The 1065119-nt window shown below is 39.5% G+C and overlaps 16 protein-coding genes and 6 pseudogenes across 55 annotated transcripts; 12 read left to right on the forward strand and 10 right to left on the reverse strand.

Moving 5' to 3' along the window:
* The first annotated feature begins 8232 nt into the window (after positions 1-8232).
* On the forward strand, positions 8233-18534 carry SMARCD2 (SWI/SNF related BAF chromatin remodeling complex subunit D2). 2 transcript variants are annotated; one of them, XM_079133746.1, is made up of 13 exons: positions 8233-8768; positions 13048-13232; positions 13432-13474; positions 13615-13737; positions 15183-15338; positions 15810-15905; positions 16036-16137; positions 16271-16432; positions 16595-16692; positions 16858-16993; positions 17146-17268; positions 17404-17505; positions 17579-18534. In XM_079133746.1, the coding sequence occupies exons 1-13, from the start codon at positions 8553-8555 to the stop codon at positions 17630-17632; spliced, it is 1596 nt and encodes a 531-aa protein (XP_078989872.1). In that variant the 5' UTR covers positions 8233-8552; the 3' UTR covers positions 17633-18534. The 2 variants fall into 2 exon arrangements, with proteins under 2 accessions (XP_078989872.1, XP_078989871.1); XM_079133745.1 differs by lacking the exon at positions 8233-8768 and having other exon boundaries at positions 11136-13232.
* Positions 18535-18595: 61 nt separating this feature from the next.
* Positions 18596-23370, reverse strand: PSMC5 (proteasome 26S subunit, ATPase 5). 2 transcript variants are annotated; one of them, XM_079133749.1, is made up of 12 exons: positions 23262-23370; positions 22601-22672; positions 20939-21008; positions 20550-20647; positions 20337-20393; positions 20031-20261; positions 19679-19805; positions 19399-19589; positions 19207-19305; positions 19015-19125; positions 18819-18905; positions 18596-18697 (listed from the first exon to the last, which is right to left on the reverse strand). In XM_079133749.1, exons 1-12 carry the CDS (start codon positions 23283-23285, stop codon positions 18644-18646), a joined length of 1221 nt encoding a protein of 406 aa, XP_078989875.1. In that variant the 5' UTR covers positions 23286-23370; the 3' UTR covers positions 18596-18643. The 2 variants fall into 2 exon arrangements, with proteins under 2 accessions (XP_078989875.1, XP_078989876.1); XM_079133750.1 differs by lacking the exon at positions 23262-23370 and adding an exon at positions 21104-21228 and having other exon boundaries at positions 22601-22678.
* Positions 23371-23461: 91 nt separating this feature from the next.
* Positions 23462-31667, forward strand: FTSJ3 (FtsJ RNA 2'-O-methyltransferase 3). Of its 2 annotated transcripts, XM_079133743.1 has the most exons (21): positions 23462-23909; positions 24070-24175; positions 24514-24560; positions 24668-24747; positions 25182-25281; positions 25375-25569; positions 25651-25766; positions 25871-25975; positions 26060-26160; positions 26395-26475; positions 26565-26714; positions 26826-26961; positions 28419-28600; positions 28755-28878; positions 28962-29251; positions 29486-29571; positions 29652-29751; positions 29852-30035; positions 30118-30212; positions 30305-30585; positions 30626-31667. In XM_079133743.1, exons 1-20 carry the CDS (start codon positions 23843-23845, stop codon positions 30495-30497), a joined length of 2538 nt encoding a protein of 845 aa, XP_078989869.1. In that variant the 5' UTR covers positions 23462-23842; the 3' UTR covers positions 30498-30585; positions 30626-31667. The 2 variants fall into 2 exon arrangements, with proteins under 2 accessions (XP_078989869.1, XP_078989870.1); XM_079133744.1 differs by lacking the exons at positions 23462-23909; positions 24070-24175; positions 24514-24560; positions 24668-24747 and having other exon boundaries at positions 25182-25288.
* Positions 30939-69413, reverse strand: DDX42 (DEAD-box helicase 42). Of its 2 annotated transcripts, XM_079133741.1 has the most exons (18): positions 69250-69413; positions 59660-59892; positions 56847-56997; positions 52183-52244; positions 50636-50672; positions 49660-49809; positions 46202-46306; positions 44783-44902; positions 43522-43698; positions 42890-43018; positions 42182-42281; positions 41576-41623; positions 40725-40822; positions 39029-39305; positions 37423-37649; positions 35630-35740; positions 34004-34105; positions 30939-32567 (listed from the first exon to the last, which is right to left on the reverse strand). In XM_079133741.1, exons 2-18 carry the CDS (start codon positions 59878-59880, stop codon positions 31872-31874), a joined length of 2811 nt encoding a protein of 936 aa, XP_078989867.1. In that variant the 5' UTR covers positions 59881-59892; positions 69250-69413; the 3' UTR covers positions 30939-31871. The 2 variants fall into 2 exon arrangements, with proteins under 2 accessions (XP_078989867.1, XP_078989868.1); XM_079133742.1 differs by lacking the exons at positions 50636-50672; positions 59660-59892; positions 69250-69413 and having other exon boundaries at positions 56847-56891.
* A 346-nt stretch (positions 69414-69759) lies between these two features.
* CCDC47 (coiled-coil domain containing 47) lies at positions 69760-91967 on the forward strand. Of its 2 annotated transcripts, none has more exons than XM_079133748.1 (13): positions 69760-70198; positions 74818-75086; positions 75841-75948; positions 76974-77148; positions 79676-79797; positions 80026-80091; positions 83322-83423; positions 83628-83738; positions 84893-84978; positions 87822-87880; positions 88180-88289; positions 88630-88797; positions 91418-91967. In XM_079133748.1, the coding sequence occupies exons 2-13, from the start codon at positions 74823-74825 to the stop codon at positions 91496-91498; spliced, it is 1452 nt and encodes a 483-aa protein (XP_078989874.1). In that variant the 5' UTR covers positions 69760-70198; positions 74818-74822; the 3' UTR covers positions 91499-91967. The 2 variants fall into 2 exon arrangements, with proteins under 2 accessions (XP_078989874.1, XP_078989873.1); XM_079133747.1 differs by having other exon boundaries at positions 69764-70198; positions 74806-75086.
* A 5807-nt stretch (positions 91968-97774) lies between these two features.
* STRADA (STE20 related adaptor alpha) lies at positions 97775-128389 on the forward strand. 9 transcript variants are annotated; one of them, XM_079132359.1, is made up of 15 exons: positions 97776-97924; positions 98206-98391; positions 105421-105500; positions 107479-107536; positions 110029-110057; positions 117559-117660; positions 118790-118892; positions 119283-119404; positions 120737-120845; positions 120963-121086; positions 123390-123561; positions 124110-124214; positions 126563-126804; positions 127212-127254; positions 127508-128389. In XM_079132359.1, the coding sequence occupies exons 3-15, from the start codon at positions 105465-105467 to the stop codon at positions 127658-127660; spliced, it is 1398 nt and encodes a 465-aa protein (XP_078988485.1). In that variant the 5' UTR covers positions 97776-97924; positions 98206-98391; positions 105421-105464; the 3' UTR covers positions 127661-128389. The 9 variants fall into 9 exon arrangements, with proteins under 9 accessions (XP_078988484.1, XP_078988485.1, XP_078988490.1 ...); XM_079132360.1 differs by having other exon boundaries at positions 97786-97924; positions 98256-98391; XM_079132358.1 differs by lacking the exon at positions 98206-98391 and having other exon boundaries at positions 97775-97924.
* Positions 128390-131306: 2917 nt separating this feature from the next.
* Positions 131307-134081, forward strand: LIMD2 (LIM domain containing 2). 4 transcript variants are annotated; one of them, XM_079132369.1, is made up of 5 exons: positions 131307-131442; positions 132654-132748; positions 132884-132928; positions 133018-133157; positions 133232-134081. In XM_079132369.1, the coding sequence occupies exons 2-5, from the start codon at positions 132707-132709 to the stop codon at positions 133389-133391; spliced, it is 387 nt and encodes a 128-aa protein (XP_078988495.1). In that variant the 5' UTR covers positions 131307-131442; positions 132654-132706; the 3' UTR covers positions 133392-134081. The 4 variants fall into 4 exon arrangements, with proteins under 4 accessions (XP_078988495.1, XP_078988496.1, XP_078988493.1 ...); XM_079132370.1 differs by lacking the exon at positions 131307-131442 and adding an exon at positions 131619-131636; XM_079132367.1 differs by lacking the exon at positions 131307-131442 and adding an exon at positions 131762-131921.
* Positions 134082-135994: 1913 nt separating this feature from the next.
* MAP3K3 (mitogen-activated protein kinase kinase kinase 3) lies at positions 135995-199012 on the reverse strand. Of its 3 annotated transcripts, XM_079132354.1 has the most exons (17): positions 198589-199004; positions 190602-190723; positions 188680-188772; positions 177651-177691; positions 172596-172695; positions 168100-168213; positions 162515-162635; positions 148598-148731; positions 145269-145342; positions 142809-142876; positions 142527-142619; positions 141726-141917; positions 141055-141203; positions 140336-140467; positions 139717-139846; positions 139162-139339; positions 135995-137520 (listed from the first exon to the last, which is right to left on the reverse strand). In XM_079132354.1, exons 1-17 carry the CDS (start codon positions 198590-198592, stop codon positions 137292-137294), a joined length of 1974 nt encoding a protein of 657 aa, XP_078988480.1. In that variant the 5' UTR covers positions 198593-199004; the 3' UTR covers positions 135995-137291. The 3 variants fall into 3 exon arrangements, with proteins under 3 accessions (XP_078988480.1, XP_078988481.1, XP_078988482.1); XM_079132355.1 differs by lacking the exon at positions 188680-188772 and having other exon boundaries at positions 198589-199012; XM_079132356.1 differs by lacking the exons at positions 177651-177691; positions 188680-188772; positions 190602-190723; positions 198589-199004 and adding an exon at positions 176653-177622.
* A 7559-nt stretch (positions 199013-206571) lies between these two features.
* TACO1 (translational activator of cytochrome c oxidase I) lies at positions 206572-211972 on the reverse strand. The gene is made up of 5 exons (XM_079131998.1): positions 211521-211972; positions 209752-209858; positions 208336-208463; positions 207622-207799; positions 206572-207300 (listed from the first exon to the last, which is right to left on the reverse strand). Exons 1-5 carry the CDS (start codon positions 211789-211791, stop codon positions 207100-207102), a joined length of 885 nt encoding a protein of 294 aa, XP_078988124.1. The 5' UTR covers positions 211792-211972; the 3' UTR covers positions 206572-207099.
* A 7623-nt stretch (positions 211973-219595) lies between these two features.
* DCAF7 (DDB1 and CUL4 associated factor 7) lies at positions 219596-246192 on the reverse strand. Of its 2 annotated transcripts, XR_013762652.1 has the most exons (8): positions 245833-246192; positions 233291-233449; positions 232453-232564; positions 231888-232006; positions 227870-228079; positions 226756-226873; positions 224322-224557; positions 219596-219668 (listed from the first exon to the last, which is right to left on the reverse strand). XR_013762652.1 is itself a non-coding variant. In XM_079132366.1 (7 exons), exons 1-7 carry the CDS (start codon positions 245968-245970, stop codon positions 224385-224387), a joined length of 1029 nt encoding a protein of 342 aa, XP_078988492.1. In that variant the 5' UTR covers positions 245971-246192; the 3' UTR covers positions 219596-224384. The 2 variants fall into 2 exon arrangements, 1 of the variants encoding a protein (XP_078988492.1); XM_079132366.1 differs by having other exon boundaries at positions 219596-224557.
* Positions 246193-248843: 2651 nt separating this feature from the next.
* Positions 248844-270589, reverse strand: KCNH6 (potassium voltage-gated channel subfamily H member 6). 2 transcript variants are annotated; one of them, XM_079132352.1, is made up of 14 exons: positions 270456-270589; positions 269486-269716; positions 263781-263942; positions 263492-263697; positions 259735-260160; positions 258112-258511; positions 256925-257124; positions 256510-256762; positions 253322-253515; positions 251826-251930; positions 251474-251561; positions 251185-251347; positions 250335-250521; positions 248844-249920 (listed from the first exon to the last, which is right to left on the reverse strand). In XM_079132352.1, the coding sequence occupies exons 1-14, from the start codon at positions 270529-270531 to the stop codon at positions 249639-249641; spliced, it is 2973 nt and encodes a 990-aa protein (XP_078988478.1). In that variant the 5' UTR covers positions 270532-270589; the 3' UTR covers positions 248844-249638. The 2 variants fall into 2 exon arrangements, with proteins under 2 accessions (XP_078988478.1, XP_078988477.1); XM_079132351.1 differs by lacking the exon at positions 251474-251561 and having other exon boundaries at positions 251846-251930.
* An 802-nt stretch (positions 270590-271391) lies between these two features.
* On the reverse strand, positions 271392-285718 carry LOC306657241 (angiotensin-converting enzyme-like protein Ace3). The gene is made up of 15 exons (XM_079133050.1): positions 283981-285718; positions 283749-283885; positions 283202-283360; positions 282879-282966; positions 282600-282743; positions 281684-281875; positions 281498-281595; positions 281241-281413; positions 280678-280901; positions 280418-280562; positions 279207-279305; positions 278653-278775; positions 274438-274622; positions 273569-273945; positions 271392-271963 (listed from the first exon to the last, which is right to left on the reverse strand). The coding sequence occupies exons 1-14, from the start codon at positions 284135-284137 to the stop codon at positions 273584-273586; spliced, it is 2286 nt and encodes a 761-aa protein (XP_078989176.1). The 5' UTR covers positions 284138-285718; the 3' UTR covers positions 271392-271963; positions 273569-273583.
* A 4588-nt stretch (positions 285719-290306) lies between these two features.
* LOC306657239 (angiotensin-converting enzyme) lies at positions 290307-309766 on the reverse strand. 2 transcript variants are annotated; one of them, XM_079133045.1, is made up of 25 exons: positions 309458-309766; positions 308641-308808; positions 307803-307896; positions 307048-307191; positions 306459-306650; positions 305752-305849; positions 305278-305450; positions 304708-304931; positions 304276-304420; positions 303895-303993; positions 303492-303614; positions 302960-303171; positions 302136-302272; positions 301214-301372; positions 300888-300975; positions 298892-299035; positions 298562-298753; positions 296738-296835; positions 296376-296548; positions 294187-294410; positions 293808-293952; positions 293445-293543; positions 291444-291566; positions 290941-291128; positions 290307-290772 (listed from the first exon to the last, which is right to left on the reverse strand). In XM_079133045.1, exons 1-25 carry the CDS (start codon positions 309719-309721, stop codon positions 290543-290545), a joined length of 3936 nt encoding a protein of 1311 aa, XP_078989171.1. In that variant the 5' UTR covers positions 309722-309766; the 3' UTR covers positions 290307-290542. The 2 variants fall into 2 exon arrangements, with proteins under 2 accessions (XP_078989171.1, XP_078989172.1); XM_079133046.1 differs by lacking the exons at positions 302960-303171; positions 303492-303614; positions 303895-303993; ... (7 more) ...; positions 308641-308808; positions 309458-309766 and adding an exon at positions 302406-302950.
* Positions 309767-333910: 24144 nt separating this feature from the next.
* On the forward strand, positions 333911-345492 carry CYB561 (cytochrome b561). Of its 2 annotated transcripts, none has more exons than XM_079130266.1 (6): positions 333911-334046; positions 340814-341031; positions 342024-342122; positions 342377-342480; positions 342792-342949; positions 343173-345492. In XM_079130266.1, exons 2-6 carry the CDS (start codon positions 340827-340829, stop codon positions 343363-343365), a joined length of 759 nt encoding a protein of 252 aa, XP_078986392.1. In that variant the 5' UTR covers positions 333911-334046; positions 340814-340826; the 3' UTR covers positions 343366-345492. The 2 variants fall into 2 exon arrangements, with proteins under 2 accessions (XP_078986392.1, XP_078986393.1); XM_079130267.1 differs by lacking the exon at positions 333911-334046 and adding an exon at positions 337925-338202.
* A 5792-nt stretch (positions 345493-351284) lies between these two features.
* TANC2 (tetratricopeptide repeat, ankyrin repeat and coiled-coil containing 2) lies at positions 351285-905610 on the reverse strand. 12 transcript variants are annotated; one of them, XM_079134935.1, is made up of 29 exons: positions 905108-905610; positions 855009-855119; positions 816847-816936; positions 749817-749888; positions 719666-719848; positions 663374-663484; positions 635370-635518; positions 606270-606456; positions 565128-565391; positions 543480-543605; positions 467680-467961; positions 463152-463285; positions 443724-443955; positions 429619-429785; positions 425063-425670; positions 405221-405329; positions 395268-395390; positions 394467-394703; positions 388619-388804; positions 377168-377261; positions 370415-370548; positions 369343-369466; positions 364589-364764; positions 364155-364287; positions 363569-363598; positions 362649-362740; positions 360674-360820; positions 358154-358254; positions 351285-356221 (listed from the first exon to the last, which is right to left on the reverse strand). In XM_079134935.1, the coding sequence occupies exons 3-29, from the start codon at positions 816911-816913 to the stop codon at positions 354259-354261; spliced, it is 6231 nt and encodes a 2076-aa protein (XP_078991061.1). In that variant the 5' UTR covers positions 816914-816936; positions 855009-855119; positions 905108-905610; the 3' UTR covers positions 351285-354258. The 12 variants fall into 12 exon arrangements, with proteins under 12 accessions (XP_078991061.1, XP_078991068.1, XP_078991057.1 ...); XM_079134942.1 differs by lacking the exon at positions 855009-855119 and having other exon boundaries at positions 719777-719848; XM_079134931.1 differs by lacking the exon at positions 855009-855119.
* On the reverse strand, positions 645907-653123 carry LOC306658202 (E3 SUMO-protein ligase ZBED1-like; annotated as a pseudogene). The gene has a single exon. The product of its transcript is annotated as an E3 SUMO-protein ligase ZBED1-like (transcript).
* On the forward strand, positions 666481-670535 carry LOC306657417 (small nuclear ribonucleoprotein Sm D1-like; annotated as a pseudogene). Its single transcript has 2 exons — positions 666481-666498; positions 669263-670535. The product of its transcript is annotated as a small nuclear ribonucleoprotein Sm D1-like (transcript).
* LOC306658216 (zinc finger protein ZPR1-like) lies at positions 838483-840412 on the forward strand (annotated as a pseudogene). Its single transcript has one exon. The product of its transcript is annotated as a zinc finger protein ZPR1-like (transcript).
* Positions 841915-843943, forward strand: LOC306657418 (protein preY, mitochondrial-like; annotated as a pseudogene). Its single transcript has 2 exons — positions 841915-841923; positions 843508-843943. The product of its transcript is annotated as a protein preY, mitochondrial-like (transcript).
* On the forward strand, positions 844033-845148 carry LOC306658509 (phosphatidylinositol N-acetylglucosaminyltransferase subunit Y-like; the record flags this gene model as incomplete). The annotated part of the gene is made up of 1 exon (XM_079135564.1): positions 844033-845148. One exon carries the CDS (start codon positions 844033-844035, stop codon positions 844246-844248), a length of 216 nt encoding a protein of 71 aa, XP_078991690.1. The 3' UTR covers positions 844249-845148.
* A 42731-nt stretch (positions 905611-948341) lies between the features above and the next one.
* On the forward strand, positions 948342-949055 carry LOC306657373 (ferritin light chain-like; annotated as a pseudogene). Its single transcript has one exon. The product of its transcript is annotated as a ferritin light chain-like (transcript).
* A 27778-nt stretch (positions 949056-976833) lies between these two features.
* LOC306658510 (ferritin light chain-like) lies at positions 976834-977707 on the forward strand (annotated as a pseudogene). Its single transcript has one exon. The product of its transcript is annotated as a ferritin light chain-like (transcript).
* The last annotated feature ends 87412 nt before the right edge of the window (positions 977708-1065119 follow it).

Below are 1065119 nucleotides of genomic sequence, written 5' to 3' on the forward strand. Positions count from 1 at the left end.
CCTCTGTGTGTTACATAGTTCTGTGGATTTTTCCCCCAAGAACCTAGGGCCTAGTACATGCCAGGCAAACACTTTACCACTAAGTTGCATCCCCAGCCTTCCTCCCTCCGCCCCTGCCTTTTTTTAAATTTTATTTTGAGACAGGGTCTTGCTAAGTTGCTGAGACTGGCCTCACACTTTTGGTCCTCTTGCCTAAGCCTGCCAAGTAGCAGGGATTAAAGGCACACACCATGGTCCTGTCAGTTCTTTGGAGTTCTACAAATTCATATTATGTGATCACCATTACTGTGTCACACAGAATAGTTTACTACCCTAAAAGTGTCCTCAACTTCACCTTTCATTTCCTTTCTTCTACTCAGTAATTACTGATCTTACCACATCTATAGTTTTCCTTTTAATAACACCTTTTCCATAATTCTTTTTGTGGTACTGGGGATCAAAACCAGGTCCTCACACATGCAGGTGCTCCACCACAGAGCTATACCCCCAGCCCTTTTTTTTAAACGTTTGAGATAGGGTCTCATGAAATTGCTGAGGTTGGCCTAAAACTTGCAATCCTCCTGCCTCAGCCTCCCAAGCAACTGGGATCACTGACACAGCACCACCATGCCCAGCTTGTAACACCCTTTTTAATGGTTGTGTAACATTGTCTCATGTGGATTATCTAGTCCTCTTTTGTCAGACACTGATGCTGTTACATGACTTTAAAAAAAAATTTAAAAACAATTAGAATAATAACACCAAATCTTGGCTTTACACAGCAGCAAGTCAGACTTTGCTGAGCCAGCATGGGATTCACTACCCGTGTGCTCACTCTTACCTGTGTATACCCACATATCATTACCTTTGGGCAAAAGAGCCTTTTGGATGTGACACACTAGCTTAGAAACCAGAAGAAAACATCTGGCATTCAACTCTGATGGAAGAACCAAAGCAAAGCTGTAAACACCATCTGTCAATTTTTCCTTCCAAAGGAGCCTTTCCAAATTTCCTAGGTTCTCTTTGCCAACTCCTTATCACAGCAACATCAGAAGAACATAAAACCACTGAGGCTTCTCATGGTTAAGAGGTTAAGAGACTGGCTCCCAGGCCAAAGCCCCGCCCCCCCCCCCCCCCGAGGGTTTTGCTGTTTTGTTGTTCTTTTCTTTTGAACCACTGATCTGCATCCCGAGCCCTTTTTAGTTTTTATTTTAAGACAGGATCTCACTAAGTTGCCAAGATTAGCCTTGAACTTGTCATCCTCCTGCCTCAGCCTCCCAAGTACCTGGGATCGTAGGCATGCATTATTGTACCTGGCTGATGCCCACTGCTTGTATACCTCTCTCTGTTCCCAACATCAGAAGTCTCTACACTTTTGATGTTTTACCTGCTAGACTGTGCTGACTGTGAAAATAGTGTGTTGAGAACTATGACCACAACGTGCACACAGAAGATGATCCAGCAACACAGATTCTGATTCATTCTGATTCACCTAGTACTGCTTCATTCCTTTAAGTCATACTCTGTCTTCTTTGCCTAACTCATACATAACCTCCTTCAAGAAGTCTTCATTGATCATTTTCCCCCATTAACAGGGTACCTTGTCATCAGTATAACAAAATACCTGAGACAATCAACTTATAAAGAGAAAAGGTTTATTTTGGCTCACAGTTTTACAGGTTCTAGTCTATGATTGACTGGTCATGTTGCTTTGGGACTGTGCCAAGGCAACATATCATGGCATGAGCATGTAGTGGGAAATAAATGCCTATACCAGGTTACAAAGAGGAATCCCCTATCAAGGGCATGCCTCCAGTGACCTAAGGACCTCCCACTAAGCCTCACCTTTCAAAGACTTTACTGCCTCACAATAGTACCAAGCTGTGGGACCAAGACCTTCACACACAGTGCTTTGGGGGACACTCAAGATCAAAACTATAGTACATGGGGAAGTGATCTGTTGTGCATGTATCTTCTTTGTTAACATATATCAGAGATTAACACATAGAAGGTGCTCAATAAATGCCATTTCTTTTTGTATTCTCTTTCATGTGCTTTCAGTTACTCTTTGCTTACTCTGTATGAAATCTTCCTTTATCCCTACCATGTGTTAGATGTCTCTATTTTCTCCCTAACATTTTTAGGATATTTTATCATAGCAGTTAACTCAATGTTAACATTATTTATTTATTATTCTCTCCTACCACACTCATAGATCATTTGTTTGTTCATGTACATTATAATAATGATCAAGACACAGTATATAACCAAATAATTAAAAACAACTACTCAAAAAAAAATATAAGCACATGCATGTTCATAGATGCACACTAATCACAATAGCCAAGAAGCAGAAACAGCTCTAATGTCCATCAACAAATAAAGAAACAAACTGTGGTATACACATGCAATGGAGATCCAAGATGGCGGACTAGAGGGAGGCTGCGTTCCTTGTCGCTCCATAACTCCGGTTTCAAGCAGAGGATATCTGTTTCTCGGTGAGGCAGTTTTTGCTGCTTATCGATCCCCTGGTGTTTACCCCATTTGTCTGCTGTGATGACCTACAGTCTGCCAGCATATTGACGCCTTTTTTGAGTGCAGATTGCTCACTGTCAGGCGCCTATCATCCGCCATTTCCTGCCTCTCACCGGTCCATCACCTGCCTTACACCTATCCATCACCCAACGCATGAGGTTCACCTCCTGATGGTCTGACAACAGTCAGCAAACTGATCGCCAACCGTCAGGGGAGCACCAGCTGCCTGCTGTTGCCTGGAAGTTCACTGTTGCAGTACCTGCAGGTTTGATTACACGTGGCTGCCACCATTTTGAGACAACAGCCAGGCCCTGGAGAACCCCTGACCAGGCTGACTGAGCCCCGTCTCCAGGATACCTCAGCCCGACTGATCACTCCCTGCCTCTGGGACCCTCACATCGACTGACTGCTCCCTGCCGCCAGGACCCCCAGACCAACTGACTGTGCCCTATCACCGGGACCCCAGACCAACTGATTGCACCCAGCATCCAGGATCCCACAACCACACCAAACACACCGGACCTCCAGGATCCCTGATGGACCAACCGCATCCCGTCTCCAGGACCTCCAGCTGACCACGTCCACCCCTGAACTTCCACGTCCACCCGTGAGCTCCCCATTTGCCAACACATTTCGAATCCAGAGCAGCCATCTTGGATAATCCTGGAAGCCATAGTTCCGATCTTCGGGTGGGGCAAATCCCATCCTGAGACGCCTGCTGGAGGCTTGAAGCTCATTGTCAGGTACCTCTCATGCATCAGGCTACTGAACACTGGGAGGTTTCATTAGTGTATGACTGTTGTACTGTAGATTTTTTTTCTCCTTTTTAAAAATTTAAGTATTTCTTTACTTTTCTTGCTTTCTTTTCCTTTTGTTTACCTGTTCCCTCAGAGTCTCTTTCTCCCTTTTTTGCATGCTAATATCCAATTACTTTTGATTACACTCTCACCCTTTCTATTTTCTAGAACTTCTGTATATTCTTTTCTTATCCCATTAACAGCCACATTCTGCATCCCACTGCATCCTCTTTGTCCTCCATTAGAAACTGCAGACCTTATTGCAAACCTGTTTGTTTTACTGAAGATAATATTTGAACTCATTCTGTTTACTATGACAATTTTGTTATTGTCCCCATAGGGGCTATTTGGTCTAGGATTGCATAGTGTCTGATTTGGGCACTGCTAATATTGATCTCCCCTTAAAGAAAGGGTTTTGGAAACCTATAGGGCCACTATAAGCCTATATGGGGAAATGTGCAATACCCCAGATCTGCACTGCTAGAGGGGAAGATACATGAACAACAAGAAAAAACAAGGGAAGAAAATGATCCAAACAAATCTAGATTCTATATTAATAGAATCCAATGACAGTATGTTAGAAGAAGATTATACATGATTAAGATGATTTGTGAAGCAAAGGATGAGATAAGAGAGCAAATGCAGGCAATGAATGATAATACCAATAAGCTGAAAGAGCACCTGCAGGAAGCAAAAGATCATTTCAACAAAGAGATAAAGATTCTAAAACAAAACAAAACAAAACAAAAAAAAACCGAATGGAAATCCTTGAAATGAAGGAAACAATAAACCAAATAAAAAACTCAATGGAAAGCATCACCAAAAGACTAGACCACTTGGAAGACAGAACCTCAGACAATGAAGACAAAATATTTAATCTTGAAAATAAAGTTGCCCAAACAGAGAAGATGGTAAGAAATCATGAACAGAATCTCCAAGAACTATGGAACATCATGAAAAGACCAAATTTAAGAATTATTGGGATTGAGGAAGGCACAGAGATACAAACCAAAGGAATGAATAACCTATTCAATGAAATAATATCAGAAAATTTCCCAAACCTGAAGAAAGAAATGGAAAGTCAAATACAAGAGGCTTACAGAACACCAAATGCACAAAATCACAACAGATCCACACCAAGGCACATTATAATGAAAATGCCTAACATTCAAAATAAAGATAGGATTTTGAAGGCCACGAGAGAAAAGCATCAGATTACATATAGGGGGAGACCAATACGGATAGCAGCCGACTTCTCAACCCAGACTCTAAAAGCTAGAAGGGCCTGGAACATATTTCAAGCTCTGAAAGAACATGGTTGCCAACCAAGAATCCTATACCCAGCAAAACTAACCTTCAGATTTGAAGATGAAATAAAATCCTTCCATGATAAACAAAAGTTAAAAGAATTTACAAATAGAAAGCTTGCACTACAGAATGTTCTCAACAAAATAGTCCACGAGGAGGAAATGAAAAACAACAATGTAGGTCAGCAAAGGGAGGAACTACCTTAGAGAAAAACCACTCAAAGGAGAAACCAAGCCAACCTAAAAACCAAAAATAAGCCAAGTGACTGGGAATACAAATCATATCTCAATAATAATCCTGAATGTTAATGGCCTAAACTCATCAATCAAAAGGCATAGACTGGCAGAATGGATTAAAAAGAAAGATCCAACAATATGCTGCCTGCAAAAGACTCATCTCATAGAAAAGGACATCCACAGACTAAAGGTGAAAGGATGGGAAAAAACCTACCACGCACATGGACTCAGTAAAAAAGCGGGGGTTTCCATCCTTATATCAGATAAAGTGGACTTCAAGCCAAAGTTAGTCAGAAGGGATAAAGAAGGACATTTCATACTGCTTAAGGGAACCATAAATCAGGAAGACATAATGATAGTAAGTATTATTTATGCCCCAAACAATGGTGCATCCCTGTACATCAAACAAATCCTTCTCAATTTAAGGAATCACATAGACTACAACACAATAATTCTGGGTGACTTTAACGCACCACTGTCACCACTAGATAGATCTTCCAAACAAAAACCAACCAAAGAAACGATAGAACTCAATAACACAATCAATAACCTAGACTTAATAGACATATATAGAATATCCCATCCATCAACGAGCGGATTCACTTTCTTCTCAGCAGCACATGGAACCTTCTCGAAAATAGACCATGTTATGCTACAAAACAACCCTTAGGAAATGCAAAAAAAATAGAGATACTGCCTTGTGTTCTATCAGATCATAATGGACTGAGAGTAGAAATCAATGACAAAATAAAAAAAAGAGAAATTACTCCACATGCAATGGAGTTTATTCAGCCATAAAAAGAAAGTACTGATCCATGCCACAACATACATGAACCTCAAAAACGTGTTTAGCTGGGCATGATGGTGCACACCTGTGATTCCAGCAACTTGGGAGGCTGAGGCAGGAGGATTGCAAGTTCAAGGCCAGCCTCAGCAACTTAACAAGATCCTGTTTCAAAATAAAAAATAAAGAACTGTGGGAGTAACTCAGTATAGAGCACCCCTAAGTTCAGTCCCCAGTACTAACAAAAACAAAATCGCCTTATGCTTAGTGAAGAAAGACAGACACAAAAGTCACACAAAATATCCAGTTACATGAAATATCCAGAACTTCAGAACAGGTAATTCATAGAGATCGAATGCAGATTGGTGGGTGCCAGGGATTGGGAAGAAGGGAGGAATGGATAATGCTTAATGCTTAATTTTATTTTGGGGTGATAACAACTGTTTCAGAACTAAATAGAGGTGATGATGGCAGAATAGTGTGAATGTAATGTCACTGAATTGTTTACTTTAAAATTTTTTCCATATTTTTATTGCACCGTAATTATGCATAATGGAATTTACATATTCATACATGCACAATTAAGTGTTTGCTGATATAGTTAATGTTATGTGAATACCAGAGAGAAAGAATCCTGCCTTCATAGAGTTTTCTATTTTAGTGAAGGAGCCAGATCAGATGGTAAGCCAGTATACACATATTTAATTACATACTATGATAATCATTTGGTGGGAACTAGAGAAAGACAGCAGAGAAGTTAAGAAAGAATAGGGTCTGGTGGTTTGAGAATTTGTCAAGAGACAAAGGCAGAGATTTAAAATGAGACTACAGAGGTAAGCAGGAGTCAGGGTCTGCAGAGTCTTATATATCATGGGAGAGAGTGTGATATTCAATTTAAGAGCAATAGGGAGCTGGGAGGGTTTAAGCAAACAATTTACAGGGCCTAGATTATATTTAGCTGTTTTATCTATTTTTAAATGCATGTATTAGCTTGCCTGTTTTCCAGAGTGGTGGTTCTCTACAAAGGGGACTGTATCAGAATTAATGGGAAGGCTTATTTTTATAATACCACACTGGGAGCCATTGGTTTGCAGGGAAGGCTGGCAGGGATCATTTGGAATAGGTCCCCAGAGGATTCTGATTCACTACTGCCCCTAGCACTTTCTCCAGAACTACTATTGTTCTAGAAGTTTCAAAGGGTGGAAATAGACATTAATTATCCATCATACAGAGTTGGGAAAGGGCCATAGTTCAATGACTGAAACAAGGAATTTCAGTAGCCTGCTCCCATAGTGACAGGTAACCAACTCAGGGGAAAACAGGAGAGGGATCTCTGAGAAGACCAAGAGGCAGGAAAACAGTCACAGCAGGATTTATCACAAACAAAGATACAAAGAGGTGCAGGTGAGAAATAATTTCTAAAAAGGGATGGAAGACTGTTTTATAAACAGTATCCGGGGTGCAAGGAAGGAATCAATCACTTGGCTGGGGATGAAAACATAAAGCAGAGGATATTTTTGTAGGGAAAAATATATCTGTGGTGGCTTCCCAAAAGAGTGATTTACTCAGCGCACACCCTGGGAGGTTGTTAGAAATGCAGAATCTTGGGTCCTGCCCCGACCTACTGAATCATAAACTTCATTTTTAACAAGAGCCTCAGGTATCTGTATTTTATGTTCATTAAAGTTTACGAAGCACTGATCTGTATTGGGGAGGGAGACTCCACACCACAAGGTTGGTCCCTAGCACAGCTGAAGCACTTTTATGTTGAACACCTTCTGAGAACAGGACAGTGGTATCTGAAAAAGTACTGAATTTTTGAAAATGTAGTGCTATAAACACTGGAGAACTTATTTAACTACAGGGAGGTATCTTGTTATGCAAATTTCCTTCGACTAGAAACATGTCCTGTGGAATAAAGCATCAGGCTTCCTTGAAGACAGGCAGACCCATCTTAAATATGTGTGATAAGACCTAGGCGTCCGGCCAAGTCAACCGTTCACACAGCTGGATTAAGTCTGGAGCCGCCCATGTTCCCTGGCAGCTCGGAGCAACCAGGATGAGCTTTTTAAAAACAAACCCAGTCGATGGCTCTTCTGCCCCAGATAACAGTTCTGAAGGTTCTTTAACGCTGAAAATGAAGAACGACTGACATCAAGAGCAGCCTAAGCGAGGCCCTGTCTTAAAAAATAAAAAGGGCTGGGGCTGCAGCTGAGTGGCAGAGAACCCCTGGGTTCAAGCTCTAGCACCAAAAATAAAAGAAAGAAAGAAGAAGGACTTAACGAAACTATTTTGACGGAGTACAGTCTGGTATCTTGATGAGGTAGCTACAACCCGCAGAAAGCTGTAGCTGTGGAGGCCCCGACTGACCTTCGACCTCTGACCCCGCCCCTGGCTTGGCGCTTCCATGCGCAACTTCCGCTCCCGCCCCTCCGGTGAAGGGCCAGCCCAAGGGGTGTGGGCGGGGCTCTGAGGCCGGCGGTTAGGCGCGGTGTCTCTGTTAGGGGCGTGTCTCTCGAGGGGCGAGACTTGAAGAGTCGTTCTCCATTGGACTGCTAGGTAGAGGCGGGGCATAGCGCTGGCCCGAGTTGGGCGGGGCTTGGAGTGAGTGGCCGCCTCTGGTAACTGGACTCCGGCGATCAAAACTCCGGAGGCCGGAGGCGGCGAGCGGGCCCGCAGCAGATCCCGGATCCGGATCTCCTATGTAGGAGCGGAATCACGGTCGTCCCTGACCCAAAGCGCGTCTGTGAGGAACTCGCGAACTTGGATTAGGAAATCCCGGAACCCGGATTGATAAACCTCGGAACCCGGAATTAAGATCGGAAAGTCCCGGATTGCGGAGAACAGCGCGCGGAGCGGACTCGACGCGGAACCCGGAGGCCGGATCCGAGAACCGCAGGACGGGACGGAGCTATGTCGGGCCGTGGCGCGGGCGGGTTCCCGCTGCCCCCGCTGAGTCCCGGCGGCGGCGCCGTGGCTGCGGCCCTGGGAGCGCCGCCTCCCCCAGCCGGACCCGGAATGCTGCCCGGCCCGGCGCTCAGGGGCCCGGGGCCCGCTGGAGGCGTGGGGGGACCCGGGACTGCCGCCTTCCGCCCCATGGGCCCCGCGGGCCCCGCTGCTCAGTACCAGGTAAGGCGGGCCGACCGGCGGTCGGCGCCGCGAGGGCGCCAGGTTATATTGCCCGGGGGCCTTGAGTGAGGGCTCTGGAGGAGCACCGGGAAGAAGGCGCAGGGGCCTTGCAAGAGGAATTCTCAGGAGCCAGTGAAGGGCCAAGCTGAGGACCCTCGGATTGCGGCTAGGGAATGGTGGCAGAGTTAGAGAAAAGGGTGGAAGGTTTGAAGCAGTTGGAAGAGTCTCTTGTCTTCTTGGCACAGGGATTCTGCGTGAGAGATGGAGGCGTTGTGGGCGCGCTTGGGTTGGGAAGCCTAGTGCAGTTTCTGGGTTGAGGAGCCCTGAGAGTTGATGAAGTTTTGGAAAAGGGTCCTTACTGAGAATCCAGGGTTACCCAGCATTGGCCTCGGTCCCACTCTAGGTCTGCTCTCCTTTTTAATAGTTGGGAACTGGCAGAGCCCTAGCCTGTCTGAGATGGCTCCCAGCTGCTAACTAGTGAGGAGGAAGGAGGCCTCGCTTCCCACAGCGTGGGAGGCAGAGGAGAGGGCTCAGGAACTCCAGCCTGTGCAGGAGCAGACTAGACTCCCTGGTCAGTCCCAGGCCTTTGCCAGGATTACTCTGGGTTAGACCAGAGACAGTGGTGGCCAGGCCTGAGGAAGACCCAGCCCAGTAACAGACCATTTTGGGCAAACTGTCTTCTGGGCTTCCTGCCTAGTGTCATTGTCCAGGAGTTGATGAGTCTTGAGGATCTGAATGGTTTGTTTCAGCGAGTCTTACTGGTCTGGGTCTAGAGGAGCTTGCAGCTGCAGGAGTTGCTTCAAAGGGTACTGTCCTGATCTCTGGAAGACAGCATCTCAGGTTGCAGCTTCAAAGGTCATTGAGAGGCAGAGAGTTGATCCTGTGGTCAGCCTGACTCTGTTATGGGGCTGGTCAGTTCCCCAGTGCATTGTTTCAGGTTGCCCTAAAATGCTTGGGATTTGTGTCCATCCTTTTTTCCACCCCTCTCTGCTTTTATTTAGTTTCCAGGTTCCGACAGCGCCATATCCTAACCCATGTTGTGCTAATGTCTTAAGGTGTGCACAATGGCTTCCTGTGTTATATCTTGGTGTCCTTAGGTAGAGGTCTCACAAGTGGATTCTCCTATACCTAATCTGCCAAGACCCCCGAGCCCTCACTTTCAAAGGAGATGCTTATTTAATTGGGGATAGTGATTTTTTCCCCCCTTACTCTTTATTCCCCTTTCTTCTTCAAAAGAAAACAACGGGTTTGAGTATGAACAGAGACAAAACTGGTTCCAAGAACTCTAAATGTTGTCCATCTTTCCCATCTTGTTCTCCCCCTTGGGGATGCATGGGTCCAGGGTGTTACTGAGGGACCCTGCATCAGTCATTCTCGCCCCTGGGCCTGCTAGCTGAGACCTGGCCTGAGAGCTTCTTGGGAGCTTTTGGCCTTGGTGGACCTGGAACAGACTAAATCCTCTTCAGTTTCCTTGGCATGCAACCCATAGGAAATGTGCCCTTGGGAAAGCCCCTGTGAGGATGGATTCCATAGTGTTTCTGGGGAATGGCCTTGGGTCTTGTGGCAATCCCAGGCTGGCTGGCTGGCTAGCCCTGGGCTGTTAGGTATAGCGTAGGAGATAGCTGGACTTCCCACCCCACCAGTTTCCCATCATCATCATCTCCCCATCCTCCTCCTCCTCTGAGGGACAAAAGAGATAGATGGGAAGAAGCCAGCTAACTTCGGTTGAGTTTAAGGGGGATCTTGTTGCTTTCTAAGTTCAGTTGTATGACTTCCAAGGCTTGAGGTCTGGGGAACAAAGGAGTTCCTGTCTGATAAGGCTCCGTGGAGTAAATGGAAGAACAAGGATTTGGGGGCCTAACTGGGCAAACAGGTGAACCTGTTGAAAGAAGGGATATGATAGCCCACCTCCCTCCAGAGGGTGGTTCTAGCTTTGGATCACAGTCAACTGAAAAGCTTAAAATAAACAAACAACAAACAAACAAAATCCAACTATGTATCATTGGGTTTACTCCAGAGTTCCAAATACTTTCTATTCATGGGATGTGTGTTGGGGGCCCATCCACCAGAAGCATCAGGGCCAAAGGCTTTGGATGAAGCAGAGCATGTCTCACCTGAGCCCTAGATTGCTCCCTTGGAGGCTGCAGCATCAGGCCCAACCTCCTGCCCTGTTCTCCTGGGTGATTGTTAAGCTTGGAATATGGGTGGGTGCTGGGCCAAAGGAAAGGAAATCGCTGCACCTTCTGGGGTTCAGAGGACCGAACCAGGCCTGCCTAGCCCTGCTGCAGGAGGGGAGGCTGGGAGACTGAGTTGTTAAAAAAAAAAAAAACCCTTGAGTTGTTGTTCTGAAGGGGGAGGAATTACTGGTGCTTCAAAGCCCAGGTGTGGAGCTTGGCCAGGCTGAGCCAGGACTTGAACTGTAAGCAGCCTTCTGCTGGGGGCTCAGAGCCCAGGAAGTCTGGAGCAGATGTCTCCAGACTTTATAGGGTGAGGCCTATTCCAGGCCCTCCTGTGCTGCCTGGTTTTGGAATTTCCTGTTACCTGAGCACCTGCCCAGGAGGATTGTGTGGTGCTGCAGGTTTTGTGAACCCTAGTGAGTAGTTTCTTGGGACCACATCTCACTAGCTCACTCTTTGCAGTTGTTCCTTCCCTTTGTCCTAAACTTTGGGAAAAACTCAAACCTGAGATTTCTGGGCTGGGCTTAAACAGCTGTGCCCCCCCCCCCCCCCCCCCACCCCCCGGCCTCTTTCTGTAATCTCTGGCCATGGCTCATTAAGGCAGAAAAACAGGCTGTCTTTTGCCTTTCAGCAGCTCTGATGAATTTCTTCCTGATGGGGGAGAGACTTGTGGCAGGACTTCTGAGGTCCCAGGGCCCCTACTTTTAACTCCTCATTCTACAAACTCTCCCACCCTACTTCCCTTGTTCCCTTCCAAACATCTCTGGGTCAGGTTTTCTCCATTTCTGCGTCTGGTCACAAATCTGACTCTAGTGGGACAATCTTTTGGGTGCCCCATTAAGAAGCGGAGGAGACATCTCCAGGATGCTGGGATGGGGGAGGGTCCTTTGATTTGGTGCGAGTTTCCACTCAGCCTGGTTTGGTTGGCTGGTTGTGCTGGTTGCATAATCTGGGCCCTGGGGCCAGCCCCGGGAAGCTGCCAGGGACAGTGTGTGCGAAGCAGAGCTGCCAAACAGGCCTTGCAGGCAGCAGCCATGGGAAGGGGGTTGAGGGGTGGAGGGACTCCCAGATGGGCTCTACAGAAATGCTGGGGAGCTGAGCCTGGGTCGAGCGATGTTTCTGCAGGCTTTAAAAGAAGCTATTTCTGTCATCCAGATTGTGGCTGCTTACCCTGTGACTCTGCTTCTTGCATCCCAGGATAATCTGATCCCCACTCTCTAATTTGGGATTGCTAGGGTTAAGTTGAGCCAGCACCAGCCAGGCTGCCAGGTGGTGCCTGGATCAAGGGCAGAGTCCAGGTGTCAGCTGCTCTCACTCTCACAGTGACCCTGGGGCCATAGCTTCTCTTTTGGGGTCTTCTGGCTTAGGGGCAGGAGGGGTTAACAGTAAGGAGTTGAGAGAAGGATTAAGTTCTGGTTGTGGATAGGGGCCATATGGTGACCAAATGGTCTCTGTTCTGTGCCTGAGGTCATCTCCACCTATTGGGGACACATCCATGGCATCCTCTTGCAGTTGCTCACCTGGGGTACCTCTGCCTAATAGTTTTGCCAGCATACTGACAGCCTTTTTCACTCACCATAAGGCTGGTGACAGGAATGGACTCTGGGACTCTGCCCCTTAGCTTGCTTATATCCTCCTACACCCCTCTGCCTGATTGTGACACTGCCTCCCGCCCTCCCTCCTTGCTTCTTTCTCAAGATCTGGGGGGAGAAGGAGTGGAATGCTTAGTGGGACCATCTAAGAGTGCCTCAAAGCCCGCCGGTCTCAGGGAGCAGGGTCACAGCATGCTGGGGCTGGAAGGCAGCACAGTCCCTGAGAAGCTCCCCAGGCCCTTCCCTCTGCAGGCAGCACTCTCCTCCCACCCCTGGGCTCTGGCAGCCTCATTTGCTGGCACGGCTGCAAGGGCGGTTGCAGGGCAGGGCAGGTGTGGTTTACACCCTGTGCTCAGGCGGCAGCTCCCCTTTGTTTCCAGCCTCCAGTGGGGCTCCCCATGTGCTGCTCAGGGCCAGACCTGGCTAAAGAGAGGGATGGAGGGCATAGGCTACCTGCCTTGTAGGGCCTTGCCACTGACCTATGCACCCTCACTGGCTTACTTCCCCCAGCGGCCTGGCATGTCCCCAGGGAGCCGGATGCCCATGGCTGGCTTGCAGGTGGGACCCCCTACTGGCTCCCCATTTGGCACTGCTGCTCCACTTCGACCTGGCATGCCACCCACCATGATGGATCCATTCCGAAAACGCCTGCTTGTGCCCCAGGCCCAGCCCCCGATTCCTGCCCAGCGCCGGGGGTAAGACCATTAATTTCTCCCACACTGCCTAGTCTAGCTCTGGTGGTAGCAGAAGATTTCCTTCTATCCCAAGAGCTTTGATGACTGAGGGAGATCCCTGGCTCCCTGGGGAGGGTCGCTGGAGACTGGAGGGGTGGGTCAGGGGCGAGAGTCCTTTGGACTGTTAACCCTCTTAAATGATTGTTTCTGTCCTCCCCAGGTTAAAGAGGAGGAAGATGGCAGATAAGGTTCTACCTCAGCGAGTGAGTGTGTTGGGAGAAAGCTCTCCCCAGTGTCTGACTGACTGGGTGGGAGGCCATCTCCCCCAATCCTTGGATGGGGAAGGAAGGGAAGAAAGAGCCAGTGCTGCTGGAAGCAAGCTGTTGAATTTCTTTACCCTCAGATTCGGGAGCTTGTCCCAGAGTCTCAGGCATACATGGATCTCTTAGCTTTTGAGCGGAAGCTGGACCAGACCATTGCTCGCAAGCGGATGGAGATCCAGGAGGCCATCAAAAAGCCTCTGACAGTATGTGCAACCCTGATTACTGGGGTCTTTCCCAAAATGTTTGTCCTCCCTTTCCTACGTCCACCTTGTTTCCAGGGCCAAGCGAGGGTCTTCATTGAACTAGAGCAGTGTTTTTCACATGCAAGATGCAGCCCATTAGTAGGACGTGAACTCAATTTAATATGTTGTGGTCAGCATATTTTAAATGAATATAACATAAAAATATGTCAGTAGTGAAGTACTTTCTTTTTTCTTTTAGCAGACTGAAATGGGAATTGAACCCATGGCCTCCCACATGCTAGGCAAATGCTTTACCATTGAATCACATTCCCAGCCCCTGGATGATTATTTAAAATGTAAATGTGTGCCTCAGGAGACTGAGGCAGAGTATTGTAAGTCTGAGGCCAGCCTCAATAACTTGGTAAGACCCTGTCTCAAAAAATAAAAAGGACTGAGGATGTAGCTCAGTGGTAAGTACCCCTGGGTTCATTCCTCAGTTACAAAAAAAAAAAAAAAAGTTATGGATCATGTGGTCAAAAGTCTGAAAGGTGCCAAAGGGTAGATAAGATAGTAGGGTAGTTCCTTTTTTTTTTTTGTAACCTAGGGACACTTTACCACTAAGCTATGTCCCCAAGCTTTGCTATTTTTATTTTAGGACTGGGTCTTGCTAAGTTGCTGAGGTCTTCCGTAGTTGCCCACGCTGGCCTCAAATTTGTGATCCTCCTGCCTCAGCCTCCCAAGTTGCTGGGATCACAGGTGCACCATCATACCTGCCTGGATAGTTCCTTTCTCTTACCATCTCTAGAGAGGCTTTCATTTCTTTCACACTCTGTACTCCTAAAAATAATCTAGAATAGTCTCCTGTGGTGAAGGCTTTCCAGGAGCCTAGGATATTTGGGGGGGCAATGGTGCTTATTTAGGTTTCATGTAAAATATAACCTGGAGGCTTCATTTCTTTGTTGTTTTTGTGGTCCTATGGATGAAACCAGGGCCTCACACATGCTAGGTAAGCACTCTACCACTAAGCCACACTCCCAGACCCAGGGACTTCTGACTTTTTAAAAAAAAATATTTTGTTTTAGTTGTAGGTGGACACAATACCTTTATTTTATTTTTATGTGGTGCTGAGGATCAAACCCAGGGTCTCACACGTGCTAGGCGGGCACTCTACCACTGAGCCCCAGCCCCAGCTCGCTTCTGACTTTCTTGACAGCACCCTATGTGTACCCGTCACACTGCCAGTCTCTCTGTGTTGGCATTAGTGGTGATATATCTGTTTTCCTCATATTATTGTGAATTCCTTGAAGGCCAGGGCTAGGATTACTGCCTCCATTTCCCACTGCCTAGCACAGTCCCTGGTCTATAGCACTCAGTATGGATTGCTGAATGAGCTCATCTGGGAGGTGATTGGGTAGTGATTTCTAACTGTTGGTCCACCTCTAGTTGTTTGTTTTTCCCCTCTTTAGCAAAAGCGGAAGCTTCGGATCTACATTTCCAATACATTCAGTCCCAGCAAGGCAGAAGGTGATAGTGCGGGAACTGCAGGGACCCCTGGGGGAACTCCAGCAGGGGACAAGGTGGCTTCCTGGGAACTCCGAGTGGAGGGAAAACTGCTGGATGATGTGAGTTGGGGAAAGGGGTGTACGAAGGGGAGGAGGCCTGTATGGGTTTAAGACTGGGACCAGAAATGGGCATTACCAGAGAAGTCCTGCCACAGGGAGAGGACACAGCCCTAGCCAACTAGAGGCTGGTTTTTGTTTTGTTGGTGCTGGGAATAGAAAGGGCATCACACATGCACTCTACCATTGAGCCACATCCCCAGTCCCAGGTTGAAGATGTGTAGTTGTAAATTTCCTGCAGATGGCAGCCAAGTGTCTTAAAGTGGCTGGCAGTGAGGCTGCATTAAGCCTTTCCCCTGTGGCTGGTCAATTTACCCAATCTGACAGCTCCTTCAGGGACCTAAATTCATCAGTGTCCTGAATTCCAGGGCTGAAACAATATTCCTTTTGGGGGATTAGTACAGAGCTTTTGGTACAAGAACTCCGCAGCACCACCACCTCCCCCCCAATCTCATAATCCTTTTCCATTCCCAGCCTAGCAAACAGAAGAGGAAGTTTTCTTCATTCTTTAAGAGTCTTGTCATTGAGTTGGACAAGGAACTATATGGACCCGACAACCATCTGGTGGAGGTAAGAATGGCCTTGGGCCTGGGGAGAGCTTATCAGTCACAGGCTAATGGGTCATTTGGGGAATGGCCAAGGACTCTTGGAGCCTTCCCGTTGGTGAAAAGTACTGTTCCCCTCCCCTCCTACCTGTTAGTGGCACCGGATGCCCACCACCCAGGAAACAGATGGCTTCCAGGTGAAACGGCCAGGGGACCTAAATGTCAAGTGCACCCTTCTGCTCATGCTGGACCATCAGGTGTCAGAGGCCCTTAGGATCACAGGGACTTGTGGGGGAGGGCAGATTTCTATAAACCCTTCCTGTCCCTGCTGTGTTCTGCTTGGTTTTCCTACAAAAACCCCTCCTATGACTCCCCTCTGTCCATCCCCAGCCTCCCCAGTATAAACTGGACCCTCGGCTGGCAAGGCTGCTGGGAGTACACACACAGACGAGGGCTGCCATCATGCAGGCCCTGTGGCTTTATATCAAGCACAATCAGCTGCAAGATGGGCACGAGCGCGAGTACATCAATTGCAACCGTTACTTCCGCCAGGTTAGTTGGGCGCCATCCTTTGCCTTCCCAGCCCGCCTCATCTGCCTTAGAGCCCCAATAGGCTAGTTCTTGGCCAGTCTTTTTGACTGCTGCCCTTGCTGGCCCTTAATGGTCCACACCTCCTGTGCTCTCAGGCATCACCATCTTTGGTGCTCTTTCCAGATCTTCAGCTGTGGCCGACTCCGGTTCTCTGAGATTCCCATGAAGTTGGCTGGATTGCTACAGCATCCAGACCCCATTGTCATCAACCATGTCATTAGGTAAGTGAAGGAGACACGGAAACTCTGAAGAGCAGGTTCACCCATGGCTTGATCTAAAGCCAAAGAGAGGCACGGTGGCTTGGTTTATTGCACAGAATGAGCCCCAGGTGGGCATGATGGACATGGCTACACACTTCCCCTTGTTTTCCTGTGCACTGCCTGCAGTGTGGACCCAAATGACCAGAAAAAGACAGCATGTTATGACATTGATGTGGAGGTGGATGACCCACTGAAAGCCCAGATGAGCAATTTTCTGGCCTCTACCACCAACCAGCAGGAGATTGCCTCTCTAGATGTCAAGGTGGGCCCTCCACTCCTACCACCTCCTCTGGGACCCAGGATGAGGGCGGGCCTGTTATTTTCATACTTACAGCATGTTGGGGATAGAATCTCTGGCTTAGTGAGAATAGATCCCATCGGGGAGCACATCTGACACATGCACCCCTTCCCCAGATCCATGAGACCATTGAGTCCATCAACCAGTTAAAGACTCAGAGGGATTTCATGCTCAGCTTTAGCACTGACCCCCAGGACTTCATCCAGGAATGGCTCCGTTCTCAACGCCGAGACCTCAAGGTATGGTCTTCTGTCCTTTTCACCCATGGGAAGCTCTGTGTGATTTTTATCCCCAAGTACTATTCTTCCAGTTCAAAGGGCAGACTGGCTCAGGGGTAAGAATTATTTCATGGCTTTCCTCTGGGCTGTCTGCAGATCATCACTGATGTGATCGGAAATCCTGAGGAGGAGAGACGGGCTGCTTTCTACCACCAGCCCTGGGCCCAAGAAGCAGTGGGGAGGCACATCTTTGCCAAGGTGAGGCTCTGCCCAGTCTGTCTTTCTTTGGTTTTGAATAGCAGAGGCCTGAGCCATGTTTTTCCTCCTCCAGGTGCAGCAGCGAAGGCAGGAACTGGAACAGGTGCTGGGAATTCGCCTGACCTAACTGCTCAGGGATGTCTTCCTTCCTTCCCAGCCCTAGAGCCTGGCAGGGGACCATCTTCTGGGACCTGGCTGGGGCTGAAGACACGTAGGATGGGATGAGGGGTGACAGTGTCTCCTGTTAACCTCTATTCCCCAGCTTTAGTTTCTTAAATGTAGAGATAGGATTCTTGTTGCTTGGTCCCCAAAGCCTTATTACTTACTTTTTGCGTTGGCTTTAATTGGGTTCTCAAGATGCCTGCTCTGCTCCCTGCAGGCAGGCCCAAGTAGGACTGCTGGAGGCTGTGCTTTGTTGTCATAACAGACATTCTGGAACCAAAGGCTGCTGGGTTTGCTTGTTTACAGGCTCCCCTCTTGGGCAGAGCTGGCTCTAAGGAGCTGGGTGAGGAAGAGGAGGCCCAGCCCAGACTCTTCCTAGCCTTTCTAAACCAAAGTTCTTTGCCATTCCTATAACCCAGCCTTGTTGCTGGTATTTTCCTTTCTTTTGGGTATTTGCACTATTTGGGGAGCAGGATTTTCTATGTGGGAGCCACTTTTTTGTACAGGGGTAAGTTGGGGTTTTTCAAGGAGCCCTATTTGGTGCCTCCTTCCTTATTTTCTTTACTCAAATCTATGCAAGCGGCTATAGCCGCCATCATCTCCTGGGATGCCAGGGGGCTGCCCCTCTACCCAGGTGTTGGGCTGAGGGAGCTGGAGCCTCCGAGAGAGAGGAGGGGATGCACCACATCTCTAGCCCAGCCAGAGGTAGGGGTGTGTGTGCGTGGTGGAGGGCATCATAAGGTGAGGGGAGGCTGGGAGGATTGTTTTTGTCTTTTGGAGCTTCGTCAGGAGGGTGGGCCTAGGGCTTGGCAAATGCCACTTCTGGCAGGTTTGGAAATTTCCAAATAAATTCCTTTGTTTACTGGTGGTGTCCAGACCTGGTCATTGAATTGTGTGACCACTCATTAACATATTCGAGTTCTAGAGGGCTTGTCCCACAGACCTTTATTTAAGGGATATACACAAAAGACATCCCTCACTTCCAAAGTTTCTTGATGGACATGTTTTTCTCACTATCTTTCTGCATGACCTGGGGAAAGAGAGCAAGCACGTATGAGCATTAAGCTATGAACTGAATGAACACAAGCTAAGCCCCTGTTCCACCGCCACCATCAGCCCATCAGCAAAGACAGAAAGGTGGAGGAATGTACCTTGGCGACAGCCATCTCAAAGTCCTCCTGGGTGACATGGACTCGCCGTTCCCGTAGTGCATACATGCCAGCCTCTGTGCATACACCCTGAGCAAGAGAAGGAAGCTGAGACCCTGTTGCTATGGCCCTTCAACACCTAGTTGGTCCCTGAACCCAGACATTCCTGCTATTGCCCCCTTTCTGAGACTTTAATTACCTTCACTTCAGCCCCTGATGCTCCTGGCATCAGCTCAGCGATTTTTCTCAGGTTGATCCCCCGGGTCAGATTCATTTTCCGAGAGTGAATCTTCAAAATGTCCAGTCGGGCCTAGAGATGGGAGAAAAGAGCCCTGAGCCCCACTCCCCACCCCCACAGCCACGGCCACTCCAGGTACCACCCATCACAGACCTCCTCATTGGGGGGTGGGAATTCAATTTTTCTGTCAATGCGCCCAGGGCGAAGCAGTGCAGAATCCAGGATATCAATCCTATTAGTAGCCATGATAACCTAAGCACAGAAAAGGAGGAGATTCAGCTAAGCTTTTTGGCTTGCTTGTCACCCCAGGCCTTCTCTTGGCTTGTCCTGAGGCCACCACCTCACCTTAATATTCTTGGTGGCCTCAAAGCCATCCAGCTGGTTGAGCAGCTCCAGCATTGTGCGCTGCACTTCACTGTCCCCTCCAGAGCCCCCTTCCAGCCGTGAAGAGCCAATGGAGTCAATTTCATCCATGAAGATAATAGATGGAGCATGTTCTCGTGCCATGACAAACAGTTCCCTCACCATTCTTGCCCCTGTGCAGAGGCCAGCCTGGCATTAGGAGCTAGTAGGCTTTGTACCCTCCACCCTTCCACTTGGCTTGCTCATTCCTAGCCACTGTTACCTTCTCCGATGAATTTCTGCACTAATTCTGAGCCAGAGACACGTATAAAGGTACAGTCTGTATGATGAGCCACAGCCCGGGCCAAAAGTGTCTTCCCTGTGCCTGGGGGTCCATATAGCAGCACTCCCTGGGGGAAACAGCAAGACTCAGGGCAGAAAACCAGCCTCATTCACTCAGTGAACATCTCGTGAGTGTTGGTTTGTGTCTGCTCACTTGCTGGAGGTTAGGGACACAAATTCATTGATCCCTCCAGAGCATACATCCAAGCATACGGTTTAGTGACCTAGAAACCTCTCCCCCAGCCAGAAGAGGAGGGAGGACAGCCTATCTCCAGGAGAAGCCTGTTCCTTACCTTGGGCTGTGCAATGCCCAATGCTTCAAAGAGCTCAGGGTGCTTCACTGGCAGCTCAATCACTTCTTTGATCTCTTTGATCTGTTTGTCCAGTCCACCAATCATTTCATAAGTTGAATCTGGCACCTTCTCCACCATCATCAGTGACACCAGAGGGTCCACCTTGTTGGGGAGGATCTTGTGCAGAGTGTAGCTGTCATTTCTTAGAGCCACCCGGCAATTGGGTGTCACCTGGATGGAGGGATCAAGTTTCAGGAAGTAATGCCCTAAGAGCTGACCACCCCTACCCTCATAAGTTTCACTCACATCATTGATGTCGATGTTCTTGTCCACATCTACGACAAACTTGCCCTCGGGATGTACCTGAAGAAACAGGGGCTCATGACCTTCTCTGACTGCCACCAAATCACTAACCTCACGCAGGAAGACCCACGGGTATCCTAAAACACAGTCTTCCCAAGGTTACGTACAAAGGGCGGGAGTGCCATGGACAACAGCTTGGGCCCATTCTGCTTTTACCTTGACCAACACTTTCTTCTTATCCATGGCCCGGACTACTTCTCCCACATAGGAGCCTTGTTCCTGTAGCAGCTGTAGCTCCTCCCGCAGTAGACGAACTAGATGGCAAAAGACACAGTGGTGACCTCCCTTCCCGTCCCCTGAATTCAACATGTAAGAATCAAGTAATACTTTAAGGTTTTGAAGGGAAGGTCACACAAAGACAAGTCACATCTTGAAGGGGTTTACACAAAGATGTACACAGGAAAAAACATAATAATGTCTGTGTGAAGCATCTCTGTAGATAGGAAGGAAATAGCACTGCTGTGAGGCTGCAGGTCAGGGAGATTAGGAACGGCCACATCTCAAATTGCCCATGTACGGCTTTCCATATTCTCTGCCCCCCTCACCTTTTGCATTTAGTTCATTCCTCTGTGCCTGTAGCCGCCGAAGGTTCTGGCTCTTATCATTCACAATCAGCTGTGGAGGGCAAGAGACAAATTCCACTATTCAAGAGCAACAGCAGGATCTTGGCCAAGACCCTCACAGGCAGATGTGAACCATGGGAAAGTCACCTGCATGTTATTTCAGATTCTCCAGTAGGATCCTAATGACCCTTGTTCAGTCCTCCAAGAATCCCTGAGGAGTCTAGGACAGCCACCACAAAAGGAGGTGCAATACTGGTCCAGGAAAAAAGAATCTAATGGAGAAAAGTTTACAGCTGGCTTGTGTAGTGACTTTCTTTTGAAGAGGCAATGGAGAGAGCTTTGTTATTTATTTATTTATTGGTACGAAGGATTGAATCCAGGGGTGCTTAACCACTGAGCCAGATCCCTAGCCCTTTTTATTTTGAGATAGGTTCTAAGTTGCTTAGGGCCTCACTAAGTTGTTGAGGTTGGTTTTGAACTTGCGATCCTTCTGCCTCAGCCACCCAAGTTGCTGGGATTATTGTGTGCCACTGTGCCTGGCCTAGTCCTTTTTAAATTTTTAGTTTGAGACAGGATCTTGCTAGGTTGCCAAGGGCTTCACTAAATTGCTGAGGTTGGTTTTGAACTTTCAATCCTCCTGTCTCAGTCTCCTGCTGCTGGGATTACAGGCATACCTCACCCAGCAAGAGATAGCTTTAGGTGAGAGGCCTTAATTCTAGCCGAGCTGCTGTCAATTAAAAGGCAAGGCAAAAGCAAGGCACTTAAAAAACCTGTCACCAAACTGCACATGGGCATAGCATCAACAAACCAGCTTCATTTCAAGAGTACTTAGATGAACAAAGGAAACCACATGTAGAAGCATTAAAAAATGGTAAACCAAATACAATATCTGCAAGTGTACAGAGAGTTTGGAAATTGTCCTTGTGCCTCCCCCACCCCAATCTCACCTATTTTTCTTGCTTAGCTCTTTTTTTTCTGGTGTGTGGGGAGGTACTATTGATTAAATCCAGCAGCACTTTACCACTGAGCCATACCCCAGTTCTTTTCATTTTTTATTTTGAGAAGGGTCTTGCTAAACTGCTGAGGCTGGGCTCGAACTTGCAATCCTCCTATCTCAGCCTCCTGAGTTGCTAGGATTACAGCTGTGCACCACCATGCTGGCTCTGGTTTAACTCTTTAAAATAGAGGACTGGGTTGCCCTGTTCCTTTAACTCAGTCCCCATGACATCAGAATTGTCCAGACTCCTCAATACTGTCCTTCTCAAGTTCCTGAAGTTTCACCCAGCCGCCAACCCTTCCTGATATTCTGGGTCTAGGCCTTAACTTTTATAAGAAATCCTTGCATTCACACTTCTTCCAAAAAATTATGGCCTTGGTCTAGCGGTACGTTTTCTATTAAAATTTCACACCTGAAGAAAAGTAACAAACTGTGAATACTACTGCTCTGAAAGAGGTGGGGATTAAAGGGAACAAGAGACTGCTTACTTAATGTACTTGTTACTTCTTGTATTTTTCAAAAAACTTCAAAGAAACTAGGAAAATAGTTTCTTCCACTGCATTCCCAATGGAATTATATGAAAATCTGCTTCCCTCAATTTTCATCCCTTCCAACTCCCCTTGTCCTCCCAACCAGTCTGTTCTCACCTGGAGTTCTTCAATCTTGGACAGATAATACTGACGGAGTCCGCTGCCTGCTTTTCCTTCTTCAAGTTCCATCTGAAGACAGACACAGTGTAATTACTAAACGTGAGGATAAACGTCCAAGGGGTAGTCACTTCCACGGCACTTCACCATAAGGCTTGTTACCAGGAAGCTCTGGATGGCAAAAAGAGCTTTAGAGGCTTAACATCTAGGTTCTAATTCCTCCCTCCCTTTTAACTCTCTATTTCCCGTGACTAAAATATAAAGATGCAAATATCAACTACCTTCTAAGGCTTTTAGGAGAATTAAGAAACCATATACACTGGAGTACTCTGCATTGTGGCAAGCGCCATATAGATTCGAGGTGTTATTACTGGTGTTACAGCCAGCATTAAGGACCGGCCCCGGCCTACTGTGACTTGCGCATCGGCGTGTTCCCTAACCCACCGCTCCATACTCCACTTCTACCCAGCCCTGCCAGACTCGCTGGTGGCGGCGCTGACACAGCAGATCCGGTCTCAGGCAAGGCCCACTCTGGATCGGTCCACCTAACTCCGACTCACTTGACCCTCTTGTCCCGGCCCGTTTCCCACCTAGAATCATGCCGGTTCCACACCCAGCCACGGTTTCCGCCCAACTGCGACCGCCGCCGAAGCCACCATACCTGCTCCGGTCCGTCAAGCGCCATCTTCTCTCTTCAACGGAGACCGCCGGCATCCGCGCCGCCTTAGAGCGCAGGCGCGGAAGCGAGGGCTTGCGGCCTAAAAACCCGGCAGAGAAGAGTTCCGGGTCAGTGGGCGGGATGTGAGGCGACGTGCGAACCGGAACCCTGATGAGAAGGGCGGTTTCTCGAAGTCAGGAAATTTGTTAGGGAATGTAGACGAAAGAGAACTCCTGATGGTTGCTTCCTAGAAACTATGTATTTATTTCTTTTAATATGCCTTTCTGGTCCTGACTTGCAACTCGAAATATCTAGGGGCAAAACTTGAAGATTAATGGCCACACTCAAGATGGCGAAAGAGTTGACGCCACAAACGCAGAGGGCGCAAGCGGAAGCGGAAGTATAAGTACACTTGCTGTCTACATGTGCTGCTGCTGGTGTGAACGGTGTTCGGTTGAGATTTGGGAAACTAGGCGAGGATTGTGGTTGCTACGGGAAGTGGGAAATGGAAGGGGAATTTGTTTAAAAGCTACATTCCCAACTCTGCTTTCTTCCCAGACTGAGTAACATTCTACTTTTTCATCATGGGCAAGAAAGGCAAAGTTGGAAAGAGTCGGCGGGACAAGTTTTATCACCTGGCAAAGGAGACTGGTGAGTCAGGGTTTTCCCTGTGAGAGAATGATCCGGATTCTTTTCGTTTTGCCTTTCCGAATATTGGATTCTTTTTCTGCAGAAGTGGTGGTGGGTTGTGTAAGTGGGGAAGTCCTGGAAAAGTGCTAAGTGAACCTTATTGTTTTGCCACCAACCCCAGGTTACCGTTCCCGCTCTGCTTTCAAGTTGATCCAACTCAATCGCCGCTTTCAGTTCCTGCAGAAAGCCCGAGCCTTGCTGGATCTGTGTGCTGCGCCAGGAGGATGGTGGGTACCACATCCTCTGAAGGCAACCTCCTGGCCCTCGCTGGCTTAGAGTTGTGTTGGTTGAGATCGGGATACGGACCTTTCCGGACCCGCAGTGCAATAATTCCAGCCTAAGATTTCTGTGCACTCCAGAGCATAGGTCTCTTTTAACCTAGGGGGAAAAGTCCGCGAGAGGCCGAGGGTCATTTCTTGATTGTGTAGAAAAGACTTGTAACGTGTACATGACATGTTGGCCACTCCAGGGGAGGTGCTGCCTCTAACAGTGAGGGTGAGAAATCACGTAGACAAGAGAGGGAAAGGGATAGTCCTAGGTATTTTAATCTCTGTTCCTTTCATAGGCTCCAGGTGGCTGCTAAGTTTATGCCTGTATCCAGTCTTATTGTGGGTGAGTAACAGGTGACTCTCCTAGGTATTTTAGGGAGTGTGTATGAGGTACCCCTCCTCCTTTCAACGAGGCAGCCCTCTAGAATATTCTGATCTGATTTCTCCCAGGAGTGGACTTGGTTCCAATCAAGCCTCTCCCCAATGTGGTGACTCTCCAGGAGGACATCACTACAGAACGATGTAGGCAGGTAATAGGAATCTCTCTCTCTCTCCCTCTCCCTTTATATGCAAACATCCACATCCTTCAACTCCCTCTAAAGTCTCTTTTTTTTTTTTTTTTTTTTCCTGTTTATTATGCTTTGAGCAAGTACCCACATGACATCTCTGACAGGCCCATGACAATCCCAGTGTCTACTCCTGTCTTAAGAGTTGGGGATGAAGATGATTGGAATTGGGGGAAGGGCAGACTTTAGTGAAGTGCTTTCAAGTGAACTGTTATACCTAGCTTTCAAAAAGATGGAGATGTGTTAGTTTGTTTCCTGTTGTATCCCCCAGTGTCTGGCACAGGATCTGGGCCATGGAGGACACTTAGTAAATAATTGGATGATAGGTGGTAAGCTGGGAACTGTATTCTAAGCCTCTTCTTTGTTTCTGTTGCCACAATCCCTTTGCTTCTGCATAGTCCCTGAGGAAGGAGCTGAAGACCTGGAAGGTTGATGTTGTACTCAATGACGGGGCCCCCAATGTTGGGGCCAGCTGGGTCCATGATGCTTACTCACAAGGTGCAGGGTGTGTGGGCTTGGAGATGAGGGTGGGGGTGGAGGTGGTATACTTGCAGGCCACACAGGTCCTCACTGACTGTCTCTGTCCCATAGCCCACTTGACACTAATGGCTCTGCGTCTGGCTTGTGATTTTTTGGCCCGTGGTGGCTGCTTCATCACAAAGGTTTTCCGTTCTCGTGACTATCAGCCCTTGCTATGGATATTCCAGCAGCTATTCCGTCGGGTCCAAGCCACCAAGCCCCAAGCCTCTCGTCATGAATCTGCAGAAATCTTTGTAGTCTGCCAGGGTAAGCATTATTTCCTTCTTAATCTCGATCCAGTCGTCTAACTACTAAACCACATTTTGAAACATGTCATAATCGTTTTAGGATTTCTGGCTCCTGACAAGGTTGATAGTAAATTCTTTGATCCCAAGTTTGCCTTCAAGGAGGTTGAAGTTCAGGCTAAGACTGTTACTGAGTTGGTGTCCAAGAAGAAGCCAAAGGTATGTTTGGGGAAGGGGGCCACAGGTCCTAGAACTCTGGGGAGGCTCTGCCCTATGGGTCATTCAGATACCTCAGAAACAACCACCCACCCATTTTTCTTAAGGCTGAAGGCTATGCTGAGGGTGACCTTACTCTTTATCACCGTACTTCAGTCGCTGACTTCCTGCGAGCTGCCAACCCTGTTGACTTCCTCTCCAAGGCCAGCGAAGTGAGTTTTCAAACTCAAGAAACGTAAAGGAACTCTAGTCACAAGACCTGAGAATCTCCCCTGACTCCTTTTTCTCCCAAATAGATTTCAATAGATGATGAAGAATTGGCACAACATCCAGCCACCACTGAGGACATACAGGCATGCTGTCAGGACATCAGAGTACTGGGGCGCAAGGAACTCAGGTATACAGTGTGGTGGGTATTGGGACCAGAAGCCCTGAGGACTGGAAAGGGTCTTTCTCTGAAGGCCATGACATTGGATCTCTGGGAAAAGTGTTTTCTTGTGCTGGGGTTTGTGGCTGAGACATGAGCCTTAGCATTTATGTGGCTGAAGTCTAAAAATTAAATAGTGGGTTGAAAATAGAAGAGGGGACAAGAACAAAGGAAGAGATGATAATATGAGTATTTCTGGGACAGGTCACTACTGAACTGGAGAACAAAACTTCGTCGATATGTGGCCAAGAAACTGAAAGAGCAAGCAAAGGCACTAGACATCAGGTGAGGTGGGAACTAAATCAAGATAGCTGTTCTAGGTGTTGGAGGAATTGTCTGGGAAAATAGCCAAACTCCTTGGACTGTTTTATCAGCCTCAGCTCAGGAGAGGAAGAAGAAGGTGAGGAAGAGGAGGAGTTAATAGGTGGAACCACAAGGCAGCCCTCTAAGGAGGAGGAAGAGGAGGAGCAACTAAACCAGACCCTGGCAGAGATGAAAGCCCAGGAGGTAGCAGAATTAAAGAGGTGAGGGGAATTCTAATACACAGTCCCTCAGTGCCTGAAGGTGGAAGTGGAAGGCATAGATAAGAAATCTTCAGAGCCCAACGGGTTTAATGTCTCAACCCACCCCTTCAGGAAGAAAAAGAAGTTGCTACGTGAGCAGAGAAAACAGCGGGAACGAGTAGAGCTGAAGATGGATCTGCCTGGAGTTTCCATTGCAGATGAGGGAGAGACAGGCATGTTTTCCCTGCGCACCATTCGGGGTCACCAGGTGAGGTGGGGTTGAGTGTAGAGATTGAGGAAACAACGGTCAGTTTGTGTATCTGGAGGTGGGAGGCATTGGATAAGTGTGTTGAATGATTACAGGCTTTGGTTCTGACTGCACCTGTAAAAAGACTTGGTGGGCAGGGGGAGATGGGATAAAATTAGAGCCATATGAACACAAAGGATGGGAAGAAGCTTACAGTGATGAAATGAAGATTTGTTTCTTATAGATGTATGGTTCTGAATGAGATTATTAGGACCAAGAGTTCAGGTTATATTAGATGCAGCCCCAGGGCATTTGGGTGACCAGCACAGATGAAGACAGGGTGTCCCTCAACAGAAAACAACATTCTTCTTTGTTACCAAGTTAGCACCTCATGTTAGACTGCTGGGTGGTGTTATGTCATGTACTGAAGCACAAGCTTTTTCTGATTAAAAACTGTCACAGCAAAACAAGTTTTTGTGACTTTTTTGTGGACATGTCACAATCCAGGTCAGCTTTGTTGCACAGGAAAGGCAGTAGAGCCTGCCCTAGAGCAGACTTAACTTAGCTCAGGCTTAACTTAGACTCAGTTCCAGATCCACCAGTTGAACTATGTGACTCTGAGCTCACTCCCATCTTCCTTCTTTTTGCATCAGTTTCCTCATCTGTACATAATAGAAGAATATGTTAGTGTTTTAGTGAGGAAGTTTTGTTTTTTTTTAAAACATGGTTAGGTACAATCCCTGTTGTGGTAAACACTGAAGAAATAATAGCTGTTTGCCATGATTAAAATAGATTTTGGCGTGGTGATACATATCTGTACCCTAGCTACTTAGGAGGCTGAGGAAGGAGGATTGGCAAGTTCCAGGCTAGTCTGGGCAACTTAGCAAAACCCTGTCTCAAAAATAAAAAGGACTGGGGACATAGGTCAGTGATAGAGTGCCCCAGGTCCAATCCCCAGTACCACACACACAAAAAATTTTGAGGTTCTGATGTTCGAAGTGAAACAGTTCTTTTGACATGTTGTCTGGGCTGCTTTTCTCAGTGGAATCAAAGTATAGATGCATTCTCAGGTAATTCAGGTACCTTCTGAGAAGGTTTTTGTTTTTTGATTTGCAATGCTGGGAATTGAACTTCGAGGTGCCCTACCACTGAGCTTCATCCCCTGCCCTTTTGAGGCAGGGTCTTGCTAAGTTGATAGACTGACCTGGAACTTGTGAGCCTCCTCCTTCCGCCTCCCAAGTTGCTAGATATACAGGGCGCATCGCTGCACTCAGGAAGAAAGTGATTTTTAAACCAATGACTGGGACTGGACCTGAGTGGGATTTAGACAGGCCACTAACATCCCAGGGCCATAGCTACCCTATTTGTGAAAGCAGATAGCGTAATTGCATTCCTTGTGTTGCTGAGGATGAACCAAGATATTGGAAGTGATAAAAAGCACTATATTTCCTCTGAGCATTTGATTTGTTTCTCTTCAGTTGTTAGAGAAAGTAACACAAGGTGACATGAGTGCTGCAGACACATTTCTGTCTGACTTGCCAAGGGATGACATCTATGTGTCAGATGCTGAGGAGGAGGAGGATGCATCTCTGGACAGTGACCTGGATTCAGAGGAGTTGGCAGGAATCAGGAGACATCAGGGTCTAAAGGACCCAAAGAGGTAAGGGGTGTGTGTACCCAAAGGGAGTGTCACCACCCTCAGCTCAATTTCTGAGGCAGAGTCCCTGTGGGAATTGCCAGAGACAAGAGGAGCAAGGCTTCTAGGAATTTGCGGGGCTGCTAGGCCTCCCCCAACTTTCTTTTTGGGTCTGCAGTGTGCAGTTTACTCAAGTAGAAGAAGATAAAGAGGAGGAGGTGGAGGAAGATAATCCACTGTTGGTACCACTGGAGGAAAAGACAGTGCTGCAGGAAGAACAAGCCAACTTGTGGTTCTCAAAGGTAAGAGGAAGCTGGGAGCAAGAAGGCTGATGCAATACTGGAATTCCCAGGGATAAAGATAGCTGAAAATCCCTCTACCACAGGATGGCTTCAGTGGGCTGGAGGATGATGCTGATGAGGCCCTGGAAATCAGTCAGGCCCAACTGTTATATGAGAGCCGCCGGAAGGGGCAGCAGCAAAAATACCAGCAGCAGCAGCCACAGCTGCAGCCACCACCTTCCAGTTTGAAGACCCCAAGGAAGTCTCCCCAGTACCAGGATGAGATCCCTAAAGGGACAAAGGCTCCCTCAGGAACAGAAAGTGCCACTCATCCTGGAGGGGAAGAAAATGGCAGCTCAGAGAGTGATAGCAGTAGCAGTGAGGATGAAGAGTGGTGAGTGGGTACAGCTGATGGGAAACTGAAGTAGAGGCAGTGGTGTGAATCATTTCTCTAGTTTGGGCATTCCCTATAACCTTGGCTATTCTGACTTAACTGGCGAGGACACAATCTGAATGGCAGAATTTCTGCAAGTTCTTTAAGTGGTTTTAGGTAGTAAGCAGAGATGAGGTGCAGTGTGGTCTGCATGGCACAAGAGAGGGTAGAATATAGTCCTTCCATCTTCCACAGTTGTGAATCTTCACGTGGTAAGAAGCGAAGCCGTGGACCTAAGTCAGATGACAGCGGGTTTGAGATAGTGCCTATCGAGGACCCAGGTGAGAGCTCTGTACGCAGTGGAATGAGACCAGTGGGAACCTGTTGGGAATCGGGGTTTGACTTTTATCCTTCCCTCTAGTGAAACATCGGATTCTAGATCCTGAAGGCCTTGCTTTAGGTGCTGTTATTGCCTCTTCCAAAAAGGCCAAGAGAGACCTTATAGACAACTCCTTCAACCGGTAAGGAGGGACAGAAAATAATCAGGTATAGTGGGTTATGTGGATGATTTCTTCCTAAAGCCTGAAGTGGTTGGTTAATGGACTGATGTACTTTGCTCAGGTATGCATTTAATGAAGATGAGGGGGAGCTTCCAGAGTGGTTTGTGCAGGAAGAGAAGCAGCACCGGATAAGACAATTGCCTGTTGATAAGAAGGAGGTGGAGTATTACCGAAAACGCTGGCGGGAAATCAATGCACGTCCCATCAAGAAAGTGGCTGAGGCCAAGGCCAGAAAGAAACGGAGGGTAAGTGGTGGGGGGCTGCCTGAGGTTAGGTGTGGGTGGAGCATGGGGGGTGAAAGGTCACCTGACAGAGGTTCCATCCCAGATGCTGAAGAAGTTGGAGCAGACCAAGAAGAAGGCAGAAGCTGTGGTGAACACAGTGGACATCTCAGAACGAGAAAAGGTGGCACAGCTAAGAAGGTAACTGGGGGAATACATGCACAGAGGCATAATAGGGCAAAAAAAAGCAGCAAAAAAGCAGACCTCTAACCCATTTGCTTTCCCCTTTGTAGTCTCTACAAGAAGGCTGGGCTTGGCAAGGAGAGACGCCAAGTCACCTATGTTGTAGCTAAAAAAGGTGTGGGCCGCAAGGTGAGGCGGCCGGCTGGAGTTAGAGGTCATTTCAAGGTGGTGGACTCCAGGATGAAGAAAGATCAGCGAGCACAACAACGTAAAGAGCAGAAGAAAAAACAGAAGCGGAAATGAGTAGAGCTACCTGTCTTCTGGGAAGATTATAAAACTGAGGGAAGAGAAGGGGTAGCTCACTCTGGCCTTGATATCAGCCCTGCTGTTTGTTGTTCATGATATCTGACCGAGGAGACAGGGAGGTGTAGTACCTACAGCTCCACAGTGGCCTCTAGTGGCTAAAGGATGGTCTCATGAAAGCAGTAACTTTTCTGTTGCTCTGACACACTCCACATTTCCATGGTGGAGTTCAGCATTGGTCATGTTTGTCATAGCCTATTCTTGGGCATGTGGCCATCTTGAGTTTTCTGAATAAAAACTGAAATGATAAAAGAGATAACTTTTCTGACAGTTTAATAAATTCCCATATCTGAGTGTTCCCACCATCCCCACTGCACTGTGCCAAGTCATAATTTAATATGCACCACTACTGTAAGGTAGAAATGACAAACAATCCGCAGATCCCAGTAGTAAAACATTTACTAGAGAGCAAGCAGAGAGGAATGCACATCTTAAAGAAACCTTCACAAAGTCACAAAATTCAAAGTTTGTATATTTCTTTTCCTTTTATAAACAAGATAGAACAAAAATCATCAAAATCATTTCAGCAAAAGACATTTCTACCACTGGGGCAAGTTTAAAAAAAAAATACAATGAAATAGGAGAAGACATTTTAAAAGCTGTTGAGTTTGTTTTTTTAATTTTAAATTTAGCAACACCTCAGACCTGGAGCAATCGTGGAACCCTTTCCAGGAGCAATCACTTCCCTTCAATCATAGTGGCTCTGGAAATCTCAAAGCCTAGGTCTGGAAGGCTGCCTCTTCCTACATGTCTCAGGGCTGGATACAAACCTGGCTATAGGGGACCTGAGTGTCAACTCTGGTTTGGAATTGGGCATCTCCCTCTCGCGAATGTCTGGAAGCACCAAATTGCTTCCCAAACATCCCTAACAAAATGGACTGAGTTTGCAGACACAAACTCCTAAAAAAGGGGACTGCCTGGCCACATAGCTAAGAAAAAGAAATTCAATTTATAGATGTTTATAAGGTGACATTTTAGTAAAAAATAGAAGCTACTTATATAAACCTAGAGTGAGTTTTGTGCCCTACAAGGCCCTTTTCTCTGAAAGTACCTTCCACTTACCCTCAAGAAACTCACCCAGAGCCAAAAGAAGCTACCCAGTTCTCACTGCTTGCTGGGACCAAAACAGCTTCCCAAGAAAACATCTGAACGATTGTTCAGATAAAGGTGTAATGTCTCTGCACTCCAGCTCTCCACTAAGGGCAGGGGGTCCTTACACCTTGGGCCCTAACACAGCCCTGAGACACCTAGTTACCAAAATCTCTCTAAAAATAAAATTAAAGACAACTGATTTCACGCTATAGCACATACATTCTAACTGTCCCATCTACTTTTCTTGCGCTTGGGTGGCTCAGGGACAGCAAAACCATCTGCTGTCTTATCTGTCTTGCTGTCCACCTTGTCCACCTTGCTGCTGTCCACCTTGGGGTCCACCTTGCTTTCACGATTACAACCTTCTTTCCTGCTTTCTCCATTCCGACCATCATTTGCACTCCGGCTCTCCCCATGCCGGCCTGTACTTCCTCCATGCCTGTTCTCTCCGTGCCGATGGCCATCAGTATGGCGGCTGCTGCTGCTTTCTGGGTAGCGGTATCCATCTCCATGGCGACCACCATCTCCGTGACGTGGACTATCACCATGCCGATTGCTACTCTCTCCGTGACTATGACGGCCACCACCCCGGTTTTCAGTATATCTCTCTCTTTTCCCATTGCCACTCCCAATTCCTTCTCGGCTGATGTTTCCTGAAGCTGTGTTGTTGACTCCCTGGGCTCCGACAGAAGGGTAGGTCACTGGAGCACTGCTGATGTTCCCTGTATTGCCAAAACCTGGGATGCTCTTGGCAGCACTGGTGATGGGGTTGTCAGGACTGTTATGGCCCTGCTGTGCTGAATTAGTTGGAACAGAATTCAAGCTCCCTGCACTAGTCCATCCACTTGCCCCAGCAGCAGAGCTTCCAGCCTTCTGATTACTTAAACTGGCTGCAACAAAGTGACTCTTGTACTGTGACTGAAAGAAAGACATCAGTAGTAATTATGTTAACAAATTCAAGAAACAAGTATACATATAAATTTGACAATGATTACACAGAAATTAGCTATCCAGGCACTGTGACTTTTATATCCTGATAGCCCCCATAGCACAGGTCCTTTTGATCTTGTGCTGTAAAGGAAAAGAGAGTTTTCTGGAGAGATGAACCTAAATGTATCAACATATATTGCCTGACAGGCTAGAATAAAGCCTTTTGTGTTTATAGCAATTCAACATATTTATGGTCTGCAATCTGCTATTTACAATTCAAAAACACCAAAAAGTTCTAAAAACAAAAAACACTTTTTAAAAAGTTTCACAGCAATGGGCTGGGAATGCAGATTAGATATAGATCTAAAATGTGCAATGCCATGAGTTTAATCCCCAGCCACCAGACTCAATCCCAATTAACTCCGGAGGCTCGCAAGTTTAAGGCCAGTTTTAGCAACTTAAGGAGACCCTATCTTAAAAGGACTAGGGATGTACTTCAGTGGTAAAGCAACAAAGGGTTAAATCCCCAATTACCCGCCCCCCGCAAAAAAAAAAAAAAAAAGTTGACAGCAAAACCTAACTTGAACTGACCGAAGGCTATTATTTAGTTTCTATTTATTTAGCTTAGTATGACTATTTTGCTTCAGAAATGAGACTGATTATAGAAGATGTGGCTATAGACCCTGTTGGTGTGACAATATGTGTACTATGTATCACATTGTTTCTCAAATCTGAAAAATAAATCCTAGATTCCTAAACAAGGGTTTCTGAATTCCTCTATTAATGAAAAACAGAAGAAAAAAAAAATCATGAGACCAAACTGGAACCATCTGTCTGAAGACAGATTAAATATGTAAATTTAAGCCCAGTCAATCAGATGCCAGCTTGATAAGTGGAAGGGCAAGTATGGAAGAGGTAAGTTCACAAGAAAGTTGAGCACGGTGACACATGCCTGTGATCCCAGCTACTAGGGAGGCTAAGGTGAGTGGATCATTTGAAACCAGTATGGGCAACACAGTGAGACACTATTTAAAAAAAGAAAAGAAGGTGTAGAGTTCATAAAAGATGAATAGCATCAAACTGGTTGTAGCCAAAAACATTGCAATTACTCAACCAGTCTGCAAAAGTCTTAGAGGTTGGTAACACCACAGGCTGTAGAGAAAAGGACAAACCCTGTTGCAGTAGTACAGCAGTCCCAGACTCCAGCTAGGACAGATTCAGATGACTAGCACAAGGGGTTTGGCTCTACACTTAGATCTCCAGGTAAGGTACTGTTAAGTTTAATGTGCAATCCAAGCAATGAGAAGGCCTTAATTCCATATGAAGCCTACAAGCTCAGCTATCACCTCAGAAAAAGTAGGCCCCTTCATCACTGCTTAGGAGTTACTACTGAAAGCTCTTTTAACAAAATGTTTATTTCAGACCTGGAAAGCTGCTTTCATTGCTGTCAGTCGATCTCCCATGGCTCCTGTGGAGGGCTTATAGGCCTCATAATTGCTCATTACATTGTTGTTATTTCCTCGGTCCTAAGAAAATAAACATATCCATGAGAATGGAAAAACAGATGGAAAAGCCGACTGCCACAGAGTGGGCCTCATTATACCGAAAACTCTAAAAAGAGGGCTGCAATGGGAACTGGATATTTTTAAAATTACTTAACACTTTGTGAGAAAAGGTGCAGTAACAAAAAGTCATTTAAAAATGTTTGTACCCTTCAACCCAGTAATTCTATTTCTACAAATTAACCCTAATAGTCAGAAATGTCCATCAGATCATGTCAACTAATCAAAGTTGATTAGTTGTTTACACATTCAATTCAATAAAAATTATGTAAAAGATGAAAAGCCACCAGTATAGCATATTTTACAATGTTTAGGCTCTAAATCAAGGCCATTAAGAGTCTGAATTTCTATTTCAATACTTACCCAGTGTGTAACTTTGGGCACCTCAGTTTTATTATCTGAGTGTTTAGGTTGGGTTGAAGATTAATACTTAGAATGGCCCTGGCACAGATAAAGTGCTCAATAACTATTAGCTATCACTATTATTTACATTATCATCATTACTGTGGGAAAAAAAAAAAGAGTATTTATATATCAAAGATGCCAGGTTAACTATAATGTTCCAGAAAAGTATACTGGCAGCTTTCTTCCATAGCTTAGGGATCAACAAGACATAAATTGGGCTGGGGATACAGCTTAGTTGGCAGAGTGCTTGCCTGGCATGCACAAGGCTCTGGGTTCAATTCTCAGCACCACCAATAAGGGGGGAAAAAAAAAAAAAAAAAGACATGAATCAGGCAGATGCCAGGTCTACTGGTGCATATCTAGAGTCCTGGCCAATCAGGAGAGGAGGTCAGGAGGCTGGGGTGGGAGGACTGCTTGAGCCTGCCAGCTCAAAATGAGTCAGGTACAGATGGCACGTGCCTGTAGTCCCAGCTACTTGGGAGGTTAAGGTAGTATGAATGGGCAACATTGCAAGACCCCCATCTCCAGGGGGTGGGGGAGGGCTGGGGAAAAAACAAAAACCACCAGGCATAAGCCAGTAAGGGGGTGTTATGGCTAACTGGTTTGGGAGAAAAGCTAACCCCTACCCCTCTAATGCAATTTCCCAGAGCGCAGGGTCATTTCTGACAAGATATAGCTAGAGATTATACACTGACCCTCTAGCAATGTTTTCCTAACAGCAGACTGTAAGCCATTGTTGGAGGTATTGTAAAAACAGACCCCATCTCCAGAATTTGAGTCACCAAGTCTGTGGTGGAAGATGAGTCTATGTTCTACTGGTCCAGGGACTACAATTTGAGAACCACTGCAAATCTAGACTAATTTCCTGAGCAAAGCTGATCAGCCAAGTACGCATAGATGATTCTTCAATAGTAAATTTTGTTATGAGCCAGCACCGCATTGACTTCAACCAACAGATTAAATAGATGCTACTTGCCAGGCAAGATTCTGAACTCTGGGGCTTTTTAAGGTAAATCAGAATAGTCCTACCATCATTTAAGACATGGAACTGATTCTAAGAGCACTACTGCAATCTGAACTCACCGTGTTCTCAGAGCCTAGGCCAGGTCGCTCCCTATAGCCTAGGCCTCCTCCACCAATGTTCAGCTTTTTGCCTTTCCCTCCTTTGAAGCGGGATTTCCGAAACCACGCATTCTGCATTGAACACAATTCAAGGTTAAGCCAGTGGAGGGAGAGAAGCCCAGAGGAAGAGGACAAGGTCAAAGAGGAAATTAAGGGGAGGGAAGAAGTCTTTGTCAATTCGTTTATGGCAAGGAAGACATTGTTCACAGGACCCACAGCCTGGCTGTTTTTAGTAGTTTAATCTACCAAATTTGTTAGGAGGTTTAGATTTACATTTATGTTCTAAGGCTTCCTTTACTGTTTCTTCCATCAAGGCCTCCTGGAAGGGAAGTGATTAAGTAAGCTTTAAAAGCAGAGTAGTCACTTTGGCCACTTCTAACCTCCTAAAGGATACTGAATTATTATTTGTTTGTTTTGTTTCTTAAACAACCTATACGTTCTATTGACATAAACATTTGGAACTTAATTTTATAGAACTGGTTCGTTGAGCAGTGAAGGAAAAAAAAACAGTAGGTTCATCTGGCTTATTCAACTCTAGGAACAGACTCCCAGGAAGGACTAGTAACCACACAACTGAAAATTTTATTTACCCTCTGTCTTAAAGTTTTCACTGAACTTGACCACGGCCAGAAAACCGTTCACTACACTCATTCACAATTACTTAAGAATACAAACATCTATGGGAGGTTAAAGCTTTATGTGACATTCATACATTACTAAAAAAATAGAGTACTTGAGAGGTAGGCAGGACTGAGAAAAATGCTGAGCAAAGAAAGCATGAAATGCAAAAGGAAATGTTAAGAAAAAGTCAAAGACAAAATGTATCCAGTTCAAATTTTTAGTTTAGCACTGGCTCTCTCCCCCAAGGAAATGGGAAAAGTACTATTTGCCTCCTCTCTCCTGCACTCTCCTTTACTCTAGGATCAGAAATGTAGGTAGTGCCAAACTAAAAGTGCACTACTCAGACTAACACAGCTGTGGGCTGGCCCACAAATCTAACAAAGACTTAAAACAGTTCCCAATATCAGAACTTGTTCTAAGCCCATCTGTAACTTGGGAGCTATATGTATTAAGATGACTCAAAGTTTTGATTTGGTATAATGCCTCACTGGATTTTGGACAGGGACATCTATGAAAGAGGGCAATCAGCATGTGGTCAAAGGTCTCAGATCACATCCTGTAAGAAGTACCACACAATTGTTTTCTTAAAGACACCATCCAGGGCTGGGGTTATAGCTCAGTGGTAGAGCACCTGCCTTGCACATGTGAGGCGCTGGGCTCAATCCTCAGCACCACATAAAAATAAATAAAATAAAGGCACCGAGTCCATCTACAAGAAATCAAAACACAAAACAAAAAAAAAAACCCACATTAAAAAAAAAAAAAAAAAAAAAAAAGACACCAACCATTTAGCCCTCCAAAAGAGAAGCCATATTGGGTTTTCTTTTTTTGCAGGGGCAGGGAGGGGGTAGCATCAAGAGAGCAGATATCACTCATAAGTGTGCCATGGGCTAAGTAGGTAGAAATTACAAGGACAGATTTTAGCACAAAGCAAGGAGCAGCTTTTCAACACAGATGTTGTCAAAAGGACAGGATGAGCCAATAGACCAGATGAACTTTAATATTCCACAATTCCAATCTGTACCTTGTAACCCATTTTCTTCCCAACTGTCTATATTACCTTCCTTGCCTGCTGGAATTCAACTTAGCTGTTGAACAATCTGAGGCAACGTGACGTGTGCCCAGTCCCTCACCTGCATTGCCAGATCTAGAAGTTCCTTCGAAACATGTTGATTGGCTCCTTCCAAGTTCCGGACAAGGTCACCAGCAAAATTGCTGTCCTTAGGGGTCAATAGGGTATAGGCTACACCTTTCTCGCCCGCTCTTCCTGTGCGGCCAATCCTATGAGTATGGGTATCAATGTCTCGTGCCACATCATAGTTGATGACAGTCTTAATTGAAGGAATGTCCAGACCACGGGCTGAAAAAAAAAGCAACCAAATTCTTACATTCTTCCCCTGGAGTCAAAAGACCAAAGTAACTAAAAATGCTTGAGCTCTAAGAAATTAATTTCCCTTATTTAGGCAGAGTGAATGGGTTTGGTGAGCTGTAGTACAGGCACATAAGTTATCCTCTAGAACAAATGTGACCCCCACAGATTCAATGATGCTAGGCCATCTAGTGTAACGGTTTATCTTTTGTCATCAATAACCTGCCAAACACTCTTTTTTTTTTGGTGATGCTACAGATTGAACTCAGGGATTCACACATGCTAGGCAAGCACTTTGCCATTGAGCCACATCCCTGCCAACGCTCTCTATTTTCACCAGATTCTGTAAAAAAAATTAAAACTGGAATCGAATGTGTTTTTTGGAGATAGGGTTTTACTATTTTGCATAGGCTGGCCTCAAACAATCCTCCTTCCTCAGCCTCCAGAGTAGCCGAGGCTGCAGGAATACGCAGGATCAAATGTATCTTAAAGCTGAGCATTTTCTCTCCTGAGAGAAAAAGATCAGTTTTTAGGGTAGCTAATAAAACAGCAGAAAAAAGTGAAAGATTATATACTCCAGCTGGGTGTGGGGGTGTATGACTGTAATCCTAGTGGCTTGGGAGGCTGAGGTAGAGGATTGCAAGTTTGAGACCAGACTCAGCAATTTAGCGAGTCTCTAAGAAGTGAGACTCTCTTTCAAAACAAAAATTTTAAAAAGTGCTGGAGATGTCGCTGTTGAATGGCTAAGTGCCCTTGGGTTCAATCCCTGGTACCCACCACCTCACCGCTGGCACCCCCACCCCCCCGCCCCAAATAACACTCCAAAAACTTTTCTGATTTTGTTTTTTTGGACTAGGAATCAAAGTATTGACCTCAGGAACAATTTACCACTGAACCACATCTCTACTATGTTTTGTCTTCTATTTAGAGACAGTGTCTCGCTGAGTTGCTTTGGCCTAGATAAGCTGCTGAGGATGGATTTGAACTTGAGATCCTCTTGTTACACCCTCCCAAGCTGGGATTACAGGTGTGTACCCCTGCTACTTTTCTGATCTTGACTGAAGTATGCCCAACTAATAACGATCAATGTAAGATACCTACTATATTCAGACACAGAAAAAGGGAACAACCTTTTTTTTCCCCAAGTGTCTTCTAGCTGTAGGGCCACTGTGTTCAGAGAGAGATGCTAAGTGAAAAGTGGTATCCAGAACTCCAGGTTGTGATCACCGTGCTGAAATGCTGCTCTGCAGGGTGAAGCCGGCCAGGCTAGTTGAGTTTTTCAGCCTGGTCAGATGATACAGGTCTCAAAACAAAGTAAGACAGCACCCTCAGAGCAACTGGTTACAGTTACTGTGAAATTTATACTCTACCTGCAACATCTGTGGCCACCAGGACTGGGATGTCCTTTTTCTTGAAGTCTGAAATGACCTTGTTTCTTTCACTCTGATCCATGTCCCCATGGAGCAACCCAAGATTATGACCCTCCTGCTTAAGGTTATTGGCTAGCTCTTCAGCATTGGCTTTTTTAGTAACAAACAGGAGGACACTCCCTGAAGAAGTAAATTCCACCAGACGCCGGGTAAGCCAGTTCCATTTACTAGGCCCAGAATGGAGAATCTCTACAATCTGTGTCACATCTTCATTTGCCTGGGAAGGAAGAAACAAAACAGGTGATTGTGACATTGCTGTCTGTATCTGAGGAGTCTTGAATGATCCCTGTTCTCTCTGGGTCTTCCTTAAGCATATCAAGTACAGTTCAAAAGTTAACTTCTCTTTACAAATCATCTTACTTCCTCCCCCTGTATGTACACATACTTTTTAGTTTGTGCATCCCAATTCTTTGCAATACTTTTTTTCATATACCTATTCAGATTATTCCTTATAAAGAAATCTCTTCTGGATCCTTCCCACTCACTGTTCCTAGCACAATTCATACATACACATAGAAGGCACTCAAAAATTAAAACTGGAAAATGTCAAGATGACAACTACACAAAAAATTTCTTGAATAATAAACACAGCAAGAAATAACTATGGTTGGCAACAACTAATGATGTATTTCCAAAAAAAAAAAAAAAAAAAAAGAACTGGTAGAGAAGATTTTAATGTTCCCAAAGTAAAAGAAATGGTAAAATGTTTGAGGAGATGGAAATACCAATTACCCTGATCTGGATTCAGTACACTGTATACACACACACACACACACACACACACACACACACACACACTAAAATATGCAATACCCTATAAATATGAACAATTATTGTGTGGTATTATACAAAATATATTTTAAACTGCTGGGCACAGTGGTGCACATATGTAATCCCAGCAATTTAAGATGCTGACACAGGAGGATTGCAAGTTCAAAGCCAGCCTCAGCAACTTAGCAAGGCCCTCAGCAACTCAGTCAGATCCTGTCTCAAAATAAAAAATAAAAAGGATAAAGCATCCCTGGGTTAAATCTCCAGTACCAAAAAAAAAAAAAACAAAAAAACAAAAACCCTTATTACATATACATACCACACACCCACAGATTTTTAATAGAAAAAAAAAAAAAAAAAACACATAACAAGCAACTTAAGGAATTCTCTGAGCAGCTTAACTGAATTCTGAATTGCAATTCAGAGAAATTTTTTCACATAGGTCATTTGTATAGGTAGGAAATCAAACATTAACTTTTTTCACCAGGTCCATAAGAGACATCCCACTCTATCCTATGCAGACTTCAAATAATCATTTAAAATGATAGTCTTTCAGGTAGACCTTTTTGTTTCTTTAAACCTTTTTAAAAAGAGGTTTATTATGAATTTTTTAAACATCACAAAACAAGCAAAATGAACAAAATCAAATTCCATGTACCTGTCACTGAGCTTCAACAATTATAACATTTTGCCAATCTTGTTTCATCTAACGAACCCATGTACTTCAAAGTAAATGTGAAACATCCTGCCTCATTTATAAACATGGCATTTTAATTTTTTTAATCTCCAGTGAGGAATCAATTTTACGTCTCTATAATATGAGAAATAACCCAGTAGAGTCCCTTCCAGCTCTGCTTAAGGTTACCTCTCCAATATCTCCTTGCACCACTCGAATAGGGTCAATCAGGATATCTCTGGCCAGTTTTTCAATCTTCTTCCGAAAAGTTGCACTGAATAAGAGAGCTAAAAAGTAAAGTAAATTCTGTTAAAGAAGCAGTACGACTTTACTGAATACCCACTAAGCTTCCTTGACATTCAGAATTTTTCAGCTCTGCCAGCTGGAGCAGTACATGTCTGTAATCTCAGTGGCTCAGGAGGCTAAGGCAGGAGGATTGTGAGTTCAAAGCCAGCCTCAGCAATTTATCGAGGCCCTAAGCAACTCAGCAAGACCCTGTCTCTAAATAAAATAAAAAAAAGGGCTGGGAGGTGGTTCAGTGGTTAAGTTGCCCCTGGACTCAATTAAAAAAAAAAACAAAACCCAGAATCACTCAGTTGTTTTGTTTTTTAAAAAACAAAAATCTATCTGAACTTTTTAAGTTTAGTTAGAAATTGATTCTATAAAGAAAAAAGATTTTCCTTTGTTATATTTTTATTACATTTTTAGTCAAATAAATGAGCTGTCAGCATGGTTGAGGAAAAAGGCTTTTGATTTCAAATCAGATCTATATTGTGCAATTTCTACTCACTGATAATACTGTACAAACTAGGGCAAGTCATTCAATTTCTGAGTCTTGGTTTTATCATCTATAAAAATAGGTAGTTATATCCTACAACCTCTTAGGTTTTGTTAGCCCAGATAAATGATCATTGCTGCTCCATGTATGGTTCTAACCAGTATATAAATACTTGGTTTTGCTTCCATAACTGTCCATAAAATAGGCAGGTGTTCATTCTAAGTACAAATGAGGTTTTATAATAAAGCTACTTCATACATACTCTGTCTGTCAGGACGGACATGACTTGCTATGGATCGAACCTGGTACTCTGGAAGAACAACAGTAAAATTAATATTATAACCCTGTAATACATTTCAAGAGGCCTGGAAAAAGTCATTTTAGTAAAATTCTCATGAGAAGTTGTAGGAATTAAGGAAGCTTTGAAACTCTTAGCCATATCATTCGATAAGAAACTCCAAAAAACTTGCCCTCCATGAAGCTGAGTTGGGTGGTATCACAATTAGCAAAGATGGTTATTTAGAATTTACAGAGTCTGGAAAAATCAAGGACTTTGGATGATTTGATATTCACCTACCCAAGAATACTGATCTTGACTTTCACATCAACATCATATGAATAAAAATAACAGAAAATATTCCCCCTCTACATAAGGCAACTTTCAAATTTCCTTGACTCAATCAAGAATAATATACTTCTGAGAAAACTCCAAAAAGTAGTTAATGTCTCAGTTATCCTCTATAATCTAAACCAATCCAGGAGTATTTTTAGCTTCTCTTATACTTAAAATAACTGGTTAAATCTAGAAAAACATGGAAAAAAACTAGTATGAGGATAGAGACAGAAGAGACTGGTTTTCAAGGCATACCAAATCCCATATCAAACATTCGATCTGCTTCATCAAACACAAGGTAAGAGACTCTTTGAAGATTAGTTGCTTTCTTCTTCACATGATCAATCAGTCGACCCTGTGAAACGCACAAAGTGAATAATAAGTATAATTAAAAACATTTACAAGAACTCTCCAAAACTGCATCCCTGGCAAAAGTGCTAATTCTTCAGTCTTAGATAATAATAGATAACAGTCTGACAGCCTGGAACTTTATGTACTATATAGCTCGAGAGAACAGAATTTTGAAAACGCAATTAGATTCTTCCTTTACTTAACCATGGTTTATATTTTGTGGCCAGAACAATCTTTGTAAGGTATTTTGAAATGATATGATTTAAAACCTTATTAATGGGTTCTAATGTTTAGATCACAATCCTCTGGGCAGTTCTAACCAAACTGAGTATCTTTCTAACTCTTGAAGATCTAGTAACCATGATCCATTTCCAAAGAGAGCACAAGAAAAACTATTTGAAATAGAGGGGAACTTGCAGCTGCTAATGTGTATGTTACAGATACTGGATTGCTGTTTAAGTCAACCAATCAAAATCATACTGAAACCAGAGGCTGTCATTCATCAGGATAGTTTTAACCCTGCTCTACCACAATTTGGGGGGAATTCCCTTCAAAACTAACCATGTTTTCCACACGAGAGGCTGAGAAGTCATTTAGACAAGATATACTTACTGGGGTACACACAACAATCTCTGCCCCTTCCTGAAGGGCCTTGGCTTGCTCCCACATGCTCCCGCCTCCATACACAGCCACTGATCGAAGATTATATGCTTTCCCAAACCGCTTACATTCTGCATGGATCTACAAAGTTGTTAATAACATATTAACAAACTGGGACACTAACAAATACCTCTATCACAACCCAAGAGGGAGTTCTGAAAAACACTGAATGGGATAAAGAAAATGAAAACTTAGAACATGGTTTAGAATTTTATTCATAAACTCAAGCTGTCTAAAATCTTGCCTTGATTATTCTACCAAGAAAAATGAATTAACCCTAGAGAAAAACATTGTGAGCTTTTAATACAAACAATTCCCATATTGTAATACCTTTTTTCCCTCGAAAAACAGTAGAAAAGTGTATTTACTTTTAAAGAAAATATGTAACACAGAATTCCTGGTAGCACAGTAGTGTGAATATGCTTTATGCCATCAAACTGTACACTTAAAAAGAATGGTCAATTTTGTATGTACTTATCACAATTGAGGAAAAAAAAAAAGTTTTCTGGTTATTCTATCCACTTGACTGGGTAGTCTTTTGCTAATCCACTTTTGGAAGAAGACAACCTATACAAAGCACATACCTGCTGACAAAGCTCCCTAGTGGGACACACAATCACTGCAATTGGTCCATCACCTGGTTCCAATTCCTTCTGGTCCATTATATGAATCAACATGGGCCAGATAAAGGCTGCAGTTTTTCCACTGCCTGTTTTGGCAATACCAATCATGTCTCTACCACTTAATGCCACAGGCACACCCTGGAGAAAAAGTAAAGTATATACACTCTAAAATTTCAATTTTAAAGATGAACTGAAGGAAATCCTGAGGAAGGATAAATTATTATTAGTAACATTTATATCCAAAGGAACAAAAATATCCTGGGCTATGGATACTGACCACCAAATAGTGAAAAAGGCCTGACATTCCCATAAGCATCTTGATTTATAGGAAAAATCATCATTTTCTTCATGTGGCTCAATCACCATTTACAGAATATGACCGATTACATTTTGTTTGATATGTAGAAATGCAAAATAGCAATTTATAATGGAAGTAACTGCTAAAATTTAAAAAAATGTTCTCCCCTTGAGAAGGTACAGACAATTGTTGAGGAATAAGTGACTCACACCTATGAATGGGAAAGAGAAGATATTAACTTTTAGTAATAAATGAAAGTTTTCAGTTCATGGACAAAGCAATTTCAGTCATTGCTAGTGCTAAATTTGTCTATGCACAAATTTTTTTTTTTTGTAGGACTGTTTCTTCATATCATGCTTTCAAGGTATTTATCAGGCACAAAAGGACATTTCCTGGCCACTTACAATTTCCTAGAGGGGTGAATAATTCACATTTGCTCTCTAATTTTTAAAAGTTTTAAAAATCCTCTTGGGTTTCATTTATGTCACTGATCACCTTTTTTTAAAATTTATTTTTATTGTAAACAAATGGGATACATATTGTTTCTGTTTGTACATGGAGTAACAGCATACCATTTGCATATTCATAAATTTACAGAGTAATGATGTTTGATTCATTCCATTATTTTTTTCCTTCCCCCCCACCCCTCCCACCTCTCTTTTCCCTCTATACAGTCCCTCCTTCCTCCATTCTTGTCCCACTCCCACCCCCCATTAAGTGTCATCATCCGCTTATCAGTGAGAACTGATCACCTTTTAATTAGAGGAAAAGTTAAAGACAAAGCCATAGGAAGTATTTGTACCTTTCATCCATGTCAATATAATTCTGCCTTAAACATTATTTTAATGTCTTAACTTTTTTGTCAACTAAATATTGTTATGAAATATCATTCTTCTTCATTTGTCTTTCATTATGTTTACTTACTTGGCATTGTATTGGAGTGGGTTGTGTGTATTCAGATTTCCGAATCTGATGCATAAGTTGTTCATCAAATCCAAAATGAGCAAAACTACTTCCTGGTCTAGGAGGTGCAGCACCAGAAACCTAGAGATAGAGACAACTCCCAGGAATGACTTGTACTACAATATAAATAGCATTTGAAGTTCAACAACACTTACCTGGATCTAACATTTAGCTTTAGTATGAAAAAGTAAAAACAAATCTGTAGCCAAAAGTATACACTAAAAAGGCAAAACCTCAAACAGAATGAGGACCTCATATAAACAACTCCTGAGATAACTGTCACTTGGTTTTAAATGACTAAATACCTAAAAAATCTTTAAAATAAAAATTATCTCAAACAAAAAGAAAACCCATTCAAGGAATTGTTAAAAAAAAATGTTCTTTTTTCCTAGTTTTGCATAAATATTAACCAGGTGGGAGAAAAAAAAAAAAAAAACAAAATTTACTCAAAACAAAACAAAAATTGCATACAAGCTCAAATTAAGACAAGTATATACCCACTGGATACAAAAATATAATTTATCACAGCCAAAAGAGTTACTGTATCCCCTAGTGATGTTTCAGTCACTGCCAAGCACTGTTATGACTATGCCCAGGTCAAGAACAGTTTATAATCTCTATTGTGTTTCCAACAGTGCTAACCTTTCAATGATTCCCCAGTGATGCTGACATTTCCAAATAGGATTTCATTAAAGGTTTTATGGGAGGATTGGTAACCTCTGGGAAAACAAACACAAACAAATGAATGTGCGTGCGCGTGCACACACACACACAACCCCTCTTGAAAAACAAGTTTTCACATAGGAATCAATAAGGCAAAGGAACCAGAAAGTTATCCACATCAAAGTAGATCAGCGTATTATCTGTTTCATTAATTAACATAAGAAGGACCCTAAACAATATAGCCAATGAACAACCCAAAACATTTTGGTGAGCAATTAAAACCATCTCATTCTGAAAGTAGTGGGTATATGTCTTTACAAGGTCTTCATTTCTTCTTTTTTAAAAAAGTGCACTGTATGTAACTTAAGAAGTGTATCATAATTTCAAAATATGCTAAGACTTCATGTGTTATTCACAATCCTGTTTCCTCTCCCTGAAGAGGGGTTTTATAACCCTTCTTTGCTAGATCACACAGCACAGTACATATAAAGTTGACTGAATACATAAAAGAAAAAATGTCCTATCCTAAAATATCATCTGGAGGACTAAAACAATCAAATAAAGACAAGTAAGCCTAGACGATATAATTATTATTCCAGCAAAGGCAGTTGAGGGACCATTAGAAAAGATATCCAAGGTTATTAATTTGAAAAAGCAGGACTACAAACCTAGACAACTACCATTAACATAAAAATGCTTGCTAAATGAGTGTCTTACCCGGAGATTGAGCTTATGCCGGAGATCTATTAACTGCTGTGGGGTGAGGTTGGTTATCTCCTCATGCTCATTGTAAAAATTTTTTTCAAATGGTGGGTAGTCAATCTGCAGGTCCAATTATTCAAAGTTAGTCTAGAATTCAAGAGTCAATCCTGTAAGTTTGATTTTAGTGCAAAATAGCCTTTTACAAATATTACACAAATAATCCCCTTCTTGCTAGAAAGACCAAAGGAATTCATTTTTTCTTGACACGCATTTCCAGTAAATAAAGCTTCTACCTTTTCTTATAAATATCAATCTACTTCCCAAAGAGACCAACCTTTAACAACACCTCAAAAAAAAATTTTTTTTTTTTTTGTACTAGGGATTGAACCCAAGGGCGCTTTACCCCAGTCCTTTTTATTTTGAGACAGGGTCTCACTAAAGTTGTAGGAGCTGACCTTGAACTTGTGATCCTCCTGCCTCAGCACCCCTCCCTCACTCACTAGGATTTTGGGTGTGTACTAACATTCCCAGTGATGACACCTCAGAGTTGAACAACCTAGAAGCAGAACAAGGACTTTCTTTCTTTTTTTTTCTTTTTTTTTTTTTTTTAGAACAAGGACTTTCTACAATGCCAAAGTCCTAAGAGGACAAGAATTTTAAGGAAGACACTTTATCCTATAACATTTAAATATGTTTTGGATAAAATTGTTCACCCAGTTCTAGGCATTTAAACACATTGCTAATATTTCTTAAAAAAAGAGAAAAAGCTTTCCCCTGAGAGGGAGCTCTATCCTGTTTAAAAACAAGAAACCGCTTGCATAATTTTAAAAATGTATGGCTGGCCTGGCATAATGGTGCATGCCTGTAATCCCACTGACTTGGAGGTGGAGGCAAGAGGATCACAAGTTCAAAGCCAGACTCAGCAACTTAGCGAGATCCTGTCTCAAAATAAAAAATAAAAAGGGCTTGGGATGTGGCTCAATGGTTAAGTGCCCCTGGGTTCAATCCCCAGCAAGATTTAAAAAAAAAAAAAGGCTATGCATTTTTAATTCCAAGAGAGAAGCAGTCATTTCTGCTGCTCGTTCCATTGGTCACTTTTAGAATACAAAACATCAGCATACCACCACATAAGAATTTGGCTAACTGGGAATGGCGGTGCATACCTGTAATCCCAGCAACTTGGAAACCAGCCTGGGCAACTAAGTGAGACCCTGTCTCAAAATTTTAAAAAGGGCTGGGATGTAGCTCAGTAATAAAGCATCTCTTTGTTCAACTGAATTTGCCTAAATGATTCTCTAACATCAAATTATTTATAATACATTTATTTTTCAAAACTTTTTTCGTTGTAGATAGACACAATACCTTTATTTTTATGGTGCTGAGGATTGAATCCAGTGCCTCACATGTGCTAGGCAAGTGCTCTACCACTGAGTTATCCCCCTGCCCTATTTATTTTTTTTAACAAAAAAAAAAATTTTTTTTTTTTTTTTTTTTGTACCAGGGATGGAACCAAAAAAATATACCCTGCAAAGTTGCTGAGGCTGGCTTTGAACTCAATCCTCCTGCCTCAGCCTTGGAGCTGCTGGGATTACAAGTTATATGCCACTTCACTCAGCTTCTATTCTTTTTTGATATCACACTAAAACTTGATTAGTGGCCACTTCCTATTTAAAGGTTATTTTCATTGTGTAATCTGATACCAAATCACTGAACTTTTTATACCAATTACATTAAGAGTCACTGGTCTAGTCAGAATGGTGGTGCACACTTGTGGCCCAATTCAGTGAGGCTGAGGCAAGAAGATCACAAGTTCAAGGCCAGCCTCAACAATTCAGGGAGACCTTGTCTTAAAAAAAAAAGCTGCTGAGGGTGTAGCTTAGAGGTAAAGCAACCCGTTTTTAAAAAAAAAAAAAAATTAAAAAATAAAAATTTTAAAAGAGCCATTGATCATGATTATATTTTGATGAACCTTTATTCAAACATGATTTTGTAATGTCATGTAGTGATCATATAGAAAATATTGGTTCACTAAGATAGTATGCAGATTATCTAAATGCTGACACAGCTCAATATGAATTTTAAAACTCATTTAAATTAAAATTCATTTAATTTAAATTAAAATTCATTTAATTTCATCAATTTTATCACCATAGTCTTAAAGTACTAAAAAACTGGCAAGCTCAGTATGGTAAATATAAGTTTTCCAAATTCTAATTTTTGTTTGAAAGTTTTAATTTCTAGCACTGACAACAAACACAATTGTTTTCCTTGAAGTATCATTTATTTTCTCGGGTGAATGATATTCCATGAAAATAAAACAGCTAGTTCAGCCTACAACTTGAACACTTAAGTGCTTTTCCTTGAGTCAACTATCATTTTGATATGCAACAGAAATGTTTTATGTGTACTTCCCATTTGGGCACACAGAATAAAAAGACATTTAACTCATGGGTATGGTGGTATACACCTGTAATCCCAGTGACTTGGGAGGCTGAGGCAGGAGGATTCCAAAGTTCAAAGCTAGCCCAGTAACTCTGTGAGGCCCTAAGCAACTTGGTGAAACCCTGTCTCAAAAAATAAAAAGGCTGGAGATGTGGCTCAATGGTTAAGCGCTCCTTGGTTCAATCCCCAGTTCCAAAAAACAAAAAGACATGTAACTCAAGGATCAGATGTAATAAATGATAGTTTTTACTGTTCCATAAAGGTATTCTTAAATGAACTCCCCACTTTTGTTTTTAAGTTGCAATGGTCTTGCAAGGAATAATACAATAACTACTAGAACAGCTTGGTGCCACTGCTTTAATTCATACTAAGGTGGCAATAATTTTACCAATACTGCTTTTATACTAGCAGTACAAATGCTGATGCAATGAAAAAGGCAAATTCTTAGTATCATAAAAATTCTTTTGACTTTTATGGACTCTGAAAGGGTTCCTTCAGGGGTCCACATTTTGAGAACCACTGCTTTAGATCTAGTCACTAGGGTAGGCAAGTTCTAGTCTGATATTTAACTTGGAGGAAGCACTGATATTTTTTCAAGTGTGTATATATATTGACAGTCTCATTTCCTTTTCCTGATTACGGAACTCATAATTCTTGGCTTTACTTTGAAGAAAAAGGCTCTGATCTGCCTATGTGAGGGTAATAATATTTATAGCAACTAAAAAACAACTAAAGTCTTAAGGCTCATTTGAAAGGAAGATAGTATTGGTTCAGGAAGACAAGTACAGCTGCTTGTAAAAAAAAAAAACAAAACAAAACTCTTAAAAATTCTAAAATTAAATGAGAACAAGTGATTCAGCTCTATCTTTCAGTAACACCGTAGGCTGTGAAAGCCTCAACAGGGATGATAAGATCCCAAAGTACAAATATTCTCATGGCATGAGAGTATTCAGATATTGGGAAACCCTAAATATTAAAGCTAAAGAAAACTGAATCCATTTGAAATAATAATGCAACAAGAAACACCGTACCTCTGAATGATCAATGGGAGGAAGAGGATCAATTATTTTTTTGGAAGGCGCAATTGGATTTCCATCACTATCATATTCCAGATTGTCTTCCTCCTCCTCCTGAACCACACCGGCAGTTGGGTTTTCTGCCATGTATCGAAAATAAGCTTCCTGCAGGAAAGCACAAAGACATAATCACACCCAAGTACAGTTGGAAATGTTTCTGTTCTAATAATTAAAGCACACTGTACCAGAAGACTGAACAGTTTAAATACCTACCAAATAAGGTAAGACTTTTACTAGTAATAATCCTTTTACAATAGCAGTATTCAGGAGAACAATCACAAGAAATGAACAAGGCAATTAGTACTACAAAATAATTTAACTTGTCTAACAGAAGATTTATAAATCTGTTTATTCCACAGCCTTCCTGGGGTGGGGTGTCTATCTAACCTGCCCAGAGCTATAGAACACACACTGGGACTTTACCAATCCAAGTTTGGAAGCAGACACTGATCAAAAAGGCCACAAACCTGGAAAGGGCCATTGCTTACTCTGGTTCTCACCATCTTAAAACTCAACAATGGAGAAAAGAAATACTAATGGACAGTCATTAATGTTCCATTTTCAAATACAAGAATGAAACAGAACCCTTAGAGATAAAGGTTAGATGCTCTAAGGCCATCAATAGATCCTATACTATTACTGATTTGTCAGAATAAACATTAATTTTGAATTTAAAGAAAGCAAGCTGAATAAAGCTCATGTTTGTTTTTGATGTCAGCTGATCAAAAGTTCCATCTTTGAAATTGGGGAAAGCCAGGTGAATCTTTATGGAATATTTCCAATTGGTCACACAGGTAGAAAAGAAGCAAGTCAAATGACATTCCCTGCTAAATGTCAGGAATGGCCATTTCAGTAAAGGCAAGTTCTAGCTTGTTCCCAGTACAGACTTTGTGGGGTAAAAATAAAAGAGAAATACTGCATAGGAACTCACTTGGTCATCTTCCTCTTCAATGTCATCTCGAATACCCCTGGAAAAACAAGCGGAGAAACAAACTTCCCTGCAAATGTTCCACATACCCAGCTCCATACTTACAGTAAATTAGTGTTGGATTCCATGCAGAACAGGAACACTCAACACTAACAATAACAAAGCAGCAATGAGCACACTGTAAATCAAATATGTGTGGTTTTGCTCTATTGGGCTACACTTGGCATTTCTTTTGAATGGGATGATATGGTATCCTTAAAAATATCAATTACTAATATGAGTAGAAGTAAAAACTTTCTGTAGATACCAAAGGATCCTAGCCTTGTCAACCTATGAAACCACAATGCAGTTGTGAAAATTACTTCATATTATAAAAACATCCTGCATTTGGTATACACTAGAAAGTAAGTCCCAACTTTCTTAATGTCCCTTAGTTTCTAGCTTTAGAATAACTTTGAGCCAAAATCATTTGCCTTGTGGATGGGGGAGAGATTGAAAAACTACAGTAACTCCTTCATGAGCTTGGAACTAAAACTCCTAAGCAATTCATATGGAGACGGGAACTACTGCCAGTTGCTGGATCTCTTGCAGTTATGCAAAATATGGTTTAGTTCCCATACATATCCAAACTATTTTCCTCAAAGAACTGCATATGGGAGATGGGGCATGGTACTGGGAATCAAACTGGGGACCTTGTGCATGCTAGGTAAATGCTCTACCAAAGAGTTATACGCCAAGTCCATCCACAGCCATCGCTTTCTAATCAGACTTTCTACCTAACCTAAAGCACTTAGTATTCCTAAGGCAATCAGCAAGCAACACCACTAGGCTAAGGCAGCTGGAAGAGGATGCAATACACTGTAAGCAACAAAGGAGGGTTGAATCTCCACATGGTACAGGAACCCTGGGAAGGGCTTGAAGCACTGACTTGCATACAAAGGGAGAGAAAAATCCAACCATGCCTGGTAGAAAAAGCCTTAGGAATATTCAGCAAGAGACTTCTCTTTCCCAGGAAATAAAATATTGAAGTTTTGACTGTGGTTACTAACGCATGATGTCACTTTTTATTATTTTTTTAGTAGTAGATGGACAAAATGCCTTTATGTATTTTTTTAACGTGGTGCTAAGGATTGAACCCAATACCTCATACATGCTAGGCAAGCCCTCTACCACTAAGCTACAACTGCAGATTCCATGATGTCACTCTTTATAACCTATTTTATACTAATTATGGGACAAAACTAAGAACAATGAACCCAAACTTTAGTAACAGTGTTCTCCTAACCCCCACCGTAATTTATGTTTACCACAACTATTTATAGTTGAAGACCAAATGCTACTCTTTTAAACAGAATACGTTTTAATTATTGCAAATGCGAAGATTTTTTGGCCATCTCTATACCTATAAAAATATTCAAAATACAGGAATATGTTCAAGAAAAGATATTTATGTACCTTAAATTTTTCCTCTATAAACTTTGGGAGAGTAGACCTGGCAGTATTTTAGTAATTTTCAAGTAACCAAGGTAAGGGAGAAGAAAACAACTTACTTTACATTTTTTCTTTCCTTGTCCTTTTCTTCAAGCCTCTTCATGTCTCTAGCTGCCTGATCCTAATGAAACAAAAGGTTATATGCAAGCAACTAAAAACACTGAAAGGAAAAATTTTTAATAAAGAATTTTCAGATTAGAACTACTGTCATAGCTTTAGTTATTTTTTTTTTAGTCGAAGATGGAACATGATACCTTATTTTATTTATTTATTTATTTTTATGTTGTGCTGAGGATCAAACCCAGTGCCTCACACGTGCTAGGCAAGGGCTCTACTGCTGAGTCACAACCCCAGCCCTAGTTGTTTTGACAATTGCATTTTGATGTAACCAAAGTCCACTTCTGACAATTATTTTTAAAGGAGAAATATCCAAATATTCTAAAACCGGCTATACATGGATTGTGTGATTTTTATTTTATTGTATTATTATTTTGGCAGTACTAGGGATTAAACACAGGGCCTTGCACATGCTAGACAAGCACTCTACCACCAAGTTATATATCCAGCCCTTTTCACTTTTTTTGAGACAGGGTCTTGTTAAGTTCTGTAGGCTAGCCTCAAACTTGTGATCCTTCTGACTCAGTCTCCCAAGTAGCCACCATATCCAGCTGGACTGCAAAATTTTTTATCTGTAACACACATACTTATATCATGGACAGAAAAATTAACAAATTCATAACCACGGATCACTTCTTGGGGATTGAGGGAGATTGGTGTCACAGGTTGGCAAAGGTCAGCAATGCTGCTGAATGTTCTCCAATATATAAAATAGCCCTCATGAGAAAAGAAATTACTCAACCCTAAATACTAATAATTATGGAGTTGAAAACTCTGTTCTAGACCTACTACATAAGAATTCTTGGGGATGGAGTTCAATGTGTAGAGTTTTCTTCATTTTCCTAAGGCAATTCTTATGCACAGGAAACCAACAATCACAAATCTAAATAGTTCCTTTGTTTTATAAATTTGAAATTAATATCAAAAGAATATAAATGGTTTTTCTAAGGTTATACATGTTCTGCACAATTTTTTATCATTATAAAGCATTTCAGATTATCCTTGATTTTTTAAAATGCCACTATGTAGATCATGTCATGGTTAGATGTTCTATTAAATCAAGTGTTCCAATCAAATGTTCCCAAGAGAGGAATTAATTTTTTAAAAAGTATTACACAGGAACAACCTACTTTTGGAGGGATTGAGAGCTGCCAGATACAAGATATACATGTTATTATAAATTAAACATGATACAATGTAACACATTAAACGGGTCACAACACTTGCAGGATATTTTCTTTTAGTCTAAATCTTTAGAACACTACCTAAAAATAAATCATCTAGTTCACATATTAGAAAGCTTTATACTTTTTAGGAAAACTGACATGTAAGATCAAGATTTAACGCAAACAGGACTGGGGTTGTAGCTCAGTGTCAGAGTGCTTGCCTAGCCTGTGTGACACACTGGGTTCAATCCTTAGCACCACATAAAAATAAATAAAACAAAAGGCATCCTACCCATCTACAACTACCAAAAAAAGAATTAATGCAAACAACCAGGCGAGGTGGTACACACCTATAATCAATTCAGGAGGCAATTCAGGAGGCTGAGGCAAGACAACAGAAAGTCTGAGGCCAGTTGGGGCAAGTCAAAGAGACTGTCTCAGAATAAAAACTAAAAGACTGGAGATATGGCTCAGTGGTAAAGCATCTCTGGGTTTAATTCCCAGTATCAAAACAAAAACAAAACAAAACAAAACAAAACAAAAACCACTTAGGCATCAACATGTTCTTCTAGATCAGACAATATTTAATCTCTCTAAAATAAACAAAACCCTTCGATACACACTGAAAAGATACCCAGGAGAAATGATACTACACCAAATGATACTGTACCAAAAAAGATTAAACCTTCAAACAACTTCTATTTAAATGCCAAGCAAGAGAATTTGGGATGTTCTTGTTTACTCTCATTCAAAAAGGAGTATGTCAGCTGCCACTACTATAATTCAAATCTAAATTAAACCTAGAAAAATCAAGAATGGATGTTTCTTTTAATCTATCATAAGGAATTTCAAGAAATGATGACAAAAGGTTCTCTGTGAAACACAACCTTTAGGAAACGTACGAATCTCAAGAGGAGGAAGAAAACAATGGGCACAAGACATTTCAAACACAGCAAATCATTTATTATCTTTACTTTCAGAGCAAATCATTTACTAAATACATCGTAAGTTTCATGTATGTCTTGAATAATTTTGGGAAGCATATGATAAATGTCCTGAATAGTTTAAGTGGCAGAAATACACAGTGCAAGAACTCAGATACAGAACAAAACAGCATGAAGAATTTGGGGGCTAGAGGTGAATTCTGGCCATGTCACCTTTTAGGTACATACTCTTTCAACAAGTATCTTGAACTGGACTAAATCAAAGGTGAGAAACTCAAATATCTAATGGGTGCCAAGCTGGTAGCAAATGAATAAAGCCAGGATAAGAAAAGTTGTATTTTTTTTTTTTTTTTTGCCATATAGACATACTTTTGTTTGCATTTCTATAAATAGGGATAATCTTCTAAAGAAGTGTGCTAATTTTTCTTGGATTGCCCTCCATCTTTTCTTTTCTGATTAGGTAACAGAACTGAGTTTGGAAAAATATTCCTCTACCAAAAGTAAAATTACAAAGCAAGTGCAATGATAAATAATTGTAGGCAGTGGTCTCAACGTCAAGAAAACAGAAACTGATCTGATCAAGGAAAACGCATGCCCTATCTAAAGCAGACAGCCACTTACTCAGCAATAGCCTGTTTTTGCCACACAAGAATGCTGGCTTAGTATTGCCAGGTATTTCACTTTATGGAGCTTGAAAATTAAGACAAAATTCTCTGATTTTAAAAATAGTGGCCATTTTTAAAAACAACATCTAGGTCAAACTAAAACAGATCCATATTGTAGCCTTTCCCCCTTTTCTTAGAGTAGAGATTAATTCTGACTAAAGATAACTAAGGAATCTGGGAGAATGTTATTTCATTAGCAATGAAGAAGAGGTTTTAAGCAAAGGGATTAACATAATAAGAAATGTGATTTGGTCTCATCGACCTGTAGCTATAGACTACATAAACAGGAGAGGAGAGAGCCTGAAGGAGGGAAAAAATTTAAATCATGCAAGAGTTAAGAGGGTATCAAGTAGAATAAATAATAGTGGGAACAGAAAGGAATGAAAAGATGCAAGGGAAATTGTGAAGATCAACAGACTTAGTAAGTGAAGAAGGGCAGTGTTATATACTGGAAAAAGTTAGGCTCTTGGGACTACTAAAGCAAGAAAAATTAGGTCTGAATTCCAGCTATGCCACATATTGTCAATATGATGAAGGGCAGATGATTCAAATTATCTTAGGGCTCAGCCTAGCATGCATGAGGTCCTGGGCTGAATCCCCAGCATCATACACATACACAAAGGAGTGAATTATCTTAGGGCTCAGTTTTCTGATGTTAAAAATTACATATACTTTTTTTCTATGTCCTATGTTTGAAGCTGGGCTCACTGACATACACCTATAATCCCAGCAACTTGGAAGGTTGAGGCAGGAAGATATCAAGTGCAAGGTTAGCCTCAGTAACCTGGCAAGGCCCTAACCTACTCAAGTTGTTGGTTTTTTTTTTTTTTTTTTTGTAGTGCTGGGGACTGAACCCTGGGCCTTGTGTATTTGAGGCAAGCACTCTACCAACTGAATTATAAGTAGTGTGCGGGCAAGTGAAAGAAAGATGCTAAAACAAGGTTTTACATAAAGGTGATTGCATGAATACTGGTGCTAGTAATAGGAATAAAACAAGACAGTGAATGGTTAAGGAGGAAATGATGATGAATTTGATTTAAGATGGCAGTGGGACATGCCCATGTAAAAATGGTCACTATGCTTCTAGAAAAGCAGTGTTAAAACCAAAGAGAACAAAGCATGGGACTAAAGATGTGAATTATGCACACAGAAGTTAAGTTTTATAAGTGGATGAGGTAAATAAGAAATTATAAAGAGTAAAGGTAGTGCAGTAGAGTGCCTAGCTAACATACACAAGGCCATGAGTTGAATCCCCAGTAATGTAAGTAAAAAAATAAAAAAAAAGAAGAAGAAGAAAGTGAGTCAGAGAGAGAAAGAGAGAGAGAGAGAAAATAAATATAGAAAACAATAAAGGGGCATCTATATTTGAGGAACTGAAAGAGGATTGTAAGAATAAAAGATCAGGGACTGGGGATAGAGCTTAGTTGGTAGAGTGCTTGCTTTGCAAGCAAGATCATGGTAAGATGTTACTATGATATAGTAGTTATGTTTAAAAGTTATCTTACACATACAGAAATACTCATGGATGAAATTGTGTGTCTGGCATTTACCTTAAAACAACCTAAAACAGACTTTGAGGAGGGAGGGCTTTTGTTTTGGTACTGGAGATTGAACCCATGGGCATGTAACCACTGAGCCACATCCCCAGTCTTTTTTTAAATTTTGAGACAGGTTCTCATTAAATTGCTTAGGGCCTTGCTAAGTTGCTGAGGTTTGCCTTAAACTTGCAATCCTCCTGCCTCAGCCTCCTGAATACCTGGGATTACAGGTAGGTATCACCATGCCTGGCTAATTGTCACATATTTTAATGAAGCAATGAACTGATACTTGCCTCTACTTCAGCCATAAATGCTTCCAAGGGATCATCATCACTGTCAGAATCTGCTGGCTTGGAATGAAACTGCTGGCGGGTAGGTGAGTTTTCAGCAGGAATGTAAGGTAAATCAACATTGCTGGAGTCTTCTTCTTCATCTTCAAAATAGCTGAAAATTAAAATATAGATTAGTAAACTGACTAGTTTGGGATTAGTGAATCAGATATTTAACAGAAATTTTTACTATGGTATATCTTTTGCTACAACCATTTTTTATTTTTTTTTTTGGCATTGGGATATTATGGTCTATCTTACTACTAAAAAGATTTTTCCTAGCTAGGCATGGTATGGCATGCATGTCTGTAATTCCAGCAACCCAGGAGGCTGAGACAAGAGGATTCCAAGTTTGAAGCCAACCTTAACAACTCAGCAAAACTAACAATTTATCAAGACCCTACCACCCCCACACCCCAAAAGGAAAGAAAGAAAAAAAAAAAGAAAGAAAGAAAAGGGACCAGGGGTGTAACTCAGTGCTAATGCTCCTCAGGATTCAATACCAATACCAAAAAAAAAAAAAAAATTTTTTTTCCTTTTCAGGTCAAATTGAGACCCCCATGAGTTTGGACTAAGGACTTAATTACTAAGTATTAATAAGTATGTACAAAAATTCTAATATTACAAGAAAGTGGTCACAGCAGATAATCCATTTCAATAGTGTCTGTTCAAATCACATCCCCAGTTCTGTTAAAACGAATAAATTTTCAGTATAAATTAAGTATTTCATTATTGGAATAAGAATAGCAAATATTAAAAAGTATGTGCTAAAAAGGAAAAAATCTTTTGAATGAAATATTAAAAACGACATTCTTTATAATCCTTAAAAAATTAAAGATATTTTCAAAGGGCTAAGGACTTTCTTAAAAAGTTCTGGACTATTTTCTGAGAACTAACAAAACTTTTAGAGTTAAAAATAATTGCTCAGTCCACAATCATTCACCCACACTACTTAAAAGTGTTCAGAAAGGACATCTTCAAAGCCTGAGAAACCATCACTCTTTCTACAACAAACATTCTAGAAAAGGTATCAATACAGATCTTGATAAACTAAAATAACACAAGACACTGTTTAAACCTTACCTCAAAATTAGTTAAAAAAAAAAAAAATATATATATATATATAAAAGCAAATATTACTTTAAATATCTGCAACTTAGGGCTGGGGAGATAACTCAGTTGGTAGAGTGCTTGCCTTGCAAGCACAAGGCCCTGGGTTCGATCCCCAGCACCGCAAAAAAAAAACAAAAAAAAAATCTGCAACTTAAAAATTTAAAACTTTTCAAGTTTTCATAGAAATTATTTGAAAAGCACCAACAATTTACACTATACAGACATATATACAAATTAATGTAGTAATTATATATGCTATATAGTCATATATTTCACAAGAACATTTGGGTCAACAACAGATCACATATATAGTGGTGGTCCCATAAAATTATGAAGGAATTGAAAATTTCCTAAAGTCTACTGACAATGTAAACACATTACTCACATGTCTGTGGAGATGTGCTAATGCTAATATAAACAAACCTAGTGTGCTACCAGCAATATAAGAGTATTGTGCATGCAATTATGTAGAGCAAGTAAAACTTGATGATAAAATATTATTGGTTTATGCATTTACTCAACTGTTTATCATTATTTTAATAACCCTACTTATTTAAAAAAAAATTATGGCTGGGAACAGTGAGGTATGCCAGTAATCCCAGTTATATGGGAGGCTGAGGCAGGTGGATCCTAAGTATGAGGTCAGCATGGTAAACTTGGAGACCCAATCTCTGAGTAAAACAAAATGGCTGAAAATGTAGCTCGCACTTGCCTCGCACATGTGCAAGGCCCTGGGTTTAATCCCTAGTACAGCAAGTCAAAACAAATTCAGTGTCAGAACCAGGATGCCAAATAATAACAGTAAGAAATTTCTTTAAATTCAGCAAAGAGAGATATTATCCTTAGGAATTAGGGCTCAAACACTTAAATCCCAGTTTTTTACAACACCTTATTAGAGAAGCAAGGTAAAAATTATAATCGATAAATATGTTTCTTAAGAACTGTGGGGAAGCTGGGTGCAGCGGCGTACTACTGTAATCCCAGCAGGTGGGGAGGCTGAGGTGAGAGGATCACAAGTTCAAAGCCAGCCTGAGTAACAGCAAGGCCCTAAGCAACTCAGTGAGAAACTATCTCTAAATAAATACAAAATAGGGCTGGGGATGTGGCTAAGTGCTTGAGTTCAATCCCAAGAATCACACCCCCTCCCAAAAAAAAACAAAAACAAAAACAACATTGTAGGGAAAATCTGAGTAGATTTTTCTATCACTGTAAGATGCTACAATACAATGATTTTGAGAACTTAGACATTATGGTAACATGTGCTTCTACCAGTTCTGACAACTGTTTTTACAAAACAATTTATATGGTGTCAATAAAAGGTTGCGGCACAGACCATCAAAACTCACATAAACTATATAAAATTCTTCAACCATACTGTTTCAATGGCCTCACACCATGAAACCATGCATTTATTGCATAACTTCCCACTAAAATGTTAGTCCAGGAGAAATCATGATTCATGGAAGAAATAAAGGTATAAATATTATATTCCTTACAAAAAAGTAAATTTAACAATTTTACATACTAGAAAAATGCAATACAGTGAGATAATCAACTTAGGAAGTCATTATTTGGGAAACAAAGTTTCTTTGCCTTAATTTCTACTAATAAAATGAGCAACTTAAAGACCAAACTTTGCTAAAGCATGAAAAATTACCACTTACGCATTTTCTTCATCAAAGTTGGCTCGCTTAGATCCAATTTTGTAGAAGGAAGGAAGCTGTGGTGGAGCTGACTTTCCGAATCCAGAAGACGAGCTAGTTGCCCCAAAGGCACTGTGGGACTGTTGTGGGAGTTTAGGTTCCTCCTTCTTCCCAGCACTGATGGCAAAACCTCCAAAACCAAATCCCCGCTTAGTGCCTGGGCCACCTTTATTCCAGTTCATGGTGCCAATGATCTGTTAGGAATAAGATGCACAAATATAAAATAAACTTTATAAATAGCCACCCACAATTTTGTTTTAAACTTTTGTCTCTCAAAACTGTTAACACTGGCCTGAGGTTATGGCTCAGTGGTAGAGGGTTCCTAGCAAGTGTGAGGCACTGGGTTCGATTCTCAGCACCGCACATAAATAAAATAGAAAACAAAACAAAACTGTAACACTGCACTTCAGATAGATATAATAACCTCAACCAAATGATTAGTTCCTAAAATATTGAAGAATTATCCACTTCATTGGGATTTCAAATAGGAATGCAGTACCACCTCGTCAAAAGGATTTCATTGCTAATCAACATTTAAGTTGCCAAAAGTACTCATAAGACAAATATTTTTGGGAATCTAATAGGGGTAGGTATTAGATTAGGTAATTAAAGATATTAAGATAAAAAACAATCTCTTAATCTTTATCCTTACAGAAGTTAGTCACCAGGAGAAAAAAAAACACCTCAAAAACCAAAAACAAACTGGGCACGGTGGCACACGCCTGTAATCTCCGCGTCTTGGGAAGCTGACACAATAGGATTCTGAATTCAAAGCCAGCCTCAACAAAAGCAACATGCTAAGCAACTCAGTGAGGCCCTGTCTCTAAAAAAATAGAAAATAGGGCTGGGGATGTGGCTCAGTGGTTTGAGAGCCCGAGTTCAATCCCCGGTACCTTAAAAAAAAGAAAAAAGAAAAGAAAAAACCGCCCCATTATAATATAATGCTTACTACATCAAAGGGTGAGATGCTATCAGCAACACTGTCCCAAAACCAAAATTATCCCCTGGTAAGAACATCTGGAAGAAACAAAGATTTGAAACTTAAAAGGTAAGATCAGAGCCAGGAATGGCAATGGGCATTGATAGTCTCAGCTACTTAGAAGGCTAAGGTGGGAGCCTCACTAGGGCTCAGGAGTCAGAGATCAGTCTGGGCAACAGTGAGACTGTTAAAAAAAAAAAAAAAAAAAAAAAAAGACATAATAAAAGTATTTAGAGTTAATACCTACGTATGTCTCTCTGAAGGGTACTTATTAACCAGGAATTTATTGAACAACTTCCTACTAGAAAGAAAACTATCTGGGAAGAAACCATAATTCACTGACAAGTTCCCTAAAGTATTCAGTTAGCCTATGGTTAAGGATTACAAAGAAATTTCCTGAGTATTGACAAAATCGTTTTACAAATTTATTAGTCAATTTTGTTAGTTTTGGCTCCAAAAAGCCTTTCCCCCCCTTAATCCAAAAAGCTTTCTCAATGACATAATTTATTTAAATTTCACAGGAAAGCAGAAAATTCAGAAAGCTGGAGCTCGGTATGGTGACACACACCTGAAATCCCAGCTACTCAAGAGGCTAAGGTAAGAGGATCACAAGTTTAAGGATGGCCTGGGCACCTTACTGCAACTCTGTTTCAAAATAAAAACATTTTTTAAGGAGTTGGGGTGTAGCTTAATGGTTGAATGCTTGCCCAGGGAAAATTCAACACCCAGTACTGGGGGAGGAAAAAAAAAATTTTTTTTAAATTGCCTGAAATTTCCTCGCCTAGATAAGTAGTTCTGTCATATCTTTTGTTATTTTTTCTATGCATACACATATACAAAATTTAAAAACAAAACTGAAACAATACTGTGTATTTTATTGATTTCTTCACCTATTGATATACTGTAATATCTTGCAATGTCAATAAATATATTCCTTCGCTACTATTTTATGTTGTCAACAAGATAGCTATATCTTTGGGTATATCCTTAATTATTTTCTTAGTATCAATTTTTAAAACATAATTGCCAGGGCTGGGGATATAGCTCAGTTGGTAGAGTGCTTGCCTCGCAAGCTCAAGTCCCTGAGTTCAATCCCCAGCACCGCAAAAAACAAACGAAAAAAAACAACAACAAAAAAAACCAAAAACATAATTGCCTAGTAAAAGGAATATGTGTTCTAACTCTTACAAATTCTAATTACTACTTATATTTATGGAAGTGTCCATTACACACTGAATAAAACAAGGTGGGCGGTATGATTCAATTTATGTAAAAACGTTACAAACAGATTTGGAAGTCTATGTCAAAATGTTAATACCAGTTATTTGATTTTCACTTTTTTCTTTTTGGTATTTACCATTAGTAAGAAAGACTAAGATGGCTTTGAAGTTGAGATGGAAAAAGTTCCCAAAACCACATTTTATAGTAATATTGTTGAAGGGACCTGGAATAAATTGCTCTGCACCTTTCTGGTTTATGCCCCTCACATGGATCTATCTTACAGGTTTTATTTGAATGATACAGCATTTAGTTTAGTCAGCTTGGAATAAAATTTAAGTTAAAGTATGTCAATTTCTAGTCTTAGACCACAACTAAGCTCCAGACAGGGACTGTCTTTCCTCATTTCAGACCTATCACGGGTAAACACAGCTAAGGTAGGTACTTAGTTTACTTGAACTTAATGAGGACTCTCATAAGGGGTTACCTCAATGTAATTTTAGAGATGTAAAATCAATGTAATTTTAAGGAGATGAAATTTATTAAGAATATTTACAAGCAAGAAAATCTTAGTATTTAATGTTTTTAAACTAATCTGTATAACTATGTTTACAAGTATTTTCCAAATACACAAAAATGAACTCTAAATTTTAATCTCATTTTGCCTAGCGTATATAATGTACATATAATGAATAAGCTGAAGAAATCAGAAAATAGGCAAAGGAAGAATGGTAAGGCATCATTTAGATTCAGGTGGATTTTAAGTATCACACAGCTCATGTCTATAATCTCAGTAGCTATGGAGACTGAGGCTGGAGGATCAAAAATTCAAGGCCAGCTTCAGTTAAGTGAGCAAGAATCCTGGACTTGTCTCAATAAAAAGGACTGGGGATGTGGCTCAGTGGTAAAGCATCCCTGGGTTCAATTCCTAGAACTCCCCATCTCCCCCCTTAAATCAATCAATCAATCAATCAATCAATCAATCAATTACATGAATGATCTCCTAAGCAGGAAAAGTTTCAACAGTTTACTGCAAGTTTGCTAAGAAAGTAAGCAGTTAGGTGCTGGACATTTACATACTAAAGATACAGTCCCTACTCTCTAGGAGTTGCCACTGTAGGTTTCAGGTAGCTGAAAACCAACATTGTGGTCAGGGGATGTTGCTCAGTGGTACAGCATTTCCCTAGCATGTGCGAGGCCCTGAGTTTAATCCCTAGCACCACAAAAGACAAAAGATGAAAACATCAAAAACATCATTATAGGCTTGGTATATAGATCAGTGGTAGAGCATATGCTTAGCACACACTGAGGTGTTGGGTTTGATTCCCAGCACCATCAAAAACTACAACAAAGAAACCCCACATATACAACATGATGCTTTATACAAAATTCACTCATTAATTGGTGGTCTAGGAAAGGGTTCTTTGAACTAGGATGAGTCAAAAGAAGTCACAGAAGTTTTCCTGGGGAAAAATAATTGTTTCCGGAGATGACACTGGTATTAAGTTTCAAAGCATAAAGAGGCATTAGAGCAAAGGGCAGCAGAGGCATTTTAGATTGAAGTTACTGCAAGTAGTATGGCGAACAGAAAAATAGTTCACTGCAGCTACAGTTAGTTTAGTAGGACATCTGGGAAAGTTACAGGATACATGTTCAGAAAAACAGGTAGAGCACGTATGTATCAGTATGTATCATGTATCCTAATAGCATACCATACAAAAATACCTTATCAACTATAAAGAATCATCAATTAAAAAAAATTTAAAAAAAAATTTTTTTTTGTTGTAGATGGATACAGTACCTTTATTTATTTATTTTTATGTGGTGCTTAGAATTGAATCCAGTGCCTCACACATGCTAGGCAAGCACTCTACCACTGCGCTACAACTCCAGTCCAAGAATCATTAACTTTAAGTAAAAAGGGAATGCATTTTAAAAGAATGGATGAGTAGAAAAAGTTGGCAAATAAATTGCTGAGGAGGTTGTTATGGAGATACAAATACAACTGTGAGTCAAGAGGAAAGAAAGCCTAACCAAGCAGATGCTGCTGAAGGTGCTGAGGGATTAAAGCCAAATTGAGAGTGGTTTCCCAAGCTGAAAAGGCAGAGAATAAGGACAGAACAGTCATGTCAGTTATAGATGGAAATAAATTTTTAAATTTACATGTTGGAATTTTTTTTGGGGGGGTACAGGGAGTTGAACCCCAGCCTTTTTTTGTATTTTTATTTAGAGACAGGGTCTCACTGAGTTGCTTAGGGCCTTGCTAATTGCTGCAAATGGCTTTGAACCCTTGATTCTCCTGTCTCAGCCTCCTGAGCTGCCGGGATCAAAGGCGTACGCCACCAGGTTCACTTTGTGGGTTTTTGAAATGATTATGGGCAGTATGGCTGTCCTTAAGCTAACAGGTGAGTGGATCAAGGTTAAAACTTCCTTTGTTTCTATGGAAACAAACTGATACATCTCATCCCAGTTAAAGCCAGAGGAGGATCTTTCTCATAAATGAAGGAAAGCTTTGAGAAGTTAGTTTCTGGAAATATAAATGGATTATGTTCTTATTATATAGTTGGGGTACAAATGTGTCTATTTTCACTGCAATAAGGGTTCTATGTCACCGTCTTCTCTTTCCCAGGTCATATTCCTCCTCGTTTTTTTTCCTGTATTCTAACATTAAGTGTAAAATCGTTAGAATACAAGTTTATGCGTTCTAACACAAGTTATAAAATTGAGTATTTAGGAAACAAAACCCTGCATGAAGAAAAGTATACTGTTATTGTGTAAATTTTGGCTCTGGTTTTTAGCTTGAACGACATTCTTGTCTATCCCAATAGTCACAGGTGCCATCATGCAACAGAAAGAGTGGAGTGGTGGTGGCAAAATTTCCTGAATGTTTAAAAGAAACAAAACAAAACAAAAAAAAAACCAACTACATCCATGTGCCTTTTCAAAACCAACTAAACTTTTCTATAAAGCATCTCTGGGTCTTTCAAAGTTTGTGTAGTAAGAAGCAAAGTAGATAGTGCTATAGTACTTCGTATTTTTGCTTATGATAACCACCGCCAATTCTTTTCATTTAAGTGAGGCTGAGAAATGTAATGGCAGCAAAAGGGCAATTTTCCACTGGGAAAGTTCATTTACAACTGTGGTAAACGTCATTTTGATGAGAAGCAGCACTGGTATTTTACCACAAGATGGGGAAAAAAAAAAAAAGATGAGCATCATTTAAATAAAGTACAGACTGGGCACCATGGTGCACACTTGTAATCCCAGTGACTTCAGAGGGAGAGGCAGGAGACTCAAGAATTTGAGGACAGCCTCAGAAACTCAGTGAGGTTTTAAGCAATTTAGTGAGACTCTGTCTCAAAATAAAAAATACAAAGGGCTGGGGATGCAGCTCAGTGGTAGAGTGTTCCTGGGTTCAATTCCTAGTACTGCAAAATAAATAAATGAATGAATGATACGTATCCAGGCTCTCCAAAATTCATCCTAGAATTTGTGAAAACCAATGTCTTCCATTATTTCAAACCTTGTTCTCCAGTTGTCTGTCCTTTCTGATTAATCTTAACCAGATCATCCTAAATGCATCATTAATTACTTGCTCTCTTAATTTTTTTCCTATTATAAAGCACTGCATATAGCTACCAGACACAAAGCTTTGTGGGATTATAGCTAAGAGAAGAAGATAACCATCCAATTTCTCTTTTTGGTGGGGGAGTGGTGTGGGGGTATGGGAATTAAACCCAGGGTTACTTTACCACTGAGTACATCTCCACCCCTACCCCCTTATTCAGTCTCATTAGGCTGCTTAAGTCCTAACTTGTGGAGGCTGGCCTTGAATTTGTGATCCTCCTGCCTCAGCCCCCCAGTCACTGGGATTACAAGCATACATCATGGTAACATGTTACCACTCTAAGTGGTTATACGAAGTTATAAAAAAAGAGAAATAAAGAAAAAAGATGGACACTCCTCTTATTAAAATTAATTTGAATATTAAAAGAGACCTCTACTAAATCATTAAGTCAAAATATAATAAGGATTATTAAAACGTTAACTATAGTCTTACTAAATGTGGGTCTGTTCAAAGCTCCCTTTTTGGTACACACATACAAAGATGTACACACAGCTTTCTCTCAGGTCAAGAATATGCCTGGTATATATCATCCTTCCCACCAGGCTGGACAGCTAGCTTATCAAACAGTTCTAAAATCTCACCTCTACCTCCAAAAACACTTCTCAGATTGATGACAGAGATGGTGAAAATGGAATTATTCAGTAGCTTCCAGGTAAATATTCAACATTCAGCTTCCTACACCAAGTAAACTTCATGGGTTTTCATTAAAAACAATAAATTCAACAAAAACAAACCAAATTTAAAAGCAATAAAGGACCTGAATAGACATTTCTCCCAAGAAGATACAAAAATAGCCAATAATCACAGGAAGAAATGCTTCGACTCAGTAATAGGGAAATGCAAATCAAAATCACAATGACATAGTACCCCACACCCGTTTGAATGGTTACTCTCAAAAGAGAAAATACATGGGGCATGGTGGCACCTGCCTGTAATCTCAGCTACTTGGGAGGAAGGAGGATAACAAGTTAGATGCTACCTTTGGTAACTGCGACTCTATCTCAAAAAAACCAAAAACGGGTGGGGATGTAGTTCAAGGGTAGAGGCACTCCTGGGTTTAATCCCTAACGCCAGGGGTGGGGGGAACAAAATGGCTTTTCATCAAAATAGCTCTGAAGGGAAAGAAGGAAGCTCCTGCTTCCAAAGCCAAAACTAGAGCCAAAGATTTGAAGGCCAAGAAACAGTGCTAAAAGGCATCTACAGCCATAAATAAAAAAGATGTACACTTTACCCTACCTTCTGGCCACCCAAGATATTGCAGTTCTGGAGGCATCACAAATATCTACTTCCTTTGGCAGAATAGCATTCTGTGGGTAATACTGTGGCACTAGTCATATCAGAGAGGTAAGCACTGATATGCTCAGTGAAAACCCTATTTCTCCAGGTTCTTTAGATCCTGGTCTCATGTTTTGTGAACACACAATTCTGATTCTGTTACTTCCTACAATTCAGTACCTCTCCATAGTTACTCAATCAAGCTGGAATGAGATAGCAAAACTACTTTACCATTCATATTAACCAGATTTCCCCACGTGCATTCAGTTTCTCAAGAACACCAGGAACTCTGATGAATGCTCTTCCTGCTATTTAGATCCTCTCTCTCTTCTAAATCTCACGATATCTACCTACCCTTGTATCCTTCACTGACCATCTGAAATATCAACTCCTAGAACAATGACACAAATATGATTTCCTCAGAGAAGTGGCATCTCCTTCACCAAATTCCCCATCTGGTTTTATCTGACATTTTCCAGGCACAGTGGCACACTCCTGTAATCTCAGCAACTTGAGAGTTGCTGGTGGACCACAAGTTTGAGGTCGGCCTCAGCAACTTAGAGACCCTGTCTCAAAATAGAGAGGCTGGGGGTACAGCTCAATGGTAGAGCACCCCTGGGGGTTCCATTCCTCATACAATAAATCAATAAAGTAGTAGACTTAAAAAAAAAATCAACTGATTATAGAAACTGTTACTTTATTACTAGAGTTTTTGGAGGAAACTTTGGGGAGAAGTACAGTGGCAACTGATGAGCATCTACCCTACCTAATAATCTGCTTCGAGAAACCTCACACTATATACTGATCAGTTCTTTAATGAAAATCTGTATAAAAAACAAGAATTTCATCACATTCTTTTAAAACCGAATGTAAGTAATTGCTGTGTTAACAATTTTAAAAGCATCCCTTTCTTTGTTAGTTTAATGATACTAAGGACTATGACTATCCTTATGACAGAACACAAATCTGAAGAACTGCCCTACCCCATGAATGATGTTACATTATTACAATGTTTTTAAGTCAAATCTTATGCCCTCTGCTGGGAGATGGTTCCCATCTTATGCAGGATAAAGGTGAAATCTTCATAATAGCCTAAAATGTCTTGGTCCTCTCCCACCTGCCTTTCTTGACCTTATCTCCTACTACTCCCTCCTTGCTTAGTACTTCAAGCACATCAGTCTTCTCTCTGTTCCTCTAACAGGCCAGCTTTATCCTCTTCAAGGTCTTCTTTCTTGCAGTTCCCTCCACTGGAAAGTTCCTTTCCCCCAAATATTTCTACAGCTCACTCCCTCACCTCCTTCTAGTTTGTTTAAATATCAATTTGTCTGAAAGGACTTCCCTCACCACCCTACTACAAATTGAAACCACCTTCCCATTCTGCTTTTCAGCTTTCTTTTTCTCCTTAAATACTGATTAACTTCTAATATACAGCCGGATATATATTCAGCTCTCTCCCCATAAGAAAGTTTCATGAGGACAGGGGTCAAAGACTTCCCTAACATTTAAAACAATGCCAGGGAACAGGCACACAGTAGGCATCAATAAAAATATTTCTTGAATGAATGAATTACACATTATGCTACATAACCTTCCTTCTAGGTACAGAAAAATACTTTTTCACAAGTCTAAAAACAAGTATCTGATCTAAACACCGTTCACTTTCTACCTGCCAGAACTGGGTGGGGCTCTAAAAAGTTTAAATGAATTAAAAGTCCCTTGCCCGGTAGGAACTCGTGCGTATGTATGTGGCAGGTGCAGATATGCAAAAATCATCTACAAAACATAATATACAGGAAAGTAACAGAAAATTAAAAGGCAAACAAAGACTGAGGGCCAAAGGGGAAAATGCTCACTAGGACAAGGAATTTGTAATGCACCCCAAACTCACGAGTACAAGTTTTTCCTTATATTTTTGGCGCGTGTGCTTGCAATCCACATAAATTATTTACTCATATAAGATTTCAAGCAGGCCGCAAAAAGTTTGTGACAATGGTGATGCCAACCCTTGATCTACCCAAGGTTTCACAAAGATCACTGTCTTTACAACCTTATCTGTCAACTTTTGCTACCGGGAACACCTACCCGGGGACTTGTATCTCCCTGCCTACTTGAGTCAGAATCCTCCCGGTGACTCTCGGCCTCTGAGCCCGGCACCCTGCAAATCCCGTCCCTAACCTGGCAGGCACCGCCTCCGGAAAGCCGCCAACTGGGCCTCGGCATGAGTTGCTAGCAGCAGGAGCCGTGGGAGGGCGACGCGGCTCCGAAGGCTCCCTCGAGGCCTTAGACCGCACTCCCATCCCTCCCCGGTCCCTGGGCGGCCGGGGCCCAGAAGCTCCACCGACTCTTTGTTAAGCGAGGCCGGGGTTCCTCAGCCCTCGCTAGGCCCCACAGTTACCTCTAGTGCTTCCAAGGGCTAGCGACCCCGCGTCCTGCCCCCTCCCCCACACAAACCTGCTGCTATGGCTGCAGCGGAAGCTGCTACTACCGCCGGCGTGGAGAGAATCCCACGACCCAAAGTACGCGCGGTCCGGGGCCTGTCCCGCCGCGCTCCTCCCCTCCGCCCCCTTCGCCGCCGCCGCCGCCGCCTCTCGGCCCGTTGCTGGCGGGGGGGCGGGCCAAGGAGGGAGGGGAACGCACACCTGACATGCGCAGTAAGGAGAGCGCGGGCCAAGGGCGGGGCCTGGGGGGGCTATGGCTGCCGGAAGGCACCGATACTTCCCGCCCTTGAAGTTCCAGAATCCCTCACAGGCTCCTTCGGCACTCTGACGGGAAACTGCTGCTGGGTAAAGTGTTAATGGCCCGACTAGAAAGGGGGTCTGGGAATGCAGGAAGAGTGGCAGTGGCAGGGAGTCGCCCAAGGATCCCAAGAGAAAGGCGCCTGGCCGAAAACAACATGTACATAAAAAAGTCGATCCCCTGAAGTCAGCTCCTTTGCAAATACGACTTGGACAACATTTCTTCGCATGCCTCTGACCACATGGTCCCATGGAGCATGGCCACCTTTAGCTTCCGGAGCACCAGTTCAGAGTGACGTCAACTCGAATGGACCCTAATGGAAAGTGCTGGCTTCGGCGAGAGCACTTATGGCCCAGGGGCGGGGATTATGTAATCTTCCCAGCAGCCCCACCTCGCTTCAACTGGGCCGGGGAGGGAGAGGTCTGGCGCTGTAACCGAGTTCGCGTTACGCCCCCCAGGCCGCGCGCAGGCGCGGATGAGCCGCACGCATTCTACGTAACGGACGGCAGAGGTTACGTGAAGAGAGGCGCGGCGTGACTGAGCTACCTGCTTCTGCGATGTCCTACTGCCATAGCGGCCAGTAAAACCTCGGCGACGGTAAAGGTGGCAGCCAGGCTGAGAAGCAGGCCACAGAAGCGCCGGGCCGGATTTCAGCCTCGGGAAGGTAGGTAGCGGGCCAGTCGGTGGGGCTGGGCCTGGCCGAGCGGTGACTGAGTTGCGTGGCCTATAATCTGGTCCTGTTTTTCACTTAACCAGCCCTTATGTCCGGCCAGTGGTGACATGCATCAATCTCTGCGACTTTTCTTATCACTGACTTTCTTTTAAAAAATCATATATAGAATAAAACAACATTGCCCTATGTAAATTTATGATTTTTAATTAAAATTTAAAAAAAAGAAAAAAATCATATATAAAAAGTCTGTGTATATATATATGCACATACACATACATATATATGTTATGTTACACCTCTGTCCACACTTTTCTGGCCCATTTTCTACTGTTTTTTGGGGGGCTGGGGTAATTTCAGTGATTTTTGAAATCTTCTCAGGTCTCTGAGCAAATGCCAGCCAAAAGGACAAAGTTAGAGAGAATTTACAATGTGAGGCAAGAAGAATGGCGCATAGACACTGGGATGAACGGATTCTCCGTGGTGGAGAGAGACTGAAAGAAGGGTGGTTTGACAGAAGCAACTACTTTCTGTAGTCAACCTTCTCTGAAGATTGCTAATATAAACGGTTTTTTAACCAAATACTTTTAAGGAGACAGGAATGACTACATGTCTAGAGATCTTACATTTTGGCTAATATCATAGAGGCCTCTTCTAAAATAACAACCAAAAATGCTTACTTTAGTTACTCTTTCGTTTTTAAGTCCAGAGTTAGTCACTGAGAGACTGCCTAGTGAGCTTACAAAAGATAATCAAACCAGACTTTTTGGTGCTTGTGCCCTGCCTTGGTTCAGTGTTCCCTAGCTTCAGAAGCCCCAGAGCTTGGGTGGCCTGGCACCGAGTTGTGCATTTGAGAAATGGGTTAACAGGTGCACCAGAGACTTATGAAAGGAAAAGCCAATACACAAATGGCTTGTATCATTTTAACCTAAATAACCTTGAAGGAGCCCTGTCACATGCTAAGTTACCTTAAAAATGCTTCTATGGTATGAACATTCCATGTTGAAATTCAGTCTAAAATGACCATTCTATTTTGGCAGTCTAATCAAGTTGACAGCACCAGGATTAACCTTTAATTGCTTCTATTTGAAAAGATTTAAGCCTAGGATCTGAAAAGGGATGCACTAAAACACTTTTTAACACTTAAAAGTGTGTTTATAATGAGGGAAACAGATACTTAAAGAGTGCCTTTTATGTGGTAGATATTACAAGAGATATGTGCCCACCTCTTGGCTGTTATGACTTGTTTCCAGATTTTCGTTGGGTGTTTTCTCCCCCCACCTCTCACCCACTCAGCTCAATACTTTCTGGGTGATCTGTCTGTTCTCATAGTATCTTTTCCTAGCTCATGTCTATGTCCTGAACTCTTATAGTTCAGGCAAGCACTCTGCCAACTGAGCTATATCCCCAGCCAATCCATTTACTTTCTTTTTAAATAAGTACTAAATTGAATTTATTACCTTTTTCCTCTTCATTTTTCTCCTTTGTTGTTCTTTCTCTCAATTAAGGATGGCTTTGTCAAACTATTCATTTTCAATAAACAAAACTTGAAATCACTGCTGTCCTTTTCAGCCTCATTTCCTCAAGTTGGGTTATTTCAGGCCTTTGTTTCATAGCTGTTCCTCAGTCTTCTTTCTCCAGTGCAGAAAAGTACTTTTATTTACAAAGAATTATTTCTTTTAATTACAAGCATATATAATAGGAAAGTTAGAGAAATAAAAAGAAAAAAAAAAAGACAAAATACCAATAAACATACCATACACGCTAACTACTATTCATATGTAGGTATATGTACCTCTGAACCTTTTTCTTTATGTCTATTTGTTTCTAAAACAACACTACATTTGTAACAAATTTTGGTGAACAAAAGTAAGATTGTTTGGATACATCCATAGTTTAACCAAATAGTTTCAAAATTTGTTCTGTCATAAATAATACTGTAATACATAGCCTTTAAGCTAAATCCCTGAGCAAATTTTTGTCAGGAATCATGTTTCACTTATCTTGGCATGACCATATGCTTAGTGGCATGGTAATATACCTAATGAAGGTATAGTTGATATAGTAGCATCATTTTATGGCAAACTGTGAAAGCCAGAAAACTTTTTATATTGTTTTGCAGGAATTGGTTAGCCTTTGATGATTAATGAATCCTTATGTAACAAAAGTTGTTTTAGAACTATGACTGTGGTTTTGAAGGAAGAATAGTAGGAACTAGGGAAAGAATTCAGTTTAGGATAATACTGTGGTTCCTCAGCAGGTGATGATAACTTGAATTACAGTGGCTTTGGAAATCAAAGAATACATGAGAGTGTGATGGCTGATTAAATTTCAAATGTAGAAGAAATGCGAAATTAGATATTTCATTTTATTAAAGAAGACTGGAAAAAATGAGATTAATATAAAAATAGGGGAATTCAGATAACCTACTGAGTTTAAGATGACTATAGAGCAGGAGTCAACAAACAAAAGCCCTAGAGGTGGCCCTTTTTTGTTTGTTTGTTTATAAACATTTGGAATTTTATTAAAAAAAAAATCACAACCATGAACATTTTTACAGTTAGAGGCCCTCTTGGTTCTCCAAATTGATACTGAGCATGCTCACAGGGCTTCCCATTGTTAAATCTTAGTTAACAACCATTTTTAAAAGAAGGAAAAAAAACTCAGCACACTACCATTTAATTTGTTTTAATGTTTCTTCACAAATGGTGAAAAATACTAAAGTACAGACAAGACTAATCATAATGTTGTGGCCAACATTATAAATATGGAATTATAAATTTAAAACATTTTCTGTTTTAAAAAATAAATCTGGTAGTCAATGCAGCTCTGCGGAGTCTGTGTGTCCAGTAGGGCTGATCTTTGCCCTCCTGATGGTGCTCGCCTTTATCCATTTTTCCAGATCTTCCACGTCCACCTCTTCTTTCTCCCCTAAAGGTGACCTTTGAACTAAGAATGTCTTACATTTTTAAAGGATTATTTTTCAGAAGTACCCAACACACCAGTGTCTACTCCACAAAACCTAAAATATTTACCAAGTATAGTATTTGAGAAGCAGGGATTGTAGGACATGAAAATAGGCATGCCTTTTTGATAATGGATGATATAGGTCTGGTGTTTAGATAAGAGGGCAGGACTGAAAAACAAACAAAACAAAAAAAACCCCTAAATGGTTTGGGTTTTTGTGGAGTTTTCTGGTTTGTTTGTTTTGTACTACAGATCAAACCCGGGGGCTTGATCAACCACTGAGTTACATTTCCAGCTCTATTTATTTTTTATTTTGAGACAGGGTCTTGCTTAGTTGCTTAGGGCTTCACTTAGTTGCTAAGGTTGGCCTTGAAGTTGTGATCCTTCTGCCTTAACCTCCTGAGCCACCACTGGCTCCTAAATGGTTTTTTGATCCTTCAAAATATCTTAACTATTTGTCAACCCTGGGCCTTACACATGCTAGGCAAACACTCTACAACTAAGCTACATCCCAAACCCCCTTAGCTACTTTCTATTGCAGCACAAATACTTTGCCTGTTAGATAAAATGATTGCATTGTCTTTTATATTTTCATATAATTTTTTGTCATGTTTTTTGTTAGTTCACAAACTTGTTCAAATGTTGAATACTTACTTTTCCTTTCTGAAAGCCATAAATGATAGTATATTGAATTCCACCATACATACTAGAAACAGTTTGTTAGTAAATTACTACTCTAAGTAATATAAAGCCACAGCCACCAGCTTATATTTGAGAAGCAACCTGAGAAATGGCTCATACAAAGATTCTGAAGACAGAACTCTGGGATCAAATCACAGATAGTTGTGTTACTTAACATCTCTGTACCTCATTTTCCTTATCTGTGAAATGGGGATATTGGTGATTCTGCTTTCCTGAGAGGGTTGTTATGAGGATTAAAACATTTGCTTTTTGTGTATTAAATCAGTTCCTTTTCATAAAGCCTTTAGGACAGTACCTAGCACTTAGTGTCTTAAGTGTATACTCTTATAACGTGCAGGCACACAAACAAAATTGATCTAAGGGCAAATGGCCTTTGTGTGTGTGTGCGTGTGTGCGCGCGGGCGTGCGCGCGCTATGCTAGGGATCAAGCCCAACTTGCATATGCACTGAGCAACATCCCCAGCCCTGCATGGCTTTTTTTGGTTATCACTAACAGGTAAATAGTTGCATCTTATTCCTTCATGATTTGTCCTTTTCATTTTCTTTAGAAAATGAAAGCTTGATATAGGCTGTCAATGTGTATATTGAAAAAAGAAGAAAAAAATGTTTATGGAATACCCAGTTTAAATGGAAAAAAAAATTTAGAGCCCCAGCCTAAAGAAATTAAATGATTTATCCAAGATCTTATAGATAACTAGTGATGAGGTCTAAACTAGACACCAAGCCTCTTGACCTAAGTTCATTTTTTTGGGGTATGTGTGTGTGTGTGTGTGTATGTGTGTTTTGTATACTGTTTTTGGAATCCGAGAGTACTGAGTAAGAGAAAAGCAGGAGAGGTTTGTAAATTTTTATTTTAACTTTTACAAATTTTCATGTATGTAGAATAGTAGTTCATTTTAAGACTCTTTTTTTGTTTGTTTTGTTTTTTTAAGCTTATTTTTAAGGTGCGATGAAAGCTTTCCACGCGTTCTTTGTTGTCCTTTTGGTATTCGGGAGTGTCTCTGAAGCCAAGTTTGATGATTTTGAGGATGAGGAGGACATAGTAGAGTATGATGATAATGACTTTGCTGAATTTGAGGATGTCCTGGAAGATTCTGTCACTGAATCTCCTCAACGGGTGATAACTACTGAAGATGATGAAGATGAGACCACTGTGGAATTGGAAGGGCAAGATGAAAACCAAGAAGGAGATTTTGAAGATGCAGATACCCAGGTGGGGGTTCTCTTTCATTGATTTTGTTTTTGAAATTTGGAGGATGGAAAGTTTTATAATTAGCACTTCTCTCAAATATTAGAAATAAGACACAGATCTAGGGAGACCTTTACTCTCTGGAATCTCATTTTTCTTCAATAAGTAGAGTTCTACCTACTAAAGTTTCCACCTTTTACATTAATATGGTAAATTGTATTTTCCTCCTCTATGGAAATTCTGACTAGGGAAGGGGCTGGAGAATAGATATTGTATATGGGTGAGTATTGTCATCATTTAGAATTTTGGGTACTCCCCATACTTCTTCATTTTTGTGTTTTTGGATTTTTATCTCAGTTTTATTGAAGTTTAGTGACAAATGAAGATTATATATATTTAAGTTGTACAATGTGCTGTTTTGATATGTGTGTATATTGTGAAGTGATTACGACAATCAAGCTAGTTAACATATTGTCACCTCATAATTTCCTTTATTTGTATGTGTAATGAAGATACTTAAGATCTATTGTCATAGCAAATTTTAAGTGTACAATATATTACTAATTTTTACCATGCTGTATTGTACATTAGGTCTCCAGAACTTATTTATCTTAAAACTGAAAGTTTGAACCCTTTGATATTTTGCTGAAAACATGTACTATCTTTGTTTTGTGCTTTTTGTTAATAAGTCTCTTTTCTTTTACAAATGTTGCCCACAACATCAGACACATGCTGGTGACATTTGTAGAGAAAAACAAATTATGTCTCATTTTTATAGGAGGGAGATACTGAGAGTGAGCCTTATGATGATGAAGAATTTGAAGGTTATGAAGACAAACCAGATACATCTTCCAGCAAAAACAAAGACCCAATAACAATTGTTGATGTAGGTATACAGGATTCTGAATTCCAAACTAACCAACAAAATATCTTCATGTCATTAAATCCCAGAAATATAATTAGTGACATATGGCTAATGTTGATGTAATAGTAGGCATTGAGAAAGAATTTGACATCAGTTATTCTGATAAACATCTATTCCTAGAAATGGGGTGTACCTCAGTGGTGGTGCCCTTGTTAAGCACGCACAAGGCCCTGGGCACCACCAGCACCACAGAAATAAAGATCCACACCTAGAAAAGGAATGCCTGTGTTTTATTCTAGCTCTCCTAGTTAGTTTAATTATCAAGAAATAAATAATGGGGCTGGGGGTGTGGCTCAGCGGTAAAGCACTTGCCTCAAATGTGTGAGGCACTGGGTTAGATTCTCAGCACCACATAATAAATAAATAAATAAATAAATAAATAAATAAATAAAGGTCCATCAACAACTAAAATATATTTTTTAAAAGAAATAATGTGTAACTAATTAAATAAAAATAAATAAATATATAGCTAGGCATGATGGTGCAGGCCTGTAATCCCAGCGGCTCAGGAAGATGAGGCAGGAGGATCGTGAATTCAAAGCCAGCTTCAGCAACTTAGTGAGGCCCTAAGCAATTCAGTGAGACCCTGTCTCTAAATAAAATATTAGAAGGACTGGGGATGTGGCTTAGTGGTTAAGCACTCCTGCTTTCAAACCCAACACACACACACACACACACACACAAATAGAAATAAATGAACAGAATGTTCACTGGATATATTTTGGGGTGGAACTCAGAACCAAGTTAATATAAAGGGCTTGCCAGCTTTTCATCTCATCTGATTGTCCTTACATTTCCTTAAAGAATCTTTTACAAAACTGACCTAGAAAACCAAAATAGGCTTAGTTTTCAACGTACAATCATATTCAGTGACAGTTATGTAAAAGATTTACTTCTGTCTATGGGTCTTCTCATTTTTCATACCATTATTAGACTCTATCATTCAGCCTTATTGAACATTAATAGGAATAATTTTGATTCTTTAGGTACCTGCACACCTCCAGAACAGTTGGGAGAGTTATTATCTAGAAATTTTGATGGTGACTGGTCTCCTCGCCTATATTATGAACTACATCATTGGAAAGAATAAAAACAGTCGCCTTGCTCAGGCCTGGTTTAACACTCATAGAGAACTTTTGGAGAGCAACTTTACCTTAGTGGGTAAGTTAGGCCAATATATGTCCTGCTGCCTGCTTGAAAATAGTCTAGTAAGAACAGTTTATTCCCTTTGGCATAAGCTTCTAACTGCTTTCATTAAGTGCTGAAGAAGAAGCATTTTCTTCTCACATTCTTTTTTTTTTAATTGGTGCATTATAAATATATGTAATTGTGGGATTTGTTGTTACATAATATTTGTACGTGTACACAATAAAGCAATATAATTTGTTCAGTTTTGTTCCCTAGTACCTTAGCTTTGTGCGTTTTTTCCTAAGCATAAGCATCTAATTGCTTTCATGTACTGCTTGAAGAGGGTACACTTTTTTTAGGTTTAATATACTGAGTATATTGCATTTATGTAGTAATTTTCTTATCTTTTATCAGTCAACTGTATAACTGCACCAGGCATGGTGGCATACCCCTGTCATCCCAGTGGCTCAGGAGGCTGAGGCAGGAGGATTGCAAGTCAAAACCAGTCCTAGCAGATTAACGAGGCATTTAGCAACTCAGTGAGACCCCGTCTCTAAATAAAAAAAGGGACTGGGGATGTGGCTCAGTGGTTAAGCACTCCTGGATTCAAACCCTGATACAAAAAAAAAATTAGTAATAGCGCGGGATTGTAGCTTGGTGGTGGAACACTTGCCTAGCATGTGTGAGGCATGGGGTTCAATCCTCAGCACCATATAAAAGTAAATAAATAAAATAAATGTATGTGTCCATCTACAACTAAAAATATATTTTAAAAATAGTAAATAGGGATTCATCAACTCTACTCTTTAGCAGACTTTATATATTGTGCTTGGTACTTTGCATACATTGTTTTTTATTTACTTTTTTGTAACAATACTTGTCAGTTTGGTATAATTTCTATTTTCCTAAGGAAGGAACTGAAAAGCAGAAATATTTAAACTTGGCTGAACTGTTAAACTGCCAAAGTCCAGGGCTGGACATGTAGCTCAGTTGGTAGAGTGCTTGCCTCATAAGCACAAGGCCCTGGGTTCAATCCCCAGCACTGGAAAAAAAAAAAAAAAAAATGCCAAAGTCCATGCTGTCCTATGCTCTCACTGCTATGCAGTGGTTTGTCAGAGTGCTTTTTGACCAGAAAATTAAAAAACATAAGCAGCTTTTGGGCCCTCTCTCTTGCTTCATTTTCATGTGGTGCTAGAGTCCGTTATTTTTTATGGAGACAAAGAGTTTTAAAAGTAAAAAGGAGCCTCTGTTTCCACCAATCTAGATGGCCACCCAGCATACAAGTCCCAGTGAATGATGAGGAGCTGCCCACAGCTTTAGTGCCTACCACATGCTGGTATCTGAGGGCAAGTGCCATCTGCTCCGTTCTCCATGCATAAATTCACAGAGAAACATGAAAGGATGACAACAGAAAATAGTACTGGAACTGGGGATAGGAATCAATTTTGTGCAGGCAACTCTGGGAGTTGTTTTTTTTTTGTTGTTGTTGTTGTTTTTGTGTTTAATATATAGCTTTATAGTTATACATAGTAGTTGGGCTCATCCTGACAAACTCATACATGCTTGGAATTTGATTTTAGTTCATGATCCCACTTTTTTCCTCCCCTCCCCCCGTTCTCTTTCCTCTACTCTAGTAGACTTCCTTTTGCTCCTCTATTTATTTGTATTTGATTGGTTCTTTTTACTCATGCATAAAGGTAAAATTCCCTGTGGTATGTTTATATATGCACAGATAACATTTTTTAAGAATTCATTCTACATTGCTTCCCCTTACCCATCCCTCTGCTCTGCCTCTCAATGGGAGATGTTTACTATAGTCTGTCTGAAGTTGGTACAAAACAAGAAAAATTTGGTGCATTGGAAAGTGCAAAAGCTAGTGAATTCTTTTTTCCTCTATCAGAAGAGATAATTGAGGTCAATGGAGCTTTTGCAGAAAATCTAGGACTTGTCAACAATTTTTTTTATAAAGATGGTTGGTTCATCAATATGACACTATGAGGGCCTGGGGTTGTGGCTCAGTGGTGGGGCACTTGCCTGGCACATGTGAGGCACTGGGTTCGATCCTCAGTACCACATTAAAAAAAAAAAAAAAGGCATTATGTCCACCTACAACTAAAAAAATATATTAAAAAAAAAAAAGACACTATGACACTGAGTAATCCTTAAAAATTAGATGATAATGAGTAAAGAAGTACAAGAAATACATCAAATCTATTGAAGAATGAAAATGGAACCCCTAAACTAGAAAAAAAAAAAAGTAGTAGTTAAAGGAACAGTGCCAGTCCATATACTCTTTGTCCAAAAGAGATTCTATAAGATAACAAATTATTGCTACCCTAAAGCTATGATCATGTTCGAGTCAGGATAGAGGAAGGGTATAATGATTAGGCCCCAAAATAATCAGTGAATCCAAACAACATTACCATATGTAAATTTATGATTATACAAATGGTATGTCTTTAACCCATGTACAAATAGAGAAAAAACATGTATCCCATTTGTTTACAATAAAAAAAAATAATAATAATCAGTGAATCACATGAAGTGGTTTTACCCTTAGGGGATGATGGAACTAACAAAGAAGCTACAAGCACTGGAAAGTTGAACCAGGAGAATGAGCACATCTATAACTTGTGGTGTTCTGGTCGAGTGTGCTGTGAGGGAATGCTTATCCAGCTGAGGGTAAGTAGGGAACTTCTGGTCCAATGTATATTTTCCCTTTCCAGATGTGGTTCCTAATGCTCTAAATTCAATGTCTTATCTCTTCACGTTTGATTTAAAATGAGGTCTAACTATTCTACTAACTGGCAAATGTGTTATAGAGGATATTTGATAAAGCAAGTGATTCTCTCTCAAAGTCCCTTTCTTTATAGGAAGTAGAAGTTAAAACTATATTAACTCTTTATTTAGTTCCTGAAGAGACAAGACTTACTGAATGTCCTGGCACGGATGATGAGGCCAATGAGTGATCAAGTGGTATGTATTATTTCTGCTGGTTTTCTATAACAGATTGAATTTGTAACTTCTTAGACCTTATTCCATTTATACCTGATTGTTATTTGGAATTTCTGGCAACTTGTATCCCTTGCCAAAAAGTTGATCCTTTTCTATTTAAATAGATCTTCCTCCATTCAGTGTGCAACTATCAGGAGGCCTTAGTGTGCTTTTTGGAAGGAAGGAAATAATACTCTACCACCATAGAGATCAGCTGAATTAGCCTTGATAGAGGGAAGTGCAGTTGTCACAAATAGTTTGCCATCATATCTAACTCTGTTTCTTGTGTATGCCTTTATTTTTGGCAACGAGCTGGGTTTCTTCTCAGATTTCTTTGCTTCAGATAATTTTGGTTGAAAGAACTCAAATCATGATTTAGGAGTCTTACTGTTAGGCATACCTTTTTTCCTTCATTAAATTAACTTGCTAAACTGCAAATGTATCCTTTATTAGAAATACCACATTCCTCCTTCCTTAATTCTTTCAGTAAATATTTTGTGTTGGTTCCCACTGGTACAAGAAACAAAAATATACAGAATAGCTGGGTATCTTGGCACAAACTGTAATCCTAGCATTTCTAGAGGCTGAGACAGGAGGATTGTAAGTTCAAAGCCAACCTAGGCAAGTATCTCAAAATAAAAAAATAAAAAGGACTAGGGATGTAGCTCCATGATAGAACACTGTGGGTTCATTACCCAGTACTGCTCGGTGGGAGGATCACGAGTACAAAGCCAGCTTCGGCAAAAGTGAGCTGCTAAGCAACTCAGTGAGACCCTGTCTCTAAATAAAATACAAAATAGGGCTGGAGATGTGGCTTAGTGGTTGAGTGCCCCTGAGTTCAATCTGCAGTATCAAAAAAAAATAAATAAATAAACAAAAAAAGGGACAATTTCTTCTTTTATGTGAATTAGTAAAATAAGACATATATATGCATATGTTGAAATACAACGCACTGTTTTTAAATAAGTGCTGTATTGTATAAATTTAGTACTTTGAAATGTTATTGGATTGAAACTCATTAAAGGTTTCAGTTTTAATTGTAAACCTACATCTTTTAATTTTTTTTTTTAATGGACCATTGATGACTTAATCCACTAAATTTTAGAGCCCCATCATTTAGTATTCCGGTCATCTTTTTTTCCCCACCAAACATTAGTTAAAAATGAGGAAAGTTTGCTGTGACTACAGCCATCTTTGAGTGTTTGTGCGTGTGCGTGTGTTGCTGGGGATTGAACCTAGGGCTTTGTGTATGTGAGGCAAACACTCTACCAACTGAGCTATATCCCCAGCCCTCAGCCATCTTTTTATAGAAATTATTCTTTGGTGTTTGAATCATTTTCATTTCTTTCCTAGAGTAGACTTAATCTCTTTTCCTCTGGGCCAGCCATACTTTTATCTTTTTCTCCTTCTCTTCCTCCTTTGTCCCTAACTCCCAAAGAGAAATTGCTTTAATAAACCCATGATTTTTTATATTTAGTTACTTTTTTTTCTTGCAGGATTCTGTTTAAGATATTGACTTTATGTAATTTTCTGACAATGTTGAAAGAGCAGAAACATTTTCTTTTATGGCTGCCATTTTGCCACGTCTTACCCAATATTAACATTTATTTTTTCCATATACTGATAATTGTTTGGCCCAAACACTTAAAAATATAAATAAGATGATAAGTAGGGCCATGTTTTATCATATCAGACTCTTTAGGCTTTTAATTTTGGCCAAATGCAGAGTATTAATAATTGTACTTGCCTGGACACCAATTGAATGTTCAATTCTGATATAGTCTGCCTGGAGTTAGCTTAGATCCCATAGGTTGAAGGGTCCAGTTCCCTATTTCAGAGGCAATTGCAAATCCCAGGCCAGCCATATTGCCATGTACAGTTCTGACTGATCAGATATAAATTGGACATTTCTACAACCTCTGACCAGGTTCGTTAATTTGTTAGGTTGTCTCACAGAACTCAGAAAAACACTTTACTGCCATTTACTGATTTCTTTTTAATGATATAACTCAGGAATGGCCAATAAAAAAGACACATAAGGATACAACTCAGGAATAGCCAAATAAAGGGAGGCATAGGGTTGGATATAGGAGAGGGGTATGCATTGAGCATGACCTCTCAGCATTTTACTCTTCCAGCAAATTGATGAGTTCACCAAATTGGAAGCCCTCTGAGTCTTATTCAGGAGTTTTTTTGTTCTACTGGAGATGAACCCAGGACCTTAAACTTGTTAGGCAGGTACTATTCTCTGAGCTAAATCCCCATCTTTGTTTTAGAGTCTTTGTAGAGCTCAATCTCCATTCTTCCTCTCTTCCCCAGATGTCCTGAATAGGGCTGAAAGATCACACCCTGTAAGCCCTTGATTTTTCTGGTGATCAGCCCCATTCCTGAGGCCATCTAGGGGCCAACCAAAGTCACTGCATTAGCATAAACTTGTGGGATCCTAAAGGGTTCTTTTCTCAACAACAAAAGACACTCCAATCATTCAGGCAATTCTAAGGGTTTTAGGAGCTTGGTACCTGAGACAAAAAACAAATGTATTTCTTATTATACCACATTTCCAGGTAGGATCTTGTTAACGCCGATTTCTGGACTTGAGTACTCCTTTATGAATCTGTTGGTGTTCTATTGCTGCAGAACAAATTAACACAAATTTAGCAGCTTCAAACAATACCCATTTGTTATCTCACAGTTTGTAAAAATAAGTAGTCCAAGCATGGGTTCACTGGGTTCTCTGCTCTGGTCTTAACAGGCTGAAATTGAAGTGTTGGCTACAGTAGAGTTTTCTTCTTGGTGACCTCTTCTCAAGGTCATTCAGGTTGTTGGCATAATTCAGTTTCTTGTAGTTGTAGGTCTCCCTTTTCTTTCTACTTGTCAAGTGGGAACGACTTTTCAGCTCCTGGAGGCCACCCTCAGTTCTCTATCATTCATTCTTCTCATAAGCCCTTTCATTCTTTGATTCTTTTCTTCAAATAGGGCCCAGTCCTTTTTAAGGATTTGCTCACTTAGTGGGTATACCCAAGATAATATTCCTTTTAGTTCATTCACAATCAACCAATGGAGAACCTTCTGCCTTATAACAACATGATTATGGGAGTGATCACATCATATTTGTAAATCCCACTCAAGGGAGTTCTTAGGGGCCATTTAGAAATCTACCTATCATAGAACCCAATAGGTAAGCTTTGTTTTGTTTTGTTTTGTTTTAAAAGCAAATAAAAGTAACCATGAATGATGAAGACATGGATACCTATGTGTTTGCTGTTGGCACACGGAAAGCCTTGGTGCGACTACAAAAAGAGATGCAGGATCTGGTATGTCAAGTTTTTCTGATGCAAATATGTGTAGAAAATGTGCCTCTTTATTGAATAGATGTTCATTGCACAGGACAATTAATTACCTCACTCAAATATTGTTAAACTCTGCCTTGAAATATGTCAATACATACACTTTTTGTGGGGGAAATCTTTGTGCATAGTCAAATATCCTGTCTTAGTTTCAATTTTTTCTTCCTCCAGAGTGAGTTTTGTAGTGATAAACCTAAGTCTGGAGCAAAGTATGGACTGCCAGACTCTTTGGCCATTCTATCAGAGATGGGAGAAGTCACAGAGGGAATGATGGATACAAAGGTAAATGCAAAAAAGACATCCGCCAGACCTGGCATTAAGAAGACGCTCTGCCTAAAAGTCACCCTGTATGAATTCTTCCCTTTATGTCAATGCATTAGTTACATATTCCTTTTTCACACAAATCCTGAAAGCAATAGTTTTACTTTAAGCAGTACTTTAAGTAATAGTTGTCAAAAGGACAATTTGATTAGTCAAAAAATTCTCTGAATGAATAGCAAATTATTCCTAGCATAACTAATGACGCAGATTTTTTGAAGAAGGAACACAACTTTAATTCTTTTCACCATGTCATATGGTCTATAATATTGACTTTCAGTTAGCATGGGAAAAGAGGGTGTACAGAGAATCATTTCTTTCTTTTGTTTGTGTTATAACAATAGATCTTAGTTACATTAAATTATATAATAACTCAGGGATAGTTTCAAATGTAAATTCAAGGCGACATGTTTATAAAGAATCTCTTGAGCCAGGCATGGTGGCACACACTTGTAATCCCAGCTGCTCCAGAGGCCTCGCGAGGCAGGAGGCAAGAGGATTGAGAGTTCAAAGCCAGCCTCAGGAATTTAGTGAGGCCAGAAGCAACTCAGTGGGACCCTCTCTCTAAATAAAATATTTTAAAAGGGCTGGAGATGTGGCTCAGTGGTCAAGTGCTCCTGGGTTCAATCCCTGGTACCAAAAAAAAAATACTTGAAACTGGGCATGATGGCACACGCCGATAATCCCAGCACCTACGGAGGCTGAGGCAGGAGGATCACAAGTTCAAGGCCAGCCTCAGCAATTTAGGGAGGACCCAAGCAACTTAGTGAAACCCTATCTCAAAATAAAAAGGGCTGAGGATGAAGCTTAGTGGTTAAGTGATCTAGACTCAATCTCTAGTACCAATAAAAAGAAGAATCCCCTGAATTATTTTAGATTTTGTTTTCATGCTTTCATTCTTATTTACAGAATTGCTTTGAGACATATTGTCAGCTGCTCTATGAGAATGATATTAATTTCACTTTAGAGAGGTTCCTTATTTAAATTAAATTTTTAAAACATTTTGGTCTGAGTAACATTTTTTAAAATAAGGGGGATTGAAGGGTGAATCTTTATGAAAAAAGAGAAATGCATCAAAATCAACTTTTAAAAAAATAATTTTATTTTCTGTTTTTCAGATGGTTCACTTTCTTACACACTATGCTGACAAGATTGAATCCATTCATTTTTCAGACCAGTTCTCTGGTCCAAAAATTATGCAAGAGTACGTATGAGATAAAACATTGAAATTAGTATTTCTTGCTATTTCTGTGTTGAAACACCACATGGTGCTTCTTTGAGTTTTCTTACCAAATGAGTGAGGGAAGTTGGTGATGGCATCCAAGTTTTCCTTTGCTTTGACTGTATGCATCATGAGAGGTCATTGAAAAGCCAGGTGAGATAGTGCACGCCTTTATCCCAACAACTGGGCTGAGGCAGGAGGATCGAAAGTTTGAGGCCAGCCTTGGCAATTTACAATTTAGCTAGACCCTGTCTCATATAAAATAAAAATAATGAGCTGAGGCTATAGCTCAGTGGTAGAGCACTTAACTAGCATGTGTGAGGCCCTGAGTTCAGTCCCCAGTACTACAAAAACAATACCATTTTAAAGGGTATTGGGGATGTAGCTCAGTGGAAAGCACCTCTAGATTCAATCCCTGGAACAAAAAGAGAGAGAGAGAGAGAGAGATGTCATTGAGGGGGATGTAACACAGGTGGCACAGTACTTGCTTAACATATGCAAGGCCTTGGTTTCAATCCTCAGCAGGACCAAAAACATAAAGAAAGAAAATATATGAGAGACATACAAATGAGTCTAGCCTAGCCTATTTTGCCTGTGTCTCTGCCTATTTGCATCACCCACTCATGATTCATGAGAATCTTACAGAATGATTGATATTAAGAAGATGGAACATCTTGGTTTTTGTTTTTGTTTTTGTTTTTGGTGCTAGGGATTGAATTCGGGTCCTCGCACACAAATGGTAACACCGAGCTGCGTCCCCATCCTTTTAATTTTATTCATTCATTCATTTGTTGGTACTGGGGGTTGAACTCAGGGGCACTTTACCACTGAGCTATAGCCCCAGTCCTTTTTTTATTTTCTACTTATGGGGTAGTATCTCGCTAAGTTGCTGAGGTTGGCTATAAACTTAGGAACCCCTCAGCCTACCCAGTCACTGGGATTATGGGCATGCACCACTATGCCTGGTTTTTAATTTTTGAAACAGGGTCTTGCTAAACTGCCCAGGCTGTCCTCAAACTTGCCATCTTCTTTCTTCATCTTCCCAAGTAGCACCACCACACCCAGCACTTTTTTTTCCCCAAATTTTATAATATTAATTTGTCTGTGAGGTTTGACTTTTGATTATAAATCTATGTATTTTGTCATGATTTTTTCTGGCTTTTCCCTTTAAACAATTAGGTGATTATATCATTTGCTAGCATATTATCAGTTATCCCCAAGTAAGTTTTTAGCTTTAAAGTAATATTGTCCAGGTGTACATATTTAGGGCTAGGATTCATTCTTTAAATTCACAGCCTGTCTCAGGAGGGCATCATTGTCATGTAGACATGTCTACATTGTCATGTAGAACTGGTTACAATCTAAATTTTTAGTTGCACACTACTCTCATGGGTAGTGGAGTTGAGTACAATTAAAAGCCTGTCATCCCAGTGACTGGTGAGGCTGAGGGAGGAGGATCACAAGTTTGAGGCCAACCTCAGCAACTTAGGAAGACTCTCTCAAAAAATAAAAAGGACTGAGGCTATAGCTCAGTGGTAAAATGGCAGTAGGTTCAATTATCAGTACCAAGTAAATAAATAAAGCTGTCTATCTAGGGGCCCTGGGTTGACTCTCCAGCATCAAAACAATAACAACAAGAAGAAACTCTTTCTGGATTTTAGTTGTGTGTGAGAATTATTCAGATTATACTCTCTAGATGGTGTTGTATCATCCTTGCAACACCAGGGACAAAATATCACATTGGAATATTTATCAAGCGGGAGGATTACTGACAAAGATTATAAAGGAATCTTCAAGGACAGAACTAAATTATATAGTCTTCCCTTCAAATCCACAGGGAATTGGTTTCAGGACTTCCCTCAGATACCAAAAATGAAGGGTGCTCAAGTTTCTTACATAAAAATGTCTTATTTGCATATAACCTATGCATATCCTTCCATATATTTAAAACTATAGATTGATTAATAATACCTAGTACAATGTAAATGCTATGTAACCAGCTGTCATACTGCATTGCTTAGGGAATAGTGGCAGGAAAAAAAGTCTGTACAGTACATGTTCATTACAGTTGCCATTCTTTTACCAGACATTTCCTATCTGCAGGTGGTTAACTCAGCAGGTATGGAACCCATGGATATGGAGGGTCAACCGTATGCTATAGTAGATTATCCCTAAATTTCTTCAGAGGCTAACTCAAGTAAGATGCTTTATTGTGGGAAGGTAGCATAGAAGTTGGAAATAAAATATAATTCATCAAAATAAGCAAATAGGCCAGGCAGGGTGGCACAAGCCAGTAATACCAGCTACTTGGGAGGCTGAGGCAAGAGGATCACAAATTCAAGGCCAACTTAGGCAACTTAGGAAGACCCTGTCTCAAAATTATTTAAAAAAAACTTTTTTTTTTTTTTTTTAAAGATAGGATTTAGCAGAGTGGTAGAGTGCTCCTGGGTTCTATCCCCAGTACTGCAAACAAACAAACAAAAAAAGCACAAGTGCCATATAAAATGTGAACCTCATACTTAAATGTATACTCATTTCTGGCTCCCCAGTTGAGATGGAATATATCCTACCTGCAGGGGACATCACTGGAGGTGTTCAAATGTAGGGTGAAGGTCACTTGGAATGCATTCGTCACATAGCCAAGTAGACCAGATGACCTTAAATCTCCTTTAGGCCCAGAGATTATATTTGACTTGGGGATGCCAGGGCATATACTGTGCTGATTATTTGCAGGTATCTGCCCATCTAAATGAATCAGAATGACTTGTGTGCATGGAAAATGTCTGTCTTATGTACTGTCTTAAAAGACTTTTCTTTTATGACAGGGAAGGTCAGCCTTTAAAGCTGCCTGACACTAAGAGGACACTATTGTTTACATTTAATGGTAAGTGTTCTGGGTCCTCTCTGAGTTCTTGGTTTTCTATGAGATGATCTTAAGGAGAGTATTTTTCCTTTGCTATTGATATATGTAACTCTACATTAAAACTAATAAACTCATGCCTGTGTATTGATTTTTGGGTTTCTTCAAGAAGATCACATTTTATATATTTTAATTTCTATTTTCTGCTAGGAAACTTGGAGAGAGGAGTCTATTAACATTAAAAAAAAAAAAAAAAAAAAAGTTTGGTGACTCAAGTACTAATGCTGCCATTAACTCAATAAGAAAATGACTTTGTTTTCCAGTGCCTGGCTCAGGTAACACTTACCCAAAGGATATGGAGGCTTTGCTACCCTTGATGAACATGGTGATTTATTCTATTGATAAAGCCAAAAAGTTTCGACTCAACAGAGAAGTAAGACCCAAAGCCTTTATTACAAACTGGTACCTTTTATTAGTGTTTTTTTCTAGGTAGGGGTGTAAAGGGAGCATCTGTCAATGATTTCAGTGATTGAATTTTTGCTAGTTGAAAAGTGCCAGATGGGGGCTGGGGAGATAGCTCAGTCGGTAGAGTGCTTGCCTTGCAAGCACAAGGCCCTGGGTTCGATCCCCAGCACCCAAAAAAAAAAAAAAAAAAAAAAAAAAAAAAGAAAAGTGCCAGATGAAAGTAGTTTAATGCAAGAATGCTGAGTGAAATTTTACTTTTGTGGCATAGAAATGCATTTCTTATGAAAGACTTTGTCTCTTGGGGAAAGGGCAAACAAAAAGCAGATAAGAACCGTGCACGAGTAGAAGAGAACTTCTTGAAACTGACACACGTGCAGAGACAGGAAGCTGCACAGTCGAGGCGTGAAGAGAAGAAAAGAGCAGAGAAAGAGCGCATCATGAACGAAGAAGATCCTGAGAAACAACGCAGACTGGAGGTAAGACACGCTTACCTTACCATTGAGGCAATACAGATTTTTATATCAGGATACCTATTTGGCTATTCAGGTAGTTCTATATAGGAATGTATGCAGGCTTAAAGTTTAGTATTTTCTCAACATTTGGGACATTTTGTGAATTTAAATGAGAATAATCTTGAAGATTGAAGAAAATTCTTCAGAGCAAAGGGGACATGTTGCCAAAAAAATGTGAACTTCTGTGTGCACTACAGTTGCCAGAAGAGGCATTAAGACTATAATCGAAGTGTCCAGGATATCACAGCTCTTCCTGCATCTCTCTCATGTTTCTTTTCTTTTCTTTCCTTTTTTTGTTGGTATTAGGGATTGGATCTAGGAGCACTTAACACTGAGCCACATCCTCGGCCTTTTTAAAAATTTTTTTTTTTTTTTTTTTAATTTTGAGGCAAGTTCCCTCTAAATTGCTTAGGTCTTTGCTAAGTTGCTGAGGCTGGCTTTGAACTTGCAGTCCTCCTGCCTCAGACTCCCAAACCACTTACAGACATGAGGCACTGTGCCTGGATCTCATCATGCTTCATTTGATTTGGTTTGGATTAGTTGATGGGCTTTTTCCCCTAAAAATTTAGCTGTTTATGGAGTCTTCTTTACAAATGAAAATGACTTTTTAATATATACACATAAAAAAATCTATACAGGAATCATTAATATCTTTCATTTTTATATAAAAAAGGAAGTTCTGTTTTTTCTAGGATTTGAATCTAGAGTGGGTTAAAGGAAAAAGGTGACCCAGAACTTGAGTTAGACTGAAAGCTTCTTGTGGATGTAAACCATTTTTTTTTTTTTAAAGAACCATTGTTTTGTAATGTCTAGTGTGGGAACCTTATGAGAAGATCTAGTGAATTAACTGGAAAAGAAGTCAAGAAAAAAGAAAGCTATAATCAATTTCTGACTGACATTTATTTATTTATTTAGCAGTACTGGGGATTTAACCCAGGGGTGCTTTTCCACTAAGTTGTAATGCCCTTTTTATATATATATATATATATATATTTTTTTTTTTTTTTTTTTTTTTTGAGATAGGGTCGGGCTGGTGATATAGCTCAGTTGGTAGAGTGTTTACCTCGGAAGCACAAGGCCCTGGGTTCAATCCCCAGTACCGCAAAAAAAAAAAGAGAGAGAGAGACAGGGTCTCATCAAGTTGTTGAGGCTAGTCTTGAACTTGACAAGGATAACCTTGAACATGCTATTCTGCTTCAGCCTCCCAAGTAGCTGGGATTAAAAAGCATGTGCCACTGCATCTGGCCAATTTCCAACTTGAATGGCTCATTCATACAAGTGAGCTGGACCTCTCTGCCACTGCTAATATAGCTTTTTGTTTGTTTTGTTTTCTTATTTAGTTTGAAAAGCATAGTGAAAAATATACACGGAAGTTAAAATTAATCATAATTACCATGTAAAAACAATATAACAGTCCTTCAAACACCCCTATCCCTAAAGGTAATTACTGTTAATACTGTTAAAGGAAACACTGTTTATATAGTTTTCCATCTGTTTATATATCCATTCATATGCTAAGTGTGTATATATCTTTTCTTAATGTAAATCAGCTTATAAATACAAGAAATTAATATCTTCCCACATATGTGCTTTTTTATTAAGGAAAACAGTTGTACATACATGTGAATATATATTTCTTCTAGGATTGTTTTCAAGAAAATATTAAGTATGTAGGTATGCATGTATACATATATTTATGAAAAATATTTTAATAGATATTGCCAATAAGAAGTTGTACCTGTTTACACTTTTAACACTGTATGAAAGCTCCCCTTTACTCATATCTTTATGAAAACACATTATCAGTTGCTTGAAGTTATAAATCTGATAGTGAGGAATGGTGTCTTGTTTTGCATTTTTTGAATTATTGAAAGTGAACATTTTTCACATATATTGGCCTTGGCATAAAGTATCACTTAAATATATTAACATAAATATGTTTTTTAACCATACTATATTCTAGTATCTTGAGTTTTATACATGAGTATAATAAGTAATATGGGAATAGGGATGGATAGTGCTGGGGAAAGATTGACTATGGTGGAGATAGAGGCTGAGAAAGAGGGAAGAGGATGTTGGGAGAATATCTTTGACTACTTCATGTAACTGTCCCAGAATAATATAGCTTTTGACATATATGCTGTAGCTGCCTGCTACTAGGCCGTCACAGTAGGCAGAGCATTGCCAAAGGGGGTGGGTTCTTTCCTCCTTTGTGAATCCAGACTCAGAATGTGTTTGCATTAAAGTAGCATTAATATTGATATTTCAGTTCTTCAAACTGCTTACATGAAAGGACACCTATGGATTAATAAGCATTTTTACTTACACTGCAGTATTGATGGGAAGTTCTTTATTATTTGTGTGGGAACCTAGAATAGTCAGTAGTTCCCAGATCAGGAATTTACAGATTACCCTTTGAAACATAATTTGTTATGCTATCAAAAGTTAACTCTGTTCTAGAATGTTATTTGTGTTACAAGCCTAAGTTTTTGAATAATATAGGCAATATTCTGCTTTTGATTTTTTTCAAATGTGCTTACAACTAAGTTTGGGTTCTTTCTTTCTCTCCCTTCCTATCCTCCAGGAAGCCGCATTGAGGCGTGAACAGAAGAAGTTAGAGAAGAAGCAAATGAAAATGAAACAAATCAAAGTGAAAGCCATGTAAAATCATCCCAGAGATCTGAGTCCTAAGGCCACCTATAAGCTCTGAGTTCATAGGAAACATAAAAAAACACAATTCCTTTTCTCACCTTACAGTTCAGATACTCTCTGTTCTGAGAAATCCTCATTTCATCATCTATTCTGCTTTTGGTTTGGAGTTTTACAGAGGTTGTGGATACATTGAAAGGGCTCTATTTCAGTAATTTTCTTCCAGATAATCAAATTATTTTGATTATTTTATAAAAGAAATTATATATAAAATATGTGTAGTTTTAAAGTATTTTTTAAATTATAACATGAATCATCAATGTTTTTAGTGTTTTAATGTTTGAAGAACTATCATGAAATTTACAGAGGATAATTAGGTTGTTGCTTTTTGTTTAAGCAGATGGAGTAGCTATGGAACCTGACTCTAAACCAAGATTCCAAAATTAACTACTGGAATTGCACAATAAACATTGCTTGGTGTTTTCTTCTGTGTCTACATTGAACTTGTGAAAAAGTTAAATTTAGAACACTGTGGTGACGAAATTTCAGGAAACTCAGAACCTAATGCAGTATGTTTTGTAGGTGGGAGGTGCTGATGACAGTATTGTAGGAAATCTGTAGGTGTTAGGGTATTGATGTGTACCTGGAAAATTCTAGAGGTAGGTCGTACAGGAGCATGATTTTCTCCTTACTTCATACTATGAGCTAATGACAATGTGAATGCTGTATTTTAAATGGCTTTATGTTTATTTTTCTGGAGTATCAAATGCATGAAAAATTAATTGCTTCACCTAGATCAGATCTGCAGTCAGATCATTGATCTGTGTGAAGTCACAAATATTTTTCTTCTTGATTAATGCAATCTATTGGATGTTCATGGAGAAGCTTTACTCTGTCATGGCTGTATACCTTAGCTTCTCCCTCTGCTTTCTCTCTTCCATAGTTGACACTGAGTATGTCCTTTCAAAGAAATAGCCACAAAGAGCATAAATAATACTTCAAAAACTGAGCTTTCCTAAACTATTGAGAGTTCTGCCTCTTGAGGAAGAAACTTGGGGGAGAGGCCCATCTGTCTGTACAAGCATTTGGCTTGTTCAGATCTCTGCATTTTATAAATGCTTCTACTAAGAAAGCATTTTTTAAGTCACTGCTGGCACCAGGTAATTTTTGCTGGGGATGGGAAAGGGTTGGGTGTTTTGGTGGGTATGGGAAGAGGGATTTTTGTTGATGCTTTATGTGCAGATCTGTTGTCCTGAGGCAATAACAATGAGTTGCTGTGAAAACAGCATGTACCGCTGCCTTTGTAACTGCATGGGAACTTTTCACATGGGTTTTCTCTAGGTTAATACAGAAATGTGTAAACTGGGAGATGCAGATGTAATATTTTTTAACAGTTTGTGAATTTAAGTTATTAAAATGACAAAAATAACATTTAATTTAGTGCTATATAGTTCTAGAATTAGCATTGTATTACAAGCCTTTAAAATACATTTTAGAAATCAAAGTTGATATGCTTAGCTATCTTTTAAGTAATATAAGCTTTCTTAAAGTCCCACATATTTGGACCATGGCAGCTAATTTTGTAATTTAAGTCTTCATAATGAACTACCTATGGACATATATTAAACTGATTGACAATAATCTCAAGAGTGCCGCCTTGACTTTTCTGGAGTTGTCTTACAAGAGTGTACACCCATAGGAAAGTTCTTTCTGATCAGTAAAAGTCAGCCCTGAAGTGCTTTTCCTTCAAAAGAATTGATCTTGAAGGCTGGGGATATAGCTCAGTTGGTAGAGTGCTTGCCTTGCAGCCAGTCCCCAGCACCACCAAAAAAAAAAAAAAAAGAATTGATCTCTTGGTTGTTCACTTACCACTTTTTGAAGTGTTTTATATTCTTAGAGCCCCCTCTTTTTTTTGTTTGTTTGTTTTGTTGTTGGGAGGTACTAGGGATTGAACCCAGGAATATTCTACCACTGAGCTACATCCCCAACCCTTTTTAATTATTAAATTTTTTTTTTTTTTTTTTTTTTTTTTTTGAGACAGTCACCAAGACTGGCCTCAAACTTGCAATCCTCCTGCCACAGCTTCCCAAGTCACTGGTTTTATAGGCCTGTCACTGTGCCCAGCCCATATATTACTGGTGGGTTCCTTCCTGCAGTTTGTGTTAGCATTCTGTTACTATGACAGACCCAGCTTAAAGGAGGAAAGATTTATTTTGGTTCATGGTTTGAGAGGTTTCAGTCCATGCTTGCTTGTCCTTGGTCACTTGGGCCTATGGTGAGGCAGAACATCATGGTAGGGCATGCACAGTGGAGTAAAGCTGCTCACTTCATAGTGACCAGGAAGCAGAGAAATTGAGAGAAGGGACTGGAGTCCCAATATCCGGTTCAAGGACACTCCCCCAATGGCGCAGCTTTACTTCCACTAGGCCCCAACTCCTGATAGCTCTGACACCTCCCAACAGAGCACCACAAGTCTTCAATACATGGTCTTTGGGGGACATTAAGATCCACAAACCATGATAAGTCCTTCTCTTGGGTAAAGACACCATTATCTCTCCTATGAATGACAAGACCAAGGGAGGAGAATGTTTTTCACTGTCGCTCACTAGAAAGTTAAGTCCTCCAATCTCCATTGCCTGGATACTAAGCAATGCCAAAATAAGCAGTGGTCTGCAAAACAAAAGCAAGGGCTAGCAAACTAACCCTTTGACTTTTAGGAAAGTCTTCGACCTCTTTGAGCCTGTTCTCATAGAAAGTGAGGATACTAATTATTTTACTATCTACCTACCTATAGGTAGTTCAGAACCAAGAGATAACAATGTAAAACTGTAAACTCTCAAGTACTTTACAAAGGTATGGTATTCTGTAGGACTTTTCTCCAAATGGTACAGTTTTGCTTTGTTTTTCTCTCCCTGTAGAAACCAAGGAGATCCTTTCCAAGTTCTCTGACTTTATCTGCCAAAATTGATAAGGTATTTTGGGGGGAAGAGAGAAATTATTTGTGATTCTGTTCCTCTGTAATAGGAAACTTCTCACTGTCAAACACCAGGTGTGGAACTCTTATTCTTCATTTCTTTTTTCTTTTTCTTTTTTTTTTTTTTTTTTTTGGCTGTGCTGGAGACTGAACCCAGGGCCTTCTTGCATGCTAGGCATGCACTCAACCAACTAATCAACTGAACTATGCCCTCAGTCCCATGTAGAACTCTTTAGATGGAACCTAGCTGGAACCTAGACCAAAGAAAAACTGATACTCTCATTCTACCCATCTAACACAAATTAGCAATGTGAAGATTATTATTGTATAAGGATCTGTTGGATTTGGTGGAGAGGAGTGAAATACTCTACTTAGCTCCCAAGTTCTCTTTTTGTTACTGTTCTGCCTCCACTCTTTTTTTTTTTTTTTTTTTTTGGTACTGAGAATTGTACTCAGGGCTTCATGTTTTCAGCCACTCTGCCACTGACCTATATCCCAGTCCTTTCCACTCATTTTGAATGATATGAAAGGATATAAAAGGGAGAAGAGCTGAAACCTCAGGAGTGGATTCTATTATAAACTGCTAAAACAGAATAGCAAAAAGTATTTTCTCAGTTTCTGGTGTTTGGTGGTCAGCAACAGATTTCATTACAGTAGCTAAATGGGGTGGCACATGCCTGTGATTCAGTAATTTGATGAGGCTGAGGTAGGAGGATCAAAAGTTGGAGGTGTTGGGGCTGGGGCGATAGCTCAGTCAGTCGAGTGCTTGCTTTGTAAGCACAAGGCCCTGGGTTCGATCCCCAGCACCCCAAAAAAAAAAAGTTGGAGGTGGGCTGGGGATATAGCTCGTGTGGTAAAGTGCTTTCCTTGCATGCACAAGGCCCTGGGTTCAACCCCCAGCATCACACACACACAAATTTAAGATCAGCCTTAGAAAGGCCCTGACTGGAAAAAATTTTTTCCTTATATAAGGAAGAGAGTGTGGTATTATCTTTTGTGTGTATGCATGTGTGTGTTACCAAGGATTGAATTCAGGAGCTTCTACCATTGAACCACTGAGCTACATCCTCAGTTCTTATTTATTTATTTATTTATGTAGGTAGGTAGGTAGGTAGGTACCAGGAAATGAACTCGGGGACACTTAACCGCTGAGCCACATCCCCAGACCTCTTTTGAATTTTATTTAAAGACACCATCTTAGGGCCTCCCTAAGTTGCTGAGGCTGACTTTGAACTCATGATCCTCCTGCCCCAGCTTCTTAAGCTGCTGAGATCATACAAGGCATGCACCACCACATGGGTTTTAATTTTTATTTTGAGACAGGGTCTCACTAATTTGCCAAGGCTGGCTTCAAACTTGCAGTCTTCTGCCTCAGGCTCCCAAGTCACTGTGTGTGGTGTGTTGCTGTCTTTGTACACCAAGTTGAACGCCATCTTCTCAACTACATGAATTGAGAAGTAATAATTTCAGAAGAAAGTTAAACTCTGTGCCTGTGCTACAATAACACTTTATTTTTCCGACAGGATTACTCAGGCTCAAACCATCCTCCCAACTTTATATTAGTCTTCCAGTAGCTGGGATTACAGGCAGGCACCATCACACCTGGTTACTACCAGGCAGTTTTTAAATGGGTATTGATTATCTTTATTGTATACTTTTTTAAAAGTATTTTTTAGTTGTCAATAGACAGTGTGCAGTGCTGAGAATCAAACCTAGGGCCTCACACATGCCAGGCAAGTGCTGTACCACTAAGCCACAACCCCAGCCTCTATTGTATACTTTTTAACTACCTTCATCTTTTAAAAATAACTGTCCTCAGTCAAGCGTGATGATACAGGCCTGTAATCTCAGTGATTCTGGAGGCTGAGGTAGGAGGATTGAGAACTCAAAGCCAGCCTCACCAATTTAATGAGGCCCTATGCAACTCCGGTGAGACCCTGTTTCTAAATTTAAAAGGGGGTGGGGGAGCTGGGGATGTGGCTCAAGTAGGCCCCTGGGTTCAATCCCTGGGACCAAAAACAAAACAAAAACTGCCCTATTTAAATTCACCTAATGGGTTTAATCAAATAAAATTTTAAATTTATTTAAAAGTCACCCCTCAGTTAACTAAGTCACTAAAAAATCTAGCCTCAAAAATTTTGCTCCATCACATGATTGTTTCATTTCTAGCATTTCTGTACACCTTGATTTGGGGTAGCTTCTCCATCATGGCAAATGTTATAGGGTTTTTGTTCGTGGTACTGAGGATTGAAAAGCCAGGGCGCCCGCCCTACCACTGAGCTCGGTTCTCCAGCCCTTTCAATGAATTTTAGGACAGGTTCTTGCCAAGTTGCCCAGGTTGGCCTCAAAGTTTTTTGGTTTTTTGTTGTTGTTGTTACTGGGGATTGATTTCAGGGGCCCCAACCACTGAGCCACATCCCCAACTCTTTATTGTATTTTACTTAGAGACGGGCGGGGTCTCACTGAGTTGCTTAGCGCCTCGCTAAGTTGCTGAGGCTGGCTTTGAACTCTCAAACCTGTCTTAGCCTCCGGAGCCGCTGGGATCACCGGCATATGCCACTGTGCCCGGCAGCCTTCAACTTTTGATCCTCCTGCCTCAGGCATGCACCACCAGGCATGGTTCTTATCATAGCTTTCCACAAACCGGATATATCCCAGTTGTGGTTTGAGGAAGGGTTCGGGAACAAAGATTCAAGAATCGGGTGGGAGGTAGTTATTAGTTGAGCTTTTTTCCTCTAGAGCACAAAGAATGAGTTTCCTCTTCAGTTTGTTCCTCAAGTTCCTCTGGAGACCAAAGTGAAGCAACTGAGATGTCTCTGAAGGAAAATGTTGGATGTGTCTTTCCATTTAAGTTCTAACACAAGGAATAATTTCGGGGTGGGGGTGGAGGGGATCCTCAAAGTAGCCAAGTCAGCAGGCGGAGTTGGTTTGCCTTTCTCTAGTCCCCTGGACCCTTCATTATTGAAACCACCCTACTTCCCTTCCTGCTGGAGCAAAGCCTGGGGACAGACCCTGTAGGCTGCACAAATAACCAGGTAGGTCTTTGGTTTCACACTTGGAGAAACGAACTCCCCTCCTAAGCGGAATACCCTCAGGCACTGCGCGGAAAGGGACAACAAAAGACCTGTGAACCGACTTCCGGGCTGCAGCTCCGAGGAGATCGCGGCACCTGCGGAAACTGCGGCAAGTAGGCAGAAGTTCCGACCGACGCCGGCCGGGGCAGTGCGCTACTTCCGGACCGGGGCGGAGCGTCCTCGCCCACTCAAGCCAGGGCCCGGCTAGGCCGGGGCGGAGCTTCCCCACCCACCGGGGGTGGGGCGGAGCTCGACCGGCCTCCCCGGGTCCCTCGACTGCGCATGGCACGTTGCGTATCTCCCTCCCAGCAACCGGCCTGGCGGCGGCGCGGCCACAAAACTGAGGAGGCGGAGCCGAGACCGAGTCGGGACTGCGCTCTAACTCCAGGACCAGGTAGTGGGTGGCGGGGCCGCCTGGTGCGCTTCCCGGACCAGTCCTTCTCGCCCAGACGCCGATTCCATCTCCTGCGGCGCGGGGCCTTCGTCAGAGTGGCCATCCCGGCTCTCCCTTGCCTTTCGCCGGCCCCCGTTAAACCGCGTCCTGGGTTCCTGCAATGAGGGACGGCTGCCCGAGAGCAGAATAGGCTTGGGCCTGGCCGGGAGACGCCGGAGCGGAGTTGCCGGTTGGGAGAGGCGAACTCCGGCCTTCCCTTGCCGTTTACCCCTCCACCGCAGGGTTCCAGGTGGGGAACCTGAGGCCAGGTGTCATTTTCGTCCTGCTCCAGTAACGTAGCAGCAGATCCTGGTGCTCCGTCCAACACCAGCATCTCATCCGAGGCTGGACAGGCATCGGGTCAAGCCCCCATTAAGGGCACAAGATCCGGGCCAAAACGAAGAGGAGATTCTCATTGTCTTTTTAGGGTTGGTTTTTTTGTTTTTTGGGTTTTTTTTTTTTTTTTTTTTTTTTTTTTTTTGGTACCGGGGATTGAACCCAGGCGCACTTGACCTCTGATCCACAACTCCAGCCCGTTTTTGTATTTTATTTAGAGACAGGGTCTCCCCGAGTTGCTTAGGGCCTCGCTAAATTGCTGAGGCTGGATCTGAACTCTTATTCTTCTTGTCAGCCTCCCAAGCCACTGGATTACAGGCTTGCGCCACCTTAAAGTATATTTAGTTAAAGTATATTTTAAATGTCCACAGATTTGAGGCCGGAGGTGGGGATGGGGAGGGGGGGGAGAGGAATTGAGCAGAAGGGAAGGGGAGTGGTTAAATAAAGTTGTTCACGGTTTTCAGGAAATAGAGAACTAATCTCTCTGCCCAACCTTTGCTAAGATCCTAGCATATTTTAATTTGACACCCCCCCCACACACACACACACAGGAAAAGCCGTTGGAATTGGTCCTCTTAATTCAATATCTGTTGAAGTAGAACCGTGTTCCAATATGTAGACATTTCTCTTTTCTTTTTTGGTACTGGGGATTTGGTACCCAGGGCACTCTGCCATTGACCTGCATCCCAGGTGTTTTTATTTATTTTTTATTTTGAGACAGGGTCTTGCTAAATTGCTGAGAAGGCTGGCCTCAGGTTTCAGAGTAGCTGGGATTGCAGGTATGTGCTACCACACCTGGGTCAGACATTTCTCTTCAAGAATTGATTCACACTTTCTAGACATACCAGAGATTTTTTCCAGAAAGTTGATGGAGAAATCAAATTTGATATCTGCCTTAGGCCAGGAGTCTATTAATTCACATAGTAGGTACTCTGCTGAATTGGTCCGATCTCTTGCCCACCCTTTAACCCAGTTTCCTAGAGGTATTCTAGCTCAAATTCAGTGTTTATATTTGTGATCCCAGATATGAAAGAAGTTTAGAGAACCAATGACAAAAGTAGAGAATAGGAGAAAAATGATCAGTAAATACGTTCTTTCTGTACCATTTGGCAACCGGTCAGCCTCTTTTGCTAATTAGTTGATGTCATTTTATCTTTGCATACCCACCCAGTCTTGAATGTCTCCCTAGGTTTCACTCTCACTGTGGTTTTTAAGATCACAAACTTTGGAACAGATTTCATCAGTCCTTTACCACTTGCCTACGTGACTTTGGACTAAGGTTTTCCTGAACCTTAATTTCCCAAACTATAAAAGGGGGCATGGTAAACTTACTGTGAGCTGATGTCTGCAAAACATTTAGTGCCTGGCATATAGTAAGTTTGCTATAAATGTTTGCTACTTCCCATAGCATAGGACACCTGAAGTGAGTACAGAGGGGATAGGACAAAGTTAGCCAGATTGGAGACAGGAGGTGGTCCCAGAGAAGAAGTAGGATCCATCAAGCATTTCCTTTGGGCTTCATTTCTTACTTTTCAAGGGCCTTACCCAAAAAGTGGTCCTTCCCAATTCTTGTTTCTCATCCTTCTGCTTTTCTCTTCTTATTTTCTCCTTTGGTGAATCTTAGTCACTCTCACAACTTGAACTGCTGATCCCCCAGGTCCCAGGTCCACATAGTCACCTCTAACCTTTCAGTCATCAGTCCTATTTTTCTAAGTGAATACTGCTACCTATTTCTTCCTGGAATGTACAACTATCTATTTAACCTCAGTACGATTTAAGAACTTGAATTCATCTTTATACCCAAACCACTTCTACTCTGAACTTTTCTATTTCTGTCATTGACACACTTTTCCTTTCCCAGTCACTTGGGCAAACACTCAAAAAAAAAAAAAAAAAAATCATTACTTGTCCATGGGTAGAATGGGCTCCCGGATAAAAGGTACTAAGTCTCTGACATGGGAAGTTTTCACATAGAAATTAAATAACCATATATCCAGGAATTTGTAAAACATATTAACCAAAGGGTAGAGAATGGGCTAAAGGGCTCCTGGTGTCCTTTCTAATTACTTTATAATTTATTTTTTCGGAGTGCAGGAGTACTGGGAATTGAACTCAGGGGCACTCAACCATTGAGCATATCCCCAGCCCTATTTTGTATTTTATTTAGAGACAGGGTCTCACTGAGTTGCTTAGAGCTTTGCCATTGCTGAGGCTGGCTTTGAACTCATGTTGTGTCTCTGAGCTGCACCTCAGCCCTTCTGTTTATTTTTTGAGACAAAATCTTGCTAAATTGTCTAGGCTGTCTTCAATCTTGTGATCCTCTTTGTCTCAGCCTGCTGAGTAGCTAGGGTTACTGGCATGTCCTTGCACTTGGCTCATCTCTCTCTCTCTCTCTCTCTCTCTCTCTCTCTCTCTCTCTCTCTCTCTCTCTCTCTCTCTTTCTGTCTCTCTCTCTCTCTCTCTCTGGTACTGGGGATTAAACCCAGGGGCACTTAACCACTGAGCTATATCCCAACTCTTTATTTATTTATTTATTTATTTATTTTTTATTTTTAGACACGGTCTTGCTAAGTTGCTAGGGACTTGCTAAGCTGCTGAGGTTGGCCTTGAATTTGTGATCTTTCTACCTCAGTCTCCCAAATCCCTGGGATTACAGGTGTGTACCACTATGTCCCATCTATTTCTTAATGTTCTGGATGCCACATGCTCTTAACACCACAAATGTGGTCCACTATAATTATTTTCTAACTGGCATTCCTTTCTGTGGGTTATTTTATTCTATACTATTTGTACTGCAAGTTGAACCTAGGCATCCTTTACCACTTAGCTACATTCCCAGCCCCCCGCCTCTTTTTTTGAGACAGGGTCTTGCCAAGTTGCTTAGGGCTTTGCTGAGTTGCCCAGACTGGCTTTGAATTTGCAGTCTTCCTGCCTCGCCCTGAAGAGTCACTGGGTGCTGTACCCCCACATCAACTTCTGTGGGTTATTTTTACCTCTCCCCTTCCCCATTCCTTTGCAGACCAACATTCCTTAGAATGTTCTTTGAAACAAGACTTCTCAAATGTTAATATGATGACCCACATATCAGTCCCATTACTACCACCTGGGAGCAGGTTAGAACTGGCAGGCCTCATTCTGAATCAAAATCTGCATTTTAATAAAACCCTCAACTGATTTGCATACACAATAAAGTTTGAGAGACACTGTTTTATACCACTGTTGTTTGTCATCTTTCTATTCAAAACCTACAGTAGCTTCCTACTGCCTGCTGAATAAAATCCGTACTCTAGCTTGCATTGAAGGACTGTTGATTATCCTCATATATGTGGTGGTTCTGTCACTGCCCTCACAATTGGAGAGTACATGCAAAGTGCTAACACTTCTCCACATGTAGGTCAGTCACAGTATTATTAAGTGTCTGTGGTATAGCAGGCACTCTAAAAACTGGAAGACACCCTGTGGACAGGACAAAATAAGCATTAAATAAATCAGGAGCTTATACTAGTTCTGACTTGGAATTTGCATGTTCATTTATTTACTTATTTTGAATTTTTTTTTTGTTATCGATGGACCTTTATTTTATTTATATGTGGTGCTGAGAATCAAACCCAGTGCCAGTGCCTCACACATGCTAGTCAAGCGCTTGAGCTACAACCCCTTTTAATTTTATTTTTGAGACGGTTTCACTAAGTTTCCCAGGTTGTCCCTGCATTTGGGGTCCTCTTGTCTCAGCCTCCTAGTAGATGGAGTGACAGGAATGTGTAGCGGAATTCCTACTTGAAGTCTGACATTCTAAGTCCACTACAGCTCATAGTATTCTTTATCTTTGCTGAACTCTGTAAGAAGTTACCCATTGCTAATTTCTACTTAGACATTTCCCTGTCCTGCTATTTGTGTCCTGTTACCACCACTAATTTATAAGCTCCTTATTTTCCAGGAATGTGCCCTGTCATATCTTTTTGTGTTGCTAAGGCACAGAGCCCTGTCAGAGGAAGTACACATTTAAGGATGATGAAAGCTGTGTGGTTATCCTTTGAGTCCTGTCCTCAGTGCACACTCTGTGTTTTTAAGATTAGCTATAGGTGCCGCACCCAGTCTAAGTGTACAAACCTCTCTATAATAGTTCTTCTATCAGTGGTCTTAATGTAAATATCACATTATTCTAGTGCTGATACTTAGAGACAGTTTGTGGTAAGTGTATAAGATTTAGTAGTGCTAGTCAAGACAGGCCTCATTTTCACTTTTCTTTAATATATTATTCATAGCCTCAAATACCAATAGAATCTTTTAAATATCATTTAAATCTGCTTTTAAGTAATAAAGTTATTTCTGGAATAGGGGTGTAACTTAGTAGTAGAATGCTTGCCTCGCATGTGTGAGGCCTGTATTCAAACTCCAGCACTGCAAAACAAGCAAACAGAACTGTTTCTGCATCTGTCCTCTACTAATATTGCTAAACAAAGGAAACTATTTCTGTATCTATCCACTAGGAATATTGCTTTGCTCATGTTTTCTGGTGTTAAATATTATTGTGTGTGTGCGTGTGCTTGTGTTTGTGTTTGTACTAGAGATTGAACCCAGGAGTGCTCTTCCACTGTGCTATATTCCCAGCCCTTAATTTTTTATCTTGAGACAGGGTCTCACTAAATTGCTGAGTCTGACCTTGAACTTGCAGTTCTCCTGCTTCAGCCTCCTAAATCACTGGGATTATAGGCATGGCTGGCTGTACCCTGGCTATGGTGTTAATTTTTTTTTTTTTTTTTTTTTTGGTGGTAGCAGTTACTGGAGATTGAACCTAGGGTTGCTCTACCACTGAGTTACATCCCCAGCCTTTTTTAAAATATTGAGATAGCAACTCACTAAATTGCTCAGGCTGGCCTTGAATCTTATGCTAGGATTTTAGGTATGCACATCATGCCTGGCTTAGCATAATGATTTTAATGTTATACAAAGTTGATTTGAACTAGGAATGTCCTTCAACATTTATGTAACGTGTACTCTTAGTCATTATGTAGAGCTACTCTCAACCATCTCAGTTGAATATATATGGTTTTTTTATTAACAAAATTGTAGCAAAGAAAATACCTGCATGCAGTTTCAAAGATAAAGGTACAATGTGCTAATAAAAGCAGCGATCTCCTTGGAAAGATAGGAATGTTAGCTTCCCTCATCGTTCCTCTCACTCTTCCCCTTTCAATTCAAATCTCTGTCAGCAAAACCTTTCCTTTCATATTATCAAATTCAAAGACATTCCTATTCTGTTTTGTAACTATAATTAAGTTTATCATGCTTTGTGGTTCCATTCTAAAACTCATAATGAATTATTATAATTTTTTAGCATTGTTCACTAAAGAACCAAGTAGTATTCTTCACTATAGTTTCATTGTGTTACCCTCCTTACCATTCAAGGTCAAGTGGATTTATCCTTTATATTTATTTATTTATTACAGTATTGGTGCTTGAACCTGAGCCTCCCACATGCTAGGCAAGTGTTTTACCACTGAGCTGCATCCCCAGCCCTTTCTTTATTTTATTTTGAGACACAGTCTCTTGATAAGCTGCCAAGGCTGTCTTTGAACTTGTGATCTTTCTGCTTTAGCTTCCCGAGTAGCCGGAAGGAGAGGTATGCACCATGATGCCAGGCCTGAAAATGTTTCTTTTTTTTAAATCATGAATTGTTGAATTTTATCAGTTGCTTTTTCTCCATCTGTTGAGATGATTGGGGTTTTTTTCCACTCATATACTTAGTTAATAAGGTGAAATTAAATTATTATTTTATTTATTTATTTTTGGGAGCACTGGGGCTTGAACTCAGGGCACTTTACTACTGAACTACATCCCCATCCCCCGCTTTTAAAGTTTAATTTAATTAAAGTATTTTGAAATAGGGGCTCACTAAATTGCCCAGGCTGAGTGGTCTTGAACTTGCAATCCTCCTGCCTCAGTCTTGCAGGAATTACAGGTGTGTGCTTCTGCACTGGCTAATTATTTTTTGATTCCTTAAAATTGTTCTTTATCAACAACTTCTAACAGAAACACTTTTTTATATATATTGATTCTTGGGATTTGTTTGTTTGTTGTTGTAGGGATCAAATCCAGGGGTGTTCTACCACTGAGCTACATCTCCAGCCATTTTTATTTTTTTATGTTGAGACAGGTTCTCACTGTTACTGAGACCTCAAACTTGCAATCCTGCCTCAGCCTCCTGAGCTGCTGGAAATTACAGGCATAGCCAGTGTGCCTGGCTCATTTACTCATTTTGAATGTTAATTTAGTCTTTCTTTAGTCATGATATGTTATGCTTTTAGCCATTCTGGATATAAATTTTTTAACTATGACTAACTGATCAAATAAGATGGGGTGGTGAGGAGGAGACACATTAAAGAAAGAGTGAAAGCTCTTGGAAACATTTGACTATGAATTATTGGTTTATTATTGAATTATTGATTATTATAAGCAAAAATTATATCAGAACAATGTTGGAAGAATGAGGGCAGTAAATAGGGGGGAGGAAGGTGATTAGAACTTAGTCGTCATCTACCATGGCATGAAATTAGTAGGTTAATGTCTAAGATTGATAAGTCATAGCCATATAGACATTGTTTAAGGTGGTGATCAAAAGAAAATAAATAGCCAAAGGAATTGAAGGTAATTGCTTCTGGAAACAGGTCAGTGGGAGATTGGGTCACGAGAAATTTAAAAATTAGAGAAAACCAAATAATAACTGGCTTCTCTTGTAGAAATTGCAGAGTTGCAGCTAGGTATGATGGTGTAGGCCTGTAATCCCAGTGATTTGGGAGTCTGAGGGGAGGATTGCAAGTTTAAGTCAGACTCAGCAATTTAGCAAGACCCTGTCTCAAAATAAAAAATGAAAAGGACTGGGATGTAGCTCACTGGTAAAGCACCCCTATGAATAAGGAAAGAAAAAAAAGAAAAAGAAATTTTAGGGTTTTACAATGTACTTGACCAAAGTATATCCATGTTTTATTGTCACTTGAAGTTTCCCTAAACATATACTTAGAAGCTAGCAATTTATAGGTCTATGTAAGTTTTTATTAATCAAAAGATATTTCTGTAAAAGAATATTTGACTAACTCAACCTATTTCTGTTTTCCTTTTAGGTTTAAGTTTTTGAAATTGAAGTAGATCTACATATTAAAAACTCATGTCTTTTCTTGTAAGTAAACCAGAGCGAATTAGGGTGAGTGTTTCCATTTTTCTGACTTTATTATTTTTCTTATTTAAAAAGTAAAGTGTTTTGGCAGATATTGTAGGTGGGTTTTTTTTGTGTGTGTGATACTCAGAATTATGCAGAAATAAGGGATGTAGGAAGTAAGGCAGACATTGCAACTTCTAACTCCTGAGAGAAGAGCTTGCAGGCAGAGACTACCCAGAAACACAGGATGTATTGCCAGCCTGTCTGATGGGAAAGAAACAAAGTGTCATATTTTATGAATAAATATCACTTACATGCTAAAGGACTTAATGTAAATACTACTTTTCAATGTAGATCCTATTAATGATCTACCATTTTCTTTTTTTTAATGTGTTTTTATACCTAGTATCAAATTATAACCAGGTGTGGTGATTCATGCCTGTAATCCTAGCTACTTGGGAGGCTGAGGCAGGAGGATTCTTTGAACTCATGATTTCAACCTGGGCAATGTAGCACATAGTGAGACTCCATCTCAGAAAAATAAATAAATAAAATAAGTATCAAATTTCAATTACTAGGACACTTTTTTCTATGTATAATCATTATTATTAACTGAAGACTTTAAAATTGAACATGAGAAAGTTATTATACCTTAAAACTTTCTCAGCCAAAGTAGGCTCAAGAACAAATATTGAATTTAACTTCTTTCTAAGTTCTCATAATTCCTCAGAGTGTCCTCTTTTGTTAATTATCAAGTACTTAATGTCTGAATACAGAAGTAATTATCTAAAAAATTTAATAGTGTATAAATGGTACGAGACATGATTTTACTTTTTATTATTAAAACAAATTATATTTCGAGGTATAGTGCATATAATTCTTAAAATTATTTAGGGTATTATTGTTTAAATTGGAAAAAATTATAGAGGACAGAATAATTTTATAGTTTCACAATCCATGTTATGTAACTTATTTGAGAATGTTACTTAATCTTTTATTTCAGTACTGGGAATTGAACCCAGGGGTACTCTACCACTGAGCTACATTCCCCAAACCCTTTTTATTTTTTACTTTGAGACAGCGTCTCACTAGGTTACTGAGGCTGGCCTCAAACTTGTGATCCTCTTTCCTCAGCCTCCAGAGGGTGCACCACCAACTCTGGTATTTTTTTCTTTTATGTTTATGTATATCAGAATAATTTATTTTTGTAAAGAGTAAACATCAGTGTTAATTGAGAGGAAGAAGTATATCTTTCCTTAGCCTAAACTCTTCTCAGCAGAAAGAATGCTTTGAGGCCAAACTTTAACCCTAGTCCTTAAGTGAAATACAATCTTAATTCCATTGCTTTTAAATATGAAGTACTTCTCTGTTTTAACCTAACCTCATTCAAGTGAAACCAGACCACTCATCAGTATAATGGAAATCTAATACTCATTTGAAGTAGGCTAGTAAAAGCAAACCATAGCATGATCCTGCTAGTTTGGTCCTTGTAAAAATGGTAGACAATGTAAACTTGGATGTCTTTAGAAACTCCAGTGGATAAAAGAATAGGCAGCTTGCTGTGTTTCCCTTGACAAACTAATGGAGGCTTGCGAAGAGCTTGTTTCATTTTTGTTTCCTATGTTTTGAATTCTAATAATACTTTTCAGATTGGCGTTAATGATTCAAGGCATCTGTAATAGATAGCTATGGAATGAATAAGAAGGAATAAAATGTAGTTTTTACATATAGGAAAGACAAACATGTTTCTCACAAGTAGGACCAATAGTATATATTTCGCATTTATCAGATATTAGGATTGGGATTAGTTATCCTTTTACCTAAGATTAGGTAAAGAGGAATTGAGAAGGAATTAGTCTTGTTTTTAGCTGATTTCAAGATTCTTTTCTATAGAAATGTATCCTAACTGTACTGCATGATTCTGTTTTTGTAGTTGTGGTTTTGTTTGTCTTTCTAAAGGCTGATGGCTAATTCGTTCTGGCTTGGAAGAAATACTAATTCTCTTTGGGGTTTTCCTCTTTAGCGGTGGGTCTCGGAAAAGTTCATTGTTGAGGGCTTAAGAGATTTGGAACTATTTGGAGGTAAGTACAGTATGACACTTAGCAATCACTTCAGGATAAATATCACTCTTCTTTCATTGATTAGATCAATGTTTATAAATTAGTGATTCTCAGTGCAAGTGTGCACTATAGTTGTTAGATTTATTTGGCTCCTTTTTTAATGCATTGCTTCCCAAAGATTTGAGGACTAATCTGGCAGTTGTCCTTGACCTGTCTTAATTGTTAGAAAGTCAGTGCAGTATTTACTTAAAGGCAGATATGTTTTTTTCTAAGTATTTGACCTGTTGAAGTACATAATTTTTAAAGGAAAAAGGTGTTTAAAAGTCTCTAGCCTTGAAGATTCTAAAAATAAAAGGAAATAACATGAAAGTTCTGGTTTTACTGACCCATCTAGTCAAGTCATTTTTTCATTGTAGGAATTATGAGACTTAAGAGTATTGAGGAAAATCTATCAGGGCAAAATATCAACTTTCTAAATATAAATTTCAGACGTAAAGTACATTTGCAACTTTGAGGTTTAATAGGCTAAGGCATTCTTCTTTGGCCATTTTGAGCAAAGTGAGCCTTTTGGGCAACAGTGATTTTAATTCAGTGCAAAGAAAATTGCTTTCTATAAAAATAATAGTAGTACAGCCCCATTCTTTGTATGCGAATATCAAGATAGTCTCTTAGGTTCTAATAGCCAAAGAAACCGGTTATCAGATTGAGTGCATTGGTTGGCTTACTCACAGTGCCTCCAAATAGGTTAAGTAATTGAAAATTCAAACTTGTTACTTACTAGGTGGTACCTATTAATTTTCCCTAATGCATCTCAAAGAAGTTCTAAAATAGAATTATTTGTGAATTTTGTCCAAGTATTGTCTCAGACAAATGAGAGTTTAGAAAATGATGAGTTCTTTTTTGTGTTAGTTATAAAGAGTAGAAACTGGGTACACAGAAAAGGAAAGACTAATGGAAAAACATTACATTCTGTTCCAATTTTCATTTTCTTCCCATGATTAATGTTAATAAAATTGTTTAAAAGTAAACATTTGGCTGTATATTGTGGTGCTCACTTACAATCCCAGTGACTTCGGAGGCTGAGGCAAGAGGATCCCAAGTTCAAGGCCAAACTCAGCAATGTAGCAAGACTCTGTCTCAGAAGTAAAAAATAAAAAGGGACTGGGAATGTAGCTCAGTAGAGCACTCCTGGGTTCAATCCCCAGAACATCTCAAAAAATAAAAATAAATAAAAGTTAAAATTGACATTAATGAAAATCAATTTGCAAGTGTAGTTTATAATGAATTAGGTATAAATAGTCTAGTGATTTGAATGAGTAGGTTTTGTATTTAGTGTCTTGAGTGTTGGAGCACTTGCTATCTTTTTTTTTTTAGTGTTGGGGGGGTACCAGGGATTGAACTCAGGGCTACTCAGCCACTGAGCCACATCCCCAGTCCTCCTAAGCTGCTGGGATTACAGGCATGTGCCACCACACCTGGCTCTATGTCTTATGAGAAGTATTTTTCTTGGTGACTAGACTTTTTCCTCTGATTTTGTTTAGTTTAAGATATTTAAAACTATATAATTTAAGATAGTGACACTAAATAATTACCCAAGTACTTTATATTTCAAAATCTTTAATGATAATTTTTCCCAATACTGATGATCGAACCCAGGACCTCATGCATGCTAGACAAACACTCTACCACTGAGCTGTGCTCCTAGTCCCCACTTTAATGATTTTTTTTTCACTTGTATGAAATGGGAAAAATAAAAAGCACATACAGAATTTGTCTAATTGAAGAGCAGAAAATTATTTCAATTGTCCTATAATTTGTTCATTTTCACTGAATAACAGTGATAAAAAGCCCTTGCTTAATTTGCATTGAGAAGAGAATATATCTGACTTTGTAAAATCACGATGGGGAATTACCCCTCATACATAACTGTATTAAAGGGCTTTTTGCCCTGAAAACAAACACTGTTTTCTAGTCCCTCTACTTCCTAGGAAATAGCCAACCATCACTGATTTTAAAATTAATTTTTGGAATGCAGATATAGTAGTAGAGCATTTGCCTAAGATGTGCTGGACCCTGGGTTTGATTCTTAATACCATGAAAAGGAAAAAGAAAGAAAGAAGAAAAGAAAAAAACCAAAAGAAAATAACTTTTTAGTTCATAAAGTATGAGACTGAAACCAGCCTATTCAAAGAGATGTGTGTGCTGATAACAAGTAAATGTATGACAGAACCGTAACAATTGAGTCCTACCCAGTAAAGAGTTCCCTTAGAGTAGTGCCTTGCCAAGTTTTGAAGAGTGGAAGATTCATGTTTAAAACCCTGTCTAGCTGTAGCATTTTCACTGTGTGTGTGTGTGTGTGTATGTGTGTGTTACGCTGCAGGCACTTTTTGCTATAATGACTCTTAAGTGGATTCTATTAATAAATGTAGTCCTAAGTGCAGTAATGCTGTTCTGAATGTGGGTGTGTCTTTTGCTAAACAACAAAATGCCAACAATCAATTTCTCTACTCCAGAGCAGCCTCCGGGTGACACTCGGAGAAAAGTAAGTGATTTTCTAGTCTCTAGCACGGTGGCTGTTGCATGAAGATGACTTATTGTGAAAATTTGTATGTTTCATTGGCTTATTATGTTATGTTTCTGCTTCTCTGTCATTGAGCTTTATTTGTAGAGTAAGTCTTCTACTTGTGGGGAATTCAGGTTTCACCCTGGATATACAGTTTGTAGAGTGAAAATGTCTCACTTTTTTTCTCTTCTGGGGATTAAGTTCTCTTCCCAACCAACCTCCTTATTGCACACCTCCTAGTCCCCAAAATGTTTCACCAGTCGGAATTCTGGCTGGTGACTTTAAATTCTCCCACCTTAGTCTGTTAATGGTAGATGCCAGTCCTTGAAGATAATATAGATCTCTGTCTAGATTTTAAGTCAAACCTTCAGATCTCCTACTGTAAAAAATAAAACCAAAATTAAAAATTTCAAAACTAAAAATTAACTTTTTCCATTAGCAAAAACTGCAGGACTTGCTCTGCTTCCTCCTCTTCTAGTTTATTTTACCTAAGTAAATAGTACTAGATGTACGCAATGCTTCATGCTGTTTTGGGAAACGTGAGCCAGTGTCTTTAAGAGACAGGATAATAATGCTTTTTTAAGTAGACTTCTGACTCAGTAAGGATTACAGACTCTTCTACCTTTTGCAGGTAGCCCCAAGGTTGAATGAAGAATGATGAGGTGACTGGGAATTTCTCAGTGATTACAGCTTTTTGACTGTGCTCATGTAGGCTGTCAGGAGCACTTCTCTACCAGATCCAAATACTTTCCATTCAGGAGACCCAAAAAGTTCCCTGGTAGGATGATTTTTTTTTCCCCCCAGAATACAATGCCAATTATATATAATTTTTATATATTCAGAGCTGTCAGTGTTATACCAAAAGCTATCCTGAGTGAAACCTGTGGAGAGTTGAAAGTGTTCATTTGGAATCATTTCATGAGTATTGTCTTTGTATGCTTTATTGTATTTTGTTTTAAGCTGCTTAAACAAAGTTATCATTTTATGGTCATTTGTAGATGTCAATAGCTTATGTACTTTCCTTTTTTACAGTACTGGGGATTGAACCTGGGGCATTTCATAACTGAGCTACATCTCCAACCTCTTTTATTTTGAGTTAGGGTCTGTTAAGTTGCTGAGACTAGTCTCTAACTTGTGATGGTTCTTCCTCAGCCTCCAGAGTAGCTAGGATTATAGGTGTGTTCCACCACACCTGACTTTATATGTTTTTCAAATACTTGGAAATGAATAAAATGTTTTTCATGGATAGGAACCTAAGAAAGATCTTAATTGTATTGGTTTCTTTCCCTGAACAATTTGAGATTATACATTATACTAATAAAGCTGTGCATGCTGCATTTAAAGATAATGAGCTAAATATTTAATTCCTTTTTTTGAATTTAGATCTTTTCTAAGTCTCATTGTAATGAACTAACTTCCCTTTCTTGTGTTAATATGAGACCAGACCTCTTCCTTTCACAGTACTGCTTTTGAGCTGGGTGCAGTGGCACTATGATCGTAGTAACTCAAGGGGCTGAGAAAGGAGGATCACAAATTCGAGGCCAGTCTCAGCAACTTAGCAAGACCCTGTTTCAAAATAAAAAGTAAAAAGAACTATGGATATAGTTTAGTGGTTAAGCACTCCTGGGTTCAATCCCTGGTACCAAAAAACAAACAAACCAACAAACCAAAACTGCTTTTTTTGGGGGCGGTTAGGGGGTAACTGGGATTGAACCCAAGGGTACTTTGTCACTTAGCTATATCCCCAGGCCTTTTTATTTTTTATTTTGAGCACAAAATTGCTGAGGTTGGCCTTGGACTCAATCCTCCTGTCTCAGCCTCCTAAGTTGCTAGGATTATAGGTGTGTGCCATCTCACCAGCTTGCCTTTGTTTCTTGGTTGGTTGATTTGCTTTCATAAGTGAAAGTTGGTCTCTCTGACTTCAGACCTATAGAATAGCCACAAAGTAGAAAACCTCCATTTTAGGATTGTTTCCAGTGAGTTGGGGACAGTGAGGCAGAGGAGCCACAGCAATCACTAGACTAGATAATGTCATGCAATTCCCAGTTGCCCATGAACTCACATTCCCAATTACCTAAAGAATTTTCCCATCTTCCTCCCTGTTTCCCTCCCTCCCATTTTTGTGTTGCTGTGGATTACATTTGGGGCCTCATACATGCCTGGCAGGTACTCCCCGGCCCAAGAATTTTATTTTCTAAAACTAACACTTTTGAATAGTTTTCTGTACTCCTGGATAGTAGAAATATTTGTCAAGTTGCTAACTAAGCACATCAATAGTTTAATGAATGTGTTTAAACTAGGTAGCCCCAAGATTGAATGAAGAATGATGACGGTGACTGGGGATTTCTCTTTGATTAAAGCTTTAACTTGCTTTTGTTTCTTGGTTTGTTTGTTTGCTCAACAAGGGCACATCTTAATGTGAAGCCTGGTGAGACAGTATACGTGTCCCTGACATGGAGGACATAGGTGGTAAAGTGAATCTATTTGTAGTTTTTCCAAAGGCAGTTATTTATTTTTTGGCACTAGGGATCGAACCCAGGGGTGCTTTACCACTGAGCTACATCTCTAACTCTTTTTATTTTTTTATTTTGAGACCAGGTCTCACTGAGTTGCCACATTGACCTCACATTTTGATCCTTCTGCCTCAGCCTCCTGAGTTGCTGGGATTACAGACCGACTCACATAGTTATTTAAAGTGTATATAATGAATATTTAATCTCAGGACTCAGTTTTCCTACATAGTTTCTCTTTCAGATTAGACAAAGTTTAAGGAGTTTGGAGCTTAGAGGAGAGAAAACCTTTAAATACAAAGTAGTTATTTTTCTTTCTTTTTTTTTTTTTTATATTGGAAAATACTTGTTTAATTCAAGACAATAACAATTCTGACTTATCTACTAAAATCTCTTATTGGGAAAATTAAAGAGAATATCTGCATATAATAAAGTAATGAAGGAGATTAGTCTCTGCAGCAACAAGTGAGGATCTAAGGAATAATTAAAGTATAAAATGATCATTTTTTGTGTCATAGAGTAAACAGATTAGCTAATTCTTGCACTGAATAAGTTGAGAGTCATTAAAAGCTTACTCAAAAAGAAAAGGAAAAAAAAGTGAGAGAAAAATGATGAGGACATGTGCATAAGAACCAAAGAAATATTGGGTAAAAAAAAAAAAATACAAACAGCTATGAATGGGTCAAAAATATTCTTCAAAAATTCAGCTAAATTGAAGAGTGAAAAATTGTAAAATAAATATATATCTTTAGTGAATTGAAAAATATAATGGAAATATTTCAAAGTAGTTATTTTTCATTGGGGGCCATAATGTTACCTGCCCAAAACTGCAGTACTTTCTCATGTGCAGGTGTCAGATTCTGGTCTGTAGAGTGCCCCTGGTGACAGGGGGGTCCAGTGAATGTGTTGTGTAAGTGCTGGCATTTCTAATATAGGCCATTTTGTTGAGCCCTGTCTCCAAAGGAACTGGCATTCGTCCTGCCCTCCTTTTTAGCCCATGGAAATGACAGATCATGGGCAGAAAACCTCATTTCAATCTTTGCTTTAATGATTTTTATTTTTTAAATATGTGTCAAGACAGCTTTTTGTTAGCGCATCTCGGGTTGCCGTGGTACCCGGGCTAGCTCTGCAGGTGGAGTGATGACCCGCCGTGGTGGTGGGAGCCGTGGGGAGACCCGGACACCGGGGAGCTGGAGACAATAACAGGTTGTTTGCTGAAGAATGTAACATATCCTGTTGACCTATGCCAGGCAGGGCTGCAGAGAATCATCCCAGGTTCATCTCCTTTGGAAAACTATTACGTGGCTTTTTCACAGTGCCAAGGTCACCTCCTCCCTCCTCTTCAACCTTCTGGTGAAGCTTCTCATTGAAATTTTCACACTGAAATGAATGATATTTGGTTGTGTAGCTTTCCCACTTACAGTTGAAAAAATGGAATTTGAAATTATAATGGATACCTATAAAATCTTGATTTTGGCCCTTAAAATGGTTTCAACTTATATTTACTATTTTAATGCTTAATAAAAACAACTGGGAAACACTAAAAAATAAAAAATATGTGTCAAGACAGACAAGGTTCCTTTCTCAGGAAGCTTGGCATTCTAGTGGGGAAGACAGGAAATAGTTAAACAAACTTCAGTGATGATTACTATGAAGAAAATAAAGCAAGGAGATCTAATAAAGTAACTAGGAGCCTACTTTGCTTTATAGTCTTCTCTGAAGAGACGACTTTTTTTTTTTTTTTTTTTTTTTTGGTACCAGGTATTAAACCCAGGGGCACTTAAACACTGAGCCGCATCTCTAGCCTCTTTTTAAAAATATATATATATTTGTAGACAGGGTCTCAGTTGCTTAGTGTCTCACTTGCTAAGTTGCTGAGGCTGGGTTTGAACTAGCGATCTGTTGCCTCAGCCTTAGTCCCTAACTGCTGGGATTACAGGCATGTGCCACCGGCATCCAGCTTGATGAGATGACAGTTAAGGTACACCTCTGTGATGAATTGAGGCAGCAGTGAGAAAATGTCAGAGGAGAGTGGTAAGGGAAGAGATCAAAGAGGTGGGCAGGGGTCAGATCTTGTGGATAGTCATAGGCCAGAACAGAAAGTTTGGGTCTGAAAGCAACCCACTGAGCTTTCTGTTAACAGGTGGGACATTGATTTTATTGAGTTTAGACTTCTTGCTCAAATTGCTGCTCCGATTTTCTCTTGTATCTTTCTCACCTGTGTGAGGTACATGGCATGTAGTAACCAGTATTTTAAGATTGTTCTAAAGACAAGATCATTTTTCAGAGAGCTACAGTGACAATTAAATGATCATAGAATTGGTTTTCATAGATAGCAAAAGCGAGGTGCTAAGCAACTTAGTGAGACCCTGCTCTAAACAAACAAAACAGGGCTGGGGATGTGGCTCAGTGGTGGAGTGCTCCTGAGTTCAGTTCCCAGTACACCACCAAAAAAAAAAGTAGACAGCAGTGGAGGGAGAAGAATGGAATAACACATATTGAATACCTGTTGTGTAGCAGGCAGCTATACTCTTTATATATTTTATATCATGTTATAGTTACAACAAACCTGCAAGATGGGAATTATACTGCTGCTGAGAAAGCAGAGACCCCAAGAGATAAGAATGACTCATTCAGGTTCACAGGGCAAGTGATAGACCTGAGTTCAAATTCTGCCTCTGGCTCCTAAGGCTATGATCTTTGTATTATACCATATGTTTCACTTAAAATAGCATTTTCTTTCTCAAAATTTAACAGATGTTAAGCAACAAAAATTTCCTAGACAGTTCTCGTTGGGAAATGGTAGGTTAAAAAATGTTGAATAAGTAGTATAATACTTCCCCATGCTTTTGGTATGGGACTATACCTTGTGCTTCTCCATGACAGAGATTTAATTGGTTGTGGAAACTTTTTCATGCATTAGCTGCTAGGACCAGTGTTCCATGGTTCCTATTTTGGGTAAGTACCACACTGAAAACAACTCAGTAGACAAATAGACTGAAAAGCCAGGCATGGTGGCACACACCTGTAATCCCAGCAATTTGGGATGCTGAGGCAGCAGGATCACAAGTTTGAGGCCAATCTCAACAACTTAGTAAGGATCTCAGCCAGAGAGACCTTATCTCAAAATTTAAAAAAAAAAAAAAAAAAAAAAAGACAGAAATAAAAAATGTCTGGGGATATGGTTCAGTGGTAAAGCACCCTGAATTAAATCTCTAGTACCCCACCCCAAAAAAAAACCAGCCATGGTGGCATATACCTATAATTCCAGCAATTTAGGAGGCTGAGGCAGGAGGATCTTGAGTTCAAATCCAGCCTCAGCAACTTAGTGAGGTCCTAGGTAATTTAGCAAAACCCTGTCTCAAAAATAAAAAATGAAAAGGGCTGGGGATGTGGCTCAATGATTAAACACCCCTGGGTTCAATCCCCAGTACCAAAAAAATAAAATAAACAAATAGACCAAGGACAGAAAAAAGCATTTCCACCTTGGAGAAAACTGACATGACCAGTAAATATATGAAGAGATGTTCACCTTAATTAGTAATCAGGGAAATGTAAATCAAGCCCACAATGAGATTGGTAAAAATTAAGAAATCTTGTCAATGTGTGGTGGTGCATGCCTCTAATACCTCTGACTCCAGAGGCCGAGGCAGGAGGATTACAAGTTTGAGGCCAGCCATAGCAGCTTAGCAAGACCTAAGCAACTTAGTGAGACCTTGTCTCAAAATAAAAGGGGTTGGAGATGTGGTTCAGTGGTTAAGCATCCCTGAGTTCAATCCCTGGTTAAAAAAAAAAAAAAAGGCGGGAACTCTGAATATACCAAGTGTTGGGAAAAGATGGATCAGCCAAGTGTAAATTGGTATAACCATTTTGGAAAACAATGTGGCATTATCTCATAAAGTTGATTGTTTATATACTCTGGGACCTAGCAATTCTGTCCACTCCTAGGTTTAAGCTTTAGTCAGGAAACACATCCAGATATGTTTAAAGTAGCACACTTCATCCTAGCAGAATTGGAATACAACCCAAAATGCCCATCAGTATTGGAATGGATAAATTGAGGCTTGTATTTTTTATTTCAAGACAGGATCTTGCTAAGTTACCTAGGGCCTCACTAATTAGAGGAACATCATAGAACAGTAAAAGTGGGTAAACAGCTAAAAACAGCAGTATTGCTGGGTCTTAGAAATAGAAAAAATGGACCACATTAGAAATGGAGTTTGTTAAGAGTGCTTAATTTTGCTTGACTAACTTCCTCTTAGTGTCAGCATAAGTGGTAAGGGAGGCAGAACCCCACTTGGCTTCTTTCCCCATAGGTGTTGTCAACTGTTTTGAAACCAGATGTGCTATAAACATCAGCCATTCAAAGGATACATTAATTTCCCTGCCTGGCCCCAGATCTTGTCTGTGCTGTGTACTCACATTTTGAAGTTTGCCAAGTCATTTTATCTCCTTGGCCCTTATTTTCGTTATTGAAAAATAGAGTTATCTACTTCACTGAGCTATAGGGAAGATCAAATGCAATGTGAAAATGCTCGAAAAGTATATTATATTCAAATAACAAGTTTGAACATGACTGTTTTCATGGGCTTCTGTGCAGAGCCACTTCCCTGGTGATCATTCAAATACCATGTTGTCAGAACATTCCCTACTTGAGTCCTTCTAGCTAGTGCTGAGCCAACAACACTTCATGTGTTCATAAAGATTTTTTTTTTTCTGACTAGGGAGCAGGTTTTTGGTTTTGTTTTGGCACCAGGGATTTTACCACTGGGTCACATCCACAACCTTTTTCATTTTTTATTTTGAGACAGGGTCTCACTAAGTTGCTGAAGCTGGCCTCAAACTTGATCCTGCTGCCTCAGTGTCCCGAGCTGCTGGGATTACAGTCATACACCACCACACCTAGCTAGGGACCAGATTTCTGAATGTAGCATATGACATATGAGCTGGCTTGGGTCTCTCCATTTCAGTTGAATACACATCTGAAGAAAGAGGGTCTAACCCAGGCATGGTGGTGCATGCCTGTAATCCAGCAACTCAGGAGGCTGAGGCAGAAGGGTCACAAGTTTGAGGTCAGCCTGGGCAATTCAGCATGACTCTATCTCAAAATAAAAAAATAAAAAGGGTAAAAGTGTAAAGCACCCCTGGGTTCAATCCCTTGTTACCCACCTCCCTCCACAAGAGAAAAGAGTATCAGAAAGAAAGAGAAATATGGGCCCTAAACCATACAAATATATGTAAGTCTAGAAGAAAATCAAGCCCATTTAGCTGAAAGAAGAGCTGTTGGTCTGCTGTGTGTTTTGCTTTCAACCCTCAGACATTGCTGAACACTTTCCTTTAGGACCTCAAAGTCCAGAGGCACAACTCTACATGGCATCTGCGTGACAGGGCAGGGCAGGGCTCTGGCTTCATTTGCAGCATGAGAGCACAGAAGGAGGGAGCAGGTTGCTTCTGCTGCTGGGGAGACAGCTGAGAACTGGCAGCTGTGTTCCTGGCCTACAGTTCAGTGCCTGCATTGTCACCTTGCTTTACTTGGAAGTATCAGGGGATGACTAGCCTGGGCTCTTGGTTTGTTTAAGAGAGGGCTGCTTCTGCCCACATTTTCTCTACAGCAAGATTTAGCATTTGACTTTTTGAGAACTTGCAGTTCAGGACCTTAAAAGCAAGACCCTAATAGAGCAGGAAATTCAAGAGAACCCTCCATCTTTCTATCTCCCTCCTCTTTTCTAAATATACCTTTCTCCAGACATCTCTTTCCCCAAGTAAGAATTTAAAATTTTTTTTTTTTTTTTTTTTTTTTTTGCGGTACTGGGGATTGAACTCAGGGCCTTGTGCTTGAGAGGCAAGCACTCTACCAGCTGAGCTATCTCCCCAGCCTCGATTTCATAGATTTTTAACAAATGAATCAGCTGTAGGAACAAGCAGATTGACAGTGACTAGAACAGCCCCTTGTGGTCCCCCCACATTTGTAGACATTGTAGCACTTACTCAGATGTCTGAAATATCAGTCATCAGCGTTGATTCCTACGCTGTACATCTTATGTTTTCTCTCCAAATAGTGTTAGTACTGTTTCTTTGCCTCCAAGTCAGGATTTGTGTGTTTGTTTAGACACCAGTTTCCTCATGGGTTTAAATTACCACCTTCACCCAACTCCTATCCCACCCCATTTTCTCTGTTAACCTATTTTTGTTTTTCTTTAGACCAATGAAGCAAGCTCAGAGTCGATAGCATCCTTTTCTAAACAAGAGATCATGAGTAGCTTCCTGCCAGAGGGAGGATGCTATGAGCTGCTTACCACTATAGGTAATGTCCAGAGACTATCATTACTTTTCTGTTCCAGGGGACTGCTGTAGCTTTTTCAGTGGTTAGTAGGATTTACAGTGACAAAACTGGCTTCTGTGGGTCATCTTTGTGTTTTGTTTTGTTTTTTTCTGCCAAGAAGTTTCCAGGAGAGAAACTCTTTTGTGCCATTTTTTTCTTCATGGTTGTACACTTCTGATGTCTTGGGTTATAGTAGAATAGTTGACTGAGGAAGGAACTGAGTAGAAAAACCAAGAAATATCAGTCATGAAAATAATAGTAGGGAAATTTTTAAATTGAATTTTCTGTTGAAATCAAGTTTCTTTTCCTTTAAAGAGAATAGAAACTGTTGTGGCTATTGTCCTTGCTTATGGCATTCCTCTTTTCTTTTAGGCAAAGGATTTGAGGACCTGATGATAGTGAATCTAGCAAGATACAAACCAACAGGAGAATATGTGACTGTACGAAGGATTAACCTAGAAGCTTGTTCCAATGAGATGGTGACGTTTTTGCAGGTAATAAAAAATGAATGCAACACTTAAAAGTTCCATAGTAACTACAAGACATCTCTCACCTTAGCATTCAGAAGTCCAGAAGCTTTCAGTGGAAAATCTTAGGCATTTGACACTAAGAATTGAGCCATCATATATATTTTATGCTCCCTTCTTCAAATATTCCTTTCTCACTCATTTATTATTTAAAGAGGCTAAGTAAGTAGCCCACAGTAATACACAGTAAGTAAGTGACAGAGGCAGCATTCAGACCCAGGCCATCTTGTTCTTGCCCTGCCACCAGTGGCTATCTTCTGGCTCTTAGCATCCTGCTTGCTTTAGGTCCCTTCCTATTTAGGAAGCAAATAGTTGCCTTCTTGTTTATTTGAGAGAGACCACAGGTCTGGGAACTGACTGGGGCCTTGAGTCTCCTTTGCTGACGTGGCTTGGATTTAGGAGCCTGCTCTGTGTATGTTCAGCGTACTTGCTTGCAGCCCTGCCTCTTCTGTGTTTGCAGTGTTTTCCCGAATTGAAGCTTACCTGATGGTGCTCTACTCTCACTTCATCTATTCAGAGTAGCTTGCTGGGGCTGAGGATGGAGCACAGCTAGTAAAGCAGCTTTGTTATTTGAGAAAAAAAAAAAAAAATCTGAGTTTGTTCTAGTGCATGTTAGACTTGTGTGATTCTTTTGGCTTTCATTCTGTGAAGCACAGGATAGGCAGAAGGTACATACTGCTTGGCTTTAGCTCTTGTCCCAAAGAACCAAAGACCAGGACCCTGGAATTTCTGTAGATCTTATGTCTGATTTTTTTTTTTTTTACACTCCTATAGCTGCTTCTGAGGAAGAGATCACTTGGTCTGACGTTGTTGGAAAATGTGTTTCATAGTTGTCATTTGTTCATTTGTTCTTTATACTTTGTTTCTATCAACTATTAGATTTTCATTTATAATAGAAAATTGGTATTTGTTTTCTTCAAGAGGAGTTCTGTACCTTGGCCTTTGAAGTTGAGCTAAGCTTTTAACTTCCTAAATCTTTAATCAGAAGTTTATTTTCATCATCTCCGAGATGGCTAACTGGAACCCTCCAGTGTGTTGACAGCAATTTTCCTGTCTGGTCGGGGATTGTTTCTTGAGGCTCAGTATGAGGCCACCCTGAAACCTAAGCAGGTAAAACAGACTGCAGGAACAGCAGGGCTCAGTTTCTCCTATATTGGAAGCACTTGGGCTGATCCTAGGATTCTGAGAAGAACATCCAAAAAGAACTAGTTTCCCATGTTATTCATGCTCCCACCTTCACACTGGGTATCATTCTTCAGGGCTCCTTGATTCTGACTTCATCTTTCCCATTCCTTTCAGGGGGAACTTCATGTCTCTAAGCTCTTCAACCATCCCAATATCGTGCCATATCGAGCCACCTTTATTGCAGACAATGAGCTGTGGGTTGTCACAGCATTCATGGCATATGGTGAGTGGGAAAGGGTTCCTGGTACAGAGGGTTCTAAGAACTCTTTCGGCAGAATGCTTACGTGCCATCGCCTTCCTCTGTTACCTTTTGCTTCCTCCCCACAATTCTTTTCTTCAGGTTCTGCAAAGGATCTTATTGGCACACACTTCATGGATGGCATGAATGAACTGGCGATTGCTTATATCCTGCAGGGGGTGCTAAAGGCCCTGGACTACATCCACCATATGGGCTATGTGCACAGGTACACTTTTTTTTTCTTTGTATTTTTGTAGATGGACACAACACCTTTATTTTATTTATTTATTTTTAATGTGGTGCTGAGGATTGAGCCTAGTGCCTCACACATACTAAGCAGGGGCTCTACACTGAGCTACAACCTCAGCCCCCACAGGTACACTCTTCAGCAACTTCACCTTCTATTAATAAGAGCGAATGCTGTGGTGCATGCTTCTAATTCCAGCAACTCAGGAGGCCGAGGCAGGAGGTTCACCAGTTGGAGGCCTACCTCAGCAACACAGTGAGACCCTGTCTCAAAATAAAAATAAAAAAGGGCTGAGGATATAGCTTATCCTAGTAGAGTAGCCCTGTGTTCAGCCCCACTACCACAAAACAAGCAAAAGGAACTTGTGGCCATGAACCCTCAGGGAAACAGTTGAAAGTTGACTGGAATTAATGAAGCCAGAGTTTAAATCAAGGATCTAGGTTTTGACCTTGCCACTGATGGTAGTGATCGTAGTCTGTCAGTGTTGAAGCTGCTGTTTTGTGTTTACTGGACAGCCTGGTCCTGAGTATTATGTGAGAGGAACAAACGAACATCTGACATGGACCACTCCCCTGCCTCCTTCCTTGTATGCTCCTGAGTGGGTCCTAAGATGAGTGCCTGGAGCAAAGAGATTTCTTAGTAGGTGGTGTCAGGAAAACTGGCTCATAGTAGGAAAGATGATAAAACTGGAACTCCCTCTATATTCATATACGGAGAGAACTCCCGATGGATTAAAGGCCTAAGTGTAAGATATAAAACTCAGACTTAAACAGAAGAAAATGTGAAGAAATGGTTTTGTGATCTGAGACATAAAACAACTTTTAAACATTTTAGAAACATAAAACATAAGGCAAAAAAATGATGAATTTGATTATATGAAGATTCAGTTCCCTATTCAATGAAGAATTCCATGAACAAAGTGAAGAAATGGGCAAGAGTGGAAGATGATGTTAACTTTGTCTAAAATACACAAGAGATTAATAAGAAAATTTTGCAAAGCAACGAGAAAAGGACAACAAAGAGTAGGAAAATGGGCAAAGGATATGAAGTTTATAAAAGAGAAAACCTAAAAGCTAACAGTCATAAGAACCAACCCCGAAACCTAGCAATCAGAGAAAAGTAAATGAAACCAAGATGTCACTTTATACTCTTGAAACCAATGGTGGCTGGGTGAAGCCCAGTGCAGTGGGAACTTGAAGCTCCTTCCTTTTCAGATAGTGGAAGATGCCTGATGCAGCCAGTCAGATACACAGACAGTTAATACTGCCTCTGGGGTGTACACCCAAAGAAACCTTCGTACAGCCCCATGAGGGAACATATGCATGAATGTCATTGGTCATATTTGTACTGAGTAGAGGCAGTATGAGTGTCCTTCCCTGGAGAATGGGAGAATGAGACTGAAAGTGGTAGATCCCACCCTGGGCTCTACATGGCAAGCAAAAGCAAAGATCAGACATGTAAGATATATAAAGACAACTATCAGGTGGGTCTTGAAAATATAGTACTGAGAAAGGAAGAATGAGTTGCATAACAGAACCATTAGGTAAATTTAAAATGTATGTACAAAAGAATGACATACTTTACAAGAATGCCTACAAATGGAAAGTATAGATTAAAAGCATTTGTAGATGTAGTGGTATATGCCTGTAATCCCAGCAGCTCAGGAGACTGAGGTAGGAGAATCATGAGTTCAAAGCCAGCACCAGCAATTTAGTGAGGCACTAAGCAACTCAGTGAGACCCTGTCTTTAAAAAATATATATGGGGATGTGGCTCAGTGGTCAAGTGCCCCTGAGTTTAATCCTTGTCATGCCCACCCCACAACACACACACACACACACACACAAATGCAGAATAGGACATAGTAAGTTTTAAGATCTGATTGCCGGGTGTGGTGACATGCCTGTAATCCCAGTGGCTTAGGAGACTGAGGCAGGAGGATCACAGGTTTGAAATCAGCCTCAGCAACTTAGCAAGGCTGTAAGCAACCTAGTAAGACCCTGTCTCAAAATAAAAAATAAAAAGGGCTGGGGATGTGGCTCAATGGTTAAGCACCCTTAGGTTTAATCCTTGGTGCCAGAAAAAAAAATCTGATGATATATACATGGGTTCATGCTATCTTCTCTTTTTTTGTATGTTTGAAGTTTTCATAAAAACATGTTTATGTATAAAATGTATAACATGCACCTGGGTGTGAGTTGACCTGATCTAGTCTGTAAATGCTGAAGGCTTTTAGTGTGAGGGGCTCCTATTGCTCATTACACCCCTCTGCTTCCCTACCAGGAGTGTTAAAGCTAGCCACATTCTGATCTCTGTGGACGGGAAAGTCTACCTTTCTGGTTTACGCAGCAACCTCAGCATGATCAGCCATGGGCAGCGGCAACGTGTGGTCCATGATTTTCCTAAGTACAGTATCAAGGTCCTCCCTTGGCTCAGCCCTGAAGTCCTTCAGCAGGTCTGTGCACAGGGTCCCAAGGAGTTCCTACCTCCCAACAACTCATGATTTTCCAGGAAAGCCCACAGGAATTTCCTGGGATGGGGTGGGATGGCTTCCTACTTCTGAGTGGAGTAAAGCGATCCTGGAGGGAGGGGTCCCTGTTGGCCAGGTATGCCTAGGTATCCAACTTAACATGGATATTATCTACCCATTGCAGGTAGATGTGGTTCCCTCTTGCTGGAGTCCTCTTTCAACTCCCCTTGGGGTCTTTCCCACCCTATGGAAGAGTGTGCATTTTGGAAATGCTTGATACTCTTGAGATCCCTATGCTTTGCAGGAGCAGGACCCCAGTGTTCTTCCAGCATATTACATAGCAGCACCAAACATTTTTTCCTTGTAAAATAGCAGTTAATCTTCAGCAGTACAGGCAAGGAGAGTCATTAGCAGCTGGTTCTGATTGTGGAACAGGCATTCTTTCCTCCTCAGTTTTCGTTGAAACATTCTTTTTCTAAACAAAGACTGGGACTACAAATGAAGTCATCTGTGGCTTTTTTCTTCTGATTTAGAATCTTCAGGGTTATGATGCCAAGTCTGACATATACAGCGTGGGAATCACCGCCTGTGAACTAGCCAATGGCCATGTCCCCTTTAAGGATATGCCTGCCACTCAGGTGAGCCTGTAGCCCAGTGGTTCCCTTCTTACCCACCTGCCTGCCTTCCATAAAAGTTTCCTGAGTATCTGCTACGTAAGGGACATAGACAAAGGGTTAGCTCAGATGAAAAGACAGTCCTTTTCTTCAAGAAGTCAGGGATGATTATGTACTTCTTTGTTTCCTTCTCTATGTGATAATAATGTTGTCATGGAGCCCAGCCCAGTGAAGGGAGGAGCCTGGGAGTAGCAGTGCAAATGGAGACCCACCTACATATGTCTATTTAAAATGTATAAATCAAGCTAAGCAATTTTTATAAATTTATAAAATATCTTCTACCTATCTTCTGTCTCCTACCATAAGAGGTCAGTTTCTAGTTTGGAATTCTTAGACATCTCAGTGTTTCGTTTTGTTTTGCAGTACTGGGGATTTTACCCAGGGACAATTTACCACAGAGCTTCATTCCCAGTCCATTTTATTTTTTATTTTGAGACAGGGTCTCACTAAATTGCTGAGTCTTGCTAAGTTGCTGAGGCTGGCTTCAAACTTGTGATCCTCCTGCCTCAGCCTCCGAGTTGCTGGGATTACAGTTGTGTGCCACCATGCCTGGCTGACATTTGAGAGTTCTGTACCATCTTTCTGGCCCACACCTTTGGAATCTCCATTTTGCAAGTTTACCTTCTATTCATTCCCTTATACATGGCTACCCTTTGGCCCACCCTCTGGCCTCAGGATACACAGCCTGTACTACAGTCTGGTTAGATAGGCCCAGGGAAGAGGCTGATCCAGGCCCCATCAGATCCTGGAAAGTGGACTTAGAGTCATCTGGGCAAGGGTTACCTGGGTTTCGAGTTTCTGGAGGAAGGGGCCTAGAATGAGGAAGGGGCAGTCATGAACTCTCAGCAAACCTCTCTTTCTCCCAGCTGCAAACTGTTCACCCTGTGGGGAGAGGGAAACTTAGGAATGGCCAGATCAAGGGCTGAGATGTAGCTCAGTGGTAGAGCCCTTGCCTAGCTTGCATGAGGCCCTGAGTTTAATCGCTCATACACACATACACACAAAATAATATATATGTTATATAAAATAATACATATACATACATATATATACATACACACATATATGTACATATTTGTTTTCAAGCAATTGATAAATATTAAATTATGGTTGTATCTTTAAAAATTCACCATAGTAGTACACACCTGTAATCCCAGCAGCTCAAGAGGCTAAGGCAGGAGGATTGCAAGTTCAAAGCCAGCCTGAGAAACTTAGCAAGACCCTTTCTCAAAATAAAAAATAAAACATGGGCTAGGGATGTGGCTCAGTGGTTTGTTCAAAACCCAGTACACCCACCCCCCCAAAAAAATTGACCTGCACAACTTACTAAGATAATATGGTTGAATATTATTAGGGCTGGGGGTGTAACTCAGTGGTAGAGCATGGGGTGATCGCATCAGATACATATATTTTAGAAAGGTCATTCTAGCAGTTGTATTAGATGTGATAGATGAGTTAGGAGGGTGTAGAAATGTAGGTAAAGTATCAGGAAATCCAAGAAAAACAATTTAGTAACAGAAGAATGCTCAGGTTCAGATTTAGAAGCAGCACTTGTGCAGGTAGAACTTTCTGCAGTACCTGTGCTATCCAGTATGGCAGCCACTTGTAGCTATTAGCATTGAAAATGTGACTAGAATGAGGGACTGAATTCTAAACCTAATTTAATTTATTTTAATATTAATAGATACCTGTGGCTAGTGACTCTGACATTAGTGCAGCCCTAGAGAGATTTCTAGGTTTCTGGCTTGGGCAGCACATGAAGTTCATGAGGACAGCTATATTCAAGGTGGGCTGGTTTTACATGTGCTAGTTGAAGACTTAGGAACAGTCACCCAAGTTTGTCCAGCCTCAGGCACACTGCTCCTGTGCAGCCTGCCACTGCAAAAACCCAGGATCCAATACTGTAGGTTCTATATTGTGGACTCAATTGGACCCACCTGGGCATGGCAAATGGGCTGGGCTTCAAAGAAGGTGACCTGGCTGCTGCCTCTACCCTAGGGTGAGGGCTCTACTGTTAATGAAATTTGATGTCTTATAAAAAGAGAGAGGCAGTGGTGGCCCTTCCAGCCATGGTGAAGGGCCACTTCTTGCAACCCCTCCTCCTCCTCCTGTCAGCCTAGGTAGCGGGAGCTGCTTAGTCAGTGGCCAGCATTCCTTTGGAAAAGGAATCCATGTTTTCTCTTCGATCTTTTCTTCCATCTTTTCTCTGTTCCCAAAAGATCATTTGCTTATGGGGAGGAGTTTATTTGTGAAGAGACTCCCAGGTCTTCCAGGGCCCCCTCCAGTCCAGGTACTGGCTCTGTCCTCCCCAGATGCTGCTGGAGAAGCTGAATGGCACAGTACCCTGCCTGTTGGACACCAGCACCATCCCTGCTGAGGAACTGAACATGAGCCCTTCACGCTCTTTGGCCAACCCTGGCCTGAGTGAGAGTCTGACCACCAGCAACCCCCGGCCTTCCAACGGTGACTCACCTTCCCATCCCTACCATCGAACCTTCTCCCCCCACTTTCACCATTTTGTGGAGCAGTGCCTTCAGCGCAACCCAGATGAAAGGTATCTCTCTGACCTGGAGCCAGGCTTTGGGGAAGCAGAGGGAGCTCCAGAGTTGGGACCAGGGTTTTAAAAGATGCACCTCTAGGGCTGTGGATATAGCTCAGTTGGTAGAGTGCTTGCCTTGCAAGCACAAGGCCCTGGGTTCAATCCCCAGCACTGCAAAAAACAAACAAACAAACAAACAAACAAATAAAAGCTGCACCCACCTCTCAAAGTAGGGTTTTGGCTCCCAGGAAGAATGAGGGGCCCAACAGCATGAGGGATCAGCTCATGAATTTGCTAAGAAACCAGCCTGGGTAGTTCTTGGCGAGCTGAGGGAAGAAGTAGAGGTACCTGAGGATAAGCTGTAAGCTGCAGGATGTGGAGCTGGGCATGGGTGATGTGGATCTCTTCACCTTCTTCTCCAGGCCAAGTGCCAGTGCCCTCCTGAGCCACTCCTTCTTCAAGCAGGTACAGTAGCATTCTGCCTCAGCTCCTGTTTTTTCTGGCCTATTCTACTGACCCTGATTCCCTTAGCTGGGGGATGTTTAGGCATTCTCTACTCCTCCTTTTGAACTACAGAAATGACCATGTTTCTGAAGCCACTGAAAGGCACCGCTCCTTTTTGGCTCTGACAGGTCATCTGTCACTAGGCCATTGTTCCTGCTCTGTGTTATCCGGGGCCTGAGCAGCAGGATCAATCACCCAACTCTCTTCTTCCCAGATCAAGCGACGTGCTTCAGAGGCTTTGCCTGAGTTACTTCGTCCTGTCACCCCCATCACCAATTTTGAGGGCAGCCAGTCTCAAGATCACAGTGGAATCTTTGGCCTGGTGACAAACCTGGAAGAGCTGGAGGTGGACGACTGGGAATTCTGAGCCTCTGCAGACTATGCGTGTTCTCCAGCCTAGGGCATGAAAGACCCAGGGGCCCTTTTTGAGGGCTGGCACATTCTCACTCTCCTGGGTGCAGACTGGGTAGAAAGGACCTTCTGTTAGCAGAGCAGGCTGTGATTGGAAGAACATCCAGGAGAGATTTCTGCACTGCGTTTGAAACAAGGGAATCCCAGGCACCAGAGGTTGGGAAGGGTCAGAAGGCTGACATGTCCTGTCCTGCGAACTCAGGCAACCTTCTCAAAAGGAAGAGATGCTGCCCTGGCCTTGAGGCTGAAGTCGAAGCCCAGGATTTGACTCCTCAACCCAGGGAACTGTCACCTCCTTTTCCCATCACTTGCTCTTTTGCCAGCCTGATTGTATTCTTTTCCTCTGCTTGCATATCCTATTGGTCCATGAAAGGCAAGTCATTAGCAGTTTGCTTCCCTTGCTCTGAAGCCTCTCCCTAATAACCAAAGGGAAGGGTCTGTCTTTTTAAGCACCAGGTTAATAAAGCTGGGGCAGTCCATCCTTATCCCCCTTATCTCGTGGACCTTGACACCTAAACCTTCCCATAATTTATCTGTGCAGCTCTTTCCTTTCCCAAGAATTTGCCAGCTGCCTTGGTGCTTCTTCCAAGGGCCATAATGTCTTGCCTCACCTGAAGGCTTAAATCCTTATGCTGTGTTAGTTTCATTGTCAGAACATATTAAAATTTTCAGAGAACCTGTTAAATGGCTTAGTGTTTGCAAGCACACAGAGACTGTAAGCTTGCTTCCTGGTGTTTGTGCTTCCAAGGATGGCCAGACAGGCTCAGACTCGTCATTCTGCCTTGGTCCTTTCCACCCAAGAATGGGCCCACAAGTTATTGTGGGAGCATAGAAGGGACTTCTTTCACTAGGTAGGTAGACCAGTTTCTTTAAAAACCCATAATAGATGGCCTCTTAACTACCTAAAATTTTAAGACTATTAATTTTTGCATGTTGCCATCAAACCACGTGGAGCTGGGAAGGTCTGTGTGATGAAGACTAATCCTCTGCAGGACCTCTTCTCGGCCACTAAGGGTCTGGACAGAAGATGCTCACCTTTGGCAGGAAGGAGTGGAGGGTTTTGTCTTGTGACCTGACACAAGACTTATGGAGTCTCCTTACCATTGGCACTAATACACAAAAAGCAAGAAAACTCAGAGCAAGACCTGCCCATTCCTGTCATCCTTTTTCTTTTTTTGGTATTGGGGATTAAACCCAGGGGTGTTTTACCACTGAGCTACATTCCCAGCCCTTTTTATTTTGAGACAGGTTCTCGTTAAATTTCCCAGACTGGACTCAAGTGTGATCCTCCTGCCTCAGCCTTCCATGTTGCTGGAGTTACAGGCATTTGCCACTGCTCCCAGCCCCGTTGGTCTTGTCAGCTAGTGAGTGGTAGCAAAAGGACGATTCCAACCTTTGTCTCCTCTGTGGTGCTTCACAGGCATGAGCACGTTCATTTACATGTGTTTGTGCATGCACAGTGCTTTCCACCTTGCTAGTCTATTTGGGTGAAGACTGTGGCCCAGGCACTTAAATGTCAGATTAAGGAAGTGCCCCTCCCTTTTCCCTGAAGTCTGCTCTGAACTATCAAACACCCTTACTTTCCTCTTCCTGAGCAATTTTAAACAACAATTTAAAGAAAAATTTTAAATTTCTTCCTTTGAGCATCTACAGGGGCAGAGGTGAAGTGAATAACACCTGCCATGAGTTAGGGGTGGAGGACCTGAAATGCGAGAAGGTTCCATTGCATCTGTTTCCAGCCCTTCTCCTAATCCCTGCCCAGTTCATTTTTTCTTGGAGCCTTAAGTTCCCTTTTTTGGTTTTTGGTACTAGGGATTGAACCCAGCGGCATTCTACTATCACTGGGCTGCATTCCCAGCCCTTTTAAAGAATTTTTAGACAGGGTCTTGGTAAGTTGGTGAGGCTGGCCTCAACCTTCCTGAGTCCCTGAGATTACAAGCATATGCCGTTGTGACCAGCCTTAAATTTCCTTAACAACTTATCACCATATTAGTTTTCTTTCCTTCCAGATTGCCTTCTCCATGCAGTCAGCTCATCCTCAACACTTAAACTACTGTTATAGTTTCCTGCAGCTCAGCCCATTCATTGTCCTGGGCAGGATACAGTCCTCAGGGATGGCTGCTTGATAGTGCCCCATAGCCAAGGAGCCTCCTCCTAGTGTCTGGGAGGGCTTCACCTTTCTTGTATCAAACAGCTCCCTTGGAGAATCGGATTACAGATATGGACACTTTCCCCAAAGACACATGCAGTTGTGGAGGGTTCCCCCATCTAGCAGGGAGTCCTCAGGCCCACAGTGTGGGTGCAGCCAGCCAGCCAGGGAAATGTTTGGGGGCTGGGCAGTTCCTTGCTTCCCTGCCAGGTGGCAGGCAGGGAGCTGTTCTGTTCCCTGACAAGTGTGTGGGCCCAATCTGGAGCCACCAGTTCTATTCCTGCCACAGTATGTGGGAACATACTGTTTAGGGCTGTGCATTGTGAAACAGCCTCCAGCCTGGTTTCAAGCAAAGCCAAATGAGTCACTGGGTCCCAGGAAGCCCCAGCCTCCTTGCAGAGGTACACAAGGGACCACAGGCACAGCTGAGGCTCTACTCCCCATAGTGGCTGTCACTTTAGACCTGCCATGCAGTGCACTGAGGCAGAAAACAATGCTGCTGCACTAGCCTTTGTTCCCTTGAATGTCACTTCAAACTTCTAGACCTTGGTTCTCTTCTGCAGAATGAGGCTTGGGTGCCCAGAGGTTTGCTTGCTGGTAGGATGGAAATTCTTTCCCTGAGGACCTGCCCTTGGTGTCCTTAGAGGGCCAGAGGTTAGTGAAACAGACCGAACTGGGGGCCCTCCTCTGAATTAGGAGCAACTTCCTTAAGCAGAGAATGGAAGGGGAAGTCTGCAATCCTCACCCTAACAGGTGCCAAAGAGGCTGAGAGGGAGACTCCTGCTCAGCCTATCTAGCACAGGGTCACTAAATATATGTTTATTTCTTGCCTTTTGTCCCATTTTGATCCCTCTTCGGGCCAACTAAATCTACATATGCATATCACTTGGTTTTTACTTCTGTAAATTGTAACCGCTTCAGTGCCACTTACTGGAGAAGCAATCTAGCTGCTTCTCTCCAGTTTGTCAAACTGCATAAAAAAAGTTCACTTTTCCCATCTTTTGCCTGTTTCTTATGGGGGCGAGAGCTGAATCCAACCAGCTGGGAAACCGGCAGGGGGCCGGGGCTGAGCTGCCACTAACATTAATAATTCCATAAAGTCGGACCACAGAAAGGTTTCAAGACGCCGGACCTGGGAGAGTGGGTGCTCTGGGAACCTGCGGGCAGCAGCCTCGTCTGCCCCTGTCTACCGGCAGCAGAAGGCGCACTGGGGTAGCAATCCCGCCCGACCCCTCGTACAGGCCAGCTCCATGGCAAGCGGCCAGCCCGAGGCCTCCCAAAGCGATTGTCCAGAGCCCTCCCTGCAGCCGGAAGACGGGCCTCGCAGCCTCGCGGCGGAGCTTGGTGGGACCGCGTGCCGCTGCCATCTTCCTCCGCGGGCTGTGCGGGCGCGGGGGCGGCCCCTGGCGGCGGGAGGACTCCGCGGCCCGAGGGGGCGCGGGAGTCGAATCTGGGGTTCCTGCCCTGCCTCCGGGGTCGCCCAGCGGGGTCTCTCAGGCTACGGGACCACTGCGCCGGGCGGGAACAAGAGCCGCTGGGACCTGCGACCACGAGGGCCAACGGGCAAACTGGGGCAGTGAAAGGCTCAGGCAAGCTCCACGGGGCTGTGCCAGGAGCGTCGTGTCCTGAGACCACAGCCTGAATTTGGTCCCCGCAGGAGGGGGCGGTGCGCAACCTCGGGTTCCTGTCCCCACGCGCGTCCGCTCACAGCCCGGCGTCGTCGAGAACCGGCAGACGGGGCGGCCGGTCCCTGGAGGCCCGCAAGCCCAAGAGGCTGTGAGGGGTCGGCGCGGGGGGCAGACAAAGGCGGGGGGACGGCGAGTGGGGAAGACAAAGCACAGAGGGGGGTCGGCGGCGGCGCCCGGGCCCCGGAGGCGGCTCCGGGCGCGGCGGAGCCAATGGGCGGGCGCGGGGCGGGGGCCGGCGGGGGAGGCGCGGCGATAAGGCGGCGGCAGCGGTGGCCGCTCGGGGACCACTGGCAGCGGCGGCAGCTCGCGCCCTCGCCTTCCTCCCACCCGAGGCGGCCCCCGGAGACCGACCCCCGCCCCGCGGCCCAGGCCGGGGCCCGGTGAGACGCGCGGGCGGCCGGGGGGAGGGCCCGCATCCGCTCACGAGCCCGGGCGCCGAGGTGGGGGACGAGGGCCACCTCTGCCTCGGTCCGCGGCGTCCCGACGCCCGGCGGCTCTGCGCGTAGCTCTCGCTCTCGCCCCGAGGCTGGCGTCTGCCTTGAGGGCCGGTCCCGGGCGGGGGCGGGACCTGCGGGAGTCCCGGGTGTGGGGGCCGGTCCCCGCGGGTCGGCAGGCGCGGGAGCCGACTTGGGGCTGCCCGGCGGGGCGGGGCCGGGCGGGCGGCGGGCCGGAGCGCTGTCCAGGAGCTGGGCGCCTGGGCACGGCGCCGGGCAGCGTGCGGCTTGAGTCAGACTGGGGCAGCGGGTTTTCGCCCGGCCGCGCCCGCCCCTCCTTCCCCTGATCTCCCCTGACCTCCCCTGACCCCAGGCGGGGTCCTAGCCCGCGGGGCGCACAAGGAGGCTGTGCGGGACCCTTTGTACCCGGCTGCTCCCCTGTAACTTTGTTCTTTGCCCACACATGTTCCACGCAGGGACCCCTGCCCCTTGGGGAGCAGCGTGGGGGACGAGCAGGCAAGGGGGTGGGTGAGGGGCGGAAGTGGCAAGACCGAGAGCAACAGGAAATGACTTAGGGAAAGTCCCAACCACAGCCCCCCAGCCCCCTGCCTGTAAACACCCCCACCCTGCAGCCTGGAGAAGGCTCGTGGGGCCCCATCGACTGACTTCCCCTTGCAGAACCCAGCGGGTGCCGAGTCTCCGCCCCGGGCTTCCATCACCTCTGACAAGCCATGTTCCAGGCTGCAGGAGCCGCCCAGACCACCCCCTCTCATGTAGGTGACCAGCCAGGTGGGAGGGATGAGGGGAGAGGAGCCGTGTGTTTGCCGGGCACCCTTTGCCCCCTCTTGACTGCCCCTAGGATCTGGGCCGAGCCGCCCCCATGCCTGCCCTGACTGTCTGTCTCTCAGGAAGCCAAAAGCAGCGGTGGCAGCAGCACTGTGCAGCGCTCCAAGGTAGGGCCCTGAGGGTGGGTGAGGGTGGGTGAGGGTGGAGGAAGGGGCGGGCGCTGGCCAGGCTCCTGGCTGAGCGTCCCTCGCAACAGTCCTTCAGCCTGCGGGCCCAGGTGAAGGAGACTTGTGCCGCCTGCCAGAAGACTGTGTACCCCATGGAGCGGCTGGTGGCAGACAAGCTCATTTTCCACAACTCTTGCTTCTGCTGCAAGCACTGCCACACCAAGCTCAGGTGCGGCCCTGCCCTGCCTGCCCTTGCCCTGCCTCAGCCCTGACCTGGCCTGACCTGTTGCTCTGCTTCCGCAGCCTGGGCAGCTATGCGGCGCTGCATGGTGAGTTTTACTGCAAACCCCACTTTCAGCAGCTGTTTAAGAGCAAAGGCAACTACGATGAGGGATTCGGCCGCAAACAGCACAAGGAGCTCTGGGCCCACAAAGAAGTGGACCCCGGCACCAAGACAGCCTGAGGCCCCTCTGGCCATCCTCTCCCTCCGCAGAGGGCCTGGAACTGGGCATTGGAAAGGGTGGGAAAAAGGTTGCTCTGGGTTTGAGTAGTGGGGCAGGGTGGGAAGGGGGAGGCTTGCTCAGGCAGAAGGTTCCAGGGGCAGGGCTCTGCTCCAGGATTCCTTCCTTCTCCAGTGGGAGTCAGAGGGTGGGAACCAGGATTGGGGTCTGCTCACCACCCTGCTTCCTTCTGCCCACCCCACCTCACCACATGGCCCCCTGGGAGGCCCCCTAGCCCAGCTTCCCTATTTAGGTGCCTTTTCTCCAGCAAGGAGTCAGTATGCCCCCCTCAGGGTCCCAAGCTCCCTCACTGCCACCTGGGCCATGTCAGCCCCCATGTCTCCCCATCTACCTCTGCCCTTTGCCTGGTCCTGAGCCACAGACTGGGAGGAAGGAGAGTGAGAGTGTCACCTGCTGGACCTCAAGGATGCCACAGCAGCTGACGGGGGAGGGAATGGGGAAGTAGAAGGCAAGGCAGGGCCCATGGCCTTGGGGCTGGGACCCCCTTGCACCATGAAGCTAAAGTCCCTGCAAGGCTGAGCACTTCAGAGACCTGTGGGGCCAGCAGCAGCCGTTCTCCCTCTCCTCTCCCTTGTTTCTGCCTTCTGACTGTTGTGATAACCCTGTTTTAAACATGTTTAAACAGATCCTGACTCTTATGTGGCCTGTTGTGGGGGGGCTTTGTGATAAGATGCCCATTCACCACAGGGAGGGGAAGGGGTTTAGGGTCAGTCCAGAGCACTCCTGTCCTTGATGAAGGGGCAACAATGAAATACATGCTGCTTGAGAAAAGGGGTGTTCCTCTGCCCAGCCAGGGAGCCTCGTGGCCAGACGCAGTGTGGTTCTGTAACTGAAACTCCTCTCCCCTCAGCTTTGGGTTGGTTGACACCCCAAGCCCACAGACTCACATCCACACCCCTGTTCTGAAGAGGGGAGCCAGAAGCCTCTGATGGGGACAAGGATGGTCCCTGTTCAGAGTTCAACAACAGCAGCTGAGCCAGGGAGAGATGCTTGAGATGGTTTCTGATCAACGCCCTATAGGATGGGCAAAGGAACCTCACAGGAAGACCCTACTAGATGCCATTAAAGTCCCAGGAACCAAGCCACTGGTGATGTTCAGGTTAGAAGGGCCAACAGTGCCTCAGTGAATTGGCCCTCGTTTACCACTTTCAGTAGAGATCTTAGAGGGGGAGGGGAGGGGGAGGGGGAGGGCCCCTCTGAGCTAACAGTGGTACCTAACCAAGTCATGACGAGGCCCCTCTTCTTGGCATCAAGTTCTCTTCTTCGGGTACCCAAGCTTGTTACTAGGTGCCATACCTGGCCCTCCCAGGCAAACACTTATCTCCTCTACCACTCCCAACCCAAAGCACCACACAGGACCCCTCTGGTATAAATGATCCCTTTTATTGTAAGTAATGCGTGACACTGGCCTGGCTTTGCACTGCAAGCCCTCGGTCAAGATATAATCAAATAACTATGGCTGCAGGTTCTTCTGCACTATCCACAATTCAGACACAGACACAGAGCTGGGAGGGCAAGAGGGGCAGAAGGGCGGCAGCACGAGCACTGACCCAGCCCTGGCCCTGATGTGTGGGGCTGGCCGAGGCAGACACACCCCGTGGAATGGTGAGAAAATGGCAGCATGGCCCCTTTCCACAGCAAGCCTGGGGCTGCAAGGAAACTGCCCTTCAGGACTTTTGGCCCAGGCCATCCTGGAATCCCACAACTTTTAATCTGGATTAGTTAATAATAAAAAATAATAATAAATTAAAATTAAGCAACAGCTTGGTCCTGAGGATGCTAAACCAGCATGTCCACAGTTTTTGGCACAAAAGTCGGTCTTTTTTGATATTTTGGAGTGCAGGGTTTGTTGGCTTGTTTTAAATTTTTATTTTAAAAATAATCCCTGTGAGGTAAGACCCCAGGGGTGGGGCTCTGTGAGCCTGAACCTGGGACACGCAGAGTCGTCTCAGTCTCATCAGCGGCACCATGCTCTTTTCCTCTTGGGGACTGGGGACAGGGTGTGGGCCAAGGAGTGCTACAGCCATCAGGATGGGGTCCTGGAGAGGCCGAGCTGCCTCTTGGCAGCTTTGGTCAAGATGAGGGGCCGGTCCCCACCCTGGGCAAGGGCCGAGGTAGAGGCAGGAGCATGTGCTCACTGGCCTCAGGGCAGTGGTGGGTGGAAGATGGCCTGACAGAGGCCCCCCAGGAAAAGGGATGGAAGAGGGGCCCAGTTGGCACCGTGCAACACACATTTCTGCAAAACCAGCTGCTTTCATTTTCTCTTCTCTCTCTTGAGGCGTCCATCACCTGTAACAGTCTAGAATTGATATATAAAAACCATCAAATATGATCTGAGATATAAATTAACAAGTACAAGGCCTCACATTACATGATGTGAAAAGGCTAAAAACAGCGATAGAAACTACATTCATAAAAGTGCATCGTCAACATACAACGAAGGCTTTGGCTTGTTCTGTGCCCGTGGGGTAGTGGGCATGGCTGGCAGTGAGCTGCCTGGCGCTAATCCCCAGCTCCCTGGAGATGCCCGTCCATGGGCACTAGCTTTTTTTTTTTTTTTTTTCCTTTCTTTAATGATAACTCCCAAGGAAACTGGGTGTTGGGAGGGAGGAGCTCTAGCAATAGGCACATTTTGGAGGGGAGGGGCCGGAAGAAAGGACCAGCGCCCAGGCTGAGGTAAATATGGCCAACTCTAAGCTGCTTGGAGATACTGGTTCCCCATTGCCATTCCTCCCCCAGAGGAGAAGCAAGAAGGGAAAGAGGCTGAGACCTCACAGGGATGGGCAAGGCTAAGGAAGAACAGAGCTGGTGGTTTTGGACACTGCTGGTGGCAGCACATGGGCTTTCCCTTCTACCAAAAGGAGTGGGCTTAGCCTGGCAGGGTCATGACTGACAGGCAGAGTCAACCCCTGGGCTCTCCTGGACAGCCCTGATGGGCCCACTGAGTTGTTCATCTTCCTTTCTGCTCCAGTGGGAAACATGCCAGGCCAGAAGCACAAAGGTCATCCCATCAACTCTAGAATCTAGCCTAAAGCCCAAGCTCACACAGGGGTATCCAGAACCCATAGGGCACAAAGTCTCCAGTTTAGAAACTGAGTACAGCATAAGAGTGACTCCAACTTGTAAAACAGAGACAATTACATTGACAAAACTGGGTCTCCCCCCTCAATGGGGGTAGCCATATTTCAGGCCCCCACTTGGGGGTGCAGAGTCATGGGGGCAGGCAGACATGTTCCTCCTTCCCTGAATAAGGCAGCATAACATTTGCTTCATTCATCTTTGGCAAAGGACAAGGACTGGCAAAGCTGACTTGGGTGCTCTGAGGGAGAGGTCAGCTGGGCCTCTGTCTTCCCTTGTTTGAGGGCTGTTGGGCTTTACCTCAGGCTTGAGTGGGCTCATCCAGCCCGGAGACACCCTGGTAGTCTCCAGACATTGGGAGGAGAAACAAAATAACACTCTGAATGAAAATAACACTATTCATACCCTTGAGTCAGTCCTGTCCCCCAGGCCCTCTGGCTTCCCAGTCAACTGCAGTGTCAGGACACACCCCACGAGCAATGCCTGCAGCTGCCTCACACATTTTCCCAGCCCCTTCCTTCCACACTGAGCTTAAGACACTGGAGCTCTTGGGTCTAGCAGGCTGGGGGCTCCCAGTCCTTGAGGCTACAGCCATCCCATCCTAGCTGAGCCCCACTGGCAGAAGGGGCAAAGACAAACGCTGGCTGGATTGCAGCTCCAAGGTCCACAGCCTTGTCTGGGAGAAGCAGCAACTTCACTGAGCCCCACAGCAGCCCCTTGCCTGTGCAACAGGGGACAGCTGGCAGCAGCGTGGCCTTAAGAGCTCAGTATACGAGCTGTGCAAAGTGGTGTGTGAGCAGCTCCTCAGCTGAAGGTCTCTGATGAGCCTCCACAAAAATGCGCCTCAGGAAGTCCCGGCCATGTTCAGAGATGTGGGAGGGCAGCTGAGGGTTGGTGGGCTGGGTGGCAATCTTGAAAATAGCGGCCATAGCTTCATACTCTGCCCAGGGTGGTTTCTCTGTCAGCATCTCCACCACTGTGCAGCCCAGGCTCCTGGAGAGAGAACCTCATGTCACTCCTCAGCCAGTTCTGAATTCCCAGCTGCCTCACCCACCTTTGTGAAAGGAGGTGCTTTCCTCAGATCACACTGGGATACAGGATGAGACAAGCTGAGGGATGACACTCCTTGAATCCCCAAGACCAGAAAAGACTTTAAAGGACTCCTGGCCCTTATCCACATAGGCCTCATCAACCTACACAAATCACTCACCTGGGTACTTCTTCAGATGGGAAAGAGGAACCACTGGGCACTGACAGAGCTCCAAGAGGGCTGAGAGTGTGGTTCACAGCTAGAATGCACGCCTTGCATGTGGGAGACTGGGTTCCATCCCCAGCACCACACATACACACACACAAACACAAAACCCTCCTAGATAGTTATATTAATTTCCTACTGCTGCTGTAACAAATTACTACAAACTTAGTGGCATAACTACAATACAAATTTATTATCATATGGTTCTGGAGATTACCAATCTAAAATTAGTCTCCCCAGACTAGAGTTAAAGCATTAATTAGCAGGGCTCATTCCTTCTGGAGGCTTGAGGCGAGAATTTATTTCCTCACCTTTCCAGCTTCTACAGGCCACCTGCACTTCTCTTTTTCTTTTGTGTGCATGTGTGTGTGTGTGTGTGCACTCACACACGTGTGCAATGGAGACCAACCTGAGCCTTGTGCACTCGAGCATGTGCTGTACCAGGGAGCCACGCCCCTGTCCCTGTCTCGTGGCTCATGTGCTTCCACTATCACACTTCCCACTTCCCACTCAAACCTACCTCCCTTTTTATTTTCACTTTTTACAAAGCTGGGGATCAAACCCAGGATCTTGCACATGCTGAGCAAGTGCTCTACCACTAAGCTACATCCCCAGCCCTTTATTTTTTGAGACAGGGTTTCACTAAGCAACCCAGGCTTTCCTGGCCTTTTAAAAAAATTTTTATTTTGGGACAGGATCTTGCGAAATTGCCCAGACTGAACTTGAATTTTCCATCCTCCTGCCTTATCCTCCCAAATAGCTGGGGTTACAGGAGTGTGCCACTGCTAACTCTCTTTTCTGAGAACTCTTGTGATTTGTGCCAGGCCCACCTGGACAATCTGAGCTAACACTAAACCCTTAACAGCTGCAAAGACCTGCTACTATGTAAAGCAACATTTACTGATTCCAGGGATTAGGACATTGGGGAGCCATTGTTAAGCCCACCTTACAATAACTATTCAAGGAAAGAAGTTCTCATGACTTCTGGGTCCTTTCTGAAAATAGAAATAAAGTCAGGCAGAGCAAATGCAAGCCCACCTGAGCCCTAGGAGAAGGGGCAGAAGTCTGCTCTTGTTTAGAGACAGATCAGGACTTCAGAGTGGATACTGCTTCTCAAGGGGTTCAGCAAACCCAAGGATACTTCTTCCATGGCTTAAATTCCTAACACTAACAAGATTTGCTATTTGGGATGAAAACATACCCATCTGTGTACTGCAAACACTACCAGCGCTGCACACACGGAGCCTGGCTGCACCAGTCAGCAAAAGGCAGGCCCTCAGTTCCCTCCTGTCATATGCAAGGTTCTCAAAACCATTTCCAATTCAGAGCCACTACAGCCCAGGCAGGGATATGGAGTCCCGGCATGTCCTAGCACTCACCACACATCTGCTTTCCTTCCATAGCCCTCGCCACTGATGACCTCAGGGCTCATCCAGTAGGGAGTGCCGGTGACAGAACGCATGCCTGTCCCTGACATGCAAATGGTCTGCAGGCGTTTGCTGGCCCCGAAGTCCCCAAGCTTCACATTCCCAGCAGAGTCTCGGAGGATGTTGGCTCCTAAAGCACGGAAGGGAGAAGCTACCACCTTGGCCCCTCTTGCATTTTCTACCATCCATCCTCCCTCCCAAGTCACAGAGAACTACTGAGAGGGTGGAAGCTACCACTGAATTAGACATGAGCTGCACAGGGCACACAGGGAAGGGAAGCCTCAGACCTACAGTGTGAAGTCACGGGTCTTCATGGTCAATATTCACACTGAACTATGGTATTTTCCCAAATTGTTCAATCTTCATATCAATCCCCAGCTGGGGAAGCAACGGAGGATCCCACTTCACAGAAAGTTCAAAATGGTTCAGTGATTGGCCCACCCAGTCACTAAGTGGTGGACATGAACCCAGGTCTTGAGGACTCCATACAGCCTAAGCCCTGCTCACCCTTGATGTCCCGGTGAACAATCATGTTGCTGTGCAGGTAGGACATGCCCTCCAGGATCTGCCGGGTATACTTGCGGGTCACACTCTCCGTCAGAGCTCCATAGGCCTTCAACTGGTCCTTTACCGAGCCCTAGCAGTCACAAGGAGGCAGAGGGAGTCCCCTCAGGGGATGGCTGTGGGAGGGAGCAAGACTATTTCCGGGCCCCAGGCACTGCAGCAAAGCAGTGATTCATCCAAATTCCATTTGTGATGTGTTGGGCACTTTGCCAGGAGCTGCCAGGCAGCTTGGAGAAAAACATAAACAACAGTCCTTCCTTCAAGCAATGGATAACCCACATCCAGGAGAAGGGGCCTCTGCTGCAGGTGAAGGCTATGCTCGCTGGACAGACCAGATCTTAGTGCAAACCTCAGGTTAGTCTGGGCTAGGACATTCCTCACCTCACACCCACACTGCAGCCACAGGTAGGGCCCTCCTGACGCCAGGTCCTGCCACAACCTCACCTAGTTCTCCCAAACCTGAAGCCTCAGGAGGTCAGACCCAGGCCAAGGGTCACCCCAAGGCCCTGCCCTAGATCAGGCTTCCTCTTGTGTGAGACTCATATGTCCGAGGGGCACATACCCCGGGCATGTACTCCATGAAGATGGTCAGTGTCTTCTCGGCGCGGTCCCGCAGGCAGCCGTAGTACTGCACTATGCGCTCATGCTGCAAGTTCTTCAGCAACTGGATCTCACACTCCAGGGCACTCACCTCCTAGGGAGAAGCCAGTGGTTACCCAGGCACCTGAGCCCCGGGCCGGCCTGCCTGAGATCCACTCAGCTTGCCTTACACTGTGCTTCACAGGGGTCTGCCTTGGGAACTTCATCTGGAGAAAAGGCGGCCTGTTAGCTGTCTGACCCTTAGCCACTCGAAGGTGGAGGAAGGCAGACAGGGAGAAAGGAGGAGGGTTGTGGGGGCTTAGTTAAGGCCCCTACTACATTTGCCTATTCAAATTGAGGTGTCAGTCACATGATTCTCCTTGAGAGCTGGCCCAAGTAAGCAGGGGAAAGGTGCCTGGGGAGTGGGGCGGGGAGTGCCCTCTGTGGCAGTGATCGTCACCTCTCAGCTTGGGTTGCATGGGACTGTGAGATGGTCTTAGATCCTCCCTGAGGTGCGTGCTGCTCCTTGGACCATCAACCCTTCACCCCATAGCCAGGACCAGGTGGATAGCAAGGGAGCTTGGGAGGACAAGTGATGGGGTGACAACCTGTAGCACCAGGAGCAATTCATCTGTGTGGTACAAGACAGGCACTTTTGATGGAAGGGGAGAACTGGAGTTCAGAGAATGGAGAAGGCCATACCTTGCTTGTCTCAGGACTGTCCGGGTCAAACTGGACCTGCTTGGAAGCAAGTTCACGTCCTGTGTCCACATCATAGCACAAATAGACCCTGCCAAAGGCACCCTGGCCCAGGAGCTTCCCTCGACGCCAATTGATGGGGGCACTAGGAGCTGCAGGAGAACAGCAGGGAAGAGTGTCAAAGCATGTGTGTTCTTCATGGAGACCCTCCTTGTTCTCCAGCTACTTGATCACGAGAGCTCTGGCTTAGGCTCCCCCATGCCCAGTACCCCACCTGAAGCAGACCCAGAGCCCTGGTTAATGGGAGCTTAAGATCAGAGTCCTGAGAAACAAAGGACTTGCTAAAGTCATGGTGAAATGCTCTTCTGCATTGATCAAAGGTCTTTACTTCCAAAGCTCCTAAATATCTTAATATGTCAGGGATTAAGAGTGTGCTTTTCAGTTTAAATATGAAAAAACTAAAGACCAGAGAGAAATGGCTTGTCCCATAGCAGTGGAGTCAGGCCTAAGACCCAGGGTGTGCTGCCCTCTCTGGGGAGCTCCCTGAGTGGGGAGGATGGGTCAGAGCAGCAGAACGCTGAGCCCAAGCACCCTCGCAGCCAGGCTGTCCTCCCACCCCTGCAGCTCGTCTGAACATCCTTGGCAGTCTTCTCCTAGCCAGGGACACTCCTCACACTTAGTTGGCACATTCCTCTCCTGAACAGAGAGGGCATTCTCGCTGTCTGCACTCCGTAGACGTCCACGGGGGTCCAGGTATTGCACAGCCAGACCCATGTTCTCGCCATTCGTGCTTAGGGAGCGGCTGGAGGGGACCAAGGTGAACAGGTTGCCCTGATGACGCCGTATTCGGGGAAATGTTCTTCTGCCTAAAAAGATAAGGGGTCAGAGTAGGGCAAGTCAGGCCCTTGGCCACAAGATTGAATGTGCAAACCAGCTAGAAGTGACAAACAACACTGACTTGGTCCATCCTGTCTGCCCTTACAAATGACTCATGCCAGAAAGGCTGCTGTCCCAAGCACCTTAAGCATCAAGACAAAAGCAGAAATTAAGAAATAGCCAGGTTCAGGGAGTCCTGGCCACCTGGAAGGCTCCGGGGACCAGTAAGGCCAATCCCCAACACAAGTCTCCTTTTCCTTGGCATCCTACTCCTACCCCCTCTGCCACAGCTCCAGTGTGTCTGCTGCTGCTACAGAAAAGAACGCTTGAGAGGTGGCACTCCAGAGCACAGCATGGACACAAAGGAAGGCCAAAGTTCCCAGCAGCAGCAACTTAGTTTATAAATATCACTCTCCCCATTTGGTTAATTTTCTGTCTCTCTTCACTCAAGATTGAGGCACGATTCCCCAGGAACAGAGGAGAACACAGATCCTAGAGTACCCAGGTGCCACCCACTAGTGGTGGCTTTTCCAAAGCAGAGCATTAAGCATGGTCTTTCTGAAGGCAGCCAGCAGAGGGCAGCGTGGAGGCACACTCACCATCACTGTAGTCCTTGTGGTGCACAGACACATGGTAGCGCCGGGGGTAAGTTCCACCTTTGACCCCTTTGTCATAGAGCTGGGTCTCCCGATCTAAGTAAGACAGGGGAGTCACTGGCTTTTGGGTAGGTCAGTCTGAGTGAGCCACTTAAGCTCCTAGGTCATTTGAGACCCTAGAGGAGTAAGTCCAGGAGAATTTCTACACCCTGGCTTCCCAACTCAGAACTCTCTGGCCCCACCCAGACTCCCCTGCTTTGCCAACCCAGGCTCTGTAGAACTTACCTGAGTACTCCTGTCTGTTGTCTGGGAAGCTCTGGGCTCGGGACATTCGTGATTTCCGGAAGGATGGGCTAGAGAGAGCAAAAAAGAATTACAAAATAGACCTCAGTGTATTTCCAGTGCAGCCCAGAAGGCAGAAGAGAAATCAAGAGCATCTAATTGTTTCCCCTTCAAATGTCTCCCATATGCACAGGTGGTGGCAAAGGGAGCTGGAGGGAAGTGGCCCTTTCCTGAGTCTAATCTCCTGCTTTTTCCACCCTTCACTTGTCAGAGGCCCAAATCTGACACGACCCAGGGTGGCAAATGGCAGCCCTACTGAGTGCCACCTTGGCTGCACACCCCTTTGCCTTCCCTTCTTGGCCTTTCGTCCCACCTATGTAACAAGTGAAGAGCTGCAAGAGAATCCCTGGCCCCGGCAGTAACAAAGATAACAACAGCACAGTTTATTTAACCCTTATAACTCTGCAAGGTAGGAAATAAAATAATATAATAGCAGGTACCAATTACTGAACAGCTGCTGTGCTATATTACTAGTCTTCGTGGACACCCTACTGGTTTAGATATGAACATTCCTATTTACTTCCCCAAGGGTACAGCTAGGAAGCAAGAGAGTTAGACTTCAAATCCAGGCCTATGACTCCAAAGTCTGTGTTTCTGCAGTTATACCAGGCATCTTCAATTTTTCAATTAGTCATCACCATCCTATTTTAGAGGTAGGGACACTGAGGTCAAGGGGCTTATTTGAAGTTACCAAAATATTTGCTGGAGCTGGAATTGGATACAGGTCTATCTGGCTCCAAATCTGCCCTTTCCTAAATCCCAGGAAGGGAAGACAAGAGCCCTGAACTCAGGTCAGGCCAGACCTCAGGGAAGTCAGTTCTGATCACTGGGTTTTATTCACCAGGAGAAAACAAAGCACTACAGAAAGATGGAAGAAATGCCCAAGACCAGGGAAGTGGCTAAATTCAGCTATCTTTCCCAGCATCCACCTGAATGGCCCTTCCCCTAACACACAAGTACCTTTTGAGAGGTCACATGTCAGACTTTCAAGGCAGTGACTTGGGGGCTGCCCTCTTCTTCCCACCTTCCCTATACCTTCTGTCCTCTCTTCCTAACTCAAAGCTCAGGGGATAGTCCAAAGTCAGAGTCCGTCCCTGTCCTGGAAGAGCCCTTGTTCAGTGACAACAATGAGCACTTCCACTTCTGCCTTCTTACTACCCTGATTGGAAAGCAAGACCCAATCAAGGCTGCATATTGGAACCAAAAGCATCTATGACTACATTCTATTACACCTAGAGGAAGACCACACGTATCAGTGCTCAGAACAAATTTGGCTGCAGTCAGATCAGTACTCTCATGAACAATAAATCAGATACACAAATTGAAAAAACGAAAAACCCAAACCTGCCCCCTAGCTTCTGACCATAACCCTACACCTGGTCAGAGGTGATCAGAACAAGGCTGGGATGGGAGCAGTGGGATTAGTGCTGGGGCCAGCGCCAGAGCCATGTTCTATCTAAAGGAGAGCATATTTCCTCCCAGAATGTAAGAACAAGCCTCCATACACGGAAGGAGGCCTGCATATTGTTTTCTGATCTTCATATCCCAGTTTCTTATTCCACCAGAAACACTTGGAGAAAAAAAAAAAAGTGAAAGTAAACCCATGGATGAGAATTTTGTTTTTCTGCAAACTTCAACAGTCCATTGTTTCTCAGTCTAGATCACAATAAAGGCCCAAAATGCACAAGAGTGGTAAGTATTATAAATAGAATCAAAACATGTAAAGCACTTAGAACAACACAACAAGCACTTAATAAATGAACTGCTATTTTATAAGCTATTATATTCATTTTATTATGCAAGCAAAACATTTTCATGGTGTTTGGGAAACTAAGGACAGGCCATGCTGCTTTAACCCTGGGCCTTTGACCCGTGGCTGGATCAGAGACACACACTAGTGAACATTGTTTCCTCAACCCATCAGTTAAAAAAATGCCTATGTATTGGTCAAGTGTGGTGGTGCATGTCTATAATCCCAGTGTCTTTGGAGGTGGAGACAGATTGCAAATTTGAGGCCAGTCTCAGCAATTTAGTGAGGCCCTAAGAAACTCAGTGATACCCTGTCTCAAAATATAAATACATAAATAAATAAATAAATAAAAGGGCTGGGTAGGGCTGGGGCTGTACCTCAGTGGCAGAGAGCTTACGTAGCATTTATGAGGCACTGGGTTCGAGCCTTAGCACCGCACAAAATAAACAAATAAAATAAAGGCATTCTGTCCATTTACAACTACCAAAAAAAAAAGGGGGGGGGGGGAGGCCTGGGGATATGTGGCTCAGTGATTTAAGTGGCCCTGGGTTCAATCATCCCAGGACAAAAAAAAAAAAAAAAAAACAGAGAGAGAAAAGGAAAAAGAAAAGCCTATCTATTATTAACACTCAAGTCACCCAATAGCCCCATACCTGTCTGCCGACCTGTCCAAGGACTGGCAGCTTCCTGATAAGGAATTTTCAGCACTGCTCAGGGGATCCAGCATCTGTAAGGCAAGCATACAATAGACCACAGTCCCAACCCTAATCCCAGCCAGGCAGGTGACCAGGCTTTATGACCCAGCTGAGGCCAGCACATGGTCTTTTTTGTCTAAATATGAAAGTGCCCTTTGTTTCCTCATATAGTGGGAAGAACGGTTAGTAAGGTACCATTCTCCCCTGTAGTTTGAGTGGCAAGTTTCCAGGAGGGAGAAAAATGCCTGGCTGGCATCCCAAGGAGTTTTGCCAGGAGGGCAAAGCAGAGACGCAGCTTTTCTTGTTGGCATTTTCTTGGCTCATCAACACTGGCGCCTGGCGCTGGAGATGGTACTACCCTGCAGAGGCTTCCAGTGAGTTTGGGTGGGACCCTGATGCTTCTGTTTACACTCCATAATTCATAATTTACAAAAACAAGCACTGCCTCATTTCATAGATGAGCCCTGTAGGCTAAGAAAGGTTAGGAGACTTGTCTAAAGTCATAAAACTAGTCAGTGCATAGCTGGTATTAGAATAAAATTTCCCAGAAGTTCCAATACAGAGGTATAGATGTCTACGTAGATTGAAGTATTTCTCTGGCCCCTGGTCTAATGCAATTACAAAAAGCCTTCAGAATAGTTCGCCCCCACCAACCAATCTCTTGAAGGTCCTTCCCTTTGCTTTCTCTTTACAGAGAGGGGGTGGCTCTAGGGTCTTCAATTTCAAAGTACAGTCATTCCTTGCTATCCACTGGGTATTGGTTCCAGGTTCCCTTTTAAATCTGAGGATCCTCAAGTCCATTTACATAAGATGGCACAGTATTAGCATATTGTCCACACATATACTCCTGTGTACTTTAAATCATGTCTAAGATAAGTATGATTATACTGAATTATTTAAGGAATGACAAGAAAAAAAAAAAAAAGTCCATGCTGAGTCCAGTGGTGCAAGCCTGTAATCCCAGTGACTTGGGAAGCTGAGGTAGGAGGATTGCAATTTTGAGGGCAGCCTTAGCATCACAGTGAGACCCTGTCTCAAAATAAAAAGAAAGAGCTAGGGTTGTAGCTTAATGGTAAAGCATCCTTGGGTTCAGTCCACGGTGCCAAAAAAAAAAAAAAAAAAAAAAAAAAAAAAATCCATATATGATAAGTACAGACAAAATACGCTCATTGTGCATTTGGTTAAATCCATAGACATGGAACCCATGGACACACAGAACTGACTATATGCATTACCTTAGCTCCAAAGTTAAACTTCACACAGGAAAGAAAATATTGGAATTATGAAAAATCGATAGATAACATTTTACATAATTTGTTTCCATCTAAAATCTCTTTTTCCATACTAGTGTCCATCCCCACCCATAATTTCAAATGTTTTAGGTCATATTATATATGTGATTTTTAAAAATCTGTCCATCAATGCAAATAAACTGCAAAGTAAAATTTCAAATCTTGGTAAGGATACAAAATTCTCCAAGTAGACAAAACCAACATGGGAAAGAACTGCTCCAAATCCAGCAAGTGCATATTTGGCAAAGTTAGATCAGTGAACAGAAAAGAGAAAATGGATGAGTACAACAACACAGAAGGTATGATGGAGAAAAAATACCAAAGGTTCAAGAGGCCTTGAGAAAAACTGCTGAGTTCCAGAATGCTTTTGCAACAATGACCCTCATTTTGATAGTGCTGCAGAGTCAAAGGGGAAGTGAAGGAAGTTACATTGTGCTAGCTAGCTTCTGTCAGTAATTTTTCTAAGCCAAAAAATTAACATGAATCATGCTTTGTCCATTCTAAAAATCAGCAAATAGATGCAACTGTTACCTAAATCTGATTAAAGAAAAAACAAAATAAACTTATCTTGGTTTCACTTTTTAGTGAATATTCTTTCACTATATACTATGCTGTTTTGGTCCCTGTGAAGTGGATTTATCTTGAATGGCCTGTTACTAGGAACAATTTGCTTCAGTTGAAGGGGTGGGGACTAGGGGAGGACCTTGACAGTCCCCAGCTGCCTCTTTCTAAAAGTCTGTACTCACTAAGAGTCAAATTCTCCTATGTTTTCCAGGCAGGGAAAGGGGAGGAAAAAAAAAAAAAAAAATGTGAAGGGGCCAGGGTATAAGACCACAGGGAACAACAGAAACCAAAGGCAACGGAACTTGTTGGCAATGTCTGGGATTTCACACCCAGTCACCTCTAGAAAGCAGGTATGCAGAAGTGAAATAGTTAGATAAATAGGACAGTCAGTAAAATGCCCAGGAAAAGAATATGCAGCTGAAGGCGTTCTGAGTCACTGTTCCTGACATGGATTCATCTAGCAGGCAGGAGTACAGAGAGAAGTATAAAGGACTTCCCACAGACTATACAGTTTATTTTCTTAAAAAAAGAAACATTACAGGAATTGTTGTTTTTTTTTTGTTTTTTTTGTTTTTTTTTGTAAGATTCTATGTGACGGTACTGGCCCTTCTGTTGGGCATTTTACCCTTAAGAAATTTCCCCTTCTCAAACCAAATTCCAGAAACATAAAAAGAGCAGATCTTGCTCTTTATAACTAAAGAAAGCTCACTGAAAAGACCAGAATAAAGCCTGAGATCTCACCCTTGCTGGGTTCGCTAGGCCACATTGCTATTTTCAGCAAGTAAGCCCCTAGATAAAAAGTCAATCATCAAAATGGATGAACCATCATAGTGGATACACCCCAAGGTGACCAGTGAGTCACAACTGATCCAGGGAAACTAAAGCAATAAGTCATTTAAAGATTTTAAGTTTGTTCTAATTTGTTATGTTGCAACAGGTAACTAATACAGCTGTCTATCATCACAGAAGGTCACTCTTAACCAATCCTAAAAGGTGATTTGGATATGGTTTACTTTCTACCTTTCATCAAGAAACAGCAGAGCTAAAACATAGCCAATGAAAAACACAATCTGTCAGTTTAGGATTGGTTAAATGTTAAAACTCACTGTGCTGAAATGAAGACAGGCATTTGCCAGAATCATCATAAATAGCGGAATGGTGTTCTGCAAGGGGACCATTGAGGGGACCTCAGAAGAGGAAAACTGTCGAGTGCTCACCCAAGACCACGGCTAGGTAGTTTAAACTTCAACTTTGGTAAGAATTAATATTTGGTTCCTAGAAATGAATGACTAATATTTGGGCAGACCTGGCTTATAAAAGAGCTATTGGATGGTTAAAGTCCCTCAGGTCTACACTGTGCCCACTGAGAACCCCTGGTCATAACTCTGGTCTGACACAGTCCGTGGGTACACCCTTGACCCCCATACTCACGCACTGCTCGCTGGTCTCTGGGATGAATTCCCCCTCACTGTTGATGCTGGTGTAGGATCCCTGTCGGGCAATGTGCTGCTGCCGCTCAGGCACATAGCCAGGGGGAGGTGAGCTTCGGCCAGGGTTCTGGGAGCCTAGAGCACAGAAACAAAGTTTTTAACAATAGAGCCTAGGACACAAGGCTCAAGAGGAGCACGTATGGGGCCAGTTTGAGACATTGAGGCCTAGAAGTCAGGGCTGTGACGGGTTATGTCACCCAAGTCCAGCATTCTCCAGCTCCCTGAGGCAAAGTCCCTTCCTAATAGGAAGCAAGCAGGGTGTGGTGGTGCATGTCTATCATCTCACCTACGTGGGAGGCTGAGGCAGGAGGATGGCAAGACCCAGGCTAGCCTCAGCAACCTAACAAGACCCTGGCTCAAAATAAAAAATAAAAAGGGCTGGAGACATAGCTCAGTGGTAGAGTGCTCCTGGGTTTAATCTCCAGTACAAAAAAAAAAAAAAAAAAAAAAAAAGCAGCAGCAGCAAACTCCAAAGGTGGAGCATGCGCCAGAGCACATGTAACTAAGAAGCGGGAACAAAACATGAACCAGAATCAGCGCTATGAAATCAATTTGAGTTGGCAATCGGATCAGCTTTGTATTTGCTCTTATTCATGTATATAATTATTCCTTCATAATGCCACACCTTTCTCTCTCTCCCTATAGAGCATCAAAATTATTTCCTCCCAATCTGCAGAGAACCTAGGAAAAGGTTCAATACAGTAGTTCCCCATATGCTTGGGCATACCCCCAGCAGATACCTGAAGCCTCGGAAGACTGATATATACTGTGTTTTTTCCTATATATACATATGCATGATGAAGTTTAACTTATAATTAGTCATGGTAAGACTACTACTACTAATCATAATAATCATAATAATCATAATAGAACAATTACAACAATACTCTAACAAAATTGCCAGCATCATTACTCTAGTACTTTAGAACCATTACTAAATATAATAAGGGTTACCTAGAACATAAGCACTGTTAAAATGTGATGGTTAATCTGATAACTGAGGTGGTTACTAAGTAACTAGCAGGTAGCAAATGGACAAAGAGATGATTCACACCCCAGGCAGAAAAGCACAAGATTTCATCACATTACTCAGAATGGTGTGTAAATTAAAGCTTATGAATTGTGTATTTCTTGAATTTTCCATTTAATATTTTTTGACTGCAGCTGACTGGTGGTAAATGAAACTGTGGAAAGCAAAACTATGGATTTAAGCAAAAAAGCTTAATCCTCTTGAGCTTTAGGTCCCAGCAGCACTTTTAATCTGGGATCCAGAGAAAGGTAACTGGATATGCCCGGGCATCTCCCTCTGCTGCCCTGTCCCCCCAGTCAGTGTCTCCCCCTACTTGTTCTAAATCTGAATCAGGTAAGAAAGCCCCCTGACATTCCGGCCAGCAGCAAGGGGCTGCCTGTTTCATAGCTACACATTTCTATCCTTCCTAACTACTACAAATAATCATATTATTTTGCATTTAAGTACTCCTTTACTTTTTATTGAACATTCAGTAATTACTTCATTTGATTTTCAACATCCCTGTAACAGAGGTTTGGGTAGCATTTTCTGGGTCAGGTACTCTATATAGTACTTTTACATTTGTTACTTAATTCTTTCTATAATCCTGAGACATAAGCATTTGCTTTATTTAACAGAGGAAGCAATTGAATTCAGAGAGCTTTACATTTCTCAAGAAAATATACCAACAATTTTAGGAAGGAGAAATCATACCTATTTTACAGGTGATGGAATACTAAGCCAATGTGTGTGGACTTACATTATATCAGTTTGTAAGATGGAATGGTTTATCATTCTAATATCATGGAATGACACATGTGTACAGAGAGGCTTTAGAAATCATTAATCAGTACTTTTCTAGCATAAGGGATTTTGAGTCTGGGAAATCAGATTTCTCTCCCCCTAGCCCAGAGCCCTTTGTGATTGACTCTCTGCTTTCCATAATGAGAGGAGACAAAAGCAAGGCCAACATTTTCCTTTTCTAAGCTCACCAGGCAGGTAACAGATTTATCCAGTCATATAGAAAACCTGAAACAAAACAGCCCTCCCCTAAGTACCCTTATCTTACACTCTTCACCTCTCCCCGGTGACTTGGCAATTCTTAAGACTTTGGGAATAGCAGAAGTACCATTCCTCAACAAAGCAGCCTGCCACTAATGGTTGGTTTCTCTGGTCTAGTTCAGGGCCACAGCGCACTACGTTTTCTGAAATGCAGCTGCAGACAAAATATGGGTAAGAATCTAACTCATTCTCCTCTGAAAGGTGGGAACAGCCAATGCCAACTCCCTCCTTTCCTTTTTTTTTCTTCCGGAGCTGGGGATTGAACCCAGGGCCTTATACTTGCAAGGCAAGCACTCTAACAACTGAGCTATATCCCCAGCATCTTTGTTTGTTTGTTAAATGTTTATTTATTGATTTATTTATGTGGTGTTGGGGATTGAACCCAGGGCTTTGTGCATGTGAGGCAAGCACTCTACCAACTGAGCTCCCCATCCCTCCCTCCTTTCTTAATAGAAACCAGTTTCAGAAGGAAAATTTGGGATATATGGAGCACAGCCTGGAAGGAGAGGTGGCACTTCTACTGCAGAGGATGCTAACAAGTCCAGCTATGTTCTTCGAACACCCTGGAGGAGAGGGCGGGTCTGACAAATTGCTGGGGTTCAACAAAACTCCCTGATTTAGGGATGCTCCTCCTACTATCCCAAGGGCACTTATAAGGAGAAAAAGAATGGTGCTCTGCTCCTCGAGATAGCATCTAAAGAGCTTAAGCTGTCCTTCAAGAGACCAACTCCTTCATTCTTCTCCATGATGTCAAATGATCAGAACCTATGGCTCATTCAGTTATGTAGATGACACCTGATAAATCTGCCATCAAAAATACTTACAAGTGAGCCAGGCATGGTGGTGCACACCTGTAATCCCAACAACTCAGAAGGCTAAGACAGGAGGGTCACGGTTCAAGGCCTGCCTCAGCAACTTAGTGAGACCTTGTCTCAAAATAAAAGATAAAAAGAGCTGAGGATGTGGCTCAGTGATTAAGGACCCCTGGGTTCAATCCCCTGTACCGAACAAACAAACAAAAACTTCCAATTGTTTCTTGGAGGCATCAATCCAAGGATGTGTCTGGGGCAAGAAGGGTAACGTGGGGCCCTCATTAATCTGGCTTCCTCACCTGACTCCACAGCAGCTGCCAGAAACATTTCTCCGAAAACAGGCACTCAACACGTCCTCACAGGTTAGAGGCTACCAGTCCTGAGGTAAAGCAGTACCTGAACCATTCCTTTCAAAAGATCGCAAACAGCCCATTGAAGTGTCTGTTCATGAGTTCTTAAGCCCAGGCAGAAACTGAAGCAGCTCTGAGTATAAATTTAGGGATGTTCAGGTGTGAAGTAACAGAGCAATGAAATCAAGCAAGGCAATTCTCTCTCAACACTGTTATCTTTCACTTAACTCTCACAACACCCCTGCAGTGGAGGTACATGATTATTACTTATACTGTACAGAAGGGGGAACTGAGGCTCAAAGTCGTGAAGTGACTTAATGGTGGGACTGTAGCTAGAAAACAGGCTTTTGACTCCCAGTGCAGTTCAGCCAAGGTAATTTTGAGACATTCGTTTCCAAAAAGGGCAGGCATGCTGCTCAATATAGGAGCAAAAGGCAAAACTTTTCCTCCAACTGCCCCCCATGAGAGATTGACAAGAGAGGATGGAGATCCCTTCCATGGAGAAATGTGATAGTCTTTCTGGAAGGAATAGAAAAGAGACTTGTGTGGGGATTTCTTTTCTTTTTTCATAGTACTGGGGATGGAACCCAGGAACACTTTACCACTAAGATACATGCTCAGTTCTTTATTTTTTATTTTGAGACAGGCTGGCCTTGAACTTGCAATCTTCCTGCCTCAGCCTCCTGAGTCACTGGGATTATAGGTGTGAGCCACTGTGTATGGCTTCCTTTTTATTTTTAAATTTTTTTGGTACCAGGGATTGAACCCAGGGGCCCTTAGCCACTGGCCACATCCCCAGCCCTTTATGAGACAGGGTCTCACTAAGTTGCTTAGGGGCTTGCTAAATTGTGGAGGCTAGTCTCGAACTTGTGATCCTCCTGCTCAGCCCCCTCAGTCACTGGGACCACAGGATGTGCCACAAAACTCAACAAGTGTGGGAATTTCTTGACAGTACAGGAGAGAAAGAGTGCTATGTTTTACACAGCTCAAATTCAAACTTGTTTTGTCCATGATTATTCATGAGGAGGGGGCCAGGGATACAAAATGCCATTTTGAGAGCCCAGAGGCAAAGACTTGATGGGGGGTGGGGGCAGAGAATCTGGACCAAGTATAAGAAAATGACTCCACTTTCCAAGTGGCCCAGATATCAAAGACCAAAGTACTTGGCCACATCCCTTGCACTGTAACACAAAATTCCAGTATAACCATGATAACAGGAAGGTTTTCTTAAGCTATGTTTGCCATGACTTGAAACACAGAACAATATTTAATCTTGCTAATATTTGCAACATTAGTCCAGTGCCTGATTCCTGCTTTTGGCTGTAGATAACACTCTGGTAGTCCCCAGGTTCTGTGGAAATTAGGTCCACGCAGTAGAGGCAACCCTAAGAAGGTAAGCAAGGTGTATCAAAGAAAGCCTAAGCTTTGGGATTAAGTGAACTTGGCTTTGCCAATCCATTAGCTGAATGATTTAAATTCTCATCTTAATTTCCTCATCTGCAAAAATTGGAAAGAACTATATATCCCAGAACAATTTGGGGGAAGTTATAAATGTGGTGGCATGTGTAACCTATGATACAACCTCATAGTAGGAACTCAGCAGAATCTCATTTATTTCCTTCAACTTATATGGCAGGTACGAGTTACACTCAAGATCCATTCTGTCTGATATCTCTTCCTGTTCTTCAGAAGCTAATTAGCTAAAAGTTACATTTCTAAGACTCCTTTAGGTTTACCCAATCAAATATACCTGTGTGAGATTTAGAGGCTTCCTGCCATTCCTACTGTTTCTGGGCAAAGTCACAGAAGTGCAGGGATCGCTATGTATATGATATGGACCAGAACCAAGAGGCATAGGGCTTCTGGATTGGTGGCTTCCCAACTATAGAAGACAAAGAAAATCTGTGGTGTGTCTGAACCTAGAGCTCGCTTTTCTCACTCTCCCAATGGTTCATTCCATGAGCAGATTGTGCACTAAATCTCTTCTTCCTAAAATGGATTCTTTTCTGTGAAACTGAACCCTGATCAATATGCTTAAGCGAAAAGGTATTATACATTTTACCTAGAAGAAATAAAAAACATCTCTTGAAAGGAATTAACTAAAGAGAAAGAAAAATTCTTCCTTATTGATGAAATATCAGACATTGGTCCAAACTATCCCTAAACAGAATGAATTTCCCACCTGTTACAGAGTGTCTGGGGTGAGATCTCCCTGGGGTCAAACTTTCAGGGCCCTCACGACACCCATCCCCACCTTCACTGAACTATCTCCTGGTTTTGCAGGTTGGATGGGACTAGCCCATGCAAGGCCAAGAGAGAAACAGGAGAGGGAAAATAGCAAAGGTTTTCTAAGCTTTTATTTCCAGCCAGAGACTTTCACTTTTTCCAATCCACACTACGGCCTGCAGAGAGCCAGCCTTGTTATCTGATGGGCAACATGCCAGGGGCTATTGTGCTTAGGCCCACGGCCTGGAGCAGGAAAGGGAAGTCTCCCCAAACCAATGGCTATCAGAGGAAGCGAATGGAAAAACCAGGAGTTGGCAGAACTGCTCCAGGGTATTTTCAGTTTTGTTTTTATCTTCATTCCAGAAATTGGGAGCCAACGAGATGCACAACAAGCAGTCAAGAACAAGTGGGACAGGAGGTAAACAAGGCCAAGATATTGGGCTATATGATGCTGATGGTCATGTATTTACAAGCAATGACAGTGAGCTGGATGGCAGAAGGCTCTACTGTGCAAGGCACACCTCATTCGGCAGCCCCCAGGAGGCGAGCACAGGCAGGGGGAGGGGAACAGGTTCTCTGGCCATGCTTTCCTGGTATTCTACCCTGATCCTGCTGCTCTAGTTTCATCAGGCCATTGGTGCTAAGGGGCCCATCTTTGCACCAGCTGAAGCAGAAGGGCACAGGAGCAGTCTTTAGTTCAGAGTGTCTCACAGCTTCCCCTGAAAGCATTCTGTACATAAGGAGAAGGGATGGGGGTTAGGCTGCCAGCTGTCTGAATTCCTCCTGGGGTATACCACTCTCTGCTAGCCACCTGAATTCGATAAGCAGAGTCAGATAAACTCTCACCCTAGGATATGGCCGATTCTTTCGATGGGGCTTTAAGCTGAAAGCTTGGATTCTGTCCCTTCTCAAAGGAGAACCCTCACCAGGAAGCTGATGCAGTCAGGAAGTTGCCTCCACAGGGAGTTCTAGGGCTCTAGGTCAGTGTTAATGTGCATGTCAGGTCATTTCAAGTACAAAGAGATATTTCTAAATCTTTTTTTTTCTCTTGGGGCATAGAAAATTGTAACTAAGCCAGGCATGGTAACCTCAGTGACTTGAAAGGCCAAAGCAGGAGAATTACAAGTTCAAGACCAGTCTCAGCAAAGTAGCAAGGCCTTAAGCAACTTAGTGAGACCCTGTTTCAAAATTTTTTAAAAATGGGACTGGGGGGCTGGGGAGAGAGCTCAGTCGGTAGAGTGCTTGCCTTGTAAGCACAAGGCCGTGGGTTCAATCCCCAGCACCAAAAAAAAAAAAAAAAAAAAAAAAAAAGGGACTGGGATGTGGTTCATTGTTTGGGGTGTGGCTCAGTGGTTAAGTGCTCCTGGGTTCAAGTTCCAATACCAAAAAAAAAAAGGAATGAAAGTTGTAACCAGCCAGGTGTGGTAGAGCATGTCTATAATCCTAGTGGTGTCAGAAGCTGAGGCAGGAGGATCACAAGTTCAAAGCCAGACTCAGCAACTTAGTGAGGCTCTAAGCAACTTAGGGAGACCCTGTCTCAAAATATAAAATAAAAAAGGGCTGGGGGTGTGGCTCAGTGGTTAAGTGCTCCTGGGTTCAATCCCCAGTAACCCCCCGCCAAAAAAAAAAAAAAAAAAAAGAAAGAAAGAAAAAACTTGTAACCAATATTTCCCAAAACACTCATCCTGGACCACGTTGAGCAGAACAGTGCTTCTAAACATTTTCCTCTCACAAGACCCTAAGAACATCTTATGTGTTTCAACTTTCAAAATTCCCATTATATTCTGAAGTTACTACCACCACTAACCAGTTTCTGGCCTCATCTAGTATGGCAGCAGAATTTATAGCAAGAAGGAGAAAAAACCATTTGGCAGTGAAGGAAGCTGATGGTTTTCTTTTCCTATGTATAAACTGCCACCTCTGCAGTCCGGCTTTGACCCTCTCAAACCTGTCCCAGGACTGGAAGTTCGTACTACACGCAGCGCTCTAGCTCTCCACTGAACCATCACTATCACAAGTCACCCCACACTGTCAGCATTCCTTTCTTCCCTTCGCTTGATTATTTCCTCTTCCTCCCTCTGAGGCAGAGGTTTCTCTTCTGGCCAAGGCACTACTGCCCTCCTACTGGACTCTGCAATCCTCCCTGCAGGGTCCAGCTTCCCCCTAGTCTTTTCACCTTGGCTTTCTTCTTTTCAGCCATCTTTACTTACCTTTACAAACTGCTTACATCTCTAGCCTGATAATATCCTGACCTCATTCCAGCAGCTCCCTAAGCTATTAGCCTACCTCTCTTTTACTACCCAACTCCTTGAAAGGACTGATTAACTCCACTCCAAACAGCTTGCCTCAATTTGGGATAAAGTGGTAAGAAAAAGAGAAAGATGTTGTATGAACAAGCAAAGGCACTTCATGAGATACACTAGGAAAAACAGGAGTCAGAGTACACAGGGACAAGTCCTATAGTTGAGGCCTGGCTACATGGATGGTTTAAGGGCATCACCCAACTTTATGGAAGAATGGTGCTTCAGCTTGGCCTCAACTAAAGGACTTGTCCCTTGGTAGAATTTCCATATGCAAAGACAGGAGGAAGGACATCTTCACACAGGGAAATTCCATCCATGTGGCAATCTCTCCACAGTGAGATTTAACCCTTTTGGGTTAATTCATTTTCTAGAAGGTATGTATGTATTGTTGTATGTATTTATTTATACTGGGGATTGAATCCAGTGCTTTACCGCTGAATTATATCCCCAGCACTTTTTATTTTGAGACAGGGTTTCACTAAGCTGCTGAGGCTGGCTTTGAACTTGTAATTATCCTGCCTCATCCTCCGGAGTTGCTGGGATTACAGGCATGCACCAACAACCTGGCCTGTTTTTTGTATGTTTAGTTTTTTTTGTTTTTAGCATGAACTAGTTTAACAGACTGACTTTAAAAAGTGGAACTCAAGGTATGTATATTATGATAGAAAAAATAAAGGATGAAAAAAATAGCTTGTTTCAAATATTTGAAAAACTGTCATTGAAAGATGTTATCTATGTTATCTGAGTTGCTCAAGAGCAGAGAATCCATTTTTCAATTCAATATAAGGAAGAATTTCAAATAGAGATATCTAAAATTGGGTTACCTAGTGCTTCTCTACCTTGGAACCCTTGCAGTGGGAGCTGCATGGCCTGTACACTGCCCTCACAGAACAATTAGGTGTGTTACTGTTGAAGGAGAAGGAGGGTGAAGGGAGAAGAGCTGGTGGGAGGCTGAATTGCTAAGGCTCACTTACCAGTGGCTTCTTGGACCCCATTTCTACTGCAAGCACTTTGCCGAGCAGTCCTTCATGTATAACCTTGACTCCTCTTTTTTCCTGCTTCCCTTTACTTCTAGAAAGCCTTATACTATACCAGCTCATAACAAGTACTCAGCAAGTTTATGTTTCTTACCCTTCTGTCCTGTCCAACTCGGCTGGTTCCATGTCAGGCCAACTCCTCACACTTCTAATTTCCTCCCCACCTCTCTAGTCGCTCCTTTCCTCCGTCCCTTGCAGATTCATCCTCTCTTCCTTCCAAGTGTATCCTAAATGTTGGATTCCCAAGGCTCAGTCCTAGGCCCTTTTCTCTTCTCATTCTATGGTCTCTGTTCAGTCACTCTGGGTCCATGGTTTCAAACTGACAATTTCTTTTCTTTTTTCCCTTCTCAGCTCTGATGTTCTCCCCTCTGAGTTAGAGACTTATGTATCTAATTGCTCATTTGACATCTCCTCTTGGCTGTCTTAAAGGTACTTTAATATCAAGAGGCCTAAATCATGAGTTCTGCCTCTTCCTAGCAATTGAAATCAGGCTCTCTTCTAGTATGCCTGCCTTAAAGGCAGTGCCATTTAGTCAGCACCATAAGCCAGAACTTACTTTTCTCTCAACACCTGAAAATTCAATCCAAAACCATAGTATTATTTAAGTCTTTTGGTCTTAGAACCCTTTTAACACTTTAAAACCGAGGATATACATGTCTACAACAAGACAGGTTAACAAGAGAAAAGCACAGCAATTTTATTTAATCAAAGTTTCATATAACACAAGAGTCTTCAGAATGAAGATCCAAAGACCCAGGGCACACTGTCTATTTTTACGCTGAGGAATCAATGAAGAGTGAACCACAATGTAGAAATATGAGTAGACAAAATGGGTATACCTAATGGTAACAGACTGAGGAGGGAAACCCAGCAAAGCCAGGCCTGTTCCGATGCTTCTTAACCTCTCTTTGTGGTACAGGGCATCACCCCTTCTGGAATTTCTTCACGATCAGCTCTTACACAGAAACACTACAGAAGGAATCCTTTTAGGTTTTATGGCTGGTTGTAAGAGAGAGGGGTTAATTTCCATAATGTGCTTTGGGGAAAAGAGAATTCCAATTTCTGTCGTCTGCTGTAGAGGAGAATGGGAAGCAGGATACAAGAGGAGCAGACAAAAGTCAGGAAGACACTGCTTCTGAGGCCCTTCCAGTGTCCTTCAGTTCAAAGTGCTCAGCATGCCATAGCACCACACTTCAGGTACCATTTTCAGAGCCCCAACAAGGTCAACTGACATTTATCATTTTAGATATTAAAGCTCAGAATTTTCTTCTTTCTTTCTTTTTCCCCCTTTTGGTGTGTGTGGTTCTAGGGCTGGAACCCAGAGCCATACCCATGCTAGGCAAATGCTCTACCACTGAGCACACCTCTGGCCCTTTTTATTTGTTTTTTATTTTAGAGACAAATTCTCACTGATTTGTCCAGGCTGGACTTGAACTTGTGATCCAGCCGGGATTACAGGCTGCACCACCACACCCTGCAAACTCAGAAATTTAAAAAACACAATACTTAAGCACACATTCCATTAGTCATCAGAAGGATGACATCACCTTAAGCACATAACCTCTGGAAAACTCCACTACTCATTTGTGAGAGAATGGGCATCAGGTCTTAGTACGGTTCTGAAAGTAATTCTGACCTCATAGATCTCCTGAGAGGGTTAAGAGCTCCCCAGGGTTCCTATTCCACATTTTGAGAATCCCTGACATGCCATGTTCTATCAGTTTTACAAGTCTCAGATCCTCCTGTTCCTCCTCTCCACTACTGTTACCAGTCTAATGCAAGCTTCTTTTTTCTTTTACCTGGACTACTGCATTATCCTTGGGTCCATTCTTGACCCAATCTGTTCTCCACACTATAGCCAGAGCAATCTTACCAAAATACAAATCTGAATACATAACACCACCCATTTAAGACTCTGAAGTGGCTTTTCACTGCTTTAGACAGAAGAATTAACATTTTTACCATGGTCCACATGATTCTGCCTCTCTTCAGTCTAATTCTGTTCTTAGCTCTCCAGCTATCAGGACTTCTTTCCTTTCTCAAATAGTTGTCTAAACACCCTCCAGTCATCAGGCTTCTACATGTGTGTACCTCCTGCCTGGAACCCTCTGTTTGTGCTTTAGGTAGTAGTATAAGGCTTTCACGGCCCTCTGGTCAGGTTCTATCTCTCATCTATACACACAGTACTATGCATCTTTTGGTCACATATTGGACTTATATATTGGACTTTCTGTTTGTGACAAACAGAAAATGTCTGTTTTCAGGGATAGAGCCCATGCCTTTTTTATTTCTCATGTTTTTGACACAGCAGAGATTTTGGTAATGAATGAATAAAAATGTAGTTTAATGGGACAGAAATTAGATAACAAAATAATGTGGTAAGCATTATAATGGAGAAGGGTACAAGGAATGAAGATTTTCGGCAGCCTACCAAAAAAACCTAAGTGCATGCCAGGCATGGTTGTGCATGCATGTAACACAGCTATTCAGGAAGACCGTAGGTTTTTAGCCAGTCTGGGCAACTTAGTAAGACTCTGTTTCAAAATTAAAAGGGCTCAGGGTGTAGCTCAGTGGTACAGCACTTGTCTAGTATGTCTAAGACCCTGGGTTCAAACCCCAACATTTCATACCCACACAAAACAAAAACAATAAAAAGTACAACTAAGCCAAGTCAGGGCTTCTCAGAAAGCAACCTAGGTATCCTTTGTCCAAATGCATGAGCCCATCTGGACGTGAAGGACAATGAGCTCTGCAGAGGTACAGTTTAAAAGCCCTCTCAGCTCATCCTTGCCTATGGAAATCCTCCATTATCTCTCAAGTCTAGCTGAAAAGCTCCTCCCCAAAAAGTATTTCTCAGGTCACCCCAGTTAGAAATCCTCTCTCTCTGTTTCCTGGCTCTGCCCCCTTTTCTTGCTGCATCCACACCACCCCACATGCTCCAAAGTGCCTGGGGTTCTTGAAGCCCACCACACTCTTATGATCATGCCTGGTAGGGCCCTTTTCTGTGTCTGGGAAGTCTGCCTCTATATACAGCGTGCGGGCTCAGATGTTCCCTTTGCTGTGAAAGTCCTCCTCTCCTGAACAGAATCAGTGATCCCTCCTCTGTGCTCCCACTACCCTTGCCCTTGTACATGCTCCACTGTCACATTTACCCTGCCCACCAAATGGTACATTATGCTTGCTGAATGAAGGAAGTCAGAATCTAGGTGGGGTGAGGCTGTGTTGTCCATTTTCGAGATAAACAGGATAGCTATAGAAATCTTATTACCCAGGATTCTTAGCCAGGAAAATAATTTCCATACATGTCTCCCTACAACATGGAGAAAAGATCCAAAAGGCTCAGCATTTAGCCCCTGCCTCCACACATTAATCACAGGCTAATGCTTGGGAAAAGACTGAATTACTACTCATTGTCAATCTTTACTGTTCTACAAAGAACAATGCTGCTGCTCTCCATTCCTTTAATCTCTACAAAGTCTCTGGAAAAGAAGACAAGATGGCAGAATTTTTCAGACTCCAGGGCACTCAGATTCCAGGGACACTCCTTGGACAGGGTCTCCTTGGTGGGGTGCTGGCTCTCCTCAACCAGTATACTGAAAACATATCCACCAATTATCTGTCATTATCCACAGAAATCTGAAATTCACTTATAGACATTTAGCTTGGAAACACTATTAATGTTTGCTTGAGTTCCAGAAATTATTCAGTGAGTCAAAGTCAGTGCCACAGCAACAGTTTTTCCTGCCATTTCCTCAGGAGACATATTACCACTCACAGGTTTAGTAGGAGGACTAATGCTTAGACCTTCCCAAGCTCAGCTCTGAGCCTTCACAGTAGCTCAGTTTAATACAATTCTGCTTGTATGGAAAAGGGAAAATCTGGCTCCTTAGTAGCAGCAGGTCTCAACATTAGGGTAATAGATACAACACAAATGTTTGATAAGACCAGATTTCCCTCTTTTTTTTTTTTTTTTTTTTGATGGAACCAGGGATTGAACCCAGGGACGCTCTGCCGCTGAGCTACATCCCCAGTACTTTTTGTTTTTTATTTTGAGATGGAGTCTTGCTAAATTGCCCAGACTGACATTGAACTTGCCATCTTTCTGCTCAACCTCCAGATTTGCTGAGATTATAGGTGTGAGCCACCATGTTCAGTAAGATTTTCCTCCTTCTTGATACAGACTCCACAATTCAAGAAATGAACTCTCCAATCAGACTCTGGGAAAGGGGATCCAGAGGAATACTATGTTACCTGGTATAATGCACAGACCTGATTTAGGCTTCTCTTCTTTTTTTTTTTTAGGCTTCTCTTCTAGGGAAATCTGGCACCAGCTTCAAATAGATTTCCAAGTAGATAGCTAATTGTATATGCTAATACTCTGTCCTTCCCAGAATACTTAGTTTGATTCTTCATGAGTCTCACTAGCCAGCATCTTCCTTAAAGTATAAGGACTTCTCAGGAATTATAAGCAAGAAGTTGAAACTCAAACTTAGACCTGACTACTAACTTTACAAGTCTCTGGATCTTTAGGAGAAAGAACTGTCAAAAATGAGTATAGACTCCACTGGAGTCTCCAAAGAGATATCTGAGGAGATCACTTTCTCAGAGGTATTGAAATGAAATTTAAACAGAACATTATATCATTTTATTTCTTAGATCCTTAAGGGTCAGGACACCATTCTAGTCACTTCCCCATCCCTCCTTCCCAAATAAAAACATAGAGGATTATTTGGCACAGAGTAGTAATCTATACATATTTGGTGACTATTTAATAAATATTTGTTGAATTTTTATTTTTTTTATTTTTTTTTTTTTGGGTGCTGGGGATCGAACCCAGGGCCTTGTGCTTGCAAGGCAAGCACTCTACCGACTGAGCTATCTCCCCAGCCCTGAATTTTTATTTTTTGAGTGTAAAAGAGTAGGATTATTGAAGTGAGAAGAGACAGCTCCCACAGGGTGAGAGAGACCCGACAGGGGTTGTCCAAATATTTGTTGAATTTTTAAAGTGTGAGCCAATAAAATAGATGGGAGGAGGGGGATAAAGAGGTGAAATACTCACTGACAGAGAGGTGCCTGCTTCTAGGCTCAGGGGGCTGGTAGACGGTATTTATATCCCCTGCGGACTGGGAAGCCTTGATCCGCACCTGCCTGGATACCCCAGAGTGGGGAGAGGAACTGGTCTGTAAGAGAAGAGGAAAAATGCTGAACTAAGTCTTTCAGCAGGCAGGCCTATAAGGCTCCCTGGCTTTTCTTTAGGACTCCCTGCTCGCTTAGCCACCTTCATACTTTTTTATTGGTGATCCTGGGGATTGAACCCAAGGGTACTCTTTTTGAGACAGGGTCTCGCTAAATTGCTTAGGCTGGCTTCGAACTAGTGATCCTCCTGCCTCAGCTTCCTGAGTTGCTGGAATTACAGGTTGTGTGCTGCTGCACCTAGCCACCTTCATACTTTTAAACTCATGAGCTACCTGTTTTCCCCTAAAATCCCATGCCTCAATCTGTTTTGACAAATCACCATTTGCTCAATGTAGTTTTACAGCTTCAGTGATTTATGAGCACTGAGATCTGATGCCCATTTTAATGGATGATGACCCAGACATGGAGGAATAACAGGCATTCCTGTAAAAATCTGCCAAACAGAAGAGAGAACTGTAAATACCCTCTCATAAAATTCTCCAGAGAGCTTTGGAAGAATAGTAGGAAATTATTTCAGCAGCCAAATCACCTGCTGTGAGGGGGTCAGAAAAAAGAATGATGGTAACTTCCCTGACCAACAAAATTTTATCATTGCTAAATATGTAACAACGATACTTTAAAAAGTAGCTCGATATGTTCCTTCTTCTCCAACCATAATCACTCCCTGAAAGTTAAGGTATAAATATCTTGGTTACTTCAAAGAACCAGGGTTTACACGTAAATCATCTTAGGATCATGTTCAACCAGAAAAAAATATGGGAGGCACCATTGTGCTGGAGGTCAAGCACCTCAGAAGAGAGTCGGCAGGCTTCCTGCACCTACCCCCATGATGTGCCAACCCAGTCAAGTTAGCAGGGGAGCCCTAGAGAGAAATCAAAGCCAACAGTGGGGGCTTTTCACTGAGAAAGCTTAAAACTGAACACTAGAAGTAAGTAAATGATGTCAGGGTATAATTACAAATATAAGCAAACCACTACTGAGAGTAGGAATGGGAGCTCAGGATTTATCAACAACTTAGGTCAAAGTTTCTACTTGCTTCTCTATCTCCTCTACCCCTAGGAGAAGGTGGGGGGGAAAGAGTTTAATCTAAATAATCTCTATATTCTGTCCTCCAGAAAAATAGGTTTCCCATTCTCAGGGGCATGTCTAGCTGCCAAACAGCCTTGCTTGTCTCCCCATACCAGACTTAATCACATATAGGGCTGTCTAAGGGGAAGTCTAAACTAAAGGGAAGTGAATATTCTTGCTGAAACCTCTGATGTGCAATAGCTCTGCCCAGAGAAAGGAAAAAACAGTCAAATCTACACACTGAGGAAAGCAGGTTTGTGAAGGGCAAGGGAGGGCCACAGCCCTGCAGCCAGAAAGAAGAGCTGCATGGTGAGCACCCCAAGGCACCTGCTTGGATGCAGGGCTTTCCACACTGTGAGACTTCACTGAATCTTCGTAGCATAAATTTGAAAAGTTCCAAAGAACATCCACACTAAACCCTTTGTTTTAAAATCTAAAGGCTGAGATAGGAAAGTAGGTTCATCAACCAGTCCAAGCTTAGATATGTAAAAGGAAAGGCTGAAATTTGGCAATAGTCTGGAAAGCAGGTGAAAGGAATGAGTGAAGATTTCATAGTCACATTCTAATACACATATGCACAAATCCCCAGAACCTTATTAAAGTTCAGATTCTGATTTGGGTAGGTCTGCAGTGTGGTTCAGACTCTACATTTCTAAGGACCTCCCAGGTGATGCTAATGCTGCTGTCCACAGACCACATTATGAGTAGTGAGGTCTCAGGAGCTGGGGCATGCTTCAATATCAGGTAATGCTTCTCAGCCCCAGCTGCCCATTAGGATTGTCTTTGGTCTGATGTCTCAGACCAACTACAATAGAATCTCTGGATATGGAGGTCAAGCACTGATAATTTTTAAATCTCCCAAAGTGATTATAATATCTACTCAAGTTTTGAGAAAACCTTGATTTAAAAGGACAAGGAAGAATCACATAGAAAACAAAAATGAAGTTGTTGCAAGGAGTTGTAGAAATCTGAACAAGATTCAGAAATAGGAAAGAGAAAGGAGGAAGGTGGGACTATACTAAAAAATAATGGGACTGTCATAGAGTGATAGGAACCACAGTTGTGATGTGTGTAACTAGCAAAACAGTCTAAGCACAGCAGCTAGAAGGTGGCATTTGATCATTCCATGAAAATCTCACTGAAGGACTATGTGGGTAGTAGTATGTTGTGGTTGACACGAACAATATGAAAAGTTACCAAGAAACTGGTTACATCAAGATGAACAGTGAATGGAGGAGATCAGCTGAAAAGTAAGTTAAAAAGTCAACCCATGAATGATCTCAATAAAAGATATGGTGATAAGAAACAAAAGAACAAGTAGATTCAACTAAACAGAGGGAAAACAGGAAGGAGAGAAGTTGCTTTAATTTGGTGCATGAAAATATAAGGTAAGGAATGGCACATGGGCTCTTATCCATAGCATCCTGATTAATGGTAGGACTAAGAGACATTTACACAGAAGACTGATGGTTAAGATAGTTGTGGAAGCATCTGGGGTTACTTAATTAAATTTGCAGCTTTACTATCCATGAACTCATTAATTTTTTTTTAATCCATTTTGAGCTGGGAGCAGTGGTGTACACCTGTAATCTCTGATTCATGAGGCTGAGGCAGGGGAATCACAAGTTTGAGGTGCGCCTCAGCAACTTAGCAAGGCTCTAAGCAACTTAGTGAGACACTGTCTCAAAAGAAAAAAATCAATCCAGTTTGAAATTACACAATTTTAGACTAACAAAGCCAAGTTTACCACCTGTTATACAAATTCTGCCAGTATTCCAGGTGTTCAATCATACTGAGTAGGTGAATAAATCTGTGTGCTCATTATCTATACTCTTAAATGCTTTGATGACTTAGATTGTATACAAGATTAGACTGTCTTTCCAACTAAAGAGTTTCAAGCTTTTTAACTTTTCACATGTAAAACTGATTCCAATCCCTTGAAAATTTTGTCTTCTCTAGGATTTTTCCTAGTCAGTTATCTTCTCAGTGGTGGGGAATAAAATGATACAATACCCTACAAGTTCTCCTCATGGGAAACACTGTACTTTCTGACTATTAATGATATCCAACTATAGAGGGGTACAGGCAAGATTTTCCAAGGACTACAGTAATTTTAAGATCTCAAACTAAAAAAAATAAAAAGGACCAAAAAAAAAAAAAAAAAAAAAAAAAGAAAAGAAAGAAAAAAAGAAGAGGGCGGGAATGTAGCCCCAGTGGTAAAGTACCCCTGGGTGCAATCCCCAGAACAAAGAAAAAAAAAGGCAAATGCCACATCAATGCCTCTTTTTCTAAGGATCTGTTTTCAGAAATCATAATCAATTAAATATGTTTTATAAAATTTAAAATCATCATAACACATTTATTGATTTTTACGTATGTCTCTTCAGTTTGGGGCCATATGTACACACAATTTATATTAATGTTTTCATGATAGTCGCTCAGTTTTCTAACTTATTTTTTCACTTAAATCACAAACATTTTTCTATGCTAATACATAATCTTCATAATTCTAAGTTTAAAAGTATATAGAATTGTCTTGAATGGATATGCCATAATTTAACTAACCAATTTTTGTGGTTGTTATTGTCATTTTATCCCTACTGGGGACTGAACCCAGGGCACTCTACTACTAGACTACATTTCTGGTCCTTTTAATCTTAAGACAGGGTCTCGCTAAGTTGCCCAAGCTGTCCTCAAACTTGCAATCTTCCTGCTTCAGTATCCAAGTCACTGAGGTTAAATCTTTCAAACAGCTCTGAGAGTTGTGGCAACATCTGAAATCATGTCACCCCATAAGTGATAGGAATGCTGATATAAAGGACCAGTTTTTTATGCCTTCTCATCAGGGGATCAGAGGAGTATAGGGATCACAACCACAGGCAGCAATCATTCAGCAACATTTCAATTCCAGCTTCTTTTGTAAGGAAGGGTTTTGCTAAAAATGGTCTCTGCTTGACTCTTGCTAACAATTCAAGAAGCACTAACATTTTATTTAGTGAATAGGTGGCAAAGGGCTCCAAAAAAATGACATAGCTCCTGTACTTGGGGAGCTTATAATCTTTTGGGGCAAAACTTAGAACTGTGCAACAACTAGATGGCAACAACTGAACAACAACAGACTAGTGTACAAAACATATCAATGACCAAAGGAATTAGGAATAATCAAAATGGCTTCAGTCAGAAATGCTGACTAAATTATAGCAGGTAAATCAAAATGGATCCCCAAATAAAAGATGATAGCAATGAACTGGCAAAGAGGAAAAAAGAACAGTGGTCTCTGTAGTAGAGGAGCATATGATGAAGAATATGGGAAGATGAGATTAGGGAGATAAAAGCAGAGACATTCAGTTTGAAATCTGGATGGGAGGCTAAATTCAGATTTTACTAGATAGGCAATAAGGAAGGATTATATGGAGGAGACAGCTTGAACAGAGAAATGAAATATAATGACATGATACTTTCCCAAAACATATCCAGAAAAAAAGATACACTGGGGATCAAAAAGACCTCTCCTTATGCACAGGGACATATGCATTCTCTGTGCTTCTTCCTAATCAATAAGACACTCCAGCACATAAGTCTCTTCAGAAAATAGATAACCATGAGTACCATTCCACCTAAACTCTATCCTGCCATGGCACACTCACAGTTCTCATGCAGTCATGTCAGCTGTCCACAGTTGCCTATGTTCAAGTGTAAGGAAAGGAAAAAGTGTCAAGAAACCTTTAGGAACATGCATCTAAAGAAATCTGGCAGATTCTGACTGCAAGTGTTCTCATGAAATGTAGGCTCTCAGGGACAATTTGGCAGAAGAAGGTGCACAGGGGTAATTCCCCATTTCTGATGGCCCCTATAGATTGCCTGCCACTTGTAGGACAGCCGTTGGTAAGTTACAAGAAGCCCTCCAACCCATGGCCTTTTCTCTATTGAACAGAAGGAAAATGTGTTTCCTACATGTGTCTCAAGGGAGAGGCAAAACTGCTGAGCTGTAGGAGTTCACAAGCATGATCATTTCAAGTTCTTGACAGCCTTTACTAAACCTCACGCTTACACTAATCAACTCTCTCATGGTGGGGGCAAAATCTAATTGAAAACATAAATACAGAGAAAAGAATTTTCTACTTTATCATAAAGCGTTTTCTTTCCTACCACACTATTAGCTAAATAACCATTAGTTGTAAATTTGAAACTGACAATCTGGGTCTCAATGAAATCAAACACAGAAGGTTTGCTGGCCACCAACAACAGTGGGCTGGCCTGTGCTTATGCCCACACTTTGGCAGAGGCCATGGCATATAAAATTCTGCCAAGGAAGCAAGGTAAGCCTGAAGGAACGCAAGTTTTGTCTTCAACTGCTGGGTCATGACAGGGGATACTTACATGGTTTCTGTCCTGGGACAGCAGCAATATCCTAAGGCTTTTCATACTTGAGCTTCTATCCAAAATGTCAATTGCTTTATCAAGATCATCTTGGTTTTTCAGCAGGATGGAGAGCTGTGACATGGTATACAGAAAAATTAAATCATAAAATATGAATCTATTTCAATGCTTTAATTTTCAAACAGAAAAAAATTAAAAATAAGCAGAGCGCAGCGCGGTGCATGCTTGTAATCCTAGCAGCTTGGGAGGCTGAGACAGGAGGATTGCGAGTTCAAAGCCAGTCTCAGCAATAGTAAGGTGCTAAGCAACTCAGAAAGATCCTGTCTCTAAATAAAATATAAAATAGGGCTGGGGATGTGGCTCAGTGGTCGAGTGCCTCTGAGTTCAATCTCTGAAAAAAAATTTAAAATAAGTCTGGAGAAAAAAATTCTCATTGGATACTATGGGGTCTTAAAAGAGCTACATGAACTCAGACTTTTTTTCCCTCCAAGTGGACAATTCAATATTTTTTAGTAACTTTTCAGAGCTGTGGAACCATCATCATAATTATTATTGAAGTGCCCAGAGGCACTTTACCACTGAGAGATACATCCCCAGGCCTTTTTATTTTTTATTTTGAGACAAGGTGAAAGTTGCTAAGGCTGGCCTTAAACTCCCAATTCTCCTGCCTCAGTCTCCCTAGTTGCTGGGATTACAGGTGTGCACCACTGCAACTGGTACCCCAATTAAATTTTAAAAGATTGCCATCATTCCAAAAAGATTTCTTATACCTATTTACAGTCACTCCCCCTTCCCACCTCCAGCCCCAGGTAGCCACTAATCTACTTTCTGTCTCTATAGATTTGCCTTTTCTGGACATTTTATATAAATGGAATCAAACAATTTATACATATTCAATTCAACTCAAAGATTCCCAATCATCTGCATCTAGCTTCTTTCACTTAGCTTAATGTTTCTGAGTTCATCCATGCTGCAGCACATCTCAGCAACTTAGCAAGGCTCTCAGCAACTCAGTAAGACCCGTCTCTAAATAAAATTTTAAAAGGGCAGGGGATGTGGCTCAGTGGTTAAATGCTCCTGGGTTCAATCCCAGTACAAAAAAAAAAAAAAGAGAGATCATTGGAATAGGTGTTAACATTCAAATCAGCTATAATTTAAAAAATGCATAAGAATCTGGTACACTGAATACATAGAGAACTCTTAAAATTCAACAATAAGGGCTGGGGTCATAGCTCAGTGGTAGAGTGCTTGCCTGGCACTCGTGAGGCACTGGGTTTGATTCTCAGCACCACATAAAAAATAACATAAAGGTATTGTGTCCATCTACAACTAAAAATATATTTTTTAAAAAATTCTCCAATAAAACAACAAATAATCAAATTTTTTCAATGGGCAAAGAATTTGAATAGACATATGTCCCAAGATAAACAAATGGTCCAAAGCACATGAAAAGATGCTCAAAATCAGCAGTCATTAGTGAAAAGCAAATTAAAACCACGATGACACACTACTTAACATCTACTAAGACGGCTATTAAAAAGAAAAAACATGGGCTGGGGTGGCTCAGTGGAAGAGTGCTTGCCTAGCACATGTGAGGCACAGGGTTTGATTCTCAACACCACATAAAGAATAAATAAATAAAATAAAGGTAGTGGACCATCTACAACTAAAAAAAAAATTTAAGAAGAAAAAAGAAAAAACGGGCTGAGTGGTAGGGTGCTTGGCTAGACAGCATGAGGCCCTGAGTTCAATTCCCTGCACTGAAAATAATTTTTGAAAAGATAGAAAGAAAAAGAAAATAACAACTAGGGATTATAGTTCAGTACAGTTTAGTGGTGTGGTGCCTGCCTAGCCCTGGGTTCTATCCCTGGGGGGAGGGGGAGAGGAAAGAGAACAAGCGTTTACTAGGACAGTGGAGAACTTATAAACTGCTGGAAGGAATGTACAATGGTGCAGCTATTTTTTTTTTAATGCAGTCTTTCACTTCCTGTATTTGCTATCTTTTTTAAATACCTTTATTTTATTTATTTATTTCTATATGGTGCTGAGGGTCCAACCAGTGCCTCACACATGCTAGGCAAGCACCCTGCCACTGAGCTACAACCCCAACCCCTGATGCAACTATTATAGAAAAGTCAGGCAGTTAAACAAAAGTTAGAGAGTTGATGTATAACCTAGCAAATCCACTTGTAAGTATATTTAAGAAGTGAAAAGAGGTAGAATGCTTGCCTTGCAAGCATAAGGCTCTGGGTTCAATCCCTAGCACCGAAAAAAAAAAAAAAAAGAAGTAAGAACATATATTCACATAAAAACATACACAGAGGCTGGGGTGCAGTTGAGTGGTAGAGTACTTGCCTAGAATGTGCAAGGTCCTGGGGTTCAATCCCTAGTACCGGGAGAGGGAAAAAAATCTTATACATGGAGTTGTGGCTGGAGTTGTGACTCAGTGGTAGAGCACATTTGCCTGGCACATGTGAGGCCTTGGGTTTGGTCCTCAGCACCACATATAAATAAATAAAATAAAAGATCCGTTGACAACAAAAAATTTTAAAAAAACCTTGTACAATAAATGTACACATAGCAGCATTATTTATCATCACCAAAAACTGGAAATAAATGTCTATCTACAGATGAATGGTTACAGAAAAAATGATATATCCACATAATGGAATATTCATGATTCAGTCACAAAGAGAGGTGAAGTATTAACACATGCTACGAAATGGATGAAATTTGAAAACACAGGCTTAGTGTCACAAAAGATCACATATTATATGATTTCACTTATATGAAATATTCAGAATATATAAATCCAAAGAGAGAGAGACTAGGTTAAGACGTTGCTTAGAGCTGGGCGAAAAAGAGAATGGGGAATTACTGCTAATGGGTACAGGATTTTTTGAGGTGATAAAAATGTTTTTTAATTAGTTGGTGTTACTGGTTGCACAACTCTACTAAGAACCACTGAATTGTATACTTTAATGAGATGAATTTTATGGTAGGTGAATTGTATCTCAATAATACCATTGTTACAAAAATATAAACAGTCAGGAGCTATGGTATATGCCTATAATTCCAGCCACTCAGGAGGCTGAGGCAGGAGAATCCCAAGTTCAAGGCCTGCTTGGGCAACTTCATAAAGGCTGAGGGTGTAGCTCAGTGGTAAAGTATACCTGGGTTCAAGCACTAGTACTGGGGGGGAGGGGCAAGAAGAAGAAAAGAAAAAAATATATAAAATAAAACCTCAATGGATTTTTCATTTCGGAGTCTCAAATCCTGACAGGGCAGAATTTAGGAGCAACCAAAAGAACGAAAAGGAGGAATTTTATTTATTTATTTTGAAGAACAAAAAAGATTTCTTTATTGCCTTATATAATGTATACCACACTGCTGGTGGTCCTTAGATTACCAGAGAAAATTCCCACTTGCTTGTAATAAATCTCAACTCTGGTAACTCATGTTTCCACCTTGAATGCAGCATTAAAGCTGTTGAAATGGAACAAGCACAGGCTTAGAGCCAGATGGACCCATTTTCTAACCCCCATCTCTTCCACATAGGGGCTTGCCAAAGCAGGCCAATAGTACAACTAAAATGAGGAATTTTAAATTAACAAAATGTAAACTGGTCAACTCCTGATCATTGACATTAACAAAGTATGGACAGCAAAAATAGTTAAGATGCATGATCTAAAATAATTAAAAACAGTATCTAAATTTGGCTTTAAATTAATATCTATACGAACATTTAAAATAAGGGAATGCTCAATATTCTAAGCAGTTGTTGACTAGCAAAAGAGTATGAAAATATTTAGGAACATTTAGGGACAGGTGGCTTTTTTTTCCCCCCAGTACAAGGGATTGAATTCAGCACCTTGTACATGCTACACAAGTATTCTTCCACTATGCTACATCCCCAACCCTACATTTACAATTCTTTTGTTTTGGATACTGGCAATTGAACCCAAGGATACTTAACTCCTAAGCTACATCCCCAGCTCTTTTATTTTGAGACAAGGTCTAAGTTGCTGAGGCTCATTTTGAACTTGCAATCCTCCTGTCTCAGCTTCCAGAGTCACTGGGACTACAGGCATGTGTCACCAAGTCCAGTTAATTATCTATTTTTTGATAAGTCTATGCTGAAAAGAACCCCGCACCTACAAAGTGCAAAGGAGACAAAATAAGTTCTGGCCCTGGTACCATACCTGATTCTACCATGGAATATTAGATCTACCTGCAACCAATGAGTGGGAGGAATGGAAATAACTGTGCTATTTCTCATATAGTAAAAAAACAGAAATTTCAGAGTTGTTAGAATTAAGAAAAGGGGCTCCAGAAAATGAAAATCTGCAGATGATAATAGAGGAAAAGACTAAAAAACATAAAAAATGCTCAGTTAAAACAGGAAGAAATAAAAGTAGGCATCTATTCCTCTTTTTTTTTTTTAAATTTCTTGAAGCAGTTATTTCTCCTGTCCCTGCACTGTTCATCTCTCTCACCTCATTGTTCATGTAATGTAGATCAAGAGGTTGCCCAAATACTGTTGTCACCTTGTGCTCCACATCTTCATATCTCACAGGTCGGCTGAATGCTATAATTCTGAAAAGAAACAGAAAGGTTGGTTAACTGTATATTTACAATGTAGGATTGAGAATGACCTGCATATATTTTCCCTTTCTTCTCAACATAGGATTCTCTTTATTCTTTCACTCAGTTTGCTTCTTCTTTATTGTTTTCTTTTATTTTCTTATCTATCTTTCCCTTTTCACCCTTCACCTAAAGCACCTCTCAGATCTGACAATTGCTCTCGGAACCATACTGCAATCTCACTTTTCCTTCTACTACTTTAGCTTGCATCTTTCTTCCAATGACAGCATCACAGAAGGCCACTGGGCTTAAAAATTATGTTCTAAATACTCTTGTTAGGAAATAAGCTAGAAAAATCAGAGATCAAAACACCAGGTCTGGAAACATGATGTCAATTCCTAAGTGACTCACTCAGCTCTAAGATCTTTTCCACTGTTCCTTTTTGAGATGGCACAGAAATCTCAATATGATTACCCTCAGAATTAAGATTTTCTAGCATGGAGTTATAGGAATTCCCTTGAGTGCCTCAGACATGGTAGTCAAGTGCTCTACCACTGAGCTACAACACCAGCCTTCCCTTGAGTTTTTGATATGCTTGATCGATTTTCTTAACCAGTATTCCATCTGGGCATGAAAGTAGTGTTGATATTGAAGTTTTTCTAGGGAAATTCATTAGGCCAGTTCAAACAACAAGTTCTATAAACATAAGGTAGAGTAAAAACTTCAGTAAAGAGGTATTAAAATATAGTTTGTTATTAAATCCTCCAGCAAAATTTAAAAAGTAGGGATAGATGAAACAAGATTGGCAAAATATTGGTAATGCTGAAGCTGAATGACAGGTCCATGGGGGTTCAGTATAGTATTTTATCAACTTTTGTGTGTGTTTGATATTTTCATAGTAAACTGTTTTAATGCATGTATTAGGTTGAATTACATAGGGCTGCTAATAGTCAACCATTTTTGATATAAAAAAGTAGCAAAAAAAGTAGCAATTTCCAATAGGTCCAACCCAATTCTAGAACCTAATTCAATAAAAATAGGCAAAGAGAAAAATGAAACGGAAGAGAACATCAGAAACATACACTCTCTCTTTCTCTCTCTCTCTCACACACACACACACACACACACACACACACACACACACACACACACACACCGGATTAAAAAAATAAAATCTTGGCCAGGTGCAGCAGCACACATCTGTAGTTCCAGCTATTCAGGAAGCTGAGGCAGGAGGATCACAGATCACTTAGGTCTAAGAGTTCAAGACCAGCCTAAGCAATACGGTGAGACTCCATCTCAAAAAAAACTCTCAAAGGGCTGAGGCTGTGGCTTAGTGGTAGAGCACTTGCCTCACATGTGTGAGGCACTGGGTTCGACTGTGAGCACAACATATAAATAAACGAATAAAAAATAAAGCCCATCAACAACTAAAAAAATTTTTTTAATTTTAAAAAAATCTTTAAAAAAATTCTTAGAGTTAGGAAGGTCTTCCTAAGTATAACATGAAATATAGAAGACAAGGGAGAAGACAGACTTGAGGATAAAAATTGAAACTTTCAATCACAAAATAAATAAAAAACAACATTGTTAAAAGAACAAATATTGAATTTAGAGAAAATACTTAACAAAAAATCAACAAGACAAAAAAAATAGAGATAATTTACAGGAGACTTATGAATTGATAATTCACACATGAAAAGATATCCCATGAAATTGGGAAAACACATACTTTAAAAACCTTCATATCTTAGTATACCTAGGCAAGACAAAAATCACACTACTGGTACAGCTGCAGAACTCAGTTATAGGCTCTGCATTTCTTGCCATCCCCCATGCTGACAGGAGGAAGTGTGTGGCTCTTTCATATCTTTCCTGTCCCCTAGAGTGGGAAATGGTATAACCACTGAGTTTTAATAAAATATGACCAGATAAAATTTCTTTAATGTTCTTCTGTACTAGATTGGCTCCAATCAATGAGCCAAGGTTTTTATAAAAACCTTCATCATCTAGAATTGTTATTCAATATATCAGTCACTAGCCACATGTGGCTATTTAAATTAATTAATTAATTAGTTTGGGGGAGGGTACCAGGGATTGAATCCAGAAGTGCTTAACTTCTGAGCCACATTGCCAGCCCATTTTATATTTTATTTTGAGACACAGTCTCACTAAGTTGCTGAGGCTAGCTTTGAACTTGCAATCCTCTTGCGTAAGCTTCCTGAGCTGCTGGGATTATAGGAATGGCCAACACACCCAGCTTTAAATTTAAAGCATTTGAATTAAAATTAAATTGGTTCCTCAGTCTCACCAGCCACATGTGTCTACTGGCCAGTGTATTGGACAGCACAGATACAGAACATTTCCATTACAGCAAAAAGTTCTACTAGACAACTCTGATAGAAACCATAATCTATACTTCAGGAAGGTAATTTCCCCATAATTTTCCTTTTGGAAGTTATATTGCCAACTATATTCATTTGTCTCCACTGAAAAAATCCATTCATACCTCCCCTGACCCTACTCCATCAACTGTCCCAAGCAGTGTCAGGTACTATCTAGATGTTAGCTAGATGGGTTACCTTAGATAGAGGGGCTTTATGTAGCCTTTGGAAAGAATGGTTTTCCATTAATTCCTAATACCAAATCATATTCATCTCATCGGGGCCTCAGCAGTAGTTCAAAAGGGGCCAGCCTTTCTGGATAAAAACGCCAGAAGCCCACTCAGATGTCCCTCCCTAGCACAGTACTAGAAAATGATCAAGTTCAGAGATTAAATTTTCCCGAACTTCGTCTGGAAATGAGCAACTCAAAACCCCTAAAAGCTGCCCAAAGTCTGGTCAAAATCAGAAACCAGAACTTTTAAGATTTGGTAGGGCTCAAGCTGTTGCCATCATAGGTACTACTTAGGCAATTTTAGGCCTATGCTTCAAAGAGGGATCTACATCCCAGACAACAACCTCCATGTTATCTGCCACTAAGGTTTTCAAAGGGAAAGAGTCCTTCTTTTCTGCCCCAGCGACTAAGAGGAAGGAGGGTCAGGAGTCTGGTCCCCACCCTTCTAAAACAAAGGGAAAGTCCACTGCCGGAGCATGGACACCTGACATGAATGAATGGGAAAAGTCACTATTTCTTTGCTTTTTTCTGTAAATTCTAATTCTATAAGGGCCTACATTTAGAAAAATCCTACCATATTCCCTATAGTTTAAAGAAATCCACAACAACTTTCTCTACAAAATCTTGACATGAAATACATGTAACTAGAGCTGTCTGGCAAAGAGCAGCATGAACTTGGCTTCCCTGTGCTCTTTCTAAAGTCTCCAATTCCACATATAGTACACAAACAGGGAAATGTCAGCTCCATAAAAAGAGAATACAGTTTTCAAAACCTTGATACCAACATTCTGCCACTCAGGGCTTCAGAAGGCCATTCCTGCCTGACCACCTTAAATATTTGTGGTTTCAATTTGGCAGTTTCTTTGAAGCCAAACACACACAGTTTCTCAGTATAAGTCTGTTCACTGTAACTGCACACCACTTTGGGAACAGGGAATTCAGAAGAGCATAACTGCATAATTAGGCTCCAACACAATTGAGCTTTTGATTTCATATCTACTTCTGAAAATTCTTTGCTGCTCCAAGTTTGGCTGTCCTTCCAAAACTCAGTCAGGTCAGAAAGTGTGAAAAGCAGCAACTATGAAGTGGCAATTTAACTTCCTTGCTTCCGAGGAAACAGAATGAACAGCTGGGGACAGATCTCAGAAAACCTCCTTCCTTCAGGCCTGAAACTCACGTGGGTGAGCAGGACCTTGGTTCCATAGACCACACTTTCCACAAGGTTTCTATCAGGCAGTCTCTGACAAACTTGCAGGTTGTGAATGGATCTTATTAGGGGAGAACAGTAATCATCAGTCTCCCCTGGACCTAGCTTCAAATTGGGTTGAGAAGTACCAGCTACAGACAACTCACAGCATGAAGAATGTGTAGAGGTACTAAGGTCCTGTGGTGGGACTCTTTAAAGTAGAAAGATCTTCTCATTGGCATGCTCTTCACCTCTTCAAATGCTCAAACAAGAGAAAAAAGGGGAATAGCAATGGGAAAGAGAGGCAAAGTGTGGGAAACAAATACTGAAAGGTACACTTAGATACACATGGACCATATGCATACACATAACAGGGTCCCAAATATTGCTCAAACAGAGTTCTGTATGCTTTTAAAATGTTTTTCCTTAACTAACCTGAGAAAGAAGTGGAGTCACATTTTTTTCTCATCTGAGAACTTCTACCTTGGCTTCTCACAAAATAATAACAATAATAAAAATAACAATGACAGATACTAAAATATCCACAATGGAGGAGACAGAAGAGTTTAGTAACATTACTTTCACTAATGAGGTTAAGATTCAGAATAGACTTTAAAAAAACAAAAAAAACAAACAAACAAAAAAAAATGTCCCTCTTTCTATGCCCTTAAAGGTTCTGAAATCTTTTAAAACTGATAGACTTGGTACAGCTTCCCGTGTCCTAAAGACATCATGAAGAAACTTTCAATTCACCCAACTTTCAATGGCCCCAATGTAGACAAAGCCAGGGCAATTCTACAGAAAACAGGGATGGCACCATGTCACAGGACCATCCTGACCTCCCTTTAATGTTCAGAGGTGGCACGGTTCCAGTTGTCTGGAAGCCATGACTTGGAGTAGAAACAGAGCTCTCATTTCCTCCTCTAGTAAAATAACAATAACAGAACAGAGCAGAATAGAACATCAGCAACTGAAATGGATTCCAATTCTAAGAGCAGAAACAGGGTTCGACTGGTAGGTGAAACTTTCCCCTTTATGCCCATTCATGCCCGTGCCCCAGCCAGTGTTCCCACGGGGAACGTGACAGGGTCTGGCTTCCCAAAGTCAATGCTTTCTGATAGCTGAAGCACACATGAACACAAGCACCGATTAGAAGGCAACTTACCGTCTCTCCCCGTTGTGCTCAAACTTGATTCTGACATCACTCTGCCAAAAGGAATGATTGATAGGTTAGAGCATTCTCTGACATGTGTTCCTCTAGCCATTTCAATGTAAGCCGTGAGCAGTCCTTTGGCAACATTAAGCAAATATTAGCATTAAGCAAACACCTGATGGCTCCTGGTCCAATTTCCCTACCCAGAAAGGCATTCCTTTCCAGTGAGTTACAACTTCCAGTTCTAACCTCAGGGGCAACAAAGCTCTTGAGATAATATCCCTAGGTAGCTGCCCTAGCTCAACTGCCACGCTCTGAAACAGCAATTTTCTGCTTCATACACTATTTCTACAAGTGACTCTGGAATTTCTCCTACCAAATCTTTACTTCCTGACCAAGATACCTTTACTTCTTGGCTGATGCAACTATATACAAAAAGAAATCTTGATGCTGATCTTTCTAGGTATAGACCATAGGTAAGTTACTTATCCTCTGTGAGTTTTTCTTATCTGTAGGTAGGGCTAAACACATCTTGCAGAGCTGCTATGAGAATTAAATGAGATAATGTTAGTAAAACAGCTGACAAATAACAGACATGCGATAAATGATTTTTGTATCTACTGCTGCTATTATTACATAGTACTATCATGGATTTCCCATGATTCTCCCAAGGTAAAGTAAGACCCTGGACAAATTACCTAAGAAAGTGTCCCCAGTTTCATCTGAAGTAACCATCCTGTATAGCATGTAAACTCTCAGAGGGCAAGAATCACATTTATCTTGCTTCTGAATCCCCAGTGCCCAGCAAAAGGAGTGGTATATATTTGTGCTTAATAATATTTAATAAATAGACGAGTGGACTGAAGAACAGACCTGAGTGTAAGTGTCAGAAATAGGAAGAAGTATAAGTGTTAAAATGTGAAAGAACTACTTGAGAAAGAGATATTGCACAAGGAGTTTTAAAAATGACAGAAAAGGGAATAAGATATGAAAGAAGAAAAAAACAGAAAGAAGGAAAGTATGATCATCAGGAAGCCATCAAATAACAGATGAAAGTGAGAAAGAGCTCAAAGTCAATGAACAAAAATTATACAGACAAAGACAAATTAAGAGACTGTGGTTTGGGAGGGAAAAAGAGAACTTCAGAATATCTAAACAAGAAAAACATTATGTGCATGTATGAACACGCAACAATGAATCCCACTATTATGTATAATTATAATGCACCAATAAAAATAAATTTTAAAAGATGAAGAATACTTAGTAATCAAAGATGCAGAAAAGGGAGAGAGCTTGAAGGGTAGGAGAGTGCACAAAGAACTCCTTTCTCCCATTAGGGACTAGAATTCTTTTAGTCCACTGAAACAGTGTTTCTAATTTACACCACAAAAAGACCCCAAAGCACTTTAGTTTCTGTGTATTATATCCATTGATATTCACCATATTAGAAACTAAAGCTCAGAAAATTTACATTTGTTTTATTCATTTAAAAATCGCAATTAAGGCTGGGGGTGTAGCCCAGTGGTAAAGTGCTTGCCTAGCATACGTGAAGCCCTGGGTTCAAGTCCCAGTACCCCCACCACACACACAAAGCAATTAAAATAATACAGATATTTCATTAAATATAATATTTATATTAAATATAGTATTTAATACAGATTTTTATTTAAAAAACAGTATTTTCCAAAAAAATATAGTGAGAAAATGCAATTCTCTTTAATGCCTGGCCTAAGACAGCAGGATTCTCATGTTTGTTTCTGCTTTCAATCTGTTGCAATAACACATCTATCCTCTGGAAAACTCCACTGTTCGTTCTTAAGAGAATGAGGGTGAAAAGGGCAAATACCATCTAGTATTACTATAAAAAGTTTTGACCCTGAAATGGTCTTAGGAACCTCCTACAGGGTACCCAAACTGTATCTTGAGAATCACTGAGTTAGAATATAAGAATACCATCCTCTAGTCCGTTATCTTAAAAACAAGGAAAGTGAGGCTCAAAGAGTTCAGTATCCCTGGAAAGTACATACACTAAAAAGCAGACAACAAGCTGGGTACAGTGGTGCACGCCTGTAATCCCAGCAGCTCCAGAGGCTAAGGCAAGAGGATTGCAAGTTCAAAGCCAGTCTCAGCAAAAGCAAGGCGCAAAGCAACTCTGTGAGACCCTGTCTCTAAATAAAATACAAAACTAGGCTGGGAATGTGGCTCAGTGGTTGAGCCCCTGAGTTCAATCCCCAGTACCTACACATGAACACACAACACAAAGTAGACAGCAAGGCTCCCTTGAGGGACAAGGCCTGTAATGTGCTAACTCTTCAAATACAGCCCTGAGTAGGGCTCAGTGGCACATGTTCACAATCTGAGCAATTTGGAAGGCTAAGGCAAAAGGATTGCAAATTTTTTTTTTTTTTTTTTTGGTACTTGGCAATTGAACCCACAAGTACTTTACTACTTAGTTATAACCCTAGCTTTTTTTATTTTTTATTTGAGACAGGTTTCACTAAATTACTGAGGCTGGTCTCAATCTTGCAATTCTCTTGTCTTGGCCTCCCAAATTGCTGGGATTATAAATTGTATGCCACTGTGCCTGGCTTGAGCTTTTTGTAACAAGACTGTCCTAAGCATGTTATATGTTTATTAAACTAATCTGCACAACAGGTATTATTACTGTCCCTATTTTACAGAAGAAACTGAGTTACAATGAGGTTAAGGAAGTTTCCCAAAGGTCAAGTTATCACTGCTTAAAAAGCTGTGGAAGACCAGCTCTTAACTACCATGCTATGCTACGACTTAAGTGTCACACAGGTAAATGTTTATTTCACTCACACATGCAGGGCTTTAATGGAAGTGCTAAAAGAAGCAAACTACCACTGGGTTGGTGGCACATGCCTGTAATCCCAGCAACTCAAGAGGCTGAGACAGAAGGATCACAATTTAGCAAGGCCCTAAGCAACTTGGTGAAACCCTGTCTCAAAAATAAAAAATAAAAAGGGCTGGGATGTGGCTCAGTGGTAAAGCGCCCCTGAGTTAAATCCCTGGTACTCCCCCAAAAAATTAAAAAATAAAAAAAAATAAATAAGAAAGTACCAAAGGATGTCATGTGATTTACTTTTTGGAACTTATGAAGAAAGAGCTAGAAATCTCTCTATATCTGGAATAATAGTGGAGTCAGAACCAGGGGACTGGAGTATCAATCATGCAATAAGCTGGGAAACCAGTAGGGGAGCCTTTGGCTGACATTATGGGTGGATGGAGATAGAGGAGGTTGAACAGGAAGAAGGTAGGCTGCCCCATCTGATCTGCATTTTAGGTAAACACACCCACACAGACACATGTGCATGCACATGTGTATATATGTGTATATGTATATATGTGTGTGTGTGTATAGAAGGGCTGGGTTTGTGGCTCAGTGGCAGAGCGCTTGCCTAGCATGTGCGAGGCACTGGGTTTGATTCTCAGTACAGCATATAAATAAAATAAAGGTCCACTGTCAAGTAAAAAAAACTATATATATATATAAAATTTTTTAAAAAAGCAGGAAGATGGAGCAGTGCTGTGGAGAAGTTATCATATGGATTCAAGGTTTATATTAACAACAGCAGTTTTTTCATGGTCTTCTTTTTCTTCTTACCCAAAAAGCTAAGCAGTTACCATAACACATTACCTCCAAACCATGGTCCACACTGACATGCTTCACTTCCCACTCTATTCCCACAATAGCTTCTGAAGTATCCCCAGTGCTCACCTGTCTACCCCTGCAGGTGGGTTACCACAGCCTTTCAGCACTCCTGCCTACAGCTCAGCACACCTTGATGTAGCTCTCATTTTTTTTTTAATGAATGGATTTTTAAAAGTTTTAGATCTACAGAAAAACTGGACAGATAGAGCAGACTTCCCATATATTCCTCTCCCCACCACACCAAGCTCTCCCTATTATTAACATCTTATGCTAGTATGGCACATTTCCTTTTGTTACCATTAATCAACCAATATTGATACATTAACTAAAGTCCATAGTTCACTGAGATTTCCTCACTTTTTAAAAAAATTTTTATCTACTTTTTTTTCATTTTACAAAATGATAGTTTAAAAACACAATAATAGCTCTCTCATTGTTAACCTGGAACATTATATTTTGATATACCTATGAAGGAACCTCTTCAGATCCTTTATGAGACTGAAGGAACTAAATTTATTTCATTATGGGTCATAACCTGGGTACTTCTCTACATGAGGTTAGTCACAAAGGGAATTAAGCCGGGCATAGTGGTATATGTCTGTAATCCCCTCAGCTCAGGAGGCTGAGGCAGGAGAATCACAAGTTCAAAGTCAGCCTCAGCAACTTAGTGAAGCCCTGTTTCTAAATAAAATACAAAAAAGGGCTGGAATGTGGCTCAGTGGTTAAGTGTCCCTGGGTTCAAATCCTGGTACCAAAATTAAAGAGAGAGAGGAGAGAGAGAGAGAATGAATTAACTTTGCTCGAAACCACAAATCACTCCTACTCAAGTCTAACCAAACCTGTGAAAACAAGAAGTGACAAAGATGCCTTGTCTAATGTCATCACAGCCATCCCAACACAAGATGCAGGCTTCCATGTATGACATGGCATGCCCAAATCTGCTGAGTTTCTAAATCTGTTTCTCCTGTCAGGCTGACGATATGGATATAAGATAACTTAATTCAATTCCTTCCTGGCAACCATTCTCCTTGGCCTCTCTGGGGCATTGGTAGCCACGACTCGGCACTGGTAGCCGAGACTTCCTCTGGGAACCTGCTACCACTTTAACTCCTAACACTCTAACTACTTCTGCTTCTTTGCTGATTCCTCTTCTTCATGCCCTTTCCCACCCCTCCCACCATGTGACCACGAACCTTCAACTTCTGGCTTTCTTCCTCTTTACTTACACCTTCTCAGTAAGGATAAACTTCACCAAGTCAACGTCTAATTAGAATATTCTCAAATTTCTATGTCCAATCTCAATCTATGAAGCAAAACTTCATCTGCTTGCCATGTATTTGAGGCAGATATGTAGTTAAGAATGTAACAGTAGAGTCAAACCACCTGCTTTAAATGCTGGCTCTATAATTGCCGAGTTCTTATGAGCCTGAACTTATTACTTCTGTGATTCATTTTCCTCATCTGTAAAGAAAGAATCATGATAGCATTTATCTGGCAGATTCACCAAAAGAATTATATAATTACATAAAAAAATTAGAATAGTTCCTGATACTTAAGTGTTGAAAAAGGTCTACTATCCTTTAGCCAAAATCCTTGCAGCCAAAAGTGTTTCAGAATGCACATTAGTACTTAGAGAGCTAACATGGTGTGTACTCTGTATATCACATGATCCTCCCCCAACCCTGGGGAAGTGACTAGGGCAGCACTCCCGCCCGAGAGGCAGAATGCTCACAAGTATTTCCTGCATCCTCGTGCATTTCCTAAAGTTAGTATAGGACATTGTGCCTATTTCTGACCAAAAGCTAGAAACAGAATTGAGTTCTATACTCTTTCCTGGCAAGTCTCATATCCCAAGATAGCAGAGAACCCCTCAACCCAAGTTGCTAAGTGACTGGGGAACACTTTCCTCTCCCTCCTCATACTGGCCACTGAGATTCAAAGTTCATTTGTTACACAGTACAAACTAGCTATCTAAGCTCTTCTAATTTTTGCAGTGAAAAGAATATTCACAATAAGTAGAACAGAGGAAGATTATAAATAGCCCTGTATCCACTCAGACAAGTTTTACTGCCAAATGAGTTAATATTGTGGACCTGCAAAAACCAGTGTGCGAGTGCACACACATATACACGCACACACCCCTCACACACTCTCAAGTTTTTCTCCCCACTATAATCTGAAACTTAACCTAGCCACGTGTGTCTACATCAACTACCCTCTGAAATGAATCTTGCTTCTCAGAATCACTGTTTCTAAGTTGGTACTACTGTTCTCAGCTACACAGCCTTAAACCTGGGTTCTACTTGATCTTTTCCTCCCTTTACCCACCTCACAGATACCAAGTTCCAATTTCTCCCTTCAGAAGCCCTTGAAATAAGATTCTGCTTCCCATTCTTCCTGACATCACCCTTGCTGGGACCCTTTCCCCTTGATTCTGGATTCCAAAGGCTACCTCTGTACTTCTCAGTTCCCCACTTCCTACCCACTCTATATTTCCTCTACAGTTCTAAGTATCTTGTCTTTTGTTTGTTTATTCCAGCAATTGAACCCAGAGGTGCTTAACCACTAAGCCACATCCCCAGCCCTTTTTATTTTTTGACAGAGGGCCTTACTAAGTTGCTGAGACTGGTCTCAAACTTGTGATCCTCCTTTTTCAGCCTCCGGAGTCACTGGGATTACATGTGTGTACCACCATGCCCAGTTCCAGTCCCAACTACCTTTTCTTTTACTTCTTTTTTGTTTTTTTGGACCAGGGATTGAACCCAGAGGGTTTAACCTCTGAGCTACATCCACAGTCCTTTTTATATTTTATTTAGAGACAGGGTTTCTCTAAGTTGCTTAGGGCCTCGTTAAGTTTCTGAGGCTGGCTTTGAACTCATGATCCTCCTGCCTCAGCCTCCCAAACTGCTGGGATTACAGTCTTGTGCCCTTGTGCCTGGCCCCAACTATCTTAATCATCTCTTTCACCGTATTCCTTTCTTGTTCAAAAAATAATCAGTGATACCAGGGTGCAGTGGCATACACCTATAATCCCAGCAGCTCAGGAGGCTGAGGCAGGAGGATCACGAGTTCAAAGCAAGGTGCTAAGCAACTCAGTGAGACCGCGTTTCTACATAAAATATAAAATAGGGCTGCAGATGTAGCTCAGTGGTAGAGTGTCCCTGGGTTCAATCCCCCAGTACCAAACAAACAAACAAACAACAACAACAAAAAAAAATCAGGGACACTCCTAACTATGCCATAAAGTCCAAATTCTCCACCACCATTTGAAATCCTTTGGGACTTACGCTCATTCCATTCACCTAACCATCACATATTATTTGTTCCCCAAGGACTCTCCTTTCCAGTCAGACCAATGCTCACTCTATTTTCTGAAATATGCCAAATCTATTCCTTCCTCTAGCCTTTAACAATGTTTCTTGACTTAGAGTGTCACTCTTCCTCCTTTCCACCTAACTGAACTTTTACACAACCTTCGCAGACTGGATTCAAGGGCCACCTCCACAAGAAATGACCCCATAACTCCTCTGGCTCAAGCTCACACCTTTCACTTTCCTGATTTCTCACAGCACTCACTCTTTGGACCATACAATCGATTAGGCACAGTCGCATACTACAGTAGTTTTCTTTCTTTTTTTCATGTATTTCTCATTTCCCAGTAATCCTAGGGTACAGGGAATACAACTAACATTTCTTTTATGCTTCTAAGAAGCCTGACTATACTCACTGGTTGAATTGAACAGAGGTGGACATAGCTGCTGAAAAAAAACTGTGGAGCTAATCCCAGGAACTGAGAGGCAGAGGCAAGAGGATGGCAACTTTGAGGGCAGCCTCAGCCACTCAGTGAAACCCTCTGCAACTTAGTGAGATTCTGTCTCAAAATAAAGAATAAAAAGAACTGAAGAGGTAGCTCAGTGGTAAATCAACCCTAGATTAAATCCCCAGGAAAAAAAAAAAAGAGGAAGGAAAGGAGGAAGGAAAGGAGGAAGGAAGGGAAGGAAGGAAGGAAGGAAAGAAAGAAAATTAGTTCTGGTATAAAAATTCAGGTTTAGGTAAGTTCAAGTGCCCAGTAAGCGTAATAGTAAGAGCCACACTCTGAAATGGGTCTGGGCAGGCCTCAAGGTTGAGCTAGATTTGGGAATCAGCAGAAACAATGGAAGACACCAGTAACACCAAATTTAAGAAGAAGTGACTTTCTCCAAGTCTGGGCTAATACGAAAACACGTAATCCAAAAGAACTCTTGAGAATCCAGAAAAAAATCACTGTTTATTAAACAAAGGTTTGTGAACTAGTTTGTTCTGGCAGAGGACTCAATTAGTCATTACCTGTCTTACCCTCTCTCTGATTCTGTATTGCTCCCTCTTCCTGCATTTGATGAATACCTTTGATGGCTTCCCACATCTTTGGAACTGGAGTCCTTATTTTGTCAGAGATTGTAAATAAATGAAAGAAAAAGAAAAGGGCAACAGGGCTGGGGATATAGCTCAGTACATAGAGTGCTTGCCTCATAGGCTCAAGGCCCTGGGTTTATCCCCAGCACAGAAAAAAAAAAAAAAAAAGGCAATGAAAATAAAAATTTTATTTGCATGTTTACATGTGTAACTCAGGAAAGTCAAAAGAGATCAGAAGAGTTCAGCAGAAGAGATGATTATAAACCAACCTTCTTAGAAAAAAAAATACCAGGCTTGTGTGTTGCTGTATATCTTATTTTCAAACTGGCTGACCCTCTTTTCAACAACCCTTGAAAGAGAAGGGAAGTCCTTAAGAGTCAGGTCTGTCATAGTAAAAGCAAAAAGCAGTCTGCTCAAAATCATCCACTCTGCTAGGAGAACAGCTCCTGTGATACTCTTCCTCTAGAACAGAAAGCCAAGGGCCTGCCCTGCTGATGTCTGCCACAAGGAAAGCAGTTTTTCCATTCAGAAGGACCCACTAGTGGACTGTCTGGAGAGTCAGATACAGACTGTGGGCTCTGATCAAGCATTTACTACCATCTTGATAAGATTCAAGGGAAATCAGAATAGTGGAAATAAAGATTCTATTTCTTCCTTTACTGGAGTTTTCTAAAATTAGACTAGATCCAGAAGTTTGCAGAAGATCATCAATCAGATAGTTGGAAATGACAGTTCCATAAAGGTGGAAAAACTTAGGCCTTTCAACTCCAAAACAGTACGTATAGTTGTGGTTAGAAATTGTTTGTTTCCCCAAATTCACACCTACAAAGCTAGAAGAGAAGTGATATAATCACTACAACTTCACATTTATACTTTTGTTTTACAATGTACAAAATATATTCTGTTCATGATCTTACCTACAACCTTATGAGGTAAACAAATATGATATTATGTCTACATTTCAGAAGGAAAAACTGAGATTCAGAAAGACTATATGACTTACATTTGGTAAAATTAATGTAACTAAGAGTCAGAAGATCTGGGTTTGCTACCTGATTCTACTCAATTACCTTTGTGTAAAAGCTCTATAAATCTTAAAATATTACACACATGTAAAATCTTAAAATATTACATACATTAACTATCATTGTGGAAAATACTCGGTAAATTATAAAATCGCTTGTTAACAGATGATTAACAAACAATTCTATGACTTCTAGGCCAGTGCTCTCTTTACTACAGGGCGCTGTCAGCCTTACAGAAAGCTAGTACCCACTGATAAACACTGTGAGTGAATGACAGCTAAGGGAATTTTGTACATCATGGCCTGCAAAACCATCCACAGGCCCCAGTCACACCTCTGATGTGCCTTACACCTAAAATATTCAGTCAGCTCTAACCATGCTGTAGGTTTCCAGAGACCAAACGTACAGAGAATACACAGAACACAGATCCAGTCTCCTAGTTCATGGCTGAGCATCTCGTTGCCCATAATACTTTCATAGCTGCTCAGAATGTTTACTTGTTCCCAGATGCGTTCTCCCTTTCAATTAATTATCAACCCTGTTTACTTAAAAGAAGAGGATGTCTTAATTCCTGCCAATCAGACATGTTGAGTTAGGTTTCCCAGTTCATCCAGCCTCAGCCACCAAACAATTCTATCAATGAACCCACCTCCTCTGGTTTTCTTGGCTATGCGGAGCTTGAGCCCCCTGAGGCTGTGCCCGTCTCAACTTGGCCTTGTAGCCAGCACTGCCACTCGCACACTGAAGAGCTTTTTGCTTCTGCCAACACCATTCCACCCATGAATAAAAACCAACTAGCTAAAACACTTGGTTACCTTCAACTGCAACTCCGTAATTTGAATCTTTAGCCCAATTTGACATTTCTTAGCTCAGTTTGGTATCTCTTAGCCATTTAAATTAGGTTCCGATCTTTCATTCCTCTTTCTTCCTAAGCATGGACCTTCTGGTGAAAAATTTGTAATGAAAGAAGTTATTTCATCCTATCCTAGGCCTAAGCTAACAACAACAACAACAAACATTAATTTACTCTATAAATTGTAAAGTCCCATGTCAACTTTCCAGGTGCTTTTATTACGCTAAATTATAAACTGTAAACACTTCTCCCCTATGTGTTCCCCATACTCTCATCTCACCTTCTCCCTTCTATAACTGCATTCTCTTTCTGCTTTCAAGATTTTTGCTGAAGAATACCTCTCCTGGTGAAAGCTGCTAGGCTTCCCAGAAGAAATCATTCTATAACCTTGACTTAAGGGGAAAAGCCATCTTGACACTTTCATTGCCTTTTTACCCAATATTGCCTAAAACCTTGAGCTTCACATTCCCCCAACAACAGAATCTTAGATAGGATTCCCATTGAAGAGCTTATAATAATTTGTAGAAACTCATGATCTGTGTAGAAGTATGGAGGCACCAATGAATCTCTACGTATCTCTAAGCATAGACTTAATTTCTTTTTGAATAACAATACTTTATACGGTATATAAGGCTGTACTCTCCGATAGTCACCAGTCACATGTATTTAACTTAATTAAAGGTAAATAAAATTTAGAGGGCTGGAGATATAGCTCAGTTGGTAGAGTGCTTGCCTCGCAAGCACAAGGCCCTGGGTTCAATCCCCAGCACACCACACACACACAAAAAAAAGTAAATAAAATTTAAAATCTGGTTCCTCAGTTGCTCAACAGACACATGTGGCTATTGGCTACCATATTAGACAGCACAAATATGGAGCATTCCTGTCATCACAGGAAGTTTATCAGACAGCACTGAGAGGCTGTTTACGAGTATTGTGAGGAATGATTAGAGGTACAGAACACGGATCATGAGTAAATGGTGGTCCCTTCAAATTCAATGAAACAACTTGTCTGGGAAATGAATTCCACTCTTCTAGAATGAATAGCAAAATTAAAAGCACATTTCATCTTTAACAGTTAACATAGGTCCTTACCAAAAATGTCTTTTTCTCACTGGCCCCTGCACACGAGCTTGTTGTTACTGTGGGGCTGTTCAGAAGAGCTGAGCTGCTGCTGTTGTGTTTTTTCTTTAAAAACAAAAAAACTGAGGTTAATGATTTGTATCCTCCATGTAACAGATAAAATTGTGACATTATTCAAGTAAATTGTGACATTATTCAAGTAACTTGTAGGTTCAAAGAGCCAGTACCCCGTGAGGATTAATTTTTAAAAAAAGTCAGTTCTTTATACAACCTTCACAACCACTGATTTGACTCCAATAACATAACAGCAGGCACAGGAAAAAATCAGGACTTCTTTCATAATAGCTTTTAGGCTCTAAGCAGGATTCCTAAAACGTAATTCCTGTTAAGGAACTATAGGGGACTAATCCACTACTGTTTTTCTCAGACAGTCCCGTTGTGTCTTCCAACTCAAAACAGCTTCCCCTTTTCACCCACTAAGTGATATCCATGCTAACAGTCCAGTTTGGAGAAAGATCAGCTAACTGGAGCAGTGTTCGCAGGCATACTCCACATAGGAAGACAGGAAGGAAACTGAGGTCATTAGGCTCAAGCCTGGGGGAGGGAACTCAATTCTGGTAAAATGCTCCTTGCAAAAGTGGCTTTGAATGTAAATAAGTTACAACAAGGGAGAACACATACAATTAGACAGACTAATGTATGAAAATATTAGAAGAATGAATCCTAATCTGTTCCTAGCCCAGTTGTACAAGATAATTACAATAAAAGCAGCTTTCTAAACTACATCTTTCCATTATAACATGGAACAAAAAGAATCCTCTCCATCCCAAGGGCCCCTTAGAATTCCTAAAGGCAGGAAATACTTACTCTAGGAGGCTCTATCTCAAAGACCACAGACAGAAAAAATTCTAGAGCCTTATGCTTTCTCTAGGAACCAAGGATACTTCGGAAGAACTGGTAGATAAGATGCAAATGTGAGAAGAGGTTAGCTCATGAGAGAAAGGATCTCATGGACAAATTTTCATCAAATGTGCAAAACCATCGGATACAGCACTGGTGATACCTACTAGGGAGGGAAGCTCCCCAGCCAATCACTCTTCTCTGCAAGCCAAAGTACCCAGGAAACAGAGCAATAAATGACACTAGAGGTGAGAAGATTCCCAAGAGCACACAGGTTTAAACGTTAATAAAAATAGGAGATGTTTTAGTAAAGAAGCACATGTTTCTCAATCAAACAGATACTTTCAACTATATATTATGAGTCAATAATGGGAAATAACTATAAACAATAACAACAAAATCATTCATTGTTGCCTTTAGAATATATTATGTGGCATTTTTAAATTTAAAAAAAATTTATTTCTGTGGTACTGAGGATTGAACCCAGGGGTGCTCTACCACCGTGCTAAATCCTTAGTCCTTTTTATTTTGAAACACAGTCTTGCTAAGTTGCAGAGGCTAGCCTTGAACTTGTCATCTTCCTGCCTCAGCCTCCCAAGTACATATGTAGCATTTTAATGAAAAAATTTCCTTTCCTAGTTATATTTTACCCAAGCTAATGCCAAAATTAATTAATTTTTGCTGAGTACATACTTGAAAGTATACTTTTAAATCCTTCTGAATTAGGAAGCATAAATCTGAATAATTGCCAAATAATCAGTAAAGGAAAAAAAATGTATGAATACTCTTCCTATAACAAGTGAAGGAATTATTTTCATTCTTTGTAAATGAAATGCTATGCACAAGGCTTTGGGTCTCCAAGTCATGGACTCATACCTGGTTGATATACATCATTTACCATTCAACAGACTGTGAAAGGAAAGAACCAACAGAATTCAAGCCTGTTAGTAGAGTAGCCTTAACTTATCATATATTTCCAATTGGAAAATCCGTCCCTAACAAATCTAGTTAAACTCTATTAGGGCCACACATACCTGCCTATTTGGATGACCCATGTCCTTGTTCTTCATGGTCTCATATCCAGACACGCGGGGACGTCGGCTCATCTGGAGGGCCACCAGATCCTTCATGATTGAATCCAATGCCTCCTGTTCATCTGCAATGAAAAAGAACACACAGGCTAAGGGACTTAAACAGAGACCAGCAAAGCAGTTCCACAAATTATACAACTAATACTTAGGGGGTTCTGCCCAGTTAAAATGACAGACCCAGTAACAACAATCACTGCAGTGGATGCCTTCCTAAAGTAGATAACTAAGGTCAGATTATGACAATTTGAATTTTAATGAATTTTTAAAAGCACTTCAGTCAGATGTCTGACAATATTTACCAACTGATTGCAACTAAAGGATGTACTGAAAAAGAGTAATTTGTCCAGTATTAGAAAAACTCAACATGAAAAACAGATGAAAAGTTGTAACCAAGGCATGATGGTACATACCTGTAACCCCAGCAACTCAGAAGGCTGACACAGGAGGATAGTAAGCTCAATGCCAGCCTGGGCTAATGAGATCCTGACTCAAAATAAAAAATAAAAAGGGCAGGGGATCTATCTCAGTGGTAGAGTGCCCCTGAGTTCAATCCTCAGTATCGCAAAAAAAGAAAAAAAAAGAGGAAAAAAAGTTGCAGTGCAGAACAACACAGTACAGTGTAATAGGATATTAATGATAATGAAAAGATAAATTCAGAGAGAGAGCAGATTATGGGACATGGTCAGTCCCAGACCTATTCTTAAAGCGTTACATGTAGGACAGCAAATCTTAAAAGGTACGAAACAAGGACCTCAGATACTTGGAACAGAGTTGTTTTACAAGCCTTGCCTTTGAATGCCCCTCCACCCCCAGCTCTACAAAGTTTACAGCCCTTCTGCTTCCTATAGGAAAGTCAAAGGGCAGTTCTATTGTTTTTCTTACCCGACCAAGCAATGCATTGTCTCTACCTTACTGGCATTACTTTCAATCTCCTTTCCTTGAAATAGCATAAAGTACTAGAGTTCTCATATACTGGAAACTGAGCAAACGCAGGACCCAAATCAGCCCAATTCCAAGTTTTGCTAAATTCTCCCAGGTTCTTCAAGAGGTCTCTGTTCATTCAAATAACATTTAGAGGTTGAAAATAAATAAATCTGTTGATCTGGAAGGAAATATGAGGGATGAGTTGTTACATACACTCACAAGCTTTGGTGACAAGTGAGTCACTCGGGGACTTGGGATACACCTTTTAAAGAAGCAAGTACAAAAGACTCCTCCCAAAGAGAGTGCCTATCTTCTGCCCTTTATCTTTGTCCCTTGGAAATATTCTAATACCCCAATGGAAAGGAAAGAACAGCATGATTCCAGTTTCTTCTCCCATACTAGTTGCCTCTCCCTTCTTCCTAGACTACTCTGCTCAGATGCCCGCCACACCTCAAAGGAGGTAAAGGAAAGGAAGGACAAAAGTGCCTATAAAGGGGTTTTTGTCTGTCCAGAAAAGTAAAATTAGACTTAAAACTTGCAAGAAAAACACCAGAAAAGTAGCTTCCCTATGATTCTACTTCAAAACATACACAAAAGTTTGTACAGGGCAACAAAGTTATAGTAGGGAAAGCATTCAGAGGAGACAACAAATGGGAAGTAGTTATCTCCAAAAAGACATTAGTCAAAATTAAAGCACATTAAGTCCCATCACTATGTTATATTTTCTAGCAACTTCCTTATATACTCCTTAGAGAAAGAGAACTTGGGGTTGAGGATATAGCTCAGAGGTAGGGGTAGTGGGGGGACTATCTTGTTTTTTTGTTTTGTTTTTTAGCCTTACAACCAAGATTTTAAAACTAGAAAATAGGGCTGAGGGTGTACCTCAGTGGTAAAATGCTTACCCAGCACACATAAGGCCCAGGCTTTGATCTCTGGCACACACACAAAAAAGAGGAGGTGGGGGAGAATTTCAGTTGTCTAAACTCTGATATTGAATAAACAGGAATGTGAATAAAGCACACACACTTTTTTGAGTCAAATCCACAAGTATGACTGGCAGAATTATTTCTAATTCTGTATCAGATGATGCTATTATAAGAGTTGGTTTATCAGATTAACAAATTCTGTCTCCAGGAAGTTAAGCTAACCAATTCCCAATAATGCTTAATAGATAAACTTGTTTGGTAGTTTTAAGCACTGAGAACACACTAAGGAATGATCTGACACTATCATTTGAATGATACAAGAGAACAAGCTTACAGAATCTGATTTTGTGTCAAAGTTACTAGAAGCAAACAAGTTCTTCAACTGATACTTCAAACTGAGGACATGGATAGAGACAGGGAAGCAAATCAAGTGGCTTTTTTAGGCATTTCTTCCTTGATTGCAATTTTAACTGAATTATTTGCACCTCTTCAGTGTGGTATTCCTAAGCAAACAAAACTTACTCTCCCTAAACCTCAATTTCCCCATCTGCAAAATGGGAATAATAAAAGCTTTATTTCACAGATTTGTTGTGAAAATTAAAAAGAAAGGATGGAAGAAAGAACAAATTAACTTACAAATTACTTCTCATGGTACCTAACATTTAGTAATGCTAAAAAAATGCTGGCTATTATTATCATCAATAGGAAAAGGTCAGTGGAAAAAGACTGGAGGCCACTTAATCTACCTTAGCACTTAAATTTAATCCTGAAAATTTCTTAATCATTAACAATAACCATTTACTAAACACTTATCATGTTTTATACATTAGAAAGTTTTATTCTTTTGTTTGTTTTTAGGACACTGGGGATTGAACCCAGGGCTTCATGAAACAGGGCAAGTGCTTTACTGTTGAGCTACGACCCAGCCCCATTACAAAGCTTTAAAAGTTTCTTCAAGGCATTTCAATTCAAGGGGTAAAAGAATAAACACCATACAAAAATATGAGTTTATAGAAAACATGGACCAAGGCTGGGGATACAGCTCAGTAGAGCGTTTTTTTCCACTCTCTTTTTTTCCATATATACTGTGCCCAGCACAGTTTAAAACACACACACACACACACACACAAATGTTAAACGCAAGACACCGTCAACCACATGCCTATAACCCCAGCAACTCAGGAGGCTGAGGCAGGAAGATCACAGACTTGAGACTAGCTTGGGCAGCTCAGCAAGACCCTTGTCTCAATGTAAAATAAAAAAAGGGTGGGGGGTGCAGAGCAGTGGTAGAGCACTTGCTAGCAAGTGTGAGGCCCCAAATTAAATCCCCAGTATCCAACCTCCAAAAAAATGGAGGAGGGCTGGGGAAATAGCCCACTAGCCCTGGGTTCAATCCCCAGTTCCGCAAAAAAAAAAAAAAAAAAAAAAAAAAATTGGAAGAGAGGGCGGGGAGGAGGAAGAGGAAGGTGGAACATAGGAAGGGAAAGGGAAGAGTGTTCACAGAAAATATAAAAGAAGGCATCTATAAAACAAGAATCAGAGTTCAGGCTTAAAAAGTGGAAACTCTTAGTTTTAAGCAGATAGGTATCCATAATTCCCCAGTGGCATGTACTTTTTTGTTTCCAAAACCCAGACCTAGGGCATGGGAGCTGCCAAACAACATACTCTTCTCTCTTTAGCTCCAGCAGGAAGTCATCCTTCCAGATTGAGATATTACTTCTATCTAAAAGAAGGGTCTTAAGACATTTCCCATATAAGAGTTTCTCTGGCTAAAAACCCAGAAAAGTGGCCAGAAGCAGTGTCCTCCAATAAACATTGTCATCTGGCAAGATGTCTGATTACTATGCCACACACTCTATTTTTTTCCATATATACGAATCCCCAAAGTAATATTTTTATCTTTGTTTTCACTTAACTAATGATGTTATTTCTTCATCTTGCCAAGGCTCTACCCAGCTCTGCCAGATTGTCTGATCACACTGCTCACCCAGGAGAGCCTATGCTTCAGAATGTCCCTGAGTCAGATTTTACTTTCTCTTCATGACATTTCACATACTTCCAATGCCTCCACCCTGTCCATACCCAAGCAAACATCATTTTATAACAAGTATGTGCAAAAAGTTCGCATCCTCAGTTCACAAATTTTTCTCCTTCAATAACATGGTTGAACCTTTGCTAGATCTCAAAGTCAAATTCTGGTGTTTATTTTTCTGTTTCTAGGATATAACAGGCATCTGACATTAATTTACAGTTCAAAAATTTTAAATACATATTACAAAGAAAACCACTGCTTCCTCATAAGAAGTAATACCTTTATGTTTTAATATCTGAAAAAACTATAGGCTATAGGATTATGTGCATTAACCCCTAAGTTACAGAATTGAGCTCTCTTTCTTATAAATCTTTACATACTTTGACAAAGTACCTATACTTTTCTTGTTGCACTTACTGATTAACCATCCCTAATCCAAAATTTGAAATGAGTTATGAATGCCATGCAAATATTCCCAAATCCAAAACCTCCGAAATTTCAAACACTTCTGAGCCCAAGTATTTTAGAGTTTTAAAAAAAACTAACATTCAACCTGTATTTGTTTATGCTTCTGGTTCACATAATCTAACTAACTTCTTGAGCAGGATAATGCAGATACAGGGCTTAATACTACACCTGGAACATAGGAAATACTTGACAAATGGGCAAAAAAAATAAATGGATAGCTTACAATGAATCAGAATTGATTCTTATCATCTGTGTGTTCACCAAAGTAGTACTTAATGGATTTACAAATGCTTAAAATTCAGTTTTAAAATCCAACTGTCATTTTTTAAAAAATATCAGAAATCAAGTTATAACTTAATTATGTGAAACCGCAAATTGAGGTTTTCTTTCTTTCTTTCTGGTACTGTGGATTGAACCCAGGGGCACTTCATCATTGAGCCACATGCCCAGCTTTTTTTTTTTTTTTTTTTTTCTTTTTATAAATATTGAGATAGCCTTTTGCTAAATTGCCTCAGACTCCCAAGTCACCGGGATTACAGGCACACATCACTAAACCTGGCTGTAATTCAAGTTTCAATCAAAAGTTACTAACTGGGCTGGGGCTGTGGTTCAGTGGTAGAGTACCTGTCCAGCATGTGTGAGGCACTGGGTTCAATCCTCAGCACCACATATAAAATAAAGGTCCATTGACAACTAATAAATATATTTTTAAAAAAAAAAGTTACTAACCATTCTGAGTCTACACAGGTGATCAGATTCTAGCCAAACTGAACTGAATTTGGTCTTTCCAAAGAGCTCCCAGCAGCCTTAGAACCCTAGAGATACAGACCTCTCTCTGTAAATCACAATGATTCTGACATCAAATCAAGTTGTCAACCAGAACCAGACCATCTTTAATCCTGTACTTAGTTCACTATAGTTTCCTTAACATTTCCAAGTAGTTACATGTTTTTCAGTGATATATCCCACTAAGTTTCAGATTACATTTATAAAAACATCAAATAAGCACTAGTGAATTAGTCTCAGGTATTATAAACAGCATTTGCCACTACAATTACTAAAAGTGGGAGGGAATTCTACAGTTACCAAGAAAAAACCAACCGGTCAATCCCACTTTTTTCTTAATAGTTATAAAGTGTGGTATCAAAGTCACAAGAATATTTCCTATTGTTTACAAAGTATAGTTTCCACTAGAAATTTACTGGAACTAATAACCAATATTAAATCTGACCTGTTTTTATTAACAATCCAAGTTGTCAAACAGGCTTGAGTCTGGGGCATAGAACAACTCAGGAAAATATGACTATTAACAAAAGAACCTGCAGGGCAGGGTATTCAAATTCATTTTAGTCCTTTCTTCACTGGGATGGAGTTTAACCCATTTAACTAAAATATTAAGGGATGTATGTTTCTTTTTCATCAAATTATTTCAGTTATTTGGTGCTGGGGATTGAACCCAGGGCCTTTTGCTTGCTGGTTAAGTTTATTTAGAACTACGGCAACCAAAGCAAACTAAACTGGGGAGGAGTTTTCATTGTTTACATCACCAAAATAAAACTAGTATTTCAGAGAGACTGTGTCTATGTGTTCATATAACCTTGCTGAGCTCTACACAAAGCAAATGAAAGAACCCTGTGTCTGGAGAACTCAATACTACTTCTAAAAGTGTGTTAAGATCATCTACAGAAAAGAAAGAAGTAGGGAATGGCAAGTGGAGAAAGAGCCACGGCAGACCTTTTTAAATTGCTTGTCTAACATATTGCTGCCACCAGGCAAGTTAATTCCCCTCTTCACTGTCTCAGTTTTTAAATGTAACTGATAAGGGGACAACTTAAAAGTTCCTGGTCCTTTATCTTTGGGACTCTGAACCTACCTATATAGTTCCTTTGCTCCCCATCACTTTCTCCATACTCACAGACTTAAAACTTTTTGAAAAAGTCTTGAAATGTGAAAACAGGTTCATATATCTATTTTAGATAATGAGTAGTAGCCCTCATATCTGGACAGTCTTAACTGGTTTTGCAAAGTGTGGACACCCTCAAGTTTTTCACAATCGCTTTTGGACTTTATGCTGCCCCATAAGACAAGAGCAAAGACTTAATAGAAGACTATTACAATACAGGTTCATAATTCTATTCAAAGATTAGTTCAAATTCTATAAATGTTAAAAGGCTTGAGAGGACAAAAAGAATTCTGTGCCTCATTTACAGTAAGTATTCAAAAAAATGTTTGTGGGATTATATATTTGAACACCAGGCTTTATTGGGTTCCTTAAGTCTCATGGGAAACCTTTCCTAGGAGAAAGAACTTCTGAAGAACAGAATGAGAAGGAAACAAGAAGTCCAGCAAATGAATAAACCCTTCCTCTACTGTATGAGGGACAGCATGAAACAGAACAAGGCAATTCATTCAAAGACAGTGTGGAGATGGGTCACAAATGAATATCTAACCAATGTGACACAGCACACATGTAACCTCCTACAAAAATGACTTGACCTTATTATTAGGGCAAAGCAAACATTAACATTCCTTCTTCACATGGGGCACTGCGGAGAAGCAATAAATGGTTTTGCAAAGGATCCTTTTTTGCACCAAGTTCACCCTTTTAATAATTCTTGTGAATGGGGACAACAGTATCACACTGCCTGTTCCGCCTGTTCCTTAATCTAGTCCAATGGTCATTTGTAAAGTACCAAAAAGGATATGAAATCTAATTTAGTTCAAGTGCTGAGTGTGGAAGACATTATCAGCTTTTCTTAGATTACACATTCACAGCTGAAACTGCAAATATTGACAAAAAGGAAATGATTTCCTAGAATTTTTTCTGTAGCAAATGTTTCTTTCAAAAGTTACATAATTTCAGGGATACCACAAGATAAAAATAATAGATGTAAAATACCACAACTGAATTTTTCAAAACGCAGCGGATGGACTATAACCTGCAGCACCCTACCATTCCTAAGTGTCTGCAATCTGCGTGAGCACGCATTTCTCAACCACGCTGTTGATAACAGAGATTCGAGTTTAATCACTTCGCAGCCGATCCTCGCACGCCCTTCCCCCTGCGCTGGGGCGCGCACCAGGACTCGAGAGCAAGCCCCGGGAACTCACAGACTGGCCTATGTGAGCAAAGGGAAGGAAATGACACAGGCAGGAAAAAAAAGCAAATCAAGGAAAAGACACAACAGCAGCTGGGCCTGCACCAGCCTCCAGCCCGGGCCTCACACTGCGCTCTCGCTCCCCCGCCCTCGGGCTCGCGAGCCGGCTCGCTGGGGCTGGAGCCCGCAGCCCAGCTGAGCACTGGCCCTGGGTCCCGCCGCCGCCGCCGCCTCCTGGGGATGCGCCCTCCGCGTCGCCAGGAAAGAGGGCTGCCTAGTAGGCTCGGTCGGCGGGGCAGCCCCGGAGCCATAAACCCGGCCCCGAGCCGCAAGCGGGTGGGCGGGGGGCCGACGGTCCACAGCCCGGGGCCGGGCGGGCTGTCCATGCCTGTCAGGCGGCGGCCCAGGGTTCTCCTCCCCTCCAACCGGGGCGGGGCGTCGCGAGCAGCGCGGGCACAGGCCGGGGCGGTGGCGACACTCACCCATGGTGGCGATGGCGGCGGCGGCTCGAGCCCAGGAGTGTCACCTCCGCAGCAGAGGCTGCATGCCGGGGGCCCGGGCGGCGGGGACGGCAGCGGGCCTGGCTCCGCACGGGGGCCGCGGGCTGCGCTCGGGGCCCCCGCCGCCTCCCCAGGCTCCGGCTCCGGCTCCGCCCGCAGCCGGGCACTGTGGCATGGGCAGGGTGGCCCGCTACATCCCGGGCGCTCCCGGGCTCGGCCCAGCCCGGCCTCGGCGGCGCCGCTCGGCCCGCCCGCCCACCAGTCCCTCCGTCCGGCAGTCGTTCGGTCCGGCCACTGTTCTCCACCTCAGGAACGCTCCGAAAAACAAACCGCTGGTCGCGCAGCTCGCCCCCCTGTCTGTCACTCACGCCAGCACCCTCCAATCCCAGGCAGCTGCTGGACCTTCGCACCACCTCTACTCACTTCACCAGCCAATAACGAGGAGGAAGTCAGCTGCCCCCGCTGCCCCCGCCCCGGCTCTCTCCCAACACCCTAAACTCTCTCAGCCGCCAGCTAATCAACAGCACCACACGAATAACTAATCCCGCCTCCTCCCTCAGGATGCCAATAGCAAAGCGAAGTCGGTTTCCAAGGGATGGCTGGCGCCTGCCAATCATGGAAACATAGCCGGTTTCCCGTGCTGCTAGCCAATACGGAGAAGGCTGAGAGCCCCAGTCGCTGCGCATCTCTAGCTGGCGCTCTCTCCATCTCTTCCCGGGAGGTGTGGGCTGCTCCAATCACAGCTCGGGTGTGAGGCCCCGCCCATATTCCCACCTCCCATCAGTCATCGAAGGCTTTGCGGACGCGCGGGCTGGCGCGGTTCCCAGCGGGCTACTCTGGGGCTGGGGTTAGGAGGCGGTCGCCAGGGCCCTTGGGCCTTCCGCCCTCCAGTTCAAGGAGGCCCCGCTGTGTGGACCACTCCGGAGGCCAGCGCCTTGCTCCTCCCGGTGTTAGCCCCCGGCGCGTAAAGAATGGGGAGGGTCTGGCTCTGAGCTTCGCGTCGGATCCCTGGTTCGCCCTCCGGTGTGGAGGCCGGGCTTGCCCAGAGGAGGGAGGTCTCGCCACTGCCCCCTTTTCCCTGGGTCTCAGACCTCCGGAGCCACATCCTTGGGTCTCCGTTCCTCAGGGCCCAGAGGTTGGGGTAGTGCTAGGATGTGGGTCACCACATTCTGTGAATTCGCCAAAGGTTCTTTTCGGAAAATAGCTTTTTTCTAGTTATTAAAAATAACACAAGCATTTTGTATTAAAAAAAAAAAATTTGAAAAGCGCAGAAAACTACAAAGAAGAAAATTGGAACTCGCCCAGAGATAATTTTATCTATTTCCTACCTAGATATAAGTTTGACAAAATATGGCTTCATATTGTTTTGTAATGTGCTCACATTGTCTTATAAGCGTTTTCCCGAGCAACTAAATATTGTTCTGAAACAATTGTACCGGCTGCATGATATTTCAAAACAGTGACTATAATTCATTTTCCCAACCCCTCATTGTTCAACATCTTATATACCCAGATCTTCAGATTCCAAGTCCACCACAATTAATGTGGCTCTCTTCCTCTGATCACTTTTTCAGTAAAATATGCCGGTGACTGCAGAGTAAGCCTTCTCAGGTATCATTTTCAACTGACACCTAACAACCTTTAATGGGGGCTTGCCTTGAGTGTCAAATTCCTTAAGAATTACTTCAGTGCCTCCATTTTTCTTACACCCACTTCCTAATATTTAATTAGCCCTCATCTCCTATTTTTCTTCAATAAGTTTTTAAAGCTCATATTCCCACCAGATTAGGTCGCCACTCAATTTATTGGAGTTCTTTAACAATAATAATCTCTTTTCTGGGATGGGGAAATAAAAGGGAAGGAAACATTTATCAGCCATTTGCTATAGACCAGACATGTCATTTTATTTAAGTTCCATGTCCAAGTGATGGAACCAGGAGTCATACCAGGTCTGTCTGACTCCATGCACAAGTCTAGTGTTTCTCAACCTATTTTTTTTTCCCATTATCCATCCCTGCCAGGAGAAATTTTTAATAAATTAACTAATTTTTATGTATTTGTGTGTGTGTGTGTGTGACCTAGGACTGAATCCAGGACCTTGCACATGCTAGGCAAAAAAGCTCTACCAATGAGCTACATCCCAGTTGTTCTTAGTGGTACTGGGGACTGAACTCCGGGGTGCTCTACCACAGAGATATATCCCCAGCCCTTTTTCTTTCTCTCTCTCTCTCTCTCTCTCTCTCTCTCTCTCTCTCCTTTTTTATTATTTTTTTATTTTTAAATTTTGAGACAGGGTCTCACTAAGTTACCTAACCAGGCTGAGAATTTGGGATTATAGGATTGCACTATCATGCCCAGTCCCTCGTCTGAAAATTTTAATTAATTAAATTTAAGCTCTTCCTAACAAAAGATATTAAACACTAAGGAATAAGAGTTTGTCAGATGGAGTTGAACTCTGAAGGTCACATATCATTGTAAAGTCTAAAGGTTTTTTTTTTTTTCCATCTCTGATAATTTTTGTCCCACTGGGGACAATATCACCCCATTAAGAAAATATATAATAGGCCAATGCTAGAAGTCACTACCTACCAACCTGAGGCCCAGATTTGACTCTTAATTTTATTGACCTTGAGGTCAATATAAAAAATGATATGTATGCCAGCAGAATTCTAGTACCCACTCCAAGACCTATATCTGAAGCCTGAGCAGTAGCTTCTCTTGGAATGTCTAATATACATAATCCACAAGAACTCTGGATTCTTTTCCCCTTCACCCAAGATTCTGCTCCCATTTTCCAATTGTTAAAGTACAAACCTAAGAGGAGGATTCCTTGATTCTTTGTTTTCCCTAACAAACATATATCTGAACACGTAGCATATCTTTTCAGCTCTCATTTTAAAATGTATCCGAATCCATTCACTTCACACTACCACCATTCCCGACTAAGCCATACCCTCTCTCTCCTGGATAATTGTCCTAACCTCCTATCTGATCTGTTTCCTCTGGGTTGCCCCCCAAATGATTCTCCAACAGTAACCAGAGTGATCCTTGTTAAACATAATTCAAATCAAGCCACTCCTTGCTGTCAACCATCTAATGTCTTCCCATCACACCCAGAACAAAACCCCAATTTTTTGTCACCAGGCCCAACAGGCGCTGATCCCAACCATCCTTTCCAAACCCTTCTACCACTGCTGGCCTCCTTCCAGGCTGGCCTCCTTAACATTCTTTGAATCTACCAACTTTTTTACCTCAGGACCTTTGCACTTGCCATTCGTTCTGCTGGAGTGCTCTTCCCCAAGATATTCCCATTTCTGTACTTCAGGTCTGCTCAAATGTCAATTCTTAAGAGTAATCATTCCTAGACACACTATCAAAAATAGCCCTGGGCTGAGGTCGTAGCTCAGTGTTAGAGCACTTGCCTAGCATGTGTGAGGCACCAGGTTCAAGTCTCAGCACCACATATGAATAAATAAAGGTCCATTGACAACTTAAAAAAAATTTTAAAAATAGCTTTTTCTTGGCACTGGGGCTGTAGCTCAGTGGTAGAGTGCTTGCCTCGCACAGGCAAGGTACTGGGTTCGATCCTCAGCCCCACATAAAAATAAATAAATACAGATATATTAAAAAATAGCCTTTCTTCCTTCCATCATTCCGTATTTTCATATTTTGCCTTGTTTTTTTTCATAGTGCCTGAAATTGTTTTCTCCAAATACAACAAATATAACCTGTGTAAAAGCTTACTGCTTTATCATCAGCACTTGGAATAGTGCCTGGTATGTAGTGAACTGCAAAACAACTGAGTCTTGAGCTGAATAAAGCCTTCTGATTTCCCTCCTACCTTTCTTTCAGCTGCCTCTTGGTAGGCTTCATTTCCACTGTTGGTCCCAACAGTTGGTCCCAACTTAGTAAGACAGTGTCTTACTAAGTTGCTGAGGCTGACCTCCAACTTGTGAGCCTCCTGCCTCAGCCTCCCAAGTTGCTGGGATTACAGGTGTGCACCATCAAGCCCAGCATCTATCATCTAATTTGATAAACATTCAATTTGAAGATAAAGTAGAATATATTTGAATTACCATTTTAACCAGTTTATCTGTGTCATCAAGAAATACCATGATTCATAAGATTTTTACAACCATTGGCATTTACTTCTAAATAAAAATTGCTTTTCAATTTTGAAATTCCACTTCTATAAGCTCATCACAAAACATATTTTACAAGTGAGCAAAGGTAAAGAAAACTCATTGTAGCATCTTTTGCAAGTAGACAATCCAAATGACCATTAATAAGAGGCTGGTTCAATAAATTATGGCACATAAACACCATAAAGTATGAGGTAGCTACTAACAAGAATGAAGAGACTTTTTCATATTAATACCAAAAGTTACCCAGAATATCTTGTGATGTAGAAAACAAACAGGTTATAAAGTGTACAAGGTGATATTTCAGTTTTAGAAAATGTTCATTCACACTTAGTGGGGAAAAGGCCAACTTTTATCAAAAACTTATCTATTGCCAGGCACCATTTTAAGTGCTTGACACATATTAAACAGTAGTACCTATGAAACAGGTACTGTTATTATTCCCATTTTATACATGAATAATCAGATGCAAAGAAGCTACATTCTTGTCCAAGAACACTAGTAACTGGCAGAGCTAGCTTCCTGGAAGACTTGCTCCAAAGAATAGAATAACACAGATTGCTAATGCTGGTTGTATCTTAGCAGGTAGGTTTAGATGGGACTTCTATTTTTTTTGTTGTTGTTATTATTGTATATTTCTGTAAAGCTTAACTTTTAAAAAACAATAAATGTCAGCTAGGCGCAGTGGTGCACTCCTATAATCCCAGTGGCTGGGGAGGCTGAGACAGGAGAATCTCAACTTCAAAGCCAGCTCAGCAACTTAGTGAGACCTGTCTCAAAGAAAAAAAAAAGTGGGGGTGGGGGGGCGGCTGGGGATGTGGCTCAATGGCTAAGCACTCCTGGGTTCAATCTCTGGTACCGAAAAAACGAAAACAAAACAATAATAAATATTACCTTTTTGGTATAGACAACAGATAAAAAGAGGAAAAAAGTAAAAAATGCTTTCCTGTTCACTGGCTAGGCATGGTAGGAGAAAGTGGTTTTAGTCAAGACTAGTGTGTATTCTATTGTAGCACTTGCAGCTGCTAGACCTACTGACATTTTTATTTTGTCTCCTTAATATCTCCAGATGAGTCTGCAGGAATTCAGTTTAAAGTCTGGGAGTCAGGGGTTCCTAGATTTTGAAGATTCATTGACTGCTTTGCTCTAAGTATCAGAGGAAAAAAAGTAATTCAACCACCGGGTTGAAATCCCACAGTTGGTTAGAGGCAGAGTCTTCTTTGATTCAGTCAGGGCCTCTGGCAGAGGGGGATGCAGCTTCATACAACGGCACTTCTTAAAACGATCAAGGCAGTGGATACAGCCTGTCACAAATACTTCCATTCCACCAAAAGGACACTTGGATGTAAGCCTAAGCTGGTTTCAAGTCCTTGAATGATTTTGTGTTGCTAAGAAAATGACCAATGATAAGGTAAAGGAAGCCCGTTCCAGACCCCATTCCTCTGATTTTACAGTGTACCTGGCTCCTGGACACCCAGATGCTATCTCCCTGGTTAGAAAATAATTTGTGTAGGTTTTATTTTTTAAGTATTTCCCCTGATTAAAAAATAATAAAAAACAGTAATAACTGATTATAAAAAATAAATAATAATAATATCACCACTTTGAGATATCTAGTTTTGACATTTTGGAACACTTTCTTCTAACATTCTTACAGATGTATGTTATATAAATACATATTTTCAAAATCGGAACCACACTATAGTATTCTATAATTCTGTATCTTTTTTCCACTTAATATATAAACATTTTCTGACAAAAATGTCCTTTAAAAATAATTTTTAACGGCAGCATAACTCATCATATAGATATGACAATCTTTGTTTAACTAGCTCAGGATATCTTTACCAGATCTAGAAACATCAAAACAGGTTCAAGAAAGGGTTCATTCACTTCCTCCTGTTCCTTAACTGCAAGAGAGACTGCAGGACACCGCCAGGGGTCAGTGCAGAGCCATCTTCAACAGGAGCTATTACTGTGCAGTACTGCAAGTATGCCTTGCTGTCAGAAAACTGGTTATGCAACAACACACATTGATAAGCTCTATCAATTAGGCTAGAGGCCTATTCACATTCTTTAAAAGTAGGCTTCCTTAGTACATATTTCTCACATTAAAAATGATCAGTCTTGGGGCCGGGGTAGTGGCTCAGTGGTAAAGTGCTCGCCTACAATGTGTAAGGCACTGTTTGATCCTCAGCACCACATAAAAATAAAATAAATGTATTGTGTCCACCTACAACTAAAAAATACATATTAAAAAAAATCAGTCTTCCAAATTAATTTATATTTAACATTCCCCAAAACAGAGGTATTTTATAAACAATGTCTGTTAATAGAAGATGTGATGTTAGAACCTTGTTCTTACCTGCTCTGTATGAGATCAATATACTTGACCTGATTATTTGATTTTGTTGGTTATGAAGCAGCATATAAATTTAGAATTGCACTACATTTTAATTATGTGTTAATCAGCTATTTGGATGAGTTATCCCCCACAAAAATAAAGGATTCTGGGTAGTAGTTTGATTATGAATTATGAGGTGTGAGGGCATATACTTTGACATCATCTTGGATTATTCTATCAGTTTTCTTCTCCACAACCACTGCTCTCCAGTTGTCAAGGTCATTATAAAATGACCTGTTGTTCCTAAAAGCTAAGATTATCATTTATAGTCAATTTGGTTTTGGTTATTTTCCATCCTTATTTACCTGAGGCTCCTTCAGGAAAATTTCTGTGAGCTCAGAAATAGCTTAGACAACTTACAGGTAGGTGGATAACAGGGATCCAAAAGGCACTCCAGGCCCGACATGCTTGACAGGCACATATGGTTTGCCCTCCTGGCCTCTCTAAACCCAGAAGTGACTACTAGGAGTAAAAGGTACCCAGGCTTCTGATTCAGTCTTTCATTCTTCCTTCTGTCTCTGTTACCTCTTCAGTTCTTAGGGCCCCATCGTTTCACAGCAGGGATGGAAAGGAGCTGGGGCTGGGTGTTCTGGGTACCTGCAGCACTCAAACCCAGCTTGGTGAGTGCTTTCTGGAGAGCAGCCCAATTTTCTGACAGGCCTACTCAGACCAATCTCAGGACATACAACAGTGAGAAAAATAGAGGTCCTAGGGAGTCCCTTATCACTGGTACCTAATTTTCTACTGGGCTAGAACCTTAAGTTCTCTGGTGGAAGAAGGGCACAGAGGCCACACAGAGAAAATGAAGATATATGTACAGCAGACCACAATGCACTGGGCAGCCCCTGTAGAGAGCAGTCTCATTTTCTCTGAGGTGCTACATCTTAGAGCAGGATCTAACACAGGATGCCAGTTGAACAGTCTGTGCTCTAGATAAGAAGAGTTCTTGGTACATAGTAGATGTTCGAGAAATAGTAGTTACATGAATAAATGACAGCATTAAGCTATAAGAACGGTATTAGACCACAGAGTGCCTGGATACAACCATATTTCTATGGCCAGTCAAAAAATATAAGCAATAAGCTGGGTGTGGTGGTGTTCATCTGTAATCCCAGAGACCCATGAGGCTGAGGCAGAAGAATCACAAGTTCAAGACCAGGCTGGGCAACTTAGTGAGACCCTATCTCAAAAAGTAAAAGGGTTTGGGGATGTACCTTAGTGGTATAGAGTACTGGGTTCAATCCCTAGTCCAAAAGAAAAAAATGTCTGGGATTGAAGGAAAGAACTAAGCATGGGGTACTGAAATAGTCTAGAGGTCCAATACCCAGATGCAAATGCAGAAAAACTCAAGAGACATACAACAGCAATGCAGGAATCAAGATCAACCACTGATTATTGATTTAAGAATCTTGATCATTATTTAAGAATAGGTTCCAGCTGGGCATGGTGGCACACACCTGTAATCCCAGTGATTCAGGAGGCTGAGGCAAGAGGATCCCAAGTTTAAGGCCAGCCTGGGCAGCAAGACCCTGACTCAAAATATAAAAAGGGCTAGGGACATAGCTTAGTGGTACAGCACCCTTGGTTCAATCCCCAATACCACAAACACTCATACACGTACCCACACACAGAGAAGTTTTCAGTACACTGGGCTGTGAGGAATTTATAATTTCTACAAGGGACCACTACCTGAGATCAGAGTCAGAACGGCTGGCTGGTGCCACCCTGCATCCAGGAGGGTTCCGAAACACTAGCAGTGCCAACAGAGTGCCCCAGGAAAGTGTGTGATTCCCTTGGCCTCAAGGCCACAAGTCCTGGCCTTAGACCTCCTAACTGACTAGGTTTCCCACCTGCTTCAGTCTCAGAGTTTGCTACACACATCTGTACTACAGTATAGGATGAGCTGTCCCTTGCCCAAGCAGGAGCCCACAGGCACATATGTCCTGGTCATTCAATGTTGTCATAGACATGAATCACATCCTCATGGTTGCCAAGAGCCCGGATGAGATGGGCAGCCTGCTCCAGGTCAGGGTCAGCCAGTCGCACTGTTGAGGTGGGGATGAACTCCAGTGTACAGGACACAGAACACAAACCCAGAGAGTCCAGCTTGTTCCTCACTTGATGCAGTGAAGAGGCATCACAAATAAACTAGGGATAAAAGAAAGTCAGGAGGTAAAGGAGCTAGAAGGCATTAAAACAAAGCAGATAGAACTTTGCAAAGTCCCAAATGGAACAATGTATCATTGGGTTTAAGTTCACAGTTTTCAATATTCTGAATCCTTCTCATCAACCCCAGTAGAGTAGGCCCCTTATCCAGTATTCATTTTAATTAATGTTTGTACAATATGTGAACTCTCATCCTCACCTGTACCCTGGGGCACAGGAAGGAAGAAATCAAGAGAAGCATGCTTAAGGCAACCATTAGGGCTCCTCTTGGAAGTCCACTAAACACAGAGGCTTCAAACTCACTTTAAAAAGGTTCTTTTCTTCTTCATCTTCAGTTTCCTTGACATCTTCAGCTCCTGCTTCAATTGCCAGCTCCAGGGCACGCTCTAGGTCCACAGCTTTCTTCTCTCTGTCTTCCACTCCAACCATGACCACCCCCTTTTTGTCAAAAGAATGACGAGCTCCTTCTGTCATCATTCCCCTGAGAGGAGAGGAAGTGGGCCAGAGTGCATGAATGCCTTTAGACATTCGGGCTGCCCAAAGCACAGCATTCCAACACCACCTCTTTCTCACTCAGTCTATGGAAAAAACATGGACATGGGGCAGCTCTCTACCTGAAGAAGATGTAGCTGCTGCTGCAAAAGGAACAGTCCAAGAACACCCCCACCCTCTATTTTCTGCCCTGGTTGGAGCCTGGAGGATACAAGGCTTTGCTGATCATTTCCTGGAGTCCTAAGGACTTCAGTCCTGGTAGAACATTTTAAGACCTGAGCATTATATGACTACATATGGGATAAGGGACAAAGATCCTGTCTACAGCTGATGCACATGTCTTTTGGATCCTTCCTAGAACAGAATACATTAAGGGAAAATCAATTATGCCTTTGGATTCTAATAAGGAGGAAGTATGATTATAATTTGAAACACCACAAGACATCAACAGTACTTACCTTGCATAGACTGGAACCAAAAGGCTCTGTTCCCTCCCACTCACCTCTCCCCTAGACACACACCTACCCATTCTTGTTCAGGATATGTCGAATGTCCGAATGGCACTTGGAGCCACTGTTGGATAATGCCTCAATGAGCAGAGAAGAGCCACCAGGGCCTCGACCCTCATACAGCAAATAAATGCCCTTAGTTTTCTGCAATAAATAACATGAACACATTTTCCGGTTTCCCAATTTCCTCCCACAGGCCAGGTCCAAACCACAGGCACCACAAAGTTGGTTTCATAAGATGGGCCTCTAGGCTGGAGCCTGGACTCTCAAGTCTTTATTTCTGTCCCCACCTTCTCAAAGGAGGCTCTAGGGATCAACTTTTGAAAGTTGATGAAACGTACTACCCCTTCTTGGAAGGGAGTCTGTTTTGTTTCCCTGGTCCCTTGAATAATCAGCCATCTCTGAATTCTGCTTCCTCCCCTTCCCAGACAAATCCCACATATATCCTCCCAAGTCGCCCCCACCAGGATTCATCCTTCTATTTCCTATTTCCCATGAAACCCACCTGCAAAGTCTCAATGCTCCTACCCCTGGGCTGCTGAATACTGCTGTAAAAAAAATCACACAACAGGGCCTTGTCCTAAGAGCTGGTGAAAACAGCAGGGACTCAAAATTCAAACACTCCAGAACCCCAATGACCAATTTCATCTGGACTCCCCACGCCTTTACTTATCACTTGTCGATGTATCCAATCTCTACTACTCCTTTCAAGCACCCCGCCCTGCACCTTTCTAGGAGCTTTCAATTAATTACTTTTCTTACTCTTTCACAAAGGAAATTCAGGGCCCCTGGTCGGAGAAACTCTATCTGCCACTGCTTACATGAAGGCAATATGCATAATGGTTAGAGCACAGGTTCTGGAGTCTGTTTCAAATCTGTCATTTTCTGTTTGACTGAATCTAGTCACCTAAACTTTCTGTGCCTCAGTTTCTACTGAAGATCATTTTGAGGATTCACTGAGATAATACACATTGAGTTTTTATCAAAGTACTTGGCCTGGCATAAGCATCCAATAAGTACTAGCCATTAAGATGACTAAACTTCCTCAGATTCTTCTTACTTGTCCCAGAGGAAAAGGAATTCCCACAGGAGTTCAGCGTCCCTGCCCCTCCCACCCTTTCCCTGTCTACTGGCTTTTCTTCTTTAGAGCACAGACATCTGAAAAACAAAAATAACGCTTCTTCAAGCTAACATCAGGGCTTTCCCCACACTGTGCCCATTCTTTCTATCCCATCCCCTCACAGCTTGGTTGGGTAATTCTGGGCTGTGTGGTTCTGTATACTACCTACTCATCCTGTTCCTGACTGTTCTCCCCAACCCCAGAGGCATTTGTGTTGAGGGTGTCTGATAATTTAAGGATTGTTTGGTAGCCTTCTAAACAGACCCTGTGGGGGCTGTGTTCAATAACAAGAACATCAAACTGAAGACACACCTCCATTTTTAGCGCTGCCTCAATTGTTGACTTGGGCATATGCTTGTTGCGACACACCTCTAAGATGCTGGCTAGGTGGCTGTTTAGCTCAGGGTCAGGGCCTCCCTCTGAAATAAAGAGAAAAAAATGAGCAAAAACATTTCATTATAGCATGGGTGGAAAAAGGGTTGTACAGCCCCTTCTTCCAGCCAAAACAGTGGCATTACCATTTCGCTCATTAAAATGATGCATCCAGTAATTGCATGGGCCACGGATAGTATTTTGGAAAAGAAATTTCTAATGTTCTCTGCCTTGGGGAGTAGTTATCATTCTGCTAGGTTTCAGCAAACTCTGTACTTTTCATTAAAGAGGTGAAAAACACTGATGGTAACAATATCTCCTAGACTTATTGATACTACTTGCTCTTACTCTATTACTTTGTGTACAATTACTGAAATGCTCACATGACATTGTGAGCATGCTGTCTCTGAGGATAGGGGATGTATCTCATAATCTTTGTAAGATCAGTGTGTGGAAGGAAATAAACACTCCTTAGTGTTCGCTGAACTTAAAATAAAAAATTCTTAGTTGGATGTGTTCATTCACGCCTGTAATTCCTGTTTCTCAGGAGACTGAGGCAGGAGGATTTCAAGTTCAAGGCAAATTGGAGCACTTTAGTCAGACCCTGTCTCAAAGTAAAAATTTTAAAAGGGCTGGGGATGTAGCTTAGTGGTAGAGTTCTTGCCTAACATATGCAAGACAGTGGGTTTGATCCTTTTTTGCAAAAAATAAAAAAATCCAAGAATGTGAATGGCTGTTGGTGTTGACCCCTCAGTAAAATATACAGAGAGAGAGAGAGAGAGAGAGAGAGAGGGAGAGAGAGAGGGAGAGAGAGAATTCAGAACAAAAAGGAACCAAAGAAAAACACCAGGCAGGAGATGTAGGGACAAATCAACATTAACTGAATGCTTATTATGCTCAGTAAACTACCTCAAAGTCGGTATTATCTGTCTTACAGAAAAGGAAACTGAAACCCAGCAAAGTTAAGCCACTAGTTCAAGATCATGGATTAGTCGGTGACAGAATCCAAGTCTTCCTGACTTCAAAGTTCATGCTTTCTACAGAATTTTTTTAAAATATTTTTTTAGTTGTCAATGGATCTTTTATTTTATTTATTTATATGTGGTGCTCGGTATCAAATCCAGGGCCTCACACATGCTCCACCACTAAGCCACAACTCCAGCCCCTTTTTACAGGATTTTTTTTTCTCTACTCCTATGGGTGCCTGACACCAAAAAGAAAACAGGCTTTTTAGGGTGACTAGAAAACTGGGAAAAGATATGGTTGCAAGTCTACCTTCTAAGACAATATGTCTCAAGAAACCCTAACCCTGGGGCTTAGGCAAGCAATAGCCTCTGCAACAACCTACATGCTACTAGAAGCAACTGCAGAGGGCTCGGTTTGAGACTTATGTCTGACCTGACAGAGGATCTGTTTCTATGAAGCACCTAGTTATAGACATGGATTAAGTCACTTTTACCTGTTATCTTTCTAGGGCAGCTCCCTTTTTAACAAGAAAAGATGTTTGGAAAGGTTGAATGGGGACATCCAATCTAGGTAAATGTACTGAAGGTTTATGAAGAGGGCAACAGTGGTAACTGGGGAATGAAAAGAAAATGAAAATCCTGGGATCCAGGTGGACCCTAGCCCAATCCCAGGAGGCAAGCGAAACGCGAGACCTTAGGGTCAGAGAGGGCATCTGCAGACAGTAGGAGCTGTCAGGTTCTCACCTTTAACCGCCAGGCGGATGCTCAGACAGAGTTTGGAGAAAATGCGACTCCTTTCGGTATCCTTGGGACCCTTAATGTGCCGGACTTTGGACCATTTGTTGTGCCCAGCAAGGGCCGCCACAGTAAGGTGCAGTTTCTTGCCCGCAGCAGGACCGCAGCCTGGGGGATCTGGGTGAGGGGCGCACCGAGAAGCCGCAGGAATCCCGGGGCCTCGCGCCCGCAAGCATCGGGCAGCTGTTTTGCTCAGGCTGGCTGCAGCCCAAGACGCCATCGGCTCCCACTCTCGGCTGCAACTTCCAACAGCAGCGGCTAAGATCAGCCTGTCCAGTCTGCTGCCGGAACTAGTAGGTTCAGACGCTGAGGTTGCTTCTGCCTGTCACGCCTGCCTGCAGCAGTCCAACCCGGAATGACCCCCGCACCGTCCTCCCGGCAGCCGGACGCGGGAACCCTTAATGGAGTAGCGCACTTCCTTTCACAGGTCCGTTTCAAAAACAGGTCCCCATCGCTCGCAAAGTCCGTTCCGCGGCTCTACTTGCTCAAGTTTTGCGGTTTCAAAGAGTGCGTCTGAGGCGGGACCTAGTGTTCAATCCCTGCTGGTGGTTTGGGGGTGCACCGAATTTTGTTTCCCACAGTGATCTAATAGGGATACATCTGATTTATGAGACTGACTTGTCTTCCAAATTCCTTCGCAACACTGAGCCAGTCCAGAATAATAGATGTCCTGCTGTTATTGCAAAGAAATAGGTCGTTTAACCGCCTCGTTTTAAGGTAAGAAAGCCGCCGTCAGAGAAGTGAGTTCCCCAGACACTGAGTCTCTGACCCAGTCTTTTCTGGCTATAAACAAGGATACCAACGTAGGAGAGTTGAAAATACAACACAAGCCCTTGAGCTTTTAAAGTAATAAACTCTAATATAAATGGCAGCAGTGATCATAGTGATTAAACTCCTAAACACAAGAGATCCATTAGGTCAGATTCAGATGACTCACAGGCTTTTTGAAAGAGGAACGATGATCAGACGAGCCTTTTGCAGTCCCTGCTTCATTTCCCGTCTGCTCTCCCCAAAAGACAAAACCAAAGCCATTAAAAGGTGGAGAGGGGCTGGGGACATAGCTCAGTTGTATTGTGCTTACTTCGCATGCACGTGGCCTTGGGTTCAATCCCAGCATCATTAAAAAAAAAAAAAAAAAGGATGGAGAAGAAACAGAGTGACAGCTTTTGAAAAACTTTGTAGTGGCTCCCAATGGTGAAATTAAGTCCAGAGAATTTTGTGTGAGGTAGACAAGCAAGGCAATGTGAATAAAGCTTTAATTTCTGCCCTTGGGGTTAGACAGGCTACGTTCAAACCCTGGTTGTTTCATTTACTAGTGTAACCTGGGGCAGATTCCTTTACTTTTCACTTCCTTAGATATAAGACCTCAGATTGAGGTAGGATAGAAGAAATTTTAGTAGTAGAAAGGAGACAAAGGTAAAAGAAATTCTGCATAATGTTCCAGGGCAGTCACTTCCTAAGCCAGTGTCTCCCAGGCCAGTCACCCACAGATTCCTGTGAAATCTATAATTCTACCTTGCACTGTTATTCAACCCCCCGATAAATATGTTATATAAAGAGAGATGTGATAGTTTGAGAAACCTATAATTTAAGGAACTTTCCAGTGCTATTGATCAAACAATGAAGAACACATCAGCCTAAGGATCCTGAGATTGACCAGACCACCATAAACTGTCTTGAGAGTACCAGAGTATGTAGATATCATTCCTACATACTTCTCATGCCTACCCCTCAGCAAGTTTCTTTTAAAAGAAGAGCTGGAGCCTGGCACAGCGGCACGTACTCCCAGTGATTTGGGAGGCTGAGGCAGAAGGTTTACAAGTCTGAGTCCAGCCTCAGTACCATAGTGAGGCCCTAAGCAACTTCGTGAAACAATGACTGAAATACAAAATATATAGGGCTGAAGATGTAGCTCAGTGGTAAAGCACCCCTAGATTCAGTCCCCAATACTGAAATAAAAAGCCGGAATCCCCAAACCATATCTCTCATTCTCTAGAGTGCCTGTATTCTCACTTGAATGTATATTCCTTGCTTTACCCCAAGAGGCATCTATCTTGAGATTTCCAGCATTCTCCCTTGAACATGTATCTACTTTCCTAAATAAACCTTTGTCTATGCCTCTGACTGACACATACTAGTAATTCTTTTCCATCATTTAAGCAAAAGATCTCGCTGGTCCTGAGTTGGATCTCCCCTTCCCTCTGCAATCTCCTAGGATATTTCTCCAGAGACACCTATTCTCCGGTGTCAGGACAATGGGATAATGGGTGTAGATTTTATGTTGTTACATAAGGACCTCCCTAATCCAGCTACTCATTTTGCAGTCTCATGTCCTAATGCTGCATTACTGAGGGAAGGAAGTGTTCACTGTATCCTTCCTCAGCTCCCACAGCCTGACCTCTTGCTGGAATTACAGTGGTGCACCACCATGCCCAGCTCTGACTACAAAGTCTTTATCACCTCTTTGCTTCTCTGTTTAAAGTGCCATTCGTTGTCTCATTATTGAAATATTTATCATCTCTAAGTCCCAATTCAGCCATCACCTTCTCAGTGAAGGCTTCTTACAGTCCTTCTTCAAAGTTTTAGCTGAATCTTTTTTTCTTGTGGTGCTGGAGATGGAATGTAGGGCCTGATAGCATGCAGGCAAGTGCTTTGCCTTGGAGCCACATCCTCAGACTTTTAACTGTAATTAATAGTTCACTTATGAATGTGTGTCTAGGCGAGCACTCTACCATTGAGCTATATCCCCAGACTTTTTAAAATATTGAGGCAGGGTCTTGCTAAGTTGCCTAGGCTGGCCTGATACTTGTGATCCTTCTGTCACAGCCTCCTGAGTAGTTTCAATTACAAGTGTGCACCAATGTGCTCAGCAAATTTAATTTTTTAAAAATAGCTGGGCTACTTAGTGATGGAGGAAGGCAGGCAGGCAGGCACCCTTTTACTTGCAGATTAACAACACCATATTGCTCTTAATACTTCTCTCAATTCCTTTTAAGCACAGACCTATGTCTTTGCTGGGCTGTGTTACACCTCACTTCACCTGGTTAGTTTTCACTCTTCCTTCAAGATGCAGCGCAGATTGTCAAACATGATGGTGACTCAGGAGGCTGAGGCAGGAGGCTCACATGTTCTAGGCCAGCCTCAGCAACATAACAAGGCCCTAAGCAATTCAGGGAGATCCCCTTTCAAAAATTTTTAAAAAGTAAGGGCTGGGGATATGGCTCAGTGGTAAAGCATCCCTGGTTCTGTCCCCAGTATAAAAAAAAAAGATTCAGCTCAGGAATTATTTCCTATCTTAAGATCAACATCTATAAACTCTCCAGTTGGGCTGAGGTGCCCTACTCTACACTGACATAACCCTTCATGCATGCCTGTATCTCAGTACTTCCAATTTTTATATAGAAATGTTTATGTGTCTCCATCACAATACTATTCCTGTGCCCAATAGTTGGTTTTGTAAAACAACAACAACAACAACAAAAACCTTTATTGGTATAGTCCACATATAATACAGGTCATCAACTTAAGTGAACAATGATTTCTGGTACATTCACAGAGTTGTGTAGCCATCACCATGATCAGTTTTACATTTTCATCATTCTGAAAAGAAACCCTATATCCATTAGCAGTTGCTCCCATTTTTCCCACTTGTCGCTGCCTGAGGCAATAGCTTCTGTCTCTGTAGGTTTGCCTCCATTGAACATTTCATACAAATGGAATCATACACTATGTGATCCTTTGTAATTCACTACTTCTTGCTTAGCATGTTTCCAGGGTTCAATTATGTTAGAGCATGTCAGTATTTCATTCCTTCTTATTGTCAAATGTTCCATTATATGAACATACCACATTTTACTTATCTCCGTTTCCACATTCTATTATGAATAATGATGCTATGAATGTGTGAACATGTTTTCACTTCTCTAGGAGTGGAATTTCTGGGTCAAGTCACAACTCTATGTTTAACCTTTTGAGGGACAGCCAGACTGCTTTGCAGGGTGGTTGCATCATTTTACATCCCCACCAGCAAGGTATGAGGGTTGTTTCTCTGCATCCTCACTACTTTATTGTTTTGTCTATAATTGTAGCCATCCTAGCAATGTGAAATGTTATTGCTTTGATTATACTTCCTTTTTTTGGGGTGGGGAGTATTGCGGATTGAACTCAGGGGCATTCGACCACTGAGGCACATCCCCAGCCCTGTTTTGTATTTTATTTAGAGACAGGGTCTCACTGAGTTGCTTAGTGCCTTGCATTTGCTGAGGCTGGCTTTGAACTCGAGATCCTCCTGCCTCAGCCTCCTGAGCCACTGGGATTACAGGCATGCACCACTGAGCCCAGCTTATACTTCCCTTTTGAGTAATGATGTTGAACATCTTTTCATGTGCTTACTAGTTATTCATGTTACTTTAGTAGTAAAATGCAAATTAATGGAATTTACATTCACAAATAAGTGTAGAGACCAAAACAAGATTTGTGATTGCCCTTGTACCATCAGTCAGCCCTCCAGAGGCAAACCTGTCTTCCAACAAAGTCAGGCTGGTGCTCACTGCAATAGGGGAGAGTACACACCAGAGGAATGGGGTAAGGAGGCTGTCTTGTCAAATAAAGGATTACTGTAGGATTATGGGGAAGGTGGAGGTTTAACAAAACTTAAAACAGTTTGGTAAACTCAAAAAGAGGTTGACATCTGCTCTGGACTGCAGAGAACCCAGGGGATAGTTTCCTCAGCAAGTATAATGTTAAGATATTAATAGTGATGTTGTGTTTATCATCCTCTGCCTGGAAGCCCTCTACCTGGGTTAGAAATCAAGGCTGCTTCTTTCTGTCAAAGGGACAACTTCTTGAATAGAAGTGGTGAAAGAGGGCATCCCTGCCTTGTTCCAGTTTTTAGGGGGAATGCTTTCAGTTTTTCACCATTTAGAATGATATTAGCCATGGGCTTAGCATAAATGGCCTTTACAATGTTAAGGAATGTTCCCACTATCCCTATTTTTTCTAGTGTTTTGAGCATGAAGGGGTGCTGTATTTTATCAAATGCTTTTTCTGCATCTATTGAAATAATCATGTGATTCTTGACTTTAAGTCTATTAATATGGTGAATTACGTTTATTGATTTCCTGATGTTGAACCAACCTTGCATCCCTGGGATGAAACCCACTTGATCATGGTGCACTATCTTTTTAATATGTTTTTGTATGTGATTTGCTAAAATTTTGTTGAGAATTTTTGCGTCGATGTTCATTAAGGATATTGGTCTGAAATTTTCTTTCCTTGATGAGTCTCTGTCTGGTTTAGGTATCAGTGTGATATTGGCTTCATAGAATGAGTTTGGGAGGGTTCCCTCCTCTTCTATTTCATGGAATACTTTGAGAAGTATTGGAATGAGCTCTTCTTTAAAGGTTTTGTAGAACTCGGCTGAGAACCCATCTGGTCCCGGACTTTTCTTTGTTGGTAGGCTTTTGATGACTTCTTCTATTTCAGTACTTGAAATTGGTCTATTTAAATTGTTTATGTCCTCCTCGTTCAGTTTAGGCAATTCATATGTCTCTAGAAACCTGTTGATGTCTTTGAAATTTTCTATTTTGTTGGAGTATAGATTTTCAAAATAGCTTCTAATTATGTTTTGTATTTCAATCCTGTCAGGCAAATGGATGAAATTGGAGAATATCATGCTAAGTGAGATAGGCCGATCTCAAAAAGCCAAAGGACAAATGATATCGCTGATAAGTGGAGGATGACACATAATGGGGGGGGAGGGAAGGGTTAGTGTTAGGGTTAGAGTTAGGGTTAGGGAGGGGGGCAAGTATGAAGGAAGGAACTACTGTATAGAGGGTAAAGAGGGGTGGGAGGGGTGGGGGAAGGGAAAAAATAACAATGAATCAAACAACATTGCTCTATGTAAATTTATGATTACACAAATGGTATGCCTTTACGCCATGTACAAACAGAGAAACAACATGTATCCCATTTGTTTACAATAAAAAAAAAAAAAAAAAAAAAAAAGGGACAACTTCTCCAAGCAACACAGTCTGCTGTGAGGATTCATCCTCAGTGATAGAATTTCAAATATAAAATTCTATGATTTTAGAGAAGTTTCTTGGTGAATCTTTTTAGAGTAGTCACTCAAAGGAAGGAGTTGTTATGATACTTTAAGCTTCAGTGCGTGATTCAGAGAGAAATATAATTTCCTGTTAACTTTGTAGCTGTTTTCATTTTTATTTTTGGAGGAAGGGGCAGGGCTTGGGATTACACCCAAGGCCTAGGCACACACGAGTTCTACCACTGAGTTACAGCCCCAACCCCATATCTGTGTTTATCTGTGATGAAAAGCTGGACATATTTTTTTGTTTTCTCTGAGTTTTTACTTCACCAAGATAAATTCACAAATGACTGAACTATCTCCAGAGGCTTGATTGTCAGGTCACTGAGATCACTTAAAAATGAACCTTGGTGGTCAAAGACTGGCCGAAGGTATCATTCTATTAGGTTCAATCACGTATTGTCCAGTTCAAACAGCTCTCAACAAATGAAATGATACTGGCTGTTATTCCAGATAGTTCGCCCATTTGATGTATTGTAGCGACATTACTATTTACCCATTATTTTATTTCCTCTTCCAGCTCCACAGAAGACTTTATTTCTTGACTTTCCTTATGTTGGAACCATGTGAATTTGGCAGACATGGGCAGGAATAAGCCGCTTCCAGGCCTACCTAAAAAACATACCTCCCCTCTCCAAAGTGACTGGGAGCCACATGTTCTAGATGAAGGTGGAGGAAGGCTGATCTATTGCCAAAGGACTTTGTGTAAGCAAAAAATAAACTTTTGTTGTGCTCAGCCCCTGAGTTATCATCTGTTTCTCAAAGTCAATAGATAACTGAATCCTGACTATTCCATCTCTTGATTCCTTCACTTTTGCCTTGTTCTTCCCATCTCTGCTGCTCCTGCCTTAGTTCAGGCTTCTATTTTCTCTCACCTTGACTAATACAGTATGACATGGCTCCCCGTCACACCACCCTTTCAGAGGCTCTTTGTTCATTGCCTATCCTTCTAAAATGCAATCCTCCTCCTCCTCCTCCTCCCCCCACTCCTCCTCTTTTCCTCCTCCTCGTACCAGGAATTGAACCCAGGGGTGTTCAACCACTGAGTCACATCCCCAGCCCTTTATATGTTTTCTTTTAAGACAAGGTCTCACTAAGATGCTTAGGGCCTTGCTAGGTTGCTGAAGCTGGCTTTGAACTTGTGATTCTCCTTCCTCAGCCTCCCAAGCTGCTGAGATTATAGACATGTAACAACACAACCAGCCTAAGATGCAATTCTGATCATGACTTCCTTCTATATAAATTTTCCAAAGTCTCATATATGCGTATGAGGTATAAGGTCTAACACTTCTGCAAAGCACAAAACTCCCTGATTTGACTCCTGCTTACCTCTCTAGCCACATTTCCCACCATTTCACATACATAATCCAATGTGTAGTTCTTTCTTGCCTCTACATATGCCTCTGCATATGGGTGTTCTCACTGCCTTAAGTGACATTCCCTATTTCCAGAGAATTCCTTCAAAATCCCAGTCAGGACTATGGCTTGCTGGCAGAGTGCTTGCCTAGCATGCACAAGGCCCTGATTCAATCCCCAGTGCTGAAAACTAAACAATACAAAACCCAAGTCAGGCGTCCCTCATCTTGCAACCTTCTCTGGCTCCCACCCAGGTACAGGTAATCATCACTTCCTCAGGGCTACTAGTGTGCCTGAACACAGCCCTGTTATTGTAGAACACCACAAACTGTGTGGCTGTCTCCCTTCATAGATTGCAAGCAGTCTGAGGGACACAATGCTTGGCATACAGTAGGTGTTCTATGTTTTGTTAAGAACAAGCAAGTGGCCAAAACGGGATAAAAGGTGATGACCTAGGCTGTCAGATAAGTGTGATAGGCTGGGGTGGAATCCAATCCCCCAACCAGTGTCTCTGAAACGACCAAAAGGGCAAACTGGGAAGAACTGAATTCATCACAAGAAGAAATTCAATCTATACATGTTCAAGTTTTATTACAAAGTATGATGGGCAGAAAATACGGTACTTCTTATACAGGAGGCTGAAACAGAATGAAAGGGTGAAAATTAGGTTTAATGTACTTAGGAAACAAGAACTAAAGTCATAGAAACACTCCACTTTCAAGTGCCATTGAAGTGGCCTTCAGTGGAGACCCTCAGTGTGGTTTCACAGCACAGTGTTAAAATTTTATTACAAGCCCTGTGTACAATCAGTCCTGCGAAAATAATATTTATAAAATAAAAACAGTTACAGTACAGTTCTGTAAGGGGGCAGCTTCCTCTCCATCTGACAAAGGGATGCCACAAAACCTACAGGATAGAGGGAAATTTTAGATATATAACAAGAAAGTAAGTTCAGACATACTAGGCTAATGGGCACAGAAAGACTGGTTAGATAACATTTCAGGGAACAAGAAATCTTCATTTTCTACATAGAGGCTTATACAATCATGCTACAAATTCACACTCAGGTGGGGAGCGAGGCAAAATCACTGACAGAGGGGTCATAAAGTACACAGGAACCAAAGCAAATGATTCATACTGGACTAAAGCAATTCGAAGCTTCAGCTCAACAATTTTCATAACACACCCTATACCACAATCAACCCAAGGTGAGAACTTTTCTTTTAAATAGTAGATGTGATCACAAGTTCGTCTTCACTGGGTTGTCCCAAACGTGGGTGCTTGTTATGTTTTCCAGATGTCACACAAACTGTCACCATCTTCCTTCTGGAGTTCAAACTTTCTTTAGCTTATTTGTTTCTGGTTTCACATACCAGTCCAAGCCTCTTTCAGAAGGCACCTGCATGTTTCCGTATTTAAAAACTGACATCCAGCTAAAGCAGTCCAAAAGGACCTGGCCATCTCATGCAGCCCATATTTGACTTTGACCATTAGCAGCAATGACAACGGTGGGAGGAGAGGGTGAGGTGGGTGAGGTGGGCAAGGCTCTGCAACATAAGACACTCTCAGCAGTGGCGCAGCCAGCACAGAGAAGACAACTCTCAGAAAGCCTGGCCCAGGTTCCCTGTGCTTTGCTCGGCTTAGCTCTCTTCCCAGAAAACTCAACCTAAGCACAATCATGACCCTCCTTCCTCATCCTGGAGTGCAGACAGTAAAGGGAAAAGATTCTACTTCAATCCCCTACTCCAAGGCAGGCAGACCAAAGAGATGTCACATTCTTAAAGCGGGGAAGTAAAGGGCAATCTGGGAAGCCCTCTCATGTTTGGTAAACCCTGCAGTTCCTATATGTCCTTACAGCCTAGGAATCCAGAGTCCAGGCTTTAGCAGGGAGAAAGATCTACAGTGGAAAGGTAAGGGGTAGAAGAAAAAAGAAAAGAAAAAGGAAGGTGGGAAAACGACTGTTTACCACCTCTGTGCAAACCTACAATCAAGAAGAACCGTGGTCTGGAATGGTCACAGGACATCCAATGCTTGTGGATTCTTATAATCCACCAAACATCAGATATGGCTGCCTGCCACAGGGAGGGGCTCCCTCTGACCTGAGCTATCATCCTGTCTCATAGCTACTCATCCTGTCTCACAGCTACCCAGCACCACTGACTGATCCAGGAAGGCAGACTTCAAGTTCAATACTGCTCAGAACCTAAACTGGGTCAGGGGGAAGTTTAACAAGTGTGGGTAGAGCTCTTAGCTGGTCCAGGCTGAGAACAGTCTCATTCCACGGTCACACAACAATCTGAATGCTTCCCTGCTTCAGATCTGAAATGCCCTCTAACATTTCCTCACTTTATCCACAGAAACACCACTTTTTCCCACAACCTAAATTTCCTCCTAAAATTTCAACTACCATAAACACATTGTAAGAGTCTGAATTTTTTTTTGTTCTTCCTGAATCTTAGCCAATTTTCTGAAAGCTGAACCTGATTTTATATGGAATTCTCACCATTATCAAATATCATTCCTCTTTAAGTCCTAACACCTTAGGGCTCGTTCCTCCCTGGAAGGAGAGGGCGCCAACCTCCTGAGTGTAATGCTCAAGGCCTTGAATGCCTTGGAGTCACTGCGTTGAGCAGACCTGGGAAGCAGAGGTACCTGTGGCTCAGCCTGCCAAAAACAAGTCAAAGGGCCATTATCGCAGGTACCCAGAGTCCTCTGTGGCCTCCTAGTAAAGTCCGAGCAACATCTCAAGAAGATCAGGTTAGGAGGCCCTCATTGGCTGTCAGTTTGAGAATCAAAACAAATTAAAGAGATCTACTTTACAAACTAAAACTACAAGACTTTCCACATCCTTAGACTACAGAAATCCCCACCTCAGCCACAAGGCCACATGCCTCATAGGAGGGCAAGAGACAAAATACCAGTAACCTGACAACTGTGTGTGTATGTGTTTGCTAAGGGAAGCAAGAGAGGAGTCTCACTTTTGTCCCAAGTGGGGCACAGAGGAGTAGGGACTGCACTGCAGAGTCTAGGGCTCTGGAAGTCCATAGGGCAACAGGGAAAAAACATCAGAAGTGGGTGGTTTCCTGGGTAACCTCAAAATCTATTTTAACAATTACTGCTAATTAAATTCTTTGAATTACTATTTTTGAGTTCCAGTTAATAAATCTCCTTGCAACTCAGACTTAGAACTCAGTGGAAGATGGGCATGGTGGCATGTGCTTGTAGTCCTCGCCACTTAGAAGGCTGAGTTGGAAATCAGCTTGGACAACATAGCAAGACTCTGTCTTGCAGAGGGAGGGAGGAACTCAGAGGAGAGGCCCCAGCAGGACTAGTCCCTGCTACCACTATGACTTCCTTTGCAGATTCTTTCCACAGAAAGGAACTGGGGGCCTCCTAGGGCAACAGTCTTCAGCTGGACTTGCTACCTTTAGAGGAAGACCCCACAATCACTAGCAAACACAATTAAAAGCAGAGAAGAGGGTCAGCCAAGAACTGCTCACTGTACATATTCAAACTCAGTGCATATCTGGTGGTAAATGCAGGAGAATCAACCTCAAGCAGATGGCCACACAGATCCCCAAATCAGAATGACAAAGTAAGAAAGTCAGAGCAGAAATACCCTGACTAGAAAAGCCTCTCCTGTGGCAAGCCCCTGTATGGTAAAGCTAGCCATGACTTTTAGCATACGACTCTATCAGCTGTGGAAAACAAAGACAACCATGAGTTTAAGGGCCCAGAAGAATCAAGTTGACTTTTATTTTTTGAGCAGGTGAGAGCCTAAGAGGACAAAACCACTGGCCTTTAGGCCTGCTACTCCCCAAATCTCAGACAAGCAACTCAGAAGGTCTAAAAAACCTTCAGGCACTTGATAGAGCCTGATGAGCTAGGTGAACTCTCCCCAGAGCACGTTTCAAACTGTGCCCGCCCTAAGGCTCATCCATAGTTGGAATTACACGACAGCCCCCTCTGTGGAACGCATTCAAGTAACGGAAACAGACATTTGTGGCCTGTAAGTCAACACAGAACTTCAGACTACAAGTCCAATACTGCTAGAAGTTAAACTGGGTGAAGGTGAGTTTGACAGATAAAGGTAGAGCTCTTAGCTGGCTGACCCTGGAGCCTGTGATTCTTTTGTAGCTATTTACTTGATGGCCTGGGATCATCACAGCAGATTAGTCCATCCCTTATGAGCCGCCTGTATTCCCCACTCTAATGATCTTGTTCAAGGTCAGACGCACAGACTGTACTTCTCAGGAAGGTGCTCGTTCAGAGCACTCAATCCAGAGGGGCCAATAACCAATATCCCATCAGGCTCAGGAAGCTCAACAAACCAATACCCAAGTTCAGCTTAGAGATCACACCTGCCTATCACTCAGTTCTGAAATGAAGCAGCCCAGGGCTTATGTTTGGAGGGAAAAACAGACACTGGAACTAGGTACTAGGAACATAATCTCAATTTAGTTTTCCTGAAACAATTCCCCTTTAGCCTGGTCCTCCCAGGTACCTGCCTATCTCAGTTCTAACAAGTGCCCAACAGGTACCAGTGGGGCTGGACACAGGAACTTCAGAGTGTAACAGAGGCCTCCTACATCTGTCCTAGAGTCCAGAAAGCCCTTGAGAAGGGCCAGGCTGAGAAAAGGTTGAGAAGCCAGTGGACTTCAGAGCACCAGGGCAGTGTGAGATTCCTGGTCAGATGTGTGCCACTCAGGCAGTGACTTGGGAAGGTAAACTGCTCATGGGATCAAGGACTCAGTACCTGCTCCAGGCACTGAGGGAAGAGAGAAAGGTACAAAAACAGAGGACTAAGAAACAAAGGAAGAAACCAGGAAGAATGGAATTCTTTTCATAAAAAAATTAGCCTGATAGATAAAAAATATACAAAGTAGAGATTTCTTGAAGACACTGATATCAGGAGAAAAGACAACTTCAAACTGGTATTTGTTCCCACTTAAGTGCTAACATGGATATGGATGGGGAAGACATGAACTACTGCCTTAGGCAGCAAACAGACAAAGACAGCTAGGGCAGATGGATACAAACAGAGCCAGTGCTCATTAACACAACAGCTGACAAACAAATACACAGAAATGTTTAATTAAAGAAGCAAAGGAGAAGAGGAAAGGAGAGAAAATAGTAAAACTCAGCCCTGGGCTGAGGAGGAGCCACATAGCACTGAGTCCGGCACAGAGAGTGACGGGTGACTGGCCGGGAACTCCTAGAGCAGCTTCTGGAAACAGTGGGTGCAAAGCAACAATAGACATACTGGCCACTGGAAACATGTTTCTTCTTACTTGGGGTGGGGCAGAGACAGGAAACACAGAGGCCCCTGCCTCGTGGGTGAGGTGCCACCAACACTACACTCGGAGTATCTCCAGGCAGTTGTTGTAGCAGATGGCAATCCAGTCAGGCTGAGTGGACGCCCACTGCACGTTGTTGATCTCTCCTTCGGCTGTGTAGGCCAGGATAGGATCCTCGATGGCCCGGGGCATTTGCTGGATGTCCCAGATGAGAGCCTGATGGTCATCCGCTAGGGACAAAGAAAGTGAGCAAGCAATGTCACAACTCTGGCAATGGGAAATGAATCACAGTTGACAAAGCAATACCTGTGAGGACAGTTTTAAGACCCCTTTTCATAGATGAGGAAACAGATTCAGAAATGTTAAGGCACTTTCCCAAAGTCAGACAGCTATGCAGTCACTGAGTGACAGAGCGCACATCTAGCCTTTATTCCAGGTCACATACGTCCTCAGGCCCCATGCATACTGCACCAGAGTTAGGACCTTAGATCAGGACTAGATGAGCACCTCTCATTAGGCTCAAGCCTCAGGATAAAAATGATCCCAAAAGATAAAGTCATTTTCAGTCACAACAACATTAGAAAGACCATGTTATCTTTATTTTTCTCCATTTCCTAAGTGATCTGTATTGTGGTTACATTACTTTTTATTTGGTCCTGGGGGCTGAACCCAGGGTGCTTTACCCCTGGAGCTACATCCCCAGTCCTTTTTTTATTTTGAGACCGGGTCTTGCTAAGTTACCAACACTGGTCTCAAATTTGCAATCCTCCTGTCTCAGCCTCCCAAGTTGTGAGATTACAGGCTCATACCTGGCGGTCAAATGAGTTTTATAACGTAAGTAATAAACTCTTAAGCTAAGAGGGGAAAAAAAAGTAATGACTTTCAAAGTCAGCATTCCCTGACTCCATCACCCATCCTGATATGAAAGCCAGTCTTGATATATACAGAATCTGAATAAACTGGACCCTAATAAGATTAGGCCAGCCATGGGCAATACTGGTCTCTTATCAAGTCCATGTAACATGGAAAGAATGTAAAATCCCCTTTCTAGGAGTAGTCCATGTCAAGAGATCTGAGGCACTGCTTTAAACTCTCAATGCATCCAAAGCCCTGAGCTCCTGATCCTTAATGCTCAACAAAGCACTCTTAAGCAACAGCTCTTTCAATGAAAGGGACTCAAAACAAGTGCAGCACACACAATAGCAGGGAGCCAGGCAGAGGCAGCCTGCTGGAGCAGAAGATGGGGCATCTGCCCAAGCCAGTACTACTCTCTATGAATGATGAGTGACACTTTTTTCTTCCTTTTCCCTCCTTATTCACACTACTGGACAAAAAGAGGGCAGTAATGAAGAAGGCAGACCACAATACAGGGCTCAGAAGGTGGCAGCAGGCCCCCAAGTGTTCCTCAAAGAGACTTGAAGGCATAAGCACAGGACCATAATTGAAAAATGCTTCCTACTAGTCAAATTAATACTATGATGGCAGAAAACCACCAATTCACATTGTTTCTTTGGCTACATAGTGAATAAGGTTCATCACAGGGCTAGTAATTAGTAAGGAGAGGAAAAAATATGTTGGAAGGAAGCCTGATGGGCTGGGTGTGGTGGTGCATGCATGAAATCCCAGTGGCTCAGGAGGCTAAGGTAGGAGGATCACAAGTTCAAAGCAACTCAGTGCGTTCCTGTCTCAAAATAAAAAATAAAAAGGGTTGGGGATGTGGCTCAGTGGTTAAGTGCCCGTGGGTTCAATCACACACACACACGCACACACAGAGCCTGATGCATTGGGGAAAAAGAAGACACGCAAACTGTTGTTAAAGGTCACCTATGAAGAGTGGTTCAGAGGTGGAAATGACACAGCAAAGAGAAAAGATGACTTTTACCTTCCTATTATACCTCTGCATTATTTTCATTTTTAATAACAGACTTGCATTATTTCTAGAATTAAAGTTACATTTACAACCAGTGTATTTTTAAGGGGTACTCTTTTTGGTCTGGAAAAATGGTGAAATGGCAACTGTGTAAATCACACAATACTGATCAGGTAAGGTTATGTCCTCTTTAATACATTCAGAGCTCCTGTAGATTTGTTATTGTGAAGTCAGAAAGTCTTGGCCCTCCCCAAGATTCTGTTACATCTAAGAGGGATGCCTCTTCTTGAATCTGAGTTTTCTGTGTGAGCCTAGTTTCCCAGGGGACAGTTTGAGGCACAGGCCCATTTCTAATACACAAGGTCATTAATGTATGGATGATGCTCAGACCTCCACCAAGGGTACAAGATGATCTGGAAGTATGGGAAGGCTCCAGAGTGAGTTACTTTGTATACATCTCTTGAAACTATCCCTGGGAAACAATAATTACATTCCTAAGGACTCAGGAGTGGCAGGTTTCCTCACTAACCCTTGTTAATTTCTTCCCATCAGGATTACCTGCAGTGCAGATGTGGCAGGATGAATGTGGGGCCCAAGCAATGCCATTGACACATGCTCGGTGGTTGTTTAACCTGGCAACAGGTGTGCAGGGAACTCGGACATCCAGAATCACCACCTGTAGAAATACAAGTAAAATGCCCAGAAACTGCAGGGTGTGAAAGAAAACAAGCAAAACACATTACACATACAATTTCTTTTTTTTTTTTAAACATAACCTGTTCATTTGTGGATTTAAAGAATATTAAATGCAGAATTTCCTGAGGGTTGATGAATAAGAAAATAAAGAACATGAGTTGTTTATAGTCCCTATCTTGAACAACAGGCCTTTAGACTGACAGGGAAGGGGAAAAGGAGGAGTAGACAACATAACTTTGGATGACCAAGGGCCAGTACGTGCTTAATTTTTTTTTTTTTTTTTTTTTTCTCTTTGCAATACTGGGGATTGTACCCCGGGTTATGTGCATCCTAGGCAAGAGCTCTACTACTAAGCTATACTGTGGCCCCTGGTAGGTGCCTGCAGTAAGAATTCTGTGCATCTCAACTGGGCAAAATGAGAGCCTCACCAAATCCGGACCTGAAATGTAAGAACTCTGAGGCATTCGCTTCACAAAACCAAGGTTAACTACTGCATCATCTCCACCCACAATTCACTCCTTTATCAAGTCACTGTCATTTCTACATCTGCTTGCTGAGGTGGATGGGGAAAAGTGCCTGTTTTTCACTCAGCCCAATAAACACAAATGATTTGGTTTGCTCTTTAGATACTGCTTGTTTTGGCTCCAACCCCAATTCTTCAAGTTTGCAGAAAATCTTAACATAAAGTCCTTGTTCTTGATCTTGGCATTATTAACATTTTGTGTAGGATGATACTTTGTTGGGAACTGTCCTGTGCATTATATGGTGTTTAGGAGTATCCCTGGTTTCTACCCACTAAATGCCAGAAGCACTAACTGCCTCCCACTGTGTGTGACAAGCAAAACGTTCTCCAAATATTTCCAAAGATCACCTGGGTGCAAAATTACCACCAGCTGAGAACCAGTCTTCTAAAATTATGCTAAGAAGTGATGGAGTTAGGTGACAGCGCCTACATAAGCCTGCATGTTATGCTCACCTCCATTCCGTCCATGGCCATGGTGGCCAGATAGTTAGGGTCCTGCTTGTTCCAGCAGAGGCGAAGCAGTGGGTGATGCTGTGGATCTTCATAAATGATGGTGCTGTGTTCCAGATGGCGCAGGTCAAACATACGCACTGAGCCATCGGCACCCACAGAGGCAAACATATCCCTGCCACCCCCAGCTCGGCTAAACGCAATATCATACACCTGTTGGTGAGTACAAAACTTCAGTCAGATTCAGATCTGTCACTTCCTTTTCCTATATCAGGGAAATGTGTCAGTTCATGTGAACCCCACCTCAAAACACAAAAGCAGATAAATGAACCCATATCATGTCTGTGAGTACTGGAACCCCAGAGCTCTGGCACCAATGGCTCTCCTTTCCAAGTCCTGACTTCTAAGTCTTCTTTCTCCAACACTTGTGATGAAACAAAAGGCATATCCCTGGTAATCACCACGGTACAAATAACTCTGAGCAAGCATTCTATATACATAGGCTCAGTGGAAATCAGAGCCAGTGGTTGTTTTCCATCACACTCCAAGACTGAGACACTTATTTCCTGAGTTCTGGTGGCTTTCACTTGTATGAAATGACAGAAAGGTCCATGACCACATTATGGTTAAGATCATGAATGTGAGAAGTGGAAGCCAGCCCTCCCGTGGCCACTTAACAGCCGAAAAGCTGGTTCTGCTATGAAACCTGGACTTGAGATTTGCAGAAAGAGGTAACAGCAATTTTGAATCATGGGAGGCTCAAGTGTTCCTATATTCACAAGGGTTTAGGATCACTCTCTTGCCCTAGGACATGTTGTTTCTTCTCTTAGAGGGCTTATATTCATAAATGAATGAATATAGGTTTTCAAACATTGTTTTTTCTGCATTTATAATATGCTACAAACATTGTATATCACTAATATCTCTGAGGAAACAGAGAACTTTGGAGCAATGGAGAACTTTGAAGAAAGAGAGGGACTAAGGGAGACAGACAAAGCCAGTGCCAGACGAATGGACAGACAGAAAACCAAATGCCAAATGAAACCAACCTTCCACAGTCAAGGATAACAATGACAGCTGACTTCTGGGGGGACATGGGTGGAATTTCTCACTAGACACTGCAGCTCCTGCCCTCCTAAGGTTCTGCCTACTGAGAGACATTGCCAAATGAGTATCTATTTCTATCCAGCCTCCAGCCTCCTAAGTTCCTTTTTTCCTGGCTGACTGTGAAGAAATTATGCTTTTCCTTCTATGGCAGGGAGTAAGTGGTTCAAAAGGTACCTGGATCAGTCATCAATAGGAGGTACTCAGGCCTGACACACCTGACACATCAAGGTTTTGTCAAGTGCTGTTCAGCTACTTTAGGGCAGCCTCATTTAGCAGTATGTGTGTGCTATGGTGTCAGCTCGGGTGCCAACAAAGTGTCATCTTTGGGACAGAGACACAGGTGCCCAGGAACAGTAAGGCTCAGTGCACAAAACTCTCTCAGTTTTAAGTGATTGTTTCTTCATCCATTCTCCCCCTGAATGGTTCATCAGAAACAAAGGAACAAAAAACTTCCCAATATACCAAACCTTCCTCTACTATGATTCACCAGGCAGCCACAAAGCCTCCCAAACAAAATTTTTTTTTTACACAGACTGCATTTTGATTCATTGTACACAAGTGGGGAACAATTTTTTGTTTCTATGGTTGTACATGATGTAGATTCACACCATTTGTGTAATCATACATGTACATAGGGTAACAATGTCTGTCTCATTCCACCATCTCCCCCTCTCCTCCCCTAGCAAACAAGTCTTTATTTAGAGAGAGAGGTGGACTGAGAGAAAGCAAAGGTTCTAAAAGGTATTCCTGTTTCTTTCACAGCCACATCTTTGGGTTCCATCCATCAAGGCCAGGGCAGTGGGCCAGGGCCTGTTTGCTAAGATCCATTCCTGGTTCTACCCAGCTGCTCCTCTCTGTACCATAGGGATCTGATTCCTACAGGTTGAGTTTGGCAGTCCCCAGTCTGTGGGCTGTTTCTAACTGGTTCAACCATGGGAAGCCCTATGGGAAATGGATGGTGGAAAGTAGAGAAGCTGAGTACTTTTTCCTCCTCTCCCTGGTCTCAGAAACATTTCTGCCTGGTAAACCCAGTAACCCTGCCTCCTTCTTTGGCACCTTTGATATACAGGCAATGTCAGCTTCCTACTACTCTTAGCTTCTCAGTTATTCACTTCTGCCTATGTAGGTTCTCAGCTCCAACAGTATCTATGTAAGCAACCTCCTGGCTTAAGTCCTTCCAATTCAACTATCAGAGTAATTCCCATCTCTGGGTTGGATCTAACAGAGAACAGTGGGTGAGGCTGTCACATAACTAAAATGCAGCACTGTTCCACATGATGGCCAAGAGGGTTTCCAGAAGTTCTTCACTGGTCCTTTCTGCAGGACAAACTCTTCAAGTAGTCTTTGTAACAAATCTTATACTTAGGAGTACAGAAGCCTGAAGAACAATCCCTTACTAAAAATGATAACCTGATTGCCACCTTCCTAGTCTCTTGACAACCTCAAGTTTCTGGCATACTGTTAAGGCATATTTTTTTCCCCTTTTGGCCAGACTGGGGACTGATTGCAGGGCCTCACCTGACATTCTTTTTTTCCTGTACAAATATTAATACCCCTAGCTATGTAGGTAAGGGAGAAAAGGAAACATGACCTCCAGGAAATGAGATAGGAGCATGGAATGGCTCTGGAAAGAAAACTTTATGACCATTTCCTCAAATCATCAAAGGAATGCTTTGACTAAAACACAATCACCAATAGCTTTTCTGACAGATTAAAAGTACAAAAATTAATAAAACCTTTTTAGACAAAAAATTGAAAATGAGGTTGGTCTATCAAGCCTGCCTCTCTTCCCTCCAAAAAAAAAAAAAAAAAAGCTATCATGTTTTGAGGCAAGTATTACTCTAAGATTATTTTTAATCATATCAGTTTCCAGTGTGTCTATAAGGGACTTCGTTGTTAAAAAAGAAAAAAAGAAAAGAAAAAAGAAAAAAAACTTTTTGGGAGGCTGAGGCTGGAGGATCCAAAGTTTGAGGCCACCCTGGGAAACATAGTTGGCACCCTGTTTCAAACAAAAAGGGCTGGATATAGCATAGTGTTGGAGCACTTGCCTGGCATATATAGGGTCCTAGATTCAATCCCTAGTACCAAGGTAAGGGGGAACCCCCAAAACCCCAGCAACCTCTGGCATGAAAAGAAAAATGATGAAACTATCCTAAGTCATTCATATCAGTCAAAAAACGCATTAGTTGTTGGGCATGGTGGTGCATGCCTGTAATTCCAGCAGCTTGGGAGGCTGAAGCAAGAGGATCCACAAGTTTGAGGCCAGCCTCAACAATTTAGCAAGGCCCTAAGCAACTTACAGAGGCCTTGACTCAAAATAAAAAATAAATAAATAAAAAGGGCTGGGAGCCAGGTGCAGTGCTGCATACCTGTAATCCCAGCAGCTCAGGAGGCTGAGGCAGGAGGATCCAGAGTTCAAAGCCAACCATGGCAAAAGCGAGGTGCTAAGCAACTCAGTGAGACCCTGTCTCCAAATAAATACAATAGGGCTAAGGATGTGGCTCAATGGTGGAGTGTCCCTGAGTTCAATCCCCGGGACTAACTCCCTCAAAAAAAAGTAGTGGGGATGTGACTCTGTGGTTAAGCATCTCTTGGTTCAATCTCTAATACCAAAAGAAAAAAAACAAAAGCATTAGTTCACAACACAGCTGCTGTTTTGAGACATTACTGTTTTTTGTTTTTTTTTTTTTTTGCGGTACTGGGGATCGAACTCAGGGCCTTGTGCTTGTGAGGCAAGCACTCTACCAGCTGAGCTATCTCCCCAACCCGACATTACTGTTTTTAATTTGGACAAGAAGTATGTTGGCATCATGATTTTTTATGTCACAAGTACAACAGTGAGAGAACAGCCTGACATCTCACATACAGGCAGAGAACACAACTGAGGAAAGAAGAAAAGGAAAAGTGTCATTACCTCTTTGTCATGGGCGATCAGTTGGGTCTTCACATGGCCAGACACAAGATTCACTCGCCCCAGCACCTGCCCTGTCTCCAGTCCCCAGATGGTGCAAGTCGTATCAATGCTTGAGGTACCTACGAACACCATTTCAAGTTAGAGGCTGCCAGGAGTGAGGTTCCACAGCACAGTTCCCTCCTGTTCATCTGCTTGGCCCAGGGACAACATGCCACAAACACTTTCTTAGCACAGGGAGGGTCAAGTACAAAATTATTACTTCGGGACCTTAGATTTTAATGAGAGACAAGATATACACACACGGAAAGCTCAACCCCACATGAGGAATTAATAACTACATTCTATATTTAGCCTACTTCTTGGCCTGTTTTAGGATAATGTACTTAAAAATTGGCCTGGTAAGGGTATAACTCAGTGTTACATCATTTGCCTACAGTGCACAAGGCCCTGGGTTCTATCCCCAGCACTGAAAAAATGAAGCAAAAAACTGGCACAGTGTTATACATGAGAATACGTAGTATCTTTGCTTTTTCAAACTGGACTATCTGCTCCCTAATTCCTTTACCTAAAAGATAAGGATCCACCTCATTCCAGTCAAAGGAGGTCAGGGGGGCACAGAAATCTGAGTTCTTATTATTGTTTAGCAAACATTCCAGTCTGGTCTCTGTTTCTCCAACCTAAAGGGGGCAGAAAAAAAAAAAAAAAAAATCAACCAGTCTTATCTTCACCAAAAAAAAAAAAAAAAAAAAAACATGTTTAGATAGTATTTTAGTATATCTAAGACATGAGGGAAAACATTTTCATCATAAAGAGTAAAAAAACCCAGAGAAACTCCCTGAACGTCACATTGTTTCAAACTTTCTCCTCTGTCCAGCTTTGCTTTCTAAATTTTTCTTCCCTGAATCTTTCCAGAGGGGTCTTCTTACCTTGCTCTACCCAGAATCTTGGCACCTTACCTGCTGGATACAATGCCCAAGGTTACTGAGGATGCTGCTGATGGTGAGCTCAGCAAAGGGGCAGGAGCGTTCCAAGATCCACTCACATCATTTATTAGACTCAATGGCCTGGTACTTGGTTTAGTTCACTCAAAACTATCTTAATTGTCAATAGAATAAGAAGTCCCAAGAGCGCCAACACCCACTGAAGGCTTTCCAAGTCACATCAGGTTAATTAACTAAGCCTCAGGTTTCCAGGGCTGACTACAGCCAGCAGCAAGACTCACGAAATCTTGGCTGGATTTTTTAGAAAATGTGCTGAGCCAAACAATGTCAGGCCAGATAAGCTGCACTTTCTTTTCCCTTACTGCAATGACATTCGCCTCTAACCCATTCTCTGTGATTCCACACAAATAGCTGACAGTGAGAAACCCCATTTGTCTGGCTGCTAATCAAGCATCTGCTTACCCTCCACACTCGGAGATAGTCACCACTTGTCGCCAGTAGGTCTGGATAGACTCCCTTTGTGTCGGGGATCCACATGAGTTTTGTGGTGGGGTACGGATGGTCAAAGGTGTTTCGGCAAATGAACTCCGAACTTTCCTCATCTAAACCAACAAGCTGAACCTGCAACACAACAAAGTGGAGCCATATGAGCTTTTTTTTTTTTTTTTTTTTTTCCTTTCTTCTCTTTCGTTTTTTGGTACTGAAGATTGATCTGAGTGACATTCTACCACTGAATTATATCCCTAGAACTTTTTATTTTGAGACAGGGTCTCACTAAATTGCCCAGGGTGGCCTCAAATTTGTGATTCTTTGGTCTCAGGCTTCCCAGTCTTTGGGATTACCCGTGTGAGCCACCATACCCCAGCCAGCATAAGAATTTGTTTTTTTGGAGCAGTATAAAAAAAATCAGATCCCTGGTCAGCGACAGACGTCTTGATCCTGACTTGACTTAACTCAGAGTCAGAAGTTATTACTGTGAGAGGGCACCTAGACCAGCCTGCGACTAACCCAGAAGTTTCCATTACATTCGACACTGCAAAGCCAGTATTAGAGACAAAGACAAGTTCTCAATACAGGTTCTCTGACTCCAACTCCTACACTCTCTACCCCAAATCACAAAACTACATTATCTGCTCAGCTGGGTGTACATCTTTCCCCAATGTGAAGAAGTGCTTTTGGTTTCCATAATAACTGGAAGTGCTGTGGGCATCTGGTGCTTGGGATCCAGATATCAAACACCTGTGCAGTCTCTTACAGCAAACTGATGTCCCACTAAAAAGTCGACAATGCACAATCATCATCCTTACCCCCCAACTTCAACAATGGTTAGTTACAGGTTAACACATAAGGGTGTGTGAATAAATATTCAGAGTCCAAACCACTGTGACAGGCAAAAAAGTGGGCATCACTGATGAGAAGTCCCACCTGGGTTTTGTTTTTTTTTTTTTTAATCACAGACTTGGTATGTAAAATTTATTCTACAACTTGCTTTTAACAATTTGTCTTAGAATATCTTCCCATGTCTGTACAGATAGTTCCACCTCACTCCTCAAAGCAGATTATGATAAACATGCCATAAATTAACTTTTATTTTGGTTGTATCCCATTGTTTTGTTACTATAAACAGTTTTACAATGAATAAATATCCTTATTCACTTATTTTTGTACATATGTACCAATGTTTTTATTGGATAGCCCTAGAAGTGGTTGTTATATCACATTTTCAATTCTACCAGTCTTCAAAAAGGTTGCTTTCATTTATACTATTAACAGTACATGAGAAATGAGAGTGCTAATTTCCCTGTACCTTTGAAAACACTGAAAATAATCAATTTTTTACAATTGCTAATCTGATGAATGAAAAATGGCCCTTTAACAACATTGTACTATTGCCTACTTTTGAGAAATAATAATTACTATCTGAGAGCATATGAAGGTCATCTCTCTAAGCACTGTGAATGCTTTATGTGAGATACCTCATTTAATCCTCTCAACTATGAAGGAGATACACTTCTAGAAGAGCATGCAGGGTTTAAGTACTTGCCTAAGATTCAGAACATCTATCCAGTTTCCTACAGGATTGTGTACTTTTTTCTTACTGATTTGTAGGAACTCTTATAGATGGTTATTGTGCCTTTATCTCTTAAATGTTTTCTTGGGTAAATTAGCCTGTAAAATTCCAGGGGTTAGTGCCTATTTGGAAGCCTTTGCCTATATTTTCCATTTTTTCCATCATTTCAAAAATTATTGGCAGTACTTGCTTTTCTTTAACACTGTGTGTTTCATCTAGATTTTCAACTGTGCTATGACAAACTGTTCATAGCAATCTTATTCTTTAAACTTCTCTCTCCCTACTCCATATTTCCACTGATGCTCAAAGGAAGGATGTGTTTCTGTCCCTCTTCCCCTTGGAAAGAATATAGGGTGAGGGTCCTATCTTCCATCTCAACCAGTAACTGGCTCCATCCAAGGAGGAAGAAATTGTGAAGTGAAAGAAAAATCCGAGCTGGGCCAGTGCGTGTGTCACCCTGCTAAGCCTGACCACTCTCCCTTAGGTATGCCTCATAGTTCTCTGGCTCACTCTGCTCCTAAGCAAATCAGTCTTCCCAGAATGACTGTGTCCACCCTCTACGCCAGCTTCTCAGAACCTACAACTTCTGAGGGAGATCAAGTTGGATCTGTCCTTGAACTAGAAGTAAAAATGTAGAAAAGTCTCACTTCAACTTCAAGGCCAAAGTGCATTTTTCCACCTTGGTTTATCAGGGAGCAATACCACATTAGAAACAGTTCATCAGTTATTAATAGTAGCTAGGTTTCCCTTTTGACTATTATGATTTGTATATAATTTCTCTGATAAGAAGTTCCCAACCAAAAAGGGGGTGACGGTCAAATTTTAGATACGAATTCTATTCTGAACCCCTTAGCATTATTTTCTCTCTTTCTTGCTCTTTGTGTGTGTGCAGGGCAGGGGGATGCAGTTTACTGGGGACTGAACCAGAGGTCCCTTACCACTGAGCACATCTCCAGTCCTTTTTATTTTGAGATTGGATCATGCTAGTTGTTGAGAGCCTCACTAAATTACTGGGATGGCTTTTGAACTTGTGATACTCCTGACTCAGGTCTTTCCAAGTCACTGGAAATAGAGGCGTGAGCCATCATGCCAGTTGCTTTTACCCTTTATGTGACTTGGGTAAGTGATTTTACCATATCTGATAAATCTCATTTTCCCATGAATTTTGATATGTAGCTTTTTTCCCAGTTAGCAGATTTGTCCTAATTAAAAAAAAATTAAGACATGATCAATAATTTTTATAATTGGGTTATCTTTTATTTTTTATTTTGGGTTATTTATTTATTTATTTTATACTGGGAATTGAACCCAAGAGTGCTTAACTACTGAGCCACATCCCCAGCCCTTTTTATATCTTTATTTGGAGACAGGGTCTTGCTCAAATGCTTAGGGCTTGCTAAGTTGCTAAGGCTGGCCTGGAACTTGTCATCCTCCTGCCTCAGCCTACCAAGTGCTGGGATTACAGGCAAGAGCCACCACGCCTAGCTGGGTTACCTTCTTCTTATTTATTTACAGATGGACACATCTTCTTTATTTTAATTATTTTTATGCAGTACTGAGGATCGAAACCCAGTGCCTCACACACGCTAGGTAAGCGCTCTACCACTAAGCTACAACCCAGTCCTGTGTACCTTTTAAAAACTGCATTTTCTGTTAGATCCAAGTTCCATATACTTATCAAAACAAACTTTTATTTTCTAATCCTCTGGATCCTAAATTTGTTTACTTCATCTAACAATTTAAAAACTGATACAACCTTTAATAATTTATCAAATTCCCCTTACATTTTAAAAGTTTTTGCTTTCAAACAGCAACTCCTGTTAATTCCAGCAACTGGGAGACTGAGGCAGGAGAATCACAAGTTCAAGGCCAGCCCCAGCAACTTAGGAAGGCCCTAAGTAATTTAGGTAGACCTTGTCTCAAATTAAAAAATAAAAAAGGGCTGAGAATGTAGCTCAGTGATAGAGTGCCCTTGGGTTTAATCCCCAGTACCAAAAAGAAAAAAAAAAAAAAAAAAAAAAAAGTTTTGCTTCTTTTAAATGCTATATTTTAGGTAAAGACTTAGAACATTTTATTTATTCTCAGTGGGTTATGTGTGCATGTGTATGTACATGCATGTGCATGCACACTGGTGAGTAAACCCAGAGTTTCAATACTAAGCATGCATTCTAACACTGAGCTACACTTCCAGTCCCTTGTTGGTTGTGATTTTGTGTGTGTGTGTGTGTGGCGCTGCGGATTGAACCCAGGGTCTTATGTATGTGAGGCATGCACTTTCCCAACTGAGCTACATCCCCAGCCCTTGGTTGTGATTTTAACACTGTAAAATATTTCCTTTTGTTCCTTTTTTTTTTTTTTTTGCTTTGAATGTAATTCTTTCTGATGTTAATATTATCAGGTCTAATTCTTACTTATAAAGAGACCTTGCTTTTTGTTGTTACTGTATCGTTCATTCCTTTATTACTCTTTTTAAAAATTTTTTTTGTCAATAGACCTTTTACTTTATTTATTATAATGTGGTGCGAGGATCAAACCCAGGGCCTTCACACATGCCAGGCAAGCACTCCACCACTGAGCCACAGCTCCAGTCCTCTTTATTACTTTTAAATTGTACTATGATTTAATTTTTATTACTGTTAACTTTTTTACTAGTTATATTTACAAAAGCTACAATATTGGAAAGGCACAAAAGCAACAACAGTAAAATTAAGGTCCTACACCCTAGCTTCCCTTCCTGGGAAATCAATATTCCCCATTTCTTGTGTACCCCTTCCATGTATGAGCATATTGGGTGTGCACGTGGAAGTATGCATTTTTTTTTTACATGAATAGTTTGTAAAATGCTATTCTGCACATTGTTTTCTTCACTCAAAAGTTTTTTAAAAGGGGTTGGGGGAAGGGGAAAAAATAACAGAATGAATCAAACAACATTGCCCTATGTAAATTTATGATTTTAATTAAAAAAAAAGCTTTTAAAAGTTCCATATTAGTACATGTAAAGCTAATCTATTCTTTTACTAGCTGCATGAATGTACCTTAATTTATTCAACTATTTCTTTTAATATTGTCTTATTTTGACTACAAATACGCTAATATGAAAATCCTTGCACATAAGTCGTTTGAACTATGAGAGCATAACTGCAGGATGAATTTCCACAAAATGAAACTACAGGATTGAAGGTAAGTCCATTTTAAATTTTGATATCAACTGCTGAGAAACTACATATACACTCAATGTGTGTTACTATAAAGTTTTTGATTTTCCTTTATCTAGCTGAAACTATTCTTATGAGGTTCAGCTCTACATATATTTAAGAATCATTTATATATCCTTTTCTGAGAACTATTGATATTTGTTTCCCTTTTCTATTGGGTCACTGGGTCATGACTTGTTGATCTTTTAAGAGATGTGTGTGTGTACAATGTTACATGTAGTTTTTCAATGTATCACTTATTTTTTGACTTTGTGGAGTTAGTTGGTTTGCCAAAATATTTTATTTTCCATACAGTATCATTCATTCCTACTTTTTACTTTCCCAAACCAACATTACAAAATATTCCATGTTTTATAGTTGTATATTCACATTTTTTTATTCATCTGGAATTCTGGTACAAGGTTTACATCTGGTGTTTTTTCCCCCAGTCTCAATGCCACTGATTAAAAAACCTTTTTCATCACCCATATTGCACCATCTTTTGCACAAACCAAATTTCTTTATGAATTCTGAGTTCATTTCTGGACTCTCTTCTGTTCATTCGTTAGTCCTTATAGTAGTACCAAACTATCTTAATTACTACAGCTTTATAGATTATTTTAACATCTTGGTGGTTAATGCCCTGCTCCTTCATTGTTCTTCCTTTTCTGAAGTTTTCTGACAATGTGTGCATGCTTATAAAATACATGTGTAAAATAATCAGTTTACCCTGGTTCTAAAAAAATTGTGGTATTTTTAACATATTAAGTTTATGGACATGGATATTGATGCTAAGCTTTCCTATCCAAAACAGAATATACCTTTTCATTTTTCAAGACTTGCTTCATGTTCATCAGCATTATTTTTTCCATATAACCTTACAGATGCTCAAGTATACTCCCAGGTACTTACAGTACAACACAATCTACAATATTTATAGATCTGTACATTACATTACTTCATTGCCTTCTGTCATCAAATGTGGTTAGCCTAACATCTCCCCCCCCCTTTTTTTTTTTAAGTAGTTGTAGATGAACACGTCTTTGTTTTATTTATTTATCTTTTTATGTGGTGCTGAAGAGCAAACCCAGGGCCTCACACATGCCAGGCAAGTGCTCTACCACTGAGCCACAATCCCAGCCCCTCTTCCCCTCCTAAAGAGGACTTGATCATTTGGCCTAGATGTCCAAAGAATTCTTTCTTCATTCTTACAGTGCAGAAATTTTCCTAGGAAATGTTTCAGTGCCAACTGTTTTGTGAGAATTTTTTCTTGAGACACAGTATGAACTCATCACTTCAAATCTCTCTCTAAATTCTTTAACTATGTATTTGAGCTTTTGGTTTTATTTCTTCAGGGACATCACATCTAAGCTAGATCTTTCTTTTCCACACTTATTACATTCTAATGGCTAACTTCTCTCATTTAAAAAAAATTGTCTTCCTTATTCTTTTCTATTTTTGACAGCTTATACTTAAATATTGTTTCAATGTTGCTTTGAATCCTGTGATAATTTTAGCTTTCTCTTCTACTACTTTCTGTGCTCTGCCAGTTCCATTTTCTCCTGTCACTGTGCCTTATTTTACTTAATCTATTGTATCTCTGCTCAGTTTTGTACTTTTTAAGTGCTCTGAATTCAGTGGTAAGACTGGCCATTATTTTTCAGCTGAAGTGAAACACCTGACCAGGTGTTTCCACTTGTCCCTCCTTTCTTACAGTATCTTTCTATAGCTTTCATACTGGTTCCTTTTCAATGAGACAGGTTCTTCCCAGATGATTTGAAGGAGGCTCCGGGGGAGGAAGGCCAGGGCCATGGTCCAAGTTAGCAAAACACGAGAAGCCTTTTCAACTGCTCGGCCAACAGACAAGTGAGGCGTCGCCACGTTGTTCACAGTTCTGCCCCTTCCATCTGCCTCACAGAAGAGGTAGCACACCAATATGTCTCTTTGTACAGCTTAGCTCCCTTCTCATCCAAGGTGTCAATAACAGTCTGGTGAAGTTCCTGCTGTCAGCCTATGCACCCTCTTTTCACTGTCCCAAAAGATTGATTCTGTCCATCAAAACCTATTTTGGAGAACTGTAGCTGTTCTGAGTTTGGAATCTGCAATCACAGATTTCTGCAGCCACTGCACTCCTTTCTCAGTATCTTCCTATAGCCGTTAACCTTCCTTACATACTGTAGAAGCATAAGGAAATCTAAACCTGACTTTCATCATCTTATGGTTGACACTTAAGTCTTTTTCTCTGACTTCTCCACACTCTTCCCTGTCCTCCTGCTAAGCTTCTTCTGTCACTTATCTCCAATGCCCTTCTGCAACCATGTTCTATAACACTACCCAACATGGGAAATGAAAGGAATGTCCCTAAAGAGAAAAGGCTGTGAAGCAGGATCATTTTACTCAGGTTTTTGGGTAGTTTTTTTTGTTGTTGTTGCTGGTTTTTTTGTTTTTCTGTTTTTTTAAGCACTGGAGATTGAACCCAGGACCCTGAGCATGCTAGGCAAGCATTCAACCCCTGGACTACCTCGCCAGCCCCAACTCTTTTTGAAAAATATTTTTAGTTGTAGATGAACACAATACCTTTATTTATTTTTACGTGGTGCTGAGGTTTAAACCCAGTGCCTCATACATACAAGGCAAATGTTCCACCACTGAGCTACAATCCCAGCCTCCCAGCCTTCCCCAACTCTTTTTTTTTTGGTGTGTGTGTGTGATGCTGGGATTGAACCCAGGGCCAGTGCATGCAGGGCAAACACTCTACCAACTGAGCTATATCCCCATCCACTCCCCAAACTCATTTTTAAACTAAATACTACTGTCTGACTGGGTACAATAGCACCTACCTATAATCCCAGTTACTCAGGAGACTGAGGCAGGATGATTGACAAGTTGGAGATCAGCTTCTGCAATTTAGCAAGACCCTGGCTCAAAATAAAAAAGGGCTGGGGATATAGCTCAGGGGTAAAGTTTTTCTGGGTTCAATCCACAGTACTGCAAAGTAAATAAATAATTACTGTCTGATGTCTTCTACAGAGCAAATAGGGAATATAAAATACCCTTGAAAGCATGATCACATCTTCACTTTCACAAATAACATAAATTATACATTATTCATACCTGTTTTCTTTTTTTAAGTATCATGTCCACTACCTTGTTTGTTATTATAAGCTCTTGGAGGAAAATGGATGTAATACTTTAATACACGCACAGCACAAAACACAAAGGAATGTATGTGTGTAAAGTCTGAAACAAGATTCCAAGTTATCCAGTTCAACACAACTCCAGTCACTGCACCATTTCCCCAAAATTGCTAACATAACCAAAATGAGCTACAGCAACAGTCTGAGGGTATAAACCAGCTTTTCCTGGTCTTCACCATTTGTCCTCCCTTCAAACCCATTCCTGATACTTACTCTGGGGCAGTGCCCACAGATGCCTATGACCTGCCCTATCAAACTTTAAGATGCATTCTGGTACCGCAGCCCTTTGGTTCCTGGCTCAGAGACTGACCCATCAGTCCCAGCAGCAAGGTCTCAGGCAGGCCAGACTACCTCCAGGAGAAATTCAGCTTTGCTCAATCACTGCATCTCCAGTAAGTCTGGTGAAAAAGGTTAGAGCAAAATGCAATATATTCAGTAGTCTCATGGGAATTAGTTCTTTCACTGACTAGAAAAATAAAGGAGGAAGTTAAAACCAGAAGAGTTTTACATTTTAAATTCCCTTGCTGACGGCAGACCAGGGCCTGGCAGAACAGGGTAAATTTCTAAATATCTGTCAAAATTACTAAAACACATTCTTTTCATTGCTGCCAATCTCTCATCTGCCAATAAAGGCAACAGAAGTTTTCTTCTGTGCCTAAAACACATGTGAACACGTACACACTTGTTCAATTAATGAGTAAATGAACAAGACTGCTGATGGGCTGCCGCAAATACTGAGAGAGGAAATATCATATACCAGAGTCAAGTGTACCAAATATATAAAGTAACTTTGTATTTAAAATCTCAGGGGAAGCAACACAGATTAAATTTTAAGAGCACACATGGTAAGTTAATTAAATATTAGGGCAAAATAAGTCCCAACCACTCTTCCAACTTTATTCAAAACCAATTCTGAAACATGTACCTAAGAGAACACAACCCCAAGAACTGCCACCCTTTTTTTCCCTATAAAATAAGGAAAAAACCACCTGCCTATACCAGATACTGTAAAAACTCCAGGAGAAACGCCAACTTCTTATATCAGAGTTACTGTGGGCAAGCCAGGTAGAACAAGAGAACATGGGCTTAAATAGCACACTATGCTACCAGGAGTCTGCTACACAAAGTTGGAAGACCAAAAAATGGGCAGAGATCAGGAACCTTTCTCCTAGGTCTTTAAAAAGCAGGGAATGAACATAATGATGCTTTGTAGTACCTTTCTGATATAATAGTTCAAATTATCCAACATCCATATAATTCTCCTTGAACATATTTCAATTATAGATACTGTAATGATGATGATTAAAAAATAGCTAACATCCAGAACTAAAAAAAAAAAAAAAAAAAAAAAAAATAGCTAACATTTCCATATGGCTTACTCCATGCCAGGCAGAGTTCCTAAATCCACTACACACATTAACTCACTTAATCTTCCAAATTTATAAGGTAATAAAATGAACTTACTACCCTCCTTTTGCAGATAGGAAAATGAGGCTTTTGCCCAAAGGCCACAAAAAACTGGGAAGCAGTGGGATTAAGATCTCAACTTATGGGGCCAGGGGTATAGCTCTGTGATAAAGCACTTGCTAGAAGCTCAAGGCCTTGGTTTTGATCCCTGGTGCACAAAAAAAAAAAAAAAAAAAAGGAAAGAAAAAAAATACAAAATTCTTAAAAACAAAAACAAACAAACAAAAAAACTCAACCCAAACTATCTCAAAAAAGGCTTTTTGGCAGTAGAGTCTTTTCCATGGATGAACTTGGATGGAAGGGCAGAATCAATGTTGAGGAACATGCAGATGCAAAGATTAGATTCCTGCCTCTATTTAGCAAATGCCAAAGTAACTCTTTGGCCCACTGTGTCCGTTAACTTCTGGGATGGAGCCCAAGAATGTACAAATCCCTCAGTGGATTCTCATATACCATAATTTAGAGAACCACTGCTCCAACACCAAAAAAGATTATAAAACACAACAACCACCCCTGTGACAAGGTTTCTTTAACACTTAGTCCAAGAACCAGTGCTTTAAGATGGAATTTACTGCCTACCAGCCCCCAGACACAGATCTTTATTGCAGGGTTTCTTAACTTCGGGTTCATGAACTTGTACTGGAAATTACATCCTTATGTTCACTAACTTCTAGGTGACATTTAGTATTTTAGTTACAAACGAAGGCAGCTACACCTAGCAGTATGAGTAGCTATGACTTTGTTGTCAACAGAATCACTGTGTTTTTTTCCTATCATATTACAGGTGTTAAACATCTTGAAATGCTGTTTATCCTCAACACTACTTCAAAATTATGGTAATTAAACTGAATGGTATAATTTAAGAGTTGATTTCAAGGTACATACTGCTATATCACCAGTTTTAAAAATGTTTTTGATATTTGGTAGTTTGATTTAATTGGTTTCTTTTTGGACTCCTATGTGTTTATGCATTTGAAAACAATTATAAGAAGTGTTCTGTTGGCATCAGCTTTCAAGTGTGCTCTTCACAGTATGCATGCATGTGCACACATGCACACAGAAGGAAAGAACCCTAATAGGTAGAAGCACAAAAATATTTTAAAGACTCTGCATCATGTGAGTGAATTAAGGTATAGTTAACTAAGTTGAGCATGGTGATATACACCTTATCTCAAAATAAAACAAAAAGGGCTCGGGGTGTGGCTCAGTGGTAGAGGGCTTCTATGTTCAATCTCCAGTACCAAAAAAAAAAAAAAGATCTTTTTCATGGCTTATTCTGTTAATGTTGGGATTGTTGGTCTGCATGCTGCCCATGTGCCTGGCATAAAGAAGGAACTCCATGCTGTTGCTAAACCAAAGAACAAACTTTGGGACAGAGTTCCTGCAACTGAAGTTTGACATCAGTTACTCCACTGACTTCATCAGTAGCCTAGGTGTGACTTAGTTTCTCCTCTCAGAAATGGACTACGGCTGACCCAATGACTCTGAAAGAACTTAAAAGAAAAACACATTGATTTGTGTGAAAAGATCCCAGCCTCTTGAAAGACACATTATAATGTATTTTTTATACCTTTATTTTTATTTACTTATTTCTATGTGGTGCTGAGGATAAAACCCATGCTAGGCAAGCACTCTACCACTGAGCTACAACCCCAGTATCCTTAGGCAACAGTTCTAGTGGTCTTAATGTTATTAATGCAGTGTCCACATCAGGACCTTGAATTCCATTCCAGTCCTGCTGTGTGAGAAAGAGACATCAGAGAAAAGAAAACAAACTGTCTTGCTTGGACAAGGGTAGATCCATGGATACTCCCTGGGATTTGTTAACTTTTTGAGTATGTGTACTGTCTAGGCACTGAGAGTCCATCCCTTTTATCCTTTTCTCAGAGATTCCAAAGAAGTTAGGACCTACTCCAGAGAAACAGATGTGTTCCTGACAAAATAAACAAACTTAAAATATTCAAATGTATTTTACAGGAATTTCATGTGTAAAACGGAACCCACAGCAAATTATGGATCACACATAATAATACGGGTCTGTGCAACAGCTTAGAGCTAATCAGGACAAAACCCTAGATTACTGGCTTTTTTCGCTGTACCCAACATATTACTGTCTACAGTTTGACTCTTAAATCTGATGTTCACAGAAGTAAGCAGGAATACAGGCTTTCAACACAACTAGCCAAAGCTTCCAGTTGTTCTGACCACTATCAATAACAACTTTTACTCTAATACAATAAAAGGAAGATTATTAAGAGGTAAAGAAAACTCTTCCCAACAACTTTCAAAAAATACATTTACCCTGAACTGTCAGTTAGCTTAAAAGCTTCCCCCTTCTACCAGTGCTTCATGAAGGAGTCGCAAATCCACGGATGTCCAGCAACACTTACTTCTAAAGGTTGCAAACGAGCACAAAAGGGGCTAAGATTAGGTCAAATGTCATCTTTCTCTATTCAGAAACAATGGCAGGATCATGATACATGCCAAGATTTCCAAAAGAGATCGCTGTGATGACGTCGGACATCAGAAAGCAACAGGCAATAAAAGGCAGACCTGGCAAAAGGGACCGGAATCCAGGAGTGGTATTTGGGAGGAGGGGGAGTACGGGGCGGGGAAACCCGTTTAATAAACAGTCTTAACAGAAATCTAGTGTAGCCAGCAGAGCACGACCACTATTGGAAACGCCTGCGTTTTCCTTCACAGCCATCACTACTTCTGCCCTCCCCCACCCCGAACTGAAGCAATGCGGCAGGAGTGGGGGGAAATGAGAGGAATAAATGGGGTAGCTTTGGGGTAAAAACTAGGGTTTGAGACCTGTTACCTACACGCAATACCAATCTGCCTCGGACAAGTTACAGCACGGTGCCTCAGTTTCCCCACTACACGTTCTGAAATGTTGCCAGAATCAAAGGTGACCAGTTCGAAAGCCCAAGCACAGGGGCAGACACTGAGGAACCGCTCCATGACGCTAAAGCATGTCCGCAGGAGGGTTCTAGGGTCGAGGCTCCAGCCCGGAAAGAGCGCTCCCGGGGCCCGCTTCCCGTCAGCTGGGTTCCGAGCCCCGGCCCGGCCCACCTTGTTGTTGTATTCCTCCACGAAGCTGCCCAGCGCCAGGCGAAAGCGCTTGTCTGGCCGCACGCTCCAGTTCATTGCGTAGACGGTCCAGGGCGCTTCATACTTGTAGATCTCCTTCCGTTTGCCGTGAAGGGACATCGTGGCCGCCGGGCCGCAGACCGGGCTGCGGCTGGTGGGGTACAAGTCGGGCGGGGAGCCGGGCCTGGGACGCAGGGGTCCGAAGGGAGGCGGGGCGGGCAGGAACGGCCTAGCCCGGAAGAGGGGCAGCGGCTACAAACAACGACGGCCGGGCCCGATCCCCAGTTTCAAACCTGCTTCGGCACCGACAACAACCACCTTCCGTTTGAGATGCCGCCCCGCCCTCCCGGAACGGAAGCCACGCGACCCCCGCAGCAACGCTGGCCGTTGGCTGCCTGACACGTCCTTTCGAAGCTATTCCTTCTTCTCATTGGTTATTGCGGCCGTAGTGTTCGAAATCTCCTCACTATTGGCGCAAATGTTTGTCATTCTGGCTACTCGATAGGCCCAATTCCTGGAGGCAGATGCTTTCGCTGCCGCAAAAGTCATTGGCTGACCAAGACATCAGTCAAACAGAAACAGGCGCAGTGCGGGCGCAAGGGGGCGTGTGTGGCCTGTGGGCGAGCCTGCCGAGCAGGGGGCCTTCAAGTTCTAGGCCAAGTCTCTGAGAATGAGCCCTCTTGTGTGACCTGCCCTGTCTTCCCCCCCTGCTGATGTTATTCTGAGCGACCTCTTCAGGCTGTCGAGTAAAATAAAAATTCTGCCTTAATGGAGGACCTACTGCTTGTCGTCGCACTGAGTTCGGAGGCCCGGCAGCCTGGCGTGCGCCAAACCGAAACCACCTTCGCTCCCCACTGGTCCCAAGGACATTTAACACGGAAACTATTATCCTGGGACCCCAAGAACAGGCCGCAGACAAGCAGATGTGATAGTGCTAGGTCAGTTTGAAAGGGGCCTTCTCTCGCTGTCCTGCAGAATCCAGAAATGCTCCCTAATTCTAAGGTTGGTTTTCCGGGTGCAATGACCCAACCAGCTTGGCTCAAAATTTTTGTCAGTTCCTGGTCCTGTTTCTTCCCCTCCGTGGGTCCCAAGGCAAATGCTAATCCAGCTCTAAATGTCTCCGTGCCATGATTTTAAAATGGAGAAGCCTGAAGCTAGGTAATGTTGTTATAAATTTAAAGGGTTTCCAATTCTTTGCTTTCAGCAAAATCGAAGGTTTGTACTGAATTGTTAGATGATATCATTAGGTATACCTTTAAATGATAAATGTTATTTTGAGGGACCATACAGAAAGAATTAAAAGAAGAGGGACAATCCTATATATAACAATCCTCTTTAAGTCTTCTCTTTTTAAAAAAGAATGGGCGCAGTGGCACTCTCCTGTAATCAGCGATTGGGGAGGCCGAGGCAGGAGAACCTCAAGTTCAAGGCCAGCCTCAGCAGTTCAGGGAGACACTCAGCAACTTAGACCTTGTCTCCAAATAAATGAATAAAATATTTAAAAAGCACAACTCGTTGAGACCCTGTCTCAAAAATAACAAGATCTCCTGATGTAATTCAGTGGCAGAGTGCTTGCCTGCCATGTGTGAGGCCCTGGGTTCAATTACTGGTACTGCAAAGGAAGGAAAAATAGGTTCTGAACTGCTGCTGGACCTCGTCTTATCATAATGAAAAATAATACTATTCATCCACAGACACAGGAGTCTTTTTCCTTTTTTTGGTACTGGAGATTGATCCCAGGGGCACACAATACCTTTATTTATTAATTTATTCATTTATTTTTATGTGATGCTGGGGCTTGAACTCGGTGCCTCACACATGCTAGGGAAGTGCTCTACCACTGAGCCACAACCTCAGCATTCCCAGTCCTTTTTATTGTTTATTTTGGGACAGGGTCTCACTAAGTTGCTTAGACTGGCTTCAAACTTGCAATCCTCCTGCCTCAGCCTCTGGAGTTGCTGGGATTACAGGCGTGTGCCACCACACCCAACCATAGGAGTCAATTTGGGGTAAAAATTCCCTCTTTTAAGAGATGTATGCCCAATAAAATTTCAGTTCTTATAAAAATTTGAATATATATTTATGTCATTTTGAACTGTACCAATAAGTGTAATTCTTAAAGCCTTATTAAGGTTATAAAAATTAATTTTAAAATTTCAGTTTATATGCATATCTTGCAAACATGATAGGGTAATCAATAATAGACTTTGAAGAATAAAAAGAAATTACTTGTAGGAATAAAACTGGGGGGATAGGATTATGAGAAAGAAAAAAAGTAATGATGTTAAAAAATTTTTAAGTTTATTCTTGTGCTTGTGTTTGTGGTGTTGGTGATTGAACCTAGGGCCTCAAGCATACCAGGCAAGCACTCTACCACTGAGCTATATTACCAGCCCCGCTTGTCTTTTTAAAATGGATGATGGGGTGGTTCTAAAATCACTATGCTATTTGGGTGGAAATGGATTAATAAAAATGAAGGGTTAAAATTTTGTCAGTATTTCTAACACACTGGATGTTACATCCTTTGTAGTTATTTGAATTTATCAATGCCTTATTTCAGGTATCAACAATGTGGGAAGGGGGATATACATTTTCAAAACTTTTAGGTAGTACTGGAGCAAAAAGGACTGAGGGCCAGTGTACTGAATGACCAGGTAATTTGGGGGACAATAGCCCTTTTCAGGTGACTAACCAGGTGCAAATGCTCTCAATTTAGACCAACTGGGTTGAAATTATATTCTTTTCCTATTGTGTTGGGCATGATTCTTCTTTTTTTAATTGAGCATAATTTACACAAAGAAGTGTACTTGTTTTCACAACCTGAACACACTCATATTTTTGGTGCCAGGTCAGAATAATTCCAGAATCCCAGAAGATCCCCTCATGCTAAGTTTCTTAGTCTTTCTGCTATTTATCCTATATCTCTAACATGGTGATAATAATCCTCTGACTCCTTGAGGTCGTTTGGAGGATACCTGAACTAATATTGCACTGCAGTCAGGGTGGTACCTGGCACAGGATGAGTGCTATGCAGTTGTTAATTTGTCACAATTCCTTGTGGTCACCAGGCCAGTACCTATTTCCTTTCACCTTAGTCTGGGCCCAGCAAAGCCACCTTCAATTCTGCAACATGCTGAATGCAGTGGAGGGTGAGCCCCTACCCAGCTCTTTGTGAGAAGGACTTGGAAAAGGCCACAGCACAGTCAAGGACATAATGACCCTTAGATAAGTTACACACAAGGCCCAACATGAAATGCGCAGACTTTATTAGCTGTGTGACACTCAGCTGACTTCAAGGAACTCACATGGAACCATCAGGGGCGGAGGGGCAGAGGACTGGAGCTCTGCCCTGCCATGTCCACACAGAGGGCACCTCTACCTCCAGTCCAGTTAGAGGCCCTCAGGAGGAGGTCTGATCAACCCCAGGCCTTACTGCTGAGCCTTGGAGTGGTGAATGGCTCTGAGCTGGGAGGTGATCACCTAGCCCAGAGCAAAACTTTCAAGGAGGATCAGAAACTTCGTTCTTCACTGATCCTTCAGTCCCATAAGTTACATCCACACCTAAGTCCCCCCACCTTCCACCAGGGGAACTTATCTGCACAGTGTCCCAGAGGAGGCCTGGGCAAAGCCTCTGGGTCACCTAGGCTCATTTGGGTCAGTAGTTCAAAATTAAGAGAATGGTTTTCAGAGGCCCATCTTGGGATCTGTCTGCCTCTCTCGAGGTCCTTAATTCTCACCTCACCTATCTTTCATCCCCATGTGGTTTCTTATCTTGGGGTTCAGTGGCCCTAACTTCTTGTGAATCCAGGATCTGAGCCATATCTCTGAAACTCCAGCTGCTTGGGGGTGGAGCCAAGGTGTTCAGGAAGGGAGGGGAAACGAGAACTACAGATGAGTCCCTGTACCTCCAGAGGACACAGAGAGGCCAGGGGTGACAGGAGCCCCTCAGGCTGCTCCTGCCCTGAGGTTGGCATCAGAGTTTTGTCCATTTCCATGGCCAGGTGAGGCATCCTGGAGGAGGAATTCCTGTGCTCCTGTGTACATTTGTCTAAGTCACCATAGCCTAGCATCTGGGAGGGGCAAGAAAGAGGGAGGCACTCCAGAAGCCCCTAGACCAAGCTGGAAGTTAATCCACCCAGGGATAGGAACTGGCAAGAGCTCTACCTACTCCTCCCACACCTCAGGGTTCTTTTGTCCTTGCCCCAGCTGTAGGGTCTGTGGTCACAATTGAGGCTCTGCCACCACCCTATTCAGGCTGTCCTGTCATCATGACTCAAAATTGTAAAGTAAGACAGGTCTTTGGTCATTACCCACCCCTGGAAGAACATTCAGCAAACAGAGAGCCCTTGGTCTCTGGCTTTCAAGCCACAGCTGTGGTTGAGCCATGGAGATACTGGCCGGTTGCCACCTTGAGACCAAGGTGGGGGTAGGAATGGCATGCATCTGCCCCCAAGGGAGCCCCTGGGGATGACCCCACCTCTCACCTGTGCAGGGGGCAGATGGCACTGGGGCAGCCCAGGACCTGGGCTCTGAGTCACTGAGGCTGCAGGAAACAAGGCCAGGTCATTGGAGGCAGGGGCTTCCAGGATGTAGCTGCTGTGGCTCTGGGGCATGGACTGCTGAAGCAGCTGAAGGATGTGGTTGAGGTCTGAGGACAAGCGGGATTCCAGCCTGCCAGACAGAGCCCCGAAGTCAAAATAAGGGTTTTGAGAGCAGTTCAGGTCCTGAGGGCAGCTCTGGATTTTGTAGCCTATGTACTTTTCCTCCTGAGTGAAAAGGCAACCTGGGTCCTACCTGCAGCTACTTCCCCACTTGGATCCACAGACTCTGCCCAAGTTCCCTTAGTTTATCCCTAATGACCAGGCACAGAGCACAAAACATGCAGTCCTCCTAATGATGCTTTGACATGGGAATTCCAATTATGGCAGTTGCATGGAAGGGTGAACTGGGACTCAGAGCTGTTTAGTAACTTGCCCACACTCTTGCTCATGAATTACGAAGTCAAAATTTGAACCCAGGACTATCTTGCCATTATAGCCTTGCCATCCAAGGCCACATCCCCTTTCCAAGGCCCCATGGAATTTGTTTCTGTACATGGTGTGTCCCTTCCTTAAGAAGCTTCCTTAGCACATTTCCAGGTTTTGTTGAAGGAAGCCATCCAAGGAATTGTGCTTAGTGACAGGGATGGGGAAACCTGTCTCCAAATGAGACCAACATTCTAAAACCTGCCCAGCACACAGTGATACCCCAGAGCCACCAGGAGGGGGCACCCTCACCTACTCCACTGCTGGGTGGATTCTTTGCAGCTGCCCCAGCCTTGCCAAGGGCACTCACCTGTTCATCTGAGCCTGCAGCTGCTCTAACCTAGAGCCTAGCTCCTGAGGCCAGCAGTCTGGTCTCCGCTGCAGACTTGGAGGACTCTTCCTTGGGGGAATCTGCTGCAGCAACTCAGGCCAGAGGCCAGGTGCATCTGAAATGCTCAGGGCAGGGGCTGCATCTGCAGGAGGGAAAGGGACACATCTGCTGTATGTAACTGGTTCCACAGGCCTGTCCCTTCTTGGCAGACCCCATGCTCTTCCCATACCTGCCATGGGAACACAGGGTGGGAGGTGGCTGTCCTTACCTGGGTGCCCTGGGGCATGAGGTCCTGCCCCTGTAGAGGTCTGGTTTCCAGGACTCAGGGGACTGTAGCCCTGGGAAGGAATCTGGGGCTGCCAAGGTGGGAATTTCTAGACTTGGTCTCATTGCCCATGGAGTTACAGCCAAGGGGGTCCTTCGGCACCTTGGTGTGGAACCTGAGGGTCCTTGATCATTACCCACCCCTGGAAGAGCACCCAGCAACCAGAGAGACCTTTCTCCTTGGCTGAGGATGTAAATCATCAGGGTTGGGAGACTAGGGAAGAATGGGGACAAAGGCCACTAGCCCTGATCCTACAGAGGAAAGGCCATGAGAATGAAAAGGATACTAGGTGGGGCTCCAGCTGGCTGTGCTCACCTGGCTGCTTGTCATCGAGGAAAAAGCCTTGGTGGTCTTGTCTGCCTGGGGCCTGTTGGGGTGATGACTGGAAACCTCCATCTGCCTTGTAGGGAACAAGAGCATCAAGTAACAGGGACCAAAGATGGGATGGGCCTCTTTGTTTCTCCCTGTCCCTGCTCCTCCTCTGTAGCCCTTGTCACAACCAGGTGAGAAAGTGGTGGTGTCAGGTGGCTGGGCACACCAGTGAAGCTCTGGGCAGCTTCCTGCAGGCTTTCCTGTGTGTGTGTGCACGCATGCATGCACGCACATGCCCGCATACATGCACACACATACAGGCAGAGGGGCGGTCTTGGGATTTAGGAGAGAAAAGTAAGAGAGCTGCTCCTCCAGCCCGGCTTTCCCACATGCCCTGATGCTCCCCCCTCAGCATGAACCAGGGGAGAATATTCTCTAGGAGACCAGGCTGGAACCCCCGATCCACTCCAGATCAGCGTCTTTGGCTGCTCACCTCCTGGCACTGTGAGACTTGGGGGCACCTTGGGGTTACAGATGACTCAGGCCACAGAGACTTCATCTCTCCATCAACAGCAAGAAAACCCACCTTAGTGCCACCCTCCAGAACCTAGGTAAAGGGCCTGGGCCACCAGAGCCTCCTCCTGAGGCCGAGGGGTTAGGGGATGACAGGGAAAGGAAGTGCCGAGGCTCAGTGCCTAGCCTCAGCCACCGTGCCCCTGCCAGCCTCGCCATCCCTCTCCTCCCTGCTAGCTGATTCCAAACTTCCCCCCCCCAGGAAACCTCTCTGGGCACTTCCAGAGACTGCAGTGCCCACACCACTCCTTGGCAAGCTGGAGCTCCAGAGAAATTTGATCTCTCACGTACATCCTCTGGCCTCTTTAGTTATTTGTCTGTGTGGCTCTTTATTTTTCCTGAGTTGCTATAACCTCCTCCACTGAGTGATAAACTTCAGAGAAGGGACACTTCACCAATTCTTTACACCCCCACGCCTGGCACCATGAGCCCTCTGGATGGCAGACCCCCTCCTTTTCAGCCTGGTGCCATGTGGTAGGAAAGCCTAGGCTTTGGTGTCAGACAAACTTGAATTCACATTTTGGTTCTGCCATTTACTTGCTTGTATGTCTTTGGCCAATTTATTTATGTTCTCTAACCCTCAGGTTCCTCATCTGAAAATGGGGATAAAAATAACATCGCATGCAAGAGAGAACTAAGTAAGATAATGTAAAAGAAGCCCAGCATTTCCCAGCATTTCCAGTCGCTGCTCAATAAATGGTAGCTACACTGGACTCAGCAGTGTACTGGTCATGGTAGGCACAAAAGAGATTCTGGTAACAGATGCAGGATAGGACTGGAAGGAAGGGCAGTAAGTAGTCAGATGGGTCCCTAAAGGCAGGCAGGCCATGCCTTCAGGCATGGATATTACCCATTATCAGCTGGCCAAGAGCCACCACCCACCCTGGCCCACTGGCCCAGACTCACGTCCCGCAGGTTGAAGGTGACCTCCAGCTTACTCCAGAAGCTGTCCGCAAAGGTAGGGTACATGTCGAGCACCTCCAGCAGGTCTGCCCGCTGGATCTTATGTAAGTCGCAGTAGGTCAGGGCCCGCACATCGGCACTGGACTTGCCCGGTCGGGCGTGGAGGCTAACAGGCTCCCCAAAGATGTCATTCTTCCCTGCCAGCCAGAAGGGTGGTGGTCCCTCCAGGGTCTGGTTCCCCCTTGACCTGGACCCTCCCCACCACCTCATGGATCCTGGCCAGTGCCTGGGGCTTAGGATCAAGGTCTGGGGAGAGGAGGATGGACAGAAATAGGGTATCCCCTGCGCCTGTCCTCTGAACCCCACGAAGATTCCCTCAGAGCTGCTCTTGCCCTAGGCACATGGGTACATTGTTGTCTCTGGTACCCTCAGAACAACCCTCCCTCCATCAGAATCCCCCCTTTTGTTCATGCTCTTGACACTACCCTGACCTCTGGTCAGGGGACAGTGGGCAGTGAGGGACACTAAAGAGCCACCCTGCCCAACCTTGTCCTGCTCCCTGCAATCTGCCAGTACTGTGGAACAAGGTACAGGGGACTCAGGGCCAGGAGCTTCCTGCTCCCCCAAGGCTCCCTGAGGCTTCTGTCTTCTCACTCCCCACTCTGAGGCCAGGGAATCAGCATGGTCCTGGTAGGGGGAGCCTGGACTCTAGTAGTGTCTTCATCTCTAAAACAGACACCACCATCTCTGCATTGCCTACTTCACTGGGCTGTTCGGAGAAGCAGATGCTTGAGAAAGTTCCCCAAAAGGCAAGTACCAGACTAGGAAAATACAAGGTGTTGGAGTTGGAGGTCACAGAGTGAACATTTGGTGGCCAGGGTATTAGACCCATTTGGTGCCACACGCTTTGAGGGCCATGGGATATAAACATGAATAAGAAGCTCTCTCCCTTCCACGGGGAAGTCCCCAAATTCCCACACAACAGGCACATAAGCAGTCAATGAGTTTACAGAATGATTTGTGGAGCCTTCTTCAGGGGAGAATCAAGAGCTGCGGGGTCATGGAGGAGTTGGGGGTTCTTTCCACCAAGGGTGGTTGGGGCAGTGGGGGCTTATAGAGGATGTGAAATTCCAAGAGAATCAAGGACTGAGCAGCCAGGAGAAGGCAATCTGGATAGAAGAAACAGCATGTAGTCACACCACACAGAAAGGCCAGGGCCCCAAGTGCCATGGACTATGATTGCTTTCTCTCCAAACTCCCCAGAAAGTCCAGCCCCCTGAGCCTAGTGACCCAGGCACAAAGGGTGCTAATGGTTTAGCACAGGCAGAGGGATGGAGGGAGGCTGGGCACATCCCTCAAAGAAAACAGGATCAAAGGTCAGTCACAGAGGAGGGAACTGAGGCTTAGAGAGAAATCGGGCTCACCAAGGATCACACATGAAACCCTGAGGCTTGAAATCTGGGCAGTGTGATAACAAGCTGGTTTTCTAGTACAGGAAGGATTATGATCTAATGTCTATTTCTACTCAGGATAAAATGAGAGAATTTTATGTCTCTGACTGAAACTTAAATTGGACTAGCTTCTTAATCACTAATAATAATTATCCCTCCCACATGGGTGGCACTTGTTGGGTAGGCTGGGAGTGAGGGAAAGTTTCATAGAGGAGCTCACGACTGAGCCCATCCTTGAGGGATGACTGACTGGGGTCTGCCAGACAGGCACAGGGTGGGCACTGCAAGCAGGGAGGCAGCATGTACAGACACAGAGGTGTGACAGAGATGACAGATTAGAGAATGGGAAGTCATTTGTAAGACTAGGGCATGAAATACCAGGGGAAGGGTGGCAGGACTCAGCGTGACCAGATTGGGTAGAACTGTGCATGTCATGCACAGGGGTTTACATTTATCCCATGAGCCATGGGGAACCACTGAAGGACTTTAAGCAGAAAAGGAGTATTCACAGATGTGTCCTTGGAGGAGGATGGAGCATGGGAGTAGGCCAGACACAAGGCCACAGGAAAGGAACTCCTGACACCTGCCCAGGAATGACACGATAAGGGCCAGACTCAGGCAAGGGACAAGGAGACAGGTATGGGAGAGGTCCCAACAGCAGAACAGAGAAGGTTCTGTGACTAACTGGAAGGTGGGCGGGGGAATGGAAGGAAGGCAGGACGCTTGTCTGCTTGACCGTAGCCTGGGCAGTGGGGGAGGACTCGTAATGGGGGGATGCCACGTTGAAGGAGCTGTTCTTGAGGGAACGTGATGGTTTCAGGTTGGGATATGTTGAGTCTGGTCTGCTTATCTGAATATCATGGTGGTCATGCCCAGGAAGGAATGGAATATTCCAGGGCAAGGAGAGATTGGGACTGGGATAAAGCTGAGGGTCCTCCTGGCACAGGTCTAGGCTGTGGCTTATCAAGCAAGGAGCTGGCCCAGGTGAGGGTGTGGGTTGAGGAGAAGAAAACAGAGCATTAGTGCTTGCTGACAACCAACTGAGAGAGGGCTTGGGGAGAGGAGTAGGCAGAGGAGCCCTGGGGGGAGGCTGGTCCAAAGAGGTTGGAAGAAACTCAGGCCATAGAAACAAAAGAGGACCAGACTGAAGTTGGAGTTGGAGACTTAGAGTGAAGTCCACAGGGAAGGCAAGGAAAGTGGGCATCAAGTAGAGGACTCTGTGATGACCGGAGAGGTGAAATGATTTACCCCAGATCCCACAGCAGGTAAGTGACAGCGGTTACTTGAAACCTCTATCTGTCCCCCTTCCCAGTGATCATATGGTTCCTCCAAAGTGTCCAATTATCTCTGCAGCTGCACTGAATGAGACTGGGGTACCCGTCCAGCCACCTCCCTCCAAACAAGACTGACCCTTGGCTTGTTATCCTGAACTCGAGGGTGTAAGGTAGGATGGAACCTGCCTGGGTTTCTGAGTCAGACACGAAGTCCTGGAATCCCTGCATGATCAATGACTAGCATGAGCTCTCTGAGCTTCAACTTCTCTATCAGGAAAATGGGGCCTCTGGCAGAGGGATTGCGTTAAGGGTTCTAGGTCTGGGTATAAAGCTCTCCAGAAGCATGCTGGGCGCAAGACTGGTCAGTTAAAGGTGCCACGTTCCTCAATAGGAAGATGGTGGCCCAGATAGGCTATCTCCGGCTTCCATCCTCCAACACAGGCCTAGTCCACTCTGCCTGACCCACCTAGAATGGCCACCACCACGTCGTCACGCAGGATCTCTATGGAGCCGCGGGAGATGAAGTAGAGCGTAGAAAGCACGTCGCCGAGGTGCACCAGAGTGTCCCCGGGAGGCGCATGCGTGGTCTTGAACTTGACAGCGAGGGCGCGCAGGCAGCCTTTGCTGGCGCCGCGGAAGGCGGGGCAGTGCTGCAATAGCGCGCGGTGCAGGTGCAGGCAGATGTCCGCCTGCAGGCACTCGGGGAAGCCTTTCAGTACCTGCGGGGCGGGCGGGCGAGTCCAGTGGGGCGCGGCTCGGGTGGGGCTGGGGGACGGGAGGGCAGAACTCCAGGAGCACCCTGAGCCAGAGGGACCTGGACCTGCCCGGGGCAATAGCCAGAAGTGGTCGCCCGCCCACCCCGCCAGGGAAGCGGGGCTCACCGCGTTCATGTCGATGCCGTTGGTGTAGGACCAGGCGTGCTGGAAGTACTCTTCCAGGCGCTGCCGCAGAGGGTTAGGGATCTGGTGGAAGCGGATGAATTCCTTGACGCGCAACATCTGCGTGTGGTAGCGCGCGGTGCCCGAGTACAGGCGCTGGATGATGGCCGACACGTTGCCAAAGATGCTGGCATACATGAGAGCTGAGGGCAGGGGCCGGGGCCAGGTACGGAGTGAGCGTGGTCACTAGGCCACGCCACTCCAGGCCTCCCTCTCCCTGGCAGCCTTCTGGTGAGGGACCCCTCTATCCAGGGCTGAACAGAGCAAAGTAAGAAAAGCCTAAGACAACGCCAGAGCACATAGGGGACAAAGACTTTGGTGCTTCCTGTCCTCTTCCCTCTGCTCTTCCCAGGCCCAGAGGCCAAACTCCTTTGAAGAAAGAACTAGGGCAATGATTTTTTTTTTTTTTTTTTTTTTTTTTTTTTAAGTTCGGATTTGTTTTCTCTTTCAAGTTGTAAACATAATGAAGGGAAAACTCTTGGTCTCTTGTTTTCACCCATTTCTTTTTCTTGTTTTTGTTTTTCTGGGCTTTCACATCTCTAAATACTGTGAACATGACAACTTCATCTATGTGTAAAATTCCACAGTGCATCTCAAGTTCCTAAAGCAGGTGTCTTGGGGGGCAGGCAACTGGGTTCAGGAACAGAGAGCAACACAGCCTTGGAGCCCACCACCTGGGCTACACTGGGGCTCTGAGACTTCCTGGCTGTATGCCTCCTGGCAAGTTAAGACCTTTGGTTCCTGCTCTGTAAAGTGGGCTCATAAGAAATGAACTGTGGGCTTTTGTAAAGGGCTTAAAGTAGAGACTGGCAGGGCTTGCTTCATGAGCATGCAGCCTCTGCAGTCCCACAGGGCCCTAGATGGGTTTACTGCTATGCTGACATGATCTCAAAATTCTTAACTTTTTAACTTAGAAGTTTTCATTTTGCATTGAGGCCTGCAGATGATAATCCTGGTGCCTGGCCTATGGCAATGGCTGTACAGGTGTATAATTGGTGGATACATATGCAAAAGTTCATGTTCTGCACACTCAGTGTACAGACTGCATCATTACTATGTTGTGTTGTGTCTATTTCAAAACTAAGAACAGAATTTCACGGGAAAGACCCACAGCACAAGTTCGCACTCACAGCCGATGAGCATGACGCAGATGGAGAAGACCTTCTCAGAGTTGGTGTTGGGTGAGACGTTGCCGAAGCCCACACTGGTGAGGCTGCTGAAGGTGAAGTAGAGGGCCGTGACATACTTGTCCTGCACTGAGGGGCCCGAGGCCGGGTCGCTGCCATTATAATGCTTGCCAAGCTGAGCACCCAGGCTGTCCAGCCAGCCGATCTTGGGCTCCAGGTAGGGTCGCTCCACGTTGCCGATGGCGTACCAGATACAGGCCAGCCAGTGCGCGATGAGCGCAAAGGTGCACATGAGCAGGAAGAGCACTGCCGCCCCGTACTCAGAGTAGCGATCCAGCTTCCGGGCCACTCGAACCAGCCGCAGCAGCCGCGCTGTCTTCAGTAGCCCAATCAGGGTCGTGGTCTGGAGGGCAGGGAAAGGTCCCCAGGGCTCCGAGGTTAGCACTTGAAAGGACACACTCAGGCTGCATTTTGTTCATTTGCACATCAATCACATAGTCATTCAAAATCCGCTAAGGGAAAGCCTGCTCTGGATCAGGCACTTGGCCGTGAGCCTAGTGTGGGACCTTAAGGAGCTCTCAGCCTGACGCACAAGACAGTGTCCTGGATGCTAGGAGAGAAATCAGATGGGGACAAGGAGGAAGGGGAGGTCGAGTCTGCAGATCAGGCTTCACAGAAGAGGTAACACCCGAGGAAGTCTTGAGAGACAGGCTGGGTGTTCAGGGAGACGGGCAGGAGAGGGAAAGGGCACTCCTGGCACTGGGGGCAACACAGGCAGAGGCATGGAGGTGCCAAGTGGCACAGCCCACATGGGAAACCAAGTATGGTGTGACAGCCTGGAGTGTAGAGCGAGAGATGGCAGAACAGTGAGAAAGGAGCCTGGGAAGGTGAGCCGGGCTGTTCCTGTGGACCTCAGGGTCCACAGAGAGTTTGGCTTTTATTCTGTAGGATTTGGGAGCCACTAAAGGTTTGAGGGGGAGTGACAGGTCAGGTTAGCAATCTGAACCTTAGCTGTGGTGCGGAGGGGAGTGAGGTTGGGGCAGAGGTGGGGAAGAAGGCACTTGGTGTAGGCAGGGGCAGTGGGGTGGAGAGGAGGGGAGCGGACTTGGGGATGATTTGCTGGGGGTAGGGTGGGACACTGCTGCGGTGGTTGCCGGGGAGGAATGGGGGGTGACTGGAACCCAGAAGACAGAGTGGATTTGAGTGGAAAGTTGATCCTGAGAAGATGGGGCAGGAGGACAAAGTGGGGCTTGATGCATTTTTATGCTCTCATGTCACCCATGGGAAGCACAGTAGGCATAGATGAGGGGCTGGGCACCAGAAGAGGGAAGGCTGCATGGGGGTGTGGCCTATAGCTTCTTTCTAACTAGGCTGGGTGTGGTTTAGAAGGCAGTGTGAGAGGCTGGGACGACAGGAGAGTCCATGCCTGGTTCCAGAGGGGGCAGAATGAGGGAGCAGAGAAGGACCTGGTGGCAGATGTCCAAAGCCTTCTTTCTATTGCCACTTGTTTTGGTAAAGATGCCTAGTGCCAGGAGCTCTCTGCACCCAGGGCTGTGAGCCAGGGAGGCTTTGGGGCTGGGGTGCAGGGAACAGCCATGGCTGCTGGCCTGGATGGGGTTTGCTCACCTCCTCAGAGCCCGTGCGGAAAATGAGCAGGTCAAACGGGATGGCAGCCACCATGTCAATGAGGAACCAGCCCTTGAAGTAGTGGACGGCGATGCGTCGGGGGTGGCTGACCACCTCGTCATTGGTGTTGACATAGGTGGTGCGGAAGTTGATGACAATGTCCACGACGAACATGATGTCCACAATGAGGTCCACCATGGTGAGTGGACTGCAGGTGTAGCCGCAGGCCCCCCGCTGTGACTCATCTTGGTCGCTGAGCAGGAAGGCGGCTGAGTAGGGTGTGAAGACAGCGGTGTAGATGACCAGCAGCAGGATGAGCCAGTCCCACACGGCCTTGAAGGGGCTGTAGTGCAGGATGGTCCCGCGGTGGACGCGTGGCGCCTGCAGCTTGTACTCCGGCAGCACGTCTGCACCCAGAGACAGGACCTGGGAGTGGGGATCATGGTGGTGAGTGAGACACTGCTGGTGAGACAGATCTTGTTGAGGAGGACGAGGAAGGGAGGCATGAGAGAGGAATGGGTAGCAAAGGCTGTGAAGGACAAGCATATGAGGAGGCAAGTTCCTTAAGGAGACCGATGTGTCGGGAACAGTGCAGACAGAAGAAGTGGGCCACAGGAGGCAGGGACAGCTCTGTCTCATGGTGACCCAGGTATGAAGCTCACAATTACCCTCAGAAACAGGCCATCCTGGAGTAGGTGTGGCCAGGACCGGGATCTTCTGGGCATATTCCAGAAAAGAGTCTAGACTGAGTGATAGTATGGTGGGCCACTACTCTCAGGTAGGTTTGGGAGGATTCTAAGTTTGGGGTTTCTGGTGGGAGCAGGTCACCCCCAGAATAGACTTTTCAGTCTTAAGGGTCCCGGACCAATAAGATCCTACCTGGGACCAATTCTCAGAGCCTCCCACAGGAAAAAAAAAAAAAAAATTGGGTTAGGGTAGCCAATCTGGAATCCTGGGTCCCAGGGATCCCCAGCTGCTTCACACAGCAGGATGTTCACTACACTCAGCGGAAGTGCATTCCCTTTTGTCTATCCCATCCCTGCGTCCAACACTGTGAGCAACAGAGTCACTTAGGATCGGGCCCAAGATGCCCAGCTGCCCCAAATGACGTAGCTGGGGCATTAGGAAGGGCATGGGTTTTAACGTCAGATCTTCAAGGTTGAATTCCAGGTATGACATTTTTTTTTTTTTTTTTTTTTAAATTTGATTGGAGGTACCAGGGATTGAACTCAGGGGCACTCCACCACTGAGCCACATCCACAACCCCATTTCATATTTTTATTTAGAGACAGGGTTTCACTGAGTTCCTTAGGGCCTTGCTATTGCTGAGGCTGGCTTTGAACTCGCAATCCTGTCTCAGCCTCCCAGGCCACTGGGATTACAGGCATGTGCCATGGTGCTCAACTCTGACATTTTCTATATCTGTTCCATGAGGCAAGTTTTCTAACTTCTGGTGCCTCAGTATCCCCATCTGCAAAGTGGGATAACCACAACTGCAAGGGATGATTAAATAAGATGTATCTATTTGCATGCACATGGTATACTCCACTTAGCAGTCATTCCCCCTCCACCCTCCTGCTCCCTCATCCTGCCTCAGACACTTCTCCAACAGGGATGGAACCTGAGGGGTGTCCCCTTGATCCCCTCCCTCACCAGATGGGTTTCTGGTGAATGGTTCTGGTTTAAGAAAATCTGCAATGTAAGATTTTAACCTTACAGATCAGATCAGTTAGCAGATGGGATCACAAGAAAGAAGATCCAGCAAAGGGTTAGTTTCCACCAGAGGGTTCCTGATGTAACATACAAACCCCACAGTGGGGGCCACAGCATCCCTGTTCTGTAGTGGCCTCTTGTCTAACTCTCAGACCTCACTCATGCTTCACTTCCCCAGGAAGCCCCCTCTGACCCCAAATAGACTTGGACCCTTTTTTAAAAATTTCCTGCCCCTGTAGGCCGCCTTGACCATGTGATCGCTTTCCACTGGAGTATAAGCTTGGCCAGCCTGCTTTCCCTCACCCCGCCTGCTCATCCCTGGATTCTAGCATGGGATCCACGTGAGATCTCAACTATGAATGAGCACTGGCAGCCTGACTGGGAGCTGCAGGCTGCAGGGCAGCGAAGCTGCTTCCCTCCCCAGCCCCGCCTCAGTGGGGAACGAGAGGAAGGCACCAGAACCAAGAGTGGGATCCAAGTCAGCTGAGAAGAGACTGACTAGCCCCTCAGCTCTCAGGGTTGCAGACATGGGGGCCACTGACCCCTCTAGTCTCCCACTGACTCTGAAGCCAGCGTGAGGACCCTTCAAAGGCAAAGCCTGCCCAGCCCAGGACCATCTGGAGCTGCATGCCCTCAGGATATAAGGACACAGGAGTGAGATCAAGACCCTGTAGGCCCTTTAAGTTCTGGATGAGGTTCATGGGACTTCCCTGTTCTGGACTATGTCAGTCCCCTCCTCTGAGCTCTTTCAGGCACCTCTCATGGCCTTAAAGTACACAGGGGGTTGGGGGATTGTGAAGCCAAGAGGGACAGGGGCAGGAAGTAAGAAAGGAGCAGATGCCATGGGCCTCAGCTAGGTTTGTCCATCTTCACAGATGACTTTCGTATAGCAGTCCCCATCATGACAGACACCACCAGCAGCGTCAACCTAAGAAGCCCTGGTATGGGCAGCTAGGGGGCCTCCCAGGGTCAGGTCACAGGGCCCAGTCCACCAGTCTGGACTCCTTCCTTCCTCAGAGTCCTTGGACTCAGGGAGGGGCTGTGTGGCTTCCTTCATACTTGATTCCAGTACTGCCTGCACTTCAAATAAAAAGGGGGCATCTTCCCCTTCACGGAGATATGAAGCTCTGCACCCTGCTGCTCAGCCTTGACCTAGGCCCCTCCCTTTGGCTGAGAGCTTTGTCTGCTTCCTGGACTGCCACTAGTTATGCCAAATGAATCCCCAGGGACCATTTAGTCTAACTCTTTCCTGCAGATGAGAACCCCAAGGCCCAGAAGGCAGGTGTATTCCATGCCCAAGGTCACACAGTGAGTCAGTGCCAGGACCCTGGTCACCGAAGCGTCAAGCAGAATTCTTTGCATTTCCCTCCAGAATGGTCAGGTCATCAAGCATATGAGAAAGGACAGTGGGTCCAGCTGAAACAGAGGACCAGGAACATTTATCTTGGGTGGACAAGAAGTGAATCCAAGAGAAAGGGGACATTCAGTAATGGGCCCCTGGGAGTCTGTTCAAAGTTAGCTGAAGGTGTGAATCCCACCCCACCTCTGTTGGTCATGTAGGAGGATCCTGTGTCCATGTTGAGGGGCGAGGTGGCTCTCATCTCAAAGGCAAGGGATAGGAACAAGACTGCGGGCCTCCTGCCATCTCTCCTTCCTCTTCTCTTTATTTCCCTGATAACAGCCACTTTCCACCTCACCTTTCCTGTGATTGACAGAGCCTTGGACAGGCCTATCAGAAGCCTGTGTCTCCCCAATCTCTAGCTCCTCCAGACGTTGAGGGTGGCACTCTCATAGGTCCTGCTGACCCCAACTTGCCCTAGCTCCAGGAGCTGGGTCCCTGGGCTGTGGCCTTAGGGTAGGCCTTCAGGTCTAAAGAATCAGCCTCCCATAGGACAGGAGGCCTGGGGCTTAGACCAGACACAAGGGAGCAGGATGAGCCATTGTCTTTCTGGTAGCCAAGGACCCATAAGAGCAGGCCCAGGACCTGGGAGAGGACCCTGGAGGCCTGGCACAGTTCTGCCCTCCCTACCCAGCAGGCTCGCACCTGAGTGACCTTCTCAGTGACATTCTGCGTCCGCTCTACCACCTTATGGGGCGCGATGATCTCAATCTCCGTGGTGGAGCCGGAGCGATGCTTCTCCAGGTTGAACTCCACAAAGTTGAGAGTGAACTGTGGGATCTGGCTGACGGTCCTGTACTTGCCCCTGCTGGAGCCAGGCCCTTGTCCGCCCGTCCTGCCATGGGATCCCTCTGAAACCAGGGCCAGGATCAGAGCAGCCAGGGCCAGGGTACCCGACTCTCTTTTACTGCCACCTGCAGCCTGGCTCACTCACCAGAGCCCAGGAAGCTGTGGGACAGCAGGCGCTGGGTCAGGCTGCGGCTGCTGTTTTTCGCCAGGAGCTGGGCCAGGTCCTCAAAGTTGAGGATGAACATGATGACAGCTCCCTCCTCATTCTTCACTGGCACCACATCCACCAGGCAGCGGAAGCTGGAGGCTGCAAACACCATTAGTAGGGACAGGAGGTGATCACCACAGGGGTTCCCTCCTGTAGTGACCCAGCTAGGGAGGCAGCAGAGTGAAGGTCAAGTTAAGGGCATCCACTGGAGAGAAAAGGCCTGGACAGTGATCAGAACTATTGGGCAGAAGGTGAGTTAGGCTGCTCAGCAGGTGCCCCACCCACAGGGCAGAGGTGGGGAGAGCAGCTAAGCTGCTCATTAGGAGATAATGTAGCATCAGGTCCAAGTCCACACTCAGCCCTCAGCTCAGGGCTTAACCTCGAGGTTTGCTTCTGCTGTAATTAAAGCAGAGCAGATGGGGGTGGATTAAGTGGGGAGGTGAGGTGGGAGTGTTCCACCCCCATGTAGCTCTGGCTGGCCCTGGGCTCAGTTCATATCACCATCCCACAAAGATGCCCGCTTCCCTGATGCTGGAAGGAACGCATTGCTGGGAACGTGCTAAGTGCTGGGCATGAAGCCAGTTGGCACATTAGGCCTCAGGAAGTCCTCAGGGGGCAGGTATAGACCCCTGTTCTGCAGATGAGAGCCTGAGGTTCTGAGAAACTGATTTATTGGGGCTGGGAGGGGACTTGGAGCTGGGACTCCTGGGCCATCAGCACACAACAGCTTAGGAAAGGGAAGGGCTTTATCTGATAGAAGGGTTGCTGGGGTAGGGTCTCAAGGCAGAGGCTGGGACTGGGGAGCAGAAAGGGCAGTGGCTTAGGAGTCAGGGAGCAAGAAGGCCCCCTAGTGCCACTCTCTCCACCTTCTTGGCAGCTCAGACCCCTGTTGCTCCCCTCCCTCCCCCTGAGTGCCTCTGTCCCAAGCCTCTGTCCCCTCTCTTTGCTCCAGGGTCTCACCACTGCCCCACTGGTGGGTGAAACAATACCAGCCTGTGGGGAGGTACACCATGGGGGATCTTTTGTCCCTAAATTCAAACTATTGGCAGGTGCCAGATCCAAAGGGCAGGATCCTCAGGGACAAGGGCCACAGGTGACCGTGCAAATCAGAAATCAGAACTGCACTCCTGGAAGGCAGTCCTGGGTCTGTCTCAGCCATCCTGGGAGTTGCTTGTTGCTTGCAGGATGAATGATGTACTCGTCTACGTGGGGGACTGAGGCCAGCTGGCACGAGTGCTGCTACTTCGGGAAACACAGGAATTGCCCTTCCCCAGACTCCCTGCTTGGAGCTTACTCCCCCAGCCCTCCTCACAGCCATCAGAACTGGGGTGTAGCTGAGCCTCCCCCATCCTCCTGTCCACTTTCCTCTGGGGAGCAGGAATCTCCCAGATCAGATTCCTGGGCTCCCAGGCACCAGGCAGCCATCTGCCAGCTGCTGCCTGGACCCAGGGGAGACATCCACACCAAGAAGAGGTCACCTTTCTGGCTTGACCCGCTCCTGGGCTCACAGAGCTATAGACACTCTTGTCAGCCTGGGGCGTAGTGAACCTCCAACCCACTAAGTCTAGACTGTGTCCTCAGTTCCTTAGGCACTGGGGAGATCTGGACTGGTTGGGGGAAGGACAGGGGCCTTGTTGGGCAGAGGGGTGGGACCTCCAGGCTTTCTATGTGGCTGGGAGCTGCCAAGGCCAGTCTTCAAGTGACTGTACCCACCCATCTGGGCTATCATTGGAAGTCCCATACTAGGAATGGACCAAGGGCCACCCACCACAGCAGCATGGGCTGAGGAGTGGTGAGGGTTGGTGTGCCTTGCCCGTCCCCATGCTGACTACCTTTGGAGTAGGCAGACAGGAGACTACGAGAATGAGGAAGAGTGCAGAGGATTCTCTCCCTGTTTCCCAGACTGGCTGTCCTTGCTTATTTGTGGCTCAGAGCCCACGAGTAACCATCTGGGTGAGCAGAGGTGAGTGCCCTAGGTTGTGCCCAGGAGTGGCACTGTTCTGGTGTCCTTGCCTGGGGCTTTTTGGGGTTCCTTCCAGCACCCACCCCTCGGCCCCCAGGACACTCCGCTTCTCTTTGTTCTTCTCTCCTTCCAGAACTGTTTCTTCCCTAGTTTCTCATCGCTCAAACCCCCTCCCCGTTCTGACACTCACCCTCTCCTTTTCACAGCCTCCTTGTTATCTTTCACTTGTCCCTCCCCTTCTTTCTCACGCAGGGATGGAACCTAGGGTCTCGCATGTGCTAGGCAAGGTCTCTACCACTGAGCAGCACTCCCTGCCCTGCCCACTCTCTTTACAACACTCCACCCAGCATTGTGGTGACCCCTCAGGGACCAGTGGTGCTACAAGAAGCTGCCACTACCCCAGTGCAGTGATGCACACCTGTAATCCCAGTGACTCAGGAGGCTGAGGCAGCAGGACCACAGATTTGAGGTCAGCCTCAGCAATTTATAGAGGCCCTAAGCAACTTAGCAAGACCTTGTCTCAAAATAAAGAACTGGGAGTATAGCTCAGTGGTAAAATGTCGGCTCAATCCCCAGTACAGAAACAGAAACAGAAACAGAAACAGAAACAGAAACAGAAACAGAAGAAGAGGAGGAGAGGAGGAGGAGGAAGGGGAGGAGGAGGAGGAAGAAAGAAGAGGAGGAGGAGGAGGAGGAAGAAGAAGAAGAAGAAGGGGAGGAGGAGGAGGAGGAAGAGGAAGAAGAAGAAGAGGAGGAGGAGGAGGAGGAGCTGCCACCACCAGGAGGCTGCTGCTCCATGTCACCCCAGCTTGGCCCCTCCTGTTATTACAAGTGAGCATGCAGAAAACACGGGGAGGGTGGAGGCAGGTAGTAGCCCCTGACCTCACCTTGTCCTGTCCTCCTTATCTGGAGCTGCAGATGGAAAAGTCACCGGACTCCTCTAGTTTGGCTTGGGGATTAGGGGACTCTGGTTTGGGCTCCAAAGAGTAGAGGACCTGGCAAAGGCAGGTGGGGCTGGGCCCTGGGGCGGTGCCCAGAGGTGGGGGATCTGAGTGCTCCCCATGCCTCACTCCAGACGCTCCTCAGTTCTAGTCCCACAACAGTCTCTCCTCTTTGTCTATTAGGTTCTTACTTCCCTAGCAAAGGCAGGGAAAGGAAGAGCCTCTGTCTCTCAGGAGTCTCTCGCTTTGATCTCTTTGAGTGATTTTTACCAAGTGCCCTGGCTTCTGAACTGACTTTAGGCAGCTGTACCATGTGGAGATATATGAACACAGACCCTCCATTTTGACTTGGACAATTTTAAGTGGATTACCCTTTTAGAGGAAAAGAGGATTATAAATAAACCAGCTAGAGATCTATTCAGGACCCCTTCCCACCTCCCTGGAGTCAGGGGGTGGGGTAGAGAGGAAGTATTGACCTGAGAAGGGGAAAAAAAAAAAAAAAAAAAAAACATTATTAGGATGCTCCTCAGCAGGAATGTAAGATGTATATAAGTACAATTTTTAAAAATGATAATATGATAGCCAGGCACGGTGGCACATGCCTATAATCCTAGCTACACAGGAGGCTGAGGCAGGAGGATTGATTGTTCAAGGTCAGTCTCAGCAACTTACTGACACCCTGCTTCAAAATTAAAAAAATGTCGCTCAGTGGTAGAGCACCCCTGGGTTCAAGCTCCAGTACTGCCCAAAACAAGACAACAACAACAAAATGACCATGTGGTCAGAGTGAACCAAAGGTAAACACACCTAACCTGAGTACCATATCCTTTCCTGAGGATAGTGCAGGCCAATTTCAAGAAGATCTAGGTGATGAAAGTCTTGGGCAACAGAATAAGGAAGAACTGAGGGAGGGGGAGAGATACATTGGAACCTATGGGGCATCAGATATATGGGTGATTGCTCATTTTTACCCAGGGCCAGCCTCCAAGACTAAATTTCCAGGATCTCTTCTTATAGCTGGAAGGCTCGGCTGGGTTCTGAAGACCCAAGTCCGGATATCAGGGGGCCATGCATGGCCTTGACCTCTGCCCCCTGCCCAGGTACCTGCAGGGTGCTGAAGGGGAATCTAAGAACCCTGTTCTTACATCCCCATAAGTCTGGGATCGGACCTCATGCCCTTGAGTACAGGTAGACAGGTAAATCTCTCAGGTCAAGGAGAGGAAGAGAAAGAAACTGCTACCTCTCACCCCCATTTCCTTCTGTCCCTGTCCTGTTCCTCTGGGACCCTTCTCACTCCCCTGTCTGTCACCTCCTCCCTAAATTGATGTGAAGAGGTGAGGTTACAGCTTTTAAAAATATTCTGACTTCATTAACCCTGTGAATACTATCAGACTAAGCCAGATTCTTCCTGGTCTCTTAATTGGTGCCCCTAGCTACAGCACTTCCCACCTGATGCTCATTTGGGTGGCAGCTGCAAGAGACAACCAGGACCTACCCAAGACACTCCCCAGAACCCATAAACACACACACACACACTCAGTCACATTCACATTCCACACACACACCAGGCAACTGGAACCTGGACTCTAAGCACCTCTCAGTTCCAGTCCAAAGGCATTTATTTGCCCTTTTTCTGCACTCAAGTGACCTTCATCCTATTTAATGTGGGGGCTTCCTTCCCCCAAAAATCCTGTCTCCAAGCAAAGAGGGAATTGAGGCCCTTTCTCTCTTTATTGTGATTCCTCAGAACAAACATTTCAGAGGGAGGAATCCAGAGTTTTGGGGTTCAACCAGAGGTGGGATCTTGGGAAAGTTCCTTGCACATCTTTAAAATGAAATAACTTCTCTAAATCAGTGGATCCTAAATGTGTCAGAATAGCAGAACCACCAGGGAGATTTTTCCAAATACACCCGCCTGGACTCATCTCATAACTTCTGAGTCAGCTTCTCTAGGGAAGGTGTGTTTTGGAAAACATGTTCCAGGTAATCCCGATGCTGAACCAGATTGAGGGTCATTGATCTTGGTGGTTTCCAAGGGACTTTCTACTCTGATCCTAGTTCCTACCCACTCCCTGCCCCCGTGTCCATTGGGGAATCTGTGGTCTTGGGAGGAGGACTTCAAAGACTGCTGAGCTTTTGACCTTTTGAGCTATGCCTCAGCCCTGTCTTATGCTTCTGATTTGTTTGCAATAAGTTTGGGTGACAGTAACAACCCAAACTCCATCTGGATGAGTCATCTGGCTGGGGCAAGCTCCAGACCCTACCTTCCCAAAGAGCTGGGACTGGATAAGCCAGGCCCACCCCTCTTTCCTAGCCAGTAGCCCCCATGCCTTGCCTGGTCATAGAAGCCTTGAGGGGGTGACTCGTTCTTTAATCCTCAGAGCAGATGGAGATGAGGGAGGGTTAATTTCCATCCCAGCTTCCTGACAGCTGGGGCTGACTGTGACAGAGTGGATAGCCAGGAGACCAGGAACAGGGGGAGGGGTGGTGGAGCAGGGATGGGCTCTGCCCCAGGCCAGGTCTAGTTCTTGGCTTAGCCTGTGAAAAGGACCTCAGAAGATATAGCATTCAATGCCCATTGCTTCTCCCTACCAATGAAGAAATGGAGACCAGGAGAGGAAACAGAATTCATCCAGGCCCTTTGGTCCCTGGGTCAGTGCCCTCCCAGAGGCCACCCTGTATGGACAAGAGAGGAGCCAAACTTGCCCTTCAGAGCCCCTGGCCCGACTGCACCTCACCATCCTTGCGGTAGTAGAGGATGTCCACCTTGCACTCCTCAGCCCCCAGCAGGGCTTGAGCTAGGCGGGACACGGCACTGCTTGGGGTGTTGGGGCCTGTGAGGAAATCGCAGGTGCATGGTCTCTGCATCACCTCCACTCGGGAGTAGCCGAAGAGTTCACAGAAGCCGTCGTTGCAGTAAATGATGGCGCAGTTCTCCATCTGAGCATTGGCGATCAGGAACTTACGACCTGGGTTAGAAGGTGAAAGGTAGGGAGACCTAGGCAGCCAGGATTGGACAGGATTGGGAAAAGATCATAGGGACTGATGGCAGCAGGGAGGGGCATTTAGGTGCCAGAGTAGGACAGGAATCAGAATGAGAGATGGGGAGGAGGTCAGGCTGGGGAATAATGGGAGGAAAGTCAGGGGGGAAGGTCATTTCTTCTGGAAATAATGAGGGGGATGAAGGAAGGGTGAGCAAAGAGGTGACCATGGGGTCAGGCTTGGGGATTGTGGGAAGCCCAGGGCAGCAGAGGTCAGTGAGGTTGAAGGGAGGTCCAAGGCCTTCTGGAAACAATAAAGAGGAGTCAGGACCAGGGAACAGTAATGTGATCGGTTGGGGGTCAGAGCTGGAAAAAGCAGAATAGCCAGGTCTACTGGGGAAAAGAAGGAAGTCAAGGAAACCGCGGAAATCAGGGGCGGTGATCACCAGGGGGAAGCCAGTCAGTGACTGGAAGAGAAGCCAGGGCTTGGGGCACCAAGAAAAATGCCCTGTGGGGAGGGATAGAGCTGCATCCAGCCCCTCGTTTTCCAGAAGAGAGGACGGCATGGAGAAGGTGTTGAGGACCTCAAAGCGAAGGTTTTTGTATACAGAATCGCCCCCCATAACCTCCTCCTGCCCCATCAAAAGTTAATAAAGGGGTCTGGCCCCTCCTGCCACCGAACCGTGACTCCAGATCGTCCTCCCCCCACCCAAACACACACACTCACTCTGTCCCTCGAACTTGCGGATGATGGTGTCCAGGTAAGTGTTTTGGGGCGCTACGTGGCCCCTGCGGACCGGCATCTTTCAGCAGTGGACCCTGCTGGGAACCACCTGCGCACCCGGCTTTCTGCGTCTCCGCCGGTCCTGGGGCTCAGAGTCGGACTCCGGGTGGGCGCCGCCCCGGGGGAGGGCCTGCAGGCTCGGTGCCCCGCCCGCCCGCAGCGTCTGCCCTCCCCGGCCCGCCGCTCGCCGCGCCTCCTCCCCTCAGCGCCCGCCCGGGAGCTGTCCGCGCATCGGTGCTGAAAGAGGCTAAGGCCCGCGGTCTGGCTGGGTCTGCGGGGCAGGGGGCGCGGGGCGGGGGCAACTCCCCCGGGACTCACAGGGCAAGAACCGTCCCTGAATCCTAGGGAGCAGGGCGGGGATCCAGGGCCTGGAATGGGGCAGGGCTTCTCTGAGGAGCTTCTGTTCATGTCCCAATGGCCAATGGCCTGAGCATCTCTCGACCCTCCTCCTAGGACTGAAGAGGAGTTCCCCTCCCAGAACAGGAGAGTCTCCCAGACAGGCGAGGTGGGCAGACCGAAGGAGCCTCGAATGGTCTTTTGCTGAAGGCTCTCTCCAGGGACTGGCCACTCACTAAGCCTGACCCAAATAATGGTACCATTAGGCCTCTAGACCTCACTTGACACATGCCCAGCCTCTGTGCCCATGCAGTGTCAAGCCCAGTCAGTGCCTGACCCTGGGAGGGTGGGGAAGGATACATATGAAGGTTGCACAAGAAATATGCAATAAAACGCCTCCATCGAAGTCCTAAGAACTCTTAGCACATAGGCACAGCCTGAAAGAAAAAAACTTAAAACCACCTATTAGTGAGTGACCGCTGATAGAAGTGTTTGAGTACTGAGAGCAAATGAACACACTGGAAGAGGCAGATGGAGGTGGGGTACAGTTTATTGAGGGTTCTTGGAGAGGAGAAGGGGACCCTTGTTCACTGAGCATCTTCGTGGGCTTGGAGGTTTGTAGTGGGTCCAGTGACAAATTTTGAGCCAGGCCTTGAGGAACAAGCATTCAAAATGGAGCGTGAACTTTAGGCAAAGCCTGAGGGTGATGTCAGTGCAGAGGGACTGAGCTGGGGAGTGGGAGAAGTGAGGATGCAGAAAAAGGGTAATTTATAAAGACCCTCTGATGCCATTTTGAACATCTAGGTTTAATTGATGGACAATCAAGTTCTTCGGCAGTTAGACATTTGGAAGGAAATTTGAAGGAAATATTCTGGCAAAATAAACTTTACAATGGTTGGTGGGGGAGGGAGAATGGCCAAGGAGGCTCAGTGAAGCTTTTTCTGGTGTCCAGGTGAAGGACTTGGAGTCCTCGGTTGAGTGTGACTTTTCCATGCAGAGCCACAGTGTCTGGTGGGGACCTCATTGGTCACTGTGGCTGGGGATGAGAGGGCTGCAAATGTGGCCTCCTGGGGGTCAGAGGTGTCCTGGTTGCCCCTGGTGTGGGGGCAGGCTGGCTGTGAAGGAAAGTGGAACTGTTTCTCACGGTTCAGTGAGTGGGGTGCTCTGAGAAGGGACTTAGGCAGTGGGACACTCACTCGTTCACTTATTCAAACATTTTTCAAGTCCCCATTATGTGTCAAGGCTGGTGCCTAGAGATGTTACCCAGAGGCAAACTCCTGATGTGTGACCAGCCCTTACAGAGCTAACAGCTAATATTTGGGGGTGAATAAGGACAGTACAGCACAAAAAAATAAAAGCAGTGACAGGGACATCAAACGAGGGTGCTGTAGAGTCTGGGGTGGAGTAGGAAGTACTCAGCCTCAGCTAGTACCCAAGAAGACATCTGGAAATCTGGGCAGATATAGGAACCATGGAGATCTCCACCTGGTACCTCTGTCCCCTAAACCATTAGCCTCTGGGCTCAGATCCTTTATCTGGACAGAGCTGACCTCATTTTTTGGCCATTCTCCTACAAACTTTACTGCAGTTCTAGTACCTCTTCTCTGTGGCTCTGGCTTTAATGCTCCTTCCTCTCAAGTCTCTTCTATTCTCTGACAGGCCCTGACTTTCAGGTTCCCCAGGAGGCCCTAGCCTCAGCCTTGTGAGTCTGACAATATTAGGTGCGGCACCCCCAGGGTCAGCAGACTGGAGGGAAAGCACTGGAAGAGGTAGGGGCAAAGTTCTTCCCCCCCTTTCCCCATGCTTGTCCCTTCACCACTAATATTGCAAATATCCTCCTACAGCTTTCTCCTCATCCCCCCTCCCTCTCCCTTCCCCCATTGAGCCTGGAAGGGCGCTGTTTGCCCTGTGCTTGCTCCCCGGGGCAACAGGCTGGGCAGCAGGTGTGTGTGTTGAATAAGGCCATCTCTGGAGCAGAGTGGCTGGAGATGAGCTTTGTTTAAATATTAAAGAAGTCAATCATTAATCACGCCTGGCTTGGTGCCCAGCTACCCACTGTCTCCATTTCGGAGGACCTGGGCTGGGGTAGGGAGAACTACGGGGAAGTTGGTGAAGCTACTTGCATCTTAAGTGGCCAACAAAGAGCTTTTTGGGATGGGATTATGCAGCCTGACACAGGGTGGGCCAGAGGATCAGTGGAGAGATGTGCCGACCCACATACGAAACACAATGATCATAACCTGAGCACCACCAATTCATAAAGGAAAGTCCAGTTATACCTGAGGGCATTTTATAAGGGTACTGAAGCAGAGTCCTTTTTCTAACCAGAGTAGAGATTCCTTGGGTCCTGCAGCTCCAGCCAAGCCCCGTAACTGGGCTCCTGAACTAAACAAGGCTATGTGAAGAATCACTTCTGGGTATGACTTGTGATGGGGGCGATTTGGAGGGAGACGGCCACTGGGTCACTAAAACCATGGTTCCTGAGCCCCTTGGAGAAAGGGGATTGGCCTGGAACCCAAAGCACACATGGAATCACAGTTGGTCACCTGTGCACATGGCTCCATGCACCAGTTTGCAAACACACAATCAGAATGCCACACGTACTCAGATCTGCCACAGCTGCATCCAATCACAATTGGGCACTGTGCCTGCAAACTCTCCCCTCCCTACCACCTCACTCTTTCTGGCTTGACTGCCCTCCTCCTGCCCCACAACTTTACCAGTCTCATTGGTGGCTAGTCCGAGCCCCATTTTTCATTTTTCATCCATGGAGGCTTCTGGTTCTGCCATGTGAAGATCCGAATGGTCAAAATAATTGAGCACAGCATCAGGATGAGACAGAGGCCCAGCAACATCCACTGTCCTCGGGCAGCCTGGTGGGGCTCCATGGCTATGCCTAGGAAGTGGGTGCCACCAGGCTCGGTGTTGCCTGAGTCCTTGTTCAGTGACTGTCTTTCCAGGATGAATAGCCTGGAGGCCAGCCCCAGAACCATCACGAACATGATCAAGCTCAGGACCAACAGCACCCACTGCCCAGACTTGGCCGCTTTAGACTCCAACTCCATACCCAGGAATGCTGCTTTAGGTTTTTTTCTTTCTGTGGAAGAAAAGAGGGTCTCACAGAGCAGATGGGTCTGTGAAGAAGTCCCTGGGGTCCCCTGTGGCTGTCAGGAAGGATCTGACTGCCACTGACCTTCTATTTTCTTCTCAGGTCACAAGTAAGGGCATTGCCCTAGAAGGAGGGTGAGAGAGTAGAAGGAAGAGAAGAAGATGGTTGTGGGTAGGGTGACATACCCCATGGAGCCCAGTCAGGAGGCAGGGTGTCAACCCTTTGCTTAGATGCCAGCCTCACAGTCTAGCTGGCTTGTGCACCAGGAAGTGACTGAGTTGGGGCTGGGCATGGGCTGTGGTCATGGCTGAGGCTGCACCAGGTCTGGTACAAAAAGGGTTACCCAGCAGCTGTGCTGTGCCAGCTCAAGCCAGGCTGTAGGTGGTATTAGGGCTTGGTCAAAGTAGGGGCTGTCCCAGGGCAGGGCAGTGTGGGGCCTAGGGCTGCACCAGAGTTGGGAGAAGGGTCAGATCATCCGACCTGGGAAGGAACAGCCGAAGTCTGGCCAGCCCAGGATTTCCCCCTGCTGCACATTCTCAGTCACCAGCCAGTTCAGCAGTGGCTTGAAGTAGCTCAGGAGGGCCTCCGTAGACACCTTGGACTGCCCCGTCAGCTCCTTTAGGACCTCTGGCCAGGGCTTGCTTGAGCCCAGCTTCAGGACATCCCTGGGGGTGTGGGGACAGCTGTGAGGCCATGTGAGAGTGTCAGCAGGTGCTGCTGGGACTCTTCAGTAAACCTTACCCTGGCCCCAGGACTTTGCCAGCCAGTGTCTTCCCACAGAGTTCAGCATGGTGAATATGAGCACTAGCTTTGAAATAAAACTCACATGAGTTTGAATCTCAGTTCTGTCACTAATTAACTGTGGGTTCTTGGGTAGGTAATCTGAGTCTCAGTTTCTACACCCATAGAAAATGTAGATAATAACAGTATCTACCTCATTGTGTTGCTTCAATGCTTAGAGGCAATAAATGCTAATTGCTGCTGCTGTTTGTTAGCACTAATGTGATCATTATTATTCTCCTGAACTCAAACAGGCACAAAGTCTGTTTTCTGTGAGGTACCCAGGGAAAGGCAGCTTTTCAGATTTCTGGTGTCCATAGGTAGGACTTGAGAAAATGCAAGAGATCATGAGCATGAAAGGTGCTCTGCGTGTCACCTGCAGGGCTGCACAAATGTCAGCTCTGTCTTTAGGCACACCCAGTACACGGTGGCAGATGGTAGAGCCTTCAACTCGGCACACTGCACTCATGGTGGGGGTACAGGGTGTGCCGAAGCCAGGTTTCCAGACTCCTCACCCCAGGCCCCCTGCAGAGCAGTAGTGGGTAGATGTTGGTCCTTTTCAACCTGTTGGTCCCTGATTGACCAGGAAAGAAGTGGGGTCTGGAGACCCAGAGGTCACCATGTGGGCCCAGGTTCTAAACCCAGCAGTGCCACCTGTGGGCCACAGAACTTCAGGAACACAACTTAAAACCTCTCTCAGCCTCAGTTCCTCATCAGTAAAATGGGTTCCATGAATACCTGCCCTTCATCACAGTGAGGAGTACATCAGATAATGATGAAGGAGGACTTTGGTAGCTTGCAAACATTACACACATCACTTAATAAACAACTGGGAAGGAATCAGGGGAAAGTAAAAGTCAGTATATTCTTGGTTGAAAGCATTGAGAAAGAATGTAGTTAGGAACACAGAGAAATGAAGAGTTATCAAGATTGAAAGAAAACAAAAGCAAAAGCAAAAAAGCCTAGGTCAGAGGAGTTTATCTGATCCCAGATCCTAGGTAAAAGGAAGAAGCTGGGGGGATCTTCATCCACTGAGAATCTACTTACTTAAAAACAGCACTTAGGGCTGTCGGGACAAAGCGTGTGACCCACCAGCAGCCCATGTGGGCTTCACAGAGGAAGAGGGCTGCAGAGCTGGCAAATGGGCACTACCTGGAACCCCCAACTCCAAAGTGACAGCAACGTACCCATGTACAAGGTCAGGCCCACAGTAGCAGGGTGTGGGAGGTAGGTGGGCTTTGGGAACTTAGATGGGGTCCACTTGGATTCTTCATTCCCAGAAGAATAAGACTGGACCCTGGTCCAGGGAATTTGCATATAGAATGTAGCAAAATCAAATTTTAAGCTACTTGAGGCAAGCTGGGTGTGGTGGCATGCACCTTAAATTTCAGCTATTCAGGAGGCTAAGGCAGGAGAACTGACTAAGCCAAGCAGTTCAAGACCAACATGGGCAACATAGTGAGATCCATTTTAAAACCAGAAAGGGTAGTTTCGGGGAGAAGGTAGGTTAGGCGAGAGTAGCCCAGAATCTCTCCTCTCCACCCCTCCATGAAACTGAGGGAAAACACGAATAAACCCTCTAGACTTAACCTACTTCTCTTCCTCTTAGCTAACTTCCAGTCCCTTTCCCATCCCCTGTCCTCAAGGAGGCAGATTTGAGACATGGGTCTCCTTCCTCACACTTGGTGCCCTATGAATATACTTTCTAATTTGCAAAATTCCTCATTTCAGTGGTTGGTATAATGCGTTATGGACAAAGTAGACCTCATTCAATAATACCTGCTCGCCATGCTCCTTATCGCTGCAAGACCCTCGCCTCCTCTCTCCCTTGCATAACCCACTACCCAGAAAACTGTGTTCAAAGTCCTACACGTGGGATTCGGGTCTTCCCAGAACAGGGCTCTGGGTGGTGATGTAGGAGGACTGGTGCCCAATGGTGAGAGACTGGCCACATGGTTTGGAACTGAGTCAGACCTTGGGAACCCTGAGCACCTTGGGTGAGGCAGAGGAGGAAAGTGACAAGAATGCCTAAGGTCAGATGCCCCACCAAGCAGGTGGGTTAAGGGGGGATTAAAAGCGAGTTGGTGCAAACTGGGTGCAGTGGTGCACGCCTGTAATTCCAGTGACTCAGGAGGCTGAGGCAGGAGGATCTCAAGTTTCAGGCTAGTCTCAGCAACTTCACAAGACCCTGTCTCGAAATAAAAAAAATAAAGAGAGCTGGGATGTAGCTCAGTGGTAAAGTGCCCCTGGGTTCAAGCCCCAGTACCAAAAAAAAAAAAAAAAAAAAAAAAAAAAAAAAAAAAAAAAAAGAAAGAAAGAAAGAAAAAGAAAAAAAAAAGAAAAGAAAATTAAGTTGATGTAAAGAAAACGGATGTCTGCTATTTCTTGCATACTACATTTGGGCACAGAGATCCCTTCTTGGTCCCCTGGCAGACCTCCTGAGCCTCTTTGCATGTCTACCAAGACCTTTCCTATTGCTGTGGTTCCTTTCTAGTATTTTGGAATTTATTTATTTCATCCATTACCTCCTGCTGGTTGTAAGGCTGCTGGTTGGCTCTGGCACAAGTGAATGTTTGCTAAATGAATACATGATGGGCAGCCAGAAACATGGATGCAGACGGCACAGAGATGCCCTTATGTTCAACACATTCAGAAAAGTGCAAATCCAAGCCATCAGCTAAAACAAACCCCTGTGGTATGGAAGGGTGGGAGATGATAGTCATGCAAACTACAGACTAAAGTCCAGAGGACCAGTCCTATAACGCATCTGGCCTGGTGCTTACAGATAAACTTCATGGTGGAATCACAAATATGATCATTAAACATGCAAAGGATACTAAATTATGTGGTGTTGTTAATTCTCTGAGAGACAGGAATAAAACTCAAGATGATCTTTACCAATTCAGGTAATGAATTAAAATCAGTAGAAATCAAGAGGGAAAGACCAGGGCAGTGGGTGAACTCTGCATCTTGGTGGTTGGGGTGCTGATCTTCAAACCACTAGACCTGGGTCAGATCTCTCCACTGGGGCCTGTATCCTTGGCTGGAGGAAATAGTGTGCAGGACATTGTGTTCTGGAGAAGTTCAGGCTTCAACGCATGATTTTGCTTCTTGCTACATTGAATGACACACAATCACATCACCTCTCTGACCTTCTGTTTTGTTGTTTGTAAAGGGCGGATGGATAATAATACCCACTTTATAAAGCTAAGAGTAGCTAACATGAAGCGTAATAAGAATACTCATCAGAGAGCCTGGACCATCACAGGGGTGTTTTGCACTTTCAGTTCAGGCCCCCAAACCCCTCCAAGTTTGCTTCAGGATCAAAACAAACAAACCGACAATGCCACAGAGGCAGGCATGGAAAGGATGAGCTAAATAGCAAGTGTAGGGAGAAAAGACCAGGGGATCAAGGTGACCACAGGCTAATGAGAAGTATGCAAAGAGACCAGTGTGAAAACAACTGGGATTAGTCTGGGAACTGGACCTGAGCGCCTTCATGAAGAGGTGAGAAAAGCAGAGCGCATCCACTCGGGCCTTAAATGCTGCAAAGAGGGCAGCTGGGCACCTCAAAAGAGAAGAGTAAGGAGATTCAAGTGGAAAACAAAAGGTCACAGCAGGGCTTCAGCACTGGCTTCCCTCCAGGGACCCTGGATTCATGCATATGCACCTGTGTATGCCAAAGGGTCTGAATAGCACGTTTGGCCACAGGAGGATAAACAAGAGGAAACGGGCTTCAATTAATGTAGGACAGACTGCAGTCTGACGCAAGGAAGAATTTTCACTAGAATGTCCACTCAGTGAAGCTCTGCCCTGGGAACCCAGGGTGGCCAGGTGAGGCAAGGGAGCCTGGAGGCGGGTTCCCTGTGAGGAAGACTGGGGAGCGGAGGACAGATGAGGGAGGAGGGCACTCACCCCAGGATCTTCCCAGCCATCTTGGAGTTATAGATGTTACACTGGTGCAGTGGTCCCATGTGGCCTGCGGCCTTGCACAGAGCTTCGTGGAACTGGAACTGAAGTACTAGGCTCAGGAAGTACCTGGAATGTGAGGGCAGGCTGGGAAGTGGGGGCCGACGGTGGGAAGCCCAGAGCCACTTGGGGCCTGGTAGCTTGGACACTCAGTGGCCCTTGTCAGGAGTCACCACTTTGGGTAGGCCTTATAATATTGGAAGGTCCTCCTTCTCTAACTTCCTAACAGTCACCTGACCCCACCTCCCTCTTCTTACCCTCCTCTAGGGGACAATGGGGATGGTGGAGAATATTCCTATTTACTCCGCCTTTCATACAGGATATGATGGGAAAGTTCAAAGAATTCCAGGGCACAGCCCTAAGAAGGCTGTGCAATCTGATGGGAAGAGGTAGGCAGGGGTGCAGGTGATGTTTGAACCTAGAAATGCTCGGCCCAGTCACCATGTCCCCCAAATCTCAATTCCCAGATCTGATTCTGCTGACAGCACCCAGGCCCTTACCCTATGTAGGGCACGCTGGCAGAAATGTGGAACTTGGCACCTGGGTCAAAGTCATCCTCTGACCGAGGAATAGGGGGGCACAGGCCCTGGTACTTCAACCTGGTAGGAGAAAGAGAGGGGCTTGCTCATGGTACCTGTAGAGCCTTTTCTTATTCAAAGCATTAATATGTCCATCAAAATTGGCTGAGGATGCCAATACATCCTCAATACAATCCAATACAATGTCTTCATTGATTGAAAACACATGAGATTGGGAGACAGACTGGTCTGATCTCTGGGGAGGTGTCATTAAGAGAACAAGTAAGGCCAAGTCCCTGTTTGCATCCATCTCCATCCTAATGACGTGGGGGCAGTGGATTATAGACCAGTAAACAGGCCATTTCATCTGGTAAGTAGTACTAAGAAGAAAACAGAGAAACACCCCTGTGGCGTGGTATTACTATTGTTCTCATTTTACAGATGAGGAAACCAAGGTTTAGAGATCAGGGGATCAGCTGCAGGAGACAGTGCTAGTTATTGGAGCACAGCCACAGGCCCACCCCGCCCTGTGTTCACCAGCCTTGAGCCAGTCAGTCCGGTACCTGGTGGATGTGGAGAAACCCTGGTCATGAGCATTTATTATTCAATCAAAAGATGTGCCAGACTGGAGTGGGCTCCTTTGGCAGTCTGGGGTTACTAAGCCTCTGGGAGGCATGCATGCATGTCAGGGTGGTGGGCCTGCCTCTCTCCCATGGAAACTCCTGAGGAGAAATGCTCAGGCCCCTGTACATCCCCTCTTCTGATCTTGCTGTAGAATGAGGAAAGGAGAGAGGTTCATGGGGCCTGCCTGGTGGTCAGTGCTGTTCTTGGAGAAACCCAGTTGCAAAGGTGGGAGTTTCCCAGCCACCCTGGGAGCAGGTGGGATTACTGCTAGGGTCCTAGTTTTCACAGATGAGATTGAAGCCTACCGAGGTTAAAGACTGGCTCAGTACTGGTGACAGATTCACAGTGAGGTCTTGTGATTGCCCATGCTGGCTCCATCCACTAAGCACGGATACATTTATCTGATGACAGCAAACAGTCCACACTGCCCTGGGGCTTCCCCAGTCCCCAGGGCACCAAGGTTGCACCCTTTATTCTACTTTCAAAAGAGAGGCCAGAAGCACCCTCTGGCAGTGGTGGTCAAGCCCTATCCAGGTGTGGGGAGAGCCCAGGACAATTGCCTTCCCTACCTGAAGTTCCACCACTCCTGGTTGTAGATGTCTTTTTGGATGGTGCCATCAAAGATCTTCCAGCGGAACATATCTATCATGTAGCCAAAGGGAATGAAGGCAATCTTGTCCAGGGCAATGCCCATTAGGAAGTTGACCTCCTCCTCTGGGGACAGGGAAAAGGTGATCAGATGATGACCCCTGGACTCTCCCTTCCATTAGCCTTGTCTGGAGCACCTAGGCTCAGGCTGCCCTCCTTCTTTCCCCTTGGTGCCCATCACCTGAGTCCTGGTGCTGCTGGCTGAGCAGACCTCTGTTAAGCAGATGCTGATAGGAGGAGGCTGAGAGGGTGATCATCGACCCCACGGCCTCTCCAAAGGCAGGATTGGCGCCTTCTCGGAAGAGGATGGAGAGGTTCTTGTACTGTAGGAAGTACTGGATATGGCCCATCTGGTGGAAGATGGACAGCAGATCTTCTATGTTCACTTCAGTGCACTTCTTTACCCTAGAGTGAAAGGGCAGAGGTCAAGGAACATGGGATGTTTGGACAGAACAGGAGGTTTTTCCATTCAGACTCTAGTAAGGATTGGGGCGGATGGGCGGGAGACCAGAAGAAACTTGACTTCTGCCTTTTCCTCTCCAGGTCCCATAACCAATCAGTGACCAAGACAGTTGCTTTTCTATCCACCTCCCCTTCTACCCTCCCAGCTGACATTCCCCCTGCCCTGTCCCAGATCTTCTGCTGCCCACTCCTGGTCTGCGCTGCCTAAGACAGGCAGATGCGGGTGGCAGGAGAGGAGTGCGGTGGGGCATGGGGCTGACTGCCGGCCGCGCGGGTGGGCACCTGAAGTCCTTGCCATTGTAGAAGTCCCAGGCAGATGTCTGGCACTCCACCTCCCGCCCATCAGGTGGTCTCTCCAACATTGACTTTTTCCAGAAATCAGGTGGGGCGGCCAGCATCCCCAAGGAGGTAAAAAACTTTTCAGCCTCTTCAAACATTTTCCCAGGCTTCCAGCGCTGTGGGGAAGAGGGGTGGGTGGGCACTGCCCTATTTGCTCAGGGGCGCTGGAGGGTGGGGACACCCACAAGTCAAGCACTGACCTGGCCTTTCATGATCTTCGTGATGTCCTCAGGGGGTTTCTTGGGGAAGGGCAAGACCAGGTCTAGGATGTTGACCCATGACTGAGCCCACATGTTCCCTGGAAGGGGATTGGAGGTGCTAAGAGAAGGTGACAGTGGTCTCCCTGCTTACTGAGCGCCTGCCTCTGCCACCAGCTGGGCCTTTACCTAGCAGGTGAGCAGGGATGGGCCCCCTCACGTCGATGATCTCCGGCCCATAGTGGCGGTGCAGGGAGCGGCGCACATAGGCGTGCAGGTTCAGGTAGAGCGGCTGCAGCTCCTGGTAGAGCCGCTCCAGGTCTTGCTCCAGGGTCTCATCCTCATACTTGGAGCGCCACAAAGCCCCCATATCTTTGTAGCCTGGAACAGGAGAGGGGACCCACCAGGTGCTCGCCACGCCACCCTTCAACCCTGGCCTCACAAGGCAGGAGGCCCAGGTGCCTTCCAGGGAAGCCACTTAACTTGGAGTCTTCATCTGCAAAAGGAAAACACTACCTTCCAAGGTCACTGTCAACCTTGGGTCAGAGCAAAGATGGAAAAGCACTGAGTGAAGCCCACAAGGTGAGCTCCTCCTCACGCCTGCTAGACCCTGTCCCCTTTCACCCTGCCTGGAGCCCCACTGACCATAGCCCAGTGGCCACGTGGTCTTCTTTCAGATCCTTCAAAATCCCAGCTTTCTTCCCACGGAGCTTCTGCCTAAGATGCTCTTTTGCTTGGCTCTTGCCTGTCTTTCAGGTGTGGGTGAATTTCAGAGAGACCTTCTCTGATCACGTATCTGGAGCCAGCATTTCCCCGTTCCCTCTCTGGACAGCCTCTTCCTCTGCGGCACCATCCCAGGTGGTACCAGAGATGAGTGTTTACTTGACCACAGTGGCCTCCCCACAGGACCATAAGCCCATCAGGGCTGTCTGTCTATCTTCATCTGCGTGGTTTCACAACTTCTTCAGTACCCAGCACACCTTAGGTGCTCTATCAATATTTGTGAAGTCCAGCTCCAGAGCTGGTGGTGGCCCTCTCTGAGCCTCTGCGAACTGAGCTTTGCCCCTTCCTGGGCCTTGCCCTGGGGCTGGTCCAACCTGCTCACCATTGAGCTGTGCAGCCTTGTTGCTGAGGATTACATAGCGCTCAAAGATGGGACGGAGCTGGCGACCCACAGCATCCCGCCAGCCTTGCCAGGCCCACACCAGTTCCTTCTGGTCCCTGGAGTTGGCCATGATTTCTTGGAGGTCTGGGCCCAGAAAAGGAGCTGTATGGGACCTCATGCCCACCTACCTCTGCCCTCACCCACCCTGGGTGCCAATCCCTCCCCAAGAAAGCAGTTTGGGTCGGGAGGCCCACTGAAGGGGCAGGGTTGGGTGCTCACCAGGCTCCAGGGGCAGGCAGGGCCCCTCATCCAGGCACACCTGGGCCATACTGTACGCCGTCTCCATGTAGGCCAGAAGCTTGTTGTACTGGGGGGGCAGGTGTCACCCAGGGCAGGCCTGTGCCCTTGGGCCCACCCCCAGCACTAGCCCCACCACCCAGGAGAGGTGGGCCTGGCTGAAGCCCCCACCTCCAGAGGAAGTTCTGGTCCCATCCTGCCAACCCCCTCCTGCCCCAGACACGCTGGCTCCCCCACCAGGCCTGACCCACCCACCCCTGGGGTGGGGGAGCGTGTGCCTGGAGGCCTGGGGCTCTATCCATCACCTCCCAGAGCTCGTCCTTGGGCAAGGCCGCCTTGCCTATGTCCAGCAGCTTACTCAGCATGCGCTTCACGGCCGGGTCCTGGAACTGGGCGATCTTAAACAGGCGGGCCCGGCTGCCGAAGTACACCATGACCTGGGACCTCTCCACCTCCTTGCGCAGCTGCAAAGAGGGTCACTGTTACTTGTCAAGGCAGGTCGGGGGAAGGTGTGAGTATCCCACGTCGAACTCCAGGGCCACAGCACCCCAACCCACTCCCACAGCCCAGGGTCCAGAAATACTGAAGTTTGCTCAGAGGTAGAGGGAGAAAGCCTGCGTCCCTAGAAGCAAGAAGATAAGATTACAAGGGGAAAAAAAGACACAGATTCTTATGCAGAGAAAGTTTGAGGCCACCAAGGGACCTGGACCTTGCAACCAACTTTGACATGTGCTTTGGGGCTTCCCTCTTTCCTCTAGCTCTGGAAAGCAGGCAGGAAGTGTGGCCCCCAACCCCCAAGACCCCTGAGAAGAGCAAGAGGATTCAGGAGGACTTGGAGAGGTGGTACCACACCATATCCTCTCGATTTTTCTTGGTGATGTTGGTGACATAGTTCCAAGCAGCCTCCATGAACTGGTTCAACACAACCTGGGCTGTTTGCTCATAAAACTGCAGGAACAGCTTTGCCTCGGTCTCGTTGTAGAACTCATCTGCAGGGAAGGGATGGGCGTCATGTGATCTGGGGAGGACTGCCCCTGCCAGGTCCCCTTCCCTGGTCCCACACTTCTTCAGGTCCCAGCCGCACCTAAGCTTTGATCACCCACAGTCATGAGCCATGGCAAGAGCTGTCCGTAACAGAGGAGCACAAGTAGGGAAGGTCCAGGGCGAGTCCATCTTGTTCCCATGACCAAGAGAACAGCAGAGCTGGAGGAGGCTATGGGCCAATCACGAGCCAGCTCCATATTGTGACATCAGGAGCCCAAGGGTCAGCCATGGAATGTTACAGCTGGAAATTCCCCACCCTCCTTCTGGTGCAACTGTCCCCATTTTATAGATGAGGAGACTGAGGTCTAGAACAGTCAGACCATATGACCTGATTCACATGGTCAGCTGAGAGAAGGGCCAAGAGGAGAACACAGGACTCTGGAGTTTGGGGACTGGACTTGTTACTTGGTCACTTCTTCCTGGGGTGGGAGCCATCCATGGGCATTAGCCAGGAATTGATGAGCCCCTCCTTCCCCAGGTGAGTGGGATGATGGATGGAGGGAGGGGCAAATGATGGCTAGATAGATGGAAATGACATTTCCCAGTCTTTAAACTCTAGAAGCCAGTTGCAGGTTTTGCTGACTGTACTTCTCGTGCTCACATTGGGGTCTTTTTCTCTCTCATAGGACATGTGATCCTTCCTAGGCCATGTAGGTTCCTTCATACCTACTTCTGTAGGGAGAACCTGATACTGAGTGTGAAGTCAGGCGGGGCGGCACAGAAGGCAGAGGACTGTGTGGGTGTGCAGAGGTGTGGCCAGCAACTTCGATTCGAGGTGTGCATCTGTGAGTACCTGGGCCTGATTTCAGTGCCAACCACAGTACTCAGCAATTTGGTGGCCCTTGGTGACTCCCCAGTACTCGGACACATATAGTCTGGGGAGACCCACCCCACCTGGCCCACCTCAGGATTCCTTCCTCAGACTCACTTGCCTTGACTCACAGACACTCACAGACTCCCTCTACTCTGTTTCCCCTTTAGTCAGCTCAGGATCACTCACTCCTTCACATGGGCCAACACCATGGCCAGAGAAAGTTGACCAGAAGGTTTAGAAAAAGTGCAACACACACACACACACACACACACACACACACACACACGGAAAGGAAAGGAAAAAAAATCAGTGACACTTCTGGCTAATTCGATCAACTGAACTCACAGGGAAGTCCCTCCTGATTCAAGCACATGGATATGCTGATAATATATGGTATTTTGAAAATGCAGAATGCAGAGCTGAGCTGGAAAGGAAGAAAGAAGACTCTTCAATGCTGGAGATGAAGAGGGCACTTGTGGCTGTGGGTGGGGGTGAAACCCGGCAGCCACATGGGAGGTTCCAGTGCCTTCATGCACTGGTGTCTGTGCAGGGGCAGCTGCTGATCACCTCCAGTGGGGTGAAAGCATCACCTCCATCAAGATGGGAGGCAGGCAGGTTGTGACTCTCTTTCTAAGGGGACTCTGCAAGAAGCAGGCATGGGCATGAAATCCTGCAGAAGCCTTTTCCAACTCAGTGAGGATGGTTCTTAGGTGAAGTCTATCAACTCAAAATCTGGTGCCAGGAGGGGCTATAACAACAAGCACAAGCACAGTCCAGTTGCTGAGTACCATTAGGGGTGTTCAGCATCAAAATCCTCATTACGAACCCATGAAGTGGGTACCATTGTCAATGTTCCATTTTCAGATGAGTAACAAGCATAGAGAGACTGAGAAACTTGCTCACAGTCACACAAATTAGCAAATTGTGAAGGTGAAGCTCAAATCCAAATGGTCTGGCTCCAGAATCTGTCCTAAACTGCAGATGTGATGAATGGAGCAGACCACACTGAGGAAAGACAGGTCTCAGCAGCCCAAAAGGTCTCTATGCCACATACAAAAATTAACTTAAAATGCATCTGAGGTCAAAACAGAAAAGCAAAATCCGTACAAATTTTTAGAAGAAAACATTGGGGAGATGTTTAATGACATTGGATTTGGCAAAGATTTTTTTTTGGATCGAACCCAGGGCCTTATGCTTGAGAGGCAAGCACTCTACCAACTGAGCTATCTCCCCAGCCCAGCAATGATTTCTTGGTTATGACACCATAAGCCTGGGAAACAACAAGAACATAGACAAATTTGACTTCATGAAAATGAAAAACCTTTGTGCATCCACGGACACCATCAACAGAGTAAAAAGGCAACCCACACAATTGGAGAAAATATTTGCAAATCTCAAATCTGACAAGGGATTAATATTCAGGATGTCAAGAGAACTCCTCTAACTCAATATCGAAAGAAGGGAGAGGAATTTGAGTAGACATCTCTCTCAAGAAAGTACACGAAGGGATCATAAGCACAAGAATAGATAATCAAAGACATTGATCATTAGGGAAATGCAAATCAAAATCCCTTCACACCCATTAGGTTGGCTATTACCAAAAACCTCAGAAAAGTGTTGGCAAGGATGCAGAGAAAAGGGAACTTTTGTGGGAATGAAGAAGACAGGCACAGCCACTGTAGAACAGTATGGAAGTTCTTTTAAAAATCAAGCATAAAATTACCTTCAGATCAGAAATTCCACTTCAAGGTATATACACAAAAGAAATAAAGGCAGGGGTTCAAACAGCTGTCCAGCAGTGTTCATAACAGGGTTATTCACAATAGCTTTTGCAAGCCCAAATGTTCACTGACAGATGAATGGATAAGCAAAATGGGGTGTATACATACCATAGAATGTTATTCAGTCTTAAAAAGGAAAGAAATTCTGATACATGCTTCAACATGGATGAGTCTTGAAAACATGCCGAGTGAAAACTTGGAATGGAACCACCATTTGACCCAGTTGTCCCACTCCTTGGCGTATACCCAAAGGACTTAAAATCAGCATATTACAGTGATGCCACCACATCAATGTTTATAGCAGCTCAATTCACAATAGCTAAGCTATGGAATCAATCTAGGTGCCCTCCAACAGATGAATGGATAAAGAAAATGTGGTGCATATACACAATGGAATATTACTCAGCCATGGGGAAGAATGAAATTATGGCATCTGCAAGTAAATGGATGGACCTGGAGACTATCCTGCTGAGTGAACTAAGTCAATCCCAAAAAACCAAAGGCTGAATGTTCTCTCTGATATGTGGATGCTCACTCACAATGAGGGGGTGGCAGGAGGGGGGGCAGGGAGTGAGGTTCATGGGATTGGACAGGGGGGAGTTGGGGAAGGGAATGGGAAAGACAGAGGAATGAATTGGACATAACTTTCCTACGTTCATATATGAATACACAATCCATGTAACCGCAAGAATGGGAAGTTATACTCCATGTATATATGATATGCCAAAATACATTCTGCTGTCATGTGTAATGAAAAAGAACAAATGAAAATTAAAATTAAAGAAAACATGCTGAGTGAAATAAGTCAGACCCAAAAGGTGCCTCTGGGTTCATTCCTGAGTACCAAAAAAAAAAAAAAAAAAGTTAAGATAAAGCTGAGGCTGAGGGGTTGGGGTTGTGGCTCAGCGATGGAGAGCTTGCCTAGCATGTGTGAGGTGCTGAGTTTGATCCTCAGCACCACTTGTAAGTAAATACAATAAAAGTCCTTCAACAACTAAAAAAAAAAAAAAATGAGACTGAGATGTTGTTGAGAGGTAGAGTGCATGCTTAGTATTAGAGACTCTAGAATCCCCAGCATCAAAAATAAATAAATGTTTAAATTGTGTGTATGTGTGTGTGTGTGTGTGTGTGTGTGTGTGTGTGAGAGAGAGAGAGAGAGAGAGAGAGAGAGAGACTAGGGATCAGACCCAGGGCCTCAGGCATGCTCAGTGAGTAATCTACCACTGAGTTAAATCCCCCTGGCAAAAAATGACTAAAATGGTTAATTTTATGTTATGTGTATTTTATAAGTTAAGGCACAGGTCTGTACAGTGATTAAACAACAGAATCTGTGAAGCAAAACTAAGTTTTTGTGAAAACACAAAACCTCTTGTGAAGAGGATTCTGAACCCAGCAATGTGGCCATTAAGCTGTCACAAACCAAGCCCTGGGGGACAGGTCAAGCAGCGTCCTGAGAACCAGAACCCGGGCCTGAGAAGACAGCCTGGGAAACCGCTGGGCCCCGCCGAAGAGGTGAGACCAGTAGGTGAGAAACAGGAGCAGGAGTGAGGAGACTCAGAGCGCACCGTCTGACAGGAGCCTCCCCAGAGGCTGGAGAGCAGGAGCGCGAGGCAGCCCTTAGAGATGACGGTGGATTGTTCCAGAACTGAAGACAGTGAGGGGGAAGGGCAGACGATGACAAGTGCTGTCACCCCACGGCTCTGCTCCTCTGTCTCTCAGGGAGGGGCTGATCTCAGCCTGACCTGGCAGCTCTCTCAGCCTGGGGCTGGCGTTTGTTTGACGCATGAGGCAGGTAGGAAATATCTGGACCAGGGGATGATGCCCTCGTTTTAGAGCGGAAACCGTGGCCCCAGGACTTCCTACATCATCCCATTTACTCTCTGCAGCAATCATGATGGATTTATAGGAACCACTTCAGGATTGTGGAAGTGCAGGCGCAGGAAACTGAAGTCAGCTGCTCAAGGTCACCGAGGTAGTGGGTGCTTAAGTGGGGCTGGTCTCAGGGCTAGTGTAAAGCCACTTCTTTGCCATATGAAAGCCAGGGTAGGGTGGGGTGGGCCATTGGAGGAAGTCTGGACTGCACAGAGATAAGGTCATTGAGGAGTGGCCTTGGCAGGTAGCAGCATGGAGAAGAGCTCAGACCTCAGGGCCACCGGAAGAAAACACTGGGCTGGCCCTCTTTCTGCTGTTGCCATCTCTTCCTCTGCCACCTTCCAGGTGGACCTGGCCTCTCCCAACTCACCACCCCAGGAGGCACGAACATGAGTCTGAACAATTGTAATGTTTCAAAAAATGCAGTGGATGAGGCGGTCAGGCCAACCTCAATGTTGAGGCTCTTTGCCCTCAGTCTGCATCTTGGTCCCTTGGGTGTTGAACACTGGTGACTTTACACCACCCACAAGCTCTGACAGGCAGCAAAAACCTCTGCAGCTCATAAAAATAGGAAAGGGGGTTATGTGACAATGAGTTTTGCCTGGCAGACAAAGAGCTTTAAAAATCCAGGCTGAGAAGGGGCGGGGGTGGGGTGGGGGGAGTAACTAAAGAAGCTTTTGATGGTAGAAGGCTTGGAACTATTTAGAGGGCATGTTTATAAATTCCATTGTCCTACGGAATTGTAAACTTCCACCCTCTTGCAAATTCAAAATTCCTCAACTCCACATCCTGCCCCATGGAAAAGGCCTGCACAACCAAGCCTGTGTGCAATGCATACACACATGACTGCTGGGGACTGGGGAGCAAAAACTGTGGACCAAGGTCACTGAGAGGCAGGAACCAGAGGCAAACCCTGCTAGGGTAAAGACATGCCCAGAAGAGGCTCAGGCTGAGGGTCAGGAGAGAGGAGACCAGGCGGCTGTGGAGAATCTGGCTCCAGAAACCTGACCAACTTCCATTTGGCTAAGTTCTAGTTTGGTGTTTAGATATCTGAAAAGTTGGTCTAGTTATATTAAATTTTTAAAAAAAGTCTACAAATTTTAAATACAGTATGACCTCAATTCAAATGTGTGTGGAGAAAAAAGGGACGGGAAAGACAGACACCAGAATGTCAAAACTGCTCATTTCTTGATATTGCTATAAAGGGCTTTTATTTTCTTTAGTTTTCCAAATTTTCTACATAAACATGTAGATAAAAGTTATAAAAATGTCCCTCAAAGGGGCACTTCACATAGGCCTCCTGAGGGACAGCACAGGGAGGGTCTGTGTCCTGGGAGGATGAGCACGTGGCCTCTGGTAGTTAACCCTTGCATGGCCACCACCCGCTGCCCTCCAGGTGTTTATAGAACCCTTCCCATTTTGGCAATGCCTGAGCAGCTATCTGGGAACCAAGGCTGGACACAGAGCTGGAATAGGCAGAAGCCCATGGTGACCACTGGGCTGTTCTGCATCCTCGGTGAATCAGTACTGGCCCCATAGCAGCCAGAAGCCTCCTTCCTGGTTGTTCCTGGGAACCACCAGGGCGGGGAGCCAGCACTGAGCAGGAACAGGCACCCTGTACGGACATGAGGCTGGAAGCCCAGAGCATTTGTTCCCCTTCTGCTTCCCACAGTCTTCCAAGTTACGTGTCCCCTGCCTGCCATGTCAGGATATTGGCTGGCTGTCACGCTGATGGGGAGGAAGACATGTGGCTGGGACCAGAGCTCTGGGGATTCTCTGGGGCTCTTGGAGGATGATGGAGGAAGCTACCCAGGAAAGGGACCTACTGGACTGCCAGGAGACAGGAGAGCCGTCCATCCCTATCCCTGGCTTCCCCCACGAGGGACACAGACTCAGCTGGGGAGGGCAGGACCTTTAATTGAATTCACAGAAAGACTGGGGAGCAGTTCCACCTTAGATGGCTGGATGCCTGGAGAATGGGGGCCGTGCTAGGGTGGCTGGTGGTCTGGAGGACAGAGAGGAGGCAGACCGGGCGCGGGGAGAAGGCAGGCTCGGGTGTCCTCAGCCCACCCACCATGCCCCGGTCCCAGTCTCTCCTGAGACACTTCCCGCTGGCTCAGCCCTGCCTGGTCACCTCAGGAGTGCCTGAGCTCCACCTCAGAGCCAAACTGAGGCCCGCGGTGGGGCCGGTGGAGACTGTGGTGGCGGATGCTGAAGAGCCGCTGGGTGAGACCCACGGTGGCCACCAGCAGGGCGACACCCAAGAAGAGCAGCACCCACTGGCCCACACGAGCCTGCTGTGGCTCCAGGTTCATGCCCAGGAAGTTGACGTGGCCGGTGTCTGAGAGGAAGCCTTCTGAGCGAGCTGGGCGAGGAAGCAAGGAGACAGGGCGGTGGGCAAGGCACCGGGCAGGCTGGGGCCGCGTGCCCTGGCTTCCCTGTCCTTACTCTGAGGTCAGATTTGAGCCTGCCTGGACTGGGGAGGGGGCTCAGCCCTGTGGGAGGCTCTGGGGAGAGGGGTGGGTGGTGGTACCGGAGTTTGGTGTCCAGTTGTACTGCGGCCAGCCCAGCTTCTCCCCATGCCGCCCGTTCTCTGTGAGGAGCCAGTCCATCAGTGGCTTGAAGTAGCTCATCATGGCTGAGGCTGACATATTGGGCTGGCCTGTGATCAGCTTCATGGCTTCTGGCCATGGCTTACTGAAACCCAGCTTCATGATGTCCCTGGGAGAGGTACCAGAGAAGGAAACTGAGTCAGAAGGATCCAGTCCCTCTGGCTCCAGTCTGAAATCCTTCTCCACATCTCTCTCCCAGCCTAAACCTCCCTTAGCGGCTGGGAGGGTCTAGGCAGGCCTGGGGCAGGGGGAGGGAGGGAGGGAGGGCCCAGGCAGGTCTGGGGCTCCAGTTCCCTATTGCAGGTGGCAAGTCAAGGGTGTGATTGGCACCAGCTGGTGTTTCCAGTTCAAAAATGGCAGGTGCCCCCAGAATAGGCCTGGTGGGCTCCTCAGGACAGAGGAGAGCAGGCCAGAGGACACTCACGCCAGTCGCTTCCCTGCCTCCTTGGACTTGTAGATGTCACACTTGTGCAGGGGGCCCTGGTGGCCAGCGGCCTGACACAGTGCCTCGTGGAACTGGAACTGGATGATGAAGCTGACGAAATACCTGGAGTGGAGGGGAGCAGAGCCGGGGAGGCAGGGTGTGGGCCAAGGGACCTGCGCCACTGAGGCCCGGCCCTTTCTATCTGTGAGAATTACACGGGACCCAGTAGAACAGGATGCAGTCAGGATGTCAGGAGGAGCTCACCCTCGCCTTCGGAATTGTCCAATCCCCTTCCCAACGTGCCTGCGGGGTACCTCACCCCCAACACATGCCTGCTCCAAGGGGCTCCTGGGAGCAGCCTCAGGGGAGAAGGCTCAGGGAAGAGCCCTTCAAAGACCTGGCAGGCTGCTTTTGAGGTGGTTAGATTCCCATCCTTGGGGTGTATGCACGTAGAGGCTTAGTGGGTCACACGAATCCCACCGGGTGGACTATGCTGGTAGCAGCCTGGTTGATCTGATCCAAGCAGCAGGGATTCCCTGGTAGAAGTCTGCCAGTCAAGGACAGAGCAACCTTGCCACGTCTGGAGAGGTTCAATCCTGACCAGCGGCACAGGCCTTGACCTTTGACTGCTCAGTGCAAGCCATGTGCCACTCACCTCCCTGGCATTTCCTTGAAGTGTTCTGCTGAGGCTGCTGGACAGAATGTGAACTGTTTCCTAGAGCAGCCAAGTCTCCTTTACCCACCCCCACTGGTTAATTGTCTGTGTTAAACTGGGACACTGACCATCACATGACCGACCCTGAGGAGAGGGTGAGCACCAATGTGGAAACAGCTGTAGGTAGGGGGAGGCCCCTCCCTAAGGGTCATCCCTGGGGCACTGTCAGGTCAGGCCTGTCTGATGTGCCCAGTGATGTGTCTCCTTGCTTCTGTCCCCCTCTGGTGCGTCTGAGCAGGGGAGGTGCTCTCTCCCTTCCTGGGCTCTGGGGGACAGACTTCACCTATCCCATGGGTGTGCTGGCATGGTGCCAGGGTGGAAAGGGGGAGCTTCACTGAGCTCCCAGAGACCACAGGAGGCAAGGACTAGAGGTGGTCACAGCCTTCCCAGGATGCCCTGTACCCTTGGTGCCTTGACTTCCTGGTGACCTGGGCTACATGTGGTCCAGGGAGACCTGGAACTACACCCTGAGGTCTCCCCAGTCCTCAACCTCCCAGGAAGGCTCCACAGTGCACACCCATCCTTCCTCGCTTTCAGCACGTGCCCTCCTGTAGCACATGGAAGGAAAGGGGCTCGACTGGGCACCTTCACGCTCTGGATATGTGACTCAGAGGCTGATGCATTCCACTTAAGAGCATCTAACAATGGTGGACCTCAGCCACCAGCCGTGTAACAGACTGTACACCCAGAAGTTAGCCCTGGGGCCGTCCTGCAAAACAGGATTCACAGTGAGCACATCGATGCTCGAGACTGAGGAAGTTGCTCAAAGAAACAAGTCATGGACACGAGTTTGACCCCATGACCATGACTATAACACACCCCTGATAGCCCTGGTCTCTGACCCGAGTTTTAGGGTATAGAAAGATCTTTTGGGTACAACTCAGAGCATACCAGAGGCACTATGTTCAACGACAGCAATGGATCCATAATCTTGCTTTAAAAAAACAAAAAAAACCCAACAACAACAACAAAAACCCCACCCCAAACCAACAGGTCACCATCCAGCCACATGCCACGGTTAATGTTAACTACCCACCATGGACTGCAAACCATTAACCAATCTTAGGTTAAGTTTGTATTTTCAACTGTTTGGATGGTACAGGCTCTCATTACAGAAACAGCCATCAGTCTAGGTAGCCTGTCAGTGGGTCTGTGTGCCACGTCCTGTATGCAGCCCCCTGGTCTGACAGGGTAGCTCTGGGACGGTGCACACAATGACAGCAGTTTAAACAGGGAGCCATGAGCACTGTCCCTTGCAGGGTACCCTCCTCCCCTTCCCCTGTTACCTGATATAAGGCACACTGGAAGGAACGTGGAACTTGGCCCCTGGGTCGAAGTCACCTTGGGACCTGGGAACTGGGGGGCAGAGCCCCTGGTACTTCAGCCTGTGAAGGGGGAAGACGTGTTGGAGAAAAGGTGTGGGCAGAACCAAGCTGGGGGAATGCTGGCATTTTTGACTAGGAGGATGGCCTCTGCATCTGGGGCTGCCCTGGGGCGTCCTGGGCTCCTGTATGCTGTGCCTCTGCGCACAACCACCTTCTGTGACCCCCAACGCACATGCGCACACATCCCACTGGCACATCTGCACACACACAGGCAGATGCCGCAGAGACCCCTCCAGCCCACCGCCTGCTGGAGTATTCGAGAACCTGAGGCTCCACCACTCCTGGTTGTAGTTTTCCTTGGTGATGCTTCCATCAAATACCCTCCAGCGCCACTGGTCGATGAGGTAGCTGAAGGGGATAAAAGCAATCTTGTCCAGGGCCATCTTCATCAGAAAGTTGATGTCATGCTCTGCGGAGGGAAAGGAGTCCAGCCTCAGGTCCTGACAGAGCCTAGCAGGGCCCTGAGACCTGTCCTTGGGGTGGTTTGTGTTCCATCCTCTTGCTCTTACCCTACTGGGGTGCCCTTCTTCCCCATGGCTTTATCCCAAACCTCTGCCCATAGGCCACTATGTGCTCCTGTCCCACCTCCCAGCTTCACTGCCCCTTCTTGGTCCTCAGCCCACAGAGATCATCCATTTCTTACCATAACTGCCGCCCTCGCTACTCAGCAGGTTGATGGTGTGTAGGTGCCTGGGGGTAGACACTGAGAGGGCCAGCACGTCCCCAATGGCCTCATGAAAGCCAGGGTTGGCACCCTCCCGAAAGGCCACAGGCAAGTCCTTGTACTGCATGAAATATTGGATGTGGCCCATTTCGTGGTGGGCTACCACCAGCTCCTCCATGTTCACAGTGGTACACTGTTTGATCCTGGGAACACAGGGGTGGAGAGGGAAGGTGTTGGAACAGGGACAGGACAAGCCCAGAGGCAAAGGGACTGCAGTGCTGGCTGCATGCGGAGCAGAGCTGTCACTACTGTGTGCAAAGAGCACACCATGATGAAAAGGAAGTCAAGAAAGCCCGAGAGAGGGGCAATCTGGGGGCAGGAAGCCCCTAAGTAATTCCAGCCATTCCTCTGCCCCCAACCTTCCTGAATTAACTCCAGCCCATGCTGTCTGTTGCTTTCTGATGGTACAAAGTATTTGCACTAGAGGCAGTGAGAGACACTCAGTGTCTAATTTTCTAGAATGTGTGTACCATGGCTTCCCATGTACCCATTCTCATCTCCCAAGACGAGGGTTTCCTGAAGGACACACCAGGGCCTGGGTTTACTGTGCATCTCGTACAACCTAATACCAGCACAATGTTCGCTCAAAGAATTCTTATGGCCAGGACTGAAGGACGGCTACAGAGCTGTCCAAGTTAGAAGGTCCATGTCCCTTCTGTAAGATCCTCCCTTGTTCTCTTTGATGAGCCAATTTCAGTTGCAGAAAACTTCTTCTTGGATCTAGCTAGTCTTTCGGTTCAGGTTCATCTCACTTTTCCATCTTTCTCCTCAGAGGAGGGGGCAGCAGCTGCCCAGAACCATGGTTACACTGAGGTTGCGGCTGCCTAGCTTCTCTTCTGACTCCCCATAAAAGGGAGGGTTCCCACCAGAGCCCTTGATCCTGTCTACACGGTTCTTATGCCTTTGAAGGACCCAGGGCCAGGCAGTCCAGTGAGGCCTGGACGGTTTGCTTCTAGGCCATGTCTACTCTTCTCATTAGGGACATGTATGTCATCAGCTGTGGAAGTAGGGTCTTTTTTCCCTTCTCTTGAGTCTGGGCTGTGCTTGGGACTAGCTTTAGTTAATAAAACATGACAGAGGCGACTCTCTGCCAGTTTGGACTTAGCCTTTATGGGTCCTGGCTGCTTCTGCCTTTGTGTTGGGGGATGACAGCCTCCAGGTAATGAGTTTGCCTATCCAAGACTGCCACACTGTGCGGGAACACAAACCAGCCAGGCCAGAGATGCTCGGCCAGCACCCACTGCTCAGCCATCCCAGCCGGGCACAGAGACACCTTGAACATTCTGCCCTACACAGGCCACATGAGGAAGTACTAGGAACTCAGGTAACAGTCAGAACCTAGGTCTGGACAGAAGGCCTCAGATGAACCATCCCAGACATTAAAATTACCCCAGCTGGGGCTGGGATGTAGCTCAGTGGTAGAGCGCTTGCCTAACATGTGCAAGGCCCTGGGTTCCATCCACAGTACAGAAGGAAAAAAAAAAGTACCCAACTGAGGTGTCCATCACTGTGGAATAGGGACAAACCATTTCCTGTGCACTTCCTGAATTTATGGCCCATAAAATCTTGAGCATAATCAACCAGTTGTTTTATACCACCAGGTTTTGGGGCGGTTTGTTATATAGCAGTAGGTGACCAAGATCCCATCCTGGTGAAGGCAGTGTCTGGTCTGTCAGTGGTGAGAGGGGGTCTGTGTGAAGGCCGCATGTCCTCATGTGTCTCCCTGCATGCCACAGCTGCACCTGGGGGAGGGCCACCCGCATGTGGGGGATGCCCTGGAGCAAGGGAAGTGGGGTGGCTCACACAGGGCCGACCCTTGGGACTGGGACCTTAAGCATTCCCAACTGGACATGCTGATAGAGCTGGCCAGTGCCTGAGAAGACAGACCTTCATTTGGTAGATGGAGTTTGCCCGCCAGAAGGTCGCCCATGGCTGAGCTAGAGGCAGGCCCACCCTCTCTTGACCCTTGGTCCTAAACTCATTCCCAAGCTGTCCCTGTCCCTCTTTCTCACTTCAGTTAAGGGAATGGCCATGTAGCCTCAATTTGGTTCATATCCTTACTCCTGGACTCACGGTCACCCCCGACCCCCAGATTCAGCTGGACAGACCTGAAGTCCTTGCCATCATAGAAGTCCCAGGCCGAGGCATGGCACACTACCTCCCGCCCATCTGTTGGTTTCTCCAGCATTGACTTGTTCCAGAACTCGGAGGGCACAGGCAGCAGCCCCAGGGAGGTGAAGAAATTGTCAGCCTCCTTAAACATCCTTTTAGGTGTCCAGCCCTGCAAAGCAGAGAGAGTTCTGCCCAAACTGGGGGTTCTGGGGAGAGGGGGTGCCAGGGGTGCTGGGGGAGTACCAAGCTGGAGGAAACTCCTGCACCAGAGGGTCTCTCCCCTCCTGGCAGGGTGGGGGCTCCCCTCCCCGGTGCCCCAGGGCAGCCCATGGACGGCAAGGGCCCTGGCTGTGCAGACCTGCTCTACCATGGCCTCTGTGGCATCCATCTTAGGGGCTGATGGGAAGGGAACCACCAAGTCGTAGATGTTGGACCAGGTCTGAGCCCACATGTTCCCTGGAGGCAGGCAGGGAAAAGATGGTAGAGAGAGGAAACAGATGTGAGTTTTTAGGCTCCACACCATCCTGCAGGAAGAGAACATCAGGTCCTAGTACTGCCAATCACAGCTACAACTCTTGAGCACCCACTGTTTGCAAACTGTGCTGGGCATTTGACATACATCATCTCCATACATACATCTTTACTGTGCTGGTTACAGGTGAGGAACTTGCTGGTCATCAGGGAATCAAGGAGTCTTCACCATCCAGAAACAGTGAAGGAATTCTGCAACTGAGGGAGCTAGGGTCCCTGTACATCTATGCCCACGTGGCCACCATGTTCTGACCACTATACAAGCACCTTGTATGTATTGATTTGTAATCCTGCCTGCACCCAGGTACTATTTATGATTCTTTTTGCACTGCAGAGGAAACTGGGGCTGGAGAGTTAAGTAACCAGCCCAGGAACCCACAGCTTCTCAGTGACAGGGCTGGATTTAAAGGCTGGCAGGCCACATTCTTGACCAACTACCCTGCTGTGTCCCTTCTGAATCCCCTAAGGTCAGTTTATACAGGTTGCCTGTCAGTAACTCTGGCAAAAGCCAGCTGTCTCCTTTGGGAGAAGCTAACACATCTGAATTTAGGATAAGACAAGAGCTCGGGGCTCCAGGACTGGAGAAAAAGAAGCAATTCAGAATGAGCGGAAGTTTCAAAAATAGATGCGGAGGCAGAGTCTTCCATAGCCAGGGGAGAGAGCAAGTGAGTGATGCAGGGGAGTGTGTGAGTGCGCCGGAACCTGGTGGCTTTGCTGATTGGTGGGTGCAGGGGCTGAGCTCCAAGTCCCAGCTCTGCCAGCCACCCTGGGCATATTGATTCCCTCCTAGTGTTTGTGTTTCTGAGTCATTGAGCTTATGTCCACTCACCAGAGAGAATAACAAGGAGGGCTGGTCCCTTGGGTTACAAGACTGTCTGGGCTGAATGGGAACTGGACCTCTGGACCACCTTCTGGGGTCTCCCTTATGACCTCTAAGTGGTCTGTGGCCCGTCTGGCCTTTCCGCTCACAATGACAGAATTGTCCCCAGTGGGCCAAAGGGAACAGAAAACTGGTAGCCTCTATGTTTCTCCAGTCCCTCCCTCCCATCCATTTTTGTCTTCCACAGCCTCCTTCCTGCATGCAGGGCACTTGAGTTTGCAACCCTTGAAAACTGAAGGTCCAAAAGTTAAGGTGGATCTACATTCTCCAGATTCTTCTCTGCTCTATTTCTCATCTGTCCTCCCACCCTATTTTCCATTTGCCAAAACCTCTCATCTTTAAGGCTCTGCTCACTGGGGCCTCTCCAGTCCTGCTCCCAGCCCTTCCTCTCTCCCTGGATCTTGCTGCCATGAAGCATGATGGGAGATGTGGTTCCCCCCCTAAAACAAGATGAGCTTCTCCTCCCTTCCATGGTGACTTGCACAACCTGGGTGTGTAGCAAATGTGGCACCAAAAGAGCCGGAGGTGACGCTCAGTGGTAGAGGCACTTGCTAAGGGTTGGATTCCTGTCACCACTGCACCCGCACATTTAGCACCCAAATGCAATCAGGGAGCTCCCCCAAGTCCCCACTTCACTCCAGCCTGGACCACCTTCCCTCCAGGGCACAAGTCTTGCCAGGCTCCTGCTCTGCCTTTGCCTTCTGGCCAATCCTGCCCCAATCCTCCTATGTTACCCACTTCCTGCTCTCGAGGCTGGACATGTGCCCTTACCCAGCAGGTGGGCAGGAATGGGGCCCTCCAGGTTGATGTGCTCGGACCCGTAGTGGCGGTGCAGGGCGCGGCGCACATAGGCGTGCAGGTTCAGGTAGAGCGGCTGCAGCTCCTGGTAGAGTCGCTCCAGGTCTTGCTCCAGTGATGGCGTCTCATACATAGCTCTCCACGAGTCCCCTGCATCCAGGTAGCCTGCACAGGGAACAAGGCCAGGCTCTCCCAACACCTGCACCTTCCTGCCACCTCCAGGGGGCCCATGTTTCCCCAGGTTTACAGCCTCTTCTCTTGGAGGACCCAGATGTGGGCGGGATCAGAGGGCCAGCTGCTCACCGTTGAGCTCTGCAGCCTTGTTGGTGAGTTGCACATACTTCGGGAAGAGAGGGAGGATGGTTCTCCCCACCTTGTCCCGCCAGCTCTTCCAGGCCCACAGCAGTTCTTCATAATTCCGGGATGTGGCCATCAAGTTTGTCAGTTCTAGGGTAGAAGGGTTGAGTGGCTTGAGCCCTCCATCCTTGGCTCACCTCCCACCTGCTTATAAGGAAAACTTGGTCATAGAATTTTAGAGCTGAAATAAAACCAGTGAGATCTCGTGGAAGTGACTGCTCAGGCAGCCAGTCTCGTCAAATCGGGGAGAGAACATATCTACCAGATCGGGGAGCCATATCGACCAGGAGCTCACCGGTGCCCTCCTGGGGCTATGTGCTGGGGCACCTGTGCTTTTCAACAACTGTGCCAGGGAAGTGCTTGTCCCTCCTTCCACATGAGCAGTTTGGTGATGGGCCCAGGTGCCCCTGCCAGGAAGTGGCTCGACTTCCTGGCTCGAAGAGGCACAAACCAAAGGCACCAGACTCCAGGGCCACAGCCCCTCACGCAGTAGTAGCCCTCCCAGGTGAGTGGAAATAAAACAGGAGCATGTGGCCTCTGAACAGGTACTGTGCCTCCTCATCTTTGTCCCCCAGAGGGTCCAGGGTGCCCCTCATGAAATGTTACTGGAATGGACTGTGTAAGAGTAACTATGAAGATGTTGAAGTTCAAAGGATTGTCCAGGTGTCACCGAAGAGGAAGCCTTGGGTTTGTGCCGCTCAGTGAGCCTTCCTGACTACAACCCAGAGTGTAGGTGAGGGTTATGTGAGGTCAGATGGGGGCATCAGTCCCCATACTCCAGCAGACAGCCTGCTTTCCTGCCCTGGCCCTGGCGCGAGACAAAGGAGGCTGAAGGCATTTGCTGCTCCCTAAACTGACCCTGCTGGACTTGGGTCCTCTCTCCCCGTCTTGGAACATGCTACATGAAATCCACTTGTCACAGAGAACATAAATTCAATTAGCTTTGTTTGAAAAAAAAAGGCATATTTTGAGAATTTCACTTCTGCTCACTGGAGATGTGTCTTTGGTCTTCATGGGCTTCTTATTTTAACTGTGCAGGTGACCTGATGGCCCAGGTCTGGATGGAGGGGCTGAGTGCCACACTCCTGTGAACACTCTTCTTCATTGGCACACGTGCATGGGCACACCCACCCACCCCCTGCTTTGTGTGTGTACCCCCGTCGACCACCTGTAGGCCAAACCCTGTCCTGGGAAAACTGTTTCTCTCTCCTGTTTATTTTCCATTTCCCCTTGCATTTGTCATTGTTCTAACATGGGAGCTGGGCTGGGGCCAGGAAGAAACCATTTCTGGGTGGAGATTCCTCATGAGGAATGTTTATGTTTCAAAAGCTCCCTTTGCAGGCTGGGGAGGGAGCCCGCAGGGGCACGCGTGGGTCCAGAGTGAGCTGTTTCCAGGGACCAGGTGGAGGGAGAGAGGAAGAAGGGGCTGCTGAGCCAGTCTGTGCCCGTGCAGCAGGAAGTGGTGGAGGAAGCGGGAAGACTGGGAATCAGAGGCCAGGTTCTAGTCTGGGGCTTCTAGCGACTGTATGACTCTGTGACTTATCTGCTTCAGCTTCAGTTTCCCTATCAGCCAAGTGCTGGGGAGAGGGTCCCAAGGAAGTCAGAGAAGGTAGGGACACAACATGGGTAGGATCACCAAGGGACAATGGCGGTACTGGAATGCCCTGGCTCTCCTCCCTGTTGGGAATCCAAGCCTCCAAACACAAATTTGAGACTCTGCTGCTCTGAGGGGTGAAGGGAGAGAGGAAGGGAGGTTCAGAAGCGTCTTGGGCAGGGAATTAGGGCAAAGGTTGACGTAGTGCTGGTTCTGAGTGGGGCAGAGAAACCCCACTGGTGGAAAGCAGGAAGTGAGTTAAATCCTGATCTCCCCTTCACCTGGCAGCACCTCCACCCTTGCCAACCCAAGCCCTCGTTTCTCTCATCCTCCCAGGGGCATTCTCACCAGGCTCCAGCTGCAGGCAAGTGCCATTGGTGTGGCACACAGTGGCCACACTGTAAATGGTCTCCATGTCCAGCAGGATCTTGTTGTACTGCAGGGGCAAGAAGAGGGGCAGTAAGGAGACTCCTTTGCTCTGGCACCAGGCACTATGGGTCAGGGGTGCCAGGGAGGGTGTTCCCCAAAGGCACTACCTTCTCAGGAATTCTGGAAGTGCCTCTGGACATACTGTCATAGTTTGACAAGTTAAGGAGGAAAAATCAGTGTAAAGGTTAAACCCTGGGCTGGGCTCACCCCCCTGGGAGCCTCCACTCCATCCCACAGTCACACACCTCCTCCAGCTCCTTGCTGGACAGTGCTGCCCGTTCCAGGTCCTGAACCTTCTTTATGATCCGCCTGGTGCTGGCATTCTGGAAGTTGTTCACATCAAACTTCTTGGCCCAGTTGCCATACTTCAGAGTGTGGTTGGCTATCTGTAGGTTCTTCTCCAGCTGAGGGCAGAGGGGAGGTGTCATAAGGCCCTGGAGTCTTAGAGCCAACTCTGAGCAAGAGGCAGTATGGGGAGTGGGGCAAGAGGATGGGCCAAGCTGCTTCCTTGGCCTGTAAAGACCTTCCTCAACCTGGGCTGCCTGACAGTGTCCTGGATGCAGTATGTGTCCCTCAATAGACAATGTACAGTTGAGCAAGAGGTGTCCTGGCAAGGGTGGAGAAGGGAGGCCCAGCAGGAGTCTTAGGATGGAGGCAGCTTACTATTAGCTCTGTGGCCTCCCTGAGCTTCAGGGTCCCATCTGCAAAATAGGACAAAGGTCACCAATTTTGCAAGGCTGATGAGTAATGCATGAGGCGACAGACGTCCTGGGCCGAGAACCTTGTCGGCACTCCGACCAATGTTAGTTCTCTGTGGTCAGAGACCAGGGCCGGTGGCTTGCAGGCAGGGACAGGGGTGGAGGGGAGTGAGCTCTGGAGGTGGTGGCCAAAGGGCATTCGATCTCTTAAAAAGGGACTCTGGTGTTGCTTATTTATGTATGACTGATGACAGTCTCTGATACCAGAGGCGGCTGTTAGTGATAGAAGTTTTGTTTGGGTGTTGAGTACGTGCCTGCCAAATCTGAAACAGTATGATTTTCAATATTCCATCAGAATTTTCCAGATTCTGGCGGCCCTGTGCTGCACGTGTGTTGAGTGTACCTGTGTGAGGTGCGGATGTGTCTGTGTGTCTGGGCGCGTGTGCAGGTGGGAGTGTGCGGCTCCTACCAGCACTTTGCTGTTCTCTGTGGTGATGTTGGTGTTGTAGTTCCAATTGGCTTCGGCGTATTCGTTCCACACCACCTGGGATGTCCGGTCATACTCCTCCACGAACTTGTTAGCCTCGGCCTCATCTGACACCAGGTCTGTGGGACAGAGTGGAAGGAAACGGACAAGCCTCCCCTTCCCTTCTCCACGGTGCAGTTTCACCTGAGCCCCCACCTGCTGCCCCGGCCTCCCCACCCCTTCCGGGCCCTGCCCCTCTCCTGGTGGTCCCACTTGGGCTCTGAGATGGCTGGCTGGTTGTCCTCAGTCTGACTGTTTCTCTGGTTGTTGCCTGGATGGTTGCTGTCTGACTTCTGATTGTTGCCTGGCTGGTTGTCCCCCAGTTGATTGTCACTTGGTGGGTGGCTGCCTGGCTGGGGGCCAGCAGGAAGTGCCCACAGCAGAGCAGCAGGAAGAGGAGGTTGGGCAGTCCTGGAGCAGCCCAACCTTGGCCCATGGCAGCAGAAGAGCAGAGCCCTGCAGCCACCACCCCCGGCCAATAAGAGTGCAGCCTGCAGTGTGACGTCATAGAGCAGGGTGCCCTCAGGGGAGCCCTCAGGCCTGGGCACACCCTCTTAGGGTGCTAGAGAAAAGGAACGCCCATCCCCACTGCAGAGCCCTGTTGATGAGCTGATGAGAGAGAAAGATAAGAAAGTTACCCCACAGAACACCCCAGAACAGGGGCCAGAGCTTAGCTGGGAGGAGCTGACCAGGAGCCTGGGGGCCTGGACCACAGCCAGAGTCCAGGACTCACCTTAGCCCCAGCCCACCCTCACTCAGGGCTTTACCGATGCCCTCTGGGTAGTTGTCGGGCAGTGGTGGGCGCCACTGATATTCTGGCCAGCCCAGGACATCGCCATTCCTCTGGTTCTGCTCCTGCAGCCACTGGAAGACTGGCTGGAAGTAGTCGAGCAGCGGCTGGGCATCCAGGGCATCTGAGCCCACCAGGTCCTTCAGCACGTCCTGCCAGGGCCTGGAGGAGCCTGCCTGCAGCACCTCCCTGTCAGGCAGATTGAACACCGTGGGAATGCAGGCTAGGGTACAGGACAGCCCCCCCAACTGCCCACCTGCCTCCTCCTCACTGTAAGAGCAGTGGCAATAAGATTCTAGGACCTAGGGTCTCTGTGAGGGTAGCAGGGGACATTTGTCTCTCCCCATGGCAACTAAAGGTCGACTCAATAAATATTTGATGAGAGAGAATGATAAAAAAGCCACCCCCCCCAGCAGCCCAGCCCTTGAGCAGCCAGTTGCCTGCACACACCCCGTTGGCCAGCTTCTCCCCTCAGCCTCCCACTTGCCCTGACCCTTCCCACCACACACCGGAGCTTGGCCCCTGCCTGGGTGGACTGGTAGATGTCACATTGGTGCAGCGGGCCCTGGTGGCCTGCCTCCTTGCACAGGGCTTGATGGAACTGGAACTGCAGGATATAGCTCACAAAGTACCTGCAGGCACGGGGTGGGCGTTAGAGGGAAAATGGAGGTCAGAGTAGGGGCCCCTGGCCCAGTACCATCCAGAGTCCTGCAGAAGAGGCTGGAGTGGGGGCTGTTCTGGAGGGGAAAGGAAGAACCAAGCGGAGCTCAAGGGAGAGGGCCATTCTAATCCCGGGACCTTGGGGGTCTAGAAGAATGAGGTGACATACCCTGGGGACAGGCAGCTAGGATCACAGAAGGAACAGGGAGTGAAGGAGTAACAGAGTTGGGGAGGGACATGGGGCACTATTACCTGATGTATGGTATCGCATTTGGAATATGAGACTTAGCTCCAGCATCAAAGTGAGTTTCATTTCGAACAACTGGAGGACAGATCCCCTGATACCTGGTTCTAGAGGGAGATGGTTAAATTGTCTTAGGACCAGGGGTTGCACACAGGCTGCCTGAGACTTTGCAGAAAAGTCATCCCCCCATCCCTTTCCATTCTGAGAAGCAGGGAAGACCTCCCAGAGGAGGGAGTTTTAGAGTTTTAGACAGGAAGGGAGAAGGCAGTAGGAAGAGAAGAGACACCATTAGAGAGGAGGGGACAAGACCAAGGGAGGCAGGAGAGTCCCAGCTACCCAGGAGGGTGGGGAGGGCCCTGGGGGCAGGCTCTTCCTATCCCTCTTCTCACCGAAGGTACCACCAGTCAAAGTTGTAGCGAGAAGGGGGTGTATGCCCACTGAAGACCCCCCAGCGCCATTGGTCCACCAAGTAGCCAAAGGGCAGGAAGGCAATTTTTTCCAGTGCCATCTTTAGCAAGTGATTGATGGTCATTTCTGTTGGGACATGACACAGGAGAGGTCATAGGGAGAAGGAAGCCCAGCTAGGGCAGGGTGGGCCTGGGGGCAGCCAGAGGGAGGTGAGGCTAAGCAGATGCAGAGAAGGGAAATCAGACACCTGTGGCCCTGCTAACAAGAGGATGCCTGGTGAGAGGATGCTTGGGGTGTGAGGCTCTGACCTGTGGCCACGAGGCGGAAATAAGAAGGGCACTTAGTAGGGGCCAGTAAGGTTCCACTCTGGGGTTTTATTAGGGGCCAGGCTGAGTCTCTCCAACTCCCCATACCTGTGTCATTGGTGGCATCGTCCAGGAGGCCAATTTTGTACAGATGGGCAGGAGTGGAGACGGAGAGCGCCAGCACATCCCCAATGGCCTCGTGGAAGCCAGGGTTGGCACCTCTACGCAGGGTGACGGGCAGGTCCTTGTACTGCAGGTAATACTGCACGTGGCCCATCTCATGGTGCACTGTGAACAGGTGGTCCATCGTGACCCGTGTGCACTGCTTGATCCTGGGGTGTGGAGAGGGGAAGGGTGAGGGTGAAGGGCAGGGCAGAGGTCAGGGCACTGGGGAGGCTGGCACCTGAGACACAGGGCCAAGGAGGGCAAGAAAAAGTGACCAGAAACAAGCAAATCCTTGACCCTGCCGGAGCCCACCACCATTCAGACCTTCCTCCATTCCCTGGTACAGAGTGGACTGCTGTCAAAGCTCCCAGGGCAAGTGGCCCAACAGGCCTATATGTCTGACATCCCTGGACTAGGCCAGCCCCTGCCAGTGCAGGTGTGGTTGGAGGTAGGCCTGCACCCCAGCGGCCCGCTTCCCAGAGTCCCGGCATGCTCCTCCTCTCATGTCTGGACCTGAAGTCCTTCCGGTTGTAGAAGTCCCAGGCCGAGGCGTGGCATACCACCTGGCGCCCGTCGGATGGCTTCTCTAGCATCGACTCTGCCCAGAACTCAGGAGGCATGGGCGACAGCCCCAGGGAGGTGAAGAACTCCTCCGCCACCCGGAACATGTGCGTCGCATTCCAGCCCTGGTGGGGGGTGTGGAGACAGGTCAGGGCGTGCTGCCAGGAATCCACCCTGCCTAGGACAGGCACCTATGTGCAGAGGCTTCCCTTCCCAGAAGCACAGCCTTACTGAACACAGCAGGTCACTGAAAGTAGAGTGCTGCTCAAACCTGCCACCAGGGACACAGACTCCAACTTGCTGTTGGTTGGTATAAGAAAGAAATGGCCCCACCCAACACTGTCTCCTCACATGACCCTTCTGCTCCCTCCCCATCTGTGACTCCTTTTCTTTGTCCCCTCCGAAGGGCCTGACTCCAGAGCTTACCTTTTGCACCATAGTACTGGTGACATCGAGGTTGGGCTTGTCTGGAAAAGGTACCACCATGTCGTAGATGTTCTCCCAGTTCTGGGCCCACATGTTTCCTAGGTGAAGGAAGAGAGTGGATCAGCTTGGCCCTACTCAGCTGCACCTACTTCCCCATGTGTGCCCTGAGTGGCACCCTGGGTGCTGTACCCTGGGGCTCCAGGGCAGCCTGCTGGCTCAGGGCTAGGCATCTCACACGTCAGCCTCACCCACATTCCTCTGTGTGCTCCATGTTTCCTGGGGCTGGTTGCTGCCACGTATGAGCCCAGCTTCTGGTGTCATTTCTGAACATGCTGTGGTCCCTGTCTCCCACTCCTGGGGCTTAGCCACCTGGCTTGCTTTCTTAGGCATGAACTAGGACTAGGATGCCTCCCCCTCTGAACTTGGAGCCTTTGGTTTTACTCCAAGTTCTTCCCTTTATTAGAAACTACACCAAGTTGCTTGCATACTCTCAACCTTGGTGTTCCCATCTGTAAAGTGGGAAAGCTGATGTCAGTGAGGATCCCTGCCCAGTGGGGGTGCTGAGCCAGCCACATGGGCCTCTAAATGGGGAGATGAACACACAGGGCTCTACATGAGACACCATGAGGAAGCTCGCCTTCTCTTCCTCTGGGCATCCTTCCCACTCAGGTTTCCTTCCCCCGGACTTGTCAAGGCCGGGTCCTTACCCAGCAGGTGAGCAGGGATGGGCCCTCTGAGGTTGATGTATCTGTCTCCATAGCGGCGGTGCAGTACACGGCGGACGTAGGCATGGAGGTTCAGGTAGAGGGGCTCTAATTGGTGGTAGAGGTGCTCCAGGTTCTGCTCAAAGGTGGGAGAGTCGTACGCGGAGCGCCAGTAGGCCCCTGTGTCTGAGAAGTCTAGCAGGGTGGGAAGGGTTCAGCTCGGGCCCCAGGCTCAGCCCCCTACCTCCCTGCTTCAGCTTTGCCAGCCTCCCACCCCAGGCCCTGGACCTGCCAGCTAGCTGGAAAGGGTGGCTTGGGGTTGCTGCTCTACAGTTTCTAACTAGTGGTTGCACCATGCTAGGAGCAGAGCCAGGAGTGGCAGCAGGAAGTGCAGCCCTGCAGCATAGGAGGGCATGCTGACCACAGGTGGCCATGTCACCTCTGTCAGCCATGACACCTTGGGCCAGCTCTGGAATCATCATGCCAGCTCCTTGGCCTTCCTCAGGGACTAGGGCTCAGTGGGGACAGCAGAAGAGAGTGCCTTGCAAGCTAGGAAAGACTGCTGTCCCTGGAGAGGGAGAGGCAGACTCACCATCCTGCCTGTAGGCCTCGTTGCTGAGGGCAGTGAATTCCTGGTACAGGGGTTTCAGCGGGATGCCCACGGCATCATGCCAGCCTTCCCAGGCAAACAGCAGCATGGCATAGTTTCGTGAGGAACCCAGGATGTCAACGATCTCTGAGACACAGATGAGTGGGGTCAGTTAGGAGACTTCTGTGTCCAAATCTGTAACAGCCTTCACCAGAGTATGCACACTGGTCCTCAGCGTTCCATCAGCTTCCTGGACATCACCATGTCCCCATAGCCAAGGGAAGCCAAGGGCTTGCTGGGACCAGGATAAAAGTTATACAAAGCAAGCAACCAGGCAGGACCTCTGTCCCCAGAGAAATGATGTCTAAGGTGGTTGACACAAAAAGGACATTCAGAGGCCAACACTCAGAATCTTCTTGGGTCACTGGGCAGAGTGGCTGACCTCAAGGGGAAGCCACAAGGGAACCTAGGCCTGTGGAGGGCTCTTGGGAAAAGTGAGAGGGCCATGAAAAGGAAAAACTGGCAGCCTGGAGGAAGGCCCAGTGGTGACAGAGAGGACAAGGCACACATGGAGGAGGGGACGGGGCTCAGGGCTCTGGAAGTGTTTGCCAGGAGAAGCAGGGGTGTAGGGCAGGGTGTGGGGGCATCTGCACAGCTCAGCCCCAACCGGAGGTCCACGCCTTCGGCTTAACTGTTAAACATGCTGTCCTGTATGCAGCAGGGCAAAGGGGAAAGGTTAGGAATTGACAGGGTCCTACCTGGTTGTAGGGACCAGCAGGTGGCAGTCTTGTTGGGGAAGCAGACCTTGCCCGTGGCGTAGATCCTGCTCATGTGGCTGAGCAGAGAGTTGTACTGGGGGGGGTTGGGGTTGAGGAAATGTTGGTGATGAACAGCTTCGAGTAATACAGACACCCCCTCCTCTCTTTGCTGGGAGGAAAAAGTGACCTGGAGAGGGGATGTGGCTCTAACGAGGTCACTCAGTGTGGCTTTCAGGGCATTTCTGATCACTAGTACATTCATGCCTCTTCCAGTGGAGGCAGCATGCCCCAGTGGAACAAGTGTCCCGAGAGGAGAGCCAGCTGGGGAGCTACCCTGTGGTGAGAGCAAAGCCCTCTCATCCCCTGGCCGTGGTGCCCTCAGTGCTCCTCAACCGTTGTTTAAATGTGTTGTGTGTGTGTGTGTGTGGTGTGTGTGTGTGTGTGTGTGTGGGAGAGAGAGAGAGAGAGGAGAGAGAGAGGAGAGAGAGAGAGAGAGAGAGAGAGAAAGAGTGCACGTGTGTGCGAACCATAGTGCCCAGGCTAGAACTACAAACCTTCTCACATCTAGGCAAGTGCTCTACCACTGAGCGATGACCTAGCCCTTTAATTTGGCTTTCTACTCCATGATACTCCATGATACTTGGGGTGGAATGAAAGTTAATATAATTAACTTTCACCCTATCTCTAAGGAAAACCTGTGCTTGGCAGCCCCTTTGTGTTTCCTAGGCTTCTCTACAGCCAGGTCCCAGTCCCTCCCTCCTGCCAGGCTGCCCCTATAACCACCATAGTGGGGTACTTGAGGTACCTACTCCAGTTCTGCCACCACCCTGAAGCCCACCTGCTGCCTCTTGGTCCGTGGCAGGTGGGCAGGGCCCAGGGTGAGCACAGCTCTGATGATCCTGCGCAGCACTGGGTCACTGAAATTCTTCCAGATGGGCGCATACAGCTCCTTGGCCTTCCGGCCCCAGGCCTCTGCGAACTCCTGCCTGAGCAGGGTTGCTTCTTCCTGCGGGCACCAGGAAGGCAGGGAGGGTGACCCAGCCCAGAGGGAGGCTGTGATGCTAGAGAAGCAGCGGAAGACCAGGGGTTTGCAGACGCCTTGCCTGCAGAGATCCTTATCTTGGAGACTGGAGCTTGCAGAAGCAGTGTCTACCCCCCAGCCCAGGACCTCAGGTCGGAAACTGGGGAGTCTACTTCAGGGGAGAGATAAAGCAGAAATTGGGGCCAGAAGAAAGGCGGGCGAGGTTACAGGGACTGGACAACCAAGAACCGTGACAGGAACAATCTCTGGAGGTGGGTAGGCAGAAGACTGGGCTCCACTGCAAAGCCCGACACCCTCTGTGATGACTGCTCGCTGCCCCAGCCCCATGACTGGGCGCTGCCACCTGGAGTGGGGCGCTGGGCCTCGGAGGAGCCATCGTCATTCATTCAATTGTATTGGGCACGAATCATGTGCCCAACGGGTGCCAGGGCATCACGGCCTGACGGGCGGAGACCGTGAGAGAGTCCGGCCAGAGGGCCTGGGTTCGGCTCGGCGCCCCACCGCTGAGGGCTGAAGGCCCCCGCCGGCGCCTGCTGCCCGCCCCCGGAGCCCGACCGCGGGCCTGTGATTGGCCACTGCCACCCCCCGCCCCCGCCCGGGCCCAGGCGCCCACCTGGCGCCGCTCATTCTCCTCGGTGAGGTTGGTGGTGTGCGCCCAGCTGGCCGCGATCCACTGGAACTGCACCTGCTCGGCGCTCGAGTTGTAGCTCTTCGCAAAGAGCTGCGCACCGGCCTCGTCGGCGGAAAAGTTGCCGGGCTGCAGCTCGGGGTCCAGCGCCAGGGTGGGCGGCGGCGGCCGCAGCAGCAGCAACAGCAGCGACAGCAGTGACGGCAACTGCTGCGGCCGCGGCCAGACTTGGCCCGACGCGGCACGCATGGCGCGATGCGCGGAGCGGCGCTGCCCCTTCTCCCGCGTCGCGACCGCCCTGCGGATTATAAAACCCAGCCACCGCCGCCTCCCGACACACCCCCAGCTCCCCGCCCCGCCGCGCTTCCTCCTCCGCTCCAGGTCCAGGGTGGCTCTGGCCGAGCGGAGCCGGGCGGAGGCGAGGTTCCTGACCCGCCCGGGGCAGGGGCGCCGGCCAGGGAGGGGCCGAGGCTCAGCCCTGGTGGCGGGATGGGGTTGGCTGGGGGCTGGGTCGGTCTCTCGTGGAGGAAGCTAGAAAGACGACCCTCGCCTTCAGTTGCTGAAAACGCCCAAGCCGGCTGCAGTCTCGCAGCATCTGACCCTGCTCGCCGATTCCGTCCTTCCCTTCCTACCTCCTCAGGCCTTTCCGGGCTCCTGAGTGACAGGGGGACAAGGGGAGGTGTTGCAGTCCACAGGCACTGCTGGCGCAGCAGGGATGGGGTTAACGTTGTCCTTTCCCTTCATCAGGCCATGGCGGTGGTTTCCTTTTTTCGGGGAGGTGGGGGCGCTGGCTGAGCGGGTGCAGGGCGCTTGGTGTCCTGACAGGGCGCCTTGAGTAGGTGCTGCAGATGTCAGCAGCGGCTCACATGGGGCTTGGGATGGGGGCTGCCAGGAAAGGGAGAAGGAATGGAGAGGCTGTTCTGTTCTGGAAGGGGAAGCTACAGAGGCGCAGGAGTACTGGGCACACCTGCCCCCCACCCTACCCGCTGGGGACAACAAGCTGATCCGCAGAAACAATCACACATCATCCCAACAGAGTCCCAACATCTCACAGTTGCAGGCTTTGAGAGTTACAAAATGCCTTCGGGATTAAAACAACCCCCTCATTTTTTTAGATGAAGAATTTAGACTCAGACAGATTGAGTGGCTTGCTCCAAAGTCACTTCAGGTCTCCGTGCTCCCTGTCAGTCCTTCCCTGTCTCTTCCACATATCCTTTAAAGTGACAGGCAGAGTCGAGGGAGGATAGTGGTGTCCTCTTGATGCACAGTGTGCCCGTGGAGACTGATGGCTCAGCACCAGGGCCTGTGCCCCCCATAGTAGGGGTGTCCTTGCACCCAGGCAGACGGGCTCACAAATGCAGGCATGGAGTATGTGCAGGAGGCTGAGCGACTGCAAGTACCTCTGGTGAGATGGTGCCAGGGAGAGGGCGCAGGAGGACAGGAGTGGAGGTGGGGAGAAGAGGAAGGTGGCTGTCATTAAACAGGGAGATGTGAGGAGACAGCTGGGATGGAGCCTGCATCTGGCTGGCTCTCCTGGCCCCCCCCTGCGCTCTGGTTTTCCCTCACAGCAGTCCCCACCACCACTCCCACCCTGCTTGGCTCAGGGAGCCAGGGGACACGGAGGCCATGGGAGCACCTCATGGGAGCTAAGAAGTGGGTGGATGCTCCTTATCAGAACAGCCTCTTAAGGGCAAGGGGCCAGGTGATGTGGGCACCTGGGTGCTCAGGGCTACCTGGCTCTCTAGGGCTCCCGGCTGAGTGGGTTTCCAGGCTTGGCAGGCTGTGGGCTGTGTGTGTTCTCAGCAGAGTGAGCTGCTGTCTTCTGAGAGGAAGCATCCCCACTGGTGGAGGCCTGGGTGGGGAAATTTGGAGAGTGGTGCCCTGTCATGTCCAGAAAGAGGGGTCCCAAGAAAGGGTAGAGTCTGAGGCTTAGCCTGCAACAGGGGAGCACTTCTCTACAGTCAGCAAAGAGACTGCACAGAAAGCAAGAAGGAGGAACCTGGGAGAGGCAAGGTGGAGGCGGGTTTCAGCTGGAGGCCGGCCTTGCCTCTGAAGAGTTCCTGAGCACCAAGTCCAGGAGGATAAAGGCGCAAACATTGCATTCTCAGGTCCAGCTGTGTGGCATTCTGGCACAATATCTATTGTCCCCTGAGTTCAGCAATGAACAATCTCTGCCTTACTGAAAAAATCATAAAACCAAAGGCTAAGTGCTTTGCAAGATAATCTGATCCTGCTCATTTACATGGAGCAAACTGCTACCAGGGCTAGCTGGAGGAATCGCCCTGCACCTCCCTCAAGGTCACATTTTATTTTAATAACTTATTGAATCCTACAGCTTTTCCACTGTACCATCCATTCTGGGAAGGCAGAGATGGGGTCTGTCTTATTCTCTGGTTTTCCCTGAGTTTAGCACAGTGCCTGACACAAAGTAGACCCTCATTCAAGGAAGCAGGAATATGGAAGGAAGGAATGAGCGTGCTCATATTCACACTCCTGGGGGTAAGCTCACAGCCTCCTGCAAGAACAATATATGAAGACCCAAACCTCACTAATTTGAAATTTGCAGTAATACACTGTAACCTTGATCCAGATGAGTACAAGTTACTTCTGTTTTTAGGGTCTTTCTTACACATAAGGGAGGGGGGGAAAATAAGAAAAAAAAGTATACCTTACATGTGTGTAACATTTCAGACCTTTCTAAATGCTCGTGTGTGGATGCTATAATTTGACACGTAATTTGACACTTAGAGAGAAGATTCTCTGCTCTGTCAGCTACCTTCTCAGCTGTGGGGACAACCACAGAGGGGGCTCCAAATTCAGCAGGAAGACACAATCATGATGGAGCCAGTGTAAAAGTCACAGAGATCTGACCCACCTGAGGAAATTCAGTTGGCTTGGGAGAACTCCATATTTTCACTGCCCTTCCAGGTATCACAGTTTGAGATAAACAGCCCTTAAAAATATGACCAACAATGGAACCGAATTGAGAACTTGGAAATAAACCCTTACATTTGTGCTCAACTAATTTCTGTCAAGGGTACTAGAACAATAAAATGGGGGAAAGTATTTTTTTAAAAAATGGTCCTGGGACAACTGGATTTCCACATGCAAAAGAATAAATTTAGACTCTTGCCTTGTACCATATATAAAATTTGTCTCCAAAATTTTTTTTTCTTTGGTACTTGGGGATTGAACCCAGAGTCCTGCACATGCTAAGCATGTGCTCTACTACTGAACTATATCCCTAGACCATTTTGTAAATTCAGATCTTACTGAATTGCCCAGGTTGGTCTCCAACTTTGATCTTCCTGCCTCAGCCTCTTGAGTAGCTGGAATTACAGACTTGCGCCTCTTCACCCAGCTCAAAATGGATCTTACTTAGCATCAAAGCTAAAACCATAAAACTCTTAGAAGAAAACATAAGCCAGGTGTGGTGGCAGGGACCATCTCTCAAAAAGTAAATTTAAAAAATAAAGGATTGGGAATGTAGCTCAGTGGTAGAGTACCCCTGGGTTCAATCTCCAGTACTTCTAACAAACAGATATAAATCTTTGTGGTCTTGGATTAGTCAATGATTTCTTAGATATCACACCAAAAGCACAAGTGATAAAAGAAAAAAAATTAATAGGACTTCATAAAAATTTATAACTTTTATGTTTCAAAGGACATTCTCAAGAAAATGAAAAGACAATCCATGGAATGGGAGGAAATATTTACAAAATGTTTGTGGTAAGGAACTTCTGTCCAGGATGTATAAAAGACAACTTGATAAGAAGACCACTCATTTTACAAAATGGGCAATGGATTTGACATACTCCAAAGAAACATACAAATGGTCAGTGAGCACATAAAAAGATGCTCAACTTCAGACTGGGGCTGGAGCTCAGTGGCAGAGCACCTGTCTAGCACATGTGAGGCACTGGGTTCGATCTTCAGCACCTCATAAAAATAAATAAATAAAATAAAGGTATTGTGTTCATCTACAATTTTAAAAAAAGATCAACTTCATTAGTCACTAGAGAAATGCAAATCAAACCACAATAAGATACTACCTCATGCTTGCTAAAACAGCAGAAATAATAAAAATTTTGGTAAGGATATGGAGAAATTGGAATGCTTACATATTGCTGAAGAGATTATAAATGGTACACTTTGGAAAACACACTGGCAGTTCCTTAAAATGTCCAACAGAGAATTACTATGTGACTCTACAGTTCCACTCCCCAGGTAAGTATATGTACCCAGGAGAAATGAGAACATGTCCATACGAAAATCCAAACAGGATGTTCATTGTAGCATAACATTATTTATAATAGCCCCAAATTGGAAACAACCCCAATGTCTATCAGTAGATAAACAAAATGTGGTATATTCATGCAGTGGAATAATTTATTCATCCATGTGGAAAAGGAATGAAGTATTCATACATTTACAACATGGGTGGGCCTGGAAAACATTATTCTCAGCCAGGCCTGGTGGCTCATGCCTGGAATCCCAGCAACTCTGAGGCTGGAGGATCACAAGTTCAAAGCCAGCCTCAGCAACTTAGCAAGGCCCTAAGCAACTTAGCAAGACCCTGTCTCATAACAAAAAATTAAAAGGGTTGGGGATGTGGCTCAGTGGTTAAGCACCCTTGAGTTCAATCCCTGGTACCAAAACAAGCAGACAAAATACCATTATGCTAAATGAAAAAAGCTAAGTCACAGAAGGCTACATATTGTATGAACCCATTTATATGAAATGCCCAAAATAAGAAAATCCATAGAGAAAGAAAGTTAATCACTGGTTGCCAGGGGCTGGTGGGTGGGTGGGGGATAGGGAGTGACTGGGCATAGGGTTTCTTTTAGGGGTGATGAAACTGTTCTGGAATTAGTAGTGATAGTTGCACAACTCTATGAATACACTAGAAACCCACTCAATTATACATACTTTAAGAAGGATTTTATTGCATGTGAATTATATCTTGATAAAGTTATTATTTAAAAAATTACCCAGACTGGCATGAAGCCCTGAGTTTCAGTCCTGAAAAAAAATAGACACACACACACATCAAGAGCCACTTATATAACTTCATCTTTTCCAATAGCTACATTAGAAAAAAAGTAAAGAGAAACAGGCAACATTCATTTTAATATTTATCCCAATAAATCAAATAAAAAATAGTATCATTTCAAAATGCAATCAATGTCAATTTTTTTTTTTTTTTTTTTTTTTTTGGTCATGCTGAGGATCAAACCCAGGGCCTCAGGCATGCTAAAGAAGTGCTTGCTGTACCACTGAACTAAACCCTAGCTTTCAATATCAAAATTATTAATGAGAGGCTTCACCTTTTTGATGGGTTATATCTTAACACATTTTTTACATGTCTCAATTCAGATGCTAAATTTCCTTCCTTCCTTCTTCTTTTATTTCCCCTCTCTGTTCTGAGACTTGAACCCAGGGATTTGCTCCACCATTAAGCTATGCCCCCTGCCCTTTTTATTTTTTATTTTGAGACAGGGGTCTTGCTAAGTTGCCCAGGCTAGCCTTGAACTTGCGATCCTCCTACCTCAGCCTCCTGAGTCTCTGGGATTACAGGCGTGCAACACCGCATCCAGCCACAGATGGTAATTTTTCAATGTAGTCCCACCAAGGCAATAAATTAGGTTTAATGGAAAAAAATATTTTAGACCACTTCCGTTTTAAAAACTTAAATAAGTTAAAATTCAGTTCTTTGGTAGCAGTGGCCTCATGTCCCACGGTTAATAGCACATGTGCTAGCTGGGCGGTCAGCCCGAGAAGTTCACGTGGCATTGCCAGCCTGAATCAGAGACGGCTTCTCAACCTCAGTTCCAGTCCCAGGGCCTGCCGGACTCTGGGTCTGCATTATGATGGTGATGACATGAGGAAGGCCCTTAAGCATTTTAAGCCTCCCCGGGCCTGTCCCTCTGCCTGGGACTAGGTGCCCTGGGAGGTGGTTAGAAGGTCTGATAACTATTTTCGATGTCTTGACTATCGACCTGAGGTCGCACCTGTACCCGGGGGTCTGACAGCTTAGCCCCAGCGTCCTGCTCTGGGGGTTGCAGAGCTCGTGAGAGCGCTCGGCCCGCAGCACAGCTTCCATCTAATCACGAGTTTGGCTGCTTTAATTGATCCAATAAGTCTTTCTGGGCCCGGTTCTCGGCCAGGCCCTTCCGCACTGGGGACACGGCAGCGAGCTGACCCGAGCCCAGCTGCCTGCGGCCCACGCTCTGCGAGTCCGTCTGCGGCCGCAGCCAAAAACAAATACCGCGGTCGGAGGAGGATGCTGGTGGAGACGCGCAGGAGGCAGAGGGGGCGGGAGGGGAGCGAGGCGCGTGCACAGCCGGACGGTTCCGCGAGGGCGATCGGGGACGCGGGGCGAGAAGGGGCGGAGTCCGCAGGCACCTGGGGTGGGGGTGGGGGTGGGGGTGGGGTGCCTGAGCCCGAGGAGCGCCCGCCGGAGCCGCCCAGGCCAGTGCGCCAGTGCGCCTGCGCAAAGAGGCCTGCAGAGACTTTAATCTCGGCGGCAGGCACCACACCTTGTCGTGGGAACCCAGCGCGACTTTTAGGGTGTTGGAGACAGGCTTTCGATTTTAAAAATGGCTTTTTATGTGTGTATGCGTGCATATCCGTATCTATATATATCTATATATCTTAATATGAACGTTACAAAGCGTAATAGAAAGTGAATACCTATAAACACACGAGCCCAACATTATTATCCTGTGTCCAGCTGCAGACTTCCCTTTCCCATCCCCCCCCCATGCACCACATGCACTACACTGAATGCTGTATATTACTTTCTTCTCTTTTAAAGACAGTTTCACTGTGGTATATATATACACACAGTGGAATATTATTCAGCCATAAAGAAGAATAAAATTATGGCATTTGCAGGTAAATGGGTGGAGTTGGAGAATATCCTGCTAAGTGAAATAAGCCAAGCCCAAAAAACCAAAGGTTGAATATTTTCTCTGATAAGTAAATGATGATACATAAGGGTAGGACACGCAGGGGGTGGTGGTAAGAGAAGAATGAAGGATTGGATTGTGCAGAGGGAAAAGAGGGGAGGGGAGGAGAAGAAGGAAAGATGGTGGAATGAAACAAACATCATCACCCTATGTAGACATATGATTACATTCTACATTGTGTGCAACCGGAGAAATGAAAAGTTGTACTTTATTTGTGTACAATGAATGAAAATGCATTTTGCTGTCATATATAACTAAATAGAACAAACAATAAAAAAAGAAAAAAATAAAGATAGCTTCAGTACTTTGTATCTCTGAACATCACCCATTATGAGTTTGCTTATTTGAGGCTTTATAACAATATCACCTAGGCATGAACCCATGAGAAATGAAAACGTGTGTCAACGAAAAGACTTGCACATAAAGCAGCATCAAAGTAACTGGATAATGGAAACAACCCAAACGTCCATCAGCTGGTGAATGAATAAAGAAAATGTGGTACATATCCACACAATGGAATACTATTTGGTAATAAAAAGTAATAAAATTTGGATACATTCTACAGAATATGTTAGGGCTCAGACAAACCATATCCCAAAGATTGCTGTTTTTACGTGCTGAGAACCTTAGAAGCTGCTTCAGAATCGAGGTCCCTCTAACCTTGTCTTGTCCCCTGGCTCCAAGTGCAGGAAGGGCTGGAAATGGAAATAGGATTCCCTTGCTTTCTCATTCTGAATTCTTATTATCTCATTGAAGAAGACTAAGCAAGATAAGCACACCTGGACAGACTTTGTCACTGTCTTTTGGGCTTATTTACAAGCTAATGTTTGTGGCTGGGCATGTGGCTCAGTGGTAGAGCACCTGCCTTGCATGTGTAAGGCTCTAGGTTTGATCCCCAGAACCACCCCACAGAAGCCAAGATAATGTCTCCCTCCCAGTTGCATTCATTTTCCCTTAAAAACTGATTACCCTCGAAATGATCTACATTCCCCATTCTCTCCCTCCTTTCGGGAAAAGGCTGTGGAGAGTGGTGACTTGGATCTTGATCTCTGACTGCCTGGTGGCTGGGTTTGCACTGGGAACTTTCTGTGCAAAGTGCAGGTCAAGATTGCCCAGCTGCTCTGGTGACACCCAGCCTGAGGAAACCCTGTGCAAAGGCAAGGACTTACATCAGTCTGGACCTTGAGTTCAGGCACCAGCTTCCAGGGATAGAGAATTCTGAGCACAAGATAACCCCATGCTTCGTCCTTCAGTCTGTCTGCTTTACAGAATCTTTCCCACAAATAACCTGTTGATGACAAACCTATGTAAGAAACATGCTGAGCTACCTCTGGGTCACTGTTCCTTCATCGGAGAACAGTGTCCCACCTGGTCCCAGCTTTCTCTCTCTGTATGTGTGTGTCTTTTCTCAGCCCCCCAGGGCCCCTTGCCGGTTTCTGAATTAACAGCTGTGGCAGAGAGGTCGCAGCAACAGGCTGTCGTGAGCTAGTGGGTAGTTAACACTTTGTGGCTTCCTCTGTGAATTTAAGCTGTTGTCAATTCTGTTCCAACTTTCCTTTCGCCCCTGCACGTGGATGAACCTCAAAAACATGTTACTGAGTAAAGAAGCCAGACTATGTATGGTTTGATTCATTTATATGAAATGTCTAGAAAAGTGAAATCTAGAGGTACAGAAAGATTTAGGGGTTGCCTGGGGCTGGGGTGGGGATCAGAAGTTACTGAAATGGGGGGGCAGTGACAGAAATTACTACAATTAGATAGTGGTAATAGTAGTTGCTCAACTCTTTAAATAATCTACTAATAATGGAATTGTACACTTAAAATGGGTGAATTTTATGTAAATTATCCTTAAGTAAAGCTTTTTAGAAAAAGTAGAGTTTTCTGAGGCTTTTTTTGCGCTCTCACAATTGTTCCTGAGACTTCATTGTGCTGTTACACAGAGCTGTAGTTCCCTCGTTATCTCAGCTCTGGGATTGTCTATCATGTGATCATGCCATGAATTATTTCTCCCATATCCTTGTCATGGGATGTTTGAGTTACTTCTTGTTTTTCACTATTACAAAACAATTTGCTGAGACTATTTTGGACACATCTTGGTATACACAACATAATATTTTTTTTTTTTTTTTGGTGCTGGGGATTGAACCCAGGGCCTTGTGCTTGTGAGGCAAGCACTCTACCAACTGAGCTATCTCCCCAGCCCCAACACAACACAACATAATTTTATGTCTGTTGACTATAATAGTAATATATTAAGGTTGCATATGGTCTGTCTTATTTATTTCATTTATTTCACCTGGTCTTCTTCCCTTCCCCGTCTTAGTCTGTTACCATTTTACCCTCTTCTTCCATGAGTCTTTGGTTTTACTGTTTTGTTTTGTTTTTTTTTTTTTAGCTTCCACAGATGTTTGAGAACATGAAGCATTGTCTTCCGTGCCTGGTTTCTCTACTTAACACCATGGTCTAGAGTTCTATTCACCTCATCACAAGCGACAGGATTTCATTCTTTTTATGGCTAATAGTCCACTGTGCACGTACACCACATTTCCTTCATTCGTTCATCTGTTGATGGGCGCCTCGGTCGATTCCCTATTCTGGCATTAGTAGTGCTACAATAAACATGGGGATGCAGGTATCTCTTTAATGTGATGGTTTCATTTCTTTTGGATATCTACCTGGTAGTGGATGGTTGGATCACACGGTAGTTCTATTTGTAGTTGTTTTTTTTTTTTTTTTTGCGGTGCTGGGGATTGAACCCAGGGCCTTGTGCTTGCAAGGCAGGCACTCTACAACTGAGCTATCTCCCCAGCCCTTCTATTTGTAGTTTTGTGAGGACCCTCTGCGCTGTTTTCCATAGTGACTGTGCCAATTTACCTTCCCACCCAGAGTGAAGAAGCGTTCCCTCTCTCTGCTTCCTCATCAGCCTTTGTTATTCTTCATTTATTTGCCTTTGATAGTAGCTATCCTAACTGGGATAAGATGATATCTCATTGTGGTTTTGATTTGCATTTCCCTGATGATTAGTACTATGAAACCTTTATTTTCATATACTTGTTGGCCATTTTGAGGTCTTCTTTTGAGAAATGCCTGTTCAGATCACTTACCCCCTCTGCCTTTCTTTTTGCAGTCCTGGGGATTGAACCCTGGTCCTGGGACGTGCCAGGTGATTGTGCTACCACTGAGCTATTCCCTCCACCCCTTGCCAATTTTAGTCAGACTATTGGTTTGCATGCTGTTGAGTTTGAGTTCCCATGTTCTTTGGGTATTAATCCCCTATCAGATGAAGAGTTGGCAAATATTTGCTCCCATTCTTCAGGTCTCTTCACTCTGCTGATTGTTTCCTCTGTAGTGCAAAAGCTTCTTAGTTTGATATAATCCCATTTGTCTATTTTTACTTCTGTTATCTGTGCTTTTGGGTTCTACCAACACACACACACACCCCACAAAAAAACCCACACCAACGTCTTAAAGTGCTTCCCCTATGTTTTTTCTCCCACTTTCATAGTTTTGGTCTTACATTTAGGTCTTTGATCCATTTGGGTTGACTTTTGTGTATGAGAGATAGGAGTCAGTTTCATTCTTCTGCATATGTGTATCCCTGTTCCTCACTACCATTTACTGAAGAGATGGTTCCTTCTCCAATTTGTGTTCTTGTTTTCTGTGTTGAAAATCAGTGAGTGGATTAATTTCTGGATTCAATATTTGTTTGTTTCTTTTTTTAATAAAAATTGATGGAATCAGTGACTGGGGTTGTGGCTCCGTGGTAGAGCACTTGCCTAGCACATGCGAGCCACTGGGTTCCATCCTCAGCACCACATAAAAGTACATAAATAAAATATAAAGGTATTATGTCCATCTACAACTAAAAATTTTTTTAAAAACTTGATAAAATCACTTTTATCATGTCTTACAAAAGAATTATTCTCCTATCAGATTTGAAATTAAAACAAAAACAAAAAACTTGTACTTCACCACAATTTGAGAAGTACTACTCTAGGGAATGTACTGGAAATAACATTGCTGGGTCACCGGTGTGCAGATATTCAAAGGTATGTAAAAGTTGAAGGATGTCCAAATGTCATTTTGCTTTCTAAAACATGTGTGCTGACTTGGGGACTGAGGATAGAGTGTGTGCTCAGCATACACAAGGCTCTGGGCTCAATCCCTAGCACCAAAACGTAAATAAATAAGTAAATCTAAAGAAGTAAAATCGTCCTACTGGTCTGTACTCCTGCCAGCCATGGATGAGAGATCCCCCGGGGCCACAGCTTCACCAACACTTCCTATCATCCTATTTTAGAACTTCTGTCAATTTCGGGGGTACGACATATTCATCACCTGGCTGCTAATGAGGCTGAACATCTTTTTGTACGTTTATGGGGCATCTGCGCTTCCCCTACTGTGAGTTCTGTTTGTTTCTATTGCCCTCTTTTTTCTTCTTATTGATCATTAATGAGAGTGCCTTGTATATTCTGGATATGTTTTGTTCAGCTTTTCTGCTGCTGTGACCCAAAGAACTGACAAGAACAATTAAAGGAGGGAGAGTTTAAATTTGGGGGCTCATGGTTTCAGAGGTTTCAGTTCATAGATGGCTGACTGTGTTCCTCAAGGCCCTGGGTCAGGCAGGATGTGGCACCAGGAAGGAGAGCGGGGAGAGAGAAAGACAGAGAGAGAGAGAGAGAAAGAGAGAGAGAGAGAGAGAGAGAGAGAAGGAGAGAGAAAGAGGGAAGGAGAGAGAGAGAGACTGAGGGGGTGGGGAGAGACTCTGCTCAACAAGAACAAAAAATATACCCCAAATGCACCCTCCAGGGGCCCACCTCCTTCAGCCACACCCAGCTGCCTACAGCTCCACCCAGTTCCTCCATCTCCAGGGATTACTGCTCTGATTACCATTAAGGCTCTTGTAACCCAACCATTTCACCTCTAAACTTTCTTGCATTGTTTCACACGTGAGCTTTTGGGGAACACATCACATCTAAACCTTGACGATATATTAGCCCTTTGTCATTTAAATATGTTGCAGTTCTCATTCCCTTGGAATTATTATTATTTTTTTTAGTGGCACTGGGGATCGAAACCAGGGTGTCCTGCATACTAGGCAAGTGCTGTACCACTGAGCTATCCCCCACACCACTGCTTTTTAAATTACTTCTTGTTTTAATTTTTGTTTGTTTGTTTTTAGCTGTAGATGAACACAGTACCTTTATTTATTCATTTTTATGTGCTGTTGAGGATCGAACCCAGTGCCTCACGCATGCGAGGCAAGCGCTCCACACTGAGCCCCAGCCCCAGCCCTTAAATTACTTCTATTTTGAGATAGGGTCTCACTAGTTTGCCCAGGCTGGCCTCGAATTTGCAATCCTCCTGCCTCAGCCTTCCAGGTAGATAGGATTACAGTACATACCACTATTCCAGGCCCAGAAAATCTTATTTTTAATACAGTTGAATTTTTTTCTTTCTTCCTTCCTTTCTTTTTTTTTTTTTCTTTTTCTTTTGGTAGCTGGCTTCTCTTCACTTGTGCTGTTTACCTGGTCAAAACTTATATATGACCCCTATTGAACCAACAAGCCCTTTCAAATCTGCTCCCTCCTGCCTCCAGCTTCATCTTGGTCCCACTTTACACTCAGTAGTATATTCCAGAGCTGGAGTGTTCACCTCTGAGTCTTCTCTGCAGCAGGACTTCCTTTGACTGCTTGCAGAGCCCCCAGCCATTCCTTGTGCCCCAGCCTGGCACAGCCTCCGCTCCTCAGAGCGTGCGGGGTGGGATGGCCTTAGACCGGCCTCCACTGGGCAGGCGTGCTTCTGGATGCTCAAGGCTGACGTTCTTCCATGCAGTGGGCCCCACGCCCGACTAAACTTCGGCAAGGTTTTAGATGACTAAGATGGGATGAGAGATACTGTGAATAAATGGAGTTTATTTAAAGCGGGATTCCTTAATCATAGGATGCTTGAAAAAAGTTGGAAACCGCCGTCCTCCTGCCAGCGATGTCCAGGATGTCCTTGACATCATCCTGCCCTGCTCTGAACACGACCAAGGACAGAGGTTCGCAGCCTGGGTGGGCTGAGCTACTGGAGCGGTTTTAACTGCTTTCCTAGCCACTCGAGCCTCCTCCGGCCTCAGCCTCTGCGCTAGTGGTTCTATCTCTCCAGAGAAACCCTCGGTGTGACGTGACCCCCCACCCTCCACTGAGAGGTGGCAGCCAAGCCTGCACCTTTTCTCCAGGGACTCACGTTGCCTCTGGTGCTTCCTGGGGGAGTCTCTGAATCCTAGCACCCTCTTAAACTGAGCCACTGATATTTGGGGAAAGCCCCAGGGCTTGTCTTCCAGATGTGGGGAGGGGTGAGCGGTGAGCCAGTGGTGCAGCCAGTGAGGACGGCGGTGGTTTGGGCGGCCTTGTTGCCCGTGGCTCCTTGAACCTGGAAGTTGATGAAAACCCTCAGCTTTTTTCCGTGAAAAGTTACCAGTTTGGGCCGGCGGTGTAGCTCAGTGGTAAAGGGCTTGCTTAGCATGTGCAAGGCCCTGGGTTTGAAGCACAGTACCACAAAAATAAATAGTGTGTTGGGCTCCATCTGGTTTCCCCCTCTATGAGCAGAATATCTGTTGAGATCAGTCTTATTTCTTTGATTCACTCTTCTATCCTATATTTTAATTTAATTTTTTTTTTTTTTTTTTACTGGGGATTGAACCCAGGGGTGCTTAACCACTGAGCCACATCCCCAGCCCTTTTTATCTTTTATTTTGAGACAGGGTCTCACTAAGTTGCTGAGGACCTTGCTAAGTTGCTGAGGCTGGCTTTGAACTCTCGGTCCTCCTGCCTCAGCCTCCTGACCTGCTGGGATTACAGATTCTCTTATTTTAAATTCGCACAGTCCTGGCGATGGAACCTAGGGCCTCAGGCATGCTCGGCAAGTGCTCCCCCACTGAGCCACACCCCCGGCCCTAGCAAGCCTATCTTTTGAGACACTTTCCTTCATATCTCATTTGAGCTCTTCCCTCCAGCTTTTAGGTCAAGCCCAAACTTAATAAGTAAAACGTTGTTTTTAAAAATTGTCCACATGCCTGAGAGAGGGGGAGGGGAGGTACTGTTTAGTGAGTGCAGCGTTTCAGTTTTGTACGAAAATTCTGTGGATGGTTGGTGGAGATAGTTGCACATTATGAATGTTTAAAACCACAGCACAGTACACTTAGAGAAGGCTAAGATGGTACATTTTATTTTATATGTATTTTGCCACGTTTTAAACAAAAAAAAAATTTTTTTTAATTTTTTTAATTTTGACATGCCAAAGACAAGGCCCTGTGGCAACCAAGCATTCCTTCCATCTGCCTGAGGGATGTCGCCCCCATTCCAAGGAAGCAGGGGTAGGGGAGGTGGGTTTCTTTTCCAGGCTCAGGCTGCAGCCCAGCTCTGCCATGGCTGTGGACAGGGACAATCTATCTCTGCTTCCCAGGCCAGGAACATCTGAGTAATCTCTGGCTCATCTCCCTCCTTTCTCCGATTGCCTAATCTGGCCTGGCCTTCACTGGAAATGTCTCCCTCCCTTTCTTTCATTCCCTGGTTCCTCCACACACTTCCCCTGAGACCCAGGAAAGCAGGTGCTCGTGCTCAGGGTCGGCAGTGACAGCAGTGAGCAGGAGCCTCCTGGCCTCACCTCCACCTCCACAGACCTGCCCCCGCCATGTTTAAACACGGCTAGGGGTGTCACTGGGGGAGCCCTGAGAGGTGGCTGGGAGTCCAGGTCAGCTGGTGGGGGACTCGCATTTCAAGCAGAGGGAACCGAAGGAAGTGCCCAGTATTCAGCAGAGGTGAGCTGAAGTGACAGGACAGCTGGAAAGGCAGGCGGACCTGAAGGCTGGGGAGGGCCGGTGGACGTCCTCCTGAGCCATCTCCCTGCGGCACTGAAGAGGAGCCACCAGCAAGTGCAGAGGCCCAGAGGCCAGAGAGGCCGTGGGAGAGGGAAGCGGTGGGCGCAGGGCTGTTTGGGAGGTGACCCCAAGTGCCCCAAGGCACCGCCTGACCTGATACAGGTGGAAGAAGAGGACTGGGAGGTGCCGCTCATGGCGGGCAGCAGGCTGGAGCAGGCTTGGGTGATGGGCAGGTGATGAAGACTCATTTCTGAAGGTGCAGGCGTCGGCCTCTGGGTGCTGGCTCTTTGCTGTGAGGTGGGCCCCACCCCCGTGCCTGCCAGCTCCTCTTTTCACCCTGAAGCTTTGGGGGCCTCTCTGGTTTCCTTCCTGTAGCCACAAAGATCCTTTGCCCTTTTTCTCTGCCTGCCCTTGCCTCCTGCTGCTAGACCAGGCGTCCATCCCAGAAAACTCTCCAGGAGTCCTCTCCAGGCTCAGGACCAAAGAGGATTGGCCCAAGAGAGTCCCGAAGGCAGCTACCAGGTCCTTCTTCGAAGCCAGGCCTGATATTGGCCATGACTGGTACCGGCCTCCTCCATTCCCTCAGCACCAGCCGCCTCTCCTTGGCAGGGCGCTGCCTGGTGCAGGGTCACAGCAGCGTGTGGGTTGCTAGGATGCGTCTTCTGAGCCCAGCCTCTCAGAGCTTTCACAGTTTCCCTGATTCAAACCTCCTAGAAGCACTCTGCACTAGATGCCATTTGGCTCCCATTTCACAGATGAGGAAACTACGCTGTAGAGGTAGTAAATTGACCAAGGCCACACACAGTGGGACGAGGGTCCCCAAGTGAGCCTTGGCACCATCACTCTCTCCTTCCCACAGACTGAGAGGTCTGGGTCACACCCAGCAGACCACATTGCATGTCACCTTCTTCGTCAGGAGGGTCTTACACCTTAAGCCCATCCTCCTGGTTTTGCCTCTAGTGAAGTCCAAGTTCCCTCTGCTGCTGTCCTTAGGTGACATGGACAAGGACACCCACTCCGGGCCCTGCTGTGCATGGTTCCTCCTGCCCACCCTTTACCCAGTACCTAGCTCCCCCAGGTCCCCTCTGCTCAGTTCTGCTGCTATCGCTCTTGCCCAAGACAGACGTCCTCTTCACGCTGGGACCCCGCCTCTGGCTTCCCCCAGGCCATTTCTACACGCTGTGAGACACTCCTTCTAAGTTCCAATCTGATGACAGAATCCATTCACCAAAACCTTCTCTCCAGCTACTCATCACCTTGGGGGATAAGATTCACACTTCAGAGCATGAGGTAAAAAAGTTCTTCCTGGTGTGGCCCCTGCCCCCTCCTTAGCCCCAGGTCTTGCCCTACTGCCCAGGGACCTCTATTAGCACTTCCATAGGCAGGCTGATAACATGTTCTACAGTAAGCAAAAAAGGATGGAAAACAAGAATACTGGATATGTGTAAAACTAATAAGCATAGATCAGCTGAGCTGCCAACAGACCTTTCTTATTCCAATAGTTATTCCTTTGTAGTTAAAATATTATTTTTAGCTGGGCATGGTGGCACACACCTGTAATCCCAGCCAATTGGGAGGCTGAGGCAGGAGGATCACAAATTTGAGGTCAGTCTCAGTGATTTAGCAAGACTGTAAGTACCTTAGCAAGACCCTGTCTCAGAATAAGCAAATAAAAAAGGCTGGGGATGTGGTTCAGTGGTAAAGCAGTCCTGGGTTAAATCACTGGTGTATGTGTGTATGTCTGTGTACATATATGTATAATTTTTATACATGGTAGTGAGAATAAATGAAATATTTTAAAAATGTCCTTACTTGCCAAAGCATGTTTGCAGCTGTAGCCAGTTTCCATGTTCACCCCAACAATTCTCTGGTTATCACACAGGAGCTCACCCACTGCAGGTCATGGGACCAGACCCCCCCATTCTTCTTCTGCCCAGAATGCCCAATGTCTCCAACCTAGCACAGGCATCTCACTCTGGTCGTGTGCATCTCACTCATTGTTCCCAGAGAGGGGCAGGAAATTGAATGCAAGTGCTCACATGCTGAAGGGCAGAGATCATAATCTGCTTCCCAGAATCCCAGGGAATTTTAGCTCAGCAAGGAAAAAGGTGGAGGCGACTGTAAGAGACACTGAAAGAGACAGAACAGAGCTGTGGCAAGCCAGACAGAAACATAGGGGACCCACAGAGAAGGAGAGGAGAGAGGGACAGCCACCCTCAGAGTGGTGGAGGGAGCCTGGAGCTAGGAGTCAGGCTGGCCTCCCCCTCCCACTGGGCTGGGGAGGCTACTTCCTGTTGGCTTCATCAGGAGACTCAGATCAGAGGATGCAAATCCATCTCTGGGGCCCACACCTCAGCTCTCTCTCTGCAGGGCCTCCATCCCTAATGCCAGGTCTGCCCCCAGCCCAGCATGCCCAACCCTGTTCCCAACATGCTCAATCACCACATTTACCAGCAGGCATCCATGGTGGGTCAGAGGAGATGCTTGTGGGGGAAGATGACATTGTGCTTTTCGTTCACTTGGGGTCATTTGCATTGTCTGAGAAGCACCTCTTGAGAGGGCCTTTTGTGTAGACAGGCGCCAGGCACGAGTGGATGGTGTCAGCAGACTTCCGTGGCCTGGCAGAGGTCAGGGCATGTCACTCCCTGAGAGGCGGGTGCAGGGACTGACAGATGTATTAGGAGAAGAAAGGTGTCTGGAACGAGACCACTCCTCCCTTGGTGACCTTCTGGATGGTCTGCTGCAGGAAGGGCTGAGAGCTTCTGAAGGGAACCTCCCAGGGAGGACTCTAGATGGCCTTGGGCTTGGGAGGCCACAGCACATGGCCAATGATGATATAGCTACCTGGACACCAGGTTGTGGACAGCTACGGGCTGCAAAAGAGCAGAGGAGCCTGGGCGTCGCCACAGGGCCGCACACTTGCTGGTGTGCACGGGAGGAGAATAGCTAGTTTGACTCCATGATGACCTGAAGTATTGATCAGGGCCATGGAAGAAGAGGAACACTTCCCAAGGTGGAGGAGAGTACTTAAAGTCATGTGCTTTTGAATGTGTTCTGTCCCCCCACGCTGTGAAACAGAACTCACAGAGGGTGATCCTGACTTGAAGAGTCTTCAGTAGCCACCCTGGCCTTCCAATAGCCTCAGACCCCAAAGAACCCGGCCTGGAGAAACTTCTGTGGGTCCTGGAACTTTGAGGCTAGGCCTTGAACCACACTCACCTAGACACCCTGAGATCCTGCCCTGCTCCTTAGAAGAGTCAGATGCAAGGACAACCCCACAGGGGTGGTAAAGTCAGAGATCACTCTGACTGGGTGGGGCTGAGGCTGAGGGCCAGGATGGCCTCTGCCTCCAGCCCATCTTAGGTTCTCCCATGGGCTGGGAGGCGTTAGAAGAGTATGGCTTCCTGGGTGAGGAAGACTGTGGGACAAGGTCAAGGTGCCCTTGAATCTAACCTGCTCTCAACAAGGACCACCTGACCAGATAGGTGCACTGGAGGAAATGGCCAAGGCCAAGGGCAAGAGAAGTATGAAGGCTGGAGGAGGGGGAGCGAGCAGATCAGGGAAAGGTCCTCTGACTCAGGACAATCTGCTGCTGACTTGTGTGACCGACCGTGCAGAGTCAGCAAGCCAGGTGAGCTCACTGGAGGCAGGGCCTCACATCGCAGTCCCATTTTTCTGCTCTTTGGGGTGTGGCTGCTGTTCTGACTGGGAAGAGGGTGCAACAGACCTCGTGTTAGGTAGTAGTTAGCAAAGAACTGCGAAATGCGGGCAAGGTCACAGTGTTCTTAAACTTTTTTTTTTTTTTTTTTTGGGGGGGGGGCATAGTGCTGGGGACTGAACCCAGGGCCAGTGCATGTGAGGCAAGCACTCCACCAACTGAGCTACTTCCCCAGCCCACAAGTGTTCTTTAAACTACTTTAAGGTCCTTCTTTAAACTATTTCCAAGTAGATGAGAAAGCAAAGGGTGGTAGTTAATTTGTAGAAAATAAACAGAAGCAAAAGGAGCTAATTGGGAAAACCTGTCTAGAGAAAATGATTAATTGGACTAACTCATGTTAGTCCATTCATGTTGACATAAAACTAGGAATTACGGCTCTAAGTGTCTTCAATTGCCTGGGAAGGAAGATTCCTTTAGTAGCACAGGTGCACTAAGGTAACTTCAGGCCAGCTGTTGACCCCAGTGCCCACATTAATATGGGATTGACTTATATGTGAAGCCCTGCTTATGGCCACCATGACAGTTTCGGAAAGGACCAACTAAGGTCAAAAACTTCACAGGCCGACCATGTGGAGGAGAATTGAAGGCCTAATTGGCAAAGCGTACAGCAGGTGGCCCCTAGTAAACATCAAACTACTGAAATTGGGGACAGCATTGTCTCCTTTGTCATTCTCTGCTTGGAGACAGCCCGCTCTCTCCCTCGGGAGTGCTTTTTGCTTAAGCCTCACTTTTCTTGTATTTTATTTTCACCTCACTTTCACTTCTAATGAAGTTCTCTTGCATGACTTTTGGTGTCTGACTTTAAATCTTCTTTCGCTGCAACACAAGAACCAAGGCTTGGAGTTTCAGCCCCCTGCTTTCCTGCGGCACTGGTAGGAAATGCCACCTGCATTTTCACCCACAGTGAGGTCAGGGCATCCTCCAGGCTCTTCGGTCAGCCTGAACTTTTGGGTTAGAGAGGCCGCCACGTTCTTTTCACTCCATCCTGGAAGGAGGAGCTTGGCCGAGAACCAGGGATGTGCAGCCAGGGCTGGGATGGGTCCCCCAGCCAAGATGAGCACTCAAAGCTGCCCAGGCTTTGGACAAAGTGCCGAAGTCCAAGCCCTGCTGTTTAAGGCTGCTTGGTGGAGATGACCAGATAGCTGCTCCTTCCTCCCGTCCCTCCATGCATCTGCGGACACCATGCAAGGCTGTGGTTATCCTGAGCTGTGCCTCACACCCTTGCCCTCCTGGCTTAGAGGCTCGGCTGCTCTCCATACTGTTCCCAACACTCTCCCGACAAGACTTCAATGTCATTCGACCCACTGACCACAACTCGGGGAGAGGTGGTTCCTTTCCTAGACAGCAAGCTGAGTGTGGTGCCTGGGTTCAGATTCCGCTGGGCAGGGCTCCAGGGCTTCCCGCTCGGCTGCACCCTATCACAGGGCATGTCTGGGCTGGGTGAGGGGAACCTGGCTGTGCCCTACCAATTGTGGCCCAGAGTGCGGATTCTCTGGTGGGTGGTGGATGTGGTCAGACGTAGCTACAACTATGGGTCTGCGGGGACTTCTTGGACACCCGAAGAATCACAGGTGGGACCCTGCCACACACCTCACACCTGCACCCTCTGCCCTTTAATGACAAGTTTACATTCCTGCCTCCTTGCTGCACACTCAGCTGACTTCTCTGCTGGGTGGAGGGGAGGGGCCAAGGGCAGGGCAGCATGGAGACAGACAGGCACATTCCTGCCTCAGAGCCGGGCCCCTCTTCTGCCCTCCCCTGGAATTACCTCCCCTAGATCCTCTCCTTCCTCAGCAGCCCTCAACAATTTCCTGCCTCCCCTCTCCTACGAAATTATTTTTTCACAGCCCTTGTTGGGTTGAAACCTGACACTGATGCCTCATGCAGTTAGGGCTCTGTGTGTGTGTGTGGGGGTAGTTGTACACATAACTGAACACAAACGTCTGTGTACTTGCGTGTGACTTGTCAGTTTGCTGTTTAATTCCCAGTTTCCCTGCTTCACATAGTCACATGGAAGCAGGGTCCTTGTCTGTTTTCTCTATTACTGTCTCTCCAGAGCCTAGAACAATGCATGGTACACAGCAGGTGCCCCATAAACCCTCCTTGAAAGAAAGGAAGGAAGGAAGGAAGGAAGGAAGGAAATGAGGAATGAAGAGAAGGGAGGGAGGATGATGGAGAAGAGAAAATGGGCCCTCCTGGTGCCTCGCTCCCCAGAGGGCGACACAGAATCAAAATGAGGCTGGGAAAGCTTGGCTGCCTCCCGCCTCCTGCATCAGGCTGGTCCCCAGCCCTGCTTCTCCATTCATGTCTCAGGGCCCAGCGGAGCAGCAGTGGCCTGACAGTGCTGACCCTGTTGCTTCCCCTGGTCCCACTTCTGCAGAGTCAATCTGTTACCATCTTTTGTGTAGGTCTTGTTTTCTCAGAATGGACCAGCCTTGGGGTCAAACAGGGGTGGCTTTGACATTCCTTAGCCCCAGTCCCCTCACATTGCAGGGTCCCGGTTGATTCACTGCCTGCCCTGGCAGTTCTGGAGCCTTTGAGCTGGTGCCCTTCCTCACTCCACTCCTGCCACCATGGTTGCTATTCCAGTGGAGGTTCTGGCTGGTCCTGCCAGAGTCAACTGCTCTTCTGGTCACCTCCACTGTCCCCAAAGTTGGAAGATAGGTTTTTCTCCCTGAGTAATTCATAGTCCTAATTTACATACTTTCAAGTTCCTTGGGGAGCGGGCCTGAGGATGATCCACCTGGGTCGAAGGCTGCTTGATCATCAGGGGGCATCCAAGGGAAGGGTCCACCTGTCAGAACTGGTGTAGGCTTTGGCTTACACAGGTCAATTCCTGCAGCCTGTGACCCATGTCCCCTGCACAGTTCTGGGTTCCGGGGAATCCTCATGCAAATAAGCCTGGGAGCCTACACCTGGCCTTCCACGTTTCTTGCTCCTTTAGTCGGAATGCTTCTGCCCTCCTGCTGCCTGTCTTGTTGCCAGGTTAGCACCTGGTCATCTTGTAGCAGTCTAATCCCATGGTACACGGCTTGGGAAGCCTTCCCTGACCCTCACATTTGGATTCAGGGCCCTTGTGTGCACTGTCACTATGAGGGGAAACCCTCTGCAGGGTGGGCAGACTCGGGCTTGGACAGAATGGTTTAAGAGGCCTTCCCTGAGTCTCTTGCATGACTTTGTGAAGATCTGAGAACAGGATGTCTGTCCTGTTTATTGCTATACCCTCAGTGTCTGGACCACTGCCTGGCACTCAGATCTGAACTCTGTCTTAGGACTGGGGCTCCATCTGTGCCTCGTGCACCCCTGCAGCCCAAGGTTGAGGACTGCCTGAACTGTGCCGGATGAGACTTAACTGGGTGATGGCAGGAGCCACCCAGTTTGATTGAGAGACTGTTTCAGCCTGCTGGCGGCTTCTTTCCCACACAGGAGCAAGTGTAGTCACAGAAAATAAAGGACATTTGAAGAATAAATCTTTAGTAATTGTATGTAACATTTGGGATATAGTCATGCTAACATTTAAAAAATGACACATTTAAATGGGAGTCCTGGCGTTTCCCCCCTCTACTTTTTGAACCTGGTAACCGTGGGGAAAGATGATTAGCCAGACAGAGGTAGATCTGAGGAATGGTCTCCGGGTCTCTATAAGATCCATTCTGCTCAGTGCTTGGTACTTCTGCTCCTACATGCTTTTGGTCAGAGATGGGTGTGCTCAAGGAGGCTCCCCATAGTTGTCCAGAAGGGGCTGTCGTCTCCCACCTCTGCCCCAGCTGCCATGCTTGTGGTCAGGGAAGGCCTTCTGTTTAAGACTGGAATGAATGAGCCCACTGCTGATCTGTTAGAGCATTCCACAGAGAGGTCAGTGGGCTTGGTTCCTCTGGAACAGAAAGGCTGGCAGAACTGAGTGTAGGAAGCGAGGGTTTCCCACAGACAAGAACGTTCAGCATTCCAAAGATGGGTCACATCTTTGGGTCACCCAAGAAGGGGCACTAAGGGAACTCTCCTCCTTGGCCCTCCTGCTGTAGGCACATACACCTCTCAGGTTTGCAGGCAGGAGTTTCAGCAGGGAAGGGAGGAAGGTGATCTAAGCCCCTGGGCTGGGGGCAGCACCTTGAGGGAATCACCTGTTATTTAAAGTGGCCTCTGGTCCCCAGGTGCCTGATGTACAGGTCTTCCCCTCCCCCACTTTAAGTAGGCCCCTGAGAACACTGCTGGGGGGAGGGCCTCCTCCTAAGAGAACAGTGCTGCAGCCAGGACTGTGGTAGGGGGAGGGACCTTTGCACCCCCAGCAGGGGCCTCTTCTGAGGCGCTCAAAGCCGTGCACCTCAGAAGCCATGCACAGTAGCCCAGAGCTCAGCACTGAGATGGAGTTCTGTCCGCAGTCCACACTCCCCAGCCTAAATGTACTGAGGGACAATGAGAAATGGCTCAGTTCCACCTCCCATTCTCAATGGCATTGTGCCTGCTGTTTGCCTGTTTGAACACTAAGAAAGCTGTTTCTAGGATGAAATCCCCCCCCCCCCCCCTTTTTCGGTGCAGGGGATTGAACCCAGTGCCTTGTGCTTGCGAGGCAAGTACTCTACCAACTGAGCTATATCCCCAGCCCATGCAAGCTGTTTCTTACTTTAAAATGTCCATTAACTTCCTCCAAATGAAAAGTTCCCCTAACAAAATTCCCGTTCTTAGATGGTGTAAGCTTGGTCACTCTTGTGTGTGTTGTGGGGGCGGGGAGGGCTGTTTGCCCGGTCCAAAGGTGTGTCCTGCCATAGGCTTGCCTGCATGTTCTCCCTGTGAGGGGATTGCAGGTTCCCAGGGTCCTCGAGGAAGTTATGGTCCTTGCCAGTAAGAAGCCTGCAGACTGAGCAGCTCCAAAGACTGCCTCCCACATCCTGGGTGAGGAAGGGCAGGTGGGGAGGGCCAGCCCAACCCTAAGCTGAGGCTGGTTTGGTCCCTCCTACTCCTGGACCCTCGGTGAGGCTGGCCAGGCATTTGACAGGAAAGAACCCTTTGTTCCCAGCTTGTAGGAAGTCTGAGCTGGACCTGTTATCTACCCAAAACATTTCCTGGATAGGGGACTTGGATCGGGCTGCCAAAGGGGGGCCGATGGATGGCAAGGTCTTGGCCTCCTGAGAGGCTGGTCAGAGCCCCTCTCTATCCTTCTGCCTGCGTGGGGGGAGTGGGAGACAGAGGGAGAGAAAGAATCTCATGCAGTTTTTAGTTTCAGCAGCAGCAAAACCTGTCAGCAGGGTGGGTGCGTGTGTGTGCGCGTGCGTGCCTGTTAGTTGCCGCTTTCCAGTAAATCGAGCCTCCCACGCTGGGGCCGCGGAAGGAGGGGTCCCCCAGCTCGCGGAGCGGCGGCGCGGGCCAAGGCCTGGGCCGTGCTGACACCTAGCGGCCTCCAGAGCTCGGGCGGGGCGAGAGCGGCGAGGCGCGAGGGCCGCGGGACGGCAGCGAGGAAATCGGGAAGCGCCCGAGGAGCCCGGCCCGGGCGGCGGTCCTCCGCTCTCCCACCCCCGGGCCGGGGTCGCGACCGCCCGCGGCCTGGCCGACCCGGCTGCCGCTACCGCAGCTCCGCCCGTCCCCGCCCTCCCGTCCCTCGGGGTCACACACTGGACACAGGCCGGGGCACGGGGGCCGGGGGAGACAGGTCGCGAGCCGGGCTCCGAAGGCCACCGAACGCGAGTCCAGAGGCCGGGTCGGGTGGCCGCGGCGGGCGCCGGCGGGGCCCGTTCTGAGCCGGCGCGGAGCAGGGGGTCGCAGCACCAGCGGGTCGGCCCGGCCGGCCGCCGCCTGCCCCCGAGTGCGGGCGCGCAGCTGACACTTCCGGCCTCGGTGACACCCGCGGCGTCGCCAGCACCGCGGCCAACCCGCCGCCGCCGCCGCCCGGTCGCCATGGCGACGCCGTCGCGCCGAGGCCCGCGCGCCAGCCGGGAGGCCGGGGCGGCCCGCGGAACCGGCAGAGCGGCCCTGGCGCGGCGCGCGGAAGCTCGCAGGCCGGTCGGCGGCGCCGCGCGGCAGGACCAGGTAGGCGGCGGGGGAATCCGGCCCGCGCCGGGGGGGACGCGGCCCGCGGGGCGGGGAGCGCGGCCCGCAGAGCGGAGGCTGCGGGGGGCCGCCGGCGCCCCGACCGGCCGGGCTCTCCGGGCCGCAGCGGGCCTCTCTGGCCCCGTCACCTGTCGACACACCTGACTCAGGTGCACTTCCCCGCCCTCGAGCGGCCGCCCAGCTGAGCGTGCGGCGTGAGGCGCCGTCCCGCTCCTTCCCGGCTCCGCCGCAGACCCTGGCCCTGGGCGGCCCGGAGGCGGGTCGCTGCCGAAGTCCGAATGCAGACCGCGGGGCCCCGTGTAAGTCCAGGGCTCTGTAGCCGCGCGCGAGGACGGGGCGGGTGCCAGCGGGTCAACCAGCACCTGCCACGACAGTCCTCGGAATCCTGAAACCCCGCTTCCGCCTCTCCCGGAGCCGGCTCTCGGGTTGAACTGCCCAGCGGGCGACCCCTTTCTTCTCCTCCGACACCACAGCTCCGTGCGGGGTTGGAGTTTCTAGACTCCTTCCATTGGCCGTGCTGGGCCCTGACCCGTGGACACAGGGGCGCAGAGCTGCGCGAAGGGAGGCCTCCGAGGGATCCGCAGCTGCCTTTGACACCTGGGTGATGGCGGGGCCATTTCTCTGCCCCTTCGCTCCCTGCATCACAGGCACCGAATGGAGGGTCCGTGTAGACTCTGGGGGATCCCTGGCATGTCTTCTCGCGTCTTTTCTCCCTTCTGGTTGCCTCTCTCCTCTCACCTTTCCACCTTGGCAGTCTTTGAGTGTTTTCTAAGACTCATTAAATGAAGTTCCATCTTAGGTTGACTGGATTCTATTCCTTTCTTTTCATAGTAAATGAAACACAACCAAAGTTTCACCACCTGCTCTAAATGCCTTGATTTCTTCACTGAAATTGGTCGGAGGCAGGAAAATGCTGGGCGGCTCCAATCCCACTCCCTTGCAGGAGGAGCTTCTGAAACCAGAGGTAGAACCACCCACAGCTGCCCCGCCCTGCCGCCCTCTCTTGGCAGGCTTAACCTGGGCTTCTGCTAATACAGCTTGTGAGGCATTGGGCCGTGTTGGTGGACAGTCAGGAGAAAGGATCCACCCCCGAAAGCCACTTCACTGCTTTATAATCAATCTGTAACTGAATTTTGAAAATATAAAACATCCCAGATTAAAAGTAGACCATTCTGCCTGCTTCCCAGCTCCAGGAGTTTCTGCGCCAGGAGTGTGGGAGGCTGGTGGGAGGCAGAAGGGAAGTGTGACTTTATTAGAGGGGGTCCTATGGGAGCTGCCATCTATTCTGGGGCGGCACCTCATGTATAGATTGCTGCTGACATGTGCCTTCATCGGAAGAGGCCATCAGGGTCAGGGTTAGTTTTTATTAGACCAGTATTTGAATGAGCTCCTACTGTGTAGCAGACACCATATGGAACTTGTGTATATTTTTCCCACTTAATCTTTCTACAGTCCAGTAAGATGGTTCTCAATTACCCCCCACATCATAGATGAGGAAGCAGGCCCCAGAGAAGGGACTTGGCTTGTTGATAACACAGTCATAAACGGTGGAGTGGCTTTGAAATTACAACTTTCTGCCTCCAGCTGAATTGTGACTTTCATGGGCCCTTTCCTATATAAAACAAAAAATAACATTTTATTTAACAAATGTGTTGCTGTAGACACAAATGTCATCCAGACCAGATTAAAAATTAAAACATTTTCTTTGACCCTAAAAATTCATCTTTTCTGTAACCCCTCCCCCACATCCTTGGACCAAGCTACATTTCCAGCCCTCCTAACTTTAACAAATATGAAAGAAAATCTTTTTGCTTTTAAATATTGGGAGCCATGACAAAGAGCCATCCAAACCTGATGATGACTTCAAGCCCTGCTTTCTTCCTTGGGCACCTCAGGTGTGGAGTGGTAAGAAAGTGCCCCTTTGCCTTCTCTTTCATCACATTCTGGGGAACCCAACTGTCTTTATCCATCAAAAGATCCAGCCCTCTCCTCCATCGCAGTATTTTCTACTCAAAACCCTGCTGCTGATAAGAGAGGGCTGTGGCCCAGCCATGCTTCCTGCTGCTCTACCCTCTCTGCCCCAGGCTGTAGAACATGTGCAGTGTCTGGTCCCTAATAATGAGATTAGGCCTGGTCACCTTTTAATAAAACACAGTGGGTATGAGGAGGGAGCTTGTGGCTTAGCGCTGGTTAAGCCCTGAGGGTAGCTGTGTCCCTGTTTGATTGCATTAAGTGGCGTCTGGCTGCCGGTTGTGTGTGGGGGTGTGTTTGTCACAGTCTAGGTTTCCAGAAGCTGCCAGAGATCTGTCACCCCGACCCTGTGCTCTCAGAAGAAGTGAGTGGCCACACAAAGGGCCCCATGAGTCCCTCTGGTTGCAAGACTGGTCTGCTGGGCAGAGCATGCCTTTGGGGTGGAGAGTGGCCCCTTCCAAGCCCTTGAAGCTGCAACCCATATTTCTGCTCTGGAAACAGGCTCAGGATCAGCTTGTGGTGCTTGGCCACACAACCAGGGAAGAGGGGTAAGAGTGCTCCCTGTCAAGATTGGGATGCAAGGACTACAACTCAAAGGCACTTGTGCACAGGGAGCAAACCCCAGCAATTTCAAGGTTTGGAAATGCAGGCATGCCACAGGCAGGGTGACTTCTGTCCAGAGTCTTTTGGGTACCTGTCTGGGTCCCAGCCCCTCCTTGGGCACAGATGGCTACCAGTTATGCTAAACGGTGAAGTCCTGCTACTGAGTGACTCTTCCCAGTCATCTCTATAAAGCACAGACCCGCTCACTACTTCCTCATGCCCCACCCAGGCAGATGTTCTGCTTGGTGTGAGTGGCTGGTTTTCCTGACACCTTCATATCAGAAGGCCCCTCAGTTACAAAGGTCATTCTGTATGGTTGCCCTGGTTACCTGCACTCTGGGGCCAGGAGAACTGCGCGGGGAGTGAACTGAAGAGCTCCAGCTCCCTGGCCTCCCTTACCTGCCACTCTACCCATTCGCTCTCCCAAGAGCCTCTGGACAGCTCCAGCGTTTGATGCCACGGTGGTACCAAGGATGAACAGGAACCAGGAAGCTGTCACAGGAGGGGGAAGACCACCATGGAAGGCTGCGTAAAGGAGACTTTCTCAACAAGGGCTGTCTCAGATCCTTGACTGACATAAGTATTAGAAAAATGTGCCAGCACCACCCTGTTAAAATTACTGGGTGTTTGAAAGCGCAGGGTCCCTCTGCGGGCAGGAGACCCAGGAGCGTGGCACCTTATTAAAGGAGGGGCCCTCTTCTGTGTGCATACGGGCCAGCTTGAATTCTTACTGCTGTCCCAGTTCCGTCTGTCTCTGGGCTGCAGATTGCCTGCAAGCCCCGCTGAGGGTTAGGATGCCTATCCTCTGTAGCATCTAACAGCGCTGACATATAGTAGGTGTTTTGTAAACTGACTGATGCCCCATTTGCTGATAGTAATTTTGGGTTTGTTCTTCATGATCTTTGAGCCCTAATTTCATCATCTGTCCAGCTGGGATAATACTTCACTTATGTCCTCAGTGTCACAGTTGAGCACTGAGAGAGAATGGGACCTGGTACACAGCAAGGGGCTCACTGGCTGTTGGGTCCCCTCCCTCCTGATGCACACCGGCTGTCTTGCCCAATATGGTGGGTGCAAACCCAGAGAATCCAGGACTGAATTTCCAGTGTAGGATGTCCAAGCCATGCGCTTGGTCATTACCTCGTGAAGAGAGCCTCCCTTGAGTCCTGCCTCTCTTGAGGAGGCTGGCTGGGATGGAGGAGCAGAGGGCAGTGGAGTGAGTCCCGCCCCCGCCCCCAGACCTGCCCTTTGCATAAAGAAGTTGTGGCAGATCAGACCGCCTGCCGCGGGTGATGTTCCTTCTGTTCTTCGTAATTCGGAGCTAATCAGATTCTGACTGTGCTCTGGGCTCTCTGGGGTGAATCTAATAAGGGAGGCAGTGACCTGCAGAGGAGGACAGCCTTTCTTCCTTGAGTCCATTTTCCCTGTTAGAGTTGTGGTGAAGAATTAGAGACCCAAGGAGTCGCAAAGAAGAGTAAGGTGTCTGCTCGTCTTCAAGGAGTGGACAGGGCCCTTCAGCAGAGACAAACTGTGGGACTGACCTAGTACAGAACCAAAAAGGGTAAGGAAGCTCTGGGGACATTGGGGGACAAAAAGGGGGGGCCAGTGCTGGGCACTGGGGACAGAGTGCTGAGTGATATGGTCACTGAAAGACCTGGAGAGAATCTACAGGGCCTGCACAGGGAGCTGGGAGCAGCTGGGCTTGGCCCAGAGCAGGGAGTAAGGACAGCAGGTCATGTTGTTAGAGGCAGGGAGCCCGAGGGTCTCCTCCATGTGGACCTGGTAGGAATAGTGGGGCGTAGAGGTGGAAACCGAGTTAGGATCATGACAGCTGGCATTTCACCAGCAGGCAGGGGGACATCAGGGCTTAGGGAACAGGATCTGTCCCTGGCGGGCCAGGCAGCAAGAAGAGAGAAGCTGCAGGCCCTGACTTGGTGTGAGGCGAAGGTAGCTGGAAGGGAAGTGATGGCAGAGACTGGTGCAGCCCGGGCTGCACGACCAGGGTAGGGGCCAAGGTGCATGGGTCAGGCCAGGAGGGGGCAGCCCACTGCCCTCATGGCACGAAGGGCCGGGACTCCAGCGGGACAAGGGTTTGATGGTGGGTGAGTTTGATGTGCTGGTGAAAGTCCAGGTACAGATGTCTATTGGGCATTAGAAGTGGAGTTTGAATTTGGGGAGGACAGAACTGGCATTCGATTTTGGAGTCACCTTGCAGTGACAGGTAGGGTCTGTGGCAAGAATTTACTAAACAGGACTCTGTTGGCCAGGGCTTTGGAAACAGTGTTCCTGCATACTGTGGGAGTTGAGTCAGGGCTGGGTTTCTGGAAGAGGATTTGACAGAGTGTATCAAAACCTGAGAAGGAACCTGGCCCTGCCTCACACGAGTGTGCAGAGATGATCACCTGGTGGTGTTTATCTGGTGGAAAACTGGAAGCCAGTCCCTGTGGAACAGCTGGGGGCTGGGGTTGGCCAAGAGAATAGTCCTATAGTGCAGTAGTGTGAAGTTAGTGAAACGATGTGGTAGATGTTTATGGACCTGCGTGAAAAGGGACTCATGATATGCCATTACGTTAAAAGCACACATTCGAAAATGGCATGATCCCATTTCGATTTTTAAAAATGTATCACATGGGCATGGTGGTGCACCCAGAGACTTGGGAGGCTGAGACAAGAGGATCACACGTTCGAGGCCAGCTTCAGTAACTCAGTGAAAGCCTGTCTCAATATAAAACATAAAGAGGGCTGGGGTGTATCTCAGTCGTAGGGCACCCCTGGGTTCAGTCCCCGGCACTGAAGGAAAAAAAGTATGCAAGGATAGAAATCCAACATTGGTGATGTGACTTACTTCTTTTTCCTGCTCATCCACATTTGCCACAGTGAGTTGCCTTATCAGCCTCCTCCTTTTTCTTTAACTGGGGTGGTCGTGGCAGCTGTCAGGCGTGCGGGGCACCGGGGAGTGGAGCTGGAGCCCGAGCACTGGAGGTGGCTGCAGATTCCTTCCTGTGCTCTGCAGGTAGACCCTGTGCTAGTGTAGAGGGACCGCCAGCCACAGTCTCTCCCTACTGCTGTTGCCCGTTGCTACCGGGAGAGGGACTGGTGGTGGGGGAGGTGAGATGGTGACCATCTAGGGAGGGTGCTGATGTTTGCTCATGGTGGCAGCGGCAGTGGCAGTGACCAGCCATGGCAGGACCCTTCTGTGGTGCCCATGTGCTGCCAGCACTGAGGCAAAAGTAAAGCAGGCCAGGGCCAGGCTAGTTTCCCTCCTGTCCCTGGCTGCCCATGGCAGAGCATGCCCATGCCCACGGGGACAGGAGTCCACGGTGCAGGTGAAGAGCGCCCAGGACTGCCCTGTGGGGTGAGCGTGTGCAGAGGACCCAGCACTGGTCTCCTGAGCCAGGCCGTCTCAGATCTCAGTCACACACCTGCCGAGGAATCGCTCAGGTCCATGGGGTCCACGAGAACGCGAGCTCTACACGCAGGCCTTCGCTCCTGGTCAGCTGCTCCCTTTCTGGCGCCCTCAGTTTGGAAACCTCACCTGAGGAAGGAAAGCGGCCCCGCCCCACCCGACACGGGATGGGACAGGAAGGGAAGGAGGCTGCTCTGCGGCTCCAGGCTCCTGCTGGCTGGCACAGCAGGGCCAGGGCAGTTATTCTCCAGGAAGAGGGGCCGGCTCCTGGCTCCCGGTGCGGTGCGGGGCAGGCCAGCAGGATGGTGGGCTAAGAAGACTCCTCCTCATCGCCAGCTTGGAGCTTAGAACCTGGCGCGGGGTGGGAGGAGCCCATTTTCACCCTAGAAGTCCTCTCATCCATTTGGAGAAAGAAGTAGCTAAGCCTGAGCCTTCAAGGAATCTGCTCGCTTCTCTGTCATTTACCTGTAAACCCTCCCGAGGCCTCGTGAGACGGGAAATGCGACTGACCTGGGGCCTGTGCTCGCACAAGAACTTGGGGTGTCTTCCTTGGCACCTTCCTTACACGCGGAACCCAGATCAGGTCTACCTCTTCAGAAGGCTGGGCCTCCTGCGGGACGTAGGGATCCTGCTCCAGGAGCAGGAGGTGGAGGAGCCAGTGAGCTCTGTTTAAGGACAGGGGAGGACAGAGAAGGTGGAATGGGGAGGCGGGATGCATCTTCTGGAGGTCGTGGGCGACTCCCCTGAGCTCTGTTCTTTCTTGCAGCAGCTGTCTCAGCATGGAGAGTGGCATTGGCCCGGTGTCCACCCCTGGTGGGCTGCCCTACTACTTGGCCTTCTCCCAGCTGCTGGGCCTGACTGTGGTGGCCATGACGGGTGCTTGGCTGGGTCTGCATCGCGGAGGCATCGCCTGGGAGGGCACCCTGCAGTTCAACGTGCACCCGCTCTGCATGGTCATAGGCCTGATCTTCCTGCAGGGAGATGGTAAGTCCCATGGGGAGCTGCTCCTTTGTGCCTGGGCTCGGGGCTGTCCTAGGGAGGGGGATCCTGTCATCTCTGAGGTTTCTTCCAGCTCGACAAATCAAAGGTTCTAGAAAAGACAGAGAAGGGTGCTGGGTCAGAGCCTGGGGAGACAGAGTTCACTCTGGCCCTAAGGCTGGTGTGGCAGCTACTCTCCAACCATCCGGGCACTGTGGCCTTTCGCTTCATTCCCGGAGGTGGGGTGTCTTCTAGAGCAGGGAGCGAGGTCCTGGGCTGTGAGCTGGGCCACCCGGTGGTGAAGGGAAATCGGGAGTTTGTGTGCTGCTGCACTTGGACTTGGCCCGGCTAGAGCTCCCCCTCTGGGGTGGGAGCAAGGCCGTGTGTAGCCTTCAGTCTTCCTAGAGGGAGTCCTGGTGACAGCCACTCCTCAATGGCAGGTTCCCAGAGGCATTCCCCATGGGACCTGGGCCTTCCCACTAAAGTCAGATGCAGTGGGGATTTGGTTGGGATCACTGGATCTGTTTTGGGAACGAGGGGACTGTGTGTTGAAAAGGGTGCCAACCAGGTCAGGCTTCAGTATTGGCGCTGAGGAGTGATATTGCTAAAAGGTGGATTCAGAAGCTGGTTGCCACTGCGTGATGAACCCCAAGCGCCTGAATGAATGAGTTCACAGACGTCCCGCAAGAAGGCAGGATGTGGCGTGGGGCATCCCCTCTGGGTGAGGGCTGAGGACGCAGCCCCACCTTTGCTGCCTCTTGGGGCAGGAACTGTGGCACAGCCTCCCAGCTGGCCTGAGTGCACAGGTGTGTGCAGGTGGACCAGGCTGGGAGGGCAGTGCCCTCTGCGAAGGTCCACGGAGCCCGTGTTCTCCTGCAGTTCTTGTGGCAGGCCACCCTCAACCAGCTGTCCCTGGGCTGGCGCTCCAGCCCCGGGGCCCCTTGCCCTGCTGTTCCCAGCGCAGGCAGCACACTTCCTTCCTCTTCTTACTTCCGTAGCCCTGCTGGTTTACCGTGTCTTCAGGAAGGAGGCCAAGCGCACCACCAAGATGCTGCACGGGCTCCTGCACGTCCTTGCGTTCGTCATCGCCCTGGTGGGTGAGTTCTGGAGCAGCCTCCTCCCCGCCCACCCCTCAGCTCAGGGAGCAGCGGCTGGACGCACACCATTCCCTGCTGCAGACCGCAGGGCCCTGCCGTCCTCCTTCCCACACCATCCCGGCAGGGACATTGGGTGCTGGCTGTCATTAGGCTGGACCAAAGCTCAGAAGCTCCGGCCAGCCAGTTTCTCTTAGGTCATCCCACGGGTTCCCTTTCCCCACCCTGACCTCACGTGGCCCCCGTCTTCGGTCCAGGCTTGGTGGCGGTGTTCGATTACCATAAGAAGAAGGGCTACGCGGATCTGTACAGCCTGCACAGCTGGTGCGGGATCCTTGTCTTTGTTCTTTACTTTGCGCAGGTGAGTCTCTCCAGTCCCCCATCTCCAGGACCAGTGGCAAGGGACAGGGAGGGGGAGGAGAGGCAGCGCTGCGTGCGAGGTGAGAGTTGCTTGGTCTGGTTGGACGCCACCTTCAGGTGCTGGAGGAGTGTGAGCCTACGACCAAAATGATCAACTTTTGCTGTGGGTCAAAGACCTCAGTTCTTGGGGGCCAGGACCCTTTGCCCCTCCTTGACCATTCTTAAGAGGGGGAGAAGGGGTCACCTGGTGTGTTCCTGCTGATCAGCGCATGGCCCGCTCGTGGTCCAACACCGCCTCTCCTCTTCTCCTAGTGGCTCATGGGCTTCAGCTTCTTCCTGTTCCCTGGAGCTTCGTTTTCCCTGCGGAGCCGCTACCGCCCTCAGCACATCTTCTTTGGCGCCACCATCTTCCTCCTTTCTGTGGGAACAGCCCTACTGGGCCTGAAGGAAGCCCTCCTGTTTAAACTCGGGTGAGCGTCCTAGGACAGGAGAGGGCAGAGCCACAGCCACCTGCAAAGATGGGGCCTGCTTCCCCCGACATTTGTTTTCTGAGCCAGCCTTCTGTAGGCTTAGGAGTGGCTAGAGGGGGCTGGTGCTGGCAAACCTGTGGCATCTTTAAGGCCCAGTATGAGAATGGCATTTGGCCTAATGGGGACCCCTTGGGTGGCTTCTCCCTTCTATCCTTCCCTGTAGGAGCGAGTACAGCACGTTCGAGCCCGAGGGGGTCCTGGCCAACGTGCTGGGCCTGCTGCTGGCCTGCTTCGGGGTGACTGTGCTCTACATCTTGGCTCAAGCTGACTGGAAGCGGCCTCCCCAGGCTGAAGAACAAGCCCTGTCCATGGACTTCAAGACGCTGACGGAGGGAGACAGCCCTGGCTCCCAATGAAGGCCTGTCCCCATCTTGTCTCAGGCAGGGGCCTGTTTGGGCAGCTCCCTGTTTCCTGGAGTTCCCAGAGTGTCTTCTTGCTCCCTCCTGCGAAGGCCCTGGGGGAGGCTCAGGCAGCATGGTGGAGCATGGATGTAGTGGTGTCTTAGGTGGCTTCTGGGGTTAGGGCTTGTCCTTTGCTTTCCCTCCCTTGCTGTGGCTGCAGATCCCGGGCATGTCATGTGCCCTGTCCCCTTCACATGCAGAAAGTTTTGGTGGGGGCTTGGGGCTCAGTCCTGCAGAGCACAGCTTCCTAGAGGAGCTGGATAGGCTCCACCCTCCAGGCAGCAGATGCCTGGGGTGAGGTCCGGGGAAGCTGCGGGCCTCAGGGATCGATCTGGAAGAGCTAAGAGCGCTGCTCCGTGTAATTGAGTTCCAACCAGGAGTCCCTCCAGCATGAGCCGCATGTTGTTGAAACTGGCCAGGTCCTTGGCGGTGGAGCAAGTGATATTATGTGCAAAGTATGCCACTGCTCAGGGTAAGGCTTTCCAGGAGAGGGGAGGGACCAGCCCCTGGGAAGCACTGCCCTGTGGCTAAGGCCCAGCTGCCGTCTTAAGCTTTCCTTGGTTTTTTTTTTTTTCGTACTGGGGATTGGACTCAGGGGTGCTCAAACACTGAGCCACATCCCCAGCCCTATTTTGTGTTTTATTTAGCGACAGGGTCTCACTGAGTTGCTTAGCGCCTTGCTTTTGCTGAGGCTGGCTTTGAACTCCTGCTCCTCCTGCCTCAGCCTCCCTAGCCGCTGGGATGACAGGCGTGCACCACCTCGATGGCAGCCTTCCTGTTCTTAACCCGTGAGCCCCAGGACAGCTTTGAGGGGGAGGGGAGAAACACATGACCTCAGGCACACTTGCTCTGGCAGTGGGGCAGCGTGCATGGGAGGCAGGAGAGGCCTCCTGTCCTCTGGCTGCCCCTCAGGGCTCCCCCGCACAGTGGACAGCTTGGGATCTGCGCCGAGAGGCAGCCAGCACACACCTTCCATTAGCTTTTTGAAACAAAGAGCCTCTGCTTGTGGTGTGCTTTGGGCTTGAGCAGCGGGTTCTGTTCTGTAGGATGAGCCCCCTCCTCCCTCACCCATCTTTGCAGGAAGTTGGACTGAGGCAGAATGGGAAGAGTCCCCTGTGGTGTCTGGACTGTGTTCCCACCCCATAATGTGTGTGGCGTTGTTAGCTGAGTCACTGTTTGGCTCTGCTCTAGAAATAATGTGATTAGAGCCTTGGACTGATGGTTGTTGGCCTTGGGAAGGCCTCTCCTTGTTTTCCCGGCTCTGAGCAGCCTGACAGTTTGAGACAGACACAGTTTACTTAAGTGAGAAAATTAATAAAATTTCTAAACTGACTACCTTTAACAGTTGCCCTTTCACACCTAGATGCTGCCTTAGAGAAATGGACTGGCTTTATCTGTTCCTCAGATTTTTTCTTTTTTGTACCAGGGGTTGAGCCCAGGGGCACTTAACCAATGAGTCACATCCCCAGCTCTTTTTATTTTTCATTTTGAGACAGGGTCTTGCTAAGTTGCTTAAGGCCTTGCTAAGTTGCTGAGGCTGGCTTTGAACCTGTGATCCTTCTGCCTCAGCCTCCTAAGCCACTGGGTCATAAGCATGAGCCACTGTGCCCAGCTGTTGCTCAGATTTTTAATAACTGGCTTTTGCTGTGTGTCCTGCTTCTGGTGACGTCACTTCTCCAGGCAGGTATGTGTGGTCCAGCCCCCACCCAAGACCTCTTTCCCCAGTTCCTGCCCACATGCCCTGATGATCATCAGTTGTATACCCTGCAAGGATAGGGATCTTATCAATTCTAAAATCACCTGGCACACATTTGTGGAGTCTAATGTTTACATGTATGAAACTCGTCTTTAGATAAACTACCAAAGTACAACTGAATCTACAAGGAGAACTGGAGCCTTAGATCTGGAATGAGAGTCTGTAAACTGGTCTGTTTGCCAAAGTGTACATTGGATGACTAAGGACCAAAGAAGGCCCCCAAGCAGATGTGTGTGGTTTCTTTTGTTTGCACGTGGCCAGTCTCTTGTGACATACAGTGTGCTGCTGGTGTAACAGATGATTCAATAAATGTGTACAGCAGTCCACTTGCCTGTTATCTTCATTTGCTGTCACTGTAGTGAAAAGGGCCAGAGCGTTTAGCAGTCAGATATGTGAAATTAGTTCTATTAGAGTTGAGAGAAATTATCCCCGGGCTGGGCACAGAAGGTAAAGTGATCCACGGTGCATCACAGCACAGGACCAAAGAGGCCCTGTGTGGTCCAGTCTGGCACCCGTGGAGGGGACTTTTCCATGTGTTGGATACACTTTTCTTTCTACCATAGAGAATGGCCTGGAGGGCGGAGCTCCATGAGCCTGATAAGGTACTAAAGCAAGAAGTGTCCCCTAGTACACTATTCAATTGACTTCTTTCTTTTTCTTCCACCTTTCCTTTGCTTTGGGGACTCAACCAATGGCTTGGAGCCTGCTAGGCAAGTGCCTTACCACTGAGCCACACCCCCAGCCCAACCTTTTTCCTTTTTAGTATGTCTTTTTGATCCTTAAGAAGAGCAAAGCTTTATCACAGGTTGATTCAGAGCAATTTGTGTGTCTCAGGCAAGAGTACGTTTACGGCAAATTTGGGTGGAATTCCACTGTGCACATCCTGCACTATGTGCCTGGTCACTTAAGCAACTTAAAAACTCTTGGGGAGCTCATGATTTAAAGGGACTCTTAGCAAATCCTCTGATAACTCACACGAGCCCTTGCTTCCTAGAATTTGAACTTTATTCTGTGTTGTAGCTGGTTTCTAACGTGTAGGAGCGGAGTCCAGAGCTCTGGCTGAGGGCACCTAATCTTCCTCCTGAATCGAGTCTTCCTTGTGGAACTTCATTTGCTCAGAAGCATTCAAGGCACATGGCTGAGAACAAGCTGGTTGCTCAATCGAGCACAGGGCTAAGTGTAAAGGCAGAGGAATCCTGACCCTTATGTGTCATCTCACTTCAGGCTTTCTGGGGTGACCCCTGACTCCTAAGAGTTCCCTCGTGTTTGTGGATGTTTGAATGACCCCAGAAAGTGGAGGACACTGCCTCCCTGCACACAGGACTACTCCTGCATCTCTGCAGCTCTCAGGTCATGAGCCAGGACCTTACCCTTTCACTGTGTTTGGAGCCCTGAGAATCCCCAAGTGATTCCTCTTGACCTTGGCACAGTTATGTCTCCAAAGGAGCATTTGGCAAGCTCTCCTTGATCTGCTGCCTGCACTCCTTTTGGTGTCATGCTGAGAAAGGAGGCAGTGAGACAGGTCTGATTTAGAGTTCCATCTTTGCTTCTCTGACCTTGGGCAACTTACTCTCAGCATCTGCTTTGGCTCGTGTGTTTTGCAGAAGGGCCATCTGCCAGAGGTTCGTGTGAGGAACATGTCAGAGAATGTGTGAAGTCCAGGCCACAGTGCCTGGCATGACGGGCCTCTCAATGGTCTGTGAGCACTTTCTCTTCTGTGAGGGAGAAAAAGGGAAGAGAAGCCTCCCTCTTATGCCCAGGCCATCTAGACATGACAGCCTTATTATCAGTGGCCTGGCTTATTCCTCACTCACTTAAGACCTCTAGCCTTTCTTCTCTCCCCTGCTGCCCTGCCCAGTACTGGGGACTGAACCCAGGGGTGCTCTACCACTGACCTGTACCCTCAGTTCTGTTTTCTGAGACAGGGTCTTAACTAAGTTGCTGAGGCTGTTCTATAACTTGGAATCCTCCCGCTTCAGCCTCCTGAGTTGCTGGGATCACAGGCACATGCCACCACACCTGGCTCCCCAACCTGGACTTTAGAGTTGAAAGAAGACAATAAACACCCTGTTCTGGCCCCCACATTGGTTCGTCCTCCTTCCCCAGCCTGGGGATGGTCCGGCTCCCACTGCAGATGTGCACATGGAGTGTCTCCCTCCGAGTTGCTGAAAGGCACCTATGAGGGATGGAATAACGAGGAACTTCTAAGAATCTACAGACTTGCTGAGTTCACTGTTTGCTTCTACTCTTGAGTGGCTGAGTATGTTAAAAAATTAATCATTACTCTTTTCCCTTCTTCCAATGCCCATTAATTCTTTGAAAGCTGGAGTTTTGCCAATCACTTAACCATTTTTTGATTTGTAAAAAGTAACTGAATTTTTAGGTTGAGCAGGTGGTTCTTCCGAGTCATTTCTTCTCTTTGAGGGCGATTCTGGCATCCAGGCTGGGATGGCCGTGCATGGCCTAGAGTTTTCCTGCTTCCCCAGGCCCTAGATGTTTGGGAACCAGATGTAGTTCCCCAGCAGGAACTTAGCATGTGCTGATGTTTGGAGGAAGTGGCCTCCTCCTTTGCTTGTCTGAAGCAGACAAAGAAGCTGTGGTCAGGCAGGAAAGGCTACAGGGCTCAGTGGGCCACTTTTTTTTTTTAAGCTACTGAGTCAGGTTCAGGAAACCTGCAACCTCTCCTTCACAAGGCCGTGGCCTAGCTCTTTATGTGGTGAGGATCGGAAGTCCTGCCAGACTTCTGAAGGAGAAGCAACTCCACTGGAGGCCATGGACCTCCAGCTTTGAACGAGTTAGCCCTGGGCTCTACAGTGCAGGCTGCCCCTCCATCCTCGGGCCTGCCGTCTTTAAACTTGACAGCCGGCTGGCAACCCGCTGCAGTCTTGGATTTTGGGAAGGTGGCGGTGTGGGGGGCAGGTTCACCTATGAAAAATGCAAGAGTGCGGTGCAGCTCAGCACAGCCTCCATGAAGAAAAACCCTCTCTCTAGAACGCAGCAAGTCTGCCTCTGCTGAGTGGCCCCGGCAACGTGTCTTCGTGCCCACAGCTCCCTCGAGTGCCCGTCGCAGTCCAACTCGGAGGAGTGCTAACTTGACAGGTGGACTGCCCGGGAAGGGGTGACTCGTTCCCCAACAGGCCTCAGCCTTAACCTGCCAAACTCTTCCCGGGGGGTGGCCTCCTCAGCACTGCAGGGGCAGCAAGGGGAAGCGTAGGAGTCGCCTCCCTGGAGAGAGCATCAGGGAAGGAGAAAAGCACAACACCACGTCTTTCCAAGTGTTAACCATTTATAAATAAGTACATTTGCTTTCGTACATACAGTTCATTGTACAGATGACGCTCTGTATACATGGGGCAGGAAATGCATTCATTTGAACTTTTCACATCTATCTCACACAGCTCACATGTACAGACAAGAAAACTGCTCAAGCAAGTACAGCAAAGGAAAGTGTCTTCCTTAATCACGGGGCTAGAGGCCTCGTCTGGGTGTGGGGCATCCCCACTGCACGAGTTCACAACTGTGTGGTGGTCAATATATCAGGATAGAGAACAAACATGCATTGGATAATATACTGTACAGAGAAAGTCCTTTACATCTGAGTTATAGAAAACCTAAAGGAAAACTAAGTGCATTAAAGCTTTTTCCAGCAAGTGTCTTGAAAGGACAGCAAAGAGGAAGAATCAAAATCATATTAGTACAAATCACTCTTTAATTGTAGACTGTACATGTCTGTACTAATTAAAATCATCTTGGATTTGGAGGAGACAGAACAGAGACACAGATGCTGTGCTAGATGGAAAGGAGGCCATGCCTGAGAATGGCACCTGCCCTGAGCCTGACGAGGAACTGGCCCCACTCAGCAGGAATCAGCCAAAGGTAAATAACACAAAAAACCAGAACAGGAAGTGTGGCTTACAGGATTTCCAAATAACCTGTGAATGGAGTGGAGATCTGGAGCCGGCATCTCTCTCTCTTTCTTTTCTTACCCCAGTAAATTGGTACACAGTAAGGCAGGTACATTCAAGTACTGAATTTTGCAGAATTTACTCTGGTCCTGAGGACTAAAGGGAGTGAGTTGAGTCCTCCTCGCCAAATTCCTGGTTAATGGTTAGCAAAGAAAAATTCAGCCAGTAAGTGCTACAACAGCTAAGCAGCTAGGCCACTTCCTTTCCACAGAGTAGGTTGATCTGAAAAAATGAGAGCGATGCTGGCCTGCATCCATCCGCATCCAGCCACAGCCTGACTGGTCAGCTTAGTGTAGGTTTCACAGAGTCAGCAGGAAGAAATGAGATGACAGGGTGAGGAAACATGAAAGTAACACTTGATTTTTGGTGTCCAATTATGCATTCATTTGGTACTGACTTTCAAAGCTCTGACTGTGGCAATCATGTGGCCACAAGCATCTCAGGGTGGCTCAGCTGCTGTGAGGCATTGGACACCGAAATGAAGGTTACCAACACTTCAGCCCTTGAGTGGTCTGTATTACAAAAGGAGTTGATGAAGACCCAGTGATTATTCAAGTAGCTCGCACAGTGGCTCCACCAGCCCCCTTGTGCTTGTGTCCAGGCTCCCAGCCAGCCACCGTTTCTTGGGAGCAGCCAGAGCTGAGTTCAAGGCATTGCATGGTGAAGGTTTCCATGACACGTCTTTGTAGGTAGCTCTTACCCCTAAGCCCTTTGTTCACTGTTGTTAGTCATGGTAGATGGTCGGTCTGGAATTCCTAGAGAAACGCAGCCCACCTCTCAGTGAGCACACAGCAGTGGAGCGGCCCTGTTCCCCTAGGCTGCCTTCGCAGGCCGGCTTCTTGAGAAGTGGGCAGCCCAAGGACACGCAGGTGGGGCAGGCGAGGCTGCTGAGCACTGGGAGCCTCAGCAGGAGACAGGGCACAGGGGTGGGCACATCCTGCCTCCGGGGGGGAGCCTGTTCCATTTTGTGGCAAAGATTCAGTGAGCAACTGGTTTTGTCCAAGGCATTTCTGCAGTAGAAAAATAGCTATTTTTGAATCAAACCACCCAACTATGATACTCTTCTGGAGTTACAAAAGTTGGTGGCTGAGAGGAACTCAGAGGAGGGATGTTGGGGATGGGGGAGAAAAGGGCCCTCTGCATACCCATCTGTTCACCAGAGCAAGGGAGTTCTCTCGGGCCTTCTCCCAGCCTCTGCCTGGCTGAAGGTCCAACGCAGGTAGTGTTGAGTCTGTCTTGCTACAACTGGCATGAGTGCACGAAGACCCCTTCCAGGTCCGTGTTCCCTTCTTCCTGAACCTCTGAATCTATGGGCCTGCCTGCTGCCCTGGAAGTGGCTCCTCAGGAGGAGATGCTGCCATTTTTTGCTACCAGACAAGTGTGGTGCAGAGCCACAGCGACACCTAGTGGCAAAGCATGGTGAAGCACAAGTGACGTCCACATATCCCCTGTATATATGACTAAATCTTAAGGAAAAATACTTATGGATATTAAATTAGACACTGATTATTTTTAACTTTTCTATTGGGTACATCTCTGGAATATAAAAATACCAATATTTATAGGGGGTTCATAAACTACTATACAATTTAAGGACTGAGAACACCTTTCTCTAAGCTGTTCTGTTTATAATTTAGTAAAAGTGTTTAATAATCCAGGCTTAACTAAAATTGGCAAACTTGTATATCTGGACATCGACCTGGGTACTATACACGATTCTAATTAGTGGAGTTTTCCTGAGCCATCAAAGTTAAGCTAAACACATCTAAAAAGAGGGCGCAGGGGAGAGGAACAAGAAGGGTTTGTGCTCTATTAACTTGGGACTTTAATAGTGCACATCTGCAACCCAGACAGATACAACAGCAGATACAAAATGGCCTCCATTTTGTCCATGCCAAATTCTCATGTTACACAGGTTTTCCCTTTACTTTGTAAATAAACATTAATTTTTAATTGTTAATTGTGTGCCTTACTGATCCAGTAAATAAAGTAACCATGTCTCAGGAGTCCCTAAGAAAATTGCTGGAAAAGCACTTTAAAATCACTGCAAATATTTTTTGTATTTAAAAATTCTTAATCTTTTTGATGCTTATATACAAGTTATTTCTTGTGCTATAAATGTTGTGATCCACTGCTTGATTTCTTTCTTTTCCTTGTTTTTTTTTCTTAAAAATACACTAAAAGACAAGAGCGATTCTGCTTATTTCTAATGAAGACACTACTCACAATTAAATATCCAGTATTTATCAGAGTTACAAATTCAAACAGTAAAGTGCACCCATTTATAAATGGGATGTGATGAAAACCCATTAGTGCAAGAAATCTGGGCAAATGGAATATATGATTTGGTGAGAAACCTATAAGCTGAAGTTGTCACCTCTGTCTCCATTTCAGGGAGTGATGTGAATTGGGTGAGTGGAACTTACCAGGTTCCTTTAAAACCTTTCCTCCCACCTGAAGCCAGACGGTAATTCGGCAAATGTTTGCTGCTGGGGAAGGGGTATCTCTAAATACAGTACTAAGATCATCCCATGGCAGTGAAGTAGCAAAACAGGGCACAGGCAGTCTGCTTCCAAGGAAATACCTTGTCTCTCGCCCCAATAAACTCCTGTTGGCATTTTCTGATAAAAGACAACTGGCATCCAGAAGTGATATCTACACCCTTTTGCATGACTAAAATAGAAACTGCATTTTGACTGTTACCATTTTAGATGTCTTGCCTGATAGGGTGCAGACCCCAAATCTCATTTATCCTGGAAAACTGAGAGAGACCCTGGGGAGAAGTGGCATCAATGGCATATCTAAAATCACGACCTGCCTACCCACCTGAAGAGGCAAGTGCAGGTGGTGTGTGGTATTAATAAGCAGGAGCTCTTTTATAATAGACTAAGAAATTCTTCAAAATGTAGCAGCTCCCCACTAAGAGGTGGTTAAAATGGGATAAGATGCAAAAAGCCCAACAGGCCTGAGACCTGGCCAGGAAGACACCTGAGGCTGCTGGGTTCCTAGCTACAGGCAGATGCACTTCATCTTCTTCTTTCCTTTTTTGGGTGCTGGAAATCAACCCCAGGGGCTCATGCATGCTAGGCAAGTGCTATACCCTTAGCCCACACTTCATCTTCCTGATGTGGGATGGAGATATAGACAGATCTGTGGGTAGAGGCCACTGATGCCCACCCAGGCCTAGGTGAGTAGCAGGCAGTCCTTACACACCAGGTGAAAAAGTGTCTGGGTCTTCAGTTGGCCCCAACATTTGCTTCCAGCACACAGAGGTGAATCCTGGCCTGTTTAGGCTTGGGACTTGGGGCTCAGGGGTCCATCTATTTGGTGGGATCTTCTGATCTCAGCCTTCTGCTCCTGGCGTCCTAACGATCCTTTCTGAAAATACTTAACTGTAAACTGGTCTGCTCACAGTTGGATCTCATTCAGGAAACTGCTCTTTCTGTAGCCCTTTACTAACAGGAGCAGAATGATTCCTAATGGCAGAGAATCAATGCTCTTCTGTTGAATTTCAGCAGTTTAGTTTGTCGGGTGGTTTCTTAGTTTTAAGGGCTGATGTGCAGCCAGTGCCAGGACTGTGCTAAGGCTTTGGTCGCAGTGGTCTTGCTGTCCATTTCATGGTGGCCTCCATCACTCAAAGGTCAGGTTAGAGAACAACCACAAGACCTAGAAGATGTGCAGAGAGTGACTAAAGAAGAAACCTGCCATCAGGGCTAGAAGACGGGGCTGAAAGGGGTTGGTCTTCACCCTGGAACATTTTTTGCTGTGTATGATTTTAATTATCACCCCCATAAGCACGCCTAGAAAAAGAAAAAAAAATTCCTCTAATAGTAGAAAATGAAGTGATAGATCTCAAAATGGAATTAGATAACAACAGGCATGGAATGCAATGGCCCTGGGTAGAAATCCTGGCAATCGGTCTTACAGTCCCAAGACAATCCGATTAGCTTCTCCAAGAACCAAGTTCTTCATAACACCATCTGGGCTTGACAAAGAGGGCCAACAGAACAAAATCTGGCTCTAGGTGGAGATGCAGCTAAAAGGCTCATCATACCAGCCAGCTGTCAGGAAGCTTGCTTTCTGTGGAACCGGATACTCCATGTTTCAGGATCTAAAATGTACACTTTTTCAAGACAGATTTTCTACAGCCTTTCACTAAGAATTCAGAGTCATCTTTCTTTTCTCTCTGTTTATTTCCTTCCCTACTCCTGGAAAATCAGATCAGTAGCTTTTAGTGGTTAGAAGAACTCAGTGAATTTAAAAAAAAATACCCACAATTTTAACTGAATTTCCTTGTCTGACCAACATATTTTAAGGGCCAGTTTTTTCCTAAATGTACCTAAAATGCCTGTTAGAAAACCAATGTAGTGACATTTCAAAAAATTATTTTGGGTTTTTTTTTTTTTTTTTTTTTTTTTTTTTGGCAGTGCTGGGGATTCAACCCAGGGCCGTGTGCATGCTAGGCAAGTCCCTACCTCTGAGGTATATCCCCAGTCCCTTTCTTCCAATGTAACAGACTTTTCTTCATTCTCTCTCTCTCCCTCCTTGAGTCTTTTACCCCGTAGAAGACCAATAAAAATGCAAATGAACATTCTAGACCTGATGACTGCAGGGAGCTGGCTGGCAGTCTGGGGAAAAAGACCATGGCACACAAATGCACTGGGGTTGGCTATTTGGATAACACTGGATAAGAATGCAAAGGCAAAGGGGCATCACACTCTAAAGTTCCTAGAAGAAAACGAACAAGAACATCTCACTTTTTAAAAAAGAAAAAAGACATTTATACAACAAGAACATCAGTGAAAGCGATTGTCTCCTGGAAAAAGCTGACCAGTGTGTCTGATCTCCCTGGGTTAAAGCACACGGCACAAAAATCTCCTCGTTGGCATCTGAAGAGAGGGGGAGAACATGTGGCTGGGGCACAGACCAGAGAAACTGAAGTTCTGGCTCACCGGAGGCCAGCTTCCCAGTCGGCTGCATGCAAAGAATTTCAGCATGTGGGCTGCCACCTCTGAACACCACACAGAAACTACATGAGAAATTAAGCCAGAGAACTACCTCGAATGTGGAAACCAAGCCTGAAAATGTGCAGTGAAAACATATGGGTCTCACTCCAACAAATGTCTTTTAAACATTAGACTCCACGAATGGTCTCTTTGGTTTGATAGGGGATGTCTGCCCTTGTCGAGAGTCCCGGGACAGCTGCCTGTACAGGTTGTCCTGGTATGCCTGAGCCACAGGTAGGGTCCGAGCCACCTTCACATCAGGGTAAGAGGAGGCCTGGCTGACTCTCTCCAACAGGTCTCCACGGGACCCATTAGCCAGCATCCCATGGGGGCTATAATAATCGTCCTCCAGCAAATGGCCATTCTGTGCATTGTTGGTTTTGTTATAAAAGGCAATGTTGCTGATGGATGACGGTGGACTGAAAGACTCAGGCTGAGGCAGGTTGCCTGGAGATGTGGGACTGAGAACGGTATCCACTGAAGACACTGCCCAGGTCCGATTCTGCTGGTGAAGGTGGGGGTACTGTTGAGTCCGGGCTGTTTTATCTATGATCCCCATGAATGGTGTGGTCCTGGATCGGGTGGGCTCACTGGGGTAACCTCCCTGAGTGGGAGACACTGGTGACAGTTCATCACATGACCTATCATATGCCGGTTTCAGTGGGATTTCCATTTGCTGAATTGAGGAAGAAGGCCGGAAGGTAGGAGTTAGGTTGGAGGTGGATGAGATGCTATTGCTAGATGGAGAGAAGCGAAGGCCCACGCTCTGGGAGTGCAGCAACGGTCTGGGAGTTGGTGGATGGGGTTTGATTTCATTAGGGTTGACACTGATAGGTCTTCTGATTAAATGTGACACATCAGGGGAACCTAACTGGCTGGAGGAACGCTCCAGATCTAGTTTTGAGTGACAGACTGGGTAATAGGATGCTGATTGGCTACGCCCAATCTGGGGTGTCTGGCTGTATCTCATACCACCACGATATGCTGAGGAAGGTCTCTGTGGAAGATCTTCTTTGGTCAACCCTCCGTGTTGACAGATGGCACCTGCACTCAGGCTGGCTTGGACATGCTGCACAGGCCTCCCATCCCCTACAATTCCCCCAATTGACCCTTGATAAACTAATCGGCTCTGACTGACTCCTATGTCTCCTTGTGAAGCCTGGTATTTACTGGCCATTGAATGGGTGACTTGGCCATAGGCTCCTGTGGGGATGACAGTGCTTGAGTGAACGGCTGAGCTGGGCTGGTTACTCCTCACAATCTGGGCCTTGGCAGGCTGGAGCCTGAGCCCTTGCTGGGGAACTGCCACAGGAAGCTGAGGCATCTGGTAAGGACGCTGGGCCATTTTGGATAACGGAGATTTTGGTCTGCCAGGAAGCTGACTAACATTTGTTTCCTGCTGATAGCGCACCGGCGAACCAGACTGGGATCTATAGACACTCATGCTTTCAGCTGGAGGGCTGGCCCTATACTGAGGGCCTCTGCGGAGTGGGGAAGGGGGAGGGCTTGGGTATTCTTTGCCCTGCCCTCCCACAGGAGGGGGGCTAAACCGATAGGATCCACCCTGATGAGCGGGGGAAGTATGTGGTGGACTAGGCCTGTAATGAGAGTTCTGGTGAGTTGGAGAAAGAGCAGGTGAGGTGGACTGATATCCCTGTCTAGTGGGAGAACCTACAGAACTACTGGACCGGAAGTCAAAAACCTGGTGAGAGCCAAGAGGTGAGCTAGAGATGTAGGCTGAATCCCGATGGGCTGGAGAGGAGGGTGGGCTCTGGATTATCGGGAGTCCCTGGCTGGGCCGAGCCTCTGTCTGGAGGCCAATGGAAACATTTTCCACATCCTGTTCCAGGTACTCCTCCTCAAATATATCTTGTACAGAGTATATATCTTCATTCTGTGGCTCAGGTTCTGTTTCTTCTGGTAGCTGCTGCTGAGGCTGCTGCTGAGGTTGCTGCTGCTGCTGCTGCTGCTGCTGCATCTGCCTACACTCCTCCTCCACTCGCATTAGAAGTCTCTGGATCTCACGGTTGTTTGGACACAGCTTGATGGCCTCGTTCAGATCCTCTAAGGCTGCTGCAAACTGTCTGCTTAACAAAATGCAAACACAGGGATGGGAGTTATTCTGAATCAACAGGAATCACCAAGAGTTGAAAACATGGTCACTATTTTGGAAAACTGGTGGCATCTGTGGAAGTCTGGGGTGATTTGGTTTAGTTTGATCTTTTTTTTTGGGGGGGGGGTGGTACTGAGAAGTTAACCCAGGGGTGCTGACCACTGAGCTCTATCCCCAGCCTGTTCTTAAAAGTTCATTGATTGATTGATTGATTGACTGTATCAGGAATTGGATTCAGGGTACTCAACCACTGAGCCACATTCCCAGCCCTATTTTGTATTTTATTTAGTGACAGGGTCTTGCTGAGTTGCTTAGCACCTTGCTTTTGCTGAAGCTGGCTTTGACTCATGAACCTCCTGCCTCAGCCTCCTGAATCACTGGGAGGTGTGCATCACCATGCCCAGTTAAATTTTATTTTGAGACAGGGTCTAAGTTGCCCAGGCTGGCCTTGAACTTGTGATCCTACTGTCTCACTCTCCTCAGTGCACCACTGTGTCTGGCTAGTTTGATTTGTAAGGAAGGAAATAAGTGGGTTGCCATTCTAAAAGAGTCTAGAATTCCTCAGACCTTTCATCCCCCATCTTTCTTCTGGCATCTCCGCGGTTAGAGGAGAAAAGTCCCCATTATGTCAGTCCAGCTGGGCCCTTCAGGAATATTCTTGTGGTGCCCAAATATACACCGGAAGTATAAGGGTTGGGTTGTCATTTACAGTGTCACTGTCAAGTGGCTTAGGACAAAACAGTAACTATAATATTAAAATATCTTGATCAGGCAGAAGCTTTCTTTTATATGCTCAATATTTTGGCTCTAAATTTTAGGCCTGTTCCACTCTAAGCAAGAACCCTGTCTTCCGCCCTTTCCACCCCTCATCCCACAGCACTGCTGTGTCTCATTCCACTACATCAAGGTAGCTCAGGTTGGAGCTGAGCTTAATCCAAGTAGATTATAATTTACAATGAGAAAATGAACTTTCAAGAAATAGTCCCTCCTCTCTATTAACTGCCTGGAAAAGCAATAACTAGCAGTGATCAGCTTTGTGGGAAAGGAATAAACCAAAGGGAAAGAGACTTTCATAGTAAAGCTTCTGTGGAAACTTGGTTACTCCAGATAGTTAGACTGACATCGCTGCCACTGTCACCATTCGATTCAGTCTGGGTTTGATTTCACAGCCATATTCCCCTGGTCACAGCCGTGAACCCAAAGCAGTTCTTTCCCATGCAGAGTTTGGGAGATGGTAGAGAGCTGGGTAGGAGGCATCAAGGACAGAGACAAATTATCCAAAGGACAATGATGGCAGGTTCTAGGACCTTCTGGAGGCTTTTACACCCAGTGACCAAACTATAGCAGATGGGCACGAGGAACAGAGGGCAATACTTCTCTTGGCCCTCCTATCTCCGTGTGTGTTAGTGGCAGTGCTTTAGGTGAGGAAGGTTGGTGCCCACCAGATCTGAGGAGAGCCCCAGAAGGAAGACAAATAAACCAGGGTTTCCCAAATGTCTACGAAGAGAGGAGCCTGTGATGATTAGTGATCCACCCTGCTTTTCCTTTAAAAGGGTCAGTGGAATGTTTGGATTAAGTGATTTTTCTCTTTAAATCATTAGTCTCATTATGCAATCTGATTTGGGTTTGAAAAGTGACACATGGCAGAGGCTTCTTGGAAGAAAGTGCCATTCTCCATTTTACTTTTCTCCCCAAATAAGGTTTTGGTCTTCATATACCAGAAGATTTACTGATCTTGAGCTGAGTGCTGTGCTACAGCGGCCATCCCCAAGTGTGGCCCTAAGAGTCCTTCAAGGAAAGACGCATTTGGGTACATATGCCCCAGGGTGGCCTACGTTGCCTTGGCCAGCTTTTCAGAAAAGAGACCTCTTGCTTTTCACCCTCTCTCTCTCTCTTTCCTCACCTGCTGCTGCGTTTTGCCCTTGCTCTTGCATAGTAAGCTTCATAAGATTTCGGTTTCAGCTCCAGGGCCTTAGTAGCAAATTCCTCCGCCATTCCAAAATCCTGTCATTACAATAGGTGTGCAAGTGAGTCATTGAAGAGATATAATAAATAGACAACTTGGGAATAAAACAAATTATATGTACATTTTTTTTGACATTTCTGGATGGAATACTGGGATTCTGGACATGCCTGACATGGCTCTAGCCACTGGTCCACAGACTAAAAGATTCCTTGTGCCTGCAAATGCTCACTGGGCTTTATCTGCCCAGAGTGTTAAAACACTTTTAATTTGGACTTTTTCTGCCTTTTTAGCCAAATTCTTTTTAGCTCAGAAGCCAAACACCAACCCTTCACAGTGAAGCTCCTGAATTTGGAAACCTGAACTTATTACATATACTTATGAGGCAAATGCCAAGACATCACCACCTCAGGCGGCCCCTCATCCTACCCCATACCATTCTGCTGTGCCCACGAAGCCTTGGTTCCTGACAGATGAGTGAGAACATGTCCTATGAAATCCAGGAGGAAGGGGCTGAGTAAAGGCAAACTGTAGGGACTATGGAAATGGTACAGGGATGTCAGACAGATGTGGGCTCAGTTCTGTAGTCTGCTTCATAAGTCCTCAGAGAGTACTGTGTATTTTCTCACCCATACTTACTTTACAGGTTGGATTAAGTATGATAAAGCATCTATGTGCTGTATGTAGTTCCTGGCACATAGCAGGTGCTCAATAATATTCATAGATGCTTCTCTAAATTGTTCTTCCTTTTATCTGTTTTCTTACTTAGGAAGCATTTAAGATAAAAAAAAAATAAACAAGAGAGGACCCTGGTTATAACTGGGGTCTATGCTACCACTGGAGGATCTCTGGAGGAAATCTGCTTTTACTCTGAGAACACCTGGGAACGGGGACCAGGTAGAGTCCATGGTTTTTAAGATCCCCTTAAACACTAAGCAAAAGAGGAAGGATTTTTCTTCTTTAATGTCATAGTATAGCTCAGTAGCCTCTGGTTACATTCAAGATTCTTAAGGCAGAAAACAAGGCAGTACAAAGGCCCTGGGGCATAGGTAAAAAAAAAGTTCTAAAAAATTAATGAGGAATTTTCTACTGAAGAAGACAGACTTCTGGTGCTTAGCACCAGTCTTGGCCCATGGTAGGTAATTATTAACATTCTGAACAAGTATGGGGCTAGAGAAAGCATTTCAACGTACACTGGCCATGTTCTATTCCTACTCTGTTTCCTACCTCACTCTTCTATTTTTCCTTTTGGGATAATTATTATTTCTGGGAACATGAGAGTACTTTTAAGAATCTGATTATTTGCCAGGGAAAGAAAGAAGCTAGTAGGTTGGCAGCAAATTCAAAGCTTTGCTTCATTCTCACTAGCTGAGGACACAGGAAACCCATGGGACTGCTGCTTCCATTTCACAGGAGAAACCTCAGCAGAGGAACCTCACTGCCTTCAAGATGGCCTTCCGACACTATCTTCCCTCAAAAGGAATCTCATCCATGTTTTTCTCAGTGCCCTGGGACAACTCTGGCTCTGAAGGTTTTTACTGTGTCCTCTGAGACAGCCAAGTCCATTTCAGCGTTCTTTTCATTGTCAGGTTTTAGGATTTGGATGAATGAAATAAAGGTCACATACATAATAATCTTTCTGGAATTGACAGCAGATTCCTTGCCACGGAGGCTGAAATCTTGCTTCTATACAGCTAAGTTTTTTACTGATAACATTCCTGTTTGGCTTAGATTATTTCCATCTCTTGAGGAATAGTGAGACCTTAGGCTGGTGAATGTCAGCAATTCCTGACATGATCTTAGTGATTCCTAGCATCTCCGAGTTATCTTGCCTCAGGAATGTCAGTATTCATGGGAGCAGTGACTGAGAGTGTCTGAGACTGTATCTGCAAGGCAGGCAAGAAGGACGAAGGACGACTAGGGTGAGAAAGGGCCAGAAGAGTTTTGACATGCCCTTCAGAGCAAGAAGGGACATGGCACGCTGGAATAAAAAGATGAGGAAGGAAGTGAATAGATCAAGAACAGCCTTAGAAATTAAACCTTTAAGCCCATGGTCCTGAGTTGTCTTTCCAGTCTTTCCTTGGATGACTGGGAAGTATACTAGAAAGGAAGGGAATGACTGCCATTTGTAGCTAAGTGCAGCTGGGATTCTAATGACTGCTGCCCTCACATTTTCCCTAAGACCACAAAATAGACTTGGGGGGACAGGGAAGAGGATGATGATATTCCAATCACTTTTTGTGGGAATCTTTAAAATTCAGAATGTAAAGTGCTCATAGCACTTTATCAAGCTCTGGATGGCTTTGTTTCTTTCAAACTGCAAATGTCAGTGTTCTGTGAAGGACAACCAAGCTCGACTGTGGCAGAGAGAGGACTGCAGGGGCCTAGTACAAGCTAGTGAGTGGCATGAACTTTCAACTTCCAGGACTGCAAAAAGGAGTTGGGGTGAGAGGGACTTACATTCATTTTCCTGCGACATCGAGAGAGGTTGAGGAGGAGAGACACCTTTAGCTCCCGGAAGGTTTTCAGGTCCTCACCAAACCCTTCTCTAGGGAATTTCTTCAGAGCATACTGGTAGCGCTGGGCAGCCTCCTTTACTTTACCTTTCTAACAGGGGTAGAAGATGGAAAAGCACATCGTTGGTCTGCTGAGCAGCTAAGGAATTTGGTCTCTATTTCCTTCCTGCTCCCAAAAGTTGTCACTCCTACACACCCTGATGGTGACAGCAGAAAGATCTTAATGTTTTTACAGGAGACCCACTTGACAGGAAGGGAAAGGTAAGGGGAGACCCAAAGAGAAACAAAATCTTGGCAAATGAAAGACCCTGCATCCCAATTTACCAAATGGATTCCAAAGGGCTGACTTTGCTCATGTCAAAGTTCACTTTTCTTGGATTGCTTTCCCTGGGACACACCTAACTTCCTCGTCCCAAACACTTCACAGGTATTGCTTCTCCTGTGGCTTCTGGCTTGTTTGGAGACTCTCTTTCCTGTCTGATGCTCCACCTTGCTGCCTTCCAGAAGAGAGTATTCTCTTCCTCACAAAGAATGTGAGAGTTAAAACGGTTCAGTTGTTGTTTCCCTAATCTTGGGGTAGAAATTAATCAATCAGTTTCCCCCACTGGTGGAAAAGACATGGGGTATGTGGTAGAAGGGAAGTGAAGCTTAAAATCTGTGATTCCATCTGACTTTGTAGGAGAGATTATTCACAATGAAGTAAATCTATGACTGACCTAGGGATCAGGCCATAGAGGACTTGAACTTTTCTTACATTTTGTTTCTGAAAATCTGTAAGCTGATCCCAGAAAGATGTAGGAGGCATCCCCAGGTTTCTCCAGTCTGTACAACTGCAACTCCCCAGGGATGCTCATCTTTTATTTTCCCTTTAGCACCTTTGGCTAGGAGAACTGTGGACTCTTCCAGGGTAGAATTCAGTGTGAGAAAAATAATACCTCTGCCTATTTTCATTAGGAGGTGGTCTCCTTGCCCTTGGAAAACCAGAAATTATGCTATGACCAGGGCTTATATTCTCGATAGTGATGCCCTTCTGAGGTCATAACTATGACACCTACAGTAATGAGGACCTTCTGTGAAGTTGTGTGAAATCAAGGTTGGGTCAGGGTTCAAGCTTCCTGAAAGCCCTCTTCATCATGAATCTCACTCAAAAGGTATGCAGGAAATAGAATTATACTCCCAGGAACTTAGACATTTTGTTACTTGATGGAGGGATGACATGCTTCTTAATTAATTCCTCATCTTTTAGGCCTGGAGATGCCTCAGGAATTCCTGCTGCTAAAAACTAAGATGGATTTGTATTTATCTTCTTCATGAGAAGATGATCCAGCTAATCTAAACACCATAAGATGACTTTGGCATGGAATGTTCTTAAGGCACTTCCTATGGGCCATGTTTATGTTGGGGTATGGAGAATTCAGCTCAAATGCTGAGTACAGACACATCCCATACTTTCTTTTTGTCATTCATTGAGTGACTCCGAGCAAATCTTTTAACTGCTATTTGTCTTGATTTCTTTATCTTATTAAAATAGCTGATACACTATTTCTACTAGACTTTTAAATCTATGTATATATTAAACATGAAAGCTAAGAACAATAGCTTGGAAATAGCTATACTATGCTATTTTTCTTCTACTTGTCCCATTAGTTTTTCACTTAGCAACTTCCATGTAGAATCTGTCGCCGCTTGTTAGGGACCAGATTGAACTAGGGCTTTGGGGTCACCAGTTGCAGGCAAGTATGGGCTACCCCTGCTCTCTTGTTGGGAAGGCAAAATCCCAGATCCTCAAATTAGGAGCCCATCACTGAGGAATGACATTCTACCTCTGCTTCTAAAACAAGATGAGAATTGCCAAGATTTGGAAGATTCTGTGTAGAAAACAGTGGCTGTTTTGAGGAAACTGTTCCTCCTGCCCTCACCTTATAAAACATGTCCCCCTCTTCCATCAGCTTGCTCAACAGGATGATCATGATGTCTGGTTTGGAGGTAGCCATCGCCCATGTGGCTGGACCTGTAGTGTACAGGATGCATGATGGGTAAAAAACTCATACAATGTAAGGGTGGTAGGAAGCTAGGTGAAAAAAACATCCCAGGGGAATTTCTGCTGAGAGAACAACTTGCTCCACAATAATTACCTTCTTTTAGACCTGGGAGTATTTTAGTGACTCCCACTGCCAAGAAGCTGTATTGGATTTGTATTCACCTTAAAATAAGAATATCTGAATTGTCTAAGCTTGCACCACAGAAGGGCAGCAAAGCCTGCATTTCATATGGGCATATAGTGGCGTAGTTTGGAATTATTTAAATCAGGAAATTAGGAGAAAGGGTTTACATTAAAGTTACCAGAAGGTTTGAGAAATTCCAGAAGGTTAATTTATTTTTGATCCAGGACTCAATATTCCCAGATGTTCAGACTCTCAATTTTCAAGTATGTACTTCACAGAAGGGAAACCACTGAAGACTCTAACGGCTCCCTTCATTTGTAAGTGCCAGATAGGACTCCCAGAGATTCATTCTGAACCAGGAGCACAGTTTGAATATCAAACAGACATGAAACAAACCAACGTTACTGAGGATTACTTTACCCACAAAAAGAAGAAAAGGTTAAATTATTAGTTTACAGATGCCTGAATTATTTACGAACTAGGCTTTACAGGGTTAGTTATCAAAAGTTCAAGTTATTCTCTACAACAGTCATTTTTAAAAAATCTTCTTTTAAGGTGAAGTAAATTAAAAGATTAGAGGTGTAGGGAACTCATGCAGGCTAAAATCAAAGAGGAGAAGGCAAAGCTGACCAAGCCATCAGACCACGCCTGATGCTGACAGCGGTGAAATATACCTCGTGGGCGACTCGGTAACGTCTGACAACCTTCAAAGAAAGGAGAAAACAAAAAGTTGTAGGAGAGGAAAAAAAAAATGGATGAAGGTGAAAAAAAAAAAAAAAAAAAAAAAAAGAAGGAAAAAGCAGCAGTGAGAGGCAGGCAGCAAAAAAGCCAGCATATCAGCCAACCCTTGCCTATAGGTCTGTGGGGTGGGGAGCAGCTGGGACAGCGGCAGCAGGGGCTTGAGAGTCTGAAGCACATACAGAGCAAGGGAAAGCAAAGGCTCATGGCACTGCAGGGATCCAGGAAGCTCACAGGGTGGGGCTGGAACTAAGATGTGCTTAAGCTTAAGGTCAGGGCTTTCTTTTGGCTAAGGCTTCTAGGGGCATGGCAGAGAACCATGAAACTCTGGACACAGGGTGCTACAGGTCATGGCTCAAATGATACTCTCTCTGTGCCAGGAGTGTTTCTGTTCATTTGGATAATAACTGGGCCAGGGAAGAAGGGGAGCTATATATACACCAAACATCCAGGGCAGCCAGGCCACTGGAACCAGTCTGGCCCCTGGGCACAGATGGCCGATGCCATCTTTCTTTCTCCTACCTATTTTAGCTCCTTTCTTCAGGAGAGTGACAACGACAGAAGTGTTCCGGCAACCCACTGCCCTATCCAGAGGGCGCATTCCACTGTAGTCAACATGCTCGATCATGGCTCCATGATCCACCAGGAACTGGACCTAGAACATGGATCAAGCAGAGCAGTTCACATAGGAGCAAGGGTTCATGCCTTAGGGACAGCCTAAGGCATGTGGCTGTCCCCTGCTCTTTATTTAGCTGGTCTGAGCTAAGCTGTGTAGCCACACAGCCATATTCTTGGTCTTTAATAGTGTTTTGCATATTTCTGCCCTCTAAAAAATATAGATCTATACATCAGGAATCAGAATCATTAAAATATTATTCCACCTTTACCCTCAGACAGTATCATGATGGAGAACCTTCCTATTCCTACTGTCCTGAGGCTAGTTTATAGATACTCACCACCTCAGCATCACCATAGAAAGCTGCCAAGTCCAGTGGGGTGCGGCCATTCTTGTCAGCATGGTCTGTGGCAGCTCCATTATCCACTAGAGAACGTACTACTGAGAGATGGCCCTTCAAACAAGCCCAGCTGAGGGCTGTCAATCCTTCTTTGTCCATTAAAGCAATAGAGGCACCTATAAGATAAAGTGATAATACAGGATGGAGGAATCACGAAAATTCATAGCAGGACAGAAAGCTAGTACTTAAGATATATACATATATATATTGCCAAAGAACACCTTCTGTTTCTGGATGTTTCCATTTTAAGATTGACTCTGGTATGTCAGTTATATCTCAATAAAACTATTAAAAATTGATTCAGGGCTGGGGTTGTGGCTCAGTGGTAGAGAGCTTGCCTAGCATGTATGGGGCACTGGGTTTAATCGTTAGCACCGCATATAAATAAATGAATGAAATAAAGGTTCATCAACAACTGAAAATATATATAAAAAATTAAACTGATCTGATAAGCTGCCAGTAGAATAAAGCCCTGTAGTTTCACTAGGTATTCAGTGTGTTCTATAGTCTATCAGTAAGTTTCATTACTCCCCTGTGAGAATCCTCTACTTTGAACAAATGGATATGCTCACTGCCTCTAGAATCTTCTCCCACAGCTGCTTCTGAATCCTCACCTTTGGATAATGTTGCTCCCATGTGTAGAATACTTTACTTTCCCCATAATTTGCCTGACTTCTACTCATTTGCTAGAAACATCCAAATCCCACTGACTCCAAGAAGCTTCTTGCAATTCATCATTAATTTATTTTGGATCTGCTTAACATATTCTCTTATCTGTTTTTATGTGTCCCATTTGCATATAAGAAATTTTCAATGAATGTTTTCTGAACTGAGTGGAAGTCTTCCATTTATAATACTGTAAATTGCTTGACAGAGTCCCATAAAATAGGAGTCCAGTATATGTTTACTACTTTATTTCTCCCTACAAATGTAGGGGTAATGTACTCATGGGAGAATACTGAACCCAGGTCACAAAAGAAACTCTGGATTTAATCTAAAAAAGTCCAGTTCATAGGAACATAGAGTAAAATGGTATTTTCCAAAGGCTGGGGGATGGAGCAATTGGAGAGATATTGAACAAGGACACAAATTTTCAGTTACATTGGAAAAATAAACTCAAGAGAGCTACTGTATGTGATGGCTACTATAATTAAAAACAATATTTTATACACTTGAATACTGCTGATAGAGATTTTAAGCATTTCCACCACAAAAATAAGTACTGTGAAGTAAAGGCAATGTTAGGTAGTTTGATTTAGCCATTTGACATTGTATGTGAACAGCAAAACATCATGGTGTATATGTATAAGGTTTTTACTTGTCATTTTAAAAAACAATTAAAAAACAATTCGGAGTTTAAACAGTTAGCCATCTTCAACAACCCCCATCTCCACCATCTTAATCCCTTTTATATTTTGCACCTGAATCCTGTCAAACATTTCCAGTTTCATCTGTAAGGATCAAGCATACTTGACACACTCGTATGTAAAATCAGTCTAATGTTCAATATACATTTAGTTCTTAGGCCTAAGCTGCAAGCTCTCTGATGGCAAGGAGCCATTTTAAAGAGCACCTAAGCCAATTCTCTACGTACAGATGGCAGGTCCTACTTACTAACTAAATTAGAGATCAGTTTACTAGTGCACATGGGACACTTTGCAGGATGTCTTCTCACCTGGACAGGATTCAGATGTCAGATTTTGGACCTGCCACAATCAGGCTCAGAGTCTATGCAGCACTTATCTGGCCTCTAACCTTTCTGTCCCCAGATGTCAGCCAACTCTGTGGTTTTCCACAGTAGGATGAAAACCTGGAAGGTACCAAACCTCCAAATGGGATGAAAGCCCTTTGTATATGGGTTCATCTTTTCATAATGGCGTAGTCTGCAGTTAATACACTGACTCTGGAGTGAGCATGGCATGAACTTAAAAGCTCCAAAAAGTTTTCTCAGCTACAATATCTGTAAGTTCTCTGGACAGCATCTCCAGTGGTGGAAAAAGCAGAAGGATAAGAAGGTTTTGGATACATATTATAGATAAATGACTTCTTAAAGATAAGGAGAATTAGAATTTAAGACATTAAAAGGACATACACATGACACAAATCTGTAAAGTGTTCAATACTTCTAAAATTCAGTTTGTAATCTTCTCTCTTTTGTTTCTCACGTAGTTAATGAAATCACAATTGTCATCCATCTAAAGTTCTAACACCTGTTTTACAACTTTGGAGTTATTTTCAACTCTTCTCTTTTTTATTTCTTGTATTTAATTAGGATTTAAATTTTTGTTTTTTTTTAGTATTGGCAATCAAGTTTAGGATCTCATGCACGGTAGGCAGTACTCTGCCACTGAGTAACATTCCTATACCTTTTATTTTTTATTTTGAGACAGGTTTTCACCAAGGTGCCCAGGCTGGCCTCAGAACTTGGGATCCTCCTGCCTCAGCCTCCTGAGCAGCTGGGATTATAAGTGTACACCACTGGGCCTGGATAATAAGTCTTAATATCCAAAATATTTATTGCACTTGGCCCTTTTGTTCTATTTTGATAGTGACTGCTCATGTATTAGTCCTCCTTATGTTCCATCTATTCTGTTACAATGGCTTTCTAATATATTGGGCCTGCTATCATTCCTATATCAAATTTTAGTATTCACACTACTGCCAGAATGATTTTTTTTTAAGAAAGCACAACACTGGCACCAATTCCCTTAAAAAAAATTTTTTTTTTTTTTGGTGGTGGAGGACCTGTGCATGCTCGCAAGTGCTCTACACTGAGCTCTACCCCCCCAACCTTTTAAAAAAATCTTTAAAGACTCTACTTCCTTCAGAATTAAGTCCAAATTCCTTTAAACTGGTCCCTTCCCATTTATTTCCATGTATCTTTCCAGTTTTATTTCCCACCAGTCCTCATGTATTTCCCTAGACAACTTGTGTATTTTCCCAAACCTGTTCTGCACTATTACTCCTTGCTTGGATTTTCTTCCACAATTTTTTTCCCATTCAAATTTCAAATATATCCTATTTTAACTCAATTATCTATATTAGAACATTTAGGATTCTCTGCCTTTTATTTTATTTATTCTTTGCCAGATTACAGACCTTTTGAGCATACAAATTAGTTTATTAATTTTAAAAAATCACTCATAGTTCCTACCATAGTGTTCTACAAATAATGTAGGCTAAATAAATGCAAAACTGTTGACTTAGTGAAAGCTTCTTATTAAGTGCAGGAGAAAAAAAGAGAACCAGTCCAAAGATCAGAATGTCTTCAGTGGTACGGGAGAGAAAATTTTTAGATCTGTGCCTGAAGCACTTCCACTGGGCATGTGGCAGACACTGAAGCTATCCAAAGGTTGTCAGTGGCTGAGGAGGACCTGCTTTTCCAGGGCACATGGTTTGTTCTGGAACATTCATTCCTGCCACATCTTATCTTGATAATCTAGGCACATTCCCTCCTTCTGTCTGCATAGCCTCCTCTTCCTCCAACAGAAGAAGATAGATATCATTAAGTCAGACTTGTTTGGCAATGTGTAGTGGGGAGGCAAGAGCCACTTTGTATACTAGAAGATCAACTCTGATTCTGACAGAGCCTTGAATCTGACATTGTGGGAAAAAAATCTTCCTTGAAGGATATAGCTGAACATTCAATAAATTTCTGACTGCTGTAGTTGAAAATCTTAAACAACCCAGTCTTCATCTTAATTCAACTAACTTCAGCTGCTAAGGCCTGGGAATAATTCTTTGGGAGTTGTTTTCCTTGAATAAAAGTGTGTGTGATTTGTGGGCATAATTAAAGATGTTTAAGTCCAGATTACTAAATAGGTGAACTGGAATGAAATCATCATGGCTTTAGTTACCTAACACCTGCTTTGTGCAATGCTCAACAGGCCCCACTAGATGGCACTGCAGGGTCACCACTGACTGGAGCCTTTTTCTACTGTGAAGGTCTACCATCACCAACCATTGTTTTGCACAGGTGACTGAAGTCTGCAGGAGCCTGAAATGCTTTTTGAGGGTGAACCTCTACAGGAGAAAAACCTCATCAAGCTCATAAATGACCACCTCCTATAACTTATCTCTATTCACCAGAAATTTGTAGATGTTGGTAAGTATCAAAAGGAATGTATCATAACAGTTTGATAAAATATCCTGGTTCCCCAAACTGGGTCCTACTATTAGCTCTTGTGGATTCAAGAAAAATTTTAGTTGTGCAGAACAGATAAAATAAAAATACAACCCCTGGAAGATGAACATTTAATGAGAATACATTAAAACAAATCAAAATTTGGAGATTACTGATTTGAATGAAAGAGTTCAGCATGTGTTAATTTGATTAAAATCCCTTAGGTCATAAGGAAACAAGAAATGCCAGGGTTAGAAGGATTCCACAGTATATAAGAAGGCAGGAGACGGCCTTTCTCATTTTCTAACCAGTTGGATTAAAAACATTCATTCTGAAAAAAAAAAAAAATCTTTTTTTGTTATAGATGGATATGATGCCTTATTTTATTTATTTTGTGGTGCTGAGGCTCGAACCCAGTGCCTCACATGTGCTAGGCAAGTGCTCTCCTACTGAGTTACAGCCCAGCCCAATAATATTCATTCTTAACATCTCCTGTAATCTACTGCTGAAAATCAGGAGTTCATTGGGTTATTATGGGCACTGACTATCTCTCTGGCATCCTAGGACTGACCTTGTGCAAGCAGAAAGTCCACAGTTCCCAGATGACCTTCAGAAGCAGCCATCATCAGGGGAGTACGACCCTGCTTGTCTGCCATGTTGACATCAGCTCCATGGGTGAGTAGAAGATCAACAATCTGTAAGTGCAGAGAAACAGGGACCAATTGATCCAAAACCAGCTATTGAGGAGACACATGCATACTGTTCCCTAAAGTGTGTGAACTTTATCATATGGCCATATGGGTAAGTCACCTCTATATGTAGTTTTCTGCTAATAGAACCCTTTAGAGGTACCTATGCAGTCCTAAAATGATTTAATTTCTAACTCTCTTAGGGATAGCCAAATAAGGTTTCATCTCTAAATGTCTGACTGAGCCATTAAGTGAAAAGAAAAAAAAAAAAACCCAAAAAACAAAAAACTGAAGTCAAGATGTAATGTAGTTTGAACAATCCCAAACGGGAAATTCCAACACAAGTCACTACCTATGGCAGTGCATTTTATTAATCTCTAGGGGTTGCAAGCCTGCCTGTAGCAGTGAATATTTACTACTGAACTGACTACAGTGAAGTGCCTCTGATAGCTCTTTAGCACTGTATGGCTTTTAGAGTCTTTTTTTCCTACTCAAATATGGCCAAAGATTATTATTAGGATGCTTTCTTTTCCATCCTAAACATATAAATTAACATTTATTTAGAATCCAAACAGTGGGAAGGTCACATAACTAGAATTTGCATATATCACCACTTTCTTTTACCAAGTCTGAAACACCTGCGAGTAAGTGAGTTAGCAGGGATCTGCTGAGAACTGAGCTTTCCATTATACGGTGAATACTGTCAAGTGTGAGGAGATCACTCCATGACCAGGATAAAAGTTGTTACTCAATCCAGATCACAATGATTGTTTTGAACTTTGTAACTTTTTATCACCCTCCTAATTAAGCAGACTATTAAGAAAAAAGGCCTAGTTCTCAAACCTGATAACTGCAGTGTAACTCAAAATTTGTGATCTTTTTATTCTTTGCATAAGAAGTTTCCACTTATAACTCATTTCTGCCTGAGAGGATGCAAGTAGCTTCCCTGCTTACCTGCCAGTGGCCCTGGCGAACAGTGCTGAATAGGGGCACTGCCCCTCGGCGGTTTGGCTGGGCCACTGCCGCGCCTTGCTCCAACAGCAGCCGGCACACCTCCAGTTTGCCCCTTCCGGCTGCAGCTGTTAGGGCTAAAGGTAGAGAACAAAGACTGAGGAAGGTGGTTCTTGTCCTCTCCGGTCCTCAATGTTAAGCGTGGCATTAAGGTGTTTCTAAATAGTTTGTTTTGTGCAAATACAGTAAGTAACTGTGTTTGACCAATGTAATTACTACTTTACTTCCATGAATAATGATTTAAGCTGCCTTTTCCAGGAAGAAAAAATTGTATTTATAAGTTTTTGGTACTGGGGGCTGAACCTAGAGGCACTTTATTACTGAGCAATGTCCCCAATACTTTTTATTTTGAGACTGGGTCCAAGTTGGTGAGGCTGACCTTGAACTTGCAGTCTTCAGCCATAGCCTCCAAGTAGCTGGGATTACAGGTGAGTGTTACCTCGTCCAGCCAGAAAGGAAATATTTAAAGAAAAATAATGAATAAAAACATTTAAATGTGCTCACAATATCTGGGGACAATCATAATAACGAATCCACTAAAAAATCGCCTTTGATCCAACTTACTGAGTTTCATTTTCTCTACCCATACTATCTTCTTTGCCTTTACCTTACCTCTCTTTTGGTTGCTTGTCCTAGTTACAAACCTGCCAGGTTATGCGTGAGTGGAATCTAGAGAAAAGTGTCTTTGCAGAGATAAAGGCTTCTTTAGAATTAGCTGGGAACCACCTCTGGCCAACCTTCACTTCTGAGCTCTCAAATCTGAAGAACCAAAGTCAGGAATTACAGTTTAAGAGCCACGGGCCAGTTTTTCACTGATGTCGCTCTCCTTCCTTTCTCTCTTCCTTCCCACCTTTCATAGAGATAGAAATTCCTTGTATATTTGCAAACATTTTTATATGCAGATCAGAATGACAGCCAGGTACAGTGGTGCACACTTGTAATCCCAGCTACTCAGAAGGCTGAAGCAGGAGGATTGTAAATTCAAGGCCAGTTTAGGCAACTTAGGGAGATCCTGCTTCAAATTAAAAAATAAAAAAGGGCTGGGATGTTGCTCAAGGATAGAGCACTGCCTAGCATTCACAAGGCTGTGGGCTCAATCCTCAGTACCAAAAAGAAGATCAGAATCATTCAAAGCAATGGTCTTAAGGATAAGAAAAAAGGAGTGACAATGGTTATTTTTTTCTGAATATAAAATAATGGAATCACAGATAAAAAATAGCTATAGTGAGTATAAAGGATATAGTAGGAAGAAACTTTACATTTTTTATGCCATTTTTATGTATCATTATGATTTTTGATACAGTAGAGAATCTATGAGTGTCAATTTCATCCTCAGTGTGCTGTTTTAATAGCAGAAAGAATAATTTAGAGATAACAAGTCCTTCTTTAAATAAATATATTTATTTCGTTTAACCAGGGAATTTAAAATGCATAGGTTTATTGTTTTAAAGCAGGAATAAAGGGTAGGGAGGACTTTATGCTTCATTTTAAAGAAAGAGGACAGAAAAAATTTTCCCCAAAATTGAACTGAAAAATTGATGTGGCCGACAACAGATCCTTCTTTATTATGGCCACCTACTCCAATGACAGATCAGAAAAATGATAATATTTAACAGGTGCAGATATTTCAATTTGTAAATGTTGCAGTAAGAGAAGCCCCTGAAATTCCAATCAAATGGTCATTTGTATTTTTTTCCATTTAAGTGCAAATTATGTTTTTTTTTTTTGTCTTTAGGTTTGTTCTAATTTATTCACAATTGCACCATATACAAAATTAAAACTATCAATTTCCACAAAGATAAACCTTTAAGTAATCCCTTCCTTCCCCAAAGATGAGATGGATTTATGAAGGAAAATGTGGCAATTTTTGAAAATGTATGCAGTCAAACCAGATCTATGGTTTGCCTTATGTTTATTTTCAATTTTATTTTGGAACTCTTGACATTGGCATTTCTCATTGAGTTCCTCATAGCAGGGCAGAAGCTTGGTCCTATCTGAGGTAATCACTTTCAAGTCTTGAGTGGATTAACAAGAGTTAATGGCTATAATTATTTGCTTAACAAAGAATTTTATCTCTGGTTCTTTAAATCTAAGTGATATTCTCTATTTCCCAAGTTCATATTTCTAACAGAAAAGAACCCCATTAGTTCTGTATATGGGTGAGAACACAAGAGTAGTTTAAGAACCTGACTGGGATAGACATGGGTTAGGCATTACAAGAATCATCTTGTGCTGGGCACAGTGTTGCACGTCTGTAATCCCAGCAGCTTGGAAGATTGAGACAGGAGGATCACAAGTTCAAGGCCAGCCTCAATGTAGCGAGGCCCTAAGCAACTCAGTGAGACAATGTCTTTAAATAAAATACAAAAAAAGGTTGGGGATGTGGCTCAGTGGTTAAGTGCCCCAGGATTCAATCTCTGGTTAAAAAAGCAACAAAAAGAATCATCTCATTGGAACACAAAACAAACCACTCCCAGGTTCTGACCCCATTTAAAGTTAGCTACCAGGTGACAGGGTTGCAGCAAACCTATGTGTGGAGGCCAAATACAGTATTTATCACAAAATCATTTAGAGCACCCTGGAGAAAACAGACAATATTTCAGAATCAAGCCTCTCACTAATGATGCTAGCTCAGAAAATGTATGTGAATATTCACAGTCAGTGACCATTTGTAAAGTTACACTGTCTAATAATTCTATTACTCTGGTTGGCCTATTTCTCGCTATCAAATAATGCATTTTTATGAGAGGGAATGTTCCATTTGGTCTTTTTCTCTGTTGTATCATCTCTGTTGCTTAGGTTATGATGTCATTTGGCAGTAAACTTCAGCTGATAGCTGGACATGGTTATTAACACAGCTGGCCAATTTCATCTTAAAACAACATATAATTATGTAAAATGGAGTCTGGACTTTTCAAAATCCAAGAGCAAGGAGTTGCTTTGGCTGGGTTTTATGAATCTTATCAAAAACTGTTAGAACTTTGACAGAAAGGAGATTAAAGTAAAGCCAGGTTTGTAAAACAAGCTGATTCTTACAGCAAATATAGCAGTTAGGAACAAAATCTCTTCCTAAGAGACCAGAAACAGAATTTGTTCCCTAGCTTGTCAGCATCTGATGAGATTATCTGACATAAATGGCCTTTTTTTGAAGGGAAACATATAAGGAATTTGAAGAAGTAGACAGACAGAATGCAGCTCAGAGTTGGGGAAATAGCCAAAGTCTGTGGGGATGGGATGATGACAGTAAATAGAATACAGAGAAGCAAATGACTTTTGTTTTCTATTTTCAACCTTGAAAGAGTACAGTGTCTCAAGATTAATGGGAGAAGGTGGTTGGGGAGACATAAACTGATTACTACTATCCAAAATAACATTAATTAAACATTCATTGAGCTATTTGTCAGACACCGCCTCTGGTCTCAAGGAACTCATGGTCCAGAAAGAAAAACAGATAAACACATTATTGTACAATATGATAAGCACAACAGAGATATGTCCATGGTATGGAGGCAGCATGGAGGAAGAAGTATTAAGGAGGCCTCCAGGAAGACAGGACAATCTGAGCTAGATGATAAAAGATAAGTAGGAGTCTTATAGGTAGGCAAGGACAAGGCAGTGAGGCCTGCTAGGCAAAGGAGTATATAAAGGCACCGAGGTGGGAAACAACGTGTTTATTATGAGAACTACTGGAGAAGACAGGCAGTAGATTAGCCTGGAGATAAGCCTGGAAAAGTATTCTGCCTTAAAGAACTTAATTCTAAAAGTAGTAAACGAAGATCAGTAAGCAGGAAAGTAACAAGTGACACAAACAGATCCCTATGCCAGAAGTCTGGGAGATAATCAGAGAAGGATGAGGCTAGAGGCAGGAAGGTCAGTTAGGAGGTAGCTGTAATAATATAGGCAAAGATGAGAAAAGCAGAAATGAAAGGAATCTCAATCATTTTGTCAACTCTGGCTTCTATTGGGTCAGTATGTTCAGAGCTGGCCGTTAGAGTTGTTAGAACCTCTTAATGCTGGCTCTGGTCTGTGTCCCTAACACAAGGCAATGGGACAATCTTGTCACCTTCTTGCTTTTTTGGGGTTGTTTTATAAGTCTATGAAAACTCTGGGATGGAAGGGGGTTGAGAAGATGGAAAAAAAAAGATATAAAATGATATCTAGAAGTATTAAGAGGCTACAAAAGGAGGACAAAAGTAACCAGGAGATTCCAGTGACCTGTTTTTAGAAAATCTGATATATGAAAAATTATATCTCAACTAATATCATATTATATGTTAAGATGTATTTAACTGATTCTAAAATTCACTTTCTAAACTGAGGCAGCATATTACAATTGATATGATAATAAAGAATTGTGTTAGTGTAATTAGCAGAAGCTTTTTGTTTCTGTAGTGGCGTATAAAATTATGCTTACATAGTTTCTTATAGTTTGTAGTATCCTAGATTTGATATAGTAAACAATACAGATTGTTGGGAACAACATGACCATTATATTTTCCTTAGGTAAAAATTTTCTCTCTCAAGTCAGGATTGCAGGGTTGGTGATCCCACCAGCTCTAGCTGGTCACAGACCAGTCTTACATGCAAAAACATATATAAGATTTGGCTACTCGAGGAAATATCACAATTCAGTAGGTCATTATAAGTATTAAATGATTATGTGCTATTAGAAAGGAACATGTATACTTGTTAAACTTATCAGTATAGACATATACAAATCCAAAGTCCACTCTATATTAGTGGTGAGTGAGTTCTAGGGTCATTTTCATAAAGACAAATTTTTTTTTCAGGAAATTTTCTGAAATCAAATGTTTTCAAAAACCTACAAATTATATTACAACTTCATTTCAACTTGTATTTAAATAGCATTTTCTGTTTCTAACACTAAAATTATTGCACACAAATATCAAGTTAAACACAATTCTGATTACAAGCAAGCTGACAGGTACTTTTGACTTCTAACATTTTGAGATGGCACACCTGCCATAAACATTTCTGTAAACTTTAAAGTGTAAAAACCTTTTAAAATTCTGAGGCCATAAAGTTTTATTATAGTAAATTCATATCAATAAAAATAAGCCTTCTGGGCTAGGGCTGTAGCTCAGTGGCAGCCTAGGATGTGTGAGGCACTGGGTTTGATCCTTAGCACCACATAAAAATAAATAAAATAAAGATTGTGTCCATCTACAACAACAACAAATAAGGCTTCCATTTAGTTCACGTCCTTCTTGAACCTCTTTGAGGATTTCTCAAGTACAACACTAGAATGTGTCTGACATTCATCACTGTGACCATGAGCTTTACAGCTTCTACCATTATCACCACTGAGCCATGACTCTTGCTATCCTCAGTGGTTTACGTGCCTGTGCCCTTGGCATTCAGGGACTACTGGGAGGTATGGCAATACTGTACTGGGGGAGGTGTGCTGACAGGGAACGTAAACCAAGGGGTCCTTTCTGCAGTTCTAGGTCACATAACAATACTCCAGAACTACTGATGTCCTGGCTGATCCCTTTCCCTCAGCCTGTCCTCTGGCTTCTCTAGGGGCAGGGTTGTTTTCAGAGACAGCAGCTGTTTCCAGATGCACACTTTCCCTTAATCTGTCATGGGCTCTTAAGCTGCAGCTGCCTGGCATCTGCTCCTTTTGGCTCTTACAGAGGAAGGGATTGTTTGAGAAGCAAATTCCTGAGCTTTGGCCCATTCCACATGATGATCAGTTAAAGAAGTCATGAAGCCTACATGAAATTTTACCGTGGGAAGACACACTACAATTCAATAGGTTGCTATAAATGTTAAATAAGTTCAAGAATCTTCTTTTATTTTGAACAACCAAAAGGTACACCTCTTCTTGTTCAGCAAAATAATTTCCCTAACTGGACATCTCAATATTGGTCTATTTCTTCTGATAAATATGACACATATTTGGGCTGGGGATATAGCTCAGTTTGTAGAGTGCTTGCCTTGCAAGCACAAGATGCTGGGTTCAATCCCCAGGAAAAAAAAAAAAAAGACACATGTCTGTGGTTATGCTACCATTTTCCTTGTGCTGGTTTCATAAAAACACATCAAAGGTTACTAATATTTCTTCAGATGCTCCAGTTTAGATTTGGTGGAAAGATAACAATCATTTCCTGCAAAGGCCATAAGGAAGAGGAATCTGTGTATAGTAAGTATTAAGTAATACAGGAACTGCTTTACCATATGCTAAGAAGAAATGTATGGGGCTGGGCCTTAAAGAGCAGTGTGTTAATTCTGTATCCAGAGAGCAACTTTACTTATACCATAAAGTTTAACTGTGTCAAAACATCACTCTACCAGGGAGGGGTGTGGATAAAGATGTAATCTTCTGGTTTACAACCACAGGTGGAGAGAATCATTTTGATGGAAGAACTGGATCACATAAAAATGAGAAAGGCCACAATTATTTTCTGCTCACATTGGAACACTGAAAGGAAACTTTCAGTCTTCTAAAAATATTTGGAAACAAGAGTGGAAAAATGTTTTGTTCGGAAGAGCAAACAGTATGGAGAATCCAAAGGGAAAGAGGACTGACTTGTTTACTTGTGCCGAATAGGTCTCTAACAGAAAAGTCATGATAGAGATGTGCCAAAGGTATGCCAGAAAAAAAAAATAACAGAGAATTCACACAAATACAATACACTCATGAGACAAAAGAGCAGTATCTATTAGAGGTACCTGTCTCTCCCCAGAGACTGTCAAAACTGTTGATCTGTGCTCGCTCTACTTCTTCTTCATCTTTTTCTGGAAGATCAAGTAGGTAGGAGACAATCTGAAACAAAGAAGTTGCATCAGCTCAAAGTTCAGGTGAAAAACTATGTTACTGACACTGGCCTGTGAAGTTTGAAAGAGGGTTGGTTCATCCAAGTATCAATCTCTTGCATATTAGAGGAATCCAAACTGCCCAGCCTAAAAACCCTAAACTGCCCTGATTAGCATCTGTCCTACCATCTACATATGTTTCTCAAATATAATTCACTTAATGTAGCATATAATTTTAAAAATCACACATTCTTCATATTTAAGTAAAAGAAGCAATCTCTTATTTTCCTAATAACACCACAGAAAATAATTATGGAGAAAACTGAAGACATGTATTTTTTCAGAGCAGAGTGATTAGCATCCTTCTAGTTTTCAGAAGCATAAGAACTGTTTGGGTCTACTACAAGAGAATGGCTGCTAACCACAAAAAATCGAGATAGCTCTATTTCCAGGAATTTGATTATACAGAGTTAGAAAAACCTTCCATAGATAATAAAATTTTCAGTTTTACTTAATATTCTCTTGGTGACATATCGTATCAGTCAACAGGGTAGCTGTTTCAATGAGGCTATGCAGTGGTGTGGCAATGGTCTGCAGTGGCCCATGAGAGCTGATTATTAAATTCTCAGAATTTTGCAAGCTGGTTGTTAAGCAAAACCAGTCATTTGTTAAATATTAAATAACAATTAAATAAATTATATTAAAAACCGAGTTAAAGACTACTTAAAACTGGGGCTGGGGATGTAGTTCAGTGGTACAGCACTTGTTTAGCATGCAAGAGGCCTTGGGTTTGACCTCTAGCATTGTATAACTAACCAACCAACCAAATCAAACAAAAAAAACCCTGAAATCGTGTAACTTCCGATTTAACTACATCTTATTATTATCTATCCTCTTGAGGTTGTTTATGTTTACTGTCTTTACAGTAGAAATTTTAAAAAATGGTGTGCTATTGTGCACCTCTTTCCCCCTTTGTATTCAGCAGTACCACACTGGTAACCTGAAATTGGCTGTGGTGGGAGATTTACGTGCTAGAAATTGGCAAATATTATAAATTGGTGTTTGAGTTAGAGCTAAAGCTGAAAGAAGTTTCAGATTAAGCACTATAATTTGTATGGAGATGAGAAGTAGTTTAACAATAGATCCCATATCGAATTTAAATGACAGCAAAGTTATTGGGAAGAGTTAAATTGGGATCAACTCCATTTGTCACATCATGGTTAGAATGCAATCGTAGGTTAGCTGCAGATGCAAATTTGGAAAAAAAAATCCATAAAGAGCATTCAATTAGGAGTTCTGAGTATATCGTAAGTATTTGTAAAAATTGTGTAACATTTAGATCAGCAAAATGTATTATTTATTTATTATTATTAGAGGTTTTTAATTGAGAAGTATGCCTTTGGCATTTTCTTGTTCTTTTTAGTTACATGTGACAGTAGAATGTACTTTGAATATAATAAATGGAATATAACTTCCCATTCTTGTGGTTGTACATGATGTGGAGTTACACTGGTTGTGTATTCATATATGAACAAAGGAAAGTTATGTCCGACTCATTCAAATGCCATAATTCCATTCTTCTTTATAGCTAAGTAATACTCCGTTGTGTATATATACCACAGTTTCTTTATCCATTCATCTGTTGAGGGGCACCTAGGTTGGCTCCATAGCTTAGCTATTGTGAGTTGAGCTGCTATGAACATTGATGTGGTTGCATCACTATCATATGCCGATTTTAAGTCCTTTGGGTATATGCTAAGGAGTGGGATAACTGGGTCAAATGGTGGTTCCATTCAAGTTTTCTGAGGAATCTCCATACTGCTTTCCAGAGTGGTTGCACCAATTTGCAGACCTACCAGCAATGTGTGAGTGTGCCTTTTTCCCCACATCCTTGCCAACATTTATTGTTACTTATATTCTTGATAATTGCCATTCTGACTGGAGTGAGATGAAATCTCAGTATAGTTTTAATTTACATTTCTTTTATTAGAGCTTTATAGTTATACAAAGTAATTGGGTTCATTCCGACAAACTCATACATCCTTGGAATTCTATTTCAGTTCATGATGCTCCTCTTTTCCTTTCATCCTCTCTCCCCTTTCTCATTCTCTACTAGACCTCCTTTTGCTTATCTATTAATTTATATTTGGCTAGTTCATTATGCTATCCTATCTTTCCTTCCCCCTTTCCTTTATTTTACTGTAGCTTCCACACACGAGAGAAAACATTTAACCTTTAAATTTCTGAGTTTGGCTAATTTCATTTGGTATAATATTCTCTAATTCTATCCATTTATTGGCAAATGGCATAATTTTTCTTTTTTTATGGCTGAGTAGAACTCCATTGTGTGTGTGTGTGTATTTGTATCACAAGTTTTTAATTCATTCATCTGTTTATGGGCTTCTGGGTTGATTCCATAATTTAGCTATTGTGAATTGTGCAGTTATAAACATTGATGGAGCTGTATGTTGCTGTAGTATGATAATTTCAGATCTTTTGGGGAAAATACCAAGGAGTAGAATAGCTGGGTCATATGGTGGTTCCATTCTTAATTTTTTGAGGAATAGTGCCTTCCAGAGTGGTTGTATTAGTCTGTGTTTCTCCAACAATGTAAGTGTACCTTTCTCCCCACAACCTTGACAACATTTATTGTTGTTTGTATTCTTTGATCATTACCATTCTAACCTGAGTAAGATACCCTAGTGTGGTTTTGATTTGCATTTCCCTGATTGCTAGAGATGTTGAACATTTTTTTCATATATTGGTTTCTTAGAAGTTTTTGTTTAGTTCTTTTGCCCATTTGTTGATTGGGACATTTTTTTGTTGTTGTTTTTAAGTTTTACATATTTTGGATATTAATTCCTTGTTGGTAGAGTAACTGGCCAAGATTTTCTCCCTTTCTGTAGGCTTTCTCTTCAGGCTTTTCATCATTTTCTTTGCTGTGCAGAAGTTTTTTAGTTTAATGGCATCCCACTTACTGATTCTTAGTTTTATTTCTTGCACTTTGGGGGTCTTGTTAAGGACCTGTACCTGTCAGTACCTGTACAATGGGAGTGTTGACACTATTTTCTTCTAGTAGTTGTAAAATTTCTGGCCTAATTCCTAAGTCTTTGATCCATTTTGATTTGAATTTTGTCCAAGTGAGCCAGAAGGGTTTAATTTCATTTTTCTACGTACAGCTACCTAGTTTTCCCAGCACCATTTGTTAAAAAGGCTGTCTTTTCTCCAAGATACAGTTTTTGCACCTTTGTCAAATATCAGATGGCTATAGTTATGTGGATTTGTCTCTGTCTTCTATTCTGTTCCACTAGTCTTCATGTCTATTTTGATGCTAAAACCATGCTGCTTTTTATTTACTTATTTTTATTTTATTTTATTTATTTTTTTGCGGTGCTGGGGATTTGAACCCAGGGCCTTGTGCTCGTGAGGCAAGCACTCTACCAACTGAGCTATATCCCCAGTCCCTTGCTTTTTATAAATACATATTTTTTAGTTGTAGATGGACACGATACCTTTATTTATTTTTATGTGGTGCTGAGGACCGAACCCAGTGCCTCACACATGGGAGACAAGTGCTCTACCACTGAGCCACAACCCCCAAGCTCCTCATGCTGCTTTTATTACTATAACTCTAGTACAATTTCAGATTAGGTATTGTGATGCTTCCTGCTTCACTTTTCTTGCTTAGTATTGCTTTGGCTATTCTGGGTCTCTTATTCTTCCAAGTGAATTTAAGAATTGTTTTTCTAATTCTGTAAAGAATGTCATTGGTAATTTGATGGGGATTGCATTGAATCTGCTTTTGGCAGTATGGCCATTTAAGCAATATTGATTCTGTTTATCTAAGAACACAGGATGTCATCCCCACCTTTTAATGTCTTCAATTTCTTTCTTCAGTGTTTTATAATTTCATTCTTCTACCTCTTTTGTTAGATTAATTCTCAAGTATATATGTATGTATGTATGTATGTATGTGTTAATTTATTTATTTTTATAGTTACTGTGAATGGGATGGTTTTCCTGATTTCTTCCTTGGCTGAATCACTGTTGCGAGTATGGGAAAATTATTGATTTAGGTGTGTTGATCTTGTATTCTGCTACTTTGCTGAACTCATTTAAAAGTGCTAGAAGTCTTCTGCTGGAGTTTTTTGGGTCTTTTAGATATAGGATCATGTCATTGGCAAACATAGTTTGACCTCTTCTTTTCCTATTTGTATCCCTTTGATTTCCTTTTCTTGCCTGATTACTCTGTAATATTCCCAGGACCATACTGAATAGGAGTGGTGAGAGTGGACAGCCTTATCATCTTGTTTTGGTCCTTATTTTAGAGAAATAATTTTAGTTTTTCTCCATTCAGTATGATGTTGGCTTTGGATTTGTCATAAATGGCCTTTACAATGTTGACGTAGGTTTCTTTGATCCCTAGTTTCTTCAATGTTTTAAAATATGAATGGATGTTGGATTTCATTAAAGGCCTTTTCTACATCTATCGAGATAATCCTGCTTTTTGCCCTTAATTTTGTTTAAGTGATACATTACATATGCAATATGTAATTTTACATAATTCAAATGATTTGTATATGTTGAGCCAAACTTGCACCCCTGGAATGAAACCTACTTGATCACAGTGTATTATCTTTTTGGTGTTTTTTTGAATGTGGTTTGCTAATATTTTATGAAGAAGTTTTGCATCTATGTTCATTGGGGAGTTTGGTCTGTAGTTTTCTTTCCCTAATGCATCTTTGGTTTTGGTGTCAGAGTCATACTGGCTTCAAAATATGTATTTGGGAGTGCTCCTTTTCTTCCAATTTCATGGAATAATTTGAGAGAAAGACGTGTTAGTTCTGTAAAGCGCCAGCAGAACTCAGCTAAGAATCCATCAGGTCCTGGGCTTTTCTTTTTCGGAAGGTTTTTAATTGCCGTTTCAATTTTATTATTTGATACTGGTCTGTTTAGGTTTTCTCTATCTTCTTAATTCAATTTGGGCAGGTCATATATGTCGAGAAATTTGTTCATGTCTTCCAGATTTTCCAGTTTATTTGAGTATAAATATTCAAAACAGGTTCTGATAATCCTCTGGATTTCAGAAGGGTCTGTGGTGATATCTCCATTTTCAACTCTGATCTTTTTGATTTGTCTTCTTACTCTTTCTTTTGGTTAGTTTGGTTAAGGGTTTGTCAATATTACTTATCTTTTCAAAGAACCAACTTGTTATTACATTGATCCTGTGTATTGTTTCCTAATTCTCACTTTCATTGATTTTGGCTCTGATCTTAATTATTTCCTATATTCTACTGGGTTTGGGATTATTTTGTTCTTCTTTTTCTAAGGCTTTGAGGTGAGCATAAGCTTATTTATTTGGGATTTCTCTAATTTCTTAATGCAGTTACTCAGTGCTATAAATTTTCCTCTTAGAATTGCTTTTACACAGTCCCAGAGATTTTGATATGTTGTATCTCTGTTCGCATTCATTTCTAAAACTTTATTTCTAGTCTCATTTTTTTCTTTGATCCATTCTTCATTTAAAAAGAGTATTTTTCAATCTCCATATGTTTAATGTGAATTCTATTATTTTCCTTGCTGTTGAGTTCTAGCTTCATTCTATTAAGATCTGATGAGATCATATTGACTTTTTTTTTATTTGCTAAGATTTGCTTTGTGGCCTAGAATACGATCTATTGTGGAAAAAGTTCTATGTGGCTGAGAAGGCAAATTCAGCTGTTTTGGGGTAGAATATTCTGCAGATGCAGATTAGGTCCATTTGATTTATAGTGTTGTTTAGGTTGGAGATACCTTTACTGATTTATCTATCTATCTATCTATCTATCTATCTAATTATTTATTTATTTTTGTGGTGCTGGGATTGAACGTAGGGCCTTGTGTAAGCCAAGCACTCTATCATCTGAGCTATATCCCCAGCCCTATTGATTTTATTCTGATGACCTTTCTACTGGTGACAAGGTGTGTATTGAAATCACCCAATATTATTGTGTTGGAGTTTATGTGGGACTTAATGTCATTGAGTATTTTTCCATGCAATTGGATGCATTGACATTTGGGGCATAAATGTCTACTATTGTTGTATCTTCTTATTGGACTGTTCCTTTCTCTAGAATGTAGTAGCCTTCTTTGCCTCTTCTGATTAATTTTTGCTTGAAATCTCCTTTTTTGGGGCTCAGTGGTAGCATGCTTGCCCAGCATGTGTGAGGCACTGGGTTTGATCCTCGGCACCACATAAAAATAAGTGAATAAAATAAAGGCATTGTGTACATCTACAAATAAAAATATTTTTTAAAAGATTTGCTTGTCTGAGAATAGCTACTCTTCCTTGTTTTTGGACCATATGCATGGAATATTTTTTTGCCATCCTTTTACCTTCAGCCTGTGAATACCTGCCTAGAGTCAGATATACTCAATGTAAACAGTACATTGTTGGATCTTGTTTTTGTTCCTTTCTGCTAATCTGTGTCTTTTTTTTTTTTTCAACTTTTTTTAGTTGTAGATGGAGATAATACCTTTTATATATTTTATTTTTTTTTTAAGTGGTGCTAAGGATCAAAACCAGTGCCTCACACATGATAGGCAAGTGCTCTACCACAGAGCCACAACCATAGTCCCAATCTGTGTCTTTTAATGGATGAGTTGAGGCCATTAATATTCAGCATTAGTATGGATACGTGTTTGTGGTTTCCTGCTATTTTGTTTTTTTGCTCTGTTTAATCCTTTCTTGATTCTCAGTGGATTATTCTTCTATTGAACTTCCTCTGTTGGGGAGCTTTGGGAATTATTTTTTAGTTCTTCTATGTGCAGTTTATCTTTGAGTATTTGGTGTAGTGCTGGCTTGGTGCTCATGAGTTCTTTTAGTTTATTCTTGAGGTAAGTTTTTATTTTCCCCTCAAATTTGAAACTTGAGATTTGCTGGATATAGTAACCGTGGCTGGTAGTTGTTTTCTCCTAGGGCTTGTAATATCTCATTCTAGGCCCTCCTTGGTTTTAGGGTCCGAGTTGAAAATTCAGATGTGGTCTTACTGGTTTGCCTCTAAATGTGACCTGATGTTTCTCTCTTGTAGCTCTTCACATTCTTTCCTTATTTTCTATGTTAGGCATTTTGATTATGGTATGTCTTGGCAAACTTCTTATTTGACTAAGTCTATTTGGGGTCCTATAAGCCTCCTGTATGTGGATGTCTATCTTGTTTCTGATGTAAGAAAAGTTTTCTGTAACTACTTCATTGAAAATGTTCTTTATACCTTTAATATTTCTATGTTCTTGTCTATCCCAATGATTCTTGGGTTTGGTCTTTTAAAGCTGTCCAAGAGTTCTTGTATATTCCGCTTATATTCTATATTTTTTTCCTTTATTGCTTTCTGTGTACTCAAGATCATATAGCCTGGCTTCAATGCCTGAAGCTCTGTCTTCAAGGGGTTAGGTTCTATTTTCTACACAATCTAATCTGTTAGTGATGCTGTCAAGTGGGTTTTTAATTTGTTTGATTGTGTCTTTCATTTCTAGGAGTTCTGCTTGATTTCTTTTCACTATTTCTATTTCTTTATTAAAGTGGCCTTTCATACCCTGTAACTACTCTCTTAATTCCTTCCTTAGATCTTCTTTTAGCTCACTGAACATTAAAAAAAAATTGTAGTTGCAAATGGACAGCATGACTTTATTTTGTTCATTTTTATGTGGTGCTAAGTGCCTTACACGTGCTCGGCAAGTGCTCTGCCACTGAGCCACAAGCCCAGCACCACTGAATATTTTTAACAATCAGTTTTTTATAATCTTTCTCTGAGCTTCTGTCCACTGTGCCATCAGTGGGATTTTTTTGTTGGGGGAATTGTGGATTTTGGGGGGAGATTTTTTTCCCCTTGTTTTCTCATGTTTTCAGAGGTCCTGGACTTGCACATCAATTGAGCTGGATTCCCCTACCTCTTTTTTTTATGTGTAATTACCTTATTTGTTCTGGGACTTCTGTTTTTGATGTATATGTAGAAGCCAATGGGTGGAACCCGAGTTCCCTCTCTGATTGTTCCCTCCTTGGGTCTTTGTTCTTGGTTTGGGGCTTTAGTCTCCTCACTACTTTGAGTTGGAGTAATGTCAGGAATGTTCAGTTCAGCAGCAGAGTATCTAACCTGTGAACTTCTAGTGTCCCTGTAGGTTCTCAGACCTCACAGAATGGGGCCAAATAAACAACAGTAACAACTGTTGCAAAGAACAAACAATACACAGTGTTAAAGTAAATATCTAGTTCCTATGTCTTCAACATGAATTGCCACCAGTAAAGAGGAATGGGTTCAGCATTTTTCAACAATAAAAACAGTAACCATGAACTAGATCTGGCTTTAAAGCAAACAGCAATGTCAACTATATCATCCACAGCAGTAAGTAATGGTGGGGGGTAGGAGTTAGAGAAACCAATCAATTCTGAAAGATGGTAAAAATACAGTAAATTAGGAGAAAAGGAAATATGTTAGGAAGTTAGAAAAGATTTCAGAAAGTAAACAGAGAATGCAGAAAAGATGTATAGCAGCTGATGTTTATACAAAAGGAGGAGAAAAAATAGGAGGACAGTACTAGGGGAGAGAACAATAGAATTTGGTGGTTAACAGAAGAGAGAAACAGAAACAAGACAAACACATGAAAATAATGTAAAACCAAACCAAAATATACAATTAAAAAAACCCGAACCTCAAAGGACAATGATAGGAAAAAATAATTACATTAAAAAATGCCAAAAATGGAAGAAAGAGAAAAATATGTGTATGGGTGTCCCTGGATCAATCAGCACAGTCAGAATTCACACTCATGTACACATGTATTAAAAAAAAATAAAAAAGTAAAAAAAAATTTTAAAAATCCAAAATCTTGATGAAGAAAAAAGGAATCTTCTCCAGTGAGGTAGTCAAAATCATTGACCAGATTGGTAGTTACTGTCTATGTCCAACAGTCTTTCTTTCTAATTCTTCTTGAGTTATGTACTGATAGAGCAGGGGTAGGAGGGGGAGGTGTTAGCCCCTTCCTCTTTGTGTGTTGCTCTCTGTTATGGTTTGGATGTGGGGTGTCCCCCAAAAGCTCATGTGTGAGACAATGCAAGAAAGTTCAGAGAAGAAATGATTGGGTTACAAGAGCCTTAGCCCAATTAGTGAATTAATCACCTGATGGGATTAACTGAGTGGTAACTGAAGGCTGGTGGGGTGTAGCTGTGACTGGAGAAGGTGAGGCATTGGGGGTGTGGCTTTGGGGTATATATTTGTATCTGGCAAGTGGAGCTCTCTCTCTCCTTGCTTTCTTTCTTTCTTTCTTTTTTTTTTTTTTTTTGCGGTGCTGGGGATCGAACTCGGGGACTTGTGCTTGCAGTGCCAGCACTCTACCGACTGAGCTATCTCCCCAGCCCCTCTCTCCTTGCTTTCTGATCATCATGAGCTGCTTCCCTCTGCCACACTCTTCTGCCATGATGTCCTGCCTTACCATGAGCCCCAAGGAATGAAACCAGCTGTCCATAGACTAAGACCTCTGAAACTATGAGCCCCCAAATAACCTTTTCCTCCTCTAAAATTGTTCTGGTCAGGTCTTTTAGTCACAGTGGTGAAAAAGCTGACTAAAACACTCTCTGAGCTGCCAATTGGAGTAGTCTAAGATTGAAGCTGTTTGATATACGACTGAGCTTCCCTTCTTAAGTATGAGGTGAGCTGGATTAGGATGTACTGTCATTTGGTGACCTGTTCATTTGGATCAGTTCAATGCATTCTCAGGGTACAGTTTTTGTAGCGTTCTGTGACGGGGGTCCCAGAAAATGGTTCTGAGGTCTACTCAGACCTCAGGGGCTTGTTGGGTGGTACCTTCTTTAGAGAAACTAGACTGACTTGCCCCTAGGGCTTGACAGTAGCTAATTTCTGATGTGGGTCTGGTTCTCATGGGCCTCCCAAGAAATCCAATTGTGGGGAAAGGGGTCTGATCCTTCACTCACGGCTGCCCTGGAGCACAGTCTTCCTGGGCTTAGTCCGAGTGTATTTACTCCCACCTATCCAGACTCCCGACCAGCTTCAGCTGTTCACATAAGCCCCCTGACACAAAGGATAAGCGAGTTGGGCTTCCCTTCACCCTTCCAACTCAAATCCTCCTGGGTACAGTCTACTCCGTACCTGTACCAGGCTCAGCCTAGGTTACACCTGCCAGGACACTGTGGCTGCATTTTTTGTTTTTTTCCCCTGATCTCCCAGGTCCTGCAGTTGCCAAGATGGTATGCTTGTCCCAAGATGGCTCCCGCCTCAATTCTCCTTGGCTAGTTGAGACACAAAGGGTGCTTTTCACGTATGAACATGCAGTGCAGCCTCAGGCTCAGCTAAGATTAGGCAGTATTTTTGATCTTAGGTTTCTCTGTACCAAAATTGTGTTCCTCCTCTGTCTGTGGTGAATCCGCACTGGCGGCACCTATGGGGCTGCCAAGTTGGCTCTGAGGCACTTTTTTCTTCTGTTTATTGTGCCCAAATTTCTGAGTCCCTAAGCCACTTTGAGTGTCCAATATTAAATTTTAGTGAAATCTCTTTTACCCACCTCAGTGAGAAGTTGTATATTCACTGATTTGATTCTATGCCACTAGATCAGTAAAATTTATAATAAACTCATGTATGTGTGCGCGCGTGCACACACACACACACACACACACACACACACAACACACACACAGTCACATCTGCTGCACCCTTCTCCCCTCCTCAGGATCAGTTGTTAAACATTTCAGAGCATATGACCAATTCCACGTATTTGTTACTATTAATATTATTACTATCATTAATAAATAAATTAGCAAAAATACCATTTGTATGGTGTTTAACTGTTTATAAGGCACCCTTTGTAATAAACAGCCTTGTAAGGAAGGGGTGATTTCACTTCACAGATGAGAAACTAGGGGTCTAAGAGATCAGGTAAATTGCCCAAGGTCTAGATCTAATAGGCAGCAAAACTGGAACAATATATCTTTTGTAAAATATCTTTCTGGTATTTTACATGTTGTATTCTTCCCATTCCACATGTTTAACCCTGTAACTACAGGTCAATAATTAATCCTTCTGTGGTTCAGTGTCACTGTCTGTTAAAAGGGGTGGAAATATGGGGAGAAACTGGATTAGATAATTTCCAAAGTCTTTTCCAACTCTCACACTTTATGCCCATAATTCTAGGTATCTTGGCATTTAAGTAGTCAAGTGCCTCATGGAGTTTCACCTCCTTATTCCTTGGAATAGTGACCAAAAATTCATGCTAATTTGGCTGGAAATTGGCAGTTTTATAACATGCAAGCCTTTTCCACCAGTCTCTTTGGTCCTTTAATGCTTGGGAAAAAAAGAGAGAATCCTATCCTTTTCTTCTTACCTCAGTGTAGCCCATGCTAGCTGCAGCAATGAGAGCCTGCTGGATGGCATGGCTCTTCTTAAACACGCCTTGCTGCTGGCCAGCCATCGTCCAGTCACACTGAATCAAAAACTTGACAACCTCCAGATGACCTCTGAGTGCAGCATGAACCAAAGCACACTGTCCATTCTTATCCAAGTGATCCACCTGAGGGGAGAGCACAGAAATATATGTGTGAACCAAGACCTGTGGCTAGTCACACCAGCCCACTGCACATGTCTGGATTCTTGGGGCTGGGTTGTGACTCAGTGGTAGAACACTCACCTAGCATGCATGAGGCCCTGGGTTCAAACCTCAGCAGCACATAATATTAAAATAAAGGTACTGTGTTCACCTATAACTAATATATATATATAATATATATTATATATTATATATATTATATATATATTATGTATATACACATACATATATATATATATATAAATTAAAAAATAAAAGATTCATTCTTTCCTAATCCTTGATTCAATCTCTGAGAAAAATCAAAATCAATCTCTCCTCAGGCTAGAACAGTACCACACTACAACTCTGCCAGATCTGCCTCTGAGAAGAAACTTCTTTTCCTCAAAAACGAGGTCAAGTTTTTGTTTTAACATTAAAAGAAAAATAAAATCCTCTGCTCACACTTTGTTTTCCTGAGGTACATTCCCCTTTGTCCTCAAATAGTTTTCTTCAGGCCAAGATTTGAGAGACTTGTAGCTCTGTTGGCACAAAATACTGTCTCTAAAATCATGAAAATGAAAAACATTTTGGAGCTCTAACTCTTTGGTGTTCCAAAGAAGCAAAATATATCATATCATGAATCACTCATCTGACCACCAATCTTTGGCAAAGATTAAGCAGTCAAGTGCCTCCTCTCTTCCAGTGGGAGCAGAATCTCCAAAACTTGGCCCAAAAGGCTAGAGGCACTTGAAGCTAGACTAAGCTCTAACAGGAGTTTTTCTAATTTCATTGTTGCTTTCACGTTTACATTTAAAGAAGAGGCTGATTAAGATCAATCCACCAGAAGGCCCTCATTCACAAGTGTTAATGGATGAAGTAGCCTTTTCTAGCAGGAACACTCTTATCTGTTTATGGTAGTTAAAGCACTTGAAACTTAAGTTCTGTTTCTGGTTCTCCCAGTAACTTTGCTTCCATCCTGTGATCCACATGACAAATGTTTACAGAATGCCTAGTATGTGCAGGGTACCATATGGGATAAAATGGTGATAAGATAGTAATATACAGATTCTGCTATCAAGAATTTTCAAATGAGTTATGGGGAAATGTGACCAATGTGACAAAAGTCTGCCCAACAAAGGAGTTTATAATAAATGCCACAAGGAAAGTGAAAGTACAATAAAATTTCAGAGGAAGGAAAAATTAATTCCCAATTAGGAACAGATTCAGAATTACAAGTTTTACTTCAACTGGTCTAGTTTTTTTTTTTTTTTTTAAAATGGGTAGGATACCTGAAGGAAGTTATTTTAATTAGAAGGTTGAAAGCACAAATATTTTTTTTGTTGTCGTTGTAGACTGACACAATATCTTAATTTTATTTATTTATTTTTATGTGATGCTGAGGATTGAACCCAGTACCTCACATATGCTAGGCAAGCACTCTACCACTAAGTTACAAACCCAGCCTTGGAGCACAGATACTTTTGAATGCCAAGTTTCTGAATGCACTTAACCAGTAGGTTGTAAAGAGTTGCTGAGAGTTTTCATGGCTAGAACTGAACTTTTAAAAACTGAGAGCATGAATAAAAGAAATCATGGCTCTTTAGAGAAATGGTTGTCTCCAGGGCTGGGGAAATAAGAGTAAATGATGAGTCTGAAACATCTTGAGTTTCGAGAAATTAAGGGAGTATGCAAAAAATAGTAGGGGGTGGGGAGTTGAAAGGACACAGGAATCTTCTTGCACTAATGCTCAAATCTAGGGCAATCTGAGCAACAAAATGAGTAATAATGATAATGAAAACTGATTATAGACCATAAAATAAAATAAATATCCACAACTCCACAGTGATAATAAAAAATCATTGAATAGGCAAACATATGAGGGAGAAAGGACAGTAGAATTCTAATTAATAAATGTTGAAGGAATGATGGAAATAGAAAATCACCATTAGGTAAACAACATAAAAACTACTGCATCAAGAATCAACGATGGATCTTAGAACCAGTGGACATAAGTACAATGAGAAACAAGCAATCTATCTGCCTGGTCTCAAATCATCTCCCTAAAAGATATTTCTTAATTATAAAGGAAAAAAGCCCAGTAACTTCAGAGTTGAAAACTTGAGGACACTACCTTAATCAAGTGATCAAAGTTAATATCATCTGTAAAAAGACATACTGACAACTTGTACCTCACACACTGCATTTCAACTGATAGCACTGCTTACGTGCTATTCTTGCCAAAAACATAAACTCAATCTAATATGAAAATATCAAACTCAAATTAAAAAATTATTTTACAAAACAACTGCCCAGTACTGTTTAAAATTGTCACTATCATGAAAGACAAACAGAGGAACTCATAGTCTGGAGTAGACTAAGGAGGCACCACTAAATGTCCTTTGAAATTCTATTGTTTCCTGAATGAAAAAAGGACATTAATGGGACAATTGGGGAAACTGCAATAAAATCTGTAGATTAGCTAAAAGTATTATGTCAATATAAAAATGAGAAAAATGAGTTGGTTTTGATGATGAGTCTATAGTTACTCAAACTGTTAACATTGGGAGAAGTTGGATGGAGGATATACGAGAACTCTATGAGTTACTTCACAATGTTTCTGAAAGTCTCAAATTATTTCAAAATAAAAGGTTTAAAGAAAGTATGGGGATAGTAGATAAGGTTAGCATCCAAAAGGGGACTTATTACATGAGGAGATAGCAAAAATAATTCAGGAAGATGGTAGTAGTTGGGATGGGGATAAAGGGATGGCTGCTGCTCAAGCAGTTTTCAGGATAAAATTGAAAAGGGTTCGCTACTAAATGAATTTGGAAGGGCAAAGGAGAGGAAGGTGTCAAAGAGTCTCTATTGGAGAAAAATGAAGACTGCATTACCAGTGTTCGGAGCCGGCACGTCACGCGCCCTGCCTTGCCTCAAGGTCATGCGCCCTGCCTCACCTCATGTTGAGCTAAGATGGCGCCTGCCGGATGCTGGTGGGGCGTGCCTCTACCTGTATATACACCTGTCACACTATACCAGGTGCATCAGACTAGATTGCATGGTGCTTCATGATTGGCCAACTACACTTCCTTATTCGAGTTCTGGTGCGAGACTAGTCTTGCCTTCGCGCACTTTCCTCTGATTGGTTTTTGTACTTTATATTAACTGTGTTTATTCCCCTAATAAACGAGACTTGATCAGGCTTTTGTCTTGTCTCCATTTCCTGTGTCTCTTGTCTCTCCCAATCCCCACTCCCCCCTCCAGGTTTCCGTTGAAGTCCTGCGGGTCCGGACATACCAGATTTTAAAGCTAGGAAGAGGAGTTGGGTACAAGGTAAAGAGGATGAGTTACTTTAGAAAGATAAATGTGCGGTGCTGGTGAGGCATCCAGGCGTAACTGTCAAGGAGGCTGTTAAGAATGTGAAACCTGAGCTCAAAAAAATGTTCAAGGATTATCAATTTAAGAATTACCCACATATAGGTAGAAGAACTAGAACCCAGTTGTGTTTGATTCCAAAGCCTGCGCTGAAGCTATGGGAGACAGTATGAGAAAGAAGAAGACAATCTTAAAGAACAATTGTATTAGAAGGATTAGAGAAGAGCAATGGAGAAGTAGGCCGAGAACTAGATAATGTAAAAAGCTCCACTTTACCAACACAATGGAGAGGCTTAAAGGGTGAGAATGGAAAGAGCTGCTTTATTTGGTGATTGGTAATCATTAGTGACTTTTCAGAGAGTAACTTAGTTGAATGTTGGAAGGTTAGAACATTTCTCTCCCTCTCTTCATTCTTTTTTTAGTACTAGGGATTGAATCCAGGGGAGGCCTACCACTGATTTACATTGCCGGCCCTTTTTATTTTTTATTTTGAGACAGGGTCTTACTTAAGTTGCTCAGATTGGATTTGATCCTGGGATCCTCCTGCCTCAGTCTCCTCACCTTTGGAATTATAGGTGTGTGCCACCATGACCAGCAGAGTTTTCTTTTTTTTAAAAAGCACTATTTATTAGGTACTGTAAGAGATTAAAAGTTTATCTTTTTAAAAATGCTTTTATCTCTTTTAATCAACACAATGATTATATTAATTCTTTTTAATAGATAAAAAAGTGAGATCAAGAGGTTAAATGATTTATCTAAACCCTAATATAAAGCAAGTGTGGCCTCAGTTATGGGTTTGACCTAATTGTGTTTGATTCCACACCTTCTAATTTTAATGACTTGCCTCCTTTTTCATTCATGGAAGCCATATTGGAAGTAGTTAAGGAATAGTAAGGAAACCGGTAGTGAATAGACATGACTCTTAGGACAGATCTGGTGGACACAGGAGGGAAGAGATAGGGTATAGCTTCTTGTCAGCAAGACAGAGGAGGAGAGTCCCCTTTTTTAAGGGAGAGATGTTCATAGGCTTGTAGAAACTGAGAAAAAAAGTGTGAATTTAGAAAAGGAATGAAGTAACACGTGCGAGAGAGTAACATACTGGGATCAAGAGAACAGGCAGAGGCAACTGCTTTGGAAGGGAGGGTAATAGGTGGGTGTAGGTGAGGACTGACAGAGTTCTGAGAGTGGTGCATTGAGATGGACTCAATCCGACTAGTGTAGGAAGGCAGAAGAGATGTGATGGCATTTTGAGAAAAGTATAAATAATTTACACAATCTGCTCTGGGGAAACAATGAAAAATAAATAAAATACTGGCTTAGCAGTATAAGGGATGAGCAGTAGGAAAGATCCAGCTGAGATCTGAATTTACAGCAATAGTATATAAGGATCAGTTATCATTCTCATTCTAAATATGTCCATTCAACAAATGGAACATTACTAAAGGTGGACAATCATTGTGTCACAGTAAACTTCGAAGGCTCTGAGATTTCACTCCCAAAGGAGTCTCAGGAGTCCTACTTTCTTCCAGACACCTCAGAATAAGATATATTAGTTATATTTCTACTGTGAAACCAACATCCTCAGTTTGTTTTCTGGAATAAATCAAAATAGCAGGAGACTACAATTTTCCCCAGAGGCCTACATTTGTGAGGTCAGTGTTTTTCTTTTAACCAATATTTTGACATTGAGTTCTTCCATATCAGTAACTCTGGAAAGCATTTCGTTAATGTTTTTGAGAACTGAAATATACTAACAAATGCTTGGTCAGAATATAAATAGGGAGAATCATCTTTTCCCCAGAATATCTCTAGGATGGTGGTCTTCAAGGACAGGATGAGGGGATCTGGCCTTCTCATCTCCATTGGTTAACATGTCTTTTCTACATGAAAGATTTAAGAGTCTGCAGGTGCCCTTCATTTCAGACCTCTCCCTGCAGTCTCCTCCTCACACCCACACTTCTCTTTTCTTTTCTGTTAAGAAAAGGGATTTTTTCTGGGCTCAGCAGAGAATGTCTGGGTTGTTAGGTAGGGATATTTTTTGTTGTTGCTGATAAATGTAGTTTCCTAAGTGCCTCTCAAAGGTCTTACAACTGTGTCAAGATGTGGTGTGAAGTGGCAGTGGCAAGTGGGCAAACACTGGGTGTGAGCTGAGCCAGTCCTCCCTTGATCTGCTTCCTATCAGGGTTTGATATACCACAGGAGTTAAGGAAGACTCTGCATCAGGAAAAAAGAAAAAGGGAAGAAAGGAAAAGTAACACAGGCAGGCGGTCATTACCTTGGCCCGTTTCTTGCAGAGTAGCACCACGATGCTCAGGAACCCTGCTGCTGCGGCATACCCCAGAGGAGTCAGGCCACTTTCAGAAGATGCATCCACATTGGCCCCAAATTCCAAAAGCAAGGCCACCATTTCTGTGTAACCAAGATGAGACTGAACACACAGAATTGGAGCATTATTTAAAACTTCTGTCCGGTAATTAATATTGGCACCTCCCAAAATCAGCAGTCGGCTGACCTATGAATGAATGAATGAATAAATAAATAAATAAATAAATAGAAATAATAATCAGATATCAGTTACATTCATTCAGTCATCTTTTATTAAATCACCTGAGATTCCTACAACAGTTTCTAGTAGCATTTAGTAACTTTTATATTTTCATTTGTTCCCTTTTTAATACCTTGCTACTGAAAAGAATATAAAGTTTTCTTCTTTTCCTCATTAGCTAGAGCAAATGCCACCCATACTATAGTGCTGAACATCAGCTCTGTTAAGCGTACGTCTCATCAAAAATACTCCCCCTAAAACAAAAGATACCCTAGATCAATTTACTATCTACAACCAGCAGATCCCATATGATCCCATATGCTGAAATCAGCTAATAGAGGTAGAAGGACTGTAGGGTTAGTCTTCAAGTTAGATAATGAAGTACAACAACTTACATTATTAGTAAAAGGTTAATTGACAGGAGACAATCTAAGGCAAGTCAGAGATCATCTAAACAGCTACTTAATGATGTTCTGATACTATTTTTTCAGTTAATTCTTTAAGATATTTGTAAATTTTTTTTGCATTTACCTTTATATTTGGAGTATAGAGATTTCGTAAAGATGCCAATGCCATAGAAAGACCTTCTGTGCTATAAGAGATCCAGAGACCTTGGAGGATGGAAGATGATACACCAACCTTTTTACTCAAACCCTGAAAAAGAAATACGGAAACAACTAAATATTAACTTAGCTAAAAAGTATCACCAGTTGTTAGTGGCCTCTATATTTTTGGTATTAATGAATATGAGCAGAGTATCATCTTAACCATGTTCGTGCCCAGGAAAGCCTATCTCCCAACAAAGACTACTCTTACAGGAATAAGGTAACTTAAATTGTCTCTATCTCAGCAGTTAATGAATCTATTTGACATCTTTCTTTTCCACTCTATCTGATGTAATTTGTTTTTTCATATCTTTTTGATCAGACTTCATGAAAATAAATCCCTTAAATTTAAGTTAATAAAATATGCATGGTGGTAAAGATAATACATTGTGATCACTGATCTTCATTTTGTCTGGACATTTAAGAAAACTATTTCTCAGCCTCATTTACAGTTAATAAAATTGGTTAATAAAATTGGGGCAGAAGTAATATGCCATGTCCAAGTGTGGCCCCCCAGACCTCTTGTTTCTGCATACTTTCTTTTGTGCCTCTTGATTACAGGCCAGATGCAGACAATCCAATGGAGGTGATTTCAGAAATGCTACACAGAATGGGGTGTGGTGGCACATGCCTGTAATCTCAGCAACTCAGTAAGCTGAGGCAGAAGGATCATAAGTTTGAGGCCACGCTCAGAAACTTAGCAAGGCCCTAAGCAAGTTAGTGAGACCCTGTTTTACAACAAAAAAAATAAAATGGGGTGGGGATGTAGCTCCGTGGTAAAGTGCCTCTGGGTTCAATCTCTAGTACCAAGCGGCGGGGGAAGGAGTGTCCATCTAGCCAGCTAGGCACCAAGAGCTGGGTGCACTGAAATGAATAAGGGTGGATGACAACAGCTTCTGATTGTTCATTATTATTCCAGAACCTCTTTTAATTTGTGCTAATAACAGGAACTCAACTGCAAAGTCTCTCATTTGGTTCATCAGTTCATATACAAACACAAAAAACTGAAGCAAACCTGTTGCTAAGTCATTATGATTATTTATTTTGACATGAGATCAAATATTTACAGTTCTTTTTGTAAGAATTCTAAATGCTACTCAGTCAGGGTTGGAGTCCAGTCAAATTAGATTTGAGGGCTCAACTCCACTGTAGATCCTAAAAAACCAGGAAAGTTAGCTCTGATTCCCCATTTGGGCCTCAGTCTCCTAACTTAGAATATGTGTGGTTCTCACCAAGGCCTTCTGAGAAGCAATAAACTATATTAACAGATTAGATAAAATTAAGCAGAAATTAAGTAATATCCATATTCTAATAGTGGAAATTTTTAACAATGGAAAGCATGTCTTACAGATTATGGTTGAGGAAAAGAAAGAAAGGGAATCTATTCAGATATCTACTATATGTCAAGTTTTGTGCTAGGACTTTTTCATAGTAAACTCCTTTAATTTAATCTCCACAACAGCCCTATGAGGTAGAATTTATCAGTATTTTTATATCAGAGGAAAGAACTTGGAAAAGGTTAAGTAAGCAGCCCAATGTCACATAACTACTGAAGCTGGAATTAGAAACCAAGTTTTTTTTTTTCAACCTCTAAAGTTCATGTTCCTTCTATTACACCAAGATTAAAAAAAAAAAAAAAAGTAGAGATTCAGAACTTCATTTCTGAAATCTGTCAAAAAAGAAGCAACTGGAAAACTAGAATAGACCAGCTGATTGCTAGCTTTCTGCTTTACCTCTAAATACTAACCATTCACCTTCTTTGATTTTCTTTTCCAAAATTGTCCTTTTCTTTCTTTCTTCTCTCTCTCTCTCTCTCTCTCTCTCTCTCTCTCTCTCTCTCTCTTTCTTTCTTTCTTTCTTTTTAGTACTGGGGACTGAACCCAGGGAGCTTTACCACTGAGTTACATTACCAGTCATTTTTATTTTGAGACAGGATCTTACTAAGTTGCTGAGGCAGGTCTTGAACTTGGGATCCTCCTTTCTCCCTCCTCCTTCCAAGTGGTTGAGATTATAGACGTGCACTGAAATTTGTCTTTTATTTTTAACTGGATAATCTTATCTGCTTCTATGGCTTTACTCCTATTATTTTTAACTAAGCATTATGTTTCTTTTCTAAATGTGAAACAAAGTAGTATTGTGTCAATGATCTGTAGTAGTTAATTTCCCCTTGAATATTAAGTGGGATTCATTAATATTTTCACTTAATCCATGGAATTATTAGGAGTATTATAGAAGAAAATGCTGGATCAGTGTTTATTAAATTATGTGGCAATTCTTTGATATCAGAGGGAGCTCAGAAAATGTATTTAGCTTTTCTGAATGATGTAGCAGCTTACTCGTCTGTCATGGTTTGGATGTGAGATATTCCCCAAAAGCTCATGGGTGAGAAAACGCAAGAAGGTTCAGAGGAGAAATGATTGGGTTGTGAGAGTCTTAATGTGATTAGTGAATTAATGTCCTGAGGGATCAACTGAGTGGTAATTGAAGGCTGGTAGAAGTAGGTAATAGAGAGGTGGCTTTGGGGTATATATTTGTATTTGGCAAGTGGAGTCTCTCTCTCTGCTTCCAGACCATCACATGAGCTGTTTTCTTCTGCTGCACTCTTTCATCATGATATCCTGCCTCACCTCAAGTCCTGAGGAATGGAGCTGGCCTTCTATGGACTAAGACCTCTGAAGCCGTGAAACCCCCCAATAAACTTTTCCTCCTTTAAAATTGTTCTGGTCAGGGGCTGGGATTGTGGCTCAGTGGTAGAGCACTTGCCTAGCATGTGTGAGGCTCTAGGTTTGATTCATAGCACTGCATATAAATAAATAAATAAAGGTTTATCAACAACTAATAAAAATATTAAAAAAAATTGTTCTGGTCAGATCTTGAAGTCACAGCAGTGAGAAAAGATGACTAAAACACCTGTCTGCAGCAACTACAAGTTTGGATTTAGTTTTCTTGAATATAAATTGCCTCTGTTTTTTTGTGTGATCCTCATTTTAAAGACTAATAAAAAAAGACATGCAAGGGTAAATAACTTGCTAGGTCAGGTGTAGTGATGCACACCTTGTTCACTCTCGAGGGTGAGGCAGTAGGATTGTAGATTAGAAGACAGCCTTTGCAACTCAATGAGACACTGTCTCAAAGTAAAGGGACAGGGATGTAGCTCAGTGGTAGAGTGCCACTGGGTTAAATCCCCAGTACCACAGAAAACAAACAAACAGAACACTTGCTTGAAGTTCTACAGTCTGGAAGTAGGAAAAGTAGAATCTGAATCCAGTCTGGTTTCAGAGCCTAAACTCTTTAACTACCAAGCTCACTATACAGCCATTTTTGAATGAATTATATAGATTAGTAATTTTCAACTGTGGTTACACATTAGAATTATGTGGAGAGCTTCTAAAAAATATTAATACAGTGTGGGGAAGGCAAAATGGCACAGCAACTTTGGGTGACAGTCTGTCAATAAAGCTAGGTTTACCATATAATCTGATAATCCAACTCCTAGGTGTTTACCCAAATGAGTTTCAAACTTATACACAAAACTCTTTATATGAATATTTACAGCAACTTTATTTGTTAACAACCCCAAATTGGAAGCTATCAAGATGCCCTTTAATAGATAAATGACAAATAAACAATGGTACATCAATACAATGCAGTAGTATTCAGCAATAAAAAGACACAAGGTATCAAGCCACAAAAAAGATATGGACGAACCTTAAATGCATATTGCTAAGTGGAAGAAGTCAATCTGAAAAGACACACTGGGTGATTACAAATATATGAAATTCTGGAAAAGATAAAACTACAGAGATAAGTAAAAAAGATCAGTTGTTGCCAGGGGTTGGGGAGGGTAAGAGAAAAAAAAAAATGAATAAGTAAAACAGAAGAATTTTAGGACAATGAAACTATTTATTACTTCAACTGAAGATACAGGACATTATACATTTGGCAAAATCCAAAGAAACAACACAAAATGAACCCTAATGCAAACTATGGACTTCAGTTTATAATAATGTATTAGTATTGATTCATTTATTGTACCCAACGTACCATGCCAGTATAAGATGCTAATAATAGGAGGAGTTGTGGCCGGGGGAGTGAGCATCGGGAACTTTGGTTTAGTACAATTTTTTATACAAGCCCAAAATTGCCCTAAGAAATAAAGTCTATTAAAAAGCCTATGTTCTACTCCAGAACAATGAATCATAGTTTCTGGGAGTAAGATTCAGGAATGTGTGCATGCTTTCTAAAGCTTTCCCTGAAAATCTAATGTATAGCCAGATTAGAAAACCACTGACCCAGATCTATAGATAAATCTTAAAGACAATGTTGAGTAGGGAAAAGAACATGCTATAGAATTATATGAATAGTATAATACTATTACATCAACTTAAAAAATTCTGTATGTTGTTTAAGAATATGTTATTGATGCTGGAAAAGTACACAATATGGATAAGAATATATTAGAATTATTAACATGCTAAATTCTTACACATTTTGAATTGAAGCTATTTCTAGAGGAGGGACAGAAATGAGGTAAGAAAGGAATGTTACATAAGTATCTACTATATTTGTTATACTTTTTAAAAATAAAAAAATCTGAAGTAAACAAAAAAATCTTAACATTTGTTAAATCTGATAGTTATCAGATTATTATTTAATCTGATATTTATAAGATTTATTTAATTGAATAAATAATCTGATAATATGCTTTGTTTTATGTTTGAAATATTTCATAATAAGTATTTAAAGAGGTCCGTGCTGATGATGACTATTTTTTTTAAGTTCAATGTGGAGACTTGAAACTTGAATGCTCCTTCCAATTTTTATATTAAAAATAAAAAAGACAAACAAAAAAAAACCCTGAAGATTTTTTTCACTTGTACAAGGAGAACTAATGGATCATCTTACAATTGGACTTGGAAAAAATCTTGGTGTGTGTTATGGACAATTAACTGTTAAAATTATTGTAAGTTATCTGTATTCAGCAGAGTATTTTCATCTTGAGGGTCTGAGTTGAATTTTAAGACTATTAATAAGTAATGTTTGGAAGTTTTAACTTCAGTGAAATCACTATTTGCTGTAAAAGAAACAAACATTGGATTATTAAACAAAGATGGTGTAATATCTTTAATTTTATTTTTTATTTTTTTTTTATGAGGTTCCTGAGAATCAACCCAACTGAAGCATTTCAATTCACTTGAATGAGAAATGTGTTCAGTATCAAAAGAGTGTGAGATGACACTGGTGTGAAAGGTACAATTTCAGAGGTTGGTCAATTATCATGGCACACTTTCTGATCATTTTGTAAAATGTAGATTTTAAGTACAGTGGTGAAAACATTAAATGTGACATTTTAAAAAAAGAATTTAAAGAGGAACTAGTGATATCTTTTTATGTGAAACAAGAAAAAAAGGTAAAAATTGGTAATGATATAGATTTATTTGTTGGTAAGGGGAGAAGACTAATTAAAGGAAGTCGTAAGTCAAGTAGGATGGCTTTAATTTTTGCAGCAACACAAAAGTTAGGTTGTTTAATTAGCTGACTTGTTTTAGGAACTACAGGAAGAAGAAACAGAAAAGGGAGATGAGTAAGAACAGACCTTTGTAAGTTAACTTCAATTAAATGGCCTACTAAATGAACCATAAAGCAGCACTGAGAACCCCAATGAGGCTGGAGTGAATATGTAAGAAACAAGCCCAGAATAAAGAGCCAGAGTCTGAGATTTGAAATATTAGCTTTATTTATACTATTGACTTTTGATTTCTTCTGGTTGGGGGGGGGGGCTGACCTTTTGCTCCTGAGAGATGTGGAAGAGTTTTTTCTTAAATTCAATGAAGATGACAGACAGATAACTGTGATCACATTACCAGTCACGTAGCCCAAAATAACTCATGATTAAATTCTAAGTTTATGGTTTCGTAAAGAGAACTTTATGCTTAAATAACCTGAAAAAGTGCTTCTTCAGTAGCTGTATTACTCAGGTGAGAAGTTTTTGTTTCTTTTGGTAATGGAGTCCCTTCCTTAGAATCTAAATTTATAGCTTAAAATAAGCATGCTTAGTATTTTGAATACTTCAAGAAAATAGAAAGCATGAACAAACAAGGGCAGTCTCCTCTTAGGGATCTTTAGATATGGCTCAGATATCTTAGATGTGGCAAAACCCAAGTCTGGTACTTAGCCAGTGAGTTTCATTAAAGTAAGTCATTGCAGCATATCAGCCCAGTGCCCCACATGTAGTCATTCAATTGTCTCAAATGGATTATCACTATTCTTATCTGACCATTGGACATAGCTATGTTTGGTTATAGTAAAAAGATGCTGGTAAACAAAGGAAACGGTGTTCTTCATTATAAAGAAGGGGTTGGAAAACTATCGCCTTTGGCCAAATCCAGAATTCTCTTTTTGTAAGTCAAGTTTTACTGCATTACAGCCATACCCATTAATTATCTATTATCTAGCTACAATGGCAGTTGGGTAGTTGTGACAAAGACTATATGGACAACAAATATGTGGCTCTTCACAAAAAAAGTTTGCCAACTACTACTATAAGAGGATGCTAATCTCTGAAGTGATAGGGGGATTATCATGTGCAATTTATGCTCATTATTCTTACTTTTGGGAGAAAAGATTCTTGCTAAGCATCTTCTGCTTATAACATTTTCCCTCAGTGGCTAAAGGTTCCGGTAAGAAATCTGACAGGATCGACCAACCAAAGGAGCATTTTGGAAGGCAGAATTTAAGGGGCTAATTGCAAGAATACTCCCACATCTCTCTAGTGACTAGACTCAATCCAATGAAAACTCCCTGCATTATAAATTAGGGTGAAATGTCTCTGGTCATAACTTATAAACATTTTCATTTAGATTAAAAATAAAAAAAAATTAAATGACTATTGTAAGTGCTCAACAGTATGGGTCATTTGCGAAATGCAAATTAAAACCACAATGAGATACCACTTCACATTTGCTAGAATGGTTAAAATAAAAGATAATGTCTAATGAGTGCTGGTGAAGGTGTGAAAAAATTAAAATTTGGGGGATGCTGGTGATTGAACCTAGGGTTTCATACATGTAAAGCTATGCTGTACCCCTGAGCAACACTCCCATTCTGATGTGAAGAAACTGAAACCCTCATATACCTCTGGTAAGACTGTATAATGCTGTGGCCACTTTCAAAAACAACCTGGCAATTCATTAATTCTCATTTAAAAAAAATTTTTTTTTTTTTAGTTGGACACAATGCTTTTACTTTATTTATTTGCATGTGGTGCTGCAGATTGAACCCAGTGCCTCACATGTGGTGGCAAGTGCTCTACCACTGAGCCACAACCCCAGTCCCCTTCTCATGTTTTACGTCATTTATAATATGTATGCATTTTTCATGAACAAAGATAAGACAAGGGAAATTTAAAATTGGAAAGAAATATAAATCAAACTGTATATTACTGCTGATGAGAAGCTATTAGTGGAGCTGATTGTAAACTACAAAGTCTCTCTTTGCCTTTTCATGACCTTTAGCTGATGGGGACTAAGAATTTTAGCAGTCTGAAGAGAAGTTAAATCCTATCAAGAGAGAGCACTCTGCATTTAAAACCAGAAAAACCATGGTCCAAGATTTCATGCTTCAGCTTGCAGTCATGTCATCACTGTGTGCTGCACACAGGATTATTTATGGCCTGAATCATACACGGAGCCAGTCTTATCTCAGGCAACCATGTTGTCTGCATCAACATTAGATAAAACTGTGCTAATGACAGAGTGTATGGCTTAAATGTAGACCCCCATGTACCGAACAGTCACACTTGGTCAAATGAAGCTTTGTGCTATTTCTCTGCGAATGTGATGTTTATTTTATGGTGCACAAAGACAGGTATCAACTTCATTTTTGCATCTGATCCTAGGCAGATAGCAATGCTAAAAGATTAGTGCTTAAGCCATTCTTCAATCTAACTGAATAAATATTTGATCTTAGAGTTTATGGAAGTAGTAGACCTTTTCCAGTTCACTTGAAACTGGAACGAGATAACCTTATCTGTTATTTTAGTGCCACTCTGCTCCCACTAAGTAAGGTCATTTTTGGTACAGTGATTTGTTAGACAATTATGTTTCCAAAAAAGGACTTGTCACTGTGGATATCACTTCTGTCCATCTGATGAACAGTATTCTCTGGATGTGTGCTTATTATTGAGAATAATTTGCTAAACTCTTAGATTTGCCCTTAATGCCATTTTTCTGAAGAGAACTCTTTTATTCCTCTTGGGGCAAGGTGACCTTTTTTTTTATTGGTATGTTATAATTATACACAATAATGGGATTGTTACATATTCATACATGCACACAACAGAACAATATAATTTGGTCAGTTTCGTTCCCTAGTATCTCCCCTTTTCCTCCCATCATCCTTCCCCATGGCATTCTCCCTCTATTCTACTGATCTCCCTTCTATTTTTATAAGATCCCACACCATTTTTTCCTTTTCTCTATATAGATTCCACATGAGAAAAAACACATGACCCCTGACTTTCTGAGTTTGGCTTGTTTTGTGTAACATAATGCTCTCAAAGTCCATTCATTTTCCTGAAAATGACATGATTTCATTCTTTCCCATGATTGAATGACACACACACACACACACACACACACACACACACACACACACACACACACTATATTTTCTGTATCTGTTCATCCACTGACAGACAACTAGGCTGATTTTATAATTTGGCTATTGTAAATTGAGCTGCTATAATCATTGATATGCATGTATCACTACAGTATGTGATTTTAGTTCTTTAGGATAAATATCAAGGAGTGGTATAGCTGGGTCATATGCTGGTTCTATTCCTAGACTTTTCAGGAACCTTCTTACTGATTTCCAGCGTATGAACTAATTGTCCCATGAAGAATGTGTAAGTGTTGAGAGAAGCTAACTGTTTAAGATATCTATATTTCTCAATTCTGAAGCAGGGAAAAGCTCTGAAAAGACTGTAGGATTGGAGTGATTAGACACAGAAATAGCAAACTGGGAACTAGAAAAACCAGGACAACAAATTTCCTCCTCTGCTTCTATGTGCTAACTCAAAACTGCTATCTGGACTACAAATTCCTTGAGATTAGAGATGGTATCTTTGTAACTCTAGTACCCCTGTTCCTAGTACCATGCTTCAGTAAATGTTGAATGAATGAATGAGGGCATGCATTTATGCACTCACAGATTAAATACATTCCCTCTTCTGGGTGCTCCAGTCCAGGCTTATGAAAATTAAGAGAAGCTGATGCTATAGAATTCTTGCAAGTTTTGAAATAGCTGGGGAAAAATGGGACTGCAATTTGAGAGAGATGGAAGAAATACAGCTCTAGGGAAGGTTAGTGTTAATTCCAGGTAAATAGTTTAAAAATCATAGCCTCAGGAATACTAAAATCTTCACTAAAACAATTATAAGAAAATTAAAAGACTAGCTGCTCTCTGTGGTTTTTTAAAAAGACATTGTGTAAACTGTGTTAATGACAGTTGTTATAACTATCCTTAAGAGATGGTAGGTGATATATGGAGCACATGTGTGTGTGCATATATATACTCCATACCTAAGTGATCATGCACAATACCTTTCCTAGAAAGCCTAGAAACCCACAAAATTGGGAGATGGCCAATGTAAATGTCACTGTTAACCTATTAACTGCTCTGTAAGACAAGGTTCATTCTCTTTTTAAAGACTGAGGGAGGAACAGGCCTTGTGCTTTAGGAGATGGACCAACTTTGCAGCAAAACAATTTCAGAAAGCAAGGAGTACACTGAAGTAACAGTAGTTTCTTTTCAAACATATAAAGTTAAGGGAAGTCTGCTAGAAATGGAAAGAAAAAGGGTTTCCATTTCTCTAATTACCTTAAAGATGTGTGCTTTGAGGATGTGATGTCCCAATTCAATGGTCTGCTGTCGGTTTAGTTTTCCCTCTTGGCGAGAAAACCAGAAGGCAAGTAATGTGTGACCACTCCTGCAAAGAAAAAGAAACTCATTTTAGAAACTTTAATGACCCCATTCTGTTTTTGGAGGGGAAAGCAGGCCCAGTCATACATCCATCCAATGAAACTGTGTCATTCAACCAGTTTCTGGGGGAAGAGCACTTGCTACTTGGCAAATAATGGGTATTGAAAGGTTCCTAGCTTTTATTAGTCCTTTACCTAAATCACATTTATGAATAGCACAAAATGTCATTTCTAGTTGGCTTACATCCATCCCACACGCAGATGGCACTAAAACATTTTCATTTTTATTTTCTCTTTCTGTCAGCAACTCTTATTTCACCAATGCTTAAATGTCAGTGTTCCTCAGGATCTCTATATTGGTCTTTCCTATTCTGTCCTATGTCTGAATTAGCTCATTCATTCTCAGAGCCTGCACCATTATGGATAGTTTATATATTTTTTCCTCTCTCTAGACTTCTCTTCTCAGCCTTAGACCAGTATCCATCCGTCTAGGATTCCTCTTCTATTGGGAGACTCCCAAATACCTAAACTTGACATGGTTAAACTGGATTAATAGACGCTTTCCTACATGAAGTCCACTCTGATCAGCTCTACCCTTTCCCTCAAGTTGAATAAAATATTTTCAGTGCTACTAGTATAGATGGTATATACCTCTAGTACAGTATTTACCACACAGTCACATGCTCTCTCTTCCACTAGACTGGAGTTTCCTAATGGCACCCATCCTCCCGTATCTCCTTGTTAACAGATTCCCAATTTGGTCATGAAAGAGAAAGCTCTTTTCTCTGCCTCTGGTTATTGTTTGGTTTGCTTACAATGCCCTGAACTGCCTTCTGAATCATGTGGTTAGCTGGTCTGAAGATAAAGCTGCCAAGGGGTGCTAGGCTACAAGAACTGCAGAAAAATACAGCCTGAGCTCTGACTGTACAGCATCTAAATTGTCCTGATTTTGAACTCCTCATTATATGAAATAATATATTTCTTTATTGTTTCATCCATTTCAATTGGAGTTTTTTTTATTGTAAACAAATGGGATACATTTTTTTTATTGTAAACAAATGGGATACATTGTTTCTATGTTTGTACATGGCGTAAAGGCATACCATTTGTATATGGAGTTTTGTTTTTTTCCAGCTTGAAACATTCAAATGATATACTTCTTGAAATGTTAATGTGTGTGTACACATGTGTGTGTATGTGTGCATGTACACACAAATACAGCCATGTATTTGTGGATGAGCCAATTAAAGTAATACTTCTTAAACCAGGAAGGCTATAATAATTTCACTATTAATAACAGAATAGAAATTCTAGTGTGCATCCTCATCTTATATTTGACTTGTATTGCTTGCTATTTCTCCTCAGTGCCTGACCAACAATGAAAGCAAGCACTATCATCTCTAGCTAGATGAGATGCATACACAGTATTCAATGTATGAACTATGTGTTTATATACAGGGTATATGTATTTCTATGTTTGTTTATGGAAGAAATCTGGATTATTTATATTCTCTATAATACTTAATGCAACCTACTACATATAAACATGCTCAATAAAAATTTTTAGAAAAAAAAATTTGTCATTAAAGAAAGAACACTGGATCACCTTAGCACATTTGTTAGCTTTTAGAAACTGTGAACACTAGAACTATGTCTCTACTGTCCACCAGGTTAGTGTCAGCAGACTTCTTTATGTCACTAGTAACTCAATTTTTCCTTGGAAAGTTCCTTTCACTTGGAGTCATGCAAGAGGGAAATGAAACCATTATCTCAGTTTCAAGTCTAATGACCAAATTAAACAGATGGAAAAGCAGCAAGTAAATTTTTGCTGGTTTGCTTCCCTGAAAAGAGGCCCAAATGTCTAAAGAGTATTTTTCTCTTATGCTGAACACTGGTTACTTAGCCAGATTTAGTTTGAAGATATCTCATACTAAGCATTCTTTATTTTTTCTCAAAGCTTTAGTGAAGAACCTGAAGAGCAGGGGTGGGACACTGTCCATCTTACACAGGAATCATCTCAGCTTTCATGTCAGTAAGATTTTGAAAGGAAATTCGAACCTTTGGCTTCATAGAATTTCTCAATTATAGTGGATACCAAGCCAACTTGTTAAGTGGACAAGGTTAAACAGAATGGAAAGGAGGTTATTTGACTGGGACAATGTCCAGAAAAGTTCAGCCTGCACAGACTCATCACTATCATCTGAAGGTCTGAGACCAGGGTTGTTTTGTACTCAGAAAGCTGGAAATCACCACAACTTTTATTTATCTCATGAAAGCTCAACTTATTTGGTAGGCTGTTAACAGAGCATAGAGAAGTTAGATGATAATGAGAAGCATTTATAAGTATCCTATTCTTGAGGTCTAAAAATTCTATCCCATTATTAACAGTGAAATTATTGTAGCCTTCCTGATGTTAAGAATTATTATTTTAAATGACTCATCTGTGACTGTACAATAATGACAAGAATTTCTGAATATAGGCCTCTGATCGATACTACCTATGCTTTAGGCCATGAATCACAATCCATGCCTATTAGGATTAAGGTAAAAAGCTTGTGCTTGGCAAAGAAAGGAATTTTCAGTTAGACATAGAATTGACTCTGCCCTATTTTCATTCCACTGCTATAACTAAGGAATCCTACTACGATGCTTTCATTTCTCCAGGGTCCATCTCATTTACCTACAGATGACAGTGCTTGCTTTTGTTGGTGTTGATCAGGCACTGAGGAGAAACAGCAAGCAATACAGATCAAGGATAAGATGAAGGTGATAATTACAGTTCATTTCTTTTTTAACAGAAGTATGCTACATTATTCATAAAAATGGTTCTGATCAGCTCATTGGACTCAAAACTTATGGTGTTTGGGACACAATGGGTAACACCAATTTATATCATGTACTGGCATTTTTATTTGTACCTTACTGACAAAATGTGGTACCACTAGGTAACCTGTAGTCTGTTTTTCTACACATGTGTATATTTGTTTCTTTTTCTCTTATCATTTGTTATTTATTCCAGAACCTCATTATTCTTTTTGACTCCTAGCCTATATTCTGAGATTACTGGCAATCTCTTAATTGCCAAATAAATAGGTTTTCTCTTAGTTTTTGATTGTTTTCCTCCCTCCAGCATTAGATCTTATTTACTGTCTCCCTTTGTGAAACTGTCTCTTGATATCTATGACACTACCCTGGTATTTTTTAAAATGCTATTTTCTTCAATGATTTAAGTTCTTTGCCTTATGTCTCATTAAGTCTTCTTCCCTAGGTAGCTCTCTTTGCCTCCTTACTTCAACTTTCACCTCAGTGTGAATGACTCCCACAGTGACACCTCAAACTCTGATATTTAGTTTGGCTTTTCTGACTGCCTGCTGGATCTCTACCTCTGTGACTTGTCAGATGAAATTCATCTTTTGAACCTGAAGTTTTCCCTCAATTCCAAATATCCTTAAGTCTTCTTTATTTTTTTCAAATATAGTTGGTTAGACATAAAACCTAGTAGCTGTTTTTCTCTTTTCTTTATACTGTCTCACCTTGATAATTAATTGCAAGAGTCTCATGCTCTCCATTTTATCATTCAATGCCCACTCTTTGGCCCATCCCAAGAATATATATCTCAAAATCCTCATCAAAATTCTGCTAAAAATTCTTCATTTGCTTTATATTTTCTCTGCTTTATCATTTAAATTCTTAGAATGGTGTCTAAAGGTTTCCCATCATTCATCCCTTGTCTTTTTGTTGATCTTTTCCACTTTACCTTAACTTTCTTTCTTTCTTTTTTTTTAACCTTAACTTTCAATAATAGATTCTGTAAATTATCTGTAGGATTTCAAACACACTTTCCGTCTGTCTATATTACTCATTCTTCAATTCAGTTCATACCACCTTCTCTGTGAAGCTTTCCCTGGTACCCATGATAGACTAAGGGGTTCTTTCTTTTTCTAAAAATATTTTTAGCTGTAGATGGACATAATTATCTCTATTTTTTATGTGGTGCTGAGAATTGAACCTAGTGCCTCACACATGCTAGGCAAGTGCTCTACCACTGAGCCACAACCCCAGCCCCAGGAGCCCCAGGGATTCTTTCTTTAGGTTCCTATAGTACCTGGTACTTATATCCATGAAGCACCTAGGCAGGACATACTGTTCTCTTGTCAGTCTTTCTACTAGAATCTGAGGATGGAAGTCATGTTTTTTCACATATATATATTCTTACATAACAGGAATAAATATCTGCAGAATGAGTAAGTAACAATAGCTTATATCTGCATACTCTCTTGTGGTTTTCAAAATACTTTAAATAATGTTTAGATTCTCACAAAAACAATACCATAGGCACAGAAATAAATATTACTCATAATATTGGGTGGAATATGAAAAATAAATACACTAATATAAAGAAAAACATATTCACTTGTACAGTAAAAACTGAATTTTTAACATAATTAAAATCAGTAACCATTAATTTTGACATTTTTTTGATTAGCATTTTGGGGAAGAGTAGCTAAGAAGGTACAGTGAACTCTAATAAATGTGATGTGATTTTAGGCATGACTGAACAAAACTATGCTTTCCCTCTGTAATTAAAGATGATAGTAATCAAAATTGATTTAATATGAGTTCAGATGTTCATGTGTTATAAAAACCAGATAGGTTTTACAATGAGACTGCCTTGTGATTCAAAGTTACCCTGCAAATTTCACTGCCTACATTCACAAAGTTGCCTGTTCGACTCTGAAACCCTAGGTAAAAACCTAGTTCTGTACTGAGAAGCTTTAAAACAAAGAACAAGCAAGCTACTTAACCTCTCTGTAAAACAGAACCGTGGTAAGAATTAAGACATATTAAGTGAATTGTATTTTATACTTCTTTTGTATCCTCCATAGTAACTAGCATATTGCTACATTAAAGGAATGACTTTAAACATACACAAAGATGACTATGTGCTCAAACAGAACTTTATTCCTTTATGTGTGCAACACGGTGAAATATAACACTCTATTCTTACCGTGGTCCTCATGCCTTCTGACCCATTTGCAGCCAAAAGAGAAATCCACACATCAGGGTGATGTCATTACAGATATCATTTACTATTAGTCAAAGCAGAAAAACTTGGTAGTGTAACTTTAGGCAGACAGAAGCCTAAGGACGGAGCTAACTGGTCTCTAAGAAATAAGGTAATAGTTAAGCTAACAAGAGGAATATAAATTTCTTATGAAGACCAGAGGTTTTGGGGAACATAGTAAGTCTTATGTGTAAGACATTCAATTTTAGATATTTGAGGATTAATCACAGGTCAGAGTTAAGGATACCCTAGCACTGTCTTCTCTCCTCTCTTCAGGATATAAGTGCTTTGATAAAAATCACAGAAGGTGGCGTCCAGAATACAATAGGGCAGATCTTCTTCCATTCTCATTTTCAGGCATCACTATCCCCTTGATATGGATACTGGAAACAAATGATACTCACTCTTGGACAACTGTGAGTTATAAGGCAGTGAGGAGCTACTATCACTTGATGACTCTGTTCTTATACCTCAAGTGTTCAGAGATGAGTCTTTTAGAGGAAAAATCCTTTCTAAAGAATCACTTCACTTCACTGCCATTTAACAGTTTGGAAGTTGTAAGTTGTACAAAAGTTGTTTTACACTATCTACACAGACACTATGCTTGTTTTTCTAATAGATTTTCACTTAGAACCCCAGGGAGGTAGCTAGTCTTAGTTTCTATTTGTAATGCTAACAAATGGACTCAATATTTCTAGCATGGTTGCTTTTCATCATTCTGGTCATGGCCACTAGTGTGTAGTCACAGATTTCACTAACTTTTGTGGTGACAAACATAACAGAAAACACTTTCATGTTTTAGAGAAACAACACTTAGGTGCTTTGATATTCTGCATGATGCTCAAATGTGACAAAGTGGTATATAGTTACAGCTAGTTGAAGAGGAACTGCTTATAATGTAAAGTCCATCTAATCTGTTTTATGATTTTGGCTGAAATAATATGTGCTGCTGTGGAATGTTTTATATTATAGAGGCAAATGTGGGGAATTACTTGGGGAGACCTACAGAGATAGGAATTATGGGGCAGAGATGACCTCCTGTCTACCAAGGGTTGTGCTTCTCCCCTTCCAGAGTCAACAGCTGTTCTTGGGAAGTGGCTACCTTGCTAGAAACCTTGCATTCAAGTGGGGTCATGTGATTCAGTTCTGGTTAGTGAAATGTGGGCAGAAATTATATTCATCACTTTAGACCTGACCCTGAAAATCCTTTTTCTCCATTTGTCTGTCTCTTTATCTGCCAGTCAAGACCATCAAAAAGGTAATGAAGCCAGAATTGGGGACAGGCCGTTAATGTAGAAATAGGGGAGGGTCAAATCGAGGAAATGGAGGCCGGTGAAAGCCATCTGCATCTGGAAGTTGGAGATAGCCCCTGGGAGAATTGAATGTCAAGGATCTCCGGATCCCACTGATTACCAAATTTAGTCTTTGTCAAGGACTACAGGCAGGGAGCTGCTGATTAATGCTCCCTGACCCCTTACCTGCCTGAATCACTTTGTCCCTCCCCCTGCCATCTGCTGCTCACCAATTTTTGCTATGTCACCGGCAACTTCCTAGTCACATAGGCAGGAAGGAGAGATAAGCAGGTAGAGACCCTAACCTATAAGAGTTGCAGGTCATGCTCACTTCTTGGTACTCTAAAACATCAGTCATGGCCCCCTTCTCCCTCCAGGGAGAAGTCTGTATTATTACCTTTAAATAAAACCTGCTTAATATGCTTGCCTTGGCATGCTTCTCTAATGTTCAAAGCTCAACATTTGAGGAAGCAGTGTGTTAAAGATGGCAGAGGCTTCATTAGGCTGGTCCCTGAAACACTGTAGAGTAGACCTCTCCTGAACCATATTGTGCCTTTGGACTTTAAGTCAATGAAAAATAAATTTCTATTGTGATAAACACTGGAGCTTTAGGGTTTGTTTTGGCAGTCAGCATTATCTTTATTTAAACAAAAGGGTTTTTGAGCGATTGATAACAGAGAGATGGATAGAAGGATGGAGCAAGTAGGAAGGAAGACTGAGGGAAGTTTTCATCTCAATGTCAGCAAAAAGAAGAAACTAAAACATATTATTCTCATAAATTAGACATTTGGAAACAAGTTGAAATTATTACACCTTATCATAAGACCGTTGAAGCAGACTCCATGAGAACAGAAAAGGAATAGCTTCTGTGCAGTGCGACACTAATAGTTAATTTTCTATTCCCATTAGCCATCCAGTGTAAAAGTATCCCTTTTCCTAACAACTGTTGCTTGTCCTCAGTGAATATGAAATCATTTTTTAAATTCACAAGACAGCTAATTGAAAGGATACAAACTGTGTCATACCAATAGATTACTTGCCATAGACCACCATAAACTAAAGGCAAAAAGAGGGAAGTTGCTTTATTTATTTAAATATTTTTTAGTTGTAGATGGATACAAAATCTTAATTTATTTTTACGTAGGCTGAGGACTGAACCCGGTGCCCCACACATGCGAGGCAAGCACCATACCACTGAACTTCTGCCCCAGCCCTATTTATTTATTTACAGTCCTGGGGATGTGCTTTTACCTCTAAACTACCTCCTCAGCCCTTAATTTTTTTTTTTTTTTAATTGAGACAGGGTCTCACTAAGTTACCCAGGCTGACCCACCTTTAACTTGTGATCCTCCTGTTGCAGTCTCCCCAGATGATGAGATTATAGGCATGTGTCACCACTGCTATCAGGTAGTTGCTGTTTCTCTTGTGCTACTAGGGGTCTTTACATTTGCAAAAAAAGTAACTCATGGAATGATCTGATAAAGTGATATTTCAGTAAGATTATCTCCTCTGAGAAATTCAAATGATACCCTCAGATTATGGTTGTTTAGGACAAGGAGTAATTAATGCTTTTGCCAAGAATCTCTTTGCCTCTGCCTTACTTTCTCCTAGTTTTAAGAGGACAAAGGTGTTACCTGGTCAAGCTGCTAATATATACTGTAGTTCCTGAACCCTAGTAGAAATACCAGTGTGGGAACTTTAAAGAACTTCCCTAGCAGCTATACCAATTTACATGTCTAGGTAGGAAGAACTAAATTGCCCTTCTCATAGCCAGATTTCTAGACCTCTTCATCCTTTGTCTCTCTCTCTCTCTCTAAAATTATGTTTACATTTCAAACTAGTATATTCAAACATAAAACATGTTTATAATAATGGGGTGATATTTCAATACATGTAGACATTGTATAATGTTTAAAGTAGGTTAAACATATCTACTTCCTCATTTATTATTTCTTTATAGTAAAAACTTTAAAAATTCTTTTAGCTTTTTGAAATGTACAGTAAGTTATTACTATCTACAGTCACCCTATTGTGTAGTCATAGCATAACTGAATACCTGTTCCTATCCAACTGAGTGTCCACTAATCAACCTTTCTATATCCCCTTCTCCCCCTACTCTCAACTTTTTATGAGATCAACTTGTTTCCACAAACGAGTAAGGTTATATAGTACCTGTCTTTCTGTGCCTGGCTTATTTCACTTAGGATAATGATCTCCAGTTCCAACCATGTCACAAAGAAGAAGATTTCACTCTTTTTTATGACTGAATATTCTGATGTGGATATGTACCGCATTTTCTTTATCTATTCATCAGCTGATGGACGTTTGGGTTGTTTCCATTTCTTAGCTATTGTGAATACTGCTATAATGAACACGGGAGTGCAGAGGTCTCTGACATACTAATTTCATTTCTTGTGGCTATGTAGCCAGTAGTGGGATTGCTGGATCATGTCTGTTTTTAAATTTTTTGAATAACCTCCACACTATTTTTTATAATGACTAATTTACATTTCCACCAGTGGTGTGCAATGGTTTCTTTTTCTCCACATCTTGTCAGTACCTGTTACTTTAGTCTTTTTGGTAACAGCCATTCTTATGTGAGTGAGGGAATCTCTTATTGTGGTCTCTGATAATTAGTGACAATGAGCATTTTTTCATATAACTATTAGCTATTTGTCACCTTTTTCATTTTTGGTTTTTTGGCAATTAAGGAAGCGCTCAAAGGATCTATATGTCTTCTTCCGAGGAATGTTTATTTAGGTCTATTGCTGCCCCATTTTTTAACCTGGTGATTTTTTGTTGTTGTTACTGACTTTCTGGAGTTCTTTATATATTCTGGATGTCAACCCCTTGTCAGATGTATATTTTGCAAATATTTTCTTTCATTTCGTAGGTTTTCTCTTCACCGTTGATTGTTTCCTGTCCTGTGTCTATTTTTGTTTTTGTTTCCTGTGCTTTTGGGAGCTTCTCCAAAACAGTCTTTACTTACTCCAATATCCTGACACATTTTTCCTATCTTTTCTTCTAGTAGTTTCATAGTTGCATCTCTCTTCTATCTTAGTTCAGTTCTTATTATCTGCTCATTCCCTAATGTTTACAAACATGGTCAAGTCTTTCCTTCAGTGCTAAAATTTTGAGAAGTATATATAGTTTATGTTAGTGGTCTTCACTTTTGCATTTCACATTAGTTTTTACCTTATGGAATTCTGGCATTTGTTACCATTCTGCTCAAAGCATCCAGGCACAAGCCACTTTACTTTTACCTTTTTGTAACAAAAGATATTTGTGAGCATCTTCTCCTTGAAACTGTTCTCTTCTTTTGACTGCCATGACCTTACTTTCTCTTGTTTCTCCTTCTAATTACCCTTTTAAAAAATGTGTTCTAAATAGTTATACATGACACATGATACATAAATGGAGTATAACTTCTTACTCTTCTGGTTGTACATGGTATTGAGTTACACCAGTCATGTAATCATATATGCACATAGGGTAATAATGTCTTATTCATTCTTCTATTCTTTCTACCCCCATGCCCCCTCCCTTCACTACTCTTTGTCTAATCCAAAGTACCTCTATTCTTCCCTAGCCACTACCCCTTATTTGTGATTTAGCTAGCATCTGCATATCAGAGAAAACATTAGACTTTTGATTCTTTGGGTTTGGCTTATTTTGCTTAGCATGATATTCTCCAGCTCCATCCATTTACTGGCAAATACCATAATCACATTCTTTAAGGTTGAGTAATATTCCTTTATATATATATATATATATATATATATATATATATATAATGCACACACACACACACACACAGACACATATATCTCACATTTTCTTTATCCAATCATCTGTTGAAAAGCACCTAGGTTGGTTCCATAGTTTATCTTTCGTGAATTGAGCTGCTATACACGTTGATGTGGCTACATTACTGTGGTATGCTGATTTTAAGTCCTTTGGGTATCAACTGAGGAGTGGAATAGCTGGGTTAAATGGTGGTGCCAGTCCAAGTTTTCTGAGAAATCTCCATACTGCTTTCTGAAGTGGTTGCTTCTAATTAGCCTTTAAAATGATTATTTGATTCATCACTACCTTCTAGCACTTAAATCTAATGCTTCTGTTTTCATGCTCCTCAACTTCCTGGCTTTATATTCTTCACTTGGGTGCTCTTGTTTAGTCCTATGGATTCTACTGTCAGTTATTTGCTGATAACTCACAAATCCATAACCTCATGCCTTGAGCTTTCTATTCAGTCTATTTTCTGAAATCACATTCCTAAATACATTCTGGACATCCTTCCTTGAAGGCAGTTCTGTCCAAACTGGGACACACCCTCTCCCCCGAAAACTATTCCTCGTGCTAGACTCCACCATCCATTCAGAAAGTTTCATGTTGGTTAGTAGTACCACTATCCTCCATCATTCAAGATAAATCCTTAAGTCATTTTTGATCCTACCATTCTTACCTTCCATATGTACAAAAAGATCAATACTTTTGTGTATCTCCAAAATGTCCCTTTCACATATGCCTTGTTATCTATTCTCATGTTACAGGTCTCAGCATTTCTCACCTAGACTACTGCTGTAAACTCACAACAAGTATCCTAACCTGCAATTTTTCCTGTTCTTCAAGCTATCTCCCATATATTGTTTGTTAGAGCTATTTTTCATATTATCAGAGTTAACTGATCATTGTTTCCTCCTCCTCAAAGAGTGAGAGAGGACTTGGTTATCTACATAATAAATTATAAAGCTTTAAACATTGCATTAAAAGCTTTTTTCTTAGTGGTACCTCCCATCACTCCCTCTTTCTGGTCATGCATCTTATTTTCTCATTATAGCTGCTCACAATTCCCCAAAGGCACTTTACACCTCCAAATTCTTCTTGCTTTTATCTGGTCATTACCTTTCCTTCTCTGTCTGCAGTGCTCTCCCAGTCACTTATTGCTCAATGAAATTCATCTTTCAATGCTAAACTTGAATATCACATTAGCTGAAATGGATTTTTTTTGGTGGGGGGGCACTAGGTTCCCACGGTACTTTGTACTATGGCACTATTGTTGGTTGCAAGGTGTCTGACTTCTCTTTAAAAGAGTAATGGCTTTAGTTAGTTTAGGGGTGTCTTATTCACCTGTTTCTTTAGTGGTTGGCACAGTCCTTTTGTCGAAGAGAAGCTCAATAAATGCTTCATTAAATAAATAAAGCTAAGCTGATGGGTATTAGTAAGAGCAACACAAGGACTTCCAGATCTACTTTTCAATTCACTACTCAATTAGATCTTGAATTTGCAGGCATTTCTGTTGGCACTGTGTAAGACTGTGAAGTGACTGTAATTATAAGTCAAATACTGAGGACAGATCAACAATCCTAACCTTTTTTACCTCTTATCTTAAAAATCTGTCCTACAATTAAATTTCGGTGTTGCTGCCTTGCAGTCTACTAGTTGACATCCATTCTCAGCAAATGGAAAAAATTCTGATTATAGTTTATTAGTCAATAATTACTTTGGTGTTTTCTTTTCATAGCTTTCTCATTGAAGCTGAGTTCAAAATATACTTCTAGCCCCCTTGTGCTGTTTCATATTCAGTGTGACATGCTAGAGCCTTGATGAAAGTAAACTATACATAGCAGACTGTAAGTATGCCCAAGATGTACCTTTGTAGAAATGGGTGGAAGTGCATTATTTCTTTGTAAACACAGAATTTAGACAGGAATTTGCTGCTTTTTTTTTTTTTTTAACTCCTCTGCTTCATATCTTCCTATTGCTTTTTTGTTGTGTTAATGCATCACTTATCCTAGGAAAATGGACACCTCTTCTTTGCCCCAACAATGAAGTCCTTAGGCAGTTGGCTTGGTGAGACAGAAGAGTTATGACTCTATTGAACTGTCACAGTGTGAAACATCAACAGTAGACACAGAAGACCTAACTTATCTCCTCTCTCTTCCTCCTCCATGTTCCTTAGCTCTTTTTTACATCTCTAGCACAGCACTTTGCTTTGAATTATTGCTAATTATAAATGTTTATTAAAACCACTAACCTTAGGTCTTGGTAGACAGATGTATGTTATTTATATTTGTATTCCCTGCAGTCCTTAACACTGAGCCTTGAACACATTTCTTAAAAAATGTTCACTGAACACTTGCTGCAATGTGTGTGTTTGCTTACTATTGAGGCATTGTGGGAAGTTAACAGTGAACAAAAGATGCTCATCTTGTGGAGCCATGAGAATAGTTGCTCAGATATTTTAAATTACAAGCTTAAAACTGGTAGTACTTATTCCTTTGTTTACTGACAAATTTGGCATTTAAAAAAAATGTTTACTATGTGCAAAACACTCTCATCATTAGGAAGCCAAAGGTAAAAGAGAAAAAAAAGTTCTTGTCGCCATTGAGTTCATTCATTGTAGAGGGGGAAACGGACAATAAACAAGTACTCACATATAATAAATAAAATAATTTCTGATATGTGTTAGAAAAGAAGTAAAAAAGTTCCTATGATTAATATAAAAATGAGGAGGGATTTACTTAGATAAGTAGAAGTCTCTCTGAGGAGGTAGCACTTAAGCTGAGATCTAGAGGGGGAATGAGAGATCTTGCCAGGCAATGGGCCAGGGGCAGTGAGCTCCAGATGGAGGGAAGTGTTAAGTGCAAAGGCCTGGAGGTGAGAAAGAGAAAGCTCTAGGAACTGGCAGAAGACAGTGAATAAGAGGGAGCATGAATGAGCTCAATATAGACAGGAAGGCAGAAGTTATCTCCATAAATACAGTGTACTAAATTATATGGCTTTGATTTTATTCTGAACATAAGAAGCAGCCACGGAAGAATTTTTAGGAGTGGTTACACAGCTGAATTGTTTTCAAAAAATCACTCTGGCTGCTGGTGGAGAATGGATGGGAGGAGGGCAAGAGAGGAGACCAATGAGGAAGCTAAAGTAGTCCATGTGAGAGCCCAGGGTGTGGTCAGCAAAGGTGAAAATAAATGGATCCTTACAAGTAAAATTTGGGTGGTAGAACCAATTAGATATGCTGATAGATACAATAAATGAATGGCTAAGAGGATGGAAGCCTATTAGTGTTTTTACTAAATGTGGAGATCTGCTTTTGAAAGTCTCTAGAGATGGCTGAGTGAATTGCTTCACTCACAAAAAAGAAAATTTGCTGTCAAGTTCCACTAAGCTGTTGATAACTCTTTCTGATTGCTGTGCCATCAATCTGGGTTTGACAACTTTGAAAAACCTATGGGATTCTTATCTTTTGAGTCAGCCACTTTTGCTTCAGAGACTCGCTGGTATGATAAATTTCCTATGCTTTCAGTATCAAGAATTTCTCTTATCACCTGCCCACTTCCTCCTCATTTTAGATTCTAGATGAAGTTATTTTAAACCAGTATTTAGTGAACATAACTATCTTTTAAAAAATTATATATTTAAACATAGAAGATGGCATTACTTTCTCATAGCAAAAGCATTTAGAATATAAGTACCTTTGGTGTTTTTGTTATTTGACTCTTCTGTAAATATTTCATGAATCTATAAATGTTAAGCATTTATGCTTGATATGTTGTAAAGTGATGCTCTCTCCATCTTCTCATAAGCAGAACTATTTCTCTGTATATATGTTGCTTCATCAAATTTCTCAAGAGTTCTCAGGACAGTAAGAATAAGTAGCTCTTAGTTTTAAGTGGGTTTGGGGAAAAATTCTGATGATCAGTTTCTTCCAAACTTCATTTTGGATATGGAAAAGGAAAAAAAATTGTTGTGGCCCATATTCTGATGGTTAGACAATTTTAAAGATGAAAACAATTTACTGTTTTGAATAATTGTTGTAAATCCCAGGATTATGTTGAGAGAAATCAAATTTATAAAGTTGAAGGATATCCAGGTATTGATAAACTGGACATATTAGATTTCATGCAGTTTCTTAATTACATCATATCACAAAACCATGACTTGGGTCACAGAGTAATACTTCAGATTTGAATTTTTTTTGTGTGTGTGTGGTGCTTATGATTGAACCCAGGGCCTTGTGCATGCAAGGCAGGCACTCTACCAACTGAGCTATATTCCCAGTCCTCAAATTTATTTTTGATGCCAACAAAATCCAATTTAATATTTCCAGGGAGGCGAGATCATCTATTAATATTTAACTGTTAGTAAAAAATGTTTGGTATACCTCCCCTTTTCTTTTGCTTTAACTCTTTCAAACTGCCTAAGGGATGACTTAGTTCCAGGAGCCTCTTTTTTCTTCCCATGCTTTATAGGTTTGCTGAATTCTCTCCCAATGCTTTAAAAAAGCAAACCCATCCCTCATTTGAAGAGTTTGTTGTGTGAGTCTGCAGTGGCTATCAGAAGCAGTGACCTTCAGTCTGTGCTTCAGTGAGGGTAAAGTTGAAAGTTATTCTGCCTAGAGGCCTATGCTTGGATTAAAAGAACAAACAAAATCAACACATATAATAACTCAACATTTTGAGGCCATTTTAGACTCAAATATTCTATAAGAAGTCAGGTTGTACAGGATCCTGGCACAGTTAATTTCATTTTGGGGAGGATGCTTTCTTTTTTACCTTAGACAAACAGTTTGTTTTCTGAAATACTGCTTTGTGGCACAGATTTTGGAGTACCAGGTCTCCAATGTACAATTAACTAAGTAAATGTATAATTCATGGCTGAATAAATTAGGAAAAATTTCAACAAGCCATTAATTATAAGCAATCAATTCTGATCATAAAGAACCAAGTAAGAAGGATTCATGTAGGCTTTCCTCCCACTCATCATATTTGTTACTCTTTTTTTAAAATATTTTTTTATTTGTAGATGGACACAATACCTTTATTTTATTTATTTTATGTGGTGCTGGGGATTGAATCCAGTGCCTCATGCATGCTAGGCAAGCACTGTAACACTGAGCCAGAACCCCAGTCCATATTTGCTACTCTTAGTTTGAGGAAATCAGGTCAAACCAAATTAATCTTCCACATCCTGACCTCATAGGTTGATCACCTCAAAACTCATTATATAAAGTTTGCAACAAGCTTCCTGTGTTTTATTCCAACATTTAAAAATAAACCAGCTGAATACTGTAATTTCTGTCAAAATCTTACAAAACATTACTATGAGAGCTGTTCCTAGGGAAGAAGAGGTGAGATGCCATGAAAACTGAGATAATGAGAAAACAGAAAAAAAGAGTTGAAATTTATTCTGGGCTAGCCTAATGCTATGTAGAAATATTAAGCAGTAATTGCACAGTACCACAAGCTGGTGGCCCCCAATTGTCTACTCCTTTAGCTTCAAATCTCCACTATCAAGGTCACTAATGGGTTGAATTACAAAGGTTGGTGGCCACTTCTCTCTACTGCTTTACTTAAAATGCACAAGTTGCCTCAAATGGGTTTTCTACTCCCCTACTATTAGCATAATAGCAGGGATTCGTTTATTAAATTAGCAAATTAATCTGATATCTCAGGGCCTAAGGGACTAAAACAGGACAGATTAAGTTCAGGATATGACAGTGATGAAGAGTGGGAAAGAGAAAGCAGAATAAGATGGTGAGTGCTTTTATCTAGAATACAGATCCAAAATCTTCTGATGCCATAAATAAGTTTTGATGATATATATGATTCTTCCGTGATACCGTGCTTACAATGTGAGAAAAACACATATAACCCGGTCTCTTACAAAGGCAGGGAAGGATATTACTTATAACTCATTTCTTTCTGTCACAATTATGTGTCTATACACATTACATCACTCTCTTTTGTATGTCAGTTCTCTGCCCAAATTCTGGGACAACAGCTGTCTGATATTTAAGATAAAGAAAACTCAACTTCGACTGCAGCACTGACCTCTGACTCTGCTACTTCCTTTTTCCAACCCCATCCTCAGATTACTGACTCTCTTCAGCTTAGGCAGAAACTACTTCCTTGGGTGGCCTATTTCTGAAGATCAACTACTTGGCATCAGCACAATAGCCTCATCTGTGTCTAATTCCCAAGTAAGGTCAACAAGTTCAGGGTAACCAAGTGAGTGTCAACAGCCCAGGAAAATGGACTAGAAGAGATAGGCGTGTTGTGTTACTTCTGAGAGGTCTCCTTATACATAGATATACACGTCAGGCACTGGCTTACCTGGTGTGATTTTAGAGACATTGTGTTGGTCTCCCTGGTCTACTGAAATGTATAAGATATTCTAGAGAGAAGTTGGAGAGCAAATAGAGAACAGAAGGGGAAAACAACGTGCAGGAAGTGAAGGCTGAAGGCCACAAAGACAAACTCTGCTTGGAGAGTTTTATTTATCAGACCTGCCTGAAATGGAAAGCAATTGTTGCCAGTTTCTTTGAAAGGCCAGTTTGGACTGCCAAAAACATTAAACTCTGAGTAATTTCCATCTCACTGACTCAGGGAGCCTTAAGCTCTGAGATTAATACTCCAGTAACAAGGCTGGTGCCAGCCAGTACTGGGGAGGAGACTGAATTCCAAATGAAATGAAATCTAAGGAAGGTTTTTTTTTTTTTTTTTTTTTTTAATAACTCCTGGTCCTGTTTATGATTTTACTCTCTGCCATTAAGGGAAATACGATGACTCCTCAGCAGTGGTGTTATTCAATCATCAGGAACAGACTACCCAGCAGCCGAAGTTGGCAGTGTTTGCTCCTCTTGTCCCAGTGTACCAGCCTGTTGCTGAAATGCTGCTAGTTAGCAAAAAATGCTGAGAAAGCAAGCTTATATAGCCATGATATGTTTGCATAAAACCCCTGAGGATTTCGACCTTTCTAAGGATATTGTTAATTCAGTGGTACTCTGATTGCCCCAAACCTCAGCTTTTAATCCTCTGATAAGTTCCAGGATGGGAGAACAAATTATCTAGCAAGGGTTTGTCTGAGAACTGATCTCAAAATGTTTATTAGGTAATTCGAGAGTAATCTTTTTCTTAACTATGTAGTTGCCAATTCTATGAGGAGTATCAGCAGCAGTATTAGTAAGATACAGTTCCCCCTTATTAGAAGTTTTACTTTCTATGGTTTTAGTTACCCAGGGTTATCTACAGTCTGGAAATAATAAATGGAACATTTCAGAAATAAACAATTCCTAAGTTTTGAACTGTATATTGCTCTGAGTAGCATCATGAAATCTTATGCTGTCTCACTCTGTTCTGCCTGGACTTGAATCACTCCTTTGTCCAGTGTATCCATGCTGTATATATTACCTACCCATTAGTCACTTAGTGGCCCTTCAGGTTATCAGATTGATTGCTGCAGTACTGCAGTACTTGTGTTCAAGTAGTCCTTATTTTACTAAATATTGGCCCTGCCAGAATAAAAGATGCTTGAAATCTTGTGATCTCCTCTGCCCCTGGCTTTCAGTGCTGGGGATAGAATCTAGGGCCTCAGGCATGGTAGGCAGGTAACTCTACACTGAGTTATACCCCCAGCCCAGTGCCTGCAGTTTGGAACATGCCACGAGAAGCAGTTGTAAAGTGCTTCCTTTAAGTGAAAAGGTGAAAGGACAATAAGATATTTTGAGAGAGAAAAAGAGAGAAACCACATTCACATAACTTTTATTACAGTATATTGTTAGAATTGATTTACTTTATCACTGTTTTTAATTTTGTATTGTGCCTAATTTACAAATTAAAACTATATTATACGTATGAATGAATAGGAAAAACTGTAGTACCTATGGGGTTTGATACTATTCATAGTTTTAGGTATCTACTGTGGAACTTAGAAGGCACAAGGGAGGTACTATATTATAGTAAAATCCTTTTGGGGATTCTGGATAATTCACACAAGAAACTTAGACTCAGTTTTTTGTCTGTTTTTAAATCTTGTGCTCCAAAATGCTGATGGCAGAAGAATATTGCTATCTGATTCAGCCACAAGATTTAGGTAAGGCACATTTGAAGGGTCTATTACTGCAAGGGCAGGGTAGGGAAAAAAAAAGAACATGTTTTAAATACTTTCTTTGTATTCTGTATTATTGTAGGTATTATACTATAAAACCTTGCTTAATGCTCACCAACTCTAGGAAGAAGGCATCATTATTGCTTTTAGGTAGGTAAGAAAACATTCTCAGAATTATTATGTAATGTCCCAAAGGCCAAAGTTCCTAGAAGAGGCAGGATTTATAGGCACATAATCTGACTCAACAGTTCCTATTCTTTCCAATACAGCATGTTCCTTTAAATAAGTTTCCCTCTCAAGGAAAAGACCACAAAAATCCACTGCCTGACTCAATATCACCATCAGAATCTGGAACAGATTTTTCTAATGAATCAGCATGAAGTAGGTTGAGCAGCATGCCCATAAGCACAGTTGTTTCTAATAAGGCCTGGTGCAGGACATGGTCACAAGGGTAATAAAACCCGAGGACTGTCAGAGTTTTAGTCTCTCTGGTGAGTCACAGTGTGAGGAATAGTCAAATTTGGCCTCTCTTTTTTTGAACTAGAATAAGTTCTGCATTCGCCAGCAATGTTGTTGGTGTCATCTTTGTTTCCAGGAAATCAGTAATAAACATACATTTGAAAACACATGCTTTTTTAAAGGAATAATTTTCATAAAAGGATAGTGTGGAGGAGTAAAAAGCACATCCTGCTAGGATGCCAGAGGCTAGGTTCTACACCATAGAATAGGAGATAGTTTCATATCTAGTCTGGTTTGTTGAATTGAGAACTATTCTTAACTTAGAGATAAGTTCATCAGGAAAGAGTCCTGGGGGGGGGGGGGCAGGGGTAAAATAGCGATATCTGCCATGGATGCAGGATTGGGAGTGGTGGTATATACAATAAATTTGCCATCTTTATTTAGTCTCTCCTCCCTTTTCCCACCTATTAACTTTATGATTTTGGATCAGTAACTGAGCATCTTTAAGGCCTTCATAAAGCAAACTGGGGATAATGATACCTTATTTATCTGAAAGCAGAGTAACTAGACCATCTGAACTTTTTGAGTCTTTCAGCTATAAAGTTTAAGATTCTATTTTTAAAAGGGCAATAGTAATTTTAAAAATAATCTTTAAATAATTTTGCTCTAAGTCAAAGAGATGAGAATAATATGTCCATTCTTTTCTCATATCTGAAGAATACTGAGGAAATCTATTATATGGCTAACTTAATTATTACCTGTAATCTCTAGTGGGACCAGTGAAAATTATTTAGGAAGACAGGATTACAGGGCAGTATTCTAAACCTATGCAGATATTGAAAATTCAGGATATAACACTGTGAGAAACATTACTAAATCTCATCTTAGCCTTTCCTTGAGAAGAAACAGGTGATGTGTCCTTTACTTGAGGTGTTCAATGAAGAACACTTCTCACTGTTTTCAATACCCATGATCCATGCAATAAGTATAAAATAGGCTCAGAATTGCTTATCACAGATCTATATCTTACCTGGGATCACAGAGAAATTTGGTTTTCTCTCCTTCTTCTCTCCAGATAAGCCATTCTCGAAAAGAAGGATGTACAAACATACGAGTCATGTCTCTGCGCTTGATTAGGAACATGGAGAGGTTCTCCATTCTCTGCTGAAAATCTTCCCATTCTAGTGTGCCTTCAATGCTACCAGCATTGATGGCCTGGAAGATATGCTCATCAGTCAGTGGGTGGAGAGAGGCCACTGCCACATTCAGGAGAGGCATCACCCGGTCAAAAGAAGACTGGGTTGGGAACTTCATATTGCACTGGAGTAAATAAACCTCTGAGAGTGAAACAGGAACTACTTTGTAGCTAGAGCTCTTTAACACTAAATATCCTTTCTCTATGAGGTCAAATGTGAGTTTCAGGTATAGATAGGACCCTTGACTGAGGGTCTTGAGATGAGAACTGAGCTTGCCAAATGTAGTATTGTCCATTTTGCCATTAAGTGAAATGTTATTCTGGATCTCTGAGCTGCTGTGTATCCGATGCAGGATGTAAGCCTGCAGGTCCTGGTCTATGGCTTCATTCTCTTCTAGTCGATCCAAAAAAATCCTATGGAAAGGCAGCAACTTGGTAATTTCCTAAAATAGACAGAAAGAGAGAGAGACAGAAAGACCTTCAGTTTCCCCTAACTTTTGTGATGAACTACGAGGTCCACACATTTACTCTGAACTGAGTGGACAAAGAAAAGAGGGAAACATGATCAAGTATTAGTATCTACAGATTAAAAAAAATTAGTTGCATAGGAAGGACACTATTTTTCCTAATATTGGAACTTTTAAGACAATTTTTTTTATGGGTCTTTGTAAAGGGTACTTTAGGAGTGATTTCATGGCTAGTATTCTGAACAACACTCCTAAAATAAATAGAAAATGGAGTGCCGTATAATTCTTTGGCTGTAATTCTTTTCAGTGTAAACCAGGGCATAATGCCTAAGTACAACTCAGTAAAGTAATGCATATGGATTCAAAGAATGCCATGTAAAAAATGTGTCTTTTAATAAAAAAAAAAAAAGATAAAATGTGGCTTTCTAACTCTCCCAATAAAATACTACATTTAACATATGCCTTCTTGACATGAATGAGCTGAAAGGAACACTTCAAAAAGTAGAAACTTGGTAGCTTGGGATCTGCTTGGACATTATGTTGGGGTAAGGTGATAGGGCTTTGTGGTGACTCTTATGCACGGATTCCATACTTTCTTAACTACTTAGAGACTTTGCTCCTATAAGAACCCATTCTCTTCTGCATCAATTTCTTCTTTTCATCTGAATCACACAGACATACATTCTTATATTCTTCCTTCCAGCTACTATTCTCTAACTTTGTTCCCATTTTTAGTAAAACTTAGGGAAACTTTACTGTATCTGCTATTTCTAAACCCTCCCTTCCCTTTTTCTCCTATATTTGTTCCAATCAGACTTCAACCCTACCACTTCCCCAGAATGGTTCTTGTCAAGGTAATCAGTAATCCTCACCTTGTCAAATCTAACTATCAATTTTTTTATTACTTTTTTTGGGCATTTAAAAAAATTTTTGATTCATTGTACACAAATGGAGTACAGCTATCATTTCTCTGGTTGTACATGAAGTAGAGTCATACCATTTGCATATTCATAACAATGAGCTTTTAATTCTCATCTTCTTTAACCTCTCAATAGCATTTCGGCAGCTGACTGCACCACTCTGCCCCTCTCTTTGGGAGTCACTTTCTGTGGCCTGCTTCCATTGCACAGTCCTCTTATTTTCCACTCAGCAGGCTACCCACTCTTATTCAAGCCTCTTCCACTAAGCTTCTCTTTCATTTCCCAGCACACCTAGGGTTTGGGTCTCTATTTTTTTCTTTCCTCTACCCATTGTAAGTCCCCAAAACTATTTATTTAGTTTCACGGTTCTAAATATCTACATGTGGATGATATCTAAGTTTATGTTTCCAGATCAGTTATCTCCCCCGAGTTCCCATCTTATAACTCTGTCTACTTGACACTTATGCTCGTATGTTTTATAGACAACTTAATGTGATTAAATCTGAACTATTAAATTCTGTCCCCCACCACAAAACTTTCCCCATGCCAATAAATGGCATACCACTGACTTTCCAACCAAATCCCTGGGGGCATCCGTGACCTTTATTCTTCAAACCAACATTTGTTCATCAAAAGCCCAAGATTCATTCTTGAATCTTCTCTCTTGTTCATACCCACATTCAGTCCATCATCAAATCCTTCTGCTTCAAAATACATTCTAAATGTGGCTACTTCACATGATCTCTACCATTATTATTCTAGTCATTTTTCATCTGTATTTCTGATTATATTCTTGATCATCTACACTTTATTATCTACACAGCCAGCAGACAAAGAGATCTTTTAAAAGATAATAAGCCCCCTGGGGAGTCCTTTCTATCTACCCTATCTAAAACAACTATTATCTCCATTTATCCCTTTATCCTGTTTTTTTTCCTTATAACCCTCAATATTACCTGTGATTTTAATATGTTTGATTTTTTTACTTGTTTTTTGTTTTCTTAATACGTTTTATGTATGCAGGGAGGTTGTATATCTTGTTCCCTGTAATCCTTAACCTCTAGAATAGTGCCTGGCATGCTGTAAGTCCTTAAGAAATGTTTGTGGGAATTATGTATAACCAAATTTAAAGGTTCATTTTTTAAAACCTATGAATTATTTAAGAATGTTGGAGCTAAAAGAAAATATTAAAAAATTCTTAGTTGAAGTAAATGAAGTATCCGGGGAGTTATTACGGGCCTCTATCCATGGAGACAATGAAATATGGAATCTGGAGATTAGAATGTATAGCACTTTTTACATTCTTTGGCATAGATGAGAAACTAAAAGTTATCTGGTCTACCCAAATAAATTTAAAATTTCTTTTGCAACTACACATGACATTATGAAAAAAATATATCTCAGGATAATATCACCTAAGCATACATTTGGTAAAAACAGAGACTGTGTTCCTTCCTGGAAGTTTTTTTTTTTTTTTTTTTCTCCTTTTTTTCTATTTATCTTTCATCTTTAACAATCCAACTACTGGGAAATAAGGAGAGATCATATACCCCCCACCCCCTTTTTTTTTGGTACTAGGGATCGAACCCAGGGGTACTTAACCACTGAGCCACATCCCCAGCCCTTTTTATTTTATATTTTGAGAAAGGGTCTCGTTAAGTTGCTTAGGGTCTCACTAAGTTGCTCAGGCTGGTTTTGAAGTTGCAATCCTACTGCTTCAGCCTCCCAAGCTGCTGGGATTAAAGGCATGTGTCACCATGCCTGGTTGGTTATGTACATTTTAGCTGTAAAGATGCATTTATGTTGATTATCCACATTCTTTAATTCAATTTACTTTGAGATTGATAATAAACATCTGTAAGGTAATGGCCAGGATAGGAAATATAGTTTCTGATCATGGAAGACAGAAAAGGTCAATAAATGGGAATAATACCAACGTCTGGGGAGAAGGGAAAAGAAGGAAATTAATGCAAGACTCTTTTCTGTATATTAGCAATTATTACAAGGGGGGTTACATCCAATGAGTGGGATGGGTGTATGTTTGAGATTTTAATATACACCCAAAGAGAGAATGATTTAAAAAGGCTGAGAAACATTGTTCCAAATCATGTGTAAATATTTAAAGAATGAGAGATCCCAGCAAGGTGCAGTGATTCATACCTGCGATCTCAGCAATTTTGGAGGCTGAGGTGGGAAGATCCCAAGTTTGAGGCCACCCTCAGCAATTTAGTAGTGTCAAAAAAACAGAAAAAAAGAAAAAAAAAAAAAAAAAAAAAAAGAGCTGGGAATGTAGCACAATGGTAGAGCATTCCTGGGTTCAATTCCCAGTACGCTGGGGGTAGGGGTGGAAGGGGAAGGACAGGGAAAGGGAGATACCAACTCAGGTACAATGAGAATAGTGGGGAAGGTAGAATCATTTATCCTTTCCTATTTCTTCTGACCGGCCATTAATTGATCAATGATTTAGCAGGGAAGATAATTTAAAGCAAATGACAACAAAAAAACCCCCTCATCTCCCAGTTCCAATAAATTTAGTGTAAAGCCCTAATATTTCCAATATTTGTTAGAGGAGGGCATAAACAGAAGTTCACCTTCATGCCACAGTAAAGTTGTTCAAGTAGAAGCAGAGGGAAGAACCGGACTCTGGACTGTAAATTAAACTGGATTTTGCATGGCATTTAATGGTAAAAGAATGTGAAAAAAAGGTCAAAGTACTAGGGATTTTCTTTGCATTGCTGTCCTCAGGACAAAGTGTAGTAAAAGGACTTTCTTTTCATGCTATTCTGAGGGACATTTTAATAAACTGAATGGGAATTAGAGAGTCGGAGAGTCTGCCCTCTCTAGATTTAACTCTTACTCTCTTTGGGGAATTATTCTTGCTAAATCTGTGATATGGTTGGTTTAGAAAGAGTCACTGCTAAGAGAACTAGGATCTAGAATTTTTTTCAGGTTAAGCCCTTTCCAAGGGAAATGATTAATGGTTCAAAAGCAAACAAACACATACCTGTAAACTGGTCCTAACTGTTACAATTAGTTTGAGCCAAGAAGGAAATTTTCCAATCATTTTACTCAGAAACGATACAATTGTATCCCCATAATCCGGTTTGTGAAATTCTGCTTCATTTAGTCCATCAATTAAAATGATGAAATCTTCATCTGGGATTTTTCTCTCTGAGATAGAAAGAAACAAATTACTTTATAATTACCAAGTAGATAAGTGAGTTCTTACTGGGTCTTTGGGTAGATATCTGCCTGGAAAAAAAAAAAATTAGAAAGACCTCTTACATGGTCTTGAATGCTCAGGATATGTAACTTCTTATAAAGACATGATATAATTCATTTAGTGGATTCATTTTTTTTTTTTTTTTTTACCAGATGTGAAAGCTTTTGTTACATATATGTATGTACTGTCACTTTTATAAATCCTCACACTATTAGTTGTGATACAAAGTATAAGTTAGGAGAACTTATACATAGAAATTCATTTTTCTCTCACACATAAAAAAGTTAAATAGAATGTGTCTTGGTTTTGTTTTTTTCTCTGAGAGCATTAAAGAGAAAACATAGTATCACATGTTCTTAGGGGAATTTCCCCAAAAAAGGTCTAATTTTCTTTTTCTTTTTGTGGTACCTAGAATTAAACCTAAGGGTGCTCTACCACTGAGGTACATCCCCAGTTCTTTTTTTTTAAGTTGCTGAGGTTGCCTTCAAATTTGGGATCCTCCTGCCTCAGCTCCACAAGTCACTGGGATTACAGGCATGCACCACCATGCCTGGCAAAAGGTCTAAATTAGTCTAAAAGTAGTATGTAGGACTACATGTGAATGTGCAGTGGGAAAGGAGGGATGGAGGAAAAGAGAAAAGGAACTGCAGCCCACAGACCTGAACCAAGGAGATTAGATCCTAAGATACTAACCGCTTCTAAGACAATACCCAAAGTAGCCTCAACAAGACTAGTCCTTTGTATGACCTTCCCAGGGGAGGAGAAGACATGTCAGAAAGACAAAATCAGATACCCATATCCAGTTCCCTCCTGGACTCTACCTGATTCTAAATTAATAAAATCAGTTTATCTTTAGGTCTAGGCTGTAGAAAGCAACTTAGTGAGATTTCAGGTTTCTACTCTCATTAAGTTTTATTGATCTTTTGAACAACATTCTACAATTAGAGTTTCAAAAAAATCCTGATTGAATGACTATTTTAGTTTAAGTGAATTATATTAAATCGAAGTTACTAGTTAGTAGGACCTTACAGGGAGGGAAGAGGGCAATAAATCACATATGAGAAATATGCATTTTTCTGAGGAAGAAGAAGAAAATGAGATTGAGTTCTGAATAGCAAGCTGTGGACTTCTGTACAAGATTGCCTCTTTCCTTTAAAAGAGTAAAAAACAAACTGCATGCTACTTTGATTTCACATTTGAACGTACACAGATATTTTGCAATGATTAATAAGACTTCATATATTTCCTTTAAAGCATAAGCTTTGTATAAAGGAACTTAATTCTGATATCCTAAATATTTTGTCAGCTCTCAAATTATGAAGAGTTTTAACTATTACTTTTTTTTCTTTTCATGTGTGTGTGTGTGTGTGTGTGTGCGCACGTGCACACGCATGTGCATGCGCATGCTGCACATTGAACCCAGGGCCTTGTGCATGTGAGGAAAGCACTCTACCAACTGAGCTATATTCCCAGCCCTAACTATTACTTTCATGTGGTGACATTTTAGGAAAAGAAATGAACTGTGGATTCCAGCTCTGTTAACAACAATTATTAATTAATAAAATGGCTTTATAGATGATGTAACACTACTGATCCTTCTATTTTCACAAGAACCCCCCGCTATTTTTTGGCAGTGATGGGGATCAAAGCTAGGGACATGCTAGGCAAGTGCTGTACCATGAGTTACAGTCCCAGTCTCCATTCTTTTTTTTTTTTTTCCTCTAGCCTTTGTATATAAGAGAAAAAAATTGACCTTTAACTTTCTAAGTCTGGCTTATTTCATTTAGCATGATGTTCTCCAGTTCTATCCACTCAGCAAATAACTAATTTCATTCTTCTTTATGGTGAGAATTCCCATTGCGTATATTTACCATATTTTCTTTATATATTCATTTGTTGATGGGTACCCATCAACAAGTTATGGTTCCATAACTTGGCTATTATAGATTGTGCTGCTCTAAACATTGGTATGCATGTATCATAGTATGCTGATTTTTCATTCTTTTGGATAAATACCAAGGAATGGTATACCTGGGTCAAATGATCCTAGTCTTCTGAAGAATCCCCATACTGCTTTCCAAAGTGGTTGTACTAACTTGTATTCCCACCAACAATGTATAAGAGTAACTTCTCCCCACATCCTTGCCAGCAATTATTGTTATTTGCATTCTTTTTTTAAGTTGGACCTTTATTTATTCATATGAGGTACTGAGAATCGAACCCAGTGCTTCACAACATGCTAGGCAAGTGCTCTACATCTGAGTTATAACCCCAGCCCCTATTGTTTGCATTCTTGATGGCAGCCATTCTAACTGGGATGAGATGAAATCTCAGTGTAGTTTTGATCTGCATTTCCCTAACTGACAAGGATGTTGAACATTTTTTCATATATTTGTTGGCCATTTGTATCTCTTTTCTTGAGAAATATCTCTTTAGATCTTCTGCCCATTTATTGAGTGGGTTTTAGTGTTTTTTTGGTGTTAAATTTTTTGAGTATTTTTATGTATTCTGGTTATGTATGAATTCCATTCAGAAGAGTACCTTGCAAAGATTTTCTCCCATTCTGTAGGCTCTCTCTTCACACTCTTACTTACTTTACTGAGTAGAAGCTTTTAAATTTGATGCCATACCACTTAATGATTTTTGGTTTTATTTCTTGAGCTTTAGAGTCTTATTAAGGAAGCTGATGCCTGCACCAATGTGTTGGCGTGATGCCACTATGTTTTCTTCTAGTAGTTGTATTGTTTCTTGTCTAATGTTTTCCCTAGTAGTCCCATTCTAGGACCTTACCTAGGTGCCTGAAATAATAATTTTGTAGATTGCAAGAGTAAAGAACATATCCAGTATCAAATTAAGAACTGAATCCTAATACATAAGATTCTATCACTAGTACATTGTACAGAAATTATTATAAATGTAAAAAGATTCAGATACTATTTTTATTTAGAAAATCTTCACATTACCTCTGAATTATATTTCTTTTAGTTGTGGTAATGAATGAGTTTCTCCTTTCATTTCATTGGTGGTTCAAGCAAAAGCCTACTGAGAAACTTTAAAAGTTTTTCATTTGTTTTATGTGTGTATATGGGTATGTGTGTTCTAATAACTACACTTATGGAACTAAAGTGCACTCTACCGATTGAGCTATCTCCCCAGCCCCAATGCTGACATATTTTAAAGAAAGTATGTAATCTGAAATCTAGTTTCTGACTGTAAATTTAAAGTGTTTTCCATTAGAAATGAAATTCTACCTTCAAAAAATAATCTACTTTAAAAATGATTCCAATAAAATTTATATATAGTGAATTGAGAAGAGTTTAACTGTACACTTCAGTGAGTTTTGACACATACGTACTCATGCAACCAATACCTGGATTGAAATGTAGAACATTTCCATCACTCCAGAAAATTCTCTCGGGTTCCCTTCTACCAACCTTCAGTAGGAAACAACCATTCCTTTGATTTCTATCACCACAGACTAAACTTGCTTCTTTTGCTTAATATGTTTCTGAAACTCATTTATACTGTCAAGTGTGTTCCTTTTTATTATCATGAAGTATTCCACTTCACAAATTTATGTTTATCCATTCTATTGATGGACATTTGGGTTGTCTCTACTTTTTGACTACTATGCATAAAGCTGCTAGACATTCTGTATAAGACTTTTTGTAGATATTTTAATTTCCTTTGAGTAAATATATAGGAATAGAATTGCTTTGTCATAAAGCAAATGTATATTTAACTTTATAAGAAACTACCAGTTTTTGAAAGGTAGTTGTGCCATTTTATAATCCCACCAGAAATAAATGAGAATTCTAGCTGTTTATCATCTTTACCAACATTTGATGGTCATTCTTTTTAATTTTACCATTTGAATGGGTGTGAACTGGTATCTCATTGTAATTTAAATTTACATTTCTTTGACAACTAATGATGTTAAACACTTCATGTCTTCACTGTCTATTAATCTATCTTGTTTTGTAAAATGTTTAAATCTTTATCTCTTTGAAAACTAGATTGTTGCCGGGGATGTAGCTCAGTAGTAGAGCATGTGCTTAGTATGTACAAGGAAGGCCATGGGTTTAATCCCAGGCACCAAAGGGCAGGGTGGGGTAGGAGACAAGGAAAAAAAAAAACCAATAAAAACAAAACCTTGTGCTAATTTTTTGGCTGGTGATGCAGCTCAGTGGCATAGTGCAGCCTTGTTATGTACAGAGCCCTGAGTTCCATCTCACACCACACACACACACACACACAAAATCAATAAATGAAAAATAAAAATAGGATTGTTTTATCATTTCACTATTGGCTTGTGTGTGTTCTTTAGGTGTTACGGATACAAATGCTTCCTCACACACATACACAAACATAGATAAGAATACTGTTTCCCTCTTTGTGACTTGTTTTCCCCTTTGTTATCTTTTGCTGAGCAGACATTTCTTAATTTTGATGAAATCTAATTTATCTTCTTAAAAAACATGTCTTAAGAAATCTTTATCCCTTCTGACTAACTTTGGCTTGAAGTCCACTTTATCTGATATAAGGATGGAAACCCCTGCTTTTTTACTGAGTTCATGTGCGTGGTAGGTTTTTTCCCATCCTTTCACCTTTAGTCTGTGGATGTCTTCAAGCCAAAGTTAGTCAGAAGGGATAAAGAAGGACATTTCATACTGCTTAAGGGAACATAAATCAGGAAGACATAACGATAGTAAATATTTATGCCCCAAACAATGGTGCATCCCTGTACATCAAACAAATCCTTCTCAATTTCAAGAATCACACAGACCACAACACAATAATTCTGGGCGACTTTAATGCACTGCTGTCACCACTAGATAGATCTTCCAAACAAAATCCAACCAAAGAAACCATAGGACTCAATAACACAATCAATAACCTAGACTTAATAGACATATATAGAATATTCCATCCATCAACGAGCAGATACACTTTCTTCTCAGCGCACATGGAACCTTCTCGAAAATAGACCATATGTTATGCCACAAAGCAGCCCTTAGGAAATGCAAAAAAATAGAGATACTGCCTTCTGTTCTATCAGATCATAATGGACTGAGAGTAGAAATCAATGACAAAGTAAAAAAAGGAAATTACTCCAACATTTGGAGACTAAATAATATGCTATTGAATGAAACATGGATAACAGAAAACATCAGGGAGGAGATTAAAAAATTCTTAGAGGTCAATGAGAATGATGATACAACATATCAAAATCTCTGGGACACGATGAAAGCGATACTAAGAGGAAAATTCACTGCATGGAGCACATTCCAGAAAAGAATGAAGAGTCAAAAACTAAATGACCTAATATTACAGCTCAAAGCCCTAGAAAAAGAAGAACAGAATAACAGCAAAAGTAGTAGAAGACAGAAAATAATTAAAATCAGAGCTGAAATCAATGAAATTGAAACAAAAAAAAACTATTCAAAAAATTGACAACAAAAAGTTGGTTCTTTGAGAAAGTAAACAAAATAGATAAACCCTTAGCCACCCTAACAAAGAGAAGGAGAGAGAGGACTCAAATTACTAAAATACATGATGCAAAAGGAAATATCACAACAGACACCACTGAGATACAGAACATAATGAGAAGCTACTTTGAAAATCTGTATTCCAACAAAATAGAAAGTACCAAAGACATTGACAAATTTCTAGAGACATATGCTCCTCCCAAACTGAACCAGGAGGACATACACGATTTAAACAGATCAATATCAAGCAATGAAATAGAAGAAGCCATTAAAAATCTACCATCCGAGAAAAGCCCAGAACCAGACGGATTCTCAGCCGAGTTCTACAAGACCTTCAAAGAAGATCTCATTCCAATACTTCTCAAAGTATTCCAGGAAATAGAAAAGGAGGGAACCCTACCAAACTCATTCTATGAAGCCAATATCACCCTTATACCCAAACCAGGAAAAGACATATCAAGGAAAGAAAATTTTAGACCAATGTCCTTGATGAATATACATGCTAAGATCCTTAACAAAATATTGGCAAACCGTATCCAAAAACATATTAAGAAAATTGTGCACCATGATCAAGTGGGGTTCATTCCTGGAATGCAAGGATGGTTTAACATCCGTAAATCAATAAACGTAATCCATCATGTCAATAAACTTAAGGATAAGAATCATATGGTTATTTCAATTGACCCAGAAAAAGAATTTGACAAAATACAACACCCCTTCATGCTGAAAACACTAGAAAAAATAGGGATAGTAGGAATATACCTGAACACTGTAAAGGCTATTTATGCTAAGCCCATGACCAACATCATTCTTAATGGAGAAAAACTGAAACCATTCCCTTTAAAAACGGGAACAAGACAGGGATGTCCTCTTTCACCACTTCTATTCAACATTGTCCTCGAAACTCTAGCCAGAGCAATTAGGCAGACTGAAGAAATTAAAGGGATACGAATAGGAAAAGAGGAACTTAAACTGTCACTATTTGCCGATGACATGATTCTATATTTAGAGGATCCAAAAACCTCCTCCAGAAAACTTCTAGACCTCATCAATGAATTCAGCAAAATAGCAGGCTATAAAATCAACACGCATAAGTCTACAGCATTTTTATATGCAAGCGACAAAACAGCTGAAAGGGAAATGAGGAAAACAACTCCATTTGCAATAGCCTCAAAAAAAAAAATAAAATACTTGGGTATCAATCTAACCAAAGAGGTAAAAGATCTCTACAATGAAAACTACAAAACACTGAAGAAAGAAATTAAGGAAGACCTTAGAAGATGGAAAGATCTCCCATGTTCTTGGATAGGCAGAATTAATATTGTCAAAATGGTCATACTACCAAAAGTGCTATACAGATTCAATGCAATTCCAATTAAAATCCCAATGATGTACCTCACAGAAATAGAGAAAGCAATCATGAAATTCATCTGGAAGAATAAGAAACCCAGAATAGCTAAAACAATCCTTAGCAGGAAGAATGAAACAGGGGGTATCGCAATACCAGAACTTCAACTATACTACAAAGCAACAGTAACAAAAACAGCACGGTATTGGCACCAAAATAGACAGGTAGATCAATGGTACAGAATAGAGGACATGGACACAAACCCAAATAAATACAATTTTCTCATACTAGAAAAAGGTGCCAAAACTATACAATGGAGAAAAGATAGCCTCTTCAACAAATGGTGCTGGGAAAACTGGAAATCCATATGCAACAAAATGAAACTAAACCCCTATCTCTCACCCTGCACAAAACTCAACTCACAATGGATCAAGGACCTTGAAATCAGACCAGAGACCCTGCATCTTATAGAAGAAAAAGTAGGTCCAAATTTTCACCTTGTTGGCTTAGGATTAGACTTCCTTAACAGGACTCCCATAGCACAAGAAATAAAAGCTAGAATCAACCACTGGGATAGATTCAAACTAAAAAGCTTTCTCTCAGCAAAGGAAACTATCAGCAATGCGAAGGGAGAGCCTACAGAGTGGGAGAATATCTTTGCCTCTCATACTTCAGATAGAGCACTAATTTCCAGAATGTATAAAGAACTCAAAAAACTCTACACCAAGAATACAAATAACCCAATCAACAAATGGGCTAAGGAAATGAACAGACACTTCACCGAAGAAATCTACAAGTAATCAACAAACATATGAAAAAATGTTCACCATCTTTAGTAATAAGAGAAATGCAAATCAAAACTACACTAAGATTCCATCTCACCCCAATTAGAACGGCGATTATCAAGAACACAAGCAACAATAGGTGTTGGAGAGGATGTGGGGAAAAAGGCACACTCATACATTGCTGGTGGGACTGCAAATTAGTGCAGCCACTCTGGAAAGCAGTGTGGAGAGTCCTTAGAAAACTTGGAATGGACCTACCATTTGACCCAGCTATCCCACTCCTCGGCCTATACCCAAAGGACTTAAAATCAGCACACTACAGAGATTCAGCCACATCAATGTTCATAGCGGCTCAATTCACAATAGCCAGACTATGGAACCAACCTAGATGCCCTTCAATTGATGAATGGATAAAGAAACTGTGGTATATATATACAATGGAATATTACTCAGCTATAAAGAATAATAAAATTATGGCATTTGCAGGCAAATGGATGAAATTGGAGAATATCATGTTAAGTGAGATAAGCCAATCTCAAAAATCCAAAAGAGGAATGATCTCACTGATAAGCAGATGATGACACTTAATGGGTGGTGGGAGTGGGACAAGAATGGAGGAAGGAGGGACTGTATAGAGGGAAAAGAGAGGTGGGAGGGGTGGGTGGGAAGGAAAAAATAATGGAATGAATCAAACATCATTACTCTATGTAAATTTATGAATATGCAAATGATATGCTGTTAAAAAAAAGAAATCTTTACCTATTCTAAGGTCTAAAGATATTCTTTTATGTTTTTTTCTATTAGCTCTAGAAAGTATGCATTTCTATGTCAGCCTATTATCCACCTTAAATTTATTATTATATACAATGTGAGGTAAGGATTGAGATTTGTACCCTCCACATATTTATTCAATGGTTCAAGGACCATTTGGTAGCAAGAATTATCTTTCCCAAATTGTCTTGAAAGTTTTGAGAAGATTTAATAGAGTACATTTATGTGTAGGTCTATTTCTGGACTTTCCATTCTGTTCCACTGTTCTATTTTCTAGTCCTGTGTCAATGGAGTGTTGGAGCTGACTCAAGTTGGCTCATGAGAGCAGCTAAATTTTTACACCTCGAATCAGCTCTTCAACTCTCAGCTGGTTGTCACTTAGTAAAATAGCACTGCCTGTCATGATTATTGTAGTAATCTGTAATGCTGTGAGTCTTGAAACTAGATATTGTCAGGTCTTCCAACTTTTTTCTTTTTCAAAATTGTTTTGACTATTCTTGATCCTTTGCTTTTCTAAAAATTGTCAATTTTTAAAGAAAAACCCTGATGGACTTGGAATTATGTTGAATCTATAAACCAGTTTGTAGAAAAATTGACATCTTTTAATCTATCCATGATCTTCCAATTACTAAATTCTTTAATTTCATTCTGCAATGTTTTCACTGTACTTTCTCTGTGGAGGTTTTTATAGCTTTTGTTAAATGTATGCTTAAGTAGTACATGTTTTTTGGTGCCACTGAAAATAGTATTTCTTACAGTTATCTAATGCTATATCAAACAGTTAAGGGTTATGTAAATGGACAGGGCTGAGAGCTCAAACCATTTGGAAGCTTATTCATTGATCTATTTGGTGTCAGGTCTGAAATGACTTGAAGACTGAAATAGTCAACTGGACATTCCATGTCATTTGCACTTCCTCACAGTGGTGAATTCAGGGTAGCCAGACTTCTTACATGGAAACACATACCTCTAAAAGGATGCATTTCACTAAACAAGAGCAAAGCTGCATGGTCATTTATGACCCGGCCTCAGATGTCACAATGAATCACTTTGCAGTATTCTGTTAGCTGAAGTAGTAAGAAGCCTACCCAAATACAAAGGGAGGAGATGTAGATTCCAACTTTCAATGAGAGGAAAGTCAAAGATTTTGCAGTCATATTTTAAAACTGGCACACTACTTTTAAAATTTCGCTTTTCAATTTTTGTTGCTGATACATTGATCTTATAATTCAAAGTTTTGTACTTATTAGTTCTAGTAGGCTTTTTTGTGTAGATACCCTAGAAACTCTATACAGAAATCATGCTTTCTTCAAATAAAGAATTTTACTTATTTCTTTCCAATCTTTATATTATTTGCTTTTTTTTGCTTATATTCTCATTGTGTTAGCTTGGCTCACCAATGGGATGTTGAAAAAATTACTGAGTAAGAGAACATTGTCCTAGTCTTGATCTTAGGAAGAAAAGAGTCAACACTTTGCCATTAGCTATATGTTTTTTGGAGTTGCCCTTTATCAAATTGAGTGTTTTTCCATTCCCAGTTTGCATAGTTTTTGTATTAATTGGTGTAGGATTTTGCCAAATGCTTTTTGGCATTTATTAAGATGACTGTATGAATGTTCTCTTTTATTCTGTTAATATGAGAAATCACACTGATTAACTTTGAAATGTTAAACTAACAATGCATTCCTGAACAAGCAAGATGAATTAATTTGCTATTAGTTTTTTTTTCAGGATTTTACTACTGTGGTCATGAGGAGTACTGTTTTATAATCTTTTCTTATGAGCTACTTATTTTGGTGTTAGCATTATGCTCGCTTAATAAACTGTGAAATGCTCCCTTCTTTTCTGGAAACATTTGTAAAAGACTGATACTTCTTTAAATGTTGAATGTAATTCATCAGTGAAACCATAAGAATCTGTAGTTTCCTTGGTGGGAAGGTTTTCTGTTTCTTTTAAATTATAATTAAATGTAACAGATATAGTGCTATTTAGATTTTCTATCTCTTCTAGAGTCACCCCTGGTAGATTGTATTTTTTTTTTTTTTTAAGAATGTGTCCACATTAGGTAATGTTTTGAATTTATTGTTATAAAGTTAGTTATAATAATTTCTTACTTTTAATATTTTTAGGAATTACAGCGATACCTCCTTTTAGTTTCTGATATTCTCTCATTTTCTTAAAAAGCATTGCTGGAATTTATCTATTTTTCTATTAATTTTAATTTCAATATTTCTATTAATTAATTAATTAATTTTCTATTTCATTATTTTTTGCTCTTGTTTTTATTATTTCCTTCTTTCTGCTTACTCTGGGTTATATCCTTTTACTTTCAATCTGTACTTTCATATTTAAATAATTTCTACTTTCATATTTAAATAATTTCATATAGAAAATATATGGTTGGGTCTTACTTTTTATACAGTCTGACAGTTTCTGTCTTTCAATGTGTTTAGTCCATTTACATTTAATGTAATTATTGATATGATTATGATTGATTTTAAGTCTACCATTTTGCTTGTTCTGACTTAATTTTTTTTTCATTTTTCTTCCTGACTTCATTTGGGTTAATCAAATAATTTTGAATGTTTCAAAAACTGTTTTCAATGATTGCTTATGATGGTGATTTTTAAGGGTGAATAAAAACAGGAGAATAAGATGAAATATTTAAATTCACTTATAATAGTATTTGACAACAGGGGTATCTAAAGCTGATTATAGAGACCTAAGTGAGTAGTAGATGTATTTTGTAACAAAATTCTAAAACATATGGAATATGGTTGAGAATCTGGAGCTGACTCTGTAAAAGTGTTTGTATATTCTCTTTGAAATACCCAGTAGGTGTAGATCCTTGTATCATAGCACTTTCTTAAGATACCCCTGCATATTAGCAGTTTCTAAGGTCACTTATTTGCTCAAAATTTATTTATTAAAATGTCTTATTATGTTCAAGGTCAGAGAACCACTATGATGAATAAAAGTTGAATAAGAATAAAGTTCTTGGACCTGGGAATACAGCTTAGTGGTAGAGCACCACTAGCATGTGAAAAGTCCTGGGTTTGATCCCCAACATCACACACACAAAAAATCTTAACTTCAAAAGTGTACAATTCAGTCAAAGGGATTAGTAAGTATAGAAATAACTAATTTTTGTGCAGTGCAAGCAAAGTATATCTGGCACAGAGTCGTGTTTGTGATAAAATTTTAAATTCTTATTATACATAGAGCAATGTGTTGAATATCATAATTGAAGTATTTTAAAAAAGATCTAATGGCAATTTGGAAGGACACTGTTTCTGACTAGAGGCTGGAAGGTGAATCAAGGTGTCTCATGAGAAAGGTGGCATTTAAGCTGGTCTTTGAAAGGTAGGTAGAATTCTGAAAGTCAAGAGATGTGAGGAGAAGGCATATTAAGAAAAGAAAACATTGAGGGCCTGGGGCTGTGGCTCAGTGGTAGAGTGCCTGCCTTGCATGTGTGAGGCACTGGGTTCCATCCGCAGAACCACATAAAAAAATAAATAAAGATATTGCGTCCATGTATAACTAAAAAATTTTTTTAAAAAAGGAAACATTGAGTGTATATGTGGAGAAAGAAAATGTAGGGAAGTATTTAAGTACTAGTGAATATTTTAGTTTACATGTAAGCATAGGATTCAAAAGGATAAAAGCAAAAAAATAAGGCTGGAAAGTAGGCTGGATGCAGACTATCAAGCACTGAGACTATGCAGCTACAGATTATTCAGTAGGCAACAGGGAATCATTAGTTTTTCTTCTTTCTGGTACTGGGGATTGAATCCAGGGGTGCATTATCACAGAGCTACGTTCCCAGTACTTTTTTAAAATTCTGAGACAGGGTCTTGCTAAGCTGCTTAGGGTCTCTGCTGAGTTGGTAAGGCTGGCCTTGAACTTGTGTTTCTTCTGCCTCAGCTTTCCAGGTTGCTGGGATTGTTTTCTGATCTGGGAAATTAAGTGATCAGCGCAACACTTTATGAAGCTTTATTTGAAAGCAGTACATAAATCCTAGAAGATTGGAGAGACTGAGGAAGAGCTCCTCCATCAGGTAGGCCATGAATGGTTGGGAAGTATGCTTAAAAATGAATACCTTAGTTGATCTGGTGGCACGTACTTGTAAGACTGAGACAGGGGGATCACTTGAGACCAAGAAATTGAGACAAGCTTGGGTAAAACAGTGAGACCTAGTCTAAAAAAAATAAAGGAATCACTTTAGCCTTTTATGGTACCCACGCTTGGCACAGTTATAGCTTTGGGCTGTTATGTTCAGCTATGAGTAGTCAGGAATTTTTATCCCAGTCTGCTGTACAAATTTTTGTGATTTTCTAAGTATGTTATGATGTGAAAGAATAGAGAATACCAGGAAGAGGTAATAATGATATAATGTTATGGGTAGCTAAATAGCTCTTGGGGTAATGATGGTAGGAACAAATTTGAGAAAAATGGATGTGAGAAACAATGAAGGCAGAATTAACAGGATTAGAAATTGAGTGAATGTATAGGAAATAAGCTTTAAATATTTAGGGAAAAATTTTCCAGTGTTTAAAAAGGTGTAAGGCATGATTAATAGGCAGAAGAAGAGGTAATACAAATAGAGATAAACGTTATCAGATTTTAGACAAAAGAGAAATTTGATGTCTAGGTAATCAGCATCTGAGTAAAGATGATTAGCATCAACTAAAGATGATGGCCAGGATAACAGAAATTATGAACACATATAGTACTTTCAAAACCTTTGAGAAAGGTATGTAAGTCTTTTGGGAGTAAACAGGATCCTTCAGGAATCTCATGCTTACTCAAATCCTTTTCTTCAGCTTCTAGCACTGAGAACACAGTGTAAAAAGTATAAGGAAGAATGCACTGGAAGGCATGTACGGTCTTTAAGGAGATGGCTCTCCTTAGGCTCTAATGTACACTAGGGCTGCAGAGGGAAAACGGAGGAGAGGCATGAGCATGAGTAGGAGATAAGAGTCCATTTAACTTTGTTTTCACTTAAAAAAAACCTTTCCTGATATAATTTATGGACTATGGAATATCCTTATATCTTTTAAATACTTTTCATAGTGTATTTCTAGTATGAACACAAGGTTGTACAACCATGACTGCTTTACCTGAACTGAAGGGGTAATAAAAATATTACATAAAGACTGGAGAGTTTCTAACTATAGAGACTCTACAACACTGAGTTGGAACCACAAACTTCATAGATTTATTTTAACTTCACAGAAAGGACTGGAAGCTCTACTATGATTAGTGTAAGAAAAATGAATTACATTTAAAAATCGAAATAAAAAAATTTTTAAAGGAAATAGAATTTTTAAAGGAATTGGTTTGTTTCCAAGTAAAATCTTGTATCTGTTACTGTATCTTGCAGGACATTAGCTATAGATCATTTAGTTTTGTTAATGTGATAAAAATAATCATTTTTATTTCATGACCCAGGTGACCTGGGGCTCCTTTTGTCTCCTTGAACCTCTTCTGTACCTTTGTGGAGATTCTCCAGGGGCTCCAGGACTCCTCTCCGAAAGGAGGCCATGGGGTCTTGAACACAGGATCGAAGGCTCAGCATGCTCTGCAGGTGAGGCTCCCGAAGAAGCTGTTCCCTATAAGCTGTCAGCTGAGGTGAACGGCAGAGCAGAGCAGCAACATTGTGGACAAATTCTGGTACCAGGCAGGTGTAGGCATTATCTGCTTGGCAATAGTGATAGGCAACTACCTACAAATGGAAGATGAAAATACAAACTGGCTTATTAGTGGCAAAAGCAATGGCTAGTTATTTACTATATAATGGTTATTATATGATTATTCTCTGTCTTCTGTCTCTCCATTTTCTCAATCTTTACAAGTACAAATGAAAGCTGCTAACTCAACTGCCCGATTTATATAAGATCAGAAATCTGACATGTTTCTATTGTATACATAGGATATCACAACCCCAAAATTAAAATTTATAAATTAAAAATTAAATTATCCTTTTGGATCATAAGAAATAGGAAAATATGAAGCAAGATTGAGATTCAAGATGTATATTAATAGCACTAACATTTACTTACTCAGCACAGCAGTGTAGTATATCTAGTCTTGCAACAAAACATTAGGAACAAAATAGAGAAAAATCACTTTAGTCTCAACAAATACATAGACTTATGTCGTTTTTTGATTACAGTTATGTTATAAACTAAGTCTCACAAAATAAAATAATCCAGATTTTAAAATCATCATTAAATATTTTCTGAGAACCCAAACACAGAAACAAAGAATATCAGAATTAGATAAGTGAGCAGGAAAAGGGTGAACATTTTGTTAGATGTGGGTCTTAAATTCAAAGAGCTTAAAAAAATTTATGTCTTAATAACATCTAGAGGCTAGGCTGACTGGCTGGAACCTAGAGCTTTAGGTTCTATTTTTTTGTTTTAAATGTGCAAAAAGTTCACTCTATATCTTTTGGTTGTTCCTTTTGGCTTAAGAGCAAGTACAGAGGGTGATTTTAATCTAGACCACCTTTCTGGCTCATTAATCACCAAGAAAAAGTGATGGGACTGTGTAGAATATATGCCATTGGCAGGGGAAATTCAGTTTGATGTATGGAAAGAATTCGACAGAGTGCTCTCATCATGAGTGAGCAGTAATGTCAGCCACTGTCAGCACTGTTATCTCTACTCTCCTCCTTGCTCATCAGCTCCATCTGATAGTTCTGTATATGCTGTTTTTTTTTTTTTTTAAGTTTTTAGATTTGTGCTTATGGACAATTAAAACTTGTCTCAGTGGCATTCACGGATATACCACTGAAACTCCAGTTCTTTAATCATCTCTTGTACAACAGTCATATATCGAAGAGTTCTGCTCTGAAAAGGTTCCTGATCTATGAGTATGGTCATCTTAGCTCTTCAATGCATGCTGGAACGTAAGCACCTGAAATCCTTCTCATTAAACATAAAAAAATCAAATAATTCAGGCACTGTTGCTGCACATATAAAGTCAGAGATAGAAATTGCTTGTGAGTGATGAAGTCTGACCACAATATGGAAAATGAAAATCGGAGATTATATTTAAAAATTTTCTATTCTTTTCTTTAGGTAGATCAGTCACTACTTTATCAACATATTTTAAAGACAATGTAAAGAAACCCAAAGAAAAACCTTGTCAGTAATTGATCTGTCCTCTCAATAAACAGTGAATATCAGTGGTTATTGTCTACACGGGATACAATTTCCACTTGATAAAAAAAGCAAACAGCAAAATCAATATGAATTGTCATCATATTTTCCTTCAATTGATTCCATATGTCAGGGCTAAGCACAGTTCAGCAAATAAGGTATAACTGATCCTTTACTCAAAGTAACAGGGTATCACTTTAAAGATAAAAATTATTTGTGTACACTTGGCTGAACAGTTTCATTTTAACAAAGGTCAATGCTAAAGTTGCATTTTCAGTGGCTACTTCTCTTTTAATTTTAAATATTTCTTTGGAATTCCAAATGTAAAGTCTTGATTCCTTTGCAAATTCAGGCAGAAAAACCTACATCTTCCAGAGATTTGCAATGTGGCTCAAAAAAGGTTATTTACCAGACATTTCAAAGTAGTTATGTAGTATGTATACGTACATACAATCTATCAAAAGCATTTATACTTCCCCCAAATTGTCTACTGATACTACTCATAACTTTTCCTATGTATAAAACCAAGCCTGGCCTGATGTACGCCTGTAATCCCAGTTACTCATGAGGCTGAGGCAGGAGATTCCAAGTTCAAGGCCAGCTTCTGCAAATTAGTGAGACTCTGTCACCAAAAAAAAAAAAAAACCCAAAAATAAAAAAAAAACCAAAACCAAAAAACAAAACAAAACAAAACAAAACAAAAAAAACCAAAAAGAGGGCTGGGGTGTAGCTCAGTGGTAGAGCACTTGCCTAGCATTGATGAGGCTGTGGGTTCAATCCCCAGTACTAACACACACACACACACACACACACACACACACACACACACACACACTCACACACAAAAACCCAACAAGTCTGGAAATGCAGAATTTTTTTTGAAGTCTCTTACTTTACCAGTGCTCAGTCATAGATTTATAAAATATTCTCTACAGTTTTAAGGAAGTTATCATGTCTACCCATGTATAGTCATTATTATTACAACTTCTTGGGAATGGCTTAGAAGTAGTCTATCCCCAATAAGTCAGTAGGTAAAATCTTTCTCCTTAGTGAATTCTTACTTTTCAAAATTACTTCTCTAAAATTCATTTTTAGCTATTATCTTTCTTATATATTAATATTTTTTCATCTTGTTTCCTTATTTTAAATATATCTTTTATTAAAACAACATTATACCAAATATATCTGACTTGACTAGAGTTGTATTAATTCTTTGGAAGACACTGAATAAATTTTATGTACTTCTGTGGAAGAAGAAGCAAAGAGGAATGCTGGTGGGTGATGTAGACCAATGACTGGAGAACAGCCTTGTATGTGAAATCTTTTCTTTAAATGCTGTGTCCAAAAAAATATAAAATTTATCATTAACATCATCAAAGGAATTGAGTAGTTGCCAACCTACTGGGCTTTTGTTTGAAAGTTCCAAGCCTTCAAATTCCATAGATCATTTTCTATTGCAAATGAATAACTGGGACAGGATTAAGCTAATCTCTCATTTTAGAAAGGGAAGTTTTGAATATCTAGGATTCATTTGGACAGAAAAACTTAGTTTACATAACTAATGTTTGTAATTTAACTTCTAGAAGTGCAACTGTCCTTCCCTCAGGCCTGCTCTCATGCTCTTAGGCCATGTCTCCTTTTCATCACTCTGCTGATGTTCTTCTCCCTCACCACTGCCAGACTGACTTCCTAATCAGTACAACCTGCAGCAGTTAAGTTAATGTCTGGTTTTTAATATTTCTAGGGACCCGGAGGCTCATGGTAAATAAATACTTTCTCTTGTCCCTTAATTCTGATTCTAATCTTCACTCTGGAACTAGATGCTAAGAACAGTCCCTAGGCTTAGGTTCTGCCTCAGTCTCAGTGATTTTCCAGTTTGTAGTTCCTTCTTTTTTTCTTTTCTTTTTTTTTGCAATAGGACTTTATTTTTTTATTATTATTTTTTTAATTAAAAATCATAAATTTACATAGGGCAATATTGTTTGATTCATTCTGTTATTTTTTTAGGACTTTATTTTTTAACTTTGTACTTTTAACTAATTTTAGACTTACAGAAATGTTGCAAAAGTAGTACACAGAGTTTCCTCACCCAGTTTCCCTTATTATTAGTATCTTATTTAACTACAGTAAAATTGTCAAAGCCAGTAGATAAACGGGGCACAATATTATCTAAAGATGTTATTCAAATTTTAGTTTTCCTATTATGATCTTTTCTTTTTAGGATTCTATCCAGGGCCCTAACAGCATTTAGTTATTTCTCCTTAGACTCTTCTTTATCTGTAAGAGATCTTCAGTCACTCTTTTTACAGTCTTGATATTTTTGAAGGGTATTGATCAATTATTTTACTGAATGTCTCTGAATCTGGATTTTCTCAATGTCTCTCAAATCTGATGTTCTCCAATGATCTGAAACTGTCTGGGTAGGAATACCACAAAAACTGTGTTGGATCCTTTTTTGTGGATTACACCAGATAGGGTTCTTAATGTTGTCATATTTTGTTACTGGTGAGAATGTCCTTCTTCACTTGGTTGAAGTTAAAGTTCTGCCAGGTTACTTTCTTTTTGTGTCTGACTGAACCCAGAGATGCTCTACCACTGAGCTACATCCCCAGCCCCTCCCTTTTTTATTTTTAATTTTGAGATAGTCTTGCTAAATTGTCCAGGCTGTCCTTGGATTTGTGATCTACTGCCTCAACTCCTAAGTTGCTGAGATTATAGGTGTGCGCCATCATACCTGGCCTTTGTCAGGTTTCTTGACTATAAAGTTGGTCTTCCTTTTTGTAGTTAAAAATATCTTGGAGAAAAACAGACATGTAGACCAATGGTACAAAATAGAAGACACAGAGACAAATTCACATAAATACAGTTATCTCATACTATACAAAGGCGCCAAAAATATACATTGGAGAAAAGATAGCCTAGTCAATAAGTGGTTCTGGGAAAACTGGAAATCCACATGTAATAAAATGAAATTAAACCTCTATCTCACCCTGCACAAAAATTAACTCAAAGTGGATCAAAGACTTAGGCACTAGAACAGAGAGCCTGCACCTAATAGAAGAAAAAGTAGGCCAAATCTTCATCATGTAGCCTTAGGACTTGACTTCCTTAACAAGACTTCTAAAGTGCAAGAAGTAAAATTAGGAATCAATAAATGGGATGGACTCAAACTAAAAAGCTTCTTCTCAGCAAAGGAAACAATCAATAACGTGAAGAGAGAGACTACAGAATGGGAAAAAATCTTTGCCACATGTTACCTCAGATAGAGTACTAATCTCCAGGATATATAAAGAACTCAAAAAACTTAACACCAAAAAAACCAAATAACCCAGTCAATAAATGGGCTAAGGAACTGAACAGATACTTCACAGAAGAAGAAATACAATCAATCAACAAACATGAAAAATGTTCATCATCTCTAGGTATTAGAGAAATGTAAATTAAACTACTGTAAGAGTTCATCTTCCTCCAGTCAGAATGGCAATTATTAAGAATAAATCATTAATAAGTGTTGGTGAGGATGTGAGGAAAAAGGTACACTCATACACTGCTAGTGGGACTGCAAATTGGTGTAACCACTTGGGAAAGCAGTATGGAGTGTCCTCAGAAAACTTGAAATGGAACCACCATTTGACTCAGCTATCCCACTCCTCGGTTTATACCCAAAGGACTTAAAATCAGCATACTACAGTGACACAGCCACATCATGTTTTTAGCAGCTCCACTCACAATAGCTAAACTGTGGAACCAACCTAGGTGCCCTTTCACACATGAATGGATAAAGAAAATGTGGTACACATACACAATGGAATATTACTCAACCTTAAAGAAGAAAGAAATTATGGCATCTGTAGGTAAATGGATGGAGTTGAAGTATATCATACTAAGTGAAATAAGCCAATCCCAAAAAACTAAAGGCTGAATGTTTTCTCTGATAAGTAGATGCTGATCCATAGAGGGTGGTGGGTAGGGAAGAATGAAGGAACTTTGGATTATGCAGAGGGGAGTGGGGTGGTAGGGATGGGAAGGACAGGAGAGTGAGACAGACATTATTACCCTAATACATGTATGAGAAATTTTTTTTTAAATTAAAAAAATCTTAGAGATATTTTTCAAATTGAGCAAATCCTGTTTCTCTTCAAATTTCTACTCATTAATTTTAGTAATTATCAATGGATCTTGTTTGTACCAATTATTGTTATGTTTGCTTAATAATGATTTTCTATTTCCCTCTTTCATTCTACATTTGTTACTAAGAATTCTACTGGAAGAAGGAACTGTTTCTTTCTCCCTACTTATTTAATTATTTTATTCTATTGGTTACAATCCAATTCAATTTTGTTACTCAATTTGTTTCAGTTTAGTTCACTAGGATTTCTCTTAGATGGGTTCCTGTGTTCTTTCAAGAAGTCTCTGGGAAGGCTTGGATTGTAGCTCAGTGGTAAAGCACGTGCCTAGCATGTGTGAGGCACTGGTTTGGATTCTCAGCATCATATATAAATAAATAAAATAAAGGTCCACTGACAACTAAAAAAATATTTTAAAAAAGAGGCCTCTGGGAAGAGTAATGGGTTGGGTAGGGTGGTGTCCTTTAAATACAGGGGGCTGTGATATTTATTGAGAATATTTTTTCGTAATATTTTTGTTTATTGATTCTCTTAAAATAAAAATAATAAACATTACATGCTGACACCTAAGAAGATATTTTTATGAAAATAGCATTTTTCAAAACAAAAATTTCAGAAAGAAAAGTGTCATTGTTTTACATTTTTGCAACAGACTCATAACTGCATTCAATATATTGCAATAAATTGCTTTAAGTAGATGAGGAAAGTCAAGTTATATATGTATATATATGACTATATATAAAGTCTATTCTCTCTCCACATGTATACCCATATGTAGCTAGAGAAGTGAAGGATGGTTTAATAACCATTTCAGGAAACTGCAGACATTCTTCTTTGATACTATGCTAAAATTTAACAAGAGGTAGATTTAAAAAATTATTACTATTATTTTTAAAAATTTATTCTAATTAGCTATACATTACAATGCATTTATGCACTTTGATATCATACATAAATGGGGTATAATTTCTCATTTTTCTGATTACTATTATTTTTGATTGACAAATCTTAAGTATATGTTGATGGAATACAATGTAATGTTTGGTATGTGTATATAATTTGGAATGATTAAACCATGCTAATTGATATATCAATATATCACACTATTCTCTTGGTTATTTTGTTGTCAACCTTCTGTGCAGTTGATCTCAAAATGTGTTTCTTTTATCTGAAATTTTGTCCTCTTTGTTTAACAATTCCCCATTCTCTCTTTTTCCACTTGCCACCTGCAGTCTCTGTTAACCTTCATTCTACTGTACTTCTAGGCATTCGACTTCTTTGGATTCCACATATAAGTGAGAACATGCAGTATTTATATTTCTGTGCATGGTTTACTTCACTTAGGATAATGTGATTTAGATTCAGCTATGTTGTTTTTAGAAAGGTTGAATAGTATTCCATATTTTCTTTATCCACTCATTTTTTTTGTCTATTTAAAATATGTTCTTTTTAGATAGACACGACACGAGAGTGTACTTTGACATAATATACATACATGGAGTATAACTTATTCTAATTAGGATCCTATTCTTTGGGTTGTACATGATGTGGAGATTCACTGTGATGTATTCATATATGTACATAGGAAAGTCATGTTAGATTCATTCCACTATCTTTCTTATTTCTATTCCCTCCCTTCCTTTCATTCCCCTTGTCTAATCCACTGAACTTCTGCTCTTCCCTTCTCCCCTTGTTGTGCATTAGCATCCGTGCATATCAGAGAGAACATTTGACCTTTGGTTTTTGGGGAATGGTTTATTTCACTTAGCATGATAGTCTCCAGATCCATTCATTTAGGGGCAAAAGTCATAAAGTCATTCTTTTTATGGATGAGTAATATTCCATTTTGTATATATACCACAGTTTTAAAATCATTCATCTGTTGAAGGGCACCTAGGATGGTTCTATAGTTTACCTACTTATCCACTCATTTTTGATAGACAATTAGGCTGATTCTATATCTTGGATGTTGTGAATAATGTTACAGTGAGCATGGCAGTGCAGATATTCCTTCAATATATTGATTTCAGTTTCTTTGGATATATCCAGAAATAGAATTACTGTATCATATGGTAGTTATATTGTGAGGTTTTTTTTTTTTTTTTTTTTTTTTTTTTTTTTTTTGATGGGAACAGGGTGGGGAATGGGGTGCTGGAGATTCAAACCAGGGCCATGGGCTCATTAGGCAAGCATTCTACCACAAAGATACAACTACACCCCCAGGCTTGTTTTTAGCTTTCTGAAGAACTGCTATATAATTTTCCATAATGGCTATACTAATTTACACTCCCATCAACAATGTGCAAGTGTCCCCTTTTCTATACAGCCTTGCCAATATTTGTTATCTTTCACCTTTTTGATAAAAGTCATTCTAAGAGGTATAAAATCTCATTATGGTTTTAATTTGTATTTCTCTAATGATTAGTGATGCTGGGCATTTTTTATGTATCTTGTGGCCATGTGTATGTCTTCTTTTGAGAAATGTCTGCTCAGGTCTCCATTAGTCAGCTCTCTGTTATTCAAATACCTGAGATTACAGAGAAAAGGTTTACTTTGGCTTGAGGTTTCAGCTCATGATCAACTGGCCTCACTGCTCTGGTCCTATGGGAAGCAGCACATCATGGTAAAGTGCACAGTGGAACAAAACTGCCTGTCTCATGGCCAGAAAGCCAAAAAGAGAATGAGGAAAAAGCTGGGGGGTCTCTGTCTTTAAGAATATAGCCACAATGATGGAAAGACCTTCCTCTTGAAAGTTTCCACTATTTCCCAATAGTTACAAACTGAGGACTGGGTCTTTAATATACAGGCCTCTGGGGGACCTTGAGGTGCCAACTACATAGGAACGTTCTTTGCCCATTCGTTGTTGGGATATTTTCTTGCTACAGAGTTAAGTTCCTTATGTTTTTTGGATATTAAAGCTTTATCAGAGTATGGTTTATATACATTTTTTCCTGTTCTGTGGGTTCTTCCCATCGTTAATTATTTCCTTTGCTGTGTAGAAGCTTTTCATTTGATGCCATCTCATTTGTCTGTTTTTGTTTTTTTTTTTACCTGTGATTTCAGGGCATGTTGTGAATATTTTCTTTCAATTTATTAGTTATCTTTGACTTTGTTTCTAGTGCTTTTTTTGGTCATACAACATTTAAACAAATTTTTATGAAATCAAATTTATCAATCTTTTCTTCTATTCTTTTAGATTTAGATCTTAAAAAGCCTTTCCCTTCACCAAGGTCAAAGATGAAGTCATTCATATTTTCCACTATTACTTGTAAGATTTCAATGTTTTTGCATGGTTTCATTTTTTGATATTTGGATCCCCACTCCATTTGGAGTTTACTCTTGTGCATGGTATGAGAAATATATTAATTTATCTCTCATATATAAAGTCCATTTTCACTTTAGTGACCTAAGATGCTGCCTTTGTTGCATACTAAGTATCCACACATATTTGGGTCTAACTATGAATTTTCTGTTCTATTCTATTTCTCTACTCACACACCAGTACCACATTGTTTTGATTATAGAGGATTTATAGTATGTTTTAACACTGGGTAGTGAGAGCCCTGTTGTTTAATTAGTTGTGGCAGAGCTCAGCATAATATTTAGCTTTGTTATAATCCTAGACCTAAATAGCTATACTCTGTAGACTGTTACTATTCAATTATAGATTACTTGAGTCAAAGGGAGTTAGGACCAATATCAAGTACAAATATTTAAAACAAAGTGACTAATTTACTTAGTTCATCTAGATTCCTGTAGAAGTACATCTTACACAAAATGAATAGTCCTAAGTATATTTAATCGATAGTTTATGAAACTTATGTCTCAGAGGATTGGTGAATTCCAGGCTCTACCAAGATTCATTCTTGGGGGTATATGAATCTGATTCAGATTTGACATAATAAGTTGGTTAGGAAAAATTATTATGAGTAAATACCTAATTAGATGCCATAAGATTTCATAACAGAAAATACTGGCATTTAATTCATTCACAAATATAAATTGCACTTGCACTATATGCTAGGCATTATGCTAGATTCTGAAAATATAATCCTTGTCTATTCTTTACAGTTTAACCCGAAAGAGAGGCAATTAAGCAAGTCATAAAAAAATAGTGAGATAAGTACTATGAAAGAGGAAATATAGGGGTGCTGGGGTAAAATAAAGCAGGGTCACCTTAAGGTAACTGAAGAGCTAGAGAAGGTTTCTCAGTGGGTGGCAGATAAAAAAAAAAACCGAAACACACAAGTGAACAAGGTTGTTTTCCCATATTCAGTATATTGGATGTAGATGAAATCTGGATCTGACTATAAAAGTTCAGTATAAATATTCAGAGGAAAGAAGCCCTAGATAAATTATATGAAACATCAATTACAGGTTACTTATTGTTTATTTTGGGTCTAATTTCTCTTAAATGAAAATTAAAAAAAAAAAAACAGTTGCAGCAACAAAAATTAAATTTAAGGTTGTTTTATGCACATCTCCTCCATTTTGGCTGTGTGTGTGTGTGTGTGTGTGTGTGTGTGTGTGTGTATTTGGCTTACATTTCCACATTATGTTCAACATGCTCAATGTTACAGGATTGCTGAAATGACTACCTCTTTGGCTGATAGCTTTAACAGCAGCAGCAACTTTTTGTGTCTCTGTGACATTTCTTAAAATTATCTGGTTTTTCGAATTAGCTTATTTTAAATATATTAGCTTGTTTCATATGCATTAGCGTCTTATCTAAGGACTAAGTTAGAGACAACTTGCCTAATATGACAAGAGCTTCTAGTTGCATAAAAACCTTTTAGAAGAATTTTAAGTTGACCTAAATGACTGACAGGTATACCTCCATCATCATTTTTTTTTTTTTTTTTTTTTTTTGCTTTGAAGCTAAATTCAATGACTGATAGAACACTAAATGAAAATTCTTTCTGTCACACTAGAGAAGCAGCAGTGGTTAAAAACGTAGCTCTGAAGCTTGCCTGCCTCACTTGACTCTGTAATATACTAGTCTTTTTTCTCAGGTAAGTTATTTATTCTTAGAGCCCTGCTTTCTCATTTATGGAATGAGGATAATAATAGTATTACCTAAAACTGGCTTTGAATACTAGTTTTGCTATTTATTAACAGTATGACATTGAAAAAAAATAATTACTGGAGCCACAGTTTCCTCATCTGTAAAATGAAGATAATTAAGACAAATCATAGGGTTAAGATAAGAATGAAGAGATAAGGTAACAAAAATTACCTTATCTACTGAGCACCAATACATATTAAGTCCTCAGCAAATGGAAGCCATGTCTCTATGTCCTATAAATTCTGTATGTACAACCACATGGTAGTGATGCATCCAAGACCTGGGAAAATCCACTGCTGTTATAGTTAAATTCACATATCCAGGGAAGGCCCTGAATAAAATCTCTGTACCTTTCTATTCTAATGGCACTTCAGAAGAAATATACAACATTAACTGGAGATTTGCTTGAGAGATGCAGACATAGCAAACCTGTTACACTTGTAGTGCAAACTGTGTTTTGAGAAATAAAACTTTTAAAATTATAATAAAAACTCTCAATTAGCAGCACAAGAAAGGAAATACTGATACACAAGAATTGACATAAAGAACTGTCAAATCAAGAGGTTTTAAAATTTTTTGAATATTATCCTACTTCACCAAAATACTAACACATTTGAAAATTGCACTTGAAAGTAAATTTCTGTTTATAGATTGTCATTGGTGAGAAACAAGACTGCTGGCTTCTGCCCTATCCTTTCACAGCATAAACTTACATAACTGAACTGTAACATGTAGCACAACATTGGGATAACATTACATTTTAATTGAAAGGGCCATTTCTTTAAAAAAATTTTTTTTGGAGTTGTAGATAGAAAGCATGCCTTTATTTTATTTGTTTATTTTTATGCACTGCTAAGGATCGAACCCAAGGCCTCACACTCTGCCATTGAGCTACAGCCCCAGCCTAGGCCATTTCTTCTTCTTTTGTTATTTTTCAGTTGTAGGTGGACACAATACCTTTATTTTATTTATTTACTTTTATGTGGTGCCAAGAATTGAACCGAGTGCTTCACATGTGCAAGGCAAGCACTCTACCACTGAGCTATAACCTCAGCCCTGAGGCGGTCATTTTTTTTAACTTTTGATAAATGCATCACTTTTTTGGGGGGGACATTTTTTAAATAGTGTTTAGCACAAACTTGAACATATCCCAGCCAGGGTTGGGGGCATAGCCCTGTAATTCCAGCTACTCATGAGGCTGAGGAAGGAGCATCATAAATTTGAGTTCAATCTGGGCAACTTAGTGAGAAATGGTCTCAAAATAAAAAATAAATAGGGCTGGTGATATAGCTCAGTGGCAGAGCACTTGCCTGGCATGCACAGGAGTCTGGGTTGAATCCTCAATACCACAAAGCAAAGCAAAGCAAAGCAAAACAAAACAAAACAAAACAAAACAAATCCCTAAACATACCCCACATCTCGGTACAAACGTTTATTTATTTGCTTAAGGAAGAAATAATCATAAAACTTAAAATAGACTTCTCAACTAAGTAGGAACAGTCAAATTTCCTACTAACAATATGTAACATTTTCTTTTTCTTTTGGCATTGAGGATTAAACCCAGGAGCACTTTACCACTGAGCTCCATCCCCAGTCCTTTTTTATATTTTGAAACAGGGTCTTGCTAAATTGCTGAGGGTTCTGCTAATCTGCTAAGGCTGGCCTTGAACTTGTGATTCTCCTGCCTTAGCCTCTCAAATCACTGGGATTACAGGCTTATGCCAGAGTATAATATTTAACATTTTCTAAATACTGAACATAATCATCAATCTTAATCTAAGGAGCTACTTCTTATACAATGTTTAATATAAACTTAAAAATATCCCATCTCTAGAAAAAAATTATATTTTGCTTAAAGAAGATATAACCATAAAATTTTAAACACTCATTCCTAAACTAAGTATAAAGAGTCACTAATTTCCTACTTAAAATATTTAATATTTTTTCAAATACTGAACATAAATATCTTGGGACTTCTCTTGCTGAGACAGGAACTAATATTTAACTAGTAGACTTAATTCTCTAAGATCTTTTTAGCAATCACCATCTGCCATATTTATCTGTTTATTATCCTCCCACCATGGGAATGTGAGCTACATAGTATAGAGATTGTCTTTTTTTTTTTTTTTTTTTTCTTTTTCACTGACTTATCTTTAGTTCTGGATTTTTGGTGCTTCCAAAGTTATAGTCTAAATGAATAACTGAAAGACTGTGATGTTGGAAGTTCTTCAGCATTTACATATTTCTGCAATATTATTCTACTTGTTCTAAAAAAGAAGTGACTGGAGACCATTTACACAGGGAATATTTAGGGAAAAACAGGTGTCTTTTAAACTTAAAATGAATGAGCAGTGAATCTGAGTGAAATTTCTGACTGTTTACAGAAGCTCATTTGTAGATGAGTGTGTGTTAACTGGTGGGATAATTAATAAAGTAAGTTGGGTGAACAGCTGCTTCTGAATCTTAGCTAGATTGAAAGAAATTTAATTTCTTCTGTGAAGAAATTAGAACCTTACACTATTACAGACCATCTTTAAAACTTCAGGAAAGCACAGGAATTAGAAGCCCCAGGTACAGTAGAAGGTGAGTGTGAGGAAGGGAGCTGAAAACAGAATTTCTGTGAAGTTTACATCCCCAGATCTCCATTCCCACACACTGTCCAGCCAGGTGATAACTTCCTCAAAAGTGACAGGGAGGAGAGTTATATTTCACTAGAGAAACTAAATAGGTGAGAATCTAGACTTATGGACACCAAATACAGATCAAGGTAGGGATTAGGTGCAGAATCAAACACACACACACACACACACACACACACACAAAACAAACAAACAAACAGGGGTCAAGGTAGGGATTAGGTGCAGAATCAAAAACACACACACACACAAAACAAACAAACAAACAAACAGGGGAGGGGGCTTCGGCAAATGTGTATATATTGACTGGTGAAACCCTAGCCCTCTTCTGCCCAGCTCCAGAATGATGACACCCAGGCAAGGGACAGGAGGATTCTTTGCTAGAGAATATGAACAGTACGAGAAAAAAAATTAGGGACACTGACTTTCAGGTATTCCAATTAGTTTTACTCACCTAATGGTTAAGGAAAAGAGAACACACTGCACGCATAAAACATGAACAGTATGCTAAAAAAAAGAGTCGGGGTGGACAACTGCAGAAAAAGGAAAAGCTACCAGAAATTAAAACAATGATTGCTAAAATGTGTGTGTGTGTGTGTGTGTGTGTGTGTGTGTGTGTGTGTGTGTACTTTGGGAAAAGGACTGGAAGGTAATGTTGAAGAAATCTATCAAAGTGGCTTAAAAAAACAAACAAACAAAATAAAAAAACTCAAAACCTAAAACCAGAATATGAAAAACAGGACAGAAAAGTTAAAAAAACCCCTAGATTATCAGTACAGGAAATCTTAATTTTTTATTAGCTCTTATTAACCAAGTTAATAGGAGGAGTTATAAAAGGAGAGAACAGAGGAAATTATTAATAAACAATAAAAAAGCATTTTCCAAAATTAAAGAGTTTTTCCAGGGCCTACTATGTACTAACACAATAAATGAAAAAAGATTCAAGAATAATGGTGATAAAAAAGATCTTAAAAGCTTCAGGATAGAAAAAAGTTAGATACAAAGAATTCTGAATAAGAATAGTATCAGATTATTTGATATCAATCTTGGAAGCTCGACAATGGAGCAATGCCTTCAAAATTCTGAGGGAAAATAATTTTTAATCTAGAATGATATACTATGTCAAATAAAAAGAAAAGAATGAGCATAGAATACAGATGCTTCTAGAAATGTTAAATCTCAAAGAACTTATACACATCCTTTCTTAGGAAGCTGCTGAAGGATCTGTTCCAACAAAATGAAGAATAAAATCAAGAAAGTAGGTGATATGGGATCAAATGTAGAAGAGAAGTGACAGGAATTTTCAGAATAAAAAGGAGGTGGCAAGCTGTAAATGCATCCCAGGTCTAGACTGAGGTTCATGGGCTTCAGGGTATCTCTTAGGGGAAAATTTAACTGATAAGCATGGAAAGTAGCACTGAGAGGCATATTATAAAATTACAGTAAGGATTATGGAATGATTTAGTCAAAGATTTAAAGAAAAATAAGTGCAATTTAAAATGAGGCATTTCATTTCATGAATCCCATAAAATTTTTTAAAAGAGGGAAATGTTTGGCGGACTAGAGGGAGGCTGCATTCCTTGTCGCTCCGTAACCTTCTCGAAAATAGACCATATGTTATGCCACAAAGCAGCCCTTAGGAAATGCAAAAAAATAGAGATACTGCCTTGTGTTCTATCAGATCATAATGGACTGAGAGTAGAAATCAATGACAAAATTAAAAAAGGAAATTATTCCAACACTTGGAGACTAAATAATACGCTATTGAATGAAACATGGATAACAGAAAACATCAGGGAGGAGATTAAAAAATTCTTAGAGTTCAATGAGAATGATGATACAACACATCAAAATCTCTGGGACACGATGAAAGCGGTACTTAGAGGAAAATTCATTGCATGGAGCGCATTCCAGAAAAGAATGAAAAGTCAACAACTAAATGACCTAACATTACAGCTCAAAGCCCTAGAAAAAGAAGAACAGAATAACAGCAAAAGTAGTAGAAGACAGGAAATAATTAAAATCAGAGCTGAAATCAATGAAATTGAAACAAGAAACTATTCAAAAAATTGACAAAACAAAAAGTTGGTTCTTTGAGAAAGTAAACAAAATAGATAAACCCTTAGCCACACTAACAAAGAGAAGAAGACTCAAATTACTAAAATACATGATGCAAAAGGAAATATCACAACAGACACCACTGAGATACAGAACACAATGAGAAGCTACTTTGAAAATATGTATTCCAACAAAATAGAAAGTACCAAAGACATTGACAAATTTCTAGAGACATATGCTCCTCCCAAACTGAACCAGGAGGACATACACGATTTAAACAGATCAATATCAAGCAATGAAATAGAAGAAGCCATTACAAACCTACCATCCAAGAAAAGCCCAGGACCAGACGGATTCTCAGCCGAGTTCTACAAGACCTTCAAAGAAGATCTCATTCCAATACTTCTCAAAGTATTCCAGGAAATAGAAAAGGAGGGTACCCTACCAAACTCATTCTATGAAGCTAATATCACCTTCATACCCAAAACAGGAAAAGACACATCAAGGAAAGAAAATTTTAGACCAATACCCTTGATGAATATAGATGCAAAGATCCTTAACAAAATATTGGCAAACCGTATCCAAAAGCATATTAAGAAAATCGTGTACCACGATCAAGTGGGGTTCATCCCTGGAATGCAAGGATGGTTTAACATCTGTATATCAATAGACTTAAGGATAAGGATCATATGGTTATTTCAATTGATGCAGAAAAAGCGTTCGACAAAATACAACAGCCCTTCATGCTCAAAACACTAGAAAAAATAGGGATAGTAGGAACATACCTGAACATTGTAAAGGCTATTTATGCTAAGTCCTTGGCCAACATCATTCTTAATGGAGAAAAACTGAAACCATTCCCTTTAAAAACGGGAACAAGAGAGGGATGTCCTCTTTCACCACTTCTATTCAACATTGTCCTCGAAACTCTAGTCAGAGCAATTAGGCAGACTAAAGATATTAAAGGGATATGAATAGGAAAAGAGGAACATAAGCTGTCACTATTTGCTGATGACATGATTCTCTATTTAGAGGATCCAAAAAACTCCTCCAGAAAACTTCTAGATCTCATCAATGAATTCAGCAAAATAGCAGGCTATAAAATCAACACGCATAAGTCTACAGCATTTTTATACGCAAGCGACAAAACAGCTGAAAGGGAAATGAGGAAAACAACTCCATTTGCAATAGCCTCAAAAAAAAAAAAAAAAAAATACTTGGGTATCAATCTAACCAAAGAGGTAAAAGATCTCTACAATGAAAACTACAAAACACTGAAGAAAGAAATTAAGGAAGACCTCAGAAGATGGAAAGATCTCCCATGTTCTTGGATAGGCAGAATTAATATTGTCAAAATGGTCATACTACCAAAAGTGCTATACAGATTCAATGCAATTCCAATTAAAATCCCAATGATGTACCTCACAGAAATAGAGAAAGCAATCATGAAATTCATCTGGAAGAATAAGAAACCCAGAATAGCTAAAACAATCCTTAGCAGGAAGAATGAAGCAGGGGGTATTGCAATACCAGAACTTCAACTATACTACAAAGCAACAGTAACAAAAATGGCATGGTATTGGCACCAAAATAGACAGGTAGATCAATGGTACAGAAAAGAGGACATGGACACAAACACAAATAAATACAATTTTCTCATACTAGACAAAGGTGCCAAAAATATGCAATGGAGAAAAGATAACCTCTTCAACAAATGGTGCTGGGAAAACTGGAAATCCATATGCAGCAGAATGAAACTAAACCTCTATCTCTCACCCTGCACAAAACTCAATTCACAATGGATTAAGGACCTCCAAATCAGACCAGAGACCTTGCATCTTATAGAAGAAAAAGTAGGTCCAAATCTTCACCTTGTTGGCTTAGGATCAGACTTCCTTAACAGGACTCCCATAGCACAAGAAATAAAAGCAAGAATCAACTACTGGGATAGATTCAAACTAAAAAGCTTTCTCTCAGCAAATGAAACTATCAGCGATGTGAGGAGAAAGCCTACAGAGTGGGAGAATATCTTTGCCACTCATACTTCAGATACAGCACTAATTTCCAGGATATATAAAGAACTCAAAAAACTCTACACCAAGAATACAAATAACCCAATCCACAAAAGGGCTAAGGATATGAACAGATGCTTCACAGAAGATCTACAAGCAATCAACAGACATATTAAAAAATGTTCACCATCTTTAGTAATAAGAGAAATGCAAATCAAAACTACACTAAGATTCCATCTCGCCCCAATTAGAATGGCGATTATCAAGAATACAAGCAACAATAGGTGTTGGAGAGGATGTGGGGAAAAAGGTACACTCATACATTGCTGGTGGGGCTGCAAATTAGTGCAGCCACTCTGGAAAGCAGTGTGGAGATTCCTTAGAAAACTTGGAATGGAACCACCATTTGACCCAGCTATTTGACTCCTCAGCCTATACTCAAAAGACTTAAAATCGGCATACTACAGAGATACAGCCACATCAATGTTCATAGCGGCTCAATACACAATAGCCAGACTATGGAACCAACCTAGATGTCCTTCAATTGATGAATGGATAAAGAAACTGTGGTATATATATACAATGGAATATTACTCAGCTATAAAGAATAATAAAATTATGGCATTTGCAGGCAAATGGATGAAATTGGAGAATATCATGCTAAGTGAGATAAGCCAATCTCAAAAATCTAAAAGGCGAATGATCTCACTGATAAGCGGATGATGACACATAATGGGGGGTTGGAGGGGAGTAAGAATGGAGGAAGGAGGGATGTATAGAAGGAAAAGAGGGGTGGGGGGAAGGAAAAAATAACAGAATGAATCAAACATCATTACCCTATGTAAATGTATGATTACACAAATGGTATGCTGTTACTCCATGTACAAACTGAAACAACATGTATCCCATTTGTTTACAATAAAAATAATTAAAAAAAACAAAAAAAGGGAAATGTTATCCTTGGTTCCAGAGTGAATCATGATTGCATAGTATTAAAACTGGGAACACTATAATTGGAATTCAGTCAAAAATCATGATGTAATTGTACTAGGAAGGTTACAGGAGGAAAGTGAAAGAACTATCCTCATCATTATAATAAGAGATAATGTGTAAATAAATGAGAAAAGTTAGAGCAGTATATGAGTTTTATTTAGAAATATTGAAGTTAAAAAAAAAAAAAGAAAATACCCTAAGAATTGAAAGTGGCTGCTTTTGGGGAGTGGATGGGTTGGGAAGAGGAAGCAAACTGCTTGTTTTGAGCATTACTTGATTTTTTTCTGTACCTATGTTACTTTGAGAAAAAAGAAGAATTTCAAATGCAAACATAAAAAAGGTATAGTATAAAGATAGTATAGTATAAAGGGTTGGGGTTGTAGCTCAGTAGTAGAGCACTAGCCTAGCACATGCCAGGCACTGGGTTCAATCCTTAGCACCATATGTAAATAAATAAAATAAAGGTATTTTGCCCATCTACAACTAAAAAAAAGACAGTATAAAGTATAAATAGAGTGTAAATATAAAGTCTAGTATAAATATAGACAGTATAGTATAAAGAAAAAATTTTGAGGTAGAAAGAAAAGTAAAAAATTATTGATTATTTAGATTGTGACTTGTTATCCATTCCTTGGAGGACTTTTATTTCTAAGTCTTTCCAACAATTACCCATCATAATAAGATATTGTTTCCCTAGGGGTAACAACAACAACAACAACAAAAAAAAAACAAACCAGCAACTTTTCTCCCTGTTCTCATGGTATATCTTCGCCTTTATTTCTTCACTTTGCCAAGGTTCTCCCTATCTTTGTCTTGATGTTAAAATGGAAATAGCATGTCCCCAACTTGGGAATTCTATTGTACCTGTGAGGCTAATCTTCGCATAGCTTCTTCCTGCCGCCTGCGCATTTCTGGAGTTCCTGGGCAGCTTCCACTTGTGATAGATGAGTGGGCTGAAGGTGGCTGTGTGAGTGGCAACTCTCTGTTGGCATCCACATCTGGATTAAAAAGACGAGATGGTGGCATCATATAATCATACAAGCCTGAACTAAAGGATGATTAGTTAATTCCACTTGTTCTATGACCCAGCAATTCAGCAATTCCCCTCCAAGCTATATACCCAAGAGAGATTAAAAACACATATCAACACAAAAACTTGTACACAAATGTTCAGAGAAGCATGATGGTATTAGCCAAAAAATAGAGCAACTCAAATGTCAATCAACTGATGAAGGGATAAAATGCAATGTAGCCATACAATGGATTAAACTTGACAATAAAAATAAATGAGATATCAATCAACAACATAGACAATCCTTGAAAATATTATGCTATGTCAAAGAAGAGAGACAGAGAGTAAACTAGGGGTTTCTTGGGGCTGGAGGTAGGGGGTTAGTGGGAAAAAAGGGATTTACTACTTAGAGTAATAGGTTTATTTTAGTAGGATAAAAATGCTCTAACATTAGACTGGTGATTGTTGTACTAGCTGAACTGTGGGGGGAACATTTTAAATGGATGAACTGCATGGGTTGTAAATTATAGCTCTATTAAGATTTAAAAATATTTTAACTTCTACTTGTTCCTGTTACTAAGAAAATATATTCTTAACTACTACTAGAAATTATAAGCCATATTTACAAATAAGACCATACTTCTAAAACAGGCACTAAAATTTATATTTGAGGTTGTTATTTGATAGCCAATAGCTCTTGAAAAGGAGGAGGTAGTCTTCACGTAACTTCTTACCAGTAAGAGTGAATTTAGCTTTCTTTTGTTCAACTGAAAGTAGCTTCCTTGGATACTAAATAAGTTCTTAATAATGGCAGATGGTGGGTATAGGAGATGGCAGTGTAAAAAAGTCTGAAGAAATATATGACATTTTGAATTGAGGTAAAGTTCAGTGATTATCCATCACTGTATTATTCCTGGTTTATATCCCCCCACCAACTCTATCCCCTTTATCTGGAATTTGATTTTGTGGGTAATTATTGTTCAAATATTCAGACTTCTAGCTATTTCCTTTTGGAAATGCTCTCGTTTTTTGTCTCAGTGTCTAATTTTCTATTTGATATTCAGAGAACAGTAGAAATAAAAGTTAATAGGTGGTAGTATGCATATCTAAATGGCAAAACAGACTTCTGAAATGAGCAGAGTAGGGAGAGAAGGGGTTAATAACTTAGCAGCTATATGGGGGTTTAGTAGCTGTCAACAAATCTCAAATCCAAGTAACTACCACTGGGACTTTTTAGTGATGGGAAAATATAGTCTTGTATTAAAAGAACTCTCCAATGACTGCACTGAGAATAGATGTAGTTAATGAAACAATGTCTGAATTTACAAAATGTGAGAGTGTGTGTGTGTGTGTGTGTGTGTGTGTGTGTGTGAGAGAGAGAGAGAGAGAGAGAGAGAGTATGTGTTGGAGAGGGTAGGTGATGTGTCAGAGAATGATGGGGGAAGCCAGATTTGGGAAAGTAGGTGGAAAGGAGGATGACAGGGTAGTGCCTGCTTTGATAGCTTTTCTGTACTTTACCAGGGAAATGACAATGAGGGGGCAGGTGAGGGACTGTCTATGGAGAAAAGAGAGCCAGGTAATGAAGTACTGCAGACTCGCATCTTCTGCAGCAGTACAGGTTCAGTGTTGAGGACACAGAAGAAAGAACAGATGATGGGTGGGGTGCGGGGGACAGAGAGGAGCCAAAAGCACCATAACTTTTCATTTATTTTCATTATTACTACTATTACATCTTTGACACCAATGACCAAGGATAATGAAGTGGGATAGCAGATAAAACTATTCCAAGTTTAATGTAAGTTAAACTCTGTAAAAAATTAGGCCAATCCTCTGACATCCTTCTTATTAATTAATGAAAAAATTCTGCTGCTACAAGTAGCCTTTTAAGTGGCAGCTCATATAATAAAAAAATCTATGCTGAAAAATAGCTTGCATTATATCAGTTGCTCATTCTTGATTCTTCTTTAAGGACTACTAGTTCTGTTAAGATGGTAGTGGTACCCTGATTAACAGATTACAAAAATGTAGTCTGATCAATACATTACAAAAATTTTTACTCTGTATAAGGCAACACTATTTCTATGTAATTTTGATAGACATATCACATACCGTATCTCTCCTGACTATTCTTCAAATGAATTTTTTTCATTACTGGGGACTGAACCCGGGTTACTTTACCACTGAGCTATACTCCCAGCCCTTTTTATTTGTACTTTAAAAAATTTTAAAAAATATTTTATTTAGTTTTTAAATTTTATTTAGTTATTTTTTATGTGGTGCTGAGGACCGGACCCAGTGCCTTACAAGTGGCAAGGCAAGTGCTCTACCACTGAGCCAGAACCCCAGCCCCACTTTTTATTTTTTGAAATCAGATTTCACTAAGTTGGCTATACTGGACTTGAACTTGTTATTCTCCTGTCTGAGCCTCCCAAGTAGCTGGGATTACAGGTATGTACTGCCCTCCCAGCTTCTTTTTCAAGTTTAGAAAGTTCACTATCAGGCCAAATATGTAGTCTCAGCAATGGGCATTTAGCTCATGAATGCGGAGTGTCCCAGTGTTTCTGGAGATTCTCAGGAGATAAAAGGCGATGGATATTAGATAATAACTTAATGAACTACCTTTAAATAATCTCTGCTTTGGGGAGCACATATACTGTGTTCAATTAATTCCTGCTCTCCCAGAGTTTTGGGGGACTCCCAGGTACCTTTGCTTTCTGAGAAAGCAGCTCTTCTTGCCCTTGGGATTTATCTTCTGTCATGCATGATTCTACCACTCTGTTATCTGCAACAGTGATATACACAGAAGTCAGAGAAACTATTAGCTACCTGGTTTTCTTTCTGACACACTAAAATAGCTCACCTCTTGGACTACCCAGATAAATAGTAGTTTTGTGTGATAGATGGTAAGCACTTAAAGGAAAACAGTATAACAGGTGTGAAAATTTACTCTCAACCATGAAAATGTTCTCCGAATCAAAATTTTAGATGTATACTGCTTCATTCTGCAGATGAGAAAACTGAGATCTAAACAATCAAAGTAAAATTCTCAAGGTCACAAAGTACTACAGTCAATATGAGTGCTGGGACACAAATCCTGGGTTTCTGACTCTCACAGTAGTATGTCAATCTACCTTATAAAAGCTTCATTTAGAATCTAAGCATGACAAACCCCTTAAGATGAGAATTCTTTCATAACATTTATTACTATACCCTGGTAAAGAGGATTATTTTTTTTTCCAACTGATTTTCTTCATAGAAGTTAGGTTTCTTCTACAGGTTAGACATCCATTAGTTTATCAGAGGCTATCTGCCTTTTTCATATAAGGCTAACTAATCTTCAGTAGGAAGCCAGAATATCTGAAGGGTAATCAATTAGTGGTTCCTGTTTTTAGACCCCATAACTACTATGATCTCATATCAAACATTTCTAGAGGTTATCTCAAAGTGTGGTGGGCTAGATTACTGATGTGGACTAGTGGAGCCTTGGCTTTCTGTTTTGCTTTCTCAAAACTAGCAGAAACAAGGTAGATGGATGCTACACACATGGTGTATATAGGAAGAACATTTATACACATCCTTTTATTTTCTTTACTTGAATGAGTTTCACCAATAAGGAGAAGCTGCACAGAAAAATGAGCGAGAGAATGGTCTCTGAAACTACACTTCTTAGTTTCACCATTTATTGGCTGTAAAACCTGGGAGGTTTATTTAACCTCTCTGAGTTCTAGATTATTTCTCTGTGAAATTAAGACAACAGGAACAATCTCACTGAGTTGATAAAAGGATTGGATAAATTAATATTTGTAGAGCTGTTAGAGACTTTCTGGCATATATTAAGTACCATATGAGTGTTTTAAAAATAAACAAGAGACTGGTGGTGATCATTAAGTTTGTGATAAAAGAAGCCAAATGAGAACTCAGTGTCTTTTCACAAGGAAGCAGGAAAAATCCTTCAAGAACACAATGAAGCTCAAGTCCAACCGGAGCACACTGACATCAACAGCAAAGAAATGTAGGCTGCAAACAGATTGTGCTGGCATGTAACAAGAAGAAATGGGCACAGCTGAGCAAACTGACAGTGATGGATGCAAATGGCTCCACAGGCAAGTGCTGCAGTCATTACCCAAAAGACAGCCAGCAGGAAGAGTCATAAATTTATTCCATGAGAAAGATTTTCTCAGTCACTCATAGGTGACTACTGGATATGTGGGTTAAATGTACAGAGTATTATATTCTTTCTCTGAATTCTGAGTAATGGTGCTCACATGCAAGTCAGATTTTACAGATCAAAAAATAAAAGGATATATCACGTAATATAAACATGTCAGAACAAATTTCAGTGCCAACTAAGTAGGGAGTTCTTTAAAAAGGAATACATACGTTTGGGGGAGGCATGTGGGCTGTCTGAGGCGATCTGTCTCATCCGTGTGCCATGGCAACTGAGGGCCACCAGTCTAGAGATGATGGCAGTTTTGCCAAATCCAATGTTTCCCACGATCACCACTCCTTGGTTCACGCTAGCATTTGAACTTTGAAGTTGAGCATCTATTTCATGGAATACCCAATCGCGGCCAACGAACACTGACTCTGTAGTGATACTGGGCACTTCAAAGAGCAGTGGCTTCAGGGAGATATCTGGAGGCCTGTATGGTGCAAAGCGAACTAAAAGGAATGACAAGAGAATAGAGAATTAGGTGGAACTGTCGACACTGAGGGAAACGGGGGAAAAAGTAGTGAGGTTTAGTAGATCATATTAGAGTCACAGCACCATGATGGCACTGTGGGCTTATTCAGAAACTTAATAAAACTGAATTTTTACAGAATCCTACACAGAAAAGCAATGCAGGTGTGCTAGAGTCATCACCATCTGATTACACCAGAGAGAAGGCAAACTCTGACAAAACAATAATGATTTACTCACAATAATCAATCAGGGCAATATTCAAAATGGATAATTTTGAATATTATGAATATTATGAATTATCCATGTGCCAGCAATCAATAAGCTTGCAAAGGTAGTGAAAAAGGGTCCTAAGGGCTTCTAGCTATGTCTGAGGATAACCTTTTAATGATTGGATTGTGGAGAGTCAAGGATGTAGTACATGGGGTGAGGCAGGCTGCAGTGGGTCATCCAGATGGCTCTTTATAAACCAGTAAGGATGTATTTCATATTTAACAATCAATATGGCTGTACCAGTATATATCAGATGAAAATCAGTTGTGTAGAACCAGTGCAAAGTAAATAGGATTGTTGGTTTCTTTAAAAACAGCAGTGAGAACAGTAATTTCATTAAATTCATGATGGTATTTTGTTTTTTAATTTAATGCATATATTATTTGGGGAAGCAAAGCCCCTAAAAGTTCTAATGGTTTAAAAGCTCTTATTTAGGTTAAGCAGCCATGGAAGCAGAAATCAAAGTTTCACCCAATGTCACTATATCTGTACTGCTTATATTCATGCCAATTAAAAAAAAAATGACTTTTGGCTTATATACATGTCTTGGGGAGAGATACCTTTGATTTTTCTCAAGATATTTTTTTTCTTGTGCTTATGTACTTATGGATGTGCTAAAGGCAAAACATCAGCTAGACTTCTTTAACAGTTCTCTAAAACTACATCATAACATGTGTCTTGGTTTCAAATATCAACTTTCTAATATGTTGATGATAAAAGGAAGTCTTGTCTGGCCATCTCTATTTGAATGACTGCCTTCCTAACTCTTCTGGGAGTAGCTCTAAGATATGTCATTTTAACTGTCTGAATCTAGATATTTCCTTTCTGTACCATTAACTTTAGCATTATGCCTTAACATATAATAGATGCTCAATAAACGCTTATGGAAAGTATTAGTTAATAAGAAGGTATGCCAGGGAAGGTGATTGCATGCCTGTAATCCTAGCTACTTGGGAGGCTGATGCAGGAGGACTACAAGTTCAAAGGCAAGCCTCAGCAACTTGGTAAGGCCCTGTCTCAAAAAAAAAAAAAAAATTACAAAAAGTAGGTATTATACTCTAACCCTTTTAATATTTTGGAGCACAAGAAAGGCCAGGGGAGTGAAGGGAATGGGAACAGGGGAAAGGGAAATCATTAAAGGGAAAATGAGAGCTATTTATATGGCTTACATTATTTTAGAACATACTTAAACCATATGTACACCATACAATGGAATCTAGAGCTGACAGTTTATTTGAGAAGACATGACTAGACACACTCTCATTTAAAACTCTCTGAGCTGGTAGACAACCTTAGGCAGTAATCCATGCCCATAATCTCAGCCACTTGGGAGGCTGAGGCAAGAGGATTGCCTGGGCAATGGAGACCCTGTCTCCGAATAAAATGAAATAAAACAAAACACCGTCTGAAAGTCACTAGAATGGTAATTGAGCATTTAAGAAAAGATAAAAACTGCAAAAGTAGTACAAATAATTTTAAAAAATCCTGAAGCCTGCAAACATCTTCCTATATCAATTTTAAAACAGTCAAACTTTTCATTTAAAAAGTGGGAGTAGAGGAGGCTGTAAAGATGTAACTATTTGGTCACTTATAATTTACTTAAAATTAAAAACTCTTTAAAAATTTACAACCAAGTTGTGGGGGTATAGCTCAGTGATAGATGCTTGCCTAGCATGCAGAAAACCTTGGATTTGATCCCTAGTACTGCAAAACAAACCAACCATGACTATCATTACAAAATTCAGTGAAAAATTAATTTTAACTTGTTAACAAATGTTTTTAAATAAATTCTGTACCTAGAGCTGGGTATGGTGACACATGCCTATAACTCTAACTACTCAGAAGGCTGAGGCAGGATTACAACTTAATGGAACACTGTCTCAAAAATAAAATAAGAAGGCTAGGGATGTAACACAGTGGTAGAGCACTTGCCTAGCACGTGTGAGACCCTGGGTTCAATCCCCAATAATGTAAAACAATAATAAACATAAAACAAACCCCAGTGTCTTCTAGCTAAGATTCAATTTTACTTTTCTTAAACATTAAGATAAAATGCACATTCTGTAAAGTTCCCCTTCTAAGTACATGATTCAGTGGTTTTTAGTGTATGTATTCATAACTTGTGCAGCTATTACTACTATGCAATCCCTGAATATTTTTATCATTCCCCCAAAGGAATCCTGTAATTTTAGCTGTCACTTTCTACTCCCTTCTCTGCCCAGCCCTAAGCAACCAGTAAACTGGACTTTCTTTTCTTCAGATTTGTCTATTCTGGACATTTCATTTAAATGAAATCATGTAATATACGGCCTTTTGTGTTGACTTCTTTCTCTTAGCATAATGTTTTGGAGGTTCATCTGTGTCATAAATAAATATCATAAAGCACTTCATTCTTTTTATTGCCAAAAAATTCTATTTTGTGGATATATCACATTTTGTTTATCCACTTATTAATGGAAGAACACTGGGTTGTTTCCACTTTTTTGGCTATTATGAATAAGGTGCTACGTACAAGTTTTTGTATAATTGTGTTTTCAATTCTCTTACCTATATTCCTAGGAAAGGAATTTCTGGATCGCACAGAAACTGTTTAACTACTAGAAGAACTGCCTTTTCTATTTTATTATTTTTTACACAAGTAATATATGTTCATAAAAAACTTAGTAATAACAAACAAAATAATCTCTGTTCTCCCACTAGTCAGAGAGAAACACTACTAACATATTCTCTGATTTTTGTCTGTACCATATAAGCTTATTTTTTTTTTAATGGGATCAAGAATCAATAAGTGGAATGGATTCAAACTAAAAAGCTTCTTCTCAGCAAAGGAAACAATAATGTGAAGAGAGAACCTACAGAATGGGAAAAAATTTTTACCACACACTCCTCAGATAGAGCACTAATCTTCAGGATATATAAAGAACTCAAAAAACTTAACACCAAAAAAACAAATAACCTAATCACTAAATGGGCTAAGGAACTGAAAAGACACTTCACAGAAGAAGAAATACAATCGATCAACAAACATATGAAAAAATGTTCATCATCTCTTGCAATAGAGAAAATCAAATCAAAACTAAGATTTCACCTTCCTCCAGCCAGAATGGCAATTATCAAGAATACAAGCAATAGAAGGTATGGTAGCTGTGTGAAGAATGGCTCAAAAGACCCAAGATGGCGGACTAGAGGGAGGCTGCATTCCTTGTTGCTCCATAATGCCGGATTCAAGCAGAGGATATCTGTTTCTCAGTGAGGCAGTTTTTGCTGCTTATCGATCCCCTGGTGTTTACCCCATTTGTCTGCTGTGATGACCTGCAGCCTTTTTTGAGAGCAGACTGCTCACTGTCAGGCGTCTATCATCTGCCATTTGCCTGCCTCTCGCCTGTCCATTGCCTACCTTACCCCTATCCATCACCCAATGCTCAAGGTTCACCTCCGGATCGTCCGACAGCTGCCAGCAGACTGACCGCAGACCGCCAGTGGAGCACCCAGCTGCCTGCTGTCGCCTGGAAGTTCACTGTCACAGTACCTGCAGGTTTGATTACATGTGGCTGCTGCCATTTTGAGACAACAGCCAGGCCCTGTAGGACCCCTGGCTGGACTGACTTAGCCCCATCTCCAGGATCCCTCAGCCCGACCGACCACTCCCTGCCTCTGGGGCCCTCACATCAACTGACTGCTCCCTGCTGCCAGGACCCCCAGACCAACTGACTGAGCCCTTTCAGTGGGAACCCAGACCGACTGATTGCACCTGGCCTCTAGGATCCCACAACTACACCAAACACACTGGACCCCCAGGACCCCTGCCGGACCAACTGCATCCTGTCTCCAGGACCTCCAGCTGACCACGTCCACCCCTGAGCTGCAACTCCCCATTTGCCAACACATTTCGAAGCCACAGCGGCCATCTTGGATAATCCTGGAAGCCATAGTTCCGATCTTCGGGTGGGGCAAATCCCATCCTGAGACGCCTGCTGGAGGCTTGAAGCTCATTGTCAGGTACCTCTCATGCATCAGGCTACTGAACACTGGGAGGTTTCATTAGTATATGACTGTTATACAGTAGATTTTCTTTTTTCTCCTTTTTTAAAAAATTTTTTTTATTTCTTTACTTTCTTGCTTTCTTTTCCTTTTGTTTACCTGTTCCCTCAGAGTCTCTTTCTCCCTTTTTTGCATGCTAACATCCAATTTCTTTTGATTACACTCTCACCCTTTCTATTTTCTAGAACTTCTGTATATTCTTTTCTTATCCCATTAACAGCCATGTTCTATATCCCTCTGCATCCTCTTTGTCCTCCATTAGAAACTGCACACCTTATTGCAAACCTGTTTGTTTTACCGAAGATAACATCTGAACTCATTTTGTTTATTATGACAATTTTGTTATTGTCCCCATAGGGGCTATTTGGTCTAGGATTGCATAGTGTCTGATTTGGGCACTGCTAATATTGATCTTCCCTTAAAGAAAGGGTTTTGGAAACCTATAGGGCCACTATAAGCCTATAGGGGGAAATGTGCAATACCCCAGATCTGCACTGCTAGAGGGGAAGATACATGAACAACATGAAAAAACAAGGGAAGAAAATGATCCAAACAAATCTAGATTCTATAGTAATAGAATGCAATGGCAGTATGTTAGAAGAAATGTCAGAAAAGGACTTCAGATTATACATGATTAAGATGATTTGCGAAGCAAAGGATGAGATAAGAGAGCAAATGCAGGCAATGAATGATAATACCAATAAGCTGAAAGAGCACCTGCAGGAAGCAAAAGATTATTTCAAAAAAGAGATAGAGATTCTCCAAAAAAATCAAACTGAAATCCTTGAAATGAAGGAGACAATAAACCAAATAAGAAACTCAATGGAAAGCATCACCAACAGACTAGACCACTTGGAAGACAGAACCTCAGACAATGAAGACAAAATATTTAATCTTGAATATAAAGTCGCCCAAACAGAGAAGATGGTAAGAAATCATGAACAGAATCTCCAAGAAATATGGGACATCATGAAAAGACCAAATTTAAGAATTATTGGGATTGAGGAAGGCACAGAGATACAAACCAAAAGAATGAACAACCTATTCAATGAAATAATATCAGAAAATTTCCCAAACCTGAAGAATGAAATGGAAAATCAAATACAAGAGGCTTATACAACACCAAATGCACAGAATCGCAACAGATCCACACCAAGGCACATTATAATGAAATTGCCTAACATTCAAAATAAAGATAGGATTTTGAAGGCCGTGAGAAAAAAGCATCAGACTACATATAGGGGGAGACCAATACAGATAGCAGCTGACTTCTCAACCCAGACTCCAAAAGCTAGAAGGGCCTTGACCAACATATTTCAAGCTCTGAAAGAACATGGTTGCCAACCAAGAATCCTATACCCAGCAAAACTAACCTTCAGATTTGAAGATGAAATAAAATCCTTCCATGATAAACAAAAGTTAAAAGAATTTACAAATAGAAAGCCTGCAATACAGAATGTTCTCAACAAAATATTCCATGAGGAGGAAATGACAAACAACAATGGAGGTCAGCAAAGGGAGGAACTACCTTAGAGAAAAACCACTCAAAGGAGAAACCAAGCAAACTTAAAAACCAAAAATAAGCCAAATGACTGGGAATACAAATCATATCTCAATAATAACCCTGAACATTAATGGCCTAAACTCCTCAATCAAAAGACATAGACTGGCAGAATGGATTAAAATGAAAGACCCAACAATATGCTGCCTGTGAGAGACTCATCTCATAGAAAAAGACAACCACAGACTAAAGGTGAAACGATGGGAAAAAACCTACCAGGCACATGGACTCAGTAAAAAAGCGGGGGTTCCGTCCTTATATCAGATAAAGTGGACTACAAGCCAAAGTTAGTCAGAAGAGATAAAGAAGGACATTTCATACTGCTTAAGGGAACCATAAATCAGGAAGACATAACGATAGTAAATATTTATGCCCCAAACAATGGTGCATCCTTGTACATCAAACAAATCCTTCTCAATTTCAAGAATCACACAGACCACAAAACAATAATTCTGGGTGACTTTAACGCACTGCTGTCACCACTAGATAGATCTTCCAAACAAAATCCAACCAAAGAAACCACAGAACTCAATAACACAATCAATAACCTAGACTTAATAGACATATATAGAACATTCCATCCATCAACTAGCGGATACACTTTCTTCTCAGCAGCCCATGGAACCTTCTCGAAAATAGACCATGTGTTATGCCACAAAGCAGCCCTTAGGAAATGCAAAAAAATAGAGATACTGCCTTGTGTTCTGTCAGATCATAATGGACTGAGAGTAGAAATCAATGACAAAATTAAAAAAGGAAATTACTCCAACATTTGGAGACTAAATAATATGCTATTGAATGGAACATGGATAACAGAAAACATCAGGGAGGAGATTAAAAAATTCTTAGAGTTCAATGAGAATGATGATACAACATACCAAATCTCTGGGACACGATGAAAGCGGTATTAAGAGGAAAATTCATTGCATGGAGTGCGTTCCAGAAAAGAATGAAAAGTCAACAACTAAATGACCTAACATTACAGCTCAAAGCCCTGGAAAAAGAAGAACAGAATAACAGCAAAAGTAGTAGATGACAGAAAATAATTAAAATCAGAGCTGAAATCAATGAAATTGAAACAAAAGAAACTATTCAAAAAATTGACAAAACAAAAAGTTGGTTCTTTGAGAAAGTAAACAAAATAGATAAACCCTTAGCCACACTAACAAAGGGAAGGAGAGAGAAGACTCAAATTACTAAAATACATGATGCAAAAGGAAATATCACAACAGACACCACTGAGATACAGAACATAATGAGAAGCTACTCTGAAAATCTGTATTCCAACAAAATAGAAAGTACCGAAGACATTGACAAATTTCTAGAGACATATGCTCCTCCCAAACTGAACCAGGAGGACATACACGATTTAAACAGATCAATATCAAGCAATGAAATAGAAGAAGCCATTAAATATCTACCATCCAAGAAAAGCCCAGAACCAGACGGATTCTCAGCCGAGTTCTACAAGACCTTCAAAGAAGATCTCATTCCAATACTTCTCAAAGTATTCCAAAAAATAGAAAAGGAGGGAACCCTACCAAACTCATTCTATGAAGCCAATATCACCCTTATACCCAAACCAGGAAAAGACACATCAAGGAAAGAAAATTTTAGACCAATATCCTTGATGACTATAGATGCAAAGATCCTTAACAAAATATTGGCAAACCGTATCCAAAACATATTAAGAAAATTGTGCACCACGATCAAGTGGGGTTCATTCCTGGAATGTAAGGATGGTTCAACATTCGTAAATCAATAAACGTAATCCGTCATGTCAACAGACTTAAGGATAAGAATCATATGGTTATTTCAACTGACAAAATACAACAGCCCTTCATGCTCAAAACACTAGAAAAAATAGGGATAGTAGGAACATACCTGAACATTGTAAAGGCTATTTATGCTAAGTCCTTGGCCAACATCATTCTTAATGGAGAAAAACTGAAACCATTCCCTTTAAAAACGGGAACAAGACAGGGATGTCCTCTTTCACCACTTCTATTCAACATTGTCCTCGAAACTCTAGCCAGAGCAATTAGGCAGACTAAAGAAATTAAAGGGATATGAATAGCAAAAGAGGAACTTAAGCTGTCACTATTTGCTGATGACATGATTCTATATTTAGAGGATCCAAAAACCTCCTCCAGAAAACTTCTAGACCTCATCAATGAATTCAGCAAAGTAGCAGGCTATAAAGTCAACACGCATAAATCTACAGCATTTTTATATGCAAGCGACGAAACAGCTGAAAGGGAAATGAGGAAAACAACTCCATTTGCAATAGCCTCAAAAAAAAAAAAAATACTTGGGCATCAATCTAACCAAAGAGGTAAAAGATCTCTACAATGAAAACTACAAAACACTGAAGAAAGAACTTAGGGAAGACCTTAGAAGATGGAAAGATCTCCCATGTTCTTGGATAGGCAGAATTAATATTGTCAAAATGGCCATACTACCAAAAGTGCTATACAGATTCAATGCAATTCCAATTAAAATCCCAATGACGTACCTCACAGAAATAGAGCCAGCAATTATGAAATTCATCTGGAAGAATAAGAAACCCAGAATAGCTAAAGCAATCCTTAGCAGGAAGAATGAAACAGCGGGTATCACAATACCAGAACTTCAACTATACTACAAAGCAATAGTAACAAAAATGGCATGGTATTGACACCAAAATAGACAGGTAGATCAATGGTACAGAATAGAGGACACGGACACAAACCCAAATAAATACAATTTTCTCATACGAGTCAAAGGGGCCAAAAATATGCAATGGAGAAAAGATAGCCTCTTCAACAAATGGTGCTGGGAAAACTGGAAATCCATGTGCAACAGAATGAAACTAAACCCCTATCTCTCACCCTGCACAAAACTCAACTCACAATGGATCAAGGACCTTGAAATCAGACCAGAGACCCTGCATCTTATCGAAGAAAAAGTAGGTCCAAATCATCACCTTGTTGGCTTAGGATCAGACTTCCTTAACAGGACTCCCATAGCACAAGAAATAAAAGCAAGAATCATAACTGGGATAGATTCAAACTAAAAAGCTTTCTCTCAGCAAAGGAAACTATCAGCAATGTGAAGAGAGAGCCTACAGAGTTGGAGAATATCTTTGCCACTCATACTTCAGATAGAGCACTAATCTCCAGAATCTATAAAGAACTCAAAAAACTCTACACAAAGAATACAAATAACCCAATCAACAAATGGGCTAAGGAAATGAACAGACACTTCACAGAAGATGTACAAGCAATCGACAGATATATGAAAAAATGTTCAACATCTTTAATAATAAGAGAAATGCAAATCAAAACTACACTAAGATTCCATCTCACCCCAATTAGAATGGCGATTATCAAGAACACAAGCAACAATAGGTGTTGGAGAGGATGTGGGGAAAAAGGTACACTCATACATTGCTGGTGGGACTGCAAATTAGTGCAGCCACTCTGGAAAGCAGTGTGAAGAGTCCTTAGAAAACTTGGAATGGACCTACCATTTGACCCAGCTATCCCACTCCTCGGCCTACACCCAAAGGACTTAAAATCAGCACACTACAGAGATTCAGCCACATCAATGTTCATAGCGGCTCAATTCACAATAGCCAGACTATGGAACCAACCTAGATGCCCTTCAATTGATGAATGGATAAGGAAACTGTCATATATATATATATATATATATATATATACATATATATATATATACACACACACACACACACACACACACACACACAATGGAATATTACTCAGCTATAAAGAATAATAAAATTCTGGCATTTGCAGGCAAATGGATGAAATTGGAGAATATCATGTTAAGTGAGATAAGACAATCTCAAAAATCCAAAAGAGGAATGATCTCACTGATAAGTGGATGATGACTCTTAATCGGGGGTGGGAGTGGGACAAGAATGGAGAAAGGAGGGACTGTATAGAGGGAAAAGAGAGGTAGGAGGGGTAGGAGGGGTAGGAGGGGTGGGAGGGGAAGGAAAAAAATAATGGAATGAATCAAACATCATTACTCTATGTAAATATATGAATATGCAAATAGTATGCTGTTACTCCATGTACAAACTGAAACAACATGTATCCCATTTGTTTACAATAAAAATAAATTAAAAAAAAGGAAATACACTATTCAAAAAAACAAACAAAAATTTTGTTTGCATTCCGTATACGCATGATAAAAAACATCTCAGGAGTACATAGGGAAAAATATTCTCCCTCTATGTTTATGTCTCCTACCTGGAAACATTTCTGTTTTCTGCTTTTTTAAAAATTTTTTTATTTTTTCAGAATTAGTCTCAGGATGCACATACACATTACATACCCTATTTTTAAACATAAAGATTGAATGACATAAAAAAAAAGAATACAAGCAACAATAAGTTTTGGCGAGGATGTGGGGGAAAAAGGTACACTCATACATTGATGGTGGGACTGCAGATTAGTGCAACCACTCTGGAAAGCAGTGTGGAGATTTCTCAGAAAACTTGGAATGGAACCACCATTTGACCCAGCTATCCCACTCCTCAGTTTATACCTAAAGGACTTAAAATCAGCAATATTACAGTGAGGCAGCCACATCAATGTTTATAGAAGTTCAATTCACAATAGCTAAACTGTGGAACCAACCTAGGTGCCCTTCAACAGATGAATGGATAAAGAAAATGTGGCGTATATACACAATGATATAGTACTCAGCCTTAAATAAGAATGAAATTATGGCATTTGCTGGTAAATGGATGGAGCTGGAGAACATAATGCTAAGCAAAATAAGCCAAACCCCCAAAACCAAAGGTTGAATGTTTTCTCTGATAATCAAATGCTGATCCATAGTGGGGGTGGGTAGGGAAGAATGAAGGAATTTAGGATTGAGCAGAAGGGAGAGAGGGGAGGGGAGGCGGTGAGGGGCAGCCAGTGGAATGAGATGGACATCATTACCCTATATATATGTATGACTACGCTACAGGTGTGACTCTGCACTATGTACAGCCGTTTGTGTACAATGCATCCTATTTGTGTCAAAATGCATCCTATTATCATGTATAACTAATTAGAACAACTTAAAAAAATAAAAATGGGATCATACTGTTTCCTAATTTGCCCTTTCCATTTAGCAAAGTAAAGTGAACATTTAAAAATCAAAAACATGAGTCTACATTATCAGGTGGGTGTAGAATATTCCACTATAACTAAATCATAATTTACTTAAACATCTCATTGTTGGATATTAAGACTATTCTGTTACAATCATAGCCTACAATGAAATGGCTTTTAGTATTCAAAAGAAACATACACACTTTACTATGTGCCAAGAACTGTTTCTAAGCATGTTAACCTGCAGAATAGTTCTATTTAATGGATATTACTATTTCCATTTTGTAGAAGAGGAAACTGAGGCACAAAGATAAAGGTCTAATGGTCTTTCAGCAGTCTGAATCTTTATTTTTTTGGTACTGGGGATTGAACCCAGGAGCACTTGAACCACCAAGCCACATCTCCAGTCACTTTAATTTTTTATTTTGAGACAAGGTCTTGCTAAGTAACTAAAGTCCTCACTAGGTTGCTGAGGCTAGCCTTGAACTTTGATCTTCCTGCCTCAGCCTCCCCTGTTGTTGGGATTACAGGTGTGTGCCACCATAGTGGGCAGCAGTCTGAATCCTATCATGCTGAAATTCCTCTCATGAAAAGTGGTATTATAAGCAGCAGTACAATAAATATCACTGTATATTCACCTTGGTACAGGTTCCTTATAATCTTCTTGAAACAAAATACTAGAAGCAAAATTTCTAGGTCAATGGGTGATGTTTCTGACATATCTAGTCAAATTGCTCTCCAGAAGGGTTTTATGTGAGAATGATTGATCACATTATTCTCACGCTCACCATCAGCATTGCGTGGTAGTATTAATCCTTATTGATCTAGTAGGAATGGTGTCTCACTGTTTTTAGTATGTATTTTCTTGACCGTGGAAAGTTGATTTTTTAACATGTTTACTGGCTATTTGTAATCTCTGTGATTTGTATGTTCATGGCTTTTATTTATATTTCTATTGGGATGTCTGTCAGTTTTGTAGATTTGTAAGAATATTTGGACATTAATCCTTTGCCTGTCATATTTATTTAATGCAAATAACTTATACAGTTCTTTGCCTTTAAGTTTTCTTCCTTTTTAACTTTTACAAGTTAAAAAAGTTTAAGTGGTCAAAGCTGTCAGTCTTTTTCTTTATGGTGTCTGCCTTTAATATTGCTCTTTGAAAGAATCTTCTCAACCCAAGAATATAAAAATATTTATATATGTTTTTTCTAGTGCTTTCATTTTGGAGTCTGGTAGGGACTATTTTTTTCTATCCAAATGGTTAGAGTAGGGATCTATTTTTTTCTATCCAAATGGTTAAGAAATTGTTCCACTGATGATAATTATCACTAATTTGAAATGCTTATTTTTATCTTATTTATTGTAGGTTTGTTTCAGTTATCTAGTTTGTCCCACTTAATCTGTAAGCTTTTTTATGTCAGTGTGACACTAATTTAGTTATTATGTATTATGTGATTGCCAAGTCTTCTACCATCATTCTTATTTCTTAAGAGATTTTAAAAAATATTGTTTCAAAAACAATGTCCAGAACTAGTTTGAAGTTTATCTTAAGGAATTTCATCCATTTTATTTACTCAGTTCCTGGTGATTAACCAGATACACTCCACTGAAAAGCTTCATTCAAGATCTCTTAAATTAGATTTCTTAAAATAATCATAATATACCTTTATAAATCAGAGATAATTACTTCATTTTAGCAGATACATATCATACATTTGAAAATAAGTTATGTTTTAATGTATTTTTTAAAACTCAGATTTATATAACATAGAAAACAAACATTTAGAAATGTTTACCTTTGAAATAAAGATATACAAGCTACATATACCATTTGAAAAACAAAATGTTGTTTTGGTATGATAGTACTCAAAACTATCTTTTCGAAAAATGAATTTTCTCAGTTGTTATTTATGGCATTGTAAAGCTGTAAAACTTTTAGGTAAATAAATAGTAATATTTAGCAAATGCCACTTTGACCTTAAAATCCTGTATGCTTCTAGGAATTTATTCTAAGAAAATGATTCAAAAGAAACACACACATTCTTTGTTGTATGTGTGGTGTTAATGAAGATGATATGATATATCACTATGATATACCTACCAAAGCTTATATAAACATTAATGTAAAATAATAAAGATTTTTGCAGAACTGAGGAACTATGGAGAAATCATGATATAAAATTTAGTAAAATAGAATATAAAGCAGTATATTATCAAACAAATTATATGCAGATATGTCAATATGCAAAAGCAAAAGTGAAGTGATGACAAGATGAATTATCTTTAGTTATAATTTTTAAAAGGAGTTTTCAATATGAATTTTAGCTGTATTAAAAAACAACTGATTGTTATTTCACCCACATACCAAAGAAGCAAACATTTCATCAAAATTACTTAGTTTTCTTTCATGGAATAACTACACTGCCAAATCCATTAACTAATTATCAGTTAATTGAAAAAATATATAATTTATTTATTTCAGGTGTTTTTCTCCCTCAATCATTGTATACAAAATTTTTAGAAGTAAATAAACATGTACCTAGCTTAAAATTTTAACTATTTTAAAGTACAGGCTGAGCATCCCCAATCCAAAAATCTGAAATGCTCCAAATTTGAAACACTTCTGGTCCTAAGCATTCAGGATGAAACATACTGAATCTGACTTATAGAATGATTAAAACTTATGAAAAATACAAATATATAAAATGAGCTACTTCTACCAGGACAGTCTGAATACCAGACTGAATAGTTGGTTTGTACCCTGTTTAATAGGGAATGATGACTCACTGAAGTGGGTCTCTTTTTTTTTAATTAAAGAAAATTTTCTTCAGTTGTCAATGGACCTTTATTTATTTATCTGTGGTGCTGGGAATTGAACCCAGTGCCTCTCACATGCTAGGCAAGTGCTCCACCACTGAGCTATTAACCCCAGTCCTGGATCTAACTCTTGAGTAGGTCTGAAGACTACTCAATACAAAAGTCCTAGAAAATGCAATGAAGGCATGAACTAGGGAGAGACAGCAGAGGGATATACAAGATCTGTCAAAGATTAGGTGTAGTAAGATAGGGAGAAAGTTAAAAAATTTTCCAGTTCCAAGTCTGAGGGATTATGGAGCTGAGGTGGACCAAAATGTCAATATATCACTGAGAGATTTACTGCTTGACAGAAACAACTTTCCTACTTTCTTTCTGTTCTGTAAAGCCTCCCCTTCCAAATGTAAACTAGAGACAAAGTCTTAACATCTGGGAGGAAATAATTAAAACTGAATACATCAGGGTATGCTCAAAAATTTATATTTCAGCTAAGGTCAACAAAATGGCCCACTGAGTTAATCACTACTGAAATTCAAGGAACCATACCAGTATTCTTCTGATTATGTGGCACTTCTATACTAATCCAAGCCCTGAATTCTGAGTTTGCATTCTATAGAATATCAAAATCTAGTAGAAATCCTACATTTGTTTCCTGTATGTTATGCAGGCAACTGGTGAGTAATATGTGCAGGATGGGGTTGTGAATGTCCTGAACACGTTGGCTGATAATTATTTTCATATAACTTATTAAGGACATAGGAACTTACATGTGTTGATATAAGCATCTGCTCACACAGGAAAGGAAATGGGCTAAGAAGAGTAAAGAACTCATAAGGCAAGGATTACCAAAACAGAGGTAGTAAAAAGACCTTCTCACTACTGGCAACCCTGAGACTGGAATGACCAGTGCTGACAAAAAGGAACATGTTACTTCATACGTAAAATGCTCCTGTTATTTTTCACTGTATTTAGAATAAAATCAAAACTCCCTCCCATTGTCCTCAGACTCAGGATGACTTGGACCCTTTAATCACACCACAGAAGGCATCTCACATCACTTCCCCCTCATTCAATATCCCAACTATTCTGGTCCTTCAGTTTCTTCAACATTTTTTTTCCCACCTGTTGTTTTGGCCGTTTGAAATGTTCTGTTCATGGCAGACTCCTTTTTATTTTTAGGTGTACAAGTAAATACTATTTTGTTAGAAAAGCTTACCTGAATGAATTTTAGTTTGTTCCTCTACTCCCATCATTTTTAAAAAAGAGGGCTTATTTGCTTCTATCGAGAATTTATCAAAAAATTATTTTAAGCTGGGTATGTACATGCTTGTAATCCCAATTACTTAGTAGGTGGATTCTAAGTTCAAGGTTAGCCTGGGCACTTGGAGAGAGATTGTATCCCCCCCCCCCCAAAAAAAAAAAAAGGCTTTATCACTTTTAGGCTAAGTGATAAAGCCAATCCTCAGTACTGCAAAAGTAAATAAATAAAAGTGATTTTATTTTCTTATATTACAATTGGACACAATATTTTATTCTTTTGTTTTCTTGCTAATTCTTGTCTCCTTAATTAGAAGGCAAGCTCTCTGATGGTAGGAACCATCATTATATCAAAAGTTGTCATTATATCATACAGTCTGTAGCTGGGTGTAGAGGTGCACACCAGTAGTCCCAGTGACTCAGGAGCATAAAGCAGGAGGATCATAAATTTGAGGCCAGCCTCAGCAACTTAGCAAGACCCCAAGTAACTTAATGAGATTCTGTCTCAAAACAAAAAATAAAAAGGGTTGGGTGTATAAGCTCAGTGGTAGAGTACCCCTGGTTTAATCCCTAGTACTGTAATACAAACAAACAAAAAACCCAGTCTGTGTTAAAGAGCAAGGCACCAATAAATACTTTTTAAATGGATGAATACTGAAGAAATGAATCAAGAGTTTAAAAAAATTTTTTTAGTTGTCCATGGACCTTTATTTATTTATATGTGGTGCTGAGAATCGAACCAGTGACTCACACATGCTAAGCAAGCGCTCTACTACTGAGCCACAACCCTAGCCCTCAAAAGAATTTTATTAAATGAATTTTTATATAGTAGGAGAGGGGAACAGTGAAGTATTCTGTCATTGAATCACAGCCCACATCTTCAGGATACAATTAAAATGTAAGTTCTCGTTATTTAAGAATCAAACTTGTCCTAGCCATCTTGGTCTGCCTGCAAATTTTGTGGATTTTTCCTTTGAAAGCTCTCACATAGGTCACTTCTGATCACATCCAACAGGTCCCACCTAACTCAGGTTTTCTGTTAACTCTTCTAACTTCACTCCCCTAACTTCACTTCCTGCCTCAGTCACTTCATGTTGCATATTCTATCATATCAAATTTTTAGTACTATGATTACCCTTCTTCCAAAATCTCCAATGACTCAGTTTTCTACCATATCAGATCAAAGCTCCTCTCCAGATCCTGAGGGCTCTGTAATGCAACTCAATTCTTATCACCTCTACTTGCAGTTCACTATGAAGTGCTATGTGAGGGAGTTTCTTTAGCATATGACAATTTCTTTAGCATACCTTGACAAAATGTGCTCCATTCTGTCCCTGTGCCTTAGTACAAGTTGTTTCTTTTACCTGAAATGCCAATTTTCTTCTCTTTAAGTCTTATTCACATATTATGATCCAGATTTTATTTTCTTAATATAACCTTATACTCATTTTTACTTCTCAAATTGTATCATAAAATTTAGTGCTAAAATGTATGCTGACTTATACTGTTAACATTTTACTAAGTTTTGTTTTTACTTTTTTCTTTTTTATAGTGCTGGGAATTGAACCCAGGGTCTGACATGCCAGGCAAGTGCCCTACCACTGAGCTACACCACCAGTCTTTATTAATATTTAAAAAATTTTATTGGTAATTATAATTATACATAATAGTGGAATTCACTGTGACATATTGATACATGATAAAAACATAATTCAATTTCATTCCCACTACCTCCCCTTGACCTCTCTACCTCCTTCCCTCTGATTCTTCTGTTCTACTCTACTGACTGGTCTCCCTTTTCTTTTCTTTTTTTTTTTTTGTTAATTGGCAATGGACATTTTTCTATTTAATCTTATGTGGTGCTGAGGATCGAAACTAGGGCCTCACACATGCCAGGCAAGTGCTCTACCACTGAGTCACAACCCCAGCCCTCTCTTTTATTTTCATGAGGTGGCTTCCCCAACTTTTTCTCTCCAGTTTTCACATATCAGAGGAAAAACACCACCCTCAATTTTCTGAGTCTTGCTTATTTAGCTTAACATGATGTTCTGCAGTTTCTCAAATGACATAATTTTATTCTTCTTTGCGGCTGAATACAACTTCATTGTGTATATATGCCACATTTTTTTATCCATTCATCTTTTGACAGATATCTAGGCTGGTTTCATAATTTGGCCACTGTGATTTGTGCTGCTATAAACATGGGTATGCACGTACTGCTATAGTATAATGATTTCAATTCTCTGGGATAAATTACTGAGAAGTGGTGTAGCTGGGTCACATGGTAGTTTCAATTCTAGTTTCTTGAGGAACCACCATACTGACTTCCACAGTAGAGATTTGGGTCTACTTTTTCTTGTATTTGGTGCAGGGTCTCTGGCCTAATTCCTAGGTCTGTGATCCATTTTGAGTAGAGTTTTGTGCAGGATGAGAGACAGAGGTTTAATTTCATTTTGTTACATATGGATTTTGCTGAGGTTCTTAAAATGGAAACCTTTCTTTCCAGGGTTTTGATTTTAGAATCTCCCGTTTATGAGGATGCTTACATGACAGAAGTATTGTACCACTTGTCCTCAGTGTGACTCAAATTGGCCAATCTTTTGGGGGAGTCTGTATGCTGAGTTCCACCCCCTCCTTGACTGGCAGTAGCTACTGGGGGAACACTGTTTTAGAGCAGAATTCACCCCGCAAATGGCTTTGCTAATGAGACTGCAGATAGGAGTGTAATTTTGGCAGGACTGCTCACTAACAGCCCTCTCACTTGCACAACCTGTTGACTGATCTGGATTGCACTACACCCGTCATTCTTTTACTAAATCTCTCTCCACTCTAGAAACCAATATATCTGATTTCACCTTGTTGCTAGCTCTCTGAGTTACCTATGGGCATTTCCCCACAGTTTTTCTACCTCAATATGTTGCCACAGAACTGTTCTGACTTAATTTCAGGGAGCAGCTATGGTATGGTGGGTTCCTCTATTCTATCATTTTTTTTCCTACCTTAATTAACACTTTATATCTTGTTTTTTCCAAATATATTGTAAGTTATCTGAAGGGAAAGATAATGTCTAGAACCATTTGAAACAAAGACTTAGGGGTGAAAGAAGGGAAAACTTATCGCAGAGTACCTTCTATGTTTTTGGCACAGTGTAGATTTTTACATATATTCCTCACAAAAAATTTTTGTTTTTATTGAGATACAATTCACACAACACAAAATTAATCATTTAAAAGTATACAGTTTAATGGCATCTGTACATTCACAATGTTGTGTAATCATCACTGTTATCTAGTTCCAAAATACTTTTGCCACCCCAAAAGAAAACCCTATAGTACTAAATTTTCATTCCCCCATCTTCCCCGCCTCGAGTCTCTGGCAAACAATCTGCCCTTTGACTCTCTAGATTTATCTGTATGGCTATTTCATATACTATATGTGACTACTGTGTCTGGTCTCTATCTTTTGGCATAATTCCAGGTTCATCCATATTGTAGTTTGTATCAGAAAATTTTTTATGGTTGAGTAACAAATTGTACTTATACACCACAATGTTTATCCATTCATCTACTCATGGACATTTGGGTTGTTCATCTTTTGGCTGCTGTGAACAGAGCTGTGGTGAACATTAATATACATGTATCTGAGTACCTGTTTTCAATTCTTTTGGGTAAATAGGAACAGAAGTACTGGTTCAGATAACAATTCTATGTTTAAATCTGAAGAACCACTAAACTTTCTTCTAGTGTCTGCAGTATTTTACATTCCCACCAGCAATGTGCAAGAATTCCTATTTCTCCACACCCTCGCCACCAATTAGTTTTTTCATTTTTTATTATAGTCATACTAGTGGTATGAAATGGTATCTCATTTCATTATCTTTTCACATGCTAAATGGTCATCTGTTAATCTTCTTCAGAGAAAATTCTATTCAAGTCCTTTGTTCTTTCTTAAATTGAGTTATATTTTTGTTGTTGAACTGTAGGAGCTCTTTATATATATTGGATACAAGATCCTTATCAGATATATTGTTTGCAAATACTTTACTCATTCTGTAGGTTGTTTTTCACCTTCTTGATAGTGTCCTTTGTTACTTTTCTAAAAGTTTTAAATTTTGTTGAAGTCCAATTTATCCACTTCTTGTTGTTGTTCATGCTCTTGATGTCACAGCTAAAAATTCAATGCCCAATCTAAGGGCATAAGGATTTACCCTTATGCTTTTTCTAAGGATTTTAATGTGTTAGACCTTATATTAGGTTATGTTAACTCATTTGAGTTAATTTTTAAATTTGGTGTGAGATAGGGCTCAACTTCATTCTTTTTGCACATAAATATTCAGTTGTTCCAGCATTGTTGAAGAGGCTGTTTTCCCATTGAATGGACTTGGCACCCTAGCTGAAAAGCTGTTGGTAACAGATTATGGATTTATTTATGATCTCTCAAGTGGATTTACTTATTTATTGAAGTATTGAGGATTGTACCTTCAACTGTATTATATATATGTGCAGTCCTATGCCAATAATACACTGTTTTGATTATTGTAGCTTTATGATAAGTTTTGAAATTGGGAAGTGTGGGTCTTGCTATTTTGTCTTTTTTTTTTCAAATTGTTTAGTTATTCATAATCCCTTGTACTTTTATATGAATTTGAGAATTGTTTTTTTCATTTCTATCAAAATGGTTGTTGGGATTTTGATAAGGATTGTGTAAAATCTGTAGATTACTTTGAAGACCTGTAGTTCTGACATCTTAACTTATTTAATCTTTAACACAGATGGTATAGAGAATGCAACTGACTTTTCTGGGCTGATGTACTCTGTAACTTTGCTGAATTTGTTTTGTTAGCTTTCATGTTTTCTTTTTATAGATTCTTTCTGATACTTTGATTTTCTCATCTTCTTCTGGGACTCTCATTTTGCATGTTCTGGTAAACTAGATGATATTCTATTGGTCTTCTAGGGTCTGTTTATTTTTTAGTTTTTTTTTCTTTTCTTTTGGGACAGGGTCCTCACTAAATTGCTTAGGCTGACCTTCAACTTGTGATTCTCCTGCCTCAGCCTCTTGAGCTGCTAGGATTACAGGCATGTGCCACTGTGCCCAGCTTAAAATTTTTTTTTTCTCTTTAGCCTGCTTAGACTAATTTCAATTGTCTGTCTTCAAGTTTACTGATTATTTCTTCTGCTGCTCAAATCTGTTGTTGAACTCCTCTTGAGAATTTTTTATTTTAGCTACTGTATTTTTCATTTTCAGAATTTCTATTTGTTTCCATTTTATAATCTCCGTACCCCCCCCCACCCCCCACCCCCGACTCTTTGCAGTACTGGGGATTGAACTCAGGGCCATGTGCACTTTACCAACTGAGCTACTCCCCAGCCCATTACAATTCCTTTTTATTGATACATTCTATTTGTTCATACATCATTCTGGCATGCTTAAGTTTTTTTTTTTTTTTTTTTTTTTGGATCCACGGTTTCTTTTTGCTGTTGGTGCCTATTTAATTCAGATGATTTAAAGTCTTTGGTCAGTCTAATGTCTCGGTTTCTTCAAAAATGATTTTTGTCAATTTTTCCAGTAAATTGGTCATACTTTCTTGTTTCTTTCCATATCTTTTGTTTTTGTTGAAAACTTCAGTTTGAATATTATCATGTGGCAACATTGGATATCAGATTCTGCCTGCTTCTTGGGATTTGTGGTTGTTGCTTGTTTTGTTACTGCAGTTATTTATTTAGTGACTTTTTCAAAGATTTTTGGTTTGTTTTATGAAAGAGTCAGGCTATGTTTCTCAGAATTGTCTCAAATTCCTGGGCTCAAATGATCCTCCTGCCTTAGCCTCCCAAATAGGTGGGACTATAGGAGTCTGTCGCCATGCCTGGCTCTCCCAACTACTTTTTTTTATGTGTTTGTTTATCCATTTATTGTTTATTTCTGTCCAAAACATCCATTCAGAGGTGAGAGATTTTGTTCTTTTTTGACATATACGACAGAAGAGTGTATTTTGATATATTATACATACATAGAGTGTAACTTCCCATTCCTGTGGTTGTACATGATGTGGAGTTAACTTGTTTGTGTATTCATATATGAACATAGGAAAGTTATGTCCAATTCATTCTACTGTCTTTCCTATTCCTATTTCCCCTCCCTTCCCTCCATATCCCTTTGTCTAATCCAATAAATTTCTATTTTACCTTCCCGCCCCATTGTGTTAGCATCCGCATATCAGAGAGAACATTTGCCCTTTGATTTTTTGGGGTTGGTTTATTTCACTTAGCACAATAGTCTGCAGTTCCATCCATATACCAGCAAATGTTATAATTTATTCTTCTTTATGACTAATATTCCACTGTATATATACATTTTCTTTATCTATTCATCTGTTGAAGAGCACCTAGGTCTCCCAACTATTTCTGTGGAGACTTTATTCCTTCAGTATGGTCACTAAAGTCTTTGTTCTATTATCTTGGCAGTCAGCTAGTGGTCTGACAGATTTCATCAAATGCTGACATTTAGTAACTTCTTTCTTCATTAAATATTCCTTGTTGCTTTAAGTTTTGCTATCTACGTGCTTTGCTTCCAGAACTCTAAAAAGTTGATTCAGTCTGGTTTTTGCCAGCTTAGTAGTTAGTCCAATGGAGGGACTGACTCTTGGAGCTCTTAATCCCATTTTGTGATGTCACTTGAGAGTATGGGATGGTCAACCACTCAGGGGGTCTCGGGCATTGAGAGCACTTGATGGATGAGCAGATACACAGATGTGGGAGCTCTTGCTGAGCTGTTTCAGAATACTCACTGAGCAGTCTAAGAACTTCCAGGAATACAGGGGAAACAGAAAGATCAGCTGATATATGAGCCATAACCCCATGCCTTGGGGAGGTGAAAAGGAAAGGCCAATAATCCTCACCCAGGCTTGCTTCAGGTGTGGGCTCTTCTGACCAAAGGAGAAAATGTAGCCCTCACAAAATTCTGGCATCATTTTTATTGAATCTATTTAGGTCTAGAGAGAACTAACGTCACACAGCTAGTTGCAGAATTAGAATCAAAACCTAATTCTGACACCAAAATCCAAGACTCTTCTATTTTATTATATTGTATGTGCTCTATAGGGTGTGACTTAAATCTGAAGGTGACAGAAATTATTCCAGTGATAACTAGGTTTGATTAGGCTTAGCAGATTGGTTAAGCTAGTTGCTTTTCCCCTTACTTCTCTTTGTACTTCCTTACAGAAATTTCATGTTTGGCCAAAGATCATGTTTTTTCAAGAGAAGAGCTATTAGGAGACCGAGTAGTTTCCTAAACAGAATTTTCTTCTCAGGCCCAAAATTACATTTTGTTTCAAAGGACACTTTCATGACTATGTCTAGTGCCAACTTATAATATGGAGTATCAATTCGATTTTATAAAAAATTATAATAAAATAACTTATTTTCACATTGAAATAATATATTTTATCTTACTAAGTTTTGACATTTAAAAAAGTTATTTAAGAATTTTTCTAAAAATGTAATCAATTCACAAAAGTCTCAAGAGAAGAACACAGACAAAATTAGCTCAGTACCATATGGTAAAACAACTGCAGACATCAAGAACAGTTTCTGCATCAAGACATGCAGAAACAGTTTCTGCATCTCAGAACCTAGGGCTTTTGTATGATCATACTTTCTATGTACCCAACTATAAGTTTATGGCATAAGAACAAGAAAGGACTGTTGGTCTGCCTGGGGCATAGAGGTAATGAATATTCTCTGTCAGGTTCACGTTGCTAAAGAAATCATTCCTTATTTTGAATATCAGTTGGTTTGCAAAAGATTTTCTAGAGCAGAAACCACTGAAATAATCCAAAGAGGGGTTACAATTGCAATTACAGTGGAGCTAAGGGAAAAAGATGAACTAATCTATACCACTTAGTAATACGATGTGGCTTTCTTAACACTGGCACCCAATGATAGCAGTCCCAGGGCTGCAACAGAGCAGGAAGATCATCTTGTCCCACCTTCTTAAAATATCCCAGTAAGGTATACAGATATCTCCAACTAACTATGATGTGGCACAACAAAATTATGGGTAGATAAAGAGATGGATAGATGAATAACAGACATATAAAACATAAAATAGTAAAATGTCAATGATAAAATCAAGGTTGTTGGCATATAAATGTTTATCATAAAATGCTTTCAGGGGCTGGGGTTGTGCTCAAAGGTAGAGCACTTGCCTAGTATGCGTGAGGCACTGGGTTTGATTCTCAGCACCACATATAAAAAAATAAAGACCCATTGACAACTAAAAATTTTTTAAAAAATGCTTTCAACTTTTTGTATATGTGAAAAATTTTTCCTAATAAAAATATTGGAGGGAAAATATTCCAATATGGCATGCAAATAACACAAACTTTGGAAAGTGGTTTCTTTAAGGGACTTAAGAACCACTCTAGCCTTCAATCAGTGTGTGCATTTCTTCAATGTACATTTTGCATGTGGTAACAAATGAATTCTTTCTACAAAATATAATCTGTGAGAGCAACACTAATTCTGATTATATATCCAAGTTATAGAGAAAACTTACCATTCTTAAAAAATAAACCTTAAAAACCAAAGAAGAATGCACTAAGGGTAACAGACTGATCTGCCTAAACGTAAATATAAAAGCTGCAAGGGGCAAATGGGAAAAGGGAAGTGGGTGGTGAAAGAGGTCTAACTGGATTTTGGCTAACGCATATTATTCATGAAAACAACCATGAATCATTTTAAAAGCAGCCACAGGACTGGCAGAAGAAAGGGTGTGTATAACATAGCCAAGGTCTAGTGCAAATAAAAGCACACTGTATTAGGTTTCATTCTTCCATGATGACTGCAAAGACTAGGCTGAAAGCACCTCTATTCCTCAGAGCAAAAAATTTCAGGCTCATCCTTAGGGTTCATTCCATATATGCTATTCTCTACACAAAATAGGAAAAACACAAGTGCTTCAGAAAAAGCTGATATAACATTAGCACCAAACATAAGGCTTATTTGTTCTGAAGAAATATTTAATCAAGGTAGGGGCTCACTTGTCTACTGAGTTTCTAGAAGGGCTGATCCTTTCATTACAAGAGTCAAGTTGTTTATTCCTGGTGCCCAGGAGCTATACTAATGGAGACAGCGTCCCAAATGAGTTTCTGAAGAATGTAAAACAATTTGAATCAGTCCTAAAAAACTGCCTAAAGATAATGGTCTGAAAAATGTTCACTCTAGATAATTTCCTCAGTTTGTATCCTGTCTCTTTCACTTACTAGCTGTGTGCCCTTGGGATAGTTATCTATGTTAGTGAAATCTCAGTTTTCTTCATCTTTAAAGTAGGGTTAACAATAATACTATGAGGATTAAATGAGTTAATATTCGTAACAAGCTTAGGATAGCATCTGGCTGTTAGCTGCGATCACTAGTCACAAAATCAAGCCAAAAGAGACATACAGTGTAATCACAATCACCTCTCCCTGCCCCCACTGATTTTTTGGGGGGGATAGGGAGACAGGGGATTGAACTCCGGGGCACTCAACCACTGACCACATCCTCAGCACTATTTTTTATTTTTATTTAGAGACAGAGTCTCACTGAATTGCTTAGCACCTCACTTTTGCTGAGGTGGCTTTGAACTAGCAATTCTCTTGCCTCAGCCTCACGAGCTGCTGGGATATAGGTATGCACTGCCACGCCGGTATCCCACTGATTTAAAATGAAAAGGATACTGAGAACATATTGGCTCTTTTTAAGCCTTCTTCCTTTTGAGGTCTGCCTTATCTCCCTTCTTCCTTTCAACCAATATTTTGAAAGAGCCATATTGCAACCTTTACATTCAGAGTAATGACTCATAGCCTAGCTTCCATCCATATTACTCTGTTAAAATAATTCTGGTTAAAGTCCCTACAGATTTTCTGTTAGGCCAGTGATTTATATCTCGGTCTCTGTGCTTCTTAATCACTCTTTAGTATTTCACACAGTTAACTAATCCCCACTTTTGAAATATTCTCCCTTCTTGGGGTTAACATAACAATTCCTTGTAGTTCTTTTCTTGTCCTTTCCTCTTACTTTATCTTAACTGAGATTTCCTTTTAGTTTATCCCTAAAATAGTAGGTTGTATATTTTGTTTTTCCTTCTCAATCTCAATCTGAAAGGAATAGACTAATAGCTTTCCCAACTATCATAGATGTGATGGTTTCCAAGTTTGTATTCAAGACCTCATTCCTAACTCCTCAATAGAATTTCCAACAACTCACAAGAATCATCCACTATAAAACTCAAATATAAAACTCAAACCTAAGAACTTTAAATAGAGTTATCTCACTCACCTTGACCTATTTGTTCTCTTCTATTTGTTATCACAATTAACTAATATCACAATCTGTCTTGTCTTCCAGAGAGAAGCTTGGGACTTATCCAGGATTTCTTCTTTAGTCATTACAACTAATTTGTCACATGCTGTCAATTACTGTTTGAAGAATATCTCTTGGATATCATCCTTTTTCTTTTTTCCCATTGCACTGCTACATACAGTGCTGTAACTTTGGAGGAGTTGCTGGATCATTCTAAGCCTCAGTTTTGTCACCCATAAAATAAAGTTAATAAATAAATTTAGATTTTTAGCATCTTTTTGCTTTTACTACGTACTTGAACAGGCTTTTCAATAACCTTGCATCTCTTGTATCCCTTCTGTGTATAACCACCAAATACACGTATTTGATACAATCATGTCAACCTGCATACTTTCTATCAACTTAAACCCACCATAGTCACTCGACTTAGTGACTTTTCTTACATTTCTTGTCATAGGACATATACATTTAATAATGTTAATAAATGAATTCATGATGAAACAAGTTAATATGGACCTTTTCCATTCTCAACTGCAGGGAAATGTATACAGACTTGGTTTGGTAAGGATAGGAAGGTCAGAGGAAGACAGTTATAGAATGCACACCAGGTCTTTAAAAATCAGTGTTCTGTACTATGACAATAAAAGGAAATGAATCATTGTTTGCAACCTTTCAGGGATACATTTCTGTTTAAAAGCTAGTGTAACAACAAGAAGCCTTTAAATAATAAGACAAGGAAGAAAAAACTGTTATTTCAAGCACACCACAGGCAAAGGTCTAGATGCTGCCCAAGGCACTGACAATCAGTCAATAGTATTTCCTACAGGAAGCTGAGGGGAGAGGGAAAATGTGCCTCAGAGTCATTATCCAGAGAGGGCAATAAGGATTTTCGTTTTAAAGACTATCCTTTCTTTCTTTTAGAAAAGTTACTGAGAAGGTTGAATTCATTGTTTGATAAGGCTACTTGGGAGGTTTGTTGTGCAAATAATTCTAAATACCAAGATGGTTGCTTTTAATTTTAAGGTTGGTTATAATTATACATAATAGTGGGATTTGCTATTACATACTCATACAAGCACATACCACAGTTTGGGTCAATTTCAATCTCTAGGCCTCCACTTTTCCTTTTCCCTCTCCCTCCTCCTCCTGGTTTCCCTACTATTTCATGGGACTCCGTTCTTTTCCTTTTTTCTCTCTCTCGCCTCCCACATGAGAGAAAAACATAACAACCATTGACTTTATGATTCTGGCTTATTTTGCCTTAACATGATACACTTTATTTCCATCCATTTTTTTTTCTACAAATAACACAATTTCATTCTCTTTATTGGCAAATAAAACTCAATTATGAATATATACCACATTTTCTTTACCCATTCATCTGTTGATGGACACCTACGTTGGTTTTATCACTGGTCTATTATGAATGCACTGCTATAAATATGGGTATGCAGGTATAGCTATAGTGTGCTGACTCTAATTCTTTTGGATAAATACCAAAAGAAAATTCTTATGGATATATACCAAGGAGTGGTAGAGCTGGGTCATACTGTTATGGGCCTATATGAAAAGTAAGCCCAAGTTGACCTCATTTTGTTCAGACATCTCACACTGTGTAAATCAGTCCCCCTTTTCTCATGAGCCCACTTGCATACAAGCTCTACCCTCACCTACTTGCACCCTGACCATAATATATTTGAATTATGGAGCTAATGCAAGCTCCATTAATTTCTTTTCACTTTATGAAATGTAACGTGGTTATAACTGCCTCTCCTCTCTCCCCCTTTTCTTTGTGGTGTTTCAGTTTTTAAGCTACTCTAAACTCCCATTTGGGGTCAGAGGCTGCAGAACTGTTTGTTTTGTTTCCTCGGTCCGGTTAGAATAAATACTTTGTCCTTTGCTTCAAAAGGACCAGGAGTTTTTCTTTGGAACATTAGAATAGTGCCTTAACAATATGGTAGTTCCATTCCTAGTCTTTTTCTTTTTTCAGTACTGGGGGTCGAATCCAGGAGTGCTTTATCACTGAATTACATCCTCCAGCCCTTTTTATTGTTTATTTTGAAACAGGGTCTCAATAAGTTGCCCAGATTGGCCTTGAACTTGCAACCCTTCTGCCTCAGCCTCCCTAGTCACTGGGATCATAAGTGTGCACCACCACGCTTGGCCCATTTCTAATCTTTTTTTAATGTTGTATGCATATATATATATATATTTAAGATTTTTGTGTTTCAGAGAGTTTGAATTTCAATCATGGGTAAAGGCAAAGTTGACTTGTGTTCATATTTCTATCCTTAGTTTAAAATTTGTGGCCACTACCATGGTGCCTGTAATTCCAGTGATTTGGGAGACTGAGGCAGAAAGATCACAAGTCCAAGGCTTGCCGGGGCAATTTAGAGAGACCCTGTCTCAAAAGTAAAAGAAAAAAAAAAACAAAAAATTCTGGGATGTAACTCAGTGGAGGAGCTCTCTATCCAAAGTACTTGCAAAATAAACTTATGGCAGCATTCTGGATACACTGGGTCAGTGTTGAAGAACTTCTTCCTTATTTTTTTTGTATCTGCATATGCATAATATATTACATTATATATGTGCACTATAATTGTTATTTTTTAATTGTAAACAAATGGGATACATGTTGTTTCTCTGTACATGGAGTAAAGGCATACCATTTGTGTAATCATAATTTACATAGGGTAATGTTGATTCATTCTGTTATTTTTTTCCCTTCCCCCCTCCCCTCCCACCCCTCCACCCCTCTTTCCCTCTATACAGTCCTTCCTTCCTCCTTCTTACCACCCTCCTTATCCCTAACCCTAAACCTAACCCTAACCCTAACCCCTCCCACCCCACATTATATGTCCTCATCCGCTTATCAGCGAGATCATTCGTCCTTTAGTCTTTTGAGATTGGCTTATCTCACTTAGCATGATATTCTCCCAATTTCATCCATTTGCCTGCAAATGCCATAATTTTATCATTCTTCATGGCGGTAGTAATGTTTCTATTGTATATATGCCACAGTTTCTTATCCATTCATCACCTGAAGAGCATCTAGGTTGGTTCCAACAATCTGGCTATGGTGAATTGAGCAGCAATGAACATTGATGTGGCTGTATCTCTGTAGTATGCTGACTTTAAGTCCTTTGGGTATAGGCCAAGGAGTGGGATAGCTGGGTCAAATGGTGGTTCCATTCCAAGCTTTCTGAGGAATCTCCATACTGCTTTCCAGAGTGGCTGCACTAATTTGCAGTCCCACCAGCAATGTATAGTGTACCTTTTCCCCCAATCCTCACCAACACCTATTGTTGCTTGTGTTCTTTGATAATTGCCATTCGACTTGGGGTGAGAAGGAATCTTAGGGTAGTTTGATTTGCATTTCTTTTATTACTAGAGATGTTGAACATTTTTTCATATATCTGTCGATTGCTTGTACATCTTCTGTGAAGTGTCCATTTCCTTAGCCCATTGTTGATGGATTATTGTATTCTTGGTGTAGAGTTTTTTGAGTTCTTATAGATTCTGGAAATTAGCACTCTATCTGAAGTATGAGTGGCAAAGCTATTCTCCCACACTGTAGGCTCTCTCTTCACATTACTGATAGTTTCCTTTGCTGAGAGAAAGTTTTTTTAGTCTGAATCTATCCCAGTTATTGATCCTAGCTTTTATTTCTTGTGCTACGGGAGTCCTGTTAAGGAAGTCTGATCCTAAGCCAACAAGTTGAAGTTTGGACCTACTTTTTCTCTATAAGATGCAGGGTCTCTGGTCTGATTCGAGATCTTCGATCCATTTTGAGTAGAGTTTTGTGCAGGGTGAGAGATAGGGGTTTAATTTCATTCTGTTGCATATGGATTTCCAGTTTTCCCAGCACCATTTGTTGAAGAGAGGCTTATCTTTTCTTCATTGCATATTTTTGGCCCCCTTTGTCTAGTATGAGAAAATTGTATTTATTTGGATTTGTGTCCATGTCCTCTATTCTGTACCATTGATCTACCTGTCTATTTGGTACCAATACCATGCTGTTTTTGTTATTATTGCTTTGTAATAGAGTTGAAGATCTGGGTATTGTGATACCCCCTGCTTCGCTCTTTCTACTGAGGATTGCTTTAGCTATTCTGGGTTTTTATTCTTCCAGATGAATTTCATAATTGTTTGCTCTATTTCTGTAAGGTACATCATTGGGATTTTAATTGGAATTCCATTGAATCTGTATAGCACTTTTGGTAGTATGGCCATTTGACAATATTGATTCTGCCTATCCAGGAACATGGGAGATCTTTCCATCTTCTAAGGTTTTCTTTAATTTCTTTCTTTAGTGTCCTGTAGTTCTCATTGTAGAGGTCTTTCACCTCTTTTGTGAGATTGATTCCCAAGTATTTTATTTTTTTTTGATCCATTTCTAATCTTTGAGGAACCTCTATATTGATTACCATAGTGGGTGTACCAATTTACAGTCCATCAATGGTGTATAAGTATATAAGTGCTCCTTTTTCCCTGCATTGTCAGCATTTATTATTTGTTTTCTTGATGACTAACATTCTAGTTGAAGTGAGTTGAAATCTCCGTGTGGTTTTGATTTGCATTTCTCTGAATGCATTGCTAAAGATATTGAACATTTTGCTGTATATGTTATGGTTTATATATAAAGTGTCCCCTGAAAGCTCATGTATGAGACAACGCAGGAATATTCAGAGGTGAAATGATTAAATTATGAGTATCCTTATCAGTGGATTAATACATTTGACAGATTAATAATTTGAATGTATTAAGGGATCATATCTATAGGTGGGTAAGGTGTAGCTGAAGGAAGCAGGTCCCTGGAGGTGTGCCCTTGAAGATTATATTAGCCCTGCCTCCTTGCACTCTCTGTCTCTGCTTCCTGGCAGCCATGTCCTGAGTTGAATTCCTCTGCCACACCTTCTGCCATGATGTTCTGCCTCAACCTGCACACAGAGCTATGGAGTCAGTCAACCATGGACTGAACCTCTGTAACTGTGAGCTAAAATGACTTTTTCCTCTTCTAAGTTGTTGTCAGGTCTTTTGGTAACAATGACATAAAAGCTACTAAAACACTATATTTGTTGGCCATTTGTATGTCTTCTTTTGAGAAGTGTCTGTTTATATCTTTTAACCCATTTATTGAGTGGGTTATTAGGTTTTTTTTGAGTTCTTATATATTTTGCATATTAATCCTCTGTCAGAAGAGTAGCTGGCAAAGATTTTCTTCCATTCTGTAGACTCTTCATATTCTTAATTGTTTCCTTTTCTGTGCAGAAGCATTTTAATTTTATGCCATTTCATTTATTAATTACCAAGACTGTTACTTTCTAATGGGGAAAGTAATGCTTTGGTCCACTTCACCTATAATTTTTGTTTTAAAAATTTGAAAATGAAGGGTCCAGGGGAAAGGGGAAGGAGAAAAGGAGGGGACAGGGAGGGTTGGACACAATCTAAGTATGTTATATGCATGTATGAAAATGTCATATGGTATCTCATTTTGTACAATAATGTACGAATAATTATAATGAAAAATGTAACATAAATTTCTACTTTGGACAAGATATAGTTACTAGGATTAGATTAATTCTCCCACCCAAAACAATAAAACCCCTATATTATATCACACACACACACGCACACACACAGAGATATGAAATAATGGCAATCATTGTGATTTTTAAGACACTAGACATAAGAAAATGGAAAAGTGGTACTTCCTAAGAGATGGAAAACACATAGACAAATCCTATGATTGTCCACTTACTTCCTTGAGAGAGATTCAGGTCACAGTGTAAAGAGGAAGACTTCTAGTTTCTAGTTCCACATGTAAGGTACAACTTCACCTTATCAAGTAAAGAGCTGAATAGACTTAATGATCAATAACTTTCCCAGGATCTATAAGGTTTTAAGGGCAAATTACTATTCCTCAGTTTAAAAAGAGAGACAGGCAAATATAAGAAGTCATAAGTTACTGAAGTAGAGACTAATGAATGGAAAAAGAAAAATACTTGCTTAGGGCTGACCCTCAGTATTATAAAAACAAAACAAAACAAGTGTCCCCAATACAAAAAATCATGAAAGAAAGCAGAGAAAAATAATTATAGAAGAGCAAAGATATGAATTACATCTGACTGCCTTTCAGAAACCATACAGGTGAAAAACAAGTGGAGTGCAACATTTAAAGTGTTGAGAGAAAAAAATACCATCAATCTAGAATTCTTTATCTAGAGGAATTATCCTTCAAAAGTGAAAAATAAATACTTTCTCAGCTAAGTAAAGATTAAGGACCTTTTATCCCCCTAGTAGACTGTCTTGCAAGAAATGCTAAATAAAAAAATTCTTTAGAGGAGGAAAATAATATGTCAGAAACTTGGATCTACATAAAGAAAGAACACTGAAGAAGGAATAAATTAGGTTAACAGAACAACTTAATTATTTTTCTTATTCTTTTTTTTTTTTTTTGCAGGGCAGGTATCAAGGATTGGACCAGGAGCACTAGGCCACTGAGTCACATCCCCAGCCCTATTTTGTATTTATTTACAGACAGGGTCTCACTGAGTTGCTTAGCAGCCTTGCTTTTTGCTGAGGCTGGCTTTGAACTTGCAATCCTCCTGCCTCAGCCTTCCGAGCCGTTGGGATTACAGGTGTGCATCACCTTTTTAATTGATCTAACAGACAACAGTTCATTCAAAATGATAATAGCAACAATGTATTAGATTATGTATATGTATATATCTTGTGTATCATATGTGTGCATGAGCTTTATAAGTTGAATGACAGCAAGATACAGAGGTGAGAGGGAATTAGTAATATCTACACCTGTATTTATAAGGTACTCACACTGTGTGAAGCATAAAGTTACCTGAAAGTGGAACTGGGTTAATTGTAAAAAAGAAAAAAAAGAACTATAACGATACAAGAGAAAATAATGGAATTATATAAAATGTTCAAATGAAAAAGTGGAAGACAAAACAGTAACAAAAAACACAGGAAACAAACAAAATGGTAACAAATGTGGCAGTATTAATCTAAATATATCAATAATCACTTTGTCTAAATGCACTAATTAAAAGAAAGATTTTCAAAGTGGATCAAAAAGACCCAAATATATATATTTACACACACTGTTGATAAGAAACTCACTTTAAACATAAAGACATATATACATTATGAGGAAATGGACAGAGAAAAATATACCATGCTAACACTAATCAAAACCAAGCAGGAACTGGATGCAGTGGCATATGCCTGTAATCCCAGCAATTCAGGAGGCTGAGACAGGAGGATTGCAAATTCAAGGCCAGTCTGGGCAACTCAGTGAGACACTGTGTTGAAATTAAAAATTTTAAAAAGGGGATATAGCTCAGTGGTAAAGTATCCCTAGTATAAAATGAAAACAAAAACAGACAAAACAAATCAAAACCAAGCAGGAGTGCATACATTAATTTTAGACACAGCAGATTTCAGATTAAGGGAAGTCATCCGGGATAATAAGGTCATTATACTCTTCAAGAACACATAATGATCTTTAACATGTTATGTGTTTAACAATGGTGTCACATTATGTCAAGAAAAAACCGATGGAACTACAAGTAGAAATGTATGAATCCATTGTTAATACACAGGCTTCATATTGCTGTAGCAGAAATTGATAGATCCAGCAGGCAGAAGTTTCAGAAAGAACAGAATTCAACACAACAATATCAGCAATCAGCTAGATAAACTGATGTCTACAGACTACTTTAACCCAAATAGCAGAATGCATGTTCCTTTCGAGCCCACATAGAATGTTCACTAAACTAGACCATATTCTCAGTTATAAAATAAACCTTAACTTTCTTAAAAAAGAAATTGTACAATTCATGCTCTTACACCAAAATGTGATTAAATTAAAACCAGTAACAGAATAACAACTAGAAAATTCCAAAATACGTGGAGTAAATGATGTAAGGAAAAAGAACCCAGTGAGAATCTGACAGATGTCCCTTAGTTGAGGAGATTGAGCTGAGACTTCAAGAGAGGGCAAGGAGGTGACAATTCAAACGGCAGAGTACTAGAAAGAAGAGACTTGTACAGAAAGAATTCTAGAGATCTGTGGAGAATAACCTGTGAGCAATCAGCAGAGTGATTGGCGCATGTATGAGGAAACTACCCAGGGCTGGGGAAAGATCTATCCAAGAAGATTAGAGAGAAAGAGTGGCTGCTGCTTACATAGGGCCAGGCATTAATACCTGTTTTTTGCCAGTGAGAATGGAAAACTCAAATTATATAAGACTAGGTGAAATACTTTAGAAAGGTCTTATTTCCATAGTAGAGAATAATTAGTCCTAGAATAAATTCTGCCCTGGCCCTGCCTTAACAGGTCCTAAATGTAAGATCAAAAATTGATCATATTGAATGATTTATAAAGAATTAAAAAATAGGGCTGGGAATGTGGGCTCAGTCATAGAGAACGTACCTGCCACATGTGAGATCCTGGGTTTTGATCCCAGAGCCATAGAACAAAACAAAAAAAAACAAAATATCCAGCATTCAACAGGTAAAATTCACACTCTACCAACTAAACAAAGATTGTCAGGCATAAAAAGAAGGAAAATAAGACCTATAAGTGACGCATGTTAGAATTAGCAGAGGTAGATATTAAAACAGGGATTATAATGATATTATGTATACTTAAAATGGAGGCACATGTAGATAAAAACTTGGACTGAGCTTTGAGAGCTAAAACTGTAACAACTGTAAAGGAAAAAATACACTAGATGGTATCAGTGACAAATTTGACATTACAAAGAAAAATGAATGACCTTTAAGACACAGGAATAAATACCACCCAGAATAAAAGACAAGGAGAGAAAAAGAATACTCCAACATTAAAAAGCATCAATGTACTGTGGGGTAACTTAAAATGGCCAAATAGGTGTAATTTGAGTCCCTGAAGGAGGGAGCACAGAATAGTTAAGAAATAATGGCTACAATCCAATTCTGAAGAAAACTATACCTAGAGATTCAAGAATCTCACTATCTCAATGAGCCCCAAGCACAAGAAACATAAAAATGACACTAAGGCACATCATATTCAAATTGCCTCAGTGATAAAGTGAAAATCTTAAAAGAAGTCAGAGGGGAAAATACACAATAAGTACAAAGAAACAAAGATAAGATGACAGTAGATTTATTGTCTCAAACAATGGAACCAAGGCAATAGATCTGGTTTTAAATTATGGAAAGAGGAAAAACAAAAATCAATATAGAATTGTTCTTTTTTTAAATATTTTTTTTTAGTAGGTGGACACAATACCTTATTTTATTTTTACATGGTGCTGAGGATTGAACTCCGGGCCTCACATGTGCTAGGTGAGTGCTCTACTACTGAGCCATACCCTAGTCCCTATAGAATTTTTTACACGATAACAATATCCCTCAAAAATGTGTTGCAATAAATATTTTTTCAGTCAGGTACGGAGGTACATGCCTGTAATCCCTGTGACTTGGGAGGCTGAGGCAGGAGGATTGCAAATTCAAAGATAGCCTCATCAGCTTAGCGAGGCCCTATGCAACTGAGCAAGAACTTATCACAGGGTCTCTGGTCTGATTCCGAGGTCCTTAATCCATTTTGAGTTTAGTTTCGTGCATGGTGAGAGATATGGGTTTAGTTTCATTCTGTTGCATATGGATTTCCAATTCTCCCAGCACCATTTGTTGAAGAGGCTATCTTTTCTCCATTGCATATTTTGGCCCTTTGTCTAGTATGAGAAAATTGTATTTATTTGGGTTTGTGTCCGTGTCCTCTATTCTGTACCATTGATCTACCTTTCTATTTTGGTACCAATACCATGCCGTTTTTGTTACTATTGCTTTGTAGTAGAGTTGAAGATCTGGTATTGCAATACCCCCTGTTTCACTCTTCCTGCTAAGGATTGCTTTAGCTATTCTGGGTTTCTTATTCTTCCAGATGAATTTCATAATTGCTTGCTCTATTTCTGTAAGGTGTCATTGGGATTTTAATTGGAATTGCATTGAATTTGTATAGCACTTTAGGTAGTATGGCCATTTTGACAATATTAATTCTTCCTATCCAAGAACATGGAAGATCTTTCCATCTTCTAAGGTGTTCTTTAATTTCTTTCTTTAGTGTTGTATAGTTCTCATTGTAGAGGTCTTTCACCTCTTTTGTGAGATTGATTCCCAAGTATTTTATTTTTTTCGAGGCTATGTGAATGGGGTAGTTTTCCTAATTTCTCTTTCTGAAGATTCATCACTTATGTATAAAAATGCGTTGGATTTATGGGCATTGATCTTGTAACCTGCTACTTTACTGAATCACTTATGAGTTCTAAGAGTTTCTGGTGGACCAGAGACCCTGCATCTATAGAAGAAAAAGTAGGTCCAAATCTTCACCTTGTTGGTCTAGGATCAGACTTCCTTAACAGGACTCCCATAGCACAAGAAATAAAAGCTAGAATCAACCACTGGGATAGATTCAAACTAAAAAGCTTTCTCTCAGCAAAGGAAACTATCAGCAATGCGAAGAAAGAGCCTACGAGTGGGAGAATATCTTTGCCAATCATACTTCAGATAGAGCTAATCTCCAGAATCTATAAAGAACTCAAAAAACTCTACTCCAAGAATTCAAATAACCCATCAACAAATGGGCTAAGGAAATGAATAGACACTTCACAGAAGAAGATCTACAGCAATCAACAAACATATGGAAAAATGTTCAACATCTCTAGTAATAAGAGAAATGCAAATCAAAACACCCTAAGATTCCATCTCACCCCAATTAGAATGGCGATTATCAAGAATACGAGCAACAACAGGTGTTGGCGAGGATGTGGGGAGAAAGGTACACTCATACATTGCTGGGGGGCTGCAAATTAGTGCAGCCACTCTGGAAAGCAGTGTGGAGATTCCTTAGAAAACTGGAATGGACCCTCCATTTGACCCAGCTATCCCACTCCTTGGCCTATACCCAAAGGACTTAAAATCTGCATACTACAGAGATACAGCCACATCAATGTTCATAGCTGCTCAATTCACAATAGCCAGACTGTGGAACCAACCTAGATGCCCTTCAATTGATGAGTGGATAAAGAAACTGTGGTATATATACAATGGAATATTACTCAGCCATAAAGAATGATAAAATTATCCATTTGCCTGCAAATGGATGAAATTGGAGAATATCATGCTAAGTGAGATAAGCCAATCTCAAAAAGCCAAAGGACGAATGATATCGCTAATAAGTGGAGGATGACACATAATGGGGGGGAGGGAAGGGTTAGTGTTAGGGTTAGAGTTAGGGTAGGGAGGGGGGCAAGTATGGAGGAAGGAAGACTGTATGAGGGTAAAGAGGGGTGGGAGGGGTGGGGGGAAGGGAAAAAATAACAGAATGAATCAAACAACATTACTCTATGTAAATTTATGATTACACAAATGGTATGCCTTTAGCCATGTACAAACAGAGAAACAACATGTATCCCATTTGTTTACAATAAAAAAAAAAAAAAAAAAAAAAAGAACTTATCACAAAAAATTTTAAAATAAAATAAAAATAAAAAGGGCTGAAAATGTAGCTAAGTGGTTAAACACCCCATGTTCAACCCTCCTTAAGACCCCCAAACCCTGGAGAAAAGATAGCCTCTTCAACAAATGGTGCTGGGAAACTGGAAATCCATGTGCAACAGAATGAAACTAAACCCCTATCTCTCAACCCTGCACAAAACTCAACCTCACTCAAATGGATCAACCTTGAAATCAACCAGAGACCCTGCATCTTATCGAAGAAAAAGTAGGTCCAAATCATCACCTTGTTGGCTTAGGATCAGACTTCCTTAACAGGACTCCCATAGCACAAGAAATAAAGCAAGAATCATAACTGGGATAGTTCAAACTAAAAAGCTTTCTCTCAGCAAAGGAAACTATCAGCAATGTGAAGAGAGCCTACAGAGTTGGAGAATCTTGCCACTCATACTTCAGATAGAGCACTAATCTCCAGAATCTATAAAGAACTCAAAAACTCTACACAAAGAATACAAATAACCCAATCAACAATGGGCTAAGGAAATGAACAGACACTTCACAGAAGATGTCAAGCAATCGACAGATAATGAAAATGTTCAACATCTTTAATAATAAGAGAAATGCAAATCAAAACTACACTAATTCCATCTCACCCCAATTAGAATGGCGATTATCAAGAACACAAGCAACATAGGTGTTGGAGAGGATGTGGGGAAAAAGGTACACTCATACATTGCTGGTGGGACTGCAAATTAGTGCAGCCACTCTGGAAGCAGTGTGAAGAGTCCTTAGAAAACTTGGAATGGACCTACCATTTGACCCAGCTATCCCACTCCTCGGCTATACCCAAAGGACTTAAAATCAGCACACTACAGAGATTCAGCCACATCAATGTTCATAGCGGCTCAATTCACAATAGCCAGACTATGGAACCAACCTAGATGCCCTTCAATTGATGGATAAGGAAACTGTCATATATATATATATATAATATATATATATATATAACACACACACCACAACACACACCACACACACAATGGAGTATTACTCAGCTATAAAAATAATAAAATTCTGGCATTTGCAGGCAAATGGATGAAATTGGAGAATATCATGTTAAGTGAGATAAGACAATCTCAAAAATCCAAAAGAGGAATGATCTCACTGATAAGTGGATGATGACTCTTAATCGGGGGTGGGAGTGGGACAAGAATGGAGAAAGGAGGGACTGTATAGAGGGAAAAGAGGTAGGAGGGGTAGGAGGGGTAGGAGGGGTGTGGAGGGGAAGGAAAAAAATAATGGAATGAATCAAACATCATTACTCTATGTAAATATATGAATATGCAAATAGTATGCTGTTACTCCATGTACAAACTGAAACAACATGTATCCCATTTGTTTACAATAAAAATAAAAATTAAAAAAGGAAATACACTATTCAAAAAAACAAACAAAAATTTTGTTTGCATTCCGTATACGCATGATAAAAAACATCTCAGGAGTACATAGGGAAAAATACTCTCCCTCTATGTTTATGTCTCCTACCTGGAAACATTTCTGTTTTCTGCTTTTTTAAAAATTTTTTATTTTTCAGAATTAGTCTCAGGATGCACATACACATTACATACCCTATTTTTAAACTAAAATTGAATGACATAAAAAAAAAGAATACAAGCAACAATAAGTTTTGGCGAGGATGTGGGGGAAAAATACACTCATACATTGCTGGTGGGACTGCAGATTAGTGCAACCACTCTGGAAAGCAGTGTGGAGATTTCTCAGAAAACTTGGAATGGAACCACCATTTGACCCAGCTATCCCCTCCTCAGTTTATACCTAAAGGACTTAAAATCAGCAATATTACAGTGAGGCAGCCACATCAATGTTTATAAAGTTCAATTCACAATAGCTAAACTGTGGAACCAACCTAGGTGCCCTTCAACAGATGAATGGATAAAGAAAATGTGGCGTATATACACAATGATATAGTACTCAGCCTTAAATAAGAATGAAATTATGGCATTTGCTGGTAAATGGATGGAGCTGGAGAACATAATGCTAAGCAAAATAAGCCAAACCCCCAAAACCAAAGGTTGAATGTTTTCTCTGATAATCAAATGCTGATCCATAGTGGGGGTGGGTAGGGAAGAATGAAGGAATTTAGGATTGAGCAAAGGGAGAGAGGGGAGGGGAGGCGGTGAGGGGCAGCCAGTGGAATGAGATGAACATCATTACCCTATATATATGTATGACTACGCTACAGGTGTGACTCTGCACTATGTACAATGCCGAGTGTACAATGCATCCTATTTGTGTCAAAATGCATCCTATTATCATGTATAACTAATTAGAACAACTTAAAAAAATAAAATGGGATCATACTGTTTCCTAATTTGCCTTTCCATTTAGCAAAGTAAAGTGAACATTTAAAAATCAAAACATGAGTCTACATTATCAGGTGGGTGTAGAATATTCCACTATAACTAAATCATAATTTACTTAAACATCTCATTGTTGGATATTAAGACTATTCTGTTACATCATAGCTACAATGAAATGGCTTTTAGTATTCAAAAGAAACATACACACTTTACTATGTGCCAAGAACGGTTTCTAAGCATGTTAACCTGCGAATAGTTCTATTTAATGGATATTACTATTTCCATTTTGTAGAAGAGGAAACTGAGGCACAAAGATAAAGGTCTATGGTTTTTCAGCAGTCTGAATCTTTATTTTTTTGGTACTGGGGATTGAACCCAGGAGCACTTGAACCACCAAGCCACATCTCCAGTCACTTTAATTTTTTATTTGAGACAAGGTCTTGCTAAGTAACTAAAGTCCTCACTAGGTTGCTGAGGCTAGCCTTGAACTTTGATCTCCTGCCTCAGCCTCCCCTGTTGTTGGGATTACAGGTGTGTGCCACCATAGTGGGCAGCAGTCTGAATCCTATTCATGCATGAAATCCTCTCATGAAAAGTGGTATTATAAGCAGCAGTACAATAAATATCACTGTATATTCACCTTGGTACAGGTTCCTTATAATCTTCTTGAAACCAAAATACTAGACAGCAAAATTTCTAGGTCCACTGGGTGATGTTTCTGACATATCTAGTCAAATTGCCTCTCCGAAGGGTTTTATGTTGAGAATGATTGATCACATTATTCTCACGCTCACCATCAGCATTGCTGTGGTTAGATTTAATCCTTATTGATCTAGTAGGAATGGTGTCTCCCTGTTTTATATGTATTTTCTTGACCGTGGAAAGTGATTTTTAACATGTTTACTGGCTATTTGTAATCTCTGTGATTTGTATGTTCATGGCTTTATTTATAATTTTCTATTGGGATGTCTGTCAGTTTTGTAGATTTGTAGAATATATGGACATTAATCCTCTTGCCTGTCATATTTATTTAATGCAAATAACTTATACAGTTCTTTGCCTTTAAGTTTTCTCCTTTTTAACTTTTACAAGTTAAAAAAGTTTAAGTGGTCAAAGCTGTCAGTCTTTTTCTTTATGGTGTCTGCCTTTAATATGCTCTTTGAAAGATCTTCTCAACCCAAGAATATAAAAATATTTATATATGTTTTTTCTAGTGCTTTCATTTTGGAGTCTGGTAGGGACTATTTTTTTCTATCCAATGGTTAGAGTAGGGATCTATTTTTTTCTATCCAAATGGTTAAGAAATTGTTCCACTGATGATAATTATCACTAATTTGAAATGCTTATTTTTATCTTATTATTTGTAGGTTTGTTTCAGTTATCTAGTTGTCCCACTTACTCTGTAAGCTTTTTTATGTCAGTGTGACACTAATTTAGTTATTATGTATATGTGATTGCCAAGTCTTCTACCATCATTCTTATTCTTAAGAGATTTTAAAAATATTGTTTCAAAAACAATGTCCAGAACTAGTTTGAAGTTTATCTAAGGAATTTCATCCATTTTATTTACTCAGTTCCTGGTGATTAACCAGATACACTCCACTGAAAAGCTTCATTCAAGATCTCTTAAATTAGATTTCTTAAAATAATCATAATATACCTTTATAAATCAGAGATAATTACTTCATTTTAGCAGATAAATATCATACATTTGAAAATAAGTTATGTTTTACTGTATTTTTAAACTCAGATTTATATAACATAGAAAACAAACATTTAGAATGTTTACCTTTGAATAAAGATATACAAGCTACATATACCATTTGAAAACAAAATGTTGTTTTGGTATGATAGTACTCAAACTATCTTTTCGAAAAATGAATTTTCTCAGTTGTATTTATGGCATTGTAAAGCTGTAAAACTTTTAGGTAAATAAATAGTAATATTTAGCAAATGCCACTTTGACCTTAAAATCCTGTATGCTTCTAGGAATTTATTCTAAGAAAATGATTCAAACGAAACACACACATTCTTTGTTGTATGTGTGGTGTTAATGAAGATGATATGATATATCACTATGATATACCTACCAAAGCTTATATAAACATTAATGTAAAATAATAAGATTTTTGCAGAACTGAGGAACTATGGAGAAATCATGATATAAAATTTAGTAAAATAGAATATAAAGCAGTATATTATTCAAACACAATTATATGCAGATATGTCAATAGCAAAAGCAAAAGTGAAGTGATGACAAGATGAATTATCTTTAGTTATAATTTTTAAAAGGAGTTTTCAATATGATTTTAGCTGTATTAAAAAACAACTGATTGTTATTTCACCCACATACCAAAGAAGCAAACATTTCATCAAAATTACTTAGTTTTCTTTCATGGAATAACTACACTGCCAAATCCATTAACTAATTATCAGTTAATTGAAAAATATATAATTTATTTATTTCAGGTGTTTTTCTCCCTCAATCATTGTATACAAAATTTTTAGAAGTAAATAAACATGTACCTAGCTTAAAATTTTAACTATTTTAAAGTACAGGCTGAGCATCCCCAATCCAAAATCTGAAATGCTCCAAATTTGAAACACTTCTGGTCCTAAGCATTCAGGATGAAACATACTGAATCTGACTTATAGAATGATTAAAACTTATGAAAAATACAAAATATATAAATGAGCTACTTCTACCAGGACAGTCTGAATACCAGACTGAATAGTTGTTTGTACCCTGTTTATAGGGAATGATGACTCACTGAAGTGGGTCTCTTTTTTTTTAATTAAAGAAAATTTTCTTCAGTTGTCAATGGACCTTTATTTATTTATCTGTGGTGCTGGGAATTGAACCCAGTGCCTCTCACATGCTAGGCAAGTGCTCCACCACTGAGCTATTAACCCCAGTCCTGGATCTAACTCTGAGTAGGTCTGAAGACTACTCAATACAAAAGTCCTAGAAATGCAATGAAGGCATGAACTAGGGAGAGACAGCAGAGGGATATACAAGATCTGTCAAAGATTAGGTGTAGTAAGATAGGGAGAAAGTTAAAAAATTTTCCAGTTCCAAGTCTGAGGGATTATGGAGCTGAGGTGGACCAAAATGTCAATAATCACTGAGAGATTTACTGCTTGACAGAAACAACTTTCCCTACTTTCTTTCTGTTCTGTAAAGCCTCCCCTTCCAAATGTAAACTAGAGACAAAGTCTTAACATCTGGGAGGAAATAATTAAAACTGAATACATCAGGGTATGCTCAAAAATTTATATTTCAGCTACAGGTCAACAAAATGGCCCACTGAGTTAATCACTACTGAAATTCAAGGAACCATACCAGTATTCTTCTGATTATGTGGCACTTCTATACTAATCCAAGCCTGAATTCTGAGTTTGCATTCTATAGAATATCAAAATCTAGTAGAAATCCTACATTGTTTCCTGTATGTTATGCAGGCAACTGGTGAGTAATATGTGCAGGATGGGGTTGTGAATGTCCTGAACACGTTGGCTGATAATTATTTTCATATAACTTATTAAGGACATAGGAACTTACATGTGTTGATATAAGCATCTGCTCACACAGGAAAGGAAATGGGCTAAGAAGAGTAAAGAACTCATAAGGCAAGGATTACCAAAACAGAGGTAGTAAAAGACCTTCTCACTACTGGCAACCCTGAGACTGGAATGACCAGTGCTGACAAAAAGGAACATGTTACTTCATACGTAAAATGCTCCTGTTATTTTTCACTGTATTTAGAATAAAATCAAAACTCCCTCCCATTGTCCTCAGACTCAGGATGACTTGGACCCTTTAATCACAACCACAGAAGGCATCTCACATCACTTCCCCCTCATTCAATATCCCAACTATTCTGGTCCTTCAGTTTCTTCAACATTTTTTTTCCCACCTGTTGTTTTGGCCGTTTGAAATGTTCTGTCATGGCAGACTCCTTTTTATTTTTAGGTGTACAAGTAAATACTATTTTGTTAGAAAAGCTTACCTGAATGAATTTTAGTTTGTTCCTCTACTCCCATCATTTTTAAAAAAGAGGGCTTATTTGCTTCTATCGAGAATTTATCAAAAAATTATTTTAAGCTGGGTATGTACATGCTTGTAATCCCAATTACTTAGTAGGTGGATTCTAAGTTCAAGGTTAGCCTGGGCACTTGGAGAGAGATTGTATCCCCCCCCCCAAAAAAAAAAAAGGCTTTATCACTTTTTAGGCTAAGTGATAAAGCCAATCCTCAGTACTGCAAAGTAAATAAATAAAAGTGATTTTATTTTCTTATATTACAATTGGACACAATATTTTATTCTTTGTTTTCTTGCTAATTATTGTCTCCTTAATTAGAAGGCAAGCTCTCTGATGGTAGGAACCATCATTATATCAAAAGTTGTCATTATATCATACAGTCTGTAGCTGGGTGTAGAGGTGCACCCAGTAGTCCCAGTGACTCAGGAGCATAAAGCAGGAGGATCATAAATTTGAGGCCAGCCTCAGCAACTTAGCAAGACCCCAAGTAACTTAATGAGATTCGTCTCAAAACAAAAAATAAAAAGGGTTGGGTGTATAAGCTCAGTGGTAGAGTACCCCTGGTTTAATCCCTAGTACTGTAATACAAACAAACAAAACCAGTCTGTGTTAAAGAGCAAGGCACCAATAAATACTTTTTAAATGGATGAATACTGAAGAAATGAATCAAGAGTTTAAAAAATTTTTTAGTTGTCCATGGACCTTTATTTATTTATATGTGGTGCTGAGAATCGAACCAGTGACTCCCACATGCTAAGCAAGCGCTCTACTACTGAGCCACAACCCTAGCCCTCAAAGAATTTTATTAAATGAATTTTTATATAGTAGGAGAGGGGAACAGTGAAGTATTCTGTCCATTGAATCACAGCCCACATCTTCAGGATACAATTAAAATGTAAAGTTCTCGTTATTTAAGAATCAAACTTGTCCTAGCCATCTTGGTCTGCCTGCAAATTTTGTGGATTTTCCTTTGAAAGCTCTCACATAGGTCACTTCTGATCACATCCAACAGGTCCCACCTAACTCAGGTTTTCTGTTAACTCTTCTAACTTCACTCCCCTAACTTCACTTCCTGCCTCAGTCACTTCATGTTGCATATTCTATCATATCAAATTTTTAGTACTATGATTACCCTTCTTCCAAAATCTCCAATGACTCAGTTTTCTACCATATCAGATCAAAGCTCCTCTCCAGATCCTGAGGGCTCTGTAATGCAACTCAATTCTTATCACCTCTACTTGCAGTTCACTATGAAGTGCTATGTGAGGGAGTTTCTTTAGCATATGACAATTTCTTTAGCATACCTTGACAAAATGTGCTCCATTCTGTCCCTGTGCCTTAGTACAAGTTGTTTCTTTACCTGAAATGCCAATTTTCTTCTCTTTAAGTCTTATTCACATATTATGATCCAGATTTTATTTTCTTAATATAACCTTATACTCATTTTTACTTCTCAAATTGTATCATAAAATTTAGTGCTAAAATGTATGCTGACTTATACTGTTAACATTTTACTAAGTTTTGTTTTTACTTTTTTCTTTTTTATAGTGCTGGGAATTGAACCCAGGGTCTGACATGCCAGGCAAGTGCCCTACCACTGAGCTACACCACCAGTCTTTATTAATATTTAAAAAATTTTATTGGTAATTATAATTATACATAATAGTGGAATTCACTGTGACATATTGATACATGATAAAAACATAATTCAATTTCATTCCCACTACCTCCCCTTGACCTCTCTACCTCCTTCCCTCTGATTCTTCTGTTCTACTCTACTGACTGGTCTCCCTTTTCTTTTCTTTTTTTTTTTTTGTTAATTGGCAATGGACATTTTTCTATTTAATCTTATGTGGTGCTGAGGATCGAAACTAGGGCCTCACACATGCCAGGCAAGTGCTCTACCACTGAGTCACAACCCCAGCCCTCTCTTTTATTTTCATGAGGTGGCTTCCCCAACTTTTTCTCTCCAGTTTTCACATATCAGAGGAAAAACACCACCCTCAATTTTCTGAGTCTTGCTTATTTAGCTTAACATGATGTTCTGCAGTTTCTCAAATGACATAATTTTATTCTTCTTTGCGGCTGAATACAACTTCATTGTGTATATATGCCACATTTTTTTATCCATTCATCTTTTGACAGATATCTAGGCTGGTTTCATAATTTGGCCACTGTGATTTGTGCTGCTATAAACATGGGTATGCACGTACTGCTATAGTATAATGATTTCAATTCTCTGGGATAAATTACTGAGAAGTGGTGTAGCTGGGTCACATGGTAGTTTCAATTCTAGTTTCTTGAGGAACCACCATACTGACTTCCACAGTAGAGATTTGGGTCTACTTTTTCTTGTATTTGGTGCAGGGTCTCTGGCCTAATTCCTAGGTCTGTGATCCATTTTGAGTAGAGTTTTGTGCAGGATGAGAGACAGAGGTTTAATTTCATTTTGTTACATATGGATTTTTGCTGAGGTTCTTAAAATGGAAACCTTTCTTTCCAGGGTTTTGATTTTAGAATCTCCCGTTTATGAGGATGCTTACATGACAGAAGTATTGTACCACTTGTCCTCAGTGTGACTCAAATTGGCCAATCTTTTGGGGGAGTCTGTATGCTGAGTTCCACCCCCTCCTTGACTGGCAGTAGCTACTGGGGGAACACTGTTTTAGAGCAGAATTCACCCCGCAAATGGCTTTGCTAATGAGACTGCAGATAGGAGTGTAATTTTGGCAGGACTGCTCACTAACAGCCCTCTCACTTGCACAACCTGTTGACTGATCTGGATTGCACTACACCCGTCATTCTTTTACTAAATCTCTCTCCACTCTAGAAACCAATATATCTGATTTCACCTTGTTGCTAGCTCTCTGAGTTACCTATGGGCATTTCCCCACAGTTTTTCTACCTCAATATGTTGCCACAGAACTGTTCTGACTTAATTTCAGGGAGCAGCTATGGTATGGTGGGTTCCTCTATTCTATCATTTTTTTTCCTACCTTAATTAACACTTTATATCTTGTTTTTTCCAAATATATTGTAAGTTATCTGAAGGGAAAGATATGTCTAGAACCATTTGAAACAAAGACTTAGGGGTGAAAGAAGGGAAAACTTATCGCAGAGTACCTTCTATGTTTTTGGCACAGTGTAGATTTTTACATATATTCCTCACAAAAATTTTTGTTTTTATTGAGATACAATTCACACAACACAAAATTAATCATTTAAAAGTATACAGTTTAATGGCATCTGTACATTCACAATGTTGTGTAATCATCACTGTTATCTAGTTCCAAAATACTTTTGCCACCCCAAAAGAAAACCCTATAGTACTAAATTTTCATTCCCCCATCTTCCCCGCCTCGAGTCTCTGGCAAACAATCTGCCCTTTGACTCTCTAGATTTATCTGTATGGCTATTTCATATACTATATGTGACTACTGTGTCTGGTCTCTATCTTTTGGCATAATTCCAGGTTCATCCATATTGTAGTTTGTATCAGAAAATTTTTTATGGTTGAGTAACAAATTGTACTTATACACCACAATGTTTATCCATTCATCTACTCATGGACATTTGGGTTGTTCATCTTTTGGCTGCTGTGAACAGAGCTGTGGTGAACATTAATATACATGTATCTGAGTACCTGTTTTCAATTCTTTTGGGTAAATAGGAACAGAAGTACTGGTTCAGATAACAATTCTATGTTTAAATCTGAAGAACCACTAAACTTTCTTCTAGTGTCTGCAGTATTTTACATTCCCACCAGCAATGTGCAAGAATTCCTATTTCTCCACACCCTCGCCACCAATTAGTTTTTTCATTTTTTATTATAGTCATACTAGTGGGTATGAAATGGTATCTCATTTCATTATCTTTTCACATGCTAAATGGTCATCTGTTAATCTTCTTCAGAGAAAATTCTATTCAAGTCCTTTGTTCTTTCTTAAATTGAGTTATATTTTTGTTGTTGAACTGTAGGAGCTCTTTATATATATTGGATACAAGATCCTTATCAGATATATTGTTTGCAAATACTTTACTCATTCTGTAGGTTGTTTTTCACCTTCTTGATAGTGTCCTTTGTTACTTTTCTAAAAGTTTTAAATTTTGTTGAAGTCCAATTTATCCACTTCTTGTTGTTGTTCATGCTCTTGATGTCACAGCTAAAAATTCAATGCCCAATCTAAGGGCATAAGGATTTACCCTTATGCTTTTTCTAAGGATTTTAATGTGTTAGACCTTATATTAGGTTATGTTAACTCATTTTGAGTTAATTTTTAAATTTGGTGTGAGATAGGGCTCAACTTCATTCTTTTTGCACATAAATATTCAGTTGTTCCAGCATTGTTGAAGAGGCTGTTTTCCCATTGAATGGACTTGGCACCCTAGCTGAAAAGCTGTTGGTAACAGATTATGGATTTATTTATGATCTCTCAAGTGGATTTACTTATTTATTGAAGTATTGAGGATTGTACCTTCAACTGTATTATATATATGTGCAGTCCTATGCCAATAATACACTGTTTTGATTATTGTAGCTTTATGATAAGTTTTGAAATTGGGAAGTGTGGGTCTTGCTATTTTGTCTTTTTTTTTTCAAATTGTTTAGTTATTCATAATCCCTTGTACTTTTATATGAATTTGAGAATTGTTTTTTTCATTTCTATCAAAATGGTTGTTGGGATTTTGATAAGGATTGTGTAAAATCTGTAGATTACTTTGAAGACCTGTAGTTCTGACATCTTAACTTATTTAATCTTTAACACAGATGGTATAGAGAAATGCAACTGACTTTTCTGGGCTGATGTACTCTGTAACTTTGCTGAATTTGTTTTGTTAGCTTTCATGTTTTCTTTTTATAGATTCTTTCTGATACTTTGATTTTCTCATCTTCTTCTGGGACTCTCATTTTGCATGTTCTGGTAAACTAGATGATATTCTATTGGTCTTCTAGGGTCTGTTTATTTTTTAGTTTTTTTTTCTTTTCTTTTTGGGACAGGGTCTCACTAAATTGCTTAGGCTGACCTTCAACTTGTGATTCTCCTGCCTCAGCCTCTTGAGCTGCTAGGATTACAGGCATGTGCCACTGTGCCCAGCTTAAAATTTTTTTTTTTCTCTTTAGCCTGCTTAGACTAATTTCAATTGTCTGTCTTCAAGTTTACTGATTATTTCTTCTGCTGCTCAAATCTGTTGTTGAACTCCTCTTGAGAATTTTTTATTTTAGCTACTGTATTTTTCATTTTCAGAATTTCTATTTGTTTCCATTTTATAATCTCCGTACCCCCCCCACCCCCCACCCCCGACTCTTTGCAGTACTGGGGATTGAACTCAGGGCCATGTGCACTTTACCAACTGAGCTACTCCCCAGCCCATTACAATTCCTTTTTATTGATACATTCTATTTGTTCATACATCATTCTGGCATGCTTAAGTTTTTTTTTTTTTTTTTTTTTTTTGGATCCACGGTTTCTTTTTGCTGTTGGTGCCTATTTAATTCAGATGATTTAAAGTCTTTGGTCAGTCTAATGTCTCGGTTTCTTCAAAAATGATTTTTGTCAATTTTTCCAGTAAATTGGTCATACTTTCTTGTTTCTTTCCATATCTTTTGTTTTTGTTGAAAACTTCAGTTTGAATATTATCATGTGGCAACATTGGATATCAGATTCTGCCTGCTTCTTGGGATTTGTGGTTGTTGCTTGTTTTGTTACTGCAGTTATTTATTTAGTGACTTTTTCAAAGATTTTGGTTTGTTTTATGAAAGAGTCAGGCTATGTTTCTCAGAATTGTCTCAAATTCCTGGGCTCAAATGATCCTCCTGCCTTAGCCTCCCAAATAGGTGGGACTATAGGAGTCTGTCGCCATGCCTGGCTCTCCCAACTACTTTTTTTTATGTGTTTGTTTATCCATTTATTGTTTATTTCTGTCCAAAACATCCATTCAGAGGTGAGAGATTTTGTTCTTTTTTGACATATACGACAGAAGAGTGTATTTTGATATATTATACATACATAGAGTGTAACTTCCCATTCCTGTGGTTGTACATGATGTGGAGTTAACTTGTTTGTGTATTCATATATGAACATAGGAAAGTTATGTCCAATTCATTCTACTGTCTTTCCTATTCCTATTTCCCCTCCCTTCCCTCCATATCCCTTTGTCTAATCCAATAAATTTCTATTTTACCTTCCCGCCCCCATTGTGTTAGCATCCGCATATCAGAGAGAACATTTGCCCTTTGATTTTTTGGGGTTGGTTTATTTCACTTAGCACAATAGTCTGCAGTTCCATCCATATACCAGCAAATGTTATAATTTTATTCTTCTTTATGACTAATATTCCACTGTATATATACATTTTCTTTATCTATTCATCTGTTGAAGAGCACCTAGGTCTCCCAACTATTTCTGTGGAGACTTTATTCCTTCAGTATGGTCACTAAAGTCTTTGTTCTATTATCTTGGCAGTCAGCTAGTGGTCTGACAGATTTCATCAAATGCTGACATTTAGTAACTTCTTTCTTCATTAAATATTCCTTGTTGCTTTAAGTTTTGCTATCTACGTGCTTTGCTTTCCAGAACTCTAAAAAGTTGATTCAGTCTGGTTTTTGCCAGCTTAGTAGTTAGTCCAATGGAGGGACTGACTCTTGGAGCTCTTAATCCCATTTTGTGATGTCACTTGAGAGTATGGGATGGTCAACCACTCAGGGGGTCTCGGGCATTGAGAGCACTTGATGGATGAGCAGATACACAGATGTGGGAGCTCTTGCTGAGCTGTTTCAGAATACTCACTGAGCAGTCTAAGAACTTCCAGGAATACAGGGGAAACAGAAAGATCAGCTGATATATGAGCCATAACCCCATGCCTTGGGGAGGTGAAAAGGAAGGCCAATAATCCTCACCCAGGCTTGCTTCAGGTGTGGGCTCTTCTGACCAAAGGAGAAAATGTAGCCCTCACAAAATTCTGGCATCATTTTTATTGAATCTATTTAGGTCTAGAGAGAACTAACGTCACACAGCTAGTTGCAGAATTAGAATCAAAACCTAATTCTGACACCAAAATCCAAGACTCTTCTATTTATTATATTGTATGTGCTCTATAGGGTGTGACTTAAATCTGAAGGTGACAGAAATTATTCCAGTGATAACTAGGTTTGATTAGGCTTAGCAGATTGGTTAAGCTAGTTGCTTTTCCCCTTACTTCTCTTTGTACTTCCTTACAGAAATTTCATGTTTGGCCAAAGATCATGTTTTTTCAAGAGAAGAGCTATTAGGAGACCGAGTAGTTTCCTAAACAGAATTTTCTTCTCAGGCCCAAAATTACATTTTGTTTCAAAGGACACTTTCATGACTATGTCTAGTGCCAACTTATAATATGGAGTATCAATTCGATTTTATAAAAAATTATAATAAAATAACTTATTTTCACATTGAAATAATATATTTTATCTTACTAAGTTTTGACATTTAAAAAAGTTATTTAAGAATTTTTCTAAAAATGTAATCAATTCACAAAAGTCTCAAGAGAAGAACACAGACAAAATTAGCTCAGTACCATATGGTAAAACAACTGCAGACATCAAGAACAGTTTCTGCATCAAGACATGCAGAAACAGTTTCTGCATCTCAGAACCTAGGGCTTTTGTATGATCATACTTTCTATGTACCCAACTATAAGTTTATGGCATAAGAACAAGAAAGGACTGTTGGTCTGCCTGGGGCATAGAGGTAATGAATATTCTCTGTCAGGTTCACGTTGCTAAAGAAATCATTCCTTATTTTGAATATCAGTTGGTTTGCAAAAGATTTTCTAGAGCAGAAACCACTGAAATAATCCAAAGAGGGGTTACAATTGCAATTACAGTGGAGCTAAGGGAAAAAGATGAACTAATCTATACCACTTAGTAATACGATGTGGCTTTCTTAACACTGGCACCCAATGATAGCAGTCCCAGGGCTGCAACAGAGCAGGAAGATCATCTTGTCCCACCTTCTTAAAATATCCCAGTAAGGTATACAGATATCTCCAACTAACTATGATGTGGCACAACAAAATTATGGGTAGATAAAGAGATGGATAGATGAATAACAGACATATAAAACATAAAATAGTAAAATGTCAATGATAAAATCAAGGTTGTTGGCATATAAATGTTTATCATAAAATGCTTTCAGGGGCTGGGGTTGTGCTCAAAGGTAGAGCACTTGCCTAGTATGCGTGAGGCACTGGGTTTGATTCTCAGCACCACATATAAAAAAATAAAGACCCATTGACAACTAAAAATTTTTTAAAAAATGCTTTCAACTTTTTGTATATGTGAAAAATTTTTCCTAATAAAAATATTGGAGGGAAAAATATTCCAATATGGCATGCAAATAACACAAACTTTGGAAAGTGGTTTCTTTAAGGGACTTAAGAACCACTCTAGCCTTCAATCAGTGTGTGCATTTCTTCAATGTACATTTTGCATGTGGTAACAAATGAATTCTTTCTACAAAATATAATCTGTGAGAGCAACACTAATTCTGATTATATATCCAAGTTTATAGAGAAAACTTACCATTCTTAAAAAATAAACCTTTAAAAACCAAAGAAGAATGCACTAAGGGTAACAGACTGATCTGCCTAAACGTAAATATAAAAGCTGCAAGGGGGCAAATGGGAAAAGGGAAGTGGGTGGTGAAAGAGGTCTAACTGGATTTTGGCTAACGCATATTTATTCATGAAAACAACCATGAATCATTTTAAAAGCAGCCACAGGACTGGCAGAAGAAAGGGTGTGTATAACATAGCCAAGGTCTAGTGCAAATAAAAGCACACTGTATTAGGTTTCATTCTTCCATGATGACTGCAAAGACTAGGCTGAAAGCACCTCTATTCCTCAGAGCAAAAAATTTCAGGCTCATCCTTAGGGTTCATTCCATATATGCTATTCTCTACACAAAATAGGAAAAACACAAGTGCTTCAGAAAAAGCTGATATAACATTAGCACCAAACATAAGGCTTATTTGTTCTGAAGAAATATTTAATCAAGGTAGGGGCTCACTTGTCTACTGAGTTTCTAGAAGGGCTGATCCTTTCATTTACAAGAGTCAAGTTGTTTATTCCTGGTGCCCAGGAGCTATACTAATGGAGACAGCGTCCCAAATGAGTTTCTGAAGAATGTAAAACAATTTGAATCAGTCCTAAAAAACTGCCTAAAGATAATGGTCTGAAAAATGTTCACTCTAGATAATTTCCTCAGTTTGTATCCTGTCTCTTTCACTTACTAGCTGTGTGCCCTTGGGATAGTTATCTATGTTAGTGAAATCTCAGTTTCTTCATCTTTAAAGTAGGGTTAACAATAATACTATGAGGATTAAATGAGTTAATATTCGTAACAAGCTTAGGATAGCATCTGGCTGTTAGCTGCGATCACTAGTCACAAAATCAAGCCAAAAGAGACATACAGTGTAATCACAATCACCTCTCCCTGCCCCCACTGATTTTTTGGGGGGGATAGGGAGACAGGGGATTGAACTCAGGGGCACTCAACCACTGACCACATCCTCAGCACTATTTTTTATTTTTATTTAGAGACAGAGTCTCACTGAATTGCTTAGCACCTCACTTTTGCTGAGGTTGGCTTTGAACTAGCAATTCTCTTGCCTCAGCCTCACGAGCTGCTGGGATTATAGGTATGCACTGCCACGCCGGTATCCCACTGATTTAAAATGAAAAGGATACTGAGAACATATTGGCTCTTTTTAAGCCTTCTTCCTTTTGAGGTCTGCCTTATCTCCCTTCTTCCTTTCAACCAATATTTTTGAAAGAGCCATATTGCAACCTTTACATTCAGAGTAATGACTCATAGCCTAGCTTCCATCCATATTACTCTGTTAAAATAATTCTGGTTAAAGTCCCTACAGATTTTCTGTTAGGCCAGTGATTTATATCTCGGTCTCTGTGCTTCTTAATCACTCTTTAGTATTTCACACAGTTAACTAATCCCCACTTTTTGAAATATTCTCCCTTCTTGGGGTTAACATAACAATTCCTTGTAGTTCTTTTCTTGTCCTTTCCTCTTACTTTATCTTAACTGAGATTTCCTTTTAGTTTATCCCTAAAATAGTAGGTTGTATATTTTGTTTTTCCTTCTCAATCTCAATCTGAAAGGAATAGACTAATAGCTTTCCCAACTATCATAGATGTGATGGTTTCCAAGTTTGTATTCAAGACCTCATTCCTAACTCCTCAATAGAATTTCCAACAACTCACAAGAATCATCCACTATAAAACTCAAATATAAAACTCAAACCTAAGAACTTTAAATAGAGTTATCTCACTCACCTTGACCTATTTGTTCTCTTCTATTTGTTATCACAATTAACTAATATCACAATCTGTCTTGTCTTCCCAGAGAGAAGCTTGGGACTTATCCAGGATTTCTTCTTTAGTCATTACAACTAATTTGTCACATGCTGTCAATTACTGTTTGAAGAATATCTCTTGGATATCATCCTTTTTCTTTTTTCCCATTGCACTGCTACATACAGTGCTGTAACTTTGGAGGAGTTGCTGGATCATTCTAAGCCTCAGTTTTGTCACCCATAAAATAAAGTTAAATAAATAAATTTAGATTTTTAGCATCTTTTGCTTTTACTACGTACTTGAACAGGCTTTTCAATAACCTTGCATCTCTTGTATCCCTTCTGTGTATAACCACCAAATACACGTATTTGATACAATCATGTCAACCTGCATACTTCTTATCAACTTAACCCACCATAGTCACTCGACTTAGTGACTTTTCTTTACATTTCTTGTCATAGGACATATACATTTAATAATGTTAATAAATGAATTCATGATGAAAAAAGTTAATATGGACCTTTTCCATTCTCAACTGCAGGGAAATGTATACAGACTTGGTTTTGGTAAGGATAGGAAGGTCAGAGGAAGACAGTTATAGAATGCACACCCAGGTCTTTAAAAATCAGTGTTCTGTACTATGACAATAAAAGGAAATGAATCATTTGTTTGCAACCTTTCAGGGATACATTTCTGTTTAAAAGCTAGTGTAACAAACAAGAAGCCTTTAAATAATAAGACAAGGAAGAAAAACTGTTATTTTCAAGCACACCACAGGCAAAGGTCTAGATGCTGCCCAAGGCACTGACAATCAGTCAATAGTATTTCCTACAGGAAGCTGAGGGGAGAGGGAAAATGTGCCTCAGAGTCATTATCCAGAGAGGGCAATAAGGATTTTCGTTTAAAGACTATCCTTTCTTTCTTTTAGAAAAGTTACTGAGAAGGTTGAATTCATGTTTTGATAAGGCTACTTGGGAGGTTTGTTGTGCAAATAATTCTAAATACCAAGATGGTTGCTTTTAATTTTAATGGTTGGTTATAATTATACATAATAGTGGGATTTGCTATTACATACTCATACAAGCACATACCACAGTTTGGTCAATTTCACTCTCTAGGCCTCCCCTTTTCCTTTTCCCTCTCCCTCCTCCTCCTGGTTTCCCTACTATTTTCATGAGACTCCGTTCTTTTCCTTTTTTCTCTCTCTCGCTCCCACATGAGAGAAAAACATAACAACCATTGACTTTATGATTCTGGCTTATTTTGCTTAACATGATACACTTTATTTCCATCCATTTTTTTTCTACAAATAACACAATTTCATTCTTCTTTATTGGCAAATAAAACTCAATTATGAATATATACCACATTTTCTTTACCCATTCATCTGTTGATGGACACCTACGTTGGTTTTATCACTGGTCTATTATGAATGCACTGCTATAAATATGGGTATGCAGGTATAGCTATAGTGTGCTGACTCTAATTCTTTTGGATAAATACCAAAAGAAAAATTCTTATGGATATATACCAAGGAGTGGTAGAGCTGGGTCATACTGTTATGGGCCTATATGAAAAGTAAGCCCAAGTTGACCTCATTTTGTTCAGACATCTCACACTGTGTAAAATCAGTCCCCCTTTTCTCATGAGCCCACTTGCATACAAGCTCTACCCTCACCTACTTGCACCCTGACCATAATATATTTGAATTATGGAGCTAATGCAAGCTCCATAATTTCTTTTCACTTTATGAAATGTAACGTGGTTATAACTGCCTCCCTCTCTCCCCCTTTTCTTTGTGGTGTTTCAGTTTTTAAGCTACTCTCAACTCCCATTTGGGGTCAGAGGCTGCAGAACTGTTTGTTTTGTTTCCTCGGTCCTGGTTAGAATAAATACTTTGTCTTTGCTTCAAAAGGACCAGGAGTTTTTCTTTGGAACATTAGAATAGTGCCTTAACAATATGGTAGTTCCATTCCTAGTCTTTTTCTTTTTTCAGTACTGGGGGTCGAATCCAGGAGTGCTTTATCACTGAATTACATCTCCAGCCCTTTTTATTGTTTATTTTGAAACAGGGTCTCAATAAGTTGCCCAGATTGGCCTTGAACTTGCAACCCTTCTGCCTCAGCCTCCCTAGTCACTGGGATCATAAGTGTGCACCACCACGCTTGGCCCATTTCTAATCTTTTTTTTAATGTATGTATGCATATATATATATATATTTAAGATTTTTGTGTTTCAGAGAGTTTGAATTTCAATCATGGGTAAAGGCAAAGTTGACTTGTGTTCATATTTCTATCCTTAGTTTAAAATTTGTGGCCACTACCATGGTGCCTGTAATTCCAGTGATTTGGGAGACTGAGGCAGAAAGATCACAAGTCCAAGGCTTGCCGGGGCAATTTAGAGAGACCCTGTCTCAAAAGTAAAAGAAAAAAAAAACAAAAAATTCTGGGATGTAACTCAGTGGAGGAGCTCTCTATCCAAAGTACTGCAAAAATAAACTTATGGCAGCATTCTGGATACACTGGGTCAGTGTTGAAGAACTTCTTCCTTATTTTTTTTGTATCTGCATATGCATAATATATTACATTATATATGTGCACTATAATTGTTATTTTTTAATTGTAAACAAATGGGATACATGTTGTTTCTCTGTACATGGAGTAAAGGCATACCATTTGTGTAATCATAAATTTACATAGGGTAATGTTGATTCATTCTGTTATTTTTTTCCCTTCCCCCCTCCCCTCCCACCCCTCCCACCCCTCTTTTCCCTCTATACAGTCCTTCCTTCCTCCATTCTTACCACCCTCCTTATCCCTAACCCTAAACCTAACCCTAACCCTAACCCCTCCCACCCCACATTATATGTCCTCATCCGCTTATCAGCGAGATCATTCGTCCTTTAGTCTTTTGAGATTGGCTTATCTCACTTAGCATGATATTCTCCAATTTCATCCATTTGCCTGCAAATGCCATAATTTTATCATTCTTCATGGCGGAGTAATGTTCTATTGTATATATATGCCACAGTTTCTTTATCCATTCATCACCTGAAGAGCATCTAGGTTGGTTCCACAATCTGGCTATGGTGAATTGAGCAGCAATGAACATTGATGTGGCTGTATCTCTGTAGTATGCTGACTTTAAGTCCTTTGGGTATAGGCCAAGGAGTGGGATAGCTGGGTCAAATGGTGGTTCCATTCCAAGCTTTCTGAGGAATCTCCATACTGCTTTCCAGAGTGGCTGCACTAATTTGCAGTCCCACCAGCAATGTATGAGTGTACCTTTTCCCCCAATCCTCACCAACACCTATTGTTGCTTGTGTTCTTGATAATTGCCATTCGAATTGGGGTGAGATGGAATCTTAGGGTAGTTTGATTTGCATTTCTTTTATTACTAGAGATGTTGAACATTTTTTCATATATCTGTCGATTGCTTGTACATCTTCTGTGAAGTGTCCATTTCCTTAGCCCATTTGTTGATTGGATTATTTGTATTCTTGGTGTAGAGTTTTTTGAGTTCTTTATAGATTCTGGAAATTAGCACTCTATCTGAAGTATGAGTGGCAAAGCTATTCTCCCACACTGTAGGCTCTCTCTTCACATTACTGATAGTTTCCTTTGCTGAGAGAAAGTTTTTTAGTCTGAATCTATCCCAGTTATTGATCCTAGCTTTTATTTCTTGTGCTACGGGAGTCCTGTTAAGGAAGTCTGATCCTAAGCCAACAAGTTGAAGGTTTGGACCTACTTTTTCTTCTATAAGATGCAGGGTCTCTGGTCTGATTCCGAGATCTTCGATCCATTTTGAGTAGAGTTTTGTGCAGGGTGAGAGATAGGGGTTTAATTTCATTCTGTTGCATATGGATTTCCAGTTTTCCCAGCACCATTTGTTGAAGAGGCTATCTTTTCTTCATTGCATATTTTTGGCCCCTTTGTCTAGTATGAGAAAATTGTATTTATTTGGATTTGTGTCCATGTCCTCTATTCTGTACCATTGATCTACCTGTCTATTTTGGTACCAATACCATGCTGTTTTTGTTATTATTGCTTTGTAATAGAGTTGAAGATCTGGTATTGTGATACCCCCTGCTTCGCTCTTTCTACTGAGGATTGCTTTAGCTATTCTGGGTTTTTTATTCTTCCAGATGAATTTCATAATTGTTTGCTCTATTTCTGTAAGGTACATCATTGGGATTTTAATTGGAATTCCATTGAATCTGTATAGCACTTTTGGTAGTATGGCCATTTTGACAATATTGATTCTGCCTATCCAGGAACATGGGAGATCTTTCCATCTTCTAAGGTTTTCTTTAATTTCTTTCTTTAGTGTTCTGTAGTTCTCATTGTAGAGGTCTTTCACCTCTTTTGTGAGATTGATTCCCAAGTATTTTATTTTTTTTTGATCCATTTCTAATCTTTGAGGAACCTCTATATTGATTACCATAGTGGGTGTACCAATTTACAGTCCCATCAATGGTGTATAAGTATATAAGTGCTCCTTTTTCCCTGCATTGTCAGCATTTATTATTTGTTTTCTTGATGACTAACATTCTAGTTGAAGTGAGTTGAAATCTCCGTGTGGTTTTGATTTGCATTTCTCTGAATGCATTGCTAAAGATATTGAACATTTTGCTGTATATGTTATGGTTTATATATAAAGTGTCCCCTGAAAGCTCATGTATGAGACAACGCAGGAATATTCAGAGGTGAAATGATTAAATTATGAGTATCCTTATCAGTGGATTAATACATTTGACAGATTAATAATTTGAATGTATTAAGGGATCATATCTATAGGTGGGTAAGGTGTAGCTGAAGGAAGCAGGTCCCTGGAGGTGTGCCCTTGAAGATTATATTAGCCCTGCCTCCTTGCACTCTCTGTCTCTGCTTCCTGGCAGCCATGTCCTGAGTTGAATTCCTCTGCCACACCTTCTGCCATGATGTTCTGCCTCAACCTGCACACAGAGCTATGGAGTCAGTCAACCATGGACTGAACCTCTGTAACTGTGAGCTAAAATGACTTTTTCCTCTTCTAAGTTGTTGTCAGGTCTTTTGGTAACAATGACATAAAAGCTACTAAAACACTATATTTGTTGGCCATTTGTATGTCTTCTTTTGAGAAGTGTCTGTTTATATCTTTTAACCATTTATTGAGTGGGTTATTAGGTTTTTTTGAGTTCTTTATATATTTTGCATATTAATCCTCTGTCAGAAGAGTAGCTGGCAAAGATTTTCTTCCATTCTGTAGACTCTTCATATTCTTAATTGTTTCCTTTTCTGTGCAGAAGCATTTTAATTTTATGCCATTTCATTTATTAATTACCAAGACTGTTACTTTCTAATGGGAAAGTAATGCTTTGGTCCACTTCACCTATAATTTTTGTTTTAAAAATTTGAAATGAAGGGTCCAGGGGAAAGGGGAAGGAGAAAAGGAGGGGACAGGGAGGGTTGGACACAATCTAAGTATGTTATATGCATGTATGAAAATGTCATATGGTATCTCATTTTGTACAATAATGTACGAATAATTATAATGAAAAATGTAACATAAATTTCTACTTTGGACAAGATATAGTTACTAGGATTAGATTAATTCTCCCACCCAAAACAATAAAACCCCTATATTATATCACACACACACACGCACACACACAGAGATATGAAATAATGGCAATCATTGTGATTTTTAAGACACTAGACATAAGAAAATGAAAAGTGGTACTTCCTAAGAGATGGAAAACACATAGACAAATCCTATGATTGTCCACTTACTTCCTTGAGAGAGATTCAGGTCACAGTGTAAAGAGGAAGACTTCTAGTTTCTAGTTCCACATGTAAGGTACAACTTCACCTTATCAAGTAAAGAGCTGAATAGACTTAATGATCAATAACTTTCCCAGGATCTATAAGGTTTAAGGGCAAATTACTATTCCTCAGTTTAAAAAGAGAGACAGGCAAATATAAGAAGTCATAAGTTACTGAAGTAGAGACTAATGAATGGAAAAAGAAAAATACTTGCTTAGGGCTGACCCTCAGTATTATAAAAACAAAACAAAACAAAGTGTCCCCAATACAAAAAATCATGAAAGAAAGCAGAGAAAAATAATTATAGAAGAGCAAAGATATGAATTACATCTGACTGCCTTTCAGAAACCATACAGGTGAAAAACAAGTGGAGTGCAACATTTAAAGTGTTGAGAGAAAAAAATACCATCAATCTAGAATTCTTTATCTAGAGGAATTATCCTTCAAAAGTGAAAAATAAATACTTTCTCAGCTAAGTAAAGATTAAGGACCTTTTATCCCCCTAGTAGACCTGTCTTGCAAGAAATGCTAAATAAAAAAATTCTTTAGAGGAGGAAAATAATATGTCAGAAACTTGGATCTACATAAAGAAAGAACACTGAAGAAGGAATAAATTAGGTTAACAGAACAACTTAATTATTTTTCTTATTCTTTTTTTTTTTTTTTGCAGGGCAGGTATCAAGGATTGGACCAGGAGCACTAGGCCACTGAGTCACATCCCCAGCCCTATTTTGTATTTTATTTACAGACAGGGTCTCACTGAGTTGCTTAGCAGCCTTGCTTTTGCTGAGGCTGGCTTTGAACTTGCAATCCTCCTGCCTCAGCCTTCCGAGCCGTTGGGATTACAGGTGTGCATCACCTTTTTAATTGATCTAACAGACAACAGTTCATTCAAAATGATAATAGCAACAATGTATTAGATTATGTATATGTATATATCTTGTGTATCATATGTGTGCATGAGCTTTATAAGTTGAATGACAGCAAGATACAGAGGTGAGAGGGAATTAGTAATATCTACACCTGTATTTATAAGGTACTCACACTGTGTGAAGCATAAAGTTACCTGAAAGTGGAACTGGGTTAATTGTAAAAAAGAAAAAAAAGAACTATAACTGATACAAGAGAAAATAATGGAATTATATAAAATGTTCAAATGAAAAAGTGGAAGACAAAAACAGTAACAAAAAACACAGGAAACAAACAAAATGGTAACAAATGTGGCAGTTATTAATCTAAATATATCAATAATCACTTTGTCTAAATGCACTAATTAAAAGAAAGATTTTCAAAGTGGATCAAAAAGACCCAAATATATATATTTACACACACTGTTGATAAGAAACTCACTTTAAACATAAAGACATATATACATTATGAGGAAATGGACAGAGAAAAATATACCATGCTAACACTAATCAAAACCAAGCAGGAACTGGATGCAGTGGCATATGCCTGTAATCCCAGCAATTCAGGAGGCTGAGACAGGAGGATTGCAAATTCAAGGCCAGTCTGGGCAACTCAGTGAGACACTGTGTTGAAATTAAAAAATTTTAAAAAGGGGATATAGCTCAGTGGTAAAGTATCCCTAGTATAAAATGAAAACAAAAACAGACAAAACAAATCAAAACCAAGCAGGAGTGCATACATTAATTTTAGACACAGCAGATTTCAGATTAAGGGAAGTCATCCGGGATAAATAAGGTCATTATACTCTTCAAGAACACATAATGATCTTTAACATGTTATGTGTTTAACAATGGTGTCACATTATGTCAAGAAAAAACCGATGGAACTACAAGTAGAAATGTATGAATCCATTGTTAATACACAGGCTTCAATATTGCTGTAGCAGAAATTGATAGATCCAGCAGGCAGAAGTTCAGAAAGAACAGAATTCAACACAACAATATCAGCAATCAGCTAGATAAACTGATGTCTACAGACTACTTTAACCCAAATAGCAGAATGCATGTTCCTTTCGAGCCCACATAGAATGTTCACTAAACTAGACCATATTCTCAGTTATAAAATAAACCTTAACTTTCTTAAAAAAGAAATTGTACAATTCATGCTCTTACACCAAAATGTGATTAAATTAAAACCAGTAACAGAATAACAACTAGAAAATTCCAAAATACGTGGAGTAAATGATGTAAGGAAAAAGAACCCAGTGAGAATCTGACAGATTCCCTTAGTTGAGGAGATTGAGCTGAGACTTCAAAGAGGGCAAGGAGGTGACAATTCAAACGGCAGAGTACTAGAAAGAAGAGACTTGTACAGAAAGAATTCTAGAGATCTGTGGAGAATAACCTGTGAGCAATCAGCAGAGTGATTGGCGCATGTATGAGGAAACTACCCAGGGCTGGGGAAAGATCTATCCAAGAAGATTAGAGAGAAGAGTGGCTGCTGCTTACATAGGGCCAGGCATAATACCTGTTTTTGCCAGTGAGAATGGAAAACTCAAATTATATAAGACTAGGTGAAATACTTAGAAAGGTCTTATTTCCATAGTAGAGAATAATTAGTCCTAGAATAAATTCTGCCCTGGTCCTGCTTAACAGGTCCTAAATGTAAGATCAAAAATTGATCATATTGAATATTTATAAAGAATTAAAAAATAGGGCTGGGAATGTGGCTCAGTCATAGAGAACTTACCTGCCACATGTGAGATCCTGGGTTTGATCCCCAGAGCCATAGAACAAAACAAAAAAACAAAATATCCAGCATTCAACAGGTAAAATTCACACTCTACCAACTAAACAAAGATTGTCAGGCATAAAAAGAAGGAAAATAAGACCTATAAGTGACGCATGTTAGAATTAGCAGAGGTAGATATTAAAACAGGGATTATAATGATATTATGTATACTTAAAATGGAGGCACATGTAAGATATAAAAACTTGGACTGAGCTTTGAGAGCTAAAACTGTAACAACTGTAAAGGAAAAAATACACTAGATGGTATCAGTGACAAATTTGACATTACAAAGAAAAATGAATGACCTTTAAGACACAGGAATAAATACCACCCAGAATAAAAGACAAGGAGAGAAAAAGAATACTCCAACATTAAAAAGCATCAATGTACTGTGGGGTAACTTAAAATGGCCAAATAGGTGTAATTTGAGTCCCTGAAGGAGGGAGCACAGAATAGTTAAGAAATAATGGCTACAATCCAATTCTGAAGAAAACTATACCTAGAGATTCAAGAATCTCACTATCTCAATGAGCCCCAAGCACAAGAAACATAAAAATGACACTAAGGCACATCATATTCAAATTGCCTCAGTGATAAAGTGAAAATCTTAAAAGAAGTCAGAGGGGAAAATACACAATAAGTACAAAGAAACAAAGATAAGATGACAGTAGATTTATTGTCTCAAACAATGGAACCAAGGCAATAGATCTGGTTTTAAATTATGGAAAGAGGAAAAACAAAAATCAATATAGAATTGTTCTTTTTTTAAATATTTTTTTTTAGTTATAGGTGGACACAATACCTTTATTTTATTTTTACATGGTGCTGAGGATTGAACTCCGGGCCTCACATGTGCTAGGTGAGTGCTCTACTACTGAGCCATACCCTAGTCCCTATAGAATTTTTTACACGATAACAATATCCCTCAAAAATGTGTTGCAATAAATATTTTTTCAGTCAGGTACGGAGGTACATGCCTGTAATCCCTGTGACTTGGGAGGCTGAGGCAGGAGGATTGCAAATTCAAAGATAGCCTCATCAGCTTAGCGAGGCCCTATGCAACTGAGCAAGAACTTATCACAGGGTCTCTGGTCTGATTCCGAGGTCCTTAATCCATTTTGAGTTTAGTTTCGTGCATGGTGAGAGATATGGGTTTAGTTTCATTCTGTTGCATATGGATTTCCAATTCTCCCAGCACCATTTGTTGAAGAGGCTATCTTTTCTCCATTGCATATTTTTGGCACCTTTGTCTAGTATGAGAAAATTGTATTTATTTGGGTTTGTGTCCGTGTCCTCTATTCTGTACCATTGATCTACCTTTCTATTTTGGTACCAATACCATGCCGTTTTTGTTACTATTGCTTTGTAGTAGAGTTGAAGATCTGGTATTGCAATACCCCCTGTTTCACTCTTCCTGCTAAGGATTGCTTTAGCTATTCTGGGTTTCTTATTCTTCCAGATGAATTTCATGATTGCTTGCTCTATTTCTGTAAGGTATGTCATTGGGATTTTAATTGGAATTGCATTGAATTTGTATAGCACTTTAGGTAGTATGGCCATTTTGACAATATTAATTCTTCCTATCCAAGAACATGGAAGATCTTTCCATCTTCTAAGGTGTTCTTTAATTTCTTTCTTTAGTGTTGTATAGTTCTCATTGTAGAGGTCTTTCACCTCTTTTGTGAGATTGATTCCCAAGTATTTTATTTTTTTCGAGGCTATAGTGAATGGGGTAGTTTTCCTAATTTCTCTTTCCGAAGATTCATCACTTATGTATAAAAATGCGTTGGATTTATGGGCATTGATCTTGTAACCTGCTACTTTACTGAATTCACTTATGAGTTCTAAGAGTTTTCTGGTGGACCAGAGACCCTGCATCTTATAGAAGAAAAAGTAGGTCCAAATCTTCACCTTGTTGGTCTAGGATCAGACTTCCTTAACAGGACTCCCATAGCACAAGAAATAAAAGCTAGAATCAACCACTGGGATAGATTCAAACTAAAAAGCTTTCTCTCAGCAAAGGAAACTATCAGCAATGCGAAGAAAGAGCCTACCGAGTGGGAGAATATCTTTGCCAATCATACTTCAGATAGAGCGCTAATCTCCAGAATCTATAAAGAACTCAAAAAACTCTACACGAAGAATACAAATAACCCAATCAACAAATGGGCTAAGGAAATGAATAGACACTTCACAGAAGAAGATCTACAGGCAATCAACAAACATATGGAAAAATGTTCAACATCTCTAGTAATAAGAGAAATGCAAATCAAAACTACCCTAAGATTCCATCTCACCCCAATTAGAATGGCGATTATCAAGAATACAAGCAACAACAGGTGTTGGCGAGGATGTGGGGAGAAAGGTACACTCTTACATTGCTGGTGGGGCTGCAAATTAGTGCAGCCACTCTGGAAAGCAGTGTGGAGATTCCTTAGAAAACTCGGAATGGACCCTCCATTTGACCCAGCTATCCCACTCCTTGGCCTATACCCAAAGGACTTAAAATCAGCATACTACAGAGATACAGCCACATCAATGTTCATAGCTGCTCAATTCACAATAGCCAGACTGTGGAACCAACCTAGATGCCCTTCAATTGATGAGTGGATAAAGAAACTGTGGTATATATATACAATGGAATATTACTCAGCCATAAAGAATGATAAAATTATGGCATTTGCAGGCAAATGGATGAAATTGGAGAATATCATGCTAAGTGAGATAAGCCAATCTCAAAAAGCCAAGGGACGAATGATATCGCTAATAAGTGGAGGATGACACATAATGGGGGGGAGGGAAGGGTTAGTGTTAGGGTTAGAGTTAGGGTCAGGGAGGGGGGCAAGTATGGAGGAAGGAAGGACTGTATGGAGGGTAAAGAGGGGTGGGAGGGGTGGGGGGAAGGGAAAAAATAACAGAATGAATCAAACAACATTACTCTATGTAAATTTATGATTACACAAATGGTATGCCTTTAAGACATGTACAAACAGAGAAACAACATGTATCCCATTTGTTTACAATAAAAAAAAAAAAAAAAAAAAAAAAGAACTTATCACAAAAAATTTTAAAATAAAATAAAAATAAAAAGGGCTGAAAATGTAGCTAAGTGGTTAAACACCCCATGTTCAACCCTCCTTAAGACCCCCAAACCCCAAAATCAAACAACAACAAAAAGAACCATAAAAAAATAACAAACTCCTGTATTTTGTGATTTATAAGGATAAAATATCTCACAACAATATCACAGATGCTGGTAGGGGAAAAATGGAAATATATCTTATACAAAAAAGCTAACAGGCTTGAGAATGCTTTCCTTAGAAAGTCTGCTTGCAAGGCTGGTCCTTGGCTGGAGCCTAGGAACCAGAATTTCAGGAGGGTTCTCCCATTCACAGAATTGGAACAAATGCCTTGTTGTGCCTAAACTGTATAAACAATGATTATTAGAGATTTAAGTATCTCTTTTTCAATAATTGAGAGAACCAACAGACAGAAAAATCATCAAAGATAGTAGTCTTGAACAAAACAATCAATAAACCTGACCTACTTGAGATTTATAGAAATGTCTTTTCAAAGGCATATTTATCAACATAGATCCCATCTTGGGCTATAACACATTCTGAAAACTCTAAAAGGACTCATCATACAAAGCATGTTGTTTGATCACAGTGGAATTATATATGGAATAGTTCCCTGGAAGTAAATACACAAGAGCTCAAAGAAGAATCAAAAGGCAAATTAGAAAGTATTTTGAACTGAATAAAAATGAAAACGTACTTATTGAAATCTGTGAGATGGGGCTGGGGATATAGCTCAGTTGGTAGAGTGCTTGCCTCTCAAGGACAAGGTCCTGGATTCATTCCCCAAAAACCACAAAAAAGAAAAAAAAAAAAAATCTGTGAGATGCACCTAAGTAGTACTTAGAGGAAAATTCATAGTACTAAAATGCCTATATTAGAAAACAAGAAAAGTTCAAATCAATGATCTCATCTTCTACCTTAAGAAATTAGAAAATGGAGAGATGGGCATGCCAGCAGACACCTGTGACCCCAGCTACTTGGGAGGCTGAGTTCAGGAGGATCCTAAGTTCAAGGCCAGTCTAGGCAAATTAAAAAGAGCTGGGCATTAGTTCAGTGGTAGAGTTCTTGCCCAACATGTATAAGGCCCTAGGTTCAATCCCTAGTACTGCAGAAATGAACAACCAAGCAACTATAATAGAAATAAATGAAATAATTAATAGAAAAACAATAGTAAAAATCAATGAAAATAAAAGATTTTAATAAAATCAATAAAACTGACAAACCTCTAGGAATACTAATCAGGACATTAAAGCTTTTTTAAAAATACTATATCAGCAATACTCTAACATTACTTAATTTACCTTATTGATTTTTCTTTGGGTAAAAAATAATTCTTTTTCTATCTTATAGCCATGAGGGTCATTTAACCACAGGTGCTACATCATAGTCAGCTACAAGCTCAGGTATACCAATTCATGACCTTGTGCAAATTGCTTAACTCCTCTCTCCATCTCATTTCTGTAAAAGGGGATGCACACACCTCCAGAGCTGTAGTTAGGACTGAGATAATATAGTTATTAGTGCGACACCTGGTATACAGTGAATGCTCAATAAATGACAGTAATTATGATCTGAACACTAGTACAGTTTATGTTCTGTCTTCTTTGTTTTCCTGCTCATGGTGGCCAACTCTGTTCAAGTCTTTTCATTTTATACATTTCTCAATCACTTTTAGAAATCTTGATAGCATCATGGTCTTCCCATCACCTTTAACACTTCAATGCCATTTCTTGTCTACTCCTGCTGTTTCTCTTCTTCTATAGGCTGATATACTAAAACACAAACTGTCAATATGTCAATTTCTTTCTTTATCTTGATTATTAGAAATTTACTGGCACTTTAAAATACTTTTATTTATTTATTTTTATGTGGTGCTGAGACTTGAACCCAGTGCCTCACATGTGCCAGGCACTCTACCACTGAGCCAAAACCTCAGCCCACCAGCGATAGTATTTTTTAAAAAATTTGAGATAAAAAGATCCATTCTCTTAAATGAACAGTACAATGTAAGACAATGTTGTATACCAGATACCTGGAATTTTTTCATTTTGCATGGTTGACACTTCATATCCATTGAACAACAACTCCTAATTTTGCTCTTCCCACAGCTCCTACTTCAATAATGATTTTAAAAGACTAAGACAAGAAGAATCATGTACTACTTGTCCTTTTTATGATGGGTTTTTATCATTAATGGCCTCAAGCTTCCTCCATATTGTAGCACATGACAGGATCTCTTTTTCATGACCAGATAATAATCCACCACATAAAAATAATGGGGATTATGGTCAGATAAACCCATTCTAATGTGAAAATATCATAATCTGAAAATGCATTTAATATACCTACCCTATTGTGCATCACTGTTTAGCTTAGCCTACCTTAAATACGCACAGTACACCTGAGCCTACAAGAGACAAAATCACCTACCACAAAGCCTATTTTATAATAAAGGCAACCTACAGAATGAGAAAAAAAATTTTCAGACCACATATCTGATAGGGTTAATATTCAGAATGTGACTTCAAGATGTAAAGCCTGAATGAGAGGAAAACTGGGATGCTGTTTATAGATATAAGGAACAGAGGAGTAGGAGCTAGTTTGGGTTAATGAATCATGGTGGTACCCTCTCTAATCAGTTACTGATAAGGGTACAGCCACTGGGCAATTATTTTTATATGTAACACTCTTTCCCATGTCCAAAATCCCAGAGGTTTGAATAGGTACATATTACCTACTACTTTTTATTTTTTATTATGTATGGCTGATAATATGGTGGTTAAAACTACAATCTCTGGAATCTGCCTGACAGGAACTAAATCCTAGCATCATAAATTACTAGATATGTAACCATAAGTAAGCTATTTCACATCTTTTCAGTCTCAGTTTTCTTTCTACCATTACTTGTATCAAAGAGTTGTGAGCATTAAATCATAGTATGTTAAAAGCTCTAAGTGCTGTGCCTACACAGAACTCCAATAAATGCAAGCTATCATTTTTATGTCTGTTTAAAATTCTCAACTTTTTTCTTAGCATTTTAAGAAGTTCACTGTATTCTATTAATGTGGGGATAAGAAAGTGGGAAGGCTTACTCTGAACAAATCATGTTTTGAGTTTTGAGTAACTTGCATACTAAATTTTAGCTTTCTGACAGGGTTTCATAGGAAAACATTCATTGAGAAAAATTTGGAGTTAGTCCTGAGCAGAATTTTCAGGAAGAGAACTAAAGATCTTCAGGGAAGAGTAAAAAAAACCAGGAACACCCAACTTCTCCAAAGGCTGTTACTTTTTACATGCGTTCTCACATTCAATACCTCATAGTGTAGGATAAAGTTTTAAAAGAGGAAACATTTGATAAAATAATTATATAACTATGGCACACAATTTTGAGTTTTGTGTCATTAGACTGTTGGACTAGGAGATGTGATGCAATGTTTATTCTGGGATATACCAAAACTATTTTAGTTACTTGAAATTTAAAAACAAACTTTTCTAAGTGAATTCCCATTGATAAAGTAGGTATGGCTTTACAAATGAAATTTTCTAGTTCCACAATTTTATTAGTGGTTTAGGAAGTTAGTTCATAAAATAATATTATATACATAAAATTTAGTGCAAAGCCCAGAGTTCAATTCCCAGCACTGTAAAATAAATGAATAAACAAACTAGCAACAACAACAAAAAACCTGAACTTATTTTACTGAATTGAAAAATATTTCACAAAGTGTTACCTAAGTAAGTTTGTTGGCATTATGGTTACTTTAGGAGATTTAGTCACTTTGGGAAAATTAATAAGATTAACTGAAAAGTTGATTCTTTAAATCTAATTTAGATCAAAACATCAAAATGGCCAGATATTAGATAATCACTAATCATCATCACTAATCATCAGGAATATACAAATCAAAACCACAACGGGATACTGTCTCACCGCAGAATGGCTATTATCAAAAGACAAAAAATAAATGCTGGCAAGGATTGTAGAGAAAGAAGAACTCTCATATACTGTTGGTGGGAAAGTAAACTAGTACAGCTCTTATGGAAAACAGTATGGGGGATCCCTGAAAACTAGAAATAGAATTGCTATATGATGCAGCAATCCCACTACTGAATATATATCTAAAAGAAATGAAATCAGTATTTTGAAGAAACATCTGCACTCACATATTTATTGCAGCACTATTCAAAATAGCCAAGATACAGAATCAACCTAGGTGTCCATCAACAAATGGATTGGAAATGTGATACATATGTATACATATTGTATTCCATTTTATATTGTGTATATATATGACATTCCATTGTTTATATACTTTGTATATATAATATTCTATTGTATATAGTATTATTACATATAGTTTAACATGTGAAGTAAGTCATAAAGATAATGAAATTCCGTTATCTGCCTGCAGCAACATAGATGGAACTGGAGCACATTGTGTTAAGTGAAATAAGTCAGAGACAGAAAGACAAATATTCATGTTCTCACTTATACATGGAAGCTAAAAAGTTTCTCTTATGGAAGTAGAAAATAGAATAATGGTTACCAGAGCCTGGGAAGGATAGAGAAAAGCAGGTATGGAGAGAGGGTAGTTAATGGGTAGAGAGGTGCAGTTTGGTAGAAGGAATAACTTCAAACATTTTATAGCACAATGGGATAACTATGGCTGACAATAATTAACTGAATATTTCAAAAGAGTTGGTGGAGAGGATTTTGAATGTTCTTAGTACAAAGAAATTATAAATGTCTAAGGTGGCAGATATAATAATTCTGATGATTACACCTTGTATATACATGTGTTGAAATGGCACACTGTACCCCATGAATATGTATAATTTGTATAAATTTAAAAATTTAAAAAATATATTGTTAAAAAGAGAAAATAAGGAGAGATGAGTCTGAGAATTAGCCATTTCCATAGCTCCCTTCCAAGACTAGAAATCTCCTGACAAGTCTGGTCCATTATAAGTTTATTTCTTTTTTTAATAAACAAAACAGATAAAAGACATGCAACAAAACAAACAAGATAGCTTAATGCACGTAAGGCATTTTAAAACATTTTCAGTGATTCATATTCCACAGAGTTAGATGTCCTAATTAGAATTTCTTTCATGTTTTCTTTAAATAGTGTATTATTTAATTGCAAGAGGTCAATATGTGCCACTTAGAAGATTAAATGGCTTATAGATTCTTCTTCTTCTGAGAGGTTATTTCTTTCAGATCTTGTTGGGGAAGTTGTGTTACCACTGTTTGTGCTTTCTAACTCTAAGGTGTAATTTACCAAATAAAACTGGTTTATATAAAAAACAGATCTGTGTGTATTTGGAGCTATTTTAAGAAGTAGTGACCTGTTTAAAAAAAAAACAAAAAACTGCAGTCAGACAACTCAGAAAGTACAGACTAGTTTCTAATAGACATTCAAAAACATTTAGTTTAACTTATCCATTTCCCTTTCTTTTTGTTTTTACTTTCAAATTTTGTTTTTTGGTAGTACTTGGGATAAGCATTGTATTTTGAACTTTTGGAGGACTTTTCGGAAAAGCTGTATTGGGGTGGAGGGAAAGACCTCATACAATTAAAGCTTATAATCCACCCATCTAACATTTATTATATATAGGTAGTTTCATGCATATGGTCATATCTCTGGATTTTGAATTCATCTATGAAGAAAATTTAATCTTACTTGTAAAAATAAAATAATGAACAATGAGATAAAAAAGACTGATGGAAATATTCCCTTGTAAATGTGAGAGTCAGCTAGGCAAGAAGATGACTAAGCAACCTCAGGGGTGTGTGACTCAGTGGGCTGATTCAAGAGCATTTAGCTTCGTGATATGCATCTTAGTCAGCTTCATAAAGGATTCACTGTTTCAGAAAACTAAGAGACTTATAAATGGTGTGAGGCACTGATTTTATTTGATAACAATTAAACTTACTGCTTTGACAAAGCCAAATTAACTATGTTAGGGACAATTTCACATAAATTTTGCCAATGAATCAGACTATCATCTGCACATATGCCCTCCATCCTCCATTAAAGCCACAATTAACCAAACACAATTCCTGAATGGCCTTTATGTAATGGGATTTAGTATGTCAAGAAAACCAATGTATATTGAAAAATGAAATTTTAATTAGCAAGTGTAATCTCTTCAAGCAGAGATGTGTGATTATAATTTAACACCAGGCAGGTTATAATCTTTACCACAAGTAGATACTATTTGAAGTTACTATGCTAGCACTTGCTTTGTATATTTCAACTCCCACTGGTTCCCTTTACACAAGTTATTACATTTGTTCATAAAAACCAATTAACTCTTCATTCCTTTCAATAAGTAGCAAATACAGTTTCTCTCTTTTTCTGTGGATTAAGAGATTTCATTAAGATGGTCAAACAGAATTAAGAGGTTTCAGGTAGATAATTTCTAGCATGACTTCATACTAATATAATGATTAAATTAAAAAGTAGAACCCCAAAATAATTTAAAGTCTTGAGTTAAAATTTTTAATAAATTTAAATTAATTCAATGTTACATCCATCAAAAATATTAAGACTTTTGGACTAAAAAAGGCACTATTTTAGCATTACAGCTCAAGATCTTGGATGGCTGACATTTAGTAATCTAACTTGCTGCAAAGGGATCCTAGACAGTGCACTTATGTGACCTCTCCACTATTGGACTGGGTTTCTGGAAATATCATTTTCAATAGAACAGTTGTTCAAAACAGCTGTCTTGAAAAGTTCAAAAAAAAAAATCCAACTTTTTACTAATGAAGCAGATATTAACACCCTATTAAAAGAACCAAATTCTAGCTCAGCCGTTACCCCAACGATTTCTATTTCAGCAGTAAAAATTAGGATTAAATAATTCAGCTATTTAAGGCACTTGTTAAACTGTGCCTATATTCTTCAACTATGTTCATAAGCAACTTCTAACAACTTTTTTTTCCATTTCTGTAAACAGATTATACGGTTCTTGAGGCATAAAACTTATCTTCAATTACAATGGCATACTCTAGTGATTTTTAAAGTGTGGAATGGTGATCCTTTGGGGGTTCTCAGGACATGTTCTGGTGGTTCTCAAAGTCAAAACTATTTTTATAACACGCAGGGACTGTTTTTCTTTTTCCACTGTCATTCTCTCACAAATGTACAGTGGAATTTTCCGTAGCTTACATGATATTAACATGCAATGAATACATCCACTGCTGTTCATAAAAAATGAATATATGGATATTTTAAGAATCTGTACTATTTAAAAATACATGATTATATTTAACAGTTTAAACTAATATTTGATGTATTAGTTTTAATTTATAATGTAATATGGTAAATATGAATTACCACATAAATAGAAAGTTTTTTAGGGTAATCAATGATATTTTAAGAGTGTAAAGGGGGTCCCAGGACCAAAAAGTTTGAGAAACACTGCTCTAAACAGAAGAGTTCAAAATTCTTGTCTATATGAAGCTCCAATAAGAACCTGCCATCTCAAAATGTTCTTCAGACTTCTCTCCAGCAGACATTATTTCAGACAATATTTATAATCAGTTACTCAATAATATTAGTAACAACCAGATACACCACAGTGTACAAGGACATCAAATATCATCTCTAAAGACCCAGAATTATTTAATATTGGAATTGTGACTAAAAATCTGTTACAGAGAACTAAGTAATACTTTGAAATGTAAGAAGATATACCTGGAAAGTAGAAATATATACTTGCATCCATACTAAAAAAGGTTTCCAATCACTTTTTCACTTTTGGGGAATAAGGTAGTTCTACTTTGATCACAATTAGAATAAAAAGATGTATAACAAATATGATTGCAATTTGTATGTTCTTTTAATTGAAAATTAGAGAGTATGATGAAACATGCTTTTTAAAATTATGCCAGGAAAACAATCTGAGTATTTTGCTAAAATAAAGTTCACTATTTTGGCTATAATATCACAAGTTAAAAAGGAGGTCAAGCAGGACTACAGAAACCTAAAGAAAGTTTCTCTGTTCAAGTTTGCTTTTTTCTTAATGTGCTTTAAGTTATATCATAAGTCATACAATCCATTTGTAAACAGTGATTAAGATAACATGTTACCTTCTGAGAGGAGATTATTCTCTAGGGCCTCTAAATTGTGAATTAGAATATGCTAATTTCAGAAAACGAAAGAACTGCTAATGGATCAATGGATCAATGCACCTACCCGGATGACATGTTCTAACCTCAATTTACACTGCTAAGATAAAAGCTCTTAAAAAATAAAGATAACTCAAAGGAACTGACACAAATTAATAGCACTTTCATGACCAGACAAACTTCTGCATAAGTATTAATGTAAAAAGTAAGCCAAAACACTTCCTGAAAAGGTTATGAAATTAGTATCATTATAAATGCATTACTCAGAGAGCTTCCTAAAGTAAGTATGCTTTGAAAAAAGTCTTTGGATGCACTTTCATTGTTTAACTAAATGTTCAAGTTGAAGTGCAATACAATGGAAAAGATCTTGTTATATTCTAGATACAACTGATATCTGTGTGTAAATATCAAGCTCATTAAGATGCATTTGTCAAAATTTATTAAACCTCTAGATCCTAGAAGCAGAAATGTGCTATCAAGTATAACTCAAAATGAAGAATTCCCAAAATAACACAACTGAAATCTGTTGATTTTGTTTTCCATGTAGTATAACACCCATGATGTAATGATTAGAAAAATGCAAAATAAAATTAATAACATCAGTATTTTTTCAGTAATGAAATGCAAGGTGATGACAATGTGGCAGATTTTCAAATAAATTTGAAGTTCTGTATAAATCAGTAGTTCTGTCCAATTTTCTTTATTATAGTTGTGCACTCTGGTCTTCACACAAATAAATTATTTGGTCTTTTTATTAAATTTATTCAGGCTTTGGATACACTCAATCTAAAGCGGTGTTTGACATAATTCCATTTTCTGGATTGGAAACACACAACTGCATATACCAAGCAGCAAGCAGAATGGACAAAAAGGTTTAGGAACTAAAATTATGACTGAGGCTTATCAACTATTTTGATGGAAGTTTGATAATTGTAGTCATACAATCAATTATTTTACACTATTTGCTTAACCATCATTGAAAAACTATTAGCAGAACAAACAACAGCCATGTATGTATAAATTCCTTCCCGTGGGAGTTAAGCATGTGGCTCTATATTGTTTAGAGTAAGACACAGGCCAAAGGAGAAGAAGGAGATCAAAGGCAAGTTGAAAAAATATATAAGATAAAAAATACACTTGATATAGAATTATGGATCACTAAATATTAGAGGAAAGCAGGGCTGTTAAAACTATCAGGGGCAGTTTGGTATATTTTGTGAAAACAAGAGGCACAGACACCAATAATATACCCTTCAACCAGATCATTATTATAAGAAAATGAAAGTCTGAAAATCCTGCTTGTAGAAGAATGTAGCACAGCCACAAAGAAGATAAAAGAAATAGCCTGGGTACAGTAACACATGCCTGTAACCTCAGCAGCTCAGAAGGTTGAGGCAGGAGGACTGCGAGTTCAAAGCCAGTCTTAGCAACTTAGTGAGGCCCTGAGTGACTTAGGAAGACCCTGTTTCAAAATAAAAATTAAAAAACAGGCTGGGGATGTGGCTTAGTGGTTAAGTGCCTCCAGGTTCAATCTCCAGTACCCAAAACAAGCACAAAAACCCAGGCTCCTAGATGGGAAAGGACAAGTTGTTTAGACGCTGCCAGGAAAGAATTAGAAGTATTATTGGAAACTCCAAGAAAATAAAAGTATTGCATGTTACTAGGAATGGCCATTAGAATGAAAATGAAAGAAATTATCTCATTTCAAAATACATGATTCTAAGTATAAAGTTCAAAGTTGGTCCACAGCAATTCTGAAATCCATGATCTTATAAAAGTTATTTCCTCCAGTCCTTAACATTTGTTTTCTTTCAGAATTTCAAGGACTCGATGCTTGAAATTATTGTTAATTACAATGTATTTCTATAATGAGAACAATCTATTTGTAGAATTAATTAGTCATGCTAAAATACACATCTGTTATTGAATTATAAAATTTAATAAATACTAAATTATGAATGTTAACAAATAAATATTAATTATTTAAGGCTTAAATAAGTTTGGAAACGGGGAAAAAATGGAACTTTTGTTCATTTTCATTTGTTACCAGGCATCCCTAATGCCCTCCTATGGTTCTAACCTCTTAAATCCTGCTGTGTGCGTGCACCACCCATACTCTGTCTTGGCATTCGAAGAGAAGTTCTCAAAGGTGTATGTCTCTGCTCATCCAAGTATGCAAGATCCTCCAAGTGGGCAGAGCTGGTGGCTGACAAGAAAGAAAAATTCAGTTAAAATATGAAACTTCTTTCACCTAGTATGTATCTTCCAAACTTTGTAATCTTAATTTATAAATTCACTCCAACACAAACTACATATGTGTAGGGTCATGCTCAGTGGCGCACACCTATAATTCCAGTGGCTAGGAGAGGAAGGTAAGAGGATTACAAGTTCAAAGCCAGTCTCTGCAACTTAGCAAGGTCCTAAGTAACTCAGCAAGACCCTGTCTCCAAATAAATTACAAAAAAGGGCTGGAGATGTGGTTTAGCACCTCTGGGTTCAATCCCTGGTATCAAACCAAACCAAACCGAAACAAAACTATACATGTGAAATATATAATACACACCCACTTTATGGCTTTAAAAAGTCAAATACATTTTTTTAAACTTAAGCCTTCATTTTGATTGCTACTTTAAAGACATCACAAATCTGTATTTACTAAGAGGTTCTATAACCCTAAACAGAGAAATATATTTCTTATTCAAATAGAAACAAACAGAAACAAGCAAACTATACAAACACGAAAACCTCACTTCATGAAATGATACACAATGGAAAAAATTATTTGTGATTTAAAGTGGAAAATCAAACAAAATGCCAGTTCAACAACTTGAAATGTTATTGTGCTTCTGAATGCGGAATCATGAAAGCTGCATCGAAAGAGAAGGCCTCAAAAGGGAAATTTCGTCGTTATTGAAAGAAACAGTGAACGTATTTCTACTGAAAATTAACAGTGTAATGAAAAATTCACTTTACATGAATGTCTCAAATTGCAAGAAATACTTGAACATCTGTATTTTATTGCTTGAAAATATTAGTTACCAATTTCTTATTAATGAAGGTCTAACTTTTTATGGTTACTAGCCCTCAAATGTTTTGCCACTAAATTCCTAGAGAGTATTTCTGTAAGAAATTGCATCACATGTTGAGAGTTACAGAAGATGACATGGTGCTTTGCTTTGTAGATTTTATATCCACTTTTGCCACCTATCACATATACTATCTTACCTACAGCTGATTATAACTTGAGCTCTTTTATAAATTTAAGAAGAGGAAGAGGAAATAGCCTAGAATTCTTTCAATGTAAAGAAACAAGCATGATGATATTAAGTAAAGTTTATCCAAATAAATTGTTAATGGTGATTGTCCTTGGGTAATGATTTTCATTCATTAAATTTCTCATTCATTTATTCACTCAATAAATAAAACAAAATTGTTAGTAAAAAAAAAAATGCCAGGACTATATCAGAATAATACTTTCCCATGGTTTTTTGTTTTGTTTTTTGGTACCAGAGATTGAACCCAGAAATGCTTAACCACTGAGCCACATCCCCAGCCTGTATTACTTTTTATTTTGGATAGTCTCACTATGTTGCTGAGGCTGGCTTTGAACTCACAATGCCTTATCACTCCCTGACCCCCACCCCCAGCTACTGGGATTATAGGTGTGCGCCTCTGCGCCTGGATCCCTGGTTTTTAGTCAGTCTTCAGGAAAGATAAAAGCAAACATTTTACTAAAGAATGTAGCAGATAAGGATGCTTAAATGCTTAAACGCTGTCCCATTGAATACCTGTTTAATGCTCAATTCTGTTCTATTTTTCTACTCTTACTCTTTCTCTTGATGATATAGATACTTCGTCTGTTTAAATCAACTATTCTTAAAATGTTCATTAATGCAAGAAGACTGCCCACCAGTAGACCCACTAAGGTAAGTAGTTAAGACTCATAAATGATTCTAAGTCTCCATCTGTGGACCAAATTTGGCCTGCTGCCTGATTTTGTAAATAAAATTTTACATGAATAAGAGTCATGTCCATTTATTTAAGTCCTCATTTACGTCAGTTAAGTAGATGCAAAGGCCTGCAAAGTCTAAAATATTTACTTACCAGTTGGCCTTTTAACAACAAATTGCTGATACCTTATCTATTCAAATTCCCTCATCTTAAAATTAGGAAACAGTGGGGTGACTCGTCTAAAGTCACTCATTGATGGCAGAGCAGACCCTGGAGCCAGGTATCTTAATTAACCTTTAGTCCCTTGAGTGCCTTCTGCCTCTCCCTGTTAAAGCTAAACAGATTTCTTTTTGGAAAGACTCCCCCCACCCCCGCATCTCTTACTCATTGCCACTTTCCTTGAACTCTTTTTTTTTTTTTTTTTAAATGGCTTCAAAGAACAGCCCTTGCTGAAGCAAAATAAAGGTATCCTACATATCATATACTAGTGAATTACAGTTCTCTACACTTGAAATATTTTCCATAATAAGAAATAAAACAAAACAAAAAACCAAACAGGCAGAAGGTGAGTTCAGTGGTAAAGTGTGTGCTTGCCCTGGGTTCAATTCCAAGCACCAAAACAAACAAACAACCAACCAACAAAAAACAACAAAAATACCCACGACCTCCCCTGACCCCAAAGTCCCAAATGTTTTATTTTTTCATAAGAAAATAAAGACTTATAGGATACTTTTTAAGCTGATAAACTGAAGAGTAATCTGAAAGAAGGTTAATGAGAATCTTCTATTCACATTTTAATATTTAAATAAAATCTTAACAGCTGGGCCTGGAACTAGACAAGGATACCTACTTCTTCCACTTTCATTCAACATACTACTTAAGTCCTAACCACAGCAATCAAACAAGAAAAAGAAATAAAGGGCATTCAAATTTGAAATGAAAAATTCAAATTGTCTTTGTTTGTAGATGACATGATCTTATATATAAAAAAAAAACCCTCTAAGATTGTACTTAAAAACTATTAGCAAATAAGCAAACTCAGTGAAGCTATAAGATACATAAGCAACATATAAAAATCAATCAATCAATAAAATTCTAGGAATAAATTTAACCAGAAATGAAACAGTTCTCCAAATAAATGATAAAAGTACTAATGAAAGAAATTGAGAGGGATATACACACACAAAATAGAAAAATATTCTGTGCTCATGGATTGGAATAATCAATACTGTTAAAATGTCAATACCACCCAAAATGATCTATAGTCAATGAAATCTCTATCAAAATACTAGTGAAATTCTTCAGAGAATCAGAAAAAATAAGATGCTAAAATTTGGATGGCAACACAAAAGATCCTGAATTGCCAAAGTATAATTGAGCAAAAGAAACAAAGCAGGAAGCATTATACTACCTGACTTAAAATATACTACTAAGCTGCAGTAATCAACACAACATGGTGTTGGCATAAAAACAGACACACAGACCAATGGAACAGAATAAGAAGACTAGAAATAAACCTATATATCTACAGCTAAGTAATCTTCAACAAAAGGATTGAAAAATCACAGTGGGAAAAAGGATGATCTCTTCAGTAAATGGTGCTGGGAAAGCCATATATCTATGTGCAAAAGAATGAAATTAAACTGTTATCTCTTACAATAGTAAAAAATCAACTCAAAATGGATGAAAGATTTAAATACAAGACTCGAAACTATGGAATTACTAGAAAAAATTGGAAATTGGAGAAATCTTTTCTGGCATAGAATGTACAAGGAACTAAAAAAAAAAAAAAAAAAAAAAAAACCACCCAAAGTAGTGGAAACAAAAGCATAAACAGACAAATGCGATTACATCAAACTCTTCCTCACAGTCATTGGAACCGTCTCCATTTTCAAGTTATTTTCTCAGAAAAGTTCTTTGTTAAATTTTATCAATCTTATTTTACCCTTTGTAAAAACTTGGCTCGGGCTACCCTTGCTCTGCTTTCCTGGTTAATCTTCCAGACAAATTAATTGCTTTTCCTTTCAGCAATCATATGTATATTACTGTTCAGAACTACTATTCAGCTTTATTTACATGTCTTTCTTCCCTTATTAACTGCAATAGCTGTTGAGGGCAAGAGTCAAAATCTAATTCATCTTTGATCAGCCTAACCCTTCAGAGTAAATCAGTGTCCTACACATAATGTTCACTATAGAAATAAATTCCAGACTAGTCCTACTTAGATTTAGTAATCTGTCTGGTCTTATCCCCATTGCTTTATTTCCTTAATGCTTAATAGATATCACTGCAATAATATGCTTAGCTTAACAACAACTTTCATAATACCTTCAGACACTGCTGATCTTGTTTTACCTTTGTCCACAGCATATGTCATTGTCTATCATACTACATAAATTACTTATGCTATTTTACTTTGTCCAAGTAGAATGCAAAGCTGCATAATGGTGGGAATCTTTGTTTTGTTACCTAATGATACTTAAGCACTTTGAACAGTGTCTGGCATATAATATATGCTCAATATATACTTGTTTATAATTGAATCTCATATTACACATACATTTTATGTTTCAGCTACCTTTAAACAATCAATGAACAACAAATTAATTTCTGTAGGGTAATTCTGAAGGAGGTGGCTATAGCAACAATTCCTTGAACATAATCATCCTATACATCTAGACCAATGACAGATCTATAATGACACATATATTTCCATGACATAGTGCCATTCTTACTGTGAAATGGTAGTGCAATTTTGGGAGATAATTCCATTAGATTAAATTACTACTATAGCATTCAGTGAATACTTATCAGATACAAGAGATAATTACGTGAGTTTGAGTGAATTTTAGAAATAGAACACAAATCTACAATTAAAAATTTTATATAAAATGCTTTAAAAAGAAAATCCACAAAATCTGTCAATCAAAAGCCTTTCTTTTAGATGAGGAAGAAGGAAGAGGAAAAGAAGGAAATTTTTATCAGATTAGAACAGCTAAGAACCATTTGGTCATAGAACATTTAACTGACATACTTTTTTAAAAAGTCAAGATATTTAAATATACTATGAGAGGGCAGAAAAATAATCCAGCAGAATACATTTGGCATAAAACATTTCAGAGACAACTCTATATTGAGCTTAGAATTTTGAATTATTCCTTCTTATATTAATTGCCACTAATGCAAACAGATTACAGAACACAGCTTTCATTCTGGCTGACCTAACCAGGAAGCCTGGACTGACAATTCTATTTGCTACTGCCTCGGCAAGAAGCCATTCTGCTGTCCTTATACCTTTGATAATATAAAGTCCACTTTCTGACTGAAAGCCCATTTTAAATTTTTTTTGCAAAATCTGCATTACAGTTGGACTCATTTAAATCCCTCTAGATTCCCATTCTGCATTTACCTGATTCTTAAGAATATTTTCTGAGGAAAATGTACAGCTCCAAGCAATAACAAGTAGATGGTGAGAGTTTATAACTTAACACACTTTTTGTCGTTTGTGTGATTCCCTGATAGACTGACCCCTCATTCTTACACAAAGCAGAGTACAGCTGTTGCAAGCAAACATTTCTTGTTTCCCACATTCCTCCAAGTCATTGCCAATTTCATTTTAAGAATGACCATACAGCCTACTCTGATAATTTCTGCATGCAACCACAAGGCCACAACAGTCTACTTCTTTCCAACTCATAGGCTCAAAAAAAAAAAAAAAAAAAAAAAAAAAAAGCAACCCATATCATAATTTAGAATTTTATTTTAAAGGTATATAAACATCTAAGTTTATGTTCAGAAAACTGAACTAATCTAGGAAAAACCCAAGCCCTAATGCTACAGACTGCCAAAACTCATCCTCAATGACTTCATTATTCAAATTAAAAGTTTTTGTTTTCAGCAAAAAGTACTACCCTCCCATGTGAAACATGGAACTTTTAATTGGTACATCTAACTAAAGAATTTATGGGAATCTTTGTTTCTAACAGTACATAGCTAAATCTATTGAACCAATATATTTATGCTTATCAAACCTGTTTTAATGCATGTAAAATATGTACGTAAAATATACATGATTATTTTAAGAATTTCACAACATATACTTCTTCTATATGTTACAGGTAAGTAAAAGATTCAGAAAAAATTTAAAAATAACTCTGCATAGACATTTGCATATGTGTTGACTCCATTGTCCATAGAAGTAAAAGTGTTATAAAAGGTAGGAGTCCAAACTAGTAAGCACCCTCCCCTTTAAATCAAGGGTCTTGGACTTGGACTTATGTAATAATACAAATAGTTTTATTCCTTGGAATTCAATATGGCAACAGCCCAAATGATTTTTAATTATCCTCTGACTACTGCCTATTCATGTCATAAGACATGGCCCTATGAATCTGTCAAGGACCTCAGGCAAAAGATGATTCTCTTCCAAGCCTATAACAATGGAAGGACTGTTGAAAAGTTATTCTCTAAGAATTTTAAAAATAATCAAATGGCATACTTTTACATCATTTTTAATATTACTTTTTCTCTGAAATAATCATATTACTTACATTGAGTATAAGTTTAAAAAAGAAGGAAAATTTATTTATTTTTGGTTGTGATTTTTTATTGGTTCTTTTTAGTTATACATAATATTAGGATTCATTTTGTCATAATTATAAAAGTATGGAATATAATATTCTCTAATTCAGTCCTTAGTACTTCCCCTTTCTTTTCCCTCTACGGATCTTAAAAGAAGGGGAGTTTAAAATTTGGATTTGAACAAAGTCTTTCTTACTAAATTTATTACTTTCTGTCCCCCCATCTTTTATTTGCCCCTTGTTGTTCATATGTTTAGAACAATTTATTATGTATAAATATAGAAACTTTTTCCTATTTCAAGCTCATTTCATATTTGAAATCATTATTTCTGTTCACCAAGGAGATTTGAGTTCAGGGAAAACTACTTTTAGATACAATTAGAAAGTAAAGGAAAATATGTGAATCTAGAGCTAAAATAAATGACAGGACTGATTGAGTTAAGAAAATTTTTAAAGAAATAATTTAGATATCTAATCATTTAGGCTACTAAAGGTGTAGTTTTATCAGATACATACATTATCCACTTAGGCTAATTCTCTGTGAAAGTAATTTTATTTCTCTACATTTTAAACTATAATCTGTTACATTTTGAAAATAAATGACTTGTTTTGGTTATAGCTTACTTTCTTGTGTCTGTGAGCAAACTGAAACTGTGGTTTTCAGAAACAGAAAACCTATGACTTGCTTTGTAGAGACAGTAAACCTGTTTGTACTTTGTTCAACATTGACAGGAGATAGTTCTCTGACAAAGTATTTTGTTCAAAGCTTTCAATATGTGTACTGTTCCAACAGTATGAAATTCTATGTTCCAGGATGGATCTAACTAGTCTCTGATATTACATTTACCTTTCATCCTCCCTTCCAAAAAGCATTATCAAGTCTTCTTAAGAAGTTCTGATAGCTAGAAAGACAATATTATGGGATAAAAAATCATCAACAACCAAGAATAAGTGTAACAATTTTGAATAATCATTTTCATTTTTTAAGTGGGGGAGGGGAAGAAGAAGGAAAAAAGTAAGAATGCATTTAAGTGTGCATAATTAAGACATTTTTCTAATACTTGAATTAAAATAAACAAACTTGCTACGCATGGTGGCATGTACCTATAAGCCCAGCTTCTTGGGAGGCTAAGGCAGGAGAATCACAAATTCAAGGCCAGCCTCTGCAACTCAGCAAGACCCTGTCTCAAAATAAAAAATAAAAGGACATGGGATGTAGCTCAGTGTTAGAGTTCAAACCCTAGTACTGTACAAAACAAAACAAAGGGCTGGGGAGATAGCTCAGTTGGTAGAGTGCTTGCCTTGCAAGCACAAGGCCCTGGGTTCAATCCCCAGCACCGCAAAAAACAAAACAAAACAAAAGCTCCAGTAACACAGAGAAATCATTGTTTTCTAATACACAAAGTAAGTGGTATACACTTTCTATTAAAAACATAAGGAAAAAAGATACCAAAAGTATGGTCCATTAAACAATTTTGACAAGCATACCTCACCAAAATTCAAAATTTTAGTGATTCAAAATATACCAAAAAAGGCGATCCAAGATGGCGGACTAGAGGGTGACTGCATCTCTAGTCACTCCAGAACCCAGGATTCAAGAAGGGGAGACATTGAGAGACTTGGACTAAAATAGAGCCACGGGGTGAGTCTCCCCCACGGGGTGAAGCGCTGCCCGGGCGGCAGGCCCAGATTCGGGTGGCTTATTAGAGTAGGGCAGAGCAGCTAGAGTCCTCCCCATGAAGCCCTGCGCACTCTGGCGGTGGGCTCCTCCCACAGGGCCAGATTCTCCAGCATCTCGTAGCAGGCCCCCCAGTGAGAGCCTTTCTGCACAGAACCAAGCTTCAAGTCCCTGAACCAGGGCGGCGAGTTCCTGCCCGCAGGTTGCTTCAGGAACCAGGATAGGGCAGGCAGAGACTTCCCCAAGCAGCCCGCAGCTCGGCCCCCACCGGCGGGAAGCGCCTTTCCAGGCTAGCTTCTCGGAGCAGACCCCCCAGTGAGAGCCTTTCCACACAGAGCCAGCTCCAAGTCCTGGAACCAGTAGCGGGCTAGGGGCAACTTTCCTTGGAAGCACTGCATTATCAAGTTACTCCAAGACTTCAGGCTACTGAAGGCAGGAAGGTGATACACTGGAAATCTACAGGGACAATATAAGCCAATAGAAGAATTCTACAGTATCACAAAGTCCCACTGACATCTGACCAATATGAGAAAACAAGGGAAGAAAATGTCCCAAACAAACCTAGATACTATATCAATTACACCCAATGACAGCACAGCAGAAGAAATGTCAGAAAGGGAGTTCAAAATGTACATAATTAAAACAATCAGGGAAGAAAATGAGGATTTGACAGAGCAAATGCAGGCATTGAAGGAGGAGATGAAAGAGCAAATGCAGACATTAAATGATTGCACCAATCAACAGTTAAAAGAGCAAATACGGAAAGCAAGAGATCATTTCAATAGTTAGATATACTGAAAAAAAACCAAACAGAAATCCTTGAAATGAAGGAAACAATAAACCAAGTTAAAAACTCCATAGAAAGCATAACCAATAGGATAGAACACCTGGAAGACAGAACCTCAGATACTGAAGACAAAATATTTAATCTTGAAAACAAAGTTGACCAAACAGAGAAGATGGAAGGAAATCATGAACAGAATCTACAAGAATTATGGGATATCATGAAAAGGCCAAATTTAAGAATTATTGGGATTGAGGAAGGCTTAGAGAAACAAACTGAAGGAATGAACAATCTATTCAATGAAATATCAGAAAATTTCCCCAATCTGAAGAATGAAATGGAAAACCAAGTACAAGAGGCTTATAGGACTCCAAATACACAAACTTACAACAGACCCACCAAGGCACATTATTATAAAAATACCTAACGTACAAAATAAAGACAGAATTTTAAAGGCCGCGAGAGAAAAGAATCAAATTACATTCAGGGGGAAACCAATAAGAATATCAGCAGATTTTTCAATCCAGACCCTAAAAACTAGAAGGGCCTGGAACAACATTTACCAAGCCCTGAAAGAAAATGGATGCCAACCAAGAATCTTATACAGAGCAAAACTTACTTTCAGATTTGACGATGAAATAAGATCCTTCCATGATAAACGAAAGCTAAAGGAATTTACAAAAAGAAAGCTGGCATTGCAGAACATTCTCAGCAAAATATCCCATGAGGAAGAGATGAAAAACAACGATGCAAATCAGCAATGGGAGGAACTAGCCTAAAGGAAGAGCCAAATAAGGGGGAAACCAAATCATGTCAAAAAACAAAAATGAGTCAAATGACTGGGAATACAAATCATATCACAATAATAACCCTGAATGTTAATGGCCTGAATTCATCAATCAAAAGACATAGACTGGCAGACTGGATTAAAAAGAAAAATCCAACAATTTGCTGCCTGCAAGAGACTCATCTCATATAAAGAGATACCCACTGACTAAAGGTGAAAGGATGGGAAAAAAACATACCATGCACACGGACACAGCAAAAAAGCTGGAGTATCCATCCTCATTTCAGATAATGTGGACTTCAAGCCAAAACTAGTCAGAAGGGATAAAGAAGGACATTACATACTGCTTAAGGGAACCATAAAACAGAAAGACATAACAATCATAAACATCTATGCCCCGAACATTGGCTGATCCATGTACGTCAAACAAATCCTTCTCAATTCCAGAAATCAAATAGACCACAACACAATAATACTAGGCGATTTTAACACACCTCTCTCACCGCTGGATAGATCGTCCAAACAAAAATTGAATAAAGAAACCATAGATCTCAATAACATAATCAACAATTTAGACTTAACCAACTTATATAGAATATACCATCCAACAAAGAACGAATACACTTTCTTCTCAGCAGCACATGGATCCTTCTCTAAAATAGACCATGTCTTATGCCACAAAGCTACTGTTAGCAAATACAAGAAGATAGAGATACTACCCTGTACCCCATCAGACCATAATGGATTGAAATTAGAAATAAATGACAGAATAAAAAACAGAAACTTCTCCAATACCTGGAGATTAAATAATACACTATTACATGATGAATGGATAACAGAACATCAGGAGGGAAACAGAAAAATTTGTAGAAGTAAACGAGAACAAAGACACATCATATCAAAATCTCTGGGACACTATGAAAGCAGTACTTAGAGGAAGATTTATTTCATGGTGCGCATTCAACAAAAGAAGTAGAAATCAACAAATAAATGACTTAACACTACAGCTCAAAGCCCTAGAAAAAGAAGAGCAGACCAACACCAAAAGTAGTAGAAGACAGGAAATAGTTAAAATCAGAGCCAAAAATCAATGAAATTGAAACAAAAGAAACAATCGGAAAAAATTAACAAAATAAATAGTTGGTTCTTTGAAAAAAATAAACAAAATTGATAAAGCCTTAGCCACACTAACAAAGAGAAAGAGGGAGAAAACTCAAATTACTAAAATTTGGAATGAACAAGGAAATATCACAACAGACACGAGTGAAATACAAAACATAATTAGAAGTTATTTTGAAAATCTATACTTCAACAAAACAGAAAACCTTGAAGACATCAACAAGGTTCTAGAGACATATGAATTACCTAAACTGAACGAGGAGGACATACACAACTTAAATAAATCAATTTCAAGCACTGAAATAGAAGAGGTCATCAAAAGCCTACCAACAAAGAAAGGTCAGGGACCAGATGGTTTCTCAGCTGAGTTCTACAAAAACCTTTAAAGAAGAGCTCATTCCAATACTTCTCAAAGTATTCCATAAAATAGGAGAGGAGGGAACCCTCCCAAACTCATTCTATAAAGCCAATATCATACTGATACCTAAACCAGACAGAGACACATCAAGGAAAGAAAATTTCAGACCAATATCCTTAATAAACATCGACGCAAAAATTCTCAACAAAATTTTAGCAAATCGCATACAAAAGTATATTAAAAAGATAGTGCACCACGATCAAGTGGGTTTTATCCCAGAGATGCAAGGTTGGTTCAACATCCGGAAATCAATAAATGTCATTCACCATATCAACAGACTAAAAGTTAAGAATCACATGATTATTTCAATAGATGCAGAAAAAGCATTTGATAAAATACAGCATCCCTTCATGCTCAAAACACTAGAGAAAACTGGGGTAGTGGGAACATTCCTTAACATTGTAAAGGCCATCTACGCTAAGCCCATGGCCAATATCATTCTAAATGATGAAAAACTGAAAGCATTCCCCCTAAAAACTGGAACAAGACAGGGATGCCCTCTTTCACCACTTCTATTCAATATTGTTCTTGAGACTCTAGCCAGAGCAATTAGACAAACCAAAGAAATTAAAGGGATACGAATTGGAAAAGAGGAACTCAAACTATCCCTGTTCGCTGATGACATGATTATATATTTAGAGGAACCTGGAAATTCCACCAGAAAACTCTTAGAACTCATAAGTGATTTCAGTAAAGTAGCAGGTTACAAGATCAATGCTTATAAATCCAATGCATTTTAATACATAAGTGATGAATCTTCAGAAAGAGAAATTAGGAAAACTACCCCATTCACAATAACCTTGAAAAAAATAGAATACTTGGGAATCAATCTCACAAAAGAGGTGAAAGACCTCTACAATGAGAACTGCAGAACACTAAAGAAAGAAATTAAAGAAAACCTTAGAAGATGGAAAGATCTCCCATGTTCTTGGATAGGCAGAATTAATATTGTCAAAATGGCCATACTACCAAAAGTGCTATACAGATTCAATGGAATTCCAATTAAAATCCCAATGACGTACCTTACAGAAATAGAGCAAGCAATCATGAAATTCATCTGGAAGAATAAGAAACCCAGAATAGCTAAAGCAATCCTCAGTAGAAAGAGCGAAGCAGGTGGTATCGCAATACCAGATATTCAACTCTATTATAAAGCAATAGTATCAAAAACGGCATGTTATTGGTACCAAAACAGACAGGTAGATCAATGGTACAGAATAGAGGACACGGACACAAACCCAAATAAATACAATTTTCTCATACTAGACAAAGGGGCCAAAAATATGCAATGGAGAAAAGATAGCCTCTTCAACAAATGGTGCTGGGAAAACTGGAAATCCATATGCAACAGAATGAAACTAATCCCTGTCTCTCACCCCGCACAAAACTCAACTCAAAATGGATCAAGGACCTCAGAATCAGACCAGAGACCCTGCATCTTATAGAAGAAAAAGTAGGTCCAAACCTTCAACTTGTTGGCTTAGGATCAGACTTCCTTAACAGGACTCTCATAGCACAAGAAATAAAAGCAAGAATTAACAACTGGGATAGATTCAAACTAAGAAGCTTTCTCTCAGCAAAGGAAACTATCAGTAATGTGAAGAGAGAGCCTACAGAGTGGGAGAATATCTGTGCCACTCATACTTCAGATAGAGCGCTAATTTCCAGAATCTATAAAGAACTCAAAAAACTCTATACCAAGAATACAAATAATCCAATCAACAAATGGGCTAAGGAAATGAACAGACACTTCACAGAAGAAGGTGTACAAGCAATCAACAGATATATGAAAAAATGTTCAACATCTTTAGTAATAAGAGAAATGCAAATCAAAACTACCCTAAGATTTCATCTCACCCCAATTCGAATGGCAATTATCAAGAACACAAGCAACCATAGGTGTTGGCGAGGATGTGGGGAAAAAGGTACACTCATACATAGCTGGGGGGTTGCAAATTAGTGCAGCCACTCTGGAAATCAGTATGGAGATTCCTCAGAAAGCTTAGAATGGACCTACCATTTGACCCAGCTATCCCACTCCTTGGCCTATACCCAAAGGACTTAAAATCAGCATACTATAGAGATACAGCCATATCAATGTTCATAGCTGCTCAATTCACTATAGCCAGATTGTGGAACCAACTTAGATGCCCTTCAGGTGATGAATGGATAAAGAAACTGTGGTATATATATACAATGGAATATTACTCCGCCATGAAGAATGATAAAATTATGGCATTTGCAGGCAAATGGATGAAATTGGAGGATATCATGCTAAGTGAAATAAGCCAATCTCAAAAAACTAAAGGACAAATGATCTTGCTGATAAGTGGATGAGGACATATAAGGGGGGGTAGGAGGGGTTAGTGTTAGGGTTAGGGTTAGGTTTAGGGTTAGGGATAAGGAGGGTGGTAAGAATGGAGGAAGGAAGGACTGTATAGAGGGAAAAGAGGGGTGGGATGTGTGGGGGGGAAGGGAAAAAATAATAATGAATCAAACAAGATTGCCCTATGTAAATTTATGATTTTTAATTAAAATAAAAAAATATAGCAATAAAATATGAAAAGATAAACAACAGACTGGCAGAAAATATTTGCAAACATATGTCTGATGCAACTTGTATCCAGAGTATAGAACACATTCTTAAAACTCAGTAACAATCAAAAAATGAAAATGTTCTGAAGATTTGAACAGAAATTTCACTAACGAAGATATACATATAGTTAATATATACACAAAATAGGCTCAACATTATTAAGCATTAGCAAAATACAAATTAAAATCACAAACAGTATTTCACACCCACTAGAATAACTACAAACAATACTAAAGATAAAACAATAAGTGGTGCAGGGGATATAGAGAAACAAACTTGCACACTGCTGATAGGAATGTAAAACTGTATACTCACTTTGGAAAACAGTTTGGCAAAATTTTTTTAAAAGTTAAAACATAAGTCTGCCATATTATACAATTCCACTCCTAGTTATTTATCTAAGAGAAATGAAAACATGTTTTTATCCAGACCTAATGCAAATGTTTGTAACAGCACCATTCACAATTGCACCAAATTGGAAATAACCCAAATGTCTCTCAACTGGTAAATGGATAGATAAAATGTGGCAGAGATATATACTTGGAAGACTCTTGCAATAAAGAGTAACAAACGACGAATACATTCTTTGTCACAGAGTACCCTTAAAAGCAGCAAGTGAAAGAAACCAGATAGAAATCACATACTGTATGACTCCATTTAAATTGAAAGGTACAGAAAATATAAATCTGTAAAGTCAAAAAATAGATTACTATTTACCTGGTAGTGGAGGTGAGAATGGGATTACATTAAATAGACATAAGAGAGCTTACTGGCATGATAAAAAAATGTTCTAGAGTTGATTTGTGGTGAGGATTACACAATTTGGTAAATTTACTAAACATTACTGAATGGTACACTTGGGTGAATTTTATAATATGTAAAATATGGTTCAATATACTATCTTTTAAAAAATTCTTTTCAAATCTACCAACAAGAGATTGCTGTTTTAGGATTTCAACTAGGCTACTACTGAATTAAGGTGGCAATAATGACCATTCCTTGTGGCAATAATTTCTGGACAGTCTGGATATTGATCTTTGGTTTACACTCTCAATAAAATGGAATACCTTAAGTAAATTATTCAACTTTCACAATTAGGTTGTTTTTATGCAACATTAAAAATAGGTATTTCAGCTGGGTGAAATGGCACACACCTATAATCCCAGCAGCTTGGTTCAGGCAGGAGGATCCTGAGTTCAAAGCAAGCCTCAGCAAAGAAGCAAGGCACCAAGCAACTCGGAGATCCTGCCTCTAAATAAAATACAAATAGGTTTGGGGATGTGGCTCAGTGGTCGAGTGCCCCGAGTTCAATCTCCAGTACCAAAAAAAGTATTTCAGATAAAGGTCTTATTTCCTATGACTTATTTCTATACCAATGACAAGAAAAAAAAAATCCTTCCAGAAATAAATTTTGAAAGAAGTCAAAATACATTTTATCTTTTTTTAAAGTTGCAGTATGATTTACATAAAGTATACAAATCTTAAGTGTATAACTCAATTTTTATATATGTACGTACCACATGACCACCATTTGGATCAAGATATAAAAAGCTCCTTTAAGTCAACAGTCCCACCAAAGGTAACTGCTACTTTGATTCTATCATCATAGGATTGTGACTGTTTTTCTTAATTTTTATATAAATATACATACTGCATAAAGTCTACAATTTTTTGAATCTGAATTCTTATATTCAATGTTATCTGTTAACAGCAATACATTCTTTTTCACTGCTATATACAATTTATTTATCAACTCTACTACTGATGGATATTTGGGAGGTTTTTAGGTTTTTGGGTATTAGTAATAAAACTGATACAAACATTCTTACATCTGAACATAAAGACTTACTTTTCATGGGCATTCTATGTGAGTGGAATTGCTAGGTTTTACCTAACATGTAATATAGCTACATCTTTAACAGATCTTGCCAAACAGCTTTTCAAAGTGCTAGCACCAATTTATTAACATACTCCCATTATCAATATATGATAGTTTCAATTGCATCATATCCCTGTCAATGCTTGTCAATGTCATTTCTTTTAATTGTGTGGGTCTGGGTAGAGTGGCATCTCATTGTCAAGAACTGTGAAAGATCCGGTATATCAGGTATATCATCCTACTTGTAAACTAAAAAGCCTGGATACTAGAAGAAGACATGAAATTTCTTAGTCAGAGATGACAGGTATTTAGAGGTAGCCAGAGGATCAACACTCATGCCAGTTAACCTGAACAATAGTTCCCACAGGCCAACATGAAAATGGCTAGGTGATATTTGTACATGTAGATGTTTGAAACAGAAGAGAGGACTCTATAAATTAGTTTGTACTTTTTAGGATTTTATATAAATGGAATCATATTGTATGTGTTTTTTTTTTAATGGCTTCTTTCACTCAGCATAACTAAGATTTGCGTTACTGCTGTATTAATAGTCTTTTGCCTTTTATTGCTGAGTATTATTCCATTGTACAGATATACTATAATTTGTATATTCATTCACCTGATGATGAGCATTTGGGATGTTTGCAGTTTTAGGCTATTATAAATAAAGCTGGTGTGTTCATTTATGTATGTTTTTTTAGAATATATGCTTTAATTTATCTCATATAAATCCTGTTGATTTTCTGATCTCACATCTCTTACATATAACCAAATGTAGCTATATGTAGAGAGGTAGTGGACAGAGAAGACTGGCTATTCCCTTTTCTTTAATTTTGGAAGTATATAATATGTAAATCAGAAAAAAAATTATAACACATATGAATCTTTAATTCCTAGAATATATAAGGGACCTCTGGGCAAAGGCTCATTTTCTGCTTTGTCTTCTTTGACCTCTCTGTATTTAAAAAAATAACTAATAAATGTTACATTTTAAGATAGAAAAGTAGAAACTCTTTCAAGCCACTTTCTCTACTCATATTAACATAGCCTTCAATTAGGTAATTCGTTACCTGTAATTTTCCGAAACAGAAGAAACTATTCACTACCTAGTCTTCCTAACTTCAGGCTTTTCTTCTCCAATTTCTTCTATGTTGATGGATATTTACTGTCATTTTTCTAAACTGTAAATTTGATAATACAGCTACAACTAAACCCTCTCAAGTATTCTTTACTACCAATAAGATAAAAATGCCAGTTCTTATCATCAGAGTATAGGTCCTTGGTATCACTTTCAATGTCATCTTTTAAACTCCAGTTTCTAGTCATGCAGAAATACTAAAATGTGCCAAGTTCTTTATCTTCTTTGTAATTCCTTTCTCTTTCCCATTTGCCTTCTGGGTAAACTCTTAATTGTACTTTCTGCAATGTGTTCTATTCCTCTATATTCCATTCCCCTGTGCACTGCTACCTCCTTTGTATTCCTAGAGTACTTTATAAATTGCTATATTATATAGGATTTATTACATTACAGTTGAGTATACTATAAATAATAATGGATGTCAATTAGAATTTCCTCATATAATTTCCCTGTTACCTGGTTCAATCACTACTCCGGTGGATATGCAAAAACTTAACTGAGATGGGCACACAGTGCATGCCCCATAATACCAGTGCTTCCAGAGGCTAAGACAGGATGAGTGCAAGTTCAAAGTCAGACTCAGCAATTTAGTGAGGCCCTGAGCAACTTAGTAAGACAGTATCAAAATAAAAAATAAAACAGGCTGGCGATGTGGCTCAGTGGTTAAGCACCCCTGGGTTCAATCCCTAGTACCAAAACAAACAAAACCAAAAAAACAAGTGAAACACAATTGTAGCCACAACTATATAGGTTCATGCCTATAAGTAGTAAAGTTACTAAATGACAGTTAACAAAAATATATCTAGAGAGGTAGTTTAAAAGTAGGAAAAATTTACAAACTGGATGAAAAGTCCTTAAAATTTGATCACAATTTAAAAAATTTCAGTCTGATTTAGTCAGCTTTTTTGTGCTATGACTGAAAGATCTGACAAGAACAATTTTAGAGGAGGCAAAATTTATGTGGGGGCTCCCGGTTTCAGAAGTTTGGCTTCATTCTGCCGGGCTCTAGGTGAGCAGAACACTGGAGCATAAGAGTGTGGCAGAAGGAAGTAGCTCCAAACATCACACCAGGAAACAAAGAGAGCACCCAAAGGCATGCCCCCAATGACCCACCTCTTCCAGCCACACCCTACCTGCTTTCAGTTACCAGTTAATTCCTATCAGGGGATTAATTTACTGATTGGGTTAAGACTATCATAACCCAGTTGTTTCATTTCTAAACCTTCTTGCATTATCTCCCACATGAGCTTTTGGGGGACACTACATATCTAACCATAACAGGAACTAACTAGAACATCAGTTAAGATTAAATTCTAAATAAATTCTAAATAAATTAAAACCTTACGACCCAAGAATGTACTGTGCTCTTTGCCTGAATGTTGTTTGCTTTGTGAAGTGTTTTTTTTTAAATACATGCCAAATGATATCTTTATCGGGTGATTAAAATACCCAGTACAGAAACTTGGATTTCACTCATTGCAATATAACTGCATATAATTTTTCTTTAATATTTATTGAAGATTAGAGAAATAATTGATAAATTATTGATACTTCTGGCAGCTGTCATATGCCAATCTCTGAAAAGCAATCCCGTCAAAAAATTTTAGAGATACTGCAGGGAAAAGTGTATCCGGCTAATCAGTAAATGAGACCTGGACATAACTTTGTAAACCTTAAGGTTAGCATCTTTATAGAATGAAATGATAAATAACTTACAGATATTTCTGCTCAAGAAGAGAAAAATACTTTATACTTCCTTCAGTAAACTAAAAAGAGAATGAGAAGATTAGAATAAACCCATTAAGAGACTTCTCCACTGCCATAATGAGAATCCTTAAGTTCTAGAACGAAGGCTCTGGACTTACACAGATTACTGTACACCATCCATGTACTATGTTGATTATGACATTCTAGCTAAATGCACATTATAAAATCTTAAGAACTAACAAAACTGAAGAGCAAAACAAAACTTAAGAGGTTCATTTTTTACTCTTTCAAATCCTTCCAAAGTCCTCATTATCTAATATCAGTATAGTTGAGTAGCAATGTCCCTCTCATGGAATACCTTACAAATTTCTGATTCTCCATGAAATTAATGTAGTCATGTGAAATTCATAAAAAACTTTTATATAAAATCTAAAATAGCTTCTCTTCCTATGTACATCTAGCACTATGAGATGTAGAGATGAGATATTTAGTTGAGGGGCCATCTGGGCAAAACAATAAGAATGCTGGCATAAGGTTTAAGGAGGGAGGTTGCAACTTTCCTTTTCCAGGAAAGGCCAAAACAGTAAATAATTCAGGCTTTGTGGGCCAGATGGTTTCCTTGCAACTACTGAACTCTTGTTGGAATACCAAAGCAGCCAGAAGTTAAAAAATAAATAAATAAATGAGTGTGGCTATGCCGAAATAAAAATGTATTTACAAAAACAGGGTGGATCACATTTGGCCCATTTGTGCTTGTTTCCTGACTACTGTTTTAGAGGAAAAATAAAGTTTTTTCTTTTCCTTTCAACACAATTACATTTCTAGTAATTTTATTTTATTCAACATAAAAAGGCTTCTGGTCGATCATTAAAAAATTGTTGCCAATTGTTAACAAATAATGATAAATGCTGTCTGTACATTCCCTATATTATAGAGAACCACAGGTTGTGACTTGGAAAGAAATGAAATATTGAGATATTAAAATTAAGTTCCAAACTGTTTTATGACTAGTCTCTATTACCATCTCACGTAGATAGTGCTTTCTTTAAATGAAGGTACCTTGATTTTTTTCCCCTGTAATCTCTCCTACAAGATGAATATACTCTTTGGTAGAATGAAAAGGAATTGGATTTACTAATTACATTGTTACTTTTGTTTAAAGCTGATTACACATATTGGTTGGTTCATTCATTAATGAGTTCATTCCACCAATAATTATGAAGCATCTTCTGAAGTACTGTCAGTTCCTGATCTCCAAAAGTTCATATCTAGTGGTTAGACTAACACATATACACAACAGCTGTTGTTAACACAAAAAGAAAAAAATATACGTTGGATTGGGAGAAACTAGAGGATGAAGCAATTACTTGTGGCTGGGAGAGTAGGGGGATGATGACTTGGGGAAAGTTTCATGAAGGAGGGAGCATATGAGTTCAGTCTAGAAAGGTAGCCAGGCAGATGGAGGACTGGTGGGTGCCTCATGGCTTATCACTGACTCATGGTTAGTTATACGTAGTTCTAACAGCTTTTCAAGACTACGATTAAAATAATAAATTCGCTAAGGCTTGGTTTGTTCTCTTCCCACAGGTCTCTCAATTCTGGTATTGCCTCGAAGGCACAAGATACAAGAGAGGGAGTGATTGGCAAATATAGAGGAGAACAATTGTGAGGTATGCTTGGGCTGAGAAACCTAAGGAAGGACTGAATAGGTTTTAACCAAATGAGAAGGTTCTTGATTAATAATACACTGAAAAATGGTTCTAGGGCATATAGAAAAAAATACACTGGGAAGCACTAAGGAAAAGGGGGTAGTGCAGAATGCTAATGTTGTTAACTGATTGAGATGCACAGCCCTGATTATAATTCATTGAAACTGATTGTGTAGCTCAACTTAATGAATTACAGCTTTTATCTCTGTCTCCTATACAGTGTTCAATGCCTTTCTCAAATAATTGAGCCAGAATTTCATTAGAAATCTTTGTAGCTTAGTTAGGAAGTAAACTGGGATATACTTTAAAATTGAGTAGCTGTATTTTCCCATTTACATATAAGCTAGGATTTATATGCTTTTCCTTCTGGAAAAATACAATTTCTGGCAAATTAGAGAATTCGAGGATTCTAATATGACATGGTAGTTGGGGATCAGCATATCTCCTAGGTCCTAGGAAGGACCTAGGAGAGGAAATGTACTGTTACAATTTAAAAGTAAATAATCATAAAGAATTAATAAGAAATTTCCTGCAGTTACTGGTCTTCCAGATGAGCCATTCTCCCATAATGACACCTGATATCTCCCAGAAGTAAAAACAAAAAATAATGATTTAGAATAGGCAGTAATTGGGAACTGGGAAGGACAATCACTATGTATCACTCTATCATCTGAGTAACAATTGTATCTGGGAAATAAGAGCTTTTGACTACAGTAAGTTTTTATTATTCTACATCAGTTAGATAAATCTACCCAGGCATTCATCAAGAAAGTTAAGAAAGAAAAACATAACTTTTATTTTGTAGTCTGGACAAAGTTCAGATAGTGACACATTTGACAGTGTCATAATGTCTCTTTCCACAAAATTGCCTGGTTTGAAATATTAAATAGGAACTTAACTGTATTAAAAGTATCCCTTGACAGCACTTCTGAGTAGCTGCTAAAGAATAAATGACTCCACATTTTGGTCACTTAACCTTTTGTATCATTCTTTTACAACCGCATATGCTAGTGGTGTGAGTTGTTCTCTAGAAATAGAGATACCTGGTGATTATTTGAGGAAAAACTAAAAACTCAACTAAAATTCTTTCAAACAGTCTGATGTGAGGAAAAAGAATTTATTAGTTTGATGACGTATCTGATAGGTTGTTTCTGATATTATGTGTGTTTTTGCATATTATAGGAGCAGAACTAAACAATCACTTGAGAAAGATGAACCTTCCCCCAAGTTCAAAAAAATAAACAGATGTATATTACTGAAGCATAAAGAATGGTTTAATGAAGATTAGTAGAAAATTTAAATGTTGTTAGAAGAAGATTTATTTGCACTTCAGTATGTACCCCAGTAAAATGGTTATTTAAAAACAAAAGAAAACACCTTACCTGCTACTGAGTTTGGCCGTGGCATAAGATACAAAGGAATAGACTGTACTGACTGAGATAAAACTGTTTCCAAATTTCTCTCTGGGATCTTATTCAGACTATAGGTAGAAGCAGTCATGTTTTCATCTACTCGATATAGACAGGAGTCCATGCTGGATTTTTGAGTCTGCCAAGGTTTTAGGTTTCCTCCAGATCCTAATTCTTTACTGCTTTCTCCAACATATTTTGTGCGTTCCATGTTTTCAGAATAGCTTGTCAATGTAGCTGGAAAGAGAGTAAAATTAATTAAAAAAGAAAAGAAAGTAGAGATTCATCTGTTTGTAACTATTGCAATTTATGAATAGATAATTAGAACATTAATAACATTACTTTTAAGTTACTGATGATCATTTCACCTCTATCATGAAGTTTAAATAATCAAAACCACATATATAGTCAACATATAGTCATACATAGTCAACAACTCTATTTAAATGAACTAAGCAAATTCATACAACAGTGCTAAAGGACCTAGAACTAAGACCTATCAGTGCTAAAATTTTTAGGATTTCATCAAAAGGGAATTTATGTATAAATTTCACAGATTGCTGGAGAGTTACAGAGGCCCTTAAACGATTTCTATATTCTTGTTATCCCATTCATCCCCCCACTTAAGTTTATTTCCTGGTCCTTTAAATGTAACAAAGAATTAGAATAAAAAAAACCGTACCTAAGTAGAAACTATTAAAGCAGAAAAAAATCTTCCCAAATAAGGAAGCAATACAAGTCCTTCTTGTATAGCTCCTCTCTGTATTGAAATTCTTAATACATCATTTCTGAATAGCTGTTAAAGAATAAAAAACTGGAAGGTCTTCTAGAACTTTATCTAATCTTACCAATACTTGTACAGGAATAGTAACATTTTCATCAGCTTTGTAAATAAAAGGATTAAAAACATTAAAATCCACATTATAAAAAAATAGGAATAATTATAAAAGAATAAAAGATGGCATCCCAGGAGTTTTTATAGTTAGTTCATTTTCTTCTTTTACATTTCAAATGTACCTATTGCCAAAGGAAAGATCTACACTCATGAGGTAATATCCATAATCCTTTTTAGTGAGGTTTTTCTCTTTGTAAATTTTAAATGGAGTTCTGGGTTTTGCAGTCACAAGAGAAGAAAAAGAACTGCAAAGGAAAATCTAAATTTCTTTTTTATTTTTGGGTCTGCTTTATTTTTTCTTTTTTTCTAAATTTCTTTTTTAAAAGTAAGTCTAATTTTGTCGTCACAAAACATAAAAGGCGGGCTGGGGTTGTGGCTCAGCGGTAGAGTGTTTGCTTAGCACATGTGAGGCAATGGGTTCAATCCCCAGCACCACATAAAACTAAAGAAAAAAAGATTTGCACCAATCGACAGTTAAAAGAGCAATTGCGGGAAGCAAAAGATCATTTCAATACAATAAAGAGTTAGAGATACTGAAAAAAAAAACAAACAAACAAACAGAAATCCTTGAAATGAAGGAAACAATAAACCAAATTAAAAACTCCATAGAAAGCATCACCAATAGGATAGAACACCTGAAAGACAGAACCTCAAAAAACTCTACACCAAGAATACAAATAATCCAATCAACAAATGGGCTAAGGAAATGAACAGACACTTCACAGAAGAAGATGTACAAGCAATCAACAGATGTATGAAAAAATGTTCAACTTTTCTAGTAATAAGAGAAATGCAAATCAAAACTACCCTAAGATTTCATCGCACCCCAATTAGAATGGTGATTATCAAGAATATAAGCAACAATAGGTGTTGGCGAGGATGTGGGGAAAAAGGTACACTCATACATTGCTGGTGAGGTTGCAAATTAGTGCAGCCACTCTGGAAAGCAGTGTGGAGATTCCTCAGAAAGCTTGGAATGGAACCACCATTTGACCCAGCTATCCCACCTCTCAGCCTATACCCAAAGGACTTCAAATCAGCATACTAGAGTGATGCAGCTACATCAGTATTCATAGCTGCTCAATTCACAATAGCCAGATTGTGGAATCAACCTAGATGGCCTTCAATTGATGAATGGATAAAGAAACTGTAATATATATATATATATATATATATATATATATATATATATATAATGGAATATTACTCAGCCATGAAGAAGAATAAAATTATGGCATTTGCAGGCAAATGGATGAAATTGGAGAATATCATGCTAAGTGACATAGGCCAATCTCAAAAAAACTAAGGAAGAATGATCTCACTGATAAGCGGATGATGACACATAATGGGGGTGGGAGGGGTTAAGAATGGAGGAAGGAGGGACTGTGCAGAGGGAAAAGAGGGGTGGGAGGGGTGGGGGTAGGGAAAAAATAACAGACTCAAACAACATTGCCCTATGTAAATGTATGATTACACAAATGATATGCCTTTACTCCATGTACAAATAGAGAAACAACATGTATCCCATTTTATTTACAATAAAAATAAATTTAAAAAAATAAATAAAAATAAAAAGGGGAAATTAAAGTTAAAAAAAAAAAGAATTATGGGATATCATGAAAAGACCAAATTTAAGAATTACTGGGATTGAGGAAGGCTTAGAGAAACAAACCAAAGGAATGAACAATCTATTCAACGAAATAATATCAGAAAATTTCCCAAATCTGAAGAATGAAATGGAAGATCAAGTACAAGAGGCTTATAGGACTCCAAATATACAAAATTACAACAGACCCACACCAAGGAACATTATAATGAAAATACCTAACATACAAAATAAAGACAGAATTTTAAAGGCTGTGAGAAAAGAATCAAATTACATTCAGGGGCAAACCAATACAGATATCAGCAGATTTTTCAATCCAGACCCTAAAAGCTAGAAGGGCCTGGAACAACATTTTTCAAGTCCTGAAACAAAATGGATGCCAACTAAGAATCTTATACCCAGCAAAATTTACCTTCAGATTTGACGACGAAAATAAAATCCTTCCATGATAAACAAAAGCTAAAAGAATTTACACAAAGAAAGCCAGCACTACAGAACATTCTCAGCAAAATATTCCATGAGGAAGAGATGAAAAACAATGATGTAAATCAAGAGAGGGAGGAACTAGCCTAAAGGAATAGCCAAATAAAGGAGAAACCAAGTTGTGTCAAAAAAGAAAAATAAGCCAAAAGACCGGGAATACAAATCATATCTCAATAATAACTCTGAATGTTAATGGCCTGAACTCATCAATCAAAAGACATAGACTGGCAGACTGGATTAAAAAGAAAGATCCAACAATATGCTGCCTGCAAGAGACTCATCTCATAGAAAGAGATACCCACTGACTAAAGGTGAAAGGATGGGAAAAAATATACCACACACATGGACTCAGCAAAAAAGCTATCCTCATATCAGATAATGTGGACTTCAAGCCAAAGTTAGTCAGAAGGGATAAAGAAGGACATTACATACTGCTTAAGGGAAGCATAAATCAGCAAGACATAACAATCATAAATATCTATGCCCCAAACAGTGGCTCATCCATGTACGTCAAACAAATCCTTCTCAATTCCAGGAATCAAACAGACCACAACACAATAATACTAGGTGACAAACCTCTCTCCTCACTGGACAGATCTTCCAATCAAAAATTGAGCAAAGAAACCATAGATCTTAGTAACACAATCAATAATTTGGACTTAATGGACATTTATAGAATATACCATCCAACAAAGAGCGAATACACTTTCTTCTCAGCAGCACATGGATCCTTCTCTAAAATAGACCATATAACATGCCACAAAGTTACTGTTAGCAAATACAAGAAGACAGAGATACTATCTTGTATTCTATCAGATCATAATGGATTGAAATTAGAAACAAATGACAGAATAAAAAACAGAAACTACTCCAATACCTGGAAATTAAATAATACGCTATTGAATGATGAATGGATAACAGAAGACATCAGGGGGAAATAAAAAAATTCTTAGAGGTAAACGAGAACAAAGATAAATCATAACAAAATCTCTGGGACACTATGAAAGCAGTACTTAGAGGAAAATTTATTTCATGGAGTGCATTCAATAAAAGAAGAAAAAAAATCAACAAATAAACAACCTAACACTACAGCTCAAAGCCCTAGAAAAAGAACAGAGCAACACCAAAAGTAGTAGAAGACAGAAAATAGTTAAAATCAGAGCTGAAATCAATGAAATTGAAACAAAAGAAACAATTGAAAAAATTGACAAAATAAAAAGTTGGTTCTTTGAAAAAATAAACAAAATTGATAAACCCTTAGCCACACTAACAAAGAAAAGGAGAGAGAAAATTCAAATTACTAAAATTTGGAATGAACAAGGAAATATCACGACAGACACAAGTGAAATACAGAACATAATTAGAAGTTATTTTGAAAATCTATACTCCAACAAAATAGAAAACCTCGAAGACATCAAAAGGCTTCTAGAGACATATGAATTACCTAAACTGAACGAGGAGGACATACACAACTTAAATAAATCAATTTCAAGTGATGAAATAGAAGAAATCATCAAATCCTACCAACAAAGAAAAGTCTGGGACCAGATGGGTTCTCAGCTGAGTTCTACAAAACCTTTAAAGAACAGCTCATTCCAATACTCCTTAAAAGTATTCCATGAAATAGAAGAGGAGGGAACCCTTCCAAACTCATTCTATGAAGCCAATATCACCCTGATACCTAAGCCAGACAGAGACACATCGAGGAAAGAAAATTTCAGACCAATATCCTTAATGAACATTGACACAAAAGTTCTCAACAAAATTTTAGCAAATTGCATACAAAAATATATTAAAAAGATAGTGCACCATAATCAAGTGGGTTTTATCCCAGGGATGCAAGGTTGGGTCAACATCTGGAAATCAAATAAGTGTAATTCACCATATCAATAGATTTAAAGTCAAGAATCACATGATTATTTTGATAGATGAAGAGAAAGCATTTGATAAATACAGCACCCCTTCATGCTCAAAACACTAGAAAAAATAGGGATAGTGGGAACATTCCTTAACATTGTAAAGGCCATCGACGCTAAGCCCATGGCCAATATCATTCTAAATGGTGAAAAACTGAAAGCATTCCCCCTAAAAACTTGAACAAGGCAGGGATGCCCTCTTTCACTACTTCTATTCAACATTGTCCTTGAAACTCTAGCCAGAGCAATTAGACAGACCAAAAAAATTAAAGGGATACGAATAGGAAAAGAAAAACTCAAACTATCTCTATTTGCTCATGACATGATTATATATTTAGAGGAAATGGGAAATTCCACCAGAAAACTTTTAGAACTCATAAGTGAATTCAGTAAAGTAGCAGGATATAAATTCAATGCTCATAAACCTAATGCATTTTAATACGTAAGTGATGAATCCTCAGAAAGAGAAGTTAGGAAAAATACCCCATTCTCAATAGCCTTGAAAAAAATAAAATACTTGGGAATGAATCTCACAAAAGAGGGGAAAGACCTCTACAATGAGAACTGCAGAACATTAAAGAAAGAAATTAAAGAAAACCTTAGAAGATGGAAAGATCTCCCATGTTCTTGGATAGGCAGAATTAATATTGTCAAAATGGCCATACTACCAAAAGTGCTATACAGATTCAATGCAATTCCAATTAAAATTCCAATGATGTACCTCACAGAAATAGAGCAAGCAATCATGAAATTCATCTGGAAGAATAAGAAACCCAGAATCGCTAAAGCAATCCTTAGCAGGAAGAATGCAGCGGGGGTATCACAATACCAGAACTTCAACTATACTACAAAGCAATAGTAACAAAAACGGCATGGTATTGGTACCAAAATAGACAGGTTGAGCAATGGTACAGAATAGAGGACACAGACACAAACCCAAATAAATACAATTTTCTCATACTAGACAAAGGTTCCAAAAATATGCAATGGAGAAAAGATAGCCTCTTCAACAAATGGTGCTGGGAAAAATGGAAATCCATATGCAACAAAATGAAACTAAACCCCTATCTCTCACCCTGCACAAAACTCAACTCACAATGGATCAAGGACCTCAGAATCAGACCAGAGACCTTGCATCCTATAGAAGAAAAAGTAGGTCCAAATCTTCACCTTGTTGGCTTAGGATCAGACTTCCTTAACAGGACTCCCATAGCACAAGAAATAAAAGCAAGAATCAACAACTGGGATAGATTCAAACTCAATAGCTTTCTCTCAGCAAAGGAAACTATCAGCAATGCGAAGAGAGAGCCTACAGAGTGGGAGAATATCTGTGCCACTCATACTTCAGATAGAGCACTAATTTCCAGAATATATAAAGAACTCAAAAAACTCTACACCAAGAATACAAATAACCCAATCAACAAATGGGCTAAAGAAATGAACAAACACTTCACAGAAGAAGATGTACAAGCAATCAACAGATATATGAAAAAATGTTCAACATCTCTAGTAATAAGAGAAATGCAAATCAAAACTACCGTAAGATTCCATCTCACCCTAATTAGAATGGCAATTATCAAGAATACAAGCAACAATAGGTGTTGGCGAGGATGTGGGGAAAATGGTATACTCTTACATTGTTGGTGGGGTTGCAAATTAGTGTAGCCACTCTGGAAAGCAGTGTGGAGATTCCTTAGCAAACTTGGAATGGAACCACCATTTGACTCAGCTATCCCACTCCTTGGCCTATACCCAAAGAACTTAAAATCAGCATACTAGAGTGATGCAGCTACATCAATGTTCATAGCTGCTCAATTCACAATAGCCAGATTGTGGAACCAATCTAGATATCCTTTAATTGATGAATGGATAAAGAAACTGTGGTGTATATATATATATACAATGGAATATTACTCAGCCATAAAGAACGATAAAATTATGGCATTTGCAGGCAAATGGATGAAATTGGTGAATATCATGCTAAGTGAGATAAGCCAATCTCAAACACCCAAAGGACAAATGATTTCACTGATAAGCAGATGATGATACATAATGGGGGGTGGGAGGGAGGCAAGAATGGAGGAAGAAGGGACCATATAGAGGGAAAAGAGGGGTGGGAGGGTTGTGGGGAGGGAAATAACAATGAATCAAACACCATTACCCTATGTAAATGTATGATTACACAAATGGTATGCCTCTACTTCATGTACAGAGAAACAAGGTATACCCCATTTGTTTAAATAAAAAAAGAAAAAAGAAAAAAGATAAAAATAAATAAAAAATAAAAATTTCCCATCTTTCTCTAGGTAGGAACATAAATTTACTTTATTCAGATCATCCATTGCTGCATGATATAGTATTTTTTTTCACATTCCTGTTTAATAAAACAGGCAGAGCACTATGCACACAGTGAAGGGTCCAGGAGTCAACAGGTCTGTTGGGCAGCACAGGTTTCTGTGTGCTCGAGCCCTCTGGTGTGGGGGAGTTGAAAAGCTTTATCAAGTTTATTTTCTTGTGATATATTATAAAAAAAAAAAACATAAAAGGTTATGGAAGAAGAGACCTAAGTGAACTTAAAGATGAAATGAGACAATAGGTCATATGATTCCTTAAAAAGTAAATTAGAAATATCGCAGAATACCTTTGGAAATCTAAGGATTTTAGAAGCTGAGTTCCCATATTTATTACCCTCTGTCTCTCGCTTAGTGATTAGTTGTATAAGCCTTAAAAATAGACAACATGTGCTCACTGTGGGGAGACAGTTAATAAAATTAAAGTGGAGAAAACTATTTTCCTATATTTTGGCTTGACTTAAGAGTACAAGCAACTAAGGATAAAGCAGGTGGTGGCAAATTCAAGAATGGAAGGAAATCAGTTTCTGAAACCCAGAAAGTAAAATTCTTTCAAAAGGAAGAACAGAGAGAACAAATAAGAAAAATCAGGAACTGAAAAATTCTCAGGGGCCTAACACCCAAGTTTTTGGATAACTAGGAAAGACATGACACCCAGAAAAAACTCAGATGTGAATTAAACCAAATTCCTTTTTCTCCTACTACACCATAACCATTAATAATATTAGTAATGATAATGAATTCATTTTTATTCAGTACTTTATTTTTTGTGGTACTTATGGATGCTTGGCAAGATTAGGCATCTTGCTCACTGTTACATAGCTAGTAAGTAGCCAGGTAACAATTTATTTGTGGTCTTGATCATTTACTATCTTACATTGTTATTTAGCTCTTTTGCAGATATACCATGTCCCCATTCACTAGATGGTACAATTTTTGGAGAGTAGAAACTATACTTTCAGGTTTTTTTTCTTCACATTTAAATAATGAAAAAAAAAAAAAACCCTTTAAGCACCAGCTCTATAATACGTACACAATAAAAAGAAGGATAAAACAAGTGAAAGTGTGCAAACTAAAGCTCTATTGCCATGTACAAAAATCACAGAGAAATAGTAAGAAGTGGACACTTGGACAATCTGGCAGTTTTGGAGGTTACTTCAAACATTAATAAAATATACAAGCAAAAAAATAAATGGACTCATTCTTCTGTGCATTTCTTCTAGCACTTACACTGAAAAAAATATATATATATTTGCATTACCAGGGCAATTATTTAAGCAAGGAAACTGAACACTTTAATAAAAGGAAAATGACAAAGAAAAGGGAAAGTAGGAAGGAAGAATATATAATGAGAGGACATATTTAGGGACATAAATTTATGATCTGAAGGATGGATTCAGTACTGGCAAAATGTTTACACATCTTCCAGGAGTACAGTATGACACTCAGTAATTTAAAATGTGATAAAGTCTTTTTATTTGTGTTAGGGAAACATTATTTTCAACAATGCTCAAGGACTTTAACAGATATCCTTGTAGCCAAGCAAGGTGGTGTACACCTATTAAGACAGCTACTTGGGAGGCTGAGGCAGGAGGATCACAAGTTCAAGACCAGCTTCAGTAACTTAGTAAGACTGTGTAAAGTAAGAAATAAACAGGGCTGGGGATGTAGCTTTGTGGTAAAGCACCTCTGGGTTCAATCTCCAGGATGGCAAAAATAAAAGTCCTTGTAATAATACTTAACCAACTCCGAGTCATGCCAAATGACAATTTCACATTCACCTATATTTGGTCAGCAGTTTTGACAATCTGGATGACTTTATAAAATAAGTAAGAGGAAAAACATACACAAGGGCATAGAAGCAAGACACAGCAAAATTCTTTAAAAGAAATAAGTTCAATAAAGTTGGAACTTACAGTAGAATTTAGGGGTGGGGCCAGTAGTATGCTGATAAAAGTTTAATAACTGGTTTTCTGAAATCCAAAATTAGTAACAAAAACTCTTAACTCTTATTTGTAGTGTTTGCAGATCTCCATGGTGTAAATGCCTGTTTGGTGGCTGATTTCAAATTATCTATGATTCAACACTGGCTCATTAAATTACAGGAACTTTCATAACTGGACATCTCTACTAGCTGGCCATGGCATACTAGTGGGAAGTGCAATGGAGAGGAAACAGACCAGATCAGACTAAACTTGTAAACCGTATTAAAGGGCCTGGATTTTATCCTGTTTATCCTAAGGACAACTGAGGAACATGACTAAAGGGTTTTGAGGGACAGGATTAAATTTTCATTTTTAAAAAGATTAATTTGGTTCCAGTGAGTAGAAGAAATTAGAGAACAGTGTTTTCAAAATTTTATGTCACAGATCACCTATGGCAAACTTGGTGATATCTAAGAAGACTTTTTCTAGAATAAAATGATGAAATGCATAAAATAAAATACAAAAGACTACAGGGGAAACCAATTATGTTGAAATACAGTAATCAAAATAAAAAGTAAACTTGTGCTATAGCAATTTTTGAGTTTCATTATTAACTTTAAGCTCTAAGACCTAAAAAGTCTAATTAGTACTATAATTGGCGAGAAATAAAAATGTTTTGTGATACCCACAACAATTAGCATGAAAATATTTGAAATTTTTATTGGTGACAAAGTCACAGGTTCTGTTAGTACTTCTTTGGTTTGCTACCTCTAATTCAAAATAGAGTGTTGCCATTTCAGTTAGAAGCTAAAAAAATAAAGATATATATTTTAAATAAACTATATATTTATAATTATATATATTCATGTTATATTTTAATTATATATATTTAATATTATAATACATTACATATATTATATATTGTGTAGAATACATTATTTATGTATTTATATATTTATTTATTTATTTATTTATTTTTACTACTCAAATTCAAGGACTTCCCGTATCAGAGTATTATCTGGTTAAAGCACAGAGACAAGTTAGGTTTTATGGCAATCCAAATAAGAAACATGAGTCTCTACCAGGAAAGGGCAAAGGAATGAATGGCTTTGGGAGACATTTAATATGCAGCATCAAACAGACTTGATGATTTGATTAGATGTGAAGGATGAGGTAGAAAATACAGTCAATAATTCTGTTTTTTGGTTGGAGCAAATGGCTGGATGGTAGTATCAAACACTTAAGGAATACAGAATAGAATTAGGATATAGGAAAGATAATTTTTAGTTCAGGAAGTACACAGAATTTAAAATATCTATGGGAATTGAAAGAAACACGTGCAGTGGGAAGTTAGATTATTAAATTTGATCTCAGGAGAACAGAACTAGTGAGATTATGAAGTTGTTAGCATAGCCTTAGGAGCTGACCACAGTATCTTAACAAGTTTGATGATGGGCATGGTGGCACATACCTGTAATTCCAGCAACTCAGGAGGCTGAGGCGGGAGGATTAAAGTTGGAGGCCAGCCTCAGCAACTTAGTGGGACTATGTCTCAAAAAAAAAATTGTAGAGTGAGAAGAGAGGACATCCTACAAATGAAACCCAACAAAAATGAGAGGCAATGTCTCATGTGTCAAGAAAGATCAAATATATTCAGTATTAAAAATTGTTGTAGTCTTTATTGTCATGGAGACAATCTGGTCAAAAATACCCTGAATAGAGTAGTAGAGGCAAAAATGGGGATGCCAGTGCTTGCAAAATAAGGGGGGGATGAATCTGAAAAAGGTGTGGACAATCTTTCAATAAGATTGTGAAGGGGAAGAAGGAGGATGACAGAAAGGTGGAAGAGAACTTGACCATGTTTAAGTCTCCATTAAGTGGAACAGAACACACAGAAATAAAGAATACAGGAGGCTTTTTTAAAATTTAGTGCTATGTTTTTGAGATTCATCAAAGTTGTATTAGTTCATTCCTGTTTATGTCTGAGTAATATACTAGTATGTGTATGTGTAAATATCACAATTTGTTTATTCATTCATCCATGGATGGACATTTGAGTTGTTTCCACTTTTTGGCTACTGTGAATGCTGCTACTGTGAGTACTCATGTACAAATATTTAAGTGCTGTTTTAATTTGGGGGGGGGTCATTCACCTGCTATGCTATATGGTATGTATGTGGTTTTAACTAGATTTATTAAGGTATAATTAACATAGAGCAAAATTTACCAAGTGAAAAATAAAGCTTTGACAAATGTACCCAATTAGTTATCACCAACTTTTTCCATCATCCCCAAAAGTGCCTCTTAGTCATCACTCCTCACTTGCAAGGCCAGACATTAACAGCTACTCATTAGCTATCATATAGTTTTGCCTTTTTGAGAATCTCATGCAAAGGGAATCATACAGTATGTAGTCTAGCTTCAAGCTTCTTCTAGCTAATGTTTCTAGCTTCTTTCACTTAGCAAAACCCTTTTGACATTATCCATGATGTTGTATATATTAGTAGTTTTTTTTTATTTGTAGTCTTTTTAGATACACATGACAGTAGAGTGTATTTTGGTATATTATACATACATGAGGTATAACTTATTCTAATTATTAAATGCAAGGATTCATTCTTGCATTTACATATGATGTGGAGTTACACTGGTTGTGTACTCATATACGTACACAGCAAAGTCATGTCCGATTCATTCCACTGTCTTTCCCATTGTCCCTCCCTTCCCTTCATTCCCCTTTGTCTAATCCAATGAACTTCTATACTTCCTTCCCTACACCCCTTATTGTATGTTAGTATCCACATATCACAGAACACTCAGCCTTTGTTTTTTGGGGATTGTCTTATTTCACTTAGCATGATAGTCTCCAGTTCCATCCATTTTTAAAAAATGGATATATCACAATCTGCTTATTCATTTGCTAAATGATGGCCATTTGGGTTCTTTCAAGTTTTCAGATGCTATCATCCGAACATTTGTATCCCCCTAAAATTCATATATTGTAATCCTAACTCTCAAGGTGATGTCACTAAGTGGGGCTTTGGGAGATAAGTTGGTTGTGAATGGGATTCGTGCCTTTATACAAGCACTCCAAAAAAGCTTCCTGGCCCTTTCTGTCATGTGAGGGTACAGCAGGAAGCACTAGCATGACAGAGGAAGTTAGTCTTCACCAGACATGGAATCTGCCTTGATCTAGGACTTAATAGCCTAGAAAACTGTGAGAAATTTTTGTTTAGAAGTTACCCAGTTTACAGCATTTTGTTACAGAACAAATGGCCTAAGACATCAGCTATTATGAACAAAACTGCTCTGAATATAAAAAGTATTGGTCTTTGTATGAACATACAATTTAATTTCTCTTTTGTAGATACCTAGGGGTAGGTTTTTTTTTTTTTTTTTTAACTTCAATAAGCTGCCAAATAGCTTTTCAAAGTGGCTATTACCATTTTACAATACATATCAGCAGTGCAAGAAAATTCCAGTTGCTCCCACTTCTTTGCCAACCCTTGGTATTATGATTTAAACATTTTATTAGGTATGCAGTGATACCCAATTGTGGCTTTAATTTGCCTGTTCCTAATGGATATTGAACATGTGCCTCTTCATAAGTTTATATGCTATTCAATTACCTTGGTGAAGTATCTGTTCAAATCTTCTTAGTTTATTAAAATCAAGATATATGTCCTTATAGTAGGTTGGAAGGGTTCTCCAGGTATTCTGGGTCAAACTCCTTTATGAGGTACATATTTTGAAAATATTTTCTCTCCATTTGTGATTTCATTTTTTAATGAGTACTATTTTTCATTTTCTTTTCTGCTTTTGTGTGTGTGGATGATGGGATTGAACCCAAGGCCTCAAACACGCTAGGCAACCGCTTTATCACTGAGTTATATCCTCAGCACTACTTTCAGGTGTTTTTATTTGTATTTATTTATTTTTTGGGTGGTACTGGGATTGAACTCAGGTGCACTCAATCACTGAGCAACATTGCCAGCCCTATTTTGTATTTTATTTAGACAGTGTCTCACTGAGTTGCTTAATGCCTCACTTTTGCTAAGGCTGGCTTTGAATTTGTGATCCTCCTGCCTCAGCCTCCAGAGCTGCTGGGATTATAGGCATGCACTACCGTGCCTCCAATTACTTCTGGTTTTGATAGTCCACTTAATCATTTCTTGAACCATTTAGGGTTCATGATTTTTGTGTTCCATTTAAAAAATCTTTGCCAAACTGAAGGTCATTTAGGTTTATGTCAAACACATAGTTTATGAAGTTTGATAGTTTTTGCTTTTAAATTTATGTTTATGAACTATGTGAAATTAGTTTTTGTATATGGGATAAGGCAAAGGTAAGGCTTTTCTATTGCATGAGGACATAAAAATGCTCTGCAATATTTGTTAGCAAGAATATACTTTTATCTTCAAAATTTCTTGATGACTTTGTCGAAAATGGGTTCACTATAGGGGGGTGGGTCTATTTTTGGACTATATTCTATTCCTTTCTCTGTCTTTATACTACTAATAACCAATAACCAATAACTGAAGTACTACAGTTTTATATTCAGCCTTCAAATCAGGTGGTATATATCCTTCAACTTTGTTCTTTTTCAAAATTCATTTCAGCTATTCTAATTCCATATAAAGGACAATATTAGGCTGTCAATTACTACTAAAAAGCACACTGGGGCGATCCAAGATGGCGGACTAGAGGGTGACTGAATCTTCAGTCACTCCAGAACCCAGGATTCAAGAAGGGGAGGCATTGAGAGACTCGGACTAAAATAGAGCCATGGGGTGAGTCTCCCCCACCCGGTGAAGCTCAGCCTGGGCGGAAGGCCCGGATTCGGGTGGCTTATTAGAGTAGGGCAGGGCAGATAGAGTCTCCCCCAGGCAGCCCTGAGCACTCCGGCAGTGGGCTCCTCCCACATGGCAAGCGTCTCCAGCTTCTCGGAGCAGGACCCCCAGTGAGAGCCTTTCTGCACAGAACCAGCTCCAAGTCCCTGAGCCAGCGCAGCAAGCTCTGGCCCGCAGGTTGCTTCAGGGACCAGGACAGGGCAGCCAGGGACTTCCCCAAGCAGCCCGGTTCCCTCTGGCGGGAAGCACCTTTTTAGGCTAGCTTCTCGGAGCAGACCGCCCAGTGAGAGCCTTTCCACACAGAGCCAGCTCCAAGCCCTGGAACCAGTAGCAGGCTAGGGGCAACTTTCATTGGAAGCACTGCATTATCAAGTTACTCCAAGACTTCAGGCTACTGAAGGCTGGGAGGTGATACACTGGAAAACTACAGAGACAATATAAGCCAATAGAAGATATCTGTAATATCACAGAGTTCCACTGACATCTGACCAATATGAGAAAACAAGGGAAGAAAATGTCCCAAACAAACCTAGACACTATATCAATTACACCCAATGACAGCACAGCAGAAGAAATGTCAGAAAGGGAGTTCAGAATGTACATAATTAAAACAATCAGGGAAGAAAACAAGGAGATGACAAAGCAAATGCAGGCATTGAAGGAGGAGATGAAAGAGCAAATGCAGACATTAAATGATTGCACCAATCAACAGTTAAAAGAGCAAATACGGAAAGCAAGAGATCATTTCAATAGTTAGATATACTGAAAAAAAACCAAACAGAAATCCTTGAAATGAAGGAAACAATAAACCAAGTTAAAAACTCCATAGAAAGCATAACCAATAGGATAGAACACCTGGAAGACAGAACCTCAGATACTGAAGACAAAATATTTAATCTTGAAAACAAAGTTGACCAAACAGAGAAGATGGTAAGAAATCATGAACAGAATCTACAAGAATTATGGAATATCATGAAAAGGCCAAATTTAAGAATTATTGGGATTGAGGAAGGCACAGAGAAAAAAACAAAAGGAATGAACAATTCATTCAATGAAAGAATATCAGAAAATATCCCAAATCTGAAGAATGAAATGGAAAATCAAGTTCAAGAGGCTTATAGGACTCCAAATATACAAAATTACAACAGACCCACACCAAGGCACATTATAATGAAAATACCTAACATACAAAATAAAGACAGAATTTTAAGAAAAGAATCAAAACATTCAGGAGGAAACCAGTAAGAATATCAGCAGGTTTTTCAATCCAGATCCTAAAAACTAGAAGGGCCTGGAACAACATTTACCAAGCCCTGAAAGAAAATGGATGCCAACCAAGAATCTTATACAGAGCAAAACTTACTTTCAGATTTGACGATGAAATAAGATCCTTCCATGATAAACAAAAGCTAAAGGAATTTACAAAAAGAAAGCCGGCATTGCAGAACATTCTCAGCAAAATATTCCATGAGGAAGAGATGAAAAACAACGATGCAAATCAGCAAAGGGAGGAACTAGCCTAAAGGAAGAGCCAAATAAAGGGGAAACCAAATCATGTCAAAAAACAAAAATGAGTCAAATGACTGGGAATACAAATCATATCACAATAATAACCCTGAATGTTAATGGCCTGAATTCATCAATCAAAAGACATAGACTGGCAGACTGGATTAAAAAGAAAAATCCAACAATTTGCTGCCTGCAAGAGACTCATCTCATAGAAAGAGACACCCACTGACTAAAGCGAAAGGATGGGAAAAAACATACCATGCACACGGACACAGCAAAAACGCTGGAGAATCCATCCTCATTTCAGATAATGTGGACTTCAAGCCAAAACTAGTCAGAAGGGATAAAGAAGGACATTACATACTGCTTAAGGGAACCATAAAACAGAAAGATATAACAATCATAAACATCTATACCCCAAACAGTGGTTCATCCATGTACATCAAACAAATCCTTCTCAACTCCAGAAATCAAATAGACCACAACACAATAATACTAGGTGATTTTAACACACCTCTCTCACTGCTGGATAGATCTTCCAAAAAACTTGAAAAAAGAAACCATAGATCTTAATAACACAATCAACAATTTAGACTTAACCAACTTATATAGAATATACCATCCAACAAAGAACGAATACACCTTCTTCTCAGCAGCACATGGATCCTCCTCTAAAATAGACCATGTTGTATGCCACAAAGCTACTGTTAGCAAATACAAGAAGATAGAGATACTACCTTGTACTCTATCAGACCATAATGGATTGAAATTAGAAATAAATGACAGAATAAAAAACAGAAACTTCTCCAATACCTGGAGATTAAATAATACACTATTACATGATGAATGGATAACAGAACATCAGGAGGGAAACAGAATAATTTGTAGAAGTAAACGAGAACAAAGACACATCATATCAAAATCTCTGGGACACTATGAAAGCAGTACTTAGAGGAAGATTTATTTCATGGGGCGCATTCAACAAAAGAAGTAGAACTCAACAAACGACTTAACACTACAGCTCAAAGCCCTAGAAAAAGAAGAGCAGACCAACACCAAAAGTAGAAGACAGGAAATAGTTAAAATCAGAGCCGAAATCAACGAAATTGAAACAAAAGAAACAATCGGAAAAATTAACAAAATAAATAGTTGGTTCTTTGAAAAAATAAACAAAATTGATAAAGCCTTAGCCACACTAACAAAGAGAAAGAGGGAGAAAACTCAAATTACTAAAATTTGGAATGAACAAAGAAATATCACGACAGACACAAGTGAAATACAAAACATAATTAGAAGTTATTTTGAAAATCTATACTCCAACAAAACAGAACCTCGAAGACATCAACAAGTTTCTAGAGACATATGAATTATCTAAACTGAACGAGGAGGACATACACAACTTAAATAAATCAATTTCAAGTAATGAAATAGGTCATCAAAAGCCTACCAACAAAGAAAAGTCCGGGACCAGATGGGTTCTCAGCTGAGTTCTACAAAACCTTTAAAGAAAAGCTCATTCCAATACTTCTCAAAGTATTCCATAAAATAGAAGAGGAGGGAACCCTCCCAAACTCATTCTATGAAGCCAATATCACCCTGATACCTAAACCAGACAGAGACACATCGAGGAAAGAAAATTTCAGACCAATATCCTTAATGAACATCGATGCAAAAGTTCTCAACAAAATTTTAGCAAATCGCATACAAAAATATATTAAAAAGATAGTGCACCACAATCAAGTGGGTTTTATCCCAGGGATGCAAGGTTGGTTCAACATCCGGAAATCAATAAATGTAATTCACCATATCAAGAGACTTAAAGTTAAGAATCACATGATTATTTCAATAGATGCAGAAAAAGCATTTGATTAAATACAGCATCCCTTCATGCTCAAAACACTAGAGAAAATTGGGGTAGTGGGAACATTCCTTAACATTGTAAAGGCCATCTACGCTAAACCCATGGCCAATATCATTCTAAATGGTGAAAAACTGAAAGCATTCCCCCTAAAAACTGGAACAAGGCAGGGATGCCCTCTTTCACCACTTAGAACATCGTTCTTGAGATTCTAGCCAGAGCAATTAGACAGACCAAAAAAATTAAAGGGATACGAATTTGAAAAGAACTCAAACTATCCCTGTTCGCTGATGACATGATTATATATTTAGAGGAACCTGGAAATTCCACCAGAAAACTCTTAGAACTCATAAGTGAATTCAGTAAAGTAGCAGGTTACAAGATCAATGCTCATAAATCCAACGCATTTTTATACATAAGTGATTAATCTTCAGAAAGAGAAATTAGGAAAACTACCCCATTCACAATAGGATCGAAAAAAAAAATAGAATACTTGGGAATCAATCTCACAAAAGAGGTGAAAGACCTCTACAATGAGAACTACAGAACACTAAAGAAAGAAATTAAAGAACACCTTAGAAGATGGAAAGATCTCCCATGTTCTTGGATAGGAAGAATTAATATTGTCAAAATGGCCATACTACCAAAAGTGCTATACAGATTCAATGCAATTCCAATTAAAATTCCAATGACGTACCTTACAGAAATAGAGCAAGCAATTATGAAATTCATCTGGAAGAATAAGAAACCCAGAATAGCTAAAGCAATTCTCAGTAGAAAGAGTGAAGCAGGGGGTATCGCAATACCAGATCTTCAACTCTACTACAAAGCAATAGTAACAAAAACAGCATGGTACTGGTACCAAAATAGACAGGTAGATCAATGGTACAGAATAGAGGACATGGACACAAACCCAAATAAATACAATTTTCTCATACTAGACAAAGGTGCCAAAAATATGCAATGGAGAAAAGATAGCCTCTTCAACAAATGGTGCTGGGAAAACTGGAAAATCATATGCAACAGAATGAAATTAAATCCCTATCTCTCACTCTGCACAAAACTCATCTCACAATGGATCAAGGACCTCGGAATCAGACCAGAGACCCTGCATCTTATAGAAGAAAAAGTAAGTCCAAATCTTCACCTTGTTGGCTTAGGATCAGACTTCCTTAACAGGACTCCCATAGCACAAGAAATAAAAGCAAGAATTAACAACTGGGATAGATTCAAACTAAGAAGCTTTCTCTCAGTAAAGGAAACTATCAGTAATGTGAAGAGAGAGCCTACAGAGTGGGAGAATATCTGTGCCACTCATACTTCAGATAGAGCGTTAATTTCCAGAATCTATAAAGAACTCAAAAAACTCTACACCAAGAATACAAATACTCCAATCAACAAATGGGCTAAGGAAATGAACAGACACTTCACAGAAGAAGGTGTACAAGCAATCAACAGATATATGAAAAAATGTTCAACATCTCTAGTAATAAGAGAAATGCAATCAAACTACCCTAAGATTTCATCTCACCCCGATTAGAATGGCGATTATCAAGAACACAAGCAACAATAGGTGTTGGCGAGCATGTGGGGAAAAAGGTACACTCATACATTGCTGGTGGGACTGCAAATTAGTGCAGCCACTCTGGAAAGCAGTATGGAGATTCCTCAGAAAGCTTGGAATGGAACCACCATTTGACCCAGCTATCCTACTCCTTGGCCTATACCCAAAGGACTTAAAATCAGCATACTACAGAGATACAGCCACATCAATGTTCTTTGCTGCTCAATTCACTATAGCCAGATTGTGTAACCAACCTAGATGCCCTTCAGGTGACGAATGGATAAAGAAACTGTGGCGTATATATACAATGGAATATTACTCAGCCATAAAGAATGATAAAATTATGGCATTTGCAGGCAAATGGATGAAATTGGAGAATATCATGCTAAGTGAGAGAAGTCAATCTCAAAAAACTAAAGGACGAATGATCTCGCTGGTAAGCGGATGAGGACATATAGGGGGGGTAGGAGGGGTTAGCATTAGGGTTAGGGTTAGTTTTAGGGATAGGGATAAGGAGGGTGGTAAGAATGGAGGAAGGAGGGACTGTATAGAGGGAAAAGAGGGGTGGGAGGGGTGGGGGGAAGGGAAAAAATAACAGAATGAATCAAACAACATTATCCCAGGTAAATTTATTATTACAGAAATGGTATGCATTGACTCCATGTACAAATAGAGAAACAACATGTATCCCACTTGTTTAAATAATTAAAAAAAAAAAAGCACACTGGGATTGCTGCTGATATACAAGTGAGGAAGTTTCAAACAATTTCTTGGGGGATCAGATACTAAGTATCTGGGGCTTCATGGGTTGAGAGGTAACATCCAGACTATTACACAGGTGCTATTTACACAATAATTCAAATCACAACCATTTAAAAATATAAAAACCATTCTTAGCTTGTAGGAGACAAAGAAACTGGTGGCTGAATAGTCTTGGTTTTCGTGCTATAGTTTATACCACTTTCTGGAATAGGTAAATTTGGAAAGAACTGACAACGTAGCAATATGGAGCAATATGGTTCTTGAACATGGCATACTCTTCCATTTATTAAATTTTCTCACTGTCTTATGTGGGTTTCATTCTACTTGAATTTCTAGTTTTGTTGCTAGTACCTAGAACTACAATTGAACTTTTTGCATATGGATCCCGAGACTATCTGAACCTCATCGATTAGTGTTCTTTGAAATGGAAGTTTCATCACTTTGGTATGATTGATTAAATGACTCATCACTGGTGATTAACTCAACCTCTAGCCTCTCCTTCCTGGCAGCCTGAGGATGAGGCTGAAAGTTTAACCCTGTAATCATTTCTTGGTTTTTCTCATGACCAGTCCCCATCCTGAAGCTATTTAGGGATCCATTAATATGTTCCTATCAGTTTGGAATTTTCAAGGGTTTTAGAAAATGTGTGTCAGGAAACAGGGACAAAGATCAAATATGTATTTGTTATCATACTTTCCTATAGATGACAATTACATTAAGTTGGGTGAAAGAGTAAGTAGAAAATCAATTAGCATATAGAGGATCTCCATAGGATTAACAGCATATCTTGTATATACTAATTGGTTTTCTCTATCTACAATCAACTATAGAGAGATAAAAGCTGGAATTTCTATGTCTGCAGATTTCCTTCATTTTGAAGCTCTGTTATTAGGTACATATACATTTAGGTTTGTTATCTCTTCTATATGAATCAACTCATTTATCATTATGAAATGACCTTTCCATTATAGGACATATTTGTTCTGAAAATAGGTAGAGGGGAAAGATGATGAGCATGTATTATGGGTTTCAGGACTAGAGGGAGTTCAACGTTGGTTACTAATCCTTTCTAAGTACAGAATCAAGAGCACCAAAGCAGCATATTACCATGTAAGAAAAGACATCAAAAGATGGCACTATGGGGGCTGGGGATATAGCTCAGTTGGTAGAGTGCTTGCCTTGTAAGCATAAGGACCTGGGTTTGATCCCCAGCACCAAAAAAAAAAAAAAAAAAAAAAAGCTTGAGTATGCAAAAGATGGCACTATTAGATCTATGCGGGCAAAAGGGTTGGACTATACTAGGCTTGGTACTTGTTATTGTCTGAATGTTGGTGTCCCTCAAAAATTCATCTGTTGAAACAATCCCCATTGTAACAGTATTATGAGATAGGGTCTTAGGGAGGTGATAAGGTCATGAGAACTCTACTCTCATGAATGGAATTAGTCTGGAATGTTCCCCAAAGTTTCACATGTAAAGGCATGATCTTCTGCTTGGTTCTGTTGGAAGACAGTAGACCCTTAGGAGGTGGGGCCTAGTGGGAGGTCTTAGGTCATTGTGGGATGTTGGTCTCTTTATTTCCTGGGTTTTATAAGGTGAGCAGCATACTTTGTGACTGGTTTCTGCCATGATTACTGCCTTGCCCTAGACCCAAAAGCAAAGTGACCAACTGACTATGAACTTAAACCTCCAAAACTGTGATCCAAGATAAACCTTTCCTCTTTTTAAGCTTATTATTTCAGATATTTTGTTATAGTAATAGAATACTGATTAACATAGTGCCCTTATAAAAGAGATTCAAGGGAGCTTGCTCAACTCTACCACCATGTGAGAACATAGATGAGATGCCACCCAATGAGAAATGAGTCCTAATCTGCTAATGCCTTGATCTTGAAAGTACCTGTTTCTATAAATATTTGTGCACAATGAACTTGTTACTTGTAAACTAACTACCCAATAAGGTATTTTGTGGTAGCAGCCTGAGCAGATTTAAGATGGTGTCCTAAATATACATACTTGCTTGCTATCTAGCCAAAGTGACCTTGACAATGGCTTGAACTATGCCCCATGGTTCTCATTTGGGTGCACATTATTAAAACTCCTGCTCCAATCTGATGAGTTGGCTATAGTGGCTACTCCTAGTCCTTTGTGTTAATAATGGACAAAAGTCAACAAATGCTGCTTACTTCATGTCTGTGCTATATAGTCTCTTTCTTCTTTTCCTGAATTTCCCTGTTGACACTGAGATGTGAGATGGAATAGGCCTACTGGTTTGTGTAAGAGGAAAAGTAGGGGAGATAATGCCTGCTGTGACTATCTTTGAACAATGTGAGAAGGAAGCCAGCAGGTAAACCCCCTTCTTATTCCCCTGTTCCACAGTTCAGGACATAAGGTCTCTTTGTAGACCTATAGAAGGACCAAAAAATAACCTCTGACAGCTGTGTAATGTAGTCCCTTATATTTGTTCTGTCTCACTATTCCTTTCTTTCACTCTTACTTTCCTGAAATGTACTCCTTTAAAGAAGTGTTAGCACATAAATTTTTGTCTCAGGCTTCATTTTCTAAGGAATATGTGCTAAGGAAGGCCTGTTGGGTGAAACAGTTGGGAACCATGGGCTAGAAGTCTTAAAGCTAATTCAAACATTCAAGCTATATTATTATTTCAGAATATGGCTAAAACTATTCACTGTAATTAAAAATTTGTTTCATATATTTGGTTCCTAACTTTTTTTTGCCACCAAACACAAAGTTGTACCTTTCCCAATGAGATTTTTATGGATTCCATAGCATATTTTATAATGATGGCATAGAGGTATATATTTTGTTATGCATGTAAGTGCTTGTGTTTTTCTTTTAAACAGGTATGTGCTTATCCTAATTTCTGGAGTTTTTCTCATTAAAATATATTTAAATACTGTTATTTCAGTGAAATCTGACTGAAATATACTTTTGTGTGGTATAAAGGTGGTGATTCATGTGGCTTTGTAATTCTTTGCTAGAAGCTTAGAGTTCTCACAGCTACTAGGGTCAACATACTGAAAACCAGAGAATGGAAACTCCTTCCCAGAGGACTTGTCTCAATGTGAAATGTGTTATTCAACTCCTTTTGTGAGGCTTTTTGTTGTGTTCAAGCATAAGTTTTTATCATTACATTTCAAGCTGGAGTGGGTTAAGATTTACTTGTCCCTGTGTGGTCTTCCCCTCGTATGTATCACAGAAACATGCCCCCTTTCTCCAGATAAATCATGAGCACATCTAGTGGCTCCAAATACTGGAACATTACACTTTTAAAGGTCTGAGAAGGTAATAATGAGGTTCACTATTTTCACTATTTCAAATAGTTATTTAATTATTAATTATGCATTTACTGGTGACTAAAACATTGGCTTTGTAGATTTAACTGGAATTATACATATCAAGGGTGACAACACCAGTTATCTCACATTGAACAGAGGTTTTGACAGAGATATATACTTGATAGATTAAATATGAGAAACAATGAAAAATGAATTAGAGTTATTCTCACAAATATTTTGGAAACTGAAATATACTAATAAAAATTATGACAGTAGTCCTGATTGGTGGTGGAAAATTTTAAGAAACTTTAATGTGAGGTGTAACGACACTTATGGGTCCTATTTTACTATTTAACTGCAAACTGTTATAATTAAGAAAGACTTTTAGCCACAGTATGAGGTCCTGCTTCTATCTCTAGCTCTTCCACCTCCTCTCAGCAAACAAAGAGAACATCCAGTTTTCCTAATGTGACGAGTACAATGATGACTTTTGCATTCCCATTTTATTTTCTGCATAAACAAAACAAATATGTCTTATGCAGTTCACTTGTATTTAAAAAATTAAGCCACAGGGTATTCCTAGAACTTTTACAAGATAAATGTATCTCAAACAGTCTTGGGCACTGATTATGTACTCAACATTTATTGAAAGAATGACTGTATCACATTTATTGGTCTAGAATCACTGAGTTACAGAAAAAGTGAAAATAAACAATTCACCCAAAATACCAGAAGGAAAGTTCTTTGGGTAATAATTCCCATTTAGAAATTTTGTGTATTTTTGTTTCATTGATGTTGTTCACAGATTTGGGTGATGTAGTTAATTCCACTCACCTACCTGTTCAATAAATTTTTATTGCCTATCTGATATGTGTCAGTGATCAAGACAGGTCCTAAGCCCTTAAATCCAAGAATGAAGGCAATTCTGTAGCGAAAGAGATATGTGTAGAAAAAGTGAAGAATAATATGAAATGCTATTTTTTCAAAAAAACATGCTAATATCTGCATATTATCCATTTTATAGATATATTAATTCAACCATCCCTTATTGTGAGATGTAACGTAATTAGATCTAATGTAACAGTGACTGAAGCATCAGAGAATGCAATCATAGTTTGATGCATGTGACTAAAAGCAGCAAAAACTCAAAGCCTGTGTAGTCTACATGCCCGATAATAATTTTATCTATATAAATTAAACATTGATATATGCAAAATTTCTACACATAAGTCAGGATGATACCTCTCAGTGAAAAATACACACACAGTTTTCTACTATATATGTTTTAATCATCTTTTTTTTTTTTTTTGCCACTATGACCAAAAAAACCTGACAAAAATAATTAGAAGAGGAAAAGTATATTTGAGGCTCATAATTTCAGAGGTCTCAGTTCGCAGATAGTCAAGTCCATTGCTCTGGGTCCAAGGTAGGGTAGAACATCATGGCAGAAGAGTGTGGAAGAGGAAAGCAGCTCAGGACACGGTCACCAGGAAGGAGCGGGGCGGGGAGAGAAAGAGCTCTGCTCAGCAGGGACAAAATATATATATCTCAAAACAATGTCCCTAGGGACCTATATCTTCCAGCCATACCCTACCTGCCTACAGTTACCACCAGTTAATCCATTCCAAAGTGGATTAGTGCACTGATTATAAAGTAAGGCTCCCATAACCCACTCATTTCATCTTCGAATTTTTTTGTATTGTCTCACACATGAGTATGACACCTCATACCTAAACTTAATATTCTGATCCTGTCCCCCAAAAGCTCATGCCCATTTCAAAATGCAAAGTACACTAGTCCATTTCTAAGAGTCCCCACAGTTTTAACAGTTCCAGTACTGCCCAAAAGTTCAAGTTTTCAAGTTTTTCAAATTTTTCTGCTTTGTTTTCTGTTACTGGTTATCACAGTAAACTTGGCTGAAAGCTGCTGGTAGTATCAATGCTACTGCCTAAATGCTGTGCTGCCTATTATATCTCCTCTATCAGATTAATTAGTCCATCACCTTTAAATTTACCTTCACATAAAGTCTCAGGACATGGGAAAAACGTAGACAACTTCTTTCCAGAACGCAACATGAATGGCCTCTAGTCCAATTACCAATAGAATCCTTCTCTGAAACCTCACAAGCCCAGTGTTTATTGTTCACAATCCTATTGGTATTTGGACTCTGAATTCCCACCAGCATCACCTATTAAGCTCTCCTTTTTCAGTATGCATCCCTAAACTTTTAAAAATTCCTATTCCTTCCCAACCAGCTCCAAAGGTTTCTGAACCACATGGTCAGGTTAGTCATAGCAAGATCCCACTCCTAGTACCAATTTCTGTTTTAGTTAGCTTTTTCATTGCTATGACCAAAAGACCTGATAATAGCAATTAGAGGAGGAAAAGTTCACGTTGGGCTCATGGTTTCAGAGGGTCAGCCCTTGGTTAGTTGCATTCATAGCTCCGGGCTGGAGGTGAGGCAGAACATCATGGTAGAAGAGGATGGTGGAGGAAAGCAGCTCAGAACATGGCCACCAGGCGGCAGAGGGAGAAAGAAAGCAAGTGAGTGAGGAAATATATCCCAAAGTCATGCCTCCAGTGACCTACCATCTCCAGCCACACCCTCCCCTCCTACAGTTACCACCCAGTTAATCCGCTCAAGAGGATTCATGCACCAATTAGAGTAAGGCTCTTTCACCTCTAAACGTTCTTGTATTGTCTTATACAATATTGTGGGACGCCTTTCATCTAAACCATAACACTAATCTATCTTTATCTCTATTATTATTTTCTCAGGCCTGATTGTTCCCAGGTAGAACAAAGAACAGCAGGGAAATAGTCTAAAGTAATTAAAGAGATTTTTCTGCGATTGCCTCCATGTTTCCTTGATGGTGATTTAAAAAAAAAAATTGACATTTCAGTATGAAGAACTACTAACATGAAGTATCTGTTTATATTAGTATACAGGCAAGGAGGGGATAGTGTGAAGAAGGAGGAATTAGAGTCTTATAAACAGACTTACTGAGAATAAAATTCTATCTATATTTTTAAAGTTTTATTATTGTATAAATTATATACTGTAACATACACCTATTGTAATGTTTAGTAAATTTATAGACTGGCACAATCTTCACTATAAATTCAGCTTTAGAACATTTTCACAATCCCAAAAAGTTCCTTTGGGTAGTTAATCTCTGTTCTCACTCCAGTTCTAGACACCTACTAATTTTCTTTTTGTCTATAATTGCTTTTCCTGGTATTTTTGTTATGGGCCAGGCTATATGGGCAATGACTAAACAGACTTCATTTTACCCTGAGACTCCAGGCCATATAGGAAATGCTTCTTCCATAGGCACATCCTGCCTCTGTACCTATCAACAGTTGCTTAGCACGGCAAGTTCAGCAACACAAAATGGCAATTCTTATATAATGTAAAATTGTTCTCTTTTTAGTTCCTATTTTTCTTGGACAAGGAACCCTGTCAAAGAACGACTGTCTAACTTATACCTGATTCTTTAACTTGTACCCAACTGAGGTTGTTTAGACCCACTTCCCCTTCTGCTTATGATTTTAGATCTAATGATGTTAGTTTGTAGTTTTGAATCATAGCAACAGCCACTTATGATTAATGTACCAACATGCTTTACTTATGGTATAAAAACCCCTACAACTCTATGCTTGGGGCTGTCCTTCCAATAGGCGTTTTGGGGCATTATGTGAGATAGTCAGCCAGTCGGTTAATAAAGAAGCTCAAATTTGGACTTCTCAGTGGTGATTGGTCTGTTCTTAAGTTGTGCCCCAAAACATTTTGTATAAACAGAACTGAACAGTATGAAGAATTTTTTGTTAATCTTCTTTCATTTAGCACATTTTGGAGGTCAGTTTTGCTGCATCGTTAATAATTTGTTTATTTTTCTTACTGAATAATATTTTATGGTATGGATATACCACAGTTTGTGTAACTTTATCAGCTGATGAATAGTTTGTGTAACATTATCAGCTGATGAATAGTTGAATGATTTATTTTCAGGTTTTAGCATTGTGAATAATGCTGCTTCCTGTTAAAATATTTGCAGTTTTCCTGGGTTAATTCTTTCTTTTTATGGTACTGAGTGTTGAACCCTGGGGTGCTTAACCACTGAGCCACATGCCCAGTCCTTTTTTTAATATGTTATTTAGAGACAGGGTCTTACTGAATTGCTAAGTGCTTTGCTAAGTTGCTGAGGCTGGTTTATGAACTCGCAATCCTCCTGCCTCAGCCTCCCAAGCCACTGGGATTATAGCCATGTGCCACGGTGCCTGGCTCATGAGTTGAATCTTTTTTTTTTTTTTTGCGGTGCTGGGGAACGAACCCAGGGCCTTGTGCTTGCAAGGCAAGCACCCTACTGACTGAGCTATCTCCCCAGCCCATGAGTTGAATCTTAAGAGTAAAACTCTTGAGTTGTATAGTAAGTTTACGTTAACTTTGTTAATAATAGTCAAACTATTTTCCAAAGTGGTTGTACCATTTTACATTCCCATAGGTAATGTGTAGACATTATAGTTTATATCATTGCCACACACTGTCCTTTCTTAAAAAAAAAAAAAAAAAGCAGGTGTGCAGTATCTCATTGAGATTTTAATTTGTTTTCCCTAATGACATCAAGCTTTTTTTCATGCCCTCATTTGTTATTCATATATATCTTATTTGGTAAAGTGTCTTTTTGAATCTCTTGCACATTTTAAAACTGGTTTATCTTCTAAAATATTAGAATTTATTATCTACTTTTGTTGGTGAGATTACATTTTTTTTTTATTGTAAACAAATGGTATACATGTTGTTTCACTGTTTGTACATGGCGTAAAGGCATACCATTTGTGTAATCATAAATTTACATAGAGTAATGTTGTTTGATTCATTGTTATTTTTTCCCTTCCCCCACCCCTCCCACCCCTCTTTTCCCTCTACACAGTGCTTCCTTCCTCCATATTGCCCCCCTCCCTAACCCTAACTCTAACCCTAACACTAACCCTTCCCTCCCCCCATTATGAGTCATCTTCCACTTATTAGCGATATCATTCGTCCTTTGGTTTTTTGAGATTGGCTTATCTCACTTCGCATGATATTCTCCAATTTCATCCATTTGCCTGCAAATGCCATAATTTTATCATTCTTTATGGCTGAGTAATATTCCATTGTATATATATACCACAGTTTCTTTATCCATTCATCAATTGAAGGACATCTAGTTTGGTTCCACAGTCTGGCTATTGTGAATTGAGCAGCTATGAACATTGATGTGGCTGTATCTCTGTAGTATGCTGATTTTAAGTCCTTTGGGTATAGGCCGAGGAATGGGATAGCTGGGTCAAATGGTGGTTCCATTCCAAGTTTTCTGAGGAATCTCCATACTGCTTTCCAGAGTGGCTGCACTAATTTGCAGCCCCACCAGCAATGTATGAGTGTACCTTTCTCCCCACATCCTCGCCAACACCTGTTGTTGCTCGTATTCTTGATAATCGCCATTCTAATTGGGGTGAGATGGAATCTTAGGGTGGTTTTGATTTGCATTTCTCTTATTACTAGAGATGTTGAACATTTTTCCATATGTTTGTTGATTGCTTGTAGATCTTCTTCTGTGAAGTGTCTATTCATTTCCTCAGCCCATTTGTCGACTGGATTATTTGTATTCTTGGAGTAGAGTTTTTTGAGTTCTTTATAGATTCTGGAGATTAGTGCTCTATCTGAAGTATGATTGGCAAAGATATTCTCCCACTCTGTAGGCTCTTTCTTTGCATTGCTGATAGTTTTCTTTGCTGAGAGAAAGCTTTTTAGTTGGAATCTATCCCAGTTATTGATTCTTGCTTTTATTTCTTGTGCTATGGGAGTCCTGTTAAGGAAGTCTCTGGTCCTAAGCTGACATGTTGAAGATCTGGACCTACTTTTTCTTCTATAAGATGCAGGGTCTCCGGTCTGATTCCGAGGTCCTTAATCCATTTTGAGTTTAGTTTTGTTCATGGTGAGAGATATGGGTTTAGTTTCATTCTGTTGCATATGATTTTCCAAGTTCTCCCAGCACCATTTGTTGAAGAGGCTATCTTTTCTCCATTGCATATTTTTGGCACCTTTGTCTAGTATGAGAAAATTGTATTTATTTGGGTTTGTGTCTGTGTCCTCTATTCTGTACCATTGATCTACCTGTCTATTTTGGTACCAGTACCATGCTGTTTTTGTTACTATTGCTTTGTAGTAGAGTTGAAGATCTGGTATTGCGATACCCCCTGCTTCACTCTTTCTACTGAGAATTGCTTTAGCTATTCTGGGTTTCTTATTCTTCCAGATGAATTTCATAATTGCTTGCTCTATTTCTGTAAGGTACGTCATTGGAATTTTAATTGGAATTACATTGAATCTGTATAGCACTTTTGGTAGTATGGCCATTTTGACAATATTAATTCTTCCTATCCAAGAACATGGGAGATCTTTCCATCTTCTAAGGTGTTCTTTAATTTCTTTCTTTAGTGTTCTGTAGTTCTCATTGTAGAGGTCTTTCACCTCTTTTGTGAGATTGATTCCCAAGTATTCTATTTTTTTTTTCGATCCTATTGTGAATGGGGTAGTTTTCCTAATTTCTCTTTCTGAAGATTAATCACTTATGTATAAAAATGCGTTGGATTTATGAGCATTGATCTTGTAACCTGCTACTTTACTGAATTCACTTATGAGTTCTAAGAGTTTTCTGGTGGAATTTCCAGGTTCCTCTAAATATATAATCATGTCATCAGCGAACAGGGATAGTTTGAGTTCTTCTTTTCCAATTCGTATCCCTTTAATTTCTTTGGTCTGTCTAATTGCTCTGGCTAGAGTCTCAAGAACGATGTTGAATAGAAGTGGTGAAAGAGGGCATCCCTGTCTTGTTCCAGTTTTTAGGGGGAATGCTGTCAGTTTTTCACCATTTAGAACGATATTAGCTATGGGCTTAGCATAAATGGCCTTTACAATGTTAAGGAATGTTCCCACTATCCCTATTTTTTCTAGTGTTTTGAGCATGAAGGGGTGCTGTATTTTATCAAATACTTTTTCTGCATCTATTGAAATAATCATGTGATTCTTGACTTTAAGTCTATTGATATGGTGAATGACATTTATTGATTCCTGATGTTGAACCAACCTTGCATCCCTGGGATGAAACCCACTTGATCATGGTGCACTATCTTTTTAATATGTTTTTGTATGTGATTTGCTAAAATTTTGTTGAGAATTTTTGCGTCGATGTTCATTAAGGATATTGGTCTGAAATTTTCTTTCCTTGATGAGTCTCTGTCTGGCTTAGGTATCAGGGTGATATTGGCTTCATAGAATGAGTTTGGGAGGGTTCCCTCCTCTTCTATTTTATGGAATACTTTGAGAAGTATTGGAATGAGCTCTTCGTTAAAGGTTTTGTAGAACTCGGCTGAGAACCCATCTGGTCCCGGACTTTTCTTTGTTGGTAGGCATTTGATGACTTCTTCTATTTCATTACTTGAAATTGGTCTATTTAAATTGTGTATGTCCTCCTCGTTCAGTTTAGGCAATTCATATGTCTCTAGAAACCTGCTGATGTCTTCAAAATTTTCTATTTTGTTGGAGTATAGATTTTCAAAATAGCTTCTAATTATGTTTTGTATTTCAATCCTGTCTGTTGTGATATTTCCTTGTTCATTCCGAATTTTAGTGATTTGGGTTTTCTCTCGTCTTCTCTTTGTTAGTGTGGCTAAAGGTTTATCAATTTTGTTTATTTTTTTGAAGAACCAGCTATTTATTTTTTCAATTTTTTGTACTGTTTCTTTTGTTTCAATTTCATTGATTTCAGCTCTGAGTTTAACTATTTCCTGTCTTCTACTACTTTTGGTGCTGGTCTGTTCTTCTTTTTCTAGGGCTTTGAGCTGCAGTGTTAAGTTGTTTATTTGTTTAGTTTTACTTCTTTTATTAAATGTGCTCCATGAAATAAATTTCCCTCTAAGTACTGCTTTCATAGTGTCCCAGAGATTTTGATATGTTTCTTTGTTCTCATTTACCTCTAAGAATTTTTTAATTTCCTTCCTAATATCTTCTGTTATCCATTCATCATATAATAGCATATTGTTTAATCTCCAGATGTTGGAATAGTTTCTGTGTTTTACTCTTTCATTTATTTCTAACTTCAATCCATTATGATCTGATAGAATACAAGGTAGTGTCTCTATCTTCTTGTATTTGCTAACATTAGCTTTGTGGCATAATATATGGTCTATTTTATAGAAGGATCCATGTGCTGCTGAGAAGAAAGTGTATTCGCTCTTGGTTGGATGGTATATTCTATAAATGTCTGTGAAGTTTAAATTATTGATTGTGTTATTGAGATCTATGGTTTCTTCGTTCAATTTTTGTCTGGAAGATCTGTCCAGTGGTGAGAGAGGCGTGTTAAAATCACCTAGTATTATTGTGTTATGGTCTATTTGGTTTCTGAAATTGAGAAGGATTTGTTTGACATACATGGATGAGCCACTGTTTGGGGCATAGATGTTTATGATTGTTATATCTTGCTGATTTATGCTTCCCTTAAGCAGTATTAAATGACCTTCTTTATCCCTTCTGACTAACTTTGGCTTGCAGTCCACATTATCTGAAATGAGGATGGATACTCCAGCTTTTTTGCTGAGTCCATATGCATGGTATGTTTTTCCCCATCCTTTCACTTTTTGTCTGTGGGTATCTTTTTCTATGAGGTGAGTCTCTTGCAGGCAACATATTGTTGGATCTTTCTTTTTAATGCATTCTGCCAGTCTATGTCTTTTGATTGATGAATTCAGGCCATTAACATTCACGGTTATTATTGAGATATGATTTGGTTTCCCGGTCATTTGGTTCATTTTTTAAATTTTATTTATTTATTTATTTGACACAACTTGGTTCCTCCTTTATTTGACAATTCCTTTAGGATAATTCCTCCCTTTGCTGATTTGCGTCTTTGTTTTTCATCTCTTCCTCATGGAATATTTTGCTGAGAATGTTCTGTAATGCTGGCTTTCTTTTTGTAAATTCTTTTAGCTTTTGTTTATCATGGAAGGATTTTATTTCATCGTCAAATTTGAAGGTAAGTTTTGCTGGGTATAAGATTCTTGGTTGGCATCCATTTTCTTTCAGGGCTTGAAAAATGTTGTTCCAGGCCCTTCTAGCTTTTAGGGTCTGGATTGAAAAATCTGCTGATATCCGTATTGGTTTCCCCCTGAATGTAATTCAGTTCTTTTCTCTCACAGCCTTTAAAATTCTGTCTTTATTTTGTATGTTAGGTATTTTCATTATAATGTGCCTTGGTGTCGGTCTGTTGTAATTTTGTGTATTTGGAGTCCTATAAGCCTCTTGAACTTGATTTTCCATTTCAGGATTACATTTTTAATTCCAAATAAAACTCTTAGGTCATTTTTTCTGAGACATTTTAAAACTATGAAATGTATTGTAATGATCTGCAGACACATAGACCTGAGCTTGAGAGTCAGCTTTGCACCTTAGTGTTGATGTGCCCTGGAATCAATTATTTTGAGTCTCAGTTTTCTAAGTCTAAGAAGAAACATTATTTTATTAAACAATACAGAACTGTTTTACGACTATAGTGAGTCACTCTGTGCTTTATCTCTAGGGCTTCCTAGATGTCTGGTACTGACTCTAACCCAAGAAAAGTGCAACTAGGATAACTAATGATTTATAATTTGCTACTTAAAGTTTGAAACTCTCCTGGGAGCACCCAGGACTAGCTTTTTTATGTTTTTTAGTGTACTATATTTTTTATAATATTGGGGTTCATTTTGATGTAATCATATATGCACAGGCTGTAATTTGCTTCACTTTAGTCCCTGAGGTTTACTCTTTCCCTCCCCTCCTCCTACCTCCTGTGGTTCCCCTTTTTCTCTCTACTGGTCTTTCTCTAATTCATAGTTTTTTTTTTTTTTTAGTAGTGCTTTATGAAAATACATAAAGGTGAAATTCACTGTAATAAATTCATATATGTACATAGCATAATTTGGTCAATTTCATTCCACTGTGTCTCCCTTTTTCTGTCCCTCCTCCATCCCCCTCAATCCCCTTCCTGTACTCCATGGATCACCCTTCTGTGTTGATGGGATTCCTTCTGCCTCACTTCCTATCCCCCTTATTTTGGTATAGCTTCTGCATATAAATAGACTCTTGACTTTCTGAGTCTGGCTTATTTCACTTACCATGATGTTCTCCAAATCTATGCATTTATCAGCAAATGCCATAATTTCATTCTCCTTTATGGCTGAGTAAAACTCTATTGTGCATATATGTAACTTTTCTTTATCAATTGTTCTGTTGATGGGCAGCTGTGTTGGTTCCATAGCTTGGTTATGGTGAACTGTGCTGTTACAAATGTTGATGTGCTTGTATCACTAAAGTATGATGATTTTAGTTCTTCTGGATAAATACCAAGGAGTTGTATACCTGGATCATATGGTAATTCCACTCCCAAGTCTTTTGAAGGATCTCCATACTGCTTTCCAAAGTACTTATGTTAACTTTTAGTTCCACCAACAATGTATGAGTGTATCTTTCCTCCCACATCTTTGCCAGCATTTATTATTATATCCTTGATAATTGCTGTTCTAACTGGAATGTAGTTTTGATTTGCATTTCCCTGATTGCCAGGGATGCTGAACATTTTTCTGTGTTTGCTGGCCATTTATATTCTTCTTTTGAGAAGTATTTGTTTAATTCATTTGCCCATTTATTAATTGGGTTATTTTGTTTTTTGATGTTATGTTTTTTTTGTTCTTCATATATTTTGGATATTATTCCCCAGATGGAAGACCAGTTGGCAAAGATCTTCTCTTATTCTGTAGGCTCTCTCTTCATGCTTGTTTCCTTTGCTGTGCAAACGTGTTTTAATTTAATGATGTCTTACTTACTGATTCTTGGTTTTATTTCTTACACTCTAGGGATTTTGTTATGGGAGTCAATACCTGTGCTAATATGTTGGAGTGTTGACCCTACGTTTCTTCTAGCAACTGAAAGTTTCTGGTCTAATTTCTATGTCTGATCCACTTTGAGTTGACTTTTGTGAAAGGGGAGTTAGTTTCATTCTTCTACATATGGATATCCAATTTTCCTAGCACCATTTGTTAAGAGACTATCTTTTCTTCAACTTATGTTTTTGGCACTTTTGTTGAGTATCAGATGACTGCATCTGTATGGATTTGTCTCTGTGTCTTCTATTCCACTGATCTGCTTGGTCTGTTTTGATGCCAACACCATGTCAATGCCATGCTGCTTTTGTTATTCTAGCTCTTGCTATTTGAGATCTGGTATTGTGATATCTCCAACATCATTCTTTTTGTGCAGGATTCTTTGACTATTCTGGGTCTTTTATTCTTCCAAATGAATTTCAGGACTATTTTTTTTTCTAATTCTATAAAGAATGTCATTGGTATTTTAATGTGTACCACACTGAATAACACTTTTGGTAATATGGCTATTTTGACAATATTAATTCTACCTATCCAAGAACATAGGCCTTTCTGTCTTCTAAGGTCTTCTTCAATTCCTTTCTTCAGTGTTCTATAATTTTCACAGATGTCCTTCATGTCCTTGGTTAGATTTATTCCCAAGTCTTTTTTTTTTAGGTTGTGAATAGAAGAATTCATTCTCCTGATTTCTTTCTCAGCAGATTCATTATTGGAGTATAAGAAAATGACTGCTTTATTTATGTTGCTCTTAAATTCAGCTGAGCAGTTGAATTTATCAGCTCTAAAAATTCTGGTGGAATTTTTTGGATCTTCTAGATATAAGATCAGGTTATCAGCAAACAGAGATAATTTTGCTTCTTTTCCTATTTGTATCCTTTTAATTTCCTTTTCGTGCCTGATTGCTCTGGCTAGAGTTTCAAGAATATATCGAATAGGAGTAGTAAGAGTGGACATCCTTGTTTTCTTCCCAATTTTAAAGGAAATTCTTTCAGTTTTTCTTTGTTTGGTATGATGGCAGCCTTGGGTTTGTTGTGTACAGACTTTACAATGTTAAGTTTCTTCTATTCCCTAGTTTCTCTAGTGTTTTTTAACATGAATGGGTGCTGGATTTTGTCAAATGTTTTTTCTGCACCTATTGAGATGATCATGTGATTCTTGTCCTTAACTTAATTATGGGGTGAATTATATTTATTGATTTGCATATGATGAACCAAACTTGCATGTGGGATGAAATCCACTTGTACTATCTTGGCAGTATGTTTGTGAAAGCAGTCCGCCAGTATTTTATTAAGGACTAGTTGACAACTTACATAGCTTGGACTTAGCCTGGCTTGGCTATATATCCAGAGGGGCATCAAAGAACACACTGGGAACATTTTAGGAGCTCTCCTGAAACCAAGATTTCTGATACAAGTTAGGTTTATACTCTGAGGACAGGGCATACAACACTATGTGCTGAAGAACAAATCCTGGAAAACTGCACCTGAAGTGTCTTAGGTCCTCTTGTACTCACCTGCACTCTTTTTCTCTTGATTTACTATATCGCTACTGAAAAATTTTTATAAGCATTTTCTGTTAAGTATCATACATCCTTTCAAATTTTCTTTGAAATTTTTACAACCTATTTTATTAAAGGATTATTATAAGGTTTAAACAATAGTATCTGGACCATCGTGTGTGTTCAATAAATGGTTATTATTAAACTATTGAACCAGTCAAGTTAATCATACAAGAAAAATGCTCTGTTTGGTATTCTTACCCTAATGAAAATACTGTTCATACTATTTTAACAAACATGCTATGCAATATAAATATAACCCTATGGCTACCAGAAATTTACATAGTGCTTTGTAAGTAGAGAAGTGAAAAAGATGATGAAGTCACTAGTATAGTAACTAGAAAGAAGTGGTGAAGATAAATTTGCACATTTCTGAAAACAGGTAGGGAAAACATAAAAAAAAAAAAAAATCCCTAATTCAAATGATCTAGTGTTCAGTTAATGACTCAGGGGTACCTTTTGTAAAGTGACAATTTGGATCAAACAAAGAACATACAACATTATGCTAACATATACATTACTAAAGGAACAAGAGGCTTTAATTAGGAGATTCTTATTTTGCTAAAGTAAAATATCAGGAAAACATAATCACTGAACAAAGGACTTGGCAATAGATACTTAATCTTTGTAGGTGTTAAATAAAATGCAGAAACTCAAATGGATTCAGCTGCAGTTCATCTCTTTGCTATAAATTCATACCAAAAAGGACTGTTATCACAATTTGATATGAATAATAAAAAGCTTAGAAATTATGCATATTTCAAGAAATTAGAATAATCAAAAATTTTGCTTGAAGCAATGTAATATCTGATAGGAGATTATAAGGAGATTATAGGCACAAATACAAGACCATTAAACTAATAAAATTATGCCAATAAAAATCACAATTATAAAAACACCTGACAATTTACCACCTCAGATTTGGGACGACTGTGAGTTTGAGGAGAGGGAAGCTATAATGGCAACAGAAAATGCTTTCTGTAGTAAAATTTACATTTGGGGTGAACTGAGACATCAGAAGATCAAAGAAATTTTTAAAGGCTAGTTTATTTTTTTTTTAATTTTTGCTGTTGTTGATGGACCTTTATTTTATTTATTTATTTGTATGTGGTGCTGAGACTCGAACCTAGTACCTTACACATGGTAGGCAAGTGCTCTACCACTGAGCTACAACTCCAGCCCAGGATCAAAAGAGTTTGATTAAAAGTTTTCAGAACTCTAGAGAGGAACTTCTTATATTTATAATACTTAAGAATTCAGGCATTTCTAGTATACTGTCTTACATAAATAGGATTCTATATATTTTGGCAAGCTGTAAGAGCTTGCCAAATAAGGCACATATATGAATGGCTAAAATTCTGACAGCTAATTATAAATATAATGCATCAAAACAAATCATATTGAACTGACTGATACATATGTATGTCTATATGAATTTCAAATTAAAATGTATAAAATAAACATTTGATAGCTTCTGTGCTTTTTATTGATGAAATAAGATTACCTATAGAGCATCAATAAATAATAGCTCATCTTGGAAGTTTTTGTTTGAAATCATGTAAGTAATAATGTAATGTGAAAAAGCAGGTTGTTTCCACATGGAGGGGAAAATATTTCAAGCATTTTAAACAGTTACTTAAATATTTCCAGGTAATAACAACATCTTTGATTGTTACTACTTATTCTATATACAACATTCTCCCAATTCAAATTACATTAAAACAAAAAAAAACTAAAGGAAACAATTTCTTCAGGATGACTGGTTAACATGATTTAATAAATATTTTATGATTCAAGTAATTTTAAGACTAGATATTATCCCTTTTCTCCTTTCTTACAATTCTTTTTGGGGTACTGGGGGTTGAACCCAGGGGTGTTAACCACTGAGCCACATCCTCAGGCCTTTTTATTTTTTATTTTGAAACAGTCTCACTAAGTTGCTGAGGCTGGCTTTGATCTCTTACAACTTTATAAGCAAATCTGTTTCAGTATTTATAAAATTTAAAGAATGGAATTTCATCATTTTTATTTTTCTTTTTTTATACCTTTATTTTATTTATTCATTTTTATGTAGTGCTGAGAATCAACCCCAGTGCCTCACACATGCTAGGTAAGCACCACTGAGCCACAACCCCAGCTCCTCATCGTTTTTCAAAATAGATACATTATATAATGCTGACACACCTTTTGATAAAGACACACAATTTTGAAAACTTATCAGGAATAAAAAGAGAAGAACAAATTTTTGAGAGAGAGAGAGAAAGACAGACAGACATTACCTACTATAAACCAAGCCAGGAAGCCCATCTTTAGTTTTCAGAATATATATATGCATTTGCTCTGACCATTCATTGATGTGTTAAGCTTTTTCAAAAAGTAACTATTTTTAAGCAGATTTTGTCTGATCCTTTCTGCCTGAATGAACATATTTTCAAAGCTATTTTTAAGTACAACAATATAGATGGTATACAATTATAGATACTCTAACATCAATGGAAGAACCCAGGAAGAAGCTTGACAAGGAATTATAAAAGTTATTTTGCCAAATTAATCATAAAAAGAGAATAAACAGGTCAATGGAGAATTCTAATCTTGTACTGTTCATTCAAAATGTAATAAAACTCCATATTCTACTGAAAGTTACTTTAAGCACTGCCAGAAAGGAATGAAAAGTGCCAGGTGAGCCCTTCATCCTCATCCTTAAGCTTTTCTTTCTTTTACAAATATTTACTATGCAACTACTCTGCTGTAATATGCCAGTGACAGTTATTGGGTTAGGTGCTACATATGTAAAGATGAGTAAATCTCGGTATTTGTTAAAAAGGAATTAGTAAGTCTAATGGGGGAAAGTAGACTCAAAAAGTAATTAAAAATTTTTTTAATAGTTGTATATGGACAGAATGCCTTTATTTATTTATTTTTTATATGGTACTAAGGATCTAACCTAATGTCTCACATGTGCTAGGCAAATGCTCTGCCACTGAGCTACAGTCCCAGCCCTCAAAAAGTAATTATAATACCATGTGTTAAATGCATTGATACAGATATACAGATGTGCATATGCAGTAATGAAGTAATAGTATGCAATGGATAGGAGTTGGAGTGCAGAGCTGAAGAGAGATGGTACTTGTAGGGGTGACAATATTTCTTAAGCTGAATCTTAAAATCATCTGGAGGAAATAAGTCAAATTTAAGGAGATTATTTGAAGATTAATCAATATGAGCAAAAAAAGAAAAGAAAAAACTAGAATGTGTCAGGCAACAATGAATTTTAATATTACTAGAATAATAAGTATAAGGCTCTTGGAAGGAGTGGGAGAGAAGACTGGAGAAACTGGTCATCACCAGATCATGAGGGCCTAGGCTTTATCTTATTGGTAAATGGGAAACAAAGAAGTGATGTGGTCAGATTTAATTTTCAAGTAATTCCCTTCATCATAGGTAGCTCAGAGTCAAAGGAGTAATTGATTTTCAGTTCATTTATTTTGATGGCTCTGTGAAAAGCAGATTTAGGAAGGGCTAGAAGAAAAGTTGAGAGAACAATGAAATTAGCATTAATCTAAGTCTGAGAAAATGAGGACCACCAAAGCAATTCTAGAAAGAAAGAAAATAAAACAAAGTGATGAGAATTACAGGGAGAGGAGATGGCAAGGATTATTCTGAGCTCCCTAGTTTGAGTACCTGGGTAGAGAGAATATCATTCTTAATTAAAATTTTAAGCATCTTTATTACAATAAACTTGAAAAAAAGATAAAAACTCTAAGGAAAACTGATGTGAGAAGAAAAAGAAAATTTAAATAGTTTTGTAGCATTAAAAATATGGAGATAGTTAAAAAAAAATCAAGAAATTTGCATTTCTTGCAGGAAGATAACATTGGGTCCTGATAATTTTAATAACAAATCCTACTGATAGTCAAAGAACAGGTAATCCCAATATCCCACAAACTACCTCAGAGGAGAGAGAAGGTACTCTTTATTACCTTTCATATCTCTATTTTCTTTATTCAAAATATTTAGTTATTTAATGATTATCTCTAAAGACTTCTCATACAAATGAGTTATGAATTAGAAATTATTAAGATAAATCCTGAGGGTAAATAAAAAGTGTAAGACATGAGCTCTGCCATTTAGAAACATGTGTTCTACTATAAAGAAAATTAATACATAACTGTAAGTAACAATATTAGTTATTGACAGAAGGTCTTGTAACTCTAGAGGAGGCAGTCTATTCAGATTTCAAGAGAAGGGAGAGATAATCAGAGTGCTTCATGATTATTCTTGAATCTCTGTCCATGATGAAAAGAATGGCGATAAAAAGTCAGATTGTAGAATCAAAAATCAGAGTTGGAGAAATGAAACAGGCATCATGGAAGACAGAGCATTGTTACAGTAGTGAAAAGGATGGAAACACTGAGAAAGAGAAAAGAATAGAGAGACTGAGGGTGAACCTTGAACAATATTTATATTTAGATGGGTTCAATCTGTGTTATGAGGCTAGCCTAATTCTTTTTTTATGTAGATGAACAGCATGCCTTTATTTATTTATTTTTATGTGGTGCTGAAGATTGAACCCAGTGCCTCAAACGTGCTAGGCAAGAGTTCTGCCACTGGGCTACAGCCCCAGGCCAAGACTAGTCTAATTCTGGACATCAAAACTTAATAATGGTAGAAAAAGAAAGGAAAATTTGAAGTTAATCTCACTCATGGACATACTCTCCAAGAGTGGGTTTTTTTTTTTTTTTTTGTATCTGCTGCAAACTGCTAATTAGTGAGTTGAAAATATTCCTATAATCATGTGATTTACTAGGACATTCTATTTTAAAAAATGTATAGGCTGGGGTTGTAGCTCAGTGGTAGTGCTTGCCTGGCATGCGAGAGGCACTGAGTTCGATTCTCAGCACTGCATAAAAATGAATGAAGTAAAGGTCCATCAACAACTAGAAATATTTTTAAAAAATATATTAGAAAATTCACAGGAGAAAAATGAATTCCAAGGTTTTTTTTTTTTGTGTCCAAGCTTGCCATAAGAATGTATTAATATCAGGTTCCTGAATCATAAGCAAAGAAACAACATTTTTCTCCTTTCACAGGGTATAGAAAAAAGTGAGGATTTTTTGCTGATAAGAGGCCTGAAGGGGCTCTTAAACTTATCCAAGGACTGATATGTGGTTTGAACAAAGAGATCCCAGAACAACTCAAATTTCAGTTCTTTAGCCACGTAATCTTAATAATCTTCTTTCAGTTTTCACAAAACTCAATATGTATTGGTAAGGAATGAATCTTTTCTGGACCACTTTTGTTGACAGAGAGATAATGTTTGGGGATTTACAGAAACATGTGTACAGAATTTTTTTCTATCTTCTCCTTCTTATCAAGTAATAGCCTGATAAGAACTGGTAAAGCAGGGAGATATACCTTGCATTTTGTTTAACTTCATTTCTCTCTTCAGCATCAATAAAAAGACAAGGGTAACATCTATTAATCTGTCTAGAAAATCAAAAGTAGATTTTTGAAAATCTTAAACTTGTATATTTTAAAAAGAAAAAAGCAAAGGACAAAAACTATTATAAAAATAAACTCACCAATGATGCCGCTATCTCTGCTTTCAAGGGTGGAGGTTGGACTAGTAACAGCCCCATAGCTACAATCCTTGGCAGTAGCATTTGTACTGACTGGTGGGAGGGTAGAGCAGGGGCTACTGGCTGGTGGAGAGGCAGTGCTGCTTGTCAGTGTGGAACAGGGACTTATCCGCTGGGTGATTGCTGAGGTCTGAAAAATTAAAATCAAGAAGTAAAGATAAACTGACTAGTTAAGTACATTTTGATGAAAATACCTTGATGAAAAAAGAATAAAGAATCTACACATGGCTTTTACATCTATTAGGCTTTGGTTTTGCTTTCCAGCAAAGAGAATGCAGCGTCTATAATTAAGGTGAATCTTTATGAATTTAACATGAGCCAGGACTTGTGGCCAATTTTTCCTGCTTAGGAAATAACCAGTGACAAGTAAGTATTCACTATAGGAATATAGAAATTTCTTATTAAACACGTTTTCCTTGCTATTTCCAGACAATAAAACTTTCAGAATGCTTAGAACTTTGTCTTGTTAATAATTTTCTCTGTATAGAAAAAGAAATAATACTTATGTAGGTGAGGAGAAATAAAAATAAAGTTTTTAATGTAATGTTTTTTTGATACATAGGCACCTACCCAAAAAAATAATTGAACAGAAGGAAAAATGCTTTATTCTAAAAGTTTATATAATAAAATAGACTGAATTGTTAATTTAATATAAAACTATTTCTGTAGAAACGATTGCAGAGAGAGATCAATTTGTATCCTTAATTACTGATTCTTAAACCTGAAATTACCTCCTTTTTGATGAAGGAATGGATAATTACCAAAAAGGATGATAATATATTCAGGTTTACATAATTTAATAACAATTCACTTTTCTTCAGTTTCTTCTACCCAAAATAAAGAGCTGAAATAGTAAATCAAAATACATTTCTGTCAAAAATGAAGAAATTTCATTCTTTTCAAAATGTAAGTGATCAGTGACAAAATTACTTGAAGAAGCACTAATGCTAAATTAAACATGCTTATATATTAATTTAAAAGAAGTCTTTCAACTTCTTTACATATAGTCTGTATTCATATTCTCTGCTAAAACTGAGGATTTACATTTAATAGTTTAACTGAAGAACATGTTGCTTATTAGCTATGAGAATATTATAGGCTCTTCAACTTATTCTATGATAATTTCCAGATGCAATCCCTTGTATTTAATTATCCAGGTTTTGATTTTCATTTAAATACTATCACCAAGTCATAAAAGATATATTTGACTCAACTAAGCACAATGACATTCTTATTATCCTGCGACTAAACAAATCCTTTCAATCATATCAATAACATGAAGAATTGACTTTTCCCAATAACATCAGTGCTTAATATATGCAAATTTCTTCTACTATATAATCTCTCTCCAGAGGACAGAGGAATTTCAATTTCTTTGTAATCTCCTATATTTGTATAAGGGAGTGTTGGTCTACTACAGCAAGATTTTTAACTAGGCATGAAGTAGAATCAACTGTGGGATGCGAAAAACAATCTCTAATAAAACTGGTAGATGCTGAGCCCCATTCCAGTTTTACTGAATTAGAATCCTCCAATCAGAAATTCATTGTGCAATATTTAACCTTGAAAACAAAGTGGACCAAACAGAGGAGATGGTAAGAAATCATGAACAGAATCTCCAAGAACTATGGGATATCATGAAAACGCCAAATTTAAGAATTATTGGGATTGAGGAAGGCTTAGAGAAACAGACCAAAGGAATGAACAATCTATTCAATGAAATACTATCAGAAAATTTCCCAAATCTGAAGAATGAAATGGAAGATCAAGTACAAGAGGCTTATAGGACTCCAAATACACAAAATTACAACAGACCGACACCAAGGCACATTATAATGAAAATACCTAACATACAAAATAAAGACAGAATTTTAAAGGCTGTGAGAGAAAAGAACTGAATTACATTCAGGGGGAAACCAATACGGATATCAGCAGATTTTTCAATCCAGACCCTAAAAGCTAGAAGGGCCTGGAACAACATTTTTCAAGCCCTGAAAGAAAATGGATGCCAACCAAGAATCTTATACCCAGCAAAACCTACATTCAAATGTGACAATGAAACAAAATCCTTCCATGATAAACAAAAGCTAAAAGAATTTACAAAAAGAAAGCCAGCATTACAGAACATTCTCAGCAAAATATTCCATGAGGAAGAGATGAAAAACAAAGATGCAAATCAGCAAAGGGAGGAATTATCCTAAAGGAATTGTCAAATAAAGGAAGAACCAAGTCGTGTCAAAATAAAAAAATAAATAAATAAAATGAGCCAAAGGGCCGGGAATACAAATCATATCTCAATAATAACCCTGAATATTAATGGACTGAACTCATCAATCAAAAGACATAGACTGGCAGATTGGATTAAAGAAAGATCCAACAATATGTTGCCTGCAAGAGACTCACCTCATAGAAAGAGATACCCATAGACTAAAGGTGAAAGGATGGGGAAAAACATACCATGCACATGGACTCAGCAAAAAAGCTGGGGTATCCATCCTCATTTCAGATAATGTGGACTGCAAGCCAAAGTTAGTCAGAAGGGATAAAGAAGGACATTACATATTGCTTAAGGGAACCATAAATCAGCAAGACATAACAATCATAAACATCTATGCCCCAAACAGTGGCTCATCAATGTATGTCAAACAAATCCTTCTCAATTTCAGAAACCAAATAGACCATAACACAATAACACTAGGTGATTTTAACACACCTCTCTCACCACTGGACAGATCTTCCAGACAAAAATTGAACAAAGAAACCATAGACCTCAATAACACATAAATAATTTAGACTTAACGGACATTTTTAGAATATACCATCCAACCAAGAGCGAATACACTTTCTTCTCAGCAGCACATAGATCCTTCTATAAAATAGACCATGTATTATGCCACAAGGTAATGTAAGCAAATACAAGAAGATAGAGACACTACCTTGTATTCTATCAGATCATAATGGATTGAAGTTAGAAATAAATCAAAGAGTAAAAAACAGAAGCTACTCCAACACCTGGAGATTAAACAATATGCTATTACATGATGAATGGATAACAGAAGATATTAGGAAGGAAATTAAGAAATTCTTAGAGGTAAACGAGAACAAAGAAACATCATATCAAAATCTCTGGGACACTATGAAAGCAGTACTTAGAGGAAAATTTATTTCATGGAGCGCATTCAATAAAAGAAGTAAAAATCAACAAATAAACGACCTAACACTACAGCTCAAAGCCCTAGAAAAAGAACAGACCAACACCAAAAGTAGTAGAAGACAGGAAATAGTTAAACTCAGAGCTGAAATCAATGAAATTGAAACAAAAGAAACAATACAAAAAATTGACAAAATAAATAGTTGGTTCTTCAAAAAAATAAACAAAATTGATAAACCTTTAGCCACACTAACAAAGAGAAGACGAGAGAAAACCCAAATCACTAAAATTCGGAATGAACAAGGAAATATCACAACAGACACGATTGAAATACAAAACATAATTAGAAGCTATTTTGAAAATCTATATTCCAACAAAATAGAAAATTTCGAAGACATCAACAGGTTTCTAGAGACATATGAATTACCTAAACTGAACGAGGAGGACATACACAATTTAAATAGACCAATTTCAAGTAATGAAGTAGAAGAGGTCATCAAACGCCTACCAACAAAAAGTCCGGGACCAGATGGGTTCTCAGCCGAGTTCTACAAAACCTTTAAAGAAGACCTCATTCCAATACTTCTCAAAGTATTCCAAAACAGAAGAGGAGGGAACCCTCCCAAACTCATTCTATGAAGCCAATATTACCCTGATACCCAAACCAGACAGAGACACATCAAGGAAAGAAAATTTCAGACCAATATCATTAATGAACATTGACGCAAAAATTCTCAACAAAATTTTAGCAAATCGCATACAAAAACATATTAAAAAGATAGTGCACCATGATCAAGTGGGTTTCATCCCAGGGATGCAAGATTGATTCAACATCCGGAAATCAATAAATGTAATTCACCATATCAATAGACTAAAAGTCAAGAATCACATGATTATTTCAATAGATGCAGAAAAAGCATTCTATAAAATACAGCACCCCTTCATGCTCAAAACACGAGAAAAAATAGGGATAGTGGGAACATTCCTTAACATTATAAAGGCCATCTATGCTAAGCCCACGGCTAATATCATTCTAAATGGTGAAAAACTGAAAGAATTCCCCCTAAAAAGTGGAACAAGACAGGGTTGCCCCCTTTCACCACTTCTATTCAACATCATACTTGAAACGCTAGCCAGAGCAATTAGATAAACCAAAGAAATTAAAGGAATACGAATAGGAAAAGAAGAACTCAAACTATCCCTATTTGCTGATGATATGATTATATACTAAGAGGAACCAGGAAATTCCACCAGGAAACTTTTAGAACTCATAAGTGAATTCAGTAAAGTAGCAGGTTACAAGATCAATGCTCATAAATCCAACACATTTTTATACATAAGTGATGAATCCTCAGAAAGAGAAATTATGAAAACTACCCCATTCACAATAGCATCGAAAAAAATAAAATACTTGGGAATCAATCTCACAAAAGAGGTGAAAGACCTCTACAATGAGAACTACAGAACACTAAAGAAAGAAATTAAAGAAAACCTTAGAAGATGGAAAGATCTCCCATGTTCTTGGATAGGCAGAATTAATATTGTCAAAATGGCCATACTACCAAAAGTGCTATACAGATTCAACGCAATCCCAATTAAAATCCCAATGATGTACCTTACAGAAATAGAGCAAGCAATTATGAAATTCATCTGGAAGAATAAGAAACCCAGAATAGCTAAAGCAATCCTTCGCAGGAAAAATGAAGCAGGGGATATCGCAATACCTGAACTTCAACTTTACTACAAAGCAATATTAACAAAGACGGCATGGTATTGGTACCAAAATAGACAGGTAGATCAATGGTACAGAATAGAGGACATGGACACAAATCCAAATAAATACAACTTTCTCATACTAGACAAAGGTGCCAAAAATATGCAATGGAGAAAAGATAGCCTCTTCAACAAATGGTGCTGGGAAAATTGGAAATCCATATGCAACAGAATGAAACTAAACCCATTTCTCTCACCCTGCACAAAACTCAACTCAAAATGGATTAAGGATCTTGGAGTCAGACCAGAGACCCTGCATCTTATAGAAGAAAAAGTAGGTCCAGATCTTCAACATGTCGGCCTAGGACCAGACTTCCTCAACAGGACTCCCATAGCACAAGAAATAAAAGCTAGAATCAATAACTGGGATAGATTCAAACTAAAAAGCTTTCTCTCAGCAAAGGAAACTATCAGCAATGCAAAGAAAGAGCCTACAGAGTGGGAGAATATCTTTGCCAATCATACTTCAGATAGAGCACTAATCTCCAGAATCTATAAAGAACTCAAAAAACTCTACTCCAAGAATACAAATAATCCAGTCGACAAATGGGCTAAGGAAATGAACAGACACTTCACAGAAGATGTACAAGCAATCAACAGATATATGAAAAAATGTTCAACATCTCTAGTAATAAGAGAAATGCAAATCAAAACCACCCTAAGATTCCATCTCACCCCAATTAGAATGGCGATTATCGAAAATACAAGCAACAGCAGGTGTTGGTGAGGATGTGGGGAGAAAGGTACACTCATACATTGCTGGTGGGGCTGCAAATTAGTGCAGCCACTCTGGAAAGCAGTATGGAGATTCCTCAGAAAACTTGGAATGGAACCACCATTTGACCCAGCTATCCCATTCCTCGGCCTATACCCAAAGGACTTAAAATCAGCATACTACAGAGATATCAATGTTCATAGCTGCTCAATTCACAATAGCCAGACTATGGAACCAACCTAGATGCCCTTCAATTGATGAGTGGATAAAGAAACTGTGGTATATATACACAATGGAATATTACTCAGCCATAAAGAATGACAAAATTATGGCATTTGCAGGCAAATGGATGAAATTGGAGAATATCATGCTAAGTGAGATAAGCCAATCTCAAAAAGCCAAAGGACGAATGATATCGCTAATAAGTGGAGGATGACACATAAAGGGGGGGAGGGAAGGGTTAATGTTTGGGTTAGAGTTAGGGTTAGGGAGGGGGGCAAGTATGGAGGAAGAAAGTACTGTATAGAGGGTAAAGAGGGGTGGGAGGGGTGGGGGGAAGGGAAAAAATAACAGAATGAATCAAACAACATTACTGTATGTAAATTTATGATTACACAAATGGTATGCCTTTACGCCATGTACAGAGAAACAACATGTATCCCATTTGTTTACAATAAAAAAAAAAGATAAAAAAAAAAGAAATTGTGGTATATATATACAATGGAATATTACTCTGCCATAAAGAATGATAAAATTATGGCATTTGCAGGCAAATGGATGAAATTGGAGACCATCATGCTAAGTGAGATAAGCCAATCTCAAAAAACTAAAGGACGAATGATCTCGCTGATAAGTGGATGATGACACATAAGGGGGAGGGTGGGAGGATTTAGCATTAGTGTTAGGGTTAGGGTTAGGGAGGCGGGCAAGAATGGAGGAACAAAGGACTGTTTAGAGGGAAAAGAAGGGTGGGAGGGGTCGGGGGGAAGGGAAAAAGTAATAGAATGAATCAAACAACATTACCATATGTAAATTTATGATTATACAAATGGTATGCCTTTAACCCATGTACAGACAAACAACATGTATCCCATTTGTTTACAATAAAAAAAAATAAAAAATAAAAATAAATAAATTAATTAATTATTAAAAAAAAAAAGAAATTCATTGTGCAATTTTTAACCTTTCCACACCCAGTTTAAGAAACACATGGCGGAGGCTGGTCTTGAATTTATGATCTTCTTTCCTCAGCATCTCCAGTCTGGGATTACAGAAATTGTTTTGGGGTGAAAAGGGGATCCAAGATGGCAGACTAGAGGAAGGCTGCATTTCTTGTCCTTGATTCAAGATTCAAGCAAAGGAAACACTGTTGCTCTGTGAGGCAACCTTCACTGCCCACACACCCCTGCTGTTTACCTCCATTCGATCACCTGCCGTCATCCACCATTTGCCTGCCTCTTGCCTGCCCACTGCCCGACTTTCAACTACCCATTGCGGACCTCTGGATGTCCACCCACTGATTGTCTGCCCTTAGCCTGCAGACCTTCCACAGACCACCAGTGAATGGCCCATGGTCTGCTGCTGTCTGGAAGTCCCACTGTCACAGTACCCACAGGTTTGGTTACACGCAGGTGCTGCCATCTTGGGACACTGGCCAAAACTTACAGGTTGGCCACCACTTGTACCATCTTGGGGTACAGCAGCCTGTCTGGGGACACCGGCCAGAGCCTGGAGATATATTGGGGTACCTGCAGGTCGGGTTGCTCCTTACATCTTTCTGCTAGATGTGCTAGTGGCTGCCATCTGACTGCCTCTTTGCAGAGTCACTCCTTTGTGTGAGTGCATCCCTGGTGGTCTCTCTGCAAGTTAAAAGGGCACTCAGATCTTGTGACTGCAGCAAGGTAGAGCCTGGGGAAGCTGAAGCCCAGGTCCATCATATTGCAGCTGGGTTTCCATGGACCAGTCTGGGTCTGGCAAGCCTGAGGAAAGCCAGAGACTAGGGGAAGTACCCCAGGGGGAGCACAGGTTGGAGAAACAGGAGAAAACTGGGTTCTCCCCAGCTCAGTAAGTCCTGAAGTGTGCAGGAATGGAAGAGGCTGTCTACAACAGGTGGGAAGACTGGAAGAGGGTGTGAAGGCATCTTGCTATAGGCTCACCCACTCAACCAGTAAGGCAACCACAGGACTGAAGCTAACATCAAACTTCAGAAAACCCCACCTATCATCGGAGAAGGGAGGGTGAGAAAATTTTTGAAAGCCAATGGAAGCGTTCAATTTTCCATTGAGACTTCCCATTTTAATTTTTTTCTCTCTGTCTTACACCTCTACCATCTTTGAATCCAAATATTTTTCATGCATCAATTTATTGAGGAATGGGATGTCTGAAGAGTATATGACGGATTTGTTGTGTATTCTTATATTTTTACTTTTTTTTTTAATCTCTACATATTTTTTTTCTGTCACCTACCTGTCTCCCTGGATTCTCTTTCTCACTTCTCTCATACTAACAGCCAACCTCTATTAATTCCTGCCTTGCTCTCACTATAAATTTTTACCTCTATCTTCTCCCCTCCATCATAAATATCACATCTTACAAAACTTCTGTTCCCTCATTGTCCATCATTTGAAATGGTAAGTTCTTCCAGCAAACTTACAGTTTATATGGTAGACAATAATTGAACACTTCATTTCTGTTTACTGCAACAAAACTATAGATGCCTTAATAGGAGTCACTTGGTTTAAGGTGGTCTAACGTTTGCATTGGGTGCTGTAATATTGGTCTACCCCTTAAAGGTGAGGTACTAGAAGCCTTCAGGGTCACTATAAGACTACAGGGTAGAAACTCTATGGCCTCAGCTCCATACCGCTACATGAGAAGACACACGACAACATGAAAAAACAAGGGAACAAAGCACCTCAAACAAACCAACATGTTCCAACAACAGAATCCATAGACGACACAGTAGAAGAAATGTCAGAGAAGGACCTGGAGAAAATACATAAAGAAAATGAAACATCACTTCAAAAAAGAGGTAGGGATTATAAAAAGGAATAAAGCAGAAATCCTTGAAATGAAGGAAACAATAAACCAAAGTAGAAATTCAATGCAAAGTATCACCAATAGACTAAGACCACTTGGAAGACAGAACCTCAGATAATGAAGATAAAACATATACTCTTGAAAATAAAGTCAACTGCACAGAGAAGATGGTAAGAAACTATGAACTGAACTTTCAAGAAATATGGGATAATACAAAATGACCAAATTTAATGATTTATTTGAATAGACAAAGGCATGGAGATACAAACCAAAGGGATGAATAATCTTTTCAATGACATAATATCAGAAAATTTCCCAAACCTAAAGAATGAAATGGAAAATCAACTACAATAGGCTTACAGGACCCCAAATGTACAGAATTACATCAGAACCACACCAAGGCACATTATAATGACAATAACTAACATACAGAATACAGACAGAATTTTAAAGGCTATGAGAGGAATAAAATGCAATTACACATAGAGGGAAACCAATTTGGATCTCACCTGATTTCTCAACTTAGAACCTCAATGCCAGGAGGTCCTGAAAAAACATAAATCAAACTCTGAAAGAAAACTGATGCCAAGTGAGAATTTTCTTTTATTTTGTTTAGAACTTTGATGTCTTTTTTAAAATTTTTATTTTTATTTATTTATTTTTTCATTAAAAATCATAAATTTACATAGGGCAATGTTGTTTGATTCATTCTGCTATTTTTCCCTTCCCCCCCACCCCTTCCACCCCTCTTTCCCTCTATACAGTCCTTCCTTCCTCCATTCTTACCACCCTCCTTATCGCTAACCCTAAACCTAACCCTAACCCTAACACTAACACCTCCTACACCCCCTTATATATCCTCATCCACTTATCAGTGAGATCATTCGTCCTTTAGTTTTTTGAAATTGGCTTATCTCACTTAGCATGATATCCTCCAATTTCATCCATTTGCCTGCAAATGCCATAATTTTATCATTCTTCATGGCTGAGTAATATTCCATTGTATATATATGCCACAGTTTCTTTATCCATTCATCAATTGAAGGACATCTAGGTTGGTTCCACAATCTGGCTATTGTGAATTGAGTAGCTATGAACATTGATGTGGCTGCATCTCTGTAGTATGCTGATTTTAAGTCCTTTGGGTATAGGCCAAGGAGTGGGATAGCTGGGTCAAATGGTGGTTCCATTCCAAGCTTTCTGAGGAATCTCAATACTGCTTTCCAGAGTGGCTGCACTAATTTGCAGCCCCACCAGCAATGTATGAGTGTACCTTTTTCCCCACATCCTCGCCAACACCTATGGTTGCTTGTGTTCTTGATAATCGCCATTCTAATTGGGGTGAGATGAAATCTTAGGGTAGTTTTGATTTGCATTTCTCTTATTACTAGAGATGTTGAACATTTTTTCATATATCTGTTGATTGCTTGTACATCTTCTTCTGTAAAGTGTCTGTTCATTTCCTTAGCCCATTTGTTGATCGGATTATTTGTATTCTTGGTGTAGAGTTTTTTGAGTTCTTTATATATTCTGGAAATTAGTGCTCTATCTGAAGTATGAGTGTCAAAGATATTCTCCCACTCTGTAGGCTCTCTCTTCATATTTCTGATAGTTTCCTTTGCTGAGAGAAAGCTTCTTAGTTTGAATCCATCCCAGTGGTTGATTCTAGCTTTTATTTCTTGTGCTATGGGAGTCCTGTTAAGGAAGTCTGATCCTAAGCCAACAAGTTGAAGGTTTGGACCTACTTTTTCTTTTATAAGATGCAGGGTCTCTGGTCTGATTCCGAGGTCCTTGATCCATTTTGAGTTGAGTTTTGTGCAGGGTGAGAGACAGGGATTTAGTTTCATTCTCTTGCATATGGATTTCCAGTTTTCCCAGCACCATTTGTTGAAGAGGCTATCTTTTCTCCATTGCATATTTTTGGCACCTTTGTCTAGTATGAGAAAATTGTATTTATTTGGGTTTGTGTCTGTGTCCTCTATTCTGTACCATTGATCTACCTGTCTATTTTGGTACCAATACCATGCTGTTTTTGTTACTATTGCTTTGTAGTAGAGTTGAAGTTTGTGTATTGCGATACCCCCTGCTTCATTTTTCCTGCGAAGGATTGCTTTAGCTATTCTGGGTTTCTTATTCTTCCAGATGAATTTCATGATTGCTTGCTCTATTTCTGTAAGGTACATCATTGGGATTTTAATTGGAATTCCATTGAATCTGTATAGCACTTTTGGTAGTATGGCCATTTTGACAATATTAATTCTGCCTATCCAGGAACATGGGAGATCTTTCCATCTTCCAAGGTTTTCTTTAATTTCTTTCTTTAGTGTTCTGTAGTTCTCATTGTAGAGGTCTTTCACCTCTTTTGTGAGATTGATTCCCAAGTATTTTATTTTTTTCGATGCTATTGTGAATGGGGTAGTTTTCCTAATTTCTCTTTCTGAGGATTCATCACTTATGTATAAAATTGCGTTGGATTTATGAGCATTGATCTTGTAACCTGCTACTTTACTGAATTCACTTATGAGTTCTAAGAGTTTTCTGGTGGAATTTCCAGGTTCCTCCAAATATATAATCATGTCCTCAGCGAACAGGGATAGTTTGAGTTCCTCTTTTCCAATTCGTATCCCTTTAATTTCTTTGGTTTGTGTAATTGCTCTGGCTAGAGTCTCAAGAACAATATTGAATAGAAGTGGTGAAAGAGGGCATCCCTGTCTTGTTCCAGTTTTTAGGGGGAATGCTTTCAGTTTTTCACCATTTAGAATGATATTGGCTATGGGCTTAGCGTAGATGGCCTTTACAATGTTAAGGAATGTTCCCACTACCCCAATTTTCTCTAGTGTTTTGAGCATGAAGGGATGCTGTATTTTATCAAATGCTTTTTCTGCATCTATTGAAATAATCATGTGATTCTTAACTTTTAGTCTGTTGATATGGTGAATGACATTTATTGATTTCCGGATGTTGAACCAACCTTGCATCCCTGGGATAAAACCCACTTGATTATGGTGCACTATCTTTTTAATATATTTTTGTATGCGATTTGCTAAAATTTTGTTGAGAATTTTTGCATCGATGTTTTAAGGATATTGGTCTGAAATTTTCTTTCCTTGATGTGTCTCTGTCTGGTTTAGGTATCAGGGTGATATTGGCTTTATAGAATGAGTTTGGGAAGGTTCCCTCCTCTTCTATTTTATGGAATACTTTGAGAAGTATTGGAATGAGCTCTTCTTTAAAGGTTTTGTAGAACTCGGCTGAGAACCCATCTGGTCCCGGACTTTTCTTTGTTGGTAGGCTTTTGATGACCTCTTCTACTTCATTACTTGAAACTGGTCTATTTAAATTGTGTATGTCCTCCTTGTTCAGTTTAGATAATTCATATGTCTCTAGAACCTTGTTGATGTCTTCAAGGTTTTCTGTTTTGTTGGAGTATAGATTTTCAAAATAACTTCTAATTATGTTTTGTATTTCAATCGTGTCTGTTGTGATATTTCCTTGTTCATTCCAAATTTTAGTAATTTGAGTTTTCTCCCTCTTTCTCTTTGTTAGTATGGCTAAGGCTTTATCAATTTTGTTTATTTTTTCAAAGAACCAACTATTTATTTTGTTAATTTTTCCGATTGTTTCTTTTGTTTCAATTTCGTTGATTTTGGCTCTGATTTTAACTATTTCCTGTCTTCTACTACTTTTGGTGTTGTTCTGCTCTTCTTTTTCTAGGGCTTTGAGCTGTAGTGTTAAGTCATTTATTTGTTGATTTCTACTTCTTTTGTTGAATGCGCCCCATGAAATAAATCTTCCTCTAAGTTCTGCTTTCATAGTGTCCCAGAGATTTTGATATGATGTGTCTTTGTTCTCGTTTACTTCTACAAATTTTTCTATTTCCCTGATGCTGTCTTCTGTTATCCATTCATCATATAATAGTGTATTATTTAATCTCCAGGTTTTGGAGAAGTTTCTGTTTTTTATTCTGTCATTTATTTCTAATTTCAATCCATTATGGTCTGATAGAGTACAAGGTAGTATCTCTATCTTCTTGTATTTGCTAACAGTAGCTTTGTGGCATACAACATGGTCTATTTTAGAGGAGGATCCATGTGCTGCTGAGAAGAAGGTGTATTCGTTCTTTGTTGGATGGTATATTCTATATAAGTCGGTTAAGTCTAAATTGTTGATTGTGTTATTAAGATCTATGGTTTCTTAATTCAATTTTTGTTTGGACGATCTATCCAGCGGTGAGAGAGGTGTGTTAAAATCACCTGGTATTATTGTGTTGTGGTCTATTTGATTTCTGGAATTGAGAAGGATTTGTTTGACGTACATGGATCAGCCAATGTTCGGGGCATAGATGTTTATGATTGTTATGTCTTGCTGATTTATGCTTCCCTTAAGTAGTATGTAATGTCCTTCTTTATCCCTTCTGACTAGTTTTGGCTTGAAGTCCACATTATCTGAAATGAGGATGGATACTCCAGCTTTTTTGCTGTGTCCATGTGCATGGTATGTTTTTTCCCATCCTTTCACCTTTAGTCAGTGGGTTTCTCTTTCTATGAGATGAGTCTCTTACAGGCAGCAAATTGTTGGATTTTTCTTTTTAATCCAGTCTGCCAGTCTATGTCTTTTGATTGATTAGTTCAGGCCATTAACATTCAGGGTTATTATTGTGATATGATTTGTATTCCCAGTCATTTGACTCATTTTTGTTTTTTGACATGATTTGGTTTCCCCTTCATTTGGCTCTTCCTTTAGGCTAGTTCCTCCCATTGCTGATTTGCATCATTGTTTTTCATCTCTTCCTCATGGAATATTTTGCTGAGAATGTTCTGCAATGCCGGCTTTCTTTTTGTAAATTCCTTTAGCTTTTGTTTATCATGGAAGGATCTTATTTCATTGTCAAATTTGAAAGTAAGTTTTGCTGGGTATAAGATTCTTGGTTGGCATCCATTTTCTTTCACGGCTTGGTAAATGTTGTTCCAGGCCCTTCTAGCTTTTAGGGTCTGGATTAAAAAATCTGCTGATATTCTTATTGGTTTCCTTCTGAACGTAATTTGATTCTTTTCTCTCGCGGCCTTTAAAATTCTGTCTTTATTTTGTACGTTAGGTATTTTTATAATAATGTGCCTTGGTGTGGGTCTGTTGTAATTTTGTATATTTGGAGTCCTCTAAGCCTCTTGTACTTGGTTTTCCATTTCATTCTTCAGATTTGGGAAATTTTCTGATATTATTTCATTGAATAGATTGTTCATTCCTTTGGTTTGTTTCTCTAAGCCTTCCTCAATCCCAATAATTCTTAAATTTGGCCTTTTCATGCTATCCCATAATTCTTGTAGATTCTGTTCATGATTTCTTACCATCTTCTCTGTTTGGTCAACTTTGTTTTCAAGATTAAATATTTTGTCTTCAGTATCTGAGGTTCTGTCTTCCAGGTGTTCTATCCTATTGGTTATGCTTTCTGATATTATTTCATTGAACAGATTGTTCATTCCTTTGGTTTGTTTCTCTAAGCCTTCCTCAATCCCAATAATTCTTATATTTGGTCTTTTCATGATATCCCATAGTTCTTGTAGATTCTGTTCATGATTTCTTACCATCTTCTCTGTTTGTTCAACTTTGTTTTCAAGGTTAAATATTTTGTTTTCAATGTCTGAGGTTCTGTCTTCCAGGTGTTCTATCCTACTGGATTTGCTTTCTATGGAGTTCTTAATTTGGTTTATTGTTTCCTTCATGTCAAGGATTTCTGTTTGGTTTTTTTTCAATATCTCTAACTCTTTATTGAAATGATCTTTTGCTTCCTGTATTTGCTCTTTTAACTGTCGATTGGTGCGATCATTCAATGCCTGCATTTGCTCTTTCATCTCATCGTTTGCTTCCCTGATCATTTTAATTATGTACTATCTGAACTCCTTTTCTGTCATTTCTTCTGCCATGCTGTCATTGGGTTTTATTGATGTAACATCTAGATTTGTTTGCAGCATTTTCTTTCCTTGTTTTCTCATATTGTTCAGGTATCAGTGGACCGCTGAGATATTGCAGATTTCCTTTATTGACTTACAATGTCCCTGAAGATTTCTATATATATCCCCTCTTAGCCTTCAGTAGGCTGAAGTCTTGGAGGAAGTTGATAATGCGGTGCTCCACAAGGAATCTGCCTCTCTAGGAGTGGTGGCCTTCAGGTGGGGTATATTCCCTGCTAGTGGGCAGAGGTGTCTCCACTTGTTGACCAATGGTCATCCAAAGGGGAACCAGGCTGCGGGCTGAGGCAAGGCCTGTTTGGGCCTGTGTCTCTGGTTTTACTGTCCTTGTGGGGAAACCTCACCCGGCAGGGAAGACTCACCCGGTGGGGAGGTCTCGCTGGTCAGTTCCCTCCTAGAGGTTCCCCTCAATTTACAGCTACCGCCTGGGCTGGGCTGCCTTCCTCTGCAAAGTTCCCAGGGGCCCGGCCCTACCTCCTGAGCCTGGGAGCCTCACCCTTCGCAGATGAATCTCCTTAGGCTGCCCCTCCTCAGAGAATCTGCCCGCAGGCCTGGAACCTTCGCTCCACCCCTAAGCCTGTCTCTGTGAGGCTCTTCCACCCAGAAGCCTCCTAGATCCTGGGACCCTGCTCTGCACCTAATCGCCTGGCTATGCGGCCCCTCCTCTGAGCAGCCACCTGGGGCCCTGTACAATCGCTCTGAGTCCCAGAGACCCGCCACACACCTCTTCCTCCAGACAGCCACCCAGTATTCCAGTGCGGTCACTAGGAGTCCAAGTAACTCACTGCGTGCCTCCTCCTCCCACCAACCACCCGTAGGCCTGGGCAATCAATCACTCCGAGTCAAAATGACCCTCCCTGTTCCTCCTCCTCCTCCAGGTAACCCCCTGGGTGTTCAGGAGCGGTCACTCTGAGTGGCTCTGAATCCACGTGACCCATTGCACGCATCCTCTGGGCAGCCACCCGGAGCTCTGGTGCGGCCACTGGAGACCAAGTGACCCACTGCGCTTCTCCTCCAGGCAGCCCCCCTGTGTTCAGGAGCGGTCGCTTTAAGTCCAAACAACTCACCACTCGCCTTCTCCTCTGAGCAGCCGCCTGGAGCTCCAATGCAGTCACTGCGAGTCCAAACGCCCTGCCGCGCTCCTCCTCCTCCTCCTCCCACTCCTCCAGGCAGGCCCCGGTGTTCAGAAGTGGTCTGAGTCCAATCAGCTCGCCACACAGCCCCTCCTCTGGCAACCGCCTGTAGCTCTGGTGTAGTCACTCCGAATCCAAGCGGCCACGCTCCTCTTCCTCCTCCTCCTCCTCAGGGCAGGCCCCAGTGTTCAGAAGCAGTCGTTCTGAGTCCAAACAGCTCGCCGCGCAGCTTCTCCTCTGGCAACTGCCTGTAGCTCTGTTGTAGTCACTCCAAATCCAAGCGGCCACGCTCCTCCTCCTCCTCCTCAGGGCATTCCCCGGTGTCCTGAGTCCACACAGCTCTCCTCGCCGCTCCTCCCCTAGGCAGCCGCCGGAGCCCCAGTGGTGGCTCCGAGTCCCAGTGCTGTGCTGAGCGGCCTCCTCTCCGATGCTCCCAGTTGTCCGAGTTCACTGCTCCAGCGGGATGAAATAGCTCTTAAAGCTTCTATTTGGTTCTTGGTTATGCTTTCTATGGAGTTTTTAACTTGGTTTATTGTTTCCTTCATTTCAAGGATTTCTGTTTGGTTTTTTTTTCAGTATCTCTAACTCTTTATTGAAATGATCTCTTGCTTCCTGTATTTGCTCCTTTAACTGCTGATTGGTGCGATCATTTAATGACTGCATTTGCTCTTTCATCTCCTCGTTTGCTTCCCTGATTGTTTTAATTATGTACATTCTGAACTCCCTTTCTGACATTTCTTCTGCTGTGCTGTCATTGCGTGTAATTGATATAGTATCTAGGTTTGTTTGGGACATTTTCTTCCCTTGTTTTCTCATATTGGTCAGATGTCAGTGGGACTTTGTGATATTGTAGAATTCTTCTATTGGCTTATATTGTCCCTGTAGATTTCCAGTGTATCACCTTCCTGCCTTCAGTAGCCTGAAATCTTGGAGTAACTTGATAATGCAGTGCTTCCGAAGAAAGCTGCCCCTAGCCCGCTACTGGTTCCAGGACTTGGAGCTGGCTCTGTGTGGAAAGGCTCTCACTGGGGGGTCTGCTCCGAGAAGCTAGCCTGGAAAGGCGCTTCCCTTCGGTGGGGGCCGGGCTGCAGGCTGCTTGGGGAAGTCCCTGGCTGCCCTATCCTGGTCCCTGAAGCAACCTGTGGGCAGGAACTCGCCACCCTGGTTCAGGGATTCGAAACTTGGTTCTGTGCAGAAAGGCTCTCACTGGGGGGTCTGCTCCGAGATGCTGGAGAATCTGGCCCTGTGGGAGGAGCCCACCGCCGTAGTGCGTAGGGCCACCTGGGGAGGACTCTAGCTGCTCTGTCCTACTCTAATAAGCCCCCCGAATCCGGGCCTGCCAACTGGGCAGCGCTTCACCGCTTCACCGGATGGCAGAGACTCACCCCAAGGCTCTATTTTAGTCCGAGTATCTCAATGCCTTCCCTTCTTGAATCCTGGGTTCTGGAGCGACTGGAGATGCAGTCACCCTCTAGTCCGCCATCTGGATCTCCCCCCAAGTGAGAATTTTATATCCAGCAAAATTAAGCTTCAAATTGAAGATGAAATAAAAATCTTCCATGATAAACAAAAGTTAAAAGAATTCACAACTAGAAAGCCTGCAATGCAGGACATTCTCAGCAAATTATTCCATGAGGAGGAAATGGAAAAACAAACAAACAAACAATGAAAACCAGCAAAGGGAGGAACTACACTAAAGGAAAGATCAAAGGAGAAACTAAGTCAAATTAAAAACAAAAGTAAACCAAAATAACCAGGAATACAAATCATATCTCAATAATAACCCTGAATGTTAATGGCCCGAACTCATCAATCAAAAGACACAGACTGACAGACTGGATTAAAATAAAACCCAACAATATGCTGTCTTCAAGAGACTCACCTCCTAGGAAAAGACATACACAGACTGAAGGTGAAAGGTTGAGAAAAAAATATCACTCACGTGGACTGCATAAACAAGCAGGGGTTTCCATCCTCATATCAGACAAAGTGAACTTCAAACCAAAGTTAGTCAGAATGGATAAAGAAGGACATTTCATACTGCTTAAGGGAATTACACACCAACAAGACACAACAATCATAAACATATATGCCCCAAACAATGGAACATCTACATACATCAAATAAATCCTTCTCAATTTCAAGAATCAAACAGACCACAACACAATAATATTGGGTGACTTTACTGCACCTCTCTCACCATTGTATAGATCTTCCAAACAAAAACTAAACAAACTACAGAATTGAATAAAGCTAACAATGATTTAGATTTAAAGGACAAAAATATATCATCCACCATTGAGCAAATATACTTTCTTCTAAGTAGCACAAAGATCATTCTCTAAAATAGACCATATATTATGCCACAAAGCAACTCTCAGCAAATACAAAAAAATAGAAATATTATCCTGCATTCTAACAGATCATAACAGAATGAAACTACAAATCAAAGATATAATAAAAAATAGAAGCTACTCCAACTCCTGGAGACTAAATAGCATGCTATTAAATGATGAATGGATAAAGGAAGAAATCAAGGGGGAAAAAATGCTTAGAGGTAAATGAGAACACCAATACAACATATCAAAATCTCTGGGATGTTATGAAGGCAGTGCTAAGTGGAAAGTTCATTGCATTAAGTTCATACATTAAAAGAATAAAAAAATCAACAAATAAGTGAGCTAAGATTATATCTCAATGCTCTTGAAAAGGAAGAACAAATCAACACCAAAAGCAGTGGAAGACAGGAAATAATGAAAATTAGAGCTGAAATCAATGAAATTGATACAAAAGAAACAACTGAAAAATTGACCAAATGTTGGTTCTTTGAATAAACAAATAAAATTGATAAAACCTTAGCTACATTAGCGAAGAGAAAGAGAGAGAAAACTCAAATTATTAAAACTCATGATGAAAAAGGAAATATCATGATGGACACTACTGAAATACAGAATATAATTAGAAATGATTTTGAAAATTTATATTCCAATGAAAAAGAAAAACTTGAAGACATTGACAAATTTCTAGAGAAATACAATCTACCCAAGCTGAAGCAGGAGGACATACACAATTTAAACAGATCAATATCAAGCAATGAAGTAGAAGACACCATCAAAAGTCTACCAACCAATAAAAGCCCAGGACCAGATGGGTTCTCTACTGAGTTCTACAAGATCTACAAAGAAGAATTAACATCAATTCTCCTCAAATTATTCCATGAAAGAGAAAAGGAGGGAACCCTTCCAAACTCATTCTATGAGACTAGTATCATCCTGATACTGAAACCAGACAAAGACATATCAAGGAAAGAAAACTTCAGACCAATATCCCTGATGAACACAGACTCAAAAATTCTCAGTAAAATTCCGGCAAATCACATACAAAAACATATTAAAAAGCTATCATACCACGATCAAGTATGTGCATCCCTGGGATGCAAGGTTGTTTCGACATATGGAAATCAATAAATATATGACATCAACAGACTTAAAGTCAAGAATCTTATGATTATCTCAATAGATGCAGAAAAAGCATTTGACAAAACACAGTACTTCTTCATGTTCAAAACACTAGAAAAACTAGGGATAGTAGAAACATAAGTCAACACTGTAAAGGCTATCTAGGCTAAGCCCAAGGCCAACATCATTCTAAATGGAGAAAAACTGAAAGCATTCCCTCTAAAAACTGGAACAAGTCAAGGATGCCTTCTATCACCACTTCTATTCAACATTGTCCTTGAAACTCTAACCACAGCAATCAGACAGACAAAAGAAATTAAAGGGCTACGAATAGGAAAAGAAGAACTCAAACTACCACTATTTGCCAATGACATGATTCTATATTTTGAAGATCCAAAAAATTCTATCAGAAAACTTCTATAACTCAAATAAATTCAACAAAGTAGGATATAAAATCAATACCCATAAATCAAATGCTTTCCTATACATAAGTGATGAATCCACTGCAAGATAAATTAGGAAAACTACCCCATTTACAATAGCCTCAAAAAAAAAAAAAAAAAGTACTTGGGAATCAATCTAACAAAAGATGTGAAAGACCTCTACAATGAAAACTACAGAATATTAAAGAAAGAAAATGAAGAAGATCTTAGAAGATAGAAAGATCTCACATGCTCTTGGATAGGCAGAAATAATATTGTCAAAATGGCCATACTTAACAAAAGTGTCATACAGATTTAGTGCAATTTCTGTTAAAATCCCACTGACATTCTTCATAGAACTAGAAAAAGCAATTGTGAAATTCATTTGTAAAAATAAGAGACCCAGAATAGCCAAAGCAATTCTTAGCAAGAAGAGTGAAGCAAGAGGTATCACAATACTAGACATTAAACTACACTGCAGAGCAGTAGTAACAAAAACGGCATGGTATTGGCACCAAAACAGACATGTAGATCAATTGTACACAACAGAAGACACAGAGACAAATTCACATAAATATGGTTATCTCATACTAGACAAAGGCACCCAAAACCTACATTGGAGAAATGATAGCCTATTCAACAAATGGTGCTGGGAAAACTGTAAATTTATATGTAATGAAATGAAATTAAACCTCTATCTCTCATCTTGCACAAAAATCAACTCAAAGTGGATCAAAGACTTAGGCATTAGAACTGAGACCCTGCACCTAATAGAAGAAAAAGTAGGCCCAAATTATGTCACTTAGGACCTGAGTTCTTTAGCAAGATTCTTAAAGCTCAAGAAGTAAAATTAAGAATCAATAAATGGGATGGATTCAAACTAAAAACCTTCTTCTCAGCAAAGGAAACAATCAACAATGTGAAGAGAGAGCCTACAGAGTCGGAGAAAATATTTACCTCAGAGAACTAATCTCCAGGATACATAAAGAACTCAAAAAAGCTAACACCAAAAAACCCCAAATAACCCAATCAATAAATGAGCAAAGGAACAAAGAAGAAGAAATACAATCAATCAAAAAAATATGAAAAAATGTTCATCATCTTTAGCAATTAGAGAAATGCAAATAAAAGCTATCCTAAGATTTTACCTCACTCTAGTCAGAATGGCAATTATCAAGAATACAAGCAATAATAAGTGTTGGTGAGGATGTGGGGGAAAAGGTACACTCATACATAGCTGGTGGGACTGCAAATTGGTGCAGCCACTCTGGAAAGCAGTATGGAGATTCCTTAGAAAACATGGAATGGAATCACCATTTGACTTGGCTATCCCACTCCTTGGTTTATACTTAAAATAAGCATACTACAGTGACAGAGCCACATCAATGTTTATAGAACTCAATTTCCACTAGGTCAACTAAGAAACCAACCTAGATGCCCTTCAACAGATGAGTAGATAAAGCAGGTGTGGTACACATACACAATGGAATATTACTCAGCCTTAAAGAAGAATGACATTATGGCATTTGCAGATAAATGGATGGAACTAGAGAATATCATGCTAAGTGAAATAAGCCAATTCCAAAAAACTAAAGGCCAAATAATTTCCCTGATAATCAGATGCTGATCCATAGTGGGAGTGGGGTACAGAAGAATAAAAAAGAAACTTCAGATTGTGCAGAGAGGGATGAGAGGATGTGTGGGGCAGTGGGGATGGGAAGGACGGTAGAATGAGACAGGCTTATGCTATACGCATTTATGATTACACTAGTGGTGTGACTCAGCACCATGTACACAGTCAGAGGAATGAGAAGTTATGCTCCATTTGTTAAAGTGTGAAAATGCATTCTATTGTCATGTATAACCAATTAGAACAACAACAACAAAAAAAGATAAACACATGGGCTGGGCATGGTGATGCATGCCTGTAATTCTAGTGACCTGGAGGCTGAGGCAACAGGATACCAAGTTTGAGGCCAGCCTCAGAAACTCAGTAAGACCCCATCTCAAAATAAAATAAAAAGGGCTAGGAACCTGGCTCAGTGGTAAAGCCCCCCAGGGTTCAATCCCCATTCCAAAAAAACAAAAACAAAAATGCGTTGATAAAATTAACTACACTCCGATATTTTACATTAGATATATCTATAATCATTCCATATTGAAAAGATTTTATTTCAGTATGAATTTATTACTTTTGTAACTACCTATTTTTGTTCTTAGACAAGATTCTCATTCTGTTCTTGGTGAATGGAAACTTATTACACACATAATATTGCCAATGTGGAGGTTAAGCCCAAACTAATTTTACTACAAGTTATTTTGTGCAAAATAAAGCATGTATCATAGACTAAACATTGTAAAAAGCAAAGCTTAAAGATCATGCTGTTTGGAAATTAGAAGACTATTCATGGCTTAGGAATTAAAAAGCAGGCCTCATATTTATTTAAGGAGGTCTAGAAAGATAACATTATCAATTTTCCATGCCGTAGGCTAAAATGAAAATCTAATTAAGTTACTTTCTACTTCTATGATCTTTCTGTGGTTTTCTTATTGTCCTTAATATACTCCAGAGGGATCAAAGGAAAGCTCCCAATTGGGATATCTTAGAGGTTCTACAAAAACACAAGCTAAGAACCTGGGATGGGATTCCTAGGTCCACCCAGAGATTCCATCTTATCCCAGTCAGAATGGTAATTATTTTTTTTTAAAACCCCCAAAACAAAAAATAACAAATGCTGGCAAGGATATGAAGAACGAGGAAACCTTATACTTTAATGGTGGAAATATGAATTAATATATTAGCTACTATGGAAAATAGCGAGGTTCCTCAAACAGCTAAAATAGTTCTATCCATGTGATCCAGCTATTCCACTCCTGGATATAAACTTGAAGGAAATGAAGTCAGCACACACAAGTGATAACTGCACACAATATCACAATAGCCAAGATGTAAAATCAGCCTAGGTGTCCATCATCAGATGAATGAATTAAAAATAAAGTGGCATATATACAATGGAGTTTTATTTAGCCACGAAGAATGAAATTATGTCATCTATAGAAAAATGAATGAAACTATAGATTATCATGTTAATGAGATTAACTTCATACAGAAAGAGAAATATCACATATGTGGAAATAAATAAGAAATAAATGTCTCATGTGGAAATAAATAAGAGCTTGAAAACAGAAGAGGGATCATTAGGGAAGGAGCAAAGGACTGGAGGCAGAGAGAAGGACTGGAGAAAGGAAGAGAGGGAAGAGTAGAGAAGGTAGATATGATCAAAGGGTAGTATATACATAGGAAATGTCACAGTGAAACCCATTAATTTGTACAACTAATATGACTCAATAATTATAATAAAAAGAAACTGCTTTGGGCACCTTTGTCTAGTATAAGATAACTGTATTTATGTGGGTTAGTCTCTGTGTCCCCTATTTTGTACCATTGGTCTACCTGTCTATTTTGGTGCCAATACCATGCTATTTTTGTTACTATTGCTCTATAGTATAGTTGAAGGTCTGGTATTGTATCACCTGCTTCACTCTTCCTGTTAAGGATTGCTTTAGTATTCTGGGTCTCTTATTCTTCCAAATGAATTTGATGATTGCTTTCTCTATATGGGATACATCATTGGGATTTTAATTGGAATTGCACTGAATCTGTATAGCATTTTTGGTAGTATGTTCACTTTGACAATATTAATTCTGCCTATCTAAAAACATGGGAGATCTTTCCATCTTCTAAGGTTTTCTTTAATTTCTTTCTTTAGTGTTCTGTAGTTCTCATTGTAGAGGTCTTTTACCTCTTTTGTTAGATTGACTAACAAGTATTTTATTTTATTTTTTTTTTTTGAGGCTATTGTGAATGGGGTAGTTTTCCTAATTTCTCTTTCAGAGGATTCATCACTTATGAATTAAAATGCATTAGATTTATGAGTGTAGATTTTATATCCTGCTACTTTGCTGAATTTATTTATGAGTTCTAGAAGTTTTTTAGTGGAATTTTTTGTATCTTCAAAATATAGAATCATGTCGTTGACAAATAGTGGTAGTTTGAGTTCTTCTTTTCCTATTCATATCCTTTAATTTCTTTTGTCTGTCTGATTGCTCTGACTAGTGTTTCAAGGATGATGTTGAATAGAAGTGGTGAAAGAGGGCATACCTGCCTTGTTCCAGTTTTTAGAGAGAATGCTTTCAGTTTTTCTCCATTTAGAATGATGATGGATTAGCATAAATAGCCTTTACAATGTTGAGGTATGTTTCTACTATCCCTATTTTTTCTAGTGTTTTGAGTATGAAGAAGTACTGTATTTTGTCAAATGCTTTTTCTACATCTATTGAAATAATCATATGACTCTTAACTTTAAGTCTGTTGATGCGGTGAATTACATTTATTGATTTCTGGATGTTGAACCAACCTTGCATCCCGGGGATGAAACCCACTTGATTGTCATGCACTTGCTTTTTAGTATGTTTTTGTATATGATTTGCTAAAATTTTGCTAAGAAATTTTGCATCTATGTTATTAGGGATATTGGTCTGAAGTTTTCTTTCCTCAATGTGTCTTTATCTGGTTACAAAGGTGCCAAAAACATACAATGGAGAAAAGATAGCCTCTTGAACAAATGGTGCTGTGAAAACTGGAAATCCGTATGCAGCAAAATGAAACTAAACCCTATCTTTTGCCCTGTACAAAACTCAACTCAATATGGATCAAGGACCTCGGAATTAGACCAGAGATCCTGCACCTAATAGAAGAAAAAGTAGGTCCAAATCTTCATTATGTCATCTTAGGACCAGACTTCCTTAACATGATTCCCAAAGCACAAGAAATAAAAGCGGAAATCAATAAATGGGATAGATTCAAACTAAAAAGCTTTTTCTTAGGAAAGGAAACAATCAACAATGTGAAGAGAGAGTCTATAGAGTAGGAGAAAATCTTTGCCACACACACTTCAGATAGAGCACTATCTATCAGATAATAACAACTGACATTTATTAAGTGCTTACTCTACTAGAATCTATAAAAAATCTCAAAAAAACTTTACACCATGAATTCAAATAACTCAATCAATAAATGGGCTAAGGAAATGAGCAAACACTTCACAGAAGACGTACATGTACTCAACAGATATATGAAAAAATGTCCAATATCTCTAGTAATAAGAGAAATGCAAATCAAAACCACCTTAAGATTTCATCTCACCCCATTAGAATGTCTATTATCAAGAATACAAGCAACAACAGGTGTTGGCAAGGATGTGGGGAAAGAGGTACACTCAACTCATACATTGCTGGTGGGGTTGCAAATTGGTGCAGCAACTCTGGAAAGCAGTATGGAAATTCCTTAGAAAACTTGGAATGGAACCACCATTTGACCCAGCTATCCCACTCCTTGGTTTATACCCAAAGGACTTAAAATCAGCATACTGTAGTGACACAGCTACATCAATGCTTATAGCAGCTCAATTCACAATAGCTAGCTTGTGAAACCAACCTAGATGCCCTTCGATAGATGAATGGATAAATAAACTGTGGTATATATACACAATGGAATATTATTCAGTCATAAAGAAGAATAAAATTATGGCATTTGCAGGTAAATGAATGAAGTTGGTGAATATCATACTAAGTGAAATAAGCCAATCCCAAAATACCAAAGGCTGAATGATTTCTCTGATAAGTGGATGATGATACATAATGGTGGGTGTGGGGGGGGAGGCAAGAATGGAGGAAATATGGATTGTATAGAGGAAAATGAGGGGTGGGGAGGGAATGGGGGGAAGGAAAGATAATAGAATGAGACAAACATCATTATCCTATGTACATGTGATTACACAAATGATGTGACTCTACTTCTTGAACAACCAGAGAAACGAAAGTTGTACCCCATTTGTGTACAATGAATCAAAAAAGGAAAAAAAAAAAAAACTGCTGAGAGAAGAAAATAAAGTGGTCAGTAGAATATCACTTTTAATTACTTTTTTCTTTTGCAGAAACATGATATATGCTAACTTGCTTATGTGAGATTGTGTCATTGCTTGTATTAACTGTAGACATCATCACTACAGGATCCTTCTAAATAGATCAGTCTATCTTGTTAGTATGCTATTTTGCTCAGAAGAAAGCCACCAAGTGAACACAGCCTCCTAGTTCTTAATAATCTTGCTAAGAATAGAAATTTCAGTGATCAATTTAGGCACGTTCTGTGGTTACTCCAAGACCCAGGGTATAGTATATTCCAAGAAATTAACATTTAGCTTTATTATTAATATTTTACATTTACATGATGCTTAAAAATACTTTTTATATTTTTTTCGTTTACTCCTTATCAACCTGGTCTGAGAGACACAATGAATATTATTTCCTCCATTCAAGAAATATACAAGTGAAATCATCAAAAACATGAAAACAATGAAGTGTCCCCCCCCCTTACATTATACAGTTTGCATATATTTGTATACTGATTATATCACATATATTTTACACGTTTTACTTATATGGCACTTTATGCCTTACAAAGTATTTTCATGTTTACAATTTAACTTGATTCTCACAACTGCCCTCTCAGGTGTTGTGATTTCATATTGTGCTGGAACAGTCTGCTATAGCTGTTAAGAACACAGTAAAAGCAGACTGCCTGGTTATGGATATCCTTCTATCACTTTATGGCAGAGTATTTCCTCTTTTTAAAAACTGAAACTTTAAAAACTGAAATTTGAATGGACCTACCACATTAGGCTGTAAGGAAGCTTAAACAAAATAGTCCAAGTAAAGTGATTAGAATGACAGAGTACAGAGTAAGCACTTAATAAATGCTCATTGTTATTATCTATAAAAAAAAAATCTCAGCCCAGAGACGTTAAGTGACATGTCCAAATTTATAAAATGGTTGGTGATATAGTTAGTATTAGAACACAAGTTTTCTACTCCTGTTTCAAAGGCTTTTTTTTGTTATACCATATCACCTTATTAAATTAATGGTACCATTCATTTAAGATTATTTCATTCAGTAAATCTACAAGTAAGGCACACTCCACAGACTTGTGACTTTATTCAGAATGACTGTGACATACTGTGACACTGAGTAGAACAGATGTTTTACTTATGTCAATATTTAAAAACCCTCAACATATATCATTTGTATATTTTCCCCACAGAGCATATCATACTAACATGGTTACAATATAAATTGATTTTTAAGTAAGGCACCAGCCTTGCCATAATGAATCTTATATTTTTGTATGAGATATGGACAGAAAGTCCATTAATAAACATGCAATATATTATCATTCAGTGGTATGATCTTTGAAGAAAATAAATCAGTAGGCTAAGAGGACACAGTGACAGGCTGGTGGTATTAGATGAAATAATTAAGGAAACCTTTCTCAGGCAGTAACACATAAGTAGAGCACTGGGTGAAGTGGGAAAGTGAGTCATGTGGGGAAAGCATTCTGACACAAATGAGCATGCTTGATGTGTTCAGGGAGGTCAGCATGGTTGGAATGGTAGGTAAAGGTGAGAGGGGTAAGGAAGTAATGTAGGCAAAGTAGCAAGGGGCTAGATCAGGTAGGGCCTTCTTGGCTGAGGTAAAGGTTTTAGATTTCATTCTATGTGTGACAGGAATATGGTGGAAGATTATACTTTGAAGAGACAACCTATGGTTTGCTAAAAGAGTGAATGTGGGGTATGTCAGGATAAGAATGGCTTCAATGCTTTTGACTTAAGCAAGAAGGTGATAGCGTTCACTTGGCTAGAAATAAAGGTTCTGGAGGAAAAGGTAAAGGTTAAGTTTTTGACATATGCCTTAAATATAGGTTGAGCTATGCCTTAAATATAGGTAGAAAATCTAAAATAGACATTTGAGTATACAGATCTAGAGTTACAGGAAAAAGGCAGTGCTAGAGATTTAAGTACAGAAATAAGAATGGAGGAGAAGGTTGGAGTCACTGGGGTATCTGAATTTTATAAAAGCCCCCCACTTTATTGTAATGTACTGTCAGCAAATGTCATCCTAAGTGTTGAGGATAAAACAAGAGACCTGAGGAGAGAACTCCCAGAATACCAAAACATTATCCACATGACATATAAATATGTTGAAATTACCCTGTATAGTTTATTATGACAGAACTAACTTTTGACATAGAAGGATCTTCACCAATATTTGTTGGTAAAAACACACAATTTGAAATTAATTCTCATCATCATCTTCTTTCTTTCTCTTTTCCTTTCCTTTCCTTTTTTTTTTCACCCCCAATACTGGCAGTTGAATTCAGGGACATTCTTTATTTTTCACTTTTCATTTTGAGACAGGGTCTTGCTAAATTGCTGAAGCTGGCCTGGAACTTGTGATCTGCCTGCCTCAGCCTCCCAAGCAGTTGGGATTGCAGGCATGTGCCTAGCACATTTTTGTCATCTTCTGAATAAAATGCTTCACTACAAGACATTCATACTAATGGTTAAGACCCATAAATGTATCTGACTCAAGTACTTTCTTTACTACATTTAAAATGAAAAGAATGGAAATATCCAAAAAAAAAAGAAAACTATAAGAGAATTTTTTAATTGCTAATTTAAAAAAAATTAGTAATTCTTTTTAGATGTTGATGAACCTTAATTTTATTCATTTATTTACAAGTGGTGCTGAGGATCAAACCCAATGCCTCACACACGCTAGGCAAGCACTCTAACACTGAGCTGCAACCCCAGCCCAATTGCTGATCCTTTAAAACTTTCTAAGGTAAGTATTTAGACCATTAATTTTTAGGTTTTCTACTTTTCTAATATATGTATTCAAAACCAGTATTTATTTTTGAGCAAATATTTTAAAATTTTCTAGTATTTTGGACTCAAAGGCTATTCAGAAGGATATTATCTAAGCATTTGGGGATTTTCCATGTTTTCTTTTAGCTATCATTTTATAAGTTATCATTCTGTAATTAGTTCTACTGTGGTTACAGTAACTGAATTCTTTTGATATTTGTCAAGAATTGCTCTATGGCTCAGTGTATTAACACTTTGGTAAATAATCCATGTGCACTTGAAAATAGCATATGTTCCACAATTTCTAGATCAGAACTTAGAGGTTAAATCTGCCGGCTGGATTGCTTATTTGTTTGTTTATTTGCTCATTCATTCAATAAATGAATCAAAATCTGAAAGTGTATTTTGGGGTTTTTAAATCTGAGAATGAAACTAAAAGATGTATCATAAACTGCAGAAATACAGATATTATGGAAAATTAAGTTATATTACAGGTCTTAAAAGACATTCAACAATTGGGATTATTCCTCTCAGAACAAACAAACACACATATACCATTTGTCATTTCCTTGTGTAATAAAAATTGAGTTACACATGTTTCACAGTTAATAGCAAGCACTTACCTGACTTTCATCCTGTACCTCCATGCTGTATTGATCACCTGGCTGAACTTCTGTGACTTTCTCTCCAAGAAGGAAACCTAGACGAGTCATGAGTGTGTTTGCTGCCTCATCTACAGATGGAGGGGGGCCAAGTTCCTGTTCAGCATCACCTATAATGAGAAGGTTTTGCAAAATGTGAATCTTTCAAAATAACATAGTCTAGTTCTGCGACTATTTGTGCATTTAGTTCAATCACTTTCAGTTTTACATTCTAAATCCTAAATTATGAGATAAGTTGCTTTTCAATTTTAAAGATTATAATTTATCTATAGTTTACTGAGATTATCCTCAATTTATCTATTGGAAACACTTGAATTTGAAAAAAAAATGTTTTTCTTAACTTCCTGAATATAAAAAAGTTTCCATTTCTTTGGCAATTGGTCTTTCAATATAGTCCAAGTCTTGGGATCTAGTTCCCAGACACAATCACTACTTTGTTCAGATTCTTTTATCTTTTTTCCATGAAATAACTTCAAGCTTTTAAGTTTTAAGAATAGTACAAAGAACATATTTTTCCTCAACCATGTGAAAGTTACAAACATGATGTCCTATCATCTCCCAATGATATGTATTTCCCATAAATAAGGACATTCTCTTATAACCTAAAATACTAGGATAGAAATCAGAAAAATATTTCACATTATTATGACTTCATCAACAGACCCCATTTAAGTTTGAATACTTGCTTAGTAATGTCCTTTATTGTAGAAGGATCCCGTTTGGGCTTATGTAATTCATTTAGTTATCAATTCTCTTTCACTTCTTTTAATCTGGAAGAGTTCTTAAGTCTTAACTTTCATGACTTTGACACTTTTGAGGATTATAGGCCAGTTATTTTGTACAACAGTTCTCAATTAAAATTTAACTCTTGATTTTATTCCAATTAAGCATTTTTAGTAGAAATATCACAAATGTTCGGCTGTGTTTTGATCCCTTGGTTATGACAGTGTCTGCCAGCTTTTTCCACTCACATTATTTTTCCCTTTGTAATTAGTAAGTATTTTGCTGGGGGCAGGGGTGAGACTGAAATTATGTAAATGGGTATCCTGCTCCTCAACATATTTTTTCGTGGTAAAATATAAATAATCAAATTTATCCTTTTAACCATTTTAGTTACAATTTATTGACATTAAGTACATTCACAAATGTACAACCATTGCCATTGTTCATTTTCAAAACTATTCATCATCCCCAAAAGAAACTCTGTATCTATTAAACTATAGTTTTCCATTTCCTTCTTTCACCAGCTCCTAGTGACTGCCATTTTACTTTGTCTCCACAAATTTGCATTTTCTAGGTCCCTGATATAAGTGGAATCATACAATATTTGTCCTTGGTGTCCAGTTTATTTCAGCATAATGCTTTCAAAGTTCATCATTTTATAATATATATCAGAATTTATTGCTTTTAAGGCTAAATAATAGTCCATTGTATATACCACATTAAATTTATCCATTCATATTTTTGAATATCTAAAACTGGCTATTTCTAGCTTTTACTTATTGTGAATAATGATAACATGAACACTTGTACAAAAGTATGTGTATGTCTGGGTATGGTAGCATATGCCTGTAAAACCAGCTACTCAGGAGACTGAGGTAGAAGGATCTAAAGTTTGAGGCCAGTCTAGGCAACTTAGCAAGACTGTCTCAAACTTAAAAGGGATGGGGACATAGCTCAATGGTAGAATGTCCCTTGTTCAAACCCCAGTACCAAAAAAATAAAAAATCTGTCTGAATTCCTCCTCAACAAACTTTTGCTGAGCATTTTTAGCATCCATTAATGTTTCTTGGCTTGTCAAATAGTGATTCTTCTTCTTATTATTATTATTATGTTTTGCAGTACTGGGGATTGAACCCTGGGGCACTCTATCACTGAGCCATATCCCCAGCCTTTTCTCCCCTCCCCCCAACTAAATTGCTGAGGCTGGCCTTGAGTTTGGGATCATCCTACCTTGGCCTCCCAAGTGACTGCTGTTACAAGTGTTTGCCACTGAGCCAGCAAAACACATTATTATTACTATTAATTTAACATTATCTATCTATATCAGGATGAACTCATTGGTTTCTATTCACTGGGTTAAGATCTGTTTTATTTATTTATAAATAAATTTTTTAAATAAATTTGGTTAGTGTAAGCCTCTTTAACTTGGCTTCTGTTACTATTTAATATATCCTTGTCATTTTCTGAACACTTCTTTGTTTTCTGGCATAAGATGCTTCAGGCTCATCTTGTACCCTCCCAAGCATGGAATCAGTCATTTTCTAAAGAAGTCCTGGTTCTTCTTAGGGGAGAAAGGTATTCAGAGTATCAAGAGCTGTGTACTAGGTATGCTCATTTTTATGGGGATATCATTTTCTCCAGTCCTCACTGGACTGTTAGGCAGTATTTGTATAACCATTTTGATTTGTAAACACACACTTACAGCGACGCCTAATTCCAATTCAATACCATAGGGTTAATAATAGAAGTTTTTTTTTTTTTTTTCCACCAAAGTTGTAATTTTCTTCTACAAAAGTAAGAAACTTAATCTGTTCTCCCTACATGTAACAATGAGCCAGGGAACTAAAAATGATCTATTTATTATAAATGGAATGTGGAAAAATTTCTATAAAGTGAGTATGGGTTACATTAACTTAATTGATCATCAACCTTTTCTCAGGTTTTAAGTTCAGATGCATTTAATTTCATCTTGTAACAATTTACTGTAGCCCAGATCATATAGGACATTACAAAATACTTTTGCATAGTCAATATGTCATTTTTGCACAACAAGTACTAGCTATGTGTTAGCCTAGTATTAGGGATATTAAAACACAACAGCTTATTATTTACAATATCCAGTATTACACATTTAAACCACTCTAAATGCCAAGAAAGTAAGATTTTCATTGTCATTGTCCACTTTAACATTTATCTTAACTTCTTTACTGAAGTCATACACTGAGGGTCAGAGGAAGGAAAATGTGTATTTTTATATACTAGCAATGAACTCAAACATTACATTTGTGGAAAATTTATATAAAACTCTTATTGAATTTATGTCAGAGGCCCTATTTTATCTGTTTTATTTCCCCTCCAAGAGGCAACGTAAATAGATATCTCAACCACAAGGCAGATACAGAATAGGTAGAGTTATTTTTATGTTACGAATATTTAACTTCACAGTTTTTTTCAAAATTCCTTATTACTTGAAAAAAATGAAAAGATAAAACTGCTTTCTTCAAATTCCTGAATAAGCATTTCCTCCTTCCAATGGTTAAACTTGTCTTTCCCAAAATTTTCTCAACATAAATTCCAGATCTCTAAATAGTCTAGGGTTCCATTTCGCTTTCTCCTGAAAAGTTATTCTGACAGTTATCAAATATTTTCTAAGTACACGTTAACATTAGGTGTTGTCAGAACTCATATAACATGGAAGAGAGATACAGTCAATAACATAGGAAAGTTTATAATCTATATGGAAGGCAAGGTGGATTATTATTATGTGATTTATTTATTTAGCACATACTTGTATAATACTTTATACAATTCAGTAGTCTAAACACTATAAATTAGTCATTACCAAGGACTAAGGTGGGATAGGGAGTGACTATTAATAGATATAGGATTTGGGGGAAGGATGATGAAAATTATAGTGATAACTGCCCAACTCTGAATATATTAAGAAACACTGAAGTGTGTACTTCAAGAAGAGGGTGAATTTTATGGTAAATTAATTACATTTCAAAAAAGCTTTTATTAATATATATGAACACAACAGTATAGATAAAATCTGTAAAACCCCAATGGTAACATCTTTTTTTTTTTTTTTTAATTGTAAACAAATGGGATACATGTTGTTTCTCTGTTTGTACATGGTGTAAAGGCATACCATTTGTGTAATCATAAATTTACATAGAGTAATGTTGTTTGATTCATTGTTATTTTTTCCCTTCCCCCCACCCCTCCCACCCCTCTTTACCCTCTATACAGTACTTCCTTCCTCCATACTTGCCCCCCTCCCTAACCCTAACTCTAACCCTAACACTAACCCTTCCCTCCCCCCCATTATGTGTCATCCTCCACTTATTAGCGATATCATTTGTCCTTTGGCTTTTTGAGATTGGCTTATCTCACTTAGCATGATATTCTCCAATTTCATCCATTTGCCTGCAAATGCCATAATTTTATCATTCTTCATGGCTGAGTAATATTCCATTGTATATATAGACCACAGTTTCTTTATCCACTCATCAATTGAAGGGCATCTAGGTTGGTTCCACAGTCTGGCTATTGTGAATTGAGCAGCTATGAACATTGATGTGGCTGTATCTCTGTAGTATGCTGATTTTAAGTCCTTTGGGTATAGGCCAAGGAGTGGGATAGCTGGATCAAATGGAGGGTCCATTCCAAGTTTTCTAAGGAATCTCCACACTGCTTTCCAGAGTGGCTGCACTAATTTGCAGCCCCACCAGCAATGTATGAGTGTACTTTTCTCCCCACATCCTCGCCAACACCTGTTGTTGCTCGTATTCTTGATAATCGCCATTCTAATTGGGGTGAGATGGAATCTTAGGGTGGTTTTGATTTGCATTTCTCTTATTACTAGAGATGTTGAAAATTTTTCCATATGTTTGTTGATTGCTTGTAGATCTTCTTCTGTGAAGTGTCTATTCATTTCCTTAGCCCATTTGTTCGACTGGACTGATTTGAATTCTTGGAGTAGAGTTTTTTGAGTTCTTTATAGATTCTGGAGATTAGTGCTCTATCTGAAGTATGATTGGCAAAGATATTCTCCCACTCTGTAGGCTCTTTCTTCGCATTGCTGATAGTTTCCTTTGCTGAGAGAAAGCTTTTTAGTTTGAATCTATCTCAGTGGTTGATTCTAGCTTTTATTTCTTGTGCTATGGGAGTCCTGTTAAGGAAGTCTGATCCTAAGCCAACAAGGTGAAGATTTGGACCTACTTTTTCTTTTATAAGATGCAGGGTCTCTGGTCTGATTCCGAGGTCCTTAATCCATTTTGAGTTTAGTTTTGTTCATGGTGAGAGATATGGGTTTAGTTTCATTCTGTTGCATATGGATTTCCAATTTTCCCAGCACCATTTGTTGAAGAGGCTATCTTTTCTCCATTGCATATTTTTGGCACCTTTGTCTAGTATGAGAAAATTGTATTTATTTGGGTTTGTGTCCGTGTCCTCTATTCTATACCATTGATCTACCTTTCTATTTTGGTACCAATACCATGCTGTTTTTGTTACTATTGCTTTGTAGTAGAGTTGAAGATCTGGTATTGCAATACCCCCTGTTTCACTCTTCCTGCTAAGGATTGCTTTAGCTATTCTGGGTTTTTATTCTTCCAGATGAATTTCATAATTGCTTGCTCTATTTCTGTAAGGTACATCATTGGGATTTTAATTGGAATTGCATTGAATTTGTATAGCACTTTTGGTAGTATGGCCATTTTGACAATATTAATTCTTCCTATCCAAGAACATGGAAGATCTTTCCATCTTCTAAGGTGTTCTTTAATTTCTTTCTTTAGTGTTGTATAGTTCTCATTGTAGAGGTCTTTCACCTCTTTTGTGAGATTGATTCCCAAGTATTTTATTTTTTTCGAGGTTATTGTGAATGGGGTAGTTTTCCTAATTTCTCTTTCTGAAGATTAATCACTTATGTATAAAAATGCATTGGATTTATGGGCATTGATCTTGTAACCTGCTACTTTACTGAATTCACTTATGAGTTCTAAGAGTTTTCTGGTGGAATTTCCAGGTTCCTCTAAATATATAATCATGTCATCAGCGAACAGGGATAGTTTGAGTTCTTCTTTTCCAATGGTAACATCTTAATCATAGTTATTGAAACTGACACTGGCAGAATACTATTAACTAGACTATAAATCTTATTCAAATTTTGCCAGGCTTTGTATGAAATCATTTGTTGTTGGTAGTTTCTTTTCCCTTTAACCATATGCTTTGTTTGTGTGTCTATGAAATTTAATCACTTGTATAGATATTCATACTGCATCAAGGTACAGTGCATCAAGATACAGAGCAGTTCAGTCAACACTACGGAACTCCCTTGTGTTATCGCTTACTTACAACCAACTCCCCCTTCTCGAACCTCTGGAAACCATTAGTATGTTTCATATCTACATAATTTTGTTATTTTAAGAAAGTTATATAGATGGAATTATACATTGTGTAAACTTTTAAGATTGGCTTTTTAAACATTCAGCAAAATTTGGATCCATCCAAATGGTTCCAGTTTTAGTAGCTCATTCCTCTTCATTTCTGAGTAATACACAGCATATTTACCTCCATCATTCATACTCTGAAGAACAACTGGGTTGTTTCAAGTTTCTGGACATTTTCAGTAACTGCTGTGAACACTTACAGTTTTGTATGAACATAACCTTCCATTTCTCTAGGATAAATACTGCAACTGCTGGATCATGTTCTTGCTGGGTGGATGTTACCCATGTTTAATTTTTTCAGTTTTCTGAACTGTTTTCCAGAGTGGTTGTACCATTTACCAGCAATGTGAGTGGTCCAGTCTGCCATTCTTACATGCATGTAGTAATAATATATTAATGTGTTTTAAAATTTCCCAAATGGTTAATTATGTTGAATATTTTTTCATTTACTTAGCTGGTCTCTGTGCATGTTCTTCAGTGAATCAACTATCTTTTAAAAGATAGGGTTTTGTCTGTTTGTTTGCTTTGTACCAGGGACTCAACCCAGGGCACTCAAACACTGAGCCAAATACCCAGCACTCTTCTTAAATTTTTTTCTTTTGAGACAGGTTCTCACTAAGTTGCTGAGTCTAGTTTTAAACTCATGATCCTCCTGCCTCAGCCTCCCAAATGGATGGGATTACAGGTTTGTGCCACTGAAACCAGAAAAAGACAGAAAAAAAAATTTCATGCTTATTTATGTAGTTGTGATTTCCATATTTCTTATTCCATTGTGTAGATGCAGATTTCTATCTGGTAACAATTCTCTTCTGCCTGAAGGAATATTGTCAACACTAAGATTCTTATAGTACTTCATGTTTGAAAATTTTGGAGGAAAATACTGTACAAGGAAGTTTCTTTTAAACAACTCAGTGGTTCTCAATCAGGGACAATTTTACTTCCTAGGGAACAATTTTACTCCCTGGTTCACCAGGTCAACTGCTGATAAATTCTTCCTGTGACTCAGAAAGTCTATTTTTGAAAGGTATTTTTCAAGGTATGAGAAAGAAACTGTAGTTTGATAGATTTTTTTGTCTAAGTACCCTAAAGATGTTGTTCCCACTTGTCTTTTGACTTGAATTCCCCACCCCCTACCCCAGGAGAAGTATGCTGCCATCTTTGTTCTTCTGTAACTATACAATCCTAGATAATCTGGAGGTTGACTTCAACAGATTGAGTTTTCTTTTCATTATAAGAAATACTTTCCTGCTTATTTAGATGTTTGGTAATTTTTTATTAGATGGCAACATTGCATTGTTTTTTAACCTTGGTGGTCACTGAAGGAAGGGGTTATTATTACTGGCATCTAGTATGTAGAGGTCAGGATGTTGCTAAATAATCCTATAATATACAGAATGGCTCCCCACAAGGAAGGGTTTTCCCTACCCACAAATCAATGATATTGAGGTGTAGAAACTCAGGAAACGTAATTTACTTTATCTTTTAATATTTGGCAAACTGGATGACTCAGTGAACAGCAGTAGGAAAACTAGTATCCAACCTTTATTTCTGAGAATTCTAAGAGTTACTTCAGGGCTGGGAGTCGAGCTCAGTGGTGCAGCAAGGTCCTGAGTTCAGTCCCCAGAAAACACACATGCACGCATACACACATAAAAGGAGTTACTTCAATTTCTGGATTACAATGAATTTTTAGTCTTTGGGCTATTTCCTTACTAAGTATGGGGTCTGTTTTCTGCACCATTAGATTCTGCCATAATCCTTCAGTTAGTGTGTATAACAAGAGGGCTGGGGTTATATCAAGATACAGGACAATATAGATTGTCTTATTAACTATAAAAATAGCTATTACCTATGGGGATGGATTATACAATAGGTACCAAATATTTCACATCATCACAACTGCCTTAAGAGGCAGGCATTCTATGACCACTTTGTAAATAAGGAAAATAAAGCACAAAAAGCTTAAGTAATTTACTCAGATTTATACGATGAGTAAGTGGCTAAACCAGGCAATCTGGCTCTAAAACTCAAGCTCTTGCTGTCCATGTTATAGGGTCATCCCAAACCTAATCAATGAACAAGCTGGTGGGCATTATTCCTTGCCTCCCCTCTGCCCAGTGTATTTGTCCAGAATGATCAAAGTTCCTCTTAAATTACCTAATCAATTATTTTACTTTTCTTTTGCCTATCTATGACCATTCATGCAATGTGAAGAGGGTTTCACTTTGAAAACCAATCACACTCATTTTAGGTATGCTCCTAAACAAAGATAGAGCTTTCCTTGAGTGGAATTATACTGTGACTTCCTTAACTAATAATGAAGAATTTGGAGTATGATAAATCAAAAATATGGTGGAAAGGCTGCTGTAAAATAATCTCTGTGAGACTGTCACACATAAAATACATCATCAGCATTCATACATTATGCTGATAAAAACTATTTAAATTAATAGCTCTGTTTTTTCCTTCTTTTTTTTTTCTCCTTTTTTATTATAAACAAATGGGATACATGTTGTTTCTCTGTATATGGTACAAAGGCATACCATTTTTGTAATCATAAATTTACATAGGGTAATGTGGTTTGATTCATTCTGTTATTTTTTCCCTTTCCCCCACCCCTCCCACCCCTCTTTTCCCTCTATACAGTCCTTCCTTCCTCCATTCTTGCACCCCTCCCATCCCCATTATGTGTCATCTCCACTTATCAGTGAGATCATTCATCCTTTGGTTTTTTGAGATTGGCTTATCTCACTTAGCATAATATTCTCCAATTTCATCCATTTGCCTGCAAATGCCATAATTTTATTATTCTTTATAGCTGAGTAATATTCCATTGTTATATACATACCACAGTTTCTTTATCCATTCATCAATTGAAGGACATCTTTTCTTTTCACTGTTTGGAAGCAGTATGTTTAGGAATGATGTTTTGCAACTATAACTCTGGATAAAGAATGCAGTACCACAAAGATTAAGAGATTCTTTATGGACTTTGAAACATTTATTTATTTTCCTACAATACTAATCATGGATTATACCTTGACTATGAGTTGCTAAATCTTCTATCTCCTTGGGAAAACATAGCACTACTGAGTGATTATGGCAGTCCATGGAGAACCTCCAGTCTTTAGGTAGAGCATTAAGAGCTCTTGGTTTCACAGCCCCACAAGACCTCTTTGAAATGACCCAAAGACTTAAGAGGTTCTAAACTTTATATGGATATGGAAAGGTCTAGAAATAGTAAAGAAAACATGAAGAAGAATGACATCCTATTTAATACCAAGATTTAATATAGAGCTAAAGTAATTATGACAGAATAAGAATGACATATGTATAGATTTAAATAACCAACAGTTGGGATATGGTGGTGCATGTGGTAGTTGTGGGAGGCTGAGGCATAGCAAGTTCAAGGCCAGCCTGGGCAACTCAGCAAGCTCCTGTCTCAAAAATTTTAAAGGGCTGGGATGTAGCTCAGTGGTAGAGCACCCTATTCAATCCCCAATATGGAGGGAAGTGAGGTGGGAAGACCATCACAGCAATTAAATAAAGAATCCAGCTGAGACCATAAAAGGCAGCAGCCTGAGGAGCTGCAGCCTGAGTCCCATGGTTCCTTTTCTGCTTTCACCTCCTCCACCGTAGCTTCCTCCTCATGGGCCGGTTCACCTTCCCACCCACCCTTATTATCCAACTCTGGTCTCCCACTCTTCCCCCTTCCTGCATGTTCTTCTTTTCCCCCTCAGTTGCCTTGTGCCTGCAATGACTAAAGACTTGCTCAAAGTCCAGCTCCCTATAATACTGCTTGATGTGGACAATGGTGTGATTGAAATGATGAAATGTCACTCTTCATCTGGCTACTTATGCATGTGAAGGAAGTTAGTAGTATTGCTGGAAAGAAATAAGTATCAGTTAAGAAGATGTGCAAAGAGAGTGATACACATATAAACTTTCAAGCCTTAGCTATCTATGATCACTGATAAACTGGAAGAGGACATTAGCATCTCTATGACAAACAGCACAACTGCCTGTATCCCCTTTTTCCCCCAAATCACCTTCACGCTGGTGGTCCCTACTGATCAATGTAGCTCTCTCTTTGGAAAGAGATCAGGGAAATATGAGAGTACAGGGGCTCGGGCTCAGGCTCAGGCTCAGGTAGCAGGGTATATGCTTCCCCAACTCAACCAAGCAGGCCATCACTATTGCTGGCATTCTCCAAATCATCGAGCTTGTCAAACAGATCTGTGTGGTCATACTGGGAGACTCTCCCAATACTTCTTCTTCTTCTTCTTTTTTTTTTTTAAATTGGAAGCAAATTTCTCTGGTTTCCTGAACAAGAATCAAACTTCAAGAACATTAAGTAAGGAAAAGAAAACCAATAAGTAGTGCTGGAGGAGATGGATTTAAAAAAGACAAAATGAGACATTTTGGATGGGGGCGTACAACATTTTCATGAGATACAAAAAGCAAAAGTGAGTCTAAGACAAGCATAAGGGCTATTTGCAAGAGTCCACAGTAGAACCCAGATGGGCATCTGCTGTCTTGCATTTCCAACCTCAGAGTGGAAAGGGGACTAACCCCAATGTCTGACTCCCTGTGTGTGTGGGAATTGCATTACTTAAAAAGAAAGCAAGAGCTGAGCAGGGTTCCTTCCACCCTTCATTTTCCAAAAACAATTGCAGGAACACAGAAATAAAATCGCACCTGGTTTGCACCCACCAGTCATTAAAAATGCAGGATCCAAGCAGAAGTGTGGGATCCCTGTGTAATAATCCCAATATGTGATATAATGCTTCATTCCTAAACCATTCCTACAGTCCCTTCTCTATACTGCATCCTGTATAACCTGGCTTCTCTTAACCTATGCAAGGAGCTGTAGAACTCTGGAACCAAAGAATCACAAATTCAGTCTCTTACAGAACGTGTTATTTTCACAAATTGAAAAGCAGTCCTATAAGTTAGAAGCTGAGTTCCTATTTCCCAGCATCTCTAATGATGTCCCTCCCCGAACTACAGTAACCCAAATCCAAGAAAATATTTCACAAATTAAATGACCCCATGTGATTGAGTTTTAAAAGACAATTCAAACATCTCCCATTAACGAATCTTGGAAGGACAACCTTTAAAAGTGGATTTTGTTACTTAATATGCATGTATGACTATGGTGTAAGGAATCCCACTATTTTCTATAATTATAATGCACCAATAAGAAAGAGAAAGAAAAGTAAGTTTTGGGGGAGCAGGAAGACTCACTGCTGGCAACGTAATAGCCAAAGAGAGAACACATACTATATCAGTTTGTGTTTTTTATTTCCTTTTTGCTTTTTTATAAGTGTCTAGAATTGATACTCATTTTCAATACTTTCCACTTGAGATAAAATTCATAGGTTTTTGGACAGGCTATTATGGCTAAAGAATTTTACCAAGCTTCCCAGAAGGGAGACCACTGGTTCACCTGAAATATAAACCCCAGTGCACTGATAGACAGATGATGCTCTGCAGAAACCTGTCTCCCACTAAGACCTCTCTGGAATTTTCCACAATTGGTTCAAAACCTCCCGAAACTGACATCAATGGTCAGTTCTCAGGGGGAATCGAGTATCTGCCCTTCCCTGGCAGGCCCTACATTTAAGGCATTTACCTCTTTGGTTTGAGGAAGATGACAGGACAGGGCAGAAACAAGTCTTGGCTCCTTCAGGGTACCCTTAAGATTCAGTCTTTCCTTTCTCTTACTTTTCTCTATTTTAAGGACCTCAGTGGTCTCTGGGGTTCAAAACCAAACCCACTATTTACAGCAAAGCATTGACTAGGTATGGCTAACATGTCCCTATAGGAAGCCCCATCCCTGAGACCAAAGAAGGTGCTGTTGACCTCATTCCCCAAGGGGGACACCTGTTCCTGATCTAGGCCCCACTCTCCCTTCTTCTCCTCCAGCTCAATCTCTGCCATGCTCTTGGAATTCTCTATAGAAAGATCTGCTAGTCCACATATGCAGGGGCCAGTCGGTTCCTTTTGGCACTGACCACTTGGCTGAAGAGCCGAAGAGGTGCTTTGGGAAAACCAAGTGGCCACTGCACACCAGTACTCCTGGAGCATCTTCGACAGGACCTGGATAAGCACCAGGCAGTTGGACCCCCACTTGAGGGGATCATCATTAAGACCAAGCAAGTTCTGAGACTTGAAATTGCTAAGCTCTTCCACCACCTGTGCGTGCCACTCTTTCTGGTCCTCCACATCCCCGGTCTGGCAGATTTCAGCCAGCGTTGATCACGCTGCTGCGTGCTGCTATGTGCACGTTCACCACCAACTTCTTCGGTGGAGGCTCTTCAGGAACCGGGTAGATTTTGTCCTCTGCCAATAGCAGGAAGCTGCTGTCCTTGACCTTCTCCAGAAGAACTTTGGCTTCCTCCACCACTCAGTTCTTCACCTGCTGACTCTCCAAGGTGGACCCTCTTGTAGCGAGGATCCAGAAAGGTGGCCATGTTGAGAAACATGTCTATCTGGGGTCTCCTGGAGGGTCTTGGACAGCTCTTTGGCAATGACCTCTTAGGCCATGGTGATCTCCTTGAAGTGGGTTTCCTTGATGTTGAGCGTAGTGTTCAGGAGCATATGCAGTAGCAGCTTTACCATGCTGATGGTAAGTTACCTGGAGGTGGACAGCATCTCAACCATTTGCTTGAAGTGCTGCAGGAGATCCACCAGGCCCCTCAATGGTGGTCCACTTGGTGGCCTCCAACATCAGATAGTGGTTGTTGCTGTTCTCCATCAGGATGCTGGAGATGAGGAACCGCTGCTCTGTGAGGCACTGCAACTTGGCCAGTATGCTTCCCCACCAGAACATGCAGCTGCTCACCAACATACAGTGTGCCATGTTGTGCTGCTTCTGCTTCTCATAGAGCATGGACATGGCCACCGGGAAATGCTGGAAATACTACACCAGTTTGTGGCACCATGACAGGAGGCCACCCAGCTTGGGAAGCCTGTTGGATGCCCATCAAGGAGCATGCCTTTGCAATGTCCTTCTTGAAGTTTGGGGTGGCTCCAAAGACCTTGGTGCTGATGCCCTACTCAGCGAACACCTCGTAGAGCATGCATGTGATGGTTTCTACCATGCTCTTGGGCACCACAAAGGTCTTCTGGCACCTGAAGGGCACCAACAGGCCAATAGGGGAACCGAGGCCCAGGAAGTGGGCTGCCTGCATCTCATAGGCAGGGTTCTGGTTCTTACTTTGCCACAGCTCCAACAAGATGCCGCACCATGAGGCATCCACCAGTTCCTTTGGAATGCCTCCCACACCATGCTGTACTTCTCAGGTACAGCCTTGCTAGAGAAGAATTTGCTGCTGGGAAGTTCATACCTCAGGTGGGCTGTGTTCAGGAGCACACTTAATGGGCTTGTCCACAAAGGCCAGGTACTTCCTCTTGCAGATGAGCCCCAGCATGGCTGCCATGAGTTCCTATTGCTTCTTGCCCTTGAAACCATGGCCCAATTTGATGGGCAGTGAGTCCAGCACAGGCTACTGCTGCAAGGACTGCTCCAGCTTGAGTATGGAGAAGGCAGTGGCAAACGCTTCCCCCATCTGCTCTGCATTCCTCTTGACAAACTCACAGAATTCCTCAGGTTGATTCTTCTTCAGATGACAGTACAGGTTGGAGGTGTTTCCTGAATAGGTGATCTGAGCCATGCAGATGGGATGGATTTTATTCTGCTGCAAGATGCATCCTTCCATGTTGGTGTCAAAGCCAAAATACTTCCACACTTGGCTCTTGGTGTGGGTGTGGGCCACTAACTTCAGGTCTCCCTGGGAGCTAGTGAGAGCTTTATTCTCCATTGCTGCTACGCTGGGATCTGCACTCCAGGGTCTGCACTCATTCGTGGGGACCTGCTTGCTGGCTTCAGGAAGCCCCTGTGGCAGCCACACAGCAGCTGTACCAACAGCACTGTGGGTCCCCACTGCATACACCCGTAGGACAATGCATGCCACAGACAAAGGCTACCTGGATGCCCTGGCTATGCCATGGCCACCACTTCTGTGCTCTCCCAATACCTTTTGAAGGCATGACCATCTCTTAAAGGCCTAAGTTGTCAAGTTCTCCAGTCATCTTTGCAGTTGGTCAGGCCTATGCCATTCAAGGATAGTATATGCCATTCCACAACCAAAATTGACCAAACTGCACTGGTTGGCAATGCAACAGTCTCATTTTCCCATCATGCATGGCAACAATGGATTCAGCAGCATTGAATCCAGTTCTTTAGAGGTGAAAAGCTACTGGGCAGGTTTGTATGTATCTGTTCAGACTACTTCTCATGAACTCACCATTCAAAATACTTTGATTAGCTGCATGATCCAAATCCAAGGTGCTAAAAGTGATGACATCCAGATATCTGGGATGTAAATCAAAATCACAAACCCTGTGGAAGGATCTACTGACAGGCTAGTTACCGTTGTTGGATCTCATGCCAGTAGTAGCCTGGCTCACTGTCTAATCAATTTCAAACTTTCTTTGGAGACTAGAGGCAATGGGGAGCAGCTGAAACAGTGCAGATTCATTCAGAGTCCCTTTCTATTGTTCACCACCACCCATTATACAGCTGTGTTGATTCTGAACAGTTGATTCCAGGTTTTAAATAGTTGATAAATCTTCAATTTTGTTTTATGAGATTTCCCTGTTTTTTCTCAATTGAATTTTTTTTCTCGTGAAATTTACTGTTTGTCATGGAAATGTTAGAGTGGAATATAATACATTTTAGTTTAGTTCTGTAATATAAAGAATTTTAAAAAAATTAAAAGATGGAATTTGGTGTGGTGGTGCACACCTGTAATGCCAGCTACTTGGGAGGCAAAGGCAGGAGATTCCCAAATTCAAGGACAGCCTAGGCAACTTAGCAAGACCCTGTCTGAAAATGAGATCTTTAAAAAGGGCTGGGGACATAGCTCAGAGGTAGAACATCCCTGGATTCAGTCCCAGTATGAAAAAAAAAAAAAAAAACAAACAAAAGAAAACCCCAGAAACAGGATTATGTTGTGACTATGAGTTCATAAATCTTATATCTCCTTGGGAAAACACAGCACTATTGAGTGATTACAGTAGTCCATGGAGAACCCAGTCTTTAGGCAGATTTTAACACTACCAGAAACAGTTCTACACATAATCATCTTACTTAGTCTAAGTGCCAATGAATATTTCAAATACCATGATGGTATTTTCAATAATTGATGACAGATCAATATGATATCTCTATGAAAAATGAATCCTATCCATAAAAAAATAATTCCAGATGGATTATAGGTGCAAATGTGAAAAACCAATTGGGCTTCTAGAATATAATCTTTATAATGAAGAACCAGGCAAAGATTTCTTAAACAAGACACAAAAGGCACTCTCTAGAGAAGATAAGATTAGCAAAATGAGGTTCATTAATAAGACACAAGAGAGAAAAAGGCAAGTTGTACAGTGAGAAAAGATCTGTAATTCATATAAACAACAAAGGACTATATCCAGAAACTATAAAGACCTTCTACAAATTAATAAGACATTACAATTAAAAAACAGAACAAAAGCAAACATCAAAACATCCTTTAAGCATATTAAAAGGTATTCAACGTAATTGGAAAATGTACATCAAAACCATAGTGAGATACCACTATACATGTACAGTGCAGAATGATACATCATACAAACATCTAACAAAGTGTTCCTTTACCTTATATTGGTAAGGAACACCAGCACTGCTGTGCTGGTGGGAATGTAAATTGGTAGCATGAAATTCACAAAAATATTTGGTTTTTTAAAGATGAACAGACTGAAACTCTATGACTCGTAAGTCCACTACTAGTTACATACCAAAAAGAAAAGTATACCTAGATACATCAAAAGACATGTGAAGAATGGGCATGGTAATGCATGCCTACAATCCCAGTAATCCAGGAGGCTGAGGCAGGAGGATCACAAGTTTAAGGACAGCCTCAGCAACTTAGCAAGATCCCAACACAAAAACTAAAAAGTAAAAAGGGCTGAGGATGTAGCTCTGTGGTAGAGAGTCCATGGGTTCAATTCCCAGTACCAAAAAACAAACAAAAAAACCCAGTATATAACAAGCACTTGAGTACTCATAGAACTTTTCATAAGAGCCAAAACTGAAAATGGCCATCAACAGTGAACAAACAATATCAGTAATAAAAATCCTCACAAATATTGTGTTGAACCAAAAAAGATAGACTCAAAAGAATACAGAGTAAAGGATTTCACTTATATAAAATTCAAAAAGTGATGATGGCTGTCAGAGTAGTGTTATTTTTATAGGAGGTGGATAAGGACACAGAGGAAGCCTAAGGGAAGCTTCTGAAGTGCTGATAAGGTTCTGTATCTTGATTTACCCATACCTATATGGGTATGTTCACAAAATTTACTATTTGGGCATCATTCTTTTTTTTAATATACCTTAATTTTTTATTTATATATGTGGTGCTGAGGACTGAACCTTGTGCCTCACACACGCTAGGCAAGCGCTCTACCACTGAGCCACAACACCTGCCCCCTGGGCACCATTCTTTATTTGTTTTTCCCTAATTTTTAAAAATTACAGAAAATATATTAGGGATACAGGACACTGACCTTGAGTTTGAAGCAAGTCACAACATTTGTTTTTTCTTTTTTATTTGAAGAAAGAAGTTCAGAGTTATAAACAAAGAAATAATGTCATATGTATTTGAAATTTTGGTACTTATTTACATTGTTCAAATCAGGGATATTAATTAAATATCAGCAAACTTAATACCCTAAAATTTTAGGTCATCTATTTAATGTTCCTGTTCTAATCAAAGCCATAAATCCATAAATCAAAGAGTTAAAGGAAATTACATGTGAAATAGTTTGTGGTTTAAATGGATCATCAACTAATGAAAATCTGCATTTTAAATGGGATTTTTAGAGATTCTGTGGAAATGACAGCCAGAAGTTCTCAATCCCTCTTCTTCCTAATATTGACTGCACTGAAAGAAGACAACTGCAAAAACAAAACAAAACAAAACAAAACACAACAACTAGTGACACTAGGAAGATACACTGGAAGCTGAAGGCTGATGTGAACAGGTATAAGGCCTCATTTCCTGTGATGCACACCAGGGAAATGTCAGTGTACAATAGCAAGGCAAGTAGCAAAAATCTCACATTTCTCCAGCTTCCTGGCTGACAGATGCTGGTGGATTCATTTGGAGAAAAAGACTATCTACTAAATGTGATCCTTGGAGATAAAAACCATTCCTATAGTCAAGTCATTATTGGAATTCAAGGTGGAATTAGATGATAAGTGAAATTTCTGTTCTTCTGGAATTGGTAAATAGGGTCCAAAGGGCAAAGGACAAGAGGTATTAGTGACTTTACATTCTCAGTAGTGACCTCTGGGACTACCTTGCCCTCTGCTAGCTTAAGATGTCCATTTCAGTAGGAATGGCAATACAATTCTCACTTTCCCATCTAATTTATGCCTTCTAATATGCATGGGGAGTTCATGCCTGTAGACTCCAAAGTCTATATAGCATTCTAGTTCATCTACCCTCCACTTGTTTAATTATAAACAGTGAGAACAATGAGCTAGATTATGATGATGACCAACAGCAGGATAGAAACTTTACCAACATGAATCTTGGTAAAATTCAATTACCAAAAGATCACCAAGAAATATAGGCATCAAGTCCAAAATAAGGGGAAAGAAAGAAAGCGAGGGTAGGGGAGGGAGGGAAGAAGGGAGGGAGGAGAAAAGAAAAAGAAAAGAAAAGAGGGCACATTCCATCAAAACAGAACAAAGATCAGTGAAATAAAGGAAGGGGATTGAGGGGTAAGGAAGAGGGATGGGATAAAATTTGATCTAACTTTTCTATGTACATATATGAACACATTACAGTCAATCTCACCATTATGTATATCCATAAGGCACCAATTTAAAAAAAAAACTATAAGTAAATAGCAGAAAGATCAGTAGAGTATATGAAAGGGAATGGGGTGGGCAGGAGGGGGGAGTACTGGGAACAGAATTAGAGCAAATTATATTCCATGCTTTTATAATTTTGTCAAAATGAATCCTAATGTTATACATAACTAAAAAAAACTAACAAAAAGAAAAGAAACATATAGTCAACAATAAACCACAGATACTTATACAAGAAATATCTTTATTTATTCTCCTTCGTCCATACCCAAGAAAAACAGAAAGAAAAGGAGGGGCTGTAATGTGGCAAACTAAGTAGGAATGTACACACCCCTCTAATTCTGACCCAAATCTCCAGTGCTTAACACATAGAAAGCATTCAAGAAGTATCTGTTGAGGCAGGGGTAGTGGCACACAGCTATATTCCCAGCAACTTGGGGGCTGAGGCAGGAAGATCCAAAGTTTGAGACTGGCCTGGGCAACTTAGTGAGACCCTGTCTCAAAGTGTAAAACAGAAAAAAAAAAGGGGGGGGGGGACTGGGAATATAGTGTAGTGATGGAGCACCCCTAAATCCAATCCCTAGTTGCCCCCCAACAGAGAAGTATCTGTTGAATGCATGAACAAAATAATTTTTAGAGAAGGATATAACCAGAGCTGACTATAAGAAAGGCTGTTCTGACAGCAATGTGGACAATGGATTAGAGGAGGGTGAGGCAGAAAGACTAGGAATTTCCTCAACTTCACAAAATGTAAGCTATATATCAATCAAATCTTCCTTCTTACCTTTTAAATAGCAACATTGTTCCTTCTATTTGTCTTAGTTTTCTGTTGCTACAACTAAATACCTAAGACTTGGTAATTTATAAAGACTAGAATTTTATTTGGCTCATGGTTCTGGAAACAGAATTTACAGAGCATGGCACTGGCATGTACTTGGCATCTAGTGAGGGCCTTCCTGCATATCCTAACATGGCAGAAGGCAAAACACAGTAAGACACAGAAAGTGTGCTGATCCAGGTCTCATCTTTTTCTTATAAAACCATTAATGTCATCAAAAGGACCCCACCCCTATGACCTCATCTAATTCTAATTACCTCTCAAAGGACTCACCTCCAAATACCATAAACACATGAATTTGGGAATTAAATTTCCAGCACATAGAATTTTGGGGGGACACATTCAACCATAGCACTATATGAAGTGCATAAAATTGCATTTTAGATCTTATTGTCTGCTGTCCTTAAGGAAAGGTGACATAAAAGATAATCTTTTCTTTTTTAAAAATTCAAACTCGCACTTTCAGATGTATTTTCCCCACTGGTTATCAAACATATTCAGTACTCTTCCAACAATAAACCACTTCATCACTCTTATATCAGTTAACAACTAAAGTGAACCATTACAGATAGATAAGTCAATGTATATAATAAATATTTAACAAATTAAAGGAAGTACTAGGGAGCACAGAGAAGAAAGAAACTTGCCTTGGGAAGGTGGAATGAAGATGGAGAGGATTCTTGGAGGAAATTATATTTGAAATTAATATAATAGATGAGTTTGATATTTTTAGCAGTAGACTGAAGGAAAAAGAACAAAATCTGCAGATTCATATTCTGTCTGACTTACCAATTCAACACAAATACAGAACTCAAAGATGAAAACTGACTAAATGCAGCATATTTAATGTTGTAAAAGAGTGTTTTAAGTTTATTTTTTGAACAATATCTATAGTAGTAGTAGTACTACTATTAGTAGTAATATTAACAATAGCTCCAAAGGACGAATGATATCACTAATAAGTGGATGATGACACATAATGGGGGGTGGGAGGGGTTAGTGTTAGGGTTAGAGTTAGGGTTAGGGAGGGGGGCAAGAATGGAGGAAGGAAGGACTGTATAGAGGGAAAAGAGGGGTGGGGGGGGGGAAGGGGAAAAATAACAGAATGACTCAAACAACATTGCCCTATGTAAATTTATGATTACACAAATGGTATGCCTTTACGCCATGTACAAACAGAGAAACAACATGTATCCCATTTGTTTACAATAAAAAAAAATAGCTAACATTTATTGAGATAGCACTGCCTGGTATATTTCCTAGTACATTATATATATTGAATCATTTTCTTATTACAATATTCATATCTTACAGATAGCATAAATGAGGTACATGCTTGCTCATGATTCAGAATGAGGTAAGTAACAATCAACATTTGAGTCCAGGTTGTCTAGTTCCTTAGCCTATGCGCTTAGCCATTTCATCACTCTGCTAAGAAACATGTGCTTATTAACTACAAATATTCTCTATGGTTATTTTATTTATTTTTATCTTTAACATAATCCAGAAGAATTATCTGATGATAGAAAATGATAGACAATATAAGAAAGCACTAATAAATTCAATAACTATTTACTGAGAACTTCTGGCATGTACAGCACTGTTTTAGGTACTAGATGTACATTTACGAACAACAGGCACAGTCCCTATCATTAAGGAACTTTACAGCTTCATGGGGCAAATAGTTTAATTAAATCATGGCAAATTAAATTGTGATAAATATAATGCGGACAAGACAGAGGATGCCATAAAAAGAGTAAGTGCTATATATTTCAGAATACATTTGGATTTTACTTTTCCTGATGACACTAATTCTCTGCTCATTGACAATTTACACTTTACAACATATGCAAGAAGTACCTTAAAGTAGCCATGGGCGATGGGATTAAATAATGATCAAAACTGTCCCAAGAAATCAATATCTAATAGCTAATGTATCCAAATCCCTAATCTATCCCTATTCCTAACATGGTGGGCTGCACACAAATTAGACAAACATTTATCTCTAATTCTATACTCTCTCTTATATCTTGGCATTCTCTTAGCATTTTCGTTGCACTGTTTACATTTTCCTTTATTATCTCTTCATTATAAACTGTTTATTTCTCATCTACTTCAACAGGACATCTCTTTTTGTCATATTTAATCAAATAAACCCAACAGAGTTGTAAAAAACTATGATTAGCTTGGTCCAGTTGTCAAAACAAACCTGGTTACAATTCCACTTCTTAAAGATTACCTAAATTTTTCCTTTCCTGATGAATACTGGAAAGTGGATGACTACTGGAAAGTGGATGACTACTAAAAGTGGGGGTTAATATTTGTCCTAATAAGTGCTAAAGAAGTTATATGAGCTTCTACATTCTCCCCAAACTGAACTCCTGATTATGAGACTCACTGCCTACCAGCTGTTGAGAAGAAAATCAATGGCCTCAAGCTCATCGTTACTCACAGAGCATCTGGTTTTAAGGTCCTGACCCATATTTCTTATTTCTTTTGGGAAGAGTTGAAGATTAGGGGAAGAAATAAATGAATGAGTGGCAAAATACCGACAATTCTTAAAACAGGGGGATGGATATATGGGGGTATGTTTAAAACTTTATACAATGAAGGGCTGGTGGGCTTGGGCACACAACTTTTGGGACAAAAGGATGCTTGAAATATGTCTTACGGATGGCTAGGTATTCTTGTCCTCTGGTGATCTCTAGCTGATGTACCTCCAGCCTGAGCCGTCATAGGAGCACATGTAGATGTAAGCTCAATTTGAACCTTAAAGGAGCCATCCAGGCAACCTGTCCAGGTAAGAGCCTTTTTAACCAATACCTATAAAGTCTACGAGTAGGGAAAAAATGCATACTGTTGGTTAAAAATTCTGCTGTACATGTACTGTGCTCACAACACAGTAGGGTACAAACATAATGTAACAAATGTAGAAAAAGATTCTTTGTACCTGTAGTCTAGGCAAAATCATATAGAGGGTTTCATTTGTAAGTATAAAATTTGTAGCACAACCAAAGAAGCATGTTAATTATTTAGACATTTGATAATGTTTTCAGAATTTTAAAAAACTGAAAGGAAGAAAATGAAAAAAAAAATCATCCACTTCTTTTAATTGAAATGACTATGACCATATAGGTATTGGGGAGAAAAAGAGTCCAAGAAATTCACCTTATATAAAATACTTGGGTCTATAATGGCTTTTACTTATACTATGTCAGGTAAAATGCTGATAAGAAATCCAAATGAAAAGCCCTTTACAACTACAAAATATATGATTATGACTATGACCAAAATAACTATCCTAAAACTCTTTTCCTTTCTTTAGTTTTTAAAAAAAAAACTTAATTTGTTATCACCTTAAATAACACTGTCCTTTGAAAGAGACAGCCATTTAAAAATGAGATTTAAAAGGATCCACATTAAAAGATTAAATCTCAAATTTCTCTGAAAGTATTTGACGTGAATAAAAGAATATCTTCTCAAGATCGGCTTGGCCCTGGGCCCTTAACCTTGCAAATGTAGTCTTAAGACCTATAAAACTGTCAGCTTGGCCTACCATTAGTGACAAAGTACACTTCTACACTTGAAATTTTATATTATAATGTGTAACAAAAACACTCATAACTCGGCAAAAGTGAGGCACTAAGCAACTCAGTGACACCCTGTCTCTAAATAAAATACAAAATAGGGCTGGGGATGTAGTGTAGCTCAGTGGCTGAGTGCCCTGAGTTCAATCCCCAGTCCCTCAAAAACAAGAACAAAAACACTCCTAAAACTAAAATATAAACAGAATAACATTATCCTTTACTGCCACCTGATTACTGAAATTTTTCAATACAAGTTCATTGTAGATATTTTAGAAAATGCAGAAATGGTAATAGTGATTATAATAACTAATAAGGGAAGAGTGCTGATATCTCATTTGTTTTATCCAAGTTTATAAGCAGTGGCATATACATTATTTTGCTTAGTCACACTAAAAACCATGTAATAGAATAAAAATACGTATTTTATCACAAAGTTACAAATAACTCTTTTCAACCAACACCTGTTTTATTGTTTTTTAAAAAGTGTTTTTATTGCACTTTATAGTGATATGTAATAGTGGGGTCCATTTTGACATAATCATTCATGCATGGAATATAATTTACTCCATTTCAGTCCCTGATGCTTCCTCTTTTCCTCCTCTCCTTCCTCCTCCTACTCCCCTTACTCTTCTCTACTGGTTCTTCTTTTTTTTTTTTTTTAATTGGCGTTTATAGATAATACGTAAAAGTGGAATTCACTGTGGTATATTCACATATGTAAATAGCAGAATTTCTGATGAAAGTATATTTTATGATAGTTATACACAGTACGTGGTAGATAGACAAGTCAAGTCAAATGCAGGTCGAACTATAAAACCTGAGCTCTTATTTACTAATATATGAAGCCCCAAGAAAAAAAGCTGAAACTACCTACAATCCCATCAGCCAGATACAAGCTTGTAAGCATCATCTCACAAGTCTTACCCAACAACCCCAGTCCTAGACAAATCACCCACTTAAGCAACCAATGTTCCAGTTTGGTGTAGTCTAGGTATTTTTTCCTATGAAAGTATGTATGTATAATATGTAATATATAAAATGCAGAAATGTCATACTATATGTAATGTTGCATGAAAGGAAATTGAGACATACAAGTTATATGACATGTTCCAGATTACAAGACTAGTCAGAGAAAAATCAGAATTAAAACATAATAAGATATATTTAACTAAAAATGACCCTACTTTAATTTTTTTTCTGATTTTTTTAGAAAATACTTCAAAAAGGGCTGGGAATACAGCTCAGTGGTAGGGTGCTTTCCTAGCATTGAGAGGCCCTGGGTTCAATCCCCAGTACAGGGAAAAGAGGTAGGGGAATGAAGGGAACAGACGCTTTTAAGGGAGTGTGCTAGGGCTGGGGTTGTAGCTCATTGGTAGAGCACTTGCATAGCATGTATGAGGTATTTCTCAGTATTACATATAAATAAATAAAATAAAGGTACATCAACAACTAAAAAATATTTTAAAAAGGAGTATGCTATACTTAAGAATTGTCACTCTAATAATAGATTTAGCTAGTATTTTATGAGAATTTAGTATGAGCCAACCATTCTGCTAAGTGCTTTATGTATATTAATCTGATTGAAGTTATCTCCATTTTTTTACAGATGAGGAAATGTAGGTTTAGAAAGGCTGACTTACTCAAAATCACACAGGTAATATAACAGGCAGAAAAGCTATAAAGTATAGAATAAATCTGTTCTCTTACTTTAGGAATTATTCTATTGAAATAACTGCTATCAGTTGGCTACCCTTTTTCATAAAAATAGATAGGCCCTATCTCATACATAGAAACTGAATTTTCTACCTCTCAATCTGAGGGTAATAAGGCGTACTTAGAGAATCTACACAGTAATAGGATTAGAAGGCAATATATTTCTGGAATATATGGTGTCGACTTCAAGTGGTCAGCAATAAAACCTGCTGGTGACCCTAGACAAATCACTTTAATTCTCTAAGTCTCAGATTGCCCATTGTGAGACAATATTTAAAACAATTCCCTGAACATCCCCAACTCTGGTAATTTAGTCACATTAACACTATTAATCATCTCCATGATTGCAGATGCAGAGCAAAAGTATGTTGTTTACTTACATATTTCCCACATTTCCTAGATATAAAAAAATCTGATCTGAGGAGTAACATAACAGATTAGATATTCTAAAATATAATGCTATGTAGACTAAAGTACTCAATTTATTATGACACATATTCTGGATCAACAGCTATATATATATATATATATCCCCCAAAGTAGCTTTCCTTAAGACTTTGCAGGCTAAGCAGTAATGACAATGACAATGACGTGGTCTAGTTTGATCTACAATTTCCTTTTATGTGTAGGACAACACAGAAACATTAGACATGAGTAACAGAGGTGCCAAGTACAAGTAGAAAACTAAGAAAAAATATATATGTCTCAGGCACACTTCCAACCCAAAATACAGACACCAAGAGCTTTAAGTTTAAATACAGAAACAACATGAACAATTACTTTCCAGAAGTCAACAACAGTAGAATAAACCCTACAGACTTCTAGCCTTATTCACTGTATCATTTGTAAGATGTTTATACTAGCCCTTCAATTTTGGTTCTTAAAAGTATGGAGCCTCTAAAGCAGCTCAGTCATCATCTGGGAATTTGTTAGAAATGTTTGACCCAATCCAGACCCACTGAACCAGAATTTCTGGGGTTGGGCCTACCAATCTGCATTTGGATGAGTCTGCCTGATAATTCTGAAGTATGCTAGAATTTGAGAACCACGGCTCCAATCTTTAATTTACAACCACTGCCTCTGTGAAATGTAGTTTCCTAAATTTGCAGGTGATAATGAGTAAAGCTGGTGGACAAGAAGATATCAGAACACACTAGCTTTAACTGCATTATTATATAGGAATATACAATGACATATGTTCATTTTTCTGTTACTATATCTTATGTAAAAAAATATTTAAAAAGTCTGGCTTGGTATTTGTTTTGCAGAAGTACAAAAAAATTCTTTCTTACCCTCTGAAGGTTCCATAATTGAGCCTATGAAGTAAACTGACAGCAGGACAGTTTGAGAAAAGGCATACAAACCAATTATGTACAAAGTGGCATCAGAAAAAGTAAATACTCAAATACCCAGTGAAATCTAGAAGCTCATACACTGTTCACAGAGGAGAGTGGAGAGATGATGTGGGCAACTTAGGGAAGAGCAAATGATTTGGGAGAGAGATGAACGGGCCCTCAGAATAGGTAGCCTGTGACAAAGTTTGCTTGGGCATGATGTAGACTTCCTTTTTTTTTTCTTTCTTTCTTTTTCTTTTTCTTTCCCCTGTAACAGAGTAGGATGAGACTCCCTGGGAGGGGATTCCTGACAACTGAGTTCCTTTTTTGAAGAATCTACCTTTAGGCAGATAAGGAAACTTCAGAAAAAGTTCCTCCGTGTACTGCTTTGGGAAGAAAGATAGGAGGGCAGAAAAAGGTCAGGGACACCTTGGTTCTGAGGATGCTTCTGAAGTCTTCCAAGCTTCTTTTGGTTCAAAGTACTCAGGATGCCAAAGAACCACTTTGGGGTATACTTTTCTAAATTCCAACAGTTTGTTTTATGAGTATGTGCATTAATTCAGGTTTATTTTTAAACCTATGAAGAGACAACAGCTTCCAAATCTCATGTTGTCGCCCTCAATAGAAACTTATTTCCAAAGGGTCTAATGTCTTTATTATAAAAGAGCAAACCACTATGAAGTTTCTTTGCTTTAAGTCTGTTTCAGATGTAAAAAACAAAAAGATTACATAACATGGCAATTAGCATTTTGGCATCATGTTGTAGGTTCTCCCTGGCTTTCTAAAAAATCTTAATTGAGGTTTAGTTGGTTCAATTTTATATCAGCAAAGAATTTATGCTTGTGGAAAATATGCATAAATAATTACATGGATAAAACTGTCCATAGCTATTCAGTACTGACATTCCAACAAACAGCAGCTACTTGTTTCATGACAATAACAATAGCTAGATCAGATTAAGGATGTTATATGAGAAATAAGAAAGTGAAAAATTAGACTCCTCTAAGAGTATTTTAACTTGCAAATCTGGAAAACAAAAGGAGCTGGTAATGGTAGAGTACTTTCATAGCATGTGCGAAGTCCTGGGTTCAACACCCAGTTACCCACTCACCCCAAACCCTCCCATAAAAGAACAAGCCTTAGGAAAAAGGCAGAGGGGTTAATGCATTTATTTATTTCACTTTAGAACACTAAAATTTGCATGAAGAAATGCAAAACACAATATTCCACTGCCTAAGAAGTATGACCATACCTGAAAACATGTTAAAGAGCTTTTGTTCCTTTTGGAAACAGGAAAGCTGTTTCCTAATACATAAACATTATTGAATAGTCATCTGTAACAGTGGTTGAAGTTCAAAGTTCAATACTCTGAGAGTGAAATTCTCAAGGTCTTTCAATATTTTAAAAATTGATTCATATAAAATCAAATGTCTTTTGTTTCATTAGGTTTGGCCCAGGTTTCTCCCATTGTTTGTTTCTTGTTTTAGCTTGTCCTATCTGGCTTCAGAGATACATTATCCTGACATTTATGATCAGAGCTATTGATATCTTTTCTAGAACTAGGAATCATTTTACTCTGCTGACCCCTAATGCTGTAAATACTAAGTGATTGTATTCATGCTGGTTAACAGCAATTTTAATGAGCAAGAATAAACAAAAGACCCAAAACCAAATCTTCTAAGGTCCTTTACTAACATTCAGATCTGTATACTCAACTAGAACTGTGAACACTGCTGACACAATTCTATAGACTCACTCTAGAAAGAGTGTAAAGGATGTTGCCAGGCAACACATCTAAGTCTGAAAGAATCTAAGCATTGATAATGAGTCTGTCTCAGTTTGGCTCCCACACAGGAAGGGTTTTAGTGAAGTCCCACATGTGTTTACATGCCAGACATAAGAAGAGGTATTTCTAAAAGTGAGTGTCCAAAAGGAATTCAACTCAGGAATCTATTTCTTTCCTAATTCAAGTTTAATGTTTCCAACATCACAAGTATTTCCTATAACTATCCAGAATTCTAGTAGAAATTAGGCATAATAGGTCATATGTAAAGGTCCAGTGTTGAGTGAAGATTCATATTCATATCTTCAACATTCCCATTTGCACAAGGCTATGACAAAATCTCTTCTATTATTTCAAATCACAAAAATAACTCAAATTATTTTCTTTTGAAAACTATCTTTGAAATTGCTTTCAATATTTACTATTATTATATCAAAAGTCAAAACAGAATTTCCAATAAAAACTATATTCTTTAAGGAGAATATATAACCGGCTGTAAAAGAGTTAACATGATTTTATGAGTAGTATACATGCAAAACTCTGCTCTGCTGGATGGGCCTGATCCAATCCTCCCTCTTTCAAAGCAGACACTCTGCATGCATGCTTACCAGGGCAGTATGCGTCCACGTCCAGTTTCTGAGCTGAAGTGAGGGTTGGGGAGCCAAGCTCGGATTCTGGAATTCGTGGGCTCTCAACAAACTTTGCCTTCCTCAGAGGGGCTAAGGACAAAGAGAGAGAGCCAGAGAGAGAGGGAGGAGAGAGAGAGGAAAACAGAAAGGAAGGGAGAGAAAAAAAGTAAAGAGAAACAGGGAAAGAGAAGGAGAAGGGAAAGAGAGAAACATAGAGGGGTCATGAGTAAGGGGAACAGCAGGCAACAGATGGAAGCACTTAAATGAACGACACACTCTGTCAGACTCAGATCAGGTTACTCTTTTTTTGTGCCAGAAAAAAAAAAATTAACTGCATTCTTCATAGAGGAGATGGGTATTGCTAAAAAGTCACTGAAAAAGAGAAAAGCTAAAATCTAATATTCAAAACTATAAGCATAAATTATGATTATCTGCTATTTCTGGCTCTTTTCTCTCTTTATAAAGCAAAGAACTTTCCTATTTTGGCTTTTAGTGCCATTAAATATAAGTACTAACTAAGGAAATGATGGGACTAAGTTTAAAGGTTTTGTTCATGATAACTGTCTGTAATCAAAAGATTGTCTTTATCCAGAAAGCTGCTTTAATACTCAGTCATGATAAACACCAAAAGTAGGATTAAATACAAGCCATCACTCCTAATCTCTACAGTCTAAATCAATCAATGCAGTGTTCTGTCACTAATGTAGGAAGTTGAAACTCCTAGCAGACTAAAATATTAACTAGGCCATGCCAATTTGATACTGATGCTGAAGAGATGTAATTTAGTTACAAATTTAATCATGAAGTCTATGGAATAGTAATATTCCATGTGATGGAATTCATTCATTATTATAAGGAATGAAGTACAATTTATGAATTGAAAGTTTTACTTATTGAAAGCACACATCAATTTTATTTACTGATTTTTAGGGGAAAATTAAGAAATACTGTTAATGTTTATTCAAATAATAAGTTTTTTGCTTTGTTTTTTGGTACTGGGTATTGAACCCAGGGGTACTTTACCACTGTGACATCCCCAGCACTGCCCCTACCCTTTTACACTTTGAGACAGAGTTTCACTAAGTTGCTTATGGCCTCACTAAATTGCTGAGGCTGGCCTTAAACTTGCAACTGCCCAATACACCGGAATTATAGGCGTGTGCCACTGTGCTAGGCTCAGTTAAGTATTTTAAAAGTTAAAATTATGAAGATTGCTATGGTACTTTAAAACTGAGTTCTATTAAATAAACTTTAATAAGGTGAAACGATTTAGCATAGTACTAGTACAAAAAGATCAAATGAATGTGAAATTGCTTTGTATGCTTTATATATTAGTGTCATAACTATATGCGTCTAAGACATGTAAATGTTTAAGATCACATTGCCATTTTTTGTTTTTCCAAAAGTTCCTGCATGTTCTTCAAAATCCTCATTCCTTACTGACCCACAAGGGATTCTGTTATTCCTAAATATGCTCTAAAAAGAATTATAAAACGTAGTCATTCCAATGGCCAGAATTCTTCTTTATTTTCTTTGGAAGATTAAAAATGATAAAGTATTTAAAGGATATAGAAAATAATTTTTAAATGTGCCAATACTCAAAACCTACAGACAACTAAATCATAACTTAAAACTTAAATTATGTGTATATATATATTTCAAGTATATGTTAAAAATACAACTTAAAGTCTGTCACTGTCTCCGTAGCAACAGAGGCCTAATTTCAAGGGCGCCAACAGGATGATTTGTATCCAAAAGTAAGCTTTGGGATAGCAGAACTTTCAACTCTGCTAAGAGTGTAATAATATTTGAGTGTGTCTTTTAAAATCATTATCACAAATTAAATTCTTGAGATATATATGCAAGTGACTAATAGCCAACATCCAAATCTCTTTCATTATATTCTCACCAACTGATTAAAAAATAACAAAACATTTTATTTATTCAATATTGCATTTAGGAGAAATGATTATAATTTTATTCTTAACACTTTTAAGTCCTTTACTAGAATTTTATTAAAGTATTATCATGGCATCAGAATAACTATTATACCTGCTGAGTTCTGACAAAGTCAGCACTGGTTCCTGATCAAGGGACTCTCTATATCTAAAAGTTCTACTTAGTAAACTTTTGGAGTAATAAACAGACAGAAAACAGCATTTTAGAGGAGAAATATAAAAAAGAAATTGAGAATGGTAGAAAAACTGGAGGGAGGTATGAGGAATATACAAAATTTATGAGAGGAAATCAAAGGGAAAGATCAGGGTCCTAGAAATCATACAGAAAAAAAAATAGCTGAAGACTATGAAAAGAGTATGGACTAAATGGTATTAATCAGAAATTGAATAGATAATAGAAGAGAAAACATGCATTTTTTTATTAAAATACATAATTAACTAACAAAGATAGTTATCTTTGATTTGTGAAGCCTAATGTCATACTGACTCCCTTCTCAGGGAATTCCAGCTAAGATTATCTTTAAAGCTCACAAATGATATATAATCATTTCTTCTATCTACCTTTACCACTTCCTCATCCATGGGGTACTGTGTGTGTCTAATAATAAAGTTAAATTATTTTATAAAGGAGATGGTAATGGTGCTATTATAGACAACAAATGTTACTCGTAAGCCAGTCAAACACAGGAGATACAATCACAGAAAATGACAGATTGTCCAGTAGTCATAATACCTCTTGGTAGAGAAAAATAAAAGGATCACTTAGAAGATGTAGACTGTATTTTTCTTGAAAGCCTAGACTATTTTAATAAACTTCATTGTAAAAATGGTATATAAGATAATTCAGATAGGTAAGAAAATGCTACATCAAAAGAATTTTACTGATAGTTGAAATAAAAGTGGTTGAGTAAGATGAATAAAAACAACGAAAACCAAAACCAGATATTTTATTGTGATGTAAGAGCCCACGGGAAACTACTACTGAGAGGTGATCTGATCCTCCACTGGGAACATGATTTTTACACTGTAAGAGACTTGACTTTGGGAATCTGGCAGAGGTTGAGGAAGGATGCATGTGGATTTGGAGGACAGGAATGATGGTTTGAAAGACATGGAGCAGTGATGACTATGGCTATGGAAAATAAAGTAAGCAAGTGGTTTCAATGCACAGTATGTAGAGGCAGTATAACATGGTAGCACAACAATAAAGGAGTTGGATAGTACAAGAATTAGGGTCTAGGCTTTGAAACTACAAAGCCTAAGTTAGATTCCCACCTGTTCCATGTTTCTTAGCTGTAAGAATCTTTCTGTGTGCATGTTTCCTTACCAGTTATTTTGGGTTAATAGCAGTACCTACATCATGGATCAGTTGTAAAGATTACATTAATTCAAATTAAAACCTCAGAGCAATGCCCAGCACCGAATACTACTAGGTTTTGTAGTGCAAAACAGATTTATTAAGGATAGACAATAAGGGAAAACAGAAGACTAGGATCCACTGTTAGCTGTTGCCCCAAGGCTCAGAAAATCTGCTCAGGATGGATAAAGCCTTGTCTGTGTGTGCCTCACTTGCACCACAGCGGAGGAATCTTGGAAAGCAGTCTATCCTGAGTGTTATACCCTCAGGTCATTTGAGTCACTGGGTGAGAGCATTAAAGGGCATCCAGTTATGGGCAGGGGACTGGGAACAGGCCCAGGATGTTCCAACCAGCTCTTCTTTATCTCAGGATGTTACATTTCCAGCACATTCTACTATTATTCTTGAAAACTAAGTGAGAAATGGTGAATATTACTGGTTTTGCTGTGTCAATACTAACATCACAGTTTCAGCATGATTTGGAAAGTCTGAATTTTGTGTGTGTGTTGCGGGGAAAGAGGGAGTAACACAAAAATGTCTAAGATGCTAGAGGGAAATGTTATAGCTTGGATGTGAGGTGTCCCCCAAAAGCTCATGTGTGAGACAATGCAAGAAGGTTCAGAGGAGAAGTGATTGGGTTGTGAGAGTCTTAATCTAATCAATGGATTAATTCCCTGATGGGATTAATAGTGGTAAATGGAGGCAGGTGGGGTGTGGCTGGAGGGAGTGGTTAATTGGGGGCATGGCTATGGGGTATATATTTTGTTTGTAGAGAGTGTAGGCTCTCTCTCTGCTTTCTGATCACCATTTGAGCTGCTTCCCTTCACCATGCTCTTCCTCCATGATGTTCTGCCTCACCTCAAGCCCTGAGGAATGGAGCGGCCTTCTATAGACTAAGACTTCTGAAACTGTGAGCCCTCAAATAAACTATTCCTCCTCTACAGTTGTGCTGGTCAGGTCATTTAGTCACAGCTGCCAAAAAGTGGACTAAAACAGGGAATGAGAATAACAACAATATTCATTGTTTAAAAAAACTAAGAAGGGTATACAATGTTGAAGTAAATACAGGTTATGCTTTAGAAAGTAGTAAAATGTTCAAACTAAAATGGTCTAGGTGACACAGTGGCTGGGGAGGCTGAAGCAGGAGGATCTCAAGTTCAAAGCCAGCCTCAGCAACTCAGTGAGGCACAAGGCAACTCACTGAGACCCTGTCTCTAAATAAAATTCAAAAAAGGGCTGGGGATGTGACTCAGTGGTTGAGTGCCCCCGAGTTCAATCCCTAGCAACAAACAAAAAACCAAAAACAAACAAACAAACAACAGGTCTAGGTTAAACAATGACAATTATTCCCAAGATCTCTTGGTAGTGTGTGTGTGTGTGTGTGTGGGTGTTCCTTTGACAGCAAACAAGAGCAATCAGATCTATCACACAGGACTGTCAATAGTAAAAAGAAAATCCACCTATGGAGGTTCCTGTGTACACTGTTATGATGTTGATGATATTGATGCAAACTTAATCCAAACAAATAAAACAGCATTAAAATAAGGATTTAAAATAACTATTGAGGCATTTGTCTTTGATAAAGGTTTCAAAGCAGAAAGGAATTTTTAAAAAGAGAGTAGCACAAGAATTAGATACTCATGAAAGAATTGTATGGAGATTGACAAAATCAAAGGAAAGGTCAGAAAAATGAGAAATGAAGAATGAGCTGGGCAGAGTGGTACATGCCTATAATCTTAGGTACTTGGGAGGATAGGCAGGAGAACTTCAAGTTCAAGAACTGCAAGCAAGACCCTGTCTCAAAATAAAAAAATAAAATAAAAAGGATTGGGGATGTGGCACAGTGGTAGAGGGATTTATCCCTGGGTTCAAGCCCTAGAATGGCAAAAAAGAAAGAAAGAAAGAAAAATGAAGGGTGAATATAATAGGCAGAATAACACAAAGTGCTGATGAAGGAAAAATTCTGAGATATCCTAAACTTTATTACAAGGACAAGAGGAAGGAGTGGGGAAAGATATAAGGGAAGTTAATCAGTTCACAGTTGCATGTAAAACCAACAAAAGATGACTTCACATTCCTGGAAGTGTGATGAAACCTTGATTTAATTCCCATCAAGTCTGACTACCAGTGCCACCAAACCCTGTTTATGTATAAACTTTCCAGACTATTAACCCCAGCCAATGCAGAAGCAACAATTATTACTCTTTATGAACTGCCTTCCTATTCCAAAGACTTCCCATCTTTGCACTGTCCCACCCCTCTCCTATCTATGGCCAATGAAGGTTCAGTGTAAACATCTTGTGCTTTCCTTCCTTAAATATTTCATTACGAAAAATATTCTTAGTTTTAGGTCTAATGAACATTTTTCTAATAATCCTACAGCAGAAATTTGTCCCAGGACCTGTTCTTTTTTCAGGTTAACACCTATAATGGCTTGATAAACCATTTTATTTCAGAGATAGTTCAGGTTTAAAAGTTTTGCTTTACCAGTATCAAAGTATTTTCGATTCATAACTCTTAGTTGGAGGGTTTTCCGTTGTCTGATATTGTGAGCTATCAGACCAAAAGGGCAACAGCACCACTAGGAAGAAGCTCGTGAGATTTTTGATGAAAATGAGTCATGAAACTGTAACCACTGAATTGAAGAATGGAACACAGGTCCATGGAACAATTACAGGTGTAGATGTCAGCATGAATACACATCTTAAAGCTGTGAAAATGACCCTGAAGAACAGAGAACGTGTACAACTAGAAGCATTGAGTATTCGGGGAAATAACATTTGATACTTTATTCTACCAGATAGCTTACCTCTGGATACACTACTTGTGGATGTTAAACCTAAGGTGAAATCTAAGAAATGGGAAGCTGTTGCAGGAAGAGGCCGAGGCTGAAGGTAGAGGAAGAGACATGGCTGTGGAAGAAGAGGAGGAGGCCCTAGGCAATAATGTGTCTCATGATTACTGTTTGAAAGTGATAAATGACTTGGAATATTTTTTGTACAGGTTTTGTTTGTTTGTCAGTTTTTAATAAACATAAGTGTGGGGGGAAAAAAGGAAGTATTTTCACAAAGTAGGATTTGAAATATCAAGTATAATAAGATTAGTCTAAAGATAAACTGGCAAATGGGATAAAAAGATTCTTAGTTTTGGAAAGAAAAAGAAGCATAAAGCATCCAGATTAGAAAGGAAGAAGTAAATTATCTCTGCTTGCAGATTATATAATCTAACATGTAGAATACTCTAAGAAGATTCCACAAAATAAATTAATAAAAGTAATAAATGAGTTCAACAAAGTTACATGATCACAAAACTCAGCTGCATTTCTATACACTAACAATGAATAATCTGAGAAGAAAACTAAGGAAACAATTCAATTTAAAATAACACACACACATAAACACACATGTGTGCGCACACAGTACTTAAGAATAAATGTAACCAAAGAGGCAAAAACACTTCTATGCTGAAAACTTTATAAAATACTGCTGAAACAAATTAGTCATCAATTAATGAAAAAGCATCCCCTGAAAGGCTTGTTAGGGTGGCAATACTACCCAAAATAAAAGATAGATTCAAAGCAATCCCTGTGAAAATCTCAATGACCTTTTACTGCAAAAATAGAAGCACCCATCCTACAGTTAACATGAAATCTCAAGGGACCCCTGAATAGTCAAAACAGCATTGAAAAAGAATAAAATTGGAGTCCTTACATTTCCTGATTTCAAAACTTACTACAAGATTACAGGTGTAGCTTAGTAGTACAAAGTGTGTTTATCATGCACAAGGCCCTGAGTTCAGTGGCTGGCATAAAAACAACAACAACAATAATAAAGGGATTTAAAGGAAGGCCTAGTCATTATCTTGATTAACCTAAATTTTGTTATTGCTCTGTGTTTCTGTGGGCAGTCATGCTGGAAATGGAAACTGAACAGAAACTGCCCCCCAAACCCTGGTACCAAGAAGCCACACCAGGACTTCCAAGAACTAGACCTAGAACCAGGCCAATCCAAATTGCTCTGCATACGCATACTACTTAGTTTTCTGCTTTTGTTCTTCCCCCATATAATCCTGAAACTGTTTTCAGTATGGAAGACAATTTTCAAGATCAACTGTCTTCCCATTCTGGTCCAGCAGGAAATAAACCCCTTTCCTGCTTCATCATCATGATGTCTGTTAACTGGACTCTAGAAGAAACAGGTGGTCAAACCTAGTCTTTCTAGATCTCTAGAGTCAGGCCTCTGATTGAAGACATTTGTAATACAACTTACTGCAAAACTTCAGTAAGCAAAATGTTTTGGTACTGGAGTAAAGACAGACATACAGACCAATGAAACAGAATGGAGGACCTACAAACCCTAAGATCATATAACTTTCAATAAGGGTACCAATACCATTTAATAGTAAAAGGACAGTCTTTTCAATAAATGGTTTTGAGAAAATTGAATATCTTTCTGCAAAAGAATGAAGCTGAACCCTTATACCACACAGAATATTAAATGTAAATGGATGAAAGACCTAAAAATAAGAGCTAAATCTATAAAGTGCATGATGGTAAACAATCTGAACTTCAGAACAGTCAAGGAAGTGAAGAGAAACAATGGGTAATGTATTGGGAAAGAGAAAATGTGACTTTAAAAAGTTTAACAGATCTTTCATAGGTAGAATCCTATAATATTATTAGCATTTAAGTTCCTAAACATTTATTCAGGGTACCATGAATATCTGGAAATAAATGGAAATAGATGCTTCCAACCTGTCCAATGTGCTGATTAACTGTTATCATGAACATACTTTAATGATACACAAACAACATCTTGAAGAAAGGAAGAATGTCAAGAAGCTCTTCCTGTTGAGTAAAGTATTTCCTTCAAAATGGAAGATAAAAAAAAGTTTTAAAACAGGTAGTTTTAGAAAATTATAGATTTTGTATATTTACCTTCTTTTAAAGTTTCATGAAGAGTTTTATGGTTGCAAAAGTAACTGGGAATTGGCTTATTTCACTCAGCATGATATTCTCCAATTCCATCCATTTATTTGCAAGTGCCATATTATTATTATTCTTTCTGGCTGAATAATATTCCATTGTGTATATATACACCATCGTTTCTTTATCCATTCATCTGCTGAAGGGCATCTAGGTTGGTTCCACAATCTAGCTATTGTGAATTGAGCCGCTATAAACATTGATGTGGCTGAGTCACTGTAGTATGCTGATTTTAAGTCCTTTGGGTATAAGCTGAGGAGTGGGATGGAGAAGAAGAATGGAGGAGCTTTAGATTATGTAGAAGGAAATGAGGGGGGGTGGTGAAAAATGGTGGAATGAGACAGACATCATTACCGTATGTATATGTGTGATTACACGAATGGTATGAATCTACATCGTATACAACTATAGAAATGAAATGATGTATCCCATTTGTGTACAATGAGTCAAAATGCAGTCTGTAAAAAATAAAAAAACAAATAACTTCTAAAAAAAGTCACTGGGGAAAAATACATTCACTTTGTGTCTTTAAAAAGCAGAACTAAAGAGCAAACTAAAACCCAAATAAGCAGAAAAAGGAAATAATAAAGATGAAAGCAAAAATAAATAAAATGGCAAATAAAAAATGAAGAAAACAATGAAAGCAGAATTTAATTCTTAAAAGAAAATTAACAAAATTAAAAAACCTTAATCTGATGAAGAAAAACTGACATGAATTACCAAAATCATGAATAAAAGGGGATATCACTATTGACTCCATAGAAATGAAAAGAATCATAAGTGAATATTATGAATGATTTTATGATCACCAATTAGATAATTTAGATAAAATGGACAAATTCCTAGAAAGAACAAATAATCAAAGTTGATAAATTAAGTGATGGAAAAATCTGAATAGATTTATAACAAGAAAGAAATTGAAGTAGTAATTAAACATTTTCCCACAAAGAAAAGCCCAGTCCCAGCTGGCAGCAATGATGAATTCTACCAAATAAGAAGAAATAACATCATTCCTTTATAAACTCTATTAGAAAATTAAGGAAGAATTTGAGACAGAAGTGGCCTAGAAAAGCTGGTTACTTCAGGTACATGTGGCTTTATTTTTATATCAACAGGATATAAGAAATGTGCACTGATACCTGAGTTATGGATTTAGTCAATTGAAATAAATATTATCACACTTTATCTTGAGAAATTAATTGATACTATTTAAAGTTTTGTCAAATAAAAATGTTTAGAAACTAAACTTTCTCCAACATTACATTTATTGATGTTAGTCTTCTTATAGTTTTATACATAATTTAAATTTTTGCTCAGTTCTTATTTGGTACTCCAAAGCAAAATGAAATGTAAGAACATTTTTTTCTTTTTAATTAATTTTTTGGCCTAATGAAAATACTTTTTTTTTTTTTTTTTTTTTTTTTTGGTACTGGTTAGGTTTAACCCAGGGGCATTTTACCAAGAGTTACAGCATCCTGAATCACTGGGATTACAGGTGAGGGCTACCATGCCTAGCCGGAACTACTCTTAAATTTTTTTTTTCTTAGCCAGGTGCAGTGGTACACACACACCTATAATCCAGTTGACTGGGGGGATTGAGACAGGAGAATCTAAGTTTGAGTTCTGCCTAGGCAAATGAAGACTCTATCTTAAAATAAAATTTAAAAAGGGCTGGGGAACTATAGCTTCGTAATCGCCTAGCATTTGCCAGGCCCTAGGTTCAATTCCTAGCACTGCTGAGAAGAAAAAAAAAAAATTGAAAAAAAGTATTTCAGTGGTAGAAAAACTACGTTTCAACTTTGTTTTAGAAAGACCAATAGAAGCAGTGGGAATACAGCTCCATGGTAGAATGCTTGCCTCACAAGAGTGAGGCCCTGGGTTAGGTCCACACCCCTGAGGGGATGAGGGTGGGGGTTGGGGGGGGAACCAGTGGAAAGAGATAAATCTATTTGGGACTCTATATTTCCTCTTTTCTTTGTAATGAAAAACTTCTCAAGCTCAATTCTAATTCTAGGCATATATCTCTAAAAATAATTATTCTGATTTCAAAAATGCTAAGCAACAACAAATAAAATAACAAGATGTATATGTTTATTTTTCATTTTTTTATTTACATTTTTAACCTAAGCTCATTTGACCAACATAAAATTTTTTCTAGGAGGAACACATTAATCCTATTTACAAATGGGAAACAATCATAAGATCTCTTACACAGATCACAGTAATTAAGTGGTCAATGATAGATTCATTTCCAGGTATTTTTATTTCAATTATATCATTTCATTCATATCATTTTTCCTCATGGTATCAAACTCATTTTAGGACATAAGAGATAATTTTAAATGATCCTTAAAAAGGCAGTATGGAATTACAGAGTGTGGCAGACATCATGGTGCCTACCAACATTCTGATCTCATGCCATTCTAGGCAGAGGGGTGACTGTAATTGCTGGCTATTGTGGTACGTAGGAAGGATTCTGTGATTTGTTCTGGCTAACATGATTACAGTAGAAGTAACTATGGCCCCTGCATGATTCTAATGGCCTGTCTCTTCCTCTAGAATAAAAGTCATGAAGAAAATCTCATGGTGAGATAGTAAAACTGCGAGGCTGAAGTAGCCTGGACTGCTATGTATTTCCACATAAGACAGCTGACCTGGAAAGCTATTCAAACTTGCTGGGTAAACTAGAAATAGACATTTGTTCTGTAAAATCACTAAGATTTTTAAGGTTCTTTGTTATGGCAGCATAGTCTAGTCTATTTTAATGAATGAAATAGCTACAAAGTTATCCTATTTTCCATTATCTGTCAATCTTTCCAAATATGTCAAGAAGAAATTTTTAATGTGGTACTAATATCAGCTAATTCTCCTTTTTAACAAAAAAGAACAGCTTAACTTCAGACCTGTTTGAGGGTTAATAAATAGGTTGAATGTTCTAGTTAATATTATAGTTATGGCACATGATACTTATTTTCCAGTTTACTAATGTTTCTCTTACTTAAATCTCTTTTAAAATAAATTTATTTAAATTGAGGCATAAAATTCCAAGAAAATATTAGGTTAAAAACAAGTATAGCTATAAGCAGGTAAAGCAAAAGTCATAAAGATGTTATGCCAAATGAATAAAATTGAGAAAAAGTGTACTATAGCTAACTGTATTTCAACAGGGCAATTCTTGATTTATTTCTTCCTTTTTTTGCCCATGCTGTGTTGTGAACAAAATATTTAGGCAACTACATTTAAATTGGTATTCAATATAAAGGGAAGCATTGATAAAATATTTTCAGATTACAAGAACAATGTATTAAAGAGTCATGACTGGAATACTAGTTAAGTAATAACAGAATTAAGAGATAACAGGTACAGAGAAAATATTTAATAATTAAACTAAAAAAGAATTCTCACATGAATAGACATAGTTATTTGAGCAAGTTTAATCAGAGCAGTCTTTTACAAATCTTTTCTTCCATCTTTTCAGTAGGGCCAATCTAGTTCTACAAGCCTTTAATGGCCTTCATTTCCACTAATGGCATAGTGTGAAGTCAAAAATGTGGAGAAAGAAGAACAACTAAATCTGTGTATTTTACGTATAGTACACAATCTCTGAAGATTCTAGTTCAGGGTTATTATGCAGCATCCAAGTTAGATAAATGTGGAATGTTAATATAGAAAAGCTATAGTTACTTGATTAAACCCAAAGTAAATAATGAAATTATTCTTAAAAGTTTTATAGTGATTCATAGTGAGTTCTCACACTCAGTTTCTAAATTGTGCTATCATGATTGAAAATATGTGAAAGGTTTCAATATGGTCACTCACTAACTTGGCACCAAAAGAAAAATCTTTGAAAAAATTGTTTCTGATGATGAATAAAGAGAAAAGGAAAGATAGATAAGATGGAGAAGAAGAAAATATTTCATTTCAGAGGATGGAAGAACACAGATTGATAAGAAGATAGGGATGTGATGCCAAAGAATAAAGTAACCCTCTAACTTCCAGGCAGACAAGAGCTAGCACCAGATCCACAGTATAAAAAGCAGTGTTTTCATCTTAATGAACTAGTGTATATACAAATTATTTGATAAAACTAAAGTCTCTCAAGCTCATTCACCCTGTGTATCTGGAGAAATTATGCTCCTCTCATAGACATATCACCACAGTTCCAAGACAATCATATTTCTCCTTCAATTAGGGTAGACAAAGAGCTGAAGTGAACTATAATCTCAGTGCTGATCAAAACAGAACAGATTTTTCACTCGAAATGGATGTTTAGTCAGAAACTCCTTTCTATGTTATAATCTCACCATTATCTTTGAGCCTCAGAGTTCTTTGCTAGATTCTCTACAATATGTATTCTCTAATCTGTTTCCTCAGTTCAGGAAGACTGTCATTCTCTGCTAGAGTTCTCCATAGTCAGAATACCTTACTGCAGAAAGGTGGGTTCGTCTAGTTCTTGTCCCCCACCCCAGCCTTTCTCTCAGGAATCACACCACCATGCTGTTAACTGTCCAATATCTGAAAATAGTTGTTTCCAATCCAAGGCAAGTCCAGCACTGATGAAGTCAGCATAGTGGAAAGCAGCCTTTCTTGACATTTTAATTGTACCTTTTATATATTTAGTATTCAGAATATATCTGAAAATAAAAAAGGGACCTTTGTTTTACATACCTCTGTATCATTAGTAGTAACTATAATAGTGCCAGGCACAGTACAAGTGCTACTATTTGTTGAATGACTTAATGAGTTTCTAATTTTTTTTGTATGGTTTTGGAAGAATAAATGATCTGTTCATGCCTTTCCTTTAGTGACTAAAGCTGAAGAAAATTGGCAATTCTAAGTAGTATTCAAGGAAATGTAAGAATAGGTGTGCTCTTCCCACATAAGTTCTATTTTCATGCAATTGTGTTATGCCACACAAAAGATATACTAGACATGTTGATTGGTGGACAGAACACACCAGTAATAAATAAAATTACTCATACTTCTTGCCTCAGTTGTTTATGCCCCTCTCCCTGCCCCCAAATGGATAACTGATATTTAAAGAGCAAAAATTATTTTTTTCGCAGAGTGCAGACTAGAATAGTGCTAGTATAAATTGTTTTATTTTTTGACAGGGAAAGGTACAGTATGTTGGAGAAGAGGTGCTTAGAATAGAAGAAAGCTAGAAACAAGTTTATTTTTGAACATTTTACCAACTCAGATTTAAAACTATGTTAAGTTATATATTAGATCTAGGATTCTGGTATTATAAAATTTGAAGTACAAATTCTACCTATTCTATTATTTATATAGAAATATATAAATAATAAGTCATTAAACTCTTCTAGATTATAAGCTCTTTAAAGGAAGGGGTTGGAGGATAATCTCAGAACAGTGCTTCAAACGTGATATAAAATGCATTTACACTGCTGTTTCCCCTTTTGCATTAGGTATCAATGATGGCTAAAAATATGCTGCCTAGGTAAAATTACATAAAATTCCCAGAAAAAAATTATTGTTACACATACTTAAGAATTGAGAGAGAAACAGACTTGGATAGTAATGATGTATATATATATATATGGTCAGCTGTACAGACTAAACTGGTTTCTCCTACACAGACCCAAAAGGTCTAGGATTAACAAAGAAAGCAATAAGAACCATAGAAGGTTATTTAAAATCTTTCTTTTTCTTTTTCTTTTTCAAAACTTTGGGAAACTGAAAAATATCCTAACCAATCAATGTGGAGGCAGAAACTGTTACAAACTGCATAAACATGAACACTGTGCCAGTACGGTAATAAAATTCTGTGAGAATAGATTAAAAGGATAAATATGGTTATACTTTTAACTACAGCTGAAAACAACTAATTATATATTTCAATATAGCTAGTACAGAGGATTTTAAAGGATCTCAACATTCAAATGACAAATGATTGGGTGATAGATATTACAATTACCCTGATCTGATACTACTATTGAAATAACCACATTATATCTATGTGCAATTATTATGTGCCAATTAAAATATTTTTTAAAAAGAACAGGTTAAAAACAAATTAAGTCTTTGTCTCACAGACAAAAATGACTACTGAGAAATGTTCAAAGATTAAGTGTGAAGGCCAATAATTTTCTGGCTTGTTTTTAGAATGTGCAGTTGCTACTAATGTTATAATAGGGAACTTAAAACAGAGAACACATTAATTCTAACCCTGGGTGAAGAATCACATTTCTCTGACCTTAAAATATTTGTCAGAAATTGCCAGTCTTTGTAAGAGAACAAGTTGCCTTTCAACCTCCCTAAGACCCTGGTATCATCTGGCTGGGAAAGAATAAAGAAGAGGCTAAGTAGATGATTAATTCCTGAGAAAAACAGGGTATACAAAGATGAGCTGTCTTCTCCAGTGAAAGTAAATCCCCGGAAAAAACAGGGCTAGCTGAGGAACAGAACTAGCATTCTGCCAGGAAAGGCTCTGATTTAGAGGTAGGCAAGGATTTTTATTGTGACTGTCCTTAAATACACAAAGGCGTGAAATACTGTTTGCCTTGCCCTTGGTTGTGTGGTACCAAGAAGGGTGATCTTTGCGTGAAAAAGCAGACACTGATTTGGTTCACAGGCAAGTTTTCATACATCTCCTGCAACTTCTGGATTTTAAACTAAATAAAACACTCTGTTCACTAATTAATTTCTTTTAAGGTTTGAAAAAGAAAACCTTGTAGGAGGATGAAATTATAGCAGTATTATATATTACAGTAAAAAAAAAAAGCTAAAAAGCAAATCTCAAACTTAAAAATTTATATATTTTTCTTATGAGTTCTGTCATTTACTCACTGAATGTATGGAAAAGAAAAAAAACAATTACATAAAAGTCTGGAACAACAAATGATAAGGAAGAGAACAATAAAATCAGTTTTTAAAATTTTTGGCATTAAAACTAAATATCAGTTCCCTGGTATACAAATATTTCTATGGCTAGAAACAAGTTATTTGAGAAAGTGTCAGTGTTTATGAAAGCCCAAACTCCCAAAATACTACTGAGGAGGTTTTGCTTTGTACAGCCAAGAAAAATTCTATCACATGGGTCCTCCCTCAGATATCTAACACTATAAACTGGGAAAAAAATGTAAACTACCCAACAGTTCTAGAAGATGAACACAAGTAGACAGATTTTAGAGGAAGGTTGACACTAGAAGACTGAATTGTGATGCATTTCCATATTTTAGCTTTTGGCCTAAAAGTGGATAGTCAACACTACATGGGGACACTAAAACTCTGATAGAAAAACCTGTACTTTTTCTAGTTTGAAGGTTATTAAGGTGACCTTCAAACATATCCATCAACTCAAACTTTTCTATTTTTGGTGGCAAGAGCAACTAAAATCTTGTCCTTCAGCATGAATCCCAAATACAGGACAATTTTATTAACTACAGTTTTCACGTTGCACATCAGATCTCTAGATTTCTTCATTCTGCCCACCTGACCTACATCTCTCCTTTTCTGCCCCCACTACTGCTGCTGGCAATGACTTCCTTATTCTCTATCTTTGAATTTCTTTGACCTTCCATGTACAAAAGATATCATGCAATATTTTTTTTTTCATTCTGTTATGGTTGGAAAAAATGCCTGATATGATTTTGATTTTAAATTTTTTTTTTAAAGAATGGTTCTGTGACCAAACATGAGATCTATAAAATGTGTTCTAGGGCAGTGCTGGGAATTGAACATAGGTTCTTGCACCTGCTAGGCAAGTGCCCTACCACTGAGATACCATCACAGCCTTCTATGCAGTATTTTGGGTCTTCTGAACTGATCTCACATTTCTAAGTTTCAGTTTCCTGAATCTTACTCTTTACTGTAGTTGTCTGGCTCTTCTAAAGTCTACTAAATTAATTTCCCCACAATCTGAAGAAAAAGTTAACATGTTTTGTTTTTAGATTCCTGAAAGACAAAATGTTTCTGAATTATCCAGAGATTTTAGTGGTGGTTTTGCATAAGAAGGTAAGATGCATGAGGTAGGAGTATTATCAAAACTAGTTCTGAATTTAATGTTTTATATATAATTTTACCTGTGTTAAATCATAGCTTTAAATCCTTAGGGGAGCCTCAAGAAGAAAAAAAGTATTTTGTCTTTAGTAAAGAATATACAGAGTTATTTGTAATAACGATCACAACAAAACACATTATTATAGAGATTAAATTATAAGTTAGATTGAACTGTGTCCCCTGAAATGTAAACATATGGTAAATTAATAAGACTTATAAAGTGATTAATGAACACTAAATACTTTTAAGAAAGGAATTAACAAAACAGCTAATAATAAATTTTTATTGCGATACCTAAATGGTATCGCAAAGAAAACCAGTTGAGAGAAACAAACTTAGATACTGAAGAGGAAATATACATAGCTTCTCTGATTTTACTTCTTGTTTTATAATCATGTAGATGAATAGCAGATGATAACTACGAAGGAAATAGAAGGTGGTTAACTGTATTTCATTTTTCTAATTTAATGGGCCTCATTTTAATAATAGGTAGAATATTGTAGATATGCACTAACTCAATAATCTAATCTTTAATCTCTTGGTTTTAGTTGTTCCTATGTATTTCTGTGTCTAAGTATACTTTAGATTTATTAACTCTATTGTATACTTCTCTATGAGTTCTTTTTGTTTTGTTTATTTTGTTGTTTTTGGTGATAAGGATTGAATTTAGGGTCTCTGAGTTTCCAAACTTATTAACACTGAAAGTAATAAAGACCATTTAAAGATTATGCAGGTGTAACTGTGAACATATACTAATGATACAAGAATAGGTAATATTTAGTGCTCACTATATTCCACATACTGCAATACACTTAACATTTATTATTTGTTTATCCTCTTAACATTCTTATGAGGCAGCTACTCTTATTATAATTTATGAAAGAGGAAATTGAAATGTGAAGAATATGAGTAACTTGTAGAAAGTAACACAAAAAATAAGTGGTAACGCTGAAACCTAAACCATGCACGTCTGACTAAAGTGGCCAGGTAATTAACTATTTCTGTAGACTGTTTTCAAGTATGCACTTCAACCCATAAGAACATAAGATTCTTTATATCATAGTTCACTAGTTTGATGGAGGGTATTAGGACTTGAAAGATAGGAGTGACATTGCTAAACATAAACTTTCACCCACCATTAGATTCAGACCCGCGTCATGTACCAACAGGATAGTAAAAATTTTTTCTGTGATACCTAAGTGGTAAAAAATTGGTTTAGATGAGGGAAATAAACTTAGATACTGAATGGGAAATATAAAATAAGAAATAAAATTGTGGAAGCTATGTATAAGACAAGACCATAATTCATTGGTCCAGTCCATACCCATATGTGGCTCTTCTCAGGATTCTCCAAAACATGGTCAGGGTTACTGAAGAATATGAAGGTAAATGTATACAGAAGCCCTCTTATCCTACCTTGATAGGGACTAATAGTTGTTTTTTAAAAAATGTTTAAGGCAGAAGGGAAAGATAAAAATGATACATTTATTAACACTTCAACTTAAAAGACACAGATTAACCAAAATTTGATATAAAGTCAAGGCCTTTCTGTTTGAATATGAGTTCCAATTTTTCTTTCTTGCATAAACTGCACTAAAATGTGTAGATTAAGGCAGGCATAATGGCACATGCCTGTAATCCCAGTGACTTGGGAGGCTGAGGCAGGATCACAAGTTTTGATGCCAGCATCGGCATTCTAGTGATGCCCTCAACAACTTGACAAGACACTGTTTCAAAATAAAAAAAAAAATTGAAAGAGCTGGGGATGTAACTCAGTGGTAAAGTGCCTCTGGATTCAATCCCCAGAACCAAAATGGAGAAACAATATATTTAGTTAAATTTCTTTAAAACAAAAACTTAGCCAACCTAAGTATAGATGCATTTTTAAAGTATTTTTACCCTAATTTTATAGCATTTTTAAAGCAACTTACTCTTACTGACATCTTGAGTTTCCCCAAAGGTTTTAATATAAATTTTTGTAGAAATAACAATTCACTTTACAATTAAGGATTTTTGACATTCATATTTTATCAGTTAATATACACATGATTTAATCATATTATCATTAATGTAACTACCTCTTAGTAAGCACAAGCCACCAGAGGGATAACAGAAGTACCCAGGTGTGTTAGAAGGTAGCCTACTTTCCTCTAATAAACACCTTGCTCTGATAACAGTCAGTAGGTATCACAAAGAGAATGGAAACAACTTATCACATAAGGGATTAGGTAAAGCTTCTCCTCTGGCCTGGGGAAATGGTTCAGTGGTAGAACACTCGCCTAGTACATGAGGCGGTTCACTCCCCAGTACCAACAAAAAAAAAGAAAAAAAAAAAAAAGGATTAAAGAAAGGAAGCGATTTTTAATAATTAATATAGGAGTGTTTCAAGATGGCGGCCTAGAGGGTGGCTGCATTTCATGTTGCTCCAGGACTCAGGATTCAAAAGAGGAGATATTGAGACAGTTGGGATCAACTCAAAGCAGCCGGGTGACTCTCTCCCATTGGGGAGGTGTCCCGGATGGGACTGTAGTCCCGGAACGCAGGGAACTTTGTGAAGTAGAGCTGCCGGCGAGACACCCCTCCCCCCGCTGGAGCAGTGAACTCAGACAACTGGGAGCGCCGTAAAGGAGGCCGCTCAACACAGCACTGGGACTCGGAGCAACCACTGGGGCTCCGGCAGCTGCCCAGGGGAGGAGTGGTGAGGAGAGCTGTGTGGACTCAGAACATCAGGGCCTGCCCTGAGGAGGAGGAGGAGGAGGAGCGTGCCGCTTGGATTCGGAGTGACTGCACCAGAGCTACAGGCGGTTGCCAGAGGAGAAGCCGCGTGGCGAGCTGTTTGGACTCAGACCACTTCTGAACCCCGGGGCCTGCCCTGAGGACGAGGAGGAGGAAGAGGAGCATGGCCGCTTGGATTCAGAGTGACTACACCAGAGCTACAGGCGGTTGCCAGAGGAGGGGCTGCATGGCAAGCTGTTTGGACTCAGACCACTTCTGAACACCGGGGCCTGCCTGGAGGACTAGGAGGAGGAGGAGGAGGAGCGCGTCGGGTCGTTTAGACTCGCAGTGACTGCATTAGCGCTCCAGGCGGCTGCTCAGAGGAGAAGGCGAGTGGTGAGTGGTTTGGACTTAAAGTGACAGCTCCTGAACACAGGGGGGCTGCCTGGAAGGGAAGCGCGGTGGGTCACTTGGTCTGGAGTGGCCGCACCAGAGCTCTGGGCGGTTGCCCAGAGGACGCGTGCAGCGGGTCACGTGGATTCAGAGCCACTCAGAGCCACCTCTCCTGAACACCCGGGGGTTATCTGGAGAAGGAGGAGGAACGGGGAGGGTTACTTCGACTCGGAGTGATTGATTGCCCAGGGCTACGGGTGGTTGGTGGGAGGAGGAGGCACGCAGTGAGTTGCTTGGACTCCTAGTGACCGCACCGGAATACTGGGCGGCTGTCTGGAGGAAGAGGCGTGTGGCGGGTCTCTGGGACTCAGAGCGATTGTACGGGGCCCCAGGTGGCTGCTCAGAGGAGGGGCCGCATAGCCAGGCGATTAGGTGCAGAGCAGGGTCCCAGGATCTAGGAGGCTTCTGGGTGGAAGAGCCACACAGAGACAGGCTTAGGGCGGAGCGAAGGTTCCAGGCCTGCGCGCAGATTCTCTGAGGAGGGGCAGCCTAAGGAGATTCATCTGCGAAGGGTGAGGCTCCCAGGGCCAGGAGGTAGGTACGGGCCCCTGGGAACTTTGCAGAGGAAGGCAGCCCAGCCCAGGCAGTAGCTGTAAATTGAAGGGAACCTCTAGGAGGAACTGACCAGCGAGACCTCCCCACCGGGTGAGTCTTCCCTGCCGGGTGAGGTTTCCCCACAAGGACGGTAAAACCAGAGACTCAGGCCCAAACAGGCCTTGCCTCAGCCCGCAGCCTAGGTCCCCTTTGGATGACCATTGGTCAACAAGTGGAGGCACCTCTGCCAACTAGCAGGGATTATACCCCACCTGAAGGCCACCACTCCTAGAGAGGCAGCTTCCTTGTGGAGCACCGCATTATCAACTTCCTCCAAGACTTCAGCCTACTGAAGGCTAAGGGGGGATATATATAGAAATCTTCAAGGACATTGTAAGTCAATAGAGGAAATCTGCAATATTTCAGCGGTTCACTGATACCTGAACAATATGAGAAAACAAGGAAAGAAAATGCCCCAAACAAATCTAGATGTTACATCAATAAAACCCAATGACAGCATGGCAGAAGAAATGACAGAAAAGGAGTTCAGAATGTACATAATTAAAATGATCAGAGAAGCAAACGATGAGATGAAAGAGCAAATGCACGCACTGAATGATGAGATGAAAGAGCAAATGCAGGCATTGAATGATCGCACCAATCGACAATTAAAAGAGCAAATACAGGAAGCAAAAGATCATTTCAATAAAGAGTTAGAGATATTGGAAAAAAAAACAAACAGAAATCTTTGACATGAAGGAAACAATAAACCAAATTAAGAACTCCATAGAAAGCATATCCAGTAGGATAGAACACCTGGAAGACAGAACCTCAGACATTGAAGACAAAATATTTAATCTTGAAAACAAAGTTGAACAAACAGAGAAGATGGTAAGAAATCATGAACAGAATCTACAAGAACTATGGGATATCATGAAAATGCCAAATTTAAGAATTATTGGGATTGAGGAAGGCCTAGAGAAACAAGCCAAAGGAATGAACAATTTATTCAATGAAATAATATCAGAAAATTTCCCAAATCTGAAGAATGAAATGGAAAATCAAGTTCAAGAGGCTTATAGGACTCCAAATACACAAAATTACAACAGACCCACACCAAGGCACATTATAATGAAAATACCTAACACACAAAACAAAGACAGAATTTTAAAGGCTGTGAGAGAAAAGAACCAAATTACATTCAGGGGGAAACCAATACCAGCAGATTTTTCAATCCAGACCCTAAAAGCTAGAAGGGCCTGGAACAACATTTTTCAAGCCCTGAAAGAAAATGGATGCCAACCAAGAATCTTATACCCAGCAAAACTTACCTTCAAATTTGACGATGAAATAAAATCCTTCCATTATAAACAAAAGCTAAAAGAATTTACAAAAAGAAAGCCAGCATTACAGAACATTCTCAGCAAAATATTCCATGAGGAAGAGATGAAAAACAAAGAAGCAAATCAGCAAAGGGAGGAATTATCCTAAAGGAATTGTCAAATAAAGGAGGAAACAAGTTGTGTCAAACAAATAAATAAATAAAATTTTAAAAATGAACCAAATGACCAGGAAACCAAATCATATCTCAATAATAACCCTGAATGTTAATGGCCTGAATTCATCAATCAAAAGACATAGACTGGCAGATTGGATTAAAAAGAAAGATCCAACAATATGTTGCCTGCAAGAGACTCACCTCATAGAAAAAAGATACCCATAGACTAAAGGTGAAAGGATGGGGAAAAACATACCATGCATATGGACTCAGCAAAAAAGCTGGAGTATCCATCCTCATTTCAGATAATGTGGACTGCAAGCCAAAGTTAGTCAGAAGGGATAAAGAAGGACATTTCATACTGCTTAAGGGAAGCATAAATCAGCAAGATATAACAATCATAAACATCTATGCCCCAAACAGTGGCTCATCCATGTATGTCAAACAAATCCTTCTCAAATTCAGAAACCAAATAGACCATAACACAATAATACTAGGTGATTTTAACACGCCTCTCTCACTACTGGAGAGATCTTCCAGACAAAAATTGAACAAAGAAACCATAGATCTCAATAACACAATCAATAATTTAGACTTAACGGACATTTTTAGAATATACCATCCAACCAAGAGCGAATACACTTTCTTCTCAGCAGCACATGGATCCTTCTCTAAAATAGACCATATATTATGCCACAAAGCTAATGTTAGCAAATACAAGAAGATAGAGACACTAGCATGTATTCTATCAGATCATAATGGATTGAAGTTAGAAATAAATGAAAGAGTAAAACACAGAAACTATTCCAACATCTGGAGGTTAAACAATATGCTATTATATGATGAATGGATAACAGAAGATATTAAGAAGGAAATTAAAAAATTCTTAGAGGTAAATGAGAACAAAGAAACATCATATCAAAACCTCTGGGACACTATGAAAGCAGTACTTAGAGGGAAATTTATTTCATGGAGCGCATTTAATAAAAGAAGTAAAACTCAACAAATAAACAACCTAACACTACAGCTCAAAGCCTTAGAAAAAGAAGAACAGAACAGCACCAAAAGTAGTAGAAGACAGGAAATTGTCAAACTCAGAGCTGAAATCAATGAAATTGAAACAAAAGAAACAATACAAAAAATTGACAAAATAAATAGTTGGTTCTTCGAAAAAATAAACAAAATTGATAAACCTTTAGCCACACTAACAAAGAGAAGACGAGAGAAAACCCAAATCACTAAAATTCGGAATGAACAAGGAAATATCACTACAGACAGGATGGAAATACAAAACATAATTAGAAGCTATTTTGAAAATCTATACTCCAACAAAATAGAAAATTTCGAAGACATCAACAGGTTTCTAGAGACATATGAATTGCCTAAACTGAATGAGGAGGACATAAACAATTTAAATAGACCAATTTCAAGTACTGAAATAGAAGAAGTCATCAAAAGCCTACCAACAAAGAAAAGTCCGGGACCAGATGGGTTCTCAGCCGAGTTCTACAAAACCTTTAAGGAAGAGCTCATTCCAATACTTCTCAAAGTATTCCATAAAATAGAAGAGGAGGGAACCCTCCCAAACTCATTCTATGAAGCCAATATCACACTGATACCTAAACCAGACAGAGACTCATCAAGGAAAGAAAATTTCAGACCAATATCCTTAATGAACATCGACGCAAAAATTCTCAACAAAATTTTAGCAAATCGCATACAAAAACATATTAAAAAGATAGTGCACCATGATCAAGTGGGTTTCATCCCAGGGATGCAAGGTTGGTTCAACATCAGGAAATCAATAAACGTAATTCACCATATTAATAGACTTAAAGTCAAGAATCACATGATTATTTCAATAGACGCAGAAAAAGCATTTGATAAAATTCAGCACCCCTTCATGCTCAAAACACTAGAACAAATAGGGATAGTGGGAACATTCCTTAATATTGTAAAGGCCATTTATGCTAAGCCCATGGCTAATATCATTCTAAATGGTGAAAAGCTGAAAGCATTCCCCCTAAAAACTGGAACAAGGCAGGGATGCCCTCTTTCACCACTTCTATTCAACATCGTTCTTGAGACTCTGGCCAGAGCAATTAGACAAACCAAAGAAATTAAAGGGATACGAATTGGAAAAGAAGAACTCAAACTATCCCTGTTCGCTGATGACATGATTATATATTTAGAGGAACCTGGAAATTCCACCAGAAAACTCTTAGAACTCATAAGTGATTTCAGTAAAGTAGCAGGTTACAAGATCAATGCCCATAAATCCAACGCATTTTTATACATAAGTGATGAATCTTCAGAAAGAGAAATTAGGAAAACTACCCCATTCACAATAGCCTCGAAAAAAATAAAATACTTGGGAATCAATCTCACAAAAGAGGTGAAAGACCTCTACAATGAGAACTACAGAACACTAAAGAAAGAAATTAAAGAACACCTTAGAAGATGGAAAGATCTTCCATGTTCTTGGATAGGAAGAATTAATATTGTCAAAATGGCCATACTACCTAAAGTGCTATACAAATTCAATGCAATTCCAATTAAAATCCCAATGACGTACCTTACAGAAATAGAGCAGGCAATTATGAAATTCATCTGGAAGAATAAGAAACCCAGAATAGCTAAAGCAATCCTTAGCAGGAAGAGTGAAACAGGGGGTATTGCAATACCAGATCTTCAACTCTACTACAAAGCAATAGTAACAAAAACGGCATGGTATTGGTACCAAAATAGAAAGGTAGATCAATGGTACAGAATAGAGGACACGGACACAAACCCAAATAAATACAATTTTCTCATACTAGACAAAGGGGCCAAAAATATGCAATGGAGAAAAGATAGCCTCTTCAACAAATGGTGCTGGGAGAATTGGAAATCCATATGCAACAGAATGAAACTAAACCCATATCTCTCACCATGCACGAAACTAAACTCAAAATGGATTAAGGACCTCGGAATCAGACCAGAGACCCTGCAGATTATAGAAGAAAAAGTAGGTCCAAATCTTCATCTTGTTGGTCTAGGACCAGACTTCCTTAACAGGACTCCCATAGCACAAGAAATAAAAGCTAGAATCAACCACTGGGATAGATTCAAACTAAAAAGCTTTCTCTCAGCAAAGGAAACCATCAGCAATGCGAAGAAAGAGCCTACAGAGTGGGAGAATATCTTTGCCAATCATACTTCAGATAGAGCACTAATCTCCAGAATCTATAAAGAACTCAAAAAACTCTACTCCAAGAATTCAAACAGTCCAGTCAACAAATGGGCTAAGGAAATGAATAGACACTTCACAGAAGAAGATCTACAAGCAATCAACAAACATATGGAAAAATGTTCAACATCTCTAGTAATAAGAGAAATGCAAATCAAACCACCCTAAGGTTCCATCTCACCCCAATTAGAATGGCGATTATCAAGAATACGAGCAACAACAGGTGTTGGCGAGGATGTGGGGAGAAAGGTACACTCATACACTGCTGGTGGGGTTGCAAATTAGTGCAGCCGCTATGGAAAGCAGTGTGGAGATTCCTTAGAAAACTTGGAATGGAACCACCATTTGACCCAGCTATCCCACTCCTTGGCCTATACCCAAAGGACTTAAAATCTGCATACTACAGAAATACAGCCACATCAATGTTCATAGCTGCTCAATTCACAATAGCCAGACTGTGGAACCAACCTAGATGCCCTTCAATTGATGAGTGGATAAAGAAACTGTGGTATATATATACTATGGAATATTACTCAGCCATAAAGAATGATAAAATTATGACATTTGCAGGCAAATGGATGAAATTGGAGAATATCATGCTAAGTGAGATAAGCCAATCTCAAAAAGCCAAAGGACGAATGATATCGCTAATAAGTGGAGGTTGACACATAATGGGGGGGAGGGAAGGGTTAGAGTTAGGGTTAGGGAGGGGGGCAAGTATAGAGGAAGGAACTACTGTATAGAGGGTAAAGAGGGGTGGGAGGGGTGGAGGGAAGGGAAAAAAATAACAGAATGAATCAAACAACATTGCTCTATGTAAATTTATGATTACACAAATGGTATGCCTTTACGCCATGTACAAACAGAGAAACAACATGTATCCCATTTGTTTACATAAAAAAAAAAAAAAAAAAGATGGATAGTAAGAAAAAAGCAGGTGACAGGACAGTATGTGTAGAAGGCTTTTGCTTTTAGATGTGTTTCTTTTCTGAGAATCAAGTAAGAACCCTTAATAGTGGTTATCTCTGAAAGATAGACCTGGGAATATGAAGATAGGATGAAAGCATTTTTATTTTTAACTATATATTCTTTTACATGATTGAGATATTTATAATGTGGAACAGTGCTCCTGCCAAACCTATATAAGAGATACATTTCTCAGACATAATTTGTTTTGAATTGAGAAAGAGGCTATTTGATTAGATACGGTTCTTATGAAACTTTAGGATAACCATTGGACACATATCTGTATATTACTTCTTTTTCCTTTCCTTCCCTTAGGCACAGGAAAACTTTCTGATTTATTATAATAAGCTTACAAATGTATCAGAATTAAAATGATCCTTAATTTTTATTGGCATTTGAAAAATTAGTCCACATCTAAGTTAAATAACATTTAAGATGATTGCATAGCTTGCTTTTGGATTGATGTTTGAAATGATTTATGAAAATGTAAGCGCAGATGACAGATACTAAAATATTGACTATTATGTAAACAACTGAGTAGCTGTTCTTTTTTTTGTACTGGGGATTGAATCCAGGGATACTTTATTACTGAGCTACATCCTCAGCCCTTTTAATTTATGTATTTATTTCATTTTGAGACAAGTGCTCACTAGGTTGCTTAGGGCCTTGCTAAATTGCTGAGGCTGGATTTGAACTTGCAGTCCTGCCTCAGAGTCTTGAGTCACTGAGATTACAGGTGACTGTCACTGTGCCCAGCTATTGAGCATGTGTTGTTTAATAAAAAGAAATTCATTTATGTCATGATGACAAGCAAACTTACAGTTAAAAGGACTTTAAAATTTCTAACTAATAATTTTCTGACACTAATAATTTTTAAACCATGCTTAATAGAATGAATTATTTTAGAAATTTGTGATTTCATGTTCTTGGAGAAATTTTACCTAAATTCTTATGATTCCAATAATTAGACTATGACCAATTTAATTTGGGTATGGTATATTCTTGCACTCCCTCTTACAATTCTCAATATAAATATGCTTTGCTAATTCCTGATATGAAGAAATTTGCTTGACATTGTTTAATCTTTTAACTATTTTAAAGCATTTTGAGAAGCAGCATTTAGAAAACAATGTTTACAAATTAAATATGTTACACAAATGAAATACGGTATACGGATTTAGGATTATTTAATTTCTGGTATCTTCTAGAACTGTCTTTTTTCATTACAAATAAAACAGAAGAGTACAACAACAAAAAAAAAAAAAAAAAAAAAAAAATAAAAGAAGTAAAACTCAACAAATGAACGACCTAACACTACAGCTCAAAGCCCTAGAAAAAGAAGAACAGCACCAAAAGTAGTAGAAGACAGGAAATAGTTAAACTCAGAGCTGAAATCAATGAAATTGAAACAAAAAGAAACAATACAAAAAATTGACAAAATAAATAGTTGGTTCTTCGAAAAAATAAACAAAATTGATAAACCTTTAGCCACACTAACAAAGAGAAGACGAGAGAAAACCCAAATCACTAAAATTCGGAATGAACAAGGAAATATCACAACAGACAAGAGTGAAATACAAAACATAATTAGAAGCTATTTTGAAAATCTATACTCCGAAAAAATAGAAAATTTCGAAGACATCAACAGGTTTCTAGAGACATATGAATTGCCTAAACTGAACGAAGAGGACATACACAATTTAAATAGACCAATTTCAAGTACTAAAATAGAAGAAGTCATCAAAAGCCTACCAACAAAGAAAAGTCCGGGACCAGATGAGTTCTCAGCCGAGTTCTACAAAACCTTTAACGAAGAGCTCATTCCAATACTTCTCAAAGTATTCCATAAAATAGAAGAGGAGGGAACCCTCCCAAACTCATTTTATGAAGCCAATATCACACTGATACCTAAGCCAGACAGAGACTCATCAAGGAAAGAAAATTTCAGACCAATATCCTTAATGAACATGGACGCAAAAATTCTCAACAAAATTTTAGCAAATCGCATACAAAAACATACTAAAAAGATAGTGCACCATGATCAAGTGGGTTTCATCCCAGGGATGCAAGGTTGGTTCAACATCAGGAAATCAATAAACGTAATTCACCATATTAATAGACTTAAGTCAAGAATCACATGATTATTTCAATAGATGCAGAAAAAGCATTTGATAAAATACAGCACCCCTTCATGCTCAAAACACTAGAAAAAATAGGGATAGTGGGAACATTCCTTAACATTGTAAAGGCCATTTATGCTAAGCCCATGGCTAATATCATTCTAAATGGTGAAAAACTGAAAGCATTCCCCCTAAAAACTGGAACAAGGCAGGGATGCCCTCTTTCACCACTTCTATTCAACATCGTTCTTGAGACTCTGGCCAGAGCAATTAGACAAACCAAAGAAATTAAAGGGATACGAATTGGGAAAGAAGAACTCAAACTATCCCTGTTCGCTGATGACATGATTATATATTTAGAGGAACCTGGAAATTCCACCAGAAAACTCTTAGAACTCATAAGTGAATTCAGTAAAGTAGCAGATTACAAGATCAATGCCCATAAATCCAATGCATTTTTATACATAAGTGATGAATCTTCAGAAAGAGAAATTAGGAAAACTACCCCATTCACAATAGCCTCGAAAAAAATAAAATACTTGGGAATCAATCTCACAAAAGAGGGGAAAGACCTCTACAATGAGAACTACAGAACACTAAAGAAAGAAATTAAAGAACACCTTAGAAGATGGAAAGATCTTCCATGTTCTTGGATAGGAAGAATTAATATTGTCAAAATGGCCATACTACCTAAAGTGCTATACAAATTCAATGCAATTCCAATTAAAATCCCAATGATGTACCTTACAGAAATAGAGCAAGCAATTATGAAATTCATCTGGAAGAATAAGAAACCGAGAATAGCTAAAGCAATCCTTAGCAGGAAGAGTGAAACAGGGGGTATTGCAATACCAGATCTTCAACTCTACTACAAAGCAATAGTAACAAAAACGGCATGGTATTGGCACCAAAATAGAAAGGTAGATCAATGGTACAGAATAGAGGACACAGACACAAACCCAAATAAATACAATTTTCTCATACTAGACAAAGGTGCCAAAAATATGCAATGGAGAAAAGATAGCCTCTTCAACAAATGGTGCTGGGAAAACTGGAAATCCATATGCAAGAGAATGAAACTAAACCCATATCTCTCACCATGCACGAAACTAAACTCAAAATGGATTAAGGACCTCGGAATCAGACCAGAGACCTGCAGATTATAGAAGAAAAGGTAGGTCCAGATCTTCAACATGTCAGCTTAGGACCAGAGACTTCCTTAACAGGACTCCCATAGCACAAGAAATAAAAGCAAAAATCAATAACTGGGATAGATTCAAACTAAAAAGCTTTCTCTCAGCAAAGGAAACTATCAGCAATGCGAAGAAAGAGCCTACAGAGTGGGAGAATATCTTTGCCAATCATACTTCAGATAGAGCACTAATGTCCAGAATCTATAAAGAACTCAAAAAACTCTACTCCAAGAATTCAAATAATCCAGTCGACAAATGGGCTAAGGAAATGAATAGACACTTCACAGAAGAAGATCTACAAGCAATCAACAAACATATGGAAAAATTTTCAACATCTCTAGTAATAAGAGAAATGCAAATCAAAACCACCCTAAGATTCCATCTCACCCCAATTACAATGGCAATTATCAAGAATACGAGCAACAACAGGTGTTGGCGAGGATGTGGGGAGAAAGGTACACTCATACATTGCTGGTGGGGCTGCAAATTAGTGCAGCCACTCTGGAAAGCAGTGTGGAGATTCCTTAGAAAACTTGGAATGGACCCTCCATTTGACCCAGCTATCCCACTCCTTGGCCTATACCCAAAGGACTTAAAATCAGCATACTACAGAGATACAGCCACATCAATGTTCATAGCTGCTCAATTCACAATAGCCAGACTGTGGAACCAACCTAGATGCCCTTCAATTGATGAGTGGATAAAAAAACTGTGGTATATATATACATATATATATATATATATATATATATATATATATATATATATATATATATATATATATACAATGGAATATTACTCAGCCATAAAGAATGATAAAATTATGGCATTTGCAGGCAAATGGATGAAATTGGAGAATATCATGCTAAGTGAGATAAGCCAATCTCAAAAAGCCAAAGGACGAATGATATCTCTAATAAGTGGAGGATGACACATAATGGGGGGGAGGGAAGGGTTAGTGTTAGGGTTAGAGTTAGGGTTAGGGAGGGGGGCAAGTATGGAGGAAGGAAGTACTGTATAGAGGGAAAAGAGGGGTGGGAGGGGTGGGGGGAAGGGAAAAAATAACAGAATGAATCAAACAACATTTTTCTATGTAAATTTATGATTACACAAATGGTATGCCTTTACGCCATGTACAGAGAAACAACATGTATCCCATTTGTTTACAATAAAAAATATAAATAAAATTAAATTAAAAAAAAAAAAAAGAAAGGAAGCTTCTCCTGTAAATTGGGAGAACTAACCCACAGTGTCTAGGGCATTGTTATATGTAGAATGCAGATAAGAATATTAAATAGAATTCAGAAGCCTAATAAAACACCTTCAGATGCCACCATGCTTACCAGGCACCAACCATCAAAGATTTAGATTTAGAAATACAGTGCAGAGTATAAAATCCTGCTGGGGTCGGGGTGGGTTAGCACAGTGGTAGAGCTTGTACTCAGCATGCACTAGGCCCTGGTTCAACCCTATCACCAAGCAAAACAAAATATCTGAGGCAGTGCCCACATCTGAAAGGACAGTGATGACCTAAACAGTAGTGTAACAGTCAATTAAAACATGAATAGATACCACTAAGAGGGAGTAATTATAGTTTGTCATATTTCAGTCTCTAAAACTTGTAATTTTTATGGTGTCTTCGGCTATTTTTCAATAATAAACTATTTGAGAAGGATCAAAAGCAAAAAATGGAATATAAAACCATTTCAGAAAGATAAACTTTGACAAAATATTTTTCCCCAAATCCAAGGCCTAATCTAGGGGAAATTATATAATTAGAATTACAGTAAATTAATACGAAGTTACAGAAGAGGTAGCTCAAAGATCAATGTTAATGGTGTATGGACAAATGAAATAGCTTAAAATAAATCTATGCTAAACAGGCAACATATTAATACAATCTATAAAAATTGCTGATTAAAAGAATGATTTATTTCCAGAATGGGGGAAAGTATAAAATACTAGACATTTGGTACAGTGACAAGAATTCCACAACACAACAGAGAACACCTATCTAATGGTGAGAACAAGAAAATAAGAGTACATTTTAATCTCACTGTCAGAAAGTTAAATCTGATCTATTCTGGTACTTAAAAATAAGAAACTCAGTCATAACTGCAATGCATCCCCAGGCGTAGGTAAGCTGTACCTCATACGTGAAGAGTAACTTTTCAGTAATAAGTCTTTAAAACAGGTCAAAATTGGCTGTTTCTCCCTTTTCTGGGCACTACAACATTGTCAGTGAATCCTAAGAATTAGAGAGGGAAGACAAGCCTGCCTCACTTGTCATATCTACTTCTATTATAGCCTCAGTTTGAAGTGTTTGTAATTACAAGTCTGAACAATATATAAAATGGTGAGTCATGCATTTTGTTGAGCAACAGCTCTTAACATCACAATCATGTTATTTGTTTTAGTCTGCTTAGCTGAAGGAATTCAAGCTAAGAATATTACTAATGCCCTATGTAATCTCATAATGTTTTATCAATTAATTAAACACATGCTTATGGAATATCTACTATGAATATCTACTATTCGCCAGGCATTGTGCTATAGACAAAGATATAATAAAAAAGAGGACACTGTTTCTGCCTTATAGGGAGACTAGACATAAATCACACACATATTAAATAGTAATAAAAACTAATGATTGAGCACTTACTATAATACAAAGCTGTTCAAAATGATTTTCTCACTTAATCCTAACAGTCTTATGAAGTAGGTACTAGTATCACATGCTTTTCACAGAAGAAACACAAACTATAGAACTAATATGTGTCCCCCCAAAAAAAGAATATGTGTCACTTGGAAATCAAATCCAGACAATAGGAACCAGTACACAGAAAGTTTATTATATAATCTTATGCTATACTGTAATGATAATAATTTAAGACATATTTGTAATAAATTCTAAGATAGAAAAAGCTCACTGTGCACTGAATATGTAACTTCATAATTCTCAGTTTCTCTTTATGTCATAATAATGTGACAATATATTTATTCGTGCTTTTTTTTGGCAGAGGCTTCTTTTAAATTAAACAAGGAGGAGCAAATTGGAGTTTTATGTACTTTTAAAAAATTTAACCTAGGGCTGGTGGTGTAGCTCAGTGGGGGAACATTTGCCTAGCATGCACAAGGCCCTGGGTTTGATTCCTAGGACAGCTCAAAACAAAACAAACAAAAACAAAAAAACACACACACACAAAAAACAAGAGCACTTAACAAGTAAAAGTGAAAAGTTTCCCTTTTTACCAAAGGAAAAAGTGGAAAATCCAGAGGACAGATGAGTAGAAAAAGGTATAGAAAGATAAAATAGGATCTTGCAATTGCCATTATATGACATTATCATTAACTCTTTTAAAAATTTTTTTCTGTAGTTGCAGATGGACAGAATGCCTTTATTTGTTTATTTTTCTGTGGTGCTAAGGATCAAATGCAGTGTTTCCCACGTGCTAGGCAAGTACTCTGCCACTGAGCTAAAGCCCCAGCCCCATCATTACTGGGTACTATGTTCTAGAGTCTGTTGTAAGCATTTAAGTCTATAAAAAATTCATTTAGGGCCTGGGGATATAGCTGTTTGTAGAGTGCTTGCCTGTCAAGGCCCTGGGTTCAATCACCAGCACCAAAAAAAAAAAAAAAAAAAAAAAAAAATCATTTAATACTTACAAACGCCATGGGCACTGCTTTACAGATGAAGAAATTGAAGCACAGAGAGGTTACATATAATTTGCCCAGTGTCACACAGCTAGCAAGTGCCAGAATCTGAACTACCATAACGTTGATCGTTGGTGTTAATGTAAAACAACCATCTGCTTTACAGATAGCTTCAGCTACCTTAATATAAAAATAGGAAATTTGGGGAGGATAGGATGTTAAATAGAGAAAGTCATTTTATCTCTAAAGTTTTTGAAGAATCCTATTATGTGACTATACATCATAGACACCAAAAAAACAACTAGACCTCTAAAGAGCATATTTGGCTGTGAATTTCTCATTAGATGCTTTCCTTCTCCCACATCTACTCCCACCGGTTTTATGTAGCTCCTCTTTCGCTCCTCCCCCTTAGCAAAACAATGAAAATATCTCCCAAATGCACACCACTATAGCTAAGGGTCTGGACTGTAATTCAGGAAAGCAAAAAAGCAGAATCACTTTACAATAAATTCATGGCCTTTATGAATTTGTATTCTTGACCTCTTTGAAAATATGTTTTAGACTCTAAAACCTTCCCAAAACTCAGCTTCTATGAAAGTTATACGATACTGGTTCCCCAGCATCTTTCATACTGGTTCTCATTCATCTCCTCTGTCTTTTAATATACATTTTTCCCTTTGCTCTTTTAAGTGAATTGATCAATTTCTTTCCTTCCCTCCCTCCCTCCCTCCCTCTCTCCTTTTCTTCCTTCTTCTCTCTCTCTCTCTCTCTCTCTCTCTCTCTCTCTCTCCCCCTCCCTCCCTCCCTCCCACTTCTCTCCCTGATTTCTCTTTTTCCTCCTAGCAAGGGGATAAGTGGATCTTTTTTAATATCTGTTTACTTCTTGACCCTCCTGAGAGTAGGTATTAGATTCAAAAAAGGACCTACTGGAGTCCAGATCTCTTATGCCTAAATGGCTTAATGACTGACCTGATTATGGTTTATTTTCTTCACTAAGATTAGAACCATAATAATTCAAAGGGCCAATGAAAGATAAAATGAGCTAATGTGAAAATTCCTTATAAATGCTCACAAAATATTTACTTCTGACCTTTTCCATTTCCATTCAGTTCTTTTTCATAAGAAATTGTTGCCTACTCTTACAGTTTAACTATACTTTCTGTGGGTATAACTTTTAAATTTATAGCTTAAAACCTCACTTATTTTTAAAGTGTTATAACCACGTTTCTGCTCTGATATTCAGCTATTACCTTGAACTCAATGTACCTCCTTCTCTCAAAATCAGCAGTCCTGGGTTGGGGTTGTGGCTCAGTGGTAGAGCGCTTGCCTAGCACTTGTGAGGCACAGGGGTTTGATCCTCAACACCACAGAAAAATAAATAGAAAAAGTTATTGTGTTCATCTATAATTAAAAATATTTTAAAAAAAATCAACAGTCCTTCTAATCTATTCCCACTAGTGAGGTCATGGATTCCCACTCTTAAATCTTATAATCATCTTTCCTAGATCTTTCATGTCCCTGGATTCTGTAACTAATCAGTCAACGATTGCTTATTTCTTCAAAATCTTTCTTTGTACCCTTTTCACTGCTACCATCTTAATTTACCATTGCTCCAAAGGGCTCCTCAATCCCCAGTACGCTTTCATGAAACTTCTACTCCAAACTCATTTATTTACCACTTGAATTCATCTTGTATACTCTTGCTTCCAAGTATTTACTCATGTCACTTTATCATTTCACTTTTTAATCCATAAAATATTTCTCATACTTTAAAAAAACTGATTTATAAAATTAAAAAGTATGATTTATCTGTTGAATTCTGAGTAAATTGTAACTTTTCCATAATCTTCTGGAGTGACAGAAAATTAGTCATACTTTTTTATGTACCATTATCCATTCCTTTTTTTAAATGACATAACTTTCCTTAGCAATGTATGCTTTTTGAAACACTTAATTGTTCCACATGATTCTGTAGGGGTTTTGTAAGGAAAAAAAACAGACTACTTAGCAAATAAGGTTTAGAGATGCCAGTTCAAACAGTTAAATAGGGTCCCTTATTGCAGGACTCCTTAGAGCTTTAGACATGCTAAATTGTTAGTTTCTCTAACATCATTCTTCTGACGTGAAGGATTTCTTTCTCATCCCACTATAGCTTGACTACATTCCAAATCACTACTTACTCATTTGAACTATGTACACCTTACAGCTTCAAGCAGATTCGTTTTTTTCATCCTTGTCTCTTGATTCTCACTCTTTCTCCAGAAAGATGCACCATGCTTCCTTTATTTCATGATCTCTATTTTCAAAATGACACCCAGACCAGATGTTCTAAGTAGCATATGTCCTAAATTTGGGAATACATACAGGTAGGCAGTAGTATGTTGGGGAATGCAAATTTATAGGAGAAAATATGAGACTTTTTTCTGAAGAGGGAGTTCTCTTCAAATATTTTTTGGGGAAACATTTTTATGATACAATAAAAATAAGTGGAGTCTACTTTTTAAAAAGTGAGACCTTCTAGAAATTTCCAGGTTTACTTTCGGATTCGACACCCTAACCCCTTTGATAAGCATGCAAATTTCTCTGCCCTAAAGGTACTCCCAAGGAAAAGTTCAACAAGCACCGATGTAGGTCAACGGAAAGGAAATGTAGAAAAGGGAACCTTTGCTAAGAAAATAGTTCCTTGTGCCAAGTACTACACTGAGTGTGTTACATATATTATCTTTCTTAATGCCTTCCATGATACTATAAAAAGGTATAATTTTGTGAATTTTAAAGGAGAGAAACTTCAGAAAAGTTCAGCTACAAAGCTTACAGTGGTGAAATATTTTATTATGTAACAGGGATAAAGAATACAATTTATCACTGAAGTACTATGATTGATTTCCATGAAAAAAAAAATAGCTAGAGCCCACTCTTTTATCACCAATTTATTTCTTTTATTTTAAATGTAGATCTTGACCGAAATGAGGTTCATATTTACCAGTAAAAACTTCTTAGTAATATTAAATTCCCAAATATTCAGAAGGATCATGTTTAAGCTTTAGCCAATAAAAACTAGACTTTTAAATTTATAATTGTTATATATTATTTATTCACTAGCACATTTCCCACCAAATAAAAATAATGCCTGCTACCAACTAAGATTTATGTTATTTATACGTAACATGAATAAGATTTCAGAAATTAAGACCAAGATGCTGAACTATTTTGAAATTAAGGCTTCATTTTTTCATAAAAAAATCCACCACTTAAATCTATAGCTCGGATCGTTGTAAAACTGAAATAAATTGAATGGCTCTTACTTTAACAAAACCTAATATATGATATACAGATTTACTGAATCAACTTAATATATCTTTCAGGAATATATGCATTGAGCAAAGCCCCAAATATGAAAAAAAAAAAAAAAATCAAAGCACATGCCAAAAAAACTTACTTGAAAAATGAATAAATCTGCTTCTAAAAAAATAATAAACTTATTTAAAAGTGCCAAATCAGTCTTTGTTATTATTAATAAGAATTACTATTTCAGAGATATGGGATACAATATCCTTTGTTCTATGTATACACATTTTTAAGAACAGACTAATCAAAAAGGAGCATTAGCTTATAATGTACAGTTCTTAGACATATGTAGATTTAAAATTCATATTTTTAACTTGCAGGACAACAGTTAAAATGTGAATATTCAATTTAATTTGTTAATTACATATAGAAGCAAAATCTTTTTACTAATGATATCTATGGCTGTGAGTATAAGTGATTAATATTTTTCATTGTCTTTTAATATATTAATTCATCCTATTTAAAGATTTCTTAACCAGTGAACAAAGTCATATGTACAGAGTTATAGACAAAGATCTCAAAAATGGAAGGAATAGAAATTAAAAGGTATAACATAACAAAACTATTTTCCTCCTAACTGTAAATTAAAGAAATCCAGTCATGTCTGTAAAGTATTTACTCTCTAAATAACATGCATTTAAAAAGAGCAACTTGGAAAGATACTAACAGAAAGAACAGACCCAAGTGAAAATGTCTTTTTCTTTTTTGAGGTGTTGAAGATATGTCTAAATATTCTAATATTGAAAAATCAAGTTCCCATGTTTGGGACATTTCTAAGTTATCATGGTTAGTTGAATAATTAAAAAGATAAAACAAGAGCCAGAAAACAGAGAGTCTTTTGAGAAATTCAATCTATATATTCAGTATATCTTAAGTTGATAATTACCAAATGATCTGAAAATACAAGTAAAAGAGGTAAATTATGAATTTAGCCTGAATTTGGGAAAATAGAGAACCCCTCAAAACAAACAAACAGAAACACAACACAACTAGAGAACAGTGTCAAGTTTTTTAAAAAATCCTTAAACTATGCAAGAATATCCATTTATTTGCAAATATTCCAGTTAATGAGATAGGAAAGATTTGATTGAGGAAGCATGTTTACAACATTCTAGGTTTACATACTGTAATTTTTCTAAAAAGTATTTTATTTATAAGGATATTTCAATTGGAAGTAGAGGGTCTATTCTGGAATCATAATCTTAGAAGAAAAGCAATCTGACCTTCATATTTACATTTTAAACCTGAGTTATTAAACAGCTTTCCTTGCAATGAATGTTCTCTTCCTTTTATATATGAAACTATTTTAAAGGTTTACAATACATATAAATACACAAAGAACACAAATAAAAATTAAATAAATTGTGTAATGACAGTTTCTTAATGGCTTCCCTGAAAATGAAGTGTCAAATTTTCTTAGGCTGCATTTCTTCTACAAAGCTCAAAGTAGGCCTTCTAGCTTAAAATCCATGTAACACACAAATAGCATACTCACAGCCTTTCATTTTTCTTCCTCATTAATCAATACTATGTAGTTTTTCCCCCTTTCCAGGCTTATTTACTGGTTATGTTGCTATCGGACCTGACACATCAGTAATGATCCACACTTCAAATCTTCAGCCAGCCCTTCACAGAACTTACTGTGCATTACAGGTGACACTTCTTCTAACAGATGTTGATTATGGTCCCAATGCCCAAGAGATGCTCCCAAAGGGGCTTAGAACCCCTAACAACATCACCTGCTTCTTTTTGTATCCAGAGAAGCTCTGTGGTATTTGTTTTGAACAACTAATGATTTCAAGGAAGATTATACTGACGAGTTCTTTTCATTAGGTTTCTTGACAGAGGCTTATTTTTTCAGAATACTGCAGCAAATACAGATTGTATGATTCCATTAGGAAAAAAAAAGTATACAATTTTTTTTTTTCCTGTGGCGCAGTTTAATTTACTCTTCTGTTAGAGCAAATTGCTGGAAGAACTGAATCTTAGGTTTCTAATGGCGCAGCGTTAACAGAGTGAATGATTCACGGATGTTCTTCTTAACATTCAGAGTAACACGGAAAGCTAGCAGTGCAGCATAGGTCCAGAGCTGATGAATGGTGCAGTGCTGCTGTTGTCATAGCAACCAAGAGGGGAAAAGCAGCACCATATAAGGAGCTGTGACATGGATTCTGGGAACAATTTATATTAAAAAGCTCTAAGCTCCTTATGCCTTAAAGCTATAAACTCCTCTCTCTCACTGATTTCTCCTCAGGTTTTACACTTTTGAATTTCTGAATCTGAGTCGTGTGAATATATATTGCAAAATATAGTAAGTAAACACTAAAAAAAAACTATACAGTGAGGGGATTTAAAAGATTAATCATACTTTAACAAGTTAATGTGTGCCTGCAGTAACTTCATAATATATTGGGTTAAATGTTAAAATTAGACCGTGATATTTTCTTGTATGTTAAGGAACTGTCTAGAATTTGACAGAGCAGAAAATTATTTTAAAATACTTGTGTTAAAATTTAAATACCTTTCATTCAGATGATAGTCATCATATATACCAAAACTGCGGCATCATCAACAATGATACAAATTTCAGAGAGGTATACTATTCTCTAAATTCAGAAAGATTCAAAAGACCACTAACTTCACTGAAAATGTACATAACCTTCATTCATTATCAAATAAATTTCTGCATGATTCTCTGCATAATTCCCTGCATGATTCTGCATCCCACACTTCTTCTGAAGGCCTCTCCCCACTGGGCCTGTAGAACTTTTTCTTGTCACAGTTTCTCCTCACCTGCCAGGAATCAAGAGTTTCTTCCTTTCAGTGGCTAGCAAGAGAGCTTCTAAAAGAATTCGTGGGAGAAGGGGGAGCTAGGGAAGGTGTCAATGCATGGATTGCTGTAATGATGCTCTCTCTGCATTATTCTGGATATAGCTCTAAAATGACTTATTTAGGAAGAAAATCTTTCATTAGACTCTTGAAGCATGGACCACTGGTGCTATATTATTTCCTCTATTTAGATAGGGCAATTCTACATGAACTTGTCCCATTTCCTATCCTTGTGTTTCTTTTCCATCACTGTTTATTAAATGAAATATTCAGAAAATATATAGCAAAAAAATGGGTAAATTTACCTCATTGTCCTCTTACATGGGCAGCAGTGGCACAATAATAATAATTCTGGTTTAATTATATATTTGTTGGTCAAAGATTTTGATGCATTAATCTCCATAAATGATAACAACCTCAGTAAAATGTGACTAAAAAGAACTGCAATGCAGTGGGAAGGATGTGCATTGGACCAGACTTCTAACTGTTGTTGTATTACTAGCTTAACTACTTACCAGACATAACCATGGGTAAGTCACTTAAACACACCAACCCTCAGATTATCAGCAAAGTACAGGTAATGAGTGACACTTTCTACCTTCTTCCTAAAGTTATTTAGAGAATAAAATAAAATCATATGATGCAAAAACTTGAAATTCTAAAACCCTGTGCTCTCTTACTTTAAATACCTAATTAAGAAAAATAACAAAGATAAAAATGAGAAATGCATTTCAGAAGAAATCAACAGGCACAGAAAATGGTCTGAAAGGTTACACAGTTTTCCAGGCTAGTTTTTATGCTTGACTGGATATTTACTATTTGTTCTCATCATATTTTACATATTTGCCACAAGTAGCTTCTTCTTTGTACAATTATAGTAAACAGAGATGCTGTGGAACAGTGTTACAGGATTATTTAAGATAATTCCAAAGCCCAACATGACTTATAAATGTCTTTAGGAAAATGGTAACTTGGCAACAAAGAAGTATAAGCAGTTTCTAAAGAAAGGTAATGCTAAACAACACGCAAAGTGATGAACTTGCTCCAAATAATCTTTCCATGTTTTCTCACCTAACTGAAACTGTACGGTAAACATGAAAACAAATGTTTATGATTTAAAAATTTTATGGTCAGCATACCTCAGTTCTTTGTTTCTTTAACAATCTAATCTCTTCTATCTAATAAGTTTTTAGGATCAAATATTATCTTGCCCAGTTATTTTTGAGGAAAACCCTCTTCAGTTCTGACTTTTGAGAACAGGAGTAACTCAATGTCGTAGGAAAAAGAAAACAAGTTGTTGTTTTTTTTTTTTTTTTTCTTTTTTTTTCTTTTTTTCATAGCCCCACTCCCCAAATCAAGGTGAGCTGATCTAGTCCATGCACTAAATGGATTTCAGAATAATTCTGAAAAACTGAAGACTTGAAAAACAAATAATTTTCCCACTTTATTTTAATTTTGTTTATGTTCTGTAGGAGCTGACTGAAATGAGGACATGGTTAGATATTTTAAAAGAAAATATATAGGTTTTGTTTTGTTTGAAAATTAGGTTTAACTTAAAAGAAGGGTAGAGAGAGATTTGAGGAGCTAACCTATTCCCTTGGCTACTAATTTTTAATTCTCTTATGATTGATTTATAAATATTCTAAAACTTAGATTAAGGGTTTTTTGTTTTGTTTTGTTTTGTTTTTATTCTTCCAGTCTTCACCCATTATAAGCTTTCTATAAAGAGTAGTCAGCACTGATAAATGCTTTAGTGCCCAAAGGCAGGATAATTCTTATCATGAGAGGAATATGTGAATTCTCTATTCTCACAGAAGAAAATATCTGTCCTACTTGTTATGGCAATTCAAGTACTGGCCAGATTTCTATGTGGGTTTGTGCCTTTCCTATGAATAGCTCTAGATCAGGACTTCTACTTGCAACAGTAGGATGATGATTAAGAGGGAAGAGAAAGAAAAATGCTCAGTGGTAGAACTCTCTTGACTAGTGAGTGTGAAGCTCTGGGTTTGATCCTTAGCACCAAGGGGAAAAAGGAAGAAAGGAATAAGGGATGGATGGGGAAAAAATGCATTTTAAAAATCATGTAAGCCAACTACTTCAATTGGTGGTCAATAAAAGAGTAAGATCATTACAACTCTGAAGGATGAACTGGTAGGACTAGACATATTGAGAAGTGGTATTTATGTTTAATGAGTGCCATGAATGATATTTAAGAGATTTCTGAAGATAATTTTCATCATACTCAGTTTTCACTCTGTATGTTAACTAAGACCCAAATGTGTGATGCTACCTCTAAATTATAATACAACACTTGAAAAAGATTCTTAGGTGGTTTCTTCAGAATGTTTTTACTGATAAATAGAGCATAAAGGGGCTTATTGTGCTATAAGATATAGTATCAAATCTTTCTCTCATTTTACTTATTACATCATTAAACTAATTTGTTTGTAAATTTTACTAAATTTATACATAGATGTATATATAACTTTTTTAAAAAAAATAATTGCTTTCAGGACAAAAATATGGACTTCAACCAGAAAAGGAACACATGAATGGATGTTCAACCAACTTTAGTATAACTCAGAACACTCTCATTATGTTGTCTGAACAAAATCATCAACAAACTACTAATATCACTTAGACAAGTCCAAAATGACCATATTTCTAACTTTTTGAAATTCAGCTAATAACATGAAATAATGACTGACATTCATGATAGGGATGATATATTCATAATAACAAAAAGGTCAGCTGAAATGAAAATGTCCTTTGGAACACTCTGCCTTCGGGTGCTTTAATTCTTATCAGACAGGGAACATTCTATCATGCTATGTGCTACTATTCTTAGTGACTGGATACAACAGTTGGCTCCATAATTTTCTTTTATGAGAAAAAAATATGGTTTAGTTTTATAAAAATTTTTATTATTATAATATGAACATATATATTATTTGTTCAGTTTTATATAATCCTGTAAGATATATAAATATAACTTATTTTCTGTTTAAAGAGTCACTATGGATTTCTTTTGAATTGTGGATATTTACATGCTTTGCAACTGAAAAGCATTCTCATTGGACAGCATCGCTCCTTACATTCAGTATTTGATACCTTTTAAACTGCTCAAATTCCATAGGAGAAAGCAGGAAAGGATAGGTCAATAAAGCATAAAACTAGGTCTTCCTAGGAATGGTAGCATAAAATTGCAGTGAGTTTTCTTTTTTTCTTTTTCTTATTTTTTTGAAACCAGGATTGAACCCAGGCTCCAAGTGAGTGTTCAGGGGGAAGATCACAGGTGTAGCATGGACAATGGGGAATTTTTTTTTTCTAAAATCTTCATGGTATTTCCCATGTTTAAAAGTGATATCCATTTCTTGGAATCATTGCACAACAGTTAAAAAAAGGATACAAGAGATTATTTGATTGAGATGGCAACTTTTCTACCTGGTAAAATTCCTTTTTTAATGTTCCACCTCCCCACTTTCTCCCATGGACTTACATTTTAAAAGATTTTAAATGTGTTCATTAATTTATTTATTTTTCATTGACTTGGAGTTTCAAATAAAATTAGTTGATTACAATAAGGTGATATAATTCTGTGCAAAGCAAAATAGTCTATATAATTTTACCTTTTAGGCTTTTTTTAAAAATTGAGAATTGCATGCAGCTAGGGCATCAAATGTTATGAAGCTTAATGGCGTTAAAGATAAGTGCTTATTAAAAAAAAAAAAGCCACTGCCAAGTCATACTTAAATATTCGTCATAATATACACTAGGCACAGAGAGAAATGCTTTACAAATATTTTTGTATTCCTTTCAACCTAAAGTATTATTTTTACTTTACATACAAAGAAAGAGAAGATCAAAAAGAGTTAATCTGCCTGCCAGTGAGCTTTCAAATAAATGAGTGTGGAATTCTAACCTAAGGTTGCTTGACTCTTTAACTTAGTCACTGTATAGATATTCTATAAAGATCTATTGAAAACAAATATTGTTTTATGGTGTGTCCTCACTGTTAGACATGTTTCTTGAGACTGAATGCTTGCCTCCCTGGACCTTTGTGGCCTATCCCTACATTCCCTCAGATTTATAGGTCTGCCCACTTCGTGTGACACCCAGCAATTACTGCTGATCCAACCCCAATGTTTGGGGTCTGTTTAGGTCTTCACTTCATGACTGCCACCCAGTCATGAAGATAACTGTATCTTATCAAACTGCCTTCTCTACCTCAGATCCTAGATATCCCTAATTTGACCCTTCACTGGCCACAGCTCCAAAAGGAATGCTGGACCAAGTCAATTCTATACTTCAGATTTCAGGCAGGCAGATTTCCTTTAAAATTGTAGAGAAAAGAAGTTATGAGTCAATGGTCAGTAATTTTAAAAGGGAAAATGGCTTGAGAGTATTGATTAAAAATAAAAAGGAGTATATATATTCACGAATATCTGGAAGCATCTAAAGAAATAAATACGGCCATACCAGGAATTTTACTAATATAAGTAGTGGTAGTAAGTTAAAGTAGTATTTTGGGGGTGCTGGGGATTGAACCCTAAGCCTTATGCATGCTAGGCAGGTACTCTACCACTGAGCTACATCCCTAGACCAGATTTATGTTCAAAAAAGAAATACACAAAGAAAGGAGAAAGATATAATCAAATGTGAAGAGTTAAAAATCCTCTAATTATATAGTCAAAGAAGAATAAAGCCCCAATTGAGAAAAACTCTAAGATAGCAAAGGACTGTAGGAATTTTTTGGAATAAAAACACAAACAAGGAAAGGATTGACCCACTTTATGGGAAAGATAATAATGTAACTCTCCATAAACTTTCACAGATGAATCACCTTCTATGAGCTAAAGTGTTTACTAAATTCTCAATGCACATGATACCTTACCTAATACATATGATATTCTGTAGAGCACAAATAACAATAGCAATATCATACAGATAAGAAAATAGACTCAGAGTAGTCAAAAGATCTGACCAAGATTATACAGTTGAGAAGTGACAGAGTCAGTCAGGTATGGTGGCACGTGCCCATAATCTCAGTTATTTGGGAAACTGAGACAGGATCACAAGCTTGAGTCCAGAATGGGAAACTTAAGAGCTTTTATCAAAATAAAAAAATAAAAAGAGCTGGGAATGTAGCTCAGTGGTAGAGACCCTCCAAGTGCAATCCCCAGTCCCACCAACAAATAAATAAATAAATTTAATTAAATAATTTAAAAAGTAAGTGGCAGAGTCAGGGCCTGCACCCAAGTACATTTGACTCCAAAGTCTACCATACTCAACAATATCCTGCTCCAAGTGAAAGACATAGAACAATTACTCAAACCTTGAGTGAAAGTTGTCAGAATCAAAATGAAGTTGTTCTGTCAATCTTAATAACAAAAAGTAAATAAAGCCATAACATTTTGAAGGGAGAGTTCTTACCCATGATTGCCTGACAGTCAGTAACTGTCACAAAAGACTAACAGAACCACAACCTTACATGAAATATCCTTCTTTAAGGACATAATCCCAACAACTATTCTTTCAACTTCATATTGGCACCACCCTTGTCATTAATCCTTGTGGACATGAATTATTGTTTCAAAAGTTCTAATGTAACCTTCCTCATTTTTACCTTTAAAACTTCCCCTTCACTCAACTACTTTGAATATGCTCATAACTTACTATGGTAAGTATAATCCCATTGTAATGTTATTCCCAAATTTAACTAATCATTAGAGAATCTTTCTCTGATTATTATTCAGGTTGATAATCACTATGGTTTGAATGTGTCCCTTCCAAAAATCAGGTGTTAAAATGTAATGGCCAATGTGATGATATTAAGAGGTGGGGCCTTTAAGAGGTGATTAGGTAATGGGGACTCCTTCCATTGTGGGTATGATTAAGGCCCTTATTAGAGACTCCACACAATATTTGGCTCTCTTGCCCTCTCATTTTCCACCATGTGAGGACATAGTGTTCCTTCCAGAGAAGACAGTAACAAGGCACCATCTTGGAAGCAAAGAGCAGCCTTCACCAGAAAGATAAACCAGTCAGTGCCTTGATTTTGGACCTCCCAGCCTCCCGAACTATGAGACAATAAAGTTCTGTTCTTTACAAATAAATTACCCAGTTTTATTCTATTATAGCAGCACAAACAGACTAAGACCAATCCCTATTTTGCTTTAATGTTCTCCATTAAGGAAAATTTTATTTAGGTTAAAAAGAATAAAATAAACATCATTAAGAGGTCACTGAAGAGGGCTGGGGAGATAGCTCAGTTGGTAGAGTGCTTGCCTTGTAAGCATAAGGCCCTGGGTTCGATCCCCAGCACCACAAAAAAAAAAAAAAAAAGAGGTCACTGAAGTATAATTTATGAGAAAAATGAGTTAAAAAACACATCATCAGAACACAGGCCCACACAATTTATACTTCAGAGTTCTAAAAGAGCACAAAGAAATGAACATGAAACTACTAAAAGGAGTCTCTGTAAAACCATACAGGAAACCCAGAGGGCTACAGAACTAAAGGGTGGCAAAAATATGGATATTAATATGAAGCCTTTGCAAAAGGAAAAATGCTAAGAGTTGATAAGTGGTTACAAGACAAAGTAATTCTAAAGTAATCTTATGTTCATTTTGATATTGTTACTGGACTAGAAGATGAGGGACTAACATAGTTGCAACATTGTTACATTAGACTGGCCTTTTATGAAATCTCTAAAACTTGAGAAAAATCAGACATGATGGCTGCTTTCCAAAATATACAGGATTGCCAAGTGAAGGATGAAATTAATTTATGTTATGTGGTTCCTAAAGGCATAACAGGACTAATGGGTTGCAGCAGCAACTGAGGACTAATGGGTAGCAGCAGCACATTTTACCCATGTAAATTAGAAAAACAATGGTTAAAGCTGTTTAAAAAAATCAGGCTCTGTTACAAAGGAGAAAGCTCACCATCATTGAAAGTACTCACAAAGAAGTTGCTATTGACTATCCACTTAAGAGTGCTGTGAAGATTGAATTTATTCACATATGTAAAGCACCTACTACTGTCTGGAATGCAGTAATAGCTCAATAAACATTATCTATAACTACTACTATTATTATCATTATTACTTAAAAGTTTAGTTAAAATAACACAAAGTCGCCTGGGCTACTGACTCTAGGGATCTTTGATTTCTGTGGTTACAAGGGTAGTTGTAGTTTTAAGTTTTCTTGTGTCAATTTTACAGTTTACTTTCTTCCATTCCATCCAGTTTATCTGAGATTGCTATAAAGCTGTGTACTATATTCTCTTATAATAAAGAAATTACTACTAGTGGTTAATTCATTGTGCTTTATGTTCTGTTTCTCTCTCTTATTTCTCCCTCTTTTTCACTTTGATCATTCCTCTTAAGATTCTTCTCTTAGCTTTATCAAAGAAATAGTCATTGATTAAACATTATTTTTTGTTTAGTTTTATTCATTTGTTTTAATTTTACTGCAAACTTTTGTGTTTACTCTTCCTTCTTTTAAGTCTTTGAGAAAATGATTGATTTTCAAAACTTATTTTCTTATGAAAAATTATTTCAGAATTAAAAAATATTTAAAAATATTAAAAATATTTCAGAATATTTTCAAATAAAAGCATTTAGGTTAATAATTTTTTCACAGTATCATTTTGCATCTCATAAGCTTTAATACATAATACATTAACTTACTACTTTTTGTTGTAATTTTGGTTTTTATTTTGGTTAAAAGTTATTTTAAAACTCCTTAAACATTTAGAAGTAGAAAAATAATTACCACCTATCTTTTTGCTAGTCTATTTTAATTTTCAATGAAAAAAATGCATACTACATAGATTTCTTTTACTAAACATATCATTTTTTATAAATAGTTCACACTGATGAAAAGAATATATGATTGTTTGTTTTTTTAACATAAGGTTCTGCACTTAACCTGAATTAACTGCATTATTCAAATTCTCCATATTCTCTATGTCATTGAGCTCCTAATTTTGTGAGGCATAAAATGTGCCCTAAATATAAATTCATTAACTTTACCTTTTATTTTTAACAGTTTGCCACACATAGTTTTGCTTTTTTTAAAAAACATCTTTACTGAGATATAGTTCATATACCATAAGATTCAACCATTTAAAGTATTCAAAGTCAGTGAATTTAGTATATTCAGTTGTGCAAATATTACCATAATCTTAAATTAATAACATTTTCATCACCCCAAATGAAATCCCACTCCCTTAGCAATAACTCCCCATACTCCTCCCTCTTTACTAGGCAATCATTAGTTAATGTTCTGTCTCTGCAGAGTTGCCTATTCTGCATATTTCACACAGCTGGAATTTCACAACAGTGGTATTTTGTGAATGGCCTCTTTCACTTAGCACATTTTCAAGGTTTGTCCATGTTGTAGCATACATCAGTAAATCATTTATTTAGTTTTTAAAAATATTTTTAGTTGTCAATGGATCTTTTATTTTATTTATACGTGGGGCTGAGGATCAAACCCAGGGCTTCACACATGCCAACCAAGCAAGTGCTCTACCACTGAGCCTCAACTACAGTCCAAATCATTTATATTTATTGTCAAATAATATGGTTAAACTACATTTTATTTGTCCATTTATCAGCTGATGAACATTCAAGCTGCTTTCACTTTTCAGCTATTATGAATACATCTATAAGTTTTGATGGGACTGTGTATTTTCTTTTTTCTTGGGTTGCTTTACATATTTTGATGTCATTTTTAATATTGAAATAGCAATGACTGTTGATATCTATTTCATGAATTGTACCTATGGAAAATATTAAATACTTTTGGCCCTAGTTATTTCTTACATTTATTTTTATTTTACTTGATATCATTACAAATAATGCTATCCTTTATATTTGTCTGGTACATATTTTCCATTCCTTTATTTGTAAGTTTCTCTCATTTTGTTTTATGAGTATTCATTATAAATAACATATCACTAGAAATGCTTTCTGTTTTTTGTCTTTCTGTATCTGCATTTTGATAATTTCTGTCTTTTTAAGGGAAGCTGCCATCATCCATATTTCATATGGCGACTGACTTAATCTTGACTTAAGTTTTTCTATCTTATTATTTCCTTTTCTTTATTTTCAATTTTCACCATAACCTCACACATCATATAACCTAAAAGAACTGAAACCACTACATTAAAAAGAAAAGTAAATGACATTATTTTGACTTTTTCCATCAAGTTTCATTTTGGCATTTTTGGGAAAATTTTCCCTAGCAGTGGTCAAACAGAGGTAGAATATATTTCAGTGGAATACACAGAGTGATTCTACAGCTGCCATAAATAATTTGACTATAAATAAATACGCTAATACTATAAATAATACTTCCACTGTGTACAAGCAACTTCCATTCAAACATGAAAAAAATCAGAAAATCATTTTCTTGCCTACAAACTTTTAAGTTAAAATCCAACAAAAATCTAGAAAGAACAGATTTCATTATGTTGCAAAATCTAGTGTGTGAAAACATTATGAAAGGGTTATCTGATAATTTGTTGGTATTGAGGAGCTCAAAAATGTATAGAGGCAAAGACTCTCTTCTGGAGCAAACTCTTCTAAGTCCTCTTTTCAACTAGCCCTAGTCCCTGGCCTGCCTAGAACAATTGTGGCAAGAATTTTGGTAACTTGGTTCCATAGAAATGAAAAGTTGTACCCCATTTTTGTACAATGAATCAAAGTGTGTCTGTAAAAAAAATATTTTAATTAAAAAAAAATCCTTGATATCTGAATGCCCTGAAAATCCTCCTGACCTGGATACCCTTTCCTAATTTTCTATCCACACCGATTCCTCTTCCATTCCCCACTCTGCTCCTTGGCTATAAACTCCCAGCATTCTTTATCATACTTGGAATTGAGCCCAGTTCTATATACTAAGGTCTCTTTCCCCTATTAAAATAATTACTGAAAAAGTCCAGCCTTATCACTTAACGGCCCAGCTCCATTTGTTTTAACAATGCTGACTCATAGTAATTAAAATTACTTATAATTAATTTACAACTCCCTAAAATTCTCTACTTTTGGTCTGGAAGACAATGGAAATAACCTCTGTAAATTTAATTTCTTTACTGTGTTCCTACTACTGAATTAATCTTGTAGTTTACAAACAGCCTAATCTTTAACCTATAAATAGTCTAAAATAGAATACTTGGAAACTGAATTAGAAACAGTAACTGAATGAGGTGCAGACATACCAATTTAATTCTATTATTTCAAAGATTTTAAAAGTCTTCATAGATATTTCTTTTTACATTTTTTTCCCTTTTTTTCTTTTTTCTTTTGTTTTCATTAAAATGTTTTCCATGTATTTTCTCCCCCCCCCCTTTTCCTTCCTTTCTCCCTCCCTCCCTCCCCCTCCCCCTCTTTTTCTTTCTTTCTTTTCTTTCATTCTACCAGGGATTGGACCTAGGGGCAACTTAACCACTGAGCCACAAACCCTGCCCTTTCAGTTTTATTTCAAGACAGGGTCTTGCCAAATTGCTCAGGACCCTTCTAGGTTGCAAAGACTGGCTTTGAACCTGGAATTCTCCTGCCTTATCCTACTGAGACGCTGGGATGACAGACACGAGCCACCACACCCAGCAAGTTATGAAAATATGTTACCTAACAGCAATGATGGAGCTTAGACTGCCATACTCATCCATGGTGTGTGTATGTGTGTATGTATGCACATGTGTGGTACTGGGGATCCAACTCAGAGCCTCATACATGCTAGGCAAGCACTCTATTACTGGCCTACATCCCTAGTCATACATTTTTTAATCTAATAAAATTCACTATAAAACATCTTGCATTCCAAAGCTTTTCCTAAATTTATAAGATATTTACTATTATGTAAATAATACACCCAAATAATCAGATTATGTAAACTAATACTATACATAGGCCCTTTATTAATTTGCTCTTCAGTAATTTTCTTGAGATTCTATCTCTCTCCAGTCAGAATGTCAATTATCAAGAATACAAGTAACAATAAATGTTGGCAAAGATGTAGGGGGAAAAGTACACTTAGACATTGCTGGTGGGACTGCAAATACATGCAACCACTCTGAAAAGCAGTATAGAAATTCCTCAGAAAACTAGGAATGGAACCACCATTTGACCCAGTTATCCCACTCCCTAGTATATACCCAAAGGATTTATAATCAGCATACTACTGTGACACAGCCACATCAGTGTTTATAGCAGCTCAATTCACAATAACAAAACTATGGAACCAACCTAGGTGCCCTTTAACAGATGAATAGAGAAGGAAAATGTGGTATATATAAACAATGGAATATTATTCAGCCTTAAAGAAGAATGAAATTATGGCATTGATAGTAAATGGATAGAATTGGAGACTATCACGTGTAGTGAAATAAGACAGTCCCCAAAATCCAAAGGCCATATGTTCTCTCTGATATGTGGATGCTAACATACAATAAGGGTGGGGGGGGGAAGAATTTCATTGGATTAGACAGAGGAATGAAGGAAAGGAAGGGGATATGGGATTAGGAAATGCTGGGACTAATGACATGTTAACTAACTCAGGTTGACTCCTTACTTCCTGGAGGGTGAGCAAGATCAAGACCTCAAAGGTGGTTTCGAAAATTAATGAGATAAATCGGACCACCGTCAGGGATTGGTTAACAACAGTTCCGCATACATGATCAGCTCGTGGTTGCCATATAGTCCTATGGGGCTCTCGCTTGTATGAACCACCCATGCCTTGCTGACCTTTAAGCTGATTGGTTCCCGCCTAGCCTTCACCCTATGTAAAAGCTGTGTGACTTCCTCAATAAATGAGTTCCTGCTGTGACTGGTCTCCCTGACGTGTCTGTCCTCTGCCCAGAGGGATGGGTGCAGGCAATCAGTTGGCCCTACCTTTCCCGGTCTGGCCTTGTTGGGGAGTGCTCCCTTCCCTTGTCACTGGTCGAGAAGGGCAAGGGGGCTAAAGACCCCAACAAGGAAAGATAGTAGAATGTATTGAACATAACTTTTCTATGTTCATATATGAATACACAACCAGTGAAACTCCACATCATGTACAACCACAAGAATGGGATCCTAATTAGGATGTTATACTCCATGTATATATAATACATCAAAATACACTTGACTGTCATGTATATCTAAACAGAATAAAAATATTTTTCTTGGGATGTATATAAAACAAGACTATGTTTCTATTTTAACCAAGATTAAAAACGAGAAAAAAAGTAACATTTAGTCAAAGCTTCTTATATGTTAGGTTGTATGTTAGGAAATCTTCATAATAATCCTGTTTTTTCCCCCTACATAATAGAATATCTTGAACTCCAATATATTTGCAAAAATTATAAAGTATGGAAAAAATATTAACACATCATGGGTATACTAACATGTATCAGTTCAGGTAGAATAAACTATATATAGGTCCTTTTTAATGGCAAATGAGTTTTACAGTGATTCTTCCTGGATGTCTCTGAAATAAATAATGTTTCCATTTGATTTATGACAAAAACAATATTTTGGCCATAGCTAGCTCCTGGAATTATGTAGGCTTAGCATGATCAAATCAGTTATTGTGACTTATTTACCATCCAAATTGAATTCCACATTTTCCTTCCAATCCACTGGCATCAAATACTCTATAAAGATTAGGCTAAATACATTTTTTACCCAGAGATTAGACAATAATCTATCTGATATTAGTATTTAAAGCTTATTCCTCAGAAAAGTAGAAGGACTTTCTCTTAAGGGACTTAAGTTCTTCAAGAAACTTAAGTTACTTGAAGGCCACCATCCAACAGCTCAGAACACATATTTGACATAGCTGACAGAAACTCACTCAATCCCCAAATCTACTTAGGACCTATAACTAGACGGAACATTTTGACTACTTACTCTAGGTCAAACACTGTCTTTTATATGTACTAACTCATCTAATTCTCTTATTGGTTCTATGAAGTATATACTATTATTATTATTAGAAACAAGGGAACTGAAGTAGAGAGACTTTAAGCAAATTTCAGCAGTATTACAAAGTTAGAATATCTGTTACGTGACATGAGATTTTGGATTTTACACAGTAAAAATTAAAATATTAAAAAAGGTTATACAGCTAAATATAGGTCATCCTTTTCCCTTCTGAGTAGTATCTCTATACTGCCACCAAATGTGTGTGTGTGCATATGTTTATATGCATCAATTTACAATACACATGGATTCCTATTATTATTGATTACATTTTTTCAGTTTTGGCCACATAAACAATTCTGTATATACACATACACACATTTTTAAACTTGTTCATTTATAAAATAATCTCTTCGCAATGAAATTGCTGTGTCTAGGTTTATGTGCATTACGACAGGAAAGTAACAAATTAAATGTTGAATGAATTAGCTATTGGCATTGTTTATTATCTGTATATTAAGAAATGCTGGGCTGGGGTTGTGGTTCAGTGGTCGAGTGCTTTGCCTAGCATATGTGAGGCACTGGCTTCAATTCTCAGCACCACATGTAACTAAATGAATAAAACAAAGGCCCATCAACAACCGAAAATATCAACAGTGTCTGTACACTTTCTTCCATGTCTCCCCAAAGCACAGCAATACCCAAATAAACTAAGTGAACCTTGAAGGCTACCCAGCAAATAGGTCTCGTTTGGCTTTACTGTTTAAGCTATTTAGCTACATGTTCTGTTACTTGGAACAAAGAAAACTATATACTGATATACCAGATGCCCAGAAAACTATAACTGATATACCAGATGCCCAGAAGGGGAATCTAACCTCTTTAAACTTCTCACTGGTTAAAATTATCTTCAGCACATTTTCCTAAGAGCGACATTTATCTCTATGATTTACTTACCTACAAACTGGAGATTCATGTGAAGAGTATATGAGCTAATAAGTATATGCCACACAGTATGCATTCCAATGAAAAATACAATTATTTTTTCTATTCATCATTTAAAAATATGATTTTAAAAAAATGTAAAGTTTTAAAGTTTCATCTGATAAAGTTCCAAATGCAGTTTTAAGCAAGTATTAAACAATGTGATCACCATAAGAATGATAAAACTTTCTTTAGGTCATATTATTGTTATCCCCATTTTTAGATGAAGAAATAGAAATAAACAGCAATAAAGTAGCTAACTCAAAGCTAGAATACAAACTCAAACAGTCTGACCACATGGTTTGTATCTCTCTTAACCACTTTTACTGTATTAACTTGTCTTTGTAGTGAATAGAGTGAAGTCATACATTTTAAAATTAGCTTTCAAGTTCCAAATTACTTGTCAATTCTTGAGCAGGCCTTTCCCTGTTTTCACTCCCTCCATACAGATAAGTCTAAGTATTTGAAAATGACTTATTTCTGCAGATGGGTCTTCATATATACCTATGTTGAAGGACAAAGATTAAAATGTTAAGGAGTACAAAGGTTACATAAGAAGTATAGGCCTAACGCAGTGGTTCATGCCTATAATCCCAGCAACTTGGGAGGCAGGAGGCTCACACATTTGAGGTCAAACTCAGGAATTTAGTTAAGGCCTAAGCAACTTAGTGAGACCCTGTCTCAAAAGAAAAATATAAAAAGGGGCTAGGGATGTAGCTCAGTGGTAAATCGTCCTAAATTCAATCCCCAGTATCAAAAGAAATTAAAAATATCATTTAAGATGAAAACATAAGTATACATCTTGCTGAAAGTATAGATAATGACATTTAAAAGATCAGGAAAACATATCTAAGGTTAATGAACATGGGATATTCTGGTCCTTTCTACTGCAATCTCTATAATTACAAAGTAAATCAAATCATCTTACTTCCCATTCTCCTCTACTTAAAATCCTACAATCAAAGTAGGCTCCTTACCAAGACCCTAAAAACTCACTTTTAAGTACCTGTTCAACTCTTTTCCTACTACTCTCCCCTCTGACTATTCTGGCAGCCACACCTGCCCTCTTTCCAGTTTTTGGACATGCCAAACTCATTTCTGCTTTAGGATTTTGACCTGGAAAACTCAGATCCCAGATCTTCTTATGGCTGTCTCTTTTTAAATTCAGACCTCAGCTCAAATATCTCCTCCTCTAATTCTGACTACTCCATAGAAAGAAACCTTGCCTCCACCCTAGTCTCTATCCCACTCCCTATTTATAACTTCAAAATATTTGTCACTATCTAAAATTAAAGTATTTATTTATTGGCTATGTGTTTATCAGTCCCCCTCCCAATTGAAATATAAAAAATGTATAATACATATAAACAGGGCTCTTAAATGTCTCCTTCACCTAGTCTGTTATATCTAGAGCAGTGCCTAGTATATAGTGGGCTCTAAATACATATTTGTTGAATGATTAAAAAACACTGAAGAATAATGACCAAACCTCCTTACATGTACTAGAAATGGAAGATCAAATATTAGTGGAAATGGAATAATCAGTATAGCCCTAATGGTCTCATCAAATTAGTGCATTTTGATAAATAAGAACCATTCTTGGAGGATATGTCTTTATGACCAGCTAATCTTTCACCGTTTGACTTTCTATTTATTTATTTACAACAAATAGGAAAGGAATAATAGGAAAGGAATAATTACTGATTAATAATCTATTAATGGTTTTAAATTTGAAAGTAATTTCATTTATTACAGGTTAAACTGCAAAATTCTTATCATCTGCTTTACTTGGGAGGAAAGTGGCTACAAAAACATTTTCATAGTGTCTTCTTTTAGGAAACAGATTCTCTAATTCAAAAAAATTTAAGTGCACTCTCAATCTTTAAATTTTTAAGTCTTTGACAGTCATCAGTAAGTAAACTATTAGATTCCACACACTTTAAGCACTGTAAATTTAAAACTCAACATTTCATGTGTCTTTAATTGTGCCCCTTCTTACTGCTTTACTATATAAGCTCTGTGAAATTAGGCATGTTATTGATTTTATTATTAAATGCATTTCTCTTTTAATAAATGTTGCCTATTTAAGTTAAAGTTCAAATTGGGATAGGTAGTGGAATAGGAAGTAGAACCTTCAAGTCCTCAGGCAATCCAGCTCACTTCTACAAGAAAACTGAACTTGTCATTTCTTTCAATGTGTATTATAAAATAAAGCACATCACATGACAGCTATCAGATTTGGGTGTTCTATAATATAATATGCAATGTAAAGAGGTAAAACAATGTTTTGTAAAACTACGGAATAAAGAAATACTATTATTTTGGCAAAAATCACAAATAGTAGACGCTTAATTCCACTTAGAAGAATCTAAAACTTCCATTTTCCCTCCTTTTATTTTCTTTTGAATTGTCATATGATGACCAAACCTCCCTTTGGTCTAGCTCAACACCAGGTGCACAGAAAACATTCAATATATCCTTAATTTCATGCCTACCAACACTTATAATCCATCAATACTGATCAACTGACTGCCATCAAGAATATCAACAATCAATAGTGTTAGAAGAAATCTAATGAAGTGACCCAGGTTTACATACTTATATGTTTATATAAGTATTCAACTATATCTTAAAATTTTCTTCCCAGAAAAACTTAAGAGGACAAATGTTCACTTAATAGAAATCCCGTTTCACACCTAATGACTTGATCTTAACAAGCAATATGTATTATGAGATGATATTAAAGCCAGGGCAATAACAAGACAATATTTATTCACCAAACAATTCTTTCCCCCTTCCCGACTCTGGCAAAATTTGTCTTACCCACGTCCCCGCAGAAGCCATAAATTCCTAGTCCTTTCTGTAGGTAAGGATACTATAAAAACTTCAGTTACCTGACCCTTCTTCAAGTCTCATATTTTGTGGGATTCCTATGCATATGCATATGATTAAAAACATTTTTCTCTTATTAAAAAATAAATAAAAATAAAGTCAGTGCAATTGACAACTTATGAATTATAGTAAATATCCCAAGAACTTATATTAAGGTCCTAACAGAGAGGGAAATATTTAAATCAGCTTTTAAAAGTAGAGATGAAATATACAAATGATGATTTCAAACAAAAATATGACTGATATACCTTTGCTGAACTATTAAGATCTTATTATTCTAAAATTACAATATCTCCATCTGTTAATCTGACGTGAACAAGCTGATAAATGAAATTAGAACAACAGTGTATTCTGGCAAAACTGGAAACTTCCTGAAAACCTAGGAAAATATGTCCACAACAGATGGGTCACTTAGAAAATAAATACATCAATCTGTCAGAGTAATGTTCTAATTCCCTAAATAAAAAATCAGTAGGAACTCCACTCTCGAAGAGTCTATGACATTAGGAAGGCCAAAGAGGAAAAATCTAAAGATGTACATAAACACATCTAATCTGACCTCAAATTCCATATTGTTATGTTTCCTGATAAACATACTAAATTCAGGTAAAGTCCTTACCAGTTAACTTCTTCACAGGTTGGAGCCGAACACTGATAGACTGATGTGTGAGTAAGGGGGAGGATGGAAGAGAGCGAGACATGCCCTCCATAATCCGAATGTGCTGCATACCTTCACTCACTGGAAGTGGTGGAACAGCATAGTCTGGCTCAAAAGCACAGTCGCTTTCTGTGGAGATGCCACCTGTTAATAGAAAAGGATGGAAAAAAAGAGTTGGTATGAAAAGATTCTTACTTCCCTATTAAAATATATCTTTTAAGGTGATACAGAACAGCATATATACTGACATTGATTTTCACTGTGAAAAACCAATAAGGCATTTTTTTAAATACATACATTCATTTGTACATTTACTGCATATTCAACTCCAGGTCTACCTCTAGGAAATTGAAGATGAATAAAACAGGGTTCCTCATTGAAAGGGGCTCACTGCCTCAGGAAAGATACAGTCATGTAAGGAAAGAGTACAACAAAGTAAGTGTTAAAATTAGAGCTGTGTTCTTACATTTTCTCCTGATAGAACATGAAAGAAGATATGAGCCTGCTTATCAATGTGCAATTGTTAGTAGAATCACTGTAACTTTATTTCTTTGTTCCCTTCCCTAAAAAACTACATAAAAATACAGTGGATAAGACTGACATTATTAAATGGTGATCTTTTAATCTGCTCTTTCATTAAAAAAAAAAAAAAAAAGTAATTATATGCTGTTGACTTCCACTCCTGGTGATAGTGGATTACATACTTCAAACCACCTTTTCCCTAAGAACCCTAGAAAGATACACTTTTAAAATCTTCCTGAAGTCAGTGGAGAATTAACAGCATGATAAAGAACTGCAAGGAAAAGACTGAAATTCCAGCAATTGGGCTACTTTTTACTTAGAGGCATTAGAAAGGCTAACAAGATATTGATAGTTTTTATGGTGCTAGCAGAACAAACTATTAAAAGAGTCCAGGGCTCACTAAGGTGTGGAGAGGGGAGTTGGTAAACAATTTCACTGAAAATTCAAAGGAGTAAATATGAACTAAATCTAGACTAGTCTTCGCAGGGTCAACTACAAATTTCTCCTACAAAATCAAATGCTGAAGGTAATCCTGAATTGCTAGGGCCCACCAGAAAACAAGCATAAATCTTCTTGGAGTACAATAACAACATTCTAGGTCTCAAAGTATCAATACAGTTTATCATATGTAATATCTAGTCCTTAATTAACAATAACAGCTAAAATAACATGAACAAAGCAAATCAGAAAAGTCATATAATCAAGAAATAGTCTAACTAGAAATACAAAGTAAGGAACAATGAGACACAGAAGTTGAAGTAGTATGCTTAATATGTTTAGAAAATTAAGGTTTAGAATTTTAACAGAATTAGAATTATGAAATTAAAACTTAATAGATGAACTTGAAAGAAAATTAGGCATAGAAGATAGGGAAATTAGTAAACTGAAAGATACATCAGGAGAAAACATTAGAATGATGAGTGGAGTATCAAAAAATAGATTGTGGATTCTTAGATATGTGTTATAGTTTGGATCAGGAATACCCCTCACAGGCACAGGCCCATATGTTAAAGTCTTGGTCCCCAGCTGGTGACGATACTGGGAGGTGGAAGAAACTTTAAGAGGTGGGCCTAGTTAGAGGAAGTAGGTCACTGGAGACAGGGGCATTCCTTTGAAGGATCTACTTTGTCTCTGTCCTTTCTCCTTTCCCTCTCTCCCTGGCTACCATGAGCTGAGCACCTCTGCTCCTCCATACATTGCTTGCCATGATCTGCCTTGCTATAGGCCCAAAGTAACTGGGTCAAATGACCATGAACTGAAACCTCTGAAACTATGAGCCAAAATCAATCTTTCCTTTTTTAATTTTTTTTTAAACTACTGTGACACTCTTTTTTTTTTTTTTAATTTAGTTTTTGTTTTCTTAAGTTGTCAATGGATCTTTTATTTTATTTATTTAAATGGGTGCTGAGAATCAAACCCAGGTCCTCGCGCACGCCAGGCAAGCGCTCTGCCACTGAGCCACAAACTAGCCCCTAATCTTTCCTTCTTTAAGTTGACTTTCTGAAGTATTTTGTAACAGTGATGAAAAGCTAATTAACACAATATGACACCAAAAGCATAAGCAATACAAGAAAAAACAGATAAATTGAATTTCACTGAAATTAAAAAAACACTTTTGTGCAACAAAGGATACTACGAGGAGAGTGAAAAGAAAACCCTCAGAATGGGAGAAAAATATTTGTATATCTGATAAGGATCTAACAAGCAGAATATATCAAGAATTCTCACAACTCAACAACAACAAAGCAAACAGTCCAATTTAAAAATGGGCAAAGAACTTGGATAGACATTTCTCCAAAAAAGACATTAATATGGCCCATAAACACATGAAGAGATACTCAACAATCAGCCAGGCATGGTGGCACATGGCAGTAGGATTGCAAGTTTGAGGCCAGCACAGGCAACTTAGCGGCACCCTCAAAATAAAAAATAAAAAGAACTGGGGATGTAACTTGGTAGTACAGCACCACTGGATTCAATTCCCATACTACAAAAACAAAAAAATCAACAATCATTACAGAAAAGCTAACCAAAGACAAAAGGACCTACCACTTATACCCACTAGCAATGAATTTTAAGAGACAAAAGATAATGATGAGAAATGCAGAGAAATTAGAACGCTCATACATTGATTAAGGAATATAAGATGGTACAGCTACTGTGTAAAATAGTTTGATGGTTTTCCAAAAATTTAACATAGAATTATCATACAACACAGCCCTTCTACTCCTGTATATATACCCAGAGGAATATAAACAAGTATTCAAGCAAAAACTTGAATACATGGTCAAAGAATAACTGACCATTAATGAAGAGTAACTGTCATTAACTGATATACAGATAAACAAAATGTGGCATGACTATACAATGGAATTATTATTTAGTTATAAAAGAATGAAGGTCTGATTCATGGTATAACATTAAAAACCTTGAAAAGATAATGCTAAGTGAAAGAAGAAAATAACAAAAATGGCCTTATGTTGTTATGATACCATTTATATGAAATGTTTAAAATGGAGAAAATGAGGAAGACAAAAAGGAGTCTAGTGGTTTGCAATTTATGGGGAAAAAGGAATAGGAGTAACTGCTTAATAGGTATAGGGTGTTCTTTTGGGGTGACAAATTAGGTAGTAGTGATGTTTGCACAGCACTACAAATGTAATACAAGCCACTGAATTCTACATTTCAGGGGGTGGACAGTACTGAGGATGGAACCCAAGGCTTCAGACAAGCTAAACACTCTCCCACTGTACCACACTTATAGTCCCAGAATTGTACACTTTAAAATGGCAAATTTTCTAGTATATAAATTTTATCTCAATAAAAAAAATTACATAGATATTTATCACCAACCATATATTTATTCAATTCAGAAGTCTAGAAACCATGGTTAATTTCTTCCTTTCCCAACCTTTCACAACAAATGCATTAGCATTTCTGCAGATTATCAATCCAAAATATTTTTCAAATCTGCTAAATTCTTTCCATTTCTCCCACCATTACCTTAGTCCAGGACACTATTATATTTTTTCCAAAATTCTATTGGGAGAAGCCTAGAATTTATTCTTTTTTCTTGAATTTCAGACATTTTATCAGAAAGGTTCTAACTTTTTCCTTTTCATTTGTCTCTGGGCCTTTCGGTTTACTATATTGAGTAATTCTCTTCCAACTATACTTTTCTCTTTCTGGAACTCTGATCAGATGGATATTTTATCTTTTAGACCTATTTTTCACATCTGTTTCTCTCATGATAGATTCCTAATGTTTAGACTTTCATGAAAAAGACTTGAGATTAATTTGTATAGAATTATAGAATTTTACAGATTTACAAACAAAAAGGCATACCAGTAGTGCAATTTCCTGAGGAAGTCATTTATTGAGAAAAATCAGCATTTGATTTTTTTAAAGCAATGTATCTAGAAGAATGTATTTGACTTAGTGAAGTGCCATTTTTCACTTAAAATGTTCCGCCGTTAAAAAATTAGCTGATAATTTTAGAATCTAGTAATACTCCTTAAGGATTCATATTGCAATTAGTCTAATTTGGCTGGCCTAGTTTACTTTTCTGCTTAGAAACATTTTCTTCCATTTTCTCTGTCCTATAAATTGTGCTTGAACTCATTGTTGCTAAAAGGAAAAAACTGAAAATGTTTCAAGTAAAGAAAAGTACTGATGAACTTCACAGAATTTGTACATCAGTTAGTTTCTTTTAGATAATTAGGAACCTCAAAATCTCAGTGGCTTACAACATATTTGTGTTATGTTCATGAATCTGTAGACTGTGGATCGGCTGGTCTAGGCTGTGCTCCAGAGAACTGAGCTAGTTACCAGGATATGGTCAGGTTCAAATCCACACCAATGTGTCTTTAATACTGGGCCCATCCACTACAGGGAAAAATGAATACATGGGGCATGCTATTCTCATGGCGGATCAGAGAAACTGAGGAGGCTAAGTCAAATCAGAAATGCATATTTAAGAACTCTGTTCACTAACATTTCACTGGCCCAAGCAAGTTATGGCCCAGAATGGCATTAATAAGCCAGAAAAAAAAAAAAAAACACCAGCCCACACTAGTGGGAGCTACTGCAAAGTTGATGGCAAAAGGAATAGCTGTACAGTTTTATAACAAAAAGGAAGTAAAAAAAAAAAATGTTGTGAATCCCAATTTACAAAGATGTAAAATAACATTTATTGGTATCCCATATTACTAAATTCTTATTTTCTACTATTCTCTTTTCTTACCACTTTTCCTGCTTCAATCAATCAAATTAAAAGTGACTGAAATAATGTGATGGAGATATGGCGAAATGAAACAACTGGGTTTTTTTTTTTTTTGACAGAAATAATAAAGTCACACTGCTGGCCACTTGGTGATTAGGTATTCAAAAGTTGAAAGCCCAGAGAAGCCAGGAACAGTGGCTCCTGCCTGTAATCCCAACAACTTGGGAGGCTGAGGGAGAAGGATTGTGAGTTCGAAGCCAGCTTCAGTAACTTAACAAGGACCTAAGTAACTTAATGAGACCCTGTCTCAAAATAAAATATAAAAAGGGCTGGGGATGTGGCTCAGTGGTTATGCACCTCTGGATTCAATCCCCAAAGAAAAAGAGGGATATCAAGTATATAGACATTTAAGACATGTTGGGAATAAACATGATTCAGTTAAAATTTTAGCCATCACTATGAAAAGTCTAATTTGACATTGATGATTATTAGACTTAAAAAAAGTGCTTTAGCAGAAGGCAATACCTATTCTAGAGAATTACCTTCTAGTTTTTTCATTTATATAAATAATCACAAATAAAACTTACAAATTAAGAACCTCTAGTGTGATAAATTCAATTTGGTGATAATTCACTAAACTGTACACATAATTTGTGAATTTTTCAGTTTATGTGTTTTTCTGTTTCCTTTTTTTCTTTTTTAAGTACATAGGGAACTAGGTGCAGGAGTACAAGCCCATGATTCCAGCTAAAGATGCTAAATTTGAGGCTGGCCTCAGAAACTTAATGAGACCTTGTCTCAAAATAAAAATTAAAAGGGGGTAGTGATATAGCTCAGTGATAGAGGAACACTGGGTTTAATCCCTGGTACCAGGGGTGGGGGTGGGAAGCACACAGGAAAAAAATATATAGCACGGTGATAAAATGACCCCCCAAACAAAGAGCTTTTACATATTTTAGAAACAAAGAGAGTTTGCCTAATTTATTCCAAATGCCCTTAGAGGTCAGGGCTTATTGCACTCTAACTTGGTAACATTCTCGCAAGTTCATAAATCAGGCAGAAAAATAGGCCCAGAGAAGTTTAACAACTAGAACAGATTCATGCAGTCAGATATTATGATTCTCTTTGTAGAAAAATTTAAGGTATCTACTAAAAAACTATTAGAAAAAAAAAAAAAATAAGTGAGAACAGGCATGTTGGTGAATGCCTGTAATCCCAGAGACTCAGGAGACTAAGACAAGAGAATCTCAAGTTCAAGACTAGCCTCAGCAACTTAGGGTAGCCCTAGGCAACTTAGCAAGATCCTGTCTCAAAATAAAAAACAAATAAATAAAATAAATAAAAAGGGCTGGGGATGTAGTTCAGTAGTGAAGCAACCCTGGGTTAAATCCCCAGTACCCCTTTCCCCACCAAAAAAAGTGAGTCAGGCAAATTCACAGGTTGCAAAGTTAATGTACAAGAATCAAGCATCTTTCTCTACAAAAGCAGTGGGCACCTGGAAGGTGACACTTTTTAAAACTAGCACCATTAAAATAGTACCATCAAACCATGAAATACTTAGGAATGAGTTTGATGAAATATATACATTTGTATGCTGAAAAGTACAAAACACTGACAAGAAAAATCAAAGACCTAAATGGAAAGTATACTATGTTCATGGATCTATTTCATATCATTAAGATGTCAATTCTCAAAGTGATTTATAGGTATGAAGCAATTCTAATGAAAATCTATAGGCTTACAAACAGAGAAACAACATGTATCCCATTTGTTTACAATAAAAAAAAATAAAAAATAAAGGCAATGTTTTAGTAGCAATCAACAAGCTGATTTTAAATTCTATATGGAAAAACAGAGGAATGAGAATAGCTAAAATAATTTTCAACAAAAAAATAAAGCACTGGGGTCCTTATAATAACCAAGTTCAAGACTAACATAAAAAGTTACTGTAATCTAGGGCTGGAGATGTGGCTCAGTGGTGAGTAACCACATAGCATGTGCAAGGCCTCAGGTCCAATCCCCGACACTGCAAAAATTAAAAAAATAGTAAAAATAAAAAACTACTGTAATCTGGAGAGTATACAGTACTAGGAAAAAGAATGGGAACAAAGTTGACTAAATAAAACAATCCAGAAAAAGACTCACACTGCAATGATTTGAATATAGTTTGTCCTGCAAAGGTTCATGTGCTGGAAGTTTGGTCTCCAATGTAATGGTATTGGAAGGTGGTGGGACTGTTAAAAGGTGGGGTCTAATGTAAAGTGACTGGGCCATAAGAATGAAGAGTTCTTGGATTTACTAATCTCACAGAAATGGATTAGTGCTGTGAAAGAAGACTGTTAAAAAAAAAAAAAAAAGGAACAAGGTTGGCCCCTCCTTAGTTCCAACCACCACCTCTCTCTCTTTTCTTTCTTCTTCTTTTTTTTTGATGCTGGGATCAAACCCAGGGCCTCAAGTATGCCAGGCAAATACTTTACCACTGAGCCACATCCCTTGCCTCCTCTCCTTAGTCTCTTGCTTCCTCCCTCTGTACCAGCCATGAGTATGTGCCATTATCATATAATGCCACCATGTTGGTGATGCATCTGGGGAGCCCTTGACAGATGCTGCGCTATTTATCAACCTCCCAGCTATTAGAAAAACCAACAACTCTTAAATCTGTCAGAGAAGTAAAGTCAAAATGTAAACTGTTTCCATAAAAACTGGAGAGAGCAGATGAACACAGAAAATTACAAGTTACTGGAGAGAAACCCATAAGCAGAAACCTAAGCAAGAACCAGTAAAGGGGGATTAAAAACCTGAACTATAATTGATGAATTGTTGGAGGCTCAGTGTTGATTAGCCTGAGAGATAAGAATTCCATGGAGATTTAGTTTGGGAGGCCCTCCGCACTTTTCTTGAGTTTTACCTGTAGGAGATTTAGAAGGTTCTCATAGTGAATACTGAAGAAAAATCTCCTTGTGCTTCCAGCAGGGGAAAGTAACAACACAATCATTATGAAATGTATAAGAAAATGTTATTATTCTTAACAAGGTATGCCCTCAGAAGAAATTATTTTACCAGAGCCTAACCAACCTGGCAGACGGTAAATACTCAATTCCAGCCTGCTGTAGCCTTCCACATGGATGAAAAATAACCCCATCTCCTCTAGACATCCTGTCCTACTTAAGGGGGAGGAAAACAAACAGAAGCACTGATAAAGTTCACAGTGAGTGGCACAGGCTTATCAAAAGACTGAGAATGAATCAAAGTACAAAAGTGTGCTTCCTTTCCTCCATAAAACTACATTATGAAAAGTCTATTTACTGCCATTCATTTCACCCAATACATGATGCTCACCTTTCAGCAAAAAAATTACAAGGCACAGGGAAAAGCAATATATACAGTTTGAAGAGACAATAAGAATCAGTAACAAACCTAGTTATAGCAAGAACACTGAAATTATCAGACTATGGTAAAACAACTATGACTAATATGTAAAGAAGTTTAATGCAAAAAGGTACATAAGAAGATGAGTAATGTAAGCAATGGAAAGTCTAAGAAAGAATGTTTTTAAATATAGAAGTTAAAAACACTAGAAGTGAAAGAAGTTTTTGATAAGCTCCTTAGTAGATTGGTCATGGCTGAGGAAAAAAAATCTCTAGGCTTAAGAATAGGTCAATAAAAAAATTCAAAATTGGAATTAGCAACAAAAAGAAAACAGACTGGGGAAAACAACAACAACAACTCAAAACAGAATATCCAAGAACTGTGGGACAATTACAAAGGGTGTAAATATGCAAAATGGGAATTACAGAAGGAGAAGAGAAAGGAACTGAAGAAATATTTGAAGCAATAATGACTAAGAATTTTTCCATATTAATGTCAGACAAAAAATCATAGACCAGAAATCTCAGAGTACACCAAACAGTGGAAATGCCAAAACCATGTGCCAGCCTATCATATGCAAACTGCAGAAAATCAAAGGTAAAGAAAATATTTTAAAGAAGGCAGAGGAAAACACCCCTTACCTTTAGAGAAGCAAAGATAAAAATTACATCTGACCTCTCCTCTGAAACTACACAATAGGAAAGAGGGTAAATAAAATATTTTAAATGTTGAGACAAAAATAAATAAATAAAAGCTACCAACCTAGAATTCTGTACCTTGTGGAATTATCCTTTAAAAGTGAAAAAGGAGAAATAAAGATTTTCCTTAACAAATAAAAACCGCGGAATTTGTTGCCAATAGACCTGCCTTGCAAGAAATGTTCCAAGAAGTTTTTCAGAGAGGAGGAAAATGATATAGGACAGAAAGTCTGAACTACATAAAGAAAGGAAGAAAATTCTGAATAAACATGTGAAAGTAAAATACCTTTGTTTTTCTTATTCTTTATTGATCTAACAGATAAACTTATTCAAAATAACAAGAGCAACAACATATTTGATTACATATGCTTGTGTGAATATATTTTTATATATGTGTACACATGTATATAAACACACATATACTTAAATGTAAGTTCAATGAATGACAGCAATAATAAAAGAGAAAACAAGAACAAATTAGGAATATTTTGTTATTATAAGGTACTTGCACTAACCATAAAGTGATGTGTGTGTGTGTGTGTGTGTGTGTGTGTGTGTGTTTATTACTCTCCCCTTACCTATAGAGGGTATGTTCTAAGACACCAATGAAAGTTTAAAACACAAATAGTACCAAACCCATATTTACTCTGTTTTCCCAAATACGCGTGCACGCGCATACACACACACACACACACACACACGTGTATATATATATATATATATATATATATATATATATATATATACACACACACACACATATATACATACAATCAAGCTTAATTTATAAGTTGGGCACAGTAAGAGATGAAAAATAGAATTATAACTGTAATGAAGCTTACGTGAGAGCTGGGTGTAGTGGAATATGCCTGTAATCTCAGCAACTCAGAAGGCTGGAGGCAGAAGAATTGAGGTCAGCCTCAGTAACTCAGCAAGGCCCTAAGCAACTCACTGAGACCCTGTCTCAAAATAAATATAAAATGGGTTGGGCTGGGGTTGAAGTTCAGCGGTGGAGCACTTGCCTAGCATGAGTGAAGTACTGGGTTCAATTCTCAGCACCACATAAAAATAAATAAAAATAAACAAATAAAAATGACTGGGGATGTGGCTCAGTGGTTAAGTACCCCTGGGCCTCTGGGTTTACCCAATATAAAAAAACAAAACCTTATGTGAATGTGTAGTACAGTGTACAGTAAGATATTAATCTTACTGTACAGTAGATCTTAACAACATAAGTATATAATTTTTTTCTTTGCATATTGGGTTAAGAACCTTTACCTTTTCTCTTAAAGGGATCACTTTACAGTTTCTTTTTGGCATATCTGAATTGCTAGCATCACTATTCATACTTGTGGGGCTATTAATAAATAAAATTTAAAAAGGGTTGCTTAAACACAGGCACTACAATAAGAAGACAGTTGTCTACCAAGGGACTAATGGGCAGGTGCTAGACAAGGGAATGAGTCACGTCCTAGGCAGGATGGACAGGATAGCATGAAATTTCATCATTCTACTTAGAATAGTATGCGATTTAAAATTTATGAATTACTTATTTCTAGAATTTTCCATTTATATTTTCAGGCCATGGTTAATCATAGGTAACTAAAACCACGAAAAATGAAACTGTGAATAAGGGGACACTATTGTATGATCTGGAAATGGACTGGGATTAGTTGTCAATGTATATTGCAAACTCTAGGTAAAACTAAAAAAGTGAGAAAATAAGTGTAACTGGAAAAAAATGGAATTATATGAAATGCTCGATTAAAATCCCAAAAAGAAGATAAAGAAAACAAAAATAGGAATAGTGAAGAAAGGCATGAAATAAACAGTAATAAATATGGCAGACATTAATCCAGCTATATTAAAAAAAAAAAAAAACACTTTAAACAATGGTTTAAATATGCCAATTAAAAGCTGGACAAGGAAGCACAACCTTGTAGTCCCAAAGGACTCCCAAAGGAAAACCTCAGCCCAGAAGTTCACAGCAAGATGCGCACTCAAACAGTCACCTTCGGTCAAAAAATTTATGTTGCTTACAAGATATCCACTTTAAATGTAAAGATTCACTTAGATTGAAAGCAATAAAGATGTAGAAAGATATACTATGTTAACACACTAATCAAAGGAAAGTGGGAGCGGTTATGTTAATTTCAGACAGGGAGGGCTGAGAAGCAAAGGGACGAAATCAAAAGACATCACATAACAATAAAGGTGTAAACTTTCCACAAAGACATGATGGTCTTAATGTGTGTGTGCCAACAACAGTGCAAAATAACAGGAGACAACAGGAGGCAAAAACTCACAGAACTGCAGAGAGAAATAGATAAACACATTATCATACTTGGGGACTTCAACAATCCTCTTATCAAAGATAGACAGATACAGTAGGCAGAAAATCTAGTAGGACACAGCTAAATTCAACAACAGCACAATATAGAGTCTTGTCAAGTTCATACAAAATATTTACAATAAGTGACATTTAGACCTTAAGACACACCTTAACAAGTTTAAAGAAACAGAAATTATTCAGTGTATGCTCTTAGACTACAATGGAATTAAACTGGAAACCAGTAACAAAAAAATAGCTGGAAAAATCACAAAGTACTTAGAGAATAAATGCCACTCATTTAAATAACACATGGCCCAAAGAAGAAATTTTTACATATTTTGAACTAAACAAAAATGAAAACAAAAGTTTTCAAAATTTATGGGACATAGTGAAAACAGTGCTTAAGACAGAAATTTACAACACTAAGTGCATATAACAGAAAAGAAGAAAGATCTAAACTCAATCTAAGTATCCAACTTTAGGAAACTAAGAAAAATAAGAGCAAATTAAATCCAAAGTAATCGAATAATAATAATGATAACAACAACAACAACAGAAATCAATAAAATTGAAACAAGAAAATCACAGGAGAAAATAAATTAAACCAAAGCCTGATTCTTTGAAAAGAAAGAAAAACTGAAAAGATCAATAAAATTGATAAGCTTCTAGTCAGACTAAGGAAAAAGAGAGAGAGAGAGAGACAGAGACACCCAAATTACTAATCAGAAATGAAAATGGGGACATTATACATCTTACAGATAATAAGGGACTATTATGAATAAATTTATGCTCACAAATTTGATAACCTAAATGAACCAATTTATTGAAATACCTAATTTGTCAAACCTCTCACATGAAGAAACAGACAATCGGAATATGTCTGTAACTATTACAGAAATTAAATCAGTAATTAATTATCTTTCAAAACAGAAAACACCAGGCCTACAAGGGTTCACCAGTGAATTCTACTAAACCTTTATGAAATAAATTACACCAATTCTCTACTCTCTTTATCAGAAGAAGCAGTACTTCCTAACTCATTTTATGAGACCAGCATTATCCTAGTATGAAAAACTAGACAGACACTACAAGAAAATTACAAAATGGCTCTCATGAATATGGATGCAAAAATATTCAATGAAGTATTAACAAACCAAATCCAACAATACATAAAAAGAACTATACACTATAACCAAGTCAAATTCATCCCAAGTACACAAGGCTAGTTCAATTTTTTAAAAATAAATCATTATAACCTATCACATCAACACTCCTCATTATAACCTATCACATCAACACTCCAAAGAAGAAAAATCAAATTATCATATCCATGTAAAATCAGATACAGAAAAAGCATTTGTCAAAATCCAAAAGCATCTGAAGACCTGAAAATAAACCACAGCAGGCAGATTGGGGAAGGAGCACAGAAGTAGAAGTTCCATTGAAGGGATGGTGAAGTTAACATACTTATTCCTTGGGTATCACCTGGCTTGAATTCTAAAATAGCCCAGAACTGGGCTGGGGTAGTAGCTATGTTTAAAAAATGTTTGTTTTTACTAAGTAAAATAAAATAAAAAAGCCCCAAACTGAGAATTACCTACTGGGTAATGTCAGATTCTAAAAGAATCCCCCCTCTCTGGTTTGAAGAAAAAGAAAGTAGGCTATGTCAGTCAGTTTTCCATTGCTGTGACAAAATAACCTGAAATAATCAACATAATACAAGGAAAGTTTACTTTGGCTCAGTTTCAGAGGTTTCAGTCCACAGGACTTGACCCTATTGTTCTGGACATGTGCAGACACAGTATATATCAGGACAGTAGTACATGGTGAAGGAAACGTTTTTATTTCATGATAATTGGAAAGCAAAGACATGGAGAGGAAAATGCTGGGATACCAATATTCCCTTCAAGAACACACCCTCAATGACCTAACTTCCTTCCATTAGTCTCTAATTCCTAGAAGCATCTATACCTACAAAAGAATGGAACCCCTTTCCCTGGCCCTAGGAGCTGTAACCTCAAGAGTGTAAGCACATTCTCACTGCTGTTGCTTTTTGTCCTCTTGTCTTCTCATCACTTGTCCTGAATGAAGACAATGTTTCAGGATATGAATAGTAAAATGGGAAAACTCAAGCCCCTATTTTCTCTCTAGAGGACTAGGAAGAATAGTCCTTAGGAAATGAAAAGTGTTGGCGAGATTCTGATGATAAAAGAGATTTAAAAAAAAAAAAAATCCTACAATATTGGGTATGAACCACTGGGCTCAACTCTGAGTCATATATGCAGGGATCTGAACCTACCCAGCCCAGCAGAGGTTTTGAGAATAGATCTACAAGGTATGCTACTATTCTGGTCCCAGTGAGTCACATTTGTGGGATTTACTAAAATTGAACAGACATTTGACCATAGACCCCACAATGAAAAGTAAAAATATATGTCCTAAACATATCTGATTGTTTGGTCACTGACAGACAGACAGACAGAGAGACACACACACACACACACACACACACACACACCAACGTTGTCCTTAGAATTAAAAAAACAAAACCAAGGTTTCCTAATATAATATTCAATATTCAAAATTTTATGCAACTGTGTAGGATATGACCCTAAATTACTTGATATATGAAGAAACAGGAAAAAGTTAACTTGAAAGGGTAAAGTCATTAAACAAGATATCAATCCTGAAACAACAAAGATGTTCGGGAAGAAAACCTTAAGGCAACTATTATAACAATGCTTCAATAAGTCAGGACAAATATTCTTGAAGTGAATGGAAAGACAAAGTCTGAAAATTCAGTGTGCATTTTACATTTAGAACACATCATCCAATGTGTGATCCAATGAACAAAGACTAGAATTATCTAGGGGTAACTCCTACCACATTTACATTCAACTAATGGATGAGGTCTGTGCAAAAGTAAGACAAATCTTGGAGAATGACAGTGAATTTCTATAGTTTATTCAGTTTGCAACTTCTATTATTGCTGCTGTTTTAGATGTGGTTTTGTTGCTGAGGTAAACTAACACATACCTAACAATTAGTTTACATCTATTGACCTAAGAATGTGTCAGAAACAGTGTATGAGTTCAGTTATTAAGACCAGTTATACATTTTCACTGTTTTATATCCTATCAATTCTCTGGCTCTAGGTCATAATCTAATCCCCAAGGACTTTAGGTGCCTTTCCATTTCATAGGTCATTATGCTAGTCTATTACACTGATGATATCATGCTGATTAGACTTAGTGAACAGGAAGTAGCTCATAATTTAGACAATTTGATAAGGTGCTTATTAAAAAAAATTAGAGGAAGACAAATCTCAAGACAGACCTTTGTTATTTTGGAAAAAAATACCTATGTCATTGTGTGCAAATAATTATTATCCTTATTAGAAAAACAGCTTTGGGTGTAGAGCAGATGCTTGATCATGTACTATCACGTTACCCTGTGACCTTGGCAGCCCCCATGACCTAAGTATTGCTAGACTATCAAAGTAATATAGTTGGTTTTACAATGCAGCACTTTATCATTCAATGGAAGCAGTATACATGAGATCAATATTGAGCAGGTCCTGAATCACAAGTAATCTTCATAAGGAAATGGCCCAGATACCCATGGTTACTACTTCTGCTATACTGTTTCTTCTCTTTTAATCTGTATGATCTCAAGGAGAATTCTCTGTGACTATTTGACTATTTGAAGGAGGAAACAATTAAGAGTGTGAAGTGAGCCCTATGGAATGGGAGAAAATCTTTGCCACCTGCTCCAACCCAATTAATAAATGGGAAAAAGAACTAAACAGACACTTCTCAAAAGAAGAAATAGTCAATACATGAAAAAATGTTCAACAACTCTAGCAATTAGAGAAATGCAAATTAAAACCGCACTGAGATTACATCTTACACCAGTCAGAATGGCAATTATCAAGAATACAAATAACAATAAACATTGGGGAGGATGTGAGGGAAAAGGTACATACTCATATACTGTTGGTGGGACTGCAAATTAGTGCAACTACTCTGGAAAATAGAATGGAGATTTTTCAAAAAATGGAACCATCACATGACCCAGCTGTCTCACTCCTCAGTATATATCTGAAAGATTAAAAATCAACATACTACAGTGACATAGCCACACCAATGTTTATAATAGCACAATTCACAATAGCCAAGTTATCAAAAAAACCTAGGTGCCTTCAACAGAAGAATGAATAAAGAAAATGAGGTATATATGTATAATGGAATATTAGCCATATAGAAGAATGACATGGGATTTGCCAGTAAATGGATGGAACTGGAGCATACCATGCTAAGTGAAATATGCCACCAGTCCCAGAGAGTCAAAGTTCAAATGTTTTCTCTGATAATGTGGAAGATAATCCTAAATAATGTGGGACAGGGGACTAAAAAAATGTATCAGTGGAGTAGATAAGGGGAAATGATTGGAAAGGAGGAGGACAGGGATAGGGAAAGACAGTAGAATTAATGTGACACAACATTCCTATGTACATATATGAATATACTATGGTGAATCTCACCATCATGTATACCCATAAAACACTAATTACAAAAAAAAAAAAAAAAAAAAAACTAAAATAGCAGAAAGATCAGTGGAGTAGAGGGAAGGGAACAGAGAAAGGGAGGAGGGAAGGGAAAGGGGAAGTACTAGGGACTGAATTAGAACAAATTATATTCCATGCTTCTCTAATTTTGTCAAAATGAAGCCTAATGTTATATATATATAACTAAAAAGAACCAATAAAAAGTAAAAAAGAAAAAAAAAACTTTAAGAACATAGCAAAAAGGTTCACTTAGTGATTACAAAGCTTTATGGAGGTAGTTTTTAGCTAATTTAATCATATTCTTATATTTTTCAACTTTTTCTATTTGTCCCTAATAAAATAATTCTCTCTCTCTCTCTCTCTCTCTCTCTCTCACACACACACACACACACACACACACACACACACACACACACACGCACATCCACAAAGTCAGACCTTGTTTAATGATGGTTCTAGAGATAAATGCAGCATAAGCCCTACTCTATGGTGGTTCTGCAGGGCAGTGGTGAAAGGAAACCCTCCCAGTGGCAGAAATTTATCATGGTACCTGGTTATTCATTTCCTCTGTAAGGAGACAGAGGTACTGTTGGGTACTGACCCATGTTTAATGGTTTGACTGGCTATTTGGGACTTGGAAAAAACAACTCAAAAAGTGATGACAAATAGATCTGGGGATGAAAGATGTAGATAGACCTCTTTTAAAAAGTACAAAGCATGAAGTAATCTATGGCTCATGTGAATACCTGCCAAAGAGCGAACTCTACAGAAAAGGGGCTCCTTAACCCATCAGGAGATGACCTGTTCTGGGGACTTGGTCAGTTTCTTTAACAGTACAGTTACACTATGTTTGCCTTGTTTAACAACAAGATAAGAGTTTATATGAGCCCAGAATATGGATTTCCATTCACTGACACTAATCTATCGCCACACAGCTGAAAGTCCAACTTACCAACAGTCTACACATGCACTGGGGAATAGTTACACTGACACACCCCCAATATACAGTCAAGAGATGATCAGCCAATCACTTCTCTGCTCCTTTCTGACCCTTAGTAATTTGCCCTTCCTTGTAAATCAACGATGTATTTAAAATAAATTTTGGTATGTTACTTATCCACCATACTCACATTTATGATGTGAAGTTTTTTGAGTTGTGTTAGCCTGCCCCCTTGTGGGAACCAGCTCTTCAATCTACTAGAAATAAAACAAAACAAAAAATGTACTGGCTCTGTAATAACTTTACCCCAGGCTTTACTAATGGGCTCTTCCTCAACTTTTGTGATCCGTCTGTTTCTGATCCTTCATTAAGATTTACAGCGTTGTTTGGTACCAGGGACTAAACCCAGGGGCACTTAACCACTGAGCCACATCCCCAGACCTTTTTTATTTTTAAATTTTGAGACAGGGTCTTGCTAAGTTGCTTAGGGCATGACTAAATTGCTGAAGCTGACTTTGACCTTGTGATCCTCCCATCTCAACCTCCTGAGGCACTAAGAGGCATAAAAGCCTTGTAAAGGCATGAACCACGGCACCCAGCTAAGATTCACAGTTTTTCAAAGTGGTTTTTATGATCATCTCTTACCAGAAAATTTTAGATATTTTAAATCAAAACCTTTCAATTTGTTCAACACACCTTTCCCAATCTTTTCAGTGGTCATACTTTTATTCATTTTCTTTCATAAATATGGATTAGCATGAAGTGGCTCCTACAAGACCTCTAATGTCAATTAGGCCAATTATCGTATTACTAAGTGGAATACTTAATGTGTTCTGACACAAAATGTGCTTGTGTCTGCATATTCCAAAGCTTAGGATGATTCTAAATAAACTACCATGAACACTAACAAATAAGAAAATAGTGTAATAAATTATGGGTTACTTGTCCATTGGAGAGATTTTAAGAAATTAAGAGTTTCAGTATATTCTTGGAGGGATGGCATGTAATACTGTTGGGAGTGAATATAAAATCTAAAACTGCATATTATTTTTAAAAATCTTACTTAGGCACTAGAACAGAGACCCTGTGACTAACAGAAGAAAAAGTAAGCCCAATTCTTCATCATGTCGACTTTGGACTTGACTTCCTTAACAAAACTCCTAAAGGGCAAAAGGTAAAAATCAAGAATCAGTAAATGGGATGGATTCAAACTAAAAAGCTTCTTCACAGTAAAAGAAACAATAACATGAAGAGGGAGCCTACAGAATGGGAGAAATCTTTACCACACACATCTCAGATTGAGCACTAATCTCCAGGATAGATATGTAAAGAACTCAAAAAACTTAACACCAAAAAAAAAAAAAAAAAAAAAAAAACCCAAATAACCCAATCAATAAATGGCCTAAGGAACTGAACAGACATTTCACTGAAGAAGAAATACAATCGATCAACAAACATATGAAAAAATGTTCATCATCTCTTGTAATTAGAGAAATGCAAATCAAAACTACTCTAAGATTTCATCTCAGTCAGAATGACAATTATCAAGAAAACAAGCAATAATAAATGTTGGCAAGGATGTGGGGGAAAAGGTACACTAATACATTGTTGGTGGAACTGCAGATTGGTGCAACCACTCTGGAAAGCAGTATGGAGACTGCTTAGAAAATCTGGAATGAAATCACCATTTGATCCAGCTATCCCACTCTTTGGTTTATACTCAAAGGACTTAAAATCAGCATATTACAGTGACGCAGCCACATCAATGTTCATAGCAGCTCAATTCACAATAGCTAAACTGTGGAACCAACCTAGGTGCACTCCAACAGATGAATGGATAAAGAAAATGTGGTGTATATATACACAATGAAATACTACTCAGCCTTAAATAGAATGAAATTATGGCATTTGCTGGTAAATGGATGGAGCTGAAGAACATAATGCTAAATGAAATAAGCCAAACCCCCAAAACCAAAGGTTGAATGTTTTCTCTGATAATCAGATGCTGATCCATAGTGGTGGTGGGAAGGGAAGAATGAAGGAATTTAGGATTGAGCAGAAGGGAGTGAGGGGAGGGGAGGGGGTATGGGAGGGGGGAAGACCAGTGGAATAAGACAGATATTATTACCCTGTATGATTACACGACCGGTGTGACTCTGTACCATGTACAGCCAGAGGAATAAGAAGTGTGCTCCATCCATGAACAATGCATCAAAATGCATTCTACTGTCATGTATAACTAATTAGGACAAATTATAAAAAATAAAATTTAATATAAAATAAAATTTATAATAAATATTAAGTTATATGTGTATATACCTCCTTCCATATGCTAGAATGAACTCAGAGAAAAGTATGAAAGAATTCAGACTGAATGCAAATAATATTGTTATTTTAGGGACGGGTAAGAGGAATTGTTTTATAAAATATTTTTGTATTTAATGAAATCATTGTAACTCACATTTAAAAATATAAGTACAACCAAAAAAAATGTTCTAATGTATCCCTAACATCCCAAGATATTAAGAAATCATTAATTAGAGGGTCAATTTTAAGTTTAATTTTATGAAAACAGTATTATAAAATAATCAGCAATAAGTTAAACTTCAGAAGAAATACAGGACCTAGAAATAAAGACATTTCAGAGGGATTTACCATGTGAGTTCAGATTTTCTAAGTATTTTTCAATCAATAACAAACAAATTTGTACTTTAAATATCAGAATGGAAAGGTTCTAACTACATGCTACTATGTGATTTAAAATTTTTGCTGTAGATTAATGTAAAATTGAAAGTATTTTCCCATGAAAAATAATATCAATTTCATAACATTATCCTGAAAATTATGAGAAGGCACTGTTCCACAATGTGGCACATACGTATTACTAAACATTAAGATTATTTTCTCTTTTTTGTAGAGCAATTTCTATTGAACTCTAAATATTTTTTATCTGAATGGTAAACTACTAAAACACCACAACACTCCTGCACATTAGTGATATTACTATGCAATATATAAAATAAGATAAAAAATGAATATTGAGATAAATTACTCTCTATAACTTAACCACAGTTGGTTCAATTTAAAAAAAAAAAAAACTTAGGGCTGGGGGTATGGCTCAGTGATAGAGCATTTGCCTAGCATGCACAAGACTACTGGGTTCAATCCCCAGTACCACCAAAAAAAAAAAAAAAAAAAAATTGTAATTTTCCTGAACTGAAGAAAAATTTGTATATTTCAAGTATATAACATTTCATATCTGCTAAATATTTTACATATTGGCAAGGGAAGTAAAAAAATCAGAATATAGCATTTTGAAAATTTAGTAAATTATTATTATGGACATACCAGCATGTATTAATCAAATAAAGCCGGCTATAAATAATGGGAATCATACAAAGCCAAATACTTTCCCAAGCTTCCAGCACAAGCTGGTTTCATGGACATTAATACACCCATACATATTTTACATATCAAAATCTAATTCCTGCATGATGGTGTCTTTTCAAAAGTGAATTCAAACTGGATTTCAACGATATCATGTTTGCTCATGCCTCTATTTAATATCTAGAACCAAAGAAATTCTATTTACATATATATGACCAGTAAGGGGGGAAAATCATTTAAAGCATAAAATGGAGTCAAAATGACAAGAAAAAAAAATCTGATGAAGACGCTCAAGATTCCTGAATTTCAGAAGCAAAATTTATAGAATTATAGAGCTTCCTTCATCATATTTAATGGCATAAATACAAGGCACTAACATTATTCTAGATGCAAAGACCCTAATGTTATTGAACTAAATTACAAGGAAAACAGATTCAACTGACAAATAAGACAAAATATAGCCAATGATATAATCCAATTATATAATATGCTACTGGCAAGTGGAAAATAACCACCTACCTTGAGGTTTTACAATCATATAGCAAGAGCCTCAGTTTACAAATCAATAGATGGTTGATAGTTCTGACAAATTACTTACATTCAACAAATTTCTGACACTACTTTTTCAGTTACAAAAGTAATAGTGGTGAACACTGAATCAATATTTGGCCTAGGCACATTCACATACCTTCCCAGTGTCCTAGGACTACAGTAATAAATAAGACAAATTCCTACTCACATGAAACTTTCCTTCCAGTATCTAAGATGATAATTAAATGAATAGTTTAATTTCAGGTAGTGATATATACTATGAAGGTTAGGGCTGGGATTTAGGTGGAATGGTCACAGAAGTCTCTTTTACTTAAGTAGAAACGTATGTCCTTTCATGTAAGAAAGAGCTTAAGAAATATTCTTAACATGTTTGATCAAAAAGACCAGCATAATTCAAACAAAATGGGTCAGTGAGCAAATAGAAAGGCACAGAATAGGTATTAAAGAGAGGTAAATGAATCAAGATTGTGTAGGCAATGATATAGGCTTTGAAATTTATTCTGAATGTGGTAAGAAATTAATGGGGATTTTAGCTGGGTGCAGTGGCTCACACTAGTAATCCCAGCAGCTCAGGAGGCTGAGGCATGAAGAGCATGATTTCAAACCCAGCCTCAGAAACTTAGGCCTTGTCTCCTAATAAAATACAAAAAAGGGGTAGGGATGTGGCTCAGTGGCTAAATGCCACTGAGGTCAATTCCCAGTAATAAAAAGGAAGGAAAAAAAAAGAGAAATTACTGGGAGTTTTATTTTCAAATTTGGGACCTTTATTTATTTTTAAAAAGCAATGTAAGGTAGGTCAGAATGCTATTATAATAGCAAAGGAAAGAAATGATGGTAGTTTAGAATAAATAATGATAATTTAGAAACAATATGAGTTGTGTGGAAAAGACCAAGAAAAAAAAAGTATCTTAAAAGATATCCTGAAAACACTGTACTGCAAAATACAACAAAATGTCAAAAATATTATTTCTTCAATAACTGAGGAGAAATATTTTAAACAGTCAGGTAAAACAAAAACATATCACAACTGGATTGGGGAAATTATAGCCCAGAGCATGTGTAGGAAGATAACTATGATCCTAGAGTGTTTTGGGGTCTAGCTTTAGCAGTGAAGCAAGACATTCAAGGAGAAAAACAACCATAGGCAGCAATCTGACAAAGTGGGGTAAAAGGATTTAGGCCCATTTCCCAACTTCCACATGGATGTGATAAGCAAAATGTACCAGAGGTGTCTGCCCAAAAACTGGAGCAGTGAGTATGGGTATATTTGAGTCAGAATCCATTTACCTGAGAGACAGATCAGAGAGTAAGATAACTGGTTAGCACATAGGGGAGAAAAGACCCTCATGCCTAGAAGACACTGACCATGTGAACCAGACACCTTACATGTCCTCTATTATTGGGGAATGAACATTAAATAGAAACTGTATCTACAATCAGGCAGGGAAGATAATTGGGTACTATACACTTAAATAGGGATATCAGTTGTTTACAGTTCTGAATGGATAAGCATGTTTTAGTTGATTGATATTTATGGCACACTAATTATTCCTCCAGACAGGCAAACACAATATCATAATAAAACTGGAAGGGCTTTGGCTCTAGGTTAAAATGGAGTAAGCATATTCCACTTCAATTGAATGTAACTAAAACCTCTTGTGTTGGTCAGTTTTACCAAAATAGCTGACAAGAACAATTTAGAGAAGGAAGAGTTTATTTTGGGCTCATGGTTTCAGAGATTGGGTCCATGGTCAGTCAACTCCATTGCTCTTGGCCAGAGATAAGGCAGAAGGGCTTGAAAGAGAAGGGCTGCTCTGCCCACGGTGGCAAAGGAAGAGAGAGAGGAGAAGGAGCTGGGGGACAGGATGTAAACCCCAAGGGCAAACCCCAGAGACCTGTTCCCTCTGGACCTACTTCTTCACACCCTACCTAACAATGCTTAATCATTCAGTACAGTAGTCCTTTCAAATTATTATTCCATCAAATGAATTAATCTGCCAATTTGGCTATGGATCTCATAATCGAATCATTTCACTTCTGAATATTTTTGCAATAACAGAGGAGTTTTGGGGGATATACATCATATCAGACCATTTCAGTTATCCCTGAATATAACTGAAAACCCTGGGGAGAATGATGACACAGCAATTTGAGTACTTTGCAAAGAAAATAGTAATAAACAAATTATGGGAGAAAACTGTAACTTGAAACACCATCAAGTGAAGCTTCCTGTTGTTTATGACCTGAAAACTTTCAGCCTAAATTCAAGTCCTGGAACTGCATACCAAGAGCACAGAAAAAAGGGGACCTCCCTATAGAACTGAGAGAATGGGGGAAATCCCTGGCTGCTTCTTTTATCTTTCCCTTCAAGTCCTGCCCAAGGCAAGTCCACTTCACAGCTGTCAGCTATAGTTAAGGAGACACAAAAATCTCGGAGGGAGGGAATTTTTTTATGAACAGAATACCAGTGATATAAAGACTAGAATTGGATAGTTTGCACGTGTGTAAAATTCTAAGATTGAAACTATTTTCCTTAAAAATTTTGAAGACAATGTTTTGTTTTGTTTTTTTAATTCAGTTTCCAATGCCACCACTGAGAAGTCCAAAGCCAACTGACAAGTTTGCTTGTTTGTTTGTTTCCCTTCTCTGGAAACATGAAATCACTGTCTGGTCTCAGTGACTTCAAATTTCACCACAATGTGCTCTAGTTTGTGTCTATTCTCAGTCATTGTACATAAGCCTTTTCAATCAGGAAGCTCACATTCTTCAGTACAAAAAATTCTCCTGAATCATTTCGTTGATGACTTCTTCCCCATTTCATCTGTTCTTTCTTTTGAAAACTATTAGCTGAATACTGAAATCCTTGAATTGGTTCAGTAAGTTTCATTTTTTGCTTCTTTCCTGTCATCTCTGTTCTTTTGCTGTACTTTTTCAGAGATTCCTTCAACATTAATTCTTTTTAATTTTTTTATATTTTTATTATTTTTTTACACAACAGTAGAGTATATTTTGAAATATTATATATACTTACAATAAGTATAACTTGTTCCAATTAGGATCTCTTTATTGTGGTTGTACATGATGTGAATTTACATTGATCATGTATTTATATATGAGGATAGGAAAGATACGCCCAATTCATTCTACTATCTTACCTATTACCATTCCCCACCTCTCTTCCCTTCATTCCCCTTTGTCTAGTCTAATGAACTTCTAATCTTATCCTCCCGTGTTGTAACATCCACATATCAGAGAGAACATACTGCCTTTGTGTTTTTGGGACTGGTTTATTTCATTTAGCCTGATATTCTCCAGTACTATCCATTCACCAGCAAATGTCATAGTTTCATTCTGCTTTATGGCTGAGTAAAATTCCATCACATTTTCTTTATCCATTCATCTGTTGAAGGGTACCTTAGGTTGATTCCATAGTTTGGCTATTGTGAATTGAGCTGCTATAAAATTTAAGTGGCTGCATCACTATAGTATGCTGATTTTAAGTCCTTTGGGTATGAACAAAGAAAGGGATAACAGGATCAAATAGTGGTTCCACCAGCAATGTATGAGTGTACCTTTTCCCCCACATCCTCGCCAACACCCATTATTGCTTGTATTCTTGATAACTGCCATTCTGACTAGAGTAAGATGGAATCTCAGTGTACTTTTGATTTGCATTTCCCTAATTGTAGGGATGTTGAACACTTTTTTTAATGTATTTTTTGACCATTCTTGTTTCTTTTTCTGTGAATGCCTGTTCAGTTCCTTAGCCCATTTTTGACTGGGTTATTTGTCTTTTTTTGATATTAAGTTTTTTTGAGTTCTTTATATATCCTGGAAACTAATGCTCTGTCTGAGGTGCTGATGGTAAAGATTTTGAATACTTCTATGAACTTTGATTTCTGCCATCAGAATTTTAGTGCCGAAGAGTCATTTTAAGCAGATAAAACGTTGGTCTTCTGTAGTACCTCCTTCTTGTTTCATGGCTGCATTATCTTGTGTATCTTTCTTCATTAGAGTCGTCCAAAAGACTTTTCCAATCTCCTGTCTGGAAGATAAAGTCGTAAATTGCCATTATTCTGAGCCCAGTAGGATAAAGAAAGGAGAAAAATAGCTGGGATCCAATTCTCCTATTTTTAGCATAGGACTCCCTCCCTTGGTTCTGCCTGGTGTCTCCCAGTCTAGGGAGTCTGGTTTCTCTCATTTTCAAAGAATAAATTTTAGGCTTTGTCAAGGTTAGACGTAGGAAATTAGGCACTTGCCCAACTGACTGGTTAGCTAGGTCTTGGGAGAGGGTCCTAACAACCCCATGCGTCTTCAACTAACTGCTAAACGATCCTCCTTTCACCTCCATTTCCACATGCTATCAATCTTGTGCTTCTGGGGACTTCTAGAAGGTAATTCAGGTTGTTTTACTGATTTTTGTTGCTATGAATTTAGAGTTCAGTTTTTGATTATTAATATGCTTTCCATTTTCTAAAATTACATGGATGCTGTCTATTCTCTAATTCCCCTTTTACTGACCTTTCAATGAATTCCTGAAATGAGCAAAAGTAGAAGTGTAGGTTCACCCACTCCTGATAATACCGGTTTTTAATGCAAGTTATTATAAATGTCTCTTTTTAAATTTCTTTTCAATAAAAAAGACAGTGGAGCCAATATCATGCCATTTTTGTTACTATTGCTTTGTAGTATAGTTGAAGTTCTGGTATTGCGATACCCCCTGTTTCATTCTTCCTGCTAAGGATTGCTTTAGCTATTCTGGGTTTCTTATTCTTCCAGGTGAATTTCATGATTGCTTGCTCTATTTCTGTAAGGTACGTCATTGGGATTTTAATTGGAATTGCATTGAATCTGTATAGCACTTTTGGTAGTATGGCCATTTTGACAATATTAATTCTGCCTATCCAATGACATGGGAGATCTTGCCATCTTCTAAGGTCCTCCTCAATTTCCTTCCTCAATGTTTTGTAGTTTTCATTGTAGAGATCTTTTACCTCTTTGGTTAGATTGATTCCCAAGTATTTTTTTTTTCCTTTGAGGCTATTGCAAATGGAGTTGCTTTCCTCATTTCCCTTTCAGCTGTTTCGTCGCTTGCATATAAAAATGCTTTAGATTTATGCGTGTTGATTTTATAGCCTGCTATTTTGCTGAATTCATTGATATGGTCTAGAAGTATTCTGGAGGAGGTTTTTGGATCCTCTAAATATAGAATCATGTCATCTGCAAATAGTGACAGCTTAAGTTCCAGTTCCTCTTTTCCTATTCGTATCCCTTTAATTTCTTTAGCCTGCCTAATTGCTCTGGCTAGAGTTTCAAGGACAATGTTGAATAGAAGTGGTGAAAGAGGACATCCCTGTCTTGTTCCCGTTTTTAAAGGAAATGGTTTCAGTTTTTCTCCATTACGAATGATGTTGGCCATGGGCTTAGCATAAAGAGCCTTTACAATGTTCAGATATGTTCCTACTATCCCTATTTTTTCTAGTGTTTTGAGTGTGAAGGGGTGTTGTATTTTGTCGAACACTCTTTCTGCGTCAATTGAAATAACCATGTGATTCTTATCCTTAAGTCTATTGACATGATGGATTATGTTTTACTGATTAACGAATGTTGAACCATCCTTGCATTCCAGGGATGAACCCCACCTGATCGTGGTGCACAATTTTCTTAATATGTCTTTGAATACGTTTTGCCAATATTTTGTTAAGGATCTTTGCATCTATATTCATCAAGGATATTGGTCTAAAATTTTCTTTCCTTGATGTGTCTTTGCCTGGTTTGGGTATGAGAGTGATATTAGCTTCATAGAATGAGTTTGGTAGGGTACCCTCCTTTTCTATTTCCTGGAATACTTTGAGAAGTATTGCAATGAGTTCTTCTTTGAAGGTCTTGTAGAACTCGGCTGAGAATCCATCTGGTCCTGGGCTTTTCTTGGATGGTAGATTTTTAATGGCTTCTTCTATTTCGTTGCTTGATATTGATCTGTTTAAATCGTGTATGTCCTCCTGGTTCAGTTTGGGCGGAGCATATGTCTCTACAAATTTGTCAATGTCTTCGGTACTTTCTATTTTGTTGGAATACAGATTTTCAAAGTAGCTTCTCATTATGTTCTGTATCTCAGTGGTGTCTGTTGTGATATTTCCTTTTGCATCTTGTATTTTAGTAATCTGAGTCTTCTCTCTCCTTCTCTTTGTTAGTGTGGCTAAGGGTTTGTCTATTTTGTTTACTTTCTCAAAGAACCAACTTTTTGTTATGTCAATTTTTTGAATAGTTTCTTTTGTTTCAATTTCATTGATTTCAGCTCTGATTTTAATTATTTCCTGTCTTCTACTACTTTTGCTGTTATTCTGTTCTTCTTTTTCTAGGGCTTTGAGCTGTAATGTTAGGTCATTTAGTTGTTGACTTTTCATTCTTTTCTGGAATGCTCTCCATGCAGTGAATTTTCCTCTTAGTACTGCTTTCATAGTTTCCCATAGTGTCCCAAAATAGACCGGTAGATCAATGGTACAGTATAGAGGATACAGACACAAACCCAAATAAATACAATTTTCTCATACTAGACAAAGGGGCCAAAAATATGCAATGGAGAAAAGATAGCCTTTTCAACAGATGGTGCTGAGAAAACTGGAAATCCACATGCAACAGAATGAAACTAAATCCATATCTCTCACCCTGCACAAAAATCAACTCACAATGGATCAAGGACCTTAAATCAGACCAGAGACCCTGCATCTTATAGAAGAAAAAGTAGGTCCACATCTTCACCTTGTTGGCTTAGGACCAGACTTCCTTAACAGGACTCCCATAGCACAAGAAATAAAAGCAAGAATCAATAACTGGGATAGATTCAAACAAAATAGCTTTCTCTCAGCAAAGGAAACTATCAGCAATGCGAAGAGAGACCCTACAGAGTGGGAGAATATCTTTGCCACTCATACGTCAGATAGCGCACTAATTTCCAGGATATATAAAGAACTCAAAAAACTCTACACCAAGAATACAAATAATTCAATCAACAAATGGGCTAAGGATATGAACAGATGCTTCACAGAAGAAGATCTACAAGCAATCAACAAACATATGAAAAAATGTTCACTATCTTTAGTTATAAGAGAAATGCAAATCAAAACTACACTAAGATTCCATCTCACCCCAATTAGAATGGCAATTATCAAGAATACAAGCAACAATAGGTGTTGGAGAGGATGTGAGGAAAAAGATATACTCATACATTGCTGGTGGGGCTGCAAATTAGTGCAGCCACTCTTGGAAAGCAGTGTGGAGATTCCTTAGAAAACTTGGAATGGACCCACCATTTGACCCAGCTATTCCACTCCTCAGCCTATACCCAAAGGATTTAAAGTTAGCATACTACAGAGATACAGCCACGTCAATGTTCATACCTGCTCAATTCACAATAGCCAGACTGTGGAACCAACCTAGATATCCTTCAATTGATGAATGGATAAAGAAACTGTGGGATATATATACAATGGAATATTACTCAGCTATAAAGAATAATAAAATTATGGCATTTTCAGGCAAATGGATGAAATTGGAGAATATCATGCTAAGTGAGATAAGCCAATCTCAAAAATCCAAAAGACGAATGATCTCACTGATAAGCAGATGATGACACATAATGGGGGATGGGAGGGGGGCAAGAATGGAGGAAGGAGGGACTGTATAGAGGGAAAAGAGAGGTGGGAGGGGTTGGGGGAATGAAAAATAATGGAATGAATCAAACATCATTACCCTATGTAAATGTATGATTACACAAATGGTATGCTGTTACTCCATGTACAAACAGAGAAACAACATGTATCCCATTTGTTTAAAAAAAAAAAATCAACTAGTAAAAAAAAAAAAAAAAAAGACAGTGGAAAGAAAATCCCTAAGAATGTGAAGAAAACTGATTTAGTATCAGTTAACTCTGATGATCTAATTCCTGGTTACTTAGAATTAAGATCAGGTAGTTTTCTCTTTGGATCACAGCAATCAGATTTTACTGTTTGAAGTTCACCTTTTGTTATTAAAATTCAATTACACATATTGATTTGAAAAATATTTAACTGACAAATCTCAGAGAGAATAAGATCAATTAATTTGACATATCCATGACATTTAATGAAAATTAAGGTATTTAGTAATAATAATTACTATAATCTTTTGTATTAATTTTATTTGAGGCTTTTACATACATGATCTTATTTTCTTTCTAAATTTTCTTTTATTAAAATAAATTTATACTCTCTTTTGCTTTCTCTCTCCTCCTGGCCTTTCACACTCACTCTCACGTGCGTCCTTTCTCTTTTTCTCTCTTTTTCTCTCATTTTCTCTCTTACCCTGCAGGGAGACACTCTGTTCGCTTAATAAACTCCCTTATGTGGTTAAAAAATAAAAAATAATAAATTAAAAAAATAAATTTATAGGGAGGAGTGAAAAAGTTGATAAATTCCTGACATAATACTATATGCATATTATTTAAGATTAAGTGCTAATGTAAGTTGAAATTTCCAAAGCAACCTAAATATATTATCTCTCTTTTTATCTTGTAACAAATAATTTAATAGTACAGCTCTAAAAAAAGAGTAATGGTTGAGAAAAAAGGGAACAGGATTATGGAGTAAATGAACATCGAGTTTCTACAGGGTTAAAACATTACAAATTTATAAGTTTAAGCTTTATTTTATTTTATTTTAGCTGTTATTAAAGATTCTCTGAAAATCAAACTCAGTAAATTATAGCCTGAAGGTCTGTAGCTTATTCATCAGTTTGTGTTCTCGATTCTTATTCTTTTAAGAGATAATTCATTCATTTAACAACATTTATTTAATAACTACTATATTTCATATATATTTTTTTTCTTGACATGATACAGCAGTAAACAAAACAGACAAAAAGCTGTGTTATCATGGAACATTCATTCTATTTTGAGAAAATATATACAGTAAACATAAAGATGATAATTACTATGAAACAAGAGGAATATGGGAAGGGATAGTCATGCTGTTTTAAATATGTTTGTTAGGAAAGGCCTATCAGAAGATTTCACAGATATGGAATGTTTTTACATTATTACTTCCAAAAATTTAATCAAAAGTCTACAATAAAAAATTTAGACTAAAAAAAGAAAAAAAGTAGGAAGAGCCTAAAATAATACAACAATTTTGCCATTTCTGAGACAGCTAGGACAACAAATATTATATTGATGAAATTTAGAAAAAAACAGTGTATGATGATACTCCCACAAATAATATTGTCAAAAGTTTACTTTTGGTTACATTTCAAAAATTATATTGAGACATATACTGCTATGTTCCAAAATCTTTTAAACCTTAATATCATTTAAAAATGACATGAAACCATTTTTAATTTTCTTGTGGTTTGAATAAAGTATATCATATAGAAATTTTAGATTGTATCATTTAAATCCTAAATGCAAAATGAGAATAACGAGACTAGACTCAGCAAGAATCCCATATGTCCAAATTAAGTATTAGAAAGGAAGAATAGCAAAATTTACCTTGCCCAGAGCGGCTTTGGCGAGAATCTACACTTGACTGTCTTCGATCCGGTGGTTCTTCGCTCCCTCCATCTGCATAAGATTAAAAAAAAGAAGCATAAACAAATGGAAAATGAAACTGATATAAAATCTTCCCTGAAGCCCTCTAGATCTTAAAATCTACTAAATCTATCATTTCTGTTCATATGATCTGGATCATTAAAATATTTGAGGATTTTTTTCCCATATAAAAAATGGTTCTTACTTTTACTCTTGTAGGGGTGGTTTACATTCCAGTCTAAAAGTCTAATGGAAGTGCCAGGGGTTTGCCCCTCTGCAATATGTAGACATTCTCCTCTTCATATTATGCAGTAATTTTATCAACTTTGAAGTCTATTCACAGAATTTCAGTTTAGCAATCTTGCTTTAAAGCAACATTTAAATGAATGGCAGCTATTTATTTCTCTTAAGTTGTCAAAAAATACTCTAAGATGTATTTTTACTGTGATAAAATTACCTTTATATGCTTTAGAAAATAAAAAAATAAACCTATGAAATATGAATAAGAATTGGATTATGAGTTTGCTTTTGCCATGGTTTTTAAATTATATGAGAATAATCCATTTCATTATATACATCTTCATTTTTCAAGAAACAAGTAATAGAACTGAAACTTTTAAAAAGTTATATCAAATGAGTTTAATTAATTTCCTCAATTTTATTAAATAGAAACAAAAATTACCTAAATAAAGTTGTCAGAGTAAAACAAATCAATAGATTGAGAATGTCATAAAGTATATGTAAGATAAAACAATTGAGACTAAATGAAGCTAAAGTTTTAACGTAGTGATTTAAATGCCTATAAATTTTTTTATTTTAGTCAAGTTTAGAATGTATTGATGATTCAACAATTTCCTTTATTCTTTATCTTATATAACCAATTATCTTATTTTTAACTTAACTGAAAGTAGTATCTTGCCCCGTCTCTACTTACACTACTGTAGTTTATTTATTTATTTTGTCAAAGAGCGCATGTATCTACATTCGTCTTTTTTTAAAACACACAGTTCATTTTTAAATTCACTGTTTATATAAAGTTTCTTTTTTAAGAATACTTACTAGATGCAAGGTTTGGCAATAATCAAATACATATATAAAATATATTTATCAAGTATTTTTTATTTTGTACAGGGCTTATCTAGCAAGAATAGCATCATTCAGTCAACTGATTCTAAAAACATAAGATAGTACATAAATGAGCAGAAAATATTTACATCTGATTCCAGTATGACCTCAGCAACTTAATAAAGCACTCCATTAATTTAACTAATCAGATTTATAAAAATAATTTAGCAAGCAAAAGGATATTCAAAATGATAGGCAGTCATATTTTTGTTGCAATATGCAAATACTTTTAAAATCCAATTTTAAATATTTTAAATATTATTTTGGTTCTGCTGTTATTACTTAAGTTACTACATCTGAATAAAAATATAATTAGACATGTTGACAAAATAAGATGCTATCTGAAATACAATGGTAAAAATTTTTCCTTTGACATAATGGGAAAAAGAAAACAAAAAATCTACCTATGCATTATTATCCTAGAATGAATAATCTGCCTCTGTTAAAAATAAAAATTTTAATACTTTAATTTACTCTTTTTGAAGAAAATATACATGTTTATAATCAACTATACTACAAATTCTAAGTAAGCAATTCTATAAATTATATGGATTATTTTTATAATGTTCAATATTTTAAATGAGCCAATTCAAACTTAATTTTTAGGTTTTTAAGCTCTTTAGGAATTGTTTTATGAATTAATATTCAATATGTGAAAAAATCTTTAAATGTTCTCCTTTTCAATATTTAATTAAGAATACAGAGAAAGGTGGCAGATAATCATTGAGTATGGACTATCTGCCAGGTATTTTAGATAATTTATCAAAACCTTTGAAGTAGAGATCCAAGATGTCATAATAGAGGAGGACGAGTTTCTGGCTACTCCTTGGCATAAAACCAACACTGCCCAACAAACCTAAAGGGCTCGCTGCACAAAATTCACGTGTGGGGGAAGAAGCCTCCATCTCTCCAGGCAACTTGTGGAAGACAAAGGAAGGAACCATTTTGCAGCCACGGCACCGGGGCAACTGAGAAAGCCCATTCTTGGTAAACCCAAGTGTGGCCCAAATATAGGCCCAATAAACACAAGTTGCACGGCACAGAGTATGCTTAAGTGACCAGAAGAAAATCAAACGTGGAGAGAGGTTTACACAGGAGACAAATGATCACAGAATTTCACCTGACTCTATCCCAACCCCTCCAATCTGACTGTTTGCAGGACTAGCTGGGAGATACATCTGGCTGGGAACTCAGAAGAGCTGGGAGAAATTGAAGACTGAACCCAAAAGGAGGAAATGTGAGGTCTGCAGCTGACACAGGGATTTAGAATTGGCTCCCCCACAGGAGTGGAACCCATTAAAGTCCTCCAGCGTGGACCAGCAAGTGCTGGGCACTGGAGATGTGCTGATTTAAAATCTCTAGACCAATTACATTTAGTAAAGAGGCAGGAGCCTCCCTAAACCTAAACCCTGCCTCAAGCAGCTGGGCCTACGGGATTACATCTCTCATTCTAACAATCCAGAGGGTGGAGCATTACACTCCAGAAGAACTCCACCTAAAACTGTTGAGAAGAGAAGCTGAGAATATTTTGAACCCCCATGGAAAAAATTCTGTAAGTTTTCATCAAGATTTTTTTTTCTTTTCTCTTTTAAAAATTATTTTTCGCTGTTTAATTGTGACCTTAATGGTACATGGACATTTGTACAGTGTACTATTTTTCTTTTCTTCTCATTTCTAGCATTTTTGATGGCAGTTATTTTACATGGATTTTTTTTTGTGTGTGAACTAGGATGTTTGATTAGTATATTTTAGTTTTGTGTTCTTTTATTTTTAATTTATTTTCAAGTTTTGCTTTATATATTTTTTTTCTCTTGTTTCCCTTGATTCTCTCTTTTCTTCTGCTAAAAGTCAATCTCTATTGTTCTCCCTTTCAGTCTTCCTAAATTTAATCTTTTACTTCTGTCTTCTCTCCTTCTCCCTCGTAATCATCACATCCCATATCACTTCTGTTTTCTCCCTGTCCATCATTTGAAAATGTAAACCCTTTTGCAAACTTGCTGTTTTTATTGTAGGCAATAACTGATCATATTATTTCTATTTATTGTGAAATTAACATTGTAGACATCATAGTAGGAACTACTTTGTTTCATGCTATAAATTGTTTGCATTGGTGGTTGTTGTTATTATTTGTCTCCCCCAAACAGTGAGGTACTAAAATCTTCAGGGATACTGTAAGTTCACATGGTAGAAACTCTACTGCCCCAGATCCATATTGTTAGATGTGTAGACACACAACATGAAAAAGCGAGGGAACGAATAGCCCCAAACAAAGCAAGGTACTTCAATTATGAATCCATTGACACCACAGTGGAAGAAAAGGAGTTTAGACAAGGAGTGTAGAAAGTACACAGTTAAAATGATCTGCAAAGTAAAGGATGATGTAAGAGAACAAATACAGGTAGCAAAAGATCATTTCAATGAAGAGATAGAGATTCTGGTGAGAAAAAAAAAAAAAGAAATTCTTGAAAGGAAGGAAACAATAAACCAAATTAAAAAGTCAATAGAAAGCATCAATAGCAGAGTGGACCACCTGGAAAATAGAACCTCAGGCAATGAAGACAAAATATACTATCTTGAAAATAGAGTTGACCATGGAGAGAAGTTGTTAAGAAACCATGAACATAACTTCCAAGAATTATGGTACAACATGAGAAAAAAAAAAAAAAAAAACAAATTTAAGATTCATCAGGATAGATGAAGGCATGGAGATACAAACCAAAGGAATGCACCATCTTTTCAAATGAAATAGTATCAGAAAAAAATTCCAAATCTGAAGAATGAAATGAAAAATCAACTACAAAAAGACTTACAGGACCTCAAATGTGCAAAATTACAACAGACCCACATCAAGTCACATTGTAATGAAAATACCGAGCATACAGAATAAGGATAGAATATTAAAGGCTGTCAGAGAAAAACATCAGATTACATAGAGGGGGAAACCAATACAGATCTCAGCTGATTTTTCAACCCAGATCCTCAAAGCTAGGAGGTCCTGGAATAACATATACCAAGCTCTGAAAGAAAATGAATGCCAAACAAAAATCCTATATCCGGCAAAATTAAGCTTCAGATTTGAAGATAAAATAAAAACCTTCCATGATAAACAAAAATTTAAAAGAATTTGCAACCAGAAAGCCTGCACTTCAGAATATTCTCAACAAAATATTCCATGAAAATTAAATGAAAAAAAAAAAAAAAGTAAGAACCAGTGAAGGGAGGAACTGCACTAAAGGAATACCTAAACAAAGGAGAAACTAATTAAAATTAAAAACCAGAAATAAACAAAATGACTAGGAACACAAATCATATCTCAATAATAACCTTGAATAATAATGGCCTAAACTCTTCAATCAAAAGACACAGATTGGCAGATCTGGTTAAAAAAACAACACTCAATCATATGCTGTCCCCAAAAGACTCACCTCATAGGCAAAGACATCCACAGAATGAAAGTGAAAGGATAGGAAAAAACATGTATCACTCACATGGATCACCTAAACAAGCAGGGGTTTCTATCCTCACATCAGATAAAGTGGACTTCAAGCCAAAGCTAGTCATAAGGGACAAAGAAGGACATTTCATACTGCTTAAGGGAATCATACATCCACCAGACATAATAATCATAAATATTTATACCCCAAACACTGGAGCATCTACATACATCAAACAAATCCTTCTCAACTTCAAGAATCAAACAGACCACAACATAATAATACTGAGTTTGAACATTTTTATCCATACACATGAATATAAATGTGAATATATATGTAAAAATATACATGAAAATATTTAAATGGATATGGATTCGTATATAGTTTTTTTTTTTGAGATGGATATTAACAATTTTGGTAAGATATAGGATGTAATTATGTAACTGAAGATGTATGAAAATTTATGGGTAAGATTTTGGTTGCCATTAGGGTGCATACATATATATATATATATATGAATGTATATAAACATATACAGAATATATATGTGAAAACATGGATAGTCAAAGTAATATTTATAAATTTTGTATAAAGGTTCATAATTATGGGTAGCGTTAGGTTTAGTTCTGAGTTTCAGCTTTGGTTTAGGGGATGGATTACTTTTGAAACACATATCAATCTATATGAATATAAATATAAATACAGAGGTAATATTATACATCAAAATTTACATACACATACTTTACCTATGGATATTTTTAAGGTAAACAATAGTTATGTGTGAAATCTGGGTTATGCCTGTGGAAATGAGTATATATATAAAATATCTATGGGTTTTTATGTGAATTCATGAATTTAAATCCCCAAATACATATGTATATTCATGTAAAATGTTATGGTTTATATGTACAGAGGTTTCCCTGAGGTAATTGGGTAGGTATAGGACTAATGTTGAAAAATAGGTAGGGTTAGTTTAGGAACTGAATATTTTTATTCATATACAGGAATACAAATACGAATACATATGTAAAAATATATGTGAAAATATTTCAATGAATATAAATTTGTATATAGTTATTTTTCTTTTGAGATGGATGTTTAAAATGTTTTAGTTCTAGTTTATGATTCTATAACTGAATATAAATATATATATAATATGTATGAGAGCATGAATTTGGTTGCTGTTAGGGTATATTTATATATACGAATATATATAAACATATGGGAATATATATATGAAAATATACATGAATATTAAAACTAAAAAATTAACAAGAAAATTAAAAAAAAAAAAGCCTTTAAAGTCAAATGTCTACTTCACAGATGAAGACACTGAAACTCATGATGATTAACTGGATTCAAACCCAAGATGGTGTGATTCATTACTGTGATGGGCTGACATATCTGACTCCATGAGAATGTTATAGGCCAGACTCTAAGGGAAATGACTAAACAGACTCCATTTTGCTCTGAGACTCCATGTTATGTAAGAAATAAGTTTCTCCCATGGGAACACCCCACCTCTGTGCCCATCATCAGTTACTTAGCGTGACATGTTTAATAATATACAATGGCAACTCCTATGAAGTAAAAAATTGCTCTCTTTTGACCTCTACTGCTCTAACCAATGTACCATGTAAACGGTAATTGTGTGGATGTTAGCAACCATTCTTTAGTTTGTACCTAGGTAAGGGTCCCTTTAACCCACTTCCCCTTCTGTCAATGATCTCATGATGTTAGTTTGTAGCAACCATTCTTTAGTTTGTACCTAGGTAAGGGTCATTTTGACCTACTTCCCCCTCTGTCGATGATCTCATGATGTTAGTTTGTAATTGTGAATCATAGCAACAGACACTTAATGATTGATGTGATTTTTGGTATAAGAACCCCTACAACCCTGTGGTCGGGGCTGTTCTCCCAACAGCCATTTTTTGGGGCATTGTGTGAGATAGTCAGCTGACCAGCTTAATAAAGACTCTCAAATTTGGACTTCTCAGTGGTGATCAGTCTGTTCTTAAGTTGCACCCCATAACAATTACATCTCTTTAATACTAACTTCTACCCAAATTTATTAAATATTTGAGTTTAATTTGTTACCATGTTTCCATCTTATTTTCTCCTCAAAAAAAAATGTGTTGAAACATTACAATTCTGTAACTATAGTAATTCTTCCATTGTGGAATAAAAGCTTTCTACTACTAAAATTGATCATGAAGATTTAACTTAAATCCAATCTTTCTATTTCCTTCCAATATAAAGTCAAAACACATATTCTCTAAAGAAAAATATTTTTATAGAAGCACTTGTGTTGAGTTCTCTCTTTCTCTCCAACCCTTCATTCTACTCAAAAAAATTACCAAGTACTTCCTTTGGCAATGAACTGGCTGCAACCAAAATAAACTAAAGTACATCATTATGAATTCTGGGACACTTTGCTATAATCCTTTCTTCACAGGTCTACATAACTGCTCCTTATATGGATATCATTATTTAAGAAATTCTAATATGAAGAAGAAAATTTAGGACCTGACATGCTGTGTTACCAGTATTTTGGTAACTAAAGCTTACTTCATGCATCTGTTCTCCATTTCTTTATGAAATTTGTCACTGCAAACTTAGGTATGTATGTTCTAAAAGGAATTCAAGAAAAATGCTGCCCAAACAAGAAAAGATAAAGAAAAAGCTAGCTCTTTCTAAATATTTACTGTGTGAAAATATGATACATTTTTTTTTTATTTTTTGGTGAAAAGGTCAAGCTCATTACATTGACATGTGAACTATTCTTGAGCTGTAAATATTTTTAACTCACTTATGATCAGGTACGAGGTTAGCTAATATGAGCTGTCAGAGAAATTATGCTGGGAAAAACAAATAAGAACCCTGATCTATCTAAAACATGTTTTGAAAAAAATCTATAAATACATTTAACCTAGAATAATTAGCATTTTAAAAGGATGTACCTGAAATACAATAAGAGGTATGCCAGAATAGAAACCATAGTGGTGATTTTCAACCCTGACTAAATGAACACTTGTGATTCTGTTCCTAACAAACTTTACTTATGGACACTAAAATCTAAATTTCATATAATTTATGTGTCATAAAATACTATTCTCTTTTTTTTTTTTTTTTTTCAACCATTTAGAAATGTAAAAACCACTTCTAAATTACGGCTGACAGTGGCCTAGACCCCTACTCTAACAGCTAGGAGATCAGTTAGAAGGTGGAAAGTGATATTTCTTAAATGACTTGAAAGTATGGTGAGTGAAAATGAAAGGAAGATTCTGCAAATGACACCTAATTTGCTCCAAGGGTTGCTGAAAGTTTAACAGTAGCAAGACCCATTTCTTGGCTTTTTGTAGATGATTTTGGGAATAAAATATAAGAATTCCCAAAAATACCCTGAAGAAATGAAAGACCCCTCAGCTTAATTACCTCATACATATCAATTTCTGTGACCAAGAAAAGCATCTGCAAGATGACTAAAAGTACATAATGCATTGTGGAGGACATATTTTTCCCCAAGTAAAGCTTTATGATTCTTAAAGGGATCAAAGCTGCAATCTTGTGCCACAAAGTAACTCTTAGCAAATACCAAAAAAAAAAAAAAAAAAAAAAGGATGCAATTCCATGCATCCTATCAGATGAAAATGGGATGAAATTAGAAATTGACACAACGAAACCCTACAGAAACAACCAGATGAGCGCATGGAGATTAAACAATTTATTTTTGAATGATGAATGGGAGATAGAAAAATCAAGGGAGAAATTTTTAAAAACTTAAATGAGAATAGTAATACAATATGCCAGAACCTCTGGGACACTATTAAGGTAGTTCTAAGATGAAACTTCATAGCTATGAGTGCCTACACTAGAAAATCAGAAAGATCCCAATTAAAACAACCTAATGATGCATCTCAAGGCTCTTGAAAAAGAAAAAACTAATTCTGAAACCATAGAAAGAAGAAAATAATTAAGATCAGAGCTGAAATCAATAAACCTAAGAATAAAAAACCAAAACATCAATGAAAAAGAGTTGATTTTTTTGAAAATGTAAATAAGACTGTTAAGCCCTTAGCCAAACTAACCAAAAGAATAAGAGAGAAGATCTAAATTAATAAAATTAGAGGTGAAAAGGAGATATGACCACAGACATCACAGAAATCCAGTGGGTCAGCAGAGACTATTTTGAAGACTTATATTCCAATAAATTGGAAAACCTAGAATAGATATATTTCTAGACTCATATAACCTGCCAAAATTGAATCAAGTAGACAAAGAAAACCTGAACAGACCAATAGCTAGCAATGAGACAGAAACAGTAATAAAAACCCTTCCAACAAAGAAAAGTTCAGGACCAGATGAATTCTTAGCTGAATTCTACTAGAGCTTTAAAGAACTAATGTCCGTATTCCTCAAATTATTCCATGAAATAGAAAGGGATGGAACACTTTCAAATTCATTCTATGAAGCTAGTATCACACTCATACCCAAACCAGATAAAGACATATCAAGGAAAGAAAACTATAGACCATTATCCCTGATGAACTTAGATACAAAAATACTTAATATTAGCAAATCATGTTAAACAACATATTAAGATTATACATCATGACCAAGTTGGTTTTATTCCAGAGATGAAAGGATGGTTTAACATACACAAATCAATAAATATAATTCATCCCATAAATCAAATTAAGGACAAAAATCACATACATCCCGATATATACAGAGAAGGCTTTTGACAGAAATCAATACCTATTTATGATAAAAACACTGAATAAACTAGGGAATCCATTGCAACATCATAAAGGTTATATATGAAAAACCTAAAACCGACTTCATAGTAAAGGGGGAAAAAAATGAAAGCATTTCCATTAAAATCTTGAACAAGGGCTGGGGAGATAGCTCAGTTGGTAGAGTGCTTGCCTCACAAGCACAAGGCCCTGGGTTCAATCCCCAGCACCGCAAAAAAAAAAAAAAAAGAACTTGAACAAGACAAGGATGTCTACTCTCACCACTCCTATTCAATATATTCCAGCCAGAGCAATTAGGCAAGAGAAGGAAATAACAGGAATAAACATAGAAAAGGGAAAAGTCAAATTATCACTGTCTGTAGATGATATGATCCTATACTTAGAAGATAAAAAAAAGAAAAACTCCACAAAAAGACTGCTAGAGCTAATAAATTTGGCAAAAAATAGCACATTACAAAGTCAGCATATAAAAAGCAATAGCTTTCCTGTATACCAACAATGAATCTGCTAAGAAAGAAATCAAGAAAACAATTCCATTTACAATACAATCCCGAAAATATATCAAAATACCGAAGACCTTCTGCAAAGAACTACAAAAACAAACAAACAAAAAACCCAGTCCTAAAATTCACTTGTAAGAATAAAAGACCCAGAATAGCCGAAGCAATTCTAAGACAAAAAAAGCAATGCTGGAGGCATCACAATATCTGACTTCAAATTACACTACAGAGCTATAGTAACAAACACTGCATGGTACTGACATAAAAAACAGACACACAGACCAATGATACAGAATAGAAGACATAGAGACAAACACACACATCTGTAGTCATGTGATTCTTGGCAAAGATGCCAAAATATACACTGGAGAAAAGACAGACTTTTTAACAAATGGTGTTGGGAAAACTGGTTATGCATATGTAGAATGAAATTAAGACTTTTATCTCTCACTGTGCACAAAAATAAACTGAAATGAATCAAAGACCTAGGAATTAGAACAGAAATTAAGCAATTCCTAAAAGAAAACATAGAGTCAGCATTCCAACATATAGGCACAGGCAATGATTTTCTCAGTAGGACCCTTACCACTTAGGAAATAATGCCAAAAGTTAATAAACGGGATGGCATCAAATTAAAAGTTTCAGAATAGCAAAGGAAATAATTAGGAATGCAAAGAGAGAACCCACACAATTGGAGAAAACCTTTGCTAGCTTACTCTCCTGACACAAGATTAATATCTAGAATATATAAAGAACTCAAAAAACTCTACACCAAAAAAATCAAATAACCCAATTAATAAATGGGAAAATGAATTAAAGACATTTATCAAGAATAAATACAAATGGCCAACAAATATATGAAAATAATGCTCAAGATTATTAGCAATTATTAGGGAAATGCAAATCAAAACTACACTGAGATTTCATCTCACACCAGTCAGTATGGCAGTCATCAAGTATTCAAATAATAATAAATCCTGGAGGACACGGAGAAAAAGGAACATTTTTACACTGCTGGTGGGACTGTAAATTAGTACAACCACTATGAAAATCAGTAAGGAGGTTCCTCAAAAGAGTAGGCATGGAACCACCATATGATCCAGTTATACCATTCCTTGGTATTTATCCTAAATATTTAAGTCATCATATTACAGTGATACATGCATACCCATGTTTAGAGCAGCATAATGCACAATAGCCAAACTATGGAATCAACCTAAGTGTCCATCAGCAGATGAATGGATAAAGAAAATGTGGTATATAATCACAATGGATTTTTATTCAGTCATAAATAAAAATGAATTTATGTCACTTGCAAGAAAATGGACTGAACTTGAGACCATTATGTTAAGCAAAATAAGCCAAACTCAGGTCAAGGGTCATACGTTTTCTCTCATATGTGGAAGCGAGAGAGAAAAAAAGAAAGGTGTATGGGGTGGGGGGGTTTGCCTGTATCTCATGAAAATCAAAGGGAAGAAGAAAAAAGGGACCAGGGAGCGTGAGGTGAGGAGGAAGGAGAGAAGTGCTGGGGAATGATATTGGCCAAATTATATTGTTATATTATGGTATGAATATGTAACAATAAATCCCATCTTTATGTACTATAATGCACCATTAAAAAAATGTGGAAAGAGCTGGGCATGGTGGCAATGCCTATAATGTCTGCAACCTGGGAGTCTGAGGCAGGAGGATTCCAAGTACAAGGACAGCCTCAGCAACTTAGCAAGATCCTGTCTCAAAATAAAAACTAAAAAGGGCTGGGGATGTGGCTCACTGATTAAGTGTCCCTAGGTTCAATCCCTGGTACAAAAAAAGCAGGGGGAAGGGGAGGAAAAAAGAAAAACTGCAATCTTAGGTCCATTAGTGCCAAACACAGTAAAGCATATTGTATAATACATACAGACATTTCTATAGAAATACAACTGAAGATATAATTTAGTCTTGATACTGGGTTTATCCCCCAGTACTGAGGAAGTGGTGGACGACATGGACTCTGCAATCACTAAGGCCTCTGAGGCAAATTGTGAAGATGATATTTCAGACTGAATATCACTCTAAATAAAACATTGTTGAAATTCACAATATATAAATGACATTATAATACCATTTCTATTTTCATGAAAAACTAATGTATACATCGTTTCTGTAGTCTGATACTTAGGTATGAAACCAAAATTAGATTTTGAACATTAAATTCGATTTTAAAAATTTCTATAGACAATTACTTGGCAGAAACAGTCCATGAAGGTAATTAAAATATTAGCAACTCAACCAAAACTACTACTGGTAACTTATTTTCTGCAAATGCAGAATGAAAATGAGTGCATGTCACAAAATAAAAGATGGCAGAATAAAGTACAACAGTCCACTGTAGAAAACACTCTTTTTACTCAATTTTAAGTTGCTTATACAAGGATTTCATAAAATAAAGAGCAATGAGCCAGGTGCAATGGCACTCACCTATCATCCCAGCTACTTGGAAGACTGAGGCAGGAGGATTGCAAATTCAAGATTAGCCTGGGCAACTTAGCAAGGCCCAGTCTCAAAAAAATTAAAAGGTCTGGGAATATAGCTAAATGACAGAGCACCCTGGGTTTATCCCCAGGACTCAGGAGCAGGTTGAACCCTGAATGAACTCTTATCACTAAAGGCATCTGAATCACATTGCTGAAGGTGATATTCCCCAGACTGCGATAGGTACCTACTTCTTTAAACACAAGGTCACAAAAGTCATGAGTAATTGGGAACACAATACAACTAAAGGACCAGAAAAAAAATAACAGATCATGAATTAGAAGCTGTGAAATTATATTCTTAAACCTCAACAGGCTACAGGAGAAAATGGATAGGCAAGTAAAAGAAATCAGGAAACCAACACATGAACAAAATGAGACATTAACAAAGATAGAAAACATTTTAAAAGAAACAAATTCTGAAGCTAAAGAACACAATGACCCCAGTGAAAATTCCCATATCAAGTTTCAGCAGAAAAATCAAGCAGAAAAAGAATCAGTGAGCTCAAAGACCTAGTCATATAAACAAAAAGAAAATAAACGAAAAAGACAGCCTATGAGTGTCCTGGAATATTATAAAGCAGAGAAATGTACACATTGTGAGTCACAAAATAAGAAAGGAACAGAAAGCATTTTACTTTATTTGTTCTTTTTTATATGTATATGACAGTGAAGTGTATTTGAACATATTATATGCATGGAGTATAACTTATTCTAATTAGGGTCCCATTCTTATGGTTGAAACATGATGTGGAGTTACACTGGTTATGTATTCATATATGAACATAGAAAACTTATGTCCTATTCATTCTACTATTTTTCCTATTCCCATCTCTCCCTCCCTTCTCTTCATTCCCCCTTTGTCTAATCCAATGGATTTCTATTCTTCCTCCCCAACCCCCTTTTTGTGAGTCAGCATCCCCATATCAGAGAGAATATTCAGTCTTTGGTTTTCTGGGATCAGCTTATTTCACTTAGCATGATAGTCTCCAGTTTCATCCATTTACTGGCAAATGCCATAATTTCACTCTTTTTTCGTGCTATGTACTATCCCATTGTGTAGGTGCAGATCCAAGATGGCCAACTAGAGGGAGGCTGTGTTCCTCCTCCTACATAACTCAGGATTCAAGCTGAGGAAAATCTGTTCCTCCGTGAGGCAGTCTGCTGGTCATCAGTCCCCTGCTGTTTGCCCCATTCTTCCATCGTCATCACCTGCTGTCTGCCAGCATATTGCCTTCTTATTGAGTGCAGATCTCTCACTGACTGCCGCCTATCATTCGCCATTTTCCCATTTGCCTGCCTCCTGCCTTTCACCTACCCTTCACCCACTGCCCGAGGTCCACCTACGGATCATCTGCCCTTAGCCTGCAGACAACCCACAGACCACTAGCAGATCACCTGGTGCCCGCTGTTGCCTGGAATTCGAAGGTCACAGTACCCACAAGTTTGGTTCCACATGGCTGCCACCATGTTGGAACAACAACCGGGACCTGCAAGACCTCCAGCCCGACCGACTGCGCTCTGGCTCCAGGACCACCAGCCTGACTAACTACAACGCACACAGACTTGGTGCCCGCACCCTGTGCTGCAGCTCCCCATTTGCCAACACATTTGAAAGCCAGTGCAGTCATCTTGGATTATCCTGGAAGCAGAAGCTGCCATGTATAGGTGGGGCAAATCCCATCCTGAGATGCCTGCTGGAGACTGGAAGCTCACTGTCAGTACCTCAAGTATCAGGCTACTGAAGACTGGGAGGTGTGAATAGTATATGACTGTTATAATAGTGTGAATAGTATATGTGTGAATAGTATATGATTGATTTCTTTTTCTCCTTTTTGAAATGTTAAGCTTTTATATCTTTATTTTTCTTGCTCTATTTTCTTTTGTTTACCTGTTGACTCAGAGTCTCTTTCTCCCTTTTCTCATGCTAACAACCAACTCCTTTTGATTCCACTTTCACTCTTCCTACGATCCAGTACTTATACATACACTTTTCTTATCCCATTAACAGTTACATCCTACACCCCTCCCCATCCTCTTCATCCATTATTAGAAACTATAGACCTTATTGCAAATCTATTGGTTATTACAAATCAATCATTACTGATAATAACCAAACTCATTCTCTCAGTTAATTATGACAATACTGTTAACATCTTCATGGGGGCTATTTGGTTTAGGGCTGCATATAGTTTGTACTGAATGCTGCTAATATTGATCTCCCCCTTAACGAAGAAGTTTTGGAAACCTGCAGGGTCACTATAAGCCTATAAGGGGGAAACTGCAATACTCCAGATCTGCACTACGAGAGGGAAAGATACACACCAACATGAAAAAACAAGGGAATAAAGTGTACCAAACAAACCTAGATGCTATATTAATAGAATCCAATTAAAGTATGGTAGAAGAAATGGAAGAAAAGGAGGTCAGAATATACATAATTAAAATGATCTGTGAAGCAAAGGATGAGATAAGAGAGCAAATGCAGGCAATGAATGATCACTCCAATAAACAGTTAAAAGAGTAACTGCAGGTAACAAAAGATCATTTCAATAAAGACAGAGATTTTGAAAGAAAACCGAACAAATCCTTGAAGGAAACAATAAACCAAATAAAAAACAACAGAAAGCAACCAACGGACTAGATCACTTGGAAGACAGAACCTCAGACAATGAAAACAAAATAATCTTGAAAATAGAGATGACCACACAGAGAAGATGGTAAGAAATCATGAACAGAACCCTCCAAGAAATATGGCATATCATGAAAAGACCAAACTTAACAATTATCAGGATTGAGGAAAGCACAGAGATACAAACCAAAGGAATAAACAACATTTTCAATGAAATAATATAAGAAAATTTCCCAAATCTGAAGAATGAAATGGAAAATCAAATACAAGAGGCTTATAGAACACCAAATGTACAAAATTACAATAGATCCACACCAGGCACATTATAATGAAAATGCCTAACATTCAAAATAAAGCTAGAATTTTAAAGGCTGCAAGAGAAAAGTATCAGATTACATAAGGGAGAAACCAATATGGACAGCATCAGATTTCTCAGCCCAGAGCCTGGAACAACATATTTCAAACTCTGAAAGAACATGATTGCCAAACAAAATCTTATACCCAGCAAAAATAACTTTCAGGATGGAATGAAATAAAATCCGTTCATGATAAACAAAAGTTAAAAGAATTCACAATTAGAAAGTCTGTGCTATCGAACATTCTTAGCAAAATATTCCCTGAGGAAGAAATGAGAAACAACCATGTCAGTCTGCAAAGGGACGAACTACCCTAAAGGAAAAGCCAATCAAAGGAGAAACCAAGCCAGGTTAAAAACCAAAAATAGGCCAAAATGACTGAGAACACAAATCATATCTCAATAACAACCCTGAATGTTAATGCCTAAACTCATCAGTCAAAAGACATAAACTGGCAGATTAGATTTTAAAAAAGGACCCAACAATATGCTACCTGCAAGAGACAAATCTCACAGAAAAAGACCACAGACTTGCGGTGAAAGGATGGGAAAAAAACATACCATGCACACAGACTCAGTAAAAATGCAGCCGTTTCCATCCTCATATCAGATAAAGTGAACTTCAAGCCAAAGTTAGTCAGAAGGGATAAAGAAGGATATTTCATACTGCTTAAGGGAACCATAAATCAGGAAGAAATAATGATCATAAATACTTATGACCCAAACCATAGCCCATCTATGTACATCAAACAAACCCTTCTCAATTCCAGGAACCAAATAGACCACAACACAATAACACTGGTGACTTTAACACACCTCTCTCACCACTGGATAGATCTTAGAAACAAAAACTGAACAAAGAAACCATAGAACTCAATAACACAATCAATAACTCAGACCTAACAAATACATAATATTCTATCCATCAATGAACTCATGGATCCTTTCTCTAAAATAGGCCCTATGTTATGCCACAAAGCAACTCTTAGCAAATAAAAAAAAGAGAGATACTACCTTGTATTCTATCGGATCATAATGGAATGAAATTAGAAATCAATGATAAAATAAAAAACAGAAACTACTCCAACACCTGGAGACCAAATAATAGGCTATTGAATGATGCATGGATAGCAGAAAACATCAGGGAGGACATAAAAAAAAATTCTTAAGGATAAAAGTGAACACTGATACAATGTATCAAAATCTCTGGGACACTATGAAAGCAGTACTAAGAGGAAAATTCACTGCATGGAGTGCTTATTCAAGAAAAAAAAGTCAACAACTAAAAGAACTAACACTACATCTCAAAGTCCTAGAAAAAGAAGAACAGAACACAACCAAAATTAGAAGAAGACAGGAAATAATTAAAATCAGAGCTGAAATCAATAAAAATGAAACAAACAATTCAAAAAATTGAAAAACAAAAAGTTCATTCTTTGAAAAACTGAGCAAAATAGATAAACCCTTAGCCACACTAATGAAGAGAAGGACAGAGAAAACTCAAATCATTAAAATTCATGATGAAAAAGGAAATATCACGACAGATATCACTGAAATATATAACATAATTAGAAGCTAATTTGAAAATCTATACTCCAACAAAATAGAAAATCTTTAAGACATCGACAAGTTTTGAGAGACCTATGATCCTCCCAAACTGAATTAGGAGGACATACACAACTTAAACGATCAACTTCAAGCAATGAAATAGAAGAAGCCATCAAAAGCCTAACAACGAAGAAAAGCCCCGGATCAGATGGATTCTGAGCCAATGTCTACAAAACCTTCAAAGTACTAATTCCAATACTTCTCAAAGTATTCCATGGAACAGAAAAGGAGGGAACCCTTCTGAACTCATTCTATGAAGCTAATATCACCCTGATACCAAAAGCAGAAAAAGACACATCAAGGAAAGAAAACTTTAAACCAATATCTCTGATGAACATAGATTCAAAAATCCTTAACAAAATTCTGGCAAATCATATACAAAAACATATTAAAGGGGGCTGGGGAGATAGCTCAGTCAGTGGAGTGCTTGCCTTGTAAGCACAAGGCCCTGGGTTCGATCCCCAGCACCCAAAAAATATACATATATATTAAAAAGATAGTGCACCATGATCAAGTGGGGTTCATCCCAGGGATGCAAGGTTGGTTCAACATCCAGAAATCAATAAATGTAATTCATCACATCAACAGACTTAAGGTAAAGAATCACATGATTATTTCAATAGGTGCAGAAAAAGCATTTGATAAAATACAGCATCTCTTCATGCTCAAAACACTAGAAAAAATAAGGATAGTAGGAACATGCCTCAACTTTGTAAAGACTATCTATGTTAAGCCCAGGGTCAGCATCATTCTAAATGGAGAAAAACTGAAAGTGTTCCCTCCAAAAACTGGAACAAGGCAGGGATACCCTCTTTCACCACTTCTATTCAACGTCATCCTTTAACACTTGCCAGAGCAATTAGACCAAAGAATTTAAAGGGCTACGAATAGGAAAAGAAGAACTCAAACTACCACTATTTGCCAACAACGTGATTCTATATTTAGAGGATAAAAAAAACTCTACCAGAAAATTTCTACAACTCATAAATAAATTCAGCGAAGTAGCAGGATATAAAATCAACACTCATAAATCTAATGCATTTCTATTCATAAGTGATGAATCCTCTGAAAGAGAAATTAGGAAAACTACCTCATTCACAATAGCCTCAAAAAATAAATTACTTGTTAATCAATCTAACAAAAGAAGTAAAAGACCTCTACAATGAGTACTACAGAACACAAAAGAAAGAAACTGAAGAAAACCTTAGAAGACTGGAAAGATCTCCCATGTTCTTAGATAGGCATAATTAATAGTCAAAATGGCTATACTACAAGTAATATATAAATTCAATGCAATTCCAATTAAAATCCCAATGATGTACCTCATATAAATAGAGAAAGCAATCATAAAATTCTTTTGGAAAAATAAGAGACCCAGAAGAGCCAAGGCAATCCTTAGCAGGAGGTATCACAATACCAGACCTTAAACAATATTACAGAGCAATAACAAAAATGGTATGTTACTGGCACCAAAACAGACAGGTAGACCAAGGGTACAGAACAGAGGACACAGAAACAAACCCACATAAATACAGTTATCTCAGACTAGACAAAGGTGCCAAAACATACAATGGAGAAAAGATAGCCTCCCTCTTCAACAAATGATGCTGGGAAAATTGGAAATCCATATGCAGCAAAATGAAATTAAAATCCTATCAATCTCCCTGTACAAAATTCAGCTCAAAATAGATCAAGGACCTAGGAATCAGACAGAGACCCTTCACAAAATAGGAGAAAAAGTAGGCCCAAATCTTTATCATGTTGGCTTAGGACCAGACCTCCTTAACATGACTACCAAAGCACAAGAAATAAAAGCAGGAATCAATAAATGGGATAGATTCAAACTAAAAAGCTTTTTCTCAGGAATGGAAACAATCAACAATGTGAAGAAAGAGTCTACAGGGTGGGAGAAAATCTTTGCCACACCCACTTCAGATAGAGCACTAATCTCCAGAATTTATAAAGAACTCAAAAAACTTTACACCAAGAATACAAATAACCCAATCAATAAATGGGCTAAGCAGTTGCTGAGCAGACACTTCACAGAAGAAGATTTACAATCAACAGATATATGGAAAAATGTTCAACATCTCTAATAATAAGAGAAATGCAAATCAAAACTATCCTAAGATTTCATGTCACCCCAATTAGAATGGCTATTATCAAGAATATAAGCAACAATAGGTGTTGGGGAGGATGTGGGGGGAAAGGTACACTCATACATTGCTGGTGGGGTTGCAAATCGGTGCAACCACTCTGGAAAGCAGTATGGAGATTCCTTAGAAAACCTGGAATGGAACCACCATTTGACGCAGTGATCCTACTCCTTGGTGTATACCCAAAGGACTTAAAATCAACATACTACAGTGACACAGCCACATCAATGTTTACAGCACCTCAATTTACAACAGTTAGATTATGGAACCAACCTGCATGCCCTTCAATAGATGAATGGATAAAGAAACTATGGTATATATACACAATGGAATATTATTCAGCAATAAAGAAGGATAAAAATCATGGCATTTGCTAGTAAATGGATGGAGTTGGAGAATATCATGCTAAGTGAAATAAGCCAATCCCAAAAATCCAAAGGCCAAATGATTTCTCTGTTAAGTGGATGATGACACATAATGGGGGAGGAGGGTAAGGGAAGAACTTAGAAAGGAGGATTCTGTAGAGAGAAATGAGGGATGGGGAAGGAGTAGGGGAAAGGAAAGATAATAGAATGAGGCAAACATCATTATCCTATGTACATATATGATTACACAAATGGTATGAGTCTACTTCCTTTACAACCAGAGAAATTAAAGTTGTACCCCATTTTGTATAATGAATCAAAAAATAATAATAATAAACGAATAAAAATATATTTAAAAAAGAAAAAGGAAAAAAAAATCTGTTTGCCATTTAGACAAAAATACCACATGACCATTAAGGAAAACTACGATGGAAGTAAATGGGAAAATACATTTTAAATAAAGATTTTAGGCAGGAGAGTACCAGGGATTGAACCCAGGGGCACTTAACCACTGAACCACATCCCCAGCCCTTTTTATATTTTATTTTGAGACAGGTTCTCACTAGGTTGCTTAGGGCCTCGCTAAGTTGCTGAGGCTGCCTTTGAAATTGTAATCTTCCTGCCTCAGCCTCTTGAGTCACTGGGATTACCGGCATGCCCATTCTCGCCCAACAAGTTTTAACCAAGGATTTTATATTTAGTAAAACCAGACAAACTGCTATTTATATGCAAAAACTCAGGAAATATTGTATCCATGAGTTCTTTTTAACTCTGAGAAAACAAAGTGACTAAGAGACATCAAATTAAGGACTGGGTAGTGAACATTTAATATGCAATTGCTTATAAAATTAATACTAAATGAGGATGTTTAAAGAAGAGAGATTGTAGTATATGACTACATGATCTGACAATGTAGATATATTACAACCATCAAGAAGAGAAGAAACAATGGAAACAGAGTAACAATAAAAAGTTAATTGGTGGTACTATTCTGAGATCACTGTGCTTATAAAGAGGGATACAATAAATAATAAATCATGGGAAACACTAATGCTCTCATATCCTTGAGAATCTGAATTCTCAGTATGAAAGAAAAAAAGTATGGTGTAATATAGAAGTTCAGTAATATTGAATCTATATTAGAAATATTAGCAGCAACTTGCAAGGCATAGGTATATACTATCTATCCACTGAAAATGCCTAGAAACAGTGACTATGCCCTTAGAAACAGTAGCAATGACCCTTAAGAGGCCAGATTATGATCTTGAAAATGATAGTCTCTTTAAAAAAACTAGGACTTCTTAAGAACTAACTGGTTCTAAGAAAGAAAATGTACTACTAGGCTAACCTGGAGTATAGTGACATACCCAATAGTGAGCAAACTATCAAAAAACTATTCTTAACTATGGTCAGGAAAGACTCAGCACAGATGCTCTCAATGGCCATGAAATCATAATGATGGTTCAAAAAAAAAACAAAAAACACTAAATGGTCCCAATCCAAGACTGAAAGGGAACCAACTGCATTGAAAATCAGGAAAGTAAAAAAAAAAATCAAGCATTCATTCTGCATTTCCTATGTAAGCCATAGTAGGAGACAAAGAATAGTAATAGGAATCTCCTATAAAATTTGAGATTCCAGATAATAAATGGGAAACAAAGATGGAATTAGAATATCACCATTTTTTATTCTCAATGATTTAATAATTGTGTAGGCATCAAGAAACAATGGCTAGGTTGGGGGTTGTGGCTCAGTGGTAGAGTACTTGCCTAACATGTATGAGGTACTGTGTTTGATCCTCAGCACCACATAAAAATAAGTAAGGGTCCAGGATTGTGGCTCAGTGGGAGAATACTTACCTAGCATGTGTGAGGCACTGGATTCAATTCTCAGCACCAAATTTTAAAACAAAATAAAGATATCATGTGCATCTACAACTAAAAATTTCTAAAAATAAGTAAATAAAATTAAGGTGTTGTGTCCATATACAATTAAAAATATTTTTAAAAGATCAATAGCTAATAAGATCAAGATAGAGTGGGGAAACAAGTGATAAAAGGAACATAATATCTACAGTTTTGCTAAAGACACTGAATTTTTTTTCTTTTTAATTATACGATAGAGTATATTTTGACATATCATACCACATGGAGTATAACTTCCCATTCTTGTAATTGTACATGATGTGGAATTACACTGATCATGTATTCATATATAAACAAAGGAAAGTTATGTTCAATTCATTCTACTGTCTTTCCCATTCCCATCCCCTTTTCCTTCTCCCCACCCAATCTAGTAAACCTCTACTCCTCACCCATCACCTATTTTTAGTCAGCATCTGCATATCAGAGAGAGCATTTGGCCTTTAGTTCGGGGATTGGTTTATTTCACTTGGCACGATATTCTCCAGTTCCAGCCATTCATTGGCAAATGTCATAATTTCACTCTTCTTTATGGTAGAGTTATATTCCACTGTGTATATGTATCACATTTCCTTTCTCCATTCATCTATTGAAGGGCACCTAGGTTGGTTCCACAGCTTAGCTATTGTGAATTGAGCTGCTATGAACATTGATGTTGCTGAGTCACTATAATATGCTGATTTTAAGTCCTTTGGGTATATGCCAAGGAGTGGTATAACTGGGTCAAATGAAGTTTCCATGCCAAGTTTTCTGAGGAAACTCCATATTGCTTTCCAGAATGGTTACACCAATTTGCAGTGCTACCAGCAATGTATGAGTACTTTTTTCCCCACATCCTTGCCAACATTTATTGTTACTTGTAATCTTGATAACTGCCATTCTGACTGAGATGAAATCTCAGTGTAGTTTTAATTTTCATTTTTCTAACTGCTAGTGATGGTGAACATTTTTTCATGTATTTGTTGACCATTTGTATTTCTTCTGTGAAGTGTCTATTCAGTTCCTTTGCCCATTTATTGATTGGGTTATTTGGTTTTGAGGTGTTAATTTTTTTTAATTCTTTATATATCCTGCAGATTTATCTGAGGTGCAGGAGGCAAGGATTTTTAAAAATTCTGTAGGCTCTCTCTTCACATTCCTGATTGTTTCCTTTACTATGAAGAAGTCTTCTAGTTTGATACCATCCCATTTATTGTTTCTTGATTTTACTTCTAGAAAATTCAGACAAATGTCATAAGTTTCATTTTTCTGATTTTTCTTTGTGGATAAAATGACATATATGTGTTATAGTAACATTAAAAGATGCTCTTAAAATATGCAAAAAATGGGTAAAACAGAGACATTCCCCTCACCAGCACTTCTTTAATAAAATAAAAATATGAAAAAATAAGTAATGTTTTAAAAAGCTTTATAGAATATTAAATTTGCTTGATCTACAGACTGCCAGAGTATCATTAAACAACTCACAAGAGAAAAATAGACAAGAAATGGTTTAAGAGTTTCAAGTCAATAAACAAATTATATTAAAACAAAAAACATGCCATCATCTAAAATGTTTTAATTATCTGAATTATAAAAATTAAATGAAAATACACTGTAGTAAATTTGGACAAGATGCTTCTCTAAGATTGAAATTTTAACCACGTCATTCCCCAACAGAGACCTATCACAAGAGCTGAGATTAGATCTCAGGTAAAAATAAATAACAATTTTTAGAAAATAATAAACTCATCACTCTCCCAAGATGGTACAGAAAAAGATGCCAACCTTTTTAGAAGTGGTTGCAAATGGTATATAATACTTCACATTTTTTGCTTTGCTTAACACAGAATTCCCTCACTATAGGTAAGACCTCCACATCTAATGCTTACTTCTACATTTATAGACAAAACAAGGCCTTCAGTTGTCAAACAAGTCAAAATATATGCATAACACAGATTACCTCACTCCAGAGTATAGAAAGTAGAATAAGGTTGTGTCTATTAAGCTAGAATTTACTCAAACTTAAAGTCTTACTTCAAGTATAGTTTAACTTCACACATACAAAAAAACCTACTGATAAAATGGATATAGAAATACAAAAGACCTGACTGTCCACAAGTAGAGTGGTAGCTTTTAAAATCAGTTTTTCCTGGATTTCAGATAATCATCAGAGAACCTTTTTTTTTTATTAGCACACTGAGTTAAACCCAACAATAATTTGCAAATAATATGAAACAATATGACTTCTATACTAAGAAACACTGTTAATAGCTTTCTAATTCCATTATTTTAAAGAGAAATATGTCATAAGGAGAACTTACATTATAGGGAAAACAGCTTTCAACGCATGTATATTTAAGCAGTGAAAACAGTCTTACTAAAGAAATACTAAAATATAGGGATATTCAGTATTTAGTGATTTACTATGAAGAAATTTAAGTTAGAGAAAGACTAATAAGAGAGTGACTAAGCAATTCCAAGAAAAATGGTTTCTTTCCTGCAACTATGAGATACTTAAAATGGTTTAATGAAGTAGTCAGATTCTGGATATATTCTGAACATACAGCAGAGAAAATTTGCTGTAGAGAGAGTAAGAAAGTAGTCAAGGGCAACTCCAATATTTTTGACCAAAAGAATGAATTTACAAAGTACTGAGATAGAAAAGATTGTGAGAGAACTGGTTTGGAGATGAGGAGAATGTTTGGAGCTCAGGTTGAGCATCACTAAACTGAAAATTTTTTGAAATCCTAAATACTCTAATATCCAAAACTTTTGAGCACTGATGTAACATAATAAAAAGAAAATTCTACACATGAAACGTTGTTCCATGAACTAAATTATTTAAAATATCATATAAAATTACCTTCAGTCTATGTGTACAAAGTATATATGTTCCAACTTGGATCTCATCCCCCCCAATATCTCACTAAGTATATTTAAACAGTACAAAATCTGGAAAAAAAAAAAATCCAAAATCAGAAACACTTCCAGCTCAAGCATTTCAGATAAGATATACTTAATCTCTACCAAATTTGAGATATGTATTAGACAAACAAGTAGAGATAGATATACATATGCCATCCATACTTAAATTTTTTTTTATTTTTATTGTAAACAAATGGGATACATGTTGTTTCTGTTTGTACATGGAGTAACAGCATACCATTTGCATATTCATACATTTACATAGAGTAATGATGTTTGATTCATTCCATTATTTTTTTCCTTCCCCCCCACCCCTCCCACTCTCTTTTCCCTCTATACAGTCCCTCCTTCCTCCATTCTTGTCCCACTCCCATCCCCCATTAAGACTCATCATCCGCTTATCAGTGAAATCATTATTCCTCTTTTGGATTTTTGAGATTGGCTTATCTCACTTAACATGATATTCTCCAATTTCATCCATTTGCCTGCAAATGCCATAATTTTATTATTCTTTATAGCTGAGTAACATTCCATTGTATATATATACCACAGTTTCTTTATCCATTCATCAATTGAAGGGCATCTAGGTTGGTTCCATAGTCTGGTTATTGTGAATTGAGCCCCTATGAACATTGATGTGGCTGTATCTCTGTACTATGCTGACTTTAAGTCCTTTGGGTATAGGCCGAGGAGTGGGATAGCTGGGTCAAATGGTGGGTCCATTCCAAGTTTTCTGAGGAATCTCCACACTGCTTTGCAAGAGTGGCTGCACTAATTTGCAGCCCCACCAGCAATGTATGAGTGTACCTTTCTCCCCACATCCTCGCCAACACCTGTTGTTGCTTGTATTTTTGATAATCGCCATTCTAATTGGGGTGAGATGGAATCTTAGGGTGGTTTTGATTTGCATTTCTCTTATTACTAGAGACGTTGAACATTTTTTCATATATCTGTTGATTGCTTGTACATCTTCTTCTGTGAAATGTCTGTTCATTTCCTTAGCCCATTTGTCGATTGGATTATTTGTATTCTTGGTGTAGAGTTTTTTGAGTTCTTTATAGATTCTGGAGATTAGTGCTCTATCTGAAGTATGAGTGGCAAAGATATTCTCCCACTCTGTAGGCTCTTTCTTCTCATTGCTGATAGTTTCCTTTGCTGAGAGAAAGCATTTTAGTTTGAATCTATCCCAGTTATTGATTTTTGCTTTTATTTCTTGTGCTATGGGAGTCCTGTTGAGGAAGTCTGGTCCTAGGCCGACATGGTGAAGATCTGGACCTACTTTTTCTTCTATAATCTGCAAGGTCTGTGGTCTGATTCCAAGGTCCTTGATCCATTTTGAGTTGAGTTTTGTGCAAGGTGAGAGATATGGGTTTAGTTTCATTCTGTTGCATATGGATTTCCAATTTTCCCAGCACCATTTGTTGAAGAGGCTATCTTTTCTCCATTGCATATTTTTGGCACCTTTGTCTAGTATGAGAAAATTGTATTTATTTGGGTTTGTGTCCATGTCCTCTATTCTGTACCATTGGTCTACCTGTCTATCTTGGTACCAATACCATGCCGTCTTTGTTACTATTGCTTTGTAGTATAGTTGAAGTTCTGGTATTGCGATACCCCCTGTTTCATTCTTCCTGCTAAGGATTGCTTTAGCTATTCTGGGTTTCTTATTCTTCCAGATGAATTTCATGATTGCTGGCTCTATTTCTGTGAGGTACGTCATTGGGATTTTAATTGGAATTGCATTGAATCTGTATAGCACTTTTGGTAGTATGGCCATTTTGACAATATTAATTCTGCCTATCCAAGAACATGGGAGATCTTTCAATCTTCTAAGGTCTTCCTTAATTTCTTTCTTCAGTGTTTTGTAGTTTTCATTGTAGAGATCTTTTACATCTTTGGTTAGATTGATACCCAAGTATTTTATTTTTTTTGAGGCTATTGCAAATGGAGTTGTTTTCCTCATTTCTCTTTCAGTTGTTTCATCGCTTGCATATAAAAATGCTGTAGATTTATGCGTGTTGATTTTATAGCCTACTATTTTGCTGAATTTATTGATGAGGTCTAGAAGTTTTCTGGAGAAGGTTTTTGGATCCTCTAATTATAGAATCATGTCATCCGCAAATAGTGACAGCTTAAGTTCCTCTTTTCCTATTCGTATCCCTTTAATTTCTTTAGTCTGCCTAATTGCTCTGGCTAGAGTTTCGAGGACAATGTTGAATAGAAGTGGTGAAAGAGGACATCCCTGTCTTGTTCCTGTTTTTAAAGGGAATAGTTTCAGTTTTTCTCCATTAAGAATGATGTTGGCCATGGGCTTAGCATAAATAGCCTTTACAATGTTCAGGTATGTTCCTACTATCCCTATTTTTTCTAGTGTTTTCAGAATGAAGGGATGTTGTATATTGTCAACTGCTTTTTCTGCGTCAATTGAAATAACCATATGATTCTTATCCTTAAGTCTATTGACATGATGGATTACGTTTATTGATTTACAGATGTTAAACCATCCTTGCATTCCAGGAATGAACCCCACTTGATCGTGATGCACAATTTTCTTAATATGTTTTTGGATACGGTTTGCCAATATTTTGTTAAGGATCTTTGCATCTATATTCATCAAGGATATTGGTCTAAAATTTTCTTTTCTTGATGTGTCTTTTCCTGGTTTGGGTATGAGGGTGATATGAGTTCGGTAGGGTACCCTCCTTTTCTATTTCCTGGAATACTTTGAGAAGTATTGCAATGAGTTCTTCTTTGAAGGTCTTGTAGAACTTGGCTGAGAATCCGTCTGGTCCTGGGCTTTTCTTGGATGGTAGAATTTTAATGGCTTCTTCTATTTCATTGCTTGATATTGATCTGTTTAAATCCTGTATGTCCTCCTGGTTCAGTGTGGGAGGAGCATATGTCTCTAGAAATTTGTCAATGTCTTCGGTACTTTCTATTTTGTTGGAATACGGATTTTCAAAGTAGCTTCTCATTATGTTCTGTATCTCAGTGGTGTCTGTTGTGATATTTCCTTTTGCATCTTGTATTTTAGTAATCTGAGTCTTCTCTCTCCTTCTCTTTGTTAGTGTGGCTAAGGGTTTGTCTATTTTGTTTACTTTCTCAAAGAACCAACTTTTTGTTATGTCAATTTTTTGAATAGTTTCTTTTGTTTCAATTTCATTGATTTCAGCTCTGATTTTAATTATTTCCTGTCTTCTACTACTTTTGCTGTTATTCTGTTCTTCTTTTTTTAGGGCTTTGAGCTGTAATGTTAGGTCATTTAGTTGTTGACTTTTCATTCTTTTCTGGAATGTGCTCCATGCAATGAATTTTCCTCTTAGTACCGCTTTCATAGTGTCCCAGAGATTTTGATATGTTGTATCATCATTCTCAGTGACCTCTAAGAATTTTTTAATCTCCTCCCTATTTTTTGTTATCCATGTTTCATTCAATAGCATATTATTTAGTCTCCAAGTGTTGAGTAATTTCCTTTTTTTACTATGTCATTGATTTCTACTCTCAGTCCATTATGATCTGATAGAACGTAAGGCAGTATGTCTATTTTTTTGCATTTCCTAAGGGCTGCTTTGTGGCATAACATATGGTCGATTTTTGAGAAGGTTCCATGTGCTGCTGAGAAGAAAGTGTATCCACTCGTTGATGGATGGAATATTCTATATATGTCTATTAAGTCTAGGTTATTGATTGTGTTACTGAGTTCTATGGTTTCTTTGGTTGGATTTTGTTTGGAAGATCTATCAACCGGTGACAGCGGTGCATTAAAGTCACCCAGAATTATTGTGTTGTGGTCTATGTGATTCTTGAAATTGAGAAGGATTTGTTTGATGTACAATGATGCACCATTGTTTGGGGCATAAATATTTACTATTGTTATGTCTTCCTGATTTATGGTTCCCTTAAGCAGTATGAAATGTCCTTCTTTATCCCTTCTGACTAACTTTGGCTTCAACTCCACTTTATCTGATATAAGGATGGAAGCCCCTGCTTTTTTACTGGGTCCATGTGCATGGTAGGTTTTTTCCTATCCTTTCACCTTTAGTCTGTGGATGTCTTTTTCTATGAGATGAGTCTCTCGCAGGCAGCATATTGTTGGGTCTTTCTTTTTAATCCATTCTGCCAGTCTATGTCTTTTGATTGAGGAGTTTAGGCCATTAACATTCAGGGATATTATTGAGAAATGATTTGTATTCCCAGTCATTTGGCTTATTTTTGGTTTTTAAGTTGGCTTGGTTTCTCCTTTGAGTGGTTTTTCTCTAAGGTAGTTCCTCCCTTTGCTGACCTACATTGTTGTTTTTTCATTTCCTCCTCATGGAATATTTTGTTGAGAACATTCTGTAGCTCAGGCTTTCTATTTGTAAATTCTTTTAACTTTTGTTTATCATGGAAGGATTTTATTTCATCTTCAAATCTGAAGGTTAGTTTTGCTGGGTATAGGATTCTTGGTTGGCAACCATGTTCTTTCAGAGCTTGAAATATGTTAGTCAAGGCCCTTCTAGCTTTTGGAGTCTGAGTTGAGAAGTCTGCTGCTATCCATATTGGTCTCCCCTATATGTAATGTGATGCTTTTCTCTTGCAGTCTTCAAAATCCTATCTTTATTTTGAATGTTAGGCATTTTCATTATAACGTGCCGTGGTGTGGATCTGATGTGATTCTGTTCATTTGGTGTTCTGTAAGCCTCTTGTATTTGATTTTCCATTTCATTCTTCAGGTTTCGGAAATTTTCTGATATTATTTCATTGAATAGGTTGTTCATTCCTTTGGTTTGTATCTCTGTGCCTTCCTCAATCCCAATAATTCTTAAATTTGGTCTTTTCATGATGTCCCATAGTTCTTGGAGATTCTGTTCATGATTTCTTACCATCTTCTCTGTTTGGGCGACTTTATTTTCAAGATTAAATATTTTGTCTTCATTGTCTGAGGTTCTGTCTTCCAAGTGGTCTAGTCTGTTGGTGATGCTTTCCATTGAGTTTTTTATTTGGTTTATTGTCTCCTTCATTTCAAGGATTTTGTTTGTTTTTTTTTTGAGAATCCTATCTCTTTGTTGAAATGATCTTTTGCTTCCTGCAGGTGCTCTTTCCGCTTATTGGTATTATCATTCGTTGCCTGCAATTGCTCTCTTATCTCATCCTTTGCTTCGCAAATCATCTTAATCATGTATAATCTGAAGTCCTTTTCTGACATTTCTTCTAACATACTGTCATTGCATTCTATTACTATAGAATCTAGATTTGTTTGGATCATTTTCTTCCCTTGTTTTTTCATGTTGTTCATGTATCTTCCCCTCTAGCACTGCAGATCTGGGGGTATTGCAGATTTCCCCCTATAGGCTTATAGTGGTCCTATAGGTTTCCAAAACCCTTTCTTTAAGGGGAGATCAATATTAGCAGTGCCCAAACCAGACAATATGCAATCCTAGACCAAATAGCCCCTATGGGGACAATAACATCATGTAAATAAGGGAGAAAGCGACTCTGAGGGAACAGGTAAACAGAAGGAAAAGAAAGCAAGAAACGTAAAGAAATAAAAACTTATATTTTTTTTTAAAAAAGGAGAAAAAAGAAAATCTACTGTATAATAGTCATATTGTAATGAAACCTCCCAGTGTTCAGTAGCCCGATGTATGAGAGGTACCTGAGAATAAGCTTCAAGCCTCCAGCAGGCGTCTCAGTATGGGATTTGTCCCACCCGAAGATCGGAGCTACGGCTTCCAGGATTATCCAAGATGGCTGCTCTGGCTTCCAAATGTGTTGGCAAATGGGAGCTACAGCTCCAGGGTGGACAAGGTCAGCTGGAGGTCCTGGAGACAGGATGCAGTTGGTCCGGCAGGGGTCCTGGAGGTCCTTTGTGTTTGGGTGTGGGTTGTGGGATCCTGGAGGCCGGGTGCAATCCGTCGGTCTGGGGTCCTGGTGATAGGGTGCAGTCAGTTGGTCTGGGGGTCCTGGTGGCAGGGAGCAGTCAGTTGATGTGAGGGCCCCAGAGGCAGGGAGTGATCGGTCGGGCTGAGGGATCCTGGAGACAGGACTCGGTCAGTCCGGCCAGGGGTCCTACAGGGCCTGGCTGTTGTCTCAAAATGACGGCAGCCACATGTAATCAAACCTGCAGGTACTGCAACAGTGAACTTCCAGGCAGCAGCAGGCAGCTGATTCTCCACTGGTGGTCCGCGGTCAGTCTGCTGGCAGCTGTTGGATGATCCGGAGGTGAACCTCGAGCGTTGGGTGATGGATAGGAGTAAGGCAGGTGATGGACAGGCGAGAGGCAGGCAAATGGCGGATGATAGACGCCTGACAGTGAGCAATTTGCTCTCAAAAAAGGCTTCGGTATGCCGGCAGACTGCAGGTGATCACAGCAGACAAATGGGGTAAAGAGCAGGGGATCGTTAAGCAGCAAAAACTGCCTCACCGAGAAACAGATATCCTCTGCTTGAATCCGGCGTTGCGGCGCGACCAGGAACGCAGCCTCCCTCATACTTAAATTTTCAGTGAACAAACCATCAATACATAAATCACACTTAAATAATGAAATTATGTAAGATTCCCAAGGGAAACAGTATACATAGGAGATAGAAGAGATCAGAGAACTAAGTCTGGGGGCTGAATCCAACATACAGAGTCCAGGACCAGCAAAGAACATTTGACCAGACAATAAGAGCAAGCCCAGAAGAGTAGAGAAGTAAGTAAATAAAGAAAGGATGAATTCATGGAAAGGAACTGAGAGAGCAAATGTTGATAGGTCAAGTAATATGAAGAGGGAGAACTGACCTTTAGTTTAGCCAATACAAATGATTTAGCATGGTTTCTTTCTGTGAAGCACTAAAGGTGAAACTTGGTGGGATTAAGTTCAAGATAGTCATATGGAAAGATCTGGTAAAGGACATATCTTTCCCTAGACATGGAAAAAGACCCATAGAGTTCCTAGATATACTAGCTGTCATCTTATAAACATGAAAGGAAATAAATCATTGGATTTAAGATAACATTATAAAAGAATAGAGAGATGAAGACAGCAAGATACTTGTTGATACTGAATTATTGAAGAAAACTATCCTATTTCTGGCCACCATGTGATCAGCAAAACTTAAAACTTTTACTATGTGACACTTCGCAGAAAAAGTTTACTAATCCCCTATACTAAGTGATTTTTATTTTTAATTAATGTATTATAATTATACATAAAAGTGGAATTCATTGTGATGTATTCATACATGTACATGACATAATTTGGATAATTTCATTCCCCAGTACCTCCCCTCCTCCTGTCCTTGATTCCCTTTTTCTCTCTATTCTACTAACTACCCTTCTATTTTCATGAGATCCCTTTTTAATCCTTTTTCTCACTTGCTTTCTACACATGAGAAAAAACATGATCCCTGACTTCCTGAGTCTAGTCTGGCTTATTTTCTTAGCATGATATTCTCCAGTTTCATCCATCCATTTACCAGCAAATGATATAATTTTTTTCTTTTTTATGGCTGAATAAAACTCCATTTAATTTATCCATCAATTTGCTAACAGACACCTAGGCTGGTTCTATAACTTGGTTATTGTGGATTGTGCTGTTATAAACTCAGGCATGTGTGTATCACTACAGTATGCTAACTTGAATCTCCATACTGACTTACATAGTGGTTTTTACTAACTTACAGTTCCCCCAACAGTGTATAACAGTTCCTTTTCCCCTGCATCCTTCCTAGCATGTATTATTTGTATTTTTTATGACTGCCATCCTAATTGGAATGAGATAAAATCTCAGTGTAGTTTTGATCTGCATTTCCCTAATTGCAACAGATGTTGAATATTTTTTTTCCTATATTTGTTGGCTATGTGTATTTATTCTTTTGAGAAACACCTATTTATTTAGTTGTCCATTTACTGACTGGGTTATGTGGTTTTTGGTGTCAAGACCTTTTTTTTTTTTAAATCTTTATAGATTCTGGATATTAATCCTATGTCAAAAGAGTAACTGCAAAGATTTTCTACCATTCTATAACCATGCTTTTGTTTCCTTTGCTATGCAGAAACTTTTTAATTTGATGTCATCCCATTTATTAATTCTTCATTTTATTTTCTGACCTTGAGCAGTCTTATTGAGGAAGTCGTTGCCTGCACCTAAATGTTGGGAGTGTTGACCCTATGTTTTCAAAGTTTCTGGATTCCTAGGTCTTTTTAACAACTTTGAATTCATCTTTGTACAGGATGAAAGATAGGGATCTAGTTTCTAGTTTCATTCTTCTTTTTTATTTTTATTTTTTTTTTGCAGTGCTGGGGATCAAACCCAGGGCCTTGTGCATGCAAAGCAAGCACTCTACCAACTGAGCTATCTCCCCAGCCCTAGTTTCATTCTTCTATGTATGGGTATACAGTTTTTCCAGCACCATTTGTTAAAAAGTCACCTTTGTTGAGGATCAAATGACCGTATTTGTGTGGGTTTCTCTCCAGATATTATTCCATTCCATTAGTCTGTGTCTGTTTTTATGCCAGTATCATGCTATCTTTGTTACTGTATAATTGAAGTTGGGTCATGTGACGCTTCCAGCACTGCTTATTGCTTAGGCTTGCTTTTGGCAATTCTGAGCTTTTGAGCCTGCCTTTCATATAAATTTTAGGACATTTTTCTAGCTCTGTGAAGAACGTCACTGGTATTTTGATGGGGTATACATTGAAACTGTAGATTGTTTTAGTACACCAAGAAATTCTGACTCAAATTTCCTGTTTCTCAAACCATAAAAATTCTAAATAATATACTTCCCTTTACTGTGGCAGCACCAAAGTTCTTAAAGATATTAAAAGAGGAAATACATTATAAAGTGTCTGTCAACCTATTCATGCTGTTTCCTCTAAAACACAGCTCCCTCCACCTGATTATATAATAAAATTGTACGCAACATGTGTTGATGGTGTTTAATGTTTAAAGAGCTGAAAGGGACTCAATTTTTGAACTATTAATATTCATGTGATTTTAAGAAAATGAATTAAATTCTCTGAAACTTGATTTCCTTATCTATGAAGCTGATACAGTAATACCCTTCATGGTAGTTGTGAGAAACAAATGGAGTTGTATACATAAAATGACAATGCATTTGGCACAAATAAGCACATATTAAATAACTGTCTTCATCTATTATCATGATGATCAACAACACCCTTTCAATTAAAGGTAGCATAAATGTCGTTTCCTCTTCTCTATACAGACCTTCTGGATACCTACCAGGAGGAAGAATTAATTGTTCTTTCTTCCATGCTTCTATAGCACATCTATAGCACATTATAGAAATCTATATTACAGCACTGCCACACTGCAGTACTTAATTATTTATATGACTATCTCTGGACTGTAAAACATTCAAAGTGCCCTTGAAAAAGCATTTGTATGTGTGTGTGTGTGTGTGTGTGTGGGTGTGTGTGTGTGTGTGTTACTCATACACTTAAATATGCCCAGCAAGTACTCTTCCCCAGTCTTTTAAAGCCTTTTTCATCTTGATATTTACATGTCTGGTATGCAGTGGGTATTCTTTTAAAATTTTTTTATTGAATTAATTTTTTCAAGGGACATCTCTAGAATTATTACATAATGAAATCAAGCTTAAAAAGTAATATGTGGTATCAATGTAGTTCGGGATATAGTTTAAGGAATCCAGTGTTTTCTTATCTGAACTATTACTATGAAAAGAAAAGTTGAGCAGCATCATTCCAAAGCACCATGGTCTTAACCTCCACATGGATCTCAATGATCATTGTTTTTCAGATAGAATTTTCATCAGTAAACCCAGACCCACCTAAACTGAGTTAGCTCTTAAGAATACATCTACAGAGCTGGGCATGGTGGCACACGCCTGTAATCCCAGAGGCTTGGGAGGGTAAGGCAGGAGGGTTTCAAGTTCAAAGCCAGTCTCAGTAACTTAGCAAGGCACTTAGCAACTCAGTGGGACCCTGTCTTTAATAAAATATAAAAAGGGGTTGGGGATGTAGTTCAGTGGTTAAGCACACCTGGGTTCAATCCCTAGTACCAAAAAAAAGGCAAAAATATATCTATAGAATCTTTTTCTCCAAAGAGAAAAGGAAGTATTCTATACCAAATGAAGCAGATTAATGTGTCATCTGTATGGCTGTATGGCAGCTCATTCTTTTCAATAGTATGCTGTATTTTCAAAGGTTGCAGAATATAAAGATGACAAATTCACAGGTTTTTATAGACCCAGTTTACATGCTCTAAATCTAAAAAAAATATATACTTGTCTCATGATGAATTATTAATCTGTACTTGCCTAAGATAACCAAAATGTTCAGAAACAGATCTATAGCTCAAGAAAAGTTCTGCTTAAAATAGAATGTTTTGATTCTCATGATATAGTTATGCATCAATTATGATGACTAATAACATGAAAACAAAGTAGACTTGCTACTTGTAAATGGAGCAATCACTAGGAATATTATTAGTATTTTAAAAGTCGATGACTATGCTTTCAAGGTACACAATGAATATGCAAAAATGTGAAGCCTAACACTGATAAATTAATAAACTTAGAAAATAAAGGTGTCTAGTATACACATTTTGTTAATTTGCTTTTAAATAAAAATTTTATTTTAGAATAGACCTTGTAGTCACATTCCTGTCTTAATATAAACATTTGTCACAACTAATGAGTCATTACTGATGTATTATTACCTAAAGTCCACATTGTATTTAGATTTCCTTAGTTTTTATCCAATGTCTTTTTTTTCCAATCCAGATTACATTAAGTCATCAAGTCTCCTTAGACTCCTCAAAATGTGACAGTTTCTTTGACTTTCCTTGTTTATGGTGACAGTTTTAAGGAATACTAGTTAGGAGTTTCATAGAATGTCCCTAAATATTTTCTCATGATTATACTGAGTTTAAAGTTTTTTGGAAGATAGATTACCAAGGCAAATTGCCATTCTCACAGCACCATGTAAGAAAAAGTACATTCCATGGGTTTTGGGGTAATAACTCAGTGCTATAGCACTTACCCAATATCAGCAACACCCTGGGTTCGATTCCCCAGAAAAAAAAAAAAAAAAAAAAAACAGTATATGACAAAAAAAAAAAACACACACACACAAAAAAAGACAGTATATGACACTAATAGCATGAAACTAAATAAATGTGTGTGTACACAAACACACATCCTGTGTAAATGAAAAAGAATACCAAAGCTTTAGTTTTTTAGATTATACCAACATTAATGAAAACAGCCATTATCTATTTGGCCCTTACTAAGTGTCAGGAAATAGCAAATAAACTGCTGCAGAGTTACAAAGTGCAAGATCCAAGCTTTGAAACTAGTCCTGATTTTTTGTTACCCACTAACATGCTTAAAACCGTTACTCTATTAGGTTTTATCTATCTGTTTATAAATTGGAAAGATCTGTCTGTATAACTGCTATTGTAAAATATACCTTAAACTCTAAACATGCAACCATAAAATTCTAAACTACCACTTGCCCCTTCAAATCTAATCCTCTCCATTAGAGCACCCCATCTCAATGAATTCTTCACCAAATACTGTTGGTTTTCTCTCCTAAATCTCTTTAACCTATCTGCCTATTTTTGTCTCCAATCTGCATCCATTCCAATATCCATTCTCTTCTAAATGTATCCACAAACTAGCTGAGTAATCATTTAGACTGAAAATACAATTGTCACCCCTTTTAATACTTAAAATGTTTAAATAATCTCCCATCAAAAGATACAAATTCTTATCACAGTTCACTTTTCCAGCTTCATTTCTAATCAGATCTCCCTTTGTGTTCCTAATTTGACTTTCAGTTTTTGAGCTCTAGCTTCAGATGTCTAAAGCAGACACTGGGGAAACAACTATTATATATATCTAGAGAGTCAGAATAAAATGGTTTTCACCACAACAAATCCCTGCCCTCATATATGAGGATATAGACATTTCAAAGATATTAGTAATATCTCTCATTCCTATTCTTTTATGTCTCATTGGTTTATAATAAAATAAACCTTTACATTCTCTTACTTTTTATAAATATAGAATGTCAGCTACTGATAAGCTAGAAAATCGAATCTGTCCCTTTCCACATTACCCCCCAGGCACAACATCTTTCTGTTTTTATTGGATAACTGTATTTAAATACTTTGACATTCATTAAAGATGGAAGTAATTAAAAGCCAAATGATTTTATATTATCTAAATATGCCTCAACTTGTTCTTTCAAATAAATGATACTCTTTCCTATTATGCCTAAGGAATGCTTTGTTTTTATAGGGTATATATAAATATGTTTTTAAAGTACTTAGCATAATACGATGCACTTGTGGGTACCTAATATTTATTGTTTGATGGTGATAAGGGTAATGAAAACAAAAATTTGAGAGCAAAATATTTTAAGAAAAAAATCCTATTAAAGCTAACAATATGACCTTGGTATAAGCTATATATACATTCAAAAACAATATTCCTTTCCCTAGAATTGTCACCAGTAAGGTTCTTACTAATCTACTACATTTTGTGTTCTTCTCCCAAAAAACAAATAAAAGTGAATACAACAAATAAGTGGTTGCAAAACACAAATCATGATAATCAAACAGAATATAGAAATATTTAATCAAAGACTAAGAGCTTAATAAAGAATCCAGAAAACAGACTCATTCGCCAAAAACACACACAACATGCAACAGACTCTGCATATAAGAGTAAGTTTGCATTATAAATCACTAGAGAAAAGGGAGGCCTTTCAATAACAAATAGGGTAAGAAAGTTGCCTTTTTTGCAGGGATCTCATGAAAATCAAAGAGAGATCAGTAGAGGAAAGGAACCAGGGTGAGGAGATGAGAAGAAGGGGTGAACTGTTGGAGAGTAATACTGGCCAGATTATTGCATCGTGTGCATATACGAATATGCAACAACAAATTCCATCATTATGTACAACTATAATGCCTCAACTAAAAAATGTGGAAAGGGGGAAGAGAAGAAAACTGCCTTTTTCCATATGATAAAAAATAACCTACTCACACCACAATCCTTTTATCAAAGAATTAAGAGAGGGGTTTCAAGATGGCGGCCTAGAGGGTGGCTGCATTTCATGTTGCTCCAGGACTCAGGATACAAAAGAGGAGATATTGAGAGACTTGGGACCAACTCAAAGCAGCCGGGTGAGTCTCTCCCGTTGGGGAGGTGTCCCGGATGGGGCGATAGTCCCAGAACGCAGGAACTTTGTGAAGTAGAGCTGCTGGCGAGACACCCCTCCCCCCGCTGGAGCAGTGAACTCGGACAACTGGGAGCGTCGTAGAGGAGGCCGCTCAGCACAGCGCTGGGACTCAGAGCAACCACTGGGGCTCCGGGCAGCTGCCCAGAGGAGGAGAGTTGAGGAGAGCTGTTTGGACTCAGAGCAACCACCCCTGAACACCGGGGACCTGCCCGGAGGAGGAGGAGGAGAAGTGTGGCAGCTTGGATTCGGAGTGACTATACTAGAGCTACAGGCGGTTGCCAGAGGAGGAGGCGAGTGGTGAGTTGTTTGGACTCAAAGCAACCGCTCCTGAACACAGGGGGGCTGCCTGGAGGAGGAGCGCGGTGGGTCGCTTGGTCTCGAGTGGCCGCACTAGAGGTCCAGGCGGCGGCCCGGAGGAGGCTTGCAGCGGACCACGTGGACTCAGATCGACTAAGAGTGACCGCTCCTGAACACCTGGGGAGGAGGAGGGTTACCTGGAGGAGGACAAGGAACAGGGCGGGTCACTTGGACTCGGAGTGACTGCCCAGGGCTACGGGTGGTTGGCGGGAGGAGGAGGCACGCAGTGAATTGCATGGACTCCTGGTGACCGCACCGGAACACGGGTTGGCTGTCTGGAGTAAGAGGCGTGCGGCAGGTCTCTGGGACTCAGAGCGGTTGTACGGGGATCCAGGTGGCTGCTCACAGGAGGGGCCGCAGAGCCAGGCAATTAGGTGCAGAGCAGGGTCCCAGGATCTAGGAGGCTTCTTGGTGGAAGAGCCGCACAGAGACACGCTTAGGGGCGGAGCGAAGGTTCCAGGACTGTGGGCAGATTCTCTGAGGAGGGGCAGCCTAAGGACACTCATCTGTGAAGGGTGAGGCTCCCAGGCTCAGGAGGTAGGGCCGGGCCCCTGGGAACTTTGCAGAGGAAGGCAGCCCAGCCCAGGCGGTAGCTGTAAATTGAAGGGAAACTCTAAGAGGGGAACTGACCTGCAAGACCTCCCCACCGCGTGAGCCTTACCCTGCTGGGTGAGGTTTCCCCACAAGGACGATAAAACCAGAGACATAGGCCCAAACAGGCCTTGCCTCAGCCTGCAGCCTAGTTCCCCTTTGGATGACCACTGGTCAACAAGTGGAGGCACCTCTGCCCACTAGCAGGGAATATACCCCACCTGAAGGCCACCACTCCTAGAGAGGCAGCTTCCTTGTGGAGCACCGCATTATCAACTTCCTCCAAGACTTCAGCCTTCTGAAGGCTAAGAGGGGATATATAGAAATCTTCAGGGACATTGTAATTCGGTGGAGGAAATCTGCAATATCTCAGCGGTCCACTGATACCTGAACAATATGAGAAAACAAGGAAAGAAAATGCCCCAAACAAATCTAGATGTTACATCAATAAAACCCAATGACAGCATGGCAGAAGAAATGACAGAAAAGGAGTTCGGAATGTACATACATATGCAACAGAATGAAACTAAACCCATATCTCTCACCATGCACGAAACTAAACTCAAAATGGATTAAGGACCTCGGAATCAGACCAGAGACCTGCAGATTACAGAAGAAAATGTAGGTCCAGATCTTCAACATGTCAGCCTAGGACCAGACTTCCTCAACAGGACTCCCATAGCACAAGAAATAAAAGCAAGAATCAATAACTGGGATAGATTCAAACTAAAATGCTTTCTCTCAGCAAAGGAAACTATCAGCAATGAGAAGAAAGAGCCTACAGAGTGGGAGAATATCTTTGCCAATCATACTTCAGATAGAGCACTAATCTCCAGAATCTATAAAGAACTCAAAAAACTCTACACCAAGAATACAAATAATCCAGTCGACAAATGGGCTAAGGAAATGAACAGACACTTCACAGAAGAAGATGTACAAGCAATCAACAGATATATGAAAAAATGTTCAACATCTCTAGTAATAAGAGAAATGCAAATCAAAACCACCCTAAGATTCCATCTCACCCCAATTAGAATGGCGATTATCAAAAATACAAGCAACAACAGGTGTTGGCAAGGATGTGGGGAGAAAGGTACACTCATACATTGCTGATGGGGCTGCAAATTAGTGCAGCCACCCTGGAAAGCAGTGTGGAGATTCCTTAGAAAACTTGGAATGGAACTACCATTTGACCCAGCTATCCCACTCCTCGGCCTATACCCAAAGGACTTAAAATCAGCATACTACAGAGATACAGCCACATCAATGTTCATAGCTGCTCAATTCACAATAGCCAGACTGTGGAACCAACCTAGATGGCCTTCAATTGATGAATGGATAAAGAAACCGTGGTATATATATACAATGGAATATTACTCAGCCATAAAGAATGATAAAATTATGGCATTTGCAGGCAAATGGATGAAATTGGAGAATATCATGCTAAGTGAGATAAGCCAATCTCAAAAAGCCAAAGGACGAATGATATCGCTAATAAGTGGATGATGACACATAATGGGGAGAGGGAAGGGTTAGTGTTAGGGTTAGAGTTAGGGTTAGGGAGGGTGGCAAGAATGCAGGAAGGAAGGACTGTATAGCGGGAAAAGAGGGGTGGGGGGAAGGGAAAAATAACAGAATGAAACAACATTACTCTATGTAAATTTATGATTACACAAATGGTATGCATTTATGCCATGTATCCCATTTGTTTACAATAAAAAAAAGAATTAAGAGAAAATATACAAATTCAACTGCACTGAAAAACTGAAAGTAAAAATCTTACAACTATTTCAAGAAAATATAGAATATATTTGTGATCTCTGAGTAAGAAAAGATTCCTAAAACAACATGCAGGATAAACACTAATGATAAATTTGAATAAACTATAAATTTAATTTCTCTTCAACAGAAGTTTGGAGTTCAGATACTAAAATCAAAAGCAAAGTTTTAAGCCAGATATACGGGGTATACATTATCTGCAATAAATATCACAATCTAAGGATCAATCTAGATCAGAGGTCTGTAAACTACAGGAAGAAAGTAAATAGTTTAGGTTTTGCAGATCCTATGATCTCTTGTCATGACTATTCAACTCTGCCATTGATTCTAACACAAAAGCATGCACAGATAATACGTTAATAGTATGTGCTTATATTCCAATAGCTATTCATCAACACTGAAATCTGAATTTCATGTAATTTTCATATTGTCATGAAAATGAAACTGCAATCCCCTTTAATATTTTATAAATCATTTTATGTAAAAACCATTCTTATTTCAAAGTTTGCATAAAAACAGGTAGTAGACTAAATTTAGTTCATGGGCTACAGGTGGCTAAACCTTGTCTAGAATATAGGAAGAATTCCTATAAACCAATAAGAAAAAGGATATTAACAAATAAGAAAATTTTACTTAAAAGAAAAACACAGAAATTAAATCAATAGGATAATATCTTCTATCTACAAGATCAAAAAAAATTTAAGTGGGCCCATACGAACACAAGCAAGGATATGGCAAGACAGGAACTCTCAAATACTCCTAAGAAAAATACAAATTGGTATAGTGACAACAATACAGAAATTATCTAGTAAAGGTGAAAATGGAAATAACCTACATCCTGGCAATTCTACTTCTGAGTAGAATCTCCAGAAAAACTCCAGTATGTGTACAAAGACACTCACTGCAGTACTATTTGTAATCATACACAAGTGCCACACCACCAGCAATAACAAAATTGAAATAAACTCTAATTTCTAGTAGGAGGGAAATAGATAAAAGAAATAATGTTCATAAAATTGAATATTATATATACAGTATATAAAAGAAAGAAATTATAACCAAAAAGGGCAAAAAGCAAGACATAAAATGATAGAATTATGCCTTTCAGTAAATTTTAAAACACAATAAAATTGTTCATAGATACATTTATTATGGGATTTTTCATCTCTTATAAAGGAGATTCAAACATCAATTGTTGTTTGTTTGATTGATTTTTGTATTGGGGATTGAACCCAGGGGTATTTTATCTCGGAGCTACATTCCCAGTTCTTTTTATTTCTTTGTTTGAGACAGGGTCTCACTAAGTTGCTTAGGCCCTCAATAAGTTGCTGAGTCTGGCCTCAAACTTGTGGTCCTCCTGCCTCAGCCTTCCAAGTCACTGGGATTACAGGCATGTACCACCACATCTGGCTCAAACATCAATTTTTAAAACAATGTCTAAATTTATCAATGTACATTTTCTACATCTGTGTGCCTCTGTGTTAGAATATGGCTACAGCAATGAAAACCTAGTGAAAAACCATGCCATGTTTTATTTTGAAAGTTATAAGAATTTACATTTTAGAACAATAAAATTCACTTTTTGGAAAATTCATTCTTATAGCAAAATAGAGAATGGACTAAAGGGTACTGAAACTAGAGACAGTAATTTAAATGAGATGAGATGAAATGCTAAATAAAGCAGTAAAAATGAAGAAATCAAGAAAAGACAAAGTTCTGAAATATTCAGGATTTTAATCAATTGGACTTACGTCTCAGTAGGTTTGGGCATTCATGTTGAGGAGTAAATAAGCTTAACACATTTTTCCAACTGCTTCCTATATACATTGCTACGTATGGACTTTTAAGTAGCTTTTAGAACTACACATCTGTATTACCTCATCAAGCTGTAGCTAAATGACTGTATGAACAAATTATCACTTAAAGCAGTTTTGAAAGATGTACTAGAAAGATTTCCCCAGCTCTGTAGTTTCTGCCAAGATATATACACAATGTAAGCTTCTGAGGGCTAATGACACAACTGAATACTAACACATCTTAATCTTCAGTTATTAAAAAAAGATGATAAAAGAGTTCAAAAACACACTAGTACAAATCCTGGCTCCAATATTACTGTATGATTTTGGCCAACTCATTTAATAATCTTTTTCTGTGGTCAGTTTCCTCATTTGCTAAATGAGAAAAATAATAGCCTTTATTCTATGAGGTTATAAAAATTAAATTAATATAATTATGTATTTATGTACATATGTGTGTGTGCTTGCTGTTATTATTAATTCATCAGTAACTGGGAGCCCACTAAGTGCTGGAGCTTTGTACATGTTCTGGAGAAGTGGATGTAACAAATTTACATTTTTGTCCTGTTAAAGTACATAGCCATTGCACAAGGAGAAATATGTGAGCTAATGTGCAGTCTTGAACCAATTAATTCCTGAAGCTATTTCTCAACCTACTCAAGCTTATCAACAATTTTAATGTCATTTCATTTTTCAACAATTGCTAAAACTCAATGGAAAAGGTTTGAGGATGAAGATATATAGAAAAAAATCTTTCCTAAAATATAAACCTAGAAATATTGTCATTTTGTAGACAATATTTTCGTTTGTATCTCTAAATTTTCCTGTTACTATATTTCTTCCATCTTTAATGTAGACTAAGCTAAAATACCCATAAATAAGTCTTCCACAAACTTCTCTCAATTTCCCCCATTCCAAATTCTTCCTCTTTTATTTCTATGGCCCTTAATTACATTGTCAGTCTGAAAGATTCATAAATAATATCCTCAGAAACTACCTGGACCTTAGAACTATACAAAGACAATGACAGCTCAATTAATACTAACAAGGGTTTACTTTATCACTTAGCTGAAAACGAATTATTCTATTTATAGTATAAAATCTTTTGTTTTTATGCATTTTCTTTAATGAAACAATGTTCATTTATTGCCAAAAACATTTCATACAACAGTCATTCCTTCCTCATTTTACTTTGTAACACTGTCGATCAACAAAAGACAGCTTAATTGCATCTAGCACCCTGTTACAAATTTCAGTACTAATCCTTGCCAGCCATTTTGTTTTCAGCTTGTAACACTTGCAGCCAGCTGCCTTCAGCCTGATTCTATTAACATACCGGATAATTTAGAAAATAAGCACTGAAATGGAACCTGTAAGATACAGTTTATATTTATCAGACTATACCTACATATTGGATATTTCTCTTTAAATATGCTTTGTTTTATGATGCTTTTCCATTTCCTGTCAATATAATTCCTTCTCTTAAATACTCATTCTTGTTCACAGTCCAGCAGATCATCTAGCCAACAGAAATAAATACATAAAAGCTAACACACATTATTCTCACATCTCAAGGGTATTTCTAATAGCCAGCAGACAGCAAACAATTCTCCACCTGTTTTTGACTTGCAACATCCTGCTACTCGAATAACAATAACACTGAATCACTGAAGTTGAAGATGACAAATTACCTAATGCAATTTTAATATGATGGAGAAGGGTGGGGCCAAAGAATTATGATTAGTGTACTGTTCCTCAGAATTCTTTTATTCTCTATCACAATCCCCTTCCTTCAACAAGTACCATTCATCCATATTTAATAAATGTTCTGAAACTGTTATTCATTAATCTATCACTTAATATAAAACTCTTTTTAGAGACTCTTGTAGTTGACTATTTAGAAATTTCCTTAACTTCATAGGATATAACACTCTCTTAAACTAACAGTAAGTGAAGCGAGAGAGAGAGAGAGAGAGAGAGAGAAAGAGAGAGAGAGAGAGAGAGAGAGAGAGAGAAGAAAATGGAATTGCTGAAAGGGAAAAAAGACCTGGGAAGCAAAAGAAGTCTCAAAGATAAAGATTCAGGACGAGCTTTAGCAATCTCATTTTCTCTTTCAAATCCTACCCCCACCCCACCCATCCCCAAGGCATTTGCTTTTAATGTGATGCTAACTAACCACCAGGGCTGCTGTGGAAGCCTCTGGTCAGAATGGATTTCAAGGCTGCTGTTTTGTGATGAACCAATCAGATCTCTTTGTTTCATCTGCAACATTCCATCAGGGTTATATAACATTTTAGATACATGAAACATTCTAATAATACAGTATATTTCAATCTATAGTTAGCTATTCACTATCACTTAATTTGGCATGTAAAAATCCCATATTATTCTGTGTCCATCAATAAAATCAAAGAAATACAGCACCGAATTTTTTTCCCCCACTTTTGGAGAAGAATGAATTTGATTTGTCTAATAGAGTTTTTGAAAATATACAATATGAGCACTCTGCAGACTGTTAAAATTAATGCTGATTCCTTATTATTTCTGTCTACAGTAAAGTAGGAGAGGTAATCTAACAGTGGCAGTCAGACAGTTGTTAATTCTTATCATATATAAAAATCCCTTATTACAGAATAAAACATTATAAACAGATCTTTAAGTTCAGGATGATCCTTTTCAAAAAAAAATTAAAAAAAAAGTATTAGTCAAGAATTTAAAATGTTTGTACAAATATTCTCTCAAATAGGAAAATCTGAACTCTGAATGTCATACCCACAATACTAGCCAAAGTAATGTATCAGCAGCATTATAATCAGAACACCTGGAATGGAACTATATAAATATATTTCTTCTTTCTCCCCACCCCACCAGAGATAACACTGTGTAACTTAAAAACTGCTCTTCTGGGCTATTAATACACTAACTCAGACATGCAAAAACTATTAAGGCAGAATCTGTAAATATAGTATATTTTTTCTTTTTACTACTCAAAGGCATCCCACAGATGACTACAAATCAGCACAGGATTAAAATAGTGCTCCAAAGCATAAAAAGCTGAATCTGTTGGGTGTGGCTTAAGAAAACATCTTGTCTCAACTGGACAGTTCCCCAACAGCATGCAGTCACAGAAGCCTAAAATATCCGAGCACTTAAGCCAAGTGCTTCCGGGAGCGGGTGGGAACTAAACCTCCATGTTTTTTCTATGCATGATGTTCAATTGTTTCTATACTGCACTTCTAAAATGACAGTGCCTGAGTCAATGCTGAGCATTGCTCAAGAAACCAAAGACAAATATTTTACTTGCCCTACTTCCTCTCCTTTATTTTAAACTCACTGTCTACAACATGGCCGTTCTTACAAACATTTTGCTTTCATAAAAGAAGTAATCATTTAAATCATGACTATGTGCAATGCGAACTCACACTGCATTAAAGTCATCAATAAAATATGAAGTGCCAACTCCAGTGTTCATCCTACTGATTTTTCCACATCTCACCAGAGAATGCTCTACTAATGCTTTTTGCTATTGCAAAATGAACCATATAAGGAAGGAGACATTGGCAGGAGCTGCGACAAATGTGTACAAAAGAAAATATAAACCTTTAAGTGCATACTTTTTAAAAAATCGACTACCAATTGGTAACAAAAACCTTTCATAAACACATAACTATATCTATGTCTCATATACACAAACTGCACATTTTGAGAAATAAATCTGTTTATAAGCTACCATACATGCATTTATTAATGTTACACATGCAATATACCTGAATCTCTATATATGGAAGGCATGCAGATTTCAGAACTCTAATAGTTTCATTCTTAAACAGTCATAATTAAATGTTCAAAGAGCTAAGAACAACTGGCATACTGAACCACGGCTAAGCCTTTAGTCTTGTTAAACAATTTTCTCTCCTATTCAGTGTAGCAAACCCACCTCTGAATCATATTGACGGTTACTTTTTCCCCAAGCCCTGAACGTGCTGCACCATTCTGTCTGTCTCCTGGACAGTGAAGAAATCGGCAGAACAGCAGTGAAGGAGTGTACTGGAGTCAGCAGAGTCAGTGCCAGCCTCCTACTGCAGTCTGTATATTGAACGCACTCAAACCCACAGGTGCCTACGTAAAATCCTCCAGCTGCAGCCTGCAACTTAATGTTCCTTCAGCAGTAAATCTGTATGCTACTTTCACTTTGCTTTAACCAACAAATGGACAGAATGCACAACAATGTGCCACCTTTAAAAAAGGATTTTTAATAAAATACTTACATAGACGTTGCCTCTACTAAGTAGCCAAAATGAATGACTTTTTAATGATCTAGATCAGAATAATCACCAAAAGAGAAATGCATTTCTAAAAGCTCTAAAACTCCCAAATTGATCATTTAATTTTTTCAAGAAAATAGAACATTAAAAACTAACAGGTCTTAAATCTTCCTATAAACTAGCCTATGAAAGTATTTTTTCACATACCATATCAAAATCAAGTATAAGTGCAAAAATAGGCTTGCTTCTACTCATACTTTTTATCAAAATGCCATTTATCAAAATAAAATAAGAAACTTATCTGTTAAAAAGGCAGGGTAAACAAGGCTCAATAAATGACAAATGAGTCAAGAAACAGAGACTCAGAATCCTTTCACATAAACTTCAAACACATAAACTTTTATCTTACCAGGATTATAAAATTTAAAAACTAAAAGAAACCATTAAAAAAGTAGACTTAACCCTTTGGTTTTTCAGATGAACAAATTAAGGAGCAGAGAGATTGAAGCTAAAGTACCTTTCTCAAGGTCACACAACTTCAGTAGCAGAACCTGCTTTTCTAAATACACCTTTTAATAAATAACTAATAACTACTGAAATTCACCCAAGATTAAACAGTAACTCAAATATTCCTATAACTATTAAATAAATCAAGTCTATAGCTAAAAAATCATTTATGAAAAACAATGTCATCCCAAGTAGTTTCACAGGTGAATTTCATCATACATTTAAAGACATAACATCACTTCTACAAAATTTCTTGCAGAAGATTAGAGGAAACACTTCTAACTCAGTTTATGAGAGCAGAATTATACAGATAACAAACCAAATTAACACACTTAAAAAAAGACCAAAATTCCTTATGAACATAAAAAAAATCATCAACAGAATATTAGCAGATCAAATCCAGTAATGTCTAAAACTCACAACACACTATGCTCAACTAGTTTAATATATTAAAATTATTACATGTAGTCCACCACATCAGTTCAAAGAAAAAAAAAAATCACATGCTCATATTACTGATGCTTTTAACAAATTTAACACATGAAAAAAAAAAAAAAAACTACTTAGTGGTGAAAAACTAAGATCAGGGACAAAACAAGAACACCCACATCTCATCATTCTTAGAAACCTGCCACACCAGAATTGGTGAGTCACATGAGAATATTAATAAAGGTCATACATACTAAAAAGGAAGAAATAAAACTCTCATTCTCAGAAGACACTGTCCACTTTAAAAATTCAAAGGAATCTAACAAAAACAAAAAACAAAGCAAAACAAAAATACTTCTTGGAACTAATAAGTGAGTTTTAGCGTCACAAGATATGAAATTAGAAAACAAAAATCAATCATATTTATATATTCATACATCTATATGCTTTATATATTAGCAATATATAATTAGAGACCAAAATTTAAAAAACAATACCAGAGGAAAGGGAAAAAGGGAAAGCAAAGAAGTACCAGTTTGTGTGTGTGGGGGGGGGGATAATGATGAGCTACTTAAAAAAAAGTCTAATAAGCCCAGTGTGGTGGCACATGCACGTAATCCCGGAGAATCAGGACTCTGAGACAGGAGAATCACAAGTTCAAAGTCAGCCTCAGCAACTTAGCAAGGTCCTAAGTAACTTACTGAGACTCTGTCTCAAAATAAAAGACAGAAATGGCTGGGGATGTAGCTCAGTGGTTTAACACCCCTGGGTTCAATCCCCAGTACCAAAAAAAAAAAAAAAAGTCAATCTAATAATATATGCACCAGATCTGCATGCTAAAAAATACAAAATCCTGATGAAAGATATTAAATAAGACCTAAATAAATGGAAAGACACATGTTCATGAACTGGAAGACCCCACCTGGCACAAACATTATTTCTATCCCAGTTTATCTACAGATTTAATGTAACTCCAACCAAAATCCCAGAAGGATTTAAATATGGAAAAATTCACTCTAAAATGTATATGGGAAGACAAAGGATGTAAGTAAAATAACTAAAACATTTTTTAAAAAGAACAACGTTTGGGTTATCTACCCTATTTTAAGCCTTGCTATAAAGATACAGTAATGAAGATAAAGTAGTATTGGTGAAAGGATATAAACATAGGTCAGTGAAGAGACACTGCAGAAACAGACCCAAACAAGTAAGGCCACTGATTTTTTAATAATGATCCAAAAGTAATTCAAAGGATAAAGGATCGTATTTTCCATAGTGATGCTGAAAAAAGTACACATCCACATTGAATAAAAAAAAAAAAAAAAAAAAAAATCAACTTTAACCTCAAAGAACTCAAAATGGATCACAGATCAAAATACAAAATATAAAACTTTTAGAAGAAAACATAGGAGAAATATTCATAACCTGGGTTTAGGCAAAGAGTTTTTGGAGGCTTTTTGTCTTTGTGTTTTTATTCAATGATAAAAAAATCAAACCACCTAATGAAAAAGTAGGTAAAAGATCTTCAAGACTCATCACCATACAGGATATATGAAAGACAAGTACATGAAAAGATATTCATGAGTCAGTAGAGAAAAGCAGATTCAAACCATAATAAAATAGCACCACACATTTAATAGAATGGGTACTTTAAAAAAAAAAAAATAACGACAGCAAGTGTCACCACGGATATGAAGCAATTGGAACTCATATATTACTGGTGGGAATGAAATGGTACAGCCACTCCAGAAAACAGTCTGGTAGTTTCTTAAAAAGTTAAACATACACTTACCATATAATTCAATAATCCCACTCCTAGTCATTGACCCTAGAGACATGAAAACTTATGTTTACATGAAAACCTGTACATGAATATTTACAATGGCTCTATTTACAATCACCAAAAATTGGAAATAACCTAAATGTTCTTTAATGGGTGAATGAATAAACAAACCAGGATACATCCATACAAGAGCATACTACTCAGCAATAAAAAGGAACAGACTATTGCTTAACACAACAACTTGGATAAATCTCAAAGGCATAAGCCAAATGAAAGAAGACAGTCTTAAAAGGTCACATACTGTAGTATTCCATTTATATGACATTCTTAAAAAAAAAAAAAGAAAGAAAAGAAAACTACAGAAAAGGAGAGCAGTTCATTGGTTTCTAGGGTTAGGGCTGCAGAAGAGTGTGACTAGAAAGGAACATCACGATATAAACTGTACCATACACACTCTAAATGTAATTTTTTTAAACTTCAATCACCACTAAGTGGTCATAAATTCCAATTCTAGATCTCCCCCTCTGCCATCTATGCTGGATCTCTAACGCATTTACCTAACTTCCCTGGATATCCAAATACCCCAAAATGAATTCATTACTTTTCCCCTTATGCTCAGATGAATAGCACCACCATTCACACAGTCACCTATGTCAGAAACATGGTGTCTTCCTTGAATATATGTTCTGTGGGTTACATGATTAGGAAAGCATGACGTAATAAGAAATACATTTATGGTCTCTGCCCTATCAATTCCTGACACAGAGTTTCTAAAACTCTTGCAATTTCCTGACTGGTAGGGGAGCATCTTCTGTTATAATATTCCCTGGTTATAGACACAAGAGCTTCTAGTGATAGAGGGCAGACAAACATAGGTGGTAGGAACATGGGGTTAATTCTATAAAATGGAATAATACTATAAAATGGGCCCACTGTGTTGACTTCCACATGCTTTCACTTTAAAAAGTAATTTACCTGCAGCATCACCTGGTTTAAGTGGACAAGATATATTACATTCCTCAGCAAACTACCTGTTATCTGCAGGAGAAATGCAGGCTTGAAATAATTCTGACAAGAGGACCACAAGTTACCCTGAAGCAGGGACTTTTGTGACCCTTTCACAGACCAGATACCAGAACTCAGAAGATAAGGATAATCCCCACTAACCATAAAATCTGTAAGAATAGGTTCTAATTAGAACAGTTCAGCATGAGCCAAAGTGATCTATAGTGGTCATGGCAGTGGGGACTTCAGTCTAATGTCATCCTGTTGTCAGTCAAAAGTCAAGAGGGGGACCTGGGCGGACTCTCTGGAAACTTCCCTGGGACCCCAATAAAACTGGAGGGTAGAAGAGGTTCTTCTCCTCTGAGAGGACCCACTCCCTTGAGAGTGTCTATCCCCTTAACCCCTTTCCTATCCTTTCTGAGTGACGTCTGAAATCTTTCTGACTCTATCACAGGAATCAGGATCTTAAGGGGGCCTCCGCACTACCTGTTTCCAAAAAGGCCCCAGCCCTGTAACATTAGGACTCTTGGAAACTTAACACAGGGAGTGAGAAGAAAAAGTGTCTTTTTCTTTGTTAATAAGATGACTGGTGGCTAAAAAAGCCTGGATACCTTCAGGAAAGGGGTTGAATGTCAGAAGAACCAATCATCGTTAGAGGGAACTTTTAGCTCCATCACCCTAACATCTGGGGATGGGAGGAAAAAACTGGAGAAAGGACTGAGATCAAGTACAAACACCAATGAACAATGACTTAATCAATCATGCCTTCCTAATGACACCTCCATAAAAACTCAAATCAATGGAGTTCTTGGTCAGTCAATGTATACTGGTGAACACGTGCACATGCTGAGAGGATGGCATACCCCAGCTCCACAAGGACAAACGTACCTGTGCACAGTACCCTGTCAGACCTCATCTTATATACCACTTTATCTGGTTATTATGAAAGAAATAGCTTTTATAATAAACAACTTGGATAAATCTCAAAGGCAGTAAACACATGTGTTTTCCTCAGTTGTCTGAGCCATTTTAACAAATTATTGAACCCAAGAAAATGGTCATGGGAACCCCTGATTTGTAGATAGTAGATCCAAAGTACTAGAGGCCCAGACTTGCCATTGGTATCTAAAGGGGAAGGCAGACATGTGCGACTTTACTGATGTGGTCTGCATGAATGCTGGGTAGTATCAGAACCGAATTGTAGGACACCCAATTGGTGTCCACAGAGTTGGAGAATAGCTTAAGGTAGGGGTATAATTGATGTCAGAAGTCTTGATCTATAGCAGTGATGTATCCCTAGAAGTTCTAACTATATCTAGCACCTAGCAAGCACTCAATAAATATTTTTGGTGAGTGAATGAAAAAATAAGACTACAGTTCCTTATTCATTTTACCCACACTTGACAAAATATCAAGTTCAGTTGATTCTTTTTTGACATCTCTCCATCCCCACTGGCACCCTCTTAATTCAAACTGTCATTATCTCACTTGGGTACTACTGCAATAACTCCTAAAGATGACAGGTGTCATTCTACCTAACCAACATCACACATATCTCTTTCTGAGAATTAACCCTTTACCAACCATCCACTCATTTTCTCCCTCCTCTGCCACAGTTGATTTTCACTGGGATAGGTGCCCAACTCGACCCAAGAGGAAATGATTACTAACCTTACTCAAACCTAATCTAAAATGTAACTGACTTGTCCAAGGGCCAATACAGATCTAAATTAGGCCAAAGTTAATTTATCCATCAGCATCAGAATTGAGTCAGTAATCCTCTCTGGGTGCCTGGACTGTTAAGATACAAAACTCAAATACTGGTAGCCATGCTCCATTATTTGAACTGAACAGCACAGGAAACTAATGTGTTAGGTCAAAAAAGAATGAGATAGACATGCAAGTAAATATAAGAAATGGCAGCCAAAACTAAAAGTATAGTTCACTTAATGTGTCAAGCTCTCCCACAATTTCATGCTTTTATACTGAATGTGCCTGAGGCTTCCTTTTCCCCATTTCTTGAACTGGCTAACTACTCTATGGGTGCAGTGATAGACAAAAACTCCTCCAAGAATTGCATTTCTCTCCAGTCTGGGATGAATCCTTTCCTCTGGACTCTAGTAGACATGGTGTAGAACTTTAACAATTTATTTTAATAATATGTGTTTACTTTTGCTGTGATATAATTTGCTAAAGATGATGTCTTTTATTTCTAAGTAAACTGTTTTCCCAGGTAGTTTACCTGGCCCATAGTATGTGCTTATTAAGTAATCAGGGATACAAAGACAACACGAAGAGGGAGGAGAGTATGTCTAGATAGTACTTAATACTATGTTAGCCTTAGAGTGTGAAGAGGTTAGAAGGTTAATAGAAGGAGCTTGATTTACTAGCAATATGATCATCAATTTTCACGAAAGGAACAAAGTAGAATGGCAAACTAACACAATATCCTGAGTAAAGTAATAACTACACTGACTATGAATATGAGTACCAGAGGTAATAGAACAAATTTTTGGAGCAAAAAAATACATGCAGACATTACACTGAAATTTGTTTTCTTTTTTCAGCATTATATTTCTCTCACTAAACATTCGCCAAACCATGTCTTCTGTGTTTAGGATGGAAGGTAACAAAAGGGGAAAAAGGCAAAAAGGGGGGGGGGGGACAATTCATAAGAAAAAATAAGGGCAATTCTCCCATCCATTCCTACTCCAGACTAGAAAGGAATTACCCTGGTCAAGAATAATAATAGAAATCTATCTTCTGGAATAATCAGCTAGTTGGTTTCCCATGTGGGACCTGTCATGCTAAAATCCTCTGGTTTTGGATCCAGTCCTCAGCTTTGCAGGTCAAGTCTTTAATGATCTTCCAGAAAGACAGACTGATTTACACTATGACTGTCCTACATGTCTACAAAATATTAATATTATTAACAAACTTAAGGAGATCCTCTCTTTCCTATATTTGGGCAAATGTGGCTTTGTCCTTTCAATTCTTGGTATGGAAAAGATTGATAATTTTAAAAATAAAACTCTAGGTCAGAAAAACAATGTGGCAGGTTCCACCAGTTGCCCATCCAATCCCTTCTTTCATTAATGGATCCTTCATTTTATTTTAGGTATTTCTTCACAGTAGGTTAGTTCTCTTCCTAACCCCTGGCAGTAACCCTTGATTAGCAAATAAATCTTAATAAGGTCTGCAATTTTATTAATTGATTTAAGAAAGGTAATTTGGCCAAAGGGGTGTGAGTTGAATGGGGGTGCTGAGGGGTGGCTTTCAGAAAACTTTTATTTAATCTGAAAAAGACACCCCAAGAAAAGGCCAGATCTACTAGTCACTGAACAATACTGTGTGTGGATGTAAAAACTGAATATGTTGCAGTCCCCTCGCAGCTATGTGAGAAGGAATCTGGAAACAGCAACCAATGTGCTGAAAATAGCAGAGTAGGAAGAACTAAAGAAACCGAGTCTTCGGTGATGCTGTTGTGCTTTAGAATTCACTCATCTATAATTTTCTAAAATTTTTAGTTGAGTGACTTTATAAATTCCCTTAATGTCTCAGTTTTTTTAAGTTGGATCTTTGGCTATTTTAATTATTCCAACTGCTACAACAACAAATAAACTGACCAGGGAAGAAACTACATAGTGTCTAATCAAATTGAAAATTTAACAGGAAGTTCTCGTTTCCTCTAAAATTTTCAAATTTAATAAATCTGGAATCTGAAAGTCTGAGCTTAGATGTTAAAATCTTTTTCCTTCCAGTTTAAAATCCTGCCATGGCTCCCTTGCCACAGGAAGGGCATAATCCAAATTCTTTAGCATGGCATATAAAACACATCATTAACTGATGAGTGATTAACTAGTCTTTTTATTAACTTTCTAATTCATCCTAAGTTCCAGGAATAGACAGAATTTTTGTAATTACCAGAAAGGACCATAAAGTGTGTATCTCCATTCACTGGCAAATGCTGCTTTCTCTATTTGTATCCCTAACTCCTACTTATCCTTCATTTTCCTCCCCACTCCCTTCTTTTATGTGATGCTGGGAATCAAATCCAGAGCCTCACACATGCCAGCAAATGCTCTACCATGGAGCCTTATCCCCAGCCCTACCTACTTTATTCTTCAAAACTCAATTGCATTTTCTTCTCCTCCTTGCCTCTTCTCCAAATGTATTGTTCCTGTTGGTTTAGAAATCTCTCTCCATAGGAGTTTGTTACAATATATAAAACTCATAATTGGCGGTTCATGTGATACAGTAAACATTTTGTCTTTTTGTATTCTTTTAGACATATCCCATATATTCCAATACACTGTGATTTCTAGGCTGTTTTTCTCTTTTCCTACCATTTTTAAATAACACTTCAAATGTTTGTCCAATTTTCCTTTTCTATTGTTTTTTTAATTTTATTTAATAACTGCCCTTTAAATTTTAAAATAAATATTTTCTTAAAAATCTAAAAAAAGAGAAATCTCTCTCCATTATTAATAGACTTAGAGCTCCCTGCAACTAGGAAGTACCACAACATGTACCACAATTTTTTTTCATTTTTTAAAATTTGTTCTTTTTAGATATACATGACAGTAGAGTGTATTTTGATATACTTTACATACACAAAGTATAACTTATTCTAATTAGGATCCCATTCTTGTGGTTGTATATAATGTGGAGGTACACTGGTCATGTAGTCATATATGAAATAGGAAAGTTATGTCCAATTCATTCTACTGTCTTTCCTATTCCCATCCTCCCTCCCTTCCCTTCATTCCCCTTTGTCTAATCCAATGAACTTCAATTCTTTCATAATTCTTGATATATGATAAGCACTAAAAACAACTGTTGTAAAGGAAATTATTAAATCAGATTTGGATTTCCTTTATAGGATTGGATGATAAAGATTTATAAAACATATCCACTATCACAGAAAGTTCTATTGAACAGCACTATTCTAAAGTGTTGCTAAGTTAGCTCAAAAGGAATTACATCCAATTTTTTAAAAAGTAACAAAACGAGACTGGAATAATGTGACTTTTTCCAAAAACCAAAGTCATGTGACAAATATTGATTATAAAACATTTTGTTATAGATCAAGGATACAAAAGACAAGAGCTATCTCTGTTATTAGTAACACTCTTGGTCTGGCAGACACCACTGCCTAAACAGTCTTATAGTAATTATAAATGTTATTTACCACACTCTTTCCTAATCAAAACCATATGCTCCCCCAAAACAAAATCTTTAACAAGCAAAACAGAAGTCCTCACAAATTTTTCAAATTTTATATATATTTCAAGCTAATGCAGACTGTAATATATGAGTATAATTTTGGTTAAAGTGTTTAAACTAGTGCATGATAAGCATTTAACAAACATACTGAATTTAAATAAACTCTAAGAAAAGCTGAACAAAGTATTTTCCAGGTTTAAATCTTCATAAACATAAGTAAAGAATATTTTAGTACTAGACTCATGCAAAGATGATAAAATTATTTTATTGAAATACTGTTTGTTGTTTATACTATTTTATCAATGTTACCTCACTGGTGATATAACCTACTGACTACATGAAATAATTTTACAAAAGATATTTCATAAGTAAAATGAACAATGTTGTTACCAAAAGGCAACTTTGGCATAAGGATTATTTTGAGTTAAAAGCACTTAAAAAATAACAGATGCTAGAGTGGCACTCTGACCTTCCTTTTTATATCTGAAAAGAGGAGATGCAACTCCATTAGAAAGATACCATCACTATACCAGGAAAAAAGTAATATTCTTATCATCAGAGATGAGGAGTTATAGCCAAAGGAAATCTACATAAACAAACCTCATTAAGCTAATCCTTGTCCTCCTACTTACTTCTCCATGAATAACTGCCCTAGCCCAAGCCCCTTTCTCCTGTCAGTCAATAACTGACTATTTTTCATCCAACTTATAATGTGTTCAGATTTAATTGCTTCTCTGGGTTTTTATTTTCCTATGGGGGTGTTATAGTTTGATGTGAGGTATCCCCCAAAACCTCATGTGTGAGACAATGCAAGAAGGTTTAGAGAAGAAATGATTAGGTTGAGAGAGCCTTAGCCTAGTGGATTAATCCCCTGATGGGATTAACTGAGTGGTAACTGAAGGCAGGTAGGGTTTGGCTGGGGGGAGGTGGGTCATTGTGGGGCATGTCAATTTTGTATCTGGCCGAAGGAGTTCCTCTCTGCTTTCTGATCATCATATGAGTCACTTCCTTCTGCCACATTGTTCACCACAATGCTCTGCCTCACCTCTATCCCTGAGATATGGAACTGGCTATCTATGGACTGAGACCTCTGAAACTGTGGGCCCTCCTCTACAATTGTTCTGGTCTGGTCTTTTAGTCACAGCAGTGAAAAAGCTAAATAAGACAGGGGGCTTCCATGTGCATGTAAAAATGTGTATGCTTTTCTCCTATTAATCTGTCTTAATTTAATTCTCAGGAGCCCATAGAAGTAAAGTTTTGCCTTCCATGTATATGCAAAACTTGGATTCCCATTCTAATAGTAAAGAAGATATTTCAGTGCTACTTGTTCCTTCAATTTACTAAAATATTTAAAAATTAACATAAAAGGAAAAAAACAAAATCTGGCTTGTTCATCCTTAGTTTAGAAACATTACTGACTTACTTTCTAAGTAAGGTATTAAAGATCCCTTAGGAACTCCTCTAAAGAACCAAGATTTTTGATGGCAAGATACTTTGTAAACAAATGAAAGAAAATCATGACTTCAGGTCAGATCACTCTAAATCTGGTAAAAAGTAAGTTAGCCTATATATCATTCCTAAAGAAAAGGAGGACAGTAAAATGCCACGTCCCTGATTTCCCCCTTTCTGTTCCAAAAACCTATCCGTGGAGGGCAGTGATTTGAATCACGGTCTGACTTCCGTGGCTGCCTTGCTCTGGGACTGCCTGTGCAAAGGGGCAGGTCAAGATGGCCCAATTGCTATGGTGATGCCAGCCAGAGGAGGCTACATGCAAAGGCACGCAGCTACTATCACCCAGGACCTTGAGTTCAGACACCAACTCTCGGGAATAGAGGATTCAGCATGATAAGATGACCCTAATGTCTCACCAGTCCTGCATCCTTCAGATTGCCTGCTTTCCTGAAGCTTTCCCACAAATAACCTTTTGAAGAAACCTATATAAACAAGCTGAGCTAGCTCTGGGTCAGTCCAACTCTATCAGAGTTTGGCTGCCCACATGGTTCCACCGTTTTCTCTCTCTGTGTATCTGTCTTTTCCTCATCCCCCATTCCTCTGGTATCTCCTAAATGAACAGCCCCAGCTGAGAGCAGAGATGAGAGGGGCTCAGTAACTAGTCAAGTTAAGGAAACAGTGAAAACAAGACTGGGCAGGAAAGTTCAGATACATATTATCTTTAAGGACACTGGCTTTCTCTTATGCACTGGGAAGTAGGGCGAATTAATGTTATCTGCAGAAAGCTACTTTTTTGGATGTATACCAAGACAACTGCTCCTTGGGATTCTGGTCATACAAACAGACTAATGCTGACAATGCCATGGCTTTTGTAGCTTAACATATAAAATGCCTCTCTTCAGTGGGGACAGGCGTGGCACTGAAGACAATGTGAGAAGGACATGTCACTCATTCAGCTGGATAAACTGGACAAAATGCCCTGAGGAGAGAAGGCACTGCATGGCAAAGTGCCTTGAGGGACAGAGGTGCTATCTTTTCAACATACTGCCACAAAACTCATCTTAGAGCAGTTGCTGATCTCTTGCAAATTTTTCCCCATAAATCAGATGTCTCTCGTGCTGTCTCCAGGTACTTTCTTTGACCCTCTTGCCTGGAACAAGTGGGTTGCAGATGTTGACGGTCTATTTTTTCTAGTGAGTCAAATGAATCCAGAATAGAAGTCCTTGAAAATGGGGTGAGGGAAAGTATAAAAACTGTTTTAAAGGTTGAATTTTTTATTTCTGACTTTCTTTAAAGTGAGGCATAAAACTTGTACTGAAGATGATTCCAATCAATAGAAATACATTCTAGAGATCCTAGAAGACAAGAAGTCTATGGTTGTTGTACCATATCAATTTTTTAAAAGATAATTTTTTCTCCTCTTAGTATCTCACCTACTTCTTGGTTCATTATCATTAAATCTGCATTAGTATGGGCTGGGGAGATAGCTCAGTTGGTAGAGTGACAAGCACAAGGCCCTGGGTTCAATCCCTGGCAGGGCAAAAAAAAAAAAAAAAAAAAAATCTGCATCAGTATGAATTTTTACTGCTAAACATTTTTATTAAAATTCTCATACATCAAAGAAAACAGCTCCATAATTATATAATTATATATGAGGAGACCACAAGATGGCGGAGAACACCACAAATTTGCAAAAGCACAAACTTGTGACCTATTTTATTTGAAGTTTTCTAAGAAAACAAAAACCTAGATATATTCATATAAAAAATTTGACAGTATTGAAATAATTTATTATTTTAAATTGGTTCAAGCATTACTCATATCCACATACATGGTATGAAAAATAGAGCATTAAGAATAAATTAAATATTTAATTCCCCTAATCAGAATCTTTTTTTTTTTTTAAGCGACAGGGTCTCACTGAGTTACTTAGTACCTCACTGTTGTTGAGGCTGGCTTTGAACTCATGATCCTCCTGCCTCAGCCTCTCAAGCTGCTAGGATTACAGGCATGTGCCACCACAACAGGCCAGAATCTATTTCTTAAATAGTTTATTGTACTCTCTCAAATTTATGAATATAGGATTATAAATGGCATATCTGATATATGCTTGGATTTTTAAAGTAACCAATTGGCAGCAATAATGCCCAAATTAAACTAAGCTTAAATGGTTTAATCCTCTTAAAAATTTTTGCTGTTTAAAATATGTAAGTTTGAATTAATAATTTTTTTTTTTTTTTTTTTTTTTTTTTTTTTGTGGTGCTGAGGATTGAACCCAGGGCCTTGTGCTTGCAAGGCAAGCACTCTGCCAACTGAGCTATCTCCCCAGCCCTGAATTAATAATTTATTAAAGTAGTTTTATCAAGTTAACTTCAATCAGTATAAGAAATTAACTGTGTTAAATGTCAAACACCTTGTTAAGGATAGCAAGAAACTAGGTAGAAGAATGAAAATTTACTTCCTTTAAATTGGAAAAAATCAGTCACAAAAGGGCTTGTGCTGGCAGCATAAGCCCTACCTAGTTTTCGCTGTCTTCCTTCTTCATCAGCTTGAAGGGAAACAGCAAACCTTTAAAGTATCAAACTATGAAAATAGACAATTGGTGAAAAACTCTTTAGGCCAAAATATTGCACTGCAGTATTGAAAGGGCTTACAACACTAGTAAATCCCAAAGTCCTAAGGAAGCATAACCCTAATGTTGGAATAAGGGTAAATCAGAAAGGAAACCAAAAAAATGGAAATAAACTATAAGGTTAAATGAATTATATTTGAGAATGAAATTGAGTGCAAAGGGAACATTTTATCTCAGGACAGTTATTCATTCTATATGTGATCATCATTTATCTAATAGGGCCTGAAACAAGGCAATGTATCAATTAGCCTATCTCTCTAACCACAAACTTCAGAACAAATTATTTCCTCCTGTTCTTTTCACTTCCCAGCCACTCTAGTAACCAAATTCCATCTATTCTACTTCAAAAGGTGTCTTTCTTATATTCCTGTCTGTATTCCTGATGTTATTTCTTTAGATTTTTTTCATCATCTCTTGATTAGCATCTCCTTCCTATACTTCCTTCTTTCATCCTTCCCTCCCTGTCTTCACCTTTCCTTCCTTCTCTCCCCTCAGATTGGGTCTTGCTAAGTTGCCGAGGGTGGCCTCAAACTTCTAGGCTCAAGCAATTCTCCTGCCTCAGCCTCTGAGGTAGCTGGAACTGCAAGTGTGAACCACCACACCTGGTTGCAATACATTCTATATATTAACGCCAAAGTGATCTTCCCTAAAATGTTATTTATTCATAAAAAATATTACTGAGCACTTGATATATGCCAGACAGGAGCTAAAGTTATAGTAGTGGAAAACAGAATAAAATGCTCATAAAACCTACATTTCAGTAGGAAAGACATAATAGAACAGAAAAACAAGATATAAGATGATAAAAAGTGATAACTGCTATAGATGCAAAATTAAAGGGAGGGAGGAAAATTAAAGGGGGACATAAAGGAGTTAGAATCTTAGATAGGTGGCCTAGAAAGATCTCACAGAGAAAGTGACATCTGAGTAAGGACCCTGATGAAGTAAGGAAGCTAATTAACATTCTAGGCATTAAGGAACAGCAAGCATAAAAGCCCTAAAGCAGAAGGTTAATGTGGCTGAAAATGGGTGAACAAAGAACAAAAGGTAAGCCAGGCATTATGTCACACATGTATCTTCACAGCTACTTAGGAGGCTTAGGCAGGAGGCTCACAAGTTTAAGACCAGTCTGGAAAACTTACCAAGACCCCGTCTCAAAATAAAATTCAAAAGAACTTGGAATGTAATTCAGTGGCAGAGTACTTGCCTCGCATGCACAAGACCCTGGGTTCAATCCCCAATACCTCAAAAATAAAAGATTAAAATTAGAAAATGTAGAGTTATATAAAATGAAGTCAAAGGTGACTGGGAACAGATATTATAGAATCGTGGAAAGACTTGGGCTCCTCCAAATCAACTTACAGTGGTCTCTTATGTGAAGGCTATATTTGGACCCTCACTGCCAAAATTCTTCACTATAGCCTTCACTATTTATCGTTACATTCCTACTTGCGGGCCCCCTCAACCATTTTAACTCCCAAATACTCTACCTCAAGCCAATAAAAATGAAATTAACTAGAAATTACTAGAAATTACTAGAAATGAGGCATTATCAAACTTCATTTCCCCAATTCTAACATTCTTATGTGCCGTTGTAATTGAGAATATCTAACATTTTCAGTATACATTGCAAGAATATAAGGGCAAGAAAAAAGAATGAAACATATTCTATTGCATGAAATTTTAAAGATCATTATCAACTATATCAACATATAGTTAGTAATTAGGAAAACTATGGAGAAATGATAAAGTTAATTAGTTTACACATAAGGCATGGGGTGATTTTCAAATAAAAAATTATATTAGAGACAACATAACCACAAGGTATAACTGAAATATATATTTCACGTCTCCATAAAAAAAGTCAGAGCAAAATTGACAAAAAAATTGTTTTAAAAATAAAATTTATCTCAAACATGCCACAGAAGGTCCTCTTGGCAACTAAGTTCTTTGACATATCCTGAGCAACAAAACTGAACATCTGACTTGCCACTTCAAAGAAAAGACATAACATTCTCAGATCTCAATTAGATCTTAATTCCACTCAACTGAATTAGTGTAAGTATAATACCTGTAAAATGAGAATTCCGTGGTTTCTATTCCTACTAGTTATATACCTTTTTTTTTTTTTTGGTGGTGCTTAGGATTGAACCAAGGCTACACACATGCTAAGCACATACTCCATCACTGAGCTATGCCTTCAGCTGTATAATCTTGAGCAAGACTTTTTGTCTCTCCCTATAAAATGGAGTGGTATGTGCTATACAGATTAAATGAGGTAATATATGAAACTCATTTTTCTTTGTGAAACAAAACACATATAAATGTAAGTTAACTGTTAACTCCACACACACCTCATTGAAGACAAGTTTAACTACATGATCTGTTATATTCTCTCTCAATGAAATACAGATATAGATATATAAATATAACTATCATGGCATTCTTTACCCTTAGGATAGTTAAACTATACTAAGGGAGCATTTCTAGAAAAAACATAAATAATACATGGCATTATATTATTAAGTTTCATATTAGAAATACAGGTAACAAGCACTATAGTAGGATAGGAAAAATAATGAGCACTATGAGCCAAAGTGAAATAAAAACTAGATTTTGATAACTGAGTAGAACTCAAGAATAAGTGGCAAACCAGGTGTGGTAATGCATGCCTGTAATCCCAGCAACTCGGGAGGCTGAGGCAGGAGGATCACAAGTTCAAAGCCAGCCTCAGCAACTTGGCGAGGCCCTCAGCAACTTAATGAGACCCTGTCTCTACATAAAATATAAAAAGGGCTGGGGATGTGGCTCAGTGGTTAAGCACCCCTGGGTTCAATCCCTGACACCCAAATAAATAAATAAATAAAGTGGTGTATTCAAAAAAAAAAAAAAAAAAAAAAAGGAAGAATAAATGGTAAGTTTATTGCAAATAGGGTCAATGTCATGATCAAAGGTGTACAGAAAACATAAAGTATTAAAATGACTGACTTGGATAAAGTAGAAAGTTTCAGAATAACAGTTACCGAGAATAAGGCTAGGGAAGTTGTCAGGTCAGGTATGTCAATCTAAGTGTCTAAGGAAAATTAATATGGCAGCAGGATGGGGGCAAATGCAAGTGAAAGCAGGTCAGAAAAAAGTATGTTTATTCATCAATTCAATAAGTATTTATTGAACTCCTAAGAATTTCCAGACAACATTCTAGATACTGGGAACATCCAGACAGTGAGTTTACAGGGTTTAGAAAAGACAAAAAACAAAATCAAGCAAACAACATAAAATTACTTAAAAAAGTGATATGTAATATAAGGGTAAAAGGCGTGATAAGAGTTTGTGATGGAAAAGGGTGAGAAGAAAGACCATTAGTTTTTTGTTTTGTTTTGTTTTGTTTTTAAAAAAGGAAGGTAGCATTCATACTATCAAGGACTCAGTAAGCTTAGTGAGAGACTCTGAATTTTATTCTAAGACCTACTGAAATCTATTATAGGGTTCTAACATGAGGATTTACAATCTGATTTAGTTTAAGATCACTATGGCCATTTACTAAGTCTAAGTAAGAGGAAGATGGATCTACATAGGCAGATAGTTCAGGGAGATAAAGAGAAATCAGTAAATTTGTAATAACTATGTAAAGTGGCTTGATGAACAAGGGTCATCAAACTTTTTCTGTAATGGACCAGACCAAATATTTTAGTCTCTGTTGTAGCTATAGAACCTTGTTCTTATAGCGTGTAAATAGACATGGTATCAACAATACACAAATGAAAGAATTCGGCTGTGTCCAATAAAACTTTTTTTTTAACAAAAGCAGGTCGTGAACCAGATATTTTAGCCTATAGGCCATGATTTGCCAACCCCTGTATAGAAGGTGAAGGAATCTTAAATTCAAAGTTAGGCCTGATTAGCACAAGACCATTCCTAAATACATGGTAGCAATAATTCAAGAAACTGGAAGCTTGGCTGTAAAGTTGAGTAAAAGTTCCATAATCAGATGGTGCTTAGATACTGAAATCCTGCTAAAGGGAGAGGTCCAACATTCACACAGAACAGACCTCTCTCTAGACATCATCCAATATGGCATCTCATCAAATACAAATGATCAGACTCTGATCACAGCTGCCTCACATAGGAAAATGCTTTCTCCCTCTCTAGGAAAATGTATTATTTACTCCAGCCTCTACAGTTGTTTTTTTTTTTTTTTTTTTTAATACAATGTCTATTAAATAACAGAAAAATATTGAGACATGGAAAAAAAAACAGGAAAATGTTATCGATAATCAAGTAGTAAAGTGATTAACATGCATAAACAATCTAGATATGGGGTTCAGCAAAAACATCAACAATTAAACTAGTATTATTACACATTATGAAAAGTTAAAAATAAAAGGTAAAGATATAAAAATAAATGAAAAAATTTCAACAGAAAAATGGAATTTTTTAAAGAACAAAATTAATATTCTAGAACTACAAAACACTATCTAAAATTAAGAATGCATTGAGTGGTCTTAGAAGCTGTGATGGAACAGAGCAAACCAAACTATCAGTAAACTTCAAGACAGGCCAGTACACATTTAACCAAAAGAAAAAATACTAAAAAACAAATTTAAGAAGAGAAAAGAAAAAGAACATACTTTGAGAGACATGAGGGAAGATAACACCAAATAATCTAACATATAAACTAGAGTCCCACAAAAAGAGGTAAAAGAAGGACAGAAGAAATACTGTAAGAGATTGTGGTTAAGATTTCCCACAGCTGAAGAAAGAAACCAACACACAGACTGAAGAAGTCCACTAAAATCCAAATGAGATAACAGAAAGAATATCATACACCTAAGTATACCATAGTCAAATGGGGGGTGGGGTGCAGATTTTAAGCTGCTAGATGCCAACTATCCACCTCTCCCTCAAAAAGCTTCTACTGCTCCAAGAAAAAACAAGGAGAATTATGGCTGATTTCTCTTCAGAAACAATTAAGTCAATAGAAAACATTTTTGAGTGCTAAAAGAAAAAGAACTGCCAATCTAGTTTTATACCCAAGGAAAATAATCTTCATAAATGGAAGACAAAGACACTTTGCAAAAATAACAGCAAAGTAAAGGTGCCATAAGATTCCTCATTAAAGGAAATTCCAAAGATGTTCTGACACAAAGCAAGGTAATTATATCTCAAAACTGAGGGATGTACCAAAGTTGTCTTTATGAGAAAAAACTTATCAAAATGAATAATAAAGAAAAAATTCAACTATTTGCTTTTAACAGCATAATCATACAGAAATACTAAAAGAAAAGAATGAAACATATCTTGCAAACTCTGATCAAAAGAAAGCTGGAGTAGCTATATTAATATTACACAAGGTCAACTTTCAAATAAAAGGAATTACTAGAAATAGAGGAACATTTCTTAATAGTAAAACAGTCAATTCACTACATAACAATCCTAAATTTTAATGTACCTGATAAGATTGCTTCTAAATATGTAAAGCAAAAACTGTAAGGAACTAGGAGAAATAAGCAAATCCATAATCACAATTTAAGGCTCTTGGGTAGCCTTAAAATTGGAGCTGGTTACCAGGGAAACCAACCATATGATTAGGAGGCTGGAACTTTCAGTTTTACCCTCTACTCTCAAGGCAGGGAAGGGGGATTGGTGGTATTTTATTACAGCTTTCTCGGTAAATAATTTTTAAAAAAATTCGTTGGGTGTAATGGCACACACCTGTAATCCAAGTTACTCAGGAGACTGAAGTGGGAGGATCATGAGTTTGATGACAGTCTGGGCAATTCAGTGAAATCCTGTCTCAAAAAAATATAAAGGGCTGAGTATATAACTTGGCGGTAAATGGATTGCCTAGCATGTGCCAGGCCCTAGGTTCAAACCTCAGTACCAAAAAGTAAGGATATGAAATATTTCAGGGCCATAATTAACAAAATTAACCTATATTGAATCCAATAACCATAGGACCCACATTATTTTCAGACAAATCCATAATGTTCACCAAAATCCACCATATAATGAACTGCATAGCAAATCTCAATAAATACCAAAAGCACAAAATAATACAAAATAGACTCTCAGATAATACTACAATTAAGCTAGAATCCAATAAGTGTGACATAGTAAGAAATATATTTTATTTTATTTCTGCCCCATTTCCTAGCACACAGCTCTAAAACCTTTGGAATTTGCAAAGTGATGAGTGGGTTTTGTTGTTGTTCTTGTTTGTATGCTAACAAAATTGTGACTGGATGCTCTTGGGTAGTCTTAAAATTGGGACTGATTATGAGGAAAACCAACTATGTGATTAGAGGACTGGCACTTTCAGCTTTACCCTCTAACTTTTAGGCAGGGGAGAGGAGTTCAACTTAATCAATCACATCTATATAATGAACACTACATAAAAACCAAAAGGGATGAGGTTCAGAGGGCTTCTGGATTGGTGAAATCAAGCAGGTGCTGGAGGGGTGGTACACCCAAAAAGAGCATGGAAATTCAATGTCTCCCCCAACCCAATACGCTCTACCCACCTCTTCCATCTGATTGCTCTTGTGCTGTATTCTTTTATAATAAACCAGTAATCTTGTAAGCACACTATTTTCCTGAGTTCTGAGAGCTGTTTGAGCAAATGACTGAACTTGAGAAACGTGTCATGGAAACCTTAGATTTGTAGCCAAATGAGACAGAAGTTGTGAGGCAAGCTGGAGACCTACCACTTGGAACCAGCATCTGTTGTAAGGGACAGCTTGTGGGACTAAGCCTGTAACTTATGGAGTCTGTGCTAACTCCAGGTAGATAGCTTTAGAACTTAATTGAATTGTAAAATTCAGTCAGTGTCTGTTAGAGAACTGAACTGAATTTGAATTGTTGTGGAGGAAGAAGTCCACGACTTTGGTGCCCAGAAGTGTTGATGTTAGTAAAGGAAAAAAAAGAGTTTTCTTTTAGTTGGTATGATATACAGAAATTTTTCCATATAATGTAAACAGGAAATCATAAAATGTTTGGAAATTTATGAGTACACTGTAAAATATCAAGGGGTCAGGAAGAAATCACAATGTGAATTACAAACACATTTTGAAATAAATGAGAATAAATATACCATCAATGTAAACTCATAAAGTGTAGAAAAATTGGGGAGGTTTAAAAACATTATAATGAATATAGTAAGTCTACCACCCATTAACAACAAAAAAATTCGAATACATTTCTCTTCAATATTCTCTCCCAAAAGTTTTATTTACTTTAAAAATCTGACATATGCCTTCATTTTTTAAAAACAAAATGGAAACAAAAATACCTTCATAAACTTAATTTTAATAGGTATAAATATACACAACTTATATTTTACTTTCTGTATAAATCTTTGCGGACAGTTCCTATTTTTAGAGTTTCTCTTCCCAAAGAGTGCCGAGGACTGCAATAATTTCACATATTAATTCAAAATATAAATTTAGGTCTAGAAGGGTTTTAATAAACAGATACATAGAAACATTACTCTTTCATATATTAAAAATATTTTTTTCATCACAAACTTTTCCTTTATCTGAGATTGTTTGATAGTCATGTGTTCCTTTTAATAGAGTGTAATTTTTCTCTAAATTAAAGCATTTATTAAACAAATATATATTAAGTTTTACAGCATTAATTCAGATCCCTAAAGAAACGTATTTCTAAATTATCAAACAGAAGCAATGTAACACAGTCACTTACCACTTGACCTGTTTTTGCGACTTGATTTCCCACCAGTAAGAAGCATCTTGAGACTATTCCGAAACATGGTTGTACTGTTCTAGTATGAAACTGTAAAAGAAAACATGGGACAATATGTTCTAAAAGACTTAATTTTCTATTCAAAATATTTGTAAGAATTAATTTTTAAATGCATATATACAATTAAATATGTTTAAATATATAGTACAAAATTGTATCCATATCATGAAAAAACTGACCAAAAAAACTCTACTAAACATTTAAATATGCAGTTCCTTTGAAGTGTACTATGACTGGGAGCAGTGGCACATGCTTATAGTTCCAGTTACTCAGGAGGGTAAAATAGGAAGATCACCTGAGTCCAGGAGTTTGGGGCTGGCCTGGGTAACATACCAAAAACTTCATCTTAAAGTATGATAATATACTATAATACTTTGAGTACACTAGAAATAAAGGTGGATTATCACTGAAGATATACAGAAACAGAAAACATAAATGGGTGGCTACAAATATGATCTTTTACTGGATTCTTCATTTCTGAAACAATTTTCAAACATGTATGTCTCTCCCCACCCCCACCTTTCTCTCTTTCTTCTCTATATATCACTTGCAAATTTTCCACTGACAAGCCAGAATTCCATCTCACAAGACTACAGATGTACATTAATCCTCTCTATGTGTTTCTCCTATGAAAGAAAAATTTTCAACTGCTCTGCATTACCATCTCAAGGATTTTTATCAAAAAGTTGTCTTCCTTTTCTTTCTCATGCAACTTTAACATTTGTCCTTACCGAACTCATATTTCAACATATGCTAGTGTGTCCTGTTCAAAAATAAAGCCCACATCTATATTTTCCATGTTCCAATTACTGCCCCTATATCCTTGCTCTTCTTCACAGCAAAATTTTCCAAAATTTTCTTCATAGCAAAATTTTCAAAAATTTTCCAAAATATCAAAACATGGTATGTCCAGTAGACTGAACAGAGCAAACATGAAGTAGAACATGAGTCAATGGATAATATGCAAGCCAAAGCATATGAAACCTACTGAAAAGTTCTAGCATACATATAATTGATATTTTGAGTGAGAAAATTAGAAAAATATTTGAATAGCAGCAATTAACAAACTAACAGATGACTTTCAACAAAAAATGATGAAAAGCAGAAGACAATGGGACTACGTCTTTAAAATTCTGAAAGAAAATAGGTGCTATCAGAAATATACTCTTGGATAAAGATATCTTTGAAAAATGAAAATGAAGGAAAGATAATTTCAGAGATGCAAAACCAAATAATTACTAACTAAAATGAATACTAGAAGGTGTTCTTCAAACAGAAGTAAATGATACTTTAAAAAAAGCATAAAAATACAAGAGTCATACGTTGGTATATACACATGAACACAATAGTAAAAAAGTTACATAGATAGCTTCATAATTTAAAAACATGTAGACATAAAATAGTAACAACAACCTAAAAGACAGAAGTAGGATAAATGATATTAAAATGTCTAAAATAGCTTTTGTCTAATAATAGCAGAATAATTTCAATTAGATTTCTATAACTCCAAAACTCATGCAATTAAATGTCTGTTAAATGTCTGTTAAAATTAACTGAAGAGAAAAAAAGAATAATTAAAAATATCTGACAACCAAAAAAGGTAAGACATTAAAGAAAAAGTATCATAGTACAAGTGGACAAAATACAAAACAAAGAGTAAGATAAAAATTTGAACTTGAATTACATCCATTATTATGTTAAACATAATAAAAGACCATACGTAGACACAGAGGGACTAAATGTAAAATGATGGAAAAAATATATCATGCAAAGGACGACGACTACAAGGAAGCTGCTGTAGCTAACCAATTCCAGGCAAAACAGACTTAAGATTAAAAAAGCATCACTGAAGTAAAATGATTGTGAGGTAACTGAGTTTGCCTAGTATGCACAAAACCCTGGGTTCCATACCATAATCCTAAATCTGCTCAAAGTAACAAAATTACAACAACAAACTAACAGAGTTTTAAAATACACAAAGTGAAAGTACAGTCAGGCACAGTCGTGCACACCTATAATCTCACCGACTCAGGTTGAGACAGGAGGATTGCAAGTTTAAGGTCAGCTTTGGAAACTTAGCAAGACCCTGTCTCGAAATAAAAAATAAAAAGGTCTGGGAATATAGTTCAGTAGAGCACCCTGGGTTCAACCCCCCAGTACCATAAATAAATAAATAAATAAATAGATAAATAAACAAACAAACAAACAAACAAAGTAAAAGTATACAACACTAAAAAGATGACAGACACATCAATAATCATACACCTTTGTAAACAGCTACAGGATCAAGCTGGGAAAATACAAAATACAGAGGATTTGAACTAAAAAATTATCTATATATGCACATACATATATAAAATTCTCTGCCAAATAAAAACAGAATATACCAACTAAACACAAAATACATACCAAAATGGACCATATTTTGTGTCAAAAAGCAAGTCTCAATAAATTTCAAAGGACTGAAGTCTTTCCTAGTATATTTTCTGACCACAATGCAACAAAGCTAAAAGAGAATATATATATATATATTTTTTTTTAATCTGAAAATCCCCTATGAATTGGTCAGTGATGTACTTCTAAATAATCCATGAGTTGAAAAAAATTAAATAAATCACAATGAAAATTTTAAAATATTTGCAATGAATGATAATGAAAATATAACTTACAGAAATATAGGAAAGAACTAAAGCAGTAATAGTAAAGGAATTTATACCTTAAATGTATGTATTAGAAGTGAGGAACAATACTCAATATCTAAGCTTCTCTCTCAAAAACAAACAGTAAATCAAATTCAAAGAAAGGAAAAGAGAAAAGAGCAGTAATTAATGAAGTAGAAAACAAATGCAAATTAGAAAAGCAATGAAATTGCCAAACCCTTAGCAAGGCTGACTGAGAAAAAAATAAATTACTAATATCAAAAATGAAATGGAAACACCATTTCAGATTCTTAAGGGTCTAAAAAATGGATCCTTATTAACTTTATACCAAATTTAACATTTTATATGAAAAGAACAATTTCTTTGAAAACTACAAGTTGCCATGTGAGTTTGAACAGAAAACCTGGAATAGCTCTACCTCTATTAAAGAAATTGAATTTATCAAACACTCTTCCTACAAAGAAAACTACAGGGTCAGACTGTTTCACTAATGAATTCTATTAAGCTGTCAAGGAACAAATACCAATCTTATAAACATAAGAAAAGGAAAGCAAATCTTCACAAAACATTTTATGAGAGCAATATGGTATTACTCTCCAAACCTAACACATAAGAAAACTGCATACCAAAATATGACTCAGGTACATGGATATCCAAAACTTTTTATTAGATTCTTGGCAGACAATGAAAACTATACAATGTTGCTGAAAAAAACAATAAAGACAACCTAAATAAGTGGAGACACATAATGTTCATGGATTGGAAAGTTCAATACAGTTAAAATTACACATACATATGTGTACTTTTATTATATTTATATATAAGGTATCTGTTTATGTATATATATAATGTTGAATAAAAGAACCCTTACATAAAAGTGAATGCATTGAATTATTTTACTTATAACAAGCTCAAGAATAGATTAATTTACAGTAGGAAAAATTAAAATTATGATTGTCTCTTGGAGGTCAATAAAAGGACTAAGAAAGGGCATGAACAAACTTTCCAGGATGTGTCTTGATGGAATTTGGGATATAAAAGAGTATACATTTGTCAAAACTCAGCAAATTTTTACAACTGATTTATGCATCATATTTTATATAAATTTTACTTCAAAAGAACAAAGCAAGCAAACAGTGAATTCTCCTTAATGGTATTCATGCTTAAATATATAGGGTAAGTATACCCATGTCTGCAATTTACTTCAAAGTGCCTCAAAAAATAAGACAGATTGATAGATGGAGACATACACAGGAAGGCAGCTGTGTTAAAAGTAATTACAGAAAAATTACCACTAGACTCAAAGTAGGCTATATATGTGCTAATGAAAATTATTCACAATTTAAGTGACTGAGTTGTTAATGACTTAGAGGTGCTCCCACCTTCTCCAGAGAAATGCCCTCTGCTGACTGGAATCACCTTGCCCAGGAGTTTCATGTCTTCCTAAACTAACACTGGAAAGGCTCCCAGCCTTTAATTAATAATTATTAATGACTGATTAATAAAGAGGTACAAAAGATCAGTAATCCTTAACTCAAGAAGGAGACAACTTTGTAGTATGATTTATGCTACAAAACTTCACCCATCTCTTATGCTCATTTTTCGTCAAAACTTAAACTTTATATAAATGATATATATGTCTTTCTGCTCATTATCAGTTCCCCCACTAAATATAAGCTCCCAGATGGCATGGAAGTTGCTTGTCTAATTCACTGTTGCATCCCTGTACCTAGAGATAAGGTCTAGTACACAGGAGGTGCTAAAAAATATTTATTGAATTTATCAATTATATTTCTTTTGTATGTTACTGTCCACATCAGATCCCTTTTAGAGAAACCTGGTCTTATATATCTTTCTATTCTCAATGCATAGTTCCTGGGAGGCTCTCAATATAGCTTAAACAAATAAAGGAAATGAACAAAATTTTCAATAATTAGACTATTAATCTAGTGGGGATGGGGATGTGGCTCAGTGATAGAGTGCTAGACCAATGTGTAAAAGGCTCCAGTTCAATACACAGCACAAAAAAAAAAAAAAAATAATAATAATAATAATAATAATATGAATAAAAAGGAAAGGACAAGATGTAAATAAGTTTCAGCGAACCACCCCCCCAAAAAAAAGGTACTGAATCAATTGGAACAATGAGTATTACACAGGGTGAATGAACACTAGGGACAGTCAGGAAAAGGCATGAGAATTCTAGACATGGCTCAAAGTTTCACCTGGAGGAAAATCAAGAAAATTCTATTCAAACTTATCTGACTCAGACCCTAATATTTATATACAATACTTATATTTATGTTGTTAAAAGTTTCAAAAGGACAAAAATATAAAATAACAGATTATTAAAATAAATTATCATTGAAAATTTAATGGCTAGGAGTCAAAAAGGACAGAAAACTCATATAAAAATTTAAAAGATGACACCCTAAAGTTAATAGATATAAAAAATTGTAAAGCATGTAATAAATTAATTACACTAATGATCACATTTTGAAGAAGTACAAATATTTCTTTCTTTGCTGCTCCTAAAACATTTTATTAAAAAGTAACTGAAATGCATAAATGAAATAAAACAAAATCATTCCCAATCATTTCTAATTGTTTCACCTGATTGTGACATTACATTATCTGATGGCTCCTAAGCTTTTATGTTTGTAACACCTGCTCTAAACCACCTAGGAGAAGCACTGACTTATTAATGGTTCACCAAGGGTAGAGACTCAATATCTTATTTCAATGCCTTCTTTAACTATTTTATTAGTGAACAATTTTCATTTTTCACTCCTACATATTTAAAGCCCTTATCTGATCCTGTTGTTCAAAAAAAGAGCCTAATATTCCATAATTACATATTTACATAATTAACGTAATGAAATTAACCATTAAGAACTTTTGCATTATTCTGATAATCAAGTATTTCCTTAAACATTTCCATTCTAGGGAATAGGGATGTATAATTCAGTAGTAAAGCACTTGCACAGCATGCACAAGGCCCTGAGTTCAATCCCTAGTGCTGCAAAAGGGATAGTTTATTAAATCAATAAAAGCTCCCCCAAAGCTGTCCACCTCCTAATCTCCAGAATTTGTGAATGTGTCACCTTATCTGGCAAAGGGACTTTGAAGATGTAATTAAGTTAATGACTTTAGAATAGGGAGATTATTCTGGATTTTATCCAAGTGGGCCCAATGTAACTACGATGTTCCTTAAAAGATAAAGAAGGGCAGCAGACTAGTAAGGAATGATGTGATGACAAAAGCAGACATCAACTGATGGAGTCACAATCAAGGACTTTGGATGATGGCCTCTAGGAGATGAAAAAGGCAAGGAACAGATTCTCTCCCAAAGCCTCCAGAAGGAACACAGCTATGCCAAAACCTTGGTATTAGTTCCTTATAAAACTAACTTCAAACTTCTGGCTTTCAGAATTCTAAGAACTATAAAATATACATTTGTGTTATTTCAAGCCACTAAATGTGTGGCAATTTGTTACGATAGCAATAAGAAACAAATGCAACTATAATAGCCAATATGCATAACATTTTGAACAGCTCCTTCCATAAACATTTCAAAATGCTCCCCTTTAAAAAATAAAAATCCTTTCTCAGTGCCCTCTAGCATAGTTCACCCATTGTCACTGCTCTGTCTTCTATCATCTAAACAATCAAATTTCACTCCAGGTCAAATTCCTAAACAACTCTCCTCTAGTATTTTCTAGCCCAAAAAACAACTGTCATCATCAAGTGGTTCAATCATTCTTTATTTGCTCTCACTAATATAACTTTTCTAACCAAAAAAGTCTGTCTTTCTGATTCCAGGTGTTTTCCACAAATACTTTTCTCTAGATTAGCTAGGTTAGCTCTATCAACTAAAACTACCAAATCTTTAATACCTTATTCTTGTCACTTTGTAACACTATATCAAAGTACTGTTTGATTTGCCCACTAAACATACAAGTGCTCCATGAGGAAGTGGACTATTTGTCACGTTTATTGACATTCTTGGAACTGCACATTACCTGGCACATACTGAGTGCTCAATAAACAATAAATGAATGAAGGGCAAAGCCAAGGGAAAGTCATACATTATATCTGATAATAAACATCAAATATAGATAAGTTTCAACATGAATCAACATGAGGCATATTTTTTTAAAAAATAAAAGGAGCATGCATCCGCTTATTCACTCAGCAAACATCTACATGGTTGCAATCATATACTAGGCACTGTCTTAAGTAGTCATGAGACAGTAATGAACAAAACATTGTTATTTTAGGAGGCTTCAAACCCTTATTTATATAATTATTTTTATTTTTGAGTTTTAGCAAAATAAAGAGATGTATGGAAATCATTCAAACATTCTTTGATTATCTCACCTTTGTCTATCCTACTAACACTTCAAATTTCAATTCAACATCACCTCCCAGGACGCTTCCATGACCATCCCTGCCAAGTTCGTTATACCTCAGTCCTTGATACTGTATCATAATCACTTATTCAACTATCTCCACCACTGGCCTATCAACTCTATGAAGGGAAGAACTAAACTCATCTTTATATCATCATATCTTTTCCCCAACTCAAAAAAGGGACTCAATAAATATTTGCACAATGAAGACATAAACCAATATAGTAATGACTCTATTAAAAGAGAGAATGAGTTGCAATGACAATATCCTTTCCCAATTACCTCTTCCAGGACAATTAACCAACACACACACACACAGAGTACACAAGTTTGAGTTTTATCGTCAAGGTAAACTATTATCAAAAAAATTTAAAGGAGAATGTATAGAGGTACCCTTCCAAGTACATACTGATTTTTGAAACTCATACATGTTCTTTACCAGTGCTAAACTGAGTATCAAAGGATAGCAAGAGTAACTTTTACACTATGCTCTCAGTATACATTAATGGCAGTAGTACCATAATTAGACTCCATACCTAAACCACTAAGAGTAGAGGTCATCTGGTTTCTATAACTATATCTAGAATTCTGAGCCCTGATAATCTTATAACTTGACACACTGCTTCCAAACGGGGATGGAATATTGGTATAAAATGAGATCTATAATCTCATACAGTAGCAAATGGGAAAAAATGAACTCCAGACTCTACTGATAAGGGAATCTCAAAGGCAGAGTTCCCTATTCCAGGAATGGCAGAAGTTATCACTAACTGAGTATTGTATAAGGTCCATACCTATAGTGCTCCACTGAACACTATTTCAGAAGTACTGCCCAATGATGTAGAGGGATACTTGCCAGCTTATATGGTACAACCAAATTATAGTTAGAACTGGTAGGGAAAGAAAGGGAGGGAAGCCATCCCTGCATACCAACACTGACACCACTAAACATAGGTTATTCAATAATGCACCAAGTGGGATCAGAGAATAACCTCACTCACTGTCCATGCTTAACACAACACATATCACCATCTCATGGGAGGGATACACAGTGCCTTAAGATAGGGACCTTAGCTGCTTCGCAAAGAAAAGTTAGACACTTCCCACTGCCACACTCGAAAATAATGAGCTCCCTTCCACCGACCTGAATATGGAATAGACTGTGCCTGTGATAGCTCAGGAACAAAAATATAAGGAAGATTATCAGTATTTCAGAAGTACGGGTAAGGAGTATCAACAGATTGTAGTGGGAAGGGAAGGGGAAATTTTTTAGTTCAGCAGGAATGGTAACACTTCCTCTGGACCAGAAAATCCATCCAAAATTCTGATCATCATGCACTGGGGTTACCCAGAAAAGACAACTCCTAGGTAGTATGATAATAGCACACAGTGTCAGTGGGACATACTGGCACACAATACTAACTAAAGTGGGAAGCAGAAGTACTCACTTTTACAAGGCGTAACAGAGTTCAACTCAAAGAGCATAGCAAGACTGAATCTTCTTGCACACACCTGCCCATCTATCACTACTGCTTCAGTCATTTAATGGTCTTTGGTTTACTCAATTTTTCTATATCTTGAGCCAAATATTACAAAATATTTTCAAGTCATTTATTTCATGTAAGTATTAAAATGAGCTTAGGAAACACCAGCAAGACAACAATAGTGTCTAATTACAGACATAGCCTATTTTCTTATGGTTCTGACTATAAGACATTCTAGAAAAGGCAAACTAGGAAGACAGTAAGAGGATAAATGGTTGCCCAGGCCTAGCCAGAGCACTGAGGACTTGAAGGGCATCAAACTCTGTAAGTTACAGAGTCATTATACATCTGTCAAAGTCCACAGAAAGTACAATGCCAGGAGCAGAACCTAGTGTAAACTATGGACTTTGAGTAATAATGATGTGTATGTAGGTTCATCTATTTTAACAAATGTACCACTGTAGTGCAGGATATTGATAGTGGGGAGACTGCACATGTATAGGCAGGGAATATATGGGAAATCTTTGTACTTCCCTCTAGAGTATGCAGTGAACCTAAAACTGCTCTAAAGTTTATTAATTATTAGGGGAAGAAAGGAAGGAAGGAAACGGGGAAAGAAGTAGAGGAAGAAGAGAGGGAGGAAAAAATGAGAGTCCATTAGTAGAGAAGTAATTTTTGGCACATGAGATACTATAAACTATAGAATACAATGCATGATTTAAAACATCTATTTTTTTCTAACATCTATTTTTTTCTAAGAGGAAAAACTCTCCAAGTTTTATCCTTAAGTGAAAGAAACAAGTCACAGAGCAATATGTTCAGCATGGTCTTATTATTATAATAATAAGACTGTGTTTATTGATCTGTATATATTTAGAACTGTGGAGTAAAACTTAGGAGAGTATACAAACCTTTACATGGTTCCCACAGGCAAATGCAGGACTGAAAGGAGATATAGATCAACTTTTAATTAAATATATACTTCACTTTTGTAATTGTAAAAAATTTCATTTTAAGTATTTATATTTGAATAAACTTTTTATTTAAATAAAAAAATATAGTGTGACACACACTCTATTCACAATGTCTGTCTAGTTCTGAAAATTGTTACCCCTAAAGTATTTATTCACTGTTGAAGTCAATATAAATTTTTAATTATTTATTATGGTACTATAAATTTTCTATGAATTCCCACAAAACAGAGAATATCTGAGAGAACGGAGATTGAATTCTCTCTCAACAAATCTTTGCCTTTCAAGCTGACTCCTTCCTCAAAGAGCTATCCCACCAACTTAAAATGTTTAGTGCATACCCACTGACACATAAACTAAAAACATCCAAAATCACATTAAAAGCTTAAAAATATAAATTCTTAACCTAAAATTTTAGATTCAACTAATGAAATATTTTAACATTACACTACTCTTTTACCACCAGTTCAATAAAAGGTCAGATGAAAAGAGAATTTACAGAACTACCACAAGTACTTCCTGCACCATTTGCTTTCCCATGGTTTCTTCAAGCAATGTAAAGAACAGGTTTGGAATGCCTCCTCTGAAGTTAAAATTAAACTTTCATTTTAGAGGAGTAAGTCCAGGCACTAGGAATCCTTATAAATAACAATTTAAAAAAAAATACACACAAACACAGAAATGTATTTTAATGACATATCAGCTAAAATTCTTTATGAATTACGCTTTTAGGGTTAGCAATACTTTTCTACTTCTAAGATACATGACATACAGATAGCAATACTGCTTTAAATCCTTTTCTAATATTTACTTATAAATAAATAAAACATCTTATGCTCTTCTATTAATTTGGTGTTCATTAAGAATAACCTAAGTAGAAAGCCTTAGGCAGGTACTACAGGAATTTTTTAAAGGTTAATAAGCAGTTCCTGCCTAAAAAGAACATTTACTCTGGTAATAAAAGAAGTGAACCCAAATATAATTCACAATAGAAATGGCTTGATATCATAAGAGAAATACAAAATGTAATAGGAGTTTACAAGAGGGAGAGATTACTTACAGATTTGGGTAAACAAACATGTACGTGTCTATTATATGTGTTTGCATAAGAAAAATAATTTCTCATACAATCCTGGAAATGAAGTTCAACAGAAGTTCACATAAAAATCTTGAAGGAAAGCACAACACTAATCGTGCTTCCTTCTACCTCTAATGTTGAGTCCCTAGGCATGCTGAATAACTAGACCTGGTGCAAGTTTTGTTTTCTAAAAGAAATTTCAAAGCTGTAGTTAAGTGTTAGTTTTGTAAATCATATTCAGTTAGAATCACTTTATTGTTTTTCCCTATATCTGTAGCCCTAATCATATACCACTGAATTTTCCCCCTTCCTTGTTTTCTTTCAAATTCCTGATTTGCCAGTTTTTGGCTACAAACCAAAGCAACTGTTGCTATGCCTAATATGTAATCTCACAGTATATCACTATATTTAAACTTCAACTTCATAAATCATTCTTACCTGAATACCACTACTACTTCCAACACACAATTGGAGAAAACCTCACTATAGTTTGAGTAAAGCTTAAGTGCTGAAGAAAAGTAATTAGAATAAGAAAGTAGGTCCAGTCTAACATATCCTGAAAACAGAGTAATCTGGCTTCCCAAATATTTCTTATTTTGCAAGAAAAAAATACTACTCTAAGCAAAAATACCGTAAGTGTATCAAAAAGACGTAGTTAGTAGAGGCTTACTTTTAAACACTAATAAACTAGTCTAAAAGAGCATCACATTTAATTTAAATATTTTGAATATTATTTATGTAAAATATTTACTTAAACCAGGCTACTAAAAGTACAAAATAAAGAGAAAGTGTAACGAAATGAAAGAGTAAGGGCTTTGGACATAGATTAACTTTTTTTCATATCCCTGCTTCTACCAATAACTAGCTGTCTGACTGTATGATTACTTAGCCCTTCTGATCCTTCTCTTCAATGAACGTAACATCTAATCTGCCAGACTACTTTAAGGATCAGAGATGTATGATTGCCTACCACCTATCAACTGCCAGCTATCTATCCCAAATTCCCACTCTCTTCCTTGTTAACAGAATACTAATTTTAGAAGAGGTACTAATATGCCTAAAATTATCAACTTTCCAGTCTTTTACATCCCATCATTGCCACATGACCCAGTTATAACCAATGTGATGAAAACATAAGTCTTGTGGAAAAAGTTTTAATGAAAACTATTACTTTGCTGATAAATAGGTAAAATATCTGGCAAGGTAACAGATATTTTGAAATTATATGGTAAAAGTCCCCTTAAGGATAGCAGAGCCCATGTCCCCCATGTCACTGTAGAACCTCTATAAACTCTGGACTACCTATAACCAGATTTCCTGTTACCTGAAGAAAAATAAAAATCCTATGGCTAAGCCAATATACTTGAGCTGAACAAAATCCTGAGTATGTAAAAAGACTTACAAAAAGAATCCAACAACCAGATCAATAAGAGAAGTATTCCACCAAAGTTCTCATTAAAAGAATGTGTTAAATTATTTATCCGTAGCTTTAAATTATCACTAAAGCAATGAGATGGAGGGATTTCAACTAACACAAAATCCAATTATTAAAAAAAAAGGTATTACAAACAACATTACCCTATGTAAATTTATGATTACACAAATGGTATACCTTTATGCCATGTACAAACAGAGAAACAACATGTATCCCATTTGTTTACAATAAAAAAAAGGTATTATATTCATTAATATAAAAAATCCTGTAAGTAGATGATCAAAGAATAAATAACTTTAATCATGAAAGGTGTCCTTGAGGAGGTAGAGTGAAAAAATACATTAGTACAACTTACATGTTTATTCACTAATATTTACAGGATACTCATACCACAATATGCTATAGAATGAACTATGTAAGTCAGAGAAAGATATTAGAAATTAGATGGAAAATAATGGTCCTATTCTTTATTATCCCCCTTTTCTTTCTCCTTGTGAGTCTTCCAAGATCTATTAAAATCTTGTTTTCTCTACCAATTTACCTAGTAATTTTCATATGCATTTGTGACATAAACAATTCTAGATGTTCTTCTGGAAAAACTTTGCTTATGGAAGTCTATCAAAATGAAGTATCCCGCGGAACTCCAGCGCCAAGGCACCGCCCCCAAACTCAGCAACAGCGCTATAGTTTCCCATCTACCAACTCAGGGGGACACCTCTGTGGCCATCATAGATTATCCCCTACTGGGATGCCGCCATCTTTAGTTGGGGCAGCTCCCATCCTGGGACACCTGCCAGAGACTTGAAAGTTCATTATCAAGTACCTTTCATGCATTAGGCTACTGAAGACTGGGAGGTTTGAAGAGAATATTAAAGTTTTGTTGTAGATTTTTAAAAATGTTCTCACTCTATTTTCCTCTTATTTATCTGTTTCCTTAGTCTCTTTCTCCCTTTTCTAATGCTAACAACCAACTTCTTTTGATTCCGTTTTCACTCTTCTTATGATATAGTACCTCTATAAGTCACTTCTAATCTCATTAACATTACATCCTAAACCCCTCCCCATCCTTTTTGTTCACCATTAGAAACTGTAGACCTTATTGCAGACCTACAGTTTATGCTGCAGATAATAACTGAACTCATCATCTCTGTTTGTTATGTTAATGTTAATGACTTCATAGGGGCTATTTGGTTTAAGGCTACATATTGTTTGTATTGTATGCTGCTAATATTGATCTCTCTCTTAAAGGTGAGAAATTGGAAACCTGCAGGGACACTATAAACTGGGAAAACTGTAATACCTTACATCCCCACTGCTAGAGGGGAAGATACATGAACATTAAAAAAAGGGGGTGGGGGGAGAAAGTGCCCCAAACAAACCAAGATGCTATTTTTTTAAAATTTATTTTTATTGTAAACAAATGGGATACATGTTGTATCTGTTTGTAAATGGAGTAACAGCATACCATTTGCATATTCATACATTTACATAGAGTAATGATGTTTGATTCATTCCATTATTTTTCCTTCCCCCCCACCTATGAACATTGATGTGGCTGTATCTCTGTACTATGCTGACTTTAAGTTCTTTGGGTATAGGCCGAGGAGTGGGATAGCTGGGTCAAGTGGTGGTTCCATTCCAAGTTTTCTAAGGAATCTCCACACTGCTTTCAAGAGTGGCTGCACTAATTTGCAGCCCCACCAGCAATGTATGAGTGTACCTTCTTCCACCCATCCTCTCCAACACCTATTGTTGCTTGTATTCTTGATAATCACCATTCTAATTGGGGTGAGATGGAATCTTAGTGTAGTTTTGATTTGCATTTCTCTTATTACTAAAGATGGTGAACATTTTTTTCACGTTTGTTGATTGCTTGTAGATCTTCTTCTGTGAAACATCTGTTCATATCCTTAGCCCATTTGTTGATTGGGTTATTTGTATTCTTGGTGTAGACTTTTTTGAGTTCTTTATATATCCTGGAAATTAGTGCGCTATCTGAAATATGAGTGGCAAAGATATTCTCCCACACTGTAGGCTCTCGCTTTGCATTGCTGATAGTTTCCTTTGCTGAGAGAAAGCTATTTAGTTTGAATCTATCCCAGTTATTGATTCTTGCTTTTATTTCTTGTGCTATGGGAGTCCTGTTAAGGAAGTCTGGTCCTAAGCCAACAAGGTGAAGACTTGGACCTACTTTTTCTTCGATAAGATGCAGGGTCTCTGATCTGATTTCATGGTCCTTGATCCATTGTGAGCTGAGTTTTGTGCAGGGTGAGAGATATGGGTTTAGTTTCATTCTGTTGCATACGGATTTCCCAGCACCATTTGTTGAAGAGGCTATCTTTTCTCCATTGCATATTTTTGGCCCCTTTGTCTAGTGTGAGAAAATTGTATTTATTTGGGTTTGTGTCTGTGTCCTCTATTCTGTACCATTGATCTATTTTGGTGCCAATATCATGCCGTTTTTGTTACTATTGCTTTGTAGTATAGTTGAAGTTCTGGTATTGCGATACCCCCTGTTTCATTGTTCCTGCTAAGGATTGCTTTAGCTATTCTGGGTTTCTTATTCTTCCAGATGAATTTCATGATTGCTGACTCTATTTCTGTGAGGTACGTCATTGGGATTTTAATTGGAATTGCATTGAATCTGTATAGCACTGTTGGTAGTATGGCCATCTTGACAACATTAATTCTGCCTATCCAAGAACATGGGAGATCTTTCCATCTTCTAAGGTCTTCCTCAATTTCTTTCTTCAGTGTTTTGTAGTTTTCATTGTAGAGATCTTTTACATCTTTGGTTAGATTGATGCCCAAGTATTTTTTTTTTTTTGAGGCTATTGCAAATGGAGTTGTTTCCTCATTTCCCTTTCAGCTGTTTCATCGCTTGCATATAAAAATGCTGTAGATTTATGTGTGTTGATTTTATAGCCTGCTATTTTGCTGAATTCATTGATTAGGTCTAGAAGTTTTCTGGAGGAGGTTTTTGGATCCTCTAAATATAGAATCATGTCATCCGCAAATAGTGACAACTTAAGTTCCTCTTTTCCTATTCATATCCCTTTAATTTCTTTAGTCTGCCTAATTGCTCTGGCTAGAGTTTCGAGGACAATGTTGAATAGAAGTGGTGAAAGAGGACATCCCTGTCTTGTTCCCGTTTTTTAAGGGAATAGTTTCAGTTTTTCTCCATTAAGAATGATGTTGGCCATGGGCTTAGCATAAATAGCCTCTACAATGTTCAGATATGTTCCTACTATCCCTATTTTTTCTAGTGTTTTGAGCATGAAGGGGTGTTGTATTTTGTCAAACGCTTTTTCTGCATCAATTGAAATAACCATATGATTCTTATCCTTAAGTCTACTGACATGATGGATTATGTTTATTGATTTACGAATGTTGAACTTGATCATGGTGCACAATTTTCTTAATATGTCTTTGAATACGGTTTGCAAATATTTTGTTAAGGATCTTTGCATCTATATTCATCAAGGATATTGGTCTAAAATTTTTTTTCCTTGATGTGTCTTTGCCTGGTTTGGGTATGAGAGTGGTATTAGCTTCATAGAATGAGTTCAGTAGGGTACCCTCCTTTTCTATTTCCTGAAATACTTTGAGAAGTATTGGAATGAGATCTTCTTTGAAGGTCTTGTGGAACTCGGCTGAGAATCCGTCTGGTCCTGGGCTTTACTTGGATGGTAAATTTTTAATGGCTTCTTCTATTTCATTGCTTGATATTGATCTGTTTAAATTGTGTATGTCCTCCTGGTTCAGTGTGGGAGGAGCATATGTCTCTAGAAATTTGTCAATGTCTTCGGTACTTTCTATTTTGTTGGAATACAGATTTTCAAAGTAGCTTCTCATTATGTTCTGTATCTCAGTGGTGTCTGTTGTGATATTCCTTTTGCATCATGTAGTTTAGTAATTTGAGTCTTCTCTCTCTTTCTCTTTGTTAGTGTGGCATCTCTTTACTTTCTCAAAGAATCAACTTTCTGTTTTGTCAATTTTTTTGAATAGTTTCTTTTGTTTCAATTTCATTGATTTCAGCTCTGATTTTAATTATTTCCTGTCTTCTACTACTTTTGCTGTTATTCTGTTCTTCTTTTTCTAGGGCTTTGAGCTGTAATGTTAGGTCATTTAGTTGTTGACTTTTCATTCTTTTCTGGAATGCGCTCCATGCAATGAATTTTCCTCTTAGTACCGCTTTCATAGTGTCCCAGAGATTTTGATATGTTGTATCATCATTCTCAGTGACCTCTAAGAATTTTTTAATCTCCTCCCTGATGTTTTTTGTTATCCATGTTTCATTCAATAGCATATTATTTAGTCTCCAAGTGTTGAGTAATTTCCCTTTTTTATTTTGTCATTGATTTCTACTCTCAGTCCATTATGATCTGATAGAACACAAGGCAGTATCCCTATTTTTTTTGCATTTCCTAAGGGCTGCTTTGTGGCATAACACATGGTCTATTTTCGAGAAGGTTCCATGTGCTGCTGAGAAGAAAGTGTATCTGCTCATTGATCGATGAAATATTCTATATATGTCTATTAAGTCTAGGTTATTGATTGTGTTATTGAGTTCTATGGTTTCTTTGGGTGGATTTTGTTTGGAAGATCTATCTAGTGGTGACAGCGGTGCGTTAAAGTCGCCCAGAATTATTGTGTTGTGGTCTATGTGATTCTTGAAATTGAGAAGGATTTGTTTGATGTACAGTGATGCACCATTGTTTGGGGCATAAATATTTACTATCGATATGTCTTCCTGATTTATGGTTCCCTTAAGCAGTATGAAATGTCCTTCTTTATCCTTTCTGACTAACTTTGGCTTGAAGTCCACTTTATGTGATATAAGGATGGAAACCCCCGCTTTTTTACTGAGTCTATGTGTGTGGTAAGTTTTTTCCCATCCTTTCACCTTTAGTCTGTGGTTGTCTTTTTCTATGAGATGAGTCTCTTGCAGGCAGCATATTGTTGGGTCTTTCTTTTTAATCCATTCTGCCAGTCTATGTCTCTTGATTGATGAGTTTAGGTCATTAACGTTCAGGGTTATTATTGAGAAATGATTTGTATTCCCAGTCATTTGGCTTATTTTTTGTTTTTAAGTTGGCTTGGTTTCTCCTTTGAGTGGTTTTTCTCTAAGGTAGTTCCTCCCTTTGCTGACCCTACATTGTTGTTTTTCATTTCCCTCCTCATGGAATATTTGTTGAGAACATTCTATAGCTCAGGCTTTCTATTTGTAAATTCTTTTAACTTTTGTTTATCATGGAAGGATTTTATTTCATCTTCAAATCTGAAGGTTAGTTTTGCTGGGTATAGGATTCTTGGTTGGCAACCATGTTCTTTCAGAGCTTGAAATATGTTGGTCAAGGCCCTTCTAGCTTTTGGAGTCTGGGTTGAGAAGTCAGCTGCTATCCGTATTGGTTTCCCCTATATGTAATGTGATGCTTTTCTCTCGCGGCCTTCAAAATCCTATCTTTATTTTGAATGTTAGGCATTTTCATTACAATGTGCCTTGGTATGGATCTGTTGTGATTCTGTCATTTGGTGTTCTGTAAGCCTCTTGTATTTGATTTTCCATTTCATTCTTCAGGTTTCGGAAATTTTCTGATATTATTTCATTGAATAGGTTGTTCATTCCTTTGGTTTGTATCTCTGTGCCTTCCTCAATCCCAATAATTCTTAAATTTGGTCTTTTCATGATGTCCCATAGTTCTTGGAGATTCTGTTCATGATTTCTTACCATCTTCTCTGTTTGGGCGACTTTATTTCAAGATTAAATATTTTGTCTTCATTGTCTGAGGTTCTGTCTTCCAAGTGGTCTAGTCTGTTGGTGATGCTTTCCATTGAGTTTTTTATTTGGTTTATTGTCTCCTTCATTTCAAGGATTTTGTTGTTTTTTTTTTGAGAATCCTATCTCTTTGTTGAAATGATCTTTGCTTCCTGCAGGTGCTCTTTCCGCTTATTGGTATTATCATTCGTTGCCTGCAATTGCTCTCTTATCTCATCCTTTGCTTCGTAAATCATCTTAATCATGTATAATCTGAAGTCCTTTTCTGACATTTCTTCTAACATACTGTCATTGCATTCTATTACTATAGAATCTAGATTTGTTTGGATCATTTTCTTCCCTTGTTTTTTCATGTTGTTCATGTATCTTCCCCTCTAGCACTGCAGATCTGGGGGTATTGCAGATTTCCCCCTATAGGCTTATAGGGGCCCTATAGGTTTCCAAAACCCTTTCTTTAAGGGGAGATCAATATTAGCAGTGCCCAAATCAGACACTATGCAATCCTAGACCAAATAGCCCCTATGGGGACAATAACAAAATTGGTCAATAATAAACAAAAATGAGTTCAAATATTATCTTCGGTAAAACAAACAGGTTTGTAATAAGGTCTGCAGTTTCAAATGAAGGACAAAGAGGATGCAGAGGGATGTAAAATGTGGCTGTTAATGAGATAAGAAAAGAATATACAGAAGTTCTAGAAAATAGAAAGGGTGAGAGTGTAATCAAAAGAAATCAGATGTTAGCATGCAAAAAAGGGAGAAAGAGACTCTGAGGGAACAGGTAAACAAAAGGAAAAGAAAGCAAAAAAAGTAAAGAAATAAAAACTTAAATTTTTTTAAAAAGGAGAAAAAAGAAAATCTACTGTATAACAGTCATATACTAATGAAACCTCCCAGTGTTCAGTAGCCTGATGCATGAGAGGTACCTGACAATGAGCTTCAAGCCTCCAGCAGGCGTGGCAGGATGGGATTTGCCCCAACCAAAGATCGGAGCTACGGCTTCAAGGATTATCCAAGATGGCCGCTCTGTCTTCGAAATGTGTTGGCAAATGGGGAGCTGCAGCTCAGGGGTGGCCGTGATCAGCTGGAGGTCCTGGAGACAGGATGCAGTTGGTCCAACAGGGGTCCTGGAGGTCCAGTGTGTTTGGTGTAGTTGTGGGATCCTGGAGGCCGGGGTGCAATCAGTTGGTCTGGGGTCCCGGTGATAGGGTGCAGTCAGTTGGTCTGGGGGTCCTGGCGGCAGGGAGCAGTCAGTCGATGTGAGGGCCCCAGAGGCAGGGAGTGATTGGTCAGGCTGAGGGATCCTGGAGATGGGGCTCAGTCAGTCCGGCCAGGGGTCCTACGGGGCCTGGCTGTTGTCTCAAAATGGCAGCAGCCACGTGTAATCAAACCTGCAGGTACTGTAACAGTGAACTTCCAGGCAGCAGCAGGCAGCTGGTGCTCCACTGGCGGTTGGCGATCAGTTTGCTGACTGTTGTCGGATGATCGGGAGGTGAACCTCGAGCGTTGGGTGATGGATAGGAGTAAGGCAGGCAAATGGCCGATATGATAGACGCCTGACAGTGAGCAATGTGCTCTCAAAAAAGGCGTCGGTATGCTGGCAGACTGCAGGTCATCACAGAAGACAAATGAGTAAACACCAGGGGATCAATAAGCAGCAAAAACTGCCTGACCAAGAAACAGATATCCTCTGCTTGAAACCGGCGTTATGGAGCGACAAGGAAGGCAAGATGCTATATTAATAGAATCCATTGACAGCACAGAAGAAATGTCAGAAAAAGAGATCAGAATGTATATAATTAAAATGATCCATGAAGTAAAAGATGATACAAGAGAGCAAATGCAGGCAATGAATGATCACTTCAATAAACAGTTAAAAGTGCAAATGCAGAAAGAACAAATGCAGGAAGCAAAAGATCATTTCAATAAAGAGATAGAGGTTCTGAAAAAAACAAGCAAACAGAAATCTCTGAAATGAAGGAAACAATAAACCAAATTAAAAACTCAATAGAAACCATCACCAACATACTAGATCACTTGGAAGCCAGAATCTCAGACAATGAAGACAAAATATATAATCTTGAAAATAAAGTTGACCACACAAAGAAGATGGTAAGAAATCATGAACAGAGCCTCAAGGAATTATGGGATAACATAAAAAGAAAACATTTAAAATTACTGGGATTGAGGAAGGCACAGAGCCATAAACCAAAGTAATGAACAATCTATTCCATGAAATAATATCAGAAAATTTCCCAAACCTGACAAATGGAATAAAAAATCAAATACAAGAGGTTTAGAGGGCAGCAAATGTACAAAATTACACACATCCACACCAAGGCACATTACAATGAAAATGCCCAATATACAAAATATAGAATTTTACAGGCCATGAGAGGAAAGTATTAGATTACATATCCAATATGGGTATCAGGTGATTTATCAGTACAGATACTAAAAGCTAGAAGGAACTGGAACAACGTATTTCAAGCTCTGAAAGAACATGAATGAAAACCAAGAATCTTCTACCCAGCAAAACTAACCTTCAGATTTGATGTTGAAATCCTTTCCATGATAAACAAAAGTTAAAAGAATTCACAATTAGAAAGTCTGTGCTATAGAACATTCTCAGCAAAATATTCTACGAGGAAGAAATGAAAAACAATAATATCAGTCTGCAAAGCGACGAACTACCCTAAAGGAAAAGCCAATCAAAGGAGAAACCAACCCACGTTAAAAACCAAAAATAGGCCAAAATGACTGGGAATACAAATCATATATCAATAATAACCCTGAATGTTAATGGCCTAAGCTCATGAGTCAAAAGACACAGACTGGCAGACTGGATTTTAAAAAATGACCCAACAATATGCTACCTACAAGAGACAAATATCACAGAAAAAGACAACCACAGACTTGCAGTGAAAGGATGGGAAAAAAACATAGCGTGCACACGGACTCAGTAAAAATGCAGGGGTTTCCATCCTCATATCAGATAAAGTGAACTTCATGCCGAAGTTAGAAAGGATATGGAAGGACATTTTATACTGCTTAAGGGAACCACAAATCAACAAGACATAACAATCATATTTATGCCCCAAAGGATAGAGAATTGATGTATGTCAAACAAACCCTTCTTGATTTCAGGAATCAAACTGACTATAATATAATAATACTGAGTGACTTTAACACACCTCTCTCACCACTGGATAGATCTTACAAACAAAAACTGAACAAAGAAACCACAGAACTCATTAACATAATCAATAATTTAGACTTAACAGACATATATAGAATATTCCATCCATCAATGAGCGAATACACTTTCTTCTCAGCAGCACATGGATCCTTCTCTAAAATAGACCCTATGTTATGCCACAAAGCAACTCTTAGCAAATACAAAAAAGAGAGATACTACCTTGTATTCTATCGGATCATAATGGAATGAAATTAGAAATCAATGATAAAATAAAAAACAGAAACTACTCCAACACCTGGAAACCAAATAATAGGCTACTGAATGATGCATGGATAGCAGAAAACATCAGGGAGGACATAAAAAAAATTCTTACAGATAAGGAGAACACTGATACAACATAACGAAATCTCTGCGACACTATGAAAGCAGTACTAAAAGGAAAATTCACTGCATGGGAGTACATTCAAGAAAAGAATAAGTCAACAACTAAATGACCTAACATTACACCTCAAAGCCCTAGAAAAAGAAGAACAAGCAACAGAAGCGCTGCGTGTGGGAGATGTCAGCCAGCGGGGCTGTAGAGCCCGGCCCCCGGGGGCTGCCGCCGCCGCTCTCCCACTCCAGCCCGGCCATCCTCCGCAGGGCACTTGTTTCGGCCCATCAGCCAGTACGGAGGATGAGGAGCAGCAGCCCACCGAGATCGAGTCGCTGTGCATGAACTGTTATCGCAACAGCATAACGCGACTTTTGCTCACGAAGATCCCCTTCTTCAGAGAAATAATTGTGAGCTCCTTTTCCTGTGAACTCTGTGGCTGGAGCAACACGGAGATACAGTCGGCAGGCAGGATCCAAGACCAGGGAGTGCGCTATTCTTTGAGCGTTAGGGGTCCGGAGGACATGAACAGAGAAGTGGTGAAGACTGACTCTGCTACCACCAGGATACCTGAGCTGGATTTTGAAATTCCAGCTTTCAGCCAGAAGGGAACTCTGACCACTGTTGAAGGATTGATCAACTGTGCTATCTCTGGCCTGGAGCAGGACCAACCCACACGAAGGGCAAAGGAAGAAGCCATAGCTGAAAGAATTGATGAGTTCATTGTCAAACTGAGGAGCTAAAGAAAATGGCCAACCCTTTCACTTTGATGATTGATGATCCCTCGGGGAACAATTTTGTAGAAAATCCCCATGCTCCCTGGAAAGATGATGCCCTAGTGATCACACACAACAACCGGACCCTGCAGCAGGAAGAGATGCTGGGGCTCCAAACAGAAGCACCAGAAGAGAAGTCAGAAGAGGAAGATCTCAGAAATGAAGTACTTCAGTTCGACCACAAACTGCCCAGAATGCAATGCCCCTGCTCAGACCAACATAAAGTACAAATCCCCCACTTTAAGGAAGTTATTGTCATGGCCACCAACTGTGAGAACTGCAGACATCAAACTAATGAGGTGAAATCTGGAGGAGAGGTAGCACCCTTGGGAACCAGAATCACACTCCACATCACAGATCCCTCAGACATGACCAGAGACCTTCTCAAGTCTGAGACATGTAGTGTGGAAATCCCAGAGCTGGAATTTGAACTGGGAATGGCTGTCCTGAGTGGCAATTTCACCACCCTGGAGGGGTTCCTGAAAGACATCTGCAAACTGGTAACCAAGAACCCTTTCACATTGGGTGACAGTTCCAATCCTGGTCAGTCAGAGAAACCGCAGGAGTTCAGCCAAAAGTTGAACCAGATCATCGAGGGTAACATGAAGGCCCACTTTATTATGAATAATCCAGCAGGCAACAGTTACTTGCAGAATGTCTATGCACCTGAAGAAGATCGGGAGATGAAGATGGAGCGTTACAAGTGCACCTTTGAACAAAATGAGGAGCTAGGGCTCAATGACATGAAGATGTAGGGCTACGAGGCAGGCTTGGCCCCACAGCGATAGCAGTAGGTGAATTACTGGCCAGCTCTGGCACAGCTCATCCTGCAGGGTTATTTATCACTGTTGGAAAAAAAGCTGGCTGTACCCTTCCTCAGGTGCAGAGGATACCTGGCCTACCTCAGAGATCTAGCCACACTTTCTAAACAGCTGGTGATGCATGGGCAAGCCTGTGGTGTTACTTGACTTTATTTTCAAGGTTCTGAATTGGCCTGAGAAGAAACCCAAGAATGAAGCATGGACTATGTCATCATCACTTTTTCTTTATCAGCGCTTTACCCTCCCTCCACGCAGTGCTCTATCCTCTGGAGTTTGAATACTGAAGTTGGTGAATATGAAAGACAGTTACAGCTGGGGTTTGGGAATTGGTTTGGAGCATGTAAAGTAGTGACTTTCAACAGGAAAGAAGTCATCTTGGGGAGGGGGTTGCAGTCTGCATAGGTGAAGAGGTTTTCATTAAAATGATGGCTTTCCACCAAAAAAAAAAAAAAAGAAAAGAAAAGAAAAAGAAGAACAAATCAACAACAAAAGTAGAAGACAGGAAATAATTAAAATCAGAGCTGAAATCAATGAAATTGAAACAAAAGAAACAATTCAAAAAATTGAAAAACAAAAAGTTGGTTCTTTGAAAAACTAAACAAAATAGATAAACCCTTAGCCACACTAATGAAGAGAAGGGCAGAGAAAACTCAAGTTTACTGAAATTTGAGATGAAAAAGGAAATCACAACAGACACCACTGAAATATAAGATATAATTAGAATCTACTTTGAAAACCTATACTCCAACAAAATAGAAAATCTCGAAGACATCAACAAATTTCTGGAGACATATGATCCACCCAAACTGAATCAGGAGGACATACACAATTTAAACAGATCAATTTCAAGCAATGAAATAGAAGAAGCCATCAAAAGCCTAACAACCAAGAAAAGCCTGGGACCAGACGAATTCTACAATTCAGTCGAGTTCTACAAGACCTTCAAAGAAGTACTAATTCCAATACTCCTCAAAGTATTCCATGAAACAAAAGGAGGGAACCCTTCCGAACTCATTCTATGAAGCTAATATCACCCTGATACCAAAAGCAGACAAAGACACATCAAGGAAAGAAAACTTCATACCAATATCCCTGATGAACAGAGATGCAAAATTTTTTAACAAAATTCTGGCAAATTGCATACAAAAACTTATTAAAAAGATAGTCCACCATGAACAAGTGGGGTTCATCCTAGGGATGCAAGGTTGGCTCAACATCCAGAAATCAATACATTAGGTCATCACATCAATAAAGTTAAGAATTATATGATCATTTCAATAGATGAAGAAAAAGCATTTGCTAAAATACAGCACCCCTTCATGTTCAAAACACTAGAAAAACTTTACAGTAAGAATACAAATAACCCAACCAATAATGGGCTAAAGAGTTGCTGAGCAGACACTTCACAGAAGATTTATAAGCAATCAACAGATATATGGAAAAATGTTCAACATCTCTAATAATAAGAGAAATGCAAATCAAAACTACCCTAAGATTTCATGTCACCCCAATTAGAATGGCTATTATCAAGAACATAAGCAACAATAGGTGTTGGTGAGGATGTGGGGGAAAAGGTACCCTCATACATTGCTGGTGGGGTTACAAATTGGTGCAACCACTCTGGAAAGCAGTTTGGAGATTCCTTAGAAAACTTGGAATGGAACTACCATTTGACCCAGATATCCCACTCCTTGGCCTATACTCAAAAGACTTAAAATCAGCATACTACAGTGACACAGTCACATCAATGTTTACAGCAACTTCACCATAGCTAGATTGTGGAACCAACCTAGATGCCCTTCAACAAATGAATAAAGAAACTGTGGTATATATACACAATGTAATAGCACTCAGTCATACAGAAGAATAAAATTATGGCATTTGCAGGTAAATGGACAGTTGGAAAATATCATGCTAAGTGATAGAAACCAATCCCCAAAAAACCGAAGGCTGAATGTTTTCTCTGATAAGTGGATGCTGATACATAATGGGGCAGGGGTCAAGGAAAGAACTGAGGAAGGATGGATTGTGTAGAGGGAAATGAGGGGTGGGGGGCTGGGGAAAGGAAAGATGATAGAATGAGACAAGCATCATTATCCAATGTACATGTATGATTACACAAATGGTGTGACTCTACATTGTGTACAACCAGAGAAATTAAAAGTTGTAACCCATGTGTGTACAATGAATTAGAAAAACCTTTAATTTAATTGACAACTAATTGTACATATTTGTGTTGTAGAAAAATAAAATAAAATAAAATAAAATGAAGCATCACTAAAAATTGACAGTTCACAAAATTCACCTTAAAATGAAAGAACATTATATAGGTATTAGAATAAAATATGAACTATTATAAAATCTAGAGTGGAAGGGCTTCCTAAAGTATGATTCAAATTCCAGAAACTCTGAAAAAAAATTATTAATTTAAATATTTAAAAATGAAAAATTTTATAATAGAAAAGATACCATGCTCAAAATTAAACAAATAAATAAAAGATCAAGAGAAAATGCCTTTAAGTAATACTTTATAATTATTCTATTTATATAAAGAGCTCCTACAAGTCAATAAAAACCAACAACATAAAAACAGAGATAAAGCATCTAAACATAAAATTCACAGAAAATACAAATGACCCCATACACATAGGAAACTCAGGAAAAGTAAAATTAAATAATTTTTGATTCAATAGGTTGATAAAATTTAAACATATAGTTTCTACTATAAACAAGAATGAAAGAAGAATAGGACTTCTTATACAATTGGTGGCCATGTGTATTGGAATAGGTATTCTTTGAAGAGGTGCAATTTGACATTATCTACCAAAATTGTAAATGCAGATATTGTTTTATTTCATAATTGAGAATACTTTATTAGTTTCTGTCATCAAACCCATGTACATAAGACCTTACATATTTAACAAGTACATTACCCCTGTACAAATGAAAAAAAAATTAAGTTTAACATTTCTAAACCAACATGGCTGTTAATATCTGTACAATGCCATCTCAACACAGTACACTGGAATACGTTTTCCAATATTGACAACACAACTAAAGTTTCCAAAAGTTCAAATTTTATATATATATATATGTGTGTGTATTCATATTTATATAAAAAGGAAAAATAATAGCCATATATTCTGCATCAATAGCAGCAACAGCTTTTCCAGGTTCTAAATGCAGATACTCTATGACCCAGATGTTTCACTTCTAGAAAGTTATCTTAGAAAAAAATCCTATGTATACCCAAAAATAAGTACAACAATATGTACTACAAGCATTGTCTCAGTTTAACAAAATAGTGTAATATATGTCATGGAAAAAGATTCTAAAACATAGTATGTGGGAAAAATAACAAAATATGGAAAATATATAGTGTGATCCATTTATGTATATAGACAAAAATACGTATTTATGTGTACATTTATAAAGCTTCACAGAGGGCTGGGGCTGTAGCTCAGTAGTAGAGCACTTGCCTAGCATGTGTGAGGTACTGGGTTCCATCCTCAGCACCACATATAAATAAATGAATAAAACAAAGGTCTATCAACATCTAAAAAATATTTTTAAAAAAACTTTAGATTCCTCGCAGCACCAGGGGCGGGGCGTAGCCGACTGTGTGTGAGGAAAGGGGTGCTGAGGGAAGGGAGCGCTATCCCGCTAGCGGAAGGCGTAGGCCCAGCGTTTGCCGGCTGTGGATCGTGCCGAACTGGGCACGCTGCAGGCTCGCCCGGACGCTGTGGAGGACACGCGCGCCGCTGTCAGCGATCGCTCGTAGGTGCCTCCGCACGAAGGGGTCACTGTCCTTGGCAGATCAGAGAGAGAGGGCGAAAGGGCCGTCCCGCACTTTCGACCAGGCGTTGCTGGAGTTCCTAGTGGGTCCGCTTTCCCAAGAAACCGCTCAGATATGAAGCCTCAACAAACGAATTGATTAATGAAGAGTTGGGAATAGCCTATCCAATCACTGATGGAATTCCTAATATGATACCACAAGCAGCTAGGACGACACATCAAAATAAGAAACAAGAAGAAACGGAGCAGCACTAGCTCATAATTTTAAAAACTCAGCAATTTAATTTTCTTACTACTATATACGTTTTAAAAGCAAGGTAGCGGGAAATAAGTGGGGAAGAAGAATGTTTCTGTCTCTGCCTACGTTGACTGTTCTGATCACACTGATCTCTTTAGCGGGATTGTTCTACTCTGCCTCTGTGGAAGAAAACTTCCCACTGGGCTGCAACAGTACTGCTAGCCTTTGCTTTTATAGTCTGCTCTTGCCGGTAACCAAACCAGTCTACGTGTTCTTTCACCTTAGGACTTGGATGGGTATTAAACTATTTAGACATAATTAATGCAGTCCCAGCCAAGATGGTAAATATATTGATGTTAGGTTTCAAGTATCTATCTCTGAAAGCTCATTTAGATGCAAATACTGGAGACCCTTTTAGTTTGCAAGAAAGTTGCTTTGCCTTGCTTCTCTTTGGCTTAGGACTGTGGGAGGTTTAAGCTGCATAAATGTCTTTGTGCTTTTGTTCTGCCCTTGTTTTTTGAAGATTCTGACTTAGAACTGCTGAATCAGAAGAAACATTTCAACAGTATGTCTTGGAGATTAACACCCCTGTTTATCTGAGGACCATTTGTTAGCTTATTAATATTTGGAATTTTATTTGTTTTAACTTCAGGATCAGTGGTAAAGCCAAGTCCACGTTAGGGATGACTCAGTTAATCTCAAAGAAGCTTTGAAAGAATAGTTGTAGAGAAATATATTTGAACTAGTGTTATAAAACTATAGTAAAATGGAAATTTCATGTACTTAAAACAACTCTGAATTCATAAAATTACCTTAATCTCTTTGGTATCAAATGTTTACATTAATAAAATAAGAAATTGACATTTTCCCTTAAAAAAAAAAAAAAAACTTTATAGAGAAAGATCAGATCTGAAAGGATAGCACCAAAAGATAACTATGCTTACCACTGGACAGGGAAGCAGACACTCAAAAGCAGGAGAGTTATAAAGAATGAATGATATGGAAAAAAAATTACTCTAAAAGAAGTTAAACTGAATTACTAACTTATAAAATCCAAGTAATATATACCCTTAAAAATAATTAATTTTTGTTTCTTACTGGACATTTCTAAATTACAACTGTATGTATTTATGGAGTATAAAGTGATACTACATATATGTACTGCAGAATGATGAAACCAAGCTAACATATCTACCACCTCAAATACTCACATTTTATTCCTCCTCCTAACTGAAACATTGTAAACCGTATAGGATTTTTGTTTCATATATTCTATTTCCAAAATGTTTTTTATTGCTCCTATTAAGTTACACATGGCAACAGAATTTATTTTGACATAATTACAAAAGCATGGAATATAATTTGGTCTAATTTAGGACCCAGGACTTCCCCTCTCTCTTTCTTGCCTCCTCCCCATTACCTTCCTTCTACTCTACTGATCTTTCTGCTATTTACTGTTATTTTTTTAAATTAGTGTCTTGTGGATGTACATGATGTGAGATTCACTCTGGTATATTCATATATGTATGTAGAAATGTTATATCAGATTCTTTCCAATGTCTCCCTATCCCATTCCTCCTCCTTTCCTTTTATTCCCTTCTGTCTACTCCACTGATCTTTCTTCTATTCTTTTTCTTTAATCCACCCCCACCTTATTTTGGATTAGCTTCCACATATCAGGGAAAACATTAGACCTTTGGCTTTCTTAGACTGGTTTCTTTCACTTAGCATGATAGTCTCCAGTTCCGTCAATTTAGCAACAAATGCCATAAAAGTCATTCTTCTCTTGGCTGAGTAATATTCCACTGTGTAATATACTCCATTTTCTTTATCCATTCAACTATTGAAGGGCATCTAGGTTGGCTCCATAGCTTAGCTATTGTGAATTTAGTTACTATAAACACTGATGTGGCTGTATCACTGTAGAATGCTGATTTTAAATCCTTTAGATATATACCAAGGAGTGGGATAATGGGGTCATATGGTAGTTCCATTCCTAGTTTTTTTGGAGCCTCCATACTGTTTCCAGAGTGGCTGCATGGATTTGCAGTCCCACAAACAATATATGAGTATATATACTCTTTTCCCCACATCCTTGCCAACATTTATTGTTACCTGTATTCTTGATAATTGGCATTCTGATTGGACTAAGATGAAATTTCAGTATAGTTTTAATTTGCATTTCTCTTAATAGCTAGAGATAGTGAATATTTTTTCACGTATTTCTTGAACATTCATATTTCTTCTTTTGAGAAGTATCTGTTTAGTTCCTTTGTCCACTTATCAATTAGGTTATTTTTTTCTGATGTTAAGTTTTTTGAGTTCTTTGTATATTCTGGATATTAATGCTCTATCTGAGGAGCAGATGGCAAAGATTTTCTCCAATTCTGTAGGCCTTTTTTCATGCCTAAATGTTTCCTTTGCTGTCAAGAAGCTTTTTAATTTGATACCATCCCACTTGATTTTTTTTTTTTTCTAGTTTTACTTCTTGCACTTTAGGAGTCTTGTTAAGGAAGTCAGTTCCTGAGCCAACATGTTGGAGTATTAGGCCTACATTTTCTTCTAGCAGGTGCAGGATTTCTGGTATAATTCCTAGGTCTTCGATCCACAATGAGCTGAGTTTTGTGCCAGGCGAGAGATGGGTTAAATTTCATTCTGCTACATATGGACTTCCAGTTTTCCCAGCACTATTTGTTAAAAAAGCCATGTTTTCTCCATCATATGTTTTTAGCACCTTTGTCTACTATCAGTTAACTGTATTTATGTGGGTTTGTCTCTGTGTCTTCTATTCTGTACCATTGGGCTTCATGTCTGTTTTGGTGCCAAAACCATGCTGTTTTTGTTACTACAGCTCTGTAGTATAATTTGAGGTCCAGTATTGTGATGCCTCCTGCTTCACTTTTATTGCTAGGATTGCTTTTACTATTCTGGGTCTCTTATTTTTCCAAATGAATTCTATGACTGCTTTTTCTATTCCAAATTAAGGAGACCAATTAAAGCACATAGAAGTATTTCTGGAAATAAAAAATGAAAACATGATTTCAGCCAAGGGTGGTGATGCACGTCTGTAATCCCAGCAGTTAGGGAAGCTAAGGCAGGAGCATCACAAGTTCAAAGACAGCCTCAGCAATTTAGCAAGACCCCAAGCTACTTAGCAAGACCCTGTCTCAAAAATAAGAAATGTACTGGGCATGGTGGTGCATGTCTGTAATGCCAGTGGCTCAGGAGGCTCAGACATGAGGATTATAAGTTCAAAGCCAGACTTAGAAAAAGTAAGGTGCTAAGCAACTCAGTGAGACCCTGCATGTAAATAAAATACAAGATAGAGCTGGGGATGTGGCTAGTGGTTGAGTACCCCTGAGTTCAATCCCTTGTCCCAAAAATAAAATTAAAATGAAAAATTAAAAAGACTAGGGATGTAGCTCAGTGGTTAAGCATCCCTGGGTTCAATCCCCCAGTACCAATAAATTAATTAATTAATTAATTAATTAATTAATAAACAAACCACCATGATTTCAAAGCTAAAAATGAAGTACAAGAGAAATGGTCATTATTAAAAAGTATATTCCAGTCAGGCATGGTGGCACCCAACTGTAATTCTAGCTACTAGGGAAGTTAAAGCTGGAGGATAGAGAGTTCAAGCCTAGCCTGGGCAACAAGAGTCCCTTCAAAAGAAACAAAAATTATGTTCATATTTCGGAAATCATAAAGGTCAAGATAAGAAATTCAGAGGGCAGATTCAAAAAACCCAATGAGAGAGTTTCAGAAAGAAAAGATAAATGAAAGAAGAAATCAAAGATGTAAGAAAACATTTTTATAGTTAGCAGTTCTCATAGTGTGGTCTTTATAGCAGCAGCATCAACAGCACCTATGAACTTGTTAGAAATGCAAATTTTCCAGCCCCACTTAGATGTATTAAATTAGAAAACAGGCCTGGGGTTCAGAATCTGTTTTAGCAAGTCCTCCAGTTAATCATGAGGCATGCTGAAGTTTGAGAACCATTGATGTAAGCAGAAAAAGAAAAGCTTTAAGACTCAGATTTAAAGAGCTGTGAGTTTCAGAGAGAACTAATTCTTCCAACTCATCCAACAAGTAATTAATTATCTACTATGTACCAAACATCATACTAGATACTGATACTACAGAAAGGAACCAGTTAGCAGTCACTGCCTTCAATAAGCTTAGAGTCTATATTAATAAGTAAAACAGCATGTCAGAATGTATTACATCCTATAGGAAGAAATAAATAAAGCAGAGGAGAGCAGGAATATTGGGGATTAAGGGAGGGAGATTATAATTTTAAACAGGATAAGCGCAAACCTGAAGGAGTTGATGGAGTAAGCTATGTAGATACCTGGGGAAAGAGAATTCCAGGCAGAAAAAAACCCAATGAAAAGATCCTAAATATAATCAGAAGTATACTCAGCTTATTCAAGGATAAAGAAGGCCTGTAAAACTAGAATACAGTAGATCAGGAGACAGGAACAGTTAGATTAGAAGACGATGAAATCAGAGGACTGGAACCACAATGTGTAGGGAATTATTAATTCTTGTGAGAACTTAACCTTTTATTCTGAGTAAGATAGGAAGTCACAGGGCAAGCATTAAGAGTAAAGACAAGATCTGATATAGTTTAAAAAGATCACTCTGGGGCTGGGGTTGCAGCTCAGTGGTAGAGTGTTTACCTACCATGTATGAGGCACTGGGTTTGATTCTCAGCACCACATAGAAATAAATAAATAAATAAATAAATAAATAAATAAATAAATAAATAAATAAAATGTCTATCGACATCTAAGAAAATATTTTTTAAAAAGATCACTCTGACTACATGTGTTGAAAAGAAACTACAGAAGAAAATCAGAAAGCTATTACAGTAAACCCAGGTAAGTGACATTAGTAGCTCAGACAAGGATGGAAATGGGAGTGGTCTAATATTACGTATGTTTTAAAGGCCTATATAGCCAGTACTTCTCCTGATACACTGAATGCAGGAAGGGAAAGAGAGAAATCAAAATGACACCATTGTTGTGAACAAATGGAAGGATGGGGTTGCTATCAACAAGATGTAAAGAACCATAAGTAAAATAGATGAAGGAAAGAGGGGATAGTGGGTTCAATTCTAAGCAAACATGCTTAAGATGTCTTTTAGACATCCAAATAGAAATATCAAGTAAGCAGCTAAAAAAAAAATTGCATCTGAGATTTGGAAAAGAAATCTAGATTGGATACATGTATCTGGAAGTTGTCAGTATATAAACAGTACTAGAGTTTGAATCCTGAATGCCCCGCAAAAGCCCATTTGTTAGAAGCTTGGTCGCCAGTTGTGGCACTATATGGAGGGGATGGAACCTTTAACACACAGGACCTAGTAAAAGGTATTTACATTGCTGTGGGGACTGCCCTTGAAGGGGACTGTGGGCCCCTAGAACACTACTTGCTTTCTTTTATCTGCCTGGCCATGCTATGAGTTTTTTTCAAACCATGAACTCCCACCATGATATCCTGCCTAACCACAGGCCCACAGAGACAGGATCAACCAAGTATGGACTGGAAACTCCAAAACTGTAAGCCAAAATCAATCTTTTCTCTTTATAAGTTGATTATATCAGGCATTTTGTTAACAGTGTTGGAAAGTTGATTAACATAGTAAATAAGACATAAGAGATTATTAAGGGAGTGAAGGTAGAATGAGTTCATAAGACATAAGAATTTAGAACTGACTACTGAATTTATCAACATGGAAGTCATTAAAATCTTTTATAAAAGTAGTTAAACTGGAATAATGAAGAAAAAATTTTGACTGGAAGAGATTCAAGAGAGAAGGGACTCCAACAAGATGAAAATATATACACAAAAGATTATTCATTACAGTATTTTTTTATTGCAACATACTGGAAACCATAGGAACGTGCCCAAACACAAGAGATCAACTGAATGAACCATGGCACATGTATACTATGGCATACTATGTAACTATAAAATAATGAAAACAAATCTCTACAAAGTAATATAAAATGATTTCCATGATATGTTGTTAAGTGAAAAGGAAAAATACAAAAGAGTATCATGGTTGCTACCTTTTCTGTATGAATTAAAAGGAAATAAAATATACACATATATGCTAATTTCTAGAAGAATGGATATAGGGTAGATAAACTAAAAACCCTTGGCAGCCAGCATTAGCAGAGAAAATCATCCTTATATTAGAAATCTAGGATATTGGCTAGTGCTAAAGCACAAAGAGATCTCTAAAAACTTGCCAGGGCAGATACTAAGCACTTCTGATGAAAAAGTCCTGACCACCCTCAAAATATCTGAAGCCAATGATGGACTAAAATACACTAAAACTAGAACAAAGCCTAAAAACATCAGACTAATTTGGTCTCACACTCCACCTAGTTACTGGACAGTCTCTACCACTCTTTCATGCAAAATTGCTATCATACAACTAAAACTTAGGTCCAAAAGAAGAAACATGATCTGAGCTAATAATCACCTTATTGACTCCCAGCTCCAAATTCATTCTTTTTGCCTGCTCTGTGAAAATAGATCTGAGCCCTTTAAATATTTTTTCTTTGTCATCTGGCACAATATTAGGCTTCATGAGTAGGAGGCACCAGAGAAATCTTGTGGGAAGAAAGGGTTTTGTTTCTGGGTTCCAGTGCACATGGCTTCAGCAGCACTCAGATTCTGCAGCACAGACAGCTTCTCTAGTATCAAGTTGCTTACTACAGCATATGCAGCTCCTCCAGTGTTCTGTTCCTGTACTGCAAGGCAGCCAGAAGTACCCAGCGCTGCACCATCTTTCTGACAGTTTTATAATGGGGCACCTTTGGTAAGATGTCTGTTCCTATAGTTTTCCTTGGTAGGGTGGCTTCCTCCAAGTTCTAGAGGGCAGATTTCAAGAAACTTTTGTTAGGTAGCTCTGCCCTTCAATAATCCACAGCCATGCCCTTTCCAACAAAGTCTGGCTGTCATCCAGGGGTTGGGGGATCACTCTTCCTTGAGCATTCATTCCATCTCAGTATAGGAGTAGTGCTTCTTCTACTTGTTATTCCTACATCCTCCTTCCCTCTTAACAGCCAATCCCTCATTACTCCAATTCCTCTTATAGTTGATAATTCTTCTTATTTAGTGACCCCTGTTTAAATTACTATATAGTTTCTCATCATGACTGGATTTAAACTGATACAGAAACCAAACTAATAAATACTTTTTTTTTTTTTGGAGTACTAAGTACCAAACCCAGGACCTCACACATACTAGGCAAGTGCTTTACCACTGAGCTAAATATCCAGTCCTACAAATACTTAATGTACTTAATGTATGATTCTTATACATGCACTAGAAGGACAAAAGAACAAGCAAAACTAATCAATGATAGTAGAAAATAAAGGGTTACCTCGTGGTTGTCGGGTGGTGGGAGAGAGCTGGATTTAAAAAAAAGAGCATGAGGAAACTTTCTTAAATGACAGATAGGTTCCACATCTTGTATGAGGTAGTAAATGACAGATTGTGTATACAACTATCAAAACTCACTAATAACTAAATATTAATGTCTATATTTTAATCCATGAAAATCATACCTTAATTAAAAGGGAAAAAAAGGAATCCAAGGCTCCATGGTGATATATCCAATTATACCACTGAGGGGTAGGAATGCAGATAAACCTGGAGCATCATATGTTGTTCTGGAAAGTTAGGAAGTGCTCAAAATAATGCTCAGGGAATATAAAATCCTGAAGTTGCTCCCACTAGTCAAATTGGGGACAACTGGAGCTTCAAAATAAATTTCAGAAATTGATCATCACCCACTGAACAAAATCAACTTATTGAATTTACACTGTCAAGTAAGAAAAGGAGACAGGAAAACTTGGGCAGTTTTTACAACAGAAGATCAACTAATAAATACAGACAAAATGGCTGAGTTAGAGAATCATCAATTTGTCATCATAGTAATAATTGATAACAAGAATTACTAACATGTGAAAACTGGTTAGTGAAATTTTGATGAATGACAGATTTATATGATTTCAAAATCTCTCCCAATGAATTACTTATATGCTTCAAAACGAAGAGTAATTTGACAGTGGAGAAATCTGGAAAACACATCCTAACCAAACAACCAAAGTTAACATTAAATTGGAATCATGTGCTTCCTAATACAATGCACTGAGAAGGATATCCATTACTTATGTAGTATTCCTGTCCCCAAAATGCCTGACCTAAGGAAAAAGATGAAACAGACTATAAAAATGACTATACTTCTCAAAGTGTCAATGCCAGAAGTCACAAGAGAGGCTAACAATTGCTTCCAAAGGATACTAAATTCCCAACAAAATGCTTATGCATAATATTGTAATGAATCCATTACAAATGCTGAAAATGCTGTAAACATATTGAGGGAAGAGACGAGCTCTGAACATAAACTACAGAGTAGATAATACCATTATATAAATGTTAAATTTCCTGATGTTTTAAATTGTATGAGCATGTCCTTGTTCTTAGGACAAGAAACAATGAGTATCTAGGTGTAAACATATGTTGACACAACTTTAGTCTCAAATGATTCAGAAAAAAACACACATAAGCAGAATCATAATATACATGTCATGAAATTTTAACAACTGATGAATGGGCATAAAGGAGTTTTTTGGTAACATTTTCACAACTTTTTGTATGTTTTCAAAATAACAAGATTTTTTAAATGAGGAGCTGCCAGGCAGGGTGGCACACACACCTATACTCCCTGCTAATGGGGAGGATGATACAGGAGGATTCCAAGTTCAAGGGCAGTCTGGGCAATGAGATCCAGTCTCAAAAGATAATAAAAAAGGCTGGAGATGTAGCTCAGTGATAGAACACTTGCCTAGTATGTATGAGGCCTTGGGTTCAATCCACAATACTGCTAAAAAAGGGTGGGGCGGGGACAGGAGAAAAGATTATAAACAACTCTTTAAGGGTTTGCTACAAACACAGAACACAGAAACTGGGTGGCAGAGGCAGAAGTAAGGTCAATTTTGGGGGGAGGTGGGGGGTACCATGGATTGAACCCAGGGGTGCTTAATCACTGAGCCACATCCCCAGCCTTTAAGACAAGGGCCTTGCCTAAATTGCTGAGGCTGGCTTTGAATTTGCAATCTTCCTGCCTCAGCCTATCAAACTGCTGGGATTACAGGCATGTGCCACTGTGCCCAGCTAAAAGAACTTTTTAACATGAGAAAAATGACATGTTTGAATGCTGATGAGGAGAACTTAGAAAAGGGAAAGAATGGCTGAAGCAATATTCTTGAATAAGCAAGAGCTGATGTGATCTAATGCACAAATGAAAGGGTTGCCTATAGAAAGAAGTATACATAGTTCTTAGTAACTATAGGAATATATGGATGCAAAGGCTAGTAGAGGAACAGATGTGGTTAGGGGCTTCTATGGAAGTTCTTTACAACTTTTTCAGGAAAGTAGAAAAGTCATAAGCTAAGAAAAATGGAAAGAAGTATTAGAAATACAAGATGAGAGGAAAAAGTATGAAATAATCATCCACCCACTCTCCCACCTCCTAGACTAAGGATATATAACACAATTACCTGGCAGGATTAGGGTCCTGCTTGAGGTTTGTGGTCATGAACTTAAAATGAAACCACTCAGTAAAGTCGTGTGCTTCAGTAACTACATTCAGCTCTGTGGGTGCCGGCATGGAGAAAGTGGAAAGTTGGACTGAACCAGGAAATGTGGTTTTGGCTCAGTAAGGACAATGAATCAAGGAAGAAGAAATGTTAATACTAGGGGTTTACCTCAGTAGTACAGCACTTGCCTCACACGTGCAAGGCCCTGGTTCACGACCCAGCAGGGAGCAGGGGACACGTTGTCAATGTTATGGGCAGGAAGGGAGTAAGACAATAGAGAATGTAAGAGAGTATGGTCAAATCAATCAATGGACTAGAGGTCCCGGTGGGGTTAAAGAATTATTGGAGTCAGGGTACTAAAAGGAGAAAGTTGAGAAAATTGCAAGAAGTGGTGAGTGAGTGGAATATGTGAAACTGAAATTATAGGAAGTCTGCAGTTACTAGTCAAGATCTAGGGTATGACTGTGAGAAGGAATGACTGAAGTAAGTGGGCAGTCGAGCTCACTGAAGACAAATTCAAAAGATCAAAAAACCAGAATATTGAAAAAATATCTACGTGATTGGAATTATCAAGAATTAAGATTAGAAATAGAATTGGTGAGAGATGAAGGGAACTGACAAAAGGGAGAGCAAGAATACCAGGTAATAAAGACTGACTAACACCACCCTGCCCAAGTTCCTGGGAGGTAATCTCTAAATTCTAGTAATTTCCTGAATGACAGGAGTATCTTTTTCTATTCATGGATGGAACTCATGGTGGGCTCCTAGATAGTTTGTGGTAATGAAATGACTCAGGATGGGAGCTGGCAATGCCAAAAAGACCAACTATGTGATTACAGGGTTGGGACTTCGAACCAAGATGTATCAGCTGACCAAAGAAAGGAGGGGAGTTAGAGACAGAGTCTAATCAGTAGCCGATAATTTAATCATGCCTACATAATGAAACTCCAATAAAAACTTTGGACACTGAGACTAGGGTGAGCTTCCCTGCTTGGCAATTCTCTGCATGTACTGTTACATTACACATGTGATACACCCTGACTCCATGGGGAACAAACAACAAAATTTTCCCATTTGGAAGCCTCCCAGTCCTATGTATCTCTTCTTTTGGCTAAATTCTGATTTGTATCCCAGATATTACAATAAAGCCATATCCTTAACTACAGTGCTTTCCTGACTTCTATGAGTTCTCATGAATTATCACATCTGAGGGGGTAGGAAGAACACCCAAATTTGTAGTGAGTTGGTAAAAAATGAAGGTGGTTATTATGGTTCAGATATTAGGTATTCCCCAAAAGCTCATGTATGAGACAATGCAAGAACATTCAGAAGGGAAATGATTGGGTTATGAGAGCCTTAACCGAATTAGTGAATTAATCCCCTGACAGGGGTTAACTGAGTGGTAACTGTAGGCTGCTGGGGTGTAGCTGGAGGAGGTAGGTCCTTGGGCCCCTACCTTTGGGGTATATTTGGTGAGCTGAACTTAGTCTCTCTCTGCTTCCTGATCATATGAGCCACTTTCCTCCACCACACTCTTCCGCCATGCTGCTCTGTCTTACCTTGAGCCCTGAAGAATGGAGCCAGCTGTCAATGGATTAAGACCTCTGAAACCATGAGCCCCAAAATAAACATTTCCTCCTCCAAAATTGTTGTTGTCTGGTCTTTTAGTCACAGCAGCAAAAAGGCTGACTGAAACACTGGGTCTGGGAACCTCTATGCTTGCAACTGGCATTTGGAGTGAAAAGTCTTGTGGAATTGCACCTTTGTGCAGTCTGGTCTAACTCCAAGTACTCAGTATAAAAAAATCACTGCATGGAATGAACCAAGAAGTATTAGTCAATAGCAATAATAAGGGTTTGTAAACAATACAATCTGGTGACATGGAGATTCAAAGTCAGAGAATTTTAGAGAAGAAACAACAGAGTGCTCTGAAAGCTACAAATGAGGTTTAAAGACAGCATCTACTTTCTCCAGGTCCAGTGATCTAAAACACATAGGAAGTAGAGACACAAAGAAAAAGGTATAACTTAGAGGCAACAGGGAAAGCAATGTCCTCAGAAGAGAAAAAAATCCCTGGAGCACTCGAACTTTTATTGGTCATGAAGATGAGGAGGAATCAGTGAAAAAATTTTACTAACATGGAGCATACAATTGACATGGACAACCAAGATAAAGTATTATCTATTAGGTCCAAAGTTTAAAATAAATTTCACCTTCCTGCCCTAGAGAGGTACTTACAAAGGAAGACAGAAGTTAGCGGAGAGCTCCCTGTCCCCCTCACCACCTGTTAACCAACATAACCTAAAATATCTCTTAGATCTTCTAAGAGCCCACTGCAAGGCTTCACACAGACAGCTCATGCAAGCCTATGCAAACAGCCCTATATAATATCCCAGAGTTAGATTTTCCCTGCCCTCTCTCACCCTTTTGAGTGATGGCCTTTGTCAAACTCTGACTGGTAAATAAACTTTCTGTGTGTAGATTTCTCTGCCTGGTTTCTGCTGCTTGTCTGCATTTCATTTTCCTTTCATTGGTGCCATGACTCGGATTAGGCTTCCCAGAGTGTTTGTTCCCCTTGCTATAAGGGTTTGAGCTGCCCTGGGACCCAATCCAACCCTTTTCAGAGACCAGGCCTCCATTTCACCGAGCACTCTCCTTCACATCCCAACATTGGCCTCATTTGGTAAGTGTTTCCCCGGGCTTTTGGTTAAACAACCCTCAACACCTGGGAAGTGACCATTGAATGTCCAGCACCCCCAAGGCTCTCTGAGGGTCGGGGGAACCCTCAGCCACGGTTCTTACAACTATGGCTGAATCCCTATACTAATTGCTGGGGGAGAACTCCAAGCTGACTGGGGACGCTTTCCTGAGAGGACTGCCTCTTGTGAGACCTACTCTTGGTCCTGGCCCTCGTCTCTATGACTTGTCTCTCGAAAGCTGGGCACCCTCCTTGACGCTTACCCTATGGTGGTGACGACCCCCTGGATAACCCATCCTTCACTCAAAGTGATTCCCTAGGGGCTGAGGGACGCTTCACCTCTATCTTCACTGGATCTTCTCTCGCAATGGACAACTGGCATTCAATCCCCACCCATAGCCCTCTTGGTTGCCTGTTGCCTAACTACAGTCCCTCCATCTCACTCCAGACCTCAAACCAAAAAAGTTTGTCTGATTATGAAATCAAATGTGGCCATCATACATTCTAGATAATGACTCCAAATGGCCACTTACTGGCACTTTAGATCCCAACATTGTTAGGCATCTTTTTAACTTCTAGGAGCACTCGGGGAAATGGAAAGAGATTCCATACATTCTGGCTTTCTCTTTCCTGCATTTGAAACATTCCCTCTGCAACTCCGACTCTTCTGCTCAAATCCTCCTGGCTCTTACTAAACCAGCATCTGTCCTAAGGCTGAAACCCCTAACCTCAACTTATCTATGGAGCAAGAACTTAACCTGCTTGTCACTGAGAGAAAAAAAAAACCCTACTCAGCCCAACAACCAGTGGCATGTCTCAGTAAGGAGGATAATATAGAAGCCCCATTCCTCAAAAGTAGTGGGAGATAATGTTTCCTAATTTTCTGCATCCAAAACTAACCTGATTATCAGCCAGGAAGAAAAAAGGGTTAAAAAGTCGTAGGCAGCAATTTCCCTTGCCTGGCCTTGCTGAAGCCTACATTGGAATGTAAACTGCAAAAGCCAGCAGCCTCAATGAGGGACCAACCTGAGACTGAAGAAAAAAGTGTCCATTTTAAACTTCTCCTGGGCTGCAACACAGAAAAATGGTTTTAAGGCTTTTTTTCTTTCTCTCTCTCTCCCACTCCCTCTCTTTGCCTTTCTCTCTCTTTCCCACTCTCTCATGCTATTTTACTAAAATAATTAGTTGCCATTATCATTTTTTTCCCTAGGACTCTTGTTTTGCTTTTGTGTTATATGTATTTCAAGTTGTCTGTATATATATATATATATATATATATCTCCATATATCATGTACATGATACCAAAATCGGCCTATAATGAGAACTCATAAATTAAAATTTTAAAAATGGATCCAGATACCTTTAATTCACATGATTTTAAAAGGTTCAATTTAAACTGAATAAACAAAGGTAAAATGTCTTTAAAATTACTTACCTCACAAGTCTCTAGGTGGTCAAACTAGAGACATAAAATGTTGATGTCTATAAAATGACTAATATAAATTGTTTCAAGGACTTTTCTTCAACAGGAAAGAAATGACAGATACTGTTCAATACATTTATCTGATATTTTGGTATTTACAGTACAATAGATTTAACATGCATGGGATTATTCAAATGTGTCTGTTAGAGACATCTGATTAATTTACAAAATTAAAATGCTAACTGTTAAATAACATCAGGTACTCTTTAACTCCTTAAATTCCATGGAGTAATATACTTAAACATTACTGATGTTTTCATAGATTGCTAAATAAAAAGGGTTTAATTGCTTTATATCATCACTAAAAACAAAGTTTCTAGAGTTAAATCCTAACAGGTACAATTCTATATAAAAAAGGATTCAAATGTTTCAACTGTGTTTCAATTAGAGTACTATAAATAACATAAAATATTTCATCATATTAAAATGAAGTAATTTATCTAAATTCAAAAATTTCATTAGAGTTGTTTCGAAATGTGAACAAAAAAGGTCAACAGATAGGAAAGAAAAAATAGAAGGCTCTACGTATAGAAATATATTTAATAGAAGGAAAAATGTTTCTGGGTAAGAAAGTTTTGTGTGATAAAATACATGAGAATCTAAGTAAGTGCTAAGAAGGTCAGTATAAGTAAAGGGCAAATTTCAACAAGTTTGTATGTAAGAAAGTTGGTTATATATGTATGTGGAACAATCAGTTAAAGCTATTTAACTATTTATCCCTAAGGATAAGGATACTAATGTACTGATAAAAAAAAAAAAAAAAAAAAAGCCTTAATCCATGGATTAAACTGACAAGGATTTCTTAAAACATTAACTTACTCTTACCATTGTGTCTACTAAGTTTTATTCTTTGAAGGAACTGGGATCTGTGCGAAACTGATAGCACAACAATATTTTCAAGTATTATCCTACATTACAGAGTTTGAATTTTGCTTTCAAAGCTAAACTTAATGTAAAAACATCTAAATGTGTTCATATCTTCCAGGTATACAAATCTTTAAAGGAGAAAATTTTTTAAAATATATTTTTATCAAGCTGCTATTCACCAAACCAAACTTGTCTGTAATGGTAATTTTAAACTTAGAAGAATGGTGAATCTTATTGGAGATTTATTTATATCACTTAATGTTCTATAACAGGACCCATTAGCAATAGGATATATGTAAAATTTTATGTTTCCTTCTACAGTGGGATGAAAATGCAAATGTATTCCTAAAAGATAATGAGAGCCTAATTTGTTTAAAGGTTAATATCATGAAACATGAAAGCATTCTGCCACACAAAAGGAAAGTTAAAAGCGCTCTCAACCTTCCTTTAATTCATGCTTTAGATGTAATGTCATATTGTGTTAACTAAGGTTCATACAGAGTCAGGAAACTATATATGTAAACTTTACAATATGATATTTTTAAAAGAGGCAACAATCAGTTTCAAAACTTGAACATTTTCCCAAGATTTATGAAGAGCTCCACCTTACTTGAGATAAGGCTCTGCCTCCCACCTTACTGCATGTTACAGTGGCTCCAAAATAAGTCAAACTTCAACTTAAAGTTATACTCAAAAGATTGGTTTTTGGCGGTTTCACGGTGGTGGACTAGAGGGTGGCTGCATTTCATGTTGCTTCAGGACTCAGGATTCAAAAATGGAGATATTGAGAGACTTGGGACCAACTCAAAGCAGCCGGTGAGTCTCTCCCGTTGGGGAGGCGTCCTGGATGGGGTGGTAGTCCCAGAACGCAGGGACTCGGAGTGACTGTATGGGGCTCCAGGTGGCTGCTCAGAGGAGGGGCCGCATAGCCAGGCAATTAGGTGCAGAGCAGGGTCCCAGGACCTAGGAGGCTTCTTGGTGGAAGAGCCGCACAGAGACACGCTTAGGGGTGAAGGTTCCAGGACTGCAGGTAGATTCTCTGAGGAGAGGCAGCCTAAGGAGACTCATCTGCGAAGGGTAAGGCTCCCAGGCCCAGGAGGTAGGTACGGGCCCCTGGGAACTTTGCAGAGGAAGGCAGCCCAGCCCAGGCGGTAGTTGCAAATTAAGGGGAACCTCTAGGAGGGGAACTGATCAGCGAGACCTCCCCACCAGGTGAGTCTTCCCTGCCGGGTGAGGTTTTCCCACAAGAACAGTAAAACCAGAGACACAGGCCCAAACAGGCCTTGCCTCAGCCCGCAGCCTGGTTCCCCTTTGGATGACCATTGGTCAACAAGTGGAGGCACCTCTGCCCACTAGCAGGGAATATACCACACCTGAAGGCCACCACCCCTAGAGAGGCAGCTTCCTTGTGGAGCACCGCATTATCAACTTCCTCCAAGACTTCAGCCTACTGAAGGCTAAGAGGGGATATACTAGAAATCTTCAGGGACAATAGAGGAAATCTGCAATATCTTAGCGGTCCACTGATACCTGAACAATATGAAAAAACAAGGGAAGAAAATGCCGCAAACAAATCTAGATGTTACATCAATAAATCCATGACAGCATGGCAGAAGAAATGACAAAAAGGGAGTTCAGAATGTACATAATTAAAATGATCAGGGAAGCAAACGATGAGATGAAAGAGCAAATGCACGCACTGAATGATGAGATGAAAGAGCAAATGCAGGCATTGAATGATCGCACCAATCGACAGTTAAAAGAACAAATACAGGAAGCAAAAGATCGTTTCAATAAAGAGTTAGAGATATTAAAAAAAAAACAGAAATCCTTGAAATGAAGGACACAATAAACCAAATTAAGAACTCCATAGAAAGCATAACCAATAGGATAGAACACCTGGAAGACAGAACCTCAGATATTGAAGACAAAATATTTAACCTCGAAAACAAAGTTGAACAAACAGAGAAGATGGTAAGAAATCATGAACAGAATCTACAAAAATTATGGGATATCATGAAAAGGCCAAATTTAAGAATTATTGGGATTGAGAAAGGCTTAGAGAAACAAACCAAAGGAATGAACAATCTATTCAATGAAATAATATCAGAAAATTTCCCCAATCTGAAGAATGAAATGGAAAATCAAGTTCAAGAGGCTTATAGGACTCCAAATACACAAAATTACAACAGACCCACACCAAGGCACATTATAATGAAATACCCAACATACAAAATAAAGACAGAATTTTAAAGGCTGTGAGAGAAAAGAACCAAATTACATTCAGGGGGAAACCAATAAGAATATCAGCAGATTTTTCAATCCAGACCCTAAAAGCTAGAAAGGCTTGGAACAATATTTTCAAGCCCTGAAAGAAAATAGATGCCAACCAAGAATCTTATACCCAGCAAAACTTACCTTCAAATTTGACGATGAAATAAAATCCTTCCATGATAAACAAAAGCTAAAGGAATTTACAAAAAGAAAGCCAGCATAACAGAACATTCTCAGCAAAATATTCCATGAGGAAGAGATGAAAAACAAAGACGCAAATCAGCAAAGGGAGGAATTATCCTAAAGGAATTGTCAAATAAAGGAGGAACCAAGTCGTGTCAAAAAAATAAATAAATAAATAAATAAATGAACCAAATGACCGGGAATACAAATCGTATCTCAATAATAACCCTGAATGTTAATGGCCTGAGTTCATCAATCAAAAGACATAGACTGGCAGATTGCATTAAAAAGAAAGATCCAACAATATGCTGCCTGCAAGAGACTCACCTCATAGAAAAAGATACCCATAGACTAAAGGCGAAAGGATGGGAAAAACATACCATGCACATGGGACTCAGCAAAAAAGCTGGAGTATCCATCCTCATTTCAGATAATGTGGACTGCAAGCCAAAGTTAGTCAGAAGGGATAAAGAAGGACATTTCATACTGCTTAAGAAAAGCATAAATCAGCAAGATATAACAATCATAAACATCTATGCCCCAAACCATCTATGCCCCATCCATGTATGTCAAACAAATTCTTCTCAATTTCAGAAACCAAATAGACCATAACACAATAATACCAGGTTGATTTTAACACGCCTCTCTCACCACTGGACAGATCTTCCAAACAAAAATTGAACAAAAGAAACCATAGATCTCAATAACACAATCAATAATTTAGACTTAACAGAACATTTATAGATTATACCATCCAACCAAGAGTGAATACACTTTCTTCTCAGCAGCACATGGATCCTTCTCTAAAATAGACCATATATTATGCCACAAAGCTAATGTAGCAAATACAAGAAGATAGAGACACTACCATGTATTCTATCAGATCATAATGGATTGAAGTAGAAATAAATGAAAGAGTAAAAACAGAAAACTACTCCAACACCTGGAGATTAAACAATATGCTATATATGATGAATGGATAACAGAAGATATTAGGAAGGAAATTAAAAAATTCTTAGAGGTAAATGAGAAAAAAGAAACATCATATCAAAATCTCTGAGACACTATGAAAGCAGTACTTAGAGGAAAATTTATTTCATGGAGCACATTTAATAAAAGAAGTAAAATTTCAACAAATAAATGACCTAACCACTACAGCTCAAAGCCCTAGAAAAAGAACAACAGAACAGCACCAAAAGTAGTAGAAGACAGGAAATAGTTAAACTCAGAGCTGAAATCAATGAAATTGAAACAAAAGAAACAATACAAAATATTGACAAAATTAACAGTTGGTTCTTTGAAAAAATAAACAAAATTGATAAACCTTTAGCCACACTAACAAAGAGAAGACGAGAGAAAACCCAAATCACTAAAATTCGGAATGAACAAGGAAATATCACACAACAGACAAGAGTGAAATACAAAACATAATTTAGAAGCTATTTTGAAAATCTATACTCCAACAAATAGAAAATTTTGAAGACATCAACAGGTTTCTAGAGGACATATGAAATTGCCTAAACTGAACAAGGAGGACATACACAATTTAATAGACCAATTTCAAGTACTGAAATAGAAGAAGTCATCAAAAGCCTACCAACAAAGAAAAGTCCAGGACCAGATGGGTTCTCAGCCGAGTTCTACAAAACCTTTAACGAAGAGCTCATTCCAATACTTCTCAAAGTATTCCATAAAATAGAAGAGGAGGGAACCCTCCCAAACTCATTCTATGAAGCCAATATCACACTGATACCTAAGCCAGACAGAGACACATCAAGGAAAGAAAATTTCAGACCAATATCCTTAATAAACATCGACGCAAAAATTCTCAACAAAAGTTTAGCAAATCACATACAAAAACATATTAAAAAGATAGTGCACCATGATCAAGTGGGTTTCATCCCAGGGATGCAAGGTTGGTTCAACATCAGGAATCAATAAATGTCATTCACCATATCAATAGACTTAAAGTCAAGAATCACATGATTATTTCAATAGATGCAGAAAAAGCATTTGATAAAATACAGCACCCCTTCATGCTCAAAACACTAGAAAAAATAGGGATAGTGGGAACATTCCTTAACATTGTAAAGGCCATTTATGCTAAGCCCATAGCTAATATCGTTCTAAATGGTGAAAAACTGACAGCATTCCCCCTAAAAACTGGAACAAGGCAGGGATGCCCTTTCACCACTTCTATTCAACATCGTTCTTGAGACTCTAGCCAGAGAAATTAGACAGACCAAAGAAATTAAAGGGATATGAATTGGAAAAGAAGAACTCAAACTATCCCTGTTCGCTGATGACATGATTATATATTTAGAGGAACCTGGAAATTCCACCAGAAAACTCTTAGAACTCATAAATGAATTCAGTAAAGTAGCAGGTTACAAGATCAATGCTCATAAATCCAATGCATTTTTATACATAAGTGATGAATCTTCAGAAAGAGAAATTAGGAAAACTACCCCATTCACAATAACCTCGAAAAAAATAAAATACTTGGGAATCAATCTCACAAAAGAGGTGAAAGACCTCTACAATGAGAACTACAGAACACTAAAGAAAGAAATTAAAGAAAACCTTAGAAGATGGAAAGATCTCCCATATTCTTGGATAGGAAGAAATTAATATTGTCAAATGGCCATACTACCAAAGTGCTATACAGATTCAATGCAATTCCAATTAAAATCCAATGATGTACCTTATAGAAATAGAGCAAGCAATCATGAAATTCATCTGGAAGAATAAGAAACCCAGAATAGCTAAAGAAATCCTTAGCAGAAAAAGTGAAGCAGGGGGTATCACAATACCAGATCTTCAACTCAATATTACAAAGCAGTAGTAACAAAAACGGCATGGTATTGGTACCAAAATAGAAAGGTAGATCATTGGTACAGAATAGAGGACATGGACACAAACCCAAATAAATACAGTTTTCTCATACTAGACAAAGGGGCCAAAAATATGCAATGAAGAAAAGATAGCCTCTTCAACAAATGGTGCTGGGAGAATTGGAAATCCATATGCAACAGAATGAAACTAAACCCATATCTCTCACCATGCACGACACTAAACTCAAAATGGATTAAGGACCTCGGAATCAGACCAGAGACCCTGCAGATTATAGAAGAAAGAGTAGGTTCAGATCTTCAACATGTCAGCTTAGGACCAGACTTCTTCAACAGGACTCCCATAGCACAAGAAATAAAAGCAAGAATCAATAACTGGGATAGATTCAAACTAAAAAGCTTTCTCTCAGCAAAGGAAACTATCAGCAATGGGAAGAAAGAGCCTACAAAGTGGGAGAAAATCTTTGCCAATCATACTTCAGATAGAGCACTAATCTCCAGAATCTATAAAGAACTCAAAAAACCCTACACCAAGAATGCAATCAACAAATATATGGAAAAATGTTCAACATCTCTAGTAATAAGAGAAATGCAAATCAAAACCACCCTAAGATTCCTTCTCACCCCAATTACAATGGCAATTATCAAGAATACAAGCAACAATAGGTGTTGGAGAGGATGTGGGTAGAAAGGTACACTCATACATTGCTGGTGGGGCTGCAAATTAGTGCAGCCACTTTGGAAAGCAGTGTGGAGATTCCTTAGAAAACTTAGAATGGAACCACCATTTGACCCAGCTATCTCACTCCTTGGCCTATACCCAAAGGACTTAAAATCAGCATACTACAGAAATACAGCCACATCAATGTTCATAGCTGCTCAATTCACAATAGCCAGATTGTGGAACCAACCTAGATATCCTTCAATTGATGAATGGATAAAGAATCTGTGGTATATATATATACAATGGAATATTACTCAGCCATAAAGAATGATAAAATTATGGCATTTGCAGGCAAGTAGATGAAACTGGAGAATATCATGCTAAGTGAGATAAGCCAATCTCAAAAAAACCAAAGGATGAATGATATCGCTAGTAAGTGGATGATGACACATAATGGGGGGTGGGAGGGGTTAATGTTAGGGTTAGAGTTAGGGTTAGGGAGGGGGGCACGAATAGAGGAAGGAAGGACTGTATAGAGGGAAAAGAGGGGTGGGGGGAAGGGAAAAAATAACAGAATGAAACAAACAACAATGCCCTATGTAAATTTATGATTACACAAATGGTATGTCTTTACGCCATGTACAAACAGAAACAACATGTATCCCATTTGTTTACAATAAAAAAAAAGATTGATTTTTGTTATAAAGTTACTATGACCTCAAACAGGAAATATGTGATATAATGTTTAGCTCAGCCAAATTCAAGATAGCTATTACACAAACTAAATGTTTCTCCTGTTATTAATTCCATTTTTTATCTTCCTTGTACACTCTATAACTGATGCCTGATTAATATTTTGCAGATGTTCTGCTTCAAGAACAATCTAAATTAATTTGAAAATAATAATCTATCGCCTACAGGACAGATAATATAGACCTCAATTAAGTAAAAGGGGGTAAATGCCTATAAAGTTATAGACACTGAATTGAAAGCCCAATATTCTTACTTTATCACTGGTGAAACTGACTTGTGGATGTTTAAGATCAAACTTGGAGGTTGATCTTCAAGGGGCCAAAAAATACAATATCTGGTCTTACCCTCTGAGTCAACCTGAATCCAGGGGACAAGAGAACTTCTCTAAGGAGCTTTTCAACTCTGGGCCACATGACCTCCCAATCAGGGAGATTAATGAGACCACTAGAGGATGAAAAGTCCAGCCAGTGTACCTGCTGCAGAGGAGGGTCATTGAAAAAGGAAAACATCCCTGATGATTCATCAAGGAGACCCTACCTAGCAAATGGCACTAAAGGAGCTAAGAAGCTGCTTTCAAGTTCTCCATGAGTAACCCCTGTGGGAACTCAGCTCACTCTTAACACAGGTAGGAACAAGGTCAATTTGACCAGCTTGGTCTTGAACAACTAGCAAGACAGTTAAAACCAAAACACAGCCATTCCTAGGTATTTAAAAGAAGAAACAATAATTAAATGTAACTTAAGATGTACGCTTGTGTTAGTCACACAAATAAGTAAGACCGGAGGCTACAAAAGAGATTCTTAGGCAGGAGTGCCTGATAACTATCAAAAAACTGCCAGAGTGGTAAGGCACCACTCCTCAATTTCCATGCTCTACAAACATCACTCTTTGACTCCACTACTTCCTTCTCTAGCCCACCAGGCACCTACTTCTTTTTTTTTTTGGGGGGGGGGGGGGTGGGGGCGGGCACCTACTTCTTATGCTCACAATCCCTAAGTGCTTGCATCAACTCCTCCACTATAGGACCCTGCATACTGGTTATGCTCTCCTCTCAACTCGCCTTTTACAGTTATTCAGAATTTATATTAACTTTCACTCCAACCAGCTGACAAAAACGTGCAGCCTTCCTCCCAGTTTTGGTAGGCATTACTCTAGGCACCTCCCTCACTTCCTTAGGACTCTAAGGGGGAGCTCTAGGACACAGTATAAACTTTGCTAAACAATTTGAACAACTGAGCAATTAGGTGGCTAGATCTATCGAGACCTCTACCGAGGCCATTCGCATCCTCCAGGCCCAAATCTCCTCCCTTGCATAGGTGGTCTTACAAAACAGATGGGCTTTGGACCTCCCCACAGCTGAAAAAGGTGGAACCTGTTTCTTTCTTGGGGAACAAGACTGTTTTTGTATCAATCAATCCAGAAAAACTGAACAAATCTTGCAAGATCTGGCCACAAAAATTTGACAAAGGGGCTTCACACTCAGCCTCTCCCCTTTCTCTTCATTCCCTTGGGACCCTCTCATATCCTGCGTATTTCCCCTCCTGGGTTCATTAACAGCAATATTAACTTTGGCTTTCTTAGTTCCCTGTCTCTTGAGGTGCCTCCAAGAGACCATCCTGGAGAGAACCAAAATCTTCACCAACCAACGAGTCAACCAGATGCTCCTTGGGGAATATGTGCACCTGTCTGAAAACGATGGATATCTCCCAGTTTAGAACTTCACCAGCATCCTGAAGCCCACATCCCTTAGAGTGCTGATGAGGATTTGAATTAGGAGACAACGCCCCACTCCTGCTGGAAGTAGCTAGAGGAGCCATCTTCGCCCACATTCCCAAGGGGTCCACTATAAAACAAAAAAGGGGGGAATATTAGGTCCAAAGCTTCAAATAAATTTCACATTCCTGCCCTAGAAAGGTACTTACAAAGGAAGACAGAAGTTAGCAGATAGTTCTCTGTCCCCCTCACCATCTATTAACCAACATAACTAAAATATCTCTTTGTTCTTCTAAGAGCCCACCGCAAGGCTTCACATAGACAGCTCATGCGAGTCTACGCAAACAGCCCTAACAATACCCCAGAGTTAAGATTTTCCCTGCCCTCTCTCACCCTTTTGAGTGATGACTTTTTGTCAGACTCTGACTGGTAAATAAACTTTCTGTGTGTGGATCTCTCTTCCTGGTTTCTGAGTTGCTTGTCTGCGTTTCACTTTCCTTTCAGTATCCTGAACCCTGAAAGCCAGGACTTCAGAGGGAGAGAATATCAAACAGTGCTAACAGGTCAAGTAAGACAAAGACTAAGAAATGACCATTGGATTCAGCAAATTTGAAAGCCACTGATGACCATAACAAGCAGTTTCAGTGAAATGACAGAAGAAGAAGTCTGACTAGAATAGTTCAAAACAGAATAGAGAGCTGATTTTTCAGCACTCAAAATGAACGAAAGGCATACAACAAAGAAATGTTTATTCATAAAAACTACTTAACTCTGGGTAAGAACAATTCAAGCCCATGGCATGTTTCCCTGGGACTACTCTCATTCTCCCATCCCCCAAAAGGCAGTTCAACCTCAGTGGGGCAGGTCTTTAAAACCAGCAGCTTTGTTGCCATGGCCAAAAAGGACTTAACTTGATTTGTCACAATCTCGGTTATAGTAGCCATGTCAGTGGCAAGTGGAAAGGGAGGCCCAGCATCTCCACTATTGTGAGGTTGTAGTCCTATCTGGAAAAGTGAAGGACTAATGGACTGAGGATTTAACAGAAAGTTCCAACTGGTAAAACATCCTCAAAAGAATGATCTTTCTGTGTACCCCAGGTTTTGCTTTTCAACAAAGAGGCCAAGACAATTCAGTGAAAGAAAGGACAGTCTTTTCAACCATTTCAAGTGAAATAGTGTTGGGGCAACTAGATATCCATATATGCAGGAAAACAACTTTAGGTTATTACCTCACATCAAAAATTAACCTCAAAATGGCTCATGAGCCCAAGAATTCTGCTCCCAGGAATCTACTCAACAGAAATTAAAACATTTTCCACTTCAAAGCTTATACATGAATATTCATAGAAGCATTATTCATAAAAGCCAAATACTAGAAAGAATTCAAATGTCTATTTGGTAAATGGATAAACAAAATGTGGCATATTCATACAATGGAATAATGTTCATTCATAAAAACAAATGAAATACTATTACATGATAATAAAGATTAAGCTAAAAAACATACTAAAAAAAGAAGCCAGAAGCAAAAGACTACATAGTGTAAAACAAAACAAAACTACATCTATATGATTACATTTACATAAATGCCCAAAGACCTTTAAAAACAAAAAGCTAATCAGCACTTGCCTAGAGAGGGGCTGGAAATGGAGATTGGCTAAAGGGAATTTTCTAGGGTAAGGGAAGCATTCAAAAACTGATTGTGGTGACTGCTACACAATGTACACATTTACCAAAAATCAATAAACTGGCCTTTACAATGGGTGAACTCTGTGATCTGTAAATTGTACCTCAATAAAGCTGTGAAAGAGAGAGGGAGGAAAAGAGTGAGGGAGAGAACTGGAGAAGGTGAAGGAAGGTAACTGGTTTTGTGGAGTCTGATATAACTGAGAAAAGGATATGAGGTGATAGCTGGAAGAAATTCAAGAGAAGGTTTATTTAAAAGAAACTGCAGTATGTTTTTAGGCTGTTGACAGTGATCTAGAAAAAAAGAAAGAATTACAGGAACAATGTTCTTAAGGTGAGAAAGGATGGGCTCTAAGGGAAAACTGAAGGAAAAGCCTTCAATAGAGGAAAAGACAGTTAATTCATAGTAACACTGGTGAAGACACAGGTGATAGGAAGATAGTTTATTTTCTTGGTGAAAGTGAAAACAAGGTCACCAGCTGAGAGGGAGGATGGAAAAGGAAACACTAAAACTTTTGAGTGCAAGGGAAAGATAGAATCATCTAAGCAAATCGGAGGGTGAAAGAATCAGAGTAATACAGAGTAATATAGTGGGTCAATCAGGCAGTACACTAAACAATAAATTTAAACTTATTGGGTAACAGGCAAGAATTTGAAGTTACCATAGTTGCTTTGTCCAATCATGTTCTCCCACAAGTATGCTGGTATAAAACTAAGCAGGTACTAACCAATGCTATTTTTCCAGACAGAAGCAACCGAGGGAGAGAGGTCAAAGGGGTTGAGAGTAGATTCAGGAGAATAATTGTAGATTCAGGAGAGCAATGACAGAATATGGGAACTCAGATAGTAAAAAAGGAAGAAAGGATATGAAGGTACTGTGGAACAGAAGAGGTGGTAAATGAAAAGTCCCAAGAATTAAGTTGTTGAGTACTAGTGGTGAACCTGAAAAATACAAAGTGGAAGTTGGAGAGTAAAATATCAGACCACATTGGTATTACAGAAAGTTGTGGTTACTCATAATAAAACGTTCTAAGGCAGTGGCTCTCAATCCTTGCTGCACATTTGAGTCACCTTGAAAATTTGTTAAAAATAACATCCTGGGCTACATCTCAGAGGAACCAAATCAGAATCTATAGAAATGGGTTCTAGGCACCTACGGTTTTTCAAAGCCCCTCAGATAACCAGATTACCAAGGGTTTAAAAACATACACCTATGATATCCACAGAAATAAATGGCTAAGAGAGAAGACAGGATTGCTGGAAGAGAGGAAGTCAAGAAGCCAGAGTTATCAGAAGGATCATATATATGGATACTGAAGTCACCAATAATTACAACTGGAGTAGAAGGAAAGTGACAATGAGCTCAGAAGTAGTCTAGACACAGCAATGAGAAGCAAAGAACATCTTTGTTCTCAGTAGGAGGAGCCACCACTAAAGAATTCTTCAAGGAATGAAGTGCCCTTTGGAAGAGAGCTAGGTTTTCAGTTAGAGCAAGAAGATAAAGGTAATGTTTATAGAGAAGAGGTTAAAAAATAAAGGGAGTTTTGCAGGTGACTGACAGTGAGCCCCAGAAGGCACAGAGAAAGGGTTTTTAAAGGTCTGCAGGGGTGAAAATCAGGGTCAGACAAGAAGAGATGAAGGAAAGAGAAGGCTCCTCCGACCTCACTAGTGAGAATAAGGCTAGGGAATCTCAGAAAGCAAGTCACCATATTTTTTATTACTACAGAAAAACCAAAGGGGGGGGGGGGAAGTTCTGTGAAGTTAGGAAAAGATCACCTGAACTCAGTCACGTTCTAAAAGATAAAAAAAAATAATTTCAAATAAAAATGTCACAGAAAAGTATCAAGGTCAATCTCACAAAAGTTGTTATTATAGGAAAAAAGAGAATAAGGAGAGTAACACCCCTACAGATGTTAAATGCATGCCATATCAAAATTATAACAATTATTTTAAAAAGAACTAAAATGTCTTTAAAAAATAACACAAGACATGAAACAACAGAAAAGAAGAATTATAAAAACTCTAAGATTACTTAACTCAGGAAAGAATTAACAAAAAAAAATCATCTAGCAACTTAAAAGTGAATAGAAACAGGTAATCTCTTAAGAAAAATAGATGAAGAAAAAAATTTAAAACTCAAAAATATAAAACAGATTTGAGAGATAAGTTACACATACTGAAAACAGACAATAGACTGAACATGTAGATAACAGGAGTCCCTGGAGAAGAAAATTAAAGCAAGGAATAGAACAAAAAGTAAAGCAAAGTGTTGTTGTTTTTTTTTTCCCTAATACAAAAAAATTTTTGAAACTACACTTTGAAAAACCACAATGTGTACCTGAGAATATTAACTCAGAATGACCAAGAGGACATATTTCAGCAAAACTACTAAATTTACAAAATAAGGGAAAAAAAGAAACAACTGATATGCCAAATGAAGAAACACAGACTTCTACAGGCAGGAATAAAAGTTCAGGAAATGAGAGACGAATTAATAATTCAGTTTCTCAAGACGTAAGAGAGATAAAGTACACAACAAGATTACATTGATAATCTTGAGGCACAGAGGGATGGTATGTGTAGAAGATAAGAGAAAGAGCAAGATAAAGAAAGGAGAATCAAACTAGCATCAGACTTACCCACTGCACAAGATGCCTGAAGTTGTATAACATGTACATGCTATAGGGAAAAAAAGGATTATGATCCATGAACATGAAATCCAGTCAGGACATTATTCACTGATCAAGATAAAAGGAAGACATTCCAGTAAGAAGTCAGAAATTGTGCTATATATGCTATCCTTGAAGAAATTATTTGGAAATTTTATCAAACTATTTTTGTCTTTCGATAAATCACGAGACTCATTTGTCCAATATTGCTTCACTACTTCCAGAGTTGCAGTAGGCAGAACAGATACAGTCAAATCCCAAAACAGTATTATATATGACACATCCTGGAAAGGGAACAGAAATGGCTTCATAATGCTCATACTGTAAAGAACACATAATTTTGCTAAGAAGCACAACAAGAAAGACCTCAAAAGATTCAGTCCAACATTTCCAAGGCAATGAGAACTTCTACAGAGTCAACAAGGTGCCCATTAAGCCCAAAGCAATCAAATACAATATCTTAAAAGGTGCTAGCCATAAACTGAATGTTACCTATATCATCTATCACATCTCCAGAAATATGGTAACATCCATACTGTTCATAGTACCAGGTTTTGGCAACCAAAGGCCAGTAGTGAGGTCAAGAAAATGCAAATGACCCACAAAGTCCCCTCAAAGATTCCAAAATAAAGACTTTTATCTATCAACTTTGAAAATCACAGAACCATGCAAAACTTAGACTGCTGTTCACATGGGTGTGCATCTCCGAATGATATTTTGAATACCAATACAAAATCCCTCAACTATTCCCAAAGAGAGAGATAATAATAATTTTTATCTTACAATTTGGTCAATAAAATGTTAATATTTTAATGCCCTTGTCTTTTTGGAATAAACCTGCTTGATCATAAGCTTGTCTTTTAAATATACTGCTGGATTTATTTTGCTAATATTTTATTTAGAATGTTCACTTCTCTGGTCATAAGACTGAAATTAAAAAATCAACATCTGTCATCTGAGTAAGAACAGAATAAATTATAATGCAGTATGCTTCGAAATACTCAGCTTTTTTAAATTAATTAAAAGTCATGATATTCTTTTAAATGAATAATCCAAGTTACTAAGCAATGTAAATAATATGACTCCCTATTTAACAAAACTGTGTGTACATATGCTTATATGTTCTTGAGCAAAGAGAAAAATATTGAAAAATACTCATTAAAGTGTTGGTTAATGTTGACTACCTCAAGGAACACAATTGGGAAAGTAGAGACCCAAGAAGAGAAGAAAATATCAACGTCTTCTTTATTCACCCCTAGTCTGTTTGTTTCAGTAGTTGCAAAAAGATATATTACTTTCATGATTACAAAAAAAAAAATGAATAGGGAAAAGGAAATACCAGTTGCCCAATATAGGCAATGACAATTAACATTTGTTGACAAATAACTACAAATCGGACAAAGAGAAAAATTATCTTTTTAAAGAAAAAGAATCATTATGAAGCTCATTATTTAAAAATACAAAATATTCCAATCTAGAAACAAAGTTGCATATAAGTGATCTTTTCCAAGTGCATCAATCAAGATGTCTTTAAGATGAACTACTTTTTATTGCACAACTAGCAGAAATTTATCAACTTATGGAGATTATGACTAGCAGTAAAACTAAAAGAAAATGAGTCAAGTCTGCATGAAGAAAAAATATTCAATAAATTATTACACTAATGACAGATTAGCAGTAATTAGCAAGGTTACAGAAATAAGTGAAACTTAGCAAAAGATGAAATTTTGAACAGTTTACTACAGAAAGAGAAACAACTTTCTTTCAGGCTATTATTTTACACTACTAATTAGACAAGTTATTTTTTTCAATAGGTAGGGACACAAAAACAAATCCTCTAAGCAGCCCACCTTGACTGATTATCACAAATAATCTTTTTAAAAGAAAAATTATATAAGTGTCAACCTGGAGAACTGATTGAGGAGTGAGGGAGGGCAAAGTTTCGATTATTCACAAAAATGAGAGATGTTTATAAAAGTGGAAAATATTTACACAAACAGACCAAACTAAAAAAGAAAAATGTCAATGGACTCGTTTCAAGAAATATTGTGGTTTTATATTTTATAGAAGGGATTAAAAATCAATTTTTTTGTCAAGTTCGTGGTGTTTAAATGGAAAGTTTCCAAAAATAAATGCATAACAGGTCAGGCATGGGGGTGAACACCTGTAATCCCAAACTACTCAGAGGCTGAGGCAGGAAGATTACAAGTTCAGCACTAGCCTTGGCAAGTTCAAGGCCAGCCTGGATGATTTCAGAGAACCTTTTTGAAAGGGCTGGGAATTGGGGAGGGAGAGTAAAGTGCCCCAGGCTCTATTCCAAAAAATAAATAAATAATAACAAGGGCTGGGGATGCAGCTCTGCAGTAAAGCACCCTTGAGTTCAATCCCTAGTACTGGGGGGGAGGGGGGCGATAAAAAAGAAAACACAAAACAGGAGTTTGCCTAACAGTGTCTGAATTTTAAGTTTATGATTATTAAAAGACTTTCTAAGCTCTTCTCATATCAAATCTTTCATAAGAGAAAATTTGAGGATACAAATAAATCGGTAGTCAAACTACCATGGGTTTTTTTAAATGTCCTGCAATGCTAGCTAAAAAGAAGAAAGCAACAAAGAAAAGCTGGACTGACAATGCTAGTAAAAAACCGTGAGGAGTTGAGTGAAGCACACATCAAAAAAGAGAAATCCAGAACACAATCCAAAGTCTAATAAAAATCATCATTTATTAAGTACTAGACGTTGTCCTTTAAAGACTTTCACTGAAATTATTTCATCATCATGAAAACCTTGCAAGATGTTTCTGACCCTTCATAAAGCTAATAAGCGACAGAAGTAATCCAAACCCAATTTTATGATTCAAAACTCATATATTCATGTTCTTTCTACTATACAATTGATCTCCTCTTTGTAGAAACTCAAAGCTTCTTACAACTGAACATAGTATTGCCATTCTATAACATAGGAATATCTGAATAACAACTTCCAAAGGAAGTCTTTCTCCTTAAAACCCTAAAAGAAAGAGCTAAAGCAGGACTAGAGTGTATGTGGTAGGTTGGTTATATGTATATTCACTTTAGTAAGTCTTGATTCCAAGGGTCTACAAAATCTAATTACCTTTTTTCACCCTAATTCATAATCTCAGGAAGCCCAACAGGATTCTGTGTAATTTAAACAGAAATAGAATTCTATAATACAACAAATCTCTCTCAAGCATCCATAGCTGACTAGCTTTGCCTTATCAAATTTCAGCAACTAGACCTAGAAATTGTGTGCCACTCCCCCTTCCCCAATATAAAATTAGGACCAAAGGGCTAAAAAGAGACTGCCTTCATTTAGGCAGAGGGCATTTAGTGAGATCTGAAGCAGATTTTTCAAACCTAAAATGACTAAATCACAATATCTACACACCCGCTCTCATTCCCAAGTTTCATAAATGTAATCTACTTAAAAAAACTGGATCTATAGGTGGGGAAAGGGGATTCCATGGCCATACTTCTTCATGTTACCAATCTTCGTGATCAGATATGTCATCATATGATAATGCTAGATGGCATGTAAGAAAAGCATATAATAAGCATGGCTATCTGGTCCAAGGATCCATGTGAAATAACCAGTTTTCCATTATTACTGTATATATGTACTATTCCTTGTGAATTTTGTCTGTAATACTTGCTGATGTTTATAAAAATGAACATACAAATCACTACCTTCTATCTCAAAACATCTTTGCCAAAGAAAAGAGTAAAACATCAACATTGGCTAGTAAAACTTTAGAAAAGTGGAAAATATTAATACTATACTACATATTCTTTAAAACTATATTTTTCCCCAAAGTAGAAGAAATACCTAGAACATGAAATTCTGAATTACAATTTTAGTTTTTATTTAAGGAAGAATATGAAACTTCTTCCCTCAAGTCAAAGACAACAGTAGTAAAATTTGTACATAATAGGTGATCAATAAATGAGTGAATATGTTAATATACTCCATAAAAATCCCCCAATTTTTCCAAACTAAGTATTCCAACAACTCATACCTCACACATGGTATCCACATAACAAACTAATATACAAAACCCAAGTTTTTAAAAATATAACAACAATCTTTTTATGAAAAATACATGATAAACTGAAATTTGAGTAAAGAAAAAAATTTTTTATAATTTATTTATTTTGATTCATTGTAAACAAATGGGGTACAACTGTTGTTTCTCTGGTTGTACATGAAGTAGAGTTGCACCATTTGTGTAACCATACATGTACACAGGGTAATGATGTTATTTGTCCTTCTGTTATTTTTCCTTCCCCCCACCCCCCACCTCTCTTTTTCCTCTATACAATCCATCCTTCCTCCATTCTTGCCTCTCTCGCATCCCCCATTATGTATCATCATTCGCTTATCAGAGAGATCATTCGGCCTTTGGTTTTTTGGGACTGGTTTATCTCACTGAGCATGATATTCTCCAACTGCATCCATTTACCTGCAAATGCCACAATTTTATTCTTCTTTATGGATGAGTGATAATCCACTGTGTATACATACCACAGTTTCTTTATTCATTCATTAATTGAAGGGCATCTAGGTTGGTTCCACAATCTAGCTACTGTGAATTGAGCAACTATGAACATTGATGTGGCTGCATCACTGTAGTATGCTGATTTTAAGTCCTTTGGGTATAGGCCAAGGAGTGGGATAGGTGGGTCAAATGGTGGTTCCATTCCAAGTTTTCTAAGGAATCTCCACACTGCTTTCCAGAGTGGCTGCACTAATTTACAACCCCACCCACAACGTATGAGAAAAAAAATGTTTTTCACATGCTATGCTCCAAACTTATCTTATTTGGGATACTTCTTTGAAAAAGGAATAGAATCTAATAACACATTTTGTCAGAAACTTCTTCAGAGTTAGACATAGTAAGAGTATCATAAGGGGGTTCAATAAGGGTCTGTCAGATAAATCCATACTAAGTCAAAGTGACCTATTTTCTCTCAATAAATAGATGCATTATTCCCTGCAAAAGCCTCCAATGGACAAGGTGTAGCTCCAGCTCATGATATTCAATAAACACTTAATTAGCACAGACTGTGTAATAGACCAAGAATGAGCAAACTTTTTCTGTAAGGAGTCAAATAGTAAATATTTAGGCTTTGCAGGCCATATGGTCTCTATGGCAACTACTCAAGTGTGCTGTCGTACCCAAAACAACCACAGTCAATATATAAACAAAGGGCATGGATATGTTCCAATAAAACTGTCTTTATGAACACAGAAACTTGAATTTCCTATAATGTTCCCATGACACAAAGTATTCTTCTTTTGATTTTTTTTTCATTCAAAAATATAAAACTAGTCTTAACTTGCAGGCCTTAACAAAACAGACAATGGGCTGAAAGTTGCCCATGGTTTGCCAACCCTTGTAATACACAAAGAAAATAATTTGCCTAAAGTGCACACAGAGAATATTTTAATCTTCTTACCCCAGAAAACATAAAAAGAACAAAAAGTGACTTATCTTTAGGGTCAGTGCTAATTAAAGTCTAGGAGTTACTCTGAATAATATTTTAGATGATATATGCACACACCTATATAAAGATAAATGTATGTATGCATATTTCTCTTAGTCCATCTACTAATGCTTAGAATTTCTCCAATTCAATGAGAGATGAGGTCTCAAAGGCATAACTGAGATAACTGTCAATAATCTTTAACTGTCAATAATCTTACTCAATTAAATAATGAGTACCTACTATACTAACTATGCTGACATTGAAAATAAAAGATGAAAAGTCACAGTGCCTGCCTAAAAGGAGTTCACAGTGTTGAGATAGTCATGTAATTAATTAAAATGTTTTGATAATTTACTATAATGTGAATATTTACCAGATGCAGAGGGGAAACAGAGAATAGCATATCCAAGCCCAATCAGGGAGTAAGCAAAACCTTTTCACTAAAAAGTTAACTATTTGGTCCAACGCATAATGGTTGAGAAAGAATGACCAGAGAACAAAGGAGAGGAGAGGAATGGTTCATGAAAAGAGGACTTCATATAGAAAAGTATGAAAATGTAAGAGAACATTATATTTTGAAGGAAGCACAAGTAATTCAGAATTACTGAGGAAAAGCTTTACAGAATAAAATGACAGGTAATGAGTCTAGAAGCAGGGAAATGATCATGAAGGACTTTACATAGTTTGCTGAAAGAAACTTTTTTGAAGAAAAGAGTAACATTATCAGCTGACCATTTAAAAAGTTCACTCTGGCAGCAATGCAGAGATACACAAGAAAGGTACATGAATTTGGTATAAATGGTAAAGATGTCTACTAAGCAAATGGATTTTTAAAAACTCACCAAGATATTGACCATAACACAGCTGCTTACTTTAGATTACTGACAGCAGACTATCTCAAGTTTTGGTAAAAAAGGCATTTGAGGGGTGATATGTACCATGCACTAAATAAAGGCAGAAACTGATTTTATGGGGGAGAAGAGAATAAAGAAAAGCCATGATTATAACTAACACCAACTTAATTATTTTGGCCTCTTAAATTTAGCCACATTTACTTTCAACTACTCAAGAACAAACAGATGCTGAATAAAACAAGATGTATTTTGTAATTTGTGGCCCCTAAAAAAGCAATTTATCTGACACCTGTAACATCTGCAAACACAGCTTTCTCAAGATTATGAAGATTTTTAAAAATAAACTGACTTGAACCAGGGATATAGTTCAGTGCAAAGCACTTGCCTAGCATGTATTAGGCCTTGGTTAACTTAAATCCCCAGCACCACAAAAAAAATAAATTGATCTAATAAAATAAATTTGTTTCCAGAAATAATTATAATTACTTTGAGTTTCCTATAATAAGAAAGTTCCCTACCAGAAATTTTTCACTTACTGCATCCTCAACCTGCTTTAGTCTTCTAAAACTCAAGACAAAAATTTCTTGTTCTCTATTTAACATAACCTTGAATCTTAAGTATTCAAAGTGAAATATCCTCTAAAAGAAAAAGAAAGAATTAATGAGTGAGAAAGTATAGCTCTATGTTCTTAAGCTTTTAACATTCGTTACCATGACTTTTTAAGGAGATTCATTAGGGACATATACTATTCATTACTACATATACATCTCCTCACTCATCTAATAAGTTACCACCAAAGATGATATTCAAGTAAATCAAGAAATAGTTTTCATGGTGTTACAATGAAGTCTAAGCTATTTCATGCAGTACATTTATGTAATATCCTCCCTTCAAATAATAAAAGTATGATGATTACAAACACATAAAACAAATATAATATTGATTATCAATTCATTCAGAGGAAGGAGAAATGTTTAAGTACATACAGCTTCCAATAGATGTTACCTTGATCAGATGTAAAAAATCATGCACAAAAGCTTGTTACAGCTCCTTGAAAAAAAATCTGGATATTGTCAATAACTAACATTGTGTGATTCTAGGTAAATGTAATCCAATGTAATTCAACTAGTATGCCAATCAGTAACTGATTTAATTTTAACTTTATTGCAAGAGGAATATGACAAGGAAAGAATTTTGATGCATTTTTTTATGTACACTTGTTTCTATCATATATCCAATAAGTATCAACTGCCTTAATATTTCCCTCTTGGAACTACCTGATTAGTACATTCCTTTCTAGGGTCTACTTGTCTTTCTTTAAAATAATCCATACAGATTCATTTACAGAATACTAAAAGACCAAAGGCACTTATGGAGAAGACGGGGAAAAGGGAAAATGGGCATGGAAGAGTCGAGAATCAATGATGGGTTTACTTTGTGGTAAAAAATTATATCTGTTTAAAGATTTGAAAATAGATGGAAATTATAAAAAAGAAGAATCAATGATGGGAGAGAAAAGAGTATGTTTAACAATGTTGGTAAATTTGTATGATAAATTTGGAAAAACAAATTAGGTTTTACAAGTGAAACATTCTGAATCAGTACAAATACATAGTATGGGCTAAGTATACATTCAATTTATTAAATATACTCAAGTATATAAACATATATCCTGAATAAATTTTAGCTACAAAGATTATAGTGAATTCTCATAATGTCAACATGTAGAAAAACTTAGTGTTTGGGCTACATGAGATCTATGATTCGCAGCATAAAGAAGTTTCGGTAGAATAAAATGGCAGAAACAGTTCATCTAAAAGAAGAAAGTAATTATCATAATTGTGAGAGGTAATGTTTCATTTCTTAAAATGAGTGAAGGTATGAGTGTTGGCTGCATTGCTATTCTTTATAGCTTACTCATCTTTTTTAATATTTTTTATTTGTAGACGGACACAATACCTTTGTATTATTTATTTATATTATATGGTGCTGAGGATTGAATCCAATGCCTCACATGAGCTAGGCAAGTGCTCTACCACTGAGCCACAATCCCAGTCCTACTTACTCATCTTTATAAATATCATTTCTTATGGGGTCAATCTCTATAAAACAGTGTTTAAGTGTTAAAAAATCTGAGCAAACCTGCATTCATATAGGAGTTAAATACATAAAAGCAAGCAATCCATTTTTGCTAGCTATTTTTTAAAATAAAGGTAATAAAAATGTGAGAAGACAGGAGAAATAATAATTTCTCCTTAATTTTCCTAAAGAAAATTAGCAGTAAATGTTTACTGGTGCTTTTAAAGAAATGGTATGTTTCATATCAAACTACTGAAAGTAACTTTTTATGCTAAAGTTCCCTCCAAAACCAAACACCATCACAAATATTTCCTCAACCACATAAAAAGTACTGATACTCCTCCATTCATCATCCCACAAATAAATTTAAAAACAAATTCCTAAAGAGGAATGTTCATACCATAAATAATGATATTTTTGTATATATGTAGGCTTAACATTTATGTGAATTCTACTAGGTTTATCTATATCTTTAGTATTTATTCTATGGTGTGCTCATGCATTTTTAATTATGCCTTGTCAGTACTAATTTGAGTGAAAGAACAATATAGAGTAATGGTGAAGAACACAGTCTGGAGCCAGAGTTCCTAAATTGAAACCCAACTAGGGACTGGAGATAGGCTCAGTGGTAGAGTGTTTGCCTAGCATGTGTGAGGCGCTGGGTTCAATCCTTAGCACCACGTAAAATAAATAAATAAAATTAAGGTATTGTGTCTGTAAGGAATCTGGCTATCTACACTAAAAAGAAAAGAACAAGAAAAACCCAGCTCTTCCACTTCTTGGCTATAATATTTTGGACAAGTTATTTAACTTACGTTTCAATTTCTCATCTATAAGAAAAAAATAACAATGGGTACCTCATAAAATGATGAAACTGATTAAAACAATGTACACAGGACAAGCACAGAGTAGGTGCTGAAAGCATGAGCTATTACTCCTGGTAGCAACAACCCTGTCAAATTCTTAGCAATCTGAGTTACTGACTAAAATCAGATACTCTTAAAAATAGACATTAACTCTAAGAACTGATTAACAATATGTTTAAAGCCTTGCAATTCATAAGAGAATAGGTAATTAATAACCAACAAAACCACTCTATAAATAAAGAACAATCTGAGAGGATTGGTTCCCAAACGTGCAACTATCCATTTCTTCCCTTACACAAGGGGGGCAGTGATAACAAGAAAAGAATGGGATTCTGCAACACCTCTTCCTACAGACAGTAGGGGGTGGCAGTACATATGGCTTTCAGTCAGAACAAAACAGGAAGACCCAACAGAACTGCTCTTTATTCTCCTTTGGCCCTCTCTTCTCTTCTTTAGCCTCAACAGAGCCTCAAGGTAAGGGACATATCTACAGAAAAGACTAAAACCCAAAATTAATCAGCAGGGAAAATCCAATTTTGTATTTGAAGCAAATGATCCTTCAATGGCTGAATTTGGAACCAGACGGAAGCCAATCAGTATGAATTTTCAGATTATCTGGCAAATTACTATAATAAGAACAACATTCAGACAAGAAATTCAATTTCTCTATAAGAATTATAATACACCCACATCTCATCAATAATTAATATCCTAATGAACATTTCCTGATGTATCTGCTTTTGTTTCACAGTATACACTCATTGTATGTATACGTTACATTAAATAGCTCATCTAGCTGTCTTTTGTTACTTGTGAAATTCCAGCTATGTTCTAACAATCCTCTCATGACACAGATGTTCTTAAAAGGAAGTCACAATGTTTTGCAGCATGTGGGTAATTTCATATATATGTATATGTTCATATATGTGTGGAAGGGTGGGGGAACAGGAAGGAAGAGAGAGGGAAAGAGAAAGGGAATATTTAATGTGTTATTTTTGTGCTTGCATTCCTAAGACAATCTACCTGGAAAATACTGCAAGAAGCACTCCACTGACAGTGTCATGTTGTTACTTTTTATGCCAATTTACAGTATTCAAGTCTCTTATTTCACCATCCCAACACCAAGAACATACCAAATATTTCACTACTGCCATTCTCTGTAATTAACCATTGCGATAGCTTTTGGCTCCAACCCCTCAAAATGCCTGAAAATTTATCCCTTTTGTTCAACCATATTGTTTTGTTTTCCTCGTTCCAGTTATCTTCACCTGTGTAAAAATCTAGGCAAGGGCACATATGAAAAATATTTCTCTTTGCCTAATCATCTTGAACTCAAAATTATGGTCAAGATGTTTGGTTTGTTTTCGTGGGGTTTTTTTCCCCCCTTTTCTTTTCCTGGAAAGGAGCATAGGAGAGAGTAAAAGACACCCCAAACACCAAATCGTCCTAATGTTAATTATCATTGTTTATGTTTTGTGAAAACCATTTTAAACATCCCACACCTGGAACAGAAGACAGGATACAATTGTATCAGTGCTTTGCTCCCTGACAGCAAAACCTGCAATTATTTTAGCCCTATTTTTTCCTTCCCATCACACAGACACAATTTGCTTTCTGCTTTCACGTGGGCACGTTTCCCTATTTTAAAAACAAAAAACAAACAAAAAAAACTCTCACAGCTCCTCTGGGTTTCCTATGGTACAATATCTAGCAGTGAACCCTATTAATCTTTTATTACACTACACCTCCTTTCCCAAAGGAATTACTAATATCACTTCGGTCATGAATTTCAACGCCACACAGGCCAGCCCATCCTGTGCCTTACCTGACACATTTCACAACTACTTTTATGCTGCATTCTGGGGACACATTTTGCAACTCGTTCCGCACGACGTTCCCTGCCACGTTTAGCGATCTGCCTCGCATCTATCTTATCTTGGTCCCCGTCATCCGAAGACTGTCAGGTACCAAATTCCAGGACACCTTCGGTGACAGCAAAGTGGCCCACCCCGGACCCATCTGAAGCCCCCCCTCAGTGCCACACTGGCAAGATCCTTCCCCACCTTGGACACCGAGGCACTTGGCTGCCCATTTTCTCTGCCTCCCCTCCGGCCCCCGCCCCACTCCCTGGAGCTGGGGCGTCGAAGACGAACGCCCCTGTCACTGAAGCGACCTGTGCTTTCCCGGTTCCCCGACCCCCTTACACTGCCGCTCTGAGGGGCTCGCAGCACCCCTGGGTCAAGCCCCAGACCCGGAGGTCTCCGGCGAGGTCCGCGCCGCCCTCGATTCCCGGAGCACCTCGCTGCCCTCCGACGCCCCGCCGAGGGTCTGCGCCCGGGAACGGCGCGGCGCGGCCTCGCGGCCGGCGAGCGCAGCCCGCGGCGGTCCTCCTGTCAGCCACGGCGCGGGGGCAGGCTCTCGCCCCTCAGCTCCGCGGCGGCGGCGGCGGCGGGCGCCTTGCTCCGCCTCGCGCGCGGCAACAGCCGGGAGGTGAACGCGAGGGGGATGGGAACGGGGGCGGGGCCGCCCGGAGGAGGCGCGGAGGGCGGCAGTGGCGGGAGGGCAGCGCCGGCGGCCCCCGGGCACTGCGCTCCGTGCGCTCTCAGCTTGCCCCGCTGGGCGAGCGCTCGCGGGAGGCGGCTGTGCCAGCGGGCCCCACCGAAGCAGCGCGCCTAGCAACCCGCTCCGGGCCGGCCGCTCTCTAGCGCCGCCGCCGCGCCGGGGGCGTCGCACCCTCGGAGGCCGCCCGCAGCCCCGCCCCCTCCGGGCCGGGGTGGGGAGGAGCGCGAGCGCGGAGGGAGAGCGCGTGCGTGGGGGCGCGTGCGTGGTGGAGCGCGCGCGCCCCCCGCCCCCTGCCCCCTTCACAGTTTGAGGGTGGGGAGAGACTGGGAGAGGGAGTGGAGAAGAAACCCCCTTCTGAGCGGAGAGATGGACTCTTGGCGCTCTAGGATGCCTAGGCATTTCTCGCTTCCTCAGGGGGCTTTGACTGGTGGGGTCTGTGGCTTTTGGTGGGGGAGAGGAAACTCGATAGCTGACAAGGCCCTGCATAGTTAGGCCCCGCCCCCAGGGATGATGTCACTCTCGAGGTGGCCGCCGCTGTCACGTGCGCCTACTTCAGGGCCTGACCTGCTGCTTTCATGGCCAGAACGTTCCTCTAGACTTCCCCGACTTCGGTCACCTCAGGCACATGTCACTCCTAGAGTCATCGAAGCCAACAAGTGTCAGTTATTCGTCTCCTGGTTCTCGACTGTAATGTGTAGACGGCTTCGAAATGCCACAGTTGTCTGTGATGGGAATCAGAATGAGCACCAAGGAGGGGGGGAGCAGTGACGGGGTTGGGGGATGGAGAGAAAGAAAACTGTTATTATCTGGAATAATTGCCAAAAATTCAGCAACCATAGCTTACGAGCCTGAGGTAAGGTTGTTACACTGGTGCTGTCGCTGCCAGGTTAGATAAGAAGTAATGTGGCTCTTAAGAGTTAACCAGCAAGGCACGGAAAGTCACCACATTAAAGCCTCATTGAAGGGTATTTAAGTCCTATTTCTCACCCCCCACCTCACCCCACATAGACCTCCTTTATATTTATTCTTCCTGTTCTTCAAATCAAGAAACAAGTCAACTTTACAAGTTAGTTGGAATTTTTTTTTTTCCGTGTGCCATAAGAAAATCTAAAACAATCACTATTGCATAGTCTGCCTGGCTGATCTTCTCTTCCATAAAATGAGATGACCTTTCATGGTCATCCACTTCCTAATGAGTAGCCATGATTGGAAATAGATGCACAAATTACATCAATCAAGAAAGCTATGTCTGTGGAGCTTCTAAGGAAAGGAGGCTGGCTGGTTTGAAAACAGCCCATCTGAATTTACCCCATCCTGTAGCACTTCATTCTGAACTTCTTTGATTAAAAAAAAAAATAGTATTAATTTCAGAACAATACAAGAAATTGAATATGAATCCATGCCCAACAGCTAGTCTTTACAGTGAATGCTTGAAAAGTCAGAGCCACTACAGCTTTGACTGCAGCTGACATGATAAGGTGAAGGACTGACATATGTGACATATGGAATTTTTGGGTGATAACTCCAAAAAGTTAGGTTAATCTAAAACTTATCTACCTATGTTGACAGAGAAAGGTAGTGATTACTTAGGAGGTGATTGAGGAGAGCTAGGAGGGGGCCTTCTGATTTGCTAGAAATGTTAAGTATCTTGATCTAGTTAATGGTTATAAAGGTATAAACCATGGGCCCTTTACCACTGAGCTACATCCCCAGCCTTTCTAATTTCATTTTGAGAATGAAATTGAATTGTCCAGGCTGGTCTCAAACTTGCAATCCTCCTCCCTCAGCCTACCAAGTCACTGAAATTACAGATGTGCCCCAGGAAACCTGGCTCCTTCATCTCAATTTTAACACACAAAGAAACATTTTGTTTTAACATGCAGTTTTAAACACAAAGAAGCATTACAATGCCATCACCACTGAAGCCAGAAAGCTTAGATTTGATCAGTGTCACCCACCACTTAAGCTATGTGACCTTGAGCAAGTCTCTGAACCTTATCATCATCTATCTAATGTGGATGGTGATACCTCACGGAATGGTGAGAAAGATTAAATCAATTTTTGGCAAATATTTAGCACTGAGCATGGTATACAATAAAGTACTCAGGAAACAATAGTTACTATTATGTTATTCTTCTTACACTGAATTTACCCTCATTAATTCACCTCTGGTCTTTTTTTATTTATTTTTAAGATTACTTGTATCTAAGCCTTTCCCTGTGAGTTTCACTGAGGCTAATAACATTCTTTCCCTGGAGAAATAACAAAAGGCAGTCAGGGGTGTAATGTGTTGCTTTTCAAACTAGTTCAGGTGGCAGCACCCAGAAATTATGGTGTTCTTTGTAGAGCACCATGAAATATTGATAGATTTAATTCTGCCATATGGACTTGACACAATTTTACTAGCACTAAATCTGGCCCAATTGTATTTATGCAGATCTCCACATTATTTTTAAAATAATGTTACTTTTAAGAAATAATATGTCTGTGTTTTTCTTTTTAGATTTGCTTGCAACTTTTTCACAAAGTAGGAAGTAACAAAAGTTTAATAATAATTCACAAAATGAAATGTTTAAACCCATTTTCCTGAAAATCAGGAAAACACTGTAATCATCCAATTTTAGCAGCAGAGCTCGTTATTGGATTTCCTATAGTAAACTCTGATAACTATGACCCACACAGTCGCTCGCTCTGCTAAAGTAACTCTGAATCACTATCCTCATCATACCCCTAAGGATCTTTCTATTGCTAATCATTTCCAAATCCCCTTTTCACACCGGGCACTGCCAGTACCCACTGGAAGGAACTCACCATTTGTTGTTTTGCTCATTCAACATGTTTCTATTCAGCCTATCCTCTTCCACATAGTTCTGTGAGGACTTACATTTTGCTACCATACTCTAACCATAAACAAGACGTCCCTGACAAAGGTGAAGTTCCCACAAAGGTGGAATTCCATAGGGACAGAGAGCTACTTTGTAGAGAGAACTCTGTCCTCAACCTCTCTCCCTGATTTCCTTTTCTGTCACTAATACCTGAAATTCTGAGAATTCTAATTGCTTTACCTACTAAAAATCCATTCTAGTTGAGATGGTATTTTAATGTATAACTTAATCTTGGAAATGTAACCCCTGTCATGTAAGAGGAATGTGCAAATAAATATCTATAAAGTAGCCCAATCTTAACCTAGATCTTCCCACGTATCAGTGCCATCTCTCGTATTCCAAATGCCCATTCTTGATCTATCAACTCTGTACAATGACTTACCTTCTGCATGTCATCCCCTGATGCCTCCAAGTCTCTTGAATAAACTATAAGGTCTTTTTCTACACTCTAATCTGAACTTTCTCAAATAAAGAGTACTAACATCTATCTACCACAGATGGGTGGCAAATACTTCATTAACTGCCTTATGAATACTACTTTATTTAATCCTTGCAACATCCTATCAAGTAAGTACCATTATCTCAATTTTTTAGGTGGGGAGGGGCTCAAAAGATTATATTACCAATTTAAGGTCACACTGAATGATGGGTCAAGTCATAGACGTTAACTTTATCCTTTATCAGTTACCCTCAGGATAATGCTGTAAAAATTCAAATGAGAATACAGAATACATTTTTTATAATGTGAGCCCTCTTACAATGAAAAGTATTCTGAAAAGTTGATGTAAGTACAATTTTTTTCTCACTGATTATTTTTCATAATCTAATTTCTTTTTGATCTGCTATTGATGACCTTCTGATGTAATCGCTTCTACATTTTCCCCATCAATTCCCATCTCAGACTTTTGATGAATATTTAATTTCTAGACTAACAGTTACTAACATTTCCACATAGAGGAGCTACTAGTTAAAATAAGTTTTTTGTAAATTCCTTCTTTGTAAAGTGGAAAAAAATTAATGTAAATGTGAATAAGCAAACCATCATATACTTCCCACTGACATTTATAAGTGTTTGACAAGAATTTGTACCTACTATATGTGTACAGCTGTGATAACTGCCATAGGACATATATAATTGATTTGAAGGAAGTCTTGCCTGCTAGCCCCACAAAAACTATTTGAGAAACAAAATGCTTAAAACACTTAAATATTAATACAGTTTATGATAGAATTAAAGTGTCAACATGAGTAGCAGGAAATTCTGTAATACACAAGAAGAGAGATAAATTTGGTGGGGATGCTTCTCAAGGCAGTAGAATAAGAAAAATGTGTAGATAGAAAGGAGAGGAAGGGAGGGTCCCTGGGATGAAAATAGAGTTAAAAGAAGGGAATAGATAATAACCTCTTTGGCCAAACAATGGGCCCCTTTTGGAAATGAGTTTCTTTCTTAATAAAGACAGGCATTAGTGTGAACTACAAAGAGACACATTGCAAGTATAAAGAATAGACATTTGAGCAACAAGTGTGGTGAATCATATTACTAATAAAGAGATTAGATATCAATTGGTAAGAAGATGGAAAAGTGGGACAGGACCTGACTGCAGGAAAGTATACAGCATGCTCTTAGGCTCTTGAGCATAAGGTGTTTAAAACATCTATCTAATAGGGTGGGTTTGAGCAGGAAGGGATGAGTGATAAGGATCTGGTTACGAAGATATTGCTATTTAATGAGCTAACGATGATGACTGACAGTCAAGGATTATGACAGTGGAAATGGAAACTGTTTCAACAATGTGACATTTATGGGGAAAATTAACAGAATTTTCTGAATAACTGAGTGCAGATTTTTTAAAAACAGTGAGAAATCAGAATACAACAAGATGACAGATAGAGTTGTCCAGAAGTCTTGCATACAGGTGACAGAAGCAGGAGAATCAAAGGGTTGGTTTGAAAGAGAAAAGCGAGAGATGCTTGGGCATATTTTATGTTTGTAGTGATTCTTTATTGTTTTGAGTTATGCTTCCCTTTCCTTGAGAATATGGTGGAGCCAAAGAATCCCCTCTTCAGAAGGAAAAAATGCACTTATACTTTTATACATCCTCTGCTATTTGTAATGTGCACCCGTGGAATTGACTGCAAGAGCTCTTGATCAAAGCGGGGGCCAACCAGAACCCATTCTGGAATTTTTGTTCTTTATATCCAAAGGATCAAATCATTGTCTCCTTAGTAGCCAAGACTGTGAATGCTGATAGCTAATATTTTTCTTAACACACATAAGCCTCAGAACAGAGAATGCTCAAATATAATATAAGGAGCAAGAGTCCCATAGAAAAAGAATCATACCTCAGAAATGAGAGCTAGAAAGAACATGTCGTAGTGGCAGTTGAGTCCATGGATCTATCTTGCTTCTATCCTTTGGGTTCCAGGAGATACCCTGGTCCTTTTTTGAAATTCCTTCATGGTTCATTTTGTTTGGGCTGAATTTTTGCTACTTATTTGGGAGACTCCTGGTTAATATATAGGTGAGATATTCATTGAAATCCATTATGGTCTTCAGGTAAGGACTGATTTAAGATGGTGAAAAGACACCCAAGTAGAAATAGTTAGTAGACAGATATAATTTAGGTGAAAACAGAAGGCAAACAGATGCTCAAGGAGATGGACTGCATACAAGTTAAGAGCAAGGACCTCAGACCCTCAAATCCCAACTCAACACAATGTGTAAACACAACTCAGTTATTCTACATTTCTAGACCTCCCTCAAGATATTCATTTGTGAATTGGGATTTGAAAATTATACTAATGAATTTGATGTTTTTACCACACTAAATAATTTGGGGAAAAATTTATACTTACTTATTGGATCGATGTGAAGATTAAATTAGTTCATGGAGTAATACCTGACTCATAGCCAAGTCTCTGGACTAAACTCATTCAATGTAACAGACCTATGCCCAGGCATCTTGCATATGTTATATTATTTATTCTAATCCTCAAAAAACTTTATAAGATTGGAACTATTATTCCTATTTCATTAGATGAAAACATGAGGTTCAGAATAACTTGCCACATGTCCCAAAGTCAGAATTAAAATGAAGATCTAGAATAACTGATTAGAAAATGGAGAATTCCACAACAGTTAGTACAGCATACTACCTATTTTAAGAATTAATGTATCAAAATAAGGAGATCAGATATCCCTAAAATATAGAAAATGAGAGTCAGAGAGTAAATATTAGCAGAGTAAATCCATCGCTGCCAGGATTGGGTGGGGATGCCCTGGACTTTGGGCTCAGCCTACCCAGCCCTATCCTGTGGTGGGTATATCCCTGTTACAGAGCGGGATATATCTGGCAACATGGCTTAATGCTGGTATGGTCTACTTTCTGTTGCTGATTAGATGATACCACAGACTGGATAAGTTATAAAGAAAAGGGGTTATTTTTTATTCACCATTCTGACCCACTTTCAAGAAACCACATCTGGTGATGGCCTTCTTGCTGGCCAAGTCCTGAGATGGCATGAGGTATCACAGAAAAAAAACAGGGAGCATGCACGTACCTACCAAATTGGCATTTGTAGCAGATCCAACTGCAGATAACCCATTAATCCATTAATAACATGAATAGATTAATCTATTCATAAGGGCAGAGTCCTAATCACCTCTAAAGGTCCCATCTGGTATACAACCATATCGCCTAATGGGGATTAAATTTTGACATGAATTTCAGAGGGGACAAACCATTTTCAAACCACAACAATGTCATTAAATATTTAAATCATACAATCTACTGTGATTGTGCTTACCAAGGTTCAGACCCATGAAACCTTAAGCTCTGTGATGATAGAGTTCATGTCTGTCGGTTCATGGCAGTAGCTCTTGCATTCAAGAAAATATCTGGCACACATATACATATATAATAGATTCTGAATAAATATTGTGAATTTGAATTTTTATTATTTACTTGAAGTAATCAAGTAGATCTGAAAAAAGGGAGACAGGCAGTTCATACCAACATAAGCGTTCTAATCCATGCTGGCAGTTTTATTTTCCATAGTAAAATTAATAAATCAGCCTTCTTCCAGATTGTATTTTCCAAATATAAATCATTTCTCATGATTTTAGTTACCCTGAACTACCCTCCGATCAATACTAGATCATGGACAGGCTGGGCCACGTGGGCCTATAAAAACTAAAGACAAGACTCTGGACTGAGATAATCTCTCCACCAAACTCCCTTAAAGAACCCTTACCTTACTTTATTGCCATGCCCTTTCAATTCATAACAGCTTAAACTGTGAAAATAAATTCACTTTGCCATTAAAAATCAGACATCCCAGTTTGTGATCTGCACCTTGAGGAACATGTTTATTTTGGGGGAAGCCAACATCAGCAAAGCAAACAGAGAAGCAACAGGCAGAAAGCACCTGTGAATGTCTCATACTGCTTTACCTCCTCCTTAATTCTCTGGAGAGTGTGAAGTTGCTTCAAGTTGATAATGTAAATTCCATAAAAGACATTTGGACTGGAAAAGCATGGTAACTAAAGTTGCATTTGAAATTCCCTGTAGATAAATCCTTAGTTTATTTCCTACCTATTCCTATCCAATTTCTTGCTTAATACATTCCTGGTCACATATACTAAAGTCGATGATGCAAAAATAAAAAGCATTGCATAATATAAGAGCAAGGATTTTTTTCCCCAGAGAACTGAAAGATAATGTTCAGTTCCTACTTGCAACTCACCTTTAAGAGACAACCTTTGACAGTGTATTTCCTGCATCTCTAATATTTCTAATATTGTCCAATTCATGTCTGCCTGAATGAAGCTCATGAGTCATTGCTTTGTAGATAGCTTAAGGACTCCCTCTTAACACAGTTATATTACTTTAGGAAACTTATGCCTCCTATTACTAGCATCAGCATTTCCATTTCCTATTCATAGTTATAGATAGTGGGGAAAATATAATATTCAAATAATTGCATAAATAAATACCCAAAATGGTCATACAACTGAAAATAAACTCTTGACTGATAGTCTGCATAAGAACTTAAAATGTTCATTCATCAGCAGATATATAATGTCACAATTCAATGCATAAAAAATGACTGAAGAATGATATTGCATAATGTAAGAAAGTTTTAGTTGATTTAAAGTTAAAACCAGAAATAAAATAAAGTTGAAACCATAAACATTACTGATCACCCATTTTGCAAGTTGACACACCTCCCCCACTTCAAGGGCAACATGCAAAAGATTACAACACTGTGATCATCAAGGGTATTTATTATGCCCAAATATAAAGACAATGCCATTGATCTACCAATAAGGAAATGAAATTTGAGTTGATTCTGCAATAGTTGTGTGAGTTTTAATGAACCTGCCTTATCCCTGTACTCAAAGCCCGTAAGTAGTTACAAGTTAGTAAAGAACGTGAGGGGGCTGGGGTTGTGGTTCAGTGGTAGAGCACTTGCCTAGCATGTGCGAGGCACTGAGGTTGATTCTCAGCTCCTCATATAAACAAATAAATAAAATAAAGGTCCATCGACAACTAAAAAATATATTTTTAAAAAATATTAGGGATATAATCAGCAGCAAAGGGAGAATGACCACAGTCATAGCCCAGTATCAGAGCCCTATCAATTAGCCATGAGCAGAAGTAAAAGCAAGGATAGAGTTGTGTAAATTGTTTTTGTTTTCTTTCATATGCTGGAATACGCTTATACTTCTTTTTATTCAAATGAGGCTTTAGACAACAAGTGAATTTTTGAGGAAAAAGGGAATTACATCTGATTGGTATAAAATGTAGAGAGATTTTAATTATTAATAATAATGTGTAGAAGAGATGGGAGGAAGAAAACCTAGAGGAAAGGAAGGTGTAGCTTGGATCTTATATCCACTCACATGAAACCCAATGAGCAATTTCTTTAGGTTTAGTCAATCCAGCCTGATGCACAGTGTGAAATAAACAAAGACAGTAAAGAATTAGGATTCAGTTGAAGAAATGGGAAAGGGGCTTTTTAATATTTTGTTACCAACCTATTAATTATAATAAAACAAGCTACATGGAACTCTGCTATCTGACAACCTCATCTATCTGGAGCAAAAAGTCAACAGAATGAAGGGTATGGAAAGAGGCCTTTGCAGAAATAAAACAGAGATTACCAAGTCCATACCCTGAAGATCATGTCCATTGCTCCTAGATGTTTATGGAAGCCTTTTCTTAGAGGCTATTAATTTTTTACTGGATTCGATTTTAAAGGATTTGTCAATTCGGTTTCCAAACCCATGGAAGGTAAAAGCAGTAAATAAGAAGGAGAAAGGATCACAGCAGGCATGCAGGGAGCAGTAAGAAGAGAAAGCTGGGCGTCTATAAGCAGGGTGGAGACGAAAAAGTCATAAACATTGACTCAATGATCAAAAAGCCTTGGGGAAGGAATTTTGAAAACTGATGCCTCTATCAACCATGAGTAATCAAGAGGGTTAATTTACATTTAGTATAAAGACACTCCTTGAGTTAGCCAACACGTAATGTTATGTAAATAGTTCCATATGGCACATAATACAATTTTAAAATAGGAGATTTCATATCACATTGAGAAATGAAAAGAAGTGTGCAAATAAAGACCACAAAGTAAGTCCACAAGGCCGGAAGTTGCAGATTTCAAGGAGAAAATGGCCCTCCATGCTCCTTCTTACATGGCCCTTGTTCCCAGGCAGATTCTCACTGTGTTCACTTGTGTTATAACACTGCTATTTGTTTATCCCCCTTTTAATACTTTCTAATCATGTCTAAAAAGTGGTTAAGTGATAGGAGAATACAGGACCAGTCTATAAAACTAATCAAAACATTAAACATTTAAACAAAACAGGCACAATCGTGTATGTCACCAGTTCCAGTTATTTAAGAAGCTGAGGTCTGAGGATTGCTTGAGCCCAGGAGTTTGAAGCCAGCCTGGGCAACACAGTGAGACCCTGTTTAAAACAAACAAACAAACAAACACGAAGATATGTTCTACTTATCTTAAATTTGTGTTGTCCATTGTTCATGAACTCCAGTGAATGACTGTACTTTGCATAGGTAGAAAAATATCGCACGTATTTTAAAAAATAAGCCAAAATAGAGCAAAGATTTATATACAAATGTGTTCATAACAATAGTATTTAGCACTTTAAACATTGGAAATAACCTAATTAGTCAACACTAAAGAACAGTTAAATAAATTATGGTATATATATTGATGGGCAATTATGTAACCATAAAAACTATATTTTATTAGGATATTTATATGGCACAAAATTATGTTCAAAACAAGATACAGAATGTATGTGTAGTATAACTTCAACTGGGTACAAATATATACAAAGAAGATTGTTTTAGTCAGCTGGCTAGAAGATCTGACCAGTGTTGGGTCCTCTCTGCCACGTCCCGCGTGGAGGAGGAAAGGGTTGACGGCCTGAGGAGGATGTTGGTGGTTTTTCTATTACCCAAAAAACTTATACTCAGTAAACACACGAAGCCAATACTCTTTATGAGAGGGAGTGTGACGGTCCAGGTCCTACCAACTCTCGCCTCTTTACAACCATGAGTCGCCCAACTCTCTTTTATTTATCAACAACAGGTAAAAGGAGCAAGTACCGGGAGGAGCTTCTTCTGTGATGGACAGAATAGGGTGGAGTTAGGGGAGCCATCCTTTTATGGGGAAAATTCCAGAAGGAGACAGGGAACCACTCCCATGCAGTGCCACATACTTCCGGGCAGTTCCTAGAAGCCAGGCCTCTGAGTCACATGGCTCAGCCTAGTCTGATTCTGCTAAATGAGGACACTTCCCACAGACTAGCACAATTATGGAGGAGGAAAGGTTTATTTGAGGGTTCATGGTTTCAGAGGTCTTAGTCCATAGAAGGCCACCTCCATTCCTCAGGGCTGGAGGTGAGGCAGAACATCGTGGCAAAGAGTGTGGCAGAAGGAAGCAGCTTGCATGGTCAGGAAGCAGAGAGAGAGAGAGAGAGCCTCTCCACTCTCCAGATATAAAATACATACCTCAAAGCCACCCCCAATTCCAGTCTCCTCCAACCACACCCTACCACTTCAATTAATCCCATTAGGGATTAATCCATTGATTGGGTTAAGACTCTTACAACCCAATCATTTCCCTCTGAACCTTCCTGCATTGTCTCACAATGCTTTTGGAGGACACCTCACATTCAAACCATAATAAAGATAGAATAAAAAGGTTTCATTAGTAATAACCACAAAATTTTTTTAAAACCTAGGAATAAACTATATATATATAATATAAAAATACCCAAAGAATGCTATTAAATGTTTACCAAAAGACATTTTAAAAACCTGAAAAATGAAAAGGTATACCATGTCCCTTCATGGGAAGACTCATGTAAATATTTGACAAACTCTTTGTAATTTCAGTCAATATTATGATAGGATTTTAATGAACTTGATGTGCCAATTATAAAATTCATCTGGAAAAGTACAAACTTAAGAATAGCTAAGACATTTTCAAAAGTGTAATGATGGACCAGACTCTTCATACCAGATATCAAAACATGTTTTGTAGCCATAATAATTAAAGTGTGGTGTTGGTTCGGAACAGAAAAATAGATTAATGAAAGAGACTAGATCATCAGTTACTGACATTGCATTTCGAGCAATTAATAATAGGTGATAGGACAATTGGTTATACATTTATTTAATATATATTTTTTTTAGTTCTAGGAGGACATAATACCCTTATTTTTATGTGGTGCTGAGGAGCAAACCCAGGGCCTCTTGCGTGCTGGGTGAGCCTACTACCACTGAACGACAACCCCAGCCCATTGGTTATTCATTTGAAAAAAAAAAGAAAGATGTATCTTCTACTTCACACCATTCAAAAGTCAATTAACGTGGCCTTTCCAGTGACTGGCATGGGCCATGGCCTGAAGAATAAGCAGCAAAGATGGTGGACTGGGACTGGCACGGCTCGAGCCCAGCAGGTAACAGCTGGCAGGGTTGGGGTTGCACAGGCTGCCGGCACAGCAGGGAGGCTTGTTATAAACAGGGGTTTTGAGTAAATGAAGAAACTGAGTAAGGATGGTGAGAGCAGGTTTCTCTGTCAGAGAAGGGAGTTACATGACAGATTAGCAGTAATTAGCAAGGTTACAGAAATAAGTGAAACTTAGCAAAAGATGAAATTTTGAACAGTTACTACAGAAAGAGAAACAACTTTCTTCAGGCTATTATTTCACTACTAATTAGACAAGTTATTTTTTTCAATAGGTAGGGACACAAAAACAATCCTCTAAGCAGCCCACCTTGACTGATTATCACAAATAATCTTTTTAAAAGAAAATTATATAAGTGTCAACCTGGAGAACTGATTGAGGAGTGAGGGAGGGCAAAGTTTCGATTATTCACAAAAATGAGAGATGTTTATAAAAGTGGAAAATATTTACACAAACAGACCAAACTAAAAAAGAAAAATGTCAATGGACTCGTTTCAAGAAATATTGTGGTTTTATATTTTATAGAAGGGATTAAAAATCAATTTTTTTGTCAAGTTCGTGGTGTTTAAATGGAAAGTTTCCAAAAATAAATGCATAACAGGTCAGGCATGGGGGTGAACACCTGTAATCCCAAACTACTCAAGAGGCTGAGGCAGGAAGATTACAAGTTCAGCACTAGCCTTGGCAAGTTCAAGGCCAGCCTGGATGATTTCAGAGAACCTTTTTGAAAGGGCTGGGAATTGGGGAGGGAGAGTAAAGTGCCCGGCTCTATTCCAAAAAATAAATAAATAATAACAAGGGCTGGGGATGCAGCTCTGCAGTAAAGCACCCTTGAGTTCAATCCCTAGTACTGGGGGGGAGGGGGGCGATAAAAAAGAAAACACAAAACAGGAGTTTGCCTAACAGTGTCTGAATTTTAAGTTTATGATTATTAAAAGACTTTCTAAGCTCTTCTCATATCAAATCTTTCATAAGAGAAAATTTGAGGATACAAATAAATCGGTAGTCAAACTACATGGGTTTTTTTAAATGTCCTGCAATGCTAGCTAAAAAGAAGCAACAAAGAAAAGCTGGACTGACAATGCTAGTAAAAAACCGTGAGGAGTTGAGTGAAGCACACATCAAAAAAGGAAATCCAGAACACAATCCAAAGTCTAATAAAAATCATCATTTTAAGTACTAGACGTTGTCCTTTAAAGACTTTCACTGAAATTATTTCATCATCATGAAAACCTTGCAAGATGTTTCTGACCCTTCATAAAGCTAATAAGCGACAGAAGTAATCCAAACCCAATTTTATGATTCAAAACTCATATATTCATGTTCTTTCTACTATACAATTGATCTCCTCTTTGTAGAAACTCAAAGCTTCTTACAACTGAACATAGTATTGCCATTCTATAACATAGGAATATCTGAATAACAACTTCCAAAGGAAGTCTTTCTCCTTAAAACCCTAAAAAGAAAGAGCTAAAGCAGGACTAGAGTGTATGTGGTAGGTTGGTTATATGTATATTCACTTTAGTAAGTCTTGATTCCAAGGGTCTACAAAATCTAATTACCTTTTTTCACCCTAATTCATAATCTCAGGAAGCCCAACAGGATTCTGTGTAATTTAAACAGAAATAGAATTCTATAATACAACAAATCTCTCTCAAGCATCCATAGCTGACTAGCTTTGCCTTATCAAATTTCAGCAACTAGACCTAGAAATTGTGTGCCACTCCCCCTTCCCCAATATAAAATTAGGACCAAAGGGCTAAAAAGAGACTGCCTTCATTTAGGCAGAGGGCATTTAGTGAGATCTGAAGCAGATTTTTCAAACCTAAAATGACTAAATCACAATATCTACACACCCGCTCTCATTCCCAAGTTTCATAAATGTAATCTACTTAAAAAACTGGATCTATAGGTGGGGAAAGGGGGATTCCATGGCCATACTTCTTCATGTTACCAATCTTCGTGATCAGATATGTCATCATATGATAATGCTAGATGGCATGTAAGAAAAGCATATAATAAGCATGGCTATCTGGTCCAAGGATCCATGTGAAATAACCAGTTTTCCATTATTACTGTATATATGTACTATTCCTTGTGAATTTTGTCTGTAATACTTGCTGATGTTTATAAAAATGAACATACAAATCACTACCTTCTATCTCAAAACATCTTTGCCAAAGAAAAAGTAAAACATCAACATTGGCTAGTAAAACTTTAGAAAAGTGGAAAATATTAATACTATACTACATATTCTTTAAAACTATATTTTTCCCCAAAGTAGAAGAAATACCTAGAACATGAAATTCTGAATTACAATTTTAGTTTTTATTTAAGGAAGAATATGAAACTTCTTCCCTCAAGTCAAAGACAACAGTAGTAAAATTTGTACATAATAGGTGATCAATAAATGAGTGAATATGTTAATATACTCCATAAAAATCCCCCAATTTTTCCAAACTAAGTATTCCAACAACTCATACCTCACACATGGTATCCACATAACAAACTAATATACAAAACCCAAGTTTTTAAAAATATAACAACAATCTTTTTATGAAAAATACATGATAAACTGAAATTTGAGTAAAGAAAAAAATTTTTTTATAATTTATTTATTTTGATTCATTGTAAACAAATGGGGTACAACTGTTGTTTCTCTGGTTGTACATGAAGTAGAGTTGCACCATTTGTGTAACCATACATGTACACAGGGTAATGATGTTATTTGTCCTTCTGTTATTTTTCCTTCCCCCCACCCCCCCACCTCTCTTTTTCCTCTATACAATCCATCCTTCCTCCATTCTTGCCTCTCTCGCATCCCCCATTATGTATCATCATTCGCTTATCAGAGAGATCATTCGGCCTTTGGTTTTTTGGGACTGGTTTATCTCACTGAGCATGATATTCTCCAACTGCATCCATTTACCTGCAAATGCCACAATTTTATTCTTCTTTATGGATGAGTGATAATCCACTGTGTATACATACCACAGTTTCTTTATTCATTCATTAATTGAAGGGCATCTAGGTTGGTTCCACAATCTAGCTACTGTGAATTGAGCAACTATGAACATTGATGTGGCTGCATCACTGTAGTATGCTGATTTTAAGTCCTTTGGGTATAGGCCAAGGAGTGGGATAGGTGGGTCAAATGGTGGTTCCATTCCAAGTTTTCTAAGGAATCTCCACACTGCTTTCCAGAGTGGCTGCACTAATTTACAACCCCACCCACAACGTATGAGAAAAAAATGTTTTTCACATGCTATGCTCCAAACTTATCTTATTTGGGATACTTCTTTGAAAAAGGAATAGAATCTAATAACACATTTTGTCAGAAACTTCTTCAGAGTTAGACATAGTAAGAGTATCATAAGGGGGTTCAATAAGGGTCTGTCAGATAAATCCATACTAAGTCAAAGTGACCTATTTTCTCTCAATAAATAGATGCAATTATTCCCTGCAAAAGCCTCCAATGGACAAGGTGTAGCTCCAGCTCATGATATTCAATAAACACTTAATTAGCACAGACTGTGTAATAGACCAAGAATGAGCAAACTTTTTCTGTAAGGAGTCAAATAGTAAATATTTAGGCTTTGCAGGCCATATGGTCTCTATGGCAACTACTCAAGTGTGCTGTCGTACCCAAAAACAACCACAGTCAATATATAAACAAAGGGCATGGATATGTTCCAATAAAACTGTCTTTATGAACACAGAAACTTGAATTTCCTATAATGTTCCCATGACACAAAGTATTCTTCTTTTGATTTTTTTTTCATTCAAAAATATAAAACTAGTCTTAACTTGCAGGCCTTAACAAAACAGACAATGGGCTGAAAGTTGCCCATGGTTTGCCAACCCTTGTAATACACAAAGAAAATAATTTGCCTAAAGTGCACACAGAGAATATTTTAATCTTCTTACCCCAGAAAACATAAAAAGAACAAAAAGTGACTTATCTTTAGGGTCAGTGCTAATTAAAGTCTAGGAGTTACTCTGAATAATATTTTAGATGATATATGCACACACCTATATAAAGATAAATGTATGTATGCATATTTCTCTTAGTCCATCTACTAATGCTTAGAATTTCTCCAATTCAATGAGAGATGAGGTCTCAAAGGCATAACTGAGATAACTGTCAATAATCTTTAACTGTCAATAATCTTTACTCAATTAAATAATGAGTACCTACTATACTAACTATGCTGACATTGAAAATAAAAGATGAAAAGTCACAGTGCCTGCCTAAAAGGAGTTCACAGTGTTGAGATAGTCATGTAATTAATTAAAATGTTTTGATAATTTACTATAATGTGAATATTTACCAGATGCAGAGGGGAAACAGAGAATAGCATATCCAAGCCCAATCAGGGAGTAAGCAAAACCTTTTTCACTAAAAAGTTAACTATTTGGTCCAACGCATAATGGTTGAGAAAGAATGACCAGAGAACAAAGGAGAGGAGAGGAATGGTTCATGAAAAGAGGACTTCATATAGAAAAGTATGAAAATGTAAGAGAACATTATATTTTGAAGGAAGCACAAGTAATTCAGAATTACTGAGGAAAAGCTTTACAGAATAAAATGACAGGTAATGAGTCTAGAAGCAGGGAAATGATCATGAAGGACTTTACATAGTTTGCTGAAAGAAACTTTTTTTGAAGAAAAGAGTAACATTATCAGCTGACCATTTAAAAAGTTCACTCTGGCAGCAATGCAGAGATACACAAGAAAGGTACATGAATTTGGTATAAATGGTAAAGATGTCTACTAAGCAAATGGATTTTTAAAAACTCACCAAGATATTGACCATAACACAGCTGCTTACTTTAGATTACTGACAGCAGACTATCTCAAGTTTTGGTAAAAAAGGCATTTGAGGGGTGATATGTACCATGCACTAAATAAAGGCAGAAACTGATTTTATGGGGGAGAAGAGAATAAAGAAAAGCCATGATTATAACTAACACCAACTTAATTATTTTGCCTCTTAAATTTAGCCACATTTACTTTCAACTACTCAAGAACAAACAGATGCTGAATAAAACAAGATGTATTTTGTAATTTGTGGCCCCTAAAAAAGCAATTTATCTGACACCTGTAACATCTGCAAACACAGCTTTCTCAAGATTTATGAAGATTTTTAAAAATAAACTGACTTGAACCAGGGATATAGTTCAGTGCAAAGCACTTGCCTAGCATGTATTAGGCCTTGGTTAACTTAAATCCCCAGCACCACAAAAAAAATAAATTGATCTAATAAAATAAATTTGTTTCCAGAAATAATTATAATTACTTTGAGTTTCCTATAATAAGAAAGTTCCCTACCAGAAATTTTTCACTTACTGCATCCTCAACCTGCTTTAGTCTTCTAAAACTCAAGACAAAAATTTCTTGTTCTCTATTTAACATAACCTTGAATCTTAAGTATTCAAAGTGAAATATCCTCTAAAAGAAAAAGAAAGAATTAATGAGTGAGAAAGTATAGCTCTATGTTCTTAAGCTTTTAACATTCGTTACCATGACTTTTTAAGGAGATTCATTAGGGACATATACTATTCATTACTACATATACATCTCCTCACTCATCTAATAAGTTACCACCAAAGATGATATTCAAGTAAATCAAGAAATAGTTTTCATGGTATACAATGAAGTCTAAGCTATTTCATGCAGTACATTTATGTAATATCCTCCCTTCAAATATAAAAGTATGATGATTACAAACACATAAAACAAATATAATATTGATTATCAATTCATTCAGAGGAAGGAGAAATGTTTAAGTACATACAGCTTCCAATAGATGTTACCTTGATCAGATGTAAAAAATCATGCACAAAAGCTTGTTACAGCTCCTTGAAAAAAAATCTGGATATTGTCAATAACTAACATTGTGTGATTCTAGGTAAATGTAATCCAATGTAATTCAACTAGTATGCCCAATCAGTAACTGATTTAATTTTAACTTTATTGCAAGAGGAATATGACAAGGAAAGAATTTTGATGCATTTTTTTATGTACACTTGTTCTATCATATATCCAATAAGTATCAACTGCCTTAATATTTCCCTCTTGGAACTACCTGATTAGTACATTCCTTTCTAGGGTCTACTTGTCTTTCTTTAAAATAATCCATACAGATTCATTTACAGAATACTAAAAGACCAAAGGCACTTATGGAGAAGACGGGGAAAAGGAAAATGGGCATGGAAGAGTCCGAGAATCAATGATGGGTTTACTTTGTGGTAAAAATTATATCTGTTTAAGATTTGAAAATAGATGGAAATTAATAAAAAGAAGAATCAATGATGGGAGAGAAAAGAGTATGTTTAACAATGTTGGTAAATTTGTATGATAAATTTGGAAAAACAAATTAGGTTTTACAAGTGAACATTCTGAATCAGTACAAATACATAGTATGGGCTAAGTATACATTCAATTTATTAAATATACTCAAGATATAAACATATATCCTGAATAAATTTTAGCTACAAAGATTATAGTGAATTCATCATAATGTCAACATGTAGAAAAACTTAGTGTTTGGGCTACATGAGATCTATGATTCGCAGCATAAAGAAGTTTCGGTAGAATAAAATGGCAGAAACAGTTCATCTAAAAGAAGAAAGTAATTATCATAATTGTGAGAGGTAATGTTTCATTTCTTAAAATGAGTGAAGGTATGAGTGTTGGCTGCATTGCTATTCTTTATAGCTTACTCATCTTTTTTAATATTTTTTATTTGTAGACGGACACAATACCTTTGTATTATTTATTTATATTATATGGTGCTGAGGATTGAATCCAATGCCTCACATGAGCTAGGCAAGTGCTCTACCACTGAGCCACAATCCCAGTCCTACTTACTCATCTTTATAAATATCATTTCTTATGGGTCAATCTCTATAAAACAGTGTTTAAGTGTTAAAAAATCTGAGCAAACCTGCATTCATATAGGAGTTAAATACATAAAAGCAAGCAATCCATTTTTGCTAGCTATTTTTTAAAATAAAGGTAATAAAAATGTGAGAAGACAGGAGAAATAATAATTTCTCCTTAATTTTCCTAAAGAAAATTAGCAGTAAATGTTTACTGGTGCTTTTAAAGAAATGGTATGTTTCATATCAAACTACTGAAAGTAACTTTTTATGCTAAAGTTCCCTCCAAAACCAAACACCATCACAAATATTTCCTCAACCACATAAAAAGTACTGATACTCCTCCATTCATCATCCCACAAATAAATTTAAAAACAAATTCCTAAAGAGGAATGTTCATACCATAAATAATGATATTTTTGTATATATGTAGGCTTAACATTTATGTGAATTCTACTAGGTTTATCTATATCTTTAGTATTTATTCTATGGTGTGCTCATGCATTTTAATTATGCCTTGTCAGTACTAATTTGAGTGAAAGAACAATATAGAGTAATGGTGAAGAACACAGTCTGGAGCCAGAGTTCCTAAATTGAAACCCAACTAGGGACTGGAGATAGGGCTCAGTGGTAGAGTGTTTGCCTAGCATGTGTGAGGCGCTGGGTTCAATCCTTAGCACCACGTAAAAATAAATAAATAAAATTAAGGTATTGTGTCTGTAAGGAATCTGGCTATCTACGACTAAAAAGAAAAGAAAAAGAAAAACCCAGCTCTTCCACTTCTTGGCTATATAATTTTGGACAAGTTATTTAACTTACGTTTCAATTTCTCATCTATAAGAAAAAAATAACAATGGGTACCTCATAAAATGATGAAACTGATTAAAACAATGTACAACAGGACAAGCACAGAGTAGGTGCTGAAAAGCATGAGCTATTACTCCTGGTAGCAACACCCTGTCAAATTCTTAGCAATCTGAGTTACTGACTAAAATCAGATACTCTTAAAAATAGACATTAAATCTAAGAACTGATTAACAATATGTTTAAAGCCTTGCAATTCATAAGAGAATAGGTAATTAATAACCAACAAAACCACTCTATAAATAAAGAACAATCTGAGAGGATTGGTTCCCAAACGTGCAACTATCCATTTCTTCCCTTACACAAGGGGGCAGTGATAACAAGAAAAGAATGGGATTCTGCAACACCTCTTCCTACAGACAGTAGGGGGTGGCAGTACATATGGCTTTCAGTCAGAACAAAACAGGAAGACCCAACAGAACTGCTCTTTATTCTCCTTTGGCCCTCTCTTCTCTTCTTTAGCCTCAACAGAGCCTCAAGGTAAGGGACATATCTACAGAAAAGACTAAAACCCAAAATTAATCAGCAGGGAAAATCCAATTTTGTATTTGAAGCAAATGATCCTTCAATGGCTGAATTTGGAACCAGACGGAAGCCAATCAGTATGAATTTTCAGATTATCTGGCAAATTACTATAATAAGAACAACATTCAGACAAGAAATTCAATTTCTCTATAAGAATTATAATACACCCACATCTCATCAATAATTAATATCCTAATGAACATTTCCTGATGTATCTGCTTTTGTTTCACAGTATACACTCATTGTATGTATACGTTACATTAAATAGCTCATCTAGCTGTCTTTTGTTACTTGTGAAATTCCAGCTATGTTCTAACAATCCTCTCATGACACAGATGTTCTTAAAAGGAAGTCACAATGTTTTGCAGCATGTGGGTAATTTCATATATATGTATATGTTCATATATGTGTGGAAGGGTGGGGGAACAGGAAGGAAGAGAGAGGGAAAGAGAAAGGGAATATTTAATGTGTTATTTTTGTGCTTGCATTCCTAAGACAATCTACCTGGAAAATACTGCAAGAAGCACTCCACTGACAGTGTCATGTTGTTACTTTTTATGCCAATTTACAGTATTCAAGTCTCTTATTTCACCATCCCAACACCAAGAACATACCAAATATTTCACTACTGCCATTCTCTGTAATTAACCATTGCGATAGCTTTTGGCTCCAACCCCTCAAAATGCCTGAAAATTTATCCCTTTTGTTCAACCATATTGTTTTGTTTTCCTCGTTCCAGTTATCTTCACCTGTGTAAAAATCTAGGCAAGGGCACATATGAAAAATATTTCTCTTTGCCTAATCATCTTGAACTCAAAATTATGGTCAAGATGTTTGGTTTGTTTTCGTGGGGTTTTTTTCCCCCCTTTTCTTTTCCTGGAAAGGAGCATAGGAGAGAGTAAAAGACACCCCAACACCAAATCGTCCTAATGTTAATTATCATTGTTTATGTTTTGTGAAAACCATTTTAAACATCCCACACCTGGAACAGAAGACAGGATACAATTGTATCAGTGCTTTGCTCCCTGACAGCAAAACCTGCAATTATTTTAGCCCTATTTTTTCCTTCCCATCACACAGACACAATTTGCTTTCTGCTTTCACGTGGGCACGTTTCCCTATTTTAAAAACAAAAAACAAACAAAAAAAACTCTCACAGCTCCTCTGGGTTTCCTATGGTACAATATCTAGCAGTGAACCCTATTAATCTTTTATTACACTACACCTCCTTTCCCAAAGGAATTACTAATATCACTTCGGTCATGAATTTCAACGCCACACAGGCCAGCCCATCCTGTGCCTTACCTGACACATTTCACAACTACTTTTATGCTGCATTCTGGGGACACATTTTGCAACTCGTTCCGCACGACGTTCCCTGCCACGTTTAGCGATCTGCCTCGCATCTATCTTATCTTGGTCCCCGTCATCCGAAGACTGTCAGGTACCAAATTCCAGGACACCTTCGGTGACAGCAAAGTGGCCCACCCCGGACCCATCTGAAGCCCCCCTCAGTGCCACACTGGCAAGATCCTTCCCCACCTTGGACACCGAGGCACTTGGCTGCCCATTTCTCTGCCTCCCCTCCGGCCCCCGCCCCACTCCCTGGAGCTGGGGCGTCGAAGACGAACGCCCCTGTCACTGAAGCGACCTGTGCTTTCCCGGTTCCCCGACCCCTTACCTGCCGCTCTGAGGGGCTCGCAGCACCCCTGGGTCAAGCCCCAGACCCGGAGGTCTCCGGCGAGGTCCGCGCCGCCCTCGATTCCCCGGAGCACCTCGCTGCCCTCCGACGCCCCGCCGAGGGTCTGCGCCCGGGAACGGCGCGGCGCGGCCTCGCGGCCGGCGAGCGCAGCCCGCGGCGGTCCTCCTGTCAGCCACGGCGCGGGGGCAGGCTCTCGCCCCTCAGCTCCGCGGCGGCGGCGGCGGCGGGCGCCTTGCTCCGCCTCGCGCGCGGCACAGCCGGGAGGTGAACGCGAGGGGGATGGGAACGGGGGCGGGGCCGCCCGGAGGAGGCGCGGAGGGCGGCAGTGGCGGGAGGGCAGCGCCGGCGGCCCCGGGCACTGCGCTCCGTGCGCTCTCAGCTTGCCCCGCTGGGCGAGCGCTCGCGGGAGGCGGCTGTGCCAGCGGGCCCCACCGAAGCAGCGCGCCTAGCAACCCGCTCCGGGCCGGCCGCTCTCTAGCGCCGCCGCCGCGCCGGGGGCGTCGCACCCTCGGAGGCCGCCCGCAGCCCCGCCCCCTCCGGGCCGGGGTGGGGAGGAGCGCGAGCGCGGAGGGAGAGCGCGTGCGTGGGGGCGCGTGCGTGGTGGAGCGCGCGCGCCCCCGCCCCCTGCCCCCTTCACAGTTTGAGGGTGGGGAGAGACTGGGAGAGGGAGTGGAGAAGAAACCCCCTTCTGAGCGGAGAGATGGACTCTTGGCGCTCTAGGATGCCTAGGCATTTCTCGCTTCCTCAGGGGGCTTTGACTGGTGGGGTCTGTGGCTTTTGGTGGGGGAGAGGAAACTCGATAGCTGACAAGGCCCTGCATAGTTAGGCCCCGCCCCCAGGGATGATGTCACTCTCGAGGTGGCCGCCGCTGTCACGTGCGCCTACTTCAGGGCCTGACCTGCTGCTTTCATGGCCAGAACGTTCCTCTAGACTTCCCCGACTTCGGTCACCTCAGGCACATGTCACTCCTAGAGTCATCGAAGCCAACAAGTGTCAGTTATTCGTCTCCTGGTTCTCGACTGTAATGTGTAGACGGCTTCGAAATGCCACAGTTGTCTGTGATGGGAATCAGAATGAGCACCAAGGAGGGGGGGAGCAGTGACGGGGTTGGGGGATGGAGAGAAAGAAAACTGTTATTATCTGGAATAATTGCCAAAAATTCAGCAACCATAGCTTACGAGCCTGAGGTAAGGTTGTTACACTGGTGCTGTCGCTGCCAGGTTAGATAAGAAGTAATGTGGCTCTTAAGAGTTAACCAGCAAGGCACGGAAAGTCACCACATTAAAGCCTCATTGAAGGGTATTTAAGTCCTATTTCTCACCCCCCACCTCACCCCACATAGACCTCCTTTATATTTATTCTTCCTGTTCTTCAAATCAAGAAACAAGTCAACTTTACAAGTTAGTTGGAATTTTTTTTTTTCCGTGTGCCATAAGAAAATCTAAAACAATCACTATTGCATAGTCTGCCTGGCTGATCTTCTCTTCCATAAAATGAGATGACCTTTCATGGTCATCCACTTCCTAATGAGTAGCCATGATTGGAAATAGATGCACAAATTACATCAATCAAGAAAGCTATGTCTGTGGAGCTTCTAAGGAAAGGAGGCTGGCTGGTTTGAAAACAGCCCATCTGAATTTACCCCATCCTGTAGCACTTCATTCTGAACTTCTTTGATTAAAAAAAAAAATAGTATTAATTTCAGAACAATACAAGAAATTGAATATGAATCCATGCCCAACAGCTAGTCTTTACAGTGAATGCTTGAAAAGTCAGAGCCACTACAGCTTTGACTGCAGCTGACATGATAAGGTGAAGGACTGACATATGTGACATATGGAATTTTTGGGTGATAACTCCAAAAAGTTAGGTTAATCTAAAACTTATCTACCTATGTTGACAGAGAAAGGTAGTGATTACTTAGGAGGTGATTGAGGAGAGCTAGGAGGGGGCCTTCTGATTTGCTAGAAATGTTAAGTATCTTGATCTAGTTAATGGTTATAAAGGTATAAACCATGGGCCCTTTACCACTGAGCTACATCCCCAGCCTTTCTAATTTCATTTTGAGAATGAAATTGAATTGTCCAGGCTGGTCTCAAACTTGCAATCCTCCTCCCTCAGCCTACCAAGTCACTGAAATTACAGATGTGCCCCAGGAAACCTGGCTCCTTCATCTCAATTTTAACACACAAAGAAACATTTTGTTTTAACATGCAGTTTTAAACACAAAGAAGCATTACAATGCCATCACCACTGAAGCCAGAAAGCTTAGATTTGATCAGTGTCACCCACCACTTAAGCTATGTGACCTTGAGCAAGTCTCTGAACCTTATCATCATCTATCTAATGTGGATGGTGATACCTCACGGAATGGTGAGAAAGATTAAATCAATTTTTGGCAAATATTTAGCACTGAGCATGGTATACAATAAAGTACTCAGGAAACAATAGTTACTATTATGTTATTCTTCTTACACTTGAATTTACCCTCATTAATTCACCTCTGGTCTTTTTTTATTTATTTTTAAGATTACTTTGTATCTAAGCCTTTCCCTGTGAGTTTCACTGAGGCTAATAACATTCTTTCCCTGGAGAAATAACAAAAGGCAGTCAGGGGTGTAATGTGTTGCTTTTCAAACTAGTTCAGGTGGCAGCACCCAGAAATTATGGTGTTCTTTGTAGAGCACCATGAAATATTGATAGATTTAATTCTGCCATATGGACTTGACACAATTTTACTAGCACTAAATCTGGCCCAATTGTATTTATGCAGATCTCCACATTATTTTTAAAATAATGTTACTTTTAAGAAATAATATGTCTGTGTTTTTCTTTTTAGATTTGCTTGCAACTTTTTCACAAAGTAGGAAGTAACAAAAGTTTAATAATAATTCACAAAATGAAATGTTTAAACCCATTTTCCTGAAAATCAGGAAAACACTGTAATCATCCAATTTTAGCAGCAGAGCTCGTTATTGGATTTCCTATAGTAAACTCTGATAACTATGACCCACACAGTCGCTCGCTCTGCTAAAGTAACTCTGAATCACTATCCTCATCATACCCCTAAGGATCTTTCTATTGCTAATCATTTCCAAATCCCCTTTTCACACCGGGCACTGCCAGTACCCACTGGAAGGAACTCACCATTTTGTTGTTTTGCTCATTCAACATGTTTCTATTCAGCCTATCCTCTTCCACATAGTTCTGTGAGGACTTACATTTTGCTACCATACTCTAACCATAAACAAGACGTCCCTGACAAAGGTGAAGTTCCCACAAAGGTGGAATTCCATAGGGACAGAGAGCTACTTTGTAGAGAGAACTCTGTCCTCAACCTCTCTCCCTGATTTCCTTTTCTGTCACTAATACCTGAAATTCTGAGAATTCTAATTGCTTTACCTACTAAAAATCCATTCTAGTTGAGATGGTATTTTAATGTATAACTTAATCTTGGAAATGTAACCCCTGTCATGTAAGAGGAATGTGCAAATAAATATCTATAAAGTAGCCCAATCTTAACCTAGATCTTCCCACGTATCAGTGCCATCTCTCGTATTCCAAATGCCCATTCTTGATCTATCAACTCTGTACAATGACTTACCTTCTGCATGTCATCCCCTGATGCCTCCAAGTCTCTTGAATAAACTATAAGGTCTTTTTCTACACTCTAATCTGAACTTTCTCAAATAAAGAGTACTAACATCTATCTACCACAGATGGGTGGCAAATACTTCATTAACTGCCTTATGAATACTACTTTATTTAATCCTTGCAACATCCTATCAAGTAAGTACCATTATCTCAATTTTTTAGGTGGGGAGGGGCTCAAAAGATTATATGACCAATTTAAGGTCACACTGAATGATGGGTCAAGTCATAGACGTTAACTTTATCCTTTATCAGTTACCCTCAGGATAATGCTGTAAAAATTCAAATGAGAATACAGAATACATTTTTTATAATGTGAGCCCTCTTACAATGAAAAGTATTCTGAAAAGTTGATGTAAGTACAATTTTTTTCTCACTGATTATTTTTCATAATCTAATTTCTTTTTGATCTGCTATTGATGACTTCTGATGTAATCGCTTCTACATTTTCCCCATCAATTCCCATCTCAGACTTTTGATGAATATTTAATTTCTAGACTAACAGTTACTAACATTTCCACATAGAGGAGCTACTAGTTAAAATAAGTTTTTTGTAAATTCCTTCTTTGTAAAGTGGAAAAAATTAATGTAAATGTGAATAAGCAAACCATCATATACTTCCCACTGACATTTATAAGTGTTTGACAAGAATTTGTACCTACTATATGTGTACAGCTGTGATAACTGCCATAGGACATATATAATTGATTTGAAGGAAGTCTTGCCTGCTAGCCCCACAAAAACTATTTGAGAAACAAAATGCTTAAAACACTTAAATATTAATACAGTTTATGATAGAATTAAAGTGTCAACATGAGTAGCAGGAAATTCTGTAATACACAAGAAGAGAGATAAATTTGGTGGGGATGCTTCTCAAGGCAAGTAGAATAAGAAAAATGTGTAGATAGAAAGGAGAAGGAAGGGAGGGTCCCTGGGATGAAAATAAGAGTTAAAAGAAGGGAATAAGATAATAACCTCTTTGGCCAAACAATGGGCCCCTTTTGGAAATGAGTTTCTTTCTTAATAAAGACAGGCATTAGTGTGAACTACAAAGAGACACATTGCAAGTATAAAGAATAGACATTTGAGCAACAAGTGTGGTGAATCATATTACTAATAAAGAGATTAGATATCAATTGGTAAGAAGATGGAAAAGTGGGACAGGACCTGACTGCAGGAAAGTATACAGCATGCTCTTAGGCTCTTTGAGCATAAGGTGTTTAAAACATCTATCTAATAGGGTGGGTTTGAGCAGGAAGGGATGAGTGATAAGGATCTGGTTACGAAGATATTGCTATTTAATGAGCTAACGATGATGACTGACAGTCAAGGATTATGACAGTGGAAATGGAAACTGTTTCAACAATGTGACATTTATGGGGAAAATTAACAGAATTTTCTGAATAACTGAGTGCAGATTTTTAAAAACAGTGAGAAATCAGAATACAACAAGATGACAGATAGAGTTGTCCAGAAGTCTTGCATACAGGTGACAGAAGCAGGAGAATCAAAGGGTTGGTTTGAAAGAGAAAAGCGAGAGATGCTTTGGGCATATTTTATGTTTGTAGTGATTCTTTATTGTTTTTGAGTTATGCTTCCCTTTCCTTGAGAATATGGTGGAGCCAAAGAATCCCCTCTTCAGAAGGAAAAAATGCACTTATACTTTTATACATCCTCTGCTATTTGTAATGTGCACCCGTGGAATTGACTGCAAAGAGCTCTTGATCAAAGCGGGGCCAACCAGAACCCATTCTGGAATTTTTGTTCTTTATATCCAAAGGATCAAATCATTGTCTCCTTAGTAGCCAAGACTGTGAATGCTGATAGCTAATATTTTTCTTAACACACATAAGCCTCAGAAACAGAGAATGCTCAAATATAATATAAGGAGCAAGAGTCCCATAGAAAAAGAATCATACCTCAGAAATGAGAGCTAGAAAGAACATGTCGTAGTGGCAGTTGAGTCCATGGATCTATCTTGCTTCTATCCTTTGGGTTCCAGGAGATACCCTGGTCCTTTTTTGAAATTCCTTCATGGTTCATTTTGTTTGGGCTGAATTTTTGCTACTTATTTGGGAGACTCCTGGTTAATATATAGGTTGAGATATTCATTGAAATCCATTTATGGTCTTCAGGTAAGGACTGATTTAAGATGGTGAAAAGACACCCAAGTAGAAATAGTTAGTAGACAGATATAATTTAGGTGAAAACAGAAGGCAAACAGATGCTCAAGGAGATGGACTGCATACAAGTTAAGAGCAAGGACCTCAGACCCTCAAATCCCAACTCAACACAATGTGTAAACACAACTCAGTTATTCTACATTTCTAGACCTCCCTCAAGATATTCATTTGTGAATTGGGATTTGAAAATTATACTAATGAATTTGATGTTTTTACCACACTAAATAATTTGGGGAAAAATTTATACTTACTTTATTGGATCGATGTGAAGATTAAATTAGTTCATGGAGTAATACCTGACTCATAGCCAAGTCTCTGGACTAAACTCATTCAATGTAACAGACCTATGCCCAGGCATCTTGCATATGTTATATTATTTATTCTAATCCTCAAAAAACTTTATAAGATTGGAACTATTATTCCTATTTCATTAGATGAAAACATGAGGTTCAGAATAACTTGCCACATGTCCCAAAGTCAGAATTAAAATGAAGATCTAGAATAACTGATTAGAAAATGGAGAATTCCACAACAGTTAGTACAGCATACTACCTATTTTAAGAATTAATGTATCAAAATAAGGGAGATCAGATATCCCTAAAATATAGAAAATGAGAGTCAGAGAGTAAAATATTAGCAGAGTAAATCCATCGCTGCCAGGATTGGGTGGGGATGCCCTGGACTTTGGGCTCAGCCTACCCAGCCCTATCCTGTGGTGGGTATATCCCTGTTACAGAGCGGGATATATCTGGCAACATGGCTTAATGCTGGTATGGTCTACTTTCTGTTGCTGATTAGATGATACCACAGACTGGATAAGTTATAAAGAAAAGAGGGTTATTTTTTATTCACCATTCTGACCCACTTTCAAGAAACCACATCTGGTGATGGCCTTCTTGCTGGCCAAGTCCTGAGATGGCATGAGGTATCACAGAAAAAAAACAGGGAGCATGCACGTACCTACCAAATTGGCATTTGTAGCAGATCCAACTGCAGATAACCCATTAATCCATTAATAACATGAATAGATTAATCTATTCATAAGGGCAGAGTCCTAATCACCTCTTAAAGGTCCCATCTGGTATACAACCATATCGCCTAATGGGGATTAAATTTTGACATGAATTTCAGAGGGGACAAACCATTTCAAACCACAACAATGTCATTAAATATTTAAATCATACAATCTACTGTGATTGTGCTTACCAAGTTCAGACCCATGAAACCTTAAGCTCTGTGATGATAGAGTTCATGTCTGTCGGTTCATGGCAGTAGCTCTTGCATTCAAGAAAATATCTGGCACACATATACATATATAATAGATTCTGAATAAATATTTGTGAATTTGAATTTTTTAATTATTTACTTGAAGTAATCAAGTAGATCTGAAAAAAGGGAGACAGGCAGTTCATACCAACATAAGCGTTCTAATCCATGCGGCAGTTTTATTTTCCATAGTAAAATTAATAAATCAGCCTTCTTCCAGATTGTATTTTCCAAATATAAATCATTTCTCATGATTTTAGTTACCCTGAACTACCCTCCGATCAATACTAGATCATGGACAGGCTGGGCCACGTGGGCCTATAAAACTAAAGACAAGACTCTGGACTGAGATAATCTCTCCACCAAACTCCCTTAAAGAACCCTTACCTTACTTTATTGCCATGCCCTTTCAATTCATAACAGCTTAAACTGTGAAAATAAATTCACTTGCCATTAAAAATCAGACATCCCAGTTTGTGATCTGCACCTTGAGGAACATGTTTATTTTGGGGGAAGCCAACATCAGCAAAGCAAACAGAGAAGCAACAGGCAGAAAGCACCTGTGAATGTCTCATACTGCTTTACCTCCTCCTTAATTCTCTGGAGAGTGTGAAGTTGCTTCAAGTTGATAATGTAAATTCCATAAAAGACATTTGGACTGGAAAAGCATGGTAACTAAAGTTGCATTTGAAATTCCCTGTAGATAAATCCTTAGTTTATTTCCTACCTATTCCTATCCAATTTCTTGCTTAATACATTCCTGGTCACATATACTAAAGTCGATGATGCAAAAATAAAAAGCATTGCATAATATAAGAGCAAGGATTTTTTTTCCCCAGAGAACTGAAAGATAATGTTCAGTTCCTACTTGCAACTCACCTTTAAGAGACAACCTTTGACAGTGTATTTCCTGCATCTCTAATATTTCTAATATTGTCCAATTCATGTCTGCCTGAATGAAGCTCATGAGTCATTGCTTTGTAGATAGCTAAGGACTCCCTCTTAACACAGTTATATTACTTTAGGAAACTTATGCCTCCTATTACTAGCATCAGCATTTCCATTTCCTATTCATAGTTATAGATAGTGGGGAAAATATAATATTCAAATAATTGCATAAATAAATACCCAAAATGGTCATACAACTGAAAATAAACTCTTGACTGATAGTCTGCATAAGAACTTAAAATGTTCATTCATCAGCAGATATATAAATGTCACAATTCAATGCATAAAAAATGACTGAAGAATGATATTGCATAATGTAAGAAAGTTTTAGTTGATTTAAAGTTAAAACCAGAAATAAAATAAAGTTGAAACCATAAACATTACTGATCACCCATTTTGCAAGTTGACACACCTCCCCCACTTCAAGGGCAACATGCAAAAGATTACAACACTGTGATCATCAAGGGTATTTATTATGCCCAAATATAAAGACAATGCCATTGATCTACCAATAAGGAAATGAAATTTGAGTTGATTCTGCAATAGTTGTGTGAGTTTTAATGAACCTGCCTTATCCCTGTACTCAAAGCCCGTAAGTAGTTACAAGTTAGTAAAGAAACGTGAGGGGGCTGGGGTTGTGGTTCAGTGGTAGAGCACTTGCCTAGCATGTGCGAGGCACTGAGTTTGATTCTCAGCTCCTCATATAAACAAATAAATAAAAATAAAGGTCCATCGACAACTAAAAAAATATATTTTTAAAAAATATTAGGGATATAATCAGCAGCAAAGGGAGAATGACCACAGTCATAGCCCAGTATCAGAGCCCTTATCAATTAGCCATGAGCAGAAGTAAAAGCAAGGATAGAGTTGTGTAAATTGTTTTTGTTTTCTTTCATATGCTGGAATACGCTTAACTTCTTTTTATTCAAATGAGGCTTTAGACAACAAGTGAATTTTTGAGGAAAAAGGGAATTACATCTGATTGGTATAAAATGTAGAGAGATTTTAATTATTAATAATAATGTGTAGAAGAGATGGGAGGAAGAAAACCTAGAGGAAAGGAAGGTGTAGCTTGGATCTTATATCCACTCACATGAAACCCAATGAGCAATTTCTTTAGGTTTAGTCAATCCAGCCTGATGCACAGTGTGAAATAAACAAAGACAGTAAAGAATTAGGATTCAGTTGAAGAAATGGGAAAGGGGCTTTTTAATATTTTGTTACCAACCTATTAATTATAATAAAACAAGCTACATGGAACTCTGCTATCTGACAACCTCATCTATCTGGAGCAAAAAGTCAACAGAATGAAGGGTATGGAAAGAGGCCTTTGCAGAAATAAAACAGAGATTACCAAGTCCATACCCTGAAGATCATGTCCATTGCTCCTAGATGTTTATGGAAGCCTTTTCTTAGAGGCTATTAATTTTTTACTGGATTCGATTTTAAAGGATTTGTCAATTCGGTTTCCAAACCCATGGGAAGGTAAAAGCAGTAAATAAGAAGGAGAAAGGATCACAGCAGGCATGCAGGGAGCAGTAAGAAGAGAAAGCTGGGCGTCTATAAGCAGGGTGGAGACGAAAAAGTCATAAACATTGACTCAATGATCAAAAAGCCTTGGGGAAGGAATTTTGAAAACTGATGCCTCTATCAACCATGAGTAATCAAGAGGGTTAATTTACATTTAGTATAAAGACACTCCTTGAGTTAGCCAACACGTAATGTTATGTAAATAGTTCCATATGGCACATAATACAATTTTTAAAATAGGAGATTTCATATCACATTGAGAAATGAAAAGAAGTGTGCAAATAAAGACCACAAAGTAAGTCCACAAGGCCGGAAGTTGCAGATTTCAAGGAGAAAATGGCCCTCCATGCTCCTTCTTACATGGCCCTTGTTCCCAGGCAGATTCTCACTGTGTTCACTTGTGTTATAACACTGCTATTTGTTTATCCCCCTTTTAATACTTTCTAATCATGTCTAAAAAGTGGTTAAGTGATAGGAGAATACAGGACCAGTCTATAAAACTAATCAAAACATTAAACATTTAAACAAAACAGGCACAATCGTGTATGTCACCAGTTCCAGTTATTTAAGAAGCTGAGGTCTGAGGATTGCTTGAGCCCAGGAGTTTGAAGCCAGCCTGGGCAACACAGTGAGACCCTGTTTAAAACAAACAAACAAACAAACACGAAGATATGTTCTACTTATCTTAAATTTGTGTTGTCCATTGTTCATGAACTCCAGTGAATGACTGTACTTTGCATAGGATAGAAAAATATCGCACGTATTTTAAAAAATAAGCCAAAATAGAGCAAAGATTTATATACAAATGTGTTCATAACAATAGTATTTAGCACTTTAAACATTGGAAATAACCTAATTAGTCAACACTAAAGAACAGTTAAATAAATTATGGTATATAAATATTTGATGGGCAATTATGTAACCATAAAAACTATATTTTTATTAGGATATTTATATGGCACAAAATTATGTTCAAAACAAGATACAGAATTGTATGTGTAGTATAACTTCAACTGGGTACAAAATATATACAAAGAAGATTGTTTTAGTCAGCCGTGGCTAGAAGATCTGACCAGTGTTGGAGTCCTCTCTGCCACGTCCCGCGTGGAGGAGGAAAGGGTTGACGGCCTGAGGAGGATGTTGGTGGTTTTTCTATTACCCAAAAAACTTATGTACTCAGTAAACACACGAAGCCAATACTCTTTATGAGAGGGAGTGTGACGGTCCAGGTCCTACCAACTCTCGCCTCTTTACAACCATGAGTCGCCCAACTCTCTTTTATTTATGAACAAACAGGTAAAAGGAGCAAGTACCGGGAGGAGCTTCTTCTGTGATGGACAGAATAGGGTGGAGTTAGGGGAGCCATCCTTTTATGGGGAAAATTCCAGAAGGAGACAGGGAACCACTCCCATGCAGTGCCACATACTTCCGGGCAGTTCCTAGAAGCCAGGCCTCTGAGTCACATGGCTCAGCCTAGTCTGATTCTGCTAAATGAGGACGACTTCCCACAGACTAGCACAATTATGGAGGAGGAAAGGTTTATTTGAGGGTTCATGGTTTCAGAGGTCTTAGTCCATAGAAGGCCACCTCCATTCCTCAGGGCTGGAGGTGAGGCAGAACATCGTGGCAAAGAGTGTGGCAGAAGGAAGCAGCTTGCATGGTCAGGAAGCAGAGAGAGAGAGAGAGCCTCTCCACTCTCCAGATATAAAATACATACCTCAAAGCCACCCCCAATTCCAGTCTCCTCCAACCACACCCTACCACTTCAATTAATCCCATTAGGGATTAATCCATTGATTGGGTTAAGACTCTTACAACCCAATCATTTCTCCTCTGAACCTTCCTGCATTGTCTCACAATGCTTTTGGAGGACACCTCACATTCAAACCATAATAAAGATAGAATAAAAAGGTTTCATTAGTAATAACCACAAAATTTTTTTAAAACCTAGGAATAAACTATATATATATATATATAAAAAATACCCAAAGAATGCTATTAAATGTTTACCAAAAGACATTTTAAAAACCTGAAAAATGAAAAGGTATACCATGTCCCTTCATGGGAAGACTCATGTAAATATTTGACAAACTCTTTGTAATTTCAGTCAATATTATGATAGGATTTTAATGAACTTGATGTGCCAATTATAAAATTCATCTGGAAAAGTACAAACTTAAGAATAGCTAAGACATTTTCAAAAGTGTAATGATGGACCAGACTCTTCATACCAGATATCAAAACATGTTTTGTAGCCATAATAATTAAAGTGTGGTGTTGGTTCGTGAACAGAAAAATAGATTAATGAAAGAGACTAGATCATCAGTTACTGACATTGCATTTCGAGCAATTAATAATAGGTGATAGGACAATTGGTTATACATTTATTTAATATATATATTTTTTTAGTTCTAGGAGGACATAATACCCTTATTTTTATGTGGTGCTGAGGAGCAAACCCAGGGCCTCTTGCGTGCTGGGTGAGCCTACTACCACTGAACGACAACCCCAGCCCATTGGTTATTCATTTGAAAAAAAAAAGAAAGATGTATCTTCTACTTCACACCATTCAAAAGTCAATTAACGTGGCCTTTCCAGTGACTGGCATGGGCCATGGCCTGAAGAATAAGCAGCAAAGATGGTGGACTGGGACTGGCACGGCTCGAGCCCAGCAGGTAACAGCTGGCAGGGTTGGGGTTGCACAGGCTGCCAGCACAGCAGGGAGGCTTGTTATAAACAGGGGTTTTGAGTAAATGAAGAAACTGAGTAAGGATGGTGAGAGCAGGTTTCTCTGTCAGAGAAGGGAGTTACAAACATGGAAAGGGAGAAGCCTAAAGTGAACCTGGTGATGCTGGATTGGAGAAGTTGCTGTGGTTTACATACTGTGTCTAACTCCTGTTTTCAGTGTTTGTGCTGAGGTTCTGTTGGATAATGCCCTTATTTTTAGAAAATCCACACTGAAGTGTTTAGTGCTGAAGGCTTCATGTCCCCAATTTTCTCTCAAACGGATCAGAAAAAAGAAGAAAAAGAAGATAATACGGGTATAGTACATATGCGGGTGGAGGAGAAATAAGAGTAAAGGTGGAGCTGCTAGGGGGCTCATTGTGCTCTTCTTGCAACTTTCTGAAATTTTGGAGTTGCTTCAAAATGAAAACTTTGAAAAACAAATTCCAGATATATCAAAAATCTAAATAATTCTACTTCTTGGAACCTATTTCCCCCCCCCAAAAAATGCTCTCATAGATACATAAAAATATCATATACATACATTATATATACATATATTACATTACAACATTCTTGATCATAAAGAAAAATTAGACATGTAGGAAGCATATGCATCAACTGGAAATGGTTAAATAAATTGTAGTATACCCATACCACCAAATACTGTACAGGCATTAAAAAAATTAAGGTAGATTTATATGTACTGACATGGAAAGATCTCCAAGATATACTGTCAAATATAAAAGCAAGTCGACCAATAGATAGAATGTGATCTCATTTATGTTATTTTTAAAAAGTTAAAAATAACTGCTATGGGTGAGTATGTTTATGTGTATGTATCTCTGCCTATAAACACACAGAAGTGGTCTGAAAGAACACACTAAACTATAAGCAATTGTTAAGTCTAGGGAAGGAGAATGGTAATATACTTTCCAAATTTTCCATAATAACCATGTAATACTTTTATTACCAGTTGGAAAAAAAAAAATCCCAAGTACAAAAAGGAATAGATACGATACATTTTTGAAAGTGTTCCTTTCAAGTTGATTACAGTACTTAACGTTGGGAATTATCTTTAGTTAACTGGAAAACTCCCAGTCCAAACCCCACATGAAGGGAATTGGCCTTCCCATGGACCACGCTCAGGTACACTTCATCATTAACTTAATAGAGGATCGGGCAGCCTGCTGAGCCACTCCCCATGTGCTGGGCCCCGTCCAGAAGTGAATTCCCTCCCAGCTTTCTAAAAGGAGGTCAAACAAGTCCTCAGGGACTCTCAACAGAAAGAAGTTGCCAAAGGCTAAATTTGGCATGGAAGTCAGAGCCTGGACTGGGATACACTGTGCCAGCACTTTTCAGTTTTGCTTTCAAGGGCTCGATCAGAATAGGCAGGACTAGAGAGTTCTTTCCAAAAGCAGCTTAGTCGCCCAAGCCACAGTTTGGGGATGAACCTGAAAATGGAAAAATTTTTTTCTGCCTTCCTGACCCTGCTGTCGCCTATTTGAAAGATATTTCAATTTTCCTTCCTTTCTCTTGCTCAAAGTAATTTGTACTAGTGATAATTCCTGCCAATCTGACCAGATCTTAGTTTAGCCCTGCAAAAGATAGGAAAAGGAGGCTGGGAGCATTTCTCTTTTTCCCCATTATTCCTCAATTCCCCACGTTTTAGGTATAACAGGCCAGTTTTGTATTTAAAAACTATGCTTTCCCCCGCTTTGGTCTTCTTTTCTCAGACAATATTTTATGGATTTGTCATTCACATATCTAAAATTAATCACATAAAGTATATAATTCAGTGATCTTTAGTGTATTCACAAAATTGTGCAATCACCACCACAGTATATTTTACATTTTCATCACCCCCAAAATAAGCCCTTTAACCATTAGCAGTCACTCCCCATTTCTCCTTGATCCTCCCAGCACTAAGCAACCAACCACTGATCTACTTTCTGTCCCTATGGATTCTCCCTTCCTAAATATTTAATATAAATCAAATAACCCAGTGTGTGGTCTTTTGTGTGTGGCTTCCTTCACTTAGCACAATGTTTTTGTGTCCATCCATGTTGTAGCACATGTCAGTCCTCCATTCCTCTTTATGATGGAATGATATTCCACTGGCTGGCTATGCCACATTTTATTTATCCCTTCCTCAGTTGATGGACATTTGAGGTTATAACGAATAATGATGCTATAGACATTATTGTACAACTTTTTGTGGATATTCATTTCCAGCTTTCTTGGTTGCATGATAGAGTCACTGGTCATGTGGTACCTCTGTGTTTAAGTTTTTGAGGAAGACTTGCTCTTTTCCAAAATAGCTACGCCATTTTACATTCCCACCAGCCACGTATGCCACTTCCAATTTCCATATCCTCACCAATACTTAATGTTGTCTGTCCTTTTGATTACAGCTATTCTATTGGATAGAAAAGTGGTATTTCATTATGGTGTTGACTGGCATTTCGTTGATGGCTAATGATGATGAAACATATATTCCTGTACTTTTTGAACTTTTTTGAATTTTATTTTATTTTTTGATGCTTTTGTAAATGAAGCTTTCCTCAATTTCACTTTCAGGTTGTTCATTGCTAGTGTGTAGAAATGAAATTGGCTTTTGTGTCTTGATTTAGTATCCTCCAACTTTGCTCAACTTGGTTTTTTTTTTTTTTTTAATTTGTTCTAATTCGTTATACATGATAGTAGAAAGTATTTTGACATATTATACATATATGGGATATAACTTCTCATTCTTCTGGTTGTATGTAATGTGGAGTTACACTGGTCATTATTCATATGTGAACATAGGAAAGTTATGTCTGATTCATTCTACTGTCTTTCCTATTCCCATTCCCCCTTCCTTCCCTTCATCTCCCTTTGTCTAATCCAAAGTACTTCTTCCCTAACCCTCCACCCCTTATTGTGAATTAGCATCCACATATCAGAGAAAACATTTGGCCTTTGGGTTTTGGGTATTGGCTTATTTCACTTAGTATGATAGTCTCCAGTTCCATTCATTTACTGGCAAATGCCATAATTTCATTCTTCTTTATTACTGAGCAATATCCCATTGTACACACACACACACACACACACACACACACCACATTTTCTTTATCTATTCATCTGTTGAAGGGCATCTAGTTTGGTTCCATAGTTTAGCTGCTATAAACATTGATGTGGCTGTGTCACTGTAGTATGCTGATTTTAAGTCCTTTGAGTATATACCTAGGAGTGGGATAACTGGGTCAAATGATTCCATTCCAATCTTTCTGAGGAATCTCTATTCTGCTTTCCAGAGTGGTTGCACCAATTTGCAGTCCCACCAGCAATGTACAAGTGTACCTTTCTCCTCACATCCTGACCAACACTTATTGTTGCTTGTATTCTTGATACGCTTATTCATATCTTGGAGTGAGATGAAATCTCAGAGTAGTTTTGATTTGTATTTCTGTAATTGCTAGAAATGTTGAACATTTATTCATATATTTGTTGACCATTCTTATTTCTTCTGTGAAGTGTGTCTGTTCAGTTCCTTAGCAGAACTTGTTTATTAGCTTGAAGTTGTTTTTGTTTTCGAGACTAGTCAACTTGATGACTGTGAAAAGTTGCTCACTGGGACGGGCCCTCAGCTGCACCTGTCCTCCCAGGTCCTTTCTTTCCTTATAATTCACTGACTTTGTATAATCTCCAGGAGTAAAGACTTAGCACATTCATTTTTTAAATTTGCCTGGCCCTGATTTGCCTCTTGCTAATCTGTGACTGGTGTGTCCTTGGCTACTAATCTTACATAACTGAAGTCCCAGCCACCACTAACCAAATAAACTAGTAATACTAACTTTTCCAGGAGACAAAGACCACAACGAATTCCTCATCTGCCACATCTTCATAACCTGATTTTTATGCACCTGTTCATTCACTGTGAATTCTACCAATGAAACCTAAGTTATGCGTGACCTGGTGTTAGGGTCACTATGCCAGAATGATTCTTATCATTATTCTCAAGTGCTGTCTTGGTCCATTTGGGTTGCTGTAACAAAGTACTATACACTGGGTGGCTTAGGAACAAAAGAAAATTATTTCCTCGCATTTCTGGAGGTGGAAAGTTCAAGATTAAGGTCCTGGCAGATTCTATGTCTGGTGATGACTCACTTTCTGGTTCATAGGTGGGGCAACTTCTTGCTGCATCCTTACACGGTAGAAGGGGCGAGAGTCTCCCTGAGATACTTATGTATTTATTTATTTTTATTTGAAGACAGGTTCTCACTAAATTGCTGAGGGCCTTGCTAAGTTGCTAACTCTGGCTTTCAACTTGTGATCCTCCTGTCTCAGCCTGCTGAGCCACTGGGATTACAAGCATGCACCACCAGCCTGGCTCGATCCCTGGGATCCTTTATAAGGAAACTAGTGCCATTCACAAAAGTCTCTGTCTCAAACTAATCACCTCCCAAAGGCCCCTACCCTAATACCAATACCTTAGGGTTAGGATTTCAACATATGAATGCAGAGGGTAGAACACAAACTTTCAGGTCACAGTAAGTACCAAGAGGGAAGATTCCAAGAAGATTATACCATTTCATTCACAGGGTAAACACAGGTGCAAATATTTCACATTAGCCAAAGAAAGGAAGTTACTGGTAGTGGGAATATAACATCAAGCTACCCTTCACTAAACCAAAGATTAATTTGAAGTAATTGCTATTCAAAAATCGCAGTTTAAATTACTATCTAAATGAAGTATTATGTGATCATCAAGAATAATAAGGGAATTATATGAAGCAATCTATAAGATACACTATTTTGTGAAAAAGAAATTTACAGAAGTCAGTGCCACCTTAGTTTCCATTGCTGTTATTACAAATGAATACAAACTTAGTGGCTCAAAACAAACGTATTCTCTTATAATTCTTCAGATCATAATCCAGTATGGGTCTAACCAGGTTAATATTAAGGTGTCAGTCAGACTGTGTTCCTTTCTGAAGATTTTCTTGCTTATTCAAATCTTGAGATGATTCAGTTCCACATGGTTGTAGGATGGAGGTCTCCACTTCTTTGCCGGCATTCAGCGAGGGGGCTTCCCTTAGCTCCTAGCAGGCTCTCTTTCGTCCTTGCACATAGTTCCTTATATTTTAAAACCAGCAGCCAGGCATCAAATTCTTTTCAGACTGTCATCTCTCTGACCCTTCTTCTGTCTTCACAGCTGGAAAAGGTTCTCCACTTTTAAGGACTCCTGTAATTGGACTGGACCTACGCAGATCAAGCGAAAAGGGAGAATGTAAAGCAACTGTTAGTGGAAAAGGGCTTCCTCTTCCAATGACAGACCTTTGTGGAATTACCTAGGGCTGATGGCTGTGCAGCTGTGGGTAGACTGGAAAGCATTTATGTACTAAGATGGTGGACGTTCTGATAAGTGTATTACAAATCAATTTTTTTAATTATAAAAAAGTTTTGAAAAGTATAAGCTGATCCACTTGAGTTCAAACCTGATGTTACCATTTCATTTTCAATTTTTTTCTTTGTTGGCACTGCAAGATGCTGAGACACAAAGATGAAAAGATTTTGTCTCTACTTTTTCAAGAGCCCAGTGTCTATAAAGGGAGACAATCCTGTGAGGACCTCATTTTAATTGAACCTTGTCAGGAGTAGGCTAGAGGTATGCTTTGGGATCATGAGGGCTATGCTTGGAAATCTGGGCTTCATACTAGAGGCGGTAGGGAACCACTGAAGGCTTTTCAACTGGGGCTTGATGTATGCATTTTAGTCATATCGTCTTGGTGGCTGTGCAGAATACCGATGTGAGGGCAGCATGGCTGGTAAGAGAGATCTGTTAGAAGACAATTGCAGCGGCTTGGGCAAGAAATGATGGAAGCTTGAATGAAAAGCAGGGGTGGTAAGAACAAAGAGGAGTTCAAATTCAATAAAAATATAACAGGGAAAACTGTAGGACTTGATGTGATGAGCGAGGGAGAGGGAGAAGTCTGAGATGACTCACAGATTTCTGACTTGGGTCACTGGGTAGATGGTGGTGTCATTAACTGAGAAAAGAAATATAGCAAGAAGAATTTTGCAGGCTGAAATAATGAGCTCAGTTTTGGACAACACTTAGATATAAGGCACCTGGAAACTCTTGGCGGCAGTTTCCTGATGTATAAAATGGCAGTATTATAATGAGAACTAACCACAATAAGTGAGTGAGTGTGTGTGTGTGTGTGTGTGTGTGTGTGTGAATTCAAGTATTAGGGGTATTCACCTATTCTGTTTTGGGGAAACTGCAAACTGTATTAACTATTTATTAAATATGTGCCTAGCTCTCTACGAGAAAACTGGCTCAGTGATATCAGAGACATTTATATTTACAGATGCAACTTGATTAAGTCAACTCAGTGAAACTACAGAGGTTGCCCAAAAGATCAGGTAGAGGATGAAAATTTACAGCCCCCAAAGATTCAGTATAAAATTCTTTTTAGTTATATTCCTCCTAGTGAATATAAGCCAATTCGCTATAGAGAAATTGTATAAATTTCAAAAATAATAAAAGTTAACTTTTCTCTGTGCTTGTTCCATGCTAGGCATCACACTAAGCTTTTTGTAAGTATTATCTGTTTATCCTCACAGTAATCCTATTGTGGCAGATACTATTCACATTTTCATTTTACAAATAAAGAAACAAAGTCTTAGAGGGGCTAAATAACACAACTAGTATTGTCAGTACAGTAAGCAATAAAACCAGGACTCAAATTCAGGTCTCTCTAATTCCAAAAATAGGTTCATGACCAAAACCAATTGTTACATCTAAAGCCATGTACTCTTATCATGTACAAAGGCATGCTTATGTATATATGCATGCTTAGATTAATGATCAAAATAACAATCTGGTTTATTTATGTGGAAATTATTGACCCTTCACTATTATTTTTACATCTTTCTTCCTCTTTAGCATTCCCAGTTAATTTTCAGATTTATTCTCTAATCTTCATGTGAGGTCCCATTATCTCCCTGTTCATCTTCCCTCCCTCTCATCCCATTGCTCTGTTCTGCACTCAGATTGGACATGTTTAGTAAATAAGGAAGGTCTTGTCTGGAAAGACCAATATTTGTGATGTCTCTCAGAAGGCGGATTCATTCCTGACCTGTGCTTCTGAAGTCAGGACTACTGAACTTACCATTGTGCAGCCCAACACAAAAACTTACACAGGAGAAGGAAAGGCCAAAGCAACTGTGCATTCATGATGAGATGGGCCAATGGTGCCAGAGGAATTTGCTGAGTGGGAATGGAGACGTGAAGAGTTGTTTGTTCTTCATGAGAGAGTGTGGCTCTTCTCCAGAAAACAGAATAGATGCCAGCTGAGCAGGGGCATCTCCAGCACTGAAGCAGTTGAGTACATAAGAAAATGGATACAATAGAATGGATTCACAGATGGGGCTAAACGTGTTTGGACGAGGGTCTTTCTGGACTCCTCAGATCCATGTAAACTATTTAGGCAATGAATAGTTCCTGTCTGTGATTATTTGTCTGAATAGTGACCAAAAGCTTTGAGCAGACCCTTGCCAAAGGACAGAAATTTAAAGTAATTTACCATGCAGATGTGTTTTTTCAAATTGTCGGACTGAATCTGTTTTTCATGGTGGGAAGGCACCTCAAATAATCAAGATGCATTGTATTCAGGATCTAATTTCCCAAATGTCAGCATGCAATACATTTCAAAAGTAATTCACTTTGCAATGTGTTTTTCCCATTACACTCATATGGCAGAAATTATTGCAAATAATAGCCCAGGAAGTTGGAATCATCGTTATATCAACTAAGGGGTCTGACTGGGCTGTTGACAGTAAAGGTTATTTCTACTGAAGAGAAAAAGAAAATTCTGTGTTACTTTTAAAATAAACATATTCGACATCTTCTATCAATTGTCCCTCCGCCTCTCTCTAGCCTTACATTCCCTTAATTCCTCAAGCCTGTTTATAGTTGCCTGAGTTGACTTACTATATTGCCTCTGTGCTTTGTGTGTATTTCTCCCTGCTTAGAAAAATCTGTGCCCCATTTCTTCTACATATTTCTAACCTTCAAAACCAGGACTGCTTCTTTTCAGATGCCTTCCCTAATATTCACATCCCAAGTGTGATTTTTATTTTTTTAGTTTCCTTACCTATTGCAGCTTTAGTCTACACTCTTCCATATTTTCATGCACTTACTGAAAAATATTTTTGGGATTTCATCTCAAGTTGTTTTATGTGTGTACGTTTTAGCCTCTGTTTAGAATTTTACATTCCCCAAAGAGCTCAAGGGCTATGCCTTTTATTTCTTTAGCATTTAGGATAGCACAATGACTCACATTAAAATGACATAAATGCTATACCTGTGGATAAACTTCGACCAGCCTCATCCATTTGACAGTGATACCAAGAAGGATTTTATTAAACAAGCATCAAGTGAATTTCAAAAGGTTAAAGATGAGATGTAATCATCCAGTCTGTCCCTCATGGATCATTCATCCAAGAATTTATTAAAGCTTTTCTTATTTATGTTTGTAGGAGCTGTCTTTATCAAACCTCTGTATAACAATTTATTAATAATGGTTAGATGAGTCTGTCCTAGAAAACAACAAGGTTATCTGCTCAAGGTTACCAATTTATTCTTCAACGAATTTAATTATTTGACATTTATTGAGGATACACTGCATAGATAACTTCCAGTAGATCCTGAAGGACCATTAAATATATATTGTATTTGAGAAAACAAAACACAAAAAGTAACATAAAAACTAAAAAAGAGAACAAAATTGTAATAGTTTAAGTCCCAAATAAGTGACCTAGACAAAATATTGCTGAGTTAGAGGAGTAGAAGACATAAATGAAGGAGTGGCCAGTAAACTCTTCCAGAAGGTATTATGATGTAATTTTGGCCTCAAATGATGGGTGAAGGAGAGACCAAAGGCAAAGAAGCAAGAATGCACACGCCATGTTTGGATGATGATGGATGTTTACTCCCGCTTAATCAAAGAATACATGAAGATCTTTTCAAATACTGCATTATCATTACTGTTGTTTTAAACTATTAATATGAATTTAGATGTCTCTTTTCTGGGACTCTTAATTCCTTCCTGCATGTCTGGGCTTCTACCTGGTATTATTTTCACTTGTAGCTGAAGAATTCCATTTGTTATGTCTTTTAGTACAATTGCTGATAACAAATACTCTAGATTTTTTAAAAAATGAAAACATCTCTATCTCAACTTTATTTTTTATTTGTATTTGGGGAGGGTACTGGGGATTGAACTCAGGGACACTCGACCACTGAGCCATGCCCCCAGTCCTATTTTGTGTTTTATTTAGAGACAGGGTCTCACTGAGACCCTGTGAGGGTCTAGTGCCTCACTTTTGCTGAAGCTGACATTGAAGTTGGGATCCTCCTGCCACAACCTCCCGAGCACAGGGATTACAGATATGCACCACCATGCCCACCCTCACCTTTATTTTTTTTAAGGTATAGAATTTACCTCTGTTTAACTTCCATTTTACTGGGTATAGAATTCTAAGTGTGCTGGGGTTTTTTCTGCCATTCCATTATCTTCTGGTTTCCATTATTCATGTTGGAAAAGTTAGCTGTCAGTCTTACTGTTGCTCAATTGAGGACAATGTGCTATATTTTACTCTGGCTAATTTTAATATTTTATATTTGCAGTTAGTTTTCAGTGGTTTGGACTAGATGTGGTTTTATCTTGTTTCAGATTCGTGGAACTTGAATTCTTGGCTTAATGACTTCTTGATTTTGGGGAAATTCTTGACTAGTGTCTTTTTAAATATGGCTCCTGCCATAGTCCTTATCTTCTGCTCCTTCTAGGATTCCATTAACAATCATATAAAATATTTCATTATGTCCTATATGTTTTTTATATAATTGCTTCCATATTCATTGCCTTTTTTCATTTTTTCCCACTTTGCTTCAATCTGAATATTTTCTAGTGATCTATATTTTAGTTCACTAACATCTTTTGCTGGGTCTAAGAGTGGTAAACCCATATTTTGTATTCTTAATTTAAATTATAATATATCTCTTTTCTAGGATTTACACTTAGGTTTTTTTTATTAATACCAATTCTCTGGTGAAATTCTCCATCTTTCCACCTACTTCCTTAAACATACCAGCCACAGCTACTTAAAAAAATGTGTGGCTAAAAGTTCAAGATGCTTGTCATCTCTAGGGTTATTTCCATGATCTGTTTTGTTTCTTAATTTTTAGTCATTTGGCCCTGATACCTGGCATTATTGATTTTTTAAAATGGAATACCATACCTTGACTGAAAAATTATGACCTAGATGCTGATTTTATCCACCACAGAAGAGTTGATTTTTTTCTGGCAGTGAGATAGGTTCTAAGTACATCATATTTATCCAGGCAATACTGGCTTGCCCTTAAATCTGAGGTCTAGCCCTTTGAGGGGTATCCATTTAAAACCTTATTTGTTTACCAGAGTGCTTTCTCCCTGATGGTGCCTGAACCTTAATTTCTGTATCACCGGGACTATGACACTGCTGACATTTCTGCTCAGTCTTTTAGCCTCTTTGTAGCTGCTTTTTTATTTTCTTGGCAACTCTCCCTACACAGGTGAAGTGGAGGAGTTGTCCAATGCCCAGAGGTATTTGCAGTCCTAAGGTCAGATTCACTCCTCTGCTATTCCCTTTGATGATCCTGAAGTTCTGGCTGCCTTGATTCAAAATGTGGTGGGGATTTTTTTGTTTTAACCAGATTTTATAGCTGTTTTCAACAAAAGAGTCATAACCAGAAATGGAAGTGAAGCCACTAATTTAGAAATAATAAAATTGTATTCCCCTTAATTGATTTTAAAAATCTAATTTTTAAATATGTTGACAAGCTGCTTTTAAAATTTGGATGAAGTTGGGCATGGTGGCACATATCTGTAATTTCAGTGACTCAGGAGTCTGAGGCAGGAGGATCATAAGTTTGAGGCCAGCTCAGCAACGTAAGGAGATCTTCAGCAATCTAGCAAGACCCTACCACAAAATTAAAAATAAAAAGTGCTGGATAAGTAGCTCAAGGGTAAAGCACTACTGGGTTCCAAAAATCAATTAATTAATTAACTAATCAATTAATTTAATATGGATGGGAAAAAAGAAAGCAGAATAGTCAAAACAATTTTGAAAAAAGGACAAAATTGAAGTATCCAAACTCATGGCTTAACATTTAATGTAAAACAATAGTATATCAAGATCGTACAGCACAAGTGAAAGAATAGACACAGAGATCAACTGAACAGAATATGAAGCTCGGAAACAGACTAATACATATAGGTCAATTAACTTTTGACTAAAGCAATTAGATGGAGAAAGGGATAAAGAACTCTTAAAACTTGACAATAAGAAAATCAAGAATTTGCTTTAAAAAATGGGCAAAAATTTGAGTAGACACCTTTCCAAAGAAGACTTACAGATGGTAAATGAGTGTCAGTTCATGAGCTTCACAGAGGAAAGTCATGGAGGAAGTGCAAACCATTACACAGCTCTTAGAATGGCTTTAAAAATGACAATGCCAAGTGCTGATGAAGAAGCAGAACAACTCACACACTGCCTGTCAGGTGGCAGAACGGGGTGGCCATTTTGACAGCTTCTTCTGCGATTAAACACACATAACCTATGATGCAGCAATATCACGTCGAGGTATTTGTCCAAGAAAAATGACCAAAAAAAAATCTTCCATTAAAGAAATGAAAACTTATTTTTGTACAAAAACCCTTACATGAATATTCATAGTTGTTTTCTTCATAATTTTCAAAAAACTGAAATGATGACTTCTGATAAATGAATAAACATCTGGGGTGCATCCATACAAAGTACTATTTAGCAATAAAAAGAATATATGGCTAAATCTCAAAGCAGGATGCCAAGTAAAAGAAACCAGACTCACAAAGTTACAGATCGTGTGATTCAATGTACATGACATTCTGTAAAGGAAGTACAGGTATAGAAAATGACATGGTAAGTGGTCGCCAGGAATTAGGATGACCCAGGGAGCTGAAAGAGCCCCAGGGAAGGTTTGCAGGATGTGAGACTGTTCTGTATCTTGATCGTACTGGGGATTATATCACTATCTGTATTTGTGAAATTTCAGAATTGTACATCAAAAGAGTTTTTGTTGATCCATTTTGAGAATGTGAATAAAAAACAATAGAATGTTTGATCCTTGTCTTTTCGAAAAACCTAATGTCAAATTTATTTACATTTGTTTTAGCAAAGAGGTAGAAAATTGCATAAAATATATAGTTCAATGAATTTTTTATAATGCCAATATCCTTGAAACCCCACGAATACAAAAAAGAAGAAATGGAACTTTAGGGCTGGAGATGTAGCTCAATGACAAAGCACATGCTTAACATGGGCAGAGACCTGTGTTTGATCCAAAAGGAAAGAAGGAAGGAAGGAAAGACAGGGAGAGAGGATGAAGGAAGGAAGGGGGGAGAAAAGAAGGAAAGAAGCAAGGAAGGAAGAAAAAGAAGTAGCACTTTACTTCCCACTCTAGAATCCCTTCCCACTGTCCAGTTTGAATCACAAGCCCCTCCCTCATTCCATGACTTATATTAATCACCTTCTGGCACTTTCATAATTGTTGTCATTCAAATGAGTATTCCTGAGCACTATGGTCTTGTCCTTCCCTTTTAAAAAAATTTTTTGTAGTTGTGGTTGGACAGCATGCCTTTATTTTATTTGTTTATTTTTATGCGGTGCTAGGGATCAAACCCAGTGCCTCACGCATGCTAGGCAAGTGCTCTGCCACGGAGCTCCAGCTCCAGCCCCTCTTGCCCACTTTTTATAAGTTCTGTTTTTAAACTCCCTTCTAAGCTACAGAAGGGAGTTTTCCTTTGTAAACTTGTCCTTTTCCTTACAAGTTATCAGGCCCATGGTCTGATTTTGCTGACTACACACCTGTGGTATGAATGAGCCTGTCCTTCTAGTTTCTGTATCTCCTGAAATTTGCCTGCTGGACCCAAATACCAGGTCAGACTCAGGTTCTATCCTGTTCCAAAGTTGCTGCCAACGTGGCAGGAGTTATATAGTGCTTGGTATCTCTTAGAGGGATTTTGCCAGGCAGTGGGTAACTGACAAGGCAACAGAAAGCATATGATGCTTGACTAATTTTTTTTTGGCGGTGGAGTATTGGGGATTGAACCCAGGTCCTTGTGCTTGCAAGGTAAACACTCTACCGACTGAGCTATCTCCATAGCCAATGTCTGGTTATTTATCTTTTTATATTATTAGCAGCTGTTGATGCTTAATATCTACATCTTTTAGTTTACTGAGGCTGCAAAATGCTGATATTCTAATTCCATCTTTTCTTTTTCATGTTTTTAGCTGAAAAACTATCATGAAGAAACAATTCTTGTTACTTCTACTATTTGGTTACCTGGAAAGGCAGAATAAATGTCTGATTCTTTCCCTTCGTTTACCAGACTTTGAAATATGGATTAGTTCCTTATTAGTTTCTGAAAGTAAGCATTTTTCTCTTTGCTGGAAATCTGTCTGAAATTAAGAACTTAAACATATTTGATAAATTTTAATTGATTAAAATTATTATTATTTACTGAAATTCAAATTGTTATATCTTTAACCAGTGGAAATTTCTTGAACTTGATCCTCCTTACTTTCAACACAATTCGGGTAGTCTTCGATAATTTCCCTGTTGTCTAGTTTGACAATAGGTTCATTTTGTATATTTCCTACCCCAGACCTGAAACCAGCCATTTCCTGACGATGCCTTGAGTTATTTTAATGAAAAAATGGTAGACAGGGATCATATTGTGGGTGTTGGGAGAGTTCATTGCTGCTGGATTGGGTGTTATTTTCAGTGTTTGATCATTGTTTTCAGTAGACAGAATGAAGAGTATTTTCAATGTACAGAAAATAAAATGCACACACAGAGAGATATTTAAGGATAAAATATCTCATGAGTTTGGGTTGATTCCTCCAATTGCAATATGCTCTCTCTCTTTTGGATCTTCTTTGTCACTCTTCAATATTTATCACTTTCTTGAAATCTTTGCTTCATTCTGAATTTAAAAACTTTTAAAAATATTTTTCCTTTTCTGCTTATTCCTCTTCAGGCATTACTGTTGACTTCATTTACTCTTATTCTCTTTCCAGCTTATTCTTCATTTCTTAAATTATTTTTGCTTTATTTATAAATATTTCTGAGTTCTGTCTCTTCAGTGTTGAATTTCTAATTCTCATTTCTATTATTTCATATCATGTGCTATTTTCTTTTATCTCATTTGAAACAATAGGTTACAGTTTAGGTTTGTTTTGTTGCTATTTCTTTCTGGGGTGATCTCATTGCCTGTGGGGATGTTATTTAGCTCTTTGCTCCATTTTTTTTCCTTTTCTTTATAAAAGCTATGTGACCTTGATATTTTCCATTGCTTCTTTTAATGCCAAATTAGTTTTCCTGAATTTTCATTATAAAGTAGGAAATTCAGTTCTTCATAGAACTTCCTTTTTGATTTGGGGGTGGGTTAAAATAAGTCAGCTTGCTTCAGGATATTTCACTATTTTGGTTTAGAGCTTTTCTTTTCCTCATCTTTTGTTCATGTCCTATTCATTTTTCATTCCACTCCAAGCAATTTCTCTTCAGTGTGAAACTGTATCCTACACAGAGGCCCTGGCAAGTTTGTTTTGAAGGGTCATAGAAGCTGAGCTGCTCCAGCCTCTTCTTGATTTATTTCTAATTATTTCCTGAGTTCTGTCTCTTCATTGACTCCCCCCCCCCACCACCACCATAGGTTTGACATTGATATTGATCAAAATTCCTGTTGCTGCTGCTATTCTCAGATTGGCCTGCTCTCTTTCCAGCAAATGCCTGCTGGGTATTTTGGGGTCCTCCTGTTCCCAGGTCCCTCATATTATGCAGCTTTCTTATCCTTTCTCCCAGACAGACACTGATACATGCAGGTCTTGTGGCTGTTGGTGTTTTGTCCCCACCCACTTGTATTTGAGCATTGTGGGGATTCCCTATCACCTAGTGTCATGGTTTGGGCGTGTCTTCTGGAATTCATGTGTTGGAGACTTAATCCACAAAGTCATATGTGAATGGTGTTGGGGGATGGAATCTTGGGAAGCAAATAGAAGAAGATGGGGTCCCTGGATGGCATTAGTGGCTTCATAAAAAAGGAAGACTAGCACAGTTGCTCTGTCTGCACCATGTGATGTCCTCCAACATTTTATGATACAGCAAGAAGGCCTTCACCAGATGCCAGCGTGGTGCTCTTGGACTTCCCAGCCTCCAGAACCATGAGCTAAGTGCCCTCTGTTTTTCAGAAATTGCCCAGTCTGTCGTATCCAATGATAGCAACAGAATGGACTAAGATACCTAGTTTTGTTGCAGATGTTTGTGGTTTTGCTATGCAGTTGTTCTGTTTTTATGTAAAGATTCGGAGAGAATAAAAACCATGCTGCTGACACTGTCCTCTTCCCAGAATCCTCTTTCCAGTTAATTGAATTATAAGTGTATTTCATATTACAGTCCCTGTGGGAGGCTGCTCATAACTTCTGGGTGTTGACATCTTGCTTCTATTCGGACCTGAGAAGGTTAAGGACTTTAAATTGTAGCTGTTTGTGATGTCACAATTAATGGCCAAACATAAGGAAACTAAAATATAAAAAAGAGTAAATTTATGACTTGAAGAATTTTTTTAAAAAACCTTTAAATTTAATTGCAGCAGAAATATGTCTGAGGATTTGGAGATTATTTTAACAATCAATAAAAAGAGTCAATTGTCTATGTGTTCTCAGAAATAACGCAATGTTGCTTTCTTTTACAGGGTGTGTATGCATAAATTACCTGTAAACAAGCTTCATAGGATGTAACATGTTTTCATACTTGTAAATTTCACTTTATTTTACGAATGTCATATTTGAGAAATTGTTAAGAATTCGCACACACACACACACACACACACAAAGAGGTTTTTCAGTAGCAGGCAGTCAATCCATAGATCTAATGAATTCTAACAGAGCCCAGCATGGACCTTTAGAACTAAGAAAGTCTCGAGTGGTAATCTCCTCTAGACCACAAGCTCAAGAATCTTTCTAACTCAAGGTACAGACAATTGTTAACAATTAACAGTATCTATAAGATATGGTTTGGGTTTTACTCTCTAGTTTTTCTATCAGACGACAAGGTGTAATGCCAACAAGCAGAGCAAATAGAAACAATACCTAAGCACGACTTCAAAAAATAAAACAGAGCTATGGTAGCTAGGAAACCGCAGCGCAGATAGCACATTGAAGAGGAATAGTTGAAGAGCCAGGGGCAACTCTAGGGCCATGTTGTGATGCTATGCAAGTGGCATTGCACACTGTTGCCATAGCTACAGGACTGCACAAGCTATAGACACATAGGCCCTATGGACCCACCCACCCTGCTGCCACTGCCTTCCACACCTGCCCTGTGAGTTTTCTACAGCTCCAGTGCAGGGAGAAAAAGGCCATATGGCTTAAATCAAAATATTTTTTCACTTCTGAAAATCAGAAAACCAGGCATTCAGAGCAGAAGGCAAGGAAACATTGGAAAATGCTGATTTCCCAAGGGCCAAATGCTTCAGAATATCTATTCAAGGAGGAAAGGCCAGTAACCCTCGGATGCCCACCTCCATATCTACTCTCTTACTCCTTTTTACCCTCTTGATTCCTCTCTTTGCTACACAGATCCTGTGTCTTTGCCTCCCCCATCCTCAACTCCTTTGCCTTGACAGCAGCACTCGGGAGAGTTGTAACATTATTTAAAGGAATACATGTGGATTGAGGCAGTAGAGCAAGAATTAGATATTGTGGCACTCTGTTTTCTTCCAGGAAGATGAAAGATATACTCTTGGATGCCACTGTCAGATTCAAGGCAAAGCCTGGGCGAGCTGAAGAAAAGCAATAGTGAGTGGTTCAGGGACAGAGAGTAGGGAGTAGAAAAAAATAGAAGAGGAAAGCATCTTGTATACAGTTAGGAAGGTCCCTGGGTGTCACCCTGAATCTGGGGGTTGGGCAGTGTGCAATAGGAAACACACATTGGGGATACTTCCAGGGGGATCCCTAATTTTCCCTGGGCTACTTTTTCTTCACAGCCAACTTGAACTTAGTCAACTGGGGGGCTTCTTCACATTTATGGATATCATGATGTGAATAAAATAGTTTCAGTTCTATTTTGGGATTCAGATGAGGTAAAGTCTTTCTATCCATTTAGCACACATTCTTTCTCTGTTCATACCATGTAGGCCAATCCTGTCCTAAATCTCCAAGGTGGTGGAATAGGGGAAAGGTGGCTTTTCTATATGCATTAGTTTCCTAGTACTGCAGAAAGAAAGTACCACAAACTGGGTGCCTTAGAACAAAATGTACTGTCTTACAGTTCCAGAGGCTGAAAGTCCAAAATCATAGTCCTTCTGAAACCTGTTAGTGAATCCTTCCTTGCCTTTTTCCGGTTTCTGGTGGTTTGCTGGCAATCTTTGTTGTTGCTTGGAGGCTAGACGCATTGCCCCAACCCTCCATTATCAGATGGTGCTCTACCAGTGTCTCTGTCTCTTCTCATCTTCTAGCAAAGCAATAAAACCTTTTCTTTTATAAGAACACCAGTCATCCCAGCAGCTCAGGAGGTTGAGGCACGAGGATTGCAAGTTCAAAGCCAGCCTCAGCAATATAGAGAGTCCTTAAGTTACTTAGCGAGATCCTGTTTCAAAATGAAAATAAAATAAAATAAAATAAAATAAAATAATCCCTGTGGATGTTGCTCAGCAGTTAAGAACCCCTGGATTCAATCCCTGGTACAAAAAAAAAAAAAAAAAAAAAAAAAAAAAAAAATCACCAGTCATATTGGATTAGGGGCCCACCCTTATCCAGTATGACCTCATATTAACTAATTACACCTGTAAATACCCTATTTCCAAATCAGGTCACATTTTGGCATGTGCAGTGTTAGGATTTCAACATATCCTTTTGGGTATGAGTTGCTTCACCTCTCTGGGCTGGGATTTTCTCATCTACAAAATGAAGTCACAGGGAAGTCATAACACCTCGCCACACAAGTTGTCACCAGAATGGAATAGTAGAGAAGGCAGAAAGGGAGAAAAAATGGGAGCACACATGGTAGATAGTGATAGACCAGGCCTTGCGGACTCACCACTTCACAGGAAGCAGTACCTCTGATTGATGAGTGACTGCTAAGGTATAAGGGATAAGAAAGCATGCTGTTGGTCAAATGTAGGTGAGCAAATCCCTTCACGTGACCCTGTGTGGGTCCATTTAAAGTAAGAAGCATTTGATGTTCTTTGAGTTCAAAGGCAGGGGTGTGGCTAAGGCCCTCCCTTTGCCCCTGTGCAGCCTCATGCCAGCCCTGCCTGGAGCTGAGGTGTGTTCCCAGGATACTTGCTTCATGGTATTCTTATGAGGTTCATACATACTAAATATAGATACATTAGTTCAAGATCATTTATTCATTCAACAAATATGTATGGATCAAGTGAAGATGTAGAACACAATAAACAATCTGCTGTTATGGAGATTTCACTAGAAAGGAGGGGACAGACATGAACATATAGAACATGTGGATCTATAATACCAGATAGCTACGCATACTACTGTAACAGGGTCCGCTTCGTGTTTTAAATATAAACCTTAACCTTACTGCTCAACCACTGGCAGTTTATTTTTAAACTGATATGTTTTTCTTTTTCTTTTCTCTTCTCCTTCTTCCCCTCCTCAACCAAGGACAAAGCAAGATTAACATTCTTCCCAACTTCAGCTGAGTAATCTGCCCTTCTCCACACTGTCCACAAGAGTAAAGAAACTCGGGAGCTGGAAACTAGAACAACAGCTCTTTCAAGGATTTAAGTTAAACATTAATTAGATCTATCGATAACGATGCTTGGAAAACAGTCCTTGTGTCCCCCCTTTTAAAGGCTTCTTGTTGCCCCTGGGAGTTAGAGTGGCTGCCATTACTTTTCTCCTTTGCTAGCAAAGCAATAAAACCCTTTCCTTTTTCTTAAAACCTTGTCCTCATTATTGGATCAGCATTGGGGAATAAGAACCAGACTTTTGGAATCACTAGGAAGAAAATAGATCAGGGTAAGGGGATAGAACATTCGGGATGTGGGTGGTCAGGGAAGGCCTCTTAGAATGTAAACTGAAAGGATTAACGGTCCTTGTGCTCTCTGGGGAAAAAGCACTCTAGGCAGAAGTGGTACATACGGAGACTTTGAGACTGGAGGACAGCTGATGTATTCAAGGAGCAGCAGAAAGGCCACTGTGGTTGAAGAGTAAACATGGAGAATTTAATAAAAACATGTAAGCCAAATTCCGGGGACGTTATGGAAGACAGTATAACACAGGAGTAAATGTTAAGGCTTTAAAGCCGACAAGATTTGAGTTCAAACTCAAGTCCTGCCATTTATTTGTTTGATATGCTTGGACAACTCATCCAACATTTATGAGCCTCAGTTTTCTTCTGTGGGAAAATAAGAGTTATTTTTCCAAGGATGTTGTAAAGTGAAAATGAGGTTTGAAAAATGATGAGCTTTGGAAGATAGATCTGGGTTTGAATTCAATCTACTTCTATACCTCACTTGCTCTGTAGCCGTAAGACTAGGATTTGGATTCCTCACACATAAAATGGGAATATTAATATTATCTAAAAGCATCACTGCGAGGATTAATCTAGATGACGTATGTTTTAATTTTTGGCACTTTTATTATTATGCGCCTGATTGTGGATTTGTTTTCATGTGTTTTACTCAGGACTTGATGTTCTTGTTTAATTCAAAGATCCACATTTTTCTTTAATCCTGGAAGGATTTTATTCATTAGCTCTTTGAATGATGGTTCTGATTGTCACTTTCTCTATATCCATCAAGATGGGCTATGTTATACTGCAAGAGGAACAATCCCAAAATTTTTGCAGCTTAAAACAAAGATTTTTCATTTTTGCTTTTGTGGTACTGGGAATTGAATCCAGAGTCCCTTTACCATTAAGCTCTATCCCCAGCCCTTTTTATTTTTCATTCTGAGACAGGGTCTCATTAAGTAAGTTGCCCAGACTAGACTCAAAACTTGTGATCCTCTGGCATAGCCTCCCAAATTGCTGGAATTACAGTCGTGTTCCATCACCCAGCTCAAGGTCTGTTCTTCACACCTGGTCCATTGAGGGTTGACTGGTGGTCGCTGCTCTGTACGGTCTTTACTCTGAGTCCCAGTTGATAGAACAACTACAACCTGCACATACCTATCATCCCAGTGACCTGGAGGCTGAGGAAGGAGGATTGCAAGTTCAAGGGCGACCTCAGCAATTTAGCAAGACGCTGTCTCAAAATAAAATAAAATAAAATAAAATAAAATAAAATAAAATAAAAGTGTTGAGGGTATAGTATAGCTCAGTGATAAATTGCTACTAGGTTCAATCCCCAGTACTAAAAACAAACAACAAGGGAACAAACAAACCCTGCAACTTGGAATGTTGCTGGTTACCTTGGCAGAAGTAGGGGGAGAAAAAAAGAAAAGCACAATGAATTGTTCATGGATTTGTAAATCATCTCCCCAGAAGAAACACTTTGCATTTCCACTTGCTGCATTGGCTAAAGAAAGTCACATGACCACACCTAACTTCCAGGCAATAGGGAAATATAATCATTCCATGGGTCCAGGGAGAGAGCAGAAAATAACATGCATCTCGAATTCTTTCATTCTATCCTCCATGCTGCTCAACTTTGCTTCCTCATTATATCTTTACCTCTTTCTAAATTGCATACTTATTAAGGTATTTTCTTTATAACTAGGTCTAAACTACTGTTCAACCCAACCACTGAGTTTTAACTTTAAAAAAACAACATTTTTTTTAGATTTTTTTTTTTTCAAATTCATCTATTCTTTGATCTGTCCCTTTTTGGATTCTATTTCTTTCTTCATATTATTAGACATTCTAGTTCTGGGAACACGAATCCTCTTATGAGCTGGTCTGCTGACTCTTGCAATGATTTGTTTTATTGTTTAGTCTATACATCTTTATTATGGGCACATCTTTAGTGAGGATAGTGGATAGTTCCACGTGCCCTGGGGTATAGAAATGTCCCTACAAGGAGCCTGGCACAGTAGCACACACCTGTAATTCCAGCATTTTGAGAAACGGAGGCAGGAGGATTGCAAGTTCAAGGCCATGTCTGGGCAACTTAGTGAGATCCTATCTCAAAATCAAATATAAAAAGGACTGGGATGTATTTTGTAGCTCAGTGGTAGAGCACCCCTGGGTTCAATCTCTAGTACCAAAAAAAAAAAAAAAAAAAGGAAAGAAAGAAAGAAATGTCCCTATAGATCAGTTATGCCTTGTAGAAGCCCTATGAATTTCACTGGATCTCAACAAATTCTCATGTTAAAGCCTCATCTGGGATCTCAGAACCACATGGGAGGTATGAATTCAGGGTCAACACTCCATTCAGTTATTGGGTGGCTGTGGGCTCCACTCTCTTGGGGGTTGTTGTCCACACACTGCCTTGGGCAGATGTCCTGCTTTGCTAAAAATTCCAGAGGATGGTGGGAGATTTTTCATAGCTCCCATTTCACAAATGGTGCAGACCTTTATGATTTGGAGCTGAGACCCACTTCCCCACAATATGGGTCTTGCAACCTGTACTCCATCCCCATGCTGCTGTAGGGACACCAGCTCCCATCCAGTGAGGACATTGTCGGGTTCCAGCATCCCAGCATTTTGTTCCCTCTTGTTAGGGTTTACATGTTAGGTGTTCTCCCAAAGCTCATGTGTGAGACAATGCAAGAGAGTTTAGAAGTTAAATGATTATGAGAGCCTTAGCCTAATCAGTGCATTAATCCACTGAAAGGGATTAATTGGGTGGTAACTGTAAGCAGATAGGTATGGCTGGAGGAAGCAGGTCATTGAAGCACGTCCTTGGTGAACAGAACACTCTCTCTGCTTCCTGTCATGTCCTGAACTGCTTTCCTCTGTCACGCCTTTCCACCATGATGTTCTGCCATCTGTGGACGAAGACTTCTGAAACTGTGAGCCCCAAATAAATTTTTCCTCCTCTAAAATTGTTCTTGTCAGGTCTTTTGATCACTGTGGCAGAAAACACCTCTGATCACTCTGATTTTCTGACCTTCCTCATTTCTAGGGCCAAGACACCTCTTTACTCAATGTATTTGAGCTCTGAAAAATTAGTTTGTTATATTTTAAGCAGTATTTGTATGTGTTTGGAGTTGGAAATGGGGTTGCTTTAAATCATCTCAGTTCATCATATTAACCAGAATTTCCTGTACATTTTAGCATGAGTGGACTTAACATGAATGTGTTCAGTAAGATATGTAGCTTATGAAAAGCCAAGAAAGGGTTGTTTTTAAAAAAAAAATATATGTATGTATGTAAACATAAAAAATAATACATATATAATATATAAAACAATATATTATATATATTTTTTTTTTCAAGGAAAGAAACCATGGACCAGAAGAAATGGCAGAAACAGGAATAAGGAAATACTTGCATAGAGACAAGTAGAAATCCAGACTAGAAGATCTTGGACTTTAGAACATAGGTACAGGGGTTAGCTTTGAACAGCAGAAGTTTTAGCTCCTCCTTAGAAATAGGAAAGCAGGAGAGAAATGGGTGTAAGTTGATATAAGTGGTTGGGGGAGTCTGGAAATTGGGGCCTGATTCCTCTATTTTCTCTGAGGTAGGATATAAGGTGAGCCAAGGAGATGGAAGTCTGGGGTGTTGCAGCTTTACAGTATGGGGGGGGGTACTGTGGGAGAGTGAGTCACATATAGACAGTTAGCTCAGCTGAGGTTGGAAAGCATGTATTTCTAATGCCAGCAACATTAGTGACTGGGTAATGTTTTTTCCTGTAGCCCTAAACTTCCCATTTGTAAGAGTGGAGAAGTATGTGACTGGGTTGGTTGAGGGTTAGAGTTTGTAAGACACTCTAAAGGACAGACAGATAAGGGAGCAGAGGATGGAGAACATGATCTGGGTGGTGGAATAGGAAAACTGACCATGAACTAAACCCATCCTTGAATAGTAACACAAAAGTGGAACAGACTGGGACACAGTTAATGATACAGCCTCATTGCTGGTCAACCTCCAGAAATGAGGACATCATTCAGGATACAGTGTTACTTTTGTAACCAGGATTTATCTCTGTAATTGCCCTGACATTGTGGGACAACTGTTCTCTGTTTCTTCTTTTTCTAGTCTTGAAACATGGGTTCATGAACTATAGTCATATGTCTTTAAAGTCCCCAGAGAGTGCACACGGTTAGTATGGCCAGTGTCAACCTTGTTCCAAGCCAGTCCATAGGCCTTTGACCCTTGGATCAGGGGTCTAGCCTTGGCCCAACCATTTGAGACCTGGTTATGGCAGAGACACCTTGATGCAGAGGGGACCCATCAGAATGGTCACAATCCTTTCCAGAAGGAATAAGACTGCAGGTAGCACTTTTCTCATAAACATTTAAATAGCATTTTTCTCCTTGGACTTTATAATAGATCTCCATCCATTTCTTCAGTTTTCATTTCTTTCCAACTTTTGTAGCTGGACACAGTTCAAAAATTCCCCATGTAGAGCACCTAGTTGTGGAAGTGCATATGTTCTGTATGCTTGGAATTACTCCACCCACACTCTATTCGTACTGGCACACAAATAAGCTCGCATACTCATTTTTTTTTTAACCCCTTGCTCCCATTTTGAGGAAGAAATAAATTATTTTCCACACATGATTTTCTTTCTGGCATGCCTACATTAGCAGTAGTAGCGTAGAATCTTCCAAAGTGTGATAAAGTAGGTGGTTTCAGTTTCAGGGTGGGGTTTTCACCACTTAATAGCAAACATCCTGGCAATGTCTACCAATTTCTATTATCTAGAGCAGGGTTCAGAGAACTTTTTCTGCAAGGGGCCGGATAGTAAATGTTCTAGGTTTTACAGGCAGTATCACAACCCTTTCTTGCTATAGTACTAAAGACAATATGTAAACGAGTAAGCATGGCCATGTTCCAGTAAAACTTTATTTACAAAAACAGGCAGCAGGCTGGACTTGGCTAGAGGACCAACCTCTGATCTGGAGGGTAATTATTTATGACTTCTGCTACTGGCAGGGTGAGCAAGAGCTGAATCTCACAATGGTGGTGTTTTATTCTAACAGATGGCATGAAAGTTCACTGTTCTATTGACATTTTATGTAAATTAAGTTGTACAGTGATAAATAATTGAAGGTCGCTACATCACACAACTCTGGAATCAGGCACTGCCTAGCCTGTGTGGCCATATGCAGTTACCCTGAATATATTTAAAGTGATTTTTCTGCAGTTCCAATTTGAAGCCAGATTAAGGCAAAAGAATGAGTCCTATGTTCATTCACTTATCCACCCAACGAGGTTCGGTCACCCTTTGGATTGCTTTGGACACTGCAACTGCCAAGAACACAGACATAAATCAAACAAGGTCTTTGTCCTCAGGGACCATCTGGCCTAGGAAGGTATATTAGTTTCCTGGGGCTGCCAAAGAAAGTACCACAAACTGGGTGACTTGAACAGAAATAGATTTGTCTCAAAGCTCTGGAGACCAGAAGTCTGAAATCAGATTGTTGCAAAACCACACTCCATCTGAAGCCTATAGGTGAATGCTTTAATGCTTCTGCCTAGCTTCTGGTGGTTTTCCTGGGATTCTGGACATCCCGAGACCTATAGCTGCAGCTCTTCCATTTCTGCCTCCCTGGCCGCATGGCATTCTTCCTTTATGTGTCTGTGTCTCTGTCTCTTCTCTTACAAAGACACCAGTCCGTCATATTGGATTAAGGGCCTATCCTCATCTCAACTAATTGTATCTGAAAAGATCCTATTTCTACACAAGGTCATATTCTGAGGTACTGGGTATTAGGATTTTGACACACTTATTTTTTTGGAGAGACACAATACAGTCCATAAAGTAAGAATAAATCTGAAAAAAATATGATTGCTCCAGTGGAAATCTGTGTCAGGTACAGAGTGAGGGAAGAGGCAGAGGAGACAAATGTTACCTGTAAGGGTCAGAAAAGGTCCCATAGATGAGGTGATGCTTGAGAAGATTTGAGATAATGATGCAGAGTGTTTGCCAGGAATAAAATGGATTTGGAAATTGGGCATGAGAATGGAAGTGCATCCCCCCCAGGTGCAGAGCAGAGGCAACAGCGCCATGTAAACTACTTCATCATGTTCCACTACAATTGGAAAGGGGCTTAGGTTTCCTGTTTCCCAGAAAAATTAAAATGTGGTCCTAAGCACCTTGTCTATTTGGTGCTTCTATGACAGTTATTTGAGAACACAGGTAGCTCACTGGAGGGATAAGGGCAATTGAATCGGAAGATGGAAGGCTTGCTGGTGGGTGACTAATCCAAGCCATATTTGCATGATAACAACACTATTTTTATTAGTTTGCCTGTTACATATTAATAAAATAGCAACACAGTCAAAAGATGTCTCCATTGATACTTCCCATATGATAGAGAAAATGTCAATGTGTCTGTCGAAGAATAAGTGTACCCAGGGGTGACGTGGGGGAGCAGTAATGATGGCAACTCTGGCAGGGGTGAACCCTCCTCCTGGCTTATCACCCTTCTGCAACTTCTAGGGTTTGAGTGCTGTTCCTGTCCAGCACTGTGCTGTGAGATTAAATGTGTTATATCTCATTATCCCCAATTTACCGATAAAGGCATTGAGGGTTGGAGAGGTTAAAAGCATTGCCCTACTCACACAGCTAGAGATTTTATCTCAATGATAATCTAAAAAAACATAATAAATGTATGAACTAGGACGATGCCCTATCTGACACGGTAGTCACTAGCCACAAGTAGCCATTTAATAATGGAAATTAATTTAAAATTCTGTTCCACTTTAAGGGCTCCATAGCTATCTGTGGCTAAGGGTGAACGTGAAGTGTTTCCATTAAGAACAAGTTGGCCACTTAATAACTGAGCTCTGCCTCATGGTTTTGCTCCTGTTTGCTTTGTGTTCGAGATCCAATTGGCATGGCGCGGCACTCCCAATTGTCCTTTACAAATGAGTAAAGAATAGAGTCAGTCATAGCTTGTGAATGATACATTACTGCTGTCTTCAGGAAGGTAATTTAATAGTTTGACTAAAGAAAAGTTGAGCGGGATAGTTTTACAACTTACCAAGATGCATCAAAATCAAAAGAAACTGCCCTGTGGCGATCAGTACCATATTTACAGTGTAATCAATTACTTAGTTCAGCAAAATACCACCATCCATCTCATTAAATTAGCATTATCAACTTAAATATCATGGGCTCCAGGGTGTTGTTTAAATTTAAGCATTTGTACCTGGTTTGGGTTTTATGCATTTAAAGATAACATTATGCTAAAAGTAACGAAGTAAACAGAAGGATTGGTGGAGAATTTGTAGTAACCTTTAAAAGGGGCCATTATAGTACTCAAGATTGAGCGACATTGTGTAATGGCCCTCAGGATGAAGGAGCCTAGATGTATCACCTGCAACACCACAGGCCCACTTAGTTTGCATCCCACCAAATCTGATTGACTGGATGCCCCCGGCACCGGTATGCCAGGGTTCTACCTGGGAACACGTTGTGACACCAACTCCAGCAGCTAGCAAGGCTTCACACTGACGAGCATTTTACTCCATAATTTTCTAATCACTCCCCTGTTTCAGCATTTGATTAGTAAAATCTGATTTACACTATTCATAAAAGCAGAATTTTCTACCACCCCTTCATAGTTCTTAATACTCAGAACATTTTTGCCAGGAGCAAAAGACCACACAGCAAGACTCATCCTTTCTGTTTTCTGGCACATTTTTCCTCTGTCTTAATCAGATCCACTATTCTCAAGCACCTCGCTGATGGGAAATAGGACTCGAGAGTGTCATTTCATATTATCACTTCACAATGTTTTACTGAAAAATTTTGTATCTCCTCACTTAATCTTCGGCCTCTAGCTTTCCCCTTGAAATCAGCAGATGAATTTCACACTCAAGTAGGCAAATGCTGCTTTCCTCACTGTGAATGGGAAATAGAGACTGGGCTGGGGTGCAGCTCAGTGGTGGAGCACTTGCTAGCATGTGTGAGGGAGGCCCAGGGTTCAATCTGCAACATTGGAAAAAAAAAAAAATAGTAGAAAAAGAGATCAGTCTAGTCTGGGTGTTCCCAAGGGGAGCACCCCTGGGGCCACTTGGTCAGTTCAAATTGGTCCTGTTATGATGGCAAAAGTCAGAGGGGTCCACTCAGGCAACTCTGTCCCACTGGGGAAGTAAATTGTCCTTTTTAGTCCTTAGCATGTTACATTGAGACCCCTAATTTATGTAACACTGTATATGAACCCCTAGAACCTTGATTGAATTTCTTACTGCTTAGAGTATTTCCAAAAGTACTTGATAATTATTCCCACTATTTCCTATAAAGGGAGGCTTAAAGAAGACATAGCTTGTTGTGTCATGGTAAAGAAACTATGATAATCCTATGAACTAGAAGGATACTATAAAGTGCTTTTAAAACAAAACAAAACAGCAACAACAAAAATACCCCAAAGATATGCAAAATAACACTGGGGAAAACTTCTGAACATCTACCTCCCTCCCCTGAAGGTGTTTCTGGCAGTTAAGTAAAGCAATCTTTAACTCAGATTTTTGCAAGGTTAGTTATTTATAACTGTTGAAGTTCAATCTGCTAAGCTAATAATAGCATTTGCCATTTATTTGACTTTTCCTCTATGTCAGACACTATGGCAAGTTATTTACATATATTATCTTATTTACTTCTTATAACGACTTTGTGAAGGTAGGTAGTATCTCTACTTCACAGATTTTTTTTTTTTTTTTTAATTATGAGGCCTATAAATTAGCCCGAGGTCACACAGCTACTAAACTTTGGAGTCAGGATTTGAATTCAGAAACTTCCTGAACTTTCAAGCCTGGTTCTTAATCTCACAAACAATAATACAGTGTACTAAGAATAATGACAGTCAGGCATGGTGGTACACACCTGCAATCCCAGCTTCTTGGGAGATAGAGGCAGGAGGATCACAAGTTTGAGGTGGGTCTGAGCAGTTTGGCAAGGCCCTAAGCATCTTAGCAAGACCCTTTCTCAAAAAAATAAAACATGTTGGGATATAGTTCAATGGTAAAGGGCCAAAGTATACACACACACACACACACACACAAATTTACATATAATTTTTATATATAATTGATTTAATGAGTTATATTCCAAATAATTTGTTGCTACTCCTCAATCTCACCATTTTTTAAAAAAATCTGCTTCAAACTCCCAGCAAAATGTTGAAGCAAGATCACTATGATAAGGTTCTGCCTTTTATTTCCGTGCTGGGGACTGAACACAGGGTCTCTGTGCATAACAAGTTAAGTGCTCTACCACTGAGCTACATCCCCAGCCAAACCCTAGATTATTCTTAAGTTATATCTCAAGTTCTTTGCAACTCAAATAACCTTCATGAAATTATCTGGTTTGCTGTTCTTAGTTCATAGGGTTTGGCCTACTATCCCCAAAGCACTTTCATTGCCAGCCAGAGAGACCTTATAAGGAGAAGTGATCCCTCTTTTCATTCCCAGGTAAGTTCTCAACAGTGTTCTGTTAAGAATGACTTCACTTTTCCAGTGGGTCACCTTTGCTGGAGAGTTCCGCCACCAAGAGCTGGGCATTCACAGAAACTGTGGCATAGGACAGGAGCTGGATAACCACTCACTTGAAAATTCAAGGGGAATTTTGAGAATCTTGATTTTTTTTTTTTTTCTAGCTGTCTTAGTAAGCATCCTAATTTCTATCAATAAAACAGTAGGGCTGGGGTTTTGGCTCAGAGGCAGAACGCTTGCCTTGCATGTGTGAGGCACTGAGTTCCATCCTCAGCACCACATAAATAAATAAAATATTTTAAGAAAACACTAGCAATCTTTAGAAGAACATAAGCAGGTTTAAACCAGGTTACTCTGAGAAGATCTTAGTATTTATACTGCACATCATTAATTAAACTTTGATAGTTAACTCTATAAACTCTAAACTAGCCCGTTAGTGAAAGTAGCTACTCCTTCCACCATGTTTCCACTTCCACACCCAGGGACAGACTCAGAAATCCCACGTACCCATTGGTACTTTTTTTATTTTTGGTATTGGGGATTGAAACCCAGGAGAGTTTAACCACTGAGTCACATCCCCAGCCCTTTTTATTTTTTTATTTTGAGACAGAGTCTCACTAAGTTGCTTAGGGCCTCACTAAATTGCTGAGTCTAGCCTCAAATTGTGATCCTTCTGCCTCAGCCTCCCTGGTTGCTGGGATAACAGGTGTGGGCCACTGTGCCTGGCCCATTATTACTTCTTTATCAGTTTATTTAATGGAAAATATATTCCCTCAACTAGAAGAAAATTTGTGGTAGGCACTGTTTAGTTCTTTCACATGCTATAAAATCTGTCAATGGATTTATCTAAAGTGGAGTTTGTGATGTTTGTATGAAGTTGTCTAAAGTTGTATTTGCACCATGGATACAAAGGGCTTCTTATTCTCCAGATAGCCCACATTCTTCCTTCCTGTCTCTCTTCTTTCCTAAATGAGCCTGTGTCTGTGTCTCTGGAAAAAAAATCAGGGTTGGGGGAGAGGAGGTTTGCTCCTCCATAGGCAAATAAATAATGTCTACATCATTGTAATTTGTGAAGAAAAGAGGATGTTAAACCTGAAAGGGAAAGCATAACATTTGCTGTGGGACTGAATTGTACCCCTGTACATTCAGTATATTGCAGCCCTCACTCTCAGCATGGTTGCAATTTGGAGATGGGAATTTGGGAAGGTCATTAGGTTTAATCAGGTCATAAGGTGGGGCCCTCGTGATGGGATTAGTGCTCTTATAAGAGAGACATCAGAGAATTTGCTTTCTCTCTGCCTCGTGAAGATACAGAAGTGTCCAGACTTCTGTGTGCGCCAGACTTCAGTGATGCTAGTGTCTTTATCTCAGACTTCCCAGCCTCCAGAACTGTGCAAAAATAAACCTCTGGACTCTTTTTTTTTCTTTTGATGGTATTGGGGATTGAACCCAGAGGTGCTCAACCCTTGAACTTCATCCCCAGCGCTTTTTTATTTTTGTTTTGAGACAGAGTCTTGCTAAATTGCTGAGGCTAGCCTTGAACCTGAGATTCTCCTGCCCCAGCCTCCCGAGTTGCTGAGATTACAGGCATGCACCACCGTGCCTGGAAATTCCTATTGTTTAATCCATCCAATCTATGGTATTTTGTTATGCCAACCCAAGATGGTTAGTGCATCTTGCATGACTTTAGAAGCATCTATTTACAAGCAAAATGTTTAAAACTTTGCAGTTACCATTTGTGTGTGTATTCATTTAAGCAAATCTGACAGGACCTCTTCCTTGTTGATACTTTTGATACCCTTTCAATTAGAAGTGATAAAATACCTTTTAAAAAGTTATATTATGCAGGTTTTTTTTTTTCCAATAGTTTGGATAGGATTGCAGCCAAGTAGTCAGAATTTGTGAAATTTACTCTTTTGACCACACTAAAGAAACTATTATGTATCATAGCAAATTAAATGTCATACATGAACACATTCTTGCAAGATTTTGTGTTTTATTCTCAGAACATGGAGATCTCAGAAGAGATCTATGTTGATAATCATTGCCCATGAGTGTCGAAGACACATGGGGTTCATTGTACTAGACTTCTACTTTTGTGGCTGTTTTAAAATATTGATAAGACAAAGTTTGAATGAATTCATACACATGAACTACGTCCAAACTAATGGTTGGACAAATTCAGTTTGTAATAGAAATGTAGTTAAGTTGTGCTTTGGGAAACATCGTGTGCTTGGAGGTCCTACGGATCTGTCTCTGCTTCAACAGTGTTTGGACGGAACAGACCCGGGGACTCCCTTCCTTCTAGTTTCCAATCCCCTTCCAATCTGATCTCCACTTACAATCTCCGGGACCATCTTCTCGCCCACCTCCTGCTTCCGGGACCAGCTAACTCCGTTGTTTGTGGTTAGGTCTCCTTATGGACGACCAACCATGGCCTTCCAGATTCATCAGAATTATTCTACTAAGGTGGAGGCTGCCCTCAACCACCTGGTCGATTTACATCTGCAGGCCTCCTACACTCACTTCTTTCTGGGCTACTATTTCCACCTCCACGATGTGGCTCTGGAGGGAGTGGGCCGCTTCTTCCGCAAACTGGCCAAGAAAAGTGCGAGGCCTCTGAGCGTCTCCCCAAGATGCAAAACCAACGCGGCAGCCCGCACCCTCTTCCAGGACGTGCAGAAACCTTCTCACGATGAGTGGGGGCAACACCCAGGATGCCATGGAAGCTGCCTTGGCCCTGGAGAAGAACCTGAACCAAGCCATTTTGGATCTTCATGCCTTGGGCTCTACCCGCACAGACTCACATCTCTGTGACTTTCTGGAGAACCACTTCCTTGATGAGGAGGTGAAGCTCATCAAGAAGATGGGAGACCACTTGACTCCATCTCCACCATCTAGAGGCCCGCAGGCTGGCCCTGGCCGAGTATCTTTTCGAAGACTCACCCTCAAGCACAACTAGGAGGCCCTGGAAGCAGTGTGGCCTTAGATGGGGCTCCTTTGCAATATCCTGGCATCAGAGCTTTGGCCTGAGCCCCTCTCTCCTCCCTCTCCCTCCCCCTCCGGCCTAGGCAGCTTTTTAACCACCGTGGAGCCCCTCCCAAACCTTGGACCAATGAAAATAAAGCTTTTTCCAGCCAAAAAAAAAAAAAAAAAAAATTGTTCTTTGGCTGATAACATTTTTTAAAAAGTGAAAACGGAGAGCCACCTGGCCCCATTTTTAATAGTACAACCTGTGCCAGCTGATTTGCATGGGAGAGAATGTTTTACACTCTATTTTCACAGCTGTCTTATCAGTTTCCTAAACTAAAGTAGGGTGGAGCACAGGGTTCAAGAATTTCAGGATGGGGGGCCTCGGGCTTTGTTGCAGTGGTGCAAGATAAGGATATCTTCCCAGGCTGGTCTCTTGGAGTAGAGACATTTATTCAGAGAGAACAAAAAGTAAGGCCTTCAAACATCTTTATAGAATTTACAGAGAAGTTGAAGCTTAGCAGACTTTAGCGAACTCCGCCAGCCTGGTGGGAAATGACTTGGTATTCAATTATTTTAACTTGGGCACTTTTCCCAAATTAGGCATAGTTCTGACTCGATAAAACCTCTCCATTCTATCCCACCCCTCCTCCACCCCCAAATTCCCTGAAACCCCACGTGTGGCAGGTTTCCTTTGTTCAGGTAAAAGCCCGGCAAGAGCTATCAGGTAGTTCTGGAAGTACCTTTGTGGTCTCCTGCTGACTGACGTCATATGGGGGCTCTGTTCTCTTGGTGTTAGTGTGGAAGTGAGAATTTCCATAATTTAAAAGGAGTACCTTACGGTTTGATTACTAGTTGAATAATTATTTAGGTTTTTGAATTTAATACACAATCTGAATTTCTCTGCCCTGTGAAATAGGCATATTGAGCCTAGGATTTTCATAAGAGCTGAAGTTTTTTTTTTTTTTTTTTTTTTTTTGCAGAGTTTTCATTTACTCATAACCTAGTTTTAGGCTGGAGATGTGGGTGGTGAGCATCCAGGCCCTTCATGAGGCATTACACAATCTATTAGAATTACACAGAGCAGATAGAAAAGTGCCTATAACCCACTTTTAAAAAGTGTTTCATAATATAGACTCTGTAACCATGGAAAATTCTTCAGGGCATGGAATTATCGACATTGTTTCTTTATGGAAGAGAATTCTGAAAAAATTCTCATTGCTTCTATAGCTCACAGGGTAGAAGGTGACAGGAGGGCAGGGTGATAGGCTAAGGTGTTGGGGGGAAGCTTTGCTTTAGGGACTTGTCAACCACCATTGGTTCAAAGGTTTGGACCCCAAGTCCAGAAAAGATTCCCATATTTGGGAGACTGCAGTTGATAAAACCATTAGGTTTATATCACAGCAGATTTTCATCTGAAACTTTCATTAAAATCAAAGCATACATTAAGTCTTCCTCTTTTCCCTTTGTCTCTCCAGAATTTTAAAGGTAAATTTGTGGTTCATGCTTTTATTATCATGAATCATATTTTGAGAGCTCAAAAGACATGTGGTAATGTAATTAGATAGTTGCGAAAAAGTTTGAGAGAAATTTGTGAGTCATAACAGTTCCAGATTTCAAGGTGCTGATCTCTCACTAACTTATTAAATAAACGTTTATTGAGTGCCTACTATGTGCTCGGCACTATTCTAGTCACTGGGCATGTGTCAAAGCCAAGAAAAACAAGGTCCTCACAGAGCTTGCTTCCTGGGATGGATAGACATACAAAACAATGGAACCTCAAGTCGTGATAGTGCTGATCCAAAAATAAAGCAGGATGGGGTAACAGAGACTAAATGAGTTAACTTGGATGATAAGGGAAGGCTGGGAAGTGACATTGAAACCTAAATGTTGGAAAGAAGCCAGCTGAGGAAGATCAAGGGGATTCATGTTCCAGGGAGATGGAACCAAGCAGAAGGGAAATTCTAATGTTAACACTGAGGGACAGAAAGAACCAAGTGTGTCCTGGGGGCTTGGGGAGAAGTCAAGGGGAGTGATCCGGTCAGAGAGAGAAGCAGAAACTTGATCCTATAGACCTCTGAAGGCCAGAGTTTATGCTACGATGGAAAAATTTTAAAGGGTTTTAAAGCAGAGGAATTTTATTATTATATTTGCAAATTAATATTACTCTGATCACCATGTGGAGGGTGGATTATATAGGTGGCTAGATCTGCAATTCCAGTTAGGGGGGTGGCAGCTTGGGTGGGATAGACATGGAGAATAGCAAACAGATTTGGGATACTCTGGAGGTGGGGTAGACAGCCCTTATTAGTTTCCAGCTAACCCAATGGCTTCTTGCTAGTCCTGTTCTTAAAATGCTTTCTCTCACCCTTTCTAAGTGCTAGAATTCTCCAGATTTTCATTTTGACCCTCTTTTCCCAAGCATTTAAACTACAACTGTTTGCTGATAAAGACTGAAATCTCTTTCTAGTCAAGACCTTCTTCTAAATCCCAGGCTTATGGTAACAACATGTGATAATCTCACAGGCACCTCAAACTTAGCACGACACAACCAAACGCCTCCTCTTCGCCTGCAGACCTGCTACTGCTGCTATGGGTCCCACCATAAAGAACAACCCTGCCACAGGCCAAGTAGAGACCAAAGACCAAATCTCCTTCCTCCTGCTGTTTCTTACCTTCCCTTGATGTAAGGGCTGGTCAAAGAAGAGCTTGACCAAGCATGGATATGGATTTGTGTCCTGGAAGAATAAGAGAATGAAACCAAGCCAGGAAATCAAATCTAAATGGCTACCAGTGCTCCTCAACCATGCCGAGTATTAATATTTACTCACCTGAACCAATCAACCCAAAAACTTAGTGCTATGAACTGAATTCCACCCCCACAAAAGAATTCCTATGTCGAAACCCTAACCTCTAATGTGAGGACAGCGTGAGGACTCCCAATGTAAGGACACAGAGAGAAGGGGGCCACTTGCAAACCAAGGAAAGAGATTGCACCAGAAATCAACTCTGATGGCACCTTCATCTTGGACTTTTATTCCAGACTATAAATTTCTGGTGTTTAAGCCATCCTGTCTAGGGTATTTTGTTATGATACCCCTACCAGGCTAATATACCTGGGATATGGTCTAGGCAGGGATATTTTTATAGACTCCCTGGGTGATTCTGAGAGGCATAGCTAGGATGGAAAAGAAGAGATAGAAAATTGAGACCCTTATAATAAGACAAATGCGGTCAGAGATGGGGAACCAGGAAAGCCAGAAGGAGGACTAGCAGCCCAGAGGAAAGCAAGCCAGCAAGCCTTGGGAATGCCTTTGGTATCTCTTGATAGGATCTCAGCTTAAGCTTCCACTGGTCTCCAGAATAATGAAGGGGCCCAGAATAGGGCAGCATTGTCCTCAGCAGGGATCAACTCCTGATAATTCTACTTCTTTAATATTTTCAACAAGAGAAACTTTGCTGGCATTGTCCCTGTCCTCCTGTGCTTTAGTACAGGGATTGACCCTCCTACCTGTTTTGATAAAGTTTTATTGGAACATGGTCTTACTTATTTATGTGTTATTTACAGCTACTTTTACACTACAATGGTAGAGTTGAGTATTCAAACAAAGACAGTAGAGCTCACAAAGTATAAATTATTACTATGTAGCCCTTTTCAGAAGAAGTTTGTCATTTCTGTACCAATAGATGGCTATATATACTCTAATAGTGGTTAGACCAGAGAGCAGTCATCCATGGAGTACAGCTTTACTGTCCAAGAGAATAAAACGCCTTCACAGTATGCCCAAGTCTGTTTCTACTGAGCACCTACAATTTGCAAGTCTATGGTAAAAAGTAGGCATACAGCAGTGGTAAGAGTGCAATCTTGTCCTTATATCCAAGCAGAAAGGGCCCCCTACCATGGGTCCCTCACTTTATAGGGGCTACATATTACAAATACACACAAAAATAGGGACCGGGGTTGTGGCTCAGTGGTAGAGCACTTGCCTAGCATGTGTGAGGCACTGGGTTCGATTCTCAGCACCACATATACATAAATAAAAGGTCCATTGACAACTAAAAAATATTTTAAAAATAACTTTATTAAAGAAAACACAGAGCTGGGTGTGGTGGCATACGCCAGTAATCCCAGCGGCTCCGGAGGGAGGCAGGAGGATCACGTGTTCAGAGCCAGCCTCAGCAACTTTGTGAGGCTCTAAGCAACTCAGTGAAACCCTGTCTCTAAATAAAATATTAAAAAAGGGCTGGGGATGTGGCTCAGTTGTTAAAGACTGCGTTCAATTCCCACAAAGAAAACAGAGTTCCTGCCACTTGGTCCTGTGTTTAGCATTGACACGACCATGACCTATAACTCTAAACAGTCACTCCTGTGCTTACACCACTCAGGTTCTAGGAAAGGATTTCTCTACATCCCTTGCAGTATGTCCTCAGAACTAAAGATGACCATGTCAGAATATCACAGAGACTTGCTGATTATCCCCCTATTGATGTTGGAAGAAGATACTTCCTTGGCAAGCAGGGAGGATTTGATTAGTGAAAAGGCAAATTAAATAAGCCATCAATCCCTTCCTTTTAGCAAGAATGCAATAGAAGATTACTTAAGAAGTATGATTTCCCACTAGTGCTGAGGATCCATTTTCTTGTATTTTTAGTCTTCTTCTAATGTATAGTTCTGGAGGGGCCATATGTTCATATAGCATATGAAGAGTGATATTAATTCTTTTTTGTGTGTGTGGTGCTGGGGATCAAACCCAGGGACTCAGACATGCTAGGCAAGTACTCTACCACTAAGCTACACCCTTAGTCCAATATCACTTCTTTATATTATCAACTAATAGACACTGCACACAAGAATTGACATCCTATTATGTGTATATTTATTCATAAAATTACATTTAAAATTTAGTTTTATAAAACTTTGATTTGAAATTCATTAATTATGCTTTGCTCGCTAAGTTCATATATTGTTTTGAACAATTAGAGAGAAAAATAATAACTATAAAATAATATTCATGTTTTACTTTTTTATTTTACTTCAATTTACTTTTTTGATGAAAATATATACAAATTTGAGTACTCTCAATGCAACAAATTCTACTTTTATCTTTTAGATTATTATTAGCAATTGAACACATTATGTGAAAATCTAGATTCACGTAACATAATTAGTGGTTTTGCCAAAATGAAGACAAGAAAAATAAATTTGATAAAATAAACACACAATAGTTCTTAAAATATGTGTCATTGTCATTACTCATCTAAGCCTCATTGGTTTGTTTGCAGAACCCCCAGATGTTCACAATAATAATAAATTGTCTTTAATATTTTGCCAACTTTTAATTACATAAAATCATAGATTTATACATAATTTTTTGATTTTTTACATAATTTTTTTGTAACTGTATATTAATACTTGTCAGGGTAAGGGCATAAGGGTATTTTATTTAACTGTTGGTTAGCTTATTCATAAAGTTCAAGTATTTAGACAAATGGTGCACAAAACTTTATTTATACTCTGTCCTGGGCTCACTGAATGAAGAAGCAGGCCTACAAGATAGACCCAGTCTCTGTGCCCAGGGACCTTGCATTCTAGTTGGGTACAGACCCCGAGTAGGCCACTCTGAGCACTGACACATTAGTAGAGTGCTATGGAGACACATACCCAGTTGGGGTGCAGGAAGGGAGGGCTTCCTGCAGGAAACTGTTTCTAGGCTACGAGCTGAGGGATAAGCAGGAGTTAACCAGGTGAAGGGAGGAAAGGGGTGGAATGGAGAAGGGACATACAAAAGGAGGAGGGTTCCAAGCAGAAGAAACAGCCTAAGGCAGGATTGGCCAGGTTTTTCTATACAGAGCCAGATAGTATTTGAGACGGGTGTAGGTGTGCAGTCTCTGTCTCGTGCCTCCACCCTGCTGTTGCAACACAAGACAGCTGCAGACAGTACACAAGTGACTGGGAATGGGTGTGTTCCACAATCAGGCAGCAGGCCCTTGGGTCACAGTTTCTGTACTCTGGTGAAGCGACTTGTGAAAGGTCGCTTCGGGGGGCCGACCATCAACAAATGCAGCTGAGGCATAGAGGATGCGGGGGGGGGGGGGGGGGGGATTTGTATTTGTGGGAGGGTACTGGGGATTGAACTCAGGGACACTCGACCACTGAGCCATGCCCCCAGTCCTATTTGTGTTTATTTAGAGACAGGGTCTCACTGAGACCCTGTGAGGGTCTAGTGCCTCACTTTTGCTGAAGCTGACATTGAAGTTGGGATCCTCCTGCCACAACCTCCCGAGCACAGGGATTACAGATATGCACCACCATGCCCACCCTCACCTTTATTTTTTTTAAGGTATAGAATTTACCTCTGTTTAACTTCCATTTTACTGGGTATAGAATTCTAAGTGTGCTGGGGTTTTTTCTGCCATTCCATTATCTTCTGGTTTCCATTATTCATGTTGGAAAAGTTAGCTGTCAGTCTTACTGTTGCTCAATTGAGGACAATGTGCTATATTTTACTCTGGCTAATTTTAATATTTTATATTTGCAGTTAGTTTTCAGTGGTTTGGACTAGATGTGGTTTTATCTTGTTTCAGATTCGTGGAACTTGAATTCTTGGCTTAATGACTTCTTGATTTTGGGGAAATTCTTGACTAGTGTTTTTAAATATGGCTCCTGCCATAGTCCTTATCTTCTGCTCCTTCTAGGATTCCATTAACAATCATATAAAATATTTCATTATGTCCTATATGTTTTTTATATAATTGCTTCCATATTCATTGCCTTTTTTCATTTTTTCCCACTTTGCTTCAATCTGAATATTTTCTAGTGATCTATATTTTAGTTCACTAACATCTTTTGCTGGGTCTAAGAGTGGTAAACCCATATTTTGTATTCTTAATTTAAATTATAATATATCTCTTTTCTAGGATTTACACTTAGGTTTTTTTTATTAATACCAATTCTCTGGTGAAATTCTCCATCTTTCCACCTACTTCCTTAAACATACCAGCCACAGCTACTTAAAAAAATGTGTGGCTAAAAGTTCAAGATGCTTGTCATCTCTAGGGTTATTTCCATGATCTGTTTTGTTTCTTAATTTTTAGTCATTTGGCCCTGATACCTGGCATTATTGATTTTTTAAAATGGAATACCATACTTGACTGAAAAATTATGACCTAGATGCTGATTTTATCCACCACAGAAGAGTTGATTTTTTTTCTGGCAGTGAGATAGGTTCTAAGTACATCATATTTATCCAGGCAATACTGGCTTGCCCTTAAATCTGAGGTCTAGCCCTTTGAGGGGTATCCATTTAAAACCTTATTTGTTTACCAGAGTGCTTTCTCCCTGATGGTGCCTGAACCTTAATTTCTGTATCACCGGGACTATGACACTGCTGACATTTCTGCTCAGTCTTTTAGCCTCTTTGTAGCTGCTTTTTTATTTTCTTGGCAACTCTCCCTACACAGGTGAAGTGGAGGAGTTGTCCAATGCCCAGAGGTATTTGCAGTCCTAAGGTCAGATTCACTCCTCTGCTATTCCCTTTGATGATCCTGAAGTTCTGGCTGCCTTGATTCAAAATGTGGTGGGGATTTTTTTGTTTTAACCAGATTTTATAGCTGTTTTCAACAAAAGAGTCATAACCAGAAATGGAAGTGAAGCCACTAATTTAGAAATAATAAAATTGTATTCCCCTTAATTGATTTTAAAAATCTAATTTTTAAATATGTTGACAAGCTGCTTTTAAAATTTGGATGAAGTTGGGCATGGTGGCACATATCTGTAATTTCAGTGACTCAGGAGTCTGAGGCAGGAGGATCATAAGTTTGAGGCCAGCTCAGCAACGTAAGGAGATCTTCAGCAATCTAGCAAGACCCTACCACAAAATTAAAAATAAAAAGTGCTGGATAAGTAGCTCAAGGGTAAAGCACTACTGGGTTCCAAAAATCAATTAATTAATTAACTAATCAATTAATTTAATATGGATGGGAAAAAAGAAAGCAGAATAGTCAAAACAATTTTGAAAAAAGGACAAAATTGAAGTATCCAAACTCATGGCTTAACATTTAATGTAAAACAATAGTATATCAAGATCGTACAGCACAAGTGAAAGAATAGACACAGAGATCAACTGAACAGAATATGAAGCTCGGAAACAGACTAATACATATAGGTCAATTAACTTTTGACTAAAGCAATTAGATGGAGAAAGGGATAAAGAACTCTTAAAACTTGACAATAAGAAAATCAAGAATTTGCTTTAAAAAATGGGCAAAAATTTGAGTAGACACCTTTCCAAAGAAGACTTACAGATGGTAAATGAGTGTCAGTTCATGAGCTTCACAGAGGAAAGTCATGGAGGAAGTGCAAACCATTACACAGCTCTTAGAATGGCTTTAAAAATGACAATGCCAAGTGCTGATGAAGAAGCAGAACAACTCACACACTGCCTGTCAGGTGGCAGAACGGGGTGGCCATTTTGACAGCTTCTTCTGCGATTAAACACACATAACCTATGATGCAGCAATATCACGTCGAGGTATTTGTCCAAGAAAAATGACCAAAAAAAAATCTTCCATTAAAGAAATGAAAACTTATTTTTGTACAAAAACCCTTACATGAATATTCATAGTTGTTTTCTTCATAATTTTCAAAAAACTGAAATGATGACTTCTGATAAATGAATAAACATCTGGGGTGCATCCATACAAAGTACTATTTAGCAATAAAAAGAATATATGGCTAAATCTCAAAGCAGGATGCCAAGTAAAAGAAACCAGACTCACAAAGTTACAGATCGTGTGATTCAATGTACATGACATTCTGTAAAGGAAGTACAGGTATAGAAAATGACATGGTAAGTGGTCGCCAGGAATTAGGATGACCCAGGGAGCTGAAAGAGCCCCAGGGAAGGTTTGCAGGATGTGAGACTGTTCTGTATCTTGATCGTACTGGGGATTATATCACTATCTGTATTTGTGAAATTTCAGAATTGTACATCAAAAGAGTTTTTGTTGATCCATTTTGAGAATGTGAATAAAAAACAATAGAATGTTTGATCCTTGTCTTTTCGAAAAACCTAATGTCAAATTTATTTACATTTGTTTTAGCAAAGAGGTAGAAAATTGCATAAAATATATAGTTCAATGAATTTTTTATAATGCCAATATCCTTGAAACCCCACGAATACAAAAAAGAAGAAATGGAACTTTAGGGCTGGAGATGTAGCTCAATGACAAAGCACATGCTTAACATGGGCAGAGACCTGTGTTTGATCCAAAAGGAAAGAAGGAAGGAAGGAAAGACAGGGAGAGAGGATGAAGGAAGGAAGGGGGGAGAAAAGAAGGAAAGAAGCAAGGAAGGAAGAAAAAGAAGTAGCACTTTACTTCCCACTCTAGAATCCCTTCCCACTGTCCAGTTTGAATCACAAGCCCCTCCCTCATTCCATGACTTATATTAATCACCTTTGGCACTTTCATAATTGTTGTCATTCAAATGAGTATTCCTGAGCACTATGGTCTTGTCCTTCCCTTTTAAAAAAATTTTTTGTAGTTGTGGTTGGACAGCATGCCTTTATTTTATTTGTTTATTTTTATGCGGTGCTAGGGATCAAACCCAGTGCCTCACGCATGCTAGGCAAGTGCTCTGCCACGGAGCTCCAGCTCCAGCCCCTCTTGCCCACTTTTTATAAGTTCTGTTTTTAAACTCCCTTCTAAGCTACAGAAGGGAGTTTTCCTTTGTAAACTTGTCCTTTTCCTTACAAGTTATCAGGCCCATGGTCTGATTTTGCTGACTACACACCTGTGGTATGAATGAGCCTGTCCTTCTAGTTTCTGTATCTCCTGAAATTTGCCTGCTGGACCCAAATACCAGGTCAGACTCAGGTTCTATCCTGTTCCAAAGTTGCTGCCAACGTGGCAGGAGTTATATAGTGCTTGGTATCTCTTAGAGGGATTTTGCCAGGCAGTGGGTAACTGACAAGGCAACAGAAAGCATATGATGCTTGACTAATTTTTTTTTGGCGGTGGAGTATTGGGGATTGAACCCAGGTCCTTGTGCTTGCAAGGTAAACACTCTACCGACTGAGCTATCTCCATAGCCAATGTCTGGTTATTATCTTTTTATATTATTAGCAGCTGTTGATGCTTAATATCTACATCTTTTAGTTTACTGAGGCTGCAAAATGCTGATATTCTAATTCCATCTTTTCTTTTTCATGTTTTTAGCTGAAAAACTATCATGAAGAAACAATTCTTGTTACTTCTACTATTTGGTTACCTGGAAAGGCAGAATAAATGTCTGATTCTTTCCCTTCGTTTACCAGACTTTGAAATATGGATTAGTTCCTTATTAGTTTCTGAAAGTAAGCATTTTTCTCTTTGCTGGAAATCTGTCTGAAATTAAGAACTTAAACATATTGATAAATTTTAATTGATTAAAATTATTATTATTTACTGAAATTCAAATTGTTATATCTTTAACCAGTGGAAATTTCTTGAACTTGATCCTCCTTACTTTCAACACAATTCGGGTAGTCTTCGATAATTTCCCTGTTGTCTAGTTTGACAATAGGTTCATTTTGTATATTTCCTACCCCAGACCTGAAACCAGCCATTTCCTGACGATGCCTTGAGTTATTTTAATGAAAAAATGGTAGACAGGGATCATATTGTGGGTGTTGGGAGAGTTCATTGCTGCTGGATTGGGTGTTATTTTCAGTGTTTGATCATTGTTTTCAGTAGACAGAATGAAGAGTATTTTCAATGTACAGAAAATAAAATGCACACACAGAGAGATATTTAAGGATAAAATATCTCATGAGTTTGGGTTGATTCCTCCAATTGCAATATGCTCTCTCTCTTTTGGATCTTCTTTGTCACTCTTCAATATTTATCACTTTCTTGAAATCTTTGCTTCATTCTGAATTTAAAAACTTTTAAAAATATTTTTCCTTTTCTGCTTATTCCTCTTCAGGCATTACTGTTGACTTCATTTACTCTTATTCTCTTTCCAGCTTATTCTTCATTTCTTAAATTATTTTTGCTTTATTTATAAATATTTCTGAGTTCTGTCTCTTCAGTGTTGAATTTCTAATTCTCATTTCTATTATTTCATATCATGTGCTATTTTCTTTTATCTCATTTGAAACAATAGGTTACAGTTTAGGTTTGTTTTGTTGCTATTTCTTTCTGGGGTGATCTCATTGCCTGTGGGGATGTTATTTAGCTCTTTGCTCCATTTTTTTTCCTTTTCTTTATAAAAGCTATGTGACCTTGATATTTTCCATTGCTTCTTTTAATGCCAAATTAGTTTTCCTGAATTTTCATTATAAAGTAGGAAATTCAGTTCTTCATAGAACTTCCTTTTTGATTTGGGGGTGGGTTAAAAATAAGTCAGCTTGCTTCAGGATATTTCACTATTTTGGTTTAGAGCTTTTCTTTTCCTCATCTTTTGTTCATGTCCTATTCATTTTTCATTCCACTCCAAGCAATTTCTCTTCAGTGTGAAACTGTATCCTACACAGAGGCCCTGGCAAGTTTGTTTTGAAGGGTCATAGAAGCTGAGCTGCTCCAGCCTCTTCTTGATTTATTTCTAATTATTTCCTGAGTTCTGTCTCTTCATTGACTCCCCCCCCCCACCACCACCATAGGTTTGACATTGATATTGATCAAAATTCCTGTTGCTGCTGCTATTCTCAGATTGGCCTGCTCTCTTTCCAGCAAATGCCTGCTGGGTATTTTGGGGTCCTCCTGTTCCCAGGTCCCTCATATTATGCAGCTTTCTTATCCTTTCTCCCAGACAGACACTGATACATGCAGGTCTTGTGGCTGTTGGTGTTTTGTCCCCACCCACTTGTATTTGAGCATTGTGGGGATTCCCTATCACCTAGTGTCATGGTTTGGGCGTGTCTTCTGGAATTCATGTGTTGGAGACTTAATCCACAAAGTCATATGTGAATGGTGTTGGGGGATGGAATCTTTGGGAAGCAAATAGAAGAAGATGGGGTCCCTGGATGGCATTAGTGGCTTCATAAAAAAAGGAAGACTAGCACAGTTGCTCTGTCTGCACCATGTGATGTCCTCCAACATTTTATGATACAGCAAGAAGGCCTTCACCAGATGCCAGCGTGGTGCTCTTGGACTTCCCAGCCTCCAGAACCATGAGCTAAGTGCCCTCTGTTTTTCAGAAATTGCCCAGTCTGTCGTATCCAATGATAGCAACAGAATGGACTAAGATACCTAGTTTTGTTGCAGATGTTTGTGGTTTTGCTATGCAGTTGTTCTGTTTTTATGTAAAGATTCGGAGAGAATAAAAACCATGCTGCTGACACTGTCCTCTTCCCAGAATCCTCTTTCCAGTTAATTGAATTATAAGTGTATTTCATATTACAGTCCCTGTGGGAGGCTGCTCATAACTTCTGGGTGTTGACATCTTGCTTCTATTCGGACCTGAGAAGGTTAAGGACTTTAAATCGTAGCTGTTTGTGATGTCACAATTAATGGCCAAACATAAGGAAACTAAAATATAAAAAAGAGTAAATTTATGACTTGAAGAATTTTTTTAAAAAACCTTTAAATTTAATTGCAGCAGAAATATGTCTGAGGATTTGGAGATTATTTTAACAATCAAAAAAAGAGTCAATTGTCTATGTGTTCTCAGAAATAACGCAATGTTGCTTTCTTTTACAGGGTGTGTATGCATAAATTACCTGTAAACAAGCTTCATAGGATGTAACATGTTTTCATACTTGTAAATTTCACTTTATTTTACGAATGTCATATTTGAGAAATTGTTAAGAATTCACACACACACACACACACACACACACACACACACACACAAAGAGGTTTTTCAGTAGCAGGCAGTCAATCCATAGATCTAATGAATTCTAACAGAGCCCAGCATGGACCTTTAGAACTAAGAAAGTCTCGAGTGGTAATCTCCTCTAGACCACAAGCTCAAGAATCTTTCTAACTCAATGTACAGACAATTGTTAACAATTAACAGTATCTATAAGATATGGTTTGGGTTTTACTCTCTAGTTTTTCTATCAGACGACAAGGTGTAATGCCAACAAGCAGAGCAAATAGAAACAATACCTAAGCACGACTTCAAAAAAATAAAACAGAGCTATGGTAGCTAGGAAACCGCAGCGCAGATAGCACATTGAAGAGGAATAGTTGAAGAGCCAGGGGCAACTCTAGGGCCATGTTGTGATGCTATGCAAGTGGCATTGCACACTGTTGCCATAGCTACAGGACTGCACAAGCTATAGACACATAGGCCCTATGGACCCACCCACCCTGCTGCCACTGCCTTCCACACCTGCCCTGTGAGTTTTCTACAGCTCCAGTGCAGGGAGAAAAAGGCCATATGGCTTAAATCAAAATATTTTTTCACTTCTGAAAATCAGAAAACCAGGCATTCAGAGCAGAAGGCAAGGAAACATTGGAAAATGCTGATTTCCCAAGGGCCAAATGCTTCAGAATATCTATTCAAGGAGGAAAGGCCAGTAACCCTCGGATGCCCACCTCCATATCTACTCTCTTACTCCTTTTTACCCTCTTGATTCCTCTCTTTGCTACACAGATCCTGTGTCTTTGCCTCCCCCATCCTCAACTCCTTTGCCTTGACAGCAGCACTCGGGAGAGTTGTAACATTATTTAAAGGAATACATGTGGATTGAGGCAGTAGAGCAAGAATTAGATATTGTGGCACTCTGTTTTCTTCCAGGAAGATGAAAGATATACTCTTGGATGCCACTGTCAGATTCAAGGCAAAGCCTGGGCGAGCTGAAGAAAAGCAATAGTGAGTGGTTCAGGGACAGAGAGTAGGGAGTAGAAAAAATAGAAGAGGAAAGCATCTTGTATACAGTTAGGAAGGTCCCTGGGTGTCACCCTGAATCTGGGGGTTGGGCAGTGTGCAATAGGAAACACACATTGGGGATACTTCCAGGGGGATCCCTAATTTTCCCTGGGCTACTTTTTCTTCACAGCCAACTTGAACTTAGTCAACTGGGGGGCTTCTTCACATTTATGGATATCATGATGTGAATAAAATAGTTTCAGTTCTATTTTGGGATTCAGATGAGGTAAAGTCTTTCTATCCATTTAGCACACATTCTTTCTCTGTTCATACCATGTAGGCCAATCCTGTCCTAAATCTCCAAGGTGGTGGAATAGGGGAAAGGTGGCTTTTCTATATGCATTAGTTTCCTAGTACTGCAGAAAGAAAGTACCACAAACTGGGTGCCTTAGAACAAAATGTACTGTCTTACAGTTCCAGAGGCTGAAAGTCCAAAATCATAGTCCTTCTGAAACCTGTTAGTGAATCCTTCCTTGCCTTTTTCCGGTTTCTGGTGGTTTGCTGGCAATCTTTGTTGTTGCTTGGAGGCTAGACGCATTGCCCCAACCCTCCATTATCAGATGGTGCTCTACCAGTGTCTCTGTCTCTTCTCATCTTCTAGCAAAGCAATAAAACCTTTTCTTTTATAAGAACACCAGTCAATCCCAGCAGCTCAGGAGGTTGAGGCGACGAGGATTGCAAGTTCAAAGCCAAGGCCTCATCAATATAGAGAGTCCTTAGTTACTTAGCGAGATCCTGTTTTCAAAATGAAAATAAAATAAAATAAATAAAATAAAATAATCCCTGTGGATGTTGCTCAGCAGTTAAGAACCCCTGGATTCAATCCCTGGTACAAAAAAAAAAAAAAAAAAAAAAAAAAAAAAAATCACCAGTCATATTGGATTAGGGGCCCACCCTTATCCAGTATGACCTCATATTAACTAATTACACCTGTAAATACCCTATTTCCAAATCAGGTCACATTTTGGCATGTGCAGTGTTAGGATTTCAACATATCCTTTTGGGTATGAGTTGCTTCACCTCTCTGGGCTGGGATTTTCTCATCTACAAAATGAAGTCACAGGGAAGTCATAACACCTCGCCCACACAAGTTGTCACCAGAATGGAATAGTAGAGAAGGCAAAAAGGGAGAAAAAATGGGAGCACACATGGTAGATAGTGATAGACCAGGCCTTGCGGACTCACCACTTCACAGGAAGCAGTACCTCTGATTGATGAGTGACTGCTAAGGTATAAGGGATAAGAAAGCATGCTGTTGGTCAAATGTAGGTGAGCAAATCCCTTCACGTGACCCTGTGTGGGTCCATTTAAAGTAAGAAGCATTTGATGTTCTTTGAGTTCAAAGGCAGGGGTGTGGCTAAGGCCCTCCCTTTGCCCCTGTGCAGCCTCATGCCAGCCCTGCCTGGAGCTGAGGTGTGTTCCCAGGATACTTGCTTCATGGTATTCTTATGAGGTTCATACATACTAAATATAGATACATTAGTTCAAGATCATTTATTCATTCAACAAATATGTAGGATCAAGTGAAGATGTAGAAACACAATAAACAATCTGCTGTTATGGAGATTTCACTAGAAAGGAGGGGACAGACATGAACATATAGAACATGTGGATCTATAATACCAGATAGCTACGCATACTACTGTAACAGGGTCCGCTTCGTGGTTTTAAATATAAACCTTAACCTTACTGCTCAACCACTGGCAGTTTATTTTAAACTGATAGTTTTTCTTTTTCTTTTCTCTTCTCCTTCTTCCCCTCCTCAACCAAGGACAAAGCAAGATTAACATTCTTCCCAACTTCAGCTGAGTAATCTGCCCTTCTCCACACTGTCCACAAGAGTAAAGAAACTCGGGAGCTGGAAACTAGAACAACAGCTCTTTCAAGGATTTAAGTTAAACATTAATTAGATCTATCGATAACGATGCTTGGAAAACAGTCCTTGTGTCCCCCCTTTTAAAGGCTTCTTGTTGCCCCTGGGAGTTAGAGTGGCTGCCATTACTTTTCTCCTTTGCTAGCAAAGCAATAAAACCCTTTCCTTTTTTCTTTAAAACCTTGTCCTCATTATTGGATCAGCATTGGGGAATAAGAACCAGACTTTTGGAATCACTAGGAAGGAAAATAGATCAGGGTAAGGGGATAGAACATTCGGGATGTGGTGTGGTCAGGGAAGGCCTCTTAGAATGTAAACTGAAAGGATTAAGGTCCTTGTTGCTCTCTGGGGAAAAAAGCACTCTAGGCAGAAGTTGGTAATACGGAGACTTTGATGACTGGAGGACAGTGATGTATTCAAGGAGCAAGCAGAAAGGCCCACTGTGGTTGAAGAGGTAAACATGGAGAATTTAATAAAAAATGTAAGCCAAAATTCGGGGCCGTTATGGAAGACAGTATAACAACTAGGAGTAAATGTTAAGGCTTTTAAAGCCGACAGATTTGAGTTCAAACTCAAGTCCCTGCCATTTATTTGTTTGATATGCTGGACAACTCATACAACATTTATGAGCCTCAGTTTTCTTCTGTGGGAAAATAAGAGTTATTTTTCAAGGATGTTGTTAAAGTGAAAATGAGGTTGAAAAATGATGAGCTTTGGAAGATAGATCTGGGTTTGAATTCAATCTACTTCTATACCTCACTTGCTCTGTAGCCGTAAGACTAGGATTTGATTCCTCACACATAAAATGGGAATATTAATATTATCTAAAAGCATCACTGCGAGGATTAATCTAGATGACGTATGTTTTTAATTTTTGGCACTTTTATTATTATGCGCCTGATTGTGGATTTGTTTTCATGTGTTTTACTCAGGACTTGATGTTCTTGTTTAATTCAAAGATCCACATTTTTCTTTAATCCTGGAAGGATTTTATTCATTAGCTCTTTGAATGATGGCTTCTGATTGTCACTTTCTCTATATCCATTCAAGATGGGCTATGTTATACTGCAAGAGGAACAATCCCAAAATTTTGCAGCTTAAAACAAAGATTTTTCATTTTTGCTTTTGTGGTACTGGGAATTGAATCCAGAGTCCCTTTACCATTAAGCTCTATCCCCAGCCCTTTTTATTTTTCATTCTGAGACAGGGTCTCATTAAGTAAGTTGCCCAGACTAGACTCAAAACTTGTGATCCTCTGGCATAGCCTCCCAAATTGCTGGAATTACAGTCGTGTTCCATCACCCAGCTCAAGGTCTGTTCTTCACACCTGGTCCATTGAGGGTTGGACTGGTGGTCGCTGCTCTGTACGGTCTTTTACTCTGAGTCCAGTTGATAGAAACCAACTACAACCTGCACATACCTATCATCCAGTGACCTGGAGGCTGAGGGAAGGAGGATTGCAAGTTCAAGGGCGACCTCAGCAATTTAGCAAGACGCTGTCTCAAAATTAAAATAAATAAAATAAAATAAAATAAAATAAAATAAAAGTGTTGAGGGTCTAAGTATAGCTCAGTGATAAATGGTCACTAGGTTCAATCCCCAGTACTAAAAACAAACAACAGGGAACAAACAAACCCTGCAACTTGGGAATGTTGCTGGTTACCTTGGCAGAAGTAGGGGGAGAAAAAAAGAAAAGCACAATGAAGGTTCATGGATTTGTAAATCATCTCCCAGAAAGAAGAAACACTTTGCATTTCCACTTGCTGCATTGGCTAAAGAAAGTCACATGACCAACCTAACTTCCAGGCAATAGGGAAATATAATCATTCCATGGGTCCAGGGAGAGAGCAGAAAATAACATGCATCTCGAATTCTTTCATTCTATCCTCCATGCTGCTCAACTTTGCTTCCTCATTATATCTTTACCTCTTTCTAAATTGCATACTTATTAAGGTATTTTCTTTATAACTAGGTCTAAACTACTGTTCAACCCAACCACTGAGTTTTAACTTTAAAAAAACAACATTTTTTTTAGATTTTTTTTTTTTCAAATTCATCTATTCTTTGATCTGTCCCTTTTTGGATTCTATTTCTTTCTTCATATTATTAGACATTCTAGTTCTGGGAACACGAATCCTCTTATGAGCTGGTCTGCTGACTCTTGCAATGATTTGTTTTATTGTTTAGTCTATACATCTTTATTATGGGCACATCTTTAGTGAGGATAGTGGATAGTTCCACGTGCCCTGGGGTATAGAAATGTCCCTACAAGGAGCCTGGCACAGTAGCCACACACCTGTAATTCCAGCATTTGAGAAACGGAGGAGGAGGATTGCAAGTTCAAGGCCATGTCTGGGCAAATTAGTGAGATCCTATCTCAAAAATCAAATATAAAAGGATGGGATGTATTTTTGTAGCTCAGTGGTAGAGCACCCCTGGGTGTCAATCTCTAGTACCAAAAAAAAAAAAAAAAAAAGGAAAGAAAGAAAGAAATGTCCCTATGAGATCAGTTATGCCTTGTAGAAGCCCTATGAATTTCACTGGATCTCAACAAATTCTCATGTTAAGCCTCATCTGGGATCTCAGAACCACATGGGAGGTATGAATTCAGGGTCAACACTCCTTCAGTTATTGGGTGGCTGTGGGCTCCACTCTCTTGGGGGTTGTTGTCCACACACTGCCTGGGCAGATGTCCTGCTTTGCTAAAAATTCCAGAGGATGGTGGGAGATTTTTCATAGCTCCCATTTCACAAATGGTGCAGACCTTATGATTTGGAGCTGAGACCCACTTCCCCACAATATGGGTCTTGCAACCTGTACTCCCATCCCCATGCTGCTGTAGGGACACCAGCTCCCATCCAGTGAGGACATTGTCGGGTTCCAGCATCCCAGCATTTTGTTCCCTCTTGTTAGGGTTTACATGTTAGGTGTTCTCCCAAAGCTCATGTGTGAGACAATGCAAGAGAGTTTAGAAGTTAATGATTATGAGAGCCTTAGCCTAATCAGTGCATTAATCCACTGAAAGGGATTAACTTGGGTGGTAACTGTAAGCAGATAGGTATGGCTGGAGGAAGCAGGTCATTGAAGCACGTCCTTGGTGAACAGAACACTCTCTCTGCTTTCCTGTCATGTCCTGAACTGCTTTCCTCTGTCACGCCTTTCCACCATGATGTTCTGCCATCTGTGGACGAAGGACTTCTGAAACTGTGAGCCCCACATAAATTTTTCCTCCTCTAAAATTGTTCTTGTCAGGTCTTTTGATCACTGTGGCAGAAAACACCTCTGATCACTCTGATTTCTGACCTTCCTCATTTTCTAGGGCCAAGACACCTCTTTACTCAATGTATTTGAGCTCTGGAAAAATTAGTTTGTTATATTTTAAGCAAGTATTTGTATGTGTTTGGAGTTGGGAAATGGGGTTGCTTTAATCATCTCAGTTCATCATATTAACCAGAATTTCCTGTACATTTTAGCATGAGTGGACTTTAACATGAATGTGTTCAGTAAGATATGTAGCTTATGAAAGCCAAGAAAGGTGTTGTTTTTAAAAAAAAAATATATGTATGTATGTAAACATAAAAAAATAATACATATATAATATATAAAACAATATATTATATATATTTTTTTTTTCAAGGAAAGAAACCATGGACCAGAAGAAATGGCAGAAACAGGAATAAGGAAAGAATATTGCATAGAGACAAGTAGAAATCCAGACTAGAAGATCTTGGACTTTAGAACATAGGTACAGGGGTTAGCTTTGAACAGCAGAAGTTTTAGCTCCTCCTTAGAAATAGGAAAGCAGGAGAGAAATGGGTGTAAGTTGATATAAGTGGTTTGGGGGAGTCTGGAAATTGGGGCCTGATTCCTCTATTTTCTCTGAGGTAGGATATAAGGTGAGCCAAGGAGATGGAAGTCTGGGGGTGTTGCAGCTTTACAGTATGGGGGGGGGTACTGTGGGAGAGTGAGTCACATATAGACAGTTAGCTCAGCTGAGGTTGGAAAGCATGTATTTCTAATGCCAGCAACATTAGTGACCTGGGTAATGTTTTTTTTCCTGTAGCCCTAAACTTCCCATTTGTAAGAGTGGAGAGTATGTGACTGGGTTGGGTTGAGGGTTAGAGTTTGTAAGACACTCTAAAGGACAGACCGATAAGGGAGCAGAGGATTGGAGAACATGAATCTGGGTGGTGGAATAGGAAAACTTGACCATGAACTAAACCCATCCTTGAATAGTAACACAAAAGTGGAACAGACTGGGACACAGTTAATGATACAGCCTCATTGCTGGTCAACCTCCAGAAATGAGGGACATCATTCAGGATACAGTGTTACTTTTGTAACCGGATTTATCTCTGTAATGCCATGACATTGTGGGACAACTGTTCTCTGTTTCTTCTTTTTCTAGTCTTGAACATGGGTTCATGAAACTATAGTCATATGTCTTTAAGTCCCCAGAGAGTGCACACGGTTAGTATGGCCAGTGTCAACCTTGTTCCAAGCCAGTCCATAGGCCTTTGACCCTTGGATCAGGGGTCTAGCCTTGGCCCAACCATTTGAGACCTGGTTTATGGCAGAGAGACACCTTGATGCAGAGGGGACCCATCAGAATGGTCACAATCCTTTCCAGAAGGAATAAGACTGCAGGTAGCACTTTTCTCATAAACATTTAAATAGCATTTTTCTCCTTGGACTTTATAATAGATCTCCATCCATTTCTTCAGTTTTCATTTCTTTCCAACTTTTGTAGCTGGGACACAGTTCAAAAATTCCCCATGTAGAGCACCTAGTTGTGGAAGTGCATATGTTCTGTATGCTTGGAATTACTCCACCCACACTCTATTCGTACTGGCACACAAATAAGCTCGCATACTCATTTTTTTTTTTAACCCCTTGCTCCCATTTTGAGGAAGAAATAAATTATTTTCCACACATGATTTTCTTCTGGCATGGCCTACATTAGCAGTAGTAGCGTAGAATCTTCCAAAGTGTGATAAAGTAGGTGGTTTTCAGTTTCAGGGTGGGGTTTTCACCACTTAATAGCAAACATCCTGGCAATGTCTACCAATTTCTATTATCTAGAGCAGGGTTCAGAGAACTTTTTCTGCAAGGGGCCGGATAGTAAATGTTCTAGGTTTTACAGGCAGTATCACAACCCTTTCTTGCTATAGTACTAAAGACAATATGTAAACGAGTAAGCATGGCCATGTTCCAGTAAAACTTATTTACAAAAACAGGCAGCAGGCTGGACTTGGCTAGAGGACCAACCTCTGATCTGGAGGGTAATTATTTATGACTTCTGCTACTGGCAGGGTGAGCAAGAGTCTGAATCTCACAATGGTGGTGTTTTATTCTAACAGATGGCATGAAAGTTCACTGTTCTATTGACATTTTATGTAAATTAAAGTTGTACAGTGATAAATAATTGAAGGTCGCTACATCACACAACTCTGGAATCAGGCACTGCCTAGCCTGTGTGGCCATATGCAGTTACCCTGAATATATTTAAAGTGATTTTTCTGCAGTTCCAATTTGAAGCCAGATTAAGGCAAAAGAATGAGTCCTATGTTCATTCACTTATCCACCCAACGAGGTTCGGTCACCCTTTGGATTGCTTTGGACACTGCAACTGCCAAGAACACAGACATAATCAAACAAGGTCTTGTCCTCAGGGACCATCTGGCCTAGGAAGGTATATTAGTTTCCTGGGGCTGCCAAAGAAAGTACCACAAACTGGGTGACTTGAACAGAAATAGATTTGTCTCAAAGCTCTGGAGACCAGAAGTCTGAAATCAGATTGTTGCAAAAACCACTCCATCTGAAGCCTATAGGTGAATGCTTTAATGCTTCTGCCTAGCTTCTGGTGGTTTTCCTGGGATTCTGGACATCCCGAGACCTATAGCTGCAGCTCTTCCATTCTGCCTCCCTGGCCGCATGGCATTCTTCCTTATGTGTCTGTGTCTCTGTCTCTTCTCTTACAAAGACACCAGTCCGTCATATTGGATTAAGGGCCTATCCTCATCTCAACTAATTGTATCTGAAAAGATCCTATTTCTACACAAGGTCATATTCTGAGGTACTGGGTATTAGGATTTTGACACACTTATTTTTTTGGAGAGACACAATACAGTCCATAAAGTAAGAATAAATCTGAAAAAAATATGATTGCTCCAGTGGAAATCTGTGTCAGGTACAGAGTGAGGGAAGAGGCAGAGGAGACAAATGTTACCTGTAAGGGTCAGAAAAGGTCCCATAGATGAGGTGATGCTTGAGAAGATTTGAGATAATGATGCAGAGTGTTTGCCAGGAATAAAATGGATTTGGAAATTGGGCATGAGAATGGAAGTGCATCCCCCGCAGGTGCAGAGCAGAGGCAACAGCGCCATGTAAACTACTTCATCATGTTCCACTACAATTGGAAAGGGGCTTAGGTTTCCTGTTTCCCAGAAAAATTAAAATGTGGTCCTAAGCACCTTGTCTATTTGGTGCTTCTATGACAGTTATTTGAGAAACACAGGTAGCTCACTGGAGGGATAAGGGCAATTGAATCGGAAGATGGAAGGCTTGCTGGTGGGTGACTAATCCAAGCCATATTTGCATGATAACAACACTATTTTTATTAGTTTGCCTGTTACATATTAATAAAAATAGCAACACAGTCAAAAGATGTCTCCATTGATACTTCCCATATGATAGAGAAAATGTCAATGTGTCTGTCGAAGAATAAGTGTACCCAGGGGTGACGTGGGGGAGCAGTAATGATGGCAACTCTGGCAGGGGTGAACCCTCCTCCTGGCTTATCACCCTTCTGCAACTTCTAGGGTTTGAGTGCTGTTCCTGTCCAGCACTGTGCTGTGAGATTAAATGTGTTATATCTCATTATCCCCAATTTACCGATAAAGGCATTGAGGGTTGGAGAGGTTAAAAGCATTGCCCTACTCACACAGCTAGAGATTTTATCTCAATGATAATCTAAAAAAACATAATAAATGTATGAACTAGGACGATGCCCTATCTGACACGGTAGTCACTAGCCACCAAGTAGCCATTTAATAATGGAAATTAATTTAAAATTCTGTTCCACTTTAAGGGCTCCATAGCTATCTGTGGCTAAGGGTGAACGTGAAGTGTTTCCATTAAGAACAAGTTGGCCACTAATAACTGAGCTCTGCCTCATGGTTTTGCTCCTGTTTGCTTTGTGTTCGAGATCCAATTGGCATGGCGCGGCACTCCCAATTGTCCTTTACAAATGAGTAAAGAATAGAGTCAGTCATAGCTTGTGAATGATACATTACTGCTGTCTTCAGGAAGGTAATTTAATAGTTTGACTAAAGAAAAGTTGAGCGGGATAGTTTTACAACTTACCAAGATGCATCAAAATCAAAAGAAACTGCCCTGTGGCGATCAGTACCATATTTACAGTGTAATCAATTACTTAGTTCAGCAAAATACCACCATCCATCTCATTAAATTAGCATTATCAACTTAAATATCATGGGCTCCAGGGTGTTGTTTAAATTTAAGCATTTGTACCTGGTTTGGGTTTTATGCATTTAAAGATAACATTATGCTAAAAGTAACGAAGTAAACAGAAGGATTGGTGGAGAATTTGTAGTAACCTTTAAAAGGGGCCATTATAGTACTCAAGATTGAGCGACATTGTGTAATGGCCCTCAGGATGAAGGAGCCTAGATGTATCACCTGCAACACCACAGGCCCACTTAGTTTGCATCCCACCAAATCTGATTGACTGGATGCCCCCGGCACCGGTATGCCAGGGTTCTACCTGGGAACACGTTGTGACACCAACTCCAGCAGCTAGCAAGGCTTCACACTGACGAGCATTTTACTCCATAATTTTCTAATCACTCCCCTGTTTCAGCATTTGATTAGTAAATCTGATTTACACTATTCATAAAAGCAGAATTTTCTACCACCCCTTCATAGTTCTTAATACTCAGAACATTTTTGCCAGGAGCAAAAGACCACACAGCAAGACTCATCCTTTCTGTTTTCTGGCACATTTTTCCTCTGTCTTAATCAGATCCACTATTCTCAAGCACCTCGCTGATGGGAAATAGGACTCGAGAGTGTCATTTTCATATTATCACTTCACAATGTTTTACTGAAAAATTTTGTATCTCCTCACTTAATCTTCGGCCTCTAGCTTTCCCCTTGAAATCAGCAGATGAATTTCACACTCAAGTAGGCAAATGCTGCTTTCCTCACTGTGAATGGGAAATAGAGACTGGGCTGGGGTGCAGCTCAGTGGTGGAGCACTTGCTAGCATGTGTGAGGGAGGCCCAGGGTTCAATCTGCAACATTGGAAAAAAAAAAATAGTAGAAAAAGAGATCAGTCTAGTCTGGGTGTTCCCAAGGGGAGCACCCCTGGGGCCACTTGGTCAGTTCAAATTGGTCCTGTTATGATGGCAAAAGTCAGAGGGGTCCACTCAGGCAACTCTGTCCCACTGGGGAAGTAAATTGTCCTTTTTAGTCCTTAGCATGTTACATTGAGACCCCTAATTTATGTAACACTGTATATGAACCCCTAGAACCTTGATTGAATTTCTTACTGCTTAGAGTATTTCCAAAAGTACTTGATAATTATTCCCACTATTTCCTATAAAGGGAGGCTTAAAGAAGACATAGCTTGTTGTGTCATGGTAAAGAAACTATGATAATCCTATGAACTAGAAGGATACTATAAAGTGCTTTAAAACAAAACAAAACAGCAACAACAAAAATACCCCAAAGATATGCAAAATAACACTGGGAAAACTTCTGAACATCTACCTCCCTCCCCTGAAGGTGTTTCTGGCAGTTAAGTAAAGCAATCTTTAACTCAGATTTTTGCAAGGTTAGTTATTTATAACTGTTGAAGTTCAATCTGCTAAGCTAATAATAGCATTTGCCATTTATTTGACTTTTCCTCTATGTCAGACACTATGGCAAGTATTTACATATATATCTTATTTACTTCTTATAACGACTTTGTGAAGGTAGGTAGTATCTCTACTTCACAGATTTTTTTTTTTTTTTTTTATTATGAGGCCTATAAATTAGCCCGAGGTCACACAGCTACTAAACTTTGGAGTCAGGATTTGAATTCAGAACTTCCTGAACTTTCAAGCCTGGGTTCTTAATCTCACAAACAATAATACAGTGTACTAAGAATAATGACAGTCAGGCATGGTGGTACACACCTGCAATCCCAGCTTCTTGGGAGATAGAGGCAGGAGGATCACAAGTTTGAGGTGGGTCTGAGCAGTTTGGCAAGGCCCTAAGCATCTTAGCAAGACCCTTTCTCAAAAAAATAAAACATGTTGGGATATAGTTCAATGGTAAAGGGCCAAAGTATACACACACACACACACACACACAAATTTACATATAATTTTTATATATAATTGATTTAATGAGTTATATTCCAAATAATTTGTTGCTACTCCTCAATCTCACCATTTTTTAAAAAAATCTGCTTCAAACTCCCAGCAAAATGTTGAAGCAAGATCACTATGATAAGGTTCTGCCTTTTATTTCCGTGCTGGGGACTGAACACAGGGTCTCTGTGCATAACAAGTTAAGTGCTCTACCACTGAGCTACATCCCCAGCCAAACCCTAGATTATTCTTAAGTTATATCTCAAGTTCTTTGCAACTCAAATAACCTTCATGAAATTATCTGGTTTGCTGTTCTTAGTTCATAGGGTTTGGCCTACTATCCCCAAAGCACTTTCATTGCCAGCCAGAGAGACCTTATAAGGAGAAGTGATCCCTCTTTTCATTCCCAGGTAAGTTCTCAACAGTGTTCTGTTAAGAATGACTTCACTTTTCCAGTGGGTCACCTTTGCTGGAGAGTTCCGCCACCAAGAGCTGGGCATTCACAGAAACTGTGGCATAGGACAGGAGCTGGATAACCACTCACTTGAAAATTCAAGGGGAATTTTGAGAATCTTGATTTTTTTTTTTTTTTCTAGCTGTCTTAGTAAGCATCCTAATTTCTATCAATAAAACAGTAGGGCTGGGGTTTTGGCTCAGAGGCAGAACGCTTGCCTTGCATGTGTGAGGCACTGAGTTCCATCCTCAGCACCACATAAATAAATAAAATATTTTAAGAAAACACTAGCAATCTTTAGAAGAACATAAGCAAGGTTTAAACCAGGTTACTCTGAGAAGATCTTAGTATTTATACTGCACATCATTAATTAAACTTTGATAGTTAACTCTATAAACTCTAAACTAGCCCGTTAGTGAAAGTAGCTACTCCTTCCACCATGTTTCCACTTCCACACCCAGGGACAGACTCAGAAATCCCACGTACCCATTGGTACTTTTTTTATTTTTGGTATTGGGGATTGAACCCAGGAGAGTTTAACCACTGAGTCACATCCCCAGCCCTTTTTATTTTTTTATTTTGAGACAGAGTCTCACTAAGTTGCTTAGGGCCTCACTAAATTGCTGAGTCTAGCCTCAAAATTGTGATCCTTCTGCCTCAGCCTCCCTGGTTGCTGGGATAACAGGTGTGGGCCACTGTGCCTGGCCCATTATTACTTCTTTATCAGTTTATTTAATGGAAAATATATTCCCTCAACTAGAAGAAAATTTGTGGTAGGCACTGTTTAGTTCTTTCACATGCTATAAAATCTGTCAATGGAATTTATCTAAAGTGGAGTTTGTGATGTTTGTATGAAGTTGTCTAAAGTTTGTATTTGCACCATGGATACAAAGGGCTTCTTATTCTCCAGATAGCCCACATTCTTCCTTTCCTGTCTCTCTTCTTTCCTAAATGAGCCTGTGTCTGTGTCTCTGGAAAAAAAATCAGGGTTGGGGGAGAGGAGGTTTGCTCCTCCATAGGCAAATAAATAATGTCTACATCATTGTAATTTGTGAAGAAAAGAGGATGTTAAACCTGAAAGGGAAAGCATAACATTTGCTGTGGGACTGAATTGTACCCCTGTACATTCAGTATATTGCAGCCCTCACTCTCAGCATGGTGCAATTTGGAGATGGGAATTTGGGAAGGTCATTAGGTTTAATCAGGTCATAAGGTGGGGCCCTCGTGATGGGATTAGTGCTCTTATAAGAGAGACATCAGAGAATTTGCTTTCTCTCTGCCTCGTGAAGATACAGAAGTGTCCAGACTTCTGTGTGCGCCAGACTTCAGTGATGCTAGTGTCTTTATCTCAGACTTCCCAGCCTCCAGAACTGTGCAAAAATAAACCTCTGGACTCTTTTTTTTTTCTTTTGATGGTATTGGGGATTGAACCCAGAGGTGCTCAACCCTTGAACTTCATCCCCAGCGCTTTTTTATTTTTGTTTTGAGACAGAGTCTTGCTAAATTGCTGAGGCTAGCCTTGAACCTGAGATTCTCCTGCCCCAGCCTCCCGAGTTGCTGAGATTACAGGCATGCACCACCGTGCCTGGAAATTCCTATTGTTTAATCCATCCAATCTATGGTATTTTGTTATGCCAACCCAAGATGGTTAGTGCATCTTGCATGACTTTAGAAGCATCTATTTACAAGCAAAATGTTTAAAACTTTGCAGTTACCATTTGTGTGTGTATTCATTTAAGCAAATCTGACAGGACCTCTCTCCTTGTTGATACTTTTGATACCCTTTCAATTAGAAGTGATAAAATACCTTTTAAAAAGTTATATTATGCAGGTTTTTTTTTTCCAATAGTTTGGATAGGATTGCAGCCAAGTAGTCAGAATTTGTGAAATTTACTCTTTTGACCACACTAAAGAAACTATTATGTATCATAGCAAATTAAATGTCATACATGAACACATTCTTGCAAGATTTTGTGTTTTATTCTCAGAACATGGAGATCTCAGAAGAGATCTATGTTGATAATCATTGCCCATGAGTGTTGAAGACACATGGGGTTCATTGTACTAGACTTCTACTTTTGTGGCTGTTTTAAAATATTGATAAGACAAAGTTTGAATGAATTCATACACATGAACTACGTCCAAACTAATGGTTGGACAAATTCAGTTTGTAATAGAAATGTAGTTAAGTTGTGCTTTGGGAAACATCGTGTGCTTGGAGGTCCTACGGATCTGTCTCTTGCTTCAACAGTGTTTGGACGGAACAGACCCGGGGACTCCCTTCCTTCTAGTTTCCAATCCCCTTCCAATCTGATCTCCACTTACAATCTCCGGGACCATCTTCTCGCCCACCTCCTGCTTCCGGGACCAGCTAACTCCGTTGTTTGTGGTTAGGTCCTTATGGACGACCAACCATGGCCTTCCAGATTCATCAGAATTATTCTACTAAGGTGGAGGCTGCCCTCAACCACCTGGTCGATTTACATCTGCAGGCCTCCTACACTCACTTCTTTCTGGGCTACTATTTCCACCTCCACGATGTGGCTCTGGAGGGAGTGGGCCGCTTCTTCCGCAAACTGGCCAAGGAAAAGTGCGAGGCCTCTGAGCGTCTCCCCAAGATGCAAAACCAACGCGGCAGCCGCACCCTCTTCCAGGACGTGCAGAAACCTTCTCACGATGAGTGGGGCAACACCCAGGATGCCATGGAAGCTGCCTTGGCCCTGGAGAAGAACCTGAACCAAGCCATTTTGGATCTTCATGCCTTGGGCTCTACCCGCACAGACTCACATCTCTGTGACTTTCTGGAGAACCACTTCCTTGATGAGGAGGTGAAGCTCATCAAGAAGATGGGAGACCACTTGACTCATCTCCACCATCTAGAGGCCCGCAGGCTGGCCCTGGCGAGTATCTTTTCGAAAGACTCACCCTCAAGCACAACTAGGAGGCCCTGGAGCAGTGTGGCCTTAGATGGGGCTCCTTTGCATATCCTGGCATCAGAGCTTTGGCCTGAGCCCCTCTCTCCCTCCCTCTCCCTCCCCCTCCGGCCTAGGCAGCTTTTTAACCACCGTGGAGCCCCTCCCAAACCTTGGACCAATGAAAATAAAGCTTTTTCCAGCCAAAAAAAAAAAAAAAAAAAATTGTTCTTTGGCTGATAACATTTTTTAAAAAGTGAAAACGGAGAGCCACCTGGCCCCATTTTTAATAGTACAACCTGTGCCAGCTGATTTGCATGGGAGAGAATGTTTTACACTCTATTTTCACAGCTGTCTTATCAGTTTCCTAAACTAAAGTAGGGTGGAGCACAGGGTTCAAGAATTTCAGGATGGGGGGCCTCGGGCTTTGTTGCAGTGGTGCAAGATAAGGATATCTTCCCAGGCTGGTCTCTTGGAGTAGAGACATTTATTCAGAGAGAACAAAAAGTAAGGCCTTCAAACATCTTTATAGAATTTACAGAGAAGTTGAAGCTTAGCAGACTTTAGCGAACTCCGCCAGCCTGGTGGGAAATGACTTGGTATTCAATTATTTTAACTTGGGCACTTTCCCAAATTAGGCATAGTTCTGACTCGATAAAACCTCTCCATTCTATCCCACCCCTCCTCCACCCCCAAATTCCCTGAACCCCACGTGTGGCAGGTTTCCTTTGTTCAGGTAAAAGCCCGGCAAGAGCTATCAGGTAGTTCTGGAAAGTACCTTTGTGGTCTCCTGCTGACTGACGTCATATGGGGGCTCTGTTCTCTTGGTGTTAGTGTGGAAGTGAGAATTTCCATAATTTTAAAAGGAGTACCTTACGGTTTGATTACTAGTTGAATAATTATTTAGGTTTTTGAATTTAATACACAATCTGAATTTCTCTGCCTGTGAAATAGGAATATTGAGCCTAGGATTTTCATAAGAAGCTGAAGTTTTTTTTTTTTTTTTTTTTTTTTGCAGAGTTTTCATTTTACTCATAACCTAGTTTTAGGCTGGAGATGTGGGTGGTGAGCATCCAGGCCCTTCATGAGGCATTACACAATCTATTAGAATTACACAGAGCAGATAGAAAAGTGCCTATAACCCACTTTTAAAAAGTGTTTCATAATATAGACTCTGTAACCCTGGAAAATTCTTCAGGGCATGGAATTATCGACATTGTTTCTTTATGGAAGAGAATTCTGAAAAAAATTCTCATTGCTTCTATAGCTCACAGGGTAGAAGGTGACAGGAGGGCAGGGTGATAGGCTAAGGTGTTGGGGGAAGCTTTGCTTTAGGGACTTGTCAACCACCATTGGTTCAAAGGTTTGGACCCCAAGTCCAGAAAAGATTCCCATATTTGGGAGACTGCAGTTGATAAAACCATTAGGTTTATATCACAGCAGATTTTCATCTGAAACTTTCATTAAAATCAAAGCATACATTAAGTCTTCCTCTTTCCCTTTGTCTCTCCAGAATTTTAAAGGTAAATTTGTGGTTCATGCTTTTATTATCATGAATCATATTTTGAGAGCTCAAAAGACATGTGGTAATGTAATTAGATAGTTGCGAAAAGTTTGAGAGAAATTTGTGAGTCATAACAGTTCCAGATTTCAAGGTGCTGATCTCTCACTAACTTATTAAATAAACGTTTATTGAGTGCCTACTATGTGCTCGGCACTATTCTAGTCACTGGGCATGTGTCAAAGCACAAGAAAAACAAGGTCCTCACAGAGCTTGCTTCCTGGGATGGATAGACATACAAAACAATGGAACCTCAAGTCGTGATAGTGCTGATCCAAAAATAAAGCAGGATGGGGTAACAGAGACTAAATGAGTTAACTTGGATGATAAGGGAAGGCTGGGAAGTGACATTTGAAACCTAAATGTTGGAAAGAAGCCAGCTGAGGAAGATCAAGGGGATTCATGTTCCAGGGAGAGGGAACAAGCAGAAGGGAAATTCTAATGTTAACACTGAGGGACAGAAAGAACCAAGTGTGCCTGGGGCTTGGGGAGAAGTCAAGGGAGTGATCCGGTCAGAGAGAGAAGCAGAAACTTGATCCTATAGACCTCTGAAGGCCAGAGTTTATGCTACGATGGAAAAATTTTAAAGGGTTTAAAGCAGAGGAATTTTATTATTATATTTGCAAATTAATATTACTCTGATCACCATGTGGAGGGTGGATTATATAGGTGGCTAGATCTGCAATTCCAGTTAGAGGGGGTGGCAGCTTGGGTGGGATAGACATGGAGAATAGCAAACAGATTTGGGATACTCTGGAGGTGGGGTAGACAGCCCTTATTAGTTTCCAGCTAACCCAATGGCTTCTTGCTAGTCCTGTTCTTAAAATGCTTTCTCTCACCCTTTCTAAGTGCTAGAATTCTCCAGATTTTCATTTTGACCCTCTTTTCCCAAGCATTTAACTACCAACTGTTTGCTGATAAAGACTGAAATCTCTTTCTAGTCAAGACCTTTCTTCTAAATCCCAGGCTTATTGGTAACAACATGTGATAATCTCACAGGCACCTCAAACTTAGCACGACACAACCAAACGCCTCCTCTTCGCCTGCAGACCTGCTACTGCTGCTATGGGTCCCACCATAAAGAACAACCCTGCCACAGGCCAAGTAGAGACCAAAGACCAAATCTCCTTCCTCCTGCTGTTTCTTACCTTCCCTTGATGTAAGGGCTGGTCAAAGAAGAGCTTGACCAAGCATGGATATGGATTTGTGTCCTGGAAGAATAAGAGAATGAAACCAAGCCAGGAAATCAAATCTAAATGGCTACCAGTGCTCCTCAACCATGCCGAGTATTAATATTTACTCACCTGAACCAATCAACCCAAAAACTTAGTGCTATGAACTGAATTCCACCCCCACAAAAGAATTCCTATGTCGAAACCCTAACCTCTAATGTGAGGACAGCGTGAGGACTCCCAATGTAAGGACACAGAGAGAAGGGGGCCACTTGCAAACCAAGGAAAGAGATTGCACCAGAAATCAACTCTGATGGCACCTTCATCTTGGACTTTTATTCCAGACTATAAATTTCTGGTGTTTAAGCCATCCTGTCTAGGGTATTTTGTTATGATACCCCTACCAGGCTAATATACCTGGGATATGGTCTAGGCAGGGATATTTTTATAGACTCCCTGGGTGATTCTGAGAGGCATAGCTAGGATGGAAAAGAAGAGATAGAAAATTGAGACCCTTATAATAAGACAAATGCGGTCAGAGATGGGGAACCAGGAAAGCCAGAAGGAGGACTAGCAGCCCAGAGGAAAGCAAGCCAGCAAGCCTTGGGAATGCCTTTGGTATCTCTTGATAGGATCTCAGCTTAAGCTTCCACTGGTCTCCAGAATAATGAAGGGGCCCAGAATAGGGCAGCATTGTCCTCAGCAGGGATCAACTCCTGATAATTCTACTTCTTTAATATTTTTCAACAAGAGAAACTTTGCTGGCATTGTCCCTGTCCTCCTGTGCTTTAGTACAGGGATTGACCCTCCTACCTGTTTTGATAAAGTTTTATTGGAACATGGTCTTACTTATTTATGTGTTATTTACAGCTACTTTTACACTACAATGGTAGAGTTGAGTATTCACAACAAAGACAGTAGAGCTCACAAAGTATAAATTATTACTATGTAGCCCTTTTCAGAAGAAGTTTGTCAATTTCTGTACCAATAGATGGCTATATATACTCTAATAGTGGTTAGACCAGAGAGCAGTCATCCATGGAGTACAGCTTTACTGTCCAAGAGAATAAAACGCCTTCACAGTATGCCCAAGTCTGTTTCTACTGAGCACCTACAATTTGCAAGTCTATGGTAAAAAGTAGGCATACAGCAGTGGTAAGAGTGCAATCTTGTCCTTATATCCAAGCAGAAAGGGCCCCCTACCATGGGTCCCTCACTTTATAGGGGCTACATATTACAAATACACACAAAAATAGGGACCGGGGTTGTGGCTCAGTGGTAGAGCACTTGCCTAGCATGTGTGAGGCACTGGGTTCGATTCTCAGCACCACATATACATAAATAAAAGGTCCATTGACAACTAAAAAATATTTTAAAAATAACTTTATTAAAGAAAACACAGAGCTGGGTGTGGTGGCATACGCCAGTAATCCCAGCGGCTCCGGAGGCTGAGGCAGGAGGATCACGTGTTCAGAGCCAGCCTCAGCAACTTTGTGAGGCTCTAAGCAACTCAGTGAAACCCTGTCTCTAAATAAAATATTAAAAAAGGGCTGGGGATGTGGCTCAGTTGTTAAAGACTGCGTTCAATTCCCACAAAGAAAACAGAGTTCCTGCCACTTGGTCCTGTGTTTAGCATTGACACGACCATGACCTATAACTCTAAACAGTCACTCCTGTGCTTACACCACTCAGGTTCTAGGAAAGGATTTCTCTACATCCCTTGCAGTATGTCCTCAGAACTAAAGATGACCATGTCAGAATATCACAGAGACTTGCTGATTATCCCCCTATTGATGTTGGAAGAAGATACTTCCTTGGCAAGCAGGGAGGATTTGATTAGTGAAAAGGCAAATTAAATAAGCCATCAATCCCTTCCTTTTAGCAAGAATGCAATAGAAGATTACTTAAGAAGTATGATTTCCCACTAGTGCTGAGGATCCATTTTCTTGTATTTTTTAGTCTTCTTCTAATGTATAGTTCTGGAGGGGCCATATGTTCATATAGCATATGAAGAGTGATATTAATTCTTTTTTTGTGTGTGTGGTGCTGGGGATCAAACCCAGGGACTCAGACATGCTAGGCAAGTACTCTACCACTAAGCTACACCCTTAGTCCAATATCACTTCTTTATATTATCAACTAATAGACACTGCACACAAGAATTGACATCCTATTATGTGTATATTTATTCATAAAATTACATTTAAAATTTAGTTTTATAAAACTTTGATTTGAAATTCATTAATTATGCTTTGCTCGCTAAGTTCATATATTGTTTTGAACAATTAGAGAGAAAAATAATAACTATAAAATAATATTCATGTTTTACTTTTTTATTTTACTTCAATTTACTTTTTTGATGAAAATATATACAAATTTGAGTACTCTCAATGCAACAAATTCTACTTTTATCTTTTAGATTATTATTAGCAATTGAACACATTATGTGAAAATCTAGATTCACGTAACATAATTAGTGGTTTTGCCAAAATGAAGACAAGAAAAATAAATTTGATAAAATAAACACACAATAGTTCTTAAAATATGTGTCATTGTCATTACTCATCTAAGCCTCATTGGTTTGTTTGCAGAACCCCCAGATGTTCACAATAATAATTAAATTGTCTTTAATATTTTGCCAACTTTTAATTACATAAAATCATAGATTTATACATAATTTTTTGATTTTTTTACATAATTTTTTTGTAACTGTATATTAATACTTGTCAGGGTAAGGGCATAAGGGTATTTTATTTAACTGTTGGTTAGCTTTATTCATAAAGTTCAAGTATTTAGACAAATGGTGCACAAAACTTTATTTATACTCTGTCCTGGGCTCACTGAATGAAGAAGCAGGCCTACAAGATAGACCCAGTCTCTGTGCCCAGGGACCTTGCATTCTAGTTGGGTACAGACCCCGAGTAGGCCACTCTGAGCACTGACACATTAGTAGAGTGCTATGGAGACACATACCCAGTTGGGGTGCAGGAAGGGAGGGCTTCCTGCAGGAAACTGTTTCTAGGCTACGAGCTGAGGGATAAGCAGGAGTTAACCAGGTGAAGGGAGGAAAGGGGTGGAATGGAGAAGGGACATACAAAAGGAGGAGGGTTCCAAGCAGAAGAAACAGCCTAAGGCAGGATTGGCCAGGTTTTTCTATACAGAGCCAGATAGTATTTGAGACGGGTGTAGGTGTGCAGTCTCTGTCTCGTGCCTCCACCCTGCTGTTGCAACACAAGACAGCTGCAGACAGTACACAAGTGACTGGGAATGGGTGTGTTCCACAATCAGGCAGCAGGCCCTTGGGTCACAGTTTCTGTACTCTGGTGAAGCGACTTGTGAAAGGTCGCTTCGGGGGGCCGACCATCAACAAATGCAGCTGAGGCATAGAGGATGCGCGGGGGGGGGGGGGGGGGGGGGGGGGGGGGGGGGGGGGGCGTGAGTTCAGAACAAGGCGGCAGAGAGCACAGCGGCCTGGCGGCTGCTGCTGCAGGCATCTTGAATTAGGGTGGTGACAGGCAGAGGGAGAAAAGTGAACATTTTGGAGAGATGGTCATTAAGAGGTACTGGGGAGAAAGGGAGCCGGAGGGTCAAGGCTGACCCCCAGAGTCATGGCAAGCAGAGCTAGATGATGCCTTGGGCAAGTGCGATCTGAGAGAACAGATTTAGGTGAAGGTTTGGGATAGGTGCTGGGATCTGCTCCCCAGGATGCTCAGGTCAGTGCCTGCCACACACAGGCTATGTAAATGCAGTATTTTTGTCAGAAATGCTCCTGGCAGGTCTATGAAAGTACAATCTATAAATCCTGAGAAAGTCAGAGGGAAGCTGAACATGCAGAGTTAAATACCTTTGAAATGACAATCCTAGGGAATAATTACTATTGACAGATTTCTTTCTCTAGCCTATGGGGACGGCAGGCTTTAGACACTCTGGTTCGCTTTTATTCACAACTAATTTAACACAGGACACAGTGTCTGCTGGTAACAATAGCCAACTTGGTCAGGAAAGATAGCTTCATCAAGGCAGTGAATCTGGTCAACCAGATGGGTTGGCACTTCAGACGTCACATGTCCCAATATGCAGGATTCGCTGCTGGCTTAGGGTGGGGGTAGGGGTGGTGATGTTCCTACAGCCCTGTCACCTCCACGGCCACCCCTGGAGTGGCATCCTTTGTAAAAGGAGGCAGTCCTGGAGTGGGATGGTGAAGGGAACAGGCTGTTGTACTCCTTGACACACAGCCTCACTGGGCAGGGTGAGCTATAAGCATCCTTCATCTATCAAGCCAAAATGAGGGTACCAGGGCATTGCAGAAACAATTTAGAGATTCTCTTGGTGTGAATTTATGAACCTATGACACCTGCCATCAATCAGGACACTCAGTAGACTACCTGCCTTAGCTCAAATGCTGCTGGGCTATTTGAGGAGCAATGGCCCCTGTGACACAGCAGGAAGCAGATGCCATTAGGTGCCTCCAAGAGCTGTGATGGGAGGCTGAGGCCTCCACCACCTCTCCTGACATCCCCCTGGTTGCCTGAGCGACCTTTTTAAAATGTAAATAGGATGATGTCACTCCTCCATCTAGAGGCCTTCCATGCTTTTCCATTGCATTTAGGAGAAAATCCAAACCCCTGACCATGGCCTACAAGTGTGACTGCTCTGGTCAGGTTCTTCCTCTCTACCTCTTGTCCTGAGACCCCTTGAGCCCAAACAGTGGTCTTATGGTTTGGATGTGAGATGTCCCTCAAAAGCTCACATGTGAGATAATGCAGGAAGGTTCAGAGGAGAAATGATTGGGTTGTAAGAGTCTTAACCCAATCAGTGAATTAATCCCAGATTAAGCTTGGTGTATATTTTGTATCTGGAGAGTGGAGTCTCTCTCTGCTTCCTGATGATGCAAGTTGCTTCCCTCTGCCACCCTCTTCTACGGTGATGTTCTGCCTTACCTCTCCTTAAGGAATGGAGCCTGCCTTCTATGGACTAAGACCTTCGAAACAGTGAGCCTTCAAGTAAACCTTTTCTCCTCTACAATTGTGCTGGTCAGATTCTTTTAGTCACAGCAGTGAAAAAGCTGACTAAAACAAGTGGCTTTCTCTTGGTCCTTCCAACATCCCAAGTTCCTTCTATTCTTCCCATTCTTCTAGAACGATCTCTGCATCCCTGCGCCCTCCACCCCTAACATGCCAGCTCCTTCTCACATTCCAAATATCCACTAAGATTAACCTCCTCAGAGGGACCCTCACTGATTATCCAGGCTAGGTTGACTCTCCCTCTTATTCTGGCAGAGTAGTACATCGGTTCATCTGTCCCTCCTTCCTTCCATACCTTTCCTCCCTCCATCCTTTCCTCCCTCCCTTCCTTCCTTACCATGATACAACATCATTTATAATTTTACAATTACTTGTCTACTTGTTTACTTTCATCTCCCCTCACTAGACTGTAAGGTCTTTGGAGGCAGAACTGTATTTCATTTGTTTACCATTGTACTCCCAGGGACTAGCACAGTGCCTGGCATGTGTGTGCTCAAAAAAATCTTTGTTGAGTAAATGTTTTTGTTTTTTTTGTGGTACTGGGGATTTAATCTAGGGGCACTCTATCACTGAGCTACACCACCAGCACTCCCTTTTTAAAAAATTTTTTTTTAGTTGTAGATGGACCCAATATCTTTGGGTCCATCTATGTGGTGCTGAGGATCAAACCCAGTGCCTCACACATGCTAGGCAAGCACTCTACCACTGAGCTATAGCCCCAGCCCACCACTAACCCTTTTTAATTTTTGTTTTGAGGTAGGCTCTAAGTTGCCCAGTTTGGCCTCAAATTTGCAATCCTCCTGCCTCAGCGTCATGATAGTTGGAATGACAGGCATGTACCACTGTTTCAGGCTGTTTGTTAAGTAAATGAATAAGTGAGTAAATAAAGTCATTCAACAAATCTATCGGTTGATGGACCCATTCATACGTATATAGAATATATTCATATATGTAAACATGCAATCTCTATTCCAGTTACTTAGTAACTTACAGTAAAAATGTATTATCAGCTCTTGGGATTCTGAAGGTTCAGTGTTCTCAGCTGGGCAGTTTTCTTAGGCTAGCTTATGATTGGGGTCAAATGGCAGCTGGGGCTGGAGTGAACAAGGACAATTGATACTGGCTGCCAATGGGTAGTACACTGGGCTGTCAATAAAAGCACCTACACGTGAACTCTCCATGTGCCTTAGGCTGCTCACAGTTTGGTAGTTGACTTTTTAAAAAATTTTTGTACTGGGGATTAAACCCAGGGGGGTTTAACCACTGAGCCACATCCCCAGTCTTTTTTTTTTTTTTTTTTAATTTATTTTAAGACAGGGTCTTGCTAAGTTGCTTAGTGCCTTGCTAAGTTGCTGAGGCTGAGTTTGAACTCTTGATCCTCCTGCCTCAGCCTCCCAAGTTGCTGGGATTACAGGCATGTGTCACTGCGCTGGCTGATGGTTGGCTTCTAATGGGAAAGTCCCCAGAGCAAGAGGTTGTATCTAGGAGACCTAGGTAGAAGCTGCAAAACTTTTTATGACCCAGCTTCAGAAGTCTCACAGTGTCATTTAAGCCATATTCTATTAGTTACAGTAAGTCACAAAGCAACCCAGATTCAAAGGGAGAAAATTTCACAAGGGCATAACTCCTATTCCTGGTTCACTGGGACCAGTTCTGAGGACTAGCTACCACCATCCCTTAGATCATTCTGTAGATGTTTCTATTCTTAGTAGACATTCCTTTGTTTATTTCTCTTAGGCTCTTGCCCAAACCTTCTATAATTTGTGTATTTTATTGCAATGACACTTACTGGTAAATGCAGAGGATCTCTTCCCCCAGTCTTTGGAGGGCCAAAGTTAGTCATTCAGTGACTAGAGGCTCCAGGAAACTGGCCTGCATTTTGGAGGATAACTTGCAGTGGGAGAGGCAGCAATGGTGGAACAGAGGCCGGTGCTGCTGGTCAGCATCCAGGAACCTTGGTGCTCACTGTTCATTACTGAGAGCAGGGCGCTGACCCTGGCCGGCACTCGCAGCACTGAAATCACTGGCTATGAGAGCCAAGTCCGAGGAGAATTGAATTTGGGAGAGTTTCAAGGGTAGACGATGCCAGCCCTGTCTCGTTTTGCCTTGTAGCTAGCTAGTGTTTTCATCCAAATGTGAAATGCTCTCCCTCTCCACCTCTCTTGCACTCCCACCCCCTCCCCTTTCCAAATGTCCTTCCAGCTGCTATTTTTGATTCGGGCCTCAAGGCAAATGTTTCACTGTAGCAAAATTACTGTAAAATTCCTTCCTGTGCTCCCACAGATAATGGAGCTATGGCTCCACAGAACCTGGGACTATTCCCTAGAGGACCCCAGGAGCACACCACTTCAGAAATGGCCCAGAGGCAATCCCAAAAGACGGATCTAAGGAAACAGGACTATCACAAAAAAAGGCTCTCGTCAGAGGGTCGGGTCAGGCAATATGCTTGTTTTTCATGGTCCTGGCTGAATTTAGGTACACTTTCTTTTTTGTGTATCAAGTCAGGTTCAAAACATCAAAGACAACTAAGGCACAGAAAATAGTATTAGGAAGTTTGCTGATGGGCCTGTAAACATACAAACCTGTGGTATATTTAAAGAACTTTAGTGGGCAGTATATAAACAGAGAGAAAAATCTTATCCAAAAACAACTTGCAAAACTGCAGAGGAAGCAGCATCTTTGAAAAACAATGAGTCATAAATTCTTTTCCCCCTCCTCTGATGGACAGAGAATACAAAAAAGGACTAGCAGGAATACCCATGACAGGTGTTTCTATTATAGTGCCACTTCAGCATGTCTGGGGAAGGCCTGATGATGGTCTGGGTCAAAGTTGAGAAGTAAGGCTCAAAAATGGGTGTGTAGCTCAGTGGTAGAATGCTTCCCTAGCATGCACAAGGCCCTGGTTCCATCGCCAGCATTGGAGAGCAAGAAAAAATAAAAAAGTCCCTGTGTCAAGTTTAAGTAGTCAAGAATCCTCAAATTCAACACTTCTAGGCATGTATATATTGTCTTGAAGCAGCATTCCTGATTTCCAATTAGTTATTCCCTTCATGCTTTCTCTATGGAAATATATTTTCAAATTCTTTAATTCAGTACCACGGCAAGTTCAGATGGCTACTTTTATGGGATCCATTTTAAATTAGAAAAACAGGTTGTTTATTGCATAAGAGAAAAAAAATAAAAGTCTTCTAATAAAAAAGAAAAAGAGGCAAGTCTGAACTTAATTTACTTGAGAATCTAGTTACAAAAGTGGATGACAGCCAAATGCTTCCTGGAGAATTCTCCCAGGGACAGATGACTAGAAAGGTAGAGACTTATGAAGGCAAATGTATAGGTGTTGGGTAGATTTGGCCTCAATTCTTCATCTGTCCCTTTTTCCATTCCTCTTTCCATGTGACATTGCAGATCATCCCCCAGAATGGAAGAGTATATTTTCCTACCCTTCTGAGTTTGGCCATCTGATTTATTTGGGCCAAAGGATATGCGTTCTTTGACATATGTAATACAAACGGAGGTTTAAAAATACTTGCTCATGAACTCTTCTACCTCTTCTACCTCTTCTACCTCTGTCATTGCAAAGGGAAGAAGGCCCTTGCTGGCTGGGGGGTCCCAAAAGGGAGAATATGGAGCAGAGTTTCCCTACTAGGCTCAGCCCAAAAGAGAGGCCCAGCTAGCAACAGATACATACGAGCCTAGCCCAACCCCAATCAATTACTAGAGGTGTGAACTGCAATAGGGGACCATTATTTATGATGGTAGATTATTATTATTATTATATAACAGTAACTGACCAACAGAAGTATGGAATCACATTGGTTTCCCAGGTAGTTTTATAAACTCAGAAGAGCTCTAATTTCATAAGGGTTAAATAACCAAGATTCTCTATGAATCTATAGAGACATTAGCAGATGATTTGCATCCTACACCTACATTCCTATCCCAAACCACAGGAAACCTCTCCTAATCTAAGGAAAGATCCTCAGACTTTACTCAAAAGTTCCCCTTTTGGTTTGTGCTCCTCTAGAAGTTAACTCTGAGATAAGAATTCAAATGCAAATAGTTTAAATGGTGTAAATATGGGAGTGGGTAACACAGGGAAGGGCAAGTGGGTGACAAAGGATTTATTAGTAACCTGGTTTCTACTGTGAACTGGAGCTTAATCTCACTGGTCTGAAAGCCAGTGTGGAAAACACCTCAAGGAAGCCTGTCTGAGGGTTGGGGAGCTGGGGTATTTCTTCATTCCTGCAGGTCACCTACTAAGGAATGCCCCAGGGTGGAATAACATCTGGGTGTTTCCAGCCTGCAATACCAGTAGTGGCCAGAGACTGCCTTCAGGCAGGGAAATGCAGGTGCTGGCAATTGAAGTCCCTTTTGTCCCTGCCTTCCTTCTCTCTGCTACTTACTGCTTCTCTGAAACCATGAGCTGAGCAGCTTTCCTCTTCCACATTCTTCTACCATAATGTCCACCTCACCTTGGGCCAAGAGCAATGGAGTTGACGGGCCACAGACTGAACCTCTGAAACTGTGAGCCCCAGATAAACTTTTCCTCCTCTAAGTTGTTCTTGTTGGATATTTGGGTCACAGTCACAAAAAGCTCAGTAACACAATAGATTTTCACACCCACAGCTACTGTTTGGAGTTAGGTGTGACTACTAATCACACTGGATAGTTGAGCCTTTCAGAGGGAAGTGTGACTGTGCCTGTGAATGTTGTAAAATTGTAGGGTCTGTATTTCAAATTTCATGGGGTGCATCCCTTCTTCATGAAGCAGATGGGCCTGAATTGTCAGACTGGGTAGCTGTAACCAGAGTCAGTCATGGGTGTTATCACTCTTCTTTACTCCAATGGGGCAGACACCCTAAAAAGTGAGATGAAGATATGAGAAAGGATTGGAGAAGCTACAGGAACATGTGCTCATGTATAAAAGGAAACTGACATGGAGGCGCATGCTGCTCTGGTCAGCAAAGGCAGAATTCCACTGATCCAAAGATCGGACCTGCATATGCTTGACCTGCCTGGCATGCAGCCTGTGATCCTAATGTAACAACCACAAACCATTCCTTTTTTATTGAGAAGATAGTGTACTCCTATTGCTTTTCTTAAGTGCGGCAGGAGTGCACAAAAGCAGCAGCAGACAGGTCCTACTTTCAAGGCGATTTTAATTTAGCCGAAGGATAAAGTAAAACTTCAGAGGGCGACCACAAGGTAAAATCCAACAGCGCACGGCAGAGCAGAACAAAGAGCGTGAGTAGTAAACAGAGGTGGTAGAAAGGCTGAGCGAGGTGAGTTAGGAAAAGAGGGAGTCCTGCAGGAAGTGGATCTTGAGCCAGGCCCTGAAGGAAGTAATTGACAAATGTAAACTCTCCAGCTGGCCACAGGGGAAGAAGCTGGGCGTCTGCAGGAGTTGTATAACTTCAATGTGCTCCGACCTGTTTGTCTGCGAACACTCAGGCCAGCTCTGAAGCTAGTTCGCCTGTATCTGTAAGTCTGCACAAAACCACTGTTTTGGTCAAAAGAATGCAGTACATTTGGCACTGGGTGCACCCTTGAGATGATGTCATGTCTGTAGATCAAAGTCAGCCTAATGTCACCTTCAAGGGAAGAAGACAGAAAACACTGTCAGTCTTATGCTTTTATTTCACCTTCTGTTTCCAAGGTTCATTTCAGGTTGAAGATTTTCATCTTGATTACAGCTCTTGGTAAATGAAGGTCATTTTAAAAATCTGCTTCCTTGGGGCAAAATGCACATCTTCTGGAAACAAATTCTTATTGATAGGTGAATTGCACCATTGAAACAGAAGTCCTCTTTATAGACACCAAACAAAAACAAAACAAAAAGCACCTACTTTTTTGCCTTAGGAGCAAAAAGCTAGAGAGAGAATAAGAAAGGAATTTCTTTACAGATTGTTCTTTCCTTGAGGAAGATATCAGCTTAGACATAATGAAAACACATTTTTAAGTTCCTTGCTTATTCTGGCAAGATAAAAACAAGTTGTAATGAAATCACTTCTGTCAGGACTAGAAGCTTTGGCCTTATCACCATTGTTAAAAGCAATCCAACGAATACTCTTTAAGGCTAATTTTGCTGCCCTTTTCAAGAGACTTTTGAAACCATAAATAATAATAATAAAAATAAAAAAAGAACCTGGACAATAAGCTGAATTGGAAGGAACTCCTTGGCAGTCAGTGTCAAATTACGTTGTCCCCTGTCTGTGGATAAAACAGAGAATGGCGCTCTTCGCTCTTCGGGGCTGCCAGCCCCTTACTTGATAACCACTACAAAATCTAACAGTAAATGAAACTGACAGCCTACTTCACCAGATTGGGAACACATCTGAACTTGCACAGAAAGACAGCTGGACTGCAGTTCATTTCCCTAGAGGCAGGGCTACAGCAATACCTAATGAAAACAGCGATGGGCACATATTTATTTCCAAGGCATTTGTAGCCTGAGCTCTGGTTCCAGTCTTCCCACAGAACCAAGATCAATTTTCACATCTTTTCACTAAGTGGATAGGATGTGAAATTACTCCTATTGACAATAAGCATTCTCAAGGGCTCTAGTAATTGCGTAGTCCAGCACAGCAGAAAAGAGGCGCTAACAAAAGCACATAGACAATTGGTTACCATCAATTTCCTCTGGTGACAGCAGATGTGAGTGTAACTGCAGTAAAAAGGAGAGGGAAAAAAAATGAGGTCTTGGGTAAAGCCTATGCCTTCTCCTTTAGTAGCAAATCCAACCAGCAGAATGAAGTCAGCAGGTGATTTCTTTTCCAGCAAACTCTGGAAAGTTCGCGGCACCAAATCTAATCACAACCAGGATTTATGGACTGAGAAAGCAAGGATCTAACCTTCTGCCTGGTAATTTCTGCATATCAATTCCCCTTCCCCCATCTCAGGCCACTCCTCCCATCTTTTATTCTGCCCCATTTGTGAAATGAGTGCTAAATGACCTCTATGACAGTGGACCACTGTCCATTTCCATTTCCATCTTCAAAGGTTTGACCTGTGTGGGATGCTTGGATTGGAGACAGCTCCTGGTTCAGCCTTCTTATTGGTTTTGTCTCAAATGCACTGGTCTAAATAACAAGGACAAAGAATGAAGATAAAAGCAGGCACACAGTTGAGGCGAGTTAGAACCCAGGCAGAGAGCCAATGGAGTACTCATGTGAGAGTAGTCTCCTGAATATCCATAGTCTCCAGAGTTCAGATTGTCTTGCAAACGCCACAAGCTGCTTTGGCACTAATGAAACATCTTTCTCAGGAAGGTGCCTGTAAGGTCAACTTCCTCACTATTACACGGATGATTTATTCCCTCTAAAAGATTCCATCGAATTCAACCAAAAGTAAACCTAATAAAAAAAAAAAAGCACTTGATATGCTTGTATAAATATAACATAAGCAGGAAGTTGCCATTTTGACAGTTTGACAATAAAGGTATAAGCAATAAGAAAACAATTCTCATGAAGTACACAGAAAATTGGAATCAAATTTACAAGATCAGGTTCACCTTTTGGAAATTTTCAGTTAAGGATCTGGGCTGTCAACCAGTCAACAGAGGAGCATTTCTTTCATGTCTTTCCCTGTTGGAAAATAAATAAATAAATAAAATGTTCCTGTTCATGTTTGCTATCAAAGAATTTCCTTTTTGTAGTCTCAGAACCAGATAGGAAGAGGGAACTTGCATTTACTGAACACGAGGCATTATGTTAGGGACTTTTTATGTACAATATAAGTTTCATAAATGCTGTCTAATTTACTTTTCCAACACTGAGGAATTATTAAATCCTAGGGTATCTGGCTCCCAACCTTGGGTTATGGCACACGGTTTGTTAATTTTCAGAGAAAGAGAATACAATAAAATTTATCTGATAGAAAAACCATAAAAAAAATAATTTAATATTGTGATAGAAAAGGCACTTTGCTTCAAGTTCTATTTTTCTTGCCTTAGTTTTATTTCATTTGTTTTACAAATCACTGTAGTTCAAAGTAAACCAGTGTTAGGCTAAGCTGAATATGAACTGATCCCATGCGATATTCTAGTATCAAATTATTTATGTAATTCCTTTTCTAATGAAATGACAGGGCAGAACACGAGTGGTTATTGAGCCTTTTTGTCATCTGGATTCTGTATTTGCTGTTATTTATTTCTTTGTGCATACCTTTTATAGCCTGCTCCCATTTTTGAGCCTGGGAACTTTAAACAAAATTATAGGCCTAATACTCCTAAATCAATATTTTGGTTTTATTTAACTGTGAATTTAGATAACATATGACACTATAAACAGATTTAAGCCAGGTATGGTGATGCAGTAGGGCATGGTGGTGCACACCTGAAATCCAGTGACTCAGGAGGCTGAGGCAGGAGGATTGCGAGTTCAAAGGCAGCCTCAACAATTTAGCAAGGCCCTAAGCAACTTAGTGAAATCCTGTCTCTAAATAAAATGTAATAAAAGGTCTGGGGATGTGGCTCAGTGGTTGCCCCTGAGTTCAATCCCCAGTACCCAACAAACAAACAAACAAAACAGATTCAAGAAGGGTTGAGATTAACTGATGGTTCTTGGCTGTTCATCAATTCAAAGGAATTAAAGAATTTGCTGGTATAGTCCTAATTTCTGAGTACAATGTCATGGAAAGCCACCACTCTTCCTCATAGAATATTAGTTGGAGGGTATTAAGAGAAAGACCGCATTTTTAATGCAGTTCTTAAGTTCATTTCTGTTATCTTTCTAAACCTGTTTTGCTTTTTAACTATCTAATCTCTCTTAGTTTTATCACATTTTCTTGGTATCCCAGGATAAAAATCTTAGAATAGCACTTCCCAAAATGAGTTCTATGAAATACTGAAGTCTGTGGTATGCTAATAAGTTTCTGCCAAATGAAGAATTTCTTTAGGGGATGCTAGTTAAAGAAAATCATACAAGTTCTACTTCTTCTGTAAAGGCCAAGCAGCTCATGTCAGACCAACCCTTCTGTAGACAAAAGCTAATTTCTTACAAAAATAGAATTATTGAAAAATACGAACAACTGCTTGAAGTTACTGAAGAATTATTTTTAAAACCAGGCAGATATCAAAGGGGGTCAACATTATAAAGAAGAGAATGGTAGGTCTGCTGAGGGCTGTTTTCTCTAAATGGCCGTCTTCTCACATGGCAAAAGGAATTTCAGATTTCAGATTTCTTCTATAAGGGCACTAATCTCATTGCTATGTGTCCCCCAGGTCTCACATGCTAGAAGTATGGTCTTCAGTGGGGCAGTGTTGAGAGGTAGCACAACTTTTAAGGGTTGTGGCTGAGTGGAAAGTGATCAGGTCATTGATGATGCTACTCTTGGAAGGGATTAATGCTGGTATTGTAGCGCAAGTTAGTTCTCATGAGAGTGAGGTTTTTTTTTTTTTTTTTAATATACTACATATATATATAATACATATAATCTTTTTAAAAAATTTAAAATTTTTTTCATACATGTATATAGGGAAATAATGTCTCATTCTACTGTCCTTTCCATCTCCACTGCCCCCCCCTCCCCTCACTCCCCTCTGCATAATCCGAAGTTCCTTCATTCTTCCCTACCTACCCCCCACTATGGATCGGCATTCACTTACCAGAGAAAACATTCAGCCTTTGGTTTTGGGGGATTGGCTTATTTCACTTAGCGTGATAGTCTCTAGTTCCATCCATTTACCTGCAAATGCCATAATGTCATTCTTCTTTAAGGCTGAGTGATATTCCATTATGTATGTGTATCACATTTTCTTCATCCATTCATCTGTTGAAGGGCATCTGGGTTGGTTCACATAGTTTAGCTATTGTGAATTGAGCTGCTATAAACATTGATGTGGCTGCATCACTATAGCATGCTGATTTTAAGTCCTTTGGGTATAAACCGAGGAGTGGGATAGCTGAGTCAAATGGTTATTCCATTCCAAGTTTTCTTAGAAATCTCCTTACTGCTTTCCATTGTAGTTTCACCAATCTGCAGTCCCACCAGCAATGTACAAGTGTACCTTTTTTTCCCATATCCTCATCAACACTTATTATTGTTTGTATTTTTTATAATTGCCATTCTGACTGGAGTGAGATGAAATCTTAGAGTAGTTTTAATTTGCATTTCTCTGATTTCAAGAGAAGATGAATGTTTTTTCATGTTTGTTGATTGATTGTATTTCTTCTCCTGTGAAGTGTCTATTCAGTTTCTTAGCCCATTTAATGATTGGGTTATTGGGTGTTAAGTTTTTTGAGTTCTTTATATATCCTGGAGATTAGCGCTCTATCAGAGGTGTATGTGGTAAAGATTTTTTCCCATTCTCTAGGCCCATGTTATTGTTTCCTTTGCTGTGAAGAAGCTTTTTAGTTTGAATCCATCCCATTTATTGATTCTTAATCTTACTTCTTGCACTTTAGGAATCTTGTTAAGGAAGTCAGGTCCTAAGGTAAAATGATGAAGATTTGGGCCTACTTTTTCTTCTATTAGGTGCAGGGTCTTTGTTCTAGTGTCTACGTCTTTGATCCACTTCGAGTTGATTTTTGTGCAAGATGAGGGATAGAGGTTTAATTTCATTTTGTTACATATGGATTTCCAGTTTTTCCAACACCATTTGTTGAATAGGCTATCTTTTCTCCAATTTATGTTTTGGGTGCCTTTGTCTAGTATGTGATGACTGTATTTATGTGGGTTTGTCCCTGTGTCTTCTATTTTGAATCATTGGTCTATGTATCTATTTTGGTGCCAATATAATGCCATTTTTGTTACTATCGCTCTGAAGTATAGTTTAAGTTCTGGTAGTGTGATGCCTCCTGCTTCACTCATCTTGCTAAGGATTGCCTTGGCTATTCTGGGTCTCTTATTCTTCCAAATGAATTTCATGATTGTTTTTTCTATTTCTACGAAGAATGTCATTGGAATTTTAATAGGAATTGCACTGAATCTGTATGACACTTTTAGTAGTATGGTAATTTTAACAATATTAATTCTTGCCTACCCAAGAACATGTGAGATCTTTCCATCTTCTAAGGTCTTCTTCAATTTCTTACTTTAGTGTTCTATAGTTTTCATTGTAGAAAATGAAAACTCTTTTGTTAGATTGATTTCTAAGTATTTTATTTTTGTTGAGGCTATTGTGAATTGGGGTAGTTTTCCTAATTTCTTTTGCAGTGGATTTGTCACTTACCTAAGAAATGCATTTGATTTATGGGTATTGATTTTATATCCTGCTACTTTGCTGAATTCACTTATGACTTCTAGAAGTTTTCTGGTGGAATTTTTGGATCTTCTAAACATAGAATCATATTGTCAGCAAATAGTAATAGTTTGAATTCTTCTTTTCCCATTTGTATCCCTTTAATTTCTTTGATCTGTCTGATTGCTCTGTCTACAGTTTCCAGGAGGATGTTGAATGGAAGTGGTGAAAGAGGGCATCCCTGTCTTGTTCCAGTTTTTAAAGGGAATGCTTTAAATCTTTCTCCATTTAGAATAATGCTGTCCATGGGCTTAGCACAGATAGCTCTTACAATGTTAAGGTATGTTCCTACTATCCCTAGTTCTTCTAGTATTTCGAACATGAAGAGGTGCTGTATTTTGTCAAATGCTTTTTCTGTGTCTATTGAGATAATCATATGATTCTGATCTTTAAGTCTATTGATGTGATGTATTACATTTATTGATTTCCATGTTGAACCAACCTTGCATTCTAGGGATGAACCCCACTTGATTATGGTGCACTATCTTTTTAATATGTTTAAGTATGTGACTTGCCAGAATTTTACTGAGAAATTTGCATATATGTTCATCAGGGATATTGGTCTGAAGTTTTCATTCCTTGATGTGTCTGTCAGGTTTTTGTATCAGGGTGATACTGGCCTCATAGAATGCATTTGGACGGGTTCTCTCCTTTTCTATTTCGTGGAGTAATTTGAGGAATACTGGTGTTAATTCTTCTTTGAAGGTCTTGTAGAACTTGGCTGAGAATCCATCTGGTCCTGGGCTTTTCTTGGTTGGTAGGCTGTTGATAGCATGTTCTATTTCATTGCTTCAAATTGATCTGTTTAAATTATGTATGTCCTCCTGCATCAGCTTAGGTAGGTCCTATGTCTGTAGAAATTTGTTGCTATCTTCAAGTTTTTCTATTTTATATAAACTTTCAATGCAATGAACTCAATGCAATGAACTTTCCACTTAGCACTGCCTTTATAATGTCCCAGAGATTTTGATATGTTGTATCAGTGTTCTCATTTGCCTCTAAGCATTTTTTTTATTTCCTTCTTGATTTCTTCCTTAATCCATTCATCATTTAATAGCATGCTATTTAGTCTCCAGGTGTTAGAGTAGCTTCTATTTTTTATTATATAATTGATTTGTAGTTTCATCCTATTATGATCTGATAGAATGCAGGGTAGTAATTTTTGGTATTTGCTGAGAGTTGCTTTGTAGCATAACATGTGGTCTATTTTAGAGAAGGATCCATGTGCTGCTGAGAAGAAAGTGTATCACTTGATGATGGATGAAATACTCCATACATGTCTTTTAAGTCTAAATCATTGATTGTATTATTAATTCTATAGTTTGTTTAGTTTTTGTTTGGAAGATCTATCCAGTAGTGAGAGAGGTGCATTAAAGTCACCCAGTATTATTGTGTTGTGGTCTATTTGATTCTTGAAATTGAGATGGGTTTGTCTGATGTACATAGATGCTCCATTGTTTGGGACATATATATTTATGATTGTTATGTCTTATTGGTGTATGATTCCCTTAAGCAGTATTAAATGTCCTTCTTTATCCCTTCTGACTAACTTTGGTTTGAAGTTCACTTTGTCTGATATGAGGATGGAAACCCCTGCTTGTTTATACAGTGCATGTGATTGATATGTTTTCTCCCAACCTTTCACCTTCAGTCTGTGGATGTTTTTTCCTAGGAGGTGAGTCTCTTAAAGGCAGCATATTGTTGGGTCTTTTTAAAAAATCCAATCTGTCAGTCTATGTCTTTTGATTGATGAGTTTAGGCCATTAACATTCAGGGTTATTATTGAGATATGATTTGTATTCCTGGTAATTTTGGTTTATTTTTGGTTTTTAACTTGACTTAGTTTCTCCTTTGATTGACATTTCCTTTAGTGTAGTTCTTCCCTTTACTGGTTTTCTTTTCTTTTTTTTTTTTTTCCATTTCCTCCTCATGGAATATTTTGCTGAGAATGTTCTGTAGTACAGGCTTTTTAGTTGTGGATTCTTTTAACTCGTGTTCATCGTGGAAGGTTTTTATTTCATTTTCAAATCTGAAACTTAATTTTTCTGGATATAAAACTCTCAGTTGGCATCCATTTTCTTTCAGAGCTTTTTGATGTATGCTATTCTAGGACCTCCTGGCATTGAGGGTCTGGGTTGAGAAATTGACTGAGATCTGAATTGGTTTCTTCCTATATGTAATTTTTTTCCTTGCTCACAGCATTTAAAATTCTATCTTTATTCTATATGTTACTCATTCTCATTATAATGTGCATTGGTGTTGGTCTGCTGTAATTCTGTACATTTGGGGTCCTGGAAGCCTCTTGCAGTTGATTTTTCATTTCATTCTTTAGCTTTGGGAAGTTTTCTGATATTATGTCATTGAAAAGACCGTGTATTCCTTTGGTTTGTATCTCCACACCTTCATCTATTCTGATAAATCTTAAAGTTGGTCTTTTCATGTTATCACATATTTCTTGGAAGTTCTGTTCATGGTTTCTTACCTTCTTCTCTGTGCAGTTGAGTTTGTTTTCAAGAGTATATATTTTATCTTCATTGTCTGACATTCTGTTTTCCAAGTGATTTGTTGGTGATGCTTTCTATTGAGTTTTTAATTTCTTTATTGTTTCCTTCATTTGGAGGATTTCTGTTTATAATCTCTGCCTCTTTATTGAAGAGATTTTTCACTTCCTGTATTTTCTCTCCAATCCCATCCTTTTTTTTCAAAGATCTGTCTATATATTTTCTCAACTCCTTCTCTGACATTTCTTCTACTGTGTTGCCTATGGATTCTGTTGTTGGAACATCTTGGTTTGTTTGAGTCACTTTGCTTAGTTGTGGACTCTTAACTTTTGTTCATCATGGAAGGTTTTAATTTCATCTTCAAATCTGAAGCTTAATTTTTCTGGATATAAAATTCTCAGTTGGCATCCATTTTCTTTCAGAGCTTGATATATGTTATTCTAGGACCTCCTGGCATGGAGGGTCTGGGTTGAGAAATCGACTGAGATATGAATTGATTTCATGTTGTTTGTGTCTTCTCATCTAGCGATATGGATCAGAGGCAGTAGAATTTCTACACTGTAGTCTTATAGTGTCCCTGGAGGTTTCTAGTATCTCACCTTTAAGGGGGAGACCAAACGTTATACCACCTTAAACCAAGTGGCTCCTATTAAGGTGTCTACAGTTTTATTGCAGTAAACAGAAATGAAGTGTTCAATTATTGTCTACAATATAAACTGTAAGTTTCCTAAGTGTTTACCCTTTCAAATGATGGACAATGAGGGGACAGAAGTAGTGTATGATGTGATGTTTGTGAGGGAGAGGGAGAGAATTTGTAGTAAGAGTGAGGTTGGTTGTTAGTATGAGAGATATGAGAAAGAGAAACCAGGGAGTCAGGTAGGTGACAGAAAAATATAGATACAAATTTTTTAAAAGTAAATTAAATACACAATAAAATGTGTCATACTATTCAGACATCCAATTCCTCAATAAATTGATGCATGAAAAATATTTGGATTCAAAGATGGTAGAGGTGTAAGAGAGAGGGTAAATAAAGAAAAAAAAGAAGGATATTTTCAATGTAAAATTGAATGATTGCTTCTGTTGGTATTCAAAAATTTTTTTCAGTTTCCCTTCTCCACAGATAGGTGGGTTTGTCTGAAGTTTGAGGTTAGCTCCAGTCCAGTGGGTGCCGGGACAGTTGGGTGAGTGAGCCAACAGCAAGATGCCCTCATACCCTCTTCCAGTATTCCCACCTGTTGTAGTTGACCCCTTCCATCCCTGCACACTTCAGGACTCACTGAGCTGGAGAGAGCCCAGTTTTCTCCAGTTACTCCAAACTGTGCTCCCCTTGGACCACTGCCCCTAGTCTCTGGCTTTCTGCAGGCTTGCCCGACCCAGACTGGCTCAAGTAAACCCAGCTGCACTATGATATTCCTGGGCTTCAGCTTCCCCAGGCCCTGTCTTGCTGCAGTCTCAAGATGTCAATGTCCTTTCAACTTGCAGAGAGACCACCAGGGATGCACTCTCACAAAGGATTGACCCTGCAAAGAGGCAGCCAGGTGGCAACCCTAGCACATCTAGCAGAAAGACATAAGGAGCAACCAGACCTGCAGGTACCCCAATATATCTCCAGGCCCTGGCCTGTGTCCCCAGACCAAGGTGGCCACGCCCTGTCGTGGGGGTAGAAAACCTGCAGGCCATGGCTGGTGTCTCAAGATTGCAGTGGCCACATGTAACCAAGCCTGCAGGTACTGTGACAATGGACTTCCAGGCAACAGTGGGCAGCAGGCGATCCAGTGACAGTCTGCGGGCAGTCTATGGGTGGTCTGCAGGCTAACGGTGGACAATTGATGGGTGGACACTGGGCAATGGGTAGGTGAACAGCAGGCGACAGGCAGGCAAGAGTCTGTCAAATGTGCAAATGACCAATGATAGACGGTGATCAATGAGCAATCTGCACTCAAAAGGCAGGTGATGTGCTGGCAAAGGGCCAGTGGTTGAGATGGTTGAATGGGAATAAACAGCAGGGGATCAGTGGACAGCTGACAACCGCCTCACAGAGAAACAGTATTTCCTCTGCTTGAATCCTGAGTTATGGAGTGACAAGGAAAGCAACCCCCTTCTAGTCCACCATCTTGGATCACCCTCAAATGTATATAATCTTGATTATGTAATTATATATATATTATATAATCAAGACTGGCCCCTCCCAGGTCTCCAGCTTCCTGTCTTACCATGTGATCTCTTCCTCTTACACTCTATCATGATGCCATCTACCATGTTGTGTGTAGCCAGGGGTACACTCACCAAGCCAGCACCAAACTATTTGGGCTTTCAGCCTCCAAAACTGTGAGCTTAAACATCTTTTCTTTATAAAAGCATTCAGATAAAAAATAAATAAATAACAAATAAATAAATAAAAGCATTCAGGTATTTTATTGTAATATAAAAAAGTCTAAGACACCCATTCATGAAAGATCTCCTAATCACTTTTCAAAGACCCCACCTCCTTCTTAACCCTGTCATCCAGGAGGTGAGGATTTCAATCCCATATAAATTTTGGAAGGACAAAAACATTTAGACTACAGCAAGGGGATTCATGAAAACTCATTTTCACTCTGCTAGTACTACCAAAACCAAAAATGAGGCTATATCCTTACATAGTTAATCAATTAAAAACACTTATAGAGCCAATGACAAGCTACATGCTACTTGGAGCAAAATAAAGTAACCAGTCCACATTTTCTGGCCACAGTTAGCTTAAAAATCCAGGTGAACAATTTCTCTTAGGTCTCTCTTTTATGTGTACATAGGTGATAAGAGCTAAACAAACAGATAATCTTAAAAAAAAAATCCAATGGTGAATTTGTAATTGATGTCGCTGATGCAGTACACACTTCTATTATGGTATATCTCAGAATTATGAATTTGATCCCTCTTGACTGTGAAACCTCCTTTGTGCCCTTTTCCTTTTTCCTGTTGTTTGACATCAATTCTCTCCACCTTTTCTAGACTCCTCTTTGGCCACACTTCTCCTCTACCCTTAATATATGCTGTGTTCCTTTCATTTGGTAAAATTCACACATATGAAAGACATATTCACACATATGAAGATCTTAACTAAATAATTCAATGAGTTTTGTGGTGGTTGTTTTGGTACTGGAGATTAAAAACAGAGACACTTTATCAGTGAGTTATATCACAGTTCTTTTTTAATTTTTAAATTTTGAGACAGGGTCTTGCTAAGTTGCTGAGACTGGCTTTGAACTGGTGATTCTCCTGCCTCAGCCTCCTAAACTGCTGGGATTACAGGTATGTACCACCACGCCCTGGCAATTCAATGAGTTTTGACAACTGTGTATATCTATAAGATTTAGACTTTGTCCATCATCTTGGAAAGGTCTGTCATCTCTTTCCGTCTATCCTGTCCTCTTCAGGCTACTACTTTCTGGGGTTTGATTGTTTTTTGTTTTTTTGGTCATAGACAACTTGTACTTACGGTGGGATGTCACGTGAATGAAACAATACAGTATGTATGTACCCTTTTGTATCTGGCTTATTTTGTCCAGCATAATGAATGATGCATCCATGATTTTCAGGTATCAGTAGTTTGCTTAATTTTCTTACTGAGTATTCTTCCATTGCACAAATATACCAAATTTTAAAAATCCATTCTCCTATTGATGGATATTTGAACTGGTTCCAGTTGAGGATGTTATGAACCAAGCTTTTACAAGCCTTTTCATGGACCAACACTTTTGTTTCTCTTGGGTAAGTATCTAGGGGTGCAATTGGAAACTAAAGTCATAAGGTGGGTATAAGTTCAAGTTTATGAGAAACTACCAAACGGTATTGCAAAGCAGTATACTCTTTTATACTTGTATCAGTAATGTATAAGAATTCCAGTGGCTCCGTATCACTGCCAAGATTTTGTGCCATCAGTGTTTATAATTTTAGCTGTGATTTAAGTATTTGGTGCTATCTCAGTACGGTTTTAATTTGTGTTTCCCTGTTTGTGCATCCGTTTTTGTGTAGACATATGTTTTCACTCCTCTTGGGTATAGACCTAAGAGCGGAATTGCTAGATAGCGTGGTGACTCTGCATTTAATTGTTTGAGGAACTACACCATTGTTTTCCAAAGTGGCTGTGCCATTTTACATTCCCACCACCAGTGTATGAGGGCTCCAGTTTCTCCACATCATTACCAACACTGGGTGTTTAACATTTGTCTTTTTTACTATAAGTGTTACCTTCCTACTGGGTGTGAAGTATGTCTTGTGGTTTTGATTTGCATTTCCTTGATGTGTCTCTTTGAATCTTTTCTCCATTTTTAAAAATTTGTTCTTTTTAGATATACATGACAGTGAAAGTGTTTTGACGTATACATACGTGGAGTATAACTTCCCATTCTTGTGGGTGTACATGGTGTGGAGCTACACTGGTGGTGTATTCATATATGAACAAAGGAAAGTGATGTCCGATTCATCCCACTGTCTTTCCCATTCCCATCTGCTCTCCCTTTCCCCCACTCCCCCCTGATTTCTCCATTGTTTATTGGGTTGCCTGGCTTTTCATTAATGAGTTAAAAGATTTTTTCATATATTCTAGGAACAAGTTATCAGGTACATGATATGCAAATATTTCTTTCAGTCTGCAACTTAGTCATTTTCTTAATGGTATCCTCTGCTGTACAACATTTTAAATTTTAATTAAGTTCAATTTATCAATTTTTATTTTATATGTGTTTTCCTTATGTGTTCCACCAAAGACATTTTTGTCTACTTTAAGATCTTGAAGCTATTTTCCTATGCCTTCTCCTATAATCTTTGTATTTTGTCTTTTCACTTTAGGTCTATGATCCATCCCATATTAGTTTCTGCGTCTGATGTAGACATTAAGGTTTATTTTTTTTCCCTGTGTATATTTGGTTGTGCTAGCACCATTTGTCAAAATCTTTCCTTACCATGTTGAATTTCTTTGGCATTATTAGACAAAAAATTAATTGCCCACATAAAAGTGGTCTACCCCTGGACTCTTCATTCTCAACATGCATTTTTTTGTTTCCAATTTTTTTTTTTTTTTTTTTTTTTGTACCAGGGATTGAACCCAGGAAAGCATAACCCCTGAGCCAAATCCCCAACCCTTTTTTAATAGCATTGAGAGACAAGGTCTTGCCAAGTTGCTTAGGGCCTCACCAAATTGCTGAAGCTGGCAATTTGAACTTATGATCCTCCTGCCTCAGCCTCCCAGGCTGCTGGGATTACAGGCATGCGCCACCGTGCCTGGCTGTTTTCAATTTTTTACCACACTCTGTATTAGGTCATCTTAACCCAAAGGGTATTTAAAATAAACTTTAAGTTTTGGGGAACAATATAAACATGAACAGTTTTCCTTGCCCAGAAAGTACAGTATTAATGAACATTAATCAATTGCTTTAGTCAGCTTTTTCACTGCTGTGATTAAAAGACCTGACCAGAACAATCGTAGGGGAGGAAGAGTTTATTTAGGGGCTTACTGTTTGAGAGGTCTCAATCCATAGACAGCTGGCTTCATTACTCAGGGCTCAAGGTGAGGCAGGCCCAACGTGGCAGAAGAGTGTGGCAGAGGAAAGCAGCTCACCTGGTGATCAGGAAGCAGAGAGAGAGAGATTGCCACTCACCAGATACAAAAATATATACCCCAAAACCACGCCCCCAATGTCCCACCTCCTCCAATCACACCCCACCGGCTTTCATTTACCCAATTAATCCCACCAGGTGATTAATTCACTGATTGGATTTAGACTCTTCTAACCCAATCCTTTTCTGAACCTTCTTGCAATTGTCTTACATGTGAACTTTTGGAGGACATCTCACTTCCAAACCATAACATAAACCGTTAGTTTGGTCTCACATTTCCATAAGAAGAACAGCATCAAATTTTATAATTATAATTTGGTAATAATCAAATACATTGTCATGTACTTAAAAATAAACTAATATGTCTTTTTGAATAATTTTTAATAAGGACAAAGCAAATAACCAACATTAATAAAATCAATAAGTGATATTCCACCTAATAAATTCCTTTTCTTTGATTCTAAGTAGTTAATATTTTTCTATGTATTCACAAATTCTCTTCTGAGATGTTTAAAAGGCAAAGTTGAAAAAAACAAAAACACTGAAGCAAAAGAGAGGCTCTTATTTTATGCATGTGCTGAGATGCTTGATAAACCACACTTGTTAGGATTGCCAGTAGCATCGTGTGTGTGCGCATACACATGTGTTTGGGTGTGTGCATGAGGGTGCATGTGAATGTGTGGAATTCGTGGCATGTGCTTGTGTGCATTTGTGTGCAAATGTGTTAGTGTGTATCTGTGTGCACTTGCGTGTGCATGTGCATTTGTGTATGGGGAGTGTGTGTGTGTGTGTGTGTGTGTGTGCTGTGAAATTTACCACAAGAGATGGGGGAATTGGCACGTCCAACACACTTATCTTTTGAGAGCTAGCAGGCAGACTCACCAAGACTTTACACAAATGGTGTCTTGAAAAAAACCATAAAGACATAAAATTAACTAGGATCAGGGAGAAACACCACAGTTTCGGAGCCACACAGACCTGTGTTTGAATCCTGGCTCTGGGACCAACCAATTGTAAGTCCTCTGAGCTTTGGTTCCCTTTTCTATAAGGTGGTGGTAGTAATTCTTACGTGACAGAGCTACTGTGAGGATCAAATGAGATTAAATATCAGTTCCTTGTTGTTAGGAACATCCACTCTTAGGATAGCGTGACCTCAAAAAATGGGAGTTCTATAGTCAGGTGGACTCCTGGCTTTGGTATTTAAAAACCTGTGACCTCCAGCAAGTTATTTAATGTCCCTGAACCTCAGGGTTAGGATACTACCATGTTAGGTTTATGTGAAGATTAGATCACATGGTTTATATTTAGGTCCTACCACAGCAACTGGCAGCTAGGAGATGTTCTAGTTTGTATTCAAACTATTTTGCTACAACATGTTTTCTTAAGAATGAATGGCCTCACAGCCATCGGTAAGAGGAAGGCTGATAAACCAGAGGAGTCCTGTTGGTTCATGCACAATCTTTCCCCCAGCACGCTAATGCTTTGAAAGAACCGGGACAAGCTTTCTCACAGTAACTACCTCTTTGATAAGAGCAAGGCAAGCACTCTGTGAAAGCTTAAGGGAAAAGCTGAGAGTACACAGAGCCACCTTCTTTGACTGCAGGGAGTGATTGATTTAGTGAACTTAGGAACCACTGCCGTTGTCCTCTTGTCAAGCTTTCTGGAGAAACTAAGAGTCCAGTCAAGGAAACTGGGAAGACATTTCCTTTTGTAGTTAGAAGAATGGATTAGCAAAGAATGCTACTCTTTAAACTAAATGTTTAATTTTGATGAAACTTGTCCCTCTTAGAAGTGAATGGCCTCCCAGACCTATCCCTCCAGGGATGTAGCAGGAGCCCTAGAGTTCAAGGCTGGGATACAGCATGCAAATGTTTGTGCAAATGGAGGTTTCATAGATCTAACATCTTATTAATTTTGGCATTGTTTTGCGAGCATTTTGGTTACAGAGTTGCATAAGTTTTGAGTGGTCTGTTCCAACCACATTTTTTTCCTGAGATTTTTAATGGGCAGACCACAGGAACTTTTCAGGAGCATAGACAGTGTTACAGCAAAGATATCTACATACATTCCCTTCCCCTCTAAGGTTTCTTAAATGTTTACTGTAAAAAAAAAAAAAAAAAAAAAAAAAAAAAAAATCCAAGCAACGATTAATAAATATAAAAGCAAAATATAGGGCTGGGATTATGGCTCAGTGGCAGAGCACTTGCCTCACACAGGTGAGGCTCTGGGTTCGATCCTCAGCACTGCATATAAATAAATGAATCAAAGAAAGGTCTATCAACAACTAAAAAAATTTTTTTAAATATAAGCATAATATGTACATATGCATATAATAATAAAAACAATGACTCTTGTGCACTGTGTACACTTTACAGGTGTTAACTCATTTATTTTTCACAAGATTCTGAACGAGGGGTTGCTGTTACATTCATCTTGTGAATTTGGAAATGGATCTATAAGTACCATGAGAAAATCAAGATTAAATAACTCGCCCAAGGGGACACAGCTAAGAAGTGGTCAAGTGAGAATGGAAGCCAGTGCTTTCTGTATGCATTTAAATACACACATAGTATGTTTGTTTTTTTTTTTTGGGGGGGGGTTGTCCATTTTTAACATCAATGGAATTCGACTTTGTTTCTTTAATGTACAGGCTCTGACCTAACAGAAAGCCTGAGTAAAGGAAAGTTATTAGTAACTCACAGCTATTTACATTTCACAAGTCTCATGTTTCATTCCAAGAAATCAGGCTCATCAATTATTTGCATTTGGTAACATGTTAATTATACAAATAATTAGCCTTGAGACTAGACACGAACATGAAAGTATAATGAATCGTTTTGCTAATTGCTCTTTTCTGTTATGGGCAGTCGCTCCCATGTTCAGTTTGCTATATCTGCTCAACTTTCACTTGGTAGAAAATTCCAAATCAGGGACAACAAATGGATTTTCTTTCTCACACTGACATTAATCCACTGGTTGTGACTGTTGGAGGCACTGTACAGAGGGAAGGCTTCTGGGGACAGCTTCCATGAGTCTGACTTTTTGCCAGGAGTGAGTGCAGGTTAGCAGCAGGTGATTCAGATGGTTGCCATCTCCCGCCTGAGTGTTGAGAGGCCGCCTGAGTGTTGAGAGGAGAACCTTCCTCAACCTGGGAGGTCACGGCATCACACTTCCTGCTCCACCTCGCAGTCCTACGAATACACTAGGGAGGGGTTTCATGTGGCAGGGATGTAGGAAAATAAAGGAAGAAAAGGTTGGGAAACAAGGGCAAGTCCAGGTTGTAAAGGGCCTGGGAACGTCAGATTAGGAATGTTCTAGAACAATGTTTCTCAAGGTGTGTCCACAGGATGTTCATAGTTATTATGTAACAAAGTATCCTGCTGGAGCCTATTGTCAAGAACATCTGAGACACATTGAATTAAAAGTAGTTAACCAGTCTTCAGAACTCTTAAAATGCAACCATTGACTGTGACTCTCCAGGAAGGACCTGTAGTTTGCAAAAATCCCAAACTTACAGAATTGTTGTTCTTGGAGCATTGTGGTATCAACCACAGAGCTCACTTTCAGCATGACCTGCTAACTGACCAGCTGACTGATCTAGGAACTGTACTATTTTTACAGGTAAAGGGAGAAAACTGCCCCAAAGAAAGCATCAGACCCTCCTTCCCTCTTTCCCCCTGGTTTATTGTTATAAGAATCTGCCTTCAGGATCCTCCATTTTTAGCCAGACAAATTGTATGGTTCTCACACTCTGGACTTTTTTTTACCACTTGGATAAAACCTAGTTTTCCTTCTGGGGCTCTGAGGGTGCTCTGTTTTGAATCTCCCATCAGTCATCTGGGATCCCAGAAGTGGGGCTTGATGCCACTTGACCCCTCCCCAGCCTGCCTGGACTCCTTCTGTGCCACTGCCCTGACCTGTACATACTCTGAGTGCTTCTGGTCCACCTGGTAAATCTCTCCATGTCCCATCTCAGGCAGCTCTTGAGCCTGATGTGACTGTGGCTCTGGCTCCTGCCACTTGCTCAGAGACAAAAGTACCTGTGTTCTATCTTTTAAGAAGCTGTGCTCCCCCATGTTTTGATAAACATCCTCCTGCCACCTTTCCCAGTTGTGGTGGCTTCCAGGTGAGATTCCATAAATCTGCTTCAGAGGGATGAGCAAGCAGCTTCTATATTTAACATCATTTAATTAACTCCTGTGGAGGGGAGAAATCTTAGCAAAGACATGTTTAGAGCTGCACTTTGAAGGCGCTTTAGTTGATTGGGCAAAATTTGGTGGGATTGCACAATAACCTAGATTAAGCAGTCAAATCTCTATGCTTCTGGGGTCTGTTAGGTTGTTCAACAAGAAGCCAGCAGTGGGGAGATTAAATGAAGCCGGGTGAATGGGCCAAGCCGACTTATAAATTTTAATGGAAATAAGAGCAAGACAGGAAGAAAAGGTACCAACTATAGAAGGTAAGATGTAGCCACTGTGAACCAACTGTGGTAACCTTAGGAAGAATAAGGAAGGGGAAACAACAAAGAAAACATTATTTTTCCTTTGTTTTAAACAAACTGGAAGATATGGTTCTGATGGATGAATTTCAAGAAAGAAATAATAGGATCCACAAGGCCTTTCAAATGATCCAGGGACTTGGGGGCTCCTGTATGAGGCCAGAATGCAGGCTAGAGACTGACAGGGCATATACCATTGTTTGGGAAATTTGTACAGAGAATGTGAAATTAGACTAAAACCCAGCTTCTTAGAACCAACAGGTATCTGGAGATTTTCTCAGTAAAAAAGTGGTTACCAAATCTGTGGAACTCATGGGTTAGGGGTGTAGCTCTGGGGTAGAGTACCTAGCATGCATGAGGTCCTGGGTTCAATTCCCAGCATCAAAAAATAAAAATAAGTAAAATTAAAAAAAAAAAAAAAAACTAAATGTATGGAATTCATTACCCCCAAGAGGTATCATAGGCTGAAAATAGACATAAGGTTCAAAAACTGCTTGTGTAATGTTGTGGTGGCTGGCACTGCTGTATTATACTGAGGGAAATGGGATTGTTGTGGATGAGCTTGTAGGAAGACCAATTGCATCTGCCTAACACATAGCCCTTAGTCTTACTTTCAGTATCACTGGAGATTTGGGTTGGATCCCGCATGACATTCTTACTTTTTTTCTCATAGATGAGAAAGCAAAGCTCGGGTAAGTAAGTAGCTCAAGGTCACCCACGGCTAGTCAATGGGGAACCTGGGTCTTGAAACCCCTTGATCCAATGTAATACTGTCTTTCATTCACTTACTTCTTAGGTTTTTCTGCCCCTTGTGCCAAAATTTAGTCTAAGACTACCAGTCCAAATTCCCAAACTGTGGTTTGTTTGTTTTTTGGCTCATTGCTGAATAAATTGACCTCAGTCATCATGGAACTCATGCATTTTTTCTCATATGCCTCAAAAGTCCAAAGGACTCAGCAGGAGAGGGGACAATTGAAGTGCTGGGACTGAGACCAAAAAGAGAGTAGGAGGAACTGATGTTGGGGGCATTTCACATGTTCCTTCAAGTAATTCTTACAACCTTTATTCTAACTCCCATTTTAGAGTTGAAAAGACTGAGTCTGGAGAGATTACGTCAAATACTTAAGAACCCATAGTGCACAGGCAATAGACCCAGAATGTGAACTGTCTAATGCTGAGGCTGCGTCCCCAGAAGCGGGGAGGATGGTACAATCCTGTTCTCTTTCCTTACAGGAAGGTCACCTTACGCATTACCTCCATTGCCACAAATTCCAAAAGGCTCTCTGCTCAACACTGTTGCTAAATCAACTGTTGGTAGGAGCTTTGAGCTTCCTTGCTGTACATACAGTAATTTGGGTTGGAATTGTGTCTGTTGAATGAACTATCTGCCCCTCCCTCCTCCTCATGGACATTTTTCCTTAATAGTCTGGAGAGCTGGTTTTTAACAAGACAGATGGATATTCTAATTCCTCTAACTCAGGGTTTCTCAACCTTGGCATGTTGACAGGGTGGGAAGGATACGGCTTTGTTGGGGGGACTGCCCTTTGCATTGTATAGCAGCATCCCTGATCTCTACCACCAAATATCATTAATAGTACCCAACATCTGCAGACCTTGCCAAATGTCAACTAGGAGGCAAAACCACCCTTGGTTGAAAACCACCATGGTAACCCAAGGGCCTTCTACCCCAAATGCAATAAGCCCACCCCACTCACCCACCGACTGCAGGAATGTAAGCCCAGGGGACATGGTCAAGTGACACCTGTAGGTGGAGTCTGGCTCTTCTCGTTTGAGGGAGGGAAGGCATCACAGATTGCTGGCCCAGGACATATTTGATGCCCCCACGAGACGTTAAAAATGTAGAGCTTTCAACGTGCAGATGGCTTGCACTGCTTAATTACCAGCAGAAAGCACACTAGCATCTCCTTCCCTCTCCCTGCCTGCAACAGGCCTCCTGGAGTCGGGAGGCACGACAACTGGGGGCAGTTGCCCTTTCCCGCATCCTTATCGCACACCAATTATTTCATTCTAAAGAGACAAAGTAGAGAGAATGTAACATATGATTCTGACGACAAATACTTGAAAAAAAAAAAAAAAAAAACCTGTCTGCTTTTCCTAGTGACTAGAGCACAGGAGCTGGTTGCTAAGCAACTGGGAAACTGCAGACTCGTGTACTGGCCACGCTGGTTTCGGAAATGAGCCATAAAAGGAATTCCCCAGTGAGAAGGGATCCCATACCATTGCCTGGTTGCCATGGACACCATACATAAGTGATGGATCGTGGGTTACAGGCCCTGCTTAAGGAAAAAAATATGTTGTCTCTGCTTAAGGCTTGAGTGGTATGAGAAAGGTATGGAAATCTTCTCCCCCTTACGTTATCCTTGTGAGCACGCCCTGACCCTTTCCTCACGTGCTCCCCCTGAAAGAGAGGTCTGAATCTAAGTGGCTGAGACATTCCATCCAATTTCAGCTCTGCTTTTATTTAATATGTTCCAGTTTTTTGAGGAGTTGGAAGGGAGTCTGCAATCTGGAAAAGCAAATTTTTAAGCAAGAAAAGATGCCTTTGGTGGCAGATAGGCTGTCTGTCTGTCATCCACCCTTGTTTGGGGGCCACACAGAGCCAAGATCAGGTATAGGGCAACCCTCTATGTTCACACGTTCTGTTGGAATTTTGCAAAACAAGAGAGATTAGCAGAGAAAAAGACAATAGCCGTGACTCCAAAATGAAATTGGCATGTCATGCAGAGCAAGGCAACAATAGGCCACTTCAATTCTGTCAGAAATTAGAAACAGACTTCAGATAATAGGAGTGGAAAATGTGAGGCAAATACAAAGATGTGGAGCTTGAAACAGAGATGCAGGTTTCACTGGGATTCCTATGGGAACTAGAACAGATGTGCATCGACTACCACTTCCAGGACAGGACATGAGACCCTAACCCCCAAGTGGCCACAAAAGACGGAGACCCCAAGAGAGAAAGTAATTTTTCTCAAGGACAAGAAGACAACAATTTCCAAATGGTCTACAAAGGAGGAGTCTCCATTCTTAATATTTCTCCATAACAAATTCCCTCAAAAAGGTACCAGCTTCAAACAATAAATAATTGTTATCTTATAATTCTTGTGCATCAGGAATCCAGAAGCATCTTCACTGGGAACCTCTGACTTGGAATCTTTCATGAGGCTACGAAAGATGTCAAAGGGACCACAGTATCTCAAGGCTCCATGGCAGGAGAAGCAGCCAGGAAGCTCCGCTGGGTGCCAGCCAGCCTCAGGTCCTCATTGGCTGTTGGCTGGAAGCTTGCATTTCTTGCTCTGTTGTTCTCTCTATCAAGCAGTTTACAACATGGCAGCTGTTTCCACTCATGGCCAATGAGGACCCAAGACAGAAGCTGTAGTCTTCTAAAATCTCAGCTTGAAAGTTACATCCCATCATTTCATTTCTTTCTTTCTTTCTTTCTTTCTTTCTTTCTTTCTTTCTTTCTTTCTTTCTTTCTTTCTTTCTTTCTTTCTTTCTTTTTTTGCTGTATTTGTTAGAATGGAGTCACGAGGTACAGCCCATACTGAAGGGAGTGGATTCCACAAAGCTATGAATGTCAGGAGGTGGGACCAACTCAGGGGCTGCCTACTACAAAAGCCAAGTCCACTTTCAGAATAAAAACCATAAATGGGAGAGATTGGAATGGGGCTTGAGCTCCTAGTTGGATGCGGAAGATAAGAGAGGGGACAGTTTGGGGACCTAGGAAGGGGCAGCAAGGGGAAACCAAAGGGAGAAGTAGGGAGGAAAGGTAAATGCGAGAATTAGATAGCAGCAAAGAAGGGACGGGGCAGGCTGGGAACAGGTAAATGTCCAGGGGACGGAAGCCGGGTCTTGGGATAAAGGGCATAAGTTATAAGAAAATAGACAAAATAGAAAAGGGCGTGGGGAGAAAATAGGAAGTGTAAAGAGGAATCAAGACCAGGGAGAGGGCTGGGGTTGTGGCTCAGGGGTGAAGCACTTGCCTAGCATGTGTGAGACACTGGGTTCAATTCTCAGCACTGCATGTAAATAAATTGATTAAATAAAGGTCCATCAACAACTAGAAAAACTATTAAAAAAAAAAAAAAAAGACCAGGGAGAGAGGAGTGGAGATAGGGGAATTAGGAAGAGGAAGGGAAGAGAGCCAGAAGCCAGGGGCAAGATGCTTTCAGACAATGCAAGAAAACAGAGGCAGAAAACTGTTGGTGAGAGGCAATGTGATAATAGAAAAACTCTGCCAAAGAGATGGAGAAAAGAGAGCTATTTTAGGACTGGTGCAGAAGGTAGCAACTGGGGAAATCAATGATAATAATACAGATTTATTGAATGCCAAGAATTTCACGCGGTACCTGATTTAGTCTTCATTGTCAGTCAACACTAAAGATGATGCTATTTATAGCATTTCAGAAATGAAGAAATTTAATCTTGGAAGGATTAAGTGCCTGCTCAAGTCGGTATGGCCAGGAAGGGACTGCAGGTACGTGAAAGCATGACAAGGCACCTTCTTGCCAGGCAACCATTCCCAGTCCTCACGGTCATCTTGGCCAAGGCAGAGTTGCTACAGGGTGGGGAGTTTATGCCCTTATCCTAACTGTAGATGGATGTCAGCACATGTCTTCTCTGCTACCCCCTGGTGATCCGAGTCCCAGCACAGATTTGTAAGACTGGATTTCTTGCCAGTGGTAGTAGTCTTACCGGAATACGAGGTCCAGGGTGTGTACCCCAGTTTATTACATGAATCCACATATTAAAACAGAACTCTTCCCTGTATTATGTAGTTGTTATTACATCACCACGAGCATGTCTTGTTCTTCAAACCTCCTATTGTGTTTTGCACTGTCTTAACCTGGTATTCAAAAAACTTTAAAAGTAAATCTTTACTTATACTGAATCCAATGAGAGATCCTGCTGCAATGAAGTGAGAAAAGTCTGTCCCCTAGGCCCAGCTCTTCACTAGCTGTTTAACTCTGGGCAAATTACTTAACTGTACTGGAATGCAGAGTCCTTATCAGTAAACTAGGTTTGCCCAGCTAATCTTTAAAGTTGTTTTCTAGCTCAGAAACTTCACAAATTATACATCAAGAACAAGAATTAGGAGTCAAAGTAGAAATGACCGATGGATTGGATACAGAGGTGGGCTGCCGCGTGGCAGAATGGATGCAGAACAGTGCCAGAGTTCATGCTCTGCCAATTCAGCAATAGGCATCTCAAGGGAGATTCACCTCAACTCTTCCGTGGCATCTGTGCACAACAAAGACTCCATGAGCTTAATTCTCCTCATCACCAAGCTCCTTCTCTGATGCTATGTTAGGAATGTAGAGAGGCTTATCAACTCTCAAAACAATAGAAAGCAATGGGGCATGATTGGTTCAGCTGCCAGAATACCATTAGGAATAAAGAAAGCAGCACGACCCACTGGTTATGTCGTGGCAATTTGGGTACCCGGATTTAAATGTGCTTTTCAGTCGTCAGTGTTTGGAGCTGGTACCTAGGAGTAAAAGACAGTTTCACCTATCTCTGTTTAGCCCTGCCCACCTGGACAACCTACAGATGGTCACTCTGCTACACCAGGGTCCACGAGGTACCCAGGTATGTGCAGACATTTTTGTGAATGCACCCAAGGGGCAAGCCTATGCTAAACATGGAAATTCACTCATGATGGATGAAGACCATCCTGAGAATAAAGGTGGAACTTGTTTGCTTCTGTAATCACCATCCACTGAAAATGCTGGAAAAGGTCTGATAATAATCTATTTGTTGTAGCCAAGGGTTCCATTTCCTAGTATTTCTACATAAAGAAAATATATTAAGGGAAAATACATCTCTCTCCTAATTATAAGTCTCTAAAAATTATACCAACAAAAAGTTTTGGTGATTCTTGGGAGCAATGGAGACTCTACTCCTCACATGGGTTCTAAGAAATTGAGAGTAGCAGCCTGTATGAGTGTTCTGTCCACGGCCTCACAGTCTACATTTCAGCACACATTGGCTTAGCTTCCAACTACCGGCATTGGTATATCTCTTCATCCAGAACTTTCTTTGCCTGGGAACTGTCTTAGAGTTTTGGTAACTCCTGCCCATACAGAAGGCAGGAAGTCTGGGGAATTAACACTCACCCCCACCACACACTCTCCAGAAGTAGCTCTCCCCAGTGACTAAGGGAGTTGGGGTATAAATCCCCAGTACCCTCGCCCTCAGGTGGTATAACTGAGGCGTGACTTCTGCCCTGCTTCCCAGAGATCCTCAGCAGGATTTAGCCCCACTTGCCCACAGTAGTAACCTACTCGATGACATATCTTTTATTGACTTCCTTCCTTTCCTTGTATCACGTCCTCACACTCCTACTGGTGTTTCCTGACACAACCTCTCTAATAAACCATGTGCACTTAAACCCTTATCTCAGGTCAGCTTCTGGGGGAGCCCAAACATATCCTAGGGCAATAGGAAGGAACAGAGAAAAAAAATATTATTTAAAAGTAGGATTTCTGTAAGTAGTGTGTACCCTGATGCATTTAAGAATTTATTTGCAGCTCATTACCTTCCTTTACAGAAATGCTATGGGCTACATTAGCTAAGAAGTGCTGCTGACTAAAGACCAGTCAGAAATGAAGATAAAACATCTCTGAAACGATCCCAGAGGTTATTAGGAACATTACCTTGATTTGCAAAAACTCTATTTTCTCATGACATCCCTCTGTGATGAGAAATGCCACATACCTGGAGCGATAACCAATTGCAGCATCCCTTGAGATTCATGTCTGTGTAATCACCTGGAAGCAACACACTGACTGGGGACAAGGGTCTCCAGAACAGACAATGCTGTAGCTTGGCAGTGCCCACACTGGGTCATCTGGTGTGCCTCCAGCAGCATCTGGTCCTAAGGCTGTCCCAGTGCAGAGGAAAGGGGAGAAAGAAAACAGAGACATCATAACTTGAAGGGCAACTGGAGAGGAAGCAGCTTACAGCATGTGGGCTAGATTTTCCTCCAAAAGCTCATAATATAACTGTCAAAAATGGCACGGTGAACCCAAATTATAAGATAATTATGTTCAATCCCAAATTCAACACAATAAAGGTTATTTGCTCTCCAACTCTAGCAACCATCTCATAGAGGGGAGAAAAATACCATACAAAAACAAAATGTAAACTTGCAAAGCAGTAATAAAACCAGCACACAACTATTCATTTCAAGTCTATTTTGAAAAGCCTTTGATAATACCAGTAATTCCCCGTAAAGCTTCTATTCTTTTGCCACAATTCTCTTCTGGAGATAGAAAAAGGGTTTGCTGTTCTACAGCTATTCCATTTAGGGAGATAAAGTCCACTTTATTTTCCAATTTTAAATGTTTGTCATTCTTAAAAAAAAAAAAAGAAGAAGAAGAAAGAAAAAAGAAATCCCTGATCACCTATGTCTAGCTAAGCCTACCATATAAGTAGGGGCTTAGTGACAATATGAATGTGAATCCTCCTTGTTTTATACAACACAATTTATTTAAGGGTCTTATCAAGGTGCTTAAATGTAGCCTAAGAGCCTGTCCAAACGACATTCCACCAAAAAGTAGAAAATTCAACCAATGGTGTACCCACTTCCAAACGTTCTGATGTTTCATAGCTTGCAGTGTGAGTATTAGCTGTTTATAACCTGGCCCAGTGGTTCTCCTGGGTACCACTGGCAGGTTGACCTGCAACAGATCTAGAAGGAAGGGGATTGGGATACCTGTGGTTGAGAGAAAGGAGATTTACTGAGATGAGTTCAGGTAAGAAAAGGATAGTCATCCAATCCTTCACAGACTCTAAGGAAAAGCTGTGTGGTCAGGTTTCAGAAAGAGTGGGAACTGGCAGCCATTGGGATCCAGCTGTTGGGGTTGATGGATAGAGGAAGAGAAAACAGCTACGTGCAGGGATAGAAACATCTCGAAGGGAACAGGTGTGTGGGGAATGCATAGGATAACAAAAAGGAACGTAGACAAGAATAGAAGTGGGAGCAGAAAGAAGCTAATAAGGACTAAAGGAAAGAGGAATGATGAAATGTCACCTGCAAAGGCTTCAGTCAGCCACCAGCAACTGACCAGTATCAACGATCAGCTGTCCATGACATAGAACCAGCCTGTGCAACCCCGAGAGGCTGCAACTAGAAAGCCCTCCTAATTTATCTGAACTGGTCACTCTGATTGACATGGAATTATGGTCTATTTTAAAAAGATAAAGTTGTATTAGTTGGAAGGATGTACATGATCTCAAGGAAGATCTAGATGAAAAAGTCTGGACTTTTTATATTTAACTTGTAAAGCTTTCATAACATGTAAGTAATTGCATTTTGATCTTTCTTGCTATGACTGCTGTGGATTTCAGTTTGTCACTGGGTTTATTTACACAAACATGGTAGCGATTCTTTGTCCCAAGGTACATGCCCTAAACGTTCATGAATCAGTTCTAGAATTCCACTTCAACTGACATCAGAAATGGGTCCCAAATACCTATGACACTAGAGGACTGTGCTCAGCACTTGCGTGGATGCTGTGTTGAAGAAGACACAGCCCTGTTTTTATGGAGCTTGTAATCTGAAAGTGGAGGGGTGGGTGGCAGGGGAATTAGGCATCATTAGACATCCACACCAGTAACTGTGAGCAATAGACACTCACCTGTGTCCACAGGCTGTTCCTGGAACCTCTCCCAGCTCTCCGATTGGAGTCCCCAATGACCCCTGTCTTCTACCTCCCTCTGCCTGTCTCTTTCCACCTAAATCCTACTCATCCTTTCATCCTACCCATTCCATAACCACGCAGTCTAGGCAGATCGTTCCATGGCATGCGAGCACTTTGGAACCTCTCCAGTCTTGGTTTATTTGGCAGATGGAAATTATGACTGGAGGCTGAGGGGTGCCTCCTGACTCCCTGAGTCAACTGGTCCAGGGGAAACGGCTCAGGGAGACCTCGGACGCTGAGAAGAGCCCGGGCTGCGGCACACCTTCACCCGCTGTCCTGCTCAGACATGTACTCGCTGTGCTTCCGCTTGTGGCTTCATCCAACTTCACACTGAAATTGTGTGTGTGTGTGTGTGTGTGTGTGTGTGTGTGTGTGTATGTAACCAGAGGAGAAAAGATAACTCAGATGGGCTTTCCAATGCTCATTCTTCCTCCTGCCTTCCTCTCCATAGCTGCTTCCCAGAATCCAGATGAGAGACTGCCACATGATAGCAGAAATGGCATTGGGGGCATTTCGATGTTTCTTGCTATAACTTGATATGGATTTCAGTTTGTCACCAAGTTTATTTACACATACATAGTAGTGATTCTTCGTCTCCATGAATATACCTTAAACACTTAAGAATTGGTGGATTTCAGTTTGTTACCACGGGTTAACAGGATCATGCACACCTCTGGCACTTTCTCCACCAGTCCTATCCTAGGAGGGATCCTGAGAACCTAGGGCAAATTTGGCTTGGTGACTATGAGATGCTCCGTGGTCGAAGCATCATTCTGGAAGCCTGTCCCTGGTGTGGTATCTCTGCCTCTATCCCTCTGCTGTAATTCCAGGGGTAATAGGGATCCAGGGTCCAGGATTGTCCAGTCTGACTGTTGCCAGTGTCAGTGCTTGTCTATCACCCAGACTCCTCACCACATACCTCATGCCTGTAGCCCAAGTGCCATGGGGGTGGTGGTAACTTTACTCTTATGCTTTCAGACTGCAGACCCTAGTCAAAAGCATCTGATTCTTCTTAGAGGTTTTACTGGAGTTCCTATCTCCAAATTTGAAAAGCCAGTTCATCTCCTTTCCATGTTGGTGTTTCATCCTATTTTTGAGAAAAGGTCAAGCACCTACCTCCATAATGACTCTAGAGATCACATCTTGGTCCCATGTGAATGTCAGTCACTAGAGCTAGGTTGATCAACTGTGGTGGTTTACCTGGGACTTTGGCATTCAATATTAAAATCAGGAAAATCCCAAGCAGCCTTGGCCGAGTTGATCACCTTATGTACAATTGATCACTGGATCTCTTAAACTAGTTCCCTGGCATCCATAGGATCTGTAGTTTAGCAAAACCCTATAAGAACACAAGGAAAGAGCTAGATTTGGAACAACAGAAGCCTGTAGCTCTTCTTTGCCTTATTCAGAACTCCTGATATTTTCCTTGAGGTAGTTAAAATAGTGTGTTAATTTAGACCTGAATAGGGAGGGAGCCAGGAGGACACAAGCTTCAGCATCACCGCAAACCTGGACTGTGTTCTAAGTCTTGTTAAACTGGGATGCTGACGGTTATGTATAGATTGAGAAATAGATGGTACAGAGTTGGACCTGGGGCCTGGAACACCTACACCTTCCCTCCATCATCTGTACTTCCCAGCCGGGTCACTGGGGGAACCTGTACTTACTGAGGCTATGAGGCACTCCTTCTAACTGGTGCTTTGACCCTAAACCCTGTTTTCAAACCCTAGCCACTTGCCTGGGGCACTTAAAGGGCTCCCTCAGACTCATTTGGAACCAAAGCTCAAATCCCAAACCTCAGGGAAAAGGAAGGAAAAACCAAGACAGGACAAGTCACCAGAGATGAGCAGAGCCAATGAGAAAGGAAGGGGCACCAGCAAGAGAGTATCTGCCCAAGGTCCAAAGCCAATCTGGTCTCACCAGAGCATCTGGAGAAGCAACTGGGTCCAATCTACAGACCCTTCCCCTACAACCTGCCCAAAGATGCTGTGGCTAGATCTCTAGGTCACGGTTTATTTTTCTGAAATCTTTAGGGCAAATTATCTAAAGAGAGATCAGGTATATGCTCTGGAATCTTTACCCATTTTAACAACTCAGTCTCTATATAGTATACCCCAATTTTAACCAATTCGTTGAACTTGCCTCTGGTGGAGGAATTTCCACTTCCCCTGCTGGACTGGACACAGGACTGGTACTCAAGAAACCTGATTTTCTAAAAATTTTCTAAAGATTTTCTAAAAATCTCTGTGATTGAGTATTTAATTTCTGTTTCCTCACCTGTAAAATACCTGGAAAATTGATTGGAATAACTCACCTTTTGGGATTAAGATTACTTTCGGCTTTATGATTCATCTCTCTTTCCCTCACACACACACACACACACACACACACACACACACACACACACACACACTTCTTGTTCCATTTTATTTCTGGATATTAACTCTCAGAGCCATGCCATATGATACTGAAGTTTGAGGTGAAGAAAAAAATCGGTAATCCTGTCCTCTTTATTTAAATGTTGATATTTTGTTAATCATGGGTTTTTTGCATTCATTTGGATTTTTAAATATTACATAACAATTTTCATCTTGATTACTGAATTTTTGGTGCCCCTTTCAACTCTGTGCCCAAAGCACCTCACCCTGGTTCCAGCCCTGTAACCCCAGCTTGGCATCAAGATGAGTTGGCAACTAGGGAAGGAGGGAATGCCACAGAGAGACAGAAGGAGAGACTAGGTGTCAACCCGCTTTACACGATTACCTAGGGCCAGCACGGAGTCAAGAACAATCAGAATGCACTGGCACAGAATTCTAGATTTTGCACCAGCTTCTCTCTTGACCTTCCAAAAGATAACCATTTATCATTTAAAAGTATTTTTTTGAAACTTCAGAAAATAAAAACATAAGCAGCTGGAACACCAGAAGAGGGAAAACAGTTGTTTTGGCACAATGTTACCAGATGATGAGAAAGGAATTTTTGGTTTCATCCCTTGCTTTTTCCTCTCAGATTCCAGGGGAGGGGAGGAGGTAAGGCTTAGGCAAACGAGCCTCATGGGACCTGGAGAGGAGGGTCACCAGCTGGACTCACCTGTTATTTGACCTTAACCACTGAAGGATGCTGGTGACCTGCCACCTTGCTGCAGGACTTGAGGGAGAACATCTTCAAGCTGCACAAACGTGGTCCTGGTAAGAGTTGCATAGGAAATGGTATCGAAACATCACCCACTTAAAGCCTGCATCAGAGGCCATTACAGGAAGTGCATTGCTTTCAATGCGATGCATTAATAAAGACTAATAGCTCTAAAAATGGATTTTTACGGTAGCCCTCCCTGGCAAGACTTTGTCCAGTAAATATCAAGAAATGGTGTTTAGGTGCTACAGTGACAGAAGGCACTGGACAGGATTCTCTTCTTATTTCTGGTTGGGTACCCTTTAGTAAATCATTCACCCTTTCTGTGCTTCCTTTTCTTCATCTATAAAAGAGGATGATGGTCTGGATGGCCACTAAGATCCCTTCTATCTCTGATGTTGTATAGGAGGTGCTCTAGTAAAAGGTCTGGGGGGTATGATTTACTGGTAAAATATTCCCTCCTGCTATCTTTCTTCCCTGTTGGCTTTTTTTTTTTTTTTTTTTTTAATGGAGAGTAGAGAATTCCTAATTAGTGTGTGTCAACATATGAAGAATACAAGGCTTTACTGTACATTTGGGAAGAATGAAGATTTATCTCTTAAAGCCGAGAAATAAAACTTGCTTAGGTTTCTTTTTTAAAAAATATTTTTAGTTGTAGATGGACACAATGCCTTTATTTTATTCACTTATTTTTATGTGGTGCTGAGGATCGAACCCAGTGCCTCACACGTGCCTGGCAAGCACCCTACCACTGAGCCACCAGCCCAGCCCCTTGCTTAGGTTTCTAACTGAAGCAAGTCACATCCCCACAAAAATGAAATGGATGCATGAAAGATCCTGAAAATCTGGGACTCTGTATAAGCAAAGGACAAGTACTGTGTTGGTATTTTTAAAAAGATTTCCATTCCATGTGCAGTATCTTTGTACTTCCTTTATAGATTTCTCCATCTCTTTTTCGGCTCTACAATGAGCTATTTTGAGACTGTTTTCCTTCCATACAGTAATACTGTTCAGATAGGCAATTTAATTGTCATCATACTTTCTCTTAGTCTTTGAAGACCTTTTGTTATGGTGAAATAATTTTAGGCACAAATCCATTAAATACTTTCCTTATTTCACTAATGAACTATTGTGGGTGGTAAAAATTAATTTCATTCCACCCATGATGCATATTAGTTAAATTTTTATACTTATGAAATGAAGGTTGCAAATAACTGTATTCCAGTGAGAGTCTTCTCTTAAAAAAAAGGTTGTCTGTTGTTTCATTTATGCCAATATGGATCAGAAGAAAAGTCTATAAAAATAACTCACAAACAAAAATGGTTCAATAGGTCCAATCTCCAGGCTGATTCTGGGAACATTTTAACAGGCAGGATTTTAACTCGAAGACCCCTGTGTTAATGAACTAGGCGAGGAGTTCCTGAGTGGGTGTGTTTAAGCTCAGCTGCATGAGCAGATCAGATATTAGCAAGCTTGTTAAAGACATGGTACTGAGGATCCCAGGATCCCAAATTGAATCCTTGTACAGCTCAGGCAGTGGTGCTCTTCCGTAGCTAAGGTTGTATCCCTGGAACCCCTCTGCTATTTTACACACCTCTTTATGGAAAGTCACAAGTGAGACGACTAGAGGATATGGGTGGCATCCAGTAAATCCTTCCCCATTGCATGGAAAAGGACTCCAGGAGCAGGCTATATTAACTGAAGGCTTGGAAACCCACTTGGACATTTGAGGGATGGCTCAAGATAATAATGACAGGCCAGACCCATTAACTCTGGTTGGACGACACTTTGAACAGGAAACTGGGAATCATCTCCATCACATGGAAGAAAATGGGTAGGATGTGCCTTCAGGGAAAAAAAAGAAAAAGACACAGTTCAAATAACAGAATTCTCCTCAAGAAGACTGACCAGATGCCACACAGCAAGAAAGGTCAGAGTCCTGTCCCTGAAGATAAAAATTTCCAGAACTCCTGAGGACCTTGATGCATACGAAACTGGGATTAACTATTAAAGCTTTCTTTATTTGCAAACTGTCCCTTCCAGGGCCAACTCCTATTTACTTAAATTAGTGTCAGTGCCTTGGGTAGAAAAGGTGGCATGCTGATTTTTCTTCAGTCGGGTTTTATTCCAATTTCAGCCTCTAAATGTGTGCAAGCTGCTATAAAGGGTTCTCTGAGCCTGGTACTTTAACCTTCTACTCTTTTTTCTTTCATCTCTTATTTTTGACTCCTCTTTCATTTCTCTTCCTTCTTTCTAAGCCCCAAATAGTAGGTAGATTGGAGGACACAATCAAGGATAATAAAAAGAGCCATGTCTATAAGAAGACAGATAAAGAAATCCCGAACTCATGTTCTGTGGCCCAGAAGTAATTACTAAGAGTCCAGTGGAGTTCATGCTGGTGCTGAGCTTAGGGCTTACCAACATGACCTGGAAGATCAGTGACAACCTTCAGGAATAAATGAATAAAAGAAGATGACAAAGTAGTTACCTTATTTTTTTTTTCAGTCTATAAAAATAATGTCATTGTATTCCTGCATACACACACACTCTTCTTGATTCCTTTTTTCTATTAAATGGCAGTGAGCCATGAAAGACTACAGAGAATTATAAGCAGAATCTGCCTAAAAAAAAAAAAAAAAAAAAAAAAAAAGATTTCTCTCCTCAAGCAATAGTAAGTTGGATAAATGCTATTTTTGGATGAAATATATCTAATGTCCAGATGTGATTCTACCACATGAAGGGAAAAACAAATCTAAAGCCCCAAACTGTACTTGAAGACATTTTAAAAAATTTTCTGGTAATAATGATTTACAATGGAAAGACTTCGACACGTGGTCCTGACCATCTGACTCTACAGAGGTTTCCTTAGGAGCGACACAGGCACACATGGCTTCAACATGCAGATGATCCTGAGGTTTACATTCCTGACTTAATTGTTACTAACTCTTTGGGCTTGCAGCATTTCAGTGGTACATTTCCATACACGGCAAGGCAAAATCAGGATTTCTGTGCTTGGCCAGTGAGTTCTCTCAAGACTGTGACCTTGAGAGGTCATCTGTCCACAGAATACTGCTTCTGCTCTGATATTCGTGGAAGTCTTCCTGTCCATTCACTCAACAAATATTGATTAAGCATCTGCAATTTTCTAAACTCTCTTTTCAGTGCTGAAAATGAAGTCATGGTAAGAACAAACGAAGCCCCTGGCCTCAGACTTACAGGTTAGGGTAATTTCTTTGGGAGCCCAGGTTACAAATTACAAAAGAAAATAATCTTATTACTTTAGCAACACAAATGTTAGTGTCGTGTTTGGTCACAGCCTTCATCACTGTGCCTGACCCTGACTCATGGCTGGTCATTTGGAAAAAGTCAATCCCTGCAATATAGTTACGGAAGATAATCAAAATAATGTGGTACAGCCTCTGAGAGAAGAGTCACAGATTATTGAGCAATGACATCATGGCTGGATAAAGAAATGGCCTCTCCAAGTGACTCTGTAGTTTATACTCCTATGAGGGGATGAGGACATCCTGTCTAGGGACAGCAGCCAGGAGGCAGGGAGAAAGAAAAGAGGGAGTGGTAGGGAACTAGATGGAGCAAGTCCAATCCAAGACCAGGCAGGTGATAAAAGTCCTCGGTAGAGGAGGGAGTGACACTCTTAGGAGAAGAGAAGTATCAGATGAGGGTAGCTTCGGAAGAGCTGAGTCCAGATGTTTGGAGAATCATGGTCAAGCTGCGTAAGAGAATCAATCCAAAAACTAGACTGGGAAAAGAAGGCACTAGGCTTGTCATCTAGGCACCAAACCTCAGAGGAATAGCAGTCTCCAGGTTACTCAAAACAGCCCAGCTGCTAGTTGTTAGATAGGTGATTTAGTGTCTCTGAGGGCAAGGGAAAGAAGGGGCTGGGCAGTGCGTCCTTAGGCTGCCATGAAAGTGTCCAGTATTTTACTCTTGGTAAGAGTAGTCACATCTGCTTTAAAACATTCAAGACCATAGGTGATTCAAGACTGTAGATGACTGCAGATGTCTGGCTGGCCCCTGTTTTGTCCCAAGAAGAGGATGGAGGTTGAGAATAACTATGTCATCATTCTGCACAGTCAAGGAGGGGTTAAGATGGAACTGGAACCAACAACTGTATTTGGCATTATTTCATAACCATTTCTCAGATGTCCAGTAGCCATCTGAAATGCATCTGTATAAAAGAATTCTATTTTCATCATTGACAAATTATGTACTCTGTTTTGCAGTTTGAATAGTTATTTCTTAGTATGAGAGATGGATTTGCATGTAGCCCGAAAAATTCTCCTCTAAATCCTTCACAAATAGCCAGTCTGGGGGGACCATCTGGCTGCTACCTGAGTGTGCCTGTAGGCATGAAATGGAGCTGATCAAACTGACGAAAACACTGGACCTGCAGCTAGGATTCACTCACACCGTACCCTACAACCTACAACACTGTACCTGGTAGGTTGCTACCAGGAAACAAGACATCCTTTCCCTCCTCCAGGGCTTCCCCACCTGGGATGGTCTTTTAAGCCTACCAGGTCAGAAACATACTAACCTCATGCTCCTTGGCACCTCAGGTGATGCCACTTCCCTGGGGGACTCTTGTGGAGTTGTTCTCTTGATCTCCAACACCCTGCTTCAGACCACTGGGTTTCAAACCTGGTCTTGCATAGACCTTGGAGGGTACTTCAGTGTTCATGGGATGGTCTGACCCAAACTTCCCATTCTAGGTACTGACCTAGTGGCTGTTGATTTATTTTTTTAGATAGGTTTTCTATACCAGTCTCCATGCAAGATTTTATTTCATAAAACAAAAAGGTCGGGGGGAGTTCTATTACACACATACAAACAATGCATGTGTGCATGTGCACGCACACACACACACATGTACACATGCTAATTGATCACTGCTTTAAATTAAGAGTCAGCAGTCATTTTAGCCATCTATGCAATGAACAGGGCTAGACAATGAAGCAAGCAAATTGTTTCCATGGCCAATTAAACACAAGACATAGACAAGAAAGAAGAAAAACTGACTAATAAGAAAAGGGGGAAAGAAAGAAAAAAAAAGTTAGAGAAATAAAAGTTACAGTATTGATTTGGGGGTCTTTTGCTCCAAAACAAGAATACATTTGTGTTCATCTAATACTTTGTAAAGAATGAGGGTGCCCTTGGATGACAAAGCTCACATCTGGGGCTCAGGTTGGAAGGACATCTATCAGTTCACAGGAACTGTATCCCCCCCATCAGAGGCACAGAGTAAATGATGTCAAGGCAAAAGTTTGGATTCTTAATGTTTCTTTAATGCTTCTCTAATCATTTTACCTATTCTCCTCCAAAGGATATTGCTATGAACACTTAACAAACCATAGCCAAAGTTTCAAACATGGGCTTGCAAATACTTTACTTGGGATTCTCTTTAATGTGGTAAATAGCTTCTCTTGGCTACTTTCCAATTTTATCTTTAACTCTGTAATCAGAACAAATAATGTAATTGTCAGTTATAGATCAAGTCTACCACTTGCCAAATGATTTCAGTGGTTGTCATATTAATAGTGTCCTTGAAAGCACAAAGCATTTGAGGCTTTTGTGGAGACATCCAAAGTTGCTTGGTTATTTTTCCATTCATAACCCGGAGCAAAGGCCTTCTGGTCGCATCCTTAAGCCCTAGGTTTTGATTGTTGACACTAAAACTGTTAATCAGTCTTTTATTTAGAACTTTAAGACTGAGTAATCCACCCAGTCTCATAACCCTGTCATGCTTGATATTACCCAAAATAATCGTTGCCTTTCTAGCCATCTATCCTCTCTTGAACTTACAAAGTCGAGTTTCAGCCTGGCAGTTTTCTCTCTGAGTTTCAGCTGCCCATTGAGAAGACTATTAAATGACTATTTGCACGTATCAAAGACACCTTAAACTCAGCACACCCAGCACTACACTCTTCTTTCCTGCAGATCTATTCACTACCTGCCACCATACACACAGTTGCTTAAGATGGACACCTCTGGGCTTTTTCCTTCTTTCTTCTTGATTGTCACATCTAATAGGGGTGAAGATCTTAATGATTCTACTTTCTTCATAGCTAAGTGTTTGATTAAGGTCTTCCTCTTCCTTCTAGATTATGGCAAGTATCTTCTAAATGGCTTTCCTAATTTCACTTTTAATTCTCCAGTCTGCCCCTCAATTTGCGGCAGGTGACCCTTCAAAATTACACACCTGACCTTGTAACTACTTCTACCTAAAATCCTTCAATAGGTGCCCTTTGCCTTCAACATACAATCAAACTTCTTATCCTGGAATTTAATGACCTTCATGAACTTTCCTTGTCTTTCTCCACTACCCCTGGGGCCAATACCCAAGGCTTGCTCCCAGCCTGCTCCTCTAAGTGATGGCCTTCTCCTCCTGGCCACCTTCTTCCCTTTGTTAAAACCTACTCAGTCCTCAAAGATGCTGAACGTTTGTGCCGGCTCTGCTTTGGTACTCTACACACATCGGATCATTTCTAATCCTCCTAAGAATCCTGTGGGAGTTGTACAAATGCCTAAGTTTGCCCAAGTTCACTTAGTGACTAGCTAGAGACTCAAATCAGACATCAGTGCCCGCATTCTTTCCATGAAGCCAAGATGCCTCACTTCAAATGTCCTCTTCTCTAGGAGGCTTCCCATGACCCGCCTCTTGCTGCTGCTCTCGTGACATCCAACCCACAGAGCAGGTATCTGTCTGTATGTGCTGTAGGCTCTGAGCTATCAAGCAGACATTGGAACTTTGAATGATCTAAGAAATGCCTATTCACAGATGCTAAAATTCAAGTAATACAAAAGCTCCATGGAGACCCCCCTCCAAGGACAACTTCTTAGAGGTAACCAATGTTAACCACTACTTGTGTAACCTTCCAGAAATATTTGTGACTATGGAACTATATATACATATAGCCTTTGCCCCCAACAGAGGGGGGGCTCATATTTTACACACTTCCTTTGTGATTTTTTTTAACTTACGACTACATCTAAAACGTTTTATAAGTCGATTTCATTTTTTGGTAGAAATAAATCTTTATGTATTCTTTTCATGATTCAAATGGATGAATAAAACTCACAGTTTTAAGGTTACCAAGTCAGTGTTTGGGATGTAGCTCAATGGTAGAGTGCTTACCTTGCATGCACAAGGTCCTGGGTTCGATTCCTAGTACTAAAAAAAAAAAAAAACTACTCAGAGTTCTTTTACGGAAAAAAAAAAAAAAAACAAAACCTATATGCAATGTGTAAGAGAAACACCTAAAGCATGATGCAGAAAGATTAAAAGTCACAGAATTCATTGAGTAAAACAAGAATGTGTGAGCCTCTTTCCCTCTCTCTGTGTGTGTGTGTGTGTGTGTGTGTGTGTGTGTGTGTGTGATGTATGTATGTACATAAATAGGTAGGAGAAGGGAAAGTTGAGTCTTCTAGAAGAAAGCTAATCAATGAATGGAGAAGGAATAATGGAACTTGAAAATTTCTATTTGGCATCTATCATAGTATTAAATGATTCAAGCAAGAATCATTAAGTATTATTAAAATTAGAGGGTAAGAATCTGAAGAGTAGTGAGATACTTATAATTGAAATTATTATCCATGAGAAATAACAAATTTATAAAGTATAAAAGGAAAAATAATGACTTTGCAATAAAGATGCTTGAGAATCACCACCTTACCAAGTGATTTAAAATTAATACCACCACAATTAACAAAACCCATCAACTTCATCTATGATAAACTGAGACGGGTGCAGCACTGTGTCTGGAGTGTTTCTGTCCAAAGACATAAACAGAATTTAATCAGGAGGAAACATCAGACAAACCCAAATTGAGGGGCATTCTGCAAAATAACAAGTCAGACTCTCCAAAAGCTCAAGTTCATGAAAGACAAAGAAAGCTCTGAGGAAATGTTTAAATTAAAGGTGACTAAAGAGATCTGACAACAGAGCACAACCTGCGATTTGGGACTTTGTTTTGCTATTAAGGACATTATTGGGACAAATCTGAATAACCTTTCAAAATTACAAATCTGATCTTGTAACCACGTCTTAAAATCCTTCAATAGTCACATTTTGCCTTCAAAACACAAACCAAACTCCTTAGTATGGAATTCAACACTCTCACTAAGTTAATCCATCTGTAAACACTCAAAAGGATAAGACTTTTGTTCTTGTTGTCAACACAACCATAATTTTACACCAGGCTGAATGTGGGTGCTGTAAGAAACTCAGCCAGAGCCCGTGTACCAGACCCCACCAGCCGTGTTGGTGGCACTACGCCTTCTGAGTGATCCTCCTTGCCGAGAGAGCCCTCGCTGCAGACAAGTCAACATCTGGATCTCTGGAGAATGATATTGACTAAAATTATATCGTTATATTGTGTGCATGTATGAATATGGAACAACAAATCCTATCATTATGTATACCTATAATGCACCAATAAAAATGTGGATAAAGTCTGTATCTCGGAGGGTACAGAACATTTCTGTACTACAAAGAACCCCCATGTTACCCTTTTATAACCACATGCACTTCTTTCTCCCTTAAACCCTGGCAACCACTAATCCCTTTCTAGAGTTCTCATTTCAGGAATGTCACATAGGACCATTGCGGTGGCACGCACCTGTGATCCCAGCTACTTCGGAAGCTGAGACAGGAGGATCATTTAAGCTCAGGAGTTTGAGACCAGCCTAGGCAATATTGCAAGGTAGTGTCTCTTAAAAACAAAACAAAACAAAACCAATGTCATATAAATAAAATTATACCGTATGTAAACTTTGGGGTTTGTCTTTATTCACTCAGTACAATTCTCTGGAGAGACATTCAGGGTCTGTTGAGTTTGTCAATTTTGCATTCCCACCAGCAATGTTTGAGTGATCCAGTTTCTGTATGTTCTTGCCAGCATGTGGTGTCTTCATGATTTTTTATTTTAGCTACTCTGATAAGCATGTAATGGTATCTCTTGGTGGTTTTCAGTGCATTTCCCTAATGACTAATGATATTGAACATCTTTTCATGTGCTTATTTGCCATCTGTGATGTCTTCTTCATAGCTTTTCACCATCTTCTAATTGAACTTTTGCTTATTTTACTGCTGAGTTTTGAGAGTGCTCTCTATATTCTACATACTAGTCATTTTGGTGGCTATGAGCCTTGTAAATATTTTCTCTGAAAAAATATAAGCAGAATTTGTCCTTTTATTCTCTTACCAGGATCTTTTCAGAGGAAAAAAATTATTTTCATAGCATCAAGTTTATCAATATTTTTATTTATGGAACATGGTTATAGTTCAAGTCTAAGAACTCTTTGCATAGCCTTGAATTCCAAAGACTTTTCTCCAATTATTTTTTTCTAAAAAAAAATCTTAAAAATTTTACATTTCACACTTAAGCTTCTGATCCTTTTTGAGTTAATTTTTGAATAAAGTAGGATATGTAGGTCAAGAGTCTTTCTCTTTTTGCAGCTATGAATGTTCAAGTGCCTCTACATCATTTATTGAAAAGGCTACATTTCCTCCATTTAATGGCTTTTACATCCTTGTAAAAAAAAATCAATCAGGCATATTTATGTGGAGGTATTTCTAGATTCTCTATTCTATTCCATTAATAGATGTGTTTAATATGTCTCTCTTTTTGCCAGTACTACACAGACTTGATTCCTATAGTTATAGAAGTCTTGAAACTGGGAAGATTGATTCCTCCCAGTTTAGTCTTCTTATTCAAAATTGTTTAAGTGTTTTGAATTTTAGGATAATCTTGTTTATGTTTACAAAAATATCTTGATGGGATTTTTATAGGAATTACATTAAACTTTTATATCCATCTGGGGAAAATTGACATCTTTATTATGTTGAGCCTTTAATCCATGAATATGGGCTATCTCCCCATTTTTGTAGATCTTCTTTGTTAGTTCCATAACATTGTGTAGTTTATAGCATATATGTCCTGCATTTGTTTTATTAGATTTATACCTAAGTATTCTATATTTTTGAATGAGTGTACTATATTTTAATTTTGATGTCTATATGTTCATTCATAGTTTATAAAAATATAATTGTTTTTGGTATCACTAATCCAAAAGTTTTCTTTTCTTTTCTTTCTTTCTTTCTTTCTTTCTTTCTTTCTTTCTTTCTTTCTTTCTTTCTTTCTTTCTTTTCTTTTCTTTCTTTTTGGCAAATCCTTTGGGATTTTTTATCTAGAAAATCATGTGATCTATAAATAGGAATAGCTTTATTTCATCTTTCTTAATCTGTATGACTTTTATTTACTTTCTACGCTTTATTGCACTGGTTAGAGCTTCTAGTACTATGTTCAATAAGAGCAGTGAAAGCAAGCATCCTTGCCTTGTCCCCAACATTATGGGGAAAATTTTACTTTTTCACAATTACATGTAATATTGGCTGTAGGTTTTTGCCATACTAGGTAGTCTTCCTCTGTTATAGTTTGAATGTTGATTGTCCACCAAAGGTCCCTGTGTTAAAGACTTGATTCCCAGAGTTGTGCTACTGGGAAAGGTGGAACTTTTAGGAATTATATAAATCTTTTCTCTTTATAAGTTAGACATTTCAGGCATTTCATTATAGTGATAGAAAGCTGACTAATTAATTCACCCTCTAATCCTATTTTCCTGGAAGATTTTTAAAAAATCATGAATGAGTATTGAATTTTGTCAAGTGTTATTTCAGAATCTATTGATATTATAATGTGATTTTTCTTCTTTAGTCTGTCAATAAGGTGACTATATTTGATTTTGAATAAATCCCTATAATAAAACTCATTCTTGGTGTATATTAATTTTGTATTGCTGGCTTCTATTTGCAAGTATTTTGTTAAAGATTTTTGTGTATATATTCTTGGAAGATTTTAGATTATAGTTTTCTTTTTTGTGCTGTCTTTGGTTTTTGGCATAAAGGTAACATTAGCTTTATAAAATGAATTAAGACATGTCCCTCCTCTTCTATTTTCTGGAAGAAATAATGTGGAATTGGTTTAATTCATTAAATGTTTAACAGAAATCTCCAGTGAAACAATTTGGACATGGAGATTTATTTTGAGGTTTTTAAAATTACAAATTCAATTTCCTTTTTAGTTATAAGGTTATTCAAAGGATCTATTTCCCATTGGATAAGTTGTGACACTGTTTTTCCATGAATTGTTCCATTTCTTCTAAATTGTTAAATTTATGTTTATAGAGTTGTTTGTAGTATTCCCTTATTATCCTGATGTCTGCAGAGTCTGTAATGATTTCTCTTCTACTGCTGATAATGGTAATTCGTCTTATTTTTTACTTTGTCAGTCTTGCTAGAGTCTTGTCAATTATATTGATCTTTTCAAAGAAACAGTTCTTTGGTTAATCGATTTTTTCCATTGTTTTTCTGTGTTCAACTTTATTGATTTCTGCTCTTTATTATTTTCCTCTTGCTGTGAATTTATTTTGTTCTTCTTTTACCAAGTTTTCAAGTTGGCACTTAGATTGATTTGGGATTTTTTTCTTTTCTTTTTCAAGTATATACACCTAGTGCTATACATTTCTTCTTCAGCATCGTTGTGGATGTGTCCACAATTTTGACACATTGTATTTTCATTTTCCTTCAGTTCAATGTATTTTTAAACTTCCCTTAACACTTTCTCTTTGACTCATAGATTATTTATATGTGCATTTGTAGTTTGCAATTGTTTGGAAATTTTCCTATTAATCTTTTTATTTCTAGTTTGACTCCATTGTGGTCAGAGAACACACTGTGCATGATTTAAATCATTTAAAATTTATCGAGGTTTATTTTATGGCCAAAAATATGGTGTATTTTGATATATATTCTTTGGCACTTGAAGAGATTGTGCCTTCTGCTGTTGTTGGGTGGAGTGTTTTATAAGTGTCAATTAGACTTTGTTAGTCAATTGTGTTTTTTTTTTTTTTTTGGTTATACTCTGTACTTATTTTCTGTCTAGTTGGTCTAACAATTATTAAGAAAAGTGTTGAAACTTCCAATCATAACCATGCATTTTTATATATCTCTTTTAAGTTCTATTAGTTTTTACTTCACATATTTTGCAACTCTGTTATTTGGTGCATACACATCTAAGACTTCTATGTCTTCTTGGTGGATTGATCCACTTATCATTATATAGAGGTTCTCTCTATATCTGGAGATTCCCTTTGCTCTAAAGTCTATTTTATATCATTCTTTTATTTTTTAAATTTTTTTCTTTTGGTTGTCAATGGATCTTTTATTTATTTATATGCAGTGCTGAGGACTGAGCCCAGGGCCTCACACATGCCAGGCAAGCGCTCTACCACTGAGCCAGACTCCAGCCCCTCTAACGTCTACTTTATACTAATTCAGCCGCTCCTGGTTTATTTTATTGTTTGCATTATGTATTCTTTCTAGCCTTTTACTTTCTTTTTTCATATTTTTTGGTGGATTTCACTTGTACATAATGTTGGGATTCATTATTACATATTCATACATGCACACACTGTAACAATATGATTTGGTCAATATCATTCCCCAGTATTAACACTTGCCCTCCTCATCCCTCCCCTGGTCCCTTTCCTCTACTCCACTGATTTCCCTTTGATTTTCATGTGATTCCCTCCACCCTGTCCATCTTTCTTTTCCTTTTTCTTCTCTAGCTTCCACACATGAGAGAAAACATACAACCCTTGACTTTCTGAGTTTGGTTTATTTCACTTAACATAATATTCTCAAGTTTCATCCATTTTCCTGCAAATGACATAATCTCATTCATTTTTACGACTGAATAAAACTCCATTGTGTATATATACCACATTTTCTTTATCCATTCATCCATCATGGAACACCTAGGCTGTTTCCATAGTTTATTCGGCTATTGGGCTGCTAAAAACATGAGTGTGCATGTATCACTATAGTGTGCTGACTTCAATTCTTTAAATACCAAGGAGCACAATATAGCTGAGTCATATGGTGGTTTCAGTCCTAGATTTTTCAGGAACCTCCATACCTATTTTCATAGTGGTTGTACTAATTGATAATCCTACCAACAGTGTAAAAGCGTTCCCTTTCTCTGCATCTTTTCCAGCATTTATTATTTTTATTCTTGATGGATGCCATTCTGATGGAGTGAGATGAAATCTCAGTGTAATTTTGATTTGCATTTTCCTAATTGCTAATGATGTTTAACATATTTTTATATTTTTGGGGTCCTTATATTTCTCCTTTTGAGAAATCTCCACTTAGTTCATTTTCTCATTTAATAATTGTGTTATCTGGTTTTTATTTGTTTTTGGTATTTAGGTTTTTGCGTTCTTTAGATACTGGATATTAATCCTTGTCAGAAGAGTAGCTAGCAAAGATTTCCTCCTATTCTATAGGTTCTATTTTCATGTTATCATTTCATTTGCTGTACAGAAGCTTTTAAACTTGATTCCAACTCATTTATTAATCTTTGGCCTTATTTCCTGAGCTTTAGGGGTCCTATTGAGAAAATTGTTGCCTACACCTATATGTTGGAGTGTTGACCCTATGTTTTTTTCCCCAGGGGTTGAATAGTTTCTGGTCTAATTTCTAGATCTTTAATCCACTTTGAATTGATCTTTGTACAGGGTGAGAGAAAAGGATCTAGTCTTATTCTTTAACATATGTATAACCAGTTTCCCTAGCACGATCGATATACTAAAAAGGCTGTCTTTTCTCCAGTGTATGTTTTTGGCACCTTTGTCAAGGATCAGATGACTATATCTTTGTGGATATCTTTCTGTGTCTTCTATTCTGTACCACTGGCCTATGTGTCTGTTTTCATGCCAATGCAGTGTTTGTTACTTTAGCTCTGTAATATAATTTGAAGTTAGATATTGTGATGCCTCCAGCATGGCTTTATTGACACAGGATTACTTTGACTATTTGGGTCTCTTGTTCTTCTAAATCAACTGTAGGACTAGTTTTTTTTTTTTTTTTTTTTTTTCTATTTCTGTGAAGAATGTTATTGATATTTTGCATTGAATCTGTATATTGCTTTTGGTAGTATCACCATTTTAACAATATCAATTCTGCCTGAGTAACCTAGATGACCTGAGTATGTTTCTGATTTTCTAATGTGGGCACTCATAGCTATAAACTTTCCTCTTAGAACTACCTTCTTAGTGTTCCACAGGTTCTGGTATGTTGTATCACTATTTTCTTTTGATTCTAGCATTCTAAAAATTTCCCCCTTGATTTCTTCTACCATCCATTCATTATTTAAAAGTGTATGATTCAAATTCAATGTGTTTGTATTGTTTCTCTAGGAATTTTTAGTATTGATTTTTAATTTCATTCCATTATGATCAGATAAAATGTAAGGAATTATATCAAGGTTTTTTTTTTTTTTTTTTTTTTTTTTTTGCTGAGAGTTGCTTTGTGTCCTAAAAATGGTCTATTTTGGAGAAGATTCCATAAACAGCTGAGAATAAAGTATATTTGGCTGTTGTTGGACAAAATATTCTATAGATGTCTGTTAAGTCCATTTGATTTATAATATCTTTAGATCCAAAGAGTCTTTCCAGAGATTATATCTAGACGACTTATCTATTGGTGAGAGATGAATGTTGAAAACACTCTGTATTATTATACTTGGGTCTGAATCTTCAATTTGAGTACTGTCTGGTTTATGTAATTAGGTGCACCAAGGTTTGGGCCATATTTACTCTTGTTATATCTTCTTGTTGAATTTTTCACTTTGCCAGTATGGAGTGACATTTCTTGTTTCTTCTGATTAATTTTGGTTTGAAATCTACTTTGTCAGATATGAAAGTAGTTACTCCTGTTTGTTTTGGGGTTCCATTTGCATGATATGTCATTTTCTATCCTTTTACTTTCAACCCATGTCTGCCTTTCTTTCCCTGAAAGGTAAGACTCTTGGAAAAAAACATATAGTTGGGTTTTGTATTTTAATCCATTCTGCCAGCCTACCCTTTTTTTTTAATACTAGGGATTGAACCCGGGGGCACTTAACTACTGAGCCATATCCCCAGTCCTTTAAATATTTTATTTAGAGACAGGGTCTTGCCAAGTTGCTGAGGCTGACCTTGAACTTGAAATCCTCCTGCCTCAGCCTCCTGAGCTACTGGGATTACAGGTATGGCCACTGCACCTGGCCAGCCTACATTCATCTTTTATTTGGAGAGTTGAAACCATTTACATTCAACAGTTTTATAGAGAGATGTTTATTAATTCCTGCCATTTTGATTTATTTCTAATGTTTAATTTGGTCCTGCTCTCATTTGCTTAGTTATTTTTCAAATGAGATTTGTCCATTTGTGAGCTCTGAGTTTGTTTTTGATTTCTTCTGTGTGAAATATTCTTTAAGTGTTATTTTTATAACTTTTACTTATTTATATAAATATGTATATATATATATATTTTTTTTTTTAATGTGGTGCTGAGAATCAAACCCAGTGTCTTATATACGCTAGGCAAGCACTCTACCATTGAGCCCCAACCCCAGCCACTCTTTAAATATTTTCTTCAGCACCAGTTTAGTAGTCAATGAATTCTTTTAGTTTCGGCTTATCTTGGAAGGCTTCTATTTCTTCTGCATTTCTGAATGACAGCTTTGTTGTATATAGCAATATTGGTTAACAGTTATTTTCTTTCATGACTTTTAACACATCACTCCAAGTCCACCTGGATTTTGGAGTTTGTGCTAAGAATTCAAAGATAATTCTGATTGGCTTGCTTCTAAACATGACCTGACATTTTTATCTTGAGTTCTTTAAAATTTTATTCTTTTCTATCTGTTGGGTATTTTAATTATAATGTGTTGTAGACATCTTTTTTGATCTTTGCTATTTGGGGTCCTGTATCTGAATGTCCATCTCACTCTCAAGGTTTGGAAATTTTTCTCTTATTATCTCCCTGAAGAGGTTATGCATGTCATTGACCTGTATCTCACAACACTTTCAGTTCCAATGTTCTCAAATTTGGTCTCTTAATATACCAAAATTCTTGTATATTCTGGTCATGGCTCCCTATTTTCTTTAATACTGTTTGAATATTCAAGTCTGGCCATTTTGTCTTCCAGCTCTGAGATTCTGTCTTCAGCATAGTTTAGAGAGATTTTCAACTGAATGTTTTTATTTAATTTATTGTGGTTCATTTCTAAGATTTCCATTTGGTCCTTTAAAAATATCTGTATCTCCTTACTGAATTTTTCTTTCATGACCTGTACTGACTCTCATAATTCATTCAGTTGTTTGTGTTATCTTGGAATTAATTGATCATTTTTATAATGATTCCTTAAATCTTTATCTAATATTTCATCCACTTTAATATCTTTGTACACAGTTGTTGGTGAATTATGAACTTTAAGAGGCATCAAGTTACCTCATTTTCTTACATTCCAGTGTTGATTTTTATGCATCTCTTGGTATGGATTTCTCTTCCACTCTTATGCATGGGCCTTTTTAGGGCACAACCTTATCTTGCCAAAGTGTCCTAGAGTGATCCAGATTTAAACCCTCTAATAGGTGTAGTATCCACAAGCCTTTGGGTTAATACTCTCTGTTTTTGCTGTAAAAATGGATGTCTGTGAGTGGGACATGAGGGCCCCCACTAGCTAATCCTACTTGGGGCCTGATCATTAGTTTGGGATTTTTGTCTCCTGTATTCTTTGTATTTAAGTATCACTGAAGTTTGAGAGTGATTAATTTGTATGTTGATCAAGGTGCACTGTCTCTTAACTGGGTTTAGTTCAGCAGCAGAAACTCTACCCTTTGAACTTGCAGAGTTCCTATATCTATGGGTGTCCCAGCACCTCACAGAAAAGGAGTAAACAAACAATAGCAACAACCAATGCAAACTATATACAGCATTAAAACAAATACCTGACATCTACCATGACATCTAGTACACTAATTACTACAAAACAGAAATGATGGGGTCAGCAATTGCCAATAGCACAAACATTAAACTACCATGAACTACATCCAGCATTAAACGGCAGGTATCAACTGTGCTGTCCATAGTACTAATAACTGCAACAATATAAATGGTGGGGCAGGGGTTATATAAACCAAATAGTTCTAAAGGATGGTAAAGATACAGTTCATTAAGAGAAAACAAAATGTGATAGAAATGGAAAAGATGTTTAGAATGTTCAAAATGTGAACAGAAAGAATGCAGAAGAGATGTAGCAAGTGATGGTTATAAAAGAAGGAAGAAAAAAGTAGGGAAAAAATGAAAGAAAGAGGGAACAAGAGAATTTGACTATCAGAGAGAGAGAGAGAGAGAGAGAGAGAGAGAGAGAGAGAGAGAGAGAGAGAGAGAGAGAGAGAGAGAGAAACAAACAAAAACAAACTAAACAACCCTAACACTCAAAAGACAAGGAAAAAGCATTGTTTAAAAAATTCTATAAAAGAGAAAAAGAACCAAATATATAACTGTTGTATTATGTGTATGTATGTGTATATATACATAATTGTATATATTGTATATATCCATGAACCAATCATCACAGCAATAATACCAAAAAATCAAAAAGGAGAAAAGATTCTTAATGAAAAGCAAGAGAATTTTTTTTCCACTGAAGTGCTCAAAACTATCTACAGGGATGGATGTTCACTGCCTATGCCAGATGATCCTTCTTCCACTGGGCTATGTACTGAGAAGACAGAGCAAGGACTAGGTGTTGTTAATCCCTTTCTTTTTTGTGTGTTGCTCACAAAGCTTCAAGCTGGAAGCTAAAGCTGGTAGAAATAGCTCTCACCTTCCCGTCACACCAGTATAAAGGTAGAATCAGAATGGGAAGTGTGGTCAACTGGAGTTTTGTCCAGACAGATCAGATAGATAACACTCCCAAGGAGGTGCTACTGCAGAATTCTAAGAGGGAAGTTCTTATAGCTGGGGCTTAGGTCAAATCAGGCCTTAGGAACTTTAGTATCTGCTCTGGAGAGATTAGATCAATATATCCCTAGGGCCAAACAAATGCTGAATTCTGGATCTCAGGAACCTCCCATGGATTCTATTTATGGGGCAAGGAAGCCAATCCTCTACTCCACTGTCCACAAATACAGTTTTCCTACCCTTATTCCCTGAATGTATTCAAGCTCCCCTGTTCAGTTTCCTGATCTTCTTCAACTAATCACATAAAGCACTAGACTCAAAGGGAAAGCATTTCTGACCTGAATTCCCCTGGGTTCAATCTTCTCTCTGCCTGTTCCACTCACATTCTGCTAAGTACACCCTAGGCCACACTGTAGGTCCTTGCTTGGACAACATGGCCATGTTTCCTATGATCTCTTGGACAAGTTGCTGTGTGGCCTCCTCACGAGGGCCTCTCAGCTCTCCATTTTCTGGTTGAGAAATACAGAGTACTTTTCAAATACCAGTTCACTGTATAGCCTCTGGATCAGTACGTTCAGGCTGCTTTTTTGATCTGCAGGTTTTTCCATGCCTCATTTGTCCACAGTGTTTCTTTCTCTCTGTGTATTATCCCTCCCCTCTGCAGTGAACCATGCTGTTGCCTCTGCCACAACCAGCTTGGCTCCAAAGTACTCTTTCTTGCTTTTTGTTCAATGCACCCAAATATCTGAATCTTTAAGAGACTCTGATACTGAATAACAATGGATTCCCTCTTTCACCTACCTTGCTGAGAAGCAATACTCCCATTGCTTGAATCCCAAGACACAGAGAAACTGGAAATGCAGCCTTTTTCTAGTCTACCATCTTGAATCTTCCATCCTTTTACTTTCAACCTGCCTATATTATTACATTTGAAGTGTGTTTCTTGTAGACAGCATATAGATGGGTCATGATTTAAAACTATTTCCGTCAATCTCTCTTTTAATTGCTGTATATAGACCACTTACATTTAATAATTATTGATATATTGAGTCCTAAGATTGTCATTTGATTTTTTATTTTCTTGTTTGTTCTATTTTTCACTTCTCTGTTTTCTTTTTCCTGCCTTTCTATAGATTAATCAGATATTTTCAAGAATTCCATTTTGGTTTATCTGTGGTGTTTTAGAATGTATTTCTTTGTAGCGGTATTTTTAGTAGTTGATCTAGGTATATAAATAACTCATCACAATCTGTTGGTGTCATCATTTCTATATTCCTGTGCAATATAGAAAAACTATTTCCTTTTACATCTCTTTACTTCCCACCATTTATATTACAATTGTCTTCTATTTCTTCTACTTACATTCAGAACCATAACAAAAAATTATCATTTGTACTTCAATAATTAAACAGTTTTAAAAATTGAATAATATGGGCAGGGGTTGTAGCTCAGTGGTGGAGTGCTTGCCTAGCATGTGTGGGGCACTGGATTTAATCCTCAGCACCACATAAAAATAAATAAATAAATGAAATGAAATGAAGGTATTGTGTTCATCTACAACTAAAAATATTTTAAAAAATCGAATAATAGATGGGAAAACTATTGTATTTACTAATTATTTATTTTTTCTGCTGCGCCAAGTATTCTTCTTTTATCATTTCTTTCCTGATGCTCTAAATTTCCTTCTTCTGTTGTTTTCTTTCTGTTTACAAACTTCCTGCAGCCATTTTTTAGAGTAGGTTTGCTAGTGACAGATTTTTAGTTTACTTCATATGAGACTGTCTTGGTTTCTTTTTCATTTCAGAAAGATATGTTCAGTGGGTATAGAAATTCTGATTTGACAGTTCCTTTTTTCAACTCATAAAGAATGTTGTGCTCCTTCCTTAAGACCCTCATAGTTTCTGATAAGAAATCCACTATCATTCAAATAATGTTTTCACTGACTAATTTCAAGATTTTTCTCTTGGTTTTTAGTCTTCAGAAGTTTAACTATGATGTGTCTTGGAGTGGATTTCTTTGGGTTTATCCTATTTGGGGTTTTCTCAGCTTCTTAAATCTCCATATTTATATCTTTTATTAAAAATTTAAAGTTTTCAGTCACTGATTCTTTGAGGATTTTTTTATTCTCATCTTTTTCTTTTCTTTCTGCAACTCCAATAATACAATGTAAATCTTTTATTATAGTTTCACAGTTTTCTGAATTTCTGCTCATTTTTTTATCAATCTGTTTTTGAACCATTGTTAACATTGGGTAAGTTCTATTATTGTATTTTCCAGTTCACTGATTCTTTTTTCTATTTCCTCCATTCTGCTATTGAGTCCAAACACTGCATTTTCTATCTTAGTTATTGTATTGTTAAGTTCTAAAACTTCCATTTGGTTCTTCTTTTTATCTTCTGTTTCTTTGCTCAGACTACTTCTGCCTTCACTTCTTGTATGTTCATGGCTGTCTTGAAATCTTTGTCATGTTATTGTACCATCCCTGTCATCTTGATGTTGGCATCTATTGATTTGTTTTTTTTTTTATTACTCAGTTTAATATCTTCCTTGTTGTTGATATAATGAGTAATTTTCAATTGAAACCTGGACATTTTTATTTTATGTTATGAGTCTACAAATCTTATTTTACCCCTTTGTTTTAACTGGGTTTTGTTTGTTTGGGATGTCTGAGATCAAGGTGCTAGCCAATTTGGTTCCTTGTGAGGGCTTTTTTCCTGGGTTGCCAATAGCTACTTTCTCATTGTGTTTTCACATGACAGGAAAAAAGTGATCTGTCTCTCTTCTTCTTATAAAGCCACTAATTCCATTATGAGGGCCCACACTCCTGACCTCATCTAACCCCAATTATTCCCCAAAGGCCCCACCTCCAAACATCATCACATTAGGGGTTGGGACTTCAACTTGTAAATTTTGGGGAGACAATTCAGTCCATAGCTCTAAAATTTTCCCATTGCTAGGCTACCCCTTTCCCAGTCCTTTAGTTAAAAGAAGCAGACTTTTATTTTTATTTTTAACTACTGCTGTTGGCATTCCCACCTTGCTGACTTCTTGCACTCCATGTCTGGGAGTAAAAAATAAAAATCCAGAAACTCACTGCAATGTTGTTCCTCAGGTTCTGAGGTCCCCAAATATTCTTCTTTTCTCTACCTTTTAGAGTCTTGTATAATGTCAGGGTTTATTGTTGTACTTAATGGAAGGAATGGGAAAATACATTTATCAGAAGAAAAGAATGTTTTTTCTTTAGGAAAAGAAAGGAAGAAGTTAGGGCTCTATGTATTTGTCTGTGTGTATAAGACTATCATAAGCTCATCACTGGGCATCATCTCCCAAATTTTGGCTACTGAGAGACATTCATTGATTTATAAACTTTAGTTAATAAATTTATATACGCATATTCTCTATTTGTTGAAAAATAAAAATTATATTCTGCCAACAACCACTTGGAAAAAAAACATAAACAAAATTGACTCTGCCCAATAAATTAGAACACCAACTTCTGTGCATGATATTTCTCATGTGCCTTTTAAGTCCTCTTTGCAGAAAACTAAATGATCATTTCACATTTGCAAACCTCAGATTTCTAGTTCTATTTAATCATACTGCAACTTGAATTAAGAAGTACTATGGGTTGTCTTTGTTTGCTTCAAGCCAATGGCTCACAAAGTGTGGTCCGTGAGTTTTAGGCATGTGTAGATGAAATTAAAACTATTTTCACAATAATATTAAGATGCTATTTGCTTTTTCTCTGTGTTAAAATTTGCACTGATGTCACACAAACAATGATGGGTTAAACTTCTGATGCTTTAGCATGAACCCAGCATTAGTACCAAACTGTACTGGTATGAAAGGTCCATTGATTTCAGAAAATGGGAGGACAAGCCACAGACTGGGAGAAAATGTTTTCAAAACACATATCTGAAAAAGGACTAGTATCCAAAATATACAAAGAACTCCTAAAACTCAACAATAACAAACAATCCAATTAAATAATGGGCAAAGGATCCAAATAAACACCTCACCAAAGAAGACATACAGATGGCAAATAAGCATATCAATAATGCTCAACATCATATGTCATTAGAGGCTTGCAAAAGAAAACAATGAGAAACAGATACTGTTTACTTATCAGAATGGCCAAAATCCAAAAAACTAGCATTACCAAATACTGACAAGGATGTGGAACAACAGAAACTCTCATTCAGTACCAATGGGCATGCAAAATGATACACTTTGGAAGACAATCTGCAAATTCTTACAAAAGTAGGTACACTCTTACTATTTGATCCAGCAATCACACTCCTAGGTATTTACCCAAAAGAGTTGGAAACTTATGGCCACACAAATGTTTATAGTAACTTGTTTCATAATTGTCCCAAACTGGAAGCAACAAAGATGCCCTTCAAAAAGTGAATGAATAATCAAAACCATGGTACATTCATAAAATGGAATATTACTCAGAGATTAAAAAAAAATGAGCCATCAAGTCATGAAAAGACATAAAGGTATGTTAAATGCATATTGCTAGTGAAAGAAGCTAGTTTCAAAATTCTACATATTGCTTGATCCCAACTATATTATATTCTAGAGAAGGCAAACCTATAGAGACAGTGAAGGATCAGCGGTTGCCAGGGCATCTGGGGAAGGAAATAAAAGATGACTAGGAGAAGCAAAGAGGATTTTTAGGGTAGTGACACTATTCTGTATGATTCTGTAATGGGGGATATATGCCATTATACATTTGTCCATTTTCATGGAACTGTGTATAAAAAGAATGAACCTTAATGTAACTATGGACTTTAGTTAATAATAATATATCAGTATTGATTCATCAGTTATAAAAAATGTACCACACTAATGCAAGATGTTAATAATAGGGTACTGGTGTGGGGAGGGACTTAAGGGAACTTCCCATACTATCTGCTTAGGTTTTATTGTACCTAAGACTCCTCAAAAAAGTAAAGTCTAGCTGGGCACCATGGTGCACATGTACTCCCAGCAACTCCAGAGGCTGAGGCAGGAGGATTGCAAGTTTGAGACCAGCTTTGGCAACTTAGCAAGAGTCTGTCTCAAAATAAAAATAAAAAAGGGTTGAGGGTACAGCCAAGTGATGAAGAACTCCCAGGCTTAATCCACAATACTATCACCTCTGGGGGGGGTGGGGGCAGGAACCTGTTAGAAAAAGTAAGTTCCTTTTTTTTTTTTTTCAGGTTCCACATTGCAATTAATCTTTAAGAAACTACCAACTTTGGGTTTGGATTAAAGAATATCCATAATTATTTGATAAGGCCATTAAAATACTCTCTTTGTCCAACTACATAGCTGTTCAGGGACAGATTTTCTTCCCATATTTCAAACAAAGCAACATATTACAACAGATATTTTTAAAGGTTATCTCTGTTAACATGCAATGGCTTACTACTTTTTAAATGAATGAGTAAGTGAATTCAAAAATATCTGATTTCTAATTTCTTATACAGTAAATATTGAGAGAGAGAATCCACACAAATAAAAGCTCTGTAGAGTCTTTGAAATTTTAAGAGTATAAAGGGGTTCCGAGTCCCAAAACCATTGCTCTTGGTCTTTGCGTTCTGATTAAACTTTTAAAGGATATTTTTGGACCATTTAACAAGTGATATATTAATAACAAACATATATCTAATAATTACACAGAAGCTTCCAATACCCAGAAAGGGGCCATCAGGGCTGACGGGTGTCTGCTAAGCATATCTTTTTTCAAGCCTGAATTTGGAATTTGTTCAATTTTCATTCTTCTGTTATCTTCCTTTAAAATGAAACATTTCAACGAATATAATAAAACATGAAGGTAAATAAAAAAACAGTGAAGTCAAATTTATGGTGAGGCAACAGAAGGCTTGCGATTCCAGCTTTTAATGGCAGATAGTTTACAATAAACATTGGGCTTAGCCTGGTAGAAAATAGTCACAGACAGGAGGTAATTACTTGTCCATCTCCAAGCATCAGAAACTCTGGAGTCCCTCCAGTTGAATAATGCAGATCTGCCAACTGTCACTCATTTGGACCAATGCTTTTTTTTGTTGTTGTTTTAATTAAATTGAAAAGAGAGAAAAGAAAAAAAAAAAAAGAACACGAGATAAACCTCTCTCTGATAGTGCTAAAATTCCAGGATGAATAAATCCATGACCCATCCTTTCACACTGTCTTTATTAGTCCTGAGTAAATCACATAGACTCCCATAAATAGAGCCACCGAGGGAATGGAATGTATATGTACGTGCTAGGAAGGGCTCACTGCCAGCAAATCTGAATATTACAGCGGGGGTTCTATAAACAGTACGAGGAAAGCAGCTCGATCCCCACACAGATAAGAATATAAATGGACCTTTTAACGAGCTTTGCATCATCACATATGAAATAATAAATACACCCAAACAGAGATAAAAAGAGGAAGAGCAAAATTATGCAAAAAAAAAAAAAAAAATTCTGTTGTTAAGATATGTGGGCAGCGTGGCTCAAAATAGAAGCCAAGCAGCTTTCCAAAGACTTGGAGGTTTTAGATACAGAAAATAAAATCGTTCTAATTCTTGTTTAATCCTGTTCCCTCCAGCTTTTATGTCAGAAACTGTTACCCACCTCTGGTTATTTGAGGACAGTGGAACTGTTCACAGAAATGTACCTGAAACAGATTCTCACAAGCACACATTCTAATTTTAGGGCTGTAACATTTAAGAAAAAAAAAAAAAAAAAAAGAACTGTGGCAAAATTCAAGGTTATGTGTAGGGAGGAAAAACCAAGAAGCAAATGAACTTCGTATCATATTCTAACCTTTGATATACTTCACAAAACTTATATTTATGTTTTACTTTATACGTACTTTAAATTAAAAGGTAATTTAGCATCAACTCAAACTGTTAACTAGAGAGGGTTCGCCTGTTATTATTAATGCCTCAGATTATTTCAAATTAAGAGCTCTCAGTAGCACACTGCACACTTATCAAGGGTGTTTTCTTCTGAAATGAAGAATGTATGTAAGAGTAATTCTGATTTTTTTTTTTTTTTTTTTTTTTTTGGTACCAAGAATTGAATGCAGGGGTGCTTAACCACTGAGCCAAAACCCAGCCCTTTTTAAATATTTTATTTAGAGACAGGGTCTCACTGAGTGCTTAGAACCTCGCAAAGTTGCTGAGGCTGGATTTGAACTTGAGATCCTTCTGCCTCAGCCTCTGGAGCAGCTGGGATTATAATACTGCACCACCACGCCTGTATCATCTCATTGGTTAAGAGCATTGTCCCAGTGCTAAAATGAAACTTGCATTTCATTTCACACTGAATGAAACAGTTCTCCTTATACAGTCATGTTTAGCAGAACTGGTGTCTATCCCATGGTGATGTTAGTAAATCTGACTCATTATATGTTCAAAAAGAACTTAAATTCTACTAGATCTCGTGAACAGTAATGAGCTTTGGTTTCAATTTCATCATGAAAATTTATGACACCTCACAGGTATCACACCCCAAAGAAGTTGTAACCTGGATAGAGAGGAAACAAATTTCAGAAGGGGAACTGAGTGGTACCCCTGTATCACTTTTCCTTCTGGTAGTGATATTCACCTTTGGCACCCTCACAGGGTCCAGGGAAAAAGTAAGTACAATGGTGTGGGGTGGACATTTTAGAAGCCAATAAATCTGAGTCATGAGTATAGAGAAGTCTTAAGCTTAACTCAAAGGTTCCACTCTGAGGGCTTGTAGGCAGAATACAGTTCATGTGTCCACTTTCTTTGATCTTTACGATGTTTTTCTAAAAATTGTGTTAGTTGCCAACATTCACAAATCAGGATATTAAAAACAATAAAACAAAACAAAACAACCAAACCCTCAAATTTCTGACTTTTCTGAGCAATTTGGAGGTCTGGTCATACTGAGCTTATGTAGTCTCTCATGTGGCAAGGAGAAGCAGGAGTGGGGCCAGGCTGCTCCATTCATAAGGGACACCTCTTCAGCTGGCCAGAGTGCATACCCAGCCCACCGTATTCACCCACATACCCTTTGATACGTTTACATGTGGCATCCTGGGCTTATGAGTCACTCTGGTTTGGGCTGAGCCCTGAAGAAAGAATTGGTCAGACAAGTGTTTGCACCCTTGGGGTCCCTCCCTATCTCTCTTACTAAAATTCTGAATAGTTCCAGCTCCCAACTAGACCTGAAATAGGAGGCATTCAGAGCCATGGTCCTGACCAGAATCACATCAAATTATCATTGCTCTGAAGATATTCTGGAAATAAGAGTCAGAGACCTTTCTCGAAGTTTATGTTCAATCAAGGTTGAGCTGTGGAGTGTATTGCAAGACAAAAATGAGAGCAATTCTGGGATCACAAAGAAAAATGACCCCCCCCCCCAATGGAGGTGTTATTGCAATGCCTGTCTGTATGTGAGATGGAGTAAAGAATAGCATCTGTATTCTAGTCCCCATTCTGCCCCTAGCAAGCTGAGGAACCTTAGACAAGTCACTTATGTTGGTTAGTTTCTGTCTTTTCACCTGTAAAATAAAGGGGATGTTTCTGTCAAATCATGTATTTTAGAGTCACCTGGGGGGACTTAAAAATGCTGAGTCCCAGGCCTGCTCCAGAAAAATTGAATCTGATTCCTTGAGGTAGAATCCCAGGAATCAGTGTTTTCCTGAAGCTTCCTAATAGATTCTAAAGCATAGAGAGGAAGGAGAGGCATAAATTAATATGACCTCCAAGGTTCCTTCCCATCTTCCAATTCTGTGGTCTCAGTGGCTTGGGAGCAAGTGCCAGGAGACTAGCCATTTGCACTGTTAATTGTTCCTTTATGTCAGATTACAAGCGAAGAACATTCATTTCTCTCTCTCTCTCTCTCTCTCTCTCTCTCTCTCTCTCTCTCTCTCTCTCTCACACACACACACACACACACACACACACACAGTGTGGGCCTAACTTTTCATTTCCATAGTAAGTAACTAAGAGAATTCTGGGTTAAAAGCTCACATTCTAACACCCAACCTCTTCAATTCACTTTCCACATCCATATCTTAGGCATCCCTTGGCCAAGACATTATAATTCCCACATTGTAAATAATTGTATCCAGTGGAGCTATCTAAATCATTGCCATTTAAAAGATACCAAGAGCTTCTTGGTGTGAGAAGGTAGCCATCTGTCGCTACTGAACACCTGAGATGTGACTGGTCCCAAGAGAGATGTGCTGGAAGTGAAAAATATACATTGGATGTTGCCTATGTAGTGCAAAAAAAGTAAAATGGCTCATTCATAATTCTTATATTGATTTCATGTTGAAATGACAATGTTTTAACACAGTAAGTTTGGCAAAATATATTATTATGATTAATTTCAGGGGCTGGGGATATAGCACAGTTGGTAGAGTGCTTGCCTTGCAAGCACGAGGCCCTGGGTTCAATTCCCAGCACTGTAAAATAATAATAATAATAATAAAGATTAATTTCACCTGTTTGTTTTTACTTTTCTAAATATGATTCCTAGAAAATGTAAAATTACTGAAACTGGGCATGGTGGAACATGCCTGAAATCCCAGCTACTTGGGAGGCTGAAGCAGGAGGACTATGAGTTTGAAGCCAGCCTTGAATAAACAAACAAAAAACATTTTAAACACTTATGTAGCTCACTTTATATTTCTATTAGATAGCCCTGAGAGGTGCCCACTTTCTGAAACTTTAGTTGAAGTTTGCAGTGTGCATGTGTTTTTAAAGGCAGTCTCATGAACTAAGTTGAGGGTTGATAAACGTTCAACTTACTAGCCTTTATTGTGCTAGGGACTGTCAAAAATTCCACGCCTTGGATGGAGAGTCACAAATCAGAAGTAGTAGAGCGGTCCCTTAGTATCCTTCGGGGATTGGACTCACCTCAAAATCTATAGACGCTCAGGTCTTTGTATAAAATGGCATAGAATTTGCATAAAACCTATGTATGCACAGCCTCCCAAATGCTTTAAATCATCTCTAGATTATGTATAATATTTAACACAATGTAAATGTCATGGAAATAATTATTATATTTATTATTTAGGGAATAGTGATAAGAAAAAAGTCTCTATGTGTTCAGTACAAATGCATTCTTTTTAAATATTTTCCATCTGAGATTGGTTGATTCCATGGATGCTGCACCTGCAGATCAGAGGGTTGACTGTACTTTATGCCTGTGGGAAAAGTACCTAAATATGGCCCTAGGGAGAATCCAAGTGGAACACTACAACTGGTCATTTTCCCTTCTTTTCACCGAACATTAGGAATATTATTTCAATACATCCACCTCTTCACACTTTTTCCCCATCCACACACTCAGCCAGCTCTGTCCTCATACAGAAGGCTTACAAAGGGTACAGAGAGTTAGTGGGTACATTTAGAAGGGACAACATCAAAACGTCCCATTTGCTGCAATTGTGTTTCCATCACGGATCTCTCCAAAGCTTCGAAGCAGTTGTTTCTACAGCCTTGGGGGATTTCCAGCCACAATGTCTGAGACTAGCAGTTATCGGGCCCACACCCCGGCCTTATCATGCAGCCACAATACAGGGCAGGGAGGGAAAAGCATGTCAGATTGAATGTTTGGAAACAGAGCCAACTCTAAGTGCAGAAAGGGCAGGCAACTGTCCAGAATATGCGGATCAGGGGTGCCAGGAGCCCCCAGGCCTCGCAGGAAACTCTTCTCCTTGGCTCAATGCCGCCTTTGGAATAAGGCTCTGAGGCCTGGTGCAAGTGCGAGTTCCCAGGTGCTCATCAGATTCGTCACTCCTGCCTAACTGGGAATACGCTTCAGATCAGTTCGATAAACATTATGTGTGGCTTCTCCAAGAAGCTTTTGATGAAAGTGTTCGGAAACTTCCTCCAGAGGGGCGGGGGAGAAACGCGCAGGAGGGAGGAAAAAGGCGCCAACGCCAAAACTGGGAGAGCTGACAGCTAACGTCACCCAGTTCCGGGTCTAGCCAGTGTCTGGCACTGCCGAGAAACACTTCCACTGGGAGGGAACTGACGTACCCGTGGGCACCGGGACGGGGCCTCCAGCAAGGCTTGGAGGCCCTTCGCTGTTCCTCACCGTGAGAACCTTGCCTTTCGTCTTCCTCTTTCCCTTGCCCTCCCTCAGGCCCACACCTACTCTATTGTCGAGCTGATTCCATGGTCTTGTTTACCTTCCTTCCTCCCCCACAAGCACAAAGACCGCCTGAGTCCTCTGTGACACACAGCACTTGGCTCTGAAATGCTTGAAAAGCATTTGATGAAGAAATACAGGAAAACACCCTCCTGGCCCATGGAGGGGTATCAAGAGAATCTACCATCCTGCCCTTGGCGCTCAGGGTGAAAGAAGTTACAAATCTTTGTATCAAACTAGGCCTGCATTTCCAAACTCTAGACACAACATTTTGAAACAAAGATGAAGGGGAAGAGGCGTGGGGCGGGTTGGGGCATGAAGATATTACCACCCATGTGCTCACATACCCAGCTGAGAGGCTGCCAAAATGTTGCCTCTGGCCTTTCCCATGTGCTTTCCTTCCTGTTTTACCCCCAACCTCAGTGGGTCTCTGTGAGAAAGACCATTAGGATAACTTGTTTGGCATTAAACAAATAAAAGACAAAGTCTATCAAAACTCCCCCCACAGTCCTAAGGTTATCGTACTTTTTAACAGGCTGACCCACCACTGGTCTTCAGCATTTGTGATACGCTGCAAGTTTGTGTCCAGCGCTCGGAAAGCTCAAGGTTCCAGCAACAGTTGGGTGGCCTTGGATAAGGAGCACAGGGAGACTCTTTGTCCTCTGATTTCTTCAGTGTATTAAAGAGAGAGAATGGTATATTCAATGGGTATGAAAACAGCTTAACATTAGTCTGCATGAAGCTCTTTGAAATGCATGAAGGGCATCCCAGTGTATCAATTCAACACTGGTCCCAGTGTTCACTCAGAGGCCTCGTCTGAACATTTGTAAAATCTCTCTGTGGTAGTGTACATGCACGCACGGGCACACACACACACACCACGCAGAACTATATTTAAAATTGCTTTTAAAACGTTTAAGTAAACACACTGCGGTAATTTCAAGGCGTCTGTGCAATGTATCCGATGCAAGCCTGCCATGATAAGAGCTATTTGAGAAACTAAATCACATCAATGCAAGAACAGCAATGAGTCAATTGATGAAATATTGCATTAGCAGTGGCCTCTGACCCCGTGTGATGCCAACTGAAGGCTTTTTCCTCCCTTTGTAATTCAATCATCTTTCAGTTAGATTAATTTCTTAAAATCACTCAGTCTTGTGTTACACACACACCTCCAGGTGTAGGTGAAATAAAGGACGACCTGCAATCATGTTGTGACTCTCTGCTACTGCTTTATTCTGGAAATGGACAATATCCTGCTTGTTTCTTTCTTTTTTTTTTCCTCTGACAAGGATTTTCCAAAACTTCTTCCTGTTAATGGTGAAGTCAAGAGACCCCAAAACCCCAAGGCAGAGACCCAATCATTACAATATGAAGCCATAAAAACACCATCAGGAGAGGCCCCACAGCATGCCTGCTGGACAGATGAACAGGCTATGTTTTAAAAACTTTGTTTTAATGCAAAGTAAATGACTGGAAGGTGACTTTGTGAAGATAGCAACTCTGAGAGGAGCTTAGGAGTCGGCCCCACGCCTGTGCTCGGGCTTGCTGGGGGAGCGTGCTCTGCACACATCCAGGAATTTGAGGACTGAGCGAGGTTAAGTCATGTTTTAAGAATGTTCTCTCATTATCCTGACTCAGAGGGCGCAGCGAGCCACAAAAGGGACGTTGCACAGAGACACCTTCTGTTCCGTCTGGTTTTCAAGAACTGCCTACTACTGGGCTGAGGATGGGAGACCCATCTCGCACCAAGTGACACCTTCATGTCTGCTTTCCACGGGGCTGGGGGAAGAGCACTTCCTCCTGTCAACGTTTTTGTTAAACCTTGTAACCTGGGGGTTAGGCTGAGGAAGGTGGGGATGGTAGGGAAGAGTGGGGAAGAGGTGAGGGAGACAGAGAAGGGACTTGACCAGAGGAGAGAACCAATTATGAAAGTCTATAAAACCGGCCAAGAAATTTGTTTGGGAAAATAGAAATCTAAGAGCTGTGGTTTGGCAAGTAACACTGACTGGTAATGAGAAAGGCAGAGGGAGAAGAGAGGGGAACCCAGGAGGAGGAGAGGTGGGAAAGAGAGAAGGAAAGGTGGAGCTCAAGGGAGAAACAAAGCAGGGGGTAAAATGAGTGAGACTCAGGTGTGACTTCAGAAAGGAACGTTATGAGGGAGTGCATTTTAAGGAGAGCCTGGAAGTTAACAATCAGGATCTGCTGCCCCACGTGGGACATCTGGTCGTGTCAGTGTCCTGGAACTAGAAGAAATATCTTTGCTAAATTATCTCTGGTCATCTTGTCTTATCCAATCAACAAGCATGTGCTGGAGTGGCCATTGTGAAGTTTCCTCAAAGACTGGACTTGGGCTAGGCATGGTGGTGCACACCTGTAATCCCAGCAGCTCAGGAGGCTGAGGCAGGAGGATCACAAGTCCGAGGCCAGCCTCAGCAACTTAAAGAGCCCCTGAGCAACTTAGTGAGACCCTGTCTCAAAAATAAAAAATAAAAAGGGCTAGGGATGTGGCTCAGTGGTTAAGGGCCCCTGAGTTCAATCCCTGGTACCAAAAAAAAAAAAAAAAAGGTGGACTTGGGAATCACAGGGTCATAATTGCCAAATCTGCTGAGGAACTTTCTTGTGGGTTTCCCCATATGCTTCACATGAGATGTCACACACATACACATGCGCACGCACACACGTATGCACACATGCACGCAACACATGCTCCCATAGGAACACTCACTCTAAAATCATTCCATGGCTTTCCGTTGTGCTTCAAATAAAACCCAACCCCAAATTTGCATCCTCACCAGCCTTCCTGCACAATGGTCTTGTAGGCACACTGACTTCCTTTCACTTCCTTGAATCCCGAGCTTTCTCTCACCTTAAGACCCTCCCAATTCTGTTTTCTTCATTCCCAGAGAACGCGCTCCTTCTCATCCTTTGGATCTCCCAGAGAAGCCATCTTCAACAAAAAGTTTCCCACTCTCCCCACCCTATCTCCATCCCTGTACCTTATCAGCAGGCACTAATTGTCATTTGTCAGCATATCTTTATTGGTTTGTCTACATGTAAATTGTCCTTGACACCTACTAGCTAGTCAATAATTATTTGCTCATTGAACAAATGGATGGAATATTCCAGATTCACTGATTTGGTGCCATGCAGCTTTGAGTGCTGGCAGCAGTTCCCAATGTCCCATCTTTGCTTCCATGTTTCCTGACCCCTCCAAGCCTCGCTCCCATCTGTGCCTCAAAGGTGGTCCTGCCACCTGTGAAGACCCTGAGCCTAGCGCAAGGAGAGGTAAACTGTCATCCTTGGGTGGGACAGAAGCAATGAGAAACCACAGTTAAAGAAAGAAATTGGAGTTTGCAGCTAATCTGATGCTCCTTTTATGTCATTAGAAAAACTGAAAGAGAATCACAGAAGGAAAGGACTCTGAAAAGAGGGCAGATGCCGGAAATATTCTAATCAGGGACAAATGATCATCTGTGTGGTACTGTCCTGGGGGAAAGGGACCTGGCTCCATCCCTGTGAGTGCAGAGGTTACTCCAGAGAGCAAAACCTCCAGGATGGCAATCATCCGAAAATGGCTGATTAGAAAGGAGGCTGCGGCCCCGCCTCTGTCACGTGGCCTGCTGGTTGTAGCGCTCTCTCAGCCCCACTTCCTGTGCACTTTTATCCAAACAAAATGTCATGTAGTTGAATTCACAAAGGCCCAGACGGTGCTCGGTGCTCATGTCCTGTCTCCTTAATGAGGAGGATTCTTTGGTTTGGCCTGAGTATTTGTTTCTCCAGAAACATGCTTAATGGTCATGTGGGATTCTCGGCGCCATCATGGCTTCAGCGGGCTGAGTCTTTCTCAGGGGTCGAGAATCAGTCCGCAGAGTCAACTCTTAGCCAAACTTGTGTAAGTTGAGTTTATCCAAAGTCCAAACAAATCAGATACTCCTTCTGGACAGAAGCCCAATTCTTTCCTTTGGTAATAATTTATCACAAATTAAAAATGCAGTATGTTCTCTGTTCTCAAAGTTCTTATAATCACATCCAATATTGTATCAGATGCATCAATTGCAATAATGAAAGGTTTTGAAAAGTCTGAAGCTTCCAAAATGGATAAAGAAATCAAAGCTCATTTGAACTTTTGAGAAACATTTCAGCACTGTAGGATCCAAAGACTTTAATGAGTTTGCCCCCTCTTTGTAAAACAGCACAATTGACCAGCTACGATTCCAAGTGAGGAAAATTCTAAGGGATCTCCCAAAGGGCATGCTTTCTTAAAAAATTAATTGTAGGGAGTTTGCCAATCTCTAACAGAGTCTACTTTGTTCCACAAAAGAATTGGATCTCAAATATCTGATCTTTGAAAGCTCAACAGACATTACTAAATTTCATATAGTTTTTGGATGACTGACTGCCAGCCCCAAACCGAACACCCTCACAATTAGGGATGAGGTCCTAAAATGTCACTCTGAAATTTAGGATGAAAAGTAATACAAAATCAACCACAATGATATTATTTTAACACAACTAGCATTTTAGGAAAGTAATAAGGCTTTGGAGATATTTTATAAATTTTGGGGGGATGTTCCTTGGAGTGTCCTCAGATCTCAACAAGGAGAATTAAATCTACATATATAATGTAAAAAATAGTGATAGATACCATTTGTTCAGCAGCTACTGTGTATCAGGTCAATGCCAGAAACTTTACATTCATTATTTTATTAATTCTTAGAGCAACCTGTTGAGGCGGCTCTGATCATTCTCATTTTAACTGTGAGGATCTGGAGGGTCAAGTGCCACGGCTGGGGTTTTAACCCGGGTCTTCTCAATTCCAGACTACTGTTAAAAGAATAAATGGAAGAGATACACCCCCTTAAGTCAAGCAAGAAGGCTCCTACCTGAAACACAGATGTGATAAAGTCCAAAAGCTTCGAGGTGAACAATCCAAATCAGTTATCCAGACTGAAAAGTCTCTGGAGAAAAGGAGCTTATTCCTTAAGGTCTCCTTAACCTGCTAGATAAATCCCTTAAGAACACTCAATTCCCTGTGATCTATTTCAATATTCATCACATCTCCTGATCTTCAATTCAGACTCCCAGGGATAACTTTTCACTGGGAGGAAGCACCTCGTGTACATGACCAGGGTCAGCTTGCCAACTTTGTTCTCTGGGATGAAAAAAATAAGTTGGTCAGGTGGAGGACAAATTAAAACCTCTGCTGAGGGGCATTCTTTGGAATCAGTTCCTAAAATGATCAACTCTGAATATACGAAAATGGATCTTCTGATCCTACAAAACCAAGAACCAAATCCTGGGTCCTTGATGACCTGCATCATGAAATAGACATAGGGAATGGAGATTTAAGGTCAGTGGTGGAGTGCTTGCCTAGAGTGTGTGAGGTTCTGGGTTCGATCCCTCACACCGAGAAAGAGAAGACTCTGTATGTGTGTGTGTGTGTGTGTGTGTGTGTGTGTTTACATACACATATACATACACACCCATGCCCACCTTTAAACATCCTACTAAGCTCTCTAACCATCTTAATGACATCAGTGTAGTATCACTTTTAATGGGTGCATTAAGAGATTGTCACCTTACACGTTCCCCTCTGGTCAAATAGCTAAGGGGTGAATGCAGAATGTCATAACAGCCCACAGTATACTCCATAAGTCATTGGTCAGTTTTAAAAAATGAATCAGATGAATTCCTTGCACAAAAGTGGGCTGGAAGAGAACCCAGGGAGTGCCAAGGATCAGCGTGCCCATAATCCCCTTCTCAGGAAAGCTACTCCTAGAAATCCTTTTTGCAAATAAACTGCCATGGCTCAGGTCAGGTGTACCGAATGAGAGCAAGATCATCGCATTAGCCTCAACTGATGGCAACAGGAACCCATCAGTCATGTGTGGTTCAAGACCAGAATGACCATGTTTAAGGTGTTTGTGAAGGAGGCCATCTGCCTCTGAGGCCGTTTGGTGTAAAAGCTCTACACCCTCATAGAATAGCTCCTGATTAGTTAGTGCCAGAGAACCAATTAGTCTGTCTGTCTGTCTCTTTGTCTTTCTCTCCTTTCCCTAAATATGAGGTGAACAAAAGAGGGTGGGTTTTTCCGACTCAACTGAGTATCTGGACCAGGTCTCCATAGAATTGGGGACATCCCAATCTTAGAAGCCTTGGGAAGCTTCAAATGATAACTACCTCTCTGGACAGTCAACTTTTCACATTGAATTAAATATCTCCCTCAAAAATATTATTCTGAAACTTGACTCAAGTCTATTTCTGAAACTTTATACTTGAAGCTGCCCTCTATAGGACTCTTAAATAAAGAATGTATTGGTATGTACTTGCAAACATATCTCAATCATTAGAATCCACTGTCTACTGAAGTCGTTTTTTTTTTTTTTTTTTTTTTTTCACTTATTTATCATTTAATAGGGACACTGTGCAAAAAGCAATGACAAGGAAGATCCTTTCCTCAACCTGGAATTGTTTTTCTTCCTCACTTTAATATTTCTCTTCTTTAGCACTTTGCTTTTTAATATTGGAACTAATCTTGTTTGTAATTTACATGCCAAGGTTAAATTTACTCATGAACCACTTAAGTTGGAATTGCTCTATAGTTTTTTTATGGGCTGACCTTTGGCATTATTGTTCTCTTTCAAGGACACCATGATTCTTTCCATAGAACTTAATTGTCAAAAACATGTGATGTGTACAAGAGTTTAAAACTGAAATGAAGGGATGCCTACAAATCTTGACATTTTTAAATCTTAAAATATTTATGGTTTACACATGTACATTAAATAAAATCTTAAATATGCCTTAGAGAACAAAGCTACCAATTATCAAGTGCTTACTAGGTGTGTGGCATGATGTTTAATGCTTTGTCCTCTCTCATTTAATCCTCATAGCAATCTTTGGATGCAGATAGTATTATTTTATGTGGATCTTGAAGTGGAAGGAGAAAAAGCTGAGTCCAATAAATACCATGTGCTTTTCCTTACTGGTAGGCAACATCAAGGTATCAGATGTGGGGGTCTTGCTTCTGAGTGCTGAGTCTGCTTTTTCTCCTGTGAATATTGTCATAACAATTGCCTTCAACTACCTCATCTGAGCTTCAGCTTCCTCCTCTGTTGATCATTAATGATAACCAATTATCAGTTATTTTTTTTAATTTGGGGTGCACCATGGCTCCAACAGAACAAGATCCTTATCATTTGACTATTATAGTTTCAATGGTTCTTAAACTTGGTATCTTTAAACACCTACTTTTGAAAGGCAAAGACCATAGAGAGTGATCTTAAGTCCTTAGTTAATGCTTAAAAAAAGAATAATAGAGGCCCATCCAAGATGGTGGACTAGAGGGAGGCTGCATTCCTTGGGATTCAAGCAGAGGAAATATTGTTTCTGTGTGAGGCAATCATTGCTACCCACCCATTCCCTGCTGTTTACACCTTTCATCTGCTGCAATCACCCACCTCTGCCAGCATATCGCCTGCCTTTTGAGTGTGGATTGCTCACTGACTATCGCCCACCATTTGCCTGTTTGCCCACCTCTTCTCTGTCCATCCCCTGCCTTTCACCTACCCGCTGCCCACCACCTGCCATCCACCTGCTGTCCACTTGCCCATCATCTGCCGTTAGCCTGCAGTTGCCCAGGAGATGACCTGCTGCCTGCCGCTGCCTGCAATTCCATTGTCACAGAACCCTCAGGTTTGGTTACACACCACTGCCGCCATCTTGGAATGACAGCCAGGGCCTGCAGGTTTGTGGCCATACCTGTAGCCATCTTGGGGCTTGGCCACCTCGGTTTGGGGACTCAGACCAGGGCCTGGAGATACATTGGGGTACCTGAAGGTCTGGTTGCACCTGAGGTCTTTCTGCTTGGTATGGTAGCAGCTGCCATCTGGCTGCCTCTTTGCATTGTCTCTCCTTTGTGTGAGTGCATACCTAGTGGTCTCTCTGCACATTGAAAGGACATTGAGATTTGGGGACTGCAGCAAAACAGGGTCTGGGGAAGCTGAAGCCCAGGTCGTGAATTGCAGTTGGGTTTGGGTGGGCCTGTCTAGGTCTGGCAAGCCTGCAGAAAGCCAGAGACTAGTGGGGAGAGCACAGGTTGAAGAAACGGAGAAAACTGGGCTCTCTCCAGCTCAGTGAGTCCTGAAGTGTGCAGGGACGGAAGGGGCCAGCTATAACAGGTGGGAAGACTGGAAGAGGGTTGAGGGCATCTTGCTATCAACTCACCTGCCCAACCCATCTGGTGCCCACTGGACTGGAGCTAACCTTGAACTTCAGACAACCCTACCTCTCTGCGAAGAAGGGAAGCTGACAAATTTTTGAATGCCAATGGAAGCAATCATTCAATTTTACATTGAGACTTTCCTCCTCCCCTCCCCTATTCTGCCCTCACTCTCACACCTCTACCATCTTTGAATCCAAATATTTTTCATGCATCAATTTATTGAGGATTGGGATGTCTGAATAGTCTATGACAGTTTTGTTATGTATTCTTATACTTTTACTTAAAAAAATATGTACATATTTTTTCCTGTCACCTACCTGTCTCCCTGGATTCTCTTTCTCACTTCTCTCATACTAACAGCCAACCTCTATTAATTCCTGCCTCACTCTCACTATAAATTCTCTCCCTCTTCCTCATAAACATCACATCTTACACTATTTCTGTTCCCTCATTGTCCACCATTTGAAATGGTAAACCCTTTTAGCAAACTTACTATTTATATCATAGACAGTAATTGAGCACTTCATTTCTCTCTATTGTGACAAAACTGTAAACTTAGCCTTAATAGGAGCCATTTGGTTTAAGGTGGCATAACATTTGCCCTGGGTGCTGTTAATATTGGCCTTACCCTTAAAGGTGAGGTGCTGGAAGCCTTCAGGGACACTATAAGACTACAGGGTAGAAACCACTGCCTCAGCTCCATACCGCTGCATGACAAGACACACAAACAACATGAAAAAACAAGGGAACAAAGCACCTTAAACAAATCAAGATGTTCCAACAACAGAATCCATAGACAACACAGTAGAAGAAATGTCAGAGAAGGAGTTAAGAAAATATATAAACAGATCTTTGAAATAAAGGATGGTATTGAAGAGAAAATACAGGAAGTGAAAGATCTCTTCAATAAAGAGACAGAGATTATAAAAAGGAATCAAGCAGAAATCCTCCAAATAAAGGGAACAATAAACCAAATTAAAAATTCAATGGAAAGTATCACCAACAGACTAGACCACTTGGAAGACAGAACCTCAGACAATGAAGATAAAACATATACTCATGAAAACAAAGTCTACACAGAGAAGATGGTAAGAAACCATGAATAGAACTTCCAAGAAATATGGGATAACATGAAAAGACCAAATTTAAGATTTATCAGAATAGATGAAGGTGTGGAGATACAAACCAAAGGAATACACAGTCTTTTCAATGACATAATATTAGAAAACTTCCCAAAGCTAAAGAATGAAATGGAAAATCAACTGCAAGAGGCTTCCAGGACCCCAAATGTACAGAATTACAGCAGACCAACACCAGAACCATTATAATAAGAATGACTAACATATTGAATAAAGATAGAATTTTAAAGGCTACATGAGAAAAAAATTAAATTACATATGGGGGAAACCAATTCAGACCTCAGTTGATTTCTCAACCCAGATCCTCAATGCCAGCAGGTCCTAGAATAACATATATCAAGCTCTGAAAGAAAATGGATACCAACTGAGAATTTTATATCCAGAAAAATTAAGCTTCAGATTTGAAGATGAACATGCGAAATAAAAGTTAAAAGAATTCACAACTAGAAAGCCTGTACTACAGGACATTCCCAGCAAAATATTCCATGAAGAGGAAATGGAAAAAAAAAAATGAAAACCAGCAAAGGGAGGAACTACACTAAAGAAAAGATCAATTAAAGGAGAAACTAAGTCAAGTTAAAAACAAAAATAAACCAAAATGATCAGGAATACAAAGCATATCTCCATAATAATCCTGAATATTAATGGTCTAAATTCCTCAATCAAAAGACATAGACTGACAGATTAGATTAAAAAAAGAAAGACCCAACAATATGCTGCCTTCAAGAGACTCACCTCCTAGGAAAAGACATCCAGACTGAATGTGAAAGATTAGGAGAAAACATATCCATCACATGTACTATGTAAACAAGCAGGGGTTTCCATTCTCATATCAGACAAAGTGGAGTTCAAACCAAAGTTAATCAGAAGGGATGAAGAAGGACATTTCATACTGCTTAAGGGAACCATACACTAAGACATAACAATCATAAATATATATGTCTCAAACAATGGAGCATCTATGTACATCAGACAAATCATCTCAATTTCAAGAATCAAATAGACCACAACACAATAATACTGGGAAACTTTAACACACCTCTCTCACCACTGGACAGATCTTCCAAACAAAAACTAAACAAAGAAACTACAGAATTAAATACAATGATTTAGACTTAATGGACATGTACAGAGTATATCATCCACCATCAAGCGAACATACTTTCTTCTCAGCAGCACATGGATCCTTCTCTAAAATAGGCCCTATGTTATGCCACAAAGCAAATCTCAGCAAATACAAAAAAATAGAAATACTACCCTGCATTCTATCAGATCCATAACCGAATAAAACTACAAATCAAAGATATAATAAAAAAATAGAAGCTACTCTAACATCTGGAGACTAAATAGTATGCTATTGAATGGTGAATGAATAAAAAAGAAATCAAAGAGGAAATTAAAAAATATTTAGAGGTAAATGAGAACACCGATACAACATATCAAAATCTCTGGGACATTATGAAGGCAGTGCTATGAGGAAAGTTCATTGCATTAAGTTCATACATTAAAAGAATAAAAAGTCAAAAAATAAGTGACCTAACATTACTCTCAAAACCCTAGAAAAAGAAGAACAATTCAACACCAAAAGTAGCAGAAGATAGGAAATCATTAAAATCAGAGCTGAAATCAATGAAATTGAAACAAAAGAAACAATTCAAAAAATTGACAAAACAAAAAGTAGGTTATTTGAAAAAAATCAATAAAATTGATAAATCCTTAGCCACACTAACAAAGAGAAAGAGAGAGAAAACTCAAATTACTAAAATTTGTGATGAAAAAGGAAATGTCATGATGGATACTACTGAAATACAGAAAGTAATTAGAAACTGTTTTGAAAATTTATACTCAGATAAAATAGAAAAACTTGACATTGACAAATTTCTAGAGGCATATGACTCACCCAAGCTGAATCAGGAGGACATACACAATTTAAACAGATCAATTTTAAGCAATGAAATAGAAGAAACCATCAAAAGTCTATCAACCAAGAAAAGCCCAGGACCAGACAGATTCTCAGCTGAGTTCTAAATGACATTCAAAGAAGAATTAGCACCAATACTCCTCAAATTATTCCATGAAATGTAAAAGGAGGGAAGCCTTCCAAACTCATTCTATGAGGCTAGTATCACCTTGATACCAAAATCAGACAAAGACACATCAAAGAAAGAAAACCTCAGATCAGTACCTCTGATGAACATAGATGCAAAAATTCTCAATAAAATTCTGGCAAATTGCCATACAAAAACATATTTAAAATATAGTGCAAAGGAGAGAGAGAGAGAGCACCCCAATCAAGTGGGGTTCACCCCAGGGATGCAAGGTTGGTCCAACATATGGAAATCAATAAGCATAATAAATCACATCAATAAACTTAAAGACAAGAATTATATGATTATCTCAATAGATACAGAAAAAGCATTTGACAAAATACAGCACCTCTTCATGTTCAAAACACTAGAAAAACTAGGGATAGTAGGAACATACCTCAACATTGTAAAAGATATCTATACTAAGCTCAAGGCTAATATCATTCTAAAAGGAGAAAAATTGAAAGCATTCCTTTAAAAACTGGAACAGGACAGGGATGCCATCTTTCACCACTTTTATTCAACATGGTCCTTGAAACTCTAGCCAGAGCAATCAGACAGATGAAAGAAAGGGATATGAATAGGAAAAGAAGAACTCAAACTATCACTATTTGCCAATGACATCATTCGATATTTAGAAGATCCAAAAACTTCCACCAGAAAACTTCTAGAACGCATAAATGAATTCAGCAAAGTAGCAGGATACAAAATCAATACCCATAAATCAAATGCCTTTCTATACATAAGCAACAAATCCACTGCAAAACAAATTAGAAAACTACCCATTCACAATAGCCTCAAAAAATATATAAGATACTTGGGAATCAGTCTAACAAAAGAGGTGAAATATTTCTACAATGAAAACCATAGAACACTAAAGAAACTGAAGAACACCTTAGAAGATGGAAAGATCTCACATGCTCTTGGATAGGCAGAATTAATACTGTCAAAATGGCCATACTACCAAAAGTGTTATACAGATTTAATGCAATTCCTATTAAAATCCCAATGACATTTTTCATAGAAATAGAAAAAGCAATCATGATATTCATTTGGAAAATAAGAGACCTAGAATAGAATAAAAGACCTAAAATAGCCAAAGAAATCCTTAGCAAGAGGAGTGAAGCAGGAGGCATCACATTACCAGGCCTTAAACTATACTACAGAGCAATAGTAACAAAAATCACATGGTATTGGCGCTAAAATAGACATGTAAACCAATGGTACAGACTAGAAGACAGAGAGACAATCCCACATAAATACATTTATCTCATAGTAGACAAAAGCACCAAAAACACTCACTGGAACCTATTCAACAAATGGTGCTTGGAAAATTGGAAATCCACATGTAACAAGATGAAATTAAACCTCTGTCTCTCACCTGCACAAAAATCAACTCAGAGTGGATCACAGACTTAGGCACTAGAACAGAGATCCTGTGCCTAATAGAAGAAAATTAGGCCCAAATCTTTATCATGTCAGCTTAGGACCTGACTTCCTTAACAAGACTCCTAAAGTGCAAGTAGTAAAACTAGGAGTCAATAAATGGGATGGATTCAAACTAAAAAGTTTCTTCTCAGCAAAGGAAGCAATCAATAACTTGAAGTGAGAACCTAGAGAATGGGAAAAAGTCTTTACCACACACCTCAGATGTAGCACTAATCTCCAGGATATATAAAGAACTCAAAAAACTTAACACCAAAAACAACCCATATAACCCAATCAATAAATGGTCTAAGGAACTGAACAGATACTTCACAGAAGAAGAAATACAGTTGATCAAAAAACATATAAAAAATGTTCATTATCTCTTGCAATTATAGAAATGCAAATCAAAACTACTCTAAGATTTCATCTCACTCCAGTCAGAATGGCAATTATCAAGAATACAAGCAATAGTAAGTGTTGATGCAGATGTGGGAAAAAGGTACACTTACACATTGCTGGTGGGACTGCAGATTGGTGCAACCACTATGGAAAGTAGTATGGAGATTCCTAAGAAAACTTGGAATGGAACCACCATTTGACCCAGGAATCCCACTCCTCGGTTTGTACCCAAAGGACTTAAAATCAGCAATATTACAGTGACGCAGCCACATCAATGCTTATAAGCAGCTCAATTCACCTTAGCTAAACTGTGGAACCAACCTAGATGCCCTTCAACAAATGAATAAAGAAAATGTGGTAGATATACACAATAGAATATTACTCAGCCTTAAATAAGAATGAAATTATGGCATTTGCAGGTAAATGGATGAAACTAGAGACTATCATGCTAAGTGAAATAAGTCAATCCTAAAAAAACAAAGGCCGAATGTTTTCTTTGATAAGCAGATGCTGATTCATAGTGGGTGGTGGGTAGGGAAGAATGAAGGAACTTTGGAGTGAGGGTAGGGGTGGGACAGTGGGAATGGGAAGGATGGTAGAATGAGACAGGCATTATTACCCTATATATATGTATAAAAATTTTTAATAAAAAAAAGTTTAAATATAAAAAAGAATACTAGCGAGCCAGCTGAGAACAAAACCAAAATGTGTGTGGGGTTGTAGGGATTGCTGGGTGACCAATGAAGGTCAGATGAGAGAATACCCAAAACAAAGACTTCATCTAAGTACATTTTGTCTAGACTCTGTCCAGCTCAGGATATGTCTTAGAAGTTGGTGTAAAGACAAAAAAAAAAAAAAAAAAAAAAAAAAAAAAGGTTCAGTGTGTAATATAGCATCCCATCTGGCCAATGTATGTGTAAAGAAGTGCAAAAGGACAAAAACCAAACAAGCAAGCCCTGGGGAGAAAATTAGGAAAGTCATGGACAGGAGTTTGGAATTCATTGCACAGTGAGGACACTTTGAGAGTTTCTTGGCAGAGACAGAAGACATTAGGCTTCTGATGCTTATTAGGGCAGAGGAAATGGTGGGAATAGGGTGTGGAAGACAGGGACCTGGGTGCCTTAGGAGAGCCTCACAATAATCTAGTTAAGAGGTCATGGAGGGCTGGGGAGATAAATAAAGACATTGTGTCCATCTACAACTAAAAACAATTTTCTTAAAAAGAGAGGTCATGAAGCTCAAAATTAGGGGGTGGTGATAAGAATAGAAGAAGGACTATGAAGGACATGGCCACCACCTGGATACGGGAATTGTAGAGAAGACTCTGGATCCACAGACACGGAGACTCTGGGCTCTGGTGAAAGGTCCAAGAACTTCTCTTCTTTTTTTCCCACCCAATCTAAAATGTCCTAAGTTGACATCTGCTGGCAAATGACTGAGTGCCTAAATATGCAAAATAAATGCAAGAGTCATCTTTGCCTATGAGAACCATAGACAGAAATAAGCCTTGGAAAGACCGTAAGGCAAGCAGCGGTTCAGGTGCCTTCCTTCCAAAACCGTGGGCAGCAGTCTAAGGCTCCATGCACCTCTTTCCTTGAGACGTGGGTGAAGGTCACTGGCAACCAAGAGGCCTGTGTTCTGAGGTCCGTCCTGCTTCACTATTTATGTCTTCGTTTTCAGGTTGGACCACAGCATCTATGCTGGAGCTCCCCTGCAGAGCTCCCCATCTCCAGGATGACAGGATCTTTCCCCCTTTACAAGTACTGCTTCTGTATTATTTCATTTGGAAACATTTTCCTCCCTCGCTTTCTAACCTCGTTCTTTATAAAGCCCTGGACCCTTTCAGGGAAGAAGCGAGGGCCTCCGCATCTGCGTCTGGGCTTGGACATCAGGACAAAGCCGATGAGCCTCCTCCTTGAGCATCTCCG

This window comes from Sciurus vulgaris, assembly GCF_902686455.1.
Source record: "Sciurus vulgaris genome assembly, chromosome: 3".
In the NCBI taxonomy this organism is placed as follows: domain Eukaryota; kingdom Metazoa; phylum Chordata; class Mammalia; order Rodentia; family Sciuridae; genus Sciurus; species Sciurus vulgaris.

Coding starts and splice junctions, on each gene's coding strand:
- FTSJ3 (XM_079133743.1), top strand. CDS start 23,843: ATGGGCAAGAAAGGCAAAGTTGGAAAGAGTCGGCGGGACAAGTTTTAT. Junction 25,976..26,059: donor TCCTCTCCAAGGCCAGCGAA/GTGAGTTTTCAA, acceptor TCTCCCAAATAG/ATTTCAATAGATGATGAAGA. Junction 30,036..30,117: donor AGGCCAGAAAGAAACGGAGG/GTAAGTGGTGGG, acceptor GTTCCATCCCAG/ATGCTGAAGAAGTTGGAGCA.
- MAP3K3 (XM_079132354.1), bottom strand. Junction 172,696..177,650: donor GAGCACAACGGGGAGAGACG/GTAAGTTGCCTT, acceptor GTTTCTTTTCAG/AATTATAGCATTCAGCCGAC. Junction 162,636..168,099: donor TGTCCCAGGACAGAAACCAT/GTAAGTATCCCC, acceptor CTTCTCTTACAG/ACCAGTTCCTCTCCCCACTC.
- LIMD2 (XM_079132369.1), top strand. CDS start 132,707: ATGTTCCAGGCTGCAGGAGCCGCCCAGACCACCCCCTCTCAT. Junction 132,929..133,017: donor GCACTGTGCAGCGCTCCAAG/GTAGGGCCCTGA, acceptor CCCTCGCAACAG/TCCTTCAGCCTGCGGGCCCA. Junction 133,158..133,231: donor CACTGCCACACCAAGCTCAG/GTGCGGCCCTGC, acceptor CTGCTTCCGCAG/CCTGGGCAGCTATGCGGCGC.
- DCAF7 (XM_079132366.1), bottom strand. CDS start 245,970: ATGTCCCTTCACGGCAAACGGAAGGAGATCTACAAGTATGAAGCGCCC. Junction 232,565..233,290: donor ACTATCTCCGAGTGTGGAGG/GTAAGCAGATGC, acceptor TGCCCCCTTTAG/GTTGGAGAAACAGAGACCAG. Junction 228,080..231,887: donor TGATCGCCCATGACAAAGAG/GTAATGACACTT, acceptor ACTCACCAACAG/GTGTATGATATTGCGTTTAG.
- LOC306657239 (XM_079133045.1), bottom strand. CDS start 309,721: ATGCGTGCCGCGTCGGGCCAAGTCTGGCCGCGGCCGCAGCAGTTGCCG. Junction 305,850..306,458: donor CATCCCTGCTCACCTGCTGG/GTAAGGACCCGG, acceptor TCCTTCACCTAG/GAAACATGTGGGCCCAGAAC. Junction 291,129..291,443: donor GAGGCAGGGAAGCGACTGGC/GTGAGTGTCCTC, acceptor TACCTCTCCCAG/GGACATCATGAAGCTGGGTT.
- SMARCD2 (XM_079133745.1), top strand. CDS start 12,541: ATGGACTCTGGGACTCTGCCCCTTAGCTTGCTTATATCCTCCTACACC. Junction 16,994..17,145: donor TTGCCTCTCTAGATGTCAAG/GTGGGCCCTCCA, acceptor CCCCTTCCCCAG/ATCCATGAGACCATTGAGTC. Junction 17,506..17,578: donor GGAGGCACATCTTTGCCAAG/GTGAGGCTCTGC, acceptor TTCCTCCTCCAG/GTGCAGCAGCGAAGGCAGGA.
- LOC306657241 (XM_079133050.1), bottom strand. CDS start 284,137: ATGGAGCTGGCTCGTGATTGGCCCATAGCCTCCTCCAGCTCTGCTGTT. Junction 281,414..281,497: donor CGAAGATCATGAAAGGCCAG/GTCAGTGCTTGA, acceptor TCTTCCCCACAG/CGCTGGAAGCCTGGGAAAAT. Junction 273,946..274,437: donor CTTCGGCTGTTCCTTCCCAG/GTCGGATGATCT, acceptor TTTCTTCCACAG/AAAGAAAAAAACCTAAAGCA.
- STRADA (XM_079132358.1), top strand. CDS start 105,465: ATGTCTTTTCTTGTAAGTAAACCAGAGCGAATTAGG. Junction 110,058..117,558: donor CGGGTGACACTCGGAGAAAA/GTAAGTGATTTT, acceptor TCTCCATTTCAG/TTGAATACACATCTGAAGAA. Junction 118,893..119,282: donor TGAGCTGCTTACCACTATAG/GTAATGTCCAGA, acceptor CTTTTCTTTTAG/GCAAAGGATTTGAGGACCTG.
- CCDC47 (XM_079133748.1), top strand. CDS start 74,823: ATGAAAGCTTTCCACGCGTTCTTTGTTGTCCTTTTGGTATTCGGGAGT. Junction 75,087..75,840: donor TTGAAGATGCAGATACCCAG/GTGGGGGTTCTC, acceptor TCATTTTTATAG/GAGGGAGATACTGAGAGTGA. Junction 80,092..83,321: donor GGCCAATGAGTGATCAAGTG/GTATGTATTATT, acceptor TTGTTTTAAAAG/CAAATAAAAGTAACCATGAA.
- CYB561 (XM_079130266.1), top strand. CDS start 340,827: ATGGAGAGTGGCATTGGCCCGGTGTCCACCCCTGGTGGGCTGCCCTAC. Junction 341,032..342,023: donor GATCTTCCTGCAGGGAGATG/GTAAGTCCCATG, acceptor TTACTTCCGTAG/CCCTGCTGGTTTACCGTGTC. Junction 342,481..342,791: donor TTGTTCTTTACTTTGCGCAG/GTGAGTCTCTCC, acceptor CTCTTCTCCTAG/TGGCTCATGGGCTTCAGCTT.
- TACO1 (XM_079131998.1), bottom strand. CDS start 211,791: ATGGCGTCTTGGGCTGCAGCCAGCCTGAGCAAAACAGCTGCCCGATGC. Junction 209,859..211,520: donor CATCCGCCTGGCGGTTAAAG/GTGAGAACCTGA, acceptor TCTTTATTTCAG/AGGGAGGCCCTGACCCTGAG. Junction 207,301..207,621: donor AAGAAAAGAACCTTTTTAAA/GTGAGTTTGAAG, acceptor TTTTATCCCTAG/TTTATTTGTGATGCCTCTTC.
- TANC2 (XM_079134931.1), bottom strand. CDS start 816,913: ATGTTTCGGAATAGTCTCAAGATGCTTCTTACTGGTGGGAAATCAAGT. Junction 370,549..377,167: donor CAGTCTCTGGGGAGAGACAG/GTACCTCTAATA, acceptor CTCTACCTTTAG/CCCTAACAGCTGCAGCCGGA. Junction 360,821..362,648: donor AGGGGGACATGTTTTATAAG/GTGAGGGCAGGA, acceptor TACCCCTGTTAG/AAAGGTAAAGTAAAGGAGGC.
- PSMC5 (XM_079133749.1), bottom strand. CDS start 23,285: ATGGCGCTTGACGGACCGGAGCAG. Junction 20,394..20,549: donor AGAAGAAAGTGTTGGTCAAG/GTAAAAGCAGAA, acceptor CTGTTTCTTCAG/GTACATCCCGAGGGCAAGTT. Junction 18,698..18,818: donor TTGAGATGGCTGTCGCCAAG/GTACATTCCTCC, acceptor CTCTTTCCCCAG/GTCATGCAGAAAGATAGTGA.
- KCNH6 (XM_079132352.1), bottom strand. CDS start 270,531: ATGCCGGTCCGCAGGGGCCACGTAGCGCCCCAAAACACTTACCTGGAC. Junction 257,125..258,111: donor CTGCGTCATGCTCATCGGCT/GTGAGTGCGAAC, acceptor CCCTGCCCTCAG/CTCTCATGTATGCCAGCATC. Junction 249,921..250,334: donor GCCATCTGCCCCCTGCACAG/GTGAGAGGTGGG, acceptor TGCCCCTCCCAG/ATGCTAGGCTATGGTGACTT.
- DDX42 (XM_079133741.1), bottom strand. CDS start 59,880: ATGAACTGGAATAAAGGTGGCCCAGGCACTAAGCGGGGATTTGGTTTT. Junction 44,903..46,201: donor GGCATAAGCTCAATCTCCGG/GTAAGACACTCA, acceptor CTCTATCTCTAG/GTTTCTGGTGCTGCACCTCC. Junction 32,568..34,003: donor CAATGAAAGCAGCTTTCCAG/GTCTGAAATAAA, acceptor TCTTTCTTTCAG/TCACAGTACAAGAGTCACTT.